The sequence below is a fragment of the Nyctereutes procyonoides genome, unplaced genomic scaffold, assembly GCF_905146905.1.
Source record: "Nyctereutes procyonoides isolate TBG_1078 unplaced genomic scaffold, NYPRO_anot_genome, whole genome shotgun sequence".
Classification (NCBI taxonomy): domain Eukaryota; kingdom Metazoa; phylum Chordata; class Mammalia; order Carnivora; family Canidae; genus Nyctereutes; species Nyctereutes procyonoides.
Window position 1 is genome coordinate 8,378,942 of NW_026575021.1, and position 1,153,433 is coordinate 9,532,374.

Below are 1,153,433 nucleotides of genomic sequence, written 5' to 3' on the forward strand. Positions count from 1 at the left end.
TGATACCACAGAAATGTAAAGGATCACGAGACTATTATGAACAATTATGTGCTAAAAAATTGAACAACCTGGAAGAAATGGAAAATTCTTAGAAACATACAGTCTACCAATATTGAACTGTGATGAAACAGGAAACCTGAAGACTGTTCACTAGTAAAGAGATTGAATCAGTGATCATAAATCTCCCAACAAACAAATCTGGGTTCAGATCGTTTCATGGTGAACTCTATCAAACATCCAAAGAAGAATTAACACCATCCTTTTTGGGGCTCCTGGGTGACTTAGTCATCTTATTCCGACTCTTATTCCAGCTCATGTCATGATCTCAGGGTGGTGAGATTGAACCCTGCTTGAGATTCTCTCTCTCTCTCCCTTTGTCCCGTTCCCATCTCTTTAACATTTTTTTAAAAATAATAAAAAAAAAATCCTTCTCAAGCACTTCCAAAAAATAGAAGAGGAAGAAACTCTTCCAAACTTATTTTATGAAGCCAGCATTACTCTGATACCAAAACCAGACAAGGACACCACAAACAAGAAAATCACAGGCCAATGTCCCTGATGAACACAGATGCAAAATAACAAAATATAACAAATTGAATTCAACAGCACATTAAAAGGATTATAAACCATGACCAAATGGGATTTATTCCCGGGATGCAAGAATGATTCAATACTCACAAGTCAATGTGAAGCACCACATTAACAAAATGAAGGGTAAACATCATATGGTGATATCTGTAGATGCAGAAAAAGCATCTGACAAAATTCAACATCCCTTTATGATAAAAACCCAACAAAGCAGATATAGAGGGAACATATCTCAACATAATAAAAGTCATATATGATAAGCCCACAGCTAACCTCTTACTCAACAGTGAAAAGCTGAAAGCTCTTCCTCTAAGATCAGGAACAAGACAAGGATGCCCAGTCTCATATTCAACACAATATTGGAGGTCCTAGCCACAGCAATTAGGCAAAAAACAAAACAAAACAAATAAAAACACAAAAAACCCAGATGTCTAAATTGTAAAGAAAGAAGTAAAACTGTCACTATTTGCAGATGACATGATAATATATATAGAAAACCATAAAGACTATATTAAAAATTGTTAGAATTAATAAATGAATTCCGTGAAGTTGCAGGATACAAAATCAATACCCCAAAATCTATTGCATTTCTACACACTAATAATGAACTATCAGAAGGATAAATTAAGAAAACAATCCCATTTACAATTATTATTATTATTTTTAAATATTTTATTTATTTATTCATGAGAGACACAGAGAAAGAGAGAGAGGCAGAAACACAGGCAGAGAGAGAAGCAGGCTCCATGCAGGGAGCCCGATGTGGGACTCAATCCCAGGACTTCAGGATCACGCCCTGGGCTGAAGGCAGGTGCTCAACCACTGAGCCACCCAGGTGTTCCCCCATTTACAGTTAAATGAAAAAGGCTAGAATACCCAGGAATAAATTTAACCAAGGAGGTGAAAGATCTGTATACTGAAAACTATAAGACATTAATAAAAGAAATTGAAGAAGACACAAATGAATGGAGAGCTATTTCATGCTCATGGATTGGAAGAAAATTCTACACAAAGCACTCTACAGATTCAATGCAATCCCCATCAAAATTTCAATGGCATTTTTCATGGAAATAAAACAAAAACATCCTAAAAATTGTTTGGAACCATAAAAGACCCCAACTAGTCAAAGCAATATTGAGACAGAACAAAGCTGGGAGGCATCATGCTCTCTGATTTCAAACTAGATTATAAAGCTTTAGTAATTAAAACAGTATGGCATTGGCATAAAAACAGACACATAGATCAGTGGAACAGAATAGAGAATCTGGAAATGAACCCACATGTAAATGGCCAATTTATGACAATAGAGTCAAGGATGAAGAAAATATAGCCTCTGCAATAAATGGTGCTGGAAAAATTGGACTACCACATGCAAAATAACACTGTGACCCCAAATTAACTCAAAATGCATGAACAACTTGAATGTAAGACCCGAAACTAAAACTTCTAGAGAAACACATAGGCTGTAAGCTCTGTGACAATGGTCTTGCAATGATTTTTTTCAACCTTACTCCAAAGGCAAGGGCAATGGAAACAGAAACAAACAAGTGGGGCTACATCAAACTAAAAAGCTTTTGCCCAGCAAAAGCAACCACCAACAAAATGAAAAGGCAACCTACTGAATAGTAAAAAGTAATTGCAAATCATATATCTGAGAAAGGACTAATAACCAAAATATAGAAAGAATTCATACAACCCCACGGCAAAAAAACCCAGTCTGATTAAAAAGAAACAGAAGATCAGAATAGACATTTTTTTGAAGAAGATACACAGATGGCCCACAGGTACATGAAAGATGTTTAATATCAAAATCTAATCAAAACTACAACGAGATATCACCTCACACCCGCCAACGTGGCTATTATCAGGAAGACTAGAAATAATAAATGTTGGCAGAGATGTGGAGAAAAGTGAATCCTTGTTCATTATTGCTGGGAATGTGCATTGGTGAAGCCACCATGGAAAATAGTATGGAGGTTCTTCAGAAAATTAAAAATAGAATGATCTACCATATGATCCTGCAATCCCACCTTTGGCTATTTATCTGAAGAAAATGAGGACACTAATTTGAAAAGACGTGCACTCTTGTGATCAGAGCAGCATTATTTACAAAGCCAAGATATGGAAACAACCGAAGTGTTCATGGATGAATGAATGAATGGATAAAGAAGATTTGGTACAAGTACACACACACACATACAATGTAATATTATTCAGCCTTACCAAATGTCAATCTTGCCAATTTGTGACACCATGGATGGGTCTTGAGGGCATTATACTAAGCGCAATAAGTTAGAGAAAAATAAATACCGCATGATTTCACACATACACACACAAAACTGAGCTCCTGGATTCAGAGAACAGATTGGTGGTTATCAGAGGTGGGGGTGGGGGAGGGAGAAATGGGTCGACTATTTTTATTTAAATAAATTGAATTAAAAAAAAACTATATCAGAAAAGGCACCCTCACAGAAACACCCAGAAAAATGTTTAACCAAATATCTGGGTACCTCATGGCTCAGTTGCAAATTGGGACGTAAAATTAACGATCACAGATACGTATGGTCCTACCTGGTCTGATGATTTTAGTTAATACAAGAAAGTGCCAGGCAAATGGTGAGCCAGAAAAACACATCCTTTGACGTCAGCCGGACCTAGGGTCAAATTCAACTGTGGCTCCCATTATTCCATCAGTCTTTGCTGTCTCATTAATAAAATGCAGATCATATGTGTTACATTAAGGTTCTAAGTTTAGCTGAGATGATATATATAAAGCCTTCAGTAAACAGGAAATACTTAACAAGGGGTGGTTATTATGATTAATTATAACAATGTACGATGATGTTATTAACATCAGATGTGTGATCCTTAGCTTATCAGTTGTGCTCTCCCCCTTATGCAGTTTTCTACAGCCTCCGATCAGCACAATCCCATAGCAAGCCCCACTTTCCATTTCCAAATGCATTGCTTAGCTTCGCAAAGCGTAGTAGATTGGATCTCTTTCTAGCTACTGTCCTTGGTTGAAAGACAGGAACATTTTATTCACTACAGGCACAATATCTAGGGCCTAAGGGATTTTCAAAGGCCAGTAAAAATTTTGTTTTGGGAATTCCCTTCTAAAATATAAAAAAAGAAACCTGTAAAAGTTTAATTAAAATATTTTTAAAAGATTTTATTTATTCATGAGAGATACAGAGAGAGAGGCAGAGACATAGGCAGAGGGAGAAGCAAGCTCCCTGTGGGAAGCCTGATGCAGGACTCGATCCCAGGACCCTGGGAATCACAACCCGAGCCAAAGGCAGATGCTCAACCACTGAGTCCCCCAGGTGCCCCTAATTAAAATGTCTAATTAAATATCTATTAAAAGTAATTGTGGGGTGCTTGGGTGGTGCAGTTGGTTAAGCATCTGATTCTTGATTTAGGCTCAGGTTGAGATCTCAGGGTCATGAGTTCAAGCCCTGAGTCAAGCTAGCTACACACTCAGCCTGGAGTCTGCTTTGGACTTTCTCTCCCTCTGCCCCTCCCTCCTGCGCTCACTCGCTCTCTCTCTCTTTCTCTCTCTCTGTCTTTCTCTAAAATAAATAAATCATTAAAAGAAAGTGATCATGTCAATTTGTCAACAGTAACTCAATCCATCTATTATTACACGGCAATTTTTTTTGATGATGGATGTGCATACAGTTTAGGACATCTTTGATGTGGGGTGGGGTCTTCAAAAGTAAGAATGCTTAGGGTCTATGAAGGTCTTAAAATAATCCTGCCAAAGGCTGGGGAATGTGGGTTGGAATGTGCAGTGGAGAGCAAATGGAAGAGGATTTAAGAGAGAGATATGGGAAGAACTGGAGGCTGACCGGGGGTGTATGCCATGGCCAATGAAGCTGCTGAGGGTCAGGAAATGGGATGGGCCTGGAGGCACTGTGTGGGCAAAGGGGGAGTAATGGAAGCCTCTGGTGGTCCTGCCACCTGCAGAGCCCTCACTTCAGCATTGAAGTCAGTGGAGAGAAAGATTCTCTGCCTGAGCAGCTTTTAGCAGGTGGGACAGGGAAAACCATATGATGGAGATGCAAGAAGTCACTGCTGGCAGCTCGAACCCCAAATATGTCTAGTTAGGTAAGAACAATTAAGTTGGAGCTGGTGCCAAGAGCAATTCTAGCCCTAGTGCTCACTTGTCCTCTCAGATCACAGCTGATGGTCCCCCTTTTGTATTCCCTTTCTCCAGCTCTCATGCTCTAATCCATCTTCATTGAGCAGCAGGCTCCATGGGGGAGCCTTAGCCTCCTCTTTTCAGACAAAATAAATAAGGGTCAATTGATATAACTGACCCCAAACAACCATGACACAGGGGCCCTATTTGGTGATTTCCTTTGATCCTTTCTTCAGGGTCAAATGGCGTGTGGCTAGCCCAGCAATGTTCATATTTGTTAGTGAGAGTTTGGGGTTTTTTCTTTTGAGACTTTTCCTCTCCAGGCTAGACCACCTCAGGCCTCCAACATTTTCTTAAGGGAAACACTTGTGATTTATTTTAAGAAACCTTTCTATATAGGGTTATATATAGCTTATACATAAGCTTGGAAGATGCCAAGCATGATTCTAGGTACAAGGATCAAACTATTTCATCCTCATTGACAATTCTGTGAGACAGGCACCTGTACAGTCTTCATTTTTCAGTGAGGTAAAAGTGGAGCAGAGAGGTTAAGTAACTTTTCCAAGGTCACCCTGCTTCCAAGGTGCAGAGCGAGGCTCTGAGCCCTGGTGTCTCTTAGCCATGTGCTCTACTGGCCCATTTCTATCACTGTGGGTTTCTTCAGACTCTCTTAAGGTTGTAGGATGTAAAATCAGTCATGACACTCTAATGACGATTTGGCCTGTACCCCATTGCTCCCCCTATTTTTGTTTTCATGTCCTGGTAGTGGCTTTGCTTTAAATCTTAGAATTGGCCTACACACCATTCTTTCCCATACCTCCCTGTTGAGAGGCCCCAAAGTTTCCTCGGGCTGTATCAGAAAACTCAGAGGAGTAAGCAGGGTGGGACCAGGTGAGGAGACAGTTGACACCACCCAGGAGAGCAAGATGTGTGAGACATCTGTCCCTGTCTATGAGCCTAGAACTTAGGTAGATACCTTGATCATTTACATTTGTCTTTTTGCTTACTTATAAGCAGTGGACATGGACTTTTGTTAAGAAAAAAAAAAAGAAAAAGAAAAACAGAAGGTATTGGAAGCATTCTGGGTGGCTCAAAGAATCAAGAAGGGTTGACTAATATGACCAATTAGGCCTCAGAAAGGACTTCATCAAGGGTAGCCTGGAAGATTTTAGTAGCAGGATTCATGAATGATTTTTTAAAGGTCCTTCTAGGGAACATAGTCTCTCTAGACCATTCCTGTCCTTGTGTCACTCCAGTGAAGATTTCATTCCCAGCAAAGAGAAGCTGACTGGTCCATTCGCAGGGAGGGCTGTTGGTCAGGCTGTGGGTCAGATATGGAGTGAAGGAAGGAGAGCCCTTCAGAGGGAAATCAAGGAGGAACAAGGGTGCCTGGGTGGCTCAGATGGTTAGGCATCTGCCTTTGGCTCACATCATGATCTTGGGGTTCTCGGATCGAGCCCCAGGTCAGGCTCCTGGCTCAGTGGGGAGCCTGCTTCTCCCTCTGCCTCTCCCCCAACTCATGTGCTTGCTCTCCATATCTCCCTGTTTCAAATGAATAAATAAAACATCTTTCAAGAAAGAAGGAGGAACTAAGGCTGGGCAGGCAAAACCAGCAGCTGTCCACTCAACACCCCAGTGAGCCTCGGTGTCTCTGTGGTTGAACACCTCTACTCCCCGCCCTACTACCTCCCACATCTGTTTCTGATTTCACACTCTTTATCTCATCCTGGTTCCTCTCTGTTCCTTCCTTGATAGTTTGGGGTTGGTGCTCCCGTTCCCCATAGCATATGGCTTCCAATCGGCTCAGCCACAGTGCCCTGGAAGGACAGCCCTGCCCAGATTTTCTCTTCTTGTGTTTGTGCCTATTAATCAATACCAATTTATTCTAGAATCATTAACAGTGGGTTGACATTTTTTCCACTCATGTCATCTCATCTCATCTCAAACCCCTATGAAGTCGAAACAGCAGATACTGTTTTCACCGTCGTGTAGATGAGTGTAAACAGGGGTCTAGATAGGCTGGCTGGGTCACAGTGTAATTAAGAAGCTGGCTATTGGGATCCCTGGGTGGCGCAGCGGTTTGGCGCCTGCCTTTGGCTCAGGGCGCGATCCTGGAGACCCGGGATCGAATCCCATGTCGGGCTCCCGGTGCATGGAGCCTGCTTCTCCCTCTGCCTCTCTCTCTCTCTCTCTCTCTCTGTGTGAATATCATAAATAAATAAATTAAAAAAAAAAGAAGCTGGCTATTATACTAAAATCTAGGCCTTCCAATTTTGCGAATTGCTTCCCACTTCTCCAATTGTTATGGTTTCCAGGTTGCTATTCATCTCCCCAGAATGGTGTCTGTGATTAATTTAATGAACATCCTCTTGTTTTTGAGAAAGGAAAGAGAACAAGCAAGACAACGAAATGGCAAAGGGCAGGAGACTGCTGAACATTTCTGTTGGCGAAACAACAATGCTGTGTGTTCACATCCGTGTGATTGGGGTAGCCAGGGTGTTCTTCCACGTGGCATTCAATTTTTTTTAATCCCTTGAAAAAATCACAGTCACAATTCACTCAATAGGTAAATAAGATCCAGCTCTCGTTTTGGCTGTTCTTTGGCTGACACCCACGGCTACCTCATATTTCCTTCAGCCTTGGTGGGACGGTCCCCTTGCCATTTAGACCTCTGTCAACACCCGTGGAAAGCTAACATACATGACAAATAGGTTGCTATTACCAGTCTTGTCAAACCTCAATCCCCGTTGAGTAGGCTCACACATGCTAGCTTTCCTAAACCAGTTTAGCAGACCCAGCAGGGTGTCTGGGAGGCTGGTAGCCTGGCGGGATGGGTGTTCAGCGATCATTCATGCTACCTGGAGCTTATCCTGGAGATTCCTCTAGTGCCAAAGTCCTGGGGGTAGTGATCACCTCCAGGCACCCTTTTAAATTAAGTTACTTAGGGACCCATCTGTGAATTCATTTACTCATTCAAAAGATATTTATTAGGGGCCAACTGTGTGCCAGGTGCTGTTCTGGGGGCCAGAGCGAATGATATAAATTTCCTGCTCTCATTGAACACCAAGTGCCTACATATGTATGTGGTTGTGTGCGTGTGTGTGCATAGGGATGTGCAAGGGGTCTGCGGTGTCTTAAAGTAGGAGTCATAGGCTCACACACTTTCATAATCCAGAAGGTGAGGGACACCTGGGTGGCTCAGTGGTTGAATGTCTGTCTTCAGCTCAGGTCATGATCCTAGGGTCCTGGGATCGAGTTTCGCATCAGGCTTCCCTGCAGGGAGCCTGCTTCTCCCTCTGCCTGTGTCTCTGCCTCTCTCTGGGTGTCTCTCATGAATTAAAAAAAAAAATCCAGGAGCTGAGACAAATGAGTAAGGCCAAGGGTGTACTATCAGCATAACAAAACATAACCTCCCGAAGTAGTGGCTCAAAACTTACTAGAATCTGGGTTGGGCTTGCCTGATGAGTTTCTCCTCTGGCCTCCCCAGGGCTCCTCTATGTGGCTGCACCAGGCTGCTGGCTCAGCTGGGGCTGGATAGTCTGGAGTGGCCTTGCTGTGTGGGGTGATGGTGGGTTGCAAGGCAGGGTGCTCTGGTTCTCCTCCTCGGGACCTTCCCAGTGGGCTCACCTGGTTTGTTCACAGGGTGGCCTCACGATGGTTCTCAGCAGCCAGAGGAGATAAGCTCCCCCTGGGCAAGTACTTTTCCAGCTTCGGCTTGCATTTCCATTTGCTATTGTCCCATTGACCAAAGTGAGTGGCACAGGCAAAGCCCAGAGTCCTGGGAGTGTGGAAGATGACAGTGTCAGGGCACATAAGGGGCGGGCAGTACTGTCACCTAGACACATGCCTTTGGGACAGGAAGCAGCTACAGCCCGCCCCTCTTTCACTGAGGGCATGTAGGCCTGGGGTAGCCAGATCTCTGGAATTTTATCTTCTTTTCTTAGCTTGATTGGGAGTTAATTGACGTTGTATAAGTCTAAGGGGTACAACATGATTGTTTAATGGATACCTATATTGCAAAATGATTCCCCAAGTAAAGTTTATTAAACATCCATTTCCTTACATACTTACCTTTTTTTTTTGCGTGATGAGAATATTTAAGAACTATTCTCTTAGCACTTTTCAAATACATAATACAGTATTGTTAATTATAGTCTTCATGCTGAATAGTGGAACCCCAGAAGATAACTTATAACTGGATGTTTATATCCTTTGACAAACATCTTCCCATTTCCCCCAGCCCCCCTGCCTCCTGGCAACCACTATTCAATCTGTTTCTTTGAGTTTGGCTTTTTTTTTTTTTTAAGATTCCACAAAAAGTGAGATCATACAGTATTTGTCCTTCTCTGACTTATTTTACTTAGCATAATATCCTCAAGTTCCATCCACGTGGCCTCAAAGAGCAGGATTTCCTTCTTAGATCTTCTGAATTTTAAAGAGAAGCCAGAAATCCAGAGTTGTATATAAATTCTCCGATTTAAAATATTGTCAGTTAAAATTTTACAATCCTTTGTGGCCAAACCACAATCCCCTACAATCCTTTACAATCCTCTGTGGGCTGAATTTGACTCATTAGCCTCCAGTCTGTGACCTCTGTCAGCGGGAGTGGGATACCATGCTGGAAGGTGCATTGGTTCTCGGACATTTGGAGTCTTCAAAGAATAAAAGAAAGACTGCAAAGATTCTCCAGAGAGGGCGTTCTGTTTTTATTTTGGCCAACGAAGGATTTTTTTTCTTTTAAAAGAAGCTATTATCATTTGGAATTCTCAAAAAGAGTTAAACACCCAAAACTGGATAACATGAGCTCAAAATAAATGCAGGTTTTCAGTTATGACAGACCCTTACACCAACATGTCCCTTTATTTCTTCAATTCTAACACATCTTTATCATCTACGAACGATTTTGAGATCATTATCTTTTAACTTCTCTGATCAACATATACATTTACCCTTATGCTTTTTTCCTCCCCTGATATATTATAAAACAATCTTTGTTTTATAACAGATGGTTCAGAGTTAAGAAAAATACAGTATCACCCTTCTTTTTTCTCATTTCGTCACAAATTGGCAAAAGCTGTATGAAGGGTGTGGATGGAAACTTCTGGTGTGGCACCCATAGTGCTGGCTAAGGAATTAGAGAGGTCTGAGTATTAGGATTAGGTTTCTCTCTTTGTGACTGAACAATCTTCTTAACCTCTTTGAGCTCAGTTTCCTCACCTGTAAAATGGAAATACTAATACATACTAATAATATACATGTTTAGGATAATATAAACTGCCTTGCAATAATACTGGCTACATAATAAACATGGCAGCCATTGTCACACTTCCTGTTCAAGGAGCCTGAGTAGTCGATACATTTATTTCTGTGTAAGGCAGGTGGTTGTCCGCAAGCCTGAATTCCAAGGGCCACGGGCTGAGTCATTGCATGGCAGCAAATTCACACGCTGGGGTTGAGGCGTACTTGGCTATCTCTCTTACAAATATGTCGGCCAAGCCAGCACAGTCCACCTTGCTTTACATGGCTCCTTATCACATGCAATTGAGATTCTCTTTCTCTACCTTTGAGGCAAGGCTTCATGTCCATGGTGATCCAAACTCTGTGTTGAACATGCCTGTCCTCGACTCTTATTCTTTGTTGGAGCTCTGGGGGAGGAAGCGGCACTAGATGGCACCAAGCCCAGGCTTAGTCAGAGGCATGCTTAGCTGGATGGCTCTTGGCACAGCTAAGGAGAGAAAAGGGCCATCACTCTCCTTTCCATTGGTGACCTCCTTACCCAGTCCTGCCCTGCTCCAGCAGCTATCATATACTATGTTCATCTTGAACCCTGGGGTTCCTGGTCCTCACTTAATAATTGGACCAGCTTCCCTCAATTCCTAACCGTCGCATGAGCATCTTAACTTGATTTAGATCCTTCATGTTCCTGATTTCACTTCCTCTATTCTCCACAGAAAGAAAGTAGGAGAGTAGGACAAACACAGACTTTCGGGTTAGGCAAACTTGGACTCAGTTGCTGTTTACTAGCTTTGTGCTGTTGAGGGAGTCGATTAGCTTTTCTGGGCTTTGGTTTCCTCGTCTATCAAATGGGTATGACAAGGCCCATCACAAAGCATTTTCATGAGGATTAAATGTGATGTCATTTTTTTTCCTGATATCAAGTGATTTTGTTAGATTGAATTAGACATACTATAGGTCAAATAATATATTTCTGGAGACAACATTTATGGACTTTAAAGTTAGACATCAAATTAGTAGCTCTCCTGTGTTAGTCCCAACCCCCAGCAATAACATGGTAAAAAAAAAATAGCATGGTAAAATATTCAACTAGGTAGAAGCATAGAACTCTAGAACTAGCAGAATGTCACATTATTAAGGAAAAGCCTAGCACAGTGCTTGGTGCAGAGTAGGCACTTAATGAGTCCAACAAGTATCCAGTCCACTTTTGCTACCTTCCAGCTGGCATTCCAGCAATGAGATGAGGCAGGGAACAAAACACAGCTTCCTGTTCACATCAAACTTATTTTCTACAGCAAATATTCATAAGTAAGTAGTGCTCACTGTCTAGACAACAGTCAGGTTAATGAGGGAAGGAAAGGTGTCGGACATTGAGGTGCTCTGAAGAGAATATGTCAGGGGAGGTGAGAGAAAGGGATTAGGATGATGAGGGGGTGGGCTCTCCTGGAAGGGTGCTCAGCAAAGACCTCACAGAGGAGGAGATCATTGGGCCACGACCTAGTCAACAAGAAGGAGCCAGACGTGTGAGGATGTGAAAAAGGCACTTTGTGAGCTGAGGAATCAGCAAATTTAAAATCCCCTCCATGGACAAGCATGAGCCCAGCTGAGTGAGTGTGAGCGAAAGGCCAATGTGACTGCAGTGAGGTTGGGGCGGGGGGGGGGCGGGTGAGACATAGGAGAAAGGCAGGGGGATGCAGGCAGTGCTTTGCAGACCAGGTAAGCGGGTTCAGAATTTATCTGAAGCACAGCGTTACTTCTCTTTCTGCCCTTCCTTCCAAAACTGACCTCAGCTTGGGGGTGCCAGCCCTGGACCAAATCCTGATTCCAGTTTCCAGTGTCTCAGTAGGAAGGACCTAAGGATCATTTTCTGATACAACCCAGATGCAACTTATTCCCCATCGCTGAGACTCATCTTCTCTGAGAAACCTGTCCATCTCACTTTAACTTGTCCTGATCATCCCCTTGTTTCCTGTAGCTCAGCTTTGGGCTTCCAGATTTGCATGTAGGTTTTGGATATTCATGATGTCTTCTGGACCCTGACATACTTGCTTCATCTCTCCAGCTAACTGTAAGGTCCTTCAAACAGAAATATCACTCCTTTTATTTCTGTCGTAACCCTCCTTTGCCTACTACCATGTTTAGTTGCTGAGAGGATAAGAGGTCTCGTCTTTCCACTCAAGCTAAAGTAGCCATTCTTCCATCACTGCTGATACCACCTACCTATTTTATCTTCTTTTTAGCTTTGTCACTACCTAAATTTATCTGGTTTATTTATTGTCTGCCTGCGCCAACAAGAATGCAAATGCCAAGAGAGGAAGGACCTCACCTGTCTTTTCACTGGGCCTAGAGCAGTGCCTGCCCAGAGGAAAAGTTCAGTGAATGAATGAACCTGCACCTAAGACTTGGTCTCCAGTGGATAACATTGGCCAGGTTAGAACCATTGGTCAGGTGAGCCTAATTTCATAGTACAGAGGAGAAATTCTGTTCTGGAAAGTTATTTTATGCCTTTTCCCTGGGCTCTAATTCTTGGAACTCAGACTATGGGGGTCTGCCAAAGGCATGTTGCTCTGGGTCAATGGCAAAATCATTAGTGTCTTGTTGTGTCCCTGTAGCCTTTCTCTTGGTGCTTGATCTAGAGGTGGAAAGTTTTAGGAGAGTAGAAGCAGCTGCCCTGTGGTATACATGTTCCCTGAAGCTGCGACTTCATTTGTTTAATTCATTTCAACCATCTCCCCTTTAATTGACCATTTACAATCTGCTGGGACTATAGCAATGACCTGGGGGGTTAAGAGGAAAATAATGGTGTGTCGGTGAGGGAGCCTGCTCCCTGAGCTCTCACACCCCACTCGGCCTCCCCCGTTGGCTTAGGGAAGATGTGGTTTATATTAGTGACCTGGAGAAAGTTCATGCCCTCTGGGAAAAGTATGTCCATGAAATGGCAGAGTGATTAATGGTTTATTTACAGCACTGACATCCAGCCTGTCAGGACCCTTCAGTGGTCTTTGATGTAAAACATACCGAGAGGCCTTGGGTCGTCCTTATCTCCTCAGAGGAGAGAAATCAGAAATGAAGAATGGTGGGGCAAGGCTCTGAATGCTGGGCTTCAGGGGTCTGAATGGTGAAAACAGACAGGGGCCAGGAATGGGGGTGGGCAGCCCTCAGCAGGGTGCTCCGGTGTCTTTCTCCAGGCACTCATTTTTCCTTTTCTTTCTTATATCTTCTTCTTCCTTGGGCATCCCCATGACCACTCAGATCCCTCAAGTCCCACAGAATAATGATTTCACAAATTACACATGAATGTTCCCAGGAGTCATGTCATGAATGTTTGTATTTCTAAGGGTGGGTGGGTGGGCAATGGCTATACCTCAGTATAAAACCATTAATGGTCATTTAAAGCCCTCCAGCCTCTGGATGAAGGAGCCATGTTTCTTTAAGAGAACAAAAGAACCCAAGATGATTCCCAATCGCCCAGGACAGAGGACAGAGTTTGCAAAGCCTACAAGCTGAATCTAGCCCACAGCTGTATTTTGTTTGGCTGCAGAGAGCTGAAAAACTTTTTTAATAGCGGCCAACATTTAACAATAAGATTTCAATTTCACATAAAAATTTGGATTTCTACATACTCCTGAAAGATTGGAGGTCTGGAAACCCAGTGTTTGTGTTTCCTCATAGCAAAAGGGGCTGCAGATGAAGAGAGGTAGCTCCTCTTAATTAGGGCAAGATCTCTTTTCATTGTCTTCCCACATGTACTGTGTTCATTGCTATTTATCACTATGCTTGAGCTGTTGTTTTGTTTATTCCTAGCCCATTTTTAGCATGTTTTGGGTGAGTTATTTAGTCCAGATTTTTTTTTGAATCTCATTGTTTTCATCAATAGATATGGATACCAGAAACCCTACCCTTGGAGGGGTTATTGCAATCTTTACAAGAGGTATTGCAAATAAAGAGCTGAGCATAGCGCCTGGCATGTAAAACATGTTGAGCATTGTTCACCATAAAAATAATGATATCTTGTCATTCATGACAATTGGGATGGACCCAGAGGGTATTATGCTAAGTGAAATAAGCCAGACAGAAATACAAATACTGTATGATTTCATTTATATGTGGAATCTAAACCAACAAACAGAAATAGAGCCATAAATACAGAGAACAAACTGGTAGTTGCTGAGGGGAGGTAGGTGGGGGGATGAGCAAAATAGGTGAAGGGAATTAAGAGGTACATCTTCCATTTATACAATTAATAAGTCATGGGGATGAAAAGTATAGCATAAGGAATACAATCAATATGTAATAACTTTGTATGGTGACAGATGATACCTGCACTTACAAGGGTGAGCATTTCATAATATATATAATTGCTGAATCACTACGTTATAGACTTAAAACTAGTATAATATTGTATGTCACCTAGACCTCAATGAAAAAAAAGTCTGGGGCTGGTAATAAGACCAGCCATTTATAATTTGAATAAATAAGCCCTCAAACAAAGTAAAACAGTTCAGCAAATGGTACTGATTATCTCACTGTAGACATGAATTTAGGCCTTCCACTCAGTAAAATCCCTCTGGTGGTCCCTTGTTGGTTTTGAAGCTAAATTATTCAAATCAATGCTTTAGAAAAAGGGTCTGCTTAACTTTATCTATGAGGACCCCTCCGAGGTCAATTATATTTTAAAGCAGCCTGGATTTTGGAGCTTTAAAGAATTTTTTGCTAACACTGCTTGCAAATGGTCCACTTCCTGAGGTGAGAATTTCAGGAGCACCTTATCACTTCAAGGAAAAGTGGTATCAAGCCATTCAGAATGCATCTGGCTAGCAATGAAAAGATACAAGAGAAGAAAGAACTATCCCTAAAAAAAGGATGTGAAGATAATCCCCAGCAGCTCTCTGGTTGCTATTTCTCTATTCTTCTGTGGAAAAAATGAGGCAAGGGAAAGAGCAGCAGTTGGTCCAATGAGTCATGACCCATAACGAGACACATGTGGCCTCAAACACTTGACTTCTAGCAGCCTGTTTGCCTTCCTTATTTTGTAATTCTTCCCATGGTTCTTCTCAGGCTATTACCTACAGCATGGGCATCTGGAGCAATGGGGCTTGGTACAATTTGAGTACAGTTACAAGTAATCCTGCCTACCACCATGAAACCACTTTTAGATGCAAGGTACAAGTTGGTTCATTTGGAATTAGGTCTATACCAAGGACATCAACAACTCCTAAGTATTGTTGCCACATTATTTCCCGAATAGAAAGAGCTCTGTACTTCTGGATATGTGTGTCCAAGATGTTGTTTTTAATCATGGATATGTGGTATGCTTAAATTTGCATGTGTTAGAATGCTTTTGGCTGCGAGTAACAGACAGATAAAGATATTTTGTTGTCTCCCTCATCATTAAGTCTGGTGTGGTTTCAGTTTTTTCTTACCAACAGGGGCTCAAGTTTTTGCTGATGGTCAAGCTATGTTTCCCAGTGGCACCCATAGGAGGGACCTAGAATAAAACTCCAGAAATAGAAAAAGAATCCTCTTACACTAAAGCTCTGTTCTATGTTATGGATAAAATACTATGTTGAGAAAAAAGCTGGTATTCTATGGATGAGCTCCACTGGGGCCTTATTTAAACTTTTTTTTTCTTCCCACAGGTGGGAGAAGAAAAAGCATGTTGGGAGTTTGTTGATATCCATCAACAAGGAAGGAAGGGAGTATCCATGAGCTTGTGTAAGATGGCAGACATCATCTGAGATTTCTGGCTACAATGACAGTCAGATGGCAACTGGATAAGCAAGGAATGCATTAACATGTTCTCTGTTGGGTGAGTTTAAGGCTATGGTAGGTGGAGCAGTAGCTGGCTCATGGTGTCAGACCCCTTCCTGGGAATGGCTCCTGAGGGTGAGTCAGAAGGTCCTTGGTAGCTAGCACAGCACTTGCATTCACAGCAACAATTGTAGAAGGTACAAACAAATTCCCAGATAGAGATGGTACTATGAGGGGATAGTAGGCAAGGATCTAGGCCAGTATTTATCATCCTATAATCCCTGGTCTAGCTGTATCAAAGCACCTGGCAAATTTCTGGACCCTGGTCATTAGCTTTATGTTTTAAGGAGCATAGCCTGAGAATATACATTTCAATCACGATCTTCTAGGGAATTTGAAGGCCTAAAGAGCTGAAGAGGTGATATGAACTGTACATCTAAGACTCCAGAGGCTAGTAAATTCAGATAAGTGAGCTGACTTATTCATCAAATTTAACTCTAGGAGGATGTACCATTTCTGGGCTCAAGCTGAAGGGGAAGATCTTAGGTTTGTACCTTAAGAGGGCTGCTCTTTTAGAAGATAATTTAAGGCCTCAAGCACATGACCAGATTTTCCCTTGGCACTTTTGCATAATTTTAGGGCTGAACTGGAGAGACCATAGATATAGCAGCAAGCCTTTGAAAATCAGAGAATTTGGCAATCTTGCAAGGCAAGGACCTGCCAGGGAGAGGGACTGTGCATAATACACCAGGTGCTCAGCTGAAAACCTTAAAAGCCAGAGAGAAACAAAAAGTGTATTAAGATCATGAAGGCTGAAACAGAGTTGTGATATAACACCACATCTATTGGTCTAAGAGAAGGTAGGGTACACTTTGAATGAAGTTACCATCATCTGGAGCCTCTAAAACTTTTTATATGCAGTGTCCTTCATTAAAAAATCACTAGTTGTAGTAAAGACAGGAAAACAAGAATAAAAACCAAGTGATAAACAGATCATAGAAATGGGCCAACATTGGAGTTAGCTAACAAGAACTTTAGCATAACTATAACTACTATCTTTAAGAAAACAGGAGAAAAGGCAGAGAAACTATATAATGAAAGAGAATTTCACCAACTAAAAGGAATCTGTAAGAAGAATCAAAGTAAAGTCTAGAAGCAAAGCAGGATACCTGAAATTAAGAGCTGATTAGATAGATGTAACAGCAGGTTAGGCATAGCATGAAATGAGATTAGTTAACTAGAAAATAGGTTAATTGAAAATAACCAAATTGAAGCAGAGAGAGGGGGAAAAAAAAGAATGAGACTGCAGTAGAGAGCATTAAGATATGTGGGGCATATGTGTGATTGGACTCCTAGTAGAAGAAGAGAGAGAAATAATAGGACAAAAGAATATTTGAAAAGATAATGGCTTAGAATATTTCCAAAATTTATAAAAGAAACATAGATTCAAGAAGTTTTTGCAAACCCTAAGCAGAATTAATACAAAGAAAAACCACATCTAGATTGATGATAGGGGGAGCTAGAAAAAAAATACACTATCTGCAAAGGAGGAAACATTAATCTGATAACTGACTTCAAGATGATGAAAAGACATCTTTAAGGTGCTGGAAGAAAAAACTGTCAATCCGGAATTCTATACTTAGTGAAAATATTCTTCAAAAGTCAAAGGAAAAAAGATATTTTCAGACAAAAAGAAAAAAAAAAGAAAAAGAAAGGGCTTATTGCCATCAAACCCTCAATAAGACAAATCTTAAAAAGAATTTTTGAGACAGACGTAAAGTGATTGCAGAGGAAAACCCAGAATTGTAAGAAATAAAGAGCAACAGAAATGTTGCTGTCCAAATGTGGATAAATATAAGTGAATATTGACTGAATATTAATCCTGTAATATCTGTATAGAATTAAAATGCAGGACAACACTAATACAAAATCTGAGAAGGAGATAAATGGAGTTAAAAGTTTCTAAAGTTTTTAGTGCTTTATGGGGAATGGTAAAAATGCTATTTTAAATTGTAATAAGTTAAGGAAACATTTTTAACCTCTAGGTAAAATATGCATAAAAGTAAAATGTGTAATAAAAGATTTGGTCATCAAAAGAAGGCAGAAAAAGAGAGAAAAGGGACTATGGGTTACATATGAAATCAATGGTAAGATGGTAACTAAAATCCCCAATGTAACATTAACTACACTAATATAAATGGACTCAATACTCAAATTAAGTGATATCAGTTTAGTAGTCAGGTGGCAGACAGGGATAGTGCAGGTGGGAAGATAGTGATCCATATATTACACTGGGAAACACATTTGTTAAAACTGTGTCTGAGCTCATGTAGCAAGAAGACCAAGTGGCTCTCAGCCCTGTAAATTTAGAAAAGAGTTTGGAAGATACAATGCTAACAGTGTGTGTTGGCTGTGACTGGCTGCATTTACCAAGTTATCAGAAGAAAGAGATGGCTTCAGATAAGGATTTGTTGATGTGAAAGCATAAGTAAAAAGGAGTCTAAGGAGTCCAGGGTTTGGGTATTGAAAGATTGAAAAAGCCATCTGCATTTATTTTTATTTATTTATTTATTTATTTATTTATTTATTTATTTATTTATGTTTTGGTTTTTGCCATCTGCTTTTAGATGCCAAATAGTAGGAAATAAGATGGAGAAACGCTTTGAGCAACAATGGTTTGTTAAGATTCAGATTTAGATTTATAGCAAAGACCAGATTAGGTGTATGGCTTTTCTATCCAATCTGAATGGCCCAAAGTTGATTGCCATTGATTTAGGAGGAAGTTATGAGGGCAAGAAAGCAAAGAAATATATCAGGCTTGAGAATTATATCTAAGAACTGACATGCAACTGACTGGAAGGAGACAGATGGGAAACATACCATAGTATGTTTGCGTGTTATGTGAAGAAAGAATCATGAAGCTAGCCTGAAAAAGCCTTTTCCTGTTTGAAGCTTAGAGCAATATTTAAGATCCCCAATTTGAAGCTTCGGGAATAAGCTTTGAGAGCTGGGAAACCCCTAGAAGGGCATACTTTCCAATGCCTACTTCAGATATAGACCAGAAAGTCATGATGTCCCAGAAGGGCAGACCCACGAGTCATGGAGAATAACAGACCTCTAATGATCATCTTAAACAGCAAAATCAAAACCAAGAAAACTTTCCTACTTCTAGAACAGAGGTTTTCACAGTATTTGTCCAGCAAAATTCTATCATTGTTGGATTATAATTATGCTGAGTGTTCTCCATGCTTCTTATTTGAAAATGGGAGTTTTAATTGTGGTTTTCCAATCTCTGCTCCCCACTGCATTGTGTGTGTGTCCAGGTGATTGGGTCACAAGGAGCCACATGTGGGTGTGATCAATAGGAAGGAATCTGCGTCTCTTGGAGGTTCTGGATTCTGAAGTCATTGGATGAGACTTCAAGTTTCCTATCTTGGGAAGGTAAATGTTTGTTGCTGATGTGGGAGGACAAGTGAAATGGATATTTGGTGACTAACGTGTTGGACAGTGGCCAAGAATAGTATGTGTTCACCTAAGCCTGTTTACTTTCTGAGCCCACACACAGCCAGACCCCTTGCTCAGCTTCCCTTGCAGTTACTTGAGATCAAATGTGTGAGTTCTATGGGTAAAGTGCTTTGTGCCACTTCTAGTCTTGGTCCATGGAACCTCCCACATGATCTTCCATGTTTTCTCTTCTTCCATAGGCCAACTGGATGTCAATGACTGGGGTGATTTTGGAAAGCATAGGTTATAGGTAAAGCCTCCATCAACCAAGGTCTCTGAATGACTTCAAGGAGCCTCCCCATTGCTCCACTCTCAGCTGATTAGCCTTTATAAACCTCTACCCTATTAAGATGTCAAGACTTTCAAGTTCCTCTGTTTCAGCAGCTAGTATTATCTTAATTAATATACCAGCATTCTCTACAACTCATCTCGCATATTCTTTGACACCCTTTAATTTATAATACCAATGGTACAAAAACAAAGGATGAGCTTTGACAGCTGGGCAACTGATAGTACAGAACAAAGTATGTTAACTTTCTGGGATTTGAACAACGCAGAGAATCGAAAAGGGTACAGCATATGGATTACTCTACAGCCATTGGGTGGAGAGTCATTTTACAATTCTATTCCTGAGCCACCCCCCACGGCCTTAAAACTCTTTTCATAATTACAGTTATTGAAGTGGTGGCAGGGATTGTGGCAAGATCCTCCCCTTAATATTATTCAAAAGCTGTATTCTGCAATGGATATGCTTACAACATGTCCCTCTTAGGGCAGTTTTCTGAAATGGGGTCAACATATTTTTCCAAAAGCACAAATCCTGGAAGTGTCTGACTAACTGTAGCATCATGTCTTAAGGGGGTAAAATAGTTTTACTATCTGGCCCCAGGAATGTGGGCCTCCTAATTTCAAATAATTCATCTCCTAGGGGTGTTTTTGTGTGTTTTTGTGTTTTTCTTGGTCAACTACACAGTCATCTCATTCTGCAGCCAGAAGCAATTTGTATCTCTGAAACCATCCAGCTTACAAGTTTTGCTTTCCAACCAGGAAGGGCGTTGCGGTGAATAGTCCTGTGTGACACAGACTGATTCATTATTGCGTTAGGGAAATAGTTTTTTGTCATCCTATTAGAATACGAATTTGGCAGCTGGGTAAGACTGCAGTTTGCAAAAGAACAGAGGAGAATAAGGTTGTTGTTGAGGCTGTGTGTGACCATGGGTGTCTGTCTTTCATTATGCAATGAGACTGAAAAATATAAGTAAGATTCTCAGAGCCCTAGAACATGCATGATTTGTCATGAAAACGGGAAGCAGGTTTTCTGGCAAGGCTGAATGTAGGCCCAGTTAAACTCCGATGAGGACTCATAACCTAGCTGGTTGACTTTTTCAAAAAATAGAAGAGCAGGCAACATGAGGTTGTACCTTACTTTTGTCAATAAGAGGGAGCCCCCATCCCCTCAGGTCCTACACCTTCCACATGCTTGAGAAAGATAACTTCAAAAAACTGTGTAGTTGGATTGTAGTGTGTCATTCATCTGAACGATCCAGAAGCGAGAAGTTGAGATTTGGGAATCTGGGGATAGAATCTCACTGTTCTACTCTGCAACAAGGTTGAAATTGATCCACTGGCTGACTGATTTTTTTCATTCAACATGTATTTATTGAACAGCTGCCATGGTGGAGGTTCTGAGCTAGGCCCCCGGAATACAATGGCAAGAAGTAGAATTTCTGCCCCTGTGGCATTTACAGCCCAATGGGGGATACAGATCAATAGACAGACTCAATTACAGTGAAGTGTAGGCAATGCTCTGAAATGGGTAGGAGAATTGCTAAGGGAGGCCAGAGAAGGGTCAGCCAACTCAGCTTTGTGGAAGGGTCAGGGAAGTTTTCTTGGAAGAAATGATGTCTAGACTGTGACATAAGCAATAAGAGGGAATCAGCTAGGCACCAGGCAGTGGTCAGGGTGAGGGTCAGAGAGAATTTGGTGAGGGAAGGGAGCAGCCTGGAGAGTTTTGGGCAGAGGGAATTGTGGAAAGTATATATGGGTAGTGGGAGAAAGTGACAAGTGACTGGATTCTAACATGTGAGGAAGGAAAAGTCAAAATCTGAGTGAAGACAGAAGTCAGATATCACTGAGCCTCCTGGAACATTCTCAGAGAGGCTGGACTTGATTTCAAGAGAGATGGGAACTATTGAACTATTGCATTCTTGATTATTCCTATTTCTGCTGAGGAAAGAGAAAGAGGGTGGTTAAGAAAAACCAGAGGGCCTCACCAGATCCCCACAGTGGGGAGTTTGGGGACAGCCCTTCCAGCAGGAGAGCCTCAGAGCTAAGAGATCCCCAGGGCCTGTTTGCTGGAGTGGCTTTCTTCCAACCTCTGCCACCTGCCAATTCTGTTCCGTTTCTGACAGTCTCCAGAACTTCTCTCAATGACCTGTGCTAACAAGGTGGGGAGAGAAGTAAACACTGCAGCGTGATAGACAACTCTAGATCATTCACTTGGTTTTGGAATGTGTATAGGCACACTTGTGAGTGCACACACATGTACTCTCTTACTCACCTACATATGCACTGTTGTTAAAAAAAAACGGCTTTATTGGGGATCCCTGGGTGGCTGAGTGGTTTGGCGCCTACCTTCGGCAGGGGGCGTGGTCCTGGGGTCCCAGGATGGGTCCCGCATCGGGCTCCTTGCATGGAGCCTGCTTCTCCCTCTGCCTATGTCCCTGCCTCTCTCTTTCTGTGTGTCTCTCATGAATAAATAAATAAAATCTTAAAAAAAACAGCTTTCTTGAGCATAATCAATATCCAAGCAAGTGCACCTATTCAACATCACCTTCGGATGAGCTTGGACACGTGTGTACACACATGAATTGTTACCACAATTAAGTAATAGACACCTATCACCTCTGAATTTTTTTTTTTGGTGTGTGTGTGTGTTTCTATGGTTTTGCTTGTTTTCTCACTTTGTTGTTGTTGAAAAACACTAAACATGAGATCTACACTCTCAAATTTGATAATGCAATATTGGGAAGTGCAGGCGCGATGCTCGACAGCAGACACCTAGATCTTAGTCACTGTGCATAACTGAAACTTGACATGCATTGAACAGCAACTCTTCATCTCCCCTCTCAGCTCCCGGGGACCACTGTTGTCCTCTGCTTCTGGAAGTCCTATTGTTTTAGATACATAGAAGTGGAATCACGCAGCACCTGTCCTCCTGGGTTTGGCTTAGCTCACTTAGCACAACAGCCTCAAGGTTCATCTGTGTTGTCACAAGGGCAGGAATTCCTTCTTTTTAAACTGCATAATAGTCTATCATTGTGTTCTCATTCTAGAGCCATCATGGCACAAGGCTTAGGAGTAGGGTTCTCCATGCCAGCACCAGGGAAATGGAGACGAGTTATCACGACGATGGGAAAATGGGCACTGCCGGCTATTTCCTGGCCCATGAGTGTGACACCACCTAACTTTGGGAATCATAGCATTCTTAAATGTAAAACACTGTTTCCCAGAGTATCTTACACGGAACCCCAAGTTCTCAGGCTTCCAGTAGACAATGCTGAGAAAGGGAATCCCATGTTAAACAGTTCTGGGTAGCACACAGTGACATTATTTCTTTCCAGTAAATAGTCATTTCTTTACTAAGAAATTTAAGGCAAATCTAATATGCTAATGTGCACTGCGACTCCAGAGAAAGGACCACAGTTTGCAACATGTTTGACTGAAACTGTTCTCCAGAGATTCTCCTGGCCTCCTTGCCCACATGAATGTTTTTTATTTCTCTCCTGGAGCTTCCTGTAGCACAGGGCTTATTGCAAGAGGTTTCGGGAGAGGACATGGTATATCCAAGGAGGGAAGTGACTCGGGGACAGGGTGGTCCCAGGGGCCCAGGAGCTTGTGATTTGCCTGTGTATCTGTCACAGAAACACAGTGTGGCAAACACACTAACAGCTATTGGATTCTTCTTTCCAGGAGAGACAGTTAGTTGGTTTGGTGAATTCTCCAGGGAAACATTCGCGGAGTGAAGTAACAGGACCAGAGGAACAGCCATGCCTTTGTAAAAACAAACACAGGCGCCCCTGCGTCAGCAAACCCCACAGAGAGCAACTTGCTCAATATTTTAAATAGATTTTAAAAGAGGATTTGGGGTCTTAAACTTGACATTGGGAAGAAAAAAATAATCTGTGCTAAGAAAGAACATATGTGAGATGAATGTTGAGCAGCTGAAAATCGTGGAGAACTTTGACACGTTGAAAGTTTAATTTTAATTGAGAAAATGATTTAGAAAACTGTCTTTTATAAAGCTCCCCACCCCCTTCCCTCACTGCACCCCCCCCCAAAAAAAAACCTGTTGAAAAAGGCAAGCAGCTCTCTGTGACATCTGCCTAATGGCGTGAAGTTTTGAAAACAACAAAAGTGTGAGAGAATTCCTGAGACACATTTGTTGATAGATCTTAAAGAGAAACAAACCAGATCTGTAGGATTTTCCTGAACTGTACTTTCTCAAAATATTCTTTCCATCCATGTAATTTTCACCAGTTCTTTGGATCTCACCAGTATCATTGAGAGGGTGATTCAGATAAAGTGAACAGAGAAACACGACTTAAGAATAATATTAATGGTGACAACATCCAAAGAATAGAAAGTTTCAACTGTTTACATCAGAAGACCTCCTCCAAACCTATGATGAATCATTGATCCAGGCTTTCAAAAATTGTAAGAGAACCAGTTGAATGTAGGGGGGTTAAAGCAAAAAAGATAAGGCCTGGATCTTATCAGGAAGAGGACTTTTCCCCCCACTAGACTATGTGCCAAGTGCTTTCCACAATAACTTTTATTAATTTCATAACAGCTCTGAAAGGTTCAGATTATTGCCAATTTACTAACGACTAAATTGAGTTCAGAGAAGTGAAGAGACTTTCTCAAGTCCTTATTCTGTAGTTATTGTAGGATTGACTTCATATTTTAACCCTGATGCATTGTGCAATGAATGTCTGATCTCTACCCGTGCTCCTGCTTCTAATGGCAAAGCCATTCCTGCCTAAATAAATTTAATTGGAAAGTTAAGGATTAAAGATCTAGGACAAGGCAGAAAAATTCTGCTATTTTTAAACCATGCAGAACCCCTGGGTGAAAGCGGGTGAAACCAGGAATGAAATGTTATCTGTAAATCTGTTCATTTTCTTTGGCACACACTTACACAGCTCTTACGGGGCACTGGGTGAAGCACTTTCCAAATGTGTGCCTCCTCCTGACCCTACAAAATAGGTACAATTAACATCTCCTTTTTCCAGAAAAATGAGCAGGTTAAGTAACTTGCTCAAGGTTACCCAGTTAATAAGTGGCAGTGCAGAGTCCAAGTCCAGGCAGTCAGGCTCAGGGCCCACGTTCTGAATCTCTCTATTAGGTTGCTTCCTTGATTGGAGCGCTTGAGGTCCAAGGAAATGCCGCAGTAGGTGCCGGGTCAGATGTGCAGGTTTATGGTGTGTTTACTTGCCAACTGTCAGATGCACTTGAGGCAAAAGCAGATTTTCAAAGCTTTCCCGAATACTCCCAGGTCACGGAATATGAGGCCTGGATGTCTATATCTGATGTGCATCTCTTGACCTCGCACAACCTGCATGCACTCTTCTCAAGGGTGATCTAATTTCGTTGGCCATGGTGAATCAAGTCTATGCCGGCTTCCCATTTTGGTAGCCAGTGGGTGGAGGATTTGTGTCGCCTCCGGTGTCAGGACCATCTCCTTGGCAGAGTAATGGAGAGAATCAGCTTGTGCTACTCCGTCATTTATAGTACTTAGCCATATTATGACCTAAGACGTTCCCCCCCAAACCCAGATTAAGCGTAAGTCTCATCGCTACTAACACATGCAGGCACGGCTGAGTCAGGATCCATATGGGCAAACATCTGTGCAGAGAGGCCTGATAGGACAGTGCTGTGCTTGGGATAAGAGCTTAGAGGCCTCCCAGAAATGGTCGAGTCTGCAACTGGCCCTATAAATAATTATGGCATTGAAAAATAAGGAGGGTGGAGGTAGATTATAGGACAGCACTTTAGAATAGTAGTCTATTGATTGACAAAGTACTTCATGGCCTTAGTACAGTCCCACTGAATTCCTTTCCTTCTGTCCAGGTCAAAGCATAAATAAATGTCTTTGTCCTTTACTGAAAGACAAGTTATACAAACTATGAAGCAAGGATAGGGAAATAGATAGAGATACAGTTCTCTTTAAATCGTGAAGTAGACACTTCTGTTTTCTTTGGCTGACCATTTTCCTTTATGTAAAATAAAATGATAAACACTTCCTTTAACTTACTTCTATTTTCCATTGGTCTCCCAACTTTCCAGAAATGTCCATTTGTTGCTTTTGATCATTTTCCCATCAGACAGGTCTAAGGCACAGGATCTAAATTGCCAAGTTTAACTGGCTCTTAAAAGACACGTGAAGTCTTTGGGGGAAAATATTTTCAAATGTTGTGTTTATGGCCCCAAACTTAACAGGTATTAGATCTACACAGGTCTGGATTTTTCCACCCGAAAACACCAGAAAGTTTGATCTTGTGATTTAGGACACATTGAAACCCGTTCCAGTTTTGGAAAGTCAGTTTCTGGAATGTCTTGGGCGTCTGCAAACAAGAGGGCTTGCCTGCGAGGTATGTTGAAGTTTTGCTCAAGAAGAGAATGACCACAATGCTAAGAATCATAACTGACCCTCAGCATTTCCAGATGTGGAACCAAGTGTCAGCATAAATTTCCCCAGATTAGTTGCGAGGCTGGGTGTTGCTAGCGGTGCTGCCCGGAACACACATGGAGAGGGGCAGAGGTAGTGAACTGACCCTTCGTGTGAAAGGGCTTTACGTGAGTGCCACCCAGCATAGATCTTATGTGAATACCAGCCCTAAAGAGACAAAGCAAAGCCCTGGTGTTGACTGCTTTGGAAGACCATAACTATTTCTAAAACCAGGATGAGAAATACCAAGAAATTGAGGAGGATGGACACCCAGGAGAGAGGGATCCATCCCTCACTCATGCAGCTTAGGCTTTGTTTCAAGACACAGAACTATTTGGCTTTCTTCACCAGTGTTTTATTCTACATGTTTCCATGCGTATCTAGAGTTATATAATCTTTATCATCACAATTTAGATTGTTGATAATATTCCCTCTAATAGGTCGTCTTATTATTTAATTCATCATTCCCCTATTGGAAATGGAGCACCTTCTAATTGCTTAACACCACTAATAATCTTTAATTACCATTTCTGTGGATATGATTGCCTTTAAGCCATTTTATGGTGTTTCCTATTTTCCAGGGTATCTCCTTTAGAGATCTACATGAATCATTGGTAGGCACACCCTGTTAGCTCTTGATTCACCACCATCGCTTGGAAATCGATTTACAAGCAAGCCAAAAAACCAAAAACCAAAAAACACCACCAATTAAGAACATATTCTTTCAGTGAAATCCGAATACAAATCTGTAGTGAGATCTAGACAAACCTTTAAAAGTCAAAATGGCTTTTTTAAACTGCAAAAGTGGAAAAAGTAGGCAAAAATGACCACAGCTGCAAGCACGCTAATATAATCATTCAGCAGCCACATATTCCAGAATAATACTCTCGTGTTATTTTTGCCGAATCCTTCTGCATTTGGAGGGATGAAACAGCAGAGCAAAACTTAAAAGTGCTTACTTCGTATCAGGTAGTTTTAGTAAGAGTTTCATGTGACATAGTAACTCACTAAACCCTTGAGAAAAACCTATGAAAAGCCACTATTATTTTTCCTATTTTGCAAATGAGGAAATGGAGCTACTGAGAGGTTAAGCAAACTGCAGTGTTGGGATATGAGCCCAGGCAATTGGACTCTGGAATTTATGCTCCTAACCACTATACTTATTACCTTTCTAGAAAGCACACATAAGTCTGTATTTGGCTTTCTTCAGGAACATTTTATCATATACTTACTTTCCATTTATATGTGGCTATTTAGACTTTATAACAACCATTTGAGTTAATGCATAAGATTTCTTCATTCTTTTTCATAACAATTTACAAACCATTCCTCCATTCTTAGAAATTGAAATCCTCTAGTTGTTTAAAATTATTAATAATCTGTAATAAGTTATCCTATAAATACCATTGTTTTCGAGCCATTTTTTCAGAATTTCCTTGGTATAGAGTCCCATAAATGGCATTTCCAGGTCAAAGGGTGAACATTTTCATCACTCTTTAAAATTTTTTTTTTTAAATTTAAATTCAATTGATTAACATATAATATACTATTGGTTTCGGAGATAGAGGTCGATGATTTATTATTAGTCTTGTATAACACCCAGTGCTCCTTATATCTAGATCCCTCCTTAATGTGCATCTCCCAGTTACCCCATCCCCTCACCCCCCTCCCTGCCAGCAACCCATTTTTGTGACCCTTGGTACATTGTTTCAAGAATGATTTCCAGGGACACCTGGCTGGCTCAGTTGGTAGATCATGTGACTCTTGATCTCTGGGTTGTAAGTTTGAGCCCCGTGCTGGATGTAGAAATTACTTAAAAAGAAAATCTTAAAAACAAAAAAGAATGATTTCTGAAAAAGTCTTTCCAATTCACACCACCAACATGACTATATAAGAATACCAAATTCTTTGAAATTTAGCCAGAATTGGATATTATCAATTATATTTGTAAAATTAGTTAAGTTAAAAATGATCCCTTTTACATTAAGTTTCACTTACTTGATTACTAGTAATATGAAACATGGTCTATTTGATTTTTTTAAACCAAGTTTATTGAGGTATATAATTTCCATACAGTGAAATTCATCATTTTTAGGTATATGGTTTTGCAAATGTTTATAAGCCTGTAACCACCACCATAGTCAAGATATAAAATATTTCCTTCACCCTTTAAAGTTCTCCTTGTAGTCAAACTCCTCCCCATTTCCCCAGGCCTCCACATCCTTGAATATGTTTTCTGTTCCTACAGTTTTTCCTTTCCTAGAATGTTATATAAATGGAATCATATAATATGTGTGATTCTCCTGTGTCTGGCTTCTCTCACATAGCACAATGATCTTGAGAGTTAGCTGTGTCATTGCGTGTATCAGTGGTTTGTTACTTTTACTGGCAGAGTGGTACTCTATCGTACAAATGTGCTAAATTATAATTTGTTTATCCATTTGCCAGTTGATGGACATTTGGATTGTTTCTTCTTTGGATAATTATGAATAAGGTGGTTGTAAATATGGTGTTTAGGCGAACTCTCACCTTATTTTGAGAAATTTTGTCCATCTAATTGTTTTTACCAGTATCTTAGGGTTTTTGGTATCTATTTTTATCAGCTTCAGATTGGAATGATTCTGTTTAACTCTTTCTCAAACATAGTTTCAATGCTTTTCTATTCTAGTCTTTAAAATTGTTTTTTAAGTGTAGCTCTAAATTCTAAAATGCAACGAAACAAGTCAATCTCTTCTCTTACTATTTATTCTAGTATCCTTCTATGCTTAGAAAATTATCCCTATATCAGAATTGTGATATTACATTTTCTTCATTGATGGGTGCCTTGAATTTTCACATTGAATTTCTAAGCCACTTGGAATTGATTCTGATTCACAAGGTAACATCTTTCATGTTTAACTATTGTATGATACTATTTGTAAATATGATCCTGCCACTGAAGCCTATAAAGGATAGTAAAATAAGTCTGTGCAGGGGACATTAGTCAACACCCACTGTGTACTCTGAGGCTATAAAGAGGTAGAATTAGGAGAGGATGCAGAGGAATTAAAGATCAGATGATATATTAGGGTTCTCCAGAGGAGAACCAATAGGACATATCTAGTATATGTGATTTATTATAAGGAATTAGTTCGTATGATTATGAAGCCTGAGAAGTTCTATCATCTGTCTTCTGCAAGGTGAAGACCTAGGAAAGCTCATGGTGTAGCTCCAGTCTGAGTTTGAAAATCTGAGAACCAGGTATAGATCCCAGTCTAGAGCAGTAAGAGACCAGTTCCCTGGCTCAAAGAGTCAGGCAGAGAACAGATCCTCCCTTCTCCACTTTTTCCTTCTATTCAGACCCTCCAAGGATTCGATGATGCTCATTCAGACTGGGGAGGGCAATCCAGTTCATTAAGTCTGCTGATTCAAATATTAGTCTCATTAGGGAAACACCCTCACAGACACACCTATTTGTTGTTTAACCAAATAGCCAGGCGCCTGTGGCCCAGTCCAGTTGACACATAAAATGAACCATCACAGATAGGTACTTAAGGTAGAGGATAATTCAGGATAAGTATTTCTGTTTGTATCATCAGTTATAGTTTTTGCAGTCCCAGAATTAATGGCGCCACCAGGAGAACTCGAATGCTGATTTGGAATTTCAGGACTTACCAAATCATGCACTAATTAAACTGATTGCCCATCAACCTGTATCAGAAATAACCAGGCCAAACCTGCCATTGATAGGATTTGCCTAATCTTCTGAAGATGATCATAGTCAATCAAAAGTCAATTTAGAAAAATTCACTGTCTCGGCTTACATCTTCAGCCACTGGCAGTCTTTCTGACCTTTGTTCAGACTCACAGAGTAAGGAAGTTGAGGCGGCAGAATAGGCTGTAGCTTGACTTGCTCACTTAGCTGCTTAAAGAAAAAAACTAGGAACAAGAATGTGAGTGAAAAATGGTGCACCAGTAGAGCCTACTAGTCCTGTTTGAGGTCATGATCGGTCTCCAATCAAGTTAGCAAAAAACCCTTCTTTGGAGGAAGGGTGAGAAAGAGAATGACCTTCTGTCCTTTGGTGTGGTTGGGGCTTGGATATTCTGAACGTAATATCCCTGTGGTTTGGTACTCTTTCCTAAGACACTTCTTCATTAGGGCTCAAGAGTAGGACACAGGTTCAAATCCTAAGTGGCTCTACCATTTAGTCAACTCTGCCAATATATTTCTGTGTACATATATACATATATGTTCAAGGATGAAAAGAAACACTATCCACTAAAGGAGGGAAAATTGCTACTCTTCTGGGACTCAATGTAGAAATGACATCATCAACAGTGATCAAACCCTAAGGAGAAGTTGAACCTGTCCTCATAATGCCAGCTCGGATCCAGTGGTCAGTTGCCATATGCCGACACTGAGAACATGTCATGGCTTCCTTGCTACAGCTCTGTAAGGGAGACAATTACTAATATCACTAGTGATGAAGTGGAGGCTCAGGGGACATAGATAATTTTCCCAATAACCCTACACAGGTTTGCGGTAAGGGAGTTGGGATTTGAATCTGAATCTGTCAGATTCTAGAACACGAATTCTAACCTTTACAGTTGTACTTCATAACACTAGTAGGGGCCACTAGGTCATTTCAGCTTCTTCTCCTGGTACTTTTGCTTCCAGTGCTAAACCTTGGAAAGTCTGTGTTTTGTTTTAGTAAGGGTGGTTGTTTCCCTAATGGCCCCCAAATCCTCATGAATATGCATCCTCTCTGTGTAGGTCCAGAAACACTTATTTCCCTTTGTTCTTCTCTTTCATGTGATGTCTTGTTGTTTGCACTTACTCTTTATAAAGGAAACCAGTCCAGGAGCAAGGAGGAAAGGGCTTTCTCAGGACTAACCCTTCTATGATTTTTCAAGGCAGGCCCCAGGGGTACTTCCAAGGTTCCCTTTCAACCCCACTATTATAGTTGGTGTCTCCCCTGTGACCTCAGATCCCATGCTTAAGAAATTTTCTTGACCCTATTTAGTGGTTGAGCAAAGTGAAGGGCAGATCTCTTTCTCTATGAAGTCTAACAACTTTCTCTTGCCCAGTGCTGGGCTGGCTGTGGGAGAGGTGTTTAGGTGGGATGCTACTAAAGTAGCCTGAGGTGAAAGGGATGGAAGGCATTTGACATAGTCGATCTCTTGTCAGATTAAGGCAATAAGAAGTGAGATAGGCTGCCATCAGAGAGTAGAAACTTAAGTGGGGGTGGGTGGAAAAGATTAGGGAGTCTACATGGAGGTTGGTGGGGTCACTTGAGGGGAAAGAGGAGACTGGATCTCTCAGGTGTCATTTGGTAATTTAATGTTGGCTGTGGAATCCATTGGCCATCAATCTTGATGAGCTGCCCTGGCCACAGGGGTCACGGGTAAGCTCTCTGACCAGAGCTCTTCATTTGTTCTCTCTGTGTGTGAAGCCAGGCAGCCTGTTGGCTTTACTGTTTTTCTCTTATTCCTGCTCTTTCCTGCCCAACCACTCCCTTCCAAATGGGGTAGAAAGATTCCAAGTCTGGGGGCTGCTGATTTATATCAGCATCTGATGTCTGCATTTAGTAATCCATGGATATCCCCTCTCATGAAAAGTATAATAGATTTAGAAATCTGTGGGAATATACCCACCTTCCCGTCTTTGCTGTGGTTGCCTCACTTGAAGGTGCAGATAATTTAAGCCAAAAGAAATCTAGACTTGGAATGTATAGAAAGTAGGGTAATTCACCACGTCAGTGAATCTTCTAGTAATTCTCTGGTTAATCCAATAGATTTTCTCTTGATTATATTTATAAATTATTATATATAATTATATAAAATTCATATATCTACATATACCGATACACACACACATATGTGTATATATAGGGGTGTATATGTATATGTGGATATATGAATTTTAAATCAATGGTCTTATTTAAATTGAAAAACTGTTCATCAGCTAGGCAATTCTCTTCTCTCCTTGAGGATTCTCTAGTGATTCAGCATTATAACATGAATCCCCCAGTGGGTGTCCTGCATTTATCACCTTTGGAATAACTTCTTTGGCCACCTCCTAGGAAAATAAAAAAGGTAACTCCAGAAATCAGGGTTGAGGTTAACATCCATGCTTTACATAGAGCTCCCTGTGGAGCTATTGCCATGGCAATCAGCATGGCTCTTGGTATATAGACCCTCTAACAGAGACACAGGCCCATGGTTTCCATGTTTAATTCTAAGTAAGTTTCCGTAACAGGATGAGCCTCCAGAAATCCTAAGCGTGAGAGTGAGGGGATCAGAAAGAAGGAATATGGTAGCCTCTGTGTGTTGTCTGCAGTTCTCAGATTTGTGAGCCTGGGTGAAAACCCACTTTGGAGACTCCCAGAATGGACTTTGGGAGCTGAGGGGTAAAGACCCTTGTTCTAAAAACAAGCAAATGGGAACTGGGAACTCCTAATTTGGCATTAATATCGATATGACCACTTGTGAGTGCACAAGTTGCTGAAACCCCAAATATTCCAGCCTCTTCTCAATTTCCTCCGAACTAGCAAGCTCCAGCTCTGACCCCGGGGCCAGCGTGCTTTTCGTCCTTATGCTTCATCATTCTACTTCCACCGTCTGGTCCACAGTCAGCTTTTTCTCTCAGCAACTAAGCTCCCTTGAGAAAAATTGTTTCCTCAGCCTGGGCTCCTAGCCAGCACCTGATCAGAACTTGCCCTCCTCACAGCATTTTATCCCAAAATCTAATCAGCATCCTCTGGTAACTGTCCCTGGAGGCATTTACATTTTTAATGCAGTTTTTAAAAATCAAAGTTACATTGCACATCATCTAAAAAATCAAATGCATCCATAAGGCATTCAGAAACTACAGCAGCCTCTCCTGGCCCATTTATCCCCCCTCAAAAGCTCTTACTTTCAACCTCCTCTGCCTTTCTTATAATTGTTACCTTCATTTCCTTAACATGGTCCTCCTGCAACTTCTGGATTTTTCAGTGTTAAGCATAATATATTGACTTCCAACTACGGAAGATGACCAGAGTTCTTCATTTGCTCATTTGCCACTCTTTCCCATCCCCCTAAACTGTGCCACACATAAACTTTTTTGTTCTCTGCCTTCCTGGTATATCATAATCTTGGGAAGATTGATAGGTAGCATTCGATGACTTTGTAAATCCTAGCTATATGCAAGTCATGTAGGATTACTTTCCCACCAAACATTTTTGTGGCCCTTAAAGTTAATAATGGCTTTGTGTTTAATTTGCTTGGTTTTCTGTGCTATTGTGACCACTGTATTTCTCTACCTTCACCCTCTTGTGTAACTTGGTATATTCATATCCCTTAGATATTCTATCAATTTCATATGCTCCAAAGGGATTTCTCCCGGAGCCTGACTAGTAGGCCTCTTAATGGCTGTCTTCTTGGATCTGCCTTCATTAATTTCATGCCTATTCCCTTTACCTTTCTTTCTTGTTGAGTCTCCTATTTTCTGCATTCTATGTCTGCCTCTTCCTTGGATGACTTCTTTATTCTGGTGAAATATTTCTAAGAAAGATGCAAAGGAGGCAGCACTTTTGAGATCTTGAATTCTGAAAATGTCTTGGGTTTCCTCTTTCCCTTCATTTATCTTGTATATGCAACATCAAATCCTGTGTTGGAAATAATTTACCATTAACATCTCTAAGGAATAGCTCCATTGTCTCCTGGCTTCCAGTGTTGAGAAAGCCGATGCCATTTGGTCTTGATACTTTGTACGAAGCCTGCTTTTTCTCTCTGGAAGGTTTTGGAATCCTTTGTCTCCTATCACTTAAGATTGGGTTTCCTAGAAACAGAGATTGAGGCAGGGTTTTGAGTGCATGTGATTAATTGAGGGATTAATCTCAAGAGAAGGTAAATGAGGGAAGGAGGATGTATCTGGGGGAAAGAGCTAAGGATGTGATCACAACTGTAGTCTAGCTTTGGCCTGATACTTTGGAGCACAAGTTGTGCCACAGACTTAGTTTCCCTTTTGAGGCAAGGTTATTGACCTTTCCAAACTTCCAATCACTGGTTGCTCTCCTGTGCTGAAGCTGGGGTGGTGGGTGAAGCTCCAAGGAGATACAGCTGTCACTTGGCTGAGGGCAGTTCCCTAGAGGAGGGGGCTGTGAGCCCTGAGGAGACAGAACTCACAGCTGTTGGATGCCCTGGCCCGGTACAAGTGTCCGAACAAGGCACCGATAAGGTCTTCTAAGACATGAGTTCTGAAGGTCACAATGATTGTCTTTTACTCTAGAAACTCACTTACTTCCACTCTAAGGAATTTTCTTCAGTTATTTTGTTGATAACATCATCTTCTGTGGAACTCTTTTTTATTAAGATGTTGGAGCTTCTGAAAAATTTTTTTTATATCTTCTTACCTGTCTTCTCCTATTTCCCCTTCTTTTCTTCAATTTGTTCTTCATTTATCTTTCTTTCTTTTTATTATCTTATTTTTAATTTCTGAGATCTCATCTTTAAACTGTCTCTTGATTCTATCTCATATTCTTCTTGTTTTTGTTGAAATATCTTCTTTGTCCAAAGATATTAATAATAGGTATTTCTTTTTGGTTTTCATAGTCTCTGTCTCCAAGCTGTTTTCCTTTATCATTTTCCCCCTAATCTTTTATAACTGAGGTGTTTCCATAATATGTCTGCTTGACTATATGCTCATACTTAGGAGTAGGACACTTTTGTGGCTTCTTTACTATAAATTATGTCTCCGCTTCTTTCATTCAGGATTTATCTTTCTTGAATGTACTAATCAGTAACTACTCATGCATCTGCTTTTTAACTTCCGAAATTTTGTTTCTATTGTATCCTCCCTGGAATTCTTTGTCTTTTTTTTTTTTCATTCTTTTACTGTTATTTAAGTGGAATTTCAGGAGGGAGTAGACATTAAGACATACTTTCAATTCAACATCATTAATTGAAATCCCCAACAGGATTTATAATCTTTCTGTCAAGAGAAAGAAACTTTCCAGGGAATTTCTCTCAGCTCCTTATTATTTATCTCAATCACGATGAGCTTGCCTTCTTCATCAGGAGGGATTGTCCCCATAACACAAATCCTCTTTGTAGTATGTACTTGATGTCAGGGGCATAATAATTTATTTTTTGTTAAATATTTATATAACTCTGTACACCCAACATTATACTAGATCCTCAAAAAGTTTATCTAATTGGGGAAAAAACATATTCACAGTACAACAGAGGGTTGTTCTAGTGTGTTAAAGAAGCAATAATCCAATCAGACATTCTGCAACAAAATATTTTTGAAAGAGCATATTTAAACTCCACATTAACATTTCACTAATTCACATGCTTAATTTAAGTTCCCTCAAGCTATAAACGCTTTATGAGAGACAGTGTTTTGACCATATGCTTCTAACGTATGCTCTAATGTTGAGCTGACTAGTGCAAAGCTATGTCCCCCCTTGTATCTCCTCCTTCTCCACTCCTGAAGGTCGTGAAAAAGACCAGTGCTTATAATCGAGAGAAAAAAATTCAAAAGTTGGGAACCACAAAGAAATAACCTCCTAGCATACACTGTTGGTGCTCTACCCACCCTGCCTTGGCACTCACTTCTCTTCACCCAAGGACGCTTGCTGTGAACATCTGGAACTCTATTCCTGTAGAGTTTTTACCTGATTGCAGGATCAAGCTCAGCTTGTGCATAGGCCAGAAATACCAGAGTTAATACCCTTGGGAATCACCCTTGAATCAGTGACAGATTGGGGAGGGGTGTGTTACTGGTGGGCAGGCAGATTTCCCAGCTTTCTAATCTCTCTTAGGTAGTTGGGATAACTCTGAGGCATATTCTACACTACCTTCCAGAGCTCCCTAGGAGGACTAAATTCCAGTTGCCCACCCTCATAATTGGCTCAGAAATAGGCCTTTCATGGCTTCCTTCCCTGTCCTGTTCTACTTCTCCACTTTCCTACAAGTGCTTGTGCTCAAATTTTTTCCTCTGGTGAAACCCAGACAAGATATTCCCTAAAGAATAATATATCTCAGAGAGGTCATATTCTTACTCTGAACTTCACACAAGTAGAATTAACTCAAGAGATATACAAGGAGAATTCTACCCCAGGCACACAGAATATTAGAATAACTTAACAGCCAACAGCTTACGCAGTTACATGTTGGAGCTGGAAAGGATTCAGATGGTAATTTACTTCAACTTCCCACTTAGAACTGGAGCCTCTCATTCTAAAGATGCCAGGCCAGTGACTATCTTAAGTCTCTATTCGAATCCTGCAAAACACAACAGACTATACAAAGAAACTCAGCTCTTCATGTTTAAGTACCTGTCTTGGGTTGACTGTGGTAGACTCTGGGAAAGAAGGAAGGTAACAAGAGATATCCAAAAAGCATGGGTAGTTATCAGGAGAGAATAATTTAGACTATCATCTACAGAAATACCAGTAAAAACTGCCTTTGATAAACATGCTCAAGCCATTAAGCCCAGCATTAAATTGAGCTCTGTTTCTTTGGCACTGAATTTCCAAAAGATTTTCTTTTTTAGTTTCTAAGACATCCCTATTTTCCCTAAATAGAAATTTCTCTCTCTCTCTCTCTCTCTCTCTCTCTCTCTCTCTCCCTCTCTCCCTCTCTCCCTCTCTCCCTCTTATTCTCTCTTTGAATGAACATCTCTTGACAGCCACCCAGTGGACCCTCTTGACACTCAGTAGATGGTAAACAGTTTTCATAGCACATGTCCTCTCCTGGTCACATAACCTCATTAGAGACTCCTTATCACAGAGTCGCACCCCCTGGGTAAACAAAGAAAGGCTAAGAAGTGGTGTGAATACACAGCTTAGTGCCAAAAACAGGAGCTGCTTATACAAAGTGCAGCAGCAAACCCAGCCTTCCACAGAGGATGCTAGAACACTGGGCTGTTTGCCACTCTTCTCCTCTCCCCTCCCCCAACATGGGAACACTCTCAAAACCAGGGGGTATTGATATGCAAGTTACTAGACAGAAAGAAAAGAAATCAACCAATCTAAGAAGTCCTGGAGGCCAATCACGAGACTTTAGAAGCTGAGAGCACACTACAGTGGCAGTGTGAGTGCGAATGTGACGTGGCATGTTGGGAAGAGCATGGATTTTGGGGTTTGTTCAGATTTGGATTTCACTCCCAAATTATGTGAGCCTAAGGCATTTACCCAGTCCTTCTTAATCTCAGTTGCTTCAGTAAAATGGGAATAGTATGGACATTTAAAAATTCTTTTTGAAAGCAAACATACATTTAAGTATGTTTAGTAAGACATCAGGTTATAAGGCAGTGTACCAATGTTAGTTATTATTGCCTTTACTTGGGCCTAGACTGCATTATGTAACAACAAAACAACATCCTACTGCTATTTGAACCACCTGGTCTGAATTGGGTAGCCTTAGTCAATCCAAAACAATGAACAGTCGTTTGTTTGTTTTCTTGTTTTTGTTTTTTAAGTAGGCTCCATGCCCAGTGTGGAGCCCATCATGGGGCTTGAACTTATGACCCTGAGATCAAGACCTGAGCAGAGATCAAGAGTCGGATGCTTAACTGACTGAGCCACCCAGGTGCCCCAACCATGATCAGTTTTAATGAAAAATATTAATAATTATTACTGTTAAGACTATGACTCATGGACATTTACTGCATGTCAGATATGGTTGAGTCCCTTTCCTTATGATCTCATGGAATTCTTAAAACGGATGCATCAAAACGAGATGTTATTCCTGTTTTACAGGTGAGGAAACTGAGGCTCGGAGAACTTAAATTGCTTGTGTGAAACCAAGATAAGCAGGTGGGAGAGCCAAGACTAACACTCAGTTCTATCTGTTCTAAAACCGGTGCTCCAAACTGACAATCAAGACTTGGTAAACCATAGTGATGGGAATCGGTGGGGTGGGGGCCAGAGCACCCCCAAAGAGGAGGAAAGTGGAGTGAGTGAGTGAGTAGAGAAAGGCATCCACCAGGGGCAGCCTGGGAGGCCAGACTTTGTACTCTGATGGGGCTAAATGAAAAGATTGGCCAAGGAATTAGGTGGGAGCATAATGGGTCCTGTCATCAGAGGTGTTCTATGGAGGGGAAGGACACCATAAAGTGTCTAGCGCAAGGAACAGAAGACTCAACTCAAAGTGGCCTGGACAGGATGGGCTTTACTGTCTCACTGAATACCTGGTCCAGAGAGAAAAAGCTTCCAATGTGAATTCGGGCAATTGATGATGTTATTCGGCTCTGCCATTAGGAGAATGTCATAGCCCCCCCTCCCTCACCCCTGCCAGTTGTGTGCTGGTTGCAGTAGGTCCTGATAGGTCTACAGAAACTCTGTACCCGGCAAGGAAGAGGGGTGTTTCCTTCTCTGTGTCTGTCTCTTCTTATTATGAAGAAAAAGCTTTCCAGAAGCCATGAAAAGAGGGCTTCTCAGGTTCCATTTGTCAGACTTGGGTTATGTGATCAGGCCCAAACCAGCCCATGGAAAGAGTACGAAATTACTATGGTTTGCTTAAACTAACCAATATTCACCTCTGGGACCAGGACGGGGATGAGGGGTTCCTTTCCCTGACCACATGGGGGCGAGGGCACCTAGACAAAATCAAGCCTCTACCAGCAAGGAATTATGTGTGTGTGTGTGTGTGTGTGTGTGTGTGTGCGCGCGCGCGCACACGTGTGCGGTTGCATGCATGTGCAAGTGTGAGTTCATGACTGTGTCTGCCACAAGCAGGCAGCTTGCAGCGTCTCTCCTGAAAGCAATCAGAAGGGAGATAACTTTCCTGGAATTATACCATTAAAAGTTAGTTTGCAGCCAAACCTCCAAGCCAGAGATCTCTCTTTTCTCCTGGAGCATTTTTATTTTATTATTTGTTGATCCCTTCTACCTGGAACATGCCCCCTTCCCACCTGTCTAAATCAAACCTGGCTTAGTTGCCATCGCCTCCAAGACCACTGAAACCTCTCTCACCAGTTCCTATGGTTGATCCTAAAGCCCTCATCCTCTGGCTCTTTTTTTTTTTTTTTTAATTTTTTTGATCACAGAACTCTCACACCAACATTTTTTAGAAGAAATGTCTATTGACACCATAGAATTCAGTTTAGGAAATACTAATGTCAGCAATTACTCAGCAATGAAATATTATTTAAAGGAAAAACAAAACAACAAAGACTGCTGCGGGGGAAAAAATCATTCCCTCCTAAATAAGTCCACATTTTCCATTCCTACCAGAAAAGCTCCTTTCTGTCCTCCCTTGGACACCAGAGAAACAACACCCTCCTTGCTGCCTCTCCAGGGTGCATCCCCTGTGACCATCCCCAGGGACTTTGCTTCCTTGGTAGGCATTAAACATGATGGAGCCCATCTTTTCTCATCAGAATGGTGCTGAGGGTGGGAGGACTGGCCTAATATTAAACAGAGCTACATCTCGTTCTGAAATGAGCAGTGGCAAGGAGCCCAGCATTGAAGACATAAATAAGCTGCAGGTTTTCAGAAACTTGCCAGCAACCCTCTGAAACAGGAAGAGGATACTTAGAGCTGTCCTGCTAATTCTCAACCGTGAGCCTTATGCTCAGGTCTGAGGCTCCCTGGCTGCTGAAACCACCAGCCTTGGAGCTGACTCCAAGGGCATCGGGCTGAGAAGCTGCCTGAGATACCCAAGCATGCTGATGGGGGAAATCTCAAGATAACCTCTCCATTTGCAGGAACAGAAGGGGGTTATAAATGTCATTCCTTTTCTGGGAGATGTGGTATCTGACTCCATTAGACTTGCAGGAGGGCTCAAAACAAACAAACAGAAAATGAAAGGGCTTAGGATAATGGACTAGGATCAGTGCTGCCACTTTAGTTGGGACCCATGCACCCTGCATTCCTGGATCCAAGTGTGGCTGGGATTTAGAACTATGCTGCTCCAATGTGGAAGGTGCTGGAACAAGTATGTGCATCACTGCTTGGGCTTCTCAAATCTGAGAGCCTTTAGTTTTTTTTTTTTTTTAAGATTTTATTTATTTATTTATTTATGAGAAACACATACACACAGAGAGAGAGAGAGAGAGAGAGAGAGAGAGAGGCAGAGACACAGGCAGAGGGAGAAGCAGTCCCCTTGCAAGGAGCCTGATGTGGGACTCGATCCCAGGACTCCAGGATCATGCCCTGGGAGGAAGGTGGTGCTAAACCGCTGAGCCACCTGGGCTGCCCTGAGAGCCTTTAGTTTTATGTGAAAAGCTATTACAAAGAATACAACCAGTAGCATTAAAACAGATTCCTCACCTGAAAATGGATGATAGTCTAGGCCTGGCCAATAGCCTGTTTAGTCCATCAGTATTTGATCCCATAACGTTCCCATCCATTGGAAGCCTGGAGATTTTTCCTTGGAGTTCATGGTGATGAGAATCAAGCCTGGCAGGTAGAACAGTGGATTTTAACATTCAACAGGGAGATGTTTATCAAACATCATGTGATCAAAGATGCAAAAGATGTGTCTTCTTCAAAACTTATTTTGAAGAAAACTAGATCCTTCAAAACCTTAACATCACCACCGCATGTATCGAGTCAAATCATGATTCAGGTAATAGAATAAAGCACATGAGAAGCCACAGGCACTATCTGAGCAGCTCATGTGTCCAGGGTCAACATCCCACCTGTGGATGGGCAGTGGGGTGGAGTGGCCCGTGGAGGCTTCACAGAGAAGGTGGGACTTGAGCTGAGGCTACAGGATGAAGGATCTGGCTAGATGAAGGGGGAAGTGAAGGGGGAGGATTAAGACAACAGCAAGGAACAGTCCTATGTGAACCAGTGTGGTTTCATATTGGAGTTTTCATTTACCCCCAAGCCCATCCATCTCTAATCATCGCCTGAAAGTCATTCTTACTGTGATCTTCTTTTTTGTTGCTGCTCTAAAAGTTAATTATTTTTATTTTTAAGACAGTTTTATTGAGACACAATTGAAATGCAGTAAATCATACATGTTGAAAGTATATAATTTGATGTTTTGACATACAACTACAACTCCACAGTCAGCATAGTGAACATATTCATCACCTCGAGAGAAGTGGTAATCTTTTCAAATAGGAAGCCAGAAATGTGGTTTCAAGACCCTCGTTCTACTCAGATTCTAAAGCCAATTCTCCTTCTCTTCCATGAGAGCGCCTTCCTCTCCACCACAGAACATAGATTTCATGTTTTAATAAGAATCAAAGGAGCCACTCTGCATTGAGGACATTTGGCAACCTGGGGTTGTGCTTATTTATTTTTTATTCCCAAGGACAATCCCAATGAGGTAGGTATTAACTCTATTCTCATTTCGGAGACTGAGGCAGCAAACCTTAGGAGATCAGTCACTTGCCCAGGGCTGACAAGTGGCAGGTGGCAGGGCCACTATGGATCTCAAGGCAGTCTACTTTTTTTTTAAGATTTTATTTATTTATTCATGAGAGACACACACACAGAGGCAGAGACACAGGGAGAGGGAGAAGCAGGGTCCCCAAGGCAGTCTACCTTTCAGGTATATACTCATATATATGTACTCTGGGACCTTTATAAACCGTTTCTGGGGGTATAAGATCCTTCCATCTTGCACACAGGGAAGGTGGATATTGAGAATTGAGTCTGTAATTATAATCAAGGAGTTCTAACCATGGGTAATACAGTGAACTCGGTTTGGCTGATTCAGCTTTCAAAAGTTAGTAACCAGTTTACACTCCCTGCAAGAGTGCACAGGACTTCCTTTCCTCCACATCTTCACCAACACTTGTTGCCTTTTGTCTTTCTGGTAACAGCCGTCCTGGGAGACGAGAGATGATACCTCATTGTGGCTTTGATTTGCATTTCCCTGATGATTAATCTGTACGCTCACATTCATTTCAGCATTATTCACAATGGCCAAGATGTGGAAATATGGAAACAACCTAAATGTCTTTCAGTGGATGAATAAATACATAAAATGTGACGTGTGTGTGTGTCCGTGTATGTGTGTATACACATAAATACACAATGAAAAATTTTTCAGCTTTAAAAAAGAAGGAAGGGATCCCTGGGTGGCGCAGCGGTTTGGTGCCTGCCTTTGGCCCAGGGCGTGATCCTGGAGGCCCGGGATCGAATCCCACATCGGGCTCCCGGTGCATGGAGCCTGCTTCTCCCTCTGCCTGTGTCTCTGCCTCTCTCTCTCAATCTGTGACTATCATAAATAAATAAAAAAAAAATAAAAAAAAAAGAAGGAAGTCCTTCCATTTGTGACAACATGGATGAACCTGGAGGGCGTTATGCTAAGTGAGATAAATAAACCAGACCCAGAAAGACAAATACTGTATGATCTCACTTACATGTGGAATCTAAAAGGCAAATTCATAGAAGCAGAGAGGACAGTGGTGGTTACTAGGGACTGGGTATTGTCTATGGTACCTCCATAAAGCTGGGGCAAGAAAGTTAGATTGTGACTTCTTCCCTTCTGCTTAGTATAAAAGAGCTTTGGTGGTCCTGAGTGGGAGCATTGCAATCCCTGCGATCCCACTTTCCTAAAACCCAGGCTGGATCTTTCATAACCAAGAGAAGACGCCCATCTCAGAAACAAGAGAAAAGATGGGCATCTTGCTCTCACAGTCTCTGCTCCTGGCCTCTACCACACCCGGGAAGGAGGGCTCTGCTCTGATCGCTGCTGTATAAATGTCCTGTCAAGCTGTTTATACTCTCAGTGCATTTTCTTGGCTTCTCCAGCTCTGTTAATTGCCCTCAGTTCAGGAACCTTTGAAGGGATGAAAGCCAGATTGCAGAAACACACCAGTGTTTATCGTGAGTGACTTTCCAGGGGATCCCTATAACAGAAAGGGGCAGGTCTTTTCTTCAGAAGCCAAAGCTTCACTGCTTCAAGGCCAGGCCTGACTCTTGCTCCTCTACCAGCTCTCTTTGAACTGGGGGGCCTCTAATCTGTAGGAGATGGTTGACTCCTACTCATAGGTTCTAGCCCCAAAACTTGCATGAAGTTGCAGCTCATGATGTGAAATGCCTGTGCTGGGCGAATGGTTTTTTGATCATGTGTGTCTGCATCACAATACTGCATCCTCAAGCCCTTCCAGACCATGCCTCCTGCATCCTCTGAATATAAGCTCACCCTACTCCTCCTACCTAGCAATGCTCACTCCTGCGCTCTGCTATTCCTTTGTTAACAAGGAATGCAAAGGTGTGCAAATCTAGGTACCCAAGGAGGATGTTTAAGAGTTTGTATTTGCAAGGCACTATGTCAGAAGCACTCTCTGTCAAGGAAAATGCCATATGTGCAGGAATAACTTGCATATAAGAGAAAATGTGAAGAGTTTTAAAGAGAGACTTAACATAATATGGATGCTCTAAGGAGAACGAGAAGGTCCCCCCTTATGGAGCAGCAGTGGAGATGTGTGAACTGAACGTGTCTCAATTATTATTTTGCCCTCACAGTAACTCTGTTAGGTAAGGAAACCAAAGCTTAGAGAGATGCAATAACTTAATCAGGCTTCCACGGTATGCAAGCAATAGAGCAGGGAGATGGACTCTGGCAGCCTGACTCTTAACCACAATGCCACCCTGCAGAAGTGGCACTGAAGCTGGTCCCCTTGGAAGATGAATGGGATCACAACTAGCAGAAGCAGGAAAGAGCATCCCAGTTTGGAGAACAGGGGGAAAGGAGTAAAAGAAATTTAGTAAGAAAATCATTGAAAGCATCCCTAGGGAAATCCATCCATCCATCCATCCATCCATCCATCCATCCAATAAATATTTGTTTAACATCTGCATACCAGGCAACATGCAGGCTCATAGGATTCATCAGGGTACAAACAAAGATCCCTGCATTCACGGAGCTTATATTCTAGCACGGGGAGACAGCTGATAAAAGTATGTTATGTTACAGCAATAGAGAGATACAGCCTGGTAAGGAAGGATTGCAAGTGCGGGGCGGGATGGAGTCAGGTAGCAGTTAAAATGAGGTGCAGAGGGGTAGGCTCCAACTCTCCCTTCTCCTTTAGTCCATCTGTTTACCCATCTATCACACCAGACTCAGAAACCATGAAATTCTTGAGGTAGTGTCTTAAGACAAATTCTTCCTGCTGCATTGACAATCTCAAGCTGCTGGAACAATCTTTGAACCAGACTGGCAACTGCTGCAAGCTCAGAAGGTTGTGATCTGGGCACAGGGCTGAGCTCGGTCGCTGATGTTTCCTGCTCTCCAGGCCAAGCCGGGCTTGCTGTCTTCCTGTTTACCACATCCCACTTTGCTTCCTTCCACACAAGAGGGTCAACTACTAGGACAAGGTTGGGTACAAGCCCTCCATGGGCTGCGCAGCCAATAGCTTTGCTGCAAAATGACCCTCCAGCTCAGAGGAGGCATCATAGGAATGCAGAGTGTGACTCAGGAAAGGGAGTGTGGAATTCCACTGAAGAAATACAACCCATCCCCAGCACCCTGGCCTGGATTCTGCAGTAAACAATCCAGGCAGAGAGTAGCACATTGAGGGATGTGTGGAGAGAGATGCCATCTCAGAGCAGAGACACCGCCTTCAGAGTGCCGTTAGGGACCTCGAGATGAACCAATGCACCTTCTAAGTCAGTAACAAGTATACAAAGGAGCTTGTTTTTGGGCTAGACAAGCCTCATGTGAGTGCACAGGGGGTTAAGGTGAGAAAAGATGACTTCTTTAATCCTCTGTCTCCTGGAGAGAGTGCCACCACATTGGCAGAGCACCCCGCAAGCTAAAACATCTTCTCCTGACCTCTGACTAAGTAACAAGTCAAATCACAGGCATACATCAACACAGTGTCCTCCCTTGCACGGTTCTTTCCTGGTGGGCCCTGTTGACCCCACCCCAGTGATTGCCAGCAAGATTTCATTCGTTTTTCAGGGGACGAGGTTTAGGAGAGTGTACAAGGATGTCACGAGCTGGTTGAGACAATGTTAAGGTATTGAAAACTCACAGAAAGCTAAGGACCTTTCCTAGTAAGATATTGTTTAATTTCAAAGACCTGAAGACCATTCCAACTGGTTTAAATAAAAAAAGAAATAAAGGTGGAGAGGAAGGTGAGGACATCTTGCTGGAATGCTATAGAAGCATCTCATGCACCCGGGGGGGAAGGATTAGAGCCAGCTTCAGCAAGGCCTGGAACAGGAAGCCATGAGCTGAGCCCACTCTGAAGACCTCTCTCTGCATACCAGCATCTCCCTTCTTTCTCTGCACACTGGCTTTCTTGCCTTCCCAGGTACCTGCACGTGTACTCCTAGCTTCGCATGGCATCCAGTTCTTTTTTTTTTTTTAATTTTTATTTATTTATGATAGTCACACAGGGAGAGAGAGAGAGAGGCAGAGACATAGGAAGAGGGAGAAGCAGGCTCCATGCACCGGGAGCCCGACATGGGATTCGATCCCGGGTCTCCAGGATCGCGCCCTGGGCCAAAGGCAGGCGCCAAACCGCTGTGCCACCCAGGGATCCCGGCATCCAGTTCTTGAGAGGCACTGACCAGGGTCCCCGGATCCCAACTCTAAATGTCCATGGGACAGACTTGGCCCACCTTAGGTCAATTGCTTACTCTTTCTTTATTTAGATGGAGCCCAGGAGGACCAGGGTTATTTAGTACAAAAATGGCACAGAAGTTCCCAGAAAGGAGAGGTGGGTCAGAGGTGGAGGAAGGAAGATTTCCTGAGAAAGAAGTTTAGGTGAGCAGTTATTTCAGAAAATGTATACTGCAGGAGCCTCAGTAATTGGAGAAATGTTTCACAGTGAAACAAATTAGACACTATTGATTAAAACACAAATGTGGCTACTCTAACGCAGACCTGCTTTAGAGAAGATGGGTATTTATTTCACTTTTTCATAGTGGTTGTAGCACAAATAGCCCAACAATGAGAGGGTAACCCCATGGTGTCAGGTCCTTGGAAGGCAGCTTCTAGAATGGTTTCCAGAGATCCTCTCCTCCTGGTTTTTATGCCCTTGTGTAATCACATTCCCATGAGTGTGGGCTGGACCCAGTGACTCCCTTCTAAGAAACAATACATGGCAGGAGGAGTGGGATGTGTTTTGATACTTGGATACAAAAGAACTGCTTTCCATTTTGCTGGCTCTCACTCTCTTGCTTAGTCTGGGAGAAGCCAACTTCCATGTTGTGAGCTGCCCTGTGGAGAGGCCCATACTAAGTGATGTCTTAGGTCAACATCCAGCTGGGATCTGATGGCTGCCAATAAGCAGCTTGGGTGTGGGTCCCACCGCAGAGGATGCAGCAAAGCCATGCCCAGACTCCTGACCCAGAGATCATAAACGTTTGTTGTTTAAGCCACTATATTTAGGGATAAATTATTAGAGAGAAGCAGCCAATACAAGGGACTGGGCTCCTTCCATCTTGTTTCTCTGCCATTTTGGGGTGTCACCCTCATTTACCCGGTTGTAGGTGAGTCACCAGCATGCTCACATGCCAGCTGGCAGGAAGGGGAAAAGGGAATGAGAGGGCATGTCTCTTATTTTTCAGGGCATAATTCAGAGGCTACACACTTTGCTTCCACTCCCATCTCATTGGCCACAACTTGGATGCATGGCTTAGCGACCAAGGAGGATGGACGGGACAATCTTACACTCAAGTGAAAATCAGGGATTCTATTACAATGCAACAACAGGAGAATGGACTGGGGAATAATTAGCAATCTCTGCCACAGACACCAATGTCACAAATATTTGTTGGCTTTGTGTGTATGATAAGGTTATAGCCACATCTCTATGGGCCATAGAGACTGAGATACATAGAACATCATGATGAACCCGGAAAGGTGAGAGATGGGAGGAAACTCCAGAGACTTGGCACAGAGTCTGCATAGCAGGTGACAGGTGCAAGTGACAGTTTGCTGAAGGGATTTATGAACCAGAAAGCAGGAGCTGACTGTTATTTCTTCAGGGTCTCACAACAATTTAGCAGCAGATCCATTATCAACCTCAAGGCTTCTGCTTCCCAGCCCAGAATTCCCTTTACTTTTTTTTTTTAAGATTTATTTATTTATTTGAGAGAGAGAGAGAGAAGAGAGAGAGAGAGAGCATGCAGAGGGAGAGGGAGAGGAGACTCCCCACTACGCAAGGAACCCAATGCAGGGCTCGATCCCAGGACTGAGGGATCATGAACTGAACCAAAGGCAGCTGCCTCACTGACTGAGCCACCCAGATGCCCCAGCTCCCTCTACTTCCACATGGCAACCTTAAAGTACTTATTTTGGGGAGGATTAAACATGTGGCACGAAAATGAGGAGAGAATGGAATGGCACACAGCAAAAGGCTCAGGACAATCACTTGCAGATCTGGCATTCCCCCCCACCCCAACCCACCAAACCAAAATGATTTGATTCCTAGCACTTAATGAATATAATGCCAGCTCTTTCCATCTCCATGAGCTCATCCAGGGCCATATCATCTGTGGGTGTTCAAAACATGTTCCTTCCATTGAAGCCAGGTGAGGAGAGAAAGGGTTCGTCTCTGTTACCATTCCCCACAAAGAAGTGACTAGGTAAGGGCTGGTCTTGTGACTTTAGTTTAAAAATGGTGGGATTTTCCTTTTTTGGGGGAGGGGGATTTTCCTTTTAAAAGCATTGTGCTAATGAAATCCTTTCCCTTGGAAGATCATCTCCACAGTAAAATCGAATACTGCCCACAGAAAGCATCCAATAAATGTGTGTTAAATGACATTACAGGCTCAGTTTCTTTCCAGTGATTACTGATGCATAGAGAGAGGAGATTTCTATCACTCCCTGCCACTCCCTGTGTACGTTCCTTCATTTTTCGTTTAGGAACAGAACCCCTGGGTTTTGCTGGGCACCTTGGTGCCCAACAACAGACTTTATCACCCAGCGTCACTTGTGGCTTTGTGACCACATTTGGGTCAATGGCATGTGGAAGGAAGGGAGGCGTGCAATGTTTGAGCCGTGCTTACCATGGGGAACGGTGACATTGGCGTTTGCAGCATCATGGTTCGATCTGGAAATGGAAGCCACATACTGAGGAGGGCAGAGGCGCCAAGTGCATGCGTGAGCTCATGGATCAGAACCATCTGCACCAGAGGCCACCTGCTTTACTTGGGACTTTTACATTAGAGAGAAAGAAACTTCCATTTTATTTAAGACTTTTTACTTGGGGTCTCTTAGTTTGTACCTTAAATAACCTGTAAGGTTATGTATCATTACTATTACACTAGTTTGAGATACTGTTTCACCAAGAGCTTTTCCCTTTCTTCTAAGACAGCGTGTACGCTGTAAAAATGTTTAACCTAAAATGCATAAAGTATTTGAAGAGTTGGTTGCCAACATTTCTCCAACGTGGTCCCCAAATAGAGTGAAGGAGAGTCCACCACCCAGTAGAGATCTGCTCTCCTATTTCTTCTCCATAAGTAATGACATTGATTTTCCTCCATTACCAATATCTTTCCACTTGGTCACACAGAGATTCTACTAGAAAATTAGGTTTCTATGACTACACAAAATATGCTGTGAAGGGTAGGTCTTTTTAAAAAAGCAGTCAATGTGATTATATTTTAGGAGGTTAGAGTATAAGAAATTCCACTTAGGTGGTGGAAACACTATTTGAAAAGAACATGTGTATATCCCTAAGGACGTTGTGAGCGCCCACAAAATGTCCACTAAAAGTAATGAAATCACATAAAAAGTGGACACTTGGCCCTGCACTGAGTACCCTGAGTTTTCAGCCTGGCATCTATTCCCAAATACCACGCTCTCTCCACCATTTTCTATATATTTGTCATGTGTTGACTTTCAAAACTTTTTTTTTTTTTAATTTGAGTAGGGTTGACACCCAACATTACTTCGGGTGTACAACTTGGTGATTCCACATCTCAGGACACTTTCCTGTGCCTGCTACAGGCGTGGCTACCATCTATCACCATTATAATAGCACTGTGTTAACTTTTTAATGACAAACTCTTGACATATGGTCTTGTTTTCTCTCTGAGGATCCACGAAGTATCCTTGGCATTTGCTTCATCCTTTGTAGACCTGACTCGCCACTACAACTACTACAATGCACTGCCTTGGAATCGTGGAGCACCACTCTGCCTTTTGCTTATTTTTTTAAAAAAGATTTTATTTGTTTATTCATGAGAGACACAGAGAGTAGAGAGACACAGGCAGAGGGAGAAGCAGGCTCCATGCAGGGAGCCTGAAGTGGGATTTGATCCTAGGTCTCCAGGATCATGCCCTGGGCTGAAGGCGGCGCTAAACTGCTGAGCCACCTGGGCTGCCCTGCCTTTTGCTTATGAACACATATACAAAGAGTGTTGTGTGTGTGTGTGTGTGTGTGTGTATAGCTGAAGGAAATGAACATCAAAAATTCTAACTATATCAATCTTTTCCTACCATTTTCTATCAGATACTCTGAGGCTTGGATTGTGCTTCTCTACCCTTTGGGTGAAGTCTCAGGTGGATCCAACAGCCATTTTGGTCCATTTCAGATCATGAAGTCCAGTCCCGCCCAGCATTAAAACTCTGAACTCTTACACAGTGAGAACTTTTTCTCCTTCCCCAGCTCCAACCTGCCTTGGGCCAGGGGCCTGCAGTGGAAAGGACATGGTCCTCTTCTTCTTCTAGCTCTTGTTTTGTGCTCAGGGTCAAGATGGGGCAGGTGTGTGGAGCGGGAGGTTGGGTGAGTTAGGGGATGATGGCAAAGTCGTCACTGTGGGTTAGCATTTAAGCCCTCTGTGGGCTGCATGCCTCAAAGTCTGCTCTTCCTCTGGGTTCCCTGGGGCCCTCAGCACTGAGGATCTCATATCTAAGGAACTTTTAAGGTGATAGCTCCTTTGGCTGCAATTGCCCCCTGCCCTGGCCTCTGGCTTCTGGTTGCTTCTCTGTTGGGGTCATGCCATGACTCCAGGAGGTCTTCTTGGGCAAGATCCCTTCAAAGATGACCTACCACGAGCTCATTTCTTCAGGAGGGAGGTCCACATTTGCCTTGGGAAGCATGCATGCATCCTTGCGCTGCCCATCCCAAACTCAGCAAACTCCAACCTTTCTCAGACAAGCTGCTACTCCACTCCTCACTCACTCGCACACATCTTAGGTGGGAATATCAGCCTCCCCAAATTCCAGGGGAGCCAGGCCATTTTCTTTAGTGGGTTGCTATAAGTACCCCCCAGTAGAGTCCTCAGCCACCTTTTCTCTTCATGTTGAGTAAGAGAAGAATCTGGCTTAGATCTGCTACACACCAAGTCTGGCTGAGGGTTGGGCCTGTGGTTCATTTCTGACCTGGCCCAGCCATGTCTGCAAGAGCCATTTCCCTAAAGCCCTACTTTCCGGCTCTGGGCTGTCAGATGGGCAGTTGGCAGCAGCCTTGGGCTCCACTGCATGGGGCCAGGGGCAGGGGCTGGATGTGTGTAAGAAGAGGTCTCCCAGGTGCCTCCTGGACTAGGCCAGGATGTGAGCACAACCACCAGCAGACTAGCAGTGTGCCAGGCCCTGGGAGTTCCGCACAGCAGAGCCAGGCTCACAAAGAACTGTGGCTCCAGCCTGGGGTGGTACAAATGGCTCGTTGGGGAGGCCCCACAAAGTCACTGGGGCTCGTTCTGATTTATGGTCCATGAGACTCCCACCAAACTGAGCACACGCATAATGAATGCTTGTTGATTCAGCCACCACTTACCGGCTAAATAAACTCGGGTGAGATTTTTGTGTTTTGTGTGTGTGTGTGTGTGTGTGTGTTTTAACCTAAGATGCTTGGTTATTTCATCTATTGATAATAGCACCTTTCCCGGGTTGAGGTGGAGGGCCAAACCAGATGAACTTCTGTGGCTCTTTTCAGATCAGGTTTCTGTTGGGGAGGACTCAGGGCACATTCCTCTCTGCAGCCAAGCTCCAATTCTGGTTGCATTTGAGAGAGGGGAGAGTTGTGGTTAGGGACCCAATCTCTGGAGCCAGACTGCCTGAGTTTGAGTTCCGGCACCATCTGCCACCAGTCGTATAACCTGGAACAAAGAAAATATGCATTAACCGATGTACATTCCCATTTCCTCTTCTGTTCAATTGGGAGAGTCATCCCTAAAGCGTTCAGAACAGGGCCTGGCTCACAGCAAGTTCTCAGGAAAGCGTCTGCTGTGCTAATTAAGCAGGAGATGGTGAATAGTTCAGTTGTGCACTATGTCGTGGGCCTGTGTTGGGTTGGTTGGTCAAAGACGCCCAGAGCCCAGCACGGTTGTGTGTGTGTGTGTGACATGTTAAGCTGATCCAGATGCCAACCATGAACATACTACATCCCCGTTGTGTCCCACAAAGACCAAGCAGCAGCATTTTAGGAATCATCAACTATCTTAGCTTGGGCTGCTACAACAAAATCCCAAACACCTGGGTGGCTTATAATTGTGCAGGACCCCTGGGTGGCTCAGCAGTTGAGCGTCTGCCTTTGGCTCGATTCTGGGATCGAGTCCCTCACTGGGTTCCCCGCAGGGAGCCTGCTTCTCCCTCTGCCTGTGTCTCTGCCTCTCTCTGTGTCTCTCATGAATAAATAAATAAAATCTTAAAAAAAAAAGAAAGATAATTATGCATGTAAAGGCCCTTAGCCCAACACTGAATTCCTGTCGGTTATTAGCTCGTGAAAGTCACTAAAATGCCTCCTGTTGAAAATTAGTGGTGTGATGGTTCCAGGTAAGGAGTCCATGATTTAGAGCAGCGCTGCCTCAGTCACCTGGAGGGCGTGGTAAAGGTTACTGGTGGCTGTCTCTGGAGGTTCTGATTGAGTAGATCTGGGGTGGGGCCTGAAATTCGCCTTTCTAACGGGGTGGCCAGGTTACCCATGCTGCAGGTCTGGGGACCTCACTTCAAGAATCACTGGTTAGATTATACCTGCCCTTAGCCAAGTCATCCCCTTTCTGATTTCTTTCAGGTGGAGTCAGGGTGGGTACCTGCACCTTGAGCTGATGCACTGCGCTGAGATGTTCAAAGAAGACAAAGGCCTACATCCGCCTGGAGAGGTCTGCGCAAGCTGCAGCAGCTCTAACGCTGTAGAAAAAGAAGTGCCAACTCCTAAACTCGGGGGTGTGAGGGGAGAAGAGGGGGGCCTCCTCCCACTGACAGCCACATGTTCCCAGGCAGGAAAGTTTGCCCAGTTTTGCCTGAACTTCAAAGGGAGGTCTGTTTGCCAAATGTCTGCCCGCGCTGAGCAGCCATAGAGTGTCGGGAGCCCCCTGAGTTGCTGCGGCCTTGGGACAAGTGTCTGACCTTGGCAGAGCCTGGCACCAGTATTTCTATACTGTCCCGAGTCGTGTGCAGGACCCTGCGTGCAGCAGAGCAAATGCTGTGCTCCTCTTCTGCAACTTTGCAATACAGCTGACAAGGCTCAGATGCACGACGAGTCTGAACTGCATTTGCAGCACTTTGGGGGGCTCACAGACACATATTTTTGGAATGATTGTGGGGAAGGGCCTAGCTGGAGGGGGTGCTGGGGTTGCAGAACTGTCCCCAGTCACTGCTGTGCCCACTGTTATCGTTCAGCCTCGGGGGTGGGGGTTGAGGGGACACTGAGCAGGAGGAGGCAGCTGATTTTTTGGGGGGTGGTTGCCTTGACTCAATTTAACCACTTTACCTAAAGGGCAGTCAGGAAGGTGTCAGCACCGTGAGTATTTGTTGAGTGCATGTCTGTGGGGTCCCCTTCTAATTCCATGCAGGACTGAGCACCTGGATGGTGGGTCCTTTAACACGCATGTAGACATGGGCCATCTGAGCTACCCTTCCTGTGGCAAGGGAACTGGCTTCCTTGCTTACGGGTGTGGGCCCTGGTAGTCACAGTGGGCTGCATGCTCAGAAGGGTCCATACCTGGGTTTATGTTCTCTGGTCACAATTTCGAAATTCTGAGTAATATCTTAAAAAGATTTTATTTATTTATTCATGAGAGACACACAGAGAGAGGCAGAGACACAGGCAGAGGGAGAAATAGGCTTCTTGCAGGGAACCCAACATGGGACTTGGTCCTGGGACCCTGGGATCACGCCCTGAGCCAAAGGCAGATGCTCAGCTGCTGAGCCACCCAGGCATCCCACTTCTGAGAAATTTTTGAATGCACCCTAAATTTTCATTTTGCGTCGAACCCTGCAAATTATGTAGCTGGTTCTGGGTAGCAGCCTCAACCAGAAAACAAGAACAGAAGTACCAGGAGGGAAACGAATTTTGATGACAGCTGCTACACCAACTGAGCTTTCCGTTTTGTTCTACTGAAATCCTGGGGGGTGCCAGTGAGGAAGGACTGCTCAGGTTCACTACCAATATAGGTCAATCCACTCAACTCCTGGCTTCCTGGAAACGTCTTTGATGAAGCCTTACTGAGTGTAAAGATTAAGAGGGTGGGTAGAAGCAGGGAGGATTTTTTTCTCCTGTAGGGATCTCATTGCTCAACGAGCATGCTACGAGAGAAACCCGGCCACCCTGAGTCAATCCGGCCAGATGGAATTCCTGAAGAGGTGTCATCCTGCAGTGAGATCATGCTCTTCCAGAGCGCTGGCCCTACCCGGTACCTCACCCCCACCTAGCCCTTGGCCTATGCTAGGTGCCCTCGTCTCTGTTATTGATGATGATGACACTGACCATGAACGCCAGTTTCATCTTCACTTCCTCTGGATTCCCATAAAATGAGGGCCACCTGTCACCCTGAAGGATCCTTCCCAGTGAAATTGCAACTGCTTACTCTCCAAATTGCTTTCTTCGATAGGCGCCAGGAGTCAATCCCAAAGAAACCAAACCAGTCCCCCAGAGGGATCTGCGAGGGATCAGTTATTTTTGCTCATTCAGCAGTCATCCTTTTTTCTTTTGCTATTCACTGTTTTCCACTAATCACACCTTCTCCTCTTTCATCAGGGGGCTTACGGCGCAGCTTTCCCCTGCCCCCGTTGGCTACCTCTGGTTCCAAAGGCAGGCACATGATGTCATAATGGTTCTTGTGAAGAGCCCAGTCTGGACCAAGTCTCTGTCTGTAGTTTGCTAAGCTGGTAGAAAAAAAAAGCCTGGAGCTGCTGGTTCTTATCTTGGCCACCACAATAGCCGAAGCCTGCCAGAGTGAAGTCAATACAAAGGAATGAAAGGAAAGGATTTTAGGAACAACTCAGAGTACCTGAGTCCAACTGTGCCTGAAGATGTATCTTCTGGACCTTTCCACCGTGCAAGCCAATCCATGGCCTGTGTTGTTTAAGCTCGCTTGAATTTGGTTCCTTTCACTTGTACCCATAGAGTCCTGACTGATAGAGCATAGTCTTGAACGTGTGACCAGTAGTACCACGAGCAAATGAGACTGATCAGAGTTTAGCAAAGCCCAGAATTCACTCAGCTAGCCACACACACACACACACACACACACACACACACACACACTCACACAGTATATTCAGTTAACCAGACCAGATGCGGGGATCAAACTTCACTAATAGTTATTGAGGCACTTCTGAAGCAAAGCCGATTGACAAATGAATAGAGCCATTAAATAAATCTGTGTGTGCTAATCGAGGCCTAATCATATTATGTAAAATTACTCATATTTACCACTACCACAACAGTTACATTTTTCTCTCCCTACTCCCGCTAGTAACGTTTTCAGTGGTTTCTTCCCAGGGATTACGTAGAAGGATCTCTCTGAAGTCATTTCTTTTTTTCTGTTTGGCTGTGATGAAAAGGTAGAGGCCTAACTTTGGACAGCAGGAAATAATGCATCACTTTGAACGTGTTGTCTTTTTATTATAAATATGATGATACGCTTAGGTGGGACGGTTTCAAAGAGACAGGATGTTACCTTAAACATTTACAAAGCTGTGGTTAAAACGGTCTCCTTAAACTACCTTTTCAACCCATGGAGCTTACATAAATATTTGGCTGCTGGTGACAGGCCTAATAAATCTGTTTAGAATGTTGCAGCAATATTTACTTACAAAGTAAAGGCATAAGCCCACGTCGGCCAATAATTTTAAGAAGGAGAGATGCTACTTTTTAGCACCTTGCATAAATATTTGCAAGACCTACAAATCCAAGATAACCCTGCCTCTTCCCTAAAGCTATTTACTGCTTCCTACCATGTTCCATCTATATGCCCCTTTTAAGTGTCTCTTGGTTCAGTTGGAAAAGCTTGACATCTACTTGAGATGTATTGGAAGACATCAACCATTCTGGGCTATCATGGAGGAGTTCTTTGATTTCCTCATGGCCCGACATTCGGCCAGATGCTTGCAAGTTAGGGGAAGAGTCGAACTTTTGCCTCTAAAGCTTGTGAACCAGAACATGAATATTTGCGGGGGGGGGGGGGGATAAATCTCATTATATCCAACCAGGAACTGAAGGGTGCACTTCTTGTTTGTCCTTCCATGTTAGAGGAATTATAGAAAGTGCCTGAAACCAAAGTAGAAAGAATGGGGCCTCAGGGGAGCACCATTTGCCCTGGAGAAACTAAGATGGTAACCTAAGTGGTTTGAGTAAGGCTGTTGTGTCAACTGCAGTCTGGTATTTATGAAAGAGAAAGAGGTGCCATTTGACTTCTCTCTGGCTCTCTTTAAGAGCAGAGTTGTTTTGTTTTGTTTTGTTTTGTTTTGTTTTTTTCCGATCTCAAGCGATGATTCCCCAAGAGGAAAGACACCAACAGTAGCAGACATCTTTCTATGAAGGTCAAACAACAAAATGACCCCTGGATTACCCAATGTATCCCTGTACTGCTTTTTTTCATTGTTCATTTTCAGAAACTTTAAGAGGTATTTCCTGTTTACTGTGTGGTAGAGAAACAGGCTGTAGAAAACCTCTCCTAAGCACAAACTCCAAAGAATTCTTAAACATTTGATATTTGCAGATTCCAGTTATGTTATCAGGTTTAATTTCCAGGGAGTGCCAATAAGCAAGTGGTCACAATTCACAAGAGAAAAGAGGAATCGACTTATAAAAAATAACATTTCAAAGTATCATGTAAAATTTGCTTTTTTTTTTTTTTCTAGACTTATAGTGAGGCCTCCTGGTCAGAACATTCCTGAGGAAGGAGAACAAAAGAACTTTGCTTTGGTATTTACATTATCTAGGGGTAGAAGAAAAGACTACAGGACGACTTTGATGTTCTGAGGAGGATGGGAGATGATTTGGTATTTATTCCTTTTTAGTATGTGAATTTATACCAGATGGTCCATTTAAAATAGGCCCCATTTTAAATCATTTTGCATGAAGTGGGGCCTTGCAGAAAGCCCTCATTTCCTCTCTGGCAGTAGCTGGTGTGAGATCAGCCTCCTGGGAGTGGCAGGGCTGCTGGACTTGCTTCTCCTACCAGCCTGCAGGAGCTCACCTACTTCTGCCCGACACCATCTAATTAATGCCAGACTGCCAAAAAGGAACTCTAGTAAGAGAAGTCCTAGCCAGTGACCGCCATCCAGGTCACAACATTTTCTTCTGTCCCTGGGAGTGGTAGGTGCTAACAGTACTTTCTTAGTGGGTTTCATTTATTGCTGGAAGAATTGGGAAAGGCTTCATAGAAGATTCAAGGAGTAGGTTACTAGTCAGATGGGCCATTTGCTATAAGAAGCATCCCCTGACATGGCCTTGGACTCTTAGGGACCCAGAGTGAGCAGATTAGTGTTGGGGGGGGGGTTATTGAATTTTCCAGTTTTGAGTCTAGTTGAAAGCTGAAAGAACATGGTGCCCTTGAGGCATGCAGAATTTGAGGGTGGCTGTGTTGTACAAGGAGTCTGGGCAGAGATAGGGGTTGAGAATGGAAAGATGACAGGACAAGTGACCCTAAAAGAAAGTTTGAAACCAGATTGTGAAGTCCTTCCATGTTTTGTGTCTTCCAAGTGGTTTTCAACTCTGGCCTTTATACACTGGATATATTTACATATTAGAAAGGTCAGTCTGCCTACAGTACAGAGTATAGTTGTAAGAGAGAAAGGCTAGAAAAAGCAAGATTTATCAGGAATCTTTCTTTCTTTCTTTCTTTTCTTTCTTTCTTTCTTTCTTTCTTTCTTTCTTTTTCTTTCTTTCTTTCTTCAAATAGCTCCATGCCCAGCATGGAGCCACATGGGGCTTAAACTCACAACGCTGAGATCAAGACCTGAGCTGAGATCAAGAATTGGACACTAAACCCACCCAACAACCCAGGCATCCCAGGTGTTTATATTTCTAAGAGTATCATTGGTTTCCTGAACTCATGAAGGCCATTTGGACTTCCTTTTTTTTTATGATCAAACAATACTAAATGCACACCTAATATCTGTGCACTCCTTAACATTATAGGGAATAGTTTCAAGGAGTTTTCCTTATGGGAGAACATAGTGCAGATAACTTCACCAAGGTCTTCAACCAAAAGTGAAAGGCTAGATCTTTTTTTAAAATTTTTTTTAATTTAAATTCAATTTGCCAACATACAGGATAAAAGCCAGTGCTCATCTCATCATATGCCCTCCTTAGTGCCTGTCACCCAGTTACCCTATCCCCCACCCCTTCCACAACCCCTTGTTTCCCAGAATTAGGAGTCTCTCATGGTTTGTCTTCCTCTCTAATTGTTGCCCACTCACTTTCCCCTCTTCTCTTATGGTCCTGAAAGGCTAAGTCTTGGCAGACTGAATAATTGTACTTAGATGAAACTATGTCATACACGATTTATCTGATATGTTCCTCAACATAGGGAAGAGAGTCAGATGTTGGATGGCCCAGAAATCGACAGTGTTCAAAATGATTATTATCAATCAGCATGTTAGATTTGTTCAAGTGAATATGTTTTCCAGAGGATTCATTTCCTGTGGCTTCTATAACAAATACCTTAAACTGGGTGGTTTAAAACAGTAGACATGTTTTCTCTCCCAGTTTTGAAGAGAAACACAGAACCCAAAGTCAAGGTGTCCGCAGGGCCACACTCCCTCTGGAGGCTCCAGGGAACAATCTGGCCTCTGGCTCCTCCAGCTTCTGCTGGCTGTGGACTTACTTTGACTCATGGCTGCATCACTGCATCTCTGCCTCTGTGGTCCCATTGCCTCCTCCTTCTCTGACTGTCTTCTCTGTGTGTCTCGTATCGGCACACTTGTCACTGGACTGAAGACCCATCATCCAGGTTGATCTCCTCTCAGGATCCTTAACTTTATTATATCAAGATCTTTTTCCAAATAAGGCAGCATTCCAAATAAAAAAGCTTCTAATGAGTTGGACGTGGGGGCATCTTTTTGAGGCCATGATTCAGCCCAGTGTAGAAGGCAATACATTCATTCTTCCCTCCTCCATGTGAGTTGGGATAGCAAGGCATTTCCACTCCTTGTTGGTGCTGTTTGGGTATGGAGGGTGTGTCCCCACTGGACTGAGGAGGCTGATGGGGAGGGAGAGACCCTGAAAGGGTGGGAGGACACAAGGACACTGACCTCTCTTTAAATGTTAAGCTGAATAATACAGAAATGGAGAGTAGGTCTCATTTCTTCTCCTTTCTTTCTCTGCTGTTAGGGGTGTGCTTAGTTACAGCTTCTTAACTACAACTTGCCCATTTTAGAGTTTTTCTTTTAGCACATGTTACATGCTGTCATGTTTCTCAGTGAGTTTACTGAGTGGACTTTACTGAAGTGGACCTTCACTTCCATATCATGAAATAAGGGCAGAAACACCTCATTCTTCTCTGTCTCCTACCCTACAGCACCTAGAACAATCCTCTATGGGGTATGGAATCCTTCAAATTATAGTGAAGCTTTGTTTTTAGGTGGGACTCAGAGACGCTGTCAAGTTGTTTCAAAAAAACCTTTCTTTAGTCAATTGGTTGAAAACTTAGGTCCACAAGAAACCCCTGCACGCAGATGTTTATAGCAGTGTTTTGCATAATTGTCCATACAGGTTTCCCCTCACTCTTCGAAGTTAGAGTGTTCTCATAAGCTCATGAAGGCTCTCATAAGCTCACATGGCATAAAGTGAAGCAGAAAGTATAATTAATTTTTATGGAAAATTTCTGAGTCTTCCCAGACCCCCAACATAAGCTCTTTTAGGCTCCTCTGATACCTTATGACACATCTTGCTAAGGGATGCACAGAATAAATGGAGATAAAGCACAGATGCTCACAGACCCAGTTCAAGGCTATGGTGGCTCAGTGCTGAGATGCTGAGTGTGGTCCCTGGGAAGGAGTCTGAGGGGCCTCTCTCACCCCTCAAGGTGCAGCTGCCCCTAGATCTTCTCTTGCTGTAAACCAAATGCTGAGCACTATTTTTACCTTTGGCCTTTTTTTGGTAAAAGTGAAAATTCTCTTCAGATTTCTTTCAGTGAGTGAAAACAGGTACTCATGTAGGTCTTTGGAAAAAGCAAAATGGCATAACACAAACTTTTGGAAAGCTGGGGATACCTGTGCTTGGAAGCAACCAAGATGTCCTGCAGCAGGTGTTTATTGTTGGATAAACGAACAGGTCCTACAACCAGATGATGGACTAATAGGCAGCTCTGAAAGAAATGAGCTATTAAACCACAAAAAGACATGGAGGAAGCTTAAATGCATGTTATCAGTGAAAGAAGCTAATCTGAAAAGGCTAAATCATATCGTGTGATTCCGACGATATGGCATTCTGGAAAAGACAAACTATGGAGATAGCAAGAAGCTCAGGGCTTGCCAGGTAACGGGGGAGGGAGGGGTAACTAGGAAGACGCAGGGAATTTTTAGGGCAGTACAACTACTATAATGGTGAATTAATGTCATTCTACATTTGTCCAGATTCATAGAATGTATGACACCAACTGAGATCTCTAAGGATCAATATATGGATTTTTGGTGACTTTCACGTGTCAAGTATGGATTTTTGGTGACTTTCAAGTGTCACGTTGGCTCATTGATTGTAAAAAAAGGACCACTCTGGTGGGGGATGTTGATAATGAGGATGTATGTGAGGGAAATGGGATAAATGGGAGCTTTGTACTTTCCCCTCAACTTTGCTATGAGACTAAAACTTCTCTAAAAAATAAAGCCCATATATTTTTAAGAGATCAACCATCTTTCCCACCCCCCTCCCAGAAATGTGAGTGATTCATAAGTACAAGTCTCATTTTGCAAACTCTCTCTCAAGCAGATTTTTGCTATCTTATCTTTTCCCTCTTGAGGATAAAACCCAAGTTTGATATTCAGACCAGTAGACAAATAATATTTTTGGATTAAAATTTGAGACCGAGAAGTCATTGAACCAGCATTTCTTCTGAAATGTTAGTTCTGGACAACTGAGAATGCTACCCTTTTGGGGAGTGTTCGTTGGACAGGAGAGGGTAATTTCACGGCCATCTCTTAAGGAGATCCCACAGAGGGAGGGAAAAGCCTGGCCTTAGAGGTTACAAAGAAGTCTGAGTTCCCCTCCAGGGCTTCAATCCCTGGCTGGAGTGGAGTGGGGGGTAGTGCAGAGTCCCACAGGCTTAATCTATGGTGACAAAACCGGAGTGTTTGGTATCCAAAAGTGATGTCAGACCCACCTAGCTTTCGGTAAATCATGGGTTTGGTCAGATTGGTTGCATTTCAAGACTAAGAGGAAAATTGGAGGATGAAGTTGGTTCCTTTTGATCACACCCTGGTGCACACAGACAGAAATCAAATAGAAAAACCAGCTGTCATCTAGTAGTGAAAATATTGGGACAAGAAATAGACAGTGAGGCATCACAAGGAAATTTCGGCAAGGCTGAGTTAGCTACAGTCAGCCCCCAAGTCTGCTGAATGTCCACTGAGCACTCAGGAAGGTGGACTCAGGGCTAAAGAATCTTTGGGCCCATCTGAGTGCTCGGGAGTAGCCTCAAATGGCCCCTGCACCGTCACTGAAACGCTTGCCAACTCAAGGCCACTCGAACCTGACCATTCTGATGACCACACACATGGATGCATGCAAATAGCTTTACTGTTTAAAAGCTTTAAACTTTTCAGATGTGTTTCAGAGGTAGAATCTTCATAATATAGGTAGAGTTAGGAAATGATTTAATAATAAGTCACTTGGAGTGCCTGGGTGGCTCAGTTGAGCATCTGCCTTTGGCTCAGGGCATGATCCCAGGGTCCTGGGATGAGTCCCATATCGGGCTCCCTGCAGGGAGCCTGCTCCTCCCTCTGCCTGTGTCTCTGCCTCTCTTTCTGTGCCTCTCATGAATAAATAAATAAAATCTTAAAAACAAAAAGATCTGCAAAAAAAGGAAATAAGTCACTTAATAATTTATTAATAGCAAGTAAAATTGAATAGTGTTCATTTAAAAATAAGTCTTATCAGTGCCCACCAGGGTGCTAGGTGGTGGAACAAATCAGAGATGATTCAGGCACAGATCACACACACGCAGACACTCTCAGCCCAGGCACCCCATGGGATGAATATCTAAATAACAATAAGGTGAGGCAGACAGATAATAACTTGAGGCCTGAGAGCAGCTCCAATGAGAAGCTGCAGGGGCTCGGAGGGAGGAGGAGGAGCCGGGGATTCCTTCCAGCTGAGGCAATGCAGGAGGGTAGTGTTAGCGCTATCAGCCATCAGCTGGGGAGGCAGGATTGGGTCTGCAGACAGACAGATGGGAGGACAAAGCATGCTAGGGGCCACTGGATCACCAGTTCCGGTGGAGGAGACAGGTCTGCTCTGTGAGCATGGGGGTGAGGGGGTGGGAGAGGGCCTGGCAGAGAGGACAGGCCCAGCAAGGTGAGGCCTAGAGCAGGTGCTGTGGGAGTGGAGACGCCAGCCACGGAATCTGGGGAACAGAGGAAGGATTGATGAAGAGGAGGACTCTGCTTTGAAGGCTTCTTCAAACCATCTCTTTTCTTTTCTTTCAGGAGTGTTCTGGCCCTGTGTGGAGGCTGAGGGGGGAGAAGCCAGGGCAGAGGAGGTGGCGGGGGTAGGGGGGGGACACCTGAATAGAAAACTGACCAGGGATGGCAGGAAGAGCAAGAGAACACGTGGACAGGAGCATCCACAGCAGCTTTATCCGTGATAGCCCCCGAGAGGGGACCCAACGTCTACCCACAGGGAAGCGGTTCAACACATTGTGGCAGATGCCTGCATACAGTGGGATGCTGCCCAGAAGCGCAAAAGCCAAAGACTCATATTTTAGGAAGAATGGGGATGAATCTCACAGGCACTTGCTGGGGAGAGAAGTATAAGACTGACGTAGTGCAGACACAACAGAGCTCCTATGGTCTGGCCGCATTTATATGAAGTTCAAAAACAGGCATCACTAACCCGTGGTGAGAGCGGTCAGAAGAGTGCTTCCCAGGGAGGAGGGTGCTGGCTGGCAAGGCCCATGGAGCCAGCCCCTGTGGGCCTCGGTGGTGAGAGCACAGGTGCATACCTTTGTAAAAACTTACTGCGTTCCCTGTAAGAACTGTGTATTTTAGGTAACTTATTCCTTGAGAGAGAATCACAGAGACAGAGAGAGATGGGGGGGGGGCGGGGAGATTGGATCGAGCAAAGAAGCAGATGAGAAGAAGCTGGGAGCAAAGCAGGGGGAAGGTGTGAGTAGGTGGGGACTTGAAGGTAGAGTGAAGACAAAGTGCAGTATTGCTTCTGACCCCTCACCCATCCAGGTGTGAGCAGATCAGTGCTTCACCCAGAATGGTGGGCGTGATGGGGGTGCCAAGACAGGGATGGGTTCTTCGAGGGAATACTCTACAAGACCTGCTGAGTGTGGAGCTGAGAGGGCATCTGAAGGAGAGGTGCTCTCAGATGCTCCTGAGGCCCAGAACCCCAGGTGCGTGCCTGAGACACTACTGTGTCCAAGGGATAGTCACTGACTCACCCACCAGGGGCTCATCCCACTGATGGAGCAGGAGTATGCATCAAATTCATGGCGTTCAGCCTTGTGCCAGTGTTCTTGAGCTGCTGGTTCTCGCCAACTCACCTGAAACACTGGGAGTATAAGCAAATATCTCAGGGGTATTCCATTTAACAATATTTCCATTTAACATCAGCTCTCCATCTTATCCGTGAAAATAAGATTGAGGGAAGCAGGATTTAGGGTTTGCAGTCGGTTAAATGTAGTCACTCACAGTGGAGCCGGTGTTGCTGCGAGTGACGGGAGCCTATTCTGAGTTCCCGAAGCACACACAATGAAGGGGCCTGTTCCTCCCATACTAACTGGTGAAATGGCTTCAGCAGCCCAGGGCAGAAAAGCCAAGGTAGGGAGATGCAGCAAGCCCATGATGGGCATAAAGACTCGCCTTTCCCAGGCAGCATCAGAAGGGCCGGGGCGGGGGGTGGGGGGTGGGGGGTGGTGCGCAATGTGCATGGCCGTGCTCTACCATTGACTTCATGTGCTTCCTAGGGCAATCTGAGCTCCACTGGGGTGGAGTCCTTTTCGTCAGTCACCTAGGCAAGTTCAGGAAGATGGGCTCTCGTGAATGCTGGAGGGCTGGAGGTAGAGATGTGGTCCAGGGTCTACCGGGCACTGCCTTCTCCCTGTAGACAAGGATGTGGTCTCACTGCTGCTGAGCACAGGTCAGAACCTGGAGAGCCTGATGCTTGCAAACAGTTCCATGAATGCAAGTACACAGATTGTTAGTGTAAGTTCTTCCTGGGGTGGGATGAGCCTGAGGCTAAAAGGACAGTGGTTGAGTGAAGCCTGGGATGTTTTCTCAACTCTGGCAGAGTCCCATCTGCAGAGTCCAGCTGGCAGCTGTGCATTGTAAAGGAACCCAGGAGCAAAGGAGGAACCCCATCAAAATACATTGCACCTGCTTCTGCTCGCTGTGACCACTTCCTTTCCCTTATGCTCTGTATCTTGGCTAAATAAACAGGATTGTAGCATGAACACGCTCATGCAACCTGTGTATGAGAGCCCTTCACTGAGACCTAACTCACTGTGCCAGGGCTGTAAAGGTGCCATACTGCATTATGAGCTAGGGAGAGGGGTGAGGCATGAAGGGGTCAGGGTGTTGGGGGACTCAGGGAACACAGCAAGTATGAGATGCACCACTGGTCTTCAAAACACATATAGCCTGAAATATAGACAGCTTAAGGTAGACCCAAAAGACACAGACAGGAGACAACTGTGAATGAGTGATAGTGACCTGGTGAGTGATACAAAAAAGACGTCCTGAGAAGTAAGGGACAGGGAAAGAGAGGGGAGATTGCTGCCAGCAAGGGCAGTCTGAGAAAGAAGGCATCATGATGAGAGGGTACTTGATCTAGGTCTCAGGGGAAGCAACTTAAATTTAGGATCAGCAGACAGAATGGGGAACATTCCAGAAGAAAGAACTGGTGGGTACAAAGGCAGGGAGGTGGAGAAGTGGACATAACGTGGCACAGGGAAGGAGCAGAGGTCTCATGTGCTGGGTGGTAGCCATGGCCTGGTGGATCTACTTGCCTCATATGTATAGGAGTCTGTACATATATGAAGCTGTGAGCTAAGTAGAAGGTGCGAAGATTGGGGTGCCCAGATGGCTCAGGTCATGATGCCGGGTCGTGGGATGGAGCCCTGCCCCAAGCTGGGCTTCCTGCTCATTGGGGAGTCTGCTTCTCCATCTGTCCCTCCCCTGCTTGTGCTTGCTCTCTCTCTCTCTTTCTCTCTCAAATAAATAAATAAATAAATAAATAAATAAATAAATAAATAAAATCTTAAAGAAAAAGAAAGTGGGAAGATTAAGAAAATGTTTTTAAAGGAGCGGTAAAATATAACAGATTTGCTAACTTAGTGCATATGTAGGTAATGTAGCAAAAAGAAAGACAAGGGAGCCCTGCCGCCATGCTCACCTCATCACTCTGCTACAGAATAACCAAAATTGTCCTCTTGAGCCTCTTCAAGTTCTCATAGCAGCCTGACCATGTGGGGTAGCCATCCTGGAGCCTGGCCTATAGACAGGCACATCAGGTTCAAATCCTGGCTCTGTCACATTATAGCCATGTGACACTCAGCGAATTACTTGACCTTCCTGGGCCTTAGTTTTCCCATCCATAAACAAGAATACCATAAAAGTATTAACCTCCAAAAGTTGTTGGAAGGTCGAATGAACCTGAAATAAACCAAGTTCAGTGTCTGGCACCTGGTGGGCACTCAGCCTATGTTAGCTACTTTTATTATTATTACAAGCGAGATGAGGTGACAGTTCCTGCACTTGCCACATGAGTGTTAGGACTTGCATGACTCATAAGGCCCCCATGGTAGAGAGTGCTAGATGCCCACCTGATATCTCTTCTTTTCCTCCTCCTTACTAATTAACATTTTGTTTTATTCAATGTAGCAGTGCCAGATTAAACACACACAGGTGCGCACGCGTGTGTGCGCGCGCGCACACACACACACACACTCACACCCCTATTTTTCCTAGCTTCCCTTGCAGCTATGCGTTTCCATGTTTTGGTCAATAAGATATAAGCACCAGGCATACCTACTATGAAGCTCTCTAAGTGAGCTGATCTAACAGGCACACACCACTCTGCCCTTCATACTCTTCCTTCTTCTTCCTGCCTGAAATATAGATGTGATGGCTGAGGCTTCAGCAGCCTGGTTGAACCATATATTGATCTTAAGATGGAAGCCTTGGACTAAGGCTGGATGGAGAGACAAGGAACAGAAGGACAGGTAGTGCTTGGGGCCCAGAAGGTGATGGAACAGCACAATAGTTTTAAATTGTCTATCTCTTAACTTCTCTTTATGCGATAAACATGAACACCTACACTGTTTAAGTCACCCTATCTGTGATACTCATCACTAATTGCAAATTGGAAGTGGTGCATTTCCCCTTGACCAAAAAATGTGATTAGGGCTAGAGCTGTTTGGACCGATGCCAGAATTCTTAGGTAGGTGACCGGTTCTTTCCATGCCCTGGCTTCTCTCTTTTTCTCTTTCTCATGCTAGTTCCTGCAATGGGCTGAACAACGGACTTAAAAAAGATATGTCCATGCCCTAATCTCCAGAAACTATGAATGTCACCTTATTTGGAAAAAGAGATGTAATTAAGTTAAGGATCTTGAGAGGAGATCATCCTGGATTCTCTGGATGAGTCCTAAATCCAGTGACAAGTGTCCCTATAAGACACACACAGAGGAGAAGACAGAAAAAGAGGTGGAGGTAATGGGACCACAGAGGCAGAGATGCAGTGATGCAGCCATGAGTCAAGCTAAGCCCACAGCCAACAGACGCTGGAGGAGGCAGAGACCAGATTATTCCCTAGAGCCTTCAGAGGTAGTGTGGCCCTGCGGACACCCTGATTTTGGGCTTCAGAATTGTGAGAGAATACCTCTTGGCTGTTGTGAGCCACCCAGTTTGTGGTGATTTGTTACAGCAGCCACAGGAAACTCATACAGACCCACTGGCTCACTGCACCTCAGGCTTGCTTGTGCTGTGCAGGGTTGGGGCCATGAATCCTTTTAAATTCTTCCACTCTTTTTGAACCAAACAGGTATGTTTTCACATAGAAACTCACAGGCTAGGCTGCTCATCCTTCCTAAGGGAGAAAAAAGCAGGCCTACAACATTGACATTCTCTGCATATTACCCTTCACAGACTCTATAAACAGCTGTATGCTAGTGGCAGCTGCAACCCTACCGTACACAGAAGAGTAAAACCATTTGTAGACATCTGGAGGACACAGCCAGACCTCTTTGCTCTGAAATGTCTCCGAGTTTAGAAATCTAAACACATATTCCAGTTTGTCAAACTTCCTGAAGGACTGGGATATATTATAAGGTTGCATAATGCAGCTAAATGACTGCACTACTTGAGTCTCCCTCCACCCCCACACTGGGACCAGTGTTAGGAGAGGAAGTAGGCTGGAGAAGACTGGGGCCGAAGGATGGGAAACAGAAGGACAGAGAAACATGGGGAAAGCATGCCCAAGAATCAAGAACCTCCCAATGGGCTCTGGAAAGACAACCAGTTGCACTGCCTTTCTCAGAACTGGAAAACAACATAAAATCATGGTTGCATGTTGCTGTCGATCATGAATTTGAGTCCAGGTTCTTTCTCTAACCAGCTGTGTATCCTAGACCAATTCAATCTGTAAGGTTTGTTTTATTTATCCACAAAAATAAGGCTAATAACTAGGTCTACCTCTTTGAATCTCTGTGGGGATTAAGTAGAATAAATGCATGAAACCTGTTTTGGAAATACCTGGTGCAAGGTAAATACATAGAATTAATAGAAACAATGCTAGTTTTCAACAAAATCCATGACAATAAAGGCACGAGACTTTTTCAGTCTTAGAAACCTATCAATAGGGGCACCTGGGTGGCTCAGTCAGTTAAGTGTCTGCCTTTGGCTCAGATCATGATCCCTGAGTCCTGAGATCGAGCCCTGAATCAGGCACCCTGCCCAGTGGGGAGTCTTAATCTCCCCCTCCCTCTGCCCCTCCTCGCTGCTCATGCTCTTGCTTGCTCTCTCTCTCTCTCTCTCTCAAATGAATAAATTTAAAAAATCTTAAAAAAAAAAAGAAACCTATCAAAAATACATCCGTTTCCTGTGGACAAGTTGTTCAATCCAAAACTTTCAAGGACTTCTCTTTGTATCTTTTTTGTTTGTTTGTTTGTTTTTAAACAGAGTTGGCTCAAGCTACATACCACAAAATTTCTCTGTTCCCTTCCTCCTGCCTACAGTTCTACTGTAAGGGCTTTACTCCTCTAGAATCCTGAGGGGTCAGCAACTACCTGGTGAGAGCCAGAGAGTAAATATCGCAGGCTTTGTGAGTGATACGTGGTCTCTGTCATGTATTCTTCTTTTTAAAATTTTTAACTTAAGAGGACTATGTAGGCAGGATTTTTTTTTGTAGGCAGGATTTTAACTAAGAGGACTATGTGGGTCGTGGTTTGCTGACCCCTGCTTGAGGAAGGCTTAAAGAAACTTGGAGTTTGTCTGATTAGATTGTCCATCCACATAAATGGGTTGTTGGGTTGGATCTAAGAGGGAAAGGGGCTTTTTGCCTTTTCTCTCTCACTGTCTCTCTCATTCCCTCTCTCTGTGTCAGGAGAGGAGAGAACAATGGTGGCCACAAAGGGAAGGGACCCAACACAGAGATTAGCAGGCTGAAGGACGTAAAGTAGACAGGAAGACTGAGTCATGTCTACACTGCCCGATTCTGCAGTAAGGCCAGCCTGTTTCAGACTATTCAGGCATCAGTGTGAGGAACAGGTGAGAACCAGACTAACATCTGTGCTTCAATATGGCTTTCATCCCACTACTCAGAAATGCTGTCATTTTTCAGCAGTGCAACCCAGGAAGACGCTCAGAAGTTAAAATGGTAAAGTCCGATTTCATAAATAATTCACTCCTGTTGATAGGTTCTCCTCATCTCAAAACTTTTCATTCCAAGCAGCACAAGACAGGCCTATAACTTGGACCCTGACAACAACAAAGAAACTCTCTGGATGATAAAATGAGATCATAAATCCCAGGGACAGGAGGCTTCCATATGCATTTGGTAGAAAACTGGCTGGTGAAGGCACCGACCACTAGGCCAGGCTCCAACGGATGCAACTCCACAGAGGAGAAAAGAATGCTAAAGCCTGTTTAAATGGAGCCTGGAAGGAATGCAGGCTATTCTTTGATCAAAATAGAAATGATGCTACATCAAGTTTTTCTTTATCCAAAATTTCAAAAAGAAATTATAAACATGGTCAACAGAATTTGGAATGAAAATTCTAAATGGTTTCTACTAAGGTGTAGATTTCAAGGAGTCTTTGTTTCCCAACAAAACTTCATTTTTCTCTGAGTTTCTTTATAACCCAATGTATCTGTCATGTTTCTTCAGAGCAACAGAACCAATAAAATATGGTGTGTGTGTGTGTGTGTGTGTGTGTGTGTGTGTGTGTGTGAAAGAGACAGAGAGAGAGAGAAAAGGAGAGACTTATTTTAAGGAACTGGCTCACACAATTGTGGGGGCTGGCAAATCCAAAATCTGTAAGACAGGCTGCACTCTAGAAACCCAGGGAAGAGTTGAGGTTGTGGTTTCAAGTCCAAAGACAGTTCGCAGGCAGGATTCTCCTGTCTTTGGGAAACTTCAGTCTTTCTCTCCTAAGACTTTTAACCAACTGGATGAGGCCGGCCCACCTGCATGATGGAGGGTGATCTGCTTTACTCAAAGTTTACTGATTTGAATGTTAATCTCTTCTAAAAATACCTTCACAACAACATGGAGACGGGTGTTTGGCCAAATAGCTGGGGACGGTAGCGTAGCCAAGGTGACGCATAAAATTAATCATCGCATCCATCATCCTACTTTTATCTTTGGACTCCCCCAATTAGCTACAGGTACTAGGTAATCTAATTGGGACAGTGCCATACATTATTATCTGGGAAGATAAAAGGGAACAATAATAGATAGTATCCCCAAATGGCAGAATCTATCCATTAGACTATGCATTTGGTGGTAAGTGATGCAAAATTGGAAGAACAATAGCTCCAAAGAAGAGTTTTATTTTTCTTTCACATCCAGAAATCCAGTAATGCCATAAGAGACCCATAGTCTTTCTGTCCTTTGCTTTGCTGCCTTAAATGTGTTAGATTTTCCTCCCCCTCCTGTTCATTGTTTCATGATAGCTCCAGATAGCACACAAATGCTCAGGGCACAGAAAAAGCAGGGTGGGAGGAGAGGTGGTATGGGCTGTGGCTTTCCCCTCTGTTAGAAAAGCAGAGCTTTTCCAGAAGCCTCCCCAGCAGCCTTCCACTGTTTCAATGGATAGACCCCTTGAGCAGCAAGAGAGGCTAGAAAAGCAAGTCCTTCCTAGAGCTGGGAGCATTGCTGTTCCAAACAGAACTAGGGTTCTGTTAGCAAGAAACAAGGAGACATGACAGTTTATAATTATTTTTATCTGGATTTGAAAAGTGTTTCTTTAGTTACTCAATTAGTCACTCATTCAATAAACACATCTTCTACACGGTAGATTTGAGAGACCACGTTGAACACAACCGGGTACTGCTTTTAAGAATATCAAGTCTCTGATGGCTTCCAAAAAGAAACCACTTTTATGAGAGAGATGTGTAGGGGAGGGACACCCAATTCACTCTTCAGGAAGAGGTGGGTAGAAGAATTGGGCCAGCTTCAAAGAGAAGGTGATGGTAGAACAAAATCTGGAAGGATGACTAAGAGCTGGTCTTGAGGGTGAGCAGAGAGAAGTACAGCATAGGCAGCAGGAGAGCAGGTTCTGTGAATCAGTAGGGTCTCTTCCAGAAAACAGACACCTCTTTGAGTTTATACAACAGAGGGAATTGAAAGCAGGGGCGGGGGTGGGGGGCTAGATGACAGAGAGAGATGCTGAGGGCTGAACATGGGATGATGAGGCAATGTGGAAGCCACTGTCGCCTCTGCTAGAGGGAGGGGGAAAGGCTGAAACCTAGAGCTGAAACCACAGTGGGCCTGTCTGGGGACAGCTGGAACTGCAGATGACTAATACTTACTGCTTGAGGAGCCACCAAGGCAGCAAGGAGGGAAATGCCCTGCCTTCTCCCTTCTTCTCCCTTCTCCCTTCTTCCTGTCCTTCGTAATTTTACCAGTGCCTCCCAGTGGCTTAACCCAACCAGCTGGACTTCTGAAACAACGCACCCTTCAAGGGTCAGTCACAATGGGCAAAAACAGAGCAGGGAAAGGGTGAGGCTGGAATCAGGGCAAACCAGCCAGGACCAGTAATGCCTCTTAGGGGAACTGTGCATAGCACTCATGTGCGATGATGACCGCCAACATGTATGAGCATTTACTAAATGCCGGGAAGTAGGCTAAGTGTTCTATATGCATTGCTGGGTAGGCTAGAGATGTAAGAAAAGGGAACGGCCGGATGGAATTAAAAGCAAGGCCTAGGGATCCCTGGGTGGCGCAGCGGTTTGGCGCCTGCCTTTGGCCCAGGGCGCGATCCTGGAGACCCGGGATCGAATCCCACATCGGGCTCCTGGTGCATGGAGCCTGCTTCTCCTTCTGCCTGTGTCTCTGCCTCTCTCTCTCTCTCTCTGTGTGTGACTATCATAAATAAATAAAAATAAAAAAAAATAAAAGCAAGGCCTACATCACGAAGAACTTTTATACCACACCGAGAGTTTTCGACTTAGTTCTGAAGGCACCAGGGAATCAGGGAGATACTGGAAGCAGAGAAATTATATAATGTGATTTGTATTTCTCAAAGATCATTCTATGACTATGTCTGAAGTTCTGAGCATTGCTAATTCACCAAAGTAAATAATGGAAATGTGACTAAAGCTACTTGGGAGTGTGACCCACTTCTCTTCCTGCCTCCTCTGAGCCTCTGCTTGAAGCAGACAGCATCACTTCTGAACACTTGTGTCATCTGTTGACATACTAGGATCTTTGTTTACTTTTAGTTCAGCAAAACTGGAGCAATAAAACCTTTTAAAAGCAAAATATTTATTGCTCGCCTATACAATAGTTACAATAGTTAGTGTATTAATATATTACTCACCTCATTAACACACTTCCAGAGGACTCTATATCCTAGCGATTGTTCAGAGATGGTCTTGCTCTACCTCCTAGTCCCTTAGAGACTATGTGGTCCTTCTGATGTGTTTTTCAACTTTTAAATAAATCAGTGTCACCTGTCATTGGGTGTGAAGGTGTCAGTTAGAGACAGACTTCAGATTAGCTTGAAGTGTTGACATAACATTACCACAGAACTAAGCCTGATGGCCTTAGAAGGTACATTTAGAATTTCTCTCTTCCAACAGCCTCTTTCACAGATGAGAAAAGCGAGCCCACACAAATGAAGTAACGAGCCCAAGGACGTGAAAGTAGTTAGTGGAGGTAGGCCTACAACCCAGACTCCCAGACCAATCTCTTTTCACACTCGAACTCATTGCCAAGGGATGCAGAGCTAATAAGAAGATGCCGGGTTTTTATTACTAAGAAATAGTGCTCAGGTGACAAAAATGTCATCTCCCACGGACATAAGCAGAAAAGGGGGTTTGTTGGCTCAAGAAATAGGTTAGAGGGGATTCCAGTTTCAGCCATGGGTCCATCCAGAGACTCACTGTAGCAGTCAGCACTCAGTCCCCTTCTGTTTCTTGGCCCTGCTTTCCTCTGAACAGGCAGGTTTCATTCAGACAGGCTCCTCCCATGACAGGACAAGGTGGCAACCAAGGTTCAGGCTCATATCCTCTCTGCTCGGTACCACTAGTGAAAATAACTCAGCTCTCTCCCATTAATATCAAAAAAAAAAAAAAAAAGTCTGGGCGCTGAAGTTTTCTGATCAGCTTGAGACATGTGCCTATTCTTAAACCATTAACTGCAGCCAAAGGGAATGGGACACTCTGACTGGCCAAGTCTAACTCTTATGCCTACATGATGGCAGGGGATGGGCTCAGTCCCCTCCATTGTCAAAGTACATGCTTGGAGAATGAGGCCAGTAAGATTCCTCAAAGGAAAACCAAACTTCCATCAACCCCAGAAGAGAGAAGGGGCGCTGCTGGGCAGGCATGAAACAGATGTACTCTAGCTGCTGAGACTTAGGTCAAATAGCAGAGTGGATTTCTAGATAATATGGGTGAGATCTTCCTGCTGGCTATTACCCCTTTGCCGTAAAATGAATTTCTCATGGGCAAACTACATGTGCCCACCATGAAATTCAGAGAAGCCGATTGTGTCTCCAGCTTGGAGTCTGTGGTTTTATAAAGGTTTTGAAGAATATTTCAGGTCATCCCGAGTAGAGGATTATGTCACCCCATCCCGTCTCACCCCTGTGGATTGATCAGTTTTCTATCTGAGCAAGTCCAGGGAAACATTCTCTTAACAAAGAGGCTCTCCTCTTGGCTCTGCTTTAGAGGCAGTCATTCCAACTAGTTTAACAAACAAAGTATTTAACAGATAAGGTGCTCAGGGATGAGGAGGAGCCTGAGGTAAGGTGAATGTGTCTGCTTAGAATGCAGCCCCCCCCCAAAGAAACGGGGTTCCAAATGAATCTGAGCATCCAAAGAAGCAGCGTGCCTTTGGGCTTCATTGTGCATTTGGGGGCATCAGTGGACTTTTCATGCTCTGTGATAAATTAGCAAAAGCAAGTCAACACCAGGAAACAAAAATTTCTAAGATTTTATTCCACTATAATATGAATCTATTCCCTGCCTCAGTTCTTTTTGGTCAAAAATGCATAAAAAGCATAGCCGTAGAGGTTTGATGAAACATGGTCTAAAAGCCACCATCTTCCCAGGGCATAAATTTCTTTTTTTTTTTTTAATTTGAAAAAAACTTTTTTTTTGAGTGTATGACAAAACAGCATTAAAAAGTTAAAGGTCAAATGACAAACTTTGAAGAAATATATAGCCTGTATTAAAATCTGATAAAGAATATCTTTTTACATATAAAAGGTTCTTATGAAGAAAAAGATGGATATCACAATAGAAAAATGGGCTAAGGGGGTGAAGAAAAACAGATGGACAATACACAAATGAAAAATAATTAATCTTACTAATCGTTAAAGAAACCGAACAGCTAGAAACGGTTGCTCTGGTCCCGGAGGTTGGTGTCTCTGCGAGCCTAAGACCAGCTAAGCCCAGAAGTTCCGGGGAGGCAACAGAGGATGAAAGCATTCAATAAACCATCATTTCAAGTCTGCTGAAAAAATAAAACAACAGCAAGACCCCACTTCTCTGCTACCAGAGTTGACACTACCTAGAGTTCGCCACAGGTATAAGAGATGGGCGTGAAGACTGAGAAGACTTGGAGCAGGGGTCAGTGTTGGGAAGGTTGCAGTTTGACAGCAGCCATCCTGAGAAGCCACAGAACATCCACAGCACTGACTCAACACATCTAGGAATTGATCCTAAGGAAATAAATGAGGAATTTGCACAAAGATTTAGCTGCAGGCCATTTATTATATCAAAATACTGGAAACCACCAAACTAATACAAGGGAATTAGGGAAACATACAATGACAGTCATCTTATGTATTGTGAAGTGGGGGGAGCAAGCAAATTATAAAAAAGGAAGTCGTGTCATCTTTCGTTTGGTGTTATAAAGGTTTTGAAGAATACTCGAGAAAATGTTAACAATAGTTTTCTGTTTTGCCCGTCTCTACTTTCGATCTTTAATGAACACAAGCAAAAATCACCATTTCAAATTATATTATGTTAAATTTCCAATGATTATTTCTTTCAACTGATTGTTTGACAGGGACTTTTTCCATAGACACCCTGCTCCCTGCTGGAAGAGGCACAAAAACTTCTTCGTGGGGTGGCCCTACAAATCCCTTCCTTCCTGGAGTGGCCCTACAAATCCCTTAGGAAGACAGAACTAAAACACCCATTTGCCCTGCTCAGAGGTGCTTCTGATTCTGCAGTGGGTATTCGTGCCTGGCTCCTCCTGGTTTGAGGGAGCCCCTAAAGCAGCAATAAACCAGTTTGGCCAACACTGAAGGCTTTTGATCTTTATGCCTAGACAAGCAAGTCCTAGGCTTAGCTAAGGCTCGTTCACCATGCCAATGGGAAGAAGGAAAAGAGCCTTTTCACATATACTTGGGTGAATTTTTCCTTTATTTTAGAAATATAATGTTTCTTGGATTCCCCACTGCCTTTGCACACAGATATTCATCAGCTTTTAGCAAAGAAGAAAAATGGAAGGAGAGACAAAGGGAATTCAGTTGGTTCAACTTGTCTACTGATCCTATCTTGTATATGTTTTAAGTCTGCTACTTCATATCTCCTTCTGGATTCTAAAACCCCTTGATAAGATTCCCTTTTAGTATCTCTGTGCTTCTCAGAGGCTCAGAGCTGGTCAGACCCTTTCATCTCTGGCTGATAAAGCTGCGTGTTTATTTAGATTCAGTCATATTGAATCCATTTCAACAATTACATATTACCACCCCCTGCCCCTGAACAATGGATGCTCCCTTTCCCTCCTCCCCTTATGACCACTCCTGGGCTTCCAAGGAATTTAAGAGATGAGAATCAGAGCTCTGGGATGGAACATAAAAAAAATTTTTTTAAAGGTCCAGTATAGTATAATGAACATACACTATTTTCAAATGCAGCTGCTCTTCCCAGCTCATCTCATCTCATCTCATCTCATCTCGATTTCATTTGGTTTTGTTTCATTTTTCAGTGTAGACCCTTCATTGTTCTCATCATGTCTCATCTGGATGGAATCGCAGTGTTATCCTCTCCCACCTGATGGATAATTTCCTGCATGCACTTTGCAGGACAATCTGGTGAACACTCCTTCCTCCTGCAGAGCCAAAACGTTTCATAATTTTTCAGTCCTTCCCAAGAGGGGCCAGCTCAGAAGCTGCAGTCACTAAGGAAGGATGAATGTTTCCTCTGGTCTTATCTTTTTTTTTTCTTTTGGTTTCTTAGTACATGTCTTGAGCTCTACCTGGGACTGCTGGGTCTTGTGGGTTGAATTCTGCTTCAGAAGTCAGGGCACTACATTTTCATGGCTATCCACCTCTCACTGGTGACTTTTTCAGGGACTCCAAAAAAGTCATGGGGAGGCACTTCCTTTCCCATCTGCTCATAATAAGACCTCAGAGAGCCCAATCAGGCTGGATGAGCCTAGTTTATGGAGTGCTTGGAAATCCCCCAAGGATAACTCATTCCCCCCAGTCTTTTCCTAGTTAGCAGACCTGTAGCTGGGAAGCAGATACTCTACATAATAGGGGAACCGGTTCCTCTCCCAGTTCTAAAAGTCATTTTGTAAGGGAGCTGTCCCAACTTCAGCTTCCATCTAGGTTCCCCCATGTATTAAAATGTTTGCTTCTAATGATAAATAAATAGTGTTTTCCTCTACCTTGGAAAAAAAATGAACACACTTTAGAAGTAAGGAAAAAAGACATCCAAACTCCATGGGGAATTTCTGGCAGTGATTATATGTATTTTTCTTGATTGTGGTGATGGTGTCACAGATATATATATATATATATATATATATATATATATATCCATATATATAATATGCCATGTATATACGTCAAAACTTAGAAAAGCCAAGACTTTATTTTTTATTTTATTTATTTATTTTTGAGAGAGAGAGAGAGAGAAGGGTATGTGTGTGTGCAGGGGGTGGAGGGACAGAGGGAGAGGGAGAAAGAATCTTCCTCTTTTTTTTTTTTTTTTTTTTTGAGTGTGAGAGAGAATCTTACGCAGGCTCCCTGTCCAGCATGGAGCCCAACACAGGGCTCAAGCTTATGACCCTGAGACCGTGATCTGAGCCAAAATCAAGAGTCAGATGGCTTTATCAACAGACCCACCCAGCCACCCCATCAAAGTTGACACTTTAAATGTGTGTAGTTTATTTTGTGTCAATTATACAAACAACATTCCCCACTTCTGGTGCCACGTCTGCTGTACTGGCTTGTATTAATGACTAATAAATAGGTGTCTCAGTTGAGAACAGACCATGAGGAAGTAAGCTTGGCACAGGCAAAACTCTTTAAAGTTGCCCAGTGTCTCACCTTATCCAACTATTTTGCCTACTTTCAGAATCTAAGAGAACTTAAAGTAAGATCTATTTCTGGGAAGAGTTTTAAGGGTAGGATGCCTTCAGCAGGAAAGAAAGTGATAAAGTTCTACCAGAAATTACTTAGGACAAAACTGTATACAGGAGACAGCTGGGAATCCACTCTTCAACAACCTTTAACATTTCTAGCCGTAGCCCAGTGATCTTAATTGTTATCATATGGTTAACTTCTCGCCCTTCTCGTGGACTGTGATTTAGGTAGTATTTATTGGTCATTTTTAAGACTAAAATTTCAAACAACGCTCTGTGGACTGGAACAGGAAGTGTGAAGCAGGAAAAGAGAAGAGTCAAACATCATCTAAACGGTGAGAAACTGCCTTTTCTCTTTCATTCTCAAAAGTACATTGATTTTGCTTATTTACTTGGGTCTAATGTTAAAATTGTTCATACACAGGGGGGAAAAAAACCCATTTGTAGACCAGGAACAGACCAAGGGGGCACAGACCAGCAAGGTACTTGCAGTGACTTTTCAAGAGTAACACTGGATTCCACTCACAGCAAGGCTCTGCTCTATCACCAGAACTTGGTTCTCTCTGTCCACGGTAAGGGTGTTTGGGAAGGGTCAGGAGTTGTAATGCCAGTACATTTCCCACCTGAGGATGGCCAGGCTTGTTTGTTTGCAATATGCTTGCTGCTATATAGGTACCATTTTTACCTAAACCTTTGAAATAGGTATATCGTTCCCATTTTATTTTTTTTATATTTTATTTATTTATTCATGAGAGAGACAGAGACAGAGACATAGGCAGAGGACAAGCAGACTCCCTGGGGGAAGCCCGATGCGGGACTCGATCCCAGGACCCCGGGATCATAACTTGAGCCAAAGGAAGATGCTCAACCGCCGAGCCACGCAGGCACCCCATTCCCATTTTATAGAAGGGCATCATTAAAGCCCAGAGATATGAAGCAACCTGCCCAGGGTCACATAATTCTGATACAAATATGAATATTAATACTAAAACCAACAAGCACCTATGCAGCATTTACTATGAGCCAGGGGCTAACAATTGCTCTGCATATATTAACCTATTTATCCTCCTAGTAGCCTTATGAGCTACTGAATATTGTTATTCCACTAAAGATAAGGAAATTAAAGAAAAGCAACAGTAACTTGTCCAAAGTCACACATTTGGTAAGTGGCACTGTGCTTCATTAAACCCAGCATGGCACATCTTTCTAGTGTATTGTAAGCACCCAGTAAGTGTGTGTGCGAGTTTTTGTATGTGTCACAGGGACAGTAGTTCTGGCAACATAATAAAGTTATTTTATTTCTTTTCTTTTCTTTTAATTTTATTTCTAATTTGAATCCCCTTTTAGCTCAAATGATTAAGGCTAGATTGGCTTTAACCCTGCCTGAGGTTTATGTTCCTCCAGAGCACAGAATGCCCCAGCGGATGCTAGAGCCAGTTTCTACTGATAGTTTCCAACTCCTTTTGGGAAACTGTGCCTACTCCCACTCCTGGTGGTTCTAGAAGGGCTGCTAATCACAGCACCCACCCCTTAACCTCAGAAGTGAGCATGTGTCCTATGCCTGGCCAATCTAAAACCTCTCCAGTGGCTATGCTGACAGTGGGCCCAGCATTAAACATTTGACCAAACAAGAACCAGTGAGGGTCCTTCCTTGGGATTGTATATTTATTTACTCAGAGAACAGACCTCTGTTTCCTCTGGAAATTTTCACGAGGGGTGGTTATGCTTAAAGGAGTGGTTACGCTTATGTTTGAGGCCACGTTTCTCTTCACCCTGGCCCTGCCCATAGTGGAGGTCCAAACATAATGAGAGGAACCGAGGCCCAAATATAGCAGAAGCAGAGGCCAGCAATGGGACAGAAAAGGACAGGGGGGAAAAAGTGAGGGGAAGTGACATCATTTGAGTCTTAAAAATTTTTAGGTCCTCTTGACCACTGAATTTACTAGTTATATGAACCAGGGCATTTTCTTCATTGTTTAGAGTGGTTTTATTTGACTTTCTTTCATTTGTTACCTTAAAAATACTGACACATACAGGGGTACTTGAGTGGCTCCGTGGATTTGGTGACCAACTCATGATTTCGACTTAGGTCATGATCGCAGAATTGTGAGATCGAGTCCAGCCTCCAGCCTGGTGTCCACCCCGGTGGTGGGCTCTGTGCTCAGCAGGGGGAGTCTGCTTGATATTCTCTCTCTCTCTTTCCCTCTGCCTCTCCCCCTGCTTATACTTGCTCTCTCTCTCTCTCTCTCTCTGAAATAAATAAAGAATCTTTAAAAAAATACTGATACATACAGGAAATACTATTTTTCCTTTTCTTAAAATAATAAAATTATATCCACTCCAATTTACTTTTAGTAATATTGTAGGTATGATGCATACTAAAAAAAGCACAGAGATGTCTAAATATGCATACTAAAGTATGCATCATACCTATAATATTATGAAGGAAAATAATTGTGATTCTTTACATACTCATAGTGAAAATATTGCTCTATGTACTTCTAAGGAAGTCATACAATGGCATATGGTGTCATTAGAGGAAAGTAGGAATTTTTAAAAATCAATGTTATACTCCCTATTGTAATCAAAACAGAACCAAAAGAGCAGAGATGGGACTTGCATATGACCAGTGAAATCCACTAGATCTGAGGATAAAAATACACTCCTTATTGAAGAAGCCTCCCTTGGGCAACACAAAAGATTATCCAGGATTGGTAAAAATTGTGATCAACAGTCTAGAATTTCTATATAAGCCAGGATGCATTTGAGTATTTTCTTATAAAAATCTATCCCATCGGGCAGCCCGGGTGGCTCAGCAGTTTAGCACTGCCTTCAGCCCAGGGCCTGATCCTGGAGACCCGGGATTGAGTCCCAAGTCAGGCTCCCTGCATGGAGCCTGCTTCTCCCTCTGCCTGTGTCTCTGCCTCTCTCTCTCTCTCTCTTTCTCTCTCTCTCTCTGTGTCTCACATGAATAAATAAATAAACTCTTTAAAAAAAATCTATCCCATCAAATAGATTTCATTTTTTTTTCATCAAATAGATTTCAAAGACTAAGGGCTCTGGGGCAGCCAAATTCCCATAGAATCCTATTCACCCCCATATGCCCGAGAGTAGAGTCTACCTTTAGGGAGCCATCCTCTTGGATTAAACATTCCCTCTTTCTCTGGTTTTCCTCAAAAAAGCTTCTTGTAGAATAATATTATAGGGCTTTCATCTTAAGAAAGTAATTTTTTTTTAATTTTATGATAGTCACAGAGAGACAGAGAGAGGGGCAGAGACACAGGCAGAGGGAGAAGCAGGCTCCATGCGCCGGGAGCCCGACGTGGGATTCGATCCCGGGTCTCCAGGATCGCGCCCTGGGCCAAAGGCAGGCGCCAAACCGCTGTGCCACCCAGGGATCCCTTAAGAAAGTAATTTAATTAGCAGTTAGGTGCATGAATTTAAGCCTGAAAACTTGGGATCAAATCTTGGCTTCAGCATTTAGAAGCTATGTACCTTTATCTCTCTTTACTTGGCCTTTCTCTTTCTGTACTTTATTTCCCCCCGGTGAATGGGGATAATAGTAATATCAACCCAGGAGGGTTGTTATGGGATTGAAGAAGCTACCACACATAAGGCTCTTAGCATGGTATCTAGCACCTAGTATGTGCTCAATAAATGTCAGCTGTTATCCTCAGAGAGAGGCGTCCTGGCTGTGCACAAAGAGCATTGAAAAATCAGCCAGGAGGCCCTGATACTAGGGCTTCCTCTCCAAATGCTGTCTGAGTGGTGTTGACTGAGAGTACTTCAATTTTCCTCGCCTGATAAATGGCAAAGCTAATGCCCCTTATGCCAAGTTCCCAGTGGTGGCAAACCTGAGATGAACGTTTTTGAGGATAAAATAAGCTAACAGAAGTGAGCAAGAGGCTTGGAAAGAGTAAATGGACTTTACAAATAATCAGTCCCAGCAGGGGAAACGAGTTTCTTCGTTCAACTACTTTTTACCAAGGGTCACCTGCATGTAAGGACCAAAATACAGTTTTATCTTTATGCAGGTTGTAAGTCCTGCTCTGTGAGAGGAGAAATTCAGAAGAGAGCATGCAAGCCAGATAAAATTAGGGGGAAAAAAAAGAAAAGAAAAGAAAAGAAATGGCTGATGAGGCAAAGACCAACCTCACCTTCTTTATTTTTTGCAACAGGCTAATTCCACACAGTTTTCTCGCACCTTCCCTCAGTGTGGCCAGCGCAGAGCCTGCCATAATGCCATTTACTCTTCAAGCCAGTCCCCTGGAAGTAAGTTGGGCACGAATTTCTAAACAGCCTGGGAGAGAGGCCATTTCCACACATCGTGCCCATGGCTTGGAATTCAGGCAAGTTGCTCTCCAAGGAGCAGGACATATGTATAGTTAATTGTGGCAAAACACGCATGACCCAAATGTGTCATCTTAATCATTTTTAAGTGTACAGTCCAGCAGTATCAAGTACGTTCATTATGCCGTGTTAGCATCACCCCCTTCCACCTCCAGAAATCTCTCTACCACGTGAAACTGTAACTGTGCCCACCGAACACTAACTCCCCCTTCCCCTCCCCCGGCCTAGGCAACAGGCATCCTACTTCTGGTCTCCGTGGTTTTGATGACTCTAAGTACTTCACACAAGTAGAATCATATAGTCGTTGTCTTTTTGTGCCTGGCTTATTTCACACACAGCTGTTTTTGGAAAGGTCTAAGATCATTGTCCCTGGAAATTTGGGATTTGGCTACATTCGAAAAAATTTTTTTTTAATTTTTAATTTTCCTGGCCCACCAGTTTATGATGGGTTGGTTCTCTCTCCCTAGGTTTTAACACACCCAGGTCTCAGTAAAAGGGCAGAAGTTGCTACTCTCTGTTTCTTGTGGCTTCTAATCAAAGTGGTAGTGTCTGGTTCCTAGAATTTCACCTTTTTTGGGCTGCTCCCCATTTGCCTTCACTTTTCATATAAACAAGGCCTTCAGGGGGATGGTGTGAGCTATGGCCCCTTGGACACTTTTGTCCGAGGAGTTTAATGGAGGCTTCTGAAGTCTGTAAAGCAAAGTGAGAAACAACAGCTGCTCATCCCCTCTGAGTCCCCTGTGAGCCTCCATTAATAATGAGATGTGCATTTGTCGTAAGGTAAACAAACTCTGAACCGGGAACATTGCAGAGAGGGCCCTGGGAGAGGCTTATCAGCAGGGGGAGAGGCCAAAGGTACAGAACCCTGGGGCCAACAGACAGAGGTGGAATGCCGGTGTTGCCTAAGGACAGGCCTCTCTGCACCCCAAACCCAGGAAGAACATGGTTCTATGTGTCCTCATCCCCTACATCTGGGCTCCCTACATATGCTCTCAGCTAAGCAAAGCCCACCTCCTTTGTAAGCTGACTTTTTTAAAAGCTTGCCTTCCAGAATTAAAAGCACACGATTCCAAATGGTGGTGACCTTCCTCAAAGTCGCTGTGCCATGGGGATGTCATCAGGTTCCCCAGGATCTCCCTGGAACACTGCTTTGAACAGGTGTACAAGCAGAGACCCAAGTCTGGTGAGCTTTCTCCTTGGTGGCAAGTCAAGCTTTGGCTTGGATTTTGGGACAGATGCTAAAATCTGATGAATGTAGTGTGTGGTCAAGCCAGTTATGTGATATGGAAAAATCAGGCACAAGTTTGTATAAAATAATAGCTGATGTTTACCGAGGCGGGCCAGGTACTATTCTGAATATTCCGGATCGCATATTTAATTTTCACAATAAACTCATGGCTTAGGGAGTTCATCTCACTTTTACAGAGCAGGGAACTGAGGTACAGAAAAGCAAAGTAACGTGCCCAAAGTTACACAGTTCCTGAGGGAGAGAGTTGGAGTCCAGTTCCGCGAAGTCTGATTCCAGAAGCCTTGCTCTTAACCATCTGATACGCTGTCCCCCTGATTTACCTGAGCGGCCTAGAAACTACCGAATGGAGAGGTTGCCAAAGGGACTTCCTGACTCAATCTCTTACTTTTCCCCAGGTCCATGAGGCCTGGAGTCTGACTATTACAGTTGTTCCTTAGGCATTTTGTTTTCACAAAGGCTCCTTTTAAAATGCCTGTGTGTTGCTTTGGAGAACATGTATTCAGATGTATTTAATAAATTAAAAAGACTCAGAGCAGAGAGATGGAAAACAGAACAGTGCATTTTGGTGAAGCAGGAAACAGAGATCCCAATCCTAGAATTCTATGGGATGAAAGTAGTCTGGGTACTCCATCCATCCATCCATCCATCCATCCATCCATCCATCCATCTATCCATCCAAACATTCATCCACCCACCTAACCATCCGTCCATCTATCCATCCATCCCTATTTAATAGATATTTATTGAAGGCCTGTGATATTCTAGGCTTCCTGCCAAAAGGTGGGCTACAACGTTGAACAGAAACAGAGCTCTAAGAGTTCAGTCTAGAAGAGGTGAAGTAAAATTTGAACTGTGATAAGATCTGAGAAAGAGAAGGATGAGATGCAATGAGAACAGATAACATAGGGCTAGAATAAAATGATCTGAGGGCACTGTGTGTTTGGAGGGGAGGGGAGAATGAGGTGCCAAAAGAGAGGCAGGGAGGGGGCTCAGAGTGGGAGATGGTGCTGAATGCTCATCAATATTCAGCTCAGTCTCCAAGTTAACTCTCCCTTGACATTTGGTGACAGACAAGCACAGATATGTGCAAACTGCTCTAGTCCTGTGAGGAAGTTATTGTGGTGATACAGTGTGCTGTTATTTAGAGGGTAAGAAATAATGACCAAACATTCATTCCACCTCTTGACTCTTTTTCTCCCCAATTTCACTCTTAAGTCACTTTAATGACCTTGACTTTAGCTGCCTCATTGAGAAAATGATAAGATCAAACACTGTCTCTAATCTCTCTTGAGAGTCTCATGTGGCTATGGCAGGAGCACAGAGGGCTGCTGCCACTGTCTGTCTTCCATTTTTCTGGAGTCTCTGTAGAACCTGAGTGACATGAGAGGTGTCCGTAAGGCAACATGGCGGCAAAGTCATTTGGCACCAGGAGTCCAAGATGGGGTGGGGAGAGCAGAGAGGACCTTCTTTGCTCTGTTCTTGGAGAGAGGAGAATTGGAGAGAAAAGTCTCAACATTCCACCTATAATCTGGAAGCTGGGTTCATTTAACAGGGATTGAATCTACTCATTCTGGAAACATCCCAGAAGACAGGATTTGCTTGGCAAATGCATAGAGTGCAATCCAAACTACTACTGAGAGAACACATTTCGAGCAGTCATTTATTTATTAATACTGTTAATAATAATAGTAGTTAACTATCATAGAGCATTTATTAGGTGCTAACTGCTTCACATTCATTTTCTCATTTACTTCTCATAATTGATTCTAGAAAACAGATACTGTGCTACTATCCCCATTTTACAGATGAGGAAATAGAAGACTAGAGATATTATGTAACTTGCCCAGTGGGCTCATCACTGTCAGTGGTATAGGGAACTGAGGTCTTCCTCATCAGAGAGCCCGTGCTCTTAAACGCTTCTCCCTATTGCTTCCATGGTAAAAGCAAATGATGTCCAAATATTTACCAACCTCTTCTTCATTAAGAAAGGCAGGTCTCCAAGGACTGTGGCCCACTGTTGCTGGATTTTACAGATGAATAACATTTTTAAACTATTTGGCATTTGACAAAGGAGTGTCAAATATTTCCTTTGCTAAATAAGTAACTTCTTTTTTAAAAACCTATTTCATTATCTCAGTAGAGAAAGAATAATTTAAAAGTCAAAACCAAATCAAAATCAAAATTAGTAAGAAATAACTAATTTCAGAATTTAAGAGCTGAATAAATTTAACTCCATGAACAAATCACTGCATGGTTCTTGCTTTTTTCCATCTTGTTTCAAACCAGTGAAAACAAGGGCGCTGCCCTGGTGACTGGTCCCAGTATGAGAACTAATCCTGGGAGTATCTATCCACTGGCAGTTGATTAGCGACACTTTGAGTTTGGATCTAGCATGGATAAAAAATAGGATGGTGTTTCTTATAATCTTTTGGAACTCAGACTTCCCACTAACTTCATCTGGTTTCTATCCTTTTCCACCACAAAATTAGTCTGAATATTTGAGGTTTCCCTATTGTCTCCAGTAAGGTTCTTGGAGACAAGGTCAAATTAAGGGTAAGTCTCACAGGTCAGAGTATTCTGTTTTGAGCCATATGAATGTGTCTTTAAATAATTTTTTGAAAATAAAATCACTGTATTACTGAAGTCATTTTGTTTTCAAACCAAATAATTGAATCCGTCTTGGGTTCCAACTGAAGACCATTATTTTAAAGATGACCAACAATTTCAAAATGATAATCCATCACAGTACAAATGGGCAAAGAGAATTCACTTCAGCTATAAGGAAGGCAAGGCTCTGATCAATGTTTGCATGGGTCTGATTTGTTTGGGGCCAGTGACCTTGCCCTGCTCTGGCATTTTTTCAGACCTTTTTTGACCACTCAACATTACACAGTTCTTAGTTTATGAGTCACAGGTCATCTTGAGGGCAGCATCTTCTTTTCCTGGGGACCTGTATGAAAATTCAACCATGGAAGCTGAATACCATCATCTTTACGATTGATTCCTTTCTTTGACATTTCAGGGACAATCTATCACAAGTGTATGAAACATCTTAACGTTTTTCTTTTGTAATAAAGTAGAGCACACTGTAAGGATATACTACTCAGTGAAGTTATTTAACATGAAAAATAAAATGCTGCACTCGATGCTTATAAGATTAGTGAGAGTATCATCAGTCTTAAACTAAGTCTCTATATCCTCAAGTCACTCAGAGGGTTCAGACAGTGTAGACAGTTAGTCAAATATTTCTGGATTTTGGCCTCTCATTTCTTCCTCAATTTTCAGAGTGATTAAGGAAACCAATAAAAAAAAAAAAGATGAGAGCTTTGAGATTTGGAGTAAAAAATTTCCCATTAGTATAGCCTAGTGGCTGTGGACTTCTGGAAATAGACATCCCTGAATCCCCATGTGGGTTCCCTCAGGTTCATACAAACTTGGGCAACTTAACCTCTGTAAGTCTCAGTTTCCTCACATGTAAAAAGGGAATGCAGCAAGACACTATATGTAAAGTTCCTAGTGCTATGGCTAATGCATAACAAAAATTCAAAGAAAAAATGTGACAGACCAACTGAGTTCACCAAATACTGTAACTGCTCCCTTATATTTCCCAACTTTCCTTGATATTAGTTGGAACAAGTGGACCGTGAGCATATGTCTCCCATTGGGTAGAGGCAGTGAAAAGCTGGTGTGTGGCCTCTCTCTGTCTCCTCCCACCACAGTGATCATGAAAGCTCCATGTTGAGATGCCAGCATCATAGGACAGAGGGATACTAGATCCCTGAGTCACCACTTGGAGGAGAACACTTGCTGAGCCACATCAAATCTTCTCGTAAAGACACATCACACTTTTTCACACAAATGCACTGATGCTTTAAGGAATGTCTGTGTGGCAGCTTCTGTTAATTAGCTGAGCACAGCTAGTGATTAAGATACATAAGCACTTTCATTCAAATCATCAAACCCCTTTTCTTCTACTAGGAGCGCACGTTCTTGGCACTACCTCAATTTCTCTAGGTAGGAAGCTCAGGGAAGCCTTTCTGGTTCGTGTATAATTTGTCCTCCTGACTCATAGAGGGAGAAGCTCATTTTAGGAGGATGACTTGCAACCGTCCAGTTACCGAGTCACTGGGAAGAATCTGCCTTCCTGATGGCTATGAATTTGCTCCGTGGCCTGCCGAGGTTTCCAACTTCATTTCTCAGATTATTTCTATTCACTACAAGGATATAGCTTCCATGATCAAATGTATTATTATTATTATTAGCTTAAATGGTGAATTTAAGACCTGAATGAAAGCTGGGGGGATTAGTTTCCCACACCTGCTGTAACAAAGTACCACAGACTAGGTGACTGAAACAACAGAAAGTTATTTCCTCATAGTTCTGGAGGCTAGAAGTCCAAGATCAAGGTGTCAGGGAGGTTCATTTCTCCTGAGGCCTCTCCTCTTGGCTTGTAGATGGCCATCTTCTCCTTGTGTCTTTCCATGGCCTTCCCTCTATACATGTATATATTCAAATTTCCTCTTCTTTGAACACTCATTATATTGGATTAGGGATCACTCTAATGACTTCATCTTAATTTTATTACCTCTTTAGAGACCCTTTCTCTAAATATAGTCACATCTTGGGATACTAAGGGTTAGGATTGCAACATAGGAATTTAGGGGGAGCATAATTCATCCCATTACATTGGACAAGCAAGGTATCAGTAAGAGATAAAACCAATGGGGCATCTGGGTGGCTCAGTGGTTGAGCATCTGCCTTTGGCTCAGGTCATGATCCCGGGGTCCTGGGATCCAGTCCCATGTCCAGCTCTCTGCAGGGAGCATGCTTCTCCCTCTGCCCATGTCTCCACCTCTCTTTCTGTGTCTCTCATGAATAAATAAATAAAATCTTTAAAAAAAAAAAAAAGAAAGAGAGAGATATGAAGCCAAAACACTGGTGGCCCTAGACTTCTGGCTTCACTGCCTGCCTCTGAGACAAAAGGACGTGTGGAGAGCATATGTTGGGCCACGATGATCCACCAGTGAGATTACTGAGAACAAGCACAAGGCAGTAGCTTCCAATCTGCACATTCTTCATTAAGCTACTTTGAATGATCTCAGGATTGATCACAGATCTACCTAGAGCCAGCTCAAAGAAGATAATGCTTAAAATGTCATTTAAGATAGAAATATGAGTGAACTTTTCAATGGTTTCTCTTCCCCCAAGTTAGCAAACAATAGCAGAAGTTATAAAAGCAGGAGAATATTTAGTTTCCAATTTACTCTTTAGCTTTCATGGGATTGTTTAGCTTATGTTTATCAGTCAGCTGGAACTGGAAAACTGGATCAGCCTATTTACTGATTTCGTGTGAGTGGCAGGCCAGCTTGCCTTACTCCAGGGCACACTGCCAGTCCTGCTGAGGAAAGACCGTATCCAAATACATAAGGCTTGGGCCATCATGTTTTCCAATTAGGTGAAAGTATTTCCTTTTAAATTGATTTTGCTGCAATTTTTGAACGTGTAAAACACTAATTTGAGGTTTCATATATACTTTAGAGTCGTTTCACTGTTTCAAACTCATGCATACATGTAAAAACATAAAAGGAAGTGAAATCAAGACTCTTAAAGCAGAGAGATGGGATTAATTGCTGGCCTTTTTAAGGCAAGCCACTATACAAAGTCAAGTGATAAATTAATAATGCCTCAGATCATGAATTAATAAAGACGGCTTGCCTAAAAGGCAGATGATAATTTGTAAAGGTCTGTGCAGGCAGAATGTCTCAGACAGCCCTTAGGAGATAAAACAATCGTGAATAACATCCACCGTGACAGCCCCTGCTTATTATTGTAAGAAATTTAACAAATCAATCTCAGATCCCAGAGCCAATTCCAGTATAGATTATAAATAAGACTGTTTCTTTTGACCTGCACAGATGTTGGGCAGGGATGAGGGGGGCTGTTTCACGGTGATGCTTGGGGAGGTGGTGGGGAAGAGTTCCAACGAAAACCTTAGTGGTCTGGGCTGACATACCAAGTATCCACTGATGTTTCAGAAGTCTACAAGTGAGCCTCATGGGAAATAAAGCAGGTAGGAGTGTGTCGGGCAAGACCAGCCCAGCCCTGGTTGAAGAAGCCCCCCACTCTGAGACTGGCGGCTGGGTCAGCAAGGCTGCTGAGAGCCTGCGACCAACCCAGAGGAGACCAGTTTTGATCATTAAATTTGCCTGTTTCCCAACATGCACCTGCATTCAGCACCAAAGTCGGGGAATCATGTTCTGATCTGGGGGCTCAGATGCCAATCACTCTTTTGCAGCTGCTCCCTGCCTGAGAGATTGGTTTGTGCTCATCACAAACTCTTAACCTTTCAGTGGCCTGGTCACTCGTCTGGTTGTCATGAAGTTTAATGAAGTAATATTTATAAAATGCTTAGCACATGCCTGGAACATGGTAAGGGCTCTATAGGATTTTCTTCAAGAAATAAGTCGGAGACTGATAAAAATCTCTAGCTCACTCAAGCTAGCTCACTCACTACCCTTGCAATTCCTGAACAGAGACCATTCGAGATCTGTTCTTTCTGTTCTTAAAAATTATTATTATTATTTTTAAAATTTTTATTTACTTATGATAGTCACAGAGAGAGAGAGAGAGGCAGAGACACAGGCAGAAGGAGAAGCAGGCTCCATGCACCAGGAGCCCGATGTGGGATTCAATCCTGGGTCTCCAGAATCGCGCCCTGGGCCAAAGGCAGGCGCCAAACCGCTGCGCCACCCAGGGATCCCTGTTCTTTCTGTTCTTAACAGCATTATTGCTGGAAGGCATCTCTCCTTAATCCTCCTACTTGGCCTTTTTTTGGGGGAGGCCTGGGGAGTTGGGGGGCAGGGGCTGGACCAGAGCCCCTTGGAGGACAAAAACCACACTTGACCTGTGTCTTCCATGTCCCTTTGGAAGCCTCTATGAGGAGCAACCACAGGGACTCTGAAGGCCCGACAGAGTGTGTGGCAGAAATCTAAGGTCGGGGACAAATAGAACACACCATCAGTGGCCACTGAGTCAGGCTGGTCCAGCTGCCCGAACAAACCTGGAGTTGCTGGAGCAGCCTCCCCACCTTCCTTCCTTCCTTCTTATCCCGTCCCCCCACCTCCACCTTCCACCTGCAACTTCATAATGGTGTGCAAAGGGCATTATAACCTGGTGAATGAGAGAAGGTGGGCCAGGGAGAGGCCAGGAAGGAGGGTGGGGGCAGAGATGCTCCACCCCCATTGTACCCTGGCAGCTCGACAAGATTGGAGGGCATGTGTTAGAAACCCATTCTCCAGCTAAAGAGATCGAAGCTCCCGTGGTGAATGACTTGGTCAACATCTCCATCAGTACGTGCAGGGGGTGAGGGGGCAGTGTTAGTATTTATCTGCTAAGCACATATGTTCTGAAGTTCGGACTGTCTCATTATCTTGGCTCACATCCTACCCTGAGCAAAAAAAAGCTGTGGACCACTCAGCAAAAAGGGTGCAGATGCTTATTACTGTTAGAAATAGAACAGTTTAGGTCAGAAAGACTGTCAAACTCAAACAGGGAGTTTGGGCAGGGGGAGGGGGACTGTTTCATGCTTCCAACAAAATCCATGGGGGGCTGGGCCCACATGGCAGGTGCGCACTGACGGCCAGGGTCTGTGGACGCAAAGCAGGGCAGGGTCTGTAGGCCAGGGTCTGCTGCCCAGCTTCCAGCGTGGTCTGGGGACATTCTGTCGGTGGTACCCAGCGTGTCAGTGCTGGGGACCATGGCAGGAGTCTCGTCCAGCCTCATCCTGGGTCGCTGAGGAAAACAGTGCTTGTGGGGAGAGCATGTGCTCAGGGTCGGGAGCATGGATTTGAGTCCTGACCTTCAGAAGTGCATCTTGTGCATGTGGCAAGTCACGTAACCTCCAGGGCCTCTGTTTCTTCATTGGTAGACCGAGAGCAGGAGACGGCTTTCCAAGTGTTTTTAGCGGTCTACCTTTTTCTTCAACCCAGAGTTTAAGTGGAAGCTCCAGGAGCTGAGCCCTCTGGTGGGAGCAAGTCTGAAGGTGGCTTCGTCTCCATGCCCCATCCCACCCAAGGTGCTTACTCAGAGAGCACAGCTTAAAATCCACAGTTTAAAGCAATGCTTCTCACATTTTAATGTGCATTGACATCACCTGGAGCCTGTTAGAATAGATTCTGATTCAGAAGTTCAGAGGTTGGAGGGTGAGGGGTGCAGAGGGTGGAAGGGTTGGGCTGGTAGGAGATGAGACTCCATATTTCAGTGAAGCCCCCAGGCTACGTTTGGTCAGTGGACCATACTCTTGAAAAGTGAGATACTCTCTGTTTAGCTCTAAAAGCTTATGAATTCTCTTGACCCCTAACTCAGTGCACATCACTACATGGGGTCCCCACCAGGGATGGTTCTCAATGGAGTGGGGAGACAGGGAGCACAGCTTGCTCTCTCTCTAGCTCTTGGTATAGGACTTTTGGACTTGCCAGTTTCTAAGCACAGTGTAGGCTGAAGCTTGGGAAGTGCTAGAGGTTCTGGGAAGTGCAGGGCTGTCCCACATGGCAAGGAATTGTCCCATATCCTGCATGTCTTTCTTTTGTTTAAGCTCTGCGGCCAACAAAAAGCTTTTTCCCTCTTCTTCAACTCTATTTTGGAAAATATTCACACTTACAGAAAAGATGCAAGAATAGATCAAGGAACACCTGAGTACCTTTCATCTATATTCTCCAAGTGGTAATATTTTGGCACATGTGCTGTATTATTTTCTCTCTGTGTGTATATAGAAAAAAACCCTTTCTCTCTGGCTAAGTCATGTGAAATTTAATTGCAAACATCATAGTACTTTACTCCTAAATGTTTCAGCTTATCTTCCCTAAAAACAAAGGCATTCTCTTGCACAACTACAGGTATTACAGTCAGGAAATTTGTAACTGATACAATTCTACATTAGTGATTTATAGTTCATATTTATACATTTTCCTATTTGTACCAATTGTCCAATTGTACCAATAATGTCCCTTTAAAAAGTCTCAGACCTGTCAGAATGGCTAAAATTAACAACACAGGAAACAACAGATGTTGGTGAGGATGTGGAGAAAGGGGAACCCTCTTCCACTGTTGATGGGAATGCGAACTGGTGCAGCCACTGTGGAATACAGTATGGAGTTTCTTCAAAAAGTTAAAAATAGAGCTACCCTATGGTCCAGCAATTGCGCTATTAGGTATTTACCCAAGGGATACAAAAATACAGATTCAAAGGGGTACATGCACCCTGATGTTTATAGCAGCATTATCAACAACAGCCAAATTATGGAAGCAGCCCGAGTGTCCATCAACTGATCAATGCATAAAGAAGATGTGGTGTAGATATATATACAATGGAATGTTACTCAGCCATCAAAAAGAATGAAATCTTGCCATTTGGTACAACTTGAATGGAGCTGGAGTATATTATGCTAAGTGAAATAAGTCAATCAGAGAAAGATAAAAAAACATGTGACCTCACTCATATGTAGAATTTGAGAAAGAAAACAGATGAACATATGAGAAGGAGGAAAAGAAAAAAAAAGAAGAGAGGGAAACAAAGCCTAAGTGACTCTTAATGATAGAGAACAAACTGAGGGTTGATGGAGAGCAGTTGATGGGGGATGAGCTGGATGGGTGATGAGTATTTAAGAGGGCACTTGTTGGGGGCACTTGAGTGCTTCAGTTTGTTGGGCGACTGACTCTTGGTTTCAACTTGGGTCAGGATCTCAAGGTCCCAGGATTGAACCTCATGTTGGGCTCAGAGCTGGGCATGGAGCCTGCTTGGGATTCTCTCTCTCCCACTCCGTCTGCCCCTCCCTCTCATTCTGTCTCTCTCTCAAATCAATAAATAAATCTTTAAAAAATACAGAGGGCACTTGTTATGATGAGCACTGAGTGTTGTATATAAATGATGAATCACTGAATTCTACTCAAGAAACCAATATTGCACTGTATGTTAACTAACAAAATTTAAATTAAAAAAAAATAAAATAATGACCTAAGTCTGAGCATAAAAAAAAAAAAAATCCAGAATACAAACGTCTCGCCCACATGGACTTCTAATGTCCACTGGGTGTCCATGTAGATAAAAATCAATCAATCAATCAATCTGTTTGTATCCAAGCCTAGAATCTAACTTTATGAGTAACATAAAACAATTTTTTTATGGTTTTAATGAACATTAACTCTTACACAAATGCAATTCCTGGGAACATTAAGGAAGAATGCACTTCATTTTGTCTGGAAATTGAGTTGAAGTTGTTTACTATTTCAGAAAACCACATCACTGTTGGCAATGGGATGGGGGTTGCCAGACAACGTGTCTATGTTTATCTGCATTTGCCAAGGAACAGTCATGTTTACTGCACATGCACGTGTAAGCATTTGACTATGTTATCATGGCTTCCAGTTTATGCCCTCTTATTTACATACTAAAATGCGTATTGTTTTATCAGGAACTATTTTCTTTTTATTTCTCTTCTCATAACCAGGGCATTATATTGTTGTTGTTTTAATGAGGTGTTATAGGTTGGTAGGATGACATTAAATTTTATTTCAGGTTAACAGAGACGGTGTTACAAAGCATTTTTAAATTTATGTTTAAATTAAGGCAGCTACTTTATTTTGAACAAGAAAGTGGTATAAGTAACTCCGCAAATCCCCTCACTAATAGGAGAGCTTGTGCCCCCCTCACCACCACCCCTCTGCCACCGACAGCACTCCTCACCCAGTTTTTTTTTAATAAATTAATTTTTATTGGTGTTCAATTTACCAACATACAGAATAACACCCAGTGCTCATCCCGTCAAGTGTCCCCCTCCGTGCCCGTCACCCATTCACCCCCACCCCCCGCCCTCCTCCCCTTCCACCACCCCTAGTTCATTTCCCAGAGTTAGGAGTCTTCATGTTCTGTCTCCCTTTCTGATATCTCCCACACATTTCTTCTCCCTTCCCTTATATTCCCCTTCACTATTATTCATATTCCCCAAATGAATGAGAACATACACTGTTTGTCCTTCTCCGATTGACTTACTTCACTCAGCATAATACCCTCCAGTTCCATCCACGTTGAAGCAAATTCCTCACCCAGTTTTGAAAGAAAAAGTATCATCTATCCAGCTAGTCCTGTTCTCTACTATGACACCTTCTTACAAGGCAGGTGTGGCATCGACTGGCTTATAGTCCAAGAATCAGGTCCAGATGGAGCAGCTGGGCACTTACCTTTTGGGAGATGACTCTCATTCGGGTTCAACTCAAATGCATGCACTAACACCAGGCTGCTGGCCACTGATGTTGAATTAGGTAAAGTGAGTGTGATTTGCCCACATTCTCACAGTTGCTTCCATGTAAAAATCACTTTTATAATAAAGCTCCTTTCATTAACACATACACGGATCAAGACGAAATCAGAGAGGGAGACAAACCACAAGAGACTCTTAATCACAGGAAACAAACTGAGGGTCCCTGAAGGGGAGAGGGGTGTGTGGGGGGGTAGAGTAACTGGGTGATAGACATTAAGGAGGGCATGTGATGTGATGAGCACTGGGTGTTATAGAAGACTGATGAATCACTGACCTCTACCTCTGAAACCAATAATACATTATATGTTAATTAATTGAATTTAAGTTTTAAAAATGTTGTGGGAAAAAAATAATGTGGCTACCTACATAAAACAAAACAAAAGAAAAAAACATATTCTGGTCAAAAAATCTTGCAAAGGAAAGCTCTCCGAGTCCCAAGTCTATGAAATAAAAGCAGGGAGAAAGGACAGGTTGTCTTCTGTGATCACGTTCAGGACATTCACAAGGGCCAAGGGTGAGCTAGGCCCCCGGAGCACTGCTATGCTGTCTGCCTCCAAACTTCCGCCTAACGCCCCTGAGCTTCGAATGGGGCAGCCAGTCCTCCTCTGCAGGTAATCTGTTTTTTCTCCCTGCTTTTAAGATATCATTGGTCTTTTGTAGTTCTATTGTCAAGTATCTAGGTATCAAATATCTAGAATTCTTTTTTACTTATTCTGATTAGTATGTTGTATTCCCTATATCTATGAATTCATGTCTTTCATCAGTTTTGGAAAATTCTCAGCTAGTATCTCCTCAAATATTATTTTTCCTCCATTCTTTGGTTCTTTTTGGGACTCTGATTAGTAGTATGCTAGACCTTTTCACTCTGTCCTCCATGTCATTTAAGCTGTCTTCTGTATCTTTCAATCTTTGTGTCACTGTGATGCAATCCACATGATCTCCCTAGGTCTACCTACCAGTTCACCAGTTCTCTCTTTGATTATGTCTGATGTGCTGTTTAATCCATACATTGAGGGTTTTTTTTTTTTTGTCATTGTTGTATTCATTTGAACACCCGTTGTATGCAGTCCACACCGCTTCTCCCATAAACAGCCCTGGGGCCTTTGCACAGTTCTTTTCCTCCGGGCTGAAGCTGTGATGAATCCTGGCAGGAAAAGTTATCATGTCTCCTTTTCCTTAAAAATGTGGATCCACTTGTCCTCTTTGTCTCTCACGTCAAAGGACCCTCTGCTGTGCCAGACATACCAGATCTCATCATCTGGGTGCAAATGCTCCTCTTTCAGAACATCATCTTTTCTTCATGATCTGGTCACTTATCTTTGCATATGGTTATTATGTCCATCCAGAAATAGTTTCTCTCTTTTTGGATCCTTTCTAATTCTGGATCATGCTCCTATTTGTTGGCACCCAGCTTCCCCTAAAGAACTGCGAGCCGTGCAGCTATCTGTTCCAGGCCGACTGGCTGGACCAGCCTGGTGGAGCTGCCTGGAGTGGTAGGTGGACTGGTCCATGTACCAGACCAGCACCTGGTCCAGTGAGGTGGCCTCAAGCACCTGCCGGCACCACTGTGTGCCCCTAGCCCCTGACCCCATGATGTCGGTGGGGGGAGGTAACCCAAAGGAAGAGCTACTAAGCATTTATTATAAAAAGGAGTTATTGGGCAGCCCGTGTGACTCAGCGGTTTAGCACCACCTTCGGGACAGGGTGTGAACCTGGAGACCCGGGATCGAGTCCCACGTCAGGCTCCCTGCATGGAGCCTGCTTCTCCCTCTGCCTGTGTCTCTGCCTCTCTCTCTCTCTCTCTCTCTGTGTGTGTGTGTCTCTCATGAATTAATAAATAAAATCTTTTAAAAAAAAGGAGTTATTGACCTCTATTAGAATGTCTAAAATTAGCAAGACCGACCACACCACGTGTTGGTGACGATGTGGAACAAAACTAGAATGCTCAAACCCTCCTGCTGGGGATGTAAAATAGTACAACCACTTTGGAAAACAGAATGACATTTTCTTAACAAGTTAAACATGCACTTACCATATGATGCAGCCCTTGTCTTCCTAGAGATTTACTCAAGAGAAATAGAAGCACATGTTCATACGATGACCTCTGCACAGATGTGCATAGCAGTTTTACTTGTAACAGCTGAAACTGGAAAGCACCCAAACGTCTGTCAACGGATAAATGGATGAGCAAATTGCAGTGTATCCATAAGTGGACTAATACCACGCAATAAAAAGGAATGAAACTATGGATACACACACAATTAATGGCCAATTTCAAAGTAATTTTGTTGAATGGAAGCAACCAGAAAGAAAATATACATGCTGCATAATCATTGAAATTAGCATTAGAAATTTTGGAAAATACAAACTAATTTATCAGAGTGGAAAGTTCATTAGTGGTTACCTGGGGGCAGAGGGGTGGGGTGGGTGGGTAGTATTATAGAAGGGCAGGAGGCGACGTTTGGGAGTGCTGGTTTTATTCATTATATTGATTACTGTGATGTTTTTGTAAGTCTATACATGTCAAACAGTCAAATCATACACTTTAAATGTGTGAAACTTTTATATGTCAATTATACCTGCACAAATCTGTGAGAAAATGGGGTTATTGTGAATAACTGCCCTGTTGATTACAGTTCATGCAACATCCTCTACAGTCTGGGCCTCGTTGCCTTTGTTGAGATAACCACTCTTCTCCTGAGTGGTGGATCCCAAACGATCTAAGTTAATTATGGTGGTTTTATCCATTTTTTTTCTTTTTCCAGGCATAGGCACTAATAGCCTTTCTGGACAATAAAACATGGGAAAATCTATGGGAAGGCTTCTGTGAATGGTTTATGTCCTTTGAAGAAATACAAACAAAAATACAAAGAGGGTTTTTTTTTCCCCCTTCCTTTTGACATGGGTATGTCCAGATGTGATGTCTGGACTTTGTGCAGCCATCTTGTGACCGTGAAGGGTGGTGGTCTGGGAACATTGCTAACACATCAAGAAGTGCGCAACAGAGACATGGAAAGAAGCTGGGTCGGGATCCCTGGGTGGCGCAGCGGTTTAGCGCCTGTCTTTGGCCCAGGGCGCAATCCTGGAGACCCGGGATCGAATCCCACGTCGGGCTCCCGGTGCATGGAGCCTGCTTCTCCCTCTGCCTGTATCTCTGCCTCTCTCTCTCTGACTATCATAAATAAAAAAATAAAAGTATTAAAAAAAAAGAAAGAAGCTGGGTCCTTGATCACACAGTCCAGCTGAATTAACCAATCTCTAGACTCTGTGTAATGTAATATAATAAGTTCCTTTATCATGTCAGTCAACTAAGTTTGGATTTTTTGGTTATATGCAGCCAAAAGCACCCTAGCTTGATATATTCCCTTAGCTTTCAGTACTTAACTCCAGTATCACCTCCTCCAGGAAGTTTTCCTTGATATATAGTCCCTCCTGGGCCTAGATTAGATTATATATACTCCTGCTTCTGTGTCCTTAGGTCATCCTCTTAATGACCCTTGTTATACTGCATGTTTATAACTGATGATTACAAACTGATCTGTTTATCATTGTCCTTTTGCATTAAACTGGGAACATCTCAGGACAGGATTGTATTTCTTTTAGCTCTACTTTAGCACAACCTAGGACGTAACTGACACATAGTAGGCATAGTAGGCATGTAATAAATACCAGATCAACTGAATTGAAACTTTCCTTCTCACCTTTCATACACTAGCAAATCGGTCTCCCTGCCCTCCAGGGGGTCCCAGACTATGTAGTTCTCAAACCTAAGAATTCATTTCTCTGTTCCACAGTCTTTTGGGGTTGCTCTTCCCTGTCATCTTTAGAAACTGGAGCTTGAGGTCCCCCTGCACCTCCAAAAGGCCATCCTCCAGATGTGTCCTGTTGGCTTGAGGGGGAAGGGGGCTTGCCTCCTATTTCTGTCAGCTGTGGTCATGGCTTACTGGGGGAGCTTGGGCTTTTCTGTCCATAGTGTGACAGTGGACTGAAAGGACCTGTACCTTCACCTGCCTCTTCCCTGCCCCTCTCCCAAGTCACTTGGGATTATTTTTCTACAGATGTCTTGGCCCCAGTTTTCCAGAATGTCTAAGTTCTCTTATATCCCTTTGTATGTCCCACTGGGGCCTTTCCCACCAGCACCAGCTCTAATGACACTGACAGGCGATGTTTTCCCATTTCCCAGGTCATTACCAGTGAAAAAGTTGTAACACTGGCCAACCCCTGGCCCCTGAGGGCTCCTGCTGAACATTTTCCTTCGCTTCCTTGGAGTCTTAGAGTGGAGGCAACATTATTTATCATTTCTTTGGATGAAAATTGTGCAGGAAGATGGATTCCATTTCTAGAAAATGGAATAAATATAAAATAACATCTTCTCTCTCTGTCTCTTTCCCTTTACCTCTCTCCACTCCCTCCATTATCTTCTGTCTCTCCCTCCCTCCACTATCAACATTTCTTCCATATCTCCCCAGATTAGTACTTCTGTGCTGACTCTGGAGCTAGGCAACCTGGTTTGGGTCCTTGTTCCACCACTTAAGAGCTATGTAATCTTGGGGGAGAAACTTAACCCTTTTATTATACTATATGTTGGCAAATTGAATTTAAATCTAAAAAAAAAAAGGAAACTTAACCCTTTTATACTCTATTCCCTTATCTCAAAAGTGGTGATAATTATGCTATACCTGTCCCATAGGGTTGTTCGAAGTATTAAATGTAGCATGTAAGGGGCTCACAGCATGCTTAGTACAAAGTTTAAGTACAATAGATGTTAAGGGTTCTATTACTACCATTACTACCACCACCACCACCACCACCACCACCAGTGATACTACTACTGGCTACCATCATTGAGCATATACTAGTTTTCTTAGGAAAAAAAAAGATTTATTTATTTTGGAGAGAGAGAGAGCAAGAGTGGGAAGAGGGGCAGAGGGAGAGGGAGAGAGAGAAAATCTCAAGCAGACTCCTTACTGAAAGAGGAGCCTGACTTGGCAACTCAGGGCTTGGTCCCTTGACCCTGAAATCATGACCTGAGCTGAAATCAAGAGTCAGATGCTTAACCGACTGAGCCGCCCAGGAGCCCCAAGCATATATTGTTTATTATGTGCCTGGTGTTTACTAAATTCCAAAAACATTAGTCCTTTTAATCCTCATTATAGCCTTAAGAGACAGTTGTAAAAAAAAAAAAACTAAGTTTTTAAGCACTCTGTAGCAAGCTCTTTCATACATTCTATACACCAATTTTAATATTTAATTTTCACAAGCCACTAAGGTGACTACCATGAAAGTCCAGCTGACATAGATGAGAAAACTGAGGCTTAGATTAAATGTCTTGCCAAAATCATCCCAGTTACAAGGGGAGAAGTCAGGACTTAAATTCAGGTTTGTCAAAACCTGTGGTTCTCAAACATTAGTATGTATCAAATCATGGAGGGCAGGAGGGCTTGTTAAAACACAGATTCCTGGGCCCCACCCAGCCTATACCCCGCAAGTCTCTGATTCTGAGTGAGTCTGGAGTGGGGTCTGAGAATTAGCATTTCTAGTAAATTCCCAGGTGATGTTGACACTGCCAGTCTGTGGTCATATTTTGAGGTCCACTGTGTTAGTGGTAGGCACTGGTTTATCCTTAGAGATATAATTCTTTAGTCGATGTCTTGAATTTTGCTAAAAAAGTCTTAAGTAAAGTAATATTTTTTTTTTGTCAGAGGAATACAGGGAATATTTTACATTCATCATCCCACTGATAATGTTTCAGGGAACTTCAGCTCAAATTCTTACTTCTGAGCTGGTGGTTTCAAGATAGTGCTCAAGGAAATAGACTCTCATCTATATCCCATGCTCGGGTTAGGCTCATCTCCTTAGATTTACGTTATTTTATTAGTTTCTGTCTTTTCCCAGAAAGATCTTTTTTTTTTCCCCAGAGCTTTCCCTAGAAAGGAATCATGGTTTTGAGCACTAGAGATGTTGACGTTGTAGATTTCAAATGCCAATATGTGGAGAGGCACAGGAGACAGACAATCAAGCATCAGGTTGGTAAAGGTGTGTGACAGTTAATGTTATGTGTTAATTTGACTGAGCCATGGGGTACTCAGATTCAACGTTATTTCTGGGCGAGTCTGTGAGTGTTTCCGGATGAGATTAGTATTTGAATTGGTGAACTCCAGAAAGTAGATTGTCCTCCCCAGTATGGGTGGGCATCAGCCAATCCTTTGAGAGCCCAAATAAATAAGAGATATAGTAAGAAAAAAAAAAAAACCCTCTCACACCTTTTTTCCTTATGAAGCTGCTTGAACTGGGACACATCTCATCTTCTTTGGCCATAAAACTGAGGCTCATAGTTTTTGAGTTATACTACCAGCCTTTCTGGGTCTCCAGCTTGCCATCATGGGATTTCTCTATGATCACATAAGCCAAGATTCCTCGTAATGTCTCTCTCTACACATATATATGCACACATCCATCCATCCATGCGTGCACACGTACACATGGGCTCAAGTGCAGTGAGGGGCTCCTTGCCAGTGGGAAAGAGATGCTCATCATGGTATTCAGTGAGCATTCATCAAGCTAAGACGACTGGTGAAGTATGAGCAGGAGCAAGGCCTGGAGTGTTGGACATGTTCTCCTAGGTGCAGTGGGGCATTGATAGAAAGCAATTGACAAGCTAATGTCCATAAACTCTCAGTTCAAGCCATGCTCTAAGAACCAGAAAGTTGCCACGGCTACCCTAAAAGAATCTTTTATTTATTGTAGCCACAGGCTCACATTGCTAAACATCAAACACAAAATGTAATTGGGAGAGTTGCAGAATTACAAGGTCAGTTGAATTCACAGCCTTAGCAAGTTGCTCATGTTCAAGTTAGAAAGTTGGTTGAGAAGGAAGGAGACTATGGAACATGAAGGGGGGACGTGACACCCCAACACAGCTGAGTCACTCTGGGCCTCCCTTGCCAGTGGACATGCGTTCCTCCTGTGTCTGAGGAATCGAACCTCCCTTTGGCTGGAAATCCTGTGGTAACTTCACCTAGGACAGAAGGTTTGTAACGGGAGCTCATTCTCTTCCAGATACACCATGGCTACCCTTTGTTGCTACTAGACAAATAGCAACAGGTTAGAGCTCAACGTGCCCCAGTGTCAGGAACATATGAAGAGGAAGGAGCTAATAATACACATTGTAAGATTTTACTAAGATGTAATGGTAGAAACCTAAAGAATGTGTGTGGGAGGGACACCTGGGTGGCTCAATGGTTGAGTGTCTGCTTTTGGCTCAGGTTGTAATCCTGGGGTCCTAGGATCGAGTCCTGCATCAGGTTCCAGGCATGGAGCCTGCTTTTTCTCCCCCGCCTATGTCTCTGCCTCTTTCTCTGTGTCTCTCATGAATAAATAAATAAAATCTTAAAAAAAAAAACCAAGAATGTGCATGCAAGTGGATTTTGTAAAATATAATGTTATGTCTCTTCCTTGGAGCATAATCAAAAGTCCTTTTTAAAAAAAAACATTTTATGGGAGAGTTATGGGGAGATTATCCTCCATAGAAACTAAAAATGTATTAGAATCTACAGTATTTGAAGCAGAATGATGCTAGTACATGAATGAACAGAGCAAATTAGTCGAATAGAGTCCAAAGAAATACTCAAGTATGAATAGTAATTTTATTGATGAAAATAGTGGTATTTCATAGAAGTGGTCGAAGAACACATCAACCAACCAATCAGTAGTGTTTTTTTTTGTTTGTTTGTTTGTTTGTTTTTACCAATCAGTAGTGTTAAGACAATAGACTAATGATCTGGGGAAAATAAGAGGAGAAAGAAAGAGGAAGCTGAGTTCCTACACAGTTCCTTATCTAAAGGAAATGGCACTTTGTTCTATTATTTGTAACAGATTAAAAAAAATCCATAAAAACTTTAAAGGTAGAATTGTATCCCCTTGGAGCAGTGAGATTCTTTCAAAGCATGACATAAGACCCAGGAGGTATAAAGAATAGATTTATAAATGTGACCACACACATAAATTTTAAATAGCAAAACACAAAGCCAAGAGACAAACAACAAACTGGAAAATATAGCTGCTACCCATTTTGCAGACTAAGATTAACTTGTTTAATTTACAAAGAACTGCTGTAATCCAATAAGAAAAAAAAGGTGGGACGCCTGGGTGGCTCAGCGGTTGAGCATCTGCCTTTGGCTCAGGGCATGATCCCGGGGTTCTGGGATCGAGTTCACATCAGGCTTCCTACATGGAGCCTGCTTCTCCCTCTGCCTGTGTCTCTCCCTCTCTTTCTCTCTCTGTGTTTCTCATGAATAAAGAAATAAAAAATCTTTTAAAAAATAATAAAAAATAAAAGAATCTTCAAAAAAAGAAAAAAAGGGTGAAAGCCAAATGGAAAAAGATGGAAAAAATACAAAAAAGTATTTCACACTTAAATAAATAGCTATTTGTATTTCACAAATACACACACACATTTATATATGTGTGCATAATATATATATATCTCACAATATAAATGGATGTCTAGGGCAGCCCTGGTGGCGCAGCGGTTTAGCACCGCCTGCAGCCCGGGGTATGATCGTAGAGACCCGGGATCAAGTCCCACGTCAGGCTCCCTGCATGGAGCCTGCTTCTCCCTATGCCTGTGTCTCTGCCTCTCTCTCTCTCTCTCTCTCTTTAAATAAATAAATAAATAAATAAATAAATAAATAAATAAATAGATGGATGTCTAACTCTACTCAGAGTTCAAGAATACACGTGAAAACACAAGCAAGCAGCACAGAGATTGATGATACCGGGTGTTGACGAAGGTGTAGGTGAAGGGGAACTGGCCCACGATCTTGCTGGAGGTACAGATCAATTCAGTTTCTGAAAGCATAGCTAGTCAAATCTATCAAAATTTGAAAGATATATGTCCTTTGACGCAACTCTAAAACATTTATGTGAGAGATACTCACACAGGTGAACAAGATACTTACTGCTGGCTTGTTTGTATTCGTGAGAAGAATGCTGGAAACAATCTGAATGCCCACCGTTATAGAACTGATTAAATAAATCATGTTCCATGCACATGATAAAACACTGCAGGGCCACTTTGAAACAATGAGGTAGATCCATAAGGATTTATGCAAAAAGACCTGCATTGTAAAAATTAAAAAAAAAAAAACCAAATTGCCAAACTGGATGTGTTGTACATTGCTTACAAAAAAAAAAACAAAAACAAAAAACAAAAAACAAAAAACAAAAAAACAGTATATACATATAAATGTACAGGAAAAGTCTGGAAGACATGCTAAAAATTGTTAACAGTTTTGACCCATGGGGAGTGAGATGGGGAGGCTGGGCCTGACAAGGAGCATGAGATTTTCCCATTTTATTTGGTACATTTGCTACAGTTTCGTACAGTTTTGATACATATATTCCTATATCAATTTTCTATTTAAAAAATCCATTCCTTTCTCTTCTTGCTCTCTCCCTTTTTAAAAAAGGAATCTTCTTTCCCTTTCTTCTTTGGTGCTCCCCTGCCTCGCGGAAGCTTGCTTCTCCAACCCTCTGGCTGCTGCCCAGAACACTCGCTCTCAAGCCCCACTGACCCAGGAAGCTCCGGGGTGGCACCCGTGGGCCTGAGCAGGGGGAGACCTGGGCCCTTCCCAGTCCTGCACCTGCTGGTGCAACCCCCTTGTGTCCGCTCTCGGAGAGTCGTTTCCTCCAGGAGATGAGGCTGGAGGGAAGCTTGCTCCTGGGGTCTGTGTCATGTGGGTGGCCTGAGCAATGACCTCCTCCAGCCCAGGGGTCTCCAACCCCTCCCTTGCCTCCTGGGGTCCCCTCTCTGGCCTTATATGGGAAGCTCCCTTCACTGGGACTCTGCAGGGCCCACCTTTCACACATAGGTGACGCTGACACTGATGGGCAACAGAGGGCTTCTATTCCACCTCGGGTCTGCTCTATTTTGGGGTTGCTATCAGCCATTTCACATCTCAGACTTGCCCTTGTTATCTAAATGGCCTTTTTGGGGCTGGAAAACAGATGCTGGAGCCAGCAGGGAGAGCTGTCTTTGTCTAGGTTCGAAGTGAGTTTCTCTGAACATCCTGTCACTCTCCAACGCCTGGGGGGCTCCGGGGTTCAGTCTGGAGACCTTGGAGGTGGAATCACCTGTATGTGGAAGGACTGTCGTCCCAGGCCTACCATGCCATGAATGACCCCATAAACATGACATGGGCTCGTGCATGCCCGACGACCCTTCACTGGGCACTCCCTCTGTGCCTTTACATAGGACCTGCCATCTAACCCCTCAACACCCCCCGGGAGCTACATGTTCTTAAGCCCATTTCACAGATGAGGAAGACTGAGACTCAGAGCGAGAAAGTAGCTTGTAAGCATGTTTATAGGAGACCAGTTTTTAAGACGTTGAGTCAAAGGGCACACACAAAAACTGTCTTCACCTATATCAGGACTGCCCTTCTGTTCTGCTTTGGGCAAGGACATAACCGGTCACCCTGAAACGCTCGAGTGACTATTGGAGGAGAAGGAAATGCGTTGCTGGTCTTTCCTCAATTCTTTCCCCACCTTCACCGCCCCCAACCACCACCAAAATATGATTATTCCCGTTTTCTTTCTTCACCAGATACTCGCTGAAATAAATAAAGACCTTATGGTTGGCAGTATTTGCCAAGTCGTGGTGGCTGGGGGCGGAGGTGGTGGGGATGGAGGGCAGCACGGAGGAGGAGGTGTGCACAGCAAATGTTCCCGTGCCTTTTACAGTATGGTCCATGCCTGTGTCAGAAGTTCGCACAAAGCTCTGAATCAATCTGGAGGATGATCAACTTATCCCAAACTTTATCCCAAAACATGGGCAAAGAAACAACGTACCCGGACTTCATTTTTCAGGGACAGGTTCCACTTTATCTGGAGTGGCTCCCTTCCTAAAACCATAAGCATATGGCTCTTACAAGGGCTGAAAATAAATTTGTTGCGACAACAAACTGCCATGGGGGGAGACGGTGTGCAACGCAGGAAACCGTCCAAGCGCTTTCATACTCCTCGGGGGTCAGATTACTGGGCCATTTGCACTAGCAGCAGCTATAGAAGTTAGTGTTTTATTTCCTGGACCTATAAAAACCTAATTGGTGCCCATATGTCAGACTAATATTTCTTCCAGCTCTTTATACTCTGCTTGCAAGATTAGGACGGAGGGCGGGGGCAAGAGTGATTGAGTTGTCTGGGGAGCGAGATGACTTCACCCCAAAACGACCAGACTCCACCTATAAACTGTTCGGATATTACCTTTACTTTTTTCTTGGCTCCCCTCTTCGTCCCCATCCCCCAGCCTCTGCATCCTCCCCATAATGTGAAAGTCCCAAATTGCTTTTTTATGAACCTAGTGATTTTTCTGGTGGGTTTGGAAGTGTCCCAGAAGAGACACACAAGCTTTTTAAGAGCGCACAAGAAACCGCCTCATCCTCATTGAATGTGAAGGATCTTTAGGGAAGGCAGGGATTTTTTTGTCTGCTTTCCTTGCTCTCTACCCCCATCACCTAGGCCCAGGCCAGGCACATTCTTGGGGTTTCAATCAATATTTGCTGAATCAAGAAATAAGTAAATTATAGCAGACATCTGTAGTTGTCGCCTCCTTGCATTCATTCCTTTGGTTCTGGTAAGAGCACCTGGTCATTTCTTTGGGGACCCTCATATTTCTCAGTCTCAGGGCACCTGGCTCAGGTAAAGCTGAAGTCCCTCTAGCTCCAGGAGAGGGCCCAGGTTCCAGGCCTGAGCCACACGGTCCACAGTGATTGGTTCATTTGGGCACATGATGCCATAAGATTCCCGTGAGAGTTGGCCTTGAGGATTTCAGGGAAGCCTGGGGGTAAGGAGTTTTTTCCCTACTCTAACTGCTGTCTCTAAGGATACTCTGGGCCAGGAGCTTTCAGCCTTCACTCCACACAGAGGTCCTGCCTGGGGGTTAACCCACTAGAGAGAAAAGCAGAGCCGAGGGAGAGAGATTGACTTCTATGAACATTGTTTAACCCTTGGATCTAACTATCCCAGAGGCCCAATGTCTCCAGAGGTTTTAGCCATAAATTCCCTTAAGCCAACGGAATTTCTACAAATCTGATATTAAGATAAAATTAACTAAAGAACCGAATTAAGGGAATGTCAATGATTTAGCCACCCCGGCAAGCATAGTTTCTATAGAATGTGTCTATACTTGACTAACACTGGTCAAGAATCAGTCCGCTATTTTTGAGAGATCTCCGAATACAGCAACTTAAATGAGATGGTTGTTTTTTTTCTCCCGTGAAGGAGTCTGGGGGGCTGTGACTGTGGCTTAACTAGGATTCTGTGTTGTTACTTTGTCACCCTCAAAATGTAGCTTCATGCCCTCGTGGTCCCAGACAGCCTTTTGGGCTCCCTGTCATCATGTGTCTTCCTGCCAGTAGGAAGAGAAGGGGAGGAAGGGGAAGGCCTGTATGTCCCTTTAAAGACACCAAAGATGCAGGTGAGTGGACCAGAAGTGAAGTGGAAAATAATCCCTCTCTCCCTCTCTCTTCCTTCCTCCTTCCTCCCTCCCTCTCTCCCTTCCTTCCTCTCACCCTCCCTTCCTCCCATCTTTCCTTCCTTCTTTCCCTCCTTCCCTCCTCCTTCCCTCCCTCTCTCCCTCCCTCCCTCCTTTCCTTCCTCCCATCCTCCTTTCCTTCCTCCCTTCCTTCCTTCCTTCCTTCCTTCCTTCCTTCCTTCCTTCCTTCCCTCCTTCCTTCCCTCCTTCCTTCCTTCCTTCCCTCCTCCCATCCTTCCTTCTTCCCATCTCTCCTTCCTTCCTCCCATCCTTCCTTTCTCCCTCCCCCTTCCTTTCTTTCTTCCTCCCATCTTTCCTTCCTTCCTCACTTTCTTCCTCCCTCCCATCCTTCCTTCTTCCCTCCCCCTTCCTTCCTTCCTTCCTTCCTTCCTTCCTTCCTTCCTTCCTTCCTCCCATCCTTCCCCCCATCCTTCCTTCCTTCCTCCTGTCTTTCCTTCCTTCTTTCATTAAGCACGATGTACCAGGTACTGTGTTAAGCACTGAGGATACAACATCAAATGACACAGACTCAGTTCTCACCTTCCGGGGCTTATGTTTCTGAATAGATTGTTAAAAATGACAGAAGTCCACAATTTAGGTGGTGACGGCTCTCAGAGTGATTTGGGGGTTCATTTTTACAAGATCAAGAGAGCCCAGTCACCCGCAACTTCCAAAAGCCCCAAGACTTGCAGTCCTCTCATCCCTGTGCCTACTAAACTAGAACATGATCTGCTACCTTTATATCTATTTTGAGGAACAGTACTCTCACACACATTATTTGTGTGTGTGGTATAAACGGTTGGTCTTTAATACGCTCCGACAGACTTTGCCTCTTTTCAAGGGCATTTCAGGCAGTTGCAGAGAAATGAACAAGATACTTCTTTCTCTATAAAATGGAGATGTTAATGTTAACTGCTTCATAGATATGTTGTGAAAATTAAATAATACACATAAAGTGCTTAGTTTGGTAAAGACATTGACTATTTCTAAGATCACGTTTATTATATTTTCTGATCAGAGAATATTATTTCTCTCTCTTTCTAGTTCCATTTGGGGCAACTGGTAGAGAAACTGGATGTTGGGGGGTTTTTGGTTTTTTACAATGAGCATGGATTGCTTTTATATTTAACAATTTAATATTCAAGAAGAATGACTTTTTGTGTTGGTAAAAATAAGACATGCTTCTTACAAAATATTTAGACAATGGAGAAATGTACATTTTTTTATAATAACTCCATATGATTACCATTAGGCAAACAACATCTCACAGTTTTCTAAATCGACGTGTCGGGGATCATTTCTGGTTTGTTACAATGTTTTCAGCATCAAAAATACATATAAAATCCAATTCTAAGATGGAACATGAGAGACTCATAACTCTGGGAAGCGAACTTGGGGGTTGGTGGAAGGGGAGGTGGGCGGGGGGTGGGGGTGACTGGGTGACAGGCACTGAGGGGGGCGCTTGATGGAATGAGCACTGGGTGTTATTCTATATGTTGGCAAATTGAACACCAATAAAAAATAAATTTATATATAAAAAAATAAAATAAAATCCAATTCTAGTTGGTTTAACACATATGGAAATGTGTTGATTTCCAAAACCCACATTCGGAGGGTGGCCTGACCCAGCGTCATTTGTCTGTGACTCTGGCCTCGGCAGTGGGGGTGTCAGTCACAGGTGGCTTTACGAGTGGCTTTCGTTGCAACAGGCTCTGCACCTTCCCACCACCAAGTCCAGAGGGAGAGAGGGAGCCTCCAATGATCAGTGTCCTCTTAAAGCTAGGAAGCCTCTTTCCCCAGAAATCCCTGGGGAGCCTTCCCCACTCCTCCAGTTTTATTGGCCTTAACTGGGTGACAAGGCCCGGCCATATTCTGTGACAAGAATATCCCACACCCTGGTTGTCTTTGCCCCCAGTTCCATGGGGCGAGGAGAAACAGGCTTATGCTTGGACCAACCTCACCCCATGGGGCTGGAGCTAGAGCTGGGCTCCGAGCACCCTGGAGTACAGGGGTTCCCTGGCCGAGAGCCCACCATCAGTGAAAATCCGAGTCCTGTGTGGGAGGAAGAAGAGGGACAGGGGAATGAATGCAGGCTGGAGACAGATTGAAAGAGAAGCAACCATATTTTGGACAAAAATACGAGTATATTATCCACGCTGCTTTTAAAATAATAGATTTACTTAGCACTCAAATTCCGCAGTAGAAGAGCAAAGGGGGAGTTCAACTGAGCGAATTGCTGCCCTTTAGTTAAATGCATCTTTACCGCAAGAGATATTATTTCTTAACAGCCCCTCTTGAGGGAAGAAGGTTAAGCAAAGCAATGAAAAATGTTAAGAGGTTGGAGTCATTATTTTTTTAGCCGTAGGTTTCAATTTCAGGCAGTATTGAATGACTCACGGATATGAAAGATGAGCCAATCTTTAGACGTGTGCTTCCTCCCATCTCTCTGTCCCTCACCTCCCAATGTTGGCTCTATTACTATTTGTACAACAGCATAGTCTGTATTATTCACGTTCTGTTGTGGAAACACTAGCGTGCCCTCATCGCTTACTGTCACCGGTTCTGTGTTCCAATGAATCGTGCGTTCATGCCAAATCCTTTTCACCCCAGGCCGTCCTTCCTCAAACCCTTTATTTTGACTCATCTCTAAATTGACTGGGCTTCATCACTCAATAATTTTTTTCTTTTTTCAAAGAAGACCCATGGGTGCGTATCTTCTGACTTCCTTCATGGGCCCTGGGTGTTTGCCTGTGGCCTTCGTTCTGGAACTGATCTGGGATGGATGAAACCATCTTGAGTCACAGTTTCCCTTGGAAATTCTAGACGGTGCTTCATTCTTATTCTGGCATTGAATAGAGATTATCAAAGATCGAGGCCAATCTAACTGGCTTTCCTTACTTGTTATCGGTACACCAAGACTTCTTTTTCTGAAGTCTTTGAAGTTCAGCAAGTTAAAAAGGCCATGTCTCCATGTGGATCATTCAGTGTCTGTTTTCCTGGGTCTTCGTGTACTCTTTCAATCTGTAGATTCATTTTTTCATTTGTCAGAGCAATTTTCTTTTTTCATATCTTTGTATATTTAGACCATCCTGTCTGTGGGTTCTCTGCTCTAGGAACAGTGAGGCTCAAATCACTTATGCCTTTTCTGTGCCTTCATCATGTTTATCTCTAGTATTTTTTCTGTATCTGTAATTTTATTTTGAGCTGTGTCTATATAGGGATTTTTTTTAATTATTATTATTAGCTCCACTGCAATGTTGTTTTGGTTTTTAATTGCTTACCTAGAACTGAAGTCTCCTGTTTTTTTTCCATTTTTTTTCATTTTTTTTTTCCAGATCCTTCTCTTGTTGCATAATTTTTTTTTCCCTCTGGGCCCCGGTATGTTGAATTCATATTCTTATTCACAGCTTCTCTAACTCAAAACACTAAGGCGAAACACTATGCTCGGCTAGTTTGTTTCTTAGATTTAGAGCTTATGATGAAAATTCTTAAGATTTTTAATTAGTGCAAGGTTCCAGGGTGAGCACAGCGTTAGAAGCTACACTGCTTGAAAATCTCCCCTTTCTATCCCTCACTTCTTGAGGTACGTGACCTGAGGTTGTACACATTTCCTTGTTTGCTTGCTACTGCCAATTTTCTTGTTTTGCTGGTTTTCATTATTTCCGTTCACATTTTAGACATCGGGGGAGGAGAATCTCTATTTTGCTTTCATTCTGTTCATCTTCCTTCAAAAGCCTACATTGTTTATATTTACTCATGCTCACTGTAAAGTCAGGAAAAGTCATCTCCATTAAAAAAAAATCAATGAGATCACGTGAGGTTCATTAAAAACTCTGAAGTACCACACCAATGTTATTTTTAAAAGGAAAAGTCCAAAAAAAATAAATAAATAAAAGGAAAAGTCCTGGAATCTTAAGGCTGGAATAGACCAAGGACCTCGTGTTTTAATCCCATACCCAAGTCAAAAACCCGGCAACAGCCTTCCTGGTGATGGCTTCTGCTTCCTTCTGTGAGGGGACTCACTTCTTGGCCAAGCCTGTTATTCGGAAGATGGACAGCCCTGAGAATTTGTCATTATCTCCATCTCTTAAGGTGAAGTGTGTTTTCCTGAACTTCAACCTATAGCTTCTAGCTCTGCTCTGCTTAGCAGGTGGCATAATGGACAGCTTTTGACATTGTCACAATGCAGAGACCCCGGCATCCTGAAAAGGAAACGTAACAATGAAAGGATTTATGTGCTTATAAGGGAACAAATTTGTGTGAATTAAAAAAAAAAAAAAACAAAAAACAAATTTGTGTGAATTATTATTTTCTATTTGAACTCCCTCTCCCCCTCCACTCCCTTTAAATGTCCAGAAAAAAAATGATTTTAACTGTAAAAATGCCAGATTAACTTTGTGGCAAGTTTTTATCTGGATTTAACTTGAACCTACAAGATGTTGTTCAAAGTTCAAGGAGAGCTGCTCCTACAACCTTAAAAAAAAAAAAAAAAAAAAAAAAAAAGGAAAAGAAATGGAGTGTTGCTGATAGCTGGCCACTCTAGCCTCTCTCTGCCTCTCAGGCTGCTGAATAAGGACTTGTTGAGTGAGAAACACATTTTCCAGGGCTCAGCCCACTTCTCGGGAGGAAACAACAGAACACTTCCTAATCGACACACTTCTGCATGGCAGTGCCAAATGACCCATTTGAAAAGTGGTTTGGATGAATAATTGTTCTTGTAGCCAAATGTTGTGCAGATACGGAAAAATCTTTTCAAGGATGCTGATTCTAGTCTGTGGCAGAAATGCATTTCTATTTTGCACACTTGTTTGCCTTTTCATCAGCTTCCACTTCCCTTAGAAAAACTGAGCAGTTTCTGGTGGTCTTTGGTTCTCCTGAGAGTAAATGTTCCCCAGGAATTTGCAGGGCACTTCCATCCCGAGGACTTAGGGGTTAGATGAGAAGCAGATGGAGGTGCAGGGGTGGTATAGAGACCCAAAGTGGCAAAGGTCAGGAGACCCCTAACTCTCCCCAGCCCCACCCCTGCCTGTGCTGAAGAGACATGCTTTGCTCCTTTTCCCCACAGCCTCCGTAATGAAGGGTGACATCTCTGGGGCTGGCGAAGACCTTGAGACCCTTTGGGGGAGTTTTCATTTTTAGATCCATGCACACAAACTAGGCAATCCTCATCCAATTTTACATTTTCAAAGAGCATTTCTTACAATCTTATTATTTTTTTTTTCCTGAGCACTGGGCCAATTTCTCCTCAGTTACAAAGGTGATGACCTCAGGCTTTTTCCACATCCTTCTTCCCTTTTTTTATTTCTTGGAAGGGGCAGGTCTCTCCTATGAGCTCGTGTCCCTCCCATGGCTGACCCTGTGTGTGAGAGCTCAGGGAAGATGGGTGTCTTCCCCAGCATCTAGCAAGGGCTCACCTTACCTTGTTGGGGAGGATGTCACGTGCCAGAAATGAAGGTGCAGAGGTTAAAGGATTTGCTCAAGGTTATCCATCTTGGAAGTAGAACTCAGATTTAAATCAAGACAATCTGATTCTAGAGCTTGTCCTCTAAAACCCTACACAATGCTGCTGCTCTATACACGAGTATGGGGAGTGCCTGTGCCTGAAACACGTCGCTGCCACGCTCTGCTAACCCCTCTGGTAACTCACTCAACTGATCACCTCCACTAAATCCCTCGTGAGCACCTCCCCTGATGCTATCCGAGGTGATTAAAGTGGCAGAGGAAGATATCTGCAGGTGGCATATGATGCTGGCATGGTCTCATACAGGCTCACAGGCCTAATGGGATTTCCATTTCCGGCAATGTGGTGGATTGCATTACATAAAACCCTCCTGCTATGAAACACCTGGAAATGCAGTATAAAATAGAACTAGCATCCCTTTAAATGGCCAATGGGGCTCAAAAGAAAGAAAAGGAAATCCCAGGGACCAAAAATGAAATGGAAACTAAAAACCAGAGTACAATCTGCACACGAACGCAGGGGCTGCCTGGGGGTGTTTGATGATCTCAGAAACCAGGGCGCTCGAGATTTAATGGTTACTCTGGGACAGAAGGAAAAATTGATATTCCACATAAAGCTGCTACCCTTAGTCAAAGGGTAAAGAGAAAAAAGGCCCCCAAATGACCAAAGGAAATGAGAGTCAAGCTTGCATTTCTTGGAGAGAGCTTTGGCAGGGTAGGTAGGGGATGGGGATTTGAAACCCCAGGCCTGCCCTCACTAGCTTTGGGGTTCAAAGGTGCACTTGCTACAGGGTGCTGGGGACCTCTGGATGTTATATTAGCACAGAAACAGTTCTTAGATGCTCCCAAAGTTCCTGACAAAGCAGAGGTGAAGCCTCACTGGAGAGACACCCCCAAACCTGGAGCTTCAGGATTCCTGAGGATCAAACACCACTTAAGATGAATTCACAATCCAAGATTTTAAAAACCTCAGACGCATGAACCCATGCCAGCGGCCATATGAATAGCAGATATAAATCTTTCCGATACTCAGATATCAGATACAGACTATAAGATAAGAAGCTTTAAAGTGGTTAAAGGTAAGAAGGAAGTAATGAGAGAAAAAAAGAACCCATCAGAAAGTCCAGCCGATTGTGTTACATAAAATTCTGAGAAATGAATGAAGTTACAGGCTCAAGGGCTCAAGAGAAAATCAGCGGAGCCCTTAATCCACCCAGCTCTCTGACATCAGTGACAGAAATGAGAACACTGAAGAGGGCACCTGATGGGACGAGCACTGGGTGTTATGCTATATGTTAGCAAATTGAACTCCAATAAAAAAAAAAACTAGTTTTTCAAAAAGAAAAGAAAAAAGAAAAGAAAAGAAAAGGAAGGAAGGAAGGAAGGAAGGAAGGAAGGAAGGAAGAAAGAAAGAAAGAAAGAAAGAAAGAAAGAAAGAAAAGAAATGAGAATACTTCCCATGAGGCAGTGCAGGTAAACAAGATGGTCCCAGGAAGGCGCTCTGGGGTCTTTTACTGGGAGCAATGGACAAGAATGGGATCTTTTGATAGTGGAGCTGCTACGTTGGCAAATGCATTCTGCAAAGAGCCAGATAATAATTATTTTGGTTTTTGTCAGCTCAGCCCTATGTCTCTGTCACGTAGACCTTCTTTGCATTTTTTTTACAGCCCTTTAAAAAAGCAAAAGCTTGCCTTAGCTCACAGGCTGTACAAAAACAGGCATCGGGTGAGATTTGGCCCTGGGGCGAGGGTGGGGGACCCCTGTGCTAACCCATAGATCTGAGCAGCTCTTGGGCTTTTCCCACTGCGTGGGGAGGGGCTGCCTGAGAGTGAAATGGCTCAGGAGAAGGCCTCGCCCGCAGGACCATAGACAGACCACAGATTCCCGATGGCCTGTGTGACTATCTGGACCCACCATGCACAAAGATCCAACCCAGAGATTTTTAGTTACGCAAACCAACAAATGTTCTTTTTTAAAAAGCCGCTTTGCCTTGGTTTTATGCCACTTGTAAAGGAAAGAACAACACATACATTTAGCAACGCACTTGAAGCTCCCTTTAGAAGAATCTCTAAATCCTTTGCGCGTGAGACTCCACCTGCCTTAATAACACCTGAACTGCAATCATGATTGTTCAGGAGTCAATTAAAACCCGCAGACTGCAGTATTATTTTATAATCAGTTGCTATGCGGAGGGAGAAAGGGAAATCGTATTTGTGTGTGTGTGTTGAGCACTGCATTGTTTTTCACCTTGTCTCGCTCAATAGACCTAACACCTTGGTGAAATAGACCCATCAGCTCATTTCATAGGTGAGAAAACTAGCCTCAGAGCCGAAGTAACTCATCTAGGGCCACACTTGGAAGGTAACAGGCCTGTTGCTTGGATCTAAGGCTCTTTGGCTCCACAATCTGTGCTCTTTACAACCCCATATTGCAAATGTCTTAGCTCAGGGGTCAGCCAACTTTTTCTATAGAGGGCCAGGTAGTGAATACCTTGGGCTTTGTGGGCTATATGTGTCAAAACAACTTTGAAGGCAAAGGGAAAGCAGCCAGAGACAATATGCAAATGAATGGGCTTGGCTAGCCATTAAACTTTATTTACAAAAACAGGTGGTGGGCAGGAGTTGGCCTAGGGGGCTGTAGCTTATTGACACCTGCGTTAGGTGACCCTGTTCTCCTAGCAAAGGCGCCTCTCAGAAAGGAGCTCTTCCTCTCCAACACTATCCAAAAGCTACCTGTGCTTCATGCAAAATTGCATTAAGAAATTTTGTTACAGTGTCAACTTGGACCTAGACCATTCATCTGGAGTTTATCATTTATATCTCTTAAAAATATTAGGGATCTATCTTTTCATGTTTCTGCCCTGTTTCCCAGACTTGATTGGAAGTTCCATACAGGCAGGAATCCCTCTTCTCCAGGTAAAGGGTCAGGAGCTATTGTCTGGGAGTCAAATCCTGCCCATTGACAAAATGGGCCCTGGGGGCCTATCCTGCCCCCTCCCCAGTTCTTACAAATGAAGTTCTATTGGAACACAGCCCGGTTCATTCATTTATATATCGGCTGCTTTTGTGCTACAGTGGCAAAAGTGAGTAGTTGTGGCAGAGATCCCATGGCCTACAGAGCCAAAATTATGTGCCCCGTGGATCTTACAGAAAAAGTTTGCCAGCACTTTCTCCAGACAGAAGTTATTATTCCCTTAACTGTTGTCTGAGATTTTTCTTAAGAGGGGGAACTGCTTTTGCTGAGGAAAATACCTTGTTAAGGGTTTGGGTTGGAGAATAACCAATACTTAGGTATTTGGAGGAGCCCAAGCAGAAAGGAAAAGATGCACCATTCTATGTGAGAAAATGAGAGGGATTTTGGCTCCTAAAAAAGAAAAAAAAAAAAAAAAAAAGGAAGGCGAAGCAGAGTGGGTGGCAGAAAAAAGATTGGAGAGAGGAGCTGGGAAGTTTTTGAGAAGTGGGATTGTAATATGCTTGTGGGGGGGCAGGGTTGCCCAGAAGGGCTGCAGAAAGCTCTAATATATGATTTTGAGGCCTTTGCTCTGTCATATGCCACATCGCCCCTCCCTGTGGTCACTTGGTCTTTAGTCAAATGCCTTGTTTACGTGGTTCTGTGGTTGCTTTTGGGGCGGGGAGAGACTAAGAGAGAAGCTGTGTGTTGTATGGGATCTGATGCCAGAGCGGGATTGAAGACATAGCTATGAGATAGAGCGAACAATTCTGACAAAATCAGGACATAAAAAGAGAACCATAAGACTGTAAAAACGTTTCCCCAAATATGGAGAATCCTGAGGATGGGCTTTAGGTTTCCCTAATCTATAGAATTGGGACTTGAGTCAATCTGACCTAGAGTTTAGAGACTAGGAGACCCTAGCAGATAGTTGGGTTAGTCACTCAAATTGTTGAATCAAGCATTCTCCTGGCTTCCAGGAGCTCACTCTCTGGGAAAAGACTCAGAAACACATGTGTAGTAAGTGCTCTGAGAGAAAGATGCTGTGAACCCAAGAGGGCAAAAGTGCCTGAAGTGTCAAGGCAGACTTCCTGTAGGAAGTGACATTCGAGCCAGAGCTTGAGGGATGAGGAGTTAGTCACTCAGACTGGAGAAGGGCTTCTCTTCCACCAGAGGGAACAGGAGGTACACAAATGTGAGTCAGGAAAGGCAAGTCCGGAAATAGGAAATTTCCTGCGAGAGAAAGGAAGGAGGGCAGAGGGTGGTGCAGAGGTGGGTCAGAGCCAGGAAATTTTGTGTATTTCTTTCTTTTCTCCATAATGCCTGGTATACAAGGAAGTGCACAGAGCGCCTCACTGGCTCAGTTGGTGGGGCACGTGACTTCTGAACTCAGGGTTATAAATTTATAAATTTAAGCCCTGAGTTGGGTGTAGAGATGACTTAAGATCTTTAAAATCCAAACCAAAGAAGGTGCTCAATAAAATTTGCTCTCAGATGAGTTAATGTCTACTACTTAATAAGAATTGGGATTTGACGGGGCGTCCCTTTCCTTCGTTGTTGCTTTCCTGAGTGTTTAATATTTGGTGGCCTTATAGCTGTGCTTCTTACTGTGAACATGTGTCTTGAATGAACATCATGATATATGTCAAAGATTCGGAGATTTTAACCAACTATATGGCCAAAGGTTGAGCCTTTTTTTTTTTTTAAGATTTTATTTATTTATTCATGAGAGACACAGAAAGAGAGGCAGAGACACACAGGCAGAGGGAGAAGCAGGCTCCCTGTGGGGAACCCGATATGGGACTCAATCTCTGAGCCAAAGGCAGATGCTCAACCACTGAGCTACCCAGGCGTCCCCAAATGTTGAGTCTTAAGAAAAGCATGGGCTTCAGTTTAAAACCTGATCCTGACACTTAGTGAAGCACAGTTTATTTGACTATTCTGAGCCTCAGTTTCCCCTCCATAGAAGAAGGATAATGATATCTATGTGTAGAATCACGGTGCAGAGTAAATAACATGACATATGTAAAATCGTCAGCCCAGTGTCTGTCACGTAACAGGTACTCAGTCAATAGGAGTCGCATATTTTTTTAATGAGATGGATTCTTTTGTACATGATTCTTGGATGATTTGTTTAGAATAGGGTGGTCCAATTAGGTAGCCGCCGGTCACACATGGCTATTGAGAGCTTGGAATGTAGCTAGTCAGAATCAGGGTGTGTGGAGTTAAATGCGTAGCAGATTTCAAAGATTTAGTATGAACTAAGGAACATAAAATATTCCATTAATACATGTGCATATTAAATACATATTTAAATGATAATATTTTGTATACATTGGGATGAATAAAATATATTCTCAAGACATCTCACCTGTTTCTTTTTAATTTCATGATATGGCTACTATAAAATTTAAATTTAGATTTGTGGCTCACCTTATATTGCTATTGGACAGTTACAGGTCCAGAGAAATGACGAAATTAAATTGCAAGGCCTCTCTAAAACCCAGGTAGGTGATCAATGACATATTTCAATCTTTTTCATCTTTTGCTATAAAGATCTAGTTGCCTAAAATTCAATGGAGTTTTGAAAGGAGGGTTAGGTACTTAATCATTAGAGATTATATTGAATGTGTTTGATGGGAAATAAGTCTAGTTGTCAACATTTACATTTTTTGCATTTCACCACCATCTGCATAATCTGAGTCCCGTCCTCTGATGTTGCGAGTAAGTGTGAAGTTTCAAGAGCTGTCCCTATCTCACTTCTGAGGGACAGAATCTGGAAGCCCTGCCATATGCCATGCTCTTTATCCCTCCTGGATTGCACAGTGAATTTGTTTTCTATGAATGACAGCATCTTCCCTTCGGAAGCTCCTTGTTCTTCTCAGAAACCACACAGGGATGTACCTAACTGTAGAGGAGATGCTTTTGAACTCTAAATCAGCAGTAGACTTTGGGATTGAGATTAAAATCGTGTAAACACACATACAAATGAGGAAACCCAATACAGGATGTATGGCCTCTATCAAAAAAATCCAAGGCACCAGCTGTCTTTGGGATTCAGGAAAGGGCTGAGGCATTTATCCATACATTTTATCTCCTCTTCCTTGCTACCATCTGTGGTTCCATCTGCTGGGAGAGAGCAGAGGGGTAAATGAGGTTCTTGTTAAGCACATAGGCAGGTAGAAGCAGAGAGACTAAGGAGGGAGAAGCTAGTTTTCACATAATTTTCATGGTCTCCATTCTCCATTTCCTTCTCTTCCTAGCCTCAACCCTGTCTCTCAACCCTCATACTGTCCCACCTCTAAGGACACCTATGACTTCCATGTTGCTCAATCCATTAGACATTTTTAGTCACATCCCAGGGATGTCCTTGATGACCACATCACGTAATCCAACATTGGCCCAAGGTGCCACAACCTGGAATATCTCCTGGATGGACTGAGCTGCAGAGAATCTTCCAATCTAAGGTGGTAGGTTACCTCTCTTTGCCCATAAATCTCCCTTGCCTCACCTCCCAACCAATGCTCTTCAGTAGGCTTCCTCCCATCAGGCCCAGCACTCACCCTTTCAAATGGCTCCCATAGGTCACCCATGACATTCACAATGCTACATTAATGAGTGTTTTTCAGTTCTCACCTTTCTTCACCTTTCACCAATGTATCACTCCTTCCATTGGAGATACCCTCTTCCTTGGCTTTCCAATGCAATCCCTATGTGATTTGCTCCTAGATCTTTGGACAACCCCCTTTATCTCCTTTGTAGGCTCAATTTCTTTGGCCTGGGTATTAAGCGTCGACTTCCTAAGACTTGGCCATGAGCCCTATTCTCTTCTTCTATACTACCTCCCTTGGCATTTAGCTACCAAAGCCATATCCAGAGTTTTAACAGTTGATAGATAATTCTGATAACTTTGAAATTCATATCCTCAGCTCAGAATGCTTTTCTGACCTCCAAACCCATATATCTAACCTCTTACTTGACATCTTAAGCTGAATATTTCCAAGATCTTCAAAATCAACAAGGCCCAAACTAGACCCCAAGGTCTGGTTTTCTGTATTTTATTTTTCAGGGAATAATAGTAGTATGTGGGGGGATCCCTGGGTGGCTCAGCGGTTTTGCGCCTGCCTTTGGCCCAGGGCGCAATCCTGGAGTCCTGGGATTGAGTCCCGCGTCGGGCTCCCTGCATGGAGCCTGCTTCTCCCTCTGCCTGTGTCTCTGCCTCTCTCTCTCTCTCTCTCTCTCTCTCTCTCTCTGTCTATCATAAATAAATAAATAAAAATAGTAGTTTGTGTTTCTTGCATGAGCCAGCAATCAAATAGTCACCTTTGAAACCCTCTCCTTCCTTTGTCTTTACTATCTTTCATTATACTGTCAAGTGCTGACATTCTAATGTGCTGATAATCTCTCCTATCCATTTAGTTCTTCCTGCCTTTCTGCCAGTCCCCAAGCCCAAGCTACCATCATGTCTTGCTTAGACTACTGCAGTAGCCTCCTATCTTTTTTCTCAATGGGTTCCAAATCTAGCCACCAGAGTAACTTGGCATATAACGTCTCAGGCCTGTTGAGTCTTCTCCAACCTGGTTTTCTTCCAGAGTGTAGAAGCCTTGGGCACTTTGGGATATGTCCTGGGAACTCCATGATTCCTAAAAGCACTAGGATTTGTAGTTTTTGCCAGCAAGTGTGTCAAGGAAGTCTTCATAAAAGAGGGCTGTTGGACTCTGAAGAATGTTTGAGCTCCTATCATGCGGATACAAGAAAAGGTCATTTGAGGGAGTGGGACCATGAGCATAAACAGGGAGGTGACAAAAAGCAAGTACGGATTCATCGAACAATTAATTATTGAGCATTCCTTATGAACTAGGCACTGTTGTGGGTGCTAGAAATAGACTGAATAGAAGCAAAACAGACATGGCCTCTGCCTTCATAGAGCTTGCAGTCAAGAGGTGCAGGGTGGGGAGTGTTTGGAGCAGACAGTACATGAAGAGAATAGCTGGAAGAGCAAGCTAGGGCCAGATCATGGAAGGGTCTTAAAGAAAAGACAAAGAGTTTTAAACTCAATCCCCAGGATCTTTAAACTCAAATTCTTCCAGGGGATAGTCAGAAAGTGTAAATTAGGGAAGTGGTCTGGGTATGGTCTGGGAAGAGGCAAGAGGAAGAGCTGGGATTGGGGCAAACTGGAAATCCCAAATGCTATCCGAAGCAGTGAGTGATTACTCAACCACAGCTAATTATTGCTATTCAGGGATGTGGGCCCAGAACCTCTGCTATCAAAAGAAGGAAATGCAGGATTTTAGAGATAATTTTGGTTTGTTAAACTCTGGTAAGTAATTCAATTCAGTGGTAAGTAATTCATTAGTTTTGAAAGTACCATGAAGGTCAATCAGAATATGACTGTAGGCTGGATTCAGTTTCTGAGATACTAGTTTGTGGGCTCTGCTCGATGCAAATGAAAGCCACTGAAGACCGCACATGTGTAAAGTGGGGTGAAGATGGGCATTTTTAGGCAGAGAGCCCATGAGGAGTGGCCTAGGAGACAAAGAATAGGAGTCTGGCTTAGAATCTAGGCAATGAGAAAGAAGAGAGGTCTACGCCAATAGGATTCTTTCATAGTAATTGAATTCCATACAATGTGCCAGGCTGGAAAAAACATACACCAGCCTCTCTTCCAGCTAGGTGTGCCCATGTGAATAATTCTGAACAATGAAATGACAGCAGGCTGTTGGATAGGGCTTCAGGAGTAGCTTTTTAAAAGGAGTTTCTTCCTTCCATACACTTAAAAAAAAGAGATTTTTTTATTTTTTATTTTTTATTTTTTATTTTAGAGAGAGAGAGAGAGTACAAGCAGGGGAAGAGGCAGAGGGAAAGAGAGAAGCAGGCTCCCTGCTCAGCACAGGAATGCATGGGGCGAGGTGATGGCTGAGTGCAGGGCTCTATCCCAGGACCCTGAGATCATGACCCGAGCCAAAGTCAGACACTTAACCCACTGAGCTAGCCAACGCCTCTTCATTCCACCTTTTCTTTTTCTGGAATGGGACACAATGACAGCTTAAACTCCAGCAACTATCTGAAGCCAGAGTCAATGATGATGAAGAAAAAAGATGGAAGGATAGGGTCTCTATCATCCACAGAGCCACCATCTCAGCTTGGACTTGTCTGCCCCAGGATTTCTACTTGAAAGGGAAGGAAGTTTTCTATGTTTAATCTGCTTGATATTATAGCAAACCTAATTCCGACTGAGCAAACAACTAACTGAGTTAGAGAGCAGGAGGGTGGCAGGAGCCTAGGTTTGGGTATAGATATTGGATGACAGGAGTGGCAAAAAGCTGGACACACCTTCATAAGAGCAGGTGCCAAGGACCTATTGGGTGCTCACAGTGTTTCGGAACTGTAAGAAATAAATTCCTGTTGTTAAAACCACTCTAACAACCACTCTAAAAAAGTCTGTCCTATAACCATTTTAAAGACGGGAAAGCTAAGGCACAGAGAGACTAAGCAGCCTATCAAGGTCTCCCAGCTGGTCAGTGGTAGAACCATGGGCTCTCCAAATGGCTTGTTCCGGAGCCCATACTTGTGACCTCCATGTTGTGCCACCTTCACCTGGCATGAAGTCTGTCCCTGTAACCGCTGCCCTGACAACTCTTCCCACTCTCCCTTTACATGTTGCCCTCCAGCCACACTGTTCCCTCTTGTTCTTGAAAATCCCAAATCCCTGCTTGCCTTAACTCAAGGCCTTTGTCTTAGCTGAACTCTCTGCCTAGGACGCTCTTCCCTCTGATTGTTGCATGCTTAGCTCCTTCTCCCAATTCTGCTCTTAGTTCAAATATCACCCCTTTAAGGAGGCCTCTGTACCAGTCATTGGGTTGCAATGCATGTTCCCTGGGCAGAATTATGCCTATGTCCACGTTCTCAGACATTTATGGTTATGTTTCTACAGTTAAGCTAAATGAAATGGTCTATTGGAAGAAAAAAAACACCAAAACCTGGAACTTGAGTGCCCGTCAGTCACTCATGCCCACAACGAGCTCTCTGACTAATGGAGAAGTATACAAGAAAATCCATACAGATAGTATATTATAGATGCGCTTATGGAGGTACAAGGGTGAGGTGCACACCAAAGGCAGACAGAACAGTTTCTGTAAAGCTACTGCAAATAGTTGAGAGTGAAAAATATGAGGGTTTTGTTTTGTTTTTATTTTTGTTTTGTGGGACATATGACCACCAAAAACAATGACTGTGTTTCGCAATCTCTTGCAGCAAATGTGCCCACGTGACAAGGTTATGTGAGACCTAACTGGAAGTTCCTAAGTGGAACTTCTTGGAAGGGACTATCAAGAGACAAGCACAACTGTTTTTGGTTCTTCTTCTTTCTCGGGGGCTAATATGTGGATCTGAGAGGTGGATCTCAAGTAACCATCTTGGCCAATGATATGGAAGCTACGTGATCAACAAAGTAGAAAGAAAAGTCATACAGAAAGAACTTGGGTTTTGAATAATTGGAAAAACACACCTGCCATATGGAAAGGGGAAAAATCAGCTTTTTATAGTTTATACCACTGTTATTTTTAGTTTTCTGTCACTTGCAACCAAATATAATCCTGATCCAGGGAGTATTATATACTAAATGAACTGGAATGATAAAGCCAAAACAGTGAAGTCATTGTAAGGAATATTAAGAAATTTGAACTTCTTCCTGAAGCAATGAAAAGAGAGTGAGTGGGGTTTTGTGTGTGTGTGTGTGTGTGTGTGTGTGTGTGTGTGTGTGTGTTAAAAGATTGCAAGCTCATATGTCAGGTTTTTTTGGCAGTCCAAAACCTGAACTAAAGAGATTTGATTCAAATTTTGGACAGACCACTCCCATGATGCTTGACCATGGGCCCCTTTATTTAACCTCTTGGATCTTCAGTTCCCTCATTTATAAAATGGACATGATCACAAAGACCCCACTGGATTTTGTGAAGAATAAGTGAAATCCTCAGTAGAGCCCCTGGTCAATACGTGGTAGCTGTCATTATTTACTGCCTGTTAAATAGTCAGATCATTCCATGGGAACATTTTTCCTTCCCTGGTGTTATTGTGTTCCCCCCGCCCCCACATTCATATGTCAAAGCCTTAATTGCCAATGTGATGGTATTTGGAGGTGGGACTTGGGGGAGGTAATTAGGTTCTGATGAAGTTATGAGGGTGGGGCCCCCAGGATGGCATTAATGCCCTTATAAGAAGAGGAGGAGACATAAGCTCTCGCTCCTTCCCTCTCTCCCTCTCCATTGTGTGGTGATACAATGAGAACGTGGCCAACCGCAAACCAGGAAAAAGGACTCTCACCAGGAACCTAGTTGGCTGGTATCTTGAACTTGGACTTCCCAGTCTCCAGAATCGTGGACAACTTCCGTTGTTTAAACAACTACAGTGTTGTTTAAGCATATGATATTTTGTTACAGCAGCCTGAGCTGACGAAGATACCCTGCTTAGTCTCTTCAAGGTTGTTAGTACATAGCAGAGTGTGGGAACTTCAGTTTCAACAAAAATCTCAGTACACAGTACGTTCTCAGTAAAACAAAAAACAAAAAATCCCAAAGGGAGTACAAGAGCCCAGGGCATCTATGCTAGTCCGAGAAGAACCTATTTAAGTTTATCTTCCCTTTGATTCCCTTCCTGCCCTGAGATCTCTCTCCACTTCTCTCACTGGCTCTAAACTCCACCTAGAAGTTTCAGGAAAAGATCTAAAAAAATCCAATGTCCCTGATAGATTTTGGTAAATTTCTTAATGCCTTAATGTGGTTTAAAAAATAGTTCCTCCTCTTTTATAAACCTTTTTCTTTTTGAAAGAATCTCAGTTGACATTATTGAGCCAAAAAATTAAAAATAAAAAGCAACATGACATCCATAATATTAACCAGCTATAAGTCCAGATGAAATTCAAAATCCAGACAGAAGTCTTTGGTTTTATTAAAGCATATTTAATCATGTTTTAAAGCAAAATGAAAGATCACAAATCTATTTGGACGTTCCAAACAGTAAAGAAATAATTTTTATCAAAATCTTGTAACCTTACTTATGCCAAAAGAAATTGTCCCTAAGCAGTGCTGACAACCCTGTCTGAGACATGAATCTGAAAATACTGTGTATTTTTAAAATTATATTTTGGAAGCATTGAATGTACTCAATGAAATTCCAGAATTAATCCACTCCAGTTTTGCAATAGGCACTAACTCATCCAAAACTCCTCCCCTTTTCCGTTTGGCAAAGTCCGACTCCCTCCCCCACCAACACGCACACACACACACGCACATACACACACGTGCACGCACGCACATGTGTGCGCACACACGCACACACATGCAGGGACACACACAAATTTACAGTTAGAACCAATGACCGTAATACATCAAAATATTTATAGCTAATCCAATAGATTTTCATTTCTGTTTCCTGCTTTTGTTTTTCCATCCCAGATAGATGGAAAAAATCTAATTTGCAACCTGGAATATCTCCCAGATGGACTGAGCTGCGAAGAATCTTCCAATGTAAGGTGGTAGGTTGCCTCTCTCTGCCCAAAAATCCGGGCTGCTCAGCAATCTCTCTTGCTAAGAGAACTCCGTGCTACCGATCCTTGCAAATGCCAAAATTGCAGTGGGTTAACATTCATTATGCAGTCACAGAACAAATGATTTACCTAGAAAGAGACACAGTCTTCTTCCAGTGAGATGACCATTCATTTTAATTCCCATGCCAAAGGGGTAGGGAGAGTTCAAAATCCATGGTTTTAGCTCATAATGGATATTTTTTTAAGTTTAACTACTTTTGAGATACAATTTATATACTTAAAATTCATCCCTTTAAAGTGTACAATTCAGTGGATGTTAGTATATTCACAAATTTCCACAACCATCAGTATTGTCTATTTCCAGAACATTCTGATTACTCCCAAAGGAACCCCATACCCACCAACAGTCAATCCCCATTCCTCCAGCCCTTCAGCTGTAGGCAATCACTACTTTACTTTCCATCTCTAGATTTACCTATTCTTGACGCTGCACGCCGATGGCATCGTGCAACACATGGCCTTTCGTGTCTGGTTTTTCTCACTTAATTCTTTTAAGGTTCTGGATGAGAGTTTTTGAGAATAATTTGAATTTCTCTTCTAATACTCAGTGTGTTTCTATGTTGAAGTGCTTTACAATCATGATCTCACTTTATCCTCACAACAGTGGAATGGGGCATAGGCAATTATCCACTTTACAGATGAGGGATGAGGGCTTTAGAGACGCCAAGCAACTTGTCCAAGGTCAGACAGCTAATAAGCGAGAGAGTGGGGTTTCAATCCAAAGCCATTGATCTTAACCTCCAGGCTCCACTACCAGAATCCTTGTGGATGAGTCCTGATTGTGCTGCCCCTCCAGTCTCCTAAACAGGAAAAAAGTACATTGCAAAGCTGTTTTGACAGTAAGGCACTTCCCTAAGGGCTGGACTTGAGTGAGATGGGCCCACGAAATGCAGGATGGCTCATCACTGAGCTGAGTAGCAGTGAGTGGTCGCTGGACATGTAGGGCCCCAGGAATCCCAGGGTCTTTGAGTGAGGGGAGCGACCCCAAAACGTCCAGCACACCAGATAGGCAAATAGGTTGGGGTGTCCCGTTGAAGCTTGGAATGCTGCTAACATCCCTTTTAGGTCTCTAATTGGTGGCCTAATCAATCAGAATATTCACCATCAGAAACTGGTCTTCTTGCTGAATCTGGGAGAAATATAAAAGAAGAGTCATTGGGGATCCCTGGGTGGCTCAGCAGTTTAGTGCCTGCCTTCAGCCCAGGGTGTGATCCTAGAGTCCCGGGATCGAGTCCCGCGTCGGGCTCCCTGCACGGAGCCTGCTTCTCCCTCTGCCTGTGTCTCTGCCTCTCTCTCTCTCTGTCTCTCATGAATAAATAAATAAAATCTTTAAAAAAATAAATAAGTAAGTAAATAAAATAAGAGTCATCTTGCCCATCACTACATCTCCATAGCAAGGTTCAACCCTAAGAATCTGGGGATGAGTTTCACTTATTTCTGAAGACTCTCCAAAGGAGTGCCAAAACATCCAACCAGAAATCCGTTGAAGCTGTCGATTGTCATGTTTCCCTGGAAGAAGTGACACAGGAATTATGGCTGAAATCCACAGTTCAGTCTTCAACCTCATTTTCAACTATTTGTTTCACCTCCTACCCTGACATTTCAGGAGGCCAAATGGTCAGGAGTTACCAGCCTCGTTTCTCCTGGTTTCGAGAGGCCTTGCTATCCACACGCTGTGATCCAGTTTAGAAGTGGCGGGGGGTGGGGGAGGAGGGTTAAGAAGCAAAATAGAGGGTCTGAGTAATTCTTCCCTGAAATACTGGACCCTGGATGCATTCTCGATGCAGGTGCAGAGGAAATGGTCTTTGGATGATGAATGAGTAGGCACCCTGTTAAAATGAAGCCAGCCAAGCTCAAATGCTCAGATCTTTATCCTGGTTCAATTTTAGGCTTGAGTTGAACTCTTTCAAGGTAAGAAGAGAGCATCATTCTCCCCTCACTGCAAAGGGAAGGGCTGTCTGTCTGCCTGGCTTTTGCTCTTTCTGCTGTTTCTGTCAGCAGGAGCCTTTGCCTCAGACCAAGCCGGAGAGTCTTCTCTGATGTTACACCTGAGAGAGCTTCTCTAGCTCTGTATTCAGGCAAAAGGATGAAACCCTGCGCTGCCAATTCCCAGGTGCAAGGCGAATGAACCTCTCCAAGCCTTGTTAAATGGGAATATTAATGCTAACCTCGCAGGGCTGTTAGAAGGATTAAATGAGATAAAATACATAAAGCACTCGGCAGAGTGCTTGATACATAGCGAGTCGCAGTAAACGTTGCTACTGTTTTCATAAATGTCTCCTAGATATTGGGAAGTACATCCCAGTGAGATATTGCACTGTCTTTATTTTAACATGCTTGTGACTTGGAGAGGCTGCAAGGGAATAATACTACGAGCCAGTTTTCCTAGGTGCCTTTTTTGGGGAGCACTGCCTCTGAAAGGGAGGAGCTTTCAGGAGGCTTAGAAATCGAAATGCTTCCGTCTTTGGCTCCCCAGATCTCCTTCTGTTGTCAGGGGGCTGGATTAGAGGTTGGGCCCAAGTAAGAAGTCCAAAGAATGGCAGATGCCAAGGCAAGAGGTGAAGGCCCCCTTCAGGGAGCAGGCGTGAGGCCAGGGAGGATTTAGGTCAGGTGGATAAGGGGGGGCAGACAGCCTTGACCATCACTAGTCATACAACTCTTGGGGGCCAGTTAGGAAGGGGCTCCCCTTCTCCCAAACAATGCACCTCCACCAGGACCCATGGTTTGGGGGTAGAGCCCCCACCCTTCCCACCTGTGGCGTCCAATGCATCCCTGAGCAGGACCCAGACTTCACAGCCACAAGCACTAACCTCCAGCTGGGACGGACCAAGAGCCCAGAACCGGGAAGGGCAGAGCTTGTAGGCCGGTATCTGTGGAGGACCGGAGGGGAAGAAGGCAGGACCTCAGCAGAGCATGTCTCTGCTTTGGCCTCTTTGCGAACTGGCCCAACGGCTTGGGCTCCTCAGAAACTGCAGCTGAAACGAAGGTTGGGTTGGGACCTGTTAGGAATCAGCGCCTGTGAAGGCAAAGGGGCAGAGCAGGATCCTGCGAAGGGAGAAGCCAAGTGCAAGGCAGGCTTTACAAGACCCCTTGAGGGTCTGGAGCCAAGAAGGTGGGAGCCTCTCTACTCCCCACCAACCTTGGGCTAATGGGGAAAGGGCATGACCTTGGGCAGAGGGCAGCTCCCAGCAGATCCTGAAGGAGCTGCCAGCCGAAGGCTCTCTGCTGACCACCCTCCCTGCTGCCGGGCGGCGAGCAGTCCTTCTAGGGAGACCTGGGTGCTGCACCTGAGTCTACCACGACCACCTCTTCTGCTACTCACAGTCCAGGGCACTGAATTAGCAAATACTGAGACAGTGCTCCCTGGGGAAATCCAGGGTGAGCCTCCACAACGTTCTCATACACCCCTCAATAGCTGGCGTCATTTTACATGTGCCTCTAACCCTTTCTGGCCAGCAGCCAGCAGCTCAGAGGTCGGCCACGATGGGCACTTACAAGTGCGTTGAGGAGCTATGGAGGAAGAAGGGGTCCGGTGCAATAATGCACTTTCTTTTTGGGATGCGGGGCTGCTAGTACCACCAGCTCTCTGCTCCACAGGGCCCCCCGCCCCACTAGGCCAGGTAAGGCACGTGGACTGGGTTACAAGGCAAGCAAGGGTATGTCACATATCAGACTTGCGTAGGTCATGGTGGCCACCAACGCCCAGCCCCGTACAGATTCTTTGAGGCTACCCTCAGTGATCCATTCCATAAAGCCATCAGAAGAAATCCTGACACCCAGTGGATCACCAGACCCATCCACTAGCACAGGGAGATGCAAGGGCTGACAGCTGCAGGCCACCACAGCCCTGGCCTTAGAAGGGGTCACAAGTTTTACAGCACTGTTGGAGGCTCTCGCCACTCTGGCATGGAGAAGGTGCAACACCCTCCAGCTCCACCTGCTGATATAAGTAATGTTTGCGAAGTTCTTTTTTTTTTTTTTTTAAGATTTTTAATTATTTATTCATGAGAGACACAGAGAAAGAGAGAGGCAGAGACACAGGCAGAGGGAGAAGCAGGCTCCCTGTGGGGAGCCCGATGCGGGACTCGATCCCAGGACGCTGGGATCAGACCCTGAGCCAAAGATAGATGCTCAACTGCTAAGCCACCCAGGTGCCCCATGTTTGTAAAATTCTTACCTAATAATTTAGGACAGTAAAAAAAGAAAAAAGACACCTTTAAAAATATGTGCTGTTGATTCATTAGCATTGAACTCATGGCCAACCACACTGCGTTCAGACCTGGACAAAGCTTCTCTAGTGCAGGTATTTTCTCTGTAAGGCTCCTTGTGACCTTCTTGCACGAAGGACCATTAGCCGGCCCATCAGGACCATGCCTGCACACCGTTTTAAGTAGCAAATAAATGAAAAGCACAAAAATGCCAAAAACGTGGCCCTAAATAGATCACAGAAAGGACACTTGTCTTAAGTATGGAAGCTGAAGAAAGACCACAGAGCTGTCACCTTGTCCAGCCTCAGCTGGGAAGGGGTGCTGGGCACTCCCATTTCTCATCCCTCCGCATGTCTGCAAATGACCCCAAAGACGCTGTGAGTATCGACTTTGGGGTTACAGGTACATTTTAACAGGGAGGCAAGTTCACAAATTCAGAATCCATGAATAATGACGATCAATGGTACTTAATATCTTTTTAACTTAAATATTCTTTCTTATAATTTAAATACTTTCATTCTAGGTAGTGGTATTGATGAAATCAGGGTTTAATAGTGCAGGATGTATTTTTTTTTGTAGCAGACGTTGATTTAAATACATTGCTGTTCAAATTAAATTGTTGGTCTCTGTACCTCCCCCAAATCATCTCCTGCACCCCCATGGGTGCACAGAGCTCAGGAGTCAGCAATCCTTGGAGGCCGGGTTTTGTGGACGTCAGGGGTTTGCTCTGCGGGTGGGCTGGCCTTCCAGATCCCAGGAACCCCTTCTCTCCTGGGGCTTCTGTTGGAGTCATTCATTTGTTCCAGGATTACTGGGCTCAGAGGGACTTCTCTTCCATAGTCCACTCAGCAGAAGCTGAGTTTATCCTTCCCTTGCTAATAAAGAAACTGCTCGTGTTCAATGTGGATTGATTCAAATAAGAGAGTTCAGCAACTTTCCAAATCCACCAACTTCTTCCTGTGTGGTTAAATGTTCCCATATTTGATGAACACGGAGACAGGAAATGACAAACGATTTGGATATTACCCTGAAAGCTATTTGCATGCTTTAAAAATCTTAATATGAGTTTTCTCCAATATATTTTTCATAACTTTGTGGAAAGCAAGAATGATTTCTGTGAAAGAGCTGGTTTGGAGGCAAAAACATCATTTAAATCGTTGAGTACACTGTAAATCAGTTTTAAGTGCCACCTGGCATTTGTATTTTAAGATGTGCAGAGTTGATAACGTTGCAAAGATTCTTTGATGATACAATAATCACAAGGATGTAAATTGATTTCCTTCAGTGCGATGCCCCTCAATAGCATATGAGCTTTTAAACTGGCCTCCCACCTCTTTGCCGTGATGTGATCGGACTACATTTTCCCATAATTTGTGGACATCAGATGAATTTTTTAATAGATAAAGCTAGATATTTGTTAGTTGAGAGGTGGAGACGATTTAAGCCAAACCCAAAGACCACATGCATAAATTTTATTAGCATTGAAACTGTGTTCAATGCTCAGAAACTGGTTTCTTCTTTGGTATGTGTCCCCCGCCACCACACACCTTTTTTTAAAAAAACTTCAGCTTTATCGAGGTATCATTGACAAATAAAGTTCTGAGATATTTAAAGCTTAATTTTTAAAGCATGATACTTAAAGTATATTTAAAGATAATGAAAGCGTTCCCCAGTCTCGCTAACTAGCCCATCCATCACCTCACAGATTTCTCTCTTCGTGTGTGCGTGAGCACACTGCCGTTCTACTCTCCTAGCAGATTTCAGCTGTGCAATACAGGGTTATTACCGACGGTCACCGTGTTTTACACTAGATCCTCAGACTTCATTCATTGCATAGCTGAAAGTTTGTACCCTCTTTCCCAATCTCTCCTCATTTCTCCCACCCCCCAGGCCCTGACAACCACTTCTTTACTCTGTTTCTGTGAGTTTGACTTTTCTTTTTAGATTCCACATGTAAGTGATAGCATGCGGCAATGCCATGTTTGTCTTTCTCTGTCTGGCTTTCTTTCTTTCTTTCTTTCTTTCTTTCTTTCTTTCTTTCTTTCTTTTTAAAATATTTAATTTATTTATTCATGAGAGACACACAGAGAGAGAGAGAGGTGGGAGGGCAGAAACACAGGCAGAGGGAGAAGCAGGCTCCATGCAGGGAGCCCGACGTGGGACTCGATCCTGGATCCCAGGATCAGGCCCTGAGCCCAAGGCAGGCGCTCAACCGCTGAGCCACCCGGGTGTCCCTGTCTGGCTTATTTCACTCAGCATAATGCTGTCAAGGTCCATCCATGTCTTGGCAAGGGGCTGAATTTTCCTCTTTCTCAGAACTGTGAACATTTTTCTCTGCCAATGTACATTTAACCTGCTTTATTCTGGAAACCACAATTTCCCCGTTAGGTAAGGCACAGCATGCTACTATGTTGCAGGCAGGTGATTGCTATATGATCCTCAGGCCTCATAATATATTCCATCGTATACGCGCATCACGTCTTCCTTCAGCCACCGATGGACACAATTGTTCCCTTATCTCTGCGATTGCGCACAACGCTGCAATGAACGTGGGAGGGTGGGCATCTCTTTGACATCTCGTTTCACTTCCTTTGGATATATATACCCAGGACTAGAATTGCCCAATCATATGATAATTCTATCTGAAAATTTCTGAGGAACCTCTACGCTGTTTTCCACGGTGGCTGCACCATTTCACGTTCCCACCAACAATGCGCAAGGGTTGGCCCTTCCCCCGCTTCCTCACCAACACTTGTTATCTCTTTTGTCTTTGTGTTGATAGCCGTTCTGGTGAGAAGGGGTGAGAAGGGACATGTCACGGTGGGCTTGATTTGAATTTTCCTGGTGGTTCCTAATGCTGAGCACTTTTTCACGTGCCTGTTGGCCATCTCTTCTTTGGAAAGATGTTCGGTTCCTCTGCCAATGTTTTATGGGATTTGTTGTTGTTACTATTGAGTTGTATGCGTTCAATGTATTTTGGCTATTAATCCATTATCAGATAAATGATTCACTGATATTTTTTTTTCCCATTTGACCGGTTGCCTTTTCATTTTGTGGATGGTTTCCTTTGCTGTGCAGAAGCGGTCCAGTTTGATATGGTCTGACTTGTTTATTTTTGCTTTTATTGCCTTTTTTAAATGTCAAATTAAAAAAAAAATCATTGCTAAGACCGATATCAAGGATCTTACCCCACCCCCTGCCTGCCCCCATATTTTCTTTTTTTTTTTCCATATTTACTTTTAGGAGTTTAATGGATTCAGGTTTTACACTCACTTCTTTAATCAATTTTGAGTTGATTTTTGTGTATGGTGTAAGCTAGCAGTCCAGTTTTACACTTTTTTGTGTGATCTGGGGTTTCTTAACACCATTAATTGAAGAAACTGTCCTTTCCTCATTGTATATTATTGGTTCCTTTGTCATAAATTAATTGACCCTATATGCATGGGCTTATTTCTGAGCTCTCTAGCTTGTTCCAGAGTCCTTTATTGTGTTTTCTGACAGGTATTAATGTCCATGTCTGGGTTTCTTCTTTTGTAATGTTTCCCCAGTTAATGACTTCAGGAGAGGAAAAGAAAAGTTGCTATAAATATAATTGATAGTCCAATTCACTAGCCCTCCTCACCAGGAGGGACCTTCCCACTCTGAATGTGGATTCCAGATGAAGTGACAGTCTGTGGTCTCGGTACTTTATCACCCCATAGAGTCTTTCAGGATGATTCTGCTTCCCTTGGCTTTTAAAGCACCTGGCTTCAGTCTCTGGTTTTATCCCATGATGGTGACAATAGGTTTTGGTCTTCACAGAGTACACCTTCTGATGTACATTTAACCTGCTTTATTCTGGAAACCACAATTTCCCCGCTAGGTAAGTCACAGCATGCTACTATGTTGCAGGCAGGTGATTGGTATATGATCCTCAGGCCTCATGATGGCCACGCGGCCTCCTGGAGTGGTCGGAGCCTCCTAAACCTCTGGGCCTGAATGTCCTCACCCATAGTCTAACAGAGAATGTAAGACTCATCCCTTTCTCTGTGTGCCGCGATGTGAAAAGGCTGGGGAGCTCCACCTGGACCAAGGTTCATCATGGCCTTGGAAACCTTGAGGGGTCCTTCAGTACTTTTATCCTCAGGCACATTTGCTTGACTCTCTAGTACCTGGTGACCACTCCGCAAAACAACTGGCCCATCTGTAGACTTTAGACTTGTTTTTTCCTGAAGCAGCAACTGACTAGATGTTCACCTAGCTCACTCCCCTCCTGGGTTAGACACAAAACACATTTCTCAGGCCCCTTTCACCTGCATGGGCATGAAAGACCAGCTCTTGTTGATGGAATGTCAGTGGAAGTGGCGTGTCACTTCTGGGTCAAGGCCGCTAAGAGCCATGTGTCTTCTTTGCACTTTGCTCCTACCTTCTCTCCCAGGAGTGTCCTTGGGCACAGCATGTGCTGGAGATGGTGGCTAGGTTCCTAGAGGACCACATTTTGTCCAGTCATCTCACAACCTCTGAAATGAACTCTGATGTGGATGCAAAATAAATGTTTTGTGTTAAACCTTAATACTTCAGATTTATCTATTATAACAACTGGCATTATTTCTGGTAATCAGTACAATTTCTTTGTCATAGACATTCATGGTGTTATGAGCTGAATTATGTCCCCAGCCTCTCAAATTTATGTGTCAAAGCCGCAAACACCAGTAGCTGAGACTATAGCCATATTTGGAGCTAAGGTCCTTAAGGTGACTCATTAAAACGAGGCTGTTAGGGTGGGCCCTAATCTAACATGACTCATGTTCTTAGGGGAAATACAAGAAGGGTTTAGTGTACAAGGGGACAATCATGTAGAGATGGCCACAGGGCGGTCCTCTACCAGCCACGGCAAGAGGTCTCTGAGGAAACCATCTCTATCAACACCTTGATCTTGGACTTGCAGCTTCCAGAATTATGAAACAGTTTTTTTCAAGATTTTATTTGTTTATTTGAGAGAGAGATATTGAAAGAGAGAAAGCATGAGCAGGAGGAGACGCTGACAGAGAGGGAGAAGCAGACCCTCTGCTGAGCAGAGAGCCTGATGCTGGGCTCAATCCCAGGACCCTGAGATCATGACCTGAGCGGAAAGCAGATGCTTAACCGACTGAGCCACCCAGGAGCCCATAAATTTTTTAATTGTATTTTTACTTTTTTAAAATTATTTGTACTTTTTAATAAATTTCTGTTTCTTAAACCACCCGTTTGTAGGATTTTGTTATGGCAGCTCTACCAAACCAACACACCTGGTCAGGTCTTCTCATGTATAGCCCTCATGTATTATCCTGTTTCCTTCTTATTTCCCCAAAGATTTGCTTGTACTTTTAACCTGTGAGCAACTGTGGGTCCTCAAAGATGCCAGAGTCCCTGGCTTTGTCTCTGCCAGAGGTATGTTTCATCACCTGCGATCAACGTTGGTAGTTCTCGTGTGACTCCAAATACACCCGTATTGCTTTTGCATGATATTTTCCACACTCCACAGTTGTCTTGGTCACAGAGTTTTATTTGAAACTCTTCACCGGGGGCTGCCCTGGATTTGAATTTAGCCTATTCCTAGGCCCCACGGGGGGTTAGGTGGATCGAGTGAACACAAGCTCCAAACATTTTTGCATCGCTTCTTAACCTCTGCCCTCCAAGCGCATCACTAATAAAACTGCTATATTATAAGTTTCTCTGACAAATCTACCTCTGGAGACAGAGCATGAGTAGCTCTGCCTGGTGTGCAAGCACAGGGTCAGCGGAATTATGCATCTCCTTTGCCACGCTGGAGTCAGGGCCTGCCTATGGAATCTTCCGGCTGGTCTGATTGTGGCAGCTGTCACGTTGAGCCAAAACCATGTTCTGCTGATGGAAGCAAGATGCCTGGCTCTGGGCAGCCCATAAAACCCAAGATACCACCTTGCAAAAGTTTTGCTCTAGCTCAGAGCTTTCGAATAGGCAACCACTCCACTGATAGATGGAGTTTCCAAAGTACACACAGGGCCACCTGCTTGGCTAAATGCAAGCTTTTTTTTTTTTTTTTCTGTTCGGCTTGGAGAATTTGTTTAACACAGCTCCCTCTACTGGGCTGTTCGTCACCCGGAAGTTTTCAGTGTCCCTCAAACTGTAGGAGAAAAGAACCCGTGTGGCTACCACCTAAGGAACCCAGCTGAGAGAATCCAGAAAGAGTGGGCGTTGTCTGATGTGAGAATCCCGAGGGGGGCGTCGTATGTGGGACCCTCTGGGGCTTTGCCAGTCCTTTCTGAGTGGTCGGCCACCTTAGATCCCTCTTTGCAGTGCAGCAACTTGTCGTCTGAGAAAGAAGGGGCAGTAATTCTGACTGGCCTCCCAAGAGGCCAAGGATGATACAGTGACAGCTTTTTCTTCCAGGGACAAGTATGATCCCGAGCTCAGTTCCTCGGGAAGCCAACAAGCATGAGGAACACCAGGGCAAAGGTGTTCCAGAAAGGGGACCCAAAACACATTGACAAAAGTGGCCCTTCCAAGATAGAGACAGACCCAAAGGAAGGCAGGCATCCCAAAGAGTCTCATCTGGGACCTCGGTGGCAACTCCGGCCTTGGACCAGAGGCTGCCCTGCCACCTACGTTTAAGAAGAAGGACAATCCAGATTTCATCCTGTGTGCTCTTCTTTTTCTCCTGCTGCCGACGTGGGTCAACAGGAAGCTGTGAAACAGGGGACGAGGTTGTGAAAATCCCTGAAAAAGTGCCTCCTCCCTCTGCAGAGCTCGGGGTCACCCTGGTCCCCGTCCAGCACGTGGAGTGGGCCGCAGCGGCAGGTCCACCCTGTTACAAACCTCTTCACGTCCACCTTCCCTGTCCCAGGAATCAGATCAGTGGAGAGCAAGATGATCATGCCGATGAGGGCGAGGCTGGAGAGTGAGGCCTTACATCTGGAAGCCAAGTGGATGTTCCAATTTCTCCTCTCTTGCTCAACTTACCCAGCCACGAGCGGCACCTTCCCGGCAAAGGCCTGCTTCTATGAAGTTTATGGCACGGAGGAGCAGAACGGAAGGGTCCCCACCAGGAAATGGCTGAGTCACACTGCCACGGTTCCTTCTCCTGAACTCAGCAATCAGCTAAGTCATCCGTCCTCCCCTGGGGAGATGAATAATGGGCTGGCCAGAGCCCAGGAGTGGTAGTCTAGGGAAGGTCTCCACAGGGAAAGAAGCAGCAAGAGAGAGTGTCCCCAACAACCTCCTCTGGAAGCCTCTGTAAATCCCTACCCTCCCTCCTTCCCTCTGAGGCACACTCAGGCACACTCATGCACATCGCCGAGACCTCCCACGAGGGTGTCAGGAGCCCCCCACCCCACCCCAGGGCTTCCAAGCTTGCGGTTACATCTATGGCTCCCCTTATCATTCTGAACCACAATTGTTTTCTTTTCATCTCCTGCATTAGAGCTTGAACTTCTGAAATGCAAGACGGTATTATATTGTTTCTCCATGCATCTCCACACCCCTTGTGCCTTGTACGTAGTAGATGCTCAAAAAATGTTCCCGGGATGGCTGGATAAAACAAACGAATAGAGAATAAAATTGTGGGAACCCAGAGAGTTAGGGATTTTTTTTTTCTAGAAATAAATGAAGGCTTTGAGTTGGTCCATGGACAAGGCAGCCTCAGGCCTGGGGGTTATCTTATGGCTACCATGGAATGAACCAGCCTCACAGAGGCCACCAGAGTGAACACAACTGGCTCTGAACCAAATTCCTCAGAATGCCAGTGTTTTGAGGATCCATCAGTACCCCCACGGTATCTCCACAGCCTGGCTCGAGCCAATCAGCCTGAGTGCGGACCTCTCCTTTGGCTCCTGTGAGGTCTCTCTCAGCTCTCCATATGCTCCCACTGCTTCCTACCCTAAGTCCTCAAGGCTGCAGGCCTTCTAGACTCTCTCTAGAGACCTGGTTTGAGGATCTCCAACTTGGAGGAGTAGAAGACTCTCTCAAGACCGAAGTATAACTACTAATAAAACAAGAGCTAAATATTCACCTATTACATACTTTTTTGTTGTTGTTGGCCTGGTATAGACTTAAATAGCATCGTGCCCAGAAGATACTGGTTGGATAATTAATTGGTCAGTATCTTATGTTTAACTACATTGGTAACAGGCACAGTAGCTTAGACTTTGAAAGAAGGAAGGCTGTGGAAAAGAGGTTCTATAAGACCTACTGATTTTTTCCCTGGGATACGTGATGCAGAGGCTAAGACATGAAAAACAGCCCAACAGACTGAGGCCTGTGTTCCACCTCGGTGCATCCTTGACAGGTCCTCTAACTGCTCTCAACCAGAGTTTACTGTTCGGTAATCTGGAGATAATAATTGCATCTAGCTCATAGGACTGCTCAATGGGGATTAGAGAAAATAAAACATAAAATGCTTTAGCGGGCTCAGGCACATGGTAAACTTTTAACATAAATGTTTTTCTGAATTGTAGATGTTGTTTTTGTTATTTTTATGAGTTGAGATTCTGGGGGAGTGCAGGCGCCTGGGTGGGGGTGGGGTGGGGTGGGGGGAGATTATCATAGGTTTTCCGGGGCCTGTGTGGGAGGAGTAGAGCCCAGGCAGGGTGACCCCGTGCTGTGTCAGAGATCTGCACGTCTCCAGATGTTCACAAGTGGAATGGTTTTCTGCAGAAGGAAGACGAGCTATAAATGGGGGTCAAAGAAACTCGCAGGGCCTCCCAGAAAGAGCTAGGAGCAGGGTGGTTCCATCATCAAATCCAGCTCGAAAAGAAACCCTGACAGAGGAGGCTTGTGCTCTTTCCTGGAAAGTTTGCTCTCGGGATCTCACTCCAAGTCCATCCTACCAAGAAGAGGAGAGAAAGAGAACCCCCCCCCGCCCCCGTCGGGCCCTCTCGTGTCTCCTGCTTGGCCAGCCCAGCTGTCCCTCAAGACCTGCTTCCTGCCTCGCTGGTGAGAGGAGACATGTCCTTTGGCCCAGGGTTCCTCAAAGGTCTTAGAGGGATGCCTTGTGTCCAGCCTGTCAAGGAGAGTAAACCCTGAGGGGAAAGGTCCTGGGGACACAGCAGAGTGAGGTCCGCAGGTATGGTCACCAAGCAAGCAGCTCACTCACCCTGGGGACCATGAGGGGTGGCCCAGAAGCTGGAGTGCTGGGGTGGGGGGGTTGGTGAGGGAGGGTGGAGCCTGTGGGCTATTTTAGGCCAGGCCCAGAACTGGAGTCAATGGAGGTTTTGTTTATGTAACATGTGCAGAAGGCCCTTTGGAGAAAATAACCCCGGGTCTGCAGGCCGGGCTACAGGGAGCAGGGGTGCGGCTGGGAGCTTCCTGTTGTTCTTGGCCAGGCTGCCCGGCTGTTTGTTTGGCTCCTCTCTCAGAGCCCTTGGCTTCTGTGCTGCTGGCTCCTTCCAGTGTCTTCGGCTCCCTTCCTACAGGGCAGCACAGCAGGATTGCTCCCCCAGAGGTGGTGACTCAGGCCCTGTGCCCAGACAGCCGCCCCACCTCCACCCCTCAGGGTGTCCTTCGTGCACACCCCCTTAGCTGAGCCGGTTCACTTGCAGATCTAGGGGGGTTAGGGAAGGGCACCTGGCCTGTCGCCACCCGGGCCTGGGTCTGAATCCAGGTCTGCCATTTGGTAGTTGCTTGGTCTAGAGCAAGTTGCCAAATTCCCGGGGTTGTTTCTGATGTGCAAAAATGTATATAAATATGTGAGCAATGACTGCTATGTGTTCATTCCCCCCTACACACCAGGCTCGCTCAAGGGTGTTAAGACTGTATGGTTATCTTTTTGAACCACAGATTCCCTTGGTGGTGTGGTCTAAATGTGTGTGTCCCTCCAGAATTCATGTGTTGAAATCCTAACCCCCAAAGGTGATAGTACTGGGAGGTGGGGCCTTTGCGAGGTACTTAGGTCAGAGGGAGGGTGGAGCCCTTATGAACGGGATTAGTGCCCTTGTAGGAGAAGCTCCTGAGAGATCCTGGCCTCTTCCTCTATGTGAGGACGCTGCACGGACAGAACAGGGCGCTCACGGGACCATCCTGGCGCCTGGTCTCAGACTTCCAGCCTCCAGAACTGTGAGAATGAGCTTTTCATTGTTTATAAGCTACCCAGTCTGTGATTCTGTGTAGCAGCCTGAACGGACTCAGACAATTAAGAAGGGGAAGAAGGCCTATTTTTTCCCATTTAAGTCAATTACATGCACAAAAATGTATAAATCTTAAATGGACAGTTTGATAAATCTGTTTCCCTATGTATCCACCCATGCAGCTATTACTCGGATCCAGATACGGAGTATTCCCATTACCCTGGGGTAAAAAGTCTCTCTGTGTCCCTTTCTAGTCTCCAGCCTGCTTATACGTCACCTGCGTGTCTGAGTTGGCTTGCAGATGGCTGCCCTCTTGCTTTGTGTTCACAGACCCCTGTGTGTATCTGTAGAGGGAGCAGACACTCCTCTTATGTGAACACTAGTCCTATCGGGTCAGGACCCCGCCCTTACGAAATCATTTAACCATAATTACTTCTATAAAGCTTCTATCTCCAAATGCAGCCACCTTGGGAGATTAGGGGTTTACCATGAGAATTTGGGGGGAATGCCACTTGGTCCATGGCACTGCCAACCATACCCTGGCTGGTAACTACCACTTCTCTCATAATACCTCAAAACTGCAAGCAACCCAAACATCCATTAGCACAAAACTGGATAAGCAAACTCTGGGATGCCAATACAATGGGATGCTGTACTGCAATGAAACATGGAGCCTGCTTCTCCCTCTGCCTGTGTCCCTGCCTCTCTCTCTCTCTCTCTCTCTCTCTCTCTCTCTCTCTCACGAATAAATAAATAAAATCTTAAAAAATTTAAAAAAAAACGGGCTCCTCATACGTAGGACCCATTCTGAGCATTCCTCTGAGCGAGTCATGAACGAAACAAAACAACAAAGGACTCAGGAACTTGTGAATTTTGATCTCTGTCTGGGCTTTTCCACAGGTTGGTTCATTCAGACCAAGTTTAATTATCCCCTCATGTTTGAAAGCAAAATTTCAAGTCTTTCAGGATTTTTCTTACACACAGACAATCCTCCCACTTTGGGGTAGTGACAGAGACCCCAGCTCACAGCCTGAGTGGTTTCCAGCAGAGCCTTGTTAATATGAAACATAGCTTTCTTGGGGGAGAAATCGACTTTGAATTTGGATTTTTCTATTGTTTTCATTGAAGAACACTAGGTTAGCCAATTGGCTAAGGAAAAAAAAAAACAGTTGTTTCAAATTAGTTGTGATTTTGCATTAAGCCAATATTGGCTTAACAGGTTTTACCCAAGATGTTTTTCTATACATAGGATGTCTCGCTAAGTCCTGGAAAGATTGTGGTAGATTTCCACATCCATCATTACTTGGCCTTGTGCTTCATAAAATATCACAGTAAGTTTATTTTTAACAGTTTTGCTGCCAGTTTGGGTTAAACTAATAGGCTAAAGGTTTTTATTAAAAATTATTTCTTTTTAGGCAAGGAGTTTTGATTCACTCAAATAATAGATTTCAAAGTGAAGGGAGCTAGGACGTGAGGTCTGAGATAATAAGCCGGACAGCAACTAGCTCTGCAAAATGCGGTGGCTCCCAGGCCATAGGTGGGGTATTTTGTTCCCAGAGATTCCCCCCTTTTTTTGTTTTAAAGATTTATTTATTTATTTGAGAGAGAGATACAGAGAGAGAGAGAACAAGTGAGCAGTGGGAAGGGGCAGAGAGAGAGGGAGAGAATCTTAAGCAGACTCTGTTTGGAGCACAGAGTCCAACATGGGGCTTGAGCCCATGACCTTGAGATCATGACCTGAGACAAAATCAAGAATCAGATGCTCAACCATCTGCGACACCCAGGTACCCTGCTCCTGGAGGCTTCATTTTGATTTCTCTGAGTCTGGTTTTCGCCCACAGGTCTTGCTTGCCTGAGTCCCAATTTACCTCTGTTTTGTGTGCGTGTGTGTGTGTGTGTGTGTGTGTGTGTGTGTGCTAGAAGGATATCAAAATGGACAAAAGCAGAGAAACTAGTGAGGTGAAGAAGGGCCTGCATGGTAACATCAGAGAGACCCGGGTTTGAGTTCTATATCAAAGGACTCAAGCTGTGTGAGCTCAGGCGGCTTAAACTTTCCAGATCAAAGTCTCATCATCCATAAAGTGAGGACGGTAATGCCTACCTCTGAGCATTGATAAGAATTTAGAAATAATATCTGTGGAGTGCCTGGCATACAGTAGTTGATTCATTCAAAAACAATTTTTTTTGCCTGAAATATGTATTGATCATGTGTCAGAAACTTTAACAGCAGGAACAGGATGGTGATCACAATGATCTGTGCCCTCACGGAGTGTAAAGTTGTTCAGTAGATAGCCACTATTCCAATTGGTACATGAAAGATACTCAGTGTCACTAATCATCAAGGAAATGAAAAATCAAAAAAAAAAAAGGAAATGAAAAATCAAACCCATAATAAAATATCAACTCACACCTATTAGGGTAAGATGATAGATAGATAGATGATAGATAGATAGATAGATAACACATATTGGTAAGAAGATGAAGAAATTGGGACTCCTGTATACCATTGGTGTAAACTGATGCAGCCACAATGGAAGACAGTATGGCAGTTCCCCAAAAAATTAACAATAGAACTACCACATGATCCAGCAATCTCACTTCTGGGTATTTATTCAAAAGACTTAAAATCAGGATCTTGAAGAGATTTTCATACTCCCATGTTCCTTTCAGCATTATTAACAGTAGCCAAAATGTGGAAACAATCTAAATATTCACTGCTGGATGAATGGATAAAGAAAATGTGGTTTATTCATACAATGGAATATTATTCAGGCTTAAAAAAGAAGGCGATCCTACAGTATGCAACACCATGGATGGACCTTGAGGACATTATGCTAAGTGAAATAATCCAGCCACAGAAGAACAAATGCTACATAATGTCATGCATATGAAGAATCAAAGCAGTCAGACTCGTAGAGAGAATAGAATGGTGATTACCAGGGGCTGAGGAGAGGTGGAAACAGGGAGCTGTTATTCAATAAACATAAAATTTCACTTAATACAAGATGAATAAGTTCTAAAAATTTGCTGTAAAACACGATGCCTACAGTTCACAATACTGCACAGTCCTTGGAAGTTGTTAATAGGGTAAATCTCATCCTAAGTGTTCCTCCTACAATGAAAAATGAAAAAAAAAAAGAAAGAAATGTGGATTGTAGTAATGTTTGCATAACTCTGTACATTTAAATTCATTGAAATTCATTGCATTTTATGGTATGCAAGGGATACCTCAATAAAGCTGTTTTCAAAAAACTGGAATATTATTCAGCGTTAAAAAGAAATGAGTTATCAAGCCATGGAAACATAGGGAGGAACCTTAAAGGCGTATTACGAAGTGAAAGAAGATGATCCTAAAAGGCTGCATCCTATATAATTTCAACGATACGACATTCTGGGAAAGGCCAAACTGTAGTGGTTGCCAGAGAGTAGAGATAAATAGGCGGGGCGAGTTGGGGGTTGTCTAGGGCAGTGGAATTATGTTTGATACTGGTGGACGCATGCCATTCTACATTTGTCAAAACCCATAGAATGTACGACACTAAGGTAAATGATGGACTTTGGGCAATCATGTTGTGTCGATGTAGCTCCTCAGAACAAACGTGCCACACTGGTGAGTGATGTTGGTAATTGGGGAGTTCTCCATATGTGGGGGCAGGAGGTCCATGGGAGATCCCCACCCCTTCCTCTCAATTCTATGGTAAACCTGAAATTGCTATGAAAAATGAAGTCTTAAAAAAAACCCTTAAGGGCCCCATCTCTTTCAAGTCTGTTGAGTATCACCACTGCCTTCCCAAACTTCCTTCGCCTGTTTGGTTTTTCCCTCCTAATCACCTTCTGATACACTATATAGTTTATTTACCATATCTAATCAGTTCTAAGTTGTGTGACTTTTTTCCCCCCACACTCTAAGGTACATACAATCAGGAAGAGTTTTATGACTGATAGCGATTAGTGGCATTCTTCCTACCTGTCTTTAGTGGCACATGGATCTTGTAGGGTAGCCACCCTAGAGATGGTAAGCTACGGTGTTGTTATTGTTTCTTTTTCCTTCTTTCTTTCTTTATCTTATTCATGAGATACAAGGAATGAAAGAGAGAGAGAGTGAGAGAGAGAGAGGCAGAGGGAGAAGCAGGCTCCCTTGGAGAGGCCAATGCGGGACTCGATCCCAGGACCCTGGGATCACGACCTGAGCTGAAGGCAGACGCTCAACCACTGAGCCCCCCAGGTGCCCCGTGCTATTGTTTCTTGTCTGTTTCCCCCTCCAAAACATCAGCTCCAGGAGGATAGGAGCCTTAATTTTGTTTGCTGCCTTACGTTAAGTGCCTAGAAGAGTCTGGTATAGAGTCAGACCTCAGTGAACATTTGTCGAATAAACTGACAATAAAACAAAGAGGCTGAAATCAAATGACAAGAGGAGTTATTTCTTCACTGTTCCATCCACCAGACACTGGGAAAAGAGCCCAGTTAACAAGAATGTTAGTAGGTCAGCAGGGCTCATCCTCCAGGGTAAAGAAGAGACCTGCAGAGACTTTTTGGGAAGGTTGAAAAGAAGGTGACTAGGGCTAGCTCATTCCCAGAATCTGCTGCCCAAACTGGCTCTCCACCCAAGCACTAATTGGTGACATTCCCTAAAGATGTTGAGAGTAGCCCACACTTGTAGGAAAAGTGGGTAGAGTAGCACCCCCACTGCCACCCCCATTCCTTGGCCAATTAATCTCTTTTCAACACTCCCCAGTGGTCCAGGAATCACCTGTCCCCCAAAAGCAGGCTCGGTTTTTTGGTTTTGTTTGCCAATCTTTGTGTTGGCTCCCGTGAGCATGACCTGGAGGCCCCTGAACTCGGGTGGGGTTGGGGGGGGGTGATTTCCTGGCCACTCTGGAAGGGCTGCTCCGCATTCATTACTGTTGGCCTCGGGGCAAGACTTGCACCAGGCCTGGGCGTTTGTGCCTGGGAATAGTTAATTTCCTTGTTAGACGGAGCCCGTGCTCTGGTTCACATTAGCTAACGTCCACCGACCCTGTCACAGACTGCCTCTTTGTTTTCCATCAGTTTCAGGGGACAAATCTTATATTGTCCCTTCTCTTGCCAGCCCTCTAGAAGGGATTGAAGGGTCAGGGAGCTGAGGAGACCCATTTGGGGAACGAGGAAACTTCCCATAGACTGGAGACCCCTTCACTCTTTCTCTCTGGACCACTCATCCATTAGGCACAGCACCTGGGGCCCCTTTTCAGGGCCCACACCATGGTTTCATGACTTTTAAAATCAGAAGGAAAAGAAATAAGCTTTAAGGGTTAAAAATGCTTTTATTTTTATCCTACCGCAGGGGGGAATAAAAGCAAACAGAAAATTCTAGGGTCTAGGAATATCTATCACATTTTGCCTAAAACAACAAATGAATAAAGTGTTGAAGTATTTAAAGTCACACCAGGATATTATTAGAATATTCTATGAGGAAGAGGCCTACAAGGGTCACGTTGCCACCCTGCTTGTTACCAGGTTAGAGAAGTGATCTTGTCATGCATGAGAAGTCTAATGGATGAGGAACGTTCAAGCTGTGGCAAATGAGCCAGGAGAATTTTTAAGGAAAAGTGCAAGGTGGGAGAAACATTTCTCGAGGGCCACTCTCTGCTCTGTTTGGTGCTGGACATTTTAGGTACATTTTTTCACTAAGGCCTTACAACTATGATCACCCACTTTCACAGTAAGTCTAAGACACTACTCACCACCTGCCCCCCCAACATCTCACTGTGTCTTTCGCTTTCTTAGAAAAATTAATCCACATATTCATAAATCCTTCTCAATTAGCTTATCTAAATATTGTTTTGGGATCTGTTTTAAAATGCCTTTTCCTTTTTGATCCTTAAATTAGAACCAGAAAGATGGGGTTTGACAGCCAGAGGCCTAACTTAGGTTCTGAACAAGTTTTGGCTGTATTCTAAAGATACACCTAGGTTCTGGGGGTACTTGATTACCTGAGGCAGCCTGCCTTGAAAATGTATAGTTCTTATTTAATTTTTTTTGATAAAACATGTTTCAAATGCCCAAACATAATTTAAAAAACAATTTCACAATCAGATTTTGGTTATGTTGGCCTCCATGCAAACACCCACGCTGTCTTCAAAATGTGGCCTACGGGTCATTTAATTAGGAAAAACAGAAAACAAAGTTTGCCCACTGGAAACAGAATCCTGCAAAATTTGGCCCTAGGAAAACAAACAGTACCGGCTTCAGGAGCTCTGGTTTCTTGATTGGACAACTTGGTTCATTCGTTGATTCAGTGCCTTTGAGTGCCTGCTGTGTTATGTGCTGGGCACTGTGCTAGCAGCTGGGGATTAAAGCAGCTGGGGATAAATGGAAGTTGTCCCACATCTCAAGTCATTCCCAGTCTAGTGGAGACAACCATCCTGGACCGAGGCACCACAGCCTTTCGTTTGGATGGTTCCAGAGGCTTCTTAACTGATCTCCATGCATCCAGCCTAATCCTCCATTCTGCACCAGAGAAATCCCTTCAGACACATGTCAGAGCGTGCTCTTTCTCTGGGGAGCACTCTGTTGCTACTCTTTGACCTTCTCCTCTTTCTTTTCCCCTTGGGGATGGTGTGGTGAACATATTGGCCTTCTTGCTTTTTCCAAAGCAGGCCAGGCCCACTCCCATGTTTGTGGCTCTTCACTTGCTATTTTGTAAGCGGGAATGCTCATCCACTAGGGGTCCACATGGTTCGCTCTTCCGTCGAGAGTTTATACAGACATCATTTCCCTGATTGCCCTATTTGATACTGTAGCTCCCACTCCAAGCCTCTATTCACCTCTTCCCAGAATTATTTTATTCCATTTCATTCCCCATAATCTAACAACACTGTGTGTTTTACTTACTTTCATTGTCTGTCTCCCCTTTTCTACTTAAGAACAAATATTTTGACTGTCTTATATCCAACTGTATCCCTAGTCCTTGGAATAGTGCCTAGCATGTAGTAGTTGCTCAATATGAATTAATTTATTTTTTGACAAAAGGAGACATTCATGGCAAGCAAAGAAACAAATGCTACACAGGTATAGTGGTGTTTTGAGAACACAGAGGAAAATCCTTATAGACATTCAAAAGCTCATTGCTTAATCTCAGAGGATAAGTAGCACGTAGCTAGGTGAAGAAAAAGGGATGGTTACTCGAGTAGAGGAAACAGTGTTAAGGAAAAGAGTGTGCCTATTTGGGAACTGCAAGTCGATTTGGCACAACAGGAGGAAAGGATGCATATGGAGAGGGTGGTGGCAAGAAACAAAGATGGAAATGTAAACCAACCCCAGCTCATGTCCAGCTAAGGAATGTTGACTTCCTCCTTCAGATGATGGGAGCTATTAAAAGCTATTAAGCAGAAGAGAGCTATGATTGGATTTATGATTGTTTGGGGGGGAGAGAGAGAGAGAAACCATGAGTCGAGGGAGATGCAGAGGGAGAGGGAGAAGCAGCCTCCCTGCTAAGCAGGGACCCCAACACAGGGCTGTATCCCAGGACTCTGGGATCATGACCTGAGCTGAAGGCAGACGCTTAACTGCCTGAGCCACTCAGACACCCCTGGAGTTATGTTTTAAAGAGACCTCTGGGGAAGTCCTCTGGGGAAAGAACTGGGGGAAGCTGGGAAGAAGGGCTTCAGAGGTTGCTTCAGTATTACTGTTGAAGATGGCTGAGCCAAGCGGCAGTAACTGAGTGTGGCAAGGGGAGGGATTTAAGGGATACATTAACTAGACATTTGCAAATATCTTCTCCCATTCCATTGGTTGTCTTTTAGTTTTTGTTGACTGTTTACTTTGCTGTGTAAAAACTTTTTATCTTCATAAATCCTAATAGTTCATCTTTGTTTTTGTTTCCCTTGCCTTTGGAGATGTGTCTAGCAAGAAGTGGCTGCAGCCGAGGTCATAGAGGTTGCTGCCTGCCTTCCCCTCTAGGATTTTGATGGATTCCTGTCTCACATTTAGGTCTCTCTTCTGTTTTGAGTTTCTATTCTTATGGTGTAAGAAAGTGGTCCAGTTTCATTCTTCTGCATGTGGCTTTTCAGTGTTCCCAACACCATTTGTTGAAGAGCTGAGTTGACAATAGAGTTGAGGGCCTATTTCTGGGTTCTTTATTCTGTTCCATTGATCTGTGTGCCTGTTTTTGTGCCAGTACAATACTGTCTCAATGACTACAGCTTTGTAATACTACTTGAAGCCAAGCATTGTGATGCCTCCAGCTTCAGTTTTCTTTTTTAATATTGCTTTGGCTATTGGGGGTCTTTCTTAGTTCCATACAAATTTTAGGATTTTTTTTTTTAATTCCAACTCTGTGAAAGACACTAATGGCATTTTGCTAGGGATTGCATTGAATGTGTAGATTGCTTTGGATAGCATAGACATTTTAACAATAATTGTTTTTTCAATGCATGAGAATGGAATGTTTTTTCCATTTCTTTGTGTCATCTTCAATTTCTCTCATGAGTGTTCTATAGTTTTCAGTATACAGTTCCTTCACCTTTTTGGTTAAGTTTATTCTTAGGCATCTTATGTGTTTGGGTGCAATTGTAAATGGGATTGATTCCTTGATTTCTCATTCTTCTGCCTCATTGTTAGTGTATAGAAATGCAACTGACTTCTGTGCATTGATTTTATAGCCTACAACTTTGCTGAACTCCTATATAAGTTCTAGCAATTTTAAGGGCTAGTATCCAAAATCTATAAAGAACTTATCAAACTCAAAAAACAAATAATCCAGTTGAGAAATGGACAGAAGACATAAACAGACATTACTCCAAAGAAGGCATATAAATGGCCAGCAGACACATGAAAAATTGTTTCACATTACTCTGCATCAGGCAAATACAAATCAAAACCACAATAGGATACCACCTCACACCAGTCAGAATAGCTAAAATTAAATAACTCAGGAAACAACAGATATCGGCGAGGATGTGGAGAAAGGGGAACCCTCTTACACTGTTGGTGAGAATGCAAACTGGTGCAGCCACTCTGGAAAGCCATATGGAGGTTCCTCAAAAAAGTTAAAAATAGAACTACCCTATGACCCATCAGTTGCACAACTAGGTACGTATTCAAAGGATAAACATATAGTGATTCAAAGGGGGACATGCAGGCAGCCGGGGTGGCTCAGTGGTTTAGCGCCCCCTTCAGCCCAGGGTGTGATCCTGGAAACCCAGGATTGAGTCCCAAGTCAAGCTCCCTCCATGGAGCCTGCTTCTCCCTCTGCCTGTCTCTGTGTGTGTGTGTGTGTGTGTGTGTGTGTGTGTGTGTGTGTCTCATGAATACATGAATAAGTAAATAAAATCTTTAAAAAAGGAGGGAGGACATGCACCACAGTGTTTATAGAAGCAATGTCCATAATAGCCAAAATATGGGGAGAACCCAGATGTCCATCAATGGATGAATGGAAAGATTATTTTATATATATATAAATATACATATTATATATATATATAAATGGAATATTTCTCAGCCATCAGAAAGAATGAAATCTTGTCATTTTCAATGATATGGGTGGAACTAGAGGGTATTATGCTAAGCAAAATTAGTCAATCATAAAAAGACAAATACCATATGATTTCCCTCATATGTGGAATTTAAAAAACAAAACAGATGAACATAGGGGAAGGGAAGGAAAAATAAAGTAAGATGAAAATTGAGAGGGAGGCAAACCATGAGAGACACTGAACTCTAGGAAACAAACTGAGGGTTGCGGGAGGGGAGAGGGGTTAGGGAATGGGGTAATTGGGTGATGGACAATAAGGAGGCCACTTGAAGTAATGAGCACTGGGTGTTATATGCAACGGATCAATCACTAAATTCTACCCCTGAAGCTAATAATATATAATACATTAACTACATTGAATTTAAGCAAAGAATTTTTAAAAAGACAGATATCAAGTAGCAGATTCTCGAAGACTTAGCGAGGGGGTTGTCCAGCTTGAGCAGAAAAAGACTTGAATGATTCCTCCAAGTGTCTTTTGGGTAATTGAGGTAAATATATAATTTCATTCAACAAATACTTATTAAGAACCTACTACGTACCAGGCATGACTCTAGGCACTGGAAATATGGCCTTGAACAAAATAGAGAAAGCCCAAGTGAAAGAGATTGTCAGTAAGTAAACAAAGGGATAGTATATAATTTTGGATTGTAATACGCCTTATGATAAAACATAAAGCATGGTAAAAAGATGGAAAAGAATGTTAATTTTATGCAGGAGTCAGGTTGCAGTTCTCTGAAGAGGTGATGTTAGAACTCAGGAAAGCTCTGTAAAGACCCAGAAGGAAAGATACCCAGGGAGAGGGAGGGAATAATGAGCATAAAGAAGCTGAGACTGAAAGAAGAGATGCTTGTTTGACAAACAAGGAGAAGGTCACTAAGTTAATTCATAGGATATCAGGGCATAGGCAGGAGCTAGATTTTTACAAATTCCACCATGACGGTGACATTCAAAGTATGATGGGAAGCCAAGGGATGGCTTTGAGCAATTTGACTTTTGTTGCTCCTGTTGAAATTCTGGACGTAGAGCACAGAATGAATTTCAGAGGTGCAAGAATGAAAGCAGTAGTCTGAGCAAAAGACAATGATGGTGGAAAGTCAGGTTACAGCAGCAAAAATGTTGAGAAGTAGATCACTTTTTGTTCCATATGAAGGTAGAAAAATCAGGATTTGCGATGGATTGAATGTGGGGAAAAAAAGAAATCAAGAATCACTCCTAGGTTCTTCACCTGAGGAAATATGTGAATGTTAGCACTCTTTACTGAGGTTAAGAAGCGTTAGGCAAGATTAGGTTCTAAGGCAATTGAGGAGCGAATCAAAGGTTTTGTTTCAGGCGTATTTAGCACTCAAGAGGAAATATCGTAAGACAGCTAGCTGCACAGATCCGGAGCTCATAGGGAAGGTTTGGGTTGAGATAAAATTTTCAAGGTGTTTGACATTATGATTTTGAATGAGATCGCCACCCCAGGGAGCCGAATCTAGTAGGAAAGAGAAGGTGGTCTAGGGTTGATGCTTATTCACTCAAGATAATAGTGGTTGAGTGGAGAGGGAGGAGAAGCCAATGAAAGAAAAAGAAGGGTTGGGAAGATATATTTGAGAGGTTGGTGTTCCAAATGCCAACTGAAGAAATTGTTTCAAGGAGTGATCCTCCATGCCCATTGCTGCTGAGAATTCTCCTGAGAGGAGACCTGAGAATTGATCACTGGACACAGCAAGGTGTAACATCAGGACTATAGATGATTCTCACAAACATCTTTGCTTTAAAGGGTACAGAGAGATGGAATGAGAGCTGGATGGGGATGAGAGGCCAAGGGGATTTTACTTTGTTTTGTTCCTGCAACATATTTATGTACAGATGGAAATTATTCAATAGAGAAAGGAAATCTAACAACACAGAGGACAGAGGGGGTGAATTGTAGGACTCAAACCCTTGCCTACGCAGGAGGGATGAAATACAGAGCACAGTGGAGGGGGTTGTCTTAGGGATAGGTGCCATCCCACGTGCTGGTAGAGGAGAAATGGCAAAACAAGGGGCACGGGTGCTTGATCCTACCAGGAGTCCTCTCTAGTTGTTTTTATATCCTCGGGAAAATATTCAGCTGAGAGTGAGGAAGTGAAAAGGATGTAGGAATTTTGAGAAGCCACAAGGTCAGGAGAGTTAAGTTGGATAGCAGATGTCTTAGGATTGCCAGACCATGGTGAGTGCTCAGCTAAGAGATTTTTTATCTTTATCCTTAAACTTTATCCAGTTTTTCTGAGATGTAACTGACACATAATATTATATATAAGTTCAAGGTGTATGATGGTCATTGATACACTTATCTATTGTGAAGTGATTACCACACTAGTGTTAGTTAACACTGCCATCGTGTCATAGAATTGCCATTTCTTTTTTGTGGTGAGAGCATCTGAGAGCATCTCTCTTAGGGACTTTTAACAATCGGTAACTCTAGTCACCAAGCTGTAGAGTAGATCGCCAGAGCTTACTCATCTTATAACTGGAAGTTTGTATCCTCTGACTGATATCTCCTGTTCCCCATACCCAGCACTAGCAACCTCCATCCTACTCTGTTTCTTTTTTTCCTTTTTTAAATGAAATGTTTTATTATGTTACTTGCAAATTGGTAGTTCCAAATTACCTCCAAAAACATTTATTGTCAGCATCAACAATGAATTAAGTGGATAAGGCAACAAGACAACTATGGGGAAGGGTAGCTTAAACTAGATACATTCGGTTTCCTAAAAAAAAGGAGGGGGGGGAGATTGTTTTTCCATATTCACATAGCCCTATATACCTTCCTATTCTTTATCCATATCTGATCATCCTCTGCCAATTGCACAGTGTGCAAAAGGAAGAGCCAGCAGATATTGAGAAGTTTTCATATTCTCACTACCCTCCACGCTCTGTTTCTATGAGTTGGGCTCTTTTAGATTCCACATATAAGTGAGACTGTACCACATTTGTCTTCCTGCATCTGACTTATCTCACTTTAGTATATGCCCTCAAGATCCACCAGGTTGTTGCAAATGGCGGGATTTCCTTCTTTCTCATGGCTGAATAACATGGTTCCTAATTTAAAGTGTAATCAGGCAGTCTGGTTGCGTGTTCAGCTTCAGCCAGCTTAGCCACAGGAGGGCAGGTAGGAAGTAGGCAGAGAAGAGCAAAGGATGTTGCTTTGGAGGGGGGAATCGCGTTGTAGGTGGGAAGACGGAGAGCTCAACCTGGCCTGTGTTCTGTTTCAGATATCTAAGGAAGTACAGGTGAGACTGGTAGACAGTTGGAGAGGAGGAGTCACACTGTATATAAAGGTTTGGGAATCACTCATTGATCAACATTTGCACACAGTGTGTCCTGTGTGACAGACATGGTTGTAAATCCTGGGATGCAGTAGTGAAGACACAACCGAATCTCTAGCCTCACGTCAGTGAGGAAATTTATCATGTGTAGCTCAGAGGTATCCACAGAGGGGGGATATGCAACCCAGAGATGTGTAAGACGATCTTTGGGTATGTGGGTGGGAAATATTTGAACTTCCACTTACATATTTCTTATGATCTTTAATATCTGCCTTTATAGATGTCTTATTAGTTTTATAATATGTTACTACCGCAGTACATATATCATCACATAACAAATATGTATATGTCGGAAGGTGCATGCTCAGCGTTATTTACTGATGGAGGTGCTTGGTGGAAAACGTTTGGAAACCGCTAGCCACGTGTGAGATAGCAGAGAAAGAGAGATTGTAGTTAAGCACCCCTAAAACTGACACTGTCGAGGATGTATATAAGGAGTTAGATGAGTTTTCTGCAGGGCACAGCCCCTGAATTATTCCACCCTGTGTTGAGAATTAAAATTCCTAAGAGATGAGCCTTCTGTAAATGGGACATGATAAGACTGTCAAGGAGAGCTTTAACATGATTGTGCTGTTGAAAACCAGAACAATCTGCCATTTGGCAGAGGCAAGGTTAGGTTGGTGAGGCCGGCTGCGGAGGAGTGTGTTCCTTGCAGGACCCCACTGATTTGACGGAGAGGATCACACCGTGGGACCCTCTAGTGACATGGAACTGCAAGCATCAATGGGCTGTGAAGCTGGAATTATAATAATCTCTTTATGCAAGGAGTTGGCTAGAGGAAGGGTGAATCATAGCCTTGCATCTACAAACAGAGGGGTGATGGCCCGCCCAGAGTTGTAGCATGGAGAGCTGGAGAATGTGTCAGCATTTCCAGCTCACATCGTGGGAGAGGGTGCCTGAGGAGCAGATGTGAACATTTTGGTTTCTGCGGTTGGTATTTTCCTATAGTGGAGAAGAGTGACTCACAGGGTCCCCCCAGGCTGATGGAAATCACGCTGGAGAGGCAGCCCGGAGTAGTGGAAAGTTACTCCGTGTATCATTAGCACCAGTGTTTACAGGTTAGGACCTCGAAGCTCAGAGAGAGGCTAAGTAAGCAGCTCAGAGTCACCAGCTGATAGGTGGTGGAGCTGTAACTCAAAGACAGTGTCACCTAACTTAGAATGTCATGTTTTCTATATGATTTCACTCATATGTGGAATTTAAGAACCAAGACCAATGAGCAAAGGGAACCAAAAGAGAGAAAGATAAGCCAAGAAACAGACTCTTGGCTCTAGAGAACAAGCCGAAGGGAGGTGGGTCAGGGGATGGGTTAGATGGTGATGGGGCTCGAGAAGGGCGCCTGTGATGAGCACCAGGTGATAAAGGGAGGTGCTGCATCACTAGATTGTACACCCAACACTTACGTAACACTGGATGTTAATTCACTGGGATTAAAATGAAAACTTAATAAAAAATCCAAAGTTTTCTTTGTTATGTGGTAAGTTGAAGAAATGTCTTGGGAAAAGCACAAAGGACCCCCAAGGTGGTCAAAGAATCAAGAATGCGTTCCCAAGGTTGCAGGTGGGCTGCTGTAATGAAGAGAACCAAGAATTACCAGACAGTGGCTTAAACAAGGCGGAACCATTCTCTCACACACACGATGGTCTGAGCACAGGCCACTGAAGTAACAGCTCCCCTGTGTTGGGGATCAGAATCCTTCCGACTCTTGGCACTGCCGTCACTTTTGGTGTTGCCTTTATCTCCCCAGCTGGAGATGGCATCGCTACCCACACATCCACTGGGTCTGCATTTCCTGCAGGAGGAAGAGAGAGAGAGAGAAGGGACCCTGGGTCCTCTAGGTGTCACCTGTCACCGCACACCTTGCTTCTGCTCAGACTCTCGTCCAGAACTAGTCACAGGGCCACACAGAGTCATGAGGGGAGCTGGGCTCCCTTCCTCCCAGGGAGCCACGTGCCTCACTAAAACTCAGAGAGTCTCTTTTGAAAAGAAGAAAAGGGAGAATGGATGCGGAGAGGCAGCCAGCAGCCTCTGGCACAGAAAGTCACAAGTGTTAGAACAAGAAAAAAAATGCACAGAGAGGGAAGGTTTAGACCACACTCAAGCAACGTTGGGGAGGGCAGTCAAGGCCTGGCGGGCAGTTTGGACAAGGGCATAACAGACAGGCCTCTTTTAAAGAAGAGCTTGGGGGACACCTGGGTGGCTCAGTGGTTGAATGTCTGTCTTTGGCTCAGGGCGTGATCCTGGAGACTCGGGATCAAGTCCCACATCAGGTTCCCTGCAAGGAGCCTGCTTCTCCCTCTGCCTGTGTCTCTGCCTCTTTCTGTGTCTCTCATGAATAAATAAAATCTTAAAAAGAAGAAGAAGAAGAAGAAGAAGAAGAAGAAGAAGAAGAAGAAGAAGAAGAAGAGCTTGTAGCCAAATTTGGCTGAAGAGTCTAGGAGCACACACAAAGGGAGTCTAAAAAACAAGATGAAAAATTTTCATCCCAGGCCGTCCACTTATCTACCAAGAAGAATTTGTGCCGCCTCCTGGTAGGCAAGGGATTGCAAGCGTGTGTACGGAAGGTCACGGTTGTTCTTAGCAGCAATTGTTCTAGCAGTTGTGTGCATACTGTGAACAGAGTAAGGCAAGGTAGGCAATGGGGGGGGGCTGGTAACGGACAACCACTGGATGGGGATTCAGGAGGCCTGGCTGCAAACCCCAGCCCTGCCACTAAGCAGCAACTGCAGACGGTGAGGAGTTTGGCCCTGGAGTTCCAGCCTCTGCATCCCCACCTCAGCCCCAGGACTCCCCAGCCATGCGGAAAAGCCAGAAAATACTCCATGGAGAGTGCTTGGCACATGCCCAGCACGCGGTGAGTATCAGCTTAACCTTTACTGCAAATAACCGTCTCTTCTTGCTAAAGGTTCCTTAGTTAAATGGGTTTCCCAGGTGTGTTTAGCTCTAAAATTCCCTGATTCTACGAGTATAATACACATGTTCAACACTGGCTGAAGAAATCTGAAAATAATATTTGAGAATGGGTTTCTTTCCATTAGGTAACATATTGCTATACAATATTGTTAAATTCACCCTTGCTCCCCCAGACCAAGTTGTAATGATTGGTTGATTAAAGAGAAAGGGAGGGGTGCCTGGGTGGCCCAGTCAGTTAAGCGACTGACTCTTGGTTTTAGCTCAGGTCAGGATCTCAGGGTCATGAGATCGAGACTCATGTCAGGCTCTACGGTGGGTGTAGAGCCTGCTTAAGATTCTCTCTCTCCCACTTCCTTCTCTCTGTCCCTCCCCACAACTTCTCTAAAAAAAAAAAAAGATACTAGCTTAGGGCCTTGAGGCAATAGCACAGTCCAGTCACATGCTTCTGTCTTCTGTCTTAGAAAAGGGATGGAGACTCCAGGCAAACCCATTCACTTTCTGGAACAAATGGGATGCAGGTTCTTTCTCATGTTCTTTTAGGGAAGCTACTACAGAGAGCTCTAGGTCCAAATGCACGTCCTAGACAGCTTTTCTACTTCCTGGAGCATTACTGGGGATGCTTGGATCCCAAGTTTGAAGGAGCAGGGCTCTGCAAAGGAGCTACACCTGTGTAGCTACAAGGGACAGAGAGAAGGGGCCTAAGCAGCGGGTCTGAGAGGGTTCAGTCCATGTTACAGGTCACATTTTGTCCCCTCCCCCCAACTCACTTCTTAAAATATGACCTTGGCTGGAGATACGGTCTTTACAGAGGCAATCAAGTTAACGTGCAGCCACCAGCGCAGCCCTTCATCCAATACAACTGATGTCCTTCTAGAAAGGGGAGAGTTGGAGACCGACACACCTGCAGGGAGCATGTCACGTGAGGATCAAGGCAGAGGTCAGGGTAATGAACCAAAAGATCGCCAGGAACACCACCAGAAACTCTGAGAGAGGCATGGAACACAGCCCTCGGAGGGAGCCAGCCCTGCCAGGGCCTTGATCTCAGGCTTCCAGCATCCAGAGCTGAGATGACACCTCGTTGTGATGTAAGGTGTCAGGTCTGTGGTGCTTTTGTTACAGCGGCCCCAACAGACTGATGCAGTCTGTGTCACACAGACGAAATGACCAGCGCTTAGGAACGACAATACACGAATGCACAAGGAAGCCACTTTGAATGAATGAATGAATGAATGACCTCTCAGCACAAATTCTCCCTCCGTTGTCAACTGTGCAGATCACAGCCCACTGGAGAACGGAAGAGGGGGACACAGGGGTCGGGGAGCAGGAGAAGGAAGCTGCCTGCAACAACCTACAGTTCCAGAAATTCTCCCCAGGTTGGCGGGTGCCCAGGCCACTGGCCGGCTAAGTTCATGGAAATTCACCTGAGATGGGTGAGAAGTGACCGTTTACTATTATTCGTGATTAGAATTAAGAACTCATTCATGTCTAGGGATCGACTTAGCTTTTAAAATCAGCAAAATAGTTGAAAATAGGTTTCGAAGGTTCGAGGACCCCGGGTAACCTCTGGTGTGTATTTTCTGAGCAGTTTTCCACATCACTGTGGAAGACATCTGAGTTTCTGGGAAAAAAGAACCCATATGTCTCTGGCCCATTTCCCCCTCAAAGCCCGGGAAAACGTGCTTTGTAAGCAGCACGTGAAGGAGAAGAAATGCTGGAGAGCTGTCAACCCATTCTCTTCCGATGACTTGCATTTCCTTTCGCCAGCTTCACTCGCGATGTCCTTGGATTCTGTTTCTCAACCGACCAGTGCAGCTCACCAGTGACCTTTCTGGTGGTTTCTTTTTCAGAGCACAGACCTTCTGCCAGTCCCCAGACACACCCGGCGTGAGGCTCCCACGGGCTGCACGGCCCCACCCCTGGCCAAGCTGCCACTGCCTTACCTCCCTCCCCCCACCCCCCCAGGATGCATCTCTTCATGCAAAGTAGTAGGCCATTTCTTTTAGAGTTTGGGATATAAGAAAAAAAAATCATGTAAGATGCAGATGCCTAAGAGTTGGACAAGGTAAGGACTTGCCCGGTGTTAACCGAACGAAACGTTGGTCCCATGCAGGTCAGAGTAGGAGAGTTTCCTCATAAATGCTTATGTGTCTCCTGTGCATAGATGCGTGATGCTCTGTTCTAGGAAAACTCTAGAACGTATGAGCCAGATGAGACTGAGCCCCTTCCGTTCGATACTGCTTACAACTGGCCTCTTGAGGATTTGTTTTATTCAATTGTTTATTGTTTATGTACGTAGGTGACTTCGTAAATTCAAAAAGCACATTCTTGTTCTTAGCAAAAAAAAAAAAAGAAAAGAAAAAGAAAAGAGAGAGAGAGAGTTAAAGGAGAATTTTGTCCTTGAAAACATTTTGGTAGAAGATATAAGAGGGAGAGAAACAGTTAATTCTAGAGACAGGAAATAATCTATGGGTCTTAGAGAAAGGACTTGAAGACCTAAATTGCAGAACCTGCTGACAGCTACATCTCTGGACTGTCGGTCACTTACAGACGAGCAACATCACATCACTTAAAGACGCACCCAGCACCCAGTCTTAGATCTTCTCAGTCTTAACTCCTGCACCATTTACTCACCTGAACCACAGGCTCCCCAACTGAGAAGTGAAATCACGCTAAATAAGCGCACTCTGCTCTGATTCATGGAGGGGAAGAACAGTTCAATTAGTAAAAGAGCTAAAATGCATTTTTTTCATTCCTTTTTTTTTTCCATTGTGATAAGTGCCCTCCTTAATCCCCATCCCCTGTTTCCTCCACCCCTCCCCCCTGCCACCTCCCCTCTGGGAACCATCTATAGTTCTCTATAGTTAAGAATCTGTCTCTTGATCTGTGTCTCTCTCTCTTTTTTCCTCTGCTTATTTGTTTCGTTTCTTAAATGCCACCTATGGTGAAATCCTATGGCATTTGTCTTTCTCTGCTGACTTGCCTCATTCAGTATTAAACCCTGTAGATCCAGCCATGTTGCTACAAATGGCAAGATTTCATTCCTTTTTATGGCAGAGTAATATTCCATCATGTATATACACCACGTCTTTATCCCTGCATCTATCAATGGACATTTGGGCTGCTTCCCTAGTTTGGCTATTGTAAATAAAGCTGCAGTAAACCTAGAGGTATATGTAACCTTTTGAATTAGTGTTTTTGTGTTTTTTGGGTAAATACCTAGTGGTACAATTACTGGATCATAGGGTAGCTCTATTTTTAACTTTTTGAGGAACCTCCATGCTCTTTTCCACAGTGACTGCACCAGCCTGCATTCCCACCAACCGTGCATGAGGGTTCCTTTTTCTCCACATTCTTGCCAACACCTGTTGTTTCTGGTGTTGTTGATTTTAGCCATTCTGACAGGTGTGGGGTGATATCTTGTTGTAGTTTTGGTTTGCATTTCCTTGATGATGGGTGATGATGAACATCTTTTCATGTATCTGTTGGTGATCTGTATGTCTTCTTTGGAGAAATGTCTGTTCATACCCTCCGCTGATTTTTTAATTGGATTATTTGGGTTTTGGGTTTGGAGTTGTATCAGTTCTTCATATATTTTGGATACTAACCCTTTATCAAATATGTCATTTGCAAATACCTTCTCCCATTCCATAGGTTGTCTTTTATTCTTGTTGATCGTTTCCTTCACTGTGCAGAAGCTTTTTATTTTGATGCCATCCCAATAGTTGATTTTTGCCTTTGTTTCCCTTGCTTCAGGAGACATTTCTAGAAAACTGTTGCTCTGGCTGAAGTCAGAGAGCTTACTGCCTGTGCTCTCTTCCAGAATACTTAGTTTCAGGACTCACATTTAAGACTTTAACCCATCTTGAGTTTATTTTTGTGTACAGCAAAAGAAAGTGGTCCATTTTATTTTGCATGTGGCTGTCTAGTTTTCCCAACACCATTTGTGGAAGAGATTGTCTTTTTTTCCATTGTATATTCATTCCTCCTTTGTTGAAGATTAACTGACCATATAATTATGGATTTATTTCTGGGTTTTCTATGCTACTCCTTTGATGTGTTTATTTTTATGCCAATACCATACTGTTTTAATTACTACCACTTTGCAGTATAACTTGAAATCTGGAATTGTGATACCTGTGGTTTTGTTTTTCTTTTTCAAGGTTGCTTTGGCTATTCAAGGTCTTTTGTGGTTCCATACAAATTTTTTTTTTTATGATAGTCACAGACAGAGGGAGAGAGAGAGAGGGAGAGAGAGAGAGAGAGAGAGAGAGAGAGAGAGAGAGAGAGGCAGAGACACAGGCAGAGGGAGAAGCGGGCTCCATGCACCGGGAGCCCGACGTGGGATTCGATCCCGGGTCTCCAGGATTGCGCCCTGGGCCAAAGGCAGGCGCCAAACCGCTGCGCCACCCAGGGATCCCCTCCATACAAGTTTTAAGATTACTTAAGATTTAAGTTCTGTGAGAAATACTGTTGGTATTTTGATAGGGATTGCCTTAAATGTGTAGATTGCTTTGGCTAGTATAGACATTTTAATAATATTTGTTCTTCCAACGCATGAGCATGAAATGTCTTTCCATTTATGCCATCTTGAATTTTTTTCATTAGTGTTTCATAGTTTTTGGAGTACAGATTTTTCACTTCTTTGGTTAAGTTTATGCCTAGATGTTTTGTTGTTTTGGTGCAATTGTAAATGGGATCATTCTTTTCTTTTCTTTTTACAATTTGATTTCAATTTTTATTACACTGGATCTTAGCCAAAAGGCCAAGAAGCGATTGATTTCAACTTTTATTAATGGCAATTATAATATTGGAAATCCATGCTTAACTATAATTGTAGATTTCTCAGTGGGTCAAAAATCACAAGTATCCTGAACCTCTTTTTACTTTTTATTTTATTTGTTTATTTTTTATAGAAGTTCAATTTAGTTAACATATAGTGTATTATTAGTTTCAAAGGTGGCATTTAGTGATTCATCAGTTGCATATGACACCCAGTGCTCATCACATCAAATGCCCTCCTTAATGCCCATCACCCAGTTACTCTTTCCCCCTACCCTCTTCCCTTCCAGCAGTCCTCAGTTTATTTCCTAGAGTTCAGAGCCTTTCATGGTTTACTTCCCTCTCTATTTTTATCTAATTTCTTTCATAAGTGCGCTATAGTTTTACCTCTCTGGTTAGGTTTATTCCTAGGTATCTTATGGTTTTTGGTGCAATTGTAAACAGAATCCTGTAAATCAGATTCCTTGATTTCTCTTACTGCTGCTTCATTGTTAATGTATAGAAATGCAACAGGTTTATGTGCACCGATTTTATATCCTGCGGCTCTGTGGAGTTCCTGTATCAGTTTCAGCAATTTTGTGGGGAAGTCTTTGGGGTTTTCTACATAGAGTATCATGTCATCTGAGAAGAGTGAAAGTTTGACTCCTTTGCCAATTTGAATGCCTTTATTTCTTTTTTGTTGTCTGATTGCTGAGGCTGGGACTCCTAGTACTATGTTGAACAGCAGTGGTGAAACTGGACGTCCCTGAGGTGTTCCTGACCTTAGGAGAAAAGCTGTTTCCCACCCGTTGAGGATAATATTTGCTGTGGGTCTTTAGTCTATGCCTTCTATGATGTTGAGATATGTCCCTCCATCCCTACATTGTGGAGGGTTTTTATCAAGAAAGGATGCTGGATTTTGTCAAATGCTTTTTCTTTATCTATTGATAAGATCATATGGTTCATATCCTTTCTTTCGTTAATGTGGTGTATCATGTTGATTGATCTGTGGATGTTGAATCATCCTTACAGCCCAGGAATAAATCCCATTTGGTCATAGTGAATAATCCTTTTAGTGTACTGTTGGATCCTATTGGCTGGTATCTTGGCTAGGATTTTTGCCTCCATGTTCATCATGGGTATTGGTCTGTAATTCTCTTTTGTGGTGAGGTCTTTATCTGGTTTTGGGATCAAGGTAACGCTGGCCTCATAGAATGAGAGTGGAAGTTTTCCTTCCATTTCTATTTTTTAGAACAGCTTCAGCACAATAGGTATTAATTGAATGTTTGGTAGATTTCTCCTCGGAAGCCATCCAGCTCTGGACTCTTGTTTGTTGGGAGATTTTGGATTACTGATTCAATTTGTTTGCTGGTTATGGGTCTGTTAAAGTTTTCTACTTCTTCCTGTTTCAGTTTTGGTAGTTTATATGTTTCTAGAAATTTATCCATTTCTTCCAGATTGCCTGATTTCTTTGGCATATAATCGCTCAGAATATTCTCTTATAATTGTTTGTATTTCTTCAGTGTAGGTTGTGATCTCTCTCCTTTCATTCAATATTTTATTTGTTTCAGTCCTCTCTCTTTTCTTTTTGATAAGTGTGGTTGGGGTTTACCAATTTTGTTAATTCTTTCAAAGAACTAGCTCCTAGTTTCACTGAAATGTTAGACCTTTTTAAAAATTTCTGTATCATTGATTTCCACCCTAATCTTTATTATTTCTCTTCTCCTGATAGTTTTAGGCTTTATTTGCTGTTCTTTTTCCAGCTCTTTAGGTGTAAAGTTAGGTTGTGTATTTGAGACTTCTCTTGCATCTTGAGGAAGGCCTATATTGCTATATACTTCCCTCTTAGGACCGTCTTTGCTGTATCTCAAAGGTTTTGATTCCATTTTCAATTTTCATTTGCTTCCATCTATTTTTTAATTCTTCTTTAATTTCCTGGTTGATTCATTCTTTCTTTAGTAGAACGTTCTTTAACCTCCATGTAGTCGTGGTCCTTCCAATTTTTTTCTTGTGGTTGACTTCAAATTTTATAGCATTGTGGTCTAAAAAGAAACATGGTATGATCTCAGTCTTTTTGTCCAGTTGAGTCCTGATTTGTGACCCAGTATGTGATCTATTCTAGAGATCGTTCCATGTGCACTTGAAAATAATGTGTATTCTGCTGCTTTAGGATGAAATGCTCTGAGTATATCTGTTAAGTCTGATTAGGATTGTTTTCTTACTTCCACTTTCTGCTGCTCTGTTATTAGGGTATAGGAATGCAACAGGTTTCTGTACGTTGATTTTGTATCCTATGATTTTACTGAATTCTTTTGTCAGTTCTAGTAGTTTTTTGGTGGAGTCTATAGGGTTTTCTATATATGGTATCATGTCATCTGCAAATAGTGAGAGTTTTACTTCTTCCTTGCCAATGTAGATGCCTTTTATTTCCTTATGTAGTCTAATTGATGTGGTTAGAACTTCCAGTACTATGTTGAATGAAAGTGGTAACAGCATCCTTGTCTTATTCCTGATCTTATGGGAAAAGCTCTCTGTTTTTCAACATAGAGTATGATGTTCACTGTGGGTTTTCATATAAGGCCTTTATCATGTTAAGGTATGTTCCCTCTAGACATACTTTGCAGAGAGTTTTTATCATGAATGGATGTTGTACTTTGTCAGTTGCTTTTTCTACATCAGTGTAGTTGAAATGATCAAATGGTTTTTATCCCTTTCTCTTATTGATATGATGTATCATGTTGGTTGTTTTGCAAATATTAAACCTTGCTTGCACCCTGGGAATAAACCCCACTTGATTGTAATGTATGATTTTTTAAAAATATACTATTAGAATCATTCTACTAATCTTTTGTTGAAGATTTTTGCATCTATATTCATGAGAAATATTGACCTATAGTTCTCTTTTTTTTTGTAGTGTCTTTATCTACTTTTGGTATCAGAGTGATTTTGGCCTCATACAATGAATTTGGAAGCTTTCCTTCCCTTGTAATGTTTGGAAGAGTTTGAGAAGAATGGGTATTAACTCTTCTTAAAATGTTTGGTAGAGGGCAGTGCAGATGGCTCAACGGTTTAGCACCACCTTCAGCCCAGGGTGTGGTCCTGGAGACCCAGGATCGAGTCCCACATAAGGCTCCCTACATGGAGCCTGCTTCTCCCTCTGCCTGTGTCTCTGCCTCTGTGTGTGTGTCTCATGAATAAATAAATAAATAAATAAATAAATAAATAAATAAATAAATATTTGGTAGAATCCACCTGTAAAGTCATCTGGCCCTAGACCTTTGTTTTGGGGGAGGTTTTTTTCTCCATTGCTAATTTAATTTCTTTGCAGTCTGTTCAGGTTTTCTATTTCTTCCTGTTTCAGTTTTGGTGAGTTATATGTTTCTAGGAATTTATCTATTTCTTCTAAGTTGCCCAATTTGTTAGCATATGGGTTTTCATAATATTCTGTTATAATTATTTGTATGGTGTTGGTTGTTATTTCTATTCTCTCATTGGTAATTTTGTTTATTTGGATCCTCTCTCTCTTTTTTTAATAAGTCCTACTAGAGGTTTATCAGTTTTGTTGATCTTTTCAAAAGGCCAGCTCCTGGTTTCATTGATCTCTTCTATTGATTTTAGTTTCTATTCATTTATTTCTGTTCTAGTCTTGGATTTTGTTTGTTTGTTTTTTCCTAGCTCCTTTAGATATAAAGTTAAGTTGTTTGAGATTTTTCTTGATTCTTCAAGTAGGCCTATATGGCGATACACTTCCTCTTAGAAAAAGAAGATTTTGGGCTGCTGTATTTTCACTTTAATTTCTTTTTATGTAATTTTTTAATTCTTCTTTGAGCTCTTGGTTGACCCATTCATTGTTTAATAGCAGGTTATTTAACCTTCATGTATCTATGTTCTTTCCAGATTTTTCCTTGTGATTGATTTATTTCTGGTTTAGTGTTGTGGTCAGAAAAGATGCCTTGTATGACTTCAAGCTTTTTGAATTTGTTGAGATTTATTTTTGTGGCCTATGTAATCTATTTTGCAAAATGCTTTGTGTGCATTTGAAAAGAATGTGTATTCTGCTGTTTTAGAATGAAATATTCTGAATATGTTTGTTAAATACATCTGGTCTAGTGTGTCATTCAAAGCCACTGTTTCCTGATTTTCTGTTTGGATGATCTGTCCATCGATGTAAATTGGGTGTTAAAGTCCCCTACTATTATATTATTATCAATTAACTCTTTTGTTTGTTATTAACTGTTTTATGTAATTGGTTGCTCTCATGTTGGGCACATACATATTTACAGTAAATAAACCCTTTCTGTTCTGATTCATCGAAGGGAAGAACAATTTGAGTAAAAAAAAAAAGTGCTGAAATTCAACACATGCCTAGTGTTGAATTAATTTACATTCTTCATTTCATGATGCATTCCTATAAGTTGTCCTTGGGAAATTCCTTCAATTCTTTTCTTTCATTCTTTCCATTTTTCTTTCTTCTTACCTTTTATTTGCCTTCAGCACCAGCATCCATTCCAGTATATTTAATATGTATTTTGTGTGTCTGAGTGCTTGCAAATGAATAATGTGCTCTCATGCACATACATTGTACTTTTTCATACTGTACTGTGTTCTAGATCTTATGATTCACAATTCAACCTTTAGTCATCAGCTGTTCCAGTGGTGGATGTGCAGAGTTCCCTCAACATGCCAATCCATAATATGTTGCGGCCATTAATTCACTTATTCAACAAATATTTATATTCTAATGTGGTATGTCAAGAAGCATAAAGGTAAAAATACTTCCTACTTTTGGAGTTGACAATGTAGCAGAGAAAGACAGAAAATAAAACAAGAAGATAATAAATAAGTAAATTACAAAGTATGTTAGAAGGTGATCAGTGTGATATGGAATAAGAAGGAGATCAGGGTTAGCAAGACTAGCATTATGGAGAGGGGTGGGGCAACAATTTAAATAGTCCATCAGAGTAGTCATTTGAGCAGAGGCTTGAAGGCAATAAGAGGATGATCATGCAGATACCTGGGAGGTGTGGGGCAAGATTCAGGGAGAGGGAACAGCCTTTGCAAAGCCTTAAGGCTAACACACACCAAAAGTGTTCAGGTACAACAAGCAGACCAAAGTGACTAGAACAGAATGAACAAGGGAGAGGACAGTAGACAATGAGGACAGATTATGCAAGGCCTTAGAGGGCATTTAAAGGATTTCAATTTTTATTTTAGGTGCAGAAACTTTGGAGAGTTTTGAGCAAAAGAAGTGCCATGATCTGACTTAAAGCTTGAAAAGATCACCTTGGATGACATGTTGAGAAAGGACTGTGTGCAAAGCAAGGGCAAAACCAGGGATTATGGTTAGAAGGCTTTTGTAATGATACGAGTGAGAGCTGTTGATAGATGAGACCAGAGTGGAAACAGTAAAGATGGTGAGAGGTGGTCAGATTTAGGACAAATTTTAAATTTAAAGCTGACACAATTTCTCAAAATTCTGTTTCTACTTAAGATGTAGAAAACCACAAGAGTATATTGTTGCCATGCTAACAATGAGAAAAATCTGGATAATCAATAAAATTATGACTTTTCTTAAGCTCATCAGAGACCTGAGGTCTCAAGGCAACCCAAGAAATGGAACTCAAAAAAAAGCGACAAGATTCTCTCAGGAGAAAGGAGATACACAAGCTGTTTTGCCTTTGGCAAGGCACACAGAGAGGGTGTAGCTGCCATAGAAGGGAATGAGAAGAAACAAGCTAAAATTTTAGCGAATTCCTGAAGACCTAGTATGTGGCTGATATACCCGTATAGTTTAACTGTGAGCTACAAACACAAGAGGAATTCTTACTTTCAAGTTCTTCTCCTTGGGCCCCTAACAGGTTTTCACAAAGCTTGAAGGCTTTCAAGAGAAGGGACCAGAGAGAGCACCCCTCAGTGGCCCAGGCATGTAGAAAATGTTAAGATGTCATTGGAGAACAGGCAAAAATGAATGCCAACCTTTCTGCCATACAATGCAAAGTTTAGGCTACTGGGGACAATACAGCACAAACATTTTACCCTCAGAGCTCCTGGGAGAGAGGCAGAAAGAAAACCCCTCAGTTTCAGGTCATTCCCTGTGATTGGTGGCAGGAAGGTGAGTAGGGGGGAACTTTATTCTATAAGCATGAACAGTCCTTCCTGTAAACTGAAAAATATCAAGATTATGCTAAAAAGAAAGAATGAGGCTATGACTGTGATGTAGGCAACCAGCGACAACAATGCAAAGGCTACTTATAGGGCATAAAAATCACTGCTCTTTTTAGGATATCTAAGACTTAAAGGTAAACTCTGTGTTCTTTTCTTCTCAGAACCTTCAAGGGGGTCTATGCACACATACACACGTGTGTGTAAGTGTGGGCTAGGTAATGTAAGTAGGGATAGCCACAGTGACACCAAAGCCACATCACCTTTTTTCCCAGACTGAATCACACCTCATCATATAGTAGATAGACAGGCCTTAATAACACTCCAGGAAGAAACAGCAGTGGAGGAAAAAAAAAAGCCATAAATGAAATAAAGTCAAGCAGAAACCCTGGATGGGAAAAGGATTAGGATAAATAGCGGAGAGAGAAAACAAATGAACTGAAAATGCAGTAAAAATGAAGAAAAGGAAGAAAGGCGACACAGAATTAAAACCAACTTCGGTATCACTGTAAGCTGTGGACCTCATTGCTGTGAACACCTCATGACTTGACTGTAGTGGCTTGACAAGGAGTTGTTTGTTTTTTCTCAGAGTACACGAAGTTGACCGTTGTCAACATAGATTCAACAGCTCTACTGAGCTGACCTCTTCAGCACTGCAAGGTAGCTGCCATGACTCCAGCCATCACATTGGAGTTTCAGGCAGAAAGAAGCTGGAAGAAGATGGGAGTAATGCCACATGTGTCTGTAATGCAGTTCCAGAACCACGCCTCCTCCTCGTGTACTTACTTCATTGGCCAGCTAGTCACATGGTCACCACTAGCAGCCATGGAATGTGGGAAAGCAAGTTTTTTCTGGGTCTATTTCCTCTGCAAATAAAATCCAGGTTCTGTTAGCAAGGGAGAAAGGGGTCTATGCATACCACACAGACAATAGCAGCAGTCTCTCTGTGAATATTCATTGAGACATGTATGTGAAAGAAGCCATCGGGCCCATAATAGATGCTCAATGACTATGATTTTTTTTGAAAAGCTGGAGAAAGGGAACTTTTTTGGGATGGAAAGAGCCCGCCTGTATTTCAGAGGTCAGGTTCCCACGCTACAAGATTGACAAATTGAAAGTTTATACTTGATTTCATGGATCCTTAACATACTCAGCAAAGACATTGCCATCCATTTTAAGAGCAGTATTAATATTTTAAGAGCTCTGTATCAACAGTGAGGGGGATGGGGAGGCTGTCCATATATCCTTAGCGGGTGGGATGGTTATTATAAACTGCGAGCAAAGAAACTGGGCCAGATACAGAGAAATAGCAAATGTAGCAGGAAATAAGCAAATGCAGAGGCAGCCTCCATTCTGAAGAGGACTTTTGAGAGGTAGGAGACAAAGAGCATACGGAATCTGTAAGTGTATTGTGTATATACACATGTGCGCTGTATAAATAGTTCACAGGCCGTCAAGCCAGTCTTCAGAATCATGATATAGGAGAGGTTTCCACACACCAAAACAAATGACCTCAACATATCCCTTCTATCTGCTTTGCAAAGTTATTTCAAGAATATGAACTTTGTTGCTTTTAAGAAATTCTAAGGGTAGGTTTTAAAGTCTGTGAATGCGTAGTCCAGTCAGAGAGAGGAATTGATTTAAGCGCTGGGCTCTTTAAAATTAATAACCAAGCAGTTATAATAAATTTAAGTGCACCATAAAACCATTTCCATAATAACAGATTCTTGGCCTGACATTTCTGATGGTACCAGTTGCAGAATTTAGTTTTCATCGCTCCGCTGCATCTCTGCTTTTATCTCTCTGTGTCCTCTTTGAGGGTTCATGAGACTGCAAGTCAAGAGTATCACAGACACAACGAGTATCTGTCCTTTTCCTGAATCTCTAATGCCACCTCCTTTTGTATCTAATGGAAAAAGGCAGAGCAGGGTAGCTACAAAGAAGAACTAGAGCGTCCCTGTAGGGATTACAGTTTGCAGAACACATATCTAGTGGAGATAATCTTGGTTCAAATCATTATTTTCAGTCCATATTCAGTCAAGGGGGTGCCTGGGTGGCTCAGTTGATTAAGCATCCAACTCTTGGGATGCCTGGGTGGCTCAGCAGTTGAGCGTCTGCCTTCAGCCCAGGGTGTGACCCCAGGGTCCTGGAATTGAGTCCCACATCGGGATCCCTGCATGGAGCCTGCTTCTCCCTCTGCCTGTGTCTCTGCCTCTCTCTGTGTGTCTCTCATAAATAAATAAATAAAATTCTTTTTAAAAAAGCATCTAACTCTTGATTTCAGCTCAAGTCATGATCTCAGGGTGATGAGATCAACTCCTGAGTCAGGCTCCAAGCTCAATGACGAGTCTGCTTGAGATTCTTTCCCTCTCCCTCTGCCCCTGCTCGCTCTCTCTCTCCCTCTCTCTCCCTCAGATAAATCAATCAATCATTTAAAAAAATTCAGTTAAGGGCAGCCCGGGTGGCTCAGCAGTTTAGCACTGCCTTCAGCCCAGGGTGTGATCCTGGAGACCCATGCTCAAGTCCCACATCAGGCTCCCTGCATGGAGCCTGCTTCTCCCTCTGCCTGTGTCTGTCACCGCCCCCCCTTCCCTGTCTCTCATGAACAAATAAAATCTCTAAAATAAATAAATAAATAAATAAACAAATAAATAAATAAATAAATAATAATTCAGTTAAGGATTTTAATCAGGTTGTGAGACCAAAGGATACATTTGAGAATGATTTTTTTCACTCTAGATGACTTATTAACTGACATTACCATACAGTAAAGTTAGACATATCACTAATTACAAACATACAACATAGGAATGTTTCTCTTGAACTGCCAATCCTTTTTTACCTAAGAGGGCTGCTATATTAGTTTGGGAACAAACTTTCATACTTTAACAAAGAGCCCCAAATAACAGTGATTCCATGGAAGTTTGTGCTCTTTCCTATGGAAGACCAAGGAAGTGATCCAGGGCTAGTATGGCAACTTTACAACCACCACGAACCTTGGCTTCTGCGAATCTTATTGTTCTGTCATCCTCAACACATGACTTTTATCTCGTGACCTATGTTAGTTTTCTATGGCTGCATAACAAAATATCACAGACTTGAGGACTGAATAGAAATTTATTTTCTCACAGCTTTGGAAGCTGGAAGTCAAAGAATTAAGGTGCCAGCAATGTTGGTTTCTAGTGAAGACTCTCTTCTTGAATCGCACATAATTGCCTTCTCGCTGTGTCCTCACATAAACTTTTCTGTGTATGCCTGCCCTTGGTGTCTCTTCTTATAATGACACAAGTCCTGTTGGAATAAGGCCCCACCCTATGACCTCATATAACCCAAATTGCCTCCTTAAAGGCCTTATCTTCAAATACAGTTACACTGGGAGTGAAGGCTTCCACATATGAATTTGAGGAGGATGGAATTCCGTCCATAACATGGCCCAAGATGGCTGCTCTAGCTCACACCTTAATATCCACATTCCAGCCAGACGGTGGAGGAAAAAAATAAAGGGGGAGGACACAGTTCTTCCCTTTAAGACATGGTGAGAAATATCTATGCATCACTTCCAATCAAATTCCACTGGCCAGATCCCAGTCACATGGCCACACCTCTCTGCAAAGCAATCAATTCTTTAATGGCACTTCCATGTACCTGGCTTAAGTGTCTATTCTGAAAGGAGAATAGATGTTAGGAGACAACAACCAGTCTCAGCCACTGTTGGGAATGTCCTGTGGCCTAATTTAATCATATAAATATCTCCATTTTGTTGTGCTCTCTCTCCTACCACTTCCCTTTTGGATCCCTTGGCTTCCCCTTCAGAGTATTGATTCCCCTCAGTGCAACCTAGGAGGAGCACAGTGCATCCTGATAGCTGAAGGCTTCTATAAAAAAGCATCCATTGGAGACTTGGATGCATTGTTATATCAAAAGACCCCTTTCCTTTCGGGACAAGGAGATAAAATTGGGTATTTAAGGGAGTCAAGGAAGAAAAGTTTAATGGAAATATTAGAGCACTTTGTCTGCTGGTGGGAGTGATAACGCTTTGTCTTATTTTTAAGACAAAGACCTTTTGTGGGGGAGTGGACATTTAGAGCCGGGTGACTTCCTACATTATTTTGCTCTGAGCAACAAATGGATCTTGCCTCCTGCTTCATGTCTTTTGAAAGTGGAATGTCTCCTTCCGTTAGCACTTTTAATCTGGTTCCTACAAAGTTGTGCAATTTCCTGCTATTTCTCCTATGGTAATCTAGCCAAGTTCTGTTTGGGGGACTCTCCCCTGTTGCTTGAAGGTTTCCCAAAAACCTTCCATTAGTCTTTCAGTCTTCCACACCCATGTGGGAACACTTTGTTCTGGCACTCACGGAAGGACAGCTTTTAAAAAGTGCATCTTGCTACTCTGGCCCGATTTCAATCAACAAGTATTTACCGAGTGCTGTCTTCGCTCCAGTGCCATTCTAGATCCTGTGGAATACAGACAGAACAGACCCTGAAGTCTGGAAAGCACCTTACAGATAAACATTCATTTTCCCAACGAGGAAACCAAAGACCAAACAGTGAACAATTTGCCCCAGGGTCATGAGGCTGTTTTGAAGAATCACCTACCAAATTTTTCCATTTCCTGTTCTCATTAGAATTTCTACTTTGATTGGGAAGATGAAGAAAAGCATATGGGATCATATGGCGCCTCTACTGAGCCACACAACATGTTTTCAGAACGTTATGCGAATTGTATTATCCCTCGAAGGACTCAGTAAGATTATTCTGTGAGAATTCCACCAGAAACATTTTAATTAAATCATTGAATTATGCACAACAGCTCCTCCCACCCCAGGGCCCTATATGGATGATGAACGAATCATCCAGATTCTGGACCTATAAAGCTAAGGGCCAGATCTGGGAACATGAGGGTGCTGCTACTTTGCAGGGACTCTTGGAGAACAGTCAGCCAGGTATCTAGGAGTCTCTCTTACTTTTGGCTTTATTTAAACTTCTCCATGGAGCTCATTTTATCTTCCCAACAATCCTGTGAGGTAGGTATCACGGTCCATTTGACTGTTGGGAAGACCCAGGCTTACAGGGGACATCCCTGGTAGGAGTCTGGCCTGATTGCCTCTTCCTATCCTCAAAGTGCTAGACTAAGTCACACTCCCTACTTCTTTAAATGGCTTTCCAATGCAGAATGGTATAAGTGGGGTGGGAGGCAGGGGCATTTAGGTGGACAAGATGAACATGGTGGAGAGTGCTGGTCCTTATAACTGATCACTCTGTATAGCATGGAGGCCTGTGATCCTTCCTGTACCGGAAGAAGAGCTCTTCAGGAATGAGGCAGGACAAGGCCCTGGACCTCTAGGAGGGAGTTGGGTCCTCTGGGAGCAAGCAGGGGTTAGGAAAGACTGTGGGGGTTGTGTGGGGAGGGGGAGTAGGGAGAGGCAGATCAGAGAAGGTGCTGAGGGTCAGGTGCCCACCTACATGGCTCTGTTTGGCCTGAAATGGGATATCAGGGGAAATGTAACATGTTGTACCGTCTTCTGATCCATATGATCACTTTCTTGATGGAAATGTGTTTTGCCTTTGCAGCCTTCCAGATGTTGCTAGCCTTGGAATGGAGTAATATATTTGTGTAGATTTGCAGGGGAAAATATCTGAAATAAAACTCATCAAAAATGTTACTAGTTGTGAGCATTGAGTGGAAGAGATTTATTTCTTCTGATTTCTGTATTTTAAAAAATAACTAAAATTAGTTTTTAATCAGCAAAAAATTGAGGGTGTTTTTTCTCCCCACTTTGCACTGCCATTTGGGAAACAAAGAAACTACCACGTGTATCCGCTAAGTCCAAATATGATTACAGCCTCAAGAATGCTTGGAAGCTTCAAAATGACCCTCGGTGCAAAATAGCATCCTCTGGCTACACAAACAAGTTGAGAAGAAGTAGGGGAAATAAGAGGCGTACCCAGTTTCGAATGGGAGAGTGCATCTGTGTTATACCAGTCACAGATCATACCCTTTCGGGTTCCAAGCACAGGCTGTCTGATATCACATGTTTCCGTGAAGCATCACCTTCAGCCTTTCCAGCTATTTGCTCACTGCCCCTTAGGGCAAAGGTTGGTGTTTATGACTAGTGACAATTTCCCAGGATCCTAGTATGAGAAGCTTACAAAATAAATAGGGAAACTGAGTGAAGTCTTTCTAAAGTGGAATCTAAGAAGAAAGATGATGACTCACTCCACTGTTAGTACCAGGAAGCAGAGAAGAGTCAAAGCAGACAAGAACCCAAACACCCCCTGAGCATTTTAGGGGGAGGCCAATTAAACATTGGCCTGGGGTACTGAGGCAGGCTGGCTGTTTCCTTCTTTGGAGGCCTCTTAGCAATTAATATGTGAACATCTAACCAGATTCACTTATGGGATTGTCCTCCTAAAGGCAAAAAAATAGACCCCATTGACTTCCCAGTCTATGATTATGGAGAGTTCATATTTTACTTTGTTCCAAAAGGGAAACAGCAACTGGCGAACAACCCAATTCTCCGGCTCCGTTGCTCACTTCCAATGAGTGTGACAGTTCTAAAATTTATCACCCCTATCTCAAGGTTATAGTTTCAGAGCCCAAGTCGTAAATGGATCAGGATTGGATCACTGAAAAGGAGCCCAGAGAGAGGAAGCAGGGGGGACATGGGTGAGAGTCTTCCATTTTGGGGAATTGGATCTCTTTGGAGAAAGATTAATTTCTGTAGACCCGCACTGTCTGACGTGGTGGCCACATGCAGCTACGTAAAGTTCAGTTAATTAAACCCGATCTGGAAGTCTCAAGAGAATATGTGGACACTGACAGGGAGTCCTGAGCACAGGACCATCTGCTACCTCTCATCTTTCTAAGATGTTCGAGAATGGGAACAGAAGTATTAGTCACCTCAAGAACATGTGGCAGTGGATTTTCTTTTAAAATAGTTTATCTTCTGTTCATGTGCACAGAAAAAAGTTCAGAAGGATACAAACTGAATGAGTAACAGTGAGCCTAAGTGGGGACTAACGCTGTACAGTGAGACAGAAGGGCCACAGGCAGAAGGGGGAGGCAGGGGGGAAGGCAAGGCCAAGAGGCTCTCACTTGTTCCCTTATCCATTTTGGGGTTGTTGAGATTTTTTTTTTCCTTGTGGAGGAAGCTTTAAGTTTTCATGTGAGAAAACCAATCAAGAGACTTCAAAATAAATAAGCAAGAAAAAAATCCACATGGATTCAAAATTCTAGCCAATCTCATTCTTCTCTAAGAACAAAGTTTGTAAAGAATAATAAACAAATGTTTGGGAGGAAACGTTATCCGCTTTCACCTGCCACATGTTTGGCCTGGCCCAGAGCAGCTGGCGTGGCATTGCTTGCCCACAACGTTTGCATGAGCTTGGTTGGCTTAGGTCCTGAGCTGTGCAATTCTAAAATTAGCACAGGGCTACCCGGGAACTTTCCCTTTTGTTCGTCCTCCAGTGCTGGAGGGGCAGAGATTTGAGTTCTTTGCTTTGCCTTTCTTCCTAAGGAGATACCGAGAAGAAGGCAGTTAGCAGGACTCCAGTGCAGCCCATTTGGCCGCAATGAGTTTCGGGGCAGCCACAGGTCCTCCCCCTCGTCCTCCACCACTGTCCTTTTCCAAAGATCCCCCTCGCCCACTGCCAACGACAATCACCCCAGCAGGTGCTGCTAGCTTACCGGGCAGGGTGAGATTTGCCCGGATTAATTCATCCTCAGTGAGGTTATACCGTGCAGGGCAGCATGATCTGAAGCAAAAACTTTTGTGTTCTCCACTGAAAGTGCTTTCGAGATTTCCTTTCCTTGGATTATAGCCATTCTTGGAATGTCAGAGAATGAGGATCTGGTTTTCCAAGGGAGACAGGCAGAAATTGGAGCCTTTCGAACTTTTTGATTTTGAAAGTCTAGCTGGATGACCATTTCTTGGTGAATGATTAAATACATTTTTAAAAACTACTCATGGTACAAGGGCAGGGAAGAATGTGAGCTTTCTGGTCCACAGTGGGGTCCAAGTAGGGGGCACTTCCGATTCAAATTTCTAATTCTCCCTTATTTCAACAATTAGTACTAGGCCTCGGCACAGCCAGTGAGGTTGGGGAGAACTTTTAAAGCCAGGGTCCCCATCACTTAAAAACTGAGTTCGCTCTTGCACTTTTCTTTTCGTATGAGTCATTTTAAAGGGATGAAACTTGTTATTAATAACTTTTCCTGTGTTGGCTGAAAGAGTAGAATCAAGCAGGAGTTTGGTTATTATATATGGAACTAGTGCCCTGGATTCTTCTTTTAGGATTTCTTGGTTGTGTTTAAAATTTCAACGTACAATTTCAACGTACTCAGGTTACAATTAATCAAATCCTGGGATCCCTGGGTGGCGCAGCGGTTTGGTGCCTGCCTTTGGCCCAGGGCGCGATCCTGGAGATCTGGGATCGAATCCCACGTCGGGCTCCCGGTGCATGGAGCCTGCTTCTCCCTCTGCCTCTGTCTCTGCCTCTCTCTCTCTCTGTGACTATCATAAATAAATAAATTAAAAAAAAAAACAAATCCTCTGAGAGGCGGTGTAACATAGTCATGTTGTAGTCGCATTGCTTTCAGCTACAAGTAACAGAATACCTCCATTTAGTAATCTCACAAAACAAGAATTTGAGAGGTAGGCAGGCAAGGCCAGGGTTGGATCAACAGCATCATCAGGGATAAAGCTCTTTTCATCTCTCTATGTTGCCATCTTAAGTTTGGCAACATAGGTACAAAAAGGCTGCCACATTTAGGCAGCACATTTATACCCCACAATATCTGGGACAGAGGTTGAGGTGGGGAGGGAGCTTCCTTTCCATATATCTTCTTTTATTAGGGGGAAAGCCTTCCCCAGATGTCTCCCAGCTGACTTTTCCTAAGGTCCCATTGGCCAGTATTGTGTAATACTATTGTGTAGACCTGTTGGCTGCCGGGGAAGAAAACACCTCTCTGGCTTCTTCCTGGAAGGAAGAATGATGGGAATGGGCAGCTAACAGGTCTACCATGCAGAAGGTCATATATTCAGAGCCTCTGGAATCAAACTGATTAGAAGGCCGTCTTCTCTACTCATTACTACCATAAACTCGAATAAGTTACTTACTCTGTGCCTCAGTTTCTTCCTCTGCTGCATGAATTAAATGCAACAATATATGTAAATACCTTTGAATAGTATCAGTCACATGCTATATGTTAAGCATCATTAATGGTGTGGCTAGGATCACAGAGAATCTCCTGCGATCTGGGGGTTCATCCAAAATCTATGCCTAATCGGAGAAGGACAAACATTATATGGCCTCATTCATTTGGGGAATATAAAAAATAGTGAAAGGGAATAAAGTCCCCTTTAGGAGAGAAAATGAGTGGGAAATATCAGAGAGGGAGACAGAACATGAGAGACTCCTAACTCTGGGGAACGAACAAGGGGTGGTGGAAAGGGAGGTGCACGGGGGGTGAGGGTGACTGGGTGACGGGCACTGAGGGGGGCACTTGATGGGATGAGCACTGGGTGTTATGCTATATGTTGGCAAATTGAACTCCAATAAAAAAAGAAGAGCTATGCCTAAAAATTTGACACACCAGTTGGATGTCAGGTGCAAAAACATTAAACTTTTACAGGACTTTAACCACAGTTGCTATGTTTAATACCTCAGACTTAATGCCAATTATTGTCATAGTTCAAAAAAAAAAAAGATTTTTAGTTGGCCACCGTGTGGATTTAATTTACTTCCAAAAAAGCTTTCAGAGATAGAGAAAGTATCTTTGGGTCCTGTGGGAGGAGCCAGCTGCCGCCAAGAGTCCATCTATTTCTCTCTCACATACCTTTGGAATTTTCACATTGTGTTCCTTGGGCTGTTCTCAGGACAGCTTGAGGGAAAGTACTAGCTCTACACAGTCCTGTACGTCACCTCAGCTCTGTTTCCCAATCCCCTGGCTTTGAACTTAAGCAACTTTAAGAAGAGGGCATAAACTAGCTCTTAGGACTTTTCTTTAAAATTTGATATTGTCGGGGGGAGGGGCAAGATGGCGGAAGAGCAGGGTCCCCAAATCACCTGTCCCCACCAAATTACCTAGATAACCTTCAGATCATCCCGGAAACCTACAAATTCGGCCTGAGATGTAAAGAGAGACCAGCTGGGACGCTACAGTGAGAAGAGTCCGCGCTTCTATCAAGTACAACTTGTTTTTGGCCACTCTGCACTGAGCAAAATGACTAGAAGGAAAACCTCACCTCAAAAGAAAGAATCAGAAACAGCCCTCTCTCCCACAGAGTTACAAAATCTGGATTACACTTCAATGTCAGAAAGCCAATTCAGAAGCACCATTATACAGCTACTGGTGGCTCTAGAAAAAAGCATTAAGGACTCACGAGACTTCATGACTGCAGAATTTAGATCCAATCAGGCAGAACTTAAAAATCAATTGAATGAGATGCAATCCAAACTAGAAGTCCTAAGGACGAGGGTTAACGAGGTGGAAGAACGAGTGAGTGACATAGAAGACAAGTTAATGGCAAAGAGGGAAACTGAGGAAAAAAGAGACAATCAATTAAGGGACCATGAAGACAGATTAAGGCAAATAAATGACAGTCTGAGGAAGAAAAACCTACGTTTAATTGGGGTTCCCGAGGGCGCCGAAAGGGCCAGAGGGCCAGAATATGTATTTGAACAAATCCTAGCTGAAAACTTTCCCAATCTGGGAAGGGAAACAGGCATTCAGATCCAGGAAATAGAGAGATCCCCCCCTAAAATCAATAAAAACCGTTCAACACCTCGACATCTAATAGTGAAGCTTGCAGATTCCAAAGATAAAGAGAAGATCCTTAAAGCAACAAGAGACAAGAAGTCCCTGACTTTCATGGGGAGGAATATTAGGGTAACAGCAGACCTCTCCACAGAGACCTGGCAGGCCAGAAAGGGCTGGCAGGATATATTCAGGGTCCTAAATGAGAAGAACATGCAACCAAGAATACTTTATCCAGCAAGGCTCTCATTCAAAATGGAAGGAGAGATAAAGAGCTTCCAAGACAGGCAGGAACTGAAAGAATATGTGACCTCCAAACCAGCTCTGCAAGAAATTTTAAGGGGGACTCTTAAAACTCCCCTTTAAGAAGAAGTTCAAGTAACTCTGAACGTGAATGGGCTTAATGACCCCATCAAAAGGCGGAGAGTTTCAGACTGGATAAAAAAACAGGACCCATCTATTTGCTGTCTACAAGAGACTCATTTTAGACAGAAGGACACCTACAACCTGAAAATAAAAGGTTGGAGAACCATTTACCATTCAAATGGTTCTCAAAATATACCCTAAAAACTACAGAACACTTCTGAAAGAAATTGAGGAAGACACAAAGAGATGGAAAAATATTCCATGCTCATGGATTGGCAGAATTAATATTGTGAAAATGTCAATGTTACCCAGGGCAATTTACATGTATAATGCAATCCCTATCAAAATACCATGGACTTTCTTCAGAGACTTAGAACAAATTATTTTAAGATTTGTGTGGAATCAGAAAAGACCCCAAACAGCCAGGGGAATTTTAAAAAAAAGAAAACCATATCTGGGGGCATCACAATGCCAGATTTCAGGTTGTACTACAAAGCTGTGGTCATCAAGACAGTGTGGTACTGGCACAAAAACAGACATATAGATCAATGGAACAGAACAGAGAACCCAGAAGTGGACCCTGAACTTTATGCTCAACTAATATACGATAAAGGAGGAAAGACGATCCACTGGAAGAAAGACAGTCTCTTCAATAAATGGTGCTGGGAAAATTGGACATCCACATGCAGAAGAATGAAACTGGACCACTCTCTTGCACCATACACAAAGATAAACTCAAAATAGATGAAAGATCTAAATGTGAGACAAGACTCCATCAAAATCCCAGAGAAGAACTCAGGCAACACCCTTTTTGAACTTGGCCATAGTAACCGGAGAAGGACAAACAGTGTATATTCTCATTCATTTGGGGAATATGAATAATAGCGAAAGGGAATATAAGGGAAGGGAGAAGAAATGTGTGAGAAATATCAGAAAGGGAGACAGAACATAAAGACTTCTAACTCTGGGAAATGAACTAGGGGTGGTGGAGGGGGAGGATGGTGGGGGGTGGGGGTGAATGGGTGACGGGCACTGAGGGGTACACTTGACGGGATGAGCACTGGGTGTTATTCTGTATGTTGGTAAATTGAACACCAATAAAAATTAATTTATAAAAAAAAAAAAAAATTTGATATTGTCAGTGGGATGGAAATTGGCACAACCATTCTGAAGTACAATTTGGCCCATCAAATATGTGAGCACATAATCCCCTTAACCCAGCAATTCCACTTCCATGGATATAATGCAATAAAGTGAATAAAGCGTTGTTTGCATTAGCAAAAATGTTGTCAACAACTTGAATGTTCACTAGCAGTATGCTAAATCATGATGGCATATCTATATTATGAAATTTCCCGATTGGAACATTTTCTAAAACATGAGGAAGATCTGTACCTACTTGGATGAAAGGATGCCTACAACATATTCTCGAATTCACAAATAAGGAAATATAGACTTGTTTAGCATAATGCATCAGTTTCCCAGTGCTGCATAACAAACCATCCCAAAAGCTTTAGTGCCTTCAAACAACAATCATGTGTATTTATTCACGATTCTGTGGTTTGGCAATTTGGGTTGGGCTCCCCTAGGACCACTTGTCTTTGACATATGCTGCGTTGCCTGAGCTCACTCATACACCTGAGGCTGAAACAAGGGTGCCAGGGCCAGCCAAGTGCTGTCCCCTCATCCTCAAGGAGGGCTAGTGCAGGCTGTTCGCACAGCAGTGGCTTTCCAAGAGGATGAGGCGGCCAAAAGGGCACATCTTGCAGCTTTGGCTCGGTATCCTCGCCACCTCATTCCTCTCAGTTTCCATTGGTCAAAACAAATTGTGATGCTAGAGCAGAATCAAGGAGTGGGGAGATAGACTCTACCTCTTAATGGGAGTTGCTGTCTCATAAACATCCCCCAAAGTGCCCCCCATCGTCCTCACTTCCTGGGGTTCATGTCTGTATGTAGTCCATGTTGAGCCTGGGCTGCACTCCAGTGTGTGGTGGTGTGTGACATCTGAGGCCAGGTTGTCACCGACATGACATCTTCCTCCTTTGCTCTCGGGCCTCTCCCTGTGGAGAAAGTGTGATGCCATTCCCTGAGGAAATCCAAGCAGCCTGGAGAGAGGCCCTCACGAAGAGGGACGGAGGCCTCTTGCCAACAAACAGCTGGCACCAATATGTCATTGTGGGAGTGAGAGACCTTGGGAGCAGACCCTCCAGCCCCAGGCAAATCTTCAAATGACTACAGCCCCAGCCAATCTCGAGCTGCAACATCGTGACAGCCCCCCAAACTGCCCAGAACCCAGAACCACTCAGTCAAGCCACTCCCTCCTCCCTGATCCGTAGAAATTGAGAGAGAAGAAATGATTTGTGTTATTTTAAGCCACTGGGTTTTAGGGATTGGTTAGGAAACATTAGATAATGAGTAAGCAATGCAAATGATTTGTGACCTGTGTGCGTATGTGTGTGCGTGCCCAAAGATACTTTTTCTATTTCTGAAAGCTTTTTTGGAAATAAATTAAGTACAGAAGGCTGCCAACTAAAAGCTTTTTAAAAAAAATGTCACACACACTGATCTATCTCTATGTCTATATATATATATAATATATATCTAATAGATATATTATATATAAATGTATGTCTATATATATTATATATAAATATATATAATATATTATATATAAATATATAATATATAGAGAGTTATCTATATGTATTATAATCAATATATATATATATATTTATTATCCCTTGAGACTGGGAATAAAGGTATCTGTGTGTGTGTGTGCTGTTGATGATAAGTGCCAAGAGGCAGGCAGACTTACACTTTCTCCACTTTTGTCTTTGCAGTTGTTTGAGTTTCTTCACGCAGAATGTTGACTTTATACTTTTTTAAACAAAAAATAATTTATCATGGTATTTCAAAGCATTTTTATGTACACATGTATGTGAGCAACTAGAGTGAAGAAGGTACCAATCCATTTGAGAGCATTTAGAGGCCATCTGGCATGATTGCTCTGGGCATTTAAGTTCTCTTAACCGCACAACATGGCCCCAGAACCCAAGCATGGGCTTGGTGTACCGCGATGAATGCTCTCCAACGAAGTATGGCATGGAGACTCCAATAATAAAGCAGCTACAATGAGATTTAAGCATCCGTGTTCCTTTTAAATGAGATTTTCCCCAAAAGACGACATCCAACCTAGTCAGTGGAATGCAATTAGTATGTACAGATGGATCTAGTTTAGAACACTAAGAATCTGTTTGAAAAAACAAACACAAAATGGGGTCCAGCTGTCTGGACCAGCTTAGAGAACTCCACATTTAAAAACAAATGCTCCTATATGTTTTCCAGTCGCTTTTTCATCGCAGTGTGGTTTTAAAAATCAAATATCCCAATCAGTTAGTTCACCCAATCGGGTCTTTTCAAAATAAGGAATCTAAAGGCCTTTGTCCCCTGAAAATAGAGGTAAGTATCACAGAATCTTGGGATTTTTCCCAAAGCCTGAGATAACTCTGCACATTTCTTCCTGGATTGTAAGTAATCGGAGTACACCTCACATTGTTATTTCCACTCATAATATTTATTATTGCTCTTTTCACTTATTTATTAAGTGTTGACAGTATCCTCGGGGCTGGAAACCAAATCCTTGAGGAGACTGGAGTCTCTTCCTAATCATGAGAGCTTGGTTCTCTTCTTCCTGTGAGTCCCAGAATGTACAATATTTAGTCTCGTGGCATTGCAGCATCCTGAGAGAGATGGTTTCATCTCAAAGGGAAATATCCCCAATTTCAAAAAAAGCATCAAATAAAGAAATACGTAGGTCAAGATGACATCTTCCTAACCCCTGGGGATCATAAGCAGGTTGCTCAGAATCTCTAATATTTATGATTTACTGGAAGAATCTAAGCTTACGTGCTTTTCCCACTCTGATAAAAAACTCAGAGACATTGCAAACGAAACTTTATTTTTCTCGATGTAAACAACTCATTTTGTTTATCCTGACTGCTTTTAGTTGAATGTCTGTCTCCAAGTCCCCTTCAAGACAGAAATCTGGGGCACCTAAGGTGTATAAATGTGAAAAGACCGTATTTCCCAGAGATTGCAAACTGGGTTTTTGTGGGAAGCAGTTAAGAACTACAGCCCCTGCCCAGGAGTTTGGAATTTATAGTGTACAGGTTTGGGAGCCTGACCTCTGTCTGCCGAGCTCCAAGACTCACTGTGGTTTTGAGCAAGCCCTCTACATCCTTTGAGGCCCATTCCCTTCCATGATATAATAGCTATTGGCGGGCAAAGCACTGAAAAACTATTCTCTGGATGGCAAAAGTGTAGAAGAGAAATCCTAAAGAAGGAGATAGGATGCATGGCTGTGCATCCAATTGGGTTGACTCAAGGGCAAAACCTCTTAATATAAAATCCTCAGGGAGTTTGCTTAGGTTTTGCTGAAAAATCCAGGATGTAGGAAGGCTGGTTTTGTAGACAAGGAAAGTGCCCGATTTACATACTTTCTAATTCCAGTGTGAAATTTATTTTCACAAGCATTTTATGCCCAGGCATAGAAAAGTTATTTATAAAAGTGACAGATTCAAATAAAATGCAAATTGCTGACCCTGGGGGGAATGGGTGTCTCCTTCTCATTGAGAATTGAAATAAAGAGCCAAAAAGAGATCTTAATATCGTTGCTACCTTCTGACAAGCTGGATTGAGAATAGTACAGAGCTTCATCCTGCCTTCCCTGAACTATGGGAGCCACAACAGTCTTACGCCTCCAACCTGAGAGAGGGAAGAAAGTGGAAGCAGGGAAGCAGAGACCTGCGTCAGCTGGCCTGGCACCCCCATATGGCCTGCCTAAAGCAGGAAGACTAGATGCTGCATGGGCCGCCCCTGCATTCATCCAAGTCTCACCATCCAAAATCCAAGAGGCAATGGGAGGGAGGCCCTTGCGTTCAATGCAGCGGCCCAACGGCCTTGAATAAGAGGTCCCAGGGAAGGATGGGCTCTCCTGTCTCACCAGTCAGGTTAGTCATTACTTCTCCTCTTGGGAGGAAGAGGCGAGGAGCTGGGGAGGCACCTGGAGGTGTGGCTCCATATTGCTTCTTTCTGGGGAATGAATGGGGGATTCCTTCTGAAATACAGACAGGAAAATAAATGTTTCTTGGCTCTGCCACAACACAAATAAATACAACTCCTGGCTGAATAAACTACCTCATAGGCATTCCCAATGCTATCAGATGCATGCTCACCAGCACCTAAGAAGAGATGTCTGGGAAGGTGTGGCCGAGTCACCATATATTTGAATTCATATAAAACACACAACAGGCCACTCCCACTTAGAAAGTGTTTGTTCTGAGAGAGATTGTGTTGTTGTTTTGTTTGGTTGGTTGGTTGGCTGGTTGGTGTGTTGGTTGTTAGAATTCCAAACACTTTTCCCCCATAAACTGATGTTCTACCTCTAAATGGTCTTTGGTTCCCCAAAGCTGGCCTCCAAACGTTTTTATAACAGAACAGTTTCCACTCTTCCCTACTATTTTCATGGGGAATTAATTACACAATCTAACACGGAAGCGAGAAACACACTAGTCCTGGGTCCGTAGCAGGCTGCTGCCCCACTCCCCCTGCCTGTTTCCCTGGACTGTGGGACAGCCATCCCAGAAGCAGTAGAAAGTGCTTTCACTGAAGGGAGGACCTGGTTAGATTCTCGAAAACCACTGTCATTTGCTCGTTATCTGTACCCAGGGTAAACTGCTTCTAAGTAAGAACAAGCGAGTACCCCTCAATAGGTATCGAAGAAACTCAGGTTCCTTAGGTGAGCTGAATAGAGAGAGAGAAAAAAATTCTTTTTATTATTGTATCTTTATTAGGGTTTTTTTTTAATCTTAATTCCAATATGGTTAACATACAGTGTTCTAGTGGTTTCAGGAGCAAATCTAGTGATTTGGCAATTCTAGACATTACTCAGTGCTCCTCATGATAAGTGTCCTCTTAATCCCCATCACGTATTTCACCCCTCCCCCACCCACCTCCCCTCTGATGACCATCTGTCTGTTCTCTCCAGCTAGGGGAGAAAATATTTTCTTATTCAATTACTCATTCTGTCATGCAGCTGGACATGTAGTTGCAAACAACATGGACACAGTTCCTGCTTTCAGGGAAGGAAACCAAGTGGTAGGTGGAGGGGTGGGTATAGGAGGGCAAATCATAACTACAAAGGAAATGATGTGTGTTGAAGGGTGTCTCTAAGAAATGACACTTGAGCTGAGACACGAAGGATGAGAAAGAGGCAGGAAGTGAGAGGGAGTTGGCGTGGATTTTATTTAGGGGGAAGGGGTGGTGGGAGAAGACTGTAGGTTAGTACGAGCCAGTCAAGAAACAGCAAAACCATGAGATGGAGAAAAATCCTGGAATGTTCAAGAAGCTGACAGCAAGCTAGTATGGTCGGAATGGGCCAAAGAGGGGGTGTCGCTGAGGTAACACTGGAGAGATGAGCAGGGACCGAAAAAAGCCAAACCTAGCTGGCCAGTTAAGGATTCTGTATTTCCCCCTTAGTGCACTGAAGGGCCTGGAGGCCTTTAGAAAGGCCAATGGCATAATCTGAATTAGATTTTTCCAAGTCTAGTTGGGCTGGAATGTGGGGTACAGATTTGGTGGAGAGACTGGGGCAAGAAGAAAAGCAAGGAAGCCAGCCAGGGAGGCCAGCTAGGAGATTCCTGCAGTTAAGGGGGGTGGGCTGGGATGGAGGGCAGGCAGTTGTGGTAGTGGGAACAGGAGGCCATGGTTGGTCCTGCTGTAAGTTCTGGAGGGGGTGTTGACAGAATGTCCTCATGGACTGGGTGTCGGACAGGAGGACAGGCTAAGGAAGGGTGCCCCCAGGCTGGGGGGCTTGGGGGAAGGCAAGGGGTGTTAGCTGAGGTGGACACAGGAGGAGGGGCAAGGAGGGATGAAGAGTTGGCTTTGGGTGGGTGGAGTCTGAGATGGTTGCATGACACTGAGAACGCGGTTGGAAGCTCAGAAGAGAGGTCTGAGGCAGAGACACAACTCTGGAAATGTTGACACGGAGATGGCATTCACAGCCTCCCCGGGGTGGGGGGCAGTTTGCACTCCTCACTGCCTCCCCCACTTGTAGGACAGGGTGGAAAAGCTCTCAGTTGTATGTCAATAGGAGGGAAAGGAAAGCAGCCAGTCCATGACGGTCTAAGGAAGCCATGTTCTCGCTCCTCTTGTGATCCATCCACGTTCAGGCTGAGCATCGTGCAAGAGCAAAGCAGGCCTGAGGGAAAATTGGCTCAGGTTCTGACTTCTTTACTACAGAATATTGAACAAGCTCCTCTGCAATTTTCCATTTTGCAGCCGTCCTAGCCCTCCTTCCACATGCACCAGAAATGAAGACGTTTGGTCTGCGTACGACAGGACAGGTTGCTTCTGGGGGACACTCTAAGCATGGGCTGTTTTCCTCACATGGTGCAGTTGTATTTGCCTTCCAATGACGAGCGGGATTTTAACTGCATCTGGACATTTCTGCTGAGTTGGATCCTGTCACTCAGCAGGAATGTCCCACACCAAATGGAAAGGACACTAAAGCCATGGGGTTTGAGCAGACCCAGGTCTCCACACTGTGCGCTGCCAGGGAGTGAGTAATTCTGGCTTTGGAAAGGGCACATTTGTAAAGCTAAATTCATATGTCCTGGTTTTCATCCGTGACTTCTCTTCATTTCCAGTTTGAAACAGTGAGCTGCCTCGGGTACATGACCGTGCAAAAAATATGTTTCGGGGGGTATGTGTGTTTATTGTGAATCCCAGGATGGACTTAACCATTGGAAGCCATTCAATCAGCACTGATCCAGATGCTCACAGGAAGGTGAAACAAAATCCATCTACCTCACCTTTCGGAGTGGAAAGCCCCGAGCTTCTGAGAGTCCCCAAATCTGCTGTCTTTATTCCCCGGTGGGGCAAAGCTGGCAAGCAGATGAGGAACATGAAAGCCTCTGTTACATCAGCATCTTTCCAACATTTTGATTTTTTTTTTTTTGGTTTCAAATGATAAGGTTGAAAAGGCCCATTTGACTGTTATAAATTGCCTTTCTTCATCAAAGACCTCCAAGATCAGAGTCTATAAACATATCTGGACACGTGTTTAGTTGTAAACCACTGGGAAAGACAAATGAAATGATACCTACAATCAAAGCCCAGCCCCTTTCCAATTTTCTTTATTGCCATAATTCCAACAAATCAATCTTTAGTCTCTGCTGAGGACGGAAAGCTGCCCAACCTCACGTTTCAAGGCCTATGTGGCCTCAGAGCCAGACACCCCAAAGCTCCACCCAAACCAACGCCAGGGTAACAAGGGTGAGCAACTGCCCTGATGTCGCAACTCCTATATTTACAAAAACAGACAACTTTGACCCCGCTGGGAGGCATCTCCTTGTCTCCTAATTAACGGTTTTACTTTCCTTTGACCAGCGGCCAGCTGTCCCCGGGAACCGCCGTGGCACAGGAGAGCTAAATGCTAACAATTGGAAGTAAGGAGGAGGCCAATAAAACCAAAACACGTTGCAGTGTGACCTGAGGACTGGGAACACATGTGCTGGTTTGTGTTTTTTTTTTTTTTTTCTCACCAGGGAGAGGTTTCCAGGCTGTGAACTCCTTGTCATTCATCCCTTGGATTATTGATTAAAAGAAGCTCATAACTGTTAGGCTCCTAAAACCAGAAGGGCATACTTGCAATCAGACCATGATCAAAGCACACAGAGAGGCCCAGAGATTTGTAGCCCACTTCCTTGGGGTAAATAGGAGCCCCAGGGGGGAGCCGGGTCTATAGCAGCCAGCAGCCCCACTGTGGTTGAGACAAGAGAAGGTGCCCAGCCCGGTGTGTGCTACAAACAAGTTATATAAAGATGGCATCGAACTCACAGCCCCAGGGAGCAAGCTCTTTGGCCATCGCCAGAGATGCCAGTGCACAGAGGTCCTGAAGCTGACTGGTGGGGAAGGCCACACTTCCAGAAGGGCAATTTTTCCATTCATACCTCTCTGGAGCGCTTGGCCGGAGCACTTTGCTCTCGAATCCTTCGTTTCTTCGCCTATACGATGGGAATGATAACTGTAGGACTATGTGGAGAAGTAAATGAGATAATAATGCAGGTCAGGTCATTGGCACAGGACCCTGCAGCCAGTCAGCCCTCGACAGATGCTGGCAGAGACGCTGCTGGGCTGCGGATGCTGACCCCGCTGTTCACGAGTAAGTAGGAGAAACCTTTATTTAAACCTGATTTTTTTTTTTATTGCTCTAGTCCTCACGAGAAACTTCTTTCATTTTCAAAAATAAAAACTGCTTTTTTTATTTTTTATTTTTTTTACCTTTTATTTAAACAACAGTCCTGTATCTTTAGAGTTAAAGGTCTTAACTAATATCAGCCATGAACTTGCTCATCTTTTTCTTCTTTGTCTGACAAACATCAGGCCATGTTCCGTTATAAGAGATGCTGCCTATGGAAAATCTTTTAAAGTCTTGGCAAGGCCGTGGAACGAGTCGGGATGCCTTGATTTGTCTGATACCCATTTCAGCTCATGCTTCTCTGCATAATTAAAAATAAGAAGACGCCCAGGGTTCTGAGGCCCGTCCAGGCAGCAGCCCCTGCCTGTTGAGGAACTGGTCCCAGCGCGAGGATGTCCCAGGCCCTGGGGACGACCTGGACCTGGAGGTGCAGTGAACCCTGTGTTTACTTCCTTGTTGATTTCCCTTCTCTGGCTCCCAGCTCATTTTCCCATTGCCTGCAGGAAAACAACATTCAGGGGTGCGGTAGGACTGACTTGGCAGGCCGAAAGGTGAACAAAAGGATCCTGGCTTTTCCTGAGAGCACAGGGACGGTCAAGGGAGCCTGGGCCCCTTCCAGACCAGAACAGATTAGTCACTGATGCTAATGAGCGCTGCTCGGTGGGGGGGCTGCTCTCCCTGGAAGCTCCTGGGAGGCTGCTCTCGGGTTCATGGATCAGCATGACACAAAGCCTTGCAAAAGGGGCAGGAGGTGAGCTGTTTACCTCCAAGGCCGAATGGTTTTCATGCTTGTCTGGAAGAGGAGACACAGGAAAGAGAGAGAAAATCTCCCTGGGCCACAGAAGATCAGCTCCCAAGCAGACTGCCCCCCACCCGAGGCCTCACACGACTGGGAACCGGTTCACTGTGCAGCAAAGGTAAGAGGTCCGCCTCCCCCTCCAGGGAACATCTCATGGGATTTGAGACACTTTGCTCCTAACTCTCCCAGCCCAGCCTCCCACCCTTAGCCCGACCACCCACCCCCCAGCACCCACCACACCGCCCCCCAAGTTGTTGAAGACAGCCAAAAGCTAGAAATGTCTAGGTATGTCTTTTTCAAAACACTCCAGAAAGGACCTCAGGATATTTACATTTTTAATACCTGATTTTTTTTTATTGCGCTACTCCTCACAAGAAACTTCTTCCTTCATTTTCAAAAATAAAAACTGCTTTTTTTATTTTATTGGGTTTTTTGTTTGTTTTTTACTGGTCCAACAGGTCAGTAAAAACATAAACAATCCCACTAACAGTAATTGGATTCATATAACATTATTCCTCATCAGTATCCGAAACATATTCACCTATTTTGCTTCATTTCTGTAGTGGAAATAGGTATTGCCATTGCAGTTTTACTCATGGAGAGACTTAGGTCCAGGGAAATTTGACTTTCCTGCCAACATGTGGGTAGGTGAGTAACAGAGGGCACATCCTGTCTCTATTCCTGCCTCTTTGCAATAGAACGGTGACTCTACCTTTTTTTTTTTTTAAGGATTTATTTATTTACTTACTTATTTAGAGAGCAAGAGCATGGGGAGGGGTGAGGGAGGAGGGAGAGAATCCTCAAGCAGACTCCCTGCCGAGCATGACCCCAAGATCACCACCAGAGCTGAAATTTAGAATTGGATGCTCAACAGACTGAGCCAGCCAGGTGCTTCTTCAAACCAAAATACCAGGCTATATTCTCTGCCACATATTCTCTGGCCAATGATCCGATGGGAGGATAAGATTTTAGAAATTGGAACTCACTTGCCTAGAAAATCCAGAAATAGAGTATCCAGTACGATATGCCACCTTGTTATTTATCGCTGCTTACATCCATCCCTGGGCACCGAATCCAGTTCACCAAATGTTGATAAGCTGCATTCTGGGTGCCCAGCACTGGGCCACATATCTGAGCATGGTGCAAACCATGTGGCCAAGGCGTGCTGAAGGAATGCGCCTTGGGGGCCGAGGGTGGAGGTTGTACGTGAGAAGACTCGCCACGGGACAGGAGCTTCACACTTGAGCTTGGCATCATAAAGAGGGGACTTTGACTGAGGGAGAGCTTTTCAGATTGGGACCACTCCCCACAGTAGGAATTTGCTCATGGAACATTCAGAGCAAGATGGTGACAACAGAACAGGCGACAAAGAGCACATTCTGGGAATTAGACTTGAATCTTGGTACTATTTTCCACTCGCTCTGTGCCCTGGAGTTAATCCAGTTAACTCATATGACCTCAGTTTTCTGAAAGGCAAAATGGGAATAATGGTAACACCTCGTTCATGGAGTTGTCTTAAGGTTTAAATGAGAGAATGCATGTAAAGCCTTTGCTGGCACGTAATGAGCGCTCAAAAATACTATTTAATTACCCCACGCCTGCTTCCTTGGGAGATACCAGGAGTGCAGATGAGAGGAGCTCTACTCTCAATTTGATCAAACATTGTGAATTAGTTGTGTGCAACCAGCTACGTGCGGTGCAGTAATGCCCTGGGACCACAGACAGAGGGATCATCTGTAGGTATTCTGGGCCTGTTGGGGGAGGCGGGAAGACGTTTCCCAGTAGAGGCCCGGTTGTGTAGGCAGGTAGCATAAGATAGTGAAAGGAGCTGCGCCGATGTGATTTTGAATCCCACTTTCACCCCCAGCCACGTACACAGCACCGCGTGGATCTCTACTTATTCAGGAATCTCTCCATCCTTCACTAGGTGAGTGGAAGGAGAATACTTCTCCTCCGCTCCTTGTCGGAGTGCCAGCCTGTCGCAGACAGACCCTGAGCCTGCTTCTGGAGCAGCCACTCCAAATTTTGTCTACCCAAAGCACCCTCTGGGTGCCTGTGTTCTGGAAAGTCTGGAAAACACAATTCCAACCTAGCATATGCATTACATGTAGATGGAGATACAGATCTAAATGAAGCATAGACGTACGTATGTGTGTATTTAGAAAGACCTCAAACTTATAGAAAAGTCACAGAGATGGTATAGTACAAAGAATTTTGCACTGCCTTTTCCCAGCATCCTTTGAGAGTAAGCTGCCAAAACAGTGCCTCCTCTTCCCCATGTATTGTAGTGTGTACTTTAGCGTGTGTTTTCTATACCCAAGGACATTCTCCCGCATAACCGCAAAGTCAGGAAATCGATGTTGACGTATTCCTGTTTCCTAATCTTCAGACCCCAGCAAATTTTCATCAGTTGCCATTTCTGTTAATGATTTTTACAAAAGATTTATTTAGGGAATCCCTGGGTGGCTCAGCAGTTTAGCACCTGCCTTCGGCCCAGGGCGCAATCCTGGGGTCCCGGGATCGAGTCCCACGTTGGGCTCCCGGCATGGAGCCTGCTTCTCCCTCCTCCTGTGTCTCTGCCTCTCTCTCTCTCTCTCTCTCTCTCTCTCTCTCTGTCTATCATAAATAAATAAATCTTTTTAAAAAAAAAGATTTATTTATTTATTTTAGAGAGAAAGGGTGAGTCCGAGTGGGGGAAGGGGCAGGGGGAGAGGGAGAGAGAGAATCTCAGGCAGACTCCATGCTGAGCATGGAGCCTAGTGTGGGACTCCATCCCACGACCCATGAGATCCCAATCTAAGCCGAAACCTGGAGTCAGATGCTCACCTGAATGAGCCACCCGCGCACCCCCACCAGTTGCCAGTTAATCCTCAGACCAACTCAAGGTTTTCAGGCTCAAGTGCTACATTTAGCTGTCACTATGTTCTTTGCTCCACGATCAAGCCTTCTTCAGTAGTCCCTTCACTTTCACGATCTTGGCCCTTTTTAAAAAATACAGGCCAGTTTTTCTGCAGAAAGTTCCTCAATCTGGGTTTGCAGGAGTTTCCTTATGCTTCGATTCAAGTTTTACAACCTTGGCCCAAAAGCATCACAGAAATGAACCTGTGTCCCTTTCATTGCATCCTATCAGGTGGCAGATGATTTTAAACTTCACTGAGGGGGCACCTGGGTGGCTCAGTGGTTGAGCACCAGCCTTTGGCCCAGAGCGTGATCCGGGGTCCTGGGATCAAGTCCCATGTCGGGCTCCTTGCAGGGAGCCTGCTTCTCCCTCTGCCTCTCTCTCTCTCTCTCTCTCTCTCAATCTCTGTGTGTGTGTGTGTGTGTCTCATGAATAAATAAATAAATCTTTAAAAAAATAAAAAATAAATAAACTTCACTGAGATTGTGAAAGTCATGCCTGCCAGGGCCCTCCATTGTAAAGTTACTCCTCCTCCCTTTTTAATTCATAAATGTTCTGCAGTGTACTTGAAGTTACATGACTGTCGTTCTTAATCCAAAGTTCCACGTGCCCTTCCAACATGTTCCCGTCATTCCTTGAGCACTTTCTGACTCCCCTGGTATAATGAGATGTTCCAGCCTTAAAAATCAGTGATTGCTCCAAAGAGCTCTGGTTCCTTTTATTTATTATTTATTTATTTATTTATTTATTTATTTATTTATTTATTTAAAAGATTTTATTCATTTATTCATGAGAGACACAGAGAGAGAGAGAGAGAGAGAGAGAGAGGCAGGGACACAGGCAGAGGGAGAAGCAGGCTCCATGCAGGGAGCCTGACGTGGGACTCGATCCCGGGGTCCCCAGGATCATGCCCTGGGCCGAAGGCAGGCCCTAAACCGCTGAGCCACCCAGGGATTCCCCTCCCATCATCCTTAATACATTTGATCAGTCCCCTGGTTGTGACCAACTACTGTCACAATCTCTGCGCCCTTCCCCGCACAGCTGCCCTCCTCATCTTGCTTGGATTCCAATGTTCTGTGCCAGGCTCTCCTCCACAGGGAGAACTTCCCCGGCTCACAAGGACTCTGGCACCTGTACTAGGCAGCCCTCCTGTGTGGCCGACCTCCTCACCCTGTTCAGGCTCTGACCCACTATCTGGGTCACCATATCTCCACCACCCCCTGCGTGGGTAACTACCTTACTTGGCCCCATAGTAGAGCTTGAAAGACTGAATTATTCAGGAAGATGAAGGAAGGTAGAGAAGATATTTATTCGATTTTGACACTTTTGGGAAACTCAGAAGTTGCTCTGTGACCCACGATGTGCATTTCTGTATGTATATCTGTCGGTGCTCCTTGATTGGTGGGGAGCAGAGCAGCCTCCTTCACACAGGTAGGCCCCACATCTCCAGTAGCAGGCCTAAGGGACTGAGGTTCACACTGTTCATTCTATTCTATTCAGTATTGCTCTAATCTATTTGGACGTGGCTGCTCACTGTCCACTAGGGTACTAACTGCATTTCCAGAGTGAAAATTATGATTTGGCCCATCACAGCTCCTTTTCCTACTCTAAGTCGCAGTCTAGGCTTTTTTCTCATTTATTTCCTCAAAACCAAATATTTAAGCACTTACTGGGTACAAGTACTTGGCTAGGTTGGGACATAGAGCTTTGAACCTTGCTGTCCACCTTCAAGAGACTCTCAGTCCACTGTGGGAAGCTGACAAGGGTCAGACAGTCACCTTTCCATGTGACTATGTGCAGTGTTAGCTGTCTCAAGAGCCTGATGTGGGAGGGCAATCAGCAGAGAGCAGATGCCCGAGGGGAATCCTGACCAGGCAGGGTCAGCAAGGTGCGGAGGGCTGGTGGGAGGCACAGGGAGCCCCGTGCGCATAAAGGGCCAGAGGCAAGGGTGGGGCTAGCAATGTGGGTGTAGGCTGGTGGAGGGAGGCTACACACATCATGGCCAACACAGCTGGATTTTAGGAAGCCCTGGGTGGCTTAGTGGTTGAGCATCTGCCTTCAGCTCAGGGCATGATCCTGGGGTCCTGGGATCGAGTCCCACTTCAGGCTCCCCACAGGGAGCCTGCTTCTCCCTCTGCCTATGTCTCTGCCTCTCTCTGTGTCTCTCATAAATAAATAAATAAAATCTTTAATTTTTTTTTTTTAAACCATAGCTGGATTTTAGACTTGAGGACAAGAGGCTCTGGAGCTGGGCTTTCTGGGTTCAAACCCTGCCTCTGCTACTTACTAGCTGTGTGATCTTAGGCAAGTTACTGTTCTGTGCTCTAGTTTCCTTAACTATAAAACTGGAGATTATAGGAACACCAGGGTGGCTCAGTGGTTGAGCACCTGCCTTTGGCTCAGAGCGTGACCCTGGAGTCCTGGGATCGAGTCCCACATTGGGCTCCCTGCATGGAGCCTGCTTCTCCCTTTGCCTGTGTCTCTGCCTCTCTCTGTTTCTGTGTCTCTCATGAATAAATAAATAAATCTTTAAAAAAAAAACCTGGAGATTATAATAGTACTTACCTCATGAGACTAGGGCCATTGTTAAATTAATTCTTTTACGTAGCACATAGAAAAATGCACAGTGTACATAAAGCATGTAATAAATATTAGATGTTTTTATTATTTCTCAATAGATAGATCCAACAGGGATTAAGGCATTGGCAAAACAGAGGCACCAAAAATCATCATTAATTAAAACAGATAAATTTAAAAGAATGGATTTGGGCATTTTAACAGAAACTCTGAAGTCATTATCTTGAGAAAAATCAGAACTTTTGTGCCCTTCTGTAAGCTTACTTTATGGCTTGCTGTTGTTTTCTTTTGATAGATTTTGGGGGCTGGGAGTCCACTGTAATCTTTTCATTATTTTGGCCTCTAAAGGTCGGGGTGTTACAAGAGAAACATGTTATGGAGACCTCTGTTCTATTGGTCTCCCCGGCACAGAGATCCAGAGGAGAAGCCATTGTACACACTCCTGGAGTCCCAGGGCAATAGGATCGGTTATGATTGTTCTGACACCTGCACCAAACAAGGTTACCCCAAAGCTGAAGAGAGGCGGTCTTAAAACTCAATTAATGTTAAAGCATTTCTGCACCCCACTGTTCCATAAGTGTGTGTGTGTGTTGGGGGAGGGATGGTCTTGAAACCCATCTTAAAGTCTTTTTGAAATAAGAGTTGGCAGCCTTTCAGCAGTGGCCTTCTACTCCCCTGTCACTGGAGCTGAGGGGACAGTCCTCCTTTCCCACACCCCACACCCCCTGAGAGCCAGAGGAACCAGAAACAGAAGCTCAAAAGTACACATGGTGCATCCAAATTAAAGGACTTCTATGCATTGGACACAATCAACACAGTGAAAAGCAACCCATGGGATGGGAGAAAATAGTTGCAAACCATGTATCTGATAAGGGATTCATATCCAGAATATATAAAGAACTCCTACAACTCAATGACAAAAACAAACAACCCATTTTTAAAATGAGCAAAATAGACATTTCTCCAAGGAAGATGTACAAATGGCAAAAAAGCATATGAAAAGATGCTCAATGTCATTAATCATTAGAGAAATGCAAATCAAAACCACAATGAAATATTACTTCACACCCATTAGGGTGGCTGCTATAAAAAAAAGAAGAAAGAAAGAAGAAAGAAAGAAAGAAAGAAAGAAAGAAAGAAAGAAAGAAAGAAAGAAAGAAGAAAGAAAGAAAGAAAGAAAGAAAGAAAGAAAGAAAGAAAGAAAGAAAGAGCCAAACCCACAAAATAACAAGTATTGGTAAGATCCCTTGTTACACGGTTGGTAGGAATGGAGAATGGTGCAGCTGCTATAGAAAACAGTATATGGTGGTTCCTCAAAAAATTAAAAATAGTTACCATATGATCCAGAAATCCCACTTCTGTGTATTTAGCCCCAAAGAATTGAAAGCAGGGACTCAAACAGATATTTGTTCACCCACAGTCATGGCAGCTTCATTCACAAAGCCAAGGGATGGAAGAAACTCAAAACTCCATGAACAGATGAACATAGGAGAAGGGAAGGAAGAAGAAAATAAGATAAAAACAGACGGAAGCAAAACATAAGAGACTCTTAACTCCAGGAAACAAACTGAGGGTCGCTGGAGGGGAGGGGGTAACTGGGTGATGGGCATTAAGGAGGGCACGTGATGTAATGAGCACCCAGTGTTCTATGCAACCGATGAATCACTAAACTCTACTCCTGAAACTAGTAATATGCTGTATGTTAACTACATTGAATTTTTTAAAAGTCCATAAATAGATGAATAAACAATATGTGGTATATCCATGCAATGGAATACTCTTCAACCTTCAGAAGGAAGGAAATTCTGATCCATGCTGCAGCATGGATGAGCCTTGAGGACATTATGTTAATTGAAATAAGTCTGTCACGATAGGATAAATACTATAGAATCCCACTTATATGAGGAACCTAGAGTAGCCAGGAGCTGGGGGGTGGGGGTGGGCATGGGGAGTTACTGTTTACCAGGCACAGAGTTTCAGATTGGGGAGATGAAAAGAGTTCTGGATGGTGGTGGTGGTGGCACAGTAACATCAGTGTGCTTTACACCACCTGAACTGTACACTTTCAAGTGGTCTTTAAAATGGTAAATTGGATGCTTTTTGATATTTACCACAATTAAAAATCATAATTAGGAAATGCCAATCAAGCTGGGCTTTTCCCTAGCAAGGCGATTCTAGAAAAAATTAGAACTGTAGAAGAAAAATAATTCTACACTTTCTAGGGAAATTTTCCACATCTCAGAGTTTCCCAAGGAATGTCAGAGACCTAAACTTTGGTACTCAAAAAAAAATTTTTTTTTGAAGTCTTTCTCTGAGAAAAGAAGTAAGAAAATCCATCTCGGTCAGAACCTGGTCAAATTCAAAGAGCTGCTGAGATATTCTCTGCCCATCACAACCTACCAGTCTTCTCGTGATGTAAGGAGGTCACTTCCTAAAACTAATACGATCAGCATCATTTTGAAGATGCAGGTGTGAAAGAGGCACTATTCAATAGGTTGATGGTTCAATTATGCGTGTGTTGCTAAAATATTTAAAGCTTGTAGTTCTTGTTGGGGGCAGATGGTGCTGTGTGAGAGGGTTTTTAAAAGACATCCGCCTCAATGTCTTGTGCTGGTTCCTTGGGCACTGAAAAGTACAGAAACAGACCCAGCGTGAGGCTAAATCTGAATTTGAGGTCACAGCCTGTGTTGGGTGAAACATCTGCCTAACCTCTGGATCTGGGTCAGCAGGAAAGGAGGAAATATAACAAGGAGGGCTTTTCCTCCCTCTTTCCTGAACCTGACCAGGAGGCCAGCTCTGCCTCCCAGGGCGGGTCCGGCCTTTTACTGCTTCCTCTGAAGCTAGTCTTGCAGGCTCGCTTCACCTCTGCAGGGTCTCAATTTACTCATATGTAAAATCGGAACAATAATGAAATACCAGCGGGCAACAGTGCATAATAAGCCATAAAACAGACGTGTGTTTTTATTTATTTGCATACTACTTCATTCTGCAAAGAAATTATGTTGACGACAAAGCAGATAATAGGAAGTAGGAGAGAGTCACCGAGAGATGTTTCTGGTCAGCATGGTGCTTTTAGTTTTTCACATTAGCCACCAGCATCTAAAAATCAGATGATTTCATATAAAAATCCAAATTTTAAATTCTGTTAAAATATAGAAACATTCGGCCACACGGGCCCCATGTTTTTCTGCTGATTCACTCACTCAGCAAACTTGGACTGGGTGAGAATTCTGTGTCAGGCGCTCTTCAGGGTGTTAGGACATAGCAGAGTAATTATAATTAATATAATTAATTAAACAGATAAATAAGATGATTACAGAAAATGAGAAATGCTACGAACAAAGCAGGGTCAGAGGCTAGAGACTGATGGGGTAAAAAGGCAGGGCTATTTTAGGAGAGTGGGCAGGGGAAGAACTTTTCCAGTTTGCCACAGTCCACGCACCATGACTTATTGGCCTGCTCACGTCGGTCATTTCCTGCTGCCTGTTTGGCAGCTGGAGGCATCTGAGGTCGTGAGCTCTGCAATAAAATTATGGAAAAAATATTTTAAAAAGATTTTATTTATTTATTCATGAGAGACACAGAGAGAGGCAGAGACACAGGCAGAGGGAGAAGCAGGCTTCTCACAGGGATCCTGATGTGGGACTCGATTCCTAAACTGGGATCACGCCCTGAGCCAAAGGCAGACGCTCCACTGCTGAGCCACCCAGTCATCCCAAAATGATGGAAAATATAATCTAGAATTTAAATTAGGAATGGGGGACATATAAATAAGCATTGAAAAAATAAAAAGAAAAATAAGAAAAATAAATAAATAAATACATACATACATAAATAAATAAGCGTTGAATGGCAAGAGCAGAAGGAATAGGATCCAAGTATGAATGCCACGAAAGCCTACATGAGTGGTACAGTTGAGCGTCACGCTCTGCTTCCTGGAACTCAAAGCTTCCTGGAACTCAGAGCTTCCTGGAACTCAGAGCCAAAGGAGATATGGCCTATGGAGGCATTTTCAGTTTTGGGAAAACAGAAATAAAGCCATTCATTCCTTCATAGGTGCAGAGCTTTCATCACCTGAATTTGGAGTAGAAACTGATGACACTGGGCTTTCTAGAGGGAAGGCTGAGTGATAAAGTCATCAGTAGTCTCACCAACGCAGGCACAGAAGTAGAGGACTTTCCTTGGTTTCAGTCATTCATTCAAAACACCGTCACTGAGAAACTAAAATACGCACTAGAGATGCAAAAATGGCCTGTTGTGCTCTTTTCTTTTTCCCCTAGTGTCCATAGATAACAGACGAGACCACGCTTCATCTACACTAACCTCAGTGAAGGTCAAAATAATGTCACGCAGACCCCTCGTTCCCGCATGGGGTAGTCCGCACGATGGACAGAATGCCGGTCACTCAAACTCTCTTCCTTCCAGAAATCTAGCCTCTCTCAGCTGGTTCGTAAGAAAGAAAGAGTAGAATGAACAGTTCCTCGTGACATTGCTCGGTGACAGTCATCCTTATCACTGAAAGGCAACTCCTGTGGCCTTTGGACCTCTTGATGTAAGTAGGTAAATCTCCTTCCCTTTTACTGGAACAGCCCCATGGGGGAACATGGATGGTTATGCACACTGACTCCTTAATGTGGAGAACAGCCCACCCAAGGGAAGGAAATGATTAAATCCATCCGCCCCCTGCACAAGAAGATTCTCCTACATTCCTGGGCTGGCAGGAGATCTAGCCTGTCTTCTAGAATGTTCCCAATGAGTTTTTTCAGGGCTCCAGTGTCCAGAGTGTCATAAGAGTTCCCTTGCCAAAGGAGCCCCAAGGCTTCTTAGTTTATGTTAGCTCCACTGTGAACCCCCAGGTGCAGAGCGCATCTACACCTTGAGATGTGCCTCCTGTCCCAGGAGAAAACACATAGGCAAAAATACAGTTGAGCCAAATTTTCTGTCCTTATTTTTTTGGCCCAGATGCTGCCCAGCTGAGTCCTTATCACCTGGATCACCTCTTGGCTCACTGGCGATTCTGTGGGCTCACTCTCCTGCACCAAGGCGTTGTCCGAGGGCCAGAACCAAAACATCGCTTCTCCCTCACTCTTTTGAAAACCAAGAAGAGCATTTTGACTGCCAGGTGTAATCCTTACCCACACTTCCTCCACTCCATTACCACCCTTCTCTGTTACTCTGACTAAATATCCCCTTTGAACCAACCTCACAGAACTGGTTCTCTGGGTTTGCAACAATGACCTTCCAGAAACACCCCAAGTTCAGTGGCTGGCACGAGCCTCGCAGGCTCTGCTTGGCCATCTGGCAATGAGGCCCTCCTGGTGTTGAAGTAACCGACCCTCCCAGAGATGTTATCCAAGTCACTTGACATGGAATCCTGCTCCGTCCTGGAATGGGACAGCCCTAGAGTTCCCAAGGACTTGCTATGGGAGTCCCAGCTAGTGCTATGTTTTCTGACAAAGCTCACTGTGTACACTCCTTTCCGCAGACCATACACAAATATAGAGGCATATATTTACACACATTCACAAATATCTCAATATATAACACATTGTTTTAACTTAAATCCCTTTTCATTCATTTCTTTCATCACTAGAGTGAAATATACAACACAGTGAGTTCAACATATCCATCAGGTTTTGTTGCTGAGGGGCGAGGGCTATCGTTAAGGCTGGTCAAGAAAAATATCTTTTCATAGACTAACAAAAATTTGTCCCCAGCTGGCACTGAGCGACTGGGAAACACACCTGGCAAGGCGCTTTGTGTTCAGCAGGTGCTCAGTTCATGAAATAATAATAATCACAACCCCCTACTGGGTTCTTCTCCTGTGTCAGCCACTGTCAAACCCTACGTGGCTAGGTTTATCTTTTTTCATATTTCTAAAAAATACTAAGGTTATTTCACTTTTCAGGTGGAGACTCTGTGGTTTAGAGAGATTAAGTAACTTGCCCAGAGTCACTGTGTGGCAGGACTGGGCTTGAAAGCACGTCCTTGATCCTTCAGAGCTCCTGGAGGGAGAAGGGATGGGGAGGAGGGCTGTGAGAGCATGCAGGGCTTGGGCAGCCAGCTCTTCACATCCCTTCAAGCTTCTGGACCAAGGCTCTACGTCGGTACCGCAGAGCTCATCTGCTTAATGAATAAAGAACCGCTTTCCCAGAACCTGTGACAGTCATATCCACTGTCTGTTCTGGCTGACACCTGATTAAATCATCAAGATCAAGGGTTCTCAGTCTCACCAACACTGGCATTTGAGGCTGGATAATTCTTGATTGTGGGAAGCCGTCTGGTACATTGTAGGATATTTAGAAGCATCCCTGGTTTCAACCCACTGGATGCCAATAATACCTCCCAAGTTTTGACAATCAAAAATGTCTCTAGGTGATGCCAGATGTCCACTGGGGGGCAAAACTGCCCCATAAGGAGAGCCACTGCACTAGATACAACCAGAAGTGAAAGGATATAGAGGTCACACTGAAGTGATGGTGAACAAGGCCAGAGGTTTTGAAGCTTCTGTGTGTATGTCTGGGAGGTCTCCAGGATCCTTCGAATGATGCAACCCCTCTCATAGTCATGGCACCACTAGGACTCAAAGTGGAAAAGGCCAAGGCTCTAACCAGCTCAAAGGAAGCCTCAGGCTCTCACATGGGTAGAGCAAGGGTCCCTCCAAAGGGCCTTAAAGGGCCATGATTAGCCTTCCCCATGTCACCACCTTTGTGACAAGAAATTTGGATATAACTGGGAAATGTTCCTTTCTTATATAGCCATCTCTGTAGCACTCTTTTGACCCCCAGGCATAAATGGTTAGAGTAGCCATGCCAGATGTGACTTCAGGGTTATACGGGGTATATCAGAAGTGTCCCCAAGCTGATGCTGGTCTCTTGTGGCCTATCACAAGATGGCCAGTGGCCAGGAGAGCCCTTTGTTCCAGGTCCCACATTGGGTCAATTAAAATTTGACATCATCTCCAATGTTATATACATGTTGAATTTTTGCATTTGGTCAAAAGCACTAATGTGTTCAATATATGCATTCAAAATATATCACGGTTTTCATATTTCTATTTTGGAATTTCTTTCATGTTCAACGTCCCAAGAGCCTCCAAAAGTGGATGTGGCCTCAGCCTGTCTGGACTTCTGGCGAGGCCTGCTTTCATCATTATAAGTCAGAATATGGCACATAAGGAGTGTTATCTCCAGGGCTTAGAAGGCCCTGGCCCCCAAGTTATTCCCCACATGCTCTGATTAGTGCTGAAAAATTCTATGAAACTTTTCTTTGCAGTGTCTTACATTCCAGGATAATTTTCTTGAAATAGAAAATATCCCTGGGAGAAATCATAGAATAGCCCCTCCAAACTCAATCATGAGAAAATAGTCAAGCCAATTTAAGAAGGGCTCAAAAGCTTTGAACAGTCCCTTGGCCAAAAGGAGACAAACAGATAACAAGAAAACACATGGAAATGATGCTCGACATCATTAGTCATTAGAAAAAAGCAAATTCAAACCAGAACGAGACATCATTACATATCTATTAGAATGGCTCAACCGAAAAAGACTGACCAACTGAATGTTGGTAAGGATCCGTAGCAATCAGAACTGCTAATGGGAAGGTAAAATGGTCCAACTACTTTAGAAAACACTTTGGCAGTTTCATAGAAAGTTAAATGTATACCTGCCGTATGATCCAGCCATTGCACCCTTAAGTATTCACCCAAGAGACAAGAAAGCATTTATACCCACACAAAGACTTGTGCACATATATTCCCAGTAGTTTTATTTGTAATCATCCAGAACTAGAAACAACCCAATGCGCAGCAACGGGTAAATGCCCGGACCCGACTAGTCCGTGCACGTAATGGAATACCGCTCAGCAGTAAGGAGGAATGATACACGCAGTATAAATGAATCCAAAATTATTTATGCTGAGCGGAAAAGGCCACACAAAACAGAATACATACCTTATATAGAATTCTAGAAAATGCAAATAATTGATAGTTACAGAAAGCAGATCAAGACTTGCCTGGGGATGGCGGCACAGGGGGAAGCGGGAGGGAGGGATTCCCAAGGGGCACAGGGAACCCTCTGGGGGTGACGGACCTGTCCATTTTCTCAGCTGGGGTGATGACTGCATGGCCATATCCAGATGCCAGAGTTGGTCAGATTGCATTCGTTGGCTGTGCATTAGGAAGGAGCTCTGGAGCGAGGGTGCTGTGAGGGGGACACAGGCACAGTCGTTCAGTGGACCCACTGGGGTGATTTCTCCATTTCCCTCTCATCAGGCTGAGCACAGAGGTTGCAGTCACTGCCTGGATAGTGTTACTGGAGTGAAGTGTGAGAAACTCATAAAAAATGTAGCAACTTATGGGTAGGTGAAAGCCTTGCCAGGGCACCCCTCATACACCCTGAAGGGCACCTTTCATTTGGGTAAGCCCTCTTAGAGCCAGAAGAGATTAGATCAAAATACACTAGATTTATTTGCATAGCGAAATCCCTTCTTAGGGAGTGGAGAGAGCGCCTCCCCACCCAGAACAGAGAAAGTAACGGAGCAGCTTGGATCCTCTCCAGCATATTCAGGCCAAAAAGCTGAGCAATATCCCAGTGTTCATTGAGGAAATCAAATGCACACACACACACACACACAGCAACAGCAGCACCAGCACGAACAGCCTCTGAGGCTGGGGTCTGCAGGTGCAGGCTCCAATTAGAGCAGCCGGCCTTCCAATACCTTTTCATCCCGAACAACGGCTGGGCCTCAGCCCCCGCCAGGGATGGAGGGAGGCTCCGGAAGGACGGCAGACCAGACTGGGGAAAACAAAGACTGTCCAAATCAAGGCAGCTCATGTGAGTCGAACCTGAAACCCTAGCTTCATTTTTAAAACCTCTTGTGAGACTTAGCCAATGCACAATTTTGTGAAAAATCAGCCACCAGCCACAGGGAAACAAACTGCCTTCCAAGGCCCTCCACTCCTTTGCAGACCAGTGAGGCGCAGTATTTCCATAATGGCACAGTCTTGGTGGTGGTTTGCATCGTCGACAGCAGTGGCCCCTAAACTGATAGATTTTTCAAGGTTGCAGGTGCAGGGCAGTCTCGCTCTAACTGCTGGCTCCTTATCATTTATATCACATCAAGGCATAAAGCGATGTGATTGGACCCTTATTTAGCAAAGAGGGGTGTGTTTGATGTGCTTGCCAGTGCTCTATCCTCAGCAGAGAAACACTGAGATCGCAGACTCATTTTCTCTGTCCTCCTCCTCCTCTTCCTCTCCCCCCCTCATGTTTTCTTACTGACTTTTTTCAAGAGAAGGTAGAAAGTTCAAGAAGCTTATACAGAGTTCTGGGATTCCTCTATTATCAGGTCAGCTTATTCCGCAGCCAAGGAAGCACTCCAAAGGAGAAGGAAGTCTCTGCAGGCATCACCTCCCGGGTGCTGCTTTCTGGGTTGCGTTGCCACCCCCTGCACCCTCTGCTTGGGGCTGCTTCTTCCCCTTCCTAATAGTCTTTATTGTCTTTTAATACAAATCTCCAAAGAAGTGCCAATAATTAGAAAAGTTAATGAAAGAATGTTTAAACACCTATATTCCCACCGCCATGTCATCATAGCTCTGTGTTTCCCTCCAGATCTTGTCACTGGGCATACTTTTTTTGTTTACAATATGTATGTGTGTATTTATATATATGCATGTATGTGTGTACATATATATGCATGTACAGGTATATGCATACACACATACATACACATATACATATATAAACCTCCTGATTATTCTTGTAACTTGACTTCTCCACTGAATTTGCAGCCAGGAGATATGAATGGTTGGAAAGCTTAGAAACAGAAGAAACAGTCCTTTTGACACTTTAATACCCAAAGAGTCAATTCTTATCAGTGAATACTAAGCGTTCCTAGGGGAAATATAGAGTCAGGTTCCTGTGAGCCTCTGGTTCCAACAGTTTCATCAATTGATCAATATACAACCTTGTTCTATGTGTATTTCTATATAAAGACACCTTATTTAATATATATTGTTTGCTTATTAACATTGAACTCATGGTCAGCAGCACAAATATCATGGGCCTGAACAAAGCTTGTCTGACATACCTAGGTTCTCTATAAGGCACATCACAGCCTTCTTGTGTGGAGGAACACTGGACAACACATCAGAACTACATTTGGGGACCATTTTTAATACTAAAATCACCAACAGGGATGCCTGGGTGGCTCAGCAGTTGAGCATCTGCCTTTGGCTCAGGCCGTGTACTGGAATTAGAAGGTATTTTGTTGGACCTCAGCTGGTCATTTGTATTTTTCACTATCCTCAAAAGACCGTGACAGTGCCATGAGTATTGATTTGGCACTCATAAATAAATTTCAGTGAGTAGATGACTTTGCAAATATGGAATCCAAGATTAGTGAGAATCTACTGTACCTACATTATATTAATGCCAGACACTGTGAGGACAGAAGGCATTTGGCCATTCATCCTTCCCTTCTGAAAATAATTTGTCACTTTTTTTGTTAAAAATGCAGACAGCCTGGGTGACTCAGAGGTTTAGCGCCTGCCTTCAGCCCAGGGTGTGATCCTGGAGTCCCGGGATCGAGTCCCATCTTAGGCTCCCTGCATGGAGCCTGCTTCTCCCTCTGCCTGTATCTCTGCCTCTCTCTCTCTCTCTCTCTCTCTCTCTCTCTCTGTGTGTGTGTGTGTGTCTCATGAATAAATAAATAAAATATTTTTAAATAATAATAAAAAATAAATTAAAATGCCACCATGATGGTTGCCAGGTATCATGACAGATCCTTTCCTTCTAAAGTGGTGCATTCAGGAATACCTGGTAGGACCTTCTGTCTTGCTTCCAAGATCATCTTCAGAACCATAGGTGTGTTTGCATGGAGCCCAGTCGGGTGGAAGTCAGGAGGTCTGAGTCTGAGTGAGGCTTCAGGCTTCCATCTCCATCAGCAGCCTGGCCTTGAACAAGGCATGTGTTCCCTCATCTTGGAAGGGAAAGTCTATGCTTCATCAGGTCTCAGACACTCATTCTTTCACATTTTAAAATATCTAAGATGATTTCTTTGTTTTATCATCAATGATGTGTTGTGGTTTAATTGGCAGTATTCTGTTTTCTTTCTGTGTGGTATATCGAACAAAGGTGCGTATTCCATCCTTTGGTTGGAAACTAAGAAATGATGGAATGCAGCAATAACAACACCTACTTCTTGGTCTTATAGGGACTGAGCAATGCTGCATTGTCACAGGCTTGTCAAAAAGTGTGTGTGACCAGACATGTATGGCACCATCAGTTGCAAATTAGGGAATAATTATCATGACTGGGAGTATTGCCCTGATCCTGGAGTAGGTCAGACTTCTTACTTTTGCAATTGTACCATGACTCCTACAACTCTGACTATATTTTTCATGCAATGGTGATACAAACATATTGGTTTAGGGGGGGTCATTAAAATTATTTTTGTCATTGGAAATAGCTTCTAAAAAGAGTTTGAGAACTATTACTTTGAGGAAAGTAAAATGAAAGTTTCATGAGAACTAGCGCAGTCCTTGTTCTGTGTTTATGATATTGCAGCTGTGAGGGTGCATGGGATTCAATTATTGGGATTCTCTTATTTGCATCATGAGGTTCCTTGACAGTATGAGCTGGACTTCCTGTCACTTAACTGCTTCTGCATATGTTCTGTCCTCTCAGTAATGAAAGTGAAAACATTAAGGCAATAACTCAGTCCTAAGTTAACCATATAACCCAAAGAATCTTCCATCCGGGTCATCCACATTGTCGCCTCGATTGCTCTCTTTTAGGGGAGGGAGGTCACCTAGACTCTGTGTCCAAGACAAAGCTTACAATACCTTCACTTCACACAGATGCTTTAAATACAGACTTTGGCCATGTTTCCTTTATATATGTTTGTTCTTTGATGCCAAGGGTCAATTTAAATCCAAAAAAATATCTCAGGAGTCTAAATATGGACATGTGATGGGAACATTTAATTGGGCATGCAGGGCTGAATTCTGCCTCCCTGATAACAAAATATGAAGGCTGTTTTATCAGTTATCCTATTGCCAAATTACTAGCAAAGTAAGTGAGTGCATGGAAGGGGGTAGGAAGCCAGAACTCATGAGGCTGCTTCTATGTGCAATTTTGTTAGTGCTTGTGTGCAAGTGTTCCAACACACCTACATATGGGCATTACCATCTCTGTTTTACTATTATCAATACTTGATACACGAGGTGACATAATTCCTTGAAGACCACAGGAATAAGGAACAGAATCACCTTAACACCCAAGGCCTGCCTCAAAGCCCTGCTCATTGTATTCTCAGGCACAAGGTGGGGGGCAGTTAATGTCTCAGAGATGCTGTTACACTTGTCCTGTCATCCACTTTTCCTGCGACCTTTGAGAGCAATTTCAAACCGAGCTGCTTGATTCACACCGTTGTCTTCTCACCACAGTGACATGCATAAACAGGTGCTTGCTAATATATATATATAATTTTTTTGAGACAATGAAGTTTTGTTTTCCCACAAACCAGGCAAGGATACATCCCTTTTGCTCCACGGGGCCTCCTCCCTTAGAATAAGAAGAGAGAAAGAGAAAAAGTAATAGATGTGTGGTCTCAGTGAGATTCCTCTTTGACTTCCGTTCTGAATCACAAGTATTATCCTCAGTAATTATTACTTTGGGGGTGCTGGCCAATAAAGATTAATATCTCCTTTTCTTAAACGTCACACTGGAACACAGAGATTTTAACTGACTTGCCTAACCTCACACAGGAATTAGCCATGGAGCCAGAAGGGGAGCCCAATACTCCCAATAGTTCCCCTATCAGCCCACCCCGCTGTCTTATGCACACTTAATAAATATTTACAGCTTTAAATATCTTCCCAGCCACAGTTAGGACAAGAAGTACTTGTGTGTATATATATATGTGTGTATATATAAATGCATGTAAAACAGATGTGAGGAACATGAACTTGAATGAAAGGGACACAACACCCCTGATAATTAAAGTGCTAGACTAGAACTGAGAGATCCAAGATTTAAGACTTTTACTTTGTTTTTTTCAGTCTCCTGGTTGTTCTTTAGTGTCCTGGGCAGAAAGTACAACCTGGACTAAAGGACCTAAGGTTTGTGGTCACTTAGAAGTGCACTGGTGAGAGACAATGAGGACAACGTTCACTGTGATGACTTTCCTAAGCTCGTGATGCTCTGAAACATCGTGTTGGAAATAGTAGGAAAAAGTCTGTTGTAAGAAGGCTTGTTTTTAATGCATTGGCTAGAATGTTGGTCAAATCGTGCCCTTGCTTCCCAATCGATATGTTTTATATTAAATCATATATAACGTCTGCCGAGATACTGTTTCTATTTCACTCTATGATAATATTATAATAATTGCAATATAGGTACACTGAACGGACTCAATGTATCCTAATCACACACATTCTTTACTATAAGACATTGAGGAAGGAAAACACTTATCTAAATGGAAATTTATATTTCTTAATCAGTTAAATTCCTTTAAACATTGTAGGGAGTTACGTAAAATAATCCCAATTCAAACTTACTAAAAAAAAAAAAAAAGAGGATTTTTTTGGCTCATAAGATGGAGAAGTTCAGAGTAGGGATCCAGCTCAAACAATGTCAGCACCCTGTTCCTTCCCCACATCTGGCCTCTGCACCTTTCTGCCTACATAGTGCATTGCCAGCATTCTATCTGCCCCCACCCCAAGTGTCAAGAAAGATGGATGGTAGGCCTTGAACTAACTGCTTATTTTCAGAATGGTGAAGGGTGCTACCTTTCCCCCTCCCCACCATTCCAAAACGCTGGTGAAGGATTCTGGTTGATTTGATGAATCAGCCACCCCTTGGACCAATCCCCGAGACCAGAGAAGAGTGGACTATGGCCAAAAGGCTGGGTCATATGCCCCCCTTTCCTGCAGGGTGTCATAGTGAATCGATTAGGCAATGACAGGCTAGGATCGCAGCCCCACTAGGACCTCACTAGGAGTGGAGAAGGAGCTGCCCAGAGGGAAGGACATAGCAATGCCAGAGGAAGGACAGAAAAATGAGCTGGGCAGACATCCCAACATGTGGATGATTGGGAGAGAAGGGTGGAAAGAATCTTGCAGACAAAAAAGTATTAATTAGCTCAGCCTGTTCACAGGGCTTATGATAATAATTATTATTATAAAAATCCAGTTGAGCAGCTAGTATCGGGTGCTCAAGGCGAATGTATGACTTTCAGATTTCCCATCATCTTCAGTGTAGAATCTACTCGTGACACACATGATTTACAAAATACACTTTGCCCTACTGAGTTGATTTGGGATGGTTTCAGTGTTATTAACAAGAACAGTAACAACCAAATACATTGTTCTCAATCAGTTTCTGCACAGGGTTACAGTGTTTCCTACATAATATTTTATGAATTCTAGGCGGTCCCGTGTGAAGTAGCTGGCACATATTTTGCTGTATAACCTTTCTGGTGATGGAGAAACTGGGCCCTAAGGAGGTTATGCAATCTCCCCAAAGTCCCACGACCAGTTTGTGGCTGAGCCAGTAAACTCTTGTCTTAGGTCCCAACTGCAGGGATCAGCTCCCTTCTGGTCCACCATTTGGCCCAGATGAGGAAGATTGATGGTGATGAGGGTTCTTATGTCAAGCACTAGTGTGATTGGTTTTTAATCGTCTTTATTTTCATCTCAGAAGGAAAATAACATATCCTTCTCTGGCTAAATGCTATTTCAGGAAAAGCCACAAAGCAGCCCCCTGAGTCCTGTTTACAAAACTGAGCCCAACTTAACTCTGCTGAGCTGGCAAAAACTGATAACTTCACTTCAGCTTCCCTGGCCACGGTCCACAGACCAAGGATCTGTATTTCTGGATATTGCCGTGCATCTTTCTTCATTTATCGTGGCTGGGGGGAGTGATAAGCACTGCAAAAAAACAAGAGATGGAAACCCTGGAGAAAAGAGATAGTAAAAGGAAGATATAAACGGGGAGAAAGAGAAAGGAGATACTGAGAAAACTGTAGTGCACGGGCAACCAAGGAGACAGTGGAGAACCAAGTTCAGAGGAAAGTGGTGCCACAGTTCCAGGAGGCACGAGAGGTTGACATTACCAAATCCTTACTACGTGTCATGGGCTCTCACATCTACTCTCTTGTACTTAATGCCATCATTGTGACATCCTTGCAAGCAAAGTGTGACCATCCCACGGTAATTTGTGAAGGAAATAGAGGATCATAGTGTCCAAGTAACTTGATGGATTCATGCAGCTAGGCAGTGATGAAGCTGGAGCTGAACCCAGACATATCTGACCCCCAAGGCGAGATTCTTTCCACCCTTCTCTCCAATCATCCACATGTTATCTAATCACTAATCTTAGGACAGGTTATCTAGATGCAGAGCCTGAGACAAGGATTCTTATACAAAGGATTTCCTGAGAAAGTTTGTCAGAAGGAGGAGAGTAATGGAAGTGGGAGACGGCAGTGGGAAGCTCTAAGTAAGGATATTATTCAATTTCTTATCACTAGCTGATCCAACCGGGAACATGAATTGCCCTTCAGAATTCATCCCACCCTGAGGCAAGGGAGTCAGACTTTGGCACCCCCATCAGTCAGTCATTATCTGTGGGCCATCCCTCTTGGTGAAGGTGGATGTGAGAGGTGTAACATCTCAGGGGAGTGGCTCTTTAGAAGAAGGCAGGTCTCTGGAGAAGGAGGTGGCTGTAAGCCTTTAGTAGCCATGTTCGTAGCAGTTGGAGGATTGGGTGGACCAGCACCGGAAAGGTGATCTGCACCAGGCAACAGCATCTTCTCTGCACCCTGCTACCAATCTCTGACTGTGCAAAGGAAAGGAGAAGGAGAGTCCAGAAGAGAAGTGGCCACTGCCCTCATGGTCACTGAAGAGCCCATTCTGAGTGCCGGTGTCAGTTCCGAAGGCCTAGCCACTGTGGTAGGCAGTCTCACAGTCAAGCTGTGAGGTCAAGCTGCAGTCAAGCTGCAGACCTCACACAGGGGCAGTTTCTGTGATAATGTGCTCCTATATCTGCCCCCAAACCATACTGCTCCCTTCTGTGGCTCCCTTCCTCTCTCCCAGGTCAAGATTTAATGGTTTAGAAAAATCAGAGGGCCCGGGATCTTTGACCTCACCCTCACCACATTCATATATTTATCACCACCTCTCTCTCCACTCTCTTGTTGGCTCTTCTTTCTCTAGCAGATTTTATTTTAAAATTGTAAACACATAACCACAGAATGTCACTCAGCCAAGGATTCTCGAGAACTTTTAAAAATACACCAATGCCTAGGCTCCCTCCGCCTCCATGGAGATTCTGAATCTATTAACCTGAGGTTTCTCTTAAGTCTCTGGGTGATTCTAATTGCAGGATTAAAGATTACTATCCCAGCATTCCTCAGTCACTCTGGGCCTATATATTAGAATCACCTAGGGGACTTAAAAAAATATCTATGCTCAAATCTCATCCCCCAGAAATTCTGATTTGATGGGTCATAAGTGGGAGTCTAACATTGGGAATTTTTAAAGCTCCCCAGATGCTTTTCATGTGCAGCCAAGGAGGAGGGACATTGGCTTGGGGATTTTTAAAAATTACTCCATGGGGACGCATGTCAGGATAGGGAGATTTCGAACTGTAGGACAAGAAGCTTTCATGGACAGTAGCAGCAGAGGTGAAAGAAGAGATTCTCAGTATTAATTTGACAGTGAAACAGCCAGTTTGATCACATTTCCCATAAAATGCAAATAGACCTACATGTTTCAGGAATCTTTTGGTTTCTTCAGGTGTTCTTCAGTGGCTCTCTGTTAGAGATCCACTAAGAGGCTGCTCCCAAAACTGGTGAGTGGGAAGGAGATTACCATACGTGAGATTAAACTCAGGATTAATTTACTCATTTAAAACAGCTCAGGCATTATTCCATCCCACTACTGATCCTTCCCCTCACCAGGTACTTAGATCTCATGAAGACCAGCCATTTAGTACTGAAATTAGTTCCCAGTAGCTGCATTCCTCGAATTCTTGGCCCTCTGCCTCCCCCCCCCCAACCCCCAGCCTCTGTGTTGACCTAATCCCTGGGTCTGCACCTCAAGCCTAGTGGACCTTACTGCTAATTCCTCATAGCTCCCCTTACTGGCTCACCTGGACTGGTGTGTCCAAATTGTGCAACCAGGCAAGCCCCAACCCATCCTGGTTCCCATACCCTTTCCTGATGCCCCCTTCCAGGATTTAAAAACTGATCCAGTTGATTCTTAGTATTACTGGCAATAATGTCCTATAAAGTCACTGGAAACACTAAATTGGCAAATACTGAACCATTGTTTCTAGGAGAAATAGAGGTTTAGGTTCCTGCTAGCTTCTGGTCAACATACAACCTTGTTTCATGTTTCAGACACCTTACTTAATATATATTATTGATTCATCAACACTGGGCTCATGGCTCATGCACTATCACTCATGCCTAAGCACAGCTTATCTGAAACACCTGTGTTCTCTGTAAGACACATGACAGCTTTCTTGTACTAAGGGACACTGGACAGCACTTCACAATGCCTAGGGGCCAGTTTAGACAGCAAAGTGGCCCACAGTAATCACAAAAACGGTGGCACTAAATGGACCATGAAAAGTAAGCTTGTTGACCTGAAACAGGAAGGAAGGCCTAGCTGAGCATGTGCATGAAAGAGTGTGCAGGTGCCACAAATATTGAGTGTGGGTTACAAATAAATTTTAGCAGGTACAGAAATTCACAACTATGGAACCCACAAATATTGAGGATTGACCACATAAGCATCCAGTTCTGAGTGACAAGACTTTTTAATGCCTTCCTATTAATTCAAAAGCCTCTGTTTTAAGCTAGGTCTCCTGAAATACCAGACAGCTCAAGTACAGTGTTGCTACCTCCTCTTTTTTTTCAACCAAGTAACTATTTTTATGGGAAAATACTTATGTTTCCAAGGATAGTTGAAGATTTTGTTTGTTTGTTCGCTTTCCGGACCAATTGAACAGAATAGACAAAATGAGACAAGGTGCACTGCGTAGATTCTGGCTTCTAAATAGAACAGTGTTTTGGAGGAATGAGAAAAACAGATGTATTTGTGGTCTTTATTGTGGATACATAAAGAGGATTCTTTTTTCTTTTTTTCAAAAATGGTATTAACCATTTAAAAAATTAAGGTGTGCCTGTAATGTAAAACAAAATAAAACAAAAAGCTCTCTCCAGGCCAGGGGTGTGGCCTCAGTGGGGTCCAGCTGAGATCACTAGGGAGGGGTACAGACTAAGCTCTACGACTCAGCTCACTCCACAGATGTAGCAAACAAGGAGAATGGGTGTCTTTTTTCCCAACTCCCAGGTCTGAGCCTGTCTCTTACCTTCTGTCTAACTTTATTGCTATGTCCCTAGGGCAAACAACTTTGCTGCTAGTTCAGAGCAGCCATGGGCTGGGCTGCAGCCTGTGTGCTGACAAGCCATTTGGAGGGCCGACTCTGCCTTTGACAGCACACTTTCTTTCCAGGTCTTGGAGGGAACCCATGCTTTGGCACTGCTTGAGATATTTGGAAAGGATGGGCCAAAGCAAGGACAGAAGGAGCCAGAGTGAGCTCTCAGCACTGAAACTCTGCTCCTCTGCTAGAGTTGGCATGAATTTGGTCTGTTTCTTGATGGGGAGGACCTTCTAGCCATTATTCAGGCTTCCCGTCCTGTTTCTGTTTGTGGATCCGCCCAGGGAGGGTTAGAGACAAAGGGGAGCGGCCTTGGCCCGCCTTCCCACTTCAAGTAGCCCCCTACTCAGCCCAAACAAACTTTCTGTACCTGTGTGCTTGCCATGCAGACCCAATTTCAAGAAAAGTCTTCTACTTGCTTCATTCTTCCTGCTACATGGCTGCCTTCAAGTTTGCCTAACAGAAATTCTGGTGATGAGCCTGTTTCCAGTGAGTTTAACTTTCACTCCCACTTGAAAACTTGAAGAGGTGCTAAAGAATACCTGCAAGTTGGAGAGTTGTAAACTGATATCATGATCTGTCTCCGTTGCTTCCTAAATGCAGTTTTCCTCAGAGACTTGTGGAGTCAAGATGATGTAAAGCACAGGTCCACCTGACGAGCGCTGAGCGCTCCCCCTGAACACCCAGCCTGGAATAAACCAGTAGGAAATGCAGGAAGAGGACTGGCTCAGGAAGAGGGTGCAGGACTTCTCAGCGAAGCACCTCGAGACCTTTAAGAGAAGCAGCAATGGCAACAGAGGCTTAACAGCCTCTGGTTCAGTTCAGAGAGTTAAATATGAACAGACTATGGCAACCCTCTTCAGAGATGCGCAAACCCAAGACAGACCTGGCCATAAGCACATTTAAAGAAGAGAAATAAATTACTTCCTTGCATTCATTCCACAATTAGTTGGCTTTTTTTTTATATTTGAATATTATTTTCTTTAGCACAGAGGAATTTAGTTTGGGATTGTTTTATTCATTAGAGTCGAGGTGCATCAATCTAAAGCAGACAATCTTGTTTTGTTGATTTGTGATTGTTACTTGCAACATAAGCGTGCCCCATTAGAAGGAATTCTCATGGAAATGCTAATGGGAGAGTCAACCGAAGTTATCTGGAAGGGAATCAAACTCCCCCCCCCCCCCCCCCGCCCCGTACGGTCAAGGACCATAATAGGAAGAGTCAAGAGGATGGGGAAGCTCCTAGGTAATCAAAAACTCCAAGCCTGGTCTCCTTCACCTCATCCAGAGGAGGCTGATGACATTAGCAAAATGTTCCTTCTCCTTGAAGACATCACAGGCCTATGAGACAAAGGCGGGTACAAAGCTTAAACTGTCCCATGCCAAAGCCCTCTTAAAACCCAGTATGTGTATGTGGGGTAAATGTAGCTGATTGGAAGAGCCCCTGTTGGGGTTTGTGCTGCTCCTCCCCACTACTCCTGTCTGACCAAAGTGGCCTCGGATCCTTGGCCAATCTTTATAGTGTTTTTTTTTTTTTCCTTTGTCAAAGACATCTGAAGAATGAAGGCTCAGTCTTGCAGCCTACTTGTTGTGCTTCTAGCTTCTCTTTCCATTTCAGACTCTTGGCAAAGATGGGTACATGGTTATGTTTTTCATTAGATTTCAAAAGTAGAATTAATACTCAAGTCTTTGGCTTTTATGATTGTAAAGCTCTTTTCTGAAGCCCTTAAGAAACCTCAGAGCTTTCTTGGGATCACAAAAGAGCCGAAGAAGAGCTCGTTTCCTTTCTTTGGTTTGACTATGGCAAAAAGAAAGTAAAGAAAGGACTTTTAACTGAGAAGAGATAGGATTCTCTCTACTGGCTAGCTCCCAATTTTGTCAACTGTTCAGATGGCTTCTGATGCCCTTCTAATCTGGTCTCCATGCCGAAGTTGGGTGATCTTTTCAAAATGCTGTTAAGCCCAGCATCTATCACTGTCCTTGGCTCAAAGCATGTTCCAAAAATTTGATGAAAAAATGAATGAGGAAGTGAATACTAGTTTTCAGGTAGCTGAACTCTGCTTATTTTTTAAAAGCTTTATTGAGTTACAACTCACACGTCATAACATTCACCCTTCTAAAGTATATAATTCAGTGGGGTCTGGTATATTTGCAAGGTTGTGCAGCCATCACCACCATCAAGTTGCAGAATCTTTTCAACACCTCAAAATGAAACCCCAGAGCCAGTCGCAGTCCCTCTCTACTCCCCCGCTCTGCTCATCCCCTGAAAACTAAGCTGTCTTCTATCTCTATGGTTGTGCCTATCCTGGATATCTCTTTTCAATGGATCATATGACATGCAGCCTTTTGTGTCACACATCTTTCACTTAGCGTCATGTTTTCAAGGTTTATCCATGTTATAATATGTGTCAGAATGTCCTTCTTTTTGAAGGGTGAATAATATTTCTTCACATGGTTATACATTCTGTTTGTCCCTTCATCCATTGATGGACAGTTGGTGCTTCCACCATTTGGTGATTCCGAATAATGCTGCTGTGAACATGGTTATACAAATACCTGTTGGAGTCCCTGATTTCAAGTCTTTTAAACATATGCCCAGAAGTGGATTTCCTGGATCACACAGTAATTCGATGTTTAATTTTTTGGAGGAATGACAGTACTGTTTTCCACTGCAGCTGCACCATTTTACATTCCCATCAGCAAAGCAAAGGGTTCTAATTTTGTCACATCCTAGGCAGTACTAGTTATTTTCTGTTTTTTTTTTTAATTGTAACCATCTTAATTGGTGTGCAGTGATATCTCATTGTGGACCAACATTTGTGTTTTTTTTTTTTATTTAAGCTACCCTAGTGGGTATGGTTTATCATGATTTTGATTTTAATTTCTCTAATAATAACATTGAACATCTTTTCATGTGCAGTTGACCATTTATATATATCTTCTTTGGAGAAATATCTATTCAAATCATTTACCTAGTTTTCAATTGGTTTGCTTGTCTTTTTATTGTCAAATTATAACAACTTCTTATATATTCTGAATACAAGTTGCTCATCTAATATGTGATTTGCCAGTATTGTCTTACATGGGTGTCTTTTCATATTCCTGATGGTACCTTTGAAGCACAAAAGCTTTTAAATTTGATGAAGACTAATTTATTTTTTTCTTTTGTTCCTTTTACTTTTGGTGTCACCTCTAAGGAACTATTGCCTAATTCAAGGTCATGATGATTTCTTCTAAGAATTTTTATAGCTTTTTTTCTTGCATTTAGGTCAATGATCCTTTTTCTCTTGAATTATAATTGATATATAACAGTATTTTAATTTTATGTATATACATAGTGATTTGATATATGTATATGTTTTAAAATGATTACCAGAATAAGTTTCATTAACATGTATCAGCACTCGTAGTTACAGTTTTTTTTCTTATGATGAGCACTCCTAAGATCTACTCTGTTAACAACTTCCAAGTACCCAATACAGTATTATTAACCATAGTCACGCCAATGATCCATTTTGAGTTAATTTTTATATATGGTATGCCTAAGATTTTTAAAAACATTAACCTAAAAATATATTAGTCTCTATAGAAACAGTTGAATATATTCATTACTCTGCAAAAGAAGGCTGTTGTTGCAACGTTGGGCAGTTTCCTAAACCAAAGTCATTTTCTCATGAGTTCTTTAAAAATATACAAGAGTGTTTACATGTAAATAATGTTCTGGTCTTTAGCCATATATATACATTGTATTTAGAAAACCGGAAAATGTTTGAACGTTTTATTTAACCAATCATTTGGTAAATTTGTGTGTCTAATGTGCACATGTAGCTCTCCAAGGCGTGGATGGTCTGCAGGGTCAGATGTTGCAGAAAGGTCAAGGTGAAGGACAGCTAGGAAAGGTCTTTGGGCATGGTGGTTAGCTAAGTGCCCTGAGCAGGACTCCAGCAGACTGGGGAGGTAGCAGTGAGGGCTGTGAAGTCACAGCTCAGGGGCTATTTGTCATGAAAAGGAGAGAAATCGGTGAATCCTTAAAAGGTACAAAAGAGGAACAAATTACTCAATATAAGGGAAACCTGAACACGTGTGCACTGAGAAGAGATAATCATGAGGACACTCCAAAGGAGCCCAAGAACAGGAGGAGCAGAGCCCAGTTCTCAGAGGTGAGCAAAAAGGACAGCGTTAAAAGCACAGATTACACAAGGAACTTGAAAATAAAAAAAAAAAAATTAAAAAATTTTAAAAAAGCGCTCTTCCTTTGAGGAGTAACTACCTATACAGAGATCTTTCAATGCAAGATTATAGTTTATACTAAAAGAAGCTCAAAATCTACAACTTGAGCTCCAGGCTCAGGTAGACACAGATTTGAATTCTGGCCTTGCTTTTCGGTAGCTGTGCAACCTGGGCTAAGCTGGTTCACCCGCGTCCTCACCGTCCTCTTTTATAAAGTGGCAACAATAACAGACCCGCCTCATCAGGCTGAGTGAGGATCGTATGAGAACGACACATAAGTCTCCTGGTCGTTATAAGTTCTCTGTAGCTCTAACCAAGACAAAGCACACCCATCATCCTGCAACTGAGAACTCCACTGGTTAAAATTATATTGCGTTCCATCATAACCTTCCTCCTACCACTTTGGCACAGTGCTCTGGACAAATATCTGAGAAGCACATGTGGTTTGTTTAAGGACTGTCTGTGACTCACCCTACCTGTGTTATGTGGAGTTGAATCTCTTTCCTCTCCTGTCCTCTGGTGTAACTGAGATGCAGTTGGCACGCCTTTGGGTCCAGCCACTCACACTGGCTGCCTTGGGTGCACTCCGGCCACACAAGGTAGCCATCCGAGCTCTGTCTAGGATGAGGGATCCTGGGCACAGCACAGGCCACTATTTTGAAATCTCCAGCTCCGAGCTGGGCTAATGATTCGGGCCCTTGATGACTGCATTTCTCAACACGACATTTTCCTAATCTCCAGGTAATACAAAGACAAACTCTTTCCACCTTTCTGGTGCAAACCGAAATTACTCTGTGCAAACTCATGAACACTCCCTTCCCGAAGAATAATATTTTACTTGTAAGGGAGACAAAACTGTGAAAGAATACGCTACTGACTTCCCATGTCAAGCCCTGTGACACAGACAATGATGAGCCATCTTCCTGGCGACAGAGGCGTCAGCCTGACTCCCAGACTCCAGTCTCTCTGGCGATGCTGGATTTTCCCCAGTAAATACAAGGAACCATGACTTAGGGCATCTTGTTTTCCTCAGAGTATTTTTCGTTTACACTTAAACCTTTTCCCTCTCATGAGCTTTCTTTTTTGTTTTCTTTACTGTATCCTGTTGTAATAAGAGGATTTTGTTTTTACACCGATTTGGAATTCAGATCCCTTCCTTCCTGGCATTCAGATCCTCGCCTCAGATGTCAGACGGAGAGATAATGGTCCATTGCTAGCCCTGGTGTAAGGGATGACGGAGAAACAAGGAGGGCTGTAGTCTCCACAGGCCCATCAGGTTGACATACTTCATGTGTGAGAGGGGCCCAGTGTGCACCAACAGTGCTTTACTGTTCACGCTCACGACACCGGGGCATTAACATGCAAGGCTAGTGTTTTGAAAATTGTCAGTATTTTCTAATCGACGCACTCTTTGAAACGTCAGTAGGCTTTCCAAGGAATTCAACCGCTCAGAACAAGGTTGGATTTATTGCAAATGCCAACTTTTGTGATCAAAATCCGCCCTTCCTGGCTTCCGACATACCTACATCTTTCTGAAGCAGATTGCATGCAATGGCTGCCTTCTCGTGAAAAACTAAAAGTACAATAAATAATGTTGTCAAAAATATCTAGGGAAAGAGGAGGAACATATAACTGAGTGGAACTTGCCTGTAAAAGAGATTTTGAAAACCGTATTATCCTCTAGAGCCCTGTTTGACTAAAACCCTAATTTCCAAAACTTGCCTACATACCCACAATAGGGGATCCCTGGGTGGCGCAGCGGTTTGGCGCCTGCCTTTGGCCCAGGGCGCGATCCTGGAGACCCGGGATCGAATCCCACGTCGGGCTCCCGGTGCATGGAGCCTGCTTCTCCCTCTGCCTGTGTCTCTGCCTCTCTCTCTCTCTCTCTGTATGTGTGTGACTATCATAAATAAAATTAAAAAAAAAAAAAGACATACCCACAATAGTAGAATCCTAGTGCTTAAAAAGATCTATGGTGGGGTTGGGGGAGATCTATGGGATTGCTTCATCCAACTTTCTCATTTATTAGTGAGGAGACAGTCCGGGGAGGTGAAAGGAGAGGCCCAAAGCAAGGTAGCAGGGAACGAATTTAGCACCCAGCTCTCAACCCAGTGCTCATCTCATCTTGTCACTGCCTCTGTCTTCTGAGATGGGATCTGGGAAGTAGAAACATAATGAGAAATCATAATGTAAATTTTTTTTTAAAGTAGAAACCAGATTTTCTTTTTAACCGCTAGCCACTTCCCTGCCTCCTCTTTCCCTAGCTTTGTCTGATTCTCTCGGATACCTGTGAACCTCACAACTGACTAGAAGTGTGTGACGTGGTAGCTACCCCGGGTAATTGGCACATCTCCTTCTTTCACATGATGTTTTATCAGATGAACATCGACTGAACATCCGTTATATGCGAGGCAGCAAGTAAGTCCTGAATCCCTGCAAAATATATAGAAAAATAAAACAGTCTCCCTGTCCTTAAGAAGCTCACAAGCTAGTACTAAAAAAAAAAAAAAATAAGTAATTGAACAATGCACCGTCAGTGTGTTGTCTTGAAAGGGTGTCCAACTTCTCTGGGGGTGGGGGGGTGGAGAAGGCAAAGATGGGAAGGGCGTCCTGGGTAGAGGGTACTGCAAAGAGAATATAATTTGGCAGTTTGGGGAAATTTCTAGGTCCTTCACTAGAGCTGAAACTGTGCTTCTGAAACTTTAATATGCATACAGATCACCTAGGGCTCTTGTTAAGATGCAGATTCGGATTCTGCAAGTCAGGAGTAAGCTCTGAAATTCTGCATTGCTGGCAAACCCGCTGGTGATGCCAATGTACGCTGTAGCCCCCAATCTGAGTAGCAAGGAGGTAAAGAGGAGATGAAGGTAGGGTCATAAGCAGGAGCTGGTTAGTAAAGCGTTTGGAAGGTCATGCTATCGAATTTGGATTCTTTTCAAAACATAACAGGAGTAACAGATATTCTTGGGTAACTTGAAACCAATATTGGCTTTCAAAGTTTATTGGAAGCTTGGAAGTCATTTCCACCAGACGGCTTTCTCACCATCCCTGGGTGGAGTATCACATGCATACCTTAATTTAGAGCCTGTTGCACTGGAAGGTAATGCTGAATCACCCATCTATCAAATTCACTGGACTCTAAGCACTGGAAGGACAGTTACATGTTTTTCAGCATTGCATCCACAAACTGCACGCACCCAACACCTATCACTGTATCTGACCTATATAAGTTTTTCCATGAACTTGGGTCATGTGATATATTTGCTCTAGATTAGTGATTTTCAAATGTTAGCATGTGTCAGAATCACCTGGGTGGCTTTTAAGACAAATTGCTGGATCCCACTCCCAGAGTTTGGGATGGAGCCTCTGAATTTGCATCTTCAACATGCTTACAGGTGATGGAGATGCTGCTGGTCTGGGGACCACATTTTGAGAACCACTGGTCTAGGGGAGATCACTGATGACTTCCTACCAAATGGTGTTAGCAAATAAGATAAAGTAAGTAAGTTAATGACTAAAATCATGCCCTCGAAGTTATAGAATCATGAGCAAATTAGTTAACCTCTCTGGGCCTCAGAGTAAGCATTCGTGATGAAGATGATGACAGCACCCACTTACTAGGGCCAAGGTGAGGATTCACACTGAGCAAATATGTTGAAAACACTCCGTTGATGTAATGAGCGCTGGGTGTTATGTACAACCGATGACTCCCTGAACTCTACCTCTGAAATGAATGAGACGCTCTATATTAATTAATTGAATTTAAATAAAATTAAACTTAAAAAAAAGAAAACGCTCAGGAATTGCAAATACATATTGTTACTGCTAAAGGAACCCCCTTCCTTTATGATGGCACAGAGAGAAGAAAATAGCTTCTTAACAAAGCCTCTATATTAATTAATTGAATTTAAATAAAATTAAACTTAAAAAAAAAGAAAACGCTCAGGAATTGCAAATACATATTGTTACTGCTAAAGGAACCCCCTTCCTTTATGATGGCACAGAGAGAAGAAAATAGCTTCTTAACAAAGCCACAATGCATTCCTTTACCCAAAAATGTGGCAAATGTAAACTTTTAATCCCTCATCTTTTAAATCTGGAGAAATATCACAGGTCCTGTTGCACTTTCGCCACCATGGTTTTTGTATTTTCTTTTGTTAAAAACATTAGCTGACCCCTGGGTTTGTTAAAAGTTTTACACTTCACACCCCTTGGGATGGCTGTAACAAAGAAGACACCAACAACAAATGTTGGAAAAATCGGAACCTTCATATATTGCTGGTGGGAATGTAAAATGGTGCAACCACCTGAGAAAGCAGTTTGATAGATCCTTACAAAGTTAAACATGGAGTTACCATTGGAGCTATGATCCCACTTCCAGGTGGGATCCCCAAAAGAATCGAAAATGTGTGCTCTTACAAAGACTTTTACACGAATGTTCATAGCAGCCAGATTGTGGAAAGAACCCAACAAAATGTGGTAGATAGCCATACAATGGACTAGCCCTCAACCCTAAGGAGGAAGGAATGATACATGCAACGACATGGCTGAGACCTGAAAGCATTTTGCTAAGGGGAAGATGTCTGACACAAAGGCCACCTATTGTATGACTCCTTTTATATAAAATGTCCAAAATGGGCAAGTTAGTGGTTGCCAGGGCCAGGGAAAGAAGGGACTAGACAGCGACGAGTGGAGACATGTGATTTCTTTTAGGGACGATGAAATGTTCTGGAACTAGATAGTAGTGACAGTTGTACAGTCCTGTGAATGCATTAAACACCACTGAACTATACACTTTAAAAGGTGAGTTTCATAGTATGCAAATTATATATCAATGTAAAAAAAAAAAGGATTAAGAGCCTAGAATCCTACTTGGTGAGAATAACATTTTCATCTGAGAGTTGCACTGTCCAGAAAGGCGGCTAGCCACTAGCCACACATGGCTCTTGAGCTCTTCAAATGCAATTAGTCCAAAATGAGCTATGCTGTAAGTGAAAAAACAGACTGGAATTCAACAACTTCGCTAAAGAAAGAAAAAGAACGTGCATTACCGAAGTATTTTTTTGATATCTTAATGAGACTATTTTGGATATATATAAATAAAATATAATGTTAAAACGGACTTACCTATTTATTTCTTTACTTTTTAAAATGTGGCTACTAGAGGGACGCCTGGGTGGCTCAGTAGTTGAGCGTCTGCCTTTGGCTCAGGGCGTGATCCCTGGGTTCTGGGATCGAGTCCCACATCGGGCTCCCTGCAGGGAGCCTGCTTCTCTCTCTCTCTCTCTCTCTCTCTCTCTCTCGAATAAATAAATAAAATCTTTAGAAATAAATAAATAAATAAATAAATAAATAAATAAATAAATAAGACGTGGCTGCTAGAAAACTTAAAATTCTATATGTGGCTCACATCGTCTTTCTCATGGCCAGCTCTGCCTTCAAGGTCACCCACAGCAGGTTGGTGTCTTTGCAGAGGCCAGTGAAAGTGTTTGCATCTGGAAGTTAGTGAATCTGAGGCTGGCCCTTCTCCTTCACATAAAGGGCTTTGTACCCTGGGCCTGATTAGCTCTGTTCCATTAGCATGACTCAACACATGTAAACAGGGCAATTCAATGGATGCTTCCAGTTTTTGTTCTTTGAGTAGAAGGCCACCTGCAAAAACAGAGCCTTGTTATCTCAAAGAGCAAGGTTCTGGGTCATTATTATTTTAGAAAGTACTTTTTGTGTCTTTTGCTAATGAACTACACAGCAAGTCATCTGAAAAAGGAATTTTTAAAATATCATTTCTTTCCTGCTCACAGTGACTCTTTTCCAAGCCTCAAGTTCTGTGTCACAATATTCTTAGCCTTGACATGCATTTCTGGATTTAAGTGAAAACGGATCATAGGAATTCTCCTGAAGGGAAATTGTTTTTACATGAACTGAGCGCAAGGGTTTATTTGGTACGCACAATAATGAAGGGCAAATTATTCAAATAGTAAAAGATTGTCCTTCACTGAGGAAGTTAAGTGAGTTGATTGCTTTTTAAAAAATCATAAAAAAATTTTTTAAATCATAACATCTTTTTATTATGAAAACAATGTGTGTTATTTTGAAACATTTCAAAAACAACAAAAAAACAGAAAATGCTCCTAATCTCACTGCCAGAGATAATCATTGTTAATACACAAATGTCTATCTTTCCATTGGAAAAAAAAAAGGTCTTGGTAAGTCATAATTATTCCATGTAGGGAAAACTGGAGCAAATGCTGTTGTGGATTATTGGATAACAAATAGTAGGACATTTATTTTTCAGTCAATCAAAAATAATTCTACTGGCACTCTAAATTCTCAGAAGAAAAATCCAGTTTGCATAGGTTTGGTATACAACATCCCTGTGTTACGATTTAGTGGCTGGGCTGAATGTGATCTTTCAGCCCTTATTTCAATAAAACAAGAAAGATATTTACATTACACGCGTAGAAGATGTGGGTGGGCCTATCTCAATACATTTTTTTTCTGTTCACCAACAAGGTTGTATAAAAATATTTACTGCTTTCCTATAGGTTCATGGTGTAATGTCCACGTGGTGGACATTAGTGGTGTGGTGTAATGTCCACGTCATGAGGCAGAAGGATGGATTATTCACGGACCCACATTCAAGTATTTCCCCAGCTGTGTTTACAGCTTTGGGTTTCTAAGCCTCTTGAGAAGTAATCAGTTTTGATTATCTTAAATCCCAAAGTAAATTTTCTTTTTTTGGAGATTATTCTACTTGTTAACACAGGTTAGTCTGGCCTATTAAACCATCTTTTAGTGCTGTGACATCCAAAAAGAAAGCTGTGGTTTTGCTTCGAGGAGAAAGGATGATTTGAAATATGACTCAGATTCTTCCTTCTAAGAGGTGAGGTCTCAGAACTCCTTTGTTCTTTTTTTTTTTTCTTTTTTCTTTTTACTTTTTTTTTTAATCTTGTCCTACTCTGTGGTCATTTCATTGAGTAAGTCTGGTTCTCTTTAGTGTAAGTACCTTTAGGGCCAAGATTCTTACCTGATGTTGTTTTTTTATTGGTTCACAGTTTTATCACTTTGTGCATACAAGCACAGACATATATTATGTTCTCAGTAATGCTTGTTTCTTGACCGGTGAAAACTACAAGTGATATTTAAAAGCTTTGGAGATTATAACTTATAGGTGATTTCTTATCGGGTAACTTTTCTAAGTGACTATGTTTAATAGTCCTTCGTTTAAACCTTAGTTAAATATTCCTTGGCTATAACTATACAATTAGCCACATGTAGAGCCAGAGAGTTGGCTAAGAGATAAGCCTCTGCCTTTTAACTGTCAGCTTGGATGGATCAATTCACACATCTGTGCCTCAGCTTCCTTATGGAAGTGATAAATAACTGATTGACTAAAGAAAGTGAATGGCATAATGACTGGCATATTGATAAGGTGTCAGTAAATGTTAGCTGCTGCTCCTACCGCCCCAGCCACTAATATATCTACAACCACTACCCTCTTGACCAATGTACCCAGTCTTCCACCCACTGTGGGAGCGGGGGGGGTGGTATTCTCTGCTTCCAGCCTGGAATCTTTGAGAACTACCTATTATTTGGAAAAGTGAGGCAACAAGGGAACACCTGCAGAGCCAGCCAAACCAACCAGATATTTGTTTTGCGACACACGCAAGCACAGAGAATGAGATGACTGCAGCGACAGGGATCTCATAAGGTTCTTAATTTGGTCAACAAGTGCTGACCTCTCACTGGTCATATGGTGCTGCCCTAAGACCTAATGCCTGCCTTTGCAGTCTTGTCTCTTGTGAACTTTTTAAAGTGTGTAGTACTTAGGAATGACCTGTGTCCATGTAGAGAATGTGTTTTCCTAGATTTCTATGGGGAAAAAAAAATGAAAAGGAGCCTCATTATAGACAGAACACTAGAAAAGAGAAAGGATAGGTACTGAATCAAAATGTCCAAGCCTGTGTATTAGTCAACTATTGCTAGATGATGAACCACTTCAAAACCCGGAGACTGAAACAACCACCATTTATTATTTTTCATGATTCTGGGGGTTGGTTGAGCTATTCCTTGGCAGGTTTTGTCTGGAATCACTTGTGAGACTGCCTTTAGCTGGCCTCACTCACGTGGCTGGTTACAGGCCAGAGCCTCTTCTCTTCCCGAGTCTTCTCGTTCACCAGTAGGCTGGCTTGAGCTTCTTCGCAGCATGGCCATCTCAAGGCTCCAAGCCAGCAAGAGGGGAAGCCTCCCAGGGCCTAGGCTCTGAAACTCCCACAGAGCCCGGGTCCAGCCCAGAAAGGTTTACGGGGATGGAGAAATAGTCCCTTCTTCTTGTTGGGAGAAGCATATCACATGGCACAGCATCAGTTAACCACCGCTGAATTTTAAAAAAATAATGATAATAGCTTAAAACAATGAGTTTTAAATGTCTCCATAATTCATTGGAGGCCATCATCATAGTAATCTCCCTCAGCCTATGTACCACTCTTTAAGTTGTGGCATTTTCTCTGTAGTGGCATGTTTAGCCCTCATTTCTTTCCACAGCTAATGACTTGAAGTGTCATGACAAAACTAGGGTTGATGATGTGAGGAAAGAGGAAAGAGATCTCCATTTCTGTCTCACTTCAGAGTCCAGAAACAGATGAATGAATTTAGGAATGGCTCCAAAAGTCAACTTGGGATAAGATGAAGAATGTACATGTCTTAGCAGAGAAAAGGAGCCAGATTCCCAGGCGGGGCCACACCCCTGGAGTCCTCCCTGCACCTGGAGCTCCCTTTGAAGTGAAGGAAATGGCTCCACCGCAAGGAGGCTGAAGGAGACAGATGTGAGTGTGGAATGCAAGTCTAGTAAACATTCTATAAACACCAGAAGGGAAGGGACTCGGGAGCAGTAAACAGCGTGGGCTGACTAAAAGTATCTCAAGTCGTTTTTGGCTTCTTCCTATCTTACTTCATTTTGGATCCTGAGGAAGTTCACAATTTGGACAAGTCTGTGACTCTAGGATGTATGAGCTAAAGAATTGGCCGTTTCCACAGGTACCCGTGGTGGAACCCTTCACCTTCTGCCCAGAATTGTGTGATCCGCTTTACTTAGGTTAACCCTGCAGCCAAGAAAGGAAGCATGGACAAGGTAGCAAGAGAGGTAAAAACATCAAAAGATAACCATTTCCAGAAGGTGTTGGAGACTTTCTGAGTGCTATTTCTGAGAGGAAATGCTATGTCATGTGGGAGGGGTCTTAGAGTTAAATATAGGAACCCCAGAAGCAGAAACTATCTCTCGGGGAATGTGTTGGCGTGCAGGAATACAAATGGAATAGCAAATTTTCCTGGATAGGAAGAAGTTATCCGTGAGGTACGGTCCCTCCAACTGGCCAGGTGAGTTCCTTTTGTCCAATCTGCGTAGGTGATTCAAGCCGAGGTACAAGTGTGCGGTCATACGTGAGTGGTCTTTTTGTTTTCTCCTTTTTTGGCTTGGTGCCTCCTTTTCTCTTCCACACCTACCAATTCCCAACCCACCCACCTACCCAGATAACCCATATGAATAGTCTAAGATGTGTCTTTCCTATTTTTACCAATGGCTACATAATCACATACACATGGGCACACATAACATACAAGTGCTTTCTGATCATTGTTCTTTTACAAAAATAGAACCATTGTGCCTTACTCAGTCAGCAACACCTTCTGAAGGTCTTCCTGTCAACCAGCACAGCTTGGAATCATTCTCCTTAGTGGCTACATTGGCCCATCATATGGATATTCCATAGTTTACTCAGCCATTCTCCTATTCCTAGAAACACAATGTAGCTTTTGTGAACAATTTGCAAAAACAAACAAAAAAACAAAAAAACCATAAAACCTAAAATAACTTCTCACTCTCCAAAAAACACCTTTATGTGAACCCTTTGGTTCTGGTGACCTCGTTTCTACCCAACAGGGTCTCAGGAAAAGGACTGCTGGCCTGAAGAGTCTATGTATTTCTAATTGTAATACATATCACCTTACTATTTCCCCAAGAGGCTGTGACTTTTTGTTTTGTTTTGTTTTGTTTTTGGGGTTTGGGGTTTTTTTGCTTAAGAACTTTCCTAGGGATCCATTTTTATGGATTATGGGTCTGGCATTTGACCCAGAATCCTACCCGTGGGCAAGGGCACAGACCTGGTCTCCTACCCTGCACTCCATTCAGTCTCTGTTAATCCACCAGCCTTACCAGTTGTCCAAAGGTAGAATGGCCAAGGGACACATTGTGCTCTCTCTCCCAGTCTACCAAGTCTCAGAATTGGAGGGTGGGCAGTGTCTGGAATTCCTCCCATTTAGTTCCATAACAGAAAACAAGGGAATGTAGGAGGTGGGGAGTGAAGATGCTGGAGGCCATGCATCTTGCTAGGTCTTAATAGCTGTGTCTCTGGATTTGTAGGCCACTCTTCAACTGTACAGCTCTTGCATAATTCCTTGGGGTAAGCGACCAGTGACCGACACTCCATACATATTCGACTTAAAGCTGCTGACTCTGTGCCACTTGGAGACCCAGCTGGTCCTCTGGACTCATCATCACAATGATCCCATCAAAGGAAGAGCTGGGGCAGTCATATACCATCTCCCTGTTACCCTTCATATGAAGGTCTTTAATTAATGTTTTAAGAGGAAATGACAGAGGAGCAGAGAGAGAGGGGGAGAGAGAATCTCAAACAGGCTCCATGCCCAGCACAGAGCCCAATGCAGGGCTCAATTCCACAACCCCGGGATCATGACCCAAGCCGAAATCAAGAGTAGGATGCTTGACTGACTGAGCGACCCAGGCATCCGGGCTCTAACATTTCTCATTTCATTCACGCTGCATGAATTTGCTCCCTTTCCTACAGCCCTGCCAGCAATAAATGTTATGGATCTTTTAAATTTTAGACAATCTGACATCTCGTTGTTAATTTAATTTGCAACCCCTTCCCTTGTGGTGAATTTGAGGTTATTTGCATGTTTCTTGGCATTTGGATTCACTTTTCTGAGTTTGGCCATTCACATTCTTTACCCATTTTCCTATTGGCTTGTTCTTGTCTCTCTTGTCAAATTATAATCTTTAAAATACATTATAAAAACTAATTATATTGTCTGTATTATATCTATTTCTGCAAATCTGTCATAGTCAATGATATTTGTAAACTTTTGCCTTAAAATTGTAATTTTTATAGCTAAATACAACTGTCTTTTCTCTTGTAGCTTTTGACTTCTCAGTTTTTATCAGAAAACTTTTCTTGCACAAATAGTACATATAATCTACTGGATTTTCTTGCAAGAGTTTTGCTTTTTCTTTATATTTTTCATTCATATTTTTGTACTATATCCTTGGATGTGCCATAAAATTGAGATCCAATAGTGTTCTCATTTGAATATAATGGCTTCATAGAGGGTTGGAATAACTGGCAAGGAAGTCCACTGCCCTATCTCTATTTTTCCAAAATTATTTGTCTTGTCTTTGGTATTTATTTTTCTCCAGAAGCTTTAGGATCACTTTACCCAACTGCCAAAAGCAAAGACAAAAAATACCCACACTGTTGAGATTTGGGGGAATTTTTATGGCATTGAGTCTTCTCATCCAAGAATTTGGTATATCTTTCCATTTCTTCATTTCTCCTTTTACATATTTTAGTATGACCTTGTTGTTTATTTCCTTTTTTTGTTAAATCTAAGTATTTCACAAGGGTTTCTTTTTCACTGTTTTAAATGGATTTCTTCCATTCCTGTTCTTATTGCCAGAGTAAAGAAAAGCTACTGATTTTGTTTTCATATTTTTAGATCCATCTACTTCACCAAATTCTCTTCTTAATTCTGGGAGATTTTTACTAGATTCCTTTGGGTTTTCTAGGTTTACAATCATGTCATCCACAAAAAAAAAAAAAAAAAAAAAAAAAAGAAAGAAAGTTTGTCCTCTTCTTTTCCAATGTTTTTTCCAGTTTCAAAATTTGTTCCCATAAAATTTCATATTATGTTCTTTTAATCCTTTTGGTCATTTTAACCTGTTCTTTTAACTCCTGATCTTTTATAATTTTGCCCTTTCTTCTTTTTAAAAATCAAGCTTATCTAGTAAATGTTTGCATTTTTAATATAACAAGATTTTAAATTTATTTACATATTCTACTACGTTTTTTACTTCATTAATTTAAGATTTTAACTTTATTAATTACTCTTTTGTTTTCTTCTTTTTTTGATAATTTCTTAGAATGTGGTTTTAGTTTCTTTATTTCTCATCTTCATTCTTTCACAAGGACATTTTGACTATAAAGTTTTTGATACAACCTTCGTAGAGCCTTAGAGTATATTATAAAATTATTTTTTGTAGCTTTTATAATGGCCAATGATTTCCCTTTAATTTCTTCTTTTAGCCAAATGTAATCTAAGAATTTCTTAATTTCCAAGTAGTCAATTTTTTGGTCATTTTAAAATATTTTCTTTCTTATGTAGTGAATTAGGATCAGACTGCATAACCTATAGAATTTTTACTCATTGAATTTGCTGAAGTTTTCTTTGCAGCCAGGTATAAATGTTCATAAATGTTTCACAGACATGAGAATTCTATCAGGAATGTAGGGTTTGGGCCAATTATGGTGTTGGAAGACAGCATGGCATAGAGATCGAAAGCAAAGACTTCAGAGAAAATGTCTACTTCCGAATCTTCACTTTACCCTATGATTATGAGCATACTTGTAAGATATGAATGATAATAATGTCAACTTCATAGAGTTCTTATGAGGATTACATTATTTAATATTAGTAAGGTATTTAGAATGGAAATAAGCAATAACAAGTGCTACATAGTTATTATGTAAATAAAATAATCAAGTCTATGTCCTTATTTCTTTCTTTCTGCAGAATTGTCCAATACAGTCCAAAGAGATATATCAAGTTAATATAAGTTTTTTTTTTGGGGGGGATGGCTTGTGGGTTAAAACTGTATTCTTTTTTAGTTAAATTTTAAATTATTAAAATGATAAATTTTAAAATGTAAGACTTCCTTGGCTTTCTAAAATTGTATATATCCTTTTTTAAAAAAAATTTAAGATTTTATTAACTTATTTAAGAGCAAGCCAGTGGTGGTGGGGGCTGGGAGGGTGGTCAGAGGGAGAGAGAATCTGAAGCAGACTCAGCACTGAGCATGGAAGTCAATACAGGGCTTAATCCCAGAACCCTGAGATCGTGACCTGAGCCAAAACCAAGGGTTGGATATTTAGCCAACTGAGCCACCCAGGCACCCATAACTGTATATTTTCTTTTCTTTCTTTCTTTCTTTCTTTCTTTCTTTCTTTCTTTCTTCTTTCTTTCTTTCTTTCTTTCTTTCTTTTTGGCTTTTATAACTTTTTTGTATTTTTGTATTTTTATTTTCTGTGTATTTTTTATTGGAGTTCAATTTCCCACCATACAGCATAACACCCAGTGCTTATATTTTCAATGCTCCTCCTACACTCTGGATTTTTCTTATCCTTGCTACTTATTTTTTTACACTTGACCACACTTAAATAAAAAATTTTGCTCTTTTATAAATTGGTCCCAGTCTCATTCTTCCTTAACTAAGTTGTCTTTTCCCCCAAATAACACATAAATAACTATTCTTACTATATTTTAGAATGCTAGATTTTTTTTTTTCAGGGTAGTTTGGGCAATATAAAGTAGCCCATGAAATCAGATTAGAGGAGTGTGTGCTCCCAAAATGGTGTTGTGTCCTGACTTCCACGGTCCATTTATTTTCGTCATTTCCAGTGCTTTTTTTTTGTTTTTAATGTACAAATCCAAGTTTCTGTCTCATATTCCTTTTGTTTAAAGAAATTCCTTTAAAAGTTCTTGGAGTTCTTATCTATTGGTAATGAATGCTTTCAATCTTTGATTATCTGAAAAAGTCTTAATTTCCCTTTACTTGAACAGCTTTTTGCTGCGTATAGAAATTTGTGTTTACAGTATTTCCTTTTCAGTGTTTGAAAGGTGTTCCTCTATACCCTTTGGCTTTCACAGGTCCTGCTGTCTTTCTCATCTTCCTTCCACACGTCTGAACCATTTGGAAGGCCTTCTCTCATCTTCTACCCTGCCCCAGTCTTTCTCATGAACGCCTGGTGTGGTCTGTGGAGAAGAGCCTGTGATTGAGTGTGAATTTTCCTTTTATCTGCAGCTCCCAGAATTGCTATGCTTTCCTGATAGCCCAAACTTGACTTCAGAAATTGTTTGCAAATTTTAGCTGAAGGTTTCTTATCTACTTTTATGAAAAATCTGTCTCCCTTCCATACTCTGCTTCAGATTAGCTAGTACTCATTTTATTTCTCCTTCGAGATTAGATTTCAGGCTAGTTGGTTGCCCTACAACCTCAGATCTTTAATGGAACCCAGAAGAGTTATAATTGCATAGATTATTCTGCTTTTCCTTTTTCTTAGGAGGTGAGGTTTCCTCCAGATTTTTACTTTTTTTTTTTTTTTAAGATTTTATTTATTTACTAATGAGAGACACACAGAGCGAGGCAGACACAGGCAGAGGGAGAAGCGGGCTCCTCTCAAGGAGCCCAATGTGGGACTTGACCCCGGGACCAATATGCCCTGAGCCAAAGGCAGACGCTCAACTGCTGAGCCACTCAGGCGTCCCCAGATTTTTACATTTGAAGAGAAATCCATTTACTGAGATTTTAAGATTAATTGACAGATATTATTATTAAATCTATAAATCTGGCCAAAAAATGCAATTCCTTTTTATGATACTTTTATAACTTAATTTATTAAATTTCCTTAAAATTTTCAACTGCACTATAAATTATGTGATATAAAGATAGTATATTAAATTTTCTTCTTAAGCATGCCAACTATCTATTACAGTAGATTGTATTTTCCAGAATGGCTTCCATACCATGATTCCTATCCCATTGCTCTCTGTGTGAACTTGCTCCTTTCCATCAAGAGACACTATTTTTCTATCCCTTTAAATTTGGGTGGCCCTTGTGACTCCTTCTGCCACTAGAATATGGGAGAAGTTATACTAATTCAGTTCTAGGCATGGCCCTTAACTCTTGTCAGCTTCCCCTTCCCTAGGTTAATGGGAACTCCCAGTTCTGCAGTGATTTTATAATCTAGGTTTCCTGGATCCTCCCTTAATTCTCTGATGAGTAATGCAAATCAACCGGGGCTGTGAAGAGGGTTAAGTAGTTTAGCATTTGTTTACAGTCAACGCCCCCCCCCCTTTTTTTTTTTTGTTATTTGGTTCAATTCTCAATTATTTTAATATTTTTTCATCGACTCCTAATAGATCATTAAATTACCTCTCATTAATTTTGCATATCTCTTTTGGCCGGCTTTTGTGGTCACAACTCCAAAGTCATTCTAGTGACAGCCTGAAGTTACCCACCGGAATTGTACTTTTTAAAAAATCAAGTTGTTATTCTATTTCTAATTGTGTTTGTTTCATATAGTTAGATGTCTGATATTTGATGCATACTTTGATGTTTAATGCAAACTGGCTTAGGACTATTATATCCTCTTTATAAAAAGTGTCTTTTATCATGGTGGAGTGTCTTTTTCTTGCCTTATTTAATGATTTTAATTTTAACTCCATTTTTGCTGATGTTAATATCCTATTTCTGACCTTTTCATATTTGCATTCTTCTCTTTCCCTGCCCTTATTCTCATACATTAATCCCATTTAGTTGAATTTTGTGTATGAAAGCCTCTGCTATGTGCTTCTTCAGCAAATACTTATTGAGCACCTTACCATGGCCTACACTCTGTTCTAGACATTGATGTATAAAACCAGGATGCCTGCCCTCAAGAAAATCTATAAGAACAGACAGAAAATAAACAATATGCATAATAAATAAGCAATAATAAGAAAGCATTTTGGAAGTACCAAATGCCATGGAATAAAATGAAAGTAGAGCAGAGTATGTAGGATCGGGAGCAGAAGGGGGAGGTTTGCAACTGTAAATAGAGTGGTCCCAGTAGGTCCCATTGAAAGGGTGACATTTGAGGAAAAATTCAAGGAGGGAAGTAGCCAGCCAGGGGAACACCTGAGGAAGAGTATTCCAGGCAGAAAGAATAGCCAATACCAAGTTGTAAGATAGAGTATGTTTGGTGTATAAAAGGGAAAGCAAGGAAGCCAGTGTGGCTGGAGTAGGTAGGGTAAAGGGAAAGTAGTAGATTAGGACTGAGCATCATCATGGATCAGGCGATAGGGACATCACTGGTAACTTGGCTGAGTATGCACGGTTTTGAAGAAATGGAAAGGAAATGCCATGTTCTTCATTTAGCACGATGGTGGACATGCTTAACTCTCTTTCTTCTAATTTGGTTATTATTGATTTGACTTTTTTTCCCCACTTTTTCTTTTTCCTAATTTTTAAAAGTTTGACCATTCTTGGAGGCAGGATATCCCCAGTCTGAATTTCTTGCATTTTCTGGTCTCTAGCCTAATCTCATTTCTGTCTTTGCCCGACACAAGAAGAGACAGGGAATTTTAGCCATTCTTTCCTGTAGGCCCTGGGCACGGAAGAAGGAAGAGGGCTGTGTGTGGCTTTGGGCCACTGTGGCAGTCTGGGCAGGAAACAGGTGTCATGGTCATAGCAGGTCATCAAAAACAACTTCCTAAAGGGGCCATTCCGAAGGTGACCACAAGGATAGTGTAGTACTCAGTGCTAGTAAGAGTGTGTGTTTCAGTGGGAGGGGTGGGGCCATTACCACACAGGAGAACAGAAGCAATGACTAGAACTCAGAGTTTGTGCCCTGTTGGAAAATCAGCCACCTCATTAATGTGAAAGGGACTTTATTTTTATTTTAAAGATTTATGTATTTATTTTTTTAGGGCAAGAATGGGGAGGAGGGGCAGAGGGAGATGGAGAATGAGAATCTCAAGCAGACACCCCACTGAGCATGGAGCCTCAAATGGGGCTTGATCTCACAACCTCGAGATCATGATCTGAGCCAAAACCAAGAGTCAGATACCTAACCAACTGAGCCACCCAGGTGTCCCCTGGAAGAGGAGTTTAAATGCACATGAGATAGCATGTCACTTCCCCTGGAATTCGATACGTTCATAGCATCATCTTTTCTAGTTTCCTGTCCTTGCATCACTCTTTTCTTGGAAGGGATGACAACTTGCCATCCCCACACAAGAAGTCCAACCCATCCCAGACATGAGCACACATTTTTAATCTGAGAATTTACTTTCTAGTTCATTATATGAAAGACAAGTTACTCTGTCTCAGACTTTGGACTGTATTCATAACTTACTTTTAGTTATAAAAAACAAACAAATCCATCTAATCTAAGTGTTTTCCAGATATCAGATATTCTTTGGAGATCTAGTTAAACTTGTCCTGAACTCCAGTACAACTGCCTGTGAGAATTCAGTCCTCACCTTAATAGCTATGCGTTCCTGGGTCACTTTCTCTTGCTTCTTCCTGCCTCCACATTCCCACATTGGCATGGGCTCTGCTAGCTCTGCTTCTTGTCTACCAGGCTTTTAAGTTTAGAAACTTCACCAGTTTTCCCCCAAACATCTTCATTACTTTAGCATTTGTGAGTATAAAAATTTTAATAACAGGTCACATTTCACGGTCTCAGTTCATTTTTTCTTCAACCCTTTCCTATTTAAGGAGGGGATACTGTGTTTAGGATAAAAGAACAAATAAGGAGTATGCCAGCTTTAGTTGCTGGTATATTGTTAGTGGGGCAATGGGAAAAGAGTAATGTGCATTCTTTTCTAGGAAGAATAGAACAAAAACCAGCAGCTCATTGGCAACTTTGATTGGCTGTGCCATCAGCTTAATAAACTATCCTCCAACAAATTCATAGAACAACAACAGTTCCCTTTGTTTCTGCACCACTATCTATAAGAATTGTTAATATGTGTGAGAGGCCTATGTTACAGCGAGAAGGCCATCAGAAATAAATTTTTAATTTGTGAAATCATTGGCAAATATTCCAGGCAGTATGATAGCCCATGTAACTGGGGGTTGTTTTGAAAACATTAAGAATCAGTACAGTTACAGGCATCAACCAATAATAGACTAGACCAGTCAGATAAGGCGTCAGGAGTAATTACCTGGAACAGCCACATGGTGGATGCCCGCTTACCTTACCTCTGACCCAATAGCAATTCTGCTAATTCACTTCATTTTGTGCCCAAATGTTTCTCTTCTCTTTCCCTTTCCAAACTGAACTTTGTCCATCACACACTTATTCAACAAAGACATTATTACGTTTTTTCAGGTGCTCTTCCAATCTTTATTTAGCTCCAGTCCCATTATCGCCCACATAGGTATTATCCCTAATAAAGTCCTTGCCTGTTTCATCATATCTTGGCATCTGTTTCTCTCAGGAGCGGACAAACTCCCTAATGGTTGTATCAAGATCACAGACAGCAGAGTTCACTCTTTACATTTGGATTTATCCTGGGATCACTGCAGAAGTTAATTTCATTTCCATCACTTTTGACGCGTACATTGGCAGACCCTGATTTTTACTTCTCATTCTGTCCCTCGTTCCATTGACCAGCAAAATCCCAAGGCTTCCTAATGAGGATCCACTTTTGCTTTTCTATGAAATCTCATGTGATCATTTCCAGGGGAGGAATATGGTACTGATAGAAGACAGCCAGTCAAGCAGGGATAAAGAGGGTAGGTGGTATACGGATTCTATAGAACAGGGAGAATTGTGTGAGAAGGGGTGGGTTACAGGGAGAAATAATGGTTTAGAGAATTTGACTTTGAGAAGACTGACACTTGGGACTGACCTGTCAGTGACCCCTGGCATGTGGTTCCTGGTTCCTTCGTCCTGGAGAAGATGCTACCTTGAAATGGGTTGAAGGTAGAGCAGGAGAATCATAGATCTTATTCCAACTTCAAGTTCAGAGTTGGTGTATGCAGCAAGCCCGAGGGGCAGAGATGAGGAAGGGACATCCTAGCACCATTGTTGTCCCTCTGCCAAAACTTTGCAGCTACATGATGTTGAAGAATGAGCATCTCGCAGTACACCTAGCTTGCTGCTGCATTCACTGTAGTCACAGCTGTGAGTTTAATGAGCAGATGGAACATGAACAGTGTTGATCCAGTTGCAGCCAAATCACCTACAAGGGCTGGCCACCCTGGGGAGACACTTTAGTGAGAGTCACCTAACATGGGGGTGTGAATATGCCTGCGGCAGGACATGTTAAAGCTGTACTTCCAGTCCACTTCCTGGGGCAACTCAGAGAAAGTGAGATTGGACTGGAAGGGTGACCTCTCCCCTTGCCAAAGGACCACACCACTTCAGGGGGACAGCCTGAACCAGAAGAACCAGCCTGGCCACCCTGAGCTGATGGCCTGCATTGATATTGACAAAGCCTCAAATTAAGACGGTACAAACAGGGAACTTGGAAACCTAGGGCCTCTGTTACCAAGACCAGTTAATAACACTGCTCCTGGCTCTGAACTCTCCATAAATGCCGAGTAAACTGAGCTGAAGGGATTTGAATGCAAAATGCAGATCTCTTCTCAGACATTCTCATCTCCCAGGGGCGAGGGATGATTTCCTGCTGCCTTACCTGTACTTTGGCCCCTCAGTTGCAGTTGAAGTCAACATTTCCAATTCAGGATGAGTTAAGCCACTCAGTAATGGAGGACTCCAGGAAAGGTCTATGGTGATAACAACCCCACGGCCTCATAATTGGCAAAGGACAGTAGGTTCAAGGATTCATTATTCTGTGATAATCTAAACTTTGGACTGGAAGCGCAGCTTCCATGCTGACTTTGGGAGTAGATGACCGCTCCTGCTGCAGAGTTCCCAGGACTGGACGTGGGGAAGCCCTTCCTGCACATCATCCCAGCCCAGGTGCACTGCTCCACCTCACGGCTGCTTCATGACCACCAGGAGGTCTACCCTTGTTAACTCCAGGCACCTTGTCATGGAGAAGTGACAGGTAGCCATGGAATTCAGCTCTAAGAAAGGCCTGAAAAGGCACCCATCCAGGTTCATCATCCAAGTTGAAAAGGAGCGTCTTCACCTGCTCATGATTCGAGAAAAGTCACATGAACTTTCCATTGTTGAGACTCTTAGTCAGAATCTGACCATGAGTCCATCTCCTCATTAATGGTGAGTGGTCTTCGTTATATTCTCGTTCTTATATTCTTTAATTCAGGAGAACTAAAGGACAGGCTTCTTGGCTCTGATCCTCATTTTTGAGGACCTGCTCTTTCTTGGACGGAAGTGAAATTTCACTGAGAAAGAAAATGCTTCCCCACCGAGAAAGTTGGCTTCCTCTGTGTTTATCACACCTGAGAAGGCCAAGCAATACGATTCCCCTCTTGATTTTGCCTTTTCCACTCCATCTCACAGGGACATTTTTTGGAGGGGTGTGTATCTGTAAACACTTTATGTTACTAGTTATTAAGAATTTTCAGACTCCCTCAGGATAAAGTTTGGAGAAGTCAGGCTCTTGGGCCTGGACTCTATAAGACAGCAGAAAAGACAGCAAATCCATTGGAGGGTCACGGTGAACAAAATGGTAATTTGTCCTCCATGAAGGATTGACGGCTCAGAAAATGGAATTAAAAGGGAATTAAATTACACCAGATGCTTTCAAAGCTTATGAGGTTTGAGATGGGGATCTTTAAGAATAGCTTACTGAAGTAGACCGATCCACAGTAAAAGAATTTCAGTTCTACAGATGTAAATATTCTACAGATGTTTCTGGCACTTGCAGAGAACGGGTCTTTTTTTCAGATTCTTCCTAGGATGCCAGCAATTCTGACTGTGGTCATGAAACTTTGAGACCACATGCAAGGAGTGATTTGTCTTTCTACCCTCTCAGAGAACCCGTCCATACAATGTGAAGACCGTAAGTTGTAAGAGGCCACAGGTTCTCTGGGGTGTCACACATAGGATCCAAAAACAGGTGAGGCTACTATAATATTGCTAGCTGGGCAAACTCGGACAAGTACTTTTTAACAACTTGGAGCCTGTAGACTAGAAGAAACAAGCCCGTACCCTCCTTGCAACTGCACCTGTGCCACCCCCCCATTAGGTAATTTCCACCTCTGATTGTTTAATCATTGGTCTTAAACTCTGCTTATTCTTTGTGAGTTTCTGAAAATAGATCCTTCACATCCTTGACACTGACTTGTGTATTAGCAGTGTTTAATAAATTTGTTGGATAAGCAAGTGAAAGAATGGAGGGGTGAATAATGAATGTCTAGATTGTAGTATTACTGTAGCACTTCAATGGTATAAAATCATCTCCCTTTCTGAAGTCCACAGGCCTAAAGTGCTGGGAGAAGGAAAGAGAACCTCAAGATTTAACTTGACGTGAGTTTCTCCATCCCCTCCTCCTCCCTTTGTCTTGTATTCATCTTTAGTTCTCTATTTTTTTTTTTTTAGATTTTATTTATTTATTTGAGAGAGAGACAGAGATAGCAACAGAGAGCACAAGCAGGGAGGAGAGTGAGAAGCAGATTCCCCACTGAGCAGGGAGCCTGACGCAGGACTCGATCCCAGGGCCCTGAGATCATGAGCTGAGCTGAAGGCAGACACTTAACCGACTGAGCCACCCAGGCGCCCCTTTTAGTTCTTTTAACTAATATTTATCACAGGCATTGGGCTAAGTTCCTTCCTGACACTGGGCTGAGTCCTGAGGGCCTATGAAAAGCTGTATTCCCTACCTGGCTAACTAGAGACGAGACGGTCTTTTAAAAATGGCAATCCATGAAATACGGCTGAAGTAGAGTGTGTGGCAAGCTCGAGGGAGGCACAGACCTCGGGGAGGTCACTGAAGGTTCTGTGAAGGAGATGACATTGGAGCTGAGCCCTGCAGGGGGAGGAGGAGTCTCCCAGGCCAAGGGAGGAGTCGTACCTGAGTCTCACATCTGCCTGCCACCAAGTGGGCATGTTGGACAGGTTACATTACCTCCCAGAGACTCCGTTTCTTCATCTGTTAAGTAGAGTTAGTTCCTGGGATTTCTGCCAGGATTCTGTAAAAGAACACAGATAATGTGCATACTGTCGATCTGGGCAATGGTACATGAACAATAAATGTTAGGGTAAGAGCCTGGAAGCGAGAGATGCTAATTATTTATGGGAACCACAAACAGGTTTTGGGGGTATCTAAGGAGAACTGTTCTCCATCTACATTTGAGATAATTTGAGCAAAGTCCCAAAGAGTAATTATGGAGGCAAAAAGATCACCTTTTACATGGGAATCATTAAATTGAGGAACAGTACCTGGAACAAGGGAAAAAAGAGCTTGAGGACTCTGGGACCAGGCAGACGTGTGAGCAGCAGTTTCTCAATCAGAAGCCTGCCCAGAAAAGACCCAGAGCTTGGCACAGCACAGGAAATGTCTGGCTCGCTCCCAGGACAGGAAAGAAAGAAGCAAAACCGGGCTGGCCTGCTTGTTCTTTCCCATTTTCCCAGTCAGGGACTCCCAAAGGCAGAGTGAGCCAAGGGTGGAGCCGGTCAGGGTTCACTTTGGAAACCACTTTTGCATGGAAACGGGGATGTGTAGCAGTGCTCCTCTCTGACACAGAGTTACTCGGGCACCTCAGGTCTGGTGCACGGTGTTCTGCGGATGGGAAAGAAATGATATAACTGAGTTTTGATAGGCAGGCAGGGCCCAGACCATGAAAAGCCTAGGGTGCCAGGCGAGGAAAATGAACCGAGGGTGGGGTGAGCATCAAGAGGGAAGGAAGAAGTGGTACAGGAATGCCAAGGAGAGTAACGAGTACAGCAGACACTGCAGGACATCCCTAAAATAGTGGCACCAGTCTTCAGGCTTATGGGAAGAGAGAAGGCTAGAGCCACAGTCCCACCAGGTCACTAGGAAGTGGAAGATGCTGGCCAGGATGCGCAATCTGGGCCAGATAAGCTTGAAGTGAAAACAGTATGGGAAAGATATTCTTGGGTGACCTCCAGGAACCAGGGGACATAATCAATGCAGAGAAGAAGGCAAAGTGTGAGTAAGTGAGTGAAGAACCTGAATGGTGGCTAATACAGCAGAGAATGGCATTTCTCAGATTTTTTGAGATGGAAGATTGGGAAGTCATAAGAAGATCCAAGAGGTGGCCATAAGAAGCAGCAGCTTAAGAGGAGCAGAGGTAAATGTCCTCAGAGTTGAGGAGGCCAAGGATGCTGGAGGGGTCATCCACAAGGACATGGAAGCCCTTAGAATGAGGCCAAAGTTAACAAGATGAAGAGATATCTTCTATCGTTGATACGTGGCCCTGGGTCATTATTACAGCTGCATATGAAGGAACCAATAAAGAACTGGTTCAGTGGATCACCAAAGAATGGACTGATCCACCTGGTTTATGCAGGAGTGGAATCATATTAACATATTTACAGCTGTGGAATATAGGCCTTGTGAAAATTTTAGAGACCGCCAACAATGAAGTCCGTGTGTGTGTGCGCGCGCGTGCTAAAGAAGAGCATGCTGGCCACAAATATGTGCCACGTTCACAAAATAGGTGCCAAGTCCAATAACTAATGTCCTCCCTCCCCACCCCACCCCCAACCCCGCAACCCCCCCAACCCCACAAGTAGCACACAAAGCAGAGAAGTGTCTGCCCCTAAACCGTAGATCCGTAGAGCGTCCTAGAAGTTCATCTGCACGGCAGGCAATGCGCAGGCCCTGAGGTTGTGAGAGAACCAGAATCTCTTCCACATACACGGACCAGACGGCATCTATCACATCAGCTGATCGTCGTGATTATTACTATTATTTTCCATAATTGCCCTTGTGGGATCTGCTTATTTGCATCATGCTCAGCACTTGTAATTAGCCAATGAAAGATCAGGGGCTAAGCTCGTTTTAAAAAAAAAAAAAACCTGAGGCCAATATGATGGAATGTATACAGTAATTTCATCTCATAATGCTGAGTACTTTCAGCCAAAGAGGCTTTTTCTCGAGATGTGTTTATTAAAATCACATGGAATATGTTTTGTTGTGGCCTTTAGTCATCGTAGACAACTCTACAAATATGCCATTAATAAAAAAAAAGGAAGCAAACAGGGGCTAAGTAATTCTGACGAGTCATGAGGCATGGTCTTAGCCGTAGGTTCACTGCAGGAGGAGGCCTTGAGCATGCCAACCTTCATTGTGTTGATCTAGAAGGAAAGAGCTTTGAAAACAGACCTCCTTTCTCCCCTTAGATTTCCCTGTCAGGATACATAAAAGAATAAAAACTAATCAAAAAGCCCAAGTGAGCTGGCTGGTTAACCAGGACAGGCCCAACCTTGAGTTCAGAGAGAGTTCTAATGGGATCCACCTGTCCCTCCAGACAACCATGTTTACGGGATGTGAGGCCTGCCTCTGAAGAGAAGGATGATCATAAGGTCGCCGAAATGGCATCTCCTGGAAGTTTAGCTCCACACTGAAAACATGGTCACTCTTTATGTTTTCTGGATAAGTCTACTCTTATTTACAGTTGTTGTTATTGACTTTACAGTTGTTCTCTGTACTGAAGAGTCTATTTTTTGCTGTATTCAACCTTTCTTAAAATGTCACTCTTTTTTTTTTTTTAAATGTCACTCTTAATAAGTTACTCTGTGCCCAAGATGCTGAATTTCTTCCTTCCTTTTTTTTTTTTTTTTTTTTTTTGGTCCCAATTAAAAAAGCTGATTGTCCATCATAAGCGTAGTAGCCAGAAACACCGTGAAGACCTGAAGCAGTCAGCCCTTGAAGGTCTTTGTAATCTGGTCCCCCCTTAGCCATACAAATGTAGCATGCAGTGGATCCTCTTCCCCCTGCCTCCCCCAGCTGCCCCCACCATGCCTTCCTCCCCAGCACACACAGGCTGGGATCATCCCTGCCTCCGTCTATGCTGCCACCCCGTTCAGAACTATGTGCCCTTCTCATCGTCTCGCCAATCTTCCAAGGTCCCACACATTCTCCATGAAGTCCTCCCCGATGGCACCAGCCAACACTACTCTTTTCCTTTCCTGACGATCCCTCCATCTTCTGTGAAGCAAGGCATAGAAATTACACTGTCTTTGGACTTCCATCTTGAAGATTCTGAGGTTACCTCTGAGCTACAGGGTGCCATGGCCCTTCAGCAAGGACTAATGGTTCCCCTGTATGGTATGGGAGGAAAGAATGGAACAGTGTGAATTTAGTAGTTGCCACCCCGGCCTCAACCAGCCATCATGGCAGTGGTTTGTCCTGGAACTTAATTTCAAGTTGTCTCATATTATCCAATTGTATGTAGTTCCTTGTTCTTACGGCTGTCCTGATAAGATTTTCAGATTTTAAGGGGATGGACTATTGAAGTTATAAAGAGAAATAACCATAAAACATGTCATTGAGACTTACAACTGATCATTCTGAAGGGGCCCCTCAGGTTGATCTTCCATTCTTGGACTTCGTTTGACAGGCTTCAAAAAGATGATTTCAAGTGACACGTTCAGGGTGTGTTTTCTCATAACTATGGGCACAAACATGCCTCCTAGACTTATGTGGTCTATGTATAAAGTAGATTAATAATTCATTTGCAACGGAAGACACTTCTCCCAGAAACTACACCCCCTCTGGGCTACTTCCACTAGATACCTCCTTCTGAGTAGAGGGTGGGTAAGAAGCTTCGTTAGTATCCAAGAAGTTGCCTGGTGAGAATGAAATCAGAAACTCTCCTCCCCTTCTTTCCACTGGTTAAAACTGCTCTGGGCCCTTAAGTAAGTTCTCAGCCTTTCTATGCCTTGGTTTCCCCAGCTTTCAATGCAAATAGTACCTAACTTACAGGGCTGTCGTAAAAAGTACTTAGAACATAAGTGGCGCTTGCTAAGCACTTATTTGATGTCAGCTTTTTATTTTATTAGTTATATCTTTTCCTCAATACTTTAGAAATATCATTTCCTTAATAATGCAATGGAATACATTATTAAGCTCTTACTCCAATAGCCCTAATGGGATAATGAAGTCCCTATTGATGTTTTTATTTGACCTTTAGAGATTATTCTAAATCCGGGAGTACCAAGATCTAGCTCACTCAGGATGGCTGATTGTGTGAAATACATCTACTTTTTTCTCTTCCTCTTCATTTATACCCCACACCAGAGAGTGAGCTCCACTCCTGCTTCAACTCTTGTCCTTCCTTTTTATTCCTCAGGCCATATATGCGGATGGCTGAGCATATATGAATACAGCGAGTGAAGCCCCACAGCCTGGAGGCCTTTGGATAAAGCTTTATGCATCGTCACTTCCTATAAATTCTTCCTCCCCAACTCCCCCCACCCCCTCCAAACAAAAAATCTGTGACTCCAGCCTCGCAGGACAGACTTGGTGGCCCTAGAAAAAGGTGAGGCATGATTGACATGCAGGAAGGGCAGGCGGCCTCCAGACTGCTGGGAGGCTGGGCCTTCTAGATGATTCATCTGCTTGGTGGCTCGCCCTGCCCTTCTCAGGACTCAGGGGACACCCTCCCCAGGTGAAGGAGAAGCCTTTGCTTTGCTGATGTTTCTCAGCTCAGCATAAGCTGGTGGATAGTACTTTTCCCAAATGACCCACACGGAAAAGGGTTTACCTCTTCCTCTTGTTGTTAAGGAGAGGCCACCCCTGCCTTAGTTTCTGTTGCATAAAAATGTGAATGGGGGTGTTGAGTGGTTTGGGGTTGTGTGTGTGTGTTTTTTTAAGCTTTTCATTCTCTTCACCCAGTTCCAGGTGGGGATGGTGGCAGGAAACAGCCTGGGACTGGGACTCTGGGGTTGAGGAGCCAGCTCTCCTCCTGGTGAGGTATCCAGAGCCCGCCCTGCACCCTGGGCCCTCGACTAGAATTTCTCCTTCTTCCCTCCCTGGTCGTTTTACAAGGTATCAGATGACTGGCTGCACCCAAAGTTGAGGCCAAGAGAACAGAATCAGGACTCCTTCCTTGCCTCTTCCACCCATCCCCCAGCCAGGCCAACCGACCCGCCCAGGGACCCACCAACAACGCTGCAGCAGCATAAGGAGTGACCGTGTGGCACAGTAGGAGGGGAAGAGGGGCACAGACTAGGGGGCCGGGGTGGGGAATAGGAATCCCCATATTTTTTTTTTATCTTTGAGGGGAAAAAATGTCTCTCTGGGCAAGCAGGCCATCTCCTGGGACGGAGAACCCCCCATTTCCCCAGGTAGCACCTTCCAGAGAATGAATAAATTATTGGGAGGTGCTGGACGGGGACTAAAGAACTACGCAACCAGTAACTCCAATGAAGGGAGTTGTTTACAATCCTCTGGAAGATGCCAAAGGGTTTAAACAGTTGGTCATAATTGTTCCCAGCTGGTGCGGTGCTGCTGGCAGGGCTGAGCTGTAGTGTTACTGTCGTTTCCTTCTAGAAGAGCTGAGGCAACACTGTGACTTGCCCAGGGTCACACACCACGCGTGGGACAGAAATAATTCTGACTCCTTCTTCCTGGCTGTAGCCAGCAGACAAAGCCACCTTATTACTGTACTCGCATTCGAATCTGAATCATTTAAATGGCTCCTAATTGCAGGCCTAGAGTCAACTGTCAACGCCATGTGACTGCCAGGCGAGCCACCGGAGGAACCACCGAAGTTTTACAGACCCCTGGATATGAAATTAAAATGCTGTCCTCCCACCGTGGGGGGGGGGGGGGCGGGGTAGGAAAAAAGTATTTGAAAACTCGACCTTGGGGATCCCTGGGTGGCTCAGTGGTTTAGCGCCGCCTTCAGCCCAGGGGCGTGATCCTGGAGTCCCGGGATCGAGTCCCACATCAGGCTCCTGCATGGAGCCTGCTTCTCCCTCTGCCTGTGTCTCTGCCTCTCTCTCTCTAAATGAATAAATGAAACAAATCTTAAAAAAAAAGAAAGAAAAGAAAAGAAAGAAAACTCGACCTTGAAACTGCCCATAAGGGACACCAGGATGGCTCAGTGGTTGAGCATCTGCCTTTGGCTCAGGTCCTGGGATCGAGTCCCGCACTGGGCTCCCTGCAAGGGGCCTGCTTCTCCCTCTGCCTGTGTCTCTGCTTCTCTCTGTGTCTCTCATGGATAAATAAATACAAATCTTAAAAAAAAAAAAAAGAAGAAAGAAAGAAACTGCCAACAAATACCGTGTTTAGATTTTTTTTTTTTTTGATGAATCTGAAGGGTCGCCCGCAAATTTTTTATATGGGAACAGAGGAGCGCTTGGGACTCAAACGGATGCCATCCAGAAAGGCACTGGAGGGTAACTCTGGGCTCTTTTCCAAGCAGTCAGCCTTCACACCCTTCTTTCTTCCGGCCTCCAGAACACTGCCTCGGTGTTTAAATTTCCCTTTGGACTCCTTTACAGGTAGCTCCTAGGGAGGGGGCCAGAGGGGGGGGGGGCCGTGGAAGCCACCGGCTTCCCAATTCAGATCCATCCACGGGGCTGGACGTCGTGCTGTGCTCAGGAAAGAAAGTAAATTCCATCCGGCAAATTGCTCTAACTGATTCATTTGTCCGCACACAGCCGGCCACCTACCTGCCCGCAGGTATTCAGGTAAATGACAGGTGGGCGGGACCTCCTGACTCTTTCAATAGCTGAGGTCCCTGCAATGCTTTATCGGTGAGGCCCCTGTGAGGTCACATATTTCCTGCTCTCCAGCGGCCAATGCCCTCCTCCTGCTTGGGCACCTGTGCACCCAGGGTGAGCCTGATCACTGCTCGGGCGGCCCCAGGAGCCACGGGACTCACCCACAAGGCCTGGGAACCTCGGGGCTGCCGCTGCCCTGAGAACCCCAGCCACGCACCCCACCCGGAAAGGTGAGTTGAAACCCTCCACTCTTCTCTTTTGGCATTTAGACCCCCAGCCCCTGGGGGATCCGCAGGAGGGATCCATTTGGATGGAAAATAAATAAATAAATGAGAGCCGAATGGCTTAGCTGCGTGTTTGTCCCACGGGGAGAAGCCCTTTATGAGAAGGAAGAGCAGAGGGATGCCTTTGACATTTTCCTTGCACAGGAAAATTCTCCCGGGCTAGATATTTAATCCTTTTTGTTTCTCTTAATCATTAAACCGGCCTCTGCTTGTCTGGGAAGTTGATCTGATTTTTTTTTTTTTTAACCCTGCAGTGGAGTGCAGTGGAGACTTTGTCAAAAACCGAACGCCAAGGTTCAGACCTGTTCGGCCCGTTTAATGGGGGTTGGGAGGCCTGTGCCGAATGAATGCAGAGTTGTCTTATTTTTGCTGCATTTGCCTTGTTTGGCCTCACTTTTCTGCGTTCATCTCACAAGAGGCAATTGCCATCTGAACCTCTGAGATGACCTTACGCCTCCTGCCCCCCAGACGGCGGCCCCCAGACAGGTAACTTCTGTGGGCCTCCTGGCCCTCCCCCCTTTCTCCTCCCCAAATAAACACCCAAAATCTACTGTTTTCTTTGTTCTTTGTCGGCTACTTTGGCGTCTGGATTAGAAGTGTTTACATCCAGACCTGGACTGGCTGCCTGCTGACCTTTGGTTAATGGAAAGATTTTCTCCTCCGAGCTTCCAAGAATGGATGGAACTTCAGGTCTGCTTTGTTTTTGTTTTTGTTTTTGTTTTTGTTTTAACTCTTCCCCTTTCTTCTCTCTTGATAGCAAGTATACCGAGGAGATGGCTCTGCCAGGACCTGACTTTTTTATTGCTGTTAAGTAATTTTAGCTCTAGGATCCATTTTCGTTTTCTTAATCCTGATCACTCGGTCTGTACTTCTGTTCTTGACAGCCCGAGAGCCACTCTCTACACCCAAGCGCTGTCCTTAGAGAAGGGAAAATTAATCCAGTCTCCTGCTGGGGGAAAAAAAAAATGAGTCGTTTCCCTCTCAAACCCCGCCCCCCCCCCAAAAAAAAGTGGAGGGAGAAATCAACCTGCTAGAGGGCATTTCCTTCTGGATTCCTTCTTCAGCTACTTTTTGGAGGATTTCGGTTCACAAAAACCTTTGCAGAGGAACAGCCTGTTGGGAGTTCTGCTCATACTCATCCACCCAGAAATTCAGAGTGCGCGTCCACTCTGTGGAAGTCAACATTGAAACAAGCTTAGAAAGGTTTGGTCTCTGACCAGTTGCTTTTCACCACCGCTGGGAATCCGCCCCGGCCTTGTGGCCAGTCTCTCTCTCACACCTTGGAGGCCTGAATTGTTCTGTTCACTGACCTTTGTCTGTTCTTTTCCCCTGAGTGGTGGATTTGGATGGTGGCTACTGGGTTGTCCCTTGCTGGTCTTCTCACTTGATTCAGAGCTTTGTCAGCAGAAGAAAGCAAAAGATCTCTTCGATCCTGAATCTTCTGGAGGGACATGTGTCATTCAAGTCACAGACCTCTCCCCAGGTTGCCCTCCCTGTGGATCCCCGTGGTCTGTTAGCTTTTTGCACAGCAGTGAGGTTATGATTGAATACATCGTTTCATCCCTGTAGGTCAGGGTCCGTTGGCCACTAAGAGGAACAACGCTGTGGCTGCTATGCCCTCAGATCTAAGAGAAGAAAGAAATGACAGAGGCTGGAATGCGGAGTCAGGTTCTGTAGAATGTAGTTGGTCTCTTGGATAATTTACACCCAAGCCTTATCTGAAGGAGTGAAAGACCCACAGTGGTTCCCTGCCTAGAGTAACTTCATCTCTTGGTTCAACTTCATCTCTTGGCAATAAGTAGGGCCCCATTGGAAAATATCTGATGTCTTCCATTTACATTCTTGAACAAGTGATTCAACTTCTCAGACCCTCTGTTTCTTCATCAGGAAAAGGGGAGGCAATCCCAATAATACGCACTGATCGTGAGAAGTAAACGAGGGAATGTGGAGAGGGTGTCTATTGGGTGCCAAATAGAGGCAAAGTCTATTCTTGAAGGATTTTCCTGAGTCCTTGGCAGAGATAGTCTGACCCTACCAAGATAAAAGATCTTCTGTGGTTGCCGTCATTAGGAACCCTGATAGTCTTTGCTATGGTTATTAATTGTGCATAATTAACTCCATTGTTAACCGTTCAGAGAAAGAAAACAGTTCGGGAGACAGGAAAACGCTTAGACTATGCACACAAGCCGGGCAGATTGGTCTGTGCCAGCTTCCAGACCTGCTCAGGAGCGGCTGGCTACTGCTATGCCTCCTGCCCTTCCTGCCTCAGAGCTCTCATTCCACGACAGACCCACCAAACGTGATCCTCCACGGGCCTGCCGTGGGGAGAAAAGTCCTGTGGTCGTTTGCTGTAATCTGACTTAGCAGGCAGCCCTTTCTGCTTGCAACTGTGCTCTCTCCAGGGCAGACTGGGTGCTTGGTTTCCTCTAATCTTGCAGATAAACACCCTTTGCCGCAGCCTGGTGAGCTGTCGTGCCAAGTCACCCAGAGGAGGAGGCTGGGGAGGAGGTGGTGGCTGGTTTAGAGGCTGCACTGCACTGAGGAAGGGGGCTTGTGGCTCTCTTGAATATGATTGCCTCACTAATGGAGTATCCTGCGCCCTTGGATGACCTTGAGTCATTGCATAAGAGCAGCAGAAGTGCTCCAGGCATCTCTAAGTCTCCTGTCCTGAAAAGCTAAGGCAAGTTTCCATCATTCATGAGCAGATTGAGGGCAGAGGTTCATAACCTCCACCCTGGCGTGCTTAGGGGAACCTGGGGAAGGACTCCAGCCTCGCTGCCCATCAGTTTCCTTGCTTACCTTTCCCCAAAAATGGGATGCTACAAGGGTATACAGCACCAGCCTGGGACCTACAGCAGGAGCTAGGTGGGCTGCAGACCGAGGTGAGTGAGTAAGGCTGGCAGGGGAGCAGACAATGCCTCACTAGGAAATAGGGGTCTTGTTTCATTCTTCATGGAACAGTGCTACTGCTTTAGAATAGTGGCTTGGCCTCTGGCATCCGACTGCCTGCGTTCAAAAGTCAGCTCCCCCTTATACTAGCAGGGTGACCTGTGGAGGTGATTTAGCCCCGCTTTACCTCTGCTGTAAAACAGGCCTTTGTTATGAGGACGAAATGAGTGAAATGTGTAAAGTGCTTAGAAGACTGCCTGGCACAACGTGAGCTTTTGCCAGTATTATTTTTGTAAAGGGAGGTAGAGTGAGACCGATCTGGGTTCAAGACCCCCACCATGTAATTATCAGGCTAAATAAGTCCCAAAGTGCTCTTTGTCTCACGTGGCATCACTGGAAAATGGAATATTTCCCAAACCCAGTGTTGAAATGGTTTCATGTAGATTCAATATAAATGGTTTCATTGGATTCGATATAGTAGGTGCTCGATGCGTGGTAACTCTTGTTAGATTGGTACATACGGGCATCCTTGGCTTGATGGCATTTTGCAAATACTGCGTTTTTTACAAATTGAAGGATTGTGGCAAGCCTGCCTGCAGGATGTCTATCGATGCCATTTTTTCCCACAGCATGGGTTCCCCTCATATCCCTTTGTCACATTTGGGTGATTCTCATAATATTTTAAACTTTTCATTACCATTGTATTTGTCATGGTGATCTGTGCTCAGTGATTACAACTCCCTGAAATCTCAGAAGATGGTTAGCATTTTTTTTAGCAAAAAAAAGTATTTTAAATTAAAGTATATGCATTAATTTTTTAGACGTAATGCTTTTGCACACTTCATAGATTATGGTAGAGTGTAAACATAACTTTTATACACATTGGGAAACCAAAAAATTCATTTAACTCACTTTATTATATTTGCTTTATTGCAAAAAATTCATTTGACTCACTTTATTATATTTGCCTTATTGTGATCTTTGCTTTGTTGCAATGCTCGCTTTGTTGTGGTGGTCTGGAACTGAGCCCGAACTGTCCCCGAGGCGTGCCTGTGTAGGAAGCAATTATCACATTGGTTGAAGTTAGACTTCTTAGGCCAAGCTGCAGTTTGGACATAATAACGATGGAGCAAGTAGTTAAGTTGAAGGCCGAAGACTCTTTGAGAAAAACAGATTTCCCAAAAGGCTCCCGAAGGGTTAGAAAGAAAAGCTGTGAACAAAGATGATCTTGCTTCTCTTGGAGCCCCAGGCTAGGGTAGCTGCCAGTCGAAATGCCTGGTCTTTTACAGACCTGTGGCAGTCGGATTCTGTGACATAAACTGGATTCTCTTACAGCAGGGATTCCTAGTGTCCTGGCTTCCAGTGTCTCCCTTTAAGATGTGAATTCCTCACTCGGAGTGGAGAAAATAGGGTCTTCTGGGATTCTGACTACTTGAAAGGCCATTCTGTAAGATGCCGCCAAGAGAGGCACACAAGGGAGGCTCTGAAATGTGTCCTCCTCATCGCCTCACGACTCATGGACCTCTGGGTGGTGACACATAACTATTCCTGCTATTTATGTGCTGGCATAGCAGAGACTCACTTTTATGTGGGTGGCACATTTATGGTCCTCTGACACTACCTCCAAACTATCAAGGGCTTTTCAAAACTATTTGGACGGAAGACTACATCTCTCTTCCCGGGTTAATGGGATTTAGCCACCTTGGATCCCCAAAGAATAAGGGTTACTGTGAAAACCATACAAGTTGTTAAGTTGTTAAGTTAAAGTTGTTAAGTTAAAACTGCACTTAGCTGAAATCAGAAACAGAGACTGTCAGTTGCCTCCTGTAAACCTCATACACTCACCATTTCGTCTTCTCTCATTTTGTTCTAAGTGAACACAGACACCACAGTGACCTATTGCTTAGTTGCAGGGAGATGCATCTCAGGTCAATGTAAGAAAGAACTTTCTAAGAATCAAGGCTGTCCAAAAATCCTGTAGGTTGCCTTTTGAGGTACTGAGTTCCCTGTCACTGAAGGCGATTGCTTCTTGGGTATATTTGGTATATTTATATGTGCCCGGTCTGGATTGCTAAATGCATGAGTGAATACCAAAGGGAATTCGTGTTTCTTTAGCAACACATGTGTTTATCTGTGAAATGAAGGTTATCATTGGTCTCATAGCAGTATTAGAATGATTAAATGAGAAAATACATATAAAGTACTTAGCACAGTATCTTTCACCTGATGAACTTTTCAGTAAATAGTCATAGTCATTATGTTTTATTTTCTCCTATATTCTAAAAAGGAGGAGGAAGAGGAGATTTCTGGTTCAGGCAGGGAGTAGACAAGATGACTTCCAAGTTTGAGATTCACAGTTTTTAATGATAATCTCTTTGTTCCTATTCTTTTCAACCCTGCCCTTCTTCTTCTTCTGTCCTTCTAAAAGAGCTTCTTCCCCTTGCTGGTGGAGCCATGCTCTTTGATGTGATAGATTCACTGGTACAGTAGTATGTGTACTGAACATGGCAGTAGGTTCTGTCCCAATTAACCAGGGCATTGTTTTCTTTCTTTCTTCTTCCTTCTTTTTTTTTTTTTTTTTACATCACTCATTTGTGCCTTGGAATGTGTGGATTTAAATTCCACCATTATTTTCCAGTGACTCTTATTTGCTCCTTATATTTGATGCATTTGTCATGGGCACGCAAAAGACTTCACCGACAATAGAGTTGAAACTCTCCAGGAATTATCTTTAATAGCCTCTTGGCACAGTCCATGGCAAGAACACATGCATGATGGTGAGGTGTCAACATGTCATGGCTATCTGTGAGATGATTTGCATAACTTGCTTATGACTGCTTTTGTCAGTCACGTGGCCTTTTTTGAATAGAACGCTGCATGCTTAGGCTCCTGAGTACTCACATTAATATATGAGTCACCTGGTGTTTTCAAACTCCTCATTAAGTATCAGTGTTATATGTGTATTAAGTGTTCTACAAAACACACACGCTCAACTAGTCTATCTGTAGTCTTTCCTGTCCAGGGGTCCTAGCAAATTTGACTTAACAATCATCACTAAAGATTTTTGTATTCTATTTTTTTTAATTTTATTTATTTATTCATGAGAGACACACAGAGAGAAAGAGGCAGAGACACAGGCAGAGGGAGAAGCAGGCTCCATGCAGGGAGCCAGACGTGGGACTCGATCCCAGGTCTCCAGGATCGCCCTGGGCTGAAGGCGGCGCTAATCTGCTGAGCCACCCAGGCTGCCCAGATATTTGTATTCTAACTTAGCAATGGATTAAGAGAAAATTACAACATTGCTAAACAAGGGCAGAACTGCCATCCTTAAGAATGGAGTAGTCTCAGTGGCTGCCATCCCAACATATTTTCCATATCCCTAAGCTATGTAGCTATGTAGTGTTCATATGGATCACTGAGGATGTTTACCCCATTCCCGGGGGAATGCCCCTGGAAATACATAGCCTTCTGTGCTCATTTTCTAAGGCTGCTATGACAAATCACCATAAACCTGGTGGCTTAAAACAACAAAATTTATCCTGTCACATTTCTGGAGGCTAGAAGTTTAAAATCAAGGTGTTGGTAGGACCTTGCTTCCTCAGAAGATTCCAGGAGAGAATCCTTCCTCGCCTCTTCCAGCTTCTGGTACCTGCAGGCATTCCTAGGCCTGTGGCTACCTAACTCCAACCTCTGCTTCGGTCTTCCTATTACCTTCTCCTATGGGTGTGTGTTCTCTTCTTCTGTGTCTTATGAAGACACTTGTCATGGGGATTTAAGTTAAATTAGATAATCCGGGATAGTCTCATGTCAAGATCCTTAACTCAATTACATCTGCAAAGACCTTTTTTTCTAATAAGGTCACATTTACAGGTTCTGGGGATTAGAATGGGGCAAGATATTTGGGAGGAGGGGGTCAACATTCTAAACACTACACCCCACAACAAAATTTATTGGCACTCGTATACACAAGCTTCTCTCACCACTTACAGAGTGATTTCTTGTCCACGTGGAGGTTGAAATATGTTCAAAAAAAGATAAAGAGAATTAGATTTGGCAGCCTTCACCACTACCATTATTTATTTCTATGTTCAAAACACAAGAGTGTTTTATGATCTAAAAACCTATTAAGTTTTTTCAGTCAATAGCGTGATGTGTCTACAAAAGCCAATTAGTAAAGGCCATCTTATATTGTTTGAAAAGACCAGTAGTATCTTGGTTAGGGAAGCAACCACTCCACTGAACCATCAAACCACAACGAGATAAGGGTCCACTTCCAGGTGCCATGTTTGCAAAGGGATCTTAACAAACCAGAGAGCATCCTGGGTGGATGTTTTATTACCACCTTGACTACTGAGGAAGACAGCTAGAAGAACCAGAGACAAAAAGAAAGACAAGAACGAAACCACCAATTTTCTCTTTAATTTGGGGGAGCCGCCATGTTTTGAGGGAGTGAATGTGATCTACATGACACTGAAAGGACAAAATAACCAAAGGAAAGCATTTAGCTGTTGGAAAACTGATGAGCTCCCTCCCTCCCCATCATTGCAGGTGTGTCAAGTGGAAGCTGATAGGCCATTACCATTCTGTGGTAAAGAGGATTCCTACACTTGGGGAGAATCTAACATTCTTACCCAACTCAAAATCCTCTGATTTCTTAATAAATAATTTTAAAATCTCAAATATAGATCATCATGTGACCAAATACTAGTATGTGTATTTCTCTTCTTTGGGGGATTTGCTCAGGTTCTTACCCTACCTTAATTTCTTCCCACGTGTCCAGATACCATTGATCTTTGATGATCTACCCTGAGACCCAACTATTCCATGAGCTTTTCTGACCATTTTGGGTCACATGATACTGTTCTCTTAACTCTTTTCCTCCAAAACTTGTCCCTGGCTCCTATTTGGATGGGGTAGGGGTAGGTCGATCATACTCCTTGCCATATTCGTTGTGTATTTTTTTGCAGTGCTTTATTTTTTTTTCCTATATGTAAGCTCCATTTTCTCTAATTAGACTTAAACTCACAGAAGATAAAATTTAATTCCCTATGGGAGCTCCCACAGAATTTAAGACAAAGACCAAGCATGCAGTAAATAGGTGATCAGTGAACATATATAGAATTGAAACACAGCAGAAACAATGCCGAGAATTCAAATATCTTCCTTCACCTTGTCTTTCACTCTATAACACTTTGTTCTCTGTTTAAAAAAATCATTTCCTGCATATTTTTTTCAGCCCTGGGCAGAAAAGTCTGCTTTTTCATGCTTCTCCTCTGGCACTAGCTCTTCCCAGGATCCTATGGAAATTATTTGCATGATCAGAGCCATTAGTTAATGCAAAATACTCTGCCTTCATTTTTGTTGTTGGCAGGGGGTCAACACCATTTCACCATGTTGATAGCCCAAGAGATGGAAGGACATTTTTTTTCTGGGACAGAGTCCTTACGAACAAATCCAAGTATGACACCTAGGGGAAAGGCAGTAAATCTTTGGTCAAGGGAGGCAAAGCTCCTCTCCAGCTAGCTTGTAGAAGATCTTCCCTGGGCTACTAAAACTTCTAGCAGATCTGCTAGCCATTTGGGATTCTTTTCACTTAAGTGCCTCCCTTGTTCTTCCCACTTTACAGCCTATGTTCTCAGTTGTTGGACTCCAGGCATTGTCTCCTTTACGTTCAATTCCCCTTTAATTTCCTGAAGATATTTCAACCTCGTTAAAGACCATTTCTATGTATATTTTTTCTGTCCTTTCTAGTGTAGGCAACATTCACAGATCCAATTAATGAATTGCTTGCTCCCTCTTGGAAATCACTGATTTAGATATTAAGAAGGATCAAAGCTAACCCTTACCTTTGTCTGTAAGCACCTGCCTTCTTTCTGTTCCCTCTCCTTTTCCTCTGCAATGTATATGGCACCCCTGCCTCCAAAGCCCCCTCTTCAAACCCTTTTGGCTAAAACATAATTTTCATCCCATGTGTGACGGTTTTTGTTCAGGCCACAAAAGCACTGAATTCCTCCCTATTACTGATGTGCCTGTAAGCTAAGGAATAGACCACAGAGCATTTGTCCATCTTCCTATGTCCCTTAGGTCACAGTTGATATTTATAAAAATTGATGGCACATAATTGATACCTCCAATTTTCACACAATTTATCTATAATTTAAAATGTAATTACAAGTTTACTTCATTTAATAGAGAAAGAGGTTGCCCTAACTTTGAGGATCACTCCCCGCCCCCCACAAAAATCTAATTTAGGAGTTCCACCGGGCCAGGGCAGTGGTAAGACAAACAAAGCAGTGAGTAATTATTTTGGAAAGAGAAATGAGGTCACCAATGTAAAGAATTTACCAGCACTATTCAATTCGGTTCCCCCACGAGTTTATGTCTGGTCTTCACGGTCCAGGACAGTGTACCTGAGTGACTGGGATCTCTGCACTGCGGTGTGGCCTTGATGACCAGTTTGAACTCAATTCTATAACCCTTCCGCCCTAGTAGCTTCATCCAAATTTCAAAGCATCATCAATGACAAAGAACCTCAACCTCAAAAAACCTGAAACTGAAAGTTCCCTCAGAAATGATCTAGCATAGAGGTTCTTAGGCTTTACGTGTTTATGTAAAACACTGGGGGTGGTGGAAGGGATTAGGAGATTTTGAACAACATTACATAGGTCAGCAGAATTTATGAGGCAACACAGCTACAGTAGGACAGGGCCCCACACTGTTTACATAGTCACGGAGTCCCTGCTGGAGAGAATGTTTGTCACTGAACTGATGTGCTCTCAAAACAGAGCTCTTGCAGGATTCAATTATCTCATGAGCATTTTGAGGTCTGGCATTAGATTATATTTCCGTCCTCTCATGTGAAGCAAATTCTTACTCTGGCTTATGAGTCCTTTGGTGAGCTGCTCACCTAGTCGTCCCAGATGACTAGGACACCTCCTCAGACACTTTCCTTTTCCAGCACTTATGCACCTTTTTCTTTCTTTCTTTCTTTCTTTCTTTCTTTCTTTCTTTCTTTCTTTCTTTCTTTTTTTTCTTTCTTTCTCTTCCTTCCTTTCTTTCTTTTCTCCTTCCTTCCTTCCTTCCTTCCTTCCTTCCTTCCTTCCTTCGAGCATGCAGAGCTCCGGGACTTTCACCTCATCTCATTGTTCTTCCGCCAGCTGCCCTTGGCTTGTCACTTCTTTAACTTTTTCATTGATTAGTAATGCCAGTGAGTGTTAATAGATGTTGTGCTCTGGATGAAAGAAAAAATGTTCTCTGATTTGCCATTTGTTGAAATGGTTTCCGTTTCTCTTTTTCCCTTGTTCAGTTTGTCAGTACATTTTAGAACAGCAAGGTTTATCAGAATATAGGAATGCTTACAGATGAATGGGAGAGTCCAAAGCCCCAAATACCACTCATTCTTGGGATTGCGTTATACGCTGAGGATTCTAATACTCAACTCTTTAGCCACTGAGGAATTTCTGTTTATATAAATCCATCTAATGCCACTAAATATCTTTGCATTTTCTAAACTGTGTCCCTAGCCATTACTTTTCTACATTATTACCCTTTATCTTTTTTCTTCCCCTCTGTGCTCAGGAATTGCTAGTAGCTTTCCCCAGGCTTCAGGGCAGTATCTGGCTTGGAGCAGGCCAGGATTGCAATGACATCAGTGGCCTGCCACTGCCTTAGGCATGCGTGCAGTTACTCCATTTCACTCTGTCCTAGAGTTTGGGGGTTCATTCTACACATATGTTGTAGGAGGGACACTAAATAATTGGGGAGTTTGCAGAGGAGAATGGTCAGCATCACAGAGTATATGGAAACTGAAAGGAATGCCAGATAGCATAAGGCTGCTGGACCTGGGGGGTGGGGGGAAATGCGGCATCTTCCAACAATTAAAGGACTTAAGGAATTCGACATATATTTTTTTTGAATGTGACATATTCTAAATAGCTCCTAGGATGATACTGGCACCCATGCCTGGGGGTGGGGGTAGGAGTGGGGAGGGATGAGTTCTAGAGAGGCAAATTTTTATACTATATACAGACTGTCCCTTCTAGTAGTTAGAGCTCTCCAAAGCAGGATGATCTATTTTAGAAGGTAGTAAAGGGCTGTTTCATTTAGGAACCTTCTCTCAAGTTCCCTTTCAACACAAAGAGCTCAATGGGCTCAACATTTCATCTTTGTCAAGGTCAAAGTCCCAGTGCGGGACACACTGCCAACTTGACTATGAGGATGAATTCTTTTTAATAATGTGAGGTCCCATTACTGTTGTTGTAAAACTGTGACTCATGTAGCAATTCAAGAGAAGCTATGGAGTCAAGTCTTTGTCCTTTCAGTAGGAGGAAACTGTGGAAACGTCAGTGCAGCCTGCCAAATGGTATGTTTACTCATCTTTCCAGTGCACTAGATGGTTTATCTCCAGGAACCATTTTCTATAAAGCCAGCGTGCATTTAAAGGAGAATTAGCAGGACACTAGTCCACCAGGGACCCCATTGTTCTAATAGGTTATGCCATGCAGAAATATTCCCACTTCCAAACAGGTTGAATCCCAACGGCTATTCTTAAGACTACTGGATTTTTAGTTCAGATGACAGTAAACCATAGGACCTCTAATGACCCTTTCGGTCACAGCGCTGGTTCACATTTGCTCTGGAATGTGTCTTTGCTGTCAGCTGCTGAAGTTTAGAATTTGAAAGTTAGTTTAAAAAAAAAAAATCCTCTGTACACATTTTAGGTGTGATCATAAAGTTAGCAGGAAAGGGAGCAGAGATGAGGGACATAGATGAAGACTTTTATTTCTCCTGTCACTTCTCACCATGACATTGGCAAACTACACATATCTCTAAAAGTCACCTTGGGCTTCTATTGCAGCCCCAAATCACAGGAGACACAGAGAAGATCATTCCAAAGCTACAATAGAATTGGGTTCTACCAAGGAAGCGTATTCAACCCCCTGCTCCAGACACACACCCAAGGATGGAATTCACTTCCCTTCTCTTTCTCCAAACTAAAAAAAAAAAAAAAAAGCCAGATTGTCTCCCTGCCTCAACCAGGACCAGAATTGCTGAGGGTTGGGAAGCTACGTGACATGAACGAGCTCAAAGCTGATGGGCCTTCTCACTTACTTTTGGAAGAAAACAAGAGTTTACCTTTTAAGCCACAATGATTTTGGATAATTTCTTATCTGTTTAGCAAGGCACACATATGTCTTAAAAACATGATACATCATACACGTTGATGAAATGTAAACTAGAAATAAGAAACCTCAAATAATATCAATCATAATTTTTAAAGGCAACCTAGTTCTTTCTTTAGAGCCCAAACCGCTTTTTTTTTTTTTTTGGCCAATTATCTCATAATCTGTGTCTATTCGTGTAGTTTTTATTTAGTCTGAAGCAAAGTTGGAAAATATATACATGACTGTTTACATTAATATTATGTTAAGAATCTGGTGTACTCAATGGACAAGTGCCAGGGAATTCAAATTTCTCTTTGTAAACCAAGAAAAGGAAAGAAAAAAGCATTGGGGTTAGAGCTAGAACCCACCATTTTTGCTTGCCCTTTCCATTCATTCAGTCTTAGGCATTTCTGCAGTCAGTAAAGTCAAGGAATATTCTTAATCAGAGCCTTGAACAAACCTATTAGCAATGGGCCTCAAGAGATTTTAAACCTAATTTCCTGGGGCTCTTCTATTCGGTTGGTTAAATTCCGACCAGTCATGATCAGGAAAGATGCTGGGACACAACATAGCAAAATGGTTAGGAACAGAAACTGGAGTTGGTAGCACTTCTTGCTTTGTTTCCTTTTGACCTAACTAGCAAGTGGCTTCCATGTCACATCTCAGCTTCTTCATCTGTCAAATGAAAACAAACAAAACCCAACAACCCTGGGGATTTGAGTGGATTAAATAACATAGTCTATATAAGGCCCCCTGTCCAAGGACAGTGCCCTGTCCAAGGTACATGCTCAAAAACTATTAGAAAGTAAAGAAAAAAATTTTTTTTCCAAAAGCCAACCACTCACAACAAAGCAAAACTCTGCTGTATTAGCACAGAGTCCTAGTACTCTGTTTCTGAAAGGAATGTTGTGGGATCACTCTGGTGGCTTGCTTTTTTCCTTACTTTTTTTGAAGCTAGGGTTCTTCCAACAGAATATTGTAAGGAAACTGGTGTCGGAGACATAAAAATGGAGCTAGGACCGGGTGGGGAGAAGTAGGCAAGTAGCTCCACCCAAACTGCCTTCCCATCTTCCCTCCCCTGGAAGACTCTGAGGCACCTGTCACTTTCCAGCGCACAGTCTGAAACGCCAAAAATCTGGCCCGGCCCCACCACTGCACGCGTAAGGGCATGGACCAGAGATGTGAAGTTGGCTTTTTCAGCAGCACGACCAGAGCCACAACTGCATTCCCTGTAGCTTTCCAGGACAGCACAACGAGAAAGAATGGACAGGACCCAAGCACGTGGGGCTGTTTGACAAAACTCTTGTCAAAGTTCAAAATATGTGAACTTTTTTCCCCTATCATGGATGATAATCTTTTGGGTGGCCCATTTCCGTTTTCATGTTTACTTTTTGACTGTTTTTCATGCCACTTAAAGCATTTCCTGTGTGGTTCCAGTACCTTCTATCAGCCTTGAGGACAAATAGCAGCTGTGTGTGTTTCCATGACATTAGACCAGAAACAACTTGACCCCCTCCCTCTGCGCTCTCTACCTTTGCTTTCTGTGGTCTCTTTTGATGCTAAATAAAATTCTGTGATTTCTAAATGTTTTCACATTCGGGGCATTCTACTTCAACCTCCTGACCAGAGTGTTCTTTCAGGCATATTAGCGCAGCGCAGAAATGTAAACACGAAGCTGACCCAACAAGAGCTTGAAGTCAATGTATTTTTTTTTTTAAGATAAGGCAATGCTCCCACAAACAATCTCGGACTTAATTTGGTAAAGAAAAAAGATGCACCACGGTTTAGGAATGCTGTGCCCTTTCCAAATGCAGCGGGCTTCCTGTTGGCTTCTTCATGTGTCTGTCTGTTCTCGTGGAAGGCCTCGAGTCTGCTTGTTTTCCAAAATAAAAGAACCTCGAGAGGGCGGTGGGTGACAGAGGGTGTGAGATTCTTCATCCTCATGAGCGTTGACCCAGAGTAGCCTAGTGCACACTTCTGTTTGCTCTGGTCACGTGGGCTTCCAGTTGCTGGTGCTCATGCCTGCCTCCCAGGACAGGGCCTCCGGGAGAACAAGGGCATGTCCTCTAGAGCTCTCCTCAAGGTCTCCTCCACGCCTCGCTCACTACCTAGCTCAGGGTTGGTGCTCAAATAATAGGTATTGAATGATTCTCAGAAGCTTCTAGGTATTAATCAGGAATGTGAGAATCTCCACTATTTGGACTCCCATTCCAGGGGGAAAAATACATGGCGTGATAGTACTCTACTGGGTTGAAATAGATATATAATGAAATAAAAGGGTGCTATCAAAAAGCAAAAAGAGCCCTTATAAGAATTATAGCTTTCAGTTTCCAGGTCAGTTGCGTAAGATGGGAGACAGAATGAACTCAACAAATACATGTAAAAATAGTGGCTCACCTTGGCCGAGCACTTCCTGTGTTCCAGGTACAACTGGAAGAACTTTCCATCTCATATCTCATTTCATCCTCATGGCAACCCTAGGAGGCAGGCTATTGTTACCCTCCTTTTCCAGATACCAATTAAATCACTGGCCCATCGCAGTGGTGGGATTCGAACCCAGGCAGTGCAGCCCCAGAGCCCCATAACCACTAAGTGACCGGCCGAGCGGATCAAGTGCAGAGGGAAGAAAATGTGCTCTCAGTGCAGGAAAAATACAACAGACTCAGCTGTTCCCATTTCTTCCCAGATGGTCGAGCTGAAGGCTCTGCTGCCCTATATTTTTGGAGTTGTAGAGAAAGTTGGGAAGAAAAATAAGAGAAAGCCATTGGAGTGTTAACTGTTCTTCTTGTCCTTATATGACAGAGCATTTTATTATTTTATAAAGATTTTATTATTATTTATTTATTTATTTATTTATTTATTTATTTATTTGACAGAGAGAGAGAGAGAGAGAGAGAGAGGGAGAGAGAGCACAAGCAGGGGGAGCAGCAGAAGACCAGCTGGGCAGGGGGCTCCCCAGGACCATGACCTGAGCTAAAGGCAGAGGCTTCACCAACCGAGCCACCCGGGTGCCCCCCGACAGAGCATTTTATAAATCTAATTGAATTATACTAACAATTTATATTTCTTAGGGCATATTTCCTTTGAGTTCCTCTTGGCGTTTCCCAGATAGTGCCCAATGGTTTCCGCCACCCTACCATGAGGCTGCTAGAGGTAAACATGATTACCACGAGGACAGATGATAAACTGAGGCATAAGGAGGCAAGGTCCCTTGTCCAAGGTCATGTTGGGCACCAGAGTGGCCTGCTGAACCACAGCGCGGGGCCCTGCCCACTGGTGGCGGAGTCTTCAAGTCTTTTGTGAGTGGAGTCTTCAGGCCCCCCTGAAAACTAAGATGAGCTCTCTTGTCCTTCTTTTAGGTCTTTGGATGGCTCCTGGAGGATCTTGATTTTTCTCCTGAGGACATCTTGTTTTCCTGGGACAGGTTCATGCCAGACCGTCTCCCCAGTCGACCATGAGCCAGCCAGACCCCACCTGTCACCCTGATCCCAGCCCCGCACCCCTGTGTGTGGTGTGTGGCCAAGCCCACTCCCCTGAGGAAAACCACTTCTACGCCTACACAGAAGATGTGGACGATGACCTCATATGCCACATCTGCCTACAAGCTCTGCTGGACCCTCTGGACACTCCGTGTGGACACACCTACTGCACCCTGTGCCTCACCAACTTCCTGGTGGAGAAGGACTTCTGCCCCGTGGACCGCAAGCTTGTGGTGCTGCAGCATTGCAAGAAGTCCAGCATCCTGGTCAACAAGCTCCTCAACAAGCTGATGGTGACCTGCCCGTTCTCGGAGTACTGCGCCGAGGTGGTGCAGCGCTGTGACCTGGAGCAGCACTTTCAAACAAGGTAGGGCCTCCTCGTGGGTCAGCCCTGAGCAGCCCTGTCCTCTCAGGGACTGCTGGGCTCACCTGTGCCCAGGGGCAGTGCTGTCTTCGGGGCCGGGTGCTCCACGAGACGCCTTTTCTCTGCCTTCTTCCTTGCAGCCGATGAAAACATTCACCCCAAGGAACCCTTTGAGGTGATTGTAACTACAGTCCGGTCTGAGAAACCGGCATATGATAGAGTGGTGGCCTGTAGAGGTGTAGGGAAGGGGGGGTTATTTTATTGTGGTAAAGTATACATAACATAAAATCTGACATCTTAACCATTTTTAAGAGCCACATTAAGTACAGTGCAGTGGTCGCCGCCATCCTTTTCCAGAACTTTTTTCACCTTCCAGAATTGAAACCATACCAGTACTCCCATTACCTCCTGGCTGGGCCCTGGTAACCACCATGCTGCTTTCTGCCTCGATGAATTGGACCACTCTAGGAACCTAATAGAAGGGAAATCATAGCATATTTGTCCTTTCGTGACTGGCTTATTTCATACGCAGGCACTCTGAAATGTCAGAGATCCTGGAAAGATCTGACCAGCCACTTTTTCTGACGCTCCTGGCCCCCAAAAGTTTTCCTAGTGGCCATTGTGTATCTTTTCATGTTAGAAAAAAAAAGTTTCCCAATTTGATCCACGGTTATTAAAACTTCCTCTCTATGGGAATTGACAAAGTCCAACTCTTCTTTGAGGAGATGTGAGGTTTTAAATGGGAGTCAACTAAGTTTTAAGTGGAGAAATGTAGAAAACTGCTGTCTGCCAGTGGTTTTTCTGCTAAACGTTTGGCGAAGGGACACACTGGCAGCAGAGTGATGGCGTGACCACCTCTGCTGGTGGAGAGCATCATCCCCTCTACTTGTCTGCCTCTTATATTGTCCACGTATGCTGTCATGTTCCTGGGCTTTCCTGTGTGGATGACCGCGGGGCAGCCCTGGACCTCGTTTCATGTGAGGTCCTCTCTTAGAACATGTAAGGTGCTTAAGAGAGGGTGAACAATGATACCACAATTATTTGTAAGAGGAAATGTGGAAGCCAGTATTTACCTTAGTTCCTCTCGTGACAAGGGCGAGAGGTAGGTGCAGGTGTTTTTTTTCTAAAGGTCACATACCTTAGGCCGTGAATCTGAGTCTTTGTTTTGTAGGACACACAGATTCTCTAGTGTAGAAGTTTGCATCCAGGGCAGTGGCCTGGGTGTAACGCTTAGCACTCGTTTTCCAAGCTACTTATGCCAGTGAACTCGCTTTTCTCCCCTAAGGATGTTGAGTAAAAGGCATCCGACGCAGGTTTGTGGGTTGCCTCTGACCCTCCATTGTTGGCACCTAAATGAGGGTGCCCCTCTTCTCATTCCCAGAAGGAAGTGTGGCCAGAGGACGAAGGGCTAAGGGAGTCTATTGGTGACCTTTACTGGACGTTTGACCCACAGGGGAGAGGCACTGCGGGCAGGTCACAGTGAGGGAGATACTGACAGCTGCTGGTGCAGACCCAAGGCCAAGGTTGGGGCCACCCTGGCTAAGGGAGGTGAGGAGTGGTGGAGGAGAAAGGCCCTGGTAGGGTTCCCTTCTTACCTCACATTCCCCACTCCCGACATTTGTACCCTCTACCTTTGTGTTTGGGAGCTGCATGAGTTTCCCGTTGCTGCTGTGGCAAATGATCGCCAACTCAAGAGCTTCAAGCCACACATACATGTTATCTTACAATTCTGAGGGCTACAAGCCCACCATGGGGGGGCACTGGACTGACATCAGGAGGTAGGGAGGGCTGATTCCCTCTTGTTCTAGAAGAGAATTCCTTGCCTTGCCTTGCCTTGCCTAGCTTCTGGAGACTGCCTGCCTTCCCTGGCTCATGGCCCCACTCCCCATCTTCAAAGCTAGTATCATCTTCCACTCTCTCTGCCTGTCTCTGTCTCTGTCTCTGTCTCTGTCTCTCTCTCTCGATGCTTGTCTCTGTCTCTCTCTCATCTCTGCTTCCATCATCACATCTCCCTCTGTGGCTCTGGCCTCCCTACCCCCCTCTTCCAAGGACCCAGTTGGTTTTTACACTGGACCCAGTTGGATAACCTACAACCATTTCCTCATCTGAAGATCCTAATTTAGTCACATCTGCAAAGTCCCTTTGGCCACGTGAGGTGACATATTCACAGGCTCCGGGGATTCGGAGGTGGCTGTCTGTGGGGGCAGGCATTGTTCTGCTCACCACAGAAGCTCTGCCGGGAAGGAGAAGAGAGGGGAGAGAGGAGAGAAATGGAGGTGGTCTGTGGAGGCAACGTGAACATAGCAGCTCCTCCTCAAGAACTGATGTGGGGGGATCCCTGGGTGGCGCAGCGGTTTGGCGCCTGCCTTTGGCCCAGGGCGCGATCCTGGAGACCCGGGATCGAATCCCACATCGGGCTCCCGGTGCATGGAGCCTGCTTCTCCCTCTGCCTGTGTCTCTGCCCCTCTCTCTCTCTCTGTGACTATCATAAATAAATAAAAATTAAAAAAAAAAAAAAAGAACTGATGTGGGGCCAAGATTATCCCTAAACCTGGAGATACGATGGCATATGGCGCAGAGATGGGTCCACACCAGAAGTGGGGCAAGGGAAGGGCCAGGAAGAAGCAATTGGGTGTTACGGGGTCTCCAGGAGACAGATAGCGCCCCCTCATGAGGCGAGTCACAGTATTGTATGCTAGGTCTCTGGTATCTACGGCCTCTTATTTCCTTCTGTCACCAACCCTACGGCCTTGGGACCTTTTATACTTCTTATGGGTGAACTCTTTTTGGGATCTCTTCTTATGAGCACCTTCCTTGTACTTAGTCAGTCATTTGTGAGGATCTTTTATTGCTTGTGGATAGTTGGCCTAAGCTGTGATTTAGGGAGATTTCTATCAAGGACAAAAATCGAAGAGTAAGGGAGTTTTAGTTACACTGTAAACTAGTTGTGAATGATTCACAGCAGGACACAAAAGTGTACGGTCTTATCATAATATGTACTAAGAGCAACATATGTTACACAACTACAAGGTTAAAGGTATCGCGCTATAGTATGAAGTGGAAGTGCATCAGATGACGGAAGATTGGATAAATGAAAATCTTATGGATTAAGGAGTTGGTGTGTTGGTAAATAATTAGTTTAACAATTAGAAGTAAATGGTAGGTGTTGTGTATGATTTTGATGTATATAGAAAAAAAGAAATGAAAGGAGTGTTGATTGTATTGTAACTTGTATTTTATGTAAGTAGATGAAAGGTGGAAATATTAGAATTAATAGAGGAAGAGAAGATTTTGTAAAGAGATTATAAGAAATGAAGTATAATATTATGAAGAGATTATAATAAGTATTATAGAGAAAGAAGGAGAAAGAAAATAGGGATAGATTTAAATTTTTTTTTTGAGTTTTTTATATTTTTAATTATTTAGAATTATTGATGAATTGTGAATTAATTGAAAGGGATATTGATAAATTATGAAATATGAGTGTAAGTCTTGATATTACAAATTTATGGTAACATTACTATTATAAAAACTATTAATTAAGTGTCGGGTTTTGTTAAATTTAAGATCATGTGATATATATTTAAAATTAATGAGTTTTTTAAGATACTTTTTGGCTTGTGGCATTGGAATGGATAGAAACTAGGCAGGCTCAGGGTCGATCTCATAAGGAGATTTAACTACAGTTCTGGTTGAAGATTGGCATGTGACCGGATGTGGATCTACACACTCGCTTCAGGGGGAGCTCCAGACTTAGGCTTCTCCACCTGGAGGATGGGAACCTATTTCAGTGGGGTTCCTTGAATACAAAGCTCTTCAGAGATGGGTCACATGTAGAATGTCGCCACTGTCCTTCTAGAAAAGAAGACGTGGCGGAGAAATATCTCCCCGCTCAGCCAAGGTCTCTGTTTATGACCCGTCTGTAGGCCCACGCTAATCCTAACAGTTGACTTGAGCCAAGGATGCAGGCAGGCGGCATCACGTCTTTAAACAAACGCTGCCGGGTTGCTCCAGGATTCATGTCATTTGTAAACATCGCTGTAAACGTTGTTATCTGACCACTTCAGACCCTGCGTTGAATGTAAATCCTGAAGCAAAACATCTAGGACTGATTGTGCTTGTGCACGACTGGCTGAACCAGCAGCTCCTTGGACAACTGTTCCTGACTTCGGATGAGAGGGCTCTCCCACAAGAGTAAGCCTGGGCACGTGAGCTCATGTTTGGAATCTTCTGGCTGATTCCACTGACCTCTGTCCTCTTAAGTGTGGGTCTCCTGCAGATAATCCCCACGAGGGTAATAGGCTTGTTGAGTCGAGGGATGGACAGGTTTCCTAACCATAGGCCGTTGCCAGGAGACCTCCCAGAGGTGCTGTAGGGGCCAGGCCGATGCATCCCTCTTGACCCAGATCCCTCTTGACCCAGAAAGCCTTTACTTCCTTGATCCTCAGTGGGCGTCGTCTTAGGCCCAAGCCCACATCTTCCTTGTGTGGTATCATCATCTGAGTGTATATTTATCAAGGATCTATGATAGGCCAGGCCCGGAAGGAAAGAAAAATCTATACACACCAGGATTTCTGCCTCCGAGGCAATAAACTTTGAGGAGCGGAGAAGTTGAAAACGCATGCCCATCAAATTGTTTCATGGGATGCGTCCCTTTACCCTTCAGTTTCTGTCTTATGGAAGATCATAACTGGGGGCGGGGAGCGGATAATAAAGCTGACCCTTAAGCATTTACTAGCAGGAATAAAGAGATGGTTGTTCGGTGTTTTGTAAACAGCCTTGCATGAAAATGTGTATAACTGGCCCAAGATACACCTGACTGAGGGTTTCCCTGGGTTTGGTTTTATTTTTGTTTTGTTTTGTTTTTTTAATTGACTTTGCACCCCCAGAGTCCTGGGAGTTTCTTCTCCAGACACCTGCCCCGGAACCTCTCTTGACCTTTACTGTCTAGCAGGTGGCCCCTTTCAGCAGTGAGTTCAACACAGCCCCGACAGTTACTGTCTGTAGCGCAGGAAGGATGCAGTGGCCAGGGGACAGGTCTCAGGAGTATTGTCCTGTGGAAAGATGGGTAGGTTACGGGTCTTGTCAGTCACGTCAGCCAGGCTCAACATCTTCACTCTGTGTTTTGCATACCTTCTTCCAGTGACGTTCCAACCCGGAACCCAAATTTTTCTTGGCTCCCCTCTGGTCGAGAACTGCTCCTTGTGCTCTCCTGGGAACAGATGAAAGGAGGCGGTCGTCCTGCCTTGCCTTCTCGAGAACCAGAGTCTCTATCACACTCTGAGCCGTTTGCTAAAGAAACAACATTCTCCTGGGCACTCATGCCCCAAATCTTCCTTACCTTTTTCCTTTCTTCCTGGACATTTATTATCCTGCCGTATGACCCCTGCTGTGGCTCTTGGCCCACGTGAAGTCCTGAAGTCCCTTTTTGTTTTGTGTCGCTGATTTGCCTCTGATGAAGTAAGGTTGGCCCCAAAACTTGACTCCTTAACCAAGTTGAATTCCTGTTCTTTCCACAAATATTTCTTGAGCATCTACTGTGTTCTAGGCACTACGGCAAAGATGCAGTTTAGAACAAAACCAGTAGAGAGCCTGCCTTCAAGGAGTTCCCTGGCTAGTGAAAAGAGACAAGAAACCAGGAGGTTATGGCTGATATCTGAGATGACATTTAAGGATAGATAGAACTTAGGTCAGGCAAAGGGTGCAAGGTTTAAGGTTAGGGCAATTACCTCGCAAGGTAGCTACAGAATATGAGCATTTGGAGGTGGGATCCCATCCTCAAGGGATTGTATTAGGATTACACCTGTTGGCGGATGTTAGAAAATTCAAGTTATCTTGCTTGAATTTTGTAAAAGTTTTATTTTTCTTATACAACAGAAAGTATGGGGGTAGGAAGTCCACGATGCTGTCATCGTGATGCCATCAGGAATCCAGGCTCTTTCTGCTTTGCAGATTAGCTCTCATCCTCTGGCCCCAAAATGGCCTCTCAAACTCCAGCATCACATCCAAATTCCAGGCAGAAATAAGCAGGCAGAAAGGACCGCAGGAAGGGCAAGTCGACAATGTGAAAACGGAGGACTTCTCTTTAAAACCCTTCTGGGATGCCTCACCCCATAATTTCTGCTTGGGCCTCACCGACCAGTCTCATATTATATGGCCACCCATCTGTGAGAGAGGCTAAGGTGGCGTTGCCACCACCAAGTAAATCTAGCTTCTACTGAAAGGAAGAAGGGAAGAGCAGGTATTAGATAGGCAACCAGCAGTTTTTGCAGGTAGCGACATAAGCAACAACAACAAAACCATTCTTTTGTTTTTATTTCACGTTCATATCCGTTAATGAATGGTATGCAAGGACAGACATCCTTCTTTGGTCACTGAGGCTCGGAGAAGCAAGCTGAACATGTCCAAGATTATCGGAATACAATCTAGCGCATTAGGAAACCCTCAGCCTTTATTCTACACCATGCTTTTCTTTTTTTTTAAGATTTTATTTATTTCTTCATGAGAAACACACACACAGAGAGAGAGAGAGAGAGAGAGAGAGAGAAAGAGAGAGAGAGAGAGAGAGGCAGAGACACAGGTAGAGGGAGAAGCAGGCTCCATGCCGGGAGCCTGACGTGGGACTCGATCCCGGGACTCCAGGATCATGCCCTGGGCCGAAGGCGGCGCTAAACCGCTGAGCCACCCAGGGATCTACACCATGATTTTCATGAGCTCTGATCCATATGGCAGATCCTGGACACTCGGGAGGATCACGTCCCAGGACCCTGTGAAACTCCACAACCAGGAAGCAGCTGTAACCTGTCACGTCCCTAACAGTGCAGAAGGCTAGGAAAGAAGAGAATAGCAAAACCTCTTGGAGATAGGGGCTGAGCCACCCTCTGGACTCTCTCACTGTCATTGGCTGTCACTGCAGAGTAACTGTCAGTCACTGTCAGGGGTTGTTATTAACTGTAATTATTAATTCCCTGTTACAATTTCTGTAAGAATAGCCAACACCCATCGAGCCCTTTGCTCTTTCCAGGCATTAGCCCTTTCCACTTTCCTGACAAGGCCATAATTAAGACCTATTGTCACTGTCTTTCTTTCACATGGAAAGAACCAGTGGTTCAGAGAGGTCAAACAATATGCCCCGTGTCATCCAGCTCAGATGAGGCCGAGCTAGGGTTCAAAGTCGTCTGTTTGACTCCAGCAGCTAAATACCCAACCTTTAACTTCCTTTTGGCTGCTATTTCATTTTACTTCCTTTTCACGGGCCCTGACTCACCCTTGCATACCAGGCTTACAGGGAGTGGAATTCAAAGGAGAGTCCCAACCAAACTATAAGTGACTACAGGCCGTGCTTTACATCAGGATTGCTTATCGCCGATCAAAATTGTAGCAGTTACACCTGTGCATTCTCAGGTTCCACTGGGCTTAGACTCTCTCAGCCCAGCCTCAGGTACATGCACTTCTCTGAGGCCAAATTCCTGTTTCACTACAGCTCACCCTGTGGGCTTCCTCGTGGGCTTCGCTCGGGCCAGTCTGGTTTGCTGGGATCGCTTGGGTGCCATTAGTTGGAACTATCCCTCCAAGCCATCTCTGTGAAGATCTAGGTCTCGAGCTGCAAGGAAGGCCCAAATCTCCTGAGGATGGGATAGAAGGAGAGGAGTCCCAGGGGCTTCTGGGACGTCACAGGGCTTTGGCCTGCAAAGAGGTCCTAATGTGAAGGTTGACTGCATGGGCTAGGGTCACGGATCTTAGAGCTGGAAGCGATGGTTTGCAGGACCCAGAGGGTAGGGCATGAAGAGAGCTCCATTTCAGAGATGAGATGGCTGAGGCTCAGGGCTTAAGTGAAATGCCCACTGTCTTACAACTGGTGCCAGAGCTTAGGTCAGCCACTCAGGGGAGGAAGAGGAACGGAGAAACCTCTCTCCTTGCAGAACAGGAACCTGTGCATCATTCGGACAGGACTCCATGTCTATCTATCAATGCTCTCTGCTATTCTCCAAGACAGTGACACAGCCTCATCGTGTAAAGGGCCGAGTGTCCCAACCAGTAGAAAAGCTGTCACTGCTCTTCCATCTGCCAGTGCAGTCAGGACAGGGACGGTAAAACATCCTAAAGGCACATTCTGAATATACATTGAGACGTGGCATTGGTTTGTGTTTAACCCTCCCCTGTTGCACCACCTGAAGGCTCCCTTGGAGCTCACATCTCCAGGCTGTGTCCAAGGATGCTCATTCCTTACAGTTGTCTTCCTCTGGCAAACTGGGGGGACAGCTTTGGCTGATTTGCTTACCCACCCCACGGGGTCTGAATGGGCCAGGCTCGTGCCCTCTTCCGACGCAGCTCAGCTTCCAGCCCATCTGCTCCCAGCCAGTGATGTCAACATACCAGCTGCTTCCCGAGAACCAGTCGGCATCCTGCAGGAGGGGCAGGTCCCTCTCCCAGGCATCAGCCTGCTTGCTCTCAGCCTGAGCCCTCTTGCCAACCATGGTGGGTCCCTCCGGTCTCTGTCGCCCCATCTGAGAAGCGGAGGGCACGATCCTCTGGCAGGCCTGTGATGCATCAGCGTGGCTCCATCTAAGGGCTCCAAGTCCGATGCCTCACGAGCTACTGATTGTGGGGATATGGCCAGGGTCGTTTCAGGGAACTGAGCTGGGCTGGGCCCCTGCAGCTGACAGAGAGAAGGTGGCCAGGAAGAAAGCAGCATCCTGGGTGGAAAATGAAGGCGCTTCTGCTGCTGGTCCTGCCTTGGCTCAGCCCTGCCAACTACATTGATAACGTGGGCAACCTGCACTTCCTCTACTCAGAACTGTGAGTCCCGCTATAACGCTCCCTGCCTGTGTTTGTGTGTTGGGCATGTCGGGGGTAGAACCGGAGTCAGTGCCCTGGCTGGGATGTCTGTGTAGAGGAATCAGTTCCACGTGAGCTAGATGCACTGGGACAAAGCACCCTGCAGCAGCCCCAAGCGGCATGCTAGGGTCTGTGACTTGACAAAAAAAAAAAAAAAAAAAACCACCATCTTACTGATGCGCTGCTTGCTTTCCCAGCGAGGCATTTTGCTTCTTGCTTCTGTGCCAACACTGCCTTTTTTTTTTTTTCTGTACTCTACTTTTTCTCAATAGATGTGTCTTCTCTTCCTTCCCTAAATAGAACCAAAGAGCAATTAGGAACTGCAGGCACAGAACTGCAGACACAGAACTGCAGCCCCTGTCAGGCATTTCTAGCTGGGAGGAGACAACTCCCTTTATTGAGACAACTGGTCTACGTACCTGAAAACACGTAGAGCATCCGCAGAGCAGAGAGATCGCCCTCCGTGTGATAAATATACATCTGCTGCAGTTTGGGTGCTGACCCTTTTTAAACGTATGGGCGAGCAGAAAAGAACCATGCAGGGAGCACCCACATCCCATCACCTGGGTCTCACAATGACCGTTTCGCCACCTTCGCCTTCTGTATTTCATTCAGGTGGTTGGGAGTAAATTGCGGTCATGACATGTCACCCCTCAAGACTTCACTAAGAAAAATCTCTAAAAAAAAAAAATCTAAAAAAAAAAATACATTTTCCTACATGACCTCTGTCCATCTTGGAAGAGGAAATGACTCACACACTCAAACTCTAAAGCGATACTGTCTCGTTCCTTTTGTTCGTAGCTTGAAAAGAGTATAGAAGGGGAACGGGAACAGCTTTTACCAACAGATAAGAAGCGCTGATGTGTGTGCGCCTCAGTGTGGGGAGCATTTATGAAAGTGTATTCCTCCTCACTAACCTTTTGGGTGGGGAAAAAAAATCACAAGGGCTGGCTTATGTGTAAATTATAGTCGGTGGGCAAATGAGAAGGATTCTAATGAGAATCTGTGGAGCCCGGACTTGAGAAGCTCAGTGGGTCATATCCAGATAGAGGTAACCCCCTCCCTCGAATGAGTGGTGACAACCAGGGCCCCTTTTATAATTAGCCCGACTAGTCAATTTGTGGAGCACAGTAGATGCCCAATAAATTCTTGATACCTAGAGGAGAGAACAATTGACCTAGGCCCTTGGAGGAAGACCATTCCTTTTGAGGACCCTGCATTTCCGGATTAGCTGGTCCCATTCTTTAGGAATGTAGTCCCAGCTTTCCTCAGATAAGAAGGCTCAGGCGTCAGCTTGCAGGGTGAGCATCTCTAGGCTGATATGGCAGGTGGAAGCTTTTCTAGAAAAATATACGAGGCCAGAGCTACCAGGGATTGTGGCAACTCTTCTCTTCATCTCCCGTGATGGTGTCTCTGAAATCTAGCTCCAAAGCCCTCCTCTACACTCATGCCCCCACTCGCTCTACTTGTTGGTTGCCATCCTCATTTCCTAGGGCTGCTGTAGCAGTGACCATATGCTTGGTAAGATCAAACAGCACAAATCTCCTCTCTCACAGTTCTGGAGGCCAGGGCCTTGGAGTCAGGTTGTCGGAAAGGCCACACTCTCCATGAAGGCTGTCGGGGTGTATCGCCTCTTCCAGTCCATGGTGGCTCCAGGCATTTCTTGGCTCATGGCTGCAGGGCTCCAATCTCTGCTTTTGTCATCAAGGAACCTGTCGCTTGTGTCCTTTCTGATTCTCTGTCTTTTCCTCTCCTTAAAAGGACACTTGTCATTGGATTTAGAGCCCACATGCATTATCCAGGATGATCTCCTCTTGAGATCTTTCACTGGATCACACCTTTTTCTAAATAAGGTCACATTCACAAGTTCCAGTGGGACATCTTTTGGGGGAACCACTGCTCAACCCACTGCAGGTGCTACCGAGGAGCCCCTCCACTAAGTTACTTTCAGTGTTATAGTCTAATTAGAGGAGGGCTCCTCACACTGGCTCATCAGTTTTCTTTTCTACAAGTAACATGAATCAAGGCAACTTTTCTGCTGAGTCAGTGGACACAAGCAGGCCATTCTTTCCAAAATGTGAAGCAATCCAGGAAACCTAATGCCAGAAAATTGCCAGGATGGCATTCCCAGACTAATTTGCCAGGACTTTCTGGAAACTTCCAGTCACTGGGAATGATTTATGAGAGAATTCCGTGTAGCTGCCACCTGATGCCACGGTTGTGATAATGAACTAATCAGTGAATTAACGACACCCTTCAGGTAGTGTGGCAGTGCTTTAGGCAGTGAGAAATCCGGTGTGGCACCGACCTCAAGGAGTTGGCAACCCAATTAAGAAGACGAAATTTATACACATAAGAAATAGTAACAATGATCCAAGGCATAAAAGTAGGGTAAGGGGACTCCTGAGTGGCTCAGCAGTTTAGCATCTGCTGTCGGCCCAGGGCGTGATCCTGGAGTCCCGGGATCGAGTCCCACATGGGGCTCCCTGCATGGAGCCTACTTCTCCCTCTGCCTGTGTCCCTGTCTCTCTCTCTCTCTCTGTGTGTGTGTGTCTCTCATGAATAAATAAATAAAATATTTCAAAAAAAAAAAAACAAAACAAAAAGTAGAGTAGGGAATATGTTGAGAGAAGGTGGAATTTGCCTGTTACCATGAAATGGGTCAGGAAATGCTTCTAGGGAAGTAGGGGCTTTGAGCTGGACTTTGAATAGGGAAGGGTTAGGCAAAATCATGGATGGAAAGAGAAAGCACTTGGGGCAGGGCACATGGCACTGCAGAGCGGTCACGAGGTGGCTGTGGGTGTCACCAAAGCTTTGGGAAACAGCTGAGGAGGGCGCTCAGTGGGACTGCTGGGCCCCTTCGCTGTTCATGGAACCAGGGCCATGGCTTGGTGGCCGCATGGCCCTGAGATAGAGAGACGCTTCCCACCACAGGCCGCTGGGATCTCGAAAGCAGAGCTGGGTGGAACCCTGGCAGGTGCTTCCTCCCGCCACCCTCGTCTGAGCTTTGGCATCTTGGCCGTGGGTGAGCATGACCTGTGTCCCCACGCTTCCCGCTGCGGAGATGCTCCTGGACTTTCCCTTGTCTCTAAGGCAAAGGCTCTGTCTGCATCCTGTCCCCTCAGAGCCCAGCTGGAAGATTGGAACTAATCCAGTAAACAGCGTCAGGTATAGCGTGTGGCCCTGGGGGTCGCAAACCCAAACGCAGACTGAGTCACTTTTTAAAAATATAGCTCTGAAACCCCAGCCGATTGGTCAGGTTGTCGTCAAAACAAGCCTTATCCATGGGCGCTCATGCTACGTGAACGTGGAAATCGGAGGTAAGTGAGCTGATTCTCACACCAGGAATCAGATGTTCAAACTAAAATTTTAGTGTATTGTTTTTATTCCTGAGATCCCCGCGGGATTTCCCAGGGTTACACTGGCCCCCGTGCTCTGCTCACAGCTTAATTTTGCCTGAGTGTCAATTTATTCTGTAGAATGGAATAGCCTTTTCTTTCTTTTTTTTAAAGTAAAAAATAATTTTTTATTTATTTTTAATGTAATAAAGTAAAAGACACATAACCAAAAAAAAAAAATAACAAACAAAAATAACAAAAAAAAACAAACCAGGCAGGAGTTATTTAAGCATGTGAATCATTCAGGTGTAATTATTCAGGTGTAAGACAAAAGGGAGTGGTGAGGCCTCTAAGCAACTGCAGCGTGTGTAACTTGAATGCTTTTAGACTTTACATATAATTTAATGTACGTCGTATATATGTATATAATATAATATGTCTACCTATTATGTAATATATGCGTAATGTCTAAAAGCATTCAAATTCAATTTAAAAACAAAACCACTTTGTCCAATCCAGCAGATCGCTTCTGCCTGCCCAATTTTGCCTTCTGAGTCAATAGTTTATGACCCTGGGCAGCTCCACCTTTAAACATGTCCATTGTCACCTATTGCCTTGACCTGGAAGACGGTGAATTCACAGAAGCAGCCTAAAACCAGAGTGTTTGGTGTGGAAGCCCAGGCCCTAGGTTAGAGGCGAGGCATCGAGGATTGCTCTCAGGGCCTGGGAGAGGGTAAAGGGCAATGGTCTCTTCCGCCAGGAGCTCTCACCCCCACTCCTGCACAAACTCTCTGCACTTCCCAGACCTCAGATCGAATGTAGGAAATACTCTCAGTCTTGTCGCATGAGCACGGACACAGCCTGCCCGTCCTTCTGGGCCCCTTTGCAGCCCTACACGTGAGGCAACGTATAGGTGAAGTCTTCAGAGCAGCACAGGTTCTGAGGACCCCTCACGTGAGAACGGAGGGCTCGGTTTGTTTCTTTAAATGCAGGTAGGGGTTTGGGCCTAAAACCTGCTAAAACGGAAATATTTGGCAGGGGGCATCCGTTTTCATTTGTAAGCCCACCAGGTGAGCCTTACGGGCACTGCAACAGGAGAACTCTTAGCTCCAGCTCGGAGGCCAGCTGGTCTTGACCTCACCTGGGCTCGGCTCTCCGGGTCTGCGCTGTATCCTCAGCAGCTTTCCCGATGGTCCCCTCTACCTGGTGAGTCGTGGGGACAGCTTGAGGGATGCTCGTCTCTGCACACCCGGTTTGAGGGATGCTCACTTCTGCACACCAGCTTCTTCCATTAACCCGAGTGATGTGAGCCTGGCCCCTATCTTGGCCGATTGCCACATATTGCGAGGTCTGATCGAGATGACCCTGGTCTGGTTTCGGTGGGAGGGGGTGTTGATCCTGCTGGTGACGGTGCAAGCAGCCTCACCTCCGGTGTCGCAGAGGGCAGCACCGTGCTGGAGTAACCGAGATGGCCCCTGCTCTGTCCTTGGATCTCCTGTGGCTTCTGAAATGTTTCTCTACATATTTTGTTTTGCAAGAATGCCTGGGAAAAAACCTTAAAGCCTGCTGGGTGGTGGCGTGCATTTCAGGGTGTGTACACCCCCAACCCTAAAGAGCCATTTACAGAAAACTGACAAGTTTTGTCATCTTACCTCCACCTTTACGATTCCCAGCATCTGTCGCACTCGAATACTTCTCACTTTCGTGTCCTGTGCTGGTGGGTGCTGGGTTCGTGGCCGTGGTGCAAGTCCAGGTGGGCCCCGAGGCCCACTTCGCAGAGTAGGGACCTGCCCGTGGCTGTAGAGCTACAGGCATCCGGAAGACAGGCCGAGGCACAGTCACCACAGGGTGGCCGGTCCCCGAAGCTCGTGCTGCTGTCCTAGCTGTGTGGCTTCTCAGGAAGTGGCTCTCACTTCAGCTTATGGCCAAATATTTCGGGTCTGTAAGTGGCGTATCCGTGAACAGCACTCGTGCCAGCATCTGGAGGGAGAAACACTGCTCTGACCCCTGGAGAGACAGCAGATCCAAGCAGAGGTTTATTCCCCCTTGGAGTTCTGTGCTCGGGAAATTAAGATGAGGGACTCCGATTTCATAACTTGAACCATGTAGGGTTATGGACAGATGAGGTCTCCTGGAGAAACTGCCAAGAGCAGCAGGCGTCCTGCAGCAGCCTCGTGTGCGTCCTCCCTGGAGAGTGCAGGGTAGGGCCCGGGATTCAGAGACACAGAACACCCACCGAGTGTCTCAGGTCCAAAGACTCCAACCACCCACCACCTACCTAGCAGAATGTTCTCGCACCAAACTGCAAAACACGCTTCTGACAAACTGCATCATCTTCCTGCAGCAAAAACATTCGCTTTGGGGCCGGCAGGCCAAAGAGCATCTTAAATCACACCTAGCTGGGCATTCCGGGCACTCAAGTGAAGATTGCTTGCCCTAGTCTTGCGTGGCACTCATTTGGCCCTGGTCCCGCTTCTCGAGTTCCCTTTCTCTAGGTCAAGGCTGTGCCGCAGCACTGGTCTCTGCTCCCTGATGACCTCAGCCAGACAGGGGCTGGGTGTTGGGCCCTGAGCCATATAGTCTTTTGCATCCTCTTCAAAAGTCAGTACCACGTGGAGCTCCGCAGGCCAGTCTAGAGGGTTGCAGTTGGGCCCTTTCTGGCACCAGGGAGGAGGGAGGGGAGCACGGGGAGATTACCTCAGCCCCCATTTCCTCTGCACTTCATTGTGTTAACTACTCCCGACACTTTCCAAGTCTAAACCAACAGGGTGAGCTTTATGGATTTGCCAGTAAACACTTTCCAAGTTGGGCCTCCAAGAATTTGCTTCTTTCTCATCAAAACAGAAAAGGAAAAAAAAAAATTGCTGATCTCTGGATTTTTCTTGTCCTATGTTTTGAGTATCTGAAGTCAAGTTTGGATTAGACCCGGAAGGAAGGAGGTAGGGTTTATAGAGGAAATGGGGTGAGGTGGAGAAATCCTCTTCCAACGGAGAGGAACAGGGTCCAATCTGGGGGAACAAAGCCAGGGCCCATTCGGGTTCAGTGAGTCTCTTAATGTCTTTCGAAGCATTGCAGTTAGCACATGTTTAATAGAGCATTTTTTCTTAAATCTAGAAACGTGTGTATTTGGAAGGAAATTGAAGCCGCATGTTCCTGGTTCATTTATATGCTTCACTCATCAAAATGTTGCTTTGTAATCATTCTTTGATGTCCAAATTTCACAGGGATCTGATTTAACAATCTTTTTTTTTTTTTTTTCTCATTGAGAATCAGCAAGTTCTCTTTTGCCAGCCGTAAAGCAATTCCAGGCCCAAGCCATTCACTTTCTGGTCTAAAATGCAAACTCCAGGAGTTTTGAGATCCCACTCCGATGCTTGGCAAATTGTGGTTGCCTTTCTTTGGGTCACATGACTAAGTCAGGCACATGACCAGCAAAAGTGAGGATTTCTTTCACGTCAGGACTCACTCGCTGATAGCTTCATGTTTGATTGGCTTTATTTTCTTTTTAACTTCTTATAATGAAAATCTCAATGCAAATGTAGAAAAGTCTAATAGATCCCCATGTACCCTATCCCCCACCTTAAATAACAAGTCATGGGTATCTCGTTTCATCTAGAACTTCAAATTGTTTTGAAGCAAATCTCAAACACCCTGTTTGACTTGTAGACCTTTTAGTCTTTATCTCTAGAGGGTAAAGATTCTTAACCGTAACACTACTATCACATCAGAAGCAATTAACTATGATTCCTTAATATTCAGTATCCAGCCAGCTCAATTTTTCCCCATTTGCCTGTCATTTCTTCTTACAGGTTATTTGAATCACGAGCCAGATGAGGCCTACGCTTTGCCACCGGTTGCCATGTCTCTCATTTACACCCTACCTTCCCCCTCAATGCAAAAGGGAGGTCATGAGGTACATGTTGAGGAATATAGCTTTGGCAAACTCCAGATATAAGCTAGTAGCTGGAAAAAGAGAAAAATAATTGTATTAATTTACTACCAAGTTGAGGGAAATGTAAAGGCAAGAGCCAACACAATCTTATGAATGTAACCAGAATGAGTGTGTTGTTGTCGTTGTTGGTTTGTTTTGTTTTGTTTTGATGGTCTTATCCAGAGCTTTGAGGGGAACTTCAAGAGAATGAGGGAATATCTTCTCCCGAGGATGATAATCTTCCAACTTTTTGGTCACAGACCTGTATCAATAAGGAAATCGGTCCATGTGCCTATCTGCTGTATGGCTATCTAGTTACACCTGTATTCCTATATTCTACTCATTAGAAAACCTCACACAAATACCAGTAAAGGATCAAGTCTACATAAGAGTTCTATTACATCCTCCCCACATTCCCCATGGGTGTCTGCACTTTGGAGACCACCGCAGAGTCGCAGGCTCTCAGGACTCTTCCTGCATTAGAACACCACCCCTTCAAAGTAAACAGAGTAAATTTCCCATTGCCCATCTGTGGGATTGGCCTTGGAAGGAATAGGGCAGGAAATGGCCCATTTTTGCAGGCCAATGAAAACTTGTGGGCCAAAGAACCAGACGTCTTCTTTTCTTAGTCACTTTTCCCTTTTTTTTTTTTTTTGGACCATCACTGCTTCATTTGTATGCCTGTGGACCCTACTCTCCCAGCTTCCTCCACTCTCAACCATACCTCTTTTCATAGCCCTACCCCCACCCTCAAGAGCAGGGCTGGGGAGGGCTCAGGGTTGTGGAAGCTGAAGGATTTAGAGTTTAAGGAGTCCTCTTTGTAAGACACAATCATGAATTCATACTTGCTAGGTCCCCAGGCAGGTCCTTGGAAGGCTCCTACATGCCTTGAGGTATAATCATCAGTCTTACAGTAACACCCCCCCACCCGCCGTGTGAGCAATGACCTACCCTCCCTTCTTCCCGCCCCCCCCCACACACACACACACCTCTCTCTTTCCACATAGAGCCAACTCTGGGAATTTTGGTACCCACTTCTCTTGTGTTTAACTCTTGCATATCCAGAGCTAAGAAGAGTTTTCTCAGTGCTCCATGGCCCAAGGAGGTACCTGTGACCCCTTCTCCATCCTTTTCTTCATTAGTATTTCTACCTAGAGTAAGAAAAGGAGAAGCCAGGGCCCCAAGACAATGACTAAGTCCCTTCATCATCCCAACAACCATAATCAAATGGCCTACCACTGTGAAGGCTGGTGGTAAGAGACCTTGGTGACTAAAGGCACGTGCTCTGGAGTCAGATTGACTCAGGTTCCTATTCGGTCCCTGCCAGCTGGGCAGCCTTGGGCAAGTACTTAGCTTCTCTGAGCTTTTCTCATCTATACATGGGAATAACCACACCTACCTCGCAGGTTGTGGTAGGTATTGAGTAAGCTTATGTAAAGCACATAATACAGTTCCTAGTGTATAGCAAAACTTTGAGTGTAGACTTTATTAATAGCAGTAGATACAAGAACATATTTCTTCTGGTCCAATCTTCCCATTTATATAAGAAGAAACTTAGGCACAGTCATTTACCTGAATGACTCAGTTTGTCTGCAACTAACTATGTGAACTCGAACACGTCATGACACTCTGAGGAGGAAAAATTATAATGCACTTATTAATGTATCCTCAGGAAACAATAAAGCTGGAGTTAGTTATTAAAATTTTATACAGCTTCGGGCAAAGCAATGGCATAGAGGTGCTAGGATGATGCACCTGACCACCCACATCACCTATTAGGAATTGGGCGTCCTCTGAGGGGATCGCCCCAGATAAGCATGCTCAGAATGCTCTCTCAGGAATTCCTCGACCAATTTGCCAACGGGGGCCCTTGACAGTAATACGGCTTAATGTTTGAATATGGCATTCCAGGGTTTTGTTTACAACGGATGGATGGCCGCAGAGAAGCAGGGCTGAAGCCGATCATGAAGCAGTTACAAGCTTCAGCTTGTAGGGATTAACCTCTGAAGCCACCAGCTCTGAGTTCAAATGCTGGTGCATCACTTACCAGCATTAATCTAATGCTTATTAGATTAATTCACCTCAGCTGGGCCACAAGTTTCCCGTCCTTAAATCAGAGCTCTTAATGGTAACACCTACTTCATGGGGTAAGAATGAAATGCACACGTGAAGCTCTTAGTAGACACCTGGAATATCATAAGTGCACTGTAAACATTAGCTGCGGTAAGAGGAGATAGATGAACTCACTTGGACCTCACGGCAAATGCGGTGAATCCCCATCTTACTAATAAGAGAAACAAGACTCATTGGTGTTAGGGAAGCTCCCCTAGATGAGCCAGGCAAGCTGGAACACAGGCATCCTGATTCTAGCGCCAGGCCTTCCCCCAACCCGACCCCACCTGGCACCCCTCACCACATCCTCCTTGGTGGCTATGAAGATGGTGTCACTGGGGGGGCGGTGGTCAAGTAGCTGCAGGTCTTTCTAATTCCCTGTGATGGACTGCGATGGATTCTGAACCAGAAACGTAAATTGCTTTATAGATGAAACTTTTCTGGGCAAAACGTTTGTGTAGTTTCTCTGGCCAGTTAAAATTGCGCTGAGGATGGAGCTTTCTAGCAGGTATAATTATTTTTTTCCACTGAAATAGGCATAAGAGGGCTCAGCCAAAAAAACCTCTTTGGCCTCATGAGCTCCTTGATGAAGGAAGAGGCTGTCCAGGGATTCTGTTGTGAATGCATTTGCAAAAACCCTTTGCTCCACAATGCTGTGGTTTTTATAGAAAAACAGCTGGGGCGACCGTCAAAAGCAGAAGCCCCTTCCCCCATGACACAAACCCTGTGAGGATCTGAAGGGTCATCGGGGAGGCGCAGGTCACAGAGTGTTGTGATCATGAGCGTGGACTCTAGAGCCAGCCAGACGCCGGCTCTGTGCTTTCTAGATGCGATGCACGTCTTTGGGCAGCTGCCTCAACTTCTCTAGCTCAGCCTGTGGTGTCAGTAAGAGCTCCTGCATGTCCAGCTCAGTACCATACCTGCGCGTGGGCAGTAGAGACCGATGGTAGTTATTTTGGCTTCCCCCTTTGCTACTCTACAAGCCAACTTCCTTACTCTGTGCCCTGCTTGCTTTTTCTCCTTAGAAAAGAGCCCCATGTGGTATTGGACAGTGGTGGTGTCGGCGTCTGATTACTGGAGACTCTTTCCGGAGGTATCCCCACTTTTGGCCGTTCTACGCAGGGCAGCAGCCCAACCTCATCAGAGAACCATCATTCCTTTAATGACACCAAATAATGATTAAACACTTGAGAGATGCTGACTCTCCATAAAAAAAGCCCCCCCAAACGCTTATGACCTGCTTCAGAGAATTTACAACTCTAGATGGTAGCTAGGCAGGAATGGTGTCGAGGGCTCAAAAATAGAACAGGGGAGGGTCAGGGAGACTAAGAAAAAAGGGTCTAACGTCGGCATTGTGTCTTCAATTACCAAATAACCAGACAACTTAGGTTATCCTGTGAGAAACGTGGCCAATTTGGATTTTCTTTGAAACCCCTCATCAGTTGCTTAGTATCTTCAAAGCCAAAGCATCAGGGGGACTAGTTAACCTCTCAACTCCTCACGTGGTTTCTCTGTATGTATATCCATCTCCCCTTTCTCGGTGTGGTGGGTGGGATCGGATTGAGACACGTGGACCCCGGAGGAGTCCAGTGGTTTGGTTCTCCTTCAGATTCTTTGTCCAAGACCTAACAAAGGCAGGGCGTCTCTATTCATAAAATCACTGCATTACAGAAACAGATTGACTGCTTTGTCCAGTTGAAGTAAATCCATGTTCGGGGAAAAAAAAGAAAAATCCAGCAAGTCATTTCCCACTTCTTAAAATTCTTCCCCTCTAGGTGTTTTGGGGTTTTTGTTGTTGTTGCTGTTGTTTTGTTTTTTTTCCCCAAACTAGGCATTAGTTTGGCAATTAGTGAATTCCCAATTTTACTAATTAGTGAATTAGTAAAAACAAATCACTCCTTCCTGGGAAGCATATAATTTAATATCAAGTACCTGTGCAACACCAGGCACATTCTAAGGCCCTGAGGATCCTGCAATAACTGTATATTCCAACGAGCTGGGCAGTCAACAAACATCTGGCATATCAGATGGAAATAAGTGGTATGAAGTGAAACAGCAGGTCCTGACCCTGGCTTGTTTATAGAACAAGGCCTCGGAGAAAGTGGCGTTTGAGCAGAAACCTGAAGGGGAGGAGGGAGGGCCATGAGGACGTCTGATATCGGAGAGCTTGACTTTGGAGTCCTGCTGACCTGCTGGCACCCCCTGGGTCTGACACTGTCTCGCTCCTCGGCTCTGTGTGTGGCCTTAACCCCTCTCCCCTGTCCGCTCATCCATAGAGCGTGGCTCCTGCAGCACAGGCTTCCCAAGAGGAGTGGGACCCTGGGAAGGGAGCTGGTGCCTGGGCAGGAGGCCCGAGGGGAGTTCCTGCTATCTTGGCTTTCACCTTGGCTAGGTGGTTTCTGAGGGGGGCTGGGGCAGGGCTTCCACCTGGTTAAACATCTCTCTGGGTCACGTGTTCCCCAGGTAGTTCTAGACAAGTCTCCAATACCAATGGCCTTCCCCTATCACCACCAGCCACTTTGCTCCAGGGTGAATTCCTGTTTCATTTTCCCATTCCCCCCCCCCCCACACACACACACACCACCACCACCACCACCAGTTGTGTTGCTTCCTAAGTTTCTCCAGCCTGGTCATACCTGTGTTCGGTGGACTCTGTTTGCAGGTGTGTCTATCTAACCTGGTTGTCCTCCTTCCTCCCGTCTCCAGTCTCCTGTGGTGCTCCCCACCTGAGTATCCTCCATCGATTTCATGACACCCTGTCCCAGGTAGTGAGGCAGGGTATTGATGTGACGGTGGATTAAGATCTCCCCCTGCAACACCTCTCCGTAACTGGGCTCATTATCTTGTTTGTTTGGGATTTCCATCCATTTTCAACCCCTGGTTTGAGTCTCTGGACTGGAGAAGGCCTTCCCTGCGCCCCACCGCACGTTCAGCTCCACGCCCTCCTCCCCATAGCCTTACATTCTTCACTATGACAAGAACTGTATTAAAGTCCTCAAAGATAATCTCATAAACTTGTCTCTGGTCCTTTAAATGCAGATCGTTCTTTGCTTATTCATCCCTGGTCTTCTGACCCTTTTAAATTTCTCTCCCCTCATACTTATTCCACATCCAACAACTGCATATATCATGTGCTGATTTCTCCCTACCCTTTCTGTTTTCTTTCTCTATCCCTATCACATGTTGTTGGTCTTTTTCCCATCTTCTGACATCCCCCTGTGTGCAAGGTAATTTTTCAGAAATAATTATGCATCTTTACTGCACCATTGTTCAGTAAGCATGTTAGTCAAATTCTCTTATTCCCTGAGGGTATGTGTCATCTGGAGCAGCTGATTTATGTGTGTTTGTGTTTGCCAAATATTCCTGTACCTATTTTCTGTCCGAACTGATCCACACGAGTTTATAACTCTCAATTGTACTTATATGTGCTTACATTTTTAAAGGAGTTTAGCATTTTGTGTCTTTTTTGATTATTATTATTTCAGTGTTGGCCTCTTTTAAAAAAAAAAAAAACCTTGTAGATCTGTGTTCTTTTAAGCTTCTTGGCCTGTGCTTTATGACTCAGGGTGAGCTTATGGATTCTAAGACTATTGCTAAATATTCTTTTGTTTCAGCTTGTATATATTTTCTCTGAGCTTAATGGATACAGTCCATTGTCTGGGCATCTTATTCTTTTTTTTTTTTTTAATTCATGAGAGACACACAGAGAGAGGCAGAGACATAGGCAGAGGGAGAAGCAGGCTCCCTGTGGGGAGCCCGATGTGGGACTTGATTCCAGGACCCCAGGATCACAACCTGAGCCGAAGACAGACAGACACTCAACCACTGAGCCACCCAGACGTCCCTGGACATCTTACTTCTTATCTCAAGTATTCAAAACTGTTTGGTGAACCTAAGGCTCTGGACATGACTGAATAGATGTCCATTTTTTCCATTTCATATAGAGACTGGAATTAAAGAAATTATGAACTATAAATTTCAGGGGAAAAAATACCAGTGGAATATGCTGATCTGAGTTTTAGAAACCACCAAGTCGCTCAGCTTCCCAAAGTGTAGAACTTTCCACTACGCGGATGCTTTGGCACTAATTATTCACTCTTTTCCTTGGGGAAATAATCTTATTCAACCCAACCTATCTTTGTAAGATGATCTTGCCAAATCAACATGATTTTCGAGAGTGCTATTCTGAAGTTTATGTAGTTGCTATCTGTATCCTAACTTGGTTGATCCCTCCACCCACCCACTAGAGAATCCTGAAGTCGCAGCACACATTCCTGTCATTTATTTTTAGAATATAATCCAACGCCCTTACTTTACTAAAGACAAATGTTTGACCCCAATAAGCAAGGACACATAAATCTGTAACTGCTCTGTGCCAGTGACTCCTCCAGCAGAAAGCTCTGTTTATAATGCAATAACCCTTATTCTTAACAAGCTTTATAACACAGATTACCCTTCTTCTTAACATATTACAAGTTTGGGTGGCACTTGACTTTGAAGCTGGTATTGAAGTACATTCGAGTGATGCCCCAATGTCATTTGGAGCTGTTAGCAAGAACATGGTAGTTGCTGTGCCAATTTTATTTTATTCCAATGGCACTAGATTTTGGTATTGATTGGCAGCCTGAGCCAAAAAATAACTGGAACATCTGAAAACCAAATTTCCAGTCTTAACCACGTGGCCAAGTGAACCTTTGTCAGGGACGCCCCATGCCAGGATGGCAGAAATTAAATTCTAATTACAGCCACTGCAAAGAGGGAGCAGCTTGCAGTGGTGGCCTAGCCCCGCAGCTTACAAGACGCTGTTTTCTGAAAGCCTACTTTTATTCTTAAAACCTGCAGTCATCAGTGTTTTTGGTAGCATAACCATGGTCCTGGCATTTGGCAATCTATGTACACACGTACTCTTAAGAGCTCAGAGCAGAAGTCAAAGCCGCTGGAAAGGAATCATTTTCTGCAAGTGAAAGGATGTTTATGTGAATCCTCTGCTACAAGAAGAGACATTCAAAAGTTCTCAAATCCTAAGGGCTCTTGGCAAAGGAGGGACTAGGAAACAGCCGAGCATTTGGTCAGCCCAGACTACTCAGTGGGTACGTACCTTATAAGCCCTACTGCTGTCCAGAGAGGATAAAATAGCTGCCCTAATGTCCTGAGATCCTGCAGGATGAGAGGACGGGAAGGGGACCTTGCTGGGAAGGGAACAGTGGCCATTCCTCTAGTCCAGACCCTGGCCTCGGGCATCTGGCAGCTCCACTTGGCCGAGGCCTCCTGTGGTCCTATTAGGGCCAGAGGGAGCCCATGGTCTCTGTAAAGCATCATGCACGCCTTTGATGGAGCAGGACGTTACATGGCCTGTCCACTGTTGCTCAGGAACTCTACCTTATTTAAAGTGTGGTCTAAAAAACAAAGCAAAAAAAAAACCTTCGAGATAGATGAAGTCCTTGGAACTGCCCCCACTTTCAGAGGGACCGAGTTGATTTAGTCCCCTTTCTGGATCCCCTTCAACCACTTGGATGTCCTGGACTTGGCCGGGTAGAGCTGTCTGTGCGCGCGTGTTATGGGCTGTTTGGCTTGCTCTCTCTGATTACTTCCAGAAGTTGCGGAACATCTTGTCCCTATTGAGGGTCTTCAGTTACCTTTTCTCTCCCCCCCACCCTCCTTCTCGACCCCAAAAGGGCCCCTGTTGCAGTGCATTCATGTTCGGCCTCCCCTGGCCATGAGGGTAACGAGCCTGGACACTGAAGACTGCTGCGTTTTACATTTGTGTGCGGTGTCCCCAGTGAGCTGCACACCTGCAAGTTCGAAGGCCTCTCAATCACAGCTTTTGAATCCCAGATGCATCACGTAAGATGAAGCTGATGGGGGTGGGGGGGAGCTTTTAACCAAACACATGCCGGCGCGAGGCTTAAAAGCCATCTGGCAGTGCAAGCAAGATTGACAGACTTTTCTACGATGTCAGACTTACTCAGCTCGGTTGGACCTGAGTTGCAAGTTAGTGGTTTTTCCAGAGATGAATCCTAATCCATCCAGAAAAGAAGCACGGAGTTTCTGATCTCTTACCCCCTCCTCCAGATATGTGTGCTTCCTCCCTGCATTCCCTCAGAGTTACTAGGAGCCCCCGAAGCAGCAGAACTGTAAGGAAAAGCTGGCCTAGGCCCCAAAAGGCAGGGTCTCACAGAAGTGTTTTTTCTGTCGTTGCCCATCTCGGCCCTTAGCCTTGGCCAATCTTGGCCTCTTTAAAGACGAGATCCCACTCCACTGGGTGGTCTCATAGGCAGCCTAGCAGAGCGGGGTACAGATAAAACACACACCCCGGGTTGTCCCACCCAGGAGCGATCCAGACACCTGTCCTTCAGTCTGGTGTGTTAAGCATGTTCTCTTACTATGTGTTCTGAATGCTGGGTTTGGAAATGGGTTTTTTTCTTTTTAGATTTTGTTTATTCCTTTGCGAGAGAGCCACCCAGAGAGGCAGAGACATAGGCAGGGGGAGAAGCAGGCTCCCTGTGGGGAGCCCAATGCGGGACTCGATCCCAGGACCCCGGGATCACGACCTGAGCTGAAGGCAGACGCTCAACCACTGGGCCACCCAGGAGCCTCTGGAAGTGGGTTTTTGGTGGGATTTTTGCAGCAGTGGCAGCGGTGATTTTTTGGGAGACATTTATATTTAGCCAATGACAGATTGAAACCAATTGCAAGGCTTATGCAAATTCCTTTACATGCTTTGCATCCCTAATATTTCACATTCCAAGGGACAGTAATTAAAGAAGCAGTTATTGGGCAGCCGGGGTGGCTTAGCAGTTTAGCACCGCCTTTGGCTGGAGCCTGATCCTGGAGACCCTGGATCAAGTCCCACATCAGGTTCCCCACATGGAGCCTGCTTCTCCCTCTGCCTGTGTCTCTGCCCGCCCCCCCCCCGTCTCTCTCTCTCTGTGTCTCATGAATAAATAGAAAAAAATCTTTAAAAAAATAAATAAAAAATAAAGAAGCAGTTACTCCCCATAGCCAAGCCCCACCCAGCCTTAGGATACTCTGTCCCAGCGGGTCACTGACTTCCTAGGTGTGGTCCTAGACTCCTGGCAGGTGGGGAGTAGGACTAAGGAAGGCGCCCAGGGCTGTCCTCTGTCCTCTGGCCTGGGGCTCAGGCACTACCGAGGGGCTCCTGAGTCTGACAGCAGAGCCAGGATTTGGCACAAAGAGCTGGGTTAGAGGGAGAGGGTGGGGGAACACTAAAGGAACCTAAAAAGTGGCCATGACCCAATCCTTTGTAACTACTCACTGTGTGTGTGTGTTTGCATGTGTGCACCTGCAGCGACTGGCTACCTGTTGATAGAAACTGAAGCTTGCCTCCCTTCTCCACCCAGGAACAAGGCTGGACATCAGGAGGATTCTAACTCCACCCTCAGACAAAAGATTCAGTTGATTAAGAAAGGGTGGACCTGGGATCCCTGGGTGGTGCAGCGGTTTAGCGCCTGCCTTTGGCCCAGGGCGCGATCCTGGAGGCCTTTGGCCCAGGGCGCGATCCTGGAGACCCAGGATCGAATCCCACGTCGGGCTCCCGGTGCATGGAGCCTGTTTCTCCCTCTGCCTGTGTCTCTGCCTCTCTCTCTCTCTGTGTGACTATCAGAAATAAATAAAAATTAAAAAAAAATTAAAAAAAAAAGAAAGGGTGGACCTCAGGCTATTGTACAAATAGGACTTCAAGGGCGGTGGTCACCATTTCAGAGATTTTCTAAGCACACTCAATATCCCTTCATAGCTGGCTGGATGTTTGACTCCACTAAAAAGCACCAGCTATTCATGCAAGTTGGCTGCCTTTAAAAAATTATACGCTTTTTTTTTTTTTGCCTGTTTTAAGGCCCATCACCTTTGACAGGAAAGTCTATAGTCTATACACCTTTCCACCAATCACCACCATCACCTTCAAATGCAGAGAAAATAAGCCTGGAGGTGAGTTTCTTCATCTAATGGCATGCCAGGATAATGACTGGCTTGGGCTGTGAATAAAGCAATAAACAACACGGTACAGCTTCCTAGGAAATTATCACTGCTAAAAGCAGGTTAGCGAGAGCTAGATTTTGCTATCGAGGGACAAGAAAGATCCCTGGGTTGGAGCAGAAATCCTGTGTTGGTGCAACTATGTACATCCTGGTGTAATAAATGCAATCCAGCACATCTTCTGAGGCGGTGGTTTCCTACCAAGTCCACGCATCATTAGGGGGTAGAAGCAAGAAGGGGGAAAGAACCAGCTGATTATAAAAAATCAAAGACATGATTTCTCATGAGCTCCTGGTGCTCAGTGTAACAAAAGGCTCCGGAGGGTGCATATAGAGCTTTCGTTCAAGGAAAGTGTGTCGTCAGTGTCTGTGGAACTCTTCACAAAGAAGTGACATGGGGATAGAAGCGCTAGGCTAGGAATGGAGTGGCTCCGAGGGCTGACCCAGGGGTGGTAAATCAGTACTGCTGAACAAGTGTTTACAAGGCACACTCATAGAACATGCTGTGTTCTTGGACAAAGGCGTAGGCGAACAGGGAAACCTGAGGTCAGGAGCTGCTTGTGGCCTAGGCACCATTCCACTCGGTAACATCTCTAGATAACTTTACTATGACCATTTTTGTGCTTGCCTTCCACGGGAAGAGTTCTTCGGGGACCACCTTTGGTGGCTGTGCCCTTTGTTTTAGGACCGTCTTCCAAAGGAGGCAGCAAGCGGACAGTCTCTTCCCCTGGGTGATCAATAGCTTCAATTACCGGAGGAAATCCTATTAGGCATTTCCTATGAGATTCCCATGAACGTTTGACTTGAATATAGGAGGTGCATTTGCGGAGGAAGGGCATTGCATTTGCACAGTTATCCCTACCCGTATCTTCATGGTTAAATAAGGAAAATCATGCTACCTTGTTACGTAATATACTTAAGAAAACAATGATAAGGTGGTTACCGGGTGTTGTAAGATATGTGTTTAAAAATAGGTGGCAAGACTTGAGGTCAGGGTCAAAGCGATTAACCCACAAGGCTTACATTGGGGCGGTCCCTGAAAACCCCTCAGAAGTAGTGACCTTGATGAAGTCCAATACTTTGGTATTTGAGCTTCCCCATCTGTAAAATGGGGATGATGGGGACTTTGTCAACAGTCATCAGATGCTATACCAAATGTAGAAGGTAAGGTAGGCCCAGCTCCGTGGGCTCATAAACTAAGCCAACAGATGAAGGAGAAATAATGGAGGAAATGAAAGTGGGGGGGGGGGAGAAAGAGAGAGAGACAGAGAGAGTGAGGCTAAGGAGGGAACACAGACGAGGGAGTAACCGGCATCCTCATCACACTGGCTTTGGGGACTTTGGGGAGCCGATTCAGGATCTAGAACTGACCATTGAGTCAACTCCTACTTCCTTGGCTCTCGTCCTCCCACCCCAATCTCGATCAGATTTTCACGGGTTTTGTTTTGTTATAATTGATGGTGACGTTTACCTCTGAGAACATTAATATGGTGTCTTAAAGTATTTGTGAAGAGAAAAGCCCCGCTAATCAAGAAAAATTAATGGTCAGTTTGTTTTATTGGATGGATTTCTCATCCAATGCTGCAGGTAGTCAGAATTAAAGTTTGCTGTTGTGAATGGAGGCCGAAATATCTCCCTTGTAGCCATATCGGAATGCAGGGTTTATGTCATGGAAATAGTATTTCAGGAGAAAGACAGCGATTGCTAGAATTTGCGAAAAGGACCAAAAGAATCAAGCCTTCGCCAAACAGCAAAGCCTGCCTGGTCAGTTGTTTCCAGACTCTAAAGAACCTAATGAAACAGGCTTCGTCTGTAATGGAAGCAGCAACACTGATGAGTCTCCTATAACTTGAATTAAATCCTTTGTGTTCCTTAAAGTCTAAGCCTTTGAATTACACATAAAAAAATTTCTATTGCTCTTCTGATTCAGCCATGAGGTTTATAATTATTCCCAGATTGGCAAACACCTTTCCCATCAACTCCGTGACTTAACAGAAAAATACAAAAATTGTCATTTACGACAGCTTCACGCTACTGGTTTCTTACCTTCCACACTCAACCACAGTGCTCTTTCTACTGTAACTTTTTTTTTTATTCATGAGAGAGAGAGGCAGAGACACAGGCAGAGGGAGACGCAGGCTCCATGTAGGGAGCTGGAGGTGGGACTCGATCCCAGGTCTCCAGGATCACGCTCTGGGCTGAAGGCAGTGCTAGACCGCTGGGCCACCCAGGCTAACCTCTACTGTAACTTTTTAAAAGGCCAGGGCTTGGTCATTCACTCAGCAATCCCTTCAGCATTACAGGCCTCATCACAGGCCAGAACACGGGGACAGCAACCTGGCCAAAAGACATGGCTGCCGAGTAGAGAGACAAAAAGAACACAGATCTTTGGCTCTTGATACGTTACTCTCTTGAGCTCTACAAGACAGTTGAGCTATTTCTCCTGAACTGGTTCACATCTTTCCCTAAACAGGTTCTCTTAGTCTTCTTTTCCATCCCAACTGACCAAAATATAAAGACCTGTTCTCCCTTTTTATCAACTTCTGACACTTAAGGTGGAAGATAGGACATTATCCAGAAGCACTGCACACTCAGGAAAGGACTCGCGAATGGTCTCGATGAATCAACAAAGGCAGGAAGGGAACCATGGGGAAACTGGCAGTGAGGTTGATATTTCAGGGGTGCAGCTGCTCCTCATACCCTTGCCTTCCTGCTCTGGGTAACTGGACTTAGGCTTACTCATGCCCGCAGGCCCATTATAAGGCCCATGTTGCGTAATATGGTGAAGGCTTCCACGGGGCTGTCTTAGAATAAATCTGTACAGTAGGCTGTCATCGTCTTCAGTGCTAGTGACGAGGGCATGTTCCATGGATTGCCGTGGCTACATCCCCCACCCTCACTGCCCTGGCAACCTGATGTCCTCGGCTGGCTTCCAAGGCATGGACAGAGAGTCTCATACCTCAGTGTGCATTGGAATCACCTGGAGAGTTTGTTCGAAAACACAAGTACTTGGCACCCCCTAACCAATACAGTGGAGTTTCTCAATCTCTGCACTATTGATCCTTGGATGCAGAGAATTTTTTGGTGTGGGGAGCTGTCCTGTGCGTTGTAGGATATTCAGTAGCATTCCTGGCTCCTACCCACATGATGCTAGTAGCAACCTCCCCAGTTGTGCCCATCAAAAATGTCTTTAGATATTACCAAATGTCTCTTGGGGAACAAAATTGGCCCCGATTGAGAATTATTCTTAAGGACTTGAATTCCCAAGGGGAGAGTGGGGCCCAGGTTCTAATTTTAACAAGCATCTCGGGCAAATCTATTTCCTATGTGTAGTCGATAGGGCCCTATCCTCCCTTTCAACACCGCATGCCCTTCCGCCCCTGCTTCCATGGCCACCTAGGGGATGAGAAGGGAAAGCTCGGGTCTTCCTTTGTCAGGTCAACTGTGCCACCCAGAAGGAATGTAACAAATAAATGAAATCACACTCTGTGCTCTTGAGGGGTACTCTGCATCTAGGGGAGCATATGTGCTTAATAACAGAGCCTTCTGGAGAGAACATTCCTGCTGTTCTCTAACCCCGGGAAACAATAAACAAGCTTCCCCAATGGGACCTTTAGACCAAAAAAGCAAGAAGAGAACATCAGGGTAGCAGGCTCTTGGAGGGGGACATGTTTGGAGCAGGGGATGCCTGGCACCAACTTCCAGGGCAGCGTGCTTCGAGCTTTCTTGGAAGAAGGGGCTTTCTTGAAAGGGACACCGAATGTGTATTCGTATCCTTCATCCATCCCTTTGTTCAGCCGTCCCTGGCTAGGTTAGCAACAACGTTGCCTTTGTTTCTCATTGGAAGCCCTCCCTACCTGTTGGGGGCCTCAGCTCGTGGCCTCTCTCCTTCCTCATCAGCAGTGCTCTTTAAGTCCTTTTCAGCCAAAAGAACAACTGAGGCAGAAAGTGCTGTCCAGTCCTCTAAGAGGCCACCCTGTGTCTGTCCCCTAAACATCCTCAAAGAGAGTGAAATAAATCCATCACCAGGATGTTGTTGTGATAGAACAAAGGGCAATGACCCCTCCTACCCCCCACCCCCCGAGTCTGGAAGGACTTGTCCGGAGATCTCTTAGAACTCCAAGCATTCATTGTGGTCCAACCTCAAGAAAAATGAAGTGCAGAAAGTGTGGCTTCCCAGCAGTTTGGTTCAAACGTATTACAAATGTGGGGCATTTCAGCCTCACAGTTAACCCTGGCTCACAGTTTACACAACAATTAGGAGTTCATTCACCTCCCTTTACATTCTCCCCAGGCTTATATGTTTACACGGCAGGGAAACATCAGAGCAGGCAAAGCTAAACAACTAGCTTCGAGCTAAAATAATTTATACTAAAAAAAAAATTTTTTTTTTTTGAAAACTAAATATTATCCCAACCGCTGTCCGTTTCTGTGTGCCTCATCCAGGGAGCTGCGGGTGTAGAATGTGAGATGGAGCCCGTGTCTGGGCTGGGCCGAGCCACAGAATTTGAAGATTATTTAGGGGCATCAAAGCTCATCCAGTTGAAGCCCCTCACGGCATAGATGAGAAGCTGCCCTGCAAAACTGAGTGGCTTGCTTAGGAGAACACGAGGAGCTGGGACAGAGAAAGGACGGGTGGCATATCTTCATTTCTGACCCCGTTTTTGGCAAACAACTGAATTCTGTTGCCCGTGAAGTGTCCCTCCCTTGTGTCCACAGCACTTCCTTGCTGGGCAGAGTAGAGAAATGCTTGACCGGTGCCACTTGAGTTTAATTTACTGGAAGAAAGAGTGAAAAGGCTGAAAGCTTTGTGTGGGGGGGCGGGGAGGGGCGAGGTGGTGGGCACAGGGGTTGGCCATAACCTGCTACCATAGACCAGAGGGAGCAACAGAAATGCTCTAGAGGCTAGAAGTCCATTCTCAAGGGGGAGGCAAGCTTGCTTTCTACCGAGGGCCATGGGGGAAGGATTTATTCTAGGTTGGCCCTTGTAGGCCATCTCCTCTCTGTGGCTCCACATGGTCAATGCTCTGTACCCTTCTGGGTCCTAATTTTCCCTTCTTTTTTTTTTTTTTTAAGATTTCATTTATTTATTCATTTATTCATGAGAGACACAGAGACATAGGCAGAGGGAGAAGCAGGCCCCCTGTGGGGAGCCTGCTGAGGGACTCGATCCCAGGACCCCAGGATCATGACCTGGGCCAAAGGCAGATGCTCAACCCCTGAGCCGCCCAGGCAGCCCTTGTCTTTCCCTTCTTGTAAAGACACCAGTCAAGTTGGAGTAGAGACACCTGAGCCATCTCCCTTAGCTTGATCTCTTTAAAGGCCCGATCTCCACATAGTCCTACTCTGAGGTACTAGGGGTTGGGGTGTTCACATGAATTTTAGGGTGGGGGGATGCAATCGAGTCCCCCATATGGTGTATGCACATGCACATTTTTGGGCAAAATAGAAATGAGAGCAACAGAAGGAGAGAGAGAGAAAACAACGCGAGCAAGAGTCCCTCAGAGGCCTGCTGAGGAGGCATGGTCATTTCATGCCAAGACCTTTCGCAGGTCATTGGTGAAAGAGAGGAAGAGATGAGCACAGAGGTGAAGCTGGAGCTGGGCCAGATCCCTGGACCCTCAGAACTTCTTGTCACTGTCTGACAGGGCCTGCCCTACTTGAGCTTGGGCTGCCAGTCTTCCCAGAGAGCAGGCTGGGGGTTAGGGCAGCTTCGTGCAAGCCGGTTGGCTTGGTTTGGTGTCAAACCAGAGTGCTCGGGAGCCCACTGCAGAAGGACAGGTTTCAGAGGGCAGGCTGTGTCCTGCGTGTCCACGAGGGTAGCCCCGGCCTCGTGTGGCTGCCGAGCATTTGAACCGGGCCCCTCCAGGCCATGATGTGCTACGGATGTAAGACATAGAGCAGATTTCAAGGACTTAGGATTAAAAAAAAAGGAATGTAAACTATCTCAATTTTTGCTTAGGTGTTGAGATAGTAATATTTTTATACACTGGGTTAAATAGAGCCTGTTAAAATAAACCTGCTTTGAAAATTTTACTTTATACAGTATGGTTACTAGAAATATACCTGGATTGCTGCATGCTCCAACCTATGCATGGGAAAGGCTGGCATGGAATTAGGCTTGCACTGTTTTGAAAGGTTAGAAACTACACGAATTTGAATATGAAACCATATGAATAACAGGTGTATACGTAGGTGCGCCAGTTTTCTATCTTGCATTTATATAATACCCATAATCCCGTCTCTATTTTATTTGCTCTTCTTCACAAACATGAGTTTCAACATACAGGGTAGCATTTCTCGACCCACACGGGAGTAGAGAGCATAGTAGAGTCACTCTCCTAGGTGCATCTTCCAGTTTTAAGCATCACAAACATTTTATAGTTTTACTATATCTCCAGCCATCCGCCCCCCCTCCCTTTTTTTCTGGAATATTTTAAAATAAATTCCAGACATTATGTAATTTTACTCAAATACCGCCACAAAATGTTTTTCACGGACCACGTGGTATCCTGACTTTTGGCGTGTCCTAGCTGATTAAAAGATCTCTAGACATGGGTACATTTTTCTTCAACATAAATTTTCAAATTTCCTCTATCCTAAGGAATCTGTGATGGATATTCTTTAACATACATCTTTTTGGGGCCGAATTCTTCTATTTAGAATTTCTTATTCAAAGTAGATTTTTCAAAGATACTTGACACGTAAGCTAAATTGCTTTCTGAAAGATGTACACCCTGTCTTTTCTCTCCATGTTTTACTGGAAACACATCTACCAGCACTGGATGTGATCCATGCTACTTCCATACATCAAATGCTATCTTGTGTTGCTGTTTATTATTATTATTATTATTATTGTAACGTTTTACTTCTTTCATTACAGCTGAAGGTGAACAATTTTTTTAATGTTTCATTTTGCCATGTACGTTTCAATATTAGCCATTTTTGGTGGAATTTTCAGTGATTTTACTATACTTTCTATGTATTAGAGATATCCTTTGATTATGTATGTTGTAATTATTCTCTTAGTCTTTGTATTTATCCTTTGAGTCATGTTTACAAATATATAGAAAGACAACGGTAAAAAAAAAAGAAATTTGGAAATTAGAGAACACAAATATTATTTAGAGCCTGCTCTAATGCAACCATTGTTACTGTTTTGCGACCGAAGATAGGCATTTTGGCACAATTCCAATCTGCTTAGGATATTGGTTGACAGACTGTTTAATTTTTACTTATTTAAACACATCAATCTTTATCTCTTCCATTTCTTGGAGGTGGAAAAAGTTCTTCATATTGAGGTCTGAAAGGCATTTGCAGGGAGTGGGGCAAGATGGTGGAAGAGTAGGGTCCCCAAGTCACCTGTCCCCACCAACTTACCTAGATAACTTTCAAATCATCCTGAAAGCCTACAAATTTGGCCTGAGATTTAAAGAGAGAACAGCTGGAATGCTACAGAGAGAAGAGTTTGCGCTTCTAACACGTACAACTCGTTTTTAGCCACTCTGCACTGAGCAAAATGACTAGACAGAAGAACTCACCACAAAAGAAAGAATCAGAAACGGTACTCCTCCCACAGAGTTACAGAATTTGGATTACAATTTGGTGTCAGAAAGCCAATTCAGAAGCACAATTATAAAGCTACTGGCGGCTCTGGAAAAAAGCATAAAGGAATCAAGAGGCTTCATGACTGCAGAATTTACATCTAATCAGGCCGAAATTAAAAATCAATTAAACGACATGCAGTCCAAACTGGAAGTCCTAACGACGAGGTAGAAGAACGAGTGAGTGACATAGAAGACAAGTTGATGGCAAGGAAGGAAGCTGAGGAAAAAAGAGAAAAACAATTAAAATACCCTGAGGAAAGGTTAAGGGAAATAAATGACAGCCTCAGAAGGAAAGGCATTTGCATTGTCTTCTAGGCTTCGTAGCATTTTTCACAGCATTTTTCATGCTCTTCCAAGAGTGCGTGTTGGCCCTGGACGGTGTGTGTCCACTTTTCCTAGCTCTGGTAGACGTGGGCTTGGCAGCTAGGCCAGTGCTCTCTGCGAGTCACAGACCCGGAGTGAGTTAGGCCCAGGGCCTCCCCCGCCGGGTGGTAGGGTCTGTCCACCAGCATGCTCAGCGGTGCCCTGGCCTGTTGCGCTCTGGCAGCCCACGATGGACACAGGCCTGTCAAGTGCCAGCTTGTTCCGCTCCCAGGATCCCCTTGCAGCTCCTCCCAGAGCTTCATGCCTTACTAGGTGGACTGTCCCCCCCCCAGGATACAAGGTGCCCATCATCCCCTCTCCCTTGACCTTTGTTCTCTTGTTCCCTGGAAATCATAATCTTCACGTGGAGATAGAAATAAGTGAATGTGATAACAGCAGCTTGTTTGCCTCAACACTGAGCTCCTCCACTCTACACTGGGAATCTCTCTCTAGGTCTCCATACCAAAGAGCAGACAGGGGCCCCGAAGTCTCCACCCTGCCCCAGGCCAATCCCATGGATCCCGTTCTGCTCCATGAGTCCACGCGCGGGGCAAGACCTTGAGCTGCTGGGTCTCTCCATCCGCCCCAGCAGGCCCTGTTTCCTAGGTTGGGTTGGTTCGTTGCCCGAGTTGTGCCATTTGAAGTCGTCTTACCTTCCTCTTCTCCTCCCTCTGTGTACCCCCCACACTCCCCCACTCCTCACCTGGATGTTATCATCTGGGTTCTCCTGTGTGTGTGTCTGTGTGTGTGTGTGTGTGTGTGTGTGTGTGTGTGTCAGGACTCCTATGGTGCAGATGTCAGGAAACCAGCAAACACTGAACACCTCATGAACTGAAAATCCCAGGCACCCCTGGGTCTTGGGCCTCCTCCACAATGTGCCCCTCAGCAGCTCACAGCTCTGTTTTCCTCGGCACTTGCTTCTTTGCACAGACACCTTCCTCCCTCCAACCAGTCATGCACAGTCTCAGCCTGGATCAGATGTGGGTCACGTGTCCACCCCAGAACCAAGCCTTGGGACTACGGATGTCCTGGTTGGCTAGGTTACATCACGTGCCTCACCCTTCCCTCCTCCAAGGGAGGTTGTGTCAGGGTCGGCCCAGGCAGCCGGTCCCTTTAGTCTGGGTTGGGTTGACATAGGCCGATCATCTCTTCTCACTGGTCGCTGTGAAGGCTGTACCTGCTTTTGTAATGTTTTGGAGGAAACATCCTCCCCAGGTGAGTTCCCAGCACTGATTGCTGGGGCCTGCCATTGTCAAGGGCAAAACTGAACAGACACAACAAGTTAGGCAACAACTTCTGTGTTCTGAGGAATTTTAGGAGCCAGAATGGAAAGACCATCGAACATGGGCACGAAGGTTGGGTAAACTTAGAAAACCTAAGACTTTATTCCCAGGACCTGGCACATCGTGGGCTCAAAATGAATATTTCTTGGGGGAAATAAGTGAATGAAAAACAAAGTAAACTATATTTGAGCATAAACATCACTTAACTGCTGATTAGAATCCCTCCCCTTTCTCTCTTTATGTTGGGGGAAGGTGCTAAGTCGGCCAGGGAGGGGTGGGGGGGCTTTCACAAGGTTTCTGTCTTCACAGAAGCTGGTAGCTGACAGCCCTGGGGTGCCCCCTCCCCTGCTGAGGCTCCCCTCATTGCACTGTGTACCCTCTAACCATGGATCTGTGGGCACGGACTTTACCCCGGATTCAGGGAGAAATCAGAATTCCAACTTATGGAGCAAAGGGGAAAATGCTGATGAACCTAAAAGCACAGGGTACGTACAGAGGAACCCCGAGCATTTCCTCTGCATGATGAAGTGCTGAAAGGGAGCATGCTTGCAGGCTGAGCCAAGAAATGCCCTGGAGCTAAGAACCTTTGTAAGAATTGAGCCAACACCAGACTTGTGGAAAGGGATTCTGGGCATGGGGAATTCATGCAGACCCGCTCTCGAAAGGATTTTGAAGCCATCAGACAGTGAGCACCACGCCAAATTAGGAAAACACATTTAAGTGCATAAACACCCCCAGTAGAAGAGAGATGGTTGCAGTGGATGCTTAAGCTATTTTTCTAAGTCACAGATTCTTTGTACCACGGACCTGGGAATTAGCTGGTGTGTTGAACGTATAGAGTTAAAACTAATATTAATATCCCTTCACCGAAAATCTACCTCAATTTGGAAAGATGAAATGAAGTTGACCTTGGTGCTGAGAATTATAGAACTAGATTTTTAAATTCTCAATAATATAGATTTCAGTTGCAGCTAAGGTCTGTAAACACGGCCTTGGATTTTTTTTTTAATTTTTAATTTTTTATTTTTTTTTTTGCTGGGGGAGAGGGTGGGGGACCAGGGAGGGGAGTCAAGGCACAGAAAGAAGAGTCTGAAACCTCACTTGACCCAGCATGTATTTGGCCTCTGACTCCTGCATCCCCTACCCCTCATTTAACTTTCATTTTTCTCTTTTCTTTCTTTTTTTTTTTTAGTTGACCTACAATATTCTGTTATTTCAGAAGCACAGCAGAGTTTCAACATACATGTACATTATGAAATGATCACAGTGATAAATTTAGCTTCCACCTGACACCATACAAAATTGTTGCAATATTGATTACCTTCCCTATGCTGCACGTTCCATCTGCAGGAATTATTTATAACTGGAACTTTGAACCTTTGAATCCCCTTCCCCTATGTCGCCTGTCCCGCCACCCCCTCCCCACTGGCAACCACCAGATTGTTCTCTGAATGCATAAATCTGTTTTTATTCTGTGCAGGTTTTTTAGATTTCACGTATAAATAAAATAGTGGGTTATTTGTCTTTTCACTTGCTTCACTTAGCATAATGTTCTCTAGATCATCCATGTTGCCACAATGGCAAGATTTCCCCATTTTTATGACTGGGTGATATTCCTTTGCGCATAAACGTATACACATCCCATCTTTATCCATTCATCTGTTGATGGACGCTTATTGTGCTTTCGTATCTTCGCTGTTGTAGATAAGCTGCATAAACACGGGTGTGCATATATTTTTTTTGAACCAGTGTTTTTGTTTTGTTCAGATAAATACCGAGAAATGGAATTGCTGGACCATACAGTAGTTCTATTTTTAATTTTCTTCAGGAAGCTCCATACTGGTTTTCATAGTGGCTGCACCATTTTGCACTCCTACCAACAGCACAGAAGGGTTCCTTTTCTCTGTATCCTCAGTAGCACTTGTTGTTTCTCGTGTTTTTTATCATAGCCATTCTGACAGGGTGATTTTTTTCTTAAAAGATTTTACTTATTTATTCATGAGAGAGGCAGAGACACAGGCAGAGGGAGAAGCAGGCTCCCTGTGGGGTGGTGCCCCATGCGGGATTCGATTCCAGCACCCCGAGATCATGACCTGAGCTGAAGGCAGACACTCAACCACTGAGCCACTCAAGCTCCTCTGCGAGGTGATATTTCACTGTGGATTTGATATGCATTTTCCTGATAATTAGTGAATTGCCCATCTTTTCATGGGCCAGTTGGCCATCTGCATGTCTTCTTTGGAGAAATATGTATTCAGGTCGTCTGCCCATTTTGGTTTTTTGTTTGATTTTTAAAGATTTTATTTATTTATTATTTGAGAGGGAAAGCACATGCGAGAGAGCATGAGTGGGGTGGGGGGAGCAGACTCCCCACTGAGCAGGGGTTCCAGGCACAGGGCTCCATCCCAGACCCTGGGATCTTGACTTCAGCCTAAGGCAGGCGCTTAAACAACTGAGCCACCCAGGCATCGCCATCTTTAAAACTGGATCGAGCTGTTTGGTATTTTTTATGCATTTTGGACATTAATCCCTTACCAGTGATATTACTTGTAAATATTTTCTCCCACAGAGTAGGTTGCCTTTGTTTTGTCGGTGGCTTCCTTTGTTATGCAAAAGTTTTTTAGTCTGATGTAGTCTCATTTATTTTGGCTTTTGTTGCCCTTGCCTGAGGAGACAACCCCCCAAGAATATAATATCAAAGGCAGACCTCCAGCAGCCCACCGCCTATGTTTTCTTCTAGGAGTTTTATGGTTTATAGTCTTACATTTAAATTTTTAATTCATCTTGACTGTATTTTTATATATGGTATAAGAAAGCAGTCCAGATTCATTCTTTTGCACATAGCTATTCAGTTTTCCCTGCACCATTTATTGAAGAGATGAGCTTTTTCCCCTTTGTACACTCTTGCCTCTCTTGTAAAGAGGAACTGAATTATAATGGCTCGGGTTTACCTCTGGGGTCTCTATTTTGTTACCGTGATCTGTGTGTCTATTTTTGTGCTAGAACCATGCTGTTTTGATAACCATGGTTTGTAGTGCAGTTTGAAATCAAGGATCCTGAAATCTCCAGTTTTGTTCTTTCTCAAGTTTGCTTTTGCTGTTTGAGATCTTCTGTGGTTTTGTGTAAGTTTTAGGATTTGTTCTAGTTCTGTGAAAAATGCCATTGGTATTTTGAAGGGGATTGTATTGAAACTGTAGATTGCTTTAGGTAGTATGGACATTTCAATGATGATCATCTTCTACTCTTGAGCACAGATCATCTTTCCATTTATTTACATCTTCTTCAGTTTTGTTCACCAGTGTCTTAGAGTTTGCACAGTGCAGATCTTTCTTACACCTTGGTTAAATTTATTCCCAGGTATTTTATTCTTTTTAATGCAATTATAAATGGGATTGTTTCCTAATTTGATAGTTCACTATTAGTGTACAAAAATGCAACAGATTTATGTATATTTATTCTGATTCCTGCAACTTTACTAAATTCATTGATTAGTCCTAATAGGTTTTGGGTGGAGTCTAGGATTTTTAGTATATAGTATATCATCTGCACATAGTGACACCTTTGCTTCTTTTCCAATTCAGAGGTCTTTTATTTGTTGACGGATTGCTTTGGCTAAGATTTCCAATACTATGTTGAATAAAAGTGATGAGAATAGTCTTATTCCTGATCTTAGAGGAAAAGCATTCGGCTTTTCACCATTGAGTATGTTAGCCATGGATTGGTTGTATATGGCCTTAATCCTATTGAAGTATGTTACTTCCATATCCACTTTGTTGAGAGTTTTTTTGTCATAAATGGATATTGAACTTTATGAGATGCTTTTTCTGCATCTACTGAAATTATATAATTTTTATCCTTTCTTGTTGTTCTTTAATGCGCATCACGTTGATTTTTGTGTGTGTGGATATTGAACTACCCTTGCCTCCCTGGAATAAATCCCCCTTGGTCATAATATATGATCCTTTTAATGTATTGTTGAATTCAATTTGCTAATATTTTTGCATCTTTGTTCATCAGGAATATTGACCTGTTATTTTCTATTTTTTTGTCTCGTCTTTGGTTTTGGTATCAGGATAATGCTGGCTTTGTAAAATGAGTTTGGAAGCATTCCTTCATTGTCAATTTTTTTAAAATAGTTTGAGAAGGATTAAGTAGTAACTCTTCTTTAAATATTTGGTAAAATTCACCTGTGAAGGCCTATGATCCTGGACTTTTTTGGGGGAGTTTGATTACTGATTTAATTTCATTAATTGTAATCCATCTGTTCAGATTTTCTATTTCTTCCTGATTTAGTCTTAGAAAATCATAATTTCTTATGATCTTTTGTAGGTCTGTGGTATCAATTGTAACTTCTTCCCTTTTACTTCCCCCTTTTTTTCCTCAGTGAGTCTGCCTAAAGGTTTATCAAATTTATCTCTTTAAAGAACCAGCTCTTAGTTTCATTGATCTTTTTCCATTATCTTTTTAGTCTCTATTTTTGTTCTGATCTTTATCTTCTTCTAACTTTTGTCTTTGTTCTTTTTCTAGTTCCTCTAGGTATAAGATTAGATTGTTTGAGATTTTCCTTGTTTCCTTTAGTACTATAAACTTTTATTTTAGACTGATCTGCTGTGTCCCATACATTTTTGGAACATTGTGTTCCCATTTTGTTTTGTTTTGTTTTGTTTTTAAATATTATTTATTTGTTTGTTTATTCAAAGAGAGAGAGAAGCAGAGACACAGGCAGAGGGAGAAGCAGGCTCCATGCAGGGAGCCTGATGTGGATCTCCATCCCAGGCCTCCAGGATCACACCCTGGGCTGCAGGCGGTGCTAAACCCCTGCACCACCTGGGCTGCTCTCCGTTGTTTTATTTTACTTCTTCTTTGACTTCTTCATTTATCCAACGGTTGTTTAGTAGCATGTTGTTTAGCCTCCATGTGTTTGGGGTTTTTTTCTAGTTCTATTCTTGTAATCAATACCTAGTTTCATACTGTTGTGTTGGGGAAAGATGCCTGATATGATTTCAGTCTTCTTAAACTAAGGCTTGTTTTGTGGCCTATCATGTGATCTATCCTGGAGGATGTTCTATGTGCACTTGAGAAGAATATTCTGCTATTTTTGGATAGAATGCTCTGTATATCTATTAAGTCCATCTGGTCTAATGTGCTATTTAAGGCCAGTGTTTCCTTATTTATTTTCTATCTAGATGATCTCTCTATTGGCATAAGGGAGTGTTCTTAATTAATATTAATTATTAAACTATTATTACTATCAGTTCTCCCTTTATATCTGTTAATATTTGCTTTCTGCATTTCTGCAAAATCCTTTTGTTGGATTTTTACCATTATGTAATGCCCTTCTTTGCCTTTCATTACAATCTTTGTTTTAAAGTCTATTTTGTCTGGGAGGCAACTGGCTGGCTCAGTTGGTAGAGCATGTGACTCTTGAGCTAGGGGCTATGAGTTCAAGTCCCATGTTGGGTGTAGAGCCTACTAAATAAATAAATAGTCTATTTTTTTTTCTAAGTGCTGCTAACCCAGTTGTGGGGGGGGGGGTGTTGGTTTTAGTTTGTTTTTGTTTTGCTTCAATTTGCATGGAATATCTTTTTCCATCCCTTCACTTTCAGCCTGTATGTGTCTTTAGGTCTAAAATGAGTCTCTTGTAGGAAGCGTATAGGCAGGTCTTATTTTTTATCCATTCGTCCTATGTCTAGATTGGAGCATTTAGCCCATTTACATCTAAAATAGTTATTGGTAGGTACGTAGATCTTGCCATTTTGTTTATTGTTTTCTAGTGTTTTTATAGCTCTTTACTATTCCTTTCTTCTTCTCTTGCTCTCTTCCATTGCAACATGGTGACTTTCTTTAGTGTTATGTGTATATTCTTTTCTCTTTGTTTTCTGTTCTAGGTATTTGTTTTCAGTTACAATAAGATTCATATATAACATCCTATGTATATAGCAGTTCATTTTAAGTTGATGGGTGTTGAAGTTCAAATTCATTCTAAAAGCACTATATTTTTACTACGCCATTCATGACTTGGTTTCAATGTCATATTTTACATCTTACTTTGTGCCCCACTTGACTATTTATTGTTGGTCTAAATGATTTTACCTCTTTTGTCTTTAAACTTCATATCAGCTACGTAACTGGTTGATCTACTACCTTTATCATATGTTTACCAGAGATTTTTTTTTCACAATTTTCTTATTTCTACGTATGGCCTATTGTTTTCCATTTATCAAAGTCCCTTTAACATTTCTTGTAAGGCCAGTATAGTGATGAACTCCTTTATCTTTTTCTTCTCTGGGTAACTCCTTGTCTCCTTCAGTTTTGAGTGATAAACTGGCTAGATAGAATACTCTTCACAGTGAGTTTTTCTCCCTTTTCACACTCTAAATATATTGTACCCCTCTCTTCTGCTCTGTAAAGTTCCTGCTGAAAGTTAACTAACAGTCTTTGGAGGCTCCCTTGTATATAACTGGTTTTTCTGTTGCTTAAGATTAAGATTCTCTTTAACTGGTGACATTTTGATTATAATGTGTTTGGTTTGAGTCTTTTTGGGTTTATCTTATTTGGTAGACCCTGTGCTTTCTCGACATGGATGTCTCTTTCCTTCACCAAGTTAGGGAGGTTTTCAACCATTATTTCTTCAAATACGTGTTCTATCCCTTTCTCTTTCTCTTTCTTTTTCTCTTCTCTCTTCTCTTTCTGAGACCCAGTCTCAGAAGTGTTAGTATGCTTGATATTGTCCCAGAGGTCCCTTAGACTATTTAAATTCTTTTTTTCTTTTTCTGCTTCAGTTATGTGAAACACATTGATTACTGTCTTGCAGATTACCAATCCATTCTTCATCATCTAATCTATTGTTGATTCCCTCTAGAGTATTTTTCATTTCAGTGATTGCATTCTTCAGCTTTGATTGATACATATATCAATCAAAATATATTTTTTTTTCATTGAAGTTCTACCTCTATTCATCTAGTACTCTCCTGAGTTCAGAGAACATCTTTATGACCATTACTTTGAACTCTTTATCTAGTAGATTGCTTATCGCTGTTGTTTTGTTCTTTTCTGAGATTTTGTCTTGTTCTTTCATTTGGAAACTATGCCTCTGCCTCTTCATTTTACTGAACTGTGTTTCCATGTATTAGGTAGGTCAGTTACATCTCCTAGTCTTGAAGAGGTGACTTTCTATAGAAAGTGTCCTGTGGGGCCCAGTAGGGCAAACCCTTCCAGCCACCCAAGCCAGGTGCTCCCAGGGTAGCTGCATGCACTCCTCTGCTGCGGTCAGGACATATTGTTACAGATGCACTTGTGAGCTAAGCTGGCCCCCAGCCCATCTGACTGAGAGCCAGTCATGATCACTGCAGGCATGCTGGTGGGCAGGGCAGCCCTCTAGCTGGTTCTGAGATCTGGCTATGACTGTTATATGTGCTCTAGTGCGTGGGGCTGTCCCTCACCTTCCCCAACCCCCTGGAAAGGGCTACATGGAGGGGGTTCCAGTGATGGCTGAGGCTGCATGCCAGGTGTGGTGGGGTGAGGGTCACTCAGGAGGGGCTCTGGCTGGGGCAGGTGGATTGGGCGGGGTGAGTTCCCAGGAGAACACTAGGATAGGCCAAGTATGCTAACACACAGTAGATAGAGGGCATCAGAAATGGCCCTGCCAGTGCCAGGCTAGCTAGGAGAAGGGAAGTAAATCTTTTTAAAAAGTGATCCTCGCCAGCCTTTCACTCCTCAGAGAATATTCCAATATACACTAAAATTAGTCAATGGATTTCCTTTACTTGTACCCCCAGGTGCTTTTCAAACTGCTGCCTCTGTGTTGGGACTGGAGCAAGTGAGACTGAGCATGTGCCCTTTAAAACCAGAGTCTCCATTTCCTACTGCCTTCTGGCTCTCTTAGACCTAAGTGCTCCTGGTTTCCAAACCAGACATTATGGGGACTCATCTTCCCAGGGTGGGAAGCCCAACATCTGGCCCGGACTCTTCATTCCTTAGGGAAAGCCTGTATGGTTTGATATACCCCCATGCACAGGACACTGGGTCTGCGGTATGGTCCTGACTAGCCTGCATCTCTGCCTCTCCTGCCTATCTCAGTGTGGGGTTTTCTTATATCCTTAGTTGTGTAAAATCTTTTCTGTTAGTCTTCAGATCATTCTCAGAGAGAGTTGTTCTAAACACAGTTGTTGTTCTGGTTTGTCTGCCAGAGGAAGTGAGCTCAGGATCCTCCTCCTCCGCCATCTGATCCCACCCCCAGCTAGGTTTCATTTGCTATTACTTTAGAATGATGAGTGTCTAGCTTATGAAGAGGAACTTGCTCTGGATTTTAATTTATTCTACAAATCCTGTAAGCCTCCTATGGAGCCAACTCCTGGGGAGGTAAAGCTTTTAAGCCGCACTCTCAACCCTTAAGATGTTCATGACTTAACAGGGGAGACTAAGGAATTTCCAGCTGAAAAGTGCCAGAAGTTACAAAGGTTCAAAGAAAAGAATAATTTGGGGAGCCTGGGTGGCTCAGCCGGTTAAGTGTCTGCCTTCAGCTCAGGTCATGATCTCAGGGTCCTGGGATCAAGCCCTGCATCAGGCTCCCTGCTCAGTAGGGAGTCTGCTTCTCCCTTTGCCTCTCCCTCTGTGATCTCTCTGGCTCTCACTCTCTCTCAAATAAATAAAATCTTAAAAAAAGAATAATTTTATCCTGGGGCTTAAGAAAGCCTCTTAAGAAATAACCTTTAAGCCGGGTCTTGAATGCAGAGGAGGGTTTTATTGGCCAACAAAAGAGGGGAAAGGGAATTTCAAGCAGACACTAAAGTGGACAGACAAGACTGGGATGGTTGCAATTCCTGTTCAGAGCAGGACCGTGTTGGGCGTGGCTGGAGGGAAGAGCCTCTCGTTGCTGTGATGGCGAAAGCCTGGGGGTCAGTTTGTACTGTGTCCTTACCAGCTACTTGGCAAGCAGTTTTCACTAGGCTTTAAATGTCCTTCCAAAAGTAGTCATTCTCATATGAAGTTGAAGCTTTTGGTTTCCCCCACTTAACGCCAAGGATTGGTGGGTTGATTGGTAGGTAATTCAGACACAAGAATTCAGGAAAATGGAAATTGTTCACAGTAGCTGTCGTGTGTTGCTTACATAGTAACCAGTATTCATCATTTTACATCAACATTTATAAATTCCCCCAACTGAATTTCTGATGTAAACATGGGGATGAACCCTTAAGAATGTATCCAGTGATTGGGTTGTTTGTTCATATTACCATTGATTAGAAGAGCTTTCTTGTCCAACAGAACTTAAATTATCCCGGAATCTTTATTACATTTTTTGTTTCCTAAGAAGTCCCCAAACATACTATACTGCTTTTCCTCAAGGCAACTTCCAAACAAATGGTCTGTATTTTTTAAAAAATCAAATGTCAATAGCCAAGCAATTATTTTGATTAAACAATAATTAGATACTGGCAATTTGCAATGTCTAATTTGCAAATTACCCCTTTACCCATTTTATTAAATGACAGGGTACATGCTGACCCTGATCAGCATGACCCCAGGTGGTATTTCCTAAAAATGATCTAACAAAGAACTTCATTATTTTAACCACTGGCCCAACTTGCCATTGTCTTCCCCAATCACACCCCCTTCCTGGCATTCTGAGGATTTTCCCTGAGAGGGATGAGCTCTCAGCCACTGGATGATAGCATTGCCTACCATGTTTTGACTCAAGAACCTTCCTGATTCCATCTACCATTAAGAAATTGTGAACACTTGAGCTATCTTTGTTTGCCAGCCTAACTGACTTTTCCCTCCCCATGGAGGTGATGGTCAGTTAACTTTGACTGAGGGTCTGAAACATTTCTGTGATTTGCTGAAGTCAAAATAGAGCTGAAAAAGCAGAAAACCAGCATCTTTGTGTGTGGCTAGCTAGATAAGCTAGTTTGGGCTGAAAGTGTACAAATGTAAAAATAGGAGGTAGGAAAAGACTTCGGTTCAAATATTCTTGGTTTACCAGCTGTATGGTTTTGGGCAAGAGGCAGAGCTTTTAATTCACTTTCTTAAATGTATAACAAAAGAGACTGTAGCCCACAATGAGTGGCTTTGGGAGTTCTCCATGAGTGAAAGAAGAGCAAGGGCATGTGAGGCATGTGAAGGTCCCGCAAACAGCTATAAAATGTAGATTATGATTTCTGCAACACATGAGAACTTTCTGGAAGCTCCCAAATCCAGCATAAATTCCCATCTGTACACTTTCAGAGTCTCTCCACATTAGACCTTCATTTGTAAATGAAGAAAGTAATTTGTAAATTAGATCATTTGTAAATTAGAAGAAAGTACCCCCCGCCCCCAGCAGGTAGACAGAATTCTTTTCTTTTTCCCCTTCCTCCCTCCCTTTCTTCTTTTCTTTTCCTTCTTTCCTTCCTTCAGAAAGGGCCCTTTCCTATTTGCAGATGCATCCTCTGCTGGCACTTGGCTTGGAAAGCAGAGCACTAGCTGAATGTCCATCCCCTGAAGTCCTCAGTTGGCCCCCTTTGTGCAGGCGCCAAACTGTCCAACTATGTTTCTTTCCCCTAAACCTTAATAATCTCTTCAGAAATGCAATTAGCTTTCCAGGAATTCTATTGGTTCTAGAAGTAACATTTCCTGGTAGAAAAGACATGAGCTTGAAGTCGGACAGATGCATTTTTCATCTTTTGATCTGCCATTTACTAATTGTATTAGAATGAGTGACTTCAAGAAAAAGCATCTTGGTGGTCTTGTTATGTGACTTTGAGTGAGTGACTTAGCATCTCTAGATCTGTTTCCTTTTCTGTGCAATGGAGAACACCAACACGTTCATCCCCAGAGTTGGTGGTATTAAATGCGGGAGATACCGTGTATGGAAGGGTAGTACAGGACTCGACAAACGTTCACTTCCTCAAGTGCCACTTTTCTTCAGCCACCTCCAAACCTGGCTCTTTGGTTGTTCCTGGGACAGAAAACCTCACTCTTTATTAACTAGTTCTTCAAATCACAATTTCAACAAGATAATGACTTTAGCGCTAACAAGGTCCAAGCAAAGTTTGTTTACTGTAATTTCAAAATGGGGGGGGAGACACTTTAGTTTAAATCATAGGACTGTTTCTTAACAAAACATGTCTCCTCAAAACAAATCAATACTATTAACATGAATAGTGGAGACATCAGCCAAATCATCTGGTTTTCTGGTGGAACAAAAGACTTATCCAAAACATCAGTTTTATGTAATCCAATTGATGGTCAATTTAAGAATAGGCTGGCCAGCCAGATTACAATTAAGTTAATAGAAGAAGTTGTCCTCTGAAAATCAGTTTTCAGTATCCTAATGTTCAAAATCCTCTATTATGGGATCCCTGGGTGGCGCAGTGGTTTGGCGCCTGCCTTTGGCCCAGGGCGCGATCCTGGAGACCCGGGATCGAATCCCACGTCAGGCTCCCGGTGCATGGAGCCTGCTTCTTCCTCTGCCTGTGTCTCTGCCTCTCTCTCTCTCTCTGTATGACTATCGTAAAAAAAAAAAAAAAAAAAAAAATTAAAAAAAAAAAAAAACAAACAAAATCCTCTATTATAATTATCCAAATCATCTATCACTGACAGGCAAACAGGAGGATGGGGGAAACTGTGTGAGCCCTCACAGGGTATTTTGGGACAGTTGGCAGAGTAAAGAGAGTTACTCATTGTTTCAAGAGTCTGAAATTATACCTGAATCCACAGTGATCTCTGTAGTGTATTTGGGTCTGTCTTCACTTGAAGAAGCCAGAACTGAACTTCCAAGTTCATCTATAAAGCAGAGAATTGATGGTCTCCTTCTAGCAGGCCACTGTCTGATTTTATGAGATGTGTATATTTATATTTGAAAACTCACTGTACACAGCTTGAGATATTGATTTTCAAAGTTAAAATATCATGATCTTTCTCTGTAACAATACTTTTTCTTCGCCAGGGACATAAACTCATACCCAGGTAGGTATTTCTTTGAAAGCTTTCTAGAGGGTCTTGTTCAATCTAGATAGAAGTCTACTTGATTATTTATCTGTATTTATATTATGATAAACAATTCATAATAAATGAAATGTTTAACATCTTAATACAAATGTAAAATTCTAGAACAATTCAGATCCAAAGGATGTTAGCACCAAATTCCATAATATAAAGATGTGGGTCCTTGCAGTTTGGGATATTAGACTCTGCAGCTTCGTTTTGCAGTCTCTTGTTTCTGTTTTTGGCATGATAAATGCTTGATTAGAACAACGTGAAATCCACATTGCCCTAATTAATCTGGGAACTGTGTTTATTCCCCCTGGAATAATTGGCAGATTAAAATGTTTGACCCAGTGATTTCAGTGTGGTTCTCTGGTGATAGATTTTAGTCATGAATAGGTTGAATGATGAATTGGATGGTTGGCAAGTGGCCAAAGTTTAAGTTACACTTATGTGGTTTTTTGGTTTGTTTGTTTGTTTGTTTGTTTTTTGTTTTTTGTTTTTTTTTTATCTTATCCCCTTTCTTTGCCTTCTCTTCCCTAGGGACTGTTGAATTCCTAGAGAAGTAAAATGAATGAGAATCAAATGGATTGAAGCCTAGAAGGCCACCTTAGAGCCCACAAGTGATAGAAAGTAAGGGGTAGGGCCAGGTTCAGGATTCAGCCAGGGCAATAGGAGTCAAAACTAAACACTGAAGTTTTGAAGGGTCAATAATAAGGACAGAGTCTTTAACATGTAGGCAAACCTCTGTCAAAATCATGAAGGGCACGTGGTGGGCAAGTAGGAACTTAAGACCTTGACCCAAGGTCTTATATGGGTCAAGACCTTGACCAAACCTTAAGATCTTGACCCAAGATCCTTGACTCAAGGATCTTATAATTTTAGCACTCATAGTGTGCGTGTGTGTGTGTATGTTGTGTTGAAGCAGGTGTGGAAATGGATGATAAAGTAAGAGAGTGTTATTAAAATTATTTCAATTTTATATGAGTGTCAAGCAAAATTGTATCCAACTTTATTAAAGATACTTTTCATAAACAATCGTATTTCAGGCAGGACATGAGCAGAGAACCACTAACAGCATACAACTTTCAAACTTCCTTCTCCAGTGAACCAAAATCAGAAAGATGATAAAACCCTGGGGAATAGGGTGACATTTTTACATAGGTAGTTGGAATCAAGAATGTAATTATTGGAATATTCCTGTGTCATCAATCAACAAGTGTTCATTAAGAGCCTCCTATATGCCAAAACCTCAGCATGGCTCCCAGTAGGGATTTATCATTTTTAGGCATATGGTTAGAGCTAAAAGAGACTTCAGTGGGTTCTATTTAAAGGTTTTAACCATTTAAGGTTGTCAAAGAAGACTTTAATCTGGCTTATTGTTAACCATAGGAATCCATCACTGTGTTTATTGAGGTGGTATTTTCAACTTACCCCTTGAGCTATATATGAATCTTGGGAATATTTCATGATCATGTTGGCTATCTTCTGATGGGTTGTTTACCTGGTTGTATCTTGATTATAGCACACAAGTAAACAAAACTAAGAATCCAACTGCTAGCATTTTAGATGAAATGGATTCATGCAGCACGCACACTGTGGAAGATCAGGATAAGTAGATACTGTCCAGTGGAAGAGATGGAAGTGAGTCTTAATTTCTCCCCTTATCAGGGTCCAAATGATTTCAGCAGAGAAAGAAACCTTATTCCATCTCTTTCTCTGGGGGATCGACATAAATAGGTTCCACTACTCCAGACTTTATCCCAGACCATTCTCTGCACTGCATTTACAGAAGGATGGGGAAGATGACTCAGCTCCCTGGAAACTAGGACACCTGGTCAGCCAGACATCAACAATGAATTCACATGGCAATGGTTGCTCAGTGGGCAGATTGTGCAAAGCAGATTGTGTAATTTGACCAATTAAAATCTGTGAGATGGGAAGGATTAGGGTTGTTCTCACCCTTGGCCACACTTTGGGATTGCCTGGGGAGCTTTATGAAAACCTCAATGTTTAGTACCAGAGATTCTGACTCACTTGGTCTGGAGCTCCTGATAGGTTGGATTTTAAAAATCTTCCCAGGTCATTCTATTATTCAACCAAGTTGAGAAGCACTGGGTAGGGTAACAAGCACACTGATACACTGATAGCCGTGTTACCTAACAATAGTATCTCAAAACCCTTAAATGTCTATTTACTTGGTCCGGTTATGGAAAAGCACCACCAAAACTGAAATATGTATCTGCATATCTGTGCATTGAAAAGAAATTGGAAGAATAAATAGGTTCACGAGGGTTTTCTTTGGGAATAGAGTTTATAGGTTATTTTCATTTTTCTGTATTTTCAAAAACTTCTTTTGAAATTAAAAAAAAAAGGCCATCAATACTTGATTCTAATAAAACTAAGAATACATCGTGTCCTCCTCACCCCTGCATGCAAGACATGGTCTCAGGGTGTTTTTATCTAGTCAGAGAGACTCGCCAAGGCCCATCAGTGCTGTGTCAGGGTGTAGCAAACACCGAGGACCTGGAGTAAGACGAGTGCAGCACATACTGTACTTTGTCTGCCTGTCTGTCTTCTGTGCTACATCGCTGAGAGGGAAGAGTCTTCGGAGCACCTCGCCTTGAGCCTTACATTTGGTGGACTTTAGCCGTCACTCAAATATCTGCGGAATGAATGAATGAGAGAAGAGAGATTCCTCTGACACTTCAAAGGAGAAAATGGGATTGGGGGCAGGCTCTGGGTAAATGAGGTTGATTTGTTTGGAAGGCGGCCCTTCCAGGTGAGGAGCCAGCTTGGTCAATAAACCTGTAGTGAGGCGAGTGTGACGTGAGGAGGGACAGTTTGACAGTTTGTAGACGTGCTGGACGGCAGAGAGCCTTGTCTAGCGGGGCAACTGTGCCAAACCAAAAGAATGGAGCAGAGCAACAGGCGGAAGGTGGGCCTGAGGAGAGAGGTGGAGAAAGGAGAGGCCTTCGGTGATCCAAGAAGTACATAAATAACCCAGCCCCCCACTTTTCCTGTGAATAGAAGCATCCCCTCCCTCTGTTTACATAACACGATTTGGGGGAAAGGAAATAGGATTCACAGGAGGGGGGAGGTGGTTTCCTTTCAATATATTGAGAGGGAAGAGGAGGCTCCTTTAGCAAACAGAAACTGGCAGATAAAATCTGGATTTTTGTTTCATGCAGAAAGATTTGGCCCAAAAGAGCCAAAAATCTTTACATTACACAGTCTCAGGGTGAGGAAGAGCACCCTTTCTCAACATCTGAGGGTCAAGTAGTATGTCCAGGAGGGCTCCCCACACCCAGCTCAGAAAGGGCCCCGAGACAGTGTCCGGCATTTCATAGTTACCCTAAGAGCTGGAGGGGAATGCACTTTGAGGAATGAAGGAAATGCTTTAAAAATGTCTGGGAATGATTTCCACTCAAATGCCATGCTGTCATCTCTCACCCCCAACCCCCACGCCAAGCCATCACCTCCAGACAGCCCCCCGGGGTTGTGCAGGCTCCCCCAAACTCGAGGCCCTCAGAAAGGACTCCCCCTGAGCGGATGGAGAGCTAGGCTGCTTTCCTAGCCAGTCAGAAAACCTCACTGGGCAGCAGTCTGATATTTAAAAACCCTCACCACTATGAAATCCACCCTTTCCCAGTTACCCTAAAAACATTTCCTAGTCCCTCCTGAAATAGAAAGCACAGTTGATCCGTAGCCCAGTTTCCCGAAAATGAGAAGCCAAAAGTGGGTTATTTCCAAGTGTTTTGGGGGTAAAGATGGTAAGTTTTGAATGGAACCAGGAGTTGCAGAGACCGAGCGTTAACCAGAAAGACAACCTCCCCCGCCCACCCCCCACCGCACACTCCCCAGGTCCATGGACAGTGGACGGAAAACTCAAATCATCTGTGGCATGAGGATTGTCTGCACTGCCTCCCCCAACGTGTCCAGGAAAACAACTCCGTGACCCTGAGGATGCCAGAGACTCAGGGAATGGATAAACTATTCCGACGTCTCTGTGAAGAATTGATCTGGCATTTGGACTGTGCCCGGGCCCTCAACCATCCTTCATTAACCACTGTCAACTTCACATCTGGCTGGAGCTTCAGAATCGGAGTGGTCACCCCAGGGAGCTGTACTGGTCTTTCTCAGGCGCTCCTGGCTACCCGCTGGGCTCTTGCTAACTAAACAGTGGAGTCGATTCTTCCAGTTCCTGGAAGCCCTGGAATCCCGTGAGGCCTGGACCTGCAAGGTGTGATGCCAAGTTCAAGGGTGACCTTCTGGACACTTCTAAGAGGGGACACCTGAAACCACCATAGGCCCACACAGCTCGTTCCTATTAATTAAATCATGACAAAAATCAATGAAAAGGGAAAAGACCTAGAGGAAGGGCCATGGGGAAGGGCATGTTATTTGGACCCAGAACTCCAACTTGAAATTCTCTCTCTGCTGCCTTCAGGGGGAGCAACTCATCCTGGTTTACCCAGGGCCGACCCGGTTTTAAAACTGGAAATCCCTTGGGGCACCTGGGTGCTCAGTCGGTTTAAGCAGTGGACTCTGGGTTTCCATCGGGTCCTGATCTCAGGGTTGTGGGATTGGCCCTGTGTTGTGCTCTGTGTTCAGTGCAGATCTGCTTGTCCCTCTCCCTCTGCTCCTCCTCCGCCACCCCCACATCCCCCCAACCCCACCGCCGCTCTTTCTTTTGCTCTCAAATAAATAAAAATCTTTAAAAAAATAAAACAAACAAAAAACCGACCTGGAAATCTCTCATCCCCAGGCCCCCAGTCAGTCCTAGGCAAACAGGGATGTTTGGTCCCCTTCGACATCAACTGCGTAACCCTGGGCATGGGAACTTTTGCGTCAGGTTTCCATATCTGCACGATGGGGATAACATCAGCTACCTCATTCTGCTGTGGGGAGGAGTAAATGAAAGCAGGTGAAGTGCTGAGACCTCCCTAACCTACATTAAGGACTATGCGTGTGTCTTTATCATAGAACAACTTGACAGCTTCCTGGTTTCAATGGACAGCAAAGCCCCAGACTGAGGAAATGTGTGTGACTCGCAGCTCCTTTGCTTACTGCTGCGTCCTCTTGGATAAGTTGCTTACCCTCTCTCTGCCTCATTTGTCCCATTTGCAAAATGGGAATGCTAGCACCCAGCTGGGTCAGTATTTGCTCCGAATAAGCCATGATACCATGTCTCATGATAAAGATCAAGCACAGAGGTGATGCTTTGACTTGCTATTAATAGGAGAGAGAATGTACCCCTAGCACGTGTGGGACAGGTAGGTCCACTTCTCTTCTCCCTCTGACACAGTAGCATCCTCCCCCCTTTTTTAAAGATTGTATTTACTTATTCATGACAGACACAGGGAGAGAGAGGGAGAGGCTGAGACATAGGCAGAGGGAGAAGCAGGCTCCCTGCAAGGATCCCGATGCAGGATCCGATCCCAGGACCCCAGGATCAGGACCTGAGCTGAAGGCAGATGCTCAACCACTGAGCCTCCCAGGCCTCCCAACAGTAGCATCCCCTTCTCCACAGGGGATACATCCTGAGACCCGGAGCAGGTACCTGAAACTGCTGGTAGCGCCAAACCCTCTATGTACTATGTTCTCCTATCCATACGCCCCAGTGATAAAGTATAATTTATAAATTAGGCCCAGTAAAATATTAACCAATAAAACAATAGAATTATTATAACAATATACTGTAACTTATGTGCATGATCTCATTCTCAAAATCTTACTGTATGGTACACTTGTTCTTCTTGTGACAAAGTGAGATGATGAAATGCCAGGTGACAGGGGGTGTGAATGACACAGGCATGGTGTAGCACTCAGCGACTGCTGACCTTCTAACCACGTGTCAGGAGGAGGACCCTCTGTTTCCTGACTATCGTGGACCGCAAGTAGCAAACCATGGAAAACGAGACAGTAGATAAGGGGGAGTGTATTGGAAATCCAATTTTTCTACCCAAATGTGGTGTATTTCTACTGTACATTTGAATATGAATACCTGGACTAAGGGGCTCCACCTAAAAGAGGAACAAATCACCTACAGATGCTCACCTGCTCTGAGAGGATCATTTTAAGCCTCTGTTTCTTAGGATGCTTGGGGCCATACATATTCTTGGAGATAATTAGGTGGGTTTTTTTTTTTTTTGCAGGGGGGAGAGGAAGAATGGCAGGGAGACAGCAAGTAAAGGGCATTTGGGGACCACTATACCTGCCTCCCCCACCCACCAACCCACCAATATGCTCTACAGACATGGCCTTGTTGACCTGGCAAAAGCAAAGGCATAAGGAACACAAAGCTCACCGCTCATGCCTGTCAACTGCAAACCTGAGGATGCCAACGGGCCACCCTTGGCAGCTCCAGCTGTTTGCATTCTTCATAGACCACTCAGGAGTTGACTGTGGATATATGGTAGTAAAGAATATAAGGTTATATGGGGCTCCTGGGTAGCTCAGTCAGTTAAGCATCTAGCTCTTGATTTTAGCTCAGGTCGTGCTCTCGGGGTCCTAGGATGGAGCCCCGCAATGGGGCTCCACCTCAGTGGGGAGTCTGCTTGAGATCCTCTCCTCTCCCTCTGTCTTCTTCCACTCATCCTTCCTCTCTCACTCCTTTGTCTTTAAAATCTTTTTTTTAGGATCTCATTTATGTACTCATGAGAGACACACAGAGAGAGGCAGAGACATAGGCAGAGGGAGAAGCAGGCTCTCCACATAGGGAGCTCAATGTGGAACTCGATCCCAGGACCCTGGGATCACGACCTGAGCCAACGGCAGATGCTCAATGACTGAGCCACCCAGGCGTCCCTAAAATATTAAAAAAAAAAAAAAAAGAATATAAGGTTATAAATAACCTGCTTCTAAGGTTCTTTGCATTTTCCCTGCCTCCTGCATTGCAGTCAGCTCTAAACCCTCAGTGACCTGGGTGCATGGTATGTTATAGACCTAAGGTGCCTGCCTCAATTAAAAGCCTTGGGTTGACATCTCAGTGCCTCTACTTACCAGCTGAGTGGCCTTAGGAGAATTACTTAATCTCTCTGTGCCTTAATTTCTCACTGGCAAATGGTGATAGGGATCTCCGTCACTGAGATGAGGTGAGGACTGAACGGGCTAATATGTGCAAAGCATGTAGACTAGCACCTGGTTCATAGTAAGTATACCGTACGTATACTTACGTATACTGCCAATTACTGGCAGTAATTGTAAGTTATTAACTGTGAGTTGGGATTTAAAGGATAAAAAAGTGTAGCCACAGATTATCTTGTAGACCTAACTCTGTAAACAAATAGAAAAAATAGAAAAGGAGAGCCATTCACATGAGGTTAAGAGTATCTACTTCAAAATACTGACACCATGCAGAGACTGGCCAACTGTTTCTAATGTGTGCGCAGCAGTGGGCCATCTGTCCCATAGATCACTGTAGGAACCTATCAGTGTCTTGGGTAAACTGAGTCAAGTGCACTTGCTTAAGTTGTCCATCAGACTCATTTGCTTTCTGAGCTGAGTTTACCTCAAGAGCCCCCTGCACCTCTCCCCACTTCACTGTGCCCAAGTCAAGAGGCTGGCGTTCCTTGCCCAAGGCTAGGCCTGCGTTTCCCGTTGCTTTCCAGTGTGTTTTTAATTTTCCCTTTCTGGTATTCATTAACAAGTGAGGCAGGGGTGGTTGGAATTGCTGGGGACATTTTCCCTAGTGGTTTGGAGGCAGAAGAAAGGGACTAATGAGAGGAAGGAGTATGTGGTTGGTGGTGATGTAAGAAGTCTATCGGCTCCCCGGGGGGGGGGGGGGTCTTTCAGGCTCAAGTTCATACTTAGGGTCTAAACAAATTCCCAGAGGGTGGGCTTGACCAACTGATGACCTCTTTTACTTATTAACTAATGCTGCCGTCCCCTGTGACTACACTAAAGTGCTAATGACTTTTTTCATGTATAGTTTCTAGTAGCTTTGTGAGCGGCCATGTAATTCGACCCCAGAGAACATGGGTTTTAACCTAGGGAAGGAGCCAAAGTAGTCCAGACAAGGACGAATGACTTTACCTAACATTTTTCGTCCAAAGAGGTTATTGAAGAAGCTGCAGGTATAGTGAGTGTGAATTCTAGAAAATATCCAATCTGGACTCAGGAAGGTCCCTAGGGAGAGCATATGCTCAGGACCAGGCTGCCTGAGAAGCAGAGGAATCCTATTAATAGGAGTGGTATTACTATTCCTTGAGTCTTGTCCAAGTAACATGATCAGGATTAATTCGCAAGGGTGGGTCCTGTTCGAGGGTGGGCTCAGGGAGCTCAAATGGGACTTTTTGGAAGATGATGATTGATACATTTATTTTTATCTTAAACACAAGAATTTCTAGTACGGTGCAGTAAACGGATCATGAAATACTAGTCATCATGTCTTTAAAATATATAGCCTGCTTTCTTCGGAAAAAAAAAAAAAAGAATCAAGGCAGCCTGCAACAAATAAAAACACATCTGGGCCAGCACAATTAAAAGTATAAACCTTCTGCCTCTAACAAAAGGGACAAAGAAAAACATAGCATAGGGCATTATGCTAAGTGAAATAAGTCAAAGACAAATACCGTATGATCTCACTTACGTGTGGAGTATTAAAACAAAACAAAACAAAAAACAAGTCCCTAGATACAGAGAACAGGAGGGCAGGTGGATGTGTGAAATGGGTGAAGGGTATAAAAAGGCACAAATTTCCAGTTACAAAATAAGCCACGGGGATTAACATATAGCAGGGCAACTCTAGTTAACAGTACTGTATTGCATATTTTAAAGTTACTCAAAGTAGGTCTCAAAAGTTCGCATTACAAGGAAACTGTCACTGCATGGGTGATGGATGTTAAGTAGACTTACCACAATCATTTCATAATATGTACAAATATCAAATTGTGTTGTATACCTGAAACTAATAATGTTGTACATCAATCATCCCTCAATAAAATCCATCAAGAGAAAAAAAAATATCTGGGTCAGCACAATTCAAACCATAAACAGAAGGTGTCTTAAAAAAGGAAGAAAAAAATGGCCATTTCCCAAATCTCTCAAGCTGCTGACATACCCACATCCATGAGTGCTGTCAGCACGGTGTCGAGAATGTCATGGTGGGCAAGATGAGCTGGATTTTTAATCTCGTGGAAGTGATGTCCTTTTCGGGGGAGACCTATCTTTACAAGGGAAGCAAGTAAACATACAAAATAAATTTCCTAAGATGTTAAGGAAGCGAAATCAGGCGCTGGTGGGAGAGGTGTGGCCCATTTTAGATCAATGGAGTCTCTAAGGAGGTGACTTTGAGCCTTCTACACTCAACTTTTCCCTTGGGATCCCTCCTGCCATTTCCAATGTTGGCATCAGATTTCTCACTGCCCAGCTATCTCCTGCCCCCACAGGCACAGTGTAATCCTGCTGAACCTCAGAAGTGGATTATGGAGTCAGTTGCCTTGGGTCTTTATCCCCTGCACACTCCCAGTATCTGTCCTCCTTGGTGTCCCTTCAGCTCTGTTTTTTCCCCCCTGTCAGTGTCCCTTGGGACAGAGTCCCCTTAAACCCAATGATGCTGGCTCCTGCCATGTACTTGCTTCCTTAGGGCCTCTGAGTGTAGCATTCATATCTAGACTGCTGGATCAATGTCCTTCATTTTTCTAGACTCAGCTCCTGCTTCCTGTGCTCTGGGAAGCCTTCCCCGGTTGCCTCCAAGCACAGCGAGTGGCCACTTCCTCTAATCTCTCAACACTTGGCTTGTACCTCTGTGTCCCTCGGATAACGTGACATGGGGATTTTTCAGTTTTCATGTTCATCACCTTGAGTGCATATGCTGTGTAGAGTTGTATCCTTTTTTTTTTTTTGCATCCATAGTGTCTCACATCGTGCCTAATATATAATAACTATGCTAGTTACTGCTTATTGCTCCTCTGTTCCAGATCCTGTTGGATCCTTTGCATGGATCTTGAAATCTTACAGTAAACATTGGTGTGCACATCTGGGAAATGAGGCTCAGAGATTAAGGAATTTGTCACAGAGCAAGAAGATGGCAGACCTAGGATTCTCACCCAGATGTCTTAAACTCAGAAGTCTGTGGTTTTGTTGCCTTGCTATGCCATCTTTCTCAGGAAGAATTTCCTAAGTGTATATTGAATGGAAAACAAAGCATTTTAAAGTCACTTGCCTGTCCTACCAGCGTAATCCATCAAAATTCGGTGAATGATAGCTATTACTTAGTTCTACTATGTGTGTAATAGTTTTAAAATCCAGATCAGATAAAATCCTATGAAAGTTATTGGGGAAGTAAGTGAAAAGCAGAAGAATAAAAAAAAAAAGGTCTCCCCTCTTCTCTTTCATTTTCTCCTCTTGAGTTGGAGTGAGGGCAATGAAAAGGAACATCATGAGCTTGCTGAGGGAAGAAGGAGACCCACATCTTATCACGATCAGCTGTGATAATTATGTGCTCTCAGGACCATGGGGATGAATCCAGCCATTCCCAGTTTGATAATTTCAATAAATGGAACACCAGAAGGGTGACTGTTGTTTAGTTCAACTCAACAAATGTTGACTGGATGCCTGCCCTAGGAAACGTATATGCTATTCAGACCTTCTGAGAGGCACCTGGGTGACCAAGACTTTGTCCCTTTATAGCCCCTGGAGCAAGACTTGCCCTGAGCTAACTGGTTAGTGGGGGTAGAGCTAATGTGCCTCGAAGGTAAGTGGCAAGTAACATGGGAATCCATGAGCTAACTCTTCCCCCAGCACCAATACGAGCACCAATGAGGAAGTTATTACATGCCTAGAAGGATCAAGACTTCACAATTGGGTTCTATTGGCTAAATTGTGGAACTATACTCTTCCCAACCTCCCTTGGGAGCTTGCATTCTGTAGAGAAAAAATAAGCAGGGGAGAGGGCGTGGGGATAGGATGTGCCAGGGAGAAAAAAAAAAAGTTGCTCTGAGTGGTCAGGAAAGGTGGATTTTAATCACAGACCTGAAGATGAGGAAGCAGACCAGGTGGGAACCTGGAGAGAGTGTTCCAGATAGGGGCAACAGCAGAATGCAAAGCCCCCCAAAGCAGGAATGGGCTGGGCCCTGGGAGAACCAGCAGGGGGTGAAAGAGTGAGGGCTGGGGATGAAGGCGGGAGTCACAGGACAGAGAACACAGGACCTTGTGAGCCTTTGCAAGTACCTTGTGCTCTATGGAGAATAGATGGGGAAAGGGGAACAAGTGTAGAAACAGGGAAGCCTCATAGAAGGCTGTTGCCATAATCCAGGCACTGATGACGGTCACTTGGACCAGGATGGTGGCAGTGGAAGTGATGAGAAGTAGTTGGATTATGGATATATCTTCTTGGTTGTATTTGAAGTGCTGAGAGACAGAAAGGACTCGGGGATGACACTGAGGTTTTTGGCCTGAACAACAGGAAGGATGTGAGGTGCTGTTCAATAAAACAGGGAAGATGTGAGAAGAGTTGGTTTGGCAGGGAAGCTTAGGATGATTGGATAGGTTGAGTTCCAGGACCTGTGAGACGTGGAAGTGAAGACATGGAGGAAGCAGGTTGATATATGAGCCTGGAGAGCCGAGGAGGATCCAGGCTGGGGGCCAGGCCACAGGAGGGGAGAAGGCATGGAGCCCTGCAGGCTGGATTCAAATCCCAGCTCCACCCTGTGAACCTAGACAAGGCTTTCTTCCCTGTTGGCTTGTGTCCTCACCTGTGAAGTGGAGGTGACATAGTGAACATTTACAGGACAGTCGGGAGGGTTAAGGAAGGCAACACACATAGTGTGTAACAGGGTACACAGTAGATCAATAGGCAATAACTGTCTTCTTCCCAACCCCTTTCGGGGGTGAGCCCATGATCCATACAGATGGGACAAGGCCTAGAACGTCAGCACGAGGACTTGGGACTATCTGTAATGCAGTGGAAAATATTTCTACAGGAAATTTTTGAGTAAAATACATTGTGTTGGTTAGTTTAGTATGGACTGGCTGGGGAGGAAGACCGGGAGTAGGGAGACGGGCTGGGTCGTGTTGCAAAGCAAGGGGGGTCCAGGGTCAGGAGGGCTGGGGTGGGAGCCCAGGAGATGGAGCACGCATGTCTTAGGCCACCCTCTGGTGCAGAGTCACCAGCACCTTCATAAAGGCTTTCTCAGAGCCAAAGCACTAAGGGTCGCTGAGAATTTCAATGGCCTGTCCCCCTCCTGTTGCCTTGTCCAAGGACACCATCGAGGGCCTGCTATCTCACGGTGGCCCACATCTCTTGCAGCAGTTTCCTGGCCTGGCCCCAAGGACCTGGAGCCAAAGTTGAGTCACTCATCCTTTCAGTGGAGCAGCTGAAGCCGAAGACCCTGCCCCTGGCAGGAGAGCTTGCTTCCCTCCAGAGCTCCCCGCACCCCCCAGCTCGATTCACTGCCTGAAAGAGTGAACACATCCATTAGGGTTGAATGGCTCCTTGTCCCATTAAGCAGTAGCTTGGGACAAGTCATTAGCTCTCCCTGGACTGAGAGACAAACATCTGGGAATTCAGTCTCCTCAAACTTGGGTCAGAAATAGGGCTGGGGCAGATCTTGAAAGGGATGCCCCTTCTAGAGCCATCTGTCCTATGTATGCGTGCACACACCCTCACTCAGTGGGGACAGGGGGAGATGGGGGAAAAAGTAAAGGGAGGGTAGCACTGCTTCAAAGAGGACTGAAAGGAGAGAAATGGGTCTGACCAAGTCACACTGGCTGGGTGGTGGGGGTTTTGCTGGGGTTTTGGTTTTTGTTTTTGCTTGTTTCTTTTTTATTTTATTTCTAATCCCCAGAGGTAGAAATTGTCTTCCCTTGAGATAGATCTGGCCTATGGGTGTGTTTTGTTTGGCCCGCACAATGGTTTTTAAAATGTTGACTTTGTTGTACAATCTCTTGATTTTTACAAGTTGACATCAGAAACTGGATTTCAGCTTATAAAGTTTTCACTCCAGCAGCACCGGGCAGTTTTTTGGTTTTTGTTTTTTTTTTTTTCTTTGAGGTAGGAATTGAGGTAGTTAATTGACATATAACTCTATTAGTGATTAATTCCAAGTGTACCACATAATTATTTGATATTGCGAAATGATCCAGTGAAGTCTAGTGAACATCCATCATCTGCGTAGTTATAAATTTTTATTTTGGGGATGAGGAATCTTAAGATTTACTCTCTTACCAACTTTCAACTATGCAGTACAGTATTATTTACTAGTCACCATGCTATATACATTGCCTCCCCGTGACTTCTTTTTAATTTTTTAACAGCTGTTTGTATGTTTTTTATTCCCTCTACTCATTTTACCTACCCCCACATCCCTTCTTTGGCAACCCCCAATGTGTTTCTAGAAGCTTTGGGGTATTTTGATTTTGTTTTTGCTACTGTTGCTTTAGATTCCACATACAAGTGAGATCATATAATATTTGTCTTTCTCTGACTTACTGCACTTACCATAATGCCCTCAAGGTCCACTTGCTGTCACAAGTGCAAGATTTCCTTCTTTTTTATGGTTCAATAATGTTTTATTGTATATATACCACATTTTCTTTACCTGATCATTCATTGATGGACACTTGTATGGTTTCCATTTCTTGGCTTTTGTGAATAATGTTGCAGGGAACATCGGTGCAGATGTTTTTTTGAATTGGTGTGGGGTTTTTTGTTTTATTTTTTTTTTCTTTTTTTTTTTTTTTCAGATCAATACCTAGATGTAAACTGCTGGATCATAAGGTAATTCTATTTTTAGGGTGTTTTTTAGGAATCTCCATATTGTTGTCCAGAGTGGCTGCATCAATTTACATTCCCACGAGCAGCACACAGGGTTACCTTTTCTCCATAATCCTCACCAATACTTAGTTCTTGGTCTTTAGTAACAGCCATTCTAACAAGTGTGACAGGATCTCTCATCGTGGTTTTCATTTGCATCTCCCTGAACGACTAGTGATGTTGAGCATCTTTCGTGTACCTGTTGGCCATCTGTATATGTCCCTTTTATTTTTTTATTTTTTTTTTTTTAAATTTTTATTTATTTATGATAGTCACACAGAATGAGAGAGAGAGGCAGAGACACAGGCAGAGGGAGAAGCAGGCTCCATGCACCGGGAACCTGACGTGGGATTCGATCCCGGGTCTCCAGGATCGCGCTCTGGGCCAAAGGCAGGCGCCAAACTGCTGCGCCACCCAGGGATCCCTATATGTCCCTTTTAAATCTGATTGCTTCCTGCTGTTGTATGACTCCTGTATTTGTTTTGAAGATTAACCCTTTATCAGCTTTATGATTTGCAAATATTTCCTTCCATTTTGTAGTTTGCCTCTTCATTTTGGTGAGGGTTTCCTCAGCTGTTCGGAAGCTTGTTAGTTTGATGTAGTCTTGCGTATTGATTTTTGCTTTTGTTGCCTTTGCTTTTGGTGTCAGGTCCAAAAAGTCATCGCCAAGACTGATGTCAAGGAGCTTACTGCTTATGTTTCCTTCTAGGATTTGTATTGTTTCAGGCCTTACATTCAAGTCTTTCATCCATTTTGGGCTAATTTTTGGATATGGTACAAAATAGTGGTCCAGCTTCATTCTTTTGCGAGTGGCTGTCCAGTTTTCCCAGCACCATTTATTAAAGAAATTGTGCTTTTCTCACTGTGTATTCTTGCCGCCTTTGTCATAAATTAATTGACCATATATACATGAGTTTCTGGACCCTACTCTCTCCCATAGACTCATATGTCTGTTTCTATGCCAATAATATAATGTTTTGCTTGCTATGGCTTTGTAAAATAGTTTTAAATCAGGCAGCACAATGTCTGCAGTTTTGTTCTTTCTCAAGATTGCTTTGGGTCTTGGAAGTCTCTTGTGATTCCATACAAATTTTAGATTACTCTATTTCTGTGAAAATGGCATTGGAAGTTTAATAGGGATTGCATCGAATCGAGATTGCTGTAAGTGGTTGCACACGTTAGCAGTTTTCTTCTAATCCATGAGCACAGAATAGCTTTCCATTGATGTGTACCATCTCCAATTTCTTTTTATTTTTTTTTTATTTTTTTTTTATAAATTAATTTTTATTGGTGTTCAATTTACCAACATACAGAATAACACCCAGTGCTCATCCCGTCAAGTGTCCCCCTCCGTGCCCGTCACTTTTTATTTTTTTTAAGATTTTATTTATTTATGAGAGACACAGAGAGAGAGGCAGAGGGAGAAGCAGGCTCCATGCAGGGAGCCCAACATGGGACTCAATCCCAGGTCTCCAGGATCATGCCCTGGGCCAAAGGCAGACGTCTGCTCAACCGCTGAGCCACCCAGGCGTCCCACCATCTCCAATTTCTTTAGTGTCTTACAGTTTTCAGTGTACAAATCTTTCATCTCTTGGGTTAAATTTATTCTGAGGTATTTTATTTCATTTGATCCAATTATAAGTGAAACTGTCTTCTTAATGAATTATCAGAAATTATTAGTAAGTAGAAACACAACAGATTTTTGTATATTGATTTTTATATCCTGCAACATTACTGAATTCATTGATTAGTCCTAATAGTCTTTTGGTGGAATTTTTAGGGTTTTCTATAATATCATGTCATTTGCAAATAGTGACAGATTTACTTCTTCCTGTCTAGTTTGGATGCATTTTATTTCTTTTTCTTACCTAATTGCTCTCAGGCTGGTCTTCTTGATATAGGGACCAGTGAAGGCCCATAACAGCTTCTAGACCCTTGAAATGGAGCAGCACTGCTCACCATGGTCCTCACCTGGCCCGACCATCCTAGTTCCCTCACTTCACTAGCATATGAGTTTACAAGTCTTGACTTAAAGTAGGATCAGACTGGGTAATTAATTAACTCAATGTGAAGAACAGACTTGATGTTTACCTATTTCAGAAGTGAACAAAGAGAGAAAGAATGTGAGGGAAGTTAGATCAAAGGGAAGCTGTGTAGTTACCCAGACTATTACGATGAGATATTGAGGCTCTCTTTCTTACAGATAATGTATATTCTTCTATCCTAAGTGGATAAGTTCACTGTCAGAGGGAGTCCTCCACTGCAAAACAGCTGATGCTCCCTAGTTGGATAAATTCAGCAGGACACCCCATCAGAGCCTCTCTGAATTATGTTGGGGTCTAGCATGCTTCGGGTTAACTCCTTTAACTAGCAAACTCATGGACTCAGGAATTTTTCAAGAAAGGGGTTCATTTCCTCTTCTTGCTCCCCATCCCCTTGCAAAATAAAAACAGAAAACAACAAGCAAACAAACAGTTCCATGGCACATCCATTGTCCACATTCTTTTTTTTTTTAGATTTATTTATTTATTTATTCATGAGAGACAGAGACACAGGCAGAGGGAGAAGCAGGCTCCATCGGGAGCCTGATGTGGGATTTGATCCCAGGTCTCCAGGATCAAGCCCTGGGCCAAAGACAGGTGCAAAACCGCTGAGCCACCCAGGGATCCCCCCATTGTCCACATTCTTGTATTAAAACTGATTTACCTCTGCTAACTTTGATATAAGAGTTCAGGATCCCCTTATTACAAAAAAAATGATTCAGAGTTGCTTTGTTGAACAGATGGCATATCCAAAGTGCATAATTTGTTTGAAAAATAGTTTTTTTATGTTCCTTGTGTTCATCCTTCAAGTTCATGGCCATCACCCATCACCACCTGAGAGTACTTAGTACTTAGGATAACTAAAAGGGAGAATAAATCCTGCTTGCTTTGAACACAACCCAAGGTTCACTGTATGTTCCTGTACTGGCCAATGCTAATCAGCTCTTCCCCACTCCTCCCCTCTTTTGTGCTTATAAATCAAGAGCCCTCAGTATTAGTCACCACAAAAGAGATAATTAGTGAGTACAAGCTGCTACCTTCATAGATCATTCTGTGCCTTGGATTCAAGCTAAGCCAAGAAACTGGAGCAAGCAGCATCACACAATTATGAGTTGCTTTAGCAGAACATTTTTTATTCAAGGCATATGAGTCTGGACGTTTAAATCTAGATTCTGTACCCCCCCAAACCCCAGCTGTCATAAAGACAGCTACGATATGAGGCAAAAGGGAAGGTTACTTACCCATTTTATAAGGTTTTCTTTTCCTAGACTAAAACATGTGACTCTGGAACCCCAAGGACTTGGAACAGCAATGATTTCTTAATGGTATGCTCTTCAGATTGAGATATTTTAAATATCCTCCACATGAATGTGGCAGCAAAATAAGATGTCCCTTTGTTCCATTGGGATGTGCTATATCTTCCCAAGAAGCCATGGCTTGTGCCCTTACCAGCCATTTGTCCAACAGGAAAATTCATTTCCTGCTCTGGCCGGGCACATGGTCAAGGGCATTGCTGCCCCCAAGAAAAGAAAGACTGTTCCCAGTCCAACTAAATAGTCTAAGAACTTCCTTCCCATGCATTGCTAACCAAATATTGTTGGCTTGTGTAGAAGTGTTCCACTCATGTATTTATGACTTTGGAGCTGTTCAAATGCATGCTGGCTTTTATTTTTTCCATCACACAGTGATTCTTCCAATTTTTTTAGTTTCCCGTATCAACTACTTTGCTATTTTTAAGCAGAACAATTTTAAGCCAAAGTAGCTAATCAGAACAGTAAAACCTTCCAATTCATGCAAACTGCTTAAACTCTTTCAGTGAGGGGAAAGACTAGCATTAAAAACTGGAGGCCTGTTTCATCTTTTAGAAGATAAGGGTATAGGATTGTATAACCAAAGTCCTTTTCTACTAATATTAAAACCACATTTCAAAAAATAAAATAAAATAAAATAAAACCACATTTCATCAAATCTAAGATGCCGTTGTTCATAAGAAACATATTTTACGTACCAACAGCTTTAAAAAATGCCTGGTTAAATTATTTTAAAACACCTTTAAAGATTTCCCTGCAGTGTGTGGATTGGTCACGTCAGACGCCTATGGTTTTGAAATCCATTCAGACAAATTTGGTGACCTCTCCTGCCCTCTAGTTGTATTGTTTGGCATGAAATAGGCCAGTCCTTTTGAATGATCTCAGTAACAAAATATAACACCACTTTTTTTTTTTAATCTCCTTGGGGACATCTTCCTTTATAAGCAAATAAAGCATTTCCTTGTCTCTTTACAAGAAAATATAGCATTGCTGTCTTCCTCCTGACAATGAATATTTGCTTTATCAACATCAAACTTACATGCCACTGCTGTTTTTAGAGACTTCTATATATACAGTTAACTTTTCATTTCAGTGCTGAACCATAATGTAATCTTTTCTAAGACATCGAATGGCAAGTAAATTCAACGACGTAGCACAAAGAGTGGACACAACGCAATGGAAGTTACAAGATGGTCACCTGTGACTGTGTTTGCCCTGCTCAGAAAATGACCTCTGCATCATGACTGCAGCTTCGCAGTAGAAACTGCAGGACTCCCTCCATCACCCGTGCATTTCTAATCTCAGGATGTTAGAGTATGAACAAACAAGCATCCTAGAATGGATCCAATTATGGAAGTAGCTACAATCTTTGATGACATACCATATATCTGGTAGGGTTCTAAAATGTTGGCAAGACCTAATATTGACCCGACCTCAAAACAGCCCTAGACGTATGTGCAGATGAGGACATTTAACCAGGTTAACAAAATTGCCCCCAGATTACACAGGTAAATTTCAGAGCAAGGATTCTGATGCAGAAAATAAGCCATTCTATCCACCAGCTCTGTTTCTATAGGTCATGTAAATTGTGTGCATATCAACTGTAGACTGCTGTTTGATTCCTTTGACCTGTAAGAACGTGAAGAAGCATCACTCCAAATAGGCTCTCAAAGGATCTGTGTTTAAAATAGCTCAGCCTTGGGCAGCCCAGGTGGCTCAGCGGTTTAGTGCCGCCTTCCCAGGGCTGATCCTGGGGCTGATCCTGGACACCCGGGATCGAGTCCCACATTGGGCTCCCTGCATGGAGCCTGCTTCTCCCTCTGTCTGTGTCTCTGTCTCTCTCTCTCTCTGTCTCTATGAATAAATAAATAAATTTTTAAAAATAAATAAAAAATAAAATAGCTCAACCACAGATTTTCTTTTTTTCTTTTCCTTTTTTTTTTTTTTTTAACCACAGAAGATTTTCTGTAAGGAACTGATAAAAAATAATTTATTATTAGTACATCCATTATAAGCAAATGGATATTTCTTAAAGGGACTCACCCATATGATTTCTGCCTTCCAACAATTGAGGGAGCTGATGTGACTGTCCACTGCCACTTGCTCACCACAGTAGGATGAGATGGTCAACTCGTCACTACTTTCTGACCAAAATGCTACCTAAGAGCTGAAATGACTTTCTCAGTGACACGTAGATGTACATTCACAGCAAAATATGGACCTAAATCAGCTTATACCTTGGCCTCCTGACCCTGGGGTCTGCTCTTTAACATGGAGAGTGAATGGTTATAGACGATTACCATTTCCTTTCTTAAAGACCATGAATGTAGTTTTCCTTTCCTAATGTTGGAAGACATGAGAATGAATAAGATTTTAGTATACAGGAGCCCCCGGCCCCTGGTTCTGGCCAGCAGCCCAGAGGTAGAGCATGGAAGTCAGCAAGCTTGCCTCTAGAGAATACTGATGCTAAGTAAACCCCTGTGGCTTTGTGGCGATGGCGATTCTGTTTCCATGGACAGTTAAATATGGAATCTGGGAGGAGCTTTGTATTTATGTTCAGTGCTTTGGAAACCAAACCCAAAAGAAAGGACTGAGTGTGACTAAGGACTTTTGTGGTCAAAATAAACACCAACAGGAGGGAATGACCAAGTCCACAGTTGAAGACTGCCTGCCTCCAGCTCTGCTCTTGTAGATACCAGTGTAGAGAGAGCTTTAAGAGAATGCAAAAATCATCTTTTGGCATTTGTTTTCTCAAGCCACTAAATCATTTAGCTGATGAGTGTATATTGAGTACCTCCCTGTGATAAAGGGAGTGGGGGGGAGCAAACATAGGCGCAAACAACTCACGTTGCAAGTGCAACAAGCATGTATACTTGAAGAAGCCTGGTTGAACAATGAGCAAAGCCACATTTTCTGACCTCCCACTGGTTTTTGTTACAGCTGTAAAGGTGCTTCCCACTACGGCCTGACCAAAGACAAGAAGAGGCGCTCTCAAGATGGCTGCCCCGATGGCTGCGTGAGCCTCACGGCAACAGCTCTCTCCCCAGAGGTCTCTGCCGCTGCCACCGTCTCCTTGGTGACAAATGAGCCTGGCCTAGACAACCCTGCCTACGTGTCCACCGTGGAGGATGGTCAGCCAGCAGACAGCCCATTGGACTCTGGCCGGAGCAACCGAACTAGGGGTGAGTCAAACGGGTGGTTGTCTGGGAACAGGCTCCTTGCCTTGAGATTGCCCTCTGTGGAATACTTACTGTAGAGAGTTCTAGAAATGTTTTTTTTTAAAGGGGAAATCATCCTGGTAGTTTTGGCAGCAATCCAACGTCCAATTCTCCAAAGTGAAATGAAACCACAAGTACCTCAGATCATTAAAAACGTGTAATCGAACTTGGTGGAAGGAGCCAAGCTAGGGCCGATGATTTACCACCGCCAGTGTCGGCACCTTCCCATCCCTGCTGCTCGAGAGAAGTGCTGCTACGTTCAGCCCAGCAAAAGAGAAAAGCAGGTTTTTAAACAATCCATACATATTTCATTGTAGAAAACTGAGACTGTGCAGGGAAGCAAATTACCACCTAGGAGTGATCACCGTTCTTGTGCTGTTGTATATATATCTGACCAGACGCGTAGGTAAAAGCAGATTTCTGTGAATGTATAGCTGCTGTTTCTCCTTGTCTCTTGTCCTCAGCACGGCCCTTTGAGCGATCCACGATCAGAAGCAGATCTTTTAAAAAAATCAACCGAGCTCTGAGTGTTCTTCGAAGGACAAAGAGTGGAAGTGCAGTTGCCAACCAAGCTGACCAGGGCAGGGAAAATTCTGAAGACACCACTGCCCCCGAAGGTAAGTGAGCTCCCTGTGGGCCTGGACATGGGCGAGGCCTCCAGGATGACCTCAGGGGTGATGACAACCTGACCCCGCCCACTTTCTAGGACCCCACCCTTCTAGGACAAGGGCATAAGATTTTTTTTTTTTAACCTTGACTAGACTACTTCTTACATAAGTAGCTAAAGGCAGAAATGATTCTCCTCTTTTTACAGAGGTTGAGCAAGTAGGTTTTGAAGCCCTGACCTCCAGGTGCTAGCTTCACACATATAAGAAATAATAATAATTAAATGAAAAGCATTTAGAACAGTGGCTGGCATGCAGTAAATAAGTTCTTATAACTTATAAGATATAAGTTCTTATGACGACTATGCATAATGTGTGGTTCTGAGTGTGTTTGTCCACGCAACCAATTTATTTAATGCTCAGAACAAATCTAGAAGTGGCTGCTATTATTATTACCCTCTTTTACAGATGAGAAAATCGAGGCACAGAGAGATTACCTAGCTTGCCCCGAATTACCTTGCTTAACTTTGAATCCAGGTAGCATGACTCTAGAGTCCAGGCTCTGTTGGATCTTAGATCCTACATGTTTTTGCCAATAAAAATGCAGCTAGGAAATATTTTCTTTTTATCTTCTATTAGAGCTTCAGAGCAATGACAATAGCTTTAAAAAAAAAAATGGAGCTTTCTTGGGTGCCAGGTAATGTTTGTCCTCAGTCATTTAGAGGTCACATGCCAAGGGATAGGGCTGATGATTCTCATTTTGCAGATGAAGCAACTGAGACCCAGAGAGTAACTAGCCCAAAGTCCCCCAGCTAGAAAATGACATCTGACTGTCAGGCTTTCTGGCTCCAGAGTCCACTCTGTCAACTGCTGGGTTATGTTCCCTCTCGTCCTAGGGGGTTGAGAGGCCAATCCCCCACCACGGTCTTTATCATGCCTTCAGGGAATCCATGAGCTGTCCTAGAGAAGCCCTCTTGCTCACCTGTCACCTCTCCCCCCACTGCACACACACACACACACACACACACACACTGCATGCTCTCACTACTCTGAGCTTTACAGTCCTGTGAATATTTCCAGGCTGTTGTTCAATTTTCACTCCCACACCCCTTCTGCTGCCACTCGAATTCCTTCTTCCAGGCTCTGCGTAGGCTTGGCCTCCTCTTAGAAGCCCCCCTGATTCCCTCAGTGCTCTTTCCTTGTGTTCTCGACGTGCCTGCATCGTTATTATAGCAAATGTCATCTCTCATTGCAACTGCGTCTGTAAGAGCAGGGGTTCTTTGGTGAGTGTTTGCATCCTCAAGGTGAAGTGTGATATCTGGCACATATTATGGCGTTCGCCGAATGTGCAGTGACTATAGGATTACAACGTCCTTTCTGCCAGTCCTCCCTCTTATGAAAGGGTCCTGAGCTTTCTAAAGTTTTCTTCTGCCTGGATAAGATCGGTTTGCGTGTTTATTGCAGAAACCTTTCTGAGCAGAGGTTACTGTGTGTGAAGTACTGGCCTGGGCTCTATGATTTTATACAAAGATTATAAAATCCAGTTCCTGGCTTTGAGAGGCTCGTTTATGACTGGAAGAAAATAAAATACCAGGAAGACTGAGCCGTAAACAAATGGGAGCGGCAGCCCCAGAAAAGGAGCATCACTTCGGAGCAGGACAGCATAACCCACGTTTAAGGGGCAGTTTGTGACCTGGATGGGCATTGGGATCTAGACTGGGTGTTAGAAAGCAGTGGGAGGTGAGGTTAAGACTAGACTGGAAGGGTCCCGGATGCCGCTCGGGGTCTTGATTTGGGGCAGTGAGCACACCTGAAAGCTTTTGCACAGTGTTTCTGGAGCATCTGTGTCCCAGGAAGATGGGGATGGCTGCAGAAGCAGGTGTGCAGGGGCCTGAGAGCAAGAGAGAATGGGTTTCTTCAGATGTTCCAGGGGTGTATAGGGTGAGGTGCTAAAGACTCAACAAGGCTGGTAGTGATGGTCTTTCCAGGATTCAAACAAAAGGCAACAAACCTTTCTAATATGGCCTTCAAGTCTCATTGCTTCAGCAACCTGTGGTTGGGCCCGTGAACTCACGTGGCATGGTGTATCCATCCGTCACGGGGAAAGAGGCTCCGCTGCTTATTGGCTGTGTGACCCTGGCCAGGTTACTTAACTTCTCTGAGGTCCAGCATTCTGTCCTCTAAAAAGCAGGGATAATAATAATCTGTTTCATAGGATTGTTGTAAGGACGAACCACCCCCCCCCCAAAATATGCATGCAACTGGCTAGCTCAATGCCTGGCACATAACAAACACTCAGTAAATAACATATCCCTAGTCCTTCGGTGAGGACACGATACTCAGCAACTCTGTTTCATTCCAGACCAGTACAAATTTGGCAGTTGGATTTGTTGTTGTCATTTTAGATTTTATTTATATGGGAGAATCTCAAGCAGACTCTCTGCTGAGCATGGAGCCTGATGTGGGGTCCATCCCATGACCCCAGGATCGTGACCTGAGCCAAAATCAAGAGTAGGATGCCCAACCCACTGAGGCACCCTCCCCAAAAATTATTTTAATGCTTCGAGGTCACTAGGGTCTCATTGGCGTGGCTCTAATTCACGTTATGTAAAAGGACAACTGGGTGTGCCCTTTCACATTCTCAAATCAAACGCCCTGAGTAGTTTAGGTTTGGGAGGATAGTTTCTGTAAATCTCTTAGGGATGGGGGAGGAGCCGACAGGGAGGGAAAGGGGAGCAAGAATCAGCAGCAGCTTTGATGATTATTTCTAAATCTTCGTTCAAAGTGATTTTTTTTTTTAATCGCCACTGCCTGTCACCAGACCTGTTCCAACAAATGCTTATGGTAACGCCTACTTAATGTAATCAAAGTAGTTTAAACATTAATTGAAAGCAATCACCCAAGTACTGTTAGCACCAGGAACTGACAGATTAAGGCCGCTGCCCACAGCCTTCCAGCAAAGCCAATCTTACGTTAAATTACATCCCAGCGGAGGTTAAGACGCGCACTTGCAACGTCTCAGGCTTCCTCTGGCTGCTAAATTGCTTTGTTGATCATGTCCTACGGTACTTTGAAGTCATTTTAATTCTTTCTGTATTGTTCCTGGAGAGTTGAGCACTTCTTAATGAACTCATAGTTCATTAGGGAAAATGGACTAAGGTCATGGGTTTTGAAAACAGGGCTCATTATGCAGAGCCAGACCTGCTGTTTCCCCCCTTCCCAGCTGACTTAATGAAGAGAGAATCTTAGGGCAGAGGCAGCTGTCAGCAGCTAGAGGAGACAAAAGCATCCCGCCCACCGCATCCAAACTCAGCAACCAGGGAGGAGCCGCAGGCGCCACCAAACCAGGTGCGGCCTGCCTGGCATCCCGCGGTGTCCCTTCTGCACACTTCTGTGCAGACAGTGCTGGCTTATGGGTCTCTCTGGTGAGTCCCCCGTGGGACCGTTGTGAATCCCTGGTTGTTCCAAAACCCCAGGGAGGTGGGTGACAGGACGGCAGGTCACCTAGAGCCCCAGGGTGTGACTGGCTCTGAGGGCCACCTTACTTTGCAGCCTCCAGCAGACCGGGTCACTTCCCCACTCTCAGCTCAAACGCCCTCCCATGCAGAATAAAGCTGCACTATGGTGTCTGTTGCTGTCAAACCAGACGACTAAGGAAGCTCTTCTGCATGTGGGCCCAGCAGTGGGGTCGGGTTGGGGTGGGGTGTGGTGGGGGCTAGTGGTGAAGGGACCCAGGAAGGATTTCATGGGGAAAGAAGGGTCTTCCATTCAAAGGTAAAGTCTGAGCTCTCTGCATCTCCTGCTAGCTCTGAATTCAGCAATCCAGCCAGAGCAGGGATGAGCCTCCAGATGCCACCACCTCTCCTTGGTCAGGGATCGGGCTGGCTGACTTCCCTTTATTGACAGCAGTGTCTGGGAGGGAGGCCTGGGAGTGCCCTGAGCCTGAAGAGCAGGGACTGCCGGGGAGAAATCTTCAAAATGGCCTGAGAAAGCAGAAAAGCTGGTTTGGTCCGTTCTGTCCCTCGACAGGGAGGCGCTGAGCCTGTGGTCTCTCCCTTAGTGACCCTTCGTCCTCATGCACCCCTCCACCCTCAGGAGGCTCTGGCCGGCGCTCGTGATCTGTACACACAGCCACAGGACAGCTGCAAACAGTGTCCTCAGAAATCTTAGGGTCCCGGAGGAGGATGAATGAAATGAGCATGAATGACAACAGAGGGCTCAGTGCTGGGGAGAAATACAAGCTTTTGGGGGGGTGGGGGGTGGAATGGGATGTTTGGACAGAGCAGGGCAAGAGGGACCAAGGTAGAGCTTAATTGAAAGGGATCATTTCATGCGAGTCTTGAAGGAAAAATTGGGTCTAGGCCTAGAATGAAAAACATTCCAGGCAGAGAAACCGACGCTGGCAAGGAGGCAGGAAAATGGAAAACATGTATGAGGAACGATGAATAGCTTAGTTTGGCTGACACCAAGGTTTGGCAAGAAGAGGAGGGCTTGGAAATGTCCGCCGGGTGGGTGTCTTAAATAAATACTGTCTTTGTCCATTTTAGTCTTTCCAAGGTTGTATCACCTGATTCCAGATGGTGAAATTACAAGCGTCAAGATCAATCGAGTGGATCCCAATGAAAGCCTCTCCATTAGGCTCGTGGGAGGCAGCGAAACCCCACTGGTCCACATCATCATCCAGCACATTTACCGCGACGGGGTGATTGCCAGGGACGGCCGGCTGCTGCCAGGAGACATCATCCTGAAGGTAGGCCGCAGTCGTGGTGGGGCCGGGAAGAGGGGGCTTGCTAAAATCCCTTCGGAGCAAGTCAGCGGATGGATGGAGGAAATGCCAGATGGATGGGAAGCGGTCACTTTCTAGGGTTGTCACGCCGATAGGGCTCTTTCCCTGAGAGTTGTCATTTAATGGAGATAGGTCTTTGCCCCTTCTGTCTTGTCCTTATAGCCTCTGCCTCTTTCTGGGTAAGAGTACTTCTGTCTGTCTCTGTCTTCCCCTCCTTCCTCGTCTCCCCTCCAGCTCCTGTCCCCACTTCCCTTTCTCTACCTCCTTCTCTTCCTGTCTCCTTCCCAAGCCCTCCTCCCACTTGCAGTAACCATAACATAAAAGAATATGAAACTGGAGCATCTATTTGTCTTCTCGTATTGTTTTTAGAGCAGGTTAATGGAACATGTCATCTTGGATCTGGTCACTCCCTTTCACACACCCCCCTTGCAGGAAACCTCCTGTAGCTTAATGGCCCTCCATGAGAAAACCCAAAAGGTGAGGCTAAGCTATTCCCACCAAGGCACCGACCTTCCAGGGCAGGCAGGAGGTGGAACCGCGCACCCTGGGCCTTGCTGTGCTCGGGGGCTTGGGTGAGAAGAAGGATGCTAGGGAAGACTCTTGAGAGCAGAAAGGACAAAGGGAGAGTTGTTCATCACACAGAGGTCGGACGTGCGGCAAGAGTGACAAGGAATCCCTCCCTGGCTGTAGACTCCATCTGATACCCAGAGAAGAGTTTCATCCTGTTTCTTCTAGGTGGTTCAGGGGCCAGCTCCTGATACACCATGAGCTATTTCTCTGCCAAAAAAAATTCTTATTCTTATTATTCTTATTATTATTCTTCTTATTATTATTTTTGGAATAAGAGGAGAAAGCATTTAAAGCAGCGATCAAACCTCCCCCTTGTCTCTGGGATAAAGCACAAGGCCAGGCCCGTCAACCTCCAGAGACAGTCCACAGTGCAGTCACTGGCTTCCCTCCAGAGGGAGGGAGTTGTTCTGCCCAGGAGGGTCACATAAGACATTCTGATTCTTAGGGCCTTCAGGTGGCCCTTGCAGGCCAAGGGCTGCCAGGACTGTCTAGCAGATGACCCCGGCCTGGGTGTGATGGGGGAAACGAGACACAGGATATATGACAGGGCGGAGCAAGGGCTTTAAGCTCACCTGTGCTTGGATACAAGTGGTGAGGCTTGTCTGTGCACGCGAGCCTCCATCCATCCCTGGAGAGGCAGAAAAAAAAAAATGATGATTGTGTCCTGCAGGGAGACCTCTTAAAATCTCACTCTGAGCCTCCTCTATCAATTGGCTGCAAGTACAAGAAATCCGACCCAACCACAGAAGTTCGAGAAGGCTGTCTCTCTCCTGTGGGGCCCCGGTCCTGCAGACCCTGCGCAGAGCGTGGGGCTGCTGCGAGATGGTTTTCTTGCGAAGCAGTGACTCCCGCTAGGGTCTGAGCCTTCCGGCTGGGCCTGCTTAACCAGAGTAATTAAAACCAGAAAGCCCCATGCGGCATCAGCCCCGCAGATAATTAATGAGGCACAAATTAGAGGGCCGAGCCCGAGGACGTGTAAGTAGCATAATAAAGTGATCCAGCCTTTCAGTAAGAGGGCCTGGAAGCTCATGCCTATCACTTTGCTTGAAACTATACAGAGATTTTTTTTTCCCTTTTTTGTTGAGAACATGGGCAAAAGACCTCATAGGCAGCAACAAGCTTCAGACCACACACATGCACCCATGCACTCACATACCTGCACACACATGCTTGCACGCGCACACATGTGCAGTGGCATGGCCCGGAAGTTCCAGCAGAGAGATGACCCCAGGAGAAAAATTCCTGGAGGTTTTAGGGAAGAAAGTGTCAGCTCAGTTTAATCTGAACAGCATTTTTGTGCAACCATTTGACCTTCAATGGGAAATTTTCTTCTTTTGCCTTTTCCTTTTTCTTTCTTTTTTTCTATCCACTCCCCACCCCCAGCCCCTTCACTGAACACCAAGTTGGGCAAGCAACAGAAAGGAGGGCTGGGACTGCGTAAACACACCTGGGGCGTGTGCAGGGACAGGCTGAAGAGGGAGAGGCCAGCAGAAGGTACAGGGAACAGGAGGAAAGTGGGGTTAGAAGTCCTGTTGGAAGATGGGGGGGGGGTCTTTGGAATATTTGGACAGAGGAGAAGGTAACAAACCAGAGAGGTCTTTCAGGAAGGGTCCTGCTGATGCTGTGGGGCCGGGCCTTGCAGGAAGGGTTGTTGTGGCAGGTGGGGCTGGCTGATTGGCTCTAGCTTCCGGTGCCCCCCCCACCCGCCTCCCCATCCAGGTCAACGGGATGGACATCAGCAACGTACCTCACAACTATGCCCTGCACCTCCTGCGGCAGCCGTGCCAGGTGCTGCGGCTCACAGTGCTGCGTGAGCAGAAGTTCCAGAGCCGGAGCAGCGGACAGGCCCTGGATGCCTACGGGCCCCGCAGTGACACCTTTCATGTGATTCTCAACAAGAGCAGCCCCGAGGAGCAGCTGGGAATAAAACTGGTGCGCAGGGTGGATGAGCCCGGGGTGTACATCTTCAACGTGTTGGACGGCGGTGTGGCGGACAGACACGGTCAGCTGGAGGAGAACGACCGTGTGTTGGCCATCAACGGACACGACCTTCGGTATGGCAGCCCAGAAAGTGCGGCTCACCTGATTCAGGTGAGTCACGGGTCATTGCCAAGATCCTGGTTAGCACCTGTCAGCGTAAGTGAGATGCTCGTTACCCTGACCTACCCGCCCTCTGACGACCGTGTGTGACGTGCAGTGGCCCCCTTCCCAGGAGTCAAGACTGAAGGGCCAGGTAGGAACATTACTCCAGCAAAAGATGTGTCTCAGGCCCACGGCCGTTCCCTCAGTGTTGCCAGCCATCCGATCTGACTGCCCACGTAGGGGTTGTAACCTAACCAGGTGAAGGTCACTTAAGATCAGCAGCGTTGTGTCATCCTTGGACCCAGTCTGTTATTTGCAGACCCAGGGGTCATTCACATCCATTCTGGACACTTCCAAGACACCTAGGGGTACTAACTCCCGTAAGAAGCGGTGCCATGGGATCCCTGGGTGGAGCAGCGGTTTGGCGCCTGCCTTTGGCCCAGGGCGCGATCCTGGAGACCCGGGATCGAATCCCACATCGGGCTCCCGGTGCATGGAGCCTGCTTCTCCCTCTGCCTGTGTCTCTGCCTCTCTCTCTCTCTCTCTCTCTCTCTGTGACTATCATAAGTAAATAAAAATCAAAAAAAATAAAAAAAAAGAAGCGGTGCCATGTGCCCTCCAGGAATCCTGTGGATGGAGACCACCGTGGGATTGGCTAAGGCTGAGCCTCCTCTCGATGGCTGAGTCCAGCCTTCTTGGAAAGCCCGTGGGAACTCAAGTATGAATCTGTCAGAAGGGCCCTAGAAAGAGAGGCATACAAGTGATGTTCCCGATAGCCTGACATTGGTTCAAATGAATTCACTTTCCTGACTGGCATAGCATCATCAAGCCCTAGCCTGGGTCTTGTTGTCTTTGGCTAGGTCACCATGTTTTTCCAATATTTAATGAGCTGCCGTCTTTATTCTTAGGCTTTGTTGTGGGCTCTTGTACTCTAATTCATTTATTCACTCCCTTTAGCCAAGATGTATTAAGTTTCTGCTACTCACCCAGCCACGGTGTCAGGTACAGAGAACATAGAGATGGTGGCCTCTTAGGCTGCTCTCTCGAAGGAGCCCAAATCTAGTACAGGGGATGGACTTTCTGTAAATAATTGCCATAGGATATGTTAGTACTATAATGTTGTTTCAGATGGAGAGATCTTTCTTGCATGGGCCTAGGAATTCTTTACAGGAAAAAATCTTGAACTTGGGGCTTTGAGGAATCAGTAGAAATTCTCTAGGTAGACAAGGCAGGGAGGGTCATTTTAAGGCAATACACCACAAAGGAACATTTCCCTGGAAGGTGGTTAGGAAAAGCATTAATACCTGGAGCGTGGTGTCTATTATAAAAAGCAGCCGTAGCAAGGCAGGGTTGGGAGGCAAGGACCAGATCCTGCAGAGTTTTATAAGCCACTCTAAGAAGTTCAGACTTTATCCTCAAGGCCATGGGGGTGTCCCTGGAAGGGTTTAAGAAAGGAAGTGACATGATTTTCTAGATCTCTCTAGAGGTAGTAGAGAGCTGATAGGGGAGGGGCCCGATTAGAGGCCTTATCGTATGAAGCGTTTGCAATTACCCGGCACACCACGTCAGCTTCCAATTAAAGTATTAATACTTCAAGAAGGGACAGCGAGTCAGCAGCAGTAGTTGACTGAACCTTGTACCAAGCTCCGCGGAGGATGATAATCAGAAGACAGAGAGTACTTTCGAGAACTTGGTCGCTTACGCACACACACAAATCTCCCTACCCTGGGTTCCGGCCATGGAGTTCCTGCAGGTGTTCACAAGTCTCTTCATTGTAGTGTGCGTGGTATCTTCTCCTTCTTCCTCAAGGAGAACCAAGGAGTGTGTGCTACTGTCCTTTTAGGTGTGGACGGCCTGAGGCAAAGAGTGCAAGGAGACTTACCCTACGTCCTCCGTCCACCAGGATAGGAAGCACATGGGCGCTCTACAAAATCAGTCCTATCCTGTCACTCCCACGCTCAGCTCTCCAATGCTTCCCAAGACACCTAGATTAAAATCTCCAAATATTAGCAGTGGCCTTCAGAGCCATATGTAATTTGACCTTTAGTTATTTTTCCAAATTCATTTTGTAAGCAAAGTAGAGGATTTCTAGTATTCTCGCCCTTGTCTTAGCATGCTCAGTCACATTACCTCAAACATTGCTTGCTATTACTTGCTACTACTCCTCAAACATTTCAAGACCTCTTTCACCTCAAGGTTGATGTTCTTGCTATCCCTCTGACTAGAAGAATCTTCCAAATATCTAACTGCTACGCTTCATACAGGTATCCTCAAACGTCACCTCAGAGAGGCCTTCACCAACAATCCCACTTAAGATAGCTTCTCCCATCGCAGATCTACATCCTTTATGGAATATACTTTATTTTTTCCTACCAACGAATTACTTTATTACCTGTTGGCCTAGTGCAGAATAATACAGTAGAGTATTGTGACTCAAGCACTTAGAGAAATGTCTGGCAAGAACAGCCACTCAATAAATGTTTGTTGAATGAGTACATTGAGCCAAGTTATAAAAATGTAAATATACAGAAGATAAAATTTATGCATTAATTCCATCTCTTAGGGATTTTTCATCATCAAACCATTTGCCAAAGAACAAACACCAAATCGATTTTTACATGCTGTTTGTCCCCAAGATGGAATTTCTACATCTTTTCCTCTTGACTTTGTTCAGTTATTATTGGTTGAGCACCTTCTAGGTGCCAACAAGTGTGTGGCACAGTGGTAAACAAGATGGGCACAGTTTCTGGCCTTGTAGAGCTTGGAATATATTCTGGTCTCTGATCTCAAATACAATCAAGTCAGCATTTAGCAGGTGGTTCTAACTTGTATATGTCAAGGGATGAGAACAGAAAATAGACATTTTATGAAAACATTCACCCATGGAAAAGGAAGAATCATTGTTCTTGTCATGAACAAACCCCCTATGCATGATTTTTTTCTCCTCCTTTGGAATTAGACTTTTAGGCCATCATCAATTTTTTTTCCCCTATTGTGTTTGTCAACTCCCCCTGCAGGTCAGCTCATGTTCTAGAGATAAGCTGCCCACTACACCTCACAATAGGCATAAGAAAACCTCCCTTACTCATACCACTTGGACAAATTTTGATTACATGTGGCATTCTACTTTTTTAGATTAATAGCAGAAGAGGGGGAAAAATTTCCCAGAGAATGTAAATTTATGAAGTAAAATCTTGCCTAATAGTGGGACTTCCTAAAAGAGTCTTCTGCTTACTAAACAAAGCCAACGTACTTAAAAGCAGAAAAGGGGGAAAAAAATCTTTTAAAGGCTTGGGCAAAGCTAGCTGGAAAAGAAATGGAAAAAGTAGAGTGCTGGGAAAATCCAGTTAAGCAATCTCAAGCGTTGATTTTATTTATGTGATACTTGTAACACACACCAGGCAGCGGGAATTAAACTTAATACCCTTCAAAGGTGGAGAGTCAAGTTACCCACCAATCCTTGGCTGCCTGGCCCTCGTGTATCTCCTCCATGAATCATACTTGCCTTAGAAAGAAATTCCCAGACAACATGTCCTTTTGGTCATGTTTTCTCCCACAGTACCACACTTTTGCCTTTTTCTCCATTATTTCAGGGAAAAGCTATTACAGAGAAGCCACAACTGTTTTAAATTTGACCAACTTACATATGTGGAGTCCTACCCCCACTTACTCAGCAGCCCCGGGTGCCAGACCCCAGGAGTGAGTCGGACTCCTCCAGGAGGAGAAACCCTAAGGAGACAGAAGCTTCGAATATGGAGTAGTTGACTCCAATTAACTTTATTGACTTTTTTTTCTCCATTGTCAATTTCTTGATTTTTTTTTTTTTTTTTGAGCACCAAGTCTAGAATAACTGAAGGAAAGAGGCAGCTTAGTGACACTGCCTGGTGTCCTACCTAAAACCAGAGAACCACAAAATACAGACCAAAGATTGAGACTCAAGGGAAGAAAGGGCTCTCCACCCCCCTATCATGGAGATTGCTTCTCCCTCCCCACACATCAGTGTGCAAATGATTTATGCTGACAGGTATGCCTATTTTGAGATGTTCTCATCTATCTGCAATTCTGGAGCAGGGAGTTCAGATGTATTTGGGAGTTCAAATATATACAGTTAATAAGTGAAGAAAGTAATTTTGGATTTCGAATTTGAGTCTCTTTTCTATGCCTTTTTTTCCCCCTAGGCCACTCCCAGACTTGAGGCAGATGCAGAAACATAAATTCAAAGCCATCCGTAGAGGTGATAATAACATAGGTTTTCATTAATACTTGCATATGTGGGATTATTTTTTCCTCTTTGCATGAATTAATATTTCAATGAGAAGTTATTTTTATCAAAGAACTACCAACACCCAGGCTCTTCGAACTTTTCAAAAGAATGTGAGAGGCTCTAGACAGAGCCAGAAAGTAAATAACGAACTCCTCGTATTACCTACATTTGTTCTGAACACGTGATTCCAGCTCATGAGTTCTGCACAACTGGAAAACAGACAGAAATCTTGTCCCCTGGAGCCAGTAAGAACTGCCAGTGAAATAAGACCTGATAGATCAATGTGCTTTTTACAAATCAGCACAGCTAATACCGAGTCAAATCCCCCATTTAGACCAATTTTATTAACACGGCATTGTAATAAATTTAATACAAAGGCTAAAGAATACATAGATGTAAGAACAGTCTTCTTGAGATGAATTCTCAAAGCCCAGATGATTTTTCTATAAGGCTCTAAATTTCATGCGTTCATGATAAAGCATGGCTTGGGACACTGTACAGCTTCTTAGAATTTTGTGAGCAAATCTGATGCACAGCTACACACTGCAAATATTAGGGAATTTTTAAACTTTTTTTTTAGGGAATCTTGAGGCTTCACTGCCCTTCCTCCAACTCAATAGATCCCTCATGTTGCATTTTTTTTAACACCACGGAACAGAATGAACCATGAGAGTCACTTCTAGATACCATAAAAGATATGACATTTGAGCCAAGGGATGTGGGCCATTCCGCTGACTGAGCAATCAGCAGCCACAAGAACTCAGGAACGAAATTCTTATTTTGACCTTGTCACTGACATCCATAGGACCCTGCGTATATCAGCCTGTCATCATTAACATCTTAGCACTTAAAAGATGTGCCTCTGGGAGCACATGGGCGAATGGAGTGACAGTCAAGAGGGAAAAATCGACAGAATTTCTGTCTCAAATCTTTTTCTATCCTGGTGAAATCCTAAGGTTCTATTCATCACTTTTCCTCAACGCCTCTTAAATTTCCTTTTTCTTTGGCTAGATTCTGGTTGCTCTTTGCTCACTAAAGTAGCTGCTGAAGATATTCTTGAATTCTTTTAAAAATGTGCCAGGCATTATACTAGGTGCTAACGTTGCAATGGTGCACAAATCGGCACACACCAGGTTTGCTTTCACCAAGCTCATTTTATAGAAACTCTCAAAAAAAAAAAAAAAAAAGAAAAGAAAAAAAACCCTCTCTCCATTAACTTGTTCTGGAGTTCTATTTTTGGAGCCCCCAACTTTTTGCTCAGCGAGAGAGATTTTTCTCAATTTCTCTTGCTCACTGGAAGAGGGGGGGGGTTAGGGCAAGGACTTTGTTTCCACACCCCATTGTGTAGCGTGTCGCCAGGTCAGCAGATGATTGATGACTTTGGTATTTTTCTATCATAGCAAATGGTAACGGTTCTGATTGCCATGTAGGGTCGATGCCATACATGATGTCGGAGCTAGGCCGTACTGATGTAATGCGTCCTTTAGTGAAGGCCTGGGAACCTCCCTGTCATCTTTTCACTAATCAGGAATAATGAAGACAGACATCTATGCAGTCCTTGGCTTCACAGAGCTAATCCCCTAGGCACACAAGACATGGCAAAACGGAAACTCCGTCCCTGAGGTCCTGGGTACAGCTGGTCCATCAGCGAAAATACTACTCTGTATTGGGTCTTCTGGATCCGAATCTATACACACACACACACACACACACACACACACCTGCTCAACTCTATTAGAGTGAGTCCAGAGTTCATCGAGCTCTTGAGATCACTTGAAAACATGAAATATTAGGGCGGTTGGGTGGTTGAGTCAGTTAAGCATCAGCCTTTGGCTCAGGTCATAATCCCAGGGTTCCGGGATCAAGTCCCGTGTTGGACCCCCTGCTCAACTGGGAGCCTGCTTCTCCCTCTGTCTGATGCTCCCCCTGCTTGTGATCATGCTCTCTCTCTCTCTTCTCTCTCTCTCCCTGTCAAATACATAAATAAAATATATTTTTAAAAAAGAAAGAAAACATATGAAATATTTAAGAAAGTAGAAATATTTGACCTGGAAAGGAGAAGAGCTGAGGGAGAACAGTAAACCCCTATCTTCAAATAAGATTGTCACATGGAAATTGACTTTCGGCTGCCCAGGAGAGCGTGAGTGGAGCCGATGGGCAAGCAAGAAAATGGCACATTTAATTCAGCCTAAGGATAAACTTTCTAATTAGCGCCAAGAATGGCCCATGCTGCATGGGACACAGTGAGCTCATGGTTGTTGGAGGCACTGGGCCGTGAGCTGGGAGACAACATGGCAAGGATTTTGTAGGGGGAACTGAAACCTGGGTTACAGAGAGAATGATGGATTAGATGATGTCTGACCTCTCTTCCATATAGGTGACTTTTCAATGATGTGGAAACCAGTGCTTCACAATTTCCCCAGGGCACTGTGAACACAAGATAGATGAACTGGCAAGGCTATATGAGCAGTTGGTGGAAGGGAAGCTAAGATGGGGCAACCCCAAACAGCATGGAAAAAAACCATCCCTACAACTATACACTGAACACTAAAGCTAGACTATCTCACTCTGGGATCCTGGGAAAATAAACTAGTGGGGAATGCAGATCCAGGCTGAATTATTTTTAAAGCAATGTTCATGAAAACCTTTCTTGGTGGAACACTAATTTGAGACAAGCTTATTTATTATAAATGCAACTGTAGCTCTCAGTTGTCTCTGTAACGAGGGCTCCCAGTCAAGCATGGGTCACCTGAGGACCCATACCAATGTTATAAGGGTTGTGTGTATATGGTCTCATGCTCTGAGCAGTCGTTTGGATGCCTAAAAGCTTGGAGATTCCCTGTTTTGGGTCTTTAGAATGTTAAAAAACCATTTTATTTTTTTTAAACCATTTTATTTAAGCATATTCGTGTATGTGTGTGTGTGTGTGTCCTTTTTTTTTTCCTTTTTTTTTTAAGCAGCAAATGCTGTAATGCATTTGGTTTAACTCAGTCCTCTTTCACAATGAATAGGTGAAGCCCTGGGCTAGGTGAGAAGGTCACACCTTGAAGTACAGGTACCCTATTTACTCCTGGTCTGCCCTAGTTGTCGCTGGCTGGCTCTGCCATTGCGTGGACCCATGCAGTGTTGGAATAGTAGAAAGACGCCCTCGGCTCCAATGTAGAGCTCTGCAAAATGCCTCTCCTGCTTTGTGTGGTGGCGTCTTTGACTTTCCATTTCTCTGCTCTGTGAAGTTTCTGACCTGTGTTGGATCCTGACACGGTGAACACTTCTTACCAGCCACAGTGGCTTTTGTAGGGAAAAGAGCCCTTTCCAGGCTGAACATGACCCTACAAGATGCCTGCCCTGCAGGATGTCAGTGTGGTGCTTTCAGACAACTCCTTCCAGTTACAAGAGGTGGGATTTTATGATTTTTAAACAGGCTGCATCTAAATGAGACTGCTTTAGACTATGGTTCCCTTTTTTGGCCCCTGTTTAGTCCTGTCGTGGAAATATTATTGGCAGTCTTGAGTCAAGTCTCAAAAGAGCAAAGGAAAATAATCCTTCAAACATGACCCAAGAAGACAAGCCTTCCCATGATAAATGCTCCTCCATTTTAATTCTTTGGTTTTCTCTGAATATTAGATTTTTTTTCTTATTCCTTTTGCTGGAAGTAATTAGTCCCACCCTTAGAGACTCTTATGTGTGGAACCCATATCTCTTTCCTGGCACCTGCTCCTAATGGTCCCATAAGGGGACAGGAGCCATGTCCCCAAGGCTCGTCGTGAAGTGCCTGGCACATGTCACCCACAGAGACAGAACGACTGCCAACAAGCTAAGGTCCCCGGGGGAGAAGGCTGTCGGTAATGCTTCCCTTAACCCACAGAAAGGAGAGAGGGAGTTTAATGAGTGGGCTCTATGAAGAGAAAGAATAGGTATAAGCAGTGAGACTATGCAACTTGTAACCACCACGTCCAGAGTCTTTCTGGATCAAAACTGAGGATGTTTAAGGGAGAGAGGAGAGAGGAAACTTCCCCTGAAAAGGATTGTCCTCTGGCCTTGCTTGCTACTCAAGATAGCCACAATCTTAGGAGTTAAACACTGCTTTGGCCCAAATTGCAACTCTCCAAGAGATGCACGCGAGAGGCTATCCTACACCTGCCTGCTAGCATGCTCTTCCTCTGAGCATGGTATTGAAAGCGACAGATCTGCTGCGCCAGCTTTCTGGCACATGTGATGCGGGCTCGCAATAAAAAATTTCTGCTGTTCCGTCTCCCCCTCACCCCCTGCTCACGCTTCACCTTCACACCAGGCTCACACCCACAGAAAGAAAGACTCACTGGTTCTAAGAGCTGTTTCTCGACACTGAATCCAGCTGCTCCTGAGGGCTAGAGCCAGTACAAACACATTAGCCTATTTTCCACCTTACAGCTTCAAACACTGGGAAAGAAAGCAAATCCAGCACCATCTCCCCGAGAGCAATTTGTAAGGTGGCTGGTAAGGGCCACAGATCCAGCCTTGCAGAGAACGTATGTCCAAGAAAATTGATACCCGGGTTACTCATTGGAGTGTTGTTTCTGCCAGCAACTTACTACCAAAGTCGGCATTTGAAACCCCGGTCAGAAATTTGGGTTTGAAAATGTGAATTAAACGGTTCTTGCAGGCTGCTCCTTGGCAGTTTGAATTTCTCCTGGCAAGTTGATTCGATATAGAAGTCTCAGATTTTCTCAACTCTTCCGAGATGCCTAGGTCATGTAATTGCTCATGGGCCAAGCGAACATGATACCACGTGCAGGCCAAAGACAAATCCCCCACTGAGATCCTTCACAACATCGGAGTTTCCCTGAAGATAAGGAGCAACTCTGGGCATGGCAGTTGGAGTTTTGACTGGAGTGTTTGCCACTTATCTCTTAGTCATTTTTGCTTCAGAAAGTTCCTAGAGATAACCTCCTCGGGATAAGCGAGGCTTACAGTATAAAGAAAGAAACACTATTACAAAATACTCTTCTAAGAATTGAGTTTAGTTGGCCAATCTCATAGTTCTTCATGTCAGCTTGCTTCATTGTTGTTTCCGGAGCTTGTTATTTTCCTTCTGATGCAAGTTTTATATGTGATAAGAACCAACAAGGAATTCAAGATAGGCAAATGAACAGAGGAGAGGTATGTAAATGATGATTGCGTAGACCAGCCAAAGGGATGACGGGGCTTTATGTGAAAGAACGTGAGTGAAAGACTTGAACGTGCTTTTCGGGGCCTGTTAGGTAGGATTTTTGTAATGACAGAGTTGCAGGGCGAATCAACTTGAATGGCCCATCATTGACCGACACTCTTAATGTGCTTGAGAGATGGTTTTTAAATTTTCATCTGATTTACAGTTACCTAGAGGATGACGCCTAAGTTTCAAGAAAACTCTGAGAAGAAATGTTCATTAATATAAGGATGCAAAATCACAAAGGATTGGGCTGGCTAATTGTTGGACAATCCTGGGAATCTGATTTCATCAATGGGGTTCTGGTTGCTTTAGGTTTTAAAAACATGGTCCTCCTTCATGGCCTAATTTTCCCATGGTGTGATTGCCATACCTGTAAAGGAAGAAGGCAGGCCAGCCAATGTCTATCTCTGCGCTGTGGTAGGCGGTCAGGGGATGGGATGAAGAGAGGGACCGCAAAAACTTACTTTGCTCTTCTCCACCTTGTCCTCAAATGTAGTCTTTCTTGGGGACCTTTCTAATCAACTCTGGGCCATCGGGGTGCTTTGTTGACGTACATTTCACAGGGCTAAGATCTCTTCTGTCTGCCTTGAGGATCTGGATGCTCAGTAGTCAGCAGTTCTGGAAAAATGAGTAATGTTCTCAAACAGACGTGAAATTCATCTGTGGCAGGAAGCCAGTTTGTAAATTTATGGTGAGGAATAATGGACCTCCGCAGTAAGCAATATATCTGCTATTTGGAATGTTCTGTGCAAGCATCAATGTACATAGCACAGAGGAATAGTAGTCAGAATTAATGATAGTCCCGTAAAAAAATAAAGGATCAAGGCAAAGGCCCTTGAAGAGGCTGTATTTGAACCTATTAAGTCATCCCTGTATTTCTAAAGTGTTCATCCTTTCCTATGTCTACTACATGTTTAGCACCGTAGATGCAGGATTTCTCCTCCTATAGTGGTAGTGCTGCTGCCACCAACTCTATTCCTTTTTCTATACTATTTACCTTCAGTCTGAGTTTTAGACTGGGCTACTACTTTACACTGTATACTCTGTTCAATCTGAAAAGTCCTTCAGATGTGGCTTATATGCAATGGAGCCATCCCTTAAAAAAAAAAAACGATGTTTGATGATGTCTTTTCAAAAACTGTTGCATCAGTCAAACCTTCCCTAGTTTTTCCCTTGAAGCAGGTGTCATTTCCTGATTTAAGATAAAGGAAATAATTCTCACGTTCTTGTCAAATTACAAAATGGGCATTGTCATGAGAAATGGTAGATACCTTTTTTTTTTTTTCATAAAAAGGGTAGAATAAAACTCACATCTTGATAAGCCCCTGGTGCTGGACCCTTTGGATGGAAGCTCTGAGAGTGGCTAATATCTGTGTCTTCTCACCCAGGCCAGTGAAAGGCGTGTTCACCTCGTCGTGTCCCGCCAGGTGCGTCTGCAGAGTCCTGACATCTTTCAGGAAGCTGGCTGGAACAGCGACGGCAGCCAATCCCCAGGGCCGGGGGACAGGAGCAGCACTCCCAAGGTGAGCCCCAGCCAGGGTATGTCTGCTTCTCCTGCAGGAAGCTGTTTCTGGGGAAGGCTGCACACTTTAACATTTCTAAGCATCATTTCTGGACTTCATCACTTGAATATTGTTTGACTTGTCTTGTAAAACAAAAAGCCCAAAGTCCCATCTTCAAGACCTGATGAGATAGCAGGTGTCTCCCATCCAAGCAAGAGGGAAGAAGGTGCAGGAGAGTTTTGAAACCTGATCTTGCAGACTTTGTATGGGAACATAATTTCAAGTGTAAGCCAAATAGATGTCATGTTTTTCCAATAGTCCTTTTGCTTAAGGACCGTTTTTACTCACTTTGAAATGAAACGAGATTGACTTGGGTTTTTTTTATTTTTGAAGTTCCCAGTCCGCTTGAAAATTGAAGTATCTTATTAAAAATTAAATTTAATATAATTATATATCATATAGTATGTTATATATTTAATATAAATTATTAAAATAATTCTGCTAATTTTAGTATGTTTGTTTTTGCAGAAGAACCCAGGAAGATAATATAAACACTTGAATATAAACACTTGAAGTACATATAACGTTAGGAAGTGGTGGGAAATGGGACAAATCAGGAAGCTAATGCTATAACCTCTCCATTGGATGGGTCTCTAAAGCAACACAAACCTCACTTAGTCTGAATTCAGAGTCCTGTAGGCTTGGCTTGGCATGCATTGTGATGGCAATGAGTTTCTAGCCACTTTTCCTAAGATCTGATTACATTAAATCACTTGTAACTAAAAAAACAAATCGATAGGTAGCCCATTCTTCTTGGAACAGAGATTAGGGAAATGTCTATCATGGCAATCAGAACCTATTGGGCTATGTTTCAATTAGGAATAACTCACAGGTTTTGGGTTTTTGAGTAATGTATACAGAAACAATAACTCAAAATCTTGATTTTTGAAACATGCTGTTAATTACACAGCCTACAAGGCCACAGCTCTACCCTTTTTTCCAGCCAGCTAGCCAGCCATGTCCCATAAATCCATAAATTCCAAGCTTATTTACAGTAAGCAATCTAGACAGACCAGGTAACTCCTGCTGAAACATTTTATGGATGAGGACTCCCGGATGTCTTTTGCTAGTAAATATCATTAGTGTATTTAAATTAAACTAATGGTATTTATTAATGGAAAACTAGTTTATTAGCTTAATCTAATTCATCTAATTCATCTAATTAATTATAGTTGGATCAACTAGACCATATGGTGTTCTAGCTCATTAAACCACTAAGCATGAGGCTTCCACCAGCACTGTGGTCTATAATCCCTTCCATCTAACCACCATGAATCATGGAAACAGCCAGGATGAGCTGTTCAAATTTTTGCTGCAATCTCTATCACATATCTAATTCCTGGAAAACATACAGAACCAAACTGGCCTAGTGGGAAATTGTAATATTTTCATTTTAAGTTAAAATAGTCTGTCTGCCTTCTGAGGTGCCCTCAAACACACACATACACACGTGGCCTATTTACAATAAAACTAAGACCTATCTGGCTCTTTGATGATTTAGTTTTTTATGATCCTACTAAGCCTTGTTCTACCTAGGAAACAACATGGCTTTCTGGAAGTAGGAGCTTAAATGAGTCAGTGAAATGCCAAAGAAGGCAAACCTACACTTGTGACACAGAAAAGCTTGTAGCCAACTGAAATACTAAAGACAAATTAGGCATCAAATGTGGGCTTGTGGCTACCTCTGTGGGAGGAAAGGGAAAGTGACCAGAGAGAAATCACAGAGGGACTTCAACTGTACTGGAACATGTATCGCTGATGCTGGGTTGTAAGGTACATGGGTAGGTCGTTATGTTCATCTTCATACTTTTTTTTTAATAAATCTAAAATGTTTTATTTTAGAAATCCCAATATTCTATGAAGTATTTCTTACAACTTAGTAATAAGTAGATCTGTGCCCATAATGTTTTTTAATCAGCTTGATTTAGTTCATACTAAATTGTGGGGGCTATTTATTTATTTATTTATTTATTACTTAAATTCAATTTGCCAGCATATAGTAAAACACCCAGTGTTCATCCCATCAAGTGCCCTGCTTAGTGCCCATCACCCAGTCATTCCATCCTCCCAATCTCCTCATCTTCCGGAACCCTTTGATTCCCAGAGTTGGGAGTCTCTCATGGTTTGTCTCATTCTGTAATTTTTTGCCACTCAGTTTCCCTCCTTTCTGTTATGGTCCCTTTCACTATTTCTTATATCCCATGTTAGGGAACATTCTGAGGTCTCTCTCCAAAGTAGGGAAGGAGCATTGGGAGAGAACGCAGATGGAAAGAAGATCTCTCTCATATTTAACTCTCTTTCTCCCCACCCAGAGTCAGGCCACTCTGGATGTGAAGGGTTCATGGCGGTACTTGGGTTTTCCATTGCTAACGTGGATCTCTTTCTCTGGGGGTCAGGGGGGAAGGCAGATGGCTGTCAGAAACACGAGAGAAAGGACGCACCTCCTGTTTGGGGTAACCCAGTCGCTTATGTGGAGCCCAGAGGTGTTTGAAGCCTTACCTTGCTCCGTACAGCAAGGCTGTTGGGTTAGCGCTGAACAAATGTGGAAGAAAACTCTGCCCTTCAGGAACTCGTATCTAAAAGCATAAATAACCTATCTCTGCAGCCAGGAAAACGTAGGTTTCAGCATCCAAATCTTATTTGTCATGTATTTTATTTGACAGACTTGGGTTTGAATTGAGTTTTCTAGTCAATGAGATAAACTGTTCCTGGAAAAATTGGGTAACTGATTCTTTCATGTGTTTTTCTGACAGTTATCTGAAAATTGATAGGTTAATTTTTATCATGTGCTAAAACATGACCTCTGAAAGCAGAGTAGTGTAGTGGGCAAGAGTGTGGAATTAGTCAGATATCTTGGGTTTCAGTTCCCAACCCCATCCCCAACCCCCCACCAGCTGTGCTTCACTGATCAGATTTGTTTTAATGTTGAGTTTCAGTTTTTCTGCCTGGATACCTTTAAGTAGATAAAAAAAATAATATTTCTTTTCCTCAAAGAGTATCTGGCCAATCTGCACATTATTCAAGGAATATTTATTCACAACAGAGCAATTAGAGCCTCACTTATTTCTATTCACTGGTGTGGCAGGCACGAAGCCATTTCTGAAATATCTTATAAGATAGATAATTTTGCTACTTTCCAAATGAACTTAGGGACACATTTTTTAAAACTAAGTATTCTCAGATCAAAGGTGTCCCTTTCAGTCACAGGTGTGCCCTATATGGGCCTTCTTCCCCACTTCATAAATGAGGTTGGGGGTGCTCTGAGTGATGACAGTATTACAAGATCTCAAAGGATATTACTATTAGAAACCCAAATAACAATAAAATAGGTTTAAACTTGCTACCTAAAAAGGCAGTTAAATTATTGGGATCTCCTTTTTTTCTGGGCAAACATTGTAAAATATTGATAAAGCCCAATATTGGCAGAATTGTGGGAAATCATCATTTTCACAATGTATTGGTGAGATTATAGGTGATCAAACTGTTTCATACGTATCAAAATGTAAAATATGCAGGTTCTTTGATTTAGCAGTTGTACTCTTAGGATATTAGCCTAAAGAAATATTTACACAAGTGCACAAGATATGTGTGTCTAAGGATGTTCGCAGTGACACTGTTTAATTTTGCAAGAGACTTATAAACAACCAAAATGGTCATCAATGGGGGGATATGACATATCCACATGATGAAGTACTAGGCAGCCGTTCAAGAATGCAAAAGAGCGTGTGTGTATGTGTGTGTGTGTGTGTGTGTACACACATATTTTTCAATGTGAAAAGATGTCTCTGTTTTCCAGAGCATTCAATACTGTGTTTTAGATATCACCTCGGGAGATTGATCTGCTACCCTGACAATATCCCTGGCTTCCATATGGAAATAATGGAGGAAAGCCCTTCTTTGTGAGGATCAGGAGTAAATGCTTTATGAATATCCCCAGGAATGAGCGGAAGCAACAGAGCAGCCAGTAAGAGTCTCTAGGTCTAGAACTTTGCCCTGGGTTGGGGGCGTCTCAGAACAGCCTGCATCTCCAAGTAGGGCTCTTCTGAGAGGTCTGTATTCAAAGGCAGAGACGTCCTGAATCTCACTGCTTTGTGGAGGAGAAAAGTCATGAACTGAGAAGGGATCTGGAGAGCGTCTCCAGAACTACTCAGGAGTGCTGGGACCACTGTATTCATACTGTTACTTATTTGTCTTATTTTGAAACTTGGCCCTGAAGAAGATCCCATTTTAGTTTTACAACTCATTTCAGGTAACCAATCTCTTCAAGGTTCTGAGGTTTATAGAAACATATAATCCAGACCTTACAAATACTAATTGTAACATATAACTTCCCATAATAATTTGTGATTCCGGATTTAGTATTCCATGGCTACCAAAAACAATTTGTGGCACCTTGTAATTTATCCATACATTTATTTCCCAAACATAGTTACCATCTTTAATGTGCTAAATGCTATGTGCAATACTAGGGATATAGTAACAGGCTATTACTGGATACAATGGGGCCATTAAAACAGACATGGGTAATTTTATACTATAAAAAGTCATGAGATAATAAATGTACAAAAAGCTTAGGCTTATCTTCATAATGAAGTGGTAAAAATGAACTCTTGTTAATGCAAGCAATAGTTCTATATGATGCTAACCATCAACTTAGCAGAAGTTTATCATTCGCTTGATTTGTTGAATAGATAATATATTCACAGGGTTCAAAAAAAAAAAAAAACATGCGGAAGGAGCCTCTTACCCAGGCCCCATCTGTCTGGTTCCCACCTCCACGCCCATAAAACCACTTTCTTGTTTCCAGAGCGTCTTCATGAAAATGTAAATATCAATACAAATTCTCTCTCCTCCCTCTTTCTACACAAAAGTTAGTATAATTACACCTTCTTTTGTACCCTAATTTTTTTTAACCAGATGAGTTTTTGAATTTTATTTCCGTAGATAAAACTGTAAGTTGTGTTCCGAGCCCTAGACTTCTCTGAGGTCAGATCAGAGGGTGACATTTATTTGCAACGCACATTCCCACATAGTCCCCTAGGTCATTACACATGGAGGAGAATACATTTTTAGATAATTATATGTTGATATAAATTCACTGACAAACAGTGCCCTTGACTCTTTTTGCTTCAAGAAAACACTGCATGTAGCTTTGATTGTTTTCAACCTAGGGTTGCTGAACCAAAATCACAGTTCTCTTAATTTGCTTTTCAAAAGTCAGTCCTCAATGTATGCTACACAATGTATATACTATGTTTTTTTTTAATTTTTATTTATTTACGATAGTCACAGAGAGAGAGAGAGAGAGAGAGGCAGAGACACAGGCAGAGGGAGAAGCAGGCTCCATGCCGGGAGGCCGACGTGGGATTCGATCCCGGGTCTCCAGGATCGCGCCCTGGGCCAAAGGCAGGCGCTAAACCGCTGCGCCACCCAGGGATCCCTATACTATGTTTTTACATCATAAAATTGAAGGGTAGAACTACATATTATTTTGAAAGACTGAAGATGCTAATTGGAGAGAACCCAGTTAGTAGTGAGTTTCTATGAAATCCATGATTCTAACTATGGAGTTCTAGAATTGACTCCCTACCTAAATTAAACAGAGGTCATTTAATTAAAATACAATTCCTTTTTTTTTTAACTTAGAAGAAAACTCCTGATACTCATGAATGGCAGGAGCTTTATGAAATATGACTATCAGGAATAGTCACTTGAAAACTTGGGGGTGTGATTCACTTTGTGAGCTATTTCTCCAGTGGTCTCCACCCTGCTCTTCTTCCGTTTTTTTTCCATTCCCATTTGAAATGTAAACTTTCTCTGAATCAGCCTAGGGGATTTGGGATAACGCTGCTCTGCTGAGGGTGACAGGCAAAGCGAGGGTTCCCTCTGCACGTGTCTTTCTCTATGAGACCAAGGACGACTGTCATATATTTATCCAATTGGGTAGGGGTTTTTTATGCGGAGGAAATGCAAGCCCCCCTGTGAACAGGTGTGCCACACTTGTTTTCCTGTCTGTGCCTTTAGCCCCTCCATCCTGTGGCCACTTGCCGTGAGAAGGTGGTAAGTGTCCGAAAAGACCCCAGCGAGTCTCTCGGCATGACCGTTGCCGGTGGAGCATCACATCGGGAGTGGGATTTGCCCATCTACGTCATCAGCGTGGAGCCCGGGGGAGTCATCAGCAGAGATGGAAGAATAAAAACAGGTAAAAAGACAAGGTACTGGGCCAGTGGAGTGTTACCGTGAACTCGCAGCTTGCTGGGTTGGGTAACTGCTTCCCGAACTGATGAGAGCATGAGATGCTGAGCTGCCCAGGACCTCTGTCACACACTGACTGTGACCGGCTTAAGTATAGTTGCTGGATTGGGTGTTTCACCCCTTGAAGTTCTTGTGGGTTGACGTGGGCCGCTTGGCTTGCTAAGAAAGCAAGTACCTGCAAAGTATGCCGGGAAGTAATGGGGAGCTTCTACAGTTATGAGCGAGTGGCTCAACTAAATAGCGTAACTTGGTTCCATTTGTTCTAAGTGATTCTTTGCTGGGTTGATCGTGTGGTGAGCCTATTCATGAATTGCTCCATTTTGTGGGTTGGGTGGATGAAATACTTTCATAGAGTTTTGAGTCAACGAGTATTAAGTGAAAGTATCATGCTAGGTTCTTTTCCACGGGTGGAAATGTCACCGTCTTTTAGTCTTATGTGTCCTAGGCTACTTTCAGTGAAGGAAAGGGGTGTCACATATGTATCCTTAATAATATTGCCAATTGAGGTAGCTCAGATGGTTGAGCAACTATGTCAAGTAAGGGTTCAGATGCACGAAGTTTCTGAAGCACCGTCGCTCAGCCCGAGGAGCCACAGGGCAGTGGGTGGCATGGTAGGGATTTCTTCGGCCAACCTAACAGAGCATGTTTTGAGGTCGGGCAGGACTCCAGGCCTTTGCCATCTGTCTCTTCCTATCTTTTTTACTCTTGCTGTGGTTATTCTGTGTGAAAAAGATGATATTCAAAGGAAGCAGAAGATCAGGAGAGAGATAAAAGAATACAAACCGGAGGTAGGAGAGGAATGTGCTTTAGTTTTCTTGCTCTTCCTTTGCACCCAAGCACCTGGGTGTTGAATGATGAGGTTCACCAAGAAGTGACCTGTTAGCGAGAGAATGTGAGCAGAGGCTTGTGCGGGATGGTGGATGGAAGTGGCCCTGCACATATGAGGTGCCTGCCCAACGGTAGGAGTGTCCCCTTTGCAGCAAATCACAATAATGTTAACTCCTTTTTCCCCTGTTCAAGGGCGTAGTTCCAGCTCCTTCTTCTTCACTGCTATAGACCCCTCTGCCAGGCCCTTTCAGGGGTAGTCTCTTATTCACTCATGTAATCCCTATTTATTGGGTGCCTACCACATGCCAGGCTCCATGCAAGCACTCAGAGTTTTGCCAAATGCTCTCCCTTTGTGGTAAAAACAAGAAACAAGAAGTAAAGAAGTAGATGATCTTTGACTAAATAGTAAACGAAGCTAGTTTATCTTCCTTCTCCCCCCACCCCTTTTTTTAAGCAAGAGCCAAACACTAATGGGTATGCTTTAGAAACCTGCAAGCATGATTTGCCAATGCCTTGAAACGTGCACACACTAACCACTTGCTATTCGAGAACTCAGCCTCAGGTCAGTGCAGGAGGCTAATGACATGCCCCCTTCAGCTTGCTCGCTCCCCCGCATCCCACTCAGTCCCTGCCCCTTTGGCACTTTTACAGAACTTCCCCTTTGCACTCTCACTAAAGATGGCTTCTGCTTCTCTGGCCATTAGGTGACATTTTGTTAAATGTGAACGGGATTGAACTAACAGAGGTCAACCGGAGCGAGGCAGTGGCATTATTGAAAAGCACATCCTCCCTGGTGGTTCTGAAAGCTTTGGAAGTCGAAGAACACGAGCCTCAGGAAGCCTGCAGCAGCCCAGCAGCCCTGGACTCCAACCACAACATGGCCCCAGCCAGAGACTGGTCCCCCTCCTGGATCATGTGGCTGGAATTACCACGGTGAGCCCCAAGGTGACATCCTTGGGGAGGCATGGGAGGGAACCACTATATTTCTTAGGGCACTCTTTTACTCTCTTGGGCTGATTCATGGCACTAGCATCTGAATGAGCCCCCAGTTTGATTGTGAGACTATTTGACATGATCCTGTCTTCCCTTTTGTTACTAAAAATGCATGCAGAAGGCCCAGGGCAGGGTGAGAGCCTAGACGTGGAAGTACTGTTATACCCTCATGTTGAGGAGCTTGGAGCTGCCCTGTATGGTTATATCAGTTGTTCATGCAGCAAAAGAGCTCTGCTGACAGGGAGAGAAGGCTAAAATCCAGTCTCCTGGAACCCACTATGGAGCCAGGGGAAGGATTCTTTCCCAAATTTGCTAGTGGCAATCCTCAGAACGTGTATGGAAGTTTTACCTCTTTAGCTTTTGTGTGGCCCTGGCTAAACATAAAACAATGCAGAAGAACTTTTTGCCTGTCCCTTGATGTTTGAGCATGTGTGGATTGAGGGTATGTTTCAGACTCTCTACCTAGTTCCTACTCTTATGAAGATCTTTAGGAAGCAACTGGGTTGTCATTTTAGTGAGAGGTAACTAGAGCTTTATGGTGAAGCCATTAAAATGTCTCAGACACTTCAGGAAAAGTTTTAAGGACAGACTTACTAAATAGCTACATGCAGAAATTAAATATTCAAGGGACAGATAAATTGGGGTTTGCACACCTGCATCAGAGCACAAATTCTTGGCCTTCAAACAGTTGCCTCACAAATTCCAAACACATGATTTAAATGTTAGATATTAGAGTCACTGAAGATGAAGTGCCATAGGATTAAATGAATAAATGTAGGATGTTTGGTTTTAGTACATTTTTCTTGAGGGTGGAGATATGACTCTCTCTCTCTCTGTCTTTTTTTTTTTTTAATTTTAAATGAGGTTTTAAAAAACATCCCTGTCTCAAATACACTGACCTAGATTCCTTTTTGAGCCTTTCCTAGTTGATAAATTATTTTTAAGATAAGTGTATTTTTAAACAGCTGAACATTGAGCACTGAGGCTGTTTGAAAACCTCCAAGCATTTTAGGACAGAGTCTGAGTGGAAGAGAGAAGTGGAAGAATATATATATATATATATTTACCTTTTACCTTTTGTGCTTGAAAGCTATTTGTCATATATTCAGAGTTCCTCACTGTTCATTCGTGTAAGACAGGACAAATGTGAGATGCTTTTCACTCCAAATACAACCATGTGAATGGCTTTCTCTCCCTCTACTTTTTGTCACTTGGCCTTAGGCAGCAATTCTCTGCTCCTGCCAGAAGTATAGTCTGGATTTGGTTCATTTCCTTTGAAAGAAGTAGACAGGAAGTGTGAAATGATGCCAGCACAGACAACACTGGTCCTCAGTCACCCTGGCGGCTCTTCGTTTCCCTCAGCCCCTCGTCTCCTCGCAGTAATATATATTCGTGGGGGAATCCCAAGGCACCAAAGGGGGGAGAAGGGTGCCCTCAGATCTGTCCTCCCAGGTCCGCTCAACAGAGGTAATCACTGAGAGCAATCCCTTGTGTGTTTTTCCAGGGAAAGTCTACATCAGGGGTTGGCAAACTTTTTCTGTAAAGGGATGGAGTTTAGGCTTCAAGAGTCACATTCTGAGTTGCAAGGATTCGGTTCTGTCGTGGTCGTGTGAAAGTAGCCATGGGCAATATGCCAATGGAGAGGCGTGGCTGTTCGTTCACAAAGACAGGCGGTGGACTGGGCTGCGGTTTGCTGGCCCCCGGTCCAGGTCTATATGTACACACACACACATAGCATACACACTACTGTGTACCATGATTTTTTTTTTATTCGTAAGAATACACTTTGGGTGTTATTTCACATGGGCATATATCAAGCTGTGTCTCTTCTCTATGGCTGAGTAGTGTTCTGTTATCCAGATGTACCATAGTCATTGAAACAGTTCCTATGAGTAGTGAACCCTCAGTTGTTTTCCATCTCTGCTTTCACAAACGATGCTGTCATAAGACCTCATAAGGGTCATACAGGGGTAGCTCCACTAGCCGTCGAGCTCGTTACAGAAATTACAGAGCATCTGCACAGCCGTGTGGCAGGCTATAAGATTACTGGGTCACCCTCTTTTGGACTGAGTAGGCTTCACATCATGTTGGTGAGCATCGAGAGGTGGTGTGGTCAAGTGCAAGGCCCATCTCATCTTTTCCTCTGTATACATGGCTTGTCCTTTTTCACCTGATTTTCCTTTCAGGTTTTTTTTTTTTTTTTTTTAAGATTTTATTCATTTATTTAGGACACAGAGAAAGGCGCACAGGCAGAGGGAGAAGCAGGGAGCCTGATGTGGGACTCAATTCCAGGACCCTGGGATCACGCCCTGAGCTGAAGGCAGATGCTCAACCACTGAGCCCCCCCAGGCATCCCTTCACCTGATTTTCAAAATAACTGATTATTTGGGTTCTTCCAAACATGTCTTTACCTTTTGTTTTCACATCTTGCATTCTCTTGACTCCTCTCAACTGTTTATTTCCCTTTGTTTCCTCTGCTTACTCTGGTCTGCCCTCCATGTTCATTACTATGGCTTGTCCTTTCCAGCTTCTACTTTCATTTTGGTGGTGGCTTTTATTCTTCCCTTCTTTGTCTTTCTACTGTCAGTTCGTTTCTTCTCTTGTCTCCTATCTTCCTGGAAATCTTACATCTCTGCGGGGATCTCTGGTTTATAGAGGAATTGTTTCAGGACTATTTTAAATTCACGGTAAGGTGGTTGGGTTATAAATTTCATTTTCTCTAGAAGCATTTCACTCCTGTGGCAGCATTTTTCTGGCAAGTGGTTTCTGTGTTGCTGTTTTCACTGTTCCTTTCCGTTTTTCTGTTGTCCTGAGTGTCTGTTTGCTAGTTCTTTTTAAATCTCTGAGTTAGGTCAGTTTTTCCTGGAGCAGCTATTGGCTGGAGGTTCACAAGGAGGAAGGAACCAGGGCCATCTTCCAAGTGGCAGAAGCTTCTCTTTATGACACAGGGTTGTGTTGCTTTACTTCTCTCAGACCAAGATCAGCAGTCCAGGTGCATCCCTTCCTCCAGCCAGGATACTCCCTGGATGTAACGGGTTATCTTGTTGGGGTTTTCGTTGTCTCACTTGTGTCCTCCTTTGCAAACACCAGCCTGCCTGCCCTGTGGGAGTGGGTGTCCTGCCTGAGTGGGCCGCTCCCTGCAGGCCCCAGGGCTCCAGCTGCGGACACCTTCTCTTCCACTGCCTCTGGCAGTTGGTTCTCCCTCAAATGCCATGACCCAGTTTTGTTTTCAGATGGAGTTTGCATTTCTGTTTCCAAGTCTCCTAGGTGCCTTTACAGTGATTTTTAAAAGCAGAAGGGGAAACATAATGTTTACTCTGACATTTTGAAACTACAAGTATGTCCATCCTGGCATTTTTCAGACATCCTTAATACTCCATTATGTCCCTGGATCAGGCCCTCAGCTGGTATCAGGATGCGAGCACTCAGTCATAACACTGCTACAATTTTTATGGATGGTAATATGCACTCACATCTCTAAACTTGACGGCAGAGAGGTTCAAAGACCCCAGTTTCTCCTCAATTGATGCAATACCATTGGCCTAAAGGTCTCAATACATTTGGCATGACTGATGTCCTAAGAATTTCAGCCATTTATCATACCTCGGCAAAAGTTACTTGTCTGAACTGCTATAGACTGAGCCTGAAAATAGATATTTTTGAAAAAAATTCACCAGAGCATTTCCCTCCCAGTTATACATTTACTCAAAAACATTTTCCCCTTTCAACGAACAGATTTTGAGGAAACCTATTTGCCCTAAAGTAGGATCCAGTCAGTTACCTAAGATTCTCTACCAATGAAGAAACATGGTATCAGCAGGTCTAGAAACAGGAAATCCATTTCTAGGACATTGTAATCATGCCCTCGGGTACAGTCCAACACACAGAAAAGAATATACATGAAGAAGATAGTGTTCATACCCTGAACCAGTGGCTGCCTGTCTTCAACCAGTGGGTGTCAGATATAAGCAGTAGCAGAGAGAGTAAAAGTGGGTGATAAAGGACATTGCAAATATATCTCACCCTTATTAGCGGTGCCTTCTGTGCCGGGAGTGACCCCTGGGCAGGAGCTCCAGATACTGTCTCAAAGCTATACAGATTATCAGGTGCCATTCAATTGAAGGGGGTGGGGGGGATGCAGAAATCACTGAAGACCTTCTGCTTTGTTTTCTGCTGGCTTGCAGGCCCAAACTCCACATCTGGAAGTCTTTCAAAACATGCTGTCATCTGGACTAGTATGACTAGAGGAGAGATGAGTTAATATGTATTACTGTTATGCAGGCAGAGGGTGCTTTGGGAACGACTTTAGAGTGAATTAGTGAGAAAAGTGGCAACATTTTTTTTTTTTTACCAACCTCTTTAACGTATGGCTTGAACAAAAGATAACTGGACTCTTCCATCTACTTCTGCATTCAGTCTGTTGCCAGGTCACCTATTGTGTGTTGTCTGAGTTTAAATGCTTATTAGAAAATGGGAATTTTTTTAAAAGGCAGATCATGTCTCATTCTTAGATAAAAGCATTTTTTCACCTCTACACTCCCTGAAAGGTATTTTTGAGAACCCCACTTTGTTAGTGTAGGGGCTCAGTGAAATTCTGAGGTCCTTTGAGAAAAGGGGAATCTTTGAAGGAGATGGAGAAGGAACAGCCAGTTGAAACAGAAAAATATACAGCTTCTTGAGCAACCTAAGACTTCACCATAGTCCTTAACATGGAGTTGATCTTTGAAGTAACCATAACTTTCTTATTGGAGGAAAATTACTAAACTCCTTGCTATTCTTTAAACTATGCCAACTCTCCTTCAATGAGGCCTAAATTTAGAGAATGAGTTCAGAATAGGAAAAAAAGCTCACATTTAGAATTTAAAGTCACTTAATATTTCAAAGGTAAATCCTCAACATTGTCAACCAAAGACAGCTTCCACATTTCCCAATGGGGAGTGAAGTAATTCAGCTTGAAAAAAACCAATGCCCGAGTACACATTGGTTCCAACTAACCAAGGTCTGACTTTGAAAGGGTTTAACTTACTGAGTTCTTGCTGCTACAATGAAGTTGAAATACTCCAAAGGAAGGAAAGCACCTAGTGCAAAAAATACTAGTAACACTGCTAGCCACTTGAATGCACAGCCAGAGGGCAGGGTTTTTACCTGTTCTGTTCACCGATCTACCAAGTGCCTAGAGTGTGGTACACTCAGTAAACATCCCCAATATCAAGAGTCTAGGAAAATAGACACAATTTGTGACTCAATATTAAAAATTTTATACTAGAACATAATAAATTTTAGATGCTGAGGTTTACAGCTTATCCACATGAATTAAAATACCCAGTAAGGACCAATGTAAAGTCCAAGGTGATACTCAATGTAAAAACTCAATGGACAATGGAAGGGTAAATACTTGTTTCAAAGTATTGTTCTATGTACCCATTTCTGTTTTAAGGAATCATGGCTGGGAAGTATTAAGATAGATATTTGCTCATGACCTTGGGTAAGAATCAACCAATTCATGTGCTTTCCTTTAAATATTGAGTATAGGAATGTAATGCTCTGGTGTTTGGAGAACTGCCAATTACCTGCTTTGTGTATGAGCAGTGAACCATTATGTAAAATATGGTATCTCCTACCGGATGAATTTATTACTTACATCAAATCGGTGAAATATAGCTGATGAATAATTTACAATCAAAATAGTTGCTTTATTTAATGAAAATCATTTTTCAGCTATCAGTGAGACTGATTATAAATTATTTGTGACAAGAGATACAAAACAAAATCGAGTTGAACTTCACGACTACTTTTTAAAGTTATCCCCCAAAACCAAAGCTTATTTCAAGTTGCAATCAGCAACACCATGAAAAATCATGTTACATGGATTATCAAGGAACAAATGTAAAGACCAACTACATCACTTAACAAAACCTTTCATGAGACGTTTTATTGGTTTTTCAAAAAGCAGTTACTATTTTAAGGTACAGCTTATAAACAAAACAATATCTTGAGTTTTACCAGTATGAAAATGCCGATTTTTCTTCCAAAACCAGTTCCTGAACTGGGGGATTTTAGTTAAATCCAGTTCCTGACACCACCACCACTTGTCACAACTGTAACAGTTTACACTTGGCTTGTACATAGATGAACACTGATCCAGCTGCCACTGAATTATATTGAGTGTTTCCGTCTTCTACCTTAGGTGAAGATTCTATTCACTTACAGAAGACCTGTGGCCTCTCCTTCTCCCATTCCTTCTGTAACTTCCTATTCAGTTTACTATTTTTTTTTCCATTATGAATAATTCTTATCTTTAAATGTACCTCAATTTCCATTCACCTTATGCCTGCATGCTTCTCTATAACCTATCAAACACGTGAAACTACATTTAAACTGGTGTTTTTCGAAAGTCAAAACTCTGGCAAATGCATTAATTTTTTTTGCCACTGAGATTAATCATTTAAAGGATTTTTGCTTTCATTATATTCACAAGTAAATAAAGATATGATATTGCTAAGTATGTTTGAATTTGGTTCATCAATAAGGATTTAGGCCTATCCAACTTGTTTAATATAAATTGAAGCATTAAATCTTTAAGCCAAAAATATGATTATCTTTCCCAGTAAACATGTAAGCAGAATATAATATTTTTTAAAGGGTGTTTGGCAATGGAAAATAGTTCAACTAGAAAAAGCCCGCTCGTAGCACAAAGGTCACTTGGCTATGACAGTTTTGAGTTAAGAACCCCTCCACTATTTAGCCTGAAAAAATGTCAATAAAGGGAATGGGAGATGAATCAGAATAATTATTTAGAGTTCAACCTAACTGCAGATATACTGCTTACACATTCTATTTCAGGTACCTGTATAACTGTAAAGATGTTATATTACGAAGAAACACAGCTGGAAGTCTGGGCTTCTGCATTGTAGGAGGTTATGAAGAATATAATGGGAATAAACCTTTTTTTATTAAATCCATTGTCGAAGGAACACCAGCATACAATGATGGAAGAATTAGGTAATAATGACGACTTATTACCAATATTTTGTTTTATATATGCAAAAGTTTGGCCCCATTAGAAGTAACACATGTATTATATACTGTGTTTTATCGGTAAGAAAAACATTTACATAGCATTCAATTTCTAAGAATTCTTTGGTCCCATACAGCAACTTCCTAGGCTTTTAGTGTCCTTTCTAACTTCTAACAGAAGCCAAATAGTTTGCAGAATTTAATTAGAAATTTATGTAATTAAAATTGACAGATGGAGCAAAAACTGAGACCACCAAATACACTTGCATTGACTTCAGCTATGGATCAAAATGTTAATCATGTGGTGTTTTATGTTGTTTAGATGCGGAGATATTCTTCTGGCTGTCAATGGTAGAAGTACATCAGGAATGATACATGCTTGCTTGGCAAGGATGCTGAAAGAACTTAAAGGAAAGATTACTCTTACTATTGTTTCTTGGCCTGGCACTTTTTTATAGAATCAGTGATGGGTCATAGGAAAACAGAAAACTACAGATAAGCTAAGTTGAAACAATGTATTTATCTTGTCAATTTTTATATTTAAAGGGTACACTGTAAAAATGTAAACTCTTGTCAGGAAAAGTATGATCCAATGAAAGCCAATTACACCTCAGAAAATGTAATACTCAAAACATAAATCTGAATAGCTTTTATTCAGTGTGGAAGATTTCTCATTACTCCACAACTTTAAGTTTATATTTTTCTATTCATTAAAAAGATCTTAAAAGGCTGAGATCATTTGTATCCCCCCACTGGATTCAAATCCTACAATTAAAAATTTGGTATATGCTGAGGTCTGTAAAGGGTATATTATGGGCATTTAGAAAAACAATTTACAGCCAGAGGATTTTAAAAGTGCACTGTTGAAAATGTTCATCAAATGAGAAATAAATATTTTTCAAATTATGGTTGTCTTTTAGTATACGACATTAAATTCATTTCAATTATCGCTATTTAAAGGATCCTAGTAATTCATTCTTTCAAAACCATGTTGTTACCACCGCTCACAAATACATCCTAAGGCTTATCCCTAAAAACGCTCACAGAATTATAAACTTGTCTTCTTAGATTTAATAGGAGAGGACTAATCTAAAGCTCTTGTCCTTTTCCTTCACAATTAGCTAGTAACTGTATAAAACCTCCACATACTGCTCATCCAATGAGCTTTGGAAAAAGCATCAAGAAAGGCCAAACCAGCTTGACCCCAGCTCATAAACAGCCATGAGACAATTCAAGTTTGTGTCACAGTGACGCGTGTTTGTCCACGTGCCTGCTATAAAAACTACCCTTAGGGCAAGTTATTTTGCAGACACCAGCCAAATGCCTTTAGATTTTACTAATTTGGATATAAAAGTTCCCTCTTTAGTTATACCATGAACCCAAATTAAGAACACTGAAAACCTATCAAAAAGTTGTGATATCAAAACTGTATACGGGTACTTTAATACAATAAGCAAGAGTGCCACAGCAGTATTGATAAAGACTACTTTTAATCTCAAGACCCAGAGGTGCCCTTTTGCAGTGCAACCTCTTGAGACTGGTATTTGATTAACTCAAGAAAACTATGGCCAAGGTGAAACCTTAACCTTTATCAGATACTGTGTGTGTACATAGCTCTTTAAAATTCCCTGCTGAGTGACTCATTCACATTACTTTCTTGGATATAAAGTCATTGCTGTCTTTATTTTTTTTAAATATTACAAGACAAAGATTTTTAACTTAACATGAAAAATTTACTCTTTTATTTTGAGAAAAAAGTTAACTTTTCATACTAACAGAACAAGATTAAAAGTAAATTTCTTAAACATTATCCAGAAAAATAACAAGATTTATGGTACATTTCTGGCCCTAATATACACAACAGGCCATAGCCATGCCTACTCAGCAGGTGCAGCTTCGGTGCTCTCCTGTTCAGGGGCAGGCTCACTGCCTGCTTCTTTTCCTTCTTTGCTTCTCTTAGATTTTTTGTGCTTGTGTCTCCTGTGACTGTCTCCTTCTTCACTTTCATGGCGACGTCTACTGTTACTGAAAAGGAAAAAAAGTTGTGTTCTTAAGTACGCACGAGATAAGAAATATCAACCTACTATGTCTAAGGTGAATTCCCAATATAACACTGGGTTTTAAATAAATTCTTTTTCTCAAACACACTTTGAGGAGTAACCAGGTATGTGACTTTTATATGGAGATTGTATGTACAGTATAGGTTCACCTGCACCTGTTATTATCCTAGATTCTCAGACCCCATATACTTTATCCTGAAAAACTATTACAAATTAGAAACTGAAGCACTAAATCGGAACAGGAAACACTGTCTAGGGTTGATCCTAAACCAACAAACAACAGGCATACAATTTTAGACTATGAGGCCCTGAATTTTCTTTAAATATTAGTATTACTGGTTCATAGGCTAAATAAACCCCTCCCCTCTCCCAACAAGATAGTAATAAGTCCATGAGTACTAAATGAGGTCTTTTTAGATTTAAAAATTTTGATGAGCCTCTAAGGAACCAACTATTTCAACACATTACTCTTAATCTTCCAATTAGGAACACATATGCTCTACTAGTTATTTGGAGAGGTTTTTAACTTTTTGCAGTCAAATCAATTTCTCTGAGCTTCAAAGTGATTCACTATAAAGGAGCAAACCTTCGAGAGGACTTGTGTCTGGTTTCCTCCTTCTCTCTGTGTCGTCTTTCTCTGTGTCGTTCTTCTTTCTCTCGACTTGCTCTGTGGCGCTCATAGCCTCTTTCTGCATACTCCCTGTATCTGTATCGCTCTTCATCACTGAAATTGGAATAAAAACTTTTCATGACAACTGGACTGTTTAATTCTGAATAACTTCAGACTACAAGGGATGTGATCTGAGACCAAACCAGAGGACCTCACACTGTTATTAGCATCTTACACAGAATAGGTGCAAAATATTTATTGAATTGAGAAGAAAACAATGCCATTCCCAACTAGCACTACATCTAATATAAAACATGTAATAATTACACGTTAAAAGTCCAATTTTGTTTTGTGCTTTCACAGTTGTTACAGAGTAGAAATTGTATATACTAGTTTTTTTTTTTCCTTCCAAGAACTAGGAGCTATAACAGATTTAAATTTTAATCAGCCTCATCTTCTTTTATTCCTTTTAAAATTAAAAGCATGTTTGTATATCTTTGATTTCTAACCAAAATTCTTTTAGAATCTTTGTGTGCTTAAGATTTTACAAATAATAAAAATATTCAATTCACAATGGCTAGAGAGTGGAAAGTAGATGAAGGTGCTTAAGTTTTTCAATCACATGAAGAGTGCATGCTTCCAAGGAAGAGGTACAGACATAAAGAAAGGGACAGCAGAGCAACTTCTACAATATCCACACAAAATGCAGGCAAAACACTACCCGTGGACAAACTTATAGTCTGACATACTATAGGGGAATGTGTGTGTGGCTAGGGATGGGGGGATTCACATGGCTGACAGCAACAAGTGCATATACCTAGGCGCACTTCCATTTCCTGATTTTGGATAGAATGAACTGCCGAAACAGGGACTGATGGCTAGAATTAGACGGTAGTCTTTTTTTTTTTTTCTTTTAACCTCCCTAGATCTGTCCTCTTTTCATGTCTCTTCACTTATATTCTTCTCTCCATCTTTCTCTTAATCCTTCAAGCCTTTTTTTGGGGGGAGGGGGGGTGTTTCAGCACAGAAGTCAACAATTTCCATAACCTATCAGAAACTCCCTTGGAAATAAAAGTATCTTTTAGAGCACTAAATAAACAGCTTTGGTTTCTAGAAAGATCTAATGTAAGTCAGTAATCTGCATGACGCATCAAGATGTTAAGGCATTTGAGTAAGACAGGACACAATATCAGATGAAGCCATATAAAAGAGAAAGCTTAATTATCATCTCCTACCAAAAGCAGTGATTCAGTAGTGCTATACCTAACAATGCCTACTGCTGACCAAGTTTTCACTGCCTGAAATACATTACACATTTACAAATTTTACTTAAAGTATACCTATTTATATATACACATATGCCTGTATGTGTATCTGTGAATATACACATTTTTCTAACCATAAATATGTACTTTTGCATTTGGACATTGGAAGCATGTCACCTGAAATACAATGTGATAGGACAAGCAGTACAGAGTAGACCAAGGATCACAACCTGATTCTACTAGTGACTCTATGTGTGACCTGGGTAAATTACTTAACCTCTCTGAACCTTGGCTTTCTCATCTGTAAAACTGGCAACAATCATTTTCAAGGTTGTTGGTGAAGTGGCATAACAGTTACAAAGTGCCTGGCACAGTAGTAGGCCCTCAATAAGTGGCAACTAGCAAGCAGGCTCCCCAGGTTCAGTCAACTGAATGCTAGATTTTTTAGAAGCAGACCCTTTCTGTAAAGGTGACTGACTCTCCAGTATCATTTTCAAAAATAATTACTATGACAAATGAATATTATCATGAATAGTACCCTTATTAAAAAAAGAAAGAGGCCTCTTTGTAACGGATTTACAAATTGGGTTTACATAAAAATAACTAAGGTCAATTATCTCAATCTGTCATTTATAACCCTCTTTCCCCTCTCATCCTAATACCAATTCTTGTTAGCTGTGATGCCTTTAAGATTCTGAAGACGGCCATATGATGATAACCATACTAGAGAAATGATATAAGATTCAGCCTTATACACAGATCATATGAAGAGGCATCCTTCCATCACCTTCTCTGATACACAGCTGCAGCACAGAGGTTTCTCTGGGCCTGGAAATCATTACAGCTCATTTCAAACATCCTACAATGACTAACCTTCTTGCTGGCCCACACTTAAGTGGCCTAAAAACCAGATGTTGAAACAGGTCTATGAATTTCAAAACAATGACCATGTAATTTGTAACACAACACATACATATGACATACTGCAAAATGTCAGTCTTTAGAAAAAATGGCCCTTACTTATACTTCCCTCGGATTTCCCAGAGAACACTATTCCTGGGATAATTCAGAAAAACACAAAATTCCTCTACCTTATGCCCCTCTGGCTTGAACTTTTAGTCAGATTTAGGAAAACATGGATTCCTAATGCCCTACAGCTTAGCATTCTGAAAATCAAATATGGTTTAACCATTAACACTTTTAGTTTCCATAAAAATTGAGTAGCATTTGTGTGTGTGACACTGAAGAATCTGAATTTAGCCTCAAATATTCTATAAATATCTATGCAAATAAAATTTATGAAGTCTAGCCAAGCAATTCATTTTAGTCTTCTTTCCTATCAAGTTTACATTCAGCATCTTAAGTTGTGAACATGTATATTCTAGAGATAGCAGTGCTATCTCAAAAATATCCATTTGAACTACATTAAAAACAATTCAACTTTCTGAAAGTATGCTCCTGAATTTAAAAGAATCATGCACTATGTGACTAAAGTTAACAGCACATATAGTACCACAGAAATACAAAACCTATACACATACATACACACTTATGTATCATACCTTTATACTTATTTATAGTCAGTAAAATTTTATCAGATGCCTACAATGTATAAGTCATTATTAGCTATAGGAGGGAAAAACATTAATAAATCCTATTGTTTCTTATGCCACATTTTTTTTTGGTAAAATTTCAAACTACTAATCAGACCTAGTCACCTTGATGATATTATGTGCTTAAATCGGTAAGACTATTGTATGAATATTTCTGTATCCTCAGCACACAGCTCTGTACCTGGTACGTAACAGGGATCAGAAAATGTCAGTTACGTGAATAAATGAACTGTCTCCCCCCACCCATAAGAAAGGACATAGGGAACAATAAAGAAAATGAAAAGTAACAGATTTTTAAACTACCTAATTCCAAGACCAGAAAAGATTTTAAGTAATCTCAACCACAGGTTCAGTACACAGAATGGCTCTCTACCATGGTCTTCATTTCTCTGTGTCCATTTCCTAATCTGCCACTGTCCAAATTTAGATAATACCTAAGGACCTTTTTTGGATTAAGAATTCTATAAGAACATGATCACATCTAATACAACAAACGCTGCCTGAATCAAGTATACGCTCACATCCTGAATTGATACATTATTCATTTCATTTAGCAAAATTAGAAAACTGTCTATGTACCTTATATTTATTTATCTCATCTATTAAAAGAGGTGGTATAAAAAAGTTCTGTGACTCGTCTCATTCTATATTGTGATGGTATCGAGACCGATATGTTAACGAGATGCCAAAATTATTGCTTTCTTGGTCATAAAGGTTGATTTCTATTAATTTCAAAATCTGCTTAGCTAACAGTTTTACTCAACAGCTTTCAAAACTGTTTCTTCTCTACTACATTCATCTTCCTCCTCTGCAATGTATAAGTCATTTTATTCACTGCCTGCCAGGCATTATTGTACAAAGTGCTGAGAATACAGAATGGAAGATGGTGGTCAATGCCCTTACACAGGCTTGCTAAGAAACACAGGTTTGGTTTTTTTAAAAATTAATTAATTAATTTATTTATGACAGACACAGAGAGTGAGAGGAGAGCGAGAGCGAGAGGGGGGGGGGGCAAAGACACAGGCAGAGGAAGAAGCAGGCTCCACGCAGGGAGTCCGACGTAGGGAGCCCGACGTAGGACTCGATCCCGGGTCTCCAGGATTATGCCCTGGGCCGAAGGCGGCACGAAACCGCTGTGCCACGGGGGCTGCCCCAAGAAACACAGGTTTTAAAGAAGATACATTAAGTACTTAGGAACCATGCGAAGGAAATAATTCAACTTTCATTTGGATTCAGATGAGCTCACAGAAGACAGACATGAGCTGGACCCTGAAGAATCAAGTGAGGCAGAGAGGAGAGGAATAACATGAACAAGGAAGTATGAAACAATAAGGAATTTTCAAAAAAGCAACCTGCTCAGCATAGCTAAGACGGGGGTGTATACTGGCTTGAGGGAGAACTGAGGTTAAAGTGGAGGAGGGTGTAGGCTCAGCATGGAATCCACCTAGGGACTCTCTCCCCTCAGCACCCCCAACGCACACTCTCTTGGCTCTAGAATAAAATAAATAAATCTTAAAAAAAAAAAAGAAAGTGTAGTGACCTGGGGACGTTGTGGACCATAAGAAAAACTGAATTATTCTCGAGGTCAGCAGTACTTGCCAGTACACCACAGCAGGATATAAATTTTTTTCAGTGGCACAAAAAGTTTTAGGGAACCAACTTCCAGATTCACAACTTCCTTATTTATCTTTCTTAAATCTGAACTGCTTAATGATATACCAGCAGGTAAAACATGACACTTCTCCAGCCAACCTCTTTTCTTATCATCAACTTTCCAGTCCTTTACAAAAGGCATTCCTTTCACCAATTTTACTATGATACATCGACTCAGGGTATGTAAACCATCAGGGCTTTAAAAATATCTAATTTAAAATATTAATGTCAGATCTATTTAAGAAACAAAAAACCTTATATAAGGCTCTAAGTCTTCCTGTATTATACATTTTTCTGTCAAAGATAAACTATGGAGTTAAGAAATGGGATGTGTCCTGATGTTCTAACTTCAGGTACATTGTCAGTGTAGTAGAAGTCCTAACAATTTTCCTTGACCTAGTTCAAACAAACAAACAAAAACAAAAAACCCCACACAAGTCCCTTTGAAGGGAAACAAATCAAAGTGCTGAGGGACAGCACCTTATATTAAGTGAAGAGAAAAATGAAATCAGACCTCCCTGATAAAAACAGAGTGTGATGTGGTTGTCAGGCTTGACAACAGCTGTCTTTTACCAACTATGTTATATGGTAGCTATTTTCCATAAATGGAATGGGGAAAAAAGACAACTCATGAAAATAAATATTTAACACACATAAAGATGTTTTATTTTTTATGGATTTTTTGCAAAGATCTATTAAAATTAATCCTTTCTGAGCACATTAAGTTAAATAAGATGCAGCTAAAAGAATCAGAAACAGTAACAAGTCTCGGTAAGACTTCTGGTGTTCTTCCATGTAAACTGGGAAAACTAGATTTTAATTCCTTAATGTACTGGATTGAATTGTATCTCCCTCACAAAAATGATGTTCAAGTCCTAACCCTCCATACCCGTGAATGTAACTTTATCTTGGAAACAGAGTCTTTGCAGATGTAATTACGAGGTCATATTGGATTTGGCTGCCCCCAATCTAATGACTGCTAACCTTATAAACAGAGGGAAATTTGGACACAGACACAGAAGGGAGGATGCAATATGAAGACAAACACACATCAAGGATCTCTAACAACTATGAGAAGCTGTAAGAAAGCGTGGAATAGATTATCCATCAGAGCCTATCAAAGTGACCTAACTCTGCTGACCCCAGTATCAGACTTCTAGCTTACATCATAACTGCAGAGAGACAGTATCTGTCATTGCAGACTGCCAGTCTGTGGGACTGTTACAGCAGCCCTAGGAAACAGTTACACTGAATAACAAATACTTTCACAAATCAGGTTTCCAATTCTCTGCTTTCAACAAAGTCGAGTCATGGCTGATAGGGCTGACAGATCCTTAGAAATAATTTTAAATATAGGTTAACTGTCATTCTGACCTATCACTGAATCTAAAGGTGCTCAAATAATTAAATGACAGAGCCACAACAAAATTCCATCTTTTCTCATTTAAGTATTTTACGTGAACAAGGTTTCTCAGTGCTTACATCACTGTATATATTTTTAGAAGAAATGTAATTAATGGCAAAGTCTGTTTTTTTCTACCATTAGTAATATTCACTCACGGATCCAAGTATTAATTGGGGATGGCGAAAGGTCCTCCATAACATTAAAGGATGAAGTTCCACTGAATTATTTTCAGAAGTTGCATTATCTTCATATATAAAAATGAGTAATAATTAAAATCAGGGAAAACATTTTTAAAAATACTTAATCTAACGGTCATAAATTTTTTTAGTATTTAAACTTACCACAGGTATGCTGCAGGAAAGATGATGGAATGATCAACTAAAAAAACTTATTCAAGAATAAAAATATTTTACAGTAGAAAAAATTCCTTGGGGGAAATGGTTCAGAAATAAGAATTCAAAGAGAAATGCAGAATTTCTGACTGTTAAAGACAGCCTGTTATATACATTTTTAAAAAATGGATGATGATGTTTAGCAAATCACTATAATGTTCTTAACCCACTGGATGAAGAGTAATGATTTTATTTTAAAATTATAATGTTCATAATACACTGGAAATTATGTCTCTATTGCCAACTATTTAAACTTAAGATGAAAAATTAAGATGGAAAGATAAAAATTTCAATTCTTTTAAGGAAGAGATGAATAAATTCAAGACTGTTACTTTACATAATGGAAAGCCTTTATGAATTAAATAAGTCTTGACGCTTTTAAAATGGTTATCTCCTAACTACTCTGAAAGCAATTCTTTCCCAACTGAATTATATTTTCCATCCTTACACCAAATGTAAACTCTGTGCATATGAAACACAAGTGTACAAATTCCCACAAACTCAACAAACCTGTTAAAAACACTTGGTGTAGGACTATGATCCCGCTCCCGCTCTCTTTCTCTGGTGCGTTCTCTTTCTCTGTCCCGATCACGGTCTCGCTCTCGGTCTCTGTCTCTGTCTCTATCTCGGTCTTTCTCTCTTCTTGAATAATAGTCCCACTGCTTGCTGGTATCCACAAGACTGGGCCACGAAGGAGCAGAACCAGGAAGGTGGGGAAAAGCAACTAAGGAAAACAATTAAAAACAAAAGTTACAGCACTTAAAAAAAGAGCAAAACAACAAAAACAACAAAAAAAAAACACCAACCAAAAAAGACAAAACTCCCATCAAAAATGCTTCAGTAGATTATAATAGAAACCTATTTTTATAAATAGAAAAGAGAAGTAACATATGGTGAATACCCACAGTTTAGGATAATATCCAGAAGCAAACCTTAAAGACTTAATATATAAAGAATCATTTGGCAAGGTGAACGAATCAGAATTAAATACACCACAAACTTTCTGACCAAAAATGAAAACCAGATATCTTCAAAGTGATAAGAAAAAGTAATGGCCAACCTAGAAATATGTACTCAACAAAATCAAATCTCAAGAATAAAACAACGACATTCACAGATTTAAAAATGAGAAGTTTGAGATCCCTGGGTGGCTCAGCGGTGTAGCGCCTGCCTTCGTCCTAGGAAATGATCCTGGAGTCCTGGGACGGAGTCCCACATCCGGCTCCCCACGTGGACCCTGCTTCTCCCTCTGCCTGCCTGTCTCTCTCTCTCTCCCTCTCTCTCTCCCCCCCTCATAAATAAATAAATAAACAAACAAATAAATAAAATTTTAAAAATGAGAAGTTTTAACAGACCTGACCAAAAAAACTTCTATGAGATATATACATAATACATTCCAAGAATAACCACTAAAATAATAGAAACAAAATGTATAATTTCAAAACAACATAAGGAAAAACAGAATTTAAAAAATCACTTGAAAAACTCAGTTCAAAAAGACTTGGAAAAGATGGGGGTTGGAGGAGGTAAGTTTAATTAGTTCAATAGTCACAATAATTCAAGAGATCGAATTCAGCAGTTAAATGATAGAGTTTGTTGATTTGTACTTTTAAAAACTCTAAAAACCAATAAAAAAAATCCCTCTAACTATATTCTGAATATAGGAAACATAAACACACACAAAACGGCTGAAAGTAAAAGGAAGGGAAGAAAAGGAAAATATCACACCCCACACCACCCATCTCCACAGGAGCAGCTTGATTAATGACAACAAAGTCACACCAACGGGTTACCTGGGACAGAGGGGATGAGGACAGGGAATTGAAGATGCAGCTCACCAAGCAGACAGAACAAACTAAGCTTCCAGGTGGTTAGCAACACAAGCTTTAATTTTTAGGGAGTAAAAACTAATATGAAATAGGTAGTAAAACTAATATGAAATAGTAAAACTAATATGAATATAGGTAGAAACAGAAAAATCCATCATCATGGAAAATTAACATACTTCTCTCAATTATTACCACTTGAAGCAGACAAAAAAGTTCACTACAGATATAGAAGATTTGAGCAAAACACTTTTAACAGGGTTGATTTAATGGGCATAACACAGAATACTGCCCATAACAGCTAAATAAATAATAATCATTCTTCTCAAGCACATATGAAACATAAAACTTTATGGCATGCTTTCATAGGATAAGTATAGTAGACACCATAATCTCCATATATTTCAAATTAAAGATTTATTTTTGAAAACTCAGGGGTCAAAAAAATAATAAATTTCAAATCATTTAGGAACTGAGCTTAAAAACAGAGGACATATCAAAAGCGTAGAGAGCAAATTGTTCTGTGGATAAATTTAATCTTAAAAAACACTACATTAGAATAGATGGAAAATTAATGAGCTAAAGCTTCCAAAACTTAAGAACTTAGACACGAACAGAATAATCCAACAGAAAGGAGATAATGAAAATAAAAGCTACCATTTAGGAAAGAATCATACAATTAAAAAAAAAAAACCTGAAAGGTGGTTTTTAAAGACTAGACAAATTAAACATAATATTCTGACAAGATGAGGAAAAAAAGAGGCCACATCAACAATCAGAACCAAAAAGAAACTGTAACTACAGATGTTACTGACATTAAAGAAATAGAGAATACACTTTATCTCAATGCTAAAAACTTAGCTGCAATGTACTAATTCCAAATAATAACTTAACCAACAAGTGACTCAAGAATGAAAAAAAAATCTTGACTAGTCCCTTAACTATCAAAGATACTCATCAGTAATTTAAAACCTTCCCAAGAGACTAGCTTTTACAGGTAAGTTTTACAACTTAGAAGATATAGACCATCCTATTATTATATAAACTTCAAAGAATGGGAAAAAAGATTATTCCCTAACTTATCCCATATGGCTTATATAACCATAATACCAAAACTAGTTAAAGACAGTAGAAATAAAGAAAAAGCATAAGCTAATCTTACATATGAACATAGATGTCAAAATCCCAAATAAATCAGTGTTTTGTTTTGTTTTTTTAAAGATAACCAATCATGACCACGTCAGGTTTATCTCAGCAAATAAAGTGGCTAAATGTTAGAAAAATTTAGAAATTTACCACATTCACAGATTAGAGAAGAAAAACATGATTATCTTGGAAAGCATTTGATAAAACTCAATATCCATTCACAGTTTAAAAGCCCTTGGAAACTTTCCTTGATCTGATACAGGACTCCATCAAAAAAAAAAAAACAGTAAATGCCTAGTGGTAAATGTAAAAGAATTTCTTTAAAAAAAAAAGGTTTTTGCTTAGTATATGTATTTATATATATATGTATAAATAAAACAAAAACCAATCCTATTTCTAATTACAAGTCATTAGAAATAGAACAGAAAGTTCAAATGACTGTATCATTTAAAACAGCAACAAAAACATACGTACCAAGGACTAAATCTAATCAAAGATATGCAAAAAGTATTTGGAGATAATTATAGCACTTAAATGAAATATATAAATATTTTTTTAAATATTTTATTTATTTATTCATGAGAGACACACACAGAGAGAGGCAGAGACACAGGCAGAGTGAGAAGCAGGCTCCATGCAGGGAGCCCGATGTGGGACTTGATCCCAGGTCTCCTGGGCTGAAGGCGGCGCTAAACCGCTGAGCCACCCGGACTGCCCTTAAATGAAATATATTAAAGAACATCTCCATAAATGAAGAGAGTCCTTCTTCATGGAATCAATGCTGTAAGATATGAATTCCACACAAACTGATCCAAGCATCAATGCAATTCCAACATGGTTTAGTTAGAGTAAGGACTCTAGAGCCAGGCTGCATGGTTTCAATTCCTGATTCTACGACTTATTGTGTGATACTGGGGACACCACTGAATTTTGCTATTCTTCAATGTCCATAAAATGGGAATAGTAACAGTATGTCTACTTTATAAGGCTGTCAAGACTACATGAGTTAACAGTTTTGTCTAAAGTAAGCATAATATAAATGTTAGTTATTAATCAAAATCTCAATAGTTTCTCATGCAACTTCCAAAGCTGATGTTAGAATGAATATGTAAGAGCAATGACGCAAGAATCCTTTTGAACCAGACTAGGTAGATAGATTTTGCTGAACAAGGTATCAGATTTACTACAAAATTCATAATTAAAATAGTGTGGCATTATTAGCACAAGAAGAGTTCAACTAGTGAATAGTCTAGGAAGCCAAGAAACAGATTCAGGAGTACTTAAGAAACCTGATATATGAATGGATAGGACATTATGGATCTCTCAGAAGGACAGGCTATTCCACAGATGACATTGGCACAATTATATCTTTATAACAAAGGCAAAAATGCCTTTCACATGGCTTAACACCTGAAAAACAAAATTTGAAAACAATTTTTGGAAAAAAAATTTGAGATGGATAAAGTCATAGTCCTAATATGAACCCAATTAAAATGTAGTAGGACTTTACACGGCTAATGAAGCGTAAGAAAAAAATGGTATTTTCAATTTATTTGCCATAGGAACTTTTCCCTTTGCATGGCTTGAGTATTATAATTATTTCTACTGTATACAGTATTTACATAGTCATAATAATATAAGTATGATTTATTGTTTAACTTTTAGAATAAAAAACTTATCAGGGCACAGAGAGTTTTGGTTATAATACAGAATAAAAAGTATCTGTTTTCTTTAGAGATTTTTATTTACGAGAGAGAGGGATGAAGGGAGGGAGCAGGGGGCGGGGAGGAGGAGCAGAGGGAGAAGGAGCAGAGGGAGAAGGACAAGCTGATTCCACACTGAGTGCAGAGCCCAACGTGGGGGGTCAATCTCAAGACTCTGAGATCAAGACCTAAGTTGAAAACCAAGAGTCAGTCAAACCAACTGAGAGCTACCCAGGTGCCCCAAATATAAAAGTTTCTAAGCAGAAGGATGGCTGACCAAAGCTGGGAGGCAGAGGGGAAAGAAGAGGTGAGGGCTTGGAAATTTGCACAGTAACAGATATTGATGGTACATGAATGAATATATATAAAGAAGAACAAAAACAGTAGTATGTCACTGGTGGGGAAAAGAGAGTGGCAACATGTAAGCAAAATACGCATCTATCAGAGGAAGAGGGTAACAGATGGTATCTACAGTTATATAAATCAAGAAACAGGGTAATAGCTTATGTATGAATGCCATGCAGACCATCAGAAGAACTAAAAATCATCAAAAATGCTCTCTCTGCAGTTGATATTTCTACAAAGATTACTTAAAAAAAAAAAAAGAAGGGGATCCCTGGGTGGCGCAGCGGTTTGGCGCCTGCCTTTGGCCCAGGGCGCGATCCTGGAGACCCGGGATCGAGTCCCACGTTGGGCTCCCGGTGCATGGAGCCTGCTTCTCCCTCTGCCTGTGTCTCTGCCTCTCTCTCTCTCTGTGACTATCATAAATAAAATAAAATAAAAAATTAAAAATTAAAAAAAAAATTAAAAAAAAAGAAGATTTTATTTATTTATTCACAAGAGACACACAGAAAGAGGCAGAGATATAGGCAGAGAGAGAAACAGGCTCCTTGCCAGGAGCCCAAAGCAGGACTCCATCCCAGGACCCCGGGACCACGACTTGAGCCAAGAGCAGATGTTCAACTGCTGAGCCACCCAGGCGTCCCCAAAGATTACTTTTTAACTAGGTCTTACTTTACAAGCATAATCTTAATATGCATAGCAGTATTTGAGGATACAGTACAAAATTTTAAAATAAATTAACAAAGGTAAAACAGAATTACCAACAAAGCAAAGATGTATCTATTACCTTCATTCCAAGGTTTTGATTAGGATGAAGAAAACTCGTAACTCCTTCTCATTAATTTCTGCAATATGCTTTATAATCGTTATCACTAAAGAATTCCTTTATTTAAAAAAAAATGCTTCTCTCTGAGAGAGGAGTTGGGTTTGGTAAAGAAAACTCTTGCTTATTGATTAAAAATCTGCACATACTACTTTGAAAAAAAGCTAAATGCTTAATTAATATTTTAAAAAATGAAATCTTCAGACACCTGGGTGGCTCAGTTAAGTGTCTGCAAACTTATGTTTAGTTTACTGTAGCCTTAAAACCTAGTACAATGCAAAGCATTTTTAAAATGAATGATCAAGAAATCTAAGCAGAAACTAGTATCAGAAATCCTTAGAATGGATTATGTTGTCAAGAGTGAATAGGAAAAGAGGACAATGATCTAGAAGAAAAAACAGCAAGGGAGAAAAAGAACAAGGTTAGTTGGATGCCATGAGTTAAGAAACAAAAAGATTAAGAACAAAGACTGAGACAATTTGCCGACAAATCTTAAATTCTTTTAGGAAAGGGCAAAGTACAAATATCCCTCTTATATCACCATTTGTTTATTTTTAAAAGTATAGTTGATAAAAGAAAATTAAGTAATCCAGAATGTAAGACCTAGTTATTCCATTACTTAATATTTTTAAATTGCTCTGTAAGATAGTATTTTACACCATGGGAGTATGTTTTCATCGCTTTAAAATTACTTAAGTACTGGTTCAAACTGAATCTGGGCAACTGAAAATGCTTACCATTGCCATATGGAAAAGCACGTGCAGAACGACTATCGTAACCAGAGGAATGTCCACTGTTGAAGAAAAATGTATTTTTATTATGTGTTGCAAGTAAGTTCTAAGTTTTAATAATTTGGTACAAATGCAAAACATCAAGGCAGAATTATGACTTTCATTTAACCATCATATAATGATAAATCTTAATTCTGTAATTTTATTTTGATATAAAAAACAGGCTTTTAATCTCAATATATATTAAACCTAATACCCACTTGTAAAGAAAACCATAGCTTGCCAGTACTATTTAATGTGAATAATCCAATAAATTCAGCTTGAATCCCAAGATAACAGAAACCTTGAGGCTAAAAAAGTACTTGGGAATTCACTAAAATTTAGTCTTAAAAAAATAGGTTTTAAGGATTCAGAAATTCAGCCCCACTGACAGAATAAACAATAATGCTTTTTAACATTCTGATTGAGAAAAACATATATTTAACAAAGACTTAATAAAATTAAATCCTTCTATTTTCCCAATTAAGATTGTTCTGAGCTTTATCATTTTTTTGAAAATTTTGCATGATTTGATGCTACTGATATAAAGTTCTCACAATTTTTCTAATATAATTTGGGTCACTTTTCAGAAATACATTATTTTCATGGAGTCTACTTGCTACGTAAGAGGAAAACAGTAATAGCTACCACTTTTTAGTGATTTCTACATGCCAAGAATTGTGCTGATGTGTTATATTCACTAGCTGTTTTAATCTTAACTCTATCAACCCCACTTAGTAAAAGGAAACTGAGTCTCAAAGAGATTATGGACCTTGCCTAGCAGCACGAAGCTAGGGAATTCTGAAGTTAAAATTGAGCCTGTGAGATTTCCAAAGCCTTATGTTGCTAAACACCATTCTGCCATCTACGAGGTAAATATTCTTTAGTACAGCATTCCAACTAACATAAACCAGAAATGCAGGACATAAAAAAGAAGGTTACTGCCATATAGAATGGATTCAATTTTCCTTTGAGGAAGTTGAGTTACAGCAGGGTCAAAAGGAATAAGGCAGCTTTTCTTTACTATGGTTCCTGACATAACTGTCCTTACTTAATTCTAAAACAGACATGCATTATTCATTATTATCAGTCATCTACTTGGCTATCCCACAAAAATGACTAGAGCCAAGTTTTTACCAATCTAGGGGTTTCTTTAATCAGTGTATCCTACATCAAAGCAAGACATTTCAAAAACACTGTCATTTGGTTTTCTCTGTCCTGTTTTGTTACAGAACTATATAGGTCCAACATCTTATATAAAAGTAACTGGTATAGTTCTAGACTCATGAATTAAGAAAGGCAGGTACTATTTAATGTCTACAAAATTAAATCTTTGAAAATATTACCAAGATAAGCATAGGACTTTTCTGTCACAAGTCTACCAATGAAAAATAGTTTTACCCTATCCATACTGATTTACCTTTCTATTGTTGGTATAAGAGATGGAGGTGGAGCGCCTGGTGGAGGAGGAAAACCTGAAACATTCAATCATAAGATAAAAAAAGTTAATAGAATGTACATTTAATGTCACGTGTGAAACAAAGTTGCTGCGTATCACTAAATTTCTCTGGGGACATAACGTGCTTCTCTATGTTACAATGGACAGAAAAAAAATGGAGCTTAAACTTACAAATAATTTTTTGAATAATAAAACTTTAAATGAACAGTCTGGTCTAACACACAGAGCACAAACTGGGAGTCAGGACACCCGGTCTTATTTTCAGCACCACACACAGCCCATTTTGTGAGTATGAGACAGTTAATCTCAATGCCTTACCTTATCCATATATAAAACAGTAGTAGTGTTGCCACCAGATATGTTATACTTGAAATACTTTTGAAGAAAAGCAAATAAAATAGCATTTACCTCTTTCAAAAAATGTTTTTATTTTAGATGTATAGAAATGTCCTTAAAATATATAATTTATAAATAAAATCTTACCAGTAAATATATAAATGCTTAAGGCTGAGAACATCTACCATAAAATGTTTTAAACAGCACAACCCTAAAGAACTATTTTACAGAAGGGCATATAATATAATTTTTGGATTAGTTTAGAGAGAAAATAATTTGCATCTTTATATCATGAGGTCTGTATTCTCAATTCACAATACCTAAATGAAATACCATAGAATATGGCTAAAAGGGACCTTAACAGTTAATCTACTCTGCACTTTCAAATTCAGATAGGCAATAAAGCATCCCAACAAAAGACTTTAAGATTCAACTTAAATACCTTATGATACCAATTCCTTATGATACCAATTCTTTCCAAGTTTTAACAACCCTCACTATTAGAAAATGAATTAAATTATATAATTTAAATCTTTCACACTACAATTCATATGCTGTCCTGAATGAGAACAAGAAGCAATCTATTATCGTACCCTCTACATATTTGAAAACACTTCCACTAGGCCTCATTCTTTAGTATTCTATGTAAAAATGAATCCCAGTTCTCTTTACCTTCTCAAAGTCCATTTAAATCAATTTTTGGCCCTGCTACAAGTTGTTTCAAATTCACCATGCTTATCTTCACTACCCAGTTTCAAGACCTGTAACTCCTCTATTAAACATCTCAGAACTCTGCAGTTTAGTTAGCAATGACCACAATCCTATCCCATACAGCTTTTCAACCACATTTTCTTTTAAACTAGACACACCAATGATTCTTCCTCTATGACTTTTCCTGATAGGCCTTTCTCAGACACATTGATACACAATGACTCACTATTCCACAAATAAATATGTATACTATCCTATGGTATCTAAACTCCACTATTTCTCTTTATCAAGGTCATCCTGAATTCAGAACCCACCCTTCCAAGCATGGTCATCTCTCTTTCTCTTTATATTCCTTGGCTCTGAATACTGAACTAAGTAACAAAAACACTTGCTATCATATTGCATCACATTCTAAAAATATTTAAAACCACAACACTAAAAAAGTGTAAAAAAATAACCCTTGGTCATGTATAAACTACTGATCACACCATTACAACAATCAACAATTTAACAATCACTCTTAAGAACAACCATCTGACCAGTTGTCAATCTATCTAATTGTATGGCTCAGAACGTATTTTTTCACGATACTGAGTTATGCCAGCACGGTAAAAAAAACCCAAAAACCATGATAAAGTCAAGATAAATGATCTTTTCTCTTTGCAGCTGCTTTATCATATAAAAAAATTCAGTGGTCTTAAAAAATTCTTTTTCATGAAAATTTTATTTTATATCCCATACTGTTTTCTTCAACAAATTGATAAGGTGAGAATTTTCTCAGAATCTCTCTTGCTACAAAAATGGGTAAGACAGGTATAAGAAAACTAAGTATCTTAATCAAAACTGGAATGAAGCAAAGGCAGAGCTGAAAATAGGACCTTGAAATCCCAATAGCCTATTCCATAGTCTAACCACATCGACACTGCCCCTCCTGTAACTACAAGCTTGAAATTTCATGTTTATTAACAATGATGGAGAAAACATGAAAAAAAGTTTTACCTGGAGGTGGTACAGTTATTGGAATACCTAAAAAACAAGTGATGAAATTTAATATAGTAATTGGATTTTATAACCTGTTATGTATTTATGCCATCACCAAAAAAAAAAAAAAAAAAAAAACCTTTGAAATAAAACCCCTTGCCTCATTTTCCTGGCTTATTCACTCAAAAGAAACATTCTGTATTCTTGCAGAGGACCAACAATTCCAGCATAACATCCGACTTCCTGATGAAAACCCAGTCTAACAACTTGGTAACAAGGTTTCCCCTACTAGGTGTAATCACAAAGTTAGACATCAGTTTAAAAAGCACACTTGTGCATTTTTTTGTGCACAAATATCAAACTCCATGAAATTAACAATAAGTTTGATAGTCAACATCTGATCTTGTTATTTAATTTTAATAGGGAAATTATCAATGGACTCTTTAATATCATAGGTCATACAAGGTAACTCCTAAGACGATGAATATTCACTTTAGTAAAGCTTTGTGGGACGTTCAAATGTTGATTTAGGTTTTACTACTGTTGACAGGACTGGGGAAAGGCTATTATTTCCTTTGATTGTGGGACTAGAAAAGGGGGGTATAGCCAATTCATATACATATATACCCCCAGGGCACAGTAAGATAAATGTGAACAATTTACTTCTATTGGAGTCTGTAAATACTAATTTGAGTGACTCTCATTTATTTACATACATTATAAACTTTAAAAAATAAACTATGTATAAATAAACATTCTCAATTTACATTGGTCAAATGTGCCCTTAAATCCTAATGTAAAACTTATGTGGCATACAAATTCTACTTTTTGTTTAAAGAAAAATGACATTTCTAAGTAGGAAAATAGAAAAAAAATTTTTTTCATGAAAAATGTTATACCATAATAACTTCAACACAGAATGGTTTACTAAATCCTATCTTAAAAACTGTATCAAAATTAGCTCAAAAGATGAAAAAAAGTCAAGTTCATTAAATGCATGGGGGAAAATATTAAAAACAATTACTTTTAAGTGTTTTCTTGTCAATAGAAACATGTGTTAATAATTTAAAATTTCTCTGCATGTTTTACCAGAACAAGAGGTTTATATAAAAAAATCTTAAGGTCTTAAAACAGAGAATCAAACACCTGATTTAACCACCCATTACAATAAGAGGATATGCTAAACTTACAAAAACAAGGCTGAAAAAGATATGTAAAGACATGTGAACCATTATGTTTCGAAAAAACATTACACCTCCAAATGTCTACTAACTCAATCTACACTATATGGCAATTCTCATCCATCCTGAAGTTACCTTGCTGCTTCCTAAATTACTAAACTAAAAGAATCCAGCAAACAATACAAGCTAGCAGAGTCCCAGACACCATACTAAATGGGAAAAGTAAGAAAGGCAGAGCATATTAAACGTTCTTAATATCTACTATTACCTAATTTTGTTCAGAACAGTAATTGAGTGATGAACAAATATTGAGGGCATATGATATATAATGATTACTGGGTTGGTTTTTTGTTGTTGTTGTTGTTACTGGGTGTTATATAAGACTGAAGAATCACCAAACTGTATCTCTGAAACCAACAATACGTTATGTATTAACAGAATTTAAGTAAATTAAAAAAAAAAAGAACAGTAAAAAGTCTTTTAGAACACTGTTTAACTTCGCTGTGTAATCTAGTTTTTACATTTAAATACATGATTTTTTTTTTTTTTTTTTTTTTGGGTGTACAGTAGTCCCTCCTTAGCCATGCTTTCCACAGTTTCAGTTATCTGCAGTCAACCACATTCTGGAAGCAGTGATCCTCCTTCTGATGAAAGGTCAGAAGGTCAACAGTAGCCTAATGCTATGTACGTCACTGGGCCTATGCCATTCACCTCACTTCATCTCAGGACATAGGCATTTTATCAACTCAGGTCATCACAAGAAAGGTGAGGACAGTACAACTAAGATATTTTAAGAGAGAGAGAGAGAGAAAGAGATCACATTCAAATAGCTTTTATTGCAGTATATTGTTATAATTGTTTTGATTTTATTACTGTTGTTAATCCCTTACTCTGCCAAATTTATAAATTAGGCTTTATCATAGGTTATGAATGAATGGGAGAAAAACGTAATATATATGGGTTCAATACTGTCTACCATTTCAGGTACTCACTGGGGGTCCTGGAACATATCCCTTGCAGGTAAGGGCGGGGGATCGGAGGAGACTACTGTATAAGATAAAGAATTATATGAAATTCAGCAAACCACTCCGTGATCCTAATGAACTACTTAAATGAACTCATGAGCAACATGCAGCACTTTGGCTAAAGCTTACTACAGCTTACTAAAATAAAATGTAAATTCATGCAAAATAGCTAAGAAATTACTAGTCAGCCCCTCTCAAAATTTAGCCTTCAAAAGCATCTAAAAGTTGTCAAATTTTCACAAGACATAAAGGACTTACAACCAAATTATTAAATATGCTATGAAGGTTGTTAAAATTACACTCTGCTTTTAATTTTAGTATCACTACAGTAGTATCATAGGACAGGTTTTTAAAAAATCAACTGGAAAGAATAAAGAAAAAAAATCTCATGCTATTCAAAGATCTCATTCCAGTAACTATCTACTCATCACAAAGTGAGCATGTGAACTAGAAAAGGCCCTTTGTGTGAGGTTTCCATTTCATGTAAGATATTTCAATGCAAATCTTTATTGGTAAATGTTCACTGAACCAGAACCACAAAGCTGATGAAAGGCAATACAAATCAATTCCTCAGTATTATCAGATGTATTTTCAAAATACAACTACAAAAGTTTAGTATGTGATATAATGTTGGTTCAACGTAATTATCAAATAAAAATCACTATTTAGTACTTGACTTCTGTTAACAAGAGAAACAGCATAAGGAAAGAGAAAATTGGTCTCGAAAACTCCTGTCCTCATCCTCAACACTCCCACGTTCCTACTGACACACATGCTGCCTAACCAACAGAGTGGAATTACACAAGTATTAGTATTGTGTTTTACTGTTTCCTTTATCTGTAAAATGAGTAGGAAAAAATGTTTATTTCCCTGGAAAGCTTGCCTAACAGTAGTAAGAATAAAATGTCTAGTATTGTAGGCCAAAGCTTTTGGAAAAGTAATATTCAAGTTCTAGAACGACTGGATAGGTTAGTGGTTTTGAAACTTCAGTGACCACCAGAATCACCTGGAGAGTTGATTAAAACACAGATTGCTGGGTCCCTCCTCTAGAATTTCTGATTCAGTAGGTCTGGAGTAGGGCCAGAGAATCTGCATACCTAACAAGGATAGGATGATGTTGCTGAGCAGAGATCATACTTTGAGAATCAATGAATGAGATCCTAAACTTCTCTATGGACTGTCAAATACACAAAAGTAAATTCCATTCCAAATTTTTATGAAACTAACAAAGCATGTAACACCCTAAAGTAAAATAATACAGCCGAATGACAGCCTACTGGTATCCTCAAAAGAAAGAGAATTAGATTTACTTTTTTCCTGTAATGTGTACTCTTCAATGGGAAGTATGGACCTGAAATCCTATCTGGGAACTGAAGGAACCTCGGAGGCAAAGCAGCAGAAAGGCAGTAGCTCTGTGATACTTACTGAAAGGAATTTAACTATATTTTTTAAATTCACACAAAATTAATAGAAGCTCTGCAAGTAACAACAACAACAACAAAAAAAAACCAAAAACTGTGGATGAACTCATTCTCAATGCAGCCCATCACTGTTTTTCTAAGGCAGAAAAGTTTATCTGCTAGGTAGCCTCTGACATGGCTTCTAATGATCCCTGACTCTGGTATTTATGCCTCTTTATACCTTTGGTATATATACCCTCCCCGAGTATGGACTGGATATAATGACTTTTTTCTAACAAAATCCAGCAAAACGATGGGATGTCACTTCTGTGACTAGGTTACAAGACAGTGACTTCTATTTTGCTGGTATCCTCTACGGTTTTCTCGGCATGCATGCTTTCATGAAGCAAGCTGCCTTTGGAAGAGGAAGTGAATCTTGATTTCAACAGAGGTCAGTGATCTTGAAAACACTCCCTCAGTCCAGCCTTTAGGATGACCATCTCAAAGTCTGTGGCAGACTTTGAAGCAGAGGACCCACTAAGCCGTCCCCACATTCCTAACCCACAAAACCTATTCAATTAGTGAATGTATGTCGTTCTAAACCACTACATTTTGGAGTGAGCTGTTACTCAGCAGCAGCTAACAAATACACCTAATAGCTACCTATCATTTCTCTATTATATTCAAGTGAAAACAAAGAGCTTGACAGAATTATGCAAATTAGGCTTCCAAGTTCTCACCAGTAACTTCTGAATTTCATCAGCACTATTATGATACAAATAGATAACCTTGATCACTTTCTTTAATTCTCACTGATTTCTATGACTAAGTAAATTCTGCACAAAGTAACTTGAATACCTAAAATCAAGGTTTATAAAAATCTCTAAATGTTACCTTTACTACATGCTTTTCTGTGCATCAATATTTTTTTTTTAATTTTAATTACACACACACACATACATTGTCTAACATCTACCCTTTAAAAATAACATCCTATTTTGGGTTTACTGAAAATACTGATAAACTACTGGAATTTTTTTAAATATAAAAAGCAAAAGGAAAAATGAGTTCAGTTCTCAAAAAATTCAAGAAATTCTTTTTTAAAGGTATTTCCAGAAAATATTTTTTTGGCAAACAGCATCAATTAATATGCAGATTTGCTGTGTAAGACCAAAAATCTTACAGAACTACAAAAATTTGCTTAATAAATATATTCATAAAATAGCTTCTCAAAACTACTTCCTCAAAGGTGTGGGTATTTACCCAGCATAGGCCAAGCTTTTACCAAAGCAGCAGTTCTCAAATTGTTATGTAAAGATTCCAGGGGGGTCTCTAAGACCCTTTTAAGGAATCTGCAAGGCTAAAACTATTTTCATAAAAACACGAAAAGGGTAGCCCCGGTGGCCCAGTGTTTTAGCACCTGCCTTTGGCCCAGGGCATGATACTGGGGACCCGAGATGGAGTCCTGCATCGGGCTCCTTATGGGGAGCCTGCTTCTCCCTCTGCCTGTGTGTCTCTGCCTCTCTCTCTCTCTCTCTGTGTGTGTCTGTCATGAATAAATGAATAAAATCTTAAAAAAAAAATGAAGATACCATGAAATCTAAATGTTATCAGCAGGATATTGATTTAATCAACTGTGATATCACCGTAAAATGCAGTACTGTGTGACCATTAAAAATGAGGCAAACAGTAAAATGTCAGCTAACTGGATGTTTTAAAAAACAAAAAACAAACAAAAAAACTCGTTCCTGCTCTTCATAACCTCCATAATTTCTCTACCCACAAATATGTGTACGCACTTCAACGTGAGAAATACTTTAAAAAAAAAAACTTTTAAAAGACACATTATTGGGGTGAATATATACAGAATACCATGATTCATTTCAACATAGTTAACAAAACAGGCTTTTGGACAAAACTGCCTGCTGGTTCTATTCTAGCTATTGCTTAAATTCTTTACACCTCAGTTTCTCTTCTGCAAAATTAGAGTAATGTCTCTTTCAGATATTAAGAATAATATTGAGTTAATACATGAAATGTGCTCAGAACAGTGCCTTAAATAGTAAATAAGCTTTTGATAAACATTAGCTACTATTAGCTATTACAGTGACCCTTAAAAAACAGGAGTTTGAATTGCACAGGTCCACTTAAACGTGGATTTTGTTTTTTTTTTTATAGCATGGACCTACAAATGCATTTTCTCTTCTTTATGATATTAACATTTACTTTCCTCTAGATTACTTTATTGTAAGAATATAGTATATAATATACATAACATTAAAAATATGTATTAAATGACTATTACAATCAACAATAGGCTATCAGTAGAAGTTTCTGGGTGGTCAAGTTAAATGTGGATTTTTGACTGCTTGGGGTATTGGTGCCCCCTAACCCTGGTATTTTTCAAGTGTCAACTGAATTTCTACTAATACTTAGTGAAAGCATGAAACTGCACTAATATATTTCTGAAAAATTTAACACAATAGAACTACTGGGTGGTTCACTAGGTGATGAAAATAACGAATTTTCTGAAAATTAAGAAAAATGTTGAATAATCCATGTTTTCAAGCTACTGTTAGTAATGGTAAGAAAACCACATTAAATACTTTTTCATTTAAAAAAAGCTACTCCAAATGTCACATTAATTTGGGACCAAGGGTCTCTATATGTTTGCTGTATTCTCCAAGAAAAAACCTCCACTCTTCATACAAATCCTGGCAAATATTTTGTTCTGTAACGTTTCAACTGTGTCTGTAGATGTGTGTTTGAGGGGGGTAGGAGGCAATACACCTCTCCTTGTCTGGTATTTGACAGTAAAAGTGCCCTGAATGCATGCAATCTCCATCACCTCATCATTGTCAAGGAGTAACTATCTACTTATGCAATGAGTCATGCCTGGAAACTTAGCTCTAAGAGTTGACCAGAACTTTTTTTTCTCCAAACCAAGGCATTTGTGAGAGTGAATATTATTATTTATGCTGGGATAAAAGGTACAAAGTAGGGCCTATCCCAGGCACATCTGGATGTATCACTCTATTAGAGAAAAAATTCTTTTTATGAAAAGATCAACACTCCAAAACATGGGTATAATACATCATTACAATATTGTATCATATACAGGCCTATAATCTTGAAAGAGTATGCGTTTCAAAGTAAATGTTAACAAAGACAACATTAAAATCCGTTTAATTTCTCAAAGGATTTTTTTTCCTTTCTCCTTTTAGTATTTCTCTAGAAAGCAAAAAGAAAACCCAAGATTTCTCTAAGAAAAATGGAGTACTTTTTAGGCAAACTTAAAAAAAGATTCCTGAGCCACAGCTTTCTTTCATTAGCTGCTTATGATTCTTAAGGTGATCCAAATTACAGTGAACTCTATAGAACATACTGTAATCATGTCCTTCTGTGGTAAATGGTAACTGAAGATGTGGCTTTAATCAAGGCCCCTACTCAGAGGGGAAGGATCTGTACACCCATACTGTTATGGGAAGCTAGTGCCCTGACAAGTGTCTGTGTGACTATACCAACTGTCAGTCTGAAAAGCTCCCTGGTGTTATGGATACATAAATATGTTAACTCAATCAGATGTCTTATTTAGGGAATTTCAAGTATACAAAAGATCTCTGTGATTAGCACTGCTGGGAAACACTGATGGAAATACAGACTATGAAAAAAAAAAGACTATGTTCTCTCCCAACAACTCACAACATAGTAAAAACAAGGAATAATTCAGATACAATTTACAAATATCTGGTTTTAGTATGAACTAATTATCTCCCTGCCTCCAGCAAATATAACCGTTAGATAATACTTAAACCAGCATCAGAAATCCTGTGAATCAGTATCCTTAAGTGTTGATAGGACAGCATGGAAATTCTAAGAATAAGTAATCAAAGGAAATCTGGACAAGTATTTAAAATATAGAAAGCATGTAGTTGAAAATTAACATTATAGGCATACCTCATTTTACTACACCCACTTTACTGTGCTCCAAGTTACTGTTTTTAAGAAATTGAAGGATTGTGGCAACACTACTTCAGTAAATCCAATGGAGTTATTTCCTTTTTTTTTTTTTTAAGATTTTATTTATTAATCATGAGAGAGAGAGAGAGAGAGAGAGACAGAGACACAAGCAGAAGGAGAAGCAGGCCCCATGCAGGGAGCCCAATGAAGGACTCGATCCCGGGACCCTGGGATCACGCCCTGAGCCAAAGGCAGATACAAAGCCACTGAGCCACCCAGGCGTCCCTGGAGTCATTTCCCAGCAGTGTTTACAGATTTCATGTCTTTGTGTCACATATAATTGTCACAGTATTTCAAAATTTTTCATTATTTTGTTATGATGATTTGTGATCACTGATCTTCTGATGTTACTGTTCAACTGCTTTGGGACACCACAAACTCTAATCCTATCTAAGATGGCAAACTATCAGTAAATGTTTGTGTGACTGCTTGACTAACCAACCACTGCCCTGTCTCTCTCCTCCTCTCCTGAGACAGAATAATGAAATTAGGCCAATTAATAACCCTCTAATGGCCTCTAAGTGTTCAAATGAAAGGAAGAGTCACACACCTCTCCCTTTAAGTCAAAAGCTAGAAATTATTAAATTTAGTAAAGAAGGCATCGTAAAAGTCAACTGGCTGAAAGCCAGGCTCTTGTGCCATATAGACAAGTTGTGAATGCAAAAGAAAAGTTCTTGAAGGAAATTAAAAGTGCTACTGCAGTGAACACAAAGCAAACTAGCCTTATTAAAAGTATGGAGAAAGTCTGAGAGTGGTCTGGATAGAAGATCAAAACAGCCACAATATTCCATTAAGCCAAAGGCTAATCCAGAGCAAGGCCCTTATAACCCTCTTCAATTCAGTGAAAGTTGACGAGATGGGGAAGCTACAGAAAAAATGTCTGAAGCTATCAGAGGCTGGTTCATAAGACTTAAGGGAAAAAGCCCTCTCCATAACATAACAGCTCAAGGTGAAGCAGCAAGTGCTGATGTAGAAGCTGCAGCAAGTTACCCAGAAGACCCAGCTAGGATAATTCATAAAGCTGCCTACACTGAACAACAGATTTTTGACGCTGACAAAACAGCCTCCTATTGGAAGAAGATGCCATCGGGGACTTTCACAACTGAAAAGAAGTCAAGGCCTGGCTTCAAAGTTTCAAAGGACAGGCTGACTTTCTTGTTAGGGGCTAATATGCAGCTGGTGACTTCAGGTTGAAGCTAATGCTAACCATTCTGAAAGTCTTAGGGCCCTTACGAATTATGCTAAGTCCATGCTGCCTGTGATCTATAGTTGGAACAACAAAGCCTGGATGACAGCGTATCTGTTTACAACAATGGTTTACTCAGGATTTTAAGCCCACTGCTGAGACTACTGCTCAGAAAAAGAGATTCCTTTCAAAATATTACTGCCCATTGACAATGCAACTGGTTACCTAAGAGCTCTGGTGCAGAGACATACAAGGACATTAACGTTTCCATGCCTTATAACACAATACTCCTTCTCAGCCCATGGATCAAGGAGTCACTCTGACTTTCAAGTCTTATTGAAGAAATACATTTCATCTCGTAAGACTACAGCTGACACAGACAGCGATTCCTCTGACAGATCTGGGCAAAGACAACTGAAAATCTTCTGGAAGGGATTCATCATTCAAGATGCCATTAAGAACACTCGTGACTCATGAGCAAAGGTCCAAATAGCAACATTAACAGGAGTATGGATGAAGCTGATTCCAAAACTCACGGAGCACTTTGAGAGCTTCAAGGCTTCAGTGGAGGAAGGAACTGCAGCTGTGGTGGGAATAACAAGAGAACTAGAAAGAGGAGTGGGGCCTGAAGATGGGACCGAATTGCTGCAATCTCATATAAAACATGAACAGATGGGGGGCTGCTTCTCATGGATGAGAAATAAATAAATAAATAAATAAATAAATAAATAAATAAATAAATAAATAAATAAATAAATAAATAAATAAATAGATAAATAAATAGATAAATAAATAGATAAATAAATAAATAAATAAATTTGGTTTCTTTACACAGAACCTACTCCTGTTGAAGATGCTGTGAAGACTGCTGAAATGACAACAACAGACCTAAAATATGACTTAAACTTAGTAGGTAAAAGCAGCAGGCAGCAGGGTTTGAGAGGATGGACTCCAATTTGGAGGCAAGTTTTACTGTGGGTAAGATGCTTTAAGACAGCATCACTGCTACAGAGAAATAGTTCATAATGGAAGAGTCAATGGATGTGGCAAATTTCACTGTTGTCTTATCTTAAAAAACCGCCACAGCCACCCCAACCTTCAGCAATCATCACCCTGATCTATCAATCAATAGCTACCAACATCAAGACAAGACCCCAAGATCAGCAAAAAGATTATGACTCACTTAAAACACAGATGATGGTAAACATTTTTTAGCAACAAAGTATTGTTTAATTAAGGCAGGTACCTTATTTTTTAGACATAATGCTACTGCACACTTAACAGACTACAGCAGAGTATAAACATAACTTTTATATGCACCAAGAAACCAAAATTTCATTTGATTCTTTTTATTGCAGTGGTCTAGGACTGTAATATCTCCGAGGTAAGCCTGTAAATAAATAACTTAAACAAGAGAAAAATAATGAGTGTTACTCTACAGCATAATGTCATATAAATAATCTGAACATTATTAAAAGATACTATCCTTATAAACAGAGTTATATGGCAAAAAAAAAATGGAAAAGCTTTGTCATTTTGGAAAAAAGTATACTTCTAGATAATGCCAGTGTCTATAAGCAATATACTTTAGAGCTTCTAAATATGCTTATACCAAAAAGTATTTATTTTTTCACCATTTTTCATACTACCTCTCTCTCACTCACTTATACCACTTACTCTCACAGCAGCTAGTGTTGACTATATAAATTATTAGCAATCTGGGGATATGTTATGTTAGCTAGTAATACAAAAAAATTCTTTTAAGCTACCTTTAATACCTGGTAAAGTTTAAAATAAGTTTAACCTGGTAAAGTTAAAATAAGATTACCAATCAATCTAGCATAAGGACTATTAACACATACATTGATTATCTTCCAGTGTCATTAAATCAAGTATGTTCACAATTAACTATTTCTACATTTTATCATGTTCAGTAGACAAAGGACTCATCTATGAATCTCTTAAGTCTTCATTCCTTTCCCTTTTCCTTTAGTTAATTCTCATTGTACAAAAGACCAAAGAGTTACCAGTCCTATCACAACCTCTGAAATGGTTCATACTCCAGAACAAGAGATTCATTGAATTTTAGAAATAATGTTGTCTGGAGTAAGCACCTCCAACATATCCAGCCTTCTCTTTCCTCTGCTTTTGAGACAACCCAATCTCTAAATCAGACGTCTTTCATAATAATTTTCTTTTCCTTTTTCAAGATTCAAGTGACAATGGAAGGGAATCAAAGGTATTGTGGCTGAAGGGCCAATGCAGCAGCTGAGATTTAGAGACGAAGGATGAATACTATAGGGAAGGACTATTCAGACCCTTTATTTGCCTCAGTATTCTGATTACAAATGGCACCTTAAAACAAGCACAGCTCTCTTAAAATGACTGAGTGGACATGGCTCTTTTAGTATAAACTGATTTTAAGAGAAAGCAAATTTTAACATATCTCACACATGCAATTATAATTAGGACCAGGAGCTAGTTTTTATCATTTACTACTGGCACTCTCCCTAGGAAGAAAGTAATTATCACCTGAATCAATCTTGTCAGTTTCACTAAAAAATGATTAAGGTGAATAAATACTGGAAGCTATTGGACATAAAGTAACGAAGACTACTGGATATAAGGTTGAAAATATAAAATTTGGGGATTATTTGTCAATTTTATCTATTGCCATCAATAAAATAATAAATCATCAAAAGTGGCTCAAAATAGGATAGAAATTTACTTTAATTTTGTCTTGTTTAAAAGAAGTAAATACCAGGTACCTGGCACCCAGAAGCAGTCTCCTAAAAGGAAACCAGTATACAAAGATGACCAGACTGAGATTTTCACTTCAATCTCTTCATAGGATATATTTTTTGAATTTTACTCCAATTCTCTAAAGTATCTCTAAAACTTTTTTTCAAAACCAGTTAACAAGGTTTACAATTCAATATGGATTTATACGTATACAATTAGCAACCATAGTGATCACTACTTTTACATCACAGTTTTAGTATCTGTCCATTCTCTATTTTGGTATATTCTCTTTGCTATGCTAATAGCACATATAGATCTGTTTCACTATGAATTTACTGAAGATTTAACATAAGTTTCCTAATTTTAATACAGTGTAATCAATGAAGATTTTATTTTCAAGTATATATATTGTAACTATCAGAATTAAAAATAAAAGAAACACTCATGGTTATTTTTCTTTCAAAATCAAAAGTCTTATTTACTATTTACCTGGTGGTGGAATCAGAGGTGGAGCAGTACTGACAGTTGGAGGAGGTGGAAGAAATGGAGGAGGTGGAAGGTGGGTGGGAGGAGCTCCTGGGGGGAAAAATGGAGGTGGTTTGCTAAAATTGTTGTCTACTTCAGTAGCAGATCTTTCAGAAAGGACCTAAAATTAAAGCACAGTTAATTTAAAAAATGAATAAATGTTCTTTTCTAAGATTTAAAACTCAATAAATTCATTTAAGAAATGAAGTAGAAAGTTTTATTCACATATACATATTTTGAGAAGGTAGAAGTAGTTTTTTCTGTGTGTGATATTTGTGTATATATACAGATGTGAATATACATTTACACACACTTTTTAAGATGTCCATATAAAGCCTAGAAAAAATGAACTGAATCATTACCAAAAAAATGTAGTAAGAAAAAAAAATGTAGTAAGAAATAATAAAAACATTCTAAACAAGAGTACTTCTAAATTAACTACATTATAAATATAAGGTAGGAAGTATTATCTGTTACCCAATCAATTACAGTATTCAAATTAAGGCAATGTAATCATTAATCACAAATGCCAGCATTAAGAAATTAACATGGCAATAGAAATGGACATTCACTGTACTAGGGCTTGTCATCGTCAGGTTGCATGCATTAATAAATAAGCAGCCAGATATAAAATAACTTTTCCATGTGAGCCTTGTAATTTTAAGAACAAGGATTTATACTTGAAAAGTAAACATGTTTACAAAATACTGATCTGTGTAAACAGGTAAGGGACAGTCAGCAAACCTAAAGGAGACACACAGAGAAATCTGGATTTTTGTCAAGGCTCCATGAGGGATTCCGATGTGTAAACATATCTGGGAAACAGGAGAAACATCCAACATAATGCTGTAAGTTTAATTTATACTTCTAAAATCATTGTTGGCTAAAGGGTATCACTTAAACATATAATCCCTCTTTTCATTAACTTTTCCTACATTATAAGTACAGTAATTTTTGTAATGCTTATGCTGATAAGCTATTTTTTAAAGTAGCTAACAGAATCATTTTAAGAAATCATGGCATTTTAATGGTGGGGGAAAGAAAAGAAAAGAGTGCTATCTTCCAGTTTAGAAATGATTTACTCTTCAGGCTAAAAAGATTAATTTACTAAAAGTAATGAAATTCAAAATACTTTGACATTTTTAAAATAAAAGTACTCATGAAAAGGTAAAACAAAAACCAGTATGATCAAGTTAATATCCGAAAGTCTCAGTTACTAAAGTTCTAACTCGAATCCAAGTTACTAATATCTCCTCTTTCATTCTTTCACTTGAAAAGAAAGGAGGGATCCCTGGGTGGCGCAGCGGTTTAGCGCCTGCCTTTGGCCCAGGGCGTGATCCTGGAGACCCGGGATCGAATCCCACGTCGGGCTCCCAGTGCATGGAGCCTGCTTCTCCCTCTGCCTATGTCTCTGCCCCCCTCTCTCTCTCTCTCTCTCTGTGTGTGTGACTATCATAAATAAATAAAAATTTAAAAAAATTAAAAAGAAAAAAGAAAAGGGAAATCTACTTTCCTCCAAAATGACATGTTAAATTATGGTATATCCATATAATGAACTATTTGAAATAAATTTAAATATTTTTAAGAATATAGAAAATGGAGCAGCCCGGGTGGCTCAGCGGTTTAGCGCCGCCTTTGGCCCAGGGCATGATATCCTGGAGACTTGGGATCGAGTCCCATGTCGGGCTCTCTGGATGGAGCCCGCTTCTCCCTCTGCCTGTGTCTCTGCCTCTCTCTCTCTGTGTGTCTCTCATGAATAAATAAATAAAATCTTAAAAAAAAAAAAAAAAGAATATAGAAAATGAAAATAATATTTTTTTAAAAAAAGGGATACACAAAAAATAATTATAACAGTATATCCTAATCTTGTCTGGTGACAAGGAAGAGATGTATCAGAGTGTTAAGAGTGGTTATCTTCAGATGCTAGAATTATTGGTGGTTTTATTTTCTTCTTTACACTTTTCCCGTATCTTTCCCTTTTTTTGGTCCAAGTAACCTACATGTTATTTTTTACAGCAAAGGAAAAGAAATCTTACTAAAAAAGATCCAAAGATAATAAATTCTAAATGAAATAGCCTTTGTAATAAAAGGGTGATTAATTCCATATTTTAAATCTTCTTTGTAGCAACCTAAAGTACCTAACATATAGCATAGTACTATAAATGTATATTAATACATTAAGTTAGAACATAGATATAATCCTTCAGCTTAAAAATTAATAATTTTAAAATAGGAAACCTGTATGTTGCTGTTTTCATTTGCCCGTCGCCTTCCTTCAACTCGACTAATTGTTATAGTCTGACCAATAACATCAATTGCTCCAGGTAATCTCCTGTAACATAGAAATTGAATCAATTCAGTTTCACCTAATTAGATGTTTGAAAAATAACACAAATACTAGGTGAGACATGAAATCAAAGACCTTTTGCCATGTACTTTAAAATAAAACCAGATCACAACACACATTGAAAAAAAAATTCACTAAGTTAGTTAGATCTTACTACTTTGTACTGTCATAAAAGCTAAGCTTTATTAGTAAGCTGGAACAAACGTACCTAATGATGGTCAAGTTAAATTTAAGTATTTTTATAGGTTTTCTTTTAGATCTCCTGTTTTTTAATAGTCTCCAACTAAATTTATCTTTGTGGAATTGAATCAGGTAACAAATGCTAAGCAAATGGAAATAAAAATTTTTGGCTGCTATAATTGTAAAACATGTTATAGATCTATTACAGAAACTTACAAAATTCCCCCAAAAGACTTGAAAAGAAAGAATGTTCATTTTGATACACACTGCATTTTTCTTAGTGATTTATTCCAAGAATTAGAAAGTATAAAATGGGATCCAATTTTCCATTTCTGATAACTTGCCTTTAAATAGAAAATTTTAAATATTTAAACGCCTGCCCCACTCCAGTTGTATTTATAATCCATTAAAGTTTAAGTATATGAGTAGATGGAAAAAGTCTACCACAAAATAATGCTGCAAATTTAATGAGGAGAAGATAGTAAGTTACATTTCAAAAAATGTTAAAAGCCAGCTAGTAGTTGAGGATTTTATTAAAGCAGATATGCTTAACAAGATAGAAAAGTCAGTTGAAAGAAAAGGCAATGAAAAATGGATGCAAATTAGATGAATGTCTCTTCATCTCTACTTTAGTTCTCTAAACAATCCTGTCTTTAACAATTTTAGAGAAGCAAAACACTACAGAGTACCATGGATCTTTCCACAGTCATCACAGTTAGGCTCCTAAAACAACTAATAACAACTACCATTTGTTGAATGTTTACACATTATACCTAAACCTCACAACCACAAGCCTTCCCTTAACAAATTACCGTATGCTTGTTAGAGGTATTAAGGCTAGGGCTCATAGTGGTGTCACTAGCAACAGTAATAATTAAATGGCAAAACTAACTTTCAAACTTCAGTCTGATTCCAAAGCCTACAGACCCTTTCCCTTGAGCTATTATGCCTCCTAGCAAGATAACTGGCTTTTGATTCTGAAAATCAAAAATTGGTGAAAGTCTGCCTCAAGTGAACCTTGAGAAGCCCCATAAATAATTTTATGCTCACAAAAAAATAAAGATGGCTCTGTAAAAAATGCATAGTGGGATCTGAAATGTCTTCAATTACATAGTCCATTCCTACTTATCTTGCCCACTTTTAGACTTGTGCTCTATATAACTCCAATAGAATTTTTTTTTTTTTTAAGTTCAAGCTTTTCTGATTTTATGCTCAGGTCATTGACTTCCCCGATTTCCTCACAAACTCAAAGAGCAAAAGTGATGAATTAAATAGCTTCATATTGCTGGAAACTATCCTAACATTCACACATGAGAAAAATCCAAATAACTCAGACATAAAAAATAAATATTGCTATTTTCCCCTAAAACTTAGAACAATTACAAAACTATAACTTCATATCAAAGCAAATGCCATCATCCCACTGATAGCTATATACAACTCAGATTCCAACATCCTAACAGATATAGGTGTATATCTTGATGCCAGAATTTCCCTCATCTTTTATTGCTACCAAGGCTTCATTGTAAAAATCTTAACCTCTACTATTTCCTTTTCCACTTTTTTCTATTGCCACATTCTCCCTCCTCCAACTTTTAATATTTATTCTGCTTAAGTACAAATTCTCACAAATTTATCTGGATTTTCAATTTCTCCAAATTGTTAAAGTAGCAAAACTTAAATCTAGATCTAACACTCTAATGTCCATGTCCTAAAGGAAAAATGTCTATATCCTATGGATTTCTAAAGACTGCTTTCAAAAATTCTGAGACATATGAGAGTACTCATTCCCTAAAGTTTATCTTAAATATAGTCAGAGAAATCTAATTTTTCAACTTTAAATGGATTAATCACTGAAGATTCAAAAGCTTCTAAAAATACACACATGGAAAATCAGCCTTAACATCAGTAGAGGAAATCCAAAAAACTGCAATTTCTTACATTTCTACAATAATAATACCTCTTTGTCCAAGGATATTTACTACACAAACGGATTTACCTTAATCAGGTATGTGAAGTTTATCATTTTGTACAAATATTTTTGACAGATATATAAACATATACCAAAGTAACAAAAAATACATAATATTTAGCAGAGATAATTAACAATCCAGTTATTCTGATGTCACATTACAAAAAAATGATGCTGAAGCACATTTTTGTGAAAATTTTTAACAAATCACTTTTTATTTCAGGGCATAAAAAGATCTAATAGAGCTTCACTATGGGGATCTACTGTAACTTGAGTTTCCAACTGCACAAGTTTAACTGGGCTTACTTACACATTGGTTCAGTAAGGCAGATGTAGCTATCAAGATTCTCTATATTGGACTCAATTATACAGTAAAAAGCTGGAGAGAGACAGAAACTAACCATGACAGATATCGTAATGCAGGTAGTGGATGTTCACAAAAGCTTCTACCTTTCATGAATATGAAAATATCTCTGAAATTATAATGGAATTCAATTGACACATTTTGGTGATTCTGATGTAGGCTGCTTATAAAGATACAACAAAAACTTTAAGAGTGGCAAAATTAGGGCCAAATGAAGACAAGGAATTAGCTATTAATCTTTGTCACCAATTATCTGAGCTTTTCATTTTTTAACAGTCAAAATAAAGGACATTAATAAGAAAAGTCTTTTGATGTAATATCAAAATAAAACGTTAGTTCTAAAGACAGCATTTCCTGGTAATACTACTAGTGAGTACCTACTATGTGCCAAAAGCACTATTCTAAGCACCTTTATATGCATTTTCTTTTCATAATAACCCTATGAAGTAGCAACTATTATTTCTATTTTACAGATAAAAATAAAGAGAAAAAAATTTCTCCTGGGTCCACGTTAAGAGAAGACATGGGAGTACAGTAGTTTTCAGTATTTTTGATCCTAAAATAGTTATTTAAGAAACACATTTTGCACAGCAATCCAGTACACACATATAAAAAACTAGAAGTTTCATGAAACAATACTTACATTTATTATAAAGAGTAACATTAAAATCAAACATGAATTATTAGTATTAAATAATCATATATAAAAAAGGCAAAATAATACAAAACCAAGAAATATTTGGTGGTTGAGACTATGAAACTGATTTCACACCCCTCTAATGGACTGAAATCTCATGCTGTGAAAAACACTGAAATAGGGACAAAGTCTCCAATATTACTAAAATGAAAATGTAAGCGAATTTCACAGAACTATTTCTCAAAATGTTCAATACCAAATGAAGCATAATATGCAATTCAATAAAAGCAATTTAATCAGGTAGAGCAAAACGATGTGGTTTGAGTACATAGCCCTGTTGATACAGACTTGATCTAAGGATTGAACTATATAATTCTGAGCAAGAATCCTTAACTAGCATACACAGGCTACTGAGGGATCAGGAGGTACCTGAATTTAAATATATGCATGTGTGGGATCCCTGGGTGGCGCAGCGGTTTGGCGCCTGCCTTTGGCCCAGGGCACGATCCTGGAGACCTGGGATCGAATCCCACATCGGGCTCCCGGTGCATGGAGCCTGCTTCTCCCTCTGCCTGTGTCTCTGCCTCTCTCTCTCTGTGACTATCATAAATAAATAAATTGAAAAAAAAATTAAAAAAATAAAAATAAATAAATAAATATATGCATGTGCATAAATGTATTTTTGAGGCATAAGAATCTATAGTTTGCAGCAAATTTTCAAAGAGGTTACTGCTTTAATGTTCAGAACCACTATTCTAAAAGATGAATGAATCACATATCCTTGAACAAGTCTATGAGTGTATTTTCTCACAACAGAGCTTCTAGTGAGAACTGTGCAGCAACAGTTCAAGGATTCATTCTCTAGGGAAAAAACCTAGATGTGTCTATTAAGTATTCCCAAGTTAAGCAGAGGCACTAGTATCACTGTCTAACTCAGATCATACACCTAAAATAGATGCCTGTAACAATTCTGCATGGAAATTGGTATCACATCTTTTAAGCTACTTTAGGAAAGATAAGCCTTGAAAGACAAAGAATGGATTTAGCCACAGAGGATGGAGATGGAGAACATTTCAAATGGAGGAAAAACATGAGCACAGAAAATACATAAGGAAAATAATGTGCATGATTCCAATTTCCAATTCAGCAAATATACTACCTACCAATCTGTTTGCAACAGAAAAAGCATGATAGACCTTTGGTACTGGCTACCAACAAAAAAGGCTTTTAAAGAAGAAAATATAAATTGAGACACAAAGAGCTCTATGAGGTTATAAAAATGCTATGCAAATGTCAGTTTCCATCCTACTAAATCTATCACAGTTTACCTCAGATTCCAAGGTGGTCACTAAATATTCGATTAATAGTCAATTAATAATCTTCATGCCAAGCCAGAATCCGATCTCTCAATCAGTGGTTCTCAATGCTTCTTACACATCAGAATCATCTGGGAGCTTTTAAGAATCTCAATGCCCAGAGTGCACACCAGACTACTTAATTCAGTTTCTAGGGCCTAAGCATCTATAATTTTTTGATGCTCCCCAGGTAATTCCAATACACGACCAAAGCTGAGGACTACAACTAAAGGCATGCCCAAGGAAGACACTTGCATTGTATTTTATTTCAGAAATCAATTACATTAATGATAAAAATTAATACATAACTTCCTATTACTTAATAAAGTCATATCTACCAAGGCAATGCTATAATTCATTGCATACATATTTTTATATTCATATTTTGAATTTTGTGGAGTCACACTGTACTGCCTCTATACTTTTACTTTCATAAGCACAAGAATTTTCTCTACAATGTATAGTTTATATAGAAAGCTTAATATATTCTATTTTCCAAGTGAAGATTAATCAAAACTTGTCTTGAAAAAAATGTCCAAAATAAAAATCACAGAATTTAAAACTGTTTTCAGAGCATCTAATTTATTGTCTATCAGTACTACAGCTAAAAAGCAGAGATCCAAAGGGAACTAACACTGACTAGGTGCTCTGCAGAAGGTGCTTCTGCAGGCTTAGAAGCCATTTAACCCACAAATACTTGGCGTGAAGTCCAATTCGTTTCATTTTCACAGATATGGAAAAGGCTTTTTTGTGAAATAAGGTGCCAGTACCCAGATTCAGGCTCAGGTATGATTAACACCAAAGTCTACTTTTTTTCCATGCTAATTTTCTGGGGCCTGAATTTTTACAATGTTGTTACTTCTTTAAGCTATCTTAAAAACAAAAAACCTTTGAAGGCTTAAAGGTGGACTATGCTAAACTTTGACTCAGTAGAGAACATAACTGTTCATTAAGAATTGTGTTCAAATTTACTCACTTTTGCACAGAGCTTGAAATGAAGGTTTACATGCTATACTTATGTTTAATTTCATTTTTTAAATATAGGAAAAGATATCATTCTACAGGCAATCTTTTAAAATAAAGGCCTTCATATGTCCAATCACATAAAATCTTATAAGCTACATAATACAGCAAGCATTCATAGTGCTCTATCAAATGTCATGAAGGTACAGGTACATCTTTTGAATATATTATTTCATCAAGACATAAAATAACTAGTGCAAGAACAAATGAAGAGATCTTGGATTGAATGTCCACTTAACATCCAGTTTTATTTTAAGTTTTATGTTTGTCTGTTAAAAGAAATGCAAGCAGGTTTAAATATTTTGGTGATTCAACATTAAGAATTTTACTATTCTTCTTTCAAGAGTCTGAATCAATTAAAAAGCATTATTAATATTAAAAATAAGCTTAATAAGATAACCTAGAATTTGAAACTATCTACCAGCATTTGATATAAATAGAAACAAAACATACAAATAAACTGGACATTAGGAGACGATAACAGCAATCATCCATACTGCCAATTTCAATTTTCTGTGTTCATTAAAACTGCTTCATTCTTCTTACTAATTGGCTTAGTAAAGTGTCACAAAATTCATAAAACAAACTCGTACCAATAAAATGTCCTTCTTACATACATATATAGCTTGAAGAGTACTGTGAATCAAAGGTGGAACAATACGGTTTTATATAAATGAACTGGAACACACGAGATAAAAGTCTGAGTCTCCAAACACAGTAACATGTAAAACGGATTGCAACCACTGTTTAATTGCTCTTTACAAAGAGATCTAAGCCATGTTTCAAAAAAAACCCTACATTTCTCAGTTACCTTAATTATAAGAGTTAGCATCTCATTTTTTATGTGTAAGTTATAAACTTATATGCTGTATGTGTGCGCATATATACATATATTCCAAAGGAGAACAAGAGCTTTTATCTAGAGTTTCTTTTGAACTTTCAAAAGCACAAAATACATACTGAAAATAGTGTCATATTTCTTACTACCTACATTCTGTGAGACTAATCACAAAGTCAGAATAGGAGTATTCTGTGTTCCCAATGCATCTTTTTTGGGGGTGGGGGAGTAACAGTATAAACACTGAGATGTATTATTTTCAGTTACAAGAAATAATATTTTCTCTATAAACTAGTTATATTACTTCAAGAAACAAACTATTAAATCAAAGGGACAACTATTAAAAAATTCTGCTAAATGACTGATTTAAGAAGAAGGAGTTCCAGGTATTGAAATAAGAAAAGAAACATATATAGTTTCATATTGCATTACAAATAAGTGATCTAAGTATTCCTATGCCTTTGCTTATGAAAATCAACCTGCCTTAACTGCTGGTACTAAAAGGCAGAAAACCAGGAATTCTAGGCCTGACTTTGCCTCTTAATTAGTCATAAATTTGGCATATTTCCTACTTTCTCAGATCTCCTTTTCCACACAAACCAGAGACTAGCCAGAAAATAATTTCAAGATTCAAAAGGTCTTCCTGGATGCCTGGGTGGCTCAGCGGTAGATCATCTGCCTTTGGCTCAGGGCATAATCCCAGGGTCCGGGAATGAGTCCCGCATCAGGCTTCCCGCGAGAAGCCTGCTTCTCCCTCTGCCTATGTCTCTGCTCCTCTCGCCATGTCTCTCATGAATAAATAAATAACATCTTTAAAAAAAAAAAAAAAAAAGGCCTTCCTGACAACACAATCCAGTCCTGTCATCTTAAAAATGCACAAACGGGTGCCTAAGTGGCTCAGTCAGTTAAGCATCTCCCCTCAGCCCAGGTCATTATTCCTATAGGTCCTGCGATGGAGCCTGAGTCAGGTTCCCTGCTCGGTGGAGAGTCTGATTTTCACATCTCCCGCTTCCCCGCCACCACCAAATAAATTAATACAAATCCTTAAAAAAAAAAAAATGTAGAAACAGAAGCCCAGAGATTTTAGAGAACTATCTTAAATTCACACAAGCACAAAACCAAACCTAATGTCCATATCCAGTATTTATGGAATGACTGCTTGAAGAAAGTAGTTATTCTTTATCTACAAAGCTGGCTATACTGATTCATTTCAACAACAGAACAACGAAAATGAAAGCTCTTATCATCTGGCCTTTTTGGGATCAGTAAACAGGCTGTCCAGATTGCTGGCCATGTTAAATATAAATCTAAGAGTTTCTCTAGGCACTGTATGCTACAATAACCAAATTAATTATTATATAGAAATTGTATTATTAGCACTCCTGTTAAACTTTGGGGTTTCGTGGAAATATTAAATGTGAAAAGCTTCAAAGACTCCACTCCAGACTTATCAGATCTAACATTTCAAATACTTGAAATTTTTACTGGTTCTTCAAGAATTCTAGTTTTAAAAAGATCAATATCATGTAATACTATGAAAAATGTCAATGGGTACACTTTTAAAATAAAAAGATATGCAAATTTTCATTAAAGCAACCCATGCAACTAAGACTATTCTAAGAATCTAGATAATATATTTCTATCTGCATCAATTACTATACTTATAGTTTGGATATTATTTAAAAGGTCAAAATATTTTTGACTTTCAGATGAATAGTCACTTTTGAGAATGACTAAGCTTATTCTCTCCTAACAAGAGAGCCTATCAAAGCCAAGCTGACTAGAAATTCTTACTATTCATGGAGAATATATAATGAAGACCTCGAAGAAAAGGAAACCTAAGAAAATAAAACTGGTAGTGTTTCCTCCCTTTGCTTCTCTTTTAGTTGTTATGATCAGAGATATACGATCATAAATGACATATTTCAAAGTTTACAAATGAAAATATTTAAAAGCACATTAATATAGCATCAACCTGCCCAGGAAGAAAACTTAAAATGCTGTAACAACAAACACAAACAAAATACCACCCCCATACCATCACTGTTTAAAACTTTAAATGATAAATTAGGGAGGTATCTAAGTCTGTATTTCTCAGTCAAGCAAACTGTTAACTGCTCAGACAGATTACTATTGGCAATGCACTGTCATATCTAACATATTTGCTTCTCACTACATCCCTTGAGGTAAAAATTATTATTACCATGTTACAGGCTCAGAGAGTATATAGTACCCATCAAGGCTGCATGCTATGTCATGATTTAGAACACAAACCAGAATTCTACAGAGGGGAATCAGGAGTAAAAGCATACTAACAATAAGGGACATGATACTTCCTAAAACAACTGGTAGACTCAATGAAATGGCTGCTTTTTGCACTGCAGTTTGGAAAGACTGAGTGCACTTCAATTTTACAGGTTCTAAATATTAGCTCAGAAGGCTAAATCTTATTCAACAAATAGTCAGAAACACACCCAGGGATTTAACAGGGTGTGATATAAGAAAGAAGAATTAAACCTGCAGCAGTGGGGAGAAAAAAAAGTTTATTGAGGTCCCATTAGCATGGTTCCATGCAATTTATAGCGTAGTATAAAAAGCCAGAGAGATGAGAGGCAAGGTGTAAGGTGACAGGGCCTGACTCATGATTTTTAAAACCCTCAATTTCTGTAATGAAAAAGCATAATTGAGGGGGTAAAAATATGGTACAGTCTAATCAAAATTTTATCTTATTACTAGACAAAACAACACTGATGATCTAAACATCAGGGAGTAGCCAATGTTTAAAAACAGCCTTACCTTAGGTCAGGTGATTCGGCCCTCCCATACCGGTCCTGCCACTTCCCAACGCTGGAATTGGCTTTTCTGGAGGCAGTACTTGTCTGAGACTGAGAAGAGGTGCTGTTTCTGGTGAGATAAATTTTCTATGTTTTTTCTTATATATTGTTGTCTCTGACCCCCCTTGTTCTGTCTTTTTCTTTTTCTTTGACATGCTTTTTCTAAAGTCCTTTAGCATGTTCCTATTATATCATTCTCTTCAAGTCTCTGTGGTACTGTAACTGCTAGTAGGTATTTAAATATAAATGTGTTATCAACATTTTATTAACTCTAGAAAATTTTTAGAAATTTTTCAAAATAATATGATGTCAAAATGCAAGAAATAAGAACCAAGGGCATATCAGGTTATAATATATCATTAAGAAATAAATTTATGTGCTTTAATGAATAATATTAACTTCTGTGGCTTCAAAAAACCTTATTCAAAACTTTGGTATTCCTTTCCTTATATTCTTCAATAGGTACAAGTAGTATACCAGCTAACAGTTAACACTCTGATGTGTTTTATAAAAGCCTACTATAAATACATTTATACATTTACATTTAATAAAAATTCCCTTTCAAAATAACTTTCAAAATAAATTTCAAAAGAAAGTTAATTTTAACCACAGTGACACACTCCATAAGATGTTCAGCTATTATTTACACTCTTGCCAGTCCCTTAAAGGACTAATAAGAACACACTTTCAATATGTAAATTTTCTATAGGAAAAACATGTATGTTATGTATCTGCTTATTTATGTAAAAAGAAACAGGAAGAATAAACCAGAAACTAGATAAAATGTAGTCAGTTATTAAAAAGTGAAAGAAATAGGGGAAAGGATGACAAATCTGAGTATACTTGGAACTCTGTTAAATGTTTTATATACGCAAAGAATAAGTCAATAAACATGGAGGAAAAAGAAAAGCTAATACTGAATACAAACAGAAACAATGGAACAATTATACTTTAAATGATTAAATGATTAATATAATCACTCTGAAGAAAGCTGAATATTTTGACTATATACCCTCAGCCTAGAAAAAGAAAAAAGGAATTTCAAAGAAATCTTGAATTCTACTTAATAGGTTTGGTTTTCAAAATGGTAGGTGAAGTCCTAATCTATTCTATGTGTATTTAGGATTAAGCAAGTAAGTACAAACACTGAAGTTTTTGGGAACCAGATTCTCAATGCAGTGAGATGGAGATGTAATATGGAAAAAAGAAAGGAAGTAGAAACCTGTGGTGTCAAATGTGAAGTGAAAGAAACATGGATGACTGCATGATTAAAATTATACATAAGGCAATTTCATATTGAAATTGTTTTGTTTTCTCCAAGTGCCAGGTGCTGAAAAAGCCTAAATACCACGACACTCCAACAGCAATGAAAATAACTGGTGCCAAGATCTTGGCTTCTAATCATTTCCCACTAAAAGGCACCAAGGCGCTTTTAAGAAATGGTTGTTTCCAGGGAGGGGCAGAAAAAGCATAAGATAGGCCTGGAACATCTGGTAAAGCTAGAAAGTAAAATCCTCCAAAAAAAATGATGGAAACAAATCAAAAGGTCACAGGAGCCACTCTGAAGAGGCTGCCATAGGGCAAATCTGGAACAATTTGAACATCAATATGAATTACGGTATATGTAAGTTATATATATAGTTTATATACACTACATATACAAATAAACCATATTTATAAGCCACAAACACACACATAAAACAAAAATTAATGAGTCTAGTTGATAATAAGTGGAAGAGATGAGAAAGCTCATTTTTAAAGAAGAATACCAACAAATTAATGTAAGAAAAGTAACAGAATTAGATAATCACTATTTTACAGCTATTATAATAGTAATGGGAAAAAGTAAAAATCATCAATGGATACTAAAATTCCCTGGAAGTTTAAAAAGAATTAGGATATTTACAGTTACCTCGAAGATTTACTAAATACAAAGTTAAAATAGTAACTTTGCAGTACAAAACCCAAAGAACACCATTACAACTAAACCATTAAAGTTATCATCGCTAACCATGGGGCAAAATGATATCATCTACACCTCCAGGCTGATGCACTGAGGACACAACATCACTTCTGCAGTTTCCTGCCTAAAAAGCAAAACCTGAATCTGATCAAGAGGAAACATCAGGCAAACTCAGATTGAGGATGATTTACAAAAGTACTGGACTATACTCATCAAAATGCAGAGTCAATAAATACAAAGAATGTCTGAGAAACTCTCAGATTAAAGAATAAAGAGATAAAGGAGTTAATTATAATGGATGATCCTGGACTGGATCCTTTTTTTTTTTTTTTTTGGACTGGATCCTAAATCAAGGAAAAGAACTGCCATGAAAGACATTATTGAAATAATTAGCTAAATTTATGGCTTGTTTATTAACATACTGGCTCATTATTAGATTTTATCAGTCTGATAACTGTGCCCTGTGATTACATAACAGAAAGTTCTTGTTCTTACATGCTGAAGTATTTAGAGGTTGAAGACAGGATGTTTACAATTAATAAATGGCTCGCAAAGGAAAATATTTTTGGGAAATTATAAAGCAAATATGGCCAAATGCTAATAATTGGTAAATATGGAGGAATAATACATGAGTCCATGAGTGTTCAGCTTGTCAAAGTTTATCAAGCTGTATGTTCTTGACCTAATATGACAACTTTTAGAGATTAAGCAAAACATTCTGATATATTAAATATTAACATTTTACTTAAGTGTGCCATTTTGCTGGGCAATACAGAAAGTTAGAAACCTAGCATTTCTACCAATTAAGTACAAAGAATCATTAAAAAACTTTCTATGCAAACATACCAACAGTCATCCACACTTCAATAAGGCAATCTAAGATTTTTAACAAAGGAAATACGGTGGTTAAGTCAGTAGTACAATTCATTACTATTTGTTGTGTCATCTCTACCATGTCCTAAGTGACATTCCTATCTTCTCCCTAAAGTCCATAAAATTTTCCTTTCAAACATGTCTCTCTAATCTCCATAAATACAAAGACTATAACAAAAAACACAAACATTTATTTAGGGACTACTTCACAATGAACAAAAGTACGCTTTTGATCAAGATGAACCCAGAAAACAAGCTTTCCTAATGAGCAATGGGTACTGTTCTTCATATCAAAAAGTGATAGTTTTAATATGTTGGGAATGTTTCTATAGGTTATGGGGGCAATTATCCACGTTTTTGGTAGTAGTGATAGATCCATTAACTTTTCTATCATTATTTTACCTCCTTTTTACTGTCCCTAGCTGCCACTACTCTCCAGGTCTCCTTCGATCCATGGACATCCATCATTATAATAACTTTAGGGATCCTCTCTCCCCTTCCTTGTCCCTTTGTCATATTTGCCTGGTATAACTGCAACCCCTGTTAAATCCAACTCTAGCTAATCTTTACGAACATACCAACACCTGACAAGGACAAGAGACACACAACCATAGCCATTAACCTCAAAAAAATTTGGAAATGTACTCTCTCTCTCTCCTTGTGTGAATTTTTCATTCTACTAATTCATTACTATCAACATATAAAAATGTTGTAATTTCTCTCATCTTGGAAAAAAGCCTTCTCTAGATGGCAAGTTTCCCTCCAGGTAGTATCTAGCAATCCTACTTCTTTCCCCTAGTTTATTCGTACACCTCTAAATGACTATTTCAGAATTTCTCTTTTCCAACATTCAACACCCACTTCCACACATCCTCACATTCATCAGGTTAAGTCTGCATCCTGTGCTGCTGGGAAAAACTGAAGCTGTCAGGAGAGAGCTTTCAGTTGTTCCCATCAATACTATCTTATCCAACTCACTTCACGGCATCCTGCCTTCTCTCCTGTTCGGATGAGTAAACTGTCCATCTCCTTTTTAAGGCTAACCCTCTTCTTGCATATCACATCCTAACTTTCTTAAGGACATTGCTCTTACAACTGTCCCTTCTTGTATCATCAATATTCCCTCTAGGGGATCCCTGGGTGGTGCAGTGGTTTAGCGCCTGCCTTTGGCCCAGGGCGCGATCCTGGAGACCCGGGATCGAATCCCACGTCGGGCTCCCGGTGCATGGAGCCTGCTTCTCCCTCTGCCTATGTCTCTGCCTCTCTCTCTCTCTCTCTCTGTGACTATCATAAATAAATAAAAAATTTAAAAAAATCTTAAAAAAAAATATTCCCTCTAGTAACTCATTCTAGGTATACAAACATGCTATAATTTCTATCATTTTAGAAAAAAATTATTCCGATTCTTCATTTGCCTTAATACTGTTCTGTTTCTTTGCCCTCTCAAAAAAATTCATCAAAAAAGTTGGGGATCCCTGGGTGGCTCAGCGGTTTAGCACCTGCCTTTGGCCCAGGGCGTGATCCTAGAGTGCTGGGATCGAGTCCTGCGTCAGGCTCCCTGCGTGGAGCCTGCTTCTCCCTCTGCCTGTGTCTCTGCCTTTCTCTACGTGTCATTCATGAATGAATGAATGCATGAATGAATGAATGAATGAATAAATAAATAAATAAATAAATAAAATCTTAAAAAAAAAAAAAGAATTGCCCATATTTTCTCATTCTCATTCCAGGGACGCCTGGATGGCTCAGCGGTTGAGCATCTGCCTTCAGCTTAGGTCTTGATCCCGGGACCTGGGATCGAGTCTCACATTGGGCTCCTTGTGGGGAGCTTGTTTCTCCCTCTGCCAATGTCTCTGCCTCTCTTTCTCTCTCTCTCATGATTAAATAAATAAAATCTTAAAAAATAATAATTCCTCTCCTTCCATTCTCTCTTGAATCCATTCCAAAAAGTCCTTTTATTCAAACTTCACCTTATGCCACTAAAAATGATCCTGGTCAGGACCACCAGCAACCTTTGTGTTTTAAAATCTAAAAAAAGTCGGGGCACCTGGCTGACTCAGTCAGTGGACCATAGGACTCTTGATCTTGGGGTTATAAGTTCAAACCCCATGCTGAGGGTAGAAATCACTAAAATAAAATCTAAAAGTCATTCTCAGTCCCCTTCTTCTTGGCCAATCAGTATTATTTGGTAATTAATTCTCTACTTTACTTTGAAATACATTATTTTTCAAGACATACAATGGGTGTTCTTCCTATGCCAGTAGTCATTCTTCTCTATGGATCTCCTCCACCTTCTTTTCTTACCTGGAAAGAAGCACCCCAGGGCTCTGTCCTTACCACTTCTCTATCAATACATTCTAATTCAGTTTCACAACTTCACTTAAATACTAATTAAAACACCAACTGTTCCGAAATTTCTATCCCCAGCCCGTATCTTTCCCCTTGACTCCAGATCCCTATATCCCTTCCTATGCAAATTCTCCAACAGACATCTCAATTTTATTATGTCCTAAACTGAATTCTTGGTCTCCCTCTGAAAAGCCCTCCTTCCTCCTACTGTCTCTTCCATCTCAGATGTAAATGATCTTCACCATCTGCACCACAACCACTCTGGCCCAAGTTATCTCTTACCTAGATAACTGTTACAACCTCCTAACTGGCCTCCTAGTTTCTACGCCTAAACTCTCTGTAGTCTGATCTTTTTAATAAAGCAATTAAGACTTTAAAAACCTACAGTAAGGGGTACCTGGGTCGCTCAAGCGACACTCAACCATCGGTTAAGCGTCTGCCTTCAGATCAGGTCGTGATCCCAGGGTCCTGGGATTGAGCCCCGAGTCAGGTTCCCTGCTAAGTGGGGCAATCTGCTTCCCTCTGACCCTTCCCCTGCTGGTGCTCTTTCTCTCTCTTATTCTCTCTCAAATAAGTAAAATCTTAAAAAACAAAAACAAAAACCCTACAGTAGATTATTTCATTCCTCTGCACAAACTCTGTCGCTAACATCCTTTTTATTTCACTAACAGGAAAAGCCAAAGCACTTCTAATGGTACAATGCCCTACATAATCTGGCCCAAGGTTTTTTGGGGTTTGTTTTTTGTTTTTAATAAGGAGGGGGCAGGCAAAATAACAGAAAACCTGCTACTGATTTTTAAATAGCTTACTTAGCAAACATCTATAGAGTACTACCTATGTGCATACCACTGTTCTAAAAACATCACATAAATTGAATCATTTAATATACATAACTACTCTGCCAGAGATAGGTTATTATTATTAATTATTACTACATTTTACAGATCAGGAAATGAAAGAATAAGATTAGGGGATATGCTCAAGGACACAGAGCTAGTAAGTAATAGAGGCAGAATTCAAACCCTAGAAGTCTGGCACCAGAGTCAAAGATCGTCACATCATTCTATACTGCAGAACACAATAAACTAAATGAATAAAAGTAACCTCTTTTAAAATATGAAAAAAAAAAAGACTACATATTAAAAGGATTGGTACTCCTCAGCTATCATAACTTCTTAGCCAAACATTTGATGAGATTTCATTTAGTTTAAATAAAATTTGGATATGTCCATGACTAGTAATTGTTAGGAGGAGAAGAGACAGTCAAAATCCAAGTTGGCTTTGTGACATTTAATTTTGGCTGAAAGTTTCAAGAACCTTTATCTTAGAGCTAAACCACATTTTCCCATACCATCTCTTCCTGCATTTGCATATTATGAAATATAATCTCTTATAGCAATTCAAAATTACAGAATAACAAAACCAGAAAACTGTAAAGTAAACTTAAGTACCACAAAAGGTAAATGATAGGACTCAGAACTAGTTAACAGTTGGGTTACTCAGTTGTTTCAAGCCCAAAGAAATAACTGACTTAAGTCATCTTTATCTAACTCAAAACTAAACTAAGATCATATTTCCCTATTTTAGCTTACCCTTTACCATTTTCCTGGCAACAGGTTAACCATTAGCCAGCACATCTGCCTCTTACAATTGCCATCTTGTGAAATTCAAAGTTAGGTATTATCAAAACAAACCAAAGAAAGAAAAGAAAATGGTTTTAATCAGAAAGACTGCCCAGGCTGAAATTTTTACAATCTCTTTGACTAAAATTAGTAAAACACATTTAGGCCAATAGATCTAGACTTAGAAAGTCCCAATAATTCTTTATTTATGAATAATAATGAGCACAGAAAACAGCAAGACCATTGTTACTGCCATCTCTCCTATGTGTAAGACTATCTTTTTAATATACATGTAACTATATACCATGCTTCATTTATTGCTTACCTAGATTATTTTTTTTTAAATGGAAGGCACCCAGAAGAATTTTTCAGGGAATTCATTTTGTACTAAAACAACATAGAATGTCCCAGTTTTTTGGCAGAACATTCAGCACTTATACTTTATAGCTCTAATACAAGATGAAGATACCAATGCCTTCAATAAATGGAGTTATAATTGTCTAACTAACCTGCTTGGTGGGAGTCCAGTCTTGAACAAAGAAGGAGGAGAAGTAAACTCCGCTTTTGTAGATGGAAGCGCTGCTTCCTTCTCTGAATTTCCAGTTCTTCCCTGCTGTACCTTAAAAAAAAGGGTTATTAGCTTATTTAATAGAACACTCAAAATACATGAAAGGTGTTCAAATTTGTAACATGTGATTTCAAATTAAATATGAAGTATGTTTTGTTGCTGAATATTTAATAAAATTATCCTATTTTAGAATAGCATTAAGTAAAGGCACCAAGGATGGATTAGGGGATCAAAATGTTCCCAACTATTAAAAAGTTCACACTAATGTCACTTAGCACTCTAATAAGCTATAAGTCCTTTCATAAACTCCCTTAAATGCCACAAATAAGTCCAAAATACTTGGTTATGACTCCATGTTTCAGAGTTCAAGAAAGGCTTTGAAGAATTTTCCCCTTCTATGTTTACTACCATTCTGAAAAAAACTACCAATGGCCATTTTAGCCATTCTGGCCATTTTCAATTCAGACTGTGATCTGCTCCAACATGAGTATTAATAACCCCTTGTTGAACTTCCAAACCATTTGTTTCCCCCTCATCAACCAACTGTACCACCATCCTGCCAGTTTAATACCCCTAGCAGCTGGAAGGTAGTCATCTGTCTCCTTAATAACTTTCTTCCCCTCCTTATATTCATTTTCAAACCAGTTATCTACTTACTCTATAATTTCTCCCAGATTTAGCCATCTTTTCTGCTCCTAGCAGATCTTTTGACTTTGGTCCAGTCATACTCCTACAAACTGGTGAAATTCTTCTTTACACTCCTCTCCTTTTATATTCCCCTTCCTATCTTAAATCATCATTAATTTATTAAATTCAAACAAACTAAGTTGCCCTACACTTAAAAAACTATATTCTATGTCCTGCTTAAAATCTAAATTCAGCATCATTCTTTTTCCCCATGAGGTAAAAGCCAAGAAAACTTCAGACACCTTGACTCTGCTACACTCAAACCACCAATTCCAGAAACCATCTAGCTCTCATATAATCATTGTATGAGGAAAAGAATGTATCTGAAGCATTTAAGTGAGATCTCTTATTAGTACTGCTGAACCCAACCCCTAATGGCTGTCTTTATATAATTAGGGTTTAACACTGACATTTTAGAGTTCCACTTTTTAAAAAAAATCCATTTAAAAGACCCAGATCCTAGTGAGGGATGACAGAGGATTAGTACCAAGAAAATGAGGATAGACAGTAAGAAACAGATCTGATAAGACACTTGAAAGGTAAACCGACAGAATGTGATGATGGGAAACAAACAGGGTTCACTCATCAAACATTAAATATCTATTATTTATTATCTAAAAATCTGTTACCAGAGGTTGAGACTAGAGAGAAAAATACAACAAAATCTTAGACCATGGGACAAGACAGATACATGAACGATCAGACCAATACAATAAATGCTATGAAAAAAAGTATCTGTGGGATAAAAGATGCTATGATAACACAGAAAAAAGAAATGCAAAATTCTTCCTGCAAATATCAGGAATATTGAGAGTTAAGAGTATGGTCTCAATTGTTCCCCTTCAGTAATTTATATCCAATTATCTAATAGGCAACTCAAACCTGCCGTGATCAGTACAAAACTACTGATTTCCCACTTATTCCCCAATCTGATACTATCCAAGTCTTCTCCGTAAGTAAATAGCACCATCATCTACAGAGTTACTCAGGAAAAAAAAGAAATCCTAGCAATTATCCAATAGATAGGACCATCCTCTGTCACCTTTACCTTTATGATACATACCAAATTCAACCACTGATTATGTCTACCCCTAAAATCCAGGTTAAATCTACCACCACTTATCGACTGTTCTGCTAAATGTTCTCTCTGCTTTAGTCTTACCTCTGTAAAATCCATCCTCCATATACAGCCAAGCATTTTATTAAAAGTGTAAATCAACTCATGTCTCTCCTCTGCTCAAAATTCTCCAATAGCTTCCCAATGCAAACAGAATAAAACCTAAATTTATCATGGCCTACAAGGATTTATACTGTATTTAGGTTTTATTCAAATCTGTATCCCAACCTAAAAATAGTGCCTGGCACGCAGTAAGCACTCAATATTTATTTTTTATTTGACTGACTTTGGGACTCAGCCTAAATGTCACTGCAAAGTCTTTCATAGGACTTGGAATTTATAACTATATAATTTTTGGCTCAATTATCTAACTAATGACTACTTCCCCCATTAATTCAGAAAAACTCTAAGATTACAAAGTCTAGGTCAATAATGCTCAAGCCTGAGATGCTTCCTGGTATAGTCAACACTCAATTACAAACTGGGAAGGGTGAAGGAAGTAGAGAGAAAAAGAGAAGCAGAAGAGGGGGAGGGGAAGAGAGAGAAGAGCACACGGATGAAAGATTATTTACAACAGGGAGAAAAAGAAAAGGCATCAGGAAGACAGTACATTTTTAAACATAAAAATTGCTTCTGTTTCCTCACTTAAGTTTTCTTCTTCCCTTAATTTCTTTGTAAAATACTCTTAATTCTGAACATCTTTGCCATTTTAGCAACTCTCATTAACTTGCATCCATGTGTTTGCTTTCAGATGTTGCACTCAGGATTACACAGAGTCAAAACGTATCTAACCAGAATGAGACTATTTTTTTAAAACATGATCTAGTATTTTGAGAAATGACTATAAGATATCATGACAGATTTTTTAAAAACAAAGTCATGTCAGTAGGTCTTACATATCCAAACAAAAGTTGAATGAAATCTGTAAACTTGAGAAGCTAAATATTTCAAATCATACTACCAGTGTACCAAAACTTAATTTGTGAAATTTCAACTGCTCTTCATAGATTATAAAAGATTAACCTTACAAACAAAATATCTGAAAGGAAATTTGTTAAGTGTAGTACATCCAAATAATGCACTATTTAAAATGTTATTTATCAAAAAACCTTAATAACCTAGGAAATATCTGTCACATAATACTAAAGTAAAAAAGGGAAAAATAGCAAAGCACATAAATTATCATAATTTTGTTTCAATCCACAAGAACAAAATCACTGACAAAGCAATAAAATTTGGGACTTTGAAAGCAGATTAAAATATAGTAACTGAGCAGACTAAGGAAACCTGAATCCTAAGTTAGCAACAAAAAACCAAAAATATTATTATGATTTCCACTGCAGGACCCAAAAAGGTTCAGAAATTGACAACTCAAGTTCCCAGAACATCTGAACCAGCCAAGTATAAACCCTCTAGGCAGGCCACTGAAATCTATTTCCTGAAAAACCAAATCGCCACAAAAAGAAAAAAACAAAATAACCCAAATGATACTGACATGTGAGACAGTTAAAAGAACTTAGCTCTATAGTAAAGACTATAGTAAATTTTATTTATATTCAGAGTTTCTGATCACTTTAGAGGCCCATTCACTTATGAGTGAATGTCCAAGGATCAACAAACATTTGAGGAAAGTCAGAAGCCAAAAACAACAAACACACTCTGTAGAAAAATAAAACCTAAATGAAACAAACAACCTATCATTAACATAAATATCTTCTGACAGATCTTGAATATTAACATTATAACCACAGAAAGGAAAAAATGAATAAGAGTTATAAGGCTAAAGAAATCTCCCAGATAATAGAAGACAAAGAGGGAGAAAATGAGAGAAAAGAAAATTAAAGCACTAGCATAACAGGTCCAATATTTGAATGGGAGGTCCAGAAGGCATTAGAAAGCATAGAAAAAGTAAAAACATAATAGAGAAGAAAATATCCCATAAATAAAGGATATATGTGCCCATATTTAGAGGGTACAAATGAACGCGTGGTACAACAGATGATAACAGACCAGGACACATAGTTGGGAAATATCAAAACAGGGTGACACAGCTTATACTTATCCACCGAGGAAAATAAAATCATCTGCGTGTGTGTGTGTGTGTGTGCGCACATACAGACATAAAAATATTTTCAGAGAAGGCTGTGATCAATTTTTCCTGACACATACATGCTACTCATTCCCACTAGTCACCCTTTCCCTGCTCCTCACTCCAACTTACACAATTGTTTTTGCACCCAAGTGATTTTATTTTTATACTTAAACTTCATCTCCTTTCATTTCAAAAAAAGAACAAAAACCAGAAAAATAAAACAAAAACCTTATACATATTGAAGTATATAAAAGAATGGTAAGAATGTCAAAATGTTGATAATCATTGAGGCACTGTAATAAATACATAGGAATGCATTTGTACTATTCATTTACTGATGAGTATATTTGAAAATTTACTTATAAAGTTTAAAAAATTGTTTTAAAGAGGCTAGTAGGTTGTTTGTCTCAGTTGATTAAATATTTTAAAAAGTAGACGAGAAAAAAAAAGTAGACGTGAAAAGAAAAATTGTGATTCTCAAATCTGTTCCCTTTTTCTATATTCACTAGTTTAAGATGGGTTCTTCACTCATTTCATCTCTACAGTACTCCAATAGCTTCGTATCTGGTCTGTGACTTCATTTTCTCCTTATACCCTACCCTTTTCAAGAACACTTGTCCGTTCTTCTAAAAACCAGATTTGCTCATGCTATTCTATTACTCAAAAACTTTCCAATGGCTTCCTATGGCCTACACAAATGTCTGCAGGCTAGTTTAAGATCACGGCCCCATGTCTACCATTTCCAGGCTTCTCTCCTAGAATCTCTCTCATCCACCCCAACTCTCCTTTCATGCTATCAGGTTTTGCTCATATTGCTCTCTCTGTCTTAAATGTTTTATACTTCCCCTCTCCTACTAATGAAAACTCACGCATCTTACAGTTACCATGTTTGAATCCTTCTAGATTCTGCACCATAGGGTAACCCACTCTATCCTGTGAACAACCCACTCTATCCTGTGAACTCCCTACTGTACTTTGAATAGCACTAACACATTTCTCACACTATACTGTTCATATATATACATTACTCAGATCATGAGCTCCTTGAATACAGAGACCTTATCTTACTAGAGTATCAAGCACAATGCTGTGCACATTAGAGGTGCTCAGACATAATAAAAAAATTGGAGAAGTCCTTTTTCTTCTGTCTCACCAACCCTAATAACTAATTCAAACAGTGGATTAGTAGGTAAGAGCTTAGACTTTCTTTTTCTGACCACACCTTATATTGCTGCCAGAATTGTTACTTATATTACTTGTACTTCCAGAATTTATGTTAGTTATAAGGCACTTTCTTGCTCACAAATAGGCAATAACTCCTCCAATTTGTCCTTGTTTCTAGGCTTTCTAGAATGAAACCACACCCTACAAAGTCATCTCTCTTCTATTATTTTCCAAAAAGAACTCACCCAGTAAGGCTAATTTCTTCAATAATACTCTCATCCACTATCTACTAAATTAAGCTGAGTTTCTTTCTTTGCCCAAGCCATTTCCTAATCTATAATATTTTTCCTTCTGTTCTCCACTCACAAGGTTTTGATTAAAATGACATATGCTTCTCTAATACTGCATCTTCAGATTTTATAAAAAATACAGAAATAAAACGTAGCTATATATTGTACTCAATGCCATTTCTATTCCTAGGGTAGTTTCTCATCAACTCATTTCTCCAATTCCTATAGCATTTAGTCTAAAATAAGCATTTTGGTACCTAGTAATACCTAAGAAATTTATCTTTGCATATCTGGGTTACCCATTATATTCTTATGACATTTTTGTATTTTCCAGAGTTGCAGGATAGATAGTAAAAGGCAACTCAGACTTTTTCAAAGCACTGTATAGCCCGACGTAGAAATTTGAACAAGGATATTTATTTAAGGTGACAGAAACTTGTCTGAAATTTAATGTCAAACTGTATCCTGAAAATGCCAAACACTCCCATACAACCAGTAGTTGCAGATTTTGAGCAACATCAATAAAATGTATCTTACAGATCACAATATACATAAAAAGGATGAGCCACACACATTATTAAAATACACACCATAGGCGCACCTGGGTGGCTCAGTCAGTTAAGTTTCCAACTTGTGATTTTGGCTCAGGTCATGTTCTCAGAGATCATGAGGTTGAGCCACCCCCACCCCCTCTAGCCAGGCTCCCTGCTCAGCAGAGAGTCTGCTTGAGATTCTCCCTCTCTGTCCTGCCCCCTGACTAGGATATGCTCCCTCAAATATTTTTAAAAATTAATAAAATACACACCCTATTTCCAAATCAGTATTTCTAACAAATGAATAATATTTAATGCACATTATCAAGGCAAGAAAAACCATTAGACTACACCCATTAAATTCAAATCCTCATTAATTCAGAACCAAATAAATCAGAATGGAACAATGACCTCCTCTCATATAACCAAAACAAACTTCAAAATAATTTTGGTAGATCGTATGTATATAAAAAACTCATTCACAGCGTCCACTTTCGAGAACAGCTCCTAGGAATTCTTTTAAGTCTTTAGTTTCAGAAGTTTACTGCAAAAAGACAAAAAATATAGAACCTGGCAGTTTTCAAAGACATCTTGTTTTCATTTCTGTTAGAAAAAAAAAAAAAGGACCACTGCAAACGAACTATTTCATCATCAAGACAACTTTTCTATTCATTGTAATCAAGCGTAACAATATATTCATTCCTTAAATAAGACAGCACCAAAAAGAACCTGATAGCCGTTTAAAATAGAATAGACATCATCACACACTTTCAAAAGATTGACAGCAGAACAAGAACCAAATACTTACCCAAAGTAGGATGTAAATTTAAATTAAATTCTCTACACAGAACTGTGTCCAGCAGAGCGGCTACATCTGCGGATATAGCACATGTATTGCATAAGGCAGTATTGTGGTGGACAGGGCTGTAGTCCCAAAAGGATCACAGAAAAGTTCCTGTCCACAGAAGTTCCCTGAGTATATAACCCAATCTAAAAGCCACTCCCAGTCTTCATTCCAGTGTCGTTCAATACAAGAATTAAGAACTAAGAATGAATAAGGTAAAAGAAAAGAGTATACAATCAGGTTTCGAGAAAAGTTTGTGGGTTGCTGTATATTGTAGAGATATGAAAATATGACATTAATCTCTGGACTGGGTCTGTGATATGGAATGGAGAAGCCAGAAGTCAGACTTTATACCCAAGTGGGAAGGAATATCAACCTGCAAGTCCCACCTAAAACTAATGATTTAAAGTTACAAATTTTAAAAATCAATGGCTTTATCTTATTCTGTTGAGTCTTTGAGACTCTCAAAAATGCCTAAGTTTTTTGAGACATCTTAAACTATAAGACACATTACACCAATGATTTTAGTGTCATACAGATAAGCAGTATGCCATCTTCTCTATCACTTCTTTAAATAAAAATTAGGAAAAGTCTCCAATTCTGATATAAAGATTATAGCATCATCTAAAATGAGAGCTTAGCCTTATGGTGTGAACTTTTATGTCTTACAAACAAACATATACTATAATTCAAAATAAAATCACAACATATAGCAAGAATAGTTTTACTTCGCATTTGTTAGTATAATAGGCTATAAATTCACATGCTTGCAAAAGTGGAGATACAACAACAATCAGCAAATTTGTAAGTCACCAGGAAGCTGAAGGTTTGGAAAAAAGGTAGCTATTTCCACTTTAATCTCATCCCTTGAGTAGTGGTATGGGAGCAGACTCAAGAACAAAAAATGAGAGCAACCAAGGATAATTTACTAAAATTCACCTTAAAAAGATTGAATCTGCCATCTTGGATCTCTGCACCTGGTGTAACTTCCATAGTACAGTCTTCGGCCTAAGTTAAATAACATATTCCCCATTAAGATACCACATAATTTTTAATTGATAGGCCATATAAAGACAAACTAGCTGTGGCTAGTCTGTGACTTGAAACTAAGAACATCAGACAATATTAATATGAAACTGAAAGGGAAGGAAGGGAAAAAAAAAAAAAAAACATGGTAAAGAAAAAGAAAATTTTAAACTATCTTATAGCATTTAACCACCTTAATGGGGAAAAAGTGATTTATCTGGGGAGTAAATTTGGGACTCTAGGAAAGGCTAGGGTATTCTGTAATATTTACTAATTACCGTAATTTTATTTGTAGTAGAGGTAACTGGTATAACTTCAAGTCCCATCCGTATCCTCTTTTGTTTTTCACAGTAAGCTTTCCAGGTGTCCTCATTAAACCCATAGTTAAAATAATCAGAAAGATCAGCACCTAAAGATAAAGCACAGTGTTAGTGTACAAATACTTTGATCCTATTTTTATGCAGCATATAAAATATAAAAATACAAATTTAGTGTTCTATCAAGTTTTAGCACCCCTTCTAATTTTCCCAATTCTCCCAGTTACCACCATAAAGCAATGGGAGCATAAAAATATTTTGATTTAAAGTACTCCCTTTAAGCCAGAAAGTATTATGCTAAGCAAAATAAGTCAGTCAGAGAAAGATAAACACTATAATGATTTGGCTCGGGATCCCTGGGTGGCGCAGCAGTTTAGTGCTTGCCTTTGGCCCAGGGCACGATCCTGGAGACCCGGGATCGAATCCCACGTCGGGCTCCCGGTGCATGGAGCCTGTGTCTCTGCCTCTCTCTCTCTCTCTCTCTCTCTCTCTCTCTCTGTGTGACTATCATAAATAAATAAAAATTTAAAAAAAAAAAAATGATTTGGCTCATGTGGAATTTAGGAAACAAAACAAATAGTGGGGGAAAAGGTATTTCCTTTACAAATGACATTATAATAAAATAACATGCAAGTCTACTTTGTTTTAATTCAGTAAGATTTAATAATATGGGCCATTCTTATTCCTCATGTGCTTAAGAAAACAAAAATGACATTAAAAAAATAATACTCTAAATGGTTGTTAAAAAAAAATACTTTTCTAATGACTGTTTTTTACTAAAAATCTTTTGATACAATCCACAATAATCTTACCAGGTTTACGCCATGGTTTATCTTCAAAAGAATCCAAATCTACCTCCAAGAGTGGAACTCCATTAATGCTTCCAGGTGCATCAAGGTCCACCCCTTTGACTTTTGTTCCTATTTTATAAAATTACAAAATGAAGGTAATTATAAGCAAAAAGCTAAGAGATACCACAGGTAAACAGAAACCTTTGACCTTTTTTACTACCAACAGCACTAAATATGGCAAAGGTTCCAAACAAAGCATTAGAGTAATATTTACCATAAACAAAAGGTGAAATCAAACTTTCTGGAGTAGTTTATGTAAAATATCTCTGGATTAAGAGATTAGTGACTTGTTACTTATAAGGAATTCCTGTACCAACAGGAAGTTGCTAACATCCATGTTTTAAATCACATTTTTGTACAGCCTATAAGCTAAGAAAAATCTTTGCCTTTCTAAAGGGCTGTAAAACAAACAAGAAAATCAACAATATGACAGGAACCCTGTGACTTACACAGCCTAAAATATTCTGTAGCCCTTTACGGAAAAAGCTTGTCCATCTCCATGATGTATGGTCAAAAACTGCTCTTTTCAATTGAACTGTAATAGTTCAACCTATTTATGACCTATTCATTCATATATATATATATATATATATATATATACCTTATTTTCCTATTGATATAGCTACAAATATAAGTTTTACCTGTAGTTCCATAAACTCGTCCCCCTGTTTTGATGTTAAGATTTACAGGTGCTGTACCATAACTCCTAAAAACAAAATAAAAATTATCCTAAGAAATTAAACAAAACAGGAATATATGCAATGTATACGAATAAATCATACACCCACATAGTAATTACATATATTAACAATGACTCATAAATTTTAGGAAATGTCTTAATTTTAAAAGAAAAAAAAATTTTTTTAAAAGTCTAACTTATTTTCTATCTGAAAAACCTACCTGCCACTAAGTCCACCTGGTTGCAACAAACTTCACAAGAAATTTTGGCTAAGACATTTGGTCTATACACCATGTCCTCATTTCCTCACCTCCTAGTTATTCAACATGCAGTAATCCTGCAAGAAGGAAATTTCTCCACCTTGTACCCAACTCCAGTGACCTCTTTATAGTCCTTTCTGCATTTGATACTGTTGATAAATCCTCTTTTAAATACCCATGGAGTACTTTTATCCACAAATAAATTCATTTATATTAAATTTAAAAATAAATCTAGGGTGAAAGCAGAACAGTGTTCTGTGATAATCAGTGATTATCAATGACTGAGGAAATAAGATGGAAATATCTAGAATGCTAGTAATGTCCCATTATCTTGATCTGGGTAGTGGTTACTTGAATGTATATAGTTGAAAAAGATACTGAGCTGTACTTTAATGTTATATAATCTACACATGACAGAGGATTAAAAAATACAAAATCTGGAGTCAGACCCAGGTTCAAATACAAGTTTTGTCAATTATTAGTTGTCTAACCTTGACTAAGTCACTTAAGACCTCATGGAATTTGTATAAATGTTCTGTAATATGAGTTTACAGATAGTTCTCTACTTTTCCATAAATGCGTTCTTTTACATGAGGAGAAAAATCAAATATACTAACCAAAACAGACTTGAGTAATTAGTAAGACCTCAATCTTTTCAAGGACATGTTTCTCACATTACGTTCGGTTATTTAATTTGCTTCTCTACTCTGAGGCAACTGGATTTATGAAGATTCACTGTTTCTGATCTACCTAATAATTTCCATTTTTGTCTCCAATGTACTAAATTTATCAGCACTATCATTTTTGTTTTCTGCTTTTAAAAATGATAAATTAAAAAATAAATATAGTAAAATATCCAAATAGTTGCATAAAGCACCACTGTTATAAATCTAGAAACTATTAAATAGCCCCAATTAAACTGTTAATGTCAGGTAGTACTATCATATAATCTTGAAATGTTTAAATTATTTCAATGATATTCATTCATTAGTAGATGCTTAAACACCAACAATGCATCAGATATATAGTTCTAGGCTTAGGAAGGAGAATGAGGAACTGAATGGATGGATATGGCTCCTGCCCCATGAGGCTCACATTTCAATAATCTAAATTCAGCACAGCAAAAGCACTTTTGGGTTAGTGCTTTTGGGTTATCTACATATAATGTACAAAAGTTCTAGCTGTTTAAAAGTCAAATGTACAAAAATCAAGTAGTCTCTAAAGGTCCTCTTACAGAATTGCTCAAGGATAAAACATGGTACTTATAAAAGGTTTAGCCATAAGTTCAATAAAGGAACTTCTTTGCTCCTATCTAATTATATTTCCCTCCACGTTTGACTTTTAAAACACCATTTTTCAGGGCACCTGGGTGGCTCAGTCAGTTAAGTGTCCGATTCTTGATTTTGGCTCAGGTCATGATCTCAGATCATGAGATCAAGCCACACAACAGGCTCCATGCTCAGTGCAGTCTGCTTGGGATTCTCTAACACTCTCTCTCTCCTTCTTCCTCTGCCTCTCCCCCCTTGCTTGCTTGCTGTCTCTAATAAATAAATAATATCTAAAACAAACAAAAATCACTTAAAAAAAAACCACTAAGGCTTTCTATTCATTGTTTGTAGAGAAGCTTAGCTGTTTGGAAAATTGCACTTAAGCTAATCTGATACCTTCCATTAGACCTCTATGAGGTCTCAAGATTCTCTACATGCTATAGCCTACATACTTGGGTATCTAAAGGAACTTCAAAATAATACATCCAAAAAAATGTATTTTAACCTACTGTTTCTACATCACCCATACATGTCATGCTATAGCCTACATACTTGGGTATCTAAAGGAACTTCAAAATAAATACATCCAAAAAAATGTATTTTAACCTACTGTTTCTACATCACCCATACATGTCAGGTACTGCATTAACTGCTCTAGAAACCTCTAGGTCACTGAGTCCTTTAACTCACTCTGCATCCACAACCATGTTGCTATCCATCTTATTTCTACTCATGACACAGTCAAATGCATCTTTTTCCATCTATCCCTATACTGCTACCACTAGCTTAGTCTGGATTATCACCTCATGTGAACAATTCAAATATAGTAACTTATTTTCTATTTAGTCCATTTCAACTACTGCTGCTAGTTATCTTTTCAAATAATCTTACTTGCTTAAAAACTTTTAAAGGTATGTACTCCCTCAAGAGGTCTCAACCACTTTTCACCATCTATTGTATTCTCCAGCCATGCAGCTCCTTTAAGCCCTGCTTCCATATCTTAGTAGTGACCTCTGATAAGTCATCAGTCCTCTTTCTTCTGTCTCAAGAATTGTTCACACAAATTCAATATTATCTCCTCTAGGATCTTCTCAACACGTATAGGCTTTTAGCAACCCTCCTCTCAAAAGTTTTTAATTCACTTTGTACATTTCTATTCTAGCACTTAGACTGTGCTGAAAATATTTGCACATGTCTGTCTCCCTGATTCTAGTAAATAAGGATATTTTATTATTTTTCATATTTTCATCAATTAATGCAGTACCAATTATTTTAAGTGTTTACTGAATGAATGGATGAATCTCAAAGGTAAGAAACCACTTCTCTTTACAAGCTAAATTATTCCTAATCTAAACTTTGCTTTTCTTCATTACATTTTAGATGAAATGAACTTTGTAAACAAAAGTATGCTACCTAAAAAAAATGCTATGTTGTACTAAGAGCTTACAACAAACCCATTTAGTATTGTTCCTTGAATATAATTTGCTTCTGAAAATTCTGTGCACAAAGTATTCATCAAATTTTATTTTCTCATAGGCTCTTTCAGTTTTCAAGAGATATATCTTGAAATATCAACGTTAAATAAGCTCTATAGTCTTTAGAAAGATCTATAAAAGTTATTTTGAAATATAGAAAAAACAAAAAGTAGACCAATTGAAGGGTAGAAGTATGGACAGAGATACATTTACACGTTTGTATGATATACATTTAGCAAACCTAGCAAAATGTAAATTGTATAATCTAGATGATGGGTAAATGGGTGTTCACACACTTCTTTCAACTTTGGATAATTTGAAATTTTTTGTATTGAAATACTGAGGAAAAAACACTGAAAGACAACGGAGTTCGTAACATTCAGTCTGTTTAGTCAATACACATTTATTGAATATTTACTACATGTAAGGCAATGTGAGGAAAAGGGAAATTCATAAACTATGGTTTCTACTCAAGGAATTTAGAGTCTAAAGGTGATAAATATGAACAAACAAACCACATTTCATGAAACTAGAAACTGCTATAAGAAATAAAACTCAGAGAAAGTACTATGGGAGTCTATGTACATTTAATATTTGAATGCAATTCCCACAAAAATTTGGTCAAATTAATTTTAAAAACTCACCATTTGCTTTAACTGTTCTACAGTTGTAAACACAAATAATTTTATATAATAGTATTTACTAAACACACAATGATTATAATGTTCCTTTTGCATAATGCAGATGGCAGAGGCCTATTAGCATAAAGGTCTACTAGCATTACATGTAAGCTCAAAACTAATCTTTAAGTAGAAATGAGAACACTCAGAGTTGTCTACCCGTAACATGATTAAGTCTCTCCTAAACCCTGATCCCCAGTTTTAAAATTACACAGGGAGTCCTTATTGTAATGTGAAATCGACCATGACAATAACTGAGTTACCATTAAGCTCCTAAAATAACTTTGGAAAAAAAAATGGTTCTACTATAGAAATATTCAAAAATATTTACGTATATAATGAGTCCAGATAAGGCTGCATAATGAATTATAGAGCAGTTAATGAAAAGTTTGTTTTCAATGTGCAAGTACTACATTATATATCCAATCTGATAAAACACAGAAAAAATACTCCTAAGTACCACCATAACAAAATCACATTCTGTACTTAAATATATTCCCTTCTAACCTTCCAGCAAGATTCTTTATGTGCTCAGTAAGCTAATGACAGTCAATTCACTGGATCCAGTTTTACAGACTATAAAACTTGAGATGATATAATGTCTTAAAAAGCCTACGGATAACTAACAACTTCAAAAATATACTATGGAGAGCAAAAAAAATATCTTTGATACTGTTTTTATTGGACAAAAATTAAAATGTAAACTCAGTTTTGGATAATACAAGGGAAGAATATAGATGAAATCTGTAATTTAAGGATTTCTAACAAAAGAAATTACAGTAGTCAATTCATTTATAAAAACACCTTAATTTCAGAAATCAAAAACAGCTGCTTCCACGTTCTTTACCTATAAAATAACTTTCTCTTTAAGATATTTTCATGGTGAAACTCTTTTTTTATCATGAGATAAAAGTGTATTATATAACACTGTAACTTTAGGTGTACAGTATAATGATTTAATAGATGTATAAACTGAAAATGATTATAATTCGTTAACATCCATCACCAACACAGTTCTATATTATTTCTTGTGATGGGAATTTTTAAGATCTACTCTTCTAAAAACTCATAGTGAAATTTTAACAAGAGTTCTTTCATATCATGGTAAAATGGAAAAAAGTAAAAACAATGGAATCCACCACCACTGGTTTGATAAAAGCACACTACCTTTGATTTACGCACATAATCATGACTTAAAAATAACTTACCCAAGAGGTGCGTGGGTGGCTCACTCGGTTGAGTGTCCAACTCTTGGTTTTGGCTCAGGTTAAGATCTTAGGGTCATGAGACTGAGCCCCACACAGGGCTCATCAGAGGGGAGTCTGCTTGAGATTCTCTCCCTCTGCTTCCCCTTCTGAGTGTGTGTTCTCCCTCTCTCTAATATATAAATCTTAAAAACAAACAAACAAAAACAACCAACTTACCCATACTGTGGTGCTCCTGTTTTAATGTCTCCTATAGTGACATGAACATCATCCTCATCATCATCACTGTCACTATCACTATCATCTTCAGTCTCGGTCACTTTCTATACCAACAGAAACAATTATAAAATACTATATTGAATAACCCATCTCAATATCTAACATGAATAACTGAAAAGGCAATCATTGTGTTCACTGATACAGTTTTAGAAAAAAGTTACATTTTCATAGCATTGCTACCTCAATTATAACTGTTATATGTGATTAAAATTAATAAGAATGTGAAATAAAATCCTTCAGCACCTTTTTTTTTGTTAGCATCATTTTTTTGTAAATAACACCATATGTATTTTTTCCCTATGACCTATAACTGCTTCTCTGCAAAAAGAATCTAAGGCAAGAATCTAAGGCATGTACTAAGATATCTAGAACATAAATCATAAAATTATAAGAAAAAAAATTATAAAAAGAAAAGGAATTTTTGGCAAGAATATGAAAACAATTACCTGTAACAGTAATGGTTAAAAAGCCCCAAATAGTTAAGGAGTAGCTCACTTATTCTTGTCATTCATTTACAGTTAGAAGAGTCCCTGGATGCAAATGATTGAAGAAATACTTCGTTTCTATGAGTAAAAAGTGGGACTATTTACAAAGGTTTTACTGTGGCTCTAACAGGTCATTTTGTGGTTAGCCACATAATAGTAAACAAAAAAGTAGATCACTTGGGCAAAATATTTTTTTGTATACAAGTTCAAGCCTGTAGGATGATGATTTCCTTCTTTTTATAGGATCAGAATGCTGAAATATTCATAAAACCAGTATTATTACTTCACCCCGAAAAACATCACTTTTAAGAGACATGAATGAGGTTAGAGACTATCACATATTTACATAAAAAATTTTGCCAAAAATTATGACAAACTTAGGACTTAATGTTTTCCCTGAAAATGAGGCTCACTATGATTTCTTCGTTGAGCTACAATCATTCAGCTCCTTGAAAGCGGTAAACTTCAAGCCTTTGTACATGTTCTATTTCATGGAAAGTCTCCTCCCACTATTCTCATCACTGTGCTTTTGATGGCACCAGATGAGATGAGAGATATAAAAGGGGGCTGCATCATGCTGAACACCGAAAGTCACGTTAAATTTTTGGCTTTCTCCCTTAGTGAACAGGAAACTACTGATAAAGATTTTAAAACGCAGAGTAACTAGATTTCAAAGCCTTATGTTACCGGTTTAGGTACGCCGTTTTCAGCAGTTTCATCTTCAATTCCAGATGGAGGATTAGCACTACAAACAACAAAAATAAGTGCATAAGTCTGGTATTACTTTTCAGAAGTACAGAGTATACCACAACTTTTAAGCTATGTCTGATAGTTTCCTAAAATTATTCTCTCCTCTGGATAAGAAAAAAGGATGGCAAAAACTGCCTGTGTTATTATGCTATTCCTACTGCCTTGCATAATACCCATACTCAACATTCAAAGTAGAATAGACTCCACAATTTGTCAGTATCAAATTTGCAATCTGACAATAGGGTGTAATTCAAGGTTTTAATTATTTTTTTTATTCATTTTTATTTATTTTTATTATTTACTTTCATTATTTACCATATTATTTTAAAAATATACATCACACTTACCTTCACTTAACCTCTTTATTGAACACCCACTATATGCTTGGTACTACTGTAATTGCCAAAGGCTATGTTAACATGCAGTTGCCTCTTCCACCCAGCCCCCCATGCCTAAGGAACTCAGGATTTGTCCTATGATCACATTAACTCCTTCAGTCTTAAGCCAACATACATGCTTCTTCTTGGTTTTGTTTCGCCTATCTTATTGGATATATGCTCTTTGTTCCATAAGCGATACATTTTAAGATTTTAAAAAAAGTTTATATTCACATAAGCCTGACTTCCAATTTGATGCCAATAAGGAGCTCCAGACCTAATTCTGATGCATTAAAAAACAAATTACTTTATGAAGACCGGTACCTGAATTTGCCTTATTAAAGCAAAAACTGATACAAAACAATAAACCCCCCTTTTCTCATGAAACTCAAGCATATGGTCATTAATCACTATATAAAACTTATAGTACTATAGTGTAATTGGCGTGTGTTTTAATAATTATGATTTCAATAGTGGGAACTAACCATTAACCTCATTTTATAACTAAAGGTACTTTAGTACAAAGCAACTAACTCACATTTAGTAGGATTTCTAAGAATAACATCTAGATGTTGATATTCTTCAAACCTCTTTTCATTAGATTTCTGTTTATCTCTTCTAAACTATGCTGTCAAGCAGTTTTTATATAGGTCAATTTAATCTCTCCAATGGTATTTTATTATAGAATCCTCATATAGGGATCCCTGGGTGGCACAGCGGTTTAGCGCCTGCCTTTGGCCCAGGGCGCGATCCTGGAGACCCGGGATCGAATCCCACGTCGGGCTCCCGGTGCATGGAGCCTGCTTCTCCCTCTGCCTATGTCTCTGCCTCTCTCTCTCTCACTGTGTGCCTATCATAAATTAAAAAAAAAAAAAATTAGAATCCTCATATAAAGCAAAATGAAGGATAAAAACTGGAAACTTAAATGTTAACTTTTCACTGTGTTACTGCCTGATCCAAAAAAATAAATATACAACTAAAATTCAGTAATTTACCTCCTGTTTAATTGTCTAGAGAGCCAGAAAACAAGTTCAGCTTGCCAAAAAAACAGTGTATTTGGCCAAAACTTGGGCAAATAAAACATGACAAAGTTGGAGACAGAATAATGCAAGAAGTTTTAATAATGAACCAGTCACAAAGAAGCTGGAGAGATCTCTAATAGTGAGGACTCTGCTCAGTTAGGGCAACGCAGTGATGTACCAAGCTGAATACTAGAACACAGGTTTGGTGAACATGCCTTGCCCAATACTTTTAAAAGTTTTAATTCCCTATCACCATTAAAAAATGAGAAACGTAATATTATAACCTTGCTAGAAAAATTAAGCTTTAAGAGCAGACTTCTCCCATAGAAAGAAATAAATTTAATAGCTATCTAAATAAATTCTTGGTAAAGAATATAAGACAGTAATGCTCAGAGAAGGGTGAAGATTTCTCTCCAATACATCAAGCTGAGTACAGAATCTTTTAATTAAAAAACATTCTATCAGAAAATGGGCTTCAAGAATCATAACCAAGACCTAATACCAACACAATTAATGGAATAAAGATTAACTCACAAAATATGTATTTAATTGCGAATACAAAACATTAGCCATTGATTCTTGACCAATTAAAAAACAGGGTATGAAGAAATTATAATTACTTTTGTAACTATAAACTACACAAATCACAACTTTGTAACTAAATGAGGGTTAGGAACTGGATTGGATACACGAATTTAAATAACAAAATTTTACAATACACCAATGAGCAGGAAAAAAAATCTTCCAATTTAGGGGATATTCTTAAGTGAGGAAGTATAATTTCAGCAGCCCTTAAGTTAGTTCTATTTCCATGTCTCACTTATTCCCTCCATTCACTTTTTAAAAAATGCAGACATACCTCATTTTGTCATCTTTGCTTTATTATATTTCCCAGATGAGTTTTTTTTTTAACAGACTGAAGGTCTGTGATTAACAATGCACCACCTGGGGATCCCTGGGTGGCTCAGCAGTTTAGCGCCTGCCTTTGGCCAAGGGCGCGATCCTGGAGTCCCGGGATCGAGTCACACGTCAGGCTCCCTGCATGGAGCCTGCTTCCCTCTCCTCCTGTGTCTCTGTCTCTCTCTCTCTCTCTCTCTCTCTCTCATAAATAAATAAATAAATAAATAAATAAATAAATAAATAAATAAATAAATAAATCTCTAAAAAAAAAAAAATGTACCACCTATCCATGCCATTTTTCCAATAGCATTTGCTAACTTTTGTGTCTCTATCACATTTTAATATTTCAAGCTTTATCATTACTGTACTTGTTACGATCTTTTTGATGTTAGTATTTTAACTGTTCTGGGGAGCTATGAATGGCAACCATTTAAGATGGTGAACTTAATCACTAAATATTATGTTTTCTGACTGATTCACTGACCAACCATCACCTCTCTCTCTCCCTTTCCTCAGGCTCCCTATTCCCTGAAAAACAATATTGAAATCAGGCCAATTTATAATCCTCTAATGGCCTCTAAGTGCTCAAGTGAAAGAGTCCACATGTCTCTCCTTTTAATTCAAAAGCTAGAGACGCCTGGGTGGCTCAGCGGTTGAGCATCTGCCTTCAGCTCAGGGCGTGATTCTGGAGTCCCGGAATCAAGTCCCACCTCAGGTTCCCTGCATGGAGCCCGCTTCTCCTCCCTCTGCCTATGTCTCAGTCTCTCTCTCTCTCTCTGTCTCTCATGAATAAATAAAATCTTTAAAAAAAAAAAAAACTTGACAAGAGATGAGGAAACTACAAAAAAAAAAAAAAAAAGTCTGAAGCTATCAGAGGTTGGTTCATAAGACTTAAGGGAAAAAGCCCTCTCCATAACATAACAGCTCAAGGTGAAGCAGCAAGTGCTGATGTAGAAGCTGCAGCAAGTTACCCAGAAGACCCAGCTAGGATAATTCATAAAGCTGCCTACACTGAACAACAGATTTTTGACGCTGACAAAACAGCCTCCTATTGGAAGAAGATGCCATCGGGGACTTTCACAACTGAAAAGAAGTCAAGGCCTGGCTTCAAAGTTTCAAAGGACAGGCTGACTTTCTTGTTAGGGGCTAATATGCAGCTGGTGACTTCAGGTTGAAGCTAATGCTAACCATTCTGAAAGTCTTAGGGCCCTTACGAATTATGCTAAGTCCATGCTGCCTGTGATCTATAGTTGGAACAACAAAGCCTGGATGACAGCGTATCTGTTTACAACAATGGTTTACTCAGGATTTTAAGCCCACTGCTGAGACTACTGCTCAGAAAAAGAGATTCCTTTCAAAATATTACTGCCCATTGACAATGCAACTGGTTACCTAAGAGCTCTGGTGCAGAGACATACAAGGACATTAACGTTTCCATGCCTTATAACACAATACTCCTTCTCAGCCCATGGATCAAGGAGTCACTCTGACTTTCAAGTCTTATTGAAGAAATACATTTCATCTCGTAAGACTACAGCTGACACAGACAGCGATTCCTCTGACAGATCTGGGCAAAGACAACTGAAAATCTTCTGGAAGGGATTCATCATTCAAGATGCCATTAAGAACACTCGTGACTCATGAGCAAAGGTCCAAATAGCAACAACATTAACAGGAGTATGGATGAAGCTGATTCCAAAACTCACGGAGCACTTTGAGAGCTTCAAGGCTTCAGTGGAGGAAGGAACTGCAGCTGTGGTGGGAGAATAACAAGAGAACTAGAAAGAGGAGTGGGGCCTGAAGATGGGACCGAATTGCTGCAATCTCATATAAAACATGAACAGATGGGGGGCTGCTTCTCATGGATGAGCTAAATAAATAAATAAATAATTAAATAAATAAATAAATAAATAAATATTGGTTTCTTTGCACAGAACCTACTCCTGGTGAAGATGCTGTGAAGACTGCTGAAATGACAACAACAGACCTAAAATATGACTTAAACTTAGTAGGTAAAGCAGCAGGCAGCAGGGTTTGAGAGGATGGACTTCAATTTGGAGGCAAGTTTTACTGTGGGTAAGATGCTTTAAGACAGCATCACTGCTACAGAGAAATAGTTCATAATGGAAGAGTCAATGGATGTGGCAAGTTTCACTGTTGTCTTATCTTAAAAAACCGCCACAGCCACCCCAACCTTCAGCAATCATCACCCTGATCAGTTAGCAGCATTCAATTTCAAGATGCTGCACCAGCAAAAGCATTACGATCCCTCAAAGTTCTGATGATGGTTAGGATTTTCTTAGCGTAAAACACTTTTTAATTAAGGGATGTACACTGTTGTTTAGACATAATACTATCACACACTTATAAACAAAACTTTTATATGCACCAGGAAACCAAAAAATGCATTTGACTCACTTTACTGGTGTAGAACTGAACCCACAGTATCTCCAAGGTATACCCCTAACAGCTTTGAGATAGAATTTATATGCTACACAAACCACCCATTTGAAGTGTACAACTCCAAGGCTTTTCATGTTCTCAGAACAGGGCTACCAATACAACTACCTAATTTTAGGACATATTCATCACTCCAAAAAGAAACCTTGTGTATATTAGTAATCACTCTGTTTTCTCCTGACCTCAGTCCTAGCAACCACTCTGTATCTATAGACTTAACTATTCTGTACATTTAAAATAAACAGAATCATACAATATGTAGTTTTTTGGGACTAGCTCCTTTAACTGTTCTCAAGGTTCATCCATGTTTTAACAGATACCAGTACTCTATTACTTTTTACAGCCACACAGTATTCCACTCTATGGATATATTGTATTTTAACCATCCATTCACTTGATGGACGCTTATTTCCGTTTTTTGGCTATTATAAACAATGCTGCTATGAACATTCATGTACAAGTTTTTGTGTGGGTACGTTTCATTTCTCTTAAGGAATATCCGTATAAGTGGAATTCCTGGGTCATACAGTAACAATGTCTAAGCTTCTGAGGAACTGCCTGTTTTCAAGTAGCTGCAAGTTTTTATATTCCCACCATCAGGGTATTAGAGTTCCAACTTCAGCATATCTTCACCAACACCTGTTACTTTCTTTTTGATGACAGCCCATCCATCCTAATGGTTGTAAAGTGGTACTTCCTTCACTTTTTAAACTCAAATATTCTTTAAAATATCTTTTTTTAACAACTCTCCATCAAGGGACATTAAGGCATTGATACCATAGATTTGGTAACGTCAGCATACGCATATGCTTGTCCGTGGGAGTTGTTTTTTATCATATAGAGACGTCGCAAGCTCCCTTTACATGCTCTATAAATGACACATCTTTCTAGTAGTCTAGCAAAGGGAATCAATCTTGTTAACAATTCCACTTTGAATTTAAATACAAAATACTGAAATTATAACAAAAGTCCACTATGCCATCAAAGGTATTAATAAACTGCAAAAGCAGTCATTTACAGGATTTTATCAAAAAAAATGCTAAGCTTTTTTTCTTACCGGTCCAATGGATATACTGCATACTCCACTATTAAGCTTACTTAAGAGTATAAAGTCACTTAATAATGAAGGGTTATATTAAGGGTATAGTAAGGGTTTAATATTCAAACCCTAACTTCAAAATCTTTGTCCCCTAAGCTACTAGCAAACAAATAGAACTAATTAGGTCCTGAAACAGAAATAAACTTTGAAAAGATTCAATGTCTTTGACCCTTCAGTCAGTACGCTGTAATCAAGCCAATGACTACAATGAAATGATTTCTGACGATCCGTTGATAGAACTGCTGCCATCATACAATCCGTGTTAAGTATCAACAAATTCCACTAACCTGGCATTTTCTTCTTCTGGCCTTTCAACTTCATTTTCATCTACCAAAAAAAATACATAAATAAATAAATAAAATTAACACACAAACCACTCTTAAAGAAACCAGTATTATGAAAATCTGAAGTGATCATCACAAGCACTAACCTAGGTCCTTTGCCAAATCACTGTGCACATGCACGTCCCATGGGCCTATAAGTACATCCAAAGTTAGATCACCTTATAATGACTTAACAAGATATGTCTTTTATGAAAAAAAAAAATCAGACTTTACTTCTATAAAAGTAAGCTTAACTTAAGAGGCATTAAAGATTCCTAGGTCTTTGTTAAGGAAACCCTATACATTTACATTTCAAGGAATATTACTGATGCTGAATCTCGCCACCAAAAATAGTGGATTTTACCAGCTTGTCAAAGTCATAGCATCAAGGAGCTGCTTGGTGCCCAAACGTGCACTTTTTTACTGAAGAATATACATTTTAGGCAAGGAACACACATTAACTTCCAAATCTAGTTACCATCCACAGACAAAAAGAGACTGTGACTTAATGAAAAGTTTAAAAAAAAAACAAAAAACAAAAAACAGAAGTCAAGTCCCTTTCGAGAGCGAAATACAAAGTGCACTTGGATTTATTTCGGTAAAAATGATCTATATACGAGATAACTGAAAACTGTAAGCCTAAGGGGCATGAGATTACTCCTAATCATGTGGGGGATACAGCAGTCTCTTAAAAAGGAAAAACTTCACCTTAATACAGGAGACATTCGGGGTTTTCTTTATGGGCCATAATGTATTCCATGTCTTTCTCTCTCTGTCTCTTAATTAATTACTTTTAAAGCACGACTTTCAGACAAGGAGGTACCCTTGCAGGTGCATTCCATACAAACTGACCATCAAGAAACAAGACGTTAGTTTTTACAGCATCAACTTTATTTAAGCTATTATTACAGAAAAGGCTGGTTTCTGAAAGAAAAGGACGGGGAGGGCATCCTACAGCCAAGGGGCAAGAAGGGACACACCAAGAGATCAGAACGGAGATGAAACGGGAGGGGAGGGGGGAGGGGAGGCGGGGCGGCCCGGAAACTCCGGCGCGGAGGAGGGGGAGGCAGGAGCCCGGCCGCCTCCGCGTGGGCTGCGAGGGGGGAGGGGGGCTGCGGGCTGTTGGGGGCGTGGCCTGCGGGGGCGTGGCCCTCGGGGGGGGGGACGTGGGTTGCGTGGGGGGCGCGTGAGCTGCGCGGGGAGGAGGGGGGCTGCGTGGAGGGGACGTGGGCTGCGTGGGGGGCGTGGGCTGCGCGGAGGGGGACGTGGGCTGCGTGGGGGGGGCCGTGAGCTGCGCGGGGGGCGGGGGGGAGGGGGAGGCAGGGAACGCGCGCGCCGCGCTCGGCCTAACTCAGGCCTAGAAGGCTCCGTAGGGAGGCCCCGGCGGCGGCGGCGTGAGGAGCGCGGGACGCCGGCCGTCTGCGGGCCGGGCCGGGCCGGGCGGCCTGAGAGAACCCGGGAGTGAGAGAAGGGACAGGAAGTTTCGTACCGCCATAGAGCCACTCTTCCTCCTCATCCCCTCCGGTCCCGCCGCTCAGCTCCGACACTAGGCGCTCGACCTCGCCGGCCGACATGGCCGCCCCGAGCACAACTTAAAGGCGGCGATCAACAGCCCCCTCCAACCCCTTCCCGGCCTCGCTGCCCGGGGGCGCGAGGGGGCCGCGAACCCGCCGGCGAGCGAACGCAGGAAGCGCGAGGCTCCAGTCCCGCAGCGGCGGCCGCGGCGTCGGAGGCTGCACACAGGACTGGCTCCCGGCGGCGGTCGGTCTGCGCACGCGCAGCAGCCCCGGCGCGGCGCGGCGCGGCGTCTTTAGGAGGCTTCGCTTCCGCGGCGCCGGGCACCTGGGCCGGGCTGCGCCTGCGCGGCGCGCTCGGCCCCCGCCCCTCGCGGGTCGCGCTCTCCGCGGGGTGTCCTGCGTCGGCCCCCGTCCGCGGCCGGTGCACCTTTGTCCTCCCGTAGCCGGGATGCTCGCTCGCTGTCGTCCACGTCGCCGCCCTCGAGCCGCGCGGGAGGGCTGGGGTCGTCCTCCACGTGGGGTCCCAGCCCGCGGGCGCAGTCGTCGCCTCGTCCTGCCGCTTCCTCCGTCGGGAAGAAAGCAGGATTCGTGCCTACGTTAGGGAAAAAGGCGGTTGTAAGGGCGCACGAAAGCCAAGCCAATGAATGAATGAATGACGCCTTCTCTTTGTTAAAGCGAGACATTTAATAATAATAATAATAATATAAAATGATATTTTGTTTGAAGCGAGACTTTGAAGTTAAGGTCGAAAACCCGCTCACCCACTACCCCCCCACCCCCGTTTGCTGTTTGCTGTGAATCCTCAAATTGTCTAAATTCACGTGTATGTGGTGCTGTCTGGGGGGAGGAAGCTGAGGTTTGCGAGTCCTAAAGGGTATGATACTCTATCGTTCTGCGGTTGCTTTTCTTTCTTTCTTTCTTTTTTTTTTAAATAATAGTGTCTTGGAGATCCTTTCCATTTTATTTTTTTTTTAATTTTTATTTATTTATGATAGTCACACAGTGAGAGAGGCAGAGGGAGAAGCAGGCTCCATGCACCGGGAGCCCGACGTGGGACTCGATCCCGGGTCTCCAGGACCGCGCCCTGGGCCAAAGGCAGGAGGTGCCAAACCGCTGCGCCACCCAGGGATCCCTCCTTTCCATTTTAGTATATGCCAGACTATATCTTTTTTTTTTTTTAAGATTTTATTTATTTATTCATGAAAGACACACAGAGAGAGGCAGAGACAGACGGAGAAGCAGGCTCCAAGCAGGGAGCCTATCAGACTATATCCATTTTTTTTTTTTTACTATATCCATTTTTAAGTGCTTCCCAATATTCCATAGCGTGGTTTTCGCCAAAGGAATATGGTTATTTCCCTAGTGATGTACATTTAGATGTACATCCACCCAGGGATCCCCAGTGAAGAGCCTTGGAAATGATTTCCTGCAGATGTGTTACAAGTATTTCTCCAAGATCCCATAAAGTCTGTGCGGTTTTGATTTTAGTAGATAATGCCACATTTTCAGGCTACTTTTGAACACCACTTTCTGGGAGAAGAGGATAGATGGGTCAAAATCGGTGTTCGGGTTCTTTACCTACCTGGTTGTGTGACCTCAGGTGGTTAACGTCTCTGCTTCAGTTTTCTCACCTGTGAAACAGGAAAGCGGAGTCTGATGATGTGAGAAATCTCTTTTGGGCCCAACGTTCTTGGACAGGACACTGGCTTTTCAACAGAAAGAAATTCATTCTAGTTTACAAATCAGTCGATGGGTTTACAGGTTTGGTCACTACATATTGTTCTTTATTGAATGATTATTGACCATCTTTAAGAACTTGGAAAACAAAGGTACAAGTAAAGCATAGTCCTTGCCCCCTGAAGAGCTCTCGAATTATTGAGGACATCAGAAGGGTCTTAGCTAACTAGCCTACAAGGGAAAAAGATGGGTGTGCTTTAACAGAAACACAAAGGTGGGTGGCCCTGGCGGCCCAGCGGTTTAGCACCACCTTCGGCCCAGGGCGTGATCCTGGAGACCCGGGATCGAGTCCCATGTCCCATGTCCGGTTCCCTGCATGGAGCCTGCTTCTCCCTCTGCCTGTGTCTCTGTGTCTCTCAAGAATAAATAAATAAAATATTAAAAAAATAGAAACACAAAGGAAACTTTTACATTCCAACAATGCCACACCATCTCCCATTATTTAAACAAATGCTATGGGAGGGACATCCCATAGCAATCTCCCATAGTAATCTCCCCTTACTTTTGAAGACTCCATTGCTCTTCTCCAGTTCTCTTATCTGTTTAGGGTAATCCCTTGCATCGTTCTAAACTCCGTTAAGGTGTAGCTGACAAAAAGTCTTTCCTGAATCTCACCTTGCCTCCTTCCATTTCTTTGTTCTATTATGAAGGGCCTACCAAGTGCCAGGGGCTCTGTAGATTCAGAAGTGAGTAGAACAAAGTCCTTCTTCTTGTGAAGCTTTCATTCTGATGAAGACAGACAATAACCATATTAATGTACAGCACAGAAGCTGTACAAGAGTAAGCAGGATAGGGGGACCTAGGGCAGAGTGATGAAGAGGGATTAGGGGCAGTTTTATTTCAAGAGGTCAAGGGAAGGGACACCTCGGTGGCTCAGCAGTTAAAGCTCCCGCCTTTGGCTCAGGGCATGATCCTGGAGACCCAGGACTGAGTCCTGCATGGGCTCCCTGCATGGAGGCTGCTTCTCCCTCTGCCTGTGTCTCTGCCTCTCTCTCTCTCTCTCTCTCTCTCTCTCTGTGTGTGTGTGTGTGTGTGTGTGTGTCTCTCATGAATAAATAAATAAAATCTTAAAAAAAAAGAGGTCAGGGAAAGAAAGCTAGTCTAATAAGGTTACATAAGAGTAAAGAGCTGAATAAAAAAAAAAAAAAGTAAGCCCTTGTGGATTTCTGGGTAAAGCCCTATCAGAACAGGAAGTGCAAAGACCCTGAGGCAGAAGCATACGTGGTGCATTCAAGGAACCCATAAGGAGCTGGAGTGGAAGGAGTGAGATAGAGGATATAGAAGAGATCAGAGTTATTGGAGGTTGGGTAGAGCAGGGCTAATCACACTCTTTTAGACTCTGCTGCCTCTATGGCATGTGTCTATCACATCCTATAGTAATTATTTGACTACATATGTGTTTCCCTAGCACTCTTCCCTAGATGGAGTTCTTCCTCAAAGCATCTCCTAACATGTCACTTATTGGTAATATGGTGCCTAACACTCAGTAGGTCTTGACCTCTCCTGACAGTAATGGAATGTAGAGTTTACATTCTGCTTAGGAGTATCATGCAGCAATCACTCACAGTCCTGCCTCTTTGTTTTTCTATGAGTCTGTAATGAAATTTGGTGGTTTCATGGAAGAACCAGCTGCCTTCTGCCGAGAATCATCTTTCTTCTTTCAGCTGCTTAAAATAAGCTTCTCTTTCAAGACACTACTTACACTGAAGACTTGATGAATATTTACTGAGGCATCAGAATTGCCTTTATGGTGGAGGTAGCATTGCAGCTAAGCTTTGAAAATAAAGATTGTCACAAGCAGGGAAGCCTATAAATCACTAATAACCACTCTGAAAAGGCCTCTTCCTTGCTTTTAAACTGAGTTCCTTGCCTGGAGGAGCTTCCTTATTAAAGAAGTCTTTATCTCCCTATTCACCATGGAAGAGTTTAAAGATAGGTAGTTCAAAGGCACTATGTAAACTTACGAACTTATCAAATTACAGTACTCCATATATTCTGATTATATTTATTTGTTTTCTGTTTTATGTGTGTATGTGTGTGTGGTTTGTTGGTTCTCAGCACACAACAACCACAACAAAACAACAAACATCAGTTTTAATGTATCCATTTCTGGGAAGTACTAAATAGATGCCTAATAGATGGTGATTAAAATGATGGCAAGCGGTAAAGATCAAACAAAAGTGCCTTGCTCAATATCTAGTAGATAGTGAGTACTCATAAATGTGTTTTGGATGAATGTGGCATTTAGGTCCAACTTTTATTTACTGCCAACTTTAGTCATGTCACTTAAATTTCAGTGTTCTTCAGTTTCTTCATCAGTAAATTGATATATTAAAACAACATATTACCCTTGCTTCCTAGAAGGATAACAAAGCTAAAAATGAAGTTTCAATGTCAAAGAACTTGACAAGTTAGAGGCAAAATGGTGGCATGCTATGGTAGGCAAAATGGTTTAGGTTTGTCCTTGAATGACCTCAATAACTATATATATATATATATATATATATATATAGAGAGAGAGAGAGAGAGAGAGAGAGAGAGTTTCCTTCCTTTCTAGTTATCTCAATGGGGAATTAAGCCCCAATTATCCATCTTCCTCTGCATTCTGACATATTTTAATATGAAATTTTATATTACTAGTTGTTTCTGGAAAATTGTGTCATCTCCTGTTCACATCTATACTGTTACATGTACTGCACATGCTTTAAAGGTTAAAACAAATTTATTTCTGTATTCACCAGATTAACTGGTATTCACCAATTAAGTGCTTAGTAAATCCTTAAGCTAAATATTGATTGTGCACATGGAGGACTTAGAAATGAGGCAAAGGGAGATATGCTTGATTTTATGAGAAATAGGAAATAATTGCTAGTTATTTTGAGCAAAGAAGTACAAATCACTTTGAAATAAGGTAAATCTGATTATTGTAAGCATGCAATTTCAGCAGGAATCCACTTGACTCCACCATAATGCCTAAAAGCAAGATTCCTGGATTCTCTTCTGTTTTCTGTCTACCCTGTCTTCTAAGGTCATTTTATCCAGTCCCATGACTTAAAAAAAATTATGTATTCATTTAAGAGAGAGAGAATCCGTGAGCAGGGGGAGAGGGAGAGGGAAAAGGAGAGAATCTCAAGCAGACTCCCCACAGAGCATGGAGCCAGACACTGGCTCCTCATAGGGCTCGATCTAAGACCCTGAGATCACAACCTGAGCTGAAACCAAGAGTCAGATGCTTAATAGACTGTGCCACCCAGGTGCCCCTAGTCCCATGACTTTTAATACTATCTATGTGATATGTGTCATTGACAGCCAATGACTCCCAATTTTCCATTTGCAGTCTCAACTTTTCCTTAAGCTCACTCCAGTGCTTCACTCATACCTCCCTTAGATATTTAATAGATATGTGAAACTCATGCCTCAAACAGAACTTATGAACTGCCCTCCCAAACCTATTCTATCCCACTTCCATACTCCCTCTTAGGGTCGATAACCATTATCCAGCATTGTTCCAGCCAAAACTCAAAGAATGACCCTTGATACCTCTCTTTCCCTTATGAGTCCCTCTCACACCCTGGAAAGCCCATTAGCAAGATCCATTAGTTCTTCCTACAAAATACATCCCAAATCTGTCTAATTCTTTCCATCTCTACTGCCATACTGCATTTCAAGTAACACAAACCTTTCCGTGGCTTCCCGTTACACAGAGTAAAATCCAAATATCCTACCACGTGACCTACAAGTCCCATCATGATCTGGGGTTGCATGTGGCCATATAGATCATGCATTGCACAACTTTAGAGGCCCTTCCACACCTCCTCATTCTTCAGCTACTTTTTGTCAACTCCTACAGTGTCATTCCCTCACGTTTTCTGTGCTTATCTCCCCCCCCCCATTTCTTCAGGCCTGCATCTCAACTCTGTATTTGCCTCTTGGCCCCCACCTTTGTTCAATTATATATATATAGATGTGTGTGTGTCTAGTATTATCACTATTCTAGCAGAAGGATGTCTTTATTCCTTCACTGAAACTGAAATTTAACTTCCCTCCAAGGACAGCACTTTTCCTGCTCTTTCCATACCAGATGCCTACCATTTCTTTTCACCCGATTGTACTGTAGAACCTGAAAATAATGTTGCCTTTTCCCTGGATTTTGGGGGTCACCGCTGGACCATTACAGTTGAAGGATTTTCCATAAAAATCTTCCTCTTTGCCAGCACTTAGCAACTTCATTTACTACCTCTACCTTTCTCTTTTCACATTCCCTCATTCACAGATACAATGTTGGGGTCTGATTCACGGTCTTCCTTTTCTCTACCACTTGACAACATGATGAGTGACTTGCACATCTTGCTTGTCTCATATTTTTTGACTTCCTACAATCTAATTATTTGGCAAACCCCATTTACTCTACTTCATCAGTCCACATTCAAGGCCATGCCCTGGATCTTATAGTATCACAAAACTATTCCTTCCTTGCACTTTAGGGGCCAACTTACTTTCTTTGACCTTAATTTCATATTATTCCCCACTTTTTTTTTTTTAGATTCAATACCATTTTTCCCTTTTCTGACACTTGCCACTGCTGTACTCTGTTCTCTTTGAAACTTGTTTCCCCCATAAGCCTACTCACTGGTTTCAATTCTTCTGCAGACCTGGAAATGTTGCTCAGAGATCCATCACTCTTATTGTCTTTCTTTCTTGTGCTCTCTTTAAGCAATCTCAAGCACATGCATTTGCAGTTGATTTCCAAATACCAGAGTTCTCTTCTGTAATCCATAATCATACATCCAACTGCTTACTAGATGTTTCCACCTGGATGTCCCACAGTACCTTCAAAATGATGAGTCTCCACACCAATTAAAACAGCTAACAGAAAACAACAAATGTTGGTGAGAATGTAGAGAAATTAGAACCCTTGTGCCCCATTGGTGGAAATCTAAAATGATACAGGAGCTATGGAAAACAGAAGGTCCTCAAGAAAATTAAAAAATAGAATTACTAGACGATCTAGCAATTTCACTTCTGGGTACATGTCCAAAAGAACTGAAAGCAGGATCTCAAAGAATTATTTGTATAGCCGTGTAACTAGCAGCACTATTCACAATAGCCAAAATGTGAAAGCAATCCAGATGTCCACTGACAGATGAATGGATAAAGAAAATGTGGTATACACAATGATATATACCATGGAATATAATTCAGCCTTAAAAAAAAGGAAGAAAATTCTGACATATGTTAGATGAACCTTGACGATATTATGCTAAGTGAAACAAGCTAGCCAGAGGGAGGGGGAAATGGTGAGTTGTTGTTAAATGGATATAAAGTTTCAGTTTCAAAATATGAAAATTCTGGAGATTGGTTGTACAACATTATGCAAATAGTTAATTTTGCTGATCCGTCCACTTAAAGATGGCCAAGATGGTAAATTTTATGTGTTATGCTACAATTAAAAACAGACAAAAACATGTCCCAAAACAGTATAGAGGTTCCTCAAAAAGTTGAAAATAGAGCTATCCTATGATCCAGCAATTGCACTACTGGGTATTTACCCCAAAGATGCAAATGTAGTGATCCAAAGGGGCACTTTCACCCCAATGTTTATAGCAGTAATGTCCATGATAGTCAACCTATGGAAAAAGCCCAAATGTCCATCGACAGATGAATGGATAAAGAAGATATGGTACAGGGATCCCTGGGTGGCCCAGCAATTTAGCGCCTGCCTTTGGCCCAGGGCGCGATCCTGGAGACCCGGGATCGAACCCCACGTCGGGCTCCCGGTGCATGGAGCCTGCTTCTCCCTCTGCCTGTGTCTCTGCCTCTCTCTCTCTCTCTCTCTCTCTGTGTGTGTGTGACTATCATAAATAAATAAAAAAATTTTAAAAAAAAGAAGATATGGTACAGATATACAATGGAATATTACTCAGCCATCAAAAAATGAAATCTTGCCATTTGCCATGACATGGATAGAACTGGAGGGCATTATGCTTAGTGAGATAAGTCAATCAAAGAAAGACAATTATCATATGATCTCATTTGTATGTGGAATTTAAGAAACAAAACAGAGGATTTTAAGGGAAGAGAGGAAAAAATAAAACAAGATGAAATCAGGGAGACAAACCATAAGAGACTCTTCTTAATCATAGGAAACAAACTGAGGGGTGCTGGAGGGCAGGGGAGGGGGGATGGGGTAACTGGGTGATAGATATTACAGAGGGACTGTGATGTAAGGATCACTGGATATTGCATAAGACAGATGAATCACTGACCTCTACCTCTGAAACCAATAACACATTATATGTTAATTCACTGGATTTAAATTTTTAAAAATGTCCTAACTGAACTCAGTACATTTATTCCCAATCCACTTTTCTTCCAGTTTTCTGAATCTCAAGGACAGCCACTTGAGCCACAGTCATCCAGGCAGAAAACTGGGTATGAATCAGAAATTCTCTCTCTGCCTCATTCTTTTTGTCAATCCAGTCATCAGGCTTTTGGGCTCCATCTTCTTAACATCTCTTTATACACCCCAAGCTCTCCAGCCCCTCTGTGGGTATCCTTATCTGTTCTCACTCTGAGTTGTTGATGTGACTGCTTTCTAAATACTCTCTCCTAAATCTTACTCATTTAAGCCACTTTTCCATTTTAATATGTTTTCCCTTAAAACTCCTAATATGAAATTATATTCACTCCTAACAATACTTTAACTATACTCCATTGGCTGCTACTTTAGAATAGAAAGTTAGACTCACTCTGATCTGGTCCCTATTTTCTAGTTACTAGCTTGTCTCAGTTTGGGCCTCTCTTCATACAATACACTCCAGCTATACTAAACTAGTTCCAGAGAACATGTTGTATGTCTCTGCACCTTTGTCCATGCTGCACTCTCTGCTTGAGCTGCCAGGAATGCTCCTCCTCATCCTGTCCACCTGGTGAACACCTGGTTTTCTTTGAAGACTACTCAAATCTCATGTCTCATATGAAACTTCTTCTGACCACTTCCCTTTTTCCTTCACTCAGTTGCTTCTGTAACATTGTATTACACTTGTTTTCTTTACATGTGTGGGTCCCTTATCTCAGATCCCTTTGAAGGCAAGACTGCGCCTTATTTCTATTTATATTCTTAATGCCAAACACAGTGTCTGCAGTATTGTACATGTTCATTAAAAGTTAAGTATATCATTTATTATATGGGTATAAATTGAAGATTTATTAAAAAAATAAATTGAAGGGATCCCTGGGTGGCTCAGCGGTTTAGCGCCGCCATCAGCCGGGGTGTGATCCTGGAGTCCCAGGATTGAGTCCCATGTCGGGCTCCCTGCATGGAGCCTACTTCTCCCTCTGCTTCTCTCTGCCTCTCTCTGTGGGTCTCTCATGAATAAATAAATAAAATCTTAAAAAAAATATATTGACGATTTATTGATCATTTAGTCAACAAACATTTATTATTCAATACTTGTGTATTTTCTAGTGTTGGAGTGACTAGGCCTCTAGTGCACAATCTTGTTGGAAAACAGGTATGTTAAAACTTACCTCATGATATGGCAAGTACTTAGCAGAGGTGAAAATTCTTCGTGGGCCAGGGAATTTATTAACCATTGTGTCCTTGGAGCCTAGGTCAGGGATTATACTTAATAAATGCTTAATAAGTAGTGGTTGAATTGAATTCAACCTGTGAAACATTCTGGGCTCAACCTGTTGACTTAATTGTGCAGGTATATAATGTTCCAGGCAGGGAGTAGGTGTAGAGAAATTGAGAAATCATGAAAGATTTTGGTGCTATTATAAGGAATCTGGCTGTATCCTGTAGGCAACTGGGCCAGGAGAGGCTTTTAAGCAGGAAAATGGTAGGGCCCCCTTAGTTCATTAGGAAGAAAACTGAATTGGAGGGAGAAGAGATGCAAAACTGGGAAATGATGGGGGTGGGGGCGGGGTGGGGAGGTCATTGCTATTGTCCAGTTGAGTGATGATGGTGGATTAAGCCAGAGATGGGCAAGGATGATGGGCCCAAGGGGCTGGATTCCAGGATTTTTGATTCAGATCAAGATTTAGTGCCAGTAAGACGAGGGAAGGAGGATGGAGAAAGTGAAAACGAGGCCAGTAGGTTTTTCATGAGGCTCGAGCTCTGTAACATACATAGGAGACAACGATCCAGAAACTACAAAACACCACACTTGTGTTTTTTTCATCCTCTCTGGTGTCCCTTAGTTTAGCTGGGCAAAGCGACTTTTAGGGTGCAAGGAAAATGCCAAACTTCGCGTTGGCTTTTTTTTTTTTCTTCTGAGATTTCCCAAGACACGGGGAGGGACCACCGGAGCCTGGAGGGACAGGAAAGGGAGGAGAGCGGCGGGCGGGCGGGCGGGCGGGCGGGCGGTTCACAGACCTCGCCCCACGACCCCGGAGCCCCGCCCACCGCCTCTCCTCGCCGCCCAATCACGCTCCGCCGCGTCATCAGCGCGCGCCGACCCGGGCCGAGCCCGAGCCGCACCACGTGTACCGTGTTGACTGTCAAAGCGTCCCGGAGCCCGGTTCCCGGAAGCGGTGAGCCCCGACGCTGCGAACCCCGAACCATGAGCGCCCCGGGCGTGCTGTCGTTCACCCAGCAAGGCTGGGAGCAGGTGCTGGCCAAAGTGAAACGCGCGCTCGTCTACCTGGACGCCGCCTGCGCCGAGAGCCTGCACTGGGGCTGCGGGGCGTCGCGGCTGCTGGAGGCGGTGGGAGGCCCGGCGTGTCACCTGCGGGAGTTCGAGCCCGCGGCGGTGGGCGGGGGCGCCGAGCAGCCCAAGGCCGTGTTCGTGCTGAGCTGCCTGCTGAAGGGCCGGACCGTGGAGACCCTCCGGGAGATCGTCGGCCGCAGTCGCTTCCAGTACTGCGTGGTGGTCACCGCCGTGAGCCACGCTGCCCACCTCACCGCTAATCACGTGCCGGCGGCTGCAGCGGCCGAGCTGGAGGGGCAGCCGGTGTTCGAGCAGCTGGAGGAGAAGCTGTGTGAGTGGATGGGCAACATGAACTACACGGCCGAGGTGCTGCACGTCCCGCTGTGGCTCGCCCCCGTGGCGCCCCACCTTGCCTTGACCCCGGCCTTTGCTTCCCTCTTCCCGCTCCTGCCCCGGGATGTGCATCTCCTCAACAGGGCTCGTCCAGACAAGAGGAGGCTAGGAAGCCTGAGCGAGGTGGATGCCGCCGCCCTGCCCCCCGAGCTGCTTCTGCAGATCAGGTGCCTGGTGTCAGGCCTCAGTTCTCTGTGTGAACATTTGGGGGTGCGGGAGGAGTGTTTTGCTGTAGGTTCCCTCAGCCGGATCATCGCCGCGGATCTGGCTAGTTACGCCCCTGCCAAGAACAGGAGGAAGACCGCCGCCGGCAGGGCCTCAGTGGTCTTTGTGGACAGGACTCTGGATCTCACGGGTAAGTGGGGCTGCTGTAGGTCTTCCGAACCTCTCCCCGGGGTGCTGGCACTTTCACTGATTCAGCATTTATTCTATCTTTTAAAATATTTTTTTACATTTTTTATTTATTCATGATAGACGACAGAGGAGAGAGAGAGAGAGGCAGAGACACAGGCAGAGGGAGAAGCAGGCTCCATGCAGGGAGCCCAACGCAGGATCCCGGGATTGCAGGATCACAGCCCAGGCCAAAGGCAGGCGCTAAACCGCTGAGCCCCCCAGGGATCCCCTCAGCATTTAGTCTATTGACCTCTTACTCTGTCAGGCTGAGGATACAGAGATGAACTAGACGGACACAATCCGGATCGCACAGAGTTTTCCATCTAGGGGGGAATACAGGCGAGCAAATCAGCAATTACAGTCAAATTGTTGAATGCATCTTTAACATGCACTGTTTTGTTTCACAACTACATCTAACCAAAGATACTGGGGGAAATTATGCTGACATTGAGGAGAACTGTACACCTGGGAACCTTTTAGAAATGTGCAGTCGCCAAGACTCACAGCAATCCTCCATAAGAAGGCTCTGATTTGTTGGAGAGAGTTGTTGACGGGTGAACCAGTGGAAGGAAAACTGTGCAACAAAACATGAAATTATCGTAGGTAGTTTAGTTTTAGGTTTCTTTATTTTAATTTTATTTATTTATTCATGAAAGACACAGAGAGAGAGAGAGAGGCCGAGACACAGGCAGAGGGAGAAACAGGCTCCATGCAGGGAGTCCGACATGGGACTCGATCCCGGGTCTCCAGGATCACGCCCTGGGCCGACGGCAGATGCTAAACCACTGAGCCACCCGGGCTGCCCAGTGTTAGGTTTCTTTAAGTGAGTGTTAATAAATAAACTTGAAGTATTACCAGAAATTGAGATTAAATCCAATCGTAGAAAATATTTTCAGATGTTCGCTTATTTATTCTTAGCTGTTACTCTATTGAGGATTGGATAGATGATGTCAAATTTTAATAACGTTCAGTTATTTATGTGCAGAGAAAACAAGGGTAACCCTGAAAATAGGTGAACAGAAAACACTTTCTGATAGTGACATGTGCATATGTTCAAAGGTCACATTTACTGTTCCCTGATTAGGTAGATACAGTGTTGCTAGCAGTATGGTTTGGCCACACCCATATTCAGGGGTCATGGTCAGGAAACTGATCTTAGTAAATATTCTCCTTAGTAGGTCAGGAAAAAAGTGGAATGAAGTCACAAAAACCACAATAGCTGTATTTGAGTTTTTGACTTTATAAGACTAAGTTTTAGATCATAAAATAGAAAGTAAGCTAAGTGGTAATACTGTGATGTAAGCTTAATGATGTGACCATAAAAATAGTCCGTCATTGTGATTTAAGTACGAGTAAAAATCATAACATCTCAGAACTCTTAGAGGACTAAAAAGCACCCGAGGAGTTTATGCTTGCTGAATTTTTGAGTGTGCGGCATATACTGTTTCTACTTCTACTTTCTTAGGCCCCAAATATGACATTGTTTCATAATTAATCAAAGTCACATAGTGTTGTGCCCCTCCTCCACCCCTCTGATTTTGGCTGGGCAGACTTTAACGTCCCTGCCCTCCAGCATCATGGTAACAGCCCTTGTAAGTCTTAGGCATGTTTTCCTTGTATATGACTCTTGAAAATATAAGCCATCAGAAAACGTTCATATCTTCCTATCACCAAATTACCCAGCCTTTGTACATCTGTACCCACATATTTTTCTTTCCTTCCTTTGTATTAAGAAGAGATGTACTGTCCCTGCTACTATCAAATGCCAAATTCTTCACTTTTCCAGACAAGGTCCTCTCCCTTTTCACTTGTCTCATAGATTTACTTTTGTCACATACCCTCCCTTGTTTCTAGATCTTCATTGGAAAAAATCTTTTTTACTGGATTTTCCTGGTCAGCATACAAACGGAATGTAACATCTCCTCTCTTAACACCTCATGCTCCTCCAACTTGTTCTATTTTTTTTTTTTTTTTTTTTTTGCTCCATTTTACAACAAACTTGAAAGAGTCGTCCATACTTGCTCTCTGTACAGCAATTTCCTCTTTCAGGATCACGAATGGCCTCCATGTTGCCAAATCCAATGTTCAGTTATCAGGATTCATTTTAATCTCAAAGCAGCATTTGATACAGCAGAGTAGAGGATACAAAGAATTAAAAGTAATAAAAAATATTAAAAGATGCACAAAAGATGCACAGATAAATCCAGTTTCTTGTGTAACCCCATCAGAATGTAAATCTGACATGTCATTTGCTTGTTCACAGTCCTCCCTCAGCCTTCCATCGTACCTACTGTCAAATCCAAATTCCTTACCATTGTTTTCAAGGCCATACATGACCTGCCTATGTGTACCTTTCCTACCTCATCTTCCACTAATCTCCCCTCACACGTTATTTTCCCACCACACTGGCCACCTCACCAAATATGTCCCAGCCTCAGACCCTTTGGTGTTCTGCAGCTCAGCTTGGAATGTTCTTCCTTCAGGTATCTACACGGCTTTCTTGTTCACTTCCTTTAAATCTGTGCTCAGGTTTTTGCTTATCAGACAAGCCTTCTGGGACCTCCTTTAGCTACTCTGTAACCCTCATTGGGAGTCGTTTGTTCCTGGGGTCCTAGTAATTTATAAATTGAAGTCTTTTTAATGGATACCTTTTGAATAATCACTCAAATTATATTCCAGGTGAGCAGATTAATGATTCATTTGTGTCACAGTTGTTTCAACATAGTGCCATGTTAGTAATATTCGGGGCTGATTTGGTACATAGCTGTGTTGTAAAACCTACTTTTTAATCATTAAAATTCTTCTGTATTAATGAGTAAAGGGAAATTACTTATTGGGCCCACAAGCCACTGAATACTGTTGCTTAGTGTAGAAGAGGAGAGTGCTGGTGTGGACACAGCTGGTCCTCCAGAGTTGCTAAAGGTACTGAGGCAGCGAGGGAGGTTGTGATGATTGTGGAGATGTGGCATTTGTCCTCTCCTCCAAGGTGGTAGGGAGGTAGGTGTGTTGGTGGCCTTATTATTGTCTTGGGTGCTCTCTGTCTTTGGTCCAGACTCTGGTGATCAGGAACATACCTGATCAAAAAAAAAAAAAAAAGCAACAACAACAAAAAAAAACCCTCACTGTTTTTTCTGATATGTCTTGAATGTAACAAGCATAAGGAGCTGTGAGTCATAACAATAAGTTTGATGGAGAAATTGTTACAAGAGTTTGGTGTGGAGTCTTATGACAAACTGTGACTTAGATTAGTGCATTGTTTAGCCAGTGATACTGCAGCATACAAAAGATTACACCAACAATTTCTAAAAATTAAAAGCTGATTTGAAAATTATTGGAAAGACTCGAATGGTTTGAATTTCAATTTAAATTACTTGACAGTTTAATATAGAGATCAAAGGGAAATACATTTTTTAGATTTTGATTTAGGTGTTCATTTCCGTAAACATATATTAACTTTTACTATTAGTTGTTAAGTATTTTGGAAAACATCCTTGATATTTACCACTAGAAGGTTTGTAGGCTTATATGTCTTCTAGATGTAAAATTAGCACTACCAAAAATAACCTCCAATAATTCGTAGATATCCAACATTCTTTAACATCCTGCTTATAGTACAGACAAGTTTCTTTCTCATCTTTTTGTCATTATCGTTGATGAAAGTAACATTAATTTGTCTAATAAGTTGGTTTATTATTTTCAGTAAATATTTATTGAAGGCCTACTGTGTGCCAAGCATTGATACAGGTTTAGGGAAACAGTGATGAACAAGATAGGCTATTTCCTTGCTCTCCTGAAACAGTTGATAAGCTCTCAACACCTAAAAATATAGGAAGTTTGTTGTAATTATGTGAGAAGTAAATAGTCGCTGATGTCTGTTTGCAGTGATATTGGTTTACGTGTCCCAACCACTTAGAAGCTTGTGTCTCTGCAGAGTGCATCAGGCATGTTTGCACAGGAGATTTAAGTACAACATTCTTTTTTTTTTTTTTAGATTTTATTTATTTATTCATGAGAGAGACAGGCAGAGAGAGAAGTAGGCTCCATGCAGGGAGCCCAATGCGGGACTTGATCCCGGGACCCCAGGATTACGTCCTGGGCCAAAGGCAGGCACTAAATCGTTAAGCCACCCAGGGATCCCCTAAGTACAACATTCTATGGACTGTTCTGGCTGCTGATTTGTTTCAGGGGAGAATTAAAAAGGTAGATATGATTTATTAATCTTTCAAAGGTTTGAGTCTGGTTTCCTTTCCATTCTTTTTTGGCCCTTAGGATTGACTAGAATGCTTCAAGTTCAAAATCAAAAGATAGGGGGATGTCTGGGTGGGTCAATGATTGAGCGTCTGCCTTCAGCTCAGTGCGCGATCCTGGAGTCCTGGGATCGAGTTCTGCGTTGGTCTCCCCATAGGGAGCCTGGTTCTCCCTCTGCGTATATCTCTGCCTCTCTCTGTGTCTCTCATGAATAAATATATAAAAATTTAAAAAATTCAAAAGATAGAAGGTGGCAGTAACTCTGGGAATTTAATTTCCTCCCCTGGTTCCATTCTGAATTTTAGTTTCATGTAAACTTTTAAGTCAAATCCACTCAATTAAAGATTAACTTTCAGTGCAAAGGGTAATTCGTATTCCTGAGATTATGATACACTGATGCATTTATATTTGCTTTAAGGTATGTATATGATTTGTTAAAGTACTGAAATTCGAGACTATTAATAGCTAATATATGAGAGCATATTACTTTTCTTAGCCATCAACATATCTAAGCTTTTTTAATTTTCAAAATTTTTCTGTGAGGTAGTATGATTATCCCCATTTTACAGATGAGGAAACAGAGAAATTGAGGAATTAAGTAACTTGCCCAAAATCATGCAGCTAGTAAATGGTAGTCAGGATTTGAATGTTGGCAGCTTACTCCAAAACCTATGTTCATAACCCATCTCATATATGTTACTATAGAAAAATGTTTGAGAAGCCTTGTCCTGGACAAGTATAGATGCTGCTGCTAGGTTGTCCAGAAGCTAGCGGCTTTAAAGACTAAACACAGTTGTTGGGCCCTGGTGCTGCTCTAGTGTTCAGAAAAGTGACTTACTCTTCCCTCAATCTGATTTTCCACCCCCCAAAAATTATCAACTAATATCTTCATCTTAGTGTTCAGTGGATACTGTTTAAAATAAACGTAAGTGTGAGAAATGATTGAGAAGCCTTTCAAGGCTCTGATTAGATGGCTAGTGTTAGGTCCAGGCTAGTATAGTTTCAAGTCCTGGCTTAATTACTTACTTGCTGTTTGATCTTCATTGAACCTTTTTTTTTTTTTTAAAGATTTTATTTATTCATAAGACATAAGTAGAGAGAGGCAGAGACATAGGCAGGGGGAGAAGCAGGCTCCCTCTGAGGAGCCTGATGAGGGATTTGATCCTGGGTTCCCAGGATCACGACCTGAGCCAAAGGCAGATGCTCATGCACTGAGCCACCCAAAGGTAGATAGATGCCTTTGCATTGAGCCTTTTGAGGGTTTTCTCATTTGTGAACAGGGTTAGATAATGACCTTAAATTACTGTTGGAAGGATACAAAATCATTCATTCATTCACTGAATATATAACTAATACAGTGGGTAAGATTAAAGAATGACAAGGTTTCCATTTTAGTTGGGGAAGGCCTTTCTGAGGATGTGACATTTTAGCAGAGATGGAAAGAAGAGAGGAAGCAGGCCATAAAGCTGTCTTGGTGTAGAACATACAGTCCGAGCGGCAGGCGCAAAGGATTTGAGGTGGGAATATGTTTGACAGGTTCGAGGAACAGGAGGAGGCCAGTGTGGGTCCCTTCAGCTTGCCTTGGGAGGAGATGAAGTTGCAGAGATAGGCAGAGGCCATGTACCATAGGGCAAAGTAAGGACTATATAAAAGCCAAAGTATGATCAGAACCTTGGGGAGTTCTGAGCTGTGATGTTACATGATCAGACTTCTGTTACATGGAATCCTACATGGAAGGAGGCAGAGGATTGAGGTAGATCCTCAATGTATGGTAGCTGCAACTACTATCTAGGTTGGGTAACAAGCATGACTGGTTAGTTACGAAGTCTTAGCTCTGCCTCTTTCTAGTCATAAGTCCTTGAGCCACTGTCTAACATATAGGTCTCAGTCTCGTGATCTATAAAATCAAGATACCCGACAGGGTTGTTGAGAAGATAATATAAGTTAACACAGCTAGCTCCTAAAACAGTGCCTGGTATATAGTGGGCACCGGAAAATAAATGTTTCTTAATTAATCAATGGTATGCATTTGAAATTACTTAAGTTTTATTACTTCAGATATGTTTTCTCTCTAAGATTAAGAGCGTACATACGAGAATGATTTGCTGTACACATAACCCAGAAGAAATCTTTTACCTGACCTCTCACCTGCCACTAAAGGAAATGAGAGTTGGTTAGAATTAACCATTTGTCAGGAACTCTGTTCTGTCATACTTGAGAAAAAAAAATAAGAAGCAGCAGAATAAGTGAGATTCCTCCTAACTGATCCTGCAAGATAGCTCCATGTTTTGGTTACCTGGGGAAGGTGTGAAGAATGATGCAGATGATACCTATAATCGATAAATGTTTATTGATCGACTCTCACGTGCAGGTTCTGTGCTAGGTGATAGTGACATAAAGCTTCCCTACTCACGTCCTGGGGACGGGAAGCCTTGGCTCAGCTGAAGCTGATTAAAAATGTAGACTCTCAGGCCTCTTTGCAGACTTAAAATCAACCTGTACTTTAACAACATCTCTAGGTGATTTAAATGAATAATAAAGTTTGAGAAGCTCTGATGTAAAGAGCAATCAAGGCTCTTGTCCATGAGGAATTCAGAGTTAAATGAAGCACAAAGTTCAGCAAATTAGAGTATGAATGATAAATGCCTTCATAGGGTTTAGGTACAAAATTCTCCTTTAAGGGGTGACCGTTACTAGACCAGTGGTTCTCAACCCGGTTTCACATTTGCACCACTCCAGAAAGCCTGGTTCTTAAAAATGGGTTTGGGCAGAGACTAGTATCAGCATTCTTTTAAAAGGTCCCTGTATGTGCAAAAATGTAAAAAGGAGCATAGGTTGTTCTGGGAATTCCTTTTAGATCATTTTTTTATTAGGGTTTCAGGTGCATAAAGGTTGGGATGAAATAGGGATTGGCAAGGGATGAGGAAGGGTGATGGAGATAATGAGGAAGGAAGTTGGGGCCATGTTTCAAAAGCCTTAAATTTCATGCTCAGTGAGGAGTCATAACAAATTTTTAGGCAGGCAAACTGCATGCACACATTTCCTGTTGAATGAGTTCTCTGGTGGGCAATGTGGTGGATAGATTTATTGATTCCAAAGTGGGAACTGAGAGATGAGTCAGACTCTGATGGGATGGGTTTGTTGCTGTTGTTTTACTTGCTTCCCCCCCCAGTCCAGTTTATTAAAGCATAATTTACATATAGTAACATTTATCATTTTTAGCACAAAATTTTGTCAAACAACATAGTTGTGAAACCAAAACCCATAATCAAGACATTGTGGAGATCAATCAGAAGGCTATTGTAATATCTAGGTGGGAAATGATGTGAGTTTAAAACTTTTGGTGGGAATGCAAGCTGGAACAGCCTCTCTGGTAAATGGTATGGAAGTTCCTCAAGAAGTTAAAAATAAAACTACCTTATGACCCAGTAATCACACTACTAGGTATTTGCCACAATGGTACAAATGTAGTGATCTGAAGGGGCACCTGCACCCCAGTGTTCATAGCATCATGTTCACAATAGCCAAACTGTGGAAAGAGCCCAGATGTCCATCGAGAGATGAATGGATAAAGAAAATGTGGTAGATAGTAGATATATACAATGGAATATTACTCAGCCATCAGAAAGGATGAATACTTAGCATTTACGTGGACATGGGTGGAACTGGAGGATATACTGAGTGAAGAATGCTGATTGTATTTTGATAGGGATTGCATTAAATTTGTGGATTGCTTTGGGTAGTACAGGTATTTTACCAGTAATTGTTCTTCCAATCCATAAACATGGAATGTTTTTCCATTTCTTTGTGTCTTCTTCAATTTCCTTTGCAAGTGTTCTGTAGTTTTCAGAGTATAGATCTTTTACCTCTTTGATTAGATTTACAACTAGATATCTTATGATTTTTGGTAGAATTGTAAATGGGATTGATTTCTTGACTTCTCTTTCTGCTGCTTCATTATTAGTGTATATGAATACAACAGGCTTCTGTACATTGATTTTGTATTCCACAGCTTCGCCGAATTAGCAAAATTAGAAATTTTTTTTGGTGAAGTCTTTTGGGTTTTCTACAGCGTATCCTATCATTTGCAGATAGTGAAGTTTGACTTCTTTCTTGGTGATTTGGATGCATTTTATTTCTTTTTGTTATCTGATTGATGAAGCTAGGACTTCCAGTACTGTGTTAATGAGAGTGGACATCCCTGTCTTATTCCTGATTGTAGAGAAAAAGCTCTTGGTTTTTCCCCATTGAGGATAATATTAGTATGGGTCTTCTTTATATGGCCTTTATGATGTTGAGGTATGTGCCCTCTATCCATACTTTGTTGAGGGATTTGAATGGATGCTGTATTTTGTCAAATGCTTTTTCTGTGTCTATTGAGAGGATCATATGGTTCTTGTCCTTTCTTTTATTAACGTGGTGCATCACATTGATTGATTTGTAAATTTTGAACCACTCCTGCAACCCAGGAATAAATCCCACTTGATTGTGGTGAATATAACTCTTTTAATGTATTGTTGGATTCCATTTGTTACTTTGTTGAGTATTTTTGCATCCATGTTCATCAGGGATATTGGCTTGTAATTGTCTTGTTTAGTAGGGTCTTTGTCTGGTTTTGAAATCAAGGTAATGCTGGCCTCATAGAATGAGTTTGGAAGTTTTCCTTACATTTCTATTTTTTGGAACTGTTTGAGAAGAATAGGTATTAACTTTTCTTTAAATGTCTGATAGAATTACCCTGGGAAGCCATCTGGGCTGGACTTTTGTTTGTTGGGAAATTTTTGATTACTGATTCAATTTTTTGCTGGTTATGGGTAATGCTCAAGTTTTCTATTTCTTCCTGTTTCAGTTTTGGCAATTTGTAAGTTTCTAAGAATTTATCTATTTTTTTCAGATGCCCAGATTATTTGTTGGCATATAATTTTTCATAATATTCTCCAGTAATTGTTTGTATTTCTGTGGTGCTGGTTGTGATCTCTCCTCTTTCATTCATGACTTTATTTGTTTAGGTCCTTTCTCTTTTATTTTTGATAAGTCTGGGGAAGGGTTAATAAGTTTTATTCTTCCAAAGAATCAGCTCTTAGTTTCATTGAGCTGTTCTATTGTTTTTTTGCTTATTTCTATATTATTTCTTTCTTTCTTTCTTTTTTTTTTAAGATTTTGTTTATTTATTCATGATAGAGAGAGAGAGAGAGAGAGAGAGAGAGAGAGAGACAGAGACCTAGGCAGAGGGAGAGGCAGGTTCCATGCTGGGAGCCCGATGTGGGACTCAATCCTGGGACTGTAGGACCCTGCCCTGGGCCAAAGGCAGGTGCTAAACTGCTGAGCCACCCAGGGATCCCCTATATCATTTATTTCTGCTGTAATCTTTATTATTTCTCTTCTTATGGTGGCGTTTGCCTTTATTTGTTGTTCTTCTTTTAGCCCTTCTTGTGTAAGATCAGGCTGTGTATTTAAGACTTTTCTTGATTCTTGAGATAGGCCTGTATTACTATACACTTCCTTCTTAGGACTGCCTTTGCTGCATCCCAAAGGTTTTGGGCTGTCATGTTTTCATTTTCATTTGCTTCTATGTATTTTTTTAAAATTTCTTCTTTAATTTCCTGGTTAACCCATTCATTCTTCAGTAGGATATTCTTTAACTCCATCTATTTGTGGTCTTTCCAATTTTTTTTTTCGTGGTTGACATCAAGTTTCATAGTGTTGTGGTCTAAGAGTATGTGTGGTATAATCTCAATCTTTTTGTACTTGTTGAGGCCTGATTTGTGACCCAGTATGTGATCTACTCTGCAGATTGTTCCATGTATACTCGAAAAGAATGTATGTTCTGGTGCTTTAGAATGAAATGTTCTATGTGTATCTGTTAGATCCATTTGGTTCAGTGTGTCATTCAAAGCCATTATTTCCTTGTTGATCTTCTGCTTAGATTATTTGTCTGTTGCTGTAAGTGAAGTGCTAAAGTCCCCTACTATTGTTGTATTATTACCAAATATATATTTATATATTTGAGGTATAGATTAGTTCTTGTTGGATAGACTCTTTAATTATGATATAGTGTCTTTTTTCATCTCTTGTAACAGTCTTTGGTTTAAAATCTGGTTTTTCTGGTATGACTAAGGCTACTCTTTCTTTTGATGTATGTTAGCATGATAGATGATTCTTCATCTTCTAACTTTCAATCTACAGGTGTGTTTAGGTCTAAAATGAGCCTCTTGTAGGCAGCATATTGATGGGTCTTTTTTTTTTAATCCATTCTGATAACCCTATGTCTTTAGATTGGAGCATTTAGTCCATTTACATTCAGAGTGATTATTAATAGATCTGAATTTAGTGCCATTGTGTTACTTGTAAAGTTGATGATTCTGGTGTTCTTTGTTCCTTTTTCTGGTCTTTGTTGCTTTTGCTTTTTTTTCCCATTCAAAGAGAACCCTTTGATATTTTTTACAGGGCTAGTTTAGTGGTCATGAACGCCTTTAGTTTTTGTCTGGGAAACTATTTTTCCTTCTATTCTGAATGATAGCCTTGCTGGATAGAGTATTCTTGGTTGCACATTTTTCCCATTCAGCACATTGAATATATCATGTCACTGCCTTCTGGCATGTCAAGTTCTGTGGAAAGAACTGCTGTTAACCTGATTCATATTCCCTTGTAGGTCAAGGACATTTTTCCCTTGCTGTTTTCAGGATTTTTCCTTGGGTATTTTGTAAGTTTTAATAAGATATATCTTGGTGTTGGCTGGCCTTTGTTGATTCTTATGGGAGTTCTCTTTTGCCTCTTGGATTTTGATGTCTGTTTCCTTCCCCAAATTAGGGAAGTTTTCAGCTATAATTTGCTCAAATTAACCTTCTACCCCCTTTCCCTTGCTTCTCCTTTTGGGACTCTTATGATATGAATGTTATTATGCTTTATGGAGTCACTGAATTCCCTAAGTCTACATTCGTGAACCAATACTTTTTCCTTTCCCTCTTGTTTTCAGCTTCATTATATTTCATAATTTTATCTTCTATAATACTGTTGTTCCTCTACTTCGTACATCCATGTTGTCATTATATCTAGTCAGTTTTGCATCTTGGTTATAGCATTTTTTGTTTCAGCCTGCCTAGTTTTTAATTTTTTTAAAATCTCTACAGTAAGGGATTCTCTAGTGTCTCTTATGTTTTTTTTTTCAAGCCCAGCTAGCATCCTTGTGACTGTTGTTTTAAAATCTGTTTTTTTTTTTAAATCTGTTTTTAATTATATCTGTTTTGATTAGATCCCTGGCCATGACCTCTTCTTGTACTTTCTTTTGGAGTGAAGTCCTCCATCTTATCACTTTTTCTGGGTCATTGTGAGTGAGTGTGTGTGTGTGTGTGTGTGTGTGTGTTAGGAAAGCCTGTTATAGTTCCTGTTCCTGAGAGTAATGGCTATATTAAGAGGAGGCCCTTTACTGTCCAGAGCCTGGTGCTTCAGAAAAATTTTTTAAAAATTTTATTTATTTATTCATGAGACACACAGAGAGAGGGAGAGAGAGAGGCAGAGACACAGGCAGAGGGAGAAGCAGGCTCCATGCAGGGAGCCCGACAAGGGACTGGATCCCGGCTTTCCAGGATCACGCCCTGGGCCGAAGGCAGGCGCCAAACCTCTGAGCCTCCATCCCGGGTCTCCAGGATCACGCCCTGGGCCGAAGGCAGGGGCAAACCGCTGAGCCACCCAGGGATCCCCAGGAAGTGTTTCAAATGTATACTCTGCTGTTGTGTTTTGATTGCCTTTACCCTCAGGTCAGTCCTCTGAAGAGTTTCTCCTTGCCTGCAGTGGGGAGTGTTTGGACCTTGTCCTTTGTGTGGCATTTTAACCAGGTGTGCTTTGATCTGTTTGTTAAAATAAGCCTGATCCTATTTCTACTAGAGCTCAAGCTCTAGCACCCTGTCATCAGTGGACTTGGTTTGTGCAGGGAGTTTGTGCTGGCCTTCTGGGGATGGGTATGCTCCGCTGGTTCTCAGGCTGACTTGCCCTAGTAAAGATGCACCTGCAGAGCACAGGAAGTGCGGGACCTGGTGTCAGTGGCTCCAGCCTCCGCTGGGCACACTGTGTTGTTCACTGAGATCTGTCAGTGCTGATGGGGGTGGAGGAGATGCACAAGTCTCTCATTCCCCGAGCAGAGCAGGGAGTTCACGCCCACCACTATTCAGGAAGCCCTCACAAAAGAGCAAATAATCTCCCCTCTTATGCCCTTGGCTTCTGTCAGTTACCTGACTTTATCCTACCTGTGTCTGGGCTATCTGTCTGCTAGGCAGCACTCCTGTGCTTTATTTCAGGCATGTTGCTGGATTTCCAAACTCCAAATTTTAGATACCCACTGCTGTGTGCCCCTGGGCTGATCTTCTGAGGGAAGGTCTTGCCATGCTGCGGGTAGTGCTAGTTTGTCCCAGGAAAAGCAGTCACATGATCACACAGGGGCTCAGAGTTTATGGTAAAGTGCAGCAAAAAGCCTGCACTAAGCTTTGCTGCCTTCAGGAGGTGTTTCTGATTCTATGCTACTAAATGGGGCAGGTGTTTGGCACCTGCCAGCTCTTTTGTCCCCTGAGAAGTCATGCTACCTCTCCCAAATGGCTCCAAGAAGGGAAACCTTCTCTTTCAGTGGGACCCAGGGGATCCTCAAAGCACATTGTCTGCTCCCAGGTGGCCTCTGCCCTCCTTCCCCATGGGAGCACCGTGATGCCCACCAGCCTCCACTTGGCAGTGGCTCCGACTGCTTAAACTTCAGACTTTGAGCTCCACTGCTTGTAAAAACTTGTGATAATGGGTTGCTCTAGTTTTCTCAGTCAGTGGTTTCGGGGAAGTATTTCTTCTGTGCAATCTCCTGCACAATGCTTTCTATTTCTCTCTCTTGCTCTTGCTGTCTCTTCACTTCATGATCAAGGATCCCTCCTCTCCGTAGTACCCATGAGTCTTTTCTCTCCGGAATCACCTCTCTGTAACTCGTATCTTCTACATTGTGACTTTTCTCCCTCCAGTCCTGCAGTTTGTTCTCTCAGCATTCTGATCAGTTTCTTGGGTGTTTGAATGATTTGGGTCCCCTACTGCTCTGCCATCTTAACTCCTATTCTGTTTTTCCAAATATATATATATATATATATATATATATATATAAAATTTTAGTTCCAGTATACTTACTATATGATATTGAGGGCTCCAAGATTCTTGCTGCTCATGTTACTCTATATGAGTAGGGGCAAGTGAAGATTTTACCTGCCTTATGATATACATATACATATGTATATGATGATATTACCTGCCTTATGATATACATATACATATGTATATGATGATATACATATATACATATACATTCACATATAATCCACAAAGTAATGGAGGATTGGTGTTTTTCTCATACTGTTAACAAGTTTAGCTCTTGAAGTAATTGACTTAGGATTTCAAATCTTGAGGTTCAAAGATATTTAGGTGTCATTTGGACCAACTCTGAGTTTTAGCTTGGTAAAATAGCACCACATTTAATGAATTTATGTCAGATCACATGATGAACTAGTGGAGGACAGGACCACTAGGACCCATGTCTTCAGTTTCTTTTTCCTATACCCCTCTTGGAAAAGATGACATTGGCAAATAAACCATTCTCTGGCCATACTAGAATTACTGTTGGCCAAAATAACTGAGTTCTGGTTGACTCCCACTCTTGAGTCTTCAAATAATATTTTAAAATTTCTCTAGTAAAGGAAAAATTAAGCTCTCTGAAAATTTGACTGTGATACAAATTTCAGCATTTTATTCATTTCATAAAATAATCTGAAGTTATGAAATTGAGAGACCCAGAATTCTTAGTCTATGTTTGAGTCATTTAAATGGCACTAATTAATTTAAAAATGAATATTAAACCCTTTACCCTTTAAAAAAAAAACAACCCTCTAAAGCCAGAGATAGGAGAAACTGTATTCAGAAGAGCAAGACACTTAGATGAAAGCCCATACCTGCTTTATCTGTCATTATCAAACATGATAACCATATATATCCTTTTGATTAAATCTAAGAAGTTGAATAATTGTGTTCATGAAAATTTAGCATTTTGTTAATTCTTTGATATAGTAATAGAAACAGTTCCTGATGGAATGTTAAATTATTTTTCCAGTTAGGTAAGTCTTATATACTCCTTCTAGAAGATATTGGGAGAAAATGAAGTTTTTGTAGAGTTTATGTCAACCAAACTATCCTACTATTCAAAGATAACCGTTGTTAAAATGTTGGGATATTTGTGTGTGTGTGTGTGTGTGTGTGTAACATTTTTTATTCCTGTTACAATAGGAATGTATGTTCATCATAGAAAGTTTAGAGGCTATAAATAATTAGAAGAAAATGAAAACCACAATTTGAGAACTGCCTCAATAAATATACCATAATGAGAAAAATATTCTTTCTCTACCTTTGAATATTTAGGTTATTAGTGCATAATATTTTAAGCATATGAATAATACTTTGGATATGTAGAAATAGCTCTCAGGTTTTAAACCTGATAAGAAAAAATAAGAAAAAATAAGTATGCTGTGTTTTGATTTCTCATATTTGGAGAGTTTCAGGATTGCAGTAATCAATAATTTGCAGAGGGTTTAATGAACTTAAGAAGGACCCCTGAGTTTGGCATAGGGGGAGGAGTGAGAAGCAGCCAGACTATAGGGGCTGAAGAAGTTAGGGAAGAATGGTAGCACATATAGACCACTTGTGTATACCATGTGTCAACAAATAGCAGTCGAAAAATGAGAATAGCTTGGAGCAGGGTTCTGAATTTAGGTACCAAGTTCAAAGAAACATTGTTTTGGTGATGAGTGAATATTTATGAAAATTTTTAGTGAGTGATGAGAGAACTGATGGAGAAATAAATTCATGATGCTATGATGCTATGAGGTAATCCTAGTATCTCCATTCCAGGCTTAGTTTAAAGATATAGTTCACTTAGGGACTTCTGACCTGCATTTGGATCATAGGACACTTATAGTCACTAGGCTTTCATTCAGCAAGTATTTAAAGAGCTGCTCGTTAAGTCTGAGTGCCGAGGAGACAACCATAAACCTTAGACAGCAGAACTAAAATGTGGTTCCTTCCAGGCCTAATAAATGAATCTTCTGCTGGTGGCATGAGAACTCTTTCCTCTTTACCATTAGAAGTCATCTTGGGTCTATCTTAAGTCACTTTCATGGGCCCTGATTTTGTTGTTGTTGTTAATAGTGTGGTTTTGGTGATTTCTGCCTTTTGATTTTGAATTCTTGCTCTGTACTTACAAGTTATGTAATCCTGAGTAAGTTACTTAAACTGAATCTTCCACTCTGTAAATAAGCATAATAAAAAAAATAAAATAAAAAAATAAAAAATAAGCATAATAATACCTATTTAGAGCTGTGAGAATTACGTGGATAATAAATGTACAGTATGAACCTTAATACCTGGTTTCAATAAAATGTTGGTTATTGTGGTGGTGGTGGTGGTGGTGACAAGGATTCCTTGGGTGCCTGATTTGGTGCTTTCTACTTAGTTCTGTCCAGTTAATGTGATATGGCAAAAACGAGAGATAGACATCAGGAAACTAAAGGTTGATTGATTTGGAGTGGATGGGATCAGAACAAGATGCACCAAGTCCCATCCATTGTTGGAAATAGGTCTCCCAAGCGAGTGATGGTTTTTGGAAAGATAACATGGTTTCATGGAAAAAAATATTACACTGTCACTAGTCTTGAATTTCAGTTTGAGGTCCTAAGTCATTTGTTATTAAAAGAGTTAATACATGTGAAGTACCTAGAACAGTGCCTGTTATGCAGAAAGTACTCTGTTAATGTTTCTGTTGTTACAAACTGTTATTCATTCATTCATTTGTTCGTTCATTCATTCATTTATTTTTCCCATAATCTAACAAATATTTAGTGAGAGCCTACTAGCTGCCAAGATGCCTACTAGATGTGCTGAGTACAGGGTGAATTAGATGAACAGTTGCTATTTTGAAGATAAGATTCTAGCAGAGGGGAGATCTGCTATTCTTGGTCAGGTCTCTAAGCCCTTCTGGGTCTTAATGTCTTCATCAGTAAAATAAAGTTTGGCTGTAAAATCTTACAGTAGGATCATCTGATGACACTATTTTCCTGACTGAATATATACTAATTACTTATTTATATATTAAAATTTATTGATACCTACCATGTATAGGTACTGTGCTAGGTGATAGGAATATAGTAGTAACCAGAGCAGACACTGCATATGCCTTCATGGAGCATTGAGTTCAATGCACAAGGTACAGACTGGTTGACTAGGTAACGTGAGCTTGATTAGTGTTAAAGAGAGAAAAATGTGGGGATTTCTGGGTGGCTCAGGGGGCTCAGCGGTTTAGCGCTGCCTTCAGCCCAGGGCATGATCCTGGAGACCCTGGATTGAGTCCCACGTCGGGCTCCCTGCATGGAGCCTGCTTCTCCCTCTGCCTGTGTCTCTGCTTCTCTCTCTCTCTCTATGTCTCTCATGAATAAATAAATAAAATATTTAAAAAATAAAAGAGGGAAAAATGCTCGGCTTGTGTTACAGATTTATGTAACAGAAACAAAATATATGTATATATTACTTTTGATAGAAGGGCCATTATAAACATTAACCTGTATTTTTTCCCTCCCATTTTGTGAATTTAAATTTTCTTGTCTGCTTAAACAGGAGCAGCTGGGCATCATGGAGACAACTTGGTAGAGAAGATTATTTCAGTGCTTCCCCAGCTTCCAGGCCACACCAACGATGTGATGGTTAACATGGTGGAACTTACGGCACTCCAGAATGAGGAGAAAAATCAGAGTATGATTGCACCAGGCTGTCTTGCACAATCCAAGTAAGATATACAGCTTTTTTCTTTTTTCTCTCTCATCCTTCTCCCTCTTCCCTTTCCTTTTTCTCTGAGGTGAACTGTTTCTGTAAGGAAGGAAATGTTGAAGAGTTGGTGTGGTTGAGAAATTCACAGTGGATGACATTTAGAAAAGAAGCATCTTTCCCTGCTAACTTTGAAATAACTATATCCATTAAACAACAATAAGCCAAAAAAGTATGGAGGTGTCATTTATAGAAGTGTCATTTTGATGTAACATAAGTTTGTTCTGAGAATTGGTTAAGTGAGTCAATTTATATGTCTCCATCCCACACATGGTTTCACATGGAATCGAGTCCAGGCTTACTCAATTTCTTTTTCCCAGTGGGCTTTTTCACATGATTAAATAATTGCCCACAAAGCTATGAAACAGTGCCATGTTTCTGCATGTAAACAATATGCTCTGGGACATCAATGAGAGAAGTTTTTATTTCTGCGTGTATGTTTCACATGCTTAGAGAAGTCAGTAAAAGAAGATGATATACTTTATGTTATGCAGAGTTTCAACAATAGAACATTTCTCCAGAGACATGACAATAAGCTAATAATAGTTACCTCCTTTACTTTGTCCTTCATCAATAATTCTTTTTTTTTAAGATTTTATTTATTTATTCATGGGAGATACAGAGGGAGAGGGAGAGGGAGAGGGAGAGGGAGAGAGAGAGAGAGAGAGAGGCAGAGACACAGACAGAGGGAGAAACAGGCCCCATGCAGGGAGCCCGATGTGGGACTTGATCCCAGGACTCTGGGATCATGCCGCGGGCTGAAGGCAGGCGCCAAACCGTTGAGCCACCCAGGGATCCCCCTTTCATCAATAATTCTTATGAGAAAAAAAAGTATTAGAAGGTGAAAAGTATCTATTTCCCTTATTTCTCTGTTGTTAGTTTTTAAACAAAACAGGACTTTTTGTATTATAGTTTCAAATCTAACTGGTAACAGATATATTTGGAATTTCCTATCATATCTGGAATTGATTTTCAGCTTTTAAAGTTTTCAACTCTTTTTTTTTTTTTAAAGGTAGTTTATACCATTTATTGAGTGCCTGGAGTGTATGGGCCAGCATGGGATGAAAATGGGAAGTTCTGTACCCTGTCTTTTCTGTATACGTATGCACACAATAAAAACATAGGCCATGAGCTCACTTTAGTAGCACATATACTAAAACATAAGACCTGTGGGCTTGCAGCTATACAAATTTGAAAGTTAATTGTGACTAGAAACATTTTTAGCTGTTCAGAGGGCCATTCAAAAGTTACTTATCAAGGATTTACCATGAGTCTTCTCTGGAGTAAGTAATATGAAGGACACAGGAAAATATCAAGTATCATTTCTGCCTTCAGCAACGACTTTTCTTGTTTGGGCAGTGCTTTGTACACACTGTTCAATGAAAAAACAACAGAAATTACATGAACTCAAGACTCAAGTATCTGTCACAGATTATAAATCCTACAAAGTATCAGATCAACAAGGTCTCTGTAGATCAATGTAGTCCTTGTGGAAGTGTTGACGTTTGACTTGATTATGTCTTGAAGAGAAAGAGAAGGCCTAACATGAACATAGGTATGGAAACAAGAATGGTCAGGGCCTGATATGATGGGGTGTGAGGAAGAAAGACAGCCTCGCTGAACCACCAGTGCTATCATCACATTTCTTTTTTTTTTTTAATTTTTTTTAATTTTTTTTTAAATATTTTTTTTAAATTTTTATTTATTTATGATAGGCACACAGTGAGAGAGAGAGAGGCAGAGACACAGGCAGAGGGAGAAGCAGGCTCCATGCACCGGGAGCCCGACGTGGGATTCGATCCCGGGTCTCCAGGATCGCGCCCTGGGCCAAAGGCAGGCGCCAAACCACTGCGCCACCCAGGGATCCCTATCATCACATTTCTTAGAACTTAACCACATGCCAAGCGTACTTCCAGGTACTTTATATTTGGGAAGTCATTTAAATTTTCTGATAACCTAATGTGGCAGGTGTAGTGTTTCCCCGACTTACCAGTAAGGAAACTGAGCCAAAGAGACTTTAAGTAGCATGGTTAGCAGGAGGTAGAGCTAGGACTTGAGCCCAGAACGTTAGGCTGCAGAGCTACATTCTTGATTTCTGTGCTATATATGCAAAGGCCAGATAGGAGGTAGGCTCATGAGTAGATTTAAAGAGACAGAGACAAAAAAATGAAGTTACTTGATGATTTAATTTTGAGAGTCCTATTCATTCAACATAGCAGTTACATTGACAACATCAATCAATTTTGGCCAATTTCAGCAAAAAGGAACTTATTAAAGGAATTGGATAGCTAACACAATCAAGGGAAGAAATTTTTTCTCTTTCTCTCTCTCTCTTTTTTTTTTTTTTTTGAGTAAGCACTCCGAATCAGATTTCTGGAACACAGTTCCAGGGGTATAGAAATTAGGAATATCTTGATATCAGAAAGGCTGAATTTTGATGGTTTTCTGTCATGAGTCATTCTGTTTAAACTTCAGATTCCAAGGGAAAATGTGAGATTGGTCTCTCTTGGGCCTCGTGCCCATCCTCTGCCCAGTGGGGAGTGGGAGCAGTTCCACTGATTGAGAATTGTGCCAAGATTGTATGGGATGGTGGAGATGTCTACTCCTTAAAAGAAAACAGAAACATTTATCAAAAGAACAGGGGGAAGGGCTGCTGGACAAGCAGATGCCCTTTAATAATAATAGGAGACACTTGTATAGGACTTACCTTGTAACAGGCATTGTTTTGATCATTTTATACATGGTGGCTTATTTAATTTCACCTCTCTGTGAGGTGGGTTCTAGTACCATCCCCTTTTATAGATGAGGAAGGGGATTGACATGCCTATTGTGCCACACAAACACACAAGTGAACCCCAGCAGTCTGGCTCTAATGTCAGTGCTTACCATTACTCTGTGCTGTCTCCTCAGAAGCCTAAGATAATTACCAGAAAACCAAGTGAGCACCCCAGAGAAGTCTGCAAGAAGAGAGAAGAGTTGAATCCAGCATTAATGAGCAGGGACGAAGAAAATTCCAACAAGTGTAGAAAGACAAATGTAAAGAATCTCTTAGATCTACAAGTTATATTGCGATGATGACTAATTTATTTAACCTTGACTTTTCAGCACTCATTCTACCCTAAGCTTAGTCCAAGGCTTGAACCAAACCAACCTTAGAATCTCATTTTCCTTGCCATTGGTAACTTTAGAAATGAGAAGGTGACAAGAAAGTCTTTTTAGGGCTCCTTGATCAGGTTTCTTTGCTTCTGAAGAGACTCAAGAAAGAGACATGCTTTCCCCTCTTCCTCATCCTCCTCCCCAACGTGCAGGACTCTGATGTAGGTCTTGAAACTGCTGGGGCAGTCTGCTTACAACCTGAAGTTGAAGCTGACACATGGAAGGTGGCATGGCCACAGGTGCCACAGAGGAGAGCAATGATGGGATACTGTGTCTAGGCCTCATATTATGTAGCAGAGAACAGTTCCTTATTGTTTAAGCCAAATGAAGTCTCTGTTTTCTATTACTTGCAACCAAAGACATCCTAACTTATATAATTTCTGTACCTCATTATTTCATATATAAAACGAGGGCATTTGCCTAAATGACTTCTAAGGCTCTTGTTTTTTTTTAATATTTATTTATTTATTCATGATAGAGAGAGAGAGAGAGAGAGAGAGAGAGGGGCAGAGAGGCAGAGACACAGGCAGAATGCCAGGAGCCCGACGTGGGACTTGATCCCGGGACTCCAGGATCGCGCCCTGGGCCAAAAGCAGGCGCTAAACCGCTGAGCCACCCAGGGATCCCCTCTTGGTTTTTAAAATAAAAATTCCTCCTGAGTCCTTGCTGTAACTCAGCTCTGCTTCTGAGTATCTACAACTAAATTCATTCATATATATATCATATATATATACGTATATAATACATATACATATATATGCATATATTATACACACACACACACACACACACACAACCCAGACTTTATTTTCATTGGGTACTTTTTTTTTCATTTAACTGTGAGTGAGTATTGTCATGGAATATGAGCTTTGAGAGCCATCCAGGTGTGAGGGTGTGGTCAGAAATGTCAAAGGCAGTGATGAGTTCTAGAAGGATCTGAATAAAGAAGAAAGCTCTCATGAGAGCAAGTTTGGTGACACAGTAGGAATAGGAATCAGATTGCAGAAGGTAAAGAGATAAGTGGTGAAAAAGTGACAAGCAAATAAAGGTTTCAAGCAATAAATAGAAAAATTAGGAAGTTTCTTTATAATTGCTTATAATACTGAGAGAATTGTGCTAATCAATTTCTCTGGAAAAGAGGAATTGAAATAGATTACAGCTTTTGTAGTATAAACTATACTTCCATCAGGGTAATAACCACTACTACCTCCTACACCACTCCTAAACTTCTCAGGGAAAGGAGTGTAAGAATAAAAAAGTTAGTACTAAAATGAAAACAGATGGGTGCTTGGCACTAAACAATGTGCCTGCTGGGATAATCTTTAGAAAGCAAGTCTCTAACTATGATATAATCTTTGATAACCAAAATTTACTGCTAATAGAATTTTTACAAAAGACTGTTTATAATCCTAGCAATTAAAGTTACTGCCCATGCAAATGAGAAATTGATAACTTAAATGCATCATAACTTGGCTTTCCAGTCCTTGTCCATTGGCCCCTGGATTACCTGGAATCTTTTGTTCAAGAAGGAGGCAGAACCTTTACTGTTCTTATGTTTCCTTCTGTTGAAGTGGGTTTCTATTCTCTGCCCCAGCTTCACTCTCCCTGACCAATCACTCTTTTAGTTCCTCAAGTATCCTGCACCTGATGCCCCAGCTGCATTTGCTACATCTGGCTTGCTGCCCCTTGGCTCTGGCTTAACTCAGCACCCACTTTGCTGCTGGTTCTGCTTGGTTCAGTGACCACCTCTCCCAAAGATGCCCATAGGCTTCAGGTGTTTCTTCCATGTTAGCACTTCCTATTTCCTTTCCCTATTTTACTGTTCTACTCCTTAGCACTTTCTAATAGACTTATTTATGTTGTCATATTTTTGCATCTTCCTTTCATAGAGGGCTATAGAGAAAACTCCCTGCTAGAAAGTTCCCTCAGAGGAAGGAGATTTGTCTGTTTTATTCACTGTGATGTCCTAGAACAATACTCAGTACTCAATGAGTTTTTGTTGTGAACTGATAAGGGCAGGATCTGTGTGTGGAGTGAGGCTGCTGAATTAAGAGACAGTGAAGCCAAACCCATGGATAGGAGAGATTAGTTTGCAGATGTCTAGATTCTAATTATCGAATATGTGAAATACTCTCACCATATTAGCAAAACACAGCAAAATTGACGCAGCAACTCTACTTGTAGGACTTCATTTATAGATGTATTTTGCCCATATGTAGAATGATGTATTACATTCACTCATCACTAATTTGTAATTATAAATTGAAATAATTGCACTATCAGTTCAGTAAATTGTGTTACATGTGTGATGCAATAATATTCAGCTATTGAAATAGGATGAAGGATGAAGAAGCTGTTTATATACTGATAAGCAGTGAGCTCAATGACATATTTCAGATGAAAAAAGGGAGGTATAATGTGCCTATTTGTACAAAGGATGAAATGTATATTCACATTTGCTTCTGATCCCCTGGAAATACATATATATCTGGAAAAAATGTATAAGAAACTAATGATACTGGCTTCCTATGTAGAGGGATGCCGTGGGCTGAGGACACACTGAGAACTTAGTGAAATGAATAAAGACAGAAGAAAGAGGGAGATGTCCTACTACATATACCAGTGTGTATGTGCTTTGAATTTTCAAACCTCTGAATGCATTTCCTATTAAAATAATTAGAGGCAGGCTCAGCGGTTTAGCGCCTGCCTTTGGCCCAGGGTATGGTCCTGGAGCCCCGGGATCAGGTCCCACATCAGGCTCCCTGCTGGGAGCCTGCTTCTCCCTCTGCCTGTGTCTCTGCCTCTCTTTCTCTGTGTCTTTCATGAATAAATAAATAAAATCTTTAAAAAAATAAATAGAAATGGGATTTAAATAAAATCACTATTTCCTTCTTAAGCTAAGTTAAGGTGGAATTCTGTGCTCCTAGGAAAGAAGGTAGCTCATATTTTGGAACCTCTGCAATGCTTTTTTCCCTCCACATTATCTTCCCTCTCCAATGAACCATCCTTCCCTTTAAAACTTCTTATTAAATGGCCAAAATCCTGTACTGTAATTAATTGCTACATATCTATCTCCCCTACTAGTTTGTAAATTCCTTGAAGGTAGTAACTGTACCTGGAACTCTTAAGAGGTGCTACTAAATTGAATTAAAAAATGAATAAATGATTGAGTAAGTCTTAATAATAGATTTGAGACCAAGTTTAAAAATGATTATGCAAATCCATGAGAAGCCTTATCTGCTTCACGTTAGCATTTAAGCTACTGTCTAGCGTGGTTGATTGTTATCTAATCTATCTTATTTCTTTAAGTTTCTTCTTTGTCCTTTTCTCTAAATTTACATCATTGTCTAGGTCAGTGAGAAGGATGGAAGGTAACACTGAGTGCCTGAATTTTGTCAGGCATTATGCTAGGTATTTTAAAATGTGTTATTTCACTTAATTCTGTTAAATAGCAAAACTTCAACTGAGTAAATTTTAAATATTTTTTTAAAAGAGGGGAGGATCAGAGGGAGAGGGAGTGATAATCTTAAGCAGGCTCCACACCCAGCTTGGAGCCCAATGTGGGGCTTGATCTCACAACCCTGTGAACCAGAGATCATGACCTGAGCTGAAATCAAGAGTCAGACAGTTAACCAATTGAGCCACCCAGGTATCCTTTAAAGAACTGTTGACTTTATTAACAGATTCGTGAATTGAGCAGCATCCTGTCTAGCAAGAGGGGAGCTCCAAAGGGCTATAGAAAAGAAGTTTTAAAGGTAGAGAGGGAGTGGAAAAAAGGAAATTATTAGCAAAGAATCCATTGCTTCAGGCAAGGTCACCCTCCTAAGGGGAACAGAAGGAGTCCATCAGTAATCTTCCTAGTGCTCAGTAGGAAATTTCCATGTTGACTGTTTAAGGGTTACCTTACTGGGGGCCGGTGTTGGAACTGCAGTTAAGGTTCAATATTAAGTCTTCATTTACTGACTTAGGGCCTTAACCTAAGTGATGCCATTTTGGGCTTGTGGCTTTTCTTTTAACAATTCCAAAAGCAGCTCTACAAGGTGGATGTTATGCTTGCTTTTCTTTTCCTTTCCTTTCCTTTCCTTTCCTTTCCTTTCCTTTCCTTTCCTTTCCTTTCCTTTCCTTTCCTTTCCTTTCCTTTCCTTCTTTCTTTTTCTTTTCTTTTTCTTTTCTTTTCTTTTCTTTCTATAGAGGCTTTGAGAAAGAGGCTTAAGTAACTTGCCTTATGCCAAATTTTCCCTACGTGATTGAATTAGGTCATTTAACAAAAGTATTTTTTAATTCCAGGGCACATTTCTTTTCCACTATATCACGACTCTGATCCATGCTTATTTGAATGAATGTACAAATAAACCAGTACAAACCAGTAAATTCAGAAATAGTGGGTATCCTAGTTTATAAAAAGAAACATTTAAGACCAGTTTTCTTGTTAGTTTTTATTTTGGAGGTGGGGATGTCTGTTTCCTAGACCATACAGAAATAAATGAAGTAGATCTTACAGAGAAGAGACAAATGCCACAGTGGTTTCAACCTAAACAATGATGAACTGATTTGTTGTTAACTTTTACAATGTCAGGTAACCTGATAATGATGCGTATCAAAGTCACTAACTAGACCCTTAAAGTAAAAAATTGTTTAATCACCCCTTAATAGTCACTCATTTTTTTCCTATTTCCTTGGTTTCTAAATACCAATTAAATATTATTATTAGAGACAACATTTTCAGAGGGAATAAAGGGTGATTTTTCCTAGCGCAGAGCCAGAGGTACTAGTCTGATTTTAAATTTACCTACAGGTAGAATGACTGAACTTGGGTGTGAACATTATGTAGGCAATGTTTAATGTTGAGGTAGAGACCTTGCTACTGATACAGGCTATGGACATTTCCTCAGCCTGTACCAAAAAATAAATGATATTAAAAAAGAACAACAATAACAACTTTTTGGGATGCCTTGCTGGCTCAGTTGTAGAACATCCAGCTCTTGATCTCAGTGTTGTGAATTCAAGCCCCACACTGGCCATAGAACCTACTTTAAAAATGCACAAACAGGGGCACCTGGGTGACTCATGGTTGAGCGTCTGCCTTTGGCTCAGGGCGTGATCCCGGGGTCCTGGGATCGAGTTCTGTATCGGGCCCTCTGTAGGGCACCTGCTTCTCCCTCTGCCTGTGTCTCTGCCTCATGAATAAATAAATAAACACTTGAAAAAAAAAGCCACATTTATTAAAAACACACATACATACACAAAAAAAAAACCAAGAAGCTGTTCAAGTAAACGTTACCAATTGAGTAGGAGGAAGGCCTGCCTCTTTTCAGCGTACCCCTTGCTATATTTAACTTTTTTTGGGATTCTAAAGATCAGCTTATCTCAGTTACAGGTTTTGAAAAAAGATTTAATGAATAATTTGTGGATGGTGGGGTGAAATAAAGTAGGGTTCATTTCTGAAAATGAAGGGATAAAGGAATCTTCTAAATAGTTAAATAATTTAATATGCCAGAGATGTTTAAGTTATATTTCTTGATAAAGAATTATGTTTAATAGTTATTTTTTTAGAATTCTTTTTTAAAATATATATTAAAAAAAGAATGTTTGAAGGTAGAAATTCATTTTCTATAATTGCTTACATATTGCAACTCTGTCAGGGTATTTGTTAGTGAAGGAATAGTGCGGGCAATCCCCAGAGTTTTTTTCATATTGGAAAATTTAAAGTGGCCTGTGGTCTCTATGTTGTGAGAACACTGAACTCTGGGTCATTGTGGCTTTGGGATCCATAATTTAAATGGAAACTATGGTCCCTTTAGAAAATAAAAATTCTCTGAAGTCAGCTAAAACAGAAAAGGAGGAATGGGAAAGACTCATTACACTTGAATGACAAGTTGATGCTTACTGCCAAGCAAGTCAGCAAGTCCCAACATCTAACTCCTTGTGAGTTAACCAACCACAGCCTCTATTGGGGTGCTTCTAGATCTTAGGTTATGTAGACTAGAGTATATTCAGTAGCATGGCAGGACTTTCCTACACTCTGGCTACAGCTTCTCCCCTCTAGTGCCTGCTGGTATTCCTGCCTACGGGCCCCTTTCCTTTCTTTTCTTTTACTTCTGCCTTCTAATAACCATGTCACCCTGGGATAGTGACTGGTGGTAGGGTGGGTGGAATCAACAGGGTAGGAGCCGTGGCCCTTCCTCTAGGAAGAAGAAAATAAGAAGAATGAGATGGCTTTAGCAATAAAGAAGGCATTTTGGGGGTTCAGGGCAGGAGAGGTCTGATATCCAGGAAGTTCATTTGGGCGAAAATTCAGGAAGCTCATCATAGATTAAAAATATGGAAGCAAGGGATCCCTGGGTGGCGCAGCGGTTTGGCGCCTGCCTTTGGCCCCGGGTGCGATCCTGGAGACCCGGGATCGAGTCCCACGTCGGGCTCCTGGTGCATGGAGCCTGCTTCTCCCTCTGCCTGTGTCTCTGCCTCTCTCTCTCTCTCTCTCTGTATGACTATCGAAAAAAAAAAATAAAAAAAATATGGAAGCAAACCTTCCAAGCATGTAAATGTATGTTGCAATTTATTCACAATATTTGTTAATTGACTACCATGTGATAGGCACTTGGTGAAGACAAGATGTCTGACATCATGGAATTTTTTTCTAACATGGGAGACAAGTAGACAAACAAGTGGATATGTAGTGTCAGGAATAAATGCTATAAAGCAAATAAAGGAAGATAAGGGAATCAAGAGTGACTAAGGATTTGGGGTGGTGAGGTGTATGGAGGAGATAGAAAAGGTCTTTCTAAGATGTCTTTTTTGTTAAAAGATTTTTTTAATTTATTTATATTTTTTGTGGAATAACTTTTCATTTTTTATTTTATTTATGTATATTTTTTTATTGGAGTTCGATTTGCCAACATATAGCATTAACACCCAGTGCTCATGCAGTCAAGTGAGACTTTATTTATTCATGAGAGACACAGGGAAATTTAATGACAGAGACACAGGCAGAGGGAGAAGCACGTTCCATGCACGGAGCCTGATGAGGCACTCGATCCCAGGACCTCGGGATCACGACCTGAGCTGAAGGCAGATGCTCAGCCCCTGAGCCACCCAGGTGTCCCTCTAAGATGCCTTTCAAACAGAGACTTCAGGGAAGTAAATTATAAGCCTTGTGGATATCTGAGTCTAGAACTTTCTATCCTAAGGAAAGGACTAGTTCACAGATAACTTGTGGTGTTAATTTGCTTTCCTCTAATGGCCAATGATGTTGAACATCTTTTCCTGTACTTAGGTTCCATCTGCATGTTCTCTTTTTTTTGACAAGTGACCAAGGTACTATATTTTCATCTCTATATTTCTGTAAAGCCTATCATATTACATAAAATTAATTCACAGGTATAGTTTTTTTCTTTCCAAGTTTTTATTTCAATTCCAGTTAATTAACATGCAGTATTTTAGTTTCAGGTGTAAAATTTAGTGATTCATCACTTAATATAAACCACCCAGAGGTCATCGCAGTGACTTCCCTCCTTATGACCCATTACCTATTTAACCATCCCCCATTCTCCTCTATAGCAATTCTCCTCGGTTTTTTCTCTATAATTAAGTCTGTTTTTTGGTTTGTCTCTCTCTTTTCACCCCTACATTGATTTGTTTTGTTTCTTATATTCCACATATGAGTAAAATCATATGGTGTTTTGTCTTTCTCTGAATGAATTATTTTGCTTAGCATAATACTCTATAGCTCTGTCCATATCATTACAAATGGTGAGAGTTCATTCTTTTTTGATGGCTGAGTAATATTCCACTGTGTGTGACCATATATGTGTGTGTATACACACACACACACACACACACACATACACCACATTTTCTTTATCTATTCATCAGTCAATGGACATTTGGGCTCCTACCACAATTTGGCTATTGTTGATAATGCTGCTGTGAACATCAGGGTGCATGTATCCCTTTGAATTAGTATTTCTGTGATAATATTTGCTGCTGGTTTTTCGTATATGGCCTTTATATGTCGTATATGTTGAGGTTTGTTTCCTCTAATCTTACTTTTTAAGGACTTTTATCATGAGTGGATGTTGTACTTTTTGTCAGATGCATTTTCTGTATCTATTGAAAGGATCATATGTTTCTTATCCTTTTATTAACGAGGTATATCATATTGATTGATTTGTGAATATTGAACTAGCTTTACAGCTTAGGAGTAAATCCCACCTGGTTGTGGTGAATGATTTTTTCAGTGTATTGTTGGATTCAATTTGTTAGTATTTTATTGAGAGTTTCTGCATCTATGTTCATCAGGGATATTAGCCTGTAATTCTTTTTTTTTTTTTAAGATTTTATTTATTTATTCATGAGAGAGACACACACAGAGAGAGGCAGAGACACAGGCAGAGGGAGAAGCAGGCCCCATGCAGGGAGCCCAATGTGTGGGACTTGATCCCGGGGCTCCGGGATCATGCCCTGGGCCGAAGGCGGTGCTAAACCACTGAGCCACCAGGGCTGCCCTGTAATTCTTTTTTTTTTTTTTTTTTTTTTTTTTAGTGGAGTCTTTGGTTTTGGAATCATAGTAATGCTGGCCTCATAGAATGAGTCAAGAAGCTTTTATTTCTTTTTTCTTTTTTTTTTTTGGAGCAATTTGTGAAGATTAGGTATTAACTCTTCCTTTAAATGTACAGTAGAGGGCAGCCCGGGTGGCTCAGTGGTTTAGCACTGCCTTCAGCCCAGGGCGTGCGTGATCCTGTAGACTGGGATCGAGTCCTGCGTTGGGCTCCCTGTATGGAACCTGCTGTTCCCTCTGCCTGTGTCTCTGCCCCTCTCTCTCTCTCTCTCTCTCTCTTTTTCTCTCTCTCTGTCTCTCAGAATAAATAAATAAAATCTTAAAAAAATGTACGGTAAAATTCACCTGTAGCCATCTACCCTTGGACTTTATTTATTGGGAGGTTTTTGATTACTGTTTCAATTTCTTTGTTGGTTATTAGTCTGTTCAAGTTTTCTATTTCTTCCTGTTTCAGTTTTGGTAGCTTATATGTTTTCAGGAATTTACCCATTTCTCCAGGTTGTCCAATTTGTTGGTATATAGTTTTTCATAATATTCACTTACAATTGTTTGTATTATTACGGTGTTGGTTATTTCTGCTCCCTCATTTGTGACTTTATATGTTTGGGTCCTTCCTCTTCCTGAAAAGTCTGGGGAAGAGTTTATCAATTTTATTAATCTTTTCAGAAAACCAGCTCCTGGTTTCATGCATCTGTTCTATTTTTTTTTTAGGTTCTACTTTATTTATTTCTGCTCTAATCTTTATTATTTCCCTTCTTCTGTCTTTAAGCTTTGTTTCTCGTTCTTTTTCTAGCTCTTCTAGGTGTAAGTTGAGGTTGTTTGAGATTTTTCTTGTTTCTTAAGGAGCCTGTATTGCTATGTACTTTCCTATTAGGACTGTAAAGGTTTTGGTCTGTTGTGTTTTCATTTTCATATGTTTCCATGTATTTTTTAATTTCTTCCTTGATTTCCTGGTTGACCCATTCATTCTTTGATAACATGTTGTTTAACCTCCATGTATTTGTGATCTTTCCGAATTTTTTCTTGTGGGTGACTTTAAGTTTCACAGCATTGTGATCAGAGAGTATGTGTGGTATGAGCTCAATCTTTTTGTATTTGTTGAGGCCTCTCCCAGTATGTGATCTGTTCTGGAGAATGTTCCATGTGTGCTTGAAAAGAATGTGCTTTCAGATGAAATGTTCTGAATATATCTGTTAAGTCCATTTGTGTCATTCAAAGCCATTATTTCCTTGTCGATTTTCTGCTTAGATTATCTGTCCTTTGCTGTAATTGGAGTGTTAAAGTCCCTCACTGTTATTGTATTATCAATGAGTTTCTTTATGTTTGTTAGTATTTTATGTATTTAGGTATTTCCATGTTGGGAGTATAGATAGTACAATTGTTAGATAGTCCCCTTTTTATGACATAGTGCCTTTTTTCATCTCTTGTTACAGTGTTATTTTAAAATCTAGTTTGTTGTAAATATTGCTACTCTGGCTTTCTTTTGACATCCATCTGCCTGATAAATGTTTCCGCATGCCCTCACTTTCAATATGCAGCTGTCTTTAGATCTAATGAGAGTCTCTTGCAGGCATAATCTATATGGGTCTTGTTTCTTTGTAACCATTCTGACACCTTATATCTTTTGATTGGAGTGTTTAGTCCATTTACATTTAGAGTAATTATTGATAGCTATGTATTTAGTGCTATTTTATTACCTGTTTTGTCATTGTCTCTGGAGATTTTCTGTGTTCCTTTCTAGTCTTTGTTGCTTTTGATCCTTCTTTCCCATTCAAAGAATACTCTTGAATATTTCCTGCAAGGCTGGATTAGTGGTGACAAACTCCTTTAGTTTCTGTTTGTCTGGGAAACTCTTGATCTCTCCTATTCTGAATGACTCTATCCCACAACCTTGTGGGATAGGGTATTCTTGGCTGTACATTTTCCCCATTCAGCGTGCTGAATATATCATGCCACTCTCTTCTGGCTTGCCAAGTTTCTGTGGATAAATCTGTAGCTAGTCTTATGTCTCTTTCCTTGTAAGTTAGGGACTTCTTTTGTCTTGTTGCTTTTAGGATTTTTTTCTTTATTATTATATTTTGGGAATTTCATTACCATATGTATTGATGTTGGCCTTCTTTTGTTGATTTTTTTTTAAAGATTTTATTTATTTATTCATGAGAGACAGAGAGAGAGGCAGGGACACAGGCAGAGGGATAAGCAGGCTCCAACGCAGGGAGCCTGACATGAGACTCAATCCCTGGTCTCCAGGATCACACCCTGGGCTGCAGGCAGTGCTAAACTGCTGTGCCACCAGGGCTGCCCCTTTTGTTGGTTTTGATGGGGGTTCTCTATGATTCCTTGATCTGCATGTCTGTTTTCTTCCCCAAATTAGGGAAGTTTTTAACTATATATTTCCTCAAATTTTCTACCCCTTTTTCTCTCTCTTCTTCTGCAACTCCTATGATAGGACTGTTATTACATTTGATGGAGTCATTGAGTTCCCTAAGTCTATCTTGTGTTCTGTAATTCTTTATTAGTTTCCATAATTCTTTCTTCTATATTATTTGTTAAATAATGCATTACATCCAGTCTGTTTCATTTTTTTTGTTTTTTTGTTAAATATTTTTATTTATTTATTCATGAGAAATACAGAGAAAGAGAGAGTCAGAGACAGAGGCAGAGGGAGAAGCAGGCTCCATGCAGGGAGCCTGATGCGAGACTCGATCCGGGGACTCCAGAATTACGCTCCAGGCCAAAGGCAGGCGCTAAACCGCTGAGCCACCCAGGGATCCCCTCCAGTCTGTTTTGAATCTCAATTATTGCATTTTTCATTTCTGTTTTTTTTTAACTCTTATCTCTGCAGTAAGGGCCTCCCTGAAATCTTCCATTCTTTTCTCAAGTCCAGCGATGTGTTTATGACTATTGCTTTAAATTCTCCAACAGACATATTCCTTATATCTGTTTTGATTAGATCTCTAGCTATAACCTTATCTTGTTATTTCATTTTGGATAAATTCCTTTGCCTTGGCTTTTTGTCTAGTCTCTGCCTTTCTCTCTGTGTTAGAAAAGCTCCTGCTCCTAAGAGTAATGGCTTTATGAAGAAGAGATTTTCTTCCTATGAAGAGTGTCCAAGGCCTGGCACTTCGAGGAGTGTCTCTGGTGTGGGTTGCATGTGCTCTCCTGTTGAATTTTGGCTACTCTATCCTTTAGGCCAGTCATCTGCAGAGCTTCTCTTTGCCTGCAGTGGGCAGTGTTTGGACTTTGACCAGAGTGTGGCGAGTTTTAACTAGGTGTGCTCTGCTCTGCTTGTTAAATGGGACCCAATTCTACTCCCACTAGAACTGAAACCTTCAGAACTCTCTGGTCAGAAGATGTGGTGTGGGCGGAGGTTTTTGCAGTCTCCTACCGAAGGGGCCCGCTGCACTGGTTCTGAGGCACACTTGAAAAGCAGTTCCAGCAGAGTATGGGGGTTGGGTGGGGTGGGACTTCGTGTAAGCAGGTTAGGCAGCCAGTATTGGTACTGCTGTTTACTGAAGTTGGTTTATGCTGAGGGATGGGGGAGAGAAATGGTGCCAGCCAGTTCCTTTTTCCCCTAGAGAGGGGTCTCTGTGCTTGCTTCTCTGGGAAGCACTCCCAGAGGAGCGAATAATCTCCCTTCTTTGTGTCCAGGTGTTTTTCAGATTGTCATTTTCTGTCTTTCTCTAGGATGTTTGCCTGCCTTCTCTCCAGGAGCAGCTCAGTGCCATCTGGACTCTGTCCCAGCCAAGCCTGCTAACTTTTAAAATTCCAAACTTCAGGGACCTGATGTGGCAGGGAGCTGTGCCAGACTTCTGGTGGAGGGTCTCACTGCACTGGGACTGAGGCAGGTTTGACTGAGGACAGTCATGCCAGAGCGCAGGGATGGGGGACTTGGAGCAAGCAGGTTAGGCAGCCAGTGTTGGGGATGAGATGTCCTCAGCAGGTGTCTCTGTGCCTATACTGAAGGGCAGGGAAGGGAAATGGTGCCCGCCAGCTCTTTTGTCCTTGAAGAGGCATCTCTGCGAACCCCACCTCCCACAGATATGTTTCAAGAATAGCAAACAGTCTTTCCCTGTGCACTGTAGGCAATCCTCAGGTGGTGTGGTCTGTCCCCAGATTGTTGGCAAGCCTTCTCTCCAGTAGTAGGGCAGTACCTTCAGGCTCTATCCCCGCCAAGCCTGCAGACATCTAAACTCCAGTCTTTGAGTCCCGCTGGTGGCAAAAACTCATGAAAATTTGTCCCTTTAGTTTTCTCAGCTAAAGGCTTTATGGAAACGTTCTCCTGTGTACATCCTTGTGTGCTCCACTCTCCTGCCTTCCTCCACTACCAGGACTCCCTCCCCTCTGCAGCACCCACAGTCCATTTCTCCCCCAAACCACATCTCCACACTTCCTCCCTTCCTCATTGTAGCCTCTCCTCTCCTTCTAAATGAGCAGTTTGATCTGTCCTCAAGTCAATTTCTTGGGTATTCAGAATGATTTGGTAGTTATCTAGTTGTGAGCCAGGGGTAAGACTTGCCTTCTGACCTCCTACTATGCCGCCATCTTAGCTCCCCTCCCATCTGCATAGCTTCTTAAATAAAATGTCTCTTCACGTCTTTTGCCCATATGTTGTTATTGGTGTTAAGTATATATAAGCCTTTGTCAGGTAAGTAATTTGCAAATATTTTCTTCTAGTTTGTAGCTTGTCTTTTTATCCTCTTAATAGGTCATTTCATAAAGCAGAAGTTTTAAAATTTTGATGTTCAGTTTATCAATTTTTCCTGTTATGAATTGTGCTGTTGGCATGAAGTTTAAGAACTCTCCTAACCTGGGCAGCCTGGGTGGCTCGGTGGTTTAGCGCCGCCTTCAGCTCAGGCCCTGGTCCTGGAGTCCCGGGATTGAGTCCCACATGGGCTCCCTGCGTGGAGCCTGCTTCTCCCTCTGCCTGTGTCTCTGCCTCTCTCTCTCTCTCTGTGTCTCTCATGAATTGGTAGATAAAAATCTTCCAAAAACAAACAAGCAAACAAACAAAAACTCTCCTAACCTTAGGTGAAAATTATCTATGATTTTTTTCTAAAAATTTTATGCTTTTATGTCTTACAGTTAAGTCTGATTACTTTCTTAGACATTCATTATTGAAGTATAATTAACATACAGTCTTATATTAGTTTCAGATGTACAGTATAATGATTTCAACAATTCTGTAAATTATTTGGTGCTCATTATGATAAGTGTATTAATACCTTTCACTGATTTCACCCATTCCTCTACGTACCTCTCCTGTAGCTACCACCAGTTTGTTCTCTATATTTGAATCTATTTTTTGGTTTCTCTCTCTATTTTTCTTTTTTTTTAAATAATAAATTTATTTTTTATTGGTGTTCAATTTGCCAACATACAGAATAACACCCAGTGCTCATCCTGTCAAGTGCCCCCGTCAGTGGGACTATTTTAGTCCCAATATTTTATTTTTGCTTTTATTTCCCTTGCCAAAGGAGATCTATCTAGAAAAATGTTTCTGTGGCTGATAAAGAGATTACTGCCTATGTTTTCTTCCAGGAATTTTATTGTGTCAGGTCTCACATTTAGGTCTTTTGTCCATTTTTAGTTTATTTTTGTATATGGTGTAAAAAAGTGGTCCAGTTTTGTTCTTTTGCATGTTGCTGTCCAGTTTTCCCAGCACCATTTGTTGAAGAGACTATCTTTTTCCCATTGTATATTCTTGCTTCATTTGTCATAGATTGACCACAAAAGGAAAACAACAACAATAACAACAACAACAACACTTGACCACAAGACTGTGGGTTTATTTCTGGGTTCTCTATTCTGTTCTATTGATGTATATGTCTGTTTTTATGCCAGTACCATACTGTTTTGATCATTACAGCTTGTAGTATATATTGAAATTTGGGATTGTGACATGTCTAGTTTTGTTTATTTTCTCTTTCAAGATTGCTCTGGCTATTCAGGATCTTTTGTGGTTCCATACAAATTTTAGGATTATTTGTTCTAGCTGTGTGAAAAATGCTGTTGTTATTTTGATAGGGATTACATTATATCTGTAGATTGCTTTGGGTAATATGGACGTTTTAACAATATCGGTTCTTCCAAATCCTGAACATGAGTATCTTTCCATTTGTGTTTTTAATTTCTTTTATCAGTGGTTTTTCTTTAAATAGATTTATTTATTTAGTAATAACAATACTATTATTAAGAAAGTTCTGTGCCCAGTGTGGGGCTTGAACTCGTGACCCTGTGACCAAGAGTTGCATTTTCTACTGACTGAGCCAGCCAGGTACCCTTCATTCGATGTTTATAGTTTTTGGAGTACAGGTGTTTTTCCTCCTTGGTTAAGCTTATTCCCAGGTATTTTATTTTGGTGCAGTTGACAATGGGATTGTTTTCTTAATTTCTTTCTGATACTTTAGTATTAGTGTGTAGAGAGGCAACCGATTTCTGTGTATTAATTTTGTATCCATGACTTTACTGAATTTATTGGTTTTAGTAATTTTTTGGTGGAGTCTTTAGGGTTTTCTATAGAGAGTATCATATCATCTGCAAATAAGGACAGTTTTACTTCCTCTGTTCCAATTTAGGTGCCTTTTATTTCTTTTAATTGTCTGACTTTTGTGGCTAAAACTTTCAGTGCCATGTTCAATAAAAGTGCTGAGAATAGACATCCTTGTCTTGTTCTAATCTTAGGGGAAAAGCTCTTTCAGTTTTTCACCTTGAGTACATGTTTTAGCTGTTGGTTTTTCATATAGAGCCTTTTTTATGTTGAGCTATGTTTCCTCTAAGCCTACTTTTTAAAAAATAATAAATGAATGTTGTACATTGCCAGATACTTTTTCTGTATCTATGAAATGATCATATATGGTTTTTATCTTTTCCCTTGTTAGTGTGATAGTGATTGATTTGTGAATGTTGAAGAACCACCTTTGCATCCTTAGTATCAATCCCATTTGATCATGGTGAATGATTATTATAAACATATTGTTGGATTCAGTTTGCTAATATTTTGTTGGGGATTTTTGCATCTATGTTCATCAGAAATACTGGCTTGTAGTTCTCTTTTTTTTGCAGTGTCTTTATCTGGTTTTGGAATCGGTTTAATGCTAGCCTTGTAGAATGGCTTTGAAGCTTTCTGTTATATTCCTTTTTGGGAGAATAGTTTGAAAAGAATAGATATTATCTCTTCTTTAAATGTTTGATCAACTTTATCTGTAGAGCCATCTGGTCCTTGGCTTTTAGTTTTGGGAGTTTTTTGATTATTGATTCAACATCATTGCTAATAATTGACCTGTTCAGATTTTCTATTTCTTCCTGATTCAGTTTTGGGAAGTTACATGTTTCTAGGAATTTATCCATTTCTTCTAGTTTGTCCAGTTTATTGATCATACTATTTTTCATAGTATTCTTTTTTAATCATTCGTGTTTATGTTGTGTCAGTTGTTTTTCCTCTTCTTTCTTTTTTTGAGTCCTCTTTTTTTTTTTCTCATGAATCTGGCTAATGATTTATGAAATTTGATGATTTTCTCAAAGATCCAGTTCCTGGTTTTAATGACCTATTCTATTGTGTTTTTTTTTAGTCTCTAATTCATTTATTTCTGCTCTGATCTTTATTTCTATTCTTCTGTTGGCTTTGGGCTTTGTTCTTTTTCAAACTTCTTTAGGAGTCTATTTTAGGCAGCAAATAGATGGGTCTTGCATTTTTATCCATTCATTCACCCTATATCTTTTGATCGTAGTTTTTAGTCCATTTAAATTAAAAGTAATTATTGATAGGTACATACTTATTGCCATTTTGCTTTATTTTGTTTTTAATTTTAAGTAGACTTCACAACCAACATGGGACTTGTATTCATGACCCTTAGAATAAGAGTCACATGCTCTATCGACTGACTGAGCTAGCCAGGCACCCCCTTATTACCACTTCGATACCTGTTATATGGTTATTTTTGTAGTTCTTCTATGTTCCTTTCTTCTTTTGCTATCTTCCTTTGTGGTTTGATGACTTTCTTTAGTGATATGTTTGGATTCTTTTCTCTTTATTTTGTGCTTTTCTATTTCTGGTTTTTGATTTGTGGTTACCATCAGATTTATACATAACATCTTATACATATAGCAGTCTACATTAGGGTGATGTTTACTTAGGTTTGAACCCATTCTAAAAGCACTAAATTTTTATTCCCCCTGCCCCATGTCTCATGTGTAAGATATTATATTTTACATCCTTTTATTTTGTAAATCCCTTGACTGATTTTTATTGATATAATTGATTTTATTACATTTGTGCTTTAACCTCTGTATTGGCTTCATAAGTGATTAATCTACTACTTTTATTATGTTCATATGGACCTGTGAGATTTTTCCCTTTCTTAATTGTCTTATTCCTGATAATGGCATTTCTTTCTACTCAAAGAATTATGTTTAATGTTTTTTATAAGATTGGTTTAATGGGAATGAATTCCTTTAGCTTTTGTTTGTGAAACTACATCTATCCTTCCATTCTGAATGATAGCCTTGCTGGATAGACTATTCTTGCTTATAAGTTTTTTTTTCTTTCAGCACTTGAGTATATCATGCCACTTTCTTCTGGCCTGCAAAGTTTCTATTAAAAAATCAGCCTAAAGTCTTAATGGAGTTTTCCTCATATGTAACTATTTTCTTTTCTCTTGCTGCTTTTAAAATTGTCTTTGAAAAAATAAGAAAAAATAAAATCCTCTCTTTGTTGTCACTGTGCTTTCCATTTCATTATGTGTCTTGGTGTGGACTACTCTTTCCATTTTAATTATCTGTCTTGCTGAGTTGATTCTGTTGGGATCTTTCTATGCCTGATGGAACTGGATGTCTGTTTCTTCTTCTGGTTTGGGAAATTTTCAGCTATTATTTCTCCAAGTCAGTGTTCTGCCCCCTTTTCTTTCTTTTCTCTTTCTGAGATCCTTATAATGGAAATGTTATTATGCTTGATAATGTCACCAGATTCCCTTCCCTATTTTCATTTTGTATTATTCTTTTTTTTTCTTTTTGTTTTTCTGCTTGGTTATTTTCATTACTTTGTCTTCTAGCTTGCTTATCCATCCATGCCTCTGCTTCCTTTAGTGTACTATTTATTCTCTCTAGTGTATTTTTAATTTTAGTTATTGAGTTCCTCATTTCTGATTGGTTCTTTTTTTATATCTTATATTGCCTATTGAAGGTCTCACTATGATCCTCCACTCTTTTCTTAAGTCTAGTAAGTATCTTTGTAACCATTTTTTGAATTCTCTATCAGGCATATTACTTATCTCGTTTCATTTAGTTCTTTTCCTGTGATTTTGTCCAGTTCTTTCATTTGGGACATATTTCCCTATTTCCTAATTTTATCTATCTCTCTGTGTTTGTTCCTATGTGTTAGGAAAGTCAGCTACATCTCCTGATTTTGAAAGTAGTGGCCTTAAGAAGAGGTCCGTAGTTCCTGTAGTGCAGTGTCCCTATTCACCAGATCCTGGTACTTCAGAGATGTCTCATATGTGTGTTTGTGTGTTGTATGCACCATACTATTGTGGTTGAACCATGTTTACCCTCAGTCCAGTGAGCTGCAATGGCCCTCTTTGCAGGATTCGGTCTCTGTACCATTAAGGGGCCAGTTTGGGGTTGCCTTGAGCTTATGTTGGGTCAGATGGCTGCCCATTTTCCAGAACTGTAGTTATACCAAACTTCAGGGTTTTCTCCTGCATTGTCCTGTGGAAGGCTTTCATTGGTGGGCAGGGCTGGAAGTCAGATAGGATGTTTGCTTCCAGTCTGTCTTCTAGGGTTGTAGTGACCCCAAACTACATGGTATTCTCTTTGTGCTACACCCTGTGAGGTTTCTTTTGGTGCACAGGCCAGCAGTCAGATCAAATGTCTGTCCCCAATCCACTATTGGAGCTGCAGTTGAACTGGTATCTATGGTTCTCTTCCCCTCTTCCCAGGGCAAGAGACACTTTGGAGTGGTGCTGGCCACTGCTGGGGCTGCTTGTAGAATGAGACACTCCAGGTGCTGCTTTGGAGGGACTCCAGCAGAGTGGGTTTGGTTGGCTAGAGCAGATCCACAGGAGAATGCCAGGACAAGGTGTACAGTGTGCAAGCTAAGTGTGAATGTCTACACTGGTTCCTGCAGGTGTCCAGGTCTCTAGGCCCCGGGGGAAGGGGGAAGAATGGCACCTGCCACCTCTTTTGTTCTTGGAGAAGTCTCCTAAAGATCCCTACCTCTCCTGCATACATTCTGAAATTAGTAGATAAATCTTCCCAAATACCCCAGGCGCTTTTCAAACTGCTGCTTCTATGCTGTATCTCAGTGGGGTTGTTGTTATGCTGTCTTTTTAAGGGTTAAGACTGTTTCCTGTAGCCTTGTGGCTCTCCCAAAGCCAAGCCTGGTGATTTTGAAAGTTCTCAGTGTTAAGCACCACTGATTATAAAAACTCATGAAGTTAAGCCCCTCTGATTTTCCAAATGTTACGGGGACTCATCTTCCAACTACAGGTCCCTGGGTACTGAATGTTTGGTTTGGTGTCTGTTCCTCTCCTTCCTTTATGCTCGTCTTCTTCCTCCCATTTGTGGTTAGTCTGGCTCTCTAGTTGGGTTCCCAAATGGGACTCTGACTTTTTTTTTTTTTACCATTTTTTTTGATGAGGCCTTCTGTGTTTAACTGTAGAGAGTCTGTTCTGCCTGTCTTTGGTTTGCTTTCTGGGTTAGTTACACCGATGTGGCTGTTATCTATGTATATTTTTGGGATGAAGTGAGCTCGGCAATTTCCTACAATATCTTCCTCTTATCAAGTCTGTGATTGGTTTTGAGTTAATTTTTTTAAATAAGGTATAAGGCAGATTGAGGTTCTTTCTTTTGTTATATTTTGTTTTTGCTTGTTTTGGGCCTATACATGTCCAACTGTTGTAGTATCATTTATTTTCTCTCCATTGGATCACTTTTAGCACCTTTGACAAAAATCAGTCGAGCCCATTTACTTGAACCTATTTCTGTGTTCCCTATTTTGTTCCATTGATATGTATGTCTATCCTTCTACCAAAACCATAGTCTTGATAAATATATCTATACAATGAATCTCAAGGTCAGGTAGACCGATTTCTCTCATTTTAACTTCTTTTTCAAACTTGTTTTTGCTATTTTAGTTCCTTTGCCTTTTACAAAACTTAGAATAATCTTATCTATATTATAAAAAATATTGCTTGAATTTTGATAGAAATTTCATTAAGCTAATAACAATTTGGGGAGAATTGACATCTTTGCTATACTGAGTCATGTACCCATGAACTCAGTATGTCTCTCCATTTATTTAGATTGTCTTTGATTATTTTTCATCAATCTTTTATACTTTTCAGCATAAAAGTCTTCTATGTGTTGTTAGATTTACACATTAATTATTTCTTTTCTTGACTAATTGTAACAATATTGTAATTTTATATCTATGTCCATGTATTTTTGACATATGTAGAAATATAATGATTTTTGTATGTGTATCTTAAATCCTTAAACTTTGCTGAATTTACTTTTTGGTTCTAGGCATTTTTCTGTTAGATTCCTTTGGATTTTCTGGGTAGATTATCATGTCATCTGCAAATAGGGATAATTTATTCTTTCATGATTCTTTTATTTTCTTTTGAGCCTTTTTGCCCTGGCTAGTACTTCCAGCATTATTTTGAATATAATGGTGAGAATATACATCCTAGGCTTGTTCCCAATCTTAGGGGCAAGATATTCAGTCTTTCACTATTAAGTAGAATGCTCTGTAGATTTTTGGTTTTGTTTTTAAAGATTTTATTGGGCAGCCTGGGTGGCTCAGTGGTTAAGTGCTGCCTTCAGCCCAGGGCCTGATCCTGGAGACCCGGAATCGAGTCCCACGTTGGGCTCCCTGCATGGAGCCTGCTTCGCTCTCTGCTTGTGTCTCTGCCCCTCTCTCTGTGTGTCTCTCATGAATAAGTAAATGAAATCTTTATTTTTTTAAAGATTTTTTATTTATTTATTGATAAGACACACACACACACACACACACACAGAGAGAGAGAGAGAGAGAGAGAGAGAGAGGCAGAGACACAGGCAGAGGGAGAAGCAGGCTCCACAAAGGGAGCCTGATGTGGGACTCATTCCCAGGAGTGCAGGATCATGCCCTAGCCCAAAGGCAGGCGCTCAACCGCTGATCCATCCAGGTGTCAGATTCTGTAGTTAAGAATCTGTTTCTTAGTTTGCTTCTCTCTCTCTTCTTTCCCCTGTTTTTGTTTCTTAAATTCCACATATAAGTGAAATCATATGGCATGTCTTTCTTTGACTTATTTTGCTTAGCAGAATACTTTCTAGCTCCATCCACGTTGTTGGCAAATGGCAAGAATTCATTCGTTTTTTATGGCTTAGTAATATTCCATTGTATACATACGCCATATCTTTTTTATCTGTTCATTGGTCTATGGGCCTTTGGGCTCTTTCCATAGTTTGGCTACTGTTGACAATGCTTTGGTAAATATCAGGGTGCATGTATCTCTTCAAATTAGTATTTTTGTATCCTTTGGGTAAATACCTAGTAGTGCAATTGCTGGATCTTAGGGTAGTTCTTTTTATTATTATTATTATTTTTAGGGTAGTTCTATTTTAACTTTTTGAGAACCTCCATATTGTTTTTCTGCTGATGGGTTTTTGAATATTAAGCTAGCCTCACATCCCTGGAATAAACTCTACTTGGTCATGGTGTATAATTCTTTTTACTTATTGTTGAATTCTGTTTGCTAGTATTTTATGTATAGTGATCTAAAATTGCTAATATTTTGTTAGAGATTTTTGTCTCTGTATTTATGAGGGATATTGGTCAACAGCCTTTTTTTTTGTATTGTCTGATTTTTTTTTTTTTTTAAATCGGGAATACTAGCTTCATTATATTATTTGAGAATTTTTCCTTCCTCTTTTAGTTTCTAGAAGAAATTTGTGTAGAAATGGTATTAATTCTTAAATCTTTGGTAGAATTCTCTAATGGAACAATCTGGGACTGGAAATTTTTATTCTAATGGTTTTAAATTACAAATTTAACTTCTTTAGTAGTTATAAGACTACTCACATTATCTATTGGGTGACTTGTTATAATGTTTTTTGAGGAGTTGGTCTATTTCATCTAAACTATCAAACATATATATATATATATATATATAATTATATATATTTATTCCTAGTGTTCCCTTATTATCCTTTTGATGTATGTAGATTCTGTACTGATATCTTGTTTCATTTTTGACATTAGTAATTTATGTGTTCTCTTTTCTTTTGTAACCTTGCTAGAAACTTGTCAATTTGTTGATATTTTTCAAGGAAACCGTTTTTTCAGTGATTTATGTATTGTGTTTAATTTTCAATTTCATTGATTTATGCTCTTCACTATTTTCTTTCTTCTGCTTGTTTTGAGTTTATTTTGCTCTTCTTTCACTAGGTTATTGAGGTGGAAGCTTAGATTGTTGGCTTGAGAATTTCTTTTCTAAGCAATACATATTTCTAAGCCAGTAAAGGTATTCATTTAGAGCTATAAAGTTTCAGTACTGGTTTAGTTGTGTTCCACAAATTTTGGTATGTTGTATTTTCATTTTTATTGTGTTCGATCTATTTTATGATGTATCTTGAGACTTTCTTTTTGACTGTTAGATTATTTAGAAGTATGTATTTTTTTTTAAATTTCCGAATCTTTGGAGATTTTCCTATTATATTTTTATTGTGGATTTTTTTTTTCCATTGAGGGTTTCAATGACTTTATTGAGGTTTGCTTTATGGGTTTTTAAAATCAGTTTCATGACCACTTGAAAGTAAAGTGTATAATGCTATTGTTGAGTGGTTTATAAATGTTGATTATTTCCTCTTGGTTGGTGATGTTGAATTCTTAGTGTTTTTTTTTCTGATTTTCTTTAGTTTTTCTATCAATTATTCAGAGATGGATGAAGAAATATATTTAACAACTGTAATTATAAATTTGTCTATTTTTCCTTTCAGTTCTATCAGTTTTTGCTTCTCATATTTCTCAGCTCTGTTATTTGGTGCATATACTTTAGGACTGCTCTGTCATTGTGCGTTGACCCTTTCTTCATTATATGATGTACTTCTCTGTCTCAGGTAATTTTTGCTCTGAAGTATACTTTATCTGATATTAATATAGCTACTACTCCTGCTTTCCTTTGATTAATGTTCACATGATATATCATTTTACTTCTTTTTACTTTCAACTTGCAATATCATTCTATTTGAAATTATTTTGTTATAGAAAGCATATGACTGAGTCATGTTTTTAAAACTACTCTTGTGAACTTCCATCTTTAATTGGTATATTTAGACCATTTACATTTAATTGCATTATTGATATGTCAGAGCTTGAGTTTACCATTTTCATTTTCTGTTTGTTATCTCTGTTTTTTCATTTCTCTATTTCTTTTATTCAGTCTTCCTATCAGTTATTTGAATGTTTTTTCAGAATTCCATTTGATTTATCTACATTGGTTTTTCTTTTTGGATTTTTTTCCAGTGGTTTTACTAGTTACTGCATTTTATATATACATAGCTTATCACAATGCACTGGTGTCTCATTTTACCTGTTTGAAGTGTAGAATGCTTGCCTCCCATTATTTCTCTTTACTTTTCCATACTTATAATCATCTTAAACATTTCCTTTATATACATTTAGAACCACATCATACAGTGTTATTTTGTATCTATCATCAAATGTAGTTTAGAAAACTCAAGACAGGAAGGAATATTTACTATATTTACCTCTATTTTTGCTTATTGTGTTCATTCTTCTTTCTTGATGTTTCAAGATTTTTTTTCTTTTTAGAGAATTTCCTTTTGCCATTCTTGTAGAATACTGGGTTTGCTGGTGATAAAATCTCTTAGTTTTCACTCATCCAATAATATTTTTATTTCCTCTCATAGCTGAATGATATTTTCACTGGATACAGTGTTCTGGGTAGACAGTTCTTTTCTTTCAATACTTGAAAAAGGTGCGACTTTCTTCTGACCTCCATGGTTCCTAATGAGAAATCCACTGTTATTTGAATTGTTTTCCCTCTGTAGCTAAGGTATCATTTCCCTTGTATTGCTTTCAAAATGTTTCCTTTGTCTTTAGAAGTTTAGTTACAATGTATCCTGATGTGGGTTTCTTTGTGAGTATCTTGTTTGGAGTTCAACTCATTTTATTTATCTATGCTTTATGTCTTTGTTATTTTAGGAATTTTTCAGCCATAGTTTCTTCCAGTACTTTTTCAGCCCCGCCCACTTTCTTCTCTTCTCTTTTCAGTGATAGGTGTATGAGTTTTCTATTTGTGCTGTAGCAAATTAAATTTAGTGGTTTAACCAACACAAATTTATTCTCTAGTGTTCTGGAGGTCAGAAGTCTAGATTCAGTCTTACACAACCCTAAAATCAAGGTCTTGGCGGGCTGGTTTATTCTGGACACTACAGGGCAGTTTCTGTTTTTTGCCTCTTCCGGCTGCCTATAGCCACATCATTCTAATTTTAACTTCCATTCTCACATAGCCTTTTCATCTGACCCTGACTCCTCTTATGTCCTCGTATAATGATGGTTATGATTACATTGGGTCCACCTGGATGGATTTCTGGAGCAAAATTTATAAATTGTAGAATGCACAAATGGAATCCTGTAGTATGCACTCTTTTGTGTCAAGCTTCATTCATTAAGTGTAATGATTTTAAGATTTGCCACATTATTTTATCCCTTTTTAATGCTGAGTAGCAATATTTCATTGCATGAGTATATCACAGTGTGTTAGCTGTTTTCCTTTTGATAGAAACCTGGTCTGTTTCCCTTTTTTTACTATTATGAATAAAATTACTGTGAGCATCATCAAACAAGTGTTTTGGAGGAAGATATAGTGTATTTTTCCTTTCAGTGGATTTTCTGGGTTATTCTTTACTTCAGTAGAATTGCTGTGTCTTAGGGTTGGCATATATTTAATTTAAAAAAAACCTACTAGAAGGTTTTTTAAAACCTGAAATCCTACTATCCTGAGATTTTATTACTTGATATATCAATCAAAATAGCCTAGGTTATATTGTGATAATAAATGACTCCAAAAATCCCAGTGGCTTATCACAACAAAGTTATATTTACCACTCATGTTTCAGGTTTACTAAGCTCCACTCTAGGACCCAGGCTTAACATTGCCAGCTGTTGAGACAAAGAGAAAAGAGATGTACTGTCTCTAACACTTAATCCTTAACATTCAATCCACTTACACGTGGATTTTTTTCAATAAATATCCACATAGTACTATAAATATATTTTCTTTCTTATGATTTTCTCAGTAACTTTCTTTTCTCCAGTTTACTTTATTGTAAGAATACAGTATATAGTATGTATAGCATACAAAATATGTGTTAATCTATTGTGTATGTTATCAGGCTTCTGGTGAACAGTGGATTATTAGTTTTGGGGTAGTCACAAGTTACACACAGATTTCCAACTGTGCAGGTCAGTAGTGCTAAACTCCCACCTTGCTCAAGGGTCAGTGGTTATCTAGGGATGGAATTGCTAAATCATTTATTAGTCTATGTTTAACTTTTTGAGGAATTCCCAAACGTATTTCACAGATTTTATATTCCTCCCAGCAGTGCATGAGGATTCCAGTTTCTCTACACAGTAAGTACATGAAAAAGTGCTCACTATCACTAGTCATGAGGGAAATACAAATTTATAGCACAATGAGATCCCACTTTTATGCCCTTAAGAAAATTAAATTTTTCTTAAAATTTAAAACTTAAAACTAAAATTAAAATGTTCTATCAGTCTGCTCAGACTGCCATAACAAAATACCACAGTCTGTTGGTTTAAACAACAGAAATTAATTTTTTCACAGTTTTGGAGGCTGGAACTCCAAGATCAACATGTCAGCAGGTTATGTTGATTCTGAGGCCTCTGTCCTTGGCTTGCAGATAGCTGCCTTCTAACTGTGTCTCCACAAGGCCTTTTCTCTGTGTCTGCTGTCTCGTGGTAAATCGTAATCTTCTCCTGTTGTAAGATGAATCGTCTTATCAGATCAAGGCCTATCCTAAGGGACTCATTTTAACTTAATTACCTATGTAAAGGCTTTATCTCTAAATACAATCACATTGTGGGGTATTAGGGATTTGAACAGAAACATATGAATTTGGGGTGGAGACACAGCTCAGTCCATAACAACAGATAATACCAAACGTTAGCAAGAATGTGGATCAACCAGAACTCATATGGGTTGTTGGATCCTTGAGTGGAAATGAGGCAAAGTTTAGTAAACCTGAAATATGAGTGGTCAATACGTCTTTGTTGTTGTGAGCCACTGAGATTTTTTTGGAGTCGTTTATTACCACAATATAACCTAGCCTATCTTGATTGATATATCAGGTAATAAAATCCCAGGATGGTAGAATTTCAGGTGACTTTTACTTCCTTTAACTTTTATGTGTTTGAATTCTTTAAAAATACATAAAATTTATATATTCAGAAAAAAAACAATAAAATTATTTTCATTGTGGAAAAAATATTTAAAAGGTTGAAAAATAATTGGGGACAATATTTGTTGCTAGTAATCTTCCATAAATTACCTACAGTGTTAATATCGATAACAATGAACTCATTGAGAGTAGGAATTTTATTTTGTGGATTAAATGCATTATGCTCACCACTTCTAAGTTTTTAATTATGATAATCTATATAATTCCAAATTGTTTTTTTCATAGTAATATCACTTTAGAATATTTAGTTTTATTTTTTACATTTGTTTATTTATTTGTTTGTTTAAGTAATCTCTAATACCTAATACAGTACTTGAACTCACAGTCCTGAGATCAAGAGTCATACACTCTTTCGACTGAGCTATCCAGGTACCCCTAGAATACTGTTTTATAACTCAATTTATTAAGTATTTTCCAAGGATATAGCTGGGTAAGAGCTTCTGTAACAGACATTTTGCCCGCTTTCATAACTGATTACTAAATTTTTCTCATTGACAGAAACATTGACCCCTAAATTTAGATCTATTTTTCCCCCCATAATTTAGGTATTTTGCTCTTCTTCTATGGAAGAGTAAAGAATACTTCATGACAGTTTAGTGTTCATTAAAGAGGGTTCCCCTTTCTCCACATCCTCTCCTACATTTGTTTCATGTCTTGTTAATTTCCCCCATTCTCATTGGTGTGGGGTGGTATCTCATTGTGGTTTTGATTTGTATTTCCCTGATGGCCAGTGATGCAGGGCCTTTTCTCATGTGCTTGTTGGCCATGTCTGTGTCTCCTTTGGTGAATCTGTTCATGTCTTTTGCCCATTTCATGATTGGTTTGTTTATTTCTTGGGTGTTGAGTTTGATAAGTTCTTTATAGATCTTGGATACTAGCCCTTTATCTGATATGTCATTTGCAAATATCTTCTCCCATTCTGTAGGCTTTTAGTTCTGTTGACTGTTTCTTTTGCTGTGCAGAAGCTTTTGATCTTGATTAGGTCCCAGTAGTTCATTTTTGCTTTTGTTTCCCTTGCCTTCATAGACTCTGTTGCATTGATCTATGTGTCTGTTTTTGAGCCAGTACCACACTGTCTTTTTTTTTTTTTTTTAAGATTTTATTTATTTATTCATGAGAGATGCAGAGAGAAAGAGAGAAGAGAGGCAGAGACACAGGCAGAAGAAGAAGCAGGCTCCATGCAGGGATCCTGATGGTGGGACTCGATCCCAGGTCTCCAGGATCACACCCTGGGCTGAAGGTGGCGCTAAACCACTGAGCCATCGGGGCTGCCCAGTACCACACTGTCTTGATCACAGCTTTGTAGTACAACTCGAAATCCAGCATTGTGATGCCCCCGGCTCTGGTTTTCTTTTTCAGTATTCCTCTGGCTATTTGGGGTCTTTTCTGATTCCACACAAATCTTAAGATTATTTGTTCCAACTCTCTGAAGAAAGTCCATGGTATTTTGATAGGGATTGCATTAAATGTGTGAATCGCCCTGGGTAGCATTGACATTTTCACAATATTAATTCTTCCAATCCATGAGCATGGAATATTTTTCCATCTCTTTGTGTCTTCCTCAATTTCTTTCAGAAGTATTCTATATAGTTTTTAGGGTATAGATCCTTTACCTCTTTCCTAGGTATCCAAACTGTGGAAGGAGCCTTGGTGTCCATCGACAGATGAATGGATAAATAAGATGTGGTCTATGTATATAATGGAATATTACTCAACCATATGAAACAATGAATACCCACCATTTACTTCAATGTGGATAGAACTGGAGGGTATTATGCTCAGTGAAGTAAGTCAATCAGAGAAGGACAAACATATGGTCTCATTCATTTGGAGAATATAAAAAATAGGGAAAGGGATTAAAGGGGAAAGGAGAGAAAATGAGTGGGAATATCAGTGAGGGTGACAGCACATGAGACTCCTAACTCTGGGAAACGAACAAGGGGTAGTAGAAGGGGAGGTGGGCGGGATGAGGGGGTGACTGGGTGACGGGCACTGAGGGGGATGAGCACTGGGTGTTATACTATATGTTGGCAAATTGAACTCCATTAAAAAAATATCCAAAAAAAAATACTCTGTGTCTTGAGCCCAGGTTCTCATTATAGAATTAATCTTTTGTTAATTTTTATTTTTTTTACATTAAAAACTATCTCCATATTTGTACTTTATTTACAGAAGGCTGACACTTTCAGAGTGGGATAATATCACTTTCTTTTACTGCCAGGATTATATATTTTTTTTTGGGACTTTATCACTGAGTACTATTGTGTAACTGTTCCAATAATGGCATTCCTGATATTAGAATTAAATTTGTATAATTGCTTTATGACCATATTAATGGTGGGATGAAAAATGGGATTTTTCAGAATGTAGCCAAAATCTATTCACACCCAGCACTAGTCTGTGACTAAATTTCTCCGTTACTCTGAGGAGCACAATATAGTCTCTGAGGAATTTCCCAGAGTTTGGCTTTGCATTTATAATTTAGGATTTTCTTTGTTTTAAGGATTCCCATGCTTTAGAAAAATGTTAGGCTTCACATGGAAGAAGCCACAGGTCCTCAGAGCCTACATTTGATACAAAGATTACTGTGAGTGTTTTTAATTTAATTGTTTCAGCAGCTCCCAGCATAATTTTTAACTTAGGAGAAGAGCTGTGAGCATTTAGGTACTTGGCATTATTGAGTTTTCTCCTTGCATTTACTTAGAACAGTGTTTCTAAACTTTGTTAATTGGAGAACTACTTGACATCATTCTTTGAATTGAATGACAGTTCTTAATTTTTTTTTCAAATAATTTCAAGCATCCAAAAAAGTTGCAAGAATAGTATAAGAAATATTTTTCCTCCTTGAATCATTTGAAAATAATTTGCCTATCTCCATCACTTCCACATACTTTAGCATGTAAATCTTTCAAAGAAATATTCTCCAATGTATCACATCATGAAATTAACACTGATACATCACTACTATATGATACACAAGTTTTGCCACTTATCTCAATATCCTTTATAAAAACAAAGGGATATTGGTTAGAATCACACATTGCATTTGTTTGCTATGTCTCTTTCGTCTTTTTTAATCTATAACAGTTCCTCCATCTTTCCTTGACATTCATGACCTTAAAGCTTTTGAAGAGTACAGACCAGTTATCTTGTCCAATGCCCTTCAGTTCAGATTTGCCTCATGTGTCCTCATGATTCGATTCAGATTATACATTTTTGGCAAGAATATCAAACCAGTAATGCTCTGTTCTCTTCATTGCATCCTATCAGGTAGCACACAATTTAACCTTGTCCACTCATGGTGATAACTTTGATCACTTGATTAAAGGAGACATTTTGAGATTATGTAAATATGCTTTTCCTCATCAAACTAACCCAGTGGCTTTAGCATCTATCAGTATTTCCTGGCTGAATTATTTCCAAGATGTCCGTTCCTTTTGGAGTATGTTCCAGACACCTATACTTGTAATCCCTTCATTTTGTTTTTCTTTTTTTTTTTTAAGGATTTTTTATTCATGAGAGATACAGAGAGAGAGGCAGAGACAGAGGCAGAGGGAGAAGCGGGCTCCCCATGAGGAGCCCTATGTGGGCTTGAAACTGGACCCCCGGATCACGCTCTGAGCACTCAACTGCTGAGCCCCCCAGGTGTCCCTCATTTAGGGTTTTTATTCTGAATTCCTGTTTCCTTTTCTAACAGGATAGTTTTGGCTGCCAAAATCTAGAAGAAAACCTGAAGATTCCTTTTTACTCTATTCCTTAAGCATGGAGCTTTGTGAAGTGGTTCCCAGATTTTTGGATTTCATGGAACAGAGAAATTAAACAACAACATAGAACTTTCTACTCTTTATTAGTCAAATGAGGTCCTTTAGTTTTGTCATACATCACATACACCAATTATTTATCTTAGAATATTGGAAATACTTTAAATCAAATAATTAGCTTTATGAGAAATTACCTCATCCTTGTAAGTAAAAATAATGTGTTGCTATGCAAATGCAACTTCAAAATAAATCCTCTTTTGTACCCCTAAAGAGATGGCAGCCACTAAACCCCTCTTGGGAAAAGAACTAGTATTATATGTCCTGCTCTCCTCAGAGTTGCATCCCTATTAACACTTTAATGCTGTTCTGTATTTCTAAGGTGTTAAGGGAGGTAGGAGTTATATGGGAATTAAGATGGTAAATAATACAAGTAACATAAATTCACATTTCACCTGAACCACAACTCAAAGCAAAACCAGTGAAGAATAAAACATGACTATGCTAATATTAACAAATCGAGTTTTCCCAATTTAGTATATTTGAAGCTTCACACTTATGTATGTATAGATAAAATGGTGCCACTCGGGGTGAGTAGGGTAATAAATACCAGAATCACTGTATCATAATAGAATAAAAGGTTATGCTCATTTTGATATGACCCTTCTTCATGGAGTGGTGTGAGGGAAGGGATAAAGTGACCAGATGAATTTGCTTCTAAGAGCATCTATAAAACTGTCACTAACTCTTTATCTTAGAGTTTCTTGCCACATGAAAGAATCCTTAACGTTCCTGTTCATAGTTTAAAATCCTCATAGTGAAGGGTACCTGAGTGGCTCGGTTGCTTAAGCATTGAACTCTTGATTTCTGCTTAGGTTGTGATCTCAGGGTTATGGGATCAAACTCTGTATGGGGTTCCATGCTCAATGCAGAGTCCACTTGAGATTCTCTCTCTCTCTCTCTCTTTGCCACTCCCTGTGCTCACTCTCTCTCAGAGAAATAAATTTAAAAAATTAAAAAAATGACTAAAAAAAAAATAAACGCTCATGTTGAGTTCATCTGTTTATGCATTAGAAATCCATATGAAAAACAATTGTTCCTATGGATTATTGTTTGCTATGAAGAAATTTTGAATAAGTTTGTTTTGATTATGGTATTCAGTAATGAGCTGATAGAGATACGGATAAAAAAAGTTTATCTGTACTAAGATGAAGTTCAGTTACCCCCACTTATTTTATACAATGATTAAGCAGTTTATATGTTATGTTCTGGTCCATTCCTTCCTCCGCCCTTCCATTATGGTTTTTATATATTTATTTATTTTTGACATTAGTGTTTAAATACTGTTTTCCAATTTTGTGGGATTAAAAAAAATTTTTTTATTTTAATCATTTGGTGCTCATGATGACAAGTGCACTCTTAGTCCCCATCATTTCTGGTCCATTTTTTTAAGAGGTTCCACATGCCTCTTGGAGTGCTGAATGAAGAACAAAATGATGAACTGGAGTATTCCTTGGAAAGAGATGAAACTTTGATTATATATCAGTTGGAGATTGTTCTTTTATTATTCTGAACACTAGAAAGCTTGTGTGCATTGTTTATCGTGGGATTAAACAACGTTTTATCTTGGATTTTATTTAATTTCCTTAACACGTGGTTGTGATTTCTGTACTATTAAAGACATTCCAATACATTTATTCTGTGGAACCAATCATACAGATAGATTTTCTATTAGCTGTGGATTGATACAGAAGGACTATGGATTTTTTAGGACATTTGTTGTTTTTGAATACCAAACCAAAAGTATATAAGTCACAATAAGATTATTATGTTAGTGAAAAATTTATAAGAGATAATACATTTATTCATGCTTTTAAAATGACAGGTTTTTCCTTGGAACAATGAAAACTAAATTTGTATGGTGCTATATTCTTGTTGAGCAAATAATGAAAATCACTTTTCTGTAGTATAAGAGATATATGGTATCAATGAAACTTGAGGGGTAGATACCAGTGACTCGTTCCAAGTATGAGCTGCCTTAGGGTTTGTGTTTTTTCCACTTCATCTCTCAAATGTACTCCAAGGTGATATTTGGATTAAACATTTTAAAAATCGTCTTAGCTTTTTCAATAATGTGTTTGATAGTTTTGAGAATATTCTTTAACAAATGTTACAGCAGATACAAAAGCTCACTAAAACAGTCTCCTCCTTTCAGCTGTTAAAGCAGGAGAGACTGTTTCTGTTGCTGTGATTTTTTTTTTTTTTTTTTTTTTGGTATCCTTGAGCAGCTTCTGTGCAGTTTTTATTTTCTAGTCACTATTGTGGCATAGCTGCTTTTCCAGCAAAACCTCAGGACCTTGAACAAGGCACTTAATGGCTCATAGTCACAGTTTTCTTCTCTGTAAAAGTTAAACACACTGGGTGATTTCTAAGAAACCTTTGATTTGAATTCCTTTTACTTTATGATTTCCATGTGCTGTGTTCAGAAAATGAAGTCGAGAACAGGAATTACATGAGGACAGTGGCTTTATGTCTGTTTTATTCACTGTTGGATCCTCTTTACCCAAGAATAGGGCTTGTGCATAGTGGGAACTCATACTTCTTGATAAAATGAATGAAACCCAATGTAAGAACCACTAGTAAGAAGAAATAGATGAATTATATTTCTTTTTTTTTGATGAATTATATTTTCATTAAAGTTAAATTTTATCTTCATATTCTGAAAGCATTATAGTTTTAGAGTCTAGTTGGGGTTATTTTTGTAAGACTGGCACTATATTTATATATATCTTCTTATTCAGCAGTGTAAGAGTACATCTGATTCTAACCCTTCCCTGGTAAAATTCTTTAATGGCTCTCCATTGCCCTCTGGATAAAAACTATCACTTTTAACTTATTTTAGAAAGCCTTCTCAGATCTCCTCCCTGCTAACTTTTAGACTTCAACTTCTCTATCTTTTCCTGTTACTTCCTTCCCGACCTTCCTATATATGCTCACACTCTTGGCTGCAACTACATTAGACTTCTTTCAAATCATCAGACTGATGCTGACTCCCTTTGGTCATTCTACATATTGCTCTTTCTTTTGCCTCACCCCCATTTTTATCTTTGCTTCCATTGATAGTACTTTTATTTCCTATACCAGCTCATAATATATTATCTTAAAATTACTAGTTTAATATCTACTTCTCCAACCAGACTTTGGAAGCTTGCTAAGAGAAGGTCTGCACCTGACTTGTTCACTCTTGTACACTGTTGTACTTCTAGTGCCTGGCACAGTTTATGGCCCATGGGGTGTTAGTGGTCTGAGTGCACTGCTATCCACGGGCCCAGGATGCTGTCATTCTGATAAAACCAGAATGCTGCTGTTCTTAATACCCTGTGTCCACTCCAATTCATGAAAACAAATTCTCTTTAATAAATACAATTTGATTTAGTGACAAGTGTTATAAATAGAATAAAATATGGCAAGTGGGATCTAGAATAAGAAGTGCAGGGCAGCCTGGGTGGCCCAGCAGTTTAGCGCCACCTTCAGCCCAGGGCCTGCCTGGAGACCGGGGATCAAGTCCCATGTCAGGCTCCCTGCATGGAGCCTGCTTCTTCCTCTGCCTGTGTCTCTGCCTCACTCTCTGTGTGTCTCTCATGAATGAATAAATAAAACCTTAAAAAAAAAAGTGCCACATTTGTAGGGTACCTGGCTGGCTCAGTTGGTGGAGCAGGTGACTTTTGATCTCAGAGTTGTGAGTTTGAGCCCAATGTTGAGTGTGAAGATTATTTAAAAATAAAATCTTAAAAAAAAAAAGTGCCACATTAGCTAGAGTGGTCAAGGAGTGAACCCTTGAGTGGTATCTAGAACAGAACTAGCATTTGGTAGTTATGCAATAAATGTTTATTGAATGAATGAGACCTTATTAATAAACATCTGGAAGAAGAGGGTTGTAGGCAAAGGAATGGCAAATACAAAAGCCCTGAGTTAGGAATACACTTTGACCCATTCAAGGGACTGAAATCAGGCCAGTGTGACAGACTAATGGATGAAGTTGAGGAGGTAAGAGATGAATTTGTACGTAGATAAGGAACTTGGATTTTAGTGTAATGGTTGTGGGAAGCATGGAAGGGTTTTGAGAAGGAGAATGATATGATCTGATAGTTTTAGGAAGTCACCCTAGTCCATCCATCCTCAGTTCTTGCCTGAATTATGTAGTAGCCTCTCATCGATAATTCAGGTCCATTCTCTACAGTGAGTGATCTTTTTAATGCAATGTGATCAGGTCAGTCTGTTGCTGAGGATTCATCAATTGTCCTTGGAAGAAAGTCTGCAATCCTAATGTAGGTTATCAGGCCTTGGGTAAGATTTGACATAAACTGAGGACAGTGGCATACAAACTCTTTATACTCCATTCGTATGTCTCATTTCCTCAAAAAGGTCTCAAATTCTCTTTCAGGACTCCTGACCATATGTTGCTCCTGCCTGGACTGCTCTCACTCCATTCTTTAACTGGCCATCACCTATTCGTCTTTTGGGGTTCACTGTCACATCTTCAGCCACCCCTTGACTGCCACACTTCCTCACTCAGACCATGTTGCACTCTTCCAGAGTGGCCATTCTCTGCTTTGTCACCTCTGTGGGAGCATGCTCGGTTCCGGCTTCCCTGCTAGATTGCTAGCTCCATGAGGGCAGGGCCCACTTGCAGCTGTGGTTGGCCCACAGAGAGGGCTTCTATGTGGAAAGAAGGAATGGATGAAGGACTGCTTTCCAGTACCAAGGGTCTACCTCATATATTTTTCTGTGTTTGTTTTCTCTTCTATTGAGATGAAGGTTAACGGATAATTTTGTTAAATATGAGGTAATTGTTTAAAAAAGTAGTCAAGAGGAAAGATGACTGTTGAAAGCTCTGTGAGTAATTTAATGGACAAACTTACCTTCAGAGCTTATTAAATTCACCACTGATGGAAACCATTATTCCCTGCTGTGGAGAACTGTGACTCAGATTGCTCTATGTTTAAAATTAGTTGATAATCTTTGTTGTTGTTGTAGCTGTTATCATTGTATTCCTGTTAGAATACTGTGACTGTTACTGCAAATCCTGTGAGTGAGCATAACTTCCCAGCACGCCGTGAAGAAGCCAATTCTCTGAGTTTAGTCACAAGATAATGGTGTGCATTCATATTTCACCCTTAGTCTCCTAATTGCATGCCTTCCATTTGACTGAAGTAGCACCATGATTCAACATTCAGCCATCTCTTAAAAAATTAATGCTGTCCTCTTTATATTTTATTTGGTGATGACTATTTCCTGTTAGGTTCTAGCAGACTGCATTTGACATTTTGTGCATGCCAAACCAAGGCAGCTTCTAAGATTTCATTTATAGTTGAGTAATTCTGGTGAATAAAGAGCCAAGAATTGACTGAAGAAAACATATCTTCATGTACAGAACATATCTTCATGACACTTAGAAAAGCTAAATCTAGCAGGTTATTATTATGTGTATATTGCTGGCTTCTAGTCTTCTTCAAACATCACAATTTGGCATAATATTTTAATTTTTTAAATAGTACAAGATACAAGATAATCAGCTGATCATAAAAGAGCATACATTTTGCATATATTTGACATTTTATGTAGTTACTGACAATATTGGAACTAATTAAATTTCATAGTCATAGAATGGATTTTTTTCATAGGACAAATATCCTGCCTTGTATATTTCAAGGAATCTATTGAAAAAAATTGTTTTCTAGTAGCTATAATGAAATGAAATTAATCTTATTGGAAAACTTTAAAAACGGAGAAAAGGGTAGAAATTGTTTAATAAATTCTGCAAGCTGTTGGGAATGTTATTTCATTAACATTTTATTTCTATCACTGGATTTGAGAAAAAATAATTTTAATAAAATAAATAACAGCATAGAATATTTACCCATCTTTAACTGAGTGTCACAAAGTTAATCAGATTGATACCTGTGGGGATGCTTGGGTGGCTTAGTCTGTTAAGTGGCTGGTTCTGGATTTTGGCTCAGGACATGATCTCACAGTCCTGAGATGGAGCCCTACATGGGTCTCCATGCTCAGTGGGGAGTTTGCTTGAGGATTCTCTCTCTCCCTCTAACCCCTGCTCATATTCTCCTCTCTCTCAAATCAATCAGTCTTTTAAAAAATCTTAAAAAAAAAAAAAAGTTACCTGTGAACTTGGAGAACCAGGGCTTAAAAGAAACTATATATATTTCTAGTTAGAAGTCCAAGGAAACTCAGACATTAGCATTCTAGTTCAAGCCTTTTATTTTACAGAATGATGTGGAATCATGCATGGTTAGTAAATGGATTTTGGAGTTCACAGGGACCTGGGTTCAAATCTCTACTTATTGGTTATGTGATTTGGGCAAGATATTTCATCTCTTTAAGAATCAGCTTTCTCTCTCACAGAGGAAGACATAGACATGGCCAACATGCACATGAGAAAATGCTCTGCATCACTGGCCATCAGGGAAATACAAATCAAAACCACAATGAGACCCCACCTCACACCAGTGAGAATGGGGAACATTAACAAGGCAGGAAACCACAAATGTTGGAGAGGATGCGGAGAAAAGGGAACCCTCTTACACTGTTGGTGGGAATGTGAACTGGTGCAGCCACTCTGGAAAACTGTGTGGAGGTTTCTCAAAGAGTTAAAAATAGACCTGCCCTATGACCCAGCAATTGCACTGTTGGGGATTTACCCCAAAGATTCAGATGCAGTGAAACGCCGGGACACCTGCACCCCGATGTTTCTAGCAGCCATGTCCACAATAGCCAAACTGTGGAAGGAGCCTCGGTGTCCATCGACAGATGATGGATAAAGAAGCTGTGGTCTATGTATACAATGGAATATTCCTCAGCCATTAGAAACGACAAATACCCACCATTTGCTTCGAAGTAGAGGGGCCTGGAGGGTATTATGCTGAGTGAAGTAAGTCAATTGGAGAAGGACAAACATTGTATGTTCTCATTCATTTGGGGAATATAAATAATAGTGAAAGGGAATATAAGAGAAGGGAGAAGAAATGTGTGGGAAATATCAGAAAGGGAGACAGAACATAAAGACTCCTAACTCTGGGAAACGAACTAGTGGTGGTGGAGGGGGGAGGAGGGCGGGGGGTGGGAGTGAATGGGTGACAGGCACTGAGGGGGGGCATTTGACGGGATGAGCACTGGGTGTTATTCTGTATGTTGGTAAATTGAACACCAATAAAAAATAAATTTATTATTTAAAAAATCAGCTTTCTCATTAATGAAATGAGGCAATGGTACTTATCCTGGAGGGTTGTTATTCAATAAGTATTGCCTATGACATAGTAAGTTCTCAACAAATGAAAAAAAAAAGAACAATTAATTGAATTACCCAAGGTCACTGAAGCAGCCCATAGCTCTTTGAGGGTGGCCCTAAGCTCTAAACCTTGCTTCCTTTCTAATTGACAATGAATGTTGGGCAAGTGGCTTCCTGTTGTCTCAGTCTTATTTGTGGTCAAATAGCTAGAGGCCATTTCTTCTTCTCTCTTTCCTAAGGAGAAAATAAATGGTAAATAAGAGCTAGATTGTAAGTAATACCTCAGGACCATTTAGACTGTAGGTATTTGTCTGTCTGTCTGTTTGTTTCTTTCTTTCTGAGAAAGAGCATGGACAGGGGGAAAGGCGGAGGGAGAAGCAGACTTCCCGCTGAGCTGGGAGCCCGATGGAGGCTCCATCCCAGGACCCTGGGGTCATGATGTGAGCCAAAAGCAGACACTTAACCATCTGAGCCACCCAGGTGCCCCAGTTTTTGCCTTTTCAGTTATATAAATGATATTTATGCAGAATGATTTAAAATTCAGCAAAGTCATGGAGGGAAACATTTAAAGAAAATGGAATAAAAGTGGAAAATGACAGGCATTGTGTAGCAAAGTGACTGTCAGTGGCTGTGGGTGACCTACAAGGGAAGTAATGTAATTTTTTTTTCATTTTCTTCATTTTTTAAATTTAAATTAAATTGATTAACATATAGTGTATTATTAGTTTCAGAGGTAGAGGTCAGTGATTCATCAGTTGCATATAACACCCAGTGCCCTCCTAATGTCCGTCACCCAGTTATCCCCTCACCCTCTCCCCTCCAGCAACCCTCACTTTGTTTCCTATGGTTAAGAGTATCTCATGGTTTGTCTCCCTCTCTGATTTCATCCTTTTTATTTTTCTCTTCCTTCCCCTATGATCCTGTGTTTTGTTACTTAAATTCCACATATGAGTGAAATCATATAATTATCTTTCTCTGATTGATTTCACTTAGCATAATACTTTCTAGTTCCATCCACGTTGTGGCAAATGGTAAGATTTTATTTCTTTGATGACTGAGTAGTATCCCATCGTATATATACCACATCTTCTTTATTCTTTCATCTGTAGATGAACACCTGGGCTCCTCCCATAGTTTGGCTCCTGTGGACATTATTGCTATAAACATTGGGGTGCAGGTGCCCCTTCAGATCACTGTGTTTGTATCTTTTGGATAAATCCCTATTGGTACTATTGCTGGGCTATAGGGTAGCTCTATTTTCAAATTTTTGAGGAACCTTCATGCTGTTCTCCAGAGTGACTACACCAGCTTGCATTCCCACCAACAGTGTAAGAGGGTTCCTCTTTCTCCACATCCTCACCAACATCTGTGATTTCCTAACTGGTTAATTTTAGCCATTCTGACCAGTGTGAAGTGGTATCTCACTGTGGTTTTGATTTGTATTTTCCTGATATGGAGTGATGTTGAACATTTTTTTCAAGTGTCTGTTGGCTGTTTGTGTGTCTTCTTTGGAGAAATGTCTGTTCATGTCTTCTACCCATTTCTTGACTGGATTATTTGTGTTGAGTTTGATAAGTTCGTTATAGATCTTGGATACTAGCCCTTTATCTGATAAGACATTTGCAAATATCTTCTCCCATTCTGTTGGTTGTCTTTGGTTTTGCCAGCTATTTCCTTTGCTGGTGAAAAGGTTTTTATCCTAATAGTTCATTTTTGCCTTTGTTTTCCTTGCATTTGAAGACGTGTCTAGCAGGAAGTTGCTGCAGCTGAGGACAAAGAGTTTGCTGCCTTTAGGATTCTCCTCTAGGATTTTGATGGATTCTTGTCTCACATTTAGGTCTCTCATTTATATTGAGTCTATTTTTGTGTATAGTGTAAGAAAATAGCCCAGTTTCATTCTTCTAAATGTGGCCGTCCAATTTTCCCAACACCATTTGTTGAAGAGATGGTCTTTTTTTCCATTGGATATTCTTTCCTGCTTTGTCAAAGATGAGTTAACCATAGAGTTGAGGGTCCATTTCTGGATTCTCTATTCTGTTCCACTGATCTATGTGTTTTGTGCCAGGACCTTACTGTGTTGATGATTACAGCTTTGTAGTACAGCTGGAAGTCTGGAATTGTGATGCCTCCAGGTTTCATTTTCTTTTTCAAGATTGTTTTGGCTATTTGGGGTCTTTTCTGGTTTCATACAAATTTTAGGATTGTTTGTTCCAGCTCTGTGAAAAATGTTCATGGTATTTTGATAGGGATTGCACTGAATGTACAGATTGCTCTAGGTAACACAGACATTTTTTTTTTTTTTGGTATATTTTTTTCATTGGAGTTCAATTTACCAACATATAGTATAACACCCAGTGCTCATCCTGTCAAGTGCCCCCCTCAGTGCCTGTCACCCAGTCACCCCCACCCCCCACCCACCTCCCTTTCCACTACCCCTTATTCATTTCCCAGAGTTAGTTTTTTTTAATTTACTTATTTTATTAAATAAGAAAAAAAAAAGCAATCTAAATCCCTGGGATGGATGAAAGGGGTGTTGCCAGAGGTCAGAAGGACAGGGAGAAGGCGCGGTAGCCGAGATTGGTGAAGACATCCACTCGGCAGCTGTTACCTGCGGCTGTCAGGACCTTGCACTCGGGTGCTGCTGGCTGCTGGTTGAGACTGAGGCTAAGCAGCCCTGGCGAGGAGCCAGGCACCTGCGCCTTGAGCTCCCCACTCAGCTGCTACTGGTTGACACAGCGGCCCTGGCCAGCTGACAGAATCAGGTCCTGGTAGAAGGTGACATGTTTCTGTGGCACCCGTATGGGGAAAATAGTCGTGGGTGTGGAGGATCGGAATGGAGGATCTCTCATGTTCTGTCTCCCTCACTGATATTTCCTACTCATTTTCTCTCCTTTCCCCTTTATTCCCTTTCACTATTTTTTATATTCCCTGAATGAGACCATATAATTAATGTTTGTCCTTTTCTGATTGACTTACTTCACTCAGCATAATACCTTCCAGTTCCATCCATGTTGAAGCAAATGGTGGGTATTTGTCGTTTCTAATGGCTGAGGAATATTCCATTGTATACATAGATCACAGCTTCTTTATCCATTCATCTTTCGATGGACAACGAGGCTCCTTCCACAGGTTGGCTATTGTGGACATTGCTGCTCTGAACAGTGGGGTGCAGGTGTCCTGCCTTTTCACTGCATCTGTATCTTTGGGGTAATCCTCAGCAGTGCAGTTGCTGGGTCCTAGGGTAGCTCTATTTTTAACTCTTTGAGGAACCTCCACACGGTTTTCCAGAGTGGCTGCACCAGTTCACATTCTCACCAACAGTGCAAGAGGTTTCCCCTTTCTCCACATCCTCTCCAACATTTGTTTCCTGTCTTGTTAATTTTCACCATTCTCATTGGTGTGAGGTGGTATCTCATTGTGGTTTTGATTTGTATTTCCCTGATGGCCAGTGATGCAGAGCATTTTCTCATGTGCATGTTGGCCATGTCATTGTCTCCTTTGGTGAAATTTCTGTTCATGTCTTTTGCCCATTTCATGATTGGTTTGTTTGTTTCTTTGCTGTTGAGTTTGATAAGTTCTTTATAGATCTTGGATACTAGCCCTTTATCTGATATGTCATTTGCAAATATCTTCTCCCATTCTGTAGGTTGTCTTTTAGTTCTGTTGACTGTTTCTTTTGCTGTGCAGAAGCTTTTCATCTTGATTAGGTCCCAATAGTTCATTTTTGCTTTTGTTTCCCTTGGCTTCATAGATGTATCTTGCAAGAAGTTGCTGTGGCCAAGTTCAAAAAGGGTGTTGCCTGTGTTCTCCCCTAGGATTTTGATGGATTCTTGTCTTACATTTAGATCTTTCATCCATTTTGAGTGTATCTTTGTATACGGTGTAAGAGAATGGACCAGTTTCATTCTTCTGCACGTGGCTGATCAGTTTTCCCAGCACCATTTATGAAGAGACTGTCTTTTTTCCAGTGGATAGTGTTTCCTGCTTTGTCGAATATTAGTTGACCATAGAGCTGAGGGCCCATTTCTGGGTTCTCTATTCTTTTGCATTGATCTATGTGTCTGTTTTTGTGCCTGTACTACACTGTCTTGACGATCACAGCTTTGTAGTACAACTTGAAATCTGGCATTATGATGCCCCCGGCTCTGGTTTTCTTTTCCAATATTCCCCTGGCTATTTGGGGTCTTTTATGATTCTACACAGATCTTAAGATGATTTGTTCCAACTGTCTGAAGAAAGTCCATGGTATTTTGATAGGGATTGCATTAAATGTGTGAATTGCCCTGGGTGACATTGACATTTTCACAATATTAATTCTTCCAATCCATGAGCACGGAATATTTTTCCATCTCTTTGCATCCTCCTCCTGTTCTTTCAGAGAGTAACACAGACATTTTAACAGTATTTGTTCTTCCAATCCATGAGCATGGAACATTTTTCCATTTTTTTTGTGTCTTCCTCAATTTCTTTCATGAGTGTTCTCTAGCTTTCAGAGTATAGAACCTTTGCCTCTTTGGTTAGGTTTATTCTTAGGTATCTTATGGTTTTTGGTGCAATTGTATATGGGATTGATTCCTTGATTTTTCTTTCTTCTGTCTCATTGTTAGTGTATAGAAATGCAACTGACTTCTGTGCATTGAGTTTATGTTCTGCCACTTTGCTGAATTACTGTATGATTTCTAGCAATTTTGGGTGGAGTCTTTTGTATTTTCCACATAGCATATCATGTCCTTTACAAAGAGTGAGAGTTTGACCTCTTCTTTGCCAATTTGTATTCCTTTTTGCTGTTATGATTGCTACTACTAGACTACTAGTAGTATGTTGACAACAGTGATGAGAGTGGACATTCCTGTTGTGTTCTTGACCTTAGAGGAAAAGCTCTCAGTTTTGTTTTTCCCCGTTGAGAATGATATTCATTGTGGCCTTTTCATATATGGCTTTTTTGATATTGAGGTATGTTCCCTCTATCCCTACACTCTGAAGAGTTTTAATGAAGAAAGGATGGTATATTTTTTCAAATGCTTTTTCATCATCTATTGAGAGAGTCATATGGTTCTTGTCCTTTCTTTTATTAATGTGGTGTATTACATTGATTGATTTGCAGATGTCTTTTGATTAGAGCATTTTGCACTTTTACATTTGAGTAACTATTGAAAGATATAAACTTAGTGCCATTGTATTACCTATAAATTCACTCTTTCTGTATATTGTCTCCTTTCTTTTATGGTCTGTTACTTTCGGGATGTCTATTCACCTAAAGCATCCCCTTTAATAGTTCTTGCAGGGCTAGTTTAGTGATCACAAATTATTTTGTTTTCTTTTTGTCCTGGAAGCTCTTTATCTCTCCATCTCTCTGAATGACATCTTTCCTGGATAAAGTTTTCTTGGCTGCATATTTTTCTCATTTAGCACCCTGAATATATCATATGAGTCCTTTCTTGGCCTGACAGGTCTCTTGGATAGGTCTGTTGCCAGTCTTATGTTTCTACCTTTATAGGTTAAGGACCTCTTATCCCTGAGCTGCTCTCAGGATTTTCTCTTTGTTTCTGAAATTTGTAAGCTTAACTATTATATGTTGAAGTGGTGATCTATTTTTATTGACTTTGAGGGGGGTTCTCTGTGCCTCCTGTTGAATGCTTTTTTACTTCTCCAAATTGGGGATATTCTCAGCTATAATTTGCTCCAGTATACCTTCTGCTCTACCCCCCCACCCCTGTTTCCTCTTCTTCTGGGATCCCAATTATTCTAATATTGTTTCACTTTATGATATCACTTATCTCTTGAATTCTCCCCTTGTGATCCTGTAGTGGTTTATCTCTCTTTTTCCCCAGCTTCTTTATTCTCCATCATTTTGTCTTCTCTATCATTAATTGTCTTTTCTGTCTCATTTATCCCTAGCAGTTCGCCTCCATTTAAAAAAAATATTTATTTATTTATTCATTCATTCATGAGAGACACAGAGAGGCAGAGACATAGGCATAGGTAGAAGCAGACTCCCTGTGGGGAGCCCAATGTGGAACTTGATCCCAGGACCCTGGGATCACAACCTGAGCCAAAGGCAGATATTCAACCACTGAGTCACCCAGGTGCCCAAGAGCCTCCATTTTTTATTGCATCTCATTAATAGCCTTTTTTATTTCAATCTGATTAGGTTTTAAGTTCTTTTATTTCTCCAGTAAGGGATTCTCTAGTGTCCCCATGCTTTTTTTTTTCAAGCCCAAGTAGTATATAATCATTATACTGAACTCTAGTTCCGTCATCCTATATATATCCATTCTGATTAGGTCCTTGGCAGTCAGTACTGCTTCTTTTTCTCTTTTCAGGGGAATTTTTCTGTCTTGTCATTCTGTCGAGGGAAGAATAGATGAATGAGAGAACAAAATACTAAAACAACAACAAGAATTCTAGAGAATTATATACTAAACAAATCAGAAGAGATAAAATCATAAAATTTTAAAAAAGAAAAGAAGAATATCAGACAGGTGAACAGAATAGAGCAATACATTTGGTTCTGGGTGTATTTTGGTCTGTTAGAAGAAACTACATCCCAAAATTGTAAAAAAAAAGAAAAACACATGTATGTGTATACATACACATATACACACACATATATATGTATACACATATATGTTTTAGATATGTGAAAAACATGTATGTATATATGATATATACACATGTATGTATATATATTTACACAATATATATACAAAAATTAAATACAATGAAAGGATAGAATGTAAGTGTAAAAGCAAAAATTAAAAGACTTAAAGAGTTGATAAATTAGTTGAAGAGGAAAAAGAAAAAAAATAAAATTGAAAGACTAAATAATCATGAGAAAACAATCTTGAATTCTATATACTATTTTCCCCTAGCCCTGGAGTGAGTTTTGCAGTTCTGTGTGATCAGTAGACTTAGTCTTAGCAGGGTCCTCTAGGTGATCCTCTGGGGGAGGGGCCTGTTGTGTAGATTCTCAAGTATCTCTGCCCCAGGCGGAACTGTACCGTCCTTGCCTGGGGGCCAGGCTAACTAATCTGGTCTGGATTGTTCTACTGTGGCTTTTGTCCCCTGAAGGTTTTCTGTGGCTGATTCAGTTTGTATCATTATGAATTCGGCATTATGTATTGTTGACCTTTTCATGTTACAAAATGAAGTTCCTGGGAGTGTTTACCCACACATGTATGCAAATATTTGGAAAAGAGTAATATAGTTCCAAAACAGGCTTCCTTCAATGTCTTATGAGAAAATTTTGACCTTTGATTTTTTTTCTTACTACTACCACTGCTGTAGCTACTGCGATGTCTATGGAGTACTTAGTATGTGCCAGGCATTGTTATAGGTGTCCTAGACATATTAGCACAGTCAATTTTCGTAGTAATTTGCTGACTATGTATGATTATCATCCCCAACTTAACAGAGGAGGAAACAAGTACAGAGAGGTTAGGTAACTCTCCTGAGCTAATGAGTACAGAACCAGACCCTTTATTGTTTGGCTCCAGAGTGCATGCTTCTACAGTACTGCCTACTACTAATCCATTACGCTGGCCCTGTTGCGATAGCACTCTGTATATTGCTTATTCCCTCATCAGGAAAGCTGAAAATTTGCACAGTTGGAAAGGATAAATAATTGAATTAAATACACTGCTAACAATTATAGTGTGTGGATTTAAATTAACTTCTTCTGACTTATAAAATTTGACATCAGGAATTGATTTCATGTGAAGTTTCAATAGTGTCAAATGTCTATTGGATCACTCTTATGAGCCCCACTAGAGAAAGGCAGTGATGAACTCCCACACTCAACTCAGATGCTGATAGAGGGGTAAGCGTGTAAACCACCACACAACAGTAACAGTGTGACTTGGAGAAGAAATGCGTGCATGATACAGCAGACCTGCCAGTAAGTACAGTTGGATCTTCTTTAGAGCCAGTCATTCAGAGAGCCAGAATTAGTTCATGTGTGTTAACTTGGTAAACTTAAAATGATTGTGGATGATGTGTGGGTCAGTTTGATGTGTTTAGGAAACTGTGTTGTTCAGGAAGAAACATTAGGAACTGTCACACATATCTAGACAATCAGAATTGTTTATAGTCACAAAATAATTTTCAAGGAAACATGCCCTGACTCTGCATCAGTGTTAGAGATCATGGAAACCTTATGTATTTCTTGTAAAATGTTTCAACAGAAAAGAGCCAGAGAGTACAAGCCCTAAGTGATGTTAGGGAATATAAGGAAATCAGGATTGTATGAGAAAAACTGCTCAGTGTAATTAAGTGAAAGTACCTCAATATATTACAATCCTTTGAACACACTGAATTTTGAGACAATATCATTCATAGCCATGAGTCACAGCCATCACAACAAACATATCTACTTACATTTATTGTGAATCAGGAAAGTGCTTTGTATGCATTATCACAGTTAACTCTTACAACAGCCCTGTGAGGTAATCACTGCTGTTCCCTCTGTCTCACCGATGGGAAAATGGAGGAAAACAGAGTTGTTACATGTGCAAGGTTATACAACTAGCAAGCATTATTCATTTACTTATTCAGTATTTGTTGGGTATACTTACCAGGGCCCTGGTACTATTCTAGGGAGTCAGGACTTAGCAATGAGTAAAACAAACTTTTGTAGAAGGACCTTACCTTCTGTGAGGGAGGTAGACAACAGCAGATCAACATGGAAACCTATGATCAGTCAGATGGTATTAAAGATTATGTAGAATAGTGAAGCCCAGGAAAGAGGAGAAGGTAAGGTGTGGGAATGGGCTGTTGTTACTTCTTTATACAGGATAGCAAGGGGGACCTCTCTGATAAGGCAACATTTTAGCAGACACTGGAAGAGAGAGAGGGATACATGTAGAGGAAGAGCATTCCTGGCAAAGGAGGTGCCTGTGCTTGGAGTGTCTGAGGAAGATCAGAGAGGCTGTTCAGTTGCTATGGGTGAAGGGGAGAATGGTTAGAATTTGAACCCAGATTTCATCTGACCCCAAAGCCCACATTTTAACCACTACAGTAATCTAATGGGGCAACCACAGTATTACATAACCCACTGTTATTTTGGAGACACTCTGTATTAGCAAAATGCCTGCTGTCACAGAAAAGAGGAGGGCAGTGAAGGTCTACTCTAGAAGTTGTGTGTAGAGTCAAGAATATGTGAGAAATCCCTGTGGTTTGGGGAGAAGTGCTTTGGAGAACAAAAGTAGGGCACAATTATGGACCATAAGTTTGGAAATCTGGAAGTATACCTCCCCTGCTCAGGTTACTTCAGTGGTTCTCTATTGTCTTCAGAGTTTTGGGGAAATTTTATAGCTTTCCCAAAGACCCATATGAAATTGATCTAGTTTTGAGTGATGATAAAGACCGTTTTCATTACTGCTAAGCTATGCTGCTCTTTTCAGAATGTGAAAGCCATTGCGTAGTCCTTGGTTTCCTGTCACCTACAGAATGATAAGCCTTGGCAGGGAGGGCAGGGCCCTATGTAGAGTCGCTCCTTCCTTCCCCTTTGCCCTTATTTCTATTGCCTGTCTTCTTGCATCCTGGCATGGAGCAAGACAATACTCTTTAGTTCCATGTGCATGGGACTTTGTACTGAAATGACATTCTTCCTCTTATTTTGTGCGCAAGATTTTATATCCTTCTTGAAGACTGTACTGTTTTCCTCCCTAGACTGAGTTACAATTTTTTGCCTTGGCTGCTTTCAGAGCTTACACATCTCTGTACTTGCTCATCATTTCCAGTGGAAATCATTCTTTGAGTCCCTGCCTTCCTAGCCAGGATTAGAGCCCTTGGTCTGTGCTATCAGAAAAATCCAAGGAAGCATGGATCTGCCTCTTATCACATTTTGGGGCAATTATTTTTCTGCCTCTTCTTTTGGGCTCTGTCATTGAGAGCTTATGCATCATTTTTAGCTCTATGGCAACCGCTGAGAATAACACTTGGCATATAGTTTATCAGTTCATTTCATTTAAACCTAGAATATTAGATGCTGCGTTCTAATGATGACAGTTTTGTTCAGAGCAAAATAAGTAGAACATGTTGAGCAGCGTTGTTAATTCACTCAGAAAAAAATAGATGGCAATAAAAATAGTACTACTTAATGAAAGATTATTTTGTGACAGATATTAAATTCATTGCTGAAACACATTATTCCATTATTCTAAATGAAATTCAAACTTGAAAGGTATACCTTATTAGGTATAACTTTAAGGCTAAATTAATGTATTAGAACTTTTAAAACTAAACTTAAAAAAATGCATTCATTTTCAAACTCTTGCAAACTGGATAGTAGGAGGTGTTAGTGGGGCTTTAAGTGGAGGGAAAATGTCCTTAGAAAGGGACAGTTGTCATCTTTGTTTTTTTATACTCAGTTTTTAAAGCGTCACCACAAATGTGTATACTTGGCTACATGCAGAGATCTTCCGGAAGGAACACTGTACTCATTTATAATTTGAACATGGCATGGTGGGTGAGACAGAGGGCTGTTGGAAAAGTGAGCCCAGATGAAACCTTGCGTAATGCAGCGCTTCGTGCTGGATCAACGGTTAATTGTAAAGGCTTCAGAAGTGCCATCCTTACAACCTAAGGCCCAAAGTGGGCTGCTTAAGGCCATGGTTGCTTTGCCTAATTCCTGACTTTTCATTCAGTAGAAACCCCATTCATTAGGAATTCTATTGAGTAGTTTTGGAACAGGAATGCTCATTGCTGTTTGCTTTGTGTTTCCGAGACAAGTATGCTCTCTCAAACTGATATGCTTATAATCACTGCTAAATCATTTTTAGACATGTTTTTAATTTTGGCTTACAAACCATTTATATGTTACTCTAGCAATGTTGAATTATAGTCTGAAATATTTTTAAATGCAAATCCTCAAAGCAGTTTATCATACACTTTTCTCATACTTCTCATAGCACAATGTAGCTTTTCTTCCCTGTTTCTGGGGGGAGGGCTTGATTTTCTTATCTCCTTAATTTCTCAAAATTTTGCACTGATTAAAATGGATTAGATATTCTTTATTTAATCCTAAGACTTAAAGCCTATCAGTAGGAAAGGTTACATTAGTTCTCAGAAAGGATATTTAAGAAATTGTTTTGCTTTCAACTCTTTTCGTTATCCAGCAGAAATTTATTCTAAAGCTCTTTTGTGGTTTTATTGCAGTGACACAGCTGCCAAAGCTCTGTGGGAAGCCTTACTGAGCACCAAGCATAAAGAGGCAGTGATGGAAGTCCGGAGACATCTAGTGGAAGCAGCAAGCAGAGAAAACCTGCCAATCAAAATGAGTATGGGTAAGTATATCCTCTTCTAGGACAGACAGTGATCACAGGCTCTGGGGAACTTGACTTAAGCTTCTCTAAACTATGGGCCAGTCTGGCCAGTATGTCATCTCAGTGAAAGTATTGAAGACATTTGTAAGCTGTTGAGAGAGTAGGCAAGGAGTATGGACACACAGCCCTCAGGGTTCAGCAGTGACCCTCCTTTCTGACTCAACTTTGGGAACTCCTTGCTTACAAAGAGTAACATATTTAGTTTTTTTATTTGATCTGGAGCTATCAAAATTCGGCTGGACCACCTCCTCTTCATCCTGTTCCATTCCTACTCCGCCCCTTGCCCCCACCCACTTATTGTGGATATGAAGGGTCTTTCATTAGTTTGACTTGAGTGAACTACTGTGCTGACAAAACAATTGAGTGGACAGACATGTTCTGACCTGGCCCTTCACTCTTAGCGTAGTCTGCTAATTGTCTACTCACACAAGTGCTGTCTCTTCTCCAACCAGGGTGTTACATACTACATCTTTCTCATTTCTCAGGCTTTTTTTTTTTTTTTTTTTTTACATTCACTTTTCTCTTCAGTATTAGAAGAATCTGGCTGCAATAGAATTTGAGTTTTAAATAAATGGCTTTTTTCTTTTGGCTAAAAAAAATCAGAGGACTCGTGTTTTGATTTTAGAAAAGGAATCTGATGTTTTACTTATTTTTAAAATTAAATAATTTTCTTAACATGGAAATATTTAAATATGGACTTGAATCTGGTTAATAAGTAGAATTTAATTCTGAAACTTTCAGAAGTTTATTTCTTTAAAAATAAAAATTTTCTCTTACCATCTTACTGGATGGGAAAGTTTTTCTTTGCTGAGATTTGTAGCCCAAGTTCTTGATTATTTATAAGTATAAAAATCAAACTATCAAGTTGAAATAGAAGAATGAAATTTTAAAAGTAAAAGAATGGGTGAATATAGAAGGGGAAAAAGTTATAGGATCATGATAAAAAAATATCATGACTCTGAATGTGTAAGGTGACTATATACAAGGACTTTAAGGAGCATAATGATGATAGAAAAGTAAAAGTAACTAGCATTTATTGAGTCAGGTTTTCATCTCTTTTCATGTGTTGATCTCATTTAATCCTTAGAGTAATTCTGCAAAATAGGGACCATTAATATCCCATTTTTCAGAGAAGGAAACTGGTATTGAGAAAAATTAAGTTGCCATTTAGCTGATAAGGGGTAGGACTACAATTCACATTCAGACATTCTGATGTGAGAGAGTATACTTTATTTATAAAATCATCCTATTTCCATATAACCAATGCCAGAAATCCTATGTGTTGTTTTGGAGTAGAAAGAAAGTGCTTCTTTGAGACTATCCTGGAGTTTAACTATTAATTCTCCCCGCCCTCCTTCCCTCCCCCCCTTTCTCTCTCCCTTTTTCTGTCCTCAAGTCTAGATACACATTGATAAGTGTGTTTACTGTATAGAGTTCCTTATCCATGATCATGTTGAAACAAGAACAGGTTCATATTGTGAATCAAGAAAAGTAGGATTGCACAAAGGTTTTGGTGATAAGGTTGATTTATATTGCATTTCAATGATGTAACCTTATGATGCTATCACAGAGCCTAAGTCAATTTTGATTGCTCAATATAGGACTCTTGAAAGATCAACATACTTTACTTTTCTAAAGGACTGTATCTTTTAAATAATATCAAAGCCAGAAATAAATTTTTAAAAAAGACTGGCAACCCTATGAGGAATTCAGACTTAAAGTTTGAGTTTTCACTGACCAAAGGGGAGGAAAAAGCCTCAGATGTAATGAGTTGCATTATTCCAAAACTCCAGACATGGGGGAGAAAAAAGTAGAAAAGATACAGACAGTTGTTAGCAAACTTTGATTGTAAGAAGAACTGAAAACATTGGCCCAAATCACACTTTATCCATGTGTCAACTATAATTTGGTAAAAGCTGAACAGTGCGGCTCCCCGTTTCTGTTTCATATCACTAGTCAGAATTTCTGGTGTGTCTCATTTTCATATACTAACAGATATATAACCATGAACAGTAAGAAAAAGATCTGGAGTTTAAACATAATAAAACATTGGTATTTGAAAATTCCTTATCATATAGCTTATCATAAAAAAAATCATACTCTGGTGTCTTAGCTGGCTGGAATGCATTTTCTAGCACCATTTAAAACTATGAAATATGCTTTAAACTATGTACCATTCTCCCAATCCCTACTGTAATTCTTCTGAAGTATACATTTTTCTGTGACAGAGGCTTCTAGAACTTTTGAGACATTAAACAAATTTTAATTCGAGATTGAGGATTCTCTTATACCTAAATTCACTGAGATGGACCTCTAATTGAAACCTCAGATTTTAAATATAAAATTTCTCAGTACAAGGTAAACTCATTAAAACATTTGAATACCAATAGAAATTAACATTCTGTGAAAGGAAAAAAGTTTAATTACTAAAACAAAGAAAATTCATTTTATCATTTTACATATAAACATATGCCATCTTTCCAAGAGCTTGTTATTAAATTCTCAGTTAGCTAAATATATGTGTTCCAGAAAAGTGATTTTTTTTTTTTTAATTTATGATAGTCATACAGAGAGAGAGAGAGAGGCAGAGACACAGGCAGAGGGAGAAGCAGGCTCCATGCACCGGGAGCCTGACGTGGGATTCGATCCCGGGTCTCCAGAATCGCGCCCTGGGCCAAAGGCAGGCGCCAAACCGCTGCGCCACCCAGGGATCCCCAGAAAAGTGATTTTTAAAACGTTGTAAACTGAATTGCATTTTCCCCACTGGCTTTCAAGATGAAAAATGTATCCTGAAAGTACAAAAGAAATAGACTCTAAGAAAGCCTTTTGTTTGGATTCAAAATGTCCATTTACAAAAGAAATAAGTACAAGATGCCTGTCTGAATTCCGACATTTTACACAGATTCTGTTTCTCTGGAGTACTTCTGTGGTTGGAGGGTCTTCACCAATTTGTCCTATTGCTCTCTGCAGAGTGGACAAACTGTCCAGTGTTTAATGGGTGGCAGGAAGATCATATTGGAGCTGAAGGAAAACAGATCCCAATGACCTCATTCTTTCTTATGTATGCCAGATTTCTTGAGAAAGTATTCTTTGCCTGATACCTCCGTTTCTTCATTATTTCCTTACTTATTAATCTAGTGCAGTCTGACTTTTGACACTTTTTTACTGAAAAGTCTCCCAGACCACTAAATACAAGTTTTTTTTTTTTCTCAGTCCTCATCCTTCTTGACTTCTTTGCAGCATTCACCTCTAGATTCACCGCTGCCTTGTGCATGTGTGTTCTGTGATTGTGATGGGGTGCAAAGCCAGCTATGTCTGGTTCTGTCACCAAAGAGCCAAACTTCCATTTCTCTATCCACAAAAAATAGGGAAAATATCTATTTCCTGGAATATGGAAGGAGAAAGAAAGCTCTGAGCAGAGTGAAGGTCCTGATGAAGCAGACTGGGATTGGTATGCTATGGGCGTCGAAGCAGAAGTCTGGGAGAATGAATCTACATGGGAAACCAGGTTGTATGAAGGTAGTTTGATAAGAGGGAAGTCAAAGCAAGTGAACCGAGTTCAGTAATGTTCCCCTTTCTTTCTGGGAAATATGCTTACTCATTCTTTTCCAATTCACTTGTCCTTTTCTAGTCTTTATGCTGAGTATCTCCTTTTTGATGATGTGTTCTTCCCTTATGCAGAATTCCAAATAGTTTTCCCATTTTCAGCTTAGGTACGATTACATTGTTACCTTGTCCTTTGTACCTTGGGGGAGTCTGTTCACCCCCACCCCCAAATCACCTTGCTTGTACTTGGGATTTCCGAGCTTCTCTCATCACTTCTGTAGAAAGATCTCTTGAGCTACATTTCCAGATGATAATCTGATCCATTACATGGAGATATGTCTTACTCTCCGAGTTCTGGGCACTGTAGTGTCTGCTTCATATATGTACTATTAAATGGGATGAGTTCTTTCAACCATTTGTGAAAAGACAAGGCTTTTCCACCTTGACCATTGCAATCGCCTCTAGTTTGGACCTACAGACAGAGCCCTAGTCGTTAATGTCCCTCCTAAAATGTAATGTCTAGAGCTGAAGAATGCTGTCTTGGTTGTCACCTCTTTTTTGGATTCTATGCTTCTAATGAAGCTCCAAATGAGATTAGTGATTTTTTTGCTTCCCACCAGTGCCACATTTACTATCATCTTCTCTTTTACCACTTCATAATACTGGCTTTAAAAAAACAGTAATAAGTCAAAACACTCTACAGTTTTACTCAATATATACTTTTCAACATCATTGAGAATACTGTGTTTCCTTTACTGGTGCTTGAGTTCATCCAACTGGATGAACTGGATAACAACTACATTTTTATTATATTTGTATCTTTTGTCTTCATTTTGGAGGGTTTTTTAAAATCTGGGATTAAGGGGAACATGTGTGTATATACAGCTGTGTGTGTGAGTGTGTGTGTGTGAGGGAATTGTCAAACTGCGAAAAGGATAGGTTAAAACCCAATAAAATCCGCATACATGTGATACATGGTAATTTCTCAAGGATGAGAAAATCTGGATGCCTCATACGACACATACGCTGATTATGAACTCTCACACTTCCTTGTCTCCATATAGAAGCTGTTACCACAATTTGGAGCATGGGGAAGGGAATTTGATTTTACTCTAACAGAGTTTTGCATGGTTAATTTCATGCAATCCTTTCCACGATCTTATGAATTTGGTACATTTTTTAGTTCCCATTTCACAGACAAGGAGAAATGAGACCCAAGAAAAGTGAAGTTTCTTTTCCAGGATGCCTGTGTCAGTTGTGAAGTTATTGTCTCTCAGATCTAACCTCACCCTTCCACTCTGTAAGGCTACGGCTGGGACTCTGCAGACCACATTTCTGCTCTCCTGCTGCCTCCATTGCTAGAGGGAGATGGCAAGGCTGGCAGGGAAGGAGCCTCCTGTGGACTTCCCTTCTGTTTGTGGGTCAGGGCAGCACTACTGCACCCCAGCAGCAGCAGGGCCGTCCTCTCTGCACCTCTCCCACCCAGGCAGAAGCAGCTTCATGGGCTTACCTCCCCAGGGGAGCCAGCCCAGCTGAGGAGTGCTTCATTCTCAGGCTCAGGCATCTTGAGTTTCAGTCACAGGTTCCTAGGTTGCTGAGGCTGGGACTTCTAGTAGTAAGTTTAATAACAGCAGTGAGAGTGGACATCCCTGTTGTGTTCCTGACCTTAGAGTAAAAGGTCTCAGTTTTTCTCCTTTGAGGATGATATTCACTGTGGGTTTTTTCATGTATGGCTTTTATGATAATAAGGTATGTTCTTTCTATCCCTATACTGTGAAGAGTTTTAATGAAGAAAAGATGCTGTATTTTGTCAAATGCTTTTTCATCATCTATTGAGAGGATCATATGGTTCTTGTCCTTTCTTTTATTAATGTGGTGTATTGCACTGATTGATTTGCAGATGCTGAACCACCTTTGTAGCCCAGGAATAAATCCTACTTGGTTGTGGTGAATAATCCTTTTAATGTACTGTTGGATATTATTAGCTTGTATTCTTGGTGAGAATTTTTGCATCTCAATCTGGCAATGTCTTTGGGTCTGAAATGAGTCTCATATCAATGGGTCTTGCTTTTTTATCCAGCCTGATAGAGTGAGTTTGGAAGTTTTCCTTTCATTTTTGTTTTTTGGAACAGCTTGAGAAGAATAGGTATTCGTTCTTCTTGAAATATTTGGTAGAATTCTACTGAGAGGCCATCCTTGATTATCTTTCTCTTTCTGATAATTATTTTATGCCTTCTGTTCTTAGTTCTGGTTTCCTAGAAGACTGTAGGTATTTTTGTATCTCCTGTTGTGTCTTATACATAGACATTCAGTTAATGATTGCTACTGATCTTAAAGCCTACTTCTTTTTTTTTTAAGATTTTTATTTATTTATTCATGGGAGATACAGAGAAGAGAGAGAGGCAGAGACACAGGTAGAGGGAGAAGCAGGCTCCATGCAGGGGGCCCGACACGGGACTTGATTTTGGGTCTCCAGGATCACATCTTAGGCTGAAGGCGGCGCTAAACCGCTAAGCCACCGGGGCTGCTCTTAAAGCCTACTTCTATCTCCCCACCCCCAAACCCCTGGAATATTCATTCAGTCTCCTGGCTTTATCTTATCTAACACTTTCTTCATCATATCTCTTATCCTCTTCCATCCTCTCTAATAGACAGTATCTTATATTCCTGTCGGTACTGTTTTTGTTCATATTGGTGTTGCAGCAGTTACTAGCAGACCCTGAGTAGTTGGGGCCGAGAACTCTTGTCTATTCTTAGTATTCTCCACACATAACACCAGACCTTGAACTTACTCTATATCCAATAAATGTTCACGAAATCAATAAGTACATTTTAAAATTAATACTATCAGTTGGTATTTGTTATATACTTGTTTAATGAATTGTTCTTTTCTTTCACTCTGTTTTGGAATCCAAGAATGACATTGATTTAGAATGCTAGTTCTTTAACTTTTTGGTCTTAGAACCCCATTCAGTTCTTAAAAATTATTGAGGACCCCACAAGCTTTTGTTTATGTGGTTTATAGCTATTGACTCTCTGATAGGTAGATAATATTGCATTAGAAATTCAAGCAGGGACAGTTTTTTAAAAATATTTATTTATTAATATAAAAATACGGCAAACAGTGCATGTGAAATGAGTGACATTTTTATGAAAAATAATGTTTCTAAAACAAAATAGCGTAGAGTAGCACTGTTTTACTTTTTTGTGCACCTCTAATGTCTGGTTTAATAGAAGACAGCTGTGTTCTCATATTTGCTTCTTCCTTTAATCTGTTATGATATAGTATTTTGGATGAAGTGTATAAAAATAAAATGGCCTTAGAAAGATACATAGTTAGAATATGGAGTACTATTTTAATACCTTTCCAGAAAATTGAAGATATTCTTCTTTGGTATATACCAATTTTACAAGAGGCAATTTTTTACATTTAATTACATTGTGGAATATGAAACTATATCAGTGAATTTTCCATACTGTGTTACATTAAAACCCGTTGATCTCTCTTGGGCTTTAAATGGATCTTTTATACACACATTATTTTATGCCATGTGCATTAGTCACTTGGAAAGTATTGGTTCTCTAAATTTTACAGATCTTCCATATGTTGACACTTATTCTATAATATAAAAAAAGTATCTGTTGATACCCAATTAAATTGTTAGAAAATGTTTAATTATTTGGAATATAAAGATACAGGGACAGATAGAAGTTTTCCAAAAATCATAATTTTCACATAAAACTTGACTTTTGCTATTGACAATACAAACCATTATCCTTGAAGTGACAGGCCTACTTCATTCTTTTCTTTGGGAAAATGTATAAAGAACCAGATTTTTTCATTTGTCTTTACCAATAAAAAGTGTATGCCATGAAAATAGGGGCTAGTTCAGTTCACAACTCAAGTAATTGCACCAGTGCTTTTCCTCAAGCCAATCACTATACTTCAATTTGTACCAGAAGTACTTTTTGTGTATTTCCCATTTCTTTACACAGGATTTTGATGTTTTCTTAAGAGTTGAGATTTGATAACATTAACAACATTTACTGTTTCATCATGACCATTCTGAAGTGAAACTGACTACTTGTGTAATTCAGCACCACTGCCTGTATTGGTGGGAAGGCCCTAGCACTTTTACCCACCATTGTTTTTGTACCATTGTCAACACTACACAGTAACAAAGTCAAGTAACATCTAGTACTATTGTGAAAATAACTTTGTCTTTTTTGACTACCTGATAGTGTCTCAGGAACCCAGAGGTCTGTGGAACATCTTCGAGAACCATCATTTAAAAGAATTCCACATTCCCTGGGGTGTAAGATTGGCACAATTTCCTAGAGATCAGTGGAATCATAGTTGGGTGTCAAAATAGGAGGGAAAAAAGCTCACTGAAAGTTTTTGCCTAGATGTTATCCAGATCTACAGGTAGTAGATAATAATTTTTATTCATTTAAAAGATATTTATTATCTGCACATACTATATTTTAAGTCCTTATAGGGGATAAGAAATGTATGAAGTATTATTTTGTCTTCACATGAATAAATCATTTAATTTTTCTGAATCTGTTTTCTGTTTCTGCAAAATGAGGAGTTAGCAGATTATCTGCTAATATGATAATTAGACGAAATGACTTCTATGAAACATAGTGTCTGTAAAATTTCAAGGCATTCTGTAAAAGTAGGGTATAGTATGATGGAATTATTTATTGTCTCCTGGGCAGGTAAGACACATTATAAACCAACGATTGTGCAACTGCATGTGAAGAGTACTCTACCACATGTAGGGTTGGAATTATTCTGTTTGAAAGATTTGTTCCTGATCATCTTGGTTGGAAAATGTGTGGCTAGAGTAATGGTTTCCAGAAGTGAAAGTAGAGATTTGGGATTTAGTTACCTAGTGATTATGTTGAAACCTAAGTAGTGAATTTCTAAAGAAAATATAAGATTGATCAACTAGAGCTAGAAGGTAGAATGGTTGACAAGAAGGGCTCAGGGCAGAGCCATAAAGAATATCTCTATTTAAGGGTATAAAATTAGTGGATCTAGAGAAACAGAAAGAGTTTTCATTGAATTAATAATTAATAATGCCAGAAATCTCTAAGGCCAGTAAAGAGATCTTCTCTCTTACACGTCATCACCTAAAAGAGAACTTCAGTTGCCTCTGTTTCTCTGTTTTCCTCATCTGCAAAATGGGAATCTGAATTTCTAACATCCCTTCTTCAGGCATTTACCTTCTGGCTCTATATATATATATTTTTTTTTTTTTCTGGCTCTATATTTTTAACTTAAATTGGTACATCTTTTTTCTCTTCTTTTTTCCTCATCTGCCTCTTCCTCTTCTTATTTTTGTGTTTCTTCAACATTAGAGATCTTCAACATGAGAATATGGGCTAGGAGTTTAAAAACTCAAGAGAAAAAAAACCCACAAAAATCTCGAGAGAATGATATTATAATGAGAAGCCCGTGGCTACAGGGTGGGAGTTTCTTTACCTGGAGGCTCCCCTAAAAGCAGAAATTCCTTTTCACGTCAGAGCAGACCCACCAAGGAAATGATCCTTCCCTGGCAGTCTGGGATACAGCCCTCTAGATAACAAGGATAATATGTCTGTTCCCTTCCACGTTCTCTCTTGAGTTTATAAATGTTGATGCAATGTTTAACCTCAGGAAGGCTGCATTTCCAAGGAAAACCAAACCTTAAATGTTTCTGGTGGTTTTATATTTCAGTGTTTTGTATAATTTTCAGGGAGAACTATTTATTTTCTATTTGTGACCCCTGGTCTTTCAGCAGTTACACTTTAGTGCATGCTCTCCTGAAAACGTTTTACAATAAACTTCTGAATTTTGGAATCATTTGATTGAATTGATTTGTATAATTAAAATGCACTTTTTGCATTAGTTTCTTAGCCTACCTTTGTAATGCTGTAGAGCTCAAAATTTGTGTAACGAGAAACATACACAATTTAAAGGATATCCCGGGACACCTTCAGTATATATGGTGTTATAAAAATATACATCAATTCCCAGCTGGACTTTATCCAGGTTTCACTATACAGATGGCTGTGTATACTGCCCTTCAGATCCCTACGGGAGAAGATTTATAACATCTCCCCTCTTCCTCCTTTAATAACTTGTTTCAGTGTCTAATAGTCATCGCGATGGTGAAGTTTTTTTCTCATTTCTGACTTAAATCTCTCCACCTGCCTGTTAACCATATATCTTTGCCCTTTGACCTCAATAGAAGTGGGAAGCAGGCCATTATTATTACTCTTCTATTTCTTTAATAATCTGTTGAAAGACAATGCTTCATCCATTGTACAAATCTGTTTATTGTACCTGAGACAGGCATGATTTTATTTCAGAATCGAGACTATTTAAAAAATAATACTAGCACATGCTTCTAGAAAATTCAAATCATAATGTATATGAAATAAAAAGCAAAAGTATATCCTCCCTTCCCACCATCTTGCTCTTCAACGTAATCTTTGTTCCTAAATTAGTATGTTGCTTTCCAGGCCTTTTTCTATGTAACTAGGTCAGAAAGTAAGTAAATAAATCTGTAAAAATATTATGAGAACAATAAAATAAAGATTCATACTAATCATATGGCAATGTAGTTTTCATTGTGATTCTTTTCTCTCATTCTTATTAGTGTTTTGGTTTCCCAACATAAAATACCAGAAGGAAACTTAGTGATACAGTAGTGTTTCATTTTAAACACTACACGTACAGTTTTAAAATTATGTTAAATTGTAAAATTTAATCAAATTTAAAATGTGTGAAAATATTGATACAATCATGGAAAACTGACAGTATCAACTAAAGCTAAGTATACACCCACCCAGCAAACGTGGGCATATAATACAAATGAGTGCTTATGGCCACCAAAAGACATAATAGAATGTTCGTAGCATCATTATTTGTAATGGCCCTGAATTGTAAAATCTAAGTGTCCTTCAAAGCCAAAGAGATAAAGAAACTGGTATAGTCATATAGAGCAATAAAGCACAGTTATAAAAAATGATTGAAATTCTGGATAATGTTTTTTTTTTTTAAATTCTGGATAATGTTGAGCAAAAGTTAGACCCAAAAGAATACATATGTATAACTTCATTTATATGAAGCTCAAAAGCATATAAAAAATGGTCTATGGTAGTAGAGATAGAAGTAATGGTCTAGGGATCCCTGGGTGGCACAGTGGTTTGGCGCCTGCCTTTGGCCCAGGGCGCGATCCTGGAGACCTGGGATCGAATCCCACATCGGGCTCCTGGTGCATGGAGCCTGCTTCTCCCTCTGCCTCTCTCTCTCTCTCTCTCTCTCTCTCTCTCTCTCTGACTATCATAAAAATAAAAAAAGAAGTAATGGTCTAGCTTTGTGGGATTATTGACTGGATAAGTATATGCAGGAGTCTTCGAGAGTATTGGACATATTCTATATGTTGATCTGGATGGTGGTTACATGGGTAGGTATGTATTTAAAAATTAACTGATCTGTGCACTTAATATTTGTCTACTTTGCTTTATGTTATATTCCTCACTTTCCACCTCCATCATACCGAGTCTGGAGTTGCTGGTACCTTTTGGGGAGGTGGCTCCCTCTGTTGTACTACCCTTTTATGTGTTCTAGGCAAAGCTTTTTTGGGTGACTGAAGGTAGGAGGTTTATTTTTATTGTCTGTTTTGCTCCATCATTTAGTACTCTTCCTTTCCTCTTTTACCTTCCAGGCATTTATATTTTAGTTACATTTTTTTTTATTTTTATTTTTTAAATATTTTTTTTCTTTATTTATTTATGATAGCCACACAGAGAGAGAGAGAGTCAGAGACACAGGCAGAGGGAGAAGCAGGCTCCATGCACCAGGAGCCCGATGTGGGATTCGATCCGGAGCCCCAGGATCGCGCCCTGGGCCAAAGGCAGGCACCAAACCACTGCGCCACCCAGGGATCCCTATTTTAGTTACATTTTTAAAAAATATGATAAAATGATAATAGTATTATATTTAAAAGTTAGAGTTCACTTAGAGTTATAATTACTTGAATATTCTCATTTCTGCTTTTCTCATTTATAACTAAGTATAACTAAGCACAGTTATGTCTCCCAGTGAAAAATTTCATTCAGGTTATATTCCAATATAAGTGGATTATAACAGTATATCTCTTTCATAACTGAGGAAATTTGGGTTTGGGTTTTTTCTTGAGGTGATGAAAATGTTCTCAAATTAGGGTACCTGGGTGGCTCAGTGGTTGAGCATCTATCTGCCTTTGGCTCAGGTCATGATCCCGGGGGTCCTGGGATCAAGTTCTGCATTGAGCCTGCTTCTCCCTTTGCCTACCTTTCTGCCTCTCTCTGTGTCTCTCATGAATAAATTAAAAAAAACTTTTTTTTTTTAAAGAAAATGTTCTCAAATTATATGGTGGTTATAATTACACAACTCTCTAAATATACCCAAAACCACTCAATTGTATACTTTAAGGGTGAACTTTATGGTATGTAACAAAACAAAATTCAGCCAAAGTTTAAAGATAAATTGAGAAACTCCCTTAAAATGTAGAAAGAACAGGGCATTGAAAAGATGACAGAAAAGATAAAAGATACAGAGAACCAATCCAGACTATCCAAGAACTATATTAGGAGTTTCAGAAAGAAAGAGAAAAGGACGCCTAGCTGACTCAGTGGTTAAGCATCCACCTTTGGCTCAGGGCATGATCCTGGAGTCCCAGGATCGAGTCCCACATCAGGCTCCCTGCATGGAGCCTGTTTCTCCCTCTGCCTGTGTCTCTGCCTCACTCTCTGTGTCTCTCATGAATAAATAAATAAAATCTTAAAAAAAAAAAAGAAAGCAGAGAATAAGAAATTAGCAAAGAAAGCATGTGAGAATTTCCCCAGGGTGAAGAAAGATATAATCAAATTGAATAGGCTTATTGAGAAGAAAGTGGAACGAAAAAAAGACCTCTAAACTAAACATAATCACTGTGAATCCTTAGAGTACAAGAGAATAGGATTCTAAAGGCCCAAAGATGGAAAAAAAAAAAAAAAAGCTCACCTACAATGAAACAGGAATTAGACTGGCACACATTCTTTATCAGCAACCCAGAAAACCAGAAGAATATGAAAAATGCATTTTTGGCCACCTAGAATACCAGACCCTAATCAACTATCATGAAACTCTGAGGGCAAGAAAATGCCTTTTCAGGGATACAAAAACTCTGCTTTCTTCAAAGTTGTTTTTCTAAGGAAGTTACTTGAGAATGTCCAGTAAAACAAGACAGTATACCAAGAAAGAAAAACCAGGGATTTAAGGAAACAGTTCCAACAGAAGAGAGTAATAAAAGGAGTTCCAGGCTGCTGGCTGTGCAGAAAAGCCTGGAAAACAATCTGCCCATGTTGGAATGGGAGAATGAAAGGTTTGACAGTATTCAGGGAGGGAAAAAAACTCCCATAGATTCCAAAGATAGATAGTGTGTTTGAGGTTAGTATACTGTAAAACTTTGGTTAAGGCAGATAATGCAAAGAAAGAAAGAGGAAAGAGAGAAAAAAAAAAGGAAGAAAGAAGGAAGAGGGGAGGGAGGGAGTGAAGAAGGAGGGAAGAAGGAAGAAAATACACCACAAAGCATTCTAGGAACAAAGTGTATTATATGCATAAGGAAATGTAATCATGGCACATAATTTGACTCTGTCATTAATAGTTATATAGTTTATAATGATGTAAGCACTGTTGATTGATTTCGAACTTTCCTAGAGAAACCATAGAAAAAGCACATAAGACTAAATTATGGTCACAGAACAAAATGTAAATGCCAGTCATTCTGACAAGGTAAAAAAAAATAAAAGTACAGATGATTTGCAAGATGAAAGGGGAAAATAAGAAGTAAGGGGAAGTGTAAGGGGGGCTGTTACCCTCTTAGAACATAAAATGTGTGATACCATCTGTATTTGACAGAACAAAAAAGAAAGTTTTAGTGTATAATGTAGGTTACAAAGATAACAACAGATGGGGGCAAAATGTTTGAACCTTTATATCTGCTTATAGACTATCTCAGAGTCTCTTTGTTGTGTGTTACCATCCCTTCTTATTTTTTTCTATCATTCTGATGGAGTAAGGAGAGGTTGTAAACCTGTGTGCTCAGTCTACACTCTGAGCCTTTTGTATGTTATTCACAAAGCTCCTAAACCATCTTTCATGCACAAGATTCTGGCTCTCTTCCATCAGCTATTGAATGAACATTAGAAATTTTCTCTAATGGTGCTGCCTACCAATCAGATGTTTAATTTTAGTAGAGTTGCCACCTTTTATATATATATATATATATATATATATACACACACACACACACACACACACACACACACATATATCTCATTGTGGGTGTTTTTGCTATAACGTGTATACATTCCTGGAAAAATTGTCTTGCACACTTACTAGAAATCAGGGTTCATGATAAAAAAATACCATTAGTAGAGAGGCCCATTCAAAACTCTTTGCAAATTAATAACCAGTAACTAACTGACAAAACCAGTAAAAGTCTTGATAAAATACCAGCATAGTTAAAAAGGATATGCTAAATTTCTATAAATAAATGCTACAGTATATATAGGACTTTGTGTGAACAGAGGAGTTGAAGGAGTTCTCACTGGAGGGGGATATAAAGAGGAGCAGAGGCTGTTTAGTTGCACCAAAGACTGGGGGAGAGTCAAACAGGAAGCACTTCCTAGCCAGGGCATGTGTCTAGGCAGAGCCAAGAGGAAGAGCTGGACATGTGTGGGCCCTGCATGTGGTGAATGGGCCCTCTTGTGGCTTGCCGGGTCCAGCTGTGCTTGTTTACTTTGTGTTCACCGGCTGTTATTAGGTGGCACAAAAGTTGAAACAATGGGAAAAAAACCAACAGATGAAGAGATGCCACTATTTTGTAATATTGAAATTATTTTGTTTGCCAACTCTGTATGTGCAAATTAACCAGAGTTTTAGCAGGACATGTTATATGTAAACATTTTAATGTACCGTACTTTTATTATATTAGGAAAAATGATTGAAAAGGATACAGGGGAAATGCTCATTTCTGGGAGGACTTAAAACACCTAAGTTTGTTCATTCAAATTTCATACACTGGGTTTTCATAAAAATGAAGAATAAAAAATGTGCAATGTCAGTAGTATTATTTCTCATGCCAGGAAGTTTTTTTAAAAATTTGAGAGCCAAATATACTATTTTAGGCAAAGTTTCTGTTGGTGTTTGCTTTCTGCTATTAAGGTGTGGTTTTATGATTAAATCAAACCCAGCGCTAACTGAATATTCTTTATTTCAAACATTTCAGCAAAGAATCATATATGTGTAGATTGGTGTAGATATTTTAAATATATTTTAACAAGCCACAAGACAGGTTGAAAAAGTCATAATTTATCAAGTGTATGTAGTAAATGGAAAAATAGGCTCTATGATGCATTTGAATTCAGTTGAATTCAATATTGTAAGGATCACAAACATTAAAATGTTTAAATCCTTTTATTTTCCAAATCTATCCACTTTCCCTTAAGAGATAATTATATTTTAATAAGCGTTTAAAAATAGAGAATTGATGGTTGATAAAGTTTTGTTTTTCTCTTAACTAAATAAGAAACCTATTTCTCTTAAAAACTCTTTAAAAATAGCTTTTCTTACTTGAAAACTATTTTTCATATTTCAAATTGTCACCTTTCAAAAAGTTGCTATGTATTTATTATGCAGTCTTGATATCAAATAACCTTTGTTTTTTATGGCTTTAAAAAGTGTGTTTGTTGCAAGGCCTTCTGAATGGATATTTTGAAATCACCGTGTTAGTCTGCCCGACAGGCTGTTGTTGTTGTTGTTGTTGTTTTGTGATGTGAGATGTGAATACATGTCCTGCTGTTACTTTTTTAGCACCTGCTCCTGGTTGCTTGCTGTTTTAGTTGATGTGAACTGGGCAGCTTCCTCAAGTCATTAGTCTCACTGCAGCGTTTTTGGTAGTCAGTTGGTTGATTTCCATTTGTTTTATGTAAGGTCGTGATTAAGTTTAAAATTAAAAGATATCTCACTACCTATTTTAAAGCATCTGTGTGCCGTACCCCCCCCCCTTTTTTTTACTGAATTCCAATTAGCATGTTATGGAATAAAAAGAAACTGTTATCAAGATGTACCTAATAATGTTAATAGCATTTGTGTGTAAGAAAAAGCTATTTAGAGGGGGAACAGAATTGGTCAGCAAAGGCGAATAATTACTAAATTCACAATGTAGTGTTTTGTTGCATTTCCAATTACCAAATTTTGTATACTCATTTGTTTCTTTGAGTCACATGCCTTATGTGGGAAGGCAGCCTTACATAAATATGATGATTGAGTCTGTGCTAGAAAACACTAACTGGGTAAAATGGTCAACTATATTTTTGAATCAAAACCTTTTATCTTTTAAGTGACCATATAGTTATTACAATAGAAATCTAAACAGCCTTTCCGATGACTTTCTCTGATAATTTCAATTTCTTGTCTCTGTAAAAGACAGTTCTATTACAAATGAGTTTTATGTATTTTGAGCTTGTTTAATTCCTCCTCCTTAGTTAAGGAGATTGGGTTGGACGGTTTGGCAGTTTTGAATCTTACAGAACCTTTCATGCTTTCAAGACATTTTGTATTTTTCTTTAGCAGTAGTACCACGATTATGATTAAGTAGTTATTTGTATAGTTATTTAATGAATACCTCTCTTGATAGAATAAGCTCTATGTATCCAGAAACCAAATTACCATCACCAGCGGTACAATGTATAATCAAATACATGGAGGTCATGGCAATCTTAGTTTGAACCCATACCATGTGAAAATTCTTTTCACATATTTAATGTTAATATTTAATAGGTGTTAGAAGACATCATGGTGTAAATACGTTAATCATTTGTACAAAAGGCCTCCATCCCCTAAATGAGAATGCTATGTAATATGCTGAATTAATTAGGACAGCATCGAGGAGATGCCTGTCTTATATATTTGTTCACTGTGAGGACAAGGAGTTTTATCTGATTTGTTCATGGGTTTATTTCTAGCAGCAAGAACAGTGCCTGTCAGAGAAATATATGTTGAATCAATGGATTAATAAAAGTAATGACACAATTTAAGAGTAAGAAAGTAAAAAAAAAAACCTGATAAAAAATGGCCAAAGGATTCAAATAGATACTTCATAAAAAACATACAGGATGGCACATAAAAAGATGACCAACATTATTCATCATTAGAAAAATACAAATTAAATCCCCAGTGAGATGTTGCTACACACATATTAGAATGACTAAAATAAAAATAACTAGCAGTAGCAAGTGCTGGTGAGGATGTGAGGCGTTAGAACTCTCATTGGTTGGTGGTGGAATAGGCCATTCTGGAAATCAGTTAGTCAGTTTCTTACAAAGTTAAACATACAGGGACGCCTGGGTGGCTCAGTGGTTGAGTATCTGCCTTTGGCTCAGGGGGTGATCCCGGTCCATGGATCAAGTCCCGCATTGGGCTCCCTGTGAGGGGCCTGCTTCCCCCTCTGCCTATGTCTCTGCCTCTTTCTCTGTGTCTTTCATGAATAAATAAATAGAATCTTAAAAAAAATACAAAAAAAAAAAACCCAAACAACAAAGTTCATATACATTTAGCAAATGACCCAGCAACCTCAGTCCTCAAAATTTACTCAAGAAAAGTGAAACCATAAGTCCACACATACACACTCATACGAAAGCCTGAACATGGGTTATTTGTGAAGGCTTTATTCATAATTTCTAAAAATTGGAAATAGTCCAAATGATCACTAACTGGTGAATGGATAAATAAATGGCTAAATAAACTATGACACATTCATACAATGGAATATTATGCAGCAAGAAAAGGGAACAAACCACTAACACAAGCAACAGCTTGGATGACTATCAAGTGCATTATGCTAAAGTGAAAGAAGCCAGACTCAAAAGGCCTACTGTATTATACCATTTATATAACATTCTGGAAAAGCAAAACTATGGGACAGAGATCAGATAAACATGGAGAAGAGCTCACCAGGGGCTGGGGTGGAAACAGAATTGACTACAAAGAGGGAGAACTCTTTGGAATGATGGAAATGTTCTCCATCTTGACTGTGATGGTGCTTACCCAACTCTATACATTTGTCCCAATTCATAGAGCTGGACACCAGAAAAAGGGTGCATTTTACTGCATTTAAATTAGACCTTAATAAACCTGACTCAGAACCGACAAAGAAGGAGTTGATGAGGCTTTTCTCTGTAAAGTAGGTGAGTAGATCATTAGCCTGCTGCTTTGAGAATCAGGAATGAACTCAGACTTTCCCACCAAAGAAATGCCTGAGACTTGCCTCACTACTTATCATCCCACTGCTGTTATTCTTTTTGTTGCAGGCTTTTAAGTTTCTTGTGGCAAGGTCTTTCGATTTTGTTTATCAGGATCAAAAACCTTTTATTAATTGATAGCTGCCATTTAGCATTGTGTAAGACCCCGACTCCCAGTGCCTCATCAAGTGGGTCTAGTCGATGCAGCACATGCCCTGTTTGCCACCCCATAGATTTGCTGAGAGAATCAGAAGATGGCGTGCCTGCACTGTGTAAACTGTAAAGTACTAAAGAAATATATGTGATTTCACTGCCAAATATTAAACCTAGATATAATAAGCAAACTTGGATGTCAGGCATTGGAGAGCAACCCACAAACATAGTATGGATAAGATGTGTAGGAAAGGTGCACCTGACTTGCTTCTGTGCTGACCCACTGCTGCCTCCTTGTCCAATGGAGTGAATCTGGTGTTCAGGGGTTTTGTCCAAAGCACTGGCAATTCCACACATTGGACAATGTGAAGTGACTTAGTCAAAGGACCGCAATTGGCAAAAGTTGGACTTAGAGGCTCTGAAGGAGTGAATCTTCAACAGGTGTTTTGTATTGTTTTGTTTTTCTGTGCTATGTCTAGTCTTTTATGAGATGGGGCTCCTCTTGCTTTAGTCCAGGTGACCATCACTATAAATGTGCTGTATCACTCATACCCAACATTTTCTTCTGATGCCTCATCTTCCAGTTTTTGCCATTCCAGTTCTCCATAGATTTTTATTTCATGTAATAGCCAGCTTTTATCCTCATGAGTATTCTCATGAACCCACTGGTATCAGTGATAAGGTTTTAGCTACAGTCGTAACAGATTTCTCTTCTTACTTTCTATACATACACACACCATTAGAAATTTTGCCTTTTTGCTTCTTAGATCGCTATGTACTCTGTCTTGTAGAGGCACTTCAGGTTGAGCTCAACAAATACTTATTTGCGTGACTTTGTGTGTTTTTTTTAATTAAAAAATTATTATTTTTAAAAGATTTATTCATTTATTTTTAGAGAGAGAACATGAATAGGAGGGGCAGAGGGAGAGAGAATCTCAAGCAGACTTCTTGGTGAGCATGGAGGCTTGATCTCTGGGTCATGAGATCAAGACCTGAGCTGAAACCAAGAGTTGAACACGTAACTGACTGCACAATTCAGGTGCCTCAGTTCTTTTTTTTTTTTTTTTTTTAAGTTGACTCCATGCCCAGCGTGGAGCCCCAACATGGCTTGAGCTCACGACTTTGAGATCAAGACCTAAGCTGAGGTCAAGAGTTGGATGCTTAACCAACTGAGCTACTCAGGTGCCTCCTGTTTCTTTACTTGTAAAATGCAGGCAATAATTTCAAATTTGCTATTGCTACCATGTTGCTGTAGGAATCACTATAGCTTAGGAAAGCTTGCCGGAAGCTCCAAAGTTCTGTGCCAGTATGAGGCAGTAGTATTATTAATGGCATTCTTCTCATGATTTTAACACTGATAAATTATTATGTTTCTCCAGGAAGAGTCACCCCAGGGCAGCTCATGTCCTATATTCAGCTCTTTAAGAACAATCTCAAAGCTATAGTGAATCACTGTGGGCTTCTACAGCTTGGGCTGGCCACAGTTCAAACTCTGAAACACCCGCAGACTGCCAAGTGGGACAACTTCCTGGCTTTTGAAAGACTCCTTCTCCAGGTATGTTGCTATAGGAGTTTCTTGGGATATTAAGAATTAAAATTTTCACTTCCGGGGGAAATTTTTTTGATGTTTATTATAGTCTTAGTTTTAAGTCATATTATTGGCATATACTCTGTATCATGTTCTCTAAGAGCCTCTAAATTATAATTATAGTAGAAATTTTCCATACCTATGTTTTTGTTGGTTGTTGCTGTTGTTGTTGTTGTTGTTTTTTTTTTTTTTGACAGTGACATCTTTGGTTTTTCACTCGTACCAAGAACATATTTTGAGCATTTGACTAACCTCTTTTCAATTTTATGCCATCTGGAACTTTCTTGATCTTCTTGGCATCTTTATTCAGTCTTTGCAGAATACTACTACTATTTACATTTCTCCTGACACTAATCTCTAATCCTAAGTGCTCTCCACATAGACTCAATATAATTTACCCATTTTTAATATTTATACTCTTTCATTTAAGAACTAAGACTAGAAATAAAATAGAAATATCTCTGATACTTATATAACCCTTCCTTGCTCTGATTCTCCTTTGTCCTTTCCCAGAGTAATCACAAGCTTGATTTCTTGTTTCTGTATTTTTATTAAATATTTATCCATAAATAGAGTATTGTGCTCTGAGTTTTACTTTTTATGTAAGTAATATTGTACTATAGATAGTCCTCAACAACTTGTGTTTTCATCTCAACATTCTATTTTTAAGATCATTCAAGGTACACATATAGATCTAGATCATTTATTTAAACTATACCATAACATACTATTTGATTGTATGAACATACAACATTTTATTTATCCAATTCATATGGGTATATAGACTATTTCATTTTCGTGTGTGTGTGTGTGTGTGTGTGTGTGTGTGTAGAGGGAGGGAGAGAGGAAGAGAGTGAGAAAGAGAAGAAAGAAGAAAGAATGTAGTAAATATCCCAGAACATGTGTTTTGGGTACATGTGAAAGTTTCTCTAAGATACATATCCTAGGAAGAATGTTAGGTTGTTGACATGCATATTGTTGAATTTACTAAATATCAACAAAATAATCATTGAAGAGGTTGACCTAGTTGACCCTTCTACTAGGCATGTACGATATTTGTTTCCCTTCATAGTGTCCAGTACTCAGTATTATCAAATTATAACATTTTTTAATAGTGGGTCAGTGCTATTTCTCTATATAAGTTTGCAATTCTCTGCCTACTGATGAGGTCGAGCATCTTTTATACTATTTATTGACTGTTCAGTTTTCCTCTTCTGTCAATTGCTTGTTCTTATAACTGTGCCCATTTTTATTCATTGGTAAGAGAAAAGCTGTCTTATATCATGCAAATACTTCTCCGAGGCTGTGGTTTGTCTTTCAATTCCAGCATCTTGTACAAGAGTTTAGAGTTTTAATGTAGTCTAGCTAATTAATATTATCCTTTATGATTTGTGTTTATGTTTTATATTAAAATCTATTTCTACCCCTAATTTCCAAATATATTGTTCTGTATTTTTTTGCTAAAAATTAATTTTTGGCATTTGAAATTTTAATCCACATGGAATTTGTTTTTGTTTTTGATATTATTCAGAGCTTTCTTTTCTTCCGTATGGATAGTCTAGTCTGCCACATATTTTTTTTATTTATTTTTTATTGGTGTTCAATTTACCAACATACAGAATAACCCCCAGTGCCCGTCACCCATTCACCCCCACCCCCTGCCCTCCTCCCCTTCTACCACCACTAGTTCGTTTCCCAGAGTTAGGGGTCTTTATGTTCTGTCTCCCTTTCTGATATTTCCCACACATTTCTTCTCCCTTCCCTTATATTCCCTTTCACTATTATTTATATTCCCCAAATGAATGAGAACATACAATGTTTGTCCTTCTCCAATTGACTTACTTCACTCAGCATAATACCCTCCAGTTCCATCCACGTTGAAGCAAATGGTGGGTATTTGTCGTTTCTAATGGCTGAGGAATATTCCATTGTATACATAGACCACAGCTTCTTTATCCATCATCTGTCGATGGACACCGAGGCTCCTTCCACAGTTTGGCTATTGTGGACATGGCTGCTAGAAACATCGGGGTGCAGGTGTCCCGGCGTTTCATTGCATCTGAATCTTTGGGGTAAATCCCCAACAGTGCAATTGCTGGGTCATAGGACAGGTCTATTTTTAACTCTTTGAGGAACCTCCACACAGTTTTCCAGAGTGGCTGCACCAGTTCACATTCCCACCAACAGTGCAAGCGGGTTCTCTTTTCTCCACATCCTCTCCAACATTTGTGGTTTCCTGCCTTGTTAATTTTCCCCATTCTCACTGGTGTGAGGTGGTATCTCATTGTGGTTTTGATTTGTATTTCCCTGATGGCAAGTGATGCAGAGCATTTTCTCATGTGCATGTTGGCCACGTCTATGTCTTCCTCTGTGAGATTTCTCTTCAGGTCTTTTGCCCATTTCATGATTGGATTGTTTGTTTCTTTGGTGTTGAGTTTAATAAGTTCTTTATAGATCTTGGAAACTAGCCCTTTATCTGATACGTCATTTGCAAATCTCTTCTCCCATTCTGTAGGTTGTCTTTTAGTTTTTTTGACTGTGTCCTTTGCTGTGCAAAAGCTTCTTATCTTGATGAAGTCCCAATAATTCATTTTTGCTTTTGTTTCTTTTGCCTTTGTGGATGTATCTTGCAAGAAGTTACTGTGGCCGAGTTCAAAAAGGGTGTTGCCTGTGTTCTCCTCTAGGATTTTGATGGAATCTTGTCTCACATTTAGATCTTTCATCCATTTTGAGTTTATCTTTGTGTATGGTGCAAGAGAGTGGTCTAGTTTCATTCTTCTGCATGTGGATGTCCAATTTTCCCAGAACCATCTATCTGTCTTTCTTCCAATGGATAGTCTTTCCTCCTTTATCGAATATTAGTTGACCATAAAGTTCAGGGTCCACTTCTGGGTTCTCTATTCTGTTCCATTGATCTGTGTGTCTGTCTTGTGCCAGTACCACACTGTCTTGATGGCCACAGCTTTGTAGTACAACCTGAAATCTGGCTTTGTGATGCCCCCAGATATGGTTTTCTTTTTTAAAATTCCCCTGGCTATTCGGGGTCTTTTCTGATTCCACACAAATCTTAAAAATAATTTGTTCTAACTCTCTGAAGAAAGTCCATGGTATTTTGATAGGGATTGCATTAAACGTGTATATTGCCCTGGGTGACATTGACATTTTCACAATATTAATTCTGCCAATCCATGAGCACGGAATATTTTTCCATCTCTGTGTCTTCCTCAGTTTCTTTCAGAAGTGTTCTGTAGTTTTTAGGGTATAGATCCTTTACCTCTTTGGTTAGGTTTATTCCTAAGTATCTTATACTTTTGGGTGCAATTGTAAATGGGATTGACTCCTTAATTTCTCTTTCTTCAGTCTCATTGTTAGTGTATAGAAATGCCACTGATTTCTGGGCATTGATTTTGTATCCTGCCACGCTACCAAATTGCTGTATGAGTTCTAGCAATCTTGGGGTGGAGACTTTTGGGTTTTCTATGTAGAGTATCATGTCATCGGCGAAGAGGGAGAGTTTGACTTCTTCTTTGCCAATTTGAATGCCTTTAATATCTTTTTGTTGTCTGATTGCTGAGGCAAGGACTTCCAGTACTATGCTGAATAACAGTGGTGAGAGTGGACATCCCTGTCTCGTTCCTGATCTTAAGGGAAAGGCTCCCAGTGCTTCCCCATTGAGAATGATATTTGCTGTGGGCTTTGCGTAGATGGCTTTTAAGATGTCGAGGAAAGTTCCCTCTATCCCTACACTCTGAAGAGTTTTGATCAGAAATGGATGCTGTATTTTGTCAAATGCTTTCTCTGCATCTAATGAGAGGATCATATGGTTCTTGGTTTTTCTCTTGTTGATATGATAAATCACATTGATTGTTTTACGAGTGTTGAACCAGCCTTGTGTCCCGGGGATAAATCCTACTTGGTCGTGGTGAATAATTTTCTTAAAGTACTGTTGGATCCTATTGGCTAGTATCTTGTTGAGAATTTTTGCATCCATGTTCATCAGGGATATTGGTCTGTAATTCTCCTTTTTGGTGGGGGTCTTTGTCTGGTTTTGGAATTAAGGTGATGCTTGCCTCATAGAATGAATTTGGAAGTACTCTATCTCTTTCTATCTTTCCAAACAGCTTTAGTAGAATAGGTATGATTTCTTCTTTAAACGTTTGATAGAATTCCCCTGGGAAGCCATCTGGCCCTGGACTCTTGTGTCTTGGGAGGTTTTTGATGACCGCTTCAATTTCCTCCCTGGTTATTGGCCTGTTCAGGTTTTCTCTTTCTTCCTGTTCCAGTTTTGGTAGTTTGTGGCTTTCCAGGAACACGTCAATTTCTTCTAGATTGCCTAATTTATTGGCGTAGAGCTGTTCATAATATGTTTTTAAAATCATTTGTATTTCCTTGGTGTTGGTAGTGATCTCTCCTTTCTCATTCATGATTTTATTAATTTGAGTCTTCTCTCTCTTCTTTTTAATAAGGCTGGCTAATGGTTTATCTTATTAATTCTTTCAAAGAACCAACTCCTGGTTCTGTTGATCTGTTCCACAGTTCTTCTGGTCTCGATTTCGTTGAGTTCTGCTCGAATCTTTATTAACTCTCTTCTCCTGGGTGTAGGATCTATTTGCTGTTTTTCTCTAGCTCCTTTATGTGTAAGGTTAGCTTTTATATTTGAGTTCTTTCCAGTTTTTGAATGGATGCTTGTATTGCAATGTATTTCCCCCTTAGGACTGCTTTTGCTGCATCCCAAAGATTTTGAACGGTTGTATCTTCATTCTCATTAGTTTCCATGAATCTTTTTAATTCTTCCTTAATTTCCTGGTTGACCCTTTCATCTTTTAGCAGGATGGTCCTTAACCTCCACGTGTTTGAGGTCCTTCCAAACTTCTTGTTGTGATTTAGTTCTAATTTCAAGGCATTATGGTCTGAGAATATGCAGGGGATGATCCCAATCTTTTGGTATCGCTTCAGACCCGATTTGTGACCCAGTATGTGGTCTATTCTGGAGAAAGTTCCATGTGCACTTGAGAAGAATGTGTATTCAGTTGAGTTTGGATGTAAAGTTCTGTAGATATCTGTGAAATCTATCTGGTCCAGTGTATCATTTAAAGCTCTCGTTTCTTTGGAGATGTTGTGCTTAGAAGACCTATCGAGTATAGAAAGAGCTAGATTGAAGTCACCGAGTATAAGTGTATTATTATCTAAGTATTTCTTCACTTTGGTTATTAATTGATTGATATATTTGGCAGCTCCCACATTCGGGGCATATATATTGAGGATTGTTAAGTCCTCTTGTTGGATAGATCCTTTAAGTATGAGATAGTGTCCCTCTTCATCTCTCACTATGGTCTTCGGGGTAAATTTTAGTTTATCTGATATAAGGATGGCTACCCCTGCTTTCTTTTGAGGACCATTTGAATGGTAATTGGTTCTCCAACCTTTTATTTTCAGGCTGTAGGTGTCCTTCTGTCTAAAATGAGTCTCTTGTAGTCAGCAAATAGATGGGTCCTGCTTTTTTATCCAGTCTGAAACCCTGCGCCTTTTGATGGGGTCATTAAGCCCATTCACGTTCAGAGTTACTATTGAGAGATATGAGTTTAGTGTCACCATGATATCTATTCAGTTCTTGTTTTTGTGGATTGTTCCACTGAACTTCTTCTTAAAGGGGAGTTTTAAGAGTCCCCCTTAAAATTTCTTGCACAGCTGGTTTGGAGGTCACATATTCTTTCAGTTCCTGCCTGTCTTGGAAGCTCTTTATCTCTCCTTCCATTTTGAATGAGAGCCTTGCTGGATAAAGTATTCTTGGTTGCATGTTCTTCTCATTTAGGACCCTGAATATATCCTGCCAGCCCTTTCTGGCCTGCCAGGTCTCTGTGGAGAGGTCTGCTGTTACCCTAATATTCCTCCCCATGAAAGTCAGGGACTTCTTGTCTCTTGCTGCTTTAAGGATCTTCTCTTTATCTTAGGAATTTGCAAGCTTCACTATTAAATGTCGAGGTGTTGAACGGTTTTTATTGATTTTAGGGGGGATCTCTCTATTTCCTGGATCTGAATGCCTGTTTCCCTTCCCAGATTGGGAAAGTTTTCAGCTAGGATTTGTTCAAATACATATTCTGTCCTTCTGTGCCTTTCGGTGCCCTCGGGAACCCCAATTAAACGTAGGTTTTTCTTCCTCAGGCTGTCGTTTATTTCCCTTAATCTATCTTCATGGTCTTTTAATTGTTTGTCTCTTTTTTCCTCAGTTTCCCTCTTTGCCATCAACTTGTCTTCTATGTCACTCACTCGTTCTTCCACCTCGTTAACCCTCGTCGTTAGGACTTCTAGTTTGGATTGCATCTCATTCAATTGATTTTTAATTTCTGCCTGATTAGATCTAAATTCTGCAGTCATGAAGTCTCGTGAGTCCTTAATGCTTTTTTCTAGAGCCACCAGTAGCTGTATCATAGTGCTTCTGAATTGGCTTTCTGACATTGAATTGTAATCCAGATTTTGTAACTCTGTGGGAGAGAGGACTGATTTTCAGGTGTTAGCACTTGGGGGAGCTGCTCTGCCCCTGCCTGGTGCAGGGCTCAGTGGGGGTTGTTTAACCCGTGAGGCCCCAGGAGGAACAGCCGCAGTTGCTATGGCAGCTCTGCAGCCCTGGATTCAGCCCCCGCAGTAGCTCCAGAGCGCTCAGTCTGCAGGGCCTGGAGGCTCCGGGGCGGGGCCGCTGATCTGCTCAGCTCGGGGCAGGAGCGTCCTCGCTGTTCTGGGCCCTCCCGGCCTCTGCCTGTCCCGGGGGAGGCCGGATCCTGGGCTCTGTCCCCGCGCCCTGTGCTCCGGGGCCTGCGCTGTTGGATTCGCGCTCCCGCCCTGCAGCTCCCTCCCTGGCGCCGCTCCCGAGCCCCTGCGAGCTGCTCCGGTCGGTCCCGCCGTGCGCGCTGCAGCCCTTAGGGAGCTCGGCGCACTCTCCCGGGGCGCAGGTGTCTGTTAGTGTCCCCGGGAGCCCGAGGGCATCCCCGCCCTCCTGGGTCCTGCTCCACCTCCCTGCGAGCCCCTTTCCGCCCGCCCGGGAAGTTTGGTGCAGCTCCTGCCTCTCCGGGACGGGGCTCTCCTGTCCTGGGGACACTCGCCCCGGCCTCAGCCCGGCTCCTCGCGGGCCCCTCCCCCTTGGAGGCCTTTTGTTCCTTTATTTCTTTTTCCCCATCTTCCTACCTTGATAGAAGCACAGACTCTTCTCACTGTAGCATTCCAGCTGTTCTCTCTCTAATCTCAGGCCGAATTCGTAAATTTTTAGGATTATTTGAAGGTTTTCTAGGTAATTTTGTGGGGACAGGTGACTTGGGGACCCTACTCTTCTGCCGTCTTGCCCCTCCTCCTAGTCTGCCACATATTTATGAGATACTGCATTGTATCGTAAATTACTTACCTAAGAGTTGTTTTCCTCTTTCTCATGTTGTCTAAGACCAGTCAATTTTGTTCCAATGTCTACTTTGCCCCCAAATGATTCGGGCAAATCCAGATTGTTCTCAGAGTACATTGGCATTCTCATTTCCCTACCTAATGATTAGTTTAGCAGTTCAAGGCAAAGATAGGCAAAGGGTATAGATATAGATATAAGTATATAATAAAGAAACAATCTCCTTTTTCTGCTTCTTGATGTATGCTTAGGATGTGAGCGTTTTGTGCTAATGAAGGGAGCTCACTGTGATCCTGAGGAAGACAGACAGAACCTGGATCTTTGGTGACTTTGAACTTCAGCTCAAATACCTTGTTTTGTAAGAGAATAATTCTCATTGTTTGAACCACTTAAAAAACGTTGGTTTTCAATTAATTGGAGCCAAGAGATCTTCATCGTTTTCCTAGTGATATGTAATATACTAAAATCCCATAGAAAAGTGGGTTGATTTCTGTTTCTAGTCTGTTCCAGTGGCCAGTTTATCCATCACAGAATTAATACTACAGTGTTTTAAAATCAATATGTCCAGTTTTATACTTTTACTTATAAGAGGGAATTATTAGATCTGTGGGTATTTTAAAGGCTTTAATACCATTGTTAGTTGAAATTTTTTAAGATACAGTTTTCTGACTGTCCTTTGCTGCCTTATAGGTTTACTCTTGACTTTGCCTAACAACTTTGCATTTGTATTTGTGCTTGTTTCTTCCTTTCTCCACTTTCTTGATACCACTTTCTTTTTGGGTCCACTGACCAAATACTAGGATGCTGTTCAATAGAGGCAGTGAAAAGAGGCATCATCATCTTACTCTTGTCTTTAAAGAAAATGTTCTAAAATTTTAAAACCATTAAACATTATGTTTGCTGAGGTTTTTTTTTTTTTTTTAAATCAGGCTAAGAAAGTTCCTTCCTAAACCACGTTTGCTGAGTTATTATTTTGTTGTTGTTTTTATCATGTATAAATGTTGATTTTCAGTTCTAAATACTATGAATTTCTTTAGGTGACTATGTAGGGTTTTTTTCTCCCTTAATTGTTAATGTGGTGAATTGTATTTATAATTTTTTAATGTTTAGTAATTGTTACTGCATTCCTGGATAAGTTCAACTTGGTCCTACACACACATACTACTGGATTTAGTTTGCTAATATTTTACTTAGCTGTTTGCATTTATGCTCATAGATGAGATTAGCATATACTTTTTCCTTATTGTGCTGCTGTTGTCTGGTTTTGAAACAAAGGTTTTGGCAGTTTTTAAAAATCAGGGCGAGTTTCATTTTTTCCAGAGCTGTTTGCTCAATGGTGAAATAAAAATCTCTAAGGAATCATCTCAACATAGCTCTGTTGTTGCTAGATTTAGATTTTTATTTCCTATTTAATTATGTAAATATTTCTCAGTCTATTTAATCTGTTTTTTCTTGAGATTATTTTGGTAGTTTCTATTAGCTTAAGTTGGCTACTCGTTTGTACTTTCAAGTTTATTGGCATACATTTATTCATACAATTCTGAAGAATTTAAATCTCCTCTGAATCCATAGCCATATTCCATTTTTGAATGCCTAGTATTTTTATTTTGCTCACTTTGGCCTTCTTTTGGTCAGTATGAGTGGCATAATGACCCGTTCTGAAGATCCAGTGGTCTGTCCCTGCACTGGTGAGCCTCTTCTATGCCCTCGCCTGTACTTCTCTATTAAAGGCCAGGAGTTCAGAGGAATACCACAGTTCTACTCGAATACCAGGGGTTACTGTGGCATTCTCCTTTCCATATCTGAAACCCCCTCTCTGACAGTGAAGAACCTGTCTCTCATCACCCTCAACATATTTCATGACGTGATAAATTCCCCCCATATGTAACCAGCGTTCCATTAGAGCTGCTGCCTCTCTCACTGCTGCCTCACCTGGGCTCTGTCTTCCTGCTGCAGGCCATGGCCAAGTCCACGTGGATGGTCTCTTATGCTTCACACACCGGCGCCCTGCTGAAGCCCCCACGTGGATGCCCTTCTCACATCACTTGAGCTCCAACACCTTGCACTGTGCTGCCCCTGTCTCACCCTCAGGCATGGGTGCCTTCCTCACTCCACAGTCTTCAGGACCCCCCAGCGGGCCCCATGGCTGCTCCCCTGGCACAGATGTCTCCTCATTGGGCAGACTCTGCCTCCCTGCCAGTATCCTGCCGTTGCCACTCCCCTGTTGAGATGCTTACACTTCCTGCTCAGGCTCTAACAGGGTCTTGGGATACTACTCTCTTCCAACCTCCAATGAATGCTTTTCTCACCTCCTTTGGTTCTGACAACCCATAGAGGCCTGCTGCTTCATTTCCCCCCACATCCCATGACCCCCATCCCACCATGCCCTCCTCACGAGCCCCAGGGGCCTTGATAGACTTCTGTATCCTTCCTTTGACCTGCCACCCTTCCCCCTACCCCCTTGCTCAGGTTCTGCTACCCTGCACTGGGCCCTCATTGCCTCTAGCCTCCACATGGATGTCCTCTCTCCTCCTGGGGTTCCAACAGTGCTGGGTCCTGCCACTCACTAGGTGAAGATGCTCTCCTCACCCGCCTTTGATGGCAACAGCCTACACTGTTGCTCCCCCCACCCCATGGGTACCCCTTTCATTCCTTTCAGCTCTGATCACCTGCTCAAGGCCTCTTCTCCAATTCTTTCCTCCTCACTGCCCTGCCGCACAGACAGCTCCCTCACTCTCTGCTGCCTGCAGTTCCAAAATCTGACAAAAGTATTTCAAAACAAGGCAGAGCAGTTTTCTCTCAGGAATGATCATCTCTCAGCTCACTAGAGAAGCTTCTGAAGAAACTTGATGCATATAAAGTCCAAGCTATTTTATATTTATAATTAACTTTTAGGGATCCCTGGGTGGCGCAGCGGTTTGGCGCCTGCCTTTGGCCCAGGGCGCGATCCTGGAGACCCGGGATCGAATCCCACGTCGGGCTCCCGGTGCATGGAGCCTGCTTCTCCCTCTGCCTGTGTCTCTGCCTCTCTCTCTCTCTCTGTGACTATCATAAATAAATAAAAAAAATTATAATTAACTTTTAGAATCCTGTTCCGTATTAGACTGCCTCAGATGTGACCATGGGACTTGGTGTGGTTCCTTTAGCAAGTGGCAAGGAATAAAAACACTGGGAAAAATACGTAAGCATTTAAAATGCTAAGACCCTACTTTTATCATAATTGCACATTACCCAGGCTAGTGTGGTGTTCTCAGTCATTTCTGGGTCCTTGTAAATTAGTGTTTTAGCATAGGTGAACCTGTAGGCCGGCCGGTCATCATAATTGCTCTTTGGTTATGGACATGTTTCCTTTATATAGTGTGGTCACTTATCCATCAGTGTAACAAGGCCTGATGTAAAAGGGGGCATCCCTTTTACAGACTTTGGTTTGAAAGGAGACCATCTAAGTTTATTTTGAGGATGAGGGCAACTTCTAGCTTTTCCCAAAGAGCTTGAGAGCCACCTAGATGCAGATCTCAGCCGGCATTGAGAGTTGTTTATTTCTTTGGAGATTCATTTCCACCACTCTCTACCAGGCCTCTGTCACTGAGACCTCAATGTTGACTTTATAACTAACATTACAGACAATCTTGGTTAAGAAAAAGAAATTGGTCCTGGAGATCTGTAATTAAACACAGGTCAACTGCCTTTCCTCTGCATTACCGTCTCTCAGTTCAGTGGTTTTGGCAATTTTATGACAAGTCAGCAGCAGATCTGAGTATAATTCATGAGACTTACGTTTGGCTCAGGCTTCTGAAAATGACAGAAAGATAATGTTACGTGCTCGAAAGAGAAACCGTTTTGAGTGTTGTTGGGAAAAATCTACTATTTATTAGCAGTGAATATGCTTTTAAAAACCAAAGGAGATAAAATATCTTCTCAATTCCTTTTCCTCTCCCTTATCTCCAAAGTTCCAAAATCAGTCTGTGTTTAAGGCGTTTGGTGTACATATGGCTCATTAAGAGATAATTATTTCTGTTTCAAGTTTAAAATGTAGAAAAGAGCAAAAGTTAACTTGAACATGGATACGTTTATGATTCTATTAAAGAATGTATTCATTTGTAAGAATAGCTTTGCTTTTTTTTTAAATACAAATATGGATTTACTTAATTTGGATGGTAGTCTATGGAGAATTCTTTTTTTATTATATACCACGCAAGTTTGATTTAGTCACGTCATCTAATTCGGTTTAAATTGCTTATCTCATAGTGTTTGCTGTTGTTAGGACAGAATAAAATTATGTATGTGTATCACCAAGTACAGTGCTTGGCATATAGTAAGTGCTCGATAAATAGCAGTTATTTTTTTATTTCAGCTGAACCAGAAATATCACATTGCCAATTTATTTTATGCGAGTAATGCCTTTTAACATACTCTCACCTAGATTTTGTTTTTTTTACTTAAAATTTGTTAAGGAAAAATGAGATTGTTACTTAGAAAAATGCTACCGACTCCTTGTATTTACTGTTTGATAATGTTTCACAGCATTTTTCTTTAAATGTAGATACAAATCCCATTGTTTCTACAATGCATATCTAATGTTTTTATAATTGTCACAAAGAAAAACTTTATTGACCCTAATTTATCATGGCTATGAAGCAGTCGCAAACTCTGTGTAGAGAAGGGAGCTGGGTTTATACTTCCTGAAAAACAGACCTTGTACATATGTGTTTTCTATCTCCAGTTCTTTCTTTTTTTTTTATCTCCAGTTATTTCTTTAGGCAGAATTTATATTTCTAAATTAAAATATCCAACTTGGAAAGTGATTTTTAAATAAAATATAAAGGAGTTACAAAGCTATTCAAGATAAGCCACGTGCATGTTGCTTTAGTTTTAAATTCCACCTTTCTTTGCAATGAAAAGTAGGCATACCATTTTACTAGTTGTCAAAGCAGTTTTAATGGGTAGAATGAGTTCCTTTTGTGACATACTAAATTTCAAAATATCTCTTCTATGACAAATCAGATTTCCCTAAGCTAAATAAGTGTGTCTGCTTGTGCTATAATAAATTAAGGGTTTACCTTCCCAGTCCTCTAGAGCTTCTATGATGTTCCCGGCCCTTTGGCTTGGTTTGGAAATGTCATGCCTCATTTCAGTTCCATACCTGAATCTCACTGACAACCTGGGAGGTCCTATTTTGTTATGATTTGTCACTTACAAAAGTACTGGTGACATCATTCGAGTGAAGAGTAAGGCAAGGGAATGCCTGGGTGGCTCAGCAGTTGAGCATCTGCCTTCAGCCCAGAGTGTGATCCTGGGGTCCTGGGATTGAGGCCCCTATTGGGGTCCCTGCATGGAGCCTGCTTCTCCCTCTGCCTATGTCTCTGCCTCTCTCTCTGTGTCTCTCATGAATAAATAAATACAATCTTAAAAAAAGTGAGGTAAGAAGTAGAAAAAGATGATCCCCAAAGTCAGACCTGAGTGTCATTTATAGATTAAGGAGATTTTTTTTTAATAGGTTTTTCCTGAAAAGGAAAATTGTGGAGCATGTTTAAAAGGAAACCTCTTAGTTCTTTTATACTCCACTCTCAACAGTTCTGACACCAAACATGTAGGGCTTTTCCTACACCAACCTGTTCTCCAACTCTAAACAGCAACTGAGTGGCCCTCATTTCAGTCATGACACTAACTACCTGGAGCTAGTGCAGACCCCACGGGTTACAGGCTCAGTGCCACAAGACTGCCCCCAACTCCAAACACCAACTGCAAATCTGGGCCTCTCCTGCTTCTCACCAACTTCTTCTGTACTGGGTCTCCCATGACCTTTTCCTTGGGTTTGGTAATTTGCTATAATGGCTCACAAAACTCAGAGATATATTTATTTAAGTTTACCAATTTATTATAAAGGATGTTACAAGGATAAAGATAAATATTCAGATTAAGAGGTACATAGGGTGAGGTCTGGAAAGGTCTTGAGTGCAGTGGCTTCTGTCCCCATGTGGTTGGGATGTGCCACCCTCCCAGCACATGCATGAGTTTACCAACCCCAAAGCTGTATACTTTAGGGATTTTTGTGGAGGCTTCATTACATGGGCAGGATTGATTGACTCAGACTGTAGCCCCTCCCTATCCCTGGAGGATGGGGATAGGGTGAAGCTGAAAGTTTCAGGCTTCTATGCATGGCTTGGTCTTTTTAGTGATCAGTCCCCAGGAACTATCTAGGAATTCACCAAGAGTAACCTTGTTAGAATGAAAGATGCTCCTATCATCCAAGAAATTCCAAAGGATTTAGAAGTTCTGTGTACCAGGAACCAGGGTCAAAGACTAAATATTAGAACAAATGATGCTCTTAGCACCCCTATCGCTCAGGAAAATATAAGAGTTTTGTGTGCCAGGAACTGGGGGCAGAGACTATATATATATATATTTCTTATTATGTCACAGTGTTTTTCACAGTATTACATCAAAATGACTCACAAAGGCAAGTAGTAGAAAGCCAGAAGTTCCCCCATTCCTGATTTCCACGAGGAGGGGGTTTTTGTAGACATGTTCCTAGTCTGTCTCTGACCCTTTACACCCTCCTCTCTTGGGAAGAGGGGTGTTTTTTTCTGGTTGGCCAATTTGGGATGATGGGACAGGCTACACTCTGCCTTTTTTCTTCTCGAGAGGGGCTCTGCTTCTGGAGAGCACTTCAGCTCTTCCAGGGCGAGAATCTGCCTTCTTCTTTCTCTACTCTTCTTACTCTTTAGAGCATGCTGGAAGCAGGGAGCAGGTGCCGTGGCCTGCGTCTTCATGGGAGGGCTTCCCTGGTCAGAGCTGGCTCCCAACCTGGAGGAATAGACTGCCTGGAGCTCCATAGGGACAAGTGGCCAACAGACCTGGTACTATTACCACCCAGGCTGGCCTTTATCATTAATAAGAGTGATGTTTAGACTCATGCCTTTACTAAGGTCTGCTTTGTTTCTCAACGTGTTCAGAACCGTGGCCGGGAAGAGGGGTGCTCTTTTTTGGTGGCTCCCTTGGAGAGCCCTACAGTCATCAGCAGTAGTTTTGAATGAAATTTCTTAAATATTTTTGGAGAAGAGTTAAATGGAGATTTGTCAGTTACCTCTTTGGACATTTGTATTAAGCAGTTGTTACAAAGAGAGGTAGGAGGGAGATTATGACATAATGCAGAGGAAAACTTTCTTTTTTGATAATTAGGTTGAAAATAGCAAAGGTAGTTTTCCATTCTGAAAACAAAGGGAGCAGATTTGGGCAGAAGAGTGCTACCATTTTTCATTGATCTTTTTTTGCATTTTAATATTTCTGAAATTGAGACACATCCTGAAATCCATGGTATTTCTCTGTTTAATGGCAGTGTTCTGTTTCTTACTAGAAGTATGTAAAATAATGGTGTGTGTTGTAATCAGTGGTATCTTAAAATCAATAAAATGGGGCTTCGAAGGTAGGAAGCAGAAGAAGAATCCCCTCCAGACCTTAGGTCTGACTTGGTGTCTTCCTGATTGCAGTATTGCCCATTGGGTTAAAATAGTGTCAGTTTGTTGCTGGCTGTGTGACAAAAGGTTTGTCACTTGGGATATTCATTTCACTTTAGCACCTTTTTAAGTTGAGGAGGTGATTTTTTTTTTTCCAGCAAGTTTGTGCCCAGTGAACTACACTGTGAATACATCAGGACTATTTAAGGGACACAGAACTTTCCCCTAATATGCTTTAGGACTGGGGATGGATGTTTTGGGGATGACCTCTTAGGCTAGCACTATGAGGTCTTTGGTTAAGGTTTTTCCAATGGATTCTTGATAGCTCAGGAATGTGTTGACTTAGCTTGGGTCCCTATAGTGAAATACAATTTGTATAATATTTTAAGTATTGGGCAGCCTGGGTGGCTCAGCAGTTTAGTGCCACCTTCAGCCCAGGGCCTGATCCTGGTGACCCGGGATCGAGTCCCACATCGGGCTCTCTGCATGGAGCCTGCTTCTCCCTCTGCCTGTGTCTCTGCCTCTCTCTCTCCCTCTGTCTCTCTTGAATAAATGAATAAAATCTTTTAAAAAAATATTAAAACAGTGCTTGTAAATAGTTAAAAATCATTAAATTTTATTTATAAATTATTTATAATAATTTATTTATATAAATATATTATTTAAAATAAACCCATGATTAGTGTTTTAAAGCAATACTAATGTGCATAATTTACTTGTTTTTTTTAATGTTTTGCATGTAACTCATTTTGATTAAAAACATGTGAGACTTTTTATTTGCAGCTGCTGATTACTTTTTTTTTTTTTAAAGATTTTATTTATTTATTCATGAGAGACACAGAGAGAGAGAGAGGCAGAGGGAGAAGCAGGCTCCATGCAGGAAGCCTGAGATGGGACTCGATACCGGGACTCCAGGATCATGTGCTGGGCTGAAGGCAGGTGCTAAACCGCTGAGCCACTCAGGGATCCCTGATTACTTGTTTTGAACTAAAATTTAGTTAGAACAACAGACCTGAAGTTAGTTACTTTGATTTAAGAAATAGAATCACCAAGAAACACTATTTAGAACAGTGAGAAAAGGGACGCCTGGGTGGCTCAGGGGTTGAGCGTGTGCCTTTGGCCCAAGATGTGTGATCCCGAGTCTGGGGATCGAGTCTCGCATCCGGCTCCCCGCAGGGAGCCTGCTTCTACCTCTGCCTGTCTCTGCCTCTTTGTGTGTCTCTCATGATTACATAAATAAAATCTTAAAAAAATAAAAAAAGAATAAGTGAAAAAAATAACAAGTACAAAGGTTGGTATAGTCTCCCAACTCTTCTAACCATTTGCTTTGTTTGTCTTCCTTTCTCTGTCTATAGATTGCTGCAGGGCCTCCTTTTGGAGTGTTTCACATTATTCCTAGCTCTTAAGTATTAGCTTTAGGACTGAGTTAGAGATCTCCTCTTCTCAGGCACATCCACATGCGAACACATGCATGTGTACACACACACACACACACACACACACACACACTCTTCCTCTTCTGTGCATAATAGGGCTTGAGAAAAGAAAACTAGAGCTGAAACAACGTTGATTCTGATAAATAGAGAACCTTGGAGCTTTAAAATATTAGAATATTTTTTCCCCAGCTTTTGTCATGGCTGGTCCAGATCAAAATGTAAACGCCAAACTTAAATGCCATCTCCTCAGGGAAGCCAAGCCTTTCTTGAGTAGCTTTGTGCATCACTTTGTTTTAATTTTGCTTCTCCTTTGCTGACATTTTTTTGTTTGCACATTCATTGTCTCCCTTACTAGACCGTAAGAGAGGTGAGACTAGGGACTCTGTTGCCCTTGTTTGCGAGGATGTTCCAGAATGTACTCTCCTCATTTTCACGTTGCACTAGCAGGCTTAATTGCCTGCCTGTGGGAATTTGAGAAGTTATCAACATGGGGTTTACTTGCCACAGGTTAGTACCTGAATATGAATAAATACTTAAGAGCTTTATTAGAATAAAAAAATAATGTCTTATATATGGACTCAGGACAGGGACTTCTTTATGTTAACACCTATTCTGACTTCTTAGGTAGCATGTGGCCACCCAACATAATAACTGTGTTTCCCAGTCACCTTTGCAGCTAGGTTCTGGCAAGTGAGACATAAGTAGAAGTGATGTGAGCTACTTTCAGGCTGAGCACAGAAAGGGCAGGTACACAGCTTTTAACCTTTCTTCCTACATGCTGAACATGTGGCCAGGATGGCAGGTGCAGGTGTCCCACCTCAGGTCAGGAGAAGAAGTTGTGTTGGAGATATTTGAACAAATGATAGAAGGACCCTGGTTAGTTTGCAGAAGATGCAGTCAACATCGTGCTGACCCTGGACCACCTACCTGGACTTTATGTAACTGAGAAAAACGTTCCTATCTTGCCTAAGCCACTATAATTTTGGGTCTTTGTGATAGTAGGTAAACTACATTTTGATTCACGTGGACATCTTTTGCTGACATTTTCACCAGCAGTTTGTTCTGTGAGCTTTGTAATTTTTATCATTTTATGATCTCATGAGAAAGTAGTCAAAATAATGAATTGTCACGATACCTGTACTCTTAAATATCACCAGATTCTGGAATATTTGGAAATAGCACATGAGATTCAGCTCATTTTCATGCAACCATACATTGTTAGAGTTTTAAAATTTTCCAAATTTACTGGCAGAGTTCCAAATGAAAGACATTTGGAATTAAAGAGATCTGAATAGATTAACATGTTGGTCTCAGGGGCTCGCATGATTAGACTCTTTTATTAATTGACAAGACTTCTCTACCCCTCTTTTCCCCCACAATTCAGAACACCTGGCAAGACACTGTAACTAGAATAAACTTTCCTGGTTCTCAGAAATATAAATCATCTCTTCATCACTTTCAATCTTCTCCCAGGGAAGCCGCTGCCTTCTAGTTCTCTGCCAAGAGAGTTTTCACTTCTGAAAAGTGGAAAGAAAATCAGCCCAAAAGCCTTAAAAAAAAAAAAATTCTCTTCATTCCATGTAATAACAATCATTGAGCACATGTTGTCTGCTGGACACAACTGAAACATTCATGGTTTCTTGGATATGCATATGGTTTATTTTGTAATGTGGATTAGCTATCAGTACACTAGTACCATTTTTGCCATTTTCAGGGATGTGGGACCAGATGGGATTTTCTGAGGAGGCCTGAGAACCTGAGTACTGCACTTACAGTGCTGCCTCTGTGAAAAAATAAGTCCTAGATTCTCATCAACCAATTTATAAATAAACTTTTTGAATTGCTGATTCAGATTTGAGCACCATATAGTAGAGATTGGACAAGTTATGAATTTGACTAGGGTCTTACTGCTAGGAAGTGTTGGAGTCCAGGTAAAACCTAGTTGTGTCCAATTGAAGCCTTGCCCTTCACTACTAAGTATTTCTGGAGTATTTGTCCTGGGGCAAAACGTCAGAAGAGCTATTGGCCACCTCTGTCTCACATTCCACTCATTCTTGTTACCAGGCATCCTGATAAAAGTTTTCAAAACATCGTAGAGTCTGCATAGCCCGTTAATTAAATATTCAATTTATATGCATTTATTTGATAACGTATATTTATTTGATAACTTCATCTGTGAGTACTGAGATGATTAAAATGCTTCATTGTCCACTAATTTTTTTTTCTTGATATATCTATAAATTTGACAACCAGACTAGATTTTCATCTTGAGTTTTACTTCCCAGCAAACCTTTTACTGAAACCTTATGAGACTTGTACACTTCTCCATAAGGATGCATCATCTGCATTTCCCTTTTCTCTTGCAGAATATTTTATTTTAATGTCGTTCTTCTCCTTTATCACATTAAAGTATTGTATTCTTGAATAATAAAAGAGAGAAATGGAAAAAAGAAAAACGACAACAACAACAACAAAAGAACAAACCACCCATGAATCTCTTGTTTCTTTGCCCAGCGAGGGCACATTGCCAGGTTTTGGAGTTAGGTGACTTTGTGCCAACCATCTGATTAGAAAGCGAGAGCCGAATATATAGGCTAAGTAAACTATTGCTTTTAAACTGGGCTTGCCTTAGAAGCAGTGATATCATATGTTATTCCAGCTGGAAGCCAGAGTTAGTAATCAGGCAAAGTAAGCTTAAGGCTAACAATTTTGGTTCTTAGCATTTTGTGGGTCTACCAAAAAAGTTTCAAATATAGATTTATGCCAGTGGCCATAGGCACATCTGGGTGGGTCTTTGTTTTGTGAAAAACAAGAAGGGCTACAACCATTCTGGTTTGTTTGACCAAAAGGGAAATAATCATGATTTGTGCTTCCCTACACTGACGGAATCTTCTGTCCTGAGCCACTCCCTCTCTCTGTTTGTACTATGCTGTCTACCCCAGTGGTTGCTGGCACTTTTTTCTTTTTCTTTTTTAAACATCTGGACTCCTAAGAATTGAAGGAAAGAACACTGCTTCATTGATTTTTTTTTTTTTTAATGTTAGCCTTAGAGAAACCAAGTCTTGTTTATGCTCATTCACAGGAAATCTTGGGTATAACTTAAGGGCAGGTCTTTTTCTGAAGGAAACCTATGCCGAGGTTGACTGAATTATCCAGAAGATCTTACCACTTTATTTCTGACTTAAGGATTCTGAGAGTGCTAGAAGTTAGCATGATGTTAGTGGGTACCAGAGACTAGACGATAGACTTGGGTCTAGGTATGGATTTCTCCACTTGATCGCTTGCTTTCTTTTTTCTTTCTTTCTTTCTTTCTTTCTTTCTTTCTTTCTTTCTTTCGCTTGCTTTCTTCCCTCCTTTCTCTTTCTTTCTTTCTTTCCTTCCTTCTCTCTCCCTCTCCCTTTCTTTCTTTTTCTTTCTTTTCTTTCTTTCTTTCTTTCTTTCTTTCTTTCTTTCTTTCTTTCTTTCTTTCTTTCTTTCTTTCTTCTTTCTTTTTCTTTCTTTCTTTCTTTCTTTCTTTCTTTCTTTCTTTCTTTCTTTCTTTCCTTCCTTCCTTCCTTCCTTCCTTCCTTCCTTCCTTCCTTCCTCCCTCCCTCCCTCCCTCCCTCCCTCCCTCCCTCCCTCCCTCTTTCTTTCCTTCCTTCCTCCTTCCTTTCTTTTTTCTTTTCTTTTCTTTTCTTTTCTTTTCTTTTCTTTTCTTTTCTTTTCTTTTCTTTTCTTTCTTTCTTTTCTTTTCTTTTCTTTTCTTTTCTTTTCTTTTCTTTTTCTCTTTTCTTTTCTCTTCTTTCTTTTTTCTCTTCTCTTCTCTCTTCTCTTCTCTTCTCTTCTCTTCTCTTCTCTTCTCTTCTCTTCTCTTCTCTTCTCTTCTCTTCTCTTTTCTCTTTCTTCTCTGTCTTTTCTTCTTCCAGAGGCTGCTAATCCTTAAAAGTAAGAGAAATAATTGTTCAGGATCTCAGGTTTTTTTCTAGCAAGGGATACCATGAGGATTAGGCCAACCTGAGCACCTTGACTAAGTATCTGTGCCTTGGTGTCCTCTGTTCCTCCCATTCTTTATTTCTGAATCGAGGGACTCAAAGCAGAGGGAGATAGTGGTAAATGGAAGCCAATCAGTCTATCCCTTTTCCTCCAGAATGTGTTGGCACTGGAAGTGATGAATTTTGAGTGAGGAATGTCACATGACCCAAATATCCTCCAGTCACACACATTCTTTAGGGGGAGCACTGTATGTGGTTCTCCTCAGCACTTTCTTTCCTCAGTGTTTTCCAGTAGGGGCAGCGCTAACTTATAACTTGCAGGATAGTGTTGCAGTTTCATTTTACAAGTATTATGGAAATATTTCTCCTGGAATAATTTATGTCATTATGTGTCTGTGCAGGAAAAAAAAATCTGCAGCTGGCCAATGTCATACTGGTTATACCTTATGTTTTGATGGAGAATATTTTCTGACTGCATGCAGAAACACTATTCTTATTTTTTTCCAATATCTTGATTTTGAGCTCTTAAAAAAGAAACAAGTGAGCAAAACAGAATTCTGAAGAAGTCTATTTCAGGGGAAAATATGTGTTAAAAATTGATAAATTACCACCCTGCCACATGGAGCTGTTTCTATTATTATCCACTCATGTGATTTTGATTTTTAAATCTTTATTGTGGTTTGACAAGAGTACAGAAGATTCCTTTTTGTACTCAGTCCATGTAGTGTTGGTATAGTCTTTTTTTTTTCAGTGAATTATTTTGTTTTGTTTAGTGTTGCTCTTTTATTTGTTTGATATATTACTAAGGGTTTGAAGTTTGTTTTTCTTGCACCATTTTGGATGCACAGTTTATTTTTTATTTTTTTATTTATGATAGTCACAGATTGAGAGAGAGAGAGGCAGAGACATAGGCAGAGGGAGAAGCAGGCTTCATGCACCGGGAGCCCGACGTGGGATTCGATCCCGGGTCTCCAGGATTGCGCCCTGGGCCAAAGGCAGGTGCCAAACCACTGCGCCACCCAGGGATCCCGATGCACAGTTTTTAAATAGAAAAAAAAATGAGGAGGGGCTTCTGGGTAGCTCAGTCAGTTGACTGTCTGCCTTCGGCTTAGGTCATGATCCTGGGGTCCCGAGATCGAGCCCCACATCAGGCTTCCTGCTTATCTGGGAGTTTGCTTCTCCGTCTGACCCTCCCCCTGCTCATGCTCTTTCTTTCTCTTAAATAAATAATTTTTTTTAAACTGAGGAGATAAAAATGGGAAAAATTTGGGTTTGATATTCCTAGTCATTAACTCTAAATGAAAAATAGAGAATTTTTCTTCTTCTTTTTTACTTTGTAATCTTTAACTTTAGTTTTGGTAGAAGAACATTATAAAATATAAAAACATTATAAAACTTACAGATGTAGAGTATATTAAGGCATTTTAGAAGTAGAAGGAAGATACTTACTTACATGTCACTGTACTATAAATGTCCTATTGTTGTTCTTGTTGGTGTTGTATTCAGGTAACTTTTGTTTGATGGATTTGTTTTCTTTTGCTCCTATAGAGATTTAAAAAAAAAATCACATTCTAAATCAGAAAAAAAGAGAGAAAGGTATATTAGCTGTAATCTCATAAAAAATATGACTATTTAGAGGAAAGTGCCCATTTAAATATAATAAATATACCAGCAAGGTGTATGTCATCAGCACTTTTTACTGACCAGATAGTTCCTAGTGGCACCCACTGGATTTAAATTCTTTATGAATAAATTAGTATACTGATTAGGAAAGGAACTGATTCAGTGTATTCCTTCTGAGCATGACAAAGAGAATAAAGTTAAAAAACGGAAAATACAGACCAAAGTTTATAAGCAAAGATATTTCATTTTTGTAGGAGTGCTAATAAACTAATCTCTAAATGGAGATTATTTCTTACGTAGCCACAACATAAAATCCATCCTGCCAGCCAACAAATATTTATTGAGCATCTACTGGACACCACACAACATACTTTGGCACTGAGGCTGTATTAGTAAATGAGAAAAACAAGCTCTCTGCTCTTGCAGCATTGACATTATATAGTGAGTAGAGAAGCAGTAAAGAGGTAAGTAATAAGGACTGTGTGGTCAGCACAAATTTTGAACACTTGTTGGGTGTGAAACATCCTATGAAATGTTAAAAAGGGCTTTTCAATTGATAAAGGAGATGTGTCTTAACACAGGAATGATTTCTTTTTAGTGTGCCATAGCCACCCCACATGCATCCATAATGACACATCAGTCACAGCATGGCTGTGCGTCCCTCTCCCTCTGCCACAGCCGCACCTGCGCAGGGCAGCACCTTATAATTTATTTATCTATGCTTTCCTGTCACTTGGAATATACCTGACATATAAGAAACACAGTGCATGTTGGTTCAGTGAATGTGCAGTTCCTTCCAGTTAGTGAGGTATTTTCCTCTGATTTATCTCAAAATAACCTACACCACACCCTTAGAAGAAAATAAAAAAAGCTAAGTTTAAGTGACTATTTGTGGTCAGGAGGAATGTATATGTCTTTTATGCACCCCTGAGAGAGCCATGGGTCATAGGTAAACCTGCTTTAAGAACATGAATTTGACCTCAGGTTTCCCTTGTTCCAAAAGTTCATAGAGGATGGTGCAGCTGATCTTGTCTCTAACTTGAGTTTCATCTTGTCAAATCTATGAATCTCACCAAAAAATTTGATCATCTTTCTTTTGCCAAACCATTCCCACTTTTATCTTTCACTTTGTGAAACCACTCTGAGGTTTGTAACAAGATATTAGGACTGAAGTTAAAAGATAGTTGCTCCTCACTGCCGTGTCATCCACCACCACTGAGCTCTTGAGAGTGCCAGGAGCCAGGCTCACCTGCTTTGTGTGCGTTGTCTTCTTCAAACCTTACAATTCTGGGAACTGTTTTCCAGATGAAACAGAAGCTTGGCTGAGTTAAGTATCTGCCTCAGGTTATATATGACTGGTGGAGCCTGGCTTCCATCCTGCCTCTGCCTGACCCGAGAGTCTGTGTAGTTATACACTGCATTAAAAGGCGCATTTGAAAAATAAGTTCAATGAAAGTCATCATCCAGGTACATATTTAGTAGAGGAGAAGCAGCTCTGCCTATTTATAAGAAAATCATCTGTACATCAGTTTTTTTTAAAGATATTATTTATTTGAGAGAGAATGAGCATGAGTGAGAGAGAGAGAGAGAGCATGAGCCAGGGTGGGTGTGGGGGAGAAGCAGGCTCCCCATTGAGTAGGAAGCCTGACCCAAGGCTTAGTCCCAGGACCTCAGGATCATGGCCTGAGCCAAAGACAGACACTTACTTGACTGAGCCACCCAGGCACCCCTGTATATCAGTTTATCAGGAAATATAAAGTCAGGGTCATGAATTTTTATTTTTTGCAAAGATTCTTTACTTTTGCTTTGTCAATAAATAACACACCTTTGAATGTTTTTCAGGGAGCAGGCTTCTCCGGGACATCTAATTTATTTTATTTGCCATTTTGCAGCCAGTGATGGATCTAGGAATAGAGGATTTAGGCTCCCCAGTGCCTTAATTCCAAAGGCTGAATGTTCTAGTGGAGTGAAGTTGGATGTAAACAACAAACACAGGTTTTGGGTTCTTCCAATGAGTTTGTATTGTTATTTGCATTTTCTTCAGAAATCTTAGCCATGTTTATACATACTAACCGTAGATTCTCATTGTTGGGAAGTGCTTTCGCAGTCATCTTTGTAAGAATCCTCTCTATAGCAAATCTTCTCTGTAGACAACTTGTGTCTGTCTATTATGGACCTACATTTCTTTCTGAATACTGGACACACAAATGAATTTTATTTGGAGGGGAAATATAATCCAGACAGTGGACTATTTGCTTTTTTTTAAAAAACTTTTTTATTTAAAAATTTGTATTAAAAAATAAAATAAAATAAATAAAATAAATAAAAATTTGTATTGGTGTTCCTCACATATGGTGTTCTTTGTTTGGATCGCTTTCTTTACCAAACTTTTGTATTTATTTTTGTTATCTTTCCATAGCTGAAATTACAGTTGCTTTTCTTTTTTTTTTTTTACAAAATTATTGAGTGGTGATAGGAAGGCTCTTTATTATTGAGGGACAGGGGATGTTTAACAAAGAGGCCAAAGTAGGTGCTCACAGATGTCATCCATACCAGCCATTTTTTTTAAATTCCGGCAGCCAGACGCTCCATCATCTTCCTTAGGAAGGTAAAATGGTAAAGAAACGTGAGATCCAAGACATCCTTAGCAGCTAAGAGATCTCTGAAATTTACCTCTATCAGGGCTTCTGGTTTTTGATTAGAATGATTAGAGGTAAATAACCTAGAGCAAAATGTAATCACATAATAGCTACACAGAGTGTTAAAAATTATTTAGTTAGTAGCAGAGAGGTTTTTGCACGTTGGTTGGTTTCTGGTGGTGGAGGTGACAGTTCTGATGAGATATTTAGCCATAGTGACCTTAATATACAAATCTGACTATTTCATTGTCGTCTGTGTGTGCACATGTTGTTTTCTTTGATTGAATCGCTTTCTTTATTTACCCAGAATGCTCTCTTTCATCCTGTCCAAATTTGCTGCTTTTCCTGGATGCTCCCCATCATCTTGCAGTGATCACCCTTTGTTTTTATTGCCTGATTTAGTTGTATCTCCTCAGCTCTCTGAATGTGGGGATCCCAGAGGTCTTGTTAATTGCTGTTTTCCATCTGACACATAGTAGATATTAAATAAAAGTTTCCTCTCAACTTCTAAGTTTAATGCAATGTCAATCAGAATTCTAAAATTCTAAAAAAATCATTTTTAGATGAAGTTATTTTAAAATATAGCCAATAAAGCCAAAAATACCCCAATAATGTTGGCTGAAAAACTTATCCAGTTAATCCACATTGTGATATTTATCAGAGTGTGATATTTATCAGTATTATATATCACCATATATCAAATATATATCAGCACTGCTTATGAATATTTTCTAGGGTTTTTTTATGGTTTTGTTTATTCTACTTACCCTTTTAATTCAGTAATAACCACTATCCTTCCTATCAAAAAAAGTTATTAAGAATGTATTACTGCTACAAAATAGTTCAGAGACAGATACTGGAGTGTTTTAGTAATTTATGGAATTCAGTGTATTTAGTAAAATCAGAGATAAATAGGAAGTTATTACTGTATTAAAAGGGTAAATTAAAATCCAAAAGAAATCTATAAAATATTGGTAAGCATATAATTTATCCTGAAATAGGGAAAACATTCCAGACATAAAAGCCATGGAATTAATCACAAAGGGGGAAAAATCATGAGATAGAGTAGCAATAGGGCTTAGAAGTTAAAATAAATTACTTTAAGATCAGATGGTCCTGGATCTCAGTTTTGTTCCCTGATGCTTATTGAGTGATCTTATGGGAACTTATTTACTCTTTAAGTCTTAGTTTCTTCATTGGTAAATTGGAGGGGATAATAGTAATAGCAAACTCATCAAGCCTTTATAAGACAAAAACTTATGTAAAATATCTGCCCTTTGCCAATCACATAGAAAACACAATAGTCATTATTATTATTACCTTTAAAATTGTTACATAGGATAATAATAAATCAAAACCCCTATAAAGGGCAAACAAAATAGAAGTATTGCCCTAAAGACAATGATTGAAATATATTCATATGGATAAGAAAAACATAACTGTTCAATAGAAATGGTTAAAAAAAATGTGGTCAGCTATTTTATAGATGAAATAACAGTGGCTAATAAGCTATGAAAAAATGTTCATTTTCCCTAGTAATAAGAAATGTAAACTCAAACTACATTGAGAAACAGTTTACCATGAGATGAGCACTGGATATTATACTGTATGTTGGCAAATTGAATTTAAATAAGATATTTTTTTTTTAAAAGAGAAGCAATTTACCACTTCCAGTTAGCAAAGATTGACAAATGATAATTTAGTGTTGGCCAAAGCTTAATGGCAATGGTGATCAAGAGATATTACTCTTGGGAGAATGAATTTTGTCGTGGCACTTTGGCAGTATATGACGAGACTCTTGAAGAGGTTTATACTTTTCCTGGTAATGAATATATTTTTTTAAAGATTTATTTATTTATTTATTTATGACAGACATAGAGAGAGAGAGAGAGGCAGAGACACAGGAGGAGGGAGAAGCAGACTCCATGCTGGGAGCCTGACGGGGGACTCAATCCCGGGACTCCAGAATTGCGCCCTGGGCCAAAGGCAGGCGCTAAACCACTGAGCCACCCAGGGATCCCGGTAATGAATATTTTTAATGAGGTGAGGAAATGTCAGTCCTGTAATGTTAGTAGAGAAAGTTTATTTATGTGGATATGAAAAACAAAACTGCACTTAGAGTGTGAACCCAATTCTGTTAAAGAACAAGAAAAAAAGATGAAAAGTAAAGGGAAGTTAGGTACTTAGACAAAATCGGGGGGGGGGAAGTAGGAAAAGATATGAAAATGATTATCATCATTTTCTCTGAGTAGTGGGTTTTCCAGTTAATTATTGCTGCACAGAAAATCACCCCAAAGCTTAGTGCCTAGGTTGTAATTTTGTGTGGCAGGAATTCAAGGAGAACTCAGCTAAGCAGTTCTTCAGTTCCACATGGGAGATGGTGAGGTGACTTGATGTCATTTAGCTGATAGAGGGGCTGATCTAAAGAACCCTGCATGGCGTCCGCTGCATGTCTGGGCCCAGTAGGGAGTAGCTGGAACCATGGGCTCCCTTATAGTGTCTACCCATGGCCTCTCCAGCGTGGCAGTCTCAGAGGTGGAGGCTCAAATGTCCCAGAGAAACTGGTAGAAGCTTCAAGACTTCTTATCCTTAGAAACTAGCCTCAGAAGCCTGGGAACATCACTTCTTCTGACCATCTGGGAATCAAGGGGGAAAATTAGACTCCACTTCTCAAGGGCAGGAGAAGCAAATAATTTGTAGCCACCTTTAGTCTACCTCAGGACTTGGGTGATTTTTAAAAAAATTTTTAGGTGTTTCTGCAAAGTCTATAATGCAAATGTATTATTCTTTGTACGTTTGTGAGAGCTCTTTATATATAAACCTTGAATTAGATAGTTTGTATGAGGTACTTAACGTTGTGTCTGGCATACATAGAGCCCCGTATAAATGTCAACTGCCATCAGCATTAGCTTTACTCTTTTCTCATTAGAATAGAGATGTATTGGTGGGTTTATTTGTGGGGGCTCATTCACTTGATCTTAGCCAGAAGGCTGAGAAACGATGCAGGGGGCTCATTCACAAAGGCATTAAAGAGGCACAGTTTTGCCCGGGTAAGCCAAACAAGATTTCATGAGCAGTTGGTAACGAAACTATGTTTTGAAGGGTGAAAGGGAATTCACCAACTAAGAAAGGGCAGGGAAGGCTCTCAAATAGTGGGAGCTGCATATTCAAAGACGGGGAGTTCTGATAATGCATGGCATGTTGCAGGATCTTTTAGTGTGACAGGGTTCAGATAGAGAAGCCACCTTTGTGGGAAAAGGGCTGAAGCCTGGGGAGCAAGGATTAAATTCGAATGATACTCCAGAAACAGAATATAGAAATCTTAATGACTGATTAGCTATAACAATTCCTTGAGAGTTGCAGCAAATAAAATTTATCTGTTCACTAAAGCACTCATGCTATCTGCTCCTGATTCAGTTTTCTTTTAATTTCAACATGAATTGTATGTGAAAAGGACAGAATTCAGACCAAGTAATAAAATACACATGGATAAATTTCCTTTCAAACCCAAAATATAAAGAGTTGGAGAAAATGACTGGCCTTGCTGTATTTCTAGGTTTAAAATAAAGTGATTTATATGTATCCTTTTTCAAAAAGTCAACAGAACCAAACATTTGTCCATCATCTCAGAATAGTTGCTCCTGCCTGTTGAGCTTATTAGCTCCATTCTTATTGTCCCAGGGCTCTCACGTTCATATGCCATATGGCCTCCACATCTGGTGACCAGTCCAGGCTCTTTTGGGGGGAAAAACAAAATTTCCTTTGAGGTACTACATAAATACATTTCTGTAGAATCTGCTACTGCCCACGTCTGCAAATATCTGGGTCCCAAATTAAATGCATAACGCTGAAATTATATTACTTTTCAAAGATAACAGTAATTAAATAAGACACAATACAAATTAGAGCTTTAAACGTTTTGGCACCATTTCTTTTCTTCCAGCATATTACTTGCAATGATATCCCTTTGATGTTTTGACATATCTCTGAAATCACGATTAAATATGGTAACCAGAGCTAGTACTGACTTACTGTACTGGGCAAGCCATTCGGAATCAATATTATAAGGGGGAAAAATGCTATTTGGAATAGCTCTTCTACTTTTAATGAATTTAATTTGTGTTGATGTTCTAAATCTTTTATTTTTTTCCCCTCCAGAACTGTCATTAAAGTCGTTATCTCAACAAGTTATTAAACCAAATAAAAAAACTTTTAAATAAAAAAGTAAGTTCAAGCTATTATTAGCAAATGTTTATCACTTAATATTTAAAAAATTTATTTTAGACAGATTTCCGTTGTCCTCTGGATAAAAAAAGACAATTAAGCTTTTTGGCAACCACTCATTTCTTCAATCAAAGCTACCAGAAGAATGTTGGAGCATAGACATGTGCAATACTGTGTTAGTGACACAATCAGGATTCTGTGTTTCAACACCAAGGTTTTTATTCTCTTCTTAACTCATTCAGTCATTGTTGCCTCTCTCACTGTTTGAGAACATGATTAAAATTTGTACCGTTTTTCCTGTGTTAAAGAAACAAAGCAAGGGAAAAAAAAAAAGGAAAGACATAATCCACATAAGATGGTAGTATAGGAACAGATTTTCAAAGTGTTAACTGATGTTGTGAAAAGCTGTTTTAGTAATAAGTCTAATGGGAAAACAATGTGGTCAGGAAACTCGGTGATACTGAAATTTAACTCTTTCAAAGTAATGTCAGGTACCAGGAACAAAGCAACACAATGAGCAGAATCAGTCCCATGTGTTGTTAAACATGGGTTTTTTTTTTGTTTTGTTCCTCTGCTGCCTCTTATAGCCTTGTGTGGTGTTGCTGGTGTTCACGGCCTGGACATGTCGCCAGCTGCAGTGGAGCTGCTGGGTTTTCCCTCCTCAGCTCCTAATCACCATTTTCCAGCAATTTTAATCCTATTCTGCCTTCCTCCCATTATCTGTCTCCTGGCAATGCCATTTTAATCTTAACCTAATTTTTCTTTTCCAGCTCAATAGTCTTGATATGAAGTTCACATGACTAAGAAGAAGTAAGGAAAGAGTGAGCAAACAATCAATGCAGTCATAGTCTAAAAACTATAATAAAAATCTGGACAAATCCATCAGGTAGCTAATCATGAGTCACGCTGGAGACGGAGTTAGAGATGGAGAGGCATAAACATTCCAAACTGTGGTAGCATTGTCCAGAACAGACAGCTCCTGCAAGGTCTTTTTAATTCCTAAGATTTGGATTGGGTGGGGTTTTAATTTAATTTTACAATTTTTGTTACAAGGCAACCTCTTGGCAAAACTTCGAACACATAGGGTAATTTAGTCTCCGTTGACAAAGACTCCTTTCAGTCTTTAAAAGCCTGTACTTCTCAGCTGCTTCATCAATCAAATGGGGGTATTTTCTTCTCTTCTTTTCTTTAGGAGGTTCTGTGATGCTCAGCACTCCCTTACTCTCAAGCCTCCAAGGAGAATTGCTTCATCTTTATAAGCCACCCCCCTTTTTCCTTTTTCTTTCTTTTTTTTTTTAAAGTTTTATTTATTTATTAATGAGAGATAGAGAGAGGCAGATACACAGGCAGAGGGAGAAACAGGCTCCATGCAGAGAGCCTGACGTGGGACTCGATCCCAGGTCTCCAGGATCCCGGCCTGGGCCGAAGGCAGGCGCCAAACTGCTGAGCCACCCAGGCATCCCCCCCCCCTTTTTTCATTTGTGTAATGGGGGTGACTTTGCTGTGGTTCTGGGTGTTAGAAATAATGTATGCATTCCCCTATGTACAGCCTGCTAGGTTATGGGTATTGGAAAGACACATTTGCCATTGTAGTTACTACTGTTACTTTTGCCATTCTGCTGCCGTTACTCATACTACGGTTACTTTATTGTTTGCCAGTACTTTATCAGTACTAATACTTTCCTACGCTTAAAATAAGCCTCATGGTACAACTGATTCATTTCTACCGCTTTTGTCATTCAAAATTTTGTTCTGTTTTATTGAAAGGAAAGACAAGTTAAGCTTTTCAAATATCACTGCATGTAATTTTAATGAGGCTTTCAGAATTTTTTATTTCAGTAAAGTGTATTTATTTTCTTAGAGAGATTTGCCCTCCCCTAGACTCTCAACAGCAGAATCAATTAGAGCTGGATGGAGTCTTTGGGGCTCTTGTTATACGTGAAGCCCTGAAGCCGACCTTTGAATCATCAAAGGTATTGAGTTATGGTTAGTAAGATGTTATTACTAACTGTTTGATTGTATCTAATGCTGTAAAATTGTACATGTGTGTACATTTATATGGCCACATTTAATATAAGAAATTCAAGAAATTCTTTGCATTTCTGATAAATGATTAGAATATATTAACACATAGACACACAGAAAGTACTTGGTTACTTATGTCAACAAATAACTAGTGGCAACTGTGCTTAGTAATACTGTGTTGCATATTTGAAAGTTGCTAAGGGAATAGAGTTTAAAAGTTTTCATCATAAAAACAGAAATTTCTATAACTGTGTATGATGACAGATGTTAACTAGACTTACTGTGGTGACCATTTTATAATACATACAAGTATCAAGTCAATCAGTATGTCGTACACCTGAAACTAACACAATGTACGTCTATTGTACTTCAATAAAAAAACCCAAATAATTATTGAATATCTACTATGTGATTAATAGTCATGTTCCATGTGGTAGGGATAGAGCAAGGAATATTACAAACTCCCTTCCCTCATAGAATTTACATTCTAGTTAAGAATACAGTAAAGAAACACATGAAACATGTCTGGGTAATAGCATGGATGGTAGTGAGCTTAGAAACTGATCAAGTTGTCTATAGAGCATCTGTTCCATTGATCAGTGCCTTTCCTGTAGTGGGTCCTAAATAATTTGAGTATCACTGTTGGTGATAAGTGCTATGACGAAAATGAAATCTGGGTCATGGGGATAATAAATGGGGGTAGGGGTGGGAGAGCTACTATGTACAGTGTGGTCAGGGTTAGACTTTTTTTTTTTTAAGATTTTATTTGAGAGAGAGAGAAAGCAGGAACGTGCACCTGGGGAGGGGCAGAGGGGGAGGCAGAGAATCTTCAAGCAGACCCCGTGTTGAGCGTGGAGCTGGAGGTAGGGTTACACCATCTCACAACCCAGAGATCATGACTTGAACCAAAACCAAGAGCTGGAGGTTTAAGGGACTGAGAGGGTTGGATATTTCTAAAGATGTGACATTTGAGTGGACACTTGAATGAAAGAGAGAGAGAGAGAGAGCGTTCATCTCAGGAGAGCGTGTTCTAGGCAGAGGCAGCAGGAAGGGCTGAAACCCTGTGGCAGGTTGGATGCCACTGCTGGGGTGTGAGGGTCAGGTAGTAGGGAGCTGCGGTGGGGACCGTGGAGGGCAGAGTTGGAGGCCTTATAAGCCCTGGCAGTAACCAATATTATCATTTGTTGTTTTGATCTTAATATGTTCTATAATAATGGTAAACATTGGAAAAAACACATGGTATTTTTATTTGGACGAATGAGAAAATTTTAAGTATGCATTGAAACAGAATTCCACTGGTACTTTTAGATGTGGCATCATTGGTTATACCTCTTAATTCTTGAATTTTCTTTTTGCTTGAACTAGCATGCAATTTTTGCATATGAGCTCTTCTTGAGAGTTGTGACAAAAGAGATTTTTTTTTACAGGCATGACCAAGAGTGGGTAGACTCAGGAGGAGGTCCTGCTCATTCTGGTTTTAATTTCAGCCCCTCTTTGTATGAAAAAGTCAGGTCCCTAAAGAGAAATGAATTAAGTCAGAGGCTTTAAACATTTTTTTTTTTAATTCTAATCCAGTGAAGATTTTGGAGTTTTTCTTTTGGTGCTGTGCATCTCTTAGAGGAATTCTTTCCCTATACATCTGCAGCAATAAGATATAAAAGGATAGTGATCTTAAGTCCTATAGTCATTTATGCTAGAGACTGTTCTAAGTTAAGTCTTAAATGCATTTGGGTTGTCTTTCGGCATTAAACTTTGTAAAAAGGTAGTGCTTTTTGCACAAAGACAATAAATAATTCTAGTGTAATCATCATTACTAGAAAGTATTTATGCATACCATATGTGTTTACGTACACTTCATTTCTCATTATTACAGAAGTGCTTCAGTATTTTAACAACTGGAATAGCCATACTGATACGTACAAGCTGAGTATTTTCTTTGGCCCACTGTCTACCTGCACTCAGTTATGTATAGGATTTTTTTGTTTATATCAACCCTATTTGCTAACAAGGTAGAAAAAGTAGAATATGCTGTCTAAAAAAAATTGGTGATGTAGTCATTGCAAATGACTAAAGGTTCACTTGTGAAGCAGAATTTGAATGGTTGAATTGGTTTCCTTTTAAAAACTGACATCATTTCAAGAGAACCAATGATCCCTTGTAGCAGTTGTATAAAAATAACTACTCTAAACCCCCATGTGCAGTATGAACCATTCTCCTTGTACCTTAATGAATGTTTGTCATTTGTACATAATTCACCTTCTCTCCCTCACTCTAACACTTTCTCTTACTCTCTCTCTCTGTCTCTCCCTTCTTTATCTCCTGAATGCTTTATTATGCTGTTCTCTACTAACGTGCAAATAGTTTTATGGTTTCTTTTGATTTTTTAAAAAAATTATTTATTTATTCATGAGAGACAGAGAGAGAGAGAGGCAGAGACACAGGCAGAGGGAGAAGCAGGCCCCATGCAGGGAGCCCGACGTGGGACTCCATCCCGGGTCTCCAGGGCTAAAGGCGGCGCTAAACCGCTGAGCCATCGGGCTGCCCCTTTCTTTTTTTTTTTTTTAATTTTTCTTTTTTTATTTTTTATTTATGATAGTCACAAAGAGAGAGAGAGAGAGAGAGGCAGAGACATAGGCAGAGGGAGAAGCAAGGCTCCATGCAGGGAGCCCGACGTGGGATTCGATCCTGGGTCTCCAGGATGGCGCCCTGGGCCAAAGGCAGGCACCAAACCGCTGCGCCACCCGGGGATCCCTGCCCCTTTCTTTTGATTTGGATACTCTCTCTAGTCTGTCTGGGACTATGTTGTTGGTTTGGAAAATGAGATGGGCAAATAACTTGCTGACAAGGGAATTGCACTATGGCTGTGTCCACTTGGGTGTACAAACATAGCAACCTAAACATTCTTCCCACATTTTGTGTTGCTTGCAGGTCAGTCCTTTTTAAGCTATGATATGATATGATAAGCTTTACCGACTTTGGGGAAAGAAAGGAGTATTTGGTTTTGAGGGAAGGAGTATGTTTCCCAGTATTAAATTCTATTAAGTTCTGGAATCTTCTTCCCCACAGAAAGAACAGAGATGCCATGTTGGCACTTTAACATTCAGCCAGAGGAAATTTATTTTAGGAGTATACTACCCATCCAATATTATCATGGAACTGAAGGAGAGCAGGAAAACTGTGAAGTAGCAATAGAAAGGAGAAAATAGCCTCGTTAAGCCTAAAATTCAAACTCCTTAGTTGGCAGTTTTGATTTTTTAGCATGTAGTTTAAACCAATGGATCTCAAATTTTCTGGTCATAGGGCTCCGTTAGGTTCTTAAACATTGTTATGGACCCCAAGAAACTTTTGTGTATATGAGCTATATCTGTTGATATTAACCATCTTAGAAATTAGACCTGTGAAGTTATAAAAATACTTGTTAAAAATAACAATAATAAGTTCATTGCATGTTGATATAAATAAGACATTTTTTAATGAAAAAATTCAAAGCAGAAACAGTGAGAAGAGTGGCATTGTTTTATGTTTTGGAAATCTCTTTAAAATGTCTGGCTTAATAGAAGACAGCTGGGCTCTCCTATCTGCTTCTGCATTCAATCTGTTGTCATATCACACATTACATAGCTTCTGGAAAACTTCACTGTATGCTCCTGAGAGAATGAGTGAAAAAAGGCAAATGATGTCTCACTATTATTATGAAAATACTTTTGACCTTGTGGACCTCCTGAAACAGTTCCCCAGGGGGTCTCCTGACCACAGTTTGAGAACTGTTGGCCTAAATACATCTTTTCTGTCACACTCTTGTGTCAACCCCCCATGTAGCCTCTTAGTATTGATACTTTAGCCTATTCTTCTCCCCACCCCAACCCATTTGTTTTCCTGGCTGCCCAGAATCTAAAGCATTAAGTAGAGTCTACCTACTACAGATGAATATCATGGAAGTGCTCAACTCAAGGTATTAAAATAACAAAAGGATCAATTGAAAATGAGTGAACTCACGTCCTTGAAATTAAAGCTATAGTTGAAGTCTTACCCCTGAAACAGGCCCTGATGATGGTTGAGAAGGTTAATCGAAAAAGCAATTCAAAATAGAGTCATAAGAAAAGATACACACATCAACAATTTTTCACTTATATATAGTATATCCATTTATCCAACCTTTTGATGTAATGCCAGGTCTTTTCTTGAGTAAGAATTTGCTGATTGGGTATTTCCATCTTTTTTTGCATAAACCACATTCAAAATACATCATCTCCCATTTCCAATTTTGTGTTTTTAAAAAATGGAGTCAGAATTTAAAGTCATTTGCAAGATAATCTAAGGGCTTTAAGAACACCAGTCTGCCCCTTCTCTATAGTGTTTAAGGAAAGAGACTGTTTTGTCATCTTTTTCCTAATCTTAATACAGTGCCTGACAATAGTAGATATTCCCTGAATGGTTGTTAGTTGAGAACATAGTGAGGGCACACATCCATGAATGAATGAAATAGTAGAGAAATGTCAGTTCATGTCTTCTGCCCATTTTTTAATTGGATTATTTGGTTTTTGGGTGTTGAGTTTTATAAATTCTTTAAATATTTTGGATACTAGCCTTTTCTTAGATATGTCATTTGCAAATATCTTTTCCCATTCCATAGATTGCCTTTTCATTTTGTTGATTATTTCCTTGACTGTACAGAAGCTTTTTATTCTGATCTAGTCCCAACAATTCATTTTTGCGTTTGTTTCCCTTAGCACACTGTAATTTAAAACATTAGAAATGTTGAGAATGGAAATGGGTTTCTTCTTATTATTTTAATAGAAAATTTATCAAGACTAAATATTGGAACATTGCTTGCCTTTCCTTGTCTTATAACCGACCATATGGAGCAAGCACCTTTTCTATATCTTGGCGAACTGTCACACTCACATTCTTTAAGGTTCTTCTAGCGTTTTATCCTTTGCACTTTGAATGTCGTGACCATGCGGGAGTTCCCACATCCCTTTCTCTGGAACACCTTCATCTCCTCATCACAACCACTTTCCTCACTTATGTGGGTAAGTTCACCATCACTAAGATCCTCTGGCTGCACAAGTAGGATCTCTTTGAATGGCAGCAGTGTCAACATTCTCACAGATAGTTTTTCTATAATGACATTCTCACTCTGTTTGAATTTTCACTCCTAGTGTTACCACTTTCTATTTCCTGTTTGTTTGTTTGTTTGTTTGTTTATTTATTTATTTATTTATTTATTGACTGACCAATTTCCACTTTCTGTTATTCATTTTTGTAAAATGTACCTTGAGTTCATCACTGAGAGGTAAGGTTATTACATACCTTGTTGTCTGTGTGTGAACTGAATGACAGAATGGTCACTGACTGTGATGTCCATCTATTATTTACGTAGTAATTTGTGGACTGAGGATCTAACAATGAAATTTGTACTTTATACAATTACTCACAGTTAATTTACCAAAGTAATTGAAATTTGAGCTGTGTTTTGGGGAACTGATGTTAATAGTGTTAATAAGGCCTAGACAAATATTGTTCACAGCTGAGCCTTATAATATATTATGATTATGTTTACTTTTTGTGTTCTGGAGTTAAGAGGTAATTATTTTTTTATTTGTTAAGTTTGATATGTACCTAGGACTAATTTTTACACATCTTTCAATACTTCTTTTCCCTTCCTTCCTTCCTTCCTTCCTTCCTTCCTTCCTTCCTTCCTTCCTTCCTTCCTTCCTTCCTTCTCTCTTTCTTTTCCATAAGATTAATCATATCACAGTCAGAGTTTTAAGCAGTGTTTTTTTTTTTTTTTTTAACCTTCATTTTCAGGGTGCCTGGGTGGTTTAGTTGGCTAAGCATCTGCCTTTAGCTCAGGTCATAATCTCAGGGTCCTGGGATTGAGCCTGCTTTTCTGTCTCCCTCTGCCTGCAACTTTCCCTGCTTGGGGTCTGTCTGTCTGTCTCTCTTAACTAACTAACTAACTAACTAACTAACTAACTAACTAACCAACTAACCTTCATTTTCTTTCTCTCTTGGTATGCCCGGTTCTCATCCTAGGCATCATCATTCTTTACCTTCCTCATTTTAATTTCATTTGCTTTTTCCCCCTAGAATGGAGTAACTTTTTCTTGGATCTCTTGTCTTTATCTCTCCTGGTTTATTTCCTTGATTTGGTGGAGCACATCCTCCAGTATTTTGTCAGATAAGAAAGATGGTTCAGTGGCAAAGGCATGGTGATGACAGACTTCACCATACTTGTCTCCTGAGTCATACTTCTTCAATCTGGATGGCTTGTCGTATATGTATAGTGCACAGTTGTGAATCTCCTGTCTTTTCTGTATCACATGCCTTCTTCTCTTTATTTTTCCTCATTATAGAGTACATGGTCCAGTAATTTCCTGAGAAAGAGGACATAAGGTAGTATCTCTTTAGAACTCGAATAACTGAAAATGCCTGTATGCTACCCTCCTATTATATTGATATTTGACTAGACGTAGAATTCCAGCTTAGCACTCATTTTTATTTTGAAATTTTGAAGGTATTGCTTATTGTTTTCTTGTTGTTGATGCTGCTTTTGAGATATCTGAGCCTGTTTTAATTCCTAATTCATTGTAACTCTTTTTTTCCCCTATGGAAATGTACATGATCTTACCTTCATTATCAGTATTCTAAAATTTCACAGTTATGTGATATACTGTGGATCTGTTTTTGCCTGGTAGCTCTACCTTGCCTATTGTTCAGCTCTGTGAAATTTTCATGTTTCTTGTTTTTGTTTTTTGTTTGTTGATGTTTTGGTGATTCCATTTCTCCATCTTTTTCCATGTTTTCTTTCTGGAATTCCTGTCATTTTGATGTTAACCCTCCTTAACTAGTCTTCTTCTTCTTCTTCTTCTTTTTTTTTTTTAAGATTTTATTTATTTATTCATGAGAGACACACACACACACACACACACACAGAGAGAGAGAGAGAGAGAGAGAGAGAGAGAGAGGCAGAGGCAGAGGCAGAGACACAGGCATAGGGAGAAGCAGGCTCCATGCAGGGAGCCCAATGTGGGACTCGATTCCGGGTCTCCGGGATCACACTCTGGGCCAAAGGCGGGCACTAAACCGCTGGGCCACCGCAGCTGCCCTTTAACTAGTCTTCTCATTTTAAAATATTTTATCCTTCCTTGTTTTCTATTTCTTGTGTTTGCTTTCTTTTTTGCTCTTGTGAGAGATATCCTCCACGTTATCTTCCAAGCTTTTTTTGTGTGTGTTTTAAAATTTTTGCTGTCATATTTTTAATTTCAAGGGTTCTTTGTGAGTTTGTTTATATGTGAACATGTGTATATTCTGTATGCTATTATTTTTTAAAAATAGTATTTTGTTCTTGTTTTATGGATACAATATATTATCCCTACATGGTTTTTTCCATGATGCTTTTTTTTTAAAGTTTTTTTTCCTCCATGTTCTATGTTAGAAGCTTTCCTCAGATGTTGGATAATTCCTGGTTATAAGGATTAAGAGTAGATGTCTAAAATGCTGATTGAATATGCTGACCCTAAGGTGGGCTTATAGATTTGAAGTTTATTATAGGTTATAGATGAGTTGTTTGCTAGGGCACCATCAGAATCAGTATTAGGTCTTTTGTCTTGAGCTAGAGGTATTCCCCCAAAGAGCACCCTTCCAGTTTCTTGCATAAAATGGAAAGGGTCTGGATGAGAGCCGTGTAAAAGAAGGGGTGGTGTCCACATCTACTTGGGCTGTTTTAAATGCCACATACTGGAAAGCTTATAAACAACAAGAATTTGTTTCTCATAATGTTGAAGCCTGGAAAGTCCAAGATCAGGATGCCAGGATGGCTATATTCTGGTGAAGGCTTTCTTCCTGGTTCATAGGCAGCACCTTCTCTGTGTGTCAGGACACAGTAGAAAGGCTTTCTGGAGCACTAATCCCATATGTGAAGGCTGAGCCTCATGACTTAAGCCTCTCCCAAGGGTCTCACCTCATAATATCATTATCATTGTAAGTTAAAATTTCAACACATGAGTTTTGGGGAACACAAAAATTCAGGCCATAGCCTGTGGATAGTGTTAGCATCTAGCTTTTGGTGTACATTCACTTAATTCCCAAATTTTTGCTGGTCAGTCCCTAGACTACAACTCTCTGTTTTACTCAGTCACAGAATAAACTTCTTACCTGCTACCAAGGTAAGGGAGGGACAGTTGCTAAGTGATATGGATGGAGTATTGGAAAGGACTTAGGGATCTAACTACTTCTCAAATAATTTCAACCCACTTACTATAAATGTACCCCAGTTTCCTCCTAACTTCAGAGGAACCTTTTGGTACCATATATTGGGCCTTTTGTGGTTCCTGTGGTGTAAACAGAATTGTGTCTCTGCTTTTCCTCCAGTTAGGATTTGGTTTTCTTAGTTTCTCCTATGTCTCTTAACACTGAAGCTTTGACTTTCAATCTTCCAAAACTTGTTGCTGTTATTTCATCTCCAGTTTTCTTTGTATTTATGGGTTTATTTATTAAAAAAAGAAAATAAACTTTTTTTTTCCTGTTTTCTGGGTAGTTTTAGTAGGGTTTGGGGAGGTAGAATATTTACACATATATGTTTTATCTGCCATCTTAACTATAAATCCCTTTACTCTTTCTAGAAATGAAAATCCTACTTACAAATCTTCAATTACAATTCCCCGATCTAACTAGAGTAAAATACAAACTAAACAGAATATTTGACTATGTTTTCTTTTTTTAAAATCTGTGTTTCTATTACTTATAAATGATAATATCAACTGTATTTTCCAACAAATACTCAAACTTTACTAAATTTTTTAATTTTTGATTTTGAGAATGTTTTTGTATGTCTCTGATGAAGATCAGGGAAATGTGCACAGAGATGAATGACTGAAGTGAATTCACTGAGTATGTGTTTGTATGTATGTGATGACATTAAGTCTATCAGAAGCCACACACATCATAATATAGGTTAAATTTATTCCTTTAACACAAAATATACTTTTATCTACATTTATTCCTCACAAGTAAATACATAGTCAGAATTTGATCTGAACACATTTTGCTAAAACCAGAGAATCTATTTCGTGGAGGAAAACTTCTTTCAGTTTTTAGCAGAACACTTATCCTATCTTTCCAAACTTTCTCATCCCAACTTTCTAAACAGGAAGCCTCAATCTTCTTTCCACATATGGATTATTGCTTTCACCTTAAGTAAAGAAAAAACTCTGTGATTAGTCACAGAGACAGTGCTTACATTTTCCTTTCAAATATTATTATATTAGGATGCTGTGGTAATTCTTTTCATTTGTAATCCGCTTTAAGAGTTCAAAGTTTTCAAGATTCATGTTCATAACACTTCTTATGTGGGATGGTTCAAGATGGTGGTGTAGGAAGATCCTGAACTGACCTCCTCCCATGAATACACCAAGTCCACAGCTGCCTATGGAAGAGTTCCCTCCGACAAAGACCTGAAAACTAGCTGAACAGCTGTACTACAACAAAGGATAAAAAGGCCACGTTGAGATGAATAATAGAGGCAGAGACATAGTCTTGCCAAAAGGCCCTGGTGTGACAACCCACAATTAGAAGGAATCACACAAATATAGAGCTCTTTCCTGAGGAGTAAGGGGTTTATGCTCCACATCAGGCACCCCAGCCCTTGGGACTTGCACAGACTTGTCCTAGAGAGATGAGCCTGCAAAATGTCTGGCTTTGAAAAAACGAACAGGGTTTATATCCAAGGGACCCAAAGGGCTATAAGGAACCTAGAAATTTTCTTCTTAAAGGATTTATACAATACTCACTTGCCCTGGGATCCACTGCAAAAGCAGCAGTTTAGAAAGCACTTAGACCATGAAGGAGATTAATTGGCTTATCTTAGAGTGTCTGCTGGAGAGCCAGGGGCTACTTGGGACTTTCTCAGGGAATGGAGGCACTGGTAGGTGCCAGTTTCACATGGTCCTGCCACCTTGCTAGCACTGGTAGTTGTATGCAGTAACAACACTCTCCAGCTTTCCTACTACACCTGGGAAGTGTGTCCCATCTCTGTACTGTGCTCCTTTGGCTGAAAACATCTGGTGCAGTCTCTCACTGCCTTGCTGAGTCAGAGGGCACATCCATTCCTACGCTCTCCCGCAACCTTGCCAAAGCTGGTAGGTGTGTGTAGTCCGTTCAGAAGATACTCTTTGATCTCCTGGCTCTAGTGGCCAGAGGGTCATGTGTTTCTGGACCCACAGGCCTGAAACAATTGGAGGAAGAGTTCTTGGCAGGCCACTGCACAGACAGAAGACTGATACATACCCTCAATCTTTCAGTTAAAAAAAAAAAAAAGCCTATTTAGTTGTCCTGGAGTTTTAGTCTGAGGGGCAGGCATCAGGTTTGCCACACATCTAGAGGCTAGGGAGGTACTCTCAGGTAGCATAGAATGGGAATCCTGTCTTTGTGCTCTCCCTTGGCCTTGCTACTGCTCATTGGTACTTCTCCAAAAGGAGCTTATACACTTGTCTGAAGCTCTGATTTTTGTAACTGTCACCCAGGGAACACTTCCATATCACCAGATCTGGAGGCCAGTGGAGCTTAGGACTCTGGTCCTAGAGGACTGTGTATAGTTAAACATTTTAAAGTGGTTGCCTAAAGATCTGACTTACAGTGAGTCTGAAACCAGGTGCTGACTGAGATTGGTCCCTTTGGAACACTGATAGGTCTTGGCACACCCTCAACAACTGGGACCTGTCAAGAATGAATCAAGCTGTTTAGACAATTACAAGGTTTAAAAGACAAATCCAGAGCTAGGGCAAAGTTGAATGATAAGCTTCATCTCCTACACAGATCCTCTCCTACAGGACTGGGAGAGGTAGCTGTTACATTTAATACATAAAGAGTGAGACAAAATGAGGAAGCAGAGGAATATGTTCCAAATGGAAAACAAAAACAAAAACAAGATAAAACCTCAGAAAAAAAACCCTTACTAAAATGGAGATAAGTATTTTATCTAGTGAAGAGTTCAAATTAAGGGTCATAAAGATGCTCACGAGACTCAGGAAAGACATGGATGAACACAGTGAAAACTTCAATGAAGAGAAAGAAAATATTAAAAAGTGCCAGACAGGAGCCACAGAGCTGAAGAATAAAATAATTGAAATGAAAAATTTATTAGAAGGGTTCAATAGCAGACACGATGAAGCAGAAGAAAGGATCAGTGATCTGGAACACATAGTGGTAGAACTCAACATATCCACAAAAAGAAAAAGAATTTTAAAAAGTTAAGATAGATTAAGGGACCTATGAAAAAACATCAAGCAGAATATCATTTGCATGGGTCACAGAAGGAGAAGAGAGAAAGGGATAGAAAAGTTATTTGAAGAAATAGTGTCTGAAAACTTACGTAACATGAAGAAGGAAACAGACATCCAAATCCAGGAAAACTGGAGATGTCTAAATGAGACGAATTCAAAGAGATCCATACCAGGACACATTATAATTAAAATATCACATGTTAAATAAAAATAGAGATTTTTTTTTTGAGAGAGAGAGAGAAAGCAAGAAGAGAGAGAGAGAGAGAGAGAGAGAGGAGAGAGAGAAAGTGAGCCAGTAGACATGGGGCAGAGGGAGAGAGAGAGCACAGAGCTCAACATGGGGCTGTGATCTTATGACTCTGAGTTTGAGATCATGACCTGAGTCAAAATCAAGAGTTGGACACTTAGCTGACTGTGCCACCTAGGCACCCCCAAGAAAAAGAGAAAATCTTAAAGCAGCAAGAGAAAAACAACCTGTTACATACAAGGGAAACCCCATAAGACTTTCATTTGATATTTTCAGCAGAAACTTTGCAGGCCACAAGAGAGTAGCATGATATATTAAAAATGCTAAGAGGAAAAACGGTCCAACCAAGAATACTCTACCAAACAAAATTATCATTCAGAATTGACAGAGAAAGAGTTTTCCAGACAAATGAAAGATAAAGGGGTTTATCACCATTAAACCAGCCTTACAAGAAATGTTAAAGAGACTTCTTTAAGCTGAAGAGAAAGGCATTAACTAGTAAAGAGAAAACACATTAAAGTAAAAATCTTCACTAGTAAAGGTACATATGCAGCAAAGGTAGTGGATTAATTATTTATAAGGCTAGTATGATGATTAAAAGACAAAAGTGTAAAAAGAATTATAACTACAGGGCAGCCTGGGTGGTTCAGTGGTTTGGCGCTGCCTTCGGCCCAGGGCCTGATCCTAGGAACCCGGGATCGAGTCCCACATTGGGCTCCCTGTGTGAAGCCTGCTTCTCCCTCTGCCTGTGTCTCTGCCTCTCTCTCTCTCTCTCTCTCTCTCTCTCTCTCTCTCTGTGTTTCTCATGAATAAATAGATAAAATCTAAAAAAAAAAAAAAAAACCTGTAACTACAATAATTAGTTAAGGGATACACACAATATGGAAAATGACATCAAAAACATAAAATCTGGGAGGGGGGAATAAAAGTGTAGAGTTTTACAGTGCATTCAAACTTAACTTGCTATCAATTAAAAATATATATATGCACAATAAACTATATAGAGACTGGAAAAAGATGTTCCATGCAAATAGAAACTAGAAGAAAACTGGAATAGCTATACTTCTATCAGACAGTCATAGAATTTTTTTTTAAAAAGCTGTAATAAAAGACAGAGATGGATATTACATAATGATCAAAGGGTCAGTCCAAGAAGAAAGATATAAGATTTATAATTGTGCACCCAACATAGAAGCACCTAAATATATAAACAATATTAACCAACCTAAAGAGAGAAACTGACATTAATACAACAATAGTAGGAGACTTTAATTTCCTATTTACATCAAACAATAGATTACCCAGACAGAAAATCAATAAAGAAATAGCCTTAATGGAAATATTAGACCTGATCGACTTAACAGGTATACAGAGTATCTCATTCAAAAACAAATAATACACATTCTTTTCAAGTGCACATGAACATTCTCCAGGACAGATCATATGTTAGGGCATAAAACAAGTCTCAATAAACTTAAGAAGATTGAAATTATATCAAGGATCCTTACCAATCAAAATGGTGTGACACTAGAAATCAGTTAGAAGAAAAAAACTGGGTAATCACAAATATCTGGAGATTAAATGATATGCTACTGAAAAACCAATGGGTCAACAAAGAATCAAAAGAGAAATTAAAAATACCTTGAGACAAATGAAAATGGAAATACAGCAAACCAAAATCTATGGGATATGGTAAAAGCAGTTAATTAAGAAAGAAGCTCTTAGTGATACAGGCCTACCTCAACAAACAAGAAAACCCTCAAATAAAACTATCTGACTTTATACCTAAAGGAACTAGGAGAAAAAAAAAAAAAGAACAAACGAAGCCCAAAATTGGTAGAGAGAAGGAAATAATAAAGATCAGAGTGGAAATAAATTAGGTAGAGACTAATAGGACAATCAAAAAGATCAGTGAAACTAAGGGCTTGTTCTTTGTAAAGATAAACAAAATTGACAAACTTTTACTAGACTCAATAAGAAAAAAAGAGAGGAGGTTCAAGTAAATAAAGTTAGAAGTGAAAGAGTTGGTTACAGCTCATACCACAGAAATACAAAGGATCTCAAGAGACCATGATTAACAATCATACACAAAAAAATTGGACAACCTAAGAGTAATGGATAAGTTCCTAGAAACAAATCATCTTCCAAGACTAAATGATGAATAGAAAATCTGAATAGACTGATTACAAGTAAGGAGATTGAATCAGTGATCAAAAACCTCCCAACAGACTGCTTCACTGGTGAATTGTACAAAACCTTCAAAGAAGATTTAATATCTATTCTTCTCAAACTCTCCCCAAAAAATTGAAGAAAAAGTAACTCTTCCAAATTCAATTTATGAAGCCAGCATTACCCTGCTACCAAAAGCAGACAAGGATGCCGCCAAAGAAAGAAAATTGCAGGCCAATATCCCTGGTGAACATGGATGCAAAAATACTCAACAAAATATTAGCAAACCAATTCAGCGATACACAATGAGTAAGTGGGATTTATTTCAGTGATGCAAGGATGGCTCAACATTCACAAATTAGTGTGATCCACCACATTAGCAAAATGAAAGATAAAAGTCATATCATCTCAATAGATGCAGAAAAAGTATTTGACAAAATTCGATATCCATCTATTTATTCTAAAGACTCCTAAGAAATTTGAGTATTGAGGGAATGGACCTCAAATAATGAAGCCCCTATATGATGAGCCCACAGCTAACATTATACTCAGTGGTGAAGAGCTGAATGCTTTTCATCTAAGATTGGGAACAAGGCAAGGATGCCCACTCTCATCACTTTTATTCAACATCATATTGGAAGTTCTAGCAGGAGCAGTTAGGCAAGAAAAAGCATTCAGATTGGAAAGGAAGAAGTAAAGCTGGCCCTTTTTTGCAGATGGAATGATGTCATATAGAGAAAACCCTGAAGACTACACTAAAAAAATTGTTAGAACTAATAAATTAATTTAGTAGAGTTGCAGGATACAAAATCAGTATATGAAAATCAGTTGTGTTCCTGTACACTAAAAACAAACTATTTGAAAGAGAAATTAGGGAAACAATCCTATTTACAATTGCATCCCAAAGAATAAAATTTAGGAATTTTAGAGCCCAGAATTCTAAATCTAGGACTAAATTTAACCAAGGAAGTGAAAGACCTATATATACTGAAAGCTATAAGACATTGATGAAAGAAATTGAAGAATACATAAATATGGAAAAATATTCTGTGCTTATGGATTAGAATAATTAATATTGTTAAAATGATCTATTACCCAAAGCAATATACAGATCGAATGCAATCCCTAACAGAATTCCTGTGGCACTTGTCACAGAAATAGAACCACAAAAGACTGAATAGCCAAAGGAATCTTGAGAAAGAAGAACAAAACTGGAGGCATTAAACTTCCTGATTTCAAACTATATTATAAAGCTACAGTAGTCAAGACAGTATGTTTATTGGCATAAAAACAGACACATAATCAATAGGCTCAGAAATAAGCCCACACAAATATGGTCAATTAATTCACTACAAAGGAAGAAGGAAATGCAATGGGCAAAGGGCACTCTCTTTGATAAATGATGAGAAAAACGGGACAGCTACATGCAAAATAATGAAACTAGACCACTATCTTATACTATACACAAAAATTAACTCAAAATGAATTAAAGACTTGCAGATAAGACTCAAAACTATAAAACTCTTAGAAGAAAACAGGTAGTAAGCTGCTTGACATCATCAGTCTTGGGGATGATTTTTTTTTTTTTTTTTTGGATCTGACTCCACAAGTAAAGGTAAAACAAGCAAAAATAAATGGGTGAGGCTACATCAAAATAAAAAGCTTTTGTTTAGCAAAGGAAATCATCAAAACTTTCTGAATAGGAGAGGATATTTGCAAATGATAAGCCTGATAAGGGGTTGATATCTAAAATACATAAAGAACTTAGACAACTCGACACCAAAAACACCAATCTGATTGTAAAATGTACAGAGGACCAGATGAGGCATTTTTCCAAAGGAGACATACGGATGGCCAACCAATGCATGAAAAGAAACTCAACATCACTAATCATCAAAATGCACATCAAGGGATCCCTGGGTGGCGCAGCGGTTTAGTGCCTGCCTTTGGCCCAGGGCGCGATCCTGGAGACCCGGGATTGAATCCCACGTCGGGCTCCCTGCATGGAGCCTGCTTCTCCCTCTGCCTGTGTCTCTGCCTCTCTCTCTCTCTGTGACTATCATGAATAAATAAATAAAATCTTTAAAAAAAAATGCACATCAAAACCACAATGAGATAGATATCACCTCACACCTGTAGTATGACTATTCTAGAAAAGACTAGAAGTAACAAATGTTGGCAAGATTGGAAATCCTTGTATATTATAGATGGGAATGGAAATTGGTGCGTCCACTCTGGAAAACAGTATGGCAGTTCCTCAAAAATTAAAAATAGAATTACCATGTGATTCAGTAATTCTGGGTATTTATTTGAAGAAAATGAAAACACTGTGTTCTACTCTAGTGTTATTCAGAATAGTGATATTGAAGCAACCTAAGTGTCCATCAATAGATAAAGAAATGTGGTGTATATACAATGGGATATTCAAGCATATTCAACCATAAAAAAGAATGAAATCTTGCCATTTGTGACAACATGGATGGGTCCTGAGGGTATTATGGTGAGTGAAATAAGTCAAAAGATAGGTAACATACTATTTCACTTTTATGTGGAGTCTAAAAAACAAAACAAATGAGCAATCAATAAAAGATATAGATAATAGAGAATGGATTGGTGTTCACCAGAAGAGAGGGGGTTGGTGGGTGGCTGGCAAAATGGGTGCAGTTAAGTCAAGAGATACAAACTTCCAATTATAAAAGAAAAAATCATGGGAATGTAATGTACAACTTGGGGACTGTTGTCAATGATCGAATGTTGACAAGAGTAAATCTTGTATTTGAATGTTGCTAAGAGTAAATCTTAAAAGTTCTTATTATAAGAAAAAAATTTTTGTAACTATGTGTGTGTGTGTGTGTGTGTAAATACATGTGTGTGTATAGGAAAATACTTCCTGCATCCTACAGTGAGTGTTTTGTTGAGAGTGAGTGTGGAATTGGAGAGGTGGAAAGAGAAACAGGAAAAATTGCTAGGTAGGAATTAGATGAACCTCTAGTACAATGAATCTAGAGTTGACTCCTTTTTTTTATATCCTGATTTAAAGATTTTACATGCAGAATAATCACCCACTCATACATAGAAATATTCCATGACTACAAGCTGTATTTCTGATTTCTTCTATAGAACAATCTCAGTTCTATATATGGAATTATGTCCCCCTAAAGTTTATATGTGAAGGCCCTCAAACCCCCATGTGATGGTATTTGGAGATAGGGCATTTGGGAGATGAGATCATGAGGGTGGGGCCCTCAGGATGGTATTTGCACACTTCAAAGAGAGTAAACAGAAGGTGCGCTCTCTTTCTGTCTGCCACATAAGAACAAAATGAGAAGGCAGCCACATGTAAGCCAGGAAGAGCGTTCTCACCAAAACCCAACTATGCTGGCACTCTGGTCTTGGACTTGTAGCCTACAGAACTGTGGGAAAATAATTTCTGTTGTTTTAACCAATCTATGATATTTTATCCTGGCAGCCCAGGCTGATAATACACTTGGAAATTTCTGTCATTAGTTATAATGGGAGATAGCCTGGCTTCAACTCATCCCTACTTTGGATATATAGCTGGTGATGTCTTCTGATACCAGCCAACTCTCCAATTCTCCGCACACCAGCTGGTTGTTCAGTAATTCAGTTAGTTCTGACACTCTCTACCTGGAGTTACCAGCGGATCCCCCAAGTTATCGGAGTTCAGTCCTACAGACTGCCCTCACTTCCAGATGCCAGTTGCAAGTTTCAGGCCAACTATACTGACTGACTAGCTATGAATCAGAGTTCTCATGACTCCTTTTCAGGTTCAGGGATTTGCTAGAATGGCTTGTAGACCTTAATGTCAGCGTGAAAAGCATTGTGTCCCGCTCTTGGTAATAAAGAGTTAGAGATTGGCATCGAAAGTGAAAGCAGAAAGCTTTTTTAAGGACAGTAGACTCTCAAGGTGGGAGACTAGGCAGGCTTGGAGGTGGCAACTCCCCTGAGGCTACAGGGGTCCTTTCCTTTTATGTGAGCAGGGTCTCGTGTCATGAACAGGATGGTTTCTAAGGGTGGCTGCTTCCAATCATTTGGGTGATTGCTCCCACAGCTTGGGAGGAGTTTTTAATCCTACATAATTGGTCCCAGAACCGTCATGGCAGTTGTTGGATCCTCCACTGGGGGTGGGGGATGGGGGAGACTATAACCACAATGCAAATGCATTATAATAAGTCTAGGGGTACACTGAGGCAGAGGTGGAACTGGAGAGCTCATGCTCTTACTCTATGGCTCTTGGTCTCTTAGCCCCAGGGTCTTGGAAGCCACAAAATCAGGATGTTGTGCCCTCAGGCTTCTAATATGTAACTTATAAAAATCCTTGCCACTTTCTTAGATCTAGCTAACTGCCCACTCAAGGATTTAGGACTCTGTAATCTTTCAGGTCAAGGGACAAAGTTCCAGGCAGTCCGGTGGTTCAGCGGTTTGGCGCGCCGCCTTCATCCCAAGATGTGATCCTGGAGACCCGGGATCGAGTCCCAGGATGGGCTCCCTGCATGGGGCCTGCTTCTCCCTCTGTCTGTGTCTCTGCCTCTCTCTCTCTCTCTGTGTCTCTCATGAATAAATAAACAAAAATCTTAAAAAAAAAGGGGGGGGAGGATAAAGTACCAGTTCCTCAGGTGTTTCTCCCACTGCTCAGATCTACATTCTACCTAACATTACAAAAACCCTTTTTTTCACATTTACCAATTTATTATAAAGGATACAATTCAGGAACAGCCAAGTGGAAGAGCCGAGTAGGAAAAACATGGGGGGTTTGGGTGGAGGACACAAGAGTCCTCTCTTGTGTACCACCCTTCCAGCAAGTGGACTTGTTCACCAACCCAGATAGCCAGGAAATCATCAGATCTCGTTGTTGAAGAATTTTTATAGAGCTCAATCTCCAGCCCTCTCCTTTTCCTTTAGGACTGGGAGCAGGGCAGAAAGTTACAGCCCACTTATCCCTTGGTCTTTCTGTTGACCAGCCCCATGCTGAGCCTATCTAAGGGCCCTACCCTAAGTCACCTCGTTAATATAAACTCACATGTGATCTTTCAAAGGAGCTTATTCTGAATAGCAAAAGACACTTTTGTCATTCGGAAAATTCCTAGGGTTGCAGGAGCTCTGTGCCAGGAACCTGGGACAGAGACCAAGTACAATTCTTTATTAGGCTTTGCGTTCCAAAGGTCCTACTTTGTTGTGTGTGGGTCAGCTCTTCACTCATTCATCAGATCTGATCAGCAGGAAGGGAGGCAAAAAAGCAAGTAAGCCACTTACGTGGTGTGTTGGGATGCTTTTTGACTATAGGTGACAGAGAGATGACTTAAATAATAAGGAGAATATGTTATTAGGAGAAAAATGCTGTGCCCTTCTCTGCCACAAAGGGCAGCATTTTTTTTTTTAAGATTTTATTTATTTATTCATGAAGGACACAGAGAGAGAGAGAGGCAGACACAGGTAGAGGGAGAAGCAGGCTCCATGCAGGGAGCCCAACGTGGGACTCAATCCAGGGACCCTGGGGTCACGCCCTGGGTGGAAGGCAGGTGCTAAACCATTGAGCCACCCAGGGATCCCCAAAGGGCAGCATTTAGAGGTAAAAGAATGCTTGCCAAAAAAAAAAAAAAAAAAAAAAAAGAAAAAAAGAAAAAGAAAAGAAAAAAAGAAAAAAAAGAATGCCTCTGGAGGAGGAACTGAGTGGTTGCATCAGCTTTGCTACAGAAGAACTTTGCCCCCTGTGTACTACTTACAACAACGTTGGCAGTGATATTTTCTTGGCTGGTGAGAAACTAATTAGAAGATGGGACCATTTTACATACTCTTGAAATGACACAGAGTTTCAACAGATGTTTCAGGGAAATGCATACCTGGTGCTCTTCCACTAGCCAATTACTTTGTTGCAACTGTCACAGGCTCTTTCTTTCCTTCAGCAATTATGAAGAATTATGTCCCAACTGGCAACTCAAATGTACATCATTTAGCTCAATTGGAGGGAAATTTGGTGGTAATTATAGGTCCAGTTTTTATGTTAAGTCCTGAAAGGAAACTATCACAACAGTTGAGAAGACTTTGATGAAAAGGCATAGGCCAACCACATTCTCCAAGAAGCTTACTACACAGAAGTCTTGTAGACTCATGTGTGCTTGTGTGTACACACACACAACCCTCGCAGCTCTCTCACACACTCCCCCCGCCCCCCACACACTCTCTTTCACACACACACTTACTGACAATATGAAACCAAAAAAGCCCCAACTCCAAAACAGTTGGAACAGAAATGGAGAGGTAGAGAAAGGCTAAGGAATAAACTATAACATAACTTGAAGTACTGAAATTTAGAATTTATAGCATTTAAATATTGATTGCATGAGTTCTTGCTGGCCTCTTATGATTTCTCAACAATGTTTTGCTTTTTAGGGTCCCTTTTTTTGTTCATTTAAAATATTAGCTTATATTACATAAAGGAAATAGCTTTAAAATTGAATTTTTCATTAGAATTACTAGATTGGAAAAAAATTTATTGTTGAAATCCATAGCACCTCACACTTAAAACAAGCAAACAAACAAACCTGAGTTGAAATTAAAAACAAAGATAAGTACTTACTAAGACTGTATGAGGCTCGATTCTTTTAAAGTCAAATAATTAGTTGTTTCGTTTAGTGACTTTAAGGTTTTCAGATATTTTTTTAATCACTCAAATTTACAGAATTTAGAGTCATACGGATTATCATTATGTATGGTAAAAAATAATCCCATTATGTATCTATAGGTTTTGGTCTTGGAATCTGGCAAAGAATTTTGCTTTTTCCCTCTGCAAACTCCGAAACCATTGTAAGTCATTGGAAGCCAAGCATTCAGTACAAACAGTTTCATTTTCCATATTTCCTATCAGTCCAGCCAAGAGCCAACCTAGGCAAATGGAAAGAAAAAGTTTATTTCTGGAAAATGCAAATACATTCTTGTACTTGTAAATATTTTCTTACCCCATATTTTTTATATTAACATCAATTAGCTTGGGTCACATTGACTTGTGTTATAAACCAGCTCTGCATTTCATTTTAGACCACGATGAAATATTCATTTTTTTTTTTACCATCTCCCAATGTGATATTATATTTACAATAAAGAACATCTGGATATTTGCAATTGGAGAAGTCTTCAGGCTTTTGAAATATGACATTCAATAAATAGTCCTCCCTTCACTGTTAGGTAGCAATCAGCACGTCTCAGAAATTTGGGTAGGTTTTTTTTATGAAAAGCATTTGCTTTTTGTATCATATAAGGGATTTTAATATTATAGGTAAGGTGGTGCAAAGGCAAGTTGGATTTCAGGGGAAAAAAATCTAGAATTTTGTAATAAATTAGGAAATTATGCCAACACGGTTAAACTGTAGTGAAGAGTAAGTCTTTTTTCCTTCTCTGGTCAGGCCTGGAGTGGTTCAAGTGTGAGCATGACGTTACAATACTGCCCCCTACTGTAAGATTTTATCCGGCCCTCTGAATGAACAAGAGAAAAGTGATAGAAGACTGGGACAAGTCTTTCTTATTACATCTGGCATTTTAAAAGTGTGTTCTGACGAGTAGTTCAGGCCCCTTAAGTACAGGAATCTAGAATAATAGTACAATATATACTTTTGTTTCTCAGTTTGTTTTCTTTTGAATTAACGTCGTTGCCACTCTGTTCCTTTGAGTTAAACAGAGGAGACTTCCCTCCCCTGACATACTTTGAGATGATGGATCTTATTCGGGTTTTGTGAATGTGTTTTTGTTTTAATTAGCGCTGGTTTCAAGGAATTTTGCTGCTTTGAAAAAAAAAAAGCACACAGGGTATCTTTGAGGCTGGATAAAGAATGATGCTTTTGTCTATCTTCAGTGTAGCTTTGGTATTTTTAATAATAGGAACAAGGCTTGTGGTAAAGTATATCAACTCAACAAATCATATCTTGGAATTCATCCAGTCTTAAATCTAACTGTCTGTAAACAACTTTGTGTTCTTTTGTGTTGAGCAAAACTACAAATTCATGTGAACAAGACTTTGGCATAAATAAGATTCAGACTGCCTCTTTTTTTTTTTTTTTTTAGTTGAAATCTTTTCCCCTTTTTTATGGGCATTGCTTTAACAAAATGATTTTGATGACATTTCTTTTGCCGATGCATATTTTCTGACATTAAAAAACAAATAAAAAACCACTTATCATATGAATCATTGTGAAAGTCAGCAGTAATCCACTGTATAAAATCTCCCTGTAAGGACGCAGAGTTTGGGGGCTTAAACCTGAAGCACATTAAATTAGTTCCAGTCTCTCGCGAATGGGCTTGGCCTGGCTTGCTTAGGCAGGCAAAACGGAAATAGGCAGTTTATAACAAGGAGTCTGCTTTAAAAACCATGGGGTTCATTGGAGAAAGATTTATATCCCCCACTTATATAAACATCACAAATGTGGACTGCAAGTAGGAGGGAAACCTTTATCGAAATCTCTCGAAGAGCTTTTCCATTGTGAGTAAAATGGACAGCTTGCACTGTTGTTTGAAGCTACGCCAGCATTTCGACAATCATCTTTTTCACTGCTTTGCCTGATTAAAATGTAGCATTGTGAAGACTAACCAGACCACCTACTTTTAATTTATTTTCATGACGAGACCATGTTGGCATCAAAAGTAGAGCCAACAAACTCTGTGCCAAAGGAGAAAATTGTCATTTTGGGATTAAGGGGGGGAAAAAAAAGACAACATAATTAACTAAAGTGTTGGGGTAAGGGGAATCTAGACCTCAGTTTATATCATCCCCTGATTTAAAATGATTTTTATATATAAACAGTATCCTAGATATCATGTTATCTTTAGGATTATAATGGAACACAGATGAGACTTGAAATATTTGTTCCAATAAAATGAGAAAGGCTGCAAGGAAAGATTACCATCTGAGATTAGAGTAGCTATTTATTTGATATTTCGCATATGGTGATTTTAGGTCTATGAGCTAAATTTCTGTTTTCCTCTCATTTGTTTTTACCTCATTTTTAATATTTTGGAAATTGCCATAAAAATGTACTTTCCTTTGCCCCAAATATGCCAAATGCTTACTAAGACTAAATTATCTTTTTTTTTTTCCTTTCAACTTGTTAGCCGTAGCTACAATTTGATGGGTCCTAGTCACAATCCAGGTAGTACTGATCCAGTTTTTCGTAGGATTTCTTTAGTCTGGGCTGAAAGATAGCACATGCGTTTTTAGCATTCTTAGCTGGTTCCAAACATAAAGTTATTTCAAATGCATCTTAAAAATCAGGGCTGGCTGTAAGAGGTGACATGGTGGAAGCCTTTGAAGGACATAACAAAACCGGGACCTGCAGGAGTGTGGGGGTTAACATCTCAGGGAGCTCCACCCGGGAAGGCCAGCATGGGCTGTTTGCTCACCAGGACTATTAGCTGTGACTGCAATTAAAGATAAAGGCAGATTTCTGAAAAGGAAGAACATTCGTTTGACTTCACCAGCTGTGCAGAAATGGAAGATGTGATTAGGTCCAACATGATATTAGCTCTCTGGCTAATAATAATAGCAATAATAATAGTAGTGATGTTAGTGGTTCTGGTTTATTAGGCTCTTATTATATGCTATGCACCATGCAAAATGCTTTCCCTACATCATTATTTTTCATCTTTGCAACAACTTGATTTCCTTTTGTTTTCATTTGTTTGTGTTTTGCAACAGCTTGATTTCTTAAATGAGGAACCCAGGTTGCAGAAGCTTGGGTCATATGCTTGGGGCACAAAACTGGCCATTGAAACCAGGCATTCTGATCTAGAGCCATGCTCTTAGCCTTTACTATGAATTTTTCTTGTTTTTAAGGATACTTGGGATTTCTGTACTACATCTCTAAGTTGTAATCCTATTAATGCCAAACCTTGTCCAGTTTAGATCCGTGGACTTTTTATCAGCACCTATATCTGTACCCATAGCCATAAGACTCAGATCAGTGACTCTGAGCTTGATAACAAACTCTTTTGTGTTATGAACTGGGCTGGAGGCAGAAGGGATACAGGATAATTTGTGCCCAAGGCTGTCAGATAGTGATGAAAAGAACTCTGGTCAAGGGAGCCTAGTGCTCTGTATGAAAGGATTATGTTACGGATGCTTCTTCTTAATCTTCCTAGTCAGTCCATGATCTGTCCTTCCAAACAATTTAATTATTTTAATTAAATAATTTAAATATTTTAATTATTCTAGTGATAGCTAGAATTCTACTGTGGAAGACCCTTCATGTCAAAGATAAACTGACCTGAAGTCAAAGGCAGTGTTCGTAATCATTTACAACTACTACTTCCTTGGTTGCATAAAATTTGGTTGACAAATTTGACTTCTATCTCTCTGTTATATGAAGAAAAAAAAAAAATATATATATATATATATATATATGTTCTTAGAATGGATTTCTGTAATGAATAGCAGCCAATCTTCAAAAGTCAGGCAGAAACACACCACTAGCAATGACATTTAATCTTAGGTTCTAAAGAGGTTGTAAGAGATAACAGTGAATTTCTTCTGTATTTTACATTATTGGAGTAAAACGTTGACCTACAGAAAGGAACACCTAGAAGTCATAGCTGACAACAGTGGTAGTAGTGGTGAGAGGAAGAGGAGGAGGAAAATCCTACTCTTGTTAGGATGTTTACCTGAGAGGTAAGGATATGTGGTCCGTAACTGATTAAAGGAGAAACAGAATGTAAGTATTATATTTATAGTGTTTAAAATGAAGAAGGGAAAAGGTTTTTGTTTAGTCTCAAAAGTTCCGTTTTTTGTTTTTTTGTTTTTTTGTTTTTTAACAGGATATTAGAGGGATAATAATATGACTCATCAAGAAGAGGGATGAACATCATTCAAAGATTCTATACTCTTTGGGGTGGGGGGGAGCTGTTTTGGGTTGTATGAGAGATAGTTGCATCATGTGGACATAGCATGATTTTACTATGGTCTTTATTTGAAAATTAAATATGATTAAAAGAAGTGTGTATGGATTTAAAGTTGACAAGAGTTCGGACTGGGGTAGTTCATACTAGCAACTTACCTAAGTAGGAACTACATTTCCCAGTAAAGAAACCACAGTTGTCGTATAAGTGGTTGGCATCTATATGTGTGGGGCTGCATGTGAGGGTGTAGGTAGGGATACTAGTCAGCTAAATTCTAGTCTTATCATGGTAGGAAGTCAGTAGATAATGTCAAAAAACTTATTAATGAAAGAAGTGGTGTTATTATAACTTATTAAGTCACTTCATAATCATCCCCAGTTAAACTGAAACCAAAAATCAACCCAAAATGATTTGCTCTGAGAAGTAAAAGCTGATTTGGGGGGTGGCGGGGAGGTGAGGCGGAAGACTGTTGCTTTCTGTTACAAACGCTTCTGTACTACTTGGACCATATTCGTGGTTTACTTCCGTAAGAATCAACATGTTTTTAAGACAGTAGTGAGGGGAGGGGGACACCTGGGTGGCTCAACGGTTGAGCACCTGCCTTCGGCTCAGATCATGATCCTGGGTCCTGGGATCGAGTCCCATGTCGGGCTTCCTGCATGGAGCCTGCTTCTCCCTCTGCCTGTATCTCTTGCCTCTCTCTGTGTCTCTCATGAATAAATAAATAAAATTTAAAAAAGAGAGAGAGACACTAGTGAAAGAAACAAAATAACATTCAACGTTCTACTTTAAAACAGGACAAAAGAAAAATCTCTTGGGTCCGGTTGTTGTACTTTCCTTTCACCCTGGAAGCAGGGATCTGAAGAATTCAGTAGAATACAGCGTATAAGTAACTGTTCTTGGTTTTTGTTTAGTCTCAAAAGTTCCCTTTGTTGGTAAGGTGAAGGGTTCCAGAGAAGACATTTTTCAAAACTGTTTGGTTAATTAGGCCAGCTTTTTTGATGACTAAATAAACCTGACCAATGACCTGCGGACTGTTTGATTAATTTTTGATCCCAAATTACCGAGGTCCATAGATTTAAGTGATGGATGTAGTGCCATGATGCCTCAAGGACTTCTTAGATTATCTTTGCCTTTTCATTACGGTCACCGGAATGTACTTGTATTCCGTAGGTCTGTTTCTTTGTAACAGATAATCACAGTAACCTTGACTGTCTGGAATCTTAAAGCTGGTTAACCGCTCACGAAATCCTCCTGTGTTCTCTTTGGAGGTGGTTGGTAATCCCAGCTCTCTACATACTTTTTCATATCAGCATTTGTCTTAGTTTCCTTTGCAGACTATTTTTGCTCATTTCTTAACAGCGTCATTCCTAGACAGACTTTTTGTGTTTATCGTATATATTGTTCCTGAAAACCTTATTTGGCTGAACTCATTTGACCTTAAACTTATCTTTAGTTCTCAGGAGATTTAGTGATTTCCCAGTTTAGCCCTCTGACAAGTTTGATGTTATTTATGCTTATAGGTTTTTTTAAATGAGGAGATGGTTTTCAGGATGTGTGTGTGTGTGTGTGTGTGTGTGTGTGTGTATAAATATATATGTATTTCCAAGTGTGTAGTTTTAGGCTTAATAATTTGTTAACTATTAACCTTGAATAGCAAGTCAAGCTTTCTCAGTGTACCATCCTAAAAGATTCCCAGAAGATACTGTTGTTTTATAATATTTTAAAAATGTACCATCCTATCCAAAGATGAACATTTACTATATAGTGACACCTTTCTTCTGCAGAGCACTTTGACATCCTTATCCTGTTTAGTTATCACAGCAACCCTGTGATGTAGGCTGGGGGAGGACTCATCATGCCCATCTCATAGACTGGGGGAGGAGAAGGTGAGTTACTTGCAGGCAGTTCCACAGTTAGGGGCAGAACAAAAGTTTGGTGCTCTGAACTTGACTTCACGTAACATTGCAAAAGGATTTAAATCTAGTGCAAGAGCCAGGGGTTTAATGAAATAAGCAGCAGGATGCACCAATCAGCGTTCCTGCTTAAAAGCTATCAGGAGTTGTGTTGGACTCTGCAGAGCAGGACTTTCAAATTCACCAGGAGCCAGGCAGGTAATATAAATGCAGTGTAAGAAGACACTGAGGGATTTCCAGGACAGTAGTGACACTGACAGTAGGTGCCCAGAGTGGGCGACAGCTCTTTAGATCTTCCTTTTATTCAGCAGTTTAGCCTCAGTGTTGCTTAAACTTATAGATTTTTTTTTTTTTGGATAGACTTTATTTATTTATTCAAGAGAGAGAAAGAGAAAGCACAAGCAGGGGGAGAGGCAGAAGGAGAGGGAAAAGCAGGCTCCCCACCGAGCAGGGAGCCCGATGTGGGGCTCAATCTCAGGACCCCAGGATCATGACCTGAGCTGAAAGCAGATGCTTAACCCACTGAGCCACCCAGGTGCCCCTAAACTTACAGATTTTTAAGAGAAGCTAGAAGTTTGAATTTTTTAAATCCAAAATTTCCCAATATTCAAACACTCTTTTTGCTAAACAAAATATTTGACTCTCAGGGCCTTTCGTTTGGGACCTCTGACATAACTGTTACCATTCCTCTGTCTGGGCAAATAAGGGGAGCCAGTGCTGAGGCCACTCCAGGGGCTGAGCTCATCTTTCCTTGCACCAGGGTGATTTTGCTTGGTGAAGAGACCATGTGCTCTCGGGACAGAAGAGGTGTCAGGCTGTGGACCTAGGAACTTGTTGCATCCACGAACACCCTTTCTAATTGGTATTTTCTGATTTTCCTACGGAAACACCTTTTTGGAGTGACAAAGCGTGAGCCTGTTGTTTCCTAGATATTTATGTTAAGAGGCCATATAACAATGGTAATTTTTGATGTATCTAGGAAAAAATAATTCATGCGTATTTTCAAACTGATTTTTCTGCTAGTAAATACTAGTCAACTTTATATTCATTATTATTTTAGATCTAAAGCAAAGTAAATGCAAACCTTATACTTTTTGGTTACAGTATGGTTTTTCTGTGATAACATAATTTTCTTCTTAAGTAATCTTATATGTCTATTTTTGTTATACTGGGGACCTCTTTACAGCAACTCTGGTTTTAAAAATATTTATAGTAATTCTCCAATCTCAACTTCTGGAAGAGTTCACAGACATAACCTGCTATGGTTTATTGGATTGGAAAATATTCATATTTAATTTAATTTGAATCAGAGAACTTAATAATCCAGTTGTGGTTATATTGGTTCATATGTCTTCACTCATTTATTTAGCACTGATTATTTCTCTGGCATTGGAGGTTGAACAGAGAACAAAAAACACAGAAATCTCTGCTCTCCTGGAGTTTATCTTCTAGCACAGAGAGAGAGATGATAAAGAAAATAAAGAGCTTAAATACGTAGTGCATTCAAAGGCCAAGTGCTACGGGATAGGAAGTATTAGTGATGGAGAAGTTTATAACTGTAAATAGAATGTTCAAGAAGGCCTCACTGAGAAGGTGACATTTGGGCAAGGAATGAAGATAGATATGGGGTAAGCCATGTAGATCATCTGCAGGCAGAGGCTATAGCAAAAGCAAAGGTCCTTAGGTGAGAGGTGCCAGCTGTTTTCAGAGAACAAGGAGGCCTGTCTGACTAGAGCAAAGCAAGCATGGGGAGTTGATGAGGTCAGACAGATCCTGTAGGACCTTATAGGCCATGATAAGGACACACACACACACACACACACACACACACACAAACACACGCACAACCATCTGTCTCCACTAAAATTTCAGAGCTGTTTCCCCTGTTGATTAAATGGAAAAGGCCAGTGATTAAGGGCTATTTTCCATTATTACAGTATTCTGTGCCTGCTGAACATTGGGCTAAAGAAAAGATGAAGAAGAAATAGGTCGGCTGTATTAGGAGTGATTCAGATTAATTAAGGGTTGGAATGTGACTCCAAAATCTCTAGTTTCCCCATATAGAATTAGACCCCTGCTGTGTATTTTCATATCATGTTGCTGATACCTTTATTATAGCATTCAGTTTATTGTTTATATTGAACATAAGTCCCTGAAGGATTAGTTAATTTACATATTCATTTCCAGCAAATACTTCTTGAGGGATGTTATGTGCCAGGCACTGGATGAGGCTTTGGGATAAGAAGTTGTGTGCACTTACGGAAAAGCCTCCATTCTAGTGATGGATTCTAGCATAATGAAGATTACACAGATGTGCTCGGAGGTAGCGTAGGATAGCCTCCCCCAGTCTACTTTTTGGTGCGTCCGAAACCAATTTAGGTAGCATTAAGAATAAAATATTTGTGTCCCTACTGCCTCCATTCGTATGCTGAAGACCTAAAACTTTACCCCAATGTGATAGCACTTGGAGGTGGGGCGTCTTGGAGGTGATTAAGCTTGGATGAGATCGTGATGGTGATACCTTCCTCTGGGATTAGTACCCTTATGATAAGAGATCTCACACCATGTGAGGACACAGCAAGAAGCCAGAAAAGTCTGCAACCCAGGAAGAGAGACCTTACTTTTTTTTTTTTTTTAATGTCAAAATGGTGTTTATTACTATCTAGATGGAAAACCCAGCAGTGTTTTCCTACCTGACCTGGGCTGGGTTTTCCCAGCCAGGTAATGAGAGGTCAGGAACCAGGCTGGGTGTCAGGCACTTGTCAGGCCCATTATCGGGCACTGAGAGCTATGAGGCCACCCTGGGCAGTGTGAGACTGGGCAAACCTGTGCCAGCAAGGAAGGGATCCTCTCTGTCTCAACTCAGACTGAAGCCAGGACCCAGGACCAGACCTTCTAAGCATCGTTCAGCAGCCCTCCACTGTCTTGGGTCTGACCCAGGGTGTAGAAAGAGACTGCTGATTAATGGGGAGCCCCTTGGTCCTGCCCTCAGCCCCCTGACCATGCTAACACCCTGACCTTAGACTTCCAGTCTCCAGAACTGTAAGAAATAAATGTCTGCCATTGAGACCAGCCGGTCCGCAGTATTTTGTTAAAGCAACCCCAGCTAAGATAGGTAGACAGCCATCCAACCTTTCACCATATTTATTGTCTCCTTTCTGGTTTCATGTGACAAAACTCTAAATTAAATGATGATGATCGGTTTCAGGCAGGGTTGGATCTAGCTCTTAAAAATAGTTTCTGTTTCCGTTTCTTGGTTCTTCTCCTTTCTTTATTAATGTTTAAGTAGATTCTTCCCAAGCGATAGCAAAGATATTTCTAGTAGCAATAGGCTTATATCCTCTCAGTACGGAACTAAAGAAGAAAAACTGTGCTTCCTTCCCAGGAACTTAAAGGAAATTTTCAGGGCTGATGATCTTTTGCTCCCAAAGGACCTGACTTGGGCCATGTGGCTGCTGAATATTCATTCTGTCTGGGGGGATGTATATATTGCATGACCATTCCTGGGTTACCTTTCAGTTCCTGAAATTAGCAAATGAGGTCAACTCCACCCATATGGGCCAAAATGTGAGCAGTCGTCCCTCAAAGGAAAACTGGGTTTTATTAACCAGAGAAGGGGAGTGGATGCTGGGCAGGAAAAAACAAGTGACCCTATCTGGAGGTAGACAATGGATGGAAATTTAAGCAGTTATTCGCTTAGTCCCATTTTTTTTTGTTTTTTAAATAATTTTATATTAAATATTTCTTAGATGAATTGAAGAAACTTCAGTTGCACCTATTTTCTCTTGGTTTTGAAGAGTCACAAGACAATAGGCTGCTTTCAACCCTGTAATACTATGGCTGTATGGCTATACTGTTAAGTCCTGGGATCTTTGTTCAGTAATAGTTGTGAGATTAATCAGTATACAGTCTAGAAACACGGTGCTGGGCCTGCTCCCTCTTTTCCGTGGCAGGCGGATGGATTTGTATTCAGACTGGCTTCATTATGAGGTTTCTTAGACTTATTATGAAGTTGGGAAGCCATTTAAACACACACACAACACCATTGTTGAAGCATGAGGGCTTTCTCCTTTTGCCTATTACAACCTGATTGAACAGATTTTTTCCCCCTCAACTATGACCAAGCATTTGAATTGTCAGCCAAGAGGTACCTTTAAATTTGTAGAAAGCAATGAGTTATAGCATAGATAAACACACACTGGAAGTATTTCTAGAATTATAACCATGCAGATCACTAAATCTTCCATAATTAATGTTCGTTTTTGTTTTTTCTTTCTGCTGCTGAGTAAGCATGAGATTAAGGTTTTAGCTTTATCCAGTACTGCTTAGTTTTATTCTGTTTTTGTCTCTCCATTGCTATTCAACCATTAAGCATATGATCTTCCTTTAAGTTGCTTTGGTATTTAATTGAACTCCACTGAGCTGCTTGAACTGCTTGCACACCCATAGAACCCGAGGGCTGGCGCTCATTCTCCTCTGCCTCTTCTGAGAGCATGATACCACCATTAAGGACATGTTCTAGTGTCGGGGTATCTGGAGCACTGGAGCAGGACTGCGTCCTTCTGTATACTTTTTTCTTTTGGAAGAAATAATTTTTATTATTTTATGAATCACAAAAATATGTTTATCATAAAAATTAGAATATGTTGCAGCGTCCCGAAACCACGTGTGAGTTAATTATTTAGAGAGAATCAGTGTTGGTGTTTTGTACGTTTCCTTTCAGATCCTTTTTACCCTATTATCATTGCTTTTTGTTGAAAATGGAATCATGTAATAATGTTCTTTCATTTGTATTTTTCACTCATGGCACTAAATATATTCCATGAGATGACAGTATTCACAGCATTGTAAAGGTATTGTAATTTACTAACCATCCTGTTGTTGAATCACCGGGTTATGTCATTTTTCACTCTCATGAATGAGGCTGCAGTATTTGTGTGTATCAATATGATCATTTCCTTGGTAGAAAAATCTAAATTTCCTAGGTCAAGAGGTTTGTGCATTTTAAGGTTTTTGATGCTTCCTGACAATACCCTCTAGAAATGTGCCAATTTAAACTCTCCACAAAGCTCTGTGAGCATGCCCAGTGCTCCATACCATCATCAGTATTGGTGATTTAATGTGCAACTTTTAAATTTCATTTTAACAAGCACCTTCTAATCAATGAAGTCAGATGTTTTTTCACGTTTGCTCATTTCATTGTCTATTCATATTTTGGGAAATGTTCAACTCTACTTTCCAGTTTTCTACTGGGATTTTCACCTTCTTGTCAATTTGTAAAAAAGTTCACCATATATTTATGATATCCATCATATACAATCAAATTATTTTTCATTCCTTGTCTCATTTTTAAATACTTATGGAAGACATAGTATCAGTATCGTAAGAACCCTATAGTCATTATCTAATTCAGTCTACCCCCACAAATTGTATGAGTTAAATATTGTTATTATCACCCCCATTTTACAGTGAAGAAACTGACTCCATCAATGGCGACTTGGGTACTGGACCCCTGCAGTCTGACTCAGAGCTGGCTCTCTTGATCATCTATCTAATTCCTCACTTGCTTGATTTTGCTCTTGGTGTCATGTTTAGAAATGCCTCTACCTCTCAAGATTATGTAAACATTCACCTGTATTTTCTTTCAGTATAATTATGGTTTAATGTTTACCTGTTATTTAATTTATCTGTTTTATCCCATAATCTCTGGATCTCTTTTGTTCTCTCATCTGCAGACACAGAGAATAATTGCTTATTGCTTTCTTATTCAGGACTCTCTTTGTTTTTAAAGCTACTGCTAAATTCCCTTCTCCTTTCTTCTGCTGTTAATGCCAAGGTTAGTTCAACAAACATTTGCTGGGTGTGTATTTTTTTTTAATTTTTATTTATTTATGATAGTCACAGAGAGAGAGAGAGAGAGAGAGGCGCAGAGACACAGGCATAGGAGAAGCAGGCTCCATGCACCGGGAGCTCGACGTGGGATTTGATCCTGGGTCTCCAGGATCACGCCCTGGGCCAAAGGCAGGCGCCAAACCGCTGCGCCACCCAGGGATCCATTGGGTGTGTATTTTATGCAAGAATCTCAGTTAAGGTAGGAATACAAGAGTGAATAAGACAACACCTATCTCTCTAGAGCCTGTGATGTAACTGTAAGAAGGAGAAACATAACAAACTTTAAGGTAAACTACGATAAGTCTTATAAAAGAGAGATACACAAGAGAGTGAGAGGGGGAGAGGTAGAAAATAATTTGAATTGCTGAAGAAGGAAGGAGTAATTAAGGGAAGGGCTTGGGAGGAAGTGAAATTTAAATCAGACTTTGGAGGATGGGAAAGACTCAAACTATAACACAAGGCTGATCATAGAACCATCTCATAGGGCTGTTGTAAAGATCAAATGAGTTAGTGCATGTAAAGTGTGTAGAACAGCATCTGGCGTGCAATTAAGGCTCTAGAGTCAATGTTGAGCATAAGCGTCATGATCATGACTTGAGCAAAAACCTTGGAAAATGCTGACCATAGAATAAGTCTTACCTTCTAGATGTTTATTTATATATCAGAGTATCCCTCTTGATTTTTTTTTTTTTGTGTGTTGTATGTTTACTGCTGGTTTGTATGCTTCATGATCTTCTACTGTGCTTTCACAAAAGCTCTTCATGTTGCATTTGGAGGACGGCAGGCTGCCTCTAAAGAAAAATAAGTTTAATTAACTTGGAGCCAGTTTTATTAACTTTTATATATCATGCTTTTATTTTAAAAATTGTTCATTTGTTACAAATTAACCTTAGACTTCTGTTTCATTTGGAGTCTGGTGGTCTCACTTATAGATTACAATCACAGATTTGAGTATCTTCAAACAGTTCTGAGCATGTGTGTGTGGGCACGTGTGCATGTGCATGCCTGTGTGCTTTTATTACTCTTAGTAATTAAAACAATAGCTTAAAAAATATACTGGAATAATTCAAATTTAAGTCAGACAGTGAGTGGTGTTTTTAAAAAACATGTTTGATACCTTTGCTTGGGTCATTCGGGTGGTTGGGGGACTCTCCTGATTGGAGGTAGGGCTTGCCAGCAAGCAGCAGTCACCATCAGAGGTTAGGAAGCAAGAAACTGGAAGCTCAGAATGGAATCATGGGAGCAGCACCGTATAGAGTCTGAACCGTGGGACCAGGACTAAATCAAATAGATGATGACTGCTAAGCTTGTCTCTGTCTTACCTTGAGAACAGAAGCCAGTCCCTATGGCTTGAGGACAGGCAACAGGCAGTAGTTCAATGTAGATGGACCAAGGCCTAGTTGCAGTATCTTTAATATTTACGGAACACTTGAGTGGGACCCAGTGAAAAACCAGACCATCTCCCTTCTTCTTTCCTTTCCACCCATGCTCTCAGAACCATCGCTCCCTTCCTCACTGGGACTACTTGCCATTGTACATGTGCAGATTTGGGGAGAAAAACTTGGAACTACCAGTAGCCCATAATGGTACTTTCATAGGAATGAGAAAAGGCTATTCTTCCTCAAGACACTCTACGGCTTCTGCTGGGAAATTGTCAGAATTAGTATACAAATCTATGATGTTTATGATTTTAGCTGTGTCCCCTTAGGTGTAGAGTGTACAACCATGTAGTACTACCCTGAAGTAAAGCCTGTTAGGAAAAAAGGGAGGAATAATTATAAAGGCCATCTTGAAGATACTTTCATCTTTGTAATCTTTTCTCTTACCACATAACTTTACCTCCTTTGTCCTCCAGTAGAGAGGCAGTTGACATTCTGGATTGCACATTCTTTGTTGGGCACAAGTGCCTTGGGCACTGAAGGTTATTTAGTGCCCCTGGTCCCCTTTCCCACTTCCTATACTATATGCCTGCTCCCCTGTTACTGTGTCAGCCCAAAACACCCACTCCTGTTCTCAGATGCCCCCTAGAGGGACAGTATCATTCAGGTTGAGAACCTCTCCCGTGGCCTCGCAGTACTAATCCTTCCTTCTTCAGGATGCCATGTATAAAAGCTTACCCTTCATGTCACCACCTCCGTGAATATTTCCAGTTTTTTGTCTAGACAGAAATGATCCCTGACTCTGTGCTCCCAAAGAGCACCTTATATTGACAACTATTAGGACAAGTACCACACTACTTTGTGGTTGGATTTGGGGGTCTAGCTCTGTCCCCCTATTAGACTTTGGCCTATAAGAGGTTGGGGATAATGTTGTCATCCTAATATCCAGAGTGTCTAGCACAGTCCTTGCATCTTCTTGGGAAGCTTTTCCTCTCCTTTCTCAGTAGACAATTTTCTCCTTTCTCAACTAAAATTTTAAAAATCTCAAAAACTTATTTTTAATTTGTGAAAACATTTTGCTTAATTAAGTGCCTCTTGAAATCAACAAAATAAAGACATAATGTATTATAATTCAAAGTATTTGGGAATTGCTTATGTAATATTTCTAAAATGTTTCCTAGTCAGACTACGAATCACAAATCTTCTGGGCTGTTGGTTTGCTAGTATAAAATATTATTCTAGGTCATGGTTGCCGTAGTTCTCTACCACTTAATGGAGTAAGATAAGATGTTTTCTGATACGGTTCCTGCATAAGTGACTTGTCTTAAACTTTATATTGCAAAGGATTCTCATTTCCAGAGAATTTTATCACTGTGAGTTCCATCGAGTCAGCCCCTGTGTCCTGAAGTAAATGAAGAATATTTTTCCCTCTTAATACTCTGTGGTGTGTGAGAGTCGAACTATGGGTAAGGTTCACTGACTCCAGTTTGGGGAAGGCATTTTTATATTTCATTTGATTTGTCTTAAATGCTTTTATTTCTGGTAGGACACAGGTCAAATTCATCACAATAAATCCCTCTATAAAAAGAATGCTTGCTTATCAGGAAAATTAACTTCTTAAGGCCACTATAAAGATTGTTTCATGGATGGCGAGGATATACTCTAGTAAGAAAAATGTTCCCAAACTCATGCAAGTACTCATGATAACAAAGGTTGTTCTTTCTGCTTAGCACTATTGCCATTTGTCAAGAAACAAATAATAAGTACACAAGTGAGGCATTGATGACTTGGGTTCTCTGCTGCCAAAGTTTGCGTAGGGGTACCGCACCAGCCATCTAGAAGGGCCTTGGGACACAGAGGACAGACAGCAGCTCAGGTAGTTAAGATACACCTTAGGTTGCTATAATAAATAGACTTGAAAATATAGTAGACACAAGCAAGATAGAAATTTCATTCATTCTCATGTAAAAACCCCCATCAGTGTTCAAGGGCCAGTAAAGCAGCTTCTTGATGCTGGGGGCCCAGGAACCCTCAGTTTGGTTGTTTTGCTACCCACACTTTCATTTTGTGGTCTCATATAGTTACTTCAACTCTTGCAATCATTTCCTTATTCCACAGATCAAAGCTAGGGACAGAGAGAAAGTGATGAGTACAACATGCTCCCTTTAAAATTGTGACCCACCTGTCACCACAGCTCAACATCCTGCTTGTCAGAGTTTAGTGGGTTGCATGGCCGTACCTAGTTGAAAGGGAGGTTGGGAAACATAGTCTTTTTTCTGGGTGACTATATATCAGGCTAAAGAGTTGGTCGTGTAGCCAAATGAAGTGAGGAAATTAAATATTGAGGCACAAGAAATAAGGTCTGCTAAAATGGTTCCTCCTATTATACTACTGAAAGTCAGTGAAATGAATTACATTATTTTGATGAAACATTTCTTTGGAATAGAATACTATTCCTAGCTCATTTTATAATCTTTGAAAGGTATTTGTTACATTGGGTAATGCTGATGGAATTGGCCACGTCATTGTCTTTGCTGAGATCAACTGTTGTGCTTGTTAACACAGAGAGATTAACTGTTGTATGTGTCAGTGTTGTGTGAATAAAAAACCAGAAGCACACAACCTGTGGTACTCTCAGGCCATCTGTGCCTGTAGAAATGGAAGCAAGTACGACTTTGTTCTTAAAGGCCTTGTCATCTATCTACTAAGTAGCCTTCCTCATCCTAATAACCAAAATGTAAGGGAGACAGATTTCATGAGTCTCAAAATTTGGGCACATTCTCCTTGTAATTCCACTAAATGTTAGCTTTCGTGTCTTAAGATTTTATTTTGTTTTGTTTTTGCTCAATTTCCTTTGACTTCCAAAAAAGAAATTCTTAATTCCCTCTCCTCTCTCTTAGTTCACTCTGTCTCTCCTACAGATTTTGTGTGGTCATCCCTTTTCCTGGGAAGCCTTACTTGATCTCCCAACTCTGGATTGAGTACCCCAAATGGATTCTACTGTAGCACCAGGAATTTATTCTCTTCAGACCAACCCTCTACATTGTAATTGTCTGCTCCTATGTTGTTATCCACCAGTAGACTCTGAGCTATGCAAGGCATGGACCTTGTTGTTCATTTAGCAATGTGTCTCTTCTATCCAGCACATAGTGTCTAGACACACATTTGTTAAATGAAGGTTAAGAAGGAATGGACAAAGAAAAGGAAGGAGAAGGAAGGAAAAGCTAACAAAAAGAGAAGGGGAAATAGAAGAGGAGGAAGTACATTTGATTTCCTTTGTATTGACATGTTGGAAAACAGTTTCTATCTGATCCACTCACTTGGCAGCCTCCTCACAGAGCAGTCAGACCAGTGGTCTAGAAAGCTTTGTCCATCAGATGCCCACTCACTTAGCATGGCGCTCATTCCTTTTCCCCTAATCAGATCCCTCCTCTAAGCTTATGGTGGGGAGCAAAGACAATATAGGGTGTGGTGGGAGAGAGAGCATTTCTGTGCTGGCTCCCTGGCCTGCTGGCCGAGGTAAGGGTTCCATTTCCTCCCCAGGGAATCTCATCCATTCACTCCCGGGGGGCTCCGGAAGGCTTAAAGAGTGTTTGAGTGATTCATGGAGTATCTCAACCATGTGGTATATACCAGTTCACCAATATAAGTTTCCTTTGGCTGTTATCCGTATCTTCAAGCATTTCTAATTTAAAAATCCATCTAGTGTTCTCAGACTTAACAAAATATGTGTATTTATGGTTTAAGTTGTAGACTTCTGGAAGATTTTGTGTGTGCATTTGTTTCTAATTTATGTAATTTAAATCTAAGCCTTCAGTGATAGTTTTATTATCGTGCATTCCACTATTATCTTCCATATTGAGAACTCTATCCCAGTTAGTATGCCTGCTCTGTAAAATAAAGGGAAAAATATAATTTGAATAGATAAAAATAATTGAATGCGGGCTATTATCTGGAAGGTAGAGAAATGCACAGAATGAAATGGGTGGAAAACCATTGCTATGGTTATAAATTCACAGCCTTGGTGATGGATTCTTGGTGAATAATTAAGGAAGCTGGGGCTTTGTACCATGGGATGGTAAAGCTGGAACCAGGAGCCCTGAAAGCCTCTTGTGTGGTGCTTCCATTTTACAGATGAGGAGAGAGCCCAAGTTACATAATCGAAGTCACTGGAAGTGGCCGTTGTCTTTCTTGCTTGTTATTTAAAACTATCATGGCCTGTAATCATGTGGCCTGATGAAATATTCCATGGGGGGCAAGTTTAAATATGCCAAACTCTTCTAAGTCATTGCTCTTTTTTTTTTTTTTTAATGTTAAATCTTTTTGGGGGAAGATAAACTCTTTTTTGAAAAAACACACTAATAGCAAATGTGAATCTGATTCGTGGTAGGATTTCAGTCAACTTTGGAATTAATTTCAATCAACAATGAATGCTAAAGAAAATGGAAAGATTTCATAAGAACATAGTTATCATATAACTCACTGAACTACTTGCAGATTAAATCAATTATTTAGCCTCACTCCATGCGCAAATGAAATGTAAATTTAGCAAGGTTTTGGGAGGTTATATTTGAATAATTTGGAAAATATTATAAATTTGTCTCAAGTGGATTTGCACATCCAATTTCTTAGTCCCTGAAGACAGGAAACTCAAAAATTCAAACCAAGCTAAAATATATCACATTGCATGGCTTTGTTGTAAGAAATAAAACTTATTTCTATACTAATAATATTTGCTTTTTACATAAGTGGGAAACATATTAACTCTAAAAGTGATTTCAAGTTTTTACTATTTGTCAGTTACCTTGTAAGTTCCTGAATTTCAGTTCACATTTCTGTGCAGTTCTTTGGGGATAGCTAAATATATGCAGCCATTGACAGGGAAGAAAGTTTGATCTGCAGTCAGCAGAATATGAAATCCCAAAGTAAACTGAACTGGGAGTGGAATAAGGAGACTTTTTCTAGTCAGTATGGTACAATGGTCTGTCACAAACATGCGAAACAGTCACCTCTGCTGCACAGCCTGGGCAGCATCATTTGCATGATGATAGGAATCTTTATTATACACAAAATCATTCCACACCAACTATGCTGAATAAAAGGCATTTCTTTTGACTGAGAGCAGGGGTGAGACGTGGGGGTGTAGAGACTCGCTGTTTCACATTCACAGATGTTTTCCACTTTGTGGTGAATTTATTGTTGCATTTTCCCACCCCACGATTCTGACAAAATGAAGAAATAAGCCAAGTTTTCATTACTGTGAGTCCTGTTTCATTCTTCTTAGTGACTAATCATTTAATTGGAGTAGAGATGGAAAATAGAGTTGATTTATTAAACCAGCATTTTTGAAACACTTTAGGAGGTTCTTGGCAAAATGATAGGAGCTAAGTGCACAAAGATGACTGGTACTCAGGACTTTAACAATATTTTTTGTTCTATATCCAGCTTTTATTGTTACTATTGACATCTGTAGTCACTGTAATATAATTCCTGTGAATGTGGTCCATTTTTCTTTGGCTGCTTTTCAGGTGTGTGTATCTGTGTGTGTGTGTGTGTGTGTGTTTGCATGTACCTGTGTGTATTTTCTACAATTTTATTACAATGTTATGATGTCTAATTTTGGGTTTCTTTTCATTTTCATACAACTAACCCACCAAATACCATAGCCTACACTAGCCTATCTATGTGCTCAGAACACTTTAATTAGCCTATAGTTGGGCAAAACCTTCTAACACAAAGCCCATTTTATAATAAAGTGTTGAATATCCCATGTAATTTATTGACTATAGTACTGAAAGTAAGAAACAGAATGGTTGTGTGGGTACAGAATGGCCGTAGGCGTATTGATTGTTTACCCTTGTGATAGTGTCACCGATTGAGAGCTGCAATGCCCTGTCCTTGCCCAGCATCACAAGAAAGTATTTTACTTTACATTACTAGCCCAGGAAAAAGATAAAAATTGAAAGTATAGTTTCTACTGAAGGGGCATGAATTTTACAGTTTTGTAAAGTCAAAAAAATGATTAGTAAGTTGAACCATTGTAAGTTGGGGACTGTCTGTATTGTCTCTTTTCTATTTTTTTTTCATTCTCGGACTCCAATTAAATATATCTTAGGCTTTCTCATTTATTTTTTTTTAAAGAATTTATTTACTTTTTTTTTGGTTAATATGCCTTTATTTTTTTAATTTTTTTAATTTATTTATGATAGTCACACACACACAGAGAGAGAGAGAGGCAGAGACACAGGCAGAGGGAGAAGCAGGCTCCATGCACCGGGAGCCCGACGTGGGATTCGATCCCGGGTCTCCAGGATCGCGCCCTGGGCCAAAGGCAGGCGCCAAACCGCTGCGCCACCCAGGGATCCCTAGGCTTTCTCATTTAATCTTCTTTTCATATTTTTGTCTTTTCTTTCTTTGCCGTATTTTTGACGACATCTTCAGATTTATCTTTTATTTCATTTTTTTATCTTTAGTATTTGAAGTGAGCATTTTAGTTTTTACTTTCAAGTACTGTGTTTTTCACTTTTAAAAACAGTTTTAGTCTGTTTTTATTTTTTGTAAGAGAGGAGGGAGGTGGGGAGGGGTAGAAGGAGAGGAAGAGAGAGAATCCCCAGCAGGCTGCATGGGATGGGGTTTGATCTCATAACCCTGAGATCATGATCTGAGCCAAAATCAAGGGTTGGATGCTTTAGTAACTGAGCCACCCAGGTGCCCCTTATCCTTTTATATAAAAAAAAAATAGATTATTTCGATAGTTTACTATTCCCACTTTAATATTTTCATCTTTTGTTTCTTTGAACATTTTATATATTATCAGTTTATATTCCTTAATTGATAATTCCACTCTTGAAGTCACTGGGATCTGTACCTGTTTAAATAACATGTCTGCTGATTCATCCATTGTTTGCTTTCTTGTGTGTTTTGTAGTTTTTGGTTGTGAGCTCATATCTGGTAAATTAATATTTTGTTACTCTCCAGGTATAATAAAGGAGGAATATGTTTTCAGAGATAATTTGGCTAGGCTCTTCCACTAGAGCTAGGTGTTACTAGGGATACTCCCAATCTATGACTGGTTTAGCCCACTTCAATGTTCTGACTTAATATAAAAGTTGCAAGTTTAACTCTCCCAGCTTGAAAGGTTCCCAAGGCCAAATATTCAGATTCCTACACAGAAGCCAATGGTGTTGCCAAGGCAACAGCAGCTTTCTCTTGGCTTGTTATCTAGAGTCTCGTTTCAGCTCACTGGTTGATTTGTGTTTTAGTGTTTTTGTCTGTACAGGTTTTGCATACTTTCTTATAAGCCAAGAATGAATTAAAGAGAAAGTCTTTTTATCATTTATATGTGATTATATTGCACATATGTATTATTGTAGCAAGAGGGCCTATCATAGTATTTAGCCTAGTGTTACTCCAAGACACTATAATACACTTCTAATTTTGGCCCTTCTAATTTTGGCCCACCAATAATCTGTGTTGTTAAGAAAATAAAACATATGAGATAATTAATCCTGAGAAATTTGAATATTGAAGGACTTTTTTTTTAAAGATTTCATTTATTCATGAGAGACACAGAGAGAGGCAGAGGCACAGGCAGAGGGAGAAGCAGGCTCCTCGAGGGGAGCTGGATGTGGGACTCGATCCCTTGACTCCAGGATCACACCCTGAGCCAAAGGCAGATGCCCAACTGCTGAGCTACCCAAGTGTCCCTATTGAGGCACTTTCATGTGGGGGAGCCTTGTAAGTTACAGATTAGTCCCATATGAAGAAAGAACTCTTCTCTCCTCTTGATTTGGGTGGACAGTATAGTCAATGAAAAATCTTACCTTTTGGCATTGTCTATATGCTAGGTTAACAGGTATTTTTACAAAATTTTTAAATACAAGAAACACTCAAATCAAGTGTCTTGGTTCATTTACAAGATTACAGATAGGGACTAGCTCATAAAGTAGCATTTACAAATGCCTGGGAGCAACTGGTCAGCTGGATATCTTGAAATGAGACTGTTTCAAGGGTGGAATTTCTTGACCTGTTGTTTATACTTTGATCATATCAGTGTTCCTGCTGAATGTTTGATTGATTTTCTGTAAGTTAGTTTTGCCTTTCTCATCATTCTTCAAGTTCTGCTGGATCAGTTACCATTAAATGGTAACGTACACATATATGAAACATGGACCTTGGACCTGGAAGTCAAAGAGGAAAGTTGTGTGCATGAATAATTATAGTGCAGTGGGCTGTGGGCTAAGCTCTAATGTAGAAGAGGGCAAAGTATTATGGGCAGCTGTAGGAGGGACCATCTTTGATATTACAGCATTTTCTGTTTCTTAGAGTATGATCTCTGGTCCTTCCAGCATCTACAAGCCAGATCTTGATTGCTGACTGCCCTTGTTGTGATGGGCTCCACCTTGTTCCTTGTGTTCATATGCCACTATTTGCAGCAGGAGTGGGAAAAATATGTTGCTTCACCCCAGGTTGCCATATTCTTTTTTATTTTATTTTTAGAAGTTTTGCCTTTTTTAAGTTAAGCAATGACTTTATTTTTGTCTCAGTTTATTTTCTTATGACTTGAAAAATTTTTCTCTTTCATTATGTCCTTTAGCTTTCATACCATTCTGTGTACCTTGACATAGAATAGGCCTGTTTCAGAAGCTTGAAGGGGAAAGGTATATCAGCCATTACCAATGCAAAATTAATAGTTTCTGTTCTTAAGTAGCTTAGTTTGCTTCACAGATTTTTTTCTTTTTGCTACTAAGGCAAAAAAAGTATTGGCACGTTGACTTCTAATTGACTTCTACATCCTGCTTTACTTGCTAATGAAAAGTGCATCTGATACACCAGGGTTCATAGTGGTATTATTCACACTCACCAAAAGGTGGAAGCAACTGAAATGTCTATCAACAGATGAACATATTTTTAAATGTGGTATGTACTTGCCATGGAATATTACCCAACCTCAAAGAGGAAGGAAATTCTGACACATGCTACAGCGTGGACTAAGACTCTATGCTAAGTGAAGTAAGACAGACCCAAAAGGACACGCATTGGATTTCAGCTCTGTGAGGTATATAAAGTAGTCAAATTCATAAAGACAAAGTAGGGCTTGGGTCAGAGGAAGGGAGAGTTATTGTTTAAAGGGTATAGTTTCAGTTTGGAAAGATGGAAAAGTTCTGGTGATGGATAGTGGTGATGGTTGCCCAACAATGTGCATGTATTTAATGTTTTCAGCTGTACAGTTAAAAATGTTAATTTGGTGTCGTGGATATTTTGTTACAGTTTTTAAAAAGTACATCTGAGAAAAGTTGAGTTGGAGAAAATCATATCGTGTCAGGAGTCATTATTTCAGAGACTTCATTGATTCAGTCATTCATCTATTCAGCAAATATGGAGTTCCTACTATGTATGACATATGTTCTAGACACTAGGGACAGAGCAATGAATAAAACAGACAACGATCCTAACCTCACTGAGCATTTTAGTGAGGTGAGACAGACAGTAAACAAAGTAAATCAATTTTAAAAAATGTAGTGAACATGTAGTGAAAAGTTCTGTTGAGAAATATAAAACTGAGAAGGATAGGGTGAGTTGGGATTAGGTGAGAACTGTTAAAATTTGTTAGGTTAGTTCTCTCTGAGAAGTAAACACCTGAAATCAGTGTGGGGTCAGCCATATGGATATCTGAGGAAAATGTGTTCCAGGCAGAAAGAACGATGAGAATAGAGACCCTGAGATGGACTTAGAGGAATAATAATAGATTTCATTTGCTGGGCACTAGTTTCATATAGTTTGCTATTAATCTTTAAAATAATTCTGCAAGTAGGTCTTACTTTCCAGATGTGGCTGTTGTAGTTTGTGTAAGTTAACACAGCTTCTACAAGTTCACTTAGCATGTAGCAAAGCAGGAATTTGCAACCATGTCTGTGTGACGAAATATCTTTGTCTTCTGCTTTTCCATGTAGCCTTGGATGGCACAAAGGTAACAATATTAATTGAGTATCCCCAATGAATGAGTTGCTCAGCATTTAAAAGCATTCCTTAGAGTATCATGTGGGCTCTTTTAAATTATAGTTTGCGATAAGGATAATAAAATCACACAAACAGACTTCCAGTTTCTGTAATTGTAAGTAAGAAACTGGGAAATAGCCACTCTGTCCAAACAAGTAGGAAGCTGAATAGACTGAAAAAAATCAGGTCTTCTTGGATCCACAAGAGAGGAGAGAACACAGGGCAAACTGTGTCCCTAAGATTGAAGAGACAGAAAGACAAATACGGGGGTCCCAGCTTTTTAGAACAGAGACTCATAGTGGAAATTGCCACAAGAACCAGTCCAGGTAGGGAAGCTTGAACTGTAATTGATGAATTGCTGGAGGCTCAGTGCAAACAACTCTGAGAATTAAGAACTCCAGGGGGACCCAGTCGGCGGGGGGGGGGGGGGGGGGGCAAAGTATTGTGAGATTCACCTCAAGGTGAACTTGACTACCTTCACACAGCAAATACAGGGGGAAAACCCCCTTAGGCTTCTGAGAGGGAAAACGAACTATTTTGAAATATGCCAGAGCACTCTCTTCTCAGCAAGGCCTAACCTCAGGGGAAACTAGTTAACCAGAGCCTAACCTGCTGGGGTACGATCAGAGCCTAACTGACCTGGAGAATGAAATACATAATTCCAGCCCACTGCCGCTATCCTGTCTCAACTAAAAGAGGAGAAAAAAAAACCTGAGAAACACTTGTGAAATTTACAGTTCAGACTCACATGCTCACTGAAATCCTGAGACCTAATCATTGGATTATAGAATGCTTCTCCAAACCCCATGCTACACTACCACATTATTAAAGATCAATTTATAGCAGTTCTTTGTACCTAGTACTTTGTATCAGGCTATCAAAAAAATTATAAGGCATGCCAAAACACAATTTGAAGAGGTAGAGCAAGCATCAGAACCAGACATGGCAGGGATGTTGGAATTTTCAGATCAGGAATTTAAAACAACTGGGACACCTCCGTGGCTCAGTGGTTGAGCATCTTCCTTTGGCTCAGGTCATGATCCCAGGGTCCTGGGACTCGGGGTCTTGGGATCGAGTCCCAAATCAGCCTCCCTGTGAGGAGCCAGCTTCTCTCTCTGCCTGTGTCTCTGCCTCTCTCTGTGTCTCTCATGAATAAATAAATAAAATATTGAAAAAAGAAAAAGGAACTTAAGACAACTATGATTAATAAGCTAAGGACTCTAATGGATAAAGTAGATAGCATATAAGAACAGATAGGCAGTGTAAGCAGAGAGATGGAAATTCTAAAATGCCAGAGATTAAAAAATACTGTAACAAAAACAAAGAATTCTTTTGATAGGATTACTAGTAGTCTGGACATGACTGAGGAAAGAATATCTGAGCTAGAGGCTGTATCAATAGAATTCTTGAAAACTGGAAAATGAAGAGAAAAAATTAACCCCCCCCCAAAAAAAACAGAAGAGAATATCGAAGGATTGTGGTATAACTACAAAAGGTAAAATATGTACAATTGGAATATCAGAGGGGGAAGCAAAAGAGAAAAGAACAGAAGAAATATTTGAAACAGTAATGACTGAGAATTTCCCCAAATTAATGTCTGCCACCAAGCCACAGATCCAGGAAGGTCAGAGATCACCAAGCAGGATAAATGCCAAAACAAAAACAAAAATCCTGGGTGTATCATTTTAAAATTATAGAAAATTGAAGATAAAGAAATAAAATCCTGAAAAAAGCAACAGGGAGAAAAACAGCTTACCTGTAGGGGAATAAAGATAAGAATTCAATTCAAGTTTTCCTCAGAAACCACACAAACAAGAAGTGAATGGAATGAAATATTTAAAGTGTTGAGAGAAAAAGGCCCATCAACTTAGAATTCTGTAAGCCTGTGAAATTTTCCTTCAAAAGTGAAAGAGAAGTAAAGATTTTTTCAGACAAACAAAAATGAAGGGAATTTGTTGTCTGTAGACTCCCTTGCAAGAAATAATAAAAGAAGTTGTTTAGAGAGAAGGAAAATAATATAGATCAGAAAGTCAGTTCTGTAAAGGAAAGTTTAAAGAAGAAATAAGTCAAGGTAAAATAAAAACTTACATTTTTTTCTTAATTGATGTAAGGAGCAACAGTTTACTCAAAATAATGGTAACACTATATTAAATTATGTATACTTATGCATAATTATGCTTAGGTATGCTTACATATAAGTGAGATGAATAATGGCAATGATATAAGTAATGGGAGGGAAAAAAAGAGAAGAATTAGGATTATTTTGTTATTATAAGGTACTCATACTACTCGTGAAGTGGTATAGTGCTACTTGAAAGTGGACTTGTATTAGTTGTAAATTTATATTGCAAACTCTAAGGCAATCACTAAAAAAAGTTAAAAGAGAAGAATAACTGATATGCTAATAAGAGAAAAACTGAATCCTGTAAAATGTCCAATTTTAATTGTGCTTTTGAGCACAAATGGCAGAAAAAGATTGGAAGACGAAATATGAACAAAGAAGAAAGGCATCAAATAGAAAACAGTAATGAATATAGTATCGCTTTGAATGTTAATGATCTTAATGCATCAATTAAGAGAAATTGTCAGAGTGAACAAAAAAATATGACTCAAGTAAGTGTTTTTACAAAAAGCCAAATTTAAGGATAAAGACCCATATAGATTAAAATAAGTGGGCAGAAAAAAAATATCATTGCTAACACTAATCAAAAGAAAGTAGCAGTAGTTATATTAATTTCAGACAGCAGAATTCAGAGTAAGGGACATTATCAGTCATAAAGGTGATTATGTCATGATAGAGGGGTCAATTCTCTAAGAAAACAACAATTCTTAATGTGTATGTGTTAACAATTGAGTATTGAACTACTTAAGGCAAAACTGATAGAACTGGACGGAGAAATATATGAATCCACTATCATAGTTGGAGACTTCAAAACCCTTCTCTCAGAAATGGACAGATCCAGCTGGCAGGAAGTCAGTAAGAATATAGTTGAACTCTGCAATACCATCAATCAACAGGATATAATTGACATCTGTAGACTACTTTATCCAACAATAGCAAAATACACATTTTTCTTAAGCTTATATAGAAAATTCACACATGTAATTGTTAGACCACAATCTGGGCCATAAATATATCTTAATAAATTTAAAAGAATAGAAATCATATAATGTCTACTTTCAAACCACAGTGGAGTAAAACTCAAATTCACTAACAGAAAGATAATTGGAAAATCCCCAAATACATAGAGAGTAAAGAACATATTTCTAAATAACTCATGGGTTATTTAGAAATAATATGGTTTTCTTTTAACATGGGGTAAAGAAGAAATCTCAAGATAAAGCACAATTTATTAAAACTTGTGAGATGCAGCAAAAGCAAGGCTTAGAAGGAATTTATGGCATTTTAGGCATATACTAGAAAAGAAGAAAGATCCAAGATTAATAATCTAATTTACATTTTAGAAAACTAGAAAAAGAAGAGAAAATTAAATCCGAAGTAAGCAGAAGAAAAGAAATAATAATGAGAGCAAAATCCAATGAAGTTAAAAATAGGAAAGCAATAGAGAAAAATCAATGAAACCAAAGCTGGTTCTTTGAAAAGATCAATAAAAGTGATAAGGCTGTAGCCAGGCTAAGAAAAAGACATCGAACATAAATTACTGATATCAGAAATGAAAGGAGAGACATCACTACAGATTCTATGGAAATTAAAAGGATGATAAAGGAATACTATAAACAACTGTGTGCCTACAAATTTGATAACCGAGATTGAAATGGACCAATTCCTGGAAAGATACAATCTACCAAAATTCATAGAAGAAAAAATAGATGATCTGAATAGGCCTATACCTGTTAAAGAAATTAAATCAATAATTAATAACTTTCAAAACAAAGCACCATGCCTACCTACATGGTTTGATGGCTGAATTCTACCAAACCCTGAAGAAAGAAATTATACCAATTCTCTGAAACTTATTTCAGAGAATAGAAGCGGAAAGACTACATTCTAACTCATTCTATGAGGCCAGTAATACCCTAATAACAAAACCAGACAAAGATATTACAAGAAAACTACAGAATAATATCTCTTGTGAACATATACACAAAATCCTCAACAAAATATTATTAGAAAATCTAAACCAAAAATGTATAAATTACACACCATGACCAAGTGGGATTTATCCTAGATAAGCAAGACTGATTCAGCATTTGAAAATCAATTACTGTAATCCATCATATCAACAGATTTTCAATTATATGATCATATCAGTAAATACAGAAAAGCCGCTGATAAAATTGAATACCTATTCATGGAAAAAAAAAAAACAACCTCTCAGTAAACTAGGAAAAGAGAACTTTTTCAACTTGATAAAGACTATTGAACAAAAATCCTACAGCTAACATCATACTTAATGGTGAGAAACTTGAGGCTTTCCCACTAAGATCAGGTATAAGGCAAAAATGCCCCTTCTCACTATTCCTTTTTAACACTGTACCAAAAGCCCTTGCTAATGCAATAAAACAAGAAAAGAAAGCTAAAGGCATACAAATTGAGAAGGAAGATATAAAACTGTCATTGTTTACAGATAACATGATTATCTATGTACAAAATCAGAAATAATTGGCAAAAACACTCCTGGAACTAATAAGTAATTATAGCAAGGTTGTAGAATGCAAAGTTAGTATACAAAAGTCAGTTAATTTCCTATATAGTAAAAGTGAACAAGTGGAGTTTGAAATTAAAAACACAATACTATTTGCATTAACACACCCCAAAATGAAATACTTAGGTATAAATCTAATAAAATATATACAAGATCTATATGAGGAGAACTATAAAACTGATGAATTAAATTAAGAAAGAGCTAAATAAATGAAGATATATTCTTTGTCACGTTTTTCCCAAATTGATCCATAGATTCAATGCAATCCTAATCAAAATTCCAGGAAGTTATTTTATGGATATCAACAAATGATTCTAAAATGTATATGGAAAGACAAAAGATCCAGATTAGCCAACACAAAATTGAAGGACAAGAATGAGGTTAGAACATTGATGCTACCTGACTTCAAGTCTTACTATAAAGCTATAATAATTAACACGTGTGGTATTGGTGAAAAAATAGATCAATAGAACAGAATAGAGAGACCAGAAAAAAAAACCTATAAATATAGTCTGCTGATCTTTGACAAAGAAACAATGGCAACACAGTAAAGGTAGTCTTTTCAAATAGTGCTATAACAACTGGACATTCTACACACACATACACACACAAATCTGGATGTAGAATTTACACCCTTCACAAAAATTAACATGAAACAGATCATAGGTGTAAATATAAACTGCAAAACTATAAAACTCCTATAAAACTCCTGAAAGATGAAATAGGAGAAAACCTAGATGACCTTGGGATGGTGATGACATTTTAGATACATCATCAAATAAATGATCCATGAAAGAAATAATTTGATAAGCTATATGTAATTAAAATTAAGAAATTCTCTGTGAAAGACCGTATCAAAAGAATTAACAGACAAGTCACAGACTGTGAGAAAATATTTGCAAAAGACACATCTGATAAAGGATTTTTTTTAAAGATTTCATTTATTTATTTGAGAGACAGAGAGAGCGAGAGAGCATGAGTGGGGTGGAAGGGCAGAGGAAGAAGCAGACTCCCCACTGAGCAGGGAGCCTGACCCAGGGCTCAATCCCAGGGCTCTTAAGACCACAACCTGAGCTGAAGGCAGATGCTTAATTGATTAAGCCACCCAGGTACCCTTGGTAAAGGATTATTATTCAAAACACATAAAAAAAACTCTTAAAATTCAACAGTATGAAAATGGGCCAATGACACCTCACCAAATAAGATACCCAAATGGCATATAAGCATATAAGAAAATGCTCTACATTAAATATCATCAGGGAAATGAGAATTAAAATAGTTACTGCACACCTGTTAGAATGGCCCAAATCTGGAACGATAGCACCAAATGCTGGTGAGGATGTGGGGCAATAGGAACTCTTACGTATCGTTGGTGGTAATAAAAAATGGTATAGTCATTTTGAAAAAATGTTTAGCAGTCTCTTAGAAAACTAGCCCTATTCTTGCCATCCTATTCAGAAATTATGTTCCTTGGTATTTACCCAAAGAAGTTGAAAATTAATGTCCACGCAAAAATCTGCTCATGAATGTTCATTGTAGTTCTATTCACAGTTACCGAAACTTGGAAGCAACCAAGATGTCCTTCAGTAGGTGAATAGATAAATAAACTGTGGTACATCCAGACAATGGAATATTATTCAGTGATAAAAAGAGCTATCAAACCATGAAAAACCACGAGGAATCCTAAATGCATATTCCTATGTGAAAGAAGGCAGTCTGAAAAAAACTGTGTACTATATGATTCCGTTTATATGACATTGTGGACAAGACTAATTATGGAGACAATAAAAAGATCACTGGTTGCCAGGGAAGGGAGTTGGGGCAGGGATGAATAGGTGGAGAACTGATTTTTAAGACACTGAAAATACTCTGTATATCATAATGATGGATACATGTCATTATACTTTCATCCAAACCCATAGAATGTACAACACCATAAGTGAACCCGAAAGTAAACTATGGGCTTTGGATGATTCTTGGTAAAAGAAAGTGCCAGACTTATAAGTGATATTGATAATGGGGGAGGCTATTCATGTGTGGGGGCAGGGAGTATATGGGAAATCTCTGTACCATCTTCTCAATTTTATTGCAAACCTAAAACTGCTCTTAAAAAATAGTCCTTAAAAAATCACATAAACTTTTTTTTTTAAGAGAGAGAGAGAAGGAAGTGGAGGGGGAGAGGAATAGAAAGAAAAAAAAAAGGGACACCTGGGTGGCTCAGCGGTTGAGCATCTGCCTTCAGCTCAGGGCGTGATCCCAGGATCGGGGATCGATTCCCACATCGGGCTCCGTACATGGAGCCTGCATCTCCCTCTGCCTGTGTCTCTGCCTCTCTCTCTCTCTGTCTCTCATGAATAAATAAACAAACCTTTAAAAAAAAATAGAAAGAATCTTAAGTAGGCTGTATGCCCAGTATGGAGCCCAAGTTGGGGCTCCATCTCATGACCCTGAGATTATAACCTGAGCTGAAATCAAGAGTGGAACACTTAACCCCCTGAGCCACCGAGCCACCCCAAAAGTACTTAATTTTTTATTGTTAAGTAGACTCATTAGGAAAGTCTCATTTGATTTGGGGATAAATTTATATACTAAAATCATAATTATGATCATTGTTATTGTTTTGACTATTCGTCCTGAACCATGGTTGCAATCTCATGCTCATCAGATTCTAAATCCCTGACTCTACATTGGTGATTATATTCTGTGTCAGATTCCTATGGCTGCTATAGCAAATTAGCACAAAGTTAGTGGCTTTAAACAATAAAAATTGATTATCCTACAGTTCTGGAGGTTGAAAATGGGTCTTGAAGAGCCAAAATGAAAGTGTTGTCAAGGCTGTGTTCTTTCTGAAGGCTCTAGGAAAGAAAACATTTCCTTGCCTTTTCCAGCTTTTATTTGTTTATTCATTCATTTTAGACAGAGGCAGAGGGAGAAGCAGGCTCCCTGCAAGGAGACTGACGTGGGACTCGATCCCAGAACCCCAGAATCGCGACCTGAGCCAAAGGCAGATGCTCAACCACTGAGCCACCCAGCTGCCCCTTTTCCAGCTTTTAGAGGCTGCCTACATTCCTTGGTTCATGGCCCCTTTCTCCATCTTGAAAGCACATTACTCCAACCTCTGCTCCTCTTGTCATATATTTTCTCTAACTTTAACCCTTTTGCCTCCCTCTTGTAAGAACTTTTGTGACTACATTGGGCCAACATGAATAATCCAGGATAATCTCCCCATCTCAAATTTCTCTTGCCATGAGGAATGACATAGTCATAAGTTCTGGAGATCAGGACCTGGACATCTTTGGGGGTCCATTATTCTGTGGTCTGAACGGTCTTTTCTATTCTGGGCAATTTACTCCATCTCTAAACCTTAGTTTCCTTACCAGTAAAATAGAGATAATAATATTTCGCCATTAGGAATTAAAATGAGATGTGAAAATACATTTATATCTAATTCAATAAGGTTTTAAACTTGGAGTTTGGTGAAATTACTAAGCCTGGAGCACAACTATCCAACAGAAATACAATGTGAGCTACAATGTAAGCCACATATATTATCTTACATTTGTTAATAGTTAAAAGATAAAAGGGAATGAGTGAAATACTGGTAGCAAAATATTTTATTTTACCAAATATATCTAAAATATCCAAGATATTATTATTTCAATAGCATGCAAGGGGAAATGGAAGGGGAGGTGGGCGGGGGGATGGGTGACTGGGTGACAGGCATTGAGGGGGCACTTGACGGAATGAGCACTGGGTGCTATATGTTGGCAAATTGAATTCCAATAAAATATATATAATTAAAAAGAGGAAAAAATATTTTAAAATTTAAAATATTTTAAGAAGATGCAATAAAAATTATCAATGTTATTTTTTTTTGCATTATGTCTTCAAAATATTGCCTTTGTTTTACATGTAGAATACAGCTCCATTTGTACTAGTCACATTTTAAGTATTAATCAGCGATATGGGGCTAACAAGTACCGTATTGGCCAGTGCAGGTCTAGTCTAATCACTGTCATTTCTTGGGGCAACAAGTACACTTGTTGGAAGGAAGGAAGTAGTAACTGGGTGACAGGAGGGCACAAGATGGCACTTGTCCGATGCTACTTCTTCCACTCACAGTGCTCACAGACAGATCTGACTCTTGAAAGGAGTTTATTTATTTACCTAACAAGCTTATTATTATTTACCTTTGCGGTAAGTAATTAAGCAAATTTTTTAGCTAGTGATAAAAGCTGTGAATATAACATCATGGCTTAAAGAGTGACTAGCACTAAAAATGGGACAGAAAGATACCACTTCAGACAGCAAAGAAAGCTCTGAGAAGTGGACAGCTGAGCTGAAACCCAAATGATGTGACATCAGCTCAGTGAACTTCCATCATGGGAAGTCCTAAAAAAAAGGAACATTTGGAGCACTGGGAATAACTGCAAGTGCACAGGCCCCCGACACAGAATGGCATGGGGTGATCAGTGTGGTTGGAGAGAGCCGAAGGAAGGGAGGGGGACAGGCGGGAAGGATTCCTTGATAAAACCAGAGAGGGAGGCAGGTGGTCACATAGGGCTGTGCAGGTCAGTGCAGGGCATGTAGACGTCATTGTGCTCCATAGCTCACAGGGACTAAAACTCCATCAGCCTTAGAGTAATAATTAGATTCTTTTTCTCATCACACTGCTTAGTGATTGTTTTTCATGGATTATATAAGCACAGGCAGAGATTTCCCCTTTCTTCAGAACTTTCTATCCCCCCAATTTTGCAAGTGTATACCTGTAGTAACAACACATAAACTCTCACACAGCTGAGTGATACCAAGACCCTCCTCCTTCCCTAATTGTTCTTTGTGACCTCTTGAATAATCTTTGTTCTGTTTTCCTAGGAAACAGAGTTTAAGGCAAAATTGACCTAATTCCTTTAAAAGGGAAGGAGGTGGAATCTGAGAGCAACAAGAGTGAGGGAAAGGGAAAATGAGTCAAGGAAGGAAGTAGTAACTGGGTGACAGGGATTAAGGAAGGAAGGAAGAAAAGCAAATACCAGGGGACACATTATGAGCTGGCCATGGCCTCTTACAAAACACAGGTGGTTGCTCAGTCATGGGAGATAACTCTGGAACGACTTTATACAACACTAATGCTACCTGGAATCGTTCCTATGGGAGAAGGTGGGCTAAGAATTTATCTACCTTCTTAACAGTCTCCCTGCCTTTCATTGGCCTTAAAGTTTATTATAAGAGGTGATACTACCCTCGCAGGTGATGTTCTCTGGGTCCTCTAGAAGAACATGAGAAAAGTCAAGAGTCTTCGTGAGACTAGTTGGTTGGACCTAGGCATGTTGCTGGTGTGGTTTCCACTGTGGTGGATATGATGGAGGCATGTCACCATTGTCCCCAGGGACATTGGCAGCATGGGGATGAAGCAGCGCAGCAGTGGCCTAGACCTTCATTAAGCATGTGGCCAACTCTCAGGGGCAGCTGAATCTTTGGAAGTATATAAATGTATCTGGTATGCCAGGCTTTCTTCTAAATAGAAGCATAGTTTTGGAGAGGAAGGTAATAAAGTAGTAATAAATATAATAGTAGAGCAAATATAGACTACTTTATAGTTTATAAAGTGGCCATCTCATTTATTCTGAGGTATGAGCTAAAAGTCTGAGGTGAGGTATATAGTATTATCCTCCTTTTTACCAAGAACTTGAGGCCCCCAAAATGGTCAAATGCCTCACTACAGTTAAGGGGTACGGTGAGGCTTAAATTATACCCTGTCGTCCTGTGCCTTTCAGAAAATGAGATGTTTACTTTCTGAACTATACTAGTGCATTTCAAAAGAGGGGGAAAATAGTATTATCTTTCAGTTAATTTCTGTAAAATGGGATCGGTGGAGCTCTAGAAAGACTTTCTAAGACAAATTTCTGCCCGACTACCACTGAACCCAGAATTTAACCATTATAGAGTCATTTCACTTCCTCTAAGATTCTCTTTTTTTCTTTTAGAATGCAGGATACTCCTGGAAGAATTTAGCCATCCAATGATTCATTTTGCATAGGAGGAGTGCCTCATTTTACTGATGGGCAGGAGGCCAATGAGTTCTGATACTTGGTGGGGCCTGAGGAAGGAGGGGCAAAGTCAGAGAAAGGAGAGACTACTAAAGTCAGATTTGCTGCCTTCATGATGGTACCTTTGGGTCCTTACTCTGACTTTAGGCCTTCTTTGGAATTTGTCCAAACTTCCCCTCCAGAGCAGAGAGCGTTGTAATTGCTACTGAATAAGATGGTCCAGCCTGCTGAGATTTTTGCTGGGATGCTTTCGAGGAGATGGGGCTCTGGGGCCTTGTCCCAGATCCACCGAGCTTGCAGGTTTCTGCAGGCAAGTCATGGGTGTAAGCAGCGCTGCTTTGTTACTGGGATTTCCCTGTAGCTGGTCACTCTCATAAAGGAGCTTGAGGCCTTGGACGGCACAGCATCTTTTCTTTTTTTCTTACTTCCTATCAACAGATATGAAATATTTGGAAATAGTATTTAAGATATCTGTTCTGGTTTTTACAGACAACCTTTAAACTGACCTCTTTTACTGCTGCCTTTGCCACCTTTCTCTCCCTCCTCCTCATTCAGTAGTCTTTGCTTTGCTCTGTGGAACCTGAAAGTCAAATTCTATCACAGGCTTTGGAGGTGCAGTATCACATTCTCCATTAAGATAGCTAAAATTTATATTTTCATCTTCTCATATATCCCCTAGTTTGCCAAAATGTTACTCCTTTGCTGGAGTCAGCAAAATGACATCATTTCAGTTGTCTGCTAAGAGTTGCAAAATTGTTGCTTAGCCAAATTGAAAAGAAAGCAAGCAAGCAAGGAAGGAAGAAAAGGGGGGGGGAGGGGAGAAAAGATGAGTTCTCAGATAATATATACATCCTATACACTATTTTGTTACTAGAGGCAGAATTTACTGAGAGCTCGAGCAAAGAATGGACACGTTGAGTTGGTGCTGATTGGAAGAGTGCGAATATTTTTATACAAGCTTCAGAAAGCCCAGCATTGACCTGTTTTTATTATTTTTATTGGCTCCCTTGATGATAGACAAACTGGCCTAACCTGGGGCCAACAGAGCCAGCAGGAAATTTAGGTCACGGATAGTTGCATTTTAAAAACTCCAGTTTTTAGAGGCTTCTCAATCATTGTAATTGATTGATGATAACATGGCAAAGAGAGCTCTTAAATCATGAAAGGTGGCCCAGTAAAGACAAACGGCTGGAGATTTTGTTGGATGCACAATTCCCAACTCCCTGTGGTGTTCTGTTCTGCTTTTCCGAAGTAGTTTGTCCCTCATTTCTGCAACTTATGGCCCAGCTGGCCTGTTTACAGAAAACAGCCTCTTAAACTTGGCAGTTCTGTTTGAAGCACAGTGTAACATCATTTCCCAGGAGATGGGGAAGAAAACAGTACAAAAAAAAAAGTTTATATCCCTCCTAAAACACATGTGTGTTTTAAACTCAACAGCCATTGAAAGTTGTTCTTTTTGTCTTTCTCTGAAATCAAGGCCTTCGCCTTTCCTGCTAGCCCAAGTGAAGTCGTAACTGAATTAGATGATTTGATAACTCCTGTAAGCTTCTTACAGGTTCCTGCTCTTGCTTTGGATAAATGCTAATCTGTAATAAGAACTCCGAGTAGATAGCTCTGTTCTTCCCAGGATACAGGAAGTGTGGCCCGGTGTAATGGCATTTTTAAAAGATTTTATTGAAGTAAAATGTCATACACAAAAGTACAGCTCAACGAATTTTTACTAACTGAAGACATCTGTGAAATCAGCGCCCAGATCAAGAAACAGAGTATTACCAGCAACCGTGGAAGCCCCCGCGTTTGCTGCCTCCCGGTGACTCCCTCCTTCCGCTGGACAGGGACTTCTAAAAACATAGATTAGTTTTCCCTTGGGCAGCCCCCGTGGCGCAGCGGTTTAGCGCCGCCTGCAGCCCGGGGCGTGATCTGGAGACCCTGGATCGAGTCCCACGTCAGGCTCTCTACATGGAGCCTGCTTTTCCCTCTGCCTGTGTCTCTGCCTCTCTCTCTCTCTCTCTCTCTCTGCATCTCTATGAATTAAAAAAAAAAAAAAGTTTCCCCTGGTTTTTGTATTTTACATAAATGGAATCATACAATATGGCCTTTTTCTCTGGCCTTCTTCATTCAACATTGTATTTGTGAGAGTCAACCATTTGTTGTTTTAGGAGAGTGTGGATCACTCTTTATAGTTGCGATGTGGTATTATTCGGCTGTGTGACCATGCCATGACTTTTCTGTGATGGCATTTTTAGTGGGAGAGAATGTTTGTAGAAGCTATTTCACTGCCTCCGAGGACTTCATCATTTTTCAGTGCCGAGGGGTCATTCGCCCCACAGTCACAGAATGCCAGCTAGCAGCAAGTGGCCCTTACAGGGATAAATTCGGGCAAACACATTCATACTTTGAAATTAGACTCTCTGGGCTACTTTACACTACCTATTCTTTCTAAGAAGCCTTTTTGATACACTCTCTTAACTTTTTCATGCATCACTCATGCCATCATTTTGCTCACTCCAGAATCCTTCGTTTCATGCTGGTCCCCTTTCTCACCATCCCGAGCTTAGACATCCCCCTTTCTGAAATACTTACATCTGTCCCCTTCTTATCCTCCAATCCCACCCTCTCCATCATCTCCTTTGAATCACCTCCTTTTACTCTGAACTTCCTTCCAAAAACATTGGAGTAATTCTGCATTCATCTCTTCTCTCACACAGTGTATTCAGTCCATCAGCAAATTGTGCTGGATTTAGCTTCACAGTATTTCTGGACTCCACCAATCCACACCACCTGCAATGTGCCAACTGCTGAGCAAGCCCCATAACTTAGGTTGCTGATTGCCTCCTAACCATCTCCCTGCTTCTGTCCTGGCCCCCCACACTCTGTTCTCTTCGCCACACCCTGCATGATAGCCTTTTACAACACCTTTCTGATTTATACCATTCCTTTGCTTCATCTGGAAAGGAAAGCAGCAGTTCTAACAGCGGGCCGTGTGGCTCTGAGACATCTGTGTTCTTCTCTGCCCCATCTTACCACCTTCCCATTTCTCTTGTGAAAGGAACTGAGCCTGTCCATACTAAGGTCTACATCATTAATCTACCAATTTCTTTCTGCTGCTCCTCATCTGAAGCCCACCTGTAGCCCTGATCTACTGTCTTTAATTCAGCAGCCCCCGGAGACCACTCCTGCCATCTTTGGTGACTTCAGCATCTGATTCATTTTTTTGCATATCTCTCCAGTGCATCCTGTCCTTTTCTTCACGTAGTTGCAGATACATGTGGAAAGCTAGGCTCTTTGTACAGGATACCCTGGGTTAACAGCTACACAGAACCGGAGGTCTTGCCCAGCAGTCTGGCTGCCCTGGGTGCCCACCAGCTGTCACAGGGCTTGGAGTGGGAGGTAAACATGGCATGGTGACACCCTAAATGAGAAATACTGCCTTAACATTTGTGGCCAGAACTACATATCCCTCTACCAGAGGAATTTAAACCTGGAATGAGGTTCTGGAGCCTGTCCTGTACCTTTTTGGGAGATTCTAAGGAGTTGCAAGTCAGTAAATCACCTGTGACTTATCTCATCTGCTGGGTTCCCTTGATGATTTGTTTTAGTCAGAATCCTGGTATCATACTCGGTCTCAAGGGTCTGGATTTGCTTTCCCCATAAACTCAGGATTCCCTGTGACCAGGAAACCCTGGAAGAGGAGATGCATAGTAGCCAGATACAGGTTCTGGAGAAAGACAGTCCTGAGTTGGGTCCCAGTTCAGCTGTTCACTAGCTGCTGTCCTTGGCAAGCAACCTTTCTCATCCTCGTTTTCTGTCTCTGAAATAATCATGCCTGTGTTACAGGGTAATCAGGAAGATTAAATGAGATAATCTATAATTACATCTTTGTAAGTGTTCATTTCTCTTATTCTGGGGTCAGCTGCTTCATTATAGAGGTAATGTTCAAAGGAGTGAATTAAGTCCTGGAGATAGCTTTTGGAATAAGACGTGATTCTTGCCACCAAGGATTATTCAGTCCTAGAAGGGAGCTAGACATAAATAATTCAATTCAGTGTGATAGAGCCATGGTAGAGGGAAAAAGAGGCTTCTCCAGGATCACAGTAGGCACATTTTACACATCTAGGGAAGCTCTGAGGAGATGACGCTTGAGTTGAATCATGAACCAGGTAGAGAAGAGGGAAGAGAACATTCTAGGCAGAGAGATAAGCACAGAGGCAAATGCTAGTAGTTCAGCAAAGCTGAAGAATCACCTGTAAGGAAAGTATTCATGATGGGCGAGGCTGAAAAGATACGTGGGCTATGAAGGTAAAGACAAAACAGAACTGCACATGTCATATTAAAGGCATGATCTTGAAGGCAGTAGAAAGCATAACATAATTTTAAAGACATTAAATTTTTGGTTTAAAATTAGATAAATCATGGCTAGAGATAATGGTAGTTACAATTTAGGGCATTGAGGAAGGAACAGAGAAGAGACGGAGATAAAAAGTCATGAGGACTTGGTGGCTGATTCGATGTGGCAGGGACAAGAGAGAGCTTCAGTAGAGCGCAGGGTTCCATCTTGGTCAAATGGAAGAAGAGTGGCACCACAAAACAGGATAGGGAATGCAGAAGAAAGAGCAGATTTGGCAGTAAAAACCTTCATTTCAAAAAAAAAAAAAACCCTTCATTTCACTTTTACATATGTTGAGTTGAATTTGCAGATGAGGGGCACCTGGGTGGTGCAGTCACTTAACCATCTGTCTCTTGATTTTTCACTCGAGTTGTGATCTTCGAGTCATGAGATCGAGCCGAGTCAGGCTCCACAATCAGCGAGGAGTCTGCTTAAGACTCTCTGCTCTACCTCTGCCCCTCCCATTGGTGCACTGCCTCTTTAAAATAAACAAATAAATCTTTTTAAAAAATGTGTAGATGAGATATATAAGTGGAAAAGTCCAACAGACAGTTGACTTTATGGGTAGGGAACAGAGAAGAGAGATTTGGTTGGAGATACAGGTTTATGAGTTATATTAGTATCCAGATTAAGGTGAGAAACTGAAGGAATCTAGGATTACAGTGACTCCAACAGGATATTTCATTTCCTATACACACAGCTGTCTGGAAGTTGTTAGATGATCCTGTCTAGATGCCACTCAAATGTGGTCCACGGACCAGCAGCCTTGGTATCACCCGAGAACTTGTAGGATGTACAGAATCTTCGGGCCCTATCCCAAACCTAGTGAATCAGCATCTGTGCTCAACAGGTAATCCACAGGCACATTTTTAGAAGCTCTGATTTAAAGAAGCACACTGCTCTGCTTTCCTCCCAAAGAACACAGTTGAAGCAATCCTGCCACTACTTTATCTGCGTTTTAGCCACAAGGAGGGGAAAAGAGAGTAGAAAATGATGAGCTTTCTTTTTAAGTTGGTGATTATTGGTATTTACCATATTAGAAATTAAAACTGAGAAAATTTTAATTTATTTCTAATTCCTTTAAAAGTAACAAACCTGCTACATGCTAACGTAAATATTTTTATGAAAAATAACTATACTTCCAAAACAAAAAAGAGTAAGCAAGAATGGCATTGGTTTATATTTTTGTAAATCTCTTTAATGTCTCACTGAGCAGAAAACAGCTGGATCTTCATATTTGCCTCCTCACTCAGTACGCTGCCATATGTTGTTTTGGTTGAAGGTTATGAAGAAAATCCAGCCTCGTGCAGATACATAGTTGGAAAAGGGAGGGATATTTTGATACAAACAGTGGTTTCTTAAGGGTAAATTGTAATGTGGAATCTGAAATCATATCACTGAGCTTTTTGTGCTCCTTTACATTAAAATCCACTGGTCTACCATGTATTTTGGATAGATCTTCTGTCTATTCTTGATTTCTTACATCATATCTTGGTCATTTGCAATATTGGCTCACTGAGTTATATAGATCTTCCAAATGTTGACACAATTCATTATGCAATTGAAAATAATCACATTTTTAATGTCACCATTGATCTCATCAGAAAAATGTTTAAGTACAGAGAATCTGCCAGTGGCCGACATAAGTTTTCCAAAATTCGAATTTTTGTTTAAAAGCCAGAATTTTATCATTGGCAATAAATATGTCAGTTGTTTTTCTTGAAGGAACAAGATTACTTTGTTCATTTTTGAGAAAATGTTTGCCAAATATTTGAGTCTTAATAATAGCAATTTCTCTGTCATTCTTTCAAGTAACAGTGGTTTTACATGACAGAAATAATTAGTTCAGTTCACAACCCAAATAATTGCATAGATGTTTTTCTTTGAGTTAACCATTGTGCTTTAGGATAGCGGAGAAATGCTTTATGCATAGTTCCTACTTTGTTACAGAACATATTAAAGAGACATTCATTTAAGGCTTGAGGTTTTGTAAGATTAATAATTTTTACTGGTTCATCAATGGCATTCTTACGTGAATTAGGCTTTTAAGAAATTCCATCTGTGGATACATAGTATAATGGTAAAGAGTACAGTGACTGCTAGCATAGTTTGGAGCCATTCTCTTTGTTCTGTTAAGACACCAACAATCTTACCTACCATTATTTTTGCGCTATTAGTGAGAATGTCAACACAGTAATGTGAAAAAAGCAAAGAATGTTCTAGTAGCATTAAAAAAATAGTTTTGACATCCTGAAAAGACCACCGGGATCTTGGGTCTATAGACCACATCTTGAAAACCACTGTCTTAATGATTATTCGGAGCTTGATGAATATTAGCTTATATGAAATTGCATGGTTTTGGACTAATTCTAGAAAAAAATTGTTAAGTAGCAAATTTTAAATTTGGTGTGTCTCTCTGCTCTCCCTTTTTGCAATACCCCTGAAGGCGCTCCCCAGCACTGTCCCTTTGGGACAGATGGAATGAGTACCGCCGAGGTACCTATTCATGCTTGCTCTGTTTGCTTTATTAGTCCTTTGTCAAGTATTGATGGGGCCTTGCCATGTACCAGTTCTTTGTCTGGGCTCTGGGTCCTGATGTGGAGCTTGTCATGCCCTCCCTCACAAAACCACTTGTATTCATTTCCTATTGCTGTTGTAGTGAAGCAAAACAAACCTAGAAGCTTAAAACAGCATAAATGTACCATCTTACACTCTGTAGGTCAGAAGTCCAACACCGGTCTCACTAGACAAAAATTGAGGTGTTGAGAGGGCACCTGGGCGGCTCAGTCAGTTAAGTGTCTGCTTTCGGCTCAGGCATGATCCCGGGGTCCTGGGATGGAGCCCCATGTTGGGGGTCCCTGCTCGGTGGGGAGCCTGCTTCTCCCTCTTCCTCAGCCCCTCCCACTGCTTGTGCGAGCACACGCTCTTGCTGTCTCTCTCTCTCTCAAATAAATAAATAAGCAAAACTATTTTTAAAAAATCGAGGTGTTAGCAGTGCTGCATTCCTTTTTGGAGGCTCTAGGGGAGCATGTATCTCCCCCCATTTTCTGGTCTAGACACCCCTCCGTTCCTTGGCTTGTGGCCCCCTTCCTCCACCTTCAAAGCTGGCAGCATTGCGCTTCTCTCTGACCATAGCCAGGACAGGGTCTCTACTATAGGGATTGTTGTGAGTAGACTGGGCCCACCAGGTCATGCAGGATAATCTCCGTCGCAAGATCTGTAACCGCAATCACATTGGCAAAGTCTGCCGTATTTGCTTATAACATATTCATATTCTGGGGGTTAGAGTGTGGGCCTTTTTCAAGGGTCATTACTCCACCTACCAAACACTCTTAGTAAGTGTATGTTAAATAGTTGCTGAAGGAATGAAAAAAGGTTCTTATCCTATTGGTCGTTTCCCAGAACTTTGCTCCTCCCTGAGATGATAGTTGATGGTGTAAGACTCAGTTGAATTACCATCTCTTTCAGGACTTGGTGTCCCTCTGGTGTGTTTCCATAGGGGACAAAAACATCTAAAGGACTTACTGCATCTCCCCTACTGTTTACTCGTACCCCTGCTCACCTGTAAGCTCCTGGAATCTTGTGTCTTGCCTTGTTCTTTGTATGCCCAGAGTGAAGCCCGGTGCCTGGCCCTTAGTATGTACCCAGTAAACATTTGTTGAAGAATTCAGGAGTGCATCAGTGAATTAGCCCCACATATACCAAGGTACGTTGGTGTATTTTTGCATTTTGCCTGAGGGCATATATAGAATTTCCCCCAAAGAAGCAGAGTGGCCTTAATCCTGGGAATTTAAAGGATGAGGAGGAAGGCAAGTGAGGTTTTGGGGCCAAAGAGCCTTCGACACTCCCTCCCCTCGCTGGCAGCACTCCATAAGCCTGTGAGCGGAGACTGAGCTGAACCTTGGAGGAGCTGCAGAGATGGGTTCTCCAGCAGCACGGTAGAGTGGCTTCGAGTTTCACTGAGGGCCTGCAGGCGACCCCTCAGAGGAGCAGGTGCGGAACTAGCCCTGCCTTGCTCGGCAGCCACCAGGAAGATGGCCTGTTGGCCCCTCAGGCCTGCAGACGTAGCCAGCATAGAGCCCGACTCTGACTTCACCGAGGTGCTTTAATTCAGCCAAAAAAAAAAAAGCCTTTTCTAAAGACAACATGCATTTTACAGAGAGCCTTTTGTATGGAGTTACTGGGGACTCATTCAAAAATAACATGAGCTCCAGACTGCAGAATTTAAAAAAAAAAAAAAAGTTTCTGTCACTGTAGACACAGCTCTAGTTTTCCACCTCCTACTGGTTGGCCCGTTTATATCAAAATGAATGAGAAATTTAATCCCTGGTACTTTATAAAGAAGTCTTTTTTTTTTTGCTTTGGTTGTGGTTTGCTCTGTGTGTGCTTTTTTCATGGCAGTGGTTAATAATGTTTATATTGCCTTTAACCTTTGACTAACTTTGCAGTTAAGTTCCCAGATGCGGTGTCACATCCACCACTCGCAGGCTGCTCCTCCCTCCTTTGAGACTATGAGCTTCTTATTCCTAGAAGGTCTCTCGATCCCTACCACTCCTCTTAATCTCTCCTACCGGCTAAGCAGGGAGTCCAGGGGGTAGTAGGCAGTAGTGGTGGTAGGCATTAAATATTTATCGGAGGCTGTGCACCAGGCACTGTGCTTTGTGATTTACTTCTGTTATTAGCTCTCGAGAGCAACCTTGTGTTGTCTGGCCTCAAATGTAAGGTAAAGTGTTTTCCCCAAAATCAACCCTCAGAAAACAGGGAGTCCTTTTACATTTGGGTCCTTACAAAGACTGCCCCATTGTGGGGACTCCTGTCTTATAAACCACGAAGTAGTTTGAGTATTTGCCCCAATATGAAAATGAGTACCTGAGGGGTTACTTAATACACAGACATTTGTGGTATTTTGTCCATTTTACAGGTGATGAAACTGAGTCTTGGAGAAGTTGCCCGAGTTCACACAACTTATTAAGGGCTACAGCCAGTTCCCAAGCAGATAATTTTACTCCTGTAGCCTCATTATATGTCCTCGCCAGATTCTTTCAGCCTTAAAAAGGCTTCAATCTAGGTCGTTTCCTTCTTCTCATTGAGGTTTCATTCTAAGAGCAGAGAGTGTTGTAAAATGGAAATATATCCAGTCTGGAACCATGCTTTTGTGGAGAGTACTAGGGGGGTCTAGTTGGCTTTCTAAGCCAAAGTGTGTAGGATTCCCTCCTGTTCGTCCTTGCCAGACGATCCCCCTGCCTCCCTTTGCTGTTGCCGGGAAGTTCATTGCTTCCAGTTGGTCCCTTACATTGGCTGATGGCTCCATTTGTGAGGAGTTCTGATGCTATCAGCTGGAATGGTCTTTCCTGGAATTTTCAGTCTGACAGAAGGAGATCCCAAAGTACCTGGATTTGTCTCTTCTTATCTTACCTTCCCTCAACTTTGCTTCTTCTCTCCTCCCCTCCCCATCTTGCCAATAAATATTTTAGTCTAGATTATTTTTAGATGTATAGAAAAGTTGTCAAGATAGTACAGGGAGTTCCGTATATCTCTCACCTTATTGTTAAAATCTTACAATACTGTCATACATTTGTCAAAATGAAGAAGCCAATATTGGTTCACTATTAACTATAGACTCCAGACTTTATTCTGATTTCACTATTCCCTTCCCCTGCCCCTCATGCTCTTCCTCTGTCCCAGGATCCCATTACATTTTGTCATTAGTCGCATCTGGTGTGTGTTACTTTTTTAGTCTTCCCTTATTTTTTATGACTTGACAGTTTCAAGGAGTACTAGTTAGGCATTTTGTAGAATGTTCCTTAATTAGGATATATCTGTTATTTTTGTTGTAGGAATATGGGATTGGGAGAAACATACCACAAAAGTGAAGTGCCATTCTCATCACATCGTATCAAGGATGCATGATATCATTTAACTTATCACTGGTGATGTTAATGTTGATCTTCTAAGATAAAATTCTCCTCCCTCCTTTTTCCATACACAGTTTTTTAGAAGCAAGTCATTATGTGCAGCTCACACTCAAGAAATGGGGGCATTAAACTCTACCTCCGTTAGGGGACAATATTTATGTAAGTTATTTGGAATTCTTCTGAAAGGAACATTTATCTCTTCTCCTACATTTATTTATTTATTCATTCATTCATTCAATCACTTATTTATATCAGTATGGGGTGAAGCACATTTGTTTGTCTTGGGGTTATAATCCGTTACTATTTTATTTTCTTACACAAATTGTTTCAGCTTTGCCCACTGGAAGCCTTCCATTTGTTTCCTGTGTCCTGTTGACATTACCCATCCTTTTGTTTTTTAAGGACTTACTTTCCATCACAAGAAGATCTTCCAATTTCTTCTTATATTTCCCCTGTCTCATTCCTAGAATTGGCCATTTCTCTGAGAATCCCCGATTCCTTTTATTTGCAAATGATATTAGAAACCAAGATCTGACTACTGGGTGTGCTCATTGCTACCAGGGTGTCATTACTTCAAGATCCTCTCGGTGGCAGAACTAAGAAATAAATGTATGTATATCAGCCCATGTCATACAAATACCTATGATATTTCCATATCTACATTTGTTTCTGCAGTAAAACTTTTCTTTTCTGAGCATTTATATTTTTCTGTGTAGCCAACAATGAAATGTGATTCACTGCTACAGTCACCAATGGTAATGGCCATCTTCTGGTCAGATCATGTCATTTTAGAGACAAGGAGATCCTGAGAAGTTTACTGGAATCCTATGAAGTTAAGGAGCTAAGTTAGTGGTACAGACAAGGTTGGAATCTGGGCATTTGAAATGGAGTCTTTATTTCCACAACATCTCATGCCTATTTAAGATTTATCAGTATTCTTGGCTTTGTATTCAACTCAGTAATTAGCTTTTGGGAATGCTTTAAGCAGATTAGAATGTAATTTTATAAATAAATTTATAAATTTTATAAATTAGAATTAATTTTATAAAATTACAAATTTTATAAATGTGCAGAGCTATTACCTAGCTGACAGAGGTCTGCTAGAGGGTCACTAATGAGGGAGTTTGTTCTCCAGGAAAAATATTAGATCAACAACTTGAATATGATGCTTACATGGCCAGATGTTAGTGGACGAATCTTTGCAAATGATTATGATGATCATTCTATCATATTTTACTTTTTGTGACTATCTTTTAAAAAATCATTTTGGTCTAGGAAGAGAATCAATCATATGGCTCCTATAGGATACTTGATGTACATACCTGGTTTTTAGAAATGGGATATAAAGCAATGAAGGAACCTGCTTAATGTTATCCAAAATGTTGGTGATAGGGTAAAAAGGAAAAATGAGAGATGCAGCCCCCACGGCCTCACTTCTAACAGGCCAACCACACAGCTCCTTTATTTTAAATTGCTCTTGGCAGCTTGTAAAGCAAAGAATACTTAAATGTTTTTCTCCAGAGACTCCTGAGGCTGTAGGACAGTCCTAGGATGACTTCAAACGTTTCAGCCATTTCCTTTGAGAAGTGGGTGTGTTTACACTTGGTAAATCGTGTCTTGTCACCATGTAACAGTAAAATCTTCCTGTTCTTTTCCATCTGTACCTATTCATTCCAGAGACTTATCATTTTGTTTTTGTTTGGTGCATTGTGAACATCCAAGACTTTTAGTGGAAATAAATGGTAACAGCTGTTTTTCATGTACTAAATAATATAATTGTGAACCTTAACCTTGAGATGATATATCCAAATTTTTCCAGGTGTGGAAATGACTTGACTAGAAAAGTTCGTTTTGGGGTAGTCATCCCAATACAGAATCACATCCAGCTGCTTGCCATCAACTTCATTCAAAGAGCATTTCTATAGGCCTTTTTTTTTTTTTTAAATTCCAACACTCCCTTCTTAACTTCGCCTTTCCTCTTTAAAATAGTGTATTTTCACACACATAAACATACCCACACCCTACAGTCTCATCTTCCTTGTTTCCTGCTTTATGCCTCTCCATAGCCCTTATCACTATCTACTATATTATATATTTTGCTTCTTTAGTTTTTTAATTATCTGCTTCACCCAACTAGAATGTAAGCTCTTTGAGAGCAAGGGATTTGTTTTGTTCACTGCTGTATCCCTAGACCCAGTATAGTACCTGGATCATAGTAGGTACTCAGTGAACCCTTCTAAATGAATGACATGAAAGTTGCAGTTATGATCATTTGGCCCCTGATTTTAATATAAATATAAATAGTTGAGTTTTATTTTATAGGATTATTTTATCTTATAAGTGAAATAAAATGCATACTTATTTTTTATTTTTAAAGATTTTATTTATTCACTCATGAGAGACACACACACACACACAGAGAGAGAGAGAGAGAGAGAGAGAGAGAGAGGTGCAGAGACACAGGCAGAGAGAGAAGGAGGCTCCATGCAGGGAGCCTGACACGGGACTTGATCCCGGAACTGCAGAATCATGCCCTGGGCCGAAGGCAGGCACTTAACTGCTGAGCCACCCAGGGATCCCCTAAGATACATATTTAAAATGAGAATTTATTCACCAAAAATCTCAGAATTTGTATGAGACATGGTATAGTTACTTAGACGTTATGCAGTTACTCCAGAAATGCAGTGCTCTTATCACATGCAAGGAATTTTGAAATTAGTGGAAGAACTAAAAGGAAACATTTTTTTAAGTTGTTTTTTAGAAAGATTTTATTTATTTATTCCTGAGAGACACAGGCAGAGGGAGAAGCAGGCTCCATGCAGGGAGCCCAATGTGGGACTCAATCCCAGGACCCTGGGATCACCACCTGAGCCAAAGGCCGACACTCAACCACTGAGCCACCCAGGAGCCCCCCCTTTTTAAGTTTTAAAGTAAATTACCTTCAGATTCACCCAAAGATATCTTGAGCCTTATGTGATATTGCCCAGTTTGATCCCTTAGTCTGTTCACCAGGTTTAGCAGAAAATGATTGTTCATTGTTATAACAAAAAAAAACTATGATCCAGTAATCACACTATTGGATATTTACCCAAACAATACAAAAGCACTAATTTGAAAGGATATAGGCACCCTTATATTTATTGCAGCATTATTTACAATAGCCAAATTATGGAAGCAGCCCAAGTGTTCCTCAAAAGATGAATGGATAAAGAAGTCATGTATATATACAACAGAATATTACTCAGCCATAAAAAAGAATGAAATTTTACCATTTGCAATGACATGGATGGAGCTAGAGAGTTTTTTTATGCTAAGCAAAGTAAGTCAGTCAGAGAAAGACAAATACCATATGATTCTATTCAGATGTGGACTTTAAGAAACAAAACACAGGAAAAAAAAAAAAAAAGAAGAAAACCGAAAAACCAGACTCTAACTATAGAGAACAAACTGATGTTTCCTGAGGGGATGTGGGTGAAATAGGTGGTGGAGATTAAGAAGTGCATTTTTCATGATAAGCACTGAGTAATGTATAAAATTGTTGAATTACTGCTTTGTACTCCTGAAACTAACACTGTTTGTTAACTGTATTGGAATTGAAATTTAAAAGTTTTAAAAATAAGTTAAAATTAAAACAAACTTGATTTTAAAATGAAATCTATTCTGACATTTGCCAAAATGGATAATATGAAAAAGAATATAGTGTGAAATTGGAGGGAATTCCTCGAAAAGAATGTCAGCATTTGTTTGGATATATAGATGCTGACATGTTTTTATGTTGTATCACTTTAAATATGTCATTTTTAAATCATATTGCTTAAAAATACATTTTTAAAATTTAAAACCTCTGGTATCTGAAGTACTTCACACTTATTAAACTAGTGGGCTCTTATTTGTTTCAGCAATATGTAAGAGAATGTAAAAGTGTCTACAGCTTCATTAGTTGTGTTATAAACTAGATCACACCAGTCAACCTACTGCCAAATTTCTTGCAGCATTCTCTCCAGGACAAGAAACAGACAAATAAAAAGCAGTCTAGTCGGTGAACATCACAAACTTGTTTGCAAGCTATCTTTGGACTGGTGCAGGACATTAATCACGTCTTTGTACAAGAATGACCTATTTTCCTATTACCACCTTTAATTTCAGAGCATTGGGGAGTCAACAATGTCTGTTGTGTTAAATCAGCTGCTGCCCATGATTAAGCCTTTGAACCAGAGGACCAAGGATGACTACAGCCCTGAAGAGTTGTTGATCCTCCTGATATATGTTTACTCTGTCAGTGGAGAGTTCACAGTGGATAAAGACTTGGGAGAAGCTGATGAAAAAGTGAAGGAAGCATTGGCTCGGGTCTTTTGTGAAGAATCTGAGTTGTCACCTTTGCTACAAAAAATCACAGGTGGGTGTTTAATAAAAAAATACAGGACGTAAACATCACTGATACTGAAAAGGTTTAAAAGTAAAGGCATTTTAGGAAGAGGATGTAACCATCTTCTTTGGAGTTGTTTGGAATTTTATGAGGCCTGATGAATGCTAGCCAGCCTTTAGGATTAGAGGTTTTCATTGTAGGTTTTTTTCCCCCCAGTTGTGGTGAAATTGCCTTCTAGTTGCTTGTCGAAGATCCTATTTTTAGAGCCTTGTTAAAATAGCAAAAGTCTCACAGGGTGTAATATCTTTAAGAACAAATAAAATGTACAACCTATTCAAAGGGCTTTTGTTGACATATTTTCTTTGAGATTGTCATTCAAACTTAAAACACACACACACACACACACACACACACACACACACACACAAAGCTGTTCCCTAAGATTAATGTTATGCTATGTCATAAGATTGAAAATTGCAATTTCCAAGAATACTCTCATATTTTTTACTTCTTGTATTTCATTTTGAATCTGAATTAAGTGTGGTATCCCAAATAATATCCAAACATGCCAGTGAAGTAGGCGGTACTGATTTGGGAAAAGCATCTAGTTAAATATCATAAAATCTAACCATTTTTACTTTTAGTAAGAACTGTGGTGTAACTCACAGAGACATTCATTTGTGTTTTTCTTATTGAACTCCTTATTGTTTATATTTTGGGCAAAATTTATTTCCGTTAATATGGATTGAGCCCGGATCTGTTTAAGAATGAGAAATTGTTAGAGCTTACATGCAAAATTTAAATACCTGAAAACATTACCTAGCTCCGATTCATTCATGAATGCATGTGTGTGTGTGTGTAGGTGTGTGTAGACCTCAGCATTCAGGAAGGCTCCACTGAGACACGTTCCATATTTTCCAGCGATCCTCCTGTTGCCTGCTGTGCCTCCCTGAAGGGAGTGTCTGGATCACTGAGACAGAGGCTGCATGGCTGGCCACCTAAGTGCCCCATGCCTGTGTGCTGGCCTTCGTGCCCACGGCTGACCTTTCCTATGTTTGCTTATGGAAAATGAAACCCTGATGAGATGGAAACCAAATGAAGTTTCCACAAAAATGAAGCATTTCCTTGCTTCATCTAGAACCTATTTGCCAACTAAAAACCTGCTGAAGGAAAACTTGTGGAATTTGCTCCCATTTCATTAGGTTACAGCACTATATGCGATTATGTGTGTTTGTTCGGCTATAAGTGGATATTGACTTCGAAAGGTTTAATATAGTTTATGCAGTGCTTCGAACAGTAATTTGATTCAAAGTAGATTCGAATGCTGGGAGAATTTAATTAGAATTATTCTTAAAATGCATAATTTCAGAAACAGACAACAAAGATGATTTGTTTTAGCCGAGGTTCTTTGGATGGCTTTTCTGTAACGCTATGATGTTACTGTATTATTTCGGGAATTGAAGTCATGCTGGAAGAGTCTTCATTTAATACTAGCTCAAGGTGTTTATTGACCTAGCATTTCACTCTTTATTACTTTCTCTGTTTGCAATTGCTTAGGATATTGCATTCTCTTGCTTTTAGATGTGATTTCACATTTAAAAACACTTCCATACACTCATGTTTATATCAGGAAAATTAGTAAGTTTAGCAAACGAGGCTTAAAAAAGTGAGAATTTGTGGAAAGCTTAGTATATTTAAAAACTTGAGAAGCATCCTATTATTTTCCTACCAAGGAAATATAAAGTATACATTCCTACCAAGATTAACTTTGGATGTATAGTTTAAACAGGGTGGACACGATGCGTTACTTAAATTTGACGTAAGTGAACCTACCAGTGGAATACATGTGCCTTGATCCACCTCTTTGGACACCAAAAGGACTTTATTTCTGAAGATAGACTTTTATTTGGCCATAGACATACCCCTGTTAAGTACGTTGGAAAGTCAAATGTCTCGATAAGTAGGATTTATGTTTCTAGTGAGCTGCTGACGCAACCGTTTACATCTCAGGACAGAGAGCACTAGGATGGTGTTGGGGTAGCAGTGACTTGATCTTGTAGAACAAGGGGGGATAGTCCATCATATCCTGGAAGATTTGAATCACCTTCCCAGTGCCTGGCCCATTGTGAAACTAGGTTAGCCTGGCTTTACCATGAACTTGTGCACAGTGTTGGGTTGATGTGATTCCAGTTTCTGGTCGTGGCTCACCTGTTCCTGAGTGGCGGAATTTGTTTCATGCCTTGTACATACCTTGGGGTGGATGAAATTTGGTTTAAAAGTATTATTGAAAACAAGCAGTTAATCAGTAGAATTCCACTCTTTATTATACTTTTACTAATCTAAATGTTCATAGAACCAAGGAGATAATACTTTTTCTGTACTGAATATTCAAGCATGTGATCATCACCCAAAAGTAAAAAAGGATCAGAATTTGAACCCAGGCATTCTGGTCCCGGAGCCCAGATCTTTAAAACCTACCATCAGCTCACTTCCATAACGATTGCATTTATTATATTTTGTGACTTAACACGTGCTTACACTTATTGTTTGTTGTATTGCCGTGCATGCTCAGCCATTCCGTTATGTTCGTATTTTACAAACAGTAAATAATATTAATACTTGGGAGGTTTTTGATGACTGCTTCAATTTCCTCCCTGGTTATTGGCCTGTTCAGGTTTTCTATTTCTTCCTGCTCCAGTTTTGGTAGTTTGTGGCTTTCCAGGAATGCGTCCATTTCTTCTAGATTGCCTAATTTATTGGCGTAGAGCTGTTCATAATATGTTTTTAAAATCGTTTGTATTTCCTTGGTGTTGGTAGTGATCTCTCCTTTCTCATTCATGATTTTATTAATTTGAGTCTTCTCTCTCTTCTTTTTAATAAGGTTGGCTAATGGTTTATCTATCTTATTAATTCTTTCAAAGAACCAACTCCTGGTTCTATTGATCTGTTCCACAGTTCTTCTGGTCTCAATTTCGTTGAGTTCTGCTCGAATTTTAATTAACTCTCTTCTTCTGCTGGGCGTCGGGTCGATTTGCTGCTTCTTCTCTAGCTCCTTTATGTGTAAGGTTAGCTTTTGTATTTGAGTTCTTTCCAGTTTTTGAATGGATGCTTGTATTGCGATGTATTTCCCCCTCAGGACTGCTTTTGCTGCATCCCAAAGATTTTGAACAGTTGTATCTTCATTCTCATTAGTTTCCATGAATCTTTTTAATTCTTCCTTAATTTCCTGGTTGACCCTTTTATCTTTTAGCAGGATGGTCCTTAACCTCCACGTGTTTGAGGTCCTTCCAAACTTCTTCTTGTGATTGAGTTCTAATTTCAAGGCGTTATGGTCTGAGAATATGCAGGGGACGATCCCAATCTTTTGGTATCGGTTCAGACCCGATTTGTGACCCAGTATGTGGTCTATTCTGGAAAAAGTTCCATGTGCACTTGAGAAGAATGTGTATTCAGTTGAGTTTGGATGTAAAGTTCTGTAGATATCTGTGAAATCTATCTGGTCCAGTGTATCATTTAAAGCTCTCGTTTCTTTGGAGATGTTGTGTTTAGAAGACCTATCAAGGGTAGAGAGAGCTAGATTGAAGTCACCAAGTATAAGTGTATTATTATCTAAGTATTTCTTTACTTTGGTTAATAATTCATTTAAGTATTTGGCAGCTCCCACATTCGGGGCATATATATTGAGGATTGTTAAGTCCTCTTGTTGGATAGATCCTTTAAGTATGATATAGTGTCCCTCTTCGTCTCTCACTACTGTCTTCGGAGTGAATTTTAGTTTATCTGATATAAGGATGGCTACCCCTGCTTTCTTTTGAGAACCATTTGAATGGTAAATGGTTCTCCAACCTTTTATTTTCAGGTTGTAGGTGTCCTTCTGTCTAAAATGAGTTCTCTACATCATTATCATTATTTTTTTCATCATTGGTATTTTGTTGCCATGAAGCATTGGGAAAATAATAGTTAATAACATCATTATTATAGTATCTGATATTTCTGAATAATATGACAGTGTTTAAAGCAGTTAAAGTATCTCCTTTGATCTGAAACAAACATGTGAGTCTGAGCCCATAGCTTACATGTCTAAAAAATATGCCCCAAACTCAAATGAAATATATCTATAGTGCTGTGTTCTGAGATATTTTTTTTAAAGATTTTATTTATTTATTTATGAGAGACACAGAGAGGCAGAGAGAGAAACAGGCTTCATGCGAGGAGCCCAATGTTGGACTCGATTCCAGGACCGTGGGATCACGCACTGAGCCTAAGGCAGACGCTCAACCGCTGAGCCACCCAGGCACCCCTGTTTGAGATAATTTATTCACATAACTTACTGCTAATGTTTCAAACATGGTTTGGGACAAAGAGTCTAACATGGTATCTAAATTTGGAAACAGTAGAGTTGTAGTTTGTCACACTATGTTACCATTTTTTCCATGGTGATTCCTTTCCTAATAAACCTTTTGTCTTTAGGCAAAACCTAGGTACACTTTTGGTAGGTCCCATAGTTTCCAAGGTTTTTATAAGTTTAAGGGCTCATAAGGCATACGTTATTACGTTTTATGGTTAGAAAGGCTATCAACAGTTATCTAGTCTATTCACTTCGCACATGAGAAAATCAAGGTCCTGAAATGCTGGTTGACTTGCCAAAAATCACCAACCAACAGCCAGTTGGTGGATAGGACTGGAGTCTGTGTTTCCTAATTAACAGGCCAGAATTCTTTTTACCTGGCTAGTGATTCCCAACTTTTTGGCTCATGCATCCCTAGGAAAATATAGGATTTAGAGCAAAAGGTTCACAGCTCCATGTGTGCTTTATGCATCATCTATAAACTAAGTATTACTCTTCACATATAAATATGCACGTCTCTATAGATACCATTATGATTTATAAATTGTAAATTCATTTAAATATATTGCCGAAGTTATAAAATATTTTTCCTAGTATCTTTCAATTAAGAAATACCAAAAGCATGATTATATAGCATCCTCAGACTTTAAGTATGTTTGAAACCATGTGTTACAATAGGAGTCTCAAACTCAAGTGTTTATGGGGTCCAGCACGTAATATAAGTAAAGTGGTTCAGTTATAGAAAAACAACGTTGAAAATGTGATGACAATTAGCAAAGGATATTCAGTCTTAGTAGAGAGGGTGATAGGGAATGGGAGGGACAATGTCAAGCTGGGGATCCTCTGACTGTTGCCAGGAGAGCACGAATCTGACACTCCAATCTCTCAAGAAACCAGGAATATTATTTTTAATACAGTATGAAGAGCAGGTTTTGTGGGAGAAATGTTACATAAGTTCTTCTCCTGTGAAGATGGTATTTTTCTTGCTAAATGTATGGTTGTGCTTCCTTTACCACATAATTCACAGGATTTTTGCATAAAATAGTGGCAGGATTCCTGTTCCTCTAACTGGAATAATCAGAAGTTCACATTGATTTGGGTAAAATTCATAAATTATCTTCATGGCAGACCATGATTTTTTTTTTTTTTTTTGGGTGGGGGGTGACCATGATTTTTTACATTCTCTTCAGCTTTGTTAGTGTTTCACTTCAAGGGATCTTGTTTCCTAAGGTTTTTTTTTTTTTTTTTTTTTCCCCTCTATCCCTTCTTATTCCAAGGCCCTTTTTAGGATCAATCACATAAAACAAATGAGGAAAGGCAGGTCCAGTTTGGAAAGCATTGTTCTTAAGGACACTAGGAGGATAAACATAGTCTAGTGAGCTCTTGACTAGTTCCCTTGCATCCCCTACAGGAAACCTAATAGAGGAGAGTCTCTTCATCCATTTTGAATGAGGAGGCAGTTGAGAATTTGTTTTTCAGTGGGTTGTGGTAGGTACCTCATGGTACTTTCAGGTCCACTTTCCGAATGGAAAGCATTTTTGGGCCCTTATCCATAGAGAAACAAAGCCACATTCTACAACCAACAGTAAAAATCTAGTTGCAATGATTTATGTCAGCTTTCCTCTTTTGAAAAGCTCAGGTAAACACAGACCATATAAAATTATTATTGCTATTTGTGTCTGCCACTTTATTATAAAAACTTTCATCTCTGTTAACCACAAGGCATAGATGCTTTATTATGTTAGTAGAGATATGTCTTTCAAACAAAGCATTTTTCATGGTTGGCCAAGTACTTTTCCCAGCCTTGTAGAAAGTTGGTCTTCTTAGTAAAATATGAAGTACTTCCAAACAGAAAATTGTAAAAGATGAGGATCCAATAAGAAATTCTTCTCTTATGCTTCCTTTACTGTATTACCCTGCATTCTTTCCTCATCTCACAGGTTTGCCTCAGTAATTAATCAAATTTCAGACTGTGCAAATCTGCAGATTATTGCTCCTGAGGGCACTATTCCAATTGAAAAACAGTTTTCAAAATTTTAAAACTCTTTCCCTGGAGAAGTTGTTCCTTAGACCTTAAGTATCCCTCCTAGTTTGGCAATGACAAGGCTGTTGCTGTGGTAACTGGAAGAGTGATCCTAAAAGCTTGTTACCAACCTTCATGTTACCCACACTTGAATGAAAACTTTAGCTCATTGCAATAGGTGACAGTGTACAAAACCATGATTACAGAATCCACCCACTCAGCTGGAGGAGTTCAGGAAGTAGGATAAAATTTATTTTAGAGAGGATCCTACCTCATTTCTTGCTTCTAATTTATGGATTTTCAGTTATTGTGGCATTCCAATATTGGACTTTTTATTAAGGAGTACACCTTCAATTCTAGTGTTACAGATTTTTTTTTCTTTTCTTTTTTTCTTTTTGGCTTCAGGGCTGCCAGAACAAAACAAAACAAAAAACAACTTTAAGACTGTTGTTTTCCATTATGGTTTGCAACACAGTTTGGTATAATAAGGTCTATTTTTCCTCTTGATTTCTAAGATTTCTGCTGGAAACTCTGATGAAGAACATATGTCTGCCCTAAATCTCTCCCATGAGAAATGTTGGAACTGTTACATTTAGTTTTACTGTCCAACATATTAAAATAGTTAACCACACCACATATTACAAAACAGCTATATCAAGTGAAGTTTAAAATATTTATTTCATATTTAAAATATATCACAGGCTGTGTAGAAAGATATTTAGATCTGCCTATTAAGGTAGCTAGCTAGTTAAGTAGTTTTGCTAGCATATTAAGGGTTCACTACAAATTACTTTCTCAAGTACTTAATTTTTCCATGTCACGTGATAAAAATAATCATCCTTAAATAAGACACTAGAACAGATATTCTTGCGTTGGTATTTATATATGCACAACTGTATAAGACATACTGTGCATATCACTAATTTTTGTGTCTGCACATGATGTCAATATTAATTGTTAATATGACAGATGTAGATTAATTATTGCTGATTCTTATTAATTGCACATTACATGTGGTATAAATTTCTCAATCATGAAAAGAAAAAGTAGAGTGCATGGAATACAAGAATAGCTTTCTTGAACATACAGCTATGGATGAAATAGGAGAGATGGGGTGATGTAGGTGAAGAGAGTACAACTGCGGGGGAGGGGGGTTGCTAATTTTTACTCCTAAATATGCCCATATCATAAAGCTAATATGAAGGTTAAATAAAATAAGTAGGATCATAGTGATTAATTAATGGCTATTCAAGATAAAAATATTAAATATGACATTAAAAACATGAAATGGAGAGGGAGGAAAGTAAAAATGTTGAGTTTTAGAATAGGATCAAACTTAAGTTGTTATCAATTTAAGTAGACTGTTATATGTAAGTCTCATGGTAACCACAAAGCAAATCCTATAGTAAATACATAGAAGATGAAGAGAAAGGAATATAAACATACCTTTGAAGAAATTCACTAAACAACAAAGGAAGACACCAAGAGAAGATGAAAGGAACAAAAAGGAGCTACAAAATTAGTCAACAAACAATGAACAAAAAAAGGCAATAAGTAATACCTATGAATTAGTACTTTAAATGCAAATGAACTAAATTCTCCAGTTAAAAGACATAGAGTAGCTGAATGGATTAAAAAAAAAAAAAACCATCTGTAGGCTGCCTATAAGAGACTCACTTTAGATGTAAGGATATGCACAGCCTGGAAATGAAAGCAATGGAAAAAGATATTCCATGCAAATGGTAGCTGAAAGACAGCTGGAATAACTCTATTTATATCAAACAAAATAGACTTTAGAACAAACTTTAAAGACACAAAGATGGACTTAGATAATGATAAATAGGTCAGTCCAACAAGAGGATATAATGTTTGTAAATATTTATGTACCTGACATAGATGCTCCTAAATAAACAAAGCAAATATTAACAGATCTAAATAGGGGGAAGTAAACATCAAAACAGTAGTAGGGAATTTTAATACTCTACTTACATCATTGATTATCCAGACAGAATATCAATAATATCAGCATTAAGTAACACTTTAGAACAGATGGACTTAACTGAAATATACAGAGCATTCCATCCAAAAGCAACAGAATACACATTATTCTCAAGTGCATATGGAACACTTTTCAATGTAGATCACATGTTAAGCCACAAAACAAGTATTAATAAGTTTAAGAGGATCAAAATCATATCAAGGATCTTTTCTAATCACAATGGCACGAAACAAGGTATGAAATCAATGACAGAGTACTAAAAAAAATTGCAAATATGTAGAGATTAAATAACATGCTACTGAATAACTAGTGAGTCAATGAAGAAATCAAGGGAGAAATTAAAAACAAAAACCCATAGGAGAAATTAAAAAAAAATAGAGACAAATGAAAATAATATATCAAAATTTGGGGGATACAGCAAAAACAGTTCTAAGGGGGAAGTTCATTGTGAAATAATTATGAAATAAGAAAAGCCTCAAACAGCCTAATTTCACACCTTAAGGAGCTAGAAAAAGAAGAACAGGGACACTTGGGTGGCTCAGTGGTTGAGCATCTGCCTGTGGCTCAGGTGATGATCCCAGAGTCCTAGGATCAAGTCCTTCCACCTATGCCTCTGTGTCTCTCATGAATAAGTAAATAAAATCTTAAAAAAAAAAAGAAGAATGAAGTCCAAAATTAGTTGAACAAGAGAAATTACAAAGAATAGAGTAAAAACAGATTAAAAAGACAGAGAAGAGCTGGTTCTTTGAAAAGATAAACAAGCCTTTGACAAGCCTTTAGCTGGACTCACCAAGAAAAAAAAAAAAAAGAGAGAACTCAAATAAAATCAGAAATGAGGGACACCTGGGTGTCTCAGCGGTTGAGCACCTGCCTTTGGCTCAGGGCATGATCCTGGAGTCCCGGGATCAAGTCCCACATCAGGCTCCCTGCATGGGACCTGCTTCCCCCTCTGCCTATGTCTCTGTCTCTGTCTCTCTCTGTCTCTCATGAATAAATAAATAAAATCTTTTAAAAAAAATCAGAAATTATAAAGGAGATGTTACAACCAATACTATAAAATACAAAGGAATGCAAAAGACTGCTATGAACAACTATATGCCAGAATTTGGAGAACCTAGAAGAAATGTATAAATTCCTAGAAACATACAGTTTACCAAGACTGAATCATGATGAAGCAGAAAATTGTGACAGACCAATTATTAGTAAGGAGATTGAATCAGTAGTCAAAAATCTCCCCTGAAACAAAAGTCCAGGAGCAAACAGCTTTACTGTTGATTTCTACCAAGCATTTGGAATTAATGCCAATCCTTCTCAAACTCTTCCAAAAAACAGAAGAGGAGGGAACTCTTCAAAACTAATTTTTCAAGGCACCCTGATACCAAAAGCAGACAAGGCCACTACAAGAAAAGAAAATTAAAGGCCAATATCCCCAATAAACTTAGATATAAAAATTTTCAACAGAATGTTAGCAAACTGAATTCACAATACATTAAAAGGATTGCATACCATTCTCAAGTGGATTTATTCCAGGAATGCAAGGGTGGTTCAACATCTTCACATAGTCAAGATGATATACCATATTAACAAAAATGAAGGATAAAAATTGTTATGTTCATCTCCATAGATGGAGAAAAAATATTTGACAAAATTCAACTCCCATTTATCATAAAAATTCTCAATGAAGTGGGTGGAGAGGGAATGTATCTCAACTTAATGAAGCCCATATATGACAAGTCTACAACTAACATTATACTCAGTAGTGAAAAGCTGAAAGGTTTCCTCTAAGATCAAGAAGAAGACAAGGATACCTACTTTCACCACTTTCATTAAACATAATATTGGAAGTCCTAGCCAGAACAAATAGGCGCACACACGCGCGTGTGCACACACACACACACACACACAAGAAAGAAAAGAAAAAGGCATCCAAATTAGAAAGGAAGAAGTAAAGCTGTCACAGATAACATATTATATATGGAAAATCCTAAAAGACTCCATCAAAAAATGTTAGAACTAATCAATAAAGTTTCAGGATACCAAATCAACACACAAAAATTTGTTATGTTTCTATACAATAATAACAAACTATCAGAGAATGTAAGAAAATATTCCCATTTACAATTGCATCAAAAAATAAAATATGTAGGAATAAATTCAAGGAGATGAAAGACTTATATATTGTAAACTATAAGACATTAATGAAAGATTGAAGAAGACACAAATACATGGAAAGATGCTGTGCTTATTGCTTGGGAGAATCAATATTGTTAATATTGTCCATACTACCACAGTCTACAAATTCAGTGCAATGTCTAATAGAACGCCAAAGCCATTTTTCGAATAGAATAAATAATCCTAAAATATGCACAGAAACACAATAAAACCAGAATAGCCAAAGCAATCTAGAGAAAGAACAAAGCTAGAAGTATCATGCTTTCTTATATCAAACTATATTACAAGCTTTAGTAATTAAAACAGTATTGTATTGACATAAAAACAGACACATGGGTCACTGGAAGAGAATAAAGAGCCCAGAAATATACCTATGCATATATGGTCAATTAATTTACAACAGAGGAGCCAAGAATATACACTGGGTAAAGAATATATACTGGGTAAAGGACACTTTAATAAATGGTGTTGGGAAAACTGGACAGCCACATGCAAAAGAATGAAACTTGACCACTATTATATGCCATACACAAAAATTAACTAAAAATAGATTAAAAAATTTAAATGTTAGACCTGAAACCATAAAAATCCTAGAAGACAGCCTAGGCAGAAACTTCTTGACATAGATCTTAGTGATGATTTTTTTAGATCTGACACCAAATGCAACAAAAGCAAAAATAAATAAATCAATAAATAAGTAGGACTACATCATACTGAAAAGCTTCTGCCCAGCAAAAGAAATTATCAACAAAATGAAAAGATGACTTATTGAATGGGAGAAAATATTTCAAGTCATGTATATGACAAGGGGCTAATATCCAAGATATATCAGGAAATCATACAACTCAATAGGAAAAAAAAATCAGGTTAAAAAATGAGCAGACGAGTTATCCATTGACAGATGAATAGGACGAGGGAGAAATGGGTGAAGGAGGTCAAAAGGTAAAAAAAAAAAAAAAAGGAAAAGAAAAGAAAAGAAAAGAAAAGAAGAAAAGAAAAGAAAAGAAAAGAAAAGAAAAAGAAGAAAAGAGCATAGTAGGGAGGGGACCTAATTTTTACTCCTAAATATGTCCATAGGTATGTAACCTGAAAGTAAGTCACTTATTTGCTTTGAACTCAGGATCCTCCTCATAAAATGAGAGCCTTATTAGGTGAATCTAAGTTCTCTTCTTTCTCTACCATTCTATGGTTCTAACTTTATATGCTTTTTATTTTTATCTGAATCCGAATGCTCTCTTCCCTTATTCTAAATCAGGTTCTACTCATATCAGAAAGGGAGACAGAACATAAAGACTTCTAACTCTGGGAAATGAACTAGGGGTGGTGGAAGGGGAGGAGGGCGGGGGGTGGGGGTGAATGGGTGACGGGCACGGAGGGGGACACTTGACGGGATGAGCACTGGGTGTTATTCTGTATGTTGGTAAATTGAACACCAATAAAAATTAATTTATTAAAAAAAATAAATCAGGTTCTCCTCAATACCATTTTCTCCTTTTGGGTTTACCACTCTCATCTCAGGAGGGGGGCACTGGAGTCACTGACTCAACTTCAGCCCCTCTGGGAGCTGGCTACTCCCTGCAGCCCATCTCTGTTGTCTTTAAGATGCTGTTTACATCTCTCCAAAGATGCTCCCTTACCCCAGGCACATATTGGCCATGGCCTTCTCCGTGTGTCTAGCCACCCAATCATTATGCCATCTGATTTCAGGCTAACATTCTTAAACTTGATTTTATATTTTAATACCTTTACTTTAAGGTTTTTCCTCCACTATTTTAATCAGACTTTCTCACCGGAGAAAATTTGGAAATGAACGGTATAGAGGCCACATATAAATTTCATGTTATTGGGTACTGATGAAAAACAGATTTTGCCATTTGCATTTACTCTTTTGTGAATTGCCTGTTCATGACCTTTCCCTTTTTTCCTACTGTATCATTCATTTTATTCTTAATGATTGAAGAATAACATTTGTTTTATTAAGGTTATTAACACTTCGTCATATATTTTGCTAATATGTTTTGCTAGTTAGTATTTGCCTTTCATATTGGCTCAGCTGGGAATTCCAGAGAGTTAGGGCAAGGGCTCCAACAAGTGTGATCAGAACTCTTTGCATTTTCTAAGCTATTCTTCCTTGAAAGTATTGGCCTCATTCTTTCAAATTACAACTCCTCTGTGGACCTCTCATTCCTCCCAGCCATTCCTGGCTTATGTCATTCCAGAATAGCAACCCAGGGAGGAAAAAAAAGAGGACTTCTCTGATCAATCACAGGAAGCAAAGCTGACTGACTTTCCACTACTGTTGTCAGGGGAGTGGGGTTTCCTCTGGGCAGGCTGAGTCATGTGGGTAACTGTGTGAGGAGGCACGAGGGAGGGAAGGCAGGGACAGGGATTTGGAGAAATGGACAGCGGACTGTGATTGACCATCTATCACTGCCTCTTAGAATGGGGGTTGGAGTGACTCCACAAAGGAGGGGTTACTGACATACAGTCCTGACGTACTGACATGCACATCTTGAGAACATTCACTAATAAATCAGTTTTACATCTTTATCATTAGAAAAATAACAACTATCTTGTCTTCCATCACTTGAGTTTGATATCTTACCTTTAAGTGGACCAGTATGTCATGGACACCTGAATAATGGCTTTGAGAGTAAGAATTTGTATACCTAAAAATAACTGTCCAGAATTCTCACTAGTGTCTTAGAAAATAATATCAGAGCTACTGTCAAGTAAATCTTAGAACTAAAGCTGCTTTCACCCTGTGATTGCCCCTCAACATTCAAGTAGCAGTAATTGTGTCTGTCATGCATCACTGTGTAATTATTCGTAATTCTCGAATATAAGCTTTTGAAGGGTAGGGATTGTCATTCAGATGAATTGCATAGCTCCATTCATGTTATATGTTCTTAAAATATCTATAATTGGATTTATTTCTGGTTATGGAAATCATATGTTCATAAAACACTTGAAAGAGCTTTTGCACCTTAACAAACAGAATAAAATAAAAAATTACCCATAAACCCAGAGCAAACTACTGTTAGTATTTTGATGTGTATTTGATGATCTACTACTAAGTAGAAATTCAGGTTTCACATATGCTTCACAGGTAAAGGTATCAGGTAGGATTTGGTTTTAAATCTTTTAGACAGGGGATCCCTGGGTGGCGCAGCGGTTTGGCTCCTGCCTTTGGCCCAGGGCGCGATCCTGGAGACCCGGGATCGAATCCCACGTCGGGCTCCCGGTGCATGGAGCCTGCTTCTCCCTCTGCCTGTGTCTCTGCCTCTCTCTCTCTCTCTGTATGACTATCGTAAATAAAAAAAAATAATAATAAATCTTTTAGACGGTTTTTCTATTAAGGTCACAGTGCCTAGAATAAGGAAGGTGCAGGTATATTGTCAACATAAGGTTTTTAAAACTAACGTTGGAAAGGAAGTTGTTGAGAATTGGAGTGCTGAATCCTTGTCCCAGTCCTAGGAAACAGTGTTCCTCAAAAGTAAAATTACCTTTAATCACAGTATAAAGGAAGATACTGTAAGCCCAAAAGGAGATTCTTGAGGACCCTGGGTAAAAATAAAAACATTTAGGTACAAGCAGTTCAGCCTAAAATTGCAGCAGAAGAAAATTAAAAAGGGGCACAACCAGCTGTAGGCTTTGACTTATATCAGTTTATTATGTGAGAATAAAAGATTAATATTTAAAAAACCAGAAGGAGAACATATGTGTACAGCCATGGTGATAGTGATTTGTATTTTGAAATTTAGTTTTAAATGTAACCAGGAATGTAATTCCCAGAGAAGCCTGACTTTTTCTGCCTTCATGTGTTGCCTGTTTATTCTGTCTTTAGCACCTGGACTGAATTGGTCCCAAAAGGAATGGTAATTTTCACTGAAGTGTTTATAAAATGAAACCCCCTTCTCCTTTTTTTTCCTTTCATTTTAAACACAAGACATATGCCTGCACCTCTTCGTCAGGCTCTTGACTTGTTGCCAACCCGACAGAGAGCCATCTGGAACAGGAAACTGATACGACGCAGCGTTCATTAACAATTTACGTTTTCTAACATGCAAATCGTTTGGGGTTTTAATTTTAGAAGCTGTGGTTTGGTCCAAACTATACTCTAGTATCGTCGGACTCTTTATTTCCTTATTTGTGTTGTGGTGGTGAAGAACAACAGTTAAATCTGGTTTGCTCTTTTCAGACCATATTGTAGGATTTGGGGTTTCTTCGCTATACAAATCACCAACTTGCGAAGAATTCAGTCTTTGGCCAGGAAAGGTTTCTTCAGAGTTAAGATGTGGTTGGATACTTCCTAACTGGGAATGCAGACCCTTTCGGCCAAAGTATAGAAACAATGCATGAAGTAAACAATAACACGTTAGTTGTAGTTCACAGTAGTTTGCATGTGTCTTTGATGTACAAGAAGTGAAGCATAAGCGTATGTTTTCATCTGTTAAAAAAGCTTAGAGTGCTTTCTTAGAATGCTTAGAATTTTGTTCCCAGAAACAGATTTCAAGGGCAGGAATTGATTCTGTCATCGAATCTTTGTTATTAAACTTTAACCTTCTGGCTACCATCCCCCTGCTTCCTTCCTCCCTCCTAATCTCACACTTCTATAAGAGAAATCCGAAAACTAGTCACCTTGGGAGTTTGCACACTCTATTTCTGATTATTTCACGTTGTTCTCCTTGAGAATGCCGAAGCCCAGACAGAAATGACATCATCTGAGATGAGTACAGCCTTTTATTTTAGAAATGGATATTTAATGGCTTTTGACTTCAGAGAGATTATAGCATTTCAGAGCAGCAGCCCCTCCAGATATTAGAATGCGAGTGCTGAAGCTGTTACGTATCAGGGCAGATAACTACAGGGTTTACAATAGAACAGAAGCCACCGGGTGTATTTGTGTGAACCTTTTGGTAGGGTATGTGCGAATTAACATCAAAATATCAAACCCTGTTACTTCCTTAGTGATAATAATCTTTGCAGTTCTTTCTTGAGCCATTTTATGCCTACATTTATTTTAAATTCAGATTCAGCATGAAAAATCAGTGAAAAAAAAATCTGGGAGTGTGTGTGTGTGTGTGTGTGTGTGTGTGTGTTTGGGCTTTTTTTTTTTTTTAAGGACATGGCTCATATTGGTGATTTGGCAGTGAAAAAAGTCAGTATTTTGCTTAAAATAATAGAATAGCAAAAAAAATGGACATGATCAGACTGAAAAATATCTGGGTCATTACTCTCCAGGGTAGGGAGGAGCTAGAAATGGTTACCAAATAGTGTGTTACACCCACGATGTTCTCTGTGTCTGGACCAAAGTGTGACACACCCTCTGCACTGGCCTCTCTAGAGCAGGACAATGTCATTTTTCTGTGATCACCATCTCACTCTGGAGGCTGTTTTATTCTCTCGTGCCCTTTTTCCAGCCACAGGCTTTACAGTTCCTTAAATACATTACAGTCCCTCTTAGACTTAAGGTCCTTGCAAGAGCGGCTCTCCACAACTGACTCCCCACCCCAAACCCACTTAGCCCCTTTGGAGCTCGGTTCGGACTGTGGGGCCTGGGGTTGGCCTCCTGTGACTCTCCGAACTAGCCCAGCGCTCCTCACCTCTGTCCTGTGTCGAAAGCGAACTGTCGGTCATATATTTGTGCAATATTTTGATTAGTGCCTGCCTTCCCTCCCACACGATAACCTGCATCAGTTTTGCTCACCATTGTGTCTCAAGCACTGACTGTGCCTCGGCGCACGTGGAAGCCTCTTGAGTATTTATTGAATGAATCAGGGAATTAGAAAGATGCCCTGACTCACCTGCAGCATCTCACCTGACACGGCATGGCAAACAGGTTGTAGCTTTACCGGAGGAACTCCGCTTTAGAGAACGGCAAGGTTGGCTGAATTAAAGAGTGGAACATTAAAAGAAGCCAAGACACAGAAATGAGAGTTCTGATGTCCCGTTGTTTGAATTACAGTGAAGAAAATACTTCACGCAGTCAAAACAAATGATATCAGCCATTAGTAAGGAGCTGTTGTTTGGTGTTTTAATATTTTTATGCTACCAGCTTTTAAAATGCAGAGGGTTTTGGTTAAATTGTTGCTTTCCCCATTTTTTTTTTTTTACCTTGATTGCTCAACTCTTCTTTTTCACCCTCTCATCTTGTTTTCCTGTGCAGCTTCTGAGCACACCGTTCAGCTACACCTGGGATCCAAAATGTTCGTAGCCTTAACTTTTAAACCTCTGGATCTCTGACAGCTCTCCAACCTGAACATAACAAAGATGAACGTCTGTGGCAGTTCTTGGCCTGTGCAAGAAACCATGGGGAGCAGAAAAGCTTTTTCTCCAAAGGGTGAACCCCGCTTTCTCTTCCACGCAGCTCATACTCTGTAGTTAGGTGAGCAAATTACTTGTCCTGCATCATGAGGCAGCTCCAAAGGACCCATTATATGAAGGAAAGGAAATTCCATATGCACCATCATTTGAGAACCAGTAGGATGTAATCTAACCCAATCTGGCTTCTTAAATGGACAGTTCTTCCATCTTCACTCCCTGCTCTCTTCTTTCCTTTCTTTTTTTACCCAATTACGATGCAGGAGGGACTGTGCATCTTAGGTGGTGCTGAGTGTAGGAGGGGATGGGGTAGACAAAGTGTATGTTGTCGTGGGTATTATTTTAATTGAGGAGTGTCTCTCTTCTATCCACAGATATCCCTTAGTTTTGGCTTAATCTCTCCAGTTTTCTCTCAGACCCCCTCAACATGATTCCCTTCCCATTATCCTCAATAGTAGGAATACCTGTTGAGAGTTCCCAGTTGTAGTCTCTCTCAGCTAACATTTCTTAGCACCTCTCTCCTCATCTAGCTTCTGTTGGCCCTCCTGGCTGCCCTCCCAAAACCTCCCAACATGGGTGAAAACCAGAGATATTTTCTACAACAACTTCTTTTTGTACAACGTCTGCAACCCACCCCCGCCAGTTATCAGGCCCTAAACCACAGGAGTCAGTCATGAAATCAGCATTCCGAAATCAATATAATATACCTAATTATAGTAGGTATTCAGTTATAAGGAAAAGACTTAGAGCGTATAATGTTTAATATAAAGTGGAGGAGGGAGTTTGCCCCCAGCTCCATGTATCTGTTTATCTCCTTATGTGTAGCCTGGGGCCCCATCATCAGGTGTGTATACCCATCAATAGAACTGTGAACATGCATCCTGGCTTCTGAGTTTAGCTTCTCAACACCAGGAGCCAACTAGCCTGAGCACCACCTTTGGCTATTTTCATGCATACAGTACAGTATGTGATAACCTTCTGTCGCCTAGAATGAATTTGCAATATGCTATTGAGGGGGAATGAGAAAGATTTTAGATGTAGGTAGACAATGTTTAAGAACCCTTCTATTTTCTCTTCTCAGAATTTAAGCAATTTTATTTCCATCTCTACAATATTTTCCAACTGGGCTATATGTTAATACCATTTCCTGTACCTAAAATACATCCCCATGCCCCCCATTCTTTCCTAATATTTTCCACCTATTCTCTTTTTTTTAAGATTTTATTTATTTATTTGAGACAGAGAGTACAAGAGAGAGCATGAGCAGGGAGGGGGCTGGCAAAGGGAGAGGGAGTAGCAGGCTCCCCGCTGAGCCAGAGTCCAGATGCAGGGTGCCATCTCAGAGTGCTGGGATAAGGACCTGAGCTGAAGGCAGACATTTAACCAGCTGAGTCACCCAGGTGCCCCTCCCATCTATCCTTTAAGGTGCTGCACATCATCACCTTTCACCTTTCTTATTCCTCCCCTAATCATCCCAACCCACAGTGGCCCTTGTCCATCAGTACTGGTTAGTGATGATCCTGGGACGCTTCAATTTTTATTGCCTCATATGGTTGACAGTTGTACATGTGTGTTCTTCCTACGTGGTGATTTTTGGACAAGTTCCTTCATCTCTCTTTACCTTCACTGCTCCCTCTTTCAAATGGAGATATAATAACACCTATCCCGTGAGATTGCCTTCGATAGCTCTTAGCTGTAGATAGCTGTTGTTGTTTGTTAGCTCTTCAATACATTACCTCCTCGAGGGCAGCAACCAGATATTAGTCACCCTTGCATTCTAGCTCCCATTTTAAGATGGCGGTGCTGAATGAAGAAAGGGATAAATACTGGGTTTTGACATTGTCATGATGCTCTCCACTTTCTCTGCGCCTACACTTGTTTCAAACTGAATGGAGACTCTATTGCCAGCTCACCCTTTGGGATCTAGAACTGACTCTGAGGTGGTATGGGTGGTGACAGAAGTATTTCATAAGGGTTCCCATTTTTGTAGAGGTCTTTCTACTTTATAAAAAACTGTTTGCTGTATTGCAGAAAAGTTTCCCTTCTATTACTGATAAGCCAAATACTATACACAGTATATCATCATCTTGGCAGTAAATCTAAATATTCTTCCCCAAAGCCACTTTGTCTAGCAATTGACTCTCATGCTTTTTTCTCACACATACATATTTGGAACTGGATTTTTTTTTTAACTTCCTAAGAAAAAAACCCATTTAACTGATGCATAATTAAGATGAATTTACTTTTGAGGCACCTGGGTGGCTCAGTCAGTTAAGCATCTGCCTTCAGCTCAGGTCAGGATCTTGGGGTCCTGGGATTGAGCCCCATGTTGGGAATCTCTGCTCAGTAGGGAGCCTGCTTCTCCCCCTCCTTCTTCCTGCCTCTCCCCTTGCTTGTTCCCTCTCTCCCCCTCTCTCTAATAAATAATCTAAAAAATGATAATAAATTTGCTTTTATAAAACAAAGATGAACTACTTCCTTATACTTCTTTTCTCTGAAAAGAAACCCTTATGGTTGAGTTAAAATCACCTGACCCATCAGACACCAATGGCTTTGCCTACATGAGAGAAAGAGGACTGATAGAATTTGTCTCTCCTTCTCAAATGCTTGGCCCCATGTTCCTAGCACACTAACCAGCACTAATAGGAATCGATTTTTATTTTAAACCAAAAATGTCTAGGCATTGCCCGAAACTATCTTGTGGGGTGATCTAGCTAACTGGGCTCACAGTCTAAACAATACAGTAAGATGTTGGGCCCTCTAAGAAGATAGAGCCCTACTCTAGCAATATTCTATTCCAATAGGCTTATCATTGGGCCCCATAGGCTTTGGTCTCCTGCTTCCCAGGATGGGAATTCTTAGAATGTTACCACAGATGTGCCTGTGAAGATCTATTTGAATTCTTCTCTAGAGTGGTTTCTAAGCACTGTTCTGCAAACCAGTTGTGTTAGAATCACCTAAGAGTATCGTTCAACATGTAGCTTTGCAGGTCCTACCCCAGACCTAAGTCAGAAAGTTGAGGGGTCAGCTCTGGGGATCTGTATGGAACTAGAACAGGGTGTTCTATCTGGAACCCCCTCCATCAGGCATGGGGAGGGCTTTTTCCTTGAGATGTCATCCCGGTCAAGATATCTAAGACTTCAGCCTCTTCTCTGGAGCACTTAAACATGGTCCTAGGTCATCCAGCGGGTGGGAGTTGCTGCTTGGAGTGGGTCGGTTGCCGTCGTCTTGGATATAAGCAAGCATCACTTCTTACAGGCACTCAGCTGGTGGTGTCTGTCAGTGCCCATCACACAGCTATTGAGTGAAAGAGCTAGAATTCAAACTAGGCCCCCTCTGGAGTCAGGGCCAGACATCTTCAAGTCTGCACTGTGCTGCTTACCAGTTCCAGATTAGGCTGCTCCAGTCACTCCTTCCCACCTATTTATTCTGTTTATTTCTCATTGTTTACTGTGACGTAGCTGTTCCATTTTATGGCTGAAGTTCTCGCCATGCCAGAGTTTTTGCTGGGAGTCTTCCTTCCTGTTTATGGTGAGTGAGCTGGGGCTTGTCAGCATGTCAAGGTTCAGAAGTCACAGTCCAGGATTCTTTTTCCTGCAGATTTTTTTATTTGGCACCGAAGTAAATGAGTCTTGGAAAGTTATTCCTTGCGTGATCCCATTAGGTCAGAACCTGGTTTAAATGTATCATAAGACGTGATGATGGCAGCTAATATATTAAAAGCAACAATGCATTTTGGAAAAGAAGATAAGAAAAATGAGACCAATCTTGGTAGCTACTCATATTAGTGTTCTTGATTAATGTCTGCTTTTAAAAGAATCAAATTGCTAATGCATCTCTAATCACTGTACCAGTCATAGCCAGTTAGTTGTGTTTATGTAATACTACCCACTGCACAGACAGGGCTGGCTGGAAGGTCACTTCCTTCCATGAAGGGAGTCAAGATTACATGCCTTGCTCCTTCTCTCCATACCTCGTACTTGCCAGGCCACCATTCTGGTTGTGACCAGGTCTCAGCAGAGCACTCACTCAGCTCTTCCAGTTAAGTCACAGTTGATTGTTTTGTGGACTTGGAAGGGACCCCAAGCAGTTGCCCATGACAGCATTCTTCCCAGGCAGGCCGCTTCTTTCCTGCTACACCTTGGAAAGCAAACCGGATTGCAAATTCATAACCAGCAAGCCTTAGCCGTTCTGTGGCACCGTTTTGTTTGGCTTATGCAGTGTTTATGAAAACTTTCAAAGGAAAGCCAACTTAGAACCCTAGAGAGACTTCACATTGCTGGAGATAAATACGTATATTTTCTAGTCTCTCTTGGAAATGATATTTTAGTTTCTCTTTGAAAAAAAAAATGTAAAGAATGGCAGGAATTGGCCAGAACTGAGTCACGGCTGGCCCTTAGAAGGAGCCTGTGTTCTCCAGAATCCATCCCTTTTTTTGTTCTCTTATATTACCTGCAGGCCCCCAGATGCAGGGCAATTTGTGGCCTCTGCCCCCACCTTACCATCACTGCCTTGTCTTTTCTCCATGTCCCGGTTAGGAGAATGAAAGAACAGCAGTTCTGATCCATTTGCAGATGGTTAGCTTATCATTGTGACACTTTTTTGTGAACAGAAGTTCAAGATGCACACATTTTTGAGTGTCCTTCGGGGCCTAGAAACATCAAGCACAGACTGTGGCACATAGTAGCCCTTTAGTAGACATCTGTTGAATGATTGAATCTGCAACTACAAGTCACAGGTGCTTGGGGACTCAGGGTCATTTGTTTGGCTGGAAGAAGAGACATCATGGGGCAGCTTGGGATATTAATGGCACTCTTAAAGTACAAGCAAAGCTTGGATGACAGCTAGCAATTTTTCAGTTTCCATGAAATACGGGACTTTATTTTTATTTTGTGATGGAATACCTTGGCCACTTTATACTTAAGCCCTTGTGGGGACAATAAACTTTAGTGACCTTATAAAATTTCAATAAATTTTCTTTCTTCTCATCCAAGCAAAAAAGTCCTCTTGGGCTCAGTTGGGTCTGACAGTCTCCCTAACCTGATACTGTCTCTTCCTCCCAGCGTGGGCTATGAAACAGGGACTGCATTCCACATCTCTCTTGTCTCTATGCTCCAGAGACTTTGGGAGTTAACTGTGAATTTTGTTTCGTTAATAACATGTAGGCTCTGCCCTAACAGGCCAAATACACGTTCTCAGTGCCACTGTAACAGTACTTTAGGACGAGGATCCCAAAAGATTGCCTGGGCTGGAATCCTAATTCTGCTGCCTATTCATTGTGCAGCCCTGCAAGGTATGTGTCATTTCTGTGTCTTAATTTTCTCGTCTGCAAAATGGGTATCCTGGAAGCGCCTACATCATAGCATTGTTAGAAGAGTCCCTGGCTCATCATGAGTGCTCAGTAAAACAAGAGCTGCTGTGTTGGTGGTGGTAGGGACAGCAGCCGTAACATCTGTCTTAAATTATAAGAATGTAGCCTCTAAGAACTTTTGTATGATTTACTTTTTGTTTTGAATGCATTTAATACTTCAAGAATTACAAAGTCCTTTTGTCACCAGACTGTAAAAGTATCAGATGCGTTCCCATCCTTCAATGGATGATCAAGTTTGATTTAATAAAACAAGAACCTTTCAGCTACGCACAGGGCATCCACGGCTTTCCTGGTCATGCGAGGCAGATGAGGCCTGTGTGAGGAAAGGTAATTATCTTTCTATCATAATTACTATTCTATAGAACCCACCACTGTCTCAGCCCGGATTACTGGAGGGAAACAAGACTCTGCTTTCTCGAGGAGCTCCTGGTCATAAGGGCTGCCTTCGGAATGTGCTGTGATGTGCCTGCTGATTTGCCACAGAGATGTGGGTTTCATCTATGTTGTTGGAATGCCTCAGTTTATCTGCTTCCTACAGGAGATTACAGCACTCTTAGGGGTCCAGAAAGTTCTGGAATGAAAGCATCCTTCAGGGGTAAGAGATGCCTCTCACAATCACTGGTGGTCCTCAGAAGGTTAAGAGTGTATGTTAACCTTAAGGAACTGTCTTTTTCTTAGCCATCAAACCACAAGACTTGTAAATGGGCTTTATCTCTCCCTCTAGTCTGCCCCCTTACTTACTTTGGGCAAAAACTCAGTTTCAGGAGGCAGTGTTGTAAAGTAAGTGTCCATGTTGGGCCTTTTTTATCTAGTTACTTAAAGATTCCTTTCAGGTCTACACCAGGAGGAAGTGAATTCTATCAGTTATAGTTGGTTCCCAAAACGGCTTTTGAACCCCAGGTGCTATGGATGCCACTTAAAAAAAAAAAAAAAAAAAAAAAAAAGAGGGAACAAAGTGAATGCCTTGCAGATTATAAGAGGAAATAAATGTAGTGTGGTGATTACAAGAGAGAGGAGGGAGGTGTGGAAGGGAGTCTTTGAGAGTCAGAATTGAGAATGTTCTTGCCAATTAGGCCCATGACCTTGGCTAGTTCTTATCTGTCAGTCTCTTCCTCTGTGGAGCTGGGATTCACGAGTACCGCCCTCATACAGTGTGGGGAGCACTCAGTGAATAGGTTGTTACCATTATCATCATTACTATTATCATGACTTGCTCTAGACTGAACCTCAAAGAAAATTCCACTTATTCAAATTAGGAGAACTTATGTTGTCAAAACATTTCTCAACGCTATTTTTTTCCTGACAGAAATATTTGAATTAACTCTCTCTTGGTGATCTTATCTCATTTCAAATTGCATTAATCACCAAGCAAACTCCTGGTAGACTTTGAGCTGCTTGGGCCAGTCATTTCATCAGCCATCACTTGTTTGCGGAGTGCCTACTGTTCGCCAGGTAGGAGTTGGTTCTGGGGCTATGGTGGTGAACAAGAGAAAGCCCACGCCCTAAAAGAGCTTGTGTTTCAGCAGCAACGTTGCTTCTTACTCATATTTGTGTCCTACTCATGCTGCCTAGTACCTGGCATACAGTAATTAGTAAATGCAGGGTTGTTTGGTGAATTGGGTGTGACTTACCGAAATGGAAGTCCAGTGTGCTCTTTCCAGAAATGTGTCTTTTAAGAAAAAAAAATCCAAGTTTTTTTCATGGAAGAGCCACCTTGTCTTTATGTTATTACATTTATTAAAAATCTCCATCAGTATAGTTAGATGGAAAAATTGATCTAGCTGATTACTATCCTCTTGCTGTTTGAAGAAGCTCTTCACCATGATCCTATTTATGTAAAATTACCTGAGGTGTTTGTGTGTGTAAGGAAACGCATAAAGGAGGTTTAACAGGATTATAGACCACAGTGGCAGACTTGCCCTTGAATGCTCCAGACTTTGCAAAGCTTGACAAGAGTGCTTTCTCCAACATACACAGATCTCCTGGTCGGCCTGCACACCGGCAGCCTCCCCTTCTACACCTACAGATAAAGAAAAAGACAGTAGGCAGTAGGGTGGGAAGAAGGCAGCAGGGGCAGGTCTCTCCGGTGCTTGGCCTTGTATAGAATGCTTTCTGCTTTCTTAAAATCACCTCTTAGCTCTGAGGTAGGTGCTCTCCCCTTCTGCCTGGTACAGATGAGGAACCCAAGGCCCATAGGCTGAAGCATTTCCAAGGACACCCATGGGGGATGGCAGAGGCAGGATTTGAGCCCAGGCTCACCTACCCCAAGGTGCTATCTATGATAAGGCCACACCCCTTCTCTACCTGTTTGATATTCTTGGCTAAGTCTCCTGAAGTCAAGACTCTCTTCCTCAAAGCTGCTCTGAGGCAGGTGACAGGTCACAGGATGTAGTAAGTTGGGGTGTGCTTTTGTGTTCAGCTTTCCTTAGGCCGGTGGGACACAGGGACTCAAGAAGAGGCATCATGGCCTGGAACTCTTTCAAGGTCTCATGGTTTTGGTGCCAGGATGGGTTTTAGTTACACAGCATGCCACTCTCCTGTAGAAAATAAAAACTCACCTCTCCTTGGTCTGCTTTTCAGCCTGTCAAGGTAAGATGCAGAAATTTTGTCTGGGTGCAATAAGAATTAATGAGTTTTCAACTTTTATTACACACAGAATCTGAGCTATCTCTGAAAAGGTGGTGGCACCTGGAGGCTCTGTGGTTGCTCAAAAGCCTGTTGGTATTTCAGGGATAGGTTAACATCCTTCCACCTTCTACCATTATCCCTCAGAACCAAAATTACTATCTGACTGTTGTTTGTTGAGAAGTAGGTGGCTCAGGATACTTTAATTTGTCAGTTATAGAAGAAAACCCAACTGAATTAAGCAAAAAGGGGGGGTTTATTGTTTCACTATAAACTAACAGTTCAAGGCCATCCTCCTTCAGGCATAGCTAGATCCAGAAACTTCAACTGTGTCATTGCGACCCCATCTTTCCCTACCTGTCAGTGTTTTTCACAAGCCTTGAGTTGCCTGTATAATCCTGTATAATTGTTAGCTGTTCACTATATATTTCCAGCTTTCCTTCATCTGGGTACATAGTAAAATTATACTTCTCTGTCCCCTGAAGTTAGATGTGACCGTGCGATTTGCTTTCACCAATAAAATGTGAACATAGGAAGCATGCGTAACTTCTGGGTAGAAGCTTTTAGAGCCATTGCATTACTCACTGTGTCCCTTTCTCCTTAACCATGGTGAATACCGAAGCATGTGTCAAGATGGGGCCTCCCCACTTAGGTCCCTACATGACTTAAGTGAGCAAGGCTCCTCTGGTAATCCATGGTGGATGTGTGGGTGAGGGAGAACTTTTGTTACATTAAGTCAATGAGGTTTTCCCATTTTCCTGTGACATAATCTAGCCTACCCTGAGCAATATACGTCCTCCTTGTCTATACTCATATACAAGGAAGGAACAAAAAGTATTTCTATCCTACTTTCTCGAATAAGAGTCTTAGTTACTTGCTCTGAATAACTTTAGTTAGATGATGTACCCATCTCTGAATCAATTATGTGGCCTAGGAGTGCAGTGCCCTGAGTGGCCAGGCCAAGGTCCAATCTTTACCCTTAAGCCATAGAGACAGTCAGCCTACTCAGCGCTCGGGAACAGAGTGAAGGAGGTAGAGGTATCAGAAAATGGCAGATGATGATCTCAGGGTCCTGGGATCAAGCCCGAGATTGGGCTCCCTGCTCAGTGGGGAGTCTGCTTCTCCTTCTGTACACCCCCACCACCCACTTATGCTCTCTCTCTCTCCCTCTCAAATAAATAGAATCTTTTACAAAAGTATATTTTTTAAAAGAAAATGGAAGATGAATGCTGGGTAGATTAAAATTAAATATGTCCTCTATGAGAAGTAATAAAAAAATTTCTGCAGCATTTTCTTTTTTATTCTGGAGAAGGCATCCCATTGTCTGATCTTTGGAAGGCTAGTGTCTCACGAGCCTGCTGAAGAGAGTTTTGCAATTTTCTTTATTTCCATACTATAAATAGATGATATATCAAGAAAATATGTAAATTAGCAAGCCTGAAGTGGAAAGAACCTGTCAGCCTCATATCTAGATGTTGTAATAAAATAAAAGATTTAAATATTAATGCAATTGCCATTCCTTCCCATAAGTTCCTCCCATGGTATCACCTAACTTCAGTATTTATCCAGCTCTACTGCAGACACTACCGAAGAGGGCATGGGTCTTGGGCTCTCTCAGTCTTTCTTTGGTTTCTTACAATTACTGATCTCTGTACTTCAATTGACACTCATTCATTCTGGCCTCTGGAAGTTAAGATGAAAGCAAATCTTATACCACTTCCAAGTATTTGGAAGCTCCTAGCATGGACCTGGTGTAGAATAAAGAACAGGATCTTACTGTAGATTTCTTAAAAATTTAAAGATACCCTGTTCCAACCTTTTCTTTTTTGAGCTGCTCTTATGTGTTTTCAGTTTTTCTTTGAATGACATACTTCTAAGTCTCCTAACTACACTGTTTTCTTCTTGTGTTCCAGTTTGTCATGCATCTGTTTTCCTTTCATTCTTTAATCTGTAATCTCTTTTAATTTGGTATGTTTGGACCATTTAGATTTATTGTAAGTCTTGCAATGTTTAGAGATAGTCTACCTCTTTATTATTTGTCTTCTGTTTCTCCCTTGTGTTTTTCATTCTGTTGTTTTCCCTTGCCTTCCTTTTAGGTAGTTTGAACATTTTTTAATAATCTATTTGTATAGTGTTTATAGAGGTTGCTCTAGGAATTGTAATATGCATACTTAACTAATTACTGCTATCAATACTTTTACTACAATTGGAATGTAGAAATACTATTCATATATCTAAATCTTTTTATGTTTTAGTTCTCATGTGTATTACATCTATGTACATTAAAAACTTCATCAGATGTTATAATTTTTTATTTCAGTCATCAACTGTGTTTTAAAGAGCTCAATAAGAAAAGAATAATCTATTATATCTGCCAAGATATTTACCCTCTCCATTGTTCTTCCTTTATTTCTAATGTTCTAAGTTTTCTTTTGATTATCATTTCTTTCTGATACCAAGTTTCCTTCTGTCTGAAAACTTCCTGTAGCTATTAAAAATAGGTCTGGCAGAAAGGAATTCTCTTAATTTTCTTTCATCTAATAATATTTATTTCACCTTCAATCCTGAAGAATATTTTCACTGAATATGGTTCTTTTGGCACTTAAAAAATATTTTTTCACTTCTTTCTGGCCTCCGTAGTTTCTGATGAGAAATCTACAGTCATTCTAATTGAATTTCTGGATTTGAGATTGTGTTGAGTTCAAGCTGGAGGAGAGAATATTTACCATCAGTTTGATAGGATTTCAAAGTCTAGCTTCTCACATTTTGGTTTCATGAATTCTGTGGGGGGTTTATAGTTGCATGTAGTGGAAAAGAAATAATAGAGTGTGTTTACCTCATCTAACCCAGAGCCTCTCTGTGCAGCTCTTTTGGGGAAGATTGGATATGTAGTTCAATAGGAGCTGCTCCTAAACCCCTTTTTATATTAATAAATTATGTGTGGTTTGTAGGCATATATGCATGTATTTAACAAACACATATTACTTATTATGTACCAAGCATAGTTTTAGCTATATTACAAGTTAATTTATTTAATCCTTATGACAGTCCCTATGAGATATTGTGTCATACTTTACAGACAAGGAAATTGAGGAGCAGAAAGTTTAAGTTAGTTGTCCAAGGTCACATAGCCAGTAGTTGGGGGAGCCAGGATTCAGATCCCCAGGGACTTTGAAAGTTCAAATCTTAATCGTTATACTAAGCTGTCTCTAATTAAATTGTTGTAATTATATAATAAAATAATAAATAGAAACAAGAGGAAAAAAAGATGAAATAATCTATCATCATTGAGCATTTTGTATATCTTTGTTCTATACTAATGATTTTATACACATTATCTCTTGAATTTGTTCATCATTCTGATTTTTATTGAGAATTGTATTAGATACTATGCTAGTGCTTAGGCCTCAAAAGTGAACAAGAAAACAATCCCTGCCCTGTGAAGATTATATTTTAGCAGGAGGAGGGTCATTAAACAATTGACTCCCACTCATATAATTATGTGATTACAGTTGTGAAAAGTGAGATTGTTAGTGGGGAGAGTATTCTTTTTTTTTTTTAATTTTTTTTTTAATTTTTATTTATTTATGATAGTCACACACAGAGAGAGAGAGAGGCAGAGACACAGGCAGAGGGAGAAGCAGGCTCCATGCACCAGGAGCCTGATGTGGGATTCGATCCCGGGTCTCCAGGATCGGGCCCTGGGCCAAAGGCAGGCGCCAAACCGCTGCGCCACCCAGGGATCCCCAGTGGGGAGAGTATTCTAGTGGGATTTCTAACAAATCTACCAGTAAGGATAAGATAGATTATTATGAAATAACAGACAGCCTCAAATGTTTAGTGGCAGAGGGCAGCCCTGGTGGTGCAGCGGTTTAGCGCTGCCTGCAGCCCAGGGCATGATCCTGGAGACCCTGGATAGAATCCCATGTTGGGCTCCCTGCATGGAGCTTGCTTCTCCTTCTCCCTCTGCCTGTGTCTCTGCCTCTCTCTCTGTTTGTGTGTCTCTATGAATTAAAAAAAAAAATTCTTAAAAAACTTTTAGTGGCAGAAAATAATGAAGATTCATTTCTTGCTTGTACTACGTGTCCATCAGGAGTGGGCTGAAGGCCCTTTCTACATCATTATTTTTGTCTGCCTCAATCCAAGGCACAGTGAGACAACATCCACCCATAATCACATGGCCATTTTTATTAGAAGAAGAAGAAAAAAAGCATAGTAAACAGGGCTGGCTATTGAACTGTTTACCAAGAAATAACCCAATAGTTTCTGCTCATATTTCATTGGCCAGACTTAGTCAAGGGTATGGGTGACTCTTAACTTACAGGTGCTAGGAAAAGTGCAGCCCTACCATGTACCTGGAAGAAGGAAATCCACAAATATTTGGGGAGCAGCACTAAGCTCTGCCCAGCTGGTCTTGAGGTCGGGGGAGGTTTCCTTAGGAAATGAGGTTTGGGTTGAATTCGGAGGCAAGGGATCCCTGGGTGGCTCAGTGGTTTAGTGCCTGCCTTCGGCCCGGGGCATGATCCTGGAGTCCCGGATCGAGTCCCACATCCAGCTCCCTGCATGGAGCCTGCTTCTCCCTCTGCCTGTGTCTCTGCCTCTCTCTCTGTGTGTCTCTCATGAGTAGATAAATAAAATCTTAAAAAAAAAAAAAACTGAGGCAAAAGGCAAAGGGATTGGGGTTGGGAGGTTAGATGGAAAGGCAAATGTGACCCAAGTGATGGAAGACAGTAGGATTACATAGGCCTTGAAAGCTAGTTTAAGGCCTTGGGTTTTTATCCTGAGAACTATGGGGAAGTCAATGTTTGATGTAAAGATAATAATGATATTTGCATTTTAGATGGGATCCCATGACTAGTGTGGAGAATGGATGGAATGGGAGGAGGTGAAAAATAAGGATAGGCCAGTGGAGAAGCTGCTGTCCTATGGGCTAGAGAAGATGGTAACTTGGTTTATGCAGTAACAATTGACAGAAGTGGGTGGATTGGAGAAACAGGGCTTGTTGACTGAGGGGATAATCCTCTACAATCCCCTGAGGAATCTACTATAATCTTCATTTTCTCCTCGAGGAAATTAAAGCTTGGAGATATAGCAAAACTTTGCTAGTGAGTGGCAAACCAAGAATTCAAACCTGTCCTGATTCCAAAACTTGTACTCTTAACCACCATGTCATACTACTTCAGTGGAATACATTGACCCTTTATGTCCCTGTGATGGAGTAAGGATGGGAGAGCTTCCAGTGCAAATTTTCAGGTCACCCACTTGGCCCAATGGAGCTTGCAGACCCTTTGAGAGCAGATGCCAGGACTCTTACTGTTCTCTGCTCACCTTATAGATTTGGGATTCTGAGCCCTACTGTCTGCACAGTAAATCCCAGCTGGGTTTATATCTTTGTGTTGTTAAAGTCAAAGTTAAGAATCTTATGTAAATGCATTCTTTTAAATTAATGTACGTATTAAGGCTAGAAGTGTGATGTTCTGAAGTTGGTTGAGATGCCTTAGAGATTTTATGTGTCTTAGTTCTTCCTTTCCCTGTCCCTCCTTCTTCCATTCTATGCTCCCTTTTTTTTTCTTTCATCCATTCATATGGTTATCATTTTCTGAGTGACATTTATTGCAGGTAACGCAGCAAAGTGATTCATAATGTGGATCCTAAAGTCCTTCTATGAAAACCCTTTCCTTATCTTCCACTGACATCAGAATTCTAGGCCTAGATCCAGATCCACCAGTCCATGAAACCTTTTAGCCTCTGTCAACCAGTTGTAAAGGACTTTCACTTGTAGTTATTTTAAGTTATTTAAGTGCAATTTATCTTAGACTAACTCCCTAGTGCTCAATTTCCCAAATGTACTCATCATGGGGCTAAGTACATAGCTACTTCCTAATGCCCTCAAGAATAGAAGGATGAATTTTATCTTAATCTTTATATGGCATTGACTTTTAAACATGATAAACTGTGAAACACAAGTGGTCTTGAAATATAACCAGTAACAGAATTTCATATAACATAAACCAAATTAACATACTTAAATATGAAAAAATTTAAATGGTAAAATCATCATTGCCTAGTATCCTTTTTCTGTTCCAAGATCTCATCCAGGATACCATGTTACATTTAGTCATCATGTCTCCTTAGGTTTTTCTTGGATGTGACAGTTTTTCAGACTTTCAATATTTTTGGTGACCTTGACAGTCTTAAATACTGCTGAGATATTTCGTGGGATGTATCTCAACTGGGATTTTTCTGATGATTACACTAGCATTATATGTTTTGAGGAAGAAGACCACAAAGATAAAGTGCCATTATCATCACATGGTATCAAGGATGCATACTATCAACATGATGTTGACAAGGTGGCTGAGATAGTATTTGTCAGGTTTCTCAACAACAGTTACTCCTTTTCAACCCTTTACATACTGACCTTGTCAGACAGATGTCCTATATGCAAGAGTGAGGAGTTACATTCCACCTCCTTGAGGGCAAAGTATCTACATAAATTATTTTAAATTCCCCTATACAAGACATTTTCTTTTATCCTTCATTTGTTAATTTATTCAATTATTTATTTATATTGATATATACTAATGAAACAGTTTATATGTGAAGCTATAATCCAATACTACTTTATTTTTTGTTGCTCAGATTGTTCTAGTTTGACCTTTGGGAGCTCTTTCAATTGGTTCCTTTGATAAATCCTTATGAGATTTGTTTTGTCTTATTTTTCAGCTTTTCCTTACTTTCTAACACTACAAGATTATCCAGACTCATCTTTATATTTCATGCCTTATAGTCCTAGATGCAGCTATTTCTTCAGAGAGCCCTGGTTCTTTTCATTGGAATAATTTTAGAAATCGAGAGCCTTGAATAATATTAGATAAGCTCATTGTTACTGGGATGCCATTAGTCTTCTAGACTCTCTTGGCTTATTGAATAACCAAATGTGTGTATGTATACAAATCTGTGTAATACATATATTAGTGTACACTGATGTTTCCAGCTCTAATCCATTTATCACATGGATCATTCTGTTTTCACTCCCTTTTTTATCTGTATACTTCCACACCAACAGTTAGAAACCTGGCTCCCGGAATCCATTTATTTAATTTCAGTTTACACACCTCGCCCTCCAGCCAGCAAACTACATAAATGAAGTTGTAATATTTTCAGGGTAGCATCTCTAGAGCCATCCTTCTTCAGTTGTGATGTTAATTTTGATCATCATGTCAAGGTATTGTCTCACTTCTTCCTGTAATATAATTACTATATTATCCTTTGCAAATAATAAGCCATTTATGGTCATTTACTTTGAGACTGTACAAATATCGTACTCCGCATAAACTTTCACCTGCTGATTCTTGCTCAAACCAATGTTACAATGATGGTTGTAAAGGGTGATTTTCAAGGCTACTACTCATCAGTTGACATCTATTAGAAAGAAAAGCTCTCTTCTCCCATAACTGTCTATGTATAATGTTTAGTTATTATTAGTATGGACTTATGGATTCCTATTTAATTAAATGTATTGTAATTCACTGATTTTGGTACTCAATTGACTCAGATATAGCAAGTGTTAGACTCGTCAAGCTGGCTTCCATGTGCATTTGACATGCCCCATTATTTGTGGACAGTTTCCCTTCTGGCACAACAGTTGGGCCAGGCTTGTCTTATACCTTTCTTACTTCATCCCTGGAATCTGCCATTTTTCAGAATTCCCTGGTTCCTTTCAGTGGGGTGCTATATAAAAACCAAGATCTAGTCACTAGAAATACTCATTGTTACTGGATATCATTGCATACACACACACACACACACACATACATGTACACTGTGTGTGTGTGTGTACATGATATTTTATTTCACTTTTTCACAGTAAGAGCCATGGCTCTCAGCAGTGTCTCCATATGTATTCCATTTGCTTAATCCTACAGTACACAAACAAAAAGAAAAAGTAGTTTCACAATTGCTGTAGTCATACCACTATAAAAAAGACACCTACTAAAAATAGTTCAGGATTTACTTACAGTTCTTTTTTTTCCCCCTAGACCAAGGGTATTTATCAAAGCATTGTGCTCTCAAGTTACTTGGATCAGTTCTTCCCTACCTCTCCCCACCCCCATATGGTTCTGTTATTCAGTTGGGATCACTTATTTATTTCTGTTTGTGTTCAACTTTAGGGTTATTTCCTATGCTTATTAATTTAATTGTGTTTTTAAATATATGCAACATTAACATTCTTCCAAATTTAAAACCATACAAAAAGTTGTTTTCAGAAATGTCACTTACTCCTCCATCCCTTCCATCACTTGATCCTCATGCTTCATTTACCCTTTTGTAGGCAAACAATTTCATTGGTTCTTGATTTATTCTTCTGTGTTTCCTCTTGCAAAAATAAGTTGGGAAATGTATGGTTTCTTATTTCTCCCTTTTTCTTACTCAGAGGCAGCATATATATGTACTCCTTTGCATTGTGCTTTATTTACTTAACAATATAGCCTTGAAACTGTTACATACCAGTTCATAGAGAGCTTTCTTGTTCTTTGTTACATTTGCCTAGTATTTCATTGTGTGAATGCACCATACTTTATCCAACCATATCCTGTCTTTGGAAATTTAGGTAGTTTCTAATATTTTGTGCTTACATCTAATAATGCAGTAGATAGCCCTGTGTATATGTGTTTGAGATATATAATCAGGGTAAATTTGTAGTTGTGTCCCTGTAGTCCTGGTATTGCTGGCATGGTGATAGATGCATCCAGCTCTATTAGATATCGTCAGGTTCCCCTCCATAGGGGTAGTACGCCATTGCTTTCCCACCAGCCATGTTGCAGGAGGCCTGTGTGTCTTCAGCCTCACAACAGACTCTATTGTCAAGCTTTTGAGTCTTGCTAATCTGATGAATGAAAAATTGTATTTTAATGTTAATTTAGTACACATTTCTCTTTTAAGTGAAGTTGAACGTCTAATTCTACTTCATTGTCATTTATGTGTTACATGGGAATTTTTAACTCCTATCTTTTACACATCTTTCTCTATAGTATTTTTGGATTCTTTTTCAACAATTTTTTTAAAGTTCTTTATGAATTAGGGACATTAGTTTTTTACGGGATATTTGCCCATGTTTTATAATTTGTTCCCATTTGATTTTGCATATAGTGTTCTTGCCATGCATTTTTTAAAAGATGGTCAGATATATCAATCCTTTTATTGAGCATTTGGATTTTTGATTCAGAGTTACAAAGTCTTTTTAACTTTCAGGTTATGGAAGAATTATAGAGGAATTTACTGATTTAAAATTGTTTAAGGAGGCATCTGAAGACTCAGTGGTTGAATGTCTACCTTTGGCTCAGGTCGTGAATCCAGGGTACTGGGACCAAGTCCCACATCAGGCTTCCTGAAAGGAGCCCGCTTCTCCCTCTGCTTATGTCTCTGCCTCATTTCTCTGTGTCTCTCATGAGTAAATCAATAAAATCTTAAATAAATAAAAATTTTTAATTTTATTTTTTAAATACCTGGTCAGTTTGGAGTTTGTGCTTATGATTAGCATGAAGAATGGATCAAAATTTATCATTTCTCAAATGACTTTCCAGTTGTCCTACACCATATATTAAAAAGTCCACCTTTGCCTCCACATATTGAGAAGCACCCACATCCTATACTAATTTCCATCTGTGGTCAGGTATCTTTCTGGACTTGTTCTTCTGTTTCATTGGCCTGTCTATTCATGTTCCACAACCACACCATTTTAGTTATAAAGACTTTGTAGTAGGTTTTAATATTTTGTTTGGCTATTCCTCTCTCATAGCACTTCATTTTACATTGTTTTCCTTAGATAATCTTCTGTTGTTATTTTTTTCACATAAACTTTATTATTTAGTAAGGTCAATTTGTTTATTTTCAGGAAGAAAAAGGTTTATTTTAAGTATTTTGCGATTTCACAAATTTAGAAATTGACTTAGCTCAGGCATCTTTAATGATACTGAGCTATTCTAATCAAGAACTGGGTATTTGTTTTTCCATTTGTTCAAACCTACAATTGTGTTTTACAGGAGCATTTTAGAACAGTGTTTTTCATACAAGCTTTAAACCTTTTAAGTTTATTTGTAAGTATTTTATCTTTTTCATTGTTATTATAAATGGGATTTTCTCTACCATCATACCTTTTAACTTCAACCAGGGTTTTTAAAAATTCTGTTTAAAAGTGCTGCTTAACACATTTTTTTTTTTCATTTTAAACAACTATCTCAGCACAGCCAGACTGTGTGCTATGGACCAAAGATAATTATTCCATGAGTAACTTCCTCTATGTCAGCAAAAAAGTTTAAACCTTTACACATGTACTGTGGACTAGAACCCGCTGGAACCGTCACCATCCAGAATTGAGAAGTTGTTATCAAAAGGAGCATATCATTCTGGGACCTCTGTGAGTTGCACTTTGGATTAGTACAGCAGGAATGTTGTAACCATGGTAAAAGAAACAAAGAGAGAAAGAGAAAAAGAAAAAGGAAAAAGAAGCAGGACCAGAGATCAACACCAGATCTTACTGAAACATCAGCATTCTGGATGTGCAGCTCTTCTCCTGGGTTTCCTTACAACAAACATAGAGGTGACTAGCGCGGCCTGTAAGTCCCTCATCCTGAATTTCTGCAAGCCAGTCCTTTTTATAATGCATGAAGGGTGATGTGTGTTAAGTATTTTACCGTATAGAACATGTTGGCTGCATCTTGTTTGTCCATGGGAGCTGCAGTGCTTCAGTGTGAACTTGGCGCCTGACATTTTTCAGGCTCCACCGAGGCATTTGAAGTTGTGCCAGAAGTGGAGCTCTGTCTTCCCTACACTAATTCTCACAGCTGTGTGTTTTCATGATTCATACTAAAACAGTTTGGGGACGGGGAAGGATGGTGGTGATTATTTATGCTGGAGTTCTGAACATTTGCATAGTCATGAGATTTTAATGGAAACTTACAAACCATTTTTTATGAATTACTTCCAGCTCTGATATACTTTATACTCACTGGGAAACATAGATACTAGAAAATACTAAAAAAAAGAAAGCAACTTTTCAGGACCCAGAGTAATGCTGAAATAAAAGCAGGAGTTCAACTTCTGTAATCCCTTGATACTTAACGGAGTTTGGGCTGAGGCCATATGTGATTCCACAGGGAACCTTGTACATTTGTTCACCTACACTATTCATGTCTCGTCCACGTCTTATTCTCACAGGATACTTTGTCAGAATGCCTAGTAAAGCATCCTTTTAATAGCAATGTGTAATGTAGTCCTAATGACCTTTCAACACCTAATTTAATGAAGCCAATTAAATTTTGGTATCTAGAAGGGATAAATAATGGCTATTAGGACTAATGAAATAATCAGATTAAGAAACCATTTTCTCTTTTCACATATACACACATGCATGTGCATACATTTATTTTTATGTATCATTTATTTAGTCTCTCATCCTTAATAGTGTGATGGAATTCCTCATCCTTAATAACCTCAGGGCCATGACCAGAAGTGCTTATCATTTTAGAATGTAATAAATAATAATAATAGATAGTATTTATTGTACACATCTGTGCCAGGCACTATTCCAAACAGTGGATTGATTCTTCATAAGGTACTGCTTTTATTATCCTGCATTGAACAAACGGGGAAACTGAGGCCAACTCACCTAGATAGTAAGTGTTGGTAATTCTTCCTGAGCTCTCTAGGCACCACAGAAGTAAACACTTAGCAGAAGTGAAGGCTAAGAGTTCTGGGCATCAATCAGCAAAGAAGCCAAAATCCACGCAGTTTCTTACAAGACTCTTCACAGTCTGTCCTCCTTTGTTTTCTAGACCTTCTCAACCTTTCAGCAGTACCTCTTGCCCCTCTTCCCTCCTTAATTCAGCTACACTGATTCAAATACACCAAGCACGTACCTGCCCAGGGCCTGACTCTTCCATCTTCTTGTCCTCAGATTCTCGTTCGGCTCTCTCTGATTTCCTCCAGAGCAGCCTTTCTGACCATCTTATAAAAATTAGTAAAAGCCCTCTCCCCAAATCGGCCCTCTGCTTTATTTTTTCCACTGCACTTACTGACATGGTATAGTTTTACTTCCACCATCTCTATCTCATACCAACCATTCATGTGTTTTTCACTTCTATACTTTTACCATTTCCAGAATGTTGTATATAAATGGAATCATACAGTAAGTGACCTTTTGAGATTGACTTTGTGCTTAAAGGGCCTTGAGATCTAAGTTGTGATGTGTATCGATAGTTCATTGCGTTTTGTTGCTGAGCAGTATTCTGTGGCAGATGTGTCTCACTTATGGATGGATGGATGGATGGGTTGTTTCCAGTTTGGGGCTATTATAAGTAAAGCTGTTATGAACATTCATGTACAGGTTTTTCTGCACATTTTCATTTCCCTAGGCTATATGCCTTCAAGCATAATTGCTGGGTTGTATGGTAAGTGTGTATTTAATTTTAATTTATTTATTTGTGTGTGTGTGTGTGTGTATTTAGTTTTAAAATGAATTGTCAAACTATTTTCCAGAGCGGCTATACCACTTTACATGTCTGCTAGCAATGTAAGGTCATTTCCTTTTTATGGTGTAGAAAATACATGGAAACTTATCATGTATTGTATTATTATGTGTTTTATCAGACAAATTGTAGAGTAAATCCATCAAAGGCTGGGACTATGCCATTCTGTCCCTGTATACAGGCCTGTAGCACAAAGCCTGGCATATTGCACTCTGCAAATATTTGTTGAACGGAATGAAGCACAAATGTGGGCTGCAATTTACACAATCCATCACATGGCAATTTCTAATTTAGCTTTTGATTCCCTAGGATTATCGCGCATTATAACATTCTGTTGTGATTTTGAGATCTCCTTTTCTGCCACACATATTAGAAGACTGAAGTGAAGTTGACTTTGATTCAAGGATTTATATTTCTTTAATTATTGAATCATTACATCTGTTGAGACTTGATATCCCAGTAGAATATAAACTAAAACAATGCTTTTAAGAGAAAAGCTATAAATTATGAGAATTGGGGGGAAAAACATGACTTTCTGTGTCTTAGTAGTGAAGATGCAACATTGTTAAAACGGATTACAAAGTCACAGGCCCCATAGTCATGTACTGCCATGTATCTTTTTCTCCCAGGAGTCCTCCGTCCGCTGTGCTCTATCACAGTCTGCTGTGCTCTATCACACGTCACCTAAGCAGTGTTTATGACAGCTGTGGCCACGAGCCCCTGGAAGGACTTTCAGTGTTCTAAATTTGAACCGTTGAAGGTTGAACAACCCACAGATGACATTAGGTGGGACAATAAGTCCTAATTAGCTTTCATTTAGCAATCTGATTTCTGTAGATCTTCCTGGAGGGTTGTACTAGTATGAGGTATTTTCCAGAATCTGAATTACAGAAAGACCATCAGAAATAACAAGCAGTTGAATGGTTTTTCAGGTTTTTTTTATACCCCCAACCTCTCATTAATAATCACTTTATGACTTCTACACCTCCCTACCACAGAGCTTGCCAGGTTTCTTCTTTTACCTCTTCTCCTCTTTTCCCTAGGCACTGAAGGTCAATTCTTTATCCCTCATGAGAATGGCACTTTTCTTTCTTAGAAAAACTCAGCATTACTCTCCCTTATGTGAGCATCACTTTATATGTCCTCATTCCCTCCTTTCTCCTTTCAAGAGCCATCAGAGACACAGAGTTCCCTTTTTGAAGTCCATGGATTGAGACTTTAAAAATATTGAGGTTTTCTCTCTCATCTATAAGTGACTGTAATGCTAAAATATAGGGTACGATGATATAACACTCATTTGCATAATTGTCTTCCTGAATTAAACAATGCATAGCAACTAGAAGATTGTGGTCTTAGAGTCACATGGTGAACCTGTGATGGAGGGAAGATCAGAGGCTCAGTGCTTCTAAGTCCCTGGTTCCTGGTTCTCTGCAAGTCTCTCAAGCTAAACGTCTATTGTCTCATCTGTAGGTGAGACCATAGGATTGGTATGAAGATCCAAAGAAATAATACACACGAGCTCTGAATACAATGCTCGGCACAATTTCTGTGCCTCATAAGTATTAGCTTTTAACTATAAACTCCATCATGAAAGTGGGGATTTGTTCTGTTTTGTGTATAGCTCTTATCCCCAGCACCTCACACAGTACCCATGGTCAGTTCTCCAGAAATAGGCGCCGAATGAGTGAAGGCATGGGCCTTAAAGACCTCACTCTAGAATTCCACTTCCACCATCAGTATTCTTCTCTACTCTCTAATTGCATGCTGTAGGTATTTTCATTCAAGCTCATTTCTTATCTGGACCATACCATCCTTTCCTATATTTTCTCTTAGCATTCTTAGCCAGCGCTGAGGTTCTAGCACTAGAGAGTGAAGAAGACAGTCTCTGCCCTCAAGGAAATACTGCCTTATTGAAGAAGCACAACTAAACAGACAAATTGCTTTCTGAAAAGGTGTCCCCTCCTGTTTTCCTTCCTTTCTTCACTCTATCTCTTTTGGCACTTTTTAGTGAGTTTAATATGTGCATTTTCTAAACATTGTTGTCATGTATGATTTGAATCCAACAGAAAATCTGTTTATGAGGAGATGTTTGTTTTGAGTTTCTTATATTTTGTTTTGTTGCCAAAATAGTTTTCACTTGTTATCCTCTTTGGACTGGCTTCCAGTAGAATATCAGATACAAAGCAACAGATGGCTGCAAAGAGGGTTTCACAATGTCCCCTGGGCCTAGTGAAATCCCACTTGCCACCCAGGCATTGCAGTTTCTGACAAACCTTCAAAGCTTCTCCAACTTGTTTTCCATTACAAAACTATACAGTACTTGGAAGTCGCTATAGCATATTTTGTTATTACCCTAGTGAAGTTCTGGCTATTGCAGCTCTCTGTAGGAGAAGCAAATATATCATACATATTGGCACAGATGTCTTTAAAATTAATTTTAACGATTGAGAACATTTTGAAATGTCACAGGGGAAATATGTTTGTATAACTGCACATCTTCAGAAATGATGCCAAGCAAAGATGTGCGAATTAATAAAATTAGCATTTAGTCTAGGGACAGATTCCAAAACATTTAAAAATACAGAAATTCTACAAGCAGATAGGCCATCTAGATAGAGATCATCCTAACTTCTATCCATTGTCAAAGAAATTGCTCAGATTGATTTTGATGTCTTGTCATGCAATTTTGCCCTAACTTATATAGAAAAACATTTTTTTATTTCCATGTCTCATGACAAAATGAATTTGGTGTCTTCTGACTATGCAGTCTTTGTCTACTTCATAGATACTGCCTCTTTTGTAACTATAGGATTGAATAGAAATATAAATTAGTCTTTAATTTTTTTTAATTTTTATTTATTTATGATAGTCACACAGAGAGAGAAAGAGAGGCAGAGACATAGGCAGAGGGAGAAGCTCCATGCACCGGGAGCCCGACGTGGGATTCGATCCCGGGTCTCCAGGATCGCGCCCTGGGCCAAAGGCAGGCGCCAAACCGCTGCGCCACCCAGGGATCCCCTAGAAATATAAATTAAACTGGAAACCTGGTCATTGACACATCTCTTTACCTGAATAAATCAGCACAATTGGACTTAGCCAAAATTAAAACCTTGTTTACTTCAAATCAAGAAAGACAGTCCACAGAATTGGAGAAAATGCTTGCAAATCATATATCTGATAATAATATAGAATTCAGGATGTATAAAGAACTCTTACAATTCAATAATAAAAAAAGACAAATAACCCAATCAAAAAATGGGCAAAAGTTTTTAATTAACCTTTCTACAAAGAAGATAACTAACCAATAAGTATATGAAAAGATGCTCAACTTCATTAGCCATTAGGGAAATGTAAATCAAAACCATCCTGAGACACCAGAATGACTATTTAAAAAGATACAATAACGAATATTAATGAGAAGGTGGAGAATTTGGAACCTTTATACATTGCTGGTGAGAATGTAAAATGTACAGACACTTTGGAAAAATTAAACATAAAGTTATCATATGACCCAGCAATTCGACCCCTGTACCCAGGGGATTTGAGGACATATGTTCACACAATTTGCATGTGACTTTTATTAGTAATAGCACTCAAAATTGCCCCCAAAGGAAAAACAACCCAAATGCTCATCACCTGATGATTGGTTTGGTTTAACAAAATGTGATGCATCCATATAATGAAATACTATTCAGTCCTAAAAATAGATGAAGTACTGACACACGCTACAACCAGGATAAATCCTGGAAACATTATGTTAAAAGAAAGAAGGCAAACACAAAAGGCCACGTATTGTGTGATTCCATTTATAGGGAATATTTGGAATAGGCAAATCTATAGGGATAGAAAGTAGATTAGTGGTTGCCAGAGGCTTGTGGAATGGGGAAAAGGGAGGAGGGAAAGGGATAGGGAGTGACTGCTAAAGAGTCTGGATTTCTTTACGGAGTGATGAAAATGTTTTGGAATTAGACAGTGGTGACAGTTGCATAACTTTGTGAATGTACTAAAATCTCCTGGATTGCATGCTTTAAAATAGTGGATTTTGTGGCATGTGAGCTATGTCCCAACTTTTAAAAATTAGCTCAGAAAACCTGTTAAAAGATCACTTACTCAATGAAAAATCATCTTGATATGAAAATAACAGTCATCCAAAGTTGTGATTTTCTCTTTGAGGTCTTATTTAAAAATTGTTTATGACAACAAATATCCCTTGCAGGATATTAAGGATAGATTTTACAGAAATCAACTAGACTTTGTTAACCTACACACTAAGACAGTTGCCTGAAATTCTGCTTTAAGTGCGGTCAAGGGTAGATTTCAGCATGCGTTTACAGAGCACTAGGAGGTAGCTTGTAGTTGCAGTACTAATTGAAATAAGATAGTGGATAAGCCCTGAAGCTGGAACTATCACATACTTACTGTATTTCATCTATTCTAGGGTGTACATTTTTTTTTTCAGATGTTAACATCTTTGGGATGTATCTTACAATTGATGGTGTCTTGGATTTGATGAAAGATGGCAGTTTTGTATTGTGTCTGTTTGCTTTTAATGCCTCTCTAGAGTGGTTAGCCATACAAGATTAACTTTGCTGTTCCCTAAAGGCCTATTTATATTAAAATATCATTGCCAGAGCACCCCCAGCGGTATGTTTATTTTGAGGCTTTGAAACCCAGTTGTTGACATATCTCCTAATTGCATAAAAAATAGTTCTCAGAGGTTAAATGAAAGCTTCCCACACCCCCTCCCTATCTTTTTGTATTATGAGTACTAAGAATGATTTCCCTCCTTCGTTTCTTTATGAACTAGAAGGAGGTTGGCCTCTCAAGTTGTCCTCCCTTCTTATTTCCTTCTGTCACGTTGGGCCATTTAAGGAAGTGAAAACTTAAATTAAGCAGACATTTAAAAAATCCCATTTCTACATATAATATTTGGATTTAAAACCTCGAGAGTAAAGTCTTCAAAGTCCCTGCCATTGACGGTACCGTAATATTTTTTTGAAAATTGCCGTAACGTATTCTAATCATACCATAACATCATACAATAGAAGATAGTTCTACTTTTGTCCCATTATCTCCTCTAAGGCTTTTGGATCCAGAAGGTTTTGGATTCCCGAGTGGGGATTCAGAGGATATTGTTAATCCATAGTTTATGAAATGTTTGTTTTACCCCTAAACACAAAGAGAACCTGGTAATTACAAATGGCGATACTTCTTAAAAATATAAACATGAGATGAAAACTCTCAAAGTGTACTTAGCCTAAGAGGCAGTTGTCAGAGGGAGTGGAGAGGGAGGGAATATTCTCATTTTTAGAACATTTGGTTCTATGTGATAGTATCCTTTTACAAAGGCAAACTTTGCTGGTGTTGCCTTTAAGCAGACATCATCCTAACCATCTGTTTATACGTGTTACACCACAGGAATACTTAAGTATTCCCATAGTGAAGAAAGGAATGTCTTCATGTAGATATTAAAATGTATATTTATGCATATATATCTTCATGCATGCTTTCTATATAGCATAGATATGTATCAATGTGTGCCTCATAGCCATCAAATATCCTCTGGGGTCTTAGCTGAATGGTGATTTGTAACGCACAGAGTGACTTTCTCATGCTCTGGATTGAGGATTTGAAATTGGATAGTTTAAGTCCAAGTTATAAAGCACAATGTGAGGGGAGGAGGAGCATTTATAAGAGCCTAATAATTGCTTTGCCAGGAACCATATTATAGTAATTACTGGGCGCTTTGAACACTCTTTCGGTTTGGGTTCTTGTTAAAAAAATCTTTTAGGTGTTTGGATGAGCAAGGTACATCTCTCCTCTCCCACTTTCCTACCAAGACTGTTCAAATCTCTCCTGGTGAAAGGGGAGTAGCTTTTAGAGGGAAGAGACAACCACAGAGGTCAATAAACTCTTAGTTCTAAATCTGCCTAGCTCCCTGCCTGGGCATTAGAACCAGTAATGGCACACATGGCCTAATTGCAGGATATCTTATGAAAAACTCATGTCAGACCTAAGATAAGGCAGTGTTCTTGCCTAATTTATACCACATTCTGTATTCCATCTTTACTTAGCAAGTACAAAGGTTGTAGCTATTTGACAGATTGATTGTTTTATTACACTAGGCAATACAGCATTGTGGAGAAGACCATGGGCAGTGGAACCAGATCATATGGGTTCATTTTCTGATTCTGTTATTTACTACCTATGTGACTGACTTTGGGCAAGTTATTTAACCTCTCTGTACCTTAGGATTCTTATCTGTAACATACAACTAGCAATAGCATAAGCCGTATAGCAGTGTCATCATAATGAAGTGAGTTTATATGTGAAACCCCTTAGAACTTCCATTACCAGCACACAGAGTAAATTGCTTCCTGATTTCTAAAGAAAATAGGACTTCTAATTTAGATCTTATTGTTTAGAGAAGCACACAATGTGCAGCATAAAAATGGAAGCCTTGGGAATATTTCCTCGCCCAAATTTTTAAAAATGACTTGTAAAATAATAAATTATCTCAGTTTCAAAATGGAACCTTTAAAATCAGGCTCTGCCAAAAAAAAGTTTATTAATTAACTAATTATGACTGCTCTCTTTGCATTTCTAGAACCAAAATAGATTTCTGACCAATGAATGCTTTGGTAATTTGAATTATTTGTGATTAAATGAAGGATAAATAAAACTAAAAGCAGTTTAGTATAGTAGAAAGAATATGAGTTTGGGAGATATAAAGACCTGGTTGTAAGATTCCACTTCACCACTTATTGCTTTGTGACCCCAAACACACACTTAACTTCTCTGAGCCTCAGTTCCCAGGTTGTAAAATGACACTAAGAAGTCATTTGGTCTATCATAGTTCAAGGCAAAAGGTGGTGCTCAGAAAAAGTCTCTTATAATTTAACCAATAACTGGTTCCTATTAACCATACAAAAGATTTTGAAAAATCAGCAGTCTTATGATATAGTTCCAGTGGGGATGATTTTTTTAAATTATTGAAGTAGAGTTGATATACAATATTATATTAGTTTCAAGTGTACAATATAGTCATTTGACAATTATTCACCTCAATAAGTGTAGTCACCATCTGTCACCATACTAAGTTTGTACAATATTATTGACTATATTCCCTATGGTGTACTTTTAATCCCTGTGACTTATTTATTTTATAATTGGAAGTTTGTACTTCTTAATTCCCTTCGCCTGTCTTACCCTTATCCCCACTCCCTCCCCACTGACAACCACCAGTTTGTTCTCTGTATTTATGACTCCATTCCTGTTTTTGTTTTGTTTTTCAGATTCCACATATAAGTAAAAACATATGGTGTTTGTCTTTTTCTGTCTGACTTATTTCACTTAGCATAATACCCTCTAGGTCCATTCATGGTGTCACAAATGGCAAGATTCCTTTCTTTTTTATGGCTGAATAATATTTCATGGTGTGTGTGCTTGTACGTGTATGTACACTACATCTTCTTTAAAAAAAAAAGATTTTATTTATTTGTTCATGAGAGACACAGAGAACTGCAGAGACAGAGGCAGAGGGAGAAGTAGGCTCCATGCAAGGAGCCTGATGTGGGACTTGATCCCGGACCCTGGTATCATGCCCTGAGCTGAAGGCAGATACTCAACCTCTAAGCCACCCAGGCATCCTGTATGCTACACCTTCTTTATCCATTCATTTATTGATGGACACTTAGGTTGCTTCCATATCTTGACTATTGTAAATAATACTGAAAAGAGCATAAGAGTGCATGTATTTTTTCAAATTTTTTGTTTTTGCTTTCTTCAGGTAAATACCCCTCAGTAGATATTTACCCAGTATTCCAGTGGTAATGATCTTGATTTTACAATGCTCCTAAACATGCTGGCACTTAACAATGATCATGGTACATCTGGCTGACCCTGATGTACATAAGCTCTCATGTAGAATTTTGGCCTGAAAAGAGAGTCAAAGCATATTACAAAGAAAATTGGTATATATTTTAGATGTAGACTAATAATGACTGCTAATTATATGAACTTATGTGAGTTCTATAATTATTCTAGGCCTCATTCTTGATATGAACTGATTGGCCTAGATTTTGAGAAATAAATGTCCATGAGTTCAAGAAAGATAGAATAAGCTTTAATACCATAGAGATGACTGAGCATTTATCAAACTAGGATATAAATATTACTAGAGTTTGCCATGATTTTTTCAGCAAACTTGGGGGTATGAGGAAAGGAGGAGTGAAAATTGCATCTTAAAGCTGAATCTAAACTGTGAAACAGTCAAGCACTTAAAGGAATCTTATGAATAAGGTTTTAAAAGCACTGATCTAACATTAAAATAACCACATGTGGAAAAACTTCTATTTCTGTTATTTTTTATTATCATATCATGATCTCTTAAAATTAAATGTGATCACACTTAGTTAGGGTGATTACCTATGTACATACCACCCGATACTAGATTTCCTCAGAAGAACAAAGGAATACTCTTTCTTAGGAAGAAAATCTGGCATAAGATCCATGATAATTCCATTGGATGCTAGAACAGCATACATCTTATAGCTGAATTGTATTCTTAGACCTTTCTTGGCAAAGTTTGAGCAATATATGAAATGTCTTCTGGTGCATTTAAATGAAGGTAATTACCAAGCCTTTGTCTCCAGATTTGACTCTGCTGCTGAAGGAAGAAACAGTTTGTTCTCAAAAAAAAAAAGCAGATAGGGAAAATAAAATAAGCCCCATTGGGTAACCCCAAGTTTGCCAGGAGCCTGCTCTGGGGCTGCATAGAGAAGCATTGCTGAGGAGCCCTTGTTCGTCACCATTAGAAGGTTCATCAAATTTGATGGAGAATTATATTTAGATACTTGGAGTTGGCAAGTCCTTTTTCCTCACAGCTTTTAAAATTACTTCTTTTGCCACCGATTGGTCCATCCACCTCATTTTCCTCCTAATATTTCACTAACACCTCTGCCCCTGACAGTTATGAGGACCCAACGCCAGCCAGATATCAGCAGGCTTGCTCAGCCCGACAGGGGCTCTGGAAGGAATCTGACCAGAGCAGGACGCAGAGGCTCTGCATGAATAATGCTGTGTTCTTGTCAGTGGCTCGGCCCTGGGAGGATGCTAACATGTTTCCATAGCAGATGGGTCAGCTCTTGCCTGCCATTCTGTCTTTTGAACTTCCTGTTCAAGGGTATGGTTTTCATCAACCTTGATGCTGTAGAGAACACCTACTTTATAAGATTGGATTTTTTTTTTTTAGCTAAAAGAAAATAACTGAATGTTTTTGTGTATAAAAGGTTTCTTTAGAAAAGATTAAAAGGGGGTGGAGTAACTAGCCCAGATGTCCCAAGTGAAAAGTTGTAACTGTGATAGAAGGTTTTTTTTTTTTTTTTTTTTTTTTTTTTTTTTTTTTTTGGTAATGCTTTAAAATTAAGACTGAGGAGAACAACCTTTTCCAGGCTCAGATTTCATTAAATGCCATTAAAAAATTAAACCTTTTGCTATAAAACTACTTTGCCTTATTTTTTTTGTAAACAATCCTTGCATGTATATGTCATTTTGCCCCACTCATGTCTACAAATCTTTTGGCAGGAAAAATAATGTCTTCACCTTTTCTTTTCAGCATCTTGATCTCATTTTCAGAGGGACTATCCAAATGTGGTGTTCATAGGGTGAGCAGAATTTGGAATGCTTGGTATGCTAGCCTCATTCAGTTGGTATTTACGGCTACAGGCTAAACATGGCCCAGGTAAATTATAGAGACCGATCAACCTTAATAAACTCATAAAATGAGCTTTATCCAAGCAGTGGAAAGTGAAGAAATTTCAAAACTTTGTACATTTCCAGGGTGAAAAATAACATATTTCTATAATTTCCATGTAGTAGAAACCCAAGTGTGTCCTACTTTTAAGGAACTCTAATATGTAAACATAGAAACAGTAAAAACATGCAAAGTAGGTGGTGATTTTATACCCTTCTACATTTACGTTCAGATTAGTATTACCTGACAATGAGAATACATGGCAAACTGTTAAAGAGTCACTAGAGACAGTTCTGGGTATAAGTGTTTAAGGAATGGCTGTATGACACAGTAAGAATATATCACACAATCAGAAAGAAATGTCTGATGTTAGAGTGGTTTTTGACAGCAGAAGTCTCTCTCTGAGATATTAAGAACAAGTAAATCTGAGGGAAAATATAACCTATTAATTAAAATATGGTTCTCATGTAATTTCTGAGGCAAAGATAAAAATCTCTCTCTCTACAGTGGTACTCTGATGACCACCAGAAAATCCATCCTGATTTGCTGTACCAGACTGGCCTGAAAGGGACCGCATGGTACAGATCTGACATGAAACCATTGAGAAAGGCAACGGAAGTCCCCTCAGGGGTGAATTTTTGTTGCTCTTGTGTTAGAATATTGAGCAGAAGGGATGAGAAGCCTAAGTCCTGACCAGGTGTTCATTGAGCATGTCCTATGCTATAGATACCACACTAGGAGTACTTGGAGACAAAACAGTCATGATGGAGAGTAGTGGTAGTAGAATTACTGCTAATCAGAGAGGAAGGAAGAGTTGGCAGCAAGAAGCAAAAACCCAACCAAACTAGATCACATGAAAAGGGGATTGATTATAAGGAAAGATGGGAAAGATGGAATCCAATTGCAGGAAGTACAGCCAAGCTCAAGATGATCCAAAGCATCTTTGAGCGTGCAGTCTCCTCCAAACAGCCTCGCTCCGATAGCCTCTTGTCTTGCTTCTCTGCACACCATCTTCCTGTCCTCTTCCTCGCAGATCCTTATCTTGTGCTCACTCTAGGTTTCTGCTTCTCTCTAAGCTTGGTCAACACAGAGCTTTGATGTGCCCTGTAGAACTGTCTGACTGTGATCTACACACTCTTTTTTTCTTTTTTTAAAGATTTTTATTTATTTATTCATGAAAGACACACAGAGAGAAAGAGAGAGAGAGAGAGAGAGAGAGAGAGAGAGAGGCAGAGACACAGGCAGAGGGAGAAGCAGGTTCTTTGCAGGGAGCCCGATGTGGGACTCGATCCTGGGGCTCCAGCATCATGCCCTGGGCTGAAGGCAGGCGCTAAACCCCTGAGCCACCCATGGATCCCTTGATCTACACAGTCTTATGCTTCACTTCCCCACAGCTAACTAACTCAATTTTTGCATCACAATTTCAAATTCCCAAGAAAGAGAATCTTCCTGAGCCCGGCCTATCAGTTTGTTGGCCTTGGATCCACCTTAATACAAAAAAGTCACTGTGTTTTGAGTTGTTTTTCTGAGCCAGGTCTTGGGCTCAATACTCCATAGGTCTGTCCTTCTTATGTAATCTCAACCATTCCATCTGCAACCTCCTGTTTAGTCCTACAAAAATATGTACCTCCCATGGTTCTTGAATTAAAATGAGATGATGTATGACTGTACAGTACAGCTCACAGAAGGTGGCCTTCATTAATAAGGACTTCCTTAACATTAACTAATGGTAAGAATGAATGAGGTCTCCCTGAATGGAAGCTCTGGGGATCAGGGTTTCTATGTGGTTTTTGCCCCAACTAAGTCGCTAACTTTCATTGGTTTGTACCAGATAAAATATAAGAAATGATTATTAATTTTTTAAGTATCCTAATGGTATTGTGATTGTGTTTTTAATTTATTTATTTATTTATTTATTATTTATTTATTTATTATTTATTTATTTATTTATGATTGTGTTTTTAAAAGTCCTTTTAAGGAAAGGTTTTGAAATATTTGCAGATAAAATCAACCCCCCCCAAATTATTTTGAAGTAAATTCCAGATAGCATATGATTTTATCCATATATATATATACAATAGAACATTAGGCAGCCATAAAAAAAGAATGAAATCTTGCCATTTGCAATGACGTGCAACACAAAGAGCTAGAGGGTATTATGCTACGTGAAATAAGTCAATCAGAGAAAGACAAATGCCGAATGATTTCAGGTATATATGGAATTTAAGAAACAAAACAACTGATCATATGGAAAAGAGAGGGGAGTGGCAAACCAAGAAACAGACTCTTAAGTTTAGAAAACAAACTGGTTAGCAGACAGGTGGTTGGAGGAGAGATGGGTTTAATTAGTGATGGGGATTAAGAAATGCAGTTGTGACAAGCACCGGGTGGTATATAGAAGTGTGGAGTAAATAATTGCATACCTGAAACTAATATCACACGGTATGTTAACTAACTGGAATTTATTTTTTTTAAGATCTTATTTATTTATTCATGAGAGACACACAGAGAGGCAGAGACACAGGCAGAGGGAGAAGCAGGCTCCCTGTGGGGAGCCTGATGTGGGACTCGATCCTAGGACCCCAGGATCACGACCTGCCCCGAAGACAGATGCTTAACCAACCGCTGAGCCATCCAGGCATCCCAACTAACTGGAATTTAAATAAAAACTTTTTTTAAAAGTTAAAAAAAAAAAGTTTTAATTCAACAAGACCTCATTCATTCATACCACTCTGAATATTTAGCTCATATAACTTGTCTTTAAGGTTTTTTTTTTGTTTTAAGATTTTATTTATTTATTCATGAGAGAGACACAGAGAGAGGCAGAGACACAGGGAGAGGGAGAAGCAGGCTTCATACAGGGAGCCCGATGCAGGACTCGATCCCAGGACCCCGGGATCACGCCCTGAGCTGAAGGCAGATGCTCAACCACTGAGCCACCCAGGCGTCCCTGTCTTTGAGTTTTATACAACTGATATTTTAAAAATTATACATGTAATGTGAGATAATTAGAAATAATAGTCAACTCCACCATCCCCTTCCCCAAATTCCCACTCTTCCTACGGTACTCAGGTTATCTTTCCATACCTTTTTTCTTGTGGTCATATGAGCATTTATGTACAACATAGGCTTTGATGTGTTTTTGTTTGTTTTCTTTTGTTTTACAAAATTTGGGCTACTTACTTATCACATAGTTACCTAACATATCAAGGACATCTCCCAATAAATAGGCATGGTTCTAACTTGTTCTTAAAAATAGCTGCAAAATATTCCATTGTCTATGTATGAATGGGGATATAAGTTTGATTTCTCTAAGACTGGCTTAAGCTATCATAGAAACTTCTCTTCCAAGTAACAGTTCAGAAGAGCAGTCAGGGTTGGACAGCAGCTGTGGCATGTTAGGGACCCAGGCATTTCTGGGTGTTATCTTCATCCTCACACTTCAGGATGGCCCACCAGCACATCCCCTTCTAACCAGTCAGAAGGGTGACTGGAGCAGGGGAAGGCATGACCCTTCCCTTTAATGGATGCAACCAGAAATTACAGTCATTGCCTTTATTCTCCTGTGTCACAGAATTTAGTCATGTGGTCACAGCCTTCTCTTACTGACAGATATACAAGTTATTTTGACTTTTTTTTTTGCCATTACAGTCAATACTATATTAACATGCTTGTACATATATGCTACATACTTGCACTGTTATTTCAATAGGATAGGTCCCCAAAAGTGAAGTTGCTATAATCTGCATTTTTATACAATGAAATAAAACCCTTAAAGAAAATTTGTAGTTGGAGTCATATTTTAGTTGATAAAGATCTCTAACTCTTGATGCCATTGTCTCATTCTGAGCAATCCTGTTTTGACAATGTCACCAGATTTGTTCAGCCATGTTTTGACAATTATTTGAACATTTTATTGTGTTTCATTATTTATAAATATTAATGAGCAATGAAAAAAATGAAAGTTTTGCTGTCAGTGAGATTGCTGCTAGAATTTAATAGAATATGAAATCCGTGAGAACTGGGGATTTTGTCTTTTTTGTTCTCTGCTTTATTCCTGGCAACTAAAAGAGTATGACATATAATAGGTTCTCAGTACATATTTGTTGAATGAATGAAAACAATCAATGAATGGATTTTCACTGAGGCGAGTTGGAAATGATTACAAGCCCTAAAAATAGTAAATTTTAAGCTCAATTAAATATTACCCTTAATTGATCACTTGATTTTTCATTTGTTAAAGAAAAGAAGATCTACAAAACGCTAGAAAGATGCCACGGAAGAAATGGGGGTTTGAGAGCTCTAAAATCTGGATTCATAGTGTCACTCTAGTGTTTTAATGCTGAAAGAAATTCCAGAATCATGTTATGTTGATAGGGATATGGTCCACTACAGAATCTTCTACAAAGGAAGGAAGGTAGTTCAACTCTTTCATGACAAAATTTTAGAGAAAGAGTATTTGACCTAGCATCACAAAATTCCCATCAGCAAGTCCCAAGGCTCAATATTAAAATTGTTCTTTTCTTTAGTTTGTGGCTGTTTTGTCTGTAAGACTGTTTATCTACATAAGGTCAGGCACCATGCCTATTTGGCTTCCTGTGGTATCTTTGGCTCCTAGCCCAGTGCCTGGCATATAGTTGATGCCTAATAAATGTCAAATGAGTGCAGCAATGAACACCTAGGAATTTAACTTACAATATTATATTTAATGTTTTTACTGATATCCTTTTGGTGGCAAATAACAGAAACCCAACTCAGACCAACTACATGAAGAAGATGGCCTTATTAGGAGGAGACTCAGTCCAATCAAAGACTACAGCAGCCAGGGCAGCCTGGATATCCCAGGGACTAAAATTGGTGTTTGGATTGCTGGCTGGACTCTCTGTTTCTCTCTCACTCTCCATCTCTTTCTCATTCTTTGGTCTTGGTCTCTTCTTACATGAGGTTTTCTTTAAATATCTGAGTCCCTGGACTTAAATCCTAGCAACTTACCTACCAGAGAAGAAATTTTGTCCCACTAACTCCACTTTTAACGTTGTTTTGGGTGAGGCACCTGGGTGGCACAGTCTATTAAGCATCTGAGTTGATTTCCACTCAGGTCATGATCACAAGGTTGTGAGATCAAACCCCAAGTCAGGTTCTGCACTCAGTGGGAAGTCTGCTGGAGATTCTCTCTCTCTCCCTCTCCCTCTGTCCTTCCCCCTCCCCATCCCTGCTTGTACACTCATGCTCACTCTCTGTATCTCTCCCTCTAAAATAAATAAATAAATCTTTTTTAAAATTTTAAAAATAAAGTTCTTACGGTAGCTAGCACTTGGATTGGTCTGCCTTGGGTTTTATACTATTGAGGAAAACATCTATCACCAGGAGAAAGGCCAGCAGCAGTGTTAGGGAAGAATTGCATTTTAAACAAATATTTTTTTTCTTTTTCTTTTTTTTTTTTTTTGGCTTTTCATATTTTAAATAATTGCATGCTAATTGTATTACTATCTGGTGCTAAAAAGACGTAGAAACAATTTTAATAAAGAATTTATAGGGCAGCCCGGTTGCTCAGTGGTTTAGCACCACCTTCAGCCCAGGGCGTGATCCTGGAGACCCAAGATCAAGTCCCATGTCAGGCTCCCTGCATGGAGCCCTCTGTCTGTGTCTCTGCCTTTCTCTCTGTGTATCTCATGAATAAATAAATAAAATCTTTTTTTTTAAAGAAAGAACTTTATAATGTCTAAAATATTGTTTAGTTATATGAGAAGAGAATCACCCTTTTAGAACATAACTTTTAAGTTATATATATATATTTAACTTCCTTCTGTGTTTTTAAGAATGATCTTTTTACAAAATAGGGGTTGCTTATACTTCTAATATAGTCATTGGAACAGTGATAAGGGCATGGGGTTTGGAAATAGTCTCCTTGGTTATAGTTTTTACTTCGTTTAACTTTGAGCAAGAAACAGCCTGAGCCTGTTTTGTGTCTGTTTGTTCTTACTTTTAAATCAGTTTTGTGGGTTTTTGTTGTTTGTTTTTAAGTCTATACACCAATAGGATTAAAAACAGTATTTACTTCACAGGATGATTGTGAAGATCAAGAAAGATAATGGATGTGAAAAAAAGTTGTTAGTTACAGGGTAAAAACGTGAAGTGATTATCATTGTGTCATCTATGATTTTTTACTATTTATTGGCAAAAATCTTTTATGTGAATGTTTTTTTTTTTGGATTCTTATAGTGAATTTAATCTTCACCAGGCGAATAGATTTGCATATACAACTAGGAGTTATCAATAGTAACTCCCTTTTAAGATAATCTGAATCAAATCACTAACATTTTCTCCATTTATTTAGGTGAGCATTGAATAATGTATAAAATTGCTGAATCTTGAAATGTACAACTGAAAGTTAATTACACTTCAATAAAAAAATTAAGACTAAGCCTCTATATCACTCTAAATAAATGGAGAAAATATTAGAGGGGAGATATATATATTTCTTAATTTGGGATCCATAGAACCCTCACACCTCTAAAATTACATGCAGACTTGTATGTGTTTATACATATATCAGTTAATACTAGTTTCAGTGGTAACAGAACACCAAGTAATTGTGGCTTAATGAGATACAAGTTTCTTTCTTTCTCAAACATACAAAAACTCCAGAAATAAGCCATCCTGGACAAGTATAGCAGTTCCATAATCATTAGTGGCCCAGGATCCTTTCCTCTTGATTAGCCTCTGGTTTTATTTTGCTTTACTAAGTCCTTTCTCATAGTCTAAAATGACAGTTAAACATTTAAGCCAGCAATAAAGAAAGAGGAAGGCCACGATCCCTACCTTTAGGAATACTTCCTAGTTGAGCATGATGCTTATCCTTATATTGCATTGACCAGAACTTAGTCACATGAGCACATCAGAAATGTCATCTTTATTCTGGAGGTTCCATTAATAAGCAAGAAAGGAGACTAATGTGAACTCCTGTATGTCTGTGGCAGTACGGACATACAAGTATAGGGAGAGAATCTATAGCTTTCATCAGTATCCAAGAGATCTGGTATAATGTACAAACACTAAAAAAGAAAGCACTGTTCCAAAGGGAATCAGCCACTTATAGATAAGGGTCAACTTATAGATAAGGCTATCTTCTAGATCATCTTCTATCTGTGCTGTGAGCAGAAAAGTACAAAATAATCAGTCAATCAATAAGCATAGCTTTGGTGCTGTTGCCTACACAGTATAGATACTGTTTCGTAATGATGGTTTAGTATTTTAATTCACCCTCTTAAGTCAATCACTTTATATATCATAAATCAGTGACTTCTTTTTCATAAATTCTGCTTGTAATTTATTACTTAAGAGGTTTTTAAACAACTGAAAATTTTATCTACACTCTTTTCCTTTCATCATTTCAGATACTAATCAAGATTCCTTTTGAGAATTAATTGACTTGTTTTTCATAATTAATTTCATTTCAAATTAGTAAAGCTTTTCTTAGTTTAATTGAATTTTTACTTTTAATGCTTTTGCTTTGTACAAATCACTTCATCTTTTTATTTTTACTTCATTTTGAGTAGCACAAGTTGAGCAACACATAAAATGTCAAAAATTCTGATTTAATTCATTTCAAAAGTAAACAACTGATAAAACCAACTCTAAGAAAATAAACAGTTTTTAGACATTTTAATAGTTTTATTTTTGTTTTTATTGTGCATAGTCTTTGCTTGCGCAGTCATTTATAACTATAAATGGTTGGGTTATTTATTTTAATTAGTGTCTACTAAGAAGTTTCTCTCTTTAGAAACAAGTCAGATGTCAACATTAAACACATGACCAAAAAACATCTTATTAACTCAATCGTCAAAGTGAAAACATATCAGGATTTTTTAAAGGTTTAAAAGTAGTTGATTATACAGCTATAAAAACATCAGTCTTGATCGACACAGGAAGATGTACATTTACATTGCTAAAGTGGAGTGGATTACAAAGCAAGTATGTCTAATATGTTTTTAAAAATATTTAAGTGTCAAGGAGAAAACTACCTCTTACAATATATACCAGCTATCCGACCACTTCACAGCATATATCTTGGAATGATGGGATTAAAGGTGATTTTTACTTTCTAGAGTATTCCTTTCCATATTGTATGGATTTTTATAATATGTTGCACTATTTTTATTTCCGGGAGGAAAAAAAAACTAACTAGGAAGCTTTTCCAATTTTGAACAAAAGTTAGTTATAATAAAATGAGTAAACTAGTTAGCATTTTTTTTTTCACCACAGAGCTCTATCTTTAAATGTAAAATAGGCACTTAGAAGGTAAAATTATATACCCATGACTTACTACCGCAAATTTGAAGCATAGCATTTGGGACATTTCCCAGGAAATTTCATATATTGCTACTTCTGTCCAAGAAGCTTCTTTGCATTGCCTGCGGTGGCTGATAGCTGCACTGAATTGCAATGAGATATGAAAATCTAGTCACTCAATGTGAATTAGAAATTCAGTCTCCTCGATATCCTTCCCTTCAGAGTCACTGACTCAATGTTAATGAGGATGTGTGTGTACTACTTATCTCAAGGTGTGAGATTAGCAGATGACTGCTGGGCACATGAGTAAAGCTTTTGTGCACTGTGAAAGCAAGAATAAGCCAGCTATTTTAACCCAAGCGCAGGCATTCCCTTCTCTGGATTCCCTGGCGGATCCTTCAGCTGAATCTGAGCCTTAAAAATAAAGCCACTTTCTATGCTTCTCTGTGCATACAGAGAATCTTGCCAAAGCCTTCTATGAGGTATCTGTGAATTTACCCCGGGAGAACACCACACAGTGTCCTTGGCTTCCTGTTCTAAATGATCCACTCCAATGACACACTGTAATACTACTCAAGGTGGGGAGAATGAGCTGCCAAAATCTATTTATCACTTTGCTGGCCTTGAACCGTGCACATCCGTCCAAAGTTATACAAGGGTCATAGGAAGAGCTTTTCTTCTCTCCCGCCTTGCCAACACTAGTATCTTGTATAGAGATTAAAATAACTCATCTAGTGTTTCACTGCATTGGTTTTCCCACCCTACAAAGTGCCATTCTTTAAAAATGTATAAGAGTGAATTTGGGGAAATAGATGCTGGCAATTTCACAAATAAATGTTGAATGTTCAAAACTAGGAGGCATTGATTAAATAGATGATGGCTATTCATAAAATGGAATATTATGCTACCACTAAAAATAATGTTGAAGAATATTTTCTAAATTTTTAAAAAAGATTTTATTTGTTTATTAGAGAGAGAGAGAATATGGGGGGAAGGGCAGAGAGAAAGGGAGAAGCCAACTCCCCACTGAGCAGGAAGGCTGATGCAGGGCTGGATCCCAGAGCCCCAGATCATGACGTGAGCCAAAGGCAGATACGTAACTGGCTGAGCCACCCAGGGACCCCAGTATTGAAGAACATTTAATAAAAATGCCAATATGGCCAGGTTATTCCATTCTATGAATGTGTTTAAATAATCATGTGTTTAACTAAAATATGGAAAATATTATTCCAGTTTTCTAAAAATATATACACAGGAAAAAGTATAGGAGAATATAGACCAATATTATTTTTTTTAGTTACTGTTGAGTGAAAGGATTATGTTTGAACTTTTCACTTCTTTTCTTTCCTTCCTTCCTTTCTTCTTCCCTCCTTCTGTCTTTCATCAGTATTTAAATTTTCTACTGTTGAAATAAACGAAAAAGCTGTTTAAAATGCATTAATTAGTGTTGATCCTTATCTAAAATAGAAAGCTTGCCAATTAACATGAAACAATGGGGACAGGTTTTATAGCATTTTATCTCTGGCATTTAACTTTATATTTTAAAAAAGACACTTTTGAAACTGTGGAGGGGAGTTAGGGGTGATATAGGAGCTCTGCTTTGTTTTTTATTTTCCTCTAAACCTAAAACTTATCTAAAAATAAAAAGTATTCATTAAAACTCAAAAATCCCCTTTATACTTGCACTGCTTAGCCATCTTTTATTTTCTCACCTTCTCACCTTCGTTATGTTGTTTAGCACAGGTTACATTAATATTTGAGTTTTAACAGGCCATAGGGCAGTGTTTTAGAGCAAGGTGGTCCTGGCGGGAGTCTGGGAAGCACTGGTAGAACGTGATACTGTGGATTTCTCCCTCTGACTGATTCCTCTTGGCCTCCTGAACCTCAGACTCTATCAGCCTCCTGTCTATCCTTGTCATAGACCAAAGCAGACTCTTTACCCCCTGGTTTAGTGAATGAGGTGTTGATGACTCCTGTCCTTGGCCTTATCATTGTTGTCTTTACTGAGAAATCAGTTCATTGTACACATGGATTCTAAAAGGTGCCATTACAGGTCTTTTTTTTTTTTTTAATTATGATCCAGCCTCCAGAAAACCTTTTTTGAAATGTAAGCATGAATATTGACCATGTTTGACCAAAAAGCAAGATGTGAGGTCCAGGATGAATAAAGCAATGTTTGAGATGAGTATAGGAGCAAGAAAGCCAAGATCTCCATCCCAATCCTGTATATCTTCCTTGATGTTCCCTGTGCTTGGCTTGAAGTAGAATCCTGGTCATGATTTTTACCTAACCAACCGATAGTAACGACTTCACCAACTAATTGTAATTACTTCATCCTCTTCCCTTTCATCATTTCATATGAAATGTCTACTCTGTGCCCAGCTCTGTGCTAGGTTCTGGGGCTAACATGGTGAGAACAAACATCTATAACCCCTTTTCCTTACGAGGCTTACAGTCTAAAGGGAGAGAACTGGTCAAATAACCACACATAAAAATGTAAAGCTGCAGCTGTGACAAGTGATATGAAAGAGAGGTGTGTTTATTGGGGTGGGGGTGCGGTGAATCTAGGAAGCCAGGCAAGGCAGCCACAAGGAAGGAACACTTCAGCTGAGATCTGAAGGGTGAGTTGAACAAGCACAAGGCAGAGAGAGTGAAGGGTTTTCCAGAGAGAACGAACAGCATGTGCTCTACCTAATATTGTTGTTTGGTAGGGGTCTACTAGAGCCCTGAAAAACTTCAATTTTTAATGTTCTGACTCTTGAACACCCCAAGGGACTCATTCAGGTGCAAGTGAATGTTCTTCTAAACCTATGATATTCATTGTTTCTGTTTTGCTTCAGCTCTAACATTTGTTTTTACAGCTGTACTTTCTGGTCCAGAATTTGAACACATATCATAAAACGGTCCCAAGGAAAGAGTACACATACTGATTGTTCAGATTCTGATTGCTAAATGGCCGCTGTCACCCAGCAGTTATTTCATCACCTTGATAATTATAAAATAAGCATCAAAGGTCAGGCTCTCAAATTTAAGCTGTCTTAATAACGTGATTCTCATACACTTTTTAATTTTGCTTAACGTCGCAGCTTTAATTTTGGGTCCAGGCTAAATTAGATTGAGCTTTGCCTGCAAGTTGTTTTCTTTGTAATTTTTTGATAAAGTAAAGAGTTTTGTCAAGCACTGTTTTCAATGCTCGAATTTAGAGAACTTCAAAGACAATTAGTCCTGGTCAGAGCACTCATCTGTGATTATTTTCATGGTGAAATGGTAGTATTAAATCTCCCTGATGTTAAGGGAATGATTTTTACTTCAAAGCACAGTTCCAGAATATTCTGTATGGTCTTGCCACAAGTTCACGTTCTTTAAGGTTTTATTCTTCGAAGAGCTGTTCAAGGAATACAGTAGCAAGAAAATGGATGAAAAACAGATGGGGTTCTTGTTCCAGGGCTTGATTGGTCACTTTCTTTCTTTAAACCTTCAGCCAGTAACCTCATTCATTTCTTCCTTGTACAGAATGGTACTGTGCCCATGTTAAAACTGTTGAAAAATGACAAAACATACGGCATGGTGGTGGAGTGGCAGCAGGAAGCGTTATGTGTGTTTAAGTTTTTGAGTTAGAAAGACTCCAAACTCTGTCTTGATAAGATATGGTAACAGAAGCCAAATGGAGAGAGAGAGAAAATTATTATCAAATCATCTTTTAAGACAAAAAGAAATTGAAATAGAATGGTAATTTTTTTGAAAAATGTTGACCTAAAAGATAGTATGACATAGTTTGAAGTATGATATTATGAACATAAATGCAGAATAACAGTTAGTGTCTTTAAATATGACTAAGTGTAGCTGGAGAAAAATAATAAACTCTGTTAGATGACCCAGAGTATTACTGATGGGTTGCTAGTACAGTTTCTCAGCAGGATTGCAAAGATTTTCCGTGCTTTCTCCACATATGACATCTGACTTATTATTTGTACTGTAAAGTGTTCTTACAGTAGAAGTATTCATTTTCTTTCCAGATTTCCCTTTTGTATTTAGACCCAAGTTTGTCTCTGTTATCCTTTTCCCCAGGTTACTTCCCTGATCTATATCCTTGAATTAATTTATATATGGTATAAATAATCCCAGCTTATTAGAGCCATATTGAATTTACTGTGCTGACTGGTATTCGCAACCTATGACCACTGCTGGTTACAAGCCTGTCATTTGCATAATAACTATTCTACTGAGATGATCCGAAGCTGGAAGTTTCCCTGCCACTCTCAAGGCATCTGCTGCCAGGACTAGACTTCTCTTCTCTCCCTTTCTCTGTTTTTCTTTTCGGCTGTTTTTGCCTTCTGTAACTAATGGGACAACTAATTGGTTATTTTCTTAAAAAAAGAAACATGCTTACATAAGTAGGCTTCTAGAAGCACTCATCCTAGTGGAAAACTGTAGATGACTCCTCCCAAGAATATATTAATAATATTCTAAATTATAAATCATAGTTTATTGAGTGCTTTTTATGTGCCAGGCACTAAATAATTAAGCTCACTACTTTATATGATTATCTAATTGAAACCTGTGGGTAGGCCTCTTTTATGTCAACTTCTCAAATGAGGAAATTGAAGCTCAAGTAAGGAAAGAAACTTGCCCAACATCTCATAAACAGTCAATGGTGAGGCTAGAATTCAAACCGCATGGGGCATATTTTAACATGGTGGTTGTTTCTTTTTCCACATGAATAAAGTCACACTTCATTGTATTAAAGTATCTTCTGAATGTGAGCTTATTCAATAATAGAGTCTTCACCCCCACCCATTATGCCCCCACTGTCTCATGCCTGCTTTCAAAGACTTTAGTGATCTAGAACTTTCTCCCGAATTGTCTTCAGAACTCCCTGAGGTTGGTATAATAATGTAGCTTGAAGATGAGGCATAATTGGGTTCTATGATTGAATCCCTCCCTCCATTTATAATTTCTGCAAGTTTCATTCCATTACCAGGGTATTGTTTGACGTTTCTTTAATAACAGCTTTCCCATTGCATTCAAGTGTTTGATCAAGAAATGGATGTTTTGGGAGCTATTGCCAAAAGAAGGTAAACTTGGGATGACTTTGATATTTTATATAAAGAACAAATGTCTTAAGGAAGGAGGGAAAAGGGAGTATGTGATTGCAGTTTGCCTCAAAATTAGCAGCAAATGGTAGAAGATCCAGGATAGACTGCTGATGCCTTGAGCTTAAGCTAGAATAAAATTTTGATAAGCAGAGAATTTGCCACAGGCGCCCTTGTCCAAGAACTACTTATATTCATCTGGGGTGGTCATATAGGTTAATTTAATCAAGCAAATCTAATTTTAGTGATTAAGGAAGTCATTTGGGATGAAGAGACCTTGAATAAATTCTGAGCACCTTCATCAAATAGCAGTGAATCTTATTCAAGTTATGTAGGGGTCTTCCCTTGAGAGATAAGCCGGAATGTCCTAGAATCAGACAGATTTGGTTTGAATCCTAACTTCCCTGTTTATCAGGTTTGAGACTTTGGGCAAATAATTTCACCTCTCTGAACTTTACTTTTTTTAATCTGTTGAAGGATAAGGATCTTTAAGTAGATTTATGAACATGAGATCAGTCACCTCTCCTTTGTTTTCTTTTTGTCTCTTTGTAAAATGGGAACTATTTTAAATGTTTGATAGCTTTTCTCTAAGAAGTTATGCCTCTCTTACTAGCTCTGCAGAATTGTTACACTGGGGGAATAAGTTGCACACAGAATAATTGCTCTGGGTTTTTGTTCCATTAGGGCTTCGAATATAAAGTTTGATTATTCAGTTTTATACTTTTAAAGTGGAAAGTCATAAAATCAGTATTTATAAATTATGAATAAAGTCCAACAAAAACATTATTCCAAATACTACTTCCAATTGTCTAGAAGATGAAATCTGTCTTATTAAGTAGCATGTATTAAGCTCCTATTATGACTTGCAGGACTTTGTCTTACGTCTTTTAAGTATGAACATATATTTCTATGAACAAAGCTTCCATTTTGTCATCTCAATGTGAAAATAATTCAGAATGTTACTAGATGAATGATTCTTTTTGGTAGGCCAAGCTCATTCACATTTGTATTTGTGCTTTCATATCACCAAGCATTTGTTACTTTATGTGTGTTCCATGTAACGATTAGCAGTCTTGTTACTCAAGAGACTAAATTCCTGGAATGTACTCAAAAAGTAGGTTTCCTTGTGTCTAATGACACATATGATATTACATCTCCTCTCCCTTGGAGCGAAAATACTTTCTTTTACTGTGTGTCACAGTTGAATCATATTTTATCCTGCTATTACATCTATATCATGGTAGGAGGAAAGTCAATGTGTTTGAATCAATTTTAAAAAATGTAGGTAGGGGGCCGCCAGGCTGGCTCAGTCGGTTGAGTGTCTGCCTTTAACTCAGGTCATGACCCCAGGGTCCTGGGATTAAGCCCCAAGGGGGTCCTGCTCAGCAAGGAGTCTGCTTCTCCCACTGCCCCTCCGCCCCCCATGCTCCCTCTCGCTCTCTCTCGAATAAATAAATAAAATCAAGCTTTTGATTTTGGGTATCAATCAGAATACCATTCATCCCACTCCTCAATTCCCCAATTGACTAGAAATAATATTTTTGCTACTAGATATGCGTGTTAACATGCAAAACAATACCTATCATTCTTTGTTTGGTTCTCTCATAACTAGGATTTGAGTTTGAACAGAAATGAAGACGAAAATTTCCAAATCAGCTCCCGTGTACTTGAAACTAAGTAGACTGATGGAAACCCAAGATAATTCCTCCATGGGCAACAACTACTACTACTGCTACTAGTATTAGTACTAGGAGTACTAATATTACTACTGCTGTCATTATTTCATGTATCATATTTTATAATAATATATATTTTTAAGTCGCCTAATAGCATAGCTCCCTTGACTAAAAGGCTTATGCCACATCTGGATGTAATGACATCAGGCCAGCTGGCTCCGTCACCCCTCTGTCCACCCAAACTGTGGGTTTGGCGAAAGCGACTGATCGTTTCTCTCGTACCATTGTCTACTAGTGTCGCGTTTCCTTTCCAAGGGCTGAGGAAGGACTGAGCAAAGCAATCAGATTTGCATAATGGAAATAGGGGGACATATTGCCTTTATGAGAATTTCTTGTGACACACCTCCCCAGGGAAAAAGTCCTTAAAAACTACCATCTGATCTCCCAGCCCTAGAGCACTTCGCACATAGGGTTCATTTTCCAAATGAATAAATAACACAATTGCAGTAAGCAGAAGCCTGCCCTAGAGGAGCCGCAACGAAAGGCAACAGAAGGCAGAACCGTGGACTCTCATCCACAACCCATCGTACTCTTAAAAGCCTTGCTGATGTGTATCTCCCATCTCCTCGTTTGTACCGAAAATACCTTCTATTCTGCAAAGTAGAAGAAGGTCTCCTGAGGCAGGAGTGGACTGGTATGTGCTAGTAGTGGTTTAGAGCAGGGGCTCTGGAGACAGACGACCTGGGTCCGAATCCCAGCTCTCCCACTTACCAGAAGCCCAGCCTTGGACAGGGCCTTCTGTGTAGCGTCGTGAGGACTTGCTGAGAGAACAAGCGGAAAACACTTAGCAACGGGCCTGGCAGGGAGTAAGGGCTCAGTAAATATTAGCCATCAGTACTGGCAGCAGAGTGTAGGAGTTCGCCTTTGTGTTTTCCCCACCGGTGAATGTTTGGAATTCAAGAAAGGCTTAACGTTATATAAGCTTTCAGCATATTGAAAATAGAGAAATGTCAACACAGACCTGTAAAATTATAGCATGATTTCAGGATTGACATTTCTGTTGTATTCTATTTATTTATTTTTTAAAGATTTATTTATTTTTATTTATGATAGACACAGAGAGAGAAAGAGAAAGAGGCAGAGACACAGGAGGAGGGAGAAACAGGCTCCATGCTGGGAGCCCGACGCGGGACTCGATCCCGGGACTCGATCCCGGGACTCCAGGATAACGCCCTGGGCCGAAGGCAGGCGCCAAACCGCCGAGCCACCCAGGGATCCCCTATTATATTCTATTTAAAAAGCACTTGGGGGGATCCCTGGGTGGCGCAGCGGTTTAGTGCCTGCCTTTGGCCCAGGGCGCGATCCTGGAGTCCCGGGATCGAGTCCCGCGTCGGGCTCCCGGTGCATGGAGCCTGCTTCTCCCTCTGCCTGTGTCTCTGCCTCTCTCTCTCTCTCTGTGTGACTATCATAAAAAAAAAAAAAAATGAATGAAAAAAAGCACTTGGGTAATGCTTTTAACTGAAAATATGATGCAGTGTATTTTTGCCACTCACAATATAATTCCAGGATAAATTCCGAATTCATAGTTGACTTCTAGGCACTATGGCCCAGTAAGGCAGCAGTTCTTGAACTTTATGGTCTTTTGGGACCTCTTTATATTCTTATAAATACTTCAGAAACCCCAAAAAGCTTTGTTTATGTAAGTTTTATCTGTGTGAAATTAAACCGGACAATAATAAACCCATTACCTGTTAACACATAACATAGCTTTTTTTTTTTAACACATAACATATCTTTACAAAAAATAACTACATTTTCAATAACAATTTATATATATATGCATATATATAAAATGAGTAGCATTATTTTAAATTTTTGCAAATTTCTTTTGATGTCTTGCTCAATAAAAGGCAAGTGGATTCTCCTATCTCCTTTTGTGTTCAGGTTGTTGCATTATCATGTCAGGTAGCTACTGTGTATTCATTAGACAATGAAAATGAAAAAGACAAATAATGTATCATGCCATATACCCACATTTTGAGGCCCTTCATAGGTCAGAGGCTCTACCGAGTGGCCCTCTGAGTAGCCCTGTGACAGCTTTGTATAATACAGCACACAGTAATTTTTTTCACAGAGGAAGTGAAATTACCTGGGCTTCTACTTCCTTACTCTCTGATCTAACTCTATGACTTTTTTTTTTTAATTTAAAATTATTTGTTCTTCAGTAATTCACTGAGCAGGGCATTTTGTCTTGGCTTCTGAGTATTATGGAAAAATATTAGGGGCTCATTTTTTAAAAGATTTATTTATTTACTTATTTATTTAAGAGAGAGAAAGAGCACATGAGAGGGGCAGAGAGTGAGGGAGAAGCAGACTCCCCACTGAGCAGGGAACCCAACGTGGGGCTTGATCCCAGGACCCTGAGATCATGACCTGAGCCAATAGCAGACGCCTAACCAATTAGGCCACCCAGGCGCCCCGGGGACTCATCTGAAATAATTACTTTTCTGGACCTCAGTGTCGCTATTTGTAAACAAATGAGAAAATTGGACCAATTGAGCCCAAGAATCCTTTTGGTGTGATGTTGTTTTTCTCAATTAAAGTGAACAGATTATCATTAAAATGGAAGAAAGAGCTTGCTTGATGTGTCTAGTTCCTATAGATCTAAGGATCTTTTACTGCATGCAGTTTCAGCTTGCCCAATCACAAGGAGCAATAAATTTGTTCCGAGATTTTCTGAAGGGATCGCACTTGGCCTTCTGCCCTTTCAGGGAGTCTTGAACTGAATTACGTTGCACTGAATTAGTGTCTGAAACTCAGCTGTATGGAAGAAGGGGCTTGCAAGATTACCCCTTCCCAGCCCGTCTGGAAAAAGAATAGATTTTACCAAAAGGCATTTGCAAACTGGAGAGGCATAAGCTGAGCTCTGCTTGTTTATGAATTAGTGTGTCAACAATCAGTCAGGCTCTGATGTCTGACACAACCAGGACCCACACAGACCCACCTGCCACCTGGCACTCACGGGACCTCTGAGATTCCCATCGCCGAGCCTCTGTTTCCTCATCTCTAGAATGCCTACCTCATGGGGTTGCCGTGAAGATTGGATGAGACAAGATACTGTCATGCTAGGCCCACAGTGGTTCCAGATGGTGACTCTGTTCTTCACTGGGTTCCTTCATCTGTGGGATGGCACTGATGACACCTCCCTTTCATAGTTGTGGAAGGATTTAACCAGCACAAGGCCTAGCATATAGGAAGAGTTCAATCAATAATAATAATATATAATTTACTATTACATACTATCATATAAATTGCATAATAGATGTCTATTTCTAGAAAGAGTCATATAAAATTTCTATAATTTATGTAACATACAATAGTTCATTATATTTTATTACTCTTACTTATGCAAGTATTCCAAAACATCTGCTCTACTGTGTCTGCTCTATTGTGTACTGTACAAAAGATGTTGTATTCTTCAGTTTGTGTGTCTGTTCGGTTATTTTGACAGGCAGATCCCCAGCCTGGTGGTAGGTGAGACCCCAGATGTGGGCTAAGAGAAGAGGGAGCTATCATATGGGTCCCAGGGTGGTCTCGCGACTCTCAAAGCTGGGTAGTCTCCTCCCAGTGTCTGTTGCTGCTCAGCTGCATTTCCCTGCAGGGAGTTGAGGCTGGACAGGGATTGATCGTTTGGTTGCCTTGAGTAAAAGGAATATTTGTATTCTTTCTGTGGGCCCCCTCCCGCCTTCCTGTCTGCTGCTATCTACTAGACGCTGTCTGCTCCCCACTCTTCCTCCATTCTCCTCCCAGTCACCTCCAAAAGTAGCCCGAGGCTTCATTTTGCTCCATCTGCCTACCAGCTGAATGTTCAACAAGATAACCTAGAAATTCCCTATGGTGGCAAAGGTTTTGCAGTTGTCACCGGGTGAACAGTTTATTCAACGGTAGGTGAATGATGTCAGGGGCATTGGGACTTTAGACATCTTGCCAAAGCAGTATATATCCTCTCACTCTGTTCTAGAAATGCTAAAACAAATGAACAGCAACAACAAAAAAAACCCCACCAATTCAATTGATTGAACAAAATCTTTCTCCAGATTGCTTAGGGAATTCTGGTTTTATCCAATAAACTCTATGGTTTCTGTGGTGACCATCTCAAGACTGGTGTCCTTCATTCTAGGAAATGTTCTTATATTATTTCTTTGATACTTGGCACATTTTTTTGTACCTCTTTCTGTTCACATCCTGAACCCAGAATAATTCTCTAAGGGTTTTTTTCTTTCCAATTTTCCACTTCATTTCCCTTTTTTTCTAGGTGTAAGATTACTTCAGCTTTATCTTTCAACACTTCTTTCGGTCTTTCAAATTATTTCTGTTATCATTTTGAACTCACAAGAGCTCTTTCTTATTCTCTGAGTGTTTTAAGGCATCCTGTTCCTATTACATGGATGCAATTCTCTTTTCTCAAGGTATCCCTTATCATTTTGGTAATCCCCTACATTTTTTGTATATCCTCTGAATTTCTTGATTCTGTTTTTTTGATCCGTGTCTTTATGCTGGAGGCTTATCTTAGATGCCTGGCAACTCTATTCATCTTGATTTATTTATTTTTACTGTTTTAAAGATTATTTATTTACTTATTCATGAGAGACACAGAGAGAGGCAGAGACAAAGGCAGAGGGAGAAGCAGACTTCTCGCAGGGAGCTCAATGTGGGATTCGATCCCAGGACCCCAGATCATGCCCTGAGCCAAAGGCAGATGCTTAACCATTGAGCCACCCAGGCGTCCCGACCTTATTCATCTTTAAGAGTGAGGCACCAAGTGGTTCTGTGCATGGGTAGGACTGCTTTTCCTGCCTGGTGGGCCTCACTAAGCAAACAAGCCCCTGCACCTAAATAGAAGTATCTGTGGGTCTTTTCTCTCAGGTTGGTCCATTTCTCCAGAAAGGGCTTGTCCAACCCAAGGCTTTTTAGGTCTGTAGGCTAAGGTCTACTTTTTTGTATTTATATAATTTTTTACCAATAGCAATCAAAGTATGTTGAATCATACTATTGCTGTTGTGGGTGTGTTGAGGGACTATTTATACTCACCACTAATTTGAAATACAGCAGCTTGGGACCTAACACTAGATCTTACTATTTTAAATGGCAATAAAAAACTACATCTATCACAATTTTTGTCCATTTTGGGAATTGTATTTCAATATAATTAGTTTTCTTAGCAATCTTATGCATTTTATTTCATACATTCAAAAGCATCATTCTGCACATGATTCCATAAGCTTCGCCAGACTGCCGGACATGCCTGTGGCACACAGGCACACACAAAATGGTCCAGAATTCTCTTGCTGTCAAAAAAAAAAGAAAGAAAGAAAGAAAGAAAAAAGAAAAAAGAGTTCCCTTTCAGTTGCCTTTCTGAAGCTTTAAGGCTTACTGCCAACATTCCCAGAACTGCTCAGGGAGAGAGGGGTGAGCTAAGAATCACCTTTAAGTGAGAGCCCCCACCTTTGCTATTTTTGGTGTCCCAGGCATGGGGAGGGGAGGCCCTCTATTTCATTTTAGCCAAGATTAACCTCCTTCTCCTTGGAAGCAAGGGAGAAATCAGTCACCTAGCTGAGGTTGATCTGGGGACGATATCTGATAGTCTGACTAGTCTGACTTTCAAACACTGACCTCCAGTCTCCACCTCCAGCAGCTCCTGGTACCCCAATTCCAGAGTGTTTCTGAGGTGTCATGGCTGAATGGCAGGTTACTCAAGGGTTTTCTCATCATGTCCTTTTTTTTTAAAAAAAAAAAGATTTTTTTTCTATTTATTCATGAGAGACACAGAGGGAGAGGCAGAGACACAGGCAGAGGGAGAAGGAGGCTCCCCAAGGGGAGCCTGATGTGGGACTCAATCCCAGGGCCCTGGCACCACGACCTGAGCCAAAGGCAGACACCAACCACTGAGCCACCCAGTTGCCCCACCATGTGCTTTTTGACCTTGCATCAGGTTCATCCCCTGTCCTATTTTCTTGTCCTTGTGGGTTAGTACCTTCTTTCCTGCTTTCCTGTCAGTTTTGGAAGTTGATATAAACTTGTATATTCAATCTTCCACATTTAACTGAAAGTTCTCAACAGTTGTTTCTTAAGCAATTGATAGAATTGCAAACTCAGAGATTCAAGCCAAAAGGTTCATTAAAGGCAGCCTGTGAGGGGCAATCTTGCATTCTTTTTTGACGATAGTTTTGAACTTTGGCTGCAAATCAGGATCACCCGAAGAGTTTTAAAACTATTGATGTGTAAGCCCACCTTCAGAGCTTCCGATGCTGGCCTAAAGCATGGCCTGAGAATAACAATTTTTAAAACTCTCCAGGTGACTGTAAGGTACAGCCAGTCCACTGTTAATACAGTCTTTGGTCTGGAAATCCTGCATATATTTTAAAAGCCATTTTCCCTCGGACATTAGGTGTATTTGAACTGAAGACACAGCTATCTATGTGGTTGTCTGACTTGAATATAATTAAAAACATACATTATTTTTGTTTTGCTAAATATACAGGCATTTCATGTCTTTTCCTAAAATATCTCTTCTCCCTTCCAAAATTATGTGAAAACATACCAATAAATATTACTTATAAACAAAATAGGACTCTCTTATTTAAATAATCTATTTAATACCACAGAACACTAAAACTACCATTTCTGTCCTAGCATTGTTAAAGTAGACTTAATATTAGTCATATGTGTAATTAGACTTGTAATTAACTATAAAATCCAACCGCCTGCTGAATGGTCAGATGTCGTCTGATTGTGTTAGTGACACTGCAGTTAGGCACTGAGGCTGGGGGAGAGATGTCCTTTGCTTGAATTCTGGAGATGGCCTGTAAGGAGTGCTGAGTGAGTCTCTGCCCACCCAGCTGCTTTGAATTAGTGCTGATGACTTTCTGGCTGCACACCCAATACGAGGTGTATATGACTTTATTTTTCTGCTCTACCACATTGGAAAACTACAAGAAGCCTCTAGTATCCTTGCTCTCAGCCTTGAATGGCACATGCCTTCCGTCCCTGCTCTTAGGAGCTTTCATTCTGCTCTGATTCCTCTTCCCCTTCCCTCACTGTGTTCCAATGTATGCAAGGATCTAGAACCAAAGGAGACAGAGGGATGTATAGGAATGTAAATTATTAGTGGCTAATGGTAGTTCTTTACTAGAGCAATTGAACAACGAGAAACACACCGTATATTACGGGAGATCCTGTCTCTAGGAGGGAGTCCTGATAGTTCACGCTACTTGTCAGGGTTCAAATTGCATTTCATATGTGGTTGTGTGATTTAATTGAATAATATTTAGAGAAATATTAAATATCAGCCCCTCCGTTGCGGATAAAACAGAATCAGCACTTTTCTATAAAATCTGCTCTTTTTCCTTTACTGAAGTCCAAAGCTGTCACTTCTTTGAAGGCCAAGAAATACATTTCACATTAACATTTTAGAGATGTCGATGGGGCCCAATCTAAACTGTGGCTGAAGCTGAATGCTCAAGATTTGCCATAAGAATGGACATCCCCTGGGTCCTCACCTGAGGTCATTAAATTGATTTAGTCTAGGCCCACTGGTTGTATTTTAATGCAGCTTAGCTGTAAAAATACAAGGCCCCTTTGTGTAATACAGGCAGTGCATTGTTATTTTTCTAAGCCTGTCAATGTAAAAAATGTGTCTGTTTGCCTTCCCTTATGACCTGATTTTTTTTTTTTTTTTTTTTAGCTATATTGCAGAGTAGCAGGACACCCTGGAAATGTTGGTTTTGGAAGGTACCTTGAAGAATAACATAAAAAAATTCTGGCAACATAATTTGGTAAAGGTGACAGAGGTACACATGTTCATTTGGGGGTACTGTATTACCCTTTCTTTTTCGCTAAGTACCAGGACTAGGAGTGAACCACATTAAGAGTCTCTAAGAGGCTGGTGGTTCTTCTGATGGTGGTCTGCTGTGGCTGGAGAAGTCATTTTCATGGTAGCAGCCAAGCAAAGGGGCACATGCTCCGATACCCAGAACCCCAGGAAGCCACACTAAATATATACGGAGCCCAACACTTACCCAAAATAAAGCAGATGGCATTGGACTTGCCAGGGCGTTTGGCATAGTTTGTTGTGGATCGTTGCAGGACTCATGTGTCTGTCATAAGATTCTCTCAAGTCCCGGTGTTTTTCTTTTTTCTTGTTTTTTTCTTTTTGGCGTGGAGACATCAGTAGCCATTTCTTTAGATATGTCTTCCTGTGGGTTCTTCTAGGGTGGTTCTGTTTTATTCTTGTAGGTATTGGGATGAATACCTTACAGGAAATTGCCACCCAGCTTCATATGTGGTTTTGTAGCAGGCTTATTTTTGGGCTACTTTCCATACCCCTGGGACTCCCAGGCATTCTTTCCCAAGGGTGAGCTTCCAGCTGCAGACATTTCAGTGCTACAAGTGAACACAGGAGAGGGGCCATGGCACTTTTCTGTCAATCACCCTGCTGTGGTGTGGCCTCTGAGATGCTTTCTTCAGAGGGTCATTGATCCCAGTCCCATTGCCATAGGCTCTGGACTTTTGCGGGCATCAGTTAGAATCAAACCCTAGCCACAATCCTGCTGTGTGGCCACCAGCAAGCTACTTAACGTCGTGGAATGTCAGCTTCCTAATATGTAAGATGGAGATTAATAGCAGACCTTTAAGGGGTTGCTTCAAAGATTAAATCAGACACTGAATGCAAAGTGCCTAGTAGATAGTAAGTGTTCAATAAATGTTAGCTACTAACATTTGGTAGCGGTTGGTAATTAGGTGTGATTACTGCTATGACTCTGAATATCCTGACCTTAACCCATGCCCTATACCTACAAACACAAACCCCTAAATTATCATTATTGCCACCCCCTCCCCTTAATCTGTTAAATTTAATATTATCTATCTATCTATCTATCTATCTATCTGATTTTTATTTTATTTTTTTCATGAGAGACTGAGACAGAGAGGCAGAGGGAGAAGCAGGCTCCATGCAGGGAGCCTGACGTGGGACTCAATTCCAGGTCTCTGGGATCACGCCCTGAGCCAAAGGCAGACACTTAACGGCTGAGCCACCCAAGCGTCCCAAGTTTAACTTTTTAATGTTGGACTTAAAAGGCTTCATTTTTGATGACCAAGTTGATCCTTGTGATTCATTATTCCGCCCATCTCTGGCTTCTTTTACTCAAGCTTTTAGTTTTCTTGAAACAGCATTGGTTAAGATGTCCTCTTGTTCTTTGCCACCGATTTTTATGGATCACCATATATTTTTCAATTCAAGTTCAACAAATGTCCATCAGGGATCTTCTGCTTGATAGGTACCCCACCAGGAGGTAGGGATGCAGAAGTGATGAATACTTGATTCTTGCCCTCGAGGAGCCTTAAATGTAGTGGGTCAGCAGCCCTGTAAAAAGTCAACTAAGATACAACAGGCTAACTTGTCGGGAATTATAGGAGAGATGAAAAATACACAGGGGCCCAAGGAGAAGATGCTCCTGACTCAGGCCCAGAAGAGCCGGGGCAGGTCTTCACCAAGAACGAAGAGTGGAGCGATCTTCCAAGGAACAGGAGGTAGATGGCCAGGTAGAGAGCTGGCGGCTTCCTGTCCAGGCAGGGGGACGGCAGCTGCCGAGGCCTGGCAGTGAGCAGTAGAATGGTACATTTAGAGAGTTGCAGGAGAACCCCTGAGATCGAGACCAGGGCATATGGAAGTGGAGGAGCCTAGATCATAGAGAGCTTTGTCTCTCCTCCTGAGGGATGCAGACTTGGGCCTGTCCACTGTGGGAGAGCCCATGTGGGGTTTTCAGCAGTGAACTCCCTGTTTTCTTTTTCAGTCGGGTACCGCTTGCACATAGTAGAGTGCAGGAACCGGAAGTCTGGGCTTAATGACTTTTGCATGTGTGCGCACCTGCGTGTGTATACAGCGTTTCCAGCAGCAGCGTCGTCCGTCTTTCCCTCCGTCCCCCGAGAGGTAACCACCCTCCTGACCCCTCCCACCATCCATTAGTTTTGCTGGTGTTGAGCTTTATATAACTGGATTCACACAGTTTGTGCTCTCTTGTGTCCGGCTTCTCTTATTCAGCATTGCATCTGGGAGAGCCATCCACGCTCTTGCATAAAGCAGTTGCCTGTTCTTTCCGAATGGTGGTGCGTCGTCTGGCAGTGCCTCTGCAGTCACTCGTGATTGCTGATTTTTTTTTTTTCAGTTGTCCTCAAACTACCTGAAACTGGACCAAGAATAAACTCCTTCCCCACTTTCTTTTCTGCCCCTTTTTTATAAAATGGTCATTTACAAAAGTCTCAGTGACCATTTGGCCTTTAAGTTGGGAGCTGTCCCGCTACCCCACCTGGAGGACCAAGCATCTGTCAGTAGCTGGTGCCCTTAAGACCGTGAACATCTCAAATGGCCATTGGTTCAAAGGTGTTCTAGTTCATGATGTAAGGTCTTTATTTTCTTTTTACTCTTTATTGCCTCCCATGGTCATGGTCATGGAAGGTCTCTACTTCATCGATTAACAACTGATTATTGAGCACTATGTGCCAGACACTAGGTTACGTGACCAGAAGTTTGTAATGAGCGGTTGGTTAAGATTCTGCCTTGATCTGGAGGATTGGAGAGTGCTTTCCTAACGAAATGACACTTGATCTGAGAAGGATAAGCAGGAGTTAGCTGGGAGAAGGGAGGGGAGCAGCATATGCAAAGGCCCTAAGGTGGGAAGACCCCCTCAAAGTCCCAGAATATAAAAATAAGCTGGTGTATCTGGAATGAAGAAGGAAAGGGAAAGGGTAACAGAGTGGGAGTGGGAGATGTAGACAGTGACCCGATCATGGAAGAGATTGTGATCCCTTAAGGATCTTGGATTTTATTATAAAGGCGATGTAGGTGCACCTGGGTGGTTCAGTCCGTTAATTGTCTGCCTTTGGCTCAGCTCATGATCTCAGGGTCCTGGGGTCGAGCCCTGTGTCGGGCTCCCTGCTCAGCGGGGAGTCTCCTCCCTCTGCCTGCCACATCCCTGCTTGTTCTCTCTCTCTCTTTCTCTCTGTCAAATAAATAATTTAAATCTTTTTTAAAAAACAAAAGCAATGTAAAGCCTTTGAAAGGTTTTAAGAAGGGGAGTGATGTGATCTCTGTTTTTGCGTTTTTTAAGACATTAGAATCCCTTGGGCACTTTTATACAGAAAGGGGCACCCACTGCCAGATATCTACCTGATGTATAGGCTCAGGCCCTATGGGAAAATTAGCTGCAATGGGGGGACCAGTCACTGTTCTTTGATGGTCTCCTCTCACTTCTAACATGTCTAGGTCTTCATGTTTTTTTTCTTCCTTGCAACCAAGACTTCTGGAACTGCCTTCCTTTGACCTGAATATGAATATGAAGTGCTCAGTAGCACTCATTTTAAAATCCTTACTTTCCAGGCAGCCCAAGTGGCTCAGTGGTTGAGCGTCTGCTTTCAGCCCAGGACGTGATCCTGGAGACCCGGGATCGAGTCCCGCATCGGGCTCCCTGCATGGAGCCTGCTTCTCCCTCTGCTTGTATCTCTGCCTCTCTCTCTCTCTGTGTCTCTCATGAATAAATAAAACAAGATAAAATAAAATGAAATAAAAATAATAAAATCCTTACTTTCCTTTTCATTGAAATCTTCTTTCAAAGATGGTTACCTCAGGATCTTAAGTTTAGAGTGGAGAACACTCGGATACATCAATAGTGTACTTCAGTATCATTAGCTTTATTCTGTGTCCAGACTGAGAAACCATTTAGTGACATAAGCAATCATATTCAACAGACTAATTGACCCTAGCCACTGTAATTAAAAAAGAAAAAACATCGCAGCCCAGTGGCTCAGCAGTTCAGCATCTGTCTTTGGCCCAGGGTGTGATCCTTGAGTCCCGGGATAGAGTCCCACATCGGGCTCCCTGCTGGAGCCTGCGTCTCCCTCTGCCTGTGTCTCTGCCTCTCTCTCTCTCTCTCTCTCTCTCTCTCTCTCTCTCTCTGTCTCTCATGAATAAATAAATAAAATCTTTAAAAAAAAAGAAGAAGAAAGAAAGAAAAAACATCTCCATGACTTATTCATTAGGGACTGTAGTCAGTAGTATTGTAATAGCATTGTATGATGACCTCTGGCGAGCGCGCATAATCTATAAAGAAGTTGAATCACCGTGTTGTCCCCTCGAAGCTAATGTAGCATTGTGTGTCAAACTAAACTCAAAAAACCCCACATTTTTAAAAATAAAAAATGGGGCAGCCCGAGTGGCTCAGCGGTTTAGCGCCGCCTTCAGCCCAAGGCGTGATCCTGGAGACCCGGGATCGAGTCCCACGTTGGGCTCCCTGCATGGAGCCTGCTTCTCCCTCTGCCTGGGTCTCTGCCTCTCTCTCTCTCTCTGTGTCTCCCATGAATAAATAAATAAAATATTTTAAAAGAATAAAAATAAACAATGTTAAAACCCAACTCAAAGTGGCATAAATCTCCGTCAGGCCGGCCCGTAGAGTTGTGATAGCCGTCACCCAAGGAGTCGCCCCGAGGCCCGGGCTCCCTCGCCAGGTGCCCCTCCAGTCCCAGAGTCCTTAGCTCCCAGCCACACGGTTGGGTGGCCCAGGAGTGACCCGAGGCTGCGGCCCGCCGCCAGGGCCCCGGAACCCAGCGGGAAGGGGGAGGCCGACAGGGGGCCTTCCGGGCGCCGCAGTGAAGCCGAGCGGTGGCCACTCCCAGCCTGCCCGCTGCCCTGAGCTGAAAGCACCAGAACAAGAGGCTTCCTGGCGGCGTGATTCTTCGTCCTGTCGGTCGCTGAGCGCCGGGAGCTGCCGCGGCTCTGGGGACACGCGGGCCAGGGGCGCTGGCCGGTCCTGCTCCGTGGGCCTAGCGGGGGGCCAAGAGACAGACGTGACACGGTGGCACCAATGGACATTGGCTCCTGACGTTGCACGGAGGCCGTGAGGGAGGCAGCGACGTTCCGAGGAGCAGGAACTGGGGGCCCCGGGCCGGCGACAGGAGTCAGGGCCGCTCCCAGGGCCCGAGAGGTGGCTCCTGGCAGGTGGGGTGCAGGCGGGCTCCGCGCTGTTGCTGGAGCCCCCTGGGCCGGGTGGCGCCCTCGTCACCCCGCAGGACCCTCACGTTCCCCGCGGTCCCCTGGTTTGTCAACCACATGTGGCCCGACACCACACCGGCCCGGCCACTCGCCATGTGGCCCGCATTGTCGCGAGCAGCTGCCCCCACCCCATCCTGGGCCTCGGAAGCACCCAGAGTTGTTTTCAAGACTTAAAGAAAAAAATTTTTTTTTTCTTCTGGTTTCAAAAGTGAACATTAGAAACCAATATTAGGGATCCCTGGGTGGCGCAGCGGTTTAGCGCCTGCCTTTGGCCCAGGGCGCAATCCTGGAGACCCGGGATCGAATCCCACGTCGGGCTCCCGGTGCATGGAGCCTGCTTCTCCCTCTGCCTGTGTCTCTGCCTCTCTCTCTGTGACTATCATAAATAAATAAATTTAAAAAAAAATTTAAAAAAAAAGAAACCAATATTAAAGGGGGAAAATTCCCTTAACTCCGTGATAGGACAGTTTTGCTTCCGTGGATCGCAAAAGAGGGCTTGTGGGCCTGTGTGCGTGGACCAGACTGTCTGCTGTTGGGTTTTTTTTTTTTCTTTTTTCTTGTTTTTGCCTCAGTACAGTGTCTTCTGGTCTACAGCAGAAGTAAATAAATACTTGCTGGCTGCATCAAAGAATGTGAGTGGATAAATGCTAATTGAAGACATTTTCTAGACGTGCTGAAAGGCTACGAGGAGAAACATTAGAATGACCTAAAATAAACTCAGCAACAACAGCAAAAGAACCCATAATCCCTCCACTGAAATGCACAGATTTTGCGTGTGCATTTTTAAGCAGTTCTAATGGACCATTTTGTATCCTGTTTTTCTAAAGGAACATTTTAATGGCCTTTCTCCTAAAATATTTTGTATAATTGTCTGACATGAGGTAGAGTTGATACCATTATCAGAAATTTGACAAAGATAAACTCAGACTCCGATTAGATGGCGGGGTACAAGGGCACAGCCAGGCAAAGTCCCCTGATTCCAAAAGACACATTCCTTCCACTCGCCGTGCCCTGCTGCCTCTCTGTTTACTCTTATATGTCATCCTGTCACTTGGGAACAAAATGAGGGGGGAGGTGGCTAATGGCAGTGACACGCAGTGGTTTAGAGAACCAGGAAGCCAGACCGCCTGGATTTCAATCCCAGTTCCTCTGCCTGAACTTGCACAAGGTACTTAACAGCCTCTGGACACCTACCACTTCGGGCTGTCCTAAGGATTAAATAAATTAATACAGCATGAAACGTGCATGGCACATGCGTGGCAAGTGATATGCACGACGTGAGTGTTTGTGGTCATTGCTGTTGTTACTCTTGCTACCGGTAATACATCCAGGTCACTGTTCATTCCTCTACCACCATGAAGATTATGGATGGGGGGGCGCCTGGGTGGCTCATGGATCAGTTGGTTGAGCATCTGCCTTCAGCTGAGGTCACGATCCGGAGGTCCTGGGTTCGAGCCCTGCCTCTGGCTCCGTGCTCAGTGCAGAGTCTGCTTCTCCCTCTCCCACTGCTCCTCCCCTTGCTCGTACTCTCTCTCTCTCTCTCTCTCTCTGTAATAAATATATAAAATCTTTAAAGAGAAAAAAAGGATTGTGCGTGTGCCAGACAGAGCTCCATGGCTTAAGATTTCTAATGGCAATTCTGGGCAGATGTTCTTGAAAGTGTGTGTTTTTGCCCTCACTGGTAAATTCCAGACTCCCAAAGGTTGAGATCTGTCCCTCTCCACATGGAAATAAACATGTGAAGTCTCCTGAGCTAAATAAACTGAACTGGGATAAAAGCAGGTACTCTACTCCTTTGGGCTCATTTTTTGGGAAATGTATTATTATGATTATTTTAAAATAAGCTCTGTGCCCAACATGGGGCTTGAACTCACAACCCCAAGATCAGGAGTTGCATGCTCTACTGACTGAGCCAGTCCGGTGCCCCCTGGGACATGTACTCTGACTCTCCCTCAGCTGTTCATCTGGTTCACTCTGCAAGCTAAAAGTGGTCCCCAAGATTGTTATGATGGTTTCCTTTTTTTTTTTTTTTTTTCAGGTCAAGACAATACCACAAAGGTTAAAGTAAGCCACTAAGTTTTAATTAGGCTATTTAGTTAGAATACTTTCAAGCCACCTTGCCCCCAAAGCCCTGGGTCCTGTCCACTGGCTGCATGCTTGGCCCACATTCAGTGATCACCAGCCAGTGGGTACACTTCCTTGAATGTGGCCACTCAGAGCAGGAGGCCTGTCAGGGCTGGACAAGCTAACGGTCACATTTTCAGAATTAGACACCTATAAAATAGGATCAGTTTAAATCCAGGAGGTGACCCATTGTGAGATGCCCATTTCAGAAAAAATTTCGACCTCATGTCTCCAAGGAAACAAAATAGCAGAACGTTCCATGAGGCCCTTGGGAAGAAATAAATGTCCCTCATGGCTTTCTTTGGTTATCAACAACCAAAGTAGAACCCCAGATCTAAAGATGGGGGAAGGCTTTAGTCATTGTCGATTTCAGAATTGTGAAAAAGTGTAAATATCAGTTCCCTCATATGAGTGTGTACGTGCGTGTGTGTGTGTGTGTACGCACGTGCGTGTGAACAAATGAGGGGATGTGGTGGGGAGCAGATGGTTAAAGGGTCGGAGGGAAACATAACCTATAAGAAAAATGCTTGAAGAGAATTGTGTTCTTACTCTTTGGGGAATGACAGGGAGGGGGTGTGATGATACGTTCATATTGTGTGGGTCTTACTTTGCAGAAAGCACTGAACAGTAAGCTCCATGGGAGCAGGAAATTTGGCTTTTAAAAAAAATTAACTATCTTCAAGTCCTAGAATAATTCTCAAAATACGGTAGGCATTCAACAAATATTTGCTGAATATGAAATATGAAAAGAAAGAAAAATTTGGGGAATAGTTACCATATACATCTTTGCAGGTGCACATTACATTGCTGAAGTAGGAGTGTCAGGGGGTACCATTTAAACCAGAACTTTCTAGTTCCTTTTAATACGATATTTTCCAAGGGTGCCTGGGTGGCTCAGTTGGTGAAATGTCTGACTCTTGTTTCCCACTACTGTCCACTGAATTCACATGGCAGATGTGCTAGTTGAATTTTCTATTGCAGTAGTTTTGCTTAGTTTCAGTAGCGTAGTTTCATATGAGGTGGCCTCTAAGTTAATACAGCTCACTCCAGACCCCAGGCAGGTTTCCCTCTGTGGGAATGGAATGGAGGCAGAAGTTGGTGTGGGGAGGTGGGTGAGACAATGTATGTGCTGGCAAAAACCAAACCAAACCAAAAAGTGACCATAAGACATAGTCTTGCCTCCTAATGGACTCACCATTTAGGCCAGGATCGGAACTGTAAAGCATTTAATGTGGTAGCTGCTCACTCTAACCCTGGCTGCGCCAGGTCTCTGAAGGAGCTTTGTAAATCTCAAAAGGAAGAGGAGGAAAAAGAAGAAAGGGAAATGTAATCTAAGACCTACAAAATCCACAATTTTGGCAGAGAGGGTATTTTGAACAACTCTTCTACTGAGGCTGGATGATAGGCCCCACGAGCACCATGGTGAAGGCTAAGCAGAAGCTACTTGGGGAAGAGCCCTGTGTGCCCTGCCAAGCAGAAGAGACTTTTGTGGGGAGCCAGAGAAGCTGATGATTAATGGGATCACATTTGGGTCTGGAACAAATTACTGTTGGAGGGGGTGGGGGCGAAACTGGAAACAAGGCCCCTGGCAGGAGGATACTGGCCTAGTGATAAATGAGCCATTGTTATGAGATGGAGAAAAGGTGACAGCTTCCAAAGGTGCTGAAGGGGAAGGTCAACAGGCTCTGCTGTGAGTGGTTAATTTAAAAAAAAAAAAAAAAAAGCTTTTGGATTAGATAACTTGGTATCAAGATTCCCAAGTAGGTGTTAAGAAGGAAAGGGTAGGGCAGCCTGGGTGGCTCAGCGGTTTAGCACCACCTTCGGTGCTAAAAACAGGAGACCTGGGATCAAGTCCCACATCGGGCTCCTTGTGTGGAGCCTGCTTCTCCCTCTGCCTGTGTCTCTGCCTCTCTGTGTGTGTGTGTGTCTCTCATGAATAAATAAATAAAATCTAAAAAAAAAAAAAAAAGAAAAAAGAAAAAGAAAAAAAGAAGGAAAGGGTAGGTAAAGTAACCCAGCGTGGGAAGGACATAGTGTTAAATGGCTTTGGAATGACTATAGAATGTTTGTCTAATAGGAGTAATGGTATCTCCAAACTGGTCTCCGTGCTCCCACCTGTGCTCCTTTGTAATCTTTCCTTATCACAGCAGCCAAAATTGTCCTTTAAAAACATAATTCAGACCATGTCATTCTTCTACACAAAACATCCTGTAACAGCTTCTCACTTCACTCAGTGAAAACCAGTCTCCCCATAGCCTACAGGCCCCACCTGCCATGTTGCCATGACTTCACCTTCTGTTCTTACCTTGCTCACATCACTTTAGCTACATTGACCTCTGTATCGCCCCTCAAAAAGACCAGGAAAGCTCCTGCCTCAGGGTCTTTGCTCTGGATGTTACGCTGGATGATGTTGAAGCTAAAAACAGGAACTGGGACCTTAGTAGGTGAGAGAATGGCTCTTTGCCTACTTGTTTCAGATCTTTGCTGGAATATCTCCCGCCCTATTTAAAATTACAGGTGCCTTTCTCCTGGCACTCACTCTACCAAGATTTTCATATTTAAATTTCTACCTTAAATAGGTTTCTGGGGGGATCCTTGGGTGGCTCAGAGGTTTAGCACCTGCCTTTGGCCCAGGGCATGATCCTGGAGTCCCGGGATTGAGTCCCACATTGGGCTTCTTCCATGGATCCTGCTTCTCCCTCCAACTATGTCTCTGCCTCTCTCTCTCTCTCTCTCTCTCTCTCTCTCTCTCTCTCTCAGTGTCTCTCATGAATAAATAAGATCTTTAAAAAAATAGGTTTCTGAAAGACAAAATCATATTTAGAATTATATTTATTCATTATTCATTCAATGAAATATTTATTAAGGCCCCACGAAGTGCAGGGCACTGTTGTAAGCACTGGAGATGCAGCAGTGACCAAAACACAAATATCCATTCCCTGGTGGAGATATACCCTAACCTAGGGAGACAGACAATGAACAAGTAAATGTAATACATCATATTATTGCATGGTGTTTCTATGTCACTTGCTCAACAAACCTGATATAGGAGCAGGAGGATAGGAGAAAGGACTTAACTCGAGTTCAGACTTAGTAGAAGGTAGTGACAGGGACAGGGATGCTTGCAAGAAGAGTTAAAATACTGGATAATGAGGCTTGGGCTGAAGTAGGAAGAAAGCAAAGTCCCAGAAATTACCAAAAAAAAAAAAATATTTTTAAAAAGAAAGACCACATGAGGAAATATTTTCATTTACTTCTAAAGACTCAAAAATATCCTTCCAGTTCTTACTTATTAATTTTTTTCAGTTCAGAAAATATCTCTTGAGCACATACCATATGCCAGACACTGTCATAGTCTCCGGAGAAACAGTGCTAGGCACACTATGGTATTACAGAGTTGGAAAGGACCTTAGAAATAAGTTAGTCTATCCCTGGGTGGCGCAGCAATTTGGCACCTGCCTTTGGCCCAGGGCGCGATCCTGGAGACCCGGGATCGAATCCCATATCGGGCTCCCGGTGCATGGAGCCTGCTTCTCCCTCTGCCTATGTCTCTGCCTCTCTCTCTCTCTCTCTCTCTCTCTCTCTCTCTCTCTCTGTGACTATCATAAATAAATAAATTCAAAAAAAAATTAAAAAAAAGAAATAAGTTAGTCTAAAAATCACTATACTTTATAAATCACAAAACCAAACTCCAGAAATGTGAAGTGGCTTGACAAGTATCACAAAACCAGTCAGTGGCAAAGCTGGAATTCAAACCTGGATCTTCAGACTCAAAATCAGTGCTCAATCTCCAACATCATGTTGTTCTCATTTCTTGGGATCAAGCCTTTTAAAGACATAAGCTTGTTATTTTATCATGAAAATGGGGAAATGGTATTTTTTTAAATACGTACTTTTCAGCTTACTTTTCAGGAACCTCCATAAAAAATAGTGCACAAGTATTCTGGAAATGAGAGACCTAGTTATTGAATATATTAGTTAAGAATTGTGGTTGTAAGTAATAGAAAGCTACTTGAGCTAGCCTACAAAACACAAAGGAGAAACCAGGAAGACTTTGTTATCGGTTGCTATAGTGACTGGTGTAGCTTGGATTGTGTATCCGGCTCCCTGCACCCACAGTAAGCCCAGGTCCAAGCTATATGGTAAAAACAAAGCTTGGCAAGGGATTATGGGGTAGGGGCAGAGAGAGGCATTCTCAGAAGAAAGGAGAGTCCCTGCAAAGTGTATAGGACTTCAAAAGATGTCTCTGTGGATTGGATCCCCAGGAAGTAGGTGCTGAGACCGAGTTAGAAGGGCAAGAGCTTTATGGGGTAGGAGGTAGCAGCTTTAAAAGATAAAGAGAGGAGGGAGCAGGAAAGAGCAGGAAAAGTCTCTGACTAGTATGGAGATCTGAAAACTGAAAGGAAAGAAGGAGAAGCAGGTGCAGGGAGGGAGAGCCTCATACCATGATGCAGGTCTGACAAAAGTGACGCTGACGCAAGGGGCAGTTTTAGAGCAAAGATTGCCTGTCAGAGGAGATTTCTAGAAGGAAATGGCCAGGCCCTAGATGATCACACCTGCACCATCCTCAGTCATGGGCTGGTACTGCCCGAGAGGAATGTGCTTGGCTGTCGCTCAGACCAACGAGGTTGCCAGTGAGCTAACAGCTGAAGGCTGCCCATTAATTGCACTCCTTGCAGCTCAAAGGCAAGTTCTTTCTTGAAGGGAGATCACTTGATGGGATGAGCACTGGGTGTTATGCTATATGTTGGCAAATCGAACTCCAATAAAAAAATATACAAAAAAAAAAAAGGGGGAGATCACAGTGAACTCCGGGAGGGCAGCCACAATGTCTAACATGAACTGTTGGAAGTGCATAATCAGCATATCAATGTCAAAAAATAAGAGATTCCATACTTCAAAAATATATTGGGGAAAATTTACATTTTTCAATTTTATTTATTAAATTTTTTTGGTGCAAAAAGCTCTGTTTTTATTAAAGCACATGGATAGGACCCATGGGCAGAAATCCTATTCCATAAAGTATTTATTTACAAGGGGTATGTCTTAAAAGAGGAATTTTTAAATTTAAATGATATGGAAGTACACAAATGTTCTCTCAGTTACCGCTACAAAAATCTCGCATGTCATCCTAACAAAGTTTTTTCTCTGCCATGTATGTTTATATACTTTGTATATACAAAAGCAGAACAATATTAAAAGTAATACTGTTTTACAGATTGCTTTCTTTATTCAACAAGATCATATCTCTCATGCCCTCTAGCATCTTTCCTCTGCCCTTACCCCTGCGTTGTTACAATTATCTAGACATTTTCTTCCAGATAATTATTATTTTTTTCCACTTCATATTTCTTCGGCATAGTTCACCTTTACTTACAAATGCATGAAATTTCACACAATATGGTCAGCAATTATTTAGAGTTTAAGCACGACTGGTTTCTTTCCTCAACGCTATTTCTTAGATGCCAAGTCGCTCTAATTCATTTATATTTGTTAGTTGACAGCCACCTAAGATCTCCAGCCTAATCAGATGCTTTAATTTTCTGCCATCTGTTTTTAGCCTCTTTTTGGCTTGAAGCCATCACTTCTACTTCCCTCTTCAGTGGTGTGGGCTTCATCTGATTTCCCCACAGTGCTTTTCTTGGTTCCATCTGATCTGCTCTTGGCCTCAGCAATCTGAAGCACAGCTTTACTGAGATGTTTTCTGAGCTTCCTTCCCTCTCAGCCCTTTTTCTTTAGCCGGAAGTCAGCTGATTAAGTTCTGATAAAGTTGGGTTTTTTGTTGATAGCTAAACCCACTGCCATGGTCGGAAATGGTGAGGTGGTATTTCTTTTTAGAAGTAGCGACTGTGGTCCCTTTATGAAATCCAGGTGCTTTCTGGTTTCTCTGGTCCCAAAAAGACAGAAGAAGTGCTCGTACCTCGAGCTGTGAAGATCCAGCCCAATCTTGCTCCAAGACAAACCAGAACTAGCATTTGGGTAGCAATTGTGAGGTCCTAAGAAGACGCTGCAGGAAGCTGCTCTAAGAAAGATAGTCAGCTCAGAGTGGTTCTGAGGTTCCATTGGGTTCCTATGTTTGGAAATCTAATATCTGCAGAAATGGATGAAATTTGGATAAAATGATAATCAGCTGGAAAAAAATTGGTTAGGAAAAATTAAGAGGAAACTACTTTGAGTGTGGTTCCCCCCGTCCCCCAACTAAAGAATATTTTATCTTACACTAGAACTTTTCCATATATGTTTTCCTGGACACATTATTTTATTTATTTATTGTGATATTTAGGTCCTGCCTTAAAGTTCCAATCTCTAGGAAATTCAGTACATGCTGCCTTTTTTCCCTGTTGGAATGAGAAAGGCAAAGTACATAATGTGTTCAGCCAAGCTGAAAAGTTTCTTTGTTTTAATTGGATATCAGTACATAGGAAGATTAATAACAGACTTACTATGTCAACAAGATGTTTCTGGTTCCTTTTAACTATATATGTTCCAGTTGAATGTCTGTTGTTTGGAGGCCAACAAAATTCTCATGAAAATTCTCCAGTGTTTTCCTTAAAATGTGACATTTCTTGAAAAGCATGAGTAAGGTGGATGTATTTTAGGGAGACATTTCACCCCTTACTGATAAATACAGTCTGAGCAGTGTCCACTCTGCATGTTTAATGATGGATACAGCTTTCCTTTGGGACGAGAGCCATGTGGTAGCCAGCCTGCAAGGTGGTGCCCAGTGGTTCCCACTTCCTGGTGTCCACACCCTGGGTAGCCCTCTCCTATACTGAAACGGGCAGACCTTTTCAGTGACTAATGGGATATTGTAAAAATGACAGAATGTGATTTCCGAGGCTAGGTCATAAAAAATATTATGACTTCCACCTTGCTGTCCCTGGGGGAAGTGGAAGGCAGTCATCACATCATGAGGACAGTCAGTCCTCAGTGAGGTCCAGGTGGAGGAGAATAGAAACCTCCTGCCACACTCAGCACCAGTTTGCCAGCCCCGTGAACATGCTGTTTGGAAGCAGACCCCGTAGGGCTGGAACTCCCCAGCTAAGCCACTCCTGAATTCTTGACCCACAGAAACTGTGAGATAAAATATTTGTTATTATTTAAGCCTCTAAATTTGGAGGTGATTTATTACTCAGAAACAGGTAACTAATACAGATGGTGTCAAAATCCTGACATGAGGAGTTGAAACGTGGAAGTGTGCCCACATGTTTTGAATCCACGTTTTAGCCTCACACGTTGTTGTGAGTCCCATTATTCATATTCATTATTCATTCATTGAAAAAATGACAGGGTTCATCCATTCTTTAAGGATTTTCTGCAGCTCCTGGGAAATCTTAATCTATTATACCTGTGAAATGTAAAAATCAATGAAATAGCATGAATTTCACAGATAGGGTGCCTACTTCTTTGGAGCTTTAAGGCAGTGGTTTTCCTTTTGTTATCTTATGGGAAATACTGGACATGTTACTGAATTTTATTATTTTATGGAACCTTTCATATTATCTAGCCTAGTGATTTTCTAGTCCAGCACTTTTAGAAGTGGAATCCTTTTTATTCCACCCAAATTTGCATGGAGCCCTAATACCTGAAACAGAATAGATTAGCATTTTCGTTAGTTAAATATAGTTTATAATTTGAAACATGAATATATTACAAAAAACAATTAGAATTCATAAGTTTAATATAAGCTTAATACAATGCTTGAAATGAATTAAAGCATTTTGGTGAATACAAAAAATTTCAAGTTCTGGATTGTAGATGACAGCTGCGGTCTTCTGTCGGCATTGGCAGACAATTTACTTCTCCCCCTTGTGCTAGTTCTTAATATTAAAAAGCTAAGTTACACTGTGATAACAAGTGAATCCTGAAATTGCTGTGGCTTCCTGCAACAGCAGCTTATTTCTCCCTCACATTAAACCCTGACGTGGTCAGGCACCTTGCCCCTAATTAGGGACTTAGGAGCCCTCCTGAGGCTCTGCCGACTTCTACTTGAAGCAGGCAAATAAGGTAGAAAGCGTGGGGAACAAGGGAGATGGAATGTAAGGATGGAACACATGCCCTTAACCACATTAGCTGAGCAATTACACAAATAACCTTCACTAATTTTGGTCAGATTAGTCAGGTGGCCAAGCTACCCCTAGGAAGGCTAGGCAACGTAAAAGAGCATGTAGATACTGTTGAAAAGCAACAATTCCTGCTAACATTGCAAAATATTGTCAGAACACTGATAGACGTCGGCAGGCTTGCCTTATAATACCTGAATACTCTTCAGCCGAGCATTAGGACTAACTCTGTTATCTGTGTGGCACATAGTGGTCCTCCAGGGAACTGCAGTGGACATGTAGTACAGGTAAGCATGCATCTTGGTTTTTCTGGACTTCATTTTTTAATGACATAAATCAGATACTTATGGACTCCTTGGAAACTGAGGCCTGTAAATGAGACTCACAGAACCAAGACAAGGATTAGGTTTCTCAGTCAGTCTTGTGCTTTTTTTCCTCTGCTCCATCACTATCAGCTGTCAAACACACACATTCAATGGCATCCTAAAATTAGTCATACATCTTGGTAAAAGCCAAGTTTGTTTTGATTCATACAAATACGGAAATCATATTGACTAGGCCTTATGTAATGTGTCTTAGCCTAAATTCTACAGAGATTACAGAGTCAAATGCTTGCGGGGACCAGACAGGTAGAAATGTGCTAAGGAGACCTGAATCATGCCACAGAGACTGGGCATTCCTGCTCAGCACTAGCTGATTGTGGCCATTTGGGAGTCAGAGCCACGTTCTCAGATTTTGGCGGTGGGGGAGGAGGGGTGTCTCGTTTTGTTTTTTGGGGGTTTTTGTTGTTGTTGTTTAGGAGAAGCCTTATACTACCTATGTAGAAATGTCTTTAATATCGGGTTGTTGAAACCGGAGCAGTGACTTTATGCACTTCTAGATTTGGGTTGGGGAACTAACTGATGGCAGTTCTACTGCCGTGGCATATTAGAGAACCAGAGAAAACCCTGTAACAGTCCAACCAAGACCAGCTTGATAAACCATGTCAAGGATATCAATTACCAAACGACGTAGAAGCCATCAGAAGTGCTACGCGGCTCTGCTGAGAAAAGCCTGTCTATAACTTCATTAGACCTAGGAGACCAGGCATTGGCTTTATGTATATTTGAGAGATATTTTATCTTTTTGACATAGTCTTTTTGTCCCTCAGCTTATCTTAGCAGAATGGAGTGTTCTGTGCTCCATGCTATTACATTGAAAGAGGACAAATATAGAAAGAAAGAAACTCGAGGGCAGCGCAAAACAGAAATGAGGAGCTGGGTAAGGTCAGGGAAATAGACTATGCTATGGAATACTTGACAATAAAACTCAAGTATTTTAGCATCACCAGTTCCAAATAATTTTATTGCCATTGAAACAGTGAAGCATGATTTTTGAAGCAACTATTTGTGCATTTCTCAAGAACTACATAGAACCAACCCTTAACCACATGTACGAAGTGGCTCTTCCATTTTCAGAGCCAGAGATGGTGTCTCATTCTCTTTATTCTTCTCATCTTCACCCAATACTTACTGTTGCAAAATGAAATTCTTACACTACCCAAAGTGCTGGCCCGAGATGCACAAGTTATTCACTTAGTTGCTTACACCAGGCGTCTCCTCTCCTGACCTAAATGCCGTTTTACTGTGCACATGTGTTGTAAATAGGTAAATGTAATGTGATGTTGATATATTCTGCATAGAATTCTATGCATTAGAGTAACTTAACTCCACAGAAATTCTTGAAGTTTATCAAGTTAGGTGCAATGATTGTAAATCCCTATTAACTGTAAAACATAGCTGGGGATCCACTAGGCTCACCAACACTTTTTCCCCCATCATCATCAGTAAGAATGTCAGGCATCAGTAAACCATTAGAGACGACATAAGATGCAGCGATGCTGAGGGTTCTAGAAACAAGCCTCTACTATAGGGGATCCCACAGATGGTTGCACAAGCCCTTTTAATTAGCATATTATTGACCCAATAATAGCTTTTTCTGAGAGATGTGTTTTATATTCCAGCCCACCAGCTGGCACGGATATGCTGCTTAAGGATCACATAATAAAAGTCTTTATGAAAATGCGCGCACAGCATATGTCTAGTAGCAGATTTATAGATGAAATAGTCCCTGTGGTTCTCTCTCTTTTCACCAAAGAAGGGAAATGAATAAATATGCCAAACCTGAGCAAATATTTAGGTTCAGCGAGGGTTTTATCTCATTCACTCATTCTCATATCAACAAGTTTAAAATCTTAACCTGTTTTTCAAAATTAGTTATCTTCACTCTTGGTAAAGACCCTTTACAAAATCCATCAGTAAGATGAGCCATTAGAAAAGCACAGTGCGTTTTGGCAACGTTGGAAGTTCCATAAGGAACTTGCTACTAAGAGGTAATGTGCAATAAGTGTACGTTGGAAGAACTTAATGTAGCTGTGGTTTGCAGAACGGGCAGGAAACTCAAAGAACAGAGAGATTTATCACTGCACAATTTAGAGCATTTTACACTTGATCTTAGCCAAAAGGCCAAGGCGCAATACAATTGAGAGCATTCTAAAGAAATTTTCAGCCAAAATAGAGCAAAGTATCTATACTAAACACAGCTATATGCTTTCTGTTTTTCATACTAACAAGCTTCCATAATGAAACATTTTGAATCTCAAATTATTTCATCTTTATTACATTGTAGGAAATTAAATTTTGGTTTGAATGAATCCCATAATATGAAATTGAGGTGTGGTTAGAGAATTGTATGGATTGTTTATAAATAAAGATCCTTCAGATGATTTACTTAACTCTCTGTGTTCATTCCGTACTTCATTAATTCTAGAAAATTGGTGTTAGAGTAAAGCTCATCTCTTACATATTATCCTTTTTGAGTCACACTCTCTGGTAGGTACATGAGCTAAGGATAGAAAGATCTAGCAATTCATTTAATAATAGTAACTCAGCAAAGAGTGCTATTTTTTTTAAAGATTATTTATTTATTTTAGAGAGAGAGTGCACCTGAGCGAGCCTGGAGAGGCAGGGGAAGAGGGAAAGAGAGGATCTCAAGGAGACTCCCTGCTGAGCACGGAGGCTGATGTGGGGCTCAATCCCATAACTCATGAGACCACAACCAATCCCAGCCAAAACCACAAGTCAGATGCTCAACCAACTGAACTACCCCAGGTACCCCAGCAAAGAGTGCCATTGACGGAAATAGGAAGCCAGGGGAGAATCCAGTTCAAAAAGGAATATGTATGCAGGATTTCAGGCCATGCTCACCCATTGCATCCCTGTTATATGTCCACAGCACTGTGCTAGATGCTGGTGTAGGCGGTTTGTTAGTAGGGTGAGGTCATTGTCCTCTCACAGTGGAAGCCACACCAGGAAGATAAGCAAACATGAACATGTAATTAGCAACTCAAGACACAATGAGATTAAGCATCAAGTGATTCCAAGAAAAATCTGGACAAGGTTCTAAGCAGAAGAGATAGAAGAAGGCAACGTAGAGACAGAGAAAGAAAAGTGGCTCTAGGATCAGATAGTCTTAAGAGAGAATCTTGTTTTCACCATTCTGTGACAGCAGCATGGTGTTAAGTCAATTTCCCTGGGCTCCAGTTTCCTTGTCTAGAAAGTAAAGATCAAAATGCCTTTGGTACACATTGTGTTGATGATGAAATGACATATTGTATGGGAAGTGCATGACTGGTGCAAGAGGCACCAATTACATGGCAGCTATCCCTATGATTATTGTGACCCAGCAGAGGCAAGAGTGGGGCAGTCAGTCCTCATGCAAAAGATCGGCTTTACCTCAAGGATAATGGAGGATTTGCCTAGGAACTGCCATTTAAAGACAGGAATAATTTTAAAAAAAAGAAGAAGAAGAAGAAGGAGTCAGTGAGAAGGCTGATCTATTAGAAATTTGTCTTAAAAATGGGCTGGAGTCAGAGTCAGATTACAGAGGGCCTTGAATACCCTCTTCCTTGAATAGGAAGAGAAATTCAGACTATGTTTTATAGGCAGTCGGGAGTCACTTGGAAAATATTGACCAAGGAAGTTGCTGGATGAGATTGATGTTTTAAGGCTCTTATTTTGATAGATCTGATCATTGGATATGCAACCTGGATTGGAAGTGAGAGAGTCAAGAGTTAAGGGTGAGCAGAGAGGGAGAATGAACGTTTATTGAACACCTATGGTATATATTTTAGACCATGGTCCGAAAACCAGTCTCTGATTCCAAATGGATTCTCCACTAAGGAAGAATCAATTTCTCTTCCTCTTTAATGAAATGGAAAGTGAAAGCACAGATGAGCTTTTCCGAATTCTTAGGGGAGTTGGTTAGAGCAACCCAACTACCGTCTATAGTGGAATGAGAGATAACCATGGTGCTTGTGGAAGGAAACAGCAGGATGCAAATTGTTTGAAGGAATATTTTTGTATTCAAATATTAAATTAAATATTATTAAATATTTAAAATATTTAATACTATTTTAATACTATTTTATATTTAGTATTAAAATAATATATATTTTTTTCTCTTATAACAAGGGTGTCTTCTATGTTCTCTTCCCCTATCCTTTTATACTTAGAGTCAAAATCCTAACAGCGAAGTTTCGGGGGCTTCAGATGAAAGGCATGACTTCTCCATTCAAATCCGTATTCATTAAAACCAAACTGTTAAAATGGAAGCTATATAATACAAGCTCTTCTGTGAACATTTGGACATCTGTAAGGAAATACATAGAAGCCCATTTATCAATCTGAAAAGTATCCAAAAACAAAAAATCCAATCACCTTTATTTGATAGTGATCCAAGGAAAGGTGACTCCAGTTTGGCAGACTCCCTTGTCGATGGAATCGTCTTCAGACTCATGAAGAGATTTGCCAGCCCTGTGGGACAGCAGGGTTGGGGGTTGGGGGGATCAACCACAACTATATCTGTAGAGTTCTTAGTGGATTCCCGGGAGTCCCAATACATAGCTCAGTAAATCAGAAAGCCGGGATTTTCTAGACTTGTATTCGTTTTTCTGTTCAGAAGCATCTCTTCAACATGCTGTTCTTATTAAGGAATGTTCTGGGAACTGTGTGACTCTTGAAGAGTCAATTTGTGCTTCCAATTAACATTTTCAAAAAATATTACACTTAAAGCCTAACATTGGCCAACACTCTTAAAAATTTTGTAGGACCGCCATTTTATTTTCCTGAATGCAATCGTAATAAAAACTTCCATATTCTGGCTTGCATAGAAGTGGTACGTTCCAAGAAAATATCCAAGATCCCAGGGTTTAGTTGAACTGTGACATTGTGTTCATTGCTGGATTGTTCTCATGTTTATCATAGATTTTTCTTGTCTTGTTTGGCTGGGGTGAGTTCTCTGGCCTGTAACAGATAGATGTGGTTTTAAATGATTAGACATTTTTCTGTGAAAAGACAACTTTATATCTGAGAGAACATTAAGTGTTTAAAAGTCCTAAGGTTTGGAGATGTAAAAAGCTTTGATTTTACCTGCACTAGTGCTTGTAAGATATGTCTTGTATTGGTTTGCCTTTTTCATTTAGTTATATAAAACATTCTTTTAAACCTAGCAAACAGTTGCTGATTGGGAATACAAATGCCGGCTCAAAGGGAAATTGCCAATATCACCTTCAAATATGACTCTAACCTCAGAATAGAACTTCCATTTCAAATATTGCTAAAAACCTATTTTTAAGTGCCTGGAAGAAAACTCACTTAAATTCTGTGCTTTTATAGGAAAATACATGCATATCTTCAGCTTAAGACATCAGATTTTATAACTTTATAACTTTGCATTCTGAATAAAAATCTATTTGTCTAAAAAGTCCATACATCATTATAATATGGCAAGTATAGCATATGAAAGCCCTTTATCATCCAACCTCTCAAAATATCTTTCTGAGACTATCTTGGAGAGTATTTCTCCATATTTTCTTTCTAGAGAGTTACTAATATACACATGCATATATTCATTAAAATGGATTGGATTCACCCTCTGCTTACACTTCTATAACTTGTTTTTCTCTCTTACACATTTTCTTGCTATTATGTACAAACCTACTTTATTCTTTTTTAACAAATATTTCATTCCATGGGGAAGTGGCCCATAATTTATTTGAATAATCCTCTGTTGATGGACATTTATATGAGATATTGTTCAATTTACTTTTTAACTTACATACAGGAAAATTCACTGTATGTGAAAGTAGTATAAAGTTCTGTGAGTTTAGAGATCCCTGGGTGGCGCAGCGGTTTAGCGCCTGCCTTTGACCCAGGGTGCGATCCTGGAGACCCGGGATCGAATCCCACGTCGGGCTCCCGGTGCATGGAGCTTGCTTCTCCCTCTGCCTGTGTCTCTGCCTCTCTCTCTCCCTCTCTCTCTCCCTCTCTCTGTGTGTGTGTGACTATCATAAATAAATAAATAAAAATTAAAAAAAAAGTTCTATGAGTTTAGATGAATGAATGCAGTCATGTAACTACCATGGCAATGGAGATGCAGAGTTCATGACTCTAACACTTTTACTATACTGTTCCTTTGTAGTCGACTCTTCCCCCACCACCAGCCCTTGGCAATCGCTATGCTATTTTCTGTTCCTATACTCTTACTCTTTCTAGAATAGCATAAAAATGGAATCATGCAGGATGTAGCCTTTTGGATATGGCTTCTTGCACTTAGTATAATGTGTCTTTATCCATCAGTGTTCCTATGTGTACCTGTAGTTCATTTATTTTTATTGTTCAATAGTCTTCCATTATATGGAGGTGCCAGTTCCTGTGTCCGTTCACCAGCTCAAGGACATTTGGATTCTTTCCGGTTTTTAAAATTATGAATAAAACCACTATAAATGTTCATGTTTAGGTTTTTGTGTTAATGTAAGCTTTAATTTCATTTGAGTACATGCCCAAAAGTGTGATTACTGGGTCACATGATAAGTATAGGTTTAACTTTCTAAGAAACTGCCAGATTGTTTCCAAAGTGCCTGTAACCATTTTGGTTCCCACCAGCAATGTGTGAGCGTTCTAGTTATGCATACTCTCGCCAGTACTTGATATTGTCAGCTTTTTTTGTTTTTTGAACCATTCTGATAGTATGTCATGGTTTTTGCATTGTGGTTTAAATTTGCATTTCCCTAGTGACTCATAATATTGGGTGTCTTTTGTATACTTATTTGCCATTCATGTATCTTCTTAGGTAATGTGTTCAAATCTTTTCCCATTTTCTCCTTGGATTGTTTTCTTTTTTTTAAAATTTTTTTTATTATTTATTTACGAAAGAGAGAGAGAGAGAGAGAGAGAGAGAGGCAGAGACACAGGCTCCATGCACCGGGAGCCCGACGTGGGATTCGATCCCGGGTCTCCAGGATCGCGCCCTGAGCCAAAGGCAGGCGCCAAACCACTGCGCCACCCAGGGATCCCCTGGATTGTTTTCTTATTGCGTTTTAAGCATCGTTTGTATTTTCTGGATACAAGTTCTTTATCAGATGTTGTTATACAAATATTTCTCCCAGATCATATTTGTCTTTGCAGACTGTGTCTTTTTGCAGATCAGAAGCTTTACATTTTGATGATGTCCAATTTATCTTTTTAAAAATGGATTATGATTTTGTTATCATCTAAAGCTTTGACTAACCTAAGACCTCAACAACTTTCTCCTATAGTTTTATTTCATACTCTCAGATCTTTGATCCATGTAGAGTTAGTTTTCATATAAAATGGAAGATATTGGGACGCTGGGTGGCTCAGTGGTTGAGCATCTGCCTGTGATGTAAGTTGTAGTCCTAAAGTCCTGGGATTGAGTCTCACATTGGGCTCCGTATGGGTAGCCTGCTTCTCCCTCTGCTTGTGTCTCTGCCTCGCTCTGTGTCCCTCATGAATAAATAAAATCTTTTTTAATAAAGAGGGAGATATTGAGGTTCATCTTTTTACTTATGAATGTCCAATTGTTTTAGCACCATTCTTTGGATATTTATCTTTGTCCATTGAACTGCCTTGCACATTTACCGAAACCAGATGATCATATTTATGTGGTTATTTTTTAGACACTTTATTCAAAGTAATGAACTTTAAAGGTCTGCCATATTGCCGCTAAATCCATCCCGAGAAATGAAGCTACCAAATCCCATTTAGGCTATGCATTTCTTTATAACTTAATGAAGTCCAAGAGAACACATTTCATAGTTAAACTCAGGTCATTAAACACTTGCATTGGTTAAGGCAGAGTTGGGCATGGGGGAGAACAAAGTTAATAAGAAATAATGTGTGCACCCTTTGGTTTAAATATTCTTAGTAGGATTGTTCCCAAAATGAAGTTTAATGTTAAACTTTTCCAGATTCTTCCTAATAAGGAAAGTGTGAAATTCCAAAATAATTCCCTCTTACACTCAAACACACACGTGCACATACACACCACACATCAGAAGGAAAAGTTTATAGCTCGAAAACATTTGATATTGGCATAAACTCAAAAATATATAATCTTTTTATTACTAAAAGTTTGTCTTATATCAGGAGAGAGTATTAGAAACTGCCTTTTTTTTTTTTTTTTTTTTTTGGTTTTGACCAACAGGATCCTAAAGCAAGGTACCTAACATGCCTTTATCAATGAAATGTTCAGAAAACAACCCCCTTCCATCTGTCTCTCCTGTTTAGATTACTAGCTTACTATATGCTGGCCTGCCTAACCCTCAAAAGCCCTGAGGACTTTTCATCAAGCAAGTGAACCAACACTGTGGTAGAGAAATTTAAAACAAAACAAAACAAAAAAAAAAAAAAAAAACAGAAAAAAAACTACTTTAGCAAACTTGAAAAGAGCCAGGCAGTCATTCCCTCTATATACTTAACCCATTAAATGCTTGACCAGGGGAAGCTCAGAACCCTGGGGAAGATCTTTCTTTTCCTCCTTTTTCCCTTCCTCTATCCTTCCCTCCCTTTTTTTCTTCCATCCATACTGAATAGGTGGCATTGAGCCATGTCAGGAAGGAATATAACAGTTACTTCCTGATAATTTAGTTGGACAAAGAACACATATCTGCAGAACACAGAAGTAATGAGTACAGTTCATGAAGAATTCTACAAAACCCAAGTTTTACCACGATGCACTGATACTTCTTTTTTTTTTTACCAATAAAATAAAATAGTGGCAGCCTTTGTCTAATTAGCCCCTGCCAAAAAAAAGTCTAACTCAGAAAAAATAATGGAATCTGAATTAGCACAAAAATTTACTTAGTTTTCATTAAATATCTGTATATTAATTACTCCTACTCTTCTACAAATTTCCAGATTTCCAGGTAAAGAATTTTAAGAACCACCAAAGTGATGAATGCAAAGAGTACTTGGAATAGACACTGGGGCTGAGAGGGATCTTTCTAATCACCTTGTCCGAGCTTGTCAGCAAACCAACACTGGGCAGCCTCACCCATTTTTACCAAGGTCACCCAGGTCACTGCAGAACTGGACCAGTTCTTTCCTGGGAAGAACTGCACAAAGAGGACCTCAGACAGTCTGGAAGGAGAGTGTGGGCCTGAGGAATGATGGTGCAGGCCCCCAGAAGGAGCAGACGAAGGCAGCCAGCAAGGGTGGAGGAGCTGGCTGGGCTGGCAGTGTGTTTGCAGACCTCTGAGTTTGGAGCACTCCAGGCAGACAAGTCCATGGCTCTGGATGGGGCTGGCTCAGTTAGAGACAGGCCCACTCACTGCTGCTCTAGTCAGTAGGAACCCAAGAGCATCTATTCTGTTGGCGTATATTGATTCGGTCGGGGTTTTAGAGTGACAGTTCATAATACACTGCTGTTTCCAAAGAGTAAAGCGTGCACAGCTCATTTGGTCAGGAGTTAAAACTTCACACTTTTACTAGTAGGGAAAATCTGGAAGAGTTTAGTGACCATTTTCAACTTTGGAATTTGTCATTCTCCAGTCCTTGCTTTTTCCTCTCTTTCTTTTTTAATGGTTTAAGTTAGAAAGTTTGTGTTTCATTAAGCTTCTTCTATTGCCATAGACCACACCCTATTCCAGTGACCTTGAAGAAACTTTTGTCACTGCTCTGGTTGCCTGGAAGTTCTGGAGTAGTTCAGACAATCAGAAGGATCTGGTTCCCAGAATGACTGTCTAAAAGAGGTTAGGAAAGAGCAATATGACGGTAAGCCAGTGTGGATTTGTAGGATTCTCAATACAACTTCATCCTGGTATCCACAACCAGCAGGAGATTAGTTAAGCCCCAGAGAAGCCCATCTCCAAGCATGCATTGTGTATCCCCATTTCCCTTTTGGGGTTGCAAAACTGGGCTTGTGGTTTGACCATGATGTCCTAGAAGGACTGGTCAGGACACTCAGGGATGGCATTTTCAGCTCCTCTGAAGCCATCTGTTTATCCAACAAGTATCTATGGAATATCTACTGTGTGCCAGGCATTGTATGAGACGCTGGAAACGCAGTGTTAGTTCCTACCCTAGTGGAGCTTAGTCACACCTTGAATTAGCAGTGGGCTTTGGGCAACTTTTTCTCTTCTGTAAATAAGGACCTGGACCGCATGTTCTCAAAAGTTCCTTTACAAGTAGGAAATTCTATTCCTAGAAGCAGAGCATCCCCAGTATCTCTTAAGGAGAACAGAAGCACAGCTTCAACAGTAGGGGAAAAAAACTCCTAGTGTAACAACTTAACACAAAGAATTGGAGGCGGGGAGGTGGTATATTTTGTTCCTGGGGTGAGAGCTTACTTTTTGGGAAAAATTTGATGGAGTTTTTCTGAGAAGAGGAAAGAAGAAAATGAAAAACCTTAGTAGTTTATATCATCCTTGTTAATTCAAGTAGGTGTTGAGAACAATTCAGTCTAAGTAAAAAGATTCTTGAAACTTAAAATATATGGAATGAATATTGTCCTTGTGCCAAAATATATTGTATTTGTTTAAAGCAAATTCATTTTATACTTGTATTTAACAAAGAGGAGATTTTGACAAACTGCTCTTTAAAAATTAGATCCATGAACTCAAGAATCATACTCCAATTAATAAATTCCGAGTCTCCTGTAGGGCAACTCAGCAGGCCACATGGGCTATCAGAAGGAATGAGAAACAAGGTCCTTGCCTTCAAAGAGCTCACAGTGTGTAGTTTCTTCTGCATGGACTAAGTATCTTTTCTAAATTCCTTTTTGTTTTGTACTCAAGTCTTTAGCATTTATAATGGAAATATGATGATCTTGGCCATATCAGGAGGGGGCTGGGAGGTGCGATAGCACCATACAACATGCTGTGAAGGCTTTGGAAGTACAGACTTGTGCTTTGACCAAAACCCTGGAGATTGGAAGGACCTCTCTTCCTCCTGGAGGCGTGATCTCTAAATTGTACTTCCTAGGCATTTTCTATCAGCAGCACAGAGAGTATTCAGTTTTCTTTGATGCATTTCTGGGTTTGGAACTATCAGTGCCGTTTGGCATCAATTAAACTAAAAAATGTTTTTTCGTGGACTAGCAAAAATGTTTGCTTTAGTGTTGATTTTCTCATTTTGTTATAAAATAGATATCCCCATCTGTGTTTCATCCAGGACAATTTGGAAATAAAGATATTTTTAAGTGTCTAAATGTGATTTGAGAATTTGAAGAACTTAGTGTGGTGTTTATATGAGCAAGTGTAGATTTCTATTTCAGAGGTGGCCACCCAGAAGGCCACCTTCCCTTCTATTCCTGCCCCCCCTTCTCCTTTTCATTCTATTCCTCTGATTCCTAACTATCATAATAGAAGCTTTCAGCAAACCAAACGCAGCAGGGCTATGGAGGTGCTCAAAGGATGGCTCAATCATATGTGCCCTGTTTGGCCATGAATACATGAGGACAGTATAACCAGGAGACCCAGTATACCAGATACAGAGTCTAAGTAGATATATTCTGAGAAGGGGGAAAAAAACGCACAATTTTAGAAGCCGTATTAATGCCTCTGGGTTACAAGGACTGCCTTTTTCAGACTGCTTGAGCTTGGGATAATCTGACCCACTATGTGATTGTTGGAGTGGGGACAGAACAGGGACCAAGGGATACTGGACCCCTTCTGCAGTAACATAATTCCACAGGTCAGTGAAGAACCTTATTCAGAGCGGCTGCAGGAAAAGGAGACAGCTGTAGGCATCAAAATAACCTTTTAGGGCAGCCCGGGTGGCTCAGCGGTTTAGCGCCGCCTTCAGCCCAGGGCGTGATCCTGGACACCCAGGATCAAGTCCCGCGTCCGGCTCTCTGCATGGAGCCTACTTCTCCCTCTGCCTGTGTCTCTGCCTCTCTCTCTCTCTTTCTCTGTCTCTCATGAATAAATAAATATTTAAAAAATAACCTTTTAATAAAAATGCTATCAATGATTACTGGGGAGAAATAGAATATTTTATTTTTATAATAGAATTTGTAAAATTTTGGCAGAAGGTAATTGTTCCAATTTGGCATTAGATAGCCAGTCTTCAAAACAGGCCAAACTAAGAGTTTACAAAGGACTGATAGTGTCCTAGCCTACCATTTATTCATTCAAACTTTTATTCACGAAATACCTATTAATTGGCTACTCTGTCATTTTTCCTCAAACTTACTCCCCTTACATAGGGGAGGAAGTTTTTTGGTTTTCTTTTTCTTACATAGAGTCTCCAAGTCAATCATGCCTTTTTTTTTTTTTTTTTTTAATACAAGGCTTTAAATCCCATTACCCCATTGCCTGGAATATGCCAGGTAAAAGTCTGGTTTTCAGTGTTAGCCTGTTTGAGTTGAACGAGAAAAGAATTGAGCCAGCCATCACCACTCTAGAGAACTCTTCTGACTCCAAAATGTAGCCCAGAATCCTTCATATTGGGGAGATTAATGAATCTTCAAGTCTTCATGTTTCCTGGGGAAGGCTAGGACTGGCCATTATGGTTTTAGAAACTGAGCCACAAGTATTTAACGAAAGCAGACAGCTTGAAAATAGGAGGTTTCCATTGGTTGTTTCCACATGCCCAGGAACAGAGCTGCTGCTGACTGTGGAGTTTACGTTCCAAGTCAGCCTCAGCTTCACTGGGAGGACCCCGTCTCTGGAACTCTAACTTGTCGCCAGCAGGGCTTCCCCTACCACCTGCAGCCTCCCACCTCACTGTTGGGGATGCAGTTTTCCCTCAAGTGATTACCTTCACATGGTAAGGGTGTGCCACAGCCAGTGGTGACGAGCACACCCACTACAGGTTCACACTCAACTGGTTCCTCCAGATGGGCACTGGGAGTTGCATTTATTAACACCAGGCCGAAAGAGATCCAAAGTATTTTCCAGAGAAACGTGGTAATGCCAGGGCAAAAAGACGAGTAGAAAATAAAATGAAGCAGAATGTAAAATAATCATTGATGTAATCATAAAATATTTTTTTAAAAAGCCATGGGATCTTATTTGGTTGATATTGGTCTAGATTTGGCAAAGAGCTTCCTAGCAGCCAAAGAAAAGAGAGAACTCAGATTAGTCAGAATTCGGAAAGGGGGGACTGATGTCACAGCCTTCTGCCCCCCTGGACGCTACCTTCTCAGTAAGAGCTATGTCTGCTGAATTCCTGGAATGGCCTGTAGCCACACCATCATTTTCAGGGCCAGGTCCACAGGGGTCTGTGATTCCTTTTCCCAAAGTAGGCTTTGGAAAGCCGGTGTCGCTATGTTCCCAATGTACCGTTGGAGTCAGGAGTTCCTTGAATTGGAGACACAGCTGCAGATTTCAACTTCTCATCTCAGCAGTACTCCTCTTTTGGGGAGAAAATTCTGGTCAGAAGGAAGGAATGGAAAGTAGGGAAGGGAACTAGTTGTTTAAAATTAAATGTAGTATCACAGGAAAGGGTTTTCCTTCCCCGATGGCTAATTCTACATTTAGATCCATGCACCCCTGAGTCTAAATATTTACTGGGCTCTATGCACAAAGGTCTCAAGAAGAAACAACTACCCACATGTACCATAAATCACTTGCCTGTGATGTACTGAAGAAATGTAATGTGTCTTTCTTTACCCTTCTGGGTATTAAGCACCGCTCAATCTATAGATTTACAGGCCTCATTTTTTCACTTATATAATAAGTAATTCTTGCCCTGCAACTTTGTGCCAGGCACTGGGGATAAAGCAGTGAGCAAAAATGGCAAAATCTCCACACACATACAGTTTATAATTATTTTGCTGTCGTTACTTAATGTTAAGAAGAAAAACTTTACTCTTGCATTTTTTTTTTTTTTTTTTTGCAGCTGAGTCTCATAAATATTATCTCTCTTCTGTTTTTGGTCTCTAAATTACCCTGTGAGGTAGTTTGGCAGGAATTAATCCCCCCCTTTAGAGATCAGGAAAAAGCTGAAACTTGCCAAAGTCACACAGAACTGGGGTTCCAAACCAGGTCTCTCAGCTCTAATGCCTAACCTTTCTCAAGTACACCATTCTCCCAATTAGATATTTTCCCTTTGCCTTCTGACCTCTGATTTGCTAGTTCTTTGTGACACTCTAGAAACGGGCATGCACATTTCTCAGAAAACCAAGCAGATCGGAAGAAATAATCAGAATACAGGCTTCCTAGATTTGCTGGCTGATTTAATGTCCACTTCTAATAGCCTCAGAGGCCCCGATCGGGTCGGCTCGGGCATGTTTTCAGGGCTGCCTTATGGAGAGAGAAGACAGAAAGATACTGTGTTCTTACTCCTTGTCACTATCAATTTCAAAAATTCAGGCCCCAGGAAGAGAAAATAGCATTCTTCAACGTTTGTGCCTTTTTATATGCATCGTCCAAGAGTTAACTTGCATTTGACATCATTTTGCTGTCCGCCCTCCTTCCCCAACCTCCCAGAGATAATATGTTTCCTACCCCCTCAAAACTTAATAAGAAATGATAGAAGTGCTTCCGACAGCACCACAAATCACTTGCTGACATCCCCAGTGGCGTTAACCATCATGCTCTATGATACATGGACCTGTGGCCCCTCCTCATTTTTCACATTGGGACGCTGGCATCCAGTCATTGGATTCGAATTGGCCCAGTAATGTTTTCCATCTGCTGGCTTGGCACCAGTCGTCACAGAGTGTCACCTGGGTTCTATCTTATGGTCTCCAGGGCCAAGGCTAGAGGCACTGCAGAAGAACAACTACCTTATTCATCTGTCAGCACTGTTTATTCAATGTGAACAAAACAAGATTTTGCTGAAGTATATATAAAAGAAATTTACTGGAAGAGTCCGTCAGAAGGGCCTAAAATGCGTTTCCCCACCATCTCGCTTCCTTTCCTCTCCCCCCACATCTTCAGACTCTGACAGACCTCCAGTGTCACCTTCTCCAAGGAGCAGTTCCTAACACCCTCACCACCACCCCAAATGCCCCTGGAGAACTTATTTCATCCTGCATTGTATCGCCATTATTTATTTGTATTTCTCTCTCTCACTAGACTGTAAACTCTTCAAAGGAGAACAAGCACTGTGTCTTTGAAAGTTCATACCATACAGTGTGTTTCCATTCAGGGAGTGATTTGCAAGTTTAGAAAAAAAAGTAGTCATCTCTGTTAATTTTTGTTTAAGATTTTTTTTATTTATTCATGAGACACAGAGAGAGAGAAAGAGGCAGAGGCAGAGGAAGAAGGAGGCTCCCTGCGGGGAGTCTGATGCAGGACTTGATCCTGGAACCATGATCATGACCTGAGCCAAAGGCAGACGCTCAACAACTGAACCACCCAGGTGCCCCCCTCCCTGTTAGTTTTAAACTGAATCTACAGAAATAAAATAATAGATAAATAGATAAAATAAATAAATAAGTAAGTAAGTAAGATTGAAGTTGCCATTGTAAAAAATAAACTGGGTAAAACCTTTTCCCTTTTAGAAAAAGTTCAGTGTTGTGGTTTTTACCTTTTTTTAAGATTTTATTTATTTGAGAGAAAGAGAGAGAGATAGAGAGCATGAGTAGGGGAGAAGGAGCTGAGGAAAAGAGAGAAGCAGACTCCCCGCTGAGCAGGGAGCCTGACACGGGGCTCCACCCCAGGACCCTGGCATCATGAGCTGAGCCGAAGGCAGACGCTTAACCCGCTGAGCCAGCCAGGTGCCCCAGATTGCCTTTTAAAGATAATTTTAAAAAAAACAACTGAAAGTTTTTGTTGTTGAAAATCGACAGGGTATTTGAAAGTGTTCGATATAATTTAAAATTGACCTTACACACTTGACAAATGCATCATTCATCAATGATGGCCAGGTAAGTTGATGCTTGTGGCTCTAAGATGGGTTTCTGCTTTAATTGGAAATTTCACATTATTTGTGTTCCATCATCCGAGTGATAGAGATGTTAGCCATGGTAGCCTAAAGGACACCTGGGTGGCTCAGCAGTTGAGCATCTGCCTTCAGCTCAGGGTGTGACCCCGGGGTCTCGGGATCGAGTCCCACATCGGGCTCCCCACAGGGAGCCTGCTTCTCCCTCTGCCAGTGTCTCTGCTTCTCTCTCTGTGTCTCTCATGAATAAATAAATAAAATCTTAAAAAAAAAAAAAGAAAAGAAATTACTCCTAAAAGAATGGAAGGCTTTTTTAATGGATCATGTTAATGCTGGCTTCGAGTTTATAGAAAGATGGTGAGGGGGCTGCAAGAGCAATTCTAGAGGGGGGAATGTCTGGGACAGAATTTCGACTCGAACAAAAGCCAGACCATCCACCCTGGTCTAAGGCCCTCTATACCAACTTTTCATCAAAGGGCAGAGACAAGTATTCATGCTTGGCTCTCACCTGAGTAGTAACCTAGACACGCAAGCTGCATCTTCTTCAATGCCTGCTTGCACTGGCCACATCTGGGAGGCCTTCAGGGGCTAGGCCTGGCACACACCACTGCCCAGGAAGGTGAAGGACGGCTGCCCCCTCAGAGATCTGAATTGGTCTCTGTAGAAACATAGGCCCTGGCATCGGGTAGTGAGAAAGGACTGGGCCATCCCAACGCCAGAGCGACTTGGATGCGAATCACTTAGGAGTTGGTAACAGACTGGGTGGGGACGTAGGAAGGCGAGAACAGTACTGGCAGTTGCCTAAGTTTCCTGAGCATCTTCAGGCTCCCTGAAAACTATTTGTAAAAACTGGCTGGACAGGGCTCTGGATAGTCCGTGTATTACTCAGTTCCACAGCTTTGACCCGTTAACTCACAGATGCAGAGCGTAAGCTGGCCTTGGCCTTCCCCAACCCTTCTAGACCATACATGTGAGTGTTCAGTGGGACCATACTCTGATTTGAAAGAGAGTATCATCTAATTAATGTGCACTAACATTAGCTACAGCACCATTAACAGATACATTGAACAGCCTCTCCGGTGAAGAAAAGCCGTGAGACGACAGGCTCATTCAGTGTGTGGGCACCGGGAAAGCGATTATCTATTCAGAAATACTTGTAAAAGAAGAGGATCAACCAAGACAAGCTGGTCTCTAATGGTTTTGGCGTGGGAGGCAAAACTGCCTTGCAATTCTTGGCTCTGAGGTGGGGTCAGGAAGGTCAGTAGCCCAGCGTTGACCTTTGTGTTTGGAATCTTTCATATTGACTCACCAGACTCTTGTAATTTGGTCAGCCAAATGGCAGAGATGTAGACGGCGGTCTCTGTGCCTGAACTTTAAACCTCCCGAGTGGCTCGTCCTTTAGGATAATAATTAGCCTTGCTTGGGAATCCAAAGCAGAGTAGCCACCTAAGACCTCCCATATTAATCTAAATTAAATCAGTGAGTGACCACCAGAGACCCCGCTAGGTAGATGGGGGTGGGCAGCTGAGGAGCAGAGCTTCGTACCTTTGTATTTGGTTTGTTTGGAAGCCCATTTGGAGGTGATTTTCTACAAAAGTGATGTATCTGCGAGAATGAGAATCAGCAACGCAGATATGCTCACAAGCTTCTCAAGCACCAGGGCCCTCCCGTCCCTTTAAGCTCAAGTGGGATTTTGGTTCCTTATTTCTTCGCCGGATGATGTCACTTGACAGTCAGTCCCCTGGTATTTTTCAAAACTCAGAAATAATCTGTTTATGGTTGCAAACTTGAAGCCAAATTTTTCCAATCAACTTCAAGCCCATCACCAGAGAATCCCTATAAATATTTCGGTGAAGTTTCTTCCGATTCATAGGCATGTGTACATATAAATAGACGTCTACCTAGATAAATAAAACTTAAATACAAATTAACCTTGCTATCGGGAGTACTTATTTTCAAGTTATTTTAAAATATTCCTCTCTAATAGTCGTGTTATGTTTTAAGAGCTACTGTTATTTATTGAACCACTTCCTATTTTGGGACACGTCAGTTGTTTCCAGATTTTGAACATCCTTGGGCATAAATCTTTGTCCTTATCTTTGATTACTTCCTTAGGATAAAGTCAGAGAAATGGAACTACTAGGTCAAAGGGCACAATTCTTTTTAAGGCCCCTGATGAACACGAGTCACATTGCACCCCAGGAAATTTGCGACAGTTTATTCGTCTCATCTGGGTCTGAGAGAGCCTGTCTGCCTGAAACCGGGTCTGCGCTGAGCAGTGTTCTCCACGCATCGAGTGAGGGTTGGAACATTCCACTGGGCCATGCTATCTATAGCTTGAGAGGCTGTGCTGCTTAAGAACTGGCCAGCGTGGGTACCTACCGCGACAGGCCATCACCGCAGGCCTCACTGTGGCTGCCGTTGGGCTGGAGCCTAATAACGGAGCAGCTGGAGCCGTATCCAGCAGGAGCACACGCATTGCAGAGTTCTAATGAGCAAAGTCAGGCTGGTGTGAGTTTTGTTATATTTGTGTGTCCTCAGCATCCTGTGGGAGGACTGCGTCTGGTCCCGGAGCCTACTAGGCTGGGGCTTTTCCCCAGAAGTGTCCATCTAGCAATCAAGGAGGCCATAAGCATGAAAACGGCACGTCACAGCCCAGTGGAGTTTTCCTGCTGACAAAGAACTGATTGACTGAATATAAATCACTCTGACTTGAGTGATTCTATCCACTCAGGATGAATTGGGGAGAAAGCACCAGAAGGAAATTGGCCTCTGAAGTGTGAGAACATTGGATTACTGCCGTCAGGAGCAATGCTTGTCAGGAGCATTGCCTCTTCGCCTTATTTTGCGTCTCATGTTCTGTGTCCCTATACAGTTGGGGTGCCCGTAAGGATTAGAGCTACCTTTCTGTAGGTGTACACATTCTGCTTATTTCCTTTTCCGTTTTAGTGATCTGTGAACAGCAGATTGGTAACCGTTCATTTTAGTTTTTAACGCTTGGTTTATTCTGTGACACTATCAAAATTTCACCCGTTTCTTTTTCTTTTTTTTTTTCAAGATTTTATTTATTTATTCATGAGAAACTCAGAGAGAGAGATAGAGAGGCAGAGACGCAGGTAGAGGGAGAACAGGCTCCGTGCAGGGAGCCCAACGTGGGACTCCATCCCGGGTCTCCAGGATCACGCACTGGGTGGAAGGCAGACACTCAACCACTGAGCCCCCCATGCGTCCCTCTTTTTTTTTTTTTTTCTTAAATGCTTAACAGTGTCACATAAATCAATTAAATCGTTCAATAAATGTGACTGTCTTGCCCTCTTACTCTCCCTGGGATTTGAACAGTGAATAAATCCAGCAAATCCCTGCCATCATAGAGCTTACGTTCTGGTGTGGGAAGACAATAAACAAATACAGAGCATGTCACATGCTGATGATAGCTTTGGAGAAAAAACAGGGCAGGGAAGGGGGCCCAGGAGGGCACTGAGTAGGTCTGGGTAGGCCATTATATATGGGATGGTCAGGAGAGGCCTCCCCGCAAAGGAGACATTTGAGCAGACCTAAAGAGAGCAAGGCAGAGAGGCCCTCTGATATTCTGGGGAATGCCATTCCAGGTAGGGGGCCTTGCAAATGCAAAGGCCCTGAAGCAGCAGCTTGCTTGGCCTGTTCCAGGCACGACAGCCAGAAGGTTGGAATGAGCAAGTGGGGGGCAGGAGGACAGATGGCAGGGTGTAGAGCAAGTAGGACATAGTCAGCCTTCATGGAGACTTTGGCTTTGGGTCTGCATGAGCCAGAGGGTTCTGAGAAGAGAAGTGACATGATCTGACTTCAGTTTCTGTTGGCAACAGAGGTGGTTTATTCACGGAAGCAGGAGGAAAGCCAGAGTTCTGCGGGCACAGGTGCTGAGCTTGCAAGGTGGGAGGTGGGAACCTGTGAAAGGCCTCACTGATGGCTTCTGCTTCTTGCTGAAGCAGGAAGTCGGGCCACTGGGCAGTGGCAGGGTTGAGGGAGGAAGCCCTTGGAGGATTGAAGGAAGGAGAGGGTTTGAGGTTACGGTTGGGGAGGGTGGAAGACCAAATGGAGAAAAGTCGGAGGAATAAAAATTGACATGGCCGTGAGCACCATGATTATTAGTAACTTGAGTAAAGGATCGGTTGTATAAAACTTTTTTTGAAATTGTTTTCGAATCTTCCTTCAGCCAGCTGCCCCTCCAGCCTTCCACCTGTAGCTTAGGCTGATTGTCTCTGCCCATCTTGGTACATTACTCCTCTGAGAGCCTGGTTAGAAGAACCAACATCCCGAATGGAAAGAGCTAGAAAAGGTCTCAGAAGTCATAGAATCTGACCACCTTCCACCTTCACCTTCCAGAGAAAAGAGTGAGAGAAAGCCACCCGCCCCATCCAGGGCACAGAACTCAGGCATTGTGGAGCTGACCTCAGACCCTGTCTCATGATTCCCAACCCAGGGCTTTTTAGAGGACAGCACTGGACCTGTATTTTTTTTTTTCCCAAAAAATTCATTTTAAAAGAACTTAATCTTACCAGTGTTGGGTATTTTCAAGTCTGGATTCTGATGGACTGTAACCGGTTTAAGTTTAAAAGATAAAGGAAAGTTAGGGCAAATCATTTATAAACATTGGGTTGAGGTCTGTGAAACCCATGCAGCACTTACTACTTCATCTTCCATATTAAAACAGACCTAAAACAGAGAGCATCGTCATCATGGTCATCACTGGGGATTTGGGTGGGTTACTTCGCTAGGTTATACAGCATGTTTTTATTGAGTGAGTTTTTATTCATCCTCTTTCTCCGTGTTTTTTTAGATGTGATTGAAATGTTTTCCACATTTATTTCCAGTGGGTGAAGTGTGGTCCATGTGGTACCATTGCATAACCACCACTACCCCTGGATAATCGCCCTTCTTATTTTTAGGAAGCAGAAAATAGCCTATTGTGTTATAATTAGTCAATGGTGCCCACCCAAACACGAGTATTATGCAAGAACTTTTGCTTCTTTTCTCTTTTAGGGAGTGGGGGTGGAAGCGGGAGGAGGATAAGATTTTGATCATTTTTTAATGTCCTGGACATATCATCTTGGGAAAGATTTCGTGGTTTTTCAGGTTCCCTAGGATACTGAAAAAAAAAAGAAAAAATCTACCCAAACCCAATTTAAAACTAAATGTTTCAAAAAATAACAAGTATATGTTTTCATTCAGCGATCTTCTAATTAGAACCTCTTACTCATTTCTAACGCAGTTCGTTTATTTTGTCTAGTTCAAAGAAAATTGAGAATACCCACTCATGGCTAAAGACCTCAGGAGTTTTAGCTAGACAAAAATTTTGTACTGTGAAGCACTAGAGTTTTGAAAATCTACATAAAGATTTGAATTCATGTTATAACAGTAGACAGTTTGTCCAATATTTGTGAACCTGCTTGACCCCCAAGAAATGAAAATGTTAGGGGCATCTGGGTGGCTCAGTCGGTTTAGTGTCTGCCTTTGGCTCAGGTCATGATCCCAAGGTCCTGAGATCCAGCCCCATGTCCATCCATCGTGCTCGCTGCTCAGTGGGGAGTCTGCTTATCCCTCTCCCTCTACCCCCCCCCATTTGTGCGTGTGTGTGTGCGCGCGCGCGCGCGCGCGCTCTCTCTCTCTCAAATAAATAATAAATAAAATCTTAAAAATAGAAAAAGAAATGAAAATACTAGCTCAGGACAGATGGGATTGTCCTGCTTTCTGCTCCTGTGTGATCCAGGATGGTAACCAAAAAGCTAGGTTTGCAGCCTTAAATTTATTTCCATGACAACTGACTGTAATATCACAAATATTGGATTATCGACTGGTTCAGGATGAAGGTTAATAAGGAAGATTCCTGTTTGAACAGGATCATCCAAAACCAGCACCAAAGGGAATATCATCCGAGCTGCTTCCAGCCTCGCGTCCTTTTCAAAAATGTTCTCATTATCCTGAGAGCTTGCTTTTGATTTTTTGAGGGTTTTTGTTGTCATTACTGTTTAATGTTTTAATTTGGCTAATTATGTATTTATCCCCCTCCTCCCCTGAAGGTGATGGGGCAGGGGGAAAATGATTATTTTTAGTAACAGAAACCCCCCCCCCTTAAGAAGTAGTCTCCTTCATTTAATTCTTCCCGCATAAATAAGATTTATTTTGGCCCTGCAGTCAAAAACATCTGTACTCCGTGCTGGACAAACATCTGCCTTCCTACAAGAGCTGCTGGCCCTCCCCGACGTTCCCTGAGCCCACGTTGCTCTCTGAAAGCCCCTCCTGGGGAAGAGAAAGAAATCGGGGTGGGAAGGGAAAGCCCCCTCATTCTTTAGCCCAGAGCGTCTCCGTGTGGCCTCCACAAGTTACTGCAGGAGGAAGATGAAAGAATCCAAACTGTTTACCACGTTGCTCTTCATTTCCCCCACCTCCCCCAAACTTAATGCCTTTTTAAAGGCAAATGTATTTTAATGAGCGTGTTGTTTGATGAAGTAGTCGGACTACCGAGCCTCTGAGAACAGCTCTACCGTCTTGGAAGACAGGCCGGTGTTAGTGAGCATTCTGACTTGAGTTATTTTTCTAATAGTGATGGAAACCATGTGCTGATCAGTTTTCAAAGTCTTATCTGAACCGCCTGATGATGGACAACGTGCTTTTGAGAGATTTAGCTTCTCCTGGGAAGCCTGCCCTGACTCTCATGCAGCTTCCTCCAAAGATTGGGTTAGTTGCAATTCTTTTTAAACTTGCTTCTCTGTATCCCTTACTAGGTTAGAAATTCCCTCAAGTTGGAGTTGTTAGGGATTCCCAGGGTGTAGGACAGTGCCTGGCACATAGTAGGTCCTCAGTAAACACTCAGTGAATGATGGGTGTTTAAGGACCGACTGTTGTGGATCAGAGTCATAAAATCCATGATCTTGGTCTGTGTCCTGACCATCTGAGTATATGGTTAGTCTTTATTACTGTGTTTTTCTGTACTTACTCTTAGAAAATTGCCTTAAATACAGTGAGTTTTTCTTAATGAAAAACTGAGGTAGCAACTAGTAGACCCTATAATAATGCTGGACATTTTGACATAGTTCCTGTTCTCCTTCCCGAATTGCTGGCTTTAGGTTTGTTTTGCTAAATCATTAGCTTGTAATGTCTACTTTTTATTCAAAACATCTGCCACCCAGTACGGCACTACACCAGTAAAATTTTCTAGTGGATACTATAAGCTCAGAGCAACAAACAGTGCCATGTACCCTAATAGCAGGGAGTGCTGAGTTATGCTAGTTTGCAGAGAACAGGGACCCCTAACCATTTTTTTGAATGTCTACTTGCCATTTGCAATGAAACATGCTATGCAAGAAACACTTTTTTTTTGGGGGGGGTCCCCTTAACTATTTTTTGAGAATTGAGCTAGGTCCCACCCCACACATGTATCATTCACAAGCATTTGCTGATTTCTTCCTCTGTGTTTGGCATTGTGCTAGGATTACAGAAGAACATAGGATCAAGCCTGGGCTCCCTAGACCTCAAGGGAAGGCCAGGGAGGCCTATGAGGTGCTTGATAAATGCTGGGTGGATTGAATTCAGGGCTTTTTAAAGGTAAATGGAAACACCTTTGTGTTTTGCAAAGCTGCACAGAGAATAGTGTCTTGGGTTACAGGGAAAATAGCCAGGCAAATAATGTCACAGACCACACTTAAAAACATTTAACTTGGGCAAGGCAAGGAAGGAACGCTTGGACTTTAGGTGTGGCTGGTAAAAATCAGAGACTGTAACTATAGTCCCTTTCTTCCCTCCCCATCAGTGTGGACCACTGACATTGACTCCCCCAAAACACTGAGACTTGCTTTTTCAGGCTTTTATAAAAGTTGTTCCTTCTGCCTAGAAAAGTCGCTGCCAGTCCGTCTCCAGAGCAACTCTCCCCTTCATCCTGGAGGAGCCCCCCTTCTCTCACAGTGCTCGGTGCTCCTGCATCGGAGCACCCAGCACACATTCACCCGTTTCCCTGTCTGCCTCCGCTGTACGACCCGGAGCCACGTGTGCAAGAGTTTGTGCCTTGCTTAGCTCCCACCACTCGTTTGTCACAAGGCTTAATAAAGATGTCCTGATCAAAATAGTTGATGGATGAATTCCCAGTGGCTCACCCGTATTGGATCTCTCTGTATGTGGCTTTAGAAGACCAGGTATTTTTTTAGTTGACTCTTTTCATTTTATGCTGGAGGAAGAGACAAGCCCTTCTCACATGGATGAGGGGGACTATAAAATCCCTCACTGCACAGAATCCAAGCAATAATATCCTTTCCTTCAGTGGTAAACAGGGGAAGTTGCTTAAAGTATTGGAAAGTATGTTTTTCTAAATAAAAAGGATTTACTCTTGAGCCTCTTTCCTCATCCATAAACAAGGGGTTGGGCCTAATGATCTCAGAGGACCTTCCAGCAAAAGTTGTTCTAGGAAGCCACACCGTAAATACTATAAAAACCATCTCATTCCTGCCAAAATTCCACATAATGTTTATTAAGATTTTGTGGAGTCCTCATGAGTAGTTTAGAAGAGACTAGCCCTCCGGTAGCTCCCATCTAGTATACAAGACCTAAGTGATTTTTTGTGGACTAAATGAATGAGGGGGGGAAAATGCAATAAATGAGATGTATACTCACTCTTGATGAGATTTTCAGGAAGGAAAGGGAAACCCATCTGCCAGGGCACAAGTGGACATTTATTGTGAAAACATGTCATTTAAACAGTTCCATTATTTATTTACTTGGGAAATAGCCCATGAATCTACCATGGAAAACCTAAGGGAATTCGGCTAAGGGAATTCGGCTCTGCACGTAGCGTAGCTGTATTCACGGGCCAGTACTTGATAAATGTCGTGAACCAATGACTTGATGGAGTGTCCTTTTTTGAAATTTAGTAACATGGAGTCCAAGGAAGGTGCTGGAAGGTGTGAAGGACCAACGGTCTCTTCTAAACAGGTTCCTTTCCTCGTGTCTCTTAGAAGGCTTTTTTTTTTTTTTCCTGGGGGCTTCTAAGAGTTTCCAAACACGGAACTGCAAATGTGCTTGTTGTCAGCGAGGCCGCCATTTGGAATTGGTGCAGGAGCTCTGTCTGCAGATCCTTCTCCACGAAACGGCCTAAGTGTGGTACAGTTCAGTCTAACCAGGGCCCCTTCCTGTCATAAATAAGATTACTTTCATTTCACTTGTGGAGTGTGCTATTCCTCAGAGTAATGAATTTCCTCTGTGCCTTTGAGCACATAAACATGGTTTTCATTAGCTTTCTCTCTTTAAAAAAAAGGGGGGGAGGCAAAGGATAGGGAGGTGGAAGGAGGAGAGAGAATCTGAGCAAAATTAATTGACGTCAATTAACTCCATAAATGCAGACGGTTATTTTGCTGACTGGCTGGAACCGTGCTTGTGAGCAGTACCAGCAAGGCGCTGGCTGGTTGGTCCCTTGTGAAAAGCTCTGAAAATGAAGTCAGCATATATTTTGTCCTCCGTGAACAAAGAAACAGAGAGAATGTTCTTTTTTGAATCTTGTTTTAAGACTTGTATCAAAAAGGTGATCAGGCCTGGCCTCCAGGCCAAATAGCCCTGGGTTCCTCTGGATTCATGATGCACATCACAGAGCACGACTTCCAGGGCCAGGATGGGAGAGCTGTCTCTGCTTCTGTCTCCCCTGTCTTTGCTGTGTGTGTGTGTGTGTGTGTGTGTGTGTGTGTGTGTGTGTGCATGCACACGCGCAATTTTAGACTAATAAGATATCCCAGCCTTTCCCAATTTCAGATTTACCCCCTTGAGATTTATAAGTCATACAGTCCATAGCACTAAATACGCACTTGTTCATTTTTATGGTTTGGAATCTCTGGTCCAGGGGGGACTCATTACAACCCGGCTGAACTTCTCTCCTTGCTAAAGGTGCGTACTTGAGCCCGAAAGCTGTTTAGGATCCACTGACCCTCTGACTTCGGCCAGGATCTTTTTTTTTTTTTTTTTTTTAACTGTTGTTTTGGGAAATTTGGGGACAGAGAGTTGAGGCATGGGGTGTACTCAAATCATTCCAGGAGTTAAGTCGTTAAAGGAAAAAAAAAATCTAAAACTGGCTTTTTAAAATTACTTGTTCTTGATGGAAAATCCATAGGTTTATCTTTTCAGAATCTTTTCTGTCTCTCCAAATCAATGTCTATTTCAGCCCCCAGTTCATAGTCTGTTGTGTGCTTATTTATCTCTCCAGAGAGGGAGAGATAAAAGTGCCCCGAAAGCATCAAGGAACTTCAAGTTGTCACTGAGAATTCACTGCAGACAAAGTGAGATAAAGAGCTGGATGCAGGGGTGCCTGGGTGGCTCAGTGGTTGAGCATCTGCCTTTGGCTCAGGTCATGGTCCCAGGGTCCTGGGATCGAGTTTTGCATCGGGCTCCCCGCAGGGAGCCTGCTTCTTCCTCTGCCTGTATCTCTGCCTCTCATGAATAAATAAGTAAAATCTTAAAAAAAAAAAAAAAAGCTTGATGTATTTCACAGTGAGGTGTTTTCCAGTTCAGCATTGACCTCCTGCATAGGTGTCCTTGTAACACTTGAGAGGTACAGCTGGTTTCCATTTGAAATGGAAAGGATGGAGTCCTTGAAGGAGCCAGTGGCTCTCCTAGGTGGAGGCTGCTTTGCTGAAATGTGTACAACACACGACAAGTTTCCATTTCACTTAACTGTAGTGCAGGAAAGTGTTTCTGGCTTGTTTTTGTTATGAACAGAGAAGAGCATCGCATATTAAAAGTTCCCGTAGTTGTTTAATATTTGCTCAGTAGTGCGCGAGTCCCTAATCAGTCCTCCTCTCCCGTAAATCATGTCAGCTCTGTCACTGTTTTCATTGGAAGCATGAATTGTAATGTTGAAAATCTCCCAGGACGGTAAACCTCTGCAGCTGTGGAAGGCTGGAGCTATTTACTGATATTATTAAAGGAACCTGAGTGACTTCTTGGAGTGGGGGGGATAAGATGGAGTGAAATTCATAAGGTGCACAGAGATTTAGAAGGAAGGTTCTATTATGAGCACAGCTCCACAACAATATCCCCGTAGAAATAGATACAGAAGGGTTACAACTGTTCCATGAATTGGCAAACACAATATTTTGCTATCGTTGTGCCTTTTTTAGAGGGAAAAATAGAATCCAAATGTTAAGCATAAAATTTGACATATGTGCTGCTTTAGGACAGTGTTTGAACTGAATGCGTCTCTATTCTATTCTATAGACACAAATGTCGCCTTCAGTTCTTTTTTTTTTTTTTTATGGTAGTCACAGAGAGAGAGAGAGAGAGAGAGGCAGAGACACAGGCAGAGGGAGAAGCAGGCTCCATGCACCGGGAGCCCGACGTGGGATTCGATCCCGGGTCTCCAGGATCGCGCCCTGGGCCAGAGGCAGGCGCTAAACCGCTGCGCCACCCAGGGATCCCCATCGCCTTCAGTTCCTAACGGCATCTTGAAGGGTTTGCCACTGATAATTTTACGGCCTTAATTCTCCTTGGAAATTTAAATTTTTCATAATCTAAAGATGTGACTGACTAGATCTCCTCCTGCTGTGTGGGGATCTGAGGAATGTCTGTAGAGTACAAAGGATTTGTTGAAAGGGGTGGATTTCAAGGAATGAGAAAGAGAAGAAAGGACACCGAAAACTTTTGCTTGGCTGCTGAGACCAATACTGTGCCTAAGACACTCCTTTTCCAGAATATTTCTTTGTTCATTTATTCATTCCTTTATTCCATCATTCGTTCCTCTTATAAAGTGTTTATTGAGCATCTACTCTGAGCCCTAGAATTATGCCGGGTACTGGGAAGTCTAACTCAAAGGCAGCTTGCCCACAAGGACAGGGCTTTCTGCCAAGAATGTTCTGTCCTCATTGCTGAAGTCTGAGAAGCAGCTGGATTCCCCAATTCAGCCTTGACATTCAGCAGAACTCAAGTGTGTCTGCATCTAAAGGCACAAACCTGGGTTTTTTTTTTTTTTTTAATTCAAGTATAATTAACATACAGTGTTGTGTTCGTTTCAGGTGTAAAATAGAATGATTCCACGGTTCTTTACTCCGTTAAAAGCACAAACCTGTTTGCTTGGCTGCCTTTCGATTGCCAGCATCTTTGCTATTGTGTGAAAGCCATCATTTATTTTAAAGGCTATCCTCCAACTGGACATAAATCTTTGCCATATCTAAAAGAAGCAGTGCAAGGACCTAAGAAACAGTTTATGAAAAATACTTTTTATAGAAAATATTTGTAAGTCATTTAAAGGAAGGCAGTGGTAAATTTGGCATAATTCCAAAGTTAGCTGTCAGGGATAACCATGAAGAAGATCCTGCAAAGGTATAGACATGTAGTAAATGTGTTTTCTTTGGGACCAGAGCAGAATAACAATTAGGGAAGAAACTTCTGAAATATCAACTCAGCAAAGCAAATGCAAGGTTTTTGGGGGAATCAGCAATCCTGTGGGAGGCTGGACACTGGGAGATACAAGATAGGGTAGATGATCTCTAGCCTGACCTAGGGCAGGAAATGAAACGTAAGCCCTTGACTTAAGTGATGTGCTTCAACCTATCACCGCAGCCCTGCAAAGTCCAATGGCCACTGAGCTCCTGTAGGCCAGAGGGCCAACGGAATGTTGGGTGTTTGGCAAAGTTACAGGAAACCAGGCTGAAAGCATGTACAGAGCCATCGTGTGTTCCTCCCTGGAATGTGTATGATGTCCCTGGTCTTGTTCCTCAAGAAGGACAGTTTAGAATTGGGCAAGGTTCAGAGGAATGCACTTAACATGGTAAAGGGGAGCAAGAGGTGATGGCCAGAGAGGACGCCTGCTGTATTAGGAAAAGACAAAATGGATGAGACTTTTTCCTTTTTTTTTTTTTTTTTTTGTCTGGATGAGACTTTTTCGTCTAAGTGGAGGTTCGATGAGTTTTGGCTATAAAAGAAGGTTACACGTAAGGTCGACTCTGAATCTCAGTATTGCTACGACCAGGGAGCCAGTCAGTCGGGCGGGGAGCCTTGAGCTTGACATTTCCCTTCTTTCCACCCCCGTGTCCTTTTTAAGCCCCATTCCAGAGCGTGTTCAGCAGCACACCTGTCCCTCCAGATGCTTGCTGAAGGAAAGGTATTCTTTGGCCAGGTAAGTCTGAACGTCTCCATACCATATCTTCCTCCAGTAGATTTGTTCTTTGCATTTGATATCAGAAGCCCCAGGGTATCCCTAAGGAAAGTCTGTTTACCTTTTGTAGATCTCAACCAGCATTTCCCCAAACTCGTTTGAACCAACCGTGGAATCCTTTGTTCATTGAGCACCTACAGGGACTTTTGAAAATGTTTTTGGGAAAACTGAATTCCAAGATCCTGGAGGTCGCTGGAAGGAAGTTAGTCTCAGCCATAGGAAGTGCTGCCTGGCAGGTGGAACTTCTTGCTTCTAGAGCTCCTACAAGAAGAAAGTCATGGTTTGCAAGGAATAGGGGTTTATGGCTGTGTACCGACGACAGTGGATTTATCAAAGGTGATTGGGAGGCAAGGCCACCAGGGAAAGGCACTGTAGTCCACACGTGCTCTTTGGAGCTGCTACTGAGACTCAGGTCTCCACGTCAGGGCTTAGATTGTTCCATCAGGACATAATATGCACCACCAAATGGAAAAGGATGTAGAGAGCAGCTCATTTAGGTTTTGGCTGAATCAAGCAGATGGTTCTGCATGTTTGTTTGTTTGTTTGTTTTTAAGATTTTATTTATTTATTCATGAGAAACACAGAGAGAGAGAGAGACGGAGACAGAGACAGAGAAACAGGTAGAGAGAGAAGCAGGCTCCACGCAGGAAGCCGGACGCGGGACTCGATCCCCAGACCCCTGGGATCATGACCGGAGCCAAAGGCAGATGCTCAACCGCTGAGCCACCCAGGCGTCCCCCCCTCCTTTTTTTTTTAAATTATAGACAATTGGGAAACTCCTCTTGGGCTCCTTGGCCACTTTCCATTATTTAAACTTCGAGGTCATGTCCATTATGTGCTTTCTATAGGTTGTCTCCAAAAACCTGGCTAAGCGTTCAAGTCTAACAGTTTTGTAGACCTGTGTGCATGTTTCTTTCTCGCTCTAGAAACCTCTCGCTGTTTCGCCTAGTGTTTTATATGCGCCCCTCCCCATCCCCTGGGCCTCCTCTCTCTCACTCCCCACCTCACCAAGCAGGTGTGTGCAGCCCCAGTGTCCTTCCAACACCGTAAAATGTTTTCCTGTTCTTTGTTGGACTTTAGGGACAGCAAATGAGTATAATAGGTAGAAAAACGAAGGCCTGAGTAGCTTTCTTGCTCTCTAACCATGTCAGCCTCCGTTCCTTCTGCTAGCTGTTCTCCTCACTCTTCACTCTGCTTTGTGTAGGGCTGGGGGAGGAGGGAGGGTCACCCCCGTATCACCCGGATCGGTGGGCTCCATTGCCTCTGGCTTCTGGTTGGCACCAGCTAATGGGGAAGCATCAGCAGGAGATTTTAGGAGGCAAATGAGGCTGGGTGCTCATCGCCTCTCCTCCCGTCAGGCCAGCCTCCCACAGCGCTCCTCTCTCGTGTTCTGAACACTCCTTGCTTCCTTCCCTCACCTCTCAGGTCTGGGCCTGGCCTCTGTGGTCACTAGCCCTGGAGTGTTCTACGTCTCCTTGCTCGTGTCCTTAAGCCCTGCCCACATCTTTGTATGGAGCCCTTTCCTTGAACTCTCCTCACATTGCCCAGCTTGACCGTGTCCCCTGTTTCCTGCGGAGTCCCTGACTGAAACACCCACCTTTCTGTGTCCTTCTCTGTCTCTGCCATTGACACTGTCCAGAGGAGCCCGGCTCAGGTTCGCCTCCAAGAAGCCTCTCCATCCCACGTGGGCCTCCTCTTGGGATGTCCTAGTTCTTACACTGCCCTATTTCTAAGCCCCTAAAAATGCTCTCTCCTACGTCGACTTGAGTGCACTGCGGCTGAGGCTCGCCATGCTTAGACCTGATCTCTCATGGGTGTGCAAGAAGGCTGGCTGCTCTTGGCCACTTATAAAACTTTTATAGAGTGCTTCCAGACACTGTCAAGCAGGTTGTAGAGTGAGGAGTTGGGTGCTATTTTTATGTCCATTTTATAAATGCTGATGCTCACCCAGAAAAGTTTGCTAGTGGGCCCAGGACACACCCATAGTGAATAATGGAGCTAGGATTTGAACCTAGGTGGTCTAGCTCAGAATCCAGGCTCTTAACACTCCGCTAGGCTACCTCTCACAGTGTTAACTTTAAAAAAATGATCATTTAAAAAAAAATGATCAGTTATCTAAAATTCAGATTTTGGGGTGCTTGGCTGCTCAGTTGGTAAAAAGTGTGACTCTTGATCTCAGGGTTATGAGTTTGAGCCCCACGCTGGGTGTGGAGCCTACTTAAAATAAATAATGATAATAACTAAAATAAAATTCAGATTTCACTTTAAAAATCTACATTTCTAGTGTCTCTTGAAAAAATGAACTATCTGGCTGTTAGGACCCACAGGCCATTGCAACAGTGGGTCAGAAGTAAGTAGGAGCTGACCTGTTTGGGTGTGAGTCAACACCCAGCCTGGTCCTGCATTCATGTTCCTTCCCAGTGACCACATGAGAGTAATTTTTGTGTGTGGGCTTTTGGAAACCACTTGCGTGCCCTTCTTAATCATTATCCCACACGAACCCGTTTCTCTAGGTAGATAAGTTTGAGGAGGGCAGCATTTATATTTCAAGCTTCTCATATCACCTAGCACAGAGTAGGTTGTAACTTGATAAAAACCTGTGAATTTGGAAAAGACAACTTGCTTAAGTTCTCTAAGTTAGCTAAGCAAAGTAAGTCAACAAGGACATGGCAGGCATCCTTGCCCTTGGACTGGGTTTAATCCCTTAGAGCAGTCTCCCTATAAAGCCTAACAAAGTCAAGTCTATCATATTCCTACAGTATAGCTGCTGATGGCAATATTGCTAGCACTGCTGACTAAAGAATATGGACCTCATGTCCAGGCCCAGTGGCGTGAAGTTTGGGGGAGAGAAAGCAGCCACTACTTGAGAGAATTGTCAGGGAGGGGAGAGCAAGAAGGGAAAGGGAGGTTTCAAAGAAATTGAGAATATAGAGGAACTTAGTGCTAATCGACCCGAGTTCCAGAAGGCACAGAGATTTGGAAGTTGGTCAGAGGGAAATGGAGACCAAAGAGGGATGTGCGTGCAGAGCTCTTGAGAGCAGGAGTGATGGGGAATGACTGGGAGCTTGGGTGACAGATGTGACAAGGAGTGCAGGACATGTTGGGCTTAGTCCTGATGATCTCCCAGGCAGATGTTGGGGTGAGACTGTGCATATTGAAGGAGAGCCTGGGGGGGGGGGCGGGGAGAGATTTTGTCAGCAGCACACAGAGCTTCAGGCCCGTATTTATTTCTCTTTCCTCCCGGAGTGGGTAGTGGAGTGTGTGACACACAGAAATGCTTATTCAGAGGCGGGTGTCACTGTGGAGTACACGGCAGAGGGCCTTGTGCAGAATGATGACTTCGCCATTTGTGAGTGCACACAAAATCTGGAAGATTTCGGTGGAATTTGGATGTTACCATAAAACACGGCTAAAAAGCTTACTTTGGTCATGTTAAGAGCACTTAAGTCTTATCTTTTTCAGTGTGATTCTCTTTGGGTCTCTTTGATTGCAAGTTTTATTATTACATCTTGTTATAGTTTGACCTGCCCTTGTGGGACCAACGGACTTCAAGAAATAGATGCCAATTTAGGGAAATGAATCATCTTTCCAAAAACGGGGGCTGGTGTATTTATAACGGCGTTATCGACATACCTGCCAATAAAGGAACCCACAGAGCCTATCGTGCTTGCAGCCGTCTCTTCAGTTTAATGTACAAGGAGAGGAGGGTCTCACCAACACTTCCTTATGAATAAGAAAAACTGTAGGTGGTTGGGGGCCAAGAGTTGGCCAAGACTTGGGGCTCTTGGTCCTGGCTGAGTGGGGTCAGATGCCTGACCGCGGCCAGGCAAGCCAGGGACTTTCCCATCAGCAGAAGCCAACTGTGGGGGGGGTCACACTTCTTCCCTCCCCTTGGGATTTCATGGAAAAGTACCGAATTTGAAGATCTCTTCAACATCTCTTGCATTGGCCTCTATGGATTTGGGGAGTGCAGGCATGATGAAAATTAAGAGTAGAAATCCCCATCTCTCAAGAACAGGGACCTTTCGGGGTGGTGGAGGATGGGGGTGTGGGGGGGTCAGGGAAAGATAAACCCTGAAAATACCCCCACCAGTGAGCAGTGTCCCTGACTCTCCACCCTTCTCACTTCCAGGGCTGTTCCAGGGTGTCAGGAGGAGGACTCAACCTTGAAGAGTCTCTAGGATGCCCCAAAAGTTTAAGCAAATATTTAACCTTGTCACCATCCTGCCCTCATTTTGGCCTTTCTCTCTCCAACCACACTTGGCATATGACCAGTGCTCTCAAATGCCAGCGGAAGCACTTACTAGTTAGTTGTGTGACCTTAGGCACATTATATACCCTCTCTGTGCCCTAATTCCTACATCTGTCAAGAGGAATCATACTAGTACCCATCTCGTAGGGCTTAAGTGAGTGAGCACCTGGCATTTAATAAGAGCTGTGCTAAGTGTTAGTTATGGGACTTATTTAAATGACAATGACAGTGGGGGTAGGGGGTCTGGCCAGCCACCAGGTCACCTGGAAGAAAGATCTAACCGGGTTTGCCTTAATGCTTTTCTGTAAGTGGACATTGGTGATTGGAGTCGCCCCAACCTGGCCTCCGCACAGCGCCTGTTTTACATCTCCTTCGACACTCTCCAATCTTCTGGTTCTCGGGGAGCTGAGATCCCCATGGGTCGGACAGCTCCAGACCAGAGCGAGTCTGATGCCGACCCCAGAGGTCTCCATCGCTGACCGCATATCGTGTGTACGTTGTTATTCGGTTTCCTTTTGTGGCTAAGGACTGGACACCTAAGTACTGCTTCTTTTTATAGAAGACTCTGACTAGCACATTTGCTGATTAAAAGGGAGGCCTCACAGAACATTCATTTTGAAGAGCATAGTAATACTTAAGAACCAGGACTATTTCAGGCATTTACTGCAAACTGTTTATTTCCTAAAATAAGGAGGGCATGCTTTCTGTTTACTTCCTCCTAATGAGAATTCCTCAGGAGTTTGAAAGCTGTTATTGTGCCCCCTCTCCCTTCCCCACTATTTCAGCCCTCCCCGGCCAAGAAGCAGCTGACCACTGTCATCCTTCAAGTTGGCATTTACCTTTGAAAGGAATTCTCCTCCTCTCTCCCATTAGGACTGGAGCAAGCTACCTTGGTTGACCAAATGTGTATCGAAAACCTTTCCTGTAGTTCAAATCCCGTCACTGATTCCTCTCTCCTCTGGGAGGTAATCCTTGCCCCCATCCGATTATGTAAAATCCTTCCTCCTGTCCGCTGTTTCTACGCTGGCTCAGGCCTTTATTGTTGGGCATATTGCTTTAACGTTGAGTGACTATTTGACAGCACCTATGCCAGGCTAAAGATCTAACCACAAACAGGATTCTAGAACCCTGCTATCTAACAGAACTTCTGGGGGTGCTGGAAATGTTCTGTATGTGTGCAACCCACTGTGGTAGCCACTGGACGTGCGTGACTGTTGTGCACTTGATGGTGACGAGCGCAAGTGAGAAACTCCACGTGTAATCTTGTTCATTTAAATTTACATTTAAACAGTTACACGTGACTAGGGACAGCATGGGTCTAGGTCATAAGCCTCCTGAGAACAGAGGTCTTTCTCTTCCATTTATCACCATGCTCCCAGCTCCAAGAACAATGCCTGGCATGTGGTATGAAGAGAAGAGGAAAGGGAGTTGGGGTATGGGAGGGGGGGAGAGAGAGAGAGAGAGAGAGAGAGGGAGGCAACTTCTCCATCCTTGTAGAGCTCAAGATATATCAAGAGCCTATTTGTTTACAGATCTTGGAATCCAGAAGGCAGGGATTGACTTTTCTGTGCCCATACCCTGAGACCTACAGTCTAGAACCATATCAAGGCCATAGGAGGTGCTCAAGAAATGCAAGTTCAATTGAACCAGGTCCTGAAAAAATGCAAGATTGGTAATGGTGGTAATATTAATAATAGTAGCGGTTATTGTTATTAGCAGAATGGAAAGTTACACTGTCTCTTGCTCTGACAGGCAGTGGCGGTGCTGTCTGGTTCTCCAGACCTTCCAAGCCAGCAGGAGAATCTGACTTCTCTGACATGTCCTCACCTTTGGCTCCCTGCCTGACTTGGACATCCAGCTACATACCAATTAAACCAAATAATACTCGCCTCACTACCCTCAAGCTCCTCCTCTATCTTCCCCCATAACCATGGATTCCTTACTAATGCCCTCCCTTGGTGCCTGTCCCTGCTCTGGTGCTTCCTCTGTCATACCGTACCCTCTGGCCTTCCTCTGCTTCGCCTTCCCTTCTTGGCAGCCAGACTCGCTGGCAGATTATTCTGTGGTCACACTAACTGCAACACCACTTGATAGCATAAAACGGGAAGAACAGTAACTTCAGAGTTAGCCTCTGAGATTCAAGTATTAGCAGGGCACCTGGGTGGCTCAGTGGTTGAGCATCTGCCTTCTGCTCAAGTCATGATCCTGGGGTCCTGGGATGGAGTCCCGCATCAGGTTCCCCGCATGGAGCCTGCTTCTCCCTCTGCCTGTGTCTCTGCCTCTCTCTCTGCATGTCTCTCATGAATAAATAAATGAAATCTTTTTTAAAAAATGAAAAAAGAAATATCAGCTTTACAGCTTACTGTTTTATGTGAACCTGGGCTAGTTACAAAACACTTAGATCATCAGTGTCCTCATCTATAAAGTGGCAGAATAATGCCGTTCTCATAAATGTACTAAGCTTGAGACATGGTATGTAAAGCATGTAGCACAATGCTTGGTGCTCAGCAACTGTCAGCTCTCTTCCCTCTGTGAATATACCTACATCCACCTATCCCTAGACACATAAATACAGGTGAATTTAAAGCCAATTGGGGTATTCATGTTTAATTGCATGTCACCCTTTTGCATTCTCCTACATACCTTTTCCACTATTGAAAGATTAAATTACCAAAATGACAATCTAACTCATTTACTCTTCATCTAGAAAACTGGTTTAATTATTATAATAAAGGTAATCCTGGTCTTGGTGCAGTATTGTAGAAACCCCATTTACAAGTAAGTAAAAGGCAAATTCTCGTCTCTTCTCTCCACTGCAAACCAAGCAAACCACGAAATCAAGCCAAACAGAAAGAGGACTAAAACAATGGAAAACCACTCAGTAGAAGGCAGGAAAGTAGTGAATTAGGGTTAATTTCCATTCCACTGTGCACTGTCTTGACTGTCTTGGGAGAAGGGGCCACAATTTACTCACAAATGATCACCGTAGAGCAGCCCTTGAAGGAGACACCTACGGCTCTCCATGGGCTCCCTTCCTCCGAAACAAGCATGAACTCCCTTCAGCAAACGTAGCCCTCAAGGAGGAAGCCAAACCATCCCACACAATTGCAATTAGCTTTGATTACTATATTGCAAGATTATGTTTGAGGAGCATCAAAAATGCTAGTTGTTTTTGTTTTACAGTGAAAGCGGCCAGCGTCATGGCGTTTAGTGCGACACCTGAGAATTAATGACCACAATGCCGGAAGAATTCTAGATCCTTTCAGATCAGTGCCAGATAGGCTCAACTCTGGTCTTAGTTTTGACATCACTTAGCTGTGTGACCTAGAGTAGGTTCTTGAGGCTGCAGTTTCCTTATCTGTCAACTGAGGAGGCGGGAGGAGGGTAGCTGTTCTATTGTATGATCTCACCTATGACACGTGTGCGATACTGTATGTGGCTACTCGGCATGTGCAGGGACAGTATAGATCACTGAGGATGCTCTGAAAGGTCTTTATAACTGATCCAGAGTAGGTTATTAGACCACTTCAGCCTTTGGACTGAAATGCAGCTTAGGGATTCCAGTCCATTTACAGACATAGGAAATAAAGAGATGTAGAGTCGTCTTCATCTTGGGATGGAGAAGTATTTTTATGTTTCCCCTTTTTTCTTGTAGAACTTTAATGCCGTTGCTCAGTTTACCCATGCAGTCAATACATGCACAATTCCCTCTATGGCCTAAGCAAGGTGCTGAGCAGTGTAGAGTTGAAGAAGACCACAGGCCTGTCCATAGGGGCTCAGAGGCCAGAACAAGAGATCAACACAGTGCCCTGGAGCTCAGGACCGCCCGCCTCTGCCCTTGGAGTGGGCAGTGGTCTCCTGGGAGGGGGGGGGGCCTTGATGACTGGGTACGATTTTCCAGGTGGATGGAGCATGGAGGTGTTGGAGGACATGGCACGTTCGGGACACTACATGTTGCTAAGTGGCAGCGTGGTCTTCGCATGCGTGTGTGTGTGAGAGAGAGAGAGAATGAGTCAGGAGGTATGACAGTCACAAAAGGCCTCATATGTCAAAGCAAAGGCTTTATTCTAGAATCAGTATAGAGCTGCTGAATGCTTAAATTAAGAGGAGCAGCCTGATTGGATTCTCGGGGCCACATTAAAAGTAGAACTTTCCTTTTTAGAATCTGTCCACTTGGGCTTTTAGTGCCCGCAGCCACGTAACTTAAAGAGAAGCATGACCTCTCCGGGGATGGGACCTCGAATTCTTCTCTGTCACCTTGTGTGTGATTTTATTAAATCTTAGGGATCATTGCCCCAATGTTAGAAGCATCTCTCCAATATAAGAAAATCAATGAGAATAGGATTCAGTGTGCATATTTTATCTATTTTAGCACATGAGGCGATAAAAAAGCTGTGTCGAGTGGTTCCCCAGCGAGAGTACTGTGCGAGGGTAATGGTCCTACGATGACTCGCTGCCCTTCCCCTGGAGAGACCAGGCCTTCTCTCTGCTGGCACGAGTCCACCAACGCTGCTCCTAGGATGCAGCGGCCAGGACTGGGTTGGCCTGGAAGACAGACCAGACTTCTGGGTGTCGTAAGGCTCGGTTTTGTATCCTGGGAACTTCAGGACTCAGGCTTCGGCTTTCGGTCTCCCTTACCCCCTGTGCACAATCCAGCCTGGCCTCTAACCTGGATGCGGTGGGACAGGGCACACTCAGATGCCTCAGGGACCACACACAAGGGAGGGAACCGCGTCCCATCTGAAGGGGTGACTGCTGCTCGGCTCCAGCCAATTGTCGCCAAGCCTCAACTGGGCCCCATGTTGCAAGATCTGAGTTCTTGAAAGAAGATGGAAAATCCCTATTGGTCTATGAAATCTTTTTATTTTTTTCAAATATTGGAGACAAGATCTGTTTGTGACCCCTGGGGGAACTCAAGTATTTATCACCTGACTGCCCAGTAGGCCTTCCAGGTACGCAGCTCTTCTGGCCTTTCCCATCCTGTGCTCTCCTCACACTGGGATCCCAGGGGACACCCCCTGAGAGCACTTACATTCAGAGCTCCCACCTCCCCCAGCATTCCCAGCATTCCCAGAGGCCCTGCTAGATCCCGAGCACTGTGCTGGGGGCTTGATGCTGAAGGGAAGGGCCAAGATGTGAACAGTGCAGTCCCCGGAGAGCTCCTGCTTATGCGGAACACACAGGTAAACAGACTGTGTCCCCGCTGATCTAAGTTGGGTACAGAGTGTCCCAGAAGCTCAGAGACTGTCACTGCCCGGACAGCCCAGCAAGGACCAGAGAGGACAGTGAGGAATTCATCCTTGATAGCTTTTGGGACTGTCCACAGTGACCTGACTGTGTCACGCTGATCCATCAGCAGCAGACGGCTCTCCGATGACTTCAGAAAGGCATAGTTAACCCAGGAATTATAGAAGTGGACATGAAGTATAAAGCCCAAGGTCGAAAGGACAAGAATATGACACGGAGACTCTTCCTATCTTAGGTGGCAATAAAATGAGAGGCCTCATTTGTATTTCTGATGCCTTATGTAAAATAAATTTTTCTTTTGTTCTATGCATGAGGGGCTTGGAGGCAAAAGCTACTGCAGTATTACTTTAAGGCTCCCCTTGATTACCCAAATGCCAGGCTCATAACTTTTCCACTGGAGACTTTGGCTTAGGCTTCACAGCATGAAAGCCAGATATGACAGGTGAGGGGAATCCAGCCTAACACCTGGGGTTGAGGTGGAGGGTAGGGTTTGGGGGGGCACAAATGAAAACGTACAAACAAACCAGCTGTTCTCAGCTGGATCAGCTCACAAGGTGTGATTTACACTGCAGAGAGCGAAGGAGGCTTCATAATTTTCCTGACGTCCAGGTGTGCCAGACTTTAAAAAATCAAATCCCTTTCTTCTCTCTGTTGGTTTGCATGCCCTGTGAAATGTCAGTTCCCCTCTAAAGAGAAAGCGTGGTACATGGTTTCCCACACAGCCTTGGCACTTGGGGCTTCCCCAAGACGGAGTCAAAATCGGTGACTGGTTGTCTAGGTGGCACACCATTATTAACAGTGACTTACTTAGCACAAGATCTGTGGGAACAGTCGGTACAAACTCTGGTTAAGAGCTTTTCGGTGGGTTGAGCTGTATTCAAAATAAGACCTGGGGTCCATGGAAAGCTTCCTGGAAGAAGCAACCTGAAAACTGAACTCCATGGGTAAGTAGGAGTTAGCCAGATGCAGAGGAGAAAGAAAAGGGGTTCGGGGTAGGGGAAATAGCGTAGCATAGGCCCTCTGGAGGGGACAAAGTTCCAAGCTGGCCACGGCTTGAATGCAGGTTAGAGACTAGTGAGAGGTGAAGCTGGGGGTGGGGGGGTGGGTGGGGGGTAAGCCAGGGCCAGATGGTGAAGGGCTTCCAGAAGGCACCGGGTGTTTAACCTGAGGCCTCTCACCTTCCCTTTGAATAGGAATAGAGCACAAGTGCTACAGTACATGGCGGAGGGGGTGGGGGGAAGTAGGAGAAATGACATCTTCCATATTAAAGTATGATGTCCCCCACTTTCAGGGTCCAGGGGAAAAATGTTCTGTGACTGTTGGGCATGCGTCTATATACGAAGTCAGCTATGTTGAATGTGGAATATAAGCCTTAGTTCTAATTGTTTTTACAAATAATTCATCAAGGTAGAAACCAAGGCAAAGAAAAATTATTGCCCCATCTTGTGAATAGACCTCCCTCAATTCCTTCATATTGGTGTTAACCTCCCCCGACCCTGCCGTTTTATGAACACTCTGCCCTCGTCTCCTGGGCAGGAGGAATGGAGTGGAGTTATCCTGCAACTTGAGGACTATTATTAAATCGATTAAAAAAGAGTTAATTCATAATCCATTGCTTTTAAAACTGTGGGAATTCTTACTAGTAATGGACTGGATTTTCCTTTGTTCTTTGAAATAAGGGATTCAAAACTGAGTAAACAGTTTTCAGGCACAGGTGAATGAGATGCTAATTCTATGTGGCCCTTGTCAACTCAGTGGATCCCCATGGATTTGATTTGCCAACATTCTCTTGTCAACATGGAAAGGTCACCTGATGTTCTTGAAAGTAATAATCGTTCAATTCTTTAGAAATCGATTCCTGATTATTATCCCTTTGTTTTTTTTTAAGATTTTATTTATTTATTCATGAGAGACAGAGAGAGAGAGAGAGAGGTAGAGACACAGGCAGAGAGGGAAGCAGGCTCCATGCACGGAGCCCGACGTGGGACTCAATCCCAGGTCTCCAGGATCACACCCTGGCTGAAGGCAGTGCTAAACCGCTGAGCCACCCGGGCTGCCCTCCTTTAATTGTTAATTCAAGTTTCCATTCAAATTAAATTTCAGAGGGAAACTGTAGGAAGCATAAGCATGGTTGGGTTTACAGAAGAGGATAAGGCACTTTTTGCCCAAGAGGAGGATTTGCCCTGTAGACATCTTTTGCTCCAGCCCTATGACTCAGGGACAGTTGGAATGGGTTATGATGCCCAGAATGCATTCAGGCGAAACAATATTATTAACACTCCATGTCATTATCATCATCATCATCATCATTAACTACTATTGAAAGACATTTAAAATAGTATTTTAAAGCATTAGGTTAAGTAGTCTAATAATCAAGTACTATTTTAAAACATCTGGATTTTCAATTATTGCAGAATCAGAAGTACATGCACGGCACATTTGTGATTTTGTCATTCATGGCAGTGATGACCAAGCATCTGTTGTCTTTTTGTGGGATCCAGCCGGAAAGGGATTCTTGACTATGGAGAAGAGTGGCTCCCATCTATAGTTATTTCCTTGGCTGAGGACGGAGTGGTAGGCTCTAGGAAGGCAGAGCTAACTCTTTGGAAATAATATTCCCTTTGATGTTCATGAACATGGGACTATGCATTTGAGAATGAACGAAGGGGATTTAACCTCTTATGGGAGCCTCCAGAAGGTCAGTGTGACGTCAGCCTGGTGACTACAACTTTCTCATGATGTAAAATGCTCAGAGGGACACCCTGCAGATAAATTAATTCTTTCTTGAAATACAACTAGCCATGCTGCCATTTTCCCATTGTTTGGTAACATTTTATAATGCTTTATCTTTAAAGTAATAATACTTTAGTAATACTACTTTCTATCTCCTGTAAGGCTGGGGGTCGTGTCTGTCTGACTCCGCCCTGCAGCCCCACACAGAGGAGGCCCTGACTCAATATCTGATGAATGATTGTTAAGACTTCGCCACTTCCATGTTAAGTGCTTTCTGATGATCCCAGCCTTCGCTAATACCCAAAACTTTCTTTGTAAACTATTCCCAGTTTCACCACTAACAGTGTGACCTGGTCAGATAATCTCTCTGGATCCTAAATCAATTTATCTCTAAAATAAAGACATTGAGTTTCATCAACTCAAAAGTCTCTTGGATTCATACTAATATTTTACCGAGTGTTTAAAAGGATCACATCATCTAATAAGGAAGAATATAGAAAAAAATAACATTATTTATTGCTACCTTTTTTTTTTTTTTTTTTTTTTTTTTTTTTAGATTTTTATGTATTTTAGAGAGAGAGTAAAGTCTGCACAAGTCAGGGGAGGGACAGAGGGAGCAAGGGAGAGAATCTCAAACAGACTCCATGCTGAATACAGAGCCCAGCATGGGGCTCAATCCCATGACCCCGAGATCATGACCTGAGCCTAAGTCAAGAGTCAGACACTCAACCGACTGAGCCACCCAGGGGTCCCATTTATTGCTACTCTTGATTAACAGCGAGACCAAGATATCATCTTGACTTTTAGTTATGTCTCTCTTGAAAAGAGAATTTACCAGCATCCCAGATCTCAGAATCCAAGAGAGGCCAGGGATCCAGGCCTAGAAGATCCCGTAGGCAAAGGCGTTCTCCTCCTCAAATAGTTGAACTTTGGCTGCAATTTCCTATCTGACCATCTACACTGGTGACCCCGTTACACATAGAGGAACCTCTGGGTCTCTTTCTGCTTACAGCCTATTTCCCAGGAAGGTGAAGGGGTGTTACCCCTCAAACCCTGGGCTTGGCCCTTTGTACCTTTTACCATTCCCAAGGCTGAGAGGAAAACAAGAAAAAGTGATGTCAGAGAGTGTCTCCCTGAAGGCTGTAGGGCGCTTGTCGGCATGGTCCACTCCAGACCTCCCCGTCCTGGTTCTACTCCAGAGTAGGCCCCACAGAAGCAGGAGGCTTGTCGCTCCACACCTGCTCCCAGGAAAGACCAGAGCACACATGACAAAGGCTTTTTGTCTTTTTTTTTTTGCCATGGGATGTTCCAACGGCCCCTACCACTGGGCCCACCCGTGTTTTCCCAAAGCTCTTTTATCCCTTGATCCCATTCCAGAGGGTCCCTGTCTTGAGGGTTGGGTGGGAGGAGGGGAGCCTGGAGCTCTCTTCAAAAGCTCATGTGGAGCCAACAATAACAACCTGCTATAGACAGGCAAGGGCACAAGGGAGAGATTCCAGAGCGGGCTCAGAGGGATACAGGCCTTAATGTCTCCAGTGCCGCAGCCGAGAGGTCCTTGGTTTGGGAAAAGAAGGTCATGGTCCCCTGAGCCAGACCTAGTTAGTACTTGGCCTGAAGTTATTATACATGCCCCTGTAGGAAGATAAAAGTCAAACATTTGAAATGTCCCTAATGGCACTGCTATTCCGATGTTTTAGACACACACACACACACACACACACACACACGCAACCCTACGCTCGTTCAGGGTTTTGAAAAGAGATTTGATTGTGCTTCCAGTGAGTAGCTTTTCCAGTAGAAGCCCTGGAATGCAGCCTTATCTTCCCCTTCTCTTGGGCTGATCCTTCGTCCTGGCTGCTGACCTTTCTCCTTCCTCGACACGAGGCAGTTGCTTGATTGGGAAGAGTAACAGATGCAGACAAGCCTAATTTGTTCTTGGCAAGAACCACAATCTGCATTTCTGTGGGGTCAGGAGTATCATAAATAATTCATAGGGTTCTGGTTTTCTGAGATGTGATGGGCCAAATTAGCCAGAATTTCATTGTGTTCCCCCCAAACCCCATCCACCCCTGTAGCTGCTTCTGCCCTAAGCCAGCATCTCCCCCTCTTATTCCTTAGAAGGGGAAGGGAGGAGAGCTCTCTCCAGATGAACATAAAACACATTGAGTTGGTATGTGAAGATGCTGTGATGCAGAAACTGGGACATCTTGAAAGGCAAAACATAAAACAGCATTTTTAAAAGGGAAAATCGCTCCAATGTGTTTCCAGTATGGGCCCATAGGCTCCTCCTCTCGGGGGAGTCCGCTCCAGCTGGATGGCTTTTCTCATCTCTCTTGTCCTCTTGTCGTCTGTGCAGCAGGGCCCTGAGATCTTTTTGCTCCAGCTCTGGAGACAGTGGGTCCTAAGGCCCAAAGAGGCTGGGAATGTCAGCGTGACCCTGTAGCACCCTCTGTCTCTTTTGCATTTTAAAAATTCAAGTAATAAGCCCGGCCTGACTCAGAGTTGTCAACCCCATCATCCGGAGTGACCTGTCCTTTGGGACTTAATTCCCTTTTAACCAGAGATTGAGGAAGAAAGTGACTCAAAAGGCAGACCTCGGTCTTCTGTGTAATGTCATTGAGGCACAGAGTGGTGGCTAACTGGACCAGAGTGACACTTGGGCTCCATCTGGGGTGGACAGAGACCCCAGCTCAGAGCGTCCGCTGGCATCAACAGGGCGTCCCGGCTCGCTGCCCACTGTCCTGGCCCCCCAATCCCCGGAGAGGAGGAGTGGGGGACCCCATTGGCTGGCTGTATGTGGGAGCCAGGCCAGCAGTGGAATGCACCGGGAATCCCACTTATGTCTACGCTTTCTACCTCAGGCTTCACGTTTGTCCCTTCTCCCCTCTGGCCCTGTCTCTTTGCCCCTTCCCTTTGAAATGGAGTCAGGGGAGGTGTCCATCCCTCAAAGTACACAGTACTTAGCAGCTTTCAACAAGGTTTGTTGGGAAAGGCTGAAGGAGATGAAAGGTTTGGGGATTATCGATGACCTGCTATTTCTCTTCCCATTTTACTGAGACGGGGTGTGATGCTCATCAATTAAGTGCTTCTCCAACAGCAGTGACTCAATCTTGCTTCTTGCTTTTAAGAAGCATCTAGAAGGGAGACACGGTAAACACAATAATCACTCCATGGCGTCCATTTGCTTCCTCTCTTACAGTAGGTATCATTCAGGGGTAAGTTAACTTCTTCTCCAGCAACAGGCTTTGGTAAGATCATTGATGTGGGAGAGATTTGTAAAATTGTTTTTTTTTTTTAAATGTTGATGACAGTGATGAATACGCTTTCTGATATTACGCAGATACCCTCATTCTTTACTAGTGTAATGAGGTGGATTCCTTTGCATCATCAACAGTGAGAGCAGAAAGGATGTCAGTGTACATGGCTCTGTAGAGTCTCAGGGGCAGACAGGACTCCCCTGGGCAGCGGCCTGTGTGTGTAACAGTAGGGTGGAGGAGGGAGAGAGCTGTGCAGACAGAGGGCAGGCCCCACCACCCGATGTCCCCGGGGTGCGCGTGGCTGATCCGTGCTTACCCGGCCTCTGGGGTGAGGCCCGTGGGTCAGATGGACCACATCATCTCTAAGTTCCTCACTGAACACTGTGCCTCCCAGCCCATCCTCCACCTTTGACAGATGAGGACACCGTCGCCAGAGCATTTAATCACCCCATCCAAGGTCAGTGCTAGCAGAGCCAGAAGTAGAACCCAGTTCTCTGGCTCTGAGTCCCCTGTGCTTCCCACTTCCCCACTACCATTTCAGGGTGGCCAGGGACAGTGTAAGATGGTAGTGAAGTGCTGGCACTTTGCAGGAAAGTAAAGTAGCAAGGCAATGTGAAGAAAAAGTAGAGATCCTCTGACCTTGGTCACACAGTCCATCCAAAATGTGTCCAGAACAGCCCGGCTTTCTGGTATACCCGGTGGTAACCCACAGCCCAGCGGATATTTGTCATTTCTCTCCCAGCCATTCAGGGGAGCCACCTACTAGCTTGAGGGTGCCCCCTGACCCAGGAGTGGCCTCCACAGCTGCCCCCTCCAAACCTAGTTGTCTAGAGTGGGGCCAGCCCCAGGACGGAGATGGGTAGGGGGCCGGGCAAGGCACACGGGTACCCCCAGCTCCTTCACCATGGCACTCCCAGCAGACCCACAGTTTGGGCCACTAGTCATCTTTTTGATAACCCCAATTCTCTCCTACACTTCCTTCTGTCCTCAGCTCTTTTGCTGAGGGTACAGCTCTTTTTCTGTCAGGTGTGAAGCAGTCTATGAATAATTTTAACATCAAGAAAAATACTGTACCTGTCTTCATTAAAATGGCATAGCGTTCTACTTTCACCAAACAACCACGTGTCCCAGCCCCTTGTCCCTGTCCTTGTTCCCTCGGCATTCTTAAAGCAGTCATTTTGAGGAGAGAAACAGCATATGTAAGAAAAATTACATGGAGCCTATGAATACACTTAAGGCCGAAACATAGAGCCGCATTCAGACAGGCATCCTGGTGAGCCACTGAAAGGATTTTGATGATTTAGTTGCAGCATGTAAATAAAAGATCTGATTAAAGAAAAAAAAGGTATATAAGAAAAATACACACGTTTTAAGGTTGCTTGGGCAAATGTATCCACTGGACAGACCTGTCCATTTTTAAAGTTTGTACCCTACCTCATTCCAAAAGGACTTAAGATAGCTTCGGGTCACATATCAGCAGATAGAACGATCTGAACTCAACATTTTAATGCCAGTGTGATTTCCTGCCTGCCCAAGGCTCCCATTTCCACAGTCACACTACCACCCCAGGTTCTGGAACAGAGAGAATTAAAAGTGCTTCCCTCGCAGGGCAGTGGGGCAGATCAATGCCAAGTCCCCTTGAGGCTGGTGCTGTTCAGAGGTGAGGTGGTGGTAAGCAGGCTCTTCATCTGTCTCCAGTGACGTACTCCTTTTGCGCAGCCTTAGCCAAAGTTCTATCTCAATGCCAGTGTTGTTCGCCGAAGCTGAGTTCTGAATTCGCCAAAGTTGGTGGTGGGGCTCTCCCTTCAACCCCGATCCCCGAGGGCATCTCCTTGAGCCCCAGTCTCTCTTCCTAAGGTAGAAAGGCAAGAACATGAATTTTCAAAACCACAGATCTGGGAATGAATGAATCTAGAGTCTGCCTTTTGCTGCTTAAAGCCTCATTTTCCTGACTTTGAAATGGGAAGGGTCACCTACAACACACAGGACCTGACACAAGTATTAATGCACAGTTGCCATTGTTATTAACTTATGTCTCCCCTTGCACACTGGACATCGACCGTCAACCTCCTGAGCCCCCAGTATTGCCAGTAAACAAGCTCCCCTGCAGGCCAGATCTACTCAGGCCATCAGGAGGCCCTCCAGTACCCCTCACTGAACCTCCCTCCTTCCTCCAGCCCAATTTCTCTCCCCAGTCAGTATGATGTCCTGATGCTGCACACCTGCCTTGCCTTGCTTCCTGCAGCCGCATCTACCCCATGGCCAAGTGGGTGTGTCCAGACTCTCCCGCACTGTCCCCCACCACCTCAGCCCTGTTCTGGTGGAAGTGAAGGAGGGAGCATAAGGGGGATGCCTAAGAGTTAGAACGATGGGCTTTCTCATCAAGATCACCTATATCTCCTTTGTTGGAAAAACCAAGCCTTTAGGTGCTTCATGACTTGTACCCTTTATTTTTTCATTCATTCAAAAACTAGTAGCTGCAAGGGTGAGCACAGTGGACACAGGGCCTGCCCTCAATTTGTTTACAGTTTAGTAAGGGAATAGTCTACAGGTGATAGGTTATACGTTTGTCAAATTTACATGGTTCTTCCACTCAGGCAAGTTGCTTAACTCATCTGAGCCTCATTTTCTTCCTCTGAAAAATAGTATCATGAGAGTCTCCACCTATGGTTTGACAAGTAGCCTCAGCTCACCCCTCTGCTGGACCCCACCAGACAGTACCCAGACTGCACAACTGCACGAAGAGCCCTGAATTAAACAATTCACTTTTCACAGCTAAAACCAGGCAGGCACCTTGCAGAGTGGGTTGGTATTAATTGTGACGGGAAAACAAGGCTAACAAAACACACGGGGCATCCAGGGATCCCTGTCATTCAGCGCCTCGTGTCATCCTTAGACGTAAGAAGACTGCTTCCTTACTGACCGTTGGCGGTTCTTCAGGGGCTGCTGAACCAGGTAAGCTGTTTCGGTGTGGACTCCTGCTTCAGCACTCCCTCTAAGGGGATAATAAATGAGCCTGGTAAATTTTCCTGCTGCCGTTAACTACTGTCTGTGAGCTGTGTCAAGAGATTATCTGAGCGTGTTGGGATAAATGATAGATTACTTGGAGGCTATTTATAAATGCAGCAATAATGAGGAAACGTGGAAGGAGGCACGAAGGATGAGGGAGGGAGGGATGGGAGGTGATGCCAGAATGTTAACAGTGAGGGCAGAGGAGGAAAACACAAAGGGAGGCCAACAGCTGGGCTGGAAGCACGCAGAGAGGGCAGGAGCAGAGAGGGCAGGAAGGGGGCACCAGGGAGTCAGGTGAGAGGAGCACGGAGGGAAGGAGAGGTTATTGTCCACCAACAGAAAAGGCTGAAGTTCAGATCAACGAAAAGCCTCAGGCAGGTTGGGAAGAAGGTGGGATAAAAGAAATGGAAAAAGAAACTCAGGATGAATATAATTCAATGCAGAAATGGAAAACATAGATTAGATTATGTCTATTTTATGTAAACAAAGGAGCAAGTGTTTTGCCTGATAGGAAATTACCGAGCTCCTCGGAAGTCACTATGAATATTCCACTGCGGCTTTATCCCCTCCCCACATTTTTAAATTTTTTTGCATTATATTCGAAAGGGATATGCTGGGGAAACCTACAGAGTGTCTTTATTGAAACTCCTAAATTATAGTATTTCAAATACAGAAATAATATGACATGATATGATAATATTACAGAGGAAATTATAGTATGGATGAAGGCAAAACGGACGTCGTACTGTGTTACTAAGACTATTTCCATCACCTGTGCTCGGTGTGCTTGATCAATAATGGCATGTCTGTCTCATATCATAATCCCTTATGATAAATAGATGGATGAAGTGTGGTTTTTATTTCACCAAAAAAGATTAAAGGACTAACCAAATAATCCATAAGTCATTTGCAGAACTAGATCCCTGGTCCACTCTTACAATGAACATTCTTACTGCCCATTCTGCTCATTTTTTGGAAGCAAATGGACCGAGGGATTAGACAGGCTCAGGTGAGAGTCCAGGCTCTCTGATGTGTTAACTTTATAAACTGGCCTCTCCGAGGTTCCATTTCCTCCTTCTGCAAAATGGGGATACTGTTAGTTTTTCCCCCCGATTATGGTAACTATTGAGATAAAATATATAAAGCATTTGGAACAAGTAGATGGTCAACAAATTTTAGCCATTATCTTCATGCAACAGAAGATAGTTGAAAAGGTGGCATTGCATTAGCAAAAAAAAGTAGGGAGAAGAGGGCGGCAAGATTAAATCAAGGAAGAGAAAGAAAATAATTACTTGGAAAAGCATGCTGGTGTCAGTGTATTATATGGTGAAGGGAAAAGTATTCCTTTATTGCCTCTGGGTCAGTGTGCTGAAATGGAAAGAAGCACAGAAGTGGAGTAAAGTCAACCACAGACTTCATGAACTGCTATTAAAAAAAAAGGCTTGGCATCCCTCAGAAGATATTTTAATATGTACTTTAAGATTAAGGTAGTAAGATAAGTAGAAACCAAAGTATAAAAACAAGTGTTACACAGATAGAAGCCTGGTGGGGTTTTTTTTTTTTTTTAAGATTTTATTTATTTATTCATGAGAGACACAGAGAGAGGCAGAGACACAGGCAGAGGGAGAAGCAGGCTCCATGCAGGGAACCCGATGTGGGACTCGATCCCAGGACCCCAGGATCACAACCTGACCGGAAGGCAGATGCTCAACGTTGGAGCCCCCCGGGTGCCCCGAAGCCTGTTTTTTTGTTTTTTGTTTTTTTGTTTTTAATGTTAAAAAAACCTGTGAATTAGCAGCAGCCATACCCTCCTGTACTTGACGGGCTGAACTTAAATCCCTTCTAGAGCCCCAGGACACACAGGCCTTCTACATTATGTTTGGAACTAGTATGTTGGATAAACATGGCTCACCGAGCCCAATCATAAAGCAATCCATTTTGTTTCTCACTGTTACTTTATTCGGTAGAGGCCTAGTTCTTCCTCTGTCTCTGAGTGAATATTTGGGCAAGGTCACAACTTTTCTGGTCACCCTTAGGAAATACAGCCCTTAGTTAGTAATTGGTTGGCTAACCCCATGGAATAGTCACGCCTTCCAGCTTGACTCCAAGGCATTTTCTGTCTGCTGCAGCTGAAGAAGGGACTGTGACAGGCTGCCTCTGTCTTCCCTCCTGTGAGATCCCATCCTCCTCCTCCTCCTCCTCCCCTGTGTGAGGAAATGCCATTCTAGCTATGGCGGGGGGAGGGGCGTTTGATGAGAGGGAATTGCACTGTGGTGGTTATTTTTTATTTTGATAAGAATGAGTAGTTGTGTGCCATCACCTCCTCAGTTGACAGCGTAAAAACCATGAAGGTTAGTTAACTCAAGTAAATGAAAAAGAAAAAAAAAAATGAAGGTTAAGTAAATGTGAGCAGAAATGCTCCTGCTTGGAGTTTGTTCAGTGACGAACTTCTCGCTTGTTCCAGTTCACAAGAGGCTCTGATGTTACTGGCAGGTTGCCAGTCCCCAGTGTGATAGGTCCACTCTTCTCAGATGGGATAGCTCACCTCCCCATGAGTTCCCTTAAAAGAGAAATCCTATAGAGCAGCACAGGGAACATGGTCAATGGTATTGTAATAGTGTTGTGTGGTGACAGATGGAGCTACTCCTGAGGGGAGGGCGGCCTCACCGTGAATCACTATCACACCTGCAACCAGAGCCACATTGTGTGTCGACTTTGCTTCAATAAAAAAAAATAAAAATAAAAACAAAGGGAAATCCTGTAAAAACGAAGGCACAGAAACGTGTGCTCTGGGGAACCTCAAGAAAAAGGAGAGTAAGATCTAGAAAAAGGGCTGTGTTGAAGAGGAGAACCTTTTTGAAGAAAGGGACGGCCATTGAAAATGAGTTAGCTCCTCTGTGTTTTTGGAAAACAAGTTATAGTGAAGGGAGAAAGGGAGTGGTGCCCTCATTCATTTCAAAATCATCTCAGACTTTTATGAGTTTGCAACTGAGTTATGAAGCATGATGTAGCAAGCTCTAGGTTCTCACCAAGTTCTGGGTTGAGCCATATGAAATTGCGATTTTATAGATTTTTTTTAAAAAAGTGCTCAAATGTTGACAATTCAATCTGGTTCAGATTTTTCTTAACCTCTCATCTCTAATACTGAATTCCACCTCATAGTAGTCTCGAAATCATAAATTTAGATGAGGTACATCTGTAATGTCACAACCAGATCCTAAGCTTCTTGAGGTGGGGAACGGTGACCGACTTACTTTTGCATTCCCTGCAGTACCCAGCGCACAGGGGTTGCTGAGAGAATGCTCATGAACTCATATCACAAACTCAGAGCCATGCTTGAACTTGAACCACCAAATTATTAGCCACCAAATGGCAAAATTAGATTTTGATCATCAGTCTTTCCCTGGATACACAAAGTGGAAGGTAGAAGAAGTTTTAAAACCTTATGTGTGATCAACAACCTCAAGAAAGGTTTGTGATTCCCCTCTAAACTGTCCAGGGAAAGAAAGACAGGAAAAGGGGGTTGTGTCCTCCAGGATGTGAAGAGGGTCAGCTCTGCTGGGAAGAGATGGGGCTCGCCTCCAGCCTCAGACACCCAACCAATCCAAAGAGGTGGCCAGGACCAGCCTGTGCTCCTCCCCTGATGTCAGGCAGGGAGAAGAACAGAAGCAGGAACGTCGACGAGAGGAATCATACACCACTTCTGCCCACACAGTGTCTAAGGAGAAATTATTTCTTGGCAGGGGTTTCAGCATTTTTAAAAGTCCCAGTCCCGGCCCGCTCGCTGGTGTTTTTCTGATCTGATTGGAAATTCCCAAGCGTGTTTAGAGCTTTGTTCTAGAATGGGTGAACATTGCTAGAATTGCAGAGTGTCATCTGTTGCATATTTGGAGAAACTTTTTAAAACCTAACTCGACATTAACCTGCTAACTGTGACCCCTAGAATTTCAATCAGATATTTACGTCTTCTAAAATCAGAAAGTCTTCTTAAAAAAAAAAAAATCAAAAGTCACCTGATGTTTGTGTTCCTAAATTAGTCTTCTAGTGCAAAACTATTTGCATCTGGCATTTTGGAATCTTCTAAAAGAAGTTTGTCAGACACCTCTGGGGGTGTGATTTCTTAATAGAATAAAGCCACCATGGTTTCATAAAATGCTTCTATAAGGCATTAGATGCGGCTCCAAAAACACCCTCAAATTTATCAACACCAAAATCCCTAAAGTCACAAAGACCATATTAGCATTTCATTACAAATGCATTTGGGGTCCTCAGTAACTTGAAAGGCTCCTATTTTAGCATTTAGGATGAAACATAGGCTAATTAATAAAATATGGAGCTAAGTATCATGCCAAATGAAATAAATATTTATTGGAAATAACTAAAACAACTTGCTGCAGTAGAGAGGTCCTAAAACTCTGCTCGAAGGAATGCAGAATATGTTGCTATGTTTTCACAAACACATGCTGAATATTATGTCCAGCTCTCCAGGGCTGGGTAGGAGCAGGGCAAGGATTACCCCTAATGCCAGGGAGCAGTCACACAGTCAAACAGTATTAAATAAGCATATTATGATCAATACCCTTAAACCCCCAAGAGAAATTTTAAAGCTTCAACTGTCTGAGGTTTAGCTCTGTGGCTCCCAACTAACTGAGCGAGTTGTGTTTTTAAATACCCATGTCCTGCTGAAAATTCCCCATAGCTTTTTTCTTTTTTTTTAAAGCTGTAAAATGTGTCTCTGGTGACAAAATTCACCTTTAATAAGTTTCAGAAGGTTTTGATAGTTCATTCACACTTCAGCCTACAAACGACGTAGGCAAGTAAGCAAAATCGTTTTCCCCATCTTCTGCATGGTTGGGAAGAGTTCAAAATCCAGCTGTGTTTCATTAAAGCGGTTTTGGAAAGTCCGAGACAGGGCATGAGGAAAAGAGGACTCGAAAGTCCGTACTTGGAACCTGAGGCTACACATTGCACTTGGTTCTCTGTGCCTCTCTCCCTCTACACCAGATGCTGGGCCATTTTAAGCCTCTGCTGACCTAAGGGTTTGCCACTGATGATTCAACAGCAAGAGCTACTTAGGCCTGTTCAGCATTCACAGTTCATAAGCAATTGCCCATTCATCTGTCATATGATGGTCACTTTTAGTTCATGTGTGCCCCAGAGGACCCTGATTTCAGAGCAGCTTCAACCTTTGTAAGCTCTTTTATGAGGCCAGTCCCATTGGAAAGCATTAGATCCCAGTGACAATCACCTTGTGGCTCTTTTGTTTCCCTGATAAAGAACCCAAAGCGGCCTGGATCCTCGTAGCAGTGTTTGTAGGGCACCCTTGACAATAGTGGCTTTGTGGCACAGTGCTGAGGTCATCATTTTCTAAAGCAGCACAGAAAGGTGCTCTGAGGCACAAGCCAACACTCAAATTCCTCAACTGGCCATGTCAGTGGTTTTAACTTTACACACGCTCCTTCCTTTTTGTTTCAAGATGAATATATCCAACGAGGCCCCAGCCCCTCCCAAAGTGAGAATTGTGCAGAAAGTGCCTTTGAAGTCACTTGCCAACTGGGGTCATATTTACAAGGTACTTCACTGGCTTCCTGTTTAGGAAGCTGGCAGAGGCAGCAATGAGCAGGCCTAAGACATTCTTTCGAAGGGGCCGTGATCCCCTCCTTCGTCCACCCAAGGTGCTCCAGCCGCTTGGCAAAGAAGCGTTAAGCTAATTGCCCTAGCTGGCCAGTCACAGAGCTAGGTGGCATCCAGGTTTGGGGAGAGCCTTTCTCTTAGGAAAGCAGATGTCCCAGCAAAAGAGCTTAAATTCTCCAGGACAGATGAGATCAGATGGGGTGTCAGCCTTAAGGAATGCTTTTTTAGTAGCAGACTCGCATACGAGGTTCGCTCCTGAAGCAAACAGGAGTGGATGGTGTTTTTCCCATGTTCTGAGCAATGGAGCCAAACCAGAGAAAAGGAGCCGGTGTGTGACTCTGGCTCCTCCTGCGTCTTCCCAGCAGAGGTCACCACTTTCACAATGTAAGATGGGTTTCCGAGTCTGAAGCTGGTTAGTTCTATAAATTACAATCAACAAGTTATTGAAAGGAGCCCTCGGTTTCTGGAACTGAGAACAAACCCTCTACAAGCTACTTTATCCTTGTAGAGAAAGAAAAAATAGCAATTATTTAGAAAATGTAGGTCATTCGAGCAGTTTAACATAGATCTTGGTATTTGAGATAAGTCCCTACTAACCTAAACACGTCTCTCTTGAACATTTGTGTGCACACGCGTACAACTGTGGTCTTAAAATTACCTTGGCTGCTTTAAAATGTGGGTCTTCTCCCGTTTAGGATATTTAATACGAAAGAAGGGTCATAAATATTACTTATTACAAAGCTCTGCTGCACTGTGATTTCGGTTGTATCTACCTTTGACACCAATTTTACAGCCATTGAAAATGATGATCACAGATAACTAACCATTTGAATTTAGTTTTATAGGATCCGATGCCCTTAAGTGGCTAGGCAGTTATCGTGGCCTCTTGTTTCTTGTGAACGTATGTAGACACTTGTCTGGCAAGCATCCAGAACTTACAGTTAAGGCATCAAAACAATACCTCGTGTACGTTGAACCGTAACATTCTCAAAAGCCTTTATAATAAAGCAAGGGATCAAGGAGTTCACGCTGGAACTCAATAAAAATACTTTAAGAGAGAATAGGGAATAATGATCATAAATAGTGCCCAATGGAAATCCTTGAAAATGGATTGTCTAAAATATGTTTGTCGCCCCCCCGTGGATCATTATTTTGACTCTTTCTGTCACATAAATCTCCCTAAAATAAAGCGTAGATAGAGAGTAAAGGTTGCTACTTCTGCCCCAGTGGATTGCTTTGCGCACAGTTAGCTGGCGGCTGGACCATTTTGAACAGTAGAGAGCAGTAGAGGAGTATCAGAGCACAGAGCTGGCCAAAAATCAAGATACTGGGGAACAAAATAAAGGCATGTTCTCTTAAAAGGATGTGCAGTTTCTACTGACAGAGTTTGAACTCTGTCATGTATGTTGTACATGTATCCATTTCAGAGAATGGATAAGGAACATCCGAACAATAAGCCATCAAACAGGAATGCCAGGAATACTGATAAGCTATTCCTTGTAAAGGTAAAGCTCTTTCCTTTGGAAAAGTGGAAGAGTGGAAAAATTCAGTAACAAATTCTGTACAAGCTTCAGATCATCGTCAATAGCCATAACCGAAAGCGGGTCTCAGACTCGTCATATAGGGGAAGAACCAAAATCAATATCGTTTCTATGAATGCCAATTTATACCGAACATTCACGACACTTGCATCAATTTGCCAGTGTGTCTGTCACCCACGACCTAGTCAAGGAGCCTGTGCACAAAGGACACCATAATTTACAATATAAATCTCTTTTCTCCTTGGCCTTAGTAACCCCACTGGTGTAGTGAAAATGCCTGTGATAAAAACAGCGGAATCACTGCCACCACGCCTACCCTGTGCCAGACACCATGCAGTTCACATCTATTACACTGTTTCCATTTCAATAACCTTTCTCTTTTCTAAAATTTCTTTTATTTACTCATGAGAGGCACAGAAGGAGAAGCAGAGACACAGGCAGAGGGAGAAGCAGGGTCCCTGCAGGAAGCCCAATGTGGGACTCGAACCCAGGGTCCCAGGATCATGACCTGAGCCGAAGGCAGATGCTCAACCACGAGTCACCCAGGTGCCCCCAATGTTTCCATTTCAAACCTGACTTGACTTCGTGTCCAAAACCCAATTCTTAGTGCCTTGTCCTTATTCCTGTCCTTCTCTTAAATGGTATCCCCATCCACCCAAGTAGTCACCCTTGATCCTTCCTTCTTCCTTATCTCCCATGACAAGTCCTCTGGATTCCGATCCTAAAATATACTTCGCTCCCATTCCCTTCTTTCCAATTCCACGGTCACACCCTCACGGGGTGACAGACATCTCACACCTTCACCACAGCTAAAGCCTGGTCTTTCTCCTTCCAGCAGAAGTTTGCTCTTTATATTAGAAAAGATGGATCAGATCCTAGCACTTCCCTGCATGAAACCCTTTGGCTGGTGCCCATTGAACTTGGAATGCAATCCAAACCCCTCATGATGGCCCACCATGCCGTGACCAACCCCGCCTCCCCCGCCAACACCCTCACACTTCACCCACTCCAAGTCCTCTGACTTAGGACCTTCCCACATGATGTCTCCAGCCTGAAGGCTGTGTGATCTGGGGAAGTCACCTAACCTTCTGGGCCTTGGTTTTCTCCACCATAAAAGAGGACCTTGGTCTTTTTCCAACAGTGACCTTCCTGTTTCCTTTGAGAAGACAAGTCCTCTTGAATTTATCTTTTAATAAATTCTACCAAGCACTGATCCTGAAATAATATGAGAAGTTAGCCACATGCCCACTGGAAAATATTTTCCAAGTATAGTACAGAATATAAAACGCTTTGAAACTGAGATGTATCTGTTAACCAGCAATGTTCTCAATTAATAGAGGGATGTTTATACCATATGAGAAGCTTAAATTACAGCAGGAGAGGAGACTTAATCCTTAGAAAGTAAATTCACTGCTGTCTCACTAGGTTCTGTCTGAGTACCCCAGCTGCATGGGGGTACAGATCGAAACTGGCACTCTGGCCATCCTTTTTAAAAGTGCATTTTTGAGGTTTTCAAGGCTTATACTATTCTCATCAGCAGGACAGTATTGTCAGGTTTCCAATTTCCTATTGTCGGGCACCCAAACCAGAATTCTGGGACAAATTTCCTATAAACAGAGCCACCCCCACGCCAAGTCAATCCAGTTCTGCAAGCTTTGTTGAGTCTCTGTTAGAGGCCAGGCACCTGCCAGCTCCAGGCTGCAACAAGGAGATCTGGGACTTAGCCCTCAGAAGCATCCTGGAGCAGCAGGCTGACCCAGACGCAAACAGATCGTGTCGGGGGGCTGGTGAAATAGTAGAGGAGAGGCTGGGGTCTCTTGGGTAACAGAGCAATCTTCTCAGTGTGGAGGGATCAGGCGAAGTATGACGGGCCTATATGCAGCCTTACCATGATATTATGCAAAGATCCTTGAATTTCTTCTAAGAATTGTCAGATGTACACAACTCACGCTTCTCCCCACCTCCAGCAGCAGTACACGGAGTCAGCTCCTGTGGGGCAGTTGGTACAAGGAAGAGTTGCCACGACAAGGGAGGTCCAGTGCCTACGGGCAGAGCGAGAACAGCAGGAGGATAATAAAAACTGGCACAGTGCTCCCTGTGGGTGAGGCTCTGTGCTGAAAGCTTTACATAAATGACTCCTAATCCTCCAGCAACTTGCAAGGTAGATGCTATGATTTCCCCCATTTCTCAGAGGAGAACACTAAAGCACAGAGACACTGAATAACTCACCCAAGACTCCCCCAGCTAGCGAGGAGTGCGACGAGGATACCGATCCGGGCCGCCTGTCCCCAGCATCAGTGCCACCACCTCAAGTCTGGAATCTCTCTCAACATGAGCAAATAATAAAACTGGGATGCCCCGCAGTTCCAGAGCGGTTGGCTGGGCTCTCTGTGAGTGGAGCACCCATACCTGCCACCAGTGAGTGGCATTCGAATCCATGCTTGAGGCCAGTGGCAGATTGTCACCCGTCTTAGGTGTCTGGGTCCCCGGGAATGTGAACCTTCAGTGCTGGGGACATATTGGCCTTCCAAAGTCACTGGGCCCACTTCCTCTCCAGTTCATCAAGCTGTGTATTTCTAGTTTGTGGCAGCCCCCTTCCCCTCCACCAGACTTCTCCACCTTTCAGGAGGAGGCTAAGCCCTGGGAGAAAGCTCTGGGTCTGGAGACAATATTTCTGATGTAAGAGAAGGCTGAGGGGAAGGAAGCAACTATTTCCTATGACTTAAAAGGAGCGAATAGTTTTCTACCTGCCTCTGGAAGACCAGGGAAATGCCTCCCCCTAACACCTTCCGAGCATCGAAGCTGCTAGGTAGGAGTTGCTTGATTTAAATACAGCAGCACCGGGGGATCCCTGGGTGGCTCAGCAGTTTGGCACCTGCCTTTGGCCCAGGGTGCGATCCTGGAGACCCGGGATCAAGTCCCACGTCAGGCTCCCGGCATGGAGCCTTCTTCTCCCTCCTCCTTTGTCTCTGCCTCTCTTTCTCTCTCTGTCTCTCTCTCTCTGTCTCTCTCTCTCTCTCTCTATCATAAATAAATAAATAAATGTTTTTAAAAGAATTTAAATACAGCAGCACCCTTCAGCTAAGTAGCTGAACTTTATTCCCACTGCTTTCTTTCACAAAGTCTTCTGCTATAAATTCAAATTTGTATGAGAATAGAATCTTAGAAACAGCCAACCATTTCCTTCATGTTCCCTGGTCTTTCTATCCTTTTTATAAGAAAAAACAACCACCACCACCCTGAATTAAAGAAAAGAATCTCTTTTAGCAAAATGAGCAATTATTTCCATTTTTTGCCTGTTGTCTTCCACCCCGGGAGCAGATTATTAACATGTTTCCGTAACGTCCTTGCAGCTCACAGTAGTAGAATAACTCCAGCAACACAGTCCTGGAAACTGAGAGGCTTAAACACAGCTCGGAGTCACACCTCGCTCACTCTGCATCTCTAACTCCCGTCCGCAGAGGGCTCTGCTTGTGGCAATCACTCAGGCCTCCTTGGGAAGGATCCAGACCCACACTTCCACCATCACGGGGACAGAAGGAGGAGAAACAGCAGATCATGGACAGGCCCTAGAAATTTGCTCTGAAAGTAACACCCAACCCCTTAGCTCCTTCCCACCAGCCGAAGAAGTCCTGTAGCCAGCGCAGCTGCAGGGAAGATGGGGTATATGTGTGCTCCCGGGAGGACAAGGAATGGGACGTGACAGAGCAGCCCTTGTCAACTCCATGACTGTATTATTATTATATTCTACATGGAACTGTTATTTACCAAACTGCTTTTTGGCTGTAAATGGTTTCAGCCGAAGCCATGAATTTATATATGATTTTAGAACAGGTATTTGGATGTGTTCTGCGGCACCATCTCCAAGTAACACATGGCTGCCCCTATATGAGATCCCTTGTACGTGTGCACACACATCCCCCCCCCCACACACACACAGGCACCCAGACACACAGCAGGCTGCCGATCCCCACACCAGCGGCTTCCTCCCCACCACTTCCCAGTTGTGTTTTGCAGCAAGAGGAGTATAAATCAGAGGTCCCGTCATACCCACTTTGCCGTAGCTGGGTTCTTGGCCGCCTCTGCACAGCCTTCCTCTTTTGTGGTAAGGAATGTATGCCAGCCAGCTGCACAAACACTGAGCACCACGCGCACGCACACACTCCCATGCATACACGTGTGATCACCTGTTTGCCCCGAGGCCACAGATTGGAAGATCAGACACAAAGCTTAGCTCGGCAATACGACCAAACGGGCTTGCATGTTCTGATTTGTTCCCATTTGAACTCAGATTGTGGTCATAAGTACCTTATAGACCCTGCCCTGTCCTAAGATTGCCTTTTGGGCCTAGCATTTAAAAGGTCCAGCAGCAGCTCTCTCAGCTCTCTCTGCACAGCTGAATGACGGAGAGCTGTGCCCTTGGCCCTAGCACAGTGCCTGGCACGCAGAAGTCACATGCAAGTGAGAACAGAGATGATTTTAGGCGTGAAGAGAGGGCACATGGAAGCTTGTGCTGCCCCTGTGAAAGTGGTGTCATTCCCCAGTCATAAAATGTTGTCTATAAATCCGGGTCATAGGACCATGGTGGCTTCTGAGTGGAATTACTGTGTATTGCTAGTCTTTTAGATTATAAAGTAAAATGTTAGTGGGACGCTAGAGCCACCTGCCCTGTAGTGGAGTACATACATTTAATTAAAAAATTAGTGACTGAGGGGCACTTGGGTGGCTCAGTGGTTCAGCGGCTGCCTTCAGCCCAGGGTGTGATCCCAGAGTCCTGGGATCAAGTCCCACATCGGGCTCCCTGCATGGAGCCTGCTTCTCCCTCTGCCTGTGTCTCTGCCTCTCTCTGTGTCTCTCATGAATAAATAAAATATTTAAGAAAAAAAAAAAAGAACTGGAAGCAACTCAACAGCTCAACAGCCATGGGAGTCAGATAGAGAAGGGGATGGGAGAGGATGGCACAGAGCATGAGCCGACGTGGCCCACAGGGCTAGTGGACAGAGGGCCGCTACATTACATAGGTATGTTATACACATGTAATATTATACATATTATATAATAGGTGTATATTACTTAGAATAAGAACTGAAGCCTCATAAGTGCTTTAAAATGTTAGTTCTCGCAGGGGTTCTTGTGCCCCAAATGCAAAATCGTATTTAGGACAAAGGCCCAGAAATAGAGGCAAGCTGGTGTTCCTTGTAGAAGAGGGCCAACTCTACGCCAAAGAAAGGGGAGATAGATAGGTGAGAGCAGAAAGTTGTAGAATGTGGGACGCCTGGGTGGCTCAGTGGTAGAGTGTCTGCCTTCAGCTCAGGGTGTGATCCCAGGGTCCCAGGATCAAGTCCCATATTGCACTCCCTGAGCGGAGCCTGCTTCTCCTTCTGCCTGTGTCTCTGCCCTCTGTGTGTCTCTCATGAATAAATAAATAAAATCTTTTGTTAAAGAAAGATGTAGAAAGTGCAGGAACATCCTTCTTTGAGGTTTGTTGAAGATGGAGATGATGGGTGACGTAGACAAGCCTTAAAGACGTTATTCTAAGTGAAATGAACCGGTCACAGAAGTGCAAATACCGGATGACCGCACTTACGTGACGTATCTAGCATAGTCAAATTCATAGAGACAGAAAGAATGGTAATTGTCGAGGGGGCTAGTGAATGGAGAGCTATTGTTTAATGGGCACAGGGTTTTGGTTTTGCAAGATGAAGAGGGTTCTGGAGATGGCTGGTGGTGATGGTTGCTCAACAATATGAATGTACTTACTCCCACTGAACTATGCACTTTAACAATGATTAAGATGGTAAATGATAGGTTATATGTATTTTACCACAATTGTTTAAAATCTAAAAAAGTCTGTATAAAATATGGACGTGAGTAATGATAATGTATCAATTTTGGTTCATTAATAGCAACAACCATACCATACTGATGTAAGATGTCAGTGCTAGGGGCAACTGGATTCAGGAGTAGATGAGAAATCTCTGTTCTATCTTCATGATTTTTTTGGTAAATCTAAAACTGTTCTATAAAATCAAGCTTGTTTTAAACAAAATAGCTCTGAAAGATGGGAAGAGCCAGATAAAGAGCTGCTTTGGCTCAAGTAAGAGATAACTGAGATTACTGGAATGATCACTAGGAGTCTAAAAACAGATTGTAAGTGTGGTTTTGAAGGTGATGTGGTAAGGAGGAAAAATACCTAAGATGGGAAGATTTCTTGCAGTGTCCTCTAAAGAGATGACCATGATAATGACTGGGAAGGGATTCAGGTCACCAAATGGACTTGTGCTCACACCAACCCCACCTTGCACATATGCAGGAAAAAGCCATATAAGCACACATCTAATCAGTTGAGCATGTTTCAGATTCCAAATAAGAAAGGTCACTGAACCTGTGTTCTTGGACATTTCCTTCAAGCAGAACAACAAGTGGACAATTAGGAATGCACAGAATGGTATGGAGCAGGGCATGAGGCATCGGCCCCAGGGTCCAGGTGGCCACGTGGGTCTAAATAAACTTATGTAAGCATGTCAGGACTGAACTGTCAAGTGTTGATAGTATGAATTAGATGTCATTTTAAAAATAAGATTCGCTGTTTTAAATTCTTGTCTCTAAAAGTTCCTAAAAAGTCTTTATGAATCCAATCCAAATTCAACACACTCTTAGCACCCATGAAGTTCTGTATTTGGCATGTCTACCCATGTTGTCTCAATTCTCATAACTCACAGTATTATTACCATAGACTATTTCGGGGAAAATCTAGAATCAAATCATCTGAATAGTAAGTGATAAAGGAAGGAATCAAACCAAGATCTCCTCACCGTAGCTATGAAAGAGTGAATCGTGAGTTTCTAAGCTCCTTCTGTAACACTGTCAAACCACATGGAACCGAATCGTGTGGTTGTGAGGTGCAGGCCTCGAGGCCTGATCCAGCAGATATCCTGGCTGCAGAAGGAGGTGCTAGAGGCGCCACAATGTCAGCAGCATTGGCATCATCTTGAATAAGTGGGCAGGTACCGATGCTGACCAGACAATGGGAGGAGGGTGAGGAAGCTCTAGAGGGTCCCAGAATGCGTGTCACAGTGTGGGCAGAACGATGGGGAGATGGTGGGGGCCTCGTGCGACGGGGACAGAATGAAGGGACCATGCTCTCAGCAGTGGGAGGAAAATGAGCACCGGGGCAGGGCTGCCAGAAGGACCCAGAGCCTGGGGCTGAGCCAGATCAGGAAATAATGTCTATGCTGTGGATGAAGACATCTTTAGAAGTCACTACTACACTATGAAAACTTCAACATTCGGCCTCTTGTGTTTTGGAACTTTCATAGCCTGTGCCACCTACTGGGATGCTTTTCTTTTCTTTTTTTCTTTTCTTTCTTTTCTTTTTTCTTTCTTTTCTTTTCTCTTTTCTTTTCTTTTAAGATTTTATTTATTCATGATAGAGAAAGAGAGAGGCAGAGAGAGAAGCAGGCTCCATGCAGGGGACCTGATGCGGGACTCAATCCTGGGATTCCAGAATCACGCCCTGGGCCGAAGGCAGGTGCCTAAACTGCTGAACCACCCAGGCTGCCCGTGGGATGCTTTTCATGTGGCCCCCAGAAAAGGGGAGACATGCAACAGGAGGCAAAATAGTGTGGGAGGGTTAGCATGGAACCTAGTCTTCTCCAGCCTGGCCTCCACCACTCACGGTGGTCACAGCACATAGGAGGGTTCACTAAGTGCTTTTTTGAATGGCTGCAACATGGAATAAATGTCATTGACACTCGTGTGTGTGTGTGTGTGTGTGTGTGTGTGTGTGTGTGTATCTGTGCAACTTTGGTTACTATGTGAGATTTTTTTTTTTAAATGCATCTATTTACCACCATATATTCTCCCTTTGAAGTCAAGAACCATGTAATTAATGTCATCCTTGTAAGTATTAACAGCTTCTGTGAGGCTTTTTCCATTGTGGGATGGAGTCTAAAGTGATACAGTTTTTTAAATTACAGACTAAGTTCACATGGTGTTATTTTACTTAAAATGCTTATCTCAGATCATCTTCTTTCATGCTGGCCCATCGTTAGAAGCACTGAAGTAAAGGCTGGACGACCAACTACAGTGGCCCACCCCCCCATCCCCCTTATCTGCAGTTTCACCTTCCATGGTTCCAGTTACCCACAGGGAACTGTGGTCCAGAAGCAGGTGATCCTCCTTCTGATGTATCGTCAGAAGGTCAGTAATAGCCTAATGCCATATCACAATGCCTACATTATTCACCTCGCTTCGTCTCATCACATAGGCATTTTATCACCTCCCATCGTCCTAAGAGGACGGATGAGTACAGTGCAAAAAGATTTTGAAAGAGAGAGAGAGAGAGAGAGAGAGACCACATTCACACGACTCTTTTACAGTGTGTTGTTACAGTTGTTCTTTTTTTTTTAATTTTTATTTATTTATGATAGTCACAGAGAGAGAGAGGCAGAGACATAGGCAGAGGGAGAAGCAGGCTCCATGCACCGGGAGCCCAACGTGGGATTCGATCCCGGGTCTCCAGGATCATGGCCTGGGCCAAAGGCAGGCGCCAAACCGCTGCGCCACCCAGGGATCCCTGTTACAGTTGTTCTATTATTAGTTTTTGTTGTCATCTCTTACTGTGCCTAATATATAAACAAAGCTTCATCATAGGTATGTATATATAGGAAAAAAACATAGTACATAAAGGGTTTGATACTGTTTGTGGTTTCAGGCATTGACTGGGGTCTTGGAACAGATCCCCCGTGGGTAAGGGTTATGACTGTATATTGGATGGGAGCTGGGATTAAAAGATTCAAGGGCTCCTTCTGACTCTGAGCCCCTTCTTCTATGGCCCCCCAAATCTTCCAAGGTCAACATTCTGTTTGCAATATGCAGTACTTTGAGGACCGTGTCTTCTCATTGCAAAACCAGTGTTGTGTAGCCGGAACCATTCATTGGATGACATGAAAACTCAGGCCACTCCATTGGAACCCTTATAGAATGTTCCTGGGAACATGGGTGGAGATAAGCAGGGTGCTTTAGGGACCACCGGAAAAGGCTTTGGCTTTAGGAAAGTGTAAGGCTCCCCTTAGTGTAGTAAAATGTCTTTCTTTAATCTTTCTTTAATATTTTGAAAATGTTGGGCCTTCTTGGCTAAAGCAATTAATAGTCACTCCTAATGACCTAACACTGATCAAATCCAATCTGATGGTACCTACATCTTCATGCTTCTACTAACTTCTTGTGCCTTTGACCAGTCCTGAACTTAAATAACAAAAGGCAGAAAAATTCCTGACCTAGTTTTTGAATCTTAACATGATGCATAGATAAAAATAATTTCTCTGCACTAATTAACTGAGAAGTCTTGGAACCCAACAGCTTGGAAGCTTTCCATTTCTAAATTTGGTGCCCAGAACATTGCTAAGTGGTTTGCTGTAGGGAAAGATGTGTTAGTTTTAATTAACCCATCGTGGAGCTTTTCAATGGAAATAATTCAATAAAATCTTCGTGTTATTCTTTCTCCCAATTAATCACAAGAGAATAATGTAATTTGAGAAAAACAAATGCATGACTAATTCTTCACTCCCATGTCTAATTTTTCTTAGGCAGTTTTGATTTCCATGTGTTAGATTAACCATTGGGATCATGGCATGGCACTGGACTTTAAAGTTTGTAGTTACGGCTTCTTCTCTTGTCCAACTTACGAAATCAGAAAGCAGCATTTTCTCCTGACCACCACCTGTGCTCTCATCAGTAGCATATCTTATGGAGGGCGGAGCTAAGCCTGGGAGAGAACCAAGACAGCTGCTCATTGGGTTTACAGAAGAGACACCTGTCTTGGAGAAGCTCCTTTCCCCTCTTCTTAAGACAACCAAAGAGATAGTCATGGCCAGAAGAGAGAGGATTTGAGTTCATTCGATGGAGAGACTTTTGAACCCAGTGGAGTCTGTAACTGAACCTTAAATGTTTGTATCTGAAGTAGTTCAATTTAGGATAAGGAACATTGCGGGGAGGAGACGGGATCACAAAAACAAAATGTCAAGTCAAGATCATGGGTGCTTTCAGAAAGAGAGAGCGCCTTTTAGAACCTGGCTCCAAGAAGTGAGGAGGAGAAAGCAGTGCAAGGACCTTATAGCAAATTCTTAGTGCAAAAGAATTAAGTGTATATAAACATTTTTAAAGCACGGGAGTGAGCGACCCCAAATATTCCTGCTGCACTTCTGACCTTACGTTTGGCATCAGAAGAAAACAACAATAGCAAAAATAATGATGACGGAGAGAAATATTTTCATTTTTCAATCCAGAAAACAGATGAGCTCATATGCTCTCAGCAATCTCACTTGCAATTTTTTTTTTCTCGATTAGTGACCAGGGCATTTCTGATAATGAGTGGCAAACTGAGAAAAACACATTTGTTCTGTTTAATGCAGGGTAACTAAAATGCTTCGGCAGCCAATGGAATACTTTCAGATATTTAAAGTTGGTCAAACTTGTGTTTGTTTAGTAGCCTCTTGATTTAAACAAACCCTGTGTGTGTGTGTGTGTGTGTGTGTGTGTGTGTGTGTGTGGTACTGCAGAAGGAGGAAGAAGGACATCAATGAAGTTGTGTATAAACAAACACTTGTGTGATTTTGAGGCCTGAGCCTGGCTTTTTATTCTGTCTCCTTTTGGGATTTCACCCAAGATCGAGACTTCAGCAGCTGTGGCATCCGTGGAGATAATTCATTTGGAAAAGTGAGGTTCACCATGACCATGATAGTAAAGTGGTGGATAGTCTGTTCTGAGTAAAAGGAATCAGGCTTCATTTCAGAGACAGCCCCATTGCATCCTCAGGGAAGCCAGCCTGGGGAGGGGCAAGTCTCCTACCACTGATTACGGGAGAGGGAAGAGGTGGCAAGAATATTCAACCTTTGACTCCATCCTTACTGTTTCATTGTCACGCTGGTTCCGCTAAACCGTTTTCATCAGTCTTAACACAGCCGTCATTTTAACATGTTGCTTAAAAAAAGAGGAAAGAGGCAAGAGGATGGCCACTTTTTGAGTGTGGCCAAGGAAGATGACTTCCGCCGTGCTCCTCGCCAGCCCAGTGTGTTCTTCTACACTGTGTCACCTACTGCAACCTGTGGATCGAATCTGCGGGGAAGTCAGCTCACTTAAAGGGATCATTTAATGTTAAAGCCACCTGGCAACGAAGTTGATGGCCTTAAACAGTTTGTAAGGTGCCAGATGTAAAAAGTGTTCCAGGCGAATGGCCATCTGTCAGAATTTGTGCACAGGAGATCCGTGCTTTGGGTCAGAGCTTATGCTGGGGACCCTCTGAGGTCACTAGGAGCTGTGAGTTTCCCTCACTAGCACATCTGCACTTGCAGCCCTGACCTCCCTCCTGGAATCTGCAGAATTGTCCATGACTTTGGAGGCTACCTTATCCAACCCCACACAGGGAGGTTAAGGGAGGGGCATGGCCCCCCTTGATGAGCTCTAGTCCCTCTCCTTTGAATGCTTCCCCCTTAGGTCTCAGGAGGAGAATTCATCCTCCCTTTCAAGCCAGCCCCTCCCCTACTTTCCATCAGTGGAACCACCATCCTCCCAACTCAGAGGCACAGACACTCAATCGGCCTTCTCTTTCCCTTGCCACCCTCAGCTAGTCACCAAAGCGACTAGTTCCTTTACAGTGTCATTCCAGGCCTCCTTCGCCCCTCCCACCATCACCACTGCAATATCTTCTCCAGCCTGTCCATAACTGCCTTGGGAACATCACTGATTCTAGTCCCACCCCTGAGCCGTGCTGCAGACTATCCTCAGCTACTAACATCCATGCACAATCTCAAGGTTGGAAGAAACCAGAGAATCCATCTTGTTCTGCTGCCCATGTCATGCATGATCCATCACCGAAACGTTCCCTATTTCCTCAGCCTTCCCTTTCTCAGAGGTCATCAGTGGCTTGCCTTGCCCATAGGACATAAAGTTCTTATGCCTTAGCTTTCTGTTCATGCCTCCCTTCCCATCTCCCACCAAGTAGGCCTGCAATTCACCCTTCCAGCTGGTCTTTGACCAGCATCAACCAGTGAGGCTGGTTTTCCCACTCTTCCACGCACACCCTTCCATACTTCTGCCTCCAAGTTACTAATGACAGCAAATTGACCATAATTGCCTTAAAAAACAAAACCAAAATCAGCTTACCTTAAGAGTCCAGAGATAGAGCTGGTTTCCTCAATCTGCATCCTCAGGTGTCTCTTTCTACCTTGATTCCTCTTTCCTCGGTGTTGGCTTCACCCAGAGGTCACTCCCTCCATGTAGTAGCAAAATGACTGCCAGTGTCTCCAGGATATATCTTCTCAGCAAACAAAGGGAAGCTCTCCTTTCCCTGTAGTTCCTGCAAAAGTCCCCAGATCAGGTCCCATTGGGCTGGTCTGGATCATGTACCCATTCTGAATTGAGGCTTATGGGGGCCAGGTGCATGGGGTTGCTTTGATTAGCAAGTTCAAGTTCAGCCCCACCTGAATCACAAGAGGTAAGGGTGAATTTAAAGAAAATCAGGGTACTATTATCCCAAAATGTAGGAATGGAGACCCAAAATGCCCAGTCTCCTCGGCTTCTCCTCCACAGTCCAGCCCAGGTGCCACTGCTACCAGGAGGCTACTTTGTAACCGGCCTACACACCATGACTCCTGAACTCCTACCATACTTGCTCTTGGGAGCCATCGAAGTCTCTTAAAAGGTGCTAAGGTCCTGGAAGGCTGAGACCACATCTTATGCATCTTTATCATGGTTTTCTTCGTTGTACTTAGGACTGTGCTTTGCACAATTGATACATAATAGATTTTTGTTGTGCTGGTGACTTTGGCTCGTGTGTGTGTGTGTGTGTGTGTGTGTGTGTGTGTGTGTGTGAAAGTGGGCTGAGGTGCATGGGAAAAGCAGATGTGCATCTCCATGGAAACGTCTCAGCAGGCAGCCCCTGGGCCTGGCGGCCACATGGTCAATGCAGGTTTTTGGCCATCTTGGAAGCCAGGGTTGAGGCCTCTGCTGAGGAGATTTGCTGCATCATTACAGGAAGATGATGAAATGACAAGGTGGGCTGAATGCAGGCAGGCTGTGTTGTCACTCTGACCTCAGTTTCAGCCGGAAAGGACAAAAATAAATAGACCAAGAGGCAAATTAGAGGAAAGCATGAGGACAAAGGGATGAGAGAGACATTTTTAAGGGAATTAAGGACATAAATTAGGAGAAAAAGTCAAGATCGTGGCCAGAGGTGACAAGACCTCCTTGTTCTCAGGGAACATAAGGCCTATTTGTTCTTACACTCTTTGCTTACAGCCTGATTTTACCTGTTTTCTTCTGTGTATGATCCCAGCGTGTGTGTGTGTGCGTGTGTGTGAGTGCGTGTGTGTGTTCCAAGTTAGCAACGTCTCTCTTGGTCTCCGTCTCCCTCTCTCTTCCTCCCCTCTCTCTCATTTACTGTCCGTGTTCTCTGAGCCAGTGACCCTTTCCTCAGTAACTAGCTCCATATGCTTATTGACTTGTATTTGCACAATAACTTAATTAACTAAGGTCATGTCATCCTGTCCTTGCATTCCTTCTAAATGGGAAGAATTTGTCTGGTACGGTTTAAACATTTTAGAGAATGGAAAACGTGCCCGTGTCCCATAGGAAACAAGATCTTGAGTTGTGTAGAGCTGATATCTAAAGAAGATGTTCAGGATATTTGGGGGGTAACTTTGGGTCCAGGGAAAGAGAAAAGCTTGCATTCTTGAAGGCTCTCTAGCAGAGGGAAAGCATGGGCCATTGTACCAGAGCTGGCCAGAGATTTCAGAATCCTATACCTCGGGGCTCTCAGGCTTCCATATGCTTAAGAATCACCTGGGGTTCTCGTTAAACAGATAGATTCCTGGGCCTCGCGCCCAGGAATTCTGACTTCGTAGATCTGGGGTGGAGCCGGGGGTCTGCATGTGAGCAAGCACCCCAGGTGATTGTCCGGCATGGTCCATACACCGCACTTCGGAAGACACCGGCCCAGCCTGGCCTCCTGCTTTTAGGCGTGAACAGACTTCGGCCATCGGTCGTGAGGTGACCTGCTGGGTCTCACACCGCCGTCACAGACCTGTCCCCTGTCAGTCTCAGTTCCTTACTCAGGAAAGCAAGGGGAGGAGGAGTGTCTATTTCCAAGGGCTGCTGGGAGGGTTACGTATGATCATATACGTACGGCACTTCCTATGATGCCTGATAGTAAGTTCAGGTCAGTGCTGAAGTGTCACGATCGGCCCATTGTGACTATTTATGGTAAGTTATTGCCCTGCTGGAACTGCATCTACCAGTAGAGCTTGCCAAAAGGTGCAAGGGCCATTTGGGATGGACCGCCGAGGCATCCCTGGGGCCCAAGAGAGGCTCTCCAGAGCTACGTAGGGAACTACTTCCTCAGCTCTAGCCACGTTTCATCCCACAGTTCTGGCCCTGGGGTGACTGATCCGGGGCTCGACTGTCTCCAACTCAAGGCTGCGCATCTGGGAGCTTTTCCTTTGTGCTGTGGTGGCTGTGAGGGAGCTGGTGTGTCGCAGGCCCAGGAGTTTGGATCAGATGGTGGGGCGCACAAAAGTCAGTTGTCGGGGTGGGGGTGAAACACCAATGAGAGGTCAGTAATGAGAACTTCCCAAGCACGTAAAAAACTGTACCGCGTCATAGAATGTTAGTCCTGAAAGGAGCCTCAGCAAACACCTTGCCCAGCACCCTGCCCTCCTCAATTAGTAAGTGAGAAAAGTACCCGGGTTCGAGACGGAGCTGGAGAATAAGGGCCCAGTTCATTCCCTTCCCGACCAGAAATAAGCAAACACGTAGCACCTGCCTTACAATATTAACAAAAGGGCCTCACAGCCCCAGCACAGTTTAATATGTAAGCCTGAGTTCATAACCCTGCCGTCAAGGCCAGGGCGAAGTGTCTACGCATGGGCGTGTTTTCTAATTGCGCCCAGAGTGTCATGGCTTTTCTTCCCCACCTTGGGAAGCAAAAACAGCCCTCTTTAGTCTGAAGGATCAATTTTGAGGCAATAGGAGAAAATGGGCCCCTTTCTCCCCTTTGTGTCTGACTTTATTCCTCTTGTACAAAGGACTTGTGTTTCCAGGAGTGCCTGGAGATGGCAATTGGGATCCTAACAATCACGTTTACTGTTCAGCTGCACAAGGGGGCCATCTGTCAGGTTTAATGGTGCGCTCTTAAAAACACCAACGACCAGCCAGCTAATAAAAAGCAGCCCGGCCGAGTCTCGCCTGGGCCGGTTCCCTGCCAGGGATGCTAACCAGTGGGACGCGAACGCCTACCTCTCCCGGGCCTGGGGGTCCATCTCCTCCTGGCATGCCTGGCCCAGCACCCAGCACCCAGCACCCAGCACCGCACCTGGAAGCCTCTTGTCTGTGGACACGACCGAACAGGGCTCGAGTCCAAGAAGTCAGGCCCAGGACAGTACTCCGCTGTGACCTCCGCCTCCAGCCTCCTCTGCCGGGGGCCCCGGGGTGCACCTGCAGCGTGAGGCCAGGGACGAGGTACGATCGGCCGTCCGTGGCCAGTGGAGCCACTCAGGACGTGGGCCTCGGCTCCTGGGACCAGTCGGCGGGGCCCTGCGAGAGCCCAAAACTGCCTGGTCGGGGAGAACCGCGGCCCAGCTGGGGCTGTTGTTGTTGTTTTTTAAACCCAGGCCTCATCCTGCTGCCATCCTGCCGATTCTTTGCGGGCCCCTCTCGGCGTGGCAGATGGTGACAGTGCTGCAGATGTTGCAGCTCGCACACCTGTGCGATGTTTCTGCGGGGCCCGGCGTGATTTAGGTCGGTGAGGTCGCATACCCAGGCCGTGGCTCTGTGCCACACGGGTGGAGTGCTGAGCCCGGCCGGGGTCCCTTACATTTTGCAGCGCTCCAGGCCCTATGATTGCGGTGGCACCCCACTCCTCTGGAAGCATGTCACTTGCCCTTGCACCCCAGACTGGCTTCTGGAATGGTGGGGGATCTCTACCCTCCCCCCTCTTCCCCCATAGGACCTCAGTATCCCAGGATGTGTGAGCCCCCCAGAACATCAAAGGTCGGAGTTATGAACTGTTTCATTCTGACCTCTGCACCAACTGTTTTTTGTTGGTTTTTTTTTTTTTTTTAATACCCCTTTTAAGTAAACCCTACCCACGACGCAGGGCTCAAACTCAGGAGCCTGAGATCAAGGGTCGTGTGCTCTACTGACTGAGCCAGGCGCCCCTTCTCCAAGCCAATTTTGCTGGGACTTCTGCAGGCTCATTCCCTCTGATGCTTCCCCCTTGGCCACCCCTGGGACTGTGCACCCTAGAGCCACTCCCTGCAGTAGTGCCGAGGACTGAGGCCCGGGACTGCAAGGTCCCTTGGTGGACGTGGGTGATGGCCCCACTCCGGCCCTCCTTTTTAGAATCCTTCATGAAGAACTGCTCTTCCTCTTCCTATATTTGTGTTTAGTGGGGCCCAGTCGATCACACGGATTTACCTCTTTGGCCACAGAAGCAAGCCAGGTGGCTGTCTTGTCCGGGAGTTTACTAACTGAAATGGAAGGACGAGCGTACCTTCCTAGCCATGAAGCTTGGCAGATGTGCTCATGACAGATGCTCCTGTTTCCTAGCTGATGCCAGTCTGCAGGAGAGTGAAGCTCATCATCAGAGAGAAGAAACAAGAGACAGGAAGGGCATGGGGGCTCCTGGTCCTGGTTTCACTGTCCCGGGACCCAGCTGGCCGCCTTCCTTGGGCTTGGTTACCTGAGCCAGTAAACTCCCGTCTCTGCCGTACGAGATTTATGTTGGATTTCTGTCACTTGTGACCAAGAGTCCTGATTACTGTAGTCCCCTTGATCCCTGTTATAACATCACTCCACCCTCCTCTGGCTCCTCAGCAGCATTATTACTCCCAACCTACAAGGGAAGGAGGTTTTCCTTCCACGTGTGACAGGTGTTTCTGAAGTGCGTTGGGGAGACAGCCACTGTTTCCAGGGATGACAGTTCTTCGAGCTCCTAAAGGTGGTCTTGGCCTTCTTTTAGGCTCAGAGCTCTGGCTTTGGAGAAGTATGTTTCAAGGCCCCTTATATGATGTCTCAGAGACCCCGAGGCCAGGAAGGAGATGGGGAGCCTCTATAACCTCCACTTCACCAACAAATCTACAGTCCCCATAGCATGGCTGCCCATAGCGACGGGTATAAGCCTCTTGTGCGACCCCAGGTTGATCTACTCATTTATCTTCCATCCTTTGGAAGTCTTCCCGCAGCCAATGAGCTGCTTTTCCTTAAATACTGCTGCACCCCATTTGAGGCAATATAGGGATTATTTTTCTCACCCAAATCATTATGGTTGACCACTGCCTTGGTCCCAAAGTACCATCATGGAAAAAGCATACGGTTTCCTACTTCTGTGTGTGCAAGTACGTTACGTGTTCCATTCCAAGTCTTGAGGTATGTTATGCTGCCACAGTCTTTTCATGAATATCCTACAATGGCGAAGACTGGTCCTCAAATGGTATTTAGGGTAAGGCTACAAGCAGGGACTCTGGAGTCCAAAGGCCGCCATAGACTCCCAGCTCTGCCACCTACGAGTGGCCCCATAAGCAAGTCATTGAACCCTTCTGTGCCTCAGTTCCCACATATGACAAATGACGATAATAATAGCACCTGTTGTCCAGGACCATTGTGAAGAGTAAATGTTCTAAAAGACTTAAAGGGCTTGGGGCACCTGGGTGGCTCAGTGGTTGAGCATCTGCCTTCGGCTTGGGGCATGATCCCGGGGTCCTGGGATCGAGTCTTGCATCAGGCTCCCTGCATGGAGCCTGCTTCTCCCTCTGCCTGTGTCTCTGCCTCTCTCTGTGTCTCTCATGAATAAATAAATAAAATCTTAAAAAAAAAAAGACTTAAAGGGCTTTGCATAGATTCTGTAACGTTAGAAATCATTTAAAAATAGTAACAATAATAGTAATAGTTGGGGGTACCTGGGTGGCTCAGTCAGTTAAGCATCTGCCTTCAGCTCAGGTCATGACCTCAAGGTCCTGGGAATGAGCCCCACATTGGGTTCCCTGCTCAGCAGAGAGCCTGCTTCTCCCTCTCCCTCTGCCATTCCCCCACGTATGCTCTCTGGCACTCTCTCTCTTTCTCTTTCTCTCTCTCTCTCTTTATCAAATAAATAAGTAAATAAATCATCTTTTAAAAATAATAGTAACAGTTGTTTCACACAGAGCCTGTGAGAACTGGCTTCTTAAATGATGGCCCTATATTTTGTTTCTGGGAATGGACTTGGCAAAATTGGCAGAAGGAAGACCAGTGTGGGGTGTAGGAAGAGAAAGATGCTGTCGTGATCTCTTGCTTGTGTTGAAACCCACCACCCAGAGCCCTCCTGTCCAGTACAAGCGCAAAGGGAAAGTTCTTGAATGCCAGCTGCCAACTGTGGAAAGCCTGGCCATGTGTCTGCTCCCTCTTCGTCCCCAACAGGGCTGCCTTTGTGGGAGAGAGGGGCTGGGAGGTGAGCCTCGAGGGTGGGAGGAAAGTAGCCGACAGATGGAGCAAGGAAGTCTCAAGAAGAGGGTACTGCGTGGGAGAAGGCTTGACGTCAGGAGTAGGAGGGGTGGGTGAAGAGGGTGGGCTGAGATTCTCTTTTGTGGATCAAAAGGAGTTGGGAAGAAGAGGCAGCAGATGAAAGAGGAGTGTGTGACCACGCAGATAGGAGCTGGCTCCTCAGGGGAGGAGAGAGCCCCTTCCGTGTCTGTTTTATGGCCCTAAAAAAAAAAAAAAAACAAAACAAAACCCTCCTCTTCCCACTTCTTAGTCAGATATGCACATCTGCAAACCCACCGGCCCCTTGAGCTAATGTTTATGCTTAAAGGACATGATGAAATCCTGGACTTAATTTATGCCTTTCTTTGATATTGATGCAGCTGTGTAAGCCACAGTTATTTTATTTACATTTCTTCAGACTCTCCCTTTATGATTTTTGCAGGACTGCCTGTTCCCTTTTTTTCTTTTTTTCTTTCTTTTTTGCTGCTTTTCTGAGCCTCCGATCCATTTGCCCGTATGTATTAGGTTGAAATGTCCAAAACTGCTCATTTTCCCCCATATCTGGCCTCCAGAACAGCAGTTTCATATAGTTCAACTGAATTTTTTCAAGTGTAGGTTCCAACTGCAAGTTTCCAGAGCAGCGGGACATAGCCACGGGCACTGAGTCCCTTGACCCAAGTATAGCCTGACGTGACCCAGAGCTGGTTAACTGCCAAGATCAAAGAAGGGACGTGAGACCAGCTCCAGTAGACAGTGACTTTCCATGGCAGGCGCTGCTCAAAGAGCTCCCATCAACCCCAGGGCATGGGTACCTGGAGCATCCCCACCTGGCATCACGAGGCAGGGACAGAGAAGTAAGGGAGCTTGCCCATGTTACACAGCCGGTAGGTGGCGGAACTGGGATTCGAACCCAGATGGCCTGGCTGGGAGTCCCTGGTCCTAACCACTATGCTCCAGCACAATTGACCAGTCAGTAGGCAACAGTGCTCATCTGGCTGTTGCTGTAGATGTCTACCATTAGGATTCATCAAATTTTCCTGCCCTTTTCAGTTTTTGGAGATCCTGGTATTATTGTTGGCTCAAGTGAAGTCCTTTTTCTGCATACACTGTAATATAAATCCATTAGTAATTACCCACTTGTGGATTTTGTCTTTATTTGGGATTTTATCACCACCCTCCCACACCCCGTTTCCCTGTCTTCGCATACATGGCCCCTGAGACTTCACAGAGCCTTTCCATATTCATCTTCTCATTCACCCCCCGAAACCCATGCCCTGATGGTGGAGAGGACCTCTCCGGGTCACACACGTGACTCCCATCTGTAGACAAGCCCTGGCCTTGAGTCCATGCGAGGCTCTCCCCAGGACTCAGTTGATCCTGTTGAAGGCATGCGAGACCCGCACCCACCCCATCTACTGCTTAGGACTGTGTGAGTGTGATGAGGTGAGCTCCCCTCCCTGAGCTTCTGTTTGTTTATTTTTAGAAAGATTGAAGGGATTTATACCTGGCAGGATTGGAGTCCAACACAACCATGAATTTCTTTTTGTAGTAGACATACTAGAGTTTTCTTTCCTTCCTTTGTGCCCGCGTCTGGCTGCCCTGATACTGAAGTCACAGTCTCTAAACAGACACCAGGCCTATAGGGTATAAAACAAACCCACCTACATGCACATTCTCTCCTACTCTATTGCTGTAAACTATTATTATGAAGTGACTGCTTCTAGAGCTTTTCATTTCCCAGAGGGGACAATTGTCATAGTAAGTCCCTCAGGGTTCGTCGTGAAGGGTGAAGGAGCTGGCGGGTGGAGCTCAGGGTCTGGTGTTTTCTGAGCACTCGGCTGACGTCGCTGGTGGAGCTGTTGCTGTGCCTGGTGGTGGTGGTACTCGGCCAGCAGGCCCAGAGTGTCAGCCCAGCCGGCGGGGGTACGTTGCCAGTCCTGGGGGACCCTGTAAAGTCGTGAACACTTTTCTTCTCTTCTACAGCTACCACACAGAGACTTTTACTAGACTCCAAGATGCCAGTTGTCATTTTATCATCGGTTCCCTGCTATTGGATGGCTTTCCCGGGGAATGGTCAGGTCGCATGAAGATTTCGATTCTTACCTGGGAGAAAGCCGGGGAGAGCGTGAGGAACATTGTAGGGAATGAAAGGATTATCATTTTTCTAATGGCCTGTGTCCGACATGTGTCCCCTTACCACCACCAGGTTGCAAAGCTGTAAACCTTCCTGCTCCACACTCAATCATGAGTCACAGTTCAGGAAAGGAGCCTACCTTCGGCTGTCCGCCCGGCAGCTCCCTGATGCCTGGTCCGCCTGGACAGTGCCCATATGTGGTTACTCCTTACTTCAAACGCTATTTTAAAATTAACTGTTGCAGTAATAATGGAAATATTTTAAGGTCTACATCTAGTATTGGGGAGGGGGAGAAGATAAACTTCATTCCAGAGTAAAATTAAGCTGGCCTAGTGTTGCTGTTTGCTTGGTTTCTCTCGCAGGGCTGTTACCCTGCCAAGGCGCCAAGTCTGAAGCTAGGCATTCCCTGGGAGTAGACTCCAGGGGGCTGCGGGCAGGAGAGCAGCCACCTATAGATGCCACCCCGTCCAGAGATCCCTGACTGTGGTGTGTCACCCACCTGGCCCCACACGGGACGACCTGGGGTAGGGGAGGTGCGAGAGGGTGGAGCAGGGAGCAGCTTTGGGCCTTCGCTCAGGGAGACAGAGAGAAGGTAGGGGTGCGGCTCCCCTGGGTTCCTCCTATCTTCTGCTCCCAGTTCAGGCTTCTTTATACCAACCTGGCACCTGAACCCATGTCCGGGTACTTTCTCTTTGTGCACACATCACGCTACTGCCTGTCACTGCACCATCCCTTTCCGGATTTTGTTCTTAAAATACTGGTCAGCTGGGAGCAGAGCACTTTGTTCTCTGAACAGCGTCAGAATGCATTTTAATAACCCATCTCCCCCTTCTCATCCATCATCATGATCACCGAGTCAGGATATTGTGTTTTGTTGTTGTAGGAACGAAATAACCGCAAAGATCAGGGAGGTGGTTCAGTTAGGAATGGCCTTCTTGCTCATGCCACGTGTTCACCGGGGCTGGGTGGGGTCTCTGTTCCACACATCTTCTCAAAGACCCATGCTGTTGGAGGCTCAGACATCTTGAAGCTACGCCCCCTGGAGAAAGAGGCCTCTGCAGACGTGATGGTGACGGAGGAGAAGAGCCGAGCTGGGGAGTCACATAAGTTCTTGGAGTAGCCCTTCTTCTGGTGTAGTGACCAGAACCAGGCACATGGCCCTTCCTAATGGCAAGGGGGCTGGAAAATGAGAGGGATGGCGTGGCTATTCCATATGCAGATGATGCCACAATCCATCCCCCCACATTTTCCGTACAACTGACTAGATTAGAGCTTTCTGGTCACAATTTAATGTTTCTACAGGTACTGGTGGGACAGATAGGGAGTTGTCATTTTCAGAGACATCCCAGTCTCAGATTAGCAAACTCTCCTCCTCCTCCGTGCTCCTACACCACTTAGGATGCGCTTCCGTTACAGCCCTCACCACAGTGCCTTAGATTTAGTTGTCAGTGTCTCCATTTCTGTCTCTCACTTTCCCACCCACTCCCAGCTACATGACCAAATCTTGACGGCAGAAAAGAGGTATTTGGGTTGTTGTTGTTGGTTTTTTTGTTTTGTTTTGTTTTGTTTTGTTTAATACTAGCATTGCTAGTATTTAGCAGAGTATCTGGCTATCTGGTGGGTCAGGGAGAGAGAGAGGAAGAGAAGGAAGGAAGGAAAGGAAGGGAAGGAAGGAAGGAAGGAAGGAAGGAAGGAAGGAAGGAAGGAAGGAAGGAAGGAAGGAAGGAAAAGGAAGGAAAGAAAGAAGGAGGGGGAGAAGGAGGGGGAGAAGGAAGGAGGAAGAGAGGGAGGGAGGGAGGAAATGAAGTCACCTCCTAGAATGGGTGAGTCGTAAACTAGACTCATCTCTTAAAGGCTGATTTTTACCAATGTAGTGGGCACCAATCTCAGGATAAATGTTTAGGTATATAACAAATGCAACTTCAAACTTCTTTCTCTAACTTTTAATCCATACATTGTGCTCCCATTCTCCTAGTGGTAGAAACTTCCTGCCTGGCGGTTCCATCCAGTCTTCCCCACAGCTATGTCTAAGTTCCAGGGACCAAGGCTGTGAGGACCTGGTGCCTGCTCTGTGGGTGCTGCTGCCCCTGAAGGCATCCCGGCCACATCTTTCATCCCACTGCCCCTCCACCGTCAGTCCACAAGGCCCTGGCAGCTGGCCCTTTGGAAGCTTTCCGCTGTCCTTGAGCAGCAACCCAAGGAACGCAGAGTCTGTTGGAGGCTTCATCTATAGCCATGTCACTCTGAGCCACATGCTGTGCTGGGCCACAGATCACTCTGTGACCTCATCTGACGCATGACACAGCCATTTCTGTTCTGGATCTTTTGCTTTTCTGGGTTCTATTCAAGAGGTGAAATGCGGATGCCCTTTGTTCTATAAACCTGCAAATGTGTCCAAGGGTTCTCTCACTCTTTCCCGGGATATCCCTGACCCATGGACCTTTCTGTGGTCTCGGGAGCTAGAAGCCTGCTTCTGCCTGCTTCAATCCCCTGAGTATCCTCGGTCCTAACTTTGAAAACTCAACACCCAGCTGACTGAGAGGAGATGAGTTACGGGTCAAGTGAACTATGATTGTATGCATATATAGGAAATCCATGAATACTTTAAAATATTATTTTGCCATGCTACTGTCACGCTCAGGGTAACTCACTTGTCTTGTCCCCATGCGGTTTAGGGGCATCTTCAGTCTCGTTCCATACCCTGTCCACTGGCATCTGTTGGGTACACAGATGTGTTGGTTGAGGCCATCAGCTCACCACTTCGACCCAGAGTGGACTCACAGTCAGCTTTACATAGTGCATCTGAGATGCATGCTGCAGTGCCAGGCGTCACCTGCTCAGCGAGAGACTGTCTCCCCAGAAGCTAGACTTCCCTCTGCTCTCCCAGACTCTGCACCAAGACATCTTTGCCCATTCTTACATTTTGGCGCAGACCCGGCCTACTTAGGCCCTAAACCAAAGGAGAAAGAGTGGTACTTTCATTGTTTCGGTGGAACATTGAGGTCTGGCCCTGATGGTTTGCCCACGTATCTCTGTATCTTCTAAGAAGTAGGAAACGTGAGGACGTCAGAGCGGTCACAGCAGACTGCAGTTCCGACAGTGGATCAGGGGAAATATATTTCTCTGTGTTCCTCAGTAATCTTTTAGGAAAAACTCCATCTGCCTGGAACCCCGAGGGAAGACAGCCCATCATGAGAAGAGTCTGAGAACACCTGTTGGTTAAGTCAAAAAACGAAAGTAATGGGTCCCAGACATCAAAAGGGAAAGTGGCTGATTTGGGCAACAGCTGATGATGCAGGTGGTGGTTAGAGACGGAGACAGTGCACCCATAAAGAGCAACCCTGTGTCCTCCCAGGTTCCTTGGCTCTCACAGAGTTTCATAGTGTACATATTGGAAAAGATCCCACTTGTTAAAGTATAAAGACATAAATGTAAGTGTTAAATACAAACGTGTGTGTAGAGCGAACTAGTGTTCTGAGGGTATTTCCGTGTCCCGTAAGAACTATCATGAGAACGTGGAGCCCCAAGGAGGTCATATGGCTTTGCCTCGGGTCCCATAGGGAGTTGTTGGCTCAGGAACATGTAGCAAAATCAAAATCCTTTGGCTGCTTGTCCTGCGTTTCTCCTCCAGAAGCCTTTATGCTCAGAATTGCAACTAAGCCTGATGATGCAAGAGGATCTTTTTAAGCCGCATCTTAAAATACTTGTTTTTAATAAATTGGTATTAAAAATGCCTTGTAGAGAGAAGGAAATAGAAAACAGGATGTGGGTGAAAGAGAATATACATTACAACTCTGGAAATAGGCACGTAGAAAGAATCAGCCCGCCCATTGTTTGAAATCTAGCCTGTCCACCCCCGGGAAGGTTACACACTGGCAGGAAACAGAAAGGAGCTACCATTTTCTTCTGCTGGTTGCTTGTGCGGGCGGTGGGGCCCTAACTTCCCTCTGGCGTCCTGACGTCCTCCCCATAAGTAGGAGTTGGAAAGGCTGATGCTATTTCCATGCGGGCACCATTGGTGACAATGAGACCTGGCCCGTGATGACCCCCCCAGCAGCGGGGCATTAGTGCTGACCCCCTTTGTGGGCCTCGGTCCCCTTGAAGCTGCACCCATTAGCTCACGGGCATCAGCAAGGTCAGGTCAAGGTCACTGTAGTTACCTGTCTGCAGAAGAGGAAGCAGATGCAGAGTTGAAGAACCTGGGCGAAGGTCCACAGTGAGTCGAGGTACATGCCTCAGAGCCCCTCAATTCCTCAGTGGCTTCTGTCTTTTAGGGATGATGATGCCACATGAGAGTGCCAGGGAGGCAGGAGCCCTCGCTGCCCTTGGGGCACTGATGTCCTCTGCTCTGTCCGTCGTGCGATCGTGTGTACAGCACTGCACAGCCTCTATGCTGCCCTGGTGGGCCTGGCCAGGACCAGGCTTTTAAGTCGCTCCTTCTTTCCCCGATTACTCAGCAAGTTGTATCCAGGTGCATGTTGTTCATGGTTCACGCAGTTGTCTTCCATGATGTGTCCTGTCTGGATTCTTGGCCTATTTTTCCACTTGGTGGTCTGCTTTTTGCCGATTGCTTTTCTTACTGATTTCTTCATTCGTCTCGGTAATCCTTTGTGGATCTTATAGGTTGCAGGTATCTTACACTAGCAGAAGGCTCATCTTTTCACCTTGTTTATAGTGTCTTTCCATTTTTCTAAAAATGTAAAAATTTTTTTTTCACATTTAGGTCTTTAATACCTTGGGATTTTTTTCCCATACAGTTAATGCGAGGGATGAAATTTGATATTGATTACATCCAGTCACCACTTTGAGTAGTTCCTTCCCCACGAGATTTCAGCATCATCTTGGCTGTGTATCAAGCGTCCATAGCTGCATGGGACCCTTAGCAGCTCCCTGTTCTGTTTCATTCCTCTATCTCTCCCTGCGCCAGGACCGCACTTCCTAAATCACTACGTATGTGTAATGAGCCTTATTAGTCTTCACATTTGTCTTGGTTCTCTTAACCCTTTGCTCTCCCATAGTAGCTTTAGAATCAAATTATTCAATTTCACATACACACAAACTCACTTTTATGATTCCCATTGAAAGTGTACTAAATTAATAGATTAATTTGGAGAGAAGTGATGTTTTTACAGTCTTAATCCCTAATGGAACTTGAGTTTGATCTGCTGTTGGTACATGAAGGCCAGAGCTCGTTCTGAAGAATGAGATGATGCCTGGCTTCCGTCTGGCAGTTTCCCTGTGAACGGAGAGCCCTTTCCAAATGGCCCTCCTTGACTGTACTTTGGGTACATAACAACAGATATTTTTCTCCATGGTGAGCTCAGGTGGGAAATGATTATTCTAGTGCAATTTGTCAAGACTTTTTCTAGCTGAGTGATCAAATATATGTAATAAGGGAGAGGAGAACACATGAGAATGGTGCAAGGGTCCATGTGATAGCTGGACCCCCATGGTGGTTTGCAGGAGAGCGCTCACATACATCAGGGCCCAGTGAACAGGCCTCGCAGGCTGGAAACTCTGCCAGCAAGACAGGGATTCAGAATAGAATGCTCAGAAATAAGAACAGTGTCCTCAAGCCTGCTGCATTTCACATGTCCCAGCCAATTTCTTTCCAAAGATTATTACAATTTTTCCTCTGATGAGTACTGTCCTGTTCCTCTCAGCCTTCCTGCCATAAATACCTAAGAGAGAAAGAGAAGCCATCTCTGAGTTCTGATGAGGAGTAGCGCCGATCCTTTATCCTGGAGGCTCTCATACTGTTACATGGGGATTTTTTAAAAGATGAGAGACTGTTTCATTTTATCTTAGGATTTTTCAAGAAAATCAGAGAAGTGTCTATATTATGTTAAACTACAGAAACACATGGACTATTATTTCTAATGGAGGGAGGGGATAGAAACTGATTGCTCATGATTTGCATCCTAGTCACTGTCACGGTAAATCATTTGTAGTTCCAGATATCATGAGAATTGTAGTAATACCTTTTCTTTGTTCAAGAAGGAATAACAAATTTGAGGTTTGGACAGCCAACGTTTTTTTAGAGGTAAAGGGAGGCAGATATTCTCAGCCTTTTTATTTTATTTTATTTTGTTAATTTTTTATCAGAGTTCAATTTGCCAACATATAGCATATCACCCAGTGCTCATCCCATCAAGTGCCCCCCTCAGTGCCGTCACCCATTGCAGCCTTTTTAGAGTTGGAATACTATAGCCTTTGTTAATTTGAGACATGGCATTCCCTATCCTTCCTAAAGGACTCAATAGAATATTTATTTTAGAAAGAGAAAGCATGGGGGGGGGCAGAGGGAGAGATAGAATCCCAAACAGCCTCCCCACTGAGCGTAGAGCCTGATGTGGGGCTCAACCCCAGGACCCTGAGACCATGACCTGAGCTGAAATCAAGTGTCAGATGCTTAACTGACGGAGCCACCCAGGTACCCCAGAATATATTCATTTTTTAAATGGAAAATTTTTTTAATATTTTGCTCTGAGATTGTGAGGATTTTTTTGGGATCCTTCTGGGATAAGCCTGTGGTATCCCCAGGTGACCATGACTGCTTTGAAAGATGCATTTTATACCAAGATGGAAAACATACCCCACTGACCCTCAGAACCCACGGTGGCACTGAAAGTACAGATCCCCAAGGCCCACTCCAAGAGATTCTGTAGGCATCTGTGACTATTTTCTATGCTTTTGAAACAGGCCTCTTATTCTCTCAACTTCTTTCAAGTAACATATTCCATTTTTCCACCGTACTTAATCTTTCTAAGTCACAGGCTTTTATTTTTTCCTTAAACTATAAGATCCGGAAGACGATTTAAAAAGATGCAGCATCTGCTTTTAAAATCCAGTTAATTCAACAATCAGGGAAGAATAAGACAAATCTTTGATGCATAAATCCCAAAGTCATTCTTCTTTCTTGAAAAGAGAGAAAAGAATATTACAATTCTCATGGGTCTTTCTGTAAGTGGAAGTTTGGAGGGGAAAAAAAGGGGGAGAGAGAGAAGAGTTAAATTTAAAGTTAGTAAAGGAATCACTCCATATGAAACTTGTGTAGTTATATATTTCTTGGAAAGTATGTCCAGGAATATCTGGCTACTGAGGCCTGTAGGAAGGCTGTGTTCTAGGGGGAGCTGTGACTTTCTGTTGATAAAGAATTCTCTCTCCTTGGGTTTTGTTTATTGGAGATGGTGTTTTGGGATTAGACGTTTTTGCCCTTGACTTTAGCAGAAGCACAGCTCATTTTCTCATGGATAAACACTAAGAACTGATGAGAAAACAAACATTTATGAAAAGCTCAGCATTACATCCTCGTATGTATTTCCATAACAAGGATCTGGGATGATGTTGCCTAAGTTCCAGGGTGGGAAGAGGATTTAAGTAAGAAAATCTTAAGGGGGGCCTCAGGCTATAGAAATCGGGAGGCAACCAGATTTTTCTGGGTGAGGCCTTTAGTTCTCCTAAAGAAAGATAAGCTAAATGTATAATTAAATAAAATTCATAGCACTGTAATATATGCATCAATCTCACTGAACGAAAGTTTAACAGCACAGATAAAAGTACAAGTTCCTCTTAATGACCCTTTGTTCTAATTCCACTCATCTTTCCATCAGAAACCCTTGTCATCAGTTGGGATATAACCCTCTATGCTCTTTTCTAAGAAGTATTCACATACAAATATATGTACAAAGGTATACCTAGAAGTATATCGGCTTCTTAAGTACGTACAATATTATAGTACACATAAACTGTTCTGCGACTCTCTTTTTCCACTTAATATGTCTTAGAGTTCTTTCCAGGCCTCCACCTATAGATCTGCCTCATTCTATTTTTAATGGCTACATAACCTTCCGTGCCAACAATTTAATCACAGCCCACAGATGTACATATCAAGCAACTGTTTCTAATTATTCTCAATTATAGTCTCATGTATAACGACCACCCTTCCACATGCCTCTTTGAACCCAAATAAGATGATTTCTCAAAAAAAAAAAAAAAAAAGATGATTTCTCAGGTAGATTCCCTAAAAAGTAAAGTCAGTGGGTCAAAGGGCCTGCACATTTATAATTTTAGTAGGTGCCTCTTTTTCATCCTCCAAAATAACTTTACTAATCTGCATTTCCCCCAACTCTGACCGTTACCATCAGCGCCTGAGATTATTAAGCTCTAAAATGTTTGGGATCCGTGGCGAAGGGGGAAAAAAATTATCTTGTATTTTGACTTAATGAGATTTTGTATTTAATGCTTTGTAAGTGTTGTCATATTAGTAAATTTACATGCACACACAGATGAACTCTTTGCCCATATGCTCATGTTCAGCTTCACTGTAAATATGCCTTGTTACAGCCGGAAGTCAGTACTGCCTCCAGAGCCCAATTTGAAGACAGAAGAGTTGTCTACAATGGAAACCAGCTTTGCACTAGATGCCTGGAACAAGGGGTGATTATCCCCATGATGAGAGGGGTGGAAACAATGGCTTCTAGAAAATATCCTTCCTGCTGATGTAAATTGATGCCTGGAAATGTCTTTAGGAAAACAAACCCCTTTTGCACTGACCCTTTGGAAAACAAAGGAGTTGGTTTATGATGGGAGAACACTGGATGGTGTCTACGGTCCCTTTCAGCTCTGAAGTTCTATGATTCTTCTCTGAGATTAGCCAGTTGCTAGTAGTAAGTGGATCCTTGAGGGAATGGGATTCAGGAGGGAGTTGGCGGTCAGCAGCATCTGCAGGTCAGGTGGACGCAGGGTTTGATGACCTTTGGGTCGCTCGAGGACACCGACTAATTGCAGGGAGAGGCATCAACAGGAGACCATCTTTCCGGGTCCACCAGTCGACCTGGAGGTTTCCTCGCCTGCCTGTAGCTCTACTCAGAAGGATGCATCTGGTCAAGCAGTAGGTGACAGCACCCAGCTGATCAACGAAAATGTATCTTGAAAGAGCCAAAATAGCTCTTCTATGATGTCAGTTAAGACACATGAGAAGTGAGGCCAGCAAATTATGTCACTGAGAGCAAAATTTAGGTGAGAAATATGTCATTAGGACAACAGATAGTGGCGATCAGACTTTCCTGTACAGAAGAGTCATAGCATCTATTTCTTTACGCTGTCACATGATTCTCTGGCACGACTCTGAAAGACAGGAAGGACTCAGGGTGATGTTATTCTTTTTGCTTTATGGTCTCTTCCTTCAGAGTTTAATCCTGTTTGTCAAGGTTCTACTCTTAAATTCCAGATCTGCGGGACATGAGAGGGAGTGTGACATTTTGAAGAAGTGGTTTTTATAAAACAGTATCACTCTCAGGGCCCTCCCCACTGGCCTTCTGGGTGTTGGATTCTGTAACAGTGTTGCAGCACAGAAATCTTTTTTAAAAATCCAATAAATAGTAACACACCATGTGTATGAGTAAAGAAATAAAAGAATTCTCAGTCTCGGTCTCAACTGACAAAGTAAGTCTTATGCTTAATCGCATTAATTCAGACACAACTGAAAGCGACAGAATGTGTTTAAAATGGCAAGTGTTCCCTGTCACTCAATAATGTGCTTTCAGAAGATTTTTTAGTGCGCATTATCTCTGCCAGTTTCTCAGGTTTATCTGCTGAATAACTGTCTGCATCACTGACACTTTGACATCCTGGAGCTTTTATGGTTTAAGCGCTCATTTCATTACATTGTTTAGTAAATAAAATGTTCTCAGTGGGCTAAAAATAAAGGTGTGCCATGTGTCTGAATTCACCCCTCCCTTGTGGTTCTATTTGAGGCACATTGAAGGGTTGGAAAGCTCAAGGAAGCTGAGATGGGCCACACAGAGCCATTGCACTGTGAGCCCAGCTGCCTCTTCACCCCAGCCCTGTTCCACTAGGTTGGGGCTAGTGAGTAAACCCAATGCTTCTCTTCGACAGGGAGATATATTATATATATATTATATATATATATATATATATATTTTTTTTTTTTTTTTTTTTTTTTTAAGAAAACTGTGAGTGGCTAGCATAGTTTCTTTTGTTTCAGATGTTTAGAATTCAGCACATTCCATCAGGCGTACTCCACATTGCTGCCAGAGAAGCTGGGCCGCCTGCTTGCCTTCTGGTGTTAGGTGCACCATCTTAAATCATTGAGCTATGTCCACACCTTTGTTTTGTTTATTATTTTATTTATTTATTTGTTTGTTTGTTTGTTTATTTATTCTTTCTTTCTTTCTTTCATTTATTTATTTATTTTTACTATTTTAGAAGATTTTCTTGAATAGCAGCAGGGTACTCTCACATTCAAATAATGCCAACTTCCCTCCTGCTCAGTGCTTTGCTTCTTTGGCTTTTCCTTCTCATGATAGACTTACACGGGTCGTACCTTCAGCTGTCCCTAAGCAGTGTTTTAGAAGCACATCTCATTGTGACGAGGACTATTCTATCAAAATGCTCAGGAGAGCTGCAGTATTTCCCAGGCCAAACGACTGGCCCACTTGGTTTGAGTCGTATTTAAAACAGAGCGAGGGATCCCTGGGTGGCTCAGCGGTTTAGTGCCTGCCTTCAGCCCAGGGCGTGATCCTGGAGACCCAGGATCGAGTCCCATGTCGGGCTCCCTGCATGGGGCCTGCTTCTCCCTCTGCCTGTGTCTCTGCCTCTCTCTCTCTCTCTCTCTCTCTCTCTCTCTGTCTCTCATGAATAAACAAATAAAATCTTTAAAAATAAATAAATAAAGTAAAATAAAACAAGTGAAATGTTTTCTCCCTGGACCTCAGCCCCCTCCCGTCTGCACTACTCACCTTGCAGTACTGCCTCGAGTACTCGCTGAGTACTTCCTGATGATGTGACCAATAGCTTAGGTGCCTTTCACTGAGCATCAGGCACTATTTCAAGACCTTCAGTATATTAATTCATTTATTCCCCTCACCGACCCTCTGAAGGAGGCACTGTGATTGCCCAGGTTTGGCTGCGGGAGCCCGGAGAAGCTAGGTAATGCATCGTGGCCCACACTGCTAGTGCTTAGCAAAACCACAACAGCCTCTTTGGCTCCGGAGCCCCTGCTCCCAGTGGCCACATGATCCCACCTCTCCTAGTTCAGCATGTCTAGCCCAGATGGTCACATGTCTCCACGTCAGCTCCCAGCAACTCTCAGATAGTGTCAGCACCGGAATCAGGACTCCCAACTTCCTTCAAACTAGCATGCACTTTCTTTCCGACTTCTCCGTCAGGCTCCACGGGCCTGTCTCCCTCCTGCCCCTTAGGGACATGGCTTAGAAGCCAGTGTTTTTTGCAAATCTTCTGCAGCATCTGCTTTTTGCTTTCCTTTTTCCTTGGCTACCAATTTTCCTCCGTCTGGAATCAGTATTTTAACCCTTCACCTCCATTTTCTGTGCACGCTAGCCCTTCCACACGGACACACTAGAAAACATTTCCTGTCACATACTATGTCATCAGACTCCCCCCCACCCACCTACCCCACCCACCCCCGCTGAAGAACCAGCAGTAGTAGCTTCTCTTAATCTGTAGTGTGAACACAGCCTCCCAGCATTCACCGTCCAGCTTGTTCTCATGGCATGACTTTCTGAATTTCCCTCATCCCCCCCTAGGGCAGGTGTTCAGGTTAAGCCAGGCAGTCGGTCTTGAATGCAGCCATTTATTCAACAGGCATGTGGTGTGTGCCTTCTGCGTGCCAGATAAGTAAACCGATGCGGGTGCCTGACTTCCAGAAACTCCATGTCCATGATGGAAATAGTTGGGTTCAACACAATGGGATGACATTCCAATATAGCATTTCTGGGAGCTTTGAGCTACCGTGGGAGAGCATCTAAGCTCCTGGAAAAGAAGCCTGAGAAGTGGAACATTTAGTTTCCCAGCCTCTACTACATGGAAAAGCCCACCAAAGGAAGCTGGAAGAGATGTCAGAAAAGCAACCTACCCTATGTGCCCTGCATGGCTTTGTTTTATTCCTAGCACCTACTCTAGTCTAACATGTGTTATGAGTCTGTTTATTGTCTATCTCCTTAACTAGAATGTAAGAGGACTTAACTAGAATGTAAGAACACATAAAGCAAGAGTGTTGTGTTTATTCATAGATGCATCTAGAAACTGTACCAGTACATAGTAAGTTCTTGATAAATATGTGTTTAATTTTGGTCACCAGGCAAGTGGCTTTCTGGAACTGTGCTAAGAAGGGGTGTGAGGCTACTTCTTACTTCTATAGGGGGAAAAAAGCCAGCCAGAATTTAGCAATGTCATTTATGGGCTTGGAGATCACAACCTGAGCTGAAGGCAGACGCTTAACTGAGCCACTCAGGCACCTCCCAGTAATTGGATTTTTAAGTTACCCAAAGACAGAGACCATACCATTAACTTCCACAGGAGGATTTCCTCCTCTCCCTAGGTCCCACGGGCCTGGGTTGTGGCCTAGCAGTCTCCATCCTGACACATGTCCACCCAGGAGGGCCATTTGTGTTTTAATTTCTAAATGGGAGAGAGCAACTTCTGCAGTTCAGAATTCAGACCTGCATTGCTGAGATGGTCAGAAGCAGCCTGAGCCACTCTAAGGCCCATTGTCAAGTACGTCAGACCCTTGGTGCTCAGTGGCCTCAGTTTCCTCAAAGGCCTTTTAGCCTCCACCTCTCTATTCATTCTCTGTCAGGTGACCAGTCAACATTGACTGGGTGACTTGCCTGTTGGGCTCGGTCTGATGAATATGACCAGGGTCATAGATGAGCAGGCAAGACCAGAGAGAAAATTGCCCTCGGTCCTCCTGGGTTGGGCCGCCAGCCGCCCCTGGGAATGTTGTTGCCTGTTTGGGTCTGAATTCCTGAGCCAGCTGGGTGGAGGGCTGTGGTCACCAATGAGGCAGAGCTGCCCCTCTTGGCTTTCAAGGCTGCTTTGATGTCATCAGCCAGTGACCGTGTGCTGCCATAGCTGAGGGTGAGGCATATGGCATATTCTTACCAAATGTGTGCAGATCTAAGCAGTACTAGAATTATGTTAATGACACTTCTTCCTTTGGCCATTAGTACTCATATGCTTTCCCTTCTCTGCTGTTTGCCTCCCCCAGTTTTTTTTCAAGTGTACCCCCCCCCCGAACCCCACCCACCGTTACCCTAGCTAAATGGCTCTTGTTACACAGATTGAATCTGATCCGTAGCCTACACTACACTGTCAACTCCTCAAGGGCAGAGGCCATATGATCCTGCACCAGTGCCTGGCACGTAGGAAGTACACATGCTGTGCATGTTTGGTGAATGACTGAATGCCTTTCCCACCTAGTGTTCCTGTGCTTGGTTTTTACTTTTTTTAATTGAAATATAATTAACATACAGAGTTTCGGGTGTACGATATAATGCTCCAGCAGTTCTATACATTTCTCCATGCTCATCAGGATAGCTGTATTCTTGGGGCCCCTGGGTGGCTCAGTTGGCTGAGGGTCTGTCTGGTTCTTGATTTCAGCTCAGGTCATGATCTCAGGGGTGTGAGCTCAGTTCCCACATGCCAGGCTCCATACTGGGTGTGGAGCTTTAGATTCTCTTTCTCCCTTTCCCTCTGCCCCTCCCCAGCTCTCTAAAAAAAAAGAAGAAAGAAAGAAAGAAAGAAAAAGAAGAAAGAAGAAAGAAGAAGAAAGTGTACTCTTAATTCCTCTCATCTGTTTCACCCATTCCCCCACCCATCTCCCCTCTAGCAACCACCAGTTTGTTCTCTATATTTAAGAGTCTGGGTTTTTTGTTTGTCTTTTTTTTCTTTGTTCATTTGTTTCTTAAATTCCACATATGAGTGAAGTCATATGGTATTTGTCTTTTCCTGATTAAATTATTTCATCTAGCATTATGCTCTCTAGGTCTATCCATGTTGCAAATGGCAAAGTTTCGTTCTTTTTTATGGCTGAGTAATATTCCAGTGTGTGTGTGTGTGTGTGTGTGTGTGTGTGTGTGTGTGTGTATCTTCTTTACGTGTTTGTCCATGGATGGACACCTGGGCTGCATCCATATCTTGGTGATTGGTAATAGTGCTGTAGTAAATATAGGGGCATATATATCTTTTTATGCTAGTACTTTGTCTTTTTGGGTAAATACTGAATAGCGAAATTACTGTATCATATGGTAATTCTATTTTTAATTTTTTGAGGAACTCCCATACAGTTTCCCACAGTGGCTGCACTAATTTGCATTCCCACCAACAGTGCACAAGGATTCCTTTTTTCCACAACCTCTCCAACCCTTGTTATTTCTTGTGTGTGTGTGTGTGTGTGTGTGTGTGTGTGGTTAGCCATACTTAAAGTGACATAGTTGTGTACTTTTTATAGACAGCATAAGATAATCAATCACAAGATTCAGACAGACTTGGCTTTGAAACTCACCTCTGTCACTTTCTAGCCATATAACCTTGGCTAAGTCCCTCCCCTCTCTGACCCTTAGCTTCCATGTCTGTAAAATGAAGATAATACCGACTTCTCTCCATTGCCAAGAGGATTGTTGTGCTACCTGTAGATGTCTAAGCTCTAGTAATGGTCGGTGTTTGATTTCATTTCCCTTCCAGCTGGCTATATAGATTCTTTCTTCATTTTCCTCTTTTTCACCTCAAATTTGGAGGGCTGGTATTTGAATCGGTTAGGTTGAGCTTAAAAACAACCCCAGAAATCTCCGTGGCTTCAGACAACAATGGGTAGTTTCTTCTCTGGGCTTTGTGTCCACTTGTGTCTGTGGGGTCTCTGCCCAACAGCCAGGGACCTCCTCTCGACACCGCGGTCCCTGATCACTGAGGAAGGTCCCAGTGAAGATGGTCCCATCTCACTTAGGAAAGCGTGTCATCCCTCCACACTCCAGGTTCTCCAGAGGAGAGCCGGTATGCTGTTGAACACCGATGGCTACCCCAAAAAATATCTAAGGGGACCTGACTTTAAAGGACAGGGAAGGGATCCCTGGGTGGCGCAGCGGTTTGGCGCCTGCCTTTGGCCCAGGGCGCGATCCTGGAGACCCGGGATCGAATCCCACGTCGGGCTCCCGGTGCATGGAGCCTGCTTCTCCCTCTGCCTGTGTCTCTGCCTCTCTCTCTCTCTCTCTCTGTATGACTATCATAAATAAATTTAAAAAAAAAAAAAAAAGGACAGGGAAATCTTAAGTTACCTTGACCTAGTTTGAGAGTGAGGACTTTTGAGCAAATGAGTAAAATCAATAAGATTGTAATGGCGACTGGAAGGCCTTCTTGAGAAAACAAACTACTTTAAGGATATTAAAGGGTATTTCATGAGGAGGAGGGCCACTGAGTTGCAATCCAGTCTTAAATATTCATCACAGCAGGCAGGGAGCTCTCTGCTCGTTAGTAGATTGCTAATGAGGCCTGGTGTCAGTATGCACTTGCAGGTAATAAAAGCACATTTCTTTCCAGATAACCTGGAAGCTAAGCTTGTCATCATTTAAACTGACCTTTTTCCTAGTTATCTACTTAACTTTGGGCTATTTTATTGTGTTTATACCCTACTTTTTATCATTATCTCTCTGTTGTTTATTGGTTGCTTGCTATGGTAAAAAGGCAACATTAAAGAGTCCAGGCTCCAGGTCCAAATTGTATGGGTTCAAACTATGGTTCTGCCATTGGCTGTGTGGCCTTGGCAAGTTATTCAACTCTCCGTACCTCGTTCTTCTCATCTGGGAAATGAGGACGATGATAGCACATACCTCATAGCATAGTTCTGAAGATTAAATCAATTAATACAGATAGTACCTAGAATAGTACTTGGTACCATAGTAAGTGCTCGATAGGTGTTAACTATTATCATCATTTTTGGGCGCAGTAGAAAAGTGCACAGGAAGCTTGATGCAGCCAGAAATTTCTGTTTTGTTTGCTGTTGTATCCGTGCTTCGAACAGTTACATATAAGGACTCAGGAAATATTTACTGAGTGAATCAATGAATGGGCTCCACCCTCATGAAATTTAAAAGCCAGCCTAATCCTTGATTCCTTTCTTGGACTACAAGAGAACTTCCTTCCTTCTCTCTCTCTCTCTCTCTTTTTTTAAAAGACTTTATTTATTTGAGAGATAGAGAAAGAGCACAAGCAGGGAAAGTAGCAGGCAGAGGGTAGAGAAAGAAGCTGACTCCCAGCTGAGCGGAGCCTGATGCAGGGCTCGATCCCAGGACCCCGGGATCATGACCTGAGCCAAAGGCAGATGCTCAACTGATTGAGCCACCCAGGTGCCCTGAGAACTCCCTTCTCTTAAAATTCTCTTGACCAAACGTGAACTTTCTGTCAGAACCAGGCCCTGACCTCCCTGACTGAGGGTTTGAATTTCCTCTTCGCCTGCTGACTCACTCCAATGCATGGTGGCAGTGAAGCCAGTCTTGAGTTTTGCTGACTCCTCTTCATGCACAGGTGACCCTGGCATTAAATATCGAGCCCCTCAGAGCAGAGGCTGGTGATGATGAAGTCGTGCTGAGGGGCCGGCTTCCTCCTATGGCAGTTTGGAGGGTTGTGATGTACCTTAATGTAGCTCTTTGCGTATGTATATACATGTGTATAGATGCATGTGTATGTACATGTGTGTATTGTGTACATGTGTATATATGTGTGTACATGTGTGTGCATGTGTATATGTATGTACAGGTGTATGTGTGCATGCGTATATATGCCTGTGTGTACATAAATATGCTCGTGTGTGCGCATGTGTATATACATGTGTGCATAAATGTGTTTATGTGCATGTGTATATATGTGTGTACAGGTGTATGTATGCATGCATGTGCAGATATGTGTGCATGTGCATGTGTGTGCGAGTGTGTACATGTGTGTGCATGTGTATATACTTGTGTGTGTATATTCATATGCATATATGTGTATATCTATATGTGTATGCATGTGTGATTATATATCATATACTTGTGTGTATATATACACGTATGTGTATATATTTGTGTGTATACATGTGTGCATGTGTGTATATGTATATAGACATATCTAGGTATATGACAGTATTTGTGTGTGTGTGTGTGTATTTAATTAATTAATTATTTATTTATTTTAGAGACAGCTCACAAGCGGGAGGGGCAAAAGGAGAGGGAGAGGGAATCTCGAGCAGACTGTGGTGAGCATGGAGCCCAACACGAGGCTCCATCTCACAACCCTGAGGTCACGACCTGAGCTGAAACCAAGAGCAGGACGCTTCGCTGAGTCACCACCGAGGGCCCCAGTGGTAGTACACATACTACATAGTACATGTGCTGTACCTCCCGTTCAGGAGCCTCCCCGGACCGCTTAGCAATCTAGTGTGGGTGAGAAGTACCAGATATCAATAGATCGATATTACTCAGTATCAGTAAGTAACGGATCAAACACAGCAGTTTTTATCCTCATATTGACGGACGTTTCGTTTCAGTCTCACCTCTATAAGCAGTATAGCTGTGACCAGCCCTGGAACTTGTATCCGTGGTCATTTCCTCAGCCCTTTCTTAGCACAAGTCCGCAAAGTGGCCCGAGACGATGCGTGTGAGCTGCGGAGCACCCCAGGAGAGCTCCGGGGGGCTGTGACTGTGGCAGGCCTCGCAGAAGGCCCTGGGGTGGCGCTTTCAGGGAGCTGCTGCTTCTCCCTGAGATCAGGCCCTCAGGCTTTTCACAACCAGCAGCCCAGACTGCCAGCCCTCGGCCCTGGAAACGCAGTACCCTGAAGCCACAGCCAACAACTCTCCCTAGAGTTTCAGTTTGGTTTTGTAGGTTTTGTTGTTCTCATCAAGAGAACCACACATTGTGCATCTAGCCACATGTTGCACGTACTGACCACCTCCTGGGTACCCGGCTCCACAGGAGGCGCCAAACCCGTTGAGTTCTGAGAACCGTCTCGTTTTATGAGCTCACAATGAAACCTTTGTGGCAATGGGACTGTTCGTTAGTCCAGGTCCTGCGCTGTCCACACGGTTTTGTTTTGTTTGTTTTGTGACCTGGGGAGAGGCGAGAATTGGTGTAGAAATGAAGGCAGCTGTGAGGTGGTGCGCGAGAGAGAATTCAAATGTCACCAGCCTGGACCTCTGGGTCGACTGCTCTTGGTGCCCCCAGCGGAAGGCCACAGGAAACCCCAACCATTTGGGAGTTTTTGTTTCTAAACTAGCTCCCCACTCCCCTGCCGTTGCAAGGCCAGGGAAGTTGTGACCGTCTGCTGTTAAGTATCTGTTCTGCCTTGAGATCGCAGAGCTGGCCATAGCTCACCAGCTCTCCCATGCCTCCCCATCCCCATCGGGGGGAGGGGCACCTGCTGGGAGCCCAGCCCCCCTGCACCATACTCACCCTGCATGACACGTGGTGGACATCGAGTCACTGTGAAAACAGCTGTGAGCCCAAGAATGTCCCTGGGAAGCCAGTGAAAGCCTGGAAACTCTAAGACTTTGTGATCACTCATTTGCGTTGCCCTGCAGACGTACCCTCCACCTGAACTCTCTCCATCGGAGGCCGGAGTGGGTGGCTGAGAGACACCGCAGGAGCGAGGCTGGATTGGGCTCGGGACAGGTCCAAGCACACAGAAGGCTGCATACAGGGGCCCACTCCACCACGCGGGAAGCCTGGCCCCATCCCCAGGGCCAGCCAGGCAGGGGAAGCAGCCGCCTTCTCTCCTGCTCCTTCAGTGTGCCCTGAACCTTGAGGTTGGGGGGCCGGGCATCTGCCCATCAGCTCCCCTGAGTTCTCTGCATGTGTTCCTGGGGTCGGGTCCACCCTCAAGGTTTTCCTTTGCCTCCCAGAGAGATGAGGGAAATACGGTCCTTCTCCCCTTCTCCCCATGCCACGGGCCCACTGGCAGCCCTCTCTGGACTTTGTCCCATCTCTGAATCAGGCATGGTGAACCCACACACTAATCCACACCGCCTCCAAAAGAAAGCACAGAGAAGTGATAGATCAGAGGCCTCATTTAGTGGGAGCTTAAATTTCAGGCGTGGGGATGCTGGCTCGGTTCAATGGAGATTTACAACAGCAGGTGCAAGGGAAGCTGAGACTGAGGCAGAGAGGGATTTTGTGTGTTGGGGGAGGGCAGAGGAGGGGGGCTCATTTGATCTGTCTGCTACTGGAAGGAAAATAAACTCCATTTGCTCTGCTATTCTTTTAAGAAACAAAAGGGATAAAAGAAACTTAGGCCAATAAGCTTCCCTTTTATTCTTCCCTTTTTCTCAAATAGATCAGAAAATGATCCCATATTATTAACCACCTAGCCTTCTCCCAAAATATGAATTAAAAGAACACCACTGTTCCTCCGTGCTTAACAAATCTCATGATAACAAGCCCAGCAAGACTGGAGCTCAAGAAACATAATGGAAAAGAAAAGTCTTAGGTTTTTTTAAAAAAAAAGGGCAAAATAACTCCTCGGATGACGATGAGAACAAGAGGCAAGGAAGGTCAGGCGGTAATTTGAAAAGCTTTTAAATGTGCCATGATTTCAACTTTTTTATTTCATCCTTTCTTACAAATGGACAATTAGCCCTAGCTCAGGTTGGTGTAATGCGCAGGCAAGCCAGACCCTGAGTGATTTATTCATCGTAACCTGGGTAAGAGCATTTCCCAGGGACCCATCACAGCCAGAAACGACACCGCATTATTCCCGCACCCTCGATTTTATTAGCCTTCCTAAAATAAAATACAGCCTTATCTCCTAAGGATCCTTCATGGGCAGTGGACCTTTGGTGCTGCTTTTAAAACCAGCGACAAGACTGGACCTAGGCTAAGATGTGGAAAGGAGCAGAAGGAGTGCCTTCAGCGTGGTCTCTCGCAGCTTCCTTCTTGGCCTCCACCTCCAGGGAGCCTTCCGGGTGCAGCTGCAGCTGCATTGGATAGAGCGGCCCCGTCCCCACGACACACACACTTCTCTGCACTGAAGAACAGGGAGGGACAGAGTGTGTGGGGTAACAGGTACGGAGCTGGCTGCAGGTGTCCACCTCAGGCACGTTTCCTGGATGACAGATGGGATCTAGCAGGTCTCGGAGAGGCCATCCGTGGAAGGAGCACTGGGGCTTCTCTTTCCCTTTCTTTCCAAATGTCAGATGGGCCCGTTGGTTCTGAAACCGTGCACTTCCCCGCTAACATAAAATTATGGCTGTCTTCCCAATGCAAAGAAAGCTAAACTGAGCAGGTCAGATTTTCCCCATCATAGGTTTTCTTACCTTTGGGGTTGCTTCAGCTTCATGGCACCCAAAAAGAACAAACAAGATGCAAGCAAATACCAACATAAAAACTGCCAACTGTGCTTACCTCATGCGTAATGCTTGGACGACGCCCTTGGCGTATGCTTAATATAGGCTCGTTTTCCTCCTCTTCAGAAGATGAGATCAGCGGTAGTCCTTTGTCACAAGTCTCCTGTGAGGTGCCACGTGGCTCCCAGGTGCTCTGACACCTGCCAGCTTTTGAAAACGACCAGATGCAGGTGATCCCTTGTCCCTTGTCTGGGAGTCCAGCGAGCTGTTTGGAGCTATTCCAAACCACCAGACGTGTCAACACTTTGAAAGGGGACATAGAGTAGAAATGGCAAATTTATAATTCAGTAGAAACAGATGCAACAGAGTAAAAACTATGAGCCGGTTGGGAAAACACTCAGAGTGAGACATGCTGGTTTGAGAACACATCTGAGATCACCGTCCACAGCCTGCGTGCTGCCCTCCTTGGGAACGGGAAGGTTTGTGAACGCGAGCTCTGGTGTGAGTGGCTCTGTGGGCGCTTCCCACGCTTGTAGCAGGTCGCATTCTTGGAAAAGTCGAAATGATACGAGAGAGATCTGATTTTCCTGTTGGTGATAAGCCTGGTCGTAGATTATATAACCCATCCAAACATCCAATCCTGCCTTTTCCAAGAAATCACCTCAAACAGGGTATTTGCTTGAGGGTCTCTTTGTCCAAGGTGATTTGGCTCGGTTTAATAGGATAACATATGACCGGCAGGTGCAATTGTATTATTTAATATGATGCAGGATCGCAACAGTTTTTACAAAGTCCTATGTGCCTCCCTTACGTAACCACAAAATCTTAAATCAAGAAACTATGATTATAGTTAGGGCAGTCAGAAAAGCTTGCCTCAGAGATTTTTCAGAGGCATCTTGGAGTGTTTTGAAAGAGTAGGGGCTCTTTTCTCGTTCCAGCGATGAACCAGGGTTGTCTGATTCACCGCCTCCTTGGCGCGTCCTGAAGCAGCACGGACGTCCAGCATCAAGGGCTGCTTGTCCCACGGCCTGCATTCTGCATTCTGGGCCTGGCTGCCAACTTGACCTTGCAGCCTGCCATTAAAAATGCAAGTTCCAAAGCATATTCCTATGGGTTTTCTTCCTTCAGGCTTCCCTGCCACCTTTTTTTTTTTTTTTTTTTTTTTTTTTTTTTTCACGGAAGAGCCTCAGAGCTCAGGCTAGAACTCTGGGCAGTCACATCATCTCGTGACTATACAAGTCTTTCCCAGCCCACGACACATCCCAGACCTGCCTGATGATCAAAGATTTCAGCTGTCACTTCTTACTTTTGTCAACGGTTTTAAAAACCCGAATTTGCCGGAAGGCTTAAAAAGTGGCGTGACTGGTTTTTATTTTGGTATATTTTTTAAGATGATAGCTGATACATTTAAAAGGTTGTCTGATACATGGTATATAGCATAATTATATAATAACACCCATGACCCCACCACCCGATCTTAGGGGGCTGCTTACGCACCTACTCCCACCACCACCCTGCCCTGCAGAGGTCACCACGTCTCTCTGAAGTCTGTATTCCTCATTCTTCTTCTTTTTAAAAGTTTGCTCTCATACGCAGGTCTCTCTAAACCATGCAGAGTTTCATTTTGCTTGTTAAACATTCAGAATTTATGTGGTCAATTGAGGTTGCTCTTCTGAAGTAGCCTTTTTGGGAGCTGATCCACTTACGCATGTAGGCTGCAATTGCTCAAAACCATCAGGGAGCTCTTTGTTTGAAATTTTCTGCGGAGATAGTTTATTAGCTCCTCAAGAATCCGCGCTGTTGCTTTATAACACGCTTGGTCTGATTCAACTCTTCTTTCCTATCACCTCCCTATTTCCCCCATTCATTTATTTAAGAAATATTTAGTGGGTGCTCCTGTGAGCCAGGCACCGTGCTAGATAGAAACCCGCAGTAAACCAAGGAGCGCCCCTGCTCCCACCCGAGCTTATGCCAGCCCCTCTTCCTTTCCTCCTTTGCCATTTGAGCCATCACTTAGGCCACAGGCCAGGAGATTTCAGGCCCTTGAACAGGATTCAGTGAACAAAGAGACCATGGGATCCGTGTGGACTGGGAGCCCCAGAAGAAGCTTATTGAAGGACTTCAGGACGTGGTCAGCCCCCATGGACCCCGTCCTGGGCCCTCCGTGGCCTCACCTGTTTATTTCTGACTCCACATTTCTCTGTTAGGCCAGCCTCACCAACACACCCTCATATTTACACCATCGGCTCCACACCTGCCGAGGTGGCCTTTGCCGTGTGGTATAGATGCAGGACTTTACAATGAAAGAGGAAATCAAAAAAAAAGAAAGAAAGAAAGAAGAAAGAAAGAAAGAAAGAAAGAAAGAAAGAAAGAAAGAAAGAAAGAAGAGAAGAAGGAAAGAAAGAAGAAGAGGAAATCAGCCCTGTAAGTGCTCGAGCTGACAACCCAGATTATGATTTTTTTTTATAGTAAAAGAACTTAAAAGTCACATGAGGTCATCAAATGGGAGATTGATCAGTACAGTTGATACAATTGCCTGTGTATAAGCATGGAACCTCAGAAATATGCTTATATATATATATATATATATATATATATATATATATACCTTTTTGATTTATTTATGGTATAAACATGATGACTACAAATAACATGTGTGTAACTCATGTATGCTCAACCAGCTTCCACGTAACCCGTTCACCAGAATAACTGACATTCTGTGATCCCTCCGTAAAATACAATGACTGATGCCAAAACTCTGACCCCTCGTTGCTCCAGGGCCATCTCCATGTGCCGGGCACATCTGTTCTTCCCAGCTGTGTGGTGTGATTCCCAAGAATCAAAAGCCTGCTTATGCCAGTCGTGCTTCTTATTAAGTTGCAAACTTTAATTAAATGTTCCCGGATTCGGGATGAGATACGAACTTGACAAGAAAATCATTTCAGTAAAAACCGAACTGAAGACTTTTTGAAAGACTCAGTCAAGATGAGTCACTGTAAAATCCCTTTTTGGACTAGGTGTGAACAAGGTGACTGTAAAAGACTGAGGGAGAGAGTTAAAATCTAGAAGCACCCTGCTCTCAGATCATGCTGCAGATGTCTCTGACTTCTTGTTCTACTTGAAATGGACTCGAGTTAGAAATTGTACATGATACCTAGTGGGTTTTTTAAAGGCAGAACTGTGTTCAACAGATAATACTCAAAAGAGAGGATCTTAGCCTTTCCTCAAAGATTAGTGAATAAATGGACATTTGTGATTTAATTTTATAAATTTCTTTTTTTTAAAAGATTGTATTTATTTATTCATGAGAGACACAGAGAGAGAGAGAGGCAGAGACACAGGCAGAGGGAGAAGCAGGCTCCATGCAGGGAGCCCAACATGAGACTCGATCCTCGGTCTCCAGGATCAGGCCCTGGGCTGAAGACCGCGCTAAACCGTTGGGATCCCTGGGTGGCGCAGTGGTTTAGCGCCTGCCTTTGGCCCAGGGCGCGATCCTGGAGACCCGGGATCGAATCCCACGTCGGGCTCCCGGTGCATGGAGCCTTCTTCTCCCTCTGCCTGTGTCTCTGCCTCTCTCTCTCTTTCTCTCTGTGTGACTATCATAAATAAATAAAATTTAAAAAAAGAATTATTATAAACCGCTGAGCTACCCGGGCTGCCCTTGTGATTTAATTTTAAACAAAATTGATCCCCTGTTTGAAGGACTCACAATCAGTACACCTGGGTGGCTCAGTGGTTGAACATCTGCCTTTGGCTCAGGACGTGATATGGGGTCCCGGGATCGAGTTCTGCCCGGACTTCCCTCAGGGAGCCTGCTTCTCCCTCTGCCTGTGTCTCTGCCTCTCTCTGTATATTTCTCGTGGATAAATAAATACAATCTTGAAAAAAGAAAAAAAGAAATGAAGGACTCACGATCACCTATCCATCCCAACCACCTTCGAAAAAGGGACTTTTCTTATACTTGTACCTTTATGCTTATGAGGACTGCCCTACACGAGAGTGGTTTTATACAGTAACCCACCCTCCCTAAAAGATCCCAGTCGCGATGGCACTTGCTAAGGTTTCCTCGGCTGTTTATATTGTTTGGTTTTGTTTTCATTTGCCGAACATTTAGTGAAAGCCAGGAGAAAAGACCCTATTTTTGAAATGATGGTTTGAAGAGGGAGATAAAGGCAATGTCAGGCTGCTGGATGGATGGGGGAGGTCATGACCTCCCAGGGCTCTGTCCTTTCTGGCCAGTCACACTCGCAGCCGACCTTTTCTCTCACTGCCCCAGGAGCCCACGGAGCTGGGCCCCCTGAAGTGGCCTGATGTTCGCCAACTCGGGGCCCGCGGGAGGGTAACTATCAAGCGATAACTTGGGTCCAGATGAGAAAAGGGCCTTTCAACGAGGTTCACGCATTTTTTGACCCTAGCTCTTTCCCGATCAGATGCAAGGGACCTTTTGGCCTGGGAGGACAGTCGTCCTGCTAAAGGGGGAAACATTTCAAATCCCATTATAGCCATGCCTCCCCCGCCCCCACGTACCCAGCCACACAAGTGACAAAGTGACGTGCCTCTGCTTGCATGTGTGCGCAGGCATGCATGGGCACGTATGTGTGTGTGCGTGCATGTGTGCATGTGTGCTCACGTGTGTGTTTTGGAAGGCCTCGGATGAGGGCTGCTTCAGCTCCAGGCCAGACAAAGACCTTGCACACAGCAGCCTCCTCCTGGTCAAGGAGACGCTGTATTTTCCTTAGTACCCAACGTATGGAAAGGGGGCTTATTTGAAAAGGTTCCCCGAGCACCAGAAGGCTTCAAGCCTGCTCCCCGAGAGAGCAAACAGGAGAGAACCAGGCCGACTGGAGTGAGGGGCACAGCTTCATTTCAGCCATCCCAGGGGGACGTCAGCTATGCAGCCTCACTTCATTTTCGCTTTGTTGTCGCGGGAAACGTGGGTCCCTGCAGCGAACAGAGCCATGGAAACCACTTTGCTCTCTCTCTTTCTCTCTTTTTCTGCGGCAGTTAAGGAACCTCAGTAAGTGGAGACGGGGGAGAGGGGACCAGCCGGAGAGGGAGGGGAGCCATGGGCACAGGAGCCCTATTTTATTGCTCCGAGGAGTAACCGGACCCCTGCCCAGGAGAGCCCCAAGCCCTCCAGAGAAAGAAATTGCAGGGGAATGAGTCATCCCCTCTTTTAGAATAACACAGGGGTGCCCTGGGGGACCGGGGACCTCCCTTATCAAGACGTAGGCAACTGAACTACACACACCGTGCTTGGCTAAAGGCTAGGATCAGCTTCTGGTTTATTATCTATTTAACTAAGTGGATTAAATGAGAATTGACTGGAACTGTACACTTAAGAGTTCCCTTACAAAACACTGTTATCTCCCAAGCTGGCTTAATGGAAGGGCTGTCGGGGTTATTAGAAGTAACTGAATACAGCGCCTCGCGGAGCGAAGATCCAGAGGAGGGGATACGGCCTGCCTGGGGGACCTCACACCTCGTGCGCCTGCAAAAGTCGGGCCGGGGCATGACTGCCAAGCACCACGTCAGCAGCCACCCCGAGGGACGGGCACAGGTCTTCCCAGGGAAGAAAGGCATTTGCTCCTCGCTCCGTTTTAAAAGCGTTTCTTCGGTATCAAGGCTGAATGAAGAGTGTCATTGATCTTTTCTGTCTGTGGTCGCAGCGCATGGGAACGACAGCAGAGTGGAGTGGCGACCGGGACCGTCCCTGGAGTCAGATTGCAAGGGTTTGACTCTTAGCTTTGCTGCTCGTCAGTGGAGTGACCACCGTGTCGCTTACCTGCTCTGTGGCTCAGTTTCCCCATCCATAAAGTGGGAGCGCCCTTAGTGCCTCCCTCGTTGTGTCTCTCTGGAGGTTCAGTAAGCTGACAGGTGCAAACTTCTTAGCGAAGCACCAAGCACAGGTGAGGACGCAGGGAGCCTCCAGTGATTGTAGCTACGACTAATGTCACGGAAAAAAGTCACCCTGTGTCGCAGCTTTTGTGCCCACATCACCGTTATCTGCTGATGGCAGCGTGAATCTGGGATGAGCCACGTTCACAGAGGAGATTCTGGATGGGGGGAGGCAGTGGACACGGAGGAGCTGGGGTTGTGGTCAGCGGGACATGGTGAACGCTGACTTTGCCAGGGATGGCCGTGTGATCAGCCTAAAGTCATTTATCTTCTCTGATCCGCGTTTCTAAAGTGCGTGTGTGTGTGTGTGTGTGTGTGTGTGTGTGTGTTAAACTCTCATTAGGTTTTGGGGAAGTGAGTGTAAATCCCGCTTTTGGTGAAGATTGATATAAGTACAGATATGCTCTGAGACTGGCCTGGAGTCCCAGAAACACGTACGTTGCGGAACATAATTCAAAAGAGTTAATGCTTTGGACAGAAGTTGCTCATGTGCAGTTTGGATGAACGATGAAAATAATTGACTATTTTTCAGGAAAGTTTTATTTTATTTGTGAATTTAGGACTTTGTGTTTTCCTTCCTGATGGTGTGATAGCCTTATTCTTCAGTTGGGTTCCTTTGAGCTTAATTTACCAGTGATCTGTAAACAGTGTTTCTGTCAATCTGCTCCACAGTTGAGCTGACTCTTTGCAATTATACATTAACTTTAATGCGTAATCCACAATTTCCATGAATTTATCTATAATTTTCAGTAATCTATAATCTGGTAGATGATTCTATTCCACTCGGTTCATGGATGAACCTCATATTACTCACTTTCCAAAAAACTTGAAACAGACCATATGAAGAATCAGGTGAATCTTTCTGTTTGATAGAAAATAATTTACTTTAAATTTAAAAAGTTAGCCCGGGGTACCTGGGTGGCTCAGTCAGTTAAACAGCTGCCTCTCGATTTCAGCTCAAGTCATGATCTTAGTTAGGGTCTTGAGATGGAGCCCCACCTCTGGCTCCACACTCAGCAGGGAGTCTGCTTGAGATTGTCTCTCTTCCTCTCCCTTTGTCCCTCATTCTCTCTCTCTCTCTCTCTCTCTTTCTCTCAAATAACTAAGTAAATCTTTAAGAAAATAAAAAAGATTATCTTGCCCTCTCCATCTGCCCCAGCCCCTCCTCCATTGCTTGTGCACCCACTCTATTTCTCTCTCTCAAAAAAAAAAAAAAAAAAATTAAGCCTATTAGCTGAATTGTGTTTTAGAGGAATTGAAACATTGTGCATGGTATTGGAACTAGTGATGCCTTCTTCTTGGTTTTATGCCTTTTTTTTTTTTTTACCTCAAAGACTAGTACAGAATGTCCACCACTTAGATATAATTGATAGGATTTCCCAAGTTTTGAATGTCTCAACTAAGAGTTTAAGGAAAGAGGCTACATGAATGAGTGAGAAGCCATAACCTTCCAGGGTTTCTTCTGGTTGGTTATTGACTAAAGCACACGCTGGTACATCTATCTCAGCTAGGGCTGCCATGCCGAGGGTAAGCATGGTGCGATATCCATACCTACCAGGTACCTGTGGATCTTAACTCTTCTTGGTCATGAGTCTCTGTAACAATTGGGAGGAAGTTATGGACGTGCTCCTCAGAAAACAACACACTTTCTCCTTTCCATAAAGCTTGACATAGAATTCTGGGGAATTCACACGAACTCCTGACTTCGCTCTATCCCTCTCCTCCCCTCACCACAGTTCACTGAACATGGAGGCTTTCTCTCACTATGCTTGACCACACTGATTTTTTTTCTAAAAAATTTTATTTATTTATTTATTTATTTATTTATTTATTTATTTATTTATTTAGAGAGAGAGAGCACAAGCAAGGAAGGGAAAGGGGGAGAAGCAGACTCCCCGCTGAGGAGGGAGCCTGACTTGGGGCCTGATCCCAGGACCCTGAGATCATAACCTGAGCAGAAGGCAGCCACTTAACTGACTAAGCCACCCAGGTGTCCCTAACTTATTTTTTTATAATGACATGAGTCGGACATTTTCTGGAAACCAAGAATTAAAGACTGGTCAGAGCATTTTTAGGAACAATAAGATATAGACATATTGGTCTTGGTCCCCAGATCCTGACACACAGCTATTAGAACCCTTGGAATCTCCAGAGTGATAAGAGTGTCTTGTATGCTGATGGGATGACTGGTGGTTGGGGGCCCCTGACAGCCTCAGGATGGAGGGCTGATTGCCAGAAAGACAAGGGCATGTTTAGAGAGTTGGAGTTTTCAGCCCTACCCCCCAACCTCCAGCAAAGGGAGAGGAGCTGGAAGTTGGGTGAAGCACCTATGGCCAGTGATTTAATCAATGATGCCATGTAATGAAACCTCCATACAAACCCTTAACTGACAGGCTTGGAAGAGCTTCTGGGTTAGTGAACACATGAAGGTGCTGGAAAGGTAGAGCACCTCAAGGGGGCAGGGAAGCTCTGTGCTCCTTCCACCTTATGTTGCACTATGCATTTCCTCCCTTTGACTGTTCCTGAGTCTTATCCCTTATAATGAACCAGTAATAGTACATAAAGCACTTTCCTGCGTTCCGTGAGCTGTCCTAGCAAATTGCTGAACCTGAGGAAGGGGTCACAGGAACCCTCCATTGGTAGCCGGTCTGTCAGGAGTGGCCGTGGCCATCTGGCACTTGCACCTGACGTGTGGAGTGGGAACAGCCTTGAGGACCCGAGTCCCTCAACTGCAAGGTCTGCACTAACACTTTATTTAGTGTCAGATTTGAACTGAATCTTTGGACCTCAGTGGGTGCCTGGAGAATCAGAGAATCGGCAGGTGTGGGGAAAAGATCTGCACATTCCATGTCGAAAGTGTTGTTGGTAAAGACGGTTCAGAATTTGCCCTCCCTTCGAGAGTTATTAAATACAGTGTGCCAGGGACTCACATGCCACCTGGCTGTGTCCGCTGTGGCCAGGTTCCTGTAGGTGATCCCGTATACTTAAGATACATTCCATCGTACATTAAGCTTGTTTGGATCTACCTCTATTCCCTAAAAACAAATTGCAACCCTCTTCCACTGCTGGTAGGAGTGTCAAATGGTGCGGTCACTTTGGACAACAGCCTGGCGATTCCTCAAAGGGTCAAACACAGAGTTGCCAACTCTCTGGCAACAGTACTACTCCCAGACATATAGTCAAGAGAAATGAAAAATGTAGGTCTACACAAAACCTTATATGGATAGAAAACCAGCAGCGTTATTCATGATAGCCAAAACGTGAAAATATCCCAAATGCCCATCAACTGATGAACGCCTGTATAAAATGTGCTGTAGCCATATGGCAAATGTTAGTCAGCAATAAAAAGAAATGAAGCAGTGATGTATACTGCAACCTGGATGCACCTTGAAACCAGTGTACTAAGTAAAAGAAGCCAGTCCCAAAAGATCATATATTCTGTGGGTCCATTTATATTAAATGTCCAAAAATGGTAAATCCATAGACACAGAACACAGATCAGTGGCGTCAGGGCCTGGGAACAGGGTGGTAAAGGGGCGTGACGGTTCCAAGAATGGGCTTTCCTCTCTTGCATTGTGCTGATGGTGGTCGTACGACTATGTGAATACACTAAAAGCTACTGGATTGTACACTTTCATTTGTATGGTACATGAACGACATCTCGATAAAGCTGTTCCCAAAAAAGAAAACAGGCTCTGGATCCAGGCTGTTTGTGTTTAAGTGCCTCTGGAAGGGGCACATGGGTGGCTCAGGGGTTGAGCATCTGGCTTTGGCTCAGGTCGTGATCCCAGGGTCCCAAATCGAGTCCCACATTGGGCTCCCTGCATGGAACCTGCTTCTCCCTCTGCCTGTGTCTCTGCCTCTCTCTGTGTGACTCTCATGGATAAATAAATAAAATCTAAATAAATACGTAGATAAATGCCTCTGGAAGTTCTGGTGTCCTGTGACAGGGATTCTGGGTGCAGGTACTATATTTGGAAAGCTATTAGAGGAAGCATGGTCAAGAAGTAGGAAAGTGAGCCGGGGAAGGAAGGAAAACCAATAAAGGTGCATTAATTAGTGAGATACCACTGGTGACAAGTAGGTCTCCATCCTTCTGGGACTGAGCAAAGGCTTTGGAGATGGCAATTCAGAATTGTCCCCCCAGGGAATGAGAAGCTGGGTTGTTCCTACGAATGCCGACCTCCTAGGACTTCCAGCCTGCCCCACACAAAGGCAAAGCATGCTTCCACAACCAGAGGAAGCCCACAGACAAGAAGAGAGATAGAGACAGAGACAGAAACAGAGACAAACAGAGAGACATGCAGAGTCAGAGTACGCAAGAACTGTTCCCCAGACCAACGGGTGGTGCGTCCAGGGTGACGAGGGGATGTGGGCAGAGCATTGACAGCACCTGCTCACAGGGGTGTTATTTAACCACTCTGAACCTTGGTTCCTGCGTCCTTAAAGTGGGGGAAATAATAGCTCCTATCTCGTAAGGGTGCCGTGAGCATTAATGAGTTAATGTATCAGAGTATTAGACACAGCCAAAAAAAAAAAAAAAAAAACTCATCTTGGATCTTGATTTTTCAAACTTCTGACTTCTCCATGATCATTTCTCTCCTGAATGGGCTTCTAACAAGATAGAGAATAAATCTGGCTATTATAAGTGTCAAAGAAAAATAGAATCGTTGCCGAGAATAGTCTTATTAGGCCCTCTTTGTGTTATCAGCTCTGAAGGGCTGCCTTTTGAAATACACCATATGCTTTGTTGGCACATTAGGCAGATGCCCATCCCAGCAAGATCTGTTCCTGGAACAGCTCTATAACCTCCCAGTCTTGCTCTTCTATTTTATGAAAACCGCTGGTGGGATTCAAGCAAGAGAGGTTCATCACAGCACTGTCTGGGACTTTCCTTTGTGTCTCTCCCTATTTTCCCACAGCTCTGTTCTGAGGATAGTCAGACCCTAGCGAGCTTTCTTTCTGTGACGCTTCTACAGTGTGTGGCCTGAAGCCAGTGGCTGCCATCCCAGGCAATTCTGAGTTCTACTTCTGTCAAAGGCATTTACCTGTAGTACGTTTCCTTGCTCATAGATGATTAAGACGGCCCCGCTGGGGAACAGCCAGGGTAAAATAGGGTTAAAAAAAAAAAATCCAACTGTGTTACATGGAGCTCCAGCTGTCATGATTAAAACTTATTTTAAAGATTTGTTCACCCAAGAAAATATCTCTGGATTGTTTCAGGCTGTGACTCTTCAATTAAGCTGACATTTCACAAATCCAAAATTGCTGTGGATGAGCTCTTTGCCTCGCTTCGGGATATCGCTGGAGCTCGGAATCTCATGAAACAGTTTAAGTCTGTGTATGTTCCTGGAAACCATACCCACCAGGCAAGTACATATGTTTTAAAGTAACCATCTAATCTGTGTTGTAGTTTTAGGATTCAGAGACTGCAAAAAAAAAAAAAAAAAAAAAAAAAAAGGTTTCCATTATGGCCTCTCTACAATGAGGGATTTGTTCTAGATGAACTCCAAGGCTCCTTCCAGTTGAGAGATCTGGGTTCGCCTGAGTCTGAAAGCCTCTTGATTCATTTGCACCACAGGCTTGATGCAGGGAGATGAGCACTGGACTGGGGGCCAGCCACTGCTCTGTAGCTGTCTGTAGCTGTCACATACTTATTCTACAATCTTAGGCAAGTCCCATTGGGCCCTAGTTACTGTGGGTGCTGGTGAGGATCTGGCCTGTGATTCCCAGGCTTCTAGATCTAAGCAGTCCCAAAACATTCTGAACAACTTGAACAAAATTACTTGATAATACTGTGGCAAGAAAAAAAGAAGTATGTGACAGCAAAACCTTTCTTATTTGACATCCGCCCCCACCCCCACACACTCATACTTGCTAAGGGCAGTGGGGGAATTTAGAAGAGTGTTTTGAACAGTGATTGGGAAGATAGTATGAGAATCCAAGATTAAAAGCTCAGTGACGGGGGAGGGGCCACAAAGACCCAAAGGGAAGCTTAAGGAATGAAGAAGAGCTGGAGTCATTGAAGCCGGGCCGTCCCTATTGGACAAGGATGGAGACAGAACTAAGGTTCCTGGTGGCCAAAGATGAGCGCTGAAGGAAAAACAGATGTTTCTGATGGGAAAGCTCATTAGTGGAGTGGGTACAAGCATCTTCCCCTTCGTCTCCCCATGAAATCTCAGTAAAAATCCACTCTATTTGCTACAACCGTTTGGGGAGCTGAGTGTGCTGTTAGTGGGGACTCTGCCATAGTGAGGGGTTCAGCTTCAGGAAGGATGCTGGTGCTTTAAGCTGGGCATGTAGACAGGAGCTAAGGCTATCTACTATAGCTAGCAAAATCCAGACTCTTCCTCCCATATAGTCTTATAGTAGCCGATACTTGAAGAGTGCCCCCATATTTGGCTTGTCCTTTGATCCTCACAAGAAGTAAGCCAGGGAAGCATTATTACCAAGATTCAGGAAGGCCAGGCGACATGACACAGACACGCAGGTGGCCAGGGCCAGATGCAGGGTTTGGGCCCAATACAAAACCTCCTCCCCGCCGTATCATGGATTTCATGGAGGCTCTAGAAATACTGGTTGATGGTCCTGATGGGCATCTGAAATCACCCACCAACATGTGAAAGACCTTGGAAACTAGCTCTCAACTTAGTAACATAAATTCCCATCCTTTGCTCAATGACCTGAGAACACCACCACCAAAAAATACAGACAAAATCACTCAGATCATTCATCATATGTAGTCTGGTCCCTGAAAAAGTCTCCAGTCTTAAGTACAGCGGTATGGACTAGGTCTAGGAGACACAGAACTGGTGGTTTATGATGAGATTTAGACCAAGGAATGTCAAGAAGGAAGTGGCTGCTATAGTTGATAAAGTGCAAATAAACCAGTAAGGGAATAAGCTTTTTTCAGTTTTGTGACCATTGTGACTAGTTTAGCCAGATTCACATAAACATGCATTAGCTATAAATCTCGGGCATGATAAGGACGATGATAAATTTCCTAGACTTTATCTCCCTGCTGCCAACACTGTCATTTTCTGGACCCCAGAACCCTGTTCTGCGGTTATGGCCTTGGGAACCCTGTTCCGCGGTTACTCCCTTACAGTGAGTCAATGCCATCAACCCATTCACTGAAAATCCTAAATGTCAGTGAGTGGGAGATAGGGGCGAGCTGGGGAGTATGTGTGTATCTTAAGGGGATTTAGTAAATGATGATACAGACACATGCTGTGAAATGCTGTGAGACCATTAAAATGAATGAGATGACTCCAAATGTGCTTAGCAAGACTGTATGTGAATCCTTGGCTCAGGCTCCGCTTCTTGGAGAACTCAAACCAAAACAGAGGTTTATGATCTGTTCAATGAAGAAAAAAAAAAAAAAACAACCATGTAGATCATTCAAGTATTTTTCTATCTTCATTTAAAAAATAAAATAAAAACTATATGGTTATGTACATTTAGTAAGTTTTTAAAAATTAAGGAAAACTGTATAATGGTTACCCTGTGGGGGATGGGAAGGGTTGGAAGGACGAGGAGGAACTCTGACCTCCTGCTTTGTATTTATGTGGATAGAGAACGAGTTTTTGATGATATCATAGGTGATTTTTACCTGTCTGGGTTTTTTGATAATTTTTGAATTTAAAGTTTTTCAACCATAGACATAGGCCCAGCGAGGACAGGAATTTTGATCTGGTCTGTTCACTGCCGTATCCTCGGGTCTAGAGTGGTATTTCCCATATAGTGAATGCTTAACGAATATTTGTTGGGGCATCTTGAATGCAGTACATATATTTTCATCATATATTGGAGGATTTGGGGGATGCAAAGTATGTATAATGAGAAAGAAATAAATGTTGACATTAGAGTCAGAGTCCAGCTGTGTCTAGTTTTGAGGATGGGCCTTGACTGGGCAACTCTCTAGGTATTCTCCCACCTTAGTCCTCAGTCCTAAGCCTCCAGGAAAAATAAAATAAAAATTTAAAAAGTGTGCTTTCTATCTAGCTCCGTGCTATTTCTACAATGTCTAGTTGAGATGTTCTGGGCTCCCTGGGATACCGAGGAAAGCACTAGCCCTGGTCTAGCTGTAGATTCCTATTCCAGCTCTGACCAGTGCTGTGAATTCCCAGGGCCCCTACCTGCCCCACTCCCCCTTCTAGCACCCCTCTCCTCTCTCACAGCCACTCCCATTACCCCTGCTAGCACCTGAGGCACCTCTTCTTCTACCTCCGTCCCTTCACCCTAAAATTTAGGAAAGTATGTCAGCCACAGTCACAGGCCAGAGAGCAGACCACTCTCAGCATTTCAAGGAGAACATGATTTCATGCAAGAAATTAACTACATATATAATCTCTGGAAGAGCTAGAGGAGTGGGATCTAGACTGCATGTCCAGAAATGACCCCAGAAGGGCACTACAGACCCGGCTCTCCAAGGGAACTGTCCCACTGCTGGCTGCAGCCAGGAGAGTGGACATGATGGGGATCACAAGGCTGCCACTGAAGCTTTCAACTTGCAGAATATTCCACCAAAGCTGGACTCAGCACCCATGTTTGTCACCATGGTGTATCTGTAGGGCCTAGCTCGGTGCTTGCCACCTAGTGGGTGGGTAGGTTGGTGGATGGATGGATGGATGGATGGATGGATGGATGGATGGATTGAAGGATTCTGGACTAGGAGTCTTATCCACAATGGCATTTCTTATGCTCTTAATTCTTAGTGAGACAGAGGTTAGCATGGAGGTTAACAGCCCAGCAGAGCAGCATTGAGTTCATAGGTCCATAGGCCCACCAACTCCGTGCCCTGAAGCAGGTTACTTCACCCCTCTGTCCCTAGTTCCACCACTGAACCAAGGAGCTAATAATAGTAGTAGCGCCCTCATAAAGATGCTCAAATGATTGAGTAAATGTGAAACTCTTAGGACAGGAGCTGGCGAAGACAGCACTGGGTAAGCATTAGCTGTAACAGTCGCGGTGACGACAAAATAGGCCTCTTTTTCGTCCTCTCTTGTAGCATTTCTCCTCCTTTGCTGGGAGATGGGCCACATCGAAGGGGAATCATTCTCAAGCTGACTGTACTGTTAGCTGCTGGGTACGGTAAGGGTTTACAGCTAATGCCCGATGGTTTGGAAAGGTTGTGTTTGTTCCTAGACTCTAGTGAGTGGAAACCTAAGCCCCAGGTTGGCCTGTGCAGCAAGTCTTCTTGTGCTTTTGTTTCTTACTGCGAATGTTCCAGTATAACGGGAGGCTTCACCTCCTCCTTGAACGCCGCGGTGTTTGATGTGCAGCTTTCCCCGAGCCACAGCATCAGGAGGATATTAGGCCGACGTCTCAGGGCGAAGAGCTTATGTGCCCTTTCAGACAAAATGCTGTCTGACTCTTGCATGACTTGCTTTGGCAGAAGTCTCAAAGCGCTGTGCTGTGCTGTGCTGGAGAAGACTGGCCACAGATGCGTACTGTCTCTTGTGCCTCTGGCAGGCTGAGCAAGAGCATTTAGAACCAGCGGTGCCCAGGGAGGCCCGACTCATCTAGTGCCTGGTGAAATGTGGCTCTCCGAAGGGTCTGTAGGCCCAGGCTCTTCGTCAACAATCCCCAGCCCTGGCTGTTCCTTCCAAGCGCTAAGCTCTCTTCTTTTTCCTCCTCCTGATTCTATCTTCCTAACTCCAGACCTACTAGTGCCCCTTTTTTGAAAGAAGCCAACTCAAGATGGGACTACAGTGGGGGCCAGAACACTTGGCTCTGTCCTGTAGTCCACTTCTAAATGCCTAGGCAAACTCCTGCCAATTAGTTCAAGGCTTTGGACTTTGGGATTTATTTGTTTTCTGTTTTTTGTTTTTTGTTTTTGTTTTTGTTTTATATTGAAGGCAAAGGGACTACACTCAAATTTTTACCAAGTAATCTGCTGGTTTGAAGGAAGGATGGATAGATGGATGGATAGATGGGTGAACAGAGAGGCAAATGAACCACTTTTTAATCTGCAGCTCAAACCATTTCCTTTAAGAAGATGAAAGGAGGAAAAAAATCAGGGCTAGTATAGCAAAAAATAAAAATAAATAAGCCACGGAACAGTCAAAGCCATCAGCAGTTTTGAGCAGATGTTTTTTTCTGTACAGTCATGGATTGAGACAAAATGAATGCTCTCTCTACAAGTCTGGTTTTCCTGAGGACTTGGTTACTTAGAGTCAGTCTTGCAGAAAAGGGAGTAGCCTTCTCAGTAATCGGGCCGAGAGGGTCCATGGCTGCCCAACACCAACCACCAACCAACAAAGCCAAGGGCAGCAGCGCTGACTGATGAGATGTGGTTGTGGCAACAATTGAGATTTTCTTGGAAACTGATTATCTTGGGCCATCATGAAGGTGCGCCAAATTCAGGAAGATGTTGGAGTTAGACTAGTTTCTAGAAACTGTCACTGACTTGCGTAGAATGTCAGAAACTGCTGCTGTACTTGATACCTCTGTTCAAGAGCTAGAATCAGGTCAATAAAAGAATCTTTTAGGCCTACCATCATCTCGTATCCACCACAAAAAGAGTAACCAGAGACATAGACACAAATTCTGTTCTTCATAGTTTGATTAAATATGGTTATTTTTAAAAGCCTAGTTTGTTCTGGAAGGGATACTGGACATTTAAAGGAAAAAGAGAGTTTCTGGTAAAAGATCAATCTCTTTTTGAACTTTTTCACATATAATACCAACCAGGGACCTTGTTAGGCTCTACCAAACCTTCAGGCTATCCTCATGAGACTGTCGTAAAGGGCCGCATTATGATTTTCATGGTCCTACTCATTTTGCCTTTATGGACCCCTTCCTCCATTAAAAAAAAAATTAAAAATTATATTGTACAATTGCATTGGTACGGAGACAATATTATATATCAAAACATTATCTTTGACCTAAAAGTTCATTTTTTTTTCCTTCTGATTTTAAACTAATAAATTTCCACAGGCCCCTAAGAGTCTTGTGGGCTCTAGGCACTGTGCCTTCTGTGCCTAATGGATTAGTTGGCTGTGTGGTCAAAGCCCCCACTTGGCACCAGTCTGCCTGGGACAGGAACAGAGCTAGCCACGAGCAAGCAGCAGGCATTTTCCTTCTAGTCCTCGAGACCACTCATGGAGTAGTCCATGCAGTTACCCAGGAGTTCCTCGATTTAGGTCCCAAGGTAACAACTCAGAAGTGAGAGAACTAGACTCATTCGTGGGGGAGGGGTGGGGGTGGGAGTCTCCTGGCTTAAAAACTTCATATCCTATAGGAGCCAGTTTTTCTAGAACAATTCCACGGACGTAGCTTCCAGCGTTCCTCCAAGGGACGTGCCCAGCTCTGCAAGAGTCATCAAAGCCCAAAGCTCTGGCTTTCTGTCCAATATTTAAAGCTCTCTCCAGTCTAATGCAATTTACTTAAGCAGGGGTCATTTTTATCATAAGCCATCTTGCCTGGCTACAGTTTGACATTCTTCTCTTATCAGGTTTCCAGGGAAACAGAGCTGGAAAGTTAACCAAAGGTCAAATTCTTACGCAGAAGAAGGGAAAAGGGTTTAATAATCCTTTGCCTATAACATGCAACTTGCCACTTAAGGAAATAATCATATTAATGTTTCAATGCAGACTCTACGGTGTGGCTGTGGCAGAGACAATCCATATGTTCCCCAGACTCCCATTTTCCTTGTCCTCCTGGGCACAGTTAGACCACAATTTCCAGACGCCCTTGTGGGCAAGTGTAGGTTTGTGACTAACTCTGGCCAATGAACAATGGGTAGAAGTGGTACAGATCGCTTTCAGGCTGAGCCCATAAAATCTCTCTGGAAATCCTCCACGCTCTCCCTCTTTCATCATCTGTGGATGAGGTGCAAAGGCTTCCGTGTGGGATTCGAGTGCCCTAGATGGTGGAGCCACCCGATAGAAGGAGCCTGGGTACCTGTATGGGGGTGCGGGCCAGAGACCCCCCCCTCCATGATCAACACACACCGGATGTGATGTAAGCGAGGAATAAATGACCAACAAGAAAAAGGAAAGAACAAATTTGCTTGTGTTTTTAATTCCTCACCTCCCTACCCCCCAAAGGTGAACTGACAGAGAACATTTGATTAGGAAAATTAAATTATTCTGCCCAACTCTCTTAATGTTGGAGTAAACCACAAGCTGATCCCCCCTAACACATAAGGAAAACGTTACGCAGAGCACTAGGGGGGGACATGGGCCTCCCCGATCACCACCTTCTGCGTGATCCTTTGCTGAAAAGTGGGTGGCTTTTGGCTAAATGGGAAATTCCATGACAGTCGGAGGGTTTCCAGCTAAGAAGCCACTGCTGAAGCAGTGCATTCCAATCAGATTTCAGGGACACAAAGCGATCCAACCGAAGTGGCTGAAAGGAAGGAGCCAAGGGTTCTCATCATTAAAAATCCTAATTGGAAAAACTAAGAAATGCGTTTGCTAAGAAGTCGTGAGGCCAGTACTACTTTTATGCCTGAGAAAGCCTTTCCCAATGTGTGCTCTTGAAATGGACAGTTATTTCGTTCTGCTGTGCTTTGTTGTTTTAGTAAAGAATTAGAGGGGATCCCTGGGTGGCGCAGCGGTTTGGCGCCTGCCTTTGGCCCAGGGAGCAATCCTGGAGACCCAGGATCGAATCCCACGTCGGGCTCCCGGTGCATGGAGCCTGCTTCTCTCTCTGCCTCTCTCTCTCTCTCTCTGTGTGTGTGACTAGCATAAATAAATAAAAAATTTAAAAAAAAAGTAAAGAATTAGAGGTCTTCTTCTGTATATTGAAGTGGGAAAACCTGTCGATGTCTCTTTAATAAAATATAAGGTTTAGTGTACTTTTGATTATAAGTAAAAATAGAAAATAACAGAAAAAAGCTCAGACTGGCTTTAACGAGAAAGATGATTTATTGGATGCTGTGACTTCAAAATCAAGAGAAGGGACGGCGTCCAGTGGTGAGGAGCCAGTGCTGGGGTGATGTGGTGGGAACAAGCCGGGAAGAGCATGTTCCCCATTGGGCTTCCTGCCTCCACTATATCCCTCTAGTGGCCCCTGTCAGCAGAGTCTACAAGGTCTGGTTGGCAGAGCATGTGCGGTTTGCTGAGTCCCAGCCAGCATCGCAGAACTAAGTACAGGAGACAGGGTTTGGAGTTGAGACACGATATAGCTTCATCACTATCACATCTCTATAGAAAATGATTTTTTCAAAATTGCTGTCCAGTGAAAAGATAATCAGACAGAGTGCAGCCAAGTAATCTAAGAAATGAGTATCACGGAGCTGGGTCAGGCAATTAATTAACAAAAGCACTGATGTTACTGTTCTGGATTATGTGATGTGTTTGTGATCTGTTGTTTTCCGTGTCGAAGTTGTAATTTCTTTTCCCGCTCTAAATAAATGTTACCTGCCTACTTAAAAATAAAATAAAATAGAAAGGGAGACAGAACATGAAGACTCCTAACTCTGGGAAACGAACTAGGGGTGGTGGAAGAGGAGGAGGGCGGGGGGTGGGGGTGAATGGGTGACGGGTACTGAGGGGGGCACTTGACGGGATGAGCACTGGGTGTTATTCTGTATGTTGGCAAATTGAACACCAATAAAAAATAAATTTATTATTAAAATAAATAAATAAATAAAATAAAACAAAGTTCAAAGTATTTCCAAGTTGTTTGAGCTGGATCTTATCTTAGAGGTCTAGCTCTCTGTTTTACAAATAAAATTGTAGAAAACCTCAAAAAAATAAAATAAAAAAGATTTACAACCTTCTCCAGTGGCACAATGATCACAAAATCCCAAGAATGAAGGGATTAAGGGACTGGCCCTTCCAAATCTCTGTTCACCCCCAAGGGGAACCCCAGCTTGGTGGGTATTTTGTGCTGGGTGCTTCGTTGCCCAGAGCTTAGCAGAAAGTGGAGCAGGGCAGGGGGCAAGATCCCCAGTCCCTCCACACTTCCTGCTTTCCCCTGCCCGCCCGCACCACCCTGGGGAGGACAGTCCCACCACCCCAGCCTATACTGCTCCTTGCACAGGGCAGGTACTAAGTCTACTATTTTAGCCAGATTATAGACTTTTCCTGTGTCTGAGCTCCTACCATCACCACGCTTCTCCCTTACAGGAAGTACATCCTATAGCCAGCAACAAACCTTGTTGTGTTTTTTGTAGATTGGGGGACCTACTCTCTGTCCTCTCTTAATCACAACAGCCTCAGTGTAATTCTCTGGGGTTCTGCTCCAAGTTACTCTATATAACCGCATATAGGCTAATAAAATAAATAAGTGTAAGCTCCTGGAAGGAAGGCCTGGCCATTTATTTATTTATTTTTATTTATTTATTTTTATTTTTATTTATTTTAAGTGGGCCCCATGGCTAGCCAGCGTGCAGCCCATCACAGGGCATGAACTCATGACCCTGAGATCAAGACCTGAGCTGAGATCGAGAGTTAGATGCTCTAGCCACCAGGCACCCCAAATTTCCTTATCTTCCCTTTGCACTTTGTATCAGAATTTCGTTCAGTCGCCATGTGTAACAAAGATCTGAAAAATAATGGCTTACACTTAGGAGGGTTTGTGCTGGCATGTGAAGTAGGTGGCTTTACAGTCTGTCCGTGTTGTGGTTCTGCAGCCCCACCAGCCATCGCCAGCCTGGGTTGCGTCCAGTGCTCTGCTCCAGCCTCACTAAGGAATGACCCTGTTTCCCATGGTGGCTGCTGGCACCTTGGGCCCCACTTCCATGTTCTAAGCAGTGGAACAGAGAAAGGAAAAGAGTAAACTCTTCCCTTTTGAAAAAGGAGGTTTTTCAAGCTCTTTTGCTTATATCTCATTGTCCAGAACCTAGTTATGTGGCTGTACCCGGCTGCAAGGAAAGCTGGAGAGTGCAGACTTGTAGCCAGCGGGTAATGTGCCTCCCTAAAAAAAATTAGATTCTATTACTAAGCAAGAAGTCGATGGATATTTGACAACAATGCTGGTAAGGTAGCAGACTATTGGCCAAAGGACTTCTCTTTGGGGAGCAGTTTAAAGGGATTAAAGTTTAAATTGAGGGTAAATGTCCAGAAAGGCTGAAATGACAGAGGGGCTCTCAAGATTGCTTACTCGGAGAAGATGATGTGCAAAAGTCAGAGGCCATTCCGCGACCTCGGTTTTCTTTAACGTCAAAAATATTTATTGGATTATTTTAGGATTCCAGAAGTAGTACACCTGTGAACTGTAGAAAATTTGGAAAAAGAAAAAAATAATGCCCCTGAGTCCCAGAACCTAGAGGTAGCCCTAATTAATGTTTTGCTGTGCTTTATTTTCAGTCTCATCCATGCGTAAAAAATTTAATTTTTAACAATTGTTTAAAAAAAAAAAAAAGATCATTCTTGCTGTTTGCAGTGGTGTTTTAACTGTTTTTGGCAAAGTGATATATTGAAGTCTTCCTCCCACTGTGGTCCCTTGTCCTGCCCTCCAGTCCACGATCACTGCTCATGGCCGTCTCTGTAAACACATCACAGTTTCTCTTTGGTACAGTCCAGCAGATACAGACCTCCAAATCCCCAGTGACACATGTTACACGAATGCCAGCCCAGCACACACACTGTTCCTCACCTTGCTTTTTCCACCCACACTTTATTCCGCACCCTGCTTTTTGCCAGTTCCTGTTGTGGGACCCCATTTATTAAACTGCTCCTACCGATGGGCCCTTGAGTTGTTTCCAGTCTTCTGCTATGACAAACACTAAAGGGCCTTTTATAGGTCTCCTCTGCATAGGTTAACATATTTACAGGACAGATTCCTAGAGGTGGAATTGCCAGGCCAAATGCACTTGTCATTGTGATAGGCCTGCCACATTGCTCGCCACGCTGATTGCAACAATTTGCACTCCCACCAGCAATATATGTGAGGGTCTGTTTCCCCCACGGCCTCGTCAAAAGTGCATGCTTTCAAACCTCTCCATTTTTGCCTATATGATAAATTTTAAAAATCTATGTTAGTATAGCTTTAGCATGGGGAAGGTTGAGTCATAGTATTTGCCTTTTTTTTTTTTTTTAATTTCTGTCTTTTGAAGATTTACCTGGGAAATCTCTGGGGATGCAGTCGTCGGTTGGTCTAATAAACAAGAAGGCTGCACCTCTCAGCTGAACAGTTGCTGTTTCTCCCTGCATCTTATCCCTCATAAAGGCACATTCTAGCTAAACAATTGGGGGGGAGGGTGTTGAGGGCTATTTTGTCTTGTTTTTTTTTTTAAGATTTTATTTGAGAGAAAGGTAGAGAGCACAAGCAGGGGGAGGGACAGAGGGAGAGGAAGAAGCAGACTCCCATCCCAAGCAGGGAGCCTGATGCAGGGCTGGATCCCAGGGCCCCGGGATCAGGACCTGAGCCGAAGGCAGATGCTTAACTGACTAAGCCACCCACTAAGCCACCCACGCACCCCTAATTGTGTTTTTCTATGGTTTTATTTTTAAGCAATCTCTAGGTGCCACATGGGGCCCGAACCTACAACGCCAAGATCAAGAGTCACCTATTCTTCCAACCAAGCCAGCCAGGCACCCTCTAAATAATTGTTTGTTATTTTGATGGTTTATATCCTGCTTTATTTCTAAAATATTTTAAATAAGCAAGTTGGAATAAAGGGGAAATAAGAGTAAAAAAAAAAAAATGACTGTAAGGAAAGCCAGATGAAGTCAGTTCACCCAATAGCCTCAACACTAGCTAGAGGCAGGTCACAAGTTCAGCCAGTGCAAAGAGGCAAAGATTGAAAACGTCTGGGCAGGACTCTGTTGGGACCTGGCTTTTGTGAGGCTGTGATAATCCTCAGAGGGTGTGGAGAGGAGACGTCCCTCCTTCTTTCAGCCTTCGGGTTCCAAACTTGGGTGCCCCATGGGACCAGAGAGCAGAGACAGCAATGGGACTGGGAGGAGGGGTGAGTCAGCTGATGGGGAGGGAGGAAGAGCTTGGTAGGAAGGAGAACAAGGCACGAGGAGTGGGGACCATGCGCAGGAAGTACACTGGTCAGGAACAGCTGCCTCCAAATATTATCTAAACATGCATAGATGTAGCACCATTTATCAAACCGTAGGAGCTGTACCGAATCCACGTCAGCTTAATTCTACTGAAATTCTTATGGTACCATGTGACCTGCTTTTTCTAAGCCCTGACCTTGGTCAGATTCCTGTTTGGCATCTTGGCTTTGTTTTCTGGCCAAGTCATACTTGGAGTTGAGCTCTATAGAGGAAGAAGGGATTGCTTTGGGCTTGGAACGTGACAATACATCCTACGAGAACATTCCAGTTCCTAGCAGAGGGAAGCATAATTCTAAGAATGTTGAGGAAAACTGGAGACCATCTTCATGTCTGTGTCAAATGACGATACTCTGCTTTCCAGTTTTCTTCATCTATAAAATCGTCACTTTAAACCCAGATTTTAAAAAGTGGTCCCACCAAAAAAAAAAAAAGTAGTCCCACTAGGATTATAGTCCCGGTAAGAGACATTTGCTTATAGAAGGGGGTAAAAGCAAAAAAAAAAAAAAAAATAGCATTAGGGCATTAGGGTGAGATTTACTCAAAAAAAAAAAAAAACCCCAATGTTGTTATAGTTGGCTTTTCATACACACAGAATCATAGCCACTTCTCAGTGTCAAAATAAACTTGTTTGGCTTCATTGGGTGCAGATAAAGCTATCGTCTCTCCAGACAAAGCAAACAAACCCTTTTACTCACAGCACAATATTTTGTCTTTCCAGGCATCCTATAAGCCATTGTTGAAGCAGGTTGTGGAAGAAATATTTAATCCTGAGAGGCCAGATCCAGTGGATATTGAACACATGTCTTCAGGCCTCACTGATCTCCTTAAAACTGGATTCAGCATGTTTATGAAGGTAAAGTAACCATGAAGAGGTAATCCTGATTGTAATGCTCTCTTTGCTGGGCATGAAAATGCTGGCACCGTGTTCACCTTGGTGAGGATCCTATAAGATAACATCGGTGTTTTGGGTCCTCTGAAATCAGGTGCAATCTTTATTTAACTTTGGTTCTAAGCAGCCTGACCTTCCAGCCTTATATGGCTTCCTTTGACCTAAACACCATGGTCTTTTTTTTTTTTTTCAATCAATATATGAGGACATAAGCAAGCCCCCTGGGATAGCACCACTGCAAACTCTTCTCCTCCAGACCCACATTCTGGCTTCATCCACATACTATTCACAGGTCTTAATGATGGTCTGTTGCTCTTCATTCTAGAACTTCTGTAGAATAAGGAATAACTCTGCTTAGTCATATGACTAACATCACCCCCAGATCTCTTTGGAAATGACTTTTGTTTTAGCCCAGCGGGCTCCCAGGTGACATGTGCTAGACTTTCCCCTGGCTGCTATCAAGGGTAGGTCAAAATGATGGAACAGCCTTTGCCTTGGGAATGAAAGGACGAAAAGTACACAAATGAGATCTATTTTTAACTCACTATAAAGTTTCTAAATTTAAAGGGATCTAAACAAGATTACGGACTGGCCTCCCAGTCTATGCCAGGATTTCAGTTGTAATAACTCTTGGAAATAACAGAATGTTTTGCCTACTTCAAAGCGTCTTTGAAATCATGAATTAATCTACATAGAAGATCTGGCCTTTCAGAGTTCGGTAAATGCACATGCCAGGAAAACTGGTCCCCTGGAAAAGCCAGAGGACAGAAGGCAGACGATCAAACTCGAGACAAAGCAGTAAACTGGCTGGGGTGGGGTGGGGGGTCTCCTTCCTGCTATCTCTGGTTAGCAAGTCAAGTGGCTGCTGGATGTTCCCCTTCCTTTTTTTTTTTTTTTTTTTTTTTTTTAGTAAATAATGTATTACAGATCGGCTTCTTAAAAGCGTGTGGGGGCTCCTGTGTTGCATGGAAGCCTGAGGTGTCTGGGAGCCCTTCATGGTGGCTATACTGTATAGAAACTTCCAGGCTAGACATGGTCTCCAAAGCCTTCTCCACTTGAACACCCTCTTCCTTCCTTCCCAGGCTTGGGCTTCGCCCTAGGGTGCAAATATAATAACAAGTGTGGACTTTCAGGCCCTGGCCAGCAAGGCCTGGGGCTAGCCCAACAGGCAGCACATGCTTCCCCGCTCAGGCTGTTGCCTTCACCATCAGCCAGGGGCCCGGTGAAGGCTCAGGCCTGCACTCCACTCACCGCACATGCTCCCAGGTGCAGAGAGGCACAGTCCAGGCAAGGTGAGGCCTCCGACCCGCTCCTGTCCAGCCATGTGCTACAGACACTGCTTTTTCCTAGCAAAAAAGGATCCAGTGACCAAATATGTCCAGGAAACGCTGGATGAAGCAACCTGTGAAATTGCTTCCTTCCGAGGGGACAGTCCCCTTAACAGGCCGATGGACTTTGCAGGTGTCCGGCCAATGTGGAGCCTCCCCTGTCGGAACCCACCAGCCTGCGTTTTCCAGTACTGTTTCGTGAATCGTGACACGTCACATTTTTAAATTAACCCTTTTACACTCTGCAGAGTGTTCTCTGCAGCTTTTTCCCTGATCAGAAGCTTCGCTGTCCTTAGGAGGGTTTTGCCCAGGATGGTGTTTGGAGCTATCCTGGGCTGCTGTGTGTCTCTGCCTTCATATCCCTGGAGTTAGAGCTTGTAAAGAAATGCCCTGGCCCCTTGAGGCAGATCTCCAAAGGAGATTTCCAAGTAATGCATTTCAGGAAAAGGGGGGAATTTGTGTCTTCCCGGCAGCTGTCAGAATCCATCCCTCAGCCCCCAGCTGCCAGGCATCTGATCTCAATTGCCAGAGGATGTCATCTGCCTGCAGGGGGTGGGAATTGTCTCGGTGGGCTGGCCACAGAGCCCTCCCCACCCCAGCACCCCAGCGGAGAGTCGTTTCGGTCTCTAGCTACCTGGGCTTCCATGACTGGCTCTTCCTACCACACCATAGAACTTGTAAAGGAGCATTACCTCTGGCTCATGTGTTCAGGGCTTGAACAAAATAAATGGATAAATGTAAAGAGGAACAGTCAGTAGGGCTTCGAGGGATAACTGCGAGTTCCCAAGGAGCGATGTCTTTGAGCTGGAGGGAAGCCACCAGGAGAGCGTGTCTTCTATTCTTCTTTAAGGCCCATGGAGAGAAGAGGATGCAAGACACGTATCTGAGATTCTCTGCACCAAACCAAAGCTCTGTGAGAGGGAAGTTGAGGCCACTGGATTTTGCCTTTAGTAAGTGGGAACGTCACTTGCATCCTACTACTGCTTGTTATCATCTCGTTCCCACATTGCGCTAATGGGCTTTCCTCTATAAAGACTGTCCAGAGAAGCCTTCCATCCCCACCTGTTCTGGTTATCTCTTGCTGCGTAACAAGCCATCCCAAAACGCTGACCTGACATACCGTCGATCACGGATTTTGTTTATGACTCTGCACTCTGGGCAGATCTCGACAGGAAAGGATTCGCTTTCAAGATAGGGCACTTACTGACCATCAGCCAGTGGCCCAGCCTGGCCTGTGAGCTAAGGGACACAGTTCCTCTCCACCGGCCTGAGCTTCCTCCCAGCACGGCGGCTGCATTCAGGGGCGAGCGTCCTAGGAGGAGCCAGATGGAAGCCTCAGAGGTCATGCAGCATGCCCTCCACGGTGCTCTGTTGAAGCAGTCACATACCCACTCGGGTTTGAAGAGAGACGACTTACTCTCTTCCTCTTGGAAAGGGAGCAAGTGCAGCAGGAGCAGAAATGTTTGTCGTGGCCACTCTTGGAAAACACAGTCTGCGCTCGCTCGGCCTGAACCACGTACCTGGCTGTGCAGCCTGACAGGGCGGTGTGTGGCTAATTCTAAGAGTTTTCCCCCCAGTCTAGGGGACAGAAAATTCACTCATGCTCCTGACCTGGTTCCAAAACAAATCCTCCCAGAAAGCCTTCAGTAATGAGAGACCTGCCTGTCTGCCTTTTTTTTTTTTTTAAGCAATATAATCTCAAAACCAACCAACCAAACAAAAACAAAACAAAACCTTCCTGCGTGATGAGACACTGCAGGACTTTGCTCTGGCAGGATCAGTGTGCCAGGCCCTGGAAGGTGGAGCAGACAGGCTGGGGAGAAGAGTGAGTGAGGCCACAAGACGGTTCCGGGACAGTGTTTCCATCAGCTACATGCACTCCTCACGTGGAGGATAAACTTGTGTTTAGCCCCAAGCAACTGTGGGCTTCAAAGGGCAGTGCCCTTCTCGGGGGTTGGGGGTGGCTCTTGAACTGGAGAGAAACAGCTTTGGAAGAACCTGACATTCTTCAAAGAACCAAGCATTTCTCCAAGAGGCTTCTTTCTGCACGGAGCACCTTGATCTCCTTACAGGAAAGCGTGATAGTGATCTCATAAATAAATCGAAACATACCTTACCCCTTCTCGCTTCAACGTTAATTTAATTTAGAACTAGCATGTCTAATGGGCAGCACTTTTAAAATGCATCTCTGGAATGTGTGGTTTGGGTTTCGGTCTCCTGAAAATAATATATTTTATATCTACTCCATGTGTTTGGCCCCCTGCTTGTTTTGACTAAAGGACATGATTTGTCAAGATGTTTTCTCTGCTGGAATTGGCATGAGGAGGGTGGGTTTTATCTAATGAAATTGCGTGAGGCCCTTTCACCTCCTTTTATACGTATTTTTTAAGAAGGTTTTGGTTTGTTCCTGTCCATTTCCTATGTGGCCACGCTTAATTGGGGAAAAATAAAAGACTTGTGCAAAACACTCAAAGAAGACCAGGCTCTTGCCTCTGGGCCCTTCTCTGAATTGATACGAGAGCTCCCTCACCTTGGGTGCATGAGGGGAGATGAAGCAGCTTCTCAGCAGGCGCTGAGAAGCTGGTAGTGAGAGGGGAGCAGAATCGAAACTCTTTCAGTTTGCAGTAAAGGTGCCAACCAAGTGCACGACGTTATGATTTATTGTGGACCATTCATGGTGAAGACCAAGGAGGGTCTCGGGGACCTCGGGACAGCAGTATGGCGGGCAGCAAGGATTGGGACTGAGAACTGGGAAGCCATCAGGAAACCCAGCGGTTCTTTGGGACTTGCTCTGGCCTGCACAAGATGCGCACAACAGCGGCCAGCGTAGAGCAGGTGCTCTGTAAGCGGCAGTTGAATGAGTGGCTGGGTAGCGATGCCACAGCCTTCGGTTCTTTGCCCGAACCTCATCTATCTTAGGTCAAGTCTTGACTCCCATGGAAGGGTCTCGAATTGGCCCAACCTAGGTCAGCGGCCTTGCCCCGAGCCAGTCAACTGTGGCTGAGGGGCAGGATCACATGCCCCCACATCACCGTTGGGAGCCCACCCCACAACCGTGAGTGTAAAGGAGGCCATTCACGTGCAGGTTGGACAGACAGACACAGGTGTGCCTACAGCCAGGGGTGAAGGATGCCATGGCGATGAAGGCAAAAACAACGAGCCTCAGGCGATATTTGCTGTCAGGTCCTTGGACTGTAGTAAGAGCGAGACGCACCTGCAGATCATCTAATCCAGCTCTTCATCATTTACGTAAGAAAACAAGCTAGAGAGGTGACCGGTTGGCCCTGGTCCCTTATACTTAATGGCATTTCTGACGAGAAGAAAGCATGTCAGCATTTGGTGTCTCTTGAGTAAATCAGCACACGTCCTGGGATTCCTGTTTGCGACACTCTTGGAAAACACAATCTGCGCTCGGCCTGACTGTGCCCTTGGCCATCCATGCCGACAGGGCAGGGCAGCGATGCCACAGCCACTGTTTCTATTTTATTCTCCCTAACTGTGCTTCATCCTGTGAGGTAAGGCTTGATGCATGTCTAACCCCAGCTGAATACGACCCGTAAGGTCTAGTGAGGTGGATTGTCACAGTAGGATTCATTAAGCAAAGAAACTTGGTTCGGGCAGCCTACGGACCTTGTCTGCCTGCAAGCGGCCGCTGAGAGCCTCTTCTGTGCCCTCGCCATGGTGGTGGGCAGGGAAGACCCAGAGACCAACGAGGTGCCCCACCTGCCACGGCTGAGCTCACCTTGTGTGGCACGCAGCTATCTAGGGAGACGGACAGGAACACGGAGGACCGTGGGCAGGAGCGAGAAGCCGTGTGCCAGGCCAGATGGAAGGGCACGGAGGAGGGGGAGCCCGGCCGCGAGCCGGAGAGAGCTCCCAGGAGAACGCAGTGCCTGCAGGGCAGCAGGACTTAGCAATGGGGGACCCAGGCCTGGTCCCCCGAAGGAGTTACAGGTAGTTCCCAAAGGCTGGGGCCGAGGACGAACGTAGGGAATGGAAGCATAGGAGGACAGAGAGAGAAGCAAAAGCCAGATGAGGCCAGGCTGGACGTGGAAACCTTGACCAAAACGCCAAGGTGCCCTTGAATGGTTGTTAGGAATGTATAACCGGTTTGTATGTTAGGGAGGTGGCCCTGAGAGTGGCGCGTGGGGGGGCAGCGTGGCCAGAGCGGCGCCAGGCCGGTGTGGTGAGGAGATCCAGAGCTAAAGCAGGGCCCAGACGCAGTGCTGGCAGGTCCCACAGGACCGGCGGTTGCTTGGATGTGGACACCAATGAGAGGACACCGTCTGGGGTCATTCACCTGGCGTGGGGTGACCAGGTGACCGGCGTCAACATTCTCTCGGACTGAGAAGCAGGAATGGAGAGGGAGATCACTGACTGGAGAGCTTAGCTCTGCAGCTCGGCTCGGCCTGGGGGCCAGCGACGCCATCTGGGGCCGTGGCACAAGGGAGCTGAGGGCAGCGGCTGGGCCACCATCCGGGGCTCAGGAGGAGAGCAGGGCCCAGAGCCCGAGCCGTCGGGGACCCGGCGTGGGGCAGGTCAAGCAAGCCAAGCCCTCCCAGGAGAGTCCAGGGACACAGGAGAGATGCTGAGGAGGCTCTGACGCCGGAGGGGGAAGTGTCCAGAAAGAGGAAGCCCTGCACGGCAGCAGATGGGGCAGGGAGGTGGAGCGGAACACAGAGCGGCCCAGGCAACTCCGTGAGGGGTCCCCCAGGGGCCTGCTAACTACCCGGAGCTGCTAGAGAAAGAGGAGCCCAGCCGGAGGAGATGACAGCCGGCTTGCGGTGGACGGGCCTGGATGTCGGGCTGGGCCCTCCAGGTAACCGACTGGGGGACTTGGGACCAGAGGCCCCTTGGCGCACCCCGTCCCCATCTGCGGAACCGAGCTGAGAGCGTCGCCTACTTGCAGAGTCGCCCTGATGCTCCCTCCTAGGGTCATGCCCGCACCAGCCCCTGCTGTCCTGTCCCCCGCGCACTCCCTTACCTGTGTGCTCGGGGACTTTGTCATTCTCCGAGACAAATGTCGCTTCTTGTCTGACCGAGAGAGAAGCGCCACCCCAGCAGGGAGTGTCGTCCGTCCGCTGCAGCGTCCCCGACACCACTGAGGCCCAGAGCCGGCCGCCCTCAGCCGCTGCTCACTTACGTATCGTGGACGGATGAATGACCGAGTAAGAAGCGCCACACTGGACACGCACTGTTTGGTGGCAGTGGCCGTGCTCCGAGTTTCTTTTGGGAGAAAAGCCGTCGCCAAGCCACCTTCAGAGTCAGTACGGCTGTTCCCAGGGCCGAGCGCGCGTTGAGGCCTGAGCTCCTGTTGCGCTGTCTCCGTTCTCCAGGGCTGGAGGATGGGGGCCCGGCCCTGCCTGTGCTGGGGACACAGCGCAGGAGTCACACGTGCAGCGGGATTCCCGGGACTCCTGGACGGGGCCAGAGGACACCGTGTCCGTCCAAACCAGTCAGGCCATCAGGGAGCCACGGCTGCACAGAAGGTTCCCACAGCCTGTGCTTCAGAGGCTGGGCTGGGCGGCCGGGGGGAGAAGCCGCCCTCTCTGACCGGAACCCACGCCTGACATCCCAGCCAGCGAAGGCCCGGAAGGTGGAAGAGCGGGGAGTCTGACTCGCTTCATTCATCTGGGCACTTGCAATGGCACGAACGGCGCTCACCTCCTTCATCCCCAAGGTGCCTCACACTGTGAACTCGCAGGCCCCCAGATTGCAGCCGGGGGGGGGGGGGGCGACTACAGGGAACGTGTTACTCTGCTGGAAGAGACTTTAAGGGATTGCGCCTCCCAAGGGCCTGCCCACTTGACATGTTCTAGAAGGAAAGTCCGGTATCAACAGAATCTGAACAGAAGTCCGGTATCATAAATCTGAACAGAAACCGAAAGAGCAAATGGCAATGTGCATGAGGGGGACCCTTTTATTTGTGCCAACCCCAACATGCCCCCAGCTCCTTGGCCCCAGGGGCCTGCCCCTTGTTGTTACTGCTCTTTGCCTCCTCTTCATCTCTCAGGACATCCTCCCAGGATCCTCGCAGGGCGCTTCAGAGCCCAGGCTCTTCCAGGAAGCACGTGTCTTTGGGAACAGACTGTACCACTTGAAGTTCTGAAGCCAGCTGTGTTTCGGTTCCAGGATCGAGGGAGAAAGTGATCTGCAGGGCTGGGAGGAACCTCGGGTTAGCGACTCAGCCAGGATAAATCACACTGGAAGCAAAGAAAGACTTTCTCAAAGATCCCTAAGAAAAGGAAGCGCATCTCCAGTTGGCCCGTGGGTCTTACTCATTCGTCCATCCATTTATTTTTATTCATGCAACATTTGGACAAAGTTTACCGTAAGCAAGGTCTGTGCTCAATGCCCGAAATACCAGAATCCCAAGATAAATACGATCTGTGCTTCCCTTTCAGTAGCCCAGAGTCTAGAAGAGGAGACAGGCAGGTGTATCCGGGCAGCAGTGCAGTTTGACAAGGGCCACGGCAGAGGTGTGGTCGGTGGAGGTGTCCCGAGATGGTGAGAGACACCTCTTCAGAGGAGAAGGGGGGCTTTAACTGTTGAATAACTGCAGGACCAGGGCACGGAGAGGCCAGAGCACACTGGTGTGGTCCCAACCGGGGCCTGTGGGCCACGGATCTTTCCCACTAACATGGAGCTTCTCCAGGGTTCAGAGAGAGGGGAAAAGAGCAAAGTACAATGTCGAGTATCGGAAGTCCGGGTGGTAGTTACCCTTGGTGAGGTCGTGACCAGGGTGGGGCGTGAGAGGGGCTCCAGGGTGCCAGCTTCCTGTTTCTCGATGGCTTCGTTTACTTTGTGAAAGTAAACCAAACAGAACACTGTGATAAATGCATTTTCAGTGTAAATGTTCAATAACATTCAAACACCTCACGTACCCTTCAGTCGGGCATGGCTCAAATTCTCACGAATGGCTCCAGCTAACAGCGGGCGTAGAAGGTGGAGATAGAGACATGAAGCAAAGCCACGCTGAGACAGCCCTGGATGCCCAGTTAAGGAGTTCGAGCTTCATCCCCAAAGACTCACAGAGGGAGCAAGCACGCGAAGGAGCTGAGGAGTGTTTCAGAGCGTGGCCTCCGGAGCTTGGCCCCTCATGCCACAACTGAGTTACGGTGTGAAAACTTGAAACTCGCCACCTACAAAATGCAGCCATGGTTGTGTTTGCCCCCAGAAGCTATTTTGAGGATTGAAAAAGATAATGCACAGGAATATTTAGGAGAGTGCTCACCGTAGGTGACAAGAAACGTTTGCATTTTAGAAAGCCTCCTCAGGCAGGAACGAGGACAACGAGGACAACGGATGGGGGACGGCCAGACCAGCACAGGGAGATGACCCAGGAGGCTGTGCCAGTCATCCGGGAAGACAGAATGAGAGCCTGGCCGGAATAGGGACAGTGGGAGATCTCAAGGAGAGGTCCACAAATTTGGGGGAAGGGGGCTTACAATGAACAGGCTTGACCTGGGAAATGAAAGGGAGCAAAGTCCAAGGTGACTGTCAGGCGTCTGGCTCAGGGCTCTGTGAGGATGGTGATGCCATTAGAAAGTCAACATGAGGGGCCCCTGGGTGGCTTAGGGGTTGAGCATCTGCCTGTGGCTCAGGTCGTGATCCCGGGGTTCCGGGATCGAGTCCCACATTGGGCTCCCTGCATGGAGCCTGTGTCTCCTTCTGCCTGTGTCTCTGCCTCTTTCTGTGTCTCTCATGAATAAATACATAAATAAAATCTAGAAAGAAAGAAAGAAAGAAAGAAAGAAAGAAAGAAAGAAAGAAAGAAAGAAAGAAAGTCAACATGAGGAATAGACGTGGCAAGATCATGCATCCAATTTGGAACCTGTTGAGTGTAGGGGTCCTGGGGACAGCCAGGTGGGCATGTCCATAGGAACTCAGTAGAGGTGTTGGAGCTAAAGACATAGATTTGGGAAGGATAGAAAAGATTGTTGAAGGCGAGTGAGTAGGTGAGATCCTTCGGGGATGATGTATTGAGTGAGAAGGGCCAGGGACCAAAGATAGAGCCCCTAAGGAGCATGGACTTTTAAGGGACAGACCAAGGAAAGGAACCTGTGAAGAAATGTGAGAAGAAATGATGAGAAAGGTAGAGGAAACAACCCGCGGAGAGTGCTGCTGGAGTAGCCAGGCAGGTGTCGCCAACTGTGACAGATGCCACGGAAATAACCCGTTAAATGAAGACAAAGCAGTGTTCAATGACCCTACACAGGATGGCCGTGGTGACTTCGGCGACAGCTAGTCCGGGGCCACAGCGGGACGCAAGCAGGATTGTCCCGGGTGTGTGTCCCGTGACTTGCAAGAAAGCAGCCAACAGATGCAGTCCCAGGGAAGGAGAGCTAGAGGGCAAGGAGCTGGAGAGGAATGAGGAGTCAGTCTTTTCCTAAGATCACAGTTTCCAGGATTCACCACCGCCTGTTTTGGAGAAGGTTAGATCTCGGTCTCGATCCGCACCCCCCACACACACACACACCATCTCTCTTTCCTTCTCTTCCTCTCTCCCTTCCTCCTTCCTTTTTTTCCGTTCTGAGTTCCTTCTCCAGAAGCCAAAGAGTAACTTCTATAACGGGAAACACTGAATCTATTACCTTTCTGAGTATTTTAAAAATAAGATGTTGAAAATTGGGTATGTTGAGGCAAGGAAGCCAGAAGCACCCAGCTGAGAAGGGAGTTGGAGCAGGGCCAGGAGAAAGGGCTTGCCCTGGGCCCGCTGCCCCCCCCCACCCTCTTGGGGTCCATCTGTGCGGGAAGATGGTTTGGGAGTGAGTGTGACTGAGCAGATACAGTCCTCGCCTTTGGGGACCCTGCCTCAGTGGCGTCACAGCCTGTAGGGCCCGCCGCTGGCTGAGGCGGCTGTAGGGGAGCTGGCACCGCGCTCCTTGCGGTGATGCCCTGCGAGCTGTGTCCTGGCTGCGCCCCAGCCCGGTCCACCCGGCGGGCTTCCACCTGCCCCGAGAACTTGGGTTCTCGCCCACGCTGCCAGACCCGCACCAGCTTCAGGTAGGGCTCGAGCACACAGTCTTCAGAACCTCCCTCTGTGGCCTTCGGTTAGTCCCTGAGTGGTGGTCGTTTTGCCACTTCCTGAGGGGTTCTGTGAGTCATTCTCCCGTTAGCATATAGGACATCACAGGGCATCGGGGTGATGCTCCACGACATCAGGTGGGCCATCCCACGCGGTGAGGCGCTCAGCTAAGGTTGGCTCGCGAGAGGGCGAGGGCGTGACATCTGCCCTGGACATGAGCTCCCCGGGCAGGTGCTCGGCTCGTGCGTGTCTTTGCCCCTCCACCGCCAGCTCCCTCGGGCTCTGGCCGTCCATCCATCCCACAGACATTTACTGAGCACCTCCTGGGTGCCAGAAACTGCACGAGGTCAGCCGAGAGTTCGGCAGTGAACCAGATCCCGGGTTCTGGAAGCGGAGACGGCCAACGGGGCAACGAATGGACGACCAAATCCGATAACCACCGGCTGTGGCAAGCTCCCGGAAGGACGAGCTCCGTAATGAATAAGGGGCCTGCTTGTGCTCCGACCTGAAGGCGGCCAGGGAGGGAATAATCAGTTGCCCCTCGACTTCAGCGTTTCTTTCCATAAAACCATCCAAGGGGTATCCAATTTGGAACCTGTTGAGTGTAGGGGTCCTGGGGACAGCCAGGTGGGCATGTCCATAGGAACTCACAAGGTGACGGGGTACGGGTTGTCCCTGTCCCATTTGCTCCTTCATGGGTCACTGCCTCTCTAAGGGTTGTTCACGCCGGCTGCAGTAGGGGGTGACAGGGGCCCCGGAGGGACGGGGACAAGGCGCCCGGCCGCACGGCGCTCTCTGCCCCGACCCAGCCGCTGGAGCCCACCCCGCTTTGTTCTGCAGGTGAGCCGGCCTCATCCCAGCGACCACCCTCTGCTGATCCTCTTCGTGGTGGGCGGAGTCACTGTCTCTGAAGCCAAGATGCTCAAAGACCTCGTGCCGTCCCTGAAGCCGGGAACCCAGGTACCGGGACCGCTGGGGGCGCAGAAGTGGGAGGGTGGCCGCCGAGGGCCCTTCCTGCAGCTTCCCAGCGCCTCTCCCCATCTCCACCTACCTTCCTGCTCCTACCCCCTCCGTCTGCCCCAGGGCCAGTGTCCTCCTGATGGGGAGGCCCGGGGGAGAGCTGTCCCTTACGGTCCTCGCCCACCTCTGGGCTTCCAGCGGCTGCCATCCCTAGTCCCGATTCCTGAAGGGCACGTATTCTCTAGTGGCCGGTCAGCTCTTGATCACTCAAGAGTTGCTACTGCTTTCCAGGCTCCAGATACCTGAGGGCGACTCCCAGGGACCACGTCCCCACCGTGGCACCTGGAGGGCTGGAGAAATTGGGGGAGGCACGTCATCAAGGCAGTGACACACGTAGGTAGCCTCTCTCTCTGTCGCCTCCTGCCGGGTCCCGCTCATCCCCCTCGTAAGTGGCCCGGGGTCACGAACACAGACCCCTCGCTGGTACAGCTCTGCCGTTGAGCAGCCGGCGGATGTGGGCGAGCACAGGCTTCGGTTTTCCCACGGAGGAGCCGGGCTAGGTGGCTGCGAGCCTTAGACAGGGAAGGGGAGAGAAGGCACTCCCAGCTCGGTGGCGGCCGCACGGCTCTCGCTCTCCGTCAAGGGGGGCCACCCTTCGCATCAGCTGCTTCTGGGTGTGACCGAGCGCGCTCTGCAGGAGATTCAGCTGCTGGCACGACGCTTGGGGAGCCCGGGGAGGCACCCCGGGAGCAGAGCCGCTGCCCTGCCTCCGGAAGTTCCATCTGTCTGGGGAAGCGGAGCCTGTCACACGGTAAGACGTCAAGTCCTCACTTGCACAGGCTCCCCAAAGCAGACCATGGGACAGGGACATGAGAGCGGGTGGCTTATGTGGGGGATGCCCCAGGAGGCGGAAGTGAGGGAGTCTGAAAAGACAAGACACTGGAGAAAGGAAAGCCAGGGAAGCCGAGGCTCCGTGCCCTGGGGGCCCCGAGGAACCCGGACGACACGCCCCAGAACCGTCCTGCTGGAAGACAGGGGTGTCCGGAGCATCTTCCCATTGAGCCTCGCCTCCTGCTCCCCACCTGAGACTTGCCTTTCGGGGCCGGTCTCCAGCTCTGTGCCACCTCTGCAGGCAGCTGTGTGGCCCTCCAGGGTTTGGAGAAAGCGGAAGACACGCAGGGGCCGTGCTCTGGGTGGCACGCGGGCTGACGCAGGGGACTGTCCATCAGAGCTGCTCGGCATCCCGAGGGGGTTCCGGGCTGGGGGGCCGGGGCTTGGGCTCCCACCTGCACCCACGATGGTGCCTGTCCCCCTGGCCAGTCCAGGGAGCCTCCGTGAAGGCCCTGCCCGCCTCTGCACTTGGCGGCCCACCCCTGGCCTGCCCCATCTCCTCAAGTGGACGTGGATTCCGTAACCAAAGCCGGGGCGCCCCGGGCCTGAGCACGTGGCAGGAGCTCTGCAGGCCTGGCCTGCCGGCTTGACAGGGTGCAGAGCTGACCCACGGGTGGAGGGGCTGCACCGCCGTGAGGCACAGAAGGCCTGGGCCCGGGGCCTCCAGACACCCGGCCTCAGAAGGGACCTGAGGACCTACGCAGCTGCCGTACGTTCTTGAACAGGGGGTGACAGTCGCTGGCTGTGACCATTCCTGCCCTCACTACCACCTGTCAAGGTCACAGCTGGCAGAATTTCGGACAAACTGGCAAATCCTGCCCCATGTAACATCCTTTCGGCAACACCAAGGATCTGTCTAGCGAGACTTTCTGAGCAAGACTTTTTAGTTTTTTTTTTTTTTTTTTAATCAGAAAGCACACTTCTCACTGCCCCTAATGGGGTGAACCAAATCCTTAGCTCTCCAGAACAGCGCCACATCCTAACAGCCCGACGGGCACCCTAACCCTCACTCTAAAAGTATAAAAGGCGGACGTTGTTCAAAGCGGCCTGACCTGAGGTTGACAACCCGGCCCCGGAACCTGCAGCGGCTTTGCCACCACCTGACCCCGTGCTCAGGCTTCTGCAGAGGGAGCCCCTCCAAGAGTTTGGGGCTCAAGGCGCCGCTGGGATTGCCGTGTGTCCGTTGTGCAGAAAGTTCCGCCAAAGAGCTAGCGGGGCCCCAGGAAGACACCCCGCTCCTCCCGAGGCAGCAGCGGAGAAGAGCAGAGGGGTTCTCTATTGTAGAGCCCTTCGTCTCCAAGCTGCTGAGAGGGGGTGTGTACCCGGCTGTTGGCTGGAGGGACACCTGCAGAGGCCGCTCCCCCTTACTCCGACCTCAGCAGACGTGCAGCTGCCCTGGGTCTGCGGCCACCTCTGCGCAAATCTGGGACCGGGGCCGCTGCCGGCTTTTGCAGGTGCGGTGGAGATCAGGCGCTGCTGCCCCAGCTGGCGGCGGTGGCCCGCATACTGGGGCCGTGACCCGCTCCGACGCTCAGGTCAGTTGGGGAACACAGGCCAACTAACCGAAAGGCACCGGTTCTCCTGGATCGGCGTTGCCAACAGACCTTCAACCAAGAAGCCAACGCCGACGTGACTGCCGACGGGAACAGCGGTAGTGGACGGATCCGACTCCGTGTCCTGTGTGGACCAGCCAGCCTGCACTCCAACGTCTCCAGGGGCGAGGACTTGCCCCCCCCCGGCCCCCCGCAGTCCACCTGAGTCTCAGAAGGCCTCACTGCTACGACTCGCTCCCCTGGATGAGTCCGCGTCTGCCCCCTCGGAGCCCCGCTCCTCAGTGCCGCTTCCCTGCAGGACTGACAAGCGAACCAGCCCCGTCCCCCTTCCACGAGTTCGCCCCCAGGTCTGCTCTTCTGCACACGGAGGCCTCTCAGTCCCCCGACGTGCATCTGAGCGTGCCCTGGCAGGCTCTGGGGGGCCCTCCTCAGCCCCCTTGAGCCACCCTTGCCTCTGCCTCCCACACTCAGGTGGAACTGAGGGCCCCGTCCGCCTCGGGCCCACCGCAGCCCACGCGGCCCAGCACACCGTCCAAGGGATGGACTCTGGGCTCGGTTTTCACTGCTCCAGAAGCGTCGGCATCGACTGAGTCTCTAGCCTTTTCTCTCCCAGTTCCTCGGTCCTGCCAGCACGCCTCACCCATCCTGGGAGCTCTTGCTCGCTGGCCCTACTGCGTGCCCTCCCCTCGGCCGGAGAGGAATGTGCCGTTCTGGCTCTGGAAGGACCGCAGGGCCCAACAGGTCCCCAGGATGGGAGAGGGACCTCGGGCCCAGGAGCTGCCCGGGCCTCGCAGGAGTCCACCGCCTGCCGGGGGGCCTCTTCCTACTACTCTTCTGCTTGCTTGCTCCCCTCCAGCCTCAGGACTTTGAGCTTCTTTTTTTTTTTACTATTTTGTTCCCAAGCACTTGAATTAGGGTCAGGCTTGCTGGGTGTCATGATTGCGGGTTGATTGCTAAGTACTGAACACTAGCAACTTTCCTGGTATTACTGTCACAGAAGGTCAAAGGGGCTCTTCCGGGGAATTCACCAACCTGTTGATCGGCTCCTGAGAGCCTGGACAACTAAAACCAGCCCGACTCTTGTATCCGTTCCTATTAATCCCCGTCTTCTCCAGATGCACATCTTCTATCTCCGTGTGCCTGGGTGCTATGGGGACCCCAGTACAGGAGCCTACGGTCACAGCTACCAAACCCGGTTAGTGGGCTATCCGGTGAACATTTGTTTAATGTCTGCTGGGTGCCCAGCACCGCTCTTGTGCCAGGGGTAGAGCAGCGAGCGAGACAGCCCCATGCTTGCTCTCATGGGACTTAAATTCTCATCGTGAGTGACCGACGTGGAACACGAGAAACTCCAGCCAGAGACAAGCGTCCCAAGAACACAGGCGGTGCTGTGGTGGGAAGAAGTGGAGGGGGACGCTCCTTCCCACGGCACAGGCTCCCCGTGGAGGAGAAGGCTTTGAGAAGCTTTCAGGGACCAAGGAAAATCATAGAACCCATTTGAGGCACAGGAGAAATGATTTCTCTTCCGCGAAGCATGACACATGGGATCCAGAGACCACATCTGCACCTGCTTGTCTTCCAGGACGGTTGTCACACTCTAAAACGGGTGTGTGTCCTCCGCTCTCCACCCTCGGTTGTTGGTCCGCGTGCCAATGGGAAAAAGCCGGCAGCTGGAGAAGGCCCTCCTCCATCCTGACTACAGAAAAAGGGGATCGAAGAGGCGGCTCCCGCCACCCCACCCCACACACCCCCCACGGTGAGGCAGGAAGCTGTGTAGGCTTCCCCTCGCTCCGGAGCGCGTGCCTGGCACCGGCCTCTGTCTCACTTGCTGCCTGCTGTGGGGCCCGGGGCCCAGGCGGCCCTGCAGGCTAGGCTCCGTGCCTGGATGGTGGCCACGAGGCCCCAAGGGAGGGACCGTCCCAGAAAACACAGGGGAGGACCAGCTCGGGAAACAGAGGAAGGCCGTGTGGGCACATCGGCCCCGCCATCCACTGCTTTTCATAGGCAGGCACATGCTGCCCACCCACACTTGCTGGCAGTTCTGCGTTTCTGGAGCTGCCTGTTTACTCAGCGTGTAATAGAAAAAAAGGTCAACTGAGAAGCATGTTCATACACACAGTTTGGCATGACGTTAGGGGTTCAGGATGCCGAAATCCTGACCCTAAAACCCGGCTCCAGGTTCTTCTCAGATTGATTGAAAGGCCCAAGGAGAGGAGTCCAGTGACTCCTTTCTTTTTCCAGTCTAGATTTATTTTATTCTCTCTCTCTCTCTCTTTTCTTTTTTTTTTTTTTTGAGATTTATTTCTTTATTTGGGAGGTGGAGAGGGGCCGAGGGAGAGGGTGAGAATCTCAGGCAGACTCCACACGGAGCAGGGAGCCTGACCCGGGGCTCAATCACATGACCCTGACCCTGACAACCTGAGCTGAAATCAAGAGTCAGCCGCTTAACTGCCCGAGCCTCCCCGGCGCCCCTAGATTCATTTTATTCTGAAGTTTCTTACTCTGAGGAGAACATCAGTGAGGTTTTAAATGCATCTTTTTGCCTGAGTTAGCCTGGAGCCCTATAACCTGCCCTTGAAACTCTGGAGAAAGTACAGATGGGGGTATTGGATGGCAGGCAGTCCACGAGTTCACCGTACTCTCATCCACGCCGCCCTTCACTCCTGTGAATCAACAATTCTGAGATCATTTGCAGCGTGAGGTTTTGTTCTCACATCCCCTCCACAAGGAACTTCTTGTTAAACAACCCCCAGAAGGGACACAGGTGAGGAAGTGACCTGCGATGTCCGTGTCTTCTTTGGGTGGCTCAGTCAACCGAGCTCAGAGGCGGTGTGTTAGCAGGTCAGACAGTTCACAGGGGGTTCCCAGAAGGCCTGGTCGTTAATCTGCTCTCCCACCGGCTTAAAGACACAAACCTTCCACGTCTAACACGCACGTATGAGTAGGTGTGCGCACGCATGTGGCACCCGTGCAAGCAGCGGTAGGCCGCGCCTTGAATATGCGCTGGAGCGCAGGGCTGGCTCAGAGCCCCCGGGCCACCTCGGGCTTGTTCAGCGGCTCTGGGGGCCCTGGGGGGCCCTGGGGTCCCCGCTCCCAGCCCCCGGCCCAGACATGGAAGTCTTCATCCGTACCCTCAGCCGTCTGGACAGAAACCAGTTCTCTGAAGGAATATTGCCAACAACCAAACATTCGATGGCTGCTTATAAAATCCTAATTGTCTAACAGGCCAGTCTCAGACCCTCTTAAATTCCTTCCCATCTTTGGCCATCTTCTGGTCCCCCACTTGGCTAATTTTTTTAGAATTCTTAGAACTGTTTTTCGTCCACTAATGCAGACATGCCTCAGTTGAATGGGCTGAAAACCTCTAAAAACGCTCAGATGGGTCTGAAGACCAACAGACGCTGAGAATACGCCAAAGCTCACGGCCCCTCGGCGGCAACAGGCTAATGGGACGATGGCCACGCAGCCCTGCCCGCATCCCAGTAGGAAACTCACACAAATACTTGAGCTGATTAGAGACCATTTTGCCAGAGCTGTTGGTGCTCTGCTACGAGAGCCTCCCGGCGCGAAAACCTTCCCACCGACCGTTGCTAAACCCACTGCCTCCTTCCTCGTCTGACCGTTGGTGTTCACCCACTTAATCACTAAGTCACTGTCTCCGGGGCCCGCTGGGTGTCAGGCATTGTGTGAAGACACAGCGGGAGGACGCGGGGAAGGCAGCAGGGGATGCGGTGTGATACCAACAGCCGTGGGAACACACTCTGTCTTGAGGAGGGGTGGTCCTGGAAGGCTTCCTGCAGGTGATGATGCCGGAGCCGACTGTTGAAGGACCGAGAGGGCCTCAGGCAAAGAGCAGGGGAATTCACGTTCCAGGGCAAGAAGCACCCCCAAAGTCCCAGCTGCGCAGCTGCCAGTAGTTTAGGACGGCCGAGTGTGCACCTGCTGGCGAAGGGGGTGTGCTGGTGAGGGGGTGGGGCCTGGGGCGCTGAGCATCCCTCGGATTCCCAGGTCCTGGAATGCTCTGGGGGGTGTTGGGTTTATCAAAGGGCGGGGAGGAGGTGGTCAGGGCTTTAGGCCCATGAGTAACACAGGTTTACACTTGGGGAGGACGGTGACTCAACCTCCCCCACTGTGGCCCCGGGGCTGCCATGAGCTGGAGAGAGGGAATGTCGCGGAGGGTGAAAGTGGTCAGGATGTGACGCTAATGAGCACAGCAACACAAGTACTGTTCTCAGCCCCATGAGGGCCCGTCAGCTGCACCAATCCCGTGCGCCCTTCCTAAGGGGCACGTCGGGTGGCATCCTTACTCCCACTTCACAGACGAGGCCATTGAGGCCCAGGGGGAGGAAGATGAGGCCCAGGTCAGACACCCCTAAGTCTGTGCTCTCACCCAGTACCACCTGGCAGGAGGCCTTGGTCTCCACCTCCCCCTCCTCAGAGACCTCCTGGCTCCCTTCACACGCTGCCCTGGTTTTCCATCTGTTTCTTTCCGGCCCTCCACAGGGCTCGTCCCAGGCCTCCTCTGCTCCAGCCCGCGTACTAAATACCTGCCTGTTTAGACGGGAGGGGCCTGGTCTTTGGTTCCAGCTCAGGGGAGGTCACAGCTCAGGGGAAGCCCAGCACACGGTCCAAGGGATGGACTCTGGGCTCCAGAAGCGTCGGCATCGACGGAGTCTCCAGCCTTTTCTCTCCCAGTTCCTCGGTCCCGCCAGCACGCCTCACCCATCCTGGGGGCTCTTGCTCGCTGGCCCTACTGCGTGCCCTCCCCTTGGCCGGAGAGGAACGTGCCGTTCTGGCTCTGGAAGGACCACAGGGGCCTGCAGTGCTGGGGGGCATGGGCAGGTCCCGAGGGCAGGAGGGGGGCCCTCTGCGGCCTCACAGGAGTCCACCGCTAGAGAGTACGCAAGAGACTTTGGTTCCCATGTACACATTTAAAAAAAATACCCGAATAAGGGTGTCCTACTTGGTGGAGGAGGAGTCCTAGCTGTACACAAAGCCCACCCAGAACTATATTCAGAATCCTGTGTGTGTGCACAGACACGTATTTTTCTAGAGCGTTCTTAGATTTTGCAACATGCAAAAGGAGACCTGTGACCCAATCACAAAGCCACAATAAAACAGCAGCTCACAATTGCCGAGCGCCTCCTGTGCTCTGCGCACTGGACTTTACGTAATCCTCGCTGCCAGCCGGGGGCTGCTGCTTTCCTTCTGGGACGCGCACCGGAAAGCTCCCAGGGAAGTGACTTCCTCTGGGGCACGTGGCCGGTCTGCAGTGGAGCCGGGCTCTCCGGGGCTCTGATGAGGGTGCCCGCCTGGGCGCCACCCGGGCGGCGTGGCGTGGGGAGATCCCGAGGAGTCAGTGGAGACCCTCCCCAGAGTCCGTGTCCGAATGGTGTCTACGCCGAGCGCGCAGATAAGGGGATGCTAACGTGCATTTGCTGCCCTCAAGCTCTCATCACCTGGCTTTCAAGGATGACTGTGGGCCCGGACTTTAGTATTTCTTTTTCCGCCAAAACTACAGCTCGGCTGACGTTAACTGTATACTGTTTAAGAAGATTCTCTCTGGAGAAAAAGTAAAAATAGCTGCGTGCAAGGGCTACCTTTTGTTTTAAGCAGAAAACGTTTTCATAATCCTCGCTTCTTGAACAAAGAGAAGAAAATGATAAAATGTTTTCTTCTCTCCTTCCTCCCTTGACTTTCGGCCCCACCTGCCTTTCCTCCGTGTGGGAGTGTGGACTCTTGTTTTTAACTGATGGGAGCTGGGAGCTGGCCACGTCATCGGCTTGGGTACACCTGGAAGGTCTGCGGGTGGGGGTGCAGAAGGAGGAGGTGCGCGAGCATGCGCATTCCCGGGTCATATGGCCAGGTGAAGCCCAGTCCCCTCTGCTCAGGAGCTGGGCTGAGGAATTCCAGGTCTAGAACCTCCTCCCGCATTCCCAGCGGCAGCTCCCCAGCTGGCCATCTCTGCAAACCTCACCAGACCCAGCCCAGCCCCGCTGAACAAGTTGCTCGGGTGCTACAGAGAGAAAACTGCCTGAGAGGCAAGGTCCAGACCAAAGGACGCAGCAGGGCAGAGAGGCCCAAAGGTCCCCCTGGGCTAGGGGAGCAAACCAACCTTGCCCAGGCCCCTTGACATGACAGGAGTGACCACGTGGGCAACTGGATGCTGGGGTCAGCCTGTCTGGTCGGAATCCTAGCCCAGCTATCTCCTGTGTGTCCTTGGGCAAGTGGGTTGAGCCTTTCTGTACTTTATCTCCCTTAACTACAAAATAGGAGTAACGTGTGTACACATGGCACAAGGTTGTGATGAAGATTATGTGGCTATCAAGTGAGACCAGCCTCAGAGCCTGGCGCATCCTAAGAACCAATAAGTATTAGCCAATACCATCATTAGCCCACCATCGTTATAGGTCGAATCGTGTCCTCCTCCCAAAAGATGCTGAAGTCTGAACCCCTACAGCCTGCAAATGTGACCTTATTGGACATAGGTCTTGGCAGGTGATCGTGTTAAGATGAGGTCATTAGGGTGAGCTCTCATCCGGTATGACTGTGACCTTATTAAAAAAAAAGGGGGGGGCGAGGGGGAATTTGGACAGAAAGACACACATAGATGGAAGACAGTGCGAAGGCACAAGGAAGCTGAGAGGAAAGCATAGACTGATTCTCCCTCACAACCCTTGGGAGGCACCGACCCCACCAACACCCTCGTCTTGGACTTGCGGCATTCAGAACCATGAGACAATAAATTACTGTTATTCGAAATGTCCAGTTCTGGGGACTAGGAAGTTAACAGAGTCATCATCATTTTCACCCACAACACCGTCCGCCTCTTGGGTGTCCTTCTCAATGCTCCCTGAAGGAGCGGAGGCTCCCTGGAGAAGAGAGAAACCTCTCTCTCTCTTCTCTCCCCCCGCCCCCCTTGGTCACATCACTGGATCCCAAAGCTACAGTATGATCGGATTCGGTTCAGCCGCCAGGTTGTGGCTGGGCGAGGCCATCCTGGGTGCCAGCGGGTTAAAGGTTCAGGAACCCTGCTGTCCCACAGGCCATCCTTCCCAGCCTGGGCACCCGTCCCCCCACCCAGGACACTAGCCTCCAGTGACCTTCGAGCTGCCCCCCCCCAGCTTTCCCCCCACAGTGCCCCACTCCACGCCTTCCCCCATAGAAACACATTGTCTTTTCTTTCCCGACGTCCGATAACCTGGGGTCGGCTTCCCTAATGGTCTGCGGTGTGTTTGTCCCTCCCGCTGGTAGGTCATCGTGCTGTCCACGCGACTCCTGAAGCCGCTTAACATTCCTGAGCTGTTATTTGCCACCGACCGGCTGCATCCAGACCTTGGCTTCTGAGCGATGCTGCTGCTGCGATGACACCTGCCCGCGGTGGAAACACCTGTATTGCCGCCTGCCGCCCTTCACGACCCGCCTCCAAAACCAACGTCCTCTGCCCATTGTGGGGAGGACGGAATTCTCCCTGAAGGGTCTTGACAACACGTAGCGAAGGACTGCGCTCGGATTGCCAGGGATTCTTTAAAAAAAAAAAAAAATCATCTTCCTAAAGGTATCAAACTTTCGGCCGGCTTCATTCAACCTAATTCTCATTTCTCCTTCACCCTGTTGTTGACCTTCCTGATTCCAACGGCAAGGTTGTCAGTGCTACGTAAGCACCTGTTGGCGAGCGCTGGCGGATTACGAGCCGTTTGGTTGCAGTCGCTCAAGAAATGAGACCTGCTTTGGACTTCCGGGTGCGAGGGAAGTGTGGCTTTCCCTAAGATGATGTAACTGGAGGTGGGGGGGACATTGCAGATGGGATCTGGGACCTCGCTGAGAGGCCGGAGGGGCGGGTGGCAGCTGGGGCCTGCCCTGTCCACCCGTCCGGCCACTGTCCCCCGTGCTCGCACGCAGGGCCACCGGCCCACTTGGAACAGTGGTGGGGGAGGTGGGTTGGGCGGCTGTCCCTGCCTAGCAAAGGGCTTCCTCCCCGCCCAAGGGAAGGCCCCCTAAAGGTGTCTGGTCCAGGGAGTCCAGACGGGGACCCTGACCCCCGGGACCTCCAGGAGTCCGCGTTCCTACTGAAATAGAAAGCTCACTTTTTCTGTTGGTCTGACTTTTCCTTCCGGTTATGACAGAAAACCCTCGACCCCATGAGTGAAGCTAGTTAAGAACCCCGGCAAAAATTAACTGCTTGGAGCCCAGCCATGCATTTGTGTAGGTGTAGGGTTTGCGGAAATTTCTAGCGCCTCCGAAAGATGTTTGTAATGAAGAGAGGAAGCGGAAAAACCACTCTAGAGTGGATTAAACAGGTAGGGACGCGAAATGTCAGTCAAAACACTCACACGTGTCTCAGATTTTAGTTCCCTCTAAAATAATGTCATTTTATGAAAAAGACTGTGAAGTTGGAAAGCATTCGGAGACACGATCACAGCAGGTCTTATACACACCAGTGTTCTTTTTCTTTCCTTTTTCATTTTTTTCTCTTTTTTTGGTCCGAGTATGCTTTCCAGCTAACTCCAGTGGTGCTGATCCTGGAGAGCCCCCATGCCTCTTTCATTCCCCTTTATCTAGAAGCTTGAATCTGAGGAAGGAAGAAAATGGCAATAGCCCGAAAGAAATGGTAATTACAGCAGAGATCGCTCTTTTCTAAAATTAAAGAAAATAATAATAATAATAACCTGTTATGTGTGTCAGTATGTGTTCATTCATTTCCAGATACTGAGTGACACGTTCCAGGCACTGGGCTGGGTTCCGGCCACGCTGGTGAGGGACCCAGACGCGACGCCCCTGACTCTGGGGCTCTCGCCGACTGAGCAGCTGGGGCTCCTGGTGCCCTGGCCCTGTGAGAAGTTTTACACCGTACGTCTGTGTGCAAAGGTCACTCTCAGGGCACCTGGGGGCTCAGCGGTTGAACGTCTGCCTTTGGCTCAGGGCACCATCCTGGGGTCCTGGGATCGAGTCCCGCATCAGGCTCCCCACAGAGCCTGCTTCTCCCTCTGCCTGGGTCTCTGCCTGTCTCATGATTAAATAATGAAATCTTTTAAAAAAGGAAAAGGAAAACAAACTCTGGAAATTTAAAAATCAAACTGCTAACAAGTAGTAACCTCTGGGAAGGGGTACAGGTGGGAGGGCTCAGAAAAGGGGAAGCCTCGTTCTCTATAGACTTCTGTGTTGTTTGAGTTTTCTTCACAGCGAACACGTACTGGTGTGTCACTTGTGTGGCTTTAGTGCAGTTCTACAAGTTCTTCTTTTAAAAAAAGAATACTCGCAACCTTCTAATCCGGACTCACACAAGCAGGACGCCCCTGATTGTAAGTGTGGTCGTCCAGCAGGTACTGTGCCCCCCCAGGGGGGTCTCTGTGGGGCCAGGGGGTGCGAGGGGGGAAAGATGTCACAGGTTCGCCTTAGAACCATCCTCTTAAAAAAAAAAAAAAAAAAAAAGAACCATCCTCTTGCATCTCTGTGGTGGCCGGTTGGCCGAAGGGAGCTAGACAGGCAATCAGTTAGCGGAAGGCTTTGGACAAATGAGAAGGCTCTCGGTGACCGGAGTGTGTTTGGAAGAAGGTAGGGCCCATGGGACAGAGCATGGCTCCTCGAATTAGGAGCAGAAGCATGGGATCCCCGGGTGGCCCGGCGGTTTAACACCTGCCTTCAGCCCAGGGCATGACCCCGGGGTCCTGGGACCGAGTCCCACGTCAGGCCCCTGCATGGGGCCTGCTTCTGCCTCTGCCTGTGTCTCTGCCTCTCTCTCTCTGTCTCTTATGAATAAATAAAATATTAAAAAAAAATAAAAGCAGAAGCATAATGGAAATTTGGTATAAATCCTACCGAGGGCCTTCGTCAGATAAGGAAAAGGAAGAGACTGAGGAAGGGGCATGCGGGCCCCTGGCCTGAGCCCCCTGGGACCTCTCTGGTGCCGCCTCCTTCCTGTGCTCACTGCCCAGGAGCCTGAGAGGATGAGGGGGAAGGGACGACGCCCTGGCTGTGCCCGGGGCCCCCTGAGGGCAGCGTGGGGCTCCTCACGCCTCCGCGCCCCCACCTGGGAGACACGGACACGACTGCCAGGGACCTAGCTCAGGGGAGGGAGGCCGTCCCTCACGCAGCGGCTGGCGCGTGACACCAGGACCGTGGGTCTTGAGTAGCCGGGACGCCAAGCGAGTCCCCTCACGAGGCGACGAAGTCCCACCGGGAGTACAACGCCAAGCGAAGGGAAAATTCAGAGGAGAGGCGTGCCCGGGCCCCGCGTGGAGACGAGGAAAGGGAGGAGGAGGGACCTTGTCGACCGGGCAGCCCAGGGCCGGCGGCGGTGCCAGGCCTCCAGGCGCCCGAGCTCCACCCCGCGGTCCCCTCCTGCCCTCGGCTGGCCCAGCAGTTGGACGGGGACCCGGGCCTGCCTCATGGGGCTGCTGTCGGAATGACCTGGCACGTCGTGGGAAGCTGGCGTGGCCCCTGCGGGTGACGAAGGCCTGATGCCTGCGCACCAGGCCCGTGTCCCTCGGGGAAGCTTCCCCACCGGCAGCGCCAGCCACCCAGCACCCGGTGCGGGTTCCGGGCCCGACGGCCGTCTCCACCACAGGCACACGAACCCACGAACACGAACCACTCGGGAGGGACTGCTTGGCCGAGTGGCTAGAGCCGCTTGCCCGTCTCTGGGGCCTGGCTCGGGCGGTTGCCCCTGAACCCCGGCTGCCAGAGCCAAGACCAGCCCGCGCCGACGCCAGCCTTCTGCCAAGGGCCGCACGGGCCTGTCCCGCCCGTGGGACCACCGACAGGTGTAAGTGCTCTGCCTGTCCGCCCTCCTTCTGGAGTCTGCTTCCCGGCAGACACAGGGACACAGCGCTCGGGCTGCGTCAGCCCAGGGTCCCCCGAGGGGCTCTGTTTCCACTGGGCCCCCCGCGGCGCAGCCTCACCCCAGTAACAGAGCTCCATCGAGCTCCCCTCAAGACCACTACTACTTATTTTACCCTGGTTACCAGAAACGGTCTCAACAACAAACAATCCAGTGTCCTGAGTGCCGTCGGCCATCCCTGCTTCGGGGACGTTGGAAACCCCATCTCTCTTTTAAGGCAGCTTTGAAAGACAAAACCAGATGATGGAGGGTATTTGAGAAGGGAGGTGGGGTGGCCACCAAGGAGCTGGGATCTTGCCCCTCTCGGTAATAACCCGGATCCCCTTCCCTCCACACCAAATTAGTAAAAGGAGGACAGTGAGAACTTTCTGGAAGCCTCTCGCTCTGGACTCCAAAGGGCACAGAAAACAGCCGGTTCTCCCCGGTGCGCTTGTCCCAGGGCCCGGTGCCGAGGGCAGGGAGCCACAGGGCCGCTGACCCCTCCCCTGCACAGGCAGGCCCAGGCCTCGCCCAGCGCCCGGCTGCCCAGGATTTGCCCACGGCCCGTCTGGAAAACACGTCTGTTCCCCTGCCTTGGGGTGCCCGGCCAGGGTCCCCCGTGCTCCAGGGCCCGGGCACAGGGTGAACAGGCCACCTCCCAGGGGGAAGGTGCTCGCACCTGCACCCTGCACAGCAGCCCAGTGATGCGGCAGCGGCAGGGAACCTGGGAAGCCAGATGGCAGGGCAGCCCCGGATCCGGGGTGCGCCTCCCCACCCCCCTGCCCCCAGCCCTGCCTGCGCCTCTGTTACTCGGCGGGACTGGAGGCCAGAGGCTGATGGCAACAGCAGATGTGACTGCGCAGCCGGGCGGGAGGGGCCGCAACCCACGCTGCCCCGGGGATGGAGGAAAGCCCGCGGGGGAGAGGGGGGTGCAGGGGTACCAGGATGCAGGGGGCGGGAAGGGCCAGGGTGCAGGATGCAGGGAGGGCCGGGGTGCAGGGTATAGGGGTGGGGGCCAGGGTGCAGGGGGGCTGGGGTGCAGGGGGGGAGGGGTGGGGCCAGGGTGCAGGGGATGGGGTGCAGGGGGCGGGGTGCGGGGGGACCAGGGTGCAGGGGAGCAGGGGGCAGGGAGGGCCAGGGTGCAGGGTATAGGGAGGGCCGGGGTGCAGGGGGGAGGGGTGGGGGCCAGGGTGCAGGGGGTGGGGTGCAGGGGGGCTGGGGTGCATGGGGGGAGGGGTGGGGCCAGGGTGCAGGGGGTGGGGTGCAGGGGGCAGGGTGCGGGGGTACCAGGGAGCAGGGGGCAGGGAGGGCCAGGGTGCGGGGGGCTGGAATGCAGGGTGCAGGGAGGGCCGAGGTGCAGAGGGGAGGGGTGGGGGCTGCGGGTAGGGGATGGGGTGCAGGGGGACCAGGGTGCAGGGGGCCAGGGCACGGGGACCGGGGTGCAGGGGAGCAGGACACAGGGGATCAGGGCCCTGAGGCCCAGCATCTGGGAGACACAAAAGGAAAGAGCACCCAGGGGAGTTTGCTTGGAGGAGGGGGGCCAGGAAGCTGGGCGAGCTGCCCAGGGACGGGGCTGTGGCTTCAGACGGGCCTGAGCTTTGGGGCGGGGGGTCCTGACTGGGCCTCTGAGTTGCTGGATCAACTCCCTAATTCTTCAGAGCCTCCCTCCTCCCTTTCTGCAGAAGGGACTCAAAACCCCTAAAAATGAGGTGGGTGTGGAGAACGTAATTATTTCAAACACCCCACAGGGCGGGACACAGGTTTCAACCAACAGAAACAGTCCTTGTTCCTACCTGTGAGGCCCTCAGCGGTGCTGTGGGTCCGGGCCTCAGTCTTCTCATCTTTAAAATGGGAGTAGTACTCCCTTCCGCCTGGGTTTCTTGAGAAGACTGAAGGAGATCATGGGAAATCGGCCCATCAAATATGCTCAGTAAACTCCAACCGTATCCTTTCTCCACCACCCTCACACCCCTCCCTTCCTTCCCCTGCTGGCAAAGGGGGCGCCCCCACGGCGACAGGAGAGGGCTGTCTCCCCGAGCCACAGGGTTGCAGTGCAGAAATCCTAAAACACACAGGGATTAAGAAATGCTAATAATGAAAAAGATGAGCAAAGGTAATGAAACATGAAGCTAAATTCACGAGAAGAAAATCTGGTATATTCCAGAACTGTAAATATTTAAGTTTAGCCTGAGACACTGGACAGAACTGGGGCCTGGGGCGGGGGGGTGAGGGGGAGGTTCCAGCAGGGTCTGTCTGTCTCACACACACTTTAGCCCCCTGGGTGGACAAGAGCCCCGGGACCCCGACCCACCCAGACCTCGGAGGTGACGTAGAGCAAGTGCGGTGCAGCGGGAACGTGAGGGGCGACCGTGAGGGGCCCAGAGGTGAGGAAGTGAAGCGCGCAGGGGGGAAGAGGAGGCCGCCCCGAGGCCCGCAGGCTCAGAGAGCCTGGAATAGAGGGGGAGATGGAAGCAGTGGGGGCTCAGCCCTGCTCAGCTGTCCCCGAGGTGACACCCTGGGGAGACTCCGCGTCCTCTTGGATTCCAGAACACGGGCAGACGTCCACTGCCAAGGCCTCAAAGGTAACCTCTTCCCCCTGGACAGCGGGGATACAACTACACAGGATGAATGAAACTGAAATCGAGCAGAACGTAGTTGGAGACACTTAGTGCCGCTGTGCCCACGCTTTCCCTCCCTGCCCCAACACGCACACGCACACGCACACGCTCCTCAGACGCTGGGTTCGGCGTAAGCATCGAAAACTGCCCTCCAACTAAGGAAGGCTGGGGCATCACCAGAAGCCCGTCAAGAACAGGCAGGATGGTTATGGGGGGAAACAGATTTGGGAGCCCGCACCCCACCACGGGGGGCCATCGACAGCCGGGCCTTGGGACTGCTTCCTTGGTCCCAGGCCCCACGCCTGCCGCCCGCAGTGCCCTGGGTAGCGGATGCTGAAGAAATAACACTGTAGTCACAAGACATTGATTCCTGTCCCTTGTGTGACCTTGAGGACAGGACTCAAAACTCAGAGCCTGTTTCCCTCACCTGTAAACGGCAGGATCTGCTCCCAGACCTGCTCGCGGGGCTCTCCGAGGACTAGGCGAGGTCAAGGACGCGAAAGCCCTACTCAGAGGTGTCGTTCTTTGCCCACGAAGGCGGTGGCTCACGCGGCCTTGCCTGGTCTCCCAGGCCCAGACGGAAGCAGGTGCGGGAGGCCTGGCCCGCGGCGGCACGTAGACCTGCGGCAGCGGCTCTGTGGGAAGGGCTCCCGACGGGGCCCCGGCTCCACGGCTCCCAGCGTCTACAGTGAGAAGAAAGCGCGTGTTTTGAGAGCAGCGGACCCGAGCAGGCCTGCCAAGTAAACCACGTGTAGGAGAGAAGCAGTGAGCTCGTCCAGAAGCATTCTCAAGGCTCAGCTGAGGGATGTCTTAATAGCAGAAAACAGAGGGACAGACGTCTGTCTTGGCTTTACCTGGAGGATCCTGCAGGGAAGAGAGAGGAGACACACTATTCTGGAGTATAAAGCAGCAAATGACAACTTAGAGCAGGGGGGAGGCCTTTGACAAGTGAGTTAGCTGGTTCGTAAGCCTGCCTCCTCACCTGTACAAGGGGGATAAGACAACGCACCCCATCGGTGTGCTCCGAGACCTAGGAGGGGACCCTAGGAGGCCCAGTGCCTGACGCCAGGCGCCCAGTCAGTCCGAGACGCCGAGGAACACTTAGTCTGGAGGGCAGGAGGTCGGCATTTCAATAAAGACCGAGTCAGAGGCCCACTCTTTTAAAATGAGATTTTATTGTACATAAAATAAATTAATTACAGTTTAAGCCAAAGCATGAGTGGCTTTTTAAAGTGCATCTGTGTCGGGGATTTGGCAGTGGCCCCTTATCTGTTCACTCGCTGTTAAGACAGTGTGTTCATATTCAAGCCACGACTCGGCCAGGCCTAGGGGACGACCCAACGTCATTGCCGTGAGCCATTTACACAAATCACACCAAAGTCTATGAACGCATTTTTTTTTTCTGTACCTGATGCAATAGTTAAAAAAAAAAAAAAATTATACAGTCTCACGATTACTCAAAAGTCCGGGGCTGAAGAGTTGAGTTCTCAACCATTTAACACATGTTCAACTAAGCATCCTCATCCTGTGTCGGGAGGAAGCCGCGCCTTCCTGCAGGCCCTCTAAGCTTCCAGATGTCCGCCTGTATCCACACATGTGGCCCATACACCCCACCCTGTATTGGGGGTGGGGGTGGCATCTGCCTCCTTGCTCTTTAAAGAAGAAATCTGGGTATCGTCCGGGGTAGGCAGGCATCCCGCCGGGACTAGCGTGTCAGAGGCCAGTCGGACTCTAGGAGAAAAAGCAGTGCTTCCTCTTGGTGGGATGGAGGGCGGGGTGGGGAGAAAAGGGAAAAGAAAGAAAGAGGAGAGAGGAAAGGCCGCGAGCGCTTCGTCTGTTCTTTCATTCCCCCTGCCGACCACGCCAATCTAGTTGCGGAAACTGTGACTGTCATTTACTGTCATTTACAAGGTGAGGACCAGAGTCCAGAGCGATGCGGCCGCCCTCCCCGCTCCAAAGGAAGCACAGTTCGCATCTTCGGGGCGGCTCCTCTCTCGGATCGCTGGCTCTCCTGCGGCAGTTCCACCAGGCCCTCCTGGCCCCTCTGCTCGGGCCCTTTCTGGAACCGTGAATGCCCGCCAGCCTGCACCGTTCCCGTGGGAGAAGCTCAGGCCCTCTTCCCAGGAAGCCCAAACCCCGCCCCCACCCCACCCCCAGAGTGTCCCTGCTTCAGACGGAGGTGACAGTCCTCACTTTGGCCGAGAGGGCTTGCTTGAACCTCCTCTTGAGGTCCTGCATGTTGGGGGACTTGGGCCTGGGGATGAGGGAGGTTCTCCGCTTCTCGGGTGTGCTGCTGGGCTGCTGTTTGTGACTCACTTCCTTGCACAGGACGTGGAAAGCGCTGTAGACGTCGTTGTAATTTTCGCTGACGGACACCTCGTAGAACGAGCAGCCCAGCACGCTGGCCAGCTGCAGTCCGAGCTGGGGGTCAACCTGCTTGACGTGCAGCAGGTCAGCTTTGTTGGCCACGACCACCACGGGCAGCCGGGTGCCCAGGTGCAGCTGCTGGACGTGCTGGTGGAGCTGGCCGATGAGTTCGTAGCTCTTGTAGTCGGTGATGGAGAACACGATCACCACCGCATCGGCCCAGCGGATGCACCTATTCAGCTGCTCGCCGCAGCTCAGGCCGTTCTCGTGGACCTGCAAGGCAGGGGGGAGGGCGAGGTGAGCGCCGGGGGCCCGAGAGGAGCCGGGGCTCGGCTGGACCGCCGGTTCAAAAGGGACCCTCGACGGTAACCGCCGGCTCGCAGGCCATAAACAAGTCCTATCCCCGCACACTTCAGCCTTCCTGACAGCATGTTGACCCAGCTGCACAGAGCTGGAATAAATAACAGTGCAGCTCACCACACTCAAGTGGAAAATTGACCTGCAGAGAACTCCACGCAGAGAGACTTTGTAGTTGCACAAAATGGGAAATTAACTGGCTAGACAGTAAGTCTGGGGAAGTAAAGATAGGAGCTGGAAGCATTTAAACCTGGATAACCGCCCAGTTCAAGAGGGAAACACACACACACACACACACACACGCACCAGCAGGGCTCTTTTGTCTATAGAGTAACTTTCCACAGTACAAAAATGATCCCGAGTCTTTAAAGACCAAACGTTCGATTTTTAATGCCAAATACACGAATGTAAAAAACTGATCTTTTTGACCATAGCGAGGAAACTGTGCCAATTCCATGTATGTTTGGTTTGGTCTTTCCTGCCGGATAGAACCCTCCTAAGAGAAGACTTCTGCCCCTCAGCCAAACCTCCCATAGGAAGCCAGGCCAAGACCGACCAACAGCCAAATACAACTGAAGTGACAAGCAACATGTAAAAGCCTAGTTCTGACTCCCCCAAATCTCTCTCCTCTTTAGCACAAGGCATTATTCTGAGAACTGAACAATTCCAGAGCCAAGGGGGCTCCCTTTGACTTAATCGTGAATCTCAGGGCTTCTTACCTGAATACCTGGTGTGTCTTGAACCTGAATAGCCAGGGTTTCACCTTCTATTTGCACTTGTCTGGTATAGAGATTACCTAGAAAGGGGGAAAAAAAAAAAAGAAAAAAAGAGAGATTATGGTTTTCCTTCCCGTACAACTTTTAAAACATGGTGGGATTTTTTTTTTTTAATACCCAACCTGAACTGATACACACAAATAAGCTATAGTTTATTGTATATAATCAGCTTATTTCAGCCGGGTTTTTTTGTTTGTTTGTTTGTTTTCTTTTTTTAAACAACAGCAATTCTAACCTCAGATTAGGGGATTTATTTAAATCAAGGCAAGGTCTGCAAGTTTGTGGAAAGTGATTTATCTACTTTTAAATGGATCTTCCATACTTAGAGTATCTCCTTGAAGGAAATGTTCTTGTGCGGCACATGCATGGCCATTTGTTTTAGTTTAGTACTTCATTACTCTCTGATGTCAATTTAGGCAAATGTCGTGAGTAAATGCACAGCCAACGTTATCAGCTGGAATAAAAATGTGACGTAGTGGTAGCCAAATCTACATCAAAGCAGAAGGCTGTCACGCCTTATCTTGGGATGGTTTATACAGCACATTTCAAATAATCCCCTTAGATACTAAATATGGTCTAAGGATTTGAGCAATTTGCTAACAGAGCATAGGTAGAAAGCCCTTAAGCCTCCCCAGTGGCCATCTTTTACCACAGAGATTGAAATAGTGTCCTCTCATGTATTTGGGAGCTCCCCTCCTCAAATTCTACCCATGTGGTCATTTTTTTTTTTCTTTGTTCAGAAAAGAGAACTTTAGGTTTACAACTGCTCTCCTTTGGCCTTTGCTTTAAAAGGTCACCTCTGAAAGGCAGCCAACGGAGCGGGAGCGGGAGAGGGGTGGGGGAGGAGCTGCCCATCTTTTTGTTTTGTTTTGTTTTTATGACTTTTGCAGGAGTGTTTTGAAGGGAGAGGCTCCTGAGTACAAAGGGTGCTTCCAACTGGGGTCCCTATAGTTAAAACATACCAAGGAGAATACTTTCGGGCACTTGATAAATTGATGAATGGGCCTGGAGTGGAAGGAGGCCAGATGGCAGTCATGGGAGGGGGCAGGCCCAAGTGGCAGTGGCAGGATGCTGATGCTCGGACTGTCACTGTGGAGGAAGCTCCCTGGGAGACACTGGAAAAGGGCAGGAGCGGGCGCCCGCCTCCTCACCTGCGTTTCTTTCGTAGTCCCCGATGAACCGTTTGGTGAGGAACCGGACCACCAGAGCTGCAGGCCAGGAAGGAGGACGGAAGGAGAGTTAACTGCGGCCTAAGGCGTCACACTGGTGTGCACCCCCCGCCCCCCAGCCTGGGAAACCTCGCCGGCCGCGAAGGGAGCCGGGGGGCCCCCGAGTGCAATCCCCTCCCCGCGGCGCCTCCAGCCTTCTCCGTGCACGGCGGGGGGCGGGGCGCCGGGCCGGGCCGGGCCGGGCGAGCTGCGGCTCTGTCCAGCTGGGGGGCGCCCCGGCCCCCCGCCTCTGGGCCCGGCTGGGCCGCACCTAGCTCCCAGCGGGCAGATGTGCTCCCTAAGCTTCCAGACCCCGAGGAGGAGGAGGGGGAGGAGGGGGGGGAGCAGGGCTCGTCCGGCCCCTGGTGCTGCAGGCCCCGCCGGCGGCCCCAAGGAGCCCGAAGCTCTGCTCCCGGGGCGCCTGGGGTCTGGCCGGCCTGGACCCCAGGAGCCCCACCTGTCGGGGCGCGGGGCGCGGGGCGCGGGGCGCGGGCGGCGCAGGCGCGGGTCCCCGCGGCAGGACCCCCCCCCCGCCGCGTCCTGGCCCGCGGTGGGCGGCTCCCGCCGCCGCCGGACACTCACCGGTCTTGCCCACGCCGCTGGCCCCCACCACCGCGATCTTGACCAGGCGGCGGCCCGCGGCGCCCGCGCAGCAGTCGGCGGCGGCGGCGGCGGCGGCGGCGGCGCTGCCCGGGGCGGGGTACTCGGCGATGGTGCACATGTTCTGAATGAGGCGCATCGCCGCTCCAGCCGGGGCTGCCCCGCGCGGGACCGGACCTGCGGGCGGCCGGGCGGGGCGGGGCGGGGCGGGGCGGGGGCGGCCGAGGGCTCCGCGGCGGACAGGCAGCGGGCGCGGGGCGCGGGGCGCGGGGCGCGGGGCGCGGGCAGGGCTCGGGCAGGGGCTCGGGCCGGGACTGCCGCCGGGACGCGCGCGCGCTGTTTTCTCCCGGGCTGGCCCCGCCCCCTGCGTCCCGCAGCCAATCCCGGGGCGCCCCGCGGGAGGCTCCGCCCCCGGCGCCGCTCGGCGCTCGCCGCGCCCCCGGGGGCGCCCGCAGCCAGCGCGGGGGGCGGGGCCTCGAGGGGCGGGGCCCGGGACGCGGGGAGGGGGCGGGGCGAGCCGGAAGCGCCGCCGGGGGTCCCGCTGCGCGGACACGCGGCGGAGGCTGTGGCCGCGGGGCTGGGGGCGCGTCGGGTTGCGCGGCGCGGCGGCGGCGGCGGCGGCGGCCCCCCAGGGTCGGGCCGGTGCATGAGTCCGCGTCCCTGGCGCCTGGGGGCGCGGGCGCTCGGGGTCGGGAGCCCCCTCCTGCAGCCGGGCTGCGTGCCCACGACTTGGGCCCGGGTCGTGCGCTCCCTGCGGGGCGTGATGGCACCGACCCGGGTGTAGACGGGCCTGGGATGGCCGTGGGCTGCAAAGACCTCCGCTCCCCGGAGGTGTGGCCATTAATTTGGGGGCGAAGAATGCCCCCCCAGCCCCGGCGTGTTCCCGACATCGTCCCCCGACTGCAGGGCGCGGCGCTGCAGAGCCCCCGACCGGCTCACCCCCGACCCCGACCCCGACACCGACACGCGGAAGGCCGGCGGGTGCGAGCGCGCGCGGAGCGAGTCACGGGGTAATCACGGATCTAGCTCTCCAGCGCCTCACACGCCGTCGCACCTCCCCCGAGAGCTGCGGGATGGAGGGAAAACAGTCACCCGGCGGCCTCTGGATGGCGGCTGCACTGGGAGTCAGAAACCCCAAAGGGTGCACAGCACGCAGGGTCCGGTTCTCAGGAAGGGCAAGACGCAGTTAAGCGACTCGGTGTCACGGAAGACGTGGGCTTGCACTCATAAGGTCCCAAGCTCCGGCCCCTTAGGTTCTCTGTAGGGAAAGGCTTGGGGGCAGGCCCCATCCGAGCACATTCTGTAGCTGGAACCGACGGCAGGCCCCACGCCCCCATCCCAGCCACTCTGCTCCCCAACCTTCCAACCCTGCGGGCCACCAGGTGTTCCAGAGGCTTCCGTCCTGGTGGCATATGGCCAGCAGCACTGTGGCTTTCTGTCCACACCCACACTAAGGGTTGAAATTTTATAAAAAGAGGAAAAATAAACCAGTTCCCTTCATCTACACCTGTCAGGCATCTAGTTTGAGTTTGACTCCCTCTGACACCCTGGACTTAACCGATCAGGTGTCTGACGGTATTTATGAGGCCCACCCAGTTCAGACTCTGAGATGAACCAACCCTCTTGCCTAACAGTTTAGGTGTTTGCAGGAATGCAAGGGGGGAAATAGAAGGGTAATTTCAGAGAGCCTTGGTAGCCAAGTCTAGGAGGTTCAGAAACATAACTAGCAAGGCACACAAACTTGGCAGCAAACATAATAAAAGGTTGACTTCTAGGAAGATCATAAGAATGAAATAAATTGAGCCCTTTGAGTCGGGAGGCAAAAAAAAAAAAAAGAGCATTTCCAATCTGCACTGTGTCTTTCTGTGTGGTTTAAATCAAACTTGAATTTTGTTGTTCTATAAAATCAAACTTAGCAAGACTATAATTACAGATAATCATGTATTTTTTAACCCTTCTCCCACCCTAAAAGCCTGTAATTCCATGATGCTTACATAGTAAAATAATTATGGAGTCTAGAGTTTTTAACTGCTTTTTACACACACACACACACACACACACACACACAAGACAAAAGTTGTCAGGGGAAGTTTGCTTTGAATCGTTTTTGCTTCTGGAGCTTGATTTTCACGACCATGAGCCTGTACCAAGCCTATGATTTTTCTGTCTGAAAAATCACACACACACACACAAAGGCTGAATTTGGTATTCTTATTTTAGGTCTAAATGATCTGGCTGTGCTTTAAAGAACACAGAAAAGAGAGACACAAGAGAAAGTAGGAAAAAGAAAAAGGAGCTCTTCAAATTCAAAACACCTAGCAGATAACCAACCTCCACCCTACCTGGCTTTGGAAGATAACATGGAGAGTGACCCCTTCTTGGAGATTCACAGAGTGAATAAAAAGGAAGGGGAAGGGGCAGGGGAATTGATATATACTAAAAGCTTGTTTTATTCCAGGCTACAGACCAGGGATTCAGCCTTCAGGAATCTCATTTTACCCGCACGGCAGTCCTGTGAGGTCGATATTATCATTACTTCCACTTGCAGCCATGTATTGCTGCTTAGCAAATCACCGCAGACCTAGGTGGCTCCCGGTTCTGTGGATCAACTGTGCTCTGCTGGGTGGTTCTCTCCTGGGGGCCTCGCATGTTGTAGCTGGATGGCATCTTCCGCGGGAGTCATCCGAAGGCTCGTCCGGGCTGGATGTCCAGATGGCTTTTTCATCCACGTGTCTGCATGGAACGTCTGGGAGAGCTGCCACTCGCCAGCATCTCTCTCGCTATCTGACTTTTCTCTCCAGTTAGCACAGCACGGTGGGCAGCTTCCCTGAGAGTGGGTATCCTAAGACAGGAAGCAGAAGCTGCCAACCCTTTAAGGCCTGTGTGTGGAAATGGGCATGGCATCACTTCTGCTCTATTCCATTGGCCAAGCAATCACGGAGCCAAACCAGATTAACAGCCAAGGCTCGGGGAGATCCCTCACCCCACCCCATCCGTGATGGGAATACGTGGAAAGAATTTGTGGCCATCTACAATGCACCACATGTCCACTTTGTAAATGAGAAAACAAAGTCATGGATTAAAAATGCTACCAAGGTCACAGATCCTATAAGGGACAGGGCCAAAATCTGAGAAGATGAGGAATGTAGAAACCTGCTAGGATATGCAAAATGAGATGGTCTCCTATGATGCCATGCCTCAAAGTGGCTCGAACTGCTCTCTCTCCCTGTTTTTTTTTTTTTTTTTTTTTTTTTTTTTTTGCTGAGCTAGAAGAGGTAAGGATGAGGGTGGGGAACATGAAAGACTAAGGGAGGAAAAACAAATATATTTTCCCAGGTCCTGACTTGGCCTTAGCTCCTGGTGTTTCTATCACCTCTTTTGATCTTTAGAGCTAATCTTTGATCTGAGAACTTCCGGAGACCATCCAGCTTCTGGAAGCCCTTAGGATAGCAGAATATAAATTCAGTATTGAAGGTCTGGGCCTGTGTCATCACAGGCACTAAGCGAGGTCCTGGGTCTTCACTGGCAAACAGGACAGACACAGTCTTCAACGTTACATTTAGCATGGGAGACAGAAATGAATGAGCAATTTCAATACAGCATGAGAAAATGCTTTGATAGGGAAAATTCGGGAGCCATGGGATTAGTGATAGATAAGGAAACCTGGATTGTGGGAGTCAAGGAAGAATGCGGAAAAATCCGAGTGGTTGGAAATGTTGTGTATGGCATACAGACGTGCGTGTTTGTACACATGCACGTGTTCCCCCTGCATGAGCAAGTATGAAGCGGGGGCCTCAGAAGTGGGGAGGGCGGACTGGGGTGTGTCAGTTTGCAGAGGAAACGGCATTTGCCAGTAGACGGTCAGTGTTCCATAAATATTTATAAACTGGGAATGAAAGAATGAGTGAATACAAGCAAAGGCCTTGGCTTGAGAGAATCTCAATGGGTGGAGGGAAGAGTCCTGGTGATATCTAAGGAGGGACACACTGATTGATAAAATAAGCCCTAGAAGTTGGACAGCCCTTCCTCCTTCCATGGGACCATGCCCCAGGAAAGTCAAATGAGCTTCTCCCCTGCCCATGGCACCAAATTTGCTCACAAATCAGGTCTCCATGAGCATCCAGACTTTTATTTTTTTAGACTTTTGTCAACTCTGAGTGTTTAGATACAATAAACAGATGCCTCTTTAGCTACTCTGTACAGAAAAAATATTTAATGTAGGAAGTTATCTATGTTCGATGTTGTCAGAAGGCCTCAAGTTGTAGACAATAGGCCACACCTGCAGAAATGCCTCCAAGAGGCGCAGAACGGGCCCATCCAGGGATCGGTTACCTCTTCCACTCTGCTGTCCCTCGAAGCCCACAAAGCTGGAAACAGACATGGTGGGAAAGCCCAGCATCTCCACGGTGGAGCCTGACAGCAGAAAGCAACCAAGCCACAGAAGGATGGAGTCCTCCCTATTTCTGCCTTGCACACCTTATCTGAGTGCATCTAGGTAATGAGATTAGTTTGCATCCATCACCCTAGCTGCAAGGGAGTCTGGGAAACGTGCTTAGCTTTCTAGTCTCGGCAGAAAAGATAGATATGAAGCTGTGAGCCCAACATTTCCTCCCAACTTCAGCAGCCCAAAGAACATGTAGGCCCAGAAGAGGAGCGATCTGGCCCCACCAGACATTTGATTTTCCATTATCGAGGGGTATAATGAAGTTTTCAATTAATTGCTTTGAAACCACTGTTTAAAATCACTATTTTCCTTGCTTCTCCGTAATGTGTCGACACCCATCTCTGCTTTTTAGAACTGTTTTCCTCTAGTCTGGCACAGGGAAATGTCTATTAATTTCACTTGCACAGAATCCGTTTCCTTTCTTTAGTTAAGATCACCCTAATATTCCCTTGGATACATCCCCTCCCCTGCTCTCATGTTGCTCAGGTAACAGTAGTCGGGGGATCCGAGTCCCTAAGTCCAGGAGTGGATACCAATAAGCCCCCAGGGTTCACTCAGGGCCTGGGTCAGTAAAATTCCTCCCTGAGAGCTTTGCTGGCAAAAAGGATGCTTCATTTGCCCCAGGGCTTAATTGGCTGGTAGAGAGTAAGCCTGGAGCTCAGGTGGCCATCCCCCAGCACCTTGTGGGAGAGTCTGCTTCAGAAGGACCCTAACTCAGAAGAAAGAAAACTAAGAAGCAGAAAGGGCCAGGGCCCTGATGGCATCTTTTCCAGCCCTGCATCAAGAGCAATGCCCGAAAATCCATATGTGCCCCTTAAAATTCCCAGTCACAAGAGTCAACACGGTCACCTTTGTGGTTAAGCTGGTTTGAGTTGGCTCTCTGTCACTTGTACCGAGCATGCCCACACACCTCCTGTTTGTGTGGAGCCCTGGTCTCTGCCCAGGCACCGCCCCGAGATTGACCCCTAGCATCAGCAACATGCCTCATCCAGAACTCTGAAGCTCAGCCATTCCCCTGGCATGGAAAGTCGTGGCTATCAAGCTGTCCCTTCCTTTTCATTTCATCTTTGTGGCCACCCTGTCAGTGCTGTCCTGCAGGCTATAGAAACAAACGCACGACTGAGAAGGATGTTAGTACATCCAGACCATGAAACAGTCAGCCCTAGAAAGAAATGAGCTATCACGACACAAAAAGACACAGAGGACCTTAAATGCCCATTGCTAAGTGAAGGAAGCCGATCTGAAAAGGCTACGTGCTCTATATTCCGATCTATGACGTTGTGCAAAAGGCAAAACTATGGAGACAGGAAACGATCAATGGTTGTCAGAGGAGGGGAGAGATGGAGGGAGAACAGGTGAAGCTCAGGGGATTTCTCCGGCACTGAAGCTACTCTGCGTGATACTCTAACAGTGGATACATGGCCCTATACATTTATCCAATCCCATGGAGCGTACGACACCAAAAGTGAACCCTAATGTCGACTCTGGGCTCCGGGTGATAGTGATGTGTCCATATAGGTTCATCGACTGAGACAGATGTAGCCTCTGGTGGGGGATGTGGATAGCGGGAAGGCCTTGCACAGGTGGGGCAGGAGCTATCTATGGGAAACCTGCACCTTCTGCTCAATTTTGCTGTGAATCTCTACATATGTAAAATAGGGCATCTCGTCCAGCTCCCTTTTACAATATCCCTGCTGAGAGATTGTCCAGCCTACCCGAGACTACTTCCCATGACGGGGGCTCCCCCCAGCCCCAGCAGCACATTTATACTGATTTGTTATCTCTTCTCCTATAGCTTCCTAGCAGGAAGACAGAGGTTGACTCTCTCCAGGAGCTCTCCAAACACCTGGTCTCCTGCTCCTTTGTCATTCAGAGTTTGCAGAGTTTGCAAAGGACTAAAGGACCCATAAGGGAACAGGAGAGGTGACTGGCTGCCTGTGACAGAGAATTGTAAAGGAACAGCAAACACAGGAGGCGTGTCTCCTGCACCCGTGTTGAGGATGAACGTTTTTAACATGTGACTTTAAAATTTTTAAAGAACTGGATTAAGGGGAAGGAAATTAATTTTAAACTGCTTGTTTTCTAAGATATCTCTGAGTATGAAAATAGGAATAAATACAACTATCAGCATCGCGTAAGGTTTTCATCCAATGGCCCTGTGCTATGTGTGTTAGATGTCGCCACCACATAGAGCTATGCCTGGTACACAGCGGGTGTCCAGTGGCTTTGTTTTTTTTTTGTTTGTTTGTTTTGTTTTTTTTTTTTTTAATTGTCAACTTTCCTGGTTGAAGCTATAGGGAAAGAATCAGTAGGTTTAAAAGGCAAAGTAAGAGGGAAGGCACGTTGGAACTCCATTAAATAAAAAGGATACACACAGACACACACACCTCTTGCCATTACAAAGATCACCGATTGACTAGGACACTTTAACTTTGAAACAAGTAAGATCTTTAAGTTCCTAGAATGGGCTTTCCCTCCCCCTCCTACATACTTTGGTTGGTTTCTATGGTAGCAAATGGCCCATATTTCCCCCTTTCCACACTCAGGGAAAAAAGAGGCACTAGTGTTCTACAATTATGTTCCCTTGCTACTCTATCAGATTTTATCTTTCTTATTCTGGAAGATTTCCTCCACCCTCTTTCTTTTTTTCAATGCAATATCCAAACTGAAGGTTAAAAAAAAAAAAGAAAAAAGAAAAGTGAGAAAGAAATAATTCTCTTTCATTCCGGGCAAAATCTGCTATTATCTTCTCCTCTCAGTGATGCAAGTCCTCACAACCCAAGTCTTTTTTCTGGGAATAGAGACAGTGAATCTGATCAGCCATTTGATGACCATAACTCAGAATATATTCAAGTTTTGAACATTCCTTGGAACGGCTGGGGCTGGTGAACTTCCACTGTGCTTCACTGAGGGGAGGAGAGCTCCCAGGGCCTGCTTGCCCAAAGAACAGGGAACAACAGAAAGGGACTGACATTACTGCATTATCGATAGAGCCGTTGTCAGGGGGTTCCCTCGGTTAAATGAAAAGTCTAAAAACATCGCCACCTGATAGCGCTAATGGTCTTGTAGGTGATTTCCTTCTTCTTTTCTCTAGTGGGAAGACTCCTGCAAGCGTGCCCATCTGTCCCTTTCCTTCCTCACTCGCTGTCTGTGCAGAAGACAAAGGAACAGACAGAAATAAGTATCGGCCTTGGTTCCCCAGGAATGTGTGCTCCTGGGATACACGACAAGGTACAGTGATCGGGAAATATGCCCGAGCAGAAAGGTTCGGAAAGATTCAGACAATTGAGCCAATTGTTCGGCAGAACCTTGGGTTTCAAATTCTTAAGTAGATTGGACACACCTAATATTTGCCCTCTAACTTCCACCGAGGGGTGCCTTAAAGGTCACCAAAGGACGCTCGTAGGCGTCCTTATTTGTCCATGCACAAATGGCAAAGCCTCTTCCCGCAGCCCCAGCTCCTTAGCATAATATACAACATTAGAAGGAAAACAAAGTTCTTCCTAACTGTCCACCTGCGCTATGAGGAAAGAACAAGCTTCACTTCCCTCCATTCCTCAAATCCCCCGACAGTGGAGTGAAGGGGAATTAAGGCAAAGCCACCGATTCTCATCGCTTTATCTAGCGTTCAAGATTACAGTAACCCTCAAATTCTTTCTAAGCTCTGATTAGCACCACTGTGTCAGGCCCTTCAGAGGCGTCGAAGGCATCACAGGCCTTGGTGTGAATTATAGAAGTGGGGGTACGGAAGTTAGCAGAGGTATGCGAGTTGCTGGGTTCGTGGAAATACACAGGGTGATGGGATCATTTTCTTAAAGGAATATGAAGTCCAGCCACCACCCAGAAGCATTATTACCATTCTAACCGTCGTCCGTGGAAGTTGAGGATTTTTCATCGAGACATCGGCGTTGTTCCTGCAGTTTCCTTTCGATTAAAAAAGAAGAAAATGGATAGCAGATGAGAAGCATTTGATGGGAGGGCTTTGAGGAAATGACTCATGTACTCGCTTGATTTGACAAGGTTTCTATATAAAGAAACAACTCTGGCCCAAAATAGAAGTTGCACCACAGCCCAGTGTAGCTCGTAGAGGAATTGCACATCCCAAGCAGGAGGAACATGAAGGTTGGTATGCAGGGGCATCTCTGCTGGGGAGGTTATGTGAAGCCCATTAATGATTCATTTGGAATGTAAAGCTATGCAATCCAGGACCTTCAGTTTTTCAAGATAGGAAAACCCCAGTGTAGTTTGAGATATTTCATAAGTGGCTCAAAAAGCAAACAACAACAAAAACGTATCTTTTTTTTTTTTTTTTGCATAGAACATGTACCCCTGTGTTAACTGGAAAGTATATTTAGCTCGATGGTCAATGGATCCTAACAGATGTTGTGACATATGATATGCTCGCTAGCTGTCCAACGAGATTAGGCCCATGAACATGCCTGTGACTTATAGAGCTTCGATAGCTTCGGTGTGAGAAGGAAGCCAAGAGCTGTTTCTCCAGCCTGGACTGTGCCTTAATCGGTTATGGGGGAAGTAGTGGATTTAGAACTCAATCCAGTCCTCTCCCAAATTCGTCCTTACCTGGGCCTAGATGAGGAGGGGTTGGCTGGAGAGACGTAAGCCCTTCTTGTGTTCATTTGCCGAAACACGCAGGACAGCCACGAGCCTTGGCTTCTGCTCGCCGTCCGCAGGCCAGAGAAGGAATGCCTCCGTTCCCGGGGGGCTATGGCCCGGCCTTGTCAACCAGCCCCTCCGTGGGGTTCGGGGCAGCGTGCCCAGGCTCCCGGCCTGCGTCGACAGTGGCTCGGGCACCTGCCGGGCCCAGGATCTCAGCGCAGGTGCAGGACCACATCCACCGGCTGCCCGGCGCCGCCGTGGGCTCAAGCAGCTTCTCAACAAACTGGCCAAGGGTTGAGGCCCTCAGCAGCTCCTCCCCCGCCGTGCTGATGCAGCCCCTCCTGGGCCTCGTCCCCCTCCTGAGCTCCCCTCCAGCCCAGCATCATTGGATGAGTGAGTCAACCTCATTATATTCTTCACTGTTGGACATGCCGCCTCATCTGTCCCTTTACTGTCCTCCTCTCCGCACTAGAGTGTAAGGCCCGTGTGGGGAGAGATTTTTGTTTCCTTCCCTGCTCCATCTCCAGAACCTAGAGAAGTCTTGGTACGGGGCACATAAAGCATTTGCTAGGTGTTTGTGAAAAAAATGAATGAATGAATGAATGAATGAATGCATTTCATATGCTTTGAGTTAGGCGGCGGGGGTGAGAGCCCGAGGAAGCTGGAAGTGTGCGAGGGGAGGACTGGGGACATCAGGACCAGAGTGTCGGGGCTGAGAACACAGAGGTGACACAGGATCTTGGGCTGCTCCGGGCACTGGCTCACCCCTGCCTCCCTCCTTCCACTGATGCCAGTCGACGGACCTGGAGGATGGGTTTGCGGTCCCGGGTGATTTCCAGGTGAGGGTGGACACATGTGGCTGGCTCAGGTATCAGGGGAGCAGAATTAGGTGAGCGGCCCAGGATGGGGTTAGTACTAGGAAGTTCCAGAGCAGGAGCGGGGAAAGCTTGGGGAGAACCAACCAGGCAGGTAACTTCTACTGAAAATGCTTTGGAGAACCTAAGCGCTAACTGAAATGATGGAACAGGAATATGCAGGGTGCTCGGGGCACCCACATTCCCTTTGGGGAAGTAGGGGAGAGAGGGAGTGGTGTCTCAGAGCGCGGAGGGGCTGACCTCCTCCAGGATTTTGGTGAATGGCTGATTCTGGAATCTAAGTGAGGAGTGGATCAAGGTGAGGAGCCCACCTGGAGGGAGAGCACTGGGAAAGCACCCCCCGAGCTTCCTTTCCACCAGCCCCTGTGTTACACACCAAGCCCCCCGTGACCGCACCCCAGCGGCTAAGGCTGTCTGGGAAATGCTCACAAGGGCGAATACTCTGGGTTTTTTCAACCCCCGTCTTCTCTGCATCTAGCAAGTACCTGGCATATACTAGCTCTCAAGTTCTCAAGAAATAGTTGTTTGAATAAAATAAGTGAACAGAGCAGATCCCATGTAAGAACTGGCAGACGGGGTTTTCTGGGGGTCACTGTCTCCCGTGGGTCTTTTCCTGGCCCTTAGGGGACTTGCATGCCTTTCCCTACAATGATAATTAAGACTGATTAGGCACACACCATGTCTTAATCAGTCAGAGGCACTGATCCAAGTGCGCCGCACATACTGACTCATTTACTCGTTACCACAAACCTATGAGGCGAGGCCAGTACTGTTGTCATCCCTACTCACAGATGTGGAACCAGATCCGGGAAAGGTAGGCAGTTCGCTCCAGACGACACAGGTGAGAAAAGGGAAGGGCAGCATTTGAACCCAGACGGTCTGGCTCCAGAGCCCCGCAGCTCACAAGCCGCTGCCCACTTCTCAACAGGCCCTTCTGTCCTAACTACTGTGGCCAAAGTCACCGCTATCCTCAGTCTTTATCTCACTTTTTCATCTCCTACGCGACTTGCAGGTGGAGGAGGTTTGTACTTGGAATGGAATGCGTGAAATGCAAGGATGAGGAGGGCGGCGTGCAGGGGGAGGCTGCAGCCCCCAGCTGTGCGGGCAAGGGGCGGACGGGGCGGTGTAGGGACCACAGTTGTTGGTTTTGTTTTTTTTTTTAGTAATGCATTTTTTTTATTGGAGTTCAATTTGCCAACATATAGCATAACACCCAGTGCTCCCCCTCAGTGCCCCCACATCAAGTGCCCCCCTCAGTGCCCATCACCCAGTCACCCCCACCCCCCCCCGCCCACCTCCCCTTCCCTCACCCCTAGTTCGTTTCCCAGAGTTAGGAGTCTCTCATGTTCTGTCTCCCTTTCTGATATTTCCCACTCATTTTCTCTCCTTTCCCCTTTATTCCCTTTCACTATTTTTTATATTCCCCCAATGAATGAGACCATATAATGTTTGTCCTTCTCCGAATGACTTATTTCACTCAGCATAACACCCTCCAGTTCCATCCACGTCGACCGCAGTGACCGCAGTTGTTAAAAGCGACTTTGTATATAACCTGTCGGGCCAAGAGCATGTCCCCCCCACCCCAGAGCCGTGTGGATCACAGCTACAGGACCATGATTTGGCCAGGATGTCACCCATGTGGATTTGGAGTATAGAGTATAGGAAATTGGGGACCGGTTACCTAGGAAAGCAATGCCAAAACCAACACTGTCAGCTTATTCCACGGAGGGAGGGGAAACGAGGGTGACTTCTTGAATTTCACTTAAGCGTTGGATTCAATCACCTCTTCATTTTGCCCGGAAGTCTCAAGGCCTGAAAAAGAAATCACTGAGAATTGAGTCTGCAGAATAGAGTTCAACTGAACTCCACCCATAAGCAAGGTATTCCGCAAAGGGCTTTAAAAAAAAAAAAAAAAAAAGGAAACGTGGCCTTGGTCTGTGCCTCCGTGTTTTGCTTTTCCACCTTCTGTCTTTCGATTACATAACACCAGCTCCATTCAGAGCCGGGATAATGCTTCACAATAGGCCTCGCACAGTGACCAGCAGCACATTTCCCGAACGCTGGTGGCTGTTGACAAATGACACAGCTCGGCTTGAGCATTTAATCATCCACAAAACCTTCGACTGCTTCCTATGCTCTGCCCATGTGACCATTCTGTGTCGGGAGACAGGTTCCAGCAGGAGTTTGGAGGAGAGGATTCTATTTCTGTCTTGGACAGAGAGTTCATTCTGCTTCCCTGGCAAACGTACTTACCTCCAAGTGTCCTTATCAACACGATCAACGTGCTGCTGAAAAGTGGAAAAAGTTGGTGCTTTTGAAATATTAATAATAATAATAATAATAATAATAATGATAGGATACTCCAGAGATGCTAGGTATTTATGAGGGAGGGTTACTGGCAGTTATTTGTTTAATCGCCACATGCGAGGGAGGCCGGGTGAAGGTCGCTGAAATAACTTGACGTGATCCCTGCCTCCAAGGGATGCATGATCTAGGTAGGAAGGCAAAATCTACAAAGGAAAGAACTTCTGGAATATGATGATGCCTTAAAATCACACCAGATGGTACTTAAGGAGAAAGAGGAAAATCAATAAGGCCGGGGTGGCCGTAGGAGGCTCCTTGGAGGAGCTGGAATTGGGGTGGACCTCGACGGAGAAGGGGGGACAGCTGAGGGAGTGCATTGGAAGGAGGCATCGATGTGGCCTCGTGGTGAGGATGCCCTGACAGAATGAGTGTGTTAGGATGGAGTGGGACCTCAGGTGGATGAGTAAGATCTCACCAGCTTACGGGAGGATCTGGAAGCTGGAAAGCAGGGCATTGAAATTTGAGTCTTGGGACTTGGGACTTGGGAGGCTCAAGTGGGGCTCCCAAAGCTTCCAGCATGCACAAGGGGGTCTCGCAGTAGCCAGCTCCCCGCTCCGGGGCCCAGAGGCGAGAGGGGTGTGCTCCAGAGCCTGCTAAAACCAAAGGGTCTGAAGGACCAAAAGAAAGCAGAGAAGAAACCGTGTGACCAGGGCTAATGCCAGAAATGGACACGATTCAGTGATTGACTTGATTCGTGGTCCACTCCTGACACTTGTTTTGCCGGGAGAAACAAAGACACTAGCACTACTGACGGTGGTACCTTGACGTTCCTGGGGCAGGAGTTCTTGCAGGAGGATGATGAGAACCCTAAAGAAGTGGCTGCTTGAGCAGAACTGGTCCAGAAGCTACAGTGAGCAGGGAAATCACTCGCGTGGCAAGCGGTTAGATGGGAAGAGACTTAATCCAGAGGCTGGTAACACTGACCCACTACTGACTTACAAATAGGATGTAAAAGCAAACTGGCAAAAATGTAGAGTCCTGGGTATCCAGACAGGGAAGCCAACACGAGCAGCCAGGATTTCTTTCTTTCCGTTCGTTCATTCACTCATCCTTCTATTCAGTGACAAAACAAAATAAGTGCATTTGCTGAGTTGCCCGATTCTGGGGGCCCCTCTCACACCGTTTTCCATGTAAGTGGCACCGCGGGGCACTCTGTGGGGAGGAGCCGTGGACGGCACCGGGGTGGCCGGGTTGCACACCTACTATGTGCCTGGCACTGCCGCAAAGGCCCACCAACAGGGGTTAAGGGTGAGTCCAGGAATAGGAGCAAGGCGACCAGCCAAGGTCAGAGATCGGAGAGCACAGGGAGGACCAAAGAGCAAGACAGGGATGCCCGAGGCCCCGGGCAAACCCTGCCAGACCCCAGGACTCGGGCAGCTCCTGTTTGTGCCCACCCAGGAGAGATGTGATGACAGCCGAAGGCAGAGACGTGCCTGAGAAAGAGGTGGAAATTGAGGAGTATCTGTAGACAGATGCTGGATTTATAAATGTATAAAGCTGCCAACGGGGTCACCTTCCTTCCACGACGAAAGGTGGCAAGTGTACACACGGGACGGGCCCCCCGCAGACAGAGCGGACACCTGACGTGGCTCGACCCTCCAGCCTGTGCTGTGCAACGCAGACATGGCTTTACTCCCTCTGGAAGGCTGGTGGTGGAGAATGATTTGAGACCTGTGATGACACCTTTCTCGTGACCTCGTGAAACAGTCACTTGGCTGAGAAAGGTGAAGTCAGTAAGAAAACATTGCGGCCTGCCTTGCCCTAATTTCTGCAAAATTGCAACCCTGCTTTCTCACTGGCCGCCTGATTGACCGAACATGAGCTAAGCGTCACAGGCCTGCTCCGCATTGAGCCCAGGGATGCTTTCAGGAGGTCGACACTAACGTCACGTTGACGGCTAACATAGGAGTGACCAGGCCGTAATGTCACGACAGACGTCTGCTTGCTTAGAACGATGAAAAGAGGTGTCCGCAGAAAGCCCGAGTCAGCAAAGCAATAGAAAGCCTGAGTGTTTTCCACAGAAAGCCTCTGCTCGCAGCCGTCTCGAACTCGAATTGAAATCCCTCGATCCTTGGGTCATTGTTGGAGATGGGGTCAGTCACGGTGCCAACCTTTGATGCGGAGGGACAATCCGTGATGCCGGCAGCTAGGAGAGCAGGACTGGTCTCAGCCAGGGAGCGGACGAACAACAAAGCTGGTGGGAGCAGTTTTCATTTTATCCAGGGAGGATAGGAAGAAAAAAATAATAATAAATCTCTCTTTTCAAATTAGGATACTTCCTGCAGAAAAAAAATTCACACTGGTTAAAGGATCAAAATGGAATTTCTGGGCGTGGGTAACTGGAAAATCCAAAGGTAGATTTGGTGGTTTCAAGCATGGCTGGGTTTACAGACTCCAACAACATCCATGGGCCCGCTTCTCCTCCCTTGCCTGTCTTCCTTGGCAGCCAGGCTCTGGCCAAGTGTTTGTCCCTGGAAGCTCCAGCCTCACACCAGGCACATAGCTGGCAGCTCTCAGCCGAACGAGAAGACCTCTTTCCCAATAGCTCCAGCAAAACTTCCAGAATTGGGTCTCTTTGGCCATGCCCTACCCCAAGTCAGTCGTCTTGGCCAAGAGGATGGAAAATGCTGTTTGACCAGGTCTAGATCATGTGCCAGCCCTGGAGCATTGCGGGTTGGGGGGGATGGGTGTGTGTGTGTGGGGGGGTCAGCCCCACTGAACTGCTTGCACCGGGCGTGAGAACACTCCTGGTCATACGCAGTAGGACAGATTCCCAGGCAGGTAAAAGAGCAGCTCTCCGACTTACACCCGCTTCTGTGCATAAGTGACCCATGTCCTTTGGGGTCTTGACTCATGGGGGGCCTGGCTCACGGTGTGGAAATAGAACAGAGCCCGCCCAGGCCAGAATGGGCTCCCCCGGAGCCCTCGGGGAGCTTCTGCTGCTCTTGCTTGCATTCAGTGTGTCTCTCCGAAACACAGACAAATGGAAGTAGGTGGCGTTTCCAATGGCTGGTCCACAGGCCCTGGACGATCAAAACTGCACGGGCTGGAGAGGGGGTGGAGACGTCTGCGTGGCCCCATCTAAGCTTCACCTCTACCACCTGCCCCCCACCATGCGATCCCAGCTTAGCCTAGGGAATTACCGTAGACTCCCCGCCCCAAAGAATGTGAACACTTGAAATTCTGAGGAAGTACTTGATGGATTACTAGACATAACAACAATAGCTGGATTGACTGAGCCCCTACAATGTGTCAGCCAACACAGACGTGATTTAGATTACTTGCATTTTACAGTTAGAAAAATGAGGGGTGCTGGGGTGACTCAGACGTTTAAGCATCTGCCTTCAGCTCAGGTCATGATCCCCGAGTCCTGGGATGGAGCCCAGCACTAGGCTTCCTGCTCAGCAGAAAGTCTGCTTCTCCCCCTCCCTCTGCCTCTCCGCCCCGCTTGTGCGCTCTCTCATGCCCATGCTCTCTCTCTCTCTCAAATAAGTAAATCTTTAAAAAAGAAAAAAAATGAATTAGCCACAGTCACCCTGCTGATAACCAGTAGAGCTAGGATTTGAACCCAGGTTTTTTTGACCCTAAAGCCTACATTCCCTCCACCATGCTCAACGGTCTCTATGGCAGACGCTGTAAGTTGCCCCTAGACACCACCTTCTCCCCGCACCATCCTTTCCTCCCAAACAACAAGATCCTGTTTTGTTCTGAGTATAAATGTGCCCAGCCTGATTCATCTATGCCAACCACAACTATCTCATTTCCCTCTGCTAGATGTTTACTTTCCCAGGCTCCCTTGCCACAAAGAGTGGCCAATGAGAGCTTCTGAAGGAGCTTTCTGGAATCGCCTTCTCGCTACATAAAAGAAATATAGTTTTGCTTCCGCCCCCATTCTTTTCTGCTTGAGACAATGATGTGATAACAAAATGCTTGGAGCTGTGGCAACCTTCTTGTGATCAGAAGGCAGCAAGCACAAGCATAAAAAGTCAACCCAGTGGCAATGCAAGGGCTGCCCCTGTGTTGTTAGCTTTGGGTCGATGAAAAAAAGAACGAAAGCATCTCCCTCCGAGACTTTCTGTAAGTAAACAGTAATAAATGTCCTTTCATTTTGAGTGATTGCTGCCAAGTACAATCCAAACTGGTGCAGCCTCGAGTGTTCATTTGAATCTGAAGGGTGAGGGAATAAGCAAACACCACAGAGGTGAATTGGGATGACAGAGGTGTGAGGGTAAAGAGACAAGAATTCTGGTCGTACGACTGCACGGTCGCGTTGGTCACTCCACCTCTCTATGCTTTATTTTTCCCTTCTGTAGAATAGAGTTGTTGGATGAGAACGTAACTAAGGTCTCCCGTGACGCTAATGTTCCCTGATCCGGAGACCACTGAACCAGGGCTGTGGGAGGGCCCGGGAGAACAGAAGGAGAACTATTTAGAGATATTTCCAGAAGCCTTGGCCTAAAGAGGCACAGTGTAAAATATGGCTTACAGAGCCAAGTGCTGCTTGGCTGAGTCCGCAAACCTGTTTCAACCGGGAGTGATATTGAAAATTTTCATCAACCTTACAGCACAAAATCTGAGCCATCAGAGGTGACCTGTCAGAAGGGACCCTGGCTGCCACACGGTGCACATAGGGTGGCTGTCAGCCCTGACGGGAGTGCAGCCTCCCTGTCACTTCTCCTGCCCTCCACTCTCACCCAGGCTTGTTTTGAAGCATGGAGTAAAATCTCTTGCCCCCACTTCCAGCTCCCGCCACTGCCTGGGGCCCCCAGGGCCCACCTGGTCATGAGGTTTGCCAGAAGAAAGACCTCCACAACCATAAGAGGCAGAGTTTCTGCCTCTAGAATCCTGGTCCTTTCCTGAAAAAAAAATTTTTTTTTGAAGATTGATTGTTTTTCACTCCTCCGCCATCAGCATATCCCATTTCCTCCCCAGCTGCCATTCAAACCACCGTAACTACTGAAATGAGCACCAGGTGATGTATGGTGGCGTTGAATCCCTGTGTTTACACCTGAAATTAATCTTACGCTGTATGTTAACTGTACTGGAATTTAAATAAAAGCTTTAAAAAAAATAAAGAAGATAATAATAACAAAACCCACCATCACCATTGAAGCTTTTGCCTGTGGATAAAGCGGATTCCAGCAAAACCAAGTCTCAGACACCACCAAGGAGTCCACCTTGGGCTGGACAGAGCATTGGCTCTCCCTCAGACAATGCTCCCCTCACTTCGCAGCTGTGGTGCTGCCGTGGCCGTTCCCCGCATGGGCCTTCTGAATAGTCATTGGATTGACAAAATTATGGTCACTGAAGATGAACTAAGCTGTGCATCTCTCTCATGACTTTAATTACTTTGATCCTTTCATACTGCTCAAAACAAACTCATGAGAGGGGTTCTTCGAGAGTGCCTTCCTTAACCAAAGACTTTTGGTGTAGATCAATGGGCGGTCGAGAGTCTTCCTTTGAGACAGGCCTCTTTGGCTCCCCCACAGGGGTTCTTGCCCATCCACCTTTGTGCATGCATGGCTGCTTGTACTTCTTCCACAGTGGCATTGTGACAAATTCCATGACCCTGAGGTGCTTGGCGTTTGCCTCTTCTAAAACCTCACAGTTGATGAACGCTCCCCATTGTTCACAATGGGGCTCCTCAGGCCCCACTCATCATCTCCTACTTCAGGTCTCCAGTGAGGATGCTCTGCAGCCCTGTGACTTTATCATGACAGCCGTTAGAGTAGACACCACCATGACCCTTCTTTGGGATGTTTCCATGACAGAAAGGATCTCAAAGAGACAGATCTTAAAACTGGCTTATTTTATGAACTAAATCAATGGACTGGTGAAACATTCTTTTCTTTTCTTTTCTTTTTTTTAAGGTTTTATTTATTTATTTGACAGAGGGAGAGTGTGAGCACACGGCAAGCAGAGGGTGCTGAGCAGGGAGTCTAATGCAGGGCTCGATCCCAGGACCCTGGAATCATGACCTGAACTGAAGGCAGATGGTTGACCGACTGAGCCACCCGGGCGCCCCGTGAGACCTCCTTTCATTCTTTAATGACAACCACACACTATTACGTCTCCTAGGAAACTCAGATCTGAGATGCAGGGTTAACTGGAGGCATACTCCTTTTCCTGAACATTCTGGGGTAACTATTTCACACCTTCATTGCTAAGCCTTTGCTCTCTTACCATGGCTTTAATCAGTTCACTGTTTCAACGCATCTTTGTCTTTTTTTATAAACCAATCTAAATTCCCAACATCACTAAGCAGCTGAAGGAATAAGAGGAAATATCCATAAATCCTGAGGAAAGAAACAAAACTCAACCCACCCACTCGTGTTTAGAGCATAGGGACGGAGAGATTGATAGTAGTCGGAGGGTCGATAAGGTGGAGCTGAGGTTGGGGGCGTCAGAAGGTCTGGAACAGCTGCACCCCTCCTCTTGGCCTGGCTAGAAGACACTCTTTCGCCAAGGATGACAGTGTCCGTGAGGGTCTCACACGCTGATGATGGAGGGAACCCGTAGGAGAACAACACACAATGCAGGAAAACACGAGTCACAGGGAATAAGCCTGGGCCCGTGGCTGACGCTGTTGACTGTCATCCAGCAGCCAGTCCCGACCCCCTCCCCTTGCTGCCTCTGCCCCCCTGAAGGAGAAACAGCTCACCCCTCATCTCCCAGTCTCCTTTGCAGCAAGGAGGCGGTGACACAGACTCGGGCTGACCTGGAGGTAGTGGTCCAGACCACACGGTGAAAGTAGCCCGTGTGCTTTTCTCCAGCCATGTTCACCGGCCTGCACACGCATGTGGACTAGGATTTAAGCAGGGTTCAAGTCTTGCACGGAAAATATAGTGATAAAGGGACAATGAAAAGGGCTGAGGAGCTTTATAAGGAGGTGTCTACCCATGGATACTAAGCTAGAGATGGAGGGAATTAGGAAAAGGAGGGATGTGGGGCAGGAAACTGCTTTTAGACTTAATGGAGTCTTCTAGCCCCCAGAGGCCGAAGAAGAGTTGGAGACGAGCTACTGAGGAAGGGAGCAGGAAAAGGGAAACGTGGTCGCAGCGGGGCTTGAAATGGAGATGCAGAAGGAGATGCAGGGGTTGGTCACAACAAGACTGTGATAAAATGCCGTGTCCAGTGTCATAAATGCAGGCAAAAGACACAACGCTCTCGTCCTCCCTTGATTCTCTCTAAGGCCCAAAGCCCCAAGGGCTCTCTCCTTCCACTTCCCACTGAACCGATCCGTTTAAGACAATCATCAGAAGCTTTTCCCCACGTAGCAGAGCCTTCAAGGCTCTCTTCTTCCCTCCCTGTCCCTGGTAGCGACCTCGCAGCCGGGGCCTGGCTGGGGAGGAGCCCCAGCACCAGGAAGAGGGCAGGAAGGGCCCTGGGTGAGGAGGAGCTGGGGGTCAGGGGGAGGCAGGGGTGGCCCTGGCAGAAAGGGAGGCCTGGCGCCAGAACCAGGGGACGGCTCAGGGGCTACAAGTGGTTGCAAGATGAGGTGGAGCCAGGCCTCCTGGGCTGGGGGTGTCCTTCAAGGATGTTCCGCACTGCGGCTCAGGCTGGGTTGAGACTGCTGAAAGCGGAGGAGCGGGGCAGGACTGTGTCCGGCTGTAGAGTCTGGGCTGTGGGCACCGGGGCTGTAAGAAGGACTCCAGGGCTGGAAGGCACTTTACAGAACAGCGGTGGCCGCTAGATGTGGCTACACGAAGCAGAAGTCTGGAGGTGCACCGCTCGGGTGGTCTACCCCAGGCAGTCACGGTCAACCCACAGCCTCAGGGTCCCGGGTCCGTTTGCTGCCCCACCACCTTCCCTGTGGCTTCCCTTCCACTGATGTTATTTGGGGCGAGTTGCTTTATCTTTCTGAGGCTCAGTTTCTCCATCTGAAGAACAGGGCTCCTGACAATAGCTACTTCACGAGGCTGCGCGCGGACCAACTGAGGTAACCTGTAGAACGTGCTTTGTGCCAGTACTGACGCGATGACCCTTGGCTGGGGTTTTGTTCTGGACGAAAGCTGGGTGGGGTATACAGTTGGAGCTCAATATATGCAAAGCTCTGTGCATATTTGTGGACTCGATCGTCATTTATCGTTGTTCCTATGGTGGACCCCACCCAGGGCTCAGGGGCTCCGTGGGACCCACTCCGTCTACGCAGCGCGCAGGAAGGGCCCTGTTCGCTGGACCCGTCTTTGCTCCCGGCTGACCGTGACCTGAATGCAAGGGACGTGGGGAGCCTATTGTTGGGGGGGTGCAGGGCCACATCTGGCCAGTGGGCCCAAGGACAGCCGCCCCAGCTGGGCCAGGCGCTGCCAGTGGCCTGGGGTCGCCGCCAACCTGCCTGTTGGGAGTGCGGCAGCCTGGAGATCTGCCCGGGCCCAAGAGGCCGAGGGGCACAGGGGGCCCTGTGCACCCGGCCCCCCCTGCACCCTGGACCCCTTCCGATGGCCTGCCCTGCCCTTCTCCGTGGGCCACAGAGGGACCGCCTTGCAAGCGAGGAAGCCAGCGCGCACCGCTAATAGGAAAACCATAGGAAACCTTGGCGGGTCCCCACTGCGGCCTAATGGGCTTTTCCAAACGGGCCCCGAGCCCACAGACATTGGCCCTTTGTGAGGTCGGCCCGGGCTCCCTCGCTCCCATTCCAAGATGAGAATGAAAAAGGAAAGAGAAACAAGGAAGGCTGCCAAGCTCTCTCTCATCTCGGTGCTTCGAAGGCCTTAGCCACCGAGTGACACTGTGTGTGGGGTGCGGGGGACCGGCCGGGCTCCCCCGAGGACAGCGGTCCTCCTTCCCCTCACCTGGTCCTTATGCTGCAGCCCTACCCTCATTTCAGACTGAGGTCGGTGAGGTCTGTGCAGGGCAGGCAACCGAGGCCGCAGAGCTGGGCCTCCCATCACTCAGCGCTGCGCCCAGACCGCCTCTCGGCTCCTGCAAACTAATTGACCGACATTCAAAATTTTGCCTCTAGGCTTAGCTTTCAGAAAAAGATGTTTCCCATTCCGGAGAGAAATGGAGACATAATTTTTTCTTTCCGTCTTATTAATCCTTGGACAATACTCTAACGCGCCAACCGTTATTTATACCTGAAGTTCCTGCTGCACTGCAAAGCCCAGATGGGCTGGAAGGGAGACTCTTAGAGCTGTCATTATGTGGTGCTAAAATTAAATGTTCCTTCAGAGCAACGGGGAGGAAAAAATACAATTAAATCAGAAAGTGGGATCAACGGCTGTGTAAGCTTCATGGTTTTTGTTCTGCGGATTCCCAAAGACCAGAAACACAGGCTTGGTGTGCAAATACATAGGCAGACGATCATCCGTTTGTGATCTACGGTTATTTATACGTCCAAATATATCTTCTCGGGATGGTGCCTTGAAAATAACTCAAAACTATTTTAAAACTTGACCAACTTGTAGAAGACTGACAAGCCCCAGGAGTCCTGAATTTCTTTCTCATGGATTTCTTGGGGTTGGGGGCAGGGGGAGTCGCCTCCTGGAGAGGGAGCCTGCTGCCCAGAAGCTGCCTGGCTCACTTCTGGAGTTACCCGGAGCTCAGATCATTTTGGGGGACACGGAGATCTGCGTCAGCTTCTGCATGAAAAGATTCACGGGGGCCACCTGCGTGGCTCAGTCCGATGAGCGGCCAACTCTTGATTTCAGCTCGGGGTCACTGTCTCGGGGGGAGGGGGGTCGTGGGATTGGACTGCGTGCTCAGTGTGGGGGGAGTCTGCTTGACGATTCCCTCGGCCCCTCCCCGCTGCTCGTGCTCTCTCTAAAATAAATAAATACATCTTAAAAAAAAAAGATTCATGAAGGTCTCTCGTGCTTACGTGGGGACGGGTAAGGAAAAACAGCAGCAGGGGCGAATGCAGTCAAAATACTGGTGGTAGAGTCAACCCCAACGCCCCCCAGCAGGAGCCCCATTAAAGGAGTCCCTGCATCAGACAAAGGAGCGCTATTCTGCTGCTAAGAAGGAGCTGGATCTACAAGGATTAATGAAGAATGATCTTTTCATTGTGTTTCAATTTGCAACACATCTTTCTAGTGTGTGTATATACATTTTTTTTTGAGAGAGAGAGAGAGAGAACAGAGGGAGGGGTGGAGGGAAAGGGAGAGAGAGAGAGAATCTCAAACAGACTTCAGGATTCAATCTCCTGACCCTGAGATCACGACCTCAGCTGAGCTCAAGAGTCAGACCCAAAACCAAGAAAAAAAAAAAAAAAGTCGGACCCCTTAACCAACTGAGCCACCCAGGCGCCCCTCTATTGTATGTATGTTTCTTAAGTACAGACCAATAGGTAATATCTACTCTCCTTGTAAGGGAAGTTGTATCTATAGCCTTCTCTCTCTCCGTTTGTGTGTATCTACGTCAGTATCTATACACACGCGTGCGCTTTGACCATCCTCACTGAGAGCTGATAAGCTGGTAATGGTTGTTTCTAGAGACGGGAACTAGAGACCTGCGAATTAGAGGTCCAAACAATGTACTGTCGCTATATGTACCCATTTATAATATTTGAGTTGTAAAGCTTTTTTTTTTTAAGATTTTATTTATTTGTTCATGAGAGAGACACACACACACAGAGAGGCAGAGACATAGGCAGAGGGAGAGGCAGGCTCCATGCAGGGAGCCCAACGTGGGACTCGATCCCAGGACTCCGGGATCACACCCTGAGCCAAAGGCAGACCCCCAACTGCTGAGACCCCAGGCGTCCCAGTTGTAAAGCTTTTTAAGGAGCTTTCCCCAACGCCAGCATAGACCTGGCATATATCACATACCAGGTACTATTCTAAGCACTTCACGTGCATGAACTCACTTGATCTTCACTCTGCCCTAAGAGATAGGAGCCATTATGCTGAGCATTTCACAGATGAGAAAATAGGTACAGAGAGATTCCGTACCTGCACTAGAGGTGGTAAGGGGCATCTGATCCCAAGTAGGGAGGCTCCAAATACCCCATGTCCCATAATCATCAATGTACCACTATTAGAAAGTAAAAAGATACTACTTTTTAAAATGTCAGCAGGAGGGGGGTGGCTCAGGGGTTGAGTGTCATGCCTGCTCAGGGCATGATCCTGGGGTCCTGGGATCGAGTCTCCCATCGGGGGGCTCCCTGCGTGGAGCCTGCTTCTCCCTCTACCTGTGTCTCTGCCTCTCTGTGTGTGTCTCATAAAAAAAAAAAAAAAAAAAAGTCAGCAAGAGCTGTTGCAGCCAGTTCTGCTCTTGCAGATGATGCCAGCCCCGGTCCATGATCACCAGGTCCGGTCCCCAGCAACAGGTACAGGGAGGGGCAGGTGGGCCCTGGAAGGGGCTGGGGGCGGTAAGGCCTAGTGAACCTGGTGCCCAGGCTCTCCGGCTCCTCAGAGAAGCAGCGAGGGGATTCATCCTCCAACAGCCCTTGATCCCGATTATTCTTTTGCTAATTTAAAAATAAATACGTGAGATTTTGCTTTAAGCCCCCACTGTGCCCACACCCCAAGAGAAGGACGTGAACGGAGAGCCTCCCGTGGTCTCACACGGATGGATGGAAATCGAGACCCAGCCCCGTTTCCCCCGCTGCATTACATACAGAAGCACATTGTGCTGCGGAAACGGGCCGGGCCCGGCGAGAACGGCCCTCTCTCCAAAGTCACCGCAGCCCTGAGTCAGGTCGGGCTGGCGGGCCATCTGGCCGCAAACCCCACAGCACCCTACTTATACTCAAAGCAGGACTAATTGCCTTGTTAACAGAGCTCCCCTCCAGAGAATGAAATTTAAGCGGACGAATATCAGAGCATGATTTCAAGAGAAGGGAGCTGATCCAGAGCCTGAGAGTATTTCCAGCAACCGAGTCTCAGAAGGCCCAGAGAGCAAATAAAGAACATTTTTAATGGGACTGTCAGGAGGATACGACTTGTCAAGGCAGATTTGCAAACAGGAAAGGGGGCAGGGACCATGCTCGTCTAGACATCTGATTAGTGGGAAATTGTAGGATTATGAGGAGTGTGGATTTTTCTGGCTGCTATTTCTGAGGAGGTCAGGCCTTCTGCGCAAAGGGCTGGATGAGAGAAACATTTGTCTGTGGGAGAAAATGCTGACGGGTCCTCATCCTCCCTTGGGCTCCAGCAGCCGGTTCAGGACAAAGAGAATGCATGAGTAGATTTAAACCTGCTGCTGCTTGGGGCAGGGCAGCTTGTCTGGAGCGGTGGAGCAGGGGGGCTGGGGTGTCTGGGGCAGGCTTCGAGACCAAGCCGGTCACCCCTGGAAATTTCACCCTCTTCCTCCCCTTCATTGGTAGCCCCAGCCTGCCTCCTGATCATGCTGCCAGCCAATCCCCTGTTCTTACACCCTGTGCTTTCTGAGGCTGGGGCAACAGCCCACCTATTGTCTCCCCAGCAGCCCGGACACCACAGGCACCACAGGCCTTCTGGGCTGGGGGGTATGGGTCATGGAGTGGGCAGACAGATCGTTCTTGCTGGGGTGGCAATGAAGTCAGGTGAACTCAGGGTGTGTGTGGAAGGATCACGTGCGCTTGATAGCACAGGGGGACAACTCTGGAGGTGATGCATGGGCTCTGAAAGGGATGGACTCCGGGGATGCCTGGGTGGCAAAGTCGGTTGAGCATCTGACTCTTCGTGTCGACTCAGGTCATGATCTCAGGGTCATGAGATTGAGCCCCAGGTCGGGCTCCACACTCATCACAAAGTCTGCCTGAGATTCTTTCCCTCTCCCTCTGCCCCTCCCGCACTCTCTCTCCATCTCTCTGTCTCTCAAGTAAATAAATAAATCCTTAAAAAAAAAAAAGGAATGGACTCAAATCAGGAAACTTGGAGCTCTAAGACAGGTTCTGGGGTCCGGGACCCCAGACAGGACGCAGCCAGGCTAGGTGTGTGAAAGCATCAGAGCCCAGCTCCATGCCAGAAGCAGGCACATGCAGGAGTGCGGGTTGAAAAATACAATGAGTAGTTAGATGTGTCCAAGTTCAACTAGAAAAAGGGAAACAACTCTGGCTTGAAAACAGGGAATTGGGGGCACCTGGGTGGTTCAGCGGTTGAGCATCTGCCTTCGGCCCAGGGTGTGATCCCAGGGTCCCAGGATCGAGGCCCAACATCGGGCTCCCTGCATGGAGCCTGCTTCTCCCTCTGCCCGTGTCTCTGCCTCTCTCTGTGTGTCTCTCCTGAACAAGTAAATAAAATATTTTTAAAAATTAAAGAAAATTAAAAAGGAAGAAAGAAAGAAAGAAAAGAAAGAAAGAGAAGAAAGAAAGAAAGAAGAAAGAAAGAAAGAAAGAAAGAAAGAAAGAAAGAAAGAAAGAAAGAAAGAAAGAAAGAAAGAGAGAAAACAGGGTGTTTTCTACAACCAACGGGCGGTTGGTTGTAGGGATGATGGAAGAGCTGAGAAGCCGAACAGGGGGTGGTGAGAGGTCCGAAAATCGGCAACAGCGGGATGTTGCTACACCTGAAGCCTGGGGAGACATAGGGAGGACGTGGCACAAGCAGAGCCCGGGTGGGGAGGCCTAACCCAGGCAGACCTGTCTCCTGGGAACTGGGGCCGCGGAGGAGCCGGGGGAAGACGATGCCCGGGCAGGGAGGGAAAGGGAACAGGAATGTCTTGGATTTTCTCCCCTTGCCCAGCCTTCCACCTCCTCAATAGCAGGCTGGGATCAGCCCCTTGCAGATCCCTGGGGCAGAGGAGTAAGGTCAGATATTCCGTAGAACATTCCTCCTCGCACCCTGTGCTCTTCCCTCTGCAATAGCCGGAATTAAACCACAGAATGAAATATTTGGGTAATTACTAGTTTACTGTCTCTTTCTCCTGCCCCCACCACACCTGCAGCCCCACAAACTCTGAGCTCCATGAGGGCGGGCAGGGGAGGGGGGTAGAGTTGGCCGTATTCATTGTCGAATCCCCAGCACCAGCACGGTAAGCGATTCGTAGTTGATTCTTGAAAATATCTGTTAAAAATAACTGAATGAATGACTCGATGGGTGCTGCCCATCTTGTGCTCAGCGTAGAGCCCGACCTGGAGCTCAGCCCCGTGACCCTGAGATCGTGACCCAAGCTGAAATCAAGAGTCAGACGCTCAGCCAACTGAGCCACCCAAGCTCCCCTACAGTCCTGTGTTTTGAAGGCCTGTCGCCATCTGGGCACAGACAGAATTTCCAGGCGATGGTTTAAACCACTTAGTCACAGGAAGAAATAATGAAGGGGGAGATGAGACATTGTGTAGAGAGTGGGGCCCCTGGGTGGCTCAGTTGGTTAAGCATCTGCCGTCAGCTCAGGTCATGATCTCAGGGTCCCGGGATCGAGCCCCGAGTCCGGCTCCTGCTCAGAGGGGAGTCTGCTCCTCCCTCTCCCTCTGTTCCTCCCTCCCCCACCCCCCCCACCCCCCCACCCACCCACCCCCGCTCCTGCTCTCTCGCTCTCACTCACTCTCTCAAATATATAAAATCTTGGGGGAAAAAATGTATAGAGAGAGATTCAAAGAGAGAAAAGACAGCATGGGGGGTAGCTCACACATTCTCAGGAAAGAGGAGGTGCGGCAGCGGAGAGGGGAGCGGATGAGAGAACCAGACACCGCGCTGCAGTGGGTGCCAGGAGCCTAGTCGTCCAAAGGCAATGACAAGTGAATAAAGACAACACCCATTAGGGCCACGGTACAGTAGACACTTGACGGGGTGGATGTTTAGGCTCGAAAGTGACCAGCAAGTGAGTAACTATAACAAGCCCCCCCGCCACACCAGCTAACATCTGTCTGTTGCTTATGTGGTGCCAAGTATCCAGCTCAGCATCAATTCTCTGTAAGGTCCATGCAAGTCTCTTCCCATTTGACTTGGAAGAAACTAATAGATTATCTGGGGATAGTGTGTGTGTGTGTGTGTGTGTGTGTGTGTGTGTGTGTGTGTTGGTGGTGGTGGTGGTGGTGGTGGTGGTGCTGTGTTGGGTTGTGGTTTTCCAGCATCCATTCCCTCTTCCTACCCACGCTCTGGACGCTTCATGGGGAATATAGTAACTGGTTTCCAAGGTGGCCCCAGTGAGCCTCACCTTCGGACATTCACATGTTTTGGAGCCCTTACCCACGTCGGGTAAGGCTGTCCTCTTCTGAGGGCTTGATATGTATTAACGTACTTAATCCTCCCCATAATCCTGTTGAGTAGGTCCTAGTATGCCCTGTTATCATGCACATTTTAACGGAGGAACTAGAGGTATCGAACGGGTTAGCTGCTGGCCCAGGATTGCAGAAGTAGCCAGTGGTGGAACTAGGATTTGAATCCAGTGTTTGCACTCCAGAGTATGTACTTAACTGAAGCAAAAGGAAATTTCTCAGAAGATATTGGATGCTTGCAGAATTGACAGAAAGCCAGGAAAACCGGCCTCGGTGGCTTCGTGACCCTCGGAAGGGAGTCACAGTCCTCGCTGGGATCCACGGGCACCCCTACGATTTGCTCCCTCCTCCCCATGCCATGCAGACCTCACCTCCCGCTCCTACGGCCCCACGCTGCTCCGCTCCAGCCTCCCTGCTTCTCCTCAGGCCCTGGGCCCGCTACCCCCACCCCCACCCCCCAGAGCCCTTGCATCGACTCTTCCTGAATCCCTCCCCAGGACACCCCTTCATGCCTTGGCCACACCACCAGTTCCCTCACTTCCTCTGGGTACTTCTCAGTGAGCTTTCCCTGCCCCCCCCCATATCTCAAATTGTACCTGCCCCCACACTTCATCTCCCCAGTGACTAAAAGATGGGGACACAAAAGGCTATTTCCCCGGCCTCCAGGTGAGGACGGCTCTGCAGTGTTGCATGGATACTTCAGAGTCCTATGGATCGGACCTAAGACCACATTCTTACTCGACTTTTTCTCATTCACTTTTTCCTTCATTCCCTTCATTTGAGAGCTCCCGCTCAAAGAAAAAAATAAAAATAAAATAAAATAAAATAAAATAAATAAAAGCACCTGTCTGCACCGAATCCCCGTCTCAGTCTCTGCTTCTGGAGACCTCAACTTAAGAGTTTTTGGTTGCTTTCTCCTTCACCTAACACGCTACATGTGTGAGGCCCATCTGTCTCACTGAAATAGTGCAGAGGGCGGTCACTAGTCTGCCTTGTTCTCTGTACTCTTACATCTTCAGTAGCCACCACCGCGCCTGGTATTTAGCTGTAGTTGGTGCTCAGTAAATATGGGTTGAAAGAATGAGTGAGTCCTCGTACCTCCATGTGCAAGTCTGAGACTTGCACAAATCTTGAGCTTGTTGATCATGGCGGGGCCCTAGACTCCTGACGGTCGCCCACAAGCTCGGCCCACTTTCTCATCTATTTCCTCCAGCCTCGTAAAGATGGCTTCTGAGCCCAATGGTCCACTCTTCCCCATCCAGGTGATTTCCCAGGAATCCCGACCACTGCTTGTGTGTCCCAAGTCATCTCCGGCTCCTCTTGGGACCGCCTGTCTCCCACAGTCCACCTCCTGTCTCGGTCAAAGGATAAACAAGAGAAATCTAGCCATCTGCATCCAGGTGCGATTTGAAAACCAGAGGGAGGAGGAAAGGTAAGAGGTAGAAGGCATCCAGGGAGGCTGTTCCTCCTTGCCGGCGTGAGCCATCAGAATGTGTGCTAGAGATGGAAACGGCCAAGGGCAAAGGAGAGAGCTTCCTTTTCTTTCTGGGCTGTAACCCTCGCCCAGGCAAGGTGAGGGCCGTTGCCTAACTCATCCTGCAGGTTACTTTGGTCACGACGTCACAGGCGGCACTGCTGTCGGCCGGGAGCGACTGCAGGGCTGAAGCTACGGAATCAGAGGGCCCAGGTGGGGCCCAGATCTGGGAGGCTCTGCACTCCTGACTACTCCGTGACCTAGTTACCTCCCTGGGCTTGGTTTCCACTCCGTGTACGCTCTCTGGTTCCAGTAACAGCAGATGCTTAGTACTGCTGCTCATGAGGGCATCCCTGGCTCCGTGGCACCTGTGCATCGAGGGCGAGTCTCCAGGGAAGCAGGACATCCGGGAACCATTGGCAGCTGATGTTCCCAGCAGCATGGGGTGGGTGCACGGCCTAGAAGAATCTGAGTGAGGCAACAGTGGTATCTGCCTCGGAGGGAGGGGGCAGACAAGATGTGGGGGGAGGTACAATTCGAGATGGGGGGGCAGGGAAAGCTCACTGAGAAAGTACCCAGAGGAAGTGAGGGAACTGGTGGTGTGGCCAAAGCAGGAAGGGGTGTCCTGGGGAGGGATTCAGGAAGAGTCGATGCAAGGGCTTTGCGGGGGGGTAGCGGGCCCAGGGCCTGAAGGAGAAGCAAGGAGGCTGGGGCAGAGCGGCGTGGGGCCATGGGAGACAGGGGAGCTGTGGGTGAGGCCTTTGCGAGGGGATGATTGGAAGTTCTGTTTGGACACGTTGCCTTTGTGGTGTCCACGGCACATCCAAGTCGAGATGCTGAGCGAATGACAATCAGACACAGACGTGAGAGTCAGAAGCAAAAAGACGGCTCCAAAGCAAGGGGCTCACACAGGGGGAGTGAACAGAGATAAGAGGGAAAGGGCATCCGCCAGCGTTTGTTGAAGGAAACACGGCAGAGCTGCCCCCCCCCCCGCCCCCGTCAGGCAGAGGAGTGTCTCGCTCTTGGCCTCGGCCACGTCCACCTGTAGGTTCCCAGAGCACTCCCCCGTGGGTGTCACGAGGCGTGTCACCCATCCTCCGACGCCCCCACCCTCGGAGCATCAGAACACGCTTCAGAATCATAAATACAGAGATACTCAGATTTGAACGATTCTGATATCCAAATCCGACATGTTCAAGAAGGGTGACGTCGAAGGGCGACAGCTGAGGATAGGTTTGGTAGAGGGGTCACCACAGACCTACCTGCCACGGGCAAGCTGCATGCCCGGCCCGCTCGAGCAGCTCAACAGGATCCTGTCTGCAAACGGCACCGCGCCAGCGTCTACCGGTGCACCTGTTGCTTCGAGTTTCACCCATCCCCAGGTGTAGAGACCCGCAGGTCATCCGCGTGCACCACCCTGGGGAACGTCACTTGCCAAGCTGCCCTCGAGGCCCCCCCACCATCCGGGGAAGACGATGAGGACACAGCGAGGCGGGGGTGGGGGGTCAGGGGGAGCAGGGCCCTCTCTGCGTCTGTTGCCCTGCCCGTCCCCACACCACGTGGACCCCGGCCTGGCCCCGAAGCCTCTCTCTTCTGCTCACCTGCAGGTGGAAGCCCGCTCGCCGGAGGGAGGCACGAAAGAAAAGACGTGCCTTTCAAAACTGCTCTCATCTGGAAACTTCTCCTCGAGCAGCCGTGCTGCGGTGGGAAGGACGCTGCACTAAGGGTCCCCCCCCCACCGCCCTGCAGCCACCCGGGTTCTGTGATCTTGGGCAGGTCAGTTCATTTCTCAAAGCCCTGGGCCCCTGCTCTCCGGGGCGCCCACTGTACCCCAGTCCAGGGCCTGGGCCTCGGGGAATCCCGCTGGGGCCCGTCTGGGTAACCCCATGACTGTGGGGGTGCCCGTGTGCCAGATACGAAGGCTCCGTTGGGGGCAGGTGCGTGGGCACAGGAGGGCCGGGGAGGTGGGAAGTGGCACGCCTGTCACCTCTTGCTCTGCCTCCCTTTCCCGCGGGGAGAAGGGCATCTTCTGCAGCCCCCCCTCCCCTTGCACCCTGGCTCCCCGGAACGTGCCCCCGATGCCCTAGCCTGGGTGGTCGTGCCTAGCATTCCACGAGGACAATCACAGCTCATCAGTGTATTTCGGGAAACAGTTTCCACGAGAAACAAAAAGGCCCAGCCTCCTGAGGGGCTCTGGTTGCCACACTTTAGGGTCCCGCTCGGGGTTGGACTGCCCATGCCCGTAACTGCCTCGGCCCTCAAGGCTCCCCGGCATGCAGGGCAGTGCCCAGCCAGGATGGGGCTGTGCCAACACAGGAAGAGGAAGCCGAGGAAGGAAGAGGAAGGAGAGTTCTGTTCTGGGCTGGGGGCCAGAAGCAGACCCAACTGAGGCACACACAACCCGGGCAAGCTCATCATTTGGCCCCTCACTCCGTGGCAAAGAGTATCCGGCTGCTGGGCTCAGAGACCTGACCACGAGACCTTTTGCTCCTCTCCCACGTGGCAGTCTAGGGGGCTTCGATAGGGGCCCCACAAACTCATTAGGGACCCAAGCTTGCAGCTTTCTGCTCCACTGTCCCAGCATGTTGCTCTTATCCTTCCGGCTTACCTCCTGATCCAATGGGGCTGCTGGGAGCTCCAGCCATCACACTCACATTCCAGGCAACAGGAAGGAGGAACCACGGGAGGGGAAAGAGTGTGTACACCCTCCGCTTTTTACAGAGCCGTCCCAGGGCTCCCATACAGCAGCTCTGCTTACATCCCAAAGGCCAGAGCCCAGCCACACAGCCGATCCCGCTGCAGAGGAAGCTGCTCCACGGGAAGACATGAAGAGTGGTGTGCGGGAAAGGGGAGACCGAGGACTGTTGGTCGGAGCCTCCAGTTCACTGTCCTGAGCAATTCTTCTCTGGGCCCAAACTTGCACACCCGCCCAGCAAAACAAACAAACAAACAAACAAAAAACAAAACAAAACAATAAACACATCGCAGGACGCCCGGGTGGCTCAGCAGTTGAGCATCTGCCCTCGGCCCAGGGCCTGATCCTGGAGTCCCCAGATCGAGTCCCACGTCGGGCTCCCTGCGTGGAGCCTGCTTCTCCCTCTGCCTGTGTCTCTGCCTCTCTCTCTGTGTCTCTCATGAATAAATAAATAAAATCTTTTTCAAAAAATCACACATCGCGAAGCATCATATTTACTTGGTCCTTAAATAGGCCCCAGGGAATGTCCAAAGATTGCTTCCAACCGTGTTATACTGTGCTCTCCTCCGGAGGAATTCTGGTAAATTGAGCTTGCTCCACGTCGCTGCATTTCCAAGGATGTGTTAGCTTCACAGCAATGTTTAAACTCTTCAAAAACCCGGTGGTCGGACACGTGACCTGGCAGGTGCCCCCAGAAGTCTGGCCCTGGCTAGAAGACGTAGGTCCTAGTCTTAGCAATGACACTGTCTGTATGGACCCTTCGTTCATTCACCAAATACTTGCTGAACATCTAACCTAGACTTTGTGCCTCGGCCTTGTGGACGCCAAGAACCAGCACATGCAATGTCACTGCCCTCACGGTGCTCACAGTCTAGTGGGGCTTCTAGAAAATTCACAGGTACCCCTAGTGTATGGTGGGGACGTGCTGAGGGGCCCCACGTGAGGCTTCTGGGTGTTTCACTGACAGCATCCTGGACCCTACCTGGGCCTTTGCCAGAGAAGATCTCCAGGTTGAGAGCCAAAGGTCAAGCAGAGGTATTTTAGAGCATGAATAATAAAGAAGTCACAAGATCAGAGGATGAAAGAGGCTTCTAGCCAGAACGCAGAGAATGAATTGGAGAGGGGCCAGAGTAGAGGCAGGGAGACCAGTGAGGAGGCTGTAGCTTCATCCAGGAGAGCGGAAGAGAGGCAGCGACAGTTGGATGGAGAGAAGGCGAGGCACGCAGGAGCCAGTCTGGAGGTGGCGTCGAGAAAACTTGGTGACTGGTCGATGGGGAGGATCAGCTGGGGACAGGAGGCGGAATTCAAACACGATGGCAGGTTTCTGGCCTCAGGAACTCCGGATGGGGAGGTGTCGTGGACCCGCAGACCACAGGGGCCCAGGCCAGGACCTGTGGCCACAGCCTGCTCCAGGGAAGGCCTTTTGCTCCATGAGGAGTCCGGCCTGCGCAGCCCGGCGCCCCCCCATCCCCGGGAGCAACTGCCCCTGCTCCTTCCAGGATGACCAGGGCCCGAGGCCCTCACGACCCTGGGTGAAGGTCGGAGCCGCTCAGGTGGAGAAACGTGGGGAGAGTGCTCGGCTGCGCCTTGTGGTGGCGGAGCCACGTCTCTGGCCTGACATTCTCTGCACCATCAGCTGGCTTCCCGGACCGGGCCAGGCACCTGGCACCTCGTGGGGCTGAGCATGAGGAAGTCTGTCGGGGGGCTGGGGGGGGGGCAGGCCCCAGCCTGATTCACCAAATTCTTTTTCTTTTGTTTTTTATTTTTTTAAAAAAAATTTTATTGGAGTTCAACTTGCCAACATATAGCATATCACCCCTTGTTCATCGTGTCAAGTGCCCCCCTCAGTGCCCGACGTCTGGGGGGGGCAGTGGGGGGGCAGGCCCCAGCCTGATTCACCAAATTCTTGTAATCAATTTAGTTACACAACAAAACTCAGATCAGAGTGAGGATTAGCAGAGGAAGTTGGGGGGCGGGGGGCTTTGAACTTCACCGATGAAAGCCCCCTGCCCCAGTGGCCCAAAGAAATTCCGAGGTATTAACCGCACATTGCCACCTCCTGGCCCCAGGATGAGGCCCCAGGCAGGCCGCGGGGGACGGGACGCTGGCATCCCCGAAGGCCCCCTCCCTCCACCCTGTGGCATTCCCCGGGGAGCCCTCCCGGAGGGGGGCTGGATCGGTCCTCAGCCTGCTGCTCCTGGAATTGCAAGCATTCGTGAGCCCACCCCCTCCTGGGCCTGCCTTCCCCAAGATTCCTGAGCGCAGCCCAAGTGGGGGGCGAGCAGAGGGAGAGAAGGGGGAGGTGGGAGGCAGCCCGGCTCTCGCAGGTTATTGTTCCCAGATGGAGACTGTCAAACCCTGTCAGCCTCAGATCCACACGAGAGCGCCACATCCGCATTCCTGGAATGTGTCACCACCAGCTTCACCTTCCGCGGCCCCAGATTCCATAACATGTCAAGGTCCTTCGGTCTCACCAGAGCTGAAACTCACCTAGTCCCAGGCTCGGTGCGGAGCGCACAGGCCTGGGGCTGCCTGGGAGCCCATTTCCTGGGCCTACGTCCCCCTGAGCCGTCTGAGCCCAAGGGGTCTCACCTGCTAGTGCTGGTTTCATGACGAGCTTGGGGACGGTGCTTACTGGGCTTGGGGACGACCGGTCACCCAGGCTTTCCCCGGGGGGTTGGGGGGCTGCGGTACTTGGGGAAAGGAGCATGGCCATCTGGCTGGTTGCTCTGTAGTTTGGGGCCTGGCTGCTGGCACCCCAGAGGGCTTGCCAGGGGCTGCGGGAGGGACCCTGCGCCCTTCATTCCCCGTTCAACGTCCCGTCTGCCACAATAGGAAGCCCAGTACGCCTACCCCGGGCCTGGCGTCGCCTCTGAGTTGCAATGCCCCTTCCACGCTGGCAGGCCTTTTCTGCCCTGAGTATATTCTCTGACTAACCAGAAGCAAATCCAGCTCTTATTCCAATTGCATGGACTCTGCAGGCCGCAAGGGTTCCTGGGGGACAGGTGAGGGCACCCGGGGTGCTAGGTGACCTGCTTGGGATCACACAGCCATTGGTGATAAAACTGGATCTGTGATCCTCAACTTCTGACTCTCTATCCATTATGGGTTCAGTGGCATCCCCAAAAAGATAAGCTGAAGTCCTAACCCCAGGCACCTATGAACATGACCTTATTTGGAAATAGAATCTTCGCTGACTTAATCAAGTCGAGATGAGGACCCTAAAGCAATACGACTGGTTTCCTATAAGAGGAGGGAAGTGTGGGCCAGGCCACACCCACAGAGGAGGGATGGCCTCAGTGTGGAGAGGAGACGGAGAGCGGAGGTAAGCAGTCACAGGCCAGGGGACACCTGTGCGTGCGAGGCCATCCCCAGCTGGAAGGCTCAGGGAAGGGTCCTCCTCGGAGGCCTCAGAGATAGGATAGCCCTGCCAGCGCCCTGATTTCACACTTCCAAACTCCAGGATGATGAGAGCGTGCATTTCTGTTGTTTTAAGTCATCCAGTTTATAGTACGCAGACACAGTAGCCCCAGGAAAGCAACACACCACCCAATAGCATTTCTGATAGGAGAACTGGGTGAAATTCTGGATAAAAATGTAGTTCCTTGGGAGCTGATGAGAGACGGCTCAATTATGGGTTTAGGACTTCAGAATCCCTAGCAGGTCATGTGTAGCGTGCAAGTCATCTTTGGGGAGGACCCCAGACTCTTGCCTCCTCTCATCCTGAGACATGCCCTCCATCAAGGCCCAGGGATGTGGGCTCCTTATCAATTTTTAAACTTTGGTGTAAAATCAGAGGGACTTTCCTTCTAAATCCTTCTCTCCGCTGCCCAAGGTATAACACTGATCATCCGCATTTAAGTGGCCTACCCGTCTGAGGAATTTCAAGGCACTTACCAAACTCTGTGACCCATGGGGCGTGGCCTCTGGGGTTAGGAATTTCTGGTTTACATCTGCCCTCTGACCTCACCCTGTCCCAGTGACTCCATTAAACAGAGTCATTTAGTTCGGTGGATTCAGTAAAGATAAGAGCTAGTATAGAAAATAACTGTGGCTCAGACTTAGGGCTAACCGTGGGTTGTGGGTTTGGGCAAATGGATACTTTGCAATTAACCTTAATGCTTATCCTAATTCTCAAGAGATGGAGATTATGAGCTGGCAATTTTCTGAGAATCTGCCAGCCAACTCCTGGAGTCTGTGATGATACTGCTCACGAGGCATCAGCTGGTGGTTTGCATCCAAGGATGCCTGTGTTCATGCCCTAAAACCCAACAAAACCGATTCAAGAGAACCCTTAAGCCCGCTGCCTTCTGTTAACCTCAGACATTGGCCGAGGTTGGTTGCCCAAACCCAAATCTCCTGGTTGCATAACTCTGGGAGGGACTGTCCTAATAAACATGTCCCATCTTCTTGCCTCACCACTCTTCACTGAAGCTTCTTGTTTACTATGGAATTGCTAGGAATCTAAACACGTCAAGGGACGGTTCTCCTGCCCCTCAAGGCGTGAGTCGAACTAAGTGGAACCATACCTTTGCTTTCTTCCCAAACCGACGGGTGGAACCAATTTAAAACCTCATGACCACGCAATGCATGTGCAGGAACTCCCCGTGTGTTTTAATGTGTCTCCCAAAAAGGACATAATGTTCTTGTCTGAGTTTTATCTACCAAAGACAAGCACCACAGTCCGAGGGCAATGGGCCTAAACAATTGGCCACTGCTTAAATCAATTATGGTCCCCCTATGCAGCCACAGAAAGTCATGCTTTGGAAGCAAATGTAATGACGTGGGGAAATGTTTATGGTCTTCTAGTAAGTGGGGAAAAAAAAAAGCTGCATGCAAACCAGAATGTGCAGTATGAAAACAATTATGTAAAAAATTATGTATATATCCGTAGAAAATCTGAAAGGCTATCCTCCAAAATATAAGCACTGATGACGTACCCAGGGCCGTGACAGTGCAAATGGCCTGGTTCTGCAAGGCACAAGGGCATCCACTTCAGAGAACGAGCAGTGGCTGATGTCTTGGCACAGGGCTGTGCCCGCTGGGAAGGCCCATCTTTTTCTAATCAGGCACGGCACCAGATAGATTGGCATCAGCTCCAGGAACCATGGGTGAGCCTAAATTCTCTTCTGTGTGCTTTTTCACATTTTGCAAAAGTTCTTTCATGAGTATGTGCTACTTTTGTGCCAAGTTAAAAAAAAAAGATATATAATACAACCAGTTTTTAAAAGGTAGGCGGTGGGAATATGAACACTGACTGAATACTTGACGCCCTTAAGGAATTATTTTAAGTATGCTAATAATATTGTTGTTATACTTTTAAAAGACCCATTAGCTTTCAGAGATGCAAGCTGAAATATATGTAGATGAGATGATCTGATGTCTGGATTTACTTCAAAATAATATGGGAAGAAGTTGAGAGTGGGTAAGAGGAGAGAAAAAAAAAAGGCCATGAATTATTCATAGCTAAGGCTGAGTGCTAGGTACATGGGGGTGTGTTCTACTATTCCTTTTTTTTTTTTTTTTGTATATGCTTGAAGTTGTCGTAATACAAAGTTAAAATAAAAACAGAAAGCTGGCTTGGGTCATGTGGTGGAGACAGACCTGAATTTTTCCTTATGTTTGCTTTTGATAGACTTGCGCAGACCCGCCGCCTTCCTGCGTGTGTCTTCCCATAGGGGAGGTAGGGGAGCTGCTGAGGGTACGATGCCAAGCCACCCGCGAGGCCAAGACAGAAAGCAGCAGGACGCGTGCCACCCACCCTCTTCCGCCAAATCCACCGGGACCTGGCAGCATAGTGACATTGCCACTATCACAGCTGACGATAGGCAAATAGGTTCCACAAACTAGGTTGTGAGCGACTTTACTGCAGCCGTCACACGTCGAACAGGCTTCATTAGGCCAAGATTGGTGATTACCAAGTTCTCATCTCCACTGAGACAAAACAAAAGAGAAAGGATTAATTTACAGTGGAAGAAACTAGATTTCGCTGCATGGAAAACGGAAGGACTAGTAAGAAAATGTTAAATACCCACGGGGTGACTGTGATCCGAGAATGCTTTCAGCCACCAGCCTCCTTTGTGTTTGTCTTTGTGTTTTTAAGCAGAGGTTATTTGTTGTTTTGGGTGTTTTTTTTTTTTTAAGACTATGGACATGCTGCCTCATGGTTACAAGATGGCTGCAGGACCTCCAGAACATCACAGTCTTGGGTGAGCATGTCCAAAGGCAGGGAGCAGAGAGAGGAAAGCAAACAAACAAAAAGATGTCCTGTGTAGCTTTCTTTCTTCCTTCCTTCCATCCTTCCTTTCTTCCCTTCTTCCTTCCTTCTTTTCCTTCTTTCTTTTCTTCCTTCTTTCCTCACCCCTCCCTCTCTCTCTCTTTTTCTTTCTTTCCTTTCTTCCTAGAAAGGAAGACTCTTGCCCAACAACCCCTCAGCACATTAGCCTGTGTATCTTACTGGATGGTCCTTTGACATCTGGTCCCTCCAGCGGCAAGGGACCTCCAGCTACAAAGAAGATGAATATCTGGATCTTTAAGGCCCAACAGGAAAGATGAAAAGGCTTGAGAGTGGTCACTGTGCAGCCCACCAACCAGCTACTTTCACTTGGAGACAGGGGCCACCATGTGGAGAACTCAAGGCTATTGTGCTGGAGGGAGAGGATGCCCCAGGAGGAACGGTGGCTTACCCTCGTTAACAGAAGAGAGCTGGATGCCGTGCCTTTCCTCATTACCGAGGCGGTTTTTATTCCTTCTAGGAAAATTGAACAAATGCAGGGAAGGACCTATGACCTCATAATCCAAAGAAATACTCTGGTAACATTGTAGTGTCAGGAGTAGCTTTTACTGGAGCTGGATCTCCTTGATTGGGTAGAGAGGGAGAGAGGGTCCTCAGCCGAGGCCATCCAGGTCTGTCATAGATCCGTGAATCAAAGTACAAATCGCTATGCTGACCTCTAACACGCCTCAGGAACAGAGAGCGAGGATTCAGATTGAGCTTATGTCAGTTATGCACTGCTGCGTAACAAATCACCCGGAACTTAGTTACTCACAAGTCTTCATTATGCCATAGGTCAGGAATCTGGGAAGGGCTCAGCGTGAAGGCTCTTCTTCCCATGCTGTTAGCTAGTTCATTCGGTTGCATTCAGCTGATGGTACATGTGGGCTGGAGGGTCCAAAGTGAGGCCGCCCCACTGTTTGGGACCTCAGTGCTGCCTATCAGCTGCGGTGCCTTGGTTCTTCTCCCTGTGGCCTCTCTGGATTTCTGGGTTCATTCTGTCTGGCCCTCCAGGACCTCTCTCTCTCCAGGAAGCCTTTCCCTCCAGCACGATAGCCTCAGCTCCCTGCACGGTGGTTCCTCTCCCTAAGGGAAAGTAGAAGCTAAAAGCACCCAAAGGTTGGGCCTTGGAAGTTCTAGATGTTGCTTCCACCATGTTCTAATTGACTGGAGCAGGTTACCAAGCGCAGCCCAGCTTGCAAGGGAAGGGCAAGCTGGATGGGAGCTGTTGCTGTGGCTGTCTTGGAAGCAATTTGCCACCTATGATGGGAGATCTGCTCGAGATTAAAGAAAGTTAAACACACACGCACACATACAAATGCACTGAACTCGCAACTGAAAATTCTTTCACCTTCAGCAGCTGGCTGTTTACATCAAGGGTTGATACTCTATAGTCCTTTCCAAATAAAAGCTTTCAGGTTTGTTGAGGAATCTCTCTCCATCTGTCATCGTCAATCATGGGTGAGAGTCTAGTACCTAACAACACGGAGCACGGAGCCCGAATTCCCAGATGGGATCCCAGCTCCCCCACAACTTCAGCCCTGGGCTTCAGGGTAAGTTTATCTTCACCCTGTTTATAAATTGGGGGCAATGCCACCCACCTCTGAAGTGGTCGTGAGGGCCACATGAGTGAATACATAACTACTTAGCCCAGTACCTGGCACAGAGTGACCACGTTGTATGCGTTCATATTATTATATCCACTTACGTCAGTTTAGGGCTCCTTTGTGTGGTGGTAATGATTCTGCTTCTTTATGGACGGTGACATCTGTTTTTGCAATCATTCCTAGAAAAAGTAGCTGACGCATTTTCTCGAACTGGATTTTAAACTACCAAGAGACAATATCTCATCGTGCTAGACAACCCCCCTTCCCTCACGGCATTCAGCACAATTGATCACTGTCTTTTTTGTTTACCTGCTCCTCGCTCGGCAGCCATAAGTTCTCATGGTTTTCCTCCTGTGTCTCTGACCCCTTCTCTACTTTCTTACTGCTCCTCCTCCTTTCCCTAATCCCTAACCATGGGCGCTCCTGGGCCATGCTCTTCTCACTCAGAACTTTCTCCCAGAGCACATCCACTTCCCTGTCTTTAAGTATCACCATCTAATATGCTGAAATCCTACAGATGCATCTCAACCAGAACTCTCCGGAGCTCTCAAATCCTAAATCCGATGCCACAGTGACAGCTCTTTTTGGAGATCACACAGATAACTCCAATCTTGCCTCCATAAACTGAACTCCTACCCACATCTAGAAGCCCAATCCCTATTGCTCCTCCAGTCTTCCCCATCTCGGGAAAGGGCACTTCCATATACTCTGTTGCTAAAGCCAGAAATGTGGGGGTCAGTCTTGAAATTTCCTCCTCTTCCTCACCCTCAAGGTCTAATTCATTACCAATCCCTGTCCCTTCTTTTAGACCAAAGCTGTGGGAAATCGTCACTTTGATAAGTAAAAAAAGTTACCAAATATTGAAATTTTCATATAGTTCACGCTAATCCTTCTAAAATCTCTCCCGAACCTGTTCGCTTTTTTTTTTTTTTATCTCCACTGGCATCCCGCCTATGAGCCCCCCACAGATCACTGGAAATAACTTTCCAGCTATTTACCCTGCTGTCTTCTTTGCTCAGACCAGACCACTTTCCATACATGACCATCATCATCATCTGAAAGTGTCCTGAATCATGTCACTCCCTTTCCTGAACCATTTCATGCCATTCTCTCCCTTACCCTCCATCACCCACCCAGCCTTCTTTCTGTTCCTCATGTTCACCAGCTCTTTCCTCCTGAGGCCTGGCATGGAGCTTCCCCCTGCCTGGAGTCCTCTCCCCATCAGGCCTGTCCTGGTTTTTCCTACTCATCCTTCTCTGACTCTTCCTTGGGAGGACCCGCCTTGACCCCCACCTAGCCTACCGTAGGTCTCCCTTCTTCTCTTTAATGGCAGGATGTCCTTGTTTCCTTCCATGCCATTTATCACAAATCATCACTATACCCTGATTAGTGTGCTTATTGGTTTCAAGCCTGTTTATCCCACTTCAGTGTAATCTTCATGACCTACAGACCATGGTGTCTATTTTCTTGATCATTGTATATGTAGTATCTCAGATATGGGTGGGCTTGAGAAATAGCTTTTGAACAAATGAATGAATAAGCCTGAGTACCAACCCTGACTGTCAAGACACTGCTATTCTGGGGGGCTGTGTTCCTAGCAGATCCTTCAGACCACATTCCTTCACGTGAGCCACCAATTTCTTTCCTAGCATCCTTTTTTTTCCTTCCAATCCTTCTTGCCCCTACAAATTAACAGAGATATTGCCTTTTTATTAAATTTCCACCTTTTTTGAATGGCCAGAGAGGACCCAATGTTCCAGTTCATTCTGTGACTTTATTCCACTGGAGCCTAACTTTATAGTCTTATGTTTTATATTTACATTTATGATCCATTTTTAGTCAGATTTTGTATAAGCTGTAAGGATTAGGTTGAGTTTCACTTCATTTTTATTTTATTTGGGGCGGGGGGATATATAGATGTCCAGTTGTCCAAACCACATTTGTTGAAAGACTATTCTTTCTCCACTGAATTAGCTCTGCAAAAAAGCATATTTGTGTGGCTCTAGTTCTAGACTTTCTGTTCTGTTCTATTGATGTCTTCTGTTCTGTTGATATCCATCACTTTGGAAATCAACACATCGCTAACTGCCTCACCACTTTGATGGTTATAGACTTGAGAATAAGTCTTAATATTGTGTAGTATGGTTCTTCCAAATTTATTCTTTTTTAAAAAAAATTGTTTTGATCTTTTTATTCCTTCACTTTTCCATATAAAGTCCAAAATCAACTTATCTATCCCTATTTTTTAAATTTGGTTAGGATTTTGTTTGGAATGGCATTAAACCAATCTGGGGAAAATTGACATCTTTACAATTGGAAAGTCTTCCAATCCATGAACATGATGTCTCTCTGTTTATTTAGGTCTTCTTTGATTTTTTTCATCCATTAGTGTTATTCACATAAATCCTATATATGTCTTGTTAGATTTATAACTAAGTATTTAATTTGGGAAGTAACTATTTTAAGTGCTATTTGTTTTAAATTTTGGTTTTCAGTTGTTTATCGCTAGTATATAGAAATACAACCAAAGTTTGGTGTTGACTTTGTATCCTGCAATCTTATCAAACTCACTTCTTAGTTTTTGAATTTTTAAAAAATCAGATTCCTTGGCTTGTCATGTGATCTGCAAACAGGGATAGTTTTATTTCTTCTTTTCCAATCTTTATTTTTTTTCTTGCCTTAATGCACTTGCTAGGACTTCCAATGTGATGCTGAACAAAAATATAGAGATTGGGGTTCGTGGGGGAGAGAATCTAGAGGTTGAAAAACCTTGACTTGTTCTCCATCCTGAGAGAAAACTATTCAGTCTTTCATCATTCAGTATGATGTTAGCTGTAGCTTTTTTTTTGTAGATGTCCTCTAAAAGACTGAAGAATTTTCTTTCTATTCTTTTACTGTCGATGAGCTTGTAAGGCTGTGTGATGGCACAGAAAGAGGGGCTTTGGGGCAGACTGGCCCTGGGGTTCAGCTTGACCCCTCTAGCTATGCAATAGTATATGAGTAGTGTAGAGTTTTCCAGCCATGGAGTTAAGGAAATGGAACCTTCCTCATGAGGGCCTTGTAAGGACTAGCTGAGATGGTGTACCTGAAGAACCTGCCACAATACTGGTCATGAAAATGATGCTCAGTAGTGGTGGTTTTTATGGTTAATTCCACATGTGCTATTATTCCAAAGGTGGTTTTACAACACCCTAAGAGGCAGGCCCCACATACTCTGTTAGCCTCCTTTAGTTTCTCTGTTACTTCTTTAACCCTGAATCCCCCTACTCCTCTTCCTTTCACCCCTCCTGCCTCAGCCACATTGGCCTCCGTGTCATTCCCCACACCAGGCACCCTTCCCAGAGAGTGGGCCATTCCCTATGCCCAAACAGCTCTCTCCCCCAATATCCACACAGCTGATTTCCTATTTCCTTTAGGACTTCCTCAAATGCCATGTCCTCACGAAAACTACTCTGACCATCCGCATTCATTTCCTAGGACTACCCATTGCCACAGCCCGGGTGGCTTAAGAACAACAGACGTCTCTTTTCTAACCTTAGGTGAGGCCAGAAGTCCAAAGTCAAGGTGTTGACAGGCCCACACTTCCTCCATAGGCCGTAGGGAAGAATCCTTCCTTTTGTCTTCCACAAGGTGGAAGCTCCTGGTGGCTGCAAGCATTCTTTGACTTGGGGCTGCCAACCTGTGCTTGTGGACGTTTTATCTGGGTACTCCGTATCTCTGTCTGCCTTTCTCTCCTAAGCACATCCGTCATTGGGTTTACAGCCCACCTGGATAATTCAGGATGATCTCATCCCAAGATCTCTAGTAGTTCATTTTTTGCATCAACTTGATTGGGCTCAGGAGCCTCCAAGAGCTGGTAAAACATCATGGGCACGTCCATGAGGGTGTTTCTGGAAGAGATTAGCATTTGAATCAGGAGACTGAGTAGAGCAGCGGACCCCCTCAATACAGAGGGCATCATCCAATCCTCTGAAAGCCCAACTACAGCAAAACTGCAGAGAAAGGGGCAGACCGATTTGTTTTTTCTCTGCTTGAGACATCCATCTTCTGCCTTTGATCTTTGGTGCTTCTGGTGCTTGGGTTTCTGGACTTACATAGGATTTACACCATTAGCCCCTTGATTCTCAGGCCTTTGGACTTAGACTGAATTACACCACCAGCTTTCCTGGTCCTCTAACTTGCAGACAGAAATCATAGAACTTCTTAGCTCCATAAATGCATAGACTAATTCCTACAATAAATCTTTTCTATCATCTATCTATCAACTATCTATCTATCTATCTGTCTATCTATCTATCTATCTATCTATCTATCTATCATCTATCTATCTCATTTATCCATCCATCCATACTACCAGTTCTGTTTCTCTGGAGAATCCTAATACAAGACCCTTAACTGAATTACTTCTGCAAAAACCCTTTTTACCAAATATGGTCACTTTCACAGATACCAGGGGTTGGGACTCAGACATACCTCTAGGGGGACTATTATTCAACCCACCATACCTTTCTATTTAATAACTGCAAAATTATGTGTGTGCACCCACGTGGTCCTCCTGATACCCCTTCCTTGTTCTTATTTTCTTGTGGCTTGAAACCTTCTGACATAGTACATCTTCTGTGCATGTATAGGTTTATTATTATTCTCCCCTCTCATTGGATGTAAACTCCCACTAGAATGTAAGTTTTGTTCATTGATGTAACACAAGAATCTAGGCCTACAGTGATGCTTGGCACACAGTTGGTGCCCACTAAATTTTTACTGAATAAGTGAATGAATGAATGCCACGTTTTGGGAAACCAGTGGCCCAAAGAGCTACTGGCAAACAAGCAGAAGTCAATAAATACCTATTGAATGAAATGAGATTAAACAGTTGTGAACCTGTCCTTTGGAGAACCCTGGCAGATCCTAACTGGAGAAGCAGAGTTATCCCCTTTTCAAGGTTACTTATCTAGGTTTTTTTGTGTTTTTTTTTTTTTTCCTTATCAGATCTCCAAATCCTGAGCTGCCCACTTTAGGAACAGTGATTCTCTACTGGTGATTCAGTGTTAAATAGTTCCTGAGCTGGCTGAGCTGAAAATGATTCCCCCCAAATTAGAAAAGGTTACATTTCCAGAGAATAAATTCTGGTCTCTTAATAAGGTGTAATTAATCCCACCAATGAGCATATTGACCAGAAATAGTTTCCAAAGAACAACTTAATGCTGGATAATTATAAATCGGATGGTTTGATGAATCCAAGATGCTGCTAACTGAGGCATTGATGACCTAAGTGGAGCAAATCAAATATTCCACGGGATGATAGAGAGAGGAGCATGCTCTGTGCCTGGCTTCCAGGCTGCTGCCCCGCCCTTGGCAGCCCACTCATGCTCACTCGCATTGTCCTCTATAAGCTACCCTGGGATATACTCTTTTCTTTATTTCCTGAAATAATAGCCTTTAAGACTAAAAAAAAAATAAAATTATTGGGTGCTAAGAATGCAGTTTGGAAGCTTGGATTTTTGTTTGGTTGTATTAGCTTATTTTAATCAGGTTTGGTTGTTTTCGCCTTCTATAAAGTTCACAGCACAACCAAAGACTTTAAATAAAAGCTTATTTCTTATTTTTAATAAAGCAATAGGAAATGTTTTGAAGGATGTGTAGAAAATTTGGATGACCAAAAGGTAAAAAGTGGGTTGGGTTTTGGGTTTATTGTGTGTGTGTGTGTGTGTGTCTGTGTGTGTGTGTGTTTGACCAAGATCAAGAGTCGCATGCCCAACAACTGAGCCAGCCACGCGCCCCAGGAAGAAAGTGTTTTAAATTGCCTTTAACCCCACTGCCCAGAGACAGCTGTGGACATCCCCCATGCTGTGTCCCACCTCCATCTTTTTGCATCTCATGACCTTCCTCACTTCCTGTCCATCTTACTCTTTGTCCGGATATTTTAGCTGTGTTTATAGTGATTTCAAGATGGCACATGCCACCATAAACAAACAATGACAACCTGGGGACTCCCTCTTTTCTCTCATGCTGTGTCCTCAACTCCTAGGTCTACTCCTGCAAGAGAAGTCATCTTCTGCTTGCATTTGTCTTGCAGGGATTAAATCATGAGCCTCCAGTAAGGATGGCATGGGCCAGGGCCAGAGCTCCACCCCGGAAGGCATTCTACTTCTAGGTCTGTCTCAGAATGACTGTGGGTCTTTAACTCCAACAACCAAATAATGAAAATAATAAAATCTAACCATCATCCATTCAGCAAATATTTACTAACCACCCATCTACTCTGTGCCATTATTCACATTATCTATTGTCAGCTGGGAGGTTCTCGCTTCAAGTTTCCTACTGTTGCCGATGGACCATGGTTGCACCTGAAGTCATCCGAAGGCTCACCTGGGCTGAACCACCAATGGGTCCCTCACGTAGTAGGAGCCTTGGTGCTCCCTCTCTCTTCATGCATGTGGTATTTACCCTCTTAGGCTTCTCCACTCGCCTTGGGCTCTGCACAGCATGGTGTTCTCGGGGCACTTGCACTTCTTACATGGCAATTGGCTTCCAAAGTGGGAGTCAGAACATGCAGGGCCAGGGAAGGACCACATTTAGAACAGATGCTATGTCACTTCCGCTACATTCTGAGTGACAGCTCTCTGAAGGCCTACCCAGATTCCAAGAGGCAGGGAAATAGACTCCACCTGTGGATGGGAAAGTGGCAAGCCACCCTGAAAAACGGGATGTGGGGTGGGAAATATTGTTGCCAACATCTTTAAAAACTACAGTCTGCCACAGGCGAGCACTGTGTACAGCCAGGGGCTCCGCAGTCCTTAGAGCTAGCATCTAGTAGGCAAGGGAGACGTGAGACAGATAACGAGGCAATAAAATACATCTGTCCACAGTGAAAAGCTATAAGAGAAAAGAACAATTGGAAAGGAAAAGAATAAAAGGAGTTTGGTCAAGGAATGTCTCTCTAAAAATGGAGCACATAGACTGAGACCCCAATGGTGAGGAGGAGTCACCCAGGGGAACAGCATTCTAAGCAGAAGGAGCAGCACATGAGAAATAAGAGTGGGGTTAAAGTGTAGGGAAGCAAGAGGAAGAAGAGTGGGATTAAAGTGTAGGGAAGCAAGAGGAAGATGGGTGCAAAATGAGGTTGAAGAGGTAAGCCAGGGATGGGTCATGTAGGGCCTGGCAGCCCTCACTGAGTAATCTGGGATTTTTTTTTTCTTTGTACAAAGGGAAAAAGCTTGCTCTGTTTAGGTTAGATTCAGCTATAAGTGACAGAAACTCAAAATAACACTCCATGGAACTAGGCAAAAATATAACTTCCTCTCCCATGTACTATGTTTTGCATAATCCATCAGAGGCAAGGATGGCTGCCCATAGTTTCAGGGACTAGTGCCTTCTGTCTTTCATCTGCCAACCTCAGAACACAGTTTACCCCTACCTCATGGTTCAAGGTGGCTGCTTGAACTCCACCCATCACATCCACATGGCAGTGGATGGAAAGGAGGAAGGTGGATATGTTTTTCCCCCTTTCAGGATACATGTCATTTCCACCAACTGTCACTAGCAAGAATTTAATCACTTAATCATGTAACCAAACCCGTCTCCTAGGGAGACTCGTGAAGGGAAGGTGCCTACGTTAAAATCTGATACTTTATTAGAAAGGCAGACAGGGAGAAGGGATAAACAGCGGTCTCTGCTATAGTACTGGAAGATTTTAAGGAAAGGAATATTTCTTAAAATGCCAAGACGTGTTATAAAATAAGATATCGGTTTCATTGTCAAGAGTCTTAAGTTCTCCAGGGTCCCTAGAACACACACAACTGTTCTCCAGGTGACCTTGAGAATTCCTTTAGCTTCTCTGGGATTGCAATTCTTCATCTGCAAAGGGAGGTTATCTTGCCCATCACATGAGTGTTTCGTTGACTCACTAGGCCGTAACACTAAAAGCGCTTCGGCAGGGATAGAAGTAATCCGTTTTAGGGAGGATGTTCGTTGTATCCAATCTGGAAACTATTTACTGATTTGGAAATAAGGAACCCTCCCTCCATCCTTCCACTGTTCACCCGGTAGCCCAGCAACCAGCAGGAAGTCCTTTAGGTGCATAGAAGTGGGCTGAGGTCCACGGCCCTTAAAGTGGACAGAATTGGGCTGGGGTCATCGGCTTCCCCAGAACTGCCAAAGTTAACCTGAGTGGCCCCCTGAGCATGTAGCAGTCATGAGCCTTTGGCCTTGGAACTCAGATCTCTGAAATAAATGACCAGAATAGAGTTTCCAGTAAAGCCGGATGTGTTCACAGGTCACATAGTGAGAAGCAGGATTTTGGATGAGTTGGTCTCTAAAATCTGGATTAGAAGCAAAGTAGAGACAGAACTAGAGCCCATTTGTTCTTGCTCTGAAAAGCTCCCGCCACCAAATAATATAATACGATTAGCTATTGTTTATGAACTGCCAGCTAAGCTAATCAGCAGACTCTAGGCTAAGCTCTTTAAATGATTATCTCATTCAACACTCCACAGTCCAAAGAGGTGGGTACCAACCACACCTCCATTTTCCAGATGAGGAAATTGGGATCTCAGTACTGTTACTCTAGGCTAATAACAGCAGGCTCTGGCCCAAGAAGTCTGACTCCATAACCCTTGACTGTAAACCACTAATTACCCTGCCTGCCTCCAGCCACCTCAAGTCTCAAGATGCCTCACTTCCAACTCAGCACACAGGTCTGAAAGGTCTGCTATGTGCCAGGCTCTGGACCGGGTGTTGGTGTTGCAGAGATTTAAAAAAAAAAAAAAAGGCACAGGCCTCATCTTCAAGGAGTTCATAAGCTGGTGAAGAAGTGCACTGGGTCGACGTGCTGCTGGATTTGCCAAGTGGTTGCTGCATATGTGGTAGGAAAGCCTAACCCACCCTGGAGGCCTCGCCAGAAACAGTCAGGGGAGGCTTCCTGGAGGGAGGCAACCCTTGAGCTGAGTCTTGATGTCTCCGATTCAAATACCCTTGAATGTGTCTAAAATAGTATACGCGCCACACACACACACATTATTGCTTTATAATTACTTCCAAGTTTAATCCTCCTAGTTTATTTACAAGCAGAGCTGCTGTCACCGTCAGTAAGGATGGCTGGGTTGGCTTTCCTGAAATGCATTTTACGCCTCAGGTGTGTCATTTTCGGTTCCAGCAGGCCTCACATGAGAGTTCAAGGGTTGAGAGAGCCCAGGCCCACATCTGGCCCTGCCCCACCCCTGTCTGGAGAGCTGGGCCCCCTGGTGTGATCCAGGTCGTTCTTTCTTCTGCTCACACTTCCTTACCATGGGCCTGTTATGACCTTCATTCTCATCTTTTATCCCCACAAAAATTGTTTCCATGGAGAACATTTTGTTCTACTGAGAACCACAAGCCTTGAAACGAAAAAAAGTTAAGCAAATGTTCAATTTTCCATTGCTTTTCTGAGGGTCCTCACATGGAAGGAACCAGGTCCTGCATCCACCCATCTGAATATTCCTTCTCTTTTTTCCTTTTTTTTTTTCCATGGGGGTAAGAAAAATGAAAAGTCGGGGACTCCAGCCCATTGCAAGAAAGTAAGACCCAGAGAGGGTGGAGAAGGAAGAGCAGAGACAGCCTGGGTCCCCAGCCTTGCCTCCTGAGAGATGTAGCATTCTGGATATTCGGGTAGTACTTACTAGAACATGGGCCTGGCACAGAACTTGCACAGTGGACGGCAGTGGGGCATGGGCTGCACAGAGGGGACGTGGGCAGGGGACTTGCTTGCAGGCCACACTTGACTTTCGGTGCAGGAAACGCCACCGGTCACTGTCAGAGCTGGCAGACTGGACGTGATGAGGAAGGAGCTACTCTTCTTTCGAGGTTAGAAGAAAGAAAAGATCAAGGGAGAGAGGGAGGGTGGATCCCTGGGTGGCCCAGAGGTTTAGTGCCTGCCTTTGGCCCAGGGCGTGATCCTGGGGTCCCGGGATCGAGTCCCACGTCGGGCTCCCTGCGTGGAGCCTGCTTCTCCCTCTGCCTGTGTCTCTGCCTCTCTCTCTGTGTGTGTGTCTCTCATGAATAAATAAATAAAATCTTAAAAAAAAAAAGGGAGAGAGGGAGGAAAAGAATGAATGGACCGAAGGGAGAGAAAGAAAAAGAAAAGTTGAGAACCAGGGTTTCTACAGCCGGCTTCTGTCAGAAACTGCTGCCACCATTGGTTAAAACCCACATTTCATGAAAAATTGTCAGCATTTACCCTCAGGACTGGAACCCCTATGTGCCAGAATGGTGTGAGTGAAAACATTTCAGTCTTGGAGAAAAGCAAAATCAATGTTAAATCCTACTGCTACTGCTTCTTCACCAAGTGACCTTGGATGCGCCTGTTTCCTCATGAATAAAATGGGTGAGAACATACCTCAGTGGGGCTGAAAATGCCCGAGTCCGTGTGTTGCCAGTGCTTTCCTTGCAGGATGAGAAAACCTGATGGCCTGGCCGGCCTGCTCCCCACAGTCAGCCAGTGAGCGAGGTCTCCGAAGCAGGTAAGACTGTGTGCGTGGACGTGGAGCTGTGGTGGGCAACCATCCAGCTTCCAGCGCTGCCCAGGCATCTCACTGCTAATCCCTGCTCCACCGGGTCCTCACATACCCCTGTGGAGAGCCCTGGAACACTCTGGAAAACAATGCACCTCCCCGTGCACTTATATCCTGCATTCCTGGTGTAGAGCTCTGGAACTATCGTCCCCAGTTGTTGTTGTGATTGTTGCTGTTTTAAGTAATCTCTATGCCCAACACGGGGCTCAACCTCATGACCCTGAGATCAAGAATCGCAGGCTCTACTTAATGAGCCAGCCAGGCACCTTTGCCCCCAGTTTTGAGATTGATGGCACTTATGTTCTTTCTTCCATAGCTGTTTTCTTTTCTTACGTTACATTGGGTTGTGCTGAACTCAGTCCCTCGAGTAAGCATTTGACTCACATTCGAGTTCTCAGAACTGAGCCCAGTTTGCTGTAGGGGCTGTGTGAATGGTTGGGCGTGTGTGCACGCATGCACATGTGCCTGTGTGTACGTACATCTGTGCATGTGTGCACACGTGTGTGTGTGTGTGTGTTCCCACCCCGTGTGGAACCTTCTGTTATTCCTTCCATTCTACTCCTACCCTCTCTTTTAATAAATTCGTCCCCGATCCTTTGAAACCTTTCATCTTTAAACCCACAAGAGTGTTAAGATCCTATCTGGGCTTCAGGAATCATATATTTAGAAAGTCACTTCAAATTGCTTGATCATTAATCTGGGAACGTTATCCTTTCTGAATCTTTCAAGTTGCTTCATGAACAAATCTAAATGTGTCCTTTTCCCTCTCTGTTTGGTAAGTTAACGAATCGTTCTGGCATTGTCCTTATTTCTGATGTGAAGAAACCCCCACAGCACTTCCTTGCTTTATGTAGACTTCTGACAGCTCTTAAAATAGCTTGCTATCAGAAAAAAAAAATGCTATTCTCCAAGAAACACTTAAAAAAATACAATTCTCCAGGAATGGAGTTAAAAGAGAAACTTATATCTGTAGCAATTGCTTTGGAATGCACTTTAGTACAGTAATTTCTTAATGTGATGACACAGCCTAAATATGTTTTACTTGCAGAGTTCTTGAAACAGCTTATCAAGGTACTTTGGGCTATGGAATGAGATACTTCTCTCCAAGTCAAGAGATCCAAGTGCTCCAAAGAGAAATAGAACGTAATGCTTATTTGGGTGGGATAGCTCCAAAAGAAAGGAAACAGAAAAAACTAAACCTTTACTAAAACTTGGAAAACCTAGTGTGCTTACATGAAACGGTTCAGGATAGTTGGTCCAGACAAAGACATTGTCATATAGTGAAACTATTTCAGTCTCGGGTATATGAAATACAGTTGTAATGTTCTGACTTCTTAGAACCCACTCAGTGTTTCACAGGGACCTTGTCTTCATTTCAGCTATTCAGGTATGTTTAATTTTGCCATAAAATCTATTAATGTATCATAGAAGTAGAAAAGCACATTTTAATGTTGAGGTTCCTTTTATTTTTTATTTATTTTTTAAAAATATTTTATTTTCGGGGATCCCTGGGTGGCCCAGAGGTTTAGCGCCTGCTTTTGGCCCAGGGCACGATCCTGGAGTCCAGGGATCGAGTCCCACATCGGGATCCCTGCACGGAGCCTGCTTCTCCCTCCTCCTGTGTCTCTGCCTCTCTCTCTCTGTCTATCATAAATAAATAAATAAATCTTTTTAAAAATATTATTTATTTGTTTATTCATGAGAGACACACAGAGAGAGGCAGAGATATAGGCAGAGGTAGACTCCCCATGGGGAGCCTAGTGTGGGACTCGACCCCAGGACCCTGGGATCACGCCCTGAGACAAGGCAGATGCTCACCCAAGTGTCCCAAGGGAGAGGTTGCTTTGATTTTTTATTTTTTTGAGAGGTTGCTTTTAAAAATAACTTTTCTCCTATTATCAGAAGTTACACAGAAACGTCCAGAGAAAATAAAAATCACGCATAGTCACGCCTTTAGAAAGAACCACTCTTAACATTCTGGTGTCATCTTTCTAGCCATTTTCTCTGCATAAAGAGTGTAATTTTTAAAAATTGGGGAATCAGTGCTCACTTCGGCAGCACATATACTAAAAATTGGGGAATCAGTGTATCTACAACTCTGTGTCCTGGTATGCTGTCCTTGTTGTTTCTTCTGAATGTATGCTGGGGAGGTTTTTCCACATCGTGATACGCCCTTCCATAACCCAACAGCACTGGCTACATAGTCTTCCATAATTTTAAAAAAAATGTTTTTAATTCCGTGATTTTCTTTTAATTTTAAATTAAAAAAATTTTTTTAAATCAGTTCCCTACTATGCATCACTTGTAAACAATGGTGTAGATGGGTCTTTGGGCATATCTGTGACCAGCTCTCTGGAACAAATGGTAGGAATATTTGTAAAGCTGTTCATATACAGGCTGACTTACCCTGCAGAAAAGCTGCACCAGGGCAACCCCGGTGGCTCAGCGGTTTAGCGCCACCTTTGGCCCAGGGCCTGGTCCTGGAAACCCAGGATCGAGTCCCACGTTGGGCTCCTTGCTTCTCCCTCTGCCTGTGTCTCTGCCTCTCTCTGTGTGTCTCTCATGAATAAATAAATAAAATCTTTTTAAAAATTTAAAAAAATAAAAAGAAAAGCTTCACCAATTAATACGCACTCCAGAAATGTGTATGAAGAGTGGGGAAGTTGAACACGCAGACTTTGGGTTCACATCTTGGCTCTGCCACCCTCCAGTCATGGGGTCTTCCTCAGACTTCTGAAAAGCGGAGGAGATAAATGAACGTCATGTGGCCGTTTTGAGGATTAAATGAGATAAGGAGCTTAGGCCTGCAAATGGCAGTTCACGATCATCATCCATTCTTCCCCTTGTGATTCAATCCCCTGAACAAACCCTGTTGAGTGTCCTCCAGGTGCCGGCTCCCATCCTGGCACTTGGGGTGCACAAACAGAGGAAGATCATGGCCCTGGGGAGCTCATGTTCTAGTCCAGGGAGGGAGCAGACGGACAAAAAAACAGCATGAAAACAGGCAGACTTATTAAGAAAGTAATTGCACAGCATTTTAGAAGGCAACGAGCATGGTATGGGGGGGAAAGCAGAGCCGAGTAAGGATTTCCAAGAATCCAGAGGGCTCAGGTTGGAATTTTAAGAAGGGTAATCAGAACAGGCGCCAGTGAGAAGGTGACAGTTGAGCAAAGACTTGAAGGGGGTGAGAGCGTTAGACCAGCAGATAATAGGAGAACAGCTCTAAGTAGGAGCAGGCCTGGAGCCTCGGTCACAAGCAAGGGGCAGTGTGGGTGGACACAAGAGCTTGAGAGGAGGACAGGAGAAGGTGACCTCAGACAGGTGGCAGGGGCAGACCATATCACTCTTGCAGGGAATCGGGAATCAGAGCAGGTGGGGCCTTTTTCTTTTTCTGTATGGAGAGAGGAGCCATGGCACAGTTCTGAGCAGGGGAGTAACATGATGTCTCGCATTTTGTAACAAACACTCTGGCCGCTGTGTTGAGAATGGACTACAAGGGTCAAGGGTGGAAACAGGGGAGCCTGGTAAGGGTCTTTGCAGTGGAAGGTCATGGTGACTCTGACCCGGCGTGAGAGTAGAGCAGGTGACCAGAGTGGTCTGATGCCAGACATGTTGTGAAGGTGGGTTGTGAATTGAGTGTGGCGAGGAGAGAACTAGGAGTCAGGGATTTTACTCCACGGCTTTGACCCAAGCATCTGGGGGATGGAGTTGCCTTTGACTGAGTGGAGGGAAGATCAGGAGTCTGTCAGACATCCAAATGGGGATACTGAGAAGGTTAGCTGGATAGATGAATGTCTGGAGTTGGGGAGGGAGGGCTAGAATGAAGACATAAATTCAGGAGACATTCAGGCCTACGCATGGTAATTTTTAAAGCTATGAGATTAAATAAAATCTCCAAGAGTGTGTATTTTAGAAAAGAGAAAAGGGTCAATGACTGATTCCGGGGGGGCGGCGGGGAAAGGGTTCCAACTGTTAAAGATGAAAAAAAGAGAGAAAAACAACAAAGGGGACTGAAAAGAGACAGGTGGCAACGTAGGCAGAAAACTGGGATGGTCTGATGTTCTGGAAGCCACGCAGAAGAATGAGGAGCAAGAAAGAAGGAGAGATCCCATGTGTCAACAACCACAGAGGGATCAAGTTAACACAAGGCCTGAGAACCTACGGGTTCGTGAGCAGTCAACAGCTTGGCCAGCCCCAAGAGCTGATTTGATGTGGTGGGCGGTCCTAAAAGCCTGATCAGCGTAGGTTTAAGAAAAAATGAGAGAAGACTTGGAGATAGTGACTGCAGACAAACCTTTGAGAAGTTTGGCTCTAAAATAAATGTAGGGGGATCCCTGGGTGGCTCAGTGGTTTAGCGCTTGCTTTTGGCCCAGGGTGTGATCCTAGAGTCCCAGGATCAAATCCCACATCAGGCTCCCTGCATGGGGACTGCTTCTGCCTCTGCCTGTGTCTCTGTCTCTCTCTCTCTCTCTCTAATGAATAAATAAATAAAACCTTTAAAAAATAAATTAAATAAATTAATTAAATCAAATAAATGTAGCTGTAGCTAGTTGAGGAAGTATAATGAACAGAAGGTGGTGTGGGGGTGGGGGTGGGGGAGGGTGTTACAGAACGGGTAAGATAATGGCATGTGTGCAAGTCTATGGAAAGCGTCCTAAAGAGAGAGAGAAAACGTTCCGATGTAGGAGAGAGGAGAGCTGCTAGGATGACATCCTGGGTAGGCAAGAGTGAGTGGAAAGTGAAAAAATCCACATTAGACTGAAGCATAGGAAATTCATCTACAGTAAGATGCAGCTTTGGGCTCTGGTAACTGGTAAAGGGAGTCTGCGAACATTCTCTTCCCGTTGCCAACTTTCTCATGTACTTACCGAGCAACTACAGGATGTCCAGCACTAGGTCGTTCATCAGGTCATTTTACCGGGTCACCATATTATTGACATGCCTTCACTTCTCTGGAACACTCAGGAATGGTGAGAGGATTTCCAGGGTTTCAAGTGACAGGGATGATGATTCTCAAAACAGCCTGAAGGATAAGCATCTTTCCAAAGCCCTCTCTGACTACACCGGCCCTTCCTGCGGCCAAGAATTTGAAGCAGTTACCCTATTATCCAGTACTGAACACTGATAGAACCTCGTGCTAAAAATAGTTGTGCTAAAAATAACAGGTCCCAGCCCTTATCTGAGTTTTGTTTAAATGGCCAACATCGACATCTACATATTTGGAAACATCTGTGTAAACAGTTGGGTATTCTGAAACATCAGAAACCTTGGCATCACTGGGCATCTGCAAGGCTTTACACTCCTTATCTAGGTATTTTGGTTTTGTGTAGACAGAGCCGGGCAATGATCCATTTGAAATCCAGCCCCTGTCCACAAAGGTCCATTCCCATCCTCACGGAAGCCCTCACCAAGTCACGGAACCACTGGAAACAAAATGTCATCACCATTTGACCTGGATGTTATCCATGAAAATAAATACTCTCTTATATTTCGGGGTAAACTCTTTCACCAGATCTTCACCTCATGTTTCAGTTCCCATTCCAAACAATTGAATTATTTTGATTTCATCTGTTAACTCAAGAAATGACATCTTTCCCTCGTCTCCTTTCTAACGTGTGGTGAAATCTTAAATGTATTGAGACCCTTCCACGTTGCGGCCGACGTGCACTATTCAGGTTCTTACCAGGCCTCGTGGTTAAGTCCGCGTTGCCTTTATTGCCTTTGGATTATGTTACTGCAGTTCATTATGAGCGTTGGATAAGACTCTGGAAATTAAATCCAATGTGTTCAGCTTTTCAAAAAATTCTTTGAGGTCAATTAGGTATTGACTTCAGCTTCCTTTATTTATTCAAGGTATCATGATAAAAGACAGGCAGATCTTTTATCTGTTTTTCTTTATGCCCTTAATAGCCTTTGCAATCTGTTGTCCATGTTTATACATTCTTATTACGTATAAAATGCCCTTCGAATCGAGGAAAAGCAAACTTCTCGGTAGCTGGTTTCAGAATCTGTGATACCTCTTCGTCCCTCTGGTGTAGTAATAATTCACGGATGTTTCCATGACTTTCTATATATGGTCAGATTCCATAGGAGAGAAGTTGTTCAGAGGCAGCTAGTCAATCTGCTGGCTTCTTACTCCTTCCTCTATGGATCCTGCAATATCCTTTATATGATGTGAGTTTTGAGAGTTAAAAATCTGTGAGGAGAGGGGTACCTGGGTGGCTCGGCCTTCTCTTGATTGCCTCTCAGATTGTGATCTCGTGGTTGTTGGATCCAGCGCCACAGTGGGCTCCATGCTGGGCGTGGAGCTTGCTTGGGATTCTTTCTCTCTTTCTCCGTCTGCCCCTTCCTGCTCATTCTCTCAAAAAAAAATTTTTTTTAATCTATGTGGATGCTGTATGCCATAAGTAGGCCTCTTTGAATCCCAGAAATGTTATATTTTTCTTCACACGTGTGTAAAAAAGAAGAGGATAAAATGATCATTATTGATGAGTATGTGTAACTTGTATTAGATAGGGTACCTCTATTACTTGAATCAGGTAGGATGCCGTAACAAGTAAACCCCAAATTCTTATGACATAGCATACCAGGTGCTTATTTCTTTCTCATGTAAAGGTCCAGTGTAGGTGTCTTGCTCAACCAGTCAATGTTCGTCCCCTTGGTCATTCAAAGACCAGGGCTCCGTCCAAGCTGTGGGTTCAGTAGTCCCTGTTAATTTGGGGTCCTCTGAACCTGGCTACCAGATGGTGGAGGGGAGCATAAAAAAGGCACACCCCATTTCTTAAAAGTCTCAGTTTAGAAACCACACATACTCTGTTCACACACCATTGGCGAGAATCAGCCAGGTGTCCTGATCGGGATGCAAGGGGAGCTGGGAAATGTAGTTCCTGGTTGGGGAGCTGTGTCAAATGATAACTCTACACTAAGGAAGGGGCAACACGCGTGTTAGCCAGCCATCTCTGCATTACTTGTGTGATGTAATTACATCAAAAAGTATATTCTGTAATGACTCCCACTATTAACATTTTGGAATATAGCTAACCAATAGGGCCCGACAACACATACTGTTGTATCAACTGGGTTTTTTTTTTCCATTAACAACATATTGAATCATACATCTGTCGCATGTATTTTAGATGTACACCATTTGTGCGAACAGAGAGCATGGTTGCAAGCAGCAGCCAAAGCATTTTCTGGTGTGTCTATCTGGTAGCAAATATCACAAAGCAGAGATCAGCATGAGACTGTATAGTAAAGGGCTTTGGGGTCAAGCATACCTGGGCTCGCGTCCTAACCCTCGTATTTGCTGGCTTACAGTGATGAGGAAGGGCTTTCCTTAATCTGTAAAATGGGAACAGGAACTTCAGTGTTTCTATCTGTAAAATGAAGATAGTAACTTTTTTCATTAGGTTTCTGCGAGGGTCAGTGAAATAATTTAAGTCACTCAAATACCAAGATGGGAGATGACTATATATTTTTAAATATGATAAATGACTTTATAAGATTTGCAAGTTTTGGGATCCCTGGGTGGCTCAGCGGTTTAGCGCCTGCCTTTGGCCCAGACTGTGATCCTGGAGTCCCGGGATCGAGTCCCACATCCGGCTCCCTGCATGGAGCCTGCTTTTCCCTCTGCCTGTGTCTCTGCCTCTCTCTGTGTGTCTCTCGTGAATAAATACATAAAATTTTTTTTTTAATTTTGCAAGTTTTTTTAATGTGATACAGTTAACACAACACTATATTAGTTGTGTTAGGTTTAGGGGTACAATGTGGAGATTTGATATTCGCATAAATTGTGAAATGATCATCACCATAAGTCTCATTAACATCCACATTACACATAGTTACAATTTTTTTCCTTGTGATAAGAACTTTTATCACCTATTTTCTTAGCAACGTTCAAATACAATACAGTATTATGCGTTATGGTCACATGCTGTATGTTACATCGCCAGGACTTATAACTGGAAGTTTGTACCTTCGTACCACCTTTCACTTGTTTTGCCCACTTGCTCGCCCCCCGCACCACCTCTGGCAACCTGCTATTTGTTCTCTGTATCTGTGATTTATACGTTTTATAGGAAAACTTTTATATTGTCAGCATTTAGTGGCCTTAGAGAGATGAACAAGCAAGAAAGAAAATTAGAGACTGCGTATGCGTCACCTGGGGATCTCGATGCTGATTTGGTAGTTTTCAGGTGAAACTATGAATCTGAATTTTTAGCAATTCCCCAGGGGTAATTCATATTGTCCTTGGAACCAAAACTGAGAAACGCTGATATACAGGCTCTGTCTAGACAGCCAAATAGAGGCCAGCAAATTTCAAAGAGTAAAAAAGCAGAAAATTAAGAGAAATAAATAAATGCCCACGGAGTCATAACAGAGGTAAGAGATAAGAGGAACATTTAGAGCAGTATCTCAGGAGACAATTTGGGTGAGACAAATTTTCATTGTATGGGATCATCCCAAGCATTGTAGACATTTTGCAGCCCTGTCCCCTGCCCGCCAACCATCGATAGTATCTCCACAATTATTGTGATCATGAAAAACACCCCACATTTCCCCCCAAATATCTCTAATGGGAACAGAACTGCCTGTGGTTGAGAGCCACTGATCTAGTTCAAAAGTGTCACCTTTTCAGATGAGGAAGGTGAGTCTCGAAAGGGTGAAGTGACTTGCTTATGGTCACACAGCCAGTTGGTGGTGTGCTGGGAGCACACCAAGTATTCTCCTCCGTGTTGAGGGCTTATTTCCACCATGTGGTCCTATCAGTTTAAAATGCTTTTAGTTACAAGTCAGAAAGTCCAATTTGGTCTTGCTAAGATCACAGGGCAATTGACTGGCACGCTTCCCTGGAAGTCCAGAGGTAGAACCCATTCAGGATTATCTGAATACAATGGCTGTGATGCCTTCTGCTTGTGACTTAACTGGCTTTGTCTTCCTCTGTGTCAGCTTCGCCCTCAACCTGTGACAAGATGCTGGCCCATTCCCCTGGGCGGGGAGGAATAGACTCCACCAGTCACAGAGGAGAGGCAATGACCCAAGCCACCAAGAGGGGTGGTCGTTCAAGTGCAGCCTGTCTGCTGGGGCTCTACTGCCAAACCGGATATTGAGTGCAGCCAAACTGGATATTGAACACACTCAGAGAAAAAAGTCTGGAGACCAGAAAGTAATTAAAAAGTAATTATAGTCACTAGTTGCATTTTCAAGGGCTGATACAGGGATCCAAGTCAGATACGGCAGCCTTACTCCCTTATCATCGCACGGCTCCTGCTCGTACACATTCTGACACTTGTTCAGAATCTTGATGTTTTTCTCTTCCCTGGAAGCTTTGTTCTTTTTCTCTTGCCTCCCTTGTCTCCGGCCCTGTCACTCATACACATTCTCTCCGTGTCGAATGCCAAAGATCCAGAAATCAGCAAGCCAAGGCAGGGCTCACCTCAGAGTTGGGAGTAGGGGAGAAGTTGAGCAGACAAAGGCAAAAATCATGCCACAACTGGAGAGACACCATACCAATAGACACTGCTGTTTGTAGACATTTGATCCTACTTCTCATGCCGTTCTCTCTCACACATCCTTGATTCTTTGCTGATTTGCTCCAGACTTAAAAATCCTACGCCGAAGAGCCCCATTAGCTGAGCTAATAGCATAGTCCCATGGCCTAGGTGCTGAAGGGCAGAGGAAAGTGTATATTTGAGCATGTGAGCTATTATAATGGAAGGTAGGCCCGGCCTTTGGTCAAGATTCATACAATCAGGAACTCCCCAAACCGGAAGGTAGTTCTGATGCTGGGCAGGCCTCTGAACTTGGCAGTGGATGGATAGATGGATGGATGCATGGGTAGATGCATGGATGGATGCAAGAATGAGTTTGGTCGTTCTGATGGGCCACTCAGGGTTCCTCCCCTTTTCAATCCCCTATTCTTTTCTCCTGAGGCTTTAAGGGACCATGGGACTTCCCCAGAGGCTGGAGGACCAACATGTTATTTAAGTACTACTTTCATCTCCTTCTGTGTATAAATCAAAGAGAGGATGACTTAAATTAAGGAGAGGAGAATATTTGTAACAGAGAGCCAGAAATCATCTATGCCTTTGTTAATCTAACATGTAGAATAATTGCATTTACATGTGTGAATTTAATAAATAGGTCCTCGGGTTCTCTACCAAGTCTCATCCATATCCGTAGATGAGTCATGTCTGGCATCTTCAGGCTTCTACATGAGAAAAGACGTAAGTCAATATCACACCAAGAAGACCTGGGCAAGAAGATATTGAAAACTAAGGCATGTCCTTTGAGATTTCTGAGTTAAAATTGTATGCAATGACTATTTTGCTCAAGACCCATGTATCTACAGTTTCGAGCGTGTATTTATTTATTAGGCACCTAAACCATGTAATTGCACTTAATCCTGACAAGGTTAATACCTTCCTTATGTTTATGAGGAAGCTGGGAGGGTGCACTTCTCTTGAGGGCACACAGCTAGTAGATAACAGAGCCGGGATTCCAAGCTAAGCCCGTCCAGCTCCAAAACCTCATCCTCGTCCAGTACACCCAGCAGTCGGACTCCCTCCCTCGCCAACTATACTAAAGCAAGTCCTTTCTTTGCCACTTTGATATATTTGTTTGTAGTCGGTTAAACCAGTTTTTACACAGACTTTCCTAATGAATGTTAATGCCTCTGTTCTAGAGCTAGCTTTCCCTCCAGAACACCCAGGAACATTTCAAAGTCACACGGAGCAGTAACAAATTAGATTTTCCTCCACGCATTTCTCACCTGGTCATAAAATGATTATGGATGTTGCCTGTGTATGTTGGTGTTTATGTCCTGGCTGCGGAGCAGTCGTGCAAGAAAACATCAAAGTTTTGTGGGTGACAAAGAATCACCTCTGATCTTCACTTCAAAGACAACCAAACAGAAAACCTTCTCAGCAACACCTTTGAGATTAATGTCAATCAGGTTTCTCCTCAACTTGTTGATACAGGTATGCGCATTATAATGAATGAAGCTTGTTAGGAAACTGTAAACCTCCTCTAAAATGGCAGTAAAAATACCTACAGGGCACACACAATGTTTTCCTGATGTATTGTAGGAGAATTTAGCAAACAGACACGTCTTGGCCCTTAGCCCTGATCCTCCAATGTCAATTTTAAAAGGTCGTCAACAAGGTTCCATCACAAAGAGGGATGGTGCTCTTTCTAAGCTGGGAAATCTAAACACCTGACCTCTTCTGTACCATGAGCAGAGCTTCCCCTTCTGTCCTCCTCTCCTGAGTACACGCCGATTCACAGAGCCTTTTGATCTGGGTCTGGGGCTTCTCTGAAATTCTCAATCTACCTCGAAATTCTTGATTCTACCTCCACCTCTTCTGGAACATGGCAACCTGGGGACACTTCCCAGGCTGGTTTGATGCCTCATTTTGGTGTCCCACAGCTCCCAGGGCAACCTCAGCCACATCACTTCCTGTATGGCGCCATCTATGAGCTCTTAGAGATCTAGGATCATGTTGGGATCATCTATGTAGCCCAGACCCATAGCCCAGCGCCCAACACACAGTGGATGCTCGGTGTCTTTCGTCCAATGAAGTGCATGAACGGAAGTACAGACCACCCTTCATGCCTCTGACTGAGAAATGAGTGTCCCCAGGAGTCTGGGAAAGAAGAGCAAGAATGTTGGGCGTAGGTCAACTGGAATAAGGATGGGCAGTTGGAGCAGGTGATGTGGAATGGGCCAGGGAGTCAGAGGGAGTACACTTACCAGAAAGGAGTGCATTAGGCACACACTAAAGGTGACAGAGTTGATAATACAGCCTTTATGGGGCCTGGGTTAGCACTTCAGGCCCTAGAGGGCTGGCATTATTTTCCATGTAATCAGTGTCCAGATGGACTCTATCCTTTTTAACTCTTCCCATCCAGAAGTGTTCGGCTGGGATTTTGTCCTTATTCATCATGTGTTTATGTGAGGACCGGGCTAATGTGGCAGCGCCCTCACTTGTGGGACAAATGTTGAACATCTTCTTCAGCTCTGCACACCCACGCCCTCCATAATGAGTCTGCCCCAGTAGAGGTCGGTAACACCCCCAGGCTGCAAAAGCTTATCTGTGAGCCACCTACTATGCTAAATTTGACTGAGGGCATTATGAGACACTTTAAAATGGTTTTTAATCATTCTCAATCAAAATACCCTGAATTTAACAATTCATTAGTCAACAAACATGTGCTGAGTGTCAACTACATGTCAGCCATTGTGCTAGATCTAAGGCTATGTATGACCTCATACAGACCACAGTCTTAATTAAAATAAGAGTAGCAATGGTCAGATGTAAAAACATTACACTTTTCATTTGCTGTGCTTCTACAACCACAGAAGAATGTGAGCAAGAGCAAAAGACAGCATATTTGTTATTTCCAATTTCATTCAAATTCCAGTTTATATTAAAAGGCACTTTCCCCTCTGAGTTCCTGAAATGAAATGACAGTTGATTGGGGAGAATTTTATGAATAGGCCTCATTTTCATTTCTTATGTAAAATTCATGCCAGAGTTCAAATAACAAACACTAATACCCACCCAGTCAAAAGCATGAAGCAAATATATTAGTTGGACTCAAGTGCAGAAAACAGAATTCACGTTAGCTCTTGCAGATCAGCTAGGCTCAGAGGCGGGGGTGGGGGGGTGATAGAGAGAGGCTGCCCTGCTCTGGTCCTGTTCCTTCTTCAAACTCATCAATGAGAGAAGAAGCTCTTCTTCGCTGGGGAAGAGTGAGGAAGTGAGCAGAGACAGCCAGGCACATCATCCTACTGGACATAACTCTACCTGGAATCTATAGGAGTGGGGAAAAGGAGCACCTCCAACTAACCAGCTCAGTATTTTGAAGTAATTGATTTTATTCCTTGTGATTCCGACCTAGATTGTGTTTTTCAAAAACAAGTAAATCTCACGTGTGTCTGACCTCATGACTATGGTAAGGACTGCCCCCTCCCACAGCCCATGGACCGGGAAGAGTCGCCTAGGATGGAGGCAAGAAACTTCTGAGCTGTTGGAGCTCTGCAAAATCCCCAAATGTAGGAGTGCTTCCTTACTTCTTGTACCATCAACCCCAAGTCCACAGCATCAATACTGGAATTGATAGAAAGATCTCAGAGTGGCCCGCAATCACTCTTAAAGCATATTATCACAAACTTCACAACTGGTGAACTCCTATGGATACCACAACCTGACCTACCAACCTACTTTTGACATTATTTTTTTTTCCCCAGCAAACCAGCTTCATTCAATGTAGGCTTTAATCATGTATTTCAGATACTCTTACTCATCTTACTGAAAATCAAGAGTGCAATTTTGAAAACAAAACAAAACAAAACAAAAAAACAAATAGACCTCCATTGACAAGGCAACTCTTCCACTTCCTTTCTACTGTTTTGATTATCACTTGCGAGATTTATCTTATTCTCGTTTTGTTTAAATTTGGAAACTGGAATGTTGAAGAGCAGCTGATAAAGCACGTATTCCAGACATTAAAAGTTTTAGCTTAGTATCAACTCATCAGGAAAAGAAAAAGCTAACAGATTTTCATTTTTCACGAAAATATGGCAATAATAATGCATTTGCAGCTACAAAACAGGTCAAGGTCATTTGTGGCGCTCATTAAATCTGCCACTCCTGTGAAAAAGGCTAAAAGCGCTGCCTACATTTTGCAAATAGAAAAAAAAAGTAACAGGTTTCATCTTGCTCCGGGTATAATAGCAAAGCCTGTGGTAGAGCCAGAAATAGAACCTGAAAGCGTTCATGTTCCTTTTTGATATAGAACAGGACCCAATTCAAGCAGTCTCATTAAAATTGTGCTACAGAAGAAGCAGGTCTACCATTTTCCTTAATAGAATTAAATAGTTCATTCTGGCTGCCCTTTCAACTAGATACCTATGCTAATTCATTTAACTGACCAACCAAATATCATTTATACAGTAATTTCATAGAACACATTGGATGCTAAGCATAATAGGTAGCCTGCAATTCTTTGCAAGAATTCTTTTACGAAAAAAGCAATATTTAAAAATCCAATACAATCAAACCATTATAGGATAGCAAGCACCGTTGCTTAGGGTCGGCTGGTCAACATGCAACTTCTAAGCCGGCTGCCTTAATGTAATTCTGGATTTTAAAGGGTTCTAAATTCAATCCCACAGTCGCTGGTAAGGAAAAGCACCTTCAAAGTTTCAGAAATTGAGAATTCCATGCTGCCATCCTGTGTCCACCCTCTGGCCACTGCAGCTAGGATTTTGGTTTCCTCCTCGAAGTTTGTGCATTTATGTACAAGTGTTGGGATGGAGCTTGGGTCAGTGCTGATACCGTGTTTCAATGTGCTTAGAAACCCTAATACTTCCACCAGCTGTCTGTACTACTAGACTGGGGACAGAATAGTTCTCACAAAATATTAGCACTATGTGGGGTCTGGGAGCAAAATGAGGAATTTCATCGTGTCTACTGTACCCAGTGGGTAGCCTAAAGGATTCCGTGAGATCTTCTAGGCAGAGCAATGGATGCACAGAGCAGATAGGCAGTGTTCGAGAAAGGTTAGCACTTTCTATCTTTAACACACTGGCCTGACACACGGCCGCCCTGCAAACAGCAACGTTTGATTGATGTGCGTTTATATAACATATTATCAACAAGCATCATCAATGGGCATGTTTAAGGTGGTCTTCGGGGTCTGGCATGGCCAGGCGGCGACCAGCATCTCCTATCACACCCCCCACTGCAGCCCACGTTACATCATGCCTTCTCCTGTGTCTCACTCCATCCTCCACCCCTTGGCTTTTTGTGCAGAAGTCAAGCAGACTTCCTGCATTTCCATGAAAGCACTGAGCTCCTTCCTAGAACACACACTCTGCACATGCACTTCCTTCCATGTGGAACTACACCCCAGGGTCTTCTCCTTTGTCCTATAAACTCATCTTCTGTTTTCTGCTTAATCAGAAAGCTGAGTCTTTGACCCCCATTGTAATGCTTGTGAAGTGCTGATTTTGCATTTTTGAGCTGATTCCTGTATTTGTGTCTGTTTCACCCATGAGAGTAAGGGTTCCAACAGGGCAAGGCCCACGTTTAGGGCTTTTTTTCTCACTATCTATATACCTCCAGGTCTACCACAGTGTTTGGCATATGTTAGGTTCTCAATACATATGGGTTCTATAAATGTATGAACATATGCCCATACAAAGCTATGGCTCCCAAGGACTGAGCATGTCTCTCTACTTTATTTCATAATCACTGTTCCCCTCACCCCTGGCCTTAACTCTACCATGAAAATACACATTTTTCACCAGGTTAAAATAGCTTGGGAAAAATAAAATGTAAATTCCCGCTTAAAAAGAGAGGGAAGGGGCACCTGGGGAGCTCAGTCAGTGAAGCAGCTGCCTTCGACTCAGGTCATGACCTCAAGGTCCTGGGATTGAGCCCCACATCAGGCTCTCTGCTCAGCGGGGAGTCTGCTTCTCCTTCTTCCTCTGCCCCTCCCCCTGCTTGTGCTTTCTCTCTCTCTCTCTCCAATGAATAAATAAAATCTTTATTTTAAAAAGAAAGAGAGAAGGAAGAAAAGATATATCAACGAAATAAACATAGAAATGGAGCGGTGAGCCAGCATTAGCAAGGGGCAGTATGAGCAGTGGTTAAACCACTATTGCAGGCCCATTCCACACTGGGGAGAGGGACCTGGGAGCTGAAGGATGTGAAGACCCCTATTCCATCCCCACCACAATTAGTCTTCTTCCTAAGTTTCCTTTCCTAGTGACTTCCACCTGGACAGGGCGCCCCAGGGCAACTGCCCTTGTCCCTTCATCCATCCTGGTCTCCTCTGCCTTAACAAATAGGGACCAAAATAGAACCCTAAAGCATTGCCTCCATTGCCTCTTTCTTTCTTTCTTTCTTTCTTTCTTTCTTTCTTTCTTTCTTTCTTTCTTTTCTTTCTTTCTTTCTTTCTTTCTTTCTTTCTTTCTTTCTTTCTTTTTTTTCTTTTTGTTATACTCACAACTAAAATTTATTACAGTGAAAGGATACAAAACACTATTGGCAAAGGGCGAAGCACATGGGGTGGAGTACAGGGGAAATCAGTTACAAGCATCCAAGGATCCTCTCCCAAGAATTCTTTAAAAAATGAAAATACTCGTGTTTTTCTCCTTAGCATTTGCCACCCTAAGCTACTGGTTATTCACGTCTTGATTTATCTTCTCCACTCTAAGGTCAGACCAAGGCCTTTGTTTCATCCTTTTGAGGATTAGAAAGGGGCATGGGCATAGGAGGTGCTCAAGTGTGAACAGAAATGTGACATAGAAAAAAAAAAGAAATGTGACATAGGAAAGAACAGCTCGGGATTCTTTTTAAAAATTTTGTTTTTAAAGATTTTATTTATTTATTCATGAGAGACAGAGACAGAGAGGCAGAGACGCAGGCGGAGGGAGAAGCAGGCCCCACGCAGGGAGCCCGACCTGGGACTCGACCCGGGTCTCGGGGGTCACGCCCTGGGCTCAACCACCGGCCCCCCGGGGTCCCCAGGCAGGGGAGTCCGGGGCCTGCAGGACCCAGAGCTGTGGCCCACGTGCTGAGCTGGGAGAGGTCCCCGAGGAGGGGGGGTGGCCCGAGAGAACCAGCTCCTCGCCCGGGGCGCTCGGGCTCCAGAGAAGACGCCTCGCTGCCGGGGACCCGGCTTCCCGCCGCAGCAGGTGCCAAAGATCCGCGGCGCTGAGACTTTGGGCGCCAACGGCCGGGCCCTCCCCTTTCCGGCCTCTCCTTCCCACGGATTGGCTACTCTCCCCGCCCTCCCGCCTCCATTCTTCCCAGGGATTGGCTTCTCTCCACGCCGCCCCGCCCCCATCCTTCCCACGGATTGGCTTCTCTCCACGCCATCCCGTCCCCATCTTCCCAGGGATTGGCTTCTCTCCCCGCCGCCCTGCCACCCTTCCCGCGGATTGGCTGCTCGCTCCACGGCCCTCCTTCCTCCCCTCCCTCTTCCCCGGGATTGGCTATCTTCCGGCCTCCTTAGCAGCGCCGCCCGCCGGGGGCCGCGGGAGTCGGGCCAGGTCAGCGGGGTGAGCGGGGGCGAGCGGGGGGCGAGCGGGGGGGGCGCGGGGGGCGAGCGGGGGGGGGGGCGCGGGCGGCGGGAGGGCCTCGGCCGCGTCCCCTCGAGCTTTGCCCGCCCCGAGCCCCGTGCTCCCGGCGGCCAGGACGGAGGGGTAGAGCAGCCCTCGGCGGCCCGGGGGGCGGGCGGCTCAGCCCGTCCCGGGGCCGCGCGAGGCACAGGCGCCGCGAGGGGCCGCCCGGAGGCCTCCCCCCGCCCCGCCCCGCCCCGCCCCCCGCCGACCTTGCGCTCTGCTCCCCAGGCCGGCGACTCCGGAGGGCTCGGGGCGGCCCGGGTGTCGGACGCGAGCGGGGCCGCGGCGGCCGGAGCTCCCCGCGCAGGTAGGACCCCCCGCCCCTCCCCCCCCCCGCGACCCCGGGCCCGGCCCGGAGCACGTGGCCGCCCGCCCCGCCCCGCCCCCGCGGCGCCCCGCGATCGGGCCCCGGGCCCCCCCTTTCCTGTGCCCTCCCAAGGCGGCCGCGGTGCCCTGGGAGGCCAACACAGAAGGGGACAGCAAGGCTCCATGAAACCCAGGGACGAGCCCGCGCAGCTCCTCTTTGGATCCTGTCTGGAGTCACAGCCCGACCGGGACGGCTCCTTCCGGCCGAGCACCTGTGTGGGGGGTTTTGTAAGCTCTTGTGCGTCCGCGCGGGAGAGCGGGGGAGGGAGAGCGGGAGGGAGAGCGAGAGCGAGCACGTGCTGGCGCTGCGGCGCGGGGGAGGGGCGGGAAGCGGCCGCGGCCCGGGGACCCTGACCCCGCGGAAGGACGCCCGCCCCGGAGCACCCGGGCGCCCCCTTCTGCCCCCTTCTGCCCCCTTCTGTGATGGGATTCTAGTTGGTAGCGCAGAGAGGAGTGCAGGCTTCCCCTTCCTTAGCCGATCCTTGCAGAGGTGCTGGTCTTTGGAGGGTGGGGAAAGCAGGGGGGTGGAACGCAGAACGCAGGGCTTCTTCCTGCACCCCTGTCTTCGGAGACAAACTGAGAACAAGGTACCTCAACGACTGTTCTCTGTCGGAAAGGCCATTTGGAAGTTTTTCCTTTTTTATAGGTTGACAGCTACAGGTAGCAGCCGTGGAAGCTGGAATATTCTGATGCTGGTTATTTTTACTGACCTGCAGCAACTCTGCGGCCTAAGGTACACACATGCTTCTGTGGGACCCAAAAATTCAGGAAATGTCCCCCACCCCTGGCCCCTAGAGGAGTATGCACTGCGGCCTCCAGCCCAAGTCAGTGCCAAGAATACCCGCAGAGCACGCCCTTAACAGAAAGTTCCATATGGCAATGAGTAGCTAAGAGCTTGAGAAACTCCCCCAAACTTACTAGAAATCCCCTAGACCAGCCCATAAAAATCCAGCTGGAACCCACCTCGAGCCCAAGTCCCTGCTCCACCGTGACAGGTACGCTTGGACCCAAGCTCGAGCTTGCTAATAAAGCCTCATGTTCTTGCATCGGTGTTGGCTCCTTGGTGGTTTCTCGGCTTCGCACCACTTCCAAAGAGGTCAAGTATCCTTCCATAAGCTGTAGTGGCCACGTGTCCTGCGCACCCATCACGGGCACTAGCAGCAGGGCCACGCTGGTGGTGGCTAACAGGGCAGCATAGCAGGTGTTTCATTTTCTTGTCATTCAGTTCTGACAACTCTGTGAGGTCAGTATTGTTCTCTCAGTTTTACAAATGATGCAACAAGTAGGTTAGGGACAGGCTCAGGGCCCTGTCACATGTGTAGCCCTGAATTAGTATCCTCATGTAACTTTCTGGCCATGTGACCTCTTGGAAAGTCCCTTCTCTTGGCATTCCACGTTCTAGTGGAACAGTAGAAATATTGAAACAGATGAGGCCAGTTTGGTTAGGGGAGACCACAGTAGAGCCATTGAGCATATAAGCTCTTCATAGTCTTTAATGGCATCGAACCTACAAGAGTTACCCAAAATTTGGCACAAAGGGAGCATCTGTCAGCATGTGATGTTAGCTGTTCTTGACGAATGAGCATTTTGAGCTGTGAAAGGGGATTTAAAGGATACAGTGGTGTTAGAATATGAAAATCTTGAAGGTGATGGGAGAAGTTTTCATGTGGAAAGAAAGATAACACCAGTGTGGTGAGACGAACAGAGCATATAGTATGTGCTAGTTCTCAGCCTGGCCAGCCCCGAATGTCTGCAAATGCCTTATTTTCCAGAAGTTTCAAATAAAGATATTTTCATATTAACCTTGGAGTCACTCTAACTGCTTATTTCATAACGCTGTCCGGCCTTTTACACTTGCATTGCACTTGCATTACACTGTAAAATCCAGCCTGGTAACTTTTTTTAGGTCATTGATTCTATGAATATGTTAGAAGGCCATCATTGCTAGAGAGGAAGAGAAAGGAAGTGCACGTCGAGGCACTGAGGTGAGGACGTAGAAGCTCCGATAGGGCTGGCCAGGGACGACAGATGACCAGAGACCTGGAGATGCTGGGATCCTGTATGGACTTGGGTAAAGGCCATTGCAGGCGAGTGAAAACAAGTTAAAAGGTCTGAAGAGAGTGAAGTGTGTAAAGGTTTGGGGAAAAGCAAAGAGCTGCAGAGAAAGCTCTTAAGGGGAGGGAGAGTTGCAGGACAGCTTGTTTGCAGGGCCAAGGTGGATATTTTGCTCTCAAAATGGCAACCTCAAGTCTGGTGTCTCTGGCTTCTGAATTCTGCAACGTTTACCTCGGGACGCTCCCTAGCACCCGTATTCTTTCCTGCTCTTGCCCAAGTTTTCTGTGGCCACTATTATCCCTCCCCTCATGCCCCATAAGTGCTCTTGTTCTGGAATTCTGTAGCGTCTCGTAATGGCCTTACACACTTAGAACTCTGTTCTGTGGTTGCTTATGTACCTGCCTGACTGCCCTTGCCCCGACTTAACTACAGTAAAGCCCGTCTTGCTTCCCACCATATTCCTGGGGCCCAGTCAAGCTCCTGGCATGATAATGATGCTGGCATATTTCACTTGAGCCCTAAGCCCAGCGCGACTAATACAAGGAGCAGTATCATTTATAATTAAGCCTAATACGGATAATTCTACTGGGTAAAATTATATATGGCGTTCTGTGAGTGGCTTACAGCCATCTATTAGAAGCAACAGAATACTAATCCTTGGTTCAAACCCCTCACCCTTCCATGTGATCGTAAGACAAGGTCTCAGCTTGGGTCTCTGTGAATGGATAATCCTCATCCATAAAGTTGAGTCCACATCATCATCTACCTGGTGAGGAGTAAGCACTCAGTAAAGGTCATTCGTTGGCAGTAACTATAGGATCCTTATAATATTGGATGGTCTTTGTAATATTAGGACATAATGACGATACTGGTATTTAGTATTTAGACCCTACAATACTGGCTTTAATTTTCATTCAGTAACTAATAGAGCATGTATCCTGGGCCAAGTACCACTCTAGGTAGTATGACCCCATCAGTAAACAAAATGGACAAAAATCCATGTATACAGTTGCAACGAGAGTCCTAAAGCTTTAACAGGCTGTGGCAACTTCTGGCAGAACAAGGGATTGATAAAACCCAAACCCTGCATCGACGACGGGTCCACTGAAAAGGGGCCAAGAGAACAGCTGTTCTAGCCAACTGTCTAAAAGTGGTGTAAAACCCCCAAGTGTTCGAGTCTGGCGGAAGGCTGTAGCAAATCACTTCCAAGGATAACCATGGGTCTCATAAGCGGCTCCACGGCATCGAGTCCTAGAGGTGGCCCCTTGCCCCTAGAAGAGTTAGTTACCTGGGCTGGTGAACAGGTGGAGACCCTGGTCTGCCATGGATCTTCCTCTCCCACTGTCAATCCTCAACCAGTACAACTTGGTTTACACTTTGGCTTTCCAATTTTTTTTTTTTTAAGATTTTATTTGTTAATGACAGAGAGGCAAAGACAGAGGGAGAAGCGGGCTGCCTGTAGGAAGCCTGATATGGGACTCAATCCCAGGATCCCAGGATCATATCCTGAGCCAAAGGCAAATGATCAACTGCTGAGCCATCCAGGTATCCCCGTTTATTTATTTATTTATTTTTTTTGTAGAAAGGGTTTTGATGCTAAGAAGTTCGAAGTCCATTAAACTAAACACTAGCAGGTAAAAGATGGAAGCAGTCTTAGGTAGTGAAATGGGGGGGAACAAAGCCATTTTTCCCTAAGGGGCTTCAGGATTTAGAACTACAGACACTAGAACTGCGCTGCCCAATAGGACAGTCGTCAGTCACCTGGGGTTATTTAAGTTTAAATCAAAACTGAATAAAATGAAAAGTTCAGCCTCTCAGTTGCATGGCCCTATTTCAAATGCTCAGTAGTCACATGTGGCAAGAAGCTCCCGTACGAGGGAACAGATAACATCTCCATTACTACAGAAAGTTTCATTGGCAGTACAGTCCTGCGGGTTCTGTGGTGTTTTACAGAAGAGAAAAACCCGGGCCTAGTAGCCTGAAGAATGCCTCCCAAATAGAGTCCGGTCCTAATTTCAAAGCTGTAAGTGTTACCTTATTTGGAGAAGGGTCTTTGCAGATGTGATTAGGTCAAGGTTCTTGAGATGGGAAGATTATCCGGGATAATCTCTGTTGAGCCCTAAATCTGATCCCAAGTGCCTTTAATTAATTAATTATTTATTAAGTAGTCTCCACGGCCCTGCGTGAAGCCCAGTGCAGGGCTTGCATTCACAGCTATGAGATGGAGACCCGAGCTGAGATTAAGAATCAGACACTCCACCATCTGAGCCACCCAGGTGCCCCCACAAGTGCCTTTATAAGAGGGAGGCAGGAGGTTCCGTGCTCAAAGGAGGAGGCCATGAGAAGGATGAGCCTTGAGAGAGTGCACTTGATTTGATCCCATGAAACTGAGTTTTGGCCTCCAAAATTGTGAGAGAATAAATTTCTGTTGTTTTAAGCCACCACGTTGGTAAGTAATTTTTTATAGCAGCCTAGCAGCCTCTGGCAACTAATATAGATGGAAAGCTTCAGATCACAAACAGAGCTGGAGCTCGAACCCCACCACATTGCCTCCCACGCTGCTTTTATTAGTGCCTTATGGGAGTGTGGGCAGGAGAAGAGCTTTTCTATTCATTAGCCAATTTTTTAAATATTCCAGAGATATGGCAATGAAATTAAGCTTTATTTAGATAGAAATCATGAGAGATGTGATTTTAGCATGTGGCTAAAATATGGAGGACTAGCAAATACCTCCTAAAACAACACAGATGATCGAAACTAATATAAAATAATAATTTAGGGTTTATTGGGATGTCAATTTATGGTTTATGTATACTTTATGTAAATCTCACACAGTGCAAAGCATCTCCAGAGATCAAGTTGTAAACGTTGAGTAACGAAAATAATTAGGACAAATTATAATTTTTGCCTTGTGGGCCATATGGCTTTGACCAGCAGGGTCCCAGAGGCAATACAGGCCGTTACAGTGAGACGATTTTTCCATAACAACCTCAATTAGTTTTGGCTCATGTTCCACAAAACGTAAACCTGGATTTCTGGGAGTCTTTTAAAACAACAGCAAAAAACCTTAGCAGTAGAACTCATAAAACTAGTCTGACACTGCCACAGGGGTGTGGACTTAAGTCCACACACCGTAATTTTGGTGCGTCTAAGTCGCAACATACCGATAGGGAACGATGACAGCATCCTACCCCAGATTGGGAAGGAAATGGCAAAAACAAGTTTCTGAATTAGAAGTTCACACTTGACCTTAAAAATTTCTTCTTATGGGAAGGAACAGCACGCGATTCAACTAGCTCCTTAAACTAAAATGCAAATGTTCGTGGACAAAAATATCTGGAAGTGTTTTCTAGGTTTACCAAAATTGATGTGAAATCATTTTTCACCTATTTTGTATCTCAACTCTGACATGAATTACCAACGCTTCTTGTTAGGGGCGGGGCTCGGCCGGCCACGCCCACTCCTGCGGAGGAGGGGCGGGGCGAAGCCGGGGAGGGGCGGTGAGTGGGCGGGGGCGAGGAGAAGGCGGGGCGGGGCTCGTCCGGCCACGCCCACTCCTGCGGAGGGGGGCGGGGCGAGGGGAAGGCGGGGCTCGGCCGGGCCCCCATCCTGCGCGCGGCGGGGGCGGGGGCGGGGCGGCTCCAGGGTGGCCGCCGCCGAGGGACGCGTCCAGGCGTCGGAGGAGCCGGACCCTTGACCCCCCGGGCCTAGTCCCGCACCCTCGGGCGGCACCGGAGAGGCCCCCACAAACCCGAGAAATCGGGAGGCGCGTGTGCCAGTCCGCGGTGGAGGCGGCCCTGAGCGCCCGGCTCGTCGCGGGGAGGCTCGCGTCCCTTGGGCCTCTCTCCTGGCCCCCGCTGCACCCCCTGGGCCTGGATCCCCGCCCCTGGGTGGCCCCACCCGCGCGCCGCGGGGTCGCGAGGAGGCGCTGGGCTGCGGTGCTGGAGCTCGGGCAGCAGCCCTCACCCTCACCCCTCAACTGTGGCTCTGCAGGGACAGGTGAGGCTCGGCCCGGACCCGTCCTGTCGTCCTCCTGCCCTGGCCGCTGGCCCGGTGTCCCGCCCAGGCCTAGGCCGGGAGGTGGGAGGTGGGAGGTGGTTTTACCTGTGCCTCAAAGGAGGCGGGGCTGCAGGCACCGCGCCGAATTCACGTGCTTCCCTTACAGCTTCCTCGTCCGAACGCCTTGTGTCTTGCTCTGCATAGTATGCGATGAGCATTGATACTTTTTATTGGCTTTTATTTGTTGATTTTTTGTTGTTTTGTTTTAAATAATTCTTAAAAGATTTTGTTTATTCATGAGAGACACAGAGAGAGAGAGAGAGAGAGAGAGGCAGAGGGAGAAGCAGGCTCCATGCACCGGGAGCCCGACGTGGGATTCGATCCCGGGTCTCCAGGATCGCGCCCTGGGCCAAAGGCAGGCGCCAAACCGCTGCGCCACCCGGGGATCCCTATTTTAAATAATTTTTAAAAGATTTTGTTTATTCATGAGAGACACACACACACACAGAGAGAGAGAGAGAGAGAGAGAAGCAGGCTCCATGCAGGGAGCCCAACGTGGGACTCGATCCCGGGTCTCCAGGATCACACCCTGGGCTGAAGGCAGGTGCTAAACCACTGAGCCACCCAGGGATCCCCAATTTTAAATATTTTCATGTAATTATTCACGGAAGATGCACAGAGAGGCAGAGACATAGGCAGCCCATGGGGAGCCCGATGCAGGACTCGATCCCAGGACCTGGGGATCAGGGCCTGAGCTGAGGGCAGATGCTCAACCACTGAGCCACCCAGGCGTTCCTGTTTGTTTTGGAATAAATCATTGTCATCAAAACAGTCCCAATGAAGTAGCTACTGTTACTCAGATTTTCAAATGAGGAAAGGAGGCCCGGAGGGATTTAGTGACCTGCCCAAGTTCTGTCGGTTTGTTCTCTAAACATCAACTCCACTCGGTCCTTGTCAGCCCTCTCGCCTACTTTGATTCAGGCCTTCATAGTTGCTTGCCTGGATGACTTCTACAAAGGCCCCGTAGCTCCTTTCCTTGCTATCCTCAACAAAGTCAAGGATTAATGTTTCTAATGCAAATCTAATCATGTCTCTCAAATCCGTCTTTAAGTCTCTCAAATGTCAAATCCTTCTGTGACCCCGTATTGCCTGTAGGTGCCCACACAAGCTGTTCTTTATGGAAATATTACATCCCGGAGAAGTGCGTGAATTATAAACGCACGGCCTGCTGAAATTTCACAAGTGGATCACACCAGCGGCCAGGTGGAGACACCGGGCAATAACCAGCGTCCCAAAAGTGTTTCCTTCCCATCACTAACCACTTTCCCTCACACCCCAGGGAGGTAGCCTTGGGTTTGCACATGATATAAATGGATCATTACGGCATATACTCTTTCATGTCTAGTTCCTTTAACTCACTGTTGTGTTCATTATGTGCATCCATATGTTGACTATGTTTATGGTTTGTTTGTGAGGATGCTGTGTCGCATTCCACTGTGTAAATACGCCACAATTGATTTATCCAGTCAACTGTTGATACACATTGGAATAGTATGTATTTCGGACCTAAAAAATCTTTTTTCAGGGATCCCTGGGTGGCGCAGCGGTTTGGCGCCTGCCTTTGGCCCAGGGCACGATCCTGGAGACCTGGGATCGAATCCCACGTCAGGCTCCCGGTGCATGGAGCCTGCTTCTCCCTCTGCTTGTGTCTCTACCTCTCTCTCCCTCTCACTGTGACTATCATAAATAAATAAAAATTAAAAAAAAATCTTTTTTCAAATTGTATTTATTTATTCATGAGACACACAGAGAGAGGCAGAGACACAGGCAGAGGGAGAAGCAGGCTCCATGCAGGGAGCCCGAGGAGGGACTCGATCCCAGGACCCCAGGATCTCGACCTGAGCCAAGGAAAGGCAGATGCTCAACCCCTGAGCCACCCAGGTGCCCCTGGACCTAAGAAAAATCTATGCCATGAACATTGTAATAGAGATCTTTTGATGAACATGATGAATGATGCATACATTTCTCTTGGATATATACCTAGAAATAGAATTGTTGGGTCACAGGTTGTTCCATGTACAAATTTGGATATTTTATTTTATTTTTTTAAGATTTTATTTATTCACGAGAGACACAGAGAGAGAAAGAGAGGCAGAGACGCAGGCAGAGAGAGAAGCAGGCTCCACGCAGGGAGCCTGACGCGGGACTCGATCCTGGGACTCCAGGATCACGCCCTGGGCTGAAGGCAGGTGCTAAGAGCCACCCAGGGATCCCAAATTTGGATATTTTAATGCAGTTTTCCAAAGTGTGCCAATTACATCCCTGTTGGCAAAATATGACAGTTCCGGTTGTTGCACATTCTCATCAATACTTGGTACTTTCCATCTATTTTCATCTTGGGCCATTTTGGTGAGTGATAATTGTGCCTCGTGTGGTTTTAATTTGCAACCTCCCCGACGATGAACGAAGTTGATCACCTTTTCACATGTTTATTAGTTGTTTAGAAATAACTTTATGGGGATCCCTGGGTGGCTCAGCGGTTTAGCACCTGCCTCTGGCCCAGGGTGTGATCCTGGAGTCCCGGGATCAAGTCCCACATCAGGCTCCCTGCATGGAGCCTGCTTCTCCCTCTGCCTGTGTCTCTGCCTCTCTCTCTCTCTCTCATGAATAAATAAATAAATTCTTTAAAAAAAAAAAAGAAATAACTTTGAGTGTGTGTTAAAGTTTTGCCCATTTTTGTGAGCTGAGTCTTTTCCATTTGTAATTTTTCCAAAATTTGATTATAATAACTTTCAAATATTTAGCAAAGTTTTTTTTTTAAGATTTTATTTTATTTTTTTATTTGAGAGAGAGAAGGGGCAGAGGGGGAGAGAGAGGGAGACAGAATCTGAAGCAGACTCCACAATGAATGAGGAGCCTGACATGGGGCTGTTCCCGGGGTTCCATCCCATGACCATGAGCTCATGACCTCCGCTGAAACCAGGAGGTGGATGCTTACTCCACTGAGCCACCCAGGTGCCCCAAATATTTGGCAAAGTTCAAAGAATTTTACAGCAAACACACTGCAAACCTACCATATAGATTCCATGAATAATTTTATAAAACTTGAATAAGTTTATTCCATGAATAAGTTTATAATTTTATAAAACTTGAATAACTTTATTCCATGAATAACAGTTTATAAAACTTGCTCGTTACGTTTCCAACCTTCCCTTTATCTATTCTAATATTGTTGCATTTCAAAGTAAATTGCAGCTGGTGATACAAATCCCATAAGTAATTTAGCCTGTATATCACTAACTAAAATTCAATGTCTAAGATTTCTTTTGATGTACAATTTCAAAGATAATAAGTCCACAAATCTTCATTGTACATCTGCTGAGTTTTGAGCACATGAGGTCTTGAGTTCCATTCCTCCTCCCAGTCAGTCTTCCTGTCCACTCTTCTGGGGGCAACCCCCATGCTGATTTGTTCTCCACTGTCTAGCTTCACATGTTTCAAAATTTCATATTCCCGGAGTTGTACAGTATGTGCCCTTTTGTGTAAGCCTCAGCATAATGGATTTCTGAGTCTATGTTTTTGCATGTGTCAGCAATCTACTCCTTTTATTGCTGAGTCATATTCCACGGGACAAATATGCCACAGTCTTTATGGACTATAAGAGGGATTTCTATGCACATCCTTTGTCAGGGCTGTATGTTGGCAAATATCTTCTCCCATTCTGGGTTTCTTTTCATTCTTTTAATGAATGAGGTCTGATTTTTTTTTTTTTTTTGCAGGGGAGGGGGGAGATCTTGATTTTAATATTCCAGTTTTGTCAATGTTTATGGTGAGTGTTTCCGATTTAAGGTGTCTCTGCTTACTCTAGGTTATTAAGATTGCTCTTCTGTTTTCCTCTAAAAGTTGTACTATTTTAATTTGCCCCTTTAGAACAGTATTCCATTTGGAATAGTTGTAAATGGTGGGATATAGAAGTAGACCCAGATGCCTCTTTTTTTCCCCCCATGGGGATATCCAATTAATCCAACACGTTAATTTAAAAGATCATTTCCCCATTTGCAGTTGTCATAAATCAGGTGGCCTTATATGTGTAGACCTAATTCCCACCTCTGTATGGTTTTGTCTGTCGTTGCATCAATACCTCATAGTCTTCATTACTGTTTGTTTTATGATAATCCTTGGTAGTACATCACTGAATTTTTAATTTCATTGAATTTGGATCTAAATAGGCATGTAGCTAGTGACCACTAAGATAGCACAGATACAGAACATTTCCATCCTCACAGAACGTTCTGAGGCCAATACCGGAAAAGATACTTCCTCTCATAGCTACAGGCCATCTTCAGCTTATTCCAGGGTGCCCTTCAAAAATATCTGCATAAAATCTCATTTTAGAAACTCAAACACGTCTTCCCACACCTAGGTAAGACACCCAGTTCTTTTGACCTCGTGCTTTTAGCAATGAAAATATTTCAGGTGTGGAAGAGCCTAATGCTTTGGGGGACATTTCCTATGATCAGACACCATAAAATATGTAGTCCCAAATCGTATGTAAAGATTCCTGCTGTAATACCATTACATGGAGCTTATTATCTGTCCTGGTCCAAGTTTAAACTTAATCCTCTTTTAGAGGTCCTTTCTGGGCTGTGACTAGCTGTGTTTGAGAGAGTTTGCCCTCAGTCCTGAGGTCACGAGGCTGAGCAGCTCTGGCTCCTGTGTGTAAGGAATGCCTCAAACCATTTTGTCCTGTCTACTCCGTCAGAGACCTTGAAGTCTTGTGCCATTAAACGACACATATGATACAAATGATACATATTATTATGTACTTCAGGTGTCACTTTTTACATTCCGTGTGCGTATTTCTCCCTACCATGCTTGAGTTTGATGACTGTTTCTTTTCTTTTCTTTTCTTTTTCTTTTTCTTTTTTTTTTTTTTTGACTGTTTCTTTTCTAATGTCTTGTGGTTTATAGACCCTGATGGCTATCTTCATTTATCATCAATTTTCAGGCTTGAGGATAGCACAGGGCTTTAGTGGTGATCTAAATTTCCACTAGGGCAACAGGTATTTATTGAGCACCCGCTCTGCGAGGTGCCGTGAGCGGGGCCCTGGAGACAACCCTAGGACAAATCACAGATAATACTTACTACCATTGAGCATCTACTGTAGCCCACACACTTGCACTTGTTATTTTTAATGATCGTAACGACACTACAAGGTAAATATTGTTATCTTATTTTTCAAGTGATAAAGCTAAAGATTTTTTTGGGGGGAGTGGGGTCAAATTTCTGCAGCTAATATATGCATCCTGAAATCCCTTATTCTTCCTGAAGTCCTTCTAGAAAGATCAGAGAGAGAAACAACCTTCCCTCTCTCTGTCCTCATTCTAATAGCCAGGCTTTTCTCTGACCCAGGGTCTGGGAAGGAGGCATTGCTAACAAGTGGCCAGTGCCCTCTTTAGGAGTACAACTCTCCAAGAATCACCTCAGAACCAGAATCTGTTAGTACCTCCAGAGCAAACATCAATGTGGAAGAAGGACCTGCCAGGATGGGTCCTTTAAGGAGACTCTGAATGTGAGTATGGTGGCTGGGTATCTAGTGTTATCTTGGACCATAACGATAAGAACCACCTAGGTGTTATGGACTGAATTCCGTCCACCCTCTGCACCCCACACCCCCCAAATTTAGATGTTGAAGTCCTAACTTCCAGTATCTTAGAGTGTGACCTTATCTGGAATGTGATCTTACAGGGTCACTGAGGAAGTAAATTGGTTAGGATGAGGGCATACTGAAGTCAGGAAGCCCCTAATCTAATAGGACTGGTGTCCTTATAAAAAGGGCCAATTCAGACACAGATACACACACACACACAGAGAGAGAGAGAGAGAGAGAAAGAGAGAGAGACAGAGAATACCGTATGAGCATGAAGGGGAAGGCAGAGATATTTCCACAAACCAAGCAATGCCAAAGATTTCTAGACACCTACCAGAAGCTGTGGGAGAGGCCTGGAACAGGTTCAGCCTTACAGTCCTTGGAAGAAACCAACCCTGTCAACTCCTTCATCTTGGGTGTCTGGCCACCAGCACTGTGAGACGATACATTTCTGTTGTTGAAGCCACCCAGTCTGTAGTACTTTGCCATGACGGCGGAAGCAAGTTAATATACCAGAGATGGCAAAGAAATGAGGAGTCTGCACCCCCGGGGGCTTTATGGAGCACGACTTCCCCCTCAGCCTCAGTGCTGATATAGAAAAAACGTCTGCCCTGTTTTAGACACTCTTACTGGCCCTTTGTCACCTGCATTCAAACCAATCCCAGTTGACACTCAGGATAAAGCCCAAACTCCTTATCATGACATACTCTACCCATTAAGATTTGGCCCCTGCCTTTTTTTTTTTTTCTGCCTTGCCTCCTCTGAGCCCACATACTTCAATCATATGGCGCTACCCCCCGACCCCTCTCATAACCTCCTTCCTCTGAGCATGCCTCTCCCTCTCCTGATAATATCTTTCCCACCTCTTTCTCTCTGCCTGTGCTCTTTCTTCTTCTTGGCTTGGCCGTCTCTTGAGTCCTACATCCTCCAGAGTTCCTTCCCAGACCTCACTGGGAGCAGTTTCTGATCTCATGCTCCTGGTGCTTCCTGCTATCACGATGCATATCCATTATGTTGTAGATTGTGAACTACTTTTTTGGAGTCCATCATAAATACTAATTAAATCTTTCCTCAGTGGTGAAGAATCATTGGGAATTGTCCTCATTCTATTGATGAGATGATGTGTTCCAAATCTCTAGGATACATTTTTATGTAGGTTGTTTTTTTTTCTTTTGAAGGGTAGCTCAACAGTATACTCAAGATGGCTACGAAATGAAGCATCTCCTTTTGACCTTCCTTTTCTCTTTTAGTCATGAGTACCTTTAAAAATCCTTTTTTTTTTTTTTAAGATTTTATTTATTTATTCATGAGACACACACACAGAGAGAGGCAGAGACACAGGCAGAAGGAGAAGCAGTCTCCATGCAGGGAGCCCAATGTGGGACACTATCGCGGGTCTCCAGGATCAGGCCCTGGGCTGAAGGCGGTGCTAACCTGCTGAGCCACCTGGGCCACCCTGGTATTGGCTTTTAGATGTCTTCTAAAGAGTGTGGTCCATAGAACCTCCTGTGAAGGAGGCTCCTGTGAATCTGAAAACGTTCTGTGTCTATATCGTCCAATATGGTAGCCACTAGCCACATCATTATTTAAATTCAAATTTTGTTCCATTCAAAATGCAGTTCCTCAGTATGGTAGCTTGAATAATGGCTTCCAAATATATCCACATCCTGGGGAGCCCCGGTGGTGCAGCGGTTTAGCGCCGCCTGCAGCCTAGGGTGTGAACCTGGAGACCCGGGATCGAGTCCCATATCAGGCTCCCTTTTCCCTCTGCCTGTGTCTCTGGTCTCTCTCTCTCTCTGTGTGTCTCTATGCAGAAATAAATAAAATCTTATAAAATAAAAAATAAATAAATAAAACAAAAATGTTAAAAACAACAACAAATATATCCACATCCTAATCTCCAGAACATGTGAATGTTAACTTATATTGCAGATGTGATTAAACTAAAGATCTCAAGATGGAGAGATTAACTGGACTATCTGAGTGGACCGTAAATATAATTACAAGTGTCCTTAGAAGAGGGAGACCCAGATTGACTGGATAGCAGAACAGAAGAAAGCAGGGCTACAGCTGAGGCTACGCTGCTGGCTCTGGAGAGGAGAAGGGATGCATGGAATGAACCTCTGGAAGTGGGAAAAGGCAAAGAGACGGGTTGTTCCCTAGAGCCTACAAAAGGAGCGTGGGCCTGCAGACACCTTCACGTCATCCCAGTGAGACTGATTTCAAACTGTAAGACAATAAACCTGTGCTTTTTGAAGCAATCAAGTTTGTGGTCATTTGTGACAGGGGTCATGGGAAATTCGGACACACAGTAGCGCTGGCCGCGTTTTGGGAGCACACTTCTAGACAATGTAGTTCTAGAATCCTCTGCTTGGGAGAACAAGTAAGTACGTGTGACGGATCTCCTATTCTGTACATCTTTCAAAATCTAGAAAAATTCTAAATACGAGTAATTTGCTGCTTGTATCCAATATGAATGTATAATATAAATCTTGTGCATGGGAAAACCAAGCCAGGAAAGCTTTCCTATCTTCTGCTCAAGCAGGTAATCACAACTACTGCAGCTACTGTAACTCAGCCTTTGTCCGGTATTGTGATCCATTTCTTGCAGTTGAGACAGTTTTTAAATGGCCTCATTTACCTCATGAGAATTGATGCCAGAGATGCTTCCAGTCAGTTTATCTTCCTCTTTGGAGCACAAAAAGCATTATCAAGTCAGATACAAATTATTATTATTATTTTTAAAGATTTTATTTATTTATTTATTCATAAGAGACACAGAGAGAGAGGCCGAGACACAGGCAGAGGGAGAAGCAGGCTCCCTGCGGGAAGCCCGATGCGGGACTCGATCCCAGGACCCCGGGATCACGCTCTGAGCGGAAGGCAGATGCTCAACCGCTGAGCCACCCAGGTGTCCCAAGTCAAATACAAATCACACCTCTCTTGATAAATGTCTCACTTAATAACAATGCTGATTTTGATGTCTCGGGTTTGCTTGGTGTGTCCACATGCAGTCCAGCAGAAGCCCATCAGAGGTGCCAGAGTGAATGAGACACACCTCTGATCTTAGACAATAGGCTTTCCAGCGCTGTGCTGCCGCTGGCAGCTTCGGGCCTCTACCTGTCTGCACAGGTGGGAAGGTTCTATGACGGCCGATCGTTAGGGAAGGAAAAGAGCAACCTTCTTTGAGAATGGTGTGGGGGGAAAAGCCACCACCAGACAAACTCTACTGAAGCAATTACAAAACCACCCTGTACTATATCCTTTCACATGAACACCCTAAACCTAGTTGGAGAAAGCAGTTCACAAGAGTTCATACCCTGGCAAGTGTTTTTGTTTGAATTATCTTATTGTTGGAAGGCATACATAACACAAAATTTCACCATTTTTACCGTTTTCAGTATGCAATTTAGTAGCATTAGTAACCCTCATGTCAGCAAGACCCATTTCCAGAGATTTTTCATCTTCCCAAACTTAAACTCTGTACCTGTGAAACAGTAGCTCCCCATCCACCTTCCTTCCAGCCTCTGGTAACCTCCATTCTACTTTCTGTCTCTATGAATTAGACTGTTCTAGGAACTTCATGCAGGTAGTAACATGCAGTATTTGTCCTTTTGTGTCTGGTGTCAGCCACTCAGCATGATATTCTGCAGGTCCATGCACGCTGTAGCATCTAACAGCATGCATGGACCTGCAAAACATCAGGCTGAAGCATCTAACAGACTTTCATTCCTTTTTAAGGCTCAGTAATATTCCATTGTGTGTACATGCCACATTTTTTTCAACCATTCACATCCATCAATGGGTGCTGGGTTGTTTCCATCTATTTACCACTGTGAATAATACTGCTATGGAAGTCGGTGTGCACACTGGCATATTTTATTTTATTTTTATTTTTTTAATATTTTATTTATTTATTAATGAGAGACACAGAGAGGCAGAGACACAGGCAGAGGGAGAAGCAGGCTCCATGCAGGGAGCCCGACATGGGACTCGACCCTGGGTCTCCAGGATCATGCCCTGGGCTAAAGGTGGTGCTACACCACTAAGCCACCGGGGCTGCCCACACTGGTGTATTTTAATAGCAGCCTACATAAGCCTAATACTCAGAATTTGCACAGTGGGAGAAATAGGTTTAAAGTTTCCCCCAGATTAGTGGCTATATAACTTAGCCGTACATTAGAATCCCTTAGGTTCTTTTAAAAATTCCCAGTGCCCATACTGCACCCCAGACTAATTATATCAGGTTATCTGGGAATGGAACCCAGGAATCAGTATCTTTTGAAAATTTTAGCATTTGATTCCAATGTGCAGCCACGCTTGAGAACCGGTGCCCTGAACAGTTCACTAGTAAACATTGCTTCATCTAAAGCTCGTTTCCTTTCCATACAATCTCTAAATCACACTCAGGTTTCCTCTACCTTCAAACCCCACTTAGCCGAATTAAAGTCATTTTTATATTGTCAAGATCTGCTAAGCCAAAGTATTGCATTTATAATTCAAGCTTGAGTGGGAGGGAAATCTTAGATCTACTTATTATTATTAAGGGAATGTTTGCTCCTATTGGAGACAAGATGAATTATTCAAGTATGTTTAAAAAAAAAAAAAAAAAAAAAAACAGGGATCCCTGGGTGGCGAAGCGGTTTGGCGCCTGCCTTTGGCCCAGGGCGCGATCCTGGAGACCCGGGATCGAATCCCACGTCGGGCTCCCGGTGCATGGAGCCTGCTTCTCCCTCTGCCTGTGTCTCTGCCTCTCTCTCTCTCTGTGTGTGTGTGTGTGACTATCATAAAATAAATTAAAAAAAATTAAAAAACAAAACAAAACAAAACAAAAAAAAAACGCTTTTATGCAATTTGATCCATAATGGAACTCTTTAACTTCAGGCCTAAAGATTTATTCTCACTGACACAATGATATGATATTGCTTTGGAAATTCCATGTTAATGTCTTTAAACACAGAGAGAGGAAAGCACCATTATTCGCAGTGATGCAAGTGATATTCCTAGAAAATCCAAAGGAATTAGCTTAAAAATATCCTGGAGATCTAAAAATAGCCTAATCGGAATAAAAATAGATAAAAAGTCAATAAGATCCTTGGACAACCAGTCCTAACCAGCTGAAAAATAAGAGATCTAATTTTTAGCAGTCACAAAGCTATAAAATACTTAAAACAACAAAAGATGCGGCGTGTATTTATTTGTGTGGTTACAAACCATATTGGGTAGTACTTGAGAGATTGGCCTGTAGAGAAGGCTGCCCCGTGCTAATCCTGGCTTCCACCCTTAGTAGCTGTAGGAATTGGGAAGTTATTTAACTTTCTGTGTGTTAGTTCTTCCATCTGTAACACTGGATAATAATAGCGCCTACCTCACAGAGTTGAGAAAATGACAGGAGTTAAAAATGTAAAGTGCTTAAAACAGTCCCTGCTACATAGGAAGTATCATTTCAGTGCTAGCTTTTAGCTTTATTACCAAAAGTCTTTTGAAAGAGGAATTGCATAGATGGAGAGCTATAGCAATATTCTTAAATAGAGTGAGTTTACAGGCATAAAGGATGGAGGCAGATGGAATAAACGCTGGATGACTGGGTATGTAAGAAAGAAGTTCTGAAACCTTATACTAAATACTTTTTTATGTCTGTTTTCTCTATTTAATTGATAATTGCATACCTGTGTATAAGTTATGCAATCTTTAAGTTTTCCTGCAGTGCCAATTAAATATACAGAAATGCTAAATGTAAAGTGTTTTTACAATTCATATGGAAAAACAAATGGGTTAGAATACAAAAGAATATCCAAAAGAGGAGAGGAGGGCTGTTAGTGGCTTTGACAACCTATTCCGGAGAAAGTTCAGAATAGTAGTGGGATAGGAGAATTCCCCTTTAGTGAATAATTATCCAGAAAGAGACACAACTCGAATTTTTTTTTTAAAGATTTATTTATTTATTTATGATAGACATAGAGAGAGAGAGATAGGCAGAGACACAGGCAGAGGGAGAAGCAGGCTCCATGCCGGGATCCTGATGCGGGACTCGATCCCGGGACTCCAGGATCGCTGTCCTGGGCCAAAGGCAGGTGCTAAACCGCTGAGCCACCCAGGGATCCCCCTCGAATTTTAAAAAGAAATAGAACTTGGCTTTTTAAGATTTTTCAAAGTTAAAAAGATTTAAAAAAAAAACCCTAATGAATGTATTTTGATAATTGATCAGAAATTTGAAAAATAAATAGTCCATAGATAAGAAATTAAATAGAAAAGCTTAAATTCACGGAGAATTATTAGCAAACAATTTTTGAAACACATCTGCAGAAGAAAAGTCCATTTTTCTCTGCTCTGATGAACTCCATAGAAAAGGCCTGGAATGTCTGACTATATAGCACAACTTTAAAGATCTGCAAAATGGGTACACCTGGGTGGTTCAGTCAGGGAAGCATCTGAATTTTGACTGTGGCTCAGGTCATGATCTCAGAATCCTGGGATGGAGCCCCGTATTGGGCTCTATGCTGGGTGTGAAGCCTGCTTGGGATTCTCCCTCTCTCCCTTGGTCCCTCCCCCTGCCCCCCTCACCCACATTCTCTTTCACTCTCTAAGAAAAAAAAAAAGAAAAAATATCTGTAAAATAGAAAATGAAAACACCATAGCAGAACAGGAGGCTCAAAATTCAAGTAGGACACAAATAGATCACTTCTTTTTATCCACACTTTTACTATACTATCCTGATGGCAAAATCTCTCACACTGACCTCTGAAGTAGCCCCTTCTCCAGCTGGTCTCTGCTTCCATCCTTTCCTTCCTAAAACACCATTCTCTGCAAAACAGACTGAGTGATCCTTTTTTTTTTTTAATTTTTTTTAACTTTTATTTATGATAGTCACACAGAGAGAGAGAGAGAGAGAGAGAGGCAGAGACACAGGCAGAGGGAGAAGCAGGCTCCATGCGCCGGGAGCCCGACGTGGGATTCGATCCCGGGTCTCCAGGATCGTGCCCTGGGCCAAAGGTGGGCGCCCAACCGCTGCGCCACCCAGGGATCCCTGAGTGATCCTTTGTTATTTATTTATTTTTAAATTTATTTATTCAGGAGAGACATAGAGAGAGAAAGAGGCAGAGACACAGGCAGAGGGAGAAGCAGGCTCCACGCAGGGAGCCCGACTTGGGACTCGATCCCCGGTCTCCAGGATCACACCCTGAGCCGGAGGCAGATGCTCAACCATTGAGCCACCCAGGTGCCCCAGAGTCATCCTTTTTTAAAGGATCATTGCTTTTTCAAAGCATTTAAATAAAACTCACATCCCTAGTCAGACTTACAGGACACACGATCACTCACCTCCCACCCAGCTTCAGTGCCCGAACTGCCTCACCCAAACCTTTGTACCACCTGTTTCCTCGGCTAGAACACTCCTCCTGGCCCCCATTTCCCAAAGGCTGGGTCCTTTTTGCCCTTTAGGCCTCAATTTAAATGTTTCTTCCTCCAAGAAATCTCTGAGACCCCAGTTTAAAGTAATAATAAAAACTAACATTTATAACTTGTTTTCTTAATATGTCAGGCATTTTTTGACACTTTATGTGCAAAACTCACAATATCTCACAAAGCCCCAGTAAGATAGATTTTATTATTATTATCATTCCCATCTTACAGTAAGGAAATGTATTCCCAGCAAAGGTCTGTAAAGATGCTGATAAAACTGCAAGACAGTAGCTTATCGGAGGCTTCACTTAATTGTTCTGCTGCCTATAGGGTAGCCTGCCAGCTACTCACAATCACATCACTCCGTTTTTATTTTTACTTTTTTGAAGTGTGATTTTTTTGTTGTTGTTGGTTTTTCCTCTCTTATGTCTGTCTTATTCAGTGTGGTGTATCCAGGGCCTAGAACAATGGCTAGCACCTAGTAAGTACTCAACAAATGTTTGCCAAATGAATAGATGAGTAAATAAGCAAGAGATTATTTAACTAGATGAAAAGAAACAGGGTTACAAAAGGATCATTTTTATTTCATTTTTTAAAAGATTTTATTTATTCATGAGAGACACAGAGAAAGAGGCAGAGACACAGGCAGAGGGAGAAGCAGGCTCCCCACAGGGAGCCTGAAGAGGGACTCGATCCTGGAACCCGGGATCATGACCTGAGCCAAAGGCAGATGCTCAACTGCTGAGGCACCCAGGGGCCCCTATTATTATTATTATTATTTTATTATTATTGGGAGAGAGGGAGAAAGCATGTACATACATGAGTAGGGGGCCTGAGGGAGAGGGAGAAAATCTCAAGCAGACTCCCCACTGAGTATGGAGCCTGCCACGGGACTTGTTTTGGGACTCTTGTCTCCCGACCCTGAGGTCATGACCGGAGCTGAAATCAAGAGTCAGATGCTTAACCAACTGAGCTGCCCAGGTGCCCCAAAAGGATCATATTAAAATTTTCAATCAAAAGCTCACCTGATCTTAGCCAAAAGGCTGAGAAGTGATGATTCACTGAAAGCTCAGATGATGGTTAACACTTTTTGCCAAAGAATTATTTTTAAATGAAGGCATGTACCCTTTTTTAGACATGACACTTATCACACAATTAGTAGACTACAGCACCATGTAAACATAACTTTTATATGCATTGGGCAACCAGAAAATTCATTTGATTTGCTTTATTGCCATATTCACTTTATTGCAATGGTCTGGAACCGAACTGACAATATCTCCTCAGTGTGCCCATAGTGGAAGACCATCTGGCTTCTGGCATGAATAGCTGGGTGGGTAGAGTCATTATGCACTGCACAGAGGAAAACTGGAGAAGGAACACGTTTGGGGAAGTAATTGGAAATTAAATTTTGGCCGTATAGAGATGCCTATGAAACACCCAGCAAGAGGTGACAAGTAGAGACGCCTGGGTGGCTCAGCAGTTGAGCGTCTGCCTTTGGATCAGGGTGTGATCCCTGAGTCCCGGGATCGAGTCCCACATTGGGCTTCCTGCATGGAGCCTGCTTCTTCCTCTGCCTATGTCTACCTCTCTCTCTGTGTGTCCCATGAATAAATAAATAAATAAAATCTTTTTAAAAAAAGAGAGATGACAAGTAAGTACGAATAGATGAGTTTGGAGTTCAGTGGAGAAATCAGGGTATGAGATACAGATTTGGGAATGATTGGCACATAGGTACTATGTAAAGCCACATTGCCAGCGTTAGGACACTGGTGGAGGTCATTATGTACACAGAGAGTAACAGAGGGCCTAGAACCACACCTGGAACACATCAACACTTAGAGATGGAGTAGAGGAGGATTCGGCCAAGGAGTACCTAATGGAAGTGGAGAAAAACCAGGAGAGTATGTGCATTGGTTAGGGTTCTCCAGAAAAACAAACCTATAGAAAACACACACAGAGATTTATTACAGGAATTGGCTCACATGGTTACAGAGCCCAGCCAGCCCCCAAATCTGTAGTGAGTTGCCAAATCGGAGATCAAGGAAAGCTGATGGTTTGGTTTCAGTCCAAGTCCAAAGGCTTGAGAAGAACCAGATGGGCTGATCATGGAGTTCCCATCTGAGGGCCTGCAGGCTTGAGACCCAGGAAGATCTGGTATTTCAGTTCAAGTCTGAAGGCAAGAAAAAAGCTGATGTCCCAACTTGAAGGCAGTCAGGCGGGAAAAATTCTTGCTCAGGGAAGGGTCAGGCCCCTTTGTTCCATTCAGGCCTTCAACTGATTGGTTGAGGCCCACCACATTGGGGAGAAAAATCTACTTTACTCAGTTCACTCATTTAAATGTTAATCTTCCCCAAAACATGCTCCCAGGAGCACCCAGAATAATATCCAACCAAATATCTGGTCACCCTGCGGCCCAGTCAAGTTGACGCATGAAATGAAGCATCATCGTGTGATTCAGGGAACGTTTGAAAAGAGGAAGTGGCCAGCTGTCAAGAATGGAGATCTGTTAAGAACGTCATAGGACCACGGACTCGGCAAGGTGGAGGGCATCAGTGTCCTTGATGAGAACAATCTCACGGGGGGACAGAAGTGTCAAGGGAGAGGGTTGAGGGAAGAAAGTGAGGTGCCGACATTGACGGGTTGAAGGGTGCCCCATGGCAACAGAAGGAAGGCAGAGTGTAGGTAACCACGGGGGTAAGCTGGGGTGGGCTGGGAGCCTGTAGGTCTGATTTCTTCTACTTCTCCACTGAAGTATGAGGCAAAGTCATCAAACGGGAATGTGCGTTTGTTTGGGAGGAGAGTATAAGAGAATTCTGAGGAAAAGGAAGGAGAGAAAGTAGAATGCAGGTGTTCAGGAGAGCAAAGCTATAGAATTGCTGGGCAAGGTTAAAGGCCAGTTTTGGATTTGAGGCTGTGAACTTAGTGAGACCTGGCACCTCACTGAAGCATCAGATTCCAGCAATGCTCTGGTGCAGGTGCAGGTGCAGGTGCAGGTGCAGGCTAGGAGCAGGTGGATGGTTGGCGGCAGCAGGGCGTGGGGTGGGGGAAAGCCTGGTCAGGTGGGGGGGGGGCGCTTGCCCAGGTGATGGTAACGGAGGGAAAGAAGGGAAGAGAAAAGAATGTTAGCAATATTGAATTTTATCATATCAAGCTAAGATTGGTTGAATGTCTTTGTAGAAATTCCTCGTTAGGAAGACACAAGGTATGGAAAAGGTAAAGTGCTGCATCATGATACACTTGCACTGGAATTATTCAGCCAGAGAATGAAGTTTTAAATGCCCCATCATACATGGTCCAATTACTCCAATATTTCTGAAGGCTGGCTTAATGTGACTACAATGCAGAAAAACAAACATTAAAAAAAAAAAAATACAGGGACGCCTGGGTGGCTCAGTGGTTGAGTGGCTGCCTTCAGCTCAGGGGGTGATCCTGAGGTCCTGGGATCGAGTTCCACGTCGGGTTCCCCAGCATGGAGCCTGCTTCTCCCTCTGCCTGTGTCTCTGCTTCTCTTTCTCTGTGTTTCTCATGAATAAATAAATAAAATCTTTTTTAAAAAAAAGACAATTAGGTTTGATCACACACACACGTATAATATATATGTATACTGGTTTCAGGTTTTAAAATGTTATTTTATTATTTTTAAATATTTTATTTATTTATTTGACAGAGTGCGAGAGCATGAGTAGGGAGTCCGATGTGGGGCTCTATCCCAGGACCCTGGGATCATGACCTGAGCGGAAGGCAGACACTTAACCGACTGAGCCACCCAGGCGCCCCTAAAATGTTTTTTTTTAAACATTTGATCAGAGTAGAAAGTGATCAGAGTAGAAAGTATTCATTCCCTAGCAGTCCATCTATGTAAATTTAGAATTGAGTGAGGGATTGACTTTATTTCCTTTAAGTAATTTAAATGGTTTTCTTGGTCACTTCCATTATGTACATAGATTATCTAGGTTCCAGTGATGGATCAGCTTTTAAGGAGGTATCTATATACCAACACATTTATGATATATATATATATCATACACCTATACATGTATGATAAAAAAGTTCATTGTTTCAGAAAAAAAATATATAGATTGATGTGAAAAGTTGGGATTTGGGAGCAATGGTCAATAAAGAATTCTTGAGATGTCTTTGGTGCAAAGAGGTGGTTTTATTATACCACAGGGACGGCCGTGGGCAGAAAGAGCCATAAGGGGTTGTGAAGAGTGGCCCATTATATACTTTCAAGCTGGGAGGGGGTTAGGGATGGTGTATGTCTCTAAGGAATTTGGAAACAAGGTTTCCAGGACCCTGAGGGACTAGCTGCTGTTAGGAAAAGATCATTTATTACTGTTTAGTAAAACCTTAATCATGAGACCCTTCAGATGTGTATCAGTGGGCCATATGCTTGGAGGATGATTGCTGAAATAAATATTGGGGGGCAGAAATAAAGGAGGTTTTTCAAAGGGATTTTTATAGGATCCTGGAGGTTGGGCTAATCTCAGGCTAAGGTTGCCTTCTGCCTCTAGCAAAGTATTAACATCGAGCAGCTAAACTCATTGGGGAAGGTCACTCTGCTTGTCTCAAGGACTTGTCAATGGACTGTAAGTTGTAAGGAAGTTTTATTTGTTCTATATTTCTTTTGCCTTTGTTCTCTGCATCATGAGTTGGGGAAATCAGTATGAACTAATTTGTTTTACTATATGTAGACATAGAAATAGAGGTACCAGTGTATACACGGATTCATGTGCACAGATTTCCTGGCTTTGTCCACCCAGGGTGGACACCCTAGTAGCAGTGGCAATAAGCACATTTGGTGCCCTGATTTTGGTCTCTAAATAACATTATCAGTAAAAGGAACCGTGGTTCCTTGGAAAATGACTGGCTATAAGGCTGGGCAAGAAAAATATAAGATGAGGCTGGAGCATCTTGATGTTCCAGAAAGGAAGTGTTAGACATAAAACAAAACAAAGGATGGGAATGTATCAAAAGGATACAGGAGCCGTCTTTGAAGAGCTCTCAGAGGCCAAAGCTGGCACAATTTGAGCAAGAGTAAAAATGATAGCATTGCATTATAGCCAAAGGATAATATGTATATCTATGAGTCCATACTGATAAAAATGATTGACATGAATTTTCCTTACAGTAGAATATTTTTTAAAGATATTACTTATGTATTCATGAGAGAAGAGAGAGAGAGGCAGACACACAGGCAGAGGGAGAAATAGGCTCCCTGCAGGGAGCCCGATGTAGGACTCGATCCTGGGACTCCAAGATCACACCCTGGACTGAAGGCGGCGCTAAACCGCTGAGCCACCCAGGCTGCCCTCCTTAGGGTAGAATTTAAAGTAATAAATGTAGAAGTAAAAAAATAAATAAATAAATAAATAAAATAAAATAAAATAAAATGTAGAAGTAAGAAATCACCATTTAAAAACCACGGTAATAACTGCAACAAGCAGTATCTACTGTTGAATGCTATAATTTTTAGGAGTTAAACCTTAATGAGAAACAGGACATTTGCATAATATTTCATTTTTGCTGTTTTCCATTCATCATACCAAAACTTCTAAAATGGTATCAATTTGTGAACCAAACACTTAAAAACAATGCTTTTTGGAGAGCCATCTTCATCCTATTTGTAGGTTAAGATGTTCAAATCATTTACCACTGTTAACAATGATCCCAAGGACGACTCTTAATTCTAACAGGATTGATTACGATGGCCCTTGATTTGCTGCATCTTTTCAAGGAGTCTTGTTAAAGGTTGATAAATAATTCAGTGAACGGCTAAAACATCCGATGAGCCTTTTGAGCTGGCTAATAAATAAACTCTTTTCCCAACCAATGTATTGTGTTCTCTCAAATAATGACAAAGATATATATTCTGTAAGTTTCAAACATAAAAAAGGTCTTTGTGACCATCATTGGTAAAACTGCAACTATTTCCTAGGACTTTCCATCCCTTGCAAACTTTACATATAGAAGCAGAAAAGCATCTTATCCCTTAACCCAACATTGTGGGGATTGACATATTTCAAAAGCACAGAGGCTGTTTGATAAGACTTCATCCTCCCAACAGACGTTCTCTAACATTCCGACTGCACTCTCATTTCACTTTCCTCATCACTTTGTTGGTACTTGACATTGTGGAATTATGGGCTCAATAAATATATTTGCCTGTATGTATGAGGTTTCTGATGTACCTGCACATTTGAAGGGAAGCAAGGCAAGCCAGAACAGAACTCCAAAATCTTACAATCAATTTTATTCAAAAGTTTTCAAATTTACTCAATGCAAAAGTGCAAACCTGCCAGATATTCGTATTGGCTATAGGCGAACTCTGTCTTACATGGAGCTGAGCAATGCCCATGGTCAACCTTGAGGACCTGACCTGCATTCTTCATCTTTCCCCCAACTCTCTTCATTGTGATTCAACAAATACATTGGTCTCTGTGAAGCTTCCATGCTAGCAGGGAACAGACAACAGGCACACAACAAATAATCAAGTTTGTCTTAAACCTCTTTAGCAGTGACCATGAGCACTGAATCCAAGGGCCTGTGGCTATCAACCTTTTCATAACATGAAATTAGTAAGATGCATTTTTATGGCCAAAAAAATTAGTAAGCAGTACTGGCCCTACCCTGTACTGTTTATTTCCATTTTACAAAAGAAAATTGAGGTTCTCGTGACTCTAGATTCCTTTTCCTAACATTTTCCCTCAAGGGCTTTGTATCTCTGCCAGGCTAATATATGGCGCCCTGCCTCCCTCATCTACCTATGATCCACGTACATCAGTACTGAAAGCTGCAGGCCTACTTTAATGGCTTCTCTAGTTTCAATGCCAAGACTTTAGCCACATTTTGTTTAACAGACACAGGAAGGCAACGGGCCTAGGACTTCTGCTCAGGAGGTGTTATTATGCTCTGTACCCCTGGACGGGTCTGTTTCTTCAGGCCTTTGACAACATTACGATGGACAATGATCCCATCTCAAAGCATGTACCCAGAATTACTGGGGGGCTCTTTTGCAAAACTTCAAAGAACTGGTTTTTCCATATGAATAAGTTGTCAATTTGCTAAAATGCTCATTGGTTTGTTTATACTTGACTTCCATTTTTTTTAAAGATTTATCTATTTATTTACTCATGATAGAGAGAAACAGAGAGAGAGAGAGGCAGAGACACAGGCAGAGAGAGAAGCAGGCTCCATGCCGGGAGACTGACGCGGGACTCGATCCCAGGACTCCAGGATCGTTCCCTGGGTCAAAGGCAGGCACTAAACGGCTGGGTCACCCAGGTGTCCCTATACTTAATCCCTTTCATTAGCTTCTGGTTTCCCCTTCCTGAATGGTCTATTTCCAAAGCAAAAAACTACCCACCCATAGGCATATACCCTTTATTTCCTCTGCCTTATGAAAGACAGCACACCAGACACCCTGCTCTGCATCTCGCTCTTGTTTTTTGTAATGATAGAATCTTTAGCAAGCTGTCTACCCTCTGGGTTTATTCACCTGCCAAATGGGAAGGATTCAACAGAAGAATATAGGGACCTCACCATTGGACTGGGCAGGAGACATGCTCAATAAATGCTATCTTGTCCCTACAATCCTACTTCTGCTGCTGCCCACGTGGGATCGGATGGCTACACCTCATACCAGATGAACTTGCCCGTTAGGAGAATAAATGCACATGGGTTATCAGGAGAGCACCCTGAACCCTCCCAGCTTAAATGGTGTATGGCTTTCTCCTGAAGGGAAATAGAGTCTTCAGTTACAAAACATACAAGATCTTAGGTTCACGCGGTTGGGAGCCTGTGGATGAACAGATTAATAGGAAAGTTTATTCTGTATGTATATACAAAGATAGTAGGGAGTAGGCTGCAAAGGGCAGCTGATGGAAGAGCCCGGAATAAGGTTTTATCTGCCAGCTTAATGGGGTTGGGGGCAGTATGAAGACTTCAGTGGGAAAGTACGGAAGGTGCAGATAGGAGTATTCATACAGTTCTTTGGGATGTCCCGGTACCAACTCAGCTCCTCCCTTGCAAAAGGCTCCCTCAGAGAGGGAGTCTGACAGCTGAATTCTCAGAAAAGTCTGCTTTACTCATCAAAGAGAGGTTGAAAGTTGGCCTCCTTCCGCAGCTGCTGTTTATTCAGATGTTCAGTGTAAGTAAAGTAGTCTTTACGACCTCCCAGGGAAAAGGATTCGGTGGCAGTGAATCCTTGTTCTGTTACTTTGGAAATGTTTAGAGTTGTTGCTTCTAAATGGGAAGTTTCCAAACCTGGAAAAAGGGTCCTTAATGGATTGGTGTTGTGAAAAATGGGTAGACTGTCTACGATGTCTGGTTGGGTGCGTCTATGTGTTGCTACTTTATGTATCGAAGAGTGTGCATTTGTGATTGGACTAGCATTGGAAATGGGAGTCCTGGGGGAGGGCAGGTGCCAGGTGGCCAAGTCCACATGGCCCTGGCCATTTAGGGGGGAGCTCCTTAAATACTATATTACCACATAAGATAAAAAGACCAGAGTCGTTCATGGACAAAGGTCAGAGTGGAACATGTGACCCACCAGGCTGGCATCTGATGTCCATCATGATCTGTCATTAGTCATGTTGGCATCTACACGTCTCCATTTACCACGTGCCTGTCAGCCTGAAAGAACAAAGCAGGTTGTGAAATATCTGGTATAGAACACCTTTGGTTTGATTTTGGCAGCTACAGAGATAGGTGTTATTATCTAACGAGGTCATTCCAGAATTTTGGTCCACTCCTATGTAGTCTTGGGTATGGGGCACACCAAGCAGGGGGCAGGCTGAGCTATTCCAGGTCCCACTTGTGTGGCCTGAAGACCAGGAATATTGGCCAGTGACTAGGCAAACATTTACATCGTAAGAGTCAGTCTTGGACTCGTTTACAACATGTATGGAAGGTCTGAAGGTACCATCTGTGAAATCAAACCGTAGTGTTTGATTACGGTGTTGTTTTGATAGGTTACCTAGGAGGGGGTCTGGTGCCCTTTTTATTTTCGATCCAAGAGTAAAATCTCCCTCCCAAAGCTCCACTTAAGTAAATAATAGACCTTGAGCCTCTGTAGAAGATTCCCAATGCCAAATTATTCGACAATAGGAGGAAGTAGTGATTCTGTCCTTTTGTTTGTGGATACCGTTCCCTTTTATACACCCACAGTCCAGAATGTGTCCACCAGGCACTGGCACAGGCAAGAACAGAAACTAGTTCGGGTCCCTGTGCATGATCTAAGCAATGATATAACCAGCAATCAGATAAATCAGCTAAGGAGCCAGGATTTGGAAGAGTGGTGGGAGTGGGTAATGGGGTTGTGCTAGAACTGCTGAAAAAAGCAACAAGCATGAGTTGAAGCAAGACATAGTTTGAAAGGGAGCCCACAGTGGAGGGACAGAGGAAACATAGGTTAAGACAAGCAACCTCCAGCCAATCTTTCTGTAAATAAAAGAGGATTTTTAATTAATTAAATAATTCATTTATTTTTTAAATCTCTAGGTCAGAGAATTTTCCAGGTCAGGGAGAAAGGTTTCACGGGAAGATAAATGAAGACAATATTCTTGATTCAAGATCTTGGACAAAGCTGCCTACTTCATGGTGTCATCTGCTTCTGGAGCCTGGGTAGGCTCTGGAAATCCTCAACTTGATGTCACTCATACGGACGGCCTTCTAATTGTTATAGGGGTGATGATCTCTGGACCTAGCTTGGTGGGTCTCCTGGAAGATTCTGGAAGATTTTTATTTTGATCAAAGTGTAGACGGTTAACAGTATTTCCTAAAGCCTCTAAAGCCTTCCCAGCGAGATGATGACGCACGGTTTCTTCTACAAACTTCGATGTGTACTCCATCTCCTGGTAGAAAGGTATGGCAAGGCTTGTTAGTCAGTGAAGACCGTATTTCTATCACCTGTTGATGTCATGCTGCAATAGTTCCTACATAGAACTAGTCAACATATTGAATTGTTCACTCAATGCTCCATAATGCTCACCCGGCCTAGGAATGGAAGGTTTAGAGAGGTCAGCAGGCATGAGGGGACCAAAAACTATTTCAAAATGGGTCAATTTCAAGTATTCTGGATCTGTTGTTTGAACCCCATGAAGTCTGGCTTCAGATGCTTTATGACCTTTCCAGCCAAGGCCTTCAGATGTTCTCAAATTTAGTCTTTATGTCACTCTAGCGGGTTGGTCCTGCCTTCAGTGACAAATACCTACACTTTGGGATCCCTGGGTGGTGCAGCGGTTTGGCGCCTGCCTTTGGCCCAGGGCGCGATCCTGGAGACCCGGGATCGAATCCCACATTGGGCTCCCGGTACATGGAGCCTGCTTCTCCCTCTGCCTATGTCTCTGCCTCTCTCTCTTTCTCTCTCTGTGACTATTTAAAAAAAAAAAACTTAAAAAAAAATACCGACACTTTATTTAATTCATGAAAGACACAGAGAGTGGCTGAGACACAAGGCAGAGGGAGGAACAGGCTCCCTGCTGGACTCGAATCCAGGACCCCAGGGGGTCACAATCTGGGCCGAAGGCAGGTACATGCTCAACCACGGAGCCACCCAGGTGCCCCCGAATACGGACAGTGTAACTGAATGCAGGTACCACCAACGCTATGATTAAGTTTGATTTCATCACTTTGTGCTCTGAACAGTGTCACAAAATCACAAAGATGCTGGAATGGAAAGGACATTTTCCTCTGGTTCGGCTGTGACTTGGACCCCGAGGTGGGTTCCAGCTGGATTTTTATGGGCTGGTAGGGGATTTCTAGTAAGATTGGGGGAGTTTCTCAAGCTCTTAGTCCCTAATCCCGATATGGAACTTCCCGTTAAGGGCGTGCTCTGCGGGTATTCTTGGAACTGACTTGGGCTGGAGACCGCAGTCGTTACTTTTCTAGGGGCATTTCCTGAATTTCTTGGGTCCCACAGAAGCATGTGTGTACCTTAGGCCGTAGAGTTGCTGTAGGTCAGTAAAAATAACCAGCATCAGAATATTCCAGCTTCCACGGCTGCTACCTGTAGCTTTCAACCTGGAAAAAAGGAAAAATTTCCAAATGACCTTTCCAACAGAAAACAATTTTGAGGTACCTTATTTTCAGTTTGTCCCCAAAGATATGTGTCCAGGAAGAAGCCTTGTGTTCCTGTGTTCCATCCCCCCTCCCCTGGTTTTTCCCCACCCTTCAAAGACCAGCAACTCTGAAAGGATCATCTAAGAAGGGGGAAGTTTGCATTCCTCACTGTGCTACCAACTAGAATCCCATCACAGAAGGGGGCACCTGGGTGCTCCAGCGGTTGGCTGGATCCCAGGGCCCGGGGTGAGCCCTGGCTGCCCAGTTAGGCCAGATGGGGCCTACCCGGGACCAGGGTCCTCTTCCCGCCCCTGCCTGCGCTCTAGCGCCAGCACATGCTCACTCTCGCAGTACAGAACACCTTACTGTGGAGTTTCCCCGCCAGTGATGCCAAGGAAAGAGATGAGGCAAATGGATCCCAGATGAGCTTTATTGCAAGCACCCTAGGGCGAGGTTCCATGACTCACAGGGGTGGGGGGGTTGTGAGTCAGGTAAGTCACACTGGGAAGGAATTGGTGATATTCTTTTATTGGGTCGGGGTAGGGCCCTGGCTTGTACCCAAAAAAGGCGAGGTATGTGGTGGTTAGTGAGCATGGGGCGGGGGAAGTGTGTCAGATCATCGCCAAGGCATGGGTTCGGTTCATATCTGTAAGGTACGTAGTGCTCAGGACACACGGGGCGAGGAGTAGGTGATTGGCACTTCCCAAATGGGAAGTTCCTGGGTGGAGAGTGTCGGTCTCCCGATGGTGACGAGAAGGCCCGTTGTGAGGGTGGCGGGAAAGTCTGTCATCTTAGAGAGGGTTGGTGGAAGGTCCACCATTTCGGTGCCCCGACTTCCCTGCCGGCCCATCATTCCAACCTTTTATATACTGGTGTCAGGGGACGTTGACTTTGCTCTGGCTACTTCCTGCAGGCAGTGGGGCGCCATCGTAGAGGCCATCGGAAGTGGGCAGGCGAGAATAGGGCTGTAGGAGGAGTTGGTTAACTGATATTCTGGTTGTTTCTCGCAGGCGCTCTTGTGCATAACGCATAAGGCAGGGACCGATTAAGATTAACAGGAGGAGTCTACAGAGGGGCCCTGCCAAGGGGAGAGGCCAGGTCACCCAGGCTTGAGGGTTTAAGCCCCAAAGAGAGTCATCTTGACGCCTTGCTCGGATCCGATCTCTGAGCTCCTTGACTCTGGAGGTGACTATGCCCGACTGGTTGACAAAATAGCAGCACTCCTTGTTCAGGTAGAGGCATGTTCCCCCTTTTTCAGCGGTGAGGATGTCCAGGGCCCATCGGTTCTGCAGGGTGACGGCAGCTAAGCTGGTGACTTGAGTCTGTAGGGCCGTGAGGGAGTCGGCTATACGTTCCATGTCTTTGTTGAGTGCCTGGGAGAGCTTGTAATAGAAGTTAGTGGAGGTTCCCAGTCCCGCCGCCCCAGTTGCCACCCCAGTTGTTAGTCCTGCCCCTACTAAGAAGGGGAGAAAAACAGCCCTTTTTCTCCGAGGGGTAGGGGTAGGGAATACTTGAGAGGAGAGCTGTTCAGAGGAATAGATGCTTGTGGTGGGAGACAGAAGGATGAGAGTGCAGTTTAAAGAGTCATTGGCGGTTAAGCAACAAGAGTCCTGTCGGGCAGGAGAGAAAGATTCCTGAGGGGGTGCAGTAGGGGAGAGTGGAGATGTTGTTGGTGGTATGAGGGGTGGAGGAGATGAGGTTCAGGATCGATATGGGAGCACCGATAGGTCCAATGTGGACCGTTTTATTGGAGAAATTGGGTATAGGCCAGGATTAGGAATCGGGATCCCGATGATGTTAGTGAGGGAAGAAAAAGGAAAGCAGATCCAGCAATCTTGTCCTCCAGAAACATTTTTCCAGAGGTTGTAACTGGAATTTAGGAGGGTTAGGGTGAGCGGTTTGGTGGAGGGTGCTCCCCGTGAGGAGTCGAGATGGATCCCTTTATATCCGGGTTGTGCTTGTACAGGTGTTGTACTCTCCTGAGGGAGTGGTTGCGGGAGGCCTGGTCCTGGACCCCTCCCCCATCAGAGAGTCCTATTTGGGCCAAATAGGTCCAGCAGACCTTTCCAGATTTAGGGTACTTAGTGCAGGGGGATTGAAAGGTTTGAGACAGCTCAGAGGTCCAAAAGGTCCTTCCCGGGGCATAGGGCGACATGCAGAGGGTTGGCGTTTTTCCCTGGTAGCAAGATTTTGGCATAGAGGTACAAGCTGAGAAGTAGCGTGAAGTACCCGAGCCCCTCATGCAGCCACATGACTCCGCCTGGATCGGGGGGCTCAGGAGGAGTATTAGGAGGAGACTTAACCAAGCGGAGCTTGGTGGGGCCCACCATCGGGGAGGCCCATTTACAGTCGGCGGGGGCCCATTTAAGGTTGTCGATGTGTACCCGTGGCTGGTGGCCCAGGAATTTAGCCGCAGTTGGGGTAGTGAGGATGACGGTGTGGGGTCCCGTCCACCGCGTTTGCAAGGGGCCGGGGCTGCGACTCCTGAGGAGAACCTGGTCACCTGGGAGCAGCTTCTGGGGAGGAATCTCATCGTCCTCGAGGTCGTTCGGGGCTAGGGGGACTGAGTCAGCATGAGCTCTCGGGAGGGCCTGAAGGAGAGTAAGGTACGGCAGGTAAGAGAGGAGGAGTGGGGGGACAGCCGGGAGATTGTGATCTATAAGGAAGGGACGACCGTAGAGGAGTTCGAATGGGCTCAATCCCGAGGGTCCACGGGGGGCCGCCCTAAGCCTGGTGAGGGCTAGGGGCGAGAGGGTAGGCCAAGAGAGATGGGTTTCCAGGGTAAGTTTGAGGAGTTGGGCTTTAAGTAGGCCGTTGGCCCTTTCTACTTTACCCGATGCCTGCGGATGGTAAGGGATGTGTAGTTTCCAGGAGATGCTGAGACTTTCAGCCACTTGCCGGGTTATGCTGGATAAGAAGGCGGGCCCGTTGTCCGACTGGAGGGTTCGAGGCAGCCCGGAACGGGGAATGATGTGTTTGTAAGGACGGTGGCCACGACGTCCGCCGTCTCACGGGCCGTGGGATAAGCTTCTATCCAACCTGTGAACGTGTCAACCGGGCTTAGTAGGTACCGATGGGTTTTATGACGGGGCATGTGGGTGAAGTCCAGCGGCCGGTCTTCTCCTGCCTGGTGGCCCCGCAATTGGTGGTTAGGTCCTGGCCTGCGGATTCCACCTTGTGCACTGACAGCTGAACAGACAGTACATGCCCCGTGGACGGTTTCAACGACCTTGGACAGGGAAGGGGGATAGAAGAGAGGCTGCAAGAACTGAAACCACGCCTTGGGGCCGATATGAAGCATCTGGTGAATTTCTGTGACCAAGGTGTGGGCCGGATTTTCAGGTATGGCAAGGCGGTTCTGGATGTGGATCCACCCTTTGTCCCCCAGCTTACCCCCAGCCTCTGGAGTGCTAGCGTCTCCTCCTTGGTGTAACAAGGTTGGTGTGTGGTGTTAAGAGTACAGGGGCAGGAGTGGTGCTAAGGGCCGTCTGCCTGACCACGTCAGCCTTGTTGCATCCTTTAGGTCGAGAACCGTGAAATGAGAGGTGCCGGGAGGGATGTGAGATAGCAAGGTATAGGGATTGGGAACGACGGGGTGGAGTGGGATGACGGCTTCATTGGGTCGTAGGTCCTGTGCTAGCCGGTAGGCCCCTGATGGCTTTCGCACAGGCAGGATAGGGGTATTGCAGGGGGAGTTGATAGGGACGAGAAGGCCCTGCTGCTTTAGGCGGTCTATTATAGGTTTGAGACCCCAACGATGGATTAGGGAGATGGGAAACAGCCCTAGAGGGGTATGTGGAGTTATCCTTTAACTGCATATGAACAGGACTGTGGTGTGAGATGACAATGCGTTTGGATGTGTCCCAAACTTGGGGATTAATGGCGGGCAGGTTTGATGGGACGGGGGTCGGAGGAGAGGGGAGGAGTGACAATAGGAGACACTCCGAGGCTGAGGGAGAGGGAGAAAAGCAGATGGTGGCCCGCAGTTTTTGGAGGATATCTCTGCCCAAGAGGGGCACTGGGCAGGTGGGGATTACGAGGAATGAATGAGAGGAAGGGAAACCATCCAGGCCCCAGGTGAGGGGTTGGGTCATCCTAGGGAAGGAGGAGGTACTGTTGATTCCCATCACCGCGACTGGTGAGGCATGTGTGGGTCCCGAGTAGGATGGCAGGACTGAGTAGGTAGCTGCCGTGTCCAGCAAAAAGGAGATGGACTTACCTGCTACCTGGAGCATTACCCTGGGCTCGGCTTGGCTGAGGGGGTATCCGAATCCGGGCTCCATCAGTCGTCCTCCAGCCTGAGTAGCTGGAAAAGCGGGACCTGCCAGTTCAGGGTTTCCCCCGAGTAGAGGCGCTGAGGATCCCCTGAGGCTTCGACAGTCCAACTTCCAATGTCCCATCAGGTGACACTGACGGCACGGCGTCGTGGGTGCCTCTGGGTTAGGACACTGACGGGCCCAGTGCCCTTCGGCACCGCATTTAAAGCATGTCCCCGAAGGGGTACGTCCGGTTGCCCCTCGTTGCTGGTTCCCGGAACCAGCTGGCCACAGGGCCGCCACCAGGGCCTGGGTTTGTAACTGGACCTTCTGCTGGGGTCTGGCTTGCCGTTTGAGTTCGGCTGCCTCCTCTCGGGAGTTAAAAACCTTAAAGGCCATTTCACCAAGTCAGAGATGGGGGTCTGGGGTCCCTCCTCTGTCTTTTTCAGTTTTTTCCTGATGTCCGGCGCTGATTGGGAAATAAAGTGGGTCGCCAGGACTGTGGCTCCTGCCGGAGAGGCCGGGTCTAATCTGGTGTATTGTGTTAGGGCCTCAGTCAGCTGGTTAAGGAATAGGGTGGGGTTTTCATCTGGAGCTTGGATAATCTCCCCAATCTTATTGTAGTTAACGGCCTTATTGGAGGCCGCCCTCATGCTGGTGATAAGGCACTGAACCATGTGGTCTGGCCGCTGGCAGCCACTCTGATAGTCCCACCCGGGCTCTATGGCAGGTACTGCCTGAGCGCCTACGGGCATGGTGGCATCAGGGAGATGGACCTGATCGGCATGTTCTCGGGTGGCGGCCTGGATGCGTTCCCTCTCCTCGGCGGGGAGGGTAGTGGTCTGAACCACGTGTAGGTCATGCCAGGTGAGATCATAGGCTTGGGCCAGATATTGGAATTCTTTTATGAAATTGTCCGGGTTGGCTGAAAAGGAACCCAGCACAAGGATGGGCGGGATCCCAAGGTCTAGAAAGCTTGAACATAAGGAACTTCAGACCATTTGCCCTGGTGTCTGCAGAGGTTGAGATCTGTGAGTACCTGAAAGTCAAACGTGCCCTCGGAAGGCCATTGTGATTGGTTGCCCAATTTGTACTGAGGCCATACGATGGCACAATAATGTAGAAGACGCCATCTGGGTAAGTCCTGGTCCCACTCCGATGTACGGAGGTTGGCCAGAAGGCAGCCCAGGGGCGTTTTGGGGTTGAATTTGGATTGGGAAGCTCCCATGGTCCCCTTCACTGACCCACTCAACTCACGGAGAAGGGCGTCCCCTTGTCCGTGTACCGGGTCAACGGAGGGACAGTAGTTTCCTCGGAATGAGGACGTCTCCTGATTCCTTGGGACTGGCGGGGCCACCAGGTGGCCGGAGGTCTGCCCAGGCGCGGCTGTGGCTAGGACAGGGCGACCCCGGAGGTGGGTTGGGGCCAGGGAACACTCACCACGACAGGTCCCTAAGTAAGCCTCGTGGAGGTGGGCTGCAGGGGTTGAGGTCTGGAGGAGGAGGAGGGAGTCCCTGTGCCGGGCAAGGGCTCAACCTCCTCTCGGGTTTCGGCAATACATATTGAGTTTCCCCCGCCAGTGATGTTAAGGAAAGAGACAACAAGGCAAATGGATCCGAGAAACGAGCTTTATTTCAAGCACCCTCGGGTGAGGTTTGTTAGGTTTTTTGGTAACTAAATAGAAATGAGACCGCCAAGGCAAGCGAGGGTCCAAGAACAGATTTTATTGCAGGCACCCTCGGGCGAGGTTCCACGACTCACGGAGGGGAAGAGTGAGTCGGGAAGTCGCGCCAAGACAAGGTGGCAGGGGGTTTACATAACGTCGTAAGGCAGAATGGTTTCCTATTGGTCGGCTCATATGCAAAGGAAGGATTGCAATCCAACCAGAGTGACCCTCACTATGCAAAGGAAGGATTGCAATTCGGTCAGTCAAAGGTGACTTCCTCCTCTGGGGTTTGAAGGGCATTGGGTCCGGTCGGGTAAGTCCAAAGGAGAGGTCTAAGGGTCTGCGTCAAGCTGTCAGCAGGTCATTGGTCCATTGGCGTCCCAGGTGGAGGTGGTGACAGGAACCTCAGCCATTTGGGGTATCCGCCATCTTGAGGAGTTTCTCTTCCCGCCTGGCCCCAACAAGGTTCCGCGAAGAGAGGGACAGGGAGAGGGAGAGGGAGGGGTAGTGAGTTGGGGGAAGTCGTGCTGAGAAGGAATTAGCGATGTTCTTTTATTGGGTCTCTTTTATTGGGTTGGAGTAGGGCCCTGGCTTGCCCCAAAAAAAGCAAGGTATGTGGTGGTTAGTGAGTATGGGGCGGGGGAAAGTGTGTGGGATCATCGCAAGGCACAGGTTCGAGTTCATATCTGTAAGGTATGTGGTGCCCAAGGGACATGGGGCGGGGAGTAGGTGATTGGCACTTCCCAACTGGGAAGTTCCTGGATGGAGAGTGTCGGGTCTTGGTCTCTCGATGGTGACAAGAAGGCCAGGCCCGTTGTGAGGGTGGTAGGAAAGTCTGCCAGCTTGGAGAGGGTTGGTGGAAGGTCCACCATTTCGGTGCCCTGACTTCCCAGCTGGCCCATCAAGGTACAGTACAGAGCTCAGAAAATATGTGTGCAAAAGGTAGAAAAAGCTGAGTGCACTCCCCAGGCGTGGGACCCTCTGGGTGGGTCCTGGGGGTCTCTCAGATCCCGGACGAGCCCCCAAATGTTGTGCCCAAGATTGCAAAGCCGAGAAACCACCAAGGAGCCAACACCGATGCAAGAACATGAGGCTTTATTAGCAAGCTCAAGCTTGGGTCCAAGCGTACCTGTCACGGTGGAGCAGGGACTTGGGCTCGAGGTGGGTTCCAGCTGGATTTTTATGGGCTGGTCTAGGGGATTTCTAGTAAGTTTGGGGGAGTTTCTCAAGCTCTTAGCTACTCATTGCCATATGGAACTTTCTGTTAAGGGCGTGCTCTGCGGGTATTCTTGGCACTGACTTGGGCTGGAGGCCGCAGTGCATACTCCTCTAGGGGCCAGGGGTGGGGGACATTTCCTGAATTTTTGGGTCCCACAGAAGCATGTGTGTACCTTAGGCCGCAGAGTTGCTGCAGGTCAGTAAAAATAACCAGCATCAGAATATTCCAGCTTCCACGGCTGCTACCTGTAGCTGTCAACCTATAAAAAAGGAAAAACTTCCAAATGGCCTTTCCGACAGAGAACAGTCGTTGAGGTACCTTGTTCTCAGTTTGTCTCCGAAGACAGGGGTGCAGGAAGAAGCCCTGCGTTCTGCGTTCCACCCCCCTGCTTTCCCCACCCTCCAAAGACCAGCACCTCTGCAAGGATCGGCTAAGGACGGGGAAGCCTGCACTCCTCTCTGTGCTACCAACTAGAATCCCATCACAGAAGGGGGCAGAAGGGGGCAGAAGGGGGCGCCCGGGTGCTCCGGGGCGGGCGTCCTTCCGCGGGGTCAGGGTCCCCGGGCCGCGGCCGCTTCCCGCCCCTCCCCCGCGCCGCAGCGCCAGCACGTGCTCGCTCTCGCTCTCCCTCCCGCTCTCCCTCCCCCGCTCTCCCGCGCGGACGCACAAGAGCTTACAAAACCCCCCACACAGGTGCTCGGCCGGAAGGAGCCGTCTCCGGTCGGGCTGTGACTCCAGACAGGATCCAAAGAGGAGCTGCGCGGGCTCGTCCCTGGGTTTCATGGAGCCTTGCTGTCCCCTTCTGTGTTGGCCTCCCAGGGCACCGCGGCCGCCTTGGGAGGGCACAGGAAAGGGGGGGCCCGGGGCCCGATCGCGGGGCGCCGCGGGGGCTGGGCGGGGCGGGCGGCCACGTGCTCCGGGCCGGGCCCGGGGTCGCGGGGGGGGGAGGGGCGGGGGGTCCTACCTGCGCGGGGAGCTCCGGCCGCCGCGGCCCCGCTCGCGTCCGACACCCGGGCCGCCCCGAGCCCTCCGGAGTCGCCGGCCTGGGGAGCAGAGCGCAAGGTCGGCGGGGGGCGGGGCGGGGCGGGGCGGGGGGAGGCCTCCGGGCGGCCCCTCGCGGCGCCTGTGCCTCGCGCGGCCCCGGGACGGGCTGAGCCGCCCGCCCCCCGGGCCGCCGAGGGCTGCTCTACCCCTCCGTCCTGGCCGCCGGGAGCACGGGGCTCGGGGCGGGCAAAGCTCGAGGGGACGCGGCCGAGGCCCTCCCGCCGCCCGCGCCCCCCCCCCCCCCCGCTCGCCCCCCGCTCGCCCCCGCTCACCCCCGCTGACCTGGCCCGACTCCCGCGGACCCCGGCGGGCGCGCACAGACCCGGCGGCGGGGGGCGGGGGCGGCGCATCCCCAATGGCGGGGCGGGGCGCGCTCCCCATTGGCGCCCGCGCTCCTCGGCCCGCCCCCGGCCGTAAGGGGAGGGGACACGGGCCCGGCGCTTGGACGCAGGCGGCGCACGGACCCGGCGGCAAGGTGTGGGGAGAGGCGCATCCCGGAGGCCCCGGCGGGGCGGGGCGCGCTCCCTATTGGCGCCCGCGCTCCTCGGCCCGTCCCCCGGTGGCGAGGGGAGGGCGCACGGACCCGGCGGCGGGGGCGGGGGCTGTGCTCGGACGGGGGAGGGGGCGGTGCACAGACCCGGCTGGGGAGGGGGTGGTGCACGGACGGGGAAGGGGGCGGTGCACGGACGCGGCTGGGGAGGGGGTGGTGCACGGGGGGTGGGGCGGTGCACGGACGAGGGGGCGGTGCCTGGACCTGGCGGCGGTGTGGGGGGCCGTGCACGGACCGGTTGGCGGTGGGAGAGGGCGCCGGGCACGGGAGTCGGGGGGCGGTGTGGGGGTCGGTGCACGGACCCGGTGGCGGCGGGGGAGGGGTCGGTGCACGGACCCGGCGCGGATCCCCGCACGGATCGGCGCCCGCGCCCCTCGGCCGGCCCGGCGCCCCGGCCCTGCGGCGGCGGGAGCGGGAGCGGGAGCTGGGCCTGCGCGGAGCCGCCTCCCTGGCCGGCGGGCCGGGCCCCGGGGACAGTCGCGGCTCGTGGCGGCGGCGCGCGCGGCGCGCTCGGAGGGGTCGGGCAGCGGGTCGGGCCGAGCCGTAACGGAAGCGAAGCGCCGCAGCCCAGGGCGGGTCCCGAGCGCGCCTGCCCCGCCCTGGGCCGCGCCCAGCCCCGACGAGCACCCGGCCCGGCCTCGGAGTCCTGCTCCCGGAGACCCTGTAGGACCGCCCCGAGAGTCCACCCGCCGGTAACGCTCCGTCTTGCGAGTATCTTGTATCAGCCCCACGTTTCACGTGGGGCAACTGAGCCACGCTGGGTAGCTTGCCAGGTGGCCCAGGAGCTAGCAAGTGGTGGGTTCGGGATCTCAGTCCAAAAGGTCTGAAAGTCCAGGCCCCAGGATCCTATGGGACGCCGCCTCCCCGCGGGGAGACCAGCAGCGCGGACAGGCCATGCCCAGGGGGTGGGGGCTCCCCAGGAAAGCGCCAGACCCCTTTTAGGACCCAAAAGTATAATGGGATTTAAGGACGCAGGAGCAGAGGGGCCCTCGGCCCCAGCCGGAGGCCCTGGTATAGTGTGTGGTTGATGCTGAGAACAATGCAAAGAGATTCAAGCAGTTTTTAGGAGAGGAAATGACAGGCCCTGACATAGGGTGTGGCTGGAGAGGCATTAAGGTGATTTCTGCCCGAGAGGAAATGGAGTAGATTTTATTAAGTCCTGGCAGCCAGCCACTACTTTGTAGATACTCCTAGAAGGATGTAAAATGGGTTAAAGTGGTAGAGGGAACACCACTTTGCTGTCCCTTTACCTTTTGGGTTTTTTTAAAAGATTTTATTTATTTAGAGATCCCTGGGTGGCGCAGCAGTTTGGCGTCTGCCTTTGGCCCAGGGCGCGATCCTGGAGACCCGGGATCGAATCCCACATCAGGCTCCCGGTGCATGGAGCCTGCTTCTCCCTCTGCCTGTGTCTCTGCCTCTCTCTCTCTCTGTGACTATCATAAATAAATAAAAATTAAAAAAAAAAGATTTTACTTATTTATTCATAACACAGAGAGATAGAGAGGCCGATACATACAGGCAGAGGGAGAAGCAGGCTCCATGCATGGAGCCCCCCCACCCCCCAGCCTTGTGGGACTTGATCCTGGGTCTCCAGGATCATGCCCTGGGCAAAGGCAGGCGCTAAACCACAGAGTCACCCGTGTCCCTCCCTTTACCTTTCTTATCTTAGAATCTTCTAAATATGCCTTTGGTTTTCCATCTGGTCTTGTTACAGTCCCTTTGGATACCTGACACGTAGACAGGTATTACCTTTCCTTCAGTTATGTCACTGAGTGTGGACAAGTTGCAATGGGAAGAATTTTAGGACAGAGAAGTAAATCTCAGCCAAGAGACACTAATGTAGGAGTTCAGTGGCAACCCTAGTGGGGTTGGGAGTAGTTGTGCAGGATGTTTGCCTCCCAGGCCAGATGATAACAACACAAAGAGGTTATGAAATAATTACAATAGGGTTTCCCTTGAACTCAGGAGAAATCCACCTCAATCTGAAGACTTTGCACCTCTGGCCAAATGACAACTGTCATTCATTCGAAATGGTAAAGCTGTTTGGTGTAGAGGAAAAATGTCTTCTCAACTATTAAAAAGAATTAATTATGATTAATACAGACATGAAGGAGTAAAGTTAACTTATTGCCTAACTGCTTTGGAATTAAATTCAGAGTAATCTGTATTTGGTATTAAAAATGCTTATGATTCAGTTGAAAGAAAATGGAATCCATTGACCTGATTATTTGAGAGAAATCTGTCCACTCTGAGAGAATTTAGCTTGTCCTAGAGGACCTGGGAGCTGGGTGGAAAAGCACAGGAGAACTGATGGGCAGGTACTGTCTTTGTTTTGTTTTGTTTTTAAAGATTTTTTATTTATTCATGGGAAACAGAGAGAGAGAGGCGGAGACCCAGGCAGAGGGAGAAGCAGGCCCCATGCAGGGAGCCCGACGCGGGACTCGATCCTGGGTCTCCAGGACCACACCCTGGGCCAAAGGTAGCGCTAAACCACTGAGCCACCCAGAGATCCCCAAGGTACTGCCTTTGTATTACCCCAAACTCCCACCTCTGTAAACAGGTACCTCTCCCCTGGACCACCATTAAATATATCCTGGCCCCTGGGCTCCAGACTCCATTCCTGCCAGTCTCCCTCAGCCTTCCGGGCTATCTGTTATTTGGGTTATTTTGCCCTCTGTCTTGTCTCTCGCTTCTTCTCTCTGGCTCTTAGTTCTCTATGTGTTTACGCTCTCTTTCAACCCGAATAAACTCTTCCTCCATCAAATGGGTCCCAGTCCCCAGGTACTACACTCCCCTCCCCTTCCCAACAGACCTTCAGAAAGACCATGCCATCAGGCACCTGGGGGGCTCAGCTCAACCAAGCGTCTGCCTTCGGCTCAGGGCGTGATCCCAGGGTCCTGGGATCAAGTCCAGCATTGGGTTCCCCGAATGGAGCCTGCTTCTCCCTCTGCCTGTGTCTCTGTCTCTCTCTGTGTCTCTCATGAATAAATAAAATAAAATACTAGAAAGGAAGGAAGAAAGAAAGAAAAATGAAAGAAAGAAAAGGAAGAGAAAGAAAAGAAAGACCATGCCAACATAGGCCTCCATTGCCTCAGCCTTATTCAGCCCTCGGGTCGGTACAGTCTGACTTTCCTTTTCCCCATTTCCCTGAAACTGCTCTCCGAGGCCACCAGTGACCTCTCGGTGACCAGATCCGTTGCTCCTGATCTTCCCCCGGCCTCCGTGGCATCGGACATACCTGAGCACTCCTTCCTTGATTCCTCCTTCCCTCTGGTTTCTGAGCCTCCACTCATCCCTGCCTTTTCCACCGACATCTGTGGCCCTTCCTTCCTCCTCTTTTGTTCCTACCCTTCAAGTGTTGGTTCTGACGACATTCTCTCTCAACTCACTTCTCTTTTTACTCTGTACGCTCCTGCTGACCAACTTCCCAGGAATGGCAATAATAAAAGTCATTTATTGAGCATCAGACACTACACATGCCATCCCTCATCCCTAAGACAATCCTGAAAGGCAGATAACAAGAATTTTATTAGTAACACTGACTGAGCACTGATGAACCAGCCAGAGAATTTAGCCTTTTACATAAAAATACCATTATCATCACTCAAGAGATCATAAGCTGAGGCCAAGAAAGCTTGAGTGATTTTCCCAGACTGCACAACTTATGGCAGAGCCAGGATGCCAGTGCTGGACTCCCAGCCTCCCTGGATCCCCCCACCCCACAATCCCTCCCATGCAGAGGTGATCCCTTCACCTAAACCACTCTCCCTGGCTTTAAGGAGCAGATGCCCCCAAGTCCTGCACCCATCCTCATCCGGAGGAGCCAGAGACGCCACAAAATCAGCACAGTTGTCTCAAGCACAGTTCCTTCTGTTCTTCCAACCCCCCACTTCCTTTCTGTGTCCTCTTGATGACTAGCAATTCCTCGGGCCAGCTGTCCAGAGCTCAGCCCTAGTGATGGCCTCTCTCTGCCTCCTCCTCCTCCTCCCATTCTCAGCATCCTGCTTCCTCCCTCCTATTCGGTCAGTTCTTTCCACAGACCATCCCATGAGTCTTCCCTCTCCTACCCACTCCCTTACTTTGGTTCTAGCTCACACCATGTACTTTCTGGCCCACCACAGCAGCCTCCACTCCACCTCCCTGCCTCCAGTCTTCCCTCCCCCAGTACAACTTCCACACCATTGGAAATCCTTAAATGGTCCTCACTGCCACCAGGACCAAGACCAATTCCCTGTCTATCCTTCTACCTCCCCCCACCCCACAGACCTATTAGGATCCAGCCATACTCAACTATTTGTAAGCCCCTGAATGCTCTGTCCAGCATTGCTCCACACAACTCTCTGCAATAATGGAAATGTTCTATAGCTGTGCTCTCCAAGATGGCAGCCACACGTGGCTAGTCAGTAGCTGACGTGTGAGCAGTACAACGAAGGAACTGATTTTTTAAGATTTTTTTTCAATTTTTATTTATTTATGATAGTCACACAGAGAGAGAGAGGCAGAGACACAGGCAGAGGGAGAAGCAGGCTCCATGCACCGGGAGCCCGACGTGGGATTCGATCCCGGGTCTCCAGGATCGCGCCCTGGGCCAAAGGCAGGTGCTAACCCGCTGCGCCACCCAGGGATCCCAGGAACTGATTTTTAAATTTTATTTACCTTTAATTTAAACTTAAATAGTCATCAGTGATGACTGGTAGGTACCATTTTGCATAGCACAGCAATTTAGCACATCCCAAAGTGTGATGCAGCAACACAGCCACCACCTGAAAGCTTGTTAGAAGTTAAAAAAAATCTCAGGCCCCATCCCTGATCTGCTGATTCATAATCTGCATTTCAACCAATGTAACATGTATGCATTGAGGTTTTGAGAAGCACTGCTCAGAGAGCTCCTGCTTCCTTGCTTTCGCACGTGCTGTTTTCCTTGTCTGCACTGCCCGTCACCTCTCCTCCTTTGCTCCTTGACTCCTATTTATCCCTCAAGATTCGGCATCTATAAGCACAGCATATTCCTAGGATGATTATCTGGAGGACAGAGGGTGGGTAGGGAGGAGTGAGAAGGAGAGAGGAAATGTCTATGATAAAACCACATGTATCTTGGGGCGCCTGGGTGGCTCATTCTAAGTGTCTGCCTTCGGCTCAGGTCATGATCCCAGGGTCCTGGGATAGAGCCCAGAGTCAGGCTTCCTGCTTAGTGGGGAGCCTGCTTTTTCCTCTCCCTCAGCACCACCCTGCCCTCACTCCCAATTGTGCGATTGTGCGACTCTCTCTCAAATAAATAAAATCTATAGTATCTATAAGTATCTATATATCTACATATCTGTATCTATATCCATATATATGCATATTACAGTTTGTGTGTCTACATGAAAAGATGGTTCTGTTAGCCGTGGTTCTCTCAAGGTGGTGGGGCTTCAAGTATTTAAAATATTTAAATATTTTTAAATATCTCTGAGTTATTCAAAGTCTTTACAATGAGTCTATGTTAAATAATTTTTTAAATATTTCTGAGTCATTCAAATTCTTTACAATGAGTCTGTGTTATTTGTAATCAGAAAATAAAATAATAATCATTTTCATTACAGAAAATAAAAGAAAGCCTATTTTATCCTTCTGTAAATAGCTGTATGGGCATATCAGGATAAAGTACCATTGACCCTTGAACAGCGTGGGGGTTAGACACACTGACCCTGGCATAGTCAAAAATCCACATATAACTTTTGATTCCCCCAAAACTTAACTACGAATAGCCTACTGTTGACTAGAAGCCTTACCAATAAGACACAACACACTTTTTGTGTATTTATATGGTTAATATACTGTATTCTTAAAGCTAGAGAAAAAATCATAAGGAAGAGAAAATACATTCATAGTGTTATACTACATTTGTCAATAAAAAAAGAAACCCACATACAAGCAGACCTGAGCAAGCAAACCTGTGTTGGTCAAGGGACAACGGTATAGCGCTTTTCAAAAAGGAGAGCTGACACTTGGCACAGTTAGAGACGCTCACCCCATTAAGGGCTGGGACCAGCCTGGGCATTGGCCACCCCTGACTGAAAAGGGACAAAGAAAACATCATGATCTCCCTTGTGACGCCTGTGGTGTTCTCTCTCGTGTCTACCCTGTGCTCTGATAGAGGTGATCCTAACACAGGGATGACAATCTGCTCTCCATCCCCTGCTGGGTTCCTCTCAATGGCTGCAGACTGAAAGGGGGGTTAGGTGTACTAAGAGGGTCACCTAGACTCATGAGAGGTAACTGCAGAGGCATTTGGGTGGCATCGTCGTTGGCCCTAAGCATCAAGGATTTGCTCTGTTAAGAACTAATATCTATTATATATTGCTATTACATTCCATCTTTTCCAGGTTTCGGTGATTTCTTTTTCTTTGCCAAAGAAAGCGTGACAGTTACCTGTAGAGGCTGTTTTAAATTCATGGCAAAATGTGTTTTGTTGAGCTGTGGAATGCAATTTCTGCAAAGCCTAGTGGGCTCAGCTGTGGGAACTAGTGGCCTCCTGATAGGGTAGGGCCGCAAAAAGCCACCAGCACAAACAGAGGAGGCGACATAGCCTGGGATCAGAGCATTCCTCACAGCAATTCATCTGCAAGATCGGGGAATGGTGTGAAATTTGATTAAGCAGCAAGGTGAAGAAGGCATTGTTGAGAGAGAGCTACCTCTTTGGGGTATGATGTAAGTGTTCATGAAGTTCTAAAGACAGATCAGAACTTTATATTCTTTCTTTTAGGACAAAGGTGGCTCATCTAAGTGGATGGCAGTGTTTCAAATTAGCCTTTTTAACATGTACAATCATACCTGGAAGTCTGTACCCATCTATCAATCTATCTGCTGCAGCACGCATCTGGCCATGGAGTGGTGGTGGTGCCAGAGATATGCTATGACTTGATACCAGGTGGAGCCAGGCTTCGTGAGGCCTGAAGCTCAGATGATTTGAGTGGTCTGTCTTAAGAAAAAGAATGCAAAAACATCTTACATTTATGCACTAAACAAAAATACACAACCCTATGAACACGCAGTAGTGCCCCTTCCGGGGCCTGGAACGTAAACTTGGCTCCAGTAGCTGCATTATCAATCTGCCCATGCTGCTTGGATGCTTGGGGAAAGGTGAGCTTTGGCTAGCCTTCAGTAACATCCCCGGCACAGCATGGCTAAGGAGGAAATTCCATGTTTGTACCTTCCTCTTCTTTTTTAAAGATTTTATTTATTTATATATTTTTGAGAGAGAGAGAGGAGAGAGACTATGTGTGCCTGAGCAGGGTAGCAGAGGTGCAGAGGGAGAAGCAGATTCTCCGCTGACTGGGGAGCCCAATGTGGGGCTCGATCCCAGGACCCTGGGATCATGACCTGAGCCAAAGGAGACGCCTGACCGACTGAGCCACCCAGGGGCTTCTTGTTGACTCATCAGAATAATGGCCAGCTTTCACTGCACATCTCATGTGCCAGACGCTTGTCTACGTTTTTGACATATACTGCCCCCTTGGATCCTCATGCTAGTGCTGGAAATATATAATGTTTTGATCTCCTTTGGTACAGGTAGAAACTGAGACCAGGACAAGTGATAACTTGCCCCAGAAGACGCTAAAACCCAGGGTTAGGCAGAAAGTGGTTTCTAGCTTTTGAACTCCTGCTGCAGTGCTCTTTCTGCCTGACTCTTGGACTGGTGGAAGGAAGCAGGGCCTGGTCACCACACTGAGATCCACCATGTGACCCTGGCTCCAGGAAGAGCTTAGAAGAACGATATACAGAAGGACTGTATGTGACCAGAGAGGTCACTGGAGGATGGACCCAGTCACCAGAACTGAGCAGAAGGTCTCAGCCAAGTTTGGAGAAGCTTGGTTTTGAGCCTCAGGAATCTTCCCTATATAAAATGAGATTGGGTTTAGAGACTGAGGAATAATGGGTCAACCTGTAGAAAGGTTCCCTGAGAGCCACCTCAAACATGAAAATGGTCAATTGCACACACACAAAAATAAATAAAAAGGTCAATTGCCTGTACTCTCTGGACAGCCACCAAACCCTCCGGATAAAAAGTCTGCTTTCTCCACCCTGTTTGGGATGGAACATATCTCACATGGTCTTCTTTTTTCCCATCTCACACACAAACACATTGATCTTAGACCATCTCTGAAGCCACATTTTTTTTGTTTTCCAATATAGGAAAGTCCTAATAATACACCCAAAGCCCTCTGAGTCTTGCCCTCTCTCCCTTCTGGTTTTGCATTTGCTTATTTGTAATTTATTGTTTGTTTATTTATTTATTGTTATACCCCCATCTTAGTCCAAAGAGGACTTGCATATAGTTTATGAGAATACATTGCAACGAGATGTAAAGAAAACAGCGAGGAGATTGGAGCATGGGGCTTCGTACACAAAATAGCACCCATGAGGCTGGACACTTGCTGGAAGAAGGCCGAAAACCTTTCTCTGAGCTGCCTGGCAGTTGATGCAAAAATTAGAAAATAGAAACAAATCAGAAAATCAAGAGAAACTCAAAATATTCCAAAAAGAAGTTCCTTGGTGGATCTTCATAAAGAGGGCACTTCAATCACCCTCCTCAGGATCATGAACCTGAAAAGAACATTTATAATCTCTCAAACTTTCACATGTCCAAGATTTTGGATGTCCAGGTGGAAGGTCTCCTAGTCAATGCTTTTTTTTTTTTTTTTTTTCCAAATCCTAGTTATCACATGGCAAGAGGGTTATGACATCTGACAATATGGGGTTCTGGTCTTGAAGCAGAAGGGCCAGCCTTCCCTGTGATACTGAAATCGGTGGCTGAAGACAGATGGCATGCTCCCACAAGAAAGGGGTGATAATTGGGGTGAATTCCCTGGCCAAAGAGTCTGCATGAAGTTATAGATATAGTTATATACACATAACATATATTTATTTATTTAATATTATGTAATACTTATTTAATATTAAGTATTAAATAACTAAGTATTAACTAATATTAAATAACTAACTTAATACTTATTTAATATTAAGTTATATATGTGTGTGTGTGTGTCCAGCAGCAGATCTTAAGGCAAGTAAATGTCTCTAGTAAGATTTTAAGAGTAAAATCCAGTTCTGAAGCAACAACAGGTCACCATAGGAAGTCCTGCACAATAAACTGTTGAGCCCCATACATTAGACACAAACGTATTTTTCTGTGAAATTAATTTGTTGCTTAAGGTATCAAGTGCATATTTAGTTAACAATAATTTCATCCTAAGAGGATGAACTTCAAGAGGCTTTTGGAGGAGAGACTTAGAATAGGTTTTTTTTTTTTCTTTTTTAAAATGACCGAGGAACCTTGGGCCCAGTGCCTTTCTATTTTGTCCATTTCATTTTACTGAATTCAAGGAAGGTATTCAAAATTGTCCCTCTGGCCTTTTCCTGCTGAAAAGCTCAAAACTAATGACCTACCTCTACTATTTGCCCTTCAATCTCATCCTAACACTTGTAGTGTGTAAGCATACAACTGAAATTTCTGGAATCAAAACAAATGAAGATACTCTAGAAAGCCTGAGTTCCTTTATTCTCATTTTTTTTTCATGAAAATATCCAGCTATGCACCAAGATAAAATTCAACATATCCCTGTGTATTTTTCAGTCCACAAGTATCAACCAAAAACATTCATTTTACAGACTATTTTGTCAAATTATTTTAAAGAAACCCCAGATATCATGTTATTTCACCCCTAAATATTTCAGTATTCATCTCAAAAGAAAAGGCATAATCATACCTAACAATGCCAGTATGATTGCTAAGAAAATAAACAACAATTCTAATCTATATTCAACTTCTCCCATTGCCTAAAATTGTCTGTTTTGGACAGACAATCTTGATCCAAACAAAGTCGGCTCACTGTATTTGGTTATATTTCCCATTTCTTTTAAGTCTCTTTTAGTCAAGAAAAAAAAAATGCCCTCTTTTTTCCCCCCCAACATCTTTGTCAAACAACTAAACCCCAAAATTTAGTAACAAGTTTGATGCCCTCTATTCAAGGGAAAACAGTCACGGATTGGGGGAGTACAGTGCCTCACAAGCAATGGGTGTCTGTTGAATGTGTGTTGGGGGTAAGGTTTCTGTGATAGGTGCTTCCTGTACATACAGGTTGACCTAGGTTTTGATTCATGACGAGGGCCAGGACACTGGGGTGGCCTTGGATCTGTGAGTCCTGACATAACTTTATTAACTTCAACTCTTCTATTTATAATGTTTGAGATACAACTCAGATACCATAAAATTCGCCCTTTTAGGGTACACAATTCAGTGGGTTTTAGTATATGCATAGACTGGGGCTACCATCACTGTTATCTAATTCCAGAACATTTTCATCACTCCATTAGCAGCAACTCCCCTTCCCTGCTCCCCATTATCTTCTGGAAACCACAAATCTACTTTCTATCTCTATAGATTTGCCTATTTAGGACATTTCATGTAATGGAATTACACAACATGTGGTCTTTGGTGTCTGGCTTTTTTTTCTTAGCGTAATGTTTTTAAGGCCCAATGGACAAGAGTAGTGCTACGCAGGGCTGGACTCCTTCATTCCTTTTGATGGCTGAATAATACTGTGTTGATTGGATATACTGCCTTTTTAAATTTATATATCAGCTGATGGATATGCCATTGACTTTTTGAAGAAACCGGGCCAGTTGTCTTACAGAGTGTTCCACATGCTGGCCGGCTGCTTTCCTCCTGATGCTGGTTCACTTGTCAGCTCTATCCTGTTTTTCTCGTAGACTTGAGAGAAACTCCTATTTTTGAAAACTTGGTTGTCAAATTGTGTTTGGAAGAACCACCTGGCACTCTTGCTTGAGGTGCAGAAACCTAGGCCTCATCAGCAAATAGTCTGACTTAGTAGGCTTGAGAGGGAGCCCAGCAAACTGTATTGTTAACACACCGGCTGATTCTGCTGAGGGTATTCCCAGAACACATTGTGGGACACTCTGCCAGGTGTCCTTAGAACTTGACCTCAGTGGCACTTGACATTGCACAGGAAAGCCAAAAGAGCAATGGTGGGTCATTGGCTAGGATTTTTTAGCAATAAAGTTGGATGTATTATAGAATTACTCAAAACAGCCTAGGTTAACATCCTAGCTGATGTCTGGTGGGTTGGAGATAGGCTTTTGAAGGAATCCTGGCTGAGAGAATTGTGTTGTGGGTGTTAATTAGCCACCCTAGAGTTTGAGTGAAGCTGCCAAATTTAGCTGTAAGGCAGTAAGAGCCAAATTAAAGGACTGCACAGATCTTTACAGTATTGAGCTCAAAATGTACAAGTGTGCCCAGATCATTAATTAGAGTACTTTTTGATTCAGGAAATTTTAATTCTTAATCTGAAGCCATTCTTTTTTCATTGACGAAGAGGAGAGTACATTGTGGATATTCTAAGGGAGCTCTCCTTGTGCTCTAGAAATACGCTACAACAAAGCACAACCATTTTTGCTTGAACACGTTTGATTACCTAGGGTACTTTACAACACCAAAAACTCCTGAGTGGGAAGAGTTGTTTTCCCTTAATTTAATGATGAGTTTTCTTTCACTTAATACATGAGTGATGCTTTTAAGGGTCTTTTAATGGTTCTCAAGCAGCCAAAGCAGCAAATGGAGTTCCATTTACCCTGTGCGTCTCATTAAGCTATTACAGAAGAGGGTAATGTGGCTGAGGAAAAACCAACCGGTGCCTTTTAGGGCCATGAGTGGGAAAAAAAAATGGACTTCTGGAACTGAAAACCGAGTTTTGATTTTCAAATGTCCTTCCAGGGGTGTTTATAGGGGAGTTCTCATTATAAAGGAATATTAATTCCCAAGTAATAATAACTTCAGCTTCTTCTTAGCCTAAGGAGTAAGTGCCTATGGCAAAAGGTATTTTTTTTAAAACCTTTTATTGTGGAAAATATCAGGCATATCCCCAAGTAAGGAGAAGAATATTGTGAACTCCACATACCCAACCTCAAACTTCAGCGATTAGCCTTTCTTTTTTTTTGCCAGTCTCATTTCATCCACCTAAGTGTATTGAGTTTTGCTTAAACATGTTCAGGGAAATTCCAGACATTGTGTCATTTAACTTGTAAAAATTTCAGTATGCATTTCTTTATTTTTTTTTAATTTTTTTTTAAATTTTTTAATTCATTTATGATAGTCACACACAGAGAGAGAGAGAGAGAGAGAGAGAGGCAGAGACACAGGCAGAGGGAGAAGCAGGCTCCATGCACCGGGAGCCCGACGTGGGATTTGATCCCGGGTCTCCAGGATCGCGCCCTGGGCCAAAGCCAGGCGCCAAACTGCTGCGCCACCCAGGGATCCCCTCAGTATGCATTTCTAATCAATAAAAATATTTTTGAATATAACTATGCTACTACCACACCTAGCAATATTTTTCTTTATCGTCTGATACCAGGTCCATACTCAGACTTCCCCAATTGTCTGAGAGTAGTCTTTTTATGGTTAGCTTTTTTTTTTTTTTTTTTTTTTTTTAAGAGAGGAGAGAGGAGTGTGGTGGGAGGGGCAGAGGAAGAGAGAATCTAAAGCTGTCCACACCCATCATAGACAGGGGACTGGATTTCACCCCTCTGAGATCATGACCTAAGCCAAATCAAGAGTCAGTTGCTGGACCAACTGAGCCACCCCCATACCCCAAGTTTAGCTTCTTCTATTCAGAATCCAAACATGATTCATTTGGTTATGTCTTTAAGTCTCTTTTATTCTATAACAATTCTCTTCCTTACCTGACCACTGATTTGTTATAGAAACTGGGTCATTTGTCCTGGAAAATGACCTACATTCTGGATTTGTCCTGTTTCCCTTTGGTGTCATTTAACTTTTTTGTTTCCCCTATAAACTGGCTTGATAAGATGAGTTGAATTCTGGGGGCAAGAAAACTTCATACTTCCTAGTACATCACATCGTGAGGCATATAATGATACACTCGTGCCATTTTTTAGGCTTCCTTAGTGGGTCTGGGTGGTGTCCATGTGATCCCTCTGTTACAAAGTTAGCCATCATCCTTTATCGAATGTCTTTTTAACTTCCACTTAGGTTCATTCCTTATACTCTTTATTCCATAAGTAGCTATAAAATAGTAATCAGAAATTCTTTAAAAATCATTTCTTCTGCATTTATTAGTTGGACTTCTGTAAAGAACAACTTTCCCTGGGGGGAGCCTGGGTGGCTCAGTCGGTTAAGCATCTGACTTCTGCTCAGATCATGATCTCAGTGAGCCCACTGAGCCCCTCATTGGTCTCTATGCTCAGTGTGGAGTCTGCTTCTCCTCCTTCTCCCCTTGCTTATGTGTTCTCTCTCTCTCAGAAAAATAAATAAAATCTTCTAAAAAAGGACAACTTGGGATGCCTAGGTGGCTCAGCGGTTGAGCGTCTGCCTTCGGCTTAGGGCATGATCCCGGGATCCGGGATTGAGGCCACATTGGGCTCCTTGCAGGGAGCCTGCTTCTCCCTCTGCCTGTGTCTCTGCCTCTCTCTCTGTGTCTCTCATGAATAAATAAATAAAATCTTAAAAAAAAAAAAAAAGGAATAAATAGCCTTTTGGGACCACCTCATCAGAGCTTGGGGACAAAGCATCAAGTGGGTACATATCTAAGCAGTTACTCCAAAATAAGAGCATAAGATTAACCACTGATAATTCAAGAGAAGGGAGGGTGGATAAGCGAGATCCTTCAAGAGAGGCCCAACAGACAAGAGCAGTGCCATACAGTGCTGGCCTCTCTGCAGTGCTATCCTGTGGTTGAGACAATCTAGGTTCCAACTACTCTGTTATTAGGATTCTGGAAAATTTTTATAACCCTAAGTCCTGTACAGTGTCATTCTACATGACATTGAACTAATTTCTCCCGTAGACTCCCACGGACCAGTGTTGTTCACATCCATGGTCTCAGATCCCACACAGCTGCTGCTTACTGGGCCCCAGAGACTCCCATTGCATGACTGGTGTCCTCTGACCGGGTAACATGGTTCCTCATCCATTAGGACATGGAGTGCCACTTGTACTTTAAGTATCAATCAGCACTTTTCTCAAACTTTCTATTTTTGAATTGTTCATCTCCTCTAGGGAATTTACTTTGAGTATTTTATTAAAGTTCCATGATGGCCTGACATTTTAAGCCAAACATTTGTTTAGTTGGTTTTCCATAAAAATGGTGATCCGTTTCTGTAATTTCATTTGCCTTTACTTATTAAATTTAAATAGCATTGTCAAATGCATTGACACACCGCGGGGCAGGAAATACAGCTGTTGGAAAGAAGAAACAAACTTGCATATGTGTCAATTGAATTTTTTGCAGATTGCAAATGCCACCGTTTTGGGGGTGTTTGATTTAGGGGATAAAGTACTATAAATTAATCCCACAATGAAACAGAAGAGAATTTACATTTCCCAAATCAAGATGAGTGAAAATTAGAGTCTACAGCCAGTGTGCTGATGCCATTAGCAGAGACTCACACCATAAACCTTACAGGGATAAGTTAGCTATATTCTGGTCACTAGCCAGAGGCTAGAAGTTTAGTTAGGTATCATTCGTCATCTAGAAGCTCTGGATGAATGCATGTGGATCAGTGCAGAGCCATAACTCAAAGTTCACGCTCTATTGATTATGGGTCGGTAGTGACATCTTCCTACAAGAAAGCTATCACATGGAGCTAGCCCCCCTTCTTGACTCCTCATAGGAAAACAGAGCTGAGTATTTATGTGGATGGCTTTATTAAAACTCTTAAGGCTTGACTTGCCTTAGGAAGGTAGTGGGAGGGTAGTGGGAGCCTGGGTGGCTCAGTGGTTGAGCATCTGCCTTCCGTTCAGGTAGTGATCCCAGGGTCCTGGGATTGAGTCCTACATCAGGCTCCTCACAGGGAGCCTGCTTCTCCCCCTGACCTATGTCTCTGCCTCTATCTCTGTGTCTCTCATGAATAAATAAAGAATTTTTAAAAAAAGGAAGGTAGTGGGAAAAGAAGGTAGTGGGAATTTAGGCAGACTGCTTTTGTCTTTCTGAAGAGTGATAGCCAGATAACATGTTCTGCTGGGATTAGATTTTAGTGTCAAGTTGTCTTCTAATTAGTCAGAGAGAAAAAGCATGGCTATATAATTGCAGCATATGGACTGTTCAAAAGAAACAACAGATCCAAAAGGGAGTCACTTACGTTAAGCCCCACAAAGACTTAATACCTCATACCTACTGCAGTTTGGGCCTCTCCTATGAATGGAATTTTAAATTCATCAGTCTGGAATTTCCTGAGGAGCACTAGGGAGGTAATCTGCTTAAGACCCCTGCACTTCCCCCCAAAGGAAGGTCACCTTGTCTGAAACAATCCTTTTTTTTTTTTTTCTTTTGCAAATAACTCTTGTCCTGCTTGTACAACTAGGGTTGTACATAACCAAACACTCCATTTCCTACAGTCCCCTGGAACATCCTTCTATGGGATGTTTGTGAAACACCGAATAAATTCAATTAGATGCTTTAATTCACTCAACTGAAGTTTTGTTCTTTAGCAGATTTGATGGCATTAGTGGAATTGAAGAAAACTGGCAACTTTGAGAACGAGAAATACAGGCGCTGCACCCGTGAACCCTTTATGTCCTTGTCCTGTTTCCAAGAGCTGTTGGTAAGTTCTCAGTTCTGAGCTCCTTTATCTTTGCTTTGGGATCCTGAGTTAGTTGACTTTCCACAGTTTCCTATTTGACTCGAAACCCCAGCCCTTGATTCTTTTTTTTTTTTTCCAGCCCTTGGTTCTATCCCCAGATTCCACACCGAGAACTGCTGGTGGTAGCTGTTTGGAATCAGCCCGCCGTTCTTTGGGGTCTGCTGGTTCAAATCTTTCCCCCATTCCCAGATTCCATACAGTGTTGGTGGTTACTAACCAAAGTTGGATGGGTCCAGGGTCAGACTGGGTCCAATTTGGGCTAGACTGGGTGTAGTGGGAGGCCTCAGGTGAGTATTACATAAGGGGTAGTTGCTAATGGGAATCTCAAGTCAAAAAAATTGGTGGGCCACAGAGCAAACATTTAAAGGTTGTTAGAGCATGTGCCACCTCAAGAAGACTCCCAGGCCCTCCTTGGTATTAGTGTGGCTCCAGGAAATGCAAAGACCTAGCTAAATTAAGAAATGGGATCCTTTATATATCCAAAGAGTTGAGCGCACCACCTTTGGCACACCTGCTAATATTATGTTTAAGAACAATAGTCTCGGAAACTGCACATATCTAGCAAAATGGCAGAAACGTACAACAGATAATCTAGAATTAAAATGGCCATTATAGGGAATGTTCTGATTAGAGAAGATTGCTCATTTAAGAAACACACTTGAGAGCAAGGGATCCCAAGCTGGACACACAGGATGGGAGGCCCATTTTAGTTGGTGGGCGGCAGCTTTCCAAAGGCTTTTAGATTCCAAAGTAGCTTCATGAAAAGACTTGTCACAAAAGCCTAAGAAAAAAATTAAAGAGGGGCACCTGGGGGGCTCAGTTGGTTGAGCATTTGCCTTTAGCTCAGGTCATGATTCCAGAGTCCAGGGATCCAGTCCCACATCTGGCTCCTTGCTCGGTGGGGAGCCTGCTTCTCCCTTTGTCCTTCCCCCACTCATGTGTGCGTGTGTGTCTGTGTGCGCGTGCGCGCACGCACGCACATGCACTCTCTCTCAAATGAATAAAATCTTTTAAAACGTTAAAGGAAGCACCTAGGTGGCTCAGTGGTTGAGCGTGTCTGCCTTTGGCCCAGGGCATGATCCTGGGGTCTTGGGATCAAGTCCCACATCAGGCTCCCAGCATGGAGCCTGCTTCTCCCTCTGCCCGTGTCTCTGCCTCTCTCTGTGTCTCTCATGATTAAATAAAATATTTTTTTAAAAAAAGGTTAAAAATACATGAGGTAAACAACAACAAAAATAAGACTGACATGACCCCTACTGCTCCCCTGATCCTTCTTATCCGAGCACCACCTGCATTTTACTAATGGTCTGACTGAACTGCCCTTCTATTCTGAGACCATGAGACAGTTTCCTTTTAAAATAAAACTTTGAGGTTGCAGGTGGAACTCCTCAGGTACCCTTTATGCCTTGGTTAAAGACAGAACTAAACGCCAGAGTCAAAGGATGCCCGAAATCTAGGGAGGAATCCAAAAATTTTTTGAAGAATTTCGAGTCATCATCAGGGTCTGTGACCCCCGGGTACCCTATATCGGCTTGTACAGATGTTGGTGTGACCTGGTGAAGTCCAAAAGTGGATGCAAAACCCCAAAGATGATATTCGAGGTCATCGGCCTTCAACAACTCAGGGACCAGCAAAAGCTCAGAAAATAGCAGCTGAACCATTTTTAAAAAAATATTTTATTTATTTATTTGAGAGAGAGAGAGAGAGAGAACACAAGCAGAGGGAGGGGCAGAGGGAGAAGCAGACTTCCCGCTAGCAGGGAGCCCTGACATGGGCTCGATCCCAGGACTCCAGGATCATGACCTGAGCCGAAGGCACGTGCTTAACCAAACTGAGCCACTCAGGTGCCCCACAGCCAAATTTTTATAAGCCACTTCTAGAGTCTTCCCTGCTCGTCTTTATTGGTCTGTTATATGAACTTGCAAACAAAAAGAGATGACTCTCGGGCAGACTTTAAACCCTGTTTGTAGTCCTTTCTCTATGGCATTTGGGGTTCCATGCAATAAATAAGGTCACCCAGTCTGCTCTGGCTGCCCTCTTTGTATATGGATTATCTCCTGAGATTAGTGGATCAATACAAAGGCAGAAAGTAGGATGGGAGGCCACCAGTCTGACTGAACTCATGACTACAGCTGAGCATTTTCAAAGGACCCTGGAGTAAGATTGCAAACAAAAATCTGCCAAGCTATTAGCTTTACAGCTCCAAAGCCAGAGACCCAACACAACACCTGGGCCTCCCCCACTGTACCTTGCTAGGTAGGGTCCATTATCCAGACGCTGGTCCAAAGATCAAGGTCGCAGCTGTAATCCACTGGGGCACTGGAAAAGAGCTTGTCCTCAAAGGTCCTATGCAAATTCTTCTCCAGTGGCCTCATAGTGGCCTTCAGAGGAGAGCCCTTCACACAGCTGAAGGGATTCTGGAAGCTGCTCTGCAAAGCTATTATCAGAAATTCCCTTAAATTGCCAAGGAAAAGCCAAAGTTAAGATTAATGAGAAACCTTGGCAAACTGTAATAGATACTGGAGTTACACTCTGCCTTAAACCCCACCCTCAAGATGACAGATCCCTCAAAGTAAAAAGGAGGTTTCCAGAGTTGGGGGTGGGGTGGGGCGTCTGTTAAAATTCAGAGACAATTTTTATCTCTGCCAGTACGAATGACTCAGGCCTTTTGCTGAAAAACATTCCTTTTTGTTGTGTCAATCAGTTCCTGTCAATCTCTTAGGTAGGGATCTCCCTCCTAGATTAAAAGGGCTAACACACCTTGCCGCCAGTGGAGTGTTCACCTGAGACTTTCCTGACCAACCTAAACCTGATCTTTCAGGTTCCTTATACGCTGTCCTTGGCACAGAAGAGGGAGAAGTCCAGCAAAATTTATTTAATTGGAGGAGCCCGAAAATCTGTGGGCTCCTACGACTATTTACATTGGAAGAATAAGAAGCGTGGGACCCAAGATTAGGATAGATATAAGTAAACTCCCTACATTACCTCAGGGTCCCTTCCAGCCTGAGGCCATACATGGCCTCAACAGCAGACGTAGAAGACCTCACTGCCCAGGGGCTCACCATGGCTGCCCAAGTTCCTAGAGGCGATGTCAATCCTGGAACCTAATGGACAGGGAGGGCAGTTTGTTAGGATTGGAGAGCTATGAATAAGATGGTTATTCCTGGTTCCCCAGTTATTCTAAACCCAAACATCCTTAGGTCACAAGTTCCATCTGATGCACAGGTCACTGGTGGGCACCTCTGTTTGGACTTTTCTTTTTTCTTTTTTTTTTAAAGTATCCCTGGGGACATCAGCAGCCAGTATCTATTTACCTTTATCTGAAATGATTGATACTGTACCTAGACAGTTAAACCTCGACCAGTCACCAAGGCCGCCTCTTATTTCTCTCAAGTGACTTCACGGAGATGTTAGTCCCCTCCAGTTCCATGGGAAACCGAACCTTTCGTAATTATGTAGATGACCTTTTGCTGTGCTTATCACAAAAGAGGGGTCTTTTGTTTGCTGTAACAGCTGAAAAGGGACGCCAAGTCTCTAAGGCAAAATTACAATGATCTCTGGACATTGTGCAGTACCTAAGTCATGAGCTAAACTCTGAAGCAATTCAGCTGTCTCCAAAAGGAATTAAGCTAATTCAGGAATTTCTTGAGACCTACAAGTGAGTGACAGCTTTGTGCATTTATTGCAGACTATGGGGGTTCCTAATTATTCTCCATTAACTTCCCCACTCTGTAAACTTACTAAAATCTCAGTCCCTGAGCCCTATGCTTAGAAGGACAAACAAGGGCAGCCCGGGTGACTCAGCGGTTTGGTGCCACCTTCAGCCCAGGGTGTGATCCTGGAGACCTGGGATCAAGTCCCGCATCGGGCTTTCTGCATGGAGCCAGCTTCTCTCTCTGCCTGTGTCTCTGCCTGTCTTTCTCTGTGTCTCTCATGAATAAATAAATAAAATCTTTAAAAAAAAAAAAAAAGGAAGGACAAACAAGAGCAGATTTTTAGAAGACAGAAACAGGTGCCTTAAGAGCCACCCGCCTCAGGGCCACCTAAGTATTTAGAACCTTTCACCTTATCTGTGCTGGGAGGGGGTAACCAAGCCCTGGGAATGCTCACGCACAAACGTGGTCACCGACCTGCCGCTGACAGCACAGTGTGAGTCAGTTGCTTGTGCCTGTCGCAGCTGTCTTCAAGCTAGAGCCACAGCTGTGGAGTGAGCGGAAGCATCTGGATATCTGACCCTAGGAAATGGGGTTTACTTGGAAACTTCACACTTTGTTCAAAGTCGTCTTCACTCTGAAATGACTACATTTCTCTGCAGGTAGACTAACTTCCTTCGATCCATCTGCTTCCACCACCTAAATGTTGCAGCACCCTTGATCTAGCTCTGTTACTACCTCTACATGATGAAGGTGAGCCCCAGGGCTGAGGCAGGGAGTCCCATTTCATGACACGTCATCCTGACTTAGGAGATACCCCTCTAACTAATCCTGATCTCGTCTGACTTATTGATGGGACCATAGAGTAGAGGTGAAAAAGGACATTTTCAGGCTGCTTGTGCTGTCCTTACACAGTTTGACCTGCTGGAAAGGGGAAAGCTCTCACAAGCTAAATCTACCCAATCAGCAGAGAGCTCCATGCTTGACCTGAGCATGCCAGTTATCAGAAGAACTTACTGCTCATATTGATATGGATAGCTGGGATGCCTTTGGAGTCATCTGTGACTTTGGAATGTTGTGGAGACAAAGGGGATTTCTTGCACCCTCTGGGACCCCAATCAAAACTGGGCAACAAGTAAATGGGTCCTCTTACTGCTATTCTGCTATTCTCCTAACTTCTGAAATTGCTGTCATCAAAACTGAGGCTCACCCTGAGAGCACGGAGGACCAGGGAACGTCCCGGCTGGCTCTCATGACAAGGCAGGGGCAACAGCATCTGTAGATTGTGGCATGTGTGGACGAAGTCCATTCTGCTTCTGCAAAAAAGCAGAAGCTCCTTGTTGCCTAATGTTTGCGATCCTGATGTCCTTGTAACATGGCAACAGTCTGCTCCTGAATCAGAGAAATGAAGATGGGTTAACATTGAAATTAAACAACAGTTGGACCTACACCTAACTCCATTTTTAGGTTTTCATATTCCTTCACCCCCCACCCCCAGGGCACTTAAGATAACCCAAATTATAAATAGATATTGGTAGGGATGCTTCTATAAAATTGCAAAAACAATCTACCAGCCACGTATGACCTGCCATAGCCATGATCCTGGGAAAATACTTTTGTCCAGAGAAGCCTCAGAACCTCCTCCCTCTGGATCCTTTGAATGCCTGCAGCTGGGCTTCATTCAACTGCTACTTGGTATGGGTTAGCAATATATTTTTGTTATCATGTGTGGGTTTTCCAGGTGTGCTGAAGCCATCCCCTGCCACGAGGCTGATGCCCTCACAGTGGCAAAGAATCTGTTGGAAAATGAGTTTCCCATTTGGGGTATACCTTCCACATTCTCCAGTGATCAAGGTTCCCACTTCACTAGGCTAGTCATGAGCCTTTTTTTTTTTTTTAAAGATTTTATTTATTGATTTGAGAGAGCAAATTTATTGATCTGAGAGAGAGCAAGAATGAGTGGTGGGGAGGGGCAGAGGGATAGACCCCCGGCTGAGCAGGAAGCCTGAAGGGGGGCTCCATCCCAGGACCTAGAGATGGTGACCTGAGCTGAAGGCAAATGCTTAGCTCACTGAGCCACCCAGATGCCCCAAATCATATGAGCCTTAACGAACACTTTGCAAACCTCCTGTGGATTACCACTGTCCCTATCACCCTCAATCATCAGGCAAGGTTGAGGGAACTAAACGAGATTTTTAAACTTAAAAATGTCTAAACTTGCAGAGACCACAGATATCCATGGCTGACAGTATTGTCTTTGGTCTTGCTGATTATTCACAGTACTACATTTTGGGAAAGTCACCGTACACAAGATAGTTACAGAAAGATCCACGTCTACTGGTATAGAACCTTCTGCTGAAGTTATACAACTTTCATGCCAGTATGACCAGCTACAGTAAGTCTTATGCTTATGTCTTATGCTTAAGCATATTAACAAGAGATTAAAGAAGGTTTTCTGGATCCCATTTCAAAGGATCCTGTTGGGCACGGTCTAGAGCCTGGTAACTCGGTATTCTGGGAGTGTCCTCAGAGGAAGACAGCCTCATTATGCCTCATCGGAAGGGACCTTACCAAGTACTCCTGACCACACTCTACTGCAAATCTAGAACACCCTGAGTCTCTAGACAATCAGTACTTGTCTCACTGATAAAGAAGTCTCCACCTGACATCTGGCCCTGGGCAGACCTACAAATTGAATTGACAAGGAAGAGAAGTAGCTGACATCCAAGTAGACTGCCTTCAGTCAAGACGCTGGATCAAGATTTCATACTTTAACTAGACATGAAGCCCTATCTCCTTTATCTTTTTTTCACTCTGGCATTGGCCTGGAGAGAGAATGCCCATGCTTGTATCCTTCAGGCCATTGCTAAGGGGGTGGGGATTAGCTCTCAGATTGCTAGATTTGTCATGATGCAAAGAATCCTCCCTGGGACCAAAATTTCTCTTGGAATCCCAATGTCAATGCAAATTATGCCTGAACGCGCCCCCTCTCTGCTCCCCACTTAGCAGTATGTACCCAATTAGACAATTTACCTATGTGAATCTTAGGACATTTGAACCCTAGGTTCCCGTGATCATCTAGACCAGATCTGTCCCCATTCGTTAAGAGAGCACACCAGCAGCACCCATCTTTGTAAGGCACTTAAAATGATTTTTTATTTCAGGTTTGGAGATTCTCTCCCTATACATGCTAAAACCCTGACTGCCCCCCAGTTTAGGAATAAATACAAATGAGAATATGATTCGAAACCTCTCCTTAACTCTTAGAGACACTGCAGATTCTGTTGCTAAGACACTAGCTACCCAGCAAAGATCCTTAGACTCTCGGGCCAAAGCTGTTCTGAGTAAGGAGGTGTCTGTGTTGTAGCCAACTGAACTAGCTGTACCTGGATTAACACTTCTGGGGAAGCTGCAACTCAGTTATGTGAGATTACTCAGCAAACCACTTGGTTTAAAAAGGGTGACTTGGTCAATGGGGTCATTCTTTGATTGGTTTGTTCTTAGGGGCCATGGCTCTGAAGTATGCTTCAAATGTTGGGAATTATGCTGCTTATAGTTACAATAATCTCCCTGGTGTGCTGTATTCTCCCGAGAGCTTTAAATACATGTTTGCAGCACTAACCACTATGTAAATGATCTCTCTCGAAGACTGGAATGACAAAAAGGGAACAAAGACAATGACCAACTAAAAAACTGTGAGCCTGAAGTCATGACCTGTGAGTACCACAGAGAGTCAGCAAAACCCAGGATGAATGAAAGCAGTGAGAACTAGAGCAGGAGCTGAGATGGTGCTAATGCCTTCAATTTTGATCACATCTCAGGCTGAAAGTTTGACCAAGAGGGGTGGGAACTGTTAAAAAAGAAACAATAGGCCCCAAATGGAGTTGCTCCAAGACTTCCCGGCTAACCTAACTGCACTTTGAGCCTCTCTCGGTTTTAAACTCATCAGTCTGGAATTTCCTGACCAGCTCCAGTGAGGTAATCTGCATAAGACCCCCTGCCCTTGCCCTTAAGGGAAGGTGACCTTGCCTGAAACCATCCTTTCTTTTCTTCTGCTATTTAACTTTATTATCCCATCCTCTTCTGCCTCTCAAAGCTTTCTACTTGGTTCAATTCCTTGGAATACTCTATTTGTTAGATGGGATGCTGCTGACTCATGGGTCTTAAATAAAGGCAATTTGATATTTCAATTTACTCAGTTTAACTTTGTTCTTTAACAAGACATAGTGGGGAATGCCTGGGTGGCTCTGTCAGGCATCTGCCTTCTGCTCAGGTCATCATCTCAGGGTCCTGGGATGAGGAGTCGGCTTCACCCTCTCTCCCTGCCCCTATCCACCACCATCCCTGTGTGCACGATCTCTCTCTGTAAAGTAAATAAATAAAATCTTTTTTTTTTTTTTTTAACACAAGACATAGTGATCTTTTTCATGGTTAACTTAGTGCACTTATGAAATTATTCTGAATTTTGGGAAATTAAATTTAAAGACATTTCAGATTACAGAAAGACCACTGACTAAAAATTTGGGTATCCTAAAGGGTAAGAGGGTGGGGATTTGAATTCTACTTCTGGCTCTGTCTGCAATTGATCTGGGTCTTAATCATTTAACCTCTCTTGGCTTTGGGTTGGTTGAGTTACATGAATCTAACTGTAATATTCAGTTATTCTACTGTTTATGCTTCGTTTTTTAAAAATTTTGTTGTTTTTCTGTTATTGCTTATAGTAATCGACTATTTCCCTTGTTCTGTTTCAAAGACACAGAAGAATCCTTCTGTTTGCTAGATGGTTCTGATGGATGTGTCACATTGTTGTCAGTTGGGACATGGATTGATCACTGAGATGGGCCTAGAAGGAAACAGGATGATGTGCATTCATTACCAAAAAGATTTTAATGATCCTTATGAAATCATAGATGATTTTCCCTGTTCTGCTATTAAAGGAAACAAAATTAGTTGTTTATTAAAATACAGTACTCTGGGCACCTGGGGGGCTCAGTCAGTTAAGTGTCTGCCTTCAGCTCAGGTCCTGATCTCCAGGTCCTGGGGTCGAGCCCCACATCAGGCTCCCTAGTCAGTGGGGAGTCTGCTTCCTCTCTCCCTCTCTCTTTCTCTCTTCCTCTGCCACTCTCCCCCACTAGTTCTCTCTCTCTCTCTCAAATAAATAAGTAAAATTTTGAAAAAAAAAATACAGTACCCTAATACCTCAATGAAATATAGCTACATACACACACAAACACGTATATATACAACTATATTATATATGACTATATAAATATATACACACAATTATAAAATATATATTTATACATAAACACACTCACCAAAATGGCTAAAGTTAAAAAGATAATGCTAGGGATGGGGAGGAGGTGGAGCAAAGAGACCTGACACTCTGGTAGTGTGAGGGTCAGTGAGTATGACCATTTGACACAAACGTGTTTGGCATTATCTCCCCAGGCTGAACACGTGCATGCTCTATGACTGTCATCACATGCAGAAATGTGTGCATGTATACCCCAAGGAGCACAGACAATGCTCACAGGAGTATTTTTGGTAATAGCTCCAGGCTAGGAAAAAAACAAAATATCTGCCAGTGTTGAATTTGTAAACAGATTGTTGGCTCTTTCAGATGATGGGATACTATACAGTAACAAAAACCAATGAGCCACAGCTTTTCTGAGTAACATGACTGAATCTCACAAACATAATACTGAGTAAAAGAAACCAGGGAAGAAAAAAAAAGGTTATACAACACACACACACAAACAAGAGACTCTGGCAAAACTAAGCTACGGTGTTAGAAGTCATGATAGGTCTTACCCTTGGGGAAGAGAGGTCAGGGACCTGGAGAGGCCTGGGGAAGGGCTTCAGGATGCTGGTCATGTTCTAGTCCTTTACCTGGGTGGTGGGTGCACAGGTGTATCCGCTTTGTGACCATTCACTTAAGATGTATGCGCCTTCCTAATGTATATTTTAATTAAAAAGATTAAAAAACGGAAAAGTTTGATGCTTTGTGCTTTGTCAAAATAATAGCTCTTTAAAGAGTTCTAATAATCCATAGGAATCAGGCGTAGCTGCTGCTGAAACTCATTTGTTTAACACTGACTTTGGCCAAACGACTCATAATTAACCCATCTCCTTAGGATAATAAAAAAATATAAAAGTAAAAGTAAGCTAGCTGGAATTGTCCTTATTTTTTTTTAAACAAACGTTCACACAGCAATGGGTACAGCGTGCCTAAAATGAAAGCACCTGCAGTATCTGTTACAAAGGTTCCAACTGAACCAGGACACCAACAAAACAGCATAAGCCGTTCGTAATTCTTTGAATTAAGTAATACTCCTGAAACTCTTGAATCCATTTGCCTAAGTTCACGCAAATCTTGAAAGGCTTAATCAATGACTACAGCTTTCTAAGCCAGTCAGTTGCTAACAGCTTACCGCTTTGGGGTCATCCTGATGGTAAGTGATGGATAGGATGCGCACAGAGCTTTACAAGGTACAGAGCATTGCGGCCACCACCAGGAGGATGCTGCTCACATGGCCTTGTCAGTGGCACCCTTAATCTGGCCTGACTTCATTTTCCAAGAAGAAATAGAATAGTACAGCCTTAACCCCCTCACTGGGGCCAAAGCTGAACCATGAGAGAGCTCGGGATGGTCGTAGCTTGTTTTCAAGGGTTGCCAGCTTTCTAGAAGGGCAGGACCAAAGAGGAGAATTAATTACAGGTACTGTCCCAAAGGACAACTCATTCCAAGAGCCACATGTGAAACCCTGCCCTCCCACCAGGTGGCGACGGGGTTTATTAAAGCTTTGGAGATGACCACACATGGGCTGCCAGGGCATGAGGGTATCATTTGGCAACAAGACCTACATCTGTTCCCTTTATTGAAAACAGTGTTTATGGGCATAGTTGGAATGTAAATGCCCCCAATGAAACCCGCTCTGGGTCTGATCAGGCTATAGAACAGCTATTCACCTTACCTACCAAGTCTATGCTTGGAGATCTTCCCATCTTCTTTCAAACAGTTTCAATCAAATCCCCCATTCGACAAGTATTTATTGAGCACCTACTAGGTGTCTTACTCTTCTGAGGGATATAGTGCTGAACAAAGCAGTCAAAACCTATGGGATGACCCAAGGAGTGACCTTGGAGCTTCTCTTCCTGCCTGCTTTACTGAGAAGATGGAGGCTATTTCATGTTAATTCTCTCAACCTAATGGATGGACTTTTTCCTTTCCAAAGCTCTAGGGCTGCTGACCTGTCTCTCTACCCTCCTAACAGCGACCTTCATCAAGCCTCCCTGCTACGTTCACTAGCCCCTCATTTTTGGACGACAAACATACTCAGGGTCTCACCACACTGCTCATCATGATAAAAGGGACAAATAATATGATCAAACCTTTCTCCGGATTCTGTTGCCCCCCCTTAAGCTGCTGAGATCTCTGTTTTATTGCCAAATCTCTCTCTAGAAAACCTCATCTCTAAGGGAGACTCGCTCGCTTCAACTTCCTTACGGCTCACTTGGCTTCCAGGCCCCGCCTCCCCCTTAGCCTCAAAGGCTGTCATTTCTACAGGCTTCAGATCAGATCTTGGAGAAAAGAGAAAACCACCGGGAAAGCAGGATGGTGAGTAAAATGGTTCTCATCTGGCGAGCCAAGAGTTTCCGGTAAAATAATGTTCCTGCCAACGGAGAGCCTCCTGTTGTGTGGGTGGCATTGTGCCAGGGATTTGAGGTTTCTGGAGACATACAGAAGGTGACCTTTGATCAAAACTTGCCAAGGAAGATGAGACTGAGAAGACGTCCTCCAGGGGTCAGGTTCGAATTGACTTTTGAGGAATGAGGGGACTGGAAAGAGAAGGAAGAAGAATTGGCTGAGGGTGGGTTCAGGGGAGTCATGATGAACCTGAAGACCTGGAAGCAGGAAATGGGAACGATGGCCTTACTTGGGTGAGGGTTTGGGAGAGGTGGGGCACAGCCTGATTAGGCAGGTGCTTGCAAACCAGGCGCAGAGCCTGGTACATTAAAGGTACTTGAGCTCTTTGACCCCCTAACACCCCATCTCTCTCCCTTCAAAGCCAAATACCTTAACTGTCTTTTCACTTCCCTTTCGCTTACCAACGGGTGGTCCATCCTAACCATCCTCTGCAGACCGCCCTTGAGAGAAGTCAAGGACCCCTGAGACGTCACGTACAGGAATCGGGGTCAGATCCCTTAACACTTTCTGAGCCTCAGTTTTCTCTAAAATGGGGATTATGGTTATTGCCTTCCCCAAAGGGGTGTCAGAAGGGTTAAATACATCTTAAAGCCTTGCTCAAGAATTGAATGTTGTTACTACTATTATCTTCTTTGATCTCTTGGCTTCATCTGATCCATTTGACTACTCGCTCCCTCTTGAAATACTCTTTGGCTTTTGCAGTGTGGCCCGTTGGTTGGCTTTTCCTCTACCACTTTAGAAGCTTTGCATTCGTTTTCTCTGGATCCTCTTCCTCCCCCCACCGGATCCTTCCATGGTGGAGCTCTTCATGGCTCTCCCCTGGTCTATTCTCACTCTACACACTCCCTAGACAATTTCATCCATAACTGTATGGCCTGCGTTATCTCCTATATATTAATTACTTCCAGATGTAGCTCCAATCCAGATATTTCTTCTGAGTCCCAGATTTGTACTTGATATAACTATCCAGGTTTTTCATGATTATCTGAAGCACAACACCTTTGAAACTAATCTCGCTTCTTTCCAACCATCTACACCTGAACCTTCTCCTTCAGCATTCCCTATGGTAAAAAGTGACATTCTTGGGGCACCTGGGTGGCTCAGTCCATTAAGCATCCGACTCTTGATTTGGGCTCAGGTCATGATCCCAGGGTTGGGAGATGGAGGCCCGCCTGGGGCTCCGCGCTGGGCATGGAGACTGTTTAAGATTCTCTCTCTTCTTTTCCCTCTGTCCCTTGTCCCCTCCCTGAAAAAAACAAAACACAGACACGCACAAAAACTTTTTTTTTTTTTTTTCATTCCAGTCGGAAATCCGGGACTCCTCTTTGATTCATCCTTATCAATCACCAAATGCAGCTTGACTATCTCCAGAAAAGGCCTCCGGTCTGTTCACTCCTGTTTTCCCACTGCTGCTTCTGAAGTAAACCCGGGCTGCTGACAACTCTGGGACTCTTTCCCCGCAGGTTTCTAACTGGCCTCACAAGGAGGGCTTTTGCTCCTTCAACCTTCTTTCCCCAGAACTGGGAGCCAGCTCTCTCTCAGTTCACCAGAATGTAGAAGCAAATAACAACCTAATCATGTTCCAGCCTGGTTTAAAAACCTGTCCATGGCATTTCAATTGGCACTTCAAAATAAGCACATTGTTCCGAAGGCTTAGGGAATCTTAACCACCCCTAAACACACTCATGATCTTCCATGTAGCCTCCCTCTTGTAGGAACTCTAATTTGATGTTCGCTCCAAAGTTAGCTTATCCTTATGTTCTACTAATTGCATGCAAAAAGTAGCAAAAATATCCGTAAACAATGCCAATGAACACTGCATTAGAAATTGAGCAGTACGAACCCCGGGACCGCCTTCTTCTATCCTAGGATCGCCAGCCGCTCGCACAGCTCCTGGTGCAAGGTATGTCCTTAGTAGACAGGTGTCCGACGCACGCTGAAAAGGAGAAAAGGCTGCCATAAAGTTCCTCACAGAATTGGAATATAATCCACAGAAACCACTCTGGTTGCAAACTCTACAGCCAGCAAAATATTTTCCCCTTGGACAGCCAAATGTTTACTAGCATTTGCATATCAAATGAGCTGCAATAACCTATTTGGCAATGAGGAAAAAAAAGGAAAGGAAAGAATGTGCCAGGCACGGTGCCTGGGACCGGATGAGATTTTTTTTTTTTTTTACACATGCACAAGACAAGCTTCTTTCCCTCCAGGAGCTTCCAGGCCACTTGGAGAGAGGCAATTGTCCAATAATTTAATGTTCACTCTCTTGGCTCCTCTTATGGATCAGGAACTGTGTGTTTCTCTAGGTGTAAAATGGTGAGTGGAAACAGGACTGCCTCTCAGTCTCTTCATGTCTGACCAGGCTTGGGAATCGGACACTAATCAAATAATCAGAGGCATAATAATGGCAGCTATTCTATACAGTGGCTAGTATGCGCCAGGCATGTTCTCAGTACTTTACATAAATTACTGCAGTCGCATTCACGAGGGGTTCTCTTACTCTCTTCATATTACGGAGACAGAAATCGCAGCACAGAGAGGTTAAGAGACTTGCCCAAGGTCACACAGCTGGTCCAGGCAGTCTGGATCCAGGGTTCATTTTGACAACCATCCACTCACCTCCCTCCATGAAGTGTGCTATTTGGCAGAGACATAGTTCCAAATATAAGGTCCATAAAGGGGGGTGCAGAGGAGAGAGGAAGGCGCTACAAGAACATATAATAAGGGCATCTCAAGTTTTCTTGGTTTGTCTGAGGGCTGGGTAGCGTGGACCACGCAAAGAGGCAGAGTGGGAGTGGGAGAGACATGAAACTGGCAGCAACAGAGGGGAGAGCATGGAACCACGTGGATATAGCGGCTCACTGGTAGTGGTGGTGGGTGGGGGGAAGCAATCTGAAAGGCCTCATGGAGGACGCAAATCTGAAGGGAGACCTTGAAATATTGGTCTAGTTTGTGGAGAAGACAGGAAAAGGAAACATCATGAGTTCAGAACGAACCTCACTAATTTTTTTTTTTGTGGGGGGGGTGGCAGGAAGACGCTGGTTATTGATTCCTTCAATTGCGAGTAGCAGACACTCCATTTGAACTGGCCAGAGAAAACCAGGACTCTACGAGCTTGAGTTGCTGAAAAGTGCAGAATATAGATCTAGCAGCTAGTAGATAAATGATGCTGTTAGGATCTCTCACCCATTCCTCAGTTCCACTTTTCTATGTTGGCTTCAATCTCGGGCCATGGAAATAGGGAAGCTCCAGATTTCATCCTATCACTTCAGGGAACTCAGGAAGGAGAGCACTTGTTTCTCTAAAGGCCCCGCGTGGACTCTCATGGGCTCAGCTTCTAATACATTCACCTTGTTGAACCAACCACGGTGGCTGGGCCAGGAGAGGGGCTCCCATTGGCCAGGCCTGGATCTGGTGCCTTGCTCTGGACCCAGAGAACAGGGTCAGCCCATACTTGAACCATAGGTTCTGAAAATGAGAAGTTTCCCCCCAAATCGAATCTGGAAACTGGGCAGGCAAAAACGGAGAATGCCACCACTAGGGGTTGGCAGTGCTCCTCACGCTGCGTACGCAGAGTCTCGTTTAGCAGGCCTGGGGTGGGAACTTAGAGTCTGCGCTTCTAACAGCCTCCCAGGTGAGCCCAATGCTCCTGGCTCATGGACCACACTTTGGGGAGCAAGGGGCATGCCACCTGGAGTGACTGCCTCCCTCAAATTTATTTAGACCGTTTGGTGCTAGCCTGTATCCCATCCTTCCTTTTGCCTACCCTTCTCAGTTTTGACTCTATACCTTTATACCAGCAGGCCCGTATATGTGAAGTACTTGTCCTCCAAGCTCTCTTGTTAACTTTTCAACATTTTTATGACTTCACCTGTTATTTCCTTCAAGTAAGGAAGGAGGCTGAGTGAGTCTCACTGAGTGAGGCTGAGGTTAGGATTCTTCTTCTTTGACTGATGCCTTTTCCAATTTAGACCTGTGTGAATACTAACCTTGTGGTAGTGTAAAAATGTATTTAATTATTCATGAGTCTGACAAGATCTACTGTGTTCATTGATTTGTTGTGTATGTAATTCACTGCCTGCATTTCAATCTGGATGTTCGTCTATATTGAACACTTCGGTTTTAGGCCATAGGCTGTTAGAAGGCATGCAAAAGATCCTCTGAACGTGCTGATATAGCACTCAGTAATCAGATGATGTTCTATTTCCATTATGTCAGTGGTGTTCTCAATCCCCTGGACTTTCAAGCCACTGTGCCAATATTGGCAGAAATACTGAACTCTATTACGGTATAAAATTTCCCTCTTATTTAAGGCATTGGATTAATGCCTTTCGAATGGAATGTCTGTGAAATTGAGTCGTGAGGCCTGGGTTTTAGACTCACGTTTGCTCCCGAACGTGTTTTGTGATTTTCTTCAAGTCTTAAAACCTCTCTAGGCCTCTTACCCAACCGGCCATACTGGGTGTCTTGCTGTCCTCCACTCTGCCATGGTGCTCTCCCACTGCATTTGTAACACCGTGGAGGTAGGACACCTAACCCTCTAATCCCTATTTTATTCATCTGCAAAAGACATAATAATCATCTGATGTTACGGTGATTGAGCGTCATGAATGTAAAGAACATCATGACTGAAAATGATAAGAAATCGCAGTTAACTATTATCATCACTATATTTTTGGGAATAAGATGATGGCTGAACAACTTAACAGAAGCCAGAATATTATTCCTTAAACGCACTGGCATATATAGAGCCAACAACAAGTTCCCAGAGAACTTCACCCAGCAGTTGTCTTTCCTCTACACCCCAGGTCTGAAGTTATGGGCAATCAATGGCCTGCAGTACCTGACACCAGTAACACTTCGTAAATAATGGAGGCTAGGGGGCGTGGTATTTTCCCAGTATGTCAGAAAAAAAAGCTACCTTCAAATTATCAGTTCATCCTCTAATTTAGTATGTCATTAATGTATCGGTGGTTTAAGAATTTTAAGAATGATCGGGTTCCGGTCGCAGAACTTTTCTGTTGAAAGCACTACCCTGCAGCCTGGTTGGGGGCGGGGGTGGGGGGGGTGGGGGGGTGGAGGACTCAGTCGTTGAGCATCTGCCTTCTTTGGCTCAGGTCGTGTGATCCCAGGTCGTGGGATCGAGTCCTGCGACAGGCTCCTGGCAAGACACCTGCTTCTCCTTCTGCCTGTGTCTCTGCCTCTGTCGCTGTGGGTCTCCCGTGAATAAGTAAATAAAATCTTAAAAAAAAAAAAAAAAAGAAAAGAAAAAGAAAAAAAGGAAAGGAAGCACTGAAGTGCAACTTTGTACAACTCTTTCACATTCGGAGTGGGCCAAATGGGCTCAACCGTGGGGCTTCACGCTTTGAGCCACGACCTTTACTGCAGGAAATGCGCATAAACCAAGAGCACCCCCTTCTCCAAGCCTCATGAGGCTGGGTCCCCGAGAGAGAGAGGCCCCTTTTGGGATGCGGAAAAGTTGGGTTCCCGGTCTGTGTGGGTTGCAGTCGCTCCTTGGCCCGCGTCTAGTGCTCCCCCAGGACGCGGACTGCTCTTTCGCACCTGCTGCGGCCACACGCTGCCCGAGCCCCAGCCCCAGCCCGAGCCCCGCCCCAGCCCGAGCCCGAGCCCGAGCGCGTCGCTGGCCTCCCCTCCCGCGGACCCCATCCCCTCCCCTCGCGGCGCCCCTTCCCGGGCTGGCCCGACCCCGCTCGCTCCGTGGGTCCGTCGGACGCCGGCCGCGCCCCCCGCGGGGATCCCGGGGCTGCTGCGGGGCCAAGCGGCGGGAACCAAGAGGCTTGGTCCCCGCCCCGGCCCCGCCCCGCCGCCCGCGCGGCCCCTGCAGGCGCCCGGCGCCCCGGGCGGTCCCCGGTTCCCCGCGGGCCCCCGCCGCCTCGGGGTCGACCCAGGGCACCTGCGGGGCGCGGCTGCGGCGGCCACGCGGCCGAGGGCCTGGCCCCGCGCTGCGGCCCGAAGCGGGGGAGCGGGACACAACGCGGCGCGGAGAAGGGCGGCGGGGGCGCTCGGGCCGGAGGTGCGGCGGGGGCGCTCGGGGTGCGGCGGGGGGGCTCGGGGTGCGGCGGGGGGGCTCGGGGCGGAGGTGCGGCGGGGGGGCTCGGGGTGCGGCGGGGGCGCTCGGGGTGCGGCGGGGGGGCTCGGGGCGGAGGTGCGGCGGGGGCGCTCGGGGTGCGGCGGGGGGGCTCGGGGCGGAGGTGCGGCGGGGGGCGCTGGGGTAGGGGCGCTCGGGGTGCGGCGGGGGGCGCTCGGGCGGGGGCGCTCGGGGTAGGGGCGCTCGGGGTGCGGCGGGGGGCGCTCGGGCGGGGGCGCTCGGGGCGCGGCGGGAGGGCTCGGGGCGCTTGGGGCGGGGGCGCTCGGGGTGCGCTGGGGACCTCGGGGCGGAGGTGCGGCAGGGGGCGCTGGGGGTAGGGGCGCTCGGGGTGCGCTCGGGGTGCGCTCGGGGCGCCTGCTGCACGCGGCGAGGGCTCTCGGGGCGGGGGCGCTCGGGGCGCGGCGGGGGCGCTCGGGGCGCGGGCTGCAGGCGGCGGGCTCGCTCGGGCCGCCCCTCCTCCCCGCGCCGCCGGCCGCGGCCCAGGCTCCCTCGCTCCGCCGTCCCCGCCCCCCGCCGCCCCGCCCCGCCCCGCCCCCGCCTCCCCCTCCTCCTCCTCCGCCCGCCCTCCCCGCCGGCCTCCCTCTCCCAGCCCCGCTGCCAGCCGGCCCCAGGCCGCCTCCCGCCGCCCGGCCTCCCCGCCGCGCCACCATGGACAGCCCTGTTTTCACCTTATAAAGATGGCGGTGCGGGATCGCTGCAACCTTTAGACTAATGACTGTCCGAAACATCGCCTCCATCTGTAATATGGTGAGTGGCAGCCGCCGCCGCCTCGGGGGTCGCGCCCGGGGCGCGGCGGGGCGAAGAAAGGGACGCGGGAGCCGCCCCCCGCCGGGCGCCCGGGGCGGGGGGAAGGGGAAGGGGAAGGGGAAGGGGACGGGGAAGGGGACGGGGAACGGGAGGGGGCGGGGCGGGAAGGGGACGGGGCGGCGGGGTCCGCGCGGCGCGGCCAGAAGTTCCCGGCCCCGCGCTCGGCGGGCGGCCCGCGGCCCCGGGGCGGCGGGGGAGGGCCCGGGCCCCCGCCCCCGCCCCCCTGCGCCCCCGCCCCCCCCCCCCCCCCCGGGCCCCCTCGCGGCCGCGGACCCGCGAGCCCGCCCGCCGCGGAGCCTCCTCCTCCTCCTCCTCCTCCCCGGGCTGCGGCGGGGGCGTCTCGGGGGCGTCCGGGGCGGGGCGGGGCGGGGCCCCCCTGCCCTTGCGCCGTCCCCGGCCGCCCTCGTGTCGCCCCGAGTTCGCCCCTTCAGCCGCGGTTACGATGCACTTTGCGAGGGCAAAGCGGTGTACGGGCCGGGCCGAGGCCGGGACGAAGCGCGGCATCGGGGTTGCACGAGAGAACTTGCGCCCGGCGCGGGGGCACGCCGGCTGGTTGGCGGATGCCTCGGTTTCCCCGCCCGGGGAAGGAGGGAAGGAGGGCAAGGTTCTTTGGCCGTGCGGCTCGGAGGCCCCTGGGTGGGGCCGCCCTTGGGCGGGGAGGAGGAGGAGGTCGCCAGGGCCCTCCTGCCCCTTCTGCTGTGCGCCCCGCAGAGGCCCGAGGCCGGCGACACCTCGGCGACACCTCGGCGACACCTCGCGCCCTGGCGGGGCTGGGCCCATCCCGTGGCGCTCGCTTAACTTGGCTTCCCCCCTTTGCTCTCCCTCTTCAGTGTTTTGCAGGAACAGCCTCGGGCCCTTGGGTTCCCAGGGTGCACCCCGCCGGCACCCCCACTTGTCAGAGCTTTGGGCAGCTCTGCTGGCCCCCTGGAACGAGGCAGCGGCCCTCCTGGGCAGGGCGAGAGAGCCGCGCTTTGCCTTCACCCTCCGTGGTCCCCTTGCCCTCCGCCCGAGGGCCCCTCCTCCAGCTGGAACACGTGTCCGTTTAATGCCGGTTTGGGGAAAACCTCCCTTGGAGCTCACCGTACAGGCCCCTGCAGGGAATCTGAGAAGGCTTGCTGGAGAAGCCTGGGGGTAGGTGATCCGGGTACCCTTCCCCGTCACACAGCTTCTTAAATCTTCGGCCCCACATTCTCCTGCAAGATGAACGCGGGGCCACGGAGCATCGGGGAGCCTCGTGGCAGCTCAGGGGTGGAATCGAGACCCACAGGCGCTGGCTTCAGTTTTCAGCGCCGTCGTTGGACGTGCTGCTGCGGGGGCCAGCAGAGCAAATGCTGGGGCTTCCCAGGGTGAGAGCTGCAAAGGTGTTGGCGCAGGACCAGGTAGATGTGGTAGGTGGCTCCTGGAGCCGGTCCATTTCCTCTCCTTTCCTTCCTTCTCCACACAGACACAGGGCTCCTGCCCCTTGCTGTCGAGTGGCATTAACAGTGGCTTGGTGCAGGGACAAGGTGATGATGCCTTTCTTCCCGGTTGCTGTCTCTGCTAAGACCACTTTCTGAGCGGATCTGTGAAACCAGAGCAGCTCTCGTGCCTGCTGAGTGGCCTCAGCCTTCCAGCTCGCGGCGGTGTTCCCCCCTGCTTGCGTGGGGTGACCCCTCTCTATAGGGAAGTAGACTGGGAACTCCAGAGCGACCATGTCCCAAGAGGAAGCCAGCGACCAGCTGTCCCCGCACCGCCCCAGTGCGGCTGGGGCTTCTTGGCACACCTGGTCATAGTGTCACCACCAGTGTCCCATAAAACTCAAGGAGGCGGGCTGCAGGGAAGACGTGCTCTCGTGCAGGCTGTGTTGGCAGAGTTGACACCTCGTGCTGAGTCCCTGCGAAGGGCACCAGAGTTAGGATCATCGCCCGGGTGAAGGGAGGAGCCAGTAATTCCTAAGTAGGGATTTTTCTGTGCCCGTCTGGACACTGTGTCTGGAGCCAAGTGCAAGTCCTGGTTCTAACACGTACCAGCTTTTTGTCCTTGAACAAGAAGTTGCTGTTTTACTTTCCTTGTCCAGAAAGAGGGGATGACAGTGGTCCCTACCTCATTAGGCTGTCGTATTAAATGAACTCCTGCCCTACAGGGCCTAGTACATAGCGAGTACTCAGTGAGGGCTAGCTGTTATTATTAACATCTTTCTCACCTTCCGATGGTTTAAAGGACAACGAAGATGATCCGTTCTTGGACCTGGTGGAAGCAGCCACTACTACAAACAAGCCCCACGTTCATTTATGCAAACCACGCCGAAAGGCAGTAGTATACAAAGGCTGGGATGGGAATCCTTAGCCCCGCCCCGTGTAAAAGCCGGCTCCGGTCACCCCTGTCCCTCCCAGTCTCACTTCCCACGCCAGGAGGCTTGGTGATGAAGACACTGCTGTCTTTTCACCTGATCAAACGTACATTTTCACCAGACCCCTGTCTAGATTCTTCACTGGATGATGAATTGTTTCCAGGTAGGTCTTGTCTGAATCTCTGTTTACTGTTTAGTTTCTCTCTGGGGCTCTAATTGGGCTTTTCCACTCTTAACATGATTAGGTCCTAGCTGGTTTGCGTAGCTGTTGTAACAGCAAGTGCCAGTTGCTTTTTTTTTTTTTTTTTTTTTTTTTTAGGAGGCACATTGGCATATTTTAAGCAGGATGATGTGTCCAGAAAGGGTGTTAAAAGGTACCATCGTCTTAGGTAAGGCTTGAGCAAGCCGAGACCTAGCTTTGAAAGGCAGATTTGTTTCTTCAACCAGACAAGAAAGGACCCAGCAGAGCAGAAACACAACTTGTAGCCAATCCTTTCTGTGATCGAGAAACGAGCACCTTCTTTTTCCCCTCACACTTCTGCCGGTTTTAGTTATCGGGGTGTTGGAAAATACCCACATCCCTCTGCTTGTCTCCTTCCCCACTGAAGTTTTGTGGTCCACTGGAAGTTTAATGATCGTTGCTATCTGTTTCAGTTTTACATCCATGTGAACTCCTGCCATAGTGATCCTTGATCAGCTTGCTTGTGTCAGCTTAGCCACACAGCGTGTCTGGTTCAGAGATAGTAAAGCTTGTTTGGCTGGTGTGTTGTAATTTTTAAAAGGTACTAGCTGCTGCCAAGCATGAGGAAATGTCCCTTGTTGATAATCCTCTGATTTTTTTGTCCAGATCAATGGATTTAACTCCCTTTGTATTTTTGTGGCCCTACAGATGGAAAGTTGTGGGGTTTTGTGGTTGTTTTTCCTGGTTAAGATTTCAGTTGGAAGAGCCTGGGAAATTTTGTGAAGAGGCAGCGTTTGTTGAGGAGAAACCAAATGTGTCCTCTAGAAATGTGACTTGTACCAACGCACATTGGTCTGAATCTTCGAAATCTTAAATTTGTTTGTTGATAGCGCCATAAGATGTACTGTAGAGAAAATGCCGTGTGTCAGATAGACTCTGTTTTTGTCCCCATAAGCACCCATTTGTTGAGGATCGGCTATGAGCGTGTTGGCATATACTGCTGTAGGTGCTTCATAAATGAATGAGGGGAGTCCCTATCCCCATGGAACTCAGCAGTTTCTTATTTTGTGGGCACAGCATTGGTGAAGACTCAACAGTTTCAATCCGGTGTGTTATCTGCACAGATAAAGGTTGAACAGAATTTCAGAAGCCATACAACGAAAAGACTGATGAACACAGCAGGATGTTTCTTAATGTAATTTGCATTTGACCAGAGTCTGATTATCTTTTGTTTTATGTGAGGACATGACTACAGTCAGTGTAACTTAGACCTGGCATCTGTTCCTGTGGCTCTTTAGTTAAGCCTGAGCGTGATGGTGCCTTTGGACGGGTGGTTGTATTTCTTGAGACGTTAGTCTTTCTCACCTTGTAAAGCTGGGTTGTCCATTTTTTTTGGGTTGTCCAAGGCTTCTTCATGAACAGTATTTCTTAAGAGTCTTTATTAAAAACCTCTTTCTCAAGATGGGGCGAGCATCTGAAAGATCAATTCAAGGCAACGTGTGAAAAGCCTGATGAAGAGGGAGGAACCGAGGTGGGTAGAGGTCAGGGAGCTGATCCCCGGTCCATCCCTGAGGATGCTGGTGTCAGAAGCTCAGGGAAGGATAGAGGCTTTGAGGATTTCCCAAAAGAGGGTGCACCCAGGTGGGGGGTGCAGGGGTGGTCCACGGCCAGTGGGTTCACTTTCTCTCTCAGTCTTCTTTGGGCCAGTGGCAGCGACCTACCGTCGACTGACCCAGCACACAGATGGGAAGTCTTTTGGAAGGCAAAATGTCCTGTGAGGATGGAGTGGTGACCTTTGGCCTCACCAGCACCGCCAGCCGCGGGAGAAGTACCAGCCTCTAGCTGGGGACTGACCCGCCGCTATTTCACTTTGAAACTCCTCAACACAGTACATTATGAACCAAGCACTGTCATTTTCTTTTTTTTTTTTTTAACAGCTTTATTGACATACAATAAACACATATTTAAAGTGTAAAAAAAAAAAATCTCCTTCTGTTGATTGTCTAGCTACCATTTAAGGACTTAAGCACCTTACTTAAAACTGTGTCGAATTTACCAGCTATTAGCATTTTAACATTCATTGAACAGTCCCAGGATATTATTGGACACCATAGTGAGTGCCATATTAGAATTGTTTTAAATAAATGAAATCACCCTGATATGAAGGGAAAGTAGAATTATCAAAAATTTGAAACTAGAGGATTGTGTTGAGGTCATTTTATCTTGCTAAATCAGTCACATGAGGCAGTATTTTGAGACTAGTTGGAAAATGTTTTTAAGATTTAAAACAAAATATCTATGTACATCTTATAATTTGGGAGAAGGCGTAATTTGTCTCTTCCTCTGGTACTGTTACTGTTGCTTCTCATTCTTAAAAGATAATTGGAGACTGTAACCTTAGATTAATGTATCATCTGGGAGCGGATAAAGTCATGTGTGAGGATCTACTGTGATCGTTGTCAGATTTTAAAAATTGCAGCCTGGGGTGGGGTGGGCTAACGTGGAAAGAAAAATTCTCTTCTTCTGGTCTCTCAGTCTAATATGTAGATGTTTGTGTTGGGTCAGGACCTGACAATTAGGCCTATAGATTTTTCTCTGTCTTTTCTTGGAATCCTAGAGGAAAACAAAGTTGAATGCCAATATTTACTTAGCGTGAAAGATTGCAATATTATTTTCTAGATATCAACGTGGTGTTCCATTTCACCCGTACGATAAAACCTACTTATTTTTTAACTGGTGTGGAATTTTGGTGGTTTGGGTTGTAATGGAAATTCAATTCAATTTTGGTTCTCTTTCCATTTAAGAGAAATTTCTGTAGTTTCCATGTCCCTTTTCTCCCCAGCTTGGCGTGTCTAGTTCATCGAAATGACTTGAGGCTTTATGATAGTGTTTAATTTTGCGGTGTCATCATCAGAAAGGTATCTCCTGGTGGTTTTATCTGTAGCCCACCCTTGGAGCCAGCCCAAAGCAAACAGACTGGAAGAGTTTGGTGTCTTTCAGTCTAGTTAATGCTTCTGGCCTAAATATTTTAATGCACATTGTTAGAGTTGCCTTCAATTGTGGTGAAACCACAATTGCTAATATAAGGGTTTGAAACGCCTTGCTGATCTTTTAAGAGGAAAAGCCACCCCAAAATGAACAAGCAGATACTTTTTTGAGACAAGTTCTGCGTGAACAATCAATCCTGGCATTAAGGCTTTTTGGAATGTTTCTGTCCTGAGATGGTTGCCAAGAATTTGGGGTATGTTGTAAGTCCTCCACGTGAAATTTTACTACAATTTTAAGAATGGTTCTCTGTGCTGGATATTTGTTAAGAGTATGGAAGAAACCCCATGGGTTCTCCAAGCTTCACTTTTCACCTGTTGGTCCAGTCTCCTCCTGCCCATCCAGGTCTGATGCCATTTTCAGGGCCCGATTGTGCTTTCAAGTACTTTAGACTTGGGACTCTTCTTCTGGGTGGTGATACATTTCGGGCCTACCGAAAAGTGTGGAGAATCATAGAGGGAACACCGTGGGTTTCCATCCACCACCCAGTGAGGAGATAAAATACTACAAACACAAGCGAACCCTTCCTCAGTTCACTCTTCCTTCCTCTGGACACTGACCACTATTTTGAATTTGGCATTTATCATGTGTTTATAGACTTTTACTAGGTATGTATATATATTCATTAACCAGATGTATCATCATTTTCTCATGTTTTAGACACGCTCTCTGATACTAAACTGCTCGGTTTGCTTTGGTTTAAACTGTGGTTTTGGGATTTATCCATTAAAATGCACGTAACTCTAGGTTATCAACCGTATGATACTCCTCACAAATATGCTACGATAGATTCATTTTATTGTTGGTGCGCCCTTGGGCTTACCATGTTTTGCGTTGGTCATGACAGTTTTGAACCTGTCTCTCTATGCTCATGTTTAAAGTTTCTCTGTGGTATATACCTTGAGGAGAAATTGCTGGATCACAGGAAACGGGCTTCTTCAACTCTTGACCTATTGCCTGATTGCTCTCCGAAGCAGTTGTGCCAGTTTGCATTCCATCCAGCAGCGCTGGGGAGTTCAGCTGCTCTCCATGCTTGCAGGCACCCAGTATTGTTTGTCTTGATGTTGTGCCAGTCTGTTGGGTGTGAAGTGATATCTTTGTGACTTAACATGTTCACTCTCCTGTTTACTAAGGGGCTGAACATCTTTTCCCGTGTTGCTTGTGCTGGGTTGGTTTTAATCCGGGGACTCCAGGGCAGTTTCCCGGCTTTGTCTGAAAATAGGGAGAGGGAGAGGAAGAGGATGCAGGGGAAACCCCATGGGGAGAGCAAAGAACAGGTCCAGAACTGTTGGGAAGGGATGGAAGCTAGAGGTTGAGGGAATGATGACCAGGAGGTGAGAACGTGCAGCAAGCAGGTTATAGACCAGAGGCGAGAGGATCGTTGATTGAGTGTTGAGGCTACATTTGGCATGCGTCATTGTCCTGGCCAGGTCTCTCTGATTGGGGTACATTGTCCATGTTTTTTTTTTGGGTTTTGTTTTGTTTTAAAGATTTTATTTATTTATTCATGAGAGACACAGAGAGAGAGGGAGGGGGAGAAGCAGGCTCTCTGCGGGGAGCCCGACGTGGGACTCGATCCCAGGACCCCAGGATGGCAACCTGAGCCAAAGGCAGATGCTCAACCACTGAGCCACCAGCTGCCCCGTCCATGCTTTGTTGAACTGAAGCTGGCGCTGGTCAACATCGTGTCCGGGGCCTCTTCCATTGAGCACAACAGCAAGGCTGGACTTCGGAAGTTCTCCTGTTCACCCAGTCGCTTTTTGAAGTTCTTTTGGGAAGGCAGCGTGCTTCTCTGGAAACCATGCTGCAGTGAATGTTCTCGTTTGTGTCTTCTTTGCACAGGTGCCTTCGTTTCTCCGGGGTCCAGGCCCTGCAATGGAAGTGCTGCTCATAGGATGTGTCCAGCTGCAGCTCTGCTAGGTGTTGCCAGACGGTTCCCCAAAGTGGTTGCAGGAAACAGAGTTTTTCTGATGTGCAGCTTCTGCGGCCCTCATCTCAGTTTCTGACTGTCTAGAGGCGTAGGGAGGTCTGGGGTGGGTTTTAGGCACCTGGGAAATTTTTTTTTTAACACGTGCCACAGCTGATTTTGATCTGCCTCTGAAGCCAAGAAACCACTGTGTCAGACTGGCAGCTCTGCAAGGACAGGAGCTCCGGGTACGTGTCCACTGCTGATTTCTTAGCATTCAGCGCAGGGCCTGGCACGTGCTGGGCGCTCAACAGATGGTTACTGGAAAACTGAGCGAAGAGCCGTAAGCCTGGTAGGACGGAAGAAATGCCTGCAGTCAAGCAGTGCTCCTCGGATTTTACTGTCCACAGGAATTACCTGGGGATCCTGTTAAAATGCAGAGTCTGATTCTGTAGGTCTGGAGTGGGGCCGAGAGTGTGCGTTTCGGGCATGGCCAGATTCTTCTGGCTTGGGGCTCACACTGAGAACAGCCAGTCCCCAGGCGGGGAAAGAACGTGATTCCTTCCTCCATCCAGATCTAAAGTGGAAGAGTTTGGGATTCGGGACCCTAGATGGCAAAGCCTACTTCCTCATCTCTTTGGAACACAGAAAGGCAGGTGACAAAGTATCTTTCCCATGGCACTTTTGGGAAGACCCGAAGGAGATCCTGCTGCCTATGGAAGCATTTTGTGGACTGTGATGCGCTCGCACACGTTACGTTTTATAATGTTCACTCTTGTAGGGAATTAATGGTTTCCTCCAGTTTGCTCACATCATAGAGCTGCTGTTAAAAGAAACTGAACAGATTTGGGGAAAGCTACTAATAAGTTCCGATAGTTTATAGATACACCAGAAACCACGAAGGACACACACTGACATCCTAGCATCACTGGTTTTTTGGAATTCTGCTTCCGATCTGACCCACTGTCTAGTGGGCATTTTGGGAGGAGTGGGATGGGGGAGGAGGTTGGGCCAGAGCAGAGGCAAAATTCACCTTATGGTGTGGTTTTGACTGCAGGTGCTGGGAAGTGGGGGTTCCCTTCTCACTGGTTTGTGGTAGGAGGAGGAATGAGGCTAGAGAGAGGCCCACCGCTCTCCCCCACTCAGCTCTGCACTGTAGCAGATGCCAGGACAGTAGAGAGGCTCTCTGATTTACTCCGCAAGTCAGACACTTCTTAAAGTGGGGGGTGGGAGTCTCCAAATAGCTATTGGGTATTAATTGATCTACTGTAGGTATAATCAGAGTTATTCAGGGTAAACTAGGCTGGGGGTCCTCCCAAAGTTAAGCCATTAAAGGACCCAGCCATTTTTTTAAAAAAAGATTTTATTTATTTATTCATGAGATACACACAGAGAGGCAGAGGGAGAAGCAGACTCCATGCAGGGAGCCCGACGTGGGACTCGATCCTGGGACTCCAGGATCACACCCTGGGCCAAAGGCAGATGCTCCACCGCTGAGCCACCCAGGCGTCCCAGGACACAGCCATTTAAATGCAGCATCTCAGGGTGCTTTATTTATTGGGGCTATTGGCTCATCCATGTGAGAGAGGCAGTGTAGTACAGTGAGAGGAGAGCAAATAAAATAAAAAAGTGACATTCAGAACTAGTGTGTGTTGTATGCTACAGTTTCTTTTATTCCCAACCTTCATTATATCTTTTTATTCTCAAGTCTTCCCTATGTCTTTGAACCACTTGAACTTAGTAGTAGTTTTCCTTCAATGCGTTCAACTTCTTTTAATTTGGCCTCATTTTGTGTTAAGACATCTGATGTTATGGGTTCGATGAGCTAGTTATATGCTTTTCTAATGCCTATCAAAAACATACTTGCTGTAGATACAAATATCAAATCATTATAATAGAATGCAGCGTGTCAGTTATACCTCAATTGAAAAAAAAAACACATAATTGCTAGAGTTAAGTGTTCATACTTGTACCACCTAAAATGATCTCACCTCCCTCTGGGATTCATGGTTCATAGTTTGGGGGAGGCACTGGCCCAGATAAGAGGTTCATTATGATAATTGAAATAACTGGCTATTGGAGGAACACTTTTTTTTTTTTTAAAGGAATCTCTGTGCAGCGTGGGTCTTGAACTCATGACCCCGAGATCAAGAGTCGCATGCTATACCGATTGAGCCAGCCAAGCACCCCTAGAGGAATATTGTTAAACTGGATTGTAGATTTACAGGTCGGTCGGCTTCCCTGGGAGGCAGGTTAGCCTGTAGAAGGGATCTGGTTGGACTTTCCACAAGTCCAGATCGGGTGTGAAGGTTCCATTGTTCCCACTCTCAGACTACTCGTCACCCATCACATAGGGGTGACAAGAGAACTTCCGTCCCTGGGGCATTGTGGGGCTGAAATGGAGTCATGAGTCTAGCGCTTAGCCCAGGGCCTGACCGCTTTACTACTGTTTTCTTCTAGTGCCCCTGTTTTTTCCACCAACACTGGAGTCCAAATGATGGAGCGGGAAGCGCCCCGGTACCTGAGGTCCCAGGTTCCAATGTTGACCCGGCCGCTTTGTAGTTTTCCCGACATTGGGCAGACGACTTAGGCCTCTCCAGGGGATGAGATGTTAATAATTAAGGACCATTCCTGCTGGTGAGCGGTGGTGAGAAGAGGAGCACCCCACTGCAGCCCTAGCGTGGCTTCCAGTCAGAGACAGGACTAGGGTTGGGGCAAGCCCAGAGGGGGCTGAAGGAGGAAGAAGCTGTGATTTCCGACTGAGATGGCCAGCGCTGGACACAGCACTGGTGGTGGCAAAACGTTTGTAATCATCAGTCAGGATACGGTGTCCTTCCCTTTCCTGATAAAGGAGGGCGCATCGTGAAGTCAAAGACTTCTTGCCGTCTAATAACCGTCTAACAAACCCTTCTGTATAATCTGGCGTACCCAGTTCGGTGTTCCTAGCTAAGGAGTAGCCAAGCTCAGTGTTTTTTGTTTGTTTGTTTGTTTGTTTTTTTAATGATAAAGTTTTTAAAGAGGTAGCATGAGTGCCCATGCTAGAAGTTTCCAGTAGCAGAAAAGGATTTAATATTGGTAATAGTTGCATCCTCTGACTCTTGTCTCTGGTGCGGGTCATTGTTGTGGTTTCTTCTGCTTCCGTGCAGCAGCGTACGCACATATAAGCAGATATGCTTATGGGTCCCTTGTAGTTTTTAAAAACCCGGCTAGTGCTTTGAGCATGGGCTGATGCGTCCCGATGTGCCCCTGGCTCCCTGTGCCTTGGAGGTGGCCTGGTGCTCGTCGGTGAAGGGCATCCTCATTCTTTTTTAATGCCTGAGGAGTATTCGGTTGCTTGGATGCACTGCGTTCCCTTACTCAGAGCCCCGCTCCTGGGCGGTCTGTGGTTTTTACCAGTCTTGCTGTCGGGAACAGATTTCCATATGTCCACATGTCATTGTGCATATGTGGGACGAGAGCCCACGACTCCCTTCTTCGAAATGGATTCGTGGTTGTAACTTGGATGGATTTTGCCAGATTGCCCTCCACCGGCACCACGTGCGACTCTGGTTACCCATGGCCTTGCCAAGGCAGCGTGTTCTCCAGAAACCCTGTGCTCCTTTGCCAGTCAGGGGCAAACAATCGTGTCCCGGTATATTTTTAGGTTGCGTTTCTCTTGTTAGGAGTGAGCCGGAGCAGCTATTCACACGTTCAGGAAAACAAGCTCGATTTCATTTAACTGTTTTGTTCTTGGCAATTATTTCCCCAGTCTGCAGGGACGGGCCGGTTTTACTTTTATTTTCAATCTGTCGCAGACTGATGTTTTTGTAAAATACAATAAAAAAGAGAATCATTAGCCAAGTGGGATTAAAAACTCCGAAGAGACATGAGCGCACAAGGCCCTGTTTTCTTATGATGAAACCTGACGGATACGGAATCCCTCCATCCGTACATTCTTTTTTTTTGGATCCATCCATACATCGTAACCTGCTTTTAGTTGTGAGTTATTAGCCTTGATAACGCGGCCGTGGGGTGCCCCTTACTCCTCTCTTTTCTCCCATCGCCGCCCAGTTTGGGGACGAGAGAAGAGAGCGCAGGACTGTATGTTTTCTGCTCACGGTCAGTCCTGGGTAGGTCTTTATCTGATGGAGCAAAATAGCTCTGATGGTGCAGGACCGCTCCCGGGGGGCAGGGGGGCCACGCAGAGCCGTCGGGTACACGGGCCCCTGCCATGCCCCGTGCCGTGGGGTGGGGTACCCATGTCCTGCCGTTGTCCTTGACGGGGATCTCGAGCTTGAATTACTACAGGCCCTGGGTGGAGAATGCTCACAATCACCCTATTAGTCACATTTGCACAGTTGACCTCCCAGACCCCCGGGCCTTTGCGGGGATCCCCGGGCCCTGCCAAGCTGCTTTTCTGGGAAGTGATGTGATGGGAGGGGTTCCTGGGAGGGGAGGTGCTTGACAGACCCCAGAAGCCAGACGGCATCCTGGGGTGGGGGGTGGGGGGTGGGTGGAGGGGTGGGGAGGGAGGGTTGGTTTGCAGAACCCCCGACTGGGAATGAGTCTTTGCCTCCAGCACATGGTGTTCAGTGACCACCGCCGCCACCCCCCCCCCCCCCGCCTCCTTCAGCTGCAAGATAGACACACACACACCAGCATGTTTTGTTCTGCATTTTGAGTTGCAGTGTTATCTTTGCACGAGGAAGTTGTTACGCTGTCGCTGGACGTGTGGGGAGCTGTCTTGCAAACCCGAGCTGCTCTTTAATGTCCCTTCCTGTGATGACTTGAGATCATCATGTCATCATGTGTCCCAGGGTCGTCCTTCTTCAATAGCAGACGTTTTTGTATCTGTGTTGCGATCATTAAGTGAAGTCATCCTGAGATTTTTTGCTTTTTTCCTCGCTTATTTTTCCCTACATATCACAGAAGGCTTGGAAATGACCTGCTATGGTGGCGCAGAATGAAAACGTCCTTGAGTGGCCTTCTTGGGGACGCTGGCCCCTGGGGAGAGCCGGAGAGGCCCGGGAGGCGGAGGGGCGCCCTTGCACCCAGTGTTGGGGCTGCGGTGTGACGATATTCAGATCGTGAGTGTACACCTGACCTCGGCAGGAGCCTGAACCCCCACTAACCTCATTTCCCTCAGCTGTGAAATAGGCCTTGTGAGTCCCCGGGAGGGATTTTGCTGGAGAGAGAGTTTTGTGTAGTGTTGCTCACTGGGACCAGGTGACCTGTCCAGTCTGAGCAGATCAGGGGTCCATGGCCACCTGGGGGTTAGGGGACGAGGCGGTGTGTGGCCAAGGGCCAGAGAGCACACACTCAGAAGGAGCTCTGGCTCTCGGCCTGCACCCTGTGTCTGCAGCTGTGGAATTACTAAAAATATGAATGAAAAGGTCGTCTCCCCTGACTGGTGGTCAGGAGTCTGGGCTCTGAGTCTGAATGGCCTACATTTGAGTCCCGTCTCTGCCTTTACAGGCTGAGTGAACGTGGGCAGCTTCCCTGCATTTCTTCACGAGTCAAACACAGATAATATGTGTAATCTGGCTTAGGCTAGTGGATAAGATTAAGTGAATTATGTAGACATGAAGTCCCTGGGTGAGTGGCACATACCACTTACCCGTCCTCGTTTGCCAGATTTGTTCACTTTGCAAATTTATTTAAGTGCCTTGTACAGCAGATGCTCCGTTAGGCCCTGGCAATCCAGTCAGACCTAACAGAGTGTGTCCTCCTAGAGTTCGTGGTCTGGCGTAGAGAGATTAGCAAGCTTTTCGGTAAATATATTGGGCTTCCTGGGCCTTAATGTCTCTGTCACAACTACTCTACTGTTGTGAAAGTGGCTGCAGGAAATAAATGGATGACTGTGGCCATGTTCCAATAAAACTTTATTTACAAAAATAGTCGTGCCAGATTTGGCCCAGGGGCCATCGCTCGCCACCCTGTGGTTTGGTGGGAAAACACGTTAAATAATCACAAGTATGTTACTACAAATCATGATAGGTTTTATGAAGCTACATACAGGATTCCGTGAGAGAAAAAGGTCAGGGAAGGTGGCTTCGAAGAAGCGGCGCTGAAGCAGAATGGTGAGGAGAAGGTAGCTGGAACGAGCGGTCACGGGGTGTCGCTCAAGGGGCTGGGGAACTGGCCTCTTGGCTCAGAACTACAGCCTGCATTTCTATCATTTAGAAGTACAGCAGATATTTTGCAGCCTGCTTTGGATTAAAAAAAATGGAAAATTTCCATATCTAATTCATACCAATTCTCTTCCCCCCACCCACTCCCTCACCCCTGTTAGAATCAGATGAGCAAGCATGTTAATAATTAACACGTTTTGGGGTGCCTGGCTGGCTCAGTCAGTGGAGCATGTGATTCTTTCTTCCTTCCTTCCTTCCTTCCTTCCTTCCTTCCTTCCTTCCTTCCTTCCTTCCTTTTTTTTTTTTTTTAAGAGAGATTGCTTGAGAAGGGGAAAGAGCAAAGGGAGAGAGAGGGGGAATCCCAAGCCGACTAAAGACTGAGTGTGGAGCCTGACAGGGGGCTTGATCTCACAACCCTGAGATGGTGACCTGAGCCCAAATCAAGAATTGGATGCTTAACCCACTGAGTTAAGCCCCTGGAGTATGTAACTCTTGATCTCAGGGTTGTGGGTTTGAGCCCCACATTGGGTGAAGAGATTATTTAAAAATAAAAAATAAAAAAAATCTAAAAAGAAAAAAAATATACACACACACACGAATACATTTTGTTATGCATTTTTTTGGTAGCTTTTTTTCCCTATTACATTGTTTGCCTTATATTATTGTCCGTATCTAAAAATTTAGAAGTTTGAGCAGTAAGATTGCGTATTCATTGTTAGGTATAAAATACTTTTTGATGCTGTTTTCTCTTTTTGCCTTGTTAAGCTTAATTTTTTTTTTTTTTAATGTTTTTTCCCCTATTTGGCTAAAGATTCACGGAGCTGAAAACCATCTGGGGGAAAAAAGCCATTTTCCTATTGATTACATCCTGAGTTTCTCCTGACTTCCAACCTCAATTTTACATTTCCTTTAAACACGTTGCAGCTCTGTAGAGATTTTACAGAAAAGGACAGATGTGCTGCTGCTCACTGTGGATATTTCAAGGAGTTAGGGGTTTGTCTCTACAACTTTGTGACCTCTTCAGGGTTTCGATTTTTGCCAATCTGGGATTTCCAGGGGACTCTGCTTCCTTGAGAGTCAGTATGGTGCAGGGGTCGGGAGCATGCTGGTGTGTGCTCAGATCCAGGTCCACACTTGGCTGTGCGAACATGGATAAAGGTACCTACCCCCTCTGGGCCCCAGTTCTCTTATCTTTAACATGAGGCAATAATGGCATTCACCTCATAGAGTTAAACTGTGAGGATGAAAGGAACAGAATACGCATCACGTCCTCGCGGCAGTGATGGGCATGGTAAGGATGCTTTATCTGTTATCATTACTAATCACCGCTAGGGAACCTGTGACTGTAGCTGCTCTTTAACCAGGCTTGCATCTGACTCATCCTGAGATCTTGGGCTGCTTCACCTCATTTGTGTTTCTCACTGTCTGTAGGGCTGTAGGCGTGACCTTTAGTCACGGGAAGTCAGGGAACACCAGTCCTTTCGAAGGCTAGTTCTCTGTGTACGTTTGTACTTTGAAAACCTACCTGATAAGTAGCCTGGCCTTTTGAGCATAGACCTGAAAATGTGTCTTAAGCAGCAACATTCACTTGTCACATAGCTTTAATTCCTGGTTTATAATTAATGACTTGTTCTCTCTGTACTTAAAAATCCTTGTGTGTCATGCGTGGCCTTTAGTGCGTGTATCCCTTCTTTGTACAAAATCAAAAGAGAGCCTGCCTGTCCTAGGATGCCAAAAAATAAGGGGGGGGGCTATCCTGAGGTTATCGTGGGTGAAGGAGGCTTACTTCTCTGGGCCTCGGTTTTTTCCATCTGTGAAATGGGTCTAGTTGATCTCCAGGGACCCTTCCTGACCTCTGCGGAGTTTTGTTATTGCTGTTGTTCAGGCACTCCCAAACTGTGGCAATATTCTCATTGGCTTTTATGGATCTTGCAATGCCATCATTCTGATTATATCATCCTCTTGAGCAAGATCCTATCTCCTTGTTATCCCCCCATGGAAGAAATTCTAATATGCTTTCCGTATAAACTGCTTTTAAAATCGCTTTAAAAAGAAAATGCCTTTCTATACCATCTCAGGCATCTATGATTTGGCCTGCCCGGTGGTGGTGGCGGTGGTGGTGGTTGTTTATTTGGTGGTTTTGTAGCCCCCCCTTGGCAGTCACAGAATTGCTCTCCGAAGTGCTTTGAAGAGCTAACATTACAGTCTTCTTGTTGGAACGTGTCCCAGCCCGGATTCTATTTTTAATAAAGTGTGGTGCATTGTTTTTCAAAGGTTACCAAATTTTTTACTGATGGAAATGAGATCTTTGTGTTTCTGTACCTCCGGACCCTGTGATTTGCCACCACGGAGAAGGTTTTTGTTCAGCATCTGGTCACGGAGCAATTATCTTCAGTGCCTCCCACTTCGCCTCTTGTGCCTCTGTGCAGGGCGCCAGCAGGAGAAGGGTAGGCCCTCGGGTCTGTGGTGCACCTTGCAGTTTACGGAGTGCTGGTGACATTCCCGCTTTGGCTTCGGAGCAGTAGGTTGGCTGGATGCCCCCCACCCTTCCCCCACCTCCGCCAGGGAACCGAGGCCAAGAGAGGGAAGGGACCAAAACCCAAGGTGGATTCATACCGGGAGGGGAAACGGTGGCCAAAAACAGGCTGAATGGTGTGCTGTGGGCTTTAGGTTAACTGGTCTGCGGGATATCAGTCTGCTGATTTTTATTAAACATTTTTTTTATGGCAGATAATAGATGCTTGCAGTAAAAATTGTAAATAGTTGGGAAGAGAACACGGAACAGCCCCTTGGTGACCTCCTCATGTCCCAGCCCCACTCTAGACCCCAGGGATAGTGATCATTTCTTAGGGATTCTGTTTGTTTTTTATTGTTGTTGTTTTAAAATTTTATTTATTAATTTGATAGAGCACTAGCAGGCTCTAGAGAGAGAGGGAGAAATAGGCTCGATGCCAGGACCCCGGGATCATGACCTGAGCCGAAGGCAGATAATTACCCGACTGAGCCCCACTGGGAGCCCCTCTCAGCTGTTCCTGAAGGGGTTTCATTAGCATGTACACGGTGAACGCAGGTGGGCTCGGTCTGCTGTGTCCACGCCATGTGCCCCCCATATAGGTGCCAGGCAGAAAGTAGGGCGTGCTGTGTGTTGATTAAATGAGTGACATGTCCAGTATTGTCCTGTACATTGTCACTCTCTAGCATGTTTTAACTTATCCCTGTATCTTGGACAGATTTGCATAGCAGTACCTGTGTGGCAACTTTACATCTTTTTTTTTTTTTTTTTTGATTTATTTATTTGAGAGACAATGAGTGCGTGAGTGAGCAGGAAAGAGCCAGAGAGAGGGAGAGAGAGAATCTGAAGCAGATTCTGAGCTCAGGGCAGAGCCCAACACGGGGCTTGATCCCACAACCTCGAGATCGTGACCTGAGCCGAAACCAAGATTGGGATGTTTAACCCACGGAGCGCAGCCCCCCCCCCCCAACCAGGTGCCCTGCAACTTTTCTTTCTTAAACAGCTGCATGGTATTCCATCATATGGATTTCTATAATTTTCTAACCAGGTCAGGTTGTTTCTAACTTTTTTTTTCTGCTACAAAGCTTGCCCGTGAGGACCCTCTGAGGTACCAGTGGCTGCTTGTTGTTCCCTCAATATCCATTTTCCATTTCTAGCTGGTCACAGCTGCTCAGGGTGAAGCTAGCCACCGCTTCCAAGCTCCCTTGCAACAAGGTGTGGATGCCATACAGGTGCCCCAAGTGGGAGGCAGGGGTTGCGTGGGTGAGGTTTCCTATTGCTGCTGCAAAAAATTACCACACACTTAGTAGCTCCAAATGACACACTTATTCTTCTAGAGCTCCAGAGGCCAGAAGTCCTAAAGTCAAGGTGTCAGCCAGGCTGCCCACCTTCCAGAGGCTCTAGGAGAGAACGCATTCCCTTGCCTTTTCCCGTTTCTGGAGGCTGCCTGCCTTCCGCGGCCCAGGGCCCTTCCTCGGAACTCTGCTCCTGTTGGCCCGTCTCCTCACCGACCCCTGCCTCTTGCCCCCTTCCTCTCTGGACCCTTGTGGTTACACTGGGCCCACGCAGGTAATCCAGCGCGATCCTCCCATCTCAGGATCCTTAAATTAATCGTACCTGCGCAATCTCTTTCGTCATGTAAGCTAACAGATGCAGGTTCCAAGAACTAGGGTGTGGACATCTTTGAGGGGCTATTATTCTTCCTGGACAGGCACTCCTGGGGCCTGGGGGTGGTCACTGAGGGATTCCCCAAGAAGGGTAATGGGGACAGCCAGGTGAGGAGGCTGGAGGAAGAGCCTTCAGATGATGGGTGGGATGGAATTTGAGGTGTCCTGAGGTGTGTGAGGAACAGAACGAAGGCCGTGGAGACAGGGCCAGAGGTACAAGGGAGCGGGTGGCAAGAGGTGACGCCAGAGACAGCAAGGGGAGTCACTGGAAGGTTTTAGAGCGATTTGTATTTACAAAGAATATTTGTGCTGCCATGTTGACAGTGGGTTGAGAGGTGGGCCCATGGGTGTTGGTGGCCACTTAGGAGGCTGTTATAGTTTAGGGGAGAGACGCTGAAGCTTAAACAGAAGCAGAATGGCCTGAGAGATTGGAGGAGAGTGAACCCACAGACAGGGTGATGGGTGGGTCTGGCCAGACCCCCAGGCGAGATCTAGTGTCAGCCAGGAAGGAGGCAGCATTGTCATTTACTCCGTGAGGAAACACAGGAAAGGGTTGGATTTGGGGGAAGGAGAAGGGAATGCTCTAGTTTGGAGCAGATTGATTTTGAGGCCCTGTGAGATAAGCCCTTGGAAACGTCGATATTTATCTGGTCCGAATGAGCTCAGAAGTCAGTTTTCTGGGGTGAAGATGAAGTTTGAAATGGTAGCTGCTACTTGAGGCCACGTGAATGGTTTTTGCCTGGACTCCACGGAGAGGTGTGGAGAAGAGGGAAGAGGGCCTCGGTGCCTGGAGAAGGCTAGCAGCTGGAGTTGGCGGTGTTTGGAGCCCGTCGGGTGGGTGCATTGGGTGACATGGGGATAGAATCCAGAAGGAGAGGTGTGGAGGTGAGGAAGGAGAGACAAGTCTTACAGAGTGTTAGGGAAAATGTCTAACAAATTGTATCAGTCTCCTCTTGCTGCTGTAACAGATTACCATTAACTCAGCGCCTTAAACAGTACAATTTATTATTTCACGGTTCTCAGTACAATTTATTATTTCACAGTTCTGGAGGTCAGAGATCTGAAGTGGGCCTCCCTGAGCTAACAGGAAGGCAGTACATGGCTACGTTCTTCCCTGGAGGCTCTAGCAGGGACTGTGTCTCGCTTTTTCCAGTTTCTAGAGGTTGCCTGTGTTCCTTGGTTCTTGCTCCCCTTCCTTCGTCTTCAAAATTAGCAAAGGCCGGTTGAGTCCTTCACCCATGGCGTCACTCTAGTCTTCATTCTGCTTCTGTCTCCCACTTTTAAGGATACTTGTGATAACGTTGGGCCCACCAAGAGAATCCGGGACACTCCCTCTCTTTTAAGGTCAGCTGATTGGCAGATTTAATCCCATCTACACCATGTATCTCCTTTTGCCATAAACAGTAATGGAATAAACACTGGCTCTGGAGATTAGGACATGGACATCTTTGGGGGACCTCTCCTATGCCTACACACATACATGTTATAAATGTGTATAAACAGAATAGTATAAGCCCCACATACCCAGCACTCAGCTTCAACAACACAATTGTGTCCCCACTTCTCCCCACCTCTCCACTAGATTGTTACTCTTGTTTTTTTTTTTTAGACTTTATTTATCTGAGAGAGAGACCGCAGCACAAGAGAAAGCACACAGCTGATTGGAGAGGCAGAGGGACAGGGAGAAGCAGACCATCTGCTGAGCAGGGACCCTGGCACGGGGCTCCATCCCAGGACCCCAGGATCATGACCTCAGTTGAAGGCAGATGCTTAACCGACTGAGCCACCCAGGCGCCCCTCACCACTGGATTATCTAAAAAAAAAAAAAAAAAACCCACAGAAGTTATCTGACTCATCTGTAGTTGTTGACAATAGAGAGTTCTTTAAAGAAGTCGAACTATGATGGGACGATGACACGGGGGGAGGTCACTGGGGGAGATGTGTGGGAGAGTGTGCACATGTGTAGTTTTAGTGGGAGAGGCACTTAGGCATGCCAGATTCTTCACTTTGACATTCAGAGCACGGTGTCAGTGTCTGCCACGGGCCTTCACGATTGGCATGTTAAATTCTTATGGGAAGGATCTCACTGGAGAGGAAAGATTGGCTTGGACCAGAGCGAGGTCTCCTTCATTAACAGAGGGACATGGATTTGAAGGTTTGGGAGTGAGATGAAGGGACTTCCTCTCTGCTGGCTTAATTTAATTCAGTTAAAAATTGTTTTCCCTACTGAGTAGGTGGCCAGGGAGCGGCACCAAGGAGATCTAGGGTATGTTGGAGTTTTGATGAGCTCCAGGAAAGTGGGAAACAGTTGTCGTGGCGTGGAGACTGAGTGCACCGCAGAGACATGGTTGGAAGCAGGACACGTGTGTTGTTCAGAGCCACTTTGGTGAATTCAGGTGAATCCATCCAGCTTGGTTGTGTGACTTCCGCTAGCATTGCCCATCTGTATGTGTTCAGAGAAGGCGGATAGTTTGGTTCCTCCGGGGTTAGTTGTTGGCCAGGTTGTGTGACCAAAGGGCAAGGTAAGAGTTGTTCGTAAGAACAGTTGAGATCATGATCCCTGGACTCTAAGCTGAGTAAGAAAGAAGAAGGGTGAGAGGCTCTGGGGCGTAAATGTAGGTGTGGTGCTGGGATGCCTAAGGAAGCCAGCAGGCCGAGCTGAGCCTGGACCCATTTTTAGGGCAGTGACCAGATCCAGAGTATGTCTTTGGGAGTGGAGTGGAATGAAAGACAGCTGGAATGTAGGACATCCAGTTACTGAGAGCAGGCTGTGGAAATGCTCTTCCACATGGGGATCGAGACCACCCCAGATGATGGTAGGAGATGGGGGATAAAGGTCGGTCTTCAGTGAATGGAGGTCAGCCAAGAAGAGGAGACAGGAAGGGCCTTGAGAGCACTGGGTGACAAGAGCCTCAGAAGGGCAGGTGTTCAGAACAGGTTATTTCTCGTAAACATCGCCCTCCGTGTGATTAATCACCTCCCCCCTCCAACGGGAAAGTATTAATATAGGTAGAGAAAAGCAGACTCGATCCAAGAATTCCTGAATAGCAAAAATCATGGATTAACTTGAGTGTATGGCTACCTCATAAAGAGAGATTTAATGAGCTCTGTCTCCATGTGCTATACTTTTACATCTGACATCCCTCCTGGGCTCTAAGCCATATATTCTAATGCTGCTTCAGATGTGGCTGTGGGTGTATTTAATATGCATTATTTATATTGATTTATCATTGAGATGTAGCTTTTTTGATAGCTTTTAGTGATTTTCTCTAAACCATAAAATCCTACTATAATATGGTAAGTATTAGTTAAAAGATTCAGCCTCGTATATGGGGTTTATCGTGCGCACACACACGAAAAGACAGTGAGTGAAACTGTCGAACGCGTAGATCACACTGAACTCAGAGTCTCCGATGACAGGAAAAGGAATTCAGATTGTCTGGCTGCAATAATGGGCGTAGAAGACCACTGAAAACAAAAGGATATTATGATAAGGGGTTGGAATTGCCATTTTTGCTGTGGTTCTGTTTGCTTAAAATTGGGTTATTTTGCATTTAAAGTTTTCTTGTTGACAAGTGACCGTTTTGGCTGGTTCTCAGCCTACCTTTTGGCCATTCCTTTCTGTGACAGGGGATGCTAACTATATGAATCAAGAATAAGTAGCAGCAGAAGATTTATTTATTTATTTTTTAAATAAAACTTAACTGAGTCTCTTCCTTTCTACGACACCTATATCCCCAATCTTTGAGATTCTTTTTTTTTTTTTTAATCTTTGAGATTCCATGAACAGAGTCTTCTGTGATAGCCTGAGGAAGCTATAGAATGGTACTAGAGCCACAGATACATGTGGAGCCTGATTCCACCCCACCCCACCCCCAACTACTTACGTTGTTAGACTGGACTTCAGTCACCATTCTTAACCCTAGCAGACTCATCTGGGCCTTTGGGGAGCAGTGGTGATCTTTGTGGTATTCCTAGTGGCCACTTGGCCCTTAGCAGTTTGTTCAGTGTGGTTGCTCTGCATCGTATTTGTTAAGATCAGGGGCTCCCATGTGTGACTCCTGGGTTCGAGTCCTGGCTCTGTCCCTTACTGACTGTGGTCCTTGGACAGATTTTTAACTGTCGTAAACCTTACGTCTGCTAAATGGGGGTTATGATAGTACTTACCTGTAGGATTGTTACGAGAATAAATACTGCACATAGTAGGACTATCCAGTAGCTTCTCACTATCTCGTTGAAGCATTAAACTTGGCTTCACAGGACTTAACCAATTTGTTGCAACTGGGAAGTGTCGGGTTTTAAAGTGTATTGCTCCCTTCTTCACCATATTCCTTGGACATTTCACTTTCCCAGGTAAGGTTTTTTTTTTTTTTCCCTGACTGCCCCATTTAGAGCGTCAGCTGTCTACCACCCGCTGCCCCTCCTCCCTGAGGTCCACACCTGCATTTCCTACTTTATTTTTCTTCGCTGCACCTACACGACCTTCCAGCATACTGCCTGGCAGATTCGCTTTTTCCTTCTGGCTGTCTTCATCCACTAAAACGTAACCTCCATGAGAGCGGGCTTCCCTGTCTGTTTTGTTCTCTGTTGTATTGTCAGTGCCTGGAATGGTGCCTGGCTCATAGTGGGTTCACAGTAACTCTTCATCGTCAGAATGAAGAAATTCACTTCGAGAGTGATGATGTGAATCTCTATACCACTGAGTATTATAAAAGCTGTGGAGCTTAAGAATGTTTTACTCAAAAGTTCTTAATGATAGTTTGCTGATTTGCCTATCTCAAACCAACTTCCCTGGTAGAAGAAGATAATCAAAGCCAAGTAGAACAGGTTTGAAGGGATGATTAGGTTGGGTGAGGAGAAGAATAAGGCTGGCATTATTACTTCATTTACCGATATACGTCTGACACCCTTTTTCCTAGCGTGAACATCGCCAACCACCATTTGGACCAGGAAGATTTAAGAGTCTGTTGTCTGTTTGACATACAACAGAACTTTTATTTTTCTCTTTCAGGGCACCAATGCCTCTGCTCTGGAAAAAGACATTGGTCCAGAGCAGTTTCCAATCAATGAACACTACTTTGGATTGGTCAATGTAAGTATACACAAATGTATTATTTTTATATTATTTTTTTAAAAGATTTTATTTATTATTGAAGAGAGAGCATGAGTGGGGTGAGAGGCAGAGGGAGAAGCAGGCTCTCTGCCGAGCAGTGAGCTGGATGTGAGGCTCCATCTCAGGACTCTGGGGTCACGACCTGAGCCGAAGGCAGACGCCCAACTGACTGAGCCACCCAAGTGCCTCAAAAAATGTATTATTTTTATCAAATGTTTTAGAGTACTTGAAGCAACTCCAGGGCAGTTTTCCTTATTACCAATTTTTACATAATTGTTCATATGCCTTAGTTCCCAGAAAGGGCAAATGTTAGGGGCGGAAGATGTTTAGTCCAGTTTTGGAAAGTGTCAGTTTTCCCAGGCAAAGGGGTTTAATTACTATGGTTGGGTTAGATTCTTACTTTTTTCCTTCTGGCTACAAGATTTCCTTTGTACACATGAATTTCGGAGCAATTTTATTAGCCTTGATGCCAAATCTGCTTGTATGATATGGACGAGCTCCTGGGGCAGACTTCGTTTCAATATGCATCAGTACAACCAGAATTTTATAAGTGTTACCATCTCAACACCAGTTAACTGTTCAGCAAACAATATAACCTGATGATGGTGCTTAAAACAGGGGTGAGTTGTGGGGGGGCGGGGGGACTGGGACCAGTGTTTCTCAGAATTCCTTGGCCTCATTTTATCTGTGCTCAGCAGTGGCTCCCTGTTATATGGCCACACATGGCAGGCTCTGCTTCCTTGGTAAGTTGGTCATGACTAAGTAGTAAGGCAGCATTTTCCACTACCCTGTGAGCTTTCTTCCTCACCTGATCCTTTCCCTCTGGCTTGGAGGTTTTCCACACATCAAGTGTTAACTCATCCAGTACCTGGTTTTCTGGAACAACTGCCCTGAGCAGAATCTGTCAGTACCCAGGTATAAAAGGTACTCATTTCCACTGGGGAAGCTAGACCTATCTCAGAGAATGAATGCCAGTTGGGGCTAATGGAAAGAACATTGGTTTTCAAGTAGTACAGACCTAAGTCTGAATTGTACCCATGCTGTTTTCTTTCTTTTTTTTTTTTTTTTTAGGATTTTATTTATTTATTCATGAGAGACACAGAGAAAGAGAGGCAGAGACACAGGCAAAGGGAGAAGCAGGCTCCCCACAAGGAGCCCGATACGGGACTCGATCCCAGATCCCGGGATCAGGACCTGAGCTGAAGGCAGATGCTCAACCACTGAGCCACCCAGGCATCCCCCCATGCTGTTTTGCAGCTGTATAATCTTGAGCAAGTCACTTGCTCTGCTTCCCCATCTATGAAATGGAGACCTTTCAACACCTGTCTCTTGAGCAGTAGGGAAGGGTCAATGAGAGCTCCTATTGAAGATCCTGACGTGAGGTTGAGGCACATTGTGGACACTCAGTGAATGTTGGTATCTTTTCTTTCCCAGGAGTCATCCCTGGGTTGGGGCCAAGCTTCACTAAAGGGTATCTAGGTATGAAGGTGGAGACACACTCAGTCAAAGAGAAAACGGTATAAGAAGGAAGGCTAAAGTACTAGAATATAGGGCATTGTGTTGATGAAATACTGACTTAGAATTTTAATAGTTTTTTTTCTTTTTTTTAGCCATTATGCACAGGCCTCTGCTGAGCTCTGTGAAGATATAGTTATTCATGTTGTAAGAAATTCTGTCCTAGCTAGGGAAAATACAAATGGGGAACAAAAGAATTAAGGTCATTTCCTAGTCTGTGGAAGCATTGTGAGATTCAATTCATTAATAACTTCATTTATGTTCTCTTCGAATGGTAATTCATGAAAGTTCCAGCTTCTCTTTAAAAAAGAGGTTTGTCTCCTCTTACATAATTGTGTCAAAGTAGATTAAAATATGTAAAAATAGGAAATGTTCTATCTTCGCATACGTAGAAATGTCACATTAAGCATGGCGGAGCATCTGTCTCACTCTTGGGAAAATGACACACAAGCCAACAACCAGTCTTGAGAAGATGTTCGTGTTCTATTTTAATCTTACACAGCGTTTTGAAATCTATGTTATTGATCTTGTGATTTCTTTAGATTTTTTTTTTCTCCTTTTCATTTCCCTGAATGTGAGAAATTCTAAAGGGTTAGTCTCAGCCGTGTTCCTCCACGGAGTTGGTGTCACAGTCTGCTGAAAACCAGTGAGATGGTGACGTCTTCCCTCTTTAATCATAATCTGAGAGTGTCCACAGTTTTTGAGAGGAACGAAATCTTGTGGTGTGGATCCTACTGTGATGGTAGGAGAGCATGAACTGAGTGCTCTTATGTCGGGATGCTTGCCATCTTGGCAGAAACAAGATTGAGGGTGACTTAGGAGTTTGAGGGGGAAAAGAAGCCAGTGGGACGACCTAGGGAGGCACCTCTTTGCCTCCATGGCTCTGGCGTAAGTGAGGACGGGCCATCTGAAGCAATGCACAGGGGCGCTAGAATCTCGAAAGAGAAAAACTAAAACAAGTTCCCATGGAGTTAAGGCTGTTTCACCTGAACACATGGTTCCCAGTTCCCAGATTTCTTTCTGATTTTGGATTCTTATTTTCCATCATAGGAGTTTCGAGGTGTTGCGGTGTGGCCTCTTTCCTGGGGCGCCATGTTGTTTTCATTTTTCTCTTTCTTTTTTTTAATCACCAGAAAGTCTCCTTAGATTCTTTTTTTTTTTTTTTTTTTTTAAATCAAGGCTCAGTGTTTATCATTTTAGGGATGTTATGGGCCTGAGAGGCAACAGGCTGGTGTCCCCCTGTATTCATTTCCCTGTTGCTCAGATAGTCACCGGTGTTGTGGGTGGTGTCCTGGTTTTCCGACATGGCCAGCAGGACCCTGCTGCTGGGAAGCCGGGGCTGGTTCCTGGAGGGTGGGCCTCTGGGAGGTGGCACATCTCCGGATGGCTCACTGAAGCCTCCCTCTTGTCCTTGGCAGTTCGGAAACACGTGCTACTGTAACTCCGTGCTTCAGGCGCTGTACTTCTGCCGGCCTTTCCGGGAGAATGTGCTGGCGTACAAGGCCCAGCAAAAAAAGAAGGAAAATTTACTGACGTGCCTGGCAGACCTCTTCCACAGTATTGCCACGCAGAAGAAGAAGGTCGGCGTGATCCCACCAAAGAAGTTCATTTCGCGGCTGAGAAAAGAGAACGGTGAGTGAGGTGTTGGAGGGCCCGAAACACACCTTCGTAGTCCCACAGATCCTTGAGATGAATCTCCCCTCTTCCTGGTTATAAAGGAAAATAGTCTGGCCAACTGCTCAAGTCACTGGCCTTCGAAAGAAGATGTGATTCTCCTTTTCCGCTCCATATACATAAAATAACACTGGACAAAAAAACATGTTTATAAATTCAGATTTATAATTCCATTTTTTTTTTAAAGATTTTATTTATTTACTCATGAGAGACACAGAGAGAGAGGCAGAGACACAGGCAGAGGAAGAAGCAGGCTCCATGCAGGGAGCCCGATGCGGGACTCGATCCCGGGACCCTGGGGTCATGCCCTGAGTCGAAGGCAGGCGCTCAACCTCAGAGCCTAGGCATCCACCCAGGCGTCCCTGTCATTCCATTTCGGAATGGTCTTTTTATTTGCCTCACATTGGGAGGACCGTTGTAAGAGAGAAATTGCCCAAGGCAGCCTTCTAAGCAGTACGCTGATTGGAATAAATAGGTTGGTACAATCATTGAATAAAATAGTATTCTTATTAAACTTGTCATAAGTAATTAAAGTCAATGCGTATTATCCAATCAGAGCCCTTGCTCTTTTAAAAATAATGCCTCCTGATTTTTGCCTAACACGATTGAATGATATTAAATTAATACCTTTATATGATACAAATGCCCTGCTGTCACCTGATTTTTTTTTTTTTCCTCCCTGGTTTTTTGATCTTCTCTTTTGGAGAAAATCGCTAGTAGAGACGAGGTTATTCCAGAAGATTTGCATTGGTAATTTCTGTGACTAGAAATAGTTGATATGGCAACTTGTGTTTATCCTAGATTTCAGCCTTACTCCACAGACTTGCAGTTAATCAGATGTTTGTTTTATAAAGTCTCATTTAATTTGATTGCTGTCTCTTAAAGTTGTTGTAGTTTATATGTACCAGAATAAAAATAATCTGAGCAGGAAGCAGAGCACTCCCGAGTCTCGTCGTGAACATGATTAATAATGAAGTTTCACAGCTGCATTCATCTCTTGATTGTTTGTCCTTATGGCGGGGAACAGCAGTAGGCTTCTAGAATCATTCGTATTTGGTTTCAGAACACTATCAGATAGATACATATATCCCCCATCTCCCATATGTGTTTCATTTAAGCTGCTTCCAGTCTGGTCCAGGGTTTAATATGATCTTTGGGCAGAGACCCCAGTTGCTGTAGATAAATTGCAAAATGAATAATTGATCATTGGCGGTCACGTCATATTAAATATTGATATTTTATCCGGAAACTTATCAAATAATTTCTGGAGTCTTTTTTGTAGAATAAATAAAAATTTTAGTAGCTTTTTATATATGAGATGACTTTAGGGAGATAGGGAGAGTGTAATTCTCGGCGGGTGGTGGAAAAAAAGGAAAGTGAACAAAAAAGTCTTCTAGAATTTACGTAGTCAGGTTGCAAAATAGAGATGAATGTATGTCATGCCTGTCCACTTGACATTTCAGTATAAAAATTGAAGTGTGCATGTAAAATTAAGCGTTTTGTTTGCTTTACAAGAGCCAGAGATTGAAATAATGACCTTCTCTTTTCCAGATCTCTTTGATAACTACATGCAGCAGGATGCTCACGAGTTTTTAAATTATTTGCTGAACACTATTGCGGACATCCTGCAGGAAGAGAAGAAGCAGGAAAAGCAAAACGGAAAATTAAAAAATGGCAACATGAATGAGCCTGCAGAGAATAATAAACCAGAACTCACCTGGGTCCATGAGATTTTTCAGGGAACGCTGACCAATGAAACTCGATGCTTGAACTGTGAAACTGTAAGCACTGAGAGGGCTTTCGGGTACTTTGCTTGTGCGTGTTTTGTGCAGACTGTGTGTCGTGTGCATGAGTGCACCGTGATCCGTTTGTGTCGATAAGCCCCGGGGGCAAACTTTTAGAAGCATGTCTCCATCCAGGATGTCTCCGCTGGCTAACGCAGACTGGATGAGGGCAAATCTCAAAAACTGGATTGCTCGGCGTCACGGGCACATTTGACCATCCACAAACTGTGAAATGTGAAACGGGACCTCCACCAGTTATCTTGGAAAAAGTTTGCTCATGCGGAGGTCAGGTGATGCAGAATAGACCCTGTCTCCCCAGCTTTAGGGGAATCAGCTGTGGGGTGGTGCACTTGAAGTTGGAAGTCGGGCTTGGCTTCTGATCCTGCTGCAGTCAGCTGGGCGGGCTCATGTGTTGGCTGAGTCTGGCACACAGTAGGCCAGGACTGTGAGGTGAATTCGAACACATGATCTCCGGATGTCACATTTGCTTGGTATGTTTGACATCACGCTGTGAGTGGTCTCAGGATTTGGTGGCTCAGAGCCCAGCATTGGAGTCAGGCCGTGGAGTTTGTACGCTGGTTCTGCCAGCATGGGCATACCATTCAGCCTCTCTGCCTTCACTCTCCTTATCTGTAAATTGGGTACAGTGAGTGCACACGTGTCACAGAGCTGCTTGGGAGGATGAACCGAGTTAGCAGTTGGAAAGCGCATAGAGCCATGCGCGGTACTTTGCAAAAAGGCAATAAATGCCAGCTCTTCTTATTTACTCTTACTGCTAACAACATAGCCAGTCTCTGAGTTCATTAGGCGTCTCAGGAGTTTCGTCACATCATACGAAAAGTTCTAAAGGATTGTGCATTTTGAGAGAGAGAGAGTAGCTTTCATTAGTTTCTGCGGAGGAACTAGGACCCAGAAATGGGTAAGAAGAAATATGGATGTAAGTAGGAGGCTCTTGGTTTTTTGGCAGTCTTTCTCCTGTCCTTTTAAACAGTTTTTGAATCAGCATTCTGGTTTGTTCATTGTAGAAACAACTAGAAAACATAGCTAAGCAAAAAAGAGGGAAAAAGAGAGAGTAAAAGTTACCAGTGATCTCCTCTACCTAGAGATGATAAATTTGTAACATGTTCTAAAAATTGTGATCACATTTGCCCAGAGAGAACCACTCGAAACATTTTGAAATATATGCTGCCAAAACATTTTCTACACATACTTTTCTGTCTAGAGATCTTTCTTTCCTCCCTCCCTTTCTCCTTCTGGCCCTTTATATTTTATATTCCAGTAAAATCCAAGTGAATACGGAAGTAGAAGAGTAGAGTAAATCCCATATGGGTATTACTATGATCATTAACACATCGGCCCATCTTGATCATTTTTTGTTTCATGCCTCCTCCCCCCCACCCTTGCCTACCTGGACATTTTTAAGCAAATCTCAGATAAGTTCTTGTTTCATTTATAGTTTCTTCATCACTTTGTTGCATATCTCTAAAAGGTAAGACATCTTTTTTTTTTTAAACAAAAGTGTATTGTTATCATACCTAAAAATAATTCCTTTAAATCATTATTCACTTAGTGTTCAAGTTTCTCTGATTATCATATATATATATATATATATATATATATATATATATATATATATTAGCAGTTGGTTAATTCACATTAAGGATCCAAACATCCACCCACTGCTTCCCCTCCCCTCCTTTTTTCCTTGCAATTTAGTTAGTTGTTGAAGAAATAATTTTGTCCTGTAGAATTTCCCCCATTCTGGAAGCATCCTGTAGCGTTACCAAGTACAGTAAAATGGCAGCATGTTTCCACCATCCTGCTCTGTTTTATTTAACCCTCCTGTTTTATATTTCTTTTTCTTTCTTGCCTTCTTTGGTGTCAATGAAATATTTCTTTTTTTTTTTGCATCAATTGTATTATTAGTTTCAAATTCTCCTAGAGGTTACTCTAGAGACTGCACTGTACATCTTTGCCTTCCTTAATTTTTTACCACTTTCCCAACATTGCCAGAATGTGTGGAATACTTCATCACCTTTTCCCTCTTTTGTGTTACCGTTTTGTAATGAACTCATGAATTTTAACATTTCATGTGTTTTATTTTTTTTCCAATGTTTTATTTAAATTCAATTCATCAACATACAGTAGAACACCCAGTGCTCATCCCATCAAGTGCCCTCCTCAGTGCCCGTCACCCAACATGTCATGTTTTTTAATCCGTTGCAGTTTTTTATTCTCTTCTCAATACTGAATGTATGTTTAGAATAACCTCACGCACTTTTAAACATCAAAGTCAGAGCTATATTGTAAATAATTATAATTTGCAGATATATAGTCTTTTTTTTCTTTCTTTCTTTCCTCTTTTTTAATAAGGGAGTATTCCTTGGCACCATCCTCACCTTACCTCTTATATCTCTTCTATCCTTGAGGTCTGCCTGTTGTATCTTTTTAATCCCCTATTTCTCTCCATCCCCGCTGCTCTCGCCCTGGCTCAGAGCCCACCCTCCCCCCCTCAGCTCTTGACTGCCATTCTCTACTAAATTGCTATAACTTCTTATTTGATTTTCTGCCCTTTTTCTTGCCTCCTCCATGTTGCCGTCCTGTCCAACTTACAGCAATCTGTCTGTTCTTTGAATATTTGGTAGAACTTGCAACTTATTTTTGTACCCCTAAAATAATCGTACAGTTTGGCTTGTTTTTTGTCCTGATAGGAATGAAGTAATACAATATGTATTCTTTTGTGCACTGGGTTTGGGCTTTGCTTTTTTTGTGGAGTATCCTTGTGAGATTCATTTGTGTTGTTGCATTATGCTTTTGTTCATTCATTTTCATTGCCCTATAGTACCGTGCATGAATATAGGACAGTTCACTACTTTATTTCACTGTTGGTGGATATTTGGTTGTTTCCAATTTAGGCAACTATGAGCAACGCTGCTTTGAACATTCCAATACATAAAATAACTATACAGAAATCTTTTCTTTCTCTTTTTATATATATATATATATATATTTACATATTATTTTATATATGTATATTTATATATTTTATATATTTATATTATATTATATTATATATATATTTTTTGGGTCACATGGTATTCATATCAGAAAATATCAAATGCCCAAAGTGGTTGTACCGTTTTACACATCCCGTGAATGATCATTCTCATTCCTCCACATTGTTGTCTATACCTACTATTCTAGTTGGCTTCACTTTGGGTAATATAGTGGCTGTGTAGCTGAGTATTATTTTCTTCAGTAAATACCTCCCCCTGCCTCGCAGCTGCTATGTAAGGGTCCAGACACTGAGGATACAGTGAGAGCCTTGCCCTTCTGGAACTTTCACATGGAAGATACACATTAATAACAGAATGAATAATGAGATTTGTCATTACGATGGTAAAGTGCTGTGAAGGAGAAGTACAGAGCACCCTTTGAGCTTATGATACATGAGCCTGAACAGTGGGGCATCGCATTTCTACATTTAGCCAAGAAACCTGCAGCAGACAGTGCAGCTGGCTGGTCCTTTTGGTTATCTTTGAAATTAGCACAGTTACTAAATCCATCTTGTGGAAAACTCCAAGCGAGTTTTCAGGAAGGCTCAGATGATAGGCTCAGTCACATTTTAGTTCCTTTTCTTGCCCCTGACCAGGTTATTCGATCCCAACAAATGCAAATATCACACCCTCAAATATTTGTGTAGCAGAAACTATCATGTAGCCTGTTTATTCCTGGAGGGTCACTGTTAGATGTGACACCTGTGCTCAGAGATAACCTTCAAAATGTTTGGGTGGTGCCATAGTTTGTTATAATGGAATTCCCACCATAATACTTGGTTTGTGGAAGTGAGTGTATCTCTACGGAGGATGGCACTCTGAAAACCCTGTTTTTTTTGTTTTTTTGTTTTTTTAATTTCTTAAAGTAATTAGCCTTGAGGCAGGAGATTTCTCTGGAGTCACTTAGATAATCAACTCCATTTCTTAGATCCTTTAACTGGATGGGATCCTAGGAGTCATCCAATCCTTCCCTACCGGGCCCGAGTCCCTTCTGTGCCATCCCAGCCAGTTGGTCACCAGCATCTGCTGGCCCCTGTCCAGGGATGGGGAACTCAATCTCCCTGGGCCATGCATTCCATTTTTAGAAAGCTCTCAATTGTTAGAAAAGCCCTCTACTTTCTAAGAAAATACATAGCCTGCAGGCTTTTGTTGTTGTTGTTGATGCCGTAGGATGTTGAGGACTTAGGATAAAAGAAGACCTAACATTTAAGTTTTCCTTCACAGGATGAGAAATATGGAGCCCCCTTTGAGTGATGTCTTCTGCCCAAGGCAAGCAGCCTTGAGATGGTGCTTCTGTCACAGTTGTGAAATCTCACAATGGGCTTCAGCCCTCCAGGATCCTGAGCTGCACATTAGCCCCCAGGGAGTCTTGCCACTCTAGCCACCTCAGCTGCTAGTTCCTCCACTGGTGCAAAAAACTTTTGTGCCAGCCTTCAAGCTTTCAGAAAACAATGATTTTTTTTTTTCCCCTTGGCCTCACCCTTTGTAAATGTTGCTTGTGATTGCAGTGCAAATGTCAACTGAGAGATTTATGGAGACACTTTCACTCTGCAGTACACTTGGAGAGACCGTTTGAAGGGGGTAATTCAGTGCACACTTCCCCACATAACCTTGATCGAGGCACTTCAGAATTGCGGCCTGGGGATTTTCCAGACTGGCCTCAGCGCTCCTTTTGGCTGTTCTTTGCTTGGTTCATAAGATTTGCTGCGCCAATTGGAGCTTAATTTTGTCGTTGCTGTTGTTAACCCCCCTCCCAGCCCCCCTTTCCATTTAAGCTGAGTTTTTGCTTTACAAACCTGTGGTTTTTAGTGCTTCCTGGGGGCTTTAAGGGCACATTTATATCCGTCACTAGAGCCAAAAGGTCGTCTAAAGAACTACTTTATTAAATACCAGTTGTTCGGTTTCTTCTTGATTCGTTTGCAGAGGTTGAAATGGATTCGAGCCTCTGAGCCCTTTACAGAAGAGGAGTGGGGATGGGGGATGTGGCCAGGGGAGGCCTCTCCCTGGCGATTCAGGGGGGCTGTAGTTACCACCTCTCCAAAGCCCACAGCCCTGCTGCTGCTTGAAGGGTGCACTTTCGGTTCCTAGCTGATCATCGAGGAACCCCACCTGGCCACCTCTTCTATAAGCCAAGGAAAGGAGTCTGGGGATTAGAAGCCCATCTGAATATGGTATTAATTACCCAGGCCCTTTGGAAAGCTCATGATTCGTATGTATCCCATACTTAGTAATTTGTCCTATTAATTGATCTGTAATTAATTGAACAGAAGAACATGTAGGATCGTTTAATTTTCCCAGATAACCTTTCCCCCCCCCCCAAGTAACCTTTTAAACCAGTTTTGGGGGGAACTCGAGGCCCAGAACTGGGGAGAAGAAGAAACAATAAGATGTAGCCTGTGCTTGCTGAGAGTATTGTAGTCTTAGTGACATATATGTTTCCTTGGAGACAAGCTGTATTTTCACTTAGACCAGAATGAGATCCTTGTGTGTGGGAAGAAAATGGTTTCATTATCTGGCAGCTTTCTGGGGAGACGGAAAGGCAAAAGAAAAAAAAATTGCTTGATCACCCATTGCTTTTGACTACAGCAGTCTGAGTCAGGGGGAGAGAAGAATTCTAACGGAAGGGTTTAGAGCCATGTGTTCAAATCCCCCAAGGGGTTGATCTGCTTGAGTTGTGCTTTCCTTTCTCACACTCTTAAATTCTAGAAGCAGCTTAGATTGGGAATTGGGAAAGTTACAGTAACTTTTTTCATTTAGTTAATTAGGTTTGTACCTTTCTCCCCTCCCTAAAATAATTAAGAAGAGAAAAGATTTGCATCCAGCAGGAGACCATATTTCTGTCTTTGTGCCCTTCCAGTCAAGGCTTTCCTGGACTGGAATCTGATGCTCCCTCTCTAAATTATGTATGATTTCGGTTGGCTCTGATCTTTTTATTTTCTCCTAGAGAAGAATCATTTAGATTTAAAAAGTTTCACTAATTAAAAAAATATAATACCTATGGGATTATGTTTTATAGACCAGATACAGGAATGTATAAAAAGAAAATCATTTATCATTCTGCATCCAGATGCCACTTGGCATTTAGATATTTTTCCATTTGTTCAGCTATATATTCAGGCATTTAGTAAATATTTATTGGAGACCCAGGAAAGGCTAGAAATTATTTTATGTACTAGGGATATAGCATTTAAAACAAACAAAAAAGATCGTCCCTCCTCTTTTGTTTACTAAATATACATACTTAAAGCTGTAGATTGCCCTTTAAGCACTGCTTTAGCTGCATCCCACAAATTCTGATTTTTCTTTTTCATTAGTTCAAAATATATTCTAATTTCTCTTGCACTTTTTCTCCTTCGATCCATGTATCACTTAGAAGTATGTTGTTTAACCTTTGGTTATTTAGGATTTTCTTAGATTTTTTTTCCTAATTTTATTGATTTCAGATTTAATTCTGTGTGGTTAGGGAATATATTCTGTGTTATTTCAGTCTTTTAAAATATTCTGTGACATGTGTTGTATCCTAACACATAGTCTATCCTGGTGAATGTACTTAAAAACAAGGTCTCTCAACCTTGGAACCATTAATATTTATTTTTTAAAAAAATATTTTATTTTTTTATTCATGAGAGACACAGAGAGAGAGGCAGAGACACAGGCAGAGGGAGAAGGAGGCTCCATGCAGGAAGCCTGATGTGGGTCTTGATCCTGGGACTCCAGGATCACACCCTGGGCCAAAGGCAGGCACTAAACTGCTGAGCCACCCAAGGATCCCCTGGAACCATTAATATTTAAAGTCAGATAGTTCTTTGCTGTGGGGGTGCATCCCTGGCTTCTACATGCTAGATGCCAGTAGCATGCCCCAGAAGGCGACAGTGAAAATGGGTCCAGACATTTGCTAAATTGTCCCTTGGAAGGAAAAGCTTCCTTGAGTATGTATTTTATAGTTGAACAGAATATGTATTTCATAATTATTGAGTACATTATTCTAACGTTAGAGTTCTTCAGATTTTCTGTTTTTCTTGATTCTTTACCCCTAGTCTTTCCATTACTTGCTGAGAAAGGGGTGTTAAAATATCGACCTATGATGGTGAGGGCACCTGGGTGGTGCAGTTTATTTTATTTTATTTTATTTTTTAAAGATTTTATTTATTCATGAGAGACACAGAGAGAGAGAGAGAGAGACACACAGGCAGAGGGAGAAGCAGGCTCCATGCAGGGAGCCCGACGTGGGACTCAATCCCGGGTCTCCAGGATCACACTCTGGGCTGAAGGCAGAGCTAAACCGCTGAGCCACCTGGGCTGTCCCTGGTGCAGTTGATTCTGCATCTGACTTGGTTTTGGCTCAGGTCGTGACCACAGGGTCGTAAGGTCTACATCTTGGCTCCATGCTCAGCAGGGCGTCTCTCCCTCTCTGCCCCTCTCCCAGCTTGCTCACTCTCTTTCAAATAAATAAATCCTTTTTTAAAGATTACGACTCACAAAGCAAAAACTGACAGAATTAGAGGAGGAAATAAAATAATAAAGTGAAATAATCCCATAATCATCGTTAGATTTTTATTTGTTTTAGATTTTATTTATTTTTAGAGAAAAAGGAGAGAGAGAGAGAGAGAGGAGGAGGGGCAGAGGGAATCCTCAAGCTGACTCCCTGCTGAGCATACTGCAGGATGTGGGGCTCAGTCCCAGGACCCCTGAGATTATGGTCTGAGCCAAAATCAAGAGTCATCCACTCAACTGACTGAGCTACTCAGGTGCCCCAGGTTTTTTTTTTGTTTTTTTTTTTAAGATTTATTGATCTTACAGAGAGTGCATGCACACCTGAGTTGGGGGAGGGTCAGAGGGAGAGAGAATCTCAAGCAGACTCCCTGCTGGGTGCAGAGCCTGAGAACACAGGACACAATCTCAGGACCCATAAAATCACAACCTCAGCCGAAATCACAAGTTCTTCCCTCAACCAGCTGAGCCCCCGAGGTGCCCCTCTTTTACTTTTTGAAAAAACTGCCTTATTAAAGTATACTATCTGCCATAAAGTTCATCCTTTCAGTAATTTTTTAAAAATTTATTTATTTATTCATGAGAGACACAGAGAGGGAGAGGCAGAGACCCAGGCAGAGGGAGAAGCAGGCTCCTCGCAGGGAGCCCGATGTGGGACTCGATCCCGGGATCATGCCCTGAGCCAAAGGCAGATTCTCAACCACTGAGCCACCCAGGCATCCCAGTAATTTTTTTTTTTTTTGGTTTTTATTTATTTATTTATTCATGAGAGACACAGAGGCAGAGACAGAGACAGCGGGAGAAGCAGGCTCCTCGCAGGGAGCCTGACGTGGGACTTGATCCCAGGACCCTGGGATCATGCCCTGAGCCAAAGGCAGACACTCAGTCATTGGGCCGCCCGGGTGCCCTCCTTTCAGTAATTTTTAAAGTAATTTGGTGAGTTGTGCAACTATCATCATAATCCAGTTTTATAAAACATTTTTGTTACACCAGTAAAATTCCTTGTACCCAGCAATTAATCTCTGTTGCAAGCCCCAGGCCACCACTAATGTTTATTCCATTAATGTTTGATGTAATTACCGGTATGGGTGGTTTGGGGCCTCCTCTTTATTACTCATTTTGTATATATTCCCCCTCAGTTTTTTGTTTTTATGTTCCTCCTCCCTCGCTTTAAAAAAAAATTATGTTGATACATGTATATTTTGAATATATGTACATGTATATATGTATTTGCATAAACAATTCCATTTTAGTCTTCCTCTTGGTATATATTTGTGTGTTGTTTCTCCAGAGATTCCAGTATACATCCTTTACTTTTCACAGTCCACTTACAGTTAATAATGTCACTGTTTTACATAAAACATGGGAAGCTTATAACCTTACAGGTGCATATTCCTTCTGCCTGGCCCTGCCTTACGCGGTCCTCATGCTGTAGTGTTGTATGTATTACATTTCTGTGTATTACAAACCCCACAGGGAAGTGTCAAAATTACTATTCTTAATGCTCTTCATTCTTTCTTGAGGATCTGGGTTTCCATCTGGTATCATTTCCCTTTGGCTTGAAGAACTTCCTTTAACCTTTTTTTTTGTTTGTTTTTGCAGTGCAGTTCTGTTAATAATGAATTCTCTTTATTTTGGCTTCATCCTTGAAGGATCTATTTATGGGCTTTTAAGAGTTCTGCATTGACAGTTTTTCTTTTTTAGCACATTAAAGATGTTGTTCTGCTGTCTCTGGCCTCTAATTTCTGATGAGAGATCAGCTTCCAGTTGAACCATTCTTTTGTGAAATGTCATTTTCTCTCGGATATTTTTAAGATTTGCTTTTTGCCTTTGACTTGTAACAGTTTGACTGTGATGTGCCTTGACTGGCCGTCTAGCAGTGTTTATCCAAATACTTGGTGTTTGTTGAGCGTCTTAATCTATAAATGTATTTCTTTCACCAAGTTAGGAAATATTTCACCATTATTTTTCAAACAGCTTTTCTGATATTTTGCCATTATTTTTCAAACAGCTTTACTGCTCTTTCTCTCCTCTCCTTCTGAGACTCCAGTTGTATGTATGACATTTTCTAACAGTTCTCTGAGTATCTGTTAATTTTTATTTCAATCTTTCCTTTTTCTTTATTCTTCTCATTGGTTAATTTTCTGTTGATCTGTCTTCAAGTCCACTTTTTCTTTCCTCTGTCATCTCCAATTCATTGTTAAGTCCATCTGGCTTATGAATTTTTCAGTTCTGGAATTCCCATTTGATTCTTTTTTTTTTTCTCTGTTTCCCTGCTGAGATTTCTTATGTTTTGGTTCATTGTGAGTATATTTTACTTTACTGAGAATAGTTACAATAGCTTTAAAATTCTTGTCTTCTAAAAAAAAATTCTCGTCTGCTAATTTTAACGACTACATCAAGGACTGGTTTCGATTGTCTTAAGAATGTCTCCTATTTTTCCTGCCTTTCACACATTTTGTAGGTTTGAATGGTATCTAGGACATTGAGGATGTAAAACTTGGGAGACCCTAGGTTCTGTTATATTTTTTCAGTGAGTGTTAGTGTTTGAGTTCCAGCAGGCAGTTTATCTTGGTTGGATGCAAACTACAAATCTGTTTCTTAGGTGGCAGCTTGAATCTTGGGTCAGCCCTTTGGTCTCTAGCTGAGTGCTGTGAGTATATGGACTCTGTGCATAAGCGGCTCAGTGATGTGGGCAGACAGGGTTGGGAATACCCTCTTAGTTCCTCCCCTTCTTGCCAGTACACATGGTCTTCCCAGATTCGGTTTTCTGATTCCAAGGCCAGACAGACTGTATTTGTTCCCAGATTCCCATCTAAAGGCTGTGTAACCATGAGCTTACTCTCTGTAACTCTTCTCCAGGTGTGGACTCCGCTTCCATCTGTTTGTGTGGTTTCCCCAACACCTTTGGGTAGCTACTTTTATTTATAGTTGTCTGAGCTCTATAGTTTTTCTGGAGGAGTGTTTGAATGGCAAGATCTTAGTCATTGCTGGAGCCAGTCTTTCATTTTGGCGAGGGGGCGTCAGACAATAAAAAAAATACAAATAAAACATTTATAATATGAAGTAGTAGTATTGGTTACCTGTTGCTTTGTTACAAACCACCTCAAAAACTCTGAGACTTAAATCAACTATCATTTATTATAATTCATTCAACTATGAGTTGGCTGAGGGTCACCTGATTTAGTCTGGACCTGGATGAACTTGTGTGTTTGTATTTTAGCTGGCTCACTTATGTATCTGCTGGCTGGCTAGGCATTTTGCTCTAGATTGGGCTTGGCTGGGGGACCTTAGAACAGCTCTCTTCCATGGGTCTCTTGTCTTCTTCCTGAGAATAGTGGGCTACCCGGGTTTATCCTTCTTACGATGATGACAGAAATGCAAGAGAGCGACTTCATAAGTGCTTGTTCAAGCTTCTGCTTATGACTTGTCCTCTAACACTCCACTAGTCAAAGCAAGTCATTCAGGCTGAACTCAGAATCAAGGATGGGAAGCACATCTCTTGATGAGAGGATCTGTAAAGTCATATGGCAAAGAAGCCAGTGTAGGCAGTGGTGAAGATTGGGGGCCTTTCATACATCCTACCATAGAAGTAACAAGTGCCATTTAAAAAAAAAAAAGGGGCAGAGTGATGGAGTGTGTGTGTAAATATATACATGCCTTTTTCATACAAAACTGGAATTAGCTTATATGCGGTTGTATAGCCTATTTATTCATGTAATATTGTATGATATCCACCATGTACTGAACCATTCCCAGTTCTTTGCCCATCTTAGGCCATTTATAATTTTTATACCCCTCTCTGACATTTTTGAGTGTCTATTTCTGAAAGCACTTTACATGTATTATTCTATCTTTATAACAGCTTGATGAAATAGGTACTCTTACTGTCCCCACTTTATAGATGAGGAAACTAAGGTACACCAGGGCTAAGTAACTGGCTTACAGTCATCTACTGCGTAAGTGGCAGATACAGGATATGGAACTGGAAAGTCTGTGTCCACGCCCTTTCTTGTGTATACTAGTAAAAGTATAAAAGTCTGTGTCTACATTCTACATCTCCTTTAGGTAAGGACCTACAGTAGAGTATTGGTCATAGGGTGGTTGTCACACTTAAGGGAGTGTTTTCTCATTTTGCTGCCAATTGACTGAATACTTCAAGGTTGTTGCTGTGCTAGTTTGCACCCCCTCCCCCACTAAGAGGAAAACACCAGGCTTGCCAGTGTACAGCTGGAATGCAAGCAGTTTTACTCAGGGAACGTCAGTAAGTACAAGAGCCAGGCTTGGTGTGGTGTTAACCGCAGGAGCTGAGAAACAGCTGGGTCAGTGAGCCAGCTGCTGAGAGCAGTCCACGGTAGGGTGGCCTGTGTGAGCCAGGGCTCCAGGCCAGTTCCAGGTCCAGCAGTTAGCACAGTTAGCACAGGGCTCTGCAAATGATGGCTGCTTTCCAAGCTCGGGGACAGGTGCACGTGCGGTGAGTGTGACCCACCAGCCCAGCACACATCAGGCTCCCTGGCCCCAAGCGCAGCTTGGATGATGAGGCTCGAGAGCGAGTGATTTCAGTGCAGACAGTCTGAAAAGTTGCCTACCTGAGTAGTGAGTTTTCGAAGTCTCTTGTCTTTTTTTCAATTTTTCTCCTTCTGCCAGTTTGGGCTGTATCAGTGTTTGTCTGATACTTCCTTCTTTGGAATGACCGGCAAGACGAATGGAGAGGAAGAGAAATCTGGTTGAGTGTTAATTATTAAAAGTTCTGAATCAAAGCTGGAACAGGACTGTGGTCAATTGAGAGTTGGGGATTTTCTCTAGATTGGGTTGTTTTTGGTGTAACTAGTTGCCAGCGAGTATACAAAACTGCACATGACTGTGACTGCATTTTGGGTTTTGGTTACCTATAAGTGTTCAAAATTTGACCTACTATGTCCATTATGTATTTTTTACCTAATACTTTTTCTCTTTTTTCTTTGCTTCAGGTTAGTAGCAAAGATGAAGACTTTCTTGACCTTTCTGTCGATGTGGAGCAGAATACATCCATTACCCACTGTCTGAGGTAACCTCATGAATTCTGACTGTGATCTGAGCTTTTGATCAGGATAATAAATAAGTGGGGGGGGGATATACTATATTTCCTCAGGAGGTAATCTTCCTTTATGTTAAACCCATATAATCCTATTATTTTCTACTTCTTTCCCAAGAGAGATTAAAAATAAGTATATGTGGTCTAGAGAAGAAGGATCCTGTGGAGAAGAAAGAGGATCAAGTGAAAGTCGTTAGTCATTACGTTTAAAAATAAATTTTAATCTTTAATACAGGTGTAGGCTTTGGCTTTCATCAGTCTCGCTCTCACATCGTTGTCTCTGACACACATGATTAATAAACGCTACCCATGCCTACGTGACTCTTTCTTTTTCTAAGCTAATTTGAAAAATTAGGTACTCTTGAGCTGAGAACCCGTGAGGGAACTGCCTGTTTCTCCATCTTTGAGCGTTCTGTGGAGATCAGTGATGGAAAGAAATTCCTCCCTGTTAGGGTTGAGAGGAGGTAAGGAGCTGGGAGTGCAGAACAGTACGTGCCTGGGATTCCATGCATATTGTGTGTTGACTTGAACATTGGAAATGTGCCCAGAGTCAGTATAGAGACACGATTCCCTTTTCTTTTATTCCCTTCTTCCCGTAGGTTGTGAGGGCTAAGCAGCAGCCCAGCCCCACTCCAGACACTGGGCATGGCAGAGTAAGAAGCAGAATGTATGTTCTAGGGGGAATCCACAGATGACAGCTGGTGCTTTGAAGGAATGAAGTAGGTCTACAGAGTGATTGGGTGTAGGGATTCCAGTGTGGACCTCGTGGTCCAGGCAGGCCTCCCGTTGCTTAGGATACCATAGCTCAGAGACACTATAGCGTTGGACAAGGCACTGTTTATCTTTGTCAATGGTGACTGGGTGACAGAAGCGTTATTTCAGGAGTTCAGGTTACTTGGAACCTTTTAGGATAGGTTAAGGGGACTGGCTGTGGTGGTTGGCTGTTGGAAAGTCATCTTGCAGGGTGATGGCACCGGTGCCAACATGGAGAGCTTCTTGGTTCATCTGCATGTCATGTGTGGGGCTCGGGGAGCTGGTTGCACTCTGGTTTCCAGGGGTCCGGGGCCTCCTCCACTCCCGGCACTGATGAGTTACCCAGTTACACGGCACTTCCTGCTGGAGTGGCCCACCAGCCCGTGTGTCCAAGGGCCTTAGGTCTAGGGGCAAGTATGTTAACTCTTTATTTGGAATGTGTTTTGTAGGCTAAGGTGGCCTCTTTTTCTTCTAAATGGTTCTGTTTATAGCATGAGTTCCTAATATTCCTGTGAGAAGAAGCCTTTTTTTAATTTCTCCAAGGTCTAATGATCACAGGGAGTGGAAAAAGTTATGGTTTTGCCCACTTTAGTTGTAGATGAAGGAATGGGAGGAAAGATACTATTTGCCTCTCCCCCCTCCTTTTTTATGAGTTGGAGTTGGGGGGAATTTGGTTAGGTTGACTGCTTCTCCTCCCTTCAAAGAAATTCCTGGGCTGCTCAAAAGGGCAGATGGCAGTGGCTGTAGCTTTGAGATCTCAGTCAGCCAGGTAAAAGGCTTACTGGTTAGTTATGATTTTAATCTTTGGAGAAACCTGTAACTCAGATTTATGTTTCATTTATTTATTTAAGAAATGTATGTGTTGGTCATGCATACCTGACAAAGGCAGGCTGGAGGCATTTGGAGATGTTAAAGCTGGGATGGGAGAGGATGAAAGAGCTTTGGAATGCCTTTTATTTTTTAGATTTTTTTAATTTTTCAAAATTTTTTAAAGATTTATTTATTTGAGAGAGTGAGTGAGCGAGAGAGCATGAGCAGGGGGAGGAGCAGAGGGAGAGGGAGAAACAGACTCCTCGCTAAAGCAAGGGAGCCCGCCATGGGGCTCGATCCCGGGACTCTGGGACCATGACCTGAGCTGAAGGCAGATGCTTAACCAACTGAGCCACCCAGGTGCCCCAGTATTTTATTTTTTAAAATATTTATTCATTTATTCCAGAGAGAGACTCTCACAGACTTCCCCACGTGCAGACAAGGGGCTCGATCTCATGACCCTGAGATCGTGACCTCAGCTTGAAACCAAGAGTTGGACACTCGGGGGGCTGAGCCACCCAGGCACCCCTAGATGCGTTTTAAGCAACACTAGATTTGCATCTGATCGGACTGACCGGGCTGGTATTCCCAGATCGCTTGCCCTGCCCCTCTTTCACATCATCCCTAAAGTAGAACTTGACTGACTTCCCTATACCTGCCCTCACACAGGCCTGAGATCTCACCACCACCCCAACAGGAAGACAGACCTGTGCTGGGTGTTGCCACTCACCCTCACGCCCGCGGAGCTCTGGCCTGGGAGCAGTGGCAGCTTTCTAACCTATCCCAAAAGAAAGAAGTGCCAGTGCCTGAGAAGGGCCCAGGGAATCAACGATGCCAGCTGGTCCCTTAGCGTTTTCCACCTGAGACAAAAGAGGAAGAATGGTTTTGGGCCCCTTCCATGGTTCCGTTTGGTTTGCATTCTTTAAGGGTCTGGTTTTCAAATCAGAACTATGAATTTTCTTCTTACCATCTGCATCTCTCCTGCCATGTGATACATTCTCTTTCATTCTGATGACCAAAAAGAAGCCAAAAATCAAGCAAAAATTGTAGGATTTGCATTGTAGGATTTGAGGTCCCTGCCACCCCCTTCCAGATGACCAATTAACAGTATGTTTTCCCTGCTTTTGTCCCAGAGGAATGATGAAATAAATAGTGGTTAAACTCAGGGTGCAGGTCTCTAGAAACCGTTAAATCCTTAACATAACAGAACTCGAACCCTGGCACCGCCCACCTCGGCACCATGTCTGAGGCAGGGTGAGCCAACTGTATCGTGAGTACTGAGACTGTTTTTTTCCTTCTTTTGAAAAGTTCAGGGATGTCCTCAGGCAAAAACTTCATATACGTGGAAGTTTATCTTAATTATCCTTCCATGGCCTTTTGGGTATTTTTTGCCTTTCACTTCGTGCCTCAGCCCCTCCCTGTGGCTCCTTCACAGAAACCTCTTTAAGCTCCAGGAAACCACTTCTCCTTCCCCTGTCTTCCTTGAGTTGAAAACACCTGTTCTCCCAGCACTGGGGAGGTCAGCTGGGAGGGACGTAGCTCTTCATTCTCCCTTAGCTCTATTTTAAAAATGTATCTTCTCTAAAATGAGTTCCTTTTCTACTTATTTTGAGAAACCTCCTTTATTTTAAAAATCTTGACACCCAGTGTGGGGCTCAAACTCACAACCCCAAGCACGATACTGACTGAGCCAGCCAGGTACCCCTGAGAAGCTTCTCTATACTGAGTTTGTATGCATCCCCGCCAGCCATCCAGTGCCACGTGCTCATTTATTGATTTCTCTGTTCTATTTCTCTGATCTGTGTTTGATTATTATTGATATATAGTATTTTCTAATATTTGACATGTGTCTCTCATGGATTTCTTTTTTCCATCTTCTTTAATACTCGAATCAATGGTTCTTACATTTTGGTGTGAATGAAAGTCACTTTGGAGAAGTTGACAAAATAGGGGCCTAGTTTCTATTCAACTTCAGTCAGCTTGGGCGTCTTTTTTTTTTTTTTTAAGGTTTTAATTTTAATTCCGGTGTAGTTAACATGCAGTTGTTATATTAGTCTCAGGTTTACGATATAGTGATTTAACAATTCTACACGTCGTTACTCAGTGCTCATCATGGTGGATATACTCTTTTTTTTTTTTTAAACATTTTATTTATTTATGAAAGAGAGAGGAGCAGAGACACAGGCAGAGGGAGAAGCAGCCTCCATGCAGGGAGCCTGATGTGGGACTTGATCTCGGGACTCCAGGATCACACCCTGAGTCGAAGGCAGGCGCTAAACCACTGAGCCGCTGAGCCGCCCGGGGATCCCGATATACTCTTAATCCCGTACCTATTTCATCCCAACACTCCACACACCTCCCCTCTGGGAACCATCAGTGTGTTCTCTGTAATTACTAGAGTCTGTTTCTTGATATTTCTTCCTTTTTCTCCCTTTGTTTTTGTTTCCTAAATTCTACATATAGGTGAAATCATAATGGTATTTGTCATTCTCTGACATTTCGCTTAGCTTTATAGGTCCATCCATGTTGTTGGAAATGGCAGATTTCATTCTTTTTTTTTATGGGTGAATAATATTTACAGCTAGATAATACACACACACACACACACACACACACACACACACACACACACCTACCTTCTTTATCCATTCATTTATGGAGGGACACTTGGGCTGTTTCCATAATTTGGCCCTGGCTGTATCCAACCTCCGTAGTAAGCCTGGGCCTCTATTTTAAATTAATTTTCTAGGTGATTCTAACACCACCAGAGTTTGAGATCCACTACTCTAGATCTTTGCTGCTCAGGTAGTGGTCCTTGGGCTAACAACCATCGGTATCACCTGGGAGCTCATTGGAACAACATCTTAGGTTGAATGAATGAATGAATGAATAATTGAACCAGAATCTGCATTCAGACAAGATCTCCAGGTGATTCAAATGCATGTTAAGGTTACAAAGCCCTGGGAACAGCGCTCTCAGACTTCCAAGCCTGGGAGAGCCACCTGGGAAGCTTTACGCTCTCAGCCTTCCAAGCATATTGGAACCACCTGTTCTACCTGGAGAGCTTCTGATGTAATTGAGTGGGGGCCAGGGGCAGGGATTAGGTGTTGAGATGGTTTTTGAAAGCTCCCCAGGGAATTCTAATGGGCAGCCAGGAGAACTGCTGATGTCATCCTTAGAACAAAGCTTCCCAACTGGTGTGCCATAGGAAATAGGTTACAGGTGTGTGTTGATCCTCCTGCACTCCTGGGAGGCCACGCCGATCCTGGAGCTGCCAGGGCTCCAGGGCAAGCTGGAGGAACAGCCACATCAGTTTGCCCTTCTCCACGATGCCATTTGTTATGTGGATCATGACATGACAGTTATCGAGAAGCATTGTTTGAGATTTTTTTTTTTAATCAATTACTGGGAGCAGCCGGGTGGCACGGTCGGTTAAGCATCTGCCTTCGGTTCAGGTCGTGATCCTGAGTCCCCGAGTCCGGCTCCCCACTCAGTGAGGCGTCTGCTAGTCCAGCTCCCTCTGCCCCTCTCCCCATCCCCCTGTGCACACGCTCTCTCCCTGTCTGTCTCTCAAATAAATAAAATCTTTAAACAGTTGAAAATAAAAATCAATTTCTGATCTATCGTGCTGAGTGGAAAATTTACGATTGTAATAAAAAAATGTATCAAACATGGACGTTACCTTGGACACACACCAAGCTGTCTTTACAATAGTCTTTCCACCCAGAAAGTCTTTCTTCAGTTTTTCAAATTTCCTTGTATACACTTTTATAAGGTTTTATAATTTCCTTTGCAAAGACATCTACTTCTTACTAGATTTATTCCCGGAGTATATTTCTGAATGGCGTTTGACTGCTCCTATGACTCTTTTTTAAAGAAATACAGTTTTGTGCTTTCCTGCAACTTTGTGCTTTGGTCATTATTCCTGAGCCTCAGAGAGGCCTCTGTACTCACTCCCTCCTCTTTGACTTTCTCCTTGAAAGGTTTCCTCAACCTTTGTTGCCTGCTTTTATTCCAGCAGCTGGTCAGCATCTGTACAGACAGACCAGCTCTCCCTCTGAGTTACCCGCTGGGGTCAGCGCCTTTCCTAAGGCGCCTTTCCTAAACTAGCCTCATTTTCCAGTTCTCAGTCCACAGGTGCCCTGGAAGCATTACTGTGTCTCTCTCGTAGCGTGAGCCCCTGGCCAGCTGGGGCGGGGCAGGAGGGTGGTCATTTGTAAATGGGGCCTGCTCATGAAGTACTAACTTCTGCTGTATTTCCACCTATCTGGGTCTGCCAATACTTCAGAAAACTTTCTTTGAAAAACAAGAGTAGAAAGTATTTAATTTCTTATTCACTGCTCCGCTTGCCTTGATTATCTTGGCTCTTGAGCTGGATAAAGATTTAGATCTGCGGTAGACATCCCAACGATGTGAATCTCCATCATCACCCAAACTCTCCTCCCCCTCTCCATGCCCCCCGCGTACCAGTTCCACCCCAATCCTGTGTAGGCCAAGAAAAGTGTTCACATCCGTTATTTCATCGAGAGTTAGCCTGCGTTCATTCAGCTGAGTCTGAGCCTCTCTTACGCACCAAGCACCCGAGATCTGAGAGTAGAGTGTAATTGCCTTCTAAATTGTTTTCTTGCCTCTCAGCCTTCCAATCCTTCCTCCACCGTGCTGTCGGACAAGGTGTTCCTCAAAAGCACTGTCTGATTATGTCTCTTCCTTGCTAAGATCGGTTAGTGGAATTCTAGAGCTTCCGAGGCCCACCCTGTCCCTTGCCTCCATGTGCCTGTGCTGCCGTGGCCCCTGTGTCTGGCGTCCTGGACAGACCTTCCCTCCTGGCACACCTTCCCTCTTCGAGAACCTGACTTCAGCATCATCCCTTGGAAATGACTTGCATTACCCCAGTTCAGGTTCATCTCTCCTTCCTCTGTGCTTTCCCCTTGACTTTATATGCGTGCTTCTGTCCTCACCCAGCCAACGGATGGAGTGCTGTGCTGCATCGGGCCTGTTCTGCGTGCTGGGGATGTGGCAGTGAGTGAGATAGACACAGAGAGGGGAGGCAGGTAATCAAATAAATAGGAGGATGGTTTCAAATACTTGCTAAGTGCTCAGAATAAAACAAGACAGCAAGCAGGAATAGAAGCTGAGTGGATTTGCAGAAGGTGGGCAGAGGAATCTTCTCAGGTGATATTTATGCTGAGCTCTGAACAATGAATGGGGAGCCAGCCACAGAAGCATCTGGAAAGGAGCTGTTTAGGGAAGCAGCACCTGTAGAAGCCAGGATAGCTGAAGGCCAGTGATGGGGTAGGGTAGGAGCTGAGGTCAGAAGAACAGTTAGGGATCTGAGGACGGAGGGCCTGTTGGCCATGGCAGGGTATCTGGATTGCATTCCTAAGTGTCCTGGGGAACTGCCAGGGGGTTATCAGTGGGATAATTGTGTGGAATGATATTTTTTAACCTACACTGAACACTGCCTGTTGTAAATGGCTCACTTGCGCGTGTCCAGTGGCCTGGGGGGCAGCGTGAGGGCCAGTGCTTCTGCGAGCCCCCAGCACCAAGGCCAGAGTAGTGTTGATAAACGTTTGCATAGTGAATGAACGAGCAATCCGGGTTTTCTTCTGATAAGCTCTGTTCAAGTGTGTGAGTCAATAACAGCATGTAAATAACATTTTCTGTTTAATAAAATCTGATCATTCTGGTGCTAGGACACTCCCTGTGAATAAAGAAATATCACAGGCTTTTTCAGGACTCTAGGGTATTATTATATTCTGGATGTTCTTAGCCTTTGAAGCAGTACCACAGGAATGTTAAGTAGGATCTCAATGACCAGAAAAGAATGAGAAGCCATGACATTTAAAAAATGAAAACTATAAGTGGTGCAGTAAAACCTCCTGATAGGGGTGGCTACAGATATAACACTGCAGTGGTGTTTGTTCTCAAAAGGAGCCGAAGTGCAGGGGTGCCGGGGAGCGGGGGATTGTAGGAAGCGGGCATCTCCTTCCCGTAATTAGGGATTTTCTTAGTTCAATCTAAGGGCAGTTGTATATGATTTAAATTTCATTATCTTTACCTTTGTGCTCTTTGAAAATGTAGACCACCTGAGATACACCGTTTTTTCATTACACGATAATACCGCCTTGCATTTTACGTGATTGACTTTTCTGGGGACCTTTCAGTGTAACAATGGGCGTTTATAATAGTATTTATCTCTTCTAATTTGTAATCTCCAGGTTACAGGTAGTTTTGTTGAACCTTGAGATTTTTTTTTTTTTTTCTGAATCATTTGGAAACCTTGATTTATATTTGTCTGTGGTCCTGTGAAATAAAGTTCTCGAAAATCTCCAGTGGTGAACTCCTAACCCAGGGCGGCAGACGTGGTCCAATGGCAGTCATAGCAGCCACTCATCAGAAAGATCTTTTCTCATTACTTCTTTCCCCACGTCCACTTAAAAATGGCCCTAGGTGTAATAAAGGGTTTAAAACGTGGTACGCCACGTACATTTTGGACTGTTTTCTGAGTTGAAAATATTTTTCTCTGCAGGGATTTCAGCAACACAGAAACCCTGTGTAGTGAACAAAAATACTATTGTGAAACATGCTGCAGCAAACAGGAGGCCCAGAAAAGGTGCGTAAAGGATTTAGCCCAGGGGGTGGCTTTGTGTTGAGGGAAGGAACCGTGTCTGATTTTTGAATCCCAGTTCCGTGGGCTCGTGGCCAAGTAGCTTTGGAGAAGTCAATTGCCTTCCTCCCTGGAGAAACCAGGAAAAGAATGCCTCCCTTGGAGCCTTGTCCATTTGCGTGATTGTTGGATCATTTGCTTATTCATTCCTTCATTCAGCAAATGTTTATTGTGTGCCGTGTGCCAGATCCTGTGTGGGGTGAACGAGTGGTGATCATACAGAATTACTATCCCCTTGGGATGAAAGGCAAGTTATAAAAAAAAGGACTTAGCATTATAACCCATAGTAGATCTCTAGTAATGTTGTTGATATTGCCTAAGTATCGGAACTTCCTATCCAGAGACACAAGAGTTTAAAGAAGTTAATCATTTAATATGGAAACACGAGGAAATCAATAACACATCAGTTATATGGATAGGTGATAAGAAATCATCACGTTCTCAACTGATAGAGGATCCATGGTTGCTTGTCCTTTTACTACCACCAGCCGCTTACAGCCCCTGGACAGCATGCGATAGATAATCAGGGATTCTCTGTTATCTGCCCCAGAAGTCAAGAAACTTGACATGTTAATTATCCCATGAGGCCTCACTGTGAGTTAAGCTTGCCCTGCCCACAGTTGTGGAATATTCAAAATAACTCGCAGAAGCTCATTACTGCTGTCTGAAACCTTCAGGGGTCTAGAGCTGAGGTGGAAATAATTTCTCTGCCCAACCTCCTCCGCTCTTTCCCCCGACTAGACGTGCACGTCTTTCCTTGCTACATCAGAGCTTATGAAAGGTTAGTCATCCTGCCAGATGGGAATGGAGGTGATAGGCTTTCGTGAGTGATCAGGGCAGCTCGTTTCTGCTCCCCATCCTTAGCCTCTCAGTCTGCCCAAGGCCAGCCGGCCCTTCCCGCGTGGGATGGAGGTGCGTACTGCTCAGCCCTGGAGGTTTTATGGGTTCGAATATTCTGTGTTCCCGTGAAATGTGGGGTTCCCCACGATTCTTAGGTTTCTTTTCTTTAAGACTTTATTTATTCATGAGAGACACAGAGAGGCAGAGACAGACAGAGGGAGAAGGAGGCTCCTCGCAGGGAGCCCGATGTGGGACTCAATCCCGGGACCGGGATCACGCCCTGAGCCAAAGGCAGACGCTCGACCGCTGAGCCACCCAGGCATCCTGATTCTTAGGTTTCTGCTGATGTTGTCATATTGCTTATTATTATTTTTTTTCATATTGCTTATTTTTACGATTGGGGTTTTACCTCCATAGATGCCTGAACAGTAGTCTTTTAAAATTTGCCCTTTTCAAATAACACGCATTGAAAATGTATATAAGCTGGGCAGCGTTGACGCTGACTCAGGATGGAAGGTGACCGAAGTTCCTCTATGCTAGCAGAATCATCTACATAAAATGTTTTTGTGATTTTTTTTTTTAAACTGAGAAATATTAATGGTCACCTGGTGAAAAATGGTTTCTGTGTTCATGTGAGTTTGGGAAAGGCTGCATCAAACAAGAAGGAACAGTTCCTATCCGGAAGGATCTCTCAAAACCTCCAGTTTGCCAGTGTGCAGGGAGGAGCCTCAAAATAGGTGGCCGCAGAACCCCAGCCTCTGCTAACACCTCGAGTGCTCCAGCAAGCCGGTTGGGGAAAGGTGGCCCTAAGAGCCTCCCTCCTCTGAATGAGGCACACAAGGGGCTCGCATCTTTTTTTTTTTTTTTTTCTCGAAAGCTGCCACCTGTCCTCTCCGCTGTCTCCAGGTGGGGTGGAGGGAGGTGGAGCCGTCCAAATATCGTTCCTTTTCTGGAAGGCACCAGGCAGTAAGGGAGAGCTACCGGCCGTCACATTTTTAGCGCTACGACGATTCAAGACTGTCTCATTTGACCAAACAGAAACAGAGACCTGCTGTCGCACTTGGCTCTCGCTGGCTGTGCCCCAGTTAGCCGAGCAAAGTAGGTTAGGCCAGTGTCTGTAAGCAAGCGTGCTTGGACTCCTGCAAGTGGTTTGGCTGTTTGCTGGCTCAAGGTCCGGGAGACCCCGGCCTGCCCCCCATCCATGTGGCCGCAGCATGTCTGACCCCCGACGGCCGCTGGGGACGGCTGATGTTCTGTTTCGTGGTTTCTCAGGATGAGAGTGAAGAAGCTGCCCATGATCTTGGCCCTGCACCTGAAGCGGTTCAAGTACATGGAGCAGCTCCACAGGTACACCAAGCTGTCCTACCGGGTGGTCTTCCCGCTGGAGCTCCGGCTCTTCAACACTTCCAGCGACGCCGTGAACCTGGACCGCATGTACGACCTGGTGGCTGTGGTGGTTCACTGTGGCAGGTGAGGGCAGGCGGGGGGGTGGGGCCCGGCCCCAGCTGCACCTTTCCCTGGGCCGCGGGACTCCGCGATGCCGGCCCCTTTTGACAGTGTCATCCAAGCTCTTCTTTGTCATTGCGAGAAAAATCTAAAATGTGTTGGTACAAATACTCTTTGTGCAGTGTTCAGCGTTTACCCCATCAGAAGAAAGAGAGCAAGAGAGAAGGATCCTAGTTATGGAGATGCGGTGTGTTTGGCTGAGAGTCCTTTTGAGCAGATATCTATATATTTTTTTATCCCATAGCTATAGATACAAGTGTGGAAAAGTCCGCTGACATGCGCCTGTTTGCCATCCTTTGCTCAGCTGGGACGGGTTCGTGTTCTCCCCCCGCCTGCCGGGAGTCTGGGGTGGGGCACGTCCCCCAGCAGGCATGTTTTCTTCTCCGTCTATGTGGACTGGATTTCGGTGCACACGTCTTGACGGGAGGGTGCATGGTTGCCCTCGGAGGAGGGGACTGACTGACTTCTCCCCCCGCGCGGTCGGAAACCCAGCTTCGCCTCCGCAGCACCTCGTGTTTTGCCCCCTGCAGGGTGACTTGAAGTCACAGGATGCTTTCCCACATTCTCGGGATCCTGGGTGTCGGTCAGTAATAAGCCTGCTTCCTGTTGTCCCCGAGCAAGGGTCCTGCCGGCAAGCACACAGGAGCCTGGTGATCTGGACACCGGCTGTGAACGCTGGATGGGAGCCCGCAGCAGGAGGGGGAAGGAGATCCGGGCTGGCGGAGCCTGGGACCTGGGGGCCGTGTGGCCGAGGGGGCACGGGGGCTGCTGTGGGGAGGCAGTGCAGACACAAGTGCTCAAATGTGTAGGGCACAGGGGGGTTTCAGTAGGGATATCTGGGGCTGGGGGGACTAACCCCTGGGCCGCAGGAGAGGATGAGGTGGGCACTGTCAGGTGGACCTGCGGGACAAGTGGAGCCTGGATTCTGGAACAGTTTCCATAAGAGGGGCAGGGGTCAGAGCAATCCTGGTGTCGGGGGTCGGAAGAGCCCTGTCGTCAACTCACTCATGCTACTACTACCTGGCCTTCATGAAATCTTCCCCACCGGAGGTGGGATTGTCCTCCGCCATGGAGCAGGGCCGGCTGTGCACGCGGGGCCCATGTGGCCTTTGACTGTGGGCACTGGGAAGCCCAGAGGTCGGGGAGCTGAGCCCTTCCTCATCCGTGCCGTGACCTCCTGGCCCACAGGTGCAGCAGGTGCACAGTCCCATTCACGCATTCCTACTGCGAGATTCTTTGAACACTTGTGTCTTAGGTTTGTGGCAGGGTCTGCGGGTATGTCCGTGACCACGAGCCCTCACGAAGCTGAGGGTCCAGTGGGAAAGGTAGGTCATAAGGAAACACCCCGGCCTGTCCGCACCAAAACCAGACCCACCGGGAGATAACTTGTGAGGTTGGTGAAGGATGTGAGGAATGAACGAGGCAACGAGAGAGGGTGGTAGGAGGTACCTCTTCAGGGGAGGTGATCGGCGGGGAGTAGCTGCCGAGGTGACATGTGGGCTGAGGCCTGAGGGGTGGAGGGGGCCAGGAATGCCCGGCTTGGGGAAGTACTTCAGGCAGAGGCCAGCAAGGGCAAAGGCCCGCGACGTGAAGGAAGAAGTGGTGTGTGAAAACAGCAAACCGGTGGGGCGGGGGTGGTGGTGGGGGTGATGGTGGAGGGCTGGGGGAAGAACGGCTGGATGACCTGGGAGAAAGGAGGCAGGAGCAGATCGTGTGGGTCATCCTGTGTTTAAAAAAAGCACACGGGCATCTGGCTGACTTGGTTGGTGGGGCGTGCGACTCTTGATCTTGGGGTTGTGAGTTTGAGCCCCGTGGTGGATGTCGAGATTACTGGAAAAGAAAGCAAGCCAAGGCAAATCCAGCTTTTGAACTTTAATGATGGTACACCGAAAAAACAAAACCGGACTTTAGATTTAGGGTTAAAGCCCCTCCGTTGTGCAAATCTAGCCACACGGTAACAGCAGTCTAATTCTTTTTTTTTTTTTTCCCATATTGTATGATACATACCTTTCCATTTTAGGACTTGTTCATATACATTATGGTCTGACGTACTTCTAAAACTCTGATGATGCTCCTCAAAATGCCCCGGTGTCTTCCTGACTGGCCCACTGCAGAGTCCACAGTTTTAACTACGTGACCCCATGCCGCGGTGCCCATGGGGCCTCCTCCCTCCCCTCTCCCTCTCCCTGGGCTCTGGCTTCCTTGCTGTTCCGGGAGCACACCAGGAACCACCTCCCCTCCCCCCACGCCCAAGACCTTTGCACTTACCATTCCCTATTCCCGAAACTTCCGTCACATAGTCCCCGGCTTCTCACCACCACCCGCGTCTCGGGGAAATTTCCTTCTGCTCAGATCTCATGTTAGCCGAGAGGCCTCTGTCAACACTTCCCTCCGTCACTCACCATGCGGTTACTCTGGCTTTATCCTTCATGGCACTCATCACCCCTTGACATATCTTTTCGTTTAGTCATTGCCCATCCAACCCTTAACCCGAGAAAGTGGGGACTTTGTTTTCTTCACTGCTTTTTTTTTTTTTTTTTTTTTTTGGTGTGGCACAGAGGAGGTGCACAGGAATTATTCGTTTTTATCTGTTGAGTTTGAATATCTGCTTTCCAGGACCATTGGACTGTGGGTCTTTAGAAGACCAATGCTTTTGCATCCTTGCAAAACAGTCCCTTGTGTTCAGCACAGCACCGCCACGTGGGTCTTCCTCCATAAGTTGTGGCCAAGCAGAAACGGGTGTGACCTGTACCCGTTCTCTGTCCTAGTTTGTTCTAGCAAATCCCTGCTTATAGAGAGCTGCGTAGTTTTCTAAAGAGGTAAACGTTAACTCGATGACTCTTGTTTGTTCTTTTCCAGTGGTCCTAATCGTGGGCATTATATTACCATTGTGAAGAGTCACGGCTTCTGGCTTTTGTTTGATGATGACATTGTAGAGGTTGGTATGCACAGGACTCTACAGTGGGGCGAGGGTGTGCGCAGACTGTATTTTGGGGCATGTGTATGTGTGGACATTTCCTAACATAGGCCGGTTTTCTCATAATCTGGCTTGAAAATAACTTACGTTTCTCTCAAAACTAGATTTTGCTGCTCTTCATTCTCTGTGGAAAGTGAGGAAGGAGTGTGATGTGGGGGCTTATTCATACCGTGCTCTTGTTAACTGACCAGCTGTAGATGTGGGATCTCTGAAAGCACATCTTTATTTTTATTTATTTATTTATTTATTTATTTATTTATTTATTTATTTATTTATTTATAAAGATTTTTTATTTATTTATAGAGACACAGAGAGAGAGAGAGAGAGGCAGACACACATGCAGAGGGAGAAGCAGGCATCATACAGAGAGCCTGACGTGGACTCGATCCAGGGTCTCCAGGATCACGCCCTGGGCTGCAGGTGGTGCTAAACTGCTGCACCACTGGGGCTGCCCAGAAATCACATTTTTATTGAGTCCTGTTTTCCATTGCACCTGAAGCCCTCTCTAGTACAGACCAAGTAATAAATAAAAGATTCTATTCAGATTCTTTCATTATACCACATTTTCTTCATATTGATTGTAAAAAAAAAAATACTTTTTTCAGTCTGTGGGACCTACAAATCTTTATATCGCACTCAAGTGCTCCATATATTGATTTTGTGGTAAAGGAGTACTAGCTGGAGAGAATGCCACACTCGGACAAGGTCCACTTTAGCTCCTAGGGTGACACTAAAGGCAATGAACTTTGATGATCTAACAGAATTAGGGTTATTCCCAAGCACCCCCCCCAACCTCGTCCCCTGCCCCCCGTCCCACACATCATTTGAAAGACAGAAGCGCTGGCTGCTTCAGAGAGGGCCCACGCGTGGTGGCCTGATAGATGAAAGGGTGGCTTTCCTCCTCAACGATTTGCGATTTATGTCATCGTGCCCCTTTGTCAAATCTGCGGAATTACCCGTTCGCTGTCGGAAGTTCCCAGTTGTCATTTTAGAACAGCGTGTCTTACATCTGCTTGTTCATCCCAATTCGTTTTGCCTTCCTTCCCTCAGTCATCACGTTAAACAGTTGTATTGTTTCATCTCTCTTCTGTTGCAGAAAATAGATGCCCAAGCTATTGAAGAATTCTATGGCCTGACATCGGATATATCAAAAAATTCAGAATCTGGATATATTTTATTCTATCAGTCAAGAGAATAACCTGAAGAGCTGCGGGACTAATTCCATATGGGGCGGGGTGTTCAAAGCCCTCTCACCTGGTTTCCCCGCAGACTTTCCTCCCCAGCGGCCCACCAGTGGTGTTACGCCAAGTCCAGTGGTCTGGCTGTGTTAGACTTTCTCTCCCTTTGGTTTTTTGTTTTTTGTTTTTTTGTTTTTTTTGTTTTACATGCAGCACTACTTGTGGTTTTATTTTAGTCTGAGGTAGAGTTTAACTGCAATCAGATCGTAGTAAGATGCGTATGAGTAACAGTTGCTAATTTTAGGATCGGGTGAATGTTCCACCACTGGCTGTGTCTGGCTGAATCAGAGTGACGTGTCCTGCGAATGTGTACAGTCCACGTCCCGAGGGCCTCCCGGGATGGCGTCTCCATGCATTCCTTTCATGTGTCCCTGGAAGCTCTGCTCCCCCGTTGTAGCCGCCCTGCCTCCTGTCTGACAGAAGGACAGAAGAGTTAGGTAGATGTTCACCTTTCAGGGCCGCAACTCCAGCTTTACGTCTGTGCAAGTGAGAACGTTTTAAAAGTGAGTAACCTCAGCACTGAGGTCCTCCTCCAGGTGGAGACGGGGTGAGGAGAAGCCGTGCCCGGGCTGGGCTCACCCAGCCTGAAGAATCACCGAGGCCCAGAAGGTGGGGGGCTCAGGGCAGGCAGGGGCAGGAGACGGAGGCTTGTGTGGACAAGTGAAAAGTTACTTTTCTTATCTTTCTACCAAAACCACGTGTCAGGAAAAGAACCCTCTGCTGTTCGTTTGTAGTGACCGTCCCCTCCTGTGAGGTCCTGTGCGTTGTATCTGTCCTCTCTCTCTGGCCCCGCTAAGCTATCCCAAGGCGTCCCCCCAGCTGGGTGTTGTGCAGCCTGTGGTCGCGGGGCTGAGACGCCACGGGGACTGCCCCCCGGCACAGCTGTCGTCCCCCAGTCAGCACCCATCCTTCTCTGTCAGGAAGGACACAGGCACTGGGCCCTCACCGCCTCGGTCCACCTGTTCACACTTCAGCCTGTTGACTGAGGCGCGGGTGGGCCACGGGGCCACCATGGAACCTTCCCTACAGGGATAACCGGAGTTAGCTGGGCATGAAGGGGGGTCACAGGAAGTGTGAGTGGGTGGGCGGAGGGGTGAACAAAACGGTGGCGTTTCTTTGGCTCAGACTCCTAGAATGCTTGACGAGACGGTTTTTTTTTTTTTTTTTTTTTTTTTTTTGTGGAAGAACCTCATCTCACTGTAGTTACTTTTACCTTGTTCACTTTTGTTATATATGTATTTATTAGATCGTTTGAGTATTGGTACCTTTTATTAAAAGGGTCAATTTGGTGTTTTGCTGTTAAGCTGGTTTTTGGATTCTTACAAACACTCTGAGTCATAGATCTTGGCTTCCTGTGGGAAGTCAGTCGACTTCCATTCACTCTAATATACTGTGAACATATTATTTTGTTACCTAATAAATCAGCGAACGAACATGCAGATGTTTGGCATAATGTGAACTAAAATTGAAATCAGAAATGTTGGTGGCCATTTTGTAACAAGAGCATAGCACTTTATCTAGATGAAAACTGGATTTCTTGTCTTTGAGATATCTTGAACTGTTTATTGCTCAGAACCTAAATAAGCATGCCGACGCTTCATTTGTTCATGCTTGAAGTGAAATGTTCTACTTTTCACTGGAGAAGACAAAAACAGGGTGATCTTCACGTTATTGTTTTATACAAGTGACGAAAATATACCTTGCCTTGTTTAGAGGCAAATTCATATTTATAAATATTTTGTCTTTTTCTTTTTTCCTCCATGAAACATATGCAGTAATCACTTACCTGGAAGGTGAGTATTTATTCTGTTTTTAAGGAGACACTTTGCAATTGGAGATGACTGATAGAAGAAACTGTTTGTACTATATCTTACCCATGTATCTGACCACAGGTTGCAAAGTTTAAAAAAAAAGAAAATGATTCATATCTAATATATTTGGAACTGATTCATAAGAAAAACTATTAAAATTATCTTTGAAATGACTCTTGAAGCTAATTTATTAGAAAACAAAAGTTTCAATTGGAAGCCTACAGAAGTAAATATCTAAATAAAATGCTAAGTTGTAGATTCAGTGCATTTCCATTATTATTATTATTTTTATTATTATTATGTGTGTAAAGAATTTTCCCTAGTGACTAAACAGAAGACATTGAAAGGATCAGTTAAAATTCAGTATTCCTGGATAGAGGTTAGAAATTAAAAAAAAAAAAAAGTAGGGAAGATATGCAAAGGCATTAAAATGATTGTGTGATGCATGAAGAGAAGATTGGAGAAAGACCAAAACACACTTATCCACTGCTACTCCATCAGATTTTTAAGCTGTAGAGCTATCTGGTCATTTCTTTCTCTTCGGTAAATGAAACACTAGGCAGCTACATTTCCCCCAAATCATTTCACTTTACCTAAATACAGTAGCAGGCAAACACATTATTTTTCATCCCTCATTCATTGTGTAAAGCAGAGAATGGTGTGAGATGTGTGAGACCATTCTGAGGTCAACGATAGCACAAAGGCTCAGCAATATTCCCAGCACAAAGGCTCAGCAATATTCCCTCAAATGGCAGGGGTTTTGTGTGTCATTTTCTGGCAGGAGTGAGTAGGCCTGCTGTATTTCTTTTAACTGCTGCGGGTTTTAAAAGAAGTCACAGTGTTTTCCACTTAAAAAAGACAGGACACATTTGCTTTATTGGTTACTTTCTAGCTGAGCATCTAGATTATGGTACAGTTGGCTTAAAAGGCATTTGTTTAAAAGCCAGTTTTGGCAAAATGAATGACATCCGGTCCTACTACGTGGATACATTTTCCATTCCAGGGCAGCATGAAGTGGACTGGTTCTCAGAGAGCCAAGGAACAACACGAGAGGATGTTGGCTTAAATTGGCAGGCAGTCGTATTTGGTTTTACGGCCTGGCATATTTTGGATTTCAGATGAAATGGGAAAAAAAAAATGACAAGAATGGTCCCTATGCATTTATTTTCATGGATATGCTTAATTTCATGGGCATGCCTAACAATGAACTATGTTCTAACTGGAGCTTAGGACTTATTTTAGATATTGGAGTGTAGCTTTATTACAGATGGATTTTATCTTTAAACATTGCATTTTGATCAACTTTGTATATTCACGTGTATTAAAATATCGTGCACTAAATGTTTTGCCCTCATTTGCTATTATATGGTCAAGGCATTTATTAGCACTATTGTGATTAACTCATGTAAATGGCATGGGTCAGGGAAAATTATTTCCTACTTTTCCGCCTAATTAAATTTCTGTTTTCCAGTATTACGTTAATTTATTTTTGGCCTCCATTTCTTTGTAACCAAAATAGTTACTGTATTTGTGTGGCATTCATTTGGTTTTGTTGCTGAAAAAGTTTAGTTTTTATTTAAGAATAATCTGTACCTTAATTTTTTTAATGTAACCAATTCAAGCACTTTAAGCAATAACGTCAATCTTGTGAAATTTCAATCAGTTTAACACCCCGCCTCTAAAATTGTTTGCAAAAAAAAAATAATAATAATAATAAATAAATAAAATAGGAATTCTCTTCCTAGAGAATTATATCTTGGTAACGTTACACACATGGACTTTAAAAAAAAAAACAAAAAACCTTTTTTATAAAATGTGAGTTATTGGCAAGTCTCATGTCTGGGTAATCATTCCAAACTTAATTTTGAAGCAATGTAAAGAACATTCTGGTCATTGTGATAGATAAATGCGGTGCTACTGTCAAGGTTGATAAAGTCACTGTTCTGAAGGTAACTCAGTCCTGTTTCTGAGTGAAAAAGATCAACCGAAGTAATCCAGAAACCTGTATTTGGGGAATACCAAATTGAGGATATCATTTTTTTTGGGGGGGGGGAATAAGAGTCAGGTATATTATCAGGTGAATTCCTTAGTTGGGGCTCTGCATATTAAGATTTCCTTTTGCTGGTTATGAAATAGAAGATCCGTTCTCCAAACAAAGTGGCTTCCAACAGCTGGTTTCTAGGCACCAGTGGGGCTGCGGTCCTGGCCCGATGGTAGTAGTGACAGCCAACCCTAGGCTTCTGGGTGGTTCCTGAGCTATGGGGCCCCGCAGTGGGGCGTGCACACCCCTCCCTGCACTGCCTGCCCGACACCAAGCCTGCAGTTAAAATGCTCAAGGCTCCCCCCCCCCCCACAAGCCAGTCCCTTCAGGAGGTCTGTGTGAGCACGAGGTGGTCATCTGAATGCATTGGCCTGGGCCCAGTTATGGGCAATAAAAACCCACAGACCAATTTCCATCCGTCTTCTCTTGGGGCAAGTCAGCTGAACCGGCCTGGAGTGGAAGGTCATCTGCAGCCACCGTGAATACTGTAGGAAAGGGAAGACCTTAGGAAAGGCTTTTTCTTTTCTAGGACTGGTTTTGTCCATCTGTTAAATGGGGTGTACAAGGACAGATGTGTCCCCCACCCGCAGAACCCGGTTTCTGGGGAATGAGATGGGTTCATTTTATCCTGTAAAATGTTTTAGTATCCATACATCGATACTAAAACACCTGTAACAGAATGCAGCCTTCCTTCACCTTCTATTTACATGAAATAAAAATTCTTGCTAAGTCATTTCTCGCCCTCAGGGCAGACTTTGTGGGGATAGTACTAAAGACAAACCACTTAGACCTGTCCTAAAGATGCCCCAAGTGGAGAGAGATTTCTAATGAAGTGATCCTTTAGCACCCAGTATACGCCAGATCTGTTGGGAGTTGGGGGACGAAGAGGGGAAGCAGAGGATCACCTTTTCTCATTGCTTACCTCAGGAGGAAAAAACGAAAACAAAAAAGATCTGTGGAAAAGAAATTTAAATTGTGGAAACTGTGTGCCCGAGGGGACTTCACAGCTGAGCACAGTTTGGCCTTTGGCCTGGGTCTCAGGGAGCAGATGGGCAGTTGGATAAAGCAGGCCGGGTCCTTTCTTCCCTGGAGGGAAGGCCCACCTGCCTCCCTGCCTGCTCCATCGGGGGACAACACATTTTTAAAAATGGGTAAATCTGTTATGTTGCAGCAATGGACCTGAGCATTTTGCCTCTTAATTTCATGTCAAAGGAGCCAGGGATATTGAAAGTCTTAACAGAGTTTTGCCAATAAACAGTCCTTATACATTATTACCAAATAATTACAGCCTGTCCAAACTTTAGCAAAACCAGTCAGGGCACGAGAGTTTCCAAGCTATGTGACTAATGACTTTGTCGACTTACCAACCAGCTTTTGAGTTCCCCTCTTGAGTTCCCTTATGTTTTCAAAGTGCTTTGAACGGAGCACACGAGGAGCCTACGAACAAACTTGAAAAGCTTCATTCTGGTTGTGAAGACACCAGAGTCAGAAATGACATTAAATGTAAAAAGAATTCCTAATTTTGTGCTCATTTCCCACACGATGATTCATAATAAAGTATTTATTGATGACCCTGGGGTATCCTATTCATGTTGTGAGTTCCATGGATGCGTCTTCACTACCCGCCCCCCAACCTCGAGTGGACTAAGAGACTTAATACAAATACAGTTGAGCACTCGGGGTCCCCTAAGGCCGTGTGAGAGGTTCCATGGAGGCTCTCCATGGGAAGGTTGGGCGCTTACGTTGTGGGCTGAAACCCTGTTTTGTTTGTTCTTACCTCCTCTTTGTAGTAGGGAGCTTGGAGAAGAAAACAGCTGTCGATTTGACTTGGCAGGAGGCAAAATAGTTTAATGGTTGAAGCCACTATTTCTATTTAACCAAATCCTCCGGGGATCCACCTCAACTGTATTTGTATTAAGTCTCTTAGTTGACCTTGCCTGAGAGAACATTCTGTGCTGAGATAACAAACACAAGGAACAATTTAAGAGTGAGCCTTCATCCCTCCTGAAGCAAGCTAAATCTCTTCACTAGAGAGCTGGTCTCCAGGTTGAGCGTTGCCTGTCTCCCACGCTGAGGTGTAGAAAAATAATTTTTAATGGGTTTTGAAGCCTGTGTGAGGACTCCTCCTCCCCTACCCCCGGAATAAATTGTTTGAAAACCCCTGAAGAGTTGCTTCTGCATATTTTTCCATCTCTGCAACCCCAAAGCCCTGACCACAAAAATAAGTATGAGTTGCCGGTCGATGTAGGTTGTCTGGGCCTGTCTCAACATTCGAGGCTTCCACAGAAGTAGGGGTGAAGGCTGTGGAGAGGAGGAGACCCCTCCTCCTGGAGGTTCAGTGATTGGCCGGGCTCTAAATTATGTCCCCTGAGAAGCCTGGAAGTTCACGAGAAACAAACGTACCTCAGAATCTGCCTTCAGTGGGAAATTGTACAGAATGTAGAAGAATAAGGGGGTGTGGCTCTCAGAGGAGCCAGAGGAGGAGGATGGGGTTAGGACCCTTCTAACATCACTGCTTGGCTTCTAGCCTGGGTCTCACTGCGCACCTGGCCCGCTCTGCGTTTCCCTCTGGCTGATGTTGGGCCTACACAGGCTACGCCATATCTCTGATTGCCCAGGTCCGGGTCGCCGACAGGACAATTTTAGTCTCGATTCAGAAGAAGTGCAGAAATGCCCTACGGGACTTGGCATCAACTCCAGGGTCCAGCGTGGGTTGGTCACTCGCTGGTGCTCTGGGCAGAGCTAATAAGATCTGGGTTCGAGTCCTCACTGTGGCATCCTGGTCAGATGATGCTAGAGATCTGTCACCTAAGTCACATGTTGGACATCACGTTGGGGTTAGGATGCCAACGAATGGTCTTTGGCAAAGGGCTTCTTCTCCACAGGCCCCCAGGGGGGTGAGGAGGGGATAAGAATACAACCATGGAAAACAGTGGAAAGCATAGAGTAACTAGTTGAAAGAATGAAGAAGTTCCGGGGTACCGTGCTCTGCCGCTTCCTTTTATCTAAGCCTCCCCCGCATCTTCCAGGCTTGAAAGACAAGACTAAATAGGGCTGAGAACAAGAAAAACAGCCCCGACAGGCAGGAACTGGCTTGCCACGGCTACGTTCTGGATGTTAGGAGCTGACCTGGTGCTCCAGCTGGGCGGTGGTGCTCTCTGGTTGGACACAATGTCACAGAACACCAGCCTCAGACGAGGTCATGCTGTGACCACGATGAAGGGACAACAGAAAACGAGGCCACTTCGTAATTTCATCCGAGCACAGGCAAAACCCAAGTCCCTGCAAACCACAAAGCTACCCAACATTCCTCCCGCCCATCAACCCTGAGTCACCGCCGCTGCTCTCCTGGTGACGGCCTTAGCTCTGCTCTCCTCTGTTCTAGGTGAGATGTGTTGTAATCCACGAGCAAAGAATTCTGCCCACCTCCTGACAGCACCCAACCCAGAGTGAACCCCTGTTCCTTGGACCCTCCCCCCAAATTACCAAACCAGAGCCCCAAGCCCGTAGGTTCTTTCTGCACGCTCTTAACTGCGGCACCACGTGCTTGCCCAGCGCGTGCGGTCTTGCTGCTTTGAGCATCAAGCACGACGTGTTCGACCACAGTGGTGTTCCTGTTTGGTCTGGCTGGAGAACATCCACGGAGGAACGTGCTAGACCGAGAGAGAGATGAGCCACTTCCTGGGGACAGCCTGGATCTGCTGTTCTGGTGGCCGGCTGAGAAATGAGCCACACACCTTCAAGGTGCTCATGGGTGTCCCGGTACCCGGCCGATGGACAGGAACTCCTGCCCAGAAGGGATGATGGTGTTGGCCTAGATGCCACAGGGAGACTTCTTATAAGTTACTTTGGATGCATCTGGACCTCAGTTTTTTCCTAACCTGTCAAATGAAGTTAGAGCAGGATTGTGACATGCAGAAACTGCTGGAAAGCATGGTGGGCATTTAATTATGAGCAGGATATGGTATATTTTGCCCATTGTCTATGGGTACACAGTCACTCCACACTTAGCCAACACTCAGAATTTCTCAGGCTCAGGGAGGACTCACTCTAGAGCCCTTGAGTTCACTGAGGGATCAGAAACCCTATTTGAGGCAGGGTCTGAAAACTCCCAAGAGGAGCCCGAGTTCCGTCCGTAGGGAGGGTGCAAAATCTATTTGAGGAATCCCAATTTTCTCCGATGGAGAGGTTCCCAGTGCTGTCTGGATCTTGTTACATGTGCTGAAGAGCTTTTTAGAGTTGTAGGGTTGGGGTGGGCTATGGGGGCAGTGAGAGCTAAAGAAGCCAGGGGCCTGGAGGTGAGTGTGGACGTGGTGTGGGGTCTATTGCCCTCTCCAAATACCCCTGAATTTTCTTAAAAAGAATTACCGCAGGTGTGCTTTTATTTTATATGCACTGTTTGTCCATGGGTTTCTGTTAATAACGCACGTCAAATCTGACAACAGTTATCTTGAATCCACATGGAGGCTTTAAGCAGGCCCCCACTTTTCTGCAATGGAACAAGGTATGGCCAGGGTCGGGGAGAGAAGAAGATGATCTCTTTGAAGACAGAGAGTGTCCCTTATGTCTGGAGCCTCATGCCTAGAAGAGGTCTTCGAGTAAAAATGAGGACTTGATATGAGGCAAGAGCTTGAGTGGGAGAACCTTGGAAGATTCCAGGACAATTGATGACTGGGCCCATTGGATTTGTTAATGGTACAAAGCGGAAAGAGAAGGCTGGAAGAAGAAGAGGGGGCACAAATGGCATCACCAAGGTTAAGTGAAAACATCTGACAGCTGCTTTCATATTCTGGAAGGTAATAAGGGAGCGTGCCCCACAGCAAGCCGGCTAAGGTGACAAGGCACAATTTTAATTCTTACAGTTTGGCCCACGGGCAAAGAGTGTCTTTTCCCTGCTCTTCGCAATTTGGTTAAAATTCCTTGCAAGCTATTGGTTTTTGTGCACACAGACCGTAAGACCTCTGCACGAGTGGTAGGGGGCTAGGGATTTGTTGACTGTTTCCGAATTTCTGGACAATCGTTTTGCATCTTGGAGGAGCCTTACGTTACCCCGGCCAGAGGTGTTCGTTTGTAATCGTGTCTGCTGACTCCGAACTATAAGATATAGAGCTTTGATTACATCAGGCTCAGGATTTTTTTTTTCCTCTGCTCCATTTAGATATGCGAAGGAGTGATGTGCAGACGGGAAGTCTATAGTGACATTCGAGAGCAGGAACTGGGGATGATGGAATGAAGTACGTGTGAGAAGGGGTGTGAGAAGGGCACCTGAGGAGCAAAGTTGAAAGCAGAGCGGAAGGGAACAGGGAGAAATAGTGGTTATACTTTTTAGGGATGGCCGGTTAGCGCGTGACTTCAGTCACACCAAGATTTAGATGAAGCTGGCTGATAGGATCTATTCTAAAATAGATTTCAGGGAGGGCAGATTATATCAATCAATCAATCAATTGATTGAGCTTTAAGCTTTAAGAAAATTTAAATATATACACAAGTAGAGTACTGAGTCTCTAGGAACCCATGACTCATCTTCAACAGTGACTTATGGCTGGTCTTGTTTTATTTATTTATTTATTTTTTAAGATTTTATTCATTTATTCATGAGAGACTCCCACAGAGAGAGAGAGAAAGAGACAGAGGCAGAGACACAGGCAGAGAGAGAAGCAGGCTCCATGCAGGAAGCCCGATGTGGGACTCGATCCTGCGTCTCCAGGATCACGCTCTGGGCCAAAGGCAGGCGCTCAACCGTTGAGCCACCCAGGGATCCCCTGGTCTTGTTTTAGACTGATAGAATCTTCAGATGGCCCTGAGAAGTTACCAAAACTCACAAGCCTCCAACACTTCTGGATATCTGAAGACATAAAAGGATAAATACATGAGGCGTGAGCATAGTTCGGTTGAACAACCCACTCTAAGGGATTACCCATAGATGGGTAATCTATTTTGTCATTCCTCTAACATGAAATAATATGTCATTCCTCCAACCTGAGGAATGTGGAAACATTTGGCAATACAGAGATTTTTATGGTTGACGTAGGCCTCATTTGCCTAACGGCTAAATAATGAGAAATATAATGAAACTGAGGCTGCGGTGTTTGAGGGCGACCATATTTATTTGGAAAATTATAATGAAAATAATTGGCTCTTCTAATGTCATAAACTCCTCTAGATTATAGAATACAGTCTTACAAATGTGTAGGCAAAAGTGCAAAGTTTTGGAGGCCCCTGGGTGGCTCATTCGGTTAAGCATTGGACTCTTGATCTCAGCTCAGGTCTTGATCTCAGGGTCATGAGTTCAAGCCCTGCTTTGGGCTCCACACTGGATGTGGAGCCTACTTTAAAAAAAGTTTTTAAAAAATTTTAAAAAGTGCAAAGTTTTACGTCTCTCTCATAAGACTTCTCTTCTAGATCTTCACCTTTCCATCTACCCCCACCCCTTATCTTTCTAGAATTTCCCCCAGAGGGATGGGGTGAGGCTCAATATTTCTATTTGTCTCCACCCTTTCCTGTTGGTATTTTCCCTCCTGGTAGGTCATGAACAGATCGCACTGATTAATAGATTAAATCGAAGAATGCCAAAGCAGAAAGGAAGTTTCCAGTTAACAGTGCAAATTTTCCAAAGCTGAGATAAGGATCCAGAAGCCCTGAGATCTCAGCAAGACTTGCTTTGCTTTCTAAGCTGGTATGAGCTCGAATAAGGAAGGGTGGGGGGTGCTGGTGGAGGTCGCCTTGGCATTGAAGCAGGGTCACCATTGTGTGTGGTGGACCCTTCCAGTAGGAGGGGGCCTCAAGGCCATGTTAGCTCTCTGCATCTCATCTCCACCTCTGCCCACAGGCCGGGCCTCAGAGCTGCAGGGGTCTGGGCAGGGAAAGAGAAATAGGTGGTCTTAGCGGTCGGGGGTCGAGCAGAAACCTCAGGGTCTTATGCATGGGACTTCAACCTCCTCACCCCGTTGTCCCAATGAACCAAGGCTGTGGTTTTCAAACTTTTCATTTACTAAGCACAATCTTTTTTGAAAAACAGTCTTATGTAGAACCTCGCTGTGGATGTATATAGTATTTTTATATTGCCTTTTGTTAACACACATTCCTCTTATAAGCTAACTTCATAGAGTTAATGAGAACCACGAGGCTACTTGATGACCATATTTTGAAAGTGCCAGTGTAAAAAAAAAAAAAGAATAAAAAAAGTGCCAGTGTTTTATTGATCTCAGCACCCAGCCTTATGAATTTTGTTTTGCTTGCAGAGGATTAAGAAAGTCCAAGTTCACACAGATATATATATATATATATATGATTACAAATAATATTTTGTTTTGTTGGTTTTTAAAAAGTTGTCTTGCAAATTCCAGAATTCTTTTCAGCAAAGAGAGAGAGTGGGGAACTTTTATTTTTGAAATCTTCCCTTTTTTTGTATATTTTTTTATTGGAGTTCAATTTGCCAACATATAGCATAACACCCAGTGCTCATCCCGTCAAGTGCCCCACTCAGTGCCCATCATCCAGTCACTCCATCCCCCCACCCACCTCCCTTTCCACTACCCCTTGTTCATTTCCCAGAGTTAGGAGTCTCTCATGTGAAATCTTCCTAAAAATTAGTTAACCTCCCCAGTTAACTCAGTTGGAAGTCTCCACTAAATGTAAATTTGATGTAGAACAAAAGTGGTTATTGAGTATGTCTGTTGATTATTAAACTGAGTTATATTTAAAAAGTGAAATCCTAAAAAATAAAAATAAAAATAAAAAAAAGTGAGATCCTGATGAAAACATTTCTGGAGCCCCTGAAGCAGGATTCCATGGAACACAGTTTGAAAACTACCAATCTGGTATCCAAAAGGTAAGGCTTCCAGGGGGCGCCCGGGTGGCTCAGTCTGTTAAGCATCAGACTCTTGCTTTCAGCTCAGGTCATGATCTCGGGGTCCTGGGATTGGGCCCCAGGTCAGGCTCCATGCTCAGCGAGGAGTCTCTCTCCCTCTCTCTGCCCCTCTCTCCACTCACACAGGAGCTCTCTCTTTATAGTAAATGCATCCTTTATTTCCTTACCCAAACACCTTTCAGCTTTTAATGCTGCCCTTTCATGGCTTTTCCCCTCTTCGGAGAGCACATTGAGCTGAGGTTTTTCTCCATCTCTACGGAGACATATTTGACACATGACATCTTATCCATTTAAAGTGCACAAGGTTAATGATATGATAAATATCTATGGGGCAAAATGATTACTGCAATTACCTTAGTTGACATTCATCACCTCAAATAGGTACAGTATTTTGTTTTGTTTTTTTTTGTTGTTGTTGCGAGAACTTTTAAGATCTAGTCTCTTAGCAACTTTCAAATAAGATTGAGCTCATTTGAACTCTGTTTCAGTGAGATATAGCACTGTTGGTCACGAGGATAGAAAGGAGGATAAAGCAGCCAGCCCCTGCTGCCTGGATGGGTTCCAGGGCCCAATAAAATCATCAAGTAGGTGGGCCTAATTCTCATGGCTTCGTCAGTCCTTCCATCAAGACTTTTATCCTCTTTGTTCGGTATCCCATGACTCAGACCCTGTTTCTGCGCGGTGTTTGCCTGCTATCCCGGTAAACCAGTTCAGCGGCTACGTCTACTGGTACTCCTTTGTAAGTATTAGTTACTTGTATTACATATTTATGGAGCAAGTGCTATGCGCGAAATACTACGCTAAACACATTACATGAGTTACCTCCTTGGGTCCCCACAACAGCCCTGGGAGACGGGGTCTAGTATTATCATTCCCATCTAGGGATGGGAAAGCTGAGGCTGGCACTTACAAAGCTTGCTGTTCTGGAGCTCTTTGTTCTGCTACCACTAAAGCTACCTGGTTTGAATTCCAGGTGCAAATGATGAGGTGTTTTAGAACCAAGCTTTTTTCATTTGAAAAATTTCCATAAGTAACACAGCAGTTTAGAGCACAGGCTTTTTTTGTTGTTGTTGTTGTTGTTTGTTTGTTTCTTAAGATTTTATTTATTCATGAGAGACACAGAAAGAGAGAGAGGCAGAGACACAGGCATAGAAGCAGGCTCCCTGCAGGGAGCCCAATATGGGATTCGATCCCGGGAGTCCAGGATCACGACCTGAGCCAAAGGCAGATGCTTAACCGCTGAGCTACCCAGGTGTCCCAAGAGCACAGGCTTTGAAATCAAATTAGCATGAATTGGAATATAGGCTATGCCACTAATCAGTGGTGTGTTCTTAGTCTCAGTTTCCTTATCTGTAAAATGGAGATGACGATAATTATAGTACTTATATTTCAGTGTCATGAGGATTAAATGAGTTGAAGTATGTCAGACACGTGACACGACTCTTGCCTCTGTGTTCAGGGCATTCAATACATCTGATGCTGTGAGTGTTCAGAAAGTATTAGTTATTATTTTGTCACTATTAATTCATGAATAGGTCTGGACTAGTTGAATACAATGATACTAGTCAAATCTTCCACTTATGCACATATTTTTTAAAAAAACATTTTATTTATTCATGAGAGACACAATGAGAGAGAGAGAGGCAGAAACACAGGCAGAGGGAGAAGCAGGCTCCATGCAGGGAGCCCGACGTGGGACTTGATTCCGGGACTCCAGGATCAGGCCCTGGACCAAAGGCAGGAGCTAAACCGCTGAGCCACCAGGGCTGCCCTATGCACGTATTTTTTTATTTATTCGAGAAAGAGAGAGAGAGAGTGAGAGCGAGAGCATGAATCGGGGAGAGGCAGAGGGAGAAGGAGCAGCAGGCTCCTCCCTGAGCGGGGAACCTGACACAGGACTCGATCCCAGGACCCTGGGATCATGACCTAAGCTGAAGGCAGCTGCTTAACCGACTGAGCCACTCGGGTGCCCCCACTTACGCACATATTTAAAACAGGAACAAATGAAGTTGCCTGGATTAATTTAAAATAAGAAGTAAATCTATGCTAACACCATTTAGATTAATTCTTTTATTCTTTTAAGGTCTGATTACTTCTCTGAGAGACATTAGCTCATGTTTGGTGTCTGCTGTGGCCTGGTTTTAAGGTTTAGTGGGGGGGGGGGTTGTTGTTGTTTTTCATGTAAACCTTTTGTTATAATAAATAAAACATTCAAGGCTTAGATTTGAAGTTGCATTTATAGATGAGAAACACTTCTAGGCCCAAACAGGTTAACAGTGAAGCTACTACTGCTGGAAGGAATGCATGCCCCCCACCCTCCTCGCACCCCTCCAACCTCCCCCTCCTCCGCCTCATGTATTTTAAGCCTGAAGAGCAGAGGCTTAATGTCAGAGAACATAAGATTACTGTTTTATATCTTCTTTTCCTTTAGGGCAACCCAGTCAGCGGATCAGGGCCTGGGCATGGGTGCATGGTGTTCCGGCCAACCAATGACAGAGAGAGCAGAAGGGGATGACAACATCAAGTCATCATCCCTGCACTTTGTGTGAACTTTGCCTGTAAGTGGCAGCTCTGGGATGCATTTTGCCCCCTAGGAGCTGTTCGAGCTGCTGAGGTCTAAATCAGTCAGCACTTTCTCCAAAATCGCAGTTTCTGCACTTGCAAAAGGATGAGGGGCTTGCCAGTCGCAGGCTTTCCTCGTGCACGCACGGGGAGCTCAGCAAGGCCTGCGGTGGCCGGACTCACAGATATTGCCATCTGCCCTGGCCTAAAGGGACAGTGGCCGGGCCCGCAGGGACCGCTTCTTACCTCCTGTCTGTCCACCGAAGGCTGGCCCAGCAAACGAGCTGCTCCAGATCTGTGGACAATTTTGCAGCCCCCTTTCTGAGCCATGTAGGGATCTCCGACTGGGTTTTTTGGGATTTTTTTTAATTATTATTCAGTAGGAATTTATTTATTTTTTATTCTAGCTCCAGTCAAGCAATGTGTTTATCTTTTCTTTGAAAAAATACTTTGCATGATTTTTAAAGAAAAGTAGGAATGTAAAGTAAAAGTAGTAAATGCTCATTGTCTACAGTAGAAGCAGCTTTGTAATGCTCTTTTGCCATTTTTTTTTTTTTTGGATATTCCTCTTACATACATAGTTTTTGGAAATTATAGAAGTGATATACAAGTCATAATTAGAGTTAAAAATTCAAAACTACCTAGTAAAGGTAAAAACAGAAAGTACCTCTTTCCTTTCTCCCAACTGCATTTCCCTTCCCTAAAGGTAACTAGTAATGAAAATTTGTAAAAGACCCTTCCAGGTCTTTTCTTGGATTAAAATACATATATATGCATGTGGATATGTAAACATGCACATGTGCTTACTTTTGATTTTTAAACTCGTGTTATTCTGCAACTTGTTTCCCCCCCAACTTGTCTTGAAGATCTTTCTATACCAGAACTACTTCATTAAAAAAAAAAATCGTTGCATATAATTCTATAACATGGATGTATCATAATTAATTTCAAGAACATTTATTTGAGGGGCCTACTAAATGGCTCAGTTGGTTAAGCATCTGCTTTCACTCATTTCATGACCTTGGGGTCCTGGGATCGAGTCCTGCATCAGGCTCCCTGCTCAGCAGGGAATCTGCTTCTCCCTCTCCCCCTGTCCCTCACCCCTGCTCATGTTCTCTCTTGCTCGCTTGCTCTCTCTCTAAAATAAATAAAATAAAATAAAATATAAAATAAAGTAAAATAAAAAAGAATACTTGGGTTCTTTACTTGCTATTATAAGCCACCTTGGAGTAAGTATCTTTGCAAGGGACTCATGAAAAAAGTTTTTTTTCTGAGAAATCTCTAGGCCCCACCTGGGGCTCAAACCCACCATCCTTGAGGTCAAGCACTGGTTGCTCTACAGACCGAGCCAGCCAGGAGCCCTTGTTAAACCTTTAGGACAAGAGCTAGCACTGACCGTCAGAGCACCTTGGGCCTACGAATGCCAAGGGAAATTTTTTAGTTTCATGTGTGTCTAACACACAGAGACCCTGGAGCCATCATCTAAGGGTAGTAACTGGAGACACAGTTTTCAGGTTGCCCAAAGACAGTGTAAAATGCACTTGGTGTCTCTCCTCATCTGGTATTTGGGACTCTTTCAAGTGTCCTAGAGCCAAGAGAGGCTTGAAGGTTGATAATGTGTGTTTTTCCATTGTTACCCTTTCACCAGGGTTGGTTTGGTTGTGAAACTTGTCTTTTTGCTGAAGTGTTTTTCCCTTGATTTGAGAGTGTCTTTTAACGGTTGCCCAAGCCACATGATTTAAATTGCAAATGCCACAAGATGAAGTCTCATGCTGCTCTTCTTGAGATAAAAAGTAGAGAACTGAAATTTGAAGGTCGGGACCTGGGAAGGAGCAGTAGGATTTCGGAGGGGGCTGTTTCAAAGTCTTCATGAAAGTGATGCCTTCACTCCTTGCTTTGACTCTACAGTCTCTTGAATAATCTTGTTTGTCAGAGGATCGCTGGGATGGTGATTAAGAAACCCCCTGTGGCCTGAGTGGAGGGTTGCTCCAAAATACTCAGAGAGGCAAGCGCACCAGGAGTCAGAGACAGGAGTCCAAACCCAGACTACCCTGCAGCAGCGGCCCCCACCGCCTGGCTATGCCTCAGGGCCAGCGGGAAGCTTCCAGCACCATAGTTTCCTGGGTCCCACCCCCACGTAATCTGGACCCCAGGTTTGACTAAATAGCACACTCTGCAGTGGTTGCAGTTCGTCCATGAGCATTTGTTACATCAGTGGAAACAAGTTATTAGTGTGTCGTCTGTAATAATGACATTAATGATAACACTACATTTATGCTTATGGCGACTTTAATGATTACATGTTTAATAATATATTGAAAGATTGATAGTATGCTAATAGACCAACCTGAAAGAAACTGACATAATCATCGACTTGTGACAGTGACAAGTGTACATCTGATACCTCTGTCTCTTCATTCCCCAGGCCCATTCCCTCACCTCCAAGACCTACGTCAACCACATAGGCATCACTTCATGACCATTGTCAAATGTCTGATCCAAGCCACTTTTCTTTTAATTAATTAATTTATTTATTTATTTATTCGTGAAAGACACACAGAGGCAGAGACACAGGCAGAGGAAGAAGCAGGCTCCCTGCAGGGAGCCTGATGCAGGAATTGATCCCTGGACTCTGAGCCAAAGGCATACAGACACTCAACCACTGAGCCACCCAGGTATCCCTCTTTTCCTTTATTAAAGATTTTATTCATTTATCATATATATATCATATATATACATATATATATATAGAGAGAGAGAGAGAGAGAGAGCAAGAGCATGTGCATGCGTGACTAGGAATGGGGAGGGGGTGCAGATGGAGAAGCAAGCTCCCCTCAGAGGAGGAAGTCTGATGCAGGGCTTGATCCCAGGACTCCGAAATCAGGATCTGAGCTGCAGGCAGACACTTAACAGACTGAGCCACCAGGATGCTCCAAGCCACTTTTCTGTCTTGCCTGGACCAACCTTCTTGATTGCTCCCTCCAATCTATTAATGCACAGCAGCCTGAGGGACTTCTTTTACCTTTTTAACTTGAAAAATTGCAAACCTACAGAAGAGTTGCAAGAATAGAATAATAAGCACCTGTATACCTAAACCTAGATTTGCTGATTGTAATTTTTTTATCATACTTGCTTTATCTCTTTATATAAATATATATATATCTTATTACTATCACCATTACTATTATTATTACTATTTTTGCTGATCCACTTGAGAGTATGCTGGAGACATCACGGCCCTTCACTTGTAAATACTTCAATCTGTATCCTCCTAAGGACAAGGTCATCCCCTTACATACTAACTACAGCACAGTGATCAAATTCAGGGAATTTGACATTGATTCAATACTATTATTAATCAACAGTTCATATTTAAAGTTCACCAATCACCCCCCAAAATATCCTTTATAATTTTTTTGTTTGTTCTGGGACCCAATCCCTAACATACATTTAGTGGTCATGTCCTTTAGCTTTTTCTAACCTCAGGCTTTTACTTGGCTTTCATAAATTAGGATTTTTGAAGAGTGCAGGCCAATCATTTATAGACCACCCCTCCCTTTGGATAGGTTTGTCTGAGGTTTCTTCAGGAGTAAATGCAGGTGATTCGTTTTTGGTGGGTTCTTCCTCAGAGCATCCCATTCAGGGGTCCGATGGGCCGTAAGTCAGATGGTGCTTCCGCTGGGTTAGTCACCCTCCAGTGGCATCTTGCTGAATTAAGCTTTGCACACCCTGACTGCAAAGCCAGGCACATCCTGGCCACTGCTTCTCTCAGCCTTCCCTCCTCGCACCCACTCTTCCTCCTACACCGGGCTTTTTCCAATTCCTTGAGCTGGTCAGCTCTGTCCCTGGGAAGCTCTTCCCACCTGTTCTACTTGCAGTTGGCAGGTCTATACAGTCCAGGGGTTCAGAAGAGAGATAGACGAAGGAATGGCCATTATTTTAAAATGGAAGTCACTGCAAGATGATTTTTGTAAAAATGATTTCACCTCCCTCAGGCTACCTGTCTTTTGTTCCCTTTGCTTCATCTTTTAATGCCAGATTGCCCGAAAGGCGGGGTGAGCTGTAACTGGTACTTGGCATACTCCGATGTGCAACCCAAATTCCATGTGACAGGCCTAAGGTTTGGTGTTTTGTTTTTTGTAATTTTTTTTGTAAGTATGTTTTTTGTAATTTTAATATTTTTTCTTTTTTACAACAAGGCAGCATTTAAAAAATGCTGTATATTCATAATTAAATCTTTTGACAATTAATCTTTTAATTTTAGACTACTTTAGATTTACAGAAATGTTGCAGTGATATCCCAGAGTTCCTGTAAAACCTCTCACCCCCCCTCTGATGTTAACATCTCACATTACCTTGGTATATTTGGCGAAGCTAAGAAATCAAGACTGGCACACTATTATTAACCAACTCTTGACTTTATCCAGATTTTATCACATTTCCCACTACCCTTCTCTTTCTGTCCCAGGATCCCCTCTAGGATACAGCATCACATTTACTTGTCTCGTGTCCAGAGTCTACTCTGGTCTGGAGCGCTTTTGCATTTCTTCCTTGTTTTTCATTGTTTTTTTTTTTCTTTTCAAATCTTTCCACAAACTTTTATTTTTATTGTTTAAGGTGTACAGCATGGTGACAATACATATTTACGTCGTGAGATAATTACTACAATCAGGTTCATCATCCTGGTTTTTACGATCCTGACAGTTTTGAGGAGGACGGACCAGAGCCAGATAATTTATAGAATGTCTTTTGATTTCAGTTCGTCTGATCCTTTTCTCTACTTGGATTGAGGATAGGAATTTTTTTTATTTTTTTTATTTTATTATTTTATTTTATTATTTATTTATTTATTTTTTTAATTTTATCTTTTTAGAGGATAGGAATTTTTGGAAAGAAATCCTCAGAGGCGAGGTGTCTTCTCATTCGTGCAGTCAGTGGGTACATGCTACCACAGGACTTATCACTGTCATGTTAATCTTGGTCCCTTGGTTAAGGTGGTATTTGCAGACCCTGCCACTGCAACATTATTTCTCCCATTCCATAGCCCATTCTTTGGAAACAAGTCACAAAATACAGCTCACGTTTGGGAGACAAAGGCAGATTTAAGAATTTTAGTGCACATGCTCGTTGTGCAATATAGAATTCAAATTTTTTTTTTTCCTTTCAACCAATTCCGGGGGCAGAGGGGCTGCATTCTTTTGAAGTGCTGTAATCAGACCCTGCTTCAATGCCTTCGCAATGCCTTAGTGGGATGAGGCATTTCCTAGCTGGTTCATAGCCAGAACTAACAAGGTTTTGCCAGGAAGTTTATGTCAAAATATTTTTAATTTTATAAAGAAACCCCTATGTTCATATGCTCGTTTTGTAAATTGATATTTATTGAGTGCCTACTATGTACCAGGCAGGGCTGGGGATTCATGGACACGTTTCTTCATCCTGCAGTCTGGCGTAGGAAAATAAATTTAATCACAATCACTTACTGAGTGCCTGTTACAGCCTAGACACTGGGTTCTGGGTGCTGTATATTCATAATTAAATCTTTTGACAGTCCTGTGAGTAAAGTTTTACTACCCCTGGTTTATTTTCTTTTAAAAATTAGTTAATGTTATTAAGCAGAAGAATTCAGCATCAAAAGATTTACAATGAAATACAGAAGTTCATCACTCATAAGCCATGCAACACCCCCAGAAGTAATCCACCTTCACCTATTCTAGTTATTTCTCCCGGTGTTTGCCTCTGTCTTTGTAAATAATCGCTTCAATTATTATTAAAATTTTAAAAAGGCGTTTAAGGTAAAATAAAATACTGGTGTTTACTTCTGTATTTGTAAAATAATACGCTTCAGTTATTATTAAAATTTTGGAAAGGGGGGAATCCCCGGGTGGCTCAGCGGTTTAGCCCTGCCTTTGGCCCAGGGCGTGATCCTGGAGTCCTGGGATCGAGTCCCATGTCGGGCTCCCTGCATGGAGCCTGCTTCTCCCTCTGCCTGTGTCTCTGTCTCTGTCTCTCTCTCTCTCTGTCTGTCTCTCATGAATAAATAAATAAAATCTTTAAAAAAAAACAATTTTGAAAAGGCGTTTAAGGCAAAAGAAAATACTGATACAGAGCACCACACAAAGTCCATGAACGGTGTAATGGGATACAGTGGGCCCGACACCTTGTAACTGTACCCCAAACAAGAAACAGAACTTTATGAGACACCCAGACACCCCTCCAGGAGCCCCATCCTTATCAGTGTCCCTCCTTTCCCAGAAGTAACCACTCTGCTGGCTTTTCTTGCTATCACCCCCTTGTATTTTTACTATAGTTTTATTACCCGGTGTGCATCCTTGGATGCTATGGTTTGTTTCATCTCCATCATTTAAAAAAATGATTGTAAAAAAAAATAAATAAAATAAAATTAAAAAATGACTGTGTCTTTTCAGGCTCTTTTAATCTATTTTTTCATCTTATTCTCTGCCCCCCCCCCAAAAAAAATCCACAATCTGGATTTTCTTGGTTTTGATCTTGGAGGGTGTCCTTCCTGTGACCTTGCCCCAGGCCTAGAGTCCCGGATAGCCTCGCTAGCTATACACATAGAGACACCTACCCTAAAAGACAATTTTACATCTATCATTTCTTTTTTTTTTTTTTTGCAAGAAAGACATTAAATACACACCAATGATCATTTTGGAAGGTAGGTCGATGAGGGTGGGATAGAAAAGCGTGGGTGTTTGGTAGAGACTGGCAAAGTTTCACCCAATATTTTTTGCCTTTAGCAGAAAAATAATCACTATTATGCTATTATATGTATAGTTTTGAAATAAGAAAGACTTCTAAAATTGCATATTGATTAAAAGCGGGTGCTCTGATGCGTGCCTGGGTTCCAATCCTGGCCTCTCTGCTGCTTAGTGGCTTTGTGACCTTGAGCAAGTTACTTCATTCCTCGCTGCCTCAATGTTCTCTCCTACACTATGGGGGTGACAACGGGCACCGGGCTGCTGTGGGGTCACACGAGCCGATATGTGCCTGCCGAGTGCTTTGAACGGTGGTTGGCAAGTGCAACGTAAATGTTCCGTGGTTTGAGCGGTTATGATTCTTGAAAACGAGCAGCTTAAGTCCGCTGTACACGGCGAGGATTTTCAGCTCATTTATTTGCTTTTCCTCCTGGTACAATTCCAGATCTCATGTTCATGTGATTGGGGATAAAATTAATTCATCCACAGCTGTTCTTTAATCTCTGGTTATTTTCTGGCTCCTTGGCAAATAAATGATCAACCTTTAAACTAAACAATTAGTCCTAGCTTGAAAGAATCTGTATCTATCTCCAAGGCCAGGCACAACGAACCAAATCCTTTGTTTCCTCTGTTTATACATAAACTGGGGGTTGTGACTACTGAAATCTCCGCTCCTCTCTGTGGCATTTCTGGAAAGGAAAACCCCAGTGCAGTAATTAATTTTCAGCAGCAGAGAGAAGGCCGGTATGTTTCTGTGCACATCCTTGAAACCCAGAAAACTCTCTGAATCAGTTTCCTGCAATCGTATTTTCTAAGTGGTTATTCCCTTGTAGAGGGTTGGGTTGAAAGTATCTCCCCAAAAGAAGTGTCCCCGTCCTAACCCTCTGGTATCCGGGAATGTGAATGTATTTGGAAATAGGGTCTCGGCAGATACAATGAGGCTAAGGAGCTAGAGATGAGACCACCCAGGATGTAGGGTGAGGCCTCCCTCCAAAGACCGGTCCTTATATGAGACTGAAAGGGAGACTCAGGCCCGGGGGGAAGGCTAGTGAAGGCTGAGATACAGCTTGGGGCGATGTGTCAGCAAGTTGGGGAACACCAGGGATTTCCGGAACCTAGCCAAGGGGCGTGTGGGGGGATGGACTCTCTCAGGACTTCAGAAAGAACCAACTAGGCCGACACGGATTTCAGACTTCTGGCCTCTAGAACCACGAGCGAACACATTTCTCTTGTTTTAAGCTGCCCCGCTTGGTGATCTGCTGTGACGGTATTAGGGAACCACTCTCATGCTCCTTTTTTTTTTTTTTTTTTTTTTTCCTTTTTTTTTCCCTTTTTTTTTTTTTAAAAAAAATTCTAATTTATCTTTTTTTTTTTTAAAGATTTTATTTCTGTATTCATGAGACATGCAGAGAGAGAGAGAGAGAGGCCGGACACAGGCAGAGGGAGAAGCAGGCTCCCTGCGGGGAGGCCCAGCGGGACTCCATCCCAGGAAGGGGGAGGGTGGGAGGTGGGGGGGGTAGGGGGGGTGGGGGGGTGGGGGGGTGGGTGGGTGTCACGCCCTGGGCCCAAGGCAGCTGCCAACCGCTGAGCCCCTCAGGCGTCCCTCACACTCCTGATCATCAAAAACACCCTGAAAAGATTTTAAATCAGAGACTGAAAAAAATCACAGTATAGACCTAGATGGTCTACTTGTGCCGGTACAATAACACCCCTTCCTCACATGCTGGCCTTTTATTGATCCTAAACCGCACAGAGTTGGGAGAAGGGGAGCTTCAGCTTAATGACGGTGTCCAAGGCAATACCCAGGGGTCTTTTTTTTTTTTTTTTTTTTTTTTTTTTTAAGGAATCCAAACATTTCAACTACGTTGGGTGAAAACTATTCATTCTGGGACGGTGCGGAAGGCCGTGCCTGGGTTCAGAGGGCTGGAAGTTACCCGGGACGGGCCCGTCCTGCTCACCCTGACATCCCGCTAATCCCACGTGCACAGATGCTGCCTTTGAAAGGCCTCTGGAATGTGTCCACTTCTTCCCATTCCTCGGTCACCCGCTGGTCCCAGTCTCCCGTGACTCCCGCCCACCCTCTGCGCACCTGCTGTCGGCCCCGCACGCACCCCACTGTCCTAACCCGGCAAGTCCAATCGTGTTAGCTCCTGCCGAAAATTCTTCCAGGGCAGGGGGGTGGGGACACCTGCCTTGGGCCCAGGGCGTGATCCCCTGGGTCCCGGGATCGAGTCCCGCATTGGGCTCCCCGCATGGAGCCTGCTTCTCCCTCTGCCTGTGGCTCTGCCTCTCTCTCTGCATCTCTCAGGAATAAATAAATTCTTTAAAAAAAAAAAAAAAAAGACAGACCTGAGTTCAAAGCCCAGTGGAGATTACTGACCCGTCCTCCTCGAGGGCCTGGAGAATAACTGAGAGCGTGCACGGGCGAGGGCTTCGTGCGGTGTGCAGTAGGGTGCAGTGACAGCCTGAGCCCCAGCGGAGGTGGTGGCCCCACGCCCTGCCTGCCCAGCGGTGCCCGAGCTTCACCCAGGTGAGAAATGACACCGTCTCATGGAGAGTCCCCAAGGATGGGCTCTTGGCTGCAACGGCTCCTGGTTGCATCCTCGATAAGATAAGGATGTTCACCTAGCTCCCTTTTTTTTTTTAATTTAATTTATTTTATGATAGTCACACACACAGAGAGAGAGAGAGAGAGAGAGAGAGAGAGAGAGGCAGAGACACAGGCAGAGGGAGAAGCAGGCTCCATGTACCGGGAGCCCGACGTGGGATTCGATCCGGGGTCTCCAGAATCGCGCCCTGGGCCAAAGGCAAGCGCCAAACCGCTGTGCCACCCAGGGATCCCCTAGCTCACTTTTTTAAGATTATTTTCTTATTTTCACTTTTTCCGCTCAGACCAGATAGAAACCGCGCTCCGGGTGCACCGGTCAGGATAGAGACGGCTTTGTCCACGTGGACCGAAGATGGAATCCTTGCTTCAGGTTGTTTCAATTAACCAACAAGCCAACAAGCCAACGAGCGATTTGCTGTCCCTTTAATGTCCTTTTTCGAACAAAATGAAAGGCAGGATTTGAATAACAGTAATTCTGAGAAACTTCGGGGGCACAGACTCTGGTATTAATCCTATTCCCAAATCTCATTATCCATGGAGAATCCCTGACGAAATGGACAGGAACTTGAGCTCTACTTAAAAGACAAAAGTGCAATCATCTCCTTAGAAGGGACCCTGCTCCTGGGGGTCTGTGATTTGTGGAATGTGGTTTAAGTTAAGCTTTCGCAGCAGGGGTCTTCCAGAGGAGCAAGGATTATGCTGTGGGCTAAGGCCCTTGAGGGGGGGGGGCGCCCGTGATCAGCATCTGAGGGCATCAGACCCCTTTTAGAAATCAGGCCCAAGCTTGGAATTGCAGGAAAACACAAGAGGAAACCTGTCCGCCCCAGGAGAACTGGGGCACGTTGGTTTGGGATGCTAGGCCCAGGAATGTCAGCGCTTAAAATCACCCCAGCAGCCTCTGAGAAACCAGAAGGGGTTCGTCCTAGCGTGAGATGTAAATAGCCACAACATGCCAGCAGACTCTGAGCATCAGCAGCATCGTGGTGTTGGCCTGAATGTTTGTCCCCACACCCTATACACTGAGGCCCTAAACTCCAAAGTGATGGTATCAGGAGCTGGGGCCTGTGGTGGGTAATTCGGTTTAGATGAGGTCATGAGGGTGGAGTCCCCGTGATGGGATTAGTGTCTTCATAAGGAGAGGACCTCAAAAGAGACACCAGAGCTACCTTGTCCATAAGTGAGGACCCAGTGAGAAGGCGGCCATCTGAGCAAGCCAGGAAGAGGGCTCTCACCAGCCCCCGACCATGCCGGCACCCTGATCTGGGACCTCTCAGCTTCCAGAACTGTGAAAAATATATGTCTGGATAAGCCCCCCAGTCTGTGCTGTTTTGGTCCAACGGCCTGTGCTAAGACAGTGGTTTACTTTGCACTTCCGTTTAAAAAGAGGTTTGGGGGGTTTAGAAGGCGGAACTGGATTCTTTCTCTTGACCCAGTGATCTTTTGATGAATTCATAGGTTAGAACCCCATGAGAGTCATTTCCTTTCTGGGATCTGAGAGACCCAAGAAAATGCACCCCATTCGGCAGCTTGTTATCCTAAATTGCAATCTCTTAAATCACATGACCTCCCCATACTTGCACGCCTGTAGGTGCAGTCCCGCTTGACACAGACAGTGGTATCCTCTCTCCCAGCCCTCAGGAGTCCCAACTCCCGGAGCACAACCAGGAAGGTCTGCTGCTTGCACATCTCTCCCATCAACTCTGCCAGATGTCACTGGAGCAAGCAGACATAGGAGATGATTGCTTCTCCTGGTTGAAATGTCAGGGCTCTATCGCTAGCTTCTAGCACACTTTGGTCTAGGGTTCAAAGAGTATCACCAAGATCCCATCTCTCTCCCTTCTTTCCTTTCATGTCCTTTGTCTCGGTCTTTCAGCTTCATTCCCCCTCAGCTGTAGCTCTGTTATCTGCCCACCTGGTTCAAAGCTTGCCATGGCCCTAGATCTTCCCATGTCTAAGCTTGAAATTCATTCATCAACACTTGCTTCTTTTTAGCTCTTCCTTTAGCAAAAGTTCTTGTGTTTCCCTGGTTCGGATTAGAACACGTGTTCTGACCAGTCACTGTGAGTGGGGAGTTTGAATGAGCTGCTTGGCTGAGGTCATCATGTGCTTCAACCTTGGTGCTTGGCGGCCTTGGGGAGGGGATGTGGTGATGGGGTTGGGAGAAATGAGGGGCAGCATGCATCGGAGCCCTATGGCGTAAGAACGAGGGAGAATGGATTCCTCAAAGACATGGACAACAGAGTCTGTTAATAGAAGCAGCTTCAGTGGACACTGGATGACCCCAAATCAACAAATGCCCATTACCGGTCCTGTCCAAATCCGTCCTTTACTTTAAGATAACAAAAGAAGTCTATAATTCCCTAAATAGTAAAAGGAGACCTCATGTTTCCCAGTGTTTTTGCTCAGGGTCGTATGAGAAATTTTATCTAGAGTATAGCTCCAAGTGCTTTAGGAGAATAAGACAAGGAGGATATTTTGGGGAGTGTATGCTCATACTGTCAGCCTTGAACAACAAAAGGTAAAAAAGAGGACAGTTAATTACAGCAGCTACAGTGTCAGCACTTAAGCGTTGTGTTCGGCACTTAGCACGTGTTTCTGTGTCTAACAGAGAGAATGCAGACGTTAAAAATTCGGATTTAGATCATCAGCTCTGCAGTGGACAGGGAGGGACATCTAGTCCAGACCTCATGGGGGGGCAGGGCAGGGGGTAAGGAAACATTGCCGAATCTCGCTGTGCCACTAACTCATCCTGCTCCCATGAGGCCATTGCTTGTACCCCTTTTGAGTTTCTTTTGAAAAAAATAATTTATTTAAATTCCATTTAATTAACATGTGCTGTATTATTAGTTTTAGAGGTAGAATTCAGTGATTCATCAGTTGCATACACCCAGGGCTCATTGCATCACGTGCCCTCCTTAATGCCCATCACCCAGTTACCCCATCCCTCCACTCCTCTCCCCTCCAGCAACCCTCAGTTTGTTTCCTAGACTTAATGAGTCTCTTATGGTTTGTCTCTCTCTCTCTCTGTATCTTTTTGAAGTTTCTTAAGATTTAGAAGCCTAAATGAATCACTTCTTATGGAATTAGAATGAGGAGGTATATTTTTCCTAAAATTGGTCTTGTGGCCTTTAAATTGAAGCTCTGTGTCATTCCCACTGGAAGGTAAGATCCCCCAAGGGCAGGGATTTTTCCTGTATTCCTCCCTGTGGCATTCCTCGTAGGTAGAACAGGGCCTGGGCCAAAATGGGGCAGCCTGCCCAAATCCTCCAAGCTTCCCAAACTGTTAGGGGAAGTTAGTTAGGCTTTAACAGGAAAGTCAGAGACCTGTCCTGGCCAGGCCAAAACACAGCCACAGGAAGCCAGATCAAAACAGGTTAGGCCCATGATGGCTGACAAAGTAGGCTGGAGGACCCTGGCCCAATAAGGAAGAAGAAGAAATTATTTTTAAATTTTTAAAAAATAAGACTGGAAATCCTGCTCCCAACACATCTCCTCCCCCTTGTGATGAATGAATGAATTACAAGTAATTCATTAATTAATGAATGTAATGAATTTTCCTCCCCCTTGATAACAACTGAGAATAAAACACAGAGACCCAAACCCCAGTCACAGCTGTCTCGTGAGCTCACTTGCTCTCAGATCTCCAGAGTCTACATTCCTGCTTGTACTCCTCATCCACTGTGTTGTGCTTGTCCTTGAATTCTTTCTCATGATGAGAAAGAGCCTTCGGGGATATCTTTTGGACAGGCTGGGCCCGGGCTTCAGGACCAGAGGTCTCTCCAGTCCACCCTGTAACAAAACCTCCTTGGGTTTAAATCTTCATAGGGGTCCACCAGAAGGCTGTCACTTTGAGGACACTGGAGAGAACTTTCCAGAGATGTTAATCTCAGAGAAGGACACTGGGCACCCCTTGCAGGACGCTGGCCTGTAATCTAATCTGGAGCAGCCCTTTTGAGGAGGTGGAAGGACTGTCCTGGAATGTTCCCGTACTGCTCCCAACAGTGGTTCTGAAGACTGTGGAGTCCCTAGTGATTGGGGGCGCTTTAGAATCTAAATGACAGATGTGCTATATGGCCCTTCCCTGGAACTCTCCATGATGGATCCTTTAAATCCCCCGGGAAAATACTAGGTCAATATGGTCCAAGGAACTATGGATAAGCTGAAGAATAACAGCGTTATTTCTAGTATGGAAAATCCGAGTCATATGGCTACTTGATGTTCATGCTTATGCAATCACTGATGGAGGCCCATGCTTCCCTGACATCCCTAGGAGGTCCTGCACAGTTAGTCATGGTACGTTGAACACATATACTAGTTATCTCAGCTGACCACCCCTCCCCATCACCAGTATCTTGTAACCAAAGTCGAAATCATAGGAAGACACCAACTGCACAGTGAAAACCCTTTGCCCCGAATTCCCTTTCCTCACTGGGTTCTGAAAACACTTGCAGTCAGAGAAAGGGGCTTGGTATCCTGTATCCTAGGCAGGAGATTGGATGATTCCTCTCTGGTAAAACCAAGCAGCTCAGGAGGAAAGAATTAATGGTCTCAAACCTGATAGCCTTCCAGAGAAGCCCACCAGTCAACCAACCTTGTGCACACAGAGTTTCCATTTGTTTTTCAGTTTGTTTCCAAACTAATTTTTGAGGATTTATAAAGAATAAGGTAGAGGGACGCCTGGCAGGCTCAGTCCATCAATGTCTGCCTTTGGCTCAGGTCATGATCCCAGGGCCCTGGGATTGAGCCCTGCATCAGGCTCCCTGCTCAGCAGAGAGCCTGCTCCTCCCTCTGACCCTCCTCCTGCTCATGCTCTCTCTAATAAATAAATACATACATATATATATATATATATATATATATATATATATATATATATTTTTTTTTTTAAAGAAGCAAGGTAGAGATGTAAAATGCGGTTGGCAAAGAAGCCATGCACAAAATGTTAATGCGTGGTTGCTATGGGGGGCGGGGTGCTCAGATTTGGCTTCACCTGACAGCCAGCTCCAAAAGGGAAAAAGACATTTCTGTGCTTTGCAGGAGCCACAAGCTAAAAGCCAATCCGTTGCTCCTGGCTCCCACCTCTCTTGCGATACCCTTATCTCCTAGCAATGGTTGCCATGGACTCCTTGTCTGGACTCCACTTCTGTAGATGAAGTGTCTGTCCTTGGGGGCATCTCCACAAAATTCCAGTAGCTCTGGTTCCGTCTGAACTAAAGTCACCCTGACCGCGTCTGTCACCCCCACAGCCAGCACACACATACTTCCGATTTCATAACAGCTGATGAAGACCTCCTGGGAAAATACCGTCACGGCTGTTGACTTCTAACCCACCATTCCATTAGGTCCCCAAGGAAGATTAAAGGGATGATGGAGATTAATTTTTAAAAAAGAAAGAAAAAATGTCATTGTAAGGATGGACTTCTAAAGCTTTCACACCCCAGGGGCAGGGTGGGGAGGCGGATTGGCTCAGATGCCTGTTCCTCCATGGAAATTGTTCTGGAAGGACACGGGTTATTTACATTCTCTAGGCCTGTGTCTTGGAACCTCAGTGTGCCCTCATAGAAGCAACCAGGCAATTAAACTCACCTCGGGGTATACCCCGTGCTCTGCAAACTAACTACATAGAAGCATAAAACATATATCTTTTTTTTCCCCCTGAAAACTTGCATGGACTCCGTTCTGATACCTCTGAAATATCTGAACAATATAATATGGGTACAGTCATCTTTTCTCCTTGAAAAATGACCCAGGAAAGCAGAACTTTATCCTTTTATTAAAAATGGATAAGACAAGGAATCTTGTGTACAAATAAAGTAATTTTATTTTAGATATTTTATTACACTTCCTTGCAACGTATGTTGACTATCTTTTATGTGCCAGGCACTGTGCTAGATGCTGTGATACAACAACAAATGAGATCCTGCCCTCCTCAAGGGGTTTATGGTCTAGTGGGGAAATAGACACAGAAACTTCACTATAATATGCATCTTGAACTGCACTTTTAGTTAGGTTTGTACAAAGTGCGGTGGAAGTACATGAAGGGTCAATGACTTCTTTCTCAGGGGGCTAGGGGTTGGGATGAGGAAGGGCGATGTTAGGGAAGACTTTGAAGCCATGCTAATCTTTTAATTTTTTTACAATGAAAAGAAAAGAATAGCCAAAATAGTTTAATTTGAGCATCTATTGAGTCCTGGCAGCAGATATTAAGATTTAAAGTTCTTGGCCTTGAGAAATGTCTGACTACTTCTGGGTCTGAAATCTATGTGGTTTCCTATAAGCAACCTTCACTAGGAAAATACATACTTTATATGCATTGTTAAGTACCCAGATGCTTGATCTAAAGACTAAAGAAGAGATGATTTATCAGAGAGGGAGACAGAACATGAGAGACTCCTAACTCTGGGAAATGAACTAGGGGTGGTGGAAAGGGAGGTGGGTGGGGGGTGGGGGTGACTGGGTGATGGGCACTGAGTGGGGCACTTGATGGGATGAGCACTGGGTGTTATGCTATATGTTGGCAAATTGAACTCCAATAAAAAAAATCTTTACAAAATGGTAAAATAAAATAAAATAAAATAAAATAAATAAAGAAGAGATGATGTGCCCAGTTTGGAAAGGGAGTGGACTCTTTACACTCATGGAGTGACTGATGGAACTGGCACTGGGCTTATTCTGTGTAGCTTTGCAAGGCAGAAGTAGAGCCAATGTGTGGAAATTACATGAAGGCAGCTGTGAGTCCATTTTAAGAAAGATTTATTCTTTCTGATATTTAGAACTCTCTAAACCTGGAATAAGATGTCTTGTGGAGTGGTGAGTGCCTCATAAAGCAAACATAAAATAATATTCAGGCATTATAAAAGATGGAGCCAGATTCATTCATTTAACAATTATCTGCCATATACTCAGCATTCTGCTCGGATCTAGGCATTTAATACTGAGTAAGTAATAAATCTTGCCCTCAAGGAAACAGAGAGGTATATACACAAGTACATATAATATGAGGCATGACAGTAAATTTGAATGTACTAGAGGGTATTATGAAAGGCTTCCTAGAGGAAGTTTCTTCCTTTCTTTCTTCTTTTTTCTTTCTTTCTCTTTCTTTCTTTAAAAAATTTTTTATTTGAGAGAGAGAGAGAGAGCACAAGGGGGTAAAGGGTGAGGGGTAAAAGGAAGGGAAGAGGAAGAGAATCTCAGACTCCCCACTGAGCGTGGAGCTCAATGCAGGGCTCCATCCCACCACCCTGACATCATGACCTGAGCCGAGATTATGACTTGAGCTGAAATCAAGAGTTGGACACTTAACCAACTGAGCCACCCAGGCACCCCAAGGAGGTTATTTCTGAGACCCAAAGGACAAGAATATAGCCAGGTCAAGACAGTCAAAGAGGAAAGCTGGACGCATCACACTTCTGACTTCAAACTGTATGACAAGGCAATAGTAACCAAAATAGTGTAGTACTAGAATAAAAATAGATGCGTAGACCAACGGAACAGAGGCAAGACTCTAAAAATAAACCCTCGCATATATGTGAACTGATATTTGACAACAGAGCAAAGAATACTCAATGAGGAAAGTCTAGTTTTTCAATAAACAGTGTTGGGAAAACTGGATATTCACTTATTTTACATTCCTCACAAAAATTAACTCATTGGATAACAGATGTGAACACAAGCTCTAAAACTTGAAAATTCCTGGAAGAGAATTTAGAGGTAAAGTTCCCTGACATTGGTCCTGGCAATCATTTTTTTTTTTTTGTATATGACATCCAAAGCAAAAGCAACAAAAGCAAAAATAAATAAATGAGACTATATCAAACTAAAAAGCTTCTGCACAGCCAAAGAATCAAGAAAATGAAAAGGCAACCGCCCAAATGGGACAAAATAATTGCAAACCATCCATCTGATAAGGGGTAAATATGCAAAAACCCAAGGAACTTACAACTCAATTTCAGGAAAACCAAACAATCTAATTTAAAAACAGGCAGAGGACTTGAACAGACATTTTTCCAAAGAAGACGCACAAATGGCCACCAGGTGCATGAAAAGATTTTCAACATCACTCATCATCGGGGAAATGCAAATGAAAGCTACGGGAGATATCTCCTCAGGACTTTTAGAATGATTCTAATTTTTAAAAAGGCAAAGAAAAGAACAAGCCTTGGTGAGGGTGTGGAGAGAAAGGAATCCTCGTGCACCATGAGGAAGGCAAACTGGTGCAGCCACTACAGAAAACAGTTGGGAGTTTCCTCAAAAAGTAAAAAATAGAACTTACTTAGGATCTGTCAATCCCACTTCTGGTTATAAATCCAAAGGAAATGAAATCAGGATCTCGAGACATCTGTACTCCTGTGGTCACTGCAGCCTTAGCCGCAAGAGCCAAGAGAGGGAAACAACCTAAGTGTCCGCCTATGGATGAATGGATAAAGAAGATGTGATACACATATGTGATAAATATGTGTGTAATTACATTATGTAATGTACATGATATATCATTATATTAATAATGATTAATATATTAATAACATGCCTAATATATCATATATAGGAATATGATTCAGTCTCTTGCAACAGTATGGATAGATCTTGAGGGCATTATGTTAAATGAAATAAATCCGAAAGAGACAAATACTGTATGATATCCCTTGTGTATGAAATTGAAAAAATCATAGAAATCTAAAGATCATAGAAACAGGAGTAGAACTGTGGTTGCTGGGGTGAAGAGGAGGCGAGCGGATGGAGACATGTTGCTAAGGTGTAAAACCTTCCCGTTGCAAGGTGAATAAACACCACAGCATGGGGACTATGCCTAACAATATTGTGTAATTGAAAATTGCTGAGAGGGCATATCTTAAATGTTTTCACCAGAAAAATGGTAATTATGTGAGGTGATGGAGGTGTTGATCAACCCTACTGTAGTATACATGTGTATGTACACATATATTGCAAAATATGTGTATCAATATATACATATTTGCAATATATTTTGCAATATATGGGTATCACATCGTGATGCTGTACATCTTAACTTACCCAATGTTATTAACTCAACTCTATCTATATAACGTTGGAAAAACAGAAAGAAAGCTCCACGTAGAGGCACACCTCCAAGGTATTGTGGGTTTGGTTCCAGACCACAGCAACAAGGAAAATAAACTAGCCAAATGAACATTTTTGTTTCCCGGTGCATGTAAAATTTATATTTACACTGTGCTGCTGTCTATTACACGTGCAAAAACGACATCATGTCTAAAAAACCGATGTGCTTGCCTTAATTAAAAAATGTCCTATTTTGGGATGCCTGGATGGCTCAGTGGTTGAGCGTCTGCCTTCAGCTCAGGTCCTGATCCCAGGGTCCTGGGATCGAGTCCCACATCGGGCTCCTTGTGGGGAGCCTGCTTCTTCCTCTGCCTGTGTCTCTGCTTCTCTCTCTCTCTCTCTCTGTGTCTCTCATGAATAAATAAATAAAAATCTTAAAAAAAACCCTCTACTTTTACACTGAGAATGCTAACCATCACCTGAGCTCTCAGCAAGTCCTATTCACTGATCGCAGATCATCATAACAAATACAACAAAAATGAAGAGTTTGAAATACTGCAAGAATTACCAAAATGTGACCCAGAGACATGAAGTGAGCAAATTCTACTGGAAAAATGGCTGTGATAGACTTGCTCTACACAGGGCTGCCACAAACCTTCAATTTATTTAAAAAAAAAACAACAACACAAAAAAACCCCACAAAAAAAAAAATATCTGTAAAGCCCAACGAAGTGAAGATCAATAAAACAAGGTTTGTCTATAAAACAGACGGAGGTTCCCCTGAGATACTTTCCTAATCCTATTCTATCTCTTCCCTCCCTAGGCGTAGCCATTTGCCTGGACGCGGTATTTATCTCTGGCGTGCGTTAAGACTCTTGTTGCTACACATGTAACCATAAACAGAAACCGTTTTGCACTTCAAGTCTGAAACTTTAAAAAAAATGGTACGAGAGCACTAGCTATTTTTTTTATTGACCATTGTATTTTCAGACTCATCTGTGTCCATACATATGTATCTCATTCATTTTAACCTATGCCGAGGATTCCATTTTGTCAATGTACCACAGTTTATTTTCCCGTTGCCTGGTCTTGCAGTGAACATTTTAGTATGGGTCTTTTTGTTCACAAAAGTGCAAACTTCCCTTAGTGTTATGGTCCGAATGTCTGTGTCCCCCCAAAATTCATAGGCTGAAGTCCTAGTCCCCAGGGTATTGGTATTTGGAGGTGAGGCCTTTGGAAGGGGATTAGATTTAGATGAGGTTGTGAGGGTAGAGCCTCTGTGATGGGATCAGTGCCCTTGTAAGGAGTGGAAAAGACCACCTCGCTCTCTCTCTCTCTGTCCTTCTCTCTGCCATGTGAGAATATAACAAGGAGGCGGCCCTCTGAATGCAGCAGACATTAGGTCTGTTGGCACCTTGGTCTTGGACTTCCCGACCTTCAGAATTGTGGGAAATAAATGTTTGTTGTTTAGCCTCCAGTCTACGATATTGTGTCATAGCAACCCAAACGGACCAAGACACCCAGAGGACCCTCTGATCATCAGAGTGAAGAGCGGAACCCAACACTTCCTTGAACTTGCTTGGTGTTCTTCGTTGCAAAAATACAGACTCTGCTCTAACTGGTTTCGATTTGCATAATAGGGATCTATTAGAGGATTCTGAATCAAATAGAATCTCAAGATGGGGCAAAGAAGCAGATTTGGAAGCCCATGGGAAGAAAACAGATCCAGTGACACTTCAGATTGCCCCAGTGGAACCTGCGGTGGCTGCTGTTCTCCACAGGAAGCCATCACTAGGAACTCTGTCTACTGCCTCTGAAAGGCCAACGTCACGTATCCCCCAAGCCAGAACTCTTCCACTCTTCTCTTTTCTAAATCACAGGTTCATCCAGGTGCATCTGAATCGTGAAGCCTGGGTCATGTCCCTTGGCTTCAGCAGCAAGGGAGGCTGGGAAAGAGGAGACTGGCTTTTGCCCAAGGGAGGTGGAACTAAGAGTAGGAAATTCCTCCAATGGAGGACAGTTTTCAGGACATATTTGGTGGCTAAAAATCATAATAACGGTTCACTGTAAGACCCCAGATCAGAATTTTGGGTTTGAAGGCATGCATATCTTCTGCCTACTAGATTTGCTGAATTAATTTCCACGTGGTTATGCTTTTATTCGAAATGTATTAGTCATCTGTTGCTGTGTCACAAATTGTCCCCAAATTTAGCAGCTTAGAACACGACAAATATCCATAATTGCACAGTTTCCACAGGGCAGGGATCTGGGTGTTACTCAGCTGAGGCCTCTTGCTCAAGACCTCTAATGAGACTGCAGTCAAGCTGTGGGCGGGGCTGAGTGGCCATCAGCCTTCTAGGCTCACTGGGTCGTTGTTGGCAGGCCACAGAATATTCATCTCTGAGCCAGCTAACGTGACTGTTGTCAGGTCTCAGAGCTTCTCTGGAGGCTGGCTGGAGGTATCAGATTCTTGCCCTGGTGGGCTTCTCCATGGGGCTGCGCCCAGCATGGCTGCTCGCTTCCTCCAGCATGACAGATGAGAGCAACAGACAGAGGGCAGGGGGATTTTAAGGAATTGGTTCACAAAGTAGTGGAGGCAGACCCAGGAAAGGGATGTGGCTGGAGTCCAAAGGCAGACTGCTGGCAGAAATCCCTCCTCTTCAGGGGAAGTCTGTCTTTATTCCAGCAAGGCCTTCAACTGATTGGGCAAGGCCCACCTGCATTATGGCATGTCTTGTGCTTTACTCGCAGTCTACCAACTTAAATGTCAATCTCTTCTAAGAAACGGCTTCACAGAACTATCCAGAACAGTGTTTGGTCGAATATCTGGATAGTGTGGCCTAGCTAAGTTGATAGATGAAATCAGTCATCACAGTGTGTATGTGTAGGGAGTGGATGGGGAGGGACAGATTGTCACTCTCACCTGTACCTCACTCCTGCCGTGACTGGGGAACCACTTAGAGGGCCTGGCCTGACTCGAGGGAACTTCTGGGGAGTTGGTGCGGGCGAAGGGGGCAGAGTGTGGCTCTGTCAGGCCTCTGCAGGACACCGAGAAGCTTGGGCAACTGGAGAAAGGCTTATGAGCCAGGCTTCCTCAGTGGGGGCCCCCACCCCACCCGGGGGCTTTCTCATTTCATCCAGGGTCACACCTGTCTGGGGCTGCTCAGGGAGGAGAATTTCAAAAGGGGATTTAAGTATCTGAGATGGAATCCTCTACCCGCCGTGCCTCCCTTGCCAGCTGAGCTGTAGATCCAAACCCCTTCCAAAATCCATCCAGTAGCATTGGCATATTTTCTTTTTTTATCCTGACAGATTATTTATTATTTATTTTTTTTTAAGATTTTATTTATTTATTCACAAGAGACATGGAGAGAGAGGCAGAGGGAGAAGCAGGCTCCCGGCGGGGAGAGCCCGATGTGGGCCTCCTTCCCCAACAGATTCTTTAAATCTCCTGGTTGAACACTCATTTGGGAGAAAAGCAAGATTTAATAACTGGATTCATTTTTTTTCTCAAAAAGGTTAACTTTTGGGGCATCTGGGTGGCTCAGTCGGTTGAGCGTCTGCCTTTGGCTCAGGTCATGATCCCGGAATCCTGGGATCGAGTCCCACGTCGGGCTCCCTGCTCAGTGGGGAGTCTGCTTCTCCCTCTGTTCCCTGCTCATGCTTTCTCTCCCTCTCTCCGTCTTTAAATAAATAAACAAAATCTAAAAAAAAAAAAAAGGTTAACTTTCCCTAGTGGAATCATCCAGGTGTTTTTTACGCCCACCGTATCCTTCCTGTTCAATATGCCTTTTGCATAGTAACACTCAGAGCCTTCGGGTCACCATGTACTTTCTTATCCATTGAAAAATGCTTCGAGACCCCGCAGCTAGAGCAATTGTGTACACAGCTTTATTATTTTAAAATATCTTAGGGCTACCTCTGGTTGGAACACCGTCTAGCTATCAAGCACAGGGCTGAATTGGAGGGGAGAGAATGTGGTTGGACGGTTCAGTGAAAAATTGGGGCTCGGTTTCCCCTCCTGCCCTGTGGAGAGGGGTGAGGTTTTGGCGGGGGGGTGCGTACTCTCTCAGGTGCCCAGGCCTCTTTGTGCTGCAAAGTTCCTTTGTTCCCTTTTACTGCACTGGAAAGTCCTTGGAATCTAAAGAAGTCTGTTTCTGCCCCTCTCCCTCTCCCTTTCCCCCATTTCTCTGGTTATTTAAAACGCTTCAATTTAAAGGAATTCTGGAAAAGGGCATCTTTACATTTCTGCCCATCAGTCAATAGTGAGGTAGGCTCTTCTAACTTCGCTTCCCATTTCTGTTCTGAGACTGAGACGGATTTCTGGCGATGTCTAGCCCTCCTGCCTCTGACCTGGTCCCATCCCATGCATTCCACACAAGCACCAGAGTTTTCTAGTAGGTCCTAGTATTTTTATTGAATTAAATAGTAATAAAGTGATTGTGGGGTGTGTGTGTGTGAGTGTGTGACAGAGAGAGATGGTGACAGTTGTGAAATAGGATACAGGAAATATCGTGTCCTTATTCCCCTCCTTTCTCTGTCCTCTGCCTCCCACCGTGTTCCTGACTAGATCGTTGTGTTGGCTGCAATGTCTCCATGCCTTTCCACGGCTCCGCGATGCACAACCTGGCGCTGCCCATCATCTGGCGTCGTGAACAGGGATGATGCCTGAACTGCTTAGCTGTGGTGGGCGCCGCTGGTTGTCTTCCCCCAACGTTTTCCAATCCCCCTCTCCCTTGCCCATGCCTCAGATGCCTTCCCAGCACGCTCCCTTCCTCCTCCGCCCACCCCAGCTAGGGCAGCCACATGACTTACTTTTGATAGCTTCCTGCCTTTGTGTGTGGTACGAGCAAATGTGGTGCTTGTGATGCTTGGAGCCGGGACAGCCGTTTTGCAACCATGAGGCATCAAGACGGAAAGCCAACATTTGGGGTCAGGGGATTAGAAGGATGGCAAGAGCCTGGCTGGACACAGATGACAGAGTATTTCTGAGATTGCCCCCCCCCTCTGATTTTCTCATCAAGGAAGCAACCCTTCCTTATTGTTCAAGGCACACTTGGAGGTGGGATTTGCAGCCAAAAGTTTTTGTACCCCGTACGGAGGCTGGGTACAGCAGGGTTCAATATATACTTCTTGGATGTGTGAACAAGCACAAATGAACGAGACACCTACGTCTACCACACTTACCAGCACTCCAGTTGGAGCTGATGACTGACAGTTCCCAGGTCAGGCCTTGCTTTCTGCCTTCTGCACTCTGCACATGCTATTCTGTGTCTGGGACACCACCCTCCATCGGTGCTATGTATCATCCTTCAGGACTGAGCTCAAATATGAGCAGATCTTGACGGCCTTGTTTGACGTCCCTAAGTAGACCCAAGGGTTCCGTCTATGATCCCACAGCAGCTGTTCCGGTTAGTAACAATCTCCTTCAAAACCTACTGGTGCAGATAACCATTTATTAAGCCCCTGGACCCTCTGGGTGGGGAATCTGAACACGGCAGAGCAGGGATAGCTCGTCCCCCCTCAGGTGGACCCCTGACAGCTGGGCTAAGGTCATCTGATGACTTGTTCATGCACTGGGCTGGTAGTCGGTGCTGGGAATGGCTGAGCACCTGGGGTTTGGAGCAGCAAGGGCCCCTCGGGCATCTCTCTCTACACCTCCGTTGCTTCCCTACGTGGTCTATGCAGCTTCACAACTTCCAAATAGCCGGGCTTTTTAAAACGAGGTGGCTGAGGGTTCCAAAGCTGCACACTGAGACGCACACAGATAAAGGGAGAGAGAGAGAGAGAGGAATTGGGGAAGTTCGTAGCCTTTAAATGATCATGTCCCAGAAGCCACTTAGCACCATTCCTGCCATACTATACTGGTCAGAACAGTCATGAACCCACCTATGTTATAGAAGAAGGGAAATAGATTTCACCTCTCGATGGGGCACCGAAGATTCCGGAAGTTTCTGGAAAAGCAGATGGAACTGAAAATACTGCCAGGCCATTTTTGGAAGATCCAACCAGCTACAGTGCATATACACGCCTCCATTATATTTACTATGGTAGTATAATTGGCTTCTTGAACGCTCTCCTTCTGACTAGAATGTGAGCGCCTTGAAGTTCTGACTATACTTCATTCACTTTCATGTCCCTGGCACCTTTATAAATATATGTTCGATAAGTGTCTTACACTAACCTCTCTGGGCTCACTTGATTAAAAAAGAAAAAAAAAAAGCGTCAGGAGGAGCGAGGATTTTGACGTGGGTTGCCATGGTCCTTGCTGACCATGACATTGTGAGTCTGCTTCCCTTTCGGAGGCTAAGAGGACAACGGGTCTAGCTGATAGAGATATTGGTGGTTATTGGTTTTTCCAACTGTCAAGCTCTGTAGCTGTGCCGCCCTCCAGAACTTTCTGGGATGAGGGAAATACCTGCACTGACCTCTGGATCACATGTGGCTATTGAGCCCTTGAAACGCAGCCAGTGTGACTGAGGAACTGAATTTTACAATCGATCTAATTTCGGTTTGTTTTAATTCATTCTAAATAGCCCACGTGGTTAGAGGCTGCCTTATTGGACAGCTTAGGCGTAGAGCATCAAGTTTGGCCATTTGGTCTTGACCGCAGGACCAATACCCTGGGCCTGTCTTTCTTCATCCAAGAAGCAAAAGTCACAAAGGTTATTTTGCCTCCCTCCTTGACTCCTCCCTCCCACAAAAAACACTCCTCTAAATTCCCAGGATTGCTCCTTAGTGGCAGGTTTTGGTCAACTTTCTCCTGCTCACATTCTTTGTTTCTCTTTCAACCAGTTGGTCATGACATAGAACACCTTTTGTTCCCACTTTCTTTTTTCTACCCGGAGCTAAAAAAGAAATGCCTCCTGTGTCTCATTTGAGTCACCGTAGTTATCTGTGGAGAAAAGTTGTTGATGTCACAGAAGCCTGTTACCACTTTCATGTCCTTGGATGAAACCCGCCTTTCAACATTCGTGATTGGCTCTTGTTGATTGTGTCACGGAATCTGGCCTCTCCAGCCGCCCCATTTGATGCCAGTTGTCATTCTCTTCGTGCCTCCTTTTGGCATGTCCTACTTTTTTTTTTTTTTATTAATCTTGAATCACTGGAATGTTCTTGCTTGTAATGTGGCTTTCAGGGCAGTAGCGAGCATGGTCTCCTTCATGGTAAAGAAAGGGGCGGGTAATCATCTTTACTGACCAAAGAGTATAGCTTTGTGACCATTTTTGAACATTTTGAGAGAAAAACCAGATAGGTTTTCTGTCCCAAGCCCAGAGGTACAGCCGCACAGAGAGTTCAGGAAGCATGACTGGGGCTCAGGAATGTTTACATTTGAAAGGCAAACTTTATTTTCCCAAGAACAAGTGTGAAATGGGAATCTGGAGTGACCTGGGGATTTAGGTTTTGCAGCAAAGGCACTGAGGCAGCTCTGCAAAGGACAAGCCACAGGCTTCCTGGGGGCATCTGCTGGAAACACCGGGGAGGTCAGGACAGTGCACCTGCATCATCACTGGGCTTCACCCAGCGAATGGCAACTGTATGCATGGGATGGGGGTGCAGAAGAGGCAATTTTGTCTGTTTTATTCGCTCTTGCACCCAGCGCTCGTTCACTTACCGAGTGTTTAGTAAGTACGTACTATGGACCAGGTGCCATGTCAATAAACAAAACAGATGAAGATCCCTGCCCTTGAGGAGCTAAGATCCTGGCGTGGAGTGTGGCTGGGGGAGAAAGACACAAATAAAAGTCACTCAGATGCATACGTGTTGCTTGTTGGTTCATATACTTGTTCGGGCTACGAAAGGGGAAAGCATAGAGCAGAGTCGGGGCTGTGGGCAGGCTGTGGTTTAAATTGCAATTTTAGGGGATCCCTGGGTGGCTCAGCGGTTCAGCGCCCGCCTTTGGCCCAAGGCCTGATCCTGGGGACCCGGGATCGAGTCCCACGTCGGGCTCCCTGCATGGAGGCTGCTTCTCCCTCTGCCTGTGTCTCTGCCTCTCTCTCTCCCTCTGTGTCTCTTGTGAATAAATAAATAAAATCTTTAAAAAATAAATAAATTGCAATTTTAAGTATAACGGTCGGGCGAGCCTTCATTGAAATGATATTTGAGCAAAGACCCAAATTGAGAGGAGATTGGCTCCTAGAGAAATGCCTGGCTCAGAACACATCTGTTAAACCAAGAAGCAAGTAAACTCAGGGCTCCCACTCGCTGCATGTTCTTCAGGTGAGCTCGAGACGGGGTGTGGGACTCTGCTGCCCCTCAGGGAGATCTGGGGGCTTGGTTTTCTCTCCACAAGGAACACCCCACTCTCACTGCTGAGGATCTTCACACACCTCAGCTCCTCCTGGCTGTAAGCTGACGATTTCATCCCACGTTCCACAGAGGTTGACTGATGTGTTTCAAAGCCAGATGAAAACGTGGCCTAATTGAATTTACCTAAATGTGCATTTTTGCAGCACTATTGTCTCTTACTGGTACTGTCTCGAGATGTGTGAAGGCAAGTTCAACAAAATCCATCCATTCTACTGGACGTTGCCTAGGGTGAGGTGCCCGTGGAGATTTGCAGAATTGGTTCAGAAAAGCCAGGCTTCCCTGGCTTCGCAGTTTTGCCCAGGGCCAGGCCTGTGGGAGCATTTTAATAATGAACATTCTTCATGGCTCTGAAGTTATTTAATTTCATGGTGATTTTACAACTCTCGTTTTCAGACTCGAGTCACAGTGAAAGTGGATTGTTTGTTTGAGGTTCTCCAGAGTGAAAACATTAAAGCCCATAAAAAGTTTTGTGCAGCCAGAAGCCTAAGCCCTGGTGCTAAATGCTAGATCCAAATGGATTGAGTTTAGAGGACTTGGAGTTGATCAAATAATTCATTCATTTATTTGAAAAGTACATTTGAGCCCTTTGTCGGAGCCTCCGAGATGGCTGCCAAAGACCCTTGCCTCATGCTATTCATGTTCTGGGTGGTTCTCTGCTACAAACACTGGGGCTGACCTGGGAAACCAACAGGACATTGTGCAAATGACACGGTGTGACTTATGAGGCCAGGACACAAAGCACGTTATGGCTTTCATCTGGCTTTCCTGGGGCACTTGCTGTGAGGGAAGCCATCACGTGCCCAGCAGCCCCCTGGAGAGGTTCAAGCGGCGAGGAGCGAAGGCCTCTTGCCAACAACCAGCACCAGCTTGGCAGCGGTGAGTGTGAGTCATGTTGGAAGTGGACTTCCGGGCCCAGTCATGCCTTCCGATGGCCGTGGCCTGGGTTGAGTCAGCCTCAAGTCCAGGCCTCTCATACTTCTGACCAATCGACTTATAAATTGGGGGTCCCACAGCCTCCTCCTCGGATGTAACAATATGTGAGAATTGCTCACAAAACTCAGGAACACGCTCTACTGACTACTACTGGTTTCTTATAAAGGCTATAACTCAGGAACAGCCAAACAGAAGAGATGCATAGACCAAGGTATGGGGTGGTGGGTGCTATATGGAGCTTCCATCCTCTCTGAGGACATGACCCTCCAATCACCTTGGTGTGTGTAACCACCTAGAAGCGCTCAACCCCATTGTTTAGGGGGTTTTGTGGGGGTTTCATTATATAAGTGTGATTGATTAGATCATTGGCCATTGGTGATTGACCTCAACCTCCAGCCACTGTCCCTCCTCTTCTCCCAGCTGGTTGGCCTTTGGGGCATGGGTGGGAGGGGATGAACCAACCTGCCAATTATGCCTTGGTTTTGTTGGACCAGCCACCATCCTGAAGCTATCAAGGGGTCCCCAGCCACCACTCGTTTCACTAACATATAAAAGACATTTATCACTCAGTGGACTCCAAGGGTTTTAAGAGCTATGTGTCAGGAACTGGGGATAAAGAACAAATATGTATTTCCCATTATGCCACAATCGTTTTTTGTTTTTGTTTTGAGAGAGAGTGAGTGAGCAGGGGAAGGGGCAGTGGAAGAGAGGGAATCTTAAGCAGGTTCCACGCCCAGTGCGGAGCCCAACACGGGGCTCAATCCCATGACCCTGAGATCATGACCCGAACCGAAATCAAGAGTCTGCCGCTCAGACCGCTGAGCCACCCAGGGGCCCCTATACCACAATTGTTTCAAGCCAAAACACTGAGGTAATGTTCTTGCTCAATAATTGATGACTAATCTAGATGTTGGTACTTGGAAGAGTGATGCCATCATAAGAAAAACCTGAGAATATGAGTGTGGTTTGTAAATGGGGTGGTGGGCGGAAAGTTTTTGAGAAGAGTGTTAGTGAAAGCCTGAAGAAGGACTGGGACACCTGAAGCCACCCTCGGTTGACATTAGGTTGTAATCTTACATTTTAAGAGATTTTTTTTTCCACTGAAGCCCCAGGTGGCTCCTCCCTTCTCGACAACCTCCTAGTTTGTATGGGAAAAGTTTCCTTAGGTAATTTCCAGAAGGTTGTCAAAATGAAGGCCTCCTAAGCACCAGGACTAGTACAAATACAAATGTCACCTTCATCCTTCCCTTTGGTTTATTCATGTGTTCCACAAATGACTATTGAGCATCTATCACAGGCCAGGAGTGATGGTAGGCACTGGACATATAACTGTGAACAAGACAGATAGAGACTCTGCTCTCGTGGTGCCTACGTCCCACTGGGAGGAGATGGAGAATAAATAAGCCATTGGTCACAATGACTTCAGGGGCTGATGTAAATGCTCTGAAGAAACATAGTCTATGACAGGAGTAGCTCTGATAAACAGTCCCCTTTGATCTCTCGTGGCCTATCCATCTCCCACGGTTGCAACTTCTAGATTCCAAGACTCCTGCCCATATCCCACTTTTTCTTCCACCACGCCATAATTGCCCAAATCTGGAAGCAACCAAGATGTGCCTGGCCATAAAGGAGGATTTTGACACTGCATCACTCTTGAATTAGCTGCTTCTTCTGGAAGTGGCAACACATCCAAAGACAGATAGAAAAATTTGACTCTGAGGTCATGAAGAGGATGGATGGCCAGGCACCAGGGACAAGTGACCTAAATGATTTTACGAGTGACCTGTGGTGGAATAACCCTGAGTTTATTCCAAGGGCTACCTTATTTTCAAACATTCAAATGTATTTTTTTTAAAGACTTTATATTTAGGGCAGCTTCAGGTTCACAGCAAAATTGAACAGAAGACACAGATTTCCAATATATTTCCTGTCCCCCCCAATCCATGGTCAGCTTCTCCCATTATCAGCATCCCCCATCAGACTGGTGTGTTCATTATAATTGACCATAATCAACCCAAGTGTATAGTTGTAAATTTTATGATTTTGGACAAATTTACCATAACACATATCTACTATTATAGCATCATATGAATATTACTGCCCTAAAAATCCTCTGTGCTCTGCCCTCTTCATCCTCCCACCTACCCTAACCCCACAACCCCTGGCAACCACTGACCTTTTTTACTGCCTCCATAGTTTTGTCTTTTCCAGAATGTCATGTGGTTGGAGCTATACAGTAGTATGCAGCCTTTTCAGACTGACTTCTTTCGTTTAGTATTATTATGGTTCCTCCCTAACTTTTCATGGCTTCACAGCTCTCTCCTTTTTAGCCCTGGATAATATTTATTGGCTAGAGGTACCCCACCTTATTTATTTATCATCTGCTGCAGGCTGTCTTGGTTGCTTCCAAGCTTTAACCGTCATGAATAAAGTTGCTATCAACATCTGTGCGCAGGTTTTTGCATGAACATATACGTTTTCGATTCCTTTGAGTAAACACCAAGGAGCACATCACTGGATTGTATGGTAAAGGCATGTCCAGCTTTGTAAGAAACTGCCAAACTATCTTCCAAAATGGTTGTACCATTTCACATTCCCACCAGCAGTGAATGAGGGTTCCTGTTGCTCTACGTCCTCTCCAACATTTGGTGTTGTCACTGTCCTGGATTTTGGCCAGAAACTGTAGTTTTGTCTCATTATTAATTTAATCACGTTAATTTTTAAAAAATTAGTATAATTAATTTTTTTTAGTACACGTTGACTTTTAATCCACTGCCTACAGGTTTGAGTACCTGTAACGTGGAAGTCACTCATATATATAGTTTGATAGGGGGATAAAAGGAGTCCACAGGGAAAAAGAAACATGTAAAAATGTAGCTGGATCCTGAATGCTGTGCACTAAGAAATAGTGGCAAAAAAAAAAAAAAAAAAAGAGCATGGGTCATCCGGTTTCAAAACAACAAAGAGAAGACCCTGTCACCTACCAGACACGCCCTACACTGTGGGTTCAATTCGTGCTGAGTGACTGCTGTATTCTGGTCCTGGGATTAGAGCCCAAGGTGACAGGGAGAGTTGCTTTTTTTTTTTTTTTTTTTTTTGTGCTTGGAGCTCTTTTACATAAACAAGGTCCTGCTTCCCACCTCCTGTCCCTCCAATTGTTGACAATCTGCAATGCATATGAACAGGAAAAAAAAAAAAAAGAAAGCAACATGCAGAACAGTATGTATTGCAAGTTACCACCTATGTCACACAGGAGAAACTTCGAGACTTCGAGCTTGGCTATTTGTTCATCATTAATATTATTGAATCCTACTATGGGATAGGGATTTTGCTAGGTGCTCAGGATGCAGAAGTAAACAAAACAGATGCAATTGCTGCCCTCAAGGGAGCTTTTACACTAAGGGTGTAAGTAAAATTGGTTTATTTTAGACACAGAGACTTGAAGTATGGCGTCTAGCTTGTAAGAACCAAGTAAAGGAAACTTCTTTAAATTGGGCCCATGGTTGTGAGAAGATTTTTTTAGAATGAGGAAATAAAAGGTAGTGATACTACGTTTTTGAGCGCACAGTACTCAAGCTAAAGGTGTGAAGAAAACAACTCAAGCTTTCTCTCTCTTTGGAGCCCAAGGCAGGGCTTGATCTCAAGGCTCTGAGATCAAGACCTGAGCTGAGATCAAGAATGGGACACTTAACTGACTGAGCCACCCGGGTGCCCCACGATGCACGCTCTCTTAAGCAACAGCAGGTAGCCGGGTTGGGAGAGGCGAATTCAATGGATTTCTCTCAGATTTCAAGAAGTTGAACCGCCAATCCCAAGGACTGTGAGGCCTAGAGCTCTGACAGTAATGAAACTCAGCTCTCGATTCCCAGTTTCTGTGTCCCTTCATCGAAATCTTTCTCAGAGAAATAGCATTATTTGGTATTGTTTCTGAGCCAGGCTCCCCCATTCCTCCTAAGACAGTGAGACGAGCCTCACTTACTTTCAGGCATGAAGAAGGGATAAGATGGGGTCTGTTGGACTCTTCTTTTAAAGACTTGAATCCTTTCATCACCAATTTCCTTTTCTATTCCACCAAAGCAGCCCAGAATGGCCTCTGCACCTGTGCACCTTCTTCCTGTTGCCACCGCAGAACCTGAGGTGGTCCAAGGCAGTGCTGGGGCAGGCACATCAAGCACCTGCAACGTCCCTAAGGCCTTTATCCCGCTGATATTTGCCTGGTTCCACCGGCTACGAACTACCAAGGGCTCTATATATGATATAGAACCAAGAGTACCAACAATTTGGGCAGCCTTGGAAAGTGTGGAATAGTAAACTAACCTTTCCTGAACTCTGGGAACTTCTTTTAAAGACATTGTCTAGCTTAGCGGTTCACTGGGATGTCGGGGCCAAACAGCTGTGGGGTTCAGATTTCAGCTCTGCCAATGACCAGCAGCATAGACCTGGGTGCGTTTCATGACTGCTGTGTGTTTTAGTTTCCTCGAGTGTAAGTTTGGGGCAGTAATGGCAGTGCTTATCTCATAGGGTTGTACAGCACGCACCTGCCCTCCGGATGCTGGAGCTTGGTGGTCTGGGGTGGCTTCACTCCCGGCTGGCCCCAGGACCTTGGCAACTCATTTTCCCTGTCTCTACCTCAAGTGCCCTCCTATACAAATGGGGGTAACTTATCTAAGAGCCTATCTCAGAGGGCCCTGGGGAAGACGAAATGAGTAAATGCGTATGTAATGGGTTGGATCTTGTCCCCCAAACAAGATATGTTGAAGGCCTTACTCCCATCACCTTAGAATGTGACCTTTTGTGGAAATAGGGTCACTGCAGGTGTAATTAATTAAGATGAGGTTATTGGGGTGGGCCTTAACCCAGGAGGACAGGTGTCCTTACGAAAAGGGTGAGTTTGACCATAGACAGACATACTGGGGGAGAACTCATGTGAAGGTGAAAGCAGAGATTGAGCTGATGTGCCCACAAGCTGAGGAACACCAAGGATGGCCAGCAAACCCCAGAAGCTAGGGGAGAGACGACGGGCCGCTTCCCTCTCAAGACATTTGGAAGAAACCGACCTTGCCCCCACCTTGATCTTGGACTGGCAGCTTCCAGAACTGTGAGAAAATACAACCGTGTTGTGTAAGTGCCCCCGGCCCCCCACCCCAGCCTGGGGTACTTTGTTACTGCAGTCCCAGCAAACTGACACAGGAGGTCAAGGAGCATGTGGAAGAGGGAAAAGGGTGTTAAGGGAGTTACTGTGGGAACCAGAGGGGCTCCAGGTAAGTCATCAGTGGACACAAATCATTTTTAGAACAAAGGACGCAGAGGCTCTGAATGAAAAATATGCTCATCACAGATCCTTCCATGGAAAGAAGACTTCACAGATAAAGGGATGGCTGGGCCTCCTTTTGGGGTGGATGCTCGGTGCCTGTTATGGTAGTGAGGACGAGGCTGGGTCCTGGTGCACCTGCTACGCTGCCCACTGCGGAGCGAGAGACCCTCACCTCAGAGGTCACCGCCAAGAGCAGCAAGGGAGGCCGAGGACAGCAGAGGGTGAAACATCTGCTCCCCAGAAGGGACCCCAGGGTGCACCCTATCCCCAGGGGGAAGGAGCTGGTTTGGGGGGGACTCTTCATCCACGCCTTGCTGTGCCCAGCCTGTCCCCCATTCCCATGACAAGTCCAGGAGCACTTCAAAGTGACTCAAAAGCCTGAAAGCTGTTTTGCTTCTGTGAAAGAGCAATCTGTCTGGCCTGTGCTCCTGATCCTCAGACAACACGCTGGGGTTGGAGACCTGCCTCTCCTCCCACCATCGCCTCTGACAGAGCAGGGCGGCTCTATGAAGATCGTTGCTGATGTTCTCAGCACTGGGGGAAGAGAAAGAAAAAATAGCCTTTTGTTCTCAGCAGGCCTGATGATACCTTGTGAAACCCTGGGGCTCATGTGCGGTCCCCCTGGAGTAGCACAGGGCAGCCCCTTCCATCCAGCTCCCACTTGCCTGAACTGATGGAGTGCACTTCAGTTCCTTGTTTGAGAATAATAATGCTAAAAAAAAATAATAAAGGAAAAGAATAATGATGCTGCGATTAGCATGTGTCCCCCTGGAGTTCCTCTGAGGAGGGGAGAGGCAGTTCAAAGTACGTTGTTTTGCAATAGGAAGCTCCTTTTGATCAAATGTCAGCCTGTTATATTCTATTTGTTACAGGACACTGGTCCAGGGTCCCCGTCTGTGCAGCGTGCCCTGAAGCCCTTGCAGGGTCCAGAATGAAAGCCTTGCTCAGTCCTGCTCCATCCAGTACAGTAACCACCAGCTGCCCGTGTGGCTCCGAGCACCTGGGATGTGGCGACGCAAAACTGACCTGTGCTCCTGGGAAGACACATGCTCCAGCTTTCAGAGGCTTCAGAATTGAAGTGTCATTACAATGAGGTTCACGTGTTCCTTTTACCTTTAAAAAAGTGGTGGGGATCCCTGGGTGGCTCAGTAGTTTAGCGTCACCTTTGGCCCAGTGCGTGATCCTGGGGTCCTGGGATCGAGTCCCGCGTCGGGCTCCCTGCATGGATCCTGGTTCTCCCTCTGCCTCTCTCTCTCTCTCTCTGTGTATCTCTCATGAATAAATAAATAAAATCTTTAAAAATAAAATAATAATTTAAAAAAAGTGACTGGGAGCCCCTCTGAAGGTCCACCTCTGACTTAGCATCGGTGCGTGGGGCTCCTCCCAATCGTTTGCACAAGTGTTTCCCCCTTAAAGGTTACTTGGATATTTTTTATGAGTTGTTTTCCAGTTGGGAGTTGAGCCCTGAGGCACCCCGAGTGGCTCAGTGGGTGAAGCGGTTGCCGTAGGCCCAGGTCCTGATCCCGGGGTCGAGCCCTGTGTGGTGCCCCCTGCTCATTGGGGAGTCTGCTTCTCCCTCCCCCTCTCTCTCCCCTATTCCCGCTCTCTTTCTCTCTCAAATAAATAAATGAAATCTTAAAAAAAAAGTTTAGTCCTGCCTTGTAGACGTTGATAACCAATACTTCATTCAGATATTTTATTTCTCCTTGATTGCTTTTTATGTTGGATGCAGCTGACTTTGTGACTTGCTACCAAATGTCGAAATATGATTATTTGAGTTTCTTTGCTTCTATCAGGCCCATGTCCTCATTCTTAAACCAGAGTGCCGGGCAGGATATAATCCCAAAGTTTCCTTCTAGCTTTAGGATAGGATGATTCTGTTTTTAAAGTGTGGGGCCTTAAAAGGAAGAGGGAAAAATCTAGACTAACCTTGGAGAGTCTTGACATGGGAGGCAGGATAGTTTTCCTGAGTAAGGTGCCCCCGGCCCCCTGGAGGCTATTCCTGCTGGGATGGTAGCCCGGGATCCCCCCATGGGGAGGCCAAGGCCTGGCAGGCACAGGGCACCAATGTGCCTCCTTCTGCGCCGAAGAGGAGCAACAGGCTGACCACGGCCTGTCCATGGGTGGCCGCCCTGCTCTGGTTGCAGCCCCGAGTGAGGCCACGAGTCCAGGTGACAGACATAGTGTGTGTGTGGGGTCCCAACAACCCGGCCAGCAGCTTCCCCAGTTGGCCCCACACCCCTCGCCAAGGGTCTAACCCTTGGTACAAACAGGAGCTGATGGCTCCCAGCTGGTTCCAGCGCTTGCTCCAGGGCCCACTGTGGTGGGACTGGTGAAGCTGTGAACACTGGTGAGGATGGGAGCACAGGAGCTGCCCCCCTCGTGGCTCCAGCCTCAGGGAGACAGCAGCTGAGGGGGTCCCCGGCGGCCCAGGAGAACCCAGCTCTAGCCAGTAGCCCAGCCTGGGCTCCGGCCCTTTACCACCCAGGCTCCTGACCAGCACGGGCTCCGAAAGCGTTTCTTTAGGAGATGCGCTGACCTTCTGACCTTAGAAGGGATGAGTAATGTAAACGGAAGGGACATAGGCTCTTTTCTCTCGGTTTGCAATACATGTCCCTCTGGAATCGGAGGGGTGGGGGGGCCAGGTAGGCCCCAGACAAAAGTATGAGGAGGCCCACACGAGTTGGTCCATTTCTGTCCCCCCTATTACTAGACTCTCCAACCCTATGACCCCCCTCTGTCCTCCCGAATTTATCACTGCTGTGTAGCCTGTGACATCTTTTAGCTTCTCACCTTATCTTCCCAACACACAACACAGTGACTCATGCACACACACACACACACACACACACACACACACACACACACCACTCATTGGTAGCAACAAGGAATACAAAGGAATACACTCACCTGTGTCACTTCAAGTAGGCGGGTACTACCAGCGTACACATGGAAATAAGAAAACCCAGAATCTCACACTTGTTGTCAGGCCACCTGGGAATTGAAGGGAAGCTGCATAACCTCTCGAGAGGAATAAGAGATCACGAGCATCACAGCCCAGAAGGGACTACGGCGTGAGGAGGGTCATTCAGCCCCTGAGGCCAGTTGTCGTGTTGCCGGCCCCCTGTCCTTCCTTCTCCCTCCCAGAAGCTGGAATGTGTTGATCTTCCAAGGGCTCAAGCATGCGGGGTGCATCTCCAGTTTCTCCCTCTCACACAGTGTGAATACCCACTTCCTTCTCTACGTGGTGACGTCCGTGCCCTCACAGCTTCTGCGGACTCCAGTTCCGTAATTTCTGCTTTCTCTTGACCTTTTAATATCTTTTTCCAATTCTCTGTGTTGCTTTCTATCCTTCCCTCTTGCTACCAAAGATCGACTCTCGCCCTGTCTGCATTTCATATTTCTGAGAAAGAGAAGTTGGTGCCCGAATCACCAAAATCTCTGCGGGGAGACATTTCTCACCAGCCTTTCGCATAGGCTGCTGGTCAACCCCAAGTTGACTACCCTTGGGTTGGTTGTCCATCTCTGGGTCAGTCCTGAGTCATCCTGTGCCATGTGACCCTACCCCCGGACATGGCTATTTATGCTTATGGACCAGCAGCTTAGTGAAGGGAGCAACCTTGAGTATAACCCTTTAGCAGGGGTCAATGGGAAGTGGGGAGTTCCAAGGCTTCTCCATCCCATCGACACCTGTAGGCTGCCTCTAAGCCCCACCTACAGGGACGGTTTCCTGTCTACCGTTCATCTTCTCAGTCCAAGATCACATTTTATAGGTCGCCACCCGCCTCGCTTGGCTGGTATATGACTTTTCTCTTTACCTGAGGGTAAAAGACAGGGAGGTGGAGAGCTGGTATGATTTTGCTTCTTTAATCAAAAAAGCATTGAGAGGAAGGAAGTGTCTCCTGGGGCTGTGAAATAGCACACATCATGTGCACCATCAGAGGCAAGAGCACTCTGCTGGGACTCTTCCCAGAGGAAGAACTTTCTGGGGAAGGAGAGGTAGGGTGGGGTGGGGGGTGTTTGGAAAGAAACCTCAGGCGTCTTTCAAACAGGCTGGTATCCCGGGACAGTGCCAGTCTGGGGGCCACATGACTCAGTCTTTTTATGCCGTGTGAACCTAAGAGGTCCCCCCACCTCTTCTATTCCCTTTAAATAGCTGTCACTGATGGTGTAAAGGAGAATCTTCTCAAGGCACCGCTGCTCTCCTCACACTTCAGTGGCCTGGTTTCTGGTGTTTCCAAGTGAAATCATGTCCGGTAATTCTGGATCTGGATGATCTGATGTGTGAAATCCGAGAAGCACTGAACTTGGCGAAAAATGCTTTACATTTTCTTCCTAGAGGGAGCATTCTTGTGTTTCAGAAATCTCAGTAATGACACTCCTCTGGCAAGTCGCAGAGTCTGTCTCCTGTATGTTAATAATAACCCATACTCTGCTGTGCAAATGCCAGGCTGTTTTCTAGTAACATCTGGGGTTTTGAGGGCGTAAGTCCCTACTGGGCACCAGGCACTGCGGTAGGGACTCTAAGTTCATGATGATCAGGACAGATGTATCTGTGGAGGTCATTATGGCCCGTGTAGCAAACAAACTCAAGAAGGCATCATGGCTCAATCATGATAGATGTTTATGTCTTCTGCTCACATAAAGTTCACAATGGGCAGGGCTGATGAGTAGATGCCTTGTCCGAGTAGAAATTTGAGGACCCAGATTTCTTCCTCTTGTGATGGTGACATTTTCAATATGTGGCTTTCAAGGTCTCTGTGGATGTGGAGGATTGCTTGCAGGGGGTAGTTTCTATGGGCCAGGCCAACAAGGGCACTCACCACTTCCACTCACGTCTCATCGGCTAATGCCCAGTCCCACGACCTCGCCGAACTGCAAGGGAAGCTGGGAGATGAGAACTGGGGTTAGGTGTGGGCCCAGTAAGAAAAGTCAGTGCGGGGGCACCTGGGTGGCTCAGTGGTTAAGCATGTGCCTTCAGCCCAGGGCGTGATCCCGGAGTCCTGGGATCGAGTCCCGCATCGGGCTCCCCGCAGAGGGCCTGCTTCTCCCTCTGCCTGTGTCTCTGCCTCTCTCTGTGTGTCTCTCATGAATAAACAAATAAAATCTTAAAAAAAAAAAAGAGGAGTCAGTGGGCTTTGATGCACACACAGCAGTTTCTGCTATAATAAATAAGTTTCATGCTTTGAAGAAGCATTCATCCGTGATTTCAAGGAGGGTAAGATGCTTCAGGGTATGACAACTGGAGCCAATAGGCCAACTACGTTCCCTGGCTTTGAATATTGTTTACCAAGGACACAGCAATGGCTAATTTGGCTTCCACAGACTGCCTGTAGGGGAAGAATCTATTGATGAGGAACACTAGGACTCTAGTCCAGCATTCGAGGGGCACCATGGGGATGGGGACTAAGTATGCACAACTTTAGCTCCTTGCCTGGTTAAAGGATAACAACAGCTAGTATTTCCAGACCTCTTCTGAGATGCTAACATAGACACATGCATAGACATGTGTCTTACATGCATGTCTTACATGTATAGACACAACAGATGATCGAGACTCTGCAGGAGAGGGAAAACAATCTTAGGTTTGTGCTAAAGAACTAAATAAAAAGGCTGATTGGGTCTGTGGCCCCCCGTCACACAGCTAGTGAACATGCCCAGGTGGTTTGACTCTGGAGCTGGTGTTAATCTTTTGCTGTATTTCCTTGTTAAATGAGTAAATCGGTCATTAAAAAACAAGCAAACAAATGCACATTGTGCCTAATGCACTGAATCTTATGAATTTAGTTAGGGTGGAGCCTGGTCTCCCAAATATTTGTCCTGTATGCACTGATAACGCTGAGTTGCTGGATGGGCAAAGTGGAAAAACTGACTGTCTCCTGGCAATGGAAAGGCTTTCCCCTTCCAGTGGGCAAAGGCTTCCCTCAAGTCTCTTCTTCTCTGGCCTACTCCACTGTCCAAGCTTGGTTCCTTCAAGACTTTCTCCCTAAAATACAAATCAAAACCACAATGAGATACCACCTCGCACCTGTCAGTGTGCGAGGCTAAAATGAACAACTCAGGAAACGACAGATGTTGGCAAAGATGTGGAGAAAGGGGAGCCCCCTTACACTGTTGGTGGGAATGCAAACTGGTGCAGCCACTCTAGAGAACAGCATGGAGGTTCCTCAAGAAGTTGGAAATAGAGTTACCCTATGATCCAGCAATTGCACTAATAGGTATTTACCCCAAAGATACAACGGTAGTGATCTGAAGGGGTAACTGCACCGAATGTTCATAGCACCAATGTCCACAATAGCCACACTATGGAAAGAACCCACGTGTCCAGTGACAGATGAATGGATAAAGAAGAGGCGATATATACACAATGGAGTATTACTCAGCCATCAAAGAAAGAAATCTTGCCATTTGCAAGTATGTGGATGGAAATAGAGGGTATTATGCTAAGCAAAATAAGTTAATCAGAGAAAGACATCGTATGATCTCATATGTGAAATTTAAGAGACAAAACAGAGGATCACAGGGGAAGGGAAGGAAAAAATAAAACAAGATGAAACCAGAGAGGCAGACAAACCAAAAGAAATTCTTAATCATAGGAAACAAACCGAGGGTTGCTGGAGAGGAGGGGGTGGGGGGCGGGGTAACTGGGTGATGGGCCTGAAGGAGGGAACATGATGGGGTGAGTGCTGGGTATTGCGTGGCTGAATCACTGACCTCTGCCTCTGAAACTAATAATACACTATATGTTAATCAATTGAATTTAAGTTGAAAAAAAAAAAGACCTCTGTCTACTTCCTTGATAAAAAGCCTGGTTTGAAACTCAAATCTCAGTAATGAGTTATTTGTTATAGGTCAACGCCGCCTTCCCATTCCTTGGTCCTGGCCAAGGGATTAAAAAAAGAAAAAAAAAACACAAAAAAACAAAAACAAAAACAAAAAGCTCCTCTGAATTATTAAGAAGGGAAAACACTTTGATACTTCAAAAAACTGTACTGTCATTCTGTGACTTGAAGAAAAACCTCAACTGTCCTTGCTTTTAAGGGGAAGCATGAAAAGCCAACGATCGGATGGTTTTCTCTTTGGCAGCCAGCTTCGCCTACTGGTAGGCCTGAGAGCAGAGTTTGAAAATATGAAGATAACGCCGTAGGCCGGGCAGAGAGGGGCGGTCGAGTCACCATACCCGGGACGCGCTGAAGCAGATGCAGCAGGGGCCCAGGGGACAGAGCAGCTGAGTCTATCTGGGAGAATGGTAATTTCCCTGGGGGAGATGACAAAAACCAGAAACACATTAAATAATTACTAGCATTAGGGATCTCTTTTTGCTTTCTTGAACGGAATGCGTACACCCCCAATATTCCACTATTAAATACTTATCAAGATGTTTCCTTTCTGGAAACAGAAAGAGGCTGGGTTCTCAGTCGGTTAGCATCTGCCTTGGGCTCAGGTCGTGACTTCAGGGTCCTGGGATCGAGCTCCACGTCGGGCTCCCTGGTCAGCGGGGAGCACGCTCCTCCCTCTCCCTCTGCTGCTCCTCCTGCTTGTGCTCTGCCTCTCAAATAAATGCAGTCTTTAAAAAGAAAAAAAGCTGTTTCCTTTCTCCAGCCCTCTCCTGGCCCCCCGTTTGGAGAGTACTGTTGCAGTCTGTCCTGGGCTTGTTTTTGAAGGAGAGAAATTGAATGGAGACTAGAGAAGGGGTACCTGCCGGTGAGAGGCCAGCAGAGAGGAGGCTGTCTCCTGTGTGCAGTACAGAGCGCCAGCTCCACAGGCGATTGGACGGGGAGGATGGTGGGTTCTTTTCTTTTTTTTTTTTAAGAATTTTTATTTTTTTTTAAAGATTTTATTTATTTATTCATGAGAGACAGAGAGAGAGGCAGAGACACAGGCAGAGGGAGAAGCAGGCTCCTCGCAGGGAGCCCGACGTGGGACTCGATCCTGGGACTCCAGGATCTCGCCCTGGGCTGAAGGCAGGCGCTAACCCGCTGAGGCACCCAGGCATCTCAGGATGCTGGATTCTAAGGTGACATGATGAATAGGAGGGGGAGAGCATGAACCCCGACACAGCGGTGCAGGCAGAGAGGGGGCAGCCGGGCAGCGATAGCGACAGGGTGCTTGTGGAGTCAGCGTCTAAGCACAAGAAGAGCTAGCATTTTTTGAATGCCTACCGTCTGCCTAGTGCTCTGCCAAATGCTTTTGTTCATGCATTATATGATTTGATTATCCAAACAGTGAAATTGTTATAAAGTTGGTATTATGCCCATTTTACAGATGAGGCATGGAAAGGCTTAGAAAGAGTAAATAACTCACCAAAGTTCACACGGTCAGCCCATGGCAGGCCTAGGATTTCTACCCAGATTGGTCATCCTTCAGCGGCTCTGTTCTCACCCAGCACTACCTTGCTGTCCTGCCATCGTGGACACCGAGCGAAGACAGAGTTCAAGAAATAAGGGGGTGGGTGCTGAGGGCATTGGCAGGAGAACATATTTGCCCCCCCAATTCTTTTTTTTTTTTTAAGATTTTATTTATTTATTCATGAGAGACACACACAGAGAGAGAGAGAGAGGCAGAGGGAGAAGCAGGCTCCATGCGGGAGCCCAACGGGGACTTGATCCCAGGTCTCCAGGATCACACCCTGGGCTGAAGGCAGGTGCTAAACCGCTGAGCCACCCGGGCTGCCCCTGCCCCTCCAATTCTGTGTTGTCTGGGCTAATAGCAACAAGTGTGCAGACCCCTGGCTTAGGCTGGTTGGGTAAAAAGATAAAGACCCCTAATGTGAAGAAGATCCCGCGAAATCCCACGGGATCCCACGAGACCCTCAGTTTGGGAAGGAAGCCAAGAGCAATTCAATCCCTGAAAATGCAGGCACAAAACAGACTGGAGGCAGGTGGAAGGAGACATAAAGTAGAGTCTCTGACAGGTGACAACCTGTGACCCCGATGATTCCCAGATCCCACTCTTGAGACGTGTCCCAAATGCAGCCAAGTCTTCCGATGGCTGCGCATCCAGGTTTCTCTTTTCATTAATCTCCAAAGCCAGAAAATCCGTGGACCCACTCTCAACATGAAAATGCTAAAAGGTGTGAAACATCTCCTCTGTTAGGGCCCTGAGAGTTGAATTTTCTGGAACGATTCTTCATCTTTAGGCCGGTAATAACTCTGACTCGTTATTGAGTCTTCACTCCGTCTTTCCTAGGGATCGACTGAAGTGCTTTATATGCACGATCATTTTTAAGACACATCGATCCTGACAAGTGAATTTTAGGCCCATTATATGAATGAAGTCAGTCCCTAGGGCCTGCCCTCTTCACCCCTGCATCCCCAGGACGAAGGATATTGAGATAGGCACTCCGGCGGTCTGCGAAGCCAGGGAATCTTCTTGTGTTTCTCACGAGTGAACGTTGATTTGGTGCATTTCGGGGAGAATTTGCCACAAACTATTGCAATTTATGTGCATCTTAAGATTGAGTTTTGTTTTCAGCTCTTTCATGAACTTTGTACTTGGGGCTTAATGTCTTTCAAGGTTTTTTTTTTTAATTTAAAAAACATTATTGTAAAACATACCTTATATGCCAGCGTATAAACATACCTGTACAACGTGAATAATAGTAATATATCACATGGGTGTCTACCACCTGGGCCAGGAAATAATATGTTCTTAAAGTCCAGAACCTTCCTGTGGGTTTTCTGATTGAATTTCCCTCCCTACCTTTGCAGGTGACCGCTAACTGAATTCTCTGTTAATTAAATTTTTTCTTTTTCTTCTCTTCTCTTTAGTTTTCTTCTTCTCTTCTCTTCTCTTCTCTTCTCTTCTCTTCTCTTCTCTTCTCTTCTCTTCTCTCTCTTCTCTTCTCCTTTCTTCTTCCTTCCTTCATTCCTCCTTTCTTTCTCCTTCCCTCTCTACGTCCTTCCTTCCTTTCTTTCTTCTTTTGTCTTTGCTTTTCCTTATTGCTTTATCACCTACGATCGTGTCTCTGAACAATGCATATTTTAGTTTTAAATGTTTTTAAGCGTAGGTTAATTGCAACCATACTCATGTTCTCGCTTGCTTCTCACACCATTACGTTCTTGAGATTTATCCATCTTTGCATGCGCAGTGACTCATTGTCTTTCACGGCCACACACTGTGCTGTTGGGAGGTACTATTGTTTATTCATCCATTCTTCTATTGACGCCCATTTGGGTTGTTTCTTGCTCTCACTGACAACCATACTTTCCACATTCTGGGCAGAGTTCCTGTGCACAGGTGCATGAGCTTCTCTAGGAGTGGAATGGCTGGATGTAAGTGTTTTCAGCCTATAACCCTTGTGGTTTTTCTTCTCTAGGGATGTTAGGAAAGCTGATGGATGGAGGCAGGACAATTAAATAAATGGCTTAAACTTGCCTGCTCTGGCATCAGGCTGCCTGGGTTCAAACTCTGGTGCTGCCACTCTTTGGCTGTGTGACCTTGGGCACCTCTCTGAGCCAAAGTGTCCAGGTTTGCAAAACAGGTTGAACGACAGAGCTTAATTCACAAGGTTGCCTTGGGGATTATATGAACTAATGCTTGTTAAGGAAATGATTAGCACGGTGCTCCAAGACAAGAAGGGTTAGGGAAACATCACTCTTTGTATCTCCAGGTGAAGGGACATTAAGGCAACGCTGCTGGAGTCTTTCCTCAGTCTCTTCTTCCTCCTCCCAGGAGGGACTTCTCCAATCTGGAACCTGGGAGAAGAAATGAGCCCAATGCCTCAGTCACTCTCGTTGGAAACCAGCCAGGCCACGGAAGGGTGTGTGGTGGTCTGTCCCTGCCTGTGGTAGGTTAAGGGGGACAAGCTCTGCCCTCAGGAGGAGGGGTCCGTGGTTGTGGGGTGCTGTCTGTAATTGGTGATCCCATCCAATTCATGGATCAAACATATGTGCTTGCTTTCTTGTATATGATCTAAAGCCTGTTCTATGGCCACGTCATCCGTGGTGGGGCTGCATTCTGGTCTCCCCCTCTCGTCCCCTGCATCCTGCTGCTCAGGTGGCTCCAGGCCCTGGAGCAGGAAGGGAGGGGGCATCATTCATGGATCCCCAAGACATCAATGCTGAGCGCTCCGCGGGCATAAGTCAGCATAATGCAGAATGCGTTGGGAGCCTCCGAGCTTAAGATGCAGGGCGAGCTCCCTTGTGGGCAGGACTGGAGCTGGGCTCCTCGGGTGGGTTCCAAGGCCCAAGTCCCATCTGGAAACACTCGAAAAGACCCAAGTAATCTTCTTAGTTCATTTCGTAACGTGAATGAGACAGTGTTGCCCACTGACAGGCAAGCTGATCTGAGGATTGAGGCTTCCCCAGCTATCAGGACATCCAGTTTTCAGGAAGGGGTACATCTCGGCGGGCTGATGCCTTTTGGATTTGGCGGTCAGCTGAAGATCTGCAGTCCCGAAGTCACAGAAGGCAGTGTGGCATTGGGGACCACACAGAGCTCAAGCTGGCGCGCGTGTGTGTGTGTGTGTGTGTGTGTGTGTGTTCCGTATGAAGGGAGACAAATTAAAGCGCATGTCCAACACTTTGAATGTTTGTCGCTATGGAAAAGTATTATTGCTTTGAATCAAAGCAATAATTCTTTTACAAATAGTAGAGCTCCCTCGAGTTGCATGATTCAAACAGAGAAAGAGAGAGAAAGAGAGAGAGAGAGAGAGAGAGAGAGAGAGAGAGAGAGAAGGATGGAGCACAGAGCAAGATAGAAAGAGTTGGGGAGAGCAGGGTAGTGGGTCCTCAAGGCCGCAGCGCTCCGGGCCTGCCTTTCCCTCCTGTTACATGCATTTCCCCTCATGACATTAACCAGATGAATGAGTTATTTTCAAAGAGACCAAAAACATTTTTTGGGGAGACAGATGGAGATCTGGGGTCGTACGTGTGGCATAAGCTCCCCCTGCCTTCCCTGAACCTCTCTCCAGCATGTTCTTCCGGCGTCCGAAGGCAGGTCATCTCAGTGCAAACAGCTGTGGGGCACATGCTGTCCTCCTTCCCTGCTGGGGCGCCTGGGGCTGTGGGGGTCCGGCTGGTGTTTTCCATCGCTGGTACTTCAGAGAGCAGCAGGTATCAGGATGGCTCTGCGGGAAAAGCTGTATTTCGGATCTGCTACCGGCTGGTGGGTGACAGTGCAGTTCCTTCTGTCGCTGGGGCCTCTCTGGCTCCCCTGTCCGAGTTCTGGCTCCAGGACTGGTCTCTTGCCGTGTCCCCCTCTCTTGGGGCCTTGGGTGTGACGCGGGACCCAGGGTTGGGCGGCCAGTTTGAGTGTCCGTGGGCTGCGCACCCCGTCCATCCGGGCCTCGGGGCCTGGGAGAGGCCAAGGACAAACCACCGCAGGGAGTGTGGCCGGGTCGCATCACAGGCAGGTCCTCTGGGTGAGGCTGCCAAAGACCCTAAGACACGAGAAATATTTCCATAGCTACAATCCCAGGTTTCTCAGTGTCCCTGCACTGTCGCCTGCTGCCCCCAGCTGCCTGGCCCCCTCACTCAGAACTCCGGGCCCTGACACCTGTCGCCCCTTCTGGCACAGACGGGCCTGACTGCTCAAGGGCTGGGGCGGGCTGGGGGGGGGGGCACCCAGGTGGGGGTGGCACTGGCCAGCTCTGCGGAGGACAGCTGCGAAGCCTTCCCCGGCTCCTGGTGACTCAGTCCTGGACAGCACGCTCTGTCACCCGCCGGGGGGCCATCTGCTCCCGGGGAGCCAGCCGCCTCTGCAGACCCGAGTGATTACAAGTGGTTGCAGTTTCCCCTTTGCTGCTGCAACAAATGATTGCAGATCGAGGCTTCAAATAACCCAAATGTATTCCTCTCGGTGCTGGGAGTCAGAAGTCGAAGATCAAGGTGTCAGCGGCGACATGGGAGTCGCCTTGCTCTGGAAGCTTCAGGGCAGCACGTTGCCTTGCCTTTTTGTGCATTCCTTGGCTCATGGCCCCTCCCCACCTTGCTCCTGCCTTCGCATCCCTGCTCCTCACTCCCACCATCCTGCTTCCTTCTTAGCAGGATCCCTGCCGTTACTGGGGTCCACCTGAGTAGTCCAGGATAATCTCTAAGCACACCTGCAGGCCCTCTTTTGCCATATTCTTGGGTTCCAGGGATCGGAACATGGACATTGTGGGGGGCATTATTGTGCCCACCACGCTCCCCCGTTCCCCGGGGCTGCCAGGGGACAGAGCGATCCCCCTGCGGCCTGGCTTCGCAGGGCCTCCAGCTGTGCCAGCTGCCGAGGGGACCCCAAGGGAGGAATCAGAATTCACCCAGCAGTCTGACAAATAGATTCATAAAATGATTCACGGGAAAACTTACACGAAAATATGAGAAAAACACATTTTGGGGCTTTTTTGTTTGTTTGTTTGTTTGTTTTTTTAAGTAGGCTCCATGCCCAACGTGGAGCCCAACATGGGGCTTCAATTCAGGACCCTGAGATCAAGACTGGGCTGAGAGCAAGAGTCCGACACAACCCGCAGAGCCACCCACGTGCCCCAAGAATGACATATTGCGACTGCGCACTGAACATTTTTGTTGAATGTAATAATAATTATGTGGAATCGGGACACTCCTGGAAAATAGCAGCGTATTTGTGGAGTGTGGTTTGCTCATGAAAAGCCCCTTTGGCCGGACGGTGTCCTTCCCTCTACATCGGGGTGCTGGGGCCGCCCTAACAGAATAGCACAGACTAGGGGGCTTGACACAATTTACTTTCTTGCACTTTTGAAGGCGGGATGTCCAAGATCAGCGTGTCAGCAGGCTTGGTTTCTTCTCTTAAAGGCTCCCTCTTTGGGTTGCGGGTGCTCTGTGTCTCCAGTGTCCGTCCACCTCTGGAGTCTCTTCCTCTTCTATAAGGACACCAGTCATCCTGGATTAGGGCCCCACCCTAATGGCATCATTTTCACTTAATCACCTTCTTTCTGGTGCTGATTTCTAAGTTTCTTACATTCTGAAGTACTAGGTACTAGGACTTCAACATGTGAATTTAGGGGGTGCACAATTCAGCCCTCAACACCCCCTCTGCCCAGATTCCTACCTTTGATCCCTCTTCATGGTCTTTTTTCAGGAGATTCATGGTTTCCCTGGGTTTAGACATCAGGTAAACCCAGGAAAGATTGTCCTATGAGGAACGAGGATTTATTAATCTCATTCATGAATAGGATACAAATTTTCACTAAAAAAGATTAGAATGCACTGAGACACTTGTAGTAGTGAAATAAAAAATATCTTTAAAAAATCATAAGTAGGGGCGCCCGGGTGGCTCAGTCGGTTAAGGATCTGCCTTTGACTCAGGTCATGACCCCGGGTCCTGGGATTGGGCGGCATCGGGCTCCCTGCCTCTCCCTCTCCGTCTACTGCTCCCCTCGCTTGTGCTCTCGTCTTCTTGCTCTCTCTCTCTCAAATAAATTAAAAAAAATCTTTTGAAAATCTTAACATTTAAAAAAATATCAGTTAGGGGCTTTGCATTGCATGTGATCTGGTTTAATTCTCATAACTCCTTGAGACAGGTGTCTTGTACAGACCAGGGAACTGAAGCCCAGAGAGATTATGGGACTCGGTGAAAGCCCCACAACTGGGAAACGATGTCTCTACCGAACTTTGGAGCTTGCATCCTCGACCATTTCATGAGGCGGTGCTGCGGTTGTATTTTTCATTACCTCACCTGATTCTTTTTTTTTTTTTTTAAAGATTTTTAAATTTATTTATTCACGAGAGACACACAGAGAGGCAGAGACACAGGCAGAGGGAGAAGCAGGCTCCACGCAGGGAGCCTGATGCGGGACTCTATCCCAGGACCCCGGGATCACGCCCTGAGCCCAAGGCAGATGCTCAGCCACTGAGCCACCCAGTGCCTCCCCCACCTGATTCTGCCAGCAACTCGGAGGGTTAGGCATTAGTATACCCTCATTACAGATGGAGAAACTGAGGCATAGGTTATCAAGTAGTCTGCGCAAGGTCGTTCACAGGAAACAAGCAGTGGAAATGGGGCACGAAGCCAAACTTACAACTCCCAAACTATAGTCACTATTTCCAGAATGCTGCTAGCTCCTGAAAGGGCTGTTGCCAGGTCAGTCCCCGTCGTGTTCCAGAGGCGGGCACGTCAGTAAGAGGATACCCTGGTTAACAGAAGCCAGAGACCAATCCTCCGTCATGAGACAGACGGAGAACTCCAGAATGGATCCGAAGCTCTATGGCCTTCCAAAGTGTGGGCCATGGACCATCAGCACCAGTATCACCCGGGAGCTTGTGGGAACTGCCCGACGTCATGACCCACACTAGGCCCATTGGATCAGAATCTGCATTTTAACCAGATCCCCGGGTGAGGCTTGTGCACATGAAACACACACACACACACACACACACACACACACACACACACACTCACTTATACCCCGTGTCATGGAACAAGCTGTGGTCATGCAAACTTCTCTTCCAGAGGCTCGGTGGCTGCCAGCATCAGGGTAGTGGTGTGGGCTGTGGGTTGGTGTTCTGTTTTGTTTTGTGGTAAATAGACTTTATTTTCCAGGGCAGTTTCAGGTGTGCAGCAAGGCAGGTGTGAGGGAAAGGGGCAGAGACCTCACTATACCCCAGGCCCTCACACACGCACAGCTCCCCCGTTATCAAGCTCCCCACCAGACGGTACCTCCGCTGTGACTGCTGAGCCCACACTGGCCCATCATAAGCCAGAGACCATAGTCTACATCAGGGTTTGCTCTGGTTGTTGGACATTCTGTGGGTCTGGACAAGTGGATGGTTACTTGGACTCACCAGCCTCCCCAACTCTAAAATCCTATTCAACGGTTTGATCGATGCCTGCATGTATCTGTCTAGTGAGCATCTCAACCTTCACGTGGCCAACACGGCCTGCCACCACCCAAGGACGGTCCCCCCAGAGGCTTCTCCTCTCCCCTGTGTGACTCCCCTGGAGTTGTGCCGGTCATAGAGACACTGCATGCCCCACCTACTCAGAGCCCACGCTGCTGCGCCAGAGAATCTCCTTGGCTTTGTCCTCAGGTATCTCAGAACCCCAAACCCTGTTGTCTTCCTTAGCTGTTGTTCAATTTGAACAGTGAAACCTCAGTCTTGTTTGGGCCAGAGTTGCTGTATAATTGGTTCTCGAGTCTTTGTGTTTTAGAACCACTCAGGACATTTGTTAAAGGCACGTATCACCACGTCCCGTTTCCATAGATGCTGACTCAGTAGCTCTGAGATCGGGCCCAGGAACCTGCATTTTATCGAGGACCACACCCCCACCCTTCTGCCCTCACCCCCAATGGATTTTTTGATGACAGCTGTTCAAGGGTCATGTTTTGGGAATTGCATTTTAAAAAAATGCTATTTTGTGACTGTGGTTGGGGGTTAGGGGTACAAACTTGAGAAGCAGAAGAAGGTTAAAAAAAAGACTAGGGGATCCCTGGGTGGCTCAGCAGTTGAACACCTGCTTTCAGCCCAAGGTGTGATCCTGGAGTCCTGGGATTGAGTCTCGGGCTCCCTGCATGGAGCCTGCTTCTCCCTCGGCCTGTGTCTCTGCCTCTCTCTCTCTCTCTCTCTCTCTCTCTCTCTCTGTGTGTGTGTGTCTCTCATGAATAAATAAATAAAATCTTAAAAAAAGAAAAAAAACTAGAGCAGGGTACCTGAAAAGAAGAGGGTAGTATACAGTCCTGCCACTTCCCTTCCTATTTATGAGCCTCGCTGGAGATTGTGATCAGTGGCCACTGGGACCAAATCACTGTTTTCAAGGTCAACTGCGGCCAAAGCATTTTGCCTTCTGTTTTCCTGCTGGTTTCTGACCAATAAAGAAAGAAAGAAAGAAAGAAAAAGAAAAAGAAAGAAAGAAAGAACGCCTTATGATGAGGAGAGGATTTTTTCAGCTCTCTCATCCTAGCAGACCTGTGCCACATGGCTTCCTGGCCAACTTGAATGATAAAGTACAGCCAGTGATACCATCTTCAGCCAGGCTGTCCAGGACAAAAAGGCAATTTCATTGAAAATAAAAATCTACATCTTGAGTCAGAAACATGTTGGATCAATTTAAAGTTAAACACCCTTTGTATTGGATTCATGAACTGTGAACTCTTCCTGTTTGAGACATTTTACAGGTTTGATCTAAACCTCAGGGCAGCACTCAAGATCCGGCATGATGTGAATGCAGAAAAAAAAAATCCACCTTGTCTTTTGGGGGTGGTGTGATGCTCATCTGTCTTCAGATTTCACAGGGTTGACCTTGGAGACCCAGTGGAGAAATCCCGGTAGGGGTGCCGAATGGCGAGCCCCCTGCCCTTGTGGCTGGTGTGTTTCCATGTTCCAGGGCTCAAAGGGAGGGAGCTACGGTTATGATCTCCTCTCTACGTGGATGGGTGAAAGCCGTGTGAATGGATAACAATGGCTCTTCTAGAGGCTTCTATTTGGGGCTCCGGAGACCATGCAGGAAAAGAAATAGAACAAGGGTGGTTGATGTTTTGAGTTGAGGCTGATGATAATGGAAGAACCTGCATCTGGGAGCGCCCCCACGTAGAGAGGAAGAGCACCCACATGACGTCAGCCCAGAGGAGATGCCCAAACGAGTCAAATGTCACATCACCAGAAGCTTGCTCCTTTAAGCACCAGCCTTTGTTTTGAAAACACACACGATGAACATCTTTCTAAAACTTTATCACACATTTCTGAGAAGTTCTTTATTGGAGAATATGGGATACAACTCAGTGTGAGGGCAGAGAGGGCTGATAGAGACTGTCTAGCTCTAGCTGTGTTCCTCTGTTTTGCAAGCGAGGAACGCAAGGCCCAAGAACATGGGGACCCTCGCCCCAGGCCATATAACCCACGCAAAGGGGAACCAGGCTCTGAGAAATATTTGGAGATTTCTTTCTATTCCACAATCCCACTCTTTTTGCCCCTCTCTCTAAAATGCTATTATTTTCTACGTACTATTATTTTTATTTTTTAAAAATAAATAATGGCAAAGAAAACTTACAGAGACTCTTTTCCCTTAGGTGCAAATCTAGTTTTCTGGAAGGTCGGCGGGAGGGCAGTGAGGATAAAGGCAAGCTGTCATTCAGACCCAAGTGTTTCTGTCTGCTTAAATTTATTTCTGCTTTTCTGCACATTGCTTCCAGATAAGACCTCGTGCCTGCTAGACTTTATCTCAATGTATCCACCACCCTCTCTTCTCCCCTTTGGTCTGGAACTGGCAGCTGTTTCCATTACTTCGGTTGGGAGCAGAGTTCTGCTCAAGATTTGTCTCCCCAGCGTTCACATCTTGTTTCTTGTTTTCCTAACAAACAGGAGACCAAGTGTGGGAAGTACTGGCTTTGTGATTGCATTGCCCACCGGAGAAGTCATTGCACACATGGTTAAATAGCAGGAACAATCCATTCTATTCTTTCTTTATAGAAATCCCCTCGGGGTTTTGTGTTGTTGTTGTTGTTGTTGTTTTTTTTTTTCCAGATTGGAGAAGATAAAAACTGCCTGCTTCATTTTTCCTAACCCAACAGAGTGGTAGCTTGTGAGAAAAATTAAGGCCTTCCAGAACACTTAAAATGGAACAGTGTTTTCCACTGCTATATGAGACAATACATGGATTTCTTCTTTCTTTTCTTTTTTTCTTTTCTTTTCTTTTCTTTTCTTTTCTTTTCTTTTCTCTTTTCTTTTCTTTTTTTTTCTTTATTCTTTTTTAACTAGGCCCCAGGCCCAGCAAGGAGCCCAACGTGGGCCTTGAACCCATACCCTTGAGATCAAGACCTGAGCTGAGATCAGGAGTCGGATGCTTAACTGACTGAACCACCCAGGTGCCCCAAGAATATATGGATTTTTTTTGACAAGTGATTTTAAGACCCCATCCCCCCAATATTGTGATGTGATGAGTCTTTTAAAGCCTATTTGTGATTCATTACTGTCTCGATGCTGTTAATTTCTACTTCCTTATTTCCTTATGGTTTTGAACACAGCCTAGAAAAGACAAAAAAAGAAAAGAAAAAAAAGAAAAGAAAAGAAAAGAAAAGATAAGAATCACTGCTTCCACCACTTAGACTTATACTTAGAATTTATGTATTTTATTTACTTTTCTGTGGCAGTACAAAAATGAAGTGTACGCTGAAGTACACAAAATGCACAGTCATAAGTGTAGAGCTTCATACAGTTTAAATACGTATGCACTCTTATAGCTACCCCTCAGATCAAGATGTAAAAAATCTGCAAAACTACAGAAAGTTTCTTTATGCTCTTCCCTGCCCAAGTGTGGCCAGCTACTAGACCTGACCACTACTATGATTTTTATCACAATCCGTTGGTTTTGCCTTCTTCTGGGCTTCATATCAGTGGAATCACACAGTATTTCTCTTTTGTGTCTAGCTTCTTTCACCCCATGGGTCTGTGAGGCTACTGTGCTTGCGTCAGTAGATTTTTCTCTCTTAAATTGGGTTTAGCGTTTCATTATCTGACTATTTCAGAATTAATCCATTCTCCAGTTGATGGACATCTTGATTGTTTTCAATACTGGGTCATTACACAAAAAGCTGCTAAGAACACACTGGCATATGTCTTTCAGTTGGTACAAGAACTCGTTTCCTTCTGGATACATACCAGGGAGTGGAATCGCTGGCTCATTGGGTAGGTGTTTGTTGGACTTTAGTAGCTGTTGCAGAATGGTTTTCTAAAATGACTGAGATCTCATCAACTATGTATAAGGGTTTCACGAGCTCGACATCTGTAGCGGTGCTTGATATCTTAGTCTTTTTAATTTTAGCCATTCTGGTGGGTGTGTCGTGGTAACTCATTGCGGCTTTAATTTTCCTGGAGAGTAATAATGTTGACCAATTTTTCATAAGCTTATAAGCCAATTGGATGCTTTTTTCTTTTATGAGAAGACGCTTTTTTTGGGTACATTTTTACTTTGGATTGATTGTCTTTTACTTACTGATTTGTAGTAGTTCTTTATATATTCTCGATATGAGTCCTTCCCTGTTTTATATATTACAAATATTTTCTCCCATTCTATGGCTTGTCTGTTTTCTGTACTATACTGAAACACAGAAGTTATTAATTTTATTGAGACCCAACTTATCAAAAAGCATTTTTTTTTAACTTTCATAGTTGCTTTTTTGTGGACCGTTGAAGAAATCTTTGCCTATGCATAGGTCAAGAAAATATTCTTCTATGTTTCTTCTAGAAGCTTGATAATTTACCTTCCACATTGGTATCCTCTCAAACTAACTTTTGAGTGTGACCTGAGGTAGGGGGCAGGGTTCATTCCTTTCCCTCCCCAACCATATAAATATTCGATTGTTCCAGCACTATTTACTGCAAAGGCCATCCTTTCTCACCGTGATATGGTGGCCCTTTTGTCATAAAGCAAGTGACAACATATGTGTGGATCTATTTCTGGATAGAGGAACTCTACTATTAGTATATTCACTGCAGATGTTTGTAGTGGATACAGCATTGAATGGGCATCAGAAGCCCTGGCTTCCAGGTCAGCATCTCCAGGGAGAGCTGGGAGACTCGGAATTAGAGAACACATTGGCCAGCCACCCAACACTCGCACCTGGCTTCCTGTCCCCCATCCTCTATGGCCAACAAGTGGCCACCTTCCTTCTTCAGTGCTACTTACACCATGAGGGCTGCTAGATGTAGACCTATTCAGCTACCCGATGGCCACCAGGTTCTTCCTCTTGGTAATTTGGCTTGAGAGTAATAGAGGTGACTAATTTGCACTGAGAGACCCTACAGAATAAGCTTTATGGCTCAATGAGGGGATGCCAAGGCCAAGTTTCATTTAAGTGAGAAGGTGCAGAAATTGTCCAATGAGCAAGCCAGCTGGCTGAGCAAGAGTGTGGGGGGAAGAACGGAAGCGAAGCACAAAGAGGAATGGTGGAGATACCAGATGAGAGGGCAACACAGAAAGGTTGCCTGAGAGCTCTGTGAGAGACTCTTCTTAATCAATCTTCCAAGGGCTGCTGGAGAGAGAACAGGAAAGATGAACAGAGGGGGGTCTATGCAATCAAAACACTGACTCATCCTGAAGACACTGCAGAGTGCTTTTTATAATTTTTTTTTTTACTTTTTATAATTAAACAGAAATCACATACAGATCTATTTCAACGATTTTCTTTTCTTCTTAGACCCCCAAGTGGCTTTGAAGTGCGTTTTACACAAGATCTCACAGAAGTTGAGTCCATTGCTGCAATGCTGGGAAAACCCTGCTCTTGCAAATGTCCCTTCCTCTCACCCCTGCACTGGTGCCAAGTTGGAGCTGCTATGCCTGGGTGAGGTGTGGACCCAGCGGCTTCCATTTCCCATAGGCTGTGTATCTTTGTTAGGAGGTCTTATTTTTATTCAAGCTAGTTTGGATATTTCTTGCAACCAAACAAATTCTGACTAGATCCCTTGACGTTTTTGTTACTTCTGTTGTCCCACAACAGAAGTATCCTGGAGAGAGATGTTGGCCACCGTAAGTGGAACTTGCCACAGAAGTTGGACACACACACGACTGGGCACAAAGCAGGGGAAGAGCAGCAAAAGGCAGCTTCAGTTTGGGCTGTGGCATTCCCAGGATTGCACAAAGGGGATAAAATAACCAATAGTGCCTAGAACATACTTTTCTTCCCTACTGAAAACCAGGTATTATTGTCCATTTGTGAGATTGTAGTGATAATGTGCTCCCTAAAACCTGAAAAAGTGGCTGCCCTTAGTGTTTATCTAATCAAATCCACACACAAGAGGGTCATTGTCATGTCTGAGAGTAAAGTGGGAAACTATAAATAAGGGCTCAAAGAATTTGGGAACAGCTGAACCTCCAACTCCAGGGTGGTTTGTCATTCGAAAAAGGAAGTCTAATCAATCTCATCGTGTCCTGTTTGGATAAAGGGTAGATGAACAGGAAAGGACTACTGGTGCCTGGAGAGGAGCTCTCTGCTGGTACAGGGAGCAGGGCCTAGAAGAACATCTCTGTGACCATCCGTCACCTTCCTTTGATCTGATGCCACACTCTCAGCTCACTTCTGATCACCAGTTGCCAAGATGTCTTCCAGCATTTTGTGCTGAGGAATGCCATGCCTCAGAAACAAGTAGCAGTAGTGCAGCCCCCAGCAGAGATAACTCTCACTGCCAAGTAATACATTTCTAGCTTGGTTTATATATTTCAATGAGCTTCCATGGTAAATGTCAGCACTCTTGTTTTCAGCCAGCTCTGGTGCCCTAACAATACTAAGAGCAAGATTCTGGTCAGCTTTTTCCTGCAAATCAACTACATGGCTGTTCCTAGGTTACTCTATATCGTCATGGAAGTTTATTTGAAAAAAATGTCTCACCGTTGCCATAAAATTATTTTGTGGACTCCAATTTCTAAAGTCAGTTACAAGACCTTTGCAGCGGGTACTTAAATGCATTTGCACTGGAAGGTGCTCACGTCTTTGGAATTTTCAGCATTTCGGGATTTTGGTAGCTCAGGTAGGAACAGAAATAAAACATGAGAAATAAGGTCATGTATTAGTTTGCTAGGGCTGCCATAATAAAATACCATGAACCTGGGGGCTTAAACAATAAAAATGCATTTTCTTACAGTTCTGGAGGCTGGAAATCCAAGAGCAAGGGCCAGAAGGATTAGCCTTTGCAAGGCTTCTCTTCTTGGCTTGTAGATCGCTACCTTCTCCCTGTGTCCTCACGTGATTGACCCCTGTGTGCACGTACCCCTTCCTCTTCTTAAGGTCACCAGTCACGTTGGACTAGGGCCTCACCTAACAGCCTCATTTTAACTGAATCATCTCTTTAAGACAATATCTCCACATATAGTTACATTCTGAGGTATTGGGGTTGGGACTTTCCAACCTATGGATTTGGGAAGATAAAATTCAGCCCATAAAATGTGGTGAAATCGGTCATGTCGAGGCACCAAGTCTTCTTGACTAATCCTATCATTTTGGTGAGTTAGAGTAAGGAAGAACTGCTGGGGATTGGTAGGCTCACCCCATGTCAGCACCCAGACGGGGCAGGCAAGGTTAGCTCACCTGTTGTAGAATGTTCCCCAACAGAGCCTGTTCTTATGGAAAGCGTTATCAAAATGCAACTTGCAATTTTTGTGTTTTATGGACAGATGCACAGCTAACCTGAGCCTTCATTGTTTTCATCTCAAAACCGGTGGATAGGGGATGAACATTAATATCCTAAGCAGTGCAGGGGCATTGGTCTGGGTTTGGCGTAATGGTTGTTGTTTATGGAGAAGGACTTTTCCGTGGGGAATGGTCAGTCAGCAGGCCCCAAAAGGGAGATTAGCGCTTCGTGGGCTGAGGCGTAGCTTCCCAGAATTCTGGGGATTTTGCCAGAGTCCAGCTGGTTCTCGGACAGGGCTTCAGACTTCATGGTGGGGGGGGCTGTCAAAGGTCCCTCCTCTAACTGCTGGGTGGCCTGAGTCAACTTGCTCTCTGCCAATAATCTCAGCTCCAGATTTATAAATGATGAGAGGAAGCAGTTGAGTCCAAACTAGCTAAAACATAATCTCTGTTGCCCTAGCAATGGCTCCAGGGGCTCTGACAATGGGCTGTGTTTTTCTGAGCATAATTTATTTTACATACTGCTGCCAGCTGCCAGGAGAGGGTGGGTGTGAAGAGGGTTGTAAATAAATTGAGATTTGCAAGGAGAAATCGCCTCATAGAAGAGTTAGAATGGCCAATGCATTCATTCATTTATTTACTGAGCATCTACTAGGGTGAGGTACTGTGAGTGGAGTCAGGGGTACACTTCTGATTAAAATCGACAAAAATCCCTGCTCCCATGGGGGCTTTCACTCTATTGGGCAGAGACTGATAATAAATAAAACCATTATGTAACATCCATCTTATGTCAGATGATGATGTATAGTTAGAGAAAAAGGAGGCAGGAAAGGGAAATGGGAAGTGTCCCAGTCAGCTGGCAGCTTCACAGTTGTAAAGGGCTCCCAGAGAAGGCTCCACAGAGAACACGACATTTGTGCAAAGTCTTGAAGAAAGCAAGGAAGGAAGCTATGGAGCTTTTTTGGGGAAGAATGTTCCAGGAAGAGGGGATGCCTAGGCCATGACCAGAGACACAAGCAGGAAAAGCAAGGAAACCAGGGTGGCTAAGTGGAGAGAGGGGTGGGACCACGGGAGATGAGGTGGAGGGGCGGGGCTAGGGCAGGTGCATCACATGGGGCTTTGTGGGACATTGTGAGGACTATAACTTTCCCTTTGAGTGAGATGAGAAGCTGATGCAGGTTTTCCTTCCCCCTTAGCCTTATGGTGGTGTAATTGACAAATAACGTTGTGAGATCTTTCAAAAAAAACAACAAAAAACCCACACAAAATTATGAGATAATGAAAGCACACAACTTGTTTGATATGTATACATCATGAAAGGGTTCCCTCTTCCAGTGAACACATCCTTCAAGGTCACCTGCAGCCACTATGGAAAACAGTATGGAGGTTTCTCAGGAAATTAAAAATAGGAATGCCGAGTGATCCAGAAGTCCCACTTCTGGGTATTTATCCAAAGGAAATAAAAGAATCTTCTGGAAGAGATAGCCCATATTCATAGTGGCATTATTCACAGTAGCCAAGATATGGAAACAACTGAAGGTTTTGAGCAAGAGTGGCATGACCTGAAAACTTTTTAAAGGGTTGAGAACAATTCCAAGGGAGGCAAGCATGGAAGCAGGGAGATCAGTAAAGAGACTACCATGATAATCCAGGCAAGATTGTGGTGGCTTGGGCCAAGGTGGTAGCAGTGGACTGGTGAGAAGCAGTTGGGTTCTGGATATGTTTTGGAAGTAGACTCATTAGGATTGGCTGACAGCTTGGATGTGGGATATGAGCGGAAGAGAGGAAACAAGGTTGACCTCAAGGTTTTAGACTCATAATGAGAAATCTAGTGCCAAGGGGATGAGGAGTATTATCAGGAGGTGTTTCTAATCAAATGGATACACTTTGGAGTGTCTGATACTCAAGCATCATCCTTGACTCCTCTATGATTACTGATGGATAGAAAATGCTAAAACCCTCGAGATCTACATGAGATTTATTTGAACACCACCATTCTATGGTATGTGCAAGTCCATTGGTCTTCCAGGGATTTCTATCAACTGACAGGGGGACTCTGGTTCTTCTGGCCTCTTCTGAATGCTGGCTACCAGCTGCTACCTGATTGTGCTCTGTGCTAAGCATGATGGATGTCCAACACTCTATGACGATTTGGGATGGGACACCTGTTTCTTCATCTTTTCCAGGTGTAAGAATAATTTCCCTCATTGTCTTCTGCATAGCAGTTCAGTGGACATTTTGTGGTGGCTTATGCTTGGCTTTCATCTCAAGATCTTATCCTAGAACTATGACATACTATCCTATGTCCTTAGATTAATCTGAAAGGTTCTAGGCGGAACTTGTCTTTTTTCTAGAGATTCCTCTGGCTGCTGGTTGGAGAACAGACGGAAGGTAGATGAACGTGTACAGAAGCCATGCCCCTTGCTGTCTCCCACTGTGTGGTTGTCTGTACTTGAATCGTGCCACACTCTGTTAAAGATACTCCATGCTACTGTTGCTTGGGCTCCAATTATACCCTTCAGCCAGGTAGCTTCTATGGCTTTTCTGTTGCTCTCTTTAACCCTGGGACCCAATTTGGAACAGAGAGGGAGCCAAGTTACCACCACCATGCTCTAAACAGCCACCCTTCATCTCGAGTCACTACAGGTGTTTTACTTGGTTTTATCTAGCATCTTCCTCTGGTGGTCAATATTTGGAAGATTCACCCCACCAATTTGCCAAATGTCCCAGACATATCTGGCTATCATTTGGACTCCAGCTGGAACCTATAAGTCTTAAGAATAAGTTCCTTCATTACACTTTGACCTCAATGATGTTTATATAGGTCTTGAGTCAAATTACTTTTTTTTTCAAATTACTTTTGTGTAGAAAGAATATCCTTACTCTGAGATGACTGTGGTCATAGTTAAATAAACTATGTGTGACAATTTGTTGTGTCTCTTAGCCTCCATACTCAAATCGATACCCTGAAAAAGTCATTTCTAAGTGTCCTGGTGTTGCCAGTGAAATGAAGCTAGAATATTCTTGAGATTGTGCACCACTCAGCCAGTGCTCACTTAGGCAGATCCCAGAAGACAAAGGTCTACTCCAGTCCTTGCTCTGTTGGTTTGTGGGCAATGTGGAGAGGCGGAAGTATGCTTCTGGTTGGAGTACACTGACACCCAGCAAAGATTTGGCCAGGCTTTGTCAGACAGGAGACTTTTGTGTCAAAACTGGGGGAAAAGGGCCATTATAGTTACTAAAATATAAAGCATTTTCCATTAGAACCATCTATTACTTATAAAATAGGGGTAGGAGTAATAAATGAGTGACAATGTAAACTTGCAAGCAGCAAAAATTTTATTTCAGTGTTATATTTTTTATATAACATAAAACATTATTAATGTGAGATTTTGATTGATCATAAGTTTTTCTCTGGCTCACTTTTCTGCAAATTTATTAGTGTCTCAAAATTTGTACTTTTAGTAACTTTATTTTTTAATTGATATAATTGAAAGACATCAGCTGCTCTTGACGAATTGCAAGACTGCAACAAATTTTTCATCATTTTTAATTTTGAGAAGGTTTTTTTTTCTGTCGACAGTACTGTTGTTGGAGCTATTAAGATTATAGTTCAAACAACGCTGGCCTGCATTCTGATAATTCTTTCAAACTATAATTTTTAGTACATCTAGAGCTAATGATTCTCACAGAACAATTTTTCTAAAAGGATTAACCTTTCATATAAATCTGCTTTGCATAAGTCTGAGTTTAATTTTCAGTATAAATTTATACAATAACATTTTAATGTTTCTTCTGATGGTTCCTGTAGTGTGTGGGGGTGTAGTGAAGGAAACTATGAGTGGCTTAGTTTTTTTTTTTTTTAAGATTTTATTTATTTTTTGACAGAGAGAGAGAAAGAGCACAAGCAGGGGAAGCAGCAGGATTTTGGTTGATTGGGGAGCCCCATTCAGGGCTCCATCCTAGGACCCTGAGATCATGACCAGAGCTGAGGGCAGATGCTCAACCCACTGAGCCACCCAGGCTCCTCTAAGGGTGGCTTCGTGATGCAGGCATAATTCAAAATGCCTGTTCTGCTTCAACACAGCAGAAGTTCCCTTTAAAATTGTCTTCCTTTTTTTTTTTTTATAAAGGGAATTTTTTTTAATTTTTATTTATTTATGATAGTCACAGAGAGAGAGAGAGGCAGAGACACAGGCAGAGGGAGAAGCAGGCTCCATGCACCGGAAGCCTGGCGTGGGATTCGATCCCAGGTCTCCAGGATCACGCCCTGGGCCAAAGGCAGGCGTCAAACCGCTGCGCCACCCAGGGATCCCTAAAATTGTCTTCCTCATTAATAATAGGCTCGTCTGAAGCTTGATCTGAAACTAGTGCTGTTTTCTATCAAATGTGACCATCTTTACATTTTAATTCCTAAGCCCGCAGATATTTGCTTTGTGATGTTGCATCAGTTTTCAAAACTGGAGTTTCTTCAATTTGAAGAATTCTGATAACGTGGTTATCTTCATTGCAAATCCACGTGTATGCTTCTGTTTTGTAATAATTCACTGGCAAAGGTCACTGCCTGAGAGCACGGCCGGTCCTGGGGCTCAGGCCCAGAAGTTAGAATCTGTGCTGCCGCTGCAGGGGTGGACTCTGGGGAGGGACAAGCGAGCTGCCTCCCAGCAAGGGTCTCATCATTGTCACCAGGCAGAGCCCTGCTTCCTCCTGCAGCCACGGCCACGTGCACTGGGGCTACCACCACTGCTGCTCTGCCTCAGTGACAGGGACCCACTTGTGGCCAGCTCCTAGCCCTGCTAGTCTGGAGGCGGCCTCCGCGCCGCCCTCAGGTAGGTGCATGCACACTCTGTAGGCTGCCAGGCCCAGGGCTCAGGAGCCCAGCTGCCTCCCATACCCGTGAGCCAGAGGGGCTCCCAGGGTATCTCTGTGGCTCACAGGCAGGCTCCAGTCCCCTGCTGGGTTTCACCTAGAAAGCAGAAGTTCAGGCTTAAAATTATTAGGAATTTCAAGACAGTGAGGGCAGAGCATTAAATTAAGAATGGGATCTTTAAAAAAAAAAAAAAAAGAATGGGATCTTTCTGAGAGTGGGTCCTGTCCGACTGCGCAGGTCGCATGCCTGTCAAACCGGCCCTGGTTTATGTCATATGACTTAAAGCAACTCTGCGCTGCAAGGTGACTACAGGGAGTAGGGAGACTGGATGGCCAAAGGTAGCCCATGCTTAAGATGTCCACAGCAGAGCTCTTCACCTCCTCCGGCCTCTAATCCCGCCCTTCCACCTGTTTCCCCAACTTGGTAAACAGCTACCCCATTTTCCTAGCTGCCCAGGCCCACATTTTGGTGTTAAATGCCTCTCTTCTCTCTTACACTATCTGACTGGCTCTTCCTTTACAGTGTATCTTGCTCTGCTCTGGTGCTTGGGGCTCTGCAATAGCCTCTGCCCTGGTTCCCATGCTTCTATCCTTACCTTCTAATGTCCACTCTTTTTTATTTTTCTAAATTTATATATTTATTTGAGGGGAGGAGAGGCAGATAGAGAATCCTGAAATAGACTCCCTGCTGAGTGCAGAGTCCACAGGGAGCTCCATCCCAGGACCCTGAGAGTAGACCAGAGCCTGCTGCTTACCCCACTGAGCCACGCAGGTGCCCCCCTAATGTCCATTCTTAACACATCAGCTGGAAAGATCTTTAGAAAACATTCAATGGGTCTTGTTATTCATCTGGTCAAAGTTTGATGGTTTCCCATCCTATTTAGATGAAAACCCACTGACCCACAAAGCTCCCTGTTCACCTCTGACATTACAACCTCCTCCAGCCACACCTCCTCCTTGTGGTCCCTCCAAGGAGCCAAGCATCTACTGCACCTGCACTCGCTCCCCTCAGTGGGAAATTCTCCTGCCCCAGGATACAGCCCGGTCAGCAATTTCACTTCCTCTGGGGTTTTGCTCAAGCATCTTCTCAGAGGACTTTCCCCGACACTCTGTTAAAGGAGACCCCCTTCTAGCATCTCCGTCTCTGTACTGTGTTTTTCCCATAATGCTTATCATCATCAGGCATCCTAAATATTGACCTTTGGTTTGTTTGTGGTATGTCTCTCCCTCCTAGAATATAAGATCGAAGAGGACAAGACTTATGTTTTCTTCACTCTCTTCTCAGCACCTAGAATTGGACTTGGCCCAGAGTGGTCACTCAGTAAACACTTACGAGATAGATGAGCGAGTAGGACCTTGGAAGCTTGGCTGGTTTTGTTAAGGGCACCCTGATTTCTAGGCAGGATGATGAGGGTTAAGCACGAGCACTGTAATTGTAGACTGGGGAGGCAATTCTTAAAATGTGGTCTGTGGACCCACGGGGGTCCCAGAGACTCCTCTTCACTGAATTAACATTTGGACTGATAGTTCAAAACCAATGGTGATTGAAGCTGCAATGCTGCAGTACACGTGGAAGCAGTGGCACCAAACTGTACCGTCACGCACTCGTCTAGACAGAATGACCAGTTCACTTAAGAATGTTCTCGATGTGAAAACTAACTACACCAAATGTCAACCCCTTGAGTCAATAGCATTTTAATGTTTGGTCTGGTGAATGGGAGTATGCACCAAGCCCCTTTGCTATATATACCAAAGGATAGTGGTGGTCTCAAAGAAAAGCTCTTGTGCGATGGTACAAGATGAACCACCCATGATCCTTAGGGGTAGTTTTTTTTTTAAAAATTATTTATTTATTCATGACAAAGGGAGGGGTGGGCAGAGACACAGGCAGAGGGCAAAGCAGGCTCCATGCCAGGAGCCCGATGTGGGACTCGATCCTGGGACTCCAGGATCACGCCCTGGGCTGAAGGCAGGTGCTAAACCGCTGAGCCACCCAGGGATCCCCCTTAGGGGTAGTTTTTAAGAGAAGAACTGACTTGGAAACTGTGGTTATTTAGATTTGAATGTTTGCTTTTTTTTTTTTTCCCAGAAAATGAATGAAAAGAGGCTGTCACTTTGAGAGGAACAACGAATAGTATCTGTTGCCAATGATAAAAACTTGAGCTTTCAAGGGAAAATTAGAAACTTGGGAAAACTTGTCTTCACTGCAGTGAGTTTGACAGCTTTCCAATACTTGGAAGACTTTTTGATAAGATCCGTGGTATATTATTGAAATATATATATATATAAAATGCGTCAATATTTGAGAGATCTGTGTAACTCAGTGAACCAATATTTTCCAAATGACCAATGCATGCCTGTTATAAAACTATGCATGGAAAAAGAGCCTTTCACACTATAAGAGGAACCATGGGATTTTAATATAACAGAGTATGAAAAATTCATTAATCTGGTTTCAGATTCCACACTGCAACTAACTTTTCAGAAACTATCACTTGTCAAGTTTTCATGTGGTATCAAGGAAATACCCACCATTATCTGAAAAGGTTACTAAAATATTTCCCCCTTTTTCAATTATATATTTTTGCAAAGGTGGATTTTCTTTATATACTTAAACTGAAAAAACATAACTCAACATATTAAATGCAGCAAGCAGATATGAGAATCCAGCTGTCTTTTATTAAGTGTGACATAAAACAGATGCGCAGAAATATCAAGTAATGACACCTTTCTTACTAATTTGTTTTAGAAAACACTGTTATTTCTTTAAATGGCTTTATTAAGGTATAATTGAGATACAATAAAACACCCATGTTTAAGTTCTACAATTTGCTGAGTTTGACATGTGAATACATCTGTGAAACCATCACCCCAAATCAAGGTAATAAATATAACCATGTTCCCAAAAGTGTTCCTTCTTAAAGCCCTCCTACCCTCCCTCCCTTTCCTACCTCCCTCATTTCTAGGCAACCAGTGATCTTTCTGTCACTCTATTTTAGTTTGCATTTTCTAGAATTTTATATAAATGGAATCAAAGACTTGGTGCACTTTTTTTTTATATCTTGGTTCTTTTCACAGGATAATTATCTCGAGATTCACCTATTTTTTAAAAAAAATTTATTTGTTTATTCATGAGAGACACAGAGAGAGGCAGACACACAGGCAGAGGGAGAAGCAGGCTCCCTGCGGGGAGCCTGATGTGAGACTTGATCCCAGGACTCCTGGATCGCAACCTGAGCTGAAGGCAGATGCTCAACCCCTGAGCCACCCAGGTGCCCCTTCACCTATGTTTTTGCATGTATCAAAGCCTCATTCATTCTTATGGTTGAGTATTCTAGTGTGTGGATATAGCATAATTTGCAGCTCCCTTCACCTATGGCTGTGGTCTAAATGCGTGTGGCCCCATCTCTCCACCCCAATTCATATGTTAAAAACCTAATCCCCAAGGTGATGTCACCAGGAGGTGGGATCTTCAGGAGGTGGTTAGATCATGGGGACTGAGCTATTAGGGGATTAGTGCATTTACAGAAAAGACCCCAGAGAGTGTGCTTGCCCCTTCCACCACATGAAGATAGAATGACAAGTCTGCATCCCGGAAGAGAGCCCTCCCCTCATCATGCCAACACTCTGATCACAGACTTTCAGTCTCTGGAAGTGTAACAGATAAATACATTTCCACTGTTTATAAACTACTCGCTCTATGTTTTTTGCTTATAGCAAAAGATGGACTAAGAGACTTGCTGAATAGCACTGGGATTGTGAACATCTGTATATAAGTCTATGGATGGACATCAGCTTTCATGTCTCTTTGGTAAATACCGAGGAGAGAAATGGTTGGGCCAAGAGCTAGGTGTCTGCTTAACATTTTAAGAAATTGCCAAAGAGTTTCCCAAGTGCAGAGTCCGCAACTTACAATAGTTTGACTCAACATTTTTCAACTTTACAATGCTCCAAAAGCGTTACGCATTCAGTAGAAATCAACCTTTGATTTTTGAATTTTGATCTTTTCTCAGGGCTGGTGATATGTGGTACATACTCTTCCTGACGTGGGAGTGACAGGCCTCAGCTTCCAGTCAGCTGTGTGATTGTGAGAGTAAACAACCAATACATTCACAACCATTCTGTTTTTCATTTTCAATACAGTAGTCAACACATTACATGAAATACTCAACACTTTCTTATAAAAAGGCTTTGTGTTACACAATTTTGCCCCAGTGTAGGCTACTGTAAGTGTGCTGAGCACATTTAAGGTAGGCTAGGCTAAGCCATGGTGTTTGGTAGGTGAGGTGTGTTAAAATGCATTTTCAACCGATGATGGGCTTATTGGAACGTAACCCCATTTTAAGTCGAGGAAGATCTGTAGTTGTACCATTTAATTTTTTTATTTTCTAAAATTAATTACTTTATTTTTTAAATTCCAGTATAATTAATGTACAGTGTTATATTAGTTTCAGGTGCACCATATAGTGATTCAAGAATTCTATACATTACTCAGCACTCATCCTAATAAGTGTCCTTTTAATCCCCTTCACCTGTTTCACTCATCCCCCAACCCACTTCCCCTTGGTGACCATCAAGTTTGTTCTCTACAGTTAAGTCTATTTTTTTTCTCTTTTATTACATTCTTCCTTCTGTTTTCTCTGGGTTAAGGTTGCTATTTTTTTCATTTTCCTAATCCTTTAAGCTGGAAAGTAATGTTAGAGATTTGAGATATTTATTCTTTCTTTTTTTTTTTTTAGATTTATTTATTTGTTTTAGAGATTGAGAGAGAGAGAAAGCATGAGCAGGAAGGGCAGAGGGAAAGAGAATCTCAAGCTCACTCCACATGAGCGTGGAGCCCGATGAGGGGCTCCATCCCACAAATGAGTCACCCAAGTTCACCCCTCTTCTTTTTTTTAAACATAGGAACTTAGAGTTCTAAATTTCTCTCTGAGCATTGCTTTTGCAGCATGTTTGGTATGCTGTCTTTTAGTTTTGACTCATCCCAACGTATTTTCTAATTTCCCTTGTCTTTTTCTCTTTGTTTAAGACTATATTGTTTAAGCACACTGTCAAAAAATTTAAAAAAGAACTACCATGATATCTGGCAATTACACTTCTGGGTGTTTATCCAAAGAGAATGAAAACACTAACTTGAAAAGATATATGCACCCTCATATTTATTGCAGCTTTATTTATAATAACCAAGATATGTAAACAACCTAAATGTCCATTGATAGATGAATGGATAAATAAATTGTAGGGACTGTATATGTATATATGTATATATATATATTTTTTTGAATGTTAATCTTTTATTGATAACAAAGCAGCAATGTTGGGGGATGTTTCCAAGATACCATGAGCAGGTGTATCTCCATGCCAGTGTTGTGTGATGTATGTGTGTGCCCGTGTGTGTGTGTGTGTGTGTGTGTATGTATGTAACTGGGGGAGTGATCTATGAAACTGGGAGGTCCAACCCTACAGAGACAGGAAAGGAGAGACCAAAGAGCCCTGGAGAGGCTGAGCACTGGAGAAGAGTCCTCACAGGCCATGTTGAGCTCAGTTTCCAGGAATAGCAGGTGCTTTGGGCTAGGCAGTGGCTGGGGGCTGCTGCACCTGCTGTGCTGGGCTTTCAGGAGGGGTTGCTAGAGCCACAGGAACATATCTATATTTATATCTATATATCTCTATATATATCTGAGATATATAATATTCTGAGATATATATCTATATATATCTCAGAATATTATATATAATATATAATATATAGATTATATTATATATATAGATTATTATATAGATAATATATATATATATCAGAATATTATTCAGCCATAAAAAAGAATGAAATCTTTCCATGCATGACAACATGATGGATAGATCTCAGGAGCACTATACTCAGTGAAGTAAGTCAGATAGAGAAAGGCAAATGTTCTCTTTTATGTGTGGAATCTAAAACAAAAACAAAAAATCAAGCCATAGATATAGAGAAGAGATTGGTGGTTGTCAGATTGTCAGAGGCAGGTGGGTAGATGAGAGGAAAAAATGAGTGAAGAGAGTCAAAGGAAAAAGAAAATAAAAGAAAAATAAAGAGCAATGCCAAGGATAATGCAATAGTACTGAATGTCAGAACTAAACTGTGCTTTTCATAGCAGGTGAGCAAACAACAATTGCTGAATGAATTAGCTAGACAACTCTTGGTTTAAAAAATAACAACAAAAACTCCTCTACTGCATACTTCATATCAAACAAGTGGAGTGGGAATTGAATGCCACAGAAATAACCTATGAAACCTAAAATCAAAAACAAACCAAATCACGATACTATTGAAAAATATTAATCATTTTGCTTTTTATACCTAATCAGTTGAAAGTTAGTTACCCCCTTGTTAGCCCGAGAGAACACGTTGCCTGCAGAAGGGATTAGTAGAGAGGGAATAAAAAGTGATATCCAACGTCAAAATTCAAGCTTAGAAAATAAAACAAGCTACTAAAATAGACTTTTTGAGACCCAAAGGCAAATCTTGAGGAAAAGCAAGAGTGTAGGACATAAGCAGAACTAGAGAGAATGTAGGAATATGGAGGAAGAAGGAGGTCATGATCCACCTTCACCTGGGCTGGGGCTTGGCAGGGAGCAGGTGCATCTTAGAAGAGTTAGTTGGGGGGCAGGGAAGGAGGAGATCTGTCCTGGCCAGGGACAAGGGGATGCAGCTCCCTCTCAGGCATAGGCCAGCACTTCTTGGCTCACACCAGGGAACACCCAAGGGAGAGCTAAGTGAGCAGCTGTAGACCATGGTCTTGTCTTTGGAGGGGAACAGTGTATACTGTTCTAGGAGAAAAGATACATAGCTCTTTCCTGCTCCTTGGGCTTCCAATGCTGGCTACCAGCATGCTTCCCGTGCATTTCCCAGCAGTGTTGCCCTCCCTGTGACCTGACACTTTGCTGATCCCCATGTGACCCACTGGTATATGGGAACTTACTTAAAAAAAAAAAAAGTGTTCTGTTTAATTTCCACATATTCTTGGATAGTCCAGACTTTCTTCATTATTGATTTCTGATTTTGCTCTATCGTAAGAAAGGTATTTTGTATAATATCAATCTTTTTAAATCGACTGAGACTTGTTTTGTCCCCCAGCATATAGTCTATCTTAGAGAGTAGGAAAGAGGGGTACAAGTGTCAAGGGAACCTGTATGGGAGGTGTCACCTGGCCTGGGAAGCCAGGGAAGGCTTCCCTGTGAAAGTGACAGCTCTACTGAGAGCTGAGACATAGAGATGTGTTAACTTGGTGAAGGTGAGAAAAAACAGGGATTATTTTCATTACTCCATTTGGCTTCTCAGAGACTGACTTGCTAGTCTTTTTGTCTTCTTCCTCCTTCTCCTCTTATTCCTTCTTAATTTCTTCCTTACCCTCTTCCCTCTCCCTCTTTCTTTCCTCTGCCTCCTCTTTAGTTCTTTGTTAATTTGGAATAAATACTAAAGCCCTTCTCAGTTGGATGAACAAACATTAGAGTTTTTGTATATAGAGTGTTTAAAGTAAATGTAAAATCTCAAAGGAGAAGGTCTGTGCTTGTTGTGTGAGCTGATGAAGTTTAGGGAGAGGTCAAGTTTCCAGGGTTTTGATGATGCAGGCATTATGGTTGGGGGTGGAGGGTGGCAGCAGGGAGAGAAAAAAGGAAGGAGCTGGAATCAATCAGTCATAAGCTGAGCCACTTCCGGCAAGGAAATTTAATTTCAGTGATTGAATCACTGACTCACGAAAATAACTAAATGCACTGTGTATTTAGGTTTTAAACACACTTGGACCATCTACATTAATGGAAATACGAAGATGCGTGGTGTTAATGACCCAACAGGAGACAACATATTTCTACTTAGACTTTCATCTTTTACCATAAAGGGCCTCTCAGGAGTCTGCAGCACAGAGGAATTTATCTCCCTGGGAACCACATTTCTAGAGTTAGACCCACTTTGGCATGGTACCAACATTAGCTGTAAAATGCAGCAATGCAAACTAGAACGGTAAGCCCTTTGGCTTCTTGGCTCTGCAATTAAACATCAGGTCCTTAGTTTGACTGGGATATGTGACCTTTCCAAATGAAGCCGAGGTCTGGTGTAGCTGTAAGCCTAATTTATCTTTCTTATCAGTGAAGAAACAGGCAGAAACAAGGTCAAAGCAAGAGACCTCCTCCACTGGGATTGTTAAAAGCTATTGTTCCAAAATTACTGTGACTAAGGCAACAAACAAACTATTGAGGTTGACAGCCCCATCAGATCAGTGCAGCTGAATTTCTGTAGGTTTCTCCTGCATGTTCCCAATGAAAGTATAGCATGTTTTCACAGAGAAAGCAAAAGAGGACAATAGACGATTATAATTCCAGAAAAGCTATTGTAACACATTCTGCCAATGTGAAAGGGGATGCATTTCATTTAGGCTTATTTTAAATATGGTAGCACAACACCACCATATTGGGGAAAAAGTTTATTCGTCATCCAAAATAATGAGAAGTGTAGTTAAAAAGAAGTGCAGTTTGCACTTAAACTAGGCTAGCCTAGCCTAGACTCCTGTAACTCTAACCTGGTTGAAGGCCATGACGTAGGTATTCATGGCTTCCCCTCTTTTGTGACACACGTTCCATAGTGACTGCTCAAGAAATATTTTGTAAGTTGCAATGAGTTGAGCTAGTTTCAATTATCCAAAAGTTCTCTTTTTATCACCAGAGAACAAAATCAGGGAAATTGTGGCAGACTTTCTCAACCAGTGACATACTCATTTTTTTTTTAAATTTTATTTATTTATGATAGTCACAGAGAGAGAGAGAGAGGCAGAGACACAGGCAGAGGGAGAAGCAGGCTCCATGCACCGGGAGCCCGACACAGGATTTGATCCTGGGTCTCCAGGATCGCACCCTGGGCCAAAGGCAGGCGCTTAAACCGCTGCACCACCCAGGGATCCTGACATATTCATTCTTGAAATACATGTTAGCCTAGCTGTCTCTCGGCACTAGAGTGGCAGTCACATGCCAGCCAGCCTCTGGACATGGATACAAGAGCTCCTAGAAAGATTTTCTCTCTCTCTATTTGACTGGCCAGCAGATTCACAGTCTCACGAGTGTATTAGTGGAGGCAGATACGAGTATATGGTCTAAAACTTTTTTGAGGAGATGTCCCTCACTTTCCTATCATTGGCAAATTTTCTTTTACGAGATCACAGAAAAGTTTTAAAGACCGGTCAAACAAGCCATGGAAAGATATTTCCATCTTTCCCTATGAAGGACCTCTCGGAATTCTGTAAGTCAAAGGAATTTATCTTCCCAGGAGTCTAATTTAGGAGGAAACCATTATATATTGGATGATTGAGAGTACATTGCTTTGAGGTACTCAATTGATAACAGATATTTACTGGATACTTACAAGTTGCCAGGCATCATCTTCTTTTTTTTTTCTAATATTTTATTTATTCATAAGAGACACAGGAAAAAAGGCAGAGACACAGGCAGAGGGAGAAGCAGGCTCCCCATGGGGAGCCCAATGCGGGACTCGATCCCAGGACCCCAGAATCACACCCTGAGCTGAAAGTAGACTCTGAACCACTAAGCCACCCAGGTGCCCCTCCAAGCATTGCTATATACAATATGATGATGAATAAGATAAAGTCATTTGCCTTCTGGAATTTGATGAAAGACAGTAGAAAACAAACAAGTATATATAGACTATAAAGCTAAGTGGTGAAAAATCTTACAAAAAAAAATGCAGGATAAGAGGTAAAAAGTGAGAGAGCTACCAGGGAAGACCTTTTTGAAGAGGTGACATCTGTACTAAAGAGTACATGCAAAGACAATGAAGGAACTTGGCTTATTTGAGGAATAGTCATGAGGCCAGTGTGTCTATAACATTAGTGAAAAAAAAAAAGGCACAGATCTGGTGAAAAACATCAACACACATAATCAAGAAGCTCAATAATCCTGAAGAAGACAATCATGAAGACAAACATACCTAGATACATGATAATGAAACTGCTGAAAACCAAAGACAGAAAGAAAAGTCTTAAAAGCAGCCAGAGGATAAAGTTCTATCACATACAGGAGAACAGTGAACATAATGACAGCTAACTTCTCATCAGAAACCACGGACTCAGAAGATGAAGAACAATGTCTTTAAAATCCCAAAAGGAGGGGCAGCCCGGGTAGCTCAGCAGTTTAGTGCCACCTTCAACCCAGGGCCTGATCCTGGAGACACTAGATCAAGTCCCACGTTGGGCTCCCAGCAGGGATCCTGCTTCTCCCTCTGCCTGTGTCTCTACCTCTCTCTCTGTGTGTCTCTCATGAATAAATAAATAAAATCTTAAAAAAAAAATCCTGAAAGGAAAATAGCCTGTCAATTGCAAATTCTATACTTACTAAAAATATCCTTCAACAAGGAAGGTAAAATCAATATGCTTTCATAAAAAAGAAGGCTGAAAGAATTCTTTGCCAATAGGCTCATTCATACTATAAGCAATGCTGAAAGAAGTTCTTCAGGTAGAAGGAAAATAATATCCAGTTGGATATTCAAAAGTGATGAAGAAAACGAAATGGTTAAATGTGGTTAGATAGAAAAGTTTTTTGTTTAATTGCTTTATCTCCTTATTTTAAATTACAACTGACTATTTTAAGTGAAAACATGTATTTTGAGTTTAATAACAAATGTCGAAGTAAAATATAACACTATGATAGCATAAAGGATAATAGGGATTGTAAATGGAATTTTAGTCTTGTAAGATTCTTACATTACACATTAAATGGTATCATAGTAATTCAAGGTATGTTGTGAAAGTTAAGGACACATGTTAAAATCCCTAGGGAAACCAATGGGATCAATAGAAAAAAATACTAACATGGTAGACATCAACACAGCCATATAAATAATTGGAGTAAGTGTAAATGGTCTATACACACTAAGGCAGAGATTGTCAGACTCTTTTTTTTTTTTAAAAAAAAAGAAAAGTTATAAAGGATTTACTTTGACTATGAAGACTAAGATAGTTTTAAAGCAAAAGGATAGAAAAATATATAAATGCTAATACTAAGAAGGCAGATTTGGCCAAAGTATCGGACAAAGTAGACTTCAAGATGAGGAGGGTTACCAGAGCTAAAGAAAGACTTTTCATAATGATAAAAAGGCCAGTCCATGAAGAAGACAAGTGAATCATAGATAGGTATGCCCTTCATGACAACGTGAAGCCAAACTGACAGAAGGAAGAAATAAGCACAGCACAATCCTATGTATTATTATGTTTCTCAATAATTTCCATGAGAGACAACATCAGTCCTTGCTATAGTCATCCGAGCAGTGGTTGCTTCTTCAGGGCCAGAGGGGAGGGAGGTTGACTAGAAAATAACATGAGGGAATTGTTTGGAGTGCTATGAAGTTTCTGTATCTTGATAGCTTTTATAGATAGGTATATACATCTATCAAA

At 43.1% G+C, this 1,153,433-nt stretch overlaps 5 protein-coding genes, 2 long non-coding RNA genes, 2 other non-coding genes and 1 pseudogene across 38 annotated transcripts; 6 read left to right on the top strand and 4 right to left on the bottom strand.

Annotated features, from left to right (window-relative positions):
* Positions 1–127,177: 127,177 nt before the first annotated feature.
* On the top strand, positions 127,178–127,643 carry LOC129519386 (60S ribosomal protein L15-like; annotated as a pseudogene).
* A 105,795-nt stretch (positions 127,644–233,438) lies between these two features.
* Positions 233,439–361,515, top strand: LNX1 (ligand of numb-protein X 1). 6 transcript variants are annotated; one of them, XM_055340967.1, is made up of 12 exons: positions 234,050–234,088; positions 234,719–234,890; positions 258,167–258,653; positions 326,132–326,373; positions 326,874–327,026; positions 331,562–331,764; positions 334,090–334,461; positions 345,296–345,430; positions 351,494–351,671; positions 353,257–353,485; positions 360,389–360,547; positions 360,885–361,515. In XM_055340967.1, exons 3-12 carry the CDS (start codon positions 258,262–258,264, stop codon positions 361,018–361,020), a joined length of 2,199 nt encoding a protein of 732 aa, XP_055196942.1. In that variant the 5' UTR covers positions 234,050–234,088; positions 234,719–234,890; positions 258,167–258,261; the 3' UTR covers positions 361,021–361,515. The 6 variants fall into 6 exon arrangements, with proteins under 6 accessions (XP_055196933.1, XP_055196942.1, XP_055196924.1 ...); XM_055340958.1 differs by lacking the exon at positions 234,719–234,890 and having other exon boundaries at positions 233,439–234,088; XM_055340949.1 differs by lacking the exons at positions 234,050–234,088; positions 234,719–234,890 and adding an exon at positions 242,517–242,700.
* A 766-nt stretch (positions 361,516–362,281) lies between these two features.
* FIP1L1 (factor interacting with PAPOLA and CPSF1) lies at positions 362,282–434,644 on the bottom strand. Of its 17 annotated transcripts, XM_055341006.1 has the most exons (19): positions 434,331–434,644; positions 432,949–432,993; positions 432,806–432,845; positions 426,598–426,655; positions 425,366–425,469; positions 420,221–420,285; positions 419,541–419,648; positions 418,690–418,820; positions 418,325–418,393; positions 410,600–410,709; positions 403,249–403,356; positions 393,975–394,068; positions 391,701–391,857; positions 379,676–379,702; positions 377,591–377,645; positions 376,138–376,193; positions 370,071–370,284; positions 363,209–363,346; positions 362,282–362,587 (listed from the first exon to the last, which is right to left on the bottom strand). In XM_055341006.1, the coding sequence occupies exons 1-19, from the start codon at positions 434,413–434,415 to the stop codon at positions 362,440–362,442; spliced, it is 1,812 nt and encodes a 603-aa protein (XP_055196981.1). In that variant the 5' UTR covers positions 434,416–434,644; the 3' UTR covers positions 362,282–362,439. The 17 variants fall into 17 exon arrangements, with proteins under 17 accessions (XP_055196981.1, XP_055197033.1, XP_055197003.1 ...); XM_055341058.1 differs by lacking the exon at positions 403,249–403,356; XM_055341028.1 differs by lacking the exon at positions 418,325–418,393 and having other exon boundaries at positions 434,331–434,643.
* Positions 434,645–444,570: 9,926 nt separating this feature from the next.
* SCFD2 (sec1 family domain containing 2) lies at positions 444,571–861,980 on the top strand. Of its 3 annotated transcripts, XR_008666596.1 has the most exons (10): positions 444,573–445,497; positions 462,462–462,630; positions 514,093–514,220; positions 533,660–533,835; positions 633,576–633,825; positions 826,205–826,350; positions 838,667–838,801; positions 850,034–850,153; positions 859,852–861,208; positions 861,304–861,980. XR_008666596.1 is itself a non-coding variant. In XM_055341439.1 (9 exons), exons 1-9 carry the CDS (start codon positions 444,663–444,665, stop codon positions 859,942–859,944), a joined length of 2,052 nt encoding a protein of 683 aa, XP_055197414.1. In that variant the 5' UTR covers positions 444,573–444,662; the 3' UTR covers positions 859,945–861,265. The 3 variants fall into 3 exon arrangements, 2 of the variants coding, with proteins under 2 accessions (XP_055197415.1, XP_055197414.1); XM_055341439.1 differs by lacking the exon at positions 861,304–861,980 and having other exon boundaries at positions 859,852–861,265; XM_055341440.1 differs by lacking the exons at positions 826,205–826,350; positions 838,667–838,801; positions 850,034–850,153; positions 859,852–861,208; positions 861,304–861,980 and adding exons at positions 703,747–703,793; positions 707,440–707,553 and having other exon boundaries at positions 444,571–445,497.
* Positions 861,981–867,196: 5,216 nt separating this feature from the next.
* On the bottom strand, positions 867,197–871,533 carry RASL11B (RAS like family 11 member B). The gene is made up of 4 exons (XM_055340909.1): positions 871,325–871,533; positions 870,686–870,742; positions 869,478–869,554; positions 867,197–868,674 (listed from the first exon to the last, which is right to left on the bottom strand). The coding sequence occupies exons 1-4, from the start codon at positions 871,479–871,481 to the stop codon at positions 868,204–868,206; spliced, it is 762 nt and encodes a 253-aa protein (XP_055196884.1). The 5' UTR covers positions 871,482–871,533; the 3' UTR covers positions 867,197–868,203.
* Positions 871,534–938,325: 66,792 nt separating this feature from the next.
* Positions 938,326–1,001,227, top strand: LOC129519784 (uncharacterized). Of its 4 annotated transcripts, XR_008666444.1 has the most exons (9): positions 938,326–938,380; positions 938,681–938,759; positions 939,465–939,551; positions 950,286–950,445; positions 952,456–952,906; positions 967,429–967,792; positions 993,229–993,341; positions 993,460–993,667; positions 997,696–1,001,227. It is a non-coding gene; the product is annotated as an uncharacterized LOC129519784 (long non-coding RNA). The 4 variants fall into 4 exon arrangements; XR_008666445.1 differs by lacking the exon at positions 950,286–950,445 and having other exon boundaries at positions 999,314–1,001,227; XR_008666442.1 differs by lacking the exons at positions 950,286–950,445; positions 952,456–952,906; positions 967,429–967,792; ... (1 more) ...; positions 993,460–993,667; positions 997,696–1,001,227 and having other exon boundaries at positions 939,465–939,864.
* LOC129520826 (small nucleolar RNA SNORA26) lies at positions 938,879–939,000 on the top strand. Its single transcript, XR_008666680.1, has one exon. It is a non-coding gene; the product is annotated as a small nucleolar RNA SNORA26 (small nucleolar RNA).
* Positions 976,854–976,975, bottom strand: LOC129520830 (small nucleolar RNA SNORA26). The gene has a single exon (XR_008666681.1). It is a non-coding gene; the product is annotated as a small nucleolar RNA SNORA26 (small nucleolar RNA).
* LOC129519801 (uncharacterized) lies at positions 998,906–1,003,660 on the bottom strand. The gene is made up of 2 exons (XR_008666446.1): positions 1,003,468–1,003,660; positions 998,906–1,002,988 (listed from the first exon to the last, which is right to left on the bottom strand). It is a non-coding gene; the product is annotated as an uncharacterized LOC129519801 (long non-coding RNA).
* Positions 1,003,661–1,011,426: 7,766 nt separating this feature from the next.
* USP46 (ubiquitin specific peptidase 46) lies at positions 1,011,427–1,081,080 on the top strand. 4 transcript variants are annotated; one of them, XR_008666619.1, is made up of 10 exons: positions 1,011,427–1,011,600; positions 1,034,422–1,034,502; positions 1,037,457–1,037,670; positions 1,039,264–1,039,493; positions 1,052,014–1,052,090; positions 1,060,210–1,060,293; positions 1,062,460–1,062,657; positions 1,065,553–1,065,631; positions 1,066,767–1,067,411; positions 1,081,062–1,081,080. XR_008666619.1 is itself a non-coding variant. In XM_055341455.1 (10 exons), the coding sequence occupies exons 2-10, from the start codon at positions 1,014,135–1,014,137 to the stop codon at positions 1,066,866–1,066,868; spliced, it is 1,083 nt and encodes a 360-aa protein (XP_055197430.1). In that variant the 5' UTR covers positions 1,012,117–1,012,791; positions 1,013,860–1,014,134; the 3' UTR covers positions 1,066,869–1,070,201. The 4 variants fall into 4 exon arrangements, 2 of the variants coding, with proteins under 2 accessions (XP_055197419.1, XP_055197430.1); XR_008666618.1 differs by lacking the exon at positions 1,081,062–1,081,080 and adding an exon at positions 1,068,684–1,070,201; XM_055341455.1 differs by lacking the exons at positions 1,011,427–1,011,600; positions 1,081,062–1,081,080 and adding exons at positions 1,012,117–1,012,791; positions 1,013,860–1,014,152 and having other exon boundaries at positions 1,066,767–1,070,201.
* The last annotated feature ends 72,353 nt before the right edge of the window (positions 1,081,081–1,153,433 follow it).

Excerpts from the sequence above, each read along its gene's own strand:
- LNX1 (XM_055340958.1), top strand. The coding sequence starts at position 258,262 with ATGAGCCAGCCAGACCCCACCTGTCACCCTGATCCCAGCCCCGCACCC. Across the intron at positions 327,027-331,561 it reads AGACACCACTGCCCCCGAAG|TCTTTCCAAGGTTGTATCAC; the intron begins GTAAGTGAGCTC and ends TGTCCATTTTAG. Across the intron at positions 360,548-360,884 it reads TACAATGATGGAAGAATTAG|ATGCGGAGATATTCTTCTGG; the intron begins GTAATAATGACG and ends TATGTTGTTTAG.
- FIP1L1 (XM_055341006.1), bottom strand. The coding sequence starts at position 434,415 with ATGTCGGCCGGCGAGGTCGAGCGCCTAGTGTCGGAGCTGAGCGGCGGG. Across the intron at positions 432,846-432,948 it reads TGATTTGGCAAAGGACCTAG|ATGAAAATGAAGTTGAAAGG; the intron begins GTTAGTGCTTGT and ends TTTTTTTGGTAG. Across the intron at positions 394,069-403,248 it reads GCCGAATCACCTGACCTAAG|GAGATTACCTGGAGCAATTG; the intron begins GTAAGGCTGTTT and ends TCTATGTTACAG.
- SCFD2 (XM_055341439.1), top strand. The coding sequence starts at position 444,663 with ATGAGCGCCCCGGGCGTGCTGTCGTTCACCCAGCAAGGCTGGGAGCAG. Across the intron at positions 462,631-514,092 it reads GGCTGTCTTGCACAATCCAA|TGACACAGCTGCCAAAGCTC; the intron begins GTAAGATATACA and ends GTTTTATTGCAG. Across the intron at positions 633,826-826,204 it reads TTTGCTACAAAAAATCACAG|GCTGTGACTCTTCAATTAAG; the intron begins GTGGGTGTTTAA and ends GGATTGTTTCAG.
- RASL11B (XM_055340909.1), bottom strand. The coding sequence starts at position 871,481 with ATGCGCCTCATTCAGAACATGTGCACCATCGCCGAGTACCCCGCCCCG. Across the intron at positions 869,555-870,685 it reads GGACTACGAAAGAAACGCAG|GTAATCTCTATACCAGACAA; the intron begins GTGAGGAGGCGG and ends CCCCCTTTCTAG. Across the intron at positions 868,675-869,477 it reads AAGACACACCAGGTATTCAG|GTCCACGAGAACGGCCTGAG; the intron begins GTAAGAAGCCCT and ends CCTGCCTTGCAG.
- USP46 (XM_055341444.1), top strand. The coding sequence starts at position 1,011,565 with ATGACTGTCCGAAACATCGCCTCCATCTGTAATATG. Across the intron at positions 1,037,671-1,039,263 it reads GCGGCTGAGAAAAGAGAACG|ATCTCTTTGATAACTACATG; the intron begins GTGAGTGAGGTG and ends TCTCTTTTCCAG. Across the intron at positions 1,062,658-1,065,552 it reads GTGGTGGTTCACTGTGGCAG|TGGTCCTAATCGTGGGCATT; the intron begins GTGAGGGCAGGC and ends GTTCTTTTCCAG.